This window comes from Nymphalis io, chromosome 18 (genome assembly GCF_905147045.1).
Source record: "Nymphalis io chromosome 18, ilAglIoxx1.1, whole genome shotgun sequence".
NCBI lineage: Eukaryota > Metazoa > Arthropoda > Insecta > Lepidoptera > Nymphalidae > Nymphalis > Nymphalis io.
In genome coordinates this window covers 10,750,717-11,867,531 of record NC_065905.1, presented here as the reverse complement: position 1 = coordinate 11,867,531, position 1,116,815 = coordinate 10,750,717, and the positions used below count along the sequence as shown (strand labels likewise).

Genomic DNA, 1,116,815 nt, shown 5'->3' with positions numbered 1-1,116,815 from the left:
AACCTAACCTAACCTAACCTAACCTAACCTAACCTAAACCTAACCTAACCTAACCTAACCTAACCTACCTAACTAACCTAACCTAACCTAACCTAACCTAACCTAACCTAACCTAACCTAACCTAACCTAACCTAACCTAACCTAACCTAACCTAACCTAACCTAACCTAACCTAACCTAACCTAACCTAACCTAACCTAACCTAACCTAACCTAACCTAACCTAACCTAACCTACCTAACCTACCTACCTAACCTACCTACCTACCTACCTACCTACCTACCTACCTACCTACCTACCTACCTACCTACCTACCTACCTACCTACCTACCTACCTACCTACCTACCTACCTACCTACCTACCTACCTACCTACCTACCTACCTACCTACCTACCTACCTACCTACCTACCTACCTACCTACCTACCTACCTACCTACCTACCTACCTACCTACCTACCTACCTACCTACCTACCTACCTACCTACCTACCTACCTACCTACCTACCTACCTACCTACCTACCTACCTACCTACCTACCTACCTACCTACCTACCTACCTACCTACCTACCTACCTACCTACCTACCTACCTACCTACCTACCTACCTACCTACCTACCTACCTACCTACCTACCTACCGTGGGCATTAAAACTTTACTGTCGTAAAAAAAAAAAAAAAAAATAGAGTTAAAAAAAATTGTAGCCGCTAACGATAACAAAACTATCAATAATCTGTTTAACGTAATTACATCTCTTTTAGAAAATCAATGCTACTCGTTACTTTACGGTTATTTATTACTTAAAGTAAGAATAAGTTAAATTAATACTTAATAACTTAAATTACGCTTAAGCACCTACCTTTAATAGCAACAACTACTTTCCGCCAGGGTTCGTCTCGCGTTTTTAGTTTTCCTTTGTATACATTTTCATACATTACCAACTTGTAATGGAAAGAAGCAGAGAGCGTCGTCAATACTAATATAATATTAAATGTGCCAAACTGTGCCGAGCTGAGCCAAGCTGTGACGAGCTGTGTGTGTATGTACAAAAAGTATGTAAGGCGTTGTTCTTTATGTGCAAAAAGTATAAAATGCATTATTCCTAATGTACATATATTATATAAGGCTTTATGCCTTATGTAGATTAAGTATGATCGGCTGAGCTGAGCTGAGCCGAGCTGTACAAATTGTATATAAGGCATTAAATAAGCGTAAATAAACCTTACTCACAGGTAGCCTTGTGGTGGACTGTCATTGTCTATCTTATAGTCCTCGTGAATAAGTATTGCACATCGACCTTTGAAAAGAGACAATTAGCTAATTTCGGCTTCGTAGAGCGTTATCTGTGTCGCACACTACCTATGAGACGTTTCTCAGTCATTTTTTAACTGGCGATAACCAGCAAACCTTAAAAGACCCGCCAATTCAAACACCATTTCAATCAAACATGAAATTCCAGTTGACTCGAAATTGACGAAAACCCAGATTTACGATTTTATATATTATCACTAGGAGAGGTTTAGTTGAAAATTACATTAGTATTGATGATAATTTTTATTCAAGTAAATTAGAATGTAATTTAAACAATATTGAGACATAATCTAAAGAAATAAAAAAGTGTAATAAAATAATTTAAAAAAAAAAAAATATGTCAAACAATAAGAGAAAATCCAATAACAAACAACAGTTTAAAAAAAATATATATATAAATATCAGATTAAAGTATTACTTTACATGCAAAGTACACAAAAATCTTTGATTCACTTATCAAATGGATCAAATTACCAAAGAGTCAAGTGTATTAGACTTAATTAAACCAAAACAATAAATTGTTATATCCAAACTAAAATATTATAATGTTTTAATTCATATTAGAGCAGGAACCTCAAAATTAAATCTTTAAATGTTGGTATCAAAGTTTAATCTTTGAATATAAAATAACAAAATTTACTATTTGAACGAAATTAATAATATTTTAAGCCGAGATGGCCTAGTGGTTAGAACGCGTGACTCTTAACCGATGATCTTGGGTTCAAGCCCGGGCAAGCACCACTGAGTTTTCATGTGCCTAATTTGTGATTATAATTAATCTCGTGCTTTACGGTGAAGGAAATCGTGAGGAAACCTGCACGTGTCTAATGTCACTGAAATTCAGCCACATGTGTATTCCACCAAACCGCATTGGAGTAACGTGATGGAATAAGCTCCAAACCTTCTCCTCAAAAGGGAGAGGAGGCCTTAGCCCAGCAGTGGGACATTAACAGGCTGTTACTGTAACAATATTTTAACGTGAATCGAATTACTTAAACATGACATTGAATGAGTTTTTTTTTAAATATAATATAAAGATAATAAAAGTGTAATTTAATCAGGCTCAGTTTCAACACAGCGCTGATATTAAAAAAAATGTATAAACTACATACCAAAGTCCAGTAATGTTAAACACTCTTTAAAGCGTTCAAAAATCCATGAAGACATCTTGACAATATATATATATTTTATTCTTAAGAGTAAAAGTCCAAATTAAGCCTTCAAAATATTATCTAAATAAAAAAAATTGAAACATTAAAAACAGCCATTCTAACAGCAGTTAGAATCCAATTACGTTTTTATTACTATGTTTTTTATAATTCAAAAGACTTACACAAACTATCCCAATTATTTTTCCAAAAATAACATACCACAGGGTCACAGCTTTTTTTTTTTTTTTCTTTTTTTTTTCGGTAACAACACTTGAACTATATTAAGAGTTTTAAATAAAATAGATAACATTACGAGTCATAAACCGAAAGGAAAGTGAATCCCTAGACAAATGTCAAAGATCATCTCAAAGATAGTAAATCATAATATTTTTATCAAGTCAAGAATGCATAACGCATAATTCAATCGCATAAGTCAATGTTAGCGGTATTATTTAAGTTTTTTTTTTTGATTGAAGCAAGAAATTCAAATTAGATATTCGTCGTTTTTATTTTAAACTAATGTAACTGTAACGTGAATGTAAGCCACGTTACGTTACAATTTACTGTAAGCTTCGTTGCAAATATTATTATTATTTTTATTAAAAACACTTTTTTTAATAATTTTCCAGCATATTTGTAAATACGGCACACGGTAGCGATTTGTGTGTTTGCTTTGGCTGACAATAAGTATGTAATGTGTCTATATTGATTATTATAATATAACGGATTAGAATCCCCAACCGAATCGTTAGGAACGGTGTTGTCAGCATAGCTAACCTCACCCTCCTTATGCTTAATAAAATCTGAGTTGTACTCACACAGTAAATCCACACCTTGCCTGTAACGCCGAGGCAAAAAGTAAATCCTCGAATTCCCGTTCACCACTCTAGCAACCATCGCCTGCGGCGCTCAGCGACGGCTATCCTCTCAAGATGGCCGTCACTTAGTAGTTAATACACTCACTTTTAAATAATGAATTTAAGTTAACACTTTTAACGCAACGTCATTTTAACTTATTAAATTATAATACAATTTAAAATTATTTAAACACTGCTTAGAATTTTAGAATATAAAACTAATAATAAAAACATTTTAAGACGGCAAACAAAGTTAGCACGCTGAGAGTTTCATAAACAAAAATAACCATTGTTACTTATAAATTGTAAGTTTAATTGTAGCAATTATTTTGTTAATTTAGAACGTAAAATTAATAAGCAATCTTTATAAATAACTAACGGTGTTAACGGAACTTTCCGTTTTATGATGTCTAGAATAATGCAACTTATTTACTTAAATGTAATCAAAATAACTAAACAATGATGTGTTGTTTTTTTATAAATCCAGAAAATAGTTTTACAATTAAATTTTTAATTTAAAGATTAATTTTTTAACAAATAAGGAGTAATTGTTCGTCTCTTAAAATACTACTCAACCATTACACCTTATTTTTAATATTACTTAGTCAAATCATACATTTTAATCATAACATTACTTAGTAAAATAAACTTATAAATTAATTTAGTAATATTAACATAATTTAGATTTAGGAAAGAGTTTTATAATTTTACGTCGACAAATATAACTTCAATAATACACCGGGATAACATCACTTGCGGGCTCGCAAGGCGGGGGCGGCTAGTGTAGAACATTCTTCCCGACTGTACTGGCCGTCGTCGTGTTTGGACTCTACTACCACTTACCATCAGGTGGAGTATTCATTTGCCTTCCCGACAAATATAAAAAAGTATTCCATTATTGCTATGTGCACCACTTCATTGATGACTCTCAATTCCTCTTCTTCTTTGTCCAAACCTTCTTCCCAGTTCAGCTGGGGTCGGGTCTCCTTATACGTCTGCGTCAGAGAGCTCTGTTCTGGCTTGTCGGTGTACTCAGATTCTCTTTCTGGGCCTCTTTTTGCATGTTTGACCACCAGGTTGCGGGCGGTCACCCTCTTCCCCGCGGTAAGTCCGGGATATATAAGGCTTTCTTGATGAGATGGTCATCGTCATGTCTCAGCATATGGCTGAACCAGCGCAGTCGACATTTCTTTTTCAACAATTGGTGTTACCTAGAACGATCCCCTGACATACTCATTCCTTACTTTGCCGTAATTCCTACAGATTAATTTTAGGATGTGCTCGATGAGAGGTAGTTTTCATTCCAAGAATTCCATCCATGAGAATATATCATTTGAATTTGAAAGTATATAGTTCCCTCTTAAAGTGTGCTTCCCCATGACAATCAAAAGTCCCATTGCCTGTCGTTGAACATGGCCGCCACTGATTTAAATGAGAAGTGTTATTCACATGGACAGTTTTTATGTTGCATTCTCCAGAGTGAGCTCTGCAAGTAACTAAGTAATTTTAGCCCCAAAATGAAATACCGCTAACATCGTTTTTTGATATAAATAAGATGTATATAAATTGTAATATCAGAATCGCTGACTAATATTACAATTTATATTAGTTTCGGAGTCAGAGGTCCACCACCTATGTTGCTTATGTTACCTTAGATATGGACAAATGGGCCACCTGATGTTAAATGGTCACCACTGTCCTTAGACATTGGCTATGTAAGAAATATTAATCATTCCCTACCACCGTTTACAAAGAGGTGCTTCAATTATTAATTATAAATAAAGGTTGCAGTGAGTTGAATAGTTTTGTTTGACCTGAGTTTGATAGAACAGAATAAAAAAAATATATTGGTATGCTTGATCATTTAGAATATTAACTATATCCAACAGTGTGGATAGATGTCAGGGTATTTAAGCAACATAATCATATATTATCATAGATCGGAAGATTTGTATAAAATATTGTTTTCTTCAAACCATTTAAGTCACTTTAAAATATATTAAGTGAAACTACAGGGATTTACAGTAAGTTATGATCAGTCACTGATGATTATTAAAAGAGTAATCATCAATATAAAAATAAAAAAACCCTTTACCTTAATTTTTTCTAACCAGAATGGCATTTCATGGTTCTTAATTTAAAATCACAGACTTCTTAACAATCATTATCCTTTCTTTATACTTAAGTGCGAGTGAAGCCAGGGGCTAGTACTAAATAAAATCACAGACTTTGCCAAGGCTACTCAGTTTATTATCCTATCTTTTTCAAACAAATGTAACATTTAAATAAAAAACAAATCCAAAAAAATTTGACTTACATAAAAAAATAATTATACTTATGTTTTAATGAAACCAAAAATAAGGCAATTAAAAACAAATGTGGTCCATTGAACTTGACATACATTTTAATAAGCTGCTTAAGGGCTTACACATGTAATATAGAAAAAGTATATAATTTAAAAAAGCAGTCATTTGACCATTCTAGTAGGTTTAGTGTTAATTATTATTATTAATTTTTAAGGGAAACCTACAATGTTATGACACTTATAGCATATTAATATAAAATAATACATACATCAGCCTAGTTTCCATCAATAGCAACTAAACAATTACTAAAATTAACTAAAACAAAACCTACATAAAATCACATTGCTAACACATGTAACAATAATATTAAGTGAAATCAATAAAGGTGTAGTAAGATATTTTGTGTAACCAAATAAAATTAATTATTTAAACAAAAATTTAACAAAAACAAAACAAATTAAATCACATAGCTAAACATTGTAATATTAAATAAGATAAATAAAAGTGCAGTAAATAAATAATTTATATATAAAAATTATATCTTTTTTAACCATGTATCAAAAGGCAAGTAAGAACATGACTACAATTGCAAATTTATAACAAACTAAAAGATTGCATATTAAGATGTGTTCGTACAATCATATATAAATTAATATATTATATTTTTACCTTATTTATTTTATATCAAATTACCAACAAAAGTTATAATAATACAACAACCAATACATAATTTGAGCTAAGCAAGATTAATTGCACTTTTAATTATATGTAATTACAGCATGCTTTTTATTAATTTTATATTAACTGAGTGACCAATATATTACATTAATTACATTTTATAATCATTAATAAATAACATATTATGATAACAATAAATTAAATTAGAAATTTGTTATGCTTAGTATTCATAATAATTTTAATGAAATTAGTTAAATGTTAATTTGAACAATATTGCAAAATATAATCTAGGAGAAAAAAAAAGTGTGACTGTAGTCAAGAATGTCACACATAATAGAGAAAATCCACAATAATTTAACAAAAAAACAACAATTTAAAATATATAGATAAAAAAATACAATTAATTGGAACTAACTAAATTAAATTAGAATAATGTCAAATCATATTTTATTTTAAAAAGCATTGATTTTTTCAAATATATAATATGAATATCTGAATAGAATTTATTATAATTTTCGCAGCTATGGCTATCGCAAGGATAAATAACGACCACAATATCTTTCTTGAGTGGAGTGAATCATGGTCATTATTGACAGACAGAAACAAATATCAAAAGTCGACTGGTCTTCCTTGTCATCCATAATGTTTGACAATATTTGCTTACTTTATAGTGATCATGTTAAAAACTTGGTAGTTTTTGAGATAATATTCTTAGCTGGACTCACCATATGAATGGCATCAGCAGAAAAGTGTTTGCAGCTCTGAGGTCTGCGTTGACTTCAACATTTTCTTTTAAATAATGCTCGCACAGATCTACTTCTTTCTATTCTTGATTATGCTGACACAAGCTTTGTAGCATTAACCGAAGACCAATTTAATAAAACTGAGAGACTTCAAAATACTATTATTCGATTTATATATGGATTAGGCAAATATGACCATGTTTCACAATTTCGTTCTCATCGAAATTGATTACCCATTCGACTTCACCAGAATATGTACATCCTCTCTATTCTATACTGTGTCTTGTTTCACCCTTTTACTCCTCCTTCATCACTTGATATGCATAAGAAGATGACAATGACGACGACAACTCACTTTTATTTATGTGGTCTGTGTTTTGTTGCGCGATGACCGTTGTAATAATCTTTGACGTATGTACGAGTACTCGAGCACATATTTGCTATATTTGGTCCGTGATGGACCAATGACTCTTTTAATTCAACGAAATCACATTTTAAGCTGACGATGCGATTTTCTAGATTCGTGATAGTTTTTTATATCTTCGCGTTCTTATAAAAAATGTATGTCTGTCCGTCCATAGTTGTTAAATTTATTAATGAGGTCTACTAAAGTAATTTCATTTTTTTCAATGTTGAATTAATTGAATATTTCGACACTTTTGCACCAATCGAATGTAATAAAAATTGCGACTTTTCTCTTTTCACACTCCTTATCGAAGCCAGTGGCTAATAAATAAAGTTCGAAATATAGTAGCCACTTTTTCCAAATTCAATTGTTATTTATTCGTTGTTTATAAGTAACTTCGGTAGGTAAAACGTTAAATTTTTAACCGCCATTTTAAACTTTTGACAGGAGCCACCAAACTAAATTCATTAAATACCAAGTAAATGTTAACAGCACGCACTTCTAAAACCGTGTATTATTTGTTATCAATTAATACTTCCGGTCCTGCATATACGGCTAGTTCGGGTACATCTTGATGATTATTTATAAGTATAGATTAAAACTTCTGTTTAACAATTTAATTAGTAATTTCATAATCAAATAAATAGTTGATTCATATTTGTTTATACTTGGAACATTTTATTATATATTATTCTATTTATTAATGGCGCCTTCTGCTTGTCAGCTTCCGGCGCAATTAATAAATAGTGCTTATTGTTTATTTATATTTTCTCAAATTATGTCGATTAATCAACGCTGTAATAATTTTGTTTTATTGTGTATAATGTAAGGATTAAGCTACTAGAATCTTATTTTACTGATCTGGCTAGGTTATCTGCTGCTTATAAACTTCCGGTGTAATATATTAATCTTTAATATTTAATGTTACATAACCCTGTATTATTAAATAATAGTTGTCCGTAAATAATCATTAGAATAATTAAGATAAACAATGTTTAATATTATCTTTTAAGTTTGTAAATTTAGTATTAAATTAGGTCAAGATGTTTTTGTATAAATACCGCCAGTTTAAATATATCGGGCATTGGTATTGTAACCGTTGTAACGAGCATTACAAGTGTTTTCTTATATAACGTATCGTCATTTTCGCCGCCACCATGGTAATCCACCTTCTATACTTCAGAAGTGGGATAATGTCTGGCCCATATATCGACGGACTTGGTACGAAGAAACGGAGACGCTGCGAGAACGCTGTACTCGACAGCGACGAATCATCAAGTTTTTTTTTCTTCATCCGATGACGAAGAGATCTTGGAGAAACACAGGCGATATAAGAAGCGGCGTGTCACCCAAACCGATGCGTAGGTTATTCCAACGTTCCGACCGGATGAAAAATCTAGCAACGTCAAGGGATGGTTGCATAAGATCGACCAATTGGGCGACGTGTACGGATGGGACAACAAAGATCGACAGTTCATCATGCAGATACGTCTTCGAGGGTCGGCTAGAGACTGGTATGACGATCTGGATGACTATGACCTCACATGGATGGAGTGGAAGGACGCTTTAGGGACCGCGTTCCCACGTTCTACTGACTTTGTGGATCTACTTGAATCTATGCTTGCTAGAAAGAAAACGAATACGGAAACTATGACAAAATATTTCCACGAGAAGGTTTCCTTATTAAAAAAAATGCAATATCATTGGCGAGTCTGCAATTTCGTGCATAATTCGTGGTCTACCCATGGAAATAAGAGCCAACGCGAAAGCTTTCCAATGCAGTACACCACAGCAACTATACTACGGGTATTTGTCGTCATTGGAAAACTACAGACAAATTGAAGCCAGCCATCCGCGACCGACTACCACGTGGCGAAGAGCGGACGCCATTGCTACAATTGCAAGAGGGAGTGACTTTCAACCGAAGAAATGTTACGCCTGTCGAAGAGAAGGTCATGAAGCAAAGGACTGCAAGGTGCCACGCTGCGAGGTGTTCCATCGCCCGGGTCACACGTCTGCCAGCTGCTGGCATGCGGCCAGCTCTTCACACCAAAAAGTAAGTGATGTTTTATTTACAACATACAACATATACATAGATTTGTATAAAAAGGTAGTAGCAATTAATGGTTGTAGTCTCATCGCATACATAGATACGGGCAGCAAATTAAATATTCTCACTATGGCATATGCTGATAAGCTAAAATTAAAAATTCAGCCGTCCGTTGTTACAATGAGAGGTTTTGGAGGTGCACATTCGACCTCTTTGGGAACATCCCACGTGGATGTTCACATAGACAATGTTGTTCTAAGTGGATTCGTAGAATTAACCAATTACGATATAGCTGATATAGATTTAATAATCGGACAATCAATGATAAATCAACCTAATATCAGTTTAATTATATCACAAAATTCTGTTAAATTTATTGGTAGTAGTGATACTTTTAATAGTACTCTTAGTGATATAAAACTATGTGATACACACTTTATAACAAAATTTCCAGTGTATTTGAGACACAGTTGTATAATACCACAACAAAGTGCTGCTTTGGTGCAAGTTTATCTCGATACTAATAGTAATGAAACATATCTTGTGAGTTCTGTATATGTTGAGTTAGGCTGTATGTCCTATGTAATTTTAGGGGGACTTGTAAGGTCGAAAGATAGCTTTTTAAAAATAATTAATATCGGAAACGAAGTTATTGAATGGGAACCGAATAGACTAATAGCACGCGCGGAAATTGTTACTGATAAACATGACAGTTTACAAAGTTATGAGATTTATAGAACAAAACTTGTGCAGAACAAATATTGTATTGAGAAAAATAAACTGTTATACAAAATATTTATCCATTCTTTCTATCAATTATCCGATAAAAAAAAAATCGAACTACTTTAGGATAGAGGTTGTATAAATTACATTAAATAAAAGCCGGGTGCTGTGTAATAAAAAAAAAAAGAGATATAGGATAAATTGAAGCTGTGTGATGTAGAACAAATAAAAGCTGTGTGATGTAGAACAAATAAAAGCTGTGTGATGTAGAACAAATAAAAGCTGTGTGATGTAGGACAAATAAAAGCTGTGTGATGTAGGACAAATAAAAGCTGTGTGATGTAGGACAAATAAAAGCTGTGTGATGTAGGACAAATAAAAGCTGTGTGATGTAGGACAAATAAAAGCTGTGTGATGTAGGACAAATAAAAGCTGTGTGATGTAGGACAAATAAAAGCTGTGTGATGTAGGACAAATAAAAGCTGTGTGATGTAGGATAAATTGAAGCTGTGTGATGTAGATCAAATAAAAGCTGTGTGATATAGGATAAATAAAAACTGTGTGAAGGAGGACCAATAAAAGTTGTGTTATCTAGGATAAATAAAAGTTGTATACTTAAATTAGATAATACAAGATTTAATTACGGCTTAGACATCTCAACTTCAGGTGCCGTACAGCAGCGACAAACCAGGCGCCAATAGCAGCGCTGATCGCCGTGGGACACGGCATACACAGGATGGCCGAATGTTATCAATTAATACTTCCGGTCCTGCATATACGGCTAGTTCGGGTACATCTTGATGATTATTTATAAGTATAGATTAAAACTTCTGTTTAACAATTTAATTAGTAATTTCATAATCAAATAAATAGTTGATTCATATTTGTTTATACTTGGAACATTTTATTATATATTATTCTATTTATTAATGGCGCCTTCTGCTTGTCAGCTTCCGGCGCAATTAATAAATAGTGCTTATTGTTTATTTATATTTTCTCAAATTATGTCGATTAATCAACGCTGTAATAATTTTGTTTTATTATGTATAATGTAAGGATTAAGCTACTAGAATCTTATTTTACTGATCTGGCTAGGTTATCTGCTGCTTATAAACTTCCGGTGTAATATATTAATCTTTAATATTTAATGTTACATAACCCTGTATTATTAAATAATAGTTGTCCGTAAATAATCATTAGAATAATTAAGATAAACAATGTTTAATATTATCTTTTAAGTTTGTAAATTTAGTATTAAATTAGGTCAAGATGTTTTTGTATAAATACCGCCAGTTTAAATATATCGGGCATTGGTATTGTAACCGTTGTAACGAGCATTACAAGTGTTTTCTTATATAACGTATCGTCATTTTCGCCGCCACCCTGGTAATCCACCTTCTATATATTATTATAATTGATATTTTAGGCTTTGTTACACCTTTATAATATTCACGTATTAATTGTCACTAAATTAACCGCGAGGCTGCGCGTGACCTTGTTCACATAAGTAAAGAAAGCTGGTAGAGGTTAAGATACACACAATACGTATGCAATATAAGTTTTATATAAAAACTGCACAAAAAAACACTGAAAACTCGAAATTGTTACCAAAACTTTTTGATTGTGACAACTGCATCTTCGTTGTGAAGCAAAAGTTTTAATAAATAATTAAAGAAATGTATGATGAATGTGTAGCAGTACGCATAGCAACAAGAATACACACGCCACGCATGCCTCATTATTTGACGTCATCGTTTGAAACAACGAATAGCTCTGAAAAGAGCTGTTTATTTGAAACAAGAAGTAGCATGCAATGACGTAGTATGACGTAATGTCAAGCTCTTAAAAAAGCTGTTTTTATAGTTATAATCTTCACATAATAATCTTCGCTTCAATTGGTTTCACTTCTTTAATGAAAACGACTCAACTTGCTGACTTCTTGAAACACGCCTTCACTCCACGCGCCGCTCGAACTGACTGAACGCGACGTCGCGGTAAAACGAGTATTTGTAGAATCAGCCATGCATCGATAGAGGGGAATCAAGCGCAGGAGGAAGACGCAAAACAGGTTTTTACGCGCCAATCAAAATCCCTACTTTTAATGTAGACGCGCGCATTTGTTATTATTTTTACATTTTTACAACTTATATTTTTCTTGTATTCCTATTGGTTAATGGTTAATTTTTACTCCACTTTTTGTATATATACTAGTACCGTTTTTCAATAAATCATTCCACGAATTCCACGATATTCTACTGTTCTACAAGAAGAAGTTTTATTTTACTACTACAACGTCCGCCTCCTAAAAATACTCAACACCGTTGTAATATGTATACTAATTCCTAATTCACTCTGCCAACGTGTAACTCCTCAAGTTGCAGTTATTTTTAATTCCGTTGTTAATTAATATTTCTGATTGATTAATTATCTTCTTTAATTCTTAAGTAAGAATCAGGCTCGATAATGGACCATGTACGGGAATAACTGGCTCGACGAAATAAAACAGGCGAATTTGGATAACTTAGAAATCGTGTATTAACTCGTTGCCGGTAAGAACTCTAATCACCATCAAACGGTGACGGTGAGCGGCAATTAAGCAAAATGAAGTTGACGGTATACAGGCTTACACCGTTGCTCCAAACAACAATCAGGCGCATCAACAGTTGGTGTCATCTCATTATAATTTAAATATTCCGCCAAGTGAAAGCGAAGAATCATATAACACAAAAAATCATACCGTTTCTAGCCAATTATTGCTACCATGTCAGACCATTGTTCCTTCAAATATATTGGAGCAATCTCAGTATCATGAAAATGTATTGGTTCCACCAATTGAAAGTGTAACAAGTCGGTCATTATCCCCAGGTCAGTGAGAAGATCAGAAATGAGATTATCCGGAAAAGAACCGAAGTCACCGACATAGCTTGCAAAATTAGCAGACTGAAGTGGTAGTGGGCTGGCCACGTATGTCGTAGGACCAATGGCCGTTGGAGCAGACGAGTCCTAGAGTGGAGACCGCGGATCGGCAAGCGCAACGTAGGGCGCCCTCCAGCCAGGTGGACCGATAACCTTAAGAAGGTGGCGGGCACCAACTGGATGCGAAAGGCGGAGGACAGGGAGCTTTGGCGCACCTTGGGAGAGGCCTCATGTTCAGCAGTGGACAATGATTGGCTGTTGATATGATATGATATAACTTGCGAAAAAAAGAAAACTATATCAAAAACATCACAAAATGCTGTGGACATATGAAAAAAGCAGTATTTATCCAGATATTGACTTCTTGCCATGTAAAAAATGTTTGGGTTTTCACTGGAGAAAACAACTGTGGAAACACAAAAACAGATGTCAACCATTATCTGAAACTGCGAATACTCAAGTTGAAGCTCATTAATGATTGTAAATAAGATTGACTTTGACACATTGACTTTGACAGATTGACTTCGACTGATTGACATTAACAGATTGACTTTGACACATCGACTTTGATTGTTTACATTGACAGATGACAGATTCATTTTGACACATTGACTTTGACAGATTGAGTTTGACACATTGACTTTGACATATTGGCAATTTGACATTTGAAAATTACAGATTGACTTTGACACTGACAGATTGACTTAGACATATTAACAATTTGGTTCCACCACCCTTACTTACCCCTAGTGCACAGTCATGATCATTCCGGTATACGTTATAGCATGAATCTAAGAGTTCTTCATCAAAGATATTAGGAAGTAACCAGGTTTCACTTAGACAAATTACGTCATAATTGGAATTTAACAAATTAGAATAGAACTGTAAAGTTTTTGTGCGCAATCCTCTAACATTTTTGTAATAAATATTTAAGTACATAGTTACTTGGAAATGCAACTTTTCCGAACCAATATGACATAGCAACCTCAAAGAGCATACTCATTCCTTAAAGGCCGGCAACGCACCCGCAAGATTAATCATCCATTAAATAAAATACATTGTTCGATTAAAAGCATATTACGGCAAATAAATATTAATAAGCTTAGAATAATTCACATAGATATTTTTTTATATAATAGGTGAGCGGACGAGTTTATGGGCCACCTGGTGGTAAGCGGTCACTAACGCCCATAAACATTGGAATTGTAAAAAATGTTAACCATCGCTTACATCGCCAATGGGCCACTAACCTTGAACTAAGATATTATGTCTTTTGCGCCTGTAGTTACCCTGGCTCACTCACTCTTCAAACCGAAACACTGCTAATACAAGTACTGCTGTTTTTCGGTAAAATATCTGATGAGAGGGTGGTACCTACCCAGACGAGCTTGCACAAAGCCCTACCACTAGTAAAAGAGCTGTAAATTTGCTTGATATTCTTGAGGTCTTTGGTACACTATTATAAATGAAATATCAAAAATCACCATCAATCCTAGGTCTGCTAAAAATACTAAGGAACACTTTTCAAGTTCTAATGTTGTCCCAGAGTTCGACCCATCTAAAATAAATCGGACAATAAGTAATAGGTTAACTAAGGTTAATGTGGTTATGTGCAATTTTGTATGGATGGAGTCATAGACAGATTATACATTATGCGTTACTAAAACTAAGCGGTCGCAATCTGTCTAAGTCAATGTGTCAAAGTCAATCTGGTCAAAGTCACCATTTTTTGTTTTTTTTTTTGTTACACCGCTTAGTTTTAGTAACGCATAATGTATAATCTGTCTATCACTCCATCCATACAAAATAGCACATAACCACATTAACCTTAGTTAACCTATTACTTGGAGTCGCAGACGAACCGTCGTGTGAGGTAGTTGTGTGCATTTTATTATTTAAAATAATCGTCATCGGGCCTATTGTGTATTTGTTTACTTCGTATTAGCAACGACCGCTACGGACCTTAGCACCGAACCGGTTTTGCGATAAGCGAAGTCCGTTCAACAATAATGCGATTTGTTTACATTAACTATGGACGATACTAATGAAATATTAAACAATAATGATGACTGTGACAAATTAAGTTTATCGGATAGAAGTATGAATGAAGAAAATATGGAGAATACAAATATCGCGGAACAATTACATTTATTAAAGAGACGGGAAGAATGTGAGCCAATAAGAGCGAGTAAGCGCGACAGGAAAGAGAGTAGGGATACGAAGAGGAAGGATGTGAGAGTGGGGATGAGTGGATAACAGTTAGTAAAAGAAAAGAAAAAAGTGAAGGATGAGAAGATGGAAATATATATCTCGTGTAACGATAAATTACCTAAACAATTCGAACTAGCGCGTACACTCAAAATTCTTAAAATCACAGAAATTAATAAAATAAAATACTTATCTGCATACAAGATTAAAGTAGAATGTGAAACTGAGAAATGCATGTTAAAATTAATCTACTATCAGGAACTAATAGAAAAAGGATGGAAATTCCAGAAAGTATTCGAAGTAAATTTTTCTTATGGGGTTATTAAAAATGTAGACGGTGACTTATCGGAGCAGGAGAAGCAACATTGTTTGTGCCGATCCTGCAATTTTGTCATCTGTACGTCGACTTTCACGTCTTAACGAAGATGGAAAATGGGCTTCCGAGTGAAACAGTGCGCTTGTGCTTTAAAAACTCTTATTTACCACCTTTTGTGTCAGTATATGGCTTAAGAATTAAAGTAGAACCGTTTGTATTTCCGGTTTCACAATGTTCTTAGTGCTAGAAATTTGGATATACATCAAAAAGATGTCCTACTGATAAAGTAATATGCCCTAAATGTTGTGAGAATCACGAAAATTGCACTACGAAGTGCTTTAAATATGTGAACTGTGGGGGTGATCATATGGCGTTAAGCAAAACTTGTCCTATTTTTATAAAAGAAAAAAAATCCGTCATATTATGTCTGATTTTAATGTTACCTACATAAAAGCTCGTACTATGTACGTTGCGGACGCAGTACCACAAGAAAAAATAAATGACAATCTTGATACTGATAATAATGTTTTCAATAAACCAAGTGAATTCTTTAAAAGAGATATCCTCGAAGCAGAACAACCAATGAATTTAAATTCCTGGCCTTCCTTTGAAGAATCTTCTGACGTGCCTTCTTATTCGAGCGTGTTAAAAAAAAATAAAGCAACACACCCAACAATTAGATCAGCTTCACTTAAAAACAATAAGGTTAAAATGTCGGCTAGAGAAAATAATGAAGAGTATTTGTCGGATCCGAACATTGATACTAAATCTGAGGGTGGAAAGGAGAAGAAACCTCAAAAGGCAACTAGAAAGGTTACTTTCATGGAGCTTTTAATGAGATTAAAAGAAATAATATTTTTGAATCAAAGATCTTTAAAGTCAAAGGTTCAGAATATTGTGAAATGTTGTGTTGAATGGGTGATGTTGATTTTAGTAGAAAATATTGCTGAATGGCCAGTTCTAACGACGATTTTAAAATTCTTAAATTTAAATATATATAATGAGTAAAAATACAAAAATTAATTTCATCATTGTTCAATGGAATGCACAAAGTCTCAGGCCAAAGTTGTTAACGTTCGATAATTTATTAATACAAGAGAAAGTCCACATTGCTTCTATTAGTGAAACTTGGTTAGAACCCGATAGTTATTTAAAGGTTACAGATTATACAATATTCCGTTGTGACCGTGACGATTCCTTTGGCGGAGTTGCAGTTCTAATTCATAAATCACTGGAAGGTAAAAAGATAAGGGTCGAACTCAACAATACGAAAATACAAATTTTACATATTGAAATATACAATTGCGGAGTAATAATAAATCTAATATCGGTATATTGCCCTCCGTCAGTCACTACGCGAGTTCAAGATTGGGAACAAATATTTACTTTATCTCGTAAAAAACACACTTATTGTTGGTGATTTTAACGCCCACCACACAAATTGGTCTAGGAACACTGATACAAGGGGGTCTCAACTGTTTGATGCATTAACTAATACGCAATTTGGTTAATTGTCGTCGCTCATAGGGAGGTTTTTGCCTTAGTCACCACGCTTGGCAGACGGGTTGGTGACCGCAGTGGCTGGAAATCTTTCACTAATAGCGCTGCTGCCCGCTATCAGGATTTGCATTTTCGGATTCCAGCATTTGTGTGGTTATACCGCCACGATTTCGGTCGCCAGAGCCTCGTTCGTTGATTAGCAGGATGTACCACGAGCAGGTGAGGATTTCATTGGGATGGTTGGCGTTCTATGGGGGAGGCTTTCGTCCATAGCAGTGGATGGCAAAAGGCTGAAAAAAAAATATGGTTCATTAAACGATTGTACACCGACACGTATTAAATTAGTTCAAGGCGTGGTTTACCAGTATTTTCCGGACATTGTATTTGCATCTGCGGATATTGCGCTTAAATTTGAATATAATATATCTTAAAATAGACTTTAGGAAGTGATTTAAATTGTATCATTAAATTGTCTACTTATATCGAAGCTATCCAAAGCCCCATAATGAAACGAAATTACAAGAAAGCTGACTGGGATTATTATTATTCAATGGATCAGTTGGTTGTTTAAAATCCGTTCCATCACCTTACAAAGTACCGAGGTGATAGCTATTGGCCGATAATTTGCCGGGTCAGACCGATCCCGGTAGCTGGTATCGGCAGGACGGAGTATTTGTGTCTCCGTGAGAAACAACATTGCTGGCCGTGCTGTCTCGAGATGGTGGTGGAAAGCGTTGAGGTTAGCGTGGAGTCCACGGTTGTTAGAGAACTCGACCTCAAACAGCGAGGGTATGGTGGGGGTGTGCACCGCTGTACGACCGTTATTTCTGCTTTGTTGCGCTGCCATTTGGGAAAAAAAAATGGAAAAGAGACGTGAAGCGAGCGACGTATTGCCACGATAGGGATGGGCAAAGTGTGCAGGCGTGTTTCCCTAAGTGGTTGCCAAAAGGAAAAATACACTGACCCGCCGGACGGAAGGGCCCCCGAACCCCCCCGGAAGTGGCCGCCGGGACCCCACCTTCCGGTCACCAACCGCCACGACGGTCCACCTAGAGATTATGCGTGGCCTGGTGGGGCAGCCTCGCGAGCTGGTTAGGCACGCTCGGGCCCCTGTACTATGCCACGGGCGACCAGTGGAACAGCCGTTTCTTCGGGTCTCCCTGTCCGGCAGGTCAATACAGTTTCCCCCGGCATTGGTTCAACAGCCGTCTCCACTGGACCAACACCCATCGCGGCAATACTCGCTCGGGCACTGGCTGTACGCTGGCTGACCTCAAAACGCGGCTGCGAGCCGCTTCACGAGATTTTCACCATGCGTACGGTGGTAACAAGCCAGGCGGATGTTTAACATCCTACCACCAGATGAGCAGATGGCTGCTCAGATATCCCTTAGTCGCCTCTTACGACAGCCATGGGAACGAGAGGGGCAGTGAAATGTATTCTTTCTCCGTCACTGCACGGGGCAGGTGCGGCATTTTTTGATTATCAGACAAAAAATAGCATTCAATTAAAAATTAACTGTAAGGTTATGTCTATTATGCACTTAGAACTGATAGCCATTTTGGAGTCCTTATCTTATATTAATTCTGTTAACTTAAATAATTTCGTAATTTTGTCTGATTCTAAAAGTGCCTTACAGCATTTGGCTCGATGCACCTCGACTTATCGAGGTACACCGATAGCCTTTGCTGTAATGGATTCTATCCTTAAATTGAAAAATAATGGTAAGAATATAATCTTGCAATGGATACCTGCTCATATTGGTCTACCTGGAAATGAAATTATTGACGCATTAGCCAAACAAGTAACCCTTGAAGGAATTTTAGCTGATTATAACCCTCATTTTACAGACATTCTATATGAAACTAAACTTCGATGCAAACATCTATGGAAGGAGTTTTTTGACGAGTGTTCTCTGACTAAAGGCATCTGGTATAAAACAATCCAACCAGACCCTTCAGGGTATACTTGGATCATCATCATATCAGCCGAAAGACGACCACTGCTGGACAAAGGCCTCCCCCAAGGATTTCCACGTTGGCCGATCTTGCGCTGCCCGCACCCAACGGCTTCCCGCGACTCGTTCTAAGTCGTCGGTCCACCTTGTAGGGGGCCTGCCCACGCTTTTTTTTTATATAGAATAGGAAGGTGGACGAGCATATAGGCCACCTGATGGTAAGTGGTCACCAAACGCCCTTAGACATTGGCATTGTAAGAAATGTCAACCATCGCTTATAGCCAATGCGCCACCAACCTTGAGAACTAAGATTTTATGTCCCTTGTGCCTGTAATTACACTGGCTCTCTCACCCTTCAAACCGGAACATAACAATATCAAGTATTGCTGTCTTGCGGTAGAATATCTGATGAGTGGGTGGTACCTACCCAGACGAGCTTCCTGTTCGTGGTCGCCACTCGAGAACCTTTCTGCCCCAGCGGCCGTCGGTTCTGCGAGCAATGTGTCACGCCCACTGCCACTTCAATTTAGCAATTCGTCGGGCTATGTCGGTACTTTGGTTCACCTGCGGCTTTCATCATTTCTGATTCGATCTCGCGGAGAAACTCCGAGCATAGCCCTCTCCATTGCCCTTTGAGTGACCTTGAGCCTTCTTATGAGGCCCATTGTGAACGACCACGTCTCTGATCCATAAGTTATCACTGGCAACACACACTGGTCGAAGACTTTCGACTTGAGACACTGCGGTATTTGGGATAAGAAGATATCGTGTAGCTTCCCGAACGCTGCCCAGCCGAGTTGAATTCGACGATTGATCTCTTTCTCGAAGTTGGACCTACCTAGTTTAATGGTCTGACCTAGGTAGACAAAGTTGTCTACAACTTCGAGTGCAGAATTTCCAACCTTGACTTGAGTGGGTGCAACATGGATGTTCAACATTATTTTCGTCTTGTCCATGTTCATTTTTAGACCCACTTGTTGGGAAACCCTGCTGAGGTCATCGAGCATAGTGCCGAGGTCTTTCAAGGTCTCAGCCATAATTACAATGTCATCGGCAAATCGAAGATGAGTGATGTACTCGCCGTTGATTTTGATGCCAAGTCCGTTCCAGTCCAGAAGCTTGAAAAAATCTTCCAATGCCACTGCATTTAACAAGCGGTAAACAGTTTCGGAGATATCACGTCTCCCTGTCTTACACCTCTCTGCAGTTGGATAGGTTTTGAGTTCTGATCCTGGAGTCGGATCGACATAGTGGCATTCTCGTACAAGCACTTTAACACCCTGATATACCGATAATCAATTTGACACCTTTGAAGAGAATTCAGCACGGCCCAGGTTTCGATCGAATCAAAGGCTTTCTCATAGTCCACAAACGCTAAGCAAAGTGGCTGGTTATACTCCTCAGTCTTCTGTATAACTTGCCGCAGCGTATGTATGTGGTCTATGGTGCTAAAGCCTTTCCGGAATCCGGCTTGTTTGGGTGGCTGGAAGTCGTCAAGCCTTTACTCGAGACGATTCGTTATGACTCTCGAAAACAACTTGTAAAGATGGCTCAACAGTGAGATGGGCCTGTAATTCTTCAGAAGGGTTTTATCACCCTTCTTAAAGAAAAGTACCACCACACTTCTGTGCCATGCCTTTGGCGTTTGACCTTTGGCTATGACGTAGTTAAAAAGCCTCTGAAGAGCCCTCAGGAACGGTGTACCACCCGCCTTCAGAAGCTCGGCTGTAATACCATCATCACCAGGTGCCTTGTTGTTTTTGAGTTGTTCGAGAGCCATTCTAATCTCGAAAAGACTGACGTCCTGAAAATTTTCAGTGTAGTGTTGGGTTAGTCTTGTTCTGGGATCTGCAGCATGACTCAGTAGTCATAGACAGGTGATTGAGCTGTCGCGTACAGCTGACCGTAGAACTTCTCAACCTCTTCCAACAGCTCAGATCTTGACGTGACTATTCTGCTATCCTCAGTTTTCAGCATTGTCAGTTGACTCTGCCCAACAGACAGATCTCTGGCGAACACTTTAGAGCCTTTGTTGTTGTTTAGATGGAGCCAAAATGAGCAGGTGTGATATTGTAACAGCCTTTCGACTTCGGTCGGGACACATCCCGTTAAATAAGTTTGCATATATGATGGGTAAGACCACATCACCAAATTGCGATGTATGCGGTATAGTTGAAGATGCTGTACATGTAATCAGGGCACACTCCCTTCGGAACGAAGCGGAAAGGTTAGAATTTTTGAATAAGTTTAATTTTATGTATGAAGTAGGTTTTTATAATAGTGTACTTTCCTTGGAGACGGTCTCCTTCTGCGAAAATGTCATGTCGCAGAAGGAGGCAGCGGAGCTGGAGCGTGAGGAGAGGGCCTCCGCTGACTCACTTCGCCGAAGAAGACCGGGGAGAAGGCGTCGGCGCTATGCGCATCTTCTCCTCCCGCCCTAAGTGTTGCCGGGGTTAGGGGGTCTTTGTACCCTGAGAACCCCCTAGGATTTGGAGGCCTGCAGAGGCGGGCCAACTGTCGGGGCGTCACGGTAGTATGCGCAAGCGATCCCGTGACGCCCCTCGAAAAGGCGGTGTGAGTACCGCTGGTTTTTTAGTGTGTATTTAATGTAGTGTGTAAGTCAACGCGTTCAAGAGTTATATGCATAGTAGCCATGCTCAATAGACGGTGCTCTCTTTACCGCAGGAAAAATAAAAAAAAAAATGCTTAAATATTTCTGCGCCGCATTTTTGTGATTACTATCTCGTTTGGGTATCTTTTATTGACTTGCATACAAAATTTCAAGTTTCTAAGTCAACGCGTTCAAGAGTTATATAAGCAACAAAGTACTACATTTACATTTGGAGATTTCAATGTTTGAATTTTATTGTCAAATGTCAAATCAAATCAATTGTCAATATGTCAAAGTCAATTTTTCGAAGTCAATCTGGTCAAAGTAAATTTTTCGAAGTTAATCTGTCGTAAGTCAATGTGTCAAATTCAATCTGTCAAAGCCATCTGTCAGTGTCAAAGTCAATCTGTCAGTGTCAAAGTCAATCTGTCAATGTCAAAGTGTCAAAGTCAATCTGTCAAACTCAATGTGCCAAAGTCTATACGTCAAAGTCTAACTGTTAATGGCAATCTGTCAAATTCAATCTGTCAGTGTCAAACTTAATCTGTCAAAGTCAAGCTGTCAGTGTCAAATGTCAATTTGTCAATATGTCAAAGTCAATTTTTCGATGTCAATCTGTCACTGTCACTCACCTCACTGTGTTAAGACTTTTTTCACGTAAGGAATATTGCATTATAAATTTTTAAACATAAGGCGTAATCAATTATATGTCGCATCCGGTCAATCGTACGGACACTCAATGGAACGAAAGGCGCACCAACGGTTGTGAACTTGACTCTGATGTGGTTCGGCAGAACTTCAGTGCGCATTCGACAGTGTCGTGATGATATGGCTCGGGTCCGGGCAGAACACTCTCTGCAAAGCATCGGTCGAGTGAGGTCACGGAACTGTCTTACCGTTCCATAAAGTAAAGTACTAAGTGTGTGATATTAATTGTGAAGTGTAATAAAGTGTGATTACATAATTAAGTTAAAGTTGATCATTTCACGATAACCCACTGCACGCCCACATGATGTTCGACGATAATGATCAAAGACCTGATGTCCCCTCCGACATCAGAAGTGGGATCAAATCGTGAAAATGAATCTACTCACGGTACCAACCATAATAACTCGCAATGGCGACTACTGTTTGAAATGCAGAATCAACAAATGCAGGCGTTGATTCAAACATTGAAATCTCCAAATGAGAACAAGAACGTGAGTTTGCCAAAGTTTAATCCCGTTAAACGTGATTCCGACACACGATCATTGTGCAACCGCCGTTATATGCTTAGAAGGATCTGCTACAGAAGGCAACCAGCTCATCGTAACTATATAAGCTATGTAATTTTAAGAAAGGCATGATTTACATAAATATGGTTTTGATTTGATTATTTTTATTAAAATGTAAGAAAATCAACAAGAGGGTAGTCAAATAAATTATAATTTAAAGTAGGATTAAGTGTTTTAAAAAGGGCGGCGTAAATTGATTTGCTTTCAGTTCGTTTGGTGCTTTGGTAGCAAAATCAACTAAAGTTATTGTACTGTCTTTATATTTACTGTATTAATGTATAATATTATAATGTGGTTTACAAAAATGAATATACTTAGTGACATGTATGTCTTGTTTTATTTTAAAAAAAGAATAGTAGATGCTAATAAATTCAGAATTGGGATCGCTCTTCACGCGCAAATCTGTTGCGTACCTTTTATCGTGTTGTTATGTAACAAATTATGTCCAAATATTTTTAAATATTTCAGTAAGAATAATGAACGATTCAATGAAACAAAATCGTCAGTCAAGATCTCCAGGGTTAAGCATTGCCAAAATACATCGAAGCAAGGTGGCCTGTAGCAGAACTGTTTTGCACGCCACTGCGCCGCAATCGACAAAGAAGATAACCGGGAGAAATCGAAGTTGAAGTCGCTGCCGGAGCCGGGACCGAGACCACTGTAGCGGTCAAAGAACGTGTAATGTCGGCAGGGAGTGACATCATTCACGGAGACCAGCAACATGAAATCGATCTCGAACTCGAACTCGTGGAAGGTGGATGGATTCAGCGAGTGAGTTAATTTCAAAATTTACCGATATTATTCAGAGTATAAATGGTAGTTACAGTAAGGAACACTTTTCAAGTTCTAATGCCCAGATTTCGACCCATCTAAAATAAATCTGACAATAAGTAATAGGTTTTTTTTTATTCATTTTTTAATTTTAGAGGGTTTTTTCTAACAAGAAAATGTCACCCTCATAGTTCTACACATTTTTCTTTTGCTATACAATTTAAAAAATGATTAAAATAACTATTATTATATGCCTATCTATCAGATTTTGTTATCTACATTTAATACATTTAGTACACCGAAACTGGGCGAACCCACCTCTCCTTCCTCCCTCTACTCCTCCTGTCTCCGGCAGCCCAAAAGGACCCCGGAGACCAACTCCTCCTCTCTCTCTCTCCGGCGGCCCATAAGCACCCCGGAGTCCTCCTATTTGCCACGAAGCCGCTCGCTGGTCCACTCTGCGCAACAGAGAAGTACCAGGAGCGGCCCGCGACACTTCCGCCGCGTCAGTCTCAGCCGCGATCGACAAGCATTCCGGAAAAAAACATCGGATTGCTGGTCGAGCCCGTTGCCCAGGGTGCACCACGTGGAGGTGACTGACATGCACCCCACCCCAACCTAACCTAACCTAACCTACCTACCTACCTAGAAGCATTCCTGGAGTGCTAGCGACCGGTTCTGTCAGTCTTAGAGTTAAAGTTTTTATTAAATTTTATATAATTTATCGGTTTTCGCTTAAAAACTCAGTGAACCGTTAATCTAATTGTGCCGGTTTTTACATCGATATCTCGGGGCCATTGTCCTGCGTCCAACGAGCCCTCTCTCGACCTGATCGGCTGTGCCGGTCAAAATATATCCGTGAAAAACCGAAAAAATTTGTCCTTCCTACCCGCCCAGATGGTCATTTATAGGTGAAAGGGGAAAATTTTGATCATAAATTTTTGTGATCTTAAATCGTTCCCGACATCTCCCTGATCCCAAAGGGGGCCTTGAAGGTGGACTTATCGGAGATTTCAGTTGTACTGAAAGAAAAACAAATTTAAAGAATTGTAAATTAGTTATGTTATTTTTCTGTATAAAACAGGCTCACGCCTTAGAATTTTATTTTATTATTGTCTCAAAATAGACACCGAGGTACCTAACCCGTATATAGAAATTACAGACTCTGAGGTACCTATACATACCCAGATTTTAACATATGACTAAAGTAAATGACTAAAATTTGACTAAGTATATGTCGGCGACTCGCCAAAGTTCTCCCAAGGATCCATGATGGAAATAAAAAAAAAAAAAAACAATATAAATGAACTTGATTATATTTTTGATCAATCACTCAGTACAACAATCGTCGAAAGAATGCCAGTCCAAGCCTACTTTTCAACTTACTAAATTACGACATGTTTCTTTTTATCAATAAAAATACTATATTTACTTTTTTACAAATATAATTAATATTAACGGTTTATAATTTTACAAACAATTTTAAATTATTTATAATCTTAATTAAAAGTTGAAATATATTATAATATATTTTAATTAGCTTAATTATTTATTACTAACTATAATAAAAACATGTACCGGAAATATCGACTACACAGTCGTGACAAAACAAATCATATTTACATTTCAAAATTATTAAAACAATATTAGATAAACATAAAACATATCCAAAACATCTATTAAATCTACTACAAAAATGTTAGTGACTTGCTTAATTCATTCTGCACATCAAAATTATTTTAATAAGCAAGTTGACCGCGGTATTATTTAAAATAGATTTTAAATTATGAATTATAATTTATTATTCCACATTTTATTATCTGTCTAGCAAAAGTTGTTAATAATATTTCCTGTGTTATTTTAGTTCCGAATTAGATGGCGCTTTACAGACTTTTTACTTACAATGAAAACAGAAGGCAGCACGGTCCAACGCCCTTATATATTACTCAATAATTATACAATATTTATTTTAATTGCAAAACTTATACTGAAATATATCCTCTTCAGGAATTTTTTTGGTAAAAATAATATAAAATAGAATATTATACAAAAATCACAACAAATAAATATCACTGGAAGCAAAAGAAAATTGCTTCCATACAAATACAAACCATATTACTTACAGGATAAATCGAATAACTAAATTAAATTTGGCTTTATTTTGTTTAAAAAAAAAAATATTATCTTACGATTTTATTTTATATTAATTTTATCAGTTTTATTATTAGAAACGACCTAAGGTAACCCTTATACCTTATAGTACCTTACAACTAATATAATCTAATAAGTTAAAATCATTGTAAAAATTAAATTAAAACAAATCAACAACAAAGGCCACAATTAAAAGGAATAATTGTCCTCAAACGTAATAAGAATGTCGCAAAGTGCCAAAAATGTTGCAGAAATTAAAATTGTCTCTAACACCGAAACTAAAGATGTGCAGGTCGAAAAGAAAAAGACCACCACGCAACCGCCCCTGAGGAAAATTAAAAAACCCATACTCGGAAATTTGACTAGAGATTTAATCGAGAATGAAGTCTCTAAGTTACCGGCGAGGGCAAACGAACTTTTTCAGGAGGAAAAACACAGTTAGAACAATCGGGAAATATAAAAAAAAAAAACAGATAAAGGAAACGGTAATCGCAAATTTGGGTGAAATGTACCAAATAGTTTTAAGGATCAGCGAAGTGAAAGAACTTATGCAAAAAGCGTTAGAGAGCATGGAATCTCAGGCAAAAAATGAACAGGACAGTGAAAGTAAGGCGGAATGTGTTAAAAGACAACAACACATCTTGCAGCTTATCGAGAATCAGTCAAAGATAGCTGAGGAAACAAAGAAGGAAATAAAAGAAATAAAAATGCAGGTAGATCAGATGAACATAATGGTAAAAAAAAAAAATCACGCCACGGACGCATCAAAAACCGCGACTCCACCAGTGGCGAACCGAACCCAGTCTGTCCACTCGTTAATCATCTCATCGGAGGACGTAGTCGATACGTCAGACGATGTGGTGAGAAAGCTACGAGGCGATCGAAGCAAGAACATTCGGCATCAGGGTGGACAGACTGAAGAAGGTGCGCGACCAAAAAGTGGTTCTGGGTTGCTCTGAAAAAAAGGAGCTGGATAAACTGTCGAAAATGTTGGTAGGTTCCAAGTTGAAGGTCGAAGAGTGAAGAAACAAAGATCAAACCTACTTACACATAATAGCGACGAGGATATCCTAAGCTCGATTAAAACACAAAACAGCAAAATAATACAACACATACCAGAATCAGAGTATAGGGCTATGATCAAATATAGGATGCGTGCTTGGAACCAACTCGAAAATTACGTGGTGATGCAGGTGTCAACAGCCCTTTGGAGAGCATTAATAGACGCAGGAAAACTCCATATCGACCTCCAAAGGGTACTGGTGGAAGACCGGTCACCTCTGATTCAATGCACGAAATGCCTCGAGTTCGGACACGGGCGAAAAAATTGCAAAACGGAAGTCGACCTGTGCAGTTACTGCGCAGGATCCCATCTCCGTAAAGACTGCCTGGATCGATTAGCAGGGAGCCCGCCGACCTGCATAAACTGCCACCGTGGAAATTTTAAAAATACTGTCCATGACAGCTTTAACGATGACTGCCCAGTGCGTCATAAATGGGACAGGCTGGCGAGTTCAAGCGTGGCGTACTGCTAAGGCGAGGAAGGCAGCCCAAAAAATATGCTGTTTCTGCAAACGAACCTCCAGATTAAAAGGCTGGCCCTACAGGAATTGGTCGTAGAGGCTGAAAAGAGGAAGATAGCTGTCGCTCTTCTACAAGAGCCGTATGTGGGATCAGGAGGGGAAGTAGCTCCAAGATCAGGATATAGGATCATCCAGTGCACTCAAGGTAGATCGAAACCAGTTAAGTCGGCCATTTTGATCTTCGATAATGATATTGACATAATCAGTCATCCGGGATCAACTACTGAGAATATAGCAGCCGCAGTTCTCAGTACTTAAAAATGGAGTACGAACTCTTCAGCTTTATAGTATTTTTAAAGATATGAGAGATTATGAAAGGTTGTCAAGTATAAATTTAAAAAAGCGACAACAATCATTATCAACGATTATTATCACTTTCAAACTTTTTTTAATAGGAAAAAAAGAGATAAAAACGTTTACGATGAGGTACGAATAATCTAAGTTATTCTTTAAATTCCGCGTGATATTTTTGCAAAAATCATGGTAGGTACCTTGATAGAAACTAATATTTTAAGGATACATAAATCGAGAGTGCTATAAATAATGTTTTTAACAAAAAGTGCGATAACTTAACCGTGTACCCACAAAACCCGCGTAACCGCGTACGCGCAAGAGTGTGACAAGTGACTGAAGTCTTTGTTTGCGTTTCAATCATCCGAAGTAGAGGCGGACAAATACAAATGTCCGATGCTACTGCGGCGTCTTTTAAAATTCCAATGTTGATGTATTCATTTACGTACCAGAATACAATTGTAACAGTAACAGCCTGTTAATGTCCCACTGCTGGGCTAAGGCCTCCTCTCCCTTTTGAGGAGAAGGTTTGGAGCTTATTCCACCACGCTGCTCCAATGCGGGTTGGTAGAATACACATGTGGCAGAATTTCAATGAAATTAGATACATGCAGGTTTCCTCACGATGTTTTCCTTCACCGTTAAGCACGAGATGAATTATAAACACAAATTAAGCACATGAAAATTCAGTGGTGCTTGCCCGGGTTTGAACCCACGATCATCGATTAAGATTCACGCGTTCTTACCACTAGGCCATCTCGGCTTCATTTAAATTTTAATTGTAATTACTTAGAAAAATTAAAAACTTTACTACATACTTGTAGATAAGGTAAATATAAGCTTATTTTTGTAAAAAAAGCTTACTTAATTTTATCGAAAAACAATATTAAATTCATTTTTCTTTATGTACAAAGAGCATATAAGGCATTATTCCCTATGTACAAAAATTTTATAAGTCATTATTCCTTATGTACAAAAAGTATATGAGGCATTCTTCTCTATATACAAAAAATATATGTCGCGGATTCAAACGGATTGCCATTTTAATGGTCGCCATTGTCGTTCAATATGTTGATTTTATTAAATCAGTCAGTGCGCACGTCCGGCGCTGGTGCTGTCCTGAGAGCAAGAGACCAAGGGGGTCGCTAGATAAACGATTACACCCACTACTGACAGATACACCATTAAATTTTGTACTTTCATTATTCGGCTGTACAATAAAATATACACCCAATTCAATAAAATAGGCACCCGTCTTATATTTTTACAACTTGACGCCTGACAACTGACCAGTAACCCATAAGATGTCAATCACCTTGTGTGGTGTTGCTATTCTAATAAGTGACGTCGTATACCCGCTTAAATTTATTATCTCTGACATAATTCATTGCCATCCACATTGACGGTTTGACAGATTGACATTGACACATTTACATTGACAGATTGATATTGACAGATTGTTTATGACACATTGACTTTGGCATTAACTGATTGACAGATTGACATTTTGAACATAAGAAAAAATGCATTTTATAGTTTTTGTACAAAAAAAATTTAATTTATAACATTGACAGATTTCATTGATTGTCATTGACAGTTTGACAGATTGACTTTGAAACATTGACAGTTGACATTAACAGATTGACATTGACAGATTGAATTTGACAGAATGACATTGACAGTTTGACTTTGACACATTGACATATACAAAAAGTATATAAGGCATTATTCCCTGTGTACAAAAAGTATATAAGGCATTATTCCCTATGTACAAATAGTATAATATGATAATTCTTTATAAAAAAAAATACTATATTTATTTTATTAGGAACATAATTAATATATTTTTTCAGTTGCGGTTTATAATTATAAAAACAATATAAAATTATTTTTATTCTTAATTAAATTAAAAGTCGAAATATATTTTAATTATCTTAATTACATAACTATAACAAAAAATGTACCTGAAACATCGAGTTTAAACAGTCGTATCAAAAATAAATCATATTTATATTTCAAAATTATTAAAACAATATTAGTTAATCATAAAGCATAACCAACATTTCTACTAAATCTTACATAATTTAATTCGTTATTTATTACAATGATCTGTAAGGAAATCATAGTGTTAATAAAATACCAAAGGTTCCAAAAATATTAGTGACTTTTTTTTTTTTTCGCTGGAGAAACGCGTTTACGCGTTTCCCCCACTTGAAGTGGGGGGGGGTAAGTGGGACTCGCCGGCGCCGAGTATGCGCCGGAATATCCACTAAAAAACCAGGGGTACCCACACCGCCTTTTCGAGGGGCGTCACGGGATCGCTTGCGCATACTACCGTGATGCCCCGACGGTTGGCCCACGACGGTAGACCAAGACGTCTCTTGGGCCTCCCGTGGTTGAAACTCTAGCGCGGTTGGGATATTCGATGGGCCAGCTATCGGTGTTGCCGGTGTGGCAGCTGGCTTGGATGGAGCGGACAGATGAACGCGCTTGGGTACGGCTGCAGCATTTTTCGGTGGGACCGGGCGGGTGGCCTGCGCATACGTAGGTGCAGTTTCCTGCATCGCATCCCGCCTTATGTCCGCGGCTAGCGGGGGACGGTGTATCTTCGCAGGAAGGAGGCGCTCCCCAAATTCCCGCCAACTTGGCGTTTATCATTACGCCGACTGACGAGACAATTAAGGCCCTGAATTCTTCCAAAGCCTTCAAATCTTGCAAGGGGCTAGTGCCCGACCCGTTCGCCACTGCTACCGAGGTAGTCGGTGAGGCACTAGCGTACGCATCTCGGTAAACTCGCGGCGATACGCCTTAAGCTCGGTCTTTAGGTCGTCAATTTCCTTGCGGAGGCGACCATTATCCGCACGGAGCCTGCAGGTCTCCTCCGCTTCAGTCCTTGACGCCAGAGCATCGACGATACACTGAAGCGAAGCCGCCGAATCTTTTAGCTTCTTAATTAAGCCACTCTTCAAATTGCCCGACTTTTGGGCCACCTCTAAAATGAGCGCTGCGTTGCGGCCAGCCTCCGCACGCAGCTCCTCGGCACCCAATTTTATGGGATCCTCTCTACGGACATCCGAGGAAGAGGATTCGCCAGAGTCCAGCACGACTTCGGCTGCATTTTTACGGAAAGCCAGACTTCTTAAGGAGCGCTCGAACTTAAGCCTTAAGCTCAGCTTTAGCCCGAGTTAGGACCGTTCCGCGTCCCTTCGAAGTGGGCTTCCCGCGACGTGCACTATTACACTTCGCCGTAACTCGTCCCTCTGTCTCAATATCAGAGCCAGAGTCGAAAATGCCTAAGCCCACGCGTGGGCGCTTCCGACCAGCAAAGGCATCTATAAAGACCTATACCAAACAACGAAACCAATTCTTAAACAAAACAAAAGTCCATATTCAAGCCAAAATTCAATAATATGACGCGTCAGAAACCAATAAACAAAGCCAAAGTGGGTAGTCGTGAAACATTCTGAAAGCGTAGATAAGAAGCGTATGCACACAACTTCACTCGACGACCGAATCATTACGACGTGATCATTACAACGGCCGAACCGTCAATGGCGGTGGCGCCATTGACGGTTCGGCAGTCATGATCACGGTATCCCCTACGCCTTACCTGGCGTATTGAAACCGGTTCCCCCAGAGCGAGACTTACCCATTGCACTGCGGATGGGTTGACCTCTGCGATTATCCCTAAAATATTAGTGACCTGCTTAATTCATTCTCCATACCAAAATGATTTAAATAAGATAGTTAACCTCGGTATTATGTAAAATAGATTCTAAATTATGAATTCCAATTTATTATTCTACATTTTATTTACTGTATATTATATATTTAAGTTCTGAATTAGCTGATAGATGGCGTTTTACAGATATAAAGTTTTGATTTGATTTGTTACTTACATTGAAACCAGATGGCAGCACGGTCGAGCGCCCATATACATAAGGATTAAACCCCTATTTACTATTCTACTAATAAAAATTAAATTTCTACTAATAAAATTATATTTTTATTTTTTTGGAATTATACTTTGCTATGTTTATACATACATACTGCCGTGGAGTACCGGCTTAGAATAGTACTCCCCCAATCTCATCCCGTGGGTGTCGTAAGAGGCGACTGAGGGACGGGGAAAAGGGGGGATGGGCAGCAGCGTCCCCCCTCCCATAAACATCTTACCCCTCTACTGCGCTCGCCAACACGCCTGCCCAGCGCGGCGAGTATGGGCAAACCCCTCCCTTAATGGCAGATGCGCCCAAAAAAAGGCCCCCAGTTACCGGCAAGCCCGCTAGGCACGACCAAGGTAGCGGTCGCGGTATCAGCAGGGCAGGGGGTGCTAAGAATCACCGGTTCACGGCAGGCTACCGTATAAAACGACTGCACATGGCAACGTATAATGGACGCTCGATGAGGCTGGACCATCACCTCGCCGAATGAGAAGTAGAGTTAAGTCATATAAACTGGCATATACTGGGTTTATCTGAAGTCCGAAGACAGGGGGAGGACACGATAACTCTAGAGTCCGTTAACTTACTCTACTTCCGCGAAGGTGATAACCTCTCCCAGGGTGGTGTCGGTTTTCTAGTCAAAAAGGATCTCATTAGCAGCATTGTGGAAATCAGTAGTGTGTCGAACCGGGTAGGGTACCTTGTCCTAAAACTTTCCGACAGGTACTCCCTGAAGGTCGTACAGGTATATGCACCAACTTCGACATACTCTGATGATGTGGTCGAAGCGATGTACGAGGACATCGCAAAGGCCCTCAACGACACCTCGAAGGCCCACTACAATGTTGTTATGGGAGACTTTAATGCTAAAGTGGGAGTACAAGATAGCGGTGAATCGAAAGTCGGACCTTACGGCTTGGGCTGCAGAAATCACAGGGGGCAAATGCTGGTTAACTTTCTCGAAGCGCAGGGGCTTTTTTTGATGAATTCTTTCTTTCAAAAGAAGCCTCAGAGGAGGTGGACCTGGCGAAGCCCCGATAACGTGACAAGGAACGAGATAGACTTTATCATTTCGAATAAAAGGCACATATTTAGAGATGTTTCAGTGATCAACAGGTTTAATATCGGAAGTGATCACCGCTTGGTTCGAGGCACTCTGAATATCAACTTAAAAGCCGAAAGATCGAGAATGATTAGGTCTACTCTCCGACCTACCATGCTCCAAGCTGCTCAAGGCTCCGAAAAGTTCCAAATGGAACTTCAAAATCAATTCACAGCGTTGGAAACCATAAGCAGCATTGATGAGAGAACCGACACGCTGGTCAAAATACTGCAAAACACATTCCGCAAGTGTTTTCCGACACAGAGAAGAGACAACGCACCAAAACTCTCTGCTGAGACACTCGAGCTCATGAGAAAACGACGAGAACTACCAACGTTTTTGTCAGATAAGGCCTTAAATCGAATAATAAAAACGCTGACGCGACGCGAGCTCCCGGTCGTTGACCAAGGAGAGATTAGGGCGGCTCTAGAACAGCTTAAAAACAACAAAGCTCCGGGAGATGACGGAATCACAACAGAGTTGCTTAAGGCAGGCGGGACTCCGGTCCTGAAAGAGCTAGCAAGCCTCTTTAATTCCGTCATACAACATGGCAAGACCCCGGAAACGTGGAGCGGGAGTGAGGTGGTACTGTTTTTCAAGAAAGGTGATAAAACCCTCTTGAAAAACTACAGACCAATCTCCCTCCTGAGTCACGTTTATAAGCTGTTCTCAAGAGTCGTCACGAACCGTCTCACCAGACGACTTGACGAGTTCCAGCCCCCAGAGCAAGCCGGCTTTCGATCAGGCTACAGCACCGTGGACCACATCCATACTGTTCGGCAGATTGTGCAGAAGACCGAAGAGTACAATCAGCCGCTGTGTATGGCATTTGTGGACTACGAGAAAGCCTTCGACTCTATCGAAACCTGGGCAGTGCTCGACTCATTGCAGAGATGTCATATCGATTGGAGATATATCGAGGTACTGAGATTTCTGTACAACGCCGCTACAATGACTGTCCACATCCAGGACTGTAGGCGATCCAACTGCGCAGAGGGGTGAGACAGGGGGATTTAATATCCCCGAAACTGTTCACCAACGCGTTGGAAGACGTTTTCAAAACGCTGGATTGGACTAGGTATGGAGTCAATGTAAACGGCGAGTACATCTCACACCTTCGATTTGCCGACGATATCGTCATCATAGCAGAGTCGCTGGAACAACTCACCGAAATGCTGCGTAGCCTAGGCGAGTCTTCCCGGTGTGTCGGTCTCGGTATGAACTTGGACAAGACCAAGGTCATGTTCAATAGGCATGTCGTGCCGGGACCGATATACGTCGAGGGGAAACCTCTCGAAGTTGTTAGTGAATATACCTACCTAGGACAGATAATACAAGTCGGTAGGAACAACTTCGAGAAGGAAGCCGATCGAAGAATTCGCTTGGGATGGGCAGCATTTGGCAACCTTCGTCAAGTCCTCAAGTCGTCTATACCGCAATGTTTGAAGACGAAAGTCTTCAACCAATGCGTCTTACCTGCCATGACATACGGTGCCGAAACGTGGACACTAACTGCGGGACTAGTCCACAAATTCAAAGTCGCTCAACGTGCTATGGAGCGAGCTATGCTCGGAGTATCTTTGAAGGATAAGATCAGAAATGAGATTATCCGGAAAAGAACCGGAGTCACCGACATAGCTTGCAAAATTAGCAGGCTGAAGTGGCAGTGGGCTGGTCACGTATGTCGTAGGACCGATGGCCGTTGGAGCAGACGAGTCCTAGAGTGGAGACCGCGAATCGGCAAGCGCAGCGTAGGGCGCCCTCCAGCCGGGTGGACCGACGACCTTAAGAAGGTGGCGGGCACCAACTGGATGCGGAAGGCGGAGGACAGGGAGCTTTGGCGCACCTTGGGAAAGGCCTATGTTCAGCAGTGGACAATGATTGGCTGTTGATTGATTGATTGATTGATGTTTATACATAAGAAATAAATCAAACGACAAATGTCTTTAAAAGTTACAAGTAATCAAAACAGAGTCTACTATAAATTAAATATTAATAACGTGATATATAGTAGTCTAATATTTTCAAATAAAATGTAATAATAATCAATCAAAAACACTGCATTTAGAAAATAAAATCATTTAAACGATAATTTAAAACAAATAAAAAAACAATATTTGACATTTATTGCTGATAGAATTTTTTTTTTTTTGCAAACGTGATAGAGGGCTATTTTGGTATATCATTTGTAATAATATACTGAAGAGATGATAGATATATTACCCAACTGAAGTCTTTAATGTCTATTTATGTAACAAAATACATTGCCATAATTGCTATATCAAAGCAGAAGACACTAATTTCTTAGTCTATACAAATAAATAAAATTGAAACGTATTTCTGTGATTTTAAGTTAATTTGGCTATTTGCTACTTAGCAAAACCAAAACAATATATTTTTTTATTTTTGCCCTTCTGTTATTTTTCCAGGGTAATGTTGAAAACGGATAAAAATTACTAATTCAAATAATTAAAATCTTTGTGGTCCACTGTTTTAGGTTTATTTTTTGGGACCATATACTTACAGCTACACAAATTATAGAAAAATACAAGGAATATAAGAAAACAATAAACCTTGCTTTTATTGATTATACTAAGGCCTTTGATTCGATCTTTCACACATATTTATGAAAAACCCTGGATGAACAAGAAATTCAGAAAAATTATAAATATAATAAGAAGAATATATAAAGTTATATTGCGATAAGACCAGTCTATCGATAATAATGCAAGGCTTTCACAGATACTCTTCGAATCTTCGAAATTGTATCTTTCTATCATTTAATAATATCATTTATAAATGCCGCTTTGCCGCGCCGCTGGGCAATTGTTGTAGTAATATTATGTTCTCATTTTAGTGAATGTGTTTTTTGATGAGAATAAAGTTTCTTTAACACCATAAAAATGCTTCTGGAAGGATAAAACGCAGTGTTAAACGGTGAGATCCCATGTCACCAAAATTACTTACGGCTGTATTAGGAGAAATATAAAAAAAAATTTAACTGGAAACAACAAAAACTAGGTACCGACATCAATGATGAAAGCTTTTCCCATTTAAGATTCGCAGATGATATAGTAATCATGTCTGAGACCCACGATGAAATCCAACACATGATTAGAAACAATGCCTAGAATAAGAAAGCAGACTGGTAGGTTTACATAATTATGAATACAACGAAAACAAAAATAATGACTAATGGTGAAAAATGAATAACATCAGTGCCTAGTGGACACATTGACCATGTAGATGAATATATAAATCTATATAGGCCAAACAATATCATTCAACAACGCAATAAACAAGGTATTTGACAGAAGGATTGCACTAGGATAAAAAAAAATTATGTGGCAAAAGTATTGGATGTGTAAAGAAATTTTTAAAAGTGGCATGTAATGTAACCAGGTAATGGATAGTACAATACTGCCTACAGCTATCTACGGATATCAATGTTGGCCCTTAACACAAAAGGTTTGCCCGAAAATTGAGATCATTTCACAGATCTACTGGAAGATCAATGCTAGGCCTTAAGCTTAATGACAGAATAAGAGCAAACGAAATTAGAAAAGAAACAATTAATTGACGTCGTAAAAACCGTATGCAGACTAAAGTGGAGATGGGCAGAACACATCGCTAGAATCACAGATAGACGATGGAGCGAAAGGATTCTGAACTGGTACCCTAGGAATGGAAAACAAACACGCGGACAGATAGACAGATAACACGTTGGGATGGTATACCTAAATACCCAGGGATAACATGGCAGCCCACCGAGAGCGACAGAAATGAAGGAGACCTTTGCCCAAAATTGGGCGTCCTAACTAACGTGACATATACAATTAAAAATTTTACGTATATCTTTAAAATTTTTGACATTAAATTCACTCTTGATTAATCTAATTAAAAAATAAAGGGCTAATACCTTTATTAGCCCTTTATTTTTCTATCTAGCTATCAGTATTGTATAATAATGTCCTCCAGACCGAATTCGGCCACGGCGGCCAATCTTAAGAGAGATTAGCCAACTGCGCAGGAGATATTATAGTGCACAAATGTGTGCGCAAACACAGGTGCACTCTCTCTTCCCTCACTCTCATAATCCGATGGGACGGCAATCCGATACGACCGGAAAGAGTTCAGGCTCAGGACCAACGACTCTACGTGTTTTCTGAGGCACGGGAGTGTATACACTTCCTATTTCCTGATTGCAACTTCCGGGATGCTACTGAGAATTTTCTGTCAGAAAATCCCAATATTTTTTTTATTTGCGCGACCTGGGAATTGAACTCAGGACCTCCGGGTCTGCGGCCTTACATCAAGCCACTAGACTACCGAGACGGTCAGTATTGTATAATTTGACGATGAAAGGAAAACAATATGTAAATTGTGATTGAGGGTATTTTATTTTATACATTGGTTTAGTGTTAATAATTTACTGTTAAACAGTAACAAAATTATTTTTTTTTTTTTTTATATTCGCCAGGAGGGCAAATGATCACCTGATGGTAAGTGGTAGTAGAGTCCAAACGCGACGACGGCCAGTACAGACGGGAAAAACGTTCTGCACTAGCCGCCTTCGCCTTGCCGGCCCGCAAGATGCCTCTTCACGATGCCTCGTTTGAAGGAACCCGGGTTGTAAGAGGAGGGGAACACGTGAGCTGGTAAGGAATTCCATTTTTTGGAAGTGCGACAAAGAAAGGAGTTGTCAAATTTCTTTGTTCGCGATGGAATTGATGTCACAGTTAGGCGTTGACATCGAGAACCAGCTCGCGTGGACTTAAGAAGGAAGGGGGAAGCAGGAATTAGAGAGAATAATTCCTCAGAGCACTCGCAGTGTTACAGTCGATAGAAAGCGCTCAGTGCTGCTATCTCACGACGCAATTGTAAAGGTTCAAGGGTGTTTGTGACCTTTACGTCGCCAATAATGCGTACAGCACGTCGCTGCAACCGGTCCAAGGCCTCAAGTAGGTACTTAGCGGAGCCATCCCAAAGGTGCGAGCAATATTCCACGCAAGACCGTACCTGTGTTTTGTACAGCAGTCACAGTTGTTGTGGCGTGAAAAAGCGCCGCACCTTGTTCAGAACTCCGAGTTTCCGTGAAGCTGTTTTTATAACAGCCTCGATGTAATCCCTTGGACTAAGGTCGCAGCGAACGTCAATCCCCAGCATGGCGATTTTGCTTTGCATCACCAGCGGAGTACCACAGAGGGAGGGAAGAGGGGAAAATGTTGACTTTTTCGCCGTGAGAGCGCATACCTGTGTTTTCTTGGCATTAAACTCAACAAGATTATCAGAGCCCCATTTGGCGATGAGATCTAACGTCCTATCGAGTTCAATGACAAGATTCTCCCGCCTCTCCTCAGTTTCCGCCCGCCCAGCCACTGCGCGTCCGTGGTATCCACCATGCACTGTACTATCATCTGCATAGCAATGTATGTTCCAAAGGGAGAGCATATCATTGATATGCAAAAGAAAGAGTGTGGGAGATAGCACAGATCCCTGGGGGACCCCAGCATTCACTACATAGAATTGTGAAGCGCAACCATCTACTAAAAACACGAAGGCTACGCTTGTGTAGGAAGCTGGCAATCCAGGTGCATAGCTGAGCAGGCAGACCATATGCCGGTAGCTTGGAGAGAAGACTTCTGTGCCAGACCCTGTCGAAAGCCTTGGAGATATCGAGGCTGACAGCCAACGATTCTCCATGCTTGTCGATAGCTTCACCCCAGAGGTGTGTTACGTACGCTAGAAGATCACCTGTGGACCGTTTTGGTCGAAACCCGTTCTGACGATCATTAATTAGACAGTGATCTTCTAAGTAATGGATCAGTTGGTTGTTTAAAATCCGTTCCATCACCTTACAAAGTACTGAGGTGATAGCTATTGGCCGATAATTTGCCGGGTCAGACCGATCCCCTTTTTCGGGAACCGCTTGCACATTAGCTCTTCTCCAAGCCTCCGGCACACTTCCCGAAGAGAGAGAAAGTTGGAACAGGCGCGTTAACACAGGAGACAGCTCCGCTGCGCACTTCTTCAGCACTATGGCTGGTATTCCATCGGGACCGCTAGCTTTCCGTACGTCAAGTGATTGCAGCTCCGCACGCACATCACGTTGCCTGATTTTAATGTCAGGCATCGTATGGCCACATGCAGGTATTGTAGGTGGCAGTGCACTACAATCATCGATGACGGAATTGTCGGCAAAGAGTTTAGCCAGGAGATCAGCTTGCTCTTGCGGACTGTGAGCTAGCGATCCGTCCGTATTTCTGAGCGGTGGCAGCGAAGGTTGGCAGAAATTGTTTTGCACAGACTTGGTCAGACGCCAGAAGCTACGGGAGCCCCTAGGATGCGAAACAAGGTCATGACCAATCTGTACAATGCGCTGTGCTTCCGCTCTCGTGTATGCCTTTCTACAGGACTTGGAATTTTTATTAAATGAAATGTATTAAATTCACTACCCCCAACGTGAAATTTGTAAAAACGAATGTGCTTTTAAATGGGGAAACTTTAGATGCTGTAGAAGCAACAGAATTTCACTCAGCTCTGCAGCTTTCGCGGTAAAAAATTTTTAATGTTGACTGTTGTGATACGGCTCGACCAGTGTATTTTAGTTATTTCCACAGTATAATGTTTTATGGCATTCTACTCTGTGGTAATGCAGCCGATATTAATACGATTTTTGTACTGCAGAAGAGGGCTATTCGTGCAATTTATAACCTGGGCCCAAAAGATTCACTAAGATGTAAATTTAATGAAATTAAAATAATGACTGTCGCTTCTCAATATATATTTGATAATATTATGTGTGTACGCAATAACATAAAAGATTTTTCTAGAAATTGTGGCGTACGTACTGTTAACACCAAGAACAAGTATAAAGTCTGATATGTTTATTTCCGAACCAAAAGTTAATTTCAACTTGAAAACTGACTATGACTGAGGGTGCTCTAGTGTAACCTTTTGTAAGGAAGCTGTCCTGTACAACCATTCTGTACAACCGATGAAACAACCAAGCAATAAATATTAGTGTTCATTCAGTGTGGGATAAAAATCTGCGATGGATTGTGAATTCGCATGTAAGCAGCCTCCTGGAAGAAGCTCCAAACCTTCTCCTCAAAAGGGGAAAAAGCCTTAGCCCAGTAGTGAAAAATTTATAAATTGTTACTGTTTTAAGTTTTTGTATGAAAACTTTTTTAATATTATCAGTAATACAAACTGTATTGAAAAAAATTATTCTTTAAATATATGACTAATAAAAAAATTATTTAATAATGTTTTTTTAAGAAACCCTTATTATATTATTTATTAATTTTTTTCTTTAATTTTCACCAAAAAATCGATAAATAATTTTGATGTATAAGTCCTTAGTTTAATCGTAAGGCCCGTTCCGCCCGACTGACTTCTTTAGTAAATAAGTGGCAAGTAAAATATAACTATTTTATTAAAGACATATTATGATTATCACAATAGGGATGGGCGAATCGCACGCGCTCACTGCTTGGTAGCGACTTCATGCAGTTTCTTCTGTACCTCCTCGGCTTGCTTAACAAAATCGTCGTAGGCCTGCTTGATCTGCGGTGCCAGTTTCTGGTTAGTCTGCTCCACGTTGGACGCGATTTCCTTAGCCAGCTTCTGGGACTCCTGTAAATAACAATTGCAGTATGTGAGTTAAATCCACAAATTATTATGTATTTTAAATGTACCTATACGTTGAAGCTTAATAAAATAAGTCTGTATTACTAACAAATTTAGTCATTGCTCTTAATAAAAAAAATATTATAAATTAAATTATTATAAATATTATCAAATATATATAGAACTAAAGTAAAATAAATAGTTTCATTTTTTTATAGTTCCATGAGATTGGAGGCAATCAAGTAACGACAGTCGGTGACAGTCTCCAGCGCTGCAGCAGTCTGTCTGCTCTCTCAACAGACAGACACATATTTATGTATTAAATATTCTTCGTACTGACCTCTGCGGTTTTCGTGACGGCGGCTTGTATTTTCTGTTTCAAGTCGTTGGCGTGCTGCTCCACGTCGGGGTGTGCTTTGCGCAGGTCTTCTACGGTTTTCTCCATGTTTGCTTTTGTTTGTTCCAGCGCCTCTTTAGCCTTTCCAGTGGCGTCGTTAATCTGGTTCACAACAACAATTTTTACTTTACAATACTATCACTAAAATCTAGACAATAAATGATTCCCCTAATTAGAGATTAATAGAAATATAATTGCAAACGATCTCTATTGCCTTGACAATTAGCCTTGACATTGGGGATTGCGAGCGAGCGATAACGTTTGCAACCTCTGTGCCGGAGCCGTATGATAACAGTAGTTAGGTTACGTGGAGGTTACTTACCGCGTTTTGTAAGCTGTTAGAAAACGAAGAAATTGTTTTCAACACGGAGTCCGAACCATCCTTCAGTGCCTTGTTAAGCTCCTGACTATTCTTCGAGTTAGCGAGCGCGTTGAATTGCTCGGTGAAAGTTTTCGAGAACACAACCGCGTGCTTCTCGATATCTTGGAGCGGGGAAGGGGCATCGCGGCGGACTTGTCTCGCTGATGCCTAAATAATAAAACAATGTAAGAAATATTTCAATTTTCAAGCTATTCAGAAGTAAACAAAGTATAGAGAAAAAATATCAACGATAACTTACAAATGCCAAGCAGGCGAGGAAGAGAACAACAAACTTGGCCATTTTGAAGAGGTGGTGCAGGGTGATGTTGGTGTCTGGAGAGCCGAGGACAGTATGCCAGGTCCGGGAGTAAGCACGCTATTTAAGACGCAGCGCGACGGCCGCGGGGCAAGGGGCGCAGAGGGGCGCAACTGATAGCGGGTCTCTGGGGAGAAATTTTCCTGTACACGGTAAACACGGCCCGGCTGCCCTGTGCCCTGTTTACACAGTACAAACACATTAGCAATAATTAGGTAATGTGCACTTGCTATCTAATGGCCTGTAATTTGCAGTTGATAACTACGGCCCTGACCTAACATCCTCCTACAGATGCAACAGTCGATAGATCACGTCTCACAATCAATAGGAAGACTCGAGCGATCTTATTACTCTAAGTACGTATAAGTCGAGTGTTCATTCGCAATAACTGTCCCGCGACAGAAGGAAATGTCCCGTAAGTGGTATGCCTGTATACGTTATAATTGGAATATAATATACACGAACAAGTATTTTATTGAAAATAATTTACAACAACTTTTATTATTAACTCTTTTATTAATATTCAGTACGTTTTCTTTTTTTTATTCGGTACTTATTGAAGAACTTTTGTATTATAAATAAATAATAATGTAAATAATAGAAAAAGAAAAATGTTCGAGCCAGCTGAGCGAGCACTAGTATTAATAATTACAGAACATACTAATTTTTGGTTCTGAACGAATTCCGAAAGAACCAAAATGTGTTTAGTTACAATTTATTATCGCGAATATTGAATCGTTAATTGTGAGTACAACGTTAAGTTTTGAGTTAATTTAAGTTTCGGGTGTCTGACCCGCGTGATAACTTCGGGTCAGAGAGAGCACACGACGTGAAACGAGTAGAGATACCTACAATTCTATCCCAAATCCCAAAGAGTATGTTACTTGTAGTGTGCGTCATCTTAAATAGCATCGACAACATCGTCACCGATTACAAATAAATTACATTCATGCGAGTATTTCCCACAAGATATTAATCACACGAATAATTTTAACCAAATTCCAAATGCAATCAGTGAAGTTACAATATAAAGCGACAACGAATGCAACACGAATTCACTGATCGGCTCTCGGGAGGTGGAAGTGCTCTGAACGATCAAACTATTCAACGCTTTCGTTCGGAGCATTCCTTTGTACACCAAACGTACTCCGCGAAACGAAAGGGAGTAACGGAAACTCAAAGGCTTTCATTTTTGAAACAAACAACAAAATATATTTTTGTATAGTCTATCCACATGCTTGAGGCGCCTTGTCTTGGAGGCCTCGAGGCTGACGTCCAGATCACCCCTAAATCGGCCTTGCACGACTAGCTAGCTACCTTACTACCTATTTAACAATTAAAAAAATATATTACTATTAGGTACCGGCGGTGCCTTATAAATCTTTTTTTTTAATTTATTTTTTAAATGAAATAGGAAGGTGGACGAGCGTATGGGCCACCTGATGGTAAGTGGTCACCAATGCCCATAGACATTTGCATTGTAAGAAATGTTAACCATCGCTTGCATCACCAATGCGCCACTAACCTTGGGAACTAAGATGTTATGCGTTTGTGCCAGTAATTACAATGGCTCACTCACCCTTCAAACCGGAACACAACAATACCAAGTACTGCTATTTTGCGGTAGAATATCTGATGAGTGTGTGGTACCTACCCAGGCGAGCTTGCACAAAGCTCTACCACCAGTTAAAATCATAATCATAAATCATACAAATGTTAAAACCTATGTCCAAACGGTAATATCGTATAAATTATATTATCACTAGCAGAACCCGCGGCTTCGCCCGCGTGGATTTTAGTTTGTGACGAATATACTTCCAAATCTGCCGTTTTCACGGACATGATGCCTATATTAACTATACGATCTCAAAGTAAGAAGGTATACACATTGTGTGCAATGTGTTATATCAATTGTATTGCTTCTTATAGATATATATGTTTATTATTTACGTTACGCTTAACATACATAACAATAATTAGCCAGAAAACATCGTTTTTTGAGATAATTCCAGTTTTGAAGATATTCAAAAATATTTTAGTATCACTTGAAAAACAATTGCTTAGGGCGTGCTGTACGACGTAACAGCGACGCTTAGGGCTACGGGCGGAGCCATAGCCGGGGGAGTGCTGATCGCGTTTTGATAGTAATTTCATTAATCTGAATACCTCGCCGGCTCAGCTGTGTGCTTCAGGTTACACTGTATGTGTGTTTTAGTGCAGGTCGTGCTCAGTGGTGACGGACACTTCGCACGTGTCGAAGAAGCTCCGGGACCGATAAAACTTCTAATAGCTTGTCCCAGGTGAACTTTTCACTTGTAGTTATTATAAAAGCATATGTTAATTTTCATTATACCCATAAGGTTAATTTAAAAAATGACATAAGCCGCTGCAATCAACAGTATGACCGGCACGATCGGTCAGCCGGTCAGCCGATCACGTCCGCAGGTCGAGTGGTCGCGGGTGAACGATAACAGAGCCTCCTCGCTGAACACTGAACTCTGTGCTCCAAGTGACATGCTCGTGTTAAGTGCCACTTAAACGACGAGATCGATTGTTTCTAATCCGATAAAATAGACTCCTCTTTGTTAATGGTTGGTAACCTACTTCTAAAAATCGTTTAAGTCCAAACTACTACATTAACTACTATTTAAACTGATATTTCAACTTGATTTTTTATTATTCTTAACTCAACCTTTTTGTCTATAATTACCTTTTACAAGTAGACAAACAAAATGCCCCTCTCGATATTATTTAGTATTAAATAATAGCAAAATTAGTTAATCTGCGGTATTAGCAGTATACTGCAGCGTACATATGTATGTGGGTACACGGATACACACACACTCTATTTCTATAACGATGCGAGTTAGCGACATGACGGACGATGCCGGTGCTAAATGTCACTCATTTAATTATTATTTTGCTAATCATAACATTCGTCCAGTTCAACCTCGGCCGGTCAAGGACGCGCGCTGTTGTCAGCAAATGAGATAAAGTATAAAGCAGAAATAACGCATTCAGCGTATTTTACGAGTGCTAAGCAATATTGTAATTTCTTATACTACAATATTACAGCCAATATATACATATATCTGTGCGTGTCATGTCATCACTGTGCAATAGTCATATTTATATGTTTCGATGTCCGAATGTATTTAATTAAATCATTCGATTTAACAAGTCGCTAACACATAGGATGTAGGAGCACTTATAGACACAGACATAGCTCCGCTATCCTACCCCTACCTAGCTACAGCTAGAATCACTAAAATATCGCTCTAAGACACAGATATATAATTATTACATAATATCTATGTTCAAAGTGTAATAATTTGAAATTGCTCATGCCAAAGAAATGAAATACTTAATTTAATTTACAATGAGTGGAGGGCTAGCACCTCATTATCGGTAAAATAAACACTACTATATATAATAATAAACACCATACATGCTTACTTCATTCCTAAAAATAAATATGAATTATCTAACAAAATGGGAACTGTTTTAGGTGCTCCGTCTGTTTACACGTCGGGTTAAGTATCACAATCTCATCACTATTGTTACCAGGTAATGATACCTTTTAGTTCGTATTGCTGTTCCGAAATGCTGTTCCGGAAGGATGAGCTAACCAATGTAGTAAAAGGCTCGTTGGACATTGGACACGTTTTAGCGCTTCCATCTTAAGCGCCACCTACCTTGGCGACTATTTTTAATACCTATTTTTGAGAATTACTGCAAAAAATATAATATTTAAAAACATATTTATTATTACAAAAAGTGCTGACGTGTTAGTGTAAAATTTAAATGAAATAAATCAGTATCAGTGTTGGACTTTGCCATCTCCGTGACTATTCACGATAACGTGAGTAATGTCGATTATGCTAAAGTGCTCATTAATGGCTTAATGATGGTCTTGCATCATTAAGCCATTAATGAGCACTTAGCTTTGTTTCCTGTAAATACAATAATGTCTTATTTTACAAACATTAAATGAGCGTCGACTATATATTAGGTATGTAGCGAATATCGCCCGCGGTGTGAAGAGCTGCAAAGCGGTCCCCGAGCTACGACAGGAAACGCTAAGACGAAAGCTTCTCGATTTATATCCCTTAACATGCATATGACCCAAAACAACAAACAACCGGCACCGAACACTTCACGCTATATCTAATATTGATTAGTTCGTTTTATATATATTGCAAAGTATATAAGTAGTCTGACTATATAAAAGAGATGTTTAGCACTTTTATATAAAATTATATATGCAGACATTGCGTATTCTTATTATTGCAAATATTATTGGATTACACAAAAGGTTAAGGACACGACGTAATTATTAATCATTGTCTATTACTTACTTTTATTAAGAATGACGATTGTAGATTCGACGATGTAGAACAAGTTACCGCAGTCACGACGATAGCAAGTGGTGTGGAAGAAACGAGCAGACTGCGGCTGGGCTTCGCTGCTTCCTCATCGACCACCATACTCGGTCTCCAGCCGCGCCCCGAGCGCAGGGCTGTCTCTAAATACCCATGTGTTGTTACATATCATACCAATGTTATCACTTCGCCTACATTTTTGGTAAGATATACATATAAGGTTTTGTTCGTATCCGAAGAACCTATACTGGCATAAAACTGCCTTGTGAATGATTTTGTAAGAATTAAAATAATAATTCATGTTTTGAGAACAAGCTTAAGGTTCGCAGAGTGATGTCATCCTATTTAAGGAGTTTTAATAAACTAGTATTTCTGCTGATCCGGTGTAACTCTAACATTATGTATATTATTGTTAAACTAGCTGTACCTGCGGTTTCACTTGCTGGTTCAGTTTTATTTTCGCCACACCTGGATCTAGATAGGGCAACATACAATTGGCAATGAGAAAAACCTTAAATCTATTCCGGCATACTTGAATGTCTTCCCCTGTGCTTTATTTATTGTTACTGCAAACGATACCTTCACAGGACATTGTGTCCTTTTAAAACTGAGAGGTAAATCTGTGTTAAACCGAAAACAACTCTCAACTACCTATTGAAATATGTCAAAACTATAAAAAGTACTAAAAACTGTCTATGTTCTTATCTCGATATCTTTCATAAGAATTAATGCCATGCTTATAAAAACGACTTTGCAAATAATGCATTATTTTACAAACACTAAATTTTAAGTAAAGTTTGCCACAATACATTAGTGAAAACCGCACTCAAAAAAGTTAAGCTGTTAAACTTAAGCTGTTTCTAAGATTAGCGTGCACAAAAGACACACAGACACACAGACGAACAGACAAAAATTCTAACAATCATTGTTTTGGGTTCTATTGCGTTGATGAAGACCCCTCGATAATAGTTTTACTCATATTCCTTCCATGAACATCTAGCGATACGTTAATTGTTGCAGTTTCAATTAAACGGAATCAGCTGCACACCTATCAAAATTGTCAATAAATATATCATCTATTATTTAAACAATTTATCTCAATCGTGTGTTTTCAAATTAAATTAATGAATCCGGACGCGAGAGAGGCATCGAGGGCAGCTGATATCGTTATCACGACAGCAAATACACGAACAGGATCTACCATCGTAACTACGACTTGGCCAGCCTGACTCGCATTACCGATACGTTTGCGCATGTAAGTCACATCACATGGGTCACCCACCCAGAGCGTTGGCATTTTTTCCTTACACGAACTATACCATTTACTAGCAATACACCGCATTTGACTCACTCTTCAAGCCGTACGCTCGTCAACGCCTTTTTTATAATTTAATAAGATTATTTAAGAGTAAGATACGAATTTGCCAACCCTGTGAGGACCGTTAACTATTCACGTACAAAATACTCGCCGCGCCATCATCGCCTATTGTATCGCATACCTACCTGAGCATTATTGCGATGATAATATTTCGGTTGCTATTATATTCTCCTGGTGTGTGCTTTGATATGGCTCGTTGGCGAGTATTATTGTAGGCTTCGTGACTAGAGTTAATTTAGTGCCTGATTAAACTTATTTTATTCATACGAATACAATTACTACATTTCGATGGCAGCAAAGTAGATAAGGACATCTACATATTTATTACAATAGCAATTTTTCAGGAGAGCACATTAAGTAAAAAATAGTTACCATTTTGACATTTATTTATCAATTAACTTGAAATTTTCCATGATGATTTAAAATAACATTTTTTATTTATTGTATAACGGGTTTTATCGCTATTTCGTTGTTTTTCTGAAATAATGTAGATGTATTTTTTTACTTTGTAAAAGCCTCAACGTAAAAGAAGACATCTGCCTGATATCCGCTTATTCGTTATAATAATATCAAAATAGAGCTCATTCTAATTAAAATATTTAATAAATTAAGGTAACAACCTCCAGAACTATTTTTTAAATATATTTAAAGAAATCTTAGCGACATAAAAACAGTATTTAACATTTTAGACTAAAATTTTATAGATGTCTTCATTTACTTTGCATATAACATTTCACATAGCTTCATCTACGTCAGTTAAACTTATTTAATTTCCTAAATCACACAAATGTTTTGTTTTAATAATTATGCATATGCAATAATACTGTTTTATTTATTATTTATTCATAATAATTATATATTTTTGTTTATGGACAAAAAAAAACAAAACTATTTTTAAGTAAATTATACTTTAGATTAACTATCAAAGAAAATCATTTTTTTCTTAATTAATATAAATAAAGTATAATTCTAACATACAGATAAAAAATGAATATCACTGTTTTTTAAAAGTATAATACCCCTTGAAATTTACAGAATATCAGGCTATTTTTAAACACTCGGTTAAGTGTTTTATTGGTAACGAGCTGTGCCGCGGTTCCACCCGTGTATAACTTAAAGAAATCACTAAAAGCGGGCTTATAGTATTTCAGTAATAACAACATTTTTAGTTTCATTTTTGTCGGATATTAGTATTTATTGGTTTTCGCCGCACCCAGATCTAGATATATACATAATGGCCATGAGAATGAAACGATCGCCTCCAGGTTATGTCGAATTAAAAAAGGTATATATAATTGGGCTAGTGTTGTATATGTATTGCACTTCTTGTAAAGAAATGAGATATAAAAAAAATATTGAATAAAGACTAACTTTGGAAAACTGAATTCCCTTAAATCTATTCCGACATATTTTAATGTCTGTCTCTGTGCTTTGTTTATTATGACTGCAAACGATACCTCCATAAGAAATTGGATCCTTTTAAAACTGAAACATAAATCTGTATTTAAAAAATAAGTACGAATGATTAACTAACTATTAAAAAACGAGTAATTATAAATTTAACAAAACAATTAGAAGAAAAATAATGGATTATTTTAGAACTAATTTGATCACCATAAAAAAGGTTATAGTAAGTTAAATGATACACATATGATATCGTGGATGCTTTTTTTATCATTTAAGAAAAACAATTCTGGCATACGTGATTGTTGCTTAACTTTAACCGTTTAGGCAGCGCACGCAACGGAAGCTTTCAAAAAGAATACATTTTCCTTGTTTCTGCAACATTTCTTATTGATGCTTAGGTCCTATTGGTTGTAGCATGATATTAAATATAATAATAGCCTTTGATAAAGAGGAACTAACATAGTTTTCAATTTGAACCGGTATTTTTTGAGATTAGCGCGTTCAACCAAACTCTTTTGCTTTATAATATTAGTAAAGATTAGTTACCGAGTATAAACCTTAAAACTCAACAATTATTACACTTTCAAACTATTTCTAATGGAAAAATCAAAACGTTAACGATGAGGTGCGAATAAACTAAGTTATTATTAAAATTCTCCGTCGTCAACTGCTGTTGATTCGAATACGCTACTGTGTTTGATATTTTTGTAAAAATCATGGTAGGTATCTTGGTAGAAACTAATATTTTAATTTATAATTTTAACAAAAAGTGCGATAAATTAACTTAACCGCGTATGCGCAAGAGTGTGATAAGTGACTGATGTCTTTGTTTGCGGTTCAATCATCTGTGGATACTCCGAAGTAATTCAAATGTCAGTTTCTACTGCGGCGTTTTTTAAAATTCGAGTGTAGATGTATTCATTTACGTACCAGAAAATTGTAGTTACTTAGAAAATATAAAAAACTTTAATACTGACTTGTAGATAAGGTTAATATAAGCTTATTTTCGTAAAAAAAGCATTTTCACAAAAATGCGGCCGTATGTACTGTGCTGCCATCGATTTATTATAGACAGAGTTGCACCGTCATAGTGTGGTGTCGTCACTGGTCGCCGCACACACGCTGTATGTCAATATACTGAGCTATTACTGACACGATATAAAACGCTTATCACTTTATACATATGTGATATGCCTATTTGAAGTGAGTCTACCTCTACTCGAGTCCTGGCAAGTAACCAGCGTCGGCTACTGTCCCATGAGACGCTACGCTCAGTCCGAACCTCTCCACAATCACGACACGATAAGGGATTTCATTTTTGTTTAGTATTTAAAACCTTACGCAAACTTGTTTGCTTTTGAGTAAATTTACTTTAATAATACCTTCATACTATATAAGTTACTATAATAGTTACATACTAAGAACCCTTTTATTTCGCAGGACACATTCCAGAATATAATGTATAGCCCCGAGTTCAGTTTGCACAGGATGTGTGTGCAGACAATCTCCTATACTAGTTTCAATAATTAAATATTTGGAATTTATTAAACAGCTTTATATATATACAATTACCTTATACATCACAATGTACTTTCTAAAATGCATAAATAAATTATATTTAATAAGAAAATGAAGTTTAATTTTAACGAACGCCTAACTAACTAGCTAAGTGAGCAGGTAGCAGCTGTCGAATACCTTCGAACTATCTGGCGATGAGTTTCTATCGTTGAGTAACTCCTATGGCGAATAAATATTTCTACATAGACTGGCCTTTTAATATGTATGGCGGTTATTATTTAATAAATAAAGTTTTAAATGTTAACAGGATATTATGTGATGATTGTCTAATATTTGCAGAAGATTTAAAATAAATTCATAAACCTCGGAAGTATATACGAAGACAATCAAACAATTGAAAATGATTTACATTGCTTGGGCAAGAAAATATGTTGATAATACTTCCTTGAATACATATAACAGTTCGTTGTTGCAGTATCCTGCACTGCACATTTGTGATTTGTATAATATTTATTTATTATAAAATTAAGTAGATACCATAAAATAACAAAACTATATTTCAATTCACAGAGATAGATAGCCAATAACGATGAGATAATCAGGGTAATATTACTTGTCTGAATAAAAAAAAACAAACATAATTAACAGAAAATAAATACGTTTAGACAAATAAATAATGAATTACAAATTCCTTGATGGTATATAATTGATAATGATGTCAATAATAGTCAAACAACTTGCTTTATCAATTTCTCGGGAACGGTGATTGGGGCCACTTTTTATTTTTACTGTAATGATCGCCCAGTGGTCGAAATTCGACTACAATCATTAATAATTATCGAAAATCTGACAATATATATATATGAAATGTTTTGTCTTTGCCTATTTATCTTAAGTTGATTAACTTCACATTTAACATTTTTTATAATACTTGTACCTATATACCTATTACGCAACGTATTACATACGTAATAACGTAACAATTGACTACATGATGGTCTCGTGGCTAGTTTATAAGACTCCAGATCCCGAGGTATCCAGTTTATTTATTTATTTATTTATTTATTTATTTATGGTCCACAAAACAGATTATAACTAAAGACACATTTAATATATAAGTAAACATTATAAGCAAGCTAAGTTATAACCCAACAACTATGTGAACACAGATTGTAGACGAAATATTTCACTTATAAAAATCAAATAACATCAGCACTTGAGAATACATTGTACACTTCACAAAAAACGTTTACAATAAATGAAAAGAAAAAATTATACAGAAAAATATGAACAAGTTATGACAATGAAAAATAAAATGAAATTATGAAATGTTGAAATGAGGAACTAAATAATGAATAAGAAAATAGATTTAATCACTATTATTAGTTCTTAATTGAAAATATTGAAACCAATTGTTTTCTAAATAGATTTAGGTTATTGTTGAAAATGTCAATACCATCATTCGCGTCTTTTTCGAGAAAAATTTTGTTATATGCGCGACACATACGACCGATACGATTATGATATGATATGTTGTTATTGTATGCGTCCAGGGTAAATATTCTAGGGTGTCGGTATTTAAAGTTAGTGTTTATGTTGATGGATCTTAAAAGCAAGGGTGAATCAATAACACCGTGTATTATTTTATGCAAATATACTAAGTTATTGCAGTCACGACGCATTTCTAGTGTTTGCAATTTAAAATGACTAAGCCTGTCATTGTAGCATTCGAGTTTACGTCCGTACTGATAGCGAAAACTGAGCAATCGTAAAAACCTTTTCTGTACGGCTTCTATCTTTTCACAGTGAGTGGCATAGTTAGGTGACCATATAACCGAGTTATATTCTAAAATACTGCGAACTATGGAACAGTAAAGATGTATAGTAGTTTTAGGCCTTTTAAAACTTTTAGTGAAATCCTTATCAAAAATAAAACAGTTTTTTTCTTTTTTTTTCTTTGAAGAAATTCTTAGAAGTCTTTGTAAGTCAATTTGATACATGTAGGATAATTTCACGACTTGCAAAAGTTAAAAATATGGAAAACGTAATTTTTGAATTCTTTTCGAGATTGCCTTTGTACTCCTCCCATTCACGATACGTTTTACTGTCTAATTTATGTGTAATAATATAAATTAAAAGAGTATCCCACTGATTAACAGGTTCACCTAGTGATTCTAATGCACGCAAATTTTTATTTATCTGATCTATTAAATTTTTCAATGTTACTGACGACTCCTTATGAATGACATCCATATTAAATAATGTTGATACATGATGTTGAGTTAATAAATGCTTATTATCAAATCGATCACAAAGAAGTTGCCAAGCCACAGAATAATTCGCATCAGAAAACTGAATTGAGTTAATTACCACAGCAGCAGATCCTTCTAGCGAGGATCTTAAATAATGAAATTTATTAATATCATTCATGTCATCATTTGAATGTATTAAACTCACAAAAGTGTCATGAAACTCTAGCCAGTTTGTGTAGGATCCGTTGAATTTTGGTAATTGAATCGTTGGTAACTTTACAAATTTATGATTGCTAGAAATTAATGTCGCGTCACTATTTGCTTGATCCTTTTTCTTATGATTTGCAAGTATTTCTTGAGCTCGAGATATAGACTTATAATAAAAGGATTCAAACTCGCTACGTTCTGACAATTGACTATCCATATTGTCAGTATTGCATTCTAATGACACCTGCACTTCATCGTATTGTTCATACATAGCCTCGAGTTTACTCAAACGCAACTGTAACTCACTAACCTCAGAGGTGCTCAAAGTTGAAGGATCCAATGAATTTAAATAGTTAGAAAAGAAAGTTAACCTTCCTTTGTAACTCGTACAACGTTTCCTAGTAAGCTCCTTATCCTCAGGCATTGCGTAGGCTGGTGTAACAATCTGGAATTTATACAAATCAAAGTGAGAATTTATACAAATCAACAATTTATACTAGTTACAGACTGTAATAATAAGCAATACGACAATATTTTAAAGATTTAACAGTACAACAAATAAAATTTAAATAACTACAGGTTACAAGTTAGCACGTGCTCTAAGAACTTAACAAAATTACCTTAACTTCAATATTAATAAAGCTAAATAAACTGAAATCTTAATAAATTATAACCGTAAAGTGATGTTGCAATTAATCTTTATGACCTAACAAAGCGTTTATAATGCAGTTATTTTATACTCTTTGATAACTACTCTTTGATAGATCTTTACAACATAATTAATAAAATAATTTAACTAGGCTTGATTAAGTTAAATTAACTTTATTATAATAATATTCGTAGAATTTTATTCATGTTACAGTATTAACAAAGATATACTAACCTTAAGCAAATTATTTTACGTTAAATACTACCTTAGTGTTGGGAATTAATAATCATAAAGATCTTTATGAGTTTACCACTGGGTACTCTGCTATCCTGACCACAGAATCTTCATATTATATCAGCGTCCAAGTTATCCTCTGGATGACGCAACAAAGTCATGCAGTGATTCCCAGCTGCGTATATAATATTTCTTGATGTCCAACAATTTAATAAATCCTTGATAAATTTTCTTTAATTTGAACTGGTTTTTTCACATCCAGGCTCGAAACGGACCATGTTGCGGATTTTGATAGAATTTAACGAGGAGATATTAAAAAAGGCGTAGTTTAGTTGCAATGAAAATTTTATTGTGTTACATCTTCTTATGACAGGGTAGGTAAAAAATTACAATAAACAAAGTGCCTTATATCTAAATCGTTCCGTAACGTCCATATACTAAATTGCTTCACAGTTTTAACAGGCGCTTGCGCCAACAAACATATTGATGTTTAGTCTCTTGATTTAAGTGTAATTAGTATTTTTATCACTTCTGAAGTACCTAATTGTTTAATAAAAATATATACTAATATAACTACAATGCTGAACCCAAGTTTTTGTATCAACGCCATCTAGTTTAGATTTATCGTAGTTAACACATTAGTCATAGATGGCGCTCCAAGGTGTGCACTTACGTTACAACGTTTAAAACTTATTCTTGTTCAATATATCTAGAGTGAATAACTATAATCATTATGACATTGTCATTTAGAGAGCTCATTGATTCAACGCAGCGATACTCAACCTTTTCTTTATAGGGTCCAAAAATACGTGTGACACACAAGTCATGGTGTCGCGGGCCGCAAACAAAGTATTTAGGTAATGGTTTCTTAGGTTTCGGGATTGTTAAAAATATATGAAATAACTATGAACGGATAAAAAAGTGTTAATAAAAACCTTTACTGGTGGTAGGGCTTTGTGCAAGCTCGTCTAGGTAGTTACCACCCACTCATCAGATATTCTACCGCAAAACAGAAGCACTTGGTATTGTTGTGTTCCAGTTTGAAGAGTGAGTGAGCCAGTGTAATTACAGGCACAAGAGACATAACATCTTGATTCTCAAGGTTGGTGGCGCATTGACGATGTAAGCGATGGTTAACATTTGTTATCAATTAATACTTCCGGTCCTACATATACGGCTAGTTCGGGTACATCTTGATGATTATTTATAAGTATAGATTAAAACTTCTGTTTAACAATTTAATTAGTAATTTCATAATCAAATAAATAGTTGATTCATATTTGTTTATACTTGGAACATTTTATTATATATTATTCTCTTTATTAATGGCGCCTTCTGCTTGTCAGCTTCCGGCGCAATTAATAAATAGTGCTTATTGTTTATTCATATTTTCTCAAATTATGTCGATTAATCGATAATGCTATAATAATTTTGTTTTATTATGTATAATGTAAGGATTAAGCTACTAGAATCTTATTTTACTGATCTGGCTAGGTTATCTGCTGCTTATCAACTTCCGGTGTAATATATTAATCTTTAATATTTAATGTTACATAATCCTGTATTATTAAATAATATTTGTCCGTAAATAATCATTAGAATAATTAAGATAAACAATGTTTAATATTATCTTTTAAGTTTGTAAATTTAGTATTAAATTAGGTCAAGATGTTTTTGTATAAATACCGCCAGTTTAAATATATCGGGCATTGGTATTGTAACCGTTGTAACGAGCATTACAAGTGTTTTCTTATATAACGTATCGTCATTTTCGCCGCCACCCTGGTAATCCACCTTCTATACATTTCATACAGTGCCAATGTCAATGGGCGTTGGTGACCACTTACCATCAGGTGGCCCATATGCCCGTCCATCTATCTATACTGTAAAACAAAACCTTTGAAATTTAGAAAAAGTTTAAAATAAAGTAACAACAAGTGGGTCAATAACAAAAGCCCGGCGGGCCGCTGTTTGAGTACCGCTGATTAAACGTTATAACAATCAAAAAAAATTACTTTGTATATTGTTAAGCGCCTGTACTTAAATTGTACTAAAATTGCGCTCAAGTAAAATTGTTGAATTCCAACGTACTCTTGATATATGTATATTATCATGTCTTGTCAATTACCTCCACGTATAAGCTACACGTGCTACGTACATCTAAACTCAAGATTGAATGTGTCACCAACGTTTGTCTTTTATTTGGTTTCATTTTGTAGAACTGCACAAGTGTGTTCGCAAACAACTTAGCTGGCCCAACTTGAGATTTAGAACAGGATCTCGGGATTTGCGGCCTTATATCTAGCCAACAAAACAACATTATTTTATGCATTTATTACTTTCTTTCTCTAGTTCCATTTTTGCATACTTTAATTTCGCACATATTGAATTGAATATTAAAGTGTCCCTACTTTAAACCAAGGTACCTCTCCTTACATGTACTCTGTAACCTCAACTTAAGTTTCTAAAATTAAATACCATACTTGTGATGATTGTTTGGTGGAAAATATTAACTACTTGCGGATATTTCTCGGTAGAACATACTAGAACGGAACTACATTCCGACCCAGGAGTAGCTTTACATTTAAAACAATTTAATGTCATCGAATATTGTTCACAACAATCGAACATCTGCGTATTTCATAAAATAGGAAAAAAAACTCAAGGAAACTATAAAAATACGTTTAATACTAGCATTGAATAGGTTATAAGACTAAGCGTATGAGGCGGTCACCGGTGCGGCGGCAGGAAGGCGAGCGCCGTGAGCGCGGCGTCGGCGGCCGCCACCAGCGCGCCGCGCCAGCGCCACAGCGCCGTGTCGCGCACGGGCTGCGCGCGCAGCTCCGCGCACGACTTGCTCAGCGCCGTGACGCAGTCCGCGCGGTAGTGCTGCAGCCGCGCGTGCCGCGTCTCCAGTGCGTACGACGAGCACGCCCCGCCGAGACACGCCAGCGGGAAGTGGTTGTGCAGCGCCAGCACGCGTTCCGTCTCGTGGAACGCCTTCACGTACTGGCCGGGCTTGGTGAAGTTGCGCGTTCGGTACACGTGTTGCAGCATGTGTAAATATCGCGGCACCCCCTCCTCCCAGCCGTGCTCGTGCCGCAGTGAGTCAAGATAGTAGAGGTTGGAGGCGTGGTAGGAGGAGCGCGGCGGCTTACCCGGTGCCGGCTGGGAGAGTGGAAGTACGCGCTTCATGAGCGAGCTCCAATCGGGGTCCTCCAGCGGTACGATCACTTCGTCTATGTCGAGCAGCGCCAGCCACCGATACTGATACATATGACGATATAAGCAGTCGTTGTACGGGATCAGCTCCATTTGTCGTTTGTGGGTCGTTTTCTTTTTTAGATACATATGTTGCAGGCCAGGAAGGTTCGGTTGGCCCCCGGGCAGAGTTATAGGTGTCACTTCAGTTACACCGAGTTCATTGTAATAGTTCAACACCTTCGTAATGTTCGGGTGCACCTGAAGTTCGTAAAAGAATATTTTGTCCGCACCCATAAGCCGTATTAACTCGATCCATTCCACCAGACGAACCGACAGGTCCTCGTGTAGAAAGTCTAGCCCCTTAACGCACACGGCGAATTCCTTTTGAGCGAGCGGTGGTTTGGGACGATCATAATGAACGCGCAGGTTATTCGTGGCACGATCACAAGGATCGACTACGATGGACACGGAGGCGGGCACCAGGTGGCGCACCTCGGCCGGAAGCACGCACGCCAGCAGATATGGCTGCAGCACACCGTCCCTGTAGTTGCCCCACTTGCTGTTCCACACATACTTGTACTCGAGATTACGCACAACCACGGGCGCCTCGCGTTCCTCGAACCACAGCTGGCAGTGCGTCGTCATCGTTGGCTTGATACGATCGTGCACGGCGAGCACGCGCACAGCAGGCCCGATGCGAGACGTGTTACGCGCGTCCATGTAGGCGCCGTAAAAGTGAAATACGTCGGACTTGACGCGAAGCGTTTGCCAGTATGTATTGTGGAATTCGAGGTCATATATAGAGGGGAAGGGCGCACAATCCTTCTTCTTGTAGAACTTGTTCTTGTCATTTCGATGCTTGTGCCAGTAGGCTAGCGGCAGCGAGGGCAGGCGACGCTCGGCGTCGGCACGCAGCTCGTCCTCGGTGAGCACGCGCGTGTCGGTGGCGAGTCGCGGCGCAGCCGGAGGCGTGGAGGGCACGGGCGCGGGCGTGCTGGCTGCCTCGGACTGCAGCAGCAGGCGCGCGGGGGGCGCGGGGTGCGCGCGCGGCGGCGCGGGCTGAAGCCGCGGCAAAGCCAGCGCCGCTAGCGCGCCCCAGCACACCAGCGCTGCCAGCCACCGAAGCCGCGCGCGCCCCGACCCGCTCCACCGCGCGCACCACCCCCGCATGGCCTGAAATCAATAAATATCACATTTAAAATAAGTTTCATACACTAAGCGTTAAAACAAAACCTTTAAAGAATCTATAATCGCTTTACATGATTGTAGCCGGCGGCGGCTGGCTCGCTCTCAGTGTCTACATGCGTGCAGCAAATTGTCTCGGATATCAATCATCTGTGGTCTTGGTTTGTTTATGTATCTTTCATTTATTTTACTATAATTTTAATCCAGTCACATAAAAATTTGAATTCGAGCTGAGTCATTACAGAACATTAAATCTTTGTATTTTTCAATATAAAAAAACACATATCGGGAAGTTACTGTCAACGTCGTCAGGCGATGTCAGTCGATGTGACGCGCGACTCGATGCATTAATGTCAAGTTTGTATTTGTCATCAAACAAAAACGCACTGTTGTTATCGTATCACCTAATTAAGGGTGTGTTCTTAAAAACACATTCATATATAATAAATAAATAATTATTCAAAATCAAATTTGTGTGTAGTATAATTATGTGTAATCTATTTCTATGGGAGTGAGTTAATAAGTTGACAGCGGTAAAGTCCGCGTGACTGCAGAGTACCTACTAATAACGAGTGTCAAAACATACAGTACAGTAACGAGGAACCCATTTGTTCGTAATCCTTTCATAGAAGTGTTACTTTATCATTTTTCTGAGAATATACTCGAAGGTCGTTCAATAGCAAACAACAGGTTCTGCTAATTTAGAATTTGGAGTAGTAAAAATGGCGAAAACGTTCAGTCAGACTATTTATTAAATAAACGTTGGCATTGGTCTATTGACTAACTAATAAAGGTCCCGAGTACAAATCCCAGTCGGGCAGGATTAACTAGTAGATTAAAGGTTGGCGGTAGATGCAATTCCGGGCCTCAAGTTCTGAAGCCTTGAAATATTTCCTATCCTTTAAATTCGTCGCGTCGGCTTGTTGAGAGTGAGGCGACTGATCGGGTCTTTGATAGGAATTAACGATTAAACTATCTTCATAAAGTTCTCAAAACTCTGAAGTATAACTAGAATAACATACATTACTTTAAATCGGAACTGAAATGTCAATTATAATGCACAGCGCAGACCAGCGCGTGACAAACGTCGGCCGAGCTCGTGGCATAAGGTCCGTACCGGATGTAGTTTTCGGAAGCGCGTCGTTCGAGGTCGCTCATAAAGCTCGCCGCTCGCCGTGCACACTTAATTGTATTTATTGCATAACTAAACGTAACTAATAAGTTATAAAAAGTCGCAAGTAAACGCATTATGAATTAACTTAATTACCACCCGGTTTACGTATAAACTTTACGAGGATTAATTCTTTTGGCATTCTATCTCCACTGAAGGAGGAACAGTTCGAGTTAAATAAAGACGGATACAAAGTGCATTTCGAATTTAGCTTTAAATTGACAAACATTAATTACGTAGACATGTTGTTGTATACAACTCTCAAATCGCCGCTAGGATAAATCATTTTGAGTCATTTATCCGACGGTAGGTTAAGAGCAACTCAACTGGTGTCAGCGTGTTGTGACGTCAGTAAATTATCCAAAGATATTTCGTTAATGAGGTGATAACAAGCCCTCGATTGATTTTATTATTGGCATACTAACTTCGGCCTAATAATCGGATAAAAGCAAATGTCAGAGCGTCATACACGCATCGTTACATTATATTACCGGCTCTTGTCTGGCTGGATGACACACGCGTACGTAAACTTTGACGTTTCAAGAGACTAGTGTAACTAGCTGCCGTGTGCGCTGGCGGCGCGCGGTCCGCAGCGTAACGGCCCATTGTGTTCGTCTGACGGCTACATGTACGTCGACACCTTATGGCATACACATTTCACTTTCTTATACATCTCTTAACCATATAATTAAGCGCGTATATAAATAATACGAACACTACGTTATGTGTACGATGTATATGAGTCAATATACGTATTTCCTTTTAAATATGACTGAAGGATAATTTTAATTTGATTGAAAGACGTTTCGGCGCGAGCGGCCTCATGTCGAACAGCTCGCACGGAACGGTCACGGTCGGTGACGTACACACGGCGAAATTGAATCAAGTGATTTATGACGCAAGCGATTATGTTGCGTTTTAATTAGGACACAGCGTCTATAATAGTTTGTAAATTATATAGTTAGAATTCTAAGTAGCGATATGGCCCCGGTCGCGGCGAGGACATAATACTATCATATTACGAACTTGCATTCGTGTGACATTACTGCTTACAAAGACAGCGCGTTTTATTTAGAAATGAGTTTGTAATTTGCATCGCTTTATGCGTATTCGTACCTTATGCATAAATGTTTGTTAAGAAATCATCGGTTTTGCTTAAGACAAAAAAAACACAAACAAACGTAAAGGTTTCACGCCTGGATCTTCTGTCCGGCTGCTTGTAGCTTATCGTCACGAAATCGATTGTACCCACAACAACTAGTTGATAAATGAAATATTTTATCGTAAACATTTTATTAACACCTATCTTATCACCGAAACACCAAACCGCCATTAAAACAATACATAATCTAACATTAAATCGATTGTAATCACATTCGTGTAAATAATATCGAAATACACGCATTCTACGTTATTGTGCATCCGGCATTATTACAGTATAGTATATTAATAAAATGTTATATATTTATTGAAATGTAGCTTAACATGTCGAAGTAGCCGGAGAGAAAATTGTCGGTCAAGGCGCTTCTGAAGCGAACGCTACCAAAACTTAATATCTCAGAGTAACTAGTTCTATGTTTCGTTCATATATTTATATGGGAACGAAAACTTTAATTATCACAGAGTTTTTATCTTTATCAACATAAGTAACGTATTAAAGTTTAATATAGATACATAGTTACCACAAAATATTTATTCAACTCATACGAAGATGGAAATATTTTTATTAGCACTTAAGAATATTTATTGAAATAATAATTACTTCCATAATACTCTTTACGTGCCAAGTCGATGTTCCTCGCTTTAGTAGACGTTCTGACGAGCACGTTTGGACGACTTCAACCGGAAAATTGCAAAGCGGAACATTTATTACAATATCGCAATAATACTGAGTGGATAACAACTTTACAAAAACTATATTGATGCTCATCTCCGTTGATATCGACTTATATTGTCGAACAAAAAATATAACTCTTGATGATGTCGATCAAATGTTCGAATAACATTAGCTTCTTAAATCAGACTCTGAATTAAAGATAACGAATAAAAATTCTAGAAAAACCTAATTAAGATTCAAAAATACGAAAACAGGTCCAAAGGCAATTGCATACTTTATCCGCCTCTAAGACGCGTTAAACTTTTTGTTCGGTCGTAACGTAACGACCCGGAAACCTTGAATTACCGGCAAAACGTTTATATGACCGGCAATTAGTAGACGATGATCACATGCCTCGTGATGATCGTGAGTGATCGCTAATGGCTCCGAGCAGCAGCCGACGGCTCATCGCGTCACGATCAACGTGATTCCGACACAGGTGGAGCGACTGCGGATCGTGATGCCATGATATCCTTGTAGCATCCTTCATAACAACGTCAACTCTAAGATAAAATAATCTAAGACTTTTTTTAAAAAAAAACACACTCGAACCTTCATCAAATACTTTTCACAATTGGTACAGGAATTATACCAAGCCACTTCATTAAATGGCAGATTGTGACATATATTCAAAAATAATGTCAAAATACGAGTGGACTAGTGATATGAATCGCAAGTCCGCTCTTTACTTAATTTGATGGTAAATGGGAAATGGGACTATGACGTCATTAATTAAAAAAGAGGAATAATGGTAATTCATCATTCATATGTGATTTGCTTCGCCGTTTTTATATTGATTTTAATAATTATATTTTAAACGAACTTTTAGAGTTGTCTCGCATAAATTATAAGATCTTTTATCTTCTCATATCATACGGGTTCTTCTAAACAGCGCTCACTCATTTGATCGACGCGGATAGAAGCGCGTATAAATATAAATATGATAACACTTACGAACTTTAACGAACGTTAATGTTACTGTAAGATGTATGTGAATACATCTTACAGTAACCGTACTTACATACCGAGTCACTTACACCGTCGATGGTCCGACAACTACGCAGTAGGAGTGTTATATTACTCGTGCCTGTAATCGTACTGGCTCACCCGCAGGACTATAGACTATATTATTGACTATAGTATCGACGTTCGACGGTTGAATAGCTGTCGGGGCACCGCACCTAACGAGACCGACAACCGTAAATATAAATTATGTATGAAACCATGTATTACGTAATATCGGAGCATGATGTTGTATATATTAAACCCTAATACACTAATGTTTTTTTCAGTCGTTAAACAACAAATAACCGAATTATAGCTTAGTAATGATGAAAAAGTAATTGTGGTGGTTGTATTGTACGTGTCATATATAATAATATATGCGTTATACGGTACGCGAGAGGAGGGCTCATATGGCAGCGATGGCGGGGTCGTTGTACCCGCAGGGGCTCGTTTTCATTATGCAAGTAGCATGCGCCTGCGCATTGCATATCGCAATTACGTCGAAATATTAGTCAATTTGCAGCCATTTGTAAATTTATCAGATATTATAATTACATTATATATATATATTTATATATTAATCTTAATGTATATCTATATATAGTAAGATTTATTATAATATATGCGTTACGTATACGTTATAAAACTTCAGTTTTAAAATATTTGTAACATTCTAAACAACATCAAAAGTTAGTATTCGTCGATATATTTACAGGACATATAAATATAATGAAATATAGTAGAGTACGAGTATGTTATTTCAATGGATAAAAAGAATTACATCTAAGTTTTTCGGTTCTTCTCAGTAAGACCCACGTACCAAAGCGCTGGTGACATTACATTTGATTTAATCTTCTTGCATAACGATTCAAAAGTGCTAGAGCCTATTTGAATAAAGTGTAAAGTTCGAGGTCCAACAATGAGTACCTACGAACACACGTACGACAGTAGGAGAAATTATGTTTGGTAAGTTCTCCTATCTAAAACGCGATGTCGACGTCATACTTACGTCATGACATCGATATTAATATCGTTTTCACTTTTACGCGCAAATGTTTGCATATCGTTGGTATTTGTTGACGCACAGGCGCTTTAATACTAAATATTTACAAAGTGAAACGGCTTACTATCATCTTATATAATGCAAATTATTTTTTTATAAATTAACAGTTCGTTAATGTCGCCTGCATCTGAACCGAAAATCGTGGGTTCAAACCCAAGCAGGCACCACTGAATTTTCATATACTTAATTTGTGTTTATAAACTTTCATTAAATGGGGACGAGGCCTTAACCCAGCACTGGCATATTTATAAGCTACTTATGTCCCACAGCCGGGCAAACGCCTTCTCTCCTTCACAGGCGGTGAATTATAAACTTTAATTAGGTACACAAAACCCACAGTCACCCGGTTTAATACCGGGATCTTCGAATAAGACTCACTGTTTTATCCATTCTGCCTGCAACTTATCTTGATACCTTTTTGCAATTAGGATAAACTGATCGGCTAAGTTTCATTTAACACGAACGTGATCTGTGTTAGTAGCATTTGGTTAATTTATCTTAATTTACTTACATGTACGCGACATGCAATATGTTTACTTGAACAACGCGTTTGCAACAAAGTGTCGGAGATTTCTTAATTTATTTCATGAGCATTATAAGTTAACCGGCCGACCTAAATACTTAAGACATAATAATTGACTAAAAACTGACGCCTGCGACATTGTGTTACATGTTCCGAGTCGTATTATCTACGACGGAATCTTCAATTTGGTAACACAGGTAACGATGAATTTATTGCTCGTAACTTTGTTTCATACAGATATTATATTTCAAATAGACCGACCGAAGTCCCCTCGTGATATTAAATAGCCTTAGTTTATAACGTCGGCTGCGCTGGATCGGCTCGCGTCTAACCACCTTTCCCTTCACCCTAGTCCTTTCCTAAAACAAAACACGTCTGACTGGAAATACAAGAACGCGTGTCGAGGAGACGGCGGAAAACAACTTCGTGGTTTTGTTAAGATTAGCTAGAACAGCTCGCAGCGCTCGCTCCAGGCAATATGTACGGGGGATTTTATTACTTATAACAAAACAAAATGCTCGCCTTATATTTTTAGAATATGTTAAATAAATATTTGTGCTGCAAAAGAGGGCTATTCGCGCAATTTATAATCTAGGAGCCAAAGAATCTCTAAGACAGAATTAAAAAAAATATATGTATTAAAAAAATATACTGTTGCTTCTCAATGCATATTATGTAATGTTATGTATGTACGGCCAAATATTATAAAGTAATGATTTTGTGAGAAAATGTGATACTCATAAAATTGGTTCAAGGAACAAACACAAACTAATTAAACCTGTTAATCGACTGCATAGAGTCAGTAGCTCTTTTGTGGGGTTCTAAAACAGGATCCCAGAAGGCGTTCAGAATGCCTCAGTTTCCGATTTTATTTTTTGTAAAGTAACGCTTGTGTGCTTTATGTTATTATACAGTTAATGAATTTATGGATGATAGCACACCTTGGGGATGAAACGATCGCCTCCTGGCCTTTTTTACACTGATTTTTTTAACGAAACAAGATATAAAAAAACCCGCTGAGTTCTTTTTCGAACCGGTAGTAGTTTCTAATTCGACTTTCAATAAGTAGTGAATTGTTGAATGAAGTCTTTTGAGTTTAGTCGATATATGAATGTGACTTATTTAAACATATTCAAGCGGCATCTTGAACTATTCATGAATTCAGCAAAATGAAAGTTAAAAGTGACATAATTATAAAGTATACAAATTCAAGAAATCTGCAAATAATTTAACGACTGCAAAACACCGTCCTAAAAACCTGCCAAAAGTGCGCTCGCGTTTGCATAATGATGCAACGTTACGCAAACGTGCAGGCGTCCGAACTGAAATAAAACAAACAAGCTCTCCAACCGAAATAGCATCCTCAGGTGACGCACGCTTAGGACAAAAAAAAACATCGCCTGACGCATATCCTGAGTATTAAGGATCAAATGAGCGACGAGCATCAAAGAGGCTGGCGACGGTCCAATGGAATTAAAATCGTATCTAGTGACTAGAGAGCCACCGAAGGGGAGACGGCGAGCGGATGCCGCACGCGCGTCGGTAATGACCAATTCTTCAATCACTCCCTTAGATCGTTATCGCACGTAGCGCACCGTGTCAGTGCCGTTAATGTACACACAAGGGAGTCTACTGCGCAGGCGCGGCGGCAGCGGCGCGCTACTTGACAATAGCGTGAAAATTAATCACACTCTTCCATCTATTAACTGCAACTTTAAACCGGATAAAGGTACAGAAATTAATTCAATACATTTGAGACATTTTGCTCGTATTCTATGCGTTTGCTTATCATTCATTCGATTGAGTTAAAACTCTGTACAGTTGTTGGCAGTTGTGTAATGGTCGCTGGCGCGAGAATCGTATGGGATATTTGCTAAGAAAAAAATTATGAGTCATTACAACGCAGGCAGGACAGTAGCTCTTTACTGGACAAACGAACTCTAACTCCGTGATATACTTATATTTTCAGTTTTTTTACGCTATAAGTTATAACAACTTACTTGTAAACGCAGACTTGGAGCCTAAGAGCTCGCAGACAAGCCGGCGAGAAGGCGGTAATCGGGGCCGACGCTGAGATGTAACATCGGACGTCCACTTTAAGTGGTAGTCTATTCTATGCCGAGCGATAGACAATTGAGTAGTTATTGTATGGGCGGGTAATTTTTAATCGCTTTATGCTATTTTTTTCAATCAATCGAACACTGTAACGATAATAATGATTGGAATATGAAAGTCACAATAACGTGGTGATTGAAATAATTAGAATATACATAATACGAGGATAGCTTTGACGGAAGGCGCTGTTGTGATGGTCGTTTAGCTTAGCAACGACTAAGACTAATAGTTCGCTCGCGAGCATGCCATTAGCGAGAGATTGACGATGATGACCGAGAAACGGAATTACAGGAATTCTTTAGAGAAATTCCGCGTGTCCAGTCCGATGTCCGACGGGCTCATGTTAACATCGGTAAAGAAATTAAAGATTTAATATATATGTCACGTCGTTATATATAACGCACGACTGCATCTACTGTGACATATTTTAGGGGAGAAAATATCAGACGCATCGTGATGTCACTTGAGACTACAGCGTAAACTTGGATGCGACTGTCTGTCACGTGATGTAAATGTTTACTACTACATGTAGTCGTTGCGTGGCAACATTCTATATTATATTATCTCGCTGTATGCGCCCGTGTACAGTGATGTACATTTGATATCGCTTACGTTGTAATTCAAACCAGTAAGAGGCTCGGGCAGGCGTTCAACTTGTATTAGATACCGACCCGGTTGCGATCGACCGGCCCGCGCCGGGTCGCAGTTTGAGCGACCGCGAGTAATACTTTGCAGCTGGAACTTTCTCATCGAGCCACCATTATAAAGAGATATACTTTTCATATTATTGCACCAAGTTGCCGACTCCGCAAACTCAATACATTCTTTCCGTGCACGCGATGTAATATAATTCCGCAACAATACACCTGTACATAATATAAAAACGCGAATTAAGTTATTGACATTTTCATTCGATTTCATCTTTTAATTTGAAGATTCGAGTGTTTTATTAAGAGCCAACTTAAATAAGTGTATCATAATTTTACAGCGCAGTCGTTGCGAAACCTATTTCTTCTGTAGTCTTTAACTCTGATGTAAGCACGATTACTTATCTTCTAAATCTTATAGTTTAATTGTTCAGTACTTAAGGCTTTTATACTTTTTGTACTGTATCCAAATGAATGATAAGGACTTCGTTATAAGTTATATTATTTTATTATAATCACATATCTAAACGACGTGTCTGAACTAGTAACCGGGAACAATAACTCGCGAGGAAGGGACGCTCTCGAACTATGACATTCCTTTCAAGGAGCTAATCGAGCTAGTTGGCGAGAAAAGGTCAGATGGCAACGACACGGTAGGAGCGGCCGCGAGGCGAAGGCGATGGCGATACGAATGCAACTAGAACCCGTCCTTGTCTTTGTTTAAGGTTGCATGTCAACGCCCAAACGTTTTATTTCCTGTTATTTTTTATAGGAATCGAAAGAACTATCAAAGTGAAGTATGTAGTTATGATATTTAATAATAATAATAATAATAATATCCTGGGACATTTTTCACACACGGCCATCTGATCCCAAATTAAGCTTGTACAAAGCTTGTGCTATGGAAACCAGACAACTGATATACTACATATACTACTTTTCTTTTGTAAATACATACTTATATAGATAATTACACCCAGACTCAGGACAAACAGACATGTTCATGCACACAAATGTCTGTCCTGGGTGGGAATCGAACCCACAACCTTCGGCGTGAAAGGCAAGTGTTCTACCAACCACGCCAACCGGCTCGTCATATTTGAATATAATCTTTAAGTGCGGCTTGAGCGTCACTGATGAAACGTTCTCGTTTTGTTACAGATTATAAGAATTATTATTATTATATATATATAAAGCACCGTATATATATATAAAGCAGCACCGTTGAAGTAATGAGGACTGTATTCCTCTTCACAACATCCGCGCTATTCGTCGATGCGATCGAAGTCTGGGAATCAATTCGTTACTCGTGTCATTCTCTTGCAATGTGTCCAGTTGATCGTCCTCATTCCGAACGTCCGAAGACAGTTACGTCTGTTTTTCTGCGCCCGCGCACCTCGTGTGATCAATTGTTCGGCCTCGGAACAATGTTGTCACTGAACTTGCCACCAGGCAAGTGCGACCGTTATTGTAACAATAACGTGTGCTTAATAAATATAAATATTCACCTGACAATTTATCTTTGTTTCTTAAAACAGATTTCAGTCAAAATTAAGCTTTTATTAAATTGGGTTAATTTTTTTTAGAAGTAAACATATATACCGTTTAAAGCCGAGATGGCCTAGTGGTTAGAACACGTGAATCTTAACCGATGATCGTGGGTTCAAACCCGGGCAAGCACCACTGAATTTTCATGTGTTTAATTTGTGTTTATAATTCATCTCGTGCTTGACGGTGAAGGAAAACATCGTGAGGAAACCTGCATGTGTCTAATTTCATTGAAATTATGCCACATGTGTATTCTACCAACCCGCATTGGAGCAGCGTGGTGGAATAAGCTCCAAACCTTCTCCTCAAAAGGGAGAGGAGGCCTTAGCCCAGCAGTGGGACATTAACAGGCTGTTACTATATATATACCGTTTATGAGCGTCCAAACGCGTTAAATTCGACAATCGACATTACTAAAGTTATTTATTGCGTCTGAAATGAGGTCAATCGTGGCCAAATATTGAACAAAAGAAAATGCAATGGACAAGCAGTAGCCTTTGACTCTGCGCCGCTCGAACGCCGTTGTGAAATTCGCGATATTTTGTTAAACGACTTATACCTTGCACCGCATAACGTACGAATGCATGCTCGTGTTAGATCGAGTACTGTTCGACAGAAAGTAGTGAACAAAGACACTCGACAATTGCGACATACAGAAACAAACAGACGCGGCGGATGCTCGTCTTAACTTGCAGTGATATAATGATACTAAAAATGATTTTAGGAGAACCGCGATGGCCTGCTGGCAGGAGAGTCTTAAGCAAAGCGGCCGACAGCGCAATTATGCGCTTCATTTGTGCTTATAATTCGTCTCGTACTCGCAGATGGAAAACATGTGTCGGATGATCTAACGATAATAAAACCTGCCACATATATACTTACTATCGCTAATGATAACATTTAAATTCGTTTAAAAGTTTTTTCAACGATTGCTACAATAGCAAAAAGCCTTAGAAAATACGACTAGCATACGTTTATATATATATGTGTGTGTGTTTCTTTCTTAGCGCTTATTAAATAAGCAATCTATAGTTATGTTGTGGACTAAACCGCAACAGTTTTATTAATAAAACTAGCTGTTGCCCGCGGCTTCGCTCGCGCTTAAGTATAAGGAAAGGATAAATGATTATTTGAAAGTGTGATTTTAATTATATATTTTATAGCGACTTAAATGGCTGGAAGAAAATATATTTTATACAAATGTTTCGATCTACGATACTAATGATTATGTTGCTTAAATACCGCGGCATCTATCCACGCCGTTGGATATAGTTTTTTTTTTTTTGTAACAGCCTGTGAATGTCCCACTGCTGGGCTAAAGGCCTCCTCTCCTCTTTTTAAGGAGAAGGTTTGGAGCTTATTCCACCACGCTGCTCCAATGCGGGTTGGTAGAATTACTATACTGTAAATGAGCAAGCATACCAATACTTTTTTTATTCTATCAAACTCAGGTTAAACAAAAGCATTCAACTCACTAAAAACTTTATTTATAAATAATAATAGAAGACCAATTGTAGGCATTCTGGGTAGGCACCACCCACTCACCATATATTCTACAACTATACAGCAATACTTAGTATGGTTTGAAGAATGAATAAGTGAGCCAGTATAACTACAGGCACAAAAGACATAACAGCTTCGTTCCCAAGATTGGTGGCGAATTAGCGATGTAAGGAATGGTAAATATTTCTAACATCGCCAATGTCTAAGGACGGTGGTGATCACTCAACATCAGGTGGCCCATTTACCTGTCCGGCTACCTATAACATAAAAAATAATAATACATTTTACTTACACCCAAAAACATGTACACAAATTTAGTCGGCAGTTTTATCTAAATTTTTACATAAGCAACATAGGTGTTGGACTTGTGACTCCGAAACTAATATAAATTGTAATATCATAGTCAGCGACATTACAATTTATACACATACATAATATTTACATAAAAAAACAAAGTATGCAGTGTCTCCTTTTATGCCTAAAATTACTAAGTTACTCGCAGAGCTCACTCTGGAGCAGGCAACATATAAACTGTCCATGTGATAACAGTTCTCACTAAAATCATCTACTGAGTTAGAATTGCACCCTAATAGTTATCACTAAAACATTAAAGTAAAATTTAAATTTTACTTTACTTAGTTGCATTTAGAAGTAAGTCTTTAACTGACTCTTCACAATAAAATCTGGATACCGCGGTTCAGAAGTTGACATTTTTAGCACACTGCCATCTATGGGCTATAGGACACAACATCTATACTTATACTAATATTATAAAGAGGTAAGATAATGAATAAAATAAAAAAAACTACTAAAATTATTTTTATAAGTATTTCAAGGCACCGTTTAGTTTGTATTTCATCAAAATCGGTTGAGTCTATCAATAGATATAAAAAATTAAGTTTTTGTAGTTTTAATATATGTTGTGTATTGCTATATTAAATTGCTCAGTTTTATCCTTATTTGTAGTTTATTTCGATGATCACGTACAGATCATGAGACAGCGACGCCGCGAGTGAATCGCTAGTAACCTATAAAACAAAAATATTAACTTAAGACTAATAGAAAAAAAACCGAGTTAATAATTGCAAACTAAAGCCTTAAGCCACTATGTATTTAATTTTGTAGATTGCTTAGTTTTGAATGAGAAAAACCCAAAACAATCAGATAGAACGACAACGCGCTTTTGTATTATACGCGATTTCTAATAATATGTATCTTAGGAGGTCACAATTCCGAAAAATATGGACCTCGCGATTCAGAAATTGACGTTTTGAGCAAAAAAACGTACGTTTTTATACCTTTTGATAGACTCAACCGATTTTTATAAAGTAAAGACTAAACGGAACCTCGAAATACTTCTTATAATAATTTAGTTATTTCTATTTGTAATTTTTAGCCGTTCCCGAGATTAGCGTGGAAAAACAGAGACAGAGAAAAATACAAAAAAATGATTGTTTTGGTTTTGGTGATTCGCAAATAACCAACCTACCTTTAAAAGAGGCAGTTATTTTCACAGACAGACACTTCAATTTTATTTATATGTATAGATAATATGAACAAACGGTCTTTTTATCGGTCATCGACTTTACCAAACCACACATGTCCTTTGAGGAACAATTTGCTGTATAACGCTATCTACGCAACAGTTTGCGAAATAAACGAACGTCTTCGAATGACTTACGACAAACGGCATGACAGCGCATCGCTGGTTCCGCTGCGTAGACAAAGATGACGCGGTATTGACAAATACTATGAGCTTATTGAGTATCGGCCGGCGGGTTGCACAACTTGATTGACAATTCTATTTTATTGGTGGATTTATATTTCTTTGTACATTATTTTAAACATTTCGTGCTAGTATGCGCATTATTCGGATTGAATCGCCTCGATTCAAGTTTTGTAGTTGGGAATTAGAGAATATCGGTGATAGAAGTTGCGATGCGTGTCGAACAGTATAAACTGCTGACGGAGCGGATGCTGCAATATGGAAGATCGCGCCAACTGTGTCAGTAGGATAATATGACGCGAATTATAACACGCGCCAACTCCATTGCATTTTTTAATCATTATTCATTAGTTGACAATGAAAGCGGCCATTTTTTAAATTGAATATTGTCTCTCATAGTTCTGTGTTAGTAATTAGTTTAAAGCAGTAATTGATTATTATGACGTTGAAGTGTAAATTGAGTCACTGTTGTTAGCTGGACAGTTAAATCGTTTATTATCTGGGTTACGAATAAATAAACATTAGGGGCGATGTAACTTGTAAGACAGTTATCGTTATCAGACAGTTATCGAGCTAAAATCGCGTTGTATTCGAGATAAACACAAACGTCCTAATGTGATACACAGTCCGCAGTTCGCAGTCCGCACACAGACCTAAGCCCGGAGGCTTAAGCTCACGAGATAATGGTCGGGGTCGCGGCCACGTCGGACATACGCGAAGGTGTGAGATTTTAAAAACTCTTGCCTTGCGTGTGAGATAATATCTACCTATGTGGGTGTGAGTACATGACTGCCAAGCTCTATGATAAAAAACCCGGAATGGGTATTAAATTAGGTTGAACATTTAGCCCCTAAAGCCGTAATACGTAAAGCAGAAACGGACTCTTATGATTTTATTCAGTACTGCCTCGCTCGCTGCAGCCGCTGCAAGTGATCGAGTTCTACTCAGTACTGTCGGTAAGCTCAACAAAAGCCGGACAGACCGCTCGATATAAGACCGGGCACGATGCGGTCGCGCCGGAATACAAAATTAATCAAGAGCCTTCTCTTCATGACATTTCGGTTACATTTATTTATACCTACTAACAAAACTAATGGTGTTTGTTAAATGGCGATGACGTCTATTTGAATACATCGCGTCTGTCGTGTTGAAACGTTGATCTTCGATGTCGTTTCGCTCGCCGCCATGTAGTGGTAATTTTTTGCGTATGTACTTGTCAGTTTTTTCAACGAATTTGACGCACGTACTCATTACTAACCTACTCATTTTAGAACACACGATGCAAAAATTATACAAATACTAAATATAATACTCAAACTGCGTCAATGTAGAGCGTGATAATGCTATTCGAGGTATTTTGTGTTTGTTTAACGCTCAATGTAATTCAACAACTCTCTTTATAAGTGATATAACGCTCCTAACGATGAAATAATCGAAATGCAATTGAATTCTCAACTCCCACGGCTACCGCACTCGAAAACCAGTTACATAAAACTCAAACTACACACGTTCCTGTTTCCATTTTAATCGCACTTAACAATTACATCACAGATAAAAAATATTATCAGTTGAAACATGAAAACTGCCGATAGCCGTTAGATGTTACTATTACCAATGTAATAATTACCATAGGTATATTTGTTAATCATTCTCCGTGTATCAGTCCGCGCTGTGCATTTGTGACGTACAACACGCCCCACCTTACGCACTCCATTAAAATCTCACGTCCATTTAAATCTCGTTACATGTCTAATGCTACTGCTCCGAATCACGCAGTGTGAAAGGCAATATTTGTCAACATAATACGTATATATGATTAATGTTTTTGAGGAATAAACTAAAATTTACACTAAGTTGTACATTTATATTGAAAAGAAAAGATATATATCTATGCATATAATAAAAATGTATCTGATCGCTGTCTGTTCTCGGAACGGATTTGGGTGCGGTTTTCACTAATTTGGCTAACTTAACTTAAAATTTAATGTTTGTTAATGTCAGTTAATCAAAGTTGAGTGTTACAATTCGCGAAGTAGGTTTGAACCGTCGATGTAACAAACTGCAGGAAGATAAGGTAGGCATTTAAATAGATAGTTGGCGGTGGTGTGGTGGCCGCTGTCGTCTCGTTGAGCGACATCGCGCACGCGCATTATGCATTTGTTTTTTTAAGTGGTGAATGGACTTCAACATTCTCCGTAATATGTTACCGTATTTGTTTACCTCCCCACAGGTTACACGCTACGTCGATCAACTAACTGGCCATGTTAGCCATGCTCCCCACTCCAGCGCATTGTCTTGGCCACTCGCTCGCGAGACTTATGTTTTGTCAGACGGTGAAATCATCTTTCGTCATATATATAACGTAGAGCCGTTGATCTCGTCTGAATTCCCTCCGGTCGTATCGGTTTGCCGTCACATCAGATCACGAGAGTGAGGGAGTAGAGAGTGCACTCTATGTTTGCGCACACACGTATGCACTATAATTTTCCCAGGTCAGTTTCCGTTAAGAACGGCAGCCGTGACAGAGGTCGGTCGAAAGGACATCATCATATTACGTATTTATATAACATTAATTTAATGAACTACAACTAATTACAATTAACTTTTGATTGTCAATTAATTAATTGTAACATAAGTCAAACATAAAGAGCACGTCGTGAGAAAAAAATAAACTTCCGCTTCAGTCGCGCACTCGCAGGTTACACAAGCCGACACCGCCGCGCCGCGCCGCGCAGGTCGACGCCACGGCCGCTGTAACGATATATCGTTAACACAACGTGTACTACATGCGCACGTTGTTAGTTGTCCGTTTGTACCAATTGTTAAAACAAAGGAAGCTTATTAATGATCTAGTGTTCGAGTTAAAACATAAATAATACTAAATGTTAACAATTATGTTTTCATCATTACAAACCGTTAAATACGTTTTTAATTAATGATCTTATTTGTAGCTGTTTTTAACAATATTCGAGTGGACAATTCCACTGACCGCCTAATCGGAACGTGTTCAGCTACAACAACGATTTCCTTATTATTAATTTACAATTTTTGTCACAAAAACTTGAAATTAAGTGAAATATATATTAATATTTTGCAATGTGACTTGCAGATACAAAGTTCTGTGCGAACTTTCACGAAGCTCAGTGCAGCGCATGCGCAGTGCTTACGTAACTTGAACGCTTGACGCTAAGCTCTATTGTCGAGCTCGATGATGTTTGACTCACATAACTTCCGTGTGCACTAAAGGTTATATGTATAAAATATAGAATACACATTAAACTGTGTATCGTTTGTAATCAGCTGTATAAATATAAAGACTGGACCACTGAACCGATCGTAGCAAATTTGATATACAGGTCGCCTATGGCCTACAGTTCGTGGCTAAGGGCATAGACATAAGTGACTGGATTTACGAAATACATAAGTTTGACGAAGTATCTTTACATGAGTGATATCATCTCTGTCACGTTGTGACGTAGTCGGTGCAGTTTTATCCTCTCCGAAGATGACGTCATGACGCTCACCCTTCACAGCGAAGAAATGTAATCGGTTTTCCCGATCATTATCATTTAAACCTGTTCCTTCGTTACGTTTATTACTACTTCAATTTTAAGACGACCGATCTCTATGTCCTGGGTTCAAATCATAGGTTGGGCATAATCGTTTTATATGTAAGTACTTAACGCACGTGAGTCGTGTAATGGTAGTAAGGTCGGTCGTAATTCATGACTCACAAATCGGCCTAATCGTTCTTTGGACAACTTCCTGTATTCGTATTATTTGGTTAACTCACAAACTTCTATACGTCGCAGAGCTAAACAACTGTAATATTCTATAATAAATTGTAATAACAAGTAAAGTATGTTCTTATAAATCTTATTGTGATACCTGTAGAGGCGATTATTCGTCGTCAAATATATTCGAACAGTACAGTTAGCGGCCCACATCGGCCGCCGCCGGCTACAACGGTACGAGCACGTTCTAACTCACCGAGCGCCGCGGTCAGACCAGCAATCACAACGCAATAACTAATGGCAGTATTCACTGCATTATACGAATGTTCTAAGGGTATGGGGCGATCTCAATCCTTAATAATTCCTCTTGTACCAGTATAAATATGAGTGCTGGTAAATCTGTTCGAGATCAGTAGTCTTTGATTGTGTTTAGCTGATCATCGCAGTTGACACACGTATAAATGTAATTAAAGTTTTCCACCTGTCCATCAATTTTGTTCACTAGCACTAGATGACGCTGCAACACCTCAATTGATCTCATTCATAATTGGTAAATGCGATTGCTGAGTACCAATTCGTACATTATCGGGCAAGGCAACTTCTGCCTTCATTCGCTAGTCTTATATAAAAAAAGTGTTATTGACACTTCGTATACTATCTGTTCACGCATCTTTCATACGATTGCCTTAAATGGTTTCTCTCAAAGCACATGAACGTAGATTATAATGTTTTCGCACGAGTCGTATTGATTTATTATTGAAACATATATGTAATTACATACATGACAGGACAATTGTCGTGTCAGGTAGCTAGTTGATGATAAAGTCAACTGGTTTTGTTTCAGAATGAAAAGTTAGAAGCTTTACAAATTCTATCTTCAACTGTATTTGTATTATGTAAGAGCACTTCACTAGAATACGAGCGATAACGTTCAGATCAGTTTTACTTTCTGTATCAAAATGGCACGAGCCAACTCCTTACACAACCTCACACAAATATAATGTAGGTCATTTGCAGTTAAATAAAATTGTCCTTTTACTTATTGCATAAACCTTCACGATTGCGGAGATAAACACGTCAAACTAAAGTAAATAAAACAACCGAAACGCAAACGCATGTATTAAAGAACGCAATGTCCTGTCGACGATGAGTGACTATTAACGACGAGCTTCTTCAAATTAAAATATGACTTTAGTTCGTATTGTGTGTTTGTGTATGACGTGAACTGAGAAAGTATTTGACGTTTTAAGGGAGTACTGTAACCTCCGAACCTGAACTTCATCTAATCAACCCATTCAAAGAGTCATTCTTATCAGTCCTGTGAGTGAGGATAAGTGAACATCAAATTGAGCGGAGATGTGAATATAGTCGTATTGAATTCAGTGTCATCATGTCTTGGCGTCTTGGGAGACGGTTATTGTTATCGTCACTTGAGCGATCACCGGATACAATAACTGTTACGGGTTATTTCCGCATTCTTATACTGCACTGACTGACACAAATCGGCCGAATTGAACCCGGGACCATTTTATGCTCATTACCAAGCCAAAGCCACAATTAAACAATTAATCTTATCGACTACTGAGCTGTAATGACAAAAGTGTAATAAAACATTAAAAGCTCTATATGGAGCTTATCTTGTTATCTCTTATCAGATACTTAAATAACAAACTCATAATTATATAATGTAAAAAAACGTAGTCAGTTTATTTTGGTTTTTATCTAAACATAAAATAACTCACTCTAAGCCCTTTATTATTTCGAGATTATTCTCTACGTTGTATTAATGTTCACCACATTTGTTCCACGTAAAATAGTCAATATTATCTTGATAAATCAATGACTCGAAAGATGTAACTTTTGTAACACAGTCGTTTAGTTACCGTAACTGATAGAACCGGTGTCTCCGGTGAAGAATTCCGAGAAAGAAAACGATCTTGTTACCTAGATAAGGTATCAAAGAACTGACTTTTGCCTTAATCGTGTACTACTTGCGTGCAAAGTGCTTCACATTTACGATCGGTTAAAACCGTCAATATAAAACATTTCAAACTCTGTAAACAAATTGAAAAAACACAAATAAATCAATCACATGTAAGTTTGTATCCATTGTTTTTTACGCCGTGTATGAAAAATCAAGTCGATCGGTTTTTTAATTCAGCTACAAGATTTGACCCGCAAATGAAAATTGTAAAATTAAAAGTGAAATTAAAAATTAATAAATCTTGAAAAACCTTTGAATAAAGTATCTTATGACATTTAAATAACAATAATAATATTATCAATGCGAAATAATTTGTTTGCCAAGTAAATACTCCATGATGTTAAACGCATAAGTACTTGTTTTGAGTAAACATCACAATTATGGTTACAAACAAGTTTCCAGTGCAGAGAGTAATTACACAGTCAGGGCCACGCGCGGAGACACGCGTCTGTTAATTGTGTTGTTTCGATTAACATAAAGGCAATGTTTATCGCAATATAAAAATAATTGACATTTGTTAAAACACCGGTCAAACGTGGTACGGCTTTATGCAGCCCTTCTGGGTGGGTACCATCCACACACTCGTCCGTTATACTGCCGCCAGATATCAATACTTTGTGTTCCAGGGTTCTAATTTGAAGAGCGAGTGATTTATTTTTAATTCTGGCAGATATTATTTAAGGGCGAAGACGAAGTGCACGATACTAGACTTTGATTTTCTATTTATGTCTATGTATCCATATCGCTAACTACAGAAGTTGTCAGTTTATTAAAGGCTACCTTTGACTTCTTCCGTAACTTCGTTAATCTCACAGTGTCGTGCCCGTATCTCACGCAAGTACCAGCCGCGAGATCGATAATTGTATCGCGACGTATAACAATGATGATGAGAGGTCGATCGTTGCCTCACGCTGGTCGGAGACGGGGCGACTGCGCACGCGCTTGCGACATCGACTAACTGTTACAATATTCTGATGTATCGGAGCACATGACCGGCATTGTATTCAGGTACTGTACTCAGGCTATCCTTGTATAATACAAAAGAATCATATCGTAGACTCTCAACGATTTTCAGCCAGCGCGATACAGGAAGCTGTATATTCGAAAGTGGACAATTGTACAAGAAAAATTAGTCCGGTTATAAGTAAATGATTACATGTAAGTCATTGCATTCTAATAAGTAATTGTAAACCACAATATTTGTTTAAATATTTATGAACTTATCTTCGTAAACATATCGATAGTGTTATCGTTATCTCTGAACAAATTGCCGTTTGTTTTTCGCATTAATTGCACTGAGCGAAAAATAACAATTTTTCCTAACTCGAAAGCAGGAGGTTCAAGAGCATCGCCAGTGTTACGCGTTTCCGACAGAACACACACACGCATATAAATGCAAGTGCACGCCGGTAAGCGCATTGCGCACGAGCAGTATTTTGAGCAGACATTCGCTTGACATTTTTTTCGGTACCGCAACGTACTTTTAATTTATGGCCGTTACATTCCGTCGCGACGAACAACATTAAAAAGATAATAATCGCATTATAATAAAAAGAATCAAACTTTTAATAGGGGTCACTTTATTGTTTTAAATAATATATCGCTATAAATGAACCTCATATCAAAGGTTAAGGAACGTGAAAATCCAAAGCAGTCTTGGCATAAAAGGCAAAATTTGAATTTTTGATTGACTAATAATGTAAGTAGGCAGTCAGTCGCTATAAGTCACGGGTTGACATTTAATACAAGTCATCGGTATTCAGCACATCGAGATGTTTTACAATGCGATCAAGTAGACCTACTTCCTGGTATTTTTGTTTTGTTTTTAATAACTCTGATAACATAATTAAGTTGTGATCGATGGCATTCTACGAGCTTCAAGTCGTTGGTCGTGATGAAGCCTATCACAAACTTTGTAGGATTCTGTGTCAATGATAAAACCGGAATCCATTAAATGACATTAGTGACCTAAAACTTGAAGACGTCACTAAGTTATGTTTTTGTTGAATAGATTTACCCGGAAAAGATAAATTTTATGAGAATGGAAAGTATTTGTCAAATGTGGAATAATATATTTAAAAAGTTGAACGTTTTCGTACTAACGAGGAACCCGTTCTCGTCCAGTAAGGTCAATCCGTTCAAGGTATCTTAAATATAATTCATGCAAAAGTCAGAGGAGTATGGCGAGTGTTTGGACATTCATTATAAATGTTTAAATTATTTCATTATCTTTGTGTCATTCATATCGCATTTATTGTATTTTATTATTAAATTAAAAAAGGTATATTCTTAAATTAAAATTTAAAAATACATACATTCACATATAATATGAGTGTACCAAATAATAACTACTGATTTATTTCAATATCGACCAAAATTTAAGAGTAATCGTAACGGGGTAATTAGCCTAACGGTCTCTACCCAGATGTGAGCACATCTAGGCGGAGTGGGAGAACAGCCTTTCTGTAAGAACTAACTCGAACCTCACCGCAAAACGAGATGGTGAAATGTAGGAATGCGATATTCCCTATAACATTTAAAAGCTATCATATATGTATACACGTCAAATATCGTATCACCGTTAGTCGTTTTCTGACATTCCCTAGTGAGATAGGAAGTGACGTCTTAAGGTACATCCACACTAAACGTTTCCAAGTTTTAGTGCTCAACATCCGATAGTAAAAAGTTATTTGTTGTCAATATGTTGCCGTGTTCAGTAACGTTGCCTAACTTTTGGAAACAGTCACATGTGGTAACAATCCGTTCTTTATCAGTTCTGCCATGTATTACACGCGTCATTTTTCTATAGTATAGAGTTATGTACACGTCTTTATATAGCGTGCAACTCGCTTGGTGCTGAAAGTTACTTTTTGCTATATTTTGTCTATTTATGTAATTGGTGGTTTGGTTGCGATGAGCAACGATGAGGAACATTGAGCAAACAACAAGTGGTCGCTAAAGTTAAAGAATGTCACCTAATGTTATCGTGTTGTATGTTGTTGCTTCACAGAAAGTGACTGTGGTGCGTCATGCAGAATAGCACAGTCGCTCCACATTATTGCTATCGTATCGTTGCAGTGTAATAACGAAACAAATATCAAAAATATTACGGTTATTTATAACTTAATCTGGGCCTTCGACCGCTTACAGGTAATTCCTAACAACGCAAACTAACGCCGGAGTTTGTTTGTATGAATAATATTAAACTTAGCTGAAACTTATAATAATTACTATTAACAGCGTGAAACAGTTCTCATACATTGTTCGATGTTACAGTAACAGCGAGAGTGCAGGAAGAGTATTAGCTGTTATTGTTATTTGTTACTCGAAAAGGAAATTTAACAGCAAACGCGAAATATTGAAACACCGGCAGAACTAACTTGTTATTTAAATGCTGCGATTCCGACTAAAACAAATACATGAAGTATAAACACGTAATACATTCACGCAAACGATTCAAAACTTGCGCCCCTGTCGCTACACGATATATATTTCTCATTTACATGATTAATTCCACTGCTTATTTATTGTATAATAAGTTGCCGTTTCGGAGGGAGCTTACCAGTTGAACTACCACTACCATCTTCGTGCCGTCTGGGTCGATGCGCTAACCATTTATTCTACCACCAAACAATAAAAAATACTGTATGTTTTCAGCTGGTTTTACTCAGCCGGCTTTACAAGTTGTATAACATCTTAGGCCCATTTACGGATCTGCCGAAATTAAAACATACAATAATCGGGCCCGGATTTTCCACATCAAAGGTGAACATGAAACGATAACATGTAAGTTTTATCATTTTAGAGAACTATCTTGTACGTCGGTAATTTCGCTTATATTACTTACATTATGGATGAAACGCTGTGTGCTGCGTAATTACGTACCGCCAGCAGGTGGATTTTTTGTTCGTACATAATAAGCGCGCCATCATGCAAATGCGAAATTATTTTATTTGCAGTATAATTGCGGACAGCGGGCGGGTACACGACAATTATTATATCTAATGAGCAGTGAACGACCGGATGTGACGTGTTCGTCAGACGATTGCAATTCCTTTAAGTTAGTTTCCTTTACACGTAGCGTAGAAAAAAGGATTCTAAGCGTGTGCGAAGGAATTTTGATCAGGTTTTAAACATAAAAAGTGGTTTATCGAGACCAGATTTAGTTCGTATACAATAAATACATACATATATATACATATATATATACCAAACTAATCTTAAAAGGAACGGTCGGTTTAGTACTCAGTAACTAAGGAGTTTCTTTCCGTTTGTTCTCGATAGAAACTACATTCTGACTAGTAGTGGCTTTAAATTCAACTTCGCAAATAAAGTATGCTTTGATTCTGTAGGTTTTATAGGTTTTTATTGTTTTATTTATTTAAGTTCTGCAACTGACAATTTACAGCGAAACCTTTGAAATCGGCGAAAATATACGTAGAATAATCATACGCCAAAGCATCGAAAGAAGACGGAAGACGAGATTGTGATGAACATAAAAAAAGTTAAGTCAATGCCACTTGCATGATTGCTGTTTTGTCTTAAAGAGCATCGAGTCTAAACAACAGATCGCATTGCAGCCGAGTTGCCTGCGCCTGCGCCTGCGCGCGGCAGAAACGTGAGGGAACATTTATGTAACGTTGATTTATTAATACCTTTAATTAACTATTAATATAGAATAGATGTGATATTTGGAATATAATCGCAGCAATCAATTATAATGGTATTTGTCACATGTACCGTGAATATATTCTACGTGTTATTACAATTTTTGCTAACATTGGCTTTAAAACATATTATTTGAACAAATCCGATATAAACCGCATCACCCCTAAAGTTGTCTTGTCGTGGCCGTGAAGCTGCAGCGGCCGCAAATAGACCTCCCTCTGTCCTCGCCTCTCCCCCTCGCCACGTGCGCCCCTCGCGCTTGTCGGCAAGGCGACCTCTTGCTCGAGGGCTTACCAAACCAGAGCTCAATCTTTGAAATGCACCGTTCATATTCGATTACAACCAAATATATAAAGTTCATGACCATCAACATACAGAACAACTTGACTCTGATGATAAGCCAGCAGTGTTTACAAATGAAATACGTCGTTTCAATACTGTCACTGTTGTCGTATGTTTTACACACGTGACTACTTAAAATATAACTGGTCACGTGTGCCGTGAAATTCCCGGTTGTGTTTAGTTCTCAGCCTACCTTTCATTATGTTACTTTCTGTTACAGAGGTAAAGTTTTTGCTTAATGTATTAAAGAAAGAAATATATTCTTTTTCAATTAGTATCCATTTTAAATAGCTAGATATCATATTTGCTTTAACTAGTTGATAATGAAAATGAAACTAAAAACTTCCGAATCTAATTTACAGTTAAATTTGTTAAATATTTGCTGAAATCAATGACCTTAGTTTAGGACACTCGCTAGCGACGCCACTCGCGACCGCTCCGCTCATTTATCCGTTAGGGTTGCGTCCGTCATGATCCGTCTGACAAGATTTATATTTTGTTATTTACACGTACGTGTCATGTTATTATAATTTAATGAGTGGAAAAGATCAACTCCTGACTTTCTTATTATTTCCTCTTAGTAGAATGTAAGTTGTAGTTTTACATCTCTAAAAAATATAAATATAAATCTTAAAAATATTCAATTAATTTGTGTACGATTGATTAATACGTATATTTTTTTATTATATCCAAATAGTGAGAGACTTGGTCGAGTGTAGAATTGGTGTTCGTAGTATGCAGATAAGGCACATACATGTTACCTCGTCCAACGCAGCCCTACTCTTGTCTGAGTTTACTCACAAGTGCCGGCGGCCCAGACGACGTTCTGACTCATTATAAAAAACCACCGTCCAACTTTTATCGACACATTCCTTGACGTTTGTTGCCTTAGTTATTTTTTTACGAAATTCGATAACCAACGTCTATTAGAATAGGACTTTTTCCCTTCATATTACTTTCTTTGTTTTAGTTTATTTTCTGTAAATTAGATAATTGTATACTTAATGAATATTTACCTGTTAATAAATCTCGGAACTTTTTATAACTAAACAAATAATAGTGTTTTGATTTGCAGCGACCCCCCGAGCGACGTCGCGCCCTGAGCGCAGCGCTTGTGTTACAGCGCGTTATCTCACGGCTATCCGTTCGTTGTTAACGTTTAGCTTTATAGTGATTGTTATTACATTTTGCGCATCGACTGGCTAAGCCGTAATATAGTTTATTACCGCACATACAATATTACGTAGTTAAGTACTTGTAATATAGTGAATATCGTTATAGATATACAAACGGCCTGAGTGTATCGACACTCCACTTGGAGTAAAAATTCGAGTGAATATGTGTAATTCAGGTATATATGTACTTATATTGTGTTTTTTCTTACGTCGTCGTGCACGCAGCCGTATCTTCCATCTGTCTCAACTGCGCCGAGCGCACGTCATTCAGTCGAGCGAGTCAATGTCAATTCTATGTTAATATGTAAAGTTTGTACATTACTGCTTCGTTTCTTTATATTTACAGCGGACACCAACCATACTGATTATTTATATATTAATCGTGGTGTTTTTAAAATATATTACTTTAAAAGTCGTTTAGAAAAAAATATTTTTACAGCATCGAAGTAGTCTAACTGACTCGTCCTCGTTAGTTAGATTGCAGATTAGAAGGCGAAATATTTGTACGCGACCTTTATTTAAAAAAAATCGTCAGCCGTACCTGAGCGAGTGCACAAACAGCCGACGTCACGGTCATAAGTTTTATTGTAGAACAGGAATTCGTTGCATCCTACACTTCCTACCAGTGAGGTTGTAGTTCGACTACACATTTGTTGTTTCGATTCGACTATTTAGATTTATGTACGTAAGTCGGACCGGTTGGTGATTCATCGTAATATATAAAATAACCCATGAGATACTCGACGCACTTGCAAGAACTATGGGATTGTATCTTTATACTTTTGAAGATTATATTATTTTATGTATACGAAATGTTGCAGATTATTGAAGGTATGCGGTTAACAATTTCCCTTTTTAAAACATGGCTTTTGACTTCATCGACTTGTATTAATTTATCTTAAAGTTAACATTTCTTACACTTAATCATGTCGCGTAGACATTCTTTACTAAAACTTTCAATTCGTTACTATAACATTAGACATAGTAAAAATCCTTAGGCTTATATAAAACACACAATAAGTTATAAACAACACTGAATATTTGATTTACCGTTTTGTCAGCGATTATTCGCCAACAACTTTAATGGTAAAATGATTGCTTGGACTAAACCAACCAGAAATGAATATTTCCTACTTATATTTCATCAAGAACACTCAATACTACGTTCTTTTTGTAATTGAATTTGAAATAAACATTATAATTTAGTGTAATGCTTTTTATTTTTTTATTTCCGCTATCGACAATTTTATTTTACACGATTTAACGTTTAAACTATCGATAACGACACAAATCGGCCGATAATAAGATGTAGATCTTGTAACCGATGTGCGATAGTTGGTTTTGTCGTGGCCTTCACGTCGTCGCGTCGTCGCATCGGCCAGTTTGTGCGAGCAAATAGCAATTAGGAATTTACGAGGCATTTCATTAAAACGTCATTACACAACTCAGAGTGATAGCAAACAAATATGTGCATATATTTGCGTGCAGTGAAGGTTTGATCTTAGCTTTGAATACTCAAACTGCTGCGTAGTTGAAGTAAAACGATGCGTTATAGGGGGGCCGGGGGGCAGGTGTTAGTTTGTTTCATAGTAACAGCCTGTGACTATCCCAATTCTGGGCGAAGACCTCCTCTCCTTTTTTGATGAGAAGGTTTGGAGCTTATTCCAACACGCTGTTCCAATGCGGAATGTGGAATAAACATGTGGTAGAATTTCAGTGAAATTAGACACAAACTACATGTGTTCGCGATGTTTTCCTTCACCGTCTGCTCGACGGTCGACGAGATGAATTATAAGCACAAATAAAGCACATATATACGTTCTTATCACTAGGCCCTCTCGGCTTGTTCATACCAAATTTTATTAAAATCAGTTCAGTGCAGGCAGTGAAAGCGTAAACAGATGTGCAAGTAACTCGGTCGTAAACGAGACTTGTATAATATCGGTATAGAAAATTTTCAATCAAACTTTTCGTATCGTTCCAGTTCCAACTTATAATCTATTCGTCAACAAGGTTTATTTTAATTTAGTCGTTATATTAAAAAAAAAGCAATAAGATGAAATGTAAGATGCGCGCGCGCAATAAAGACTAACTACGCTCCAGTTCCGCGGAAGTAGGCTCCGGGCTCGTTTGTAGCTGAATCCGCTTAACACGAGCGCACTAATTACCGCCTACTCTTACCAGTGAACTAGTTATGTAAATACATATATTGAGAAAAGTAGCCCTCGTTCTCAGCGACTCGCGGTTTAGGCGGGATTGCAACCAAACGAAAAGTAAGTTCTAGATAATTATCACAAGACACATACAGGCGTGTAATCAATAAATTGTAGCTGTATTTTTTGACTCAAAAATATAAAGCACTCGAATTACCCTTACAAATATTATAAATGCGAAAGTGAGTAAATTTGTTTGTTTGTTCCACGTCTTGGATAACCAACCACATATCGTGAAATTTTACATACACATTGTTAGGGGTAAAATAAAGAACACAGGATATCTAACAACTCCCCCCTGGCCCACAGGCTGGCGAAACCGCGGGCGGGAATTTATAATCTCCAGCAAGTTGCGAACTTAACTGCAAATATGAGGCCTACAGATTAATAATTTCCAAAATATGGGACTTGTGTGCCAACTCCATGAATGTTACCATTTCAGATCAAAGTCAATCGAATAAATGACGCGCGCACGAAAATAAGTTTATTTACATATATATATAAGATATATTTCTACTTTCAATATGATTTAAATTAAGTATTACATTAAAAAACAATAACTTCGGAGTGATTATCGTCAATATTAGGAACAGGTACTCGCGACGGTCGACTACACCGTGTAGTTCATTAGTCATTGTTCCACATGGGCTTACTACTAACGATAAGATTATTATCGTCTCGGGCTCAGTAATTTACAATATACTATAAATTTACAATTGAATATGCTTAACTAAATAAAACTATATGTTTAATCAGACAACACCAGCACACAGGAATGAACAAAAAGCAAACAATTTTAATTACTAAAACAACCTTCAATTTCAATCAGATAAAAGTAATAAATTGAAAAACATTAACACAAGATAAAAGAAATAAAGCGAACTAATTAAAAGAATCGCGTCGCGTCTATTTCGTGCAGAAACTGCAAAGACTATTGAAGACGTAAAGTATGTTAAAAGTTTCAACTTACGGGAACGCCTGGGTTGACAGTCTCCATCACAAACTAACACCAGAATGTAATTAACTTTTTTCCGGCGCAGTCCTCTACCGTTTGCTCAGGTAGATTTTTCTTGATAAACCACTACACGCAGAAGTTTAGACGCGGCAGATTTCTACACGTCGCTCGCTTGCTCATCAGTCTTCTGCGCATATTCAGCAGCGGACTCCGACTGAATCTAGAGCCGTCTAGAGTTGCGTTTTATCATTATCAGATGTATTATCAGCGCTTATCGTGAATATAATTTGGTTTGCTAATGAAACAAATTAGTGTGTCTAACATAAAATGTGCTCGTGAATGGCTTCATGACATTATGACTTTTTATTATTCGTCCTCGCTCGGTAATTTTATATAACATATAAAACTATTATTCAACGAAATAACACTTTATATAAATTTAGTTTATTTCGACGTCCTCCTAATCTAACCTAATACAAGGGTGTGTTCAAACACTCAGGTACCAACGACTTGACGTGCTCTACGGGATACGGGAGTGTAACATTAACCAACCTTCAACTCCGAATTGAAACTGAGAATTTCTCGACCAAAAACCGACCACAATCCGGGACCCAGACACCGCAGCTTGTGACCCGAGGTGGTGACCGGCGACGTAGTTTTACTAATATACAATTTTTAATTTTATCGACGTATACGTTGAAGTTTTTTATATAAAAATCGTAAAGCACTTTTTAAATGACTAGAACTAACATTAATTATCAAAAAATAATTTAAGATCCAGACCCAGGAGATGAGAGGAGATTTTTAAGCATTATATATTTTAAACATTATATTTTTACCTGGTGGTAGGGCCTTGTGCAGGTCCGTCTGGGAAGGCACTACCTACTCATCAGATATTCTGCCGCTTAACAGCAATACTTAGTATTTAGGTTGGATGCGCCAATGTCTATGGGCAGTGGTGCCCACTTACCATCAGGTGGCCCAGTGCTCGTCCGCCAGCTTACAATATTAAAAAAATATATACATTTACAAGATCATTTAGTGTCCAACACAAAACAATGTCTGCAACTGGAAAAAAGCCTCGAGCGACAGTCGATCTGTCCGTAATGCCGACGTATGATGTATCAATAACATTGTGTAATGCTTCTCTATCAAACATAACAATATGTTACTTTAATAAAAAATCTTGTAGCCGTTATCGGCAGACGTACGACACAATGTCAGCATGCAATCGGCACTGATGTCTCGGACTTGTGAAAATATCTGATAGTAGAAATCACTAATTTGGTTTTTTTTCCAGTGTGCGACGGTTAAAACTACGTAAGAGTAATTGCCTAAAATCCAGTGTGAGGTTATGTTCATAATGTGTGTCCTTATGAATAAGAGCTATAGTGGCTCATTAAACCTAATCGAGAAAGAGTACTGTAATCTGCTACTTTAAACTTTTCTAGAAAATCGATACATAACGCCCGTGTAACGCCCACCGCACCGTTAATCGTGATTTGTCCGGGAAGAGGCATTAGAAATGTCTTCATGTGGCTACTCCGTTTGCGAATATGCAAATGTCGTCGCTATCCCAGAGGTTGTCGTGTCAATATCGCTTGCGAGCTATAGTAATAGTAACCGAAAGGTCAAAGGTCGAGCGGGATTCAGAGAAAGCGTTAAGTAAACGGACGGAAGTTTGTTTTTGTATGTATATTCTATATGTAAGTCTACGAAACTTGTATGTGTGTCGTATGTAAACTCATAGACGTGTCGACTTATTTATTTAGTATTAATTGCTAACGATTTACCGAATGATCGCTACATTAACCTTAAAATATAAAGATATTTTGTTTGGGCGAAAATATGGTATTTGATTTTTTTGTTTCCCGGACAGAAAATTTGCGTGTTAATTTAATACTAATAAACATAACACAACAGCATTAGGCGTTAAAAATTAGAATCAACTAAGGGGGTATGGCAAAGCTATAAGCATTTGAGGAATTTTATTATTAAAGCAAACACTTTTTTTATAGAATGGAAGGCGGACGAGCACATGAGCCACCTGATGGTAAGTGGTCACCAATGCGCATAGACATTGTCATTGTAAGAAATATTAACCATCGCTTACATAACCAATGCGCCAGCAACCTTGGGAACTCAGATGTTATGTCTGTTGTGCTTGTAATTACACTGGCTCAGTCATCCATCCAACCGTAACACAACAATACCAAGTACTGCAGTTTTGCGGTAGAATATCTGATGAGAGAGTGGTAGCTACTCAGACGAGCTTGCGCAAAGCTCTAATACCAGTAAAATTTACCCAAGGAAGGATGAATTGACTTCTCGGAGACGGAGACCTGGTGTTACAAGTCCTCGTGTTCATACAATGTTTGTCACTGTTTTTATGGAAATAATCAGTATTATTATGGATATATGTAATATTGTTGTAGATATAGTGTAATGTACCGGAGGTATATGACAACTTTGTCAAAAACATCAAACAGCCCTAACAGCTTTTCTTCGATGAGTGAATATAGTTTCAATGTCTGCAGCATAACCCCGAAGTAATATACTGTAGGACACGATACATACGCATAGAAAATAATCAATATCCAACGTATACAAATGGAGCATATCAATATCAGTTAGCTCTCTAACTTACTTAACCGCATGTGTTGCCGAGCTGAGTCTACCTGCAAGGGAAACAAATGAGAACTCCACTGGAGCTTTGAATCTATAGTAATGTCTAAAAACGGTACTGTGAGATACTCTAAGATTTCTATTGTGCAACATCTACTAAAACGCCGTTTTACATTAGGTACAGTAAAAACTATACATTTCGTTTTATTCTAAAAAAACATATTTAAAAAAATATAGCTCGTGGGCGAGTGAAGTGTAACGGTTACGAGGTTTAATTAAATGACTGAAACTCGACACTGGATGTAGAGCGGCTAGCGAGCTGCGCGGGCGCAACGAGCACCGACAGCGGCACACTTACAAACACCAGGGCTGACACACTTCAGTGTACATACGATAATCAATAAATCGTTACCAAATTTGATAGTTGTGTAACATTTTATTTATAAAATAAATTTTGTGGATGTACATTTAACGAAAACTAACGCGAATAGGAAAATATACTAATTGAAGACGAGAAGTTGACATTATTATCTAGCATCACAGTTCGCTGAACATGAAATTGATTTTAAAGAAATATTAGTAACTTTAAAAAGGTAAAAATAATAATAGGTATATTAGTGTTATAATTATTATCAACGCTAATACAGAGGTCGGTCGCGGTGGTCTATCAGTGGCCGGCGTACAATCCACTACGAAGGCCTCGCTCGAGTAAGGCCACACATAACAATTCTTTTATGAACTACATTTACTTGACAAGGAACGCTCGCACAACACGTTACAAGTAACTCTCTCGTTACAGATATTCCCAAAACCACGAAAATGTTTCCACCTACTCGTATCTTGTGACATTGTCCCTTGTGTCTGTAGTTAGTCACCCGTCAAACCGGAACACAAGAATATAAAATATTGCTGTTAAGCGGTAGACTGTCTTATTTGTGGGTGGTACGCATCCAGACTGCCCTAGGTCCGACCACCAAGTATAATACAATTACTATATATATTTATTTGAGTTAACATAACCATATTGTATTGAATTTCCGAGAATAATAATATATAGCATAAGGAACTTTTTTCATAATTATTGTTTAATTTCTTTTGAATAAACACGGTTCAATCAAAGCAACAGAGCTGTGTTTGTACAATGGATGATTTTTAAAACATCTGTCGTCGCGAACACTGAACGAGTACAGTATACATATTGTAGACACGAAACATAACTTAAAAAAACAATTATGGAAGTACTGTCTGTATGTTTCACGCTTACTCCATGGAGTAGATTTAAATGATAATCTGCATCCTGACAGAGGACATAGGTATAGAATAACGAATATATATGCATCTCGCTCGGATCTGACAGATCTCTACTTCAAATACTGACAATCTGCGACGTGTTACTGCAAACAAGGTTGTGCGGCCTAGCTATTGTTGAAGCCAGACGACCAGTCTCCAGCCAAGACTTCACGCACATCGCAACAACGGCGCGCTCTCGTGAAGTCGACTATTGTCTCAACAAGCGCTGTGTTCTGCGGCTCTTACATTGTGTCGCTTCCTTTGTAATTTATTTTCAAACAGTTTCAATAATACTTATAATTCTTAGAGAAAGTGCACTTCGCAACCAAGATGCAATATGCTTTAACAGTGTTGTAAAAATTAGAATAATCCTAATTTATTTCAATCAAAATGTGTACATTATACGAGAATAAAGTGATGCACGAACTTTCGAAATTGGGCGATCGCATCAAAGTTTTGAAAGTGCTATTAAAACATTACAAATGGCGCGACTTTGTTCGCGTCATAATGTTTACGTATCGTCTATCAGCTCGCAGTCAGTATAAAACAAATGTGGAAATGCAGTAACAACTACTAACGTAATAGAGGTATCCTATTGCAGACTCAATACGGACAGACGTCGCTGCCGTGCGCGTGCAGTTTCACCCGCAGAGAAAACAAACATTTCACTGCCTGCGCTAGCGCATCTCGCAGCATAACTCGTTTTAAAATTATTTGATCATTTAAAACGAAAAACAATCTCTAACTTTCATACTCAAGGTTTGGGTTATCAGTTATCGAATCCTTCCGCCGCCGCGGTCCGTAATATCCACTATCCCGTCCTTGCCTGTTAACTTGAGTACTTAGCGAGTATGTCCGAGTACGTCTAGCATGTCCGTGACCTATAACATTAGTGCCGCCGACTCCGCTGGTACTACTTGCGTAACATAATATATCATATGACTATTAAACAAAAGTACACAATTATCAATACTCGATATTTCTTTCCCCGACATTAAACAGAAACAATAATCGCAACAAATATATTTCTGTGTTCGTGGAGACTAGAGTATAGCCGACGTAGTTTCAGCGAGGGGCCTTTAGGTGAAGAAAGCTTCTTCTTCGCAGACGTTTTGCCATTTGTTACTAATTACCAACAAGTGAAGCACGATCGCCTAGTCACCATTTTGTCGACAACTCGAACGGACGTTACCACTCGCTGCGTTGATTTTGATTCGCTGAGCGCTGACCGCTGATCGTTAATGTATCGATAATATCTACGTAATAAAACTCGCCATTTAATTAATTCTCCCCGTTTTCTAATTAGCAATCTATATTTCGAGTTTTTACATATTCACACGCGCAGATATGGAAATGCTTTATCTATTTAATGAGTTTACTGTGTCGATCGTAATTAAATTATTCACTTTATTTTATCTCTGTAATTTCTCGTAAAATATGAAAATCTAATGACAAGTGATAAATTAAGCTTCTTTGTGTCATTTATTTTGAATGCATGAAACGAAAGGCAAATAAAATCTCAGCACCACACGCTATTGTTTGGTTACTACTCGTATCGCTACGGCACGGCGCGTTAGAAGCGCCCGCGGCAATTTCATCCATGTTAATATAGTTATTGTTTCATTTGTTCTACCTTTGCGGTTTAGCTTGCTTCATTTAAATCGTAAGGTTTATTGAACGTTGATAATGTAAAAAAATATGCAATATTAAAAATGTATTTGGAGTGAATTTTAAGTTAATTAACCAGCTGCGTGGTTCGAAATAGCCGAATCAAACATACGAGTTCGTTTCTAATATAATGGATACATTGATTAAATCTAACATCGTTGAATGGTACCGTACGTACCGACAGCACAGTTTGATCGTTATTCGACACATTAGCAGGTCACGCACCGGCGCCGCGCGTTCATTACGAATATCGACATACCTCGGAAATACGCGACCAGAGCGGGCCGGCCCATATGAATGCAAACTTACAAATTTTATAGATAAACTTTTTATATTTTCTTCAAAGAATGAAATGACAAACATAAACATACAATTAAAGCACAGGCTTTAATTTATTGGCTAGTTTGCGAAGATTTTTTTATGATTATCGCTAATAGATCTCACAGCCGCTAATTAATTATTAATAATTTCACTAGAAGAGCGTTCTCGAGCTGGAGTCGGGGCAGCGCGTAATACATAATGTATTGTATGCGTGTGTGTGTGTGTGTGTGTGTGTGTGTGTGTCTGTGTGCGGCACCAACGCGGGTTACGTGGGGGAGAGATTGTTGTCAATTCATTAGCTGAGGCCGCCGTATTGTTAATAGCACGACGCAAATGTTAATTCTATCTTGATACGCGTTTCGCACAGCGCTTAATTATTTCCTAACGAATGACAACAGACGTAATCCCAACGTCAAGTCGCGGTCCAAGATATCTCCATTTATATGCGACAGCCATACGAGATGTTATCCCTTCGAAGAATAAATTTGTACACGATGAACTTGTTATAATACAATTTGCATAATGTAGTTTAATGTGAGGTTACGTTGATATTTGTTACCCTAGTGTGTTGTTCAAGAGATATTTTAACAAAAACACATTAACTCTTAAGGAAGTCGATGTTTAAACGTTATTTAAATATTTATAAGTAACTCATTCACACATTTGAAAAAAGATATTCCAATAAGTTTTATTTTACCGCACACGCAATATAGAACAGCATTAATGTGGAATTGTTTTGAAATAAATAAAATTATAAATTATAATGTTTCATGCCATCTACATCATATATGAGAAAAGATATTACTTCGTTAAATTAAGACCTTATATATTAAAAATGCAAGTAATAACGAATAATTAATCAAAATTTGGCGAAGAAAAAAGAGCATTAATTAAGACTAACGAAGTATAAAAGAGAAAATGATTCTCTTTAATACTTCGATCATATTATATGGTACGATTTATTAAGCTTATTATTTAAAATATAAACACAAAAAGCCAAAATTTGGCCAAAATTGATGTTATGTTTTGTTAGTCGAGTGCTTGTGATTGTAGTGAGACTATAAATAGTGGTGGTCGGCGGATTCATCTGCGAACGGATCTCACAATCGAGGGGCATCTCAAAGCCTTAGTCCATTGCTTTCGTTGCACGCTGTCTTACATCATAACTTACGATACTATCGTTAGCTGTCAAGTTAATTGTTGTGCGACTCCGTCCAGATGAAATACAGACGTAGGTACTCAAATATTTATAAATTCCTTTTATGCATTCTAAATTTATTAATTCAAGTTTAATTCCTTTCTGTATCAACGAGTTAATATTGAAACCAGTTTGCATTGTGTTAGTGTCAAACATAAATGTTATCTCTAATTTTCAGAATAAATTAAAATATTGTTTTGGCAATGACGTTCCATAATGTATAAGCCTTATTATGTTGAAAGTTTGTTGACTGACCTATTAATATCAATACAATACAAATTAATACAAATACCTATTAATACTTGGTTTTTATATAGCTATGATATTGAATTAGAACTTCAAGAATGTTATTAGACACTAAAAAAATAATTCCAAAATAGGATTTTATCCCGCTTTTAGTGGTTCCAGGTCTTACTTTCTTGACTAGGACAATCCATTACTGCAATCTAAACGGGCTTACTTATAAGCAAATTGCGCTTTTATGTCGATTGCTATAAGAGTCAATCTAAGGCGGGATCGTATCGACTGTCCCGTTACATATTAGGATCGCAACAGGGACTCACCTGGTGGGTTTTGGTCAAAGCTGTTTGAGGGCAGACGGCGAGCTCGCGCTCATGCTAGCGCGGTCGACGACCTGGCGGCTAACTGTTTAGCAAGCAAGGAAGCACGGCACAAACTGACACCACTAAACACGAGCGATTGATGCGAGAGTGCGGAGCGGACTAGTCGCGCCGCGCGCGCGGCCGTCGTCGTCAGCGCCGCGTGCGCCCGCGGCCTTGACCGCCCCCCGCGCCTCCTGCCCACAACCTCACCGCTCCTGCGCCTGCGGGGAGTCGGGGACCCACACAGTCGGGTCCCGGCGCGACGCATCCGCATGCGAACATCGTAGGCCCTTGGGTTCTTTCAAGTCAGGTAGCGTGTGTCGATCCCACAGTTGAATTACAATAATTCATTACCACTTATGTAAATATCAACTTGAAGTCTTGCTATCGTAAGCTTTGAATCTTCTTTAGATACAATAAGGACATTGGTACATTAAAAGAAACATACTAAGTCGGTTTATAGATCCACCACGACATCACAGGATTTACTGCAAGCCAACAGCCCAGTAATCGATTCAACGATTTTCAGAATATTTGAATCCTAATAAGTGCGAAGTATCTCTATTTTAAACATAAATATAATTATTAGTACATACATATGGAAACAGCTTAAACATAGGAAATTAAAGACATATAAAAATCCTGAATATTAAAAATGTAAAATTGAAAGATAATACTAAATGTTAACAGTTACAAAAAACATCGGGGCGGGTGAAATATATAAAGCCATAAGGAATGAGTTCAGTACATATACACGTAGAGGAAGAAGAATTCGGTATAATATTTATACCTTATTCTTATTTTGCTACTTCATTAAAATTTGAGTGTAATGCGCGAACAAAACACTTTTTATTTGATTTTTGCTTGCTGTGCAACGCTACGCTTCAAGGTCCGCTTCATGGGAAAAGTAAAAAGTTTCATGCAAATCGAGTAGGTATAAATTATCAAAATAGGTACCTAAATGATTCATCTGCACCACATACACTACAAATAATAATGGCCATTGCTCTATGAAGATTGTGGTTTAAAATTCCCATTTACGCCTAAAATATTATTTATATAAAGTTTAACAATTGTTAACATAATATAATAAAGCCACTTCGCAAATCAACCCTGGAAACACGAACAAGAAATTAGCCACGTTTTTAATTATATCCATCCAAGAATACTTTGTATTTAAAATTAATTCTATTCATTATGATTCTCATTTACGTTTTAGTTGCATTATATAAGCACATTACATTATAATATACTGATAATGAAGAACATAGAAAGGTTTATTTTCGCATAAATTATTATAAAATAAAGTTTAGTTGATACACATGTGTGACTCGCTTTAAATTTTTTTACCGTAATCAGAGTGACAGAACACAACAGAGTTTATTGGAAGTAAGTACAGTACGTAATTCTTAAATGGTATACTTATTATTCAACACTGCATAAATAAGTAAAAATATTACCTACCAGATTAATATTTCATTGAAAAATATTGTTTTATTTTTAATGTTCTGTGTCTTGTCCGCGTATGTTAAGCCAATGTGGTTTAATAATTTAAATACGTCGGAAATAATTTAATTATATTTATAATTTGGTGGTATCAGTAACGCGCTCTGCTCGTACAATCTTCTAGTGATTGACGTTTAGACAATGAAACAAAACTGCAAATAACAACTAAGAAGTATTTAAAACTAATGTATGCTTATATAGACAAGTAAAGTCGAGTTCTCATGTACTTAGTACATGAGAACTCGGCAAATCGAAGGTGTGAGATGTACTCGCCGTTTACATTGGCTCCATACCTAGTCCAATCCAGCGTTTTGAAAACGTCTTCCAACGCGTTGGTGAACAGTTTCGGGGATATCACATCCCCCTGTCTCACCCCTCTGCGCAGTTGGATCGCCTACAGTCCTGGATGTGGACAGTCATTGTAGCGGCGTTGTACAGACATCTCAGTACCTCGATATATCTCCAATCGATATGACATCTCCGCAATGAGTCGAGCACTGCCCAGGTTTCGATGGAGTCGAAGGCTTTCTCGTAGTCCACAAATGCCATACACAGCGGCTGATTGTACTCTTCGGTCTTCTGCCCAATCTGCCGAACAGTATGGATGTGGTCCACGGTGCTGTAGCCTGATCGAAAGCCGGCTTGCTCTGGGGGCTGGAACTCGTCAAGTCGTCTGGCGAGACGGTTCGTGACGACTCTTGAGAACAGCTTATACACGTGACTCAGGAGGGAGATTGGTCTGTAGTTTTTCAAGAGGGTTTTATCACCTTTCTTGAAAAACAGTACCACCTCACTCCCGCTCCACGTTTCCGGGGTCTTGCCATGTTGGATGACGGAATTAAAGAGGCTTGCTAGCTCTTTCAGGACCGGAGTCCCGCCTGCCTTAAGTAACTCTGTTGTGATTCCGTCATCTCCCGGAGCTTTGTTGTTTTTAAGCTGTTCTAGAGCCGCCCTAATCTCTCCTTGGTCAACGACCGGGAGCTCCTCGGAGTAATGGCGCATAAGAGGAGCGCGCTGGTCATCAATACTGATTCCCACGGGTTTATCCGATCTTGAAGAGAACAACTGCCCATAAAACCTCTCTACTTCTCCGACAATCTCAGGCCTAGAGGTAACGACCCCACCATTTTCAGTTTTAAGTTTTGTCAGACGCGGCCTCCCAAACTTGCGAGCGAACACTTTCGATCGATCCCCGATTTTGCTCAATCGCAGCCTTGATGGCACGGGTATTGGAGCGTCGGAGATCGCGTCGCGTCAGCGTTTTTATTATTCGATTTAAGGCCTTATCTGACAAAAACGATGGTAGTTCTCGTCATTTTCTCATGAGCTCGAGTGTCTCAGCAGAGAGTTTTGGTGCGTTGTCTCTTCTCTGTGTCGGAAAACACTTGCGGAATGTGTTTTGCAGTATTTTGACCAGCGTGTCGGTACTCTCATCAATGCTGCTTATGGTTTTCAACCCGGTGAATTGATTTTGAAGTTCCATTTGGAACTTTTCGAAGCCTTGAGCAGCTTGGAGCATGGTAGGTCGGAGAGTAGACCTCATCATTCTCGATCTTTCGGCTTTTAAGTTGATATTTAGAGTGCCTCGAACCAAGCGGTGATCACTTCCGGTATTAAACCTGTTGATCACTGAAACATCTCTAAATAAGTGCCTTTTATTCGAAATGATAAAGTCTATCTCGTTCCTTGTCATGTTATCGGGGCTTCGCCAGGTCCACCTCCTCTGAGGCTTCTTTTGAAAGAAAGAATTCATCAAAAAAAGCCCCTGCGCTTCGAGAAAGTTTACCAGAATTTGCCCCCTGTGATTTCTGCAGCCCAAACCGTAAGGTCCGACTTTCGATTCACCGCTATCTTGTACTCCCACTTAACAATTAAAGTCTCCCATAACAACATTGTAGTGGGCCTTCGAGGTGTCGTTGAGGGCTTTTGCGATGTCCTCGTACATCGCTTCGACCACACCATCAGAGTATGTCGAAGTTGGCGCATATACCTGTACGACCTTCAGGGAGTACCTGTCGGAAAGTTTTAGGACAAGGTACGCTACCCGGTTCGACACACTACTGATTTCCACAATGCTGCTAATGAGATCCTTTTTGACTAGAAAACCGACACCACCCTGGGAGAGGTTATCACCTTCGCGGAAGTAGAATAAGTTACCGGACTCTAGAGTTATCGTGTCCTCCCCCTGTCTTCGGACTTCAGATAACCCCAGTATATGCCAGTTTATATGACTTAACTCTACTTCTAATTCGGCGAGGTGATGGTCCAGCCTCATCGAGCGTGCATTATACGTTGCCATGTGCAGTCGTTTTATACGGTAGCCTGCCGTGAACCGGTGATTCTTAGCACCCCCTGCCCCGCCGATACCGCGACCGCTACCTTGGTCGGGCCTAGCGGGCTTGCCGGTAACTGGGGGCCTTTTTTTGGGCGCATCTGCCATTAAGGGAGGGGTTTGCCCATACTCGCCGCGCTGGGCAGGCGTGTAGGCGAGCGCAGTAGGGGGGTAAGATGTTTATGGGAGGGGGGACGCTGCTGCCCATCCCCCCTTTTCCCCGTCCCTCAGTCGCCTCTTACGACACCCACGGGATGAGATTGGGGGAGTACTATTCTAAGCCGGTACTCCACGGCAAAGCCGGTACTCCACGGCAATAAAAAATGTATAAATAAGAATGTAATCATAAACTCGCGCTTACGCTGTAATCATAAACAAATGCAGAAAGTAAAATATAATTACATAGCGATGTCATTAAACGCGCACATATACTTCGTAAATGAGGAAATTACTTTAATAAATATATTTGCGTCTGTTTTAGTGATGAAGAAATTATCGCGATAGTGATGACAATGTTCTTGATGGCAGTGCTTTCTATATCGACTACTCCACGGTGGACTCTACGTTTGCTCTATCGAAGGTTTTGTGTAATCGATAGTAGGAAAGGTATCATAGAAGGGACACATGCTCGTAAGTACCAACTATACAAAACAAAGTTTTTTATTGACAGCATAATCAAATACTTATGATGGTTTGACTCAATAATTGAACGTGTTCTTATTTCTACCTACAAGTTCCAACCCAAGGAATTGTTTAAGCTTGTAGCTAAAACAATTCCTTTTGTTAAATTAATTATATTTAACGTTGACCAATATTTTATGCATATTGTTATTAAATATACAAAGAAATACAATTGTCATGTGTGTTTATTAACTTCGTATTTCTGTTGGTAATACTAAGATATCTACCCGACAGAAAATATCTCTATTTTGCTAGAAAACTGTTTTATATATTTAACTCTTATATTATATGTACAAAAATGGCAAAAGAAAACACAGTGTACAAGACATACTTGAAGATGTTCTATATCGCACACTAGAGACCGAGGAGATAACAACTTTAACTGATAATAAATAAGAAGAAATCGTCACGTGTGTGACGTATTATATGACGTCACGTACGTACTGTATATTGTGTTTAGTATATATTTTTTCAGCTATTTATTGCCAAATAAAAAATAAAAATGTCGTGGTTGTATCTGTTCTCGTAATCTCATGGACATTAACGCGCTCAACCGGACTGTTTTCTATCAGCGCCAGTCATCGCTTTGTTACAATTAACTTTTTATGAAGACACGCCGCTCGGGGTTCAATTACGTTAATCGAATCAGGATTCTTCATTTTTATATCATCACAATCTATATTTTAATGTAGGCATTGTATTAAGTATTTTTTGTCTATACAATAAATATATATAAGCTAGTTATTTACCTACTACGTTGGTTAGTAACTATCTTACATATATGGTTGAATATCTTAATGTGCCTACAAATTCGTCTGTCTCCCGATTCATGTCGATCGCTCCCATCGGAATTGGAGTGTGCAGTTATAGATTCATTAGTGTTTTCACGCACACGTGTGTATAGTATAGGAGCTATTTGAGTCACTGCGTTTGGCCACCGTGGTCGACATTCGTGGTCAGCAGGACATCAAGGCCTGGCGCGTTAATTCCTTATCGGCAGTGTCGTTTAATTTATAGCAAGTTGGAGTCTATCCTACCTATGAACATAACTGTCTAGAATAAAACTGTCATTATAAATTAACTCTTACCAGGTACGAGCATCTTTAATGCCAAACTTGTTTACAGTATGGCAAGAACAGTCCTTAAATACTCCAGTGATGGGTAAAGGTCTCGTCTCCTCTTAAAGAAAGGGCTTGGAGCTTTTTCCACCAGACTGCTTCATTGGAGGTTGGAGTAGTGTGGTGAAGAAAATGGGGAAGAATATTTACCTACATTTCTACTCATACATGCACATGCAGGTTTTCTCATAATGATTTCCTTCGCCACCGTGCAGGACATAATTTATAAACAAAAACTAAGCACATGAAAAATCGTTGGTGCCATAAAGATTTACAAATTGCAATTTACTATACACTGGCTTACGCGGCTTATTAAAAAACATACAATATTATGATGCTTATCAGAGGCCAAATCTAGTTTAGTCTAAGTTTGGACGTTTCAAGAATAGTTTCCAAAATAAATTACAAACAGATATAAATATATTATATTATTACATATATTACAAATCAAAGTTTTAGTACGTTGTTATCAAAGGAACGGAGACAAGATGGCGTCATTTATAAATAGCTATACAAATAGAAAGGCATATTTGTGGACTTTGCTGTTCAATCTGCACCCACTACATTTACATAAGAATTATTTATATTGACTTCTTCAATTTGTAAATAAGCACCTATATACACATATCAAAAATTAAAATAGTTACTGACTACTGAACCAGTCATGAACTAATCAAGATCTCGGCGTCGAAATTATATTCTACCAGCTTAATATACGCTATATTATTACAGCAGATGTGTTTACAATATTTATTGTCTATTTTGTACAATACCTGATAGTGCGTGTGAGTCACAACGTTGTCGTTTGAGATCATTGAAATGCGATTCCTGAGCGTAGTTTATCATTCCGTAACTAAAGGTTTTTATTGAGCTCTACCAGCAAGAGCAGATTAAACTGGGCATTACCCGTAGTCCATACCTAATCATAGAATACACTAACTAACACGGTCTCGTGTGGAAAGTGACTTAACATAACTTTAAAACGCTCTCGAGCTAAACTTATTGCAATATCTCGTAAGTATATTTTTATTTGAACATATTTTTAGCGCCTGTACGGACGAATTGCAATGACATTGCCAATACGAAAGACAAATTAAAATAATCTTATAGTTCAGAGTGCCATTTAATGAAAATGAAAAAATAATAAGTAATTTTATGAATAGGTATGTCATAATTAGTATTATCAATTAGTATTCTCTCTTTTTTACGATTTGTAGGCAAATGGGCCACCTCGCGGTAAGTGGTCACCAGCGTCCACAGACATTGACGATCGTTATTAAGTATTCCGTATATCGCCAATGCGCCACCTACCTTAGGAACAAAGAAGTTATGTACTTATGCCTGTAATGACATAGTTTGAATGACCCTTCAAACTAAAACACAAAAATACTAAGTAGTGATGTGGTGGTTTGCACGTCCCGCAACGTCCCGCCACAATATAAGTACTGCACTATGTAAACATAATGCAGTAATGGTACACTTATTATGTAATAATGGTACATTGGTAATGAAACGATCGCCTCCAGGCCGTTTCAAATAAAAATATAATTTTGTTACATTGTTTTAAAACGTAATTGTTACAGTTTAAAAAAAAATATCGCTCTTTCTTTCGCTGATTCTTCTTAGATATTTGACACCTATATATTAAATTAAGATTTTAGACATTAAAACAATTAGAGGAACATAATTCAATGTTAGATAACACGTCCAGAAACCAGACAAGCAAGAACTAAATTAAGTTATATAAATGTGCTTATAATTCCTCTCGTATTCTGCGGCAAAATTCGAAAAAAAAATCTGCCACATGGATTCCTATGCACCAGCCCGCATTGGAGCAGCGTGGTGGAATAAGCTCTAGCAATAATAATTAAGCAAATCCATCGCGAGGCTCAAACCCGCAGTGGGATTTACTTTACTAAATTATAAAATGACGGAAGAAATATCTTCATTAATGGGCGCACTGCGCATGTGCAAGATGGCGACTAAAATAAACATAGCAGTGTCGAGTCGTGCAGAGCCGGTAACCGGTTAACTGCGGACTGTTGAACATAAAAGCTGGTTTAACGAGTCTACTTCAACGTTAACAAGAAGGGCCGCCCGGAACAACCACATCCCTGGCTTAGAATTTATTTCTGGTTAAAATTGGCTACAAAGTTATGCAAATCACAAAAAAACACAGAAATAAGCAAAAAGTATTAAAGAAAATGTTTTTTTTTTTTAAAACAGTTATTACACTGCCTAAATGTAATCATCAAGTTTAGTGGTTAAAATTATTTACAAAATGTAATGGAAGTTCTATTTAAAAACCAAAAATTAAAATCATCGTGACACGAAGAGCTCCGACGAACTAACGACGCAGTTATCCATTCAACAGCTGAAAATAAAAAAACGATGTAAATTTAAAAACAGTTTTGCTGAAATGAAAAAAAATGTATATACAAAGTTTAAATTCGTTAGGTGTAATAACCACAAAAGCTACAGCATCTGTCGAAAGTCGGACTAAAGGTACAAACAAGGGCTGATTTATAGTTAGTAATTATTATTAATATGTATTTTATGTTTATCCTATAAATAAAGTAAAAGTAAAACTATTTACAATTAAACAGTTTGTTGAAATATTATAGTTTCAATAAGAGAAACTTATTTTGATACGTATTATGTATCGACACGTGGCCGTTGCCTGTAACAGAGCGTCATTACTGACAAGGCCTTTGCATGTTATTTTATAATCTCATTTTTTGTGATCTCTTTAAACCTGTAATTGGGTGCAATAAAGCTTTTATATACATATGTCTATACTTATCTACTTTCTGAATCTTTGCAAACATTCAACTGAATGTAGTTTGGTACTGCAATTGTAACAACAAACGCATGATTCATAAAATTAAGTATTAAATCATTGTTGTTTGAATCAAAAGTATTATGTTATAAGTAATAAAACGACGTAATTTTCGGAACACCTTCAAAAGACTTGCGAATTCGTGATATTTTTGCATCTACTTTTCTACTAGCTTTATTTAATTTAGAGAAGTTTTATTTTATATATATTAGTTTTCTGAATGTTTCCAACTGTTTTTATTGATAATCTTCAAGCTCGTCAATAGCTACCAAACAAAAAAAACGATGGACCAGTACAGAAAAAAATGTACTGCGTCGTTTTTGCCTCCTATGTATATTTATATACACAGATGATTGATGGTGATGTATATGGGATTCTCAGTGGACAGCGAGGCTTACGCTTCGTGTGCCAAGAATCAGACTCGTAGGAGGTGGCGCCGACGCTCAGCGGAAGATAACAATCTGTCTTCGTTGTTATTCTCCGGCCTTGTCAGAGGCCTACACCACTACTCCTATTAATAGATGAACTTTCGTTCACAGTTGTTATTAATAAAATTCAATATATATGTATACAAGTTCGCATATTATAAGCTTTTCGAAGTAAATATTGCTTTTTGTTTCCGTAACTTCACGAACACTTATTGGTAGGGCTTCGCGCTGACTCGTCTAGGTTTGTATCAGCAACTCAACAATGATCCTTCCTCCAAACAGCAAAACTTTATGTCGTTGAGTTTTCCTGCGTTTAAATGGTTTCGGTCTATGATATGCCATCGAAACAGAGAATGATTTGAAACGAAATGCTGCTAGCATTCTTGCTACCACTGCACGCGGTTATTATTTGTACAGTAGCTGTTTTTATTTAAATAAGGCTGTAATGTAAATAAACTTTTTGATAAAAAAAAGGAAGAAAATGACGTGAGCAAAAAACGGGTCCAGCGACGGACAGTCTGACTGGTAGATAATGTTTCCTATATACATATTAAACGGAATAATGAATTTTAATAGATATCAAACCGTTCGTTCTAAAGATAAAAACTTATTTTAATCATTAGCAAATATACATAAAATCGCAATTATAAAATTACACTAACGTATTATTTACAGTTAATTGCGTCAAGACGATAACGAAATCACAGTGAGTCTGTAAAATGAGAACATTTAACATCAAGACCGTAGGAAACGTTAACCGATAGCGTTCTCTAATATTTAAACACGTCGCGTGCAAGTCTATATGCGCATGCGCAGATGTTCCGGAAGATCGCTAATCTGGTCAGTAAACATTGGAGGGAGACGTGTCCTACTTCCGCGAGCCGCACCAAGCGTCCACTACTACGAGCACATAGGAATACTCCGATTGCGAGGGCCCGGTACACGAGTGCGCGTGTAAAATGAAACTTGACCCAAATACTTTTCGAAACTATTCATATTCATATTATTTATAATATATTTGATAATTACCTTATCAAACTACAGGAATGCATTGGAACACAAACTGGCATTTACCGAGTTAACTTAAGACTAAGATATTTCTATAAGACTCTTCTCTCAAAACACTCATAAATTATGAAACAAATGTTATTTTTTACAATAATCGAAACTCTAAGCAACCGCGTCGGATGTCATCAAAACAAACAGAAGTGTACGCGTTTCATGCATAAATTGTAAACGTGTTAGTATTATATTATAGGCACTGGTTAGTTTTTATTAAAAAAAATATCCACGCACAAACACGACTGACGTGAAATGTAAAACCTTACAGAGAGATAGAAAGGCAGACTCGTAATTGTTTCTTCATTGTTTTCGCTTACCGCTGAGCACAAACACAAATGAAGCTCATTAAAACGCAGCTTGTACTCCGCGCTTAAACTCGCAATATTCAGTTGAGATTTATGTGTTCCACTCTAAACTTCTATCCGTATATAGATATGTACAAATGATAAATCATAATATAACTATTCATAGATCGCTTTGGGTTTAATTTCAGTTAATCTCAAAAGTCTTTAACACTAAAGTGGATTACAATTGACCGAAATAGCTAATATAAGGATTATCGTCTCTGAGCATGGCTTCCATCTAATCCCATTTCTATCCTCAACGCTACGCGTCTTACTCGAACCTTAACTACTAGTGAAGGTATATAATTGTATAGAAGTTGTTTTTTGGGGAGTACCTTTTATAATGTTGAAGTGCAATTGGAAATTGTTTAGCAAAACTCAAATTTTAAGAAGCTCCTCCTCTGTCCTCGACATCATCCAATCAACCCGTTTTCTTTTAAAGTCATATTCTCTTTAGCTCACCAAGTCGAAAAATAATGTCAAGTACATATGTTTTTGGGATAAAACAAAACTTGACTCGCTGAAATCTTCATAATAAACATATAATAACAATTTATTTTACAGCTGGAACTACATGTCGAGCTGAATCGCTTGCGTGGTGCTATTGTTTCAATGACAAAACATTGATCGATTTTGAAACAAAATTTGTGCACTTAATAATTTAAGTAACAAAGTTGGTTGCAAAATTATTGGGGGAACAAACACAGGCCGATAGTCAGTGGTTTGATCTATTCGTAGAAATTGACACGAGTACCGGACGAACCAGACCTATATGTATTCGAAGTTCTTACATAATGCGCTAACAACCATAAACTTATGTTCATTATATGCTGTACCAACATCTGTACTCCCTCCGAAACACAACAACTTACATACTACCAAGTGGTAGATGGAAAACTGTTCCTCAGCAGAGTCGGCGTCAGGCAGGTGACTGTATAAAACTGCTTATCCCGTGTCATGCGATGTGACTGTGTAACACACTCAGCTGACCTAAAAGGTAATTGATCAATGATGATCGTGATGAAATTTAAAAAAATGCTTATATTCCTTCTAGTAAATAAAGCAGAACAACAATCTATTGTTCATTAATTATTATATATAATCTTTTTTTTTATCAAAATCTATAAGCATTAATAAACAACAGTTTTGTGAATCGCCTAATCCCTTGTTAAATATTTGTAACAATTAAGTTAATCTCTCGGTAATCATAGAATAAACCGTAGAAGACCTAAATATTTATCTTCTTATCTGTTATTAAAATCTTCGCCGAGTTTCGGCGCGCGCGGCGCTCAGGGCTGTCGCGTTTATATTTCGAAACATTTCACAGATTAACAAGAACTTAATAAATGTTTAAAGTGTATTTTGTTTCGATTTGACTACCCATTATTCTAATGCTATGGTGTGTAGTAGGTATATCTCTAATCCAATTCCCTTAAAATTACACTCAAATTCTGTCATCAAATCGTTATTAAAACTTCCTTGTGTGGTGGTGCTGAAGGCTTAAATCTATATATATTTTACGAAAAAATTTACTTAGTACAAACACCTCAAAATCTTGGTGTGATATGAACATTCTTTTTATTTTTAGATATCAATTATAATATATATAACATCACCCACAATCACAATTTTTATGTTGAAAAAACGAACAGTAAGATGCACTCACAGCGGGCGCGAAGCGTATTACTTGACTTCATAATTTTACCATATGATTATTTTGCCTGTGTGGAGTCGGGTACGGTACGAGAACGGGTAGTCCGTACAAAATATATGTAAGAAGACGATAGGGACAGCCCTGCGAGCGCGACCAGCCCCTCGCATACACTGACCTACTAATCTATTAATATCGCCGCACCCGCCGCGAGAGTTCATTAACTGACGCTGATTTGCGTCTACGTGTTTATTTTCTGATAACATTCTCTCTTACAAGTACGAGTGTAAATTTGTCATCTCATGAGTCACTCGGCTTAGCTGAAGTTTCTGAAATACAAACCTCAAACTTCTATAACCCATTCAACCAACATTTAAACAATAAATGATACACATTTGTTACAATATATTGGAGGCAAGTATTGGTTATGAGACGCTGAAGTCAGTGGGTGGGACACGAGGTCAGCTCGGCTCGGCTGGGTCGGTTTCGGATGGTCCGCGCGTGGTCAGAGAAATGCATAAGAAAATATTATGTACATATATGATATGAGCAATATATATATGAGCAAAGCCACGACGGTCAATCTCAAGGGAGGATGTGCAACTGCGCAGGTGATATTTTCGCTCCTAGAGACTTCGAGGCAAGGGTGTGTAAGCACTAACAACTTCTATACTACGAGCCACTACTGAGCATTTTGAACAGAAAAACTTTTTAGTGGCCCGAATCATGGTGTGAACCGTTCGTGGTTCTCAACATCTCTAAGTGAGCCACTAGACATTCGGGGTCAGTTTAAGTTATCCCTACATGTTTTATTAATATGTTTTTTGTAGACAATAACTGTAAAAGTAAAGTCACAGCCTGTAAATGTCTCTAACTGCTGGGCTAAGGCTACTCTCGAATAGAGGAGAAGCTTATTGTACCACGCTGCTCCAATGCGGGTCAGTAGATATACATGCGGCAAAATTTTATCCGGCATATGTAGGTTCATGGATTTTTTACGTGTTCTAGCTAATGGATAGATTTTAGGCCGTGCCATATAAGACAATGCCTAAAAATATTTATACAAATAAATCGAATAATTAATTAAATTACATTAGTATAAAATACCTATCAATTTGCTTGAACATTATACAATTCTTTCAATTATTTTAAAGTTGACTTACAAATTTGTTAATTTTTCTAGTTACTTTGTTGTAGTTTAATATAAAGGTAAAGATAATAAGTTTGGTATCCTCACAACAAAATCACAATAACGCTAAATGAGTGTGGCGTCCTGGGCACTGGGTATGTTTACTTATATTTAAAAAACGAATAAAACATTTGATTATTATTGAAGAAATCTGCACAGTTGGCTATTATCCTTTTTGAATGAAAAAGGTCAGGACGACATCAATGCACTTCACATTAAACTTTTCAAAAGAGTAGAATTTTACGTTATGTCTAATGGATCAAACAGTTTTAGAGTCTTACAACAAATATTATGAATCCATTAACACAAAATTCGATACAATTGAGATAAAATATCAGTTATATATTTCATTGCTTTTTTGTACAAAGACAATTATGAACAGAAATAATAACAATATTTTATTTTGTTTATTTATCTGCTTTAAACGAACATCCGACAGCGGTTCTACTGTTATATATTATAGGATAACATCGTATACCCTTATATGGTCGCTCATAGTCGGTAAATGGCAGAGAGTTCGATTAAACCTGCGCCTGCGCAAGCGCCCGATGAGACAACTTGATGTAGGTAATAAAATTGAATAATAAGCGGAGGGTTTTTTATTTGTGTTTTGTAAATGTCAAGGTCGCGGTTGACGCCATTTTATTAATTAATTTCCTACATATTGAAAGTCTTTAAGATTCTGAAGTGTAAAACTAATTAGCAGCTGGCCTTCTGATGGTCAGAAAAAAGTTGGGCTTGTCATCCAGGCTTCGTATATGGAAGAAATATTACGGGAAATTTGAATAATTAGGAGATTCTAAAACAAAATGCTAAAACAAACGGCGAGTTAATGAAGAATTTCATTTAGGAAGCCGATGTACCTAATTAAATATCGCTTCTTCTTCTTCTTCAGCTTCTTTTCATACTTCAAGGGCTTTTGTTATCCTTTATTGGATAGATATGAACTGAGATATTTAAAATTTAATTAGTTATGCCATTAGTTGAATCGCAATTATGAATACATCACGCCAAACGATTGTGGACGACTGGTTATTTGGTAAAGTTCACTTAAACGATTATCCTGTTGCTATTTATACATAGTTGACGAAATATTTTGTTATACATAATAATATACACTTAATAGACATGTGTCCCTATTTCATCCAGCTACTGAAACTGGGATAGCGGTTTCAGTAGTATAAATGTATCGTATTTTTATTTCTGACTTACTGACTTTCCTGCCGGTTCTTCTCGGTAGAATCCACATTCTGAACCGGTGGGAGCGCTTACGATTCATAAGTACTTGTAAAACTCTATTTGAGTAAAAATTATTTTATTTGATAATTTACTGGTGGTAGGGCTTTGTGCAAGCTCGTCTCGTCTATTTCTTACAATGCCAATGTCTAAGGGCGTTTGGTGAAAACTTACCATCAGGTGGCCCATATGCTCGTCCGCCTTCCTATTCTATAAAAAAAATGTACATATTACTTATATAAAGAATATGTTCAGTATAACTGAATAAATACCTGTTTACTTTTAAGAGATCAAGATGTAGTGGTTTCATTACACTCCTATGTATCCATAAAAGTCCACGCTCTGGCCCTCGGTAATTTTCTTAATGCCAAAGATGACTGTTACTAGCGTGTCTGTCTATTACAGACGGGTACACGGCTCTGTATCAAAGTGAGCTGCAACAATTAGTAAACATAATCTTCAAAGTAGCACGGTGATGTTACTCTCGTGATCGTGAATCTTCCGGACCAATTAACATTCCCCTTCAAGCGCTTCGATCAAAACACTTAATTAAACATTCAAAACAGTCACGTTTGTACCAGTGTTTATATGAAGGTGAGCTGCGCTGGCCGCACTCGACGCTCCTCACGGCTCGCACCGTTTGCGTCGACTTAACATTACGTGAATATATAATTATTCTCCTTTTTATTTGGGATCGGTTGTGACAATAATACGCCCTACTATTCTTAAGACACGATAGATCGCTGTTATCGACGTGAAAGTTGCGAGTTCGATACTGATCTCTGGAACTATTCTTATCCTCTACGAACACAAGATGTAATTACGCTTATGGTTCACTTGGAGGGGAAAATGAAACAATTTATAATTCATTTTAAAAAGCACCGCCAGTATTCTTTAAATAAAACTGTTTAGTTAGTTAGCTTATAAATATTTCGTGACTAGATATCTAAGTATCAAAACTGTATAATACACACTTAATTAAATGTTTAAAAACAGCGTTAAACTGCAATTATAATTATATTGGTATATATAATTATGTATCGGAAAGAACCATTTTCCTTGACATCGTCGTCAATGTTCAGAGGTAAACAACAGGAACATTACCGTTCGCATGTATTGTTTTAATTTTGTGCTGTAGTTGTAAGTACACTATAACAGCTGACCGCTGCTGAACCACTAAGCCGTGCACCAATTTCTGTTAAAAAATAAAAAATATACAATTCTGATTTCACGAGATACTCGCATATCTCTCTTTACACTTTAAATAGAACACGTGTAATGACATTTATTAAAGATCATTCTGTAGTAAGCAACATTACATGTGTTGTTTAAATTAACTGTTGAATTTAAAATGTTGAATAAAAACCGATTTAATTTTATCATAATAATTACTGTCCTATTACTCTTATACTACCTGTATAACTTAAGAAAAAATAATTAATTTAAATATAAATATTAAATAAATAATGATTTTAAATATTAATGCAACTGATAACCGTGACCGTACCGTAACAGCCTGTGAATGTCCCACGGCTGGGCTAAAGGCCTCCTCTCCTCTTTTTGAGGAGAAGGTTTGGAGCTTATTCCACCACGCTGCTCCAATGCGGGTTGGTGGAATACACATGTAGCAGAATTTCAGTGAAATTAGACACATGCAGGTTTCCTCACGATGTTTTCCTTCACCGTAAAGCACGAGATGAATTATAATCACAAATTAAGCACATGAAAATTCAGTGGTGCTTGCCCGGGTTTGAACCCACGATCATCGGTTAAGATTCACATGTTCTTACCACTGGGCCATCTCGGCTCTGATAAGGCACACTTTAATTATATTTCCTGTGACTATCTTAATAATTGTCTCGCCAGTGCCGGCCATGCGCCGCCATGTCTATCTAAATATTGTTTTAAATATTATCTACGCACGACTCGCGCACCATCTGTTGACGTTGAGAATACTGTGCTAGCAACCTTCACGCAAGTGCCCACAACAACTATACATAGTGCCATCTCAAATAAATGAACAGTATAGTTTAAAAAACATTAATTTTCAATATATTAGAAAAAAATCAATAAGTAGTTAAACTCTCACGGAGTTATAGCAATAGTAACTCCAAATGTATAATTTTAAACAATTAATAAATATTTTTTTTTTTATGAAAAAACAATTTTCTAAATCACGCTATCGTTTGTCATTGTAGTTTTATTATATTATATTCACCATTTATTACTTATAACAACTAACAAGTGCCAAACGTAAGTGGTTTGAGGATCATGACTGATGAATGGATTTCAATAAGTTGATATTAGTAATCACACTGAAGCTATTTCGCAAGCTGCGTTCGGATCATTTATCTTAATGTTGACAAATAAATTAATAGTCGTGAACTCAATGATGGCGAAGTATTGAACACACAAGTAGACTGATTCATAGCGCAGAATTAGGTCAATCACTCGCTACACAGTAAACCCAAATTGTAAACGGCCATACTTTTAATAAAACTATACAGTCGTTTGTGTGGGTGTGTGTGTGCATGCATCTATATTTCCTAAACAGTAAATGTGAATGTTACGAGATGACAGATGTGCAAATGGGACATCTGTTGTAATGTAAATTATTAAACAACTTAAAAAAAGCGGTTCTCGATTCGTTGGTAAATATATATTTATATATTATGTGTGATAAATGACATTTTCTGGCCTGTGAACCGATTTTGATCATTTTATATTCTTTGGGTTCACAATAGGTCCGAAGTGTTGCCAAATCATTTAATTTTTATTGGGCATTGTTAAGATTCTATTTGCAATTACAATTTTATTGTTACAATTTTTTAAAGTTGGATTTTATTTTAATTATAATTTAAAATAAATATTATTCAATATAAGCAATGCCTGTTTTCAAATAATTACGTATATTCATATTTTATCTCGATACTGACGTACTCCTCTCCGTTCCAGTGTTCATGTGAAGCTCATGTTAAGAGTGAGCGCATAAAAAGTTCTTCCTTGTGAACTTCCTTGTGAAGTTCCATAAAATAGGATTATATTATACCCAACTTTTGTTTATATGGAGACAAGTTGACCGCTCACCTCGGGCGACGGCCGGCGTCGGAAGAAGACTATGCGTACGAAACGAAATTATCACAGATAATTCTTAGCATAACGTCAACCTATGTTTACGTTCCGAAATATTTACATTTCTAACGGTAGAGCCAACGAATGAAAGAGATAACCTGCGACTTTCACATCGATAGTCGGCGAGGTTGCATAATTTATTTTCCTTTTATCTTCAATTATGCTTTGGAATATTTGAATAAAAAATCGCTATATTAAACTCAAAATAGGTAAGAATTACATTTTTTACAATTTCGAACGCCCTGGTCATTTTTCGTGCCTCGATAAAGGTATTATGACTAGTCGGCCCTGGGGGTAGTCACAGCGACACTCGATTTCCATATTCCAAGAGCACGCGTTCGGTTACAATGTTCCGACGCATCGCTCAAGTGCATTCATCATGAACGATATCACAAAGTGTAACGAGGCGACAATAGCTTAACTCATAATAATATATTCTGTATCACATTGTTCGCGACAAGTATTGATAGAACAGTCTTCATTAATGCAAGGCTCACGTTAGATGAATACATGATAGTATAAAATTGATGAAAAATAATATTAAATTAAGAATAACCTCAAAGGGTAAAGCCTATTGGTTAATATATGTAGGGTTCGCCTATTTTAATTACTTTGTCTTAATTTCTTACGGTTTGTAAATGCGATATATTGAGAGATAGTCATTGTGAAGATGTGCTTTTGGTTTTCATAGAAAAATTTAAGGAACGCTTCTCGCAATCCGGCCTCATTAAGTCACGTAATTTCTAATTAGTAATTACTAAATGAGAATGCGTTATTAACTGCCATCTTTAGAAGGCACTGATATTTCTAAGTGAAATATAATATATTTCTCGGATATTGCACCAACTTTCGCCTATATAAATAACATGTTCTTCACTTGTGTGCATTTCCTGTTATTTTTTATGTCGGTTTATTTTATTCATTTTTAAAGTTTATATTTGTTAGTCCTTTAGTGAAAATAAAAAGCCAAGATGGCCTAGAGGTTAGAACGCGTGAATCTTAGCCGATGATCGTTGGTTTAAACCCGGGCAAGCACCACTGAATTTTCATGTGCTTAATTTGTGTTTATAATTCATGTCGTGCTTGACGGTGAAGGAAAACATCGTGAGGAAACGTGCATGTGTCTAATTTCATTGAAGTTCTGCCACATATGTAGAGTACACACCAACCCGTTTTGAAGCAGCGTGGTGGAATAAGCTCCAAAACCTTGTCCTCAAAAAGGGAGAGGAGACCTTAGCCCAACAGTAGGACATTAACAGGCTGTTACTGTACTGTACTGTTAGTGAAAATTAGAAGGTGTTCTTATATGAAACATTACTTGTGGTAGGGCTTTGTGCAAGCTCGTCTGGGTAGCTTATGCGGTAGATTATCAGATATTCCACCGCAAAACAGCAGTACTTTGTAATTTTGTATGTACTGATAATATTATTTATTTATAGATATATAAAATGTTTGTTATTATTTTATTCATACCACCACCTACCTATCATATCCTGTCTGTAATTACTTACACCATTGGTTGCCTGGAAGAGATCGCTATGTAGCGATAAGGTCGCCATAATTGTACATTTATTTAGGCAGTATATATGTTTTGTATTTTTCTCTTTGTGGTGTGGTGTACAATATAGTATAAAAAAGTACTTAGTATTGGTGTGTTCCGGTTGGAAGGGTGAGTGAGATAGTGCAATTACAGGCAAAAGGGACGGAACGTAATAGTTCCCAAGATTGGTGGCGCATTGGCAATGTAAGCGATGGTTTACATTTCTTACAATGCCAATGTCTATGGGCGTTCTATAAAAAAAATATATTTTAACAAAAAACCTCTAGATGGTCAATAACAATATGGTACATTTATATAACACACATTCATAGACTAAACCTTATTAAAAATGTCTAAAATATTTTAAAAGGCAGCTTGTAAATAGTAAAGAGTGTTTAAAAACAAGTCTATAATTTAATTAACTGGTACTTACCCACAATTAATGTTAACTTTTTGCAATGCAGGTTCTCGTACAAAAATGCAGAGACATGCAACAAGACGTTTTCCTTTGTTTCATCGATTACGAAAAAGCCTTTGACAGAGTACTGCATGACCGTCTAATTGCAATATTACATGATATCGGCTTAGATGACAAAGATGTACGTATTATCCAGAATCTGTATTGGAACAAGAAGGCTACTGTACGAGTTGACAATGAGGAGACTGATGAGGTAGAAATAAAGAGAGGAGTCCGACAGGGCTGTATATTATCACCCACGCTATTTAATTTGTACTCGGAACAAATAATAGCAGAAGAAATTGAAAGCCAAGAATGTGGAGTCAAAATAAATGACCGGTATATTAACAACATCAGATATGCTGACGATACAGTCCTAATAGCATCATCTTCTGAAGAGCTGCAATTAATTATGAGTCGTGTTAATGAGTACAGTGAAAACGCTGGTCTGAGGATGAACCTATCAAAAACGAAGATCATGGTGTTATCTAAACATAGCTTCGATGACATTGCTATCATTGTAGCAGGCCGAAAAATTGAGAGGGTGCGCAAGTACAAATATCTGGGGACATGGTTTAATGACACCTGGAGCTGTGAACAGGAGGTAAAGACTCGCATCGAAATAGCTCTAAGTGCCTTCTGCACGTTGAAAAAAGTACTCTGCAATCGCAGACTTAAGATCCCTGTACGCATACGACTTCTACATTGTTACATCTGGCCTATACTTCTTTACGGATGCGAGGCGTGGACAGTTAAAGAAGACCTCAAAAAACGTATAGAAGCTTTCGAGATGTGGGCTTATAGACGTATGTTGGCCATTAGTTGGACTCAAAAAGTCTCGAACGTGGAAGTTCTGCGACGCGTCAACCAAAAACGGCAACTTTTGGAGACTGTCAAGAAGAGAAAAGTTGCATATCTCGGACACGTGCTTAGGCATGAAAGATATCAACTTTTGCAACTGATTATGATGGGAAAAGTTGCCGAAAGGAGAGCTGTTGGGCGCAGAAAAAAGTCTTGGCTGTGCAACATCCGTGAATGGACGGGAATCGCGAGTGCTGCCGAACTCTTTCGCCTCGCGAAGAACAAGATGGAATATTTAAAGCTGACTGCCAACCTTCGCTAGTCGGAGTGGCACTCGAAGAAGAAGAAATGTTAACTTAATAATATTGGTTTTACTTAGACATGGCGTTTTGGCTTTTGTATATTTTGTATTGTTATACTGGTGGTAAGGTTTTATGGTAAGATCGTCTGGCCACTTACCATCAGGTGGCCCATATGCTCGACCGCCTAACTATTCTATAAAAAAGATTTATATGGACTATAGTAACATCATGCCGATTCGGTTCCGATCCAGTTACGATTCAGCTGAGCGTTTTCCATTGTGAAGAATAGTTGAAGCTGGAACTCAATCGAATCGAGAACTTTAATAAACGTTATATATTAGAGGAATTGACCTCTAGTTCTATTTAACTGATAGAAAAAATATTTTTTTCACATCTTTGGATCGAAAGACGTAGTGTCTTTCCATCCAGCTTACTAAATGAAATATTTTTTAGCGCTTACGTTGTTTAGCACAAAGATTTATCTATTTATTTAATTGCATCTAACGTAACATACGACTAAAACATGCTTTACATTTAATTAAAATTAATTATGTACAACTAATTACAGGAAAACACACCATTCCCAACCACAATTACAAAAAGAAGTAACAAATGTATGCACCGCCTACGTACGACGTACGAAGCTCTTTGAATCTACATTCATCATTCGCACTGCGAAACTGTGTAATGCTTTGCCTGAGTGTATATTCTGATAGGTACAACGTTGGTGTCTTCAAATCCAGAGTAGACAGGTTTCTTATTTACAGACGAGCCGGTTGGCGTGGTTGGTAGACACTTGCCTTTCAGGCCGAAGGTTGTGGGTTCGATTCCCACCCAGGACAGACATTTGTGTGCATGAACATGTCTGTTTGTCCTGAGTCTGGGTGTTATTATCTATATAAGTATGTATTTACAAAAGAAAAGTCGTATATGTAGTATATCAGTTGTCTGGTTTCCATAGCACAAGCTTTGTACAAGCTTAATTTGGGATCAGATGGCCGTGTGTGAAAAATGTCCCAGGATATTATTATATTATTATTATTATTCTTATAGGCAAGCGTGCTACTTCCTAGACCGTGTCTATGCTTAACATCAAGCAAGTCAACGGTCAACCGCTGGCATATTAAGAGTAAAAAATGTACAAATAAAAATAAGAAATATTTAAATAAAAAATAAAAAACAGAAACAAAAAGTTCTAACCAATTAACATTTAAAACGAATTAAATCAAAATATTTTTTTAATAGTATTCGTATATCGTTGTCAGTGTTACATAACGCTTCGACGGAGTCTAGATGGGTCGGTTTGAGTTGGTGACACGACACTTCAGTGCCAGCCGCCGTACAGATAACACGTCTAGAAACTGTCTACTACTCGTTATTATAATTGTGTTAAATGTGGTTAGTATAAATCATTTGAGTTAGTTACCCGTACCCTCATATCGCTCACTCATAATGTCTGATGGTGAGGACATTCTCACATCGACCACCTGATACGCCTATACGTCTAAACGCCTATAAGTATATGATTTTCTTATGTAGTACAAGATATTAAAATGCAGGTGATGGTCGCAGACGCATCGCAATCACTTCACTTGTTGACGACCTGCGCTGCGCCGCGCCGTCCTATAAACATGCAAAGGCAACCACTAAGGGTCAAAGACGACCGCATTTTTGTTATGCCAAAATATGTTCTATATTAAGCTACGGGCAGTTATCAAAAAGTGATAGGAGATAAATTCCTTGTCGAACAAGTTACTGTTCACCGTGTGGTACATAAGGTTGCAGCTGCAATTGCAAAATTTAAATGTCATTTCATTAAAATGCCCGATTCCCATGAACGCATAGAAGTAGCAAACGAGAGTTTTGGGAGCTATTGATTGTACACACATAAAAATCAATTCACCAGGTACGTACGTTCATTTATATTAGTAATAAAAGTAACTTAAATGGAACTCAATGATTATTTTTTAATTAAATATTAACTTGGTTGCAAGGGGAAATCAAGCTGAAAGGCTTCGGAACAGAAAAGGGTTTTTTTCATTAAATGTACAAATGGTGTGTAATGCAAAATTAATTAAAAACAATAATATTTTATCTGAATCTTAAAATTTAGCTCTGCCATCTTTATTTGTATAACAATTTAGTATTAAAATATTATTGCAACTATAATGTTCTGAGTAAACCGAACTTAAAATAAAACGATCGATTATATTTGTATGTATGTATATATATGTATATATATATATATATATACACTGGCCGCCAAAAAAATCGACCCACCCGTATTTTTTTACTTACAAAGTTGTTATCTTAACTATGCGACGACCTAGGTGGATTGTTTTACTTATGGGACATACATTTAACATTTTATTACCCACTTGATATTGATTTGGAGGAGTTGTAAGTGTTATTGAGGATATTTGGAATATTTTTAAAGTATTGATAACAAAACGTTACTTTGTGCACAAAGTGCATGGTTAGTTTATTTCCAGTTCTTAACGCGGAGTCATCTCGGTTCGATGTTTATTATTGATTAAGTGTATGAAACTTTGTTGAAACAATAATTTTAATAAGTTTAAACATAAAAAATGGATACTACTGAAGCAGAAGCTGCTCAAGTCGTAGCTCTTATTCATGAGGGGTTAAGTCACCGAAATGTGGCTAGAACACTAAAATTAAGTCGTTCAGCGGTGCGAAGAGTGTACAAACACTACTTGGAGACTGGGGAGTATCGCCGGAGACCAGGATCTGGCAGGGGGCGTGTCACGAACCCGACCGATGACCGTTTTATTGGTTTGATGTCTTTAAGAACCCGACATCTTTCGGCTGTTGACGTTCAAGGTAGACTCCGAGAAAGTCGTGGAGTGTCTGTGAGTGAAAATACTGTAAGAAGAAGACTTCGAGAGCAAAACTTAACCCCTCACAAGCCAGCAACAGGACCAAAACTCACAGCATCCCATCGACAAGCAAGACTACAATTTGCTAGGCAGCACGTCGATTGGACACTGGACCAATGGGAGACAGTATTGTTCAGTGATGAAAGCCGAATGTCTCTAGTAGGCTCTGATGGACGACGTAAAGTCATGCGAAGGCCAGGAGAACGCTACTCTCAGTGTTGCATTCGAGAAACAGTCCGATTTGTTGGAGGCTCTACAATGTTTTGGGGAGGTATTTCTTTGACGGGACGCACAGAGCTGGTTTTTTTCCGTAATCGTGCTGTTAATGCTGAAACTTACATAACGGACATTCTGGAGCCTCATGTGATGCCTTACGCTGGATATATTGGGGATAATTTCCAACTTATGCACGACAACGCACGACCTCACGTCGCTAGAATTGTTAAAGACTATCTCAGGGAAGTCGAAATTCCAGTTATGCAGTGGCCAGCCAATAGTCCGGACTTAAACCCGATAGAGCACCTCTGGGACCAGCTAAAACGTACGGTTCGAGCACGAAATCCAATTCCAGAAACCCTGAATCAACTGGAAGCTGCCCTAACTGAAGAGTGGCAACGGACCCCACAGGAAGACATTAAAAAGCTAATCAGGTCACTTAATAGGCGTATGCAGGCAGTGATTAGGTCAAGAGGAGGAAACACTCCCTATTAATGTAAGATTTAGGCACCCAAATTTAAAAACAAACGGCATAATCGTTTTGTACACAAAAAAATAAAATTGCGTAAAATTTTGTGTTTTCGTGTTTTGTCACATATTTACCTAAAAACCTATTTTTTGCGCACTATTTCTGTTTTTGTACAATCCTACAATTGCATTTTTTATTATCAATCTTAAAAATATAAATATGTGGTAGTTTAAAACCATACGATAGCTTTTTTACAAAAAATGTAGGTGGGTCGATTTTTTTGGAGGCCAGTGTATATATATATATATATATATATACATATATATATATATTTGTATGTATGTATATGTGTATGTATGTATGTATTATTATATGTGGTTAGTGGGATGTAGTTATGTGTAGTTTATTAAATATTTAGTATCACCTTTTTATATGTAAATGCACTTACCTGTTCTCTTATATAATTCTTTCACCAAAGGTTGTCTGCTAGAGATCGCTATAAGCGATAAGACCGCCTTTGCGCACCATTTTTTTATTTTCTTTTTCTTTGTTTCCTACTTCTCTCATTTTATGTATATGTTGTGCAAAAAGTGTTAAATAAATAAATAAATAAACGATCATCGAAAACAGACTGTTTTAATTTAATGTTACCATAAACACATATTTGAGGGACACTCAGCTAATCACGCCCTCAAAACGTATGAGTGACGTTTGATAATTCCATTTAAATATAGGAGCTGCTCAAAGTTAAGTAGCGCTCAACTGTTTGATTTGTTTCATTGAATTTTAGTTTCATATAATGAGAGTGAGGGAATAAAGAGTGCACATGTATTTGCGTATAAGCATGTACGATAGAATATCTCCTTTGGAGTCGGCTAGTTGATGTTGAGAATGGCCGCTGTGACCGAACTCGGTTAAGAGAATCATCTTGAAATAATTACGGCCTTAATTATACACGTTCTTTAGTGAGTTAGAATATAAATAATGCTATTTCTTCTTCTTCTTTCGAATATCAAATCAATGACGACAGGAAGAGCAAAATTAATTTTTAACTAAACAGCCGCTAAGCCGTGTTTATAAGTAAGCCAGTTTATATTTACAGAGTAAATGACCGACGTGTGTTGTGTTATTCGTAATATATTTAAAATTTTAAAAACACGCTGAAGTTTTGTTGTTATTTTATTAATAGCTCTAGTTTCTGCGACAGAAGCTAAAGCGACGTTTTATTTAAACTTCCGTGTTCTACGAGTAGGACAGCAGTAGAGGTGACGGGCAATTTGTTTACGAGTTCGAGTTGTTCTTTTCATTTTGTACGCGAGTACGAGTTTTGGTTTGTCAAGAAACAACGTCTTTTTAAAATGAAAATAATACTAAAATATAAAATAAAAACCAGTACTTCTAGAATATAATACAATTGTATACAACGTATCGATGGTTTAACATTTGATATTGCTAGAAACGAGGCTGATATTTATTTCACTATTTATTACAATGATAAACTATTTTTTGTAGTTTTAACCATCCTCTGTTATATATATACAACATTATTTTGAATATAATAGTGAAAATGTTAGAATAGGACTAGCATAGCAAAGAATATTTGAAATTGTTCAAATTCTGTTTATTCTGATAATCACAATCGTCAGCTGCGCTCTAACGATTCTTATCTTCCTTCTGTTCCTATTCATTCTTCTGGTTTTGTTTCTAATTCTTACTCCGTTCAAGCTGTCCGATTATGGAACAAAGTACCTGAACATATTAGAAAAACTACTAAATTTACTTTCAAGACTCGTCTCCGTGAGCATATTTTGCTAGAAAATTCCTAGTTCTCTTCATCTTATGACATCTATAATGCATTATTTTCATATGTTTATATATATATATATTATTCATATAAATATTATAGCTCTGTTTTTATTTTTTTGTTGTTGCTATATTTGTATGTATGTATATTTTTGATTATTAATTATCGCCCACGGATTTCTGCTTAGCTTAAAGGTTGACTGATAGTGAATGCCTTCAGGTATTAACTCCGCCTTTTATTTGTTCCTAATAAAAAAAAAAAAATAATATAAGAATAGCAAATGTTGGGAGAAAAAACCGAGTTACAGGTTGCTTCTTATCTTGAAGTATAAATATATACGTATAAATTCGTCTTACAAAATTCAAAGTATAGATGTCGGCAGCGATTAGCAATTAGCGCGACCTCAGCAGTCAGCTCCATACGCATACAGTATTCGTGTACGAGGTCCCATTGATAATGTGACATCACGAGATGTACCGCGCCTGCTGGGCACGCAACTACGAGTACGTCTAACCTTCGATTAGAAGATTCGTGTCAATTATCTCGTCTGTTACTTCGTGGATATTAAAGTTTGTTGAAGGTTGTCGATGTAGTCAATAAACACAATATTAAAATCAAGCTAATACAGCTATTACAAAAATGACTATTATGTTTTATTTTAAAGTTAATTTAATCGATTACATTGCAATTTATAAAATTCGAGTTTTTATAAAATTACCATATATGCTGACAAAGTAATTTAAAACAGCATACAAAATTACAGCTGGCTTTTTGTGTCACATACGTTTGGTTATAAGTTTATTTCAGAATATACGAAATACTGCAACTTCAGCGTCATCAATTTTTAAGTACTATATCGAATAGTGTAATAGTCGTCGAGTATTTATCTCACTCGTATATAGATACGATATATATATATATATATAATTTTTATGAATATTTTACGTAACCGGACAGTTCTGGTGTCGAGTGCGAGGCATCACGCAGAGCTAGCGGACAACTTAGGCAACACTCAATATTATAAAAAGTTAAGTCCACAGTGCTGCAAAAGGTAGGGTTCGGGTAATTTAATGTCGAGCCCGGTTGTACATATTTATATTCCGGCGTATTATATATTTATGACTCATTAATTTCGATGTTATGTACCCTCAAAACAATAGTATCGATGTGTTCAGAACTTGCGAGAAGTCACAAGTACGAGAGCGTCGTATCGTCGAGGCACGCAGTCGTCGGACAGCTCGCAGTCCGAGCTCGTGGCCGGCGGTCCGCGTCCTGAGACGTTCTCTTTATTCCGTTTTGTTTTCATGCAGTGTTTCCTCACTTTTTTATTACAGAATATTTTTATGAAGCAATAAATATCGTTAATTTCAATATTATTTTTTAATTATTTATCCGTTTATTTAAAAACAAAATATATTTCAATCAAAAATACTCATTCAGTTTGTTTATTTGTTTATTGTGCTTTCAAGCTCACCTCGTTAATATATTCGTCACTTTTTATTTATTTACTTTCGTGCATTTGCGCATGAACGTAAATTACGAAAGACACTACCGTGAGGTAATTGGGCGTGGAAACGCGAGTGTAATCTTTACCAAAAAACTTTAAGACGAAATTAGTAAATAGGTGTGAAAACAGAAGAAAGACCTCAGAATTAATAAATACGTACTCATGCATACCTAGGTAACGTACATGTACATGTTGTAGATGGACATGTTCATCAAAATCGGTCAAGTCTATAGAAATTTAGAACAACTTAATTTTCACGTACATTTAAATGTTATCTACTATTGTAGACTTATCTGCACACATAAATAAAATTAAGGTGTATATTTGTGATTTCACCAAATGGTCGTTGTTTTCTATTAATAAAAAATATTTGTTATAGTATATTTATAATTTAATTATGTATTATTGTTTACATAAAATATTAAACGTTAAAATAACAAATTTGCTGGTGGTAGGGCTTCTTGCATGCTCGTCTAGGTAGGTACCACCCATTCATCAGATATGCTACCGCGAAACAGTAGTACTTGGTATTGTTGTGTTCCGTTTTGAAGGGTGAGTGAGCCAGTGTAATTACAGGTACAAGGAACATAACGTCTCCCAAGTTTCAAGGTTAGTGGCGCATTGGCGATGTAAGCGATGGTTAACTAAATAATTAATTAAATGATGGCATTGCAAGAAATGAAATGCCCATGCGTTGATGACTACTTATCATCACTCATGGGGCTCATATGCTCGTCCACCTACCTATACTAAAAAAAAATAAAAAAAAATTGAAATATTCTCACTAACTGAATATCACGCCGCCGTAACCGCGGCGGTAGTATATTGCATTAAGGTCAAACCTTTGTGGTTTTTTCAATGTACCTACAATGCATTGGCTTATAAATTTGTATTTCAATAATTTTATTAAAATCTATATGTCGCGGATTGAAATGGATTGCCATTTTAATGACCACCATTGTCGTCCAATATGTTGATTTTATTAAATCAGTCAGTGCGTACGTCCGGCGCTGGCGCTGTCCTGAGACCAAGATATATATATATATATATATATATATATTCGACGATATTATATAAATCTTTTTAAATCTAACAATTTTTCCTTTTTTATCGTATGTGATTTTGATGTAAGTTAGAAACGATATTATAAATGCCGAGATGGTCCAGTGGTTGCCACACGTCTGTCTCTAGCTGTTAGCTACGAGCGTTATATCAACACGATCACACAGCCTAAGAATCGTAAAATAAAACATCGCGAGGAAAAGAGAAAAATATGTTTCGGATGTAACTCCGCTATAAGTTGGATACACAAACACATATTTTTTTGTACACACATACACACGTATGTAATCAACACACTGGTGCAGCGTGGTGTAATAAGCTTCAAATCATATGTAAAAAAACATAATATGTACAATAGTATAATTATTATAATTTTATCTTATAAATATAATATTTTTATTTCATAAATGTAATAAATTAACATATTAATGATGAATACTAAAATTTTATGCATTTTATAGATATTTTTATACTCTTAAATGTAGATTTAGCAATGCAAAGCTCGTTAACGTTCTTAAGACACAACTTGTATTCAAAAACTTAACGTCAATGTTGTTTGACAACATTTCGCATTGTCCGTGTCAGTAATTTGATATTAGGCAGTTTAAATAAAATAAAATATAATATATGCGTATAGTCATAGACAAATAAAAATATAATATTCCAGTGGTTTGTATATATGTATAAATAAAACTATTACACCGACGTCGCAGTGAGAACAATATCGGTTTGTGACTAGCGGGCTATTTTTGAAAGCGATCAAATTAAGAAACGTAATAAAGGAGCAGACGGTGCGGTCGAAGGAGAACGGCTGGTGCTTAAATAAGTAATAAGTTATCGAACGGGCACTTTTTAATAATGCTATAAATAGACGGCGCAATAATCCATGTTTGTTTTATTTAAAGTACGTTATAACGAGAAGTTTATTTTTTTAACAACGCATGTTTCATTATTGCACCTAAATAAACCAAAATAGCTTACAATTGAATACGATGTGATTGCGAATATGTTTAATCAGTATACAACTAAACACGTGTTTATTAATTTATTAAATAAGATGATTTCTATTTTGAATGGGTTAAGACGTGCAAGACCAGCCTAATTTCGATTCTGCATGATTTTAATTTCAAGTAAAATAAATAATGAAATGAACTGAAGTGGTTACAGAAACACGACAGTCATCTTACAGTGAAATATCGTGCAGAGAGACAACGCCACAATGAAATATTGACGAGTTACATATAATAGGAGCTTAGAATTACAGAAGTGGACGCGAATTAACAGTGTAGTGTAGTCACAACGTACAAAATGGAGATTCTGTTAAAATTTGATTCTATTAAAATTTTATCTCTTTCAATACATATCATAAACATGACAAGATACATCTATATGTAGAATAAATGTGAATCGCAACCTTGGAATATGAGAGCGGCGATTGTCAGTGCACTGTCATATCACCCCGAAGTGAACCAACTCATTCAGCATCCTTAACACGTTTCATATAAAGCTCATAATGTTGTAACCGCTGGTGGTCATTATCGCGCTTGTTAGTTGTTACACCCCATTAGTTCTAGTTACAAGCAATCCGACACGAGATACATGTGGCATTGGGCGACGTATCACATGGATCGAGTGACGGTTTATAATTAGCAACGATATTGTCGATGTTTAAATGTAAACAAAATGTTGTTTAATCATATTATTCAATATGTAGAGCCGAGGATCGAGATGGCGATACGTGTTGATCTTAATCGAAGATCGCAGATTCAAATCCGGACAAGCAACACTGAGTTTTCATGGACTTATAGTTCATCTCGTGTTCGGCGATGAAGGAAAATACCGTGAGTAATGTGCCTGAATGATCTGGTACATTTGTATCCAACATGCTTGTTGGACTATCCGTACTAAAGCAACATTTTGGAATAAATTCCATTTTCCATAACAGTGGGAAACCATTTGATCAGCAGTATGGTCTATTACTTCCTATAGAATCATCTAAATATCTCTTAATAAAAATAAACTATAATTCTTAAGTTTGAGATGAGTTATAACAATGGCCGGCATGCGTTACAATGCCTATTTGCATCAGAAAGAATTCCATACGAATACGACTCGCGTGCGAGCTTTTGTACAATAATGATACTTTACAAATGACAACAACTGTACAAAATATTTGGGTGAACGATGCGTGAATGCATTGAATACGAAGTAAATAAGATAATGAGGAGTTTTTTTTTGGCAAAAGATCTAAAGATTACATATTGAAAGTGTCACCGTTTAATTGTTGTTCCTTCCAATAATGCTTTGTGTTGTTCTGGTGCGAGCAGCAGTTAAAACACATCATAATTACGCGCAGAACTCTACAGATATATATAACTTTCCTAATAATAAACTTAAAACGTACGATTAAACTAGTAAATCGTGTCGTCCATCACCGAAGATTCCTGAAACCCAGATAAGGACTTTAACATATAACTTATAGGATTTACAGGGTAATGACGCATATGACGCGGGTGAAGTCACGAGGAACAACTTAGTTTAATACATATAATCTACTCTTGTACAATGGCGATTTAAAAGTGCTCATAAGAACCGCCTTGAATAATTGATATTTTGATTTTAATAAAATCTCTTACATATTATTGCCTACAAAATCTTATATAACATGAAAAGTGTGAACACATCCTATTTTGAGATACAACATCGCTTCGCACCCTTCCATCGCTATCAAGTGACGCTTCACATCAAACATTGCAGAATGTAAAGTCACGTTAACTAATGCTCACCGAGTGTACTGGAGCCCTGACACGTAAATCCTTATTGAGGCCACCGCTAACTGTTCACGTATTAGCAACTGTTAGGGTGACCCTTGCTGGCAATTCGCCATCGTCTCCGTCAAGTCTAACGGGAACCAAACTGAAGTTTCGCACTAACGAAACGAGTTAGTCGAGGTCGAACAACATTCCTCATTTATCATTCTCTAGCCTTAGATTAAGTCCCGTTCGAGCACGCGAAGATGTCGCTACGCAGATATTTTGATATACAGAAACATGCAACTGTTATGTGGTAGAGTTGCAAGGCTCTAACTATGATTTGTATTGTAAATAATTTTAATATACAATTTTATGTATACGCTCTAGCTAAGTTATTTAGTCGCTAGTGATTATGTGATGGTGTTTATGTATAAGCTGCTCATTTACTGTCACCTTGAGAGACTCGAAACATAATAATTAAATGTTGATGTGGAGTTACGAGAATGTTCTCATTCAAATGTTTGAACAATTATTTTTTCTACAACGATGTTCAAGGATAAAATTAACCCTGAATTCCTGGAATCAGAGGTGACGTAAGGCATGAGTAGGTACGTGGGCCGGCTTCGCGGTTAACGGAGCCTCTCGCCTCCAAAGTTTAAGGTTCTATAACAACTGGTTTTGGATACGTTAACCCCAATTTTAAGCACTTGGAAAAAGGTAATAAAATATCTTGTAAATAATGAAACAAAAATCCCTTACATATTATAATATTGTTTATACTATATTACAGTGGTTTGGAATCCAAAACATTAAAACTATAAGTATATTATTAAGTTTTTTTTCTTCATAATACTGATTGGTGGATGGTGGACTGATGGATCAAACAAATAGTTGTTGTTTAGTTTGAAATCTTAGACATTTTTTCTTTGTAAGACTAGGTAACTACCTGCGACCTCGACCGCGTATTGCTTGCAGATCATATTATTTACTTCGTAAATATTCATTCATGTTAAATAATATCGACTTTGAAATTATAATTCTAGAGATTATGTCATCTGGTCGTACTATCTTTTGAATCTTGAAATTAATTCTGTGCCCATTTATTGCTGTGCAAGGGCCAGCCTAGTTGTAAAATACGAAAATTGTCAGGTAGATTTTTCTATGTATATAAACATCCACTAGGACCTGTTATATTTTATTATTGTTTTTTTTTTATTATTTAGGAAGAAGATTATGAGAGCGAGGGAATAGAGTGCTTCCGTACTTGCGCATGCACCCGTGTAATATGTCCGACGTATTTTGCTAGTCAACGTTTTGTACGTTGACTAGTTTTGTGGCCGTCATGACCAAATTAGTCAGGAGATCGTCACCATCATAAAGCTATTCTCTTTGTGCACTGTCGAAAGAAAAGTCTGTTCTTGTCTAATATCCCTGTGACCTTTTAGAACAATAACAATAATGAAACCGCAAGCATCTGCTATTTAATATTTTATATTATTGATATCATTTTTATGATCGTGACTATCCGCTGGTCCTTCACTAAGGTCATTTATTGATACAGTGGTGAAACATAATATTAAACATTAATAAACTACGGATCATAATTGCACAAACACAAATCGGTTATTATCCAAAATCTTACAACATTATAACAACTGAATATATTTAGCAAGTTTATTTGAATACACGCTTATGCACTATTCAACCGATGCAGTTGAAGTTGCGACACAATGAGGACGTAGAATGCCAGTCGGTCGCATCCTTGGTGACATTTAGACAAATCCTAGCCGCGGCCTAACCGAACCTGTACCTGTACATTATTACCTCACGTAATAACCGGCACATGCTAATTGCATCATTTGTAAAAATTGCAATAACTTGTAATACAAGTAATTTGTTTGTGTTGTGTTGCCATTTTTCATTGGAAATCCTCGGATTTGTTTGTGCTTCGCGTTCGCGACGCAACCGTATAACAGGTTACCGTTTTTTCGTCATTATATAACCTAACTAGATATTTCAGCTGCTGAAATTGTCAAAGCTAAATTTCCAAAAACGTATATACATTTTTTCTTGTATAAATTTAATTTTGATTTAATGACGGGAAGTCGTTGTCCTGCATTAAATATATTACAAATGGCAACCCTACTATATTGCTAAATGTCAAATTGGTTAATCTATCACTATAATAAACTGTGTTTTAACGATGTGTTGAGTTCTTGTATGATCGTGTGACTAAGGACATTTCTACATTACAACATTATGGAAAAAAAATGTTGATAATAAGAAATTTATTTTAAAAGAGTCGAGAGAGGCCTAAAGTGTATGATACTTGGATGAGTTCGTTGTTTTCTACAAAAATACTTATTCATAAAGCAAAATCACTTTATGTGATTTAACTTAGCGTTTTGCTAAATTTAACAAATGTGAAAAGAGCTGGCAGACAGGGTCATGCTCGTTTTCGTTCAGATAAGATGAATTTACGCGAAATAGATGGATGCATCCGCTACATACTTCACATCTTAAATTCTATGACTGCGCATTGGCGATGTAAGGCGTTGGTGATACTAGAGCAATGCCTGCTACTTTGATACATACATTTCGAGTTAAATAGACTCAGCTAAATGATTGTTTTGGTGTTACAGTGGATACTTTGTTAAGTGTCCACCATCATCGCCTGGATCATCTTTCAATGATCCAGGCGATACTTCTTTATTTATTTAATCTAAATAATGACATTATCTCATTTAAATTATAATTCGTTTCATTTTCAAAAATAATAATTTTGAAACTTGCATGTTTTATTTTATTTTTATATGACATTAAGAAACCAGATTAAAAAAATAGCTTTTTTTCTTTAAAGCAGGAAGGTAAGCAGGCTATTGAGCCAACTGAATTGTCTTCGGTCAAGTCCGATCGTGGACATTAGCAATGTAAAACAGATAAATCATTTCACAAGCCAAGAATCTAAAATGTTACCTGAGTCTGGTGCCTGTAACTGTGCTGGCTTCGTCTCACCGATCACACTCGTCATCAACCGATAATTATGTTTAACGATAATGTAACTCTTGGGCGAATCGATATATCTAGACCATTTTTTATATTATCTGTGGCCGAAATCAATACATAATACCGAATTATCTACAATACTATATATTAATATTGTATATACAATACAATTTTACTAGGTGGTAGGAAACAAAGCAAGCCCTTCTGGGTAAGTACCCACTACATCAATATCCGTTTCGATTGAAGGATGAGTGAGCCAGCGAAACTACAGGAACAAAGGACATAACATCTTAGTTGCTAATATTGGTACCGCATTGGCGATGTTTTTTTTTTATAGTATAGGAAAGCGGACGACGAAGCATATGGGCCACCTGATAGTAAGTGGTCACCAACACCCATAGACATTGGCATTGTTAGAAACATTAACCATCGCTTACATCACCAATGCGCCACCAACCTTGGGAACTAAGATGTTATGTCCCTTTACACTGGCTCACTCACCCTTCAAACCGGAACACAACAATACCTTGGTATTGTACTTGGTACTGCTGTTTTGCGGTAGAATATCTGATGAGTGGGTGGTACCTACCCAGACGAGCTTGCACAAAGCCCTACCACCAGTGAAAGTGTAAGGAATGGTTAATATTTCTTGGATCTCCAAAGTCCATAGGCGGTGGTGTCTATTTCCCATCAGGTAGCTCATTTGTCCGTCTGTCTACCTATAACATAAACAAATACGTGTGTGTGTTATTTTTATAAGAGAAGATTACCAGGTGCCAGGTGCACAAGAATCTCCGTCGAATAAGTAATTGGCGTCTATTTACCAAAAAATGTATAAACAATTGTGTAAGGACGGGACTAGGTAAATAAAGTAGATGTTTAAAGTTTGAAGATAAATTTATTACTGCTCCTCAATACCATGTGTCAGCTGCTTATATACTACTCTACATGCCCTACCAAACAAAAAAAAATGTTGGATACATTAACATTTTTTTTAATCAAAATACAATATGAAAAAGTAAAATAAATTGAATATAATAATAATTAAACAAAATAAAACAAATATGTAAACAAAGGTATAATAATGCAGTGCTGAAATTTAATATCAAATATCATAATAGGTACAGTCATAATCACAAGTCTTAATAAACAATATGTTTAATGATCATTCAACATAAAGTCTTGTCCTATTTTTATGAACAGTTTTTTCTTTACCATTGACTAAAATTACAACATTCGGTGATAAATCTTTAACAACTGTATATGGACCTAAATATAATGGATCAAGTTTGGTAATATTTTCATTTTTAACCAATACTAAGTCTCCTTGTTTATACTCCACTGGGTTTATACTTCTATCAAATTTTATTTTTCTTAAAGTTTTACAATTTATGAGGTTTGTTTTAGCATCATTTTGTGACTTTTGTAACCGGTATTTTAGTTCTATTGCATAATCATCAAAATTGTAAATTGGATCTATTGTCGACCTAAGATTACTTGGTAAGTTACATTGTTTGCCAAACACTAATTCGTATGGAGTAAATTTTGTACTCGAGTGTACAGAAGTGTTATACGAAAAACACCAGTAAGGAATCCATGAACTCCATTCCTGACTATGACTGTTAACTTGCATTCTTAAATAAAATGTTAAATGTTTATGACTATTTTCAAGTGATCCTAAGGTCTGATGGTGGAAGGCTGTAGACTGTAATTGACTTATATTTAAAATTTTACAAACCTCTTCCATTGTAGAATTTATAAATTCAGTTCCTCTATCGGTCACGATCTGCCGAGGGATGCCATATCTAAGTATAAAATTATTTACTAGAGTTGTAGCTACTGTGCGCGCATCCTTACCTGCTATCGGATATGCCTCGACATATTTGGTGAGGTCGCATTGGAGCGTTAAAATGTAATTATAATTATTATCTCTTGTCAATGGACCTACCAAATCTAAATAAATCTTATCAAAAGCTGAATTTCCACAGTCCGTTATGGTCATAGGTTCTTTTATGGTATTTAAATATTTATAACGTTGACATTTACTACATTTTTTTACAAAAAGCTTAACATCATGCTCTAATCCTGACCAAAAATATTTTTTACGAATGTTATTTAACATACGTCTTATTCCTGCGTGTCCGCTAGTGGGCAGGATATGATAATCGTTTAATATAACTCTTTTCGTATCGTCGTCTATAATTTTTGTAACTCCTTTAATTACGCATAAACGGGGTCCGGACCACTTACGCATTTTATTAATAACCTGAGCTAGCTCTTTAATTATTTGAAAATTATTCTCATCTTTTATTACATATAACGTATTTATTTTTAAATCGATACAAAATGATTCCATTTCCCTCACAGAGACAGCTCGTGTACACTGGGATTGGGTAAACAGTTTCACAAAAATTGTACGATTTGACGACGAGTATGCATAATCACCACGCTCTAATGATACGCATTTTTTAAACTTTCTCCATTCTTCTTCATTCACAAATACCAACTCCGTGTAATACTTCGGTAGTTTTAACATCTCTACAACTCTTGGGTGATCAGTCCAATCGTCAGAAGAAATATTAGAAACCGAAGTAGAATTACAAGGTTTTTCATCAAGCTTCTTCTTTTGTGCCCTTGTAAGTACTGACAAAATATGATCATTCATCGCCTTTAATTCTTCACTACTAATTTCTATGCGTGACAATGCATCTGCAGCTACATTATCACACCCTTTCACATAAGTAACCTTAAAATCATACTCTTCAAGTATTAGCCGAAATTTTAACAATCTACTGGAAGGATCTGTCATATTGTATAAAAATATTAAGGGTCTATGATCTGTTTCTATAATGAACTTTCGTCCATAGAGATACGGTCTAAAATATTTAACAGACCAAACAATCGCTAAAAGCTCTTTCTCAATCGTTGGATACCTACGTTCAGCTTTATTTAAACTACGACTGGCGTAAGCTATTGGTCTACGATCAGCATTACATAAAATCGAACCTATTGCATACCCTGAGGCGTCTGTCTGTAGTATAAATGTGTTATTATAATCGAAAATAGGATATTGTAATATTGGAGGGCTCATTAACATTTCTTTTAAAGTACTAAATGATTTTTGACAGTTTTTATCCCAATTAAATATTACATTTTTACGACATAAATCATTTAATGGAATACAGATTTGGGCGAAATTCGGAATAAACTTTCGATAATAGTTCGCAAAGGCTACAAATCGTTTGAGCTCGTCTACGTTTTTAGGAACCGGATAATTAATTAACGCCTTAATTTTTTCTGGATCTGGTTTAATGCCGTCCGCTGATACCACGTGTCCGAGGTATAAAATTTCTTTTCGAAGAAAATCGCACTTATGAGGATTTAATTTTAAATTAACTTTTCTAAGCCTTGTTAAAATATCTAACAAATTTTTATTATGACTATCTAAATTTCTTCCGAAACAAATTAAATTATCCAAATATACAAAACATTTATCGTAATTAAGTCCCGACATTGCTACTGTCATTAAGCGTGAAAATGAACCAGGACTGGTTTTCAAACCCATAGGCATACGGGTCATTTGATACTGGCCAGACGGTGTTGTGAATGCGGTATATTTCCTACTGTCAGCATTTAGCTTCGTTTGATAGTAAGCTTGTGTTAAATCTAATTGAGAAAAATAAATAGCTCCTGAAAGTGAGTCTAATATATCACTTATATTCGGAAGGGGAAATTTGTCATGCATTATACAATCATTTAATTTCCGAAAATCTATCACTAAACGCCAGCTTTTATTATTATCTTCTGATTTTTTAGGTACTAATAGTACTGGGCTAGACCATTCGCTGTTAGCGGGTTCGATAATATCATTGGCCAACATTTTTTGAACTTGTTTTTCTATTTCATCACGTTGAGAAAACGGTAATCTATATTGTTTAGTATAGACCGGATTCGTATTAGCTTTTAGTTGTATATTTTGTTCGTAAAGATTACACGTACCTAACTTGTCTCCTGGCAAGAAAAATACGTCAGCATATTTCGCACAAATACTTTGTATACTAATGCTTTCTTCTTTGTTCAAATGATTCAATTTAATTAATGATAATAATTTCCGAACTCTTTTTCCGTCCAAATTTTCTTTGTTAAACGAACAAATATTATAATTCGATAATAAATCAATTTCAGGCCTAAAATAACTAAGATTAATTTCTGTTTCGCGAGTATTTAAAATTTGAATAAATATTTTTCCCTCTTTCGGTTGACAGATACTTCCAGCGATAAATACACCTTCACACAATTCTCTGGGAAATATAACACACGATTCATTCAAATAAGAATCAACTTGAAAAAACTTTTCACACCTCGGAGGTACCTTTATAAATGTATTTTTACCTAATTTTCCTAAACCTAAGGAGAGCGTAATTGGTTTGTCGAAGCTATTTAAAGTAAATGTATTATTTTCGTAATTTAATACACAATTATAATTAGTTAAAAATTCTTGTCCGATTAAACCATCTTGAATATAAGGCAAATTCTTTAAGACATAAAACTTATGTTTGAATTCTATTCCATATAAGGTAAACGGTATGTAAACATAGCCCTCGGTGTACGAGGTGCCACCAATACCATTTACGGCTACGCGTTTTGGATGTATTGGAATATTCCTATCTCTTATTACATCGTATTTAATCACTGACATCGAGGCGCCCGTGTCAATTAGCATTCTATATTTGGTACCTAATATTGTAAACTCTACGAAATTATTATATGTATTGCATGCTAGAATAAAGTTAGGATCGAAAAACTCTAAGTTTTGGTTATTTTCCGAAGTAGTAACCTGTATATCGTTTTGGGATTGATTCATAAGATACCCATGCTGTTTTCTTCCGTTATTATTTCTACCTCGCGATACTGCACGTTCAAAATTATGTCCGCGTCCTCGAGAATTACTTGTGGATCCTCTATTGTTTCCTCGGTGGTATAAACTAGATGTTTGATTCGGCATCGGCCTAAATGAACTATTTGGCGTGTAATGTTGGCGTGCGTTGTTTAATACTCGACCTCTACTATGCCCCCTATAAGATGGTTGGTACTTACCTCGATGTTGAGTCGTGAAAATCGTTCCAGCTGATGTAAAAGAGCCTTGACGCGACAGTTCCTCGTCTTTGGCTGCTCTTATAACATCTTTCAGCTCTGAGTAGTTGCGGGCCGCTAAAATAGTGCTTAATCGACTGTTCCTCAAACCTTCGGTGAATCGCTGTATTGCTAATTTTTCGTTTACGGGTCTCAATATTTTAAACGCGTTATCGTCACCGTTAGCTTGGGAAATAGTCAATTCAACAAATAAATCCTCAAGTTTCTTACCAAATTCCTCAATACTCTGCGAACCTTGTCTAGATTTTAACATTTCTATTTGTAGTGCCGTGGCTGACTGCTTAGTCAACAGATTATTTTTCATGTCGGCAATAAGTTCTGTGGAAGATTCATAGTTAGATAACAAACGTAATTTGGCATTTTTAGTTAAACGCGTTTTAAGGACAAAAGAAATAAGTAACTGTTCATGTTCTTTCCTAATGGTTTGGCTATAGAATTCGATACAATCTATTAATTTTTTAGTAACTTCTTCATCTCCTGTCATAATAGGTAGAAGAGAAGTAGCAGTTTTCATGTCAAAGTCAGTCATGGTGCTAAAATCTTGGTCACTAACTAAACAAGTTGTTTGAATTTTTTGATAAAACGATTCAATTCCTGCATACATGGCGACCCTGCCATTTAAGGTTCGGTTTCGGGTTCTAACGAAGTGCAGTATAACAATATAATGTCGCTCTGTGTAATATTGGACATTCGTGTATTTAATTGTTCGAACGTTAGTAGCGTCATAATACAAAATGGGCAAAGAACAAAGTAAAGAACAAATTGTGATTGCACAAAATGCCGCAGGAGGCGTGAATTCGGCCGACGTGGAACTAATACACCAAAATCAGAAAGTGACAAATATAATTTTGGGTATTTTTCTTTTACTTTTAATTTTGGGGGCAAAGTTTGCCATATATAAATTATATAATCGCTGCCACATAAACTGGATGCGTCAGGAGATGGCCAGGAGCGCTTTCAGACGTTCGAGGCGGGGACCAGAGACTGGAGAAATAAATCAGGAACGTGTCGTTTAGCCTGGAGACGCATCAATAGATGCTTATAAAAAAATAGGAGTGTAAAAGTGTGAAAAATATATAAAAGGAGAAGTGAAATAGTGTCATCAGCAAAGGTGTTATGGTATTATAGACAATAGATATATTCATATTTTATCATTATTTTTAAGTGTATATTTTTAAGCCGTTTCTTAAGATTTAAATGGATCATATATTAGATATAAAACATCAAATTGAAAATATAAAAATAAATTTAATTAAACTAAGTAAAGGGAAAAGAACTAAAAAGTTGTTAGAACAGAAATATTTAGAGGCAAAAAGTTTATATGACGAATATATAAAATATCGTGACGAGTTAAACTTTAATACATCTAAAGGGTATATAAAAAAGGAAGAGATAAATTACTTATTAGTTGCTTGCGAAGAAATTGAATCGTTTTATCAAAAAATTCAAACAACTTGTTTAGTTAGTGACCAAGATTTTAGCACCATGACTGACTTTGACATGAAAACTGCTACTTCTCTTCTACCTATTATGACAGGAGATGAAGAAGTTACTAAAAAATTAATAGATTGTATCGAATTCTATAGCCAAACCATTAGGAAAGAACATGAACAGTTACTTATTTCTTTTGTCCTTAAAACTCGTTTAACTAAAAATGCCAAATTACGTTTGTTATCTAACTATGAATCTTCCACAGAACTTATTGCCGACATGAAAAATAATCTGTTGACTAAGCAGTCAGCCACGGCACTACAAATAGAAATGTTAAAATCTAGACAAGGTTCGCAGAGTATTGAGGAATTTGGTAAGAAACTTGAGGATTTATTTGTTGAATTGACTATTTCCCAAGCTAACGGTGACGATAACGCGTTTAAAATATTGAGACCCGTAAATGAAAAATTAGCAATACAGCGATTCACCGAAGGTTTGAGGAACAGTCGATTAAGCACTATTTTAGCGGCCCGCAACTACTCAGAGCTGAAAGATGTTATAAGAGCAGCCAAAGACGAGGAACTGTCGCGTCAAGGCTCTTTTACATCAGCTGAAACGATTTTCACGACTCAACATCGAGGTAAGTACCAACCATCTTATAGGGGGCATAGTAGAGGTCGAGTATTAAACAACGCACGCCAACATTACACGCCAAATAGTTCATTTAGGCCGATGCCGAATCAAACATCTAGTTTATACCACCGAGGAAACAATAGAGGATCCACAAGTAATTCTCGAGGACGCGGACATAATTTTGAACGTGCAGTATCGCGAGGTAGAAATAATAACGGTAGAAAACAGCATGGGTATCTTATGAATCAATCCCAAAACGATATACAGGTTACTACTTCGGAAAATAACCAAAACTTAGAGTTTTTTCGACCCTAACTTTATTCTAGCATGCAATACATATAATAATTTCGTAGAGTTTACAATATTAGGTACCAAATATAGAATGCTAGTTGACACGGGCGCCTCGATGTCAGTGATTAAATACGATGTAATAAGAGATAGGAATATTCCAATACATCCAAAACGCGTAGCCGTAAATGGTATTGGTGGCACCTCGTACACCGAGGGCTATGTTTACATACCGTTTACCTTATGTGGAATAGAATTCAAACATAAGTTTTATGTCTTAAAGAATTTGCCTTGTATTCAAGATGGTTTAATCGGACAAGAATTTTTAACTAATTATAATTGTGTATTAAATTACGAAAATAATACATTTACTTTAAATAGCTTCGACAAACCAATTACGCTCTCCTTAGGTTTAGGAAAATTAGGTAAAAATACATTTATAAAGGTACCTCCGAGGTGTGAAAAGTTTTTTCAAGTTGATTCTTATTTGAATGAATCGTGTGTTATATTTCCCAGAGAATTGTGTGAAGGTGTATTTATCGCTGGAAGTATCTGTCAACCGAAAGAGGGAAAAATATTTATTCAAATTTTAAATACTCGCGAAACAGAAATTAATCTTAGTTATTTTAGGCCTGAAATTGATTTATTATCGAATTATAATATTTGTTCGTTTAACAAAGAAAATTTGGACGGAAAAAGAGTTCGGAAATTATTATCATTAATTAAATTGAATCATTTGAACAAAGAAGAAAGCATTAGTATACAAAGTATTTGTGCGAAATATGCTGACGTATTTTTCTTGCCAGGAGACAAGTTAGGTACGTGTAATATTTACGAACAAAATATACAACTAAAAGCTAATACGAATCCGGTCTATACTAAACAATATAGATTACCGTTTTCTCAACGTGATGAAATAGAAAAACAAGTTCAAAAAATGTTGGCCAATGATATTATCGAACCCGCTAACAGCGAATGGTCTAGCCCAGTACTATTAGTACCTAAAAAATCAGAAGATAATAATAAAAGCTGGCGTTTAGTGATAGATTTTCGGAAATTAAATGATTGTATAATGCATGACAAATTTCCCCTTCCGAATATAAGTGATATATTAGACTCACTTTCAGGAGCTATTTATTTTTCTCAATTAGATTTAACACAAGCTTATTATCAAACGAAGCTAAATGCTGACAGTAGGAAATATACCGCATTCACAACACCGTCTGGCCAGTATCAAATGACCCGTATGCCTATGGGTTTGAAAACCAGTCCTGGTTCATTTTCACGCTTAATGACAGTAGCAATGTCGGGACTTAATTACGATAAATGTTTTGTATATTTGGATAATTTAATTTGTTTCGGAAGAAATTTAGATAGTCATAATAAAAATTTGTTAGATATTTTAACAAGGCTTAGAAAAGTTAATTTAAAATTAAATCCTGATAAGTGCGATTTTCTTCGAAAAGAAATTTTATACCTCGGACACGTGGTATCAGCGGACGGCATTAAACCAGATCCAGAAAAAATTAAGGCGTTAATTAATTATCCGGTTCCTAAAAACGTAGACGAGCTCAAACGATTTGTAGCCTTTGCGAACTATTATCGAAAGTTTATTCCGAATTTCGCCCAAATCTGTATTCCATTAAATGATTTATGTCGTAAAAATGTAATATTTAATTGGAATAAAAACTGTCAAAAATCATTTAGTACTTTAAAAGAAATGTTAATGAGCCCTCCAATATTACAATATCCTATTTTCGATTATAATAACACATTTATACTACAGACAGACGCCTCAGGGTATGCAATAGGTGCGATTTTATGTAATGCTGATCGTAGACCAATAGCTTACGCCAGTCGTAGTTTAAATAAAGCTGAACGTAGGTATCCAACGATTGAGAAAGAGCTTTTAGCGATTGTTTGGTCTGTTAAATATTTTAGACCGTATCTCTATGGACGAAAGTTCATTATAGAAACGGATCATAGACCCTTAATATTTTTATACAATATGACAGATCCTTCCAGTAGATTGTTAAAATTTCGGCTAATACTTGAAGAGTATGATTTTAAGGTTACTTATGTGAAAGGGTGTGATAATGTAGCTGCAGATGCATTGTCACGCATAGAAATTAGTAGTGAAGAATTAAAGGCGATGAATGATCATATTTTGTCAGTACTTACAAGGGCACAAAAGAAGAAGCTTGATGAAAAACCTTGTAATTCTACTTCGGTTTCTAATATTTCTTCTGACGATTGGACTGATCACCCAAGAGTTGTAGAGATGTTAAAACTACCGAAGTATTACACGAGATTGAGCAGTAATAAATTTATCTTCAAACCTTAAACATCTACTTTATTTACCTAGTCCCGTCCTTACATGGCGACCCTGCCAGGATCCTGGCAGGATCCTGCCAGGATCCTGGCAGGATCCTGGCAGGGTCGCCATGTAAGGACGGGACTAGGTAAATAAAGTAGATGTTTAAGGTTTGAAGATAAATTTATTACTGCTCCTCAATACCATGTGTCAGCTGCTTATATACTACACTACAATTGAAAGAATATACTATATATGTTTTTTGCATAAGAATACATTACTATGCTACGAATATATATCCCTGTGTAGTGCAGACAAAGGGTCTCATTTATTTATAAATATTACCTACCTATGTATCGGTAGTGTATATAAGAAGTTAAGATATTTACCAAGGTTATACTTTTTTTTTCAAAATTGAGTATTTTAAACCAAGAAATTTAAATGTCAATTAATAAATATAATAACGTATAAATGTTATTTGTGAAACCGCAGCAGACCACTGCGATGGCAATTATAAGTAGGTACAGTTTTTGTTATTTTCGTTGCATTTTAAATTTAACTTAAAAACAGACATAAACTGCAATTGAAAGCTGAATACTGAAATGAAAATATCTAATATCTTTTCACGCTGTTTGTAAAGCGAAACTGCAAAATAGTGTAAGATACAAGATTACTTTTGTTAATCTAATCTCACTACAGTCGGAATTGTTACATTGGAAATATCACTATAAATATGATATTACTTTTATTTTGGTTTTTATTTTAAACAATTATAGCAATACTATAGTTTTCAAGAATATTCAATTTTTTACGTTTGAACGCGTTACATGTTTGGCCGAATTTATCTGCTGCCCAGGAGAGCGGCGCCCTAGACCGTCGTCTACTCTGCCTATACTATAGACCGTTCCTGACTAGTATAAAAAAGACAAGTAAAAATTGTCAGTCCGTAAATGTCATCAACGCAGGGTTCCTCACGATGTTTTCCTTCACCGTGGAGCACGAGATGAATAAACACAAAAAAAACAGTGATTATTGCTGGAGATTAGACTAGCAATCCTCGGTTAAGATTCACGTATTCTAGCCATCGCCCGTCTGTGGTGTGGCTTATGTATATTTTGCAACGCACATTCCTATTAGAAAAAAATCTTTACAGCCAACATAACACAATAAATGAAGGAGAAACGGTGTCAATTACCGACGTACGCAATTCATATAATGACATACCCGTCGAAGTTCCATCTCCACGCGCAGTGACAGTCATGTTATTGATATTAACGTCGGCGAGGCGAGGCGAGCGTCGAGCACAATGCCATTGTGGCGAGCGATCAGCCACAGCCTGTAGACGGCGTCGTCATACTGTTGTTATTATAATTTATTACATGTAAATGTAGATAAACTTTGTCGCAAACTTACCAAAAATAATGCTATTCGTCTGAACTATTTTGCAATGAGTAGGTATATTACTTAATACTTATCGAAAGTTTATGGGGTTTATTAATCATTATTAATAAGTCGATATTAAAAAACGACAATACCAAACTTTCATTACATCTTAGCACCAACACGAATAATGTGAATTGTCAGTGGAAACAAAATTATATACAAAATTTCGGTACAATCGGTTTTTGTTCAAAATTTAGTTACAATATTTGCCCCACGTGTACATACAGGTGAAGTAAAGTAAAAGCTTGTAAAACATTTTTCTCAATTTTTTAATGTATTTGCGAGCGTGTACCTCATATTCAGTTTATTTGTTTGTCTGTTAGTGAGTGTCGGTGGGCGCACCGGTGTGGGTTCCGGTCGTGACTAATGAGACAGCCGCTCTTGGCGCGAACTGTGATGCATTGCCGGCGGTTCTCACTTACCCAGTGACAGTGATAATGGGAAGTTTTTGTCCCTCAACCTTCGCTGTTCGCTTTCACGCATTGTTCGGAACTATGTCGAGAAACACTCTTCTCCGTTACGACACGTGCGATTGTGTTCATTATTGTATCAGCGGTCGCTTCTCGTCGATTGAAACTACAAATAGATTTGTGAACCAAGAGATTTATTCAAACGTTATCCTCAATAAATATGTTCAAGTACTTGTTAAAATAAAGTCTCCCCGCCGCGTCTGTCTGTCTGTCTGAATGCGATAAACTCAAAAACTACAGAACGGATTTTCATGTCTCACCAAGGGACGAAGTAATTCATGAGGAAGGCTTACGTGTAATTTTTTTTAGGGTTTTATGTAAATTGGCTGAAATATGACGACGCTTGTTCGGAGACGGAAAAATCCGACTGGGAGCTTTACTGGCGTAAACCAATAGATTTGTATATATTGCGATATACACCTTTTAATTAGACCCTTATTCTACTCATGCGAAGCCCAGACTTGTAATACATATTTCGTTAATATTATTTATCAAAACATAATAAAATAATGTTGTAACTCTACAATACGCTTCGATTTTTGCACAATTTTTAACTGTGTATACCATTATCGACCATGAGTGTTACCGAGTCAAACCAGCCCATCCATCAAGATTTAAGAATGTTATTAGCATAAAAAAAAAAAAAAAAACAAAATAGACTTTATACAAGTAGGATTTTATAAACACTTTTGTCGTCATTAAACTAATTAAAGTAAATTTGAAGCGACCGGTTCGAAATATAGTTCTTAGTTGTTACGAGAAGAACCCTCAAGTAACTCAATAGTTATTGTATTCGAACGTTATTATAGAGGAATGTTAATTACATACAATTATATTTATTTATATAAGTAGCATTTAAACGATATTTTGCCGTCCATTAAATACTTATGAAGGTTAGCATTGCTTAATATAATATATGAAGACAATAACCAAATTTTAAATATTTAATTTAAGGTGTAGGTATATTTATAGAGAAAAAAGTACAAAAAAAATACAAAAAGTGCTTTTGTTACGTAGTAGGTATGTTTAAAGTTCCCTATAAGCATTTAATAAATTATTGTCTTTAAAGCTTAATTGAATTATTTGAAGAAAACTCATGCTCTACGAGTACTACGTAAACGAGTTTGATGTTTGTTGATGTTCCAACTATTTCATTTACTATATACGTCGTTGCTATATAATAAGAACAATATATTTATTTAATTAACGATAGATTATTTATCGGTTTCCTTTAATTATATATATAATAAATCCTTTTATGAACCATAAATTTCGATGTTCCACATGTGACCGGTTTTTTAAAGCCTTATTAAATATATTTAACATTTTAAAGGCATCTACTGTCTTTCGGTACTGTCTACTTGTCAGTTGTCACATTTACTAAAACAGTCCTATAGACAATAACTGTATAATATGCTTATTAATTAATTGGGCACATCCATTTGTATAATACATTATAATAAGTTTGTATAATACATAACATATGTGTATTAAGGTCAACCGAGTTACATCAAATACACCGCTGTTATGCTCTGACCTCTCCGTATTGTTTTACGATCGGTTACGTGCGTTTAGTGCGCAGACAATATCGGTTAATAATTATATAATAATTGGAGCGACCTTAATTGTTCATTTATAACAAACGGTTATTATTATAACAACGGTTTAAGTAAAGCGAAATTGCGATGAATTTCGCTTCGCTTTATTTTGAATGTAAAGGTTACATTACATTAGAAGCATTACACTTCATCATCATCATCACCAGCCGAAAGACGTCCACTGCTGGACAAAGGCCTCCCCCAAGGATTTCCACGTTGGCCGATCTTGCGCTGCCCGCATCCAACGGCTTACATTTACTTATTGATAATCAAATTGGTAACCACCACTGGTTCGGAAAGGAAACACCAAGCCCTGAGAAGAACCGGTGTAATTCACCGTTTCAATCAATTTATTTCAATCAGCTTATATTGATATTATCGAGTGGATATATTATGTCTACGACTCAGAAGACAAGGGAATGCATTCATAATTATATTGACAAAATTTTCTAAAGCTGCCCTTAACTTCTATTAATGAAGAAATGTTCATAAACGAGACAAATTCCCGCCAATTCCAACACGTACAGATCGTATTCCATCGATTGTATTACAAATGTATTAATTACATAACTTGACGATTATTGCATTACGCTTTACGCTGCACATAGACCGGTATTATTTTCAATTGTAGTATGTAATGTTACATTTATTTATTTGAATCTCCAACATTGATACATTATCACATTCAAAACACGCTTTTCATTAACTTAAAACTAACTATGCACAACTGATGCAAAACGCCATTCCCAAACACAATTACAAAAAGAGATAACAAAATATAGAAATCAAAAGTTAAATAAAAACAGAAATAAGAAAGGTTTTCATTGAAGACACCGCAATACATTAGCTATTTTATTTTATGAGATTTAACTAACTGTAGCGAATGGGTTGTTATAGTAAGAAAAAATGATATTATATCCAATATGTTAAATCAACTGACATCGTGATTAAATAATTTAATTGCTCACGTTATTATCTTGAATTATCTAATTTTTATAAATGTAGGATGTGAAATGTATATCCACGGAATTTTGTGTTCGTGGCATTTTTAAGCCTTCTTATGGCCTCTAAATGCGACTTAAAATAGATTACTGGCATGATTTATGAGTATCCTTTTATTATTACTATAATTTGATTATATATCTATATCTGTCTGCTTAAAACCGGAATTTTTATTTAGATATTTGCGAGGCCTATTTGCCAGACCGCAATATATATTTAATGACAATTTTAAAAAACTTTCAGTCACCGAGTGTTCTCTGTTTGTGTATATTGTGATTTGTACGACAGGATAAGAAACAGCATAACCTTAATATCGTTGGATAATCATAATTTAAGGAAAAGTTGTTCAAAGTTAAAGTTTTTTCCTGAAGTAGCGACCGTCACTGTCGACCCTGAAGGAGACACTTCCTTCCTGATACTTTTACACTTTCCTCCTAGGATGATTCACTTTCATTGAAAATTTATCCAATAATTAAACTTCAATCAAATATTAGCTAACAATTTTTAATAATATTATTTATTTTTCTTACATAACGACTAAAATACTTTGTTTTCTTGAAATATGTTTATAAGTGTTTTTGAAACACTTTGAAATAGCGTATTCGAGGAGTTTCTTAATTCGGCTAAATTTGTTTCGGATATATTATTCGACAACTTCTCTTCTTTTTTTTAATGAAAGATTTACCTCAAGATTTTATACCGACTTAAAAAAGGAGGTAGTATGACGGGTATATTATTTTTTTCATTGCCCACCGTTAGTTACAAAAATTTCTTGTACTGGTTTCATTTCTCAGAATCGATTTCAATGATTTTGTTATTATTATATAAACACGTACCTATCTCTTTATCGAAAACATTTTACATTTATGTAGAAGCTAGCAGCGCGTCCCGATTTCGAATGGGCAAATAATTCATACAAAGTTACCTTTAAAATTGTAATTACTTAGCGGATACTAACGTTATAAATTAACTCAATAGTGCGTTGATAGTCAGCCAAGATAAATGATTTTATAAGAAAAGGTAATGCAGCTTGCATTACCTGACTTACTGACGTTCACCGACTTCTGGATACTTGGATTGGATATAAACTTAGGAATACGACATCCAGACCGTTTTAATTAATAAAAAATAGTTATTTTTATAATATCCATAAAGTATGTTTCCTTAAAAAAACAATCACCCTGATGAGATCGCCGCTTTTTCTCGGCTCAGAGGTTTTTCTTTGTAGGCTTGTAGTAATTTCTTCACAATTAGGTACTAAAAAAGCGAAACGTTTCTATATAGAAAAAAACATTTTGACGTTTTCTTCGCCATATATTATTGAAATGCAGTTTACGTGTCATATAATATTACATACTTACTTTACATCTTCTATCATCACTCAAAACATTAAAGTTAATAAAAATTAGCCTTTTATAACATAACAACCGAACTACTACAGCTATATTAAATCAATTTGACTGTTGTATAAGCGCCTGATGACTGATCATTGCCATCGTCATCAGTTCGGACACGCGGAGCGGAACGGCCGTGGTGAGGTCGTTCAGTAATGAAGCGAGTCATATGATTTATTAAGCCTTATTTGAAAGAATAAATAAGCCTTGTACTATTACAGATAAATACTCAGCAGAGTTTGAGTTTGACGCAGAGTAAGCAGTAATATGTTATCAGATGGATTATGATTATGCTTTTCGTTTCATCTAATGTCCAGCATATATTTTAAGCTCTGATTTTTCGTAAAAAAAAATTCATTCTTACTTGCGACTTATTTACTGTAAAGCGCTATTACGAGTATATTTATGGATGGTGCTTTGGGAGGAGGGTTCACAGGCGTGCATACAAGAACACACCGAATGTTCATCGTCATCGTATGAATGGTATCGGAACGATACACGGAACAAACTTAACTACATTGATTTTTATCTATATTATATATATTTATTGTAATAATAATATTTTATTTTTTCGAAAATAAACCCTCTGAGAAGAACCGCGAATGAATAACATGATGTACAGTACAGTACAGTACAGTAACAGCCTGTGAATGTCCCACAGCTAAGGCCTCCTCTGCCTTTTTGAGGAGAAGGTATGGAGCTAGTTTACCAATTTTTTAATTTCAGTGAAATTAGACACATGCAGTTTCCTCACGATGTTTTCCTTCACCTTATAGCAGGAAATGAATTATAATCACAAATTTAGCACATGAAAATTCAGTGGTGCCTGCCCGGTTGAACTCACGATCATCGGTTAAGATTCACGCGTTCTTACCACTGCGCCATCTCGGTTTAACATGATGTAATACGTATCTATTATCATACAGATGTACATACATATATATTCAATAAATCGAATTTTAAAAAGTAAACTAATTCCCATTTTTTTACTTTCCCATAAGTTGAAACATTTCATTGACCCTAACATTAATAACATAATAAACATTGTGTTTCATTGTTACATTCAGCGCACGCATGACGTCACGTCCGCCGGCTGCGGTCACTGCACTGAATTGCGCTATCAAACTCTTTAAATTGACATTATAATAACGTACTTTTACAATAACACTGGCTACCGGTCCCGACTTCGCACGGGTGAAATTAATTATGTTTTTTAATATTGAAATTAAACAAATGTATACTTACCTCACATTAATAATCAGACTTAAGCGGCCTTCCCGTCCGTCTGTGAAAGATCTCACGGTACGCTACGTGTTTTATTCCTGCCTTTATTCAAATAACCTGTAATGTCTCTAAGTCCGCTGGTCCAAATAGACAGCAAGTTTTTACAGAAAACGCTTAAAAAAATGATTTATACTGTGAAAAAGAAATTGGACTAAAGTTAATGTGCATATTTTACCCATTTTTTTTTGAGATTCTCGATAATTTTCCGTGCATAAACATATTATAAGCTACATGTATGTAGACATATCTTAAACAATATGAAAACTACATGTCTTATACCCGTCCGCAACGATAAAGATGAACAAACAAAACCACCTTTTTATATATTTATTATGTTATTATGATTACGATTACATATTTATTTACCGGAACTTAACATTAACACAATAATTTCATTGCCACAATCGAGTTCTTTTGTTCTTAGTCATGGGATCACATAATATGTTGCGTTCACATTTCATTTTAAATAATACCGAATGAATTACAATTGAATTTTTGTCATTTATGATCTTTACTTTAGTGTATTATTGTTACTATAACCCGTCTGGGTAGATACTACCCCCTCATCAGATATTCTACCGCTAAACAGTAATACTTAGCATTGTTACGTTCCGTTTCGTTTGAAAGATGAGTGAGCCAGTGAAACTACATGTACAAGGGACAGAAAATCTTCGTTTTCAAGGTTGGTGACGCATTAGTGATATATGGAGGAATGGTTAATATTTCTTACATCGCCAATGTGTGGGCAGTGATGACCATTTAACATCAGGTGACCCATTTTCCCGTCTGTCTACCTATAACATAAAAAAGTCTTTGTCGAACTCATGTAACCTTGTGGCGGACTGTCAACACTGTCTTCAGCCATTATGTTTTGAAAGATATTGGGAAAAAATCATAGACAATTTACTAATTCTCAAAGATTTGACATATTCCTAACACTTAGTTCAATAGATATTTATGTATATATGTATGCATGTTTATGTTTGCGCACTTGTGCATAAGTCACTGTCAATTCACTCACTCTCGTAAACCGATGAGTCTATTGGGAATGTAGATTCTACCAGGAAGAATGAGCAAAAAACTCAGTTATAGATACAAGATAGAATATCTTTTCCACCAATTTACATAGTTATGTTAATTAAATACTATTAAATTATTATGTGATTTATCTGGCAGTTAGTATTCGTATAATACTAACTCCACGATTCATCTATAAAAGATTAATTAGATTTTTTATCCTTATTAATACGTATTATTCAATGTTTTTAATCATAATATTTAAATTTATTGATAGGCCAAGGTAAAAGTATTTACTGAATGTTATTATACAAACGATTATCACGCCACAAGGAGGAATGAGACTTTTTCGTTGTATATTTCTTTATTTACAAATATAATAATATCCGTAACTTTTATGCATGAACATTTTAAAATAGTTTCTGGTATTTTCTAAATGGAATGCACTTTATTTACGAACACCTTATAAAGCTATTAATGTGGTTAATTACAAGGTATGCAGCGCTCGTTTGCTTATAAAATGCTCATCGCCGTACCCCGCATAGTACATAGGTCAACTAAATTAAAACAATATCATTTTGCATTTTTATAAATCTTATTACTGTAATTATTACGTCACAGCGGAGGAATTTTATAACGATCGAATCGTTTGTCCGCAATGCTACTCTTAATATAACTCTATTGGTTAAGACGATCTCGTCCGTGCAGGCCTACGGACCGCACACTGCTGATTTTTACATTAAACATAATGTTTTGTTTTTTTTTTTTATTTAAAGGTTTTATTTTTAAGTTTTATTATTACTCGTTCTTTTAATATTAATTTTTGTAGCTTTTTTATATATTTCTTAACTCACATTTGCACAATTTAGTCTTAGTTTAACCAGTGTTTACGTTTTTTATAGTTCCTATGTTTTATTGAGTACCACTATGTAACATTTAGTTAATAATTTTTTTAATTTCTGTTTAGTCATTATTTATGTGCTTGCTGTGGTCTCCTTTAATTGAAGGAGCATACATATTTTAAAACATTATTCCACGATGTAATGTATTCGTAAGTGTGTATCCTTTGGCGGAGATCCTTAAAAATAAATAAATAGTATTATTCATGTTACAAATAAAACAAAGACTTGCTAAATGGACGCTATGAATATAAAAGAAATATTTAAAAATAAGCGGACACTTTTTTTAAAGCTGGAAACGTGACAGAATTAAACGTACCCTATACCAACATCTTCGCAGCTGAATCAACTCTTCACCCAGTTAAATCAGATTATTTCGTTTGCTCAGCATTATTTAGTAACAAAACATACAAACACACCCACATCTCACAACTGGGCTAAGGCCTTCTCGCCTTATTTCTAAGCTTATTCCACCCCGCTGCTCGAGTGCGGGTTGGTGGACAGTACACAAGCAGCCAATTAATTTTAAGAGTCAATTCTCTTAATCTCCCAATTTCTCTTTATATATTTTTTATTTTCTCTTTATATTTTTATTTAGTACTACTTTAAATTGAAAAACTTAAACGAATTTTTAAATAGGTGCCAAAATGTCAGTAGTACGTCATATACTTTATTTAATACACACTTAGTATGTAGTGCGCATTTTAAAGTGACCTTATCAAAATGATTCCAAGCGGCAATACGCGTGCACAGATTTAATGTGTTAATGCACTGGAATCAAAGTAATCTGATTATTACAAGGTGACAGACTTTACAGACGGCTTGAATCGAAAGAAGTTATTAATTTAAAATAAAGGGCTTACGAATTATATACAATAAAATACTTAAAAGAAGCCCAAAATGTTACATATGTACCTGTTTAACGTTATTTAAGATGTTTAAAATCACTACTAGACTAAATAGATATTTTTCTAATATAATTGAAAAAATACAATCAATATATGACATTAAACATTTTTTTTATACAATAGCTAGGCGGACGAGCACATTGGCCACCTGGTAGTAAGTGTTCACCAACGTCTATGGTCTATGAGAGACATTGGCATCGAAAGAAATGTTAACCATCGCTTATATCGCCAATGCACCACCAACCTTGGGAACTAAGATGTTATGTCCCTTGTGTCTGTAATTACACTGGCTCACTCACCCTTAAAACCGGAACACAACAACACTAAGTACTGCTATTTTGCGGTAGAATATCTGATGAGTACCTACCCAGACGAGCACAAAGCCCTACCTCCAGGCAAAACCACCACATTAGGTAACTCACGATGGTCTGTCAAATAACACATTCCCAACAAACTTTCCCCTTGCATTTACACTTACGCGCCCAGTAATGCACTTAGTCTTAAAAATTGTAGTAATAAATAAGGCTGGCGCAGTAACGTGAATTTAAAGTCCTAAAGTTGAGGTCAACATCCTTGTTAGTCTTAATTTCCGTTAACATGAATTGCCTTTTAATTAAGCCCGTTTGGAATTAGTTCCCACAGCTGTACTCAATATATAATACTTTATATGGCTTCTAGCTTAACAAAAACGTCATTTTTTTCTATTAACGATATCAATAGGCGTACTGCAAGTAATATTATTGGTGAAAGTAAAAAAAAACTCAGTCGTCACCTAGTAGTTACTGAGTTTCTTACTGGTTCTCTGCAGATTCTTGATCCGAATCGGTAGATTCGAATACAACAGAGATAAATGAAAAATGTAATGGAATGCCTCCAGGAGCAAGTCTCAAAGAATATGTATAGAATAGAGCAGTCATTTAAAATTATAATGCCTGACATCTGAAATGTTACTTGTAGTTACTAGTTATTTCCCCAATTAAGCGCGTTGAAAATGTTTTCACTACGCTCCATAACGCAGGAGGTCATTTTGAAGGTCAATATTTCGATGTTTAATCATTTTATAGCTTATTTTTTCCTTATAAGTAAACTTCAATAGTGAACTATATAAAGTCAAGAATAAAACCACCGTTTTACATGATATGGATCATGGTGGTTTTATATTTAAATAATATAAGGGACTCTATTGAGAAATATTTATTTTATGCTTATAAAGGATATTGTTATTAAAAATAAAATAAATAAAATGCTTGTTTCAATGAATTACGCGGAAATAAATAAAAGCAATAAAAATACTTTTTTTGCGTGAATAAAGAAATCGAATTTAATAATGTACTCAAAATTAAAAATCATATTTTATTTATTGTTAAAGAACACTTTCTAAAGATTATTGTGGACAAAAGTCTGAACGACGAGAGAATATTTCAAATTGGTAAATAAAAACAAGTAATCAACAACGACAGTAATGTGCGATAAACCGCTGTGACCAAATTAGAATTATTGTGCAATTTTATTGCTTCGTCTGTTGTGTAGATTTACATTATTAATTATTTCGCAGAGACTATACGATATAATTAATAAGACGTAAAGAAGTCTCATATCGTGAAATAGCTACGTAAATTCAACATTTGAATTACACATGCCTCTTTTTGAAATATTAAACATCTTAAGCAATTTGAGATGTACAACAGATACGCCTAGCGCAGATTCCCACCCCTGTGCTCAATGTTTGCAGAAAAAAGTGTCATAGGTCTGTAGGGCTATTCTGTAAGAACCGGTTCGGTCGTGAAATTTCGGAAAGTGATATGCGACATTGACCATTATAATTACAACAATACGCATAAAATCAGTAAATCACCATAAGTCGGTTGCCAATATTTCAGAGGAAAGAGGTACTCCCGAGGCACGCGCATCAATTATGTAAAAATCGTTAAGAAAATAATGAAATGTTTATTACGAAAATAAGCCGAGGGTTCATTTGGTGCTCTATCATCTATATGTTGATGTCAATAGAAAATATCGTGACAAATAGCTTAGTTTTTATATATATTTTATATAGGGTGGATTAGGGTGGTAGGGAGAGCTTACTTATTTATTTCTATTGCTTTGACATGTTTTGTATGTTTTTTGAATCGAAGATTAAATGCTGTGAATGATGTAAATTAACATATATTTCATTAAATGTTTTTTCGATAACGATTACCGAGAAAAATATTTTGATGCAACTTAAATAAGGCCACTTTACGTTGTCACGGTAGCATGCGCAAGCCATCCCGTAATGCTCCTCGTAATGACGGAAAAGGTACCGCTAATTTTTAAGTGGATATTCCGATGTTCAGGGCGCACTCAGCGCCTTGGACACCGGCGAGCCCCACAAACTGTTCCCGTGGGTGAAACGCGTAATGCGTTTTTCCAACGTTAAAAAAAAGGCCACTACGTAAATCCACACCTTAAGCAGTTCAAATATTTGTGCAGTAATAGATACAACAAGAGTCAATGAAATTGTTCAACCTAACCCTTATTATATATATTATATATTATAACCTTTCTTATTGCAATCCACTAAAAATATATTATTATTGTATATTATCCAGAAATAAAAATTGATTTTATGAAAACCTTGAATTGTTCTTTTTAATAAAAAATAGAACACCAAATCATACAAATTTAAGTAAATAGCTCAATCAATTACTCTTAAAAATCCAAAAAACACATTTGAACACATTCAAGAAATCACAGGTCGCGCCAATACCTAATGAATTAATTAGTTTACTCTTCTGTCCACCAACAAGATGGCGGTTTTAAACTAGCGCGCGTCTTTTTTTTAACAACGCTCTTTTATGGATAAAGTAATCTCCTAACTGTATCAAATTGATTTTAAAAGTATTCATAGCTTTTTTGAAAATTATCTACCCGACCGTCTTCGCACCCCGGCTTCGCACGGGTAAAATAAGGGTCTATAGAATGTTTATATTAAAGAACAAACTTACAAAGGAAAATTATTGTGTTTTCAGCCGGGACCATTCTCGGGACCCAACTCGACTGTTTCATAACAATTGTCTCAATCATTTAGGAACACGTACATGACATGACATTTATACATATATATCTTTATATATAAATATGAGTATATATATATATATATATATATATATATATATATATATATATATATATATAACCAAGTATGTAAGAAATAGCTCATATAAGTGAAACTAGCTACCGATCATTATAAGGTGTCCATGACAAAATTACTTACGTTTTAAACACACGACGTAATATAAGTAAGTACGTAAATTTTGTTATTAATATCTTCGAAATACAAAAAACCAACATATTTCTTTTAAATATTTATTACAGACACTGAAACTTGAATATAACATCGAATTGTTATTTATACATTTTTTTTTTGCTAAATAACGTTGAATATAAATATATCGACACATCGAGCGACATCTATGTTACGTTGGCGCAATCAGTCCGCCCAGCTGCTGGCGGGGCCGACTGACGAGGCGAAGTATCAGTGCCCCGTCTTAGCACCGGGCTGCTCTTAACAGAAAAACCTCCAGTAACATTTTACCGGCCCGACCTAGGACCTGGGGAGCTCGGCCATTCACAAACATACATACATAAAGAGTACAATGAGTATTGACATCAATATTTGATATTCATTGCTCCAGCCTAAATCATGATTGTGATGAAAATAAAACTCTAGGCCATTTTGTTACGATAAACTCACAAATAGAAATAGTTCAGTCTCAAATTCACTGATTACATTTCTTAATGCCGTGTTTAGTTCGATAATTTAGTCTGAGTCCACAGGCGTCATGTAATCATTTTGTTCACAGGCTATGTTCTTGAAGCCCAGACAGGGAAATTCCAGCAGGAGAGTCGGAAGCGATGACTCGGACTGCTCTGGGAGGGGAGTGTCCCTCGTCCAGAAATAGAACAGCTCCGCCGAGGGACCTTCGGACGAGTTGCGGAGGAAGCTACCAGAGTACACTTGCAAGGAGGAGGTTAAGTTCAGAGTTGTTCTAACCTGGGAAGGGAAAAATATTTTATTGATTATATTATACATTCATTACACATAAAATAATAGCACACGTTTATATAAAGACGCTTCATGACCTGATCACTGGATGTTGTCATTTTATTTGTTTATATTATTTTGCACACAAACACAATTTATCGACATAACATACAGGAGGTTACAAAGTCGGCCCTATATTCAATCCAAGTTGGCCAAGTTCTTTCAGGTCTTGACTTTCAATTCATTTGTCATCTGTTAGTTTAATGCAATTCCAGTTTAGTTGAACAGCAAGTGACTTTTCGAGACAGACGTTTTTTGCAAAAATGAACGTCACCGGCAAACTGGAGTGTACTTTGATGTTTTGCTAAGCTTTAGGCAGTTCGATAATCATAAAATTAAATGTGGTTGGAATATAGTTGCCTCCCACAGGAAATTTACTTATCCTTGGTCATCACGTACCTCCGAGCCAACACAAATGTGAAAAAATCTTCAAAGGAGTACTCATCATAGTGCATCTTAAGCCGGACGATCTAAGGTCAGTAAGGTCAGTATGGGAGCAACCCGGAGAGAGATACATGTAATAGAACAGGGAGATAGCTCAGTAGGACCATCAAGTAACATATCAGCCTAGAAAACCGGGCATCGACTGGGACAATGTTACTAATAGACATGTCGGGAGAGTGTGACGTCATGATAACGCTCGGCCCGAGTACTAAGTCTCCTCGGGGTCCGTCACACACGGCAGCTTACAATTCCCTTCCAGCGGCAGCGCAGGCGAGTGAGCGCGGGGTGGCGCTCCAGCTCCTTGATCTGCGCGAGCTTGAGCTCGACGTCGGTGTCGAGGCGCGCCAGCTCGGGCAGGCGGCGCGCCAGCTTGAACAGCGCGGCGCGCTCCAGGCGGCAGCGCCACAGCTCCAGCGCGCGCAGGCGGGGCAGGCGCAGCGCCAGCGCGCCGCAGTGCGAGCCGTCGAAGTGCGAGCCGCTCAGGTTCAGGTCCAGCACGAGCGGCGGCAGGCGCTTGATGAGCTCCTGCAGGCCTCGGCTCCGGAGCTGCGGCCGAGCGTTTATGGCGTTTGTGTGACGGGAGCGATTTCGAGCTCGATGATATGACATAGAATCGGGTACAATATGATCGTTTGTTTGAGCTACGAAATATGCTTTTTATGCATTATTTCTGATATTAAGAAATGTTTTAGCTACACGAGGAAGGCAAACTGGGATAGTTTATTAAGTTCACCAAAACGGTGCCAGTGAGATGCAGCCGTTGCAGTGCTGGCAGGTTTACAATCGGCATGATACCATGCTTAGTCAGCAGTGGGCACATGTAGAGCTGCAGCGACAACAGGTTCACACAGCGTGTCAACACCCGGAACCTAAACAAACATTATTAACTAATACATTTATTGTTTTTATATGCAAACATATATTTTTAACCTTGTTTATAAAAAGAAAAACTTTGTGAATGAAAATTAAAATCTATTAAGTTGTATAAATAATACCTTGCATCTGTCATTTCTGAACATCTTAATGTAAGATCCCGCAGCTGAGCAGCATGTATGTTGAGGAAACAGTCCATTTCCCTGGGAATGAAGTGATCTGCTCTACCGTACATGTGAAATGAAGATATGTCGTTTCGTCTTAAATTTGTCAGAAAGGTACTGCTTATTGTCTCATTGATGATCAGTGAATTTATGCCTTGGTTAATGTGGGTGTCCCTGTTCAAAAATTGCTTCTTTGCGAAGACATCCAGGTGACGCAAATGTACCAACAATGAAAGGGATTTGAAACTATTTTTATCTGAAATTAAATATTACAAAATAAAACCACTCGTCAAACTATTACTTTGTCGATTTTTAAAGTACAATTTCCATAGCGTTATATATTTAAACTTTGTAATTAGGGTTAGGCATCTTCTCTTTCAATCACATACATAAGAACTAATACTTTTTCGAAATTAGAAATACCTATAACAATTGAAGGCATTTGTTAATGAAGGTGATATTTTGTTTTTTTTATATTAGCCGGGAGGGTAAGAGACTACTCCACCTGATGGTAAGTGGTAGTAGAGTCCAAACGTGATGACAGCCAGTACAGTCGGGAAGAATGTTCTGCACTAGCCGCCTTCGTCTTGTACTTGAACCCGGGTTGTAAGAGGATATATATTATATATATATATATATCACCAATTTGTAATTTTATAGAAATGAGTACCAATTTTATTTTGCAAATATTTGAATTTATGTGTAATTTTTAAATAAATATACTAAACTGTGTGTTGTATAATTTGATATTATCGGAGAAAAATTAAATAAATATTCCAAAATATTCATTTATTGCTTAATAACATAACACAATTGAAACATGGCCCCTCATTCTGTCAGCTTACATATATGAAATTAATGAAACTAATAGATTAAATAAACTCATTTCCTTGAGAAATGAGTTATAAAATGAAACCAATAAATATTTTAAAAAATGATATGTAAAATTTATTTTTCAATTTCAATTGTACTTTAATAATAAATATCCTGCTGACGGTTGGTGGCCATTCCTAAGTAGACTAGGCAGCTGCGCAAGAAATTTTATATTGAGTATACAGAAGTGCACTTGTTTGCAGGTTCTGCAGCATAACAACTAGACCTAATATACAGTTTGTAATAATTATGTCTTCACAGGTAACCACTACTAAATAAAGTAAGGCACTAAAAACGCAATGTTACGTTAAATTCTCACCAAGTGGAAAGTCACTGTTTATTGTGAGCTCGCGTAAGCGCGGCGTTAAGCGAATAGCGTAAGATATCAGTATTTCAGACTTTTGAATCGAAGATTCCGCGTCTGTAACGAGGATCACTTGTAAGCCCTTATGTAGTTTTTTATAATGCTCTGCGCGTTTGATTCTGATAATACGAGAATTAATGATACTATTCCATTTTTTGCATACTCTGGACATCACCAAGCTCAGTTCAAGGGCGCTAATATAACTAAATATCATCATGATCAATTCATCAGGAAGATTCTCCATCATTGAGGTAGTATAATTCATTTCATATCACTTTATAACGTTTATTGTAATACTGGATCTGTGTTTTCCATAAATTGACGTACATCTTAAATAACCGAGCACCTTGACACCTTTATTGATTTCAATGCGATATTGATTTTGGAAAGTGCATACAGACTGCAATCGCAATTTTATATAAATTAGGTATCTTTTATATAACAGGTTACAAGTTATTGTGTACTTCCTTCAAAAACCGGAGCTAGGAATTTAAATGTTTTTGATTTTGGCACTATACAGCTGACATTTAAAATGTTAAGTAAAACGTGTGTACATTATGGAAGACCCGTTAGAGGTATATACTTCAAAACTATAAGTTTATTTTTAGATTTCTAATCGAGCACAAAAAAATAAAAAATATATAAGAATGGGCATTTGAATAATTAATTTAATATTTGTAATAATATAAAAATTTATTTTACAAATCTAATCCTTTAATGTATTACCATATAAAAAAAGTGCACAGCTGATTGTCATTTGTAGTGACAACTTCTTTCAAAATAAATGTTTATAGGTTAATTTTACCACTTTTGCCTAATTCTAAATATATAATTTTCAAATAATAAAACTAAACGTGATCATTTTGTCACGTCCGATTTAATTTTAAACAAGTCAGAGGCTCACAAAGTGGTACACGCTATGAGGTTTCTCACTTTTAGTGTTCTTAAGAATTGCAAAATAAAGACGTCATTATTTAAAAACTTTAGTGTACAAGTTCAAGCAAATCGTGAGATTGAAAAACTATCAGGTATCGAACTAATAAAATAATCGTAGTTATTTATTAAGACATTTTATTTATTTAATCAAATAAAAGGCACAGAACATTTAAACAATTTCGTAACATTTTCGTTTTGAGAGTTGTATAATTGTCATAATGAATTAATTTAACTTGCTTTTAGCTTGTGTATTTGGACTAAAAAAGTAGCCTCTGTACCTTCAAGCTTCTAGCAGCTGTAGCTTCAAGCTTGCTTCTCACAAAATTTCATCAAAATCGCTACAGTAGTTTAGCCGTGAAAGCGTGACTGACGAGTTACGAGTTAGTATGTAACGTCAATCAATCAATTAAATCAAAGTTTAACAACCTAGTCAAGATATTGTTAACATTTATGCTTAGCTATTTTTACTTCTGCTGGTACACTAGTCCCGCGTTAATCCGAAGTCCGAACCACGATTGTCCGAACATTTGCTTAAATCGAAGACCAGACCGCAAGAAATTAAAAAAATGAGTAGTTAATTCTGTTGGCTATATACTACGATGAATATGTGCTAATATAGAAAACGTGTAAAGATGTATTTTATTTTTGTACGTATCATTCAATGCGAACGTTGCGTAAATATTGATTGACTTTGGCAAGTGACCAGAGACTCCAAGTTATGGTTCGCATTGATGCAGGCTTTCTAACTAGCTAACTCACTAAAATAGCAAATGATTTGGGAGGAAAAAAAGCGAAAAGAAATTGAAGGTGCCCAAATAGTTACTAATTGATTGGGCAACGGGGACTTGTTAACGTAACACAAACATTTGTACGTTTGTTTTTGTTAACAATATGAACATTACGATTTATTTAATAATAAATATATTTAAACGAAATTGACAAAGAGACGATTCCTGATATTTTCCGTAACAGCCTGTGAATGTCCCACTGCTGGGCTAAAGGCCTCCTCTCCTCTTTTTGAGGAGAAGGTTTGGAGCTTATTCCACCACGCTGCTCCAATGCGGGTTGGTAGAATTCACATGTGGCAGAACTTCAGTAAAATTAGACACATGCAGGTTTCCTCACGATGTTTTCCTTCACCGTAAAGCACGAGATGAATTATAATCACAAATTAAGCACATGAAAATTCAGTGGTGCTTGCCCGAGTTTGAACCCACGATCATCGGTTAAGATTCACGCGTTTTTACCACAGGGCCATCTCGGCTTTTTTTTGATATTTTCAAAAGATAAAAAATAATATTTTGTATATTCATTGAAACGAGCCCATGTAATGGTTGGACGGTATTGTTCCACTCCGATGGTACTGTACGCAACTGTTTGTTGTTTCGCCTTAAATTACAGCAACAGTAATGAATACCGTCGGTGCCGATGGGAAAGCTTTAGACTAGTTTGGAAATATTCAAAGTAACGCGCATTGGGCCCTTGCCATGTCATGCCTTTAGTCTCGTAAGACGTTTTGTTCTGCTACTCCTGTCTCCAACCGAAGGGCGAATACGTAAACAAGTTAAACATATAGTTTATTTAGTACTGAAAATAAAATTTAGCCGAAGTGACAAACAAGTTTTTTTTAAATAATATTAATGATCCATAATGCATTAGCGCACTCTATTGTATTAGTATTTGATAATTAAAATCTTAAAAAAATATAATTACTTTTGCAAAGTACTAGGCACTTGTAGTAAATACGAGGAGTATATTAAATTTAATTAATTGCCCTTTTTTTATTATATACATATATATTTTTTTATATTTAAGTCGTGACGCGAAACGCGGTTAAACTTTGCTTTACTGTATTTATATTGTGTAAATAGACCCAAATCTGGTTGAAATATTACCATCATGGAAGGAGGACGAGGAGGCAGAGTTGCGCGCTACTGTGTTGCAACATATGCGAGTGCTGCCCAATTTTGTAACTGAAGAAGAGGAAGCTGCTCTGCTTGCAGAAGTGGAACCACAGTTAAAACGCATGCGCTACGAGTTCGATCATTGGGATAATGTGAGTTCGGGATCATGATGTAGTCATGTAATACATATCTTTTCATTGCTTCTTTAAGAAGTTTTAGCTGTTAATTGTTACTATGATTTATTATAAATGGTCTAAATGAAAGGTTTATTTTTAATTTACAAGAAAATAATACAGGTATTTATATGATAAAGGTATAGTGGAAGCATCTCTAAGAACAGAGAAAGTTAGTAATGTCCAAGAGTACTCTTTATCAATACATTTTAGTGTCAAAAAAATAATAATGAACAAACTGTAGGCGATCGAAGGTTATCGTGAGACAGAGCGCAGTAAGTGGAACGCAACCAACAGCGAGGTACTGGCGCGCGTGCGCGCGGTGGCGTTCCCGCCGCACGCGGAGCTGTTGCCGCACGCGCACGTTTTGGACCTGGCGCCCGCCGGACACATCCGCCCGCACGTCGACGCGGTCAGAGTGAGTCCGATAGTTCCTTCTATGACATATTCTGTTCGACTTTTACTAAATATATATATCGTATATAGTACTCATAGTAAATCAATATAATTGAACTGTTTAAAGAGTGATTTATCGTCAATCAAAGGAATCTTATTATTATTAAAGATCATATGACAGAAATGTGAAGTTTTGCCACATATGATTATAAAATATAATTAAATACTCATACTCAGGTATACAATTATTTATTCTGTAATAACCTGTACACAAAGACACAAGTGAAAATGTTTTAAAATGTACCGCTCCCGCCTACCGATTATGTATGCAGTTCTGCGGCGACACTATTGCGGGTCTGTGCCTGCTGTCGAGCGCGGTGATGCGACTCACGCACGAGCAACGCCCGCACCTCGCGCTAGACGCGCTGCTGCAGCGGAGGTGTCTCTATGTCATGACGTTAGTGTTCATTATTAAAACATTTATCTCCCTGTTTCTGTCCACGTTGTACGCTGTGACGAACTTAAAGGTTAACGCGAGTAGATACGAGATCTAATTTCGAACTCTTAAAGAGTTCGAAATTAGATCAACTGTTCGCGCGGTGATCACCTAAAGATCGTTTACGGCAAGGTTTTACTGTTTTTTGCATCGCACCGTCTTCTCGCGAGAGGTGCTCACAATTAATTTATTTTAATGTATAAATAATAAAGAAAAATGCATATTTGGATCAAATACATCTCCTTTCGGCCATCACATTGTGTACGGATGTAATAAGAGTGTTCGCCCGCGGTCGGCGCGTGTTGCAGCGGCGTGGCGCGCTACGCGTTCAGCCACGCGGTGCTGCGGGGCGCGGCGGGCGCGGGGGGCGCGGGGGGCGAGTGGCGCGGCGCGCCCGTGCGGCGCCGGCGCCGCGTCGCCGTCATCTGTCGCGAGCGGCCGGCCGCGCCGCGCGACGGCCCGAGTAGCCTCCCGAACTGATTCTTTGCCCTTCGTTTTGTAATAATTCATTTAAAGAAATATCTTTATTACCACACCTGTATTAGGTATAACGGAATTATGTTTTCGTATCTAAACTTGCTCGGACATATTTGTATATCTTTGAAATTAGTATTATTACAATTAGTGTAAATAACTAAGTGATATATTTTTATAACCTTTTTGTATTACCTTAAAAATATATTGATGTAGTTTTTAGTAAATTAAAATAATATATGAAAAATAAACCTTGTTAATGTTGATTGAATGTTTTTTTTTACAAGTTTTTCACAAATACGAATCACCGACTTGTTGAATATGTGATAAGTATCGACTGCGATGTGCCGAATGGGTTTCTTTTTATTTTCGGTATAGATGATCTTCCTTCTTATGTTGAACGTATTTCAGTTACAGTATTCTTTTTTCACGATGTTTTCCTTCACCGCAGTAAACATAAAAATTCAGTAGTGCTAGCCCGAGTTCAAAGCTATCTCGGTCCTATATGATAAAAAATAATCCATAATAAATATTAAAAAAAATAAAATAAATAAAGCTCATAACGCAATTATGATCATTATCATCAAGTGGTATCATTACTGGTGGTAGGGCTTTGTGCAAGCTCGTCTGAGTAGGTACCATAAACTCATCAGATATTCTGCTGCTAATCAGCAATACTTAGTATTGTTGCGTTCCGGTTTGACAGGTGAGTGAGCCAGTGTAACTATGAGCGCAAGGGACTGGGACCTTAGGAACTGAGATGTTGTAATAGTTCCCTATGTTGGTGGCGCAATGGCGATACATCAGAATAGTTAGTATTTCTTACCTCGCCAACGTCTATGGGCAGTTACCATCAGGTGACCCATTTGCTCGTCCGCATAAAAAATACAATAATATACAATTTTAAAAAAGAGTGTAGTTATCGATTGTAGATTTAGATATTGTATATATATGATTAAATACTTCATTTGAGGAAAAAGTATTACTACGGTTGTTCATAGTACAACATACATACAAGTGAAACGGCTGGTAATAATAATAACAATATAAGAATAAACGAACGTATATTTTTATCTCAATAACTTTTCCTTTATCCCAACTGTTATTTTCCAGTTGCCATGGACCCACCATCACTCGTTATTCGGGTTGCCATACCTACCCTACCTACCCTTGTTTAATCTCACGGACGTGACGTTCCGAAATGAGCCGATCGGGTAAAAAGTTCTTTTGTAATTCGAATGTTACGTCAGTATTGGTCACAGTTCCGGCTTCAGTTGTCGTGGCGTGCCTTTGGCTTGGCACAAGAATATATTTATGTTTATAGAAATAATAGTCGAGTTATTAACAAAAATCGATGCATGTTTAAAGTAAAGATAAATAAGTCACGTGCTGAAATTAATAAAAAACAACAAATTTAATTATAGTAATATTTATTTCAAAATAACACAAATTCCGCTTAACTTACATTTCAATAGACTAAATAACGTGTTTGCGTTGACATTTATACACAGAAACATTATCTACTTCGAGATGCTCTCGACTTGGCAACTGTCAAATTTACTACAGACAGTAAAGGATTCAACACAACTACGCGACCGAGCCACGTATTGGGATGGAGTATTATAAGAATTATAAAGAACATCGAAACATACTTTAACTGAATGTAGACCCGAAACATATCTATGTTTAGAGTTGAAAATTGTATCAATGTAGACATTCACGGTTATCATGAAACTTCACAAATAATATTCGTACAGCACGATAATATATTAAAAAATTAGTCTTGCGTCGCGATCAGTGTGTTCTGTCCATAAATTCGCACAGTTGATGTGAGAAGCTGTGCACACACTTGTAGCGAGGTCTTGCATAATGCAACAAAATTATTTTTTAACTACAAATTACAAGCATTTTCTACTATATATGGTCTATAGGCTGGTGCACTTATTATCTATGACCTGTGGTCATAAGGTCACTTTGTCAAGTAATACGAATCATATAATATACTGTGGGGTTTATTTATGGAAGCCTGGTCTCCTGTGAGATAAAGAGGATCATTTAAAGGCATGAACTTAGTATGTAATGATAATCGCAGGGCACTATTAGTACATATTAATATGTAGTTTATTTACTCAAATTCATCAAGGGCTTCAACTTCAAGATACTCCACGTCACCTTCCAATACCTCCATCCCTTCCATGGCGTCCAAGGTTTCCAATGCCTCACCCTCTATCTGCCAATCGGATTCCTGAAAAATATGTTTATAAGGTTTGTTTTACTTAAAGCCTGCATTGAATATACAATAAATATTATTATTCTGTGGAACATCATTCAATAGTGCTATACGTTGAACGACGCATTGTTTGTTTTATAACTAATGTATACCTCACATTAGTTATAAAACAATGCCCAGGGCTGTCCCATGTCTGAATGCGAAAAAACTCAAAAACTACCAAATGGAATCACAGAGCTTGCATACAGCGATTTCAGAGATTCAGAGATTCATACAGCTCTCACCATTGGACGTAGTGATTCATGAGGAAGATTTAGGGATGTATCGAAGTCATTATGGCTTTAGGTAGATCTTTATTCTACTTGGAGGTGAGACGGGTATGTAGTTATGTATAAAAATAACCGAATGGTCATACTATTACTCATGCTACTAATATATTATAAGATGAAGCGACAAGTAACCTGTTGAATCTCCTTTCGATGCACGCGCGCATGTCTCTTCATGGCGGCCACGGAGCCGAACCTGCACATCGATAAAGCGTAGTTAGTTTTGTGTGAGGGGGACACGGCCAACTGTGAATCAATTCATTTACTACTAATCCGAGTTTTTGAAGCGTTTAATGTCGACTGTGAAGGTGAGGACGGAGGGCCTACGTACGTGCGGCCGCAGTGCGCGCACGTGGGGGGGGGCGGCGCGGGCGCGGGCGCGGGCTCGGCGCGCGCGTGGCTGCGCCGGATGTGCGCCAGCAGGTCGCCGCGGCTCGCGAAGCGCAGGATGCACGCGTCGTACCCGCACACGAAGCGCTCGGCCTGGCGGTGCGCCAGCGCGTGCGCCGCGCCCGCCGCGCGGTCGTCCAGCGTGCGGAAGCACAGCGCGCACAGCAGCGGCGGCTCGTCGCCGTGCGAGCGCCGCGCGTGCGCCGCCAGCGCCGCGCGCGACGGGCACTGCAGCGCGCACAGCGGGCACGTCGCGCAGCTCGCCTCGTGGCGCCGCATCTCCGCGCCGCTGTGGCACGTGACGTTGCAGAGCTGGCAGACGAGGCTGAGAGCGGCGGCGTGCAGCGTGGTGTGGTCGCGCAGCGCGTCGCGGCTGTTGAACTGCGCGCCGCACGTCCAGCACGAGTGGCGCGCGCCGCCCGGGTGGATGGCGATGTGTGCGCGGTACTCGCTGGCTTGCTGGAACGAACCGCTCAGAGTGTAGTAGTGATGTGTACATAGAAAGAACACTTTTTCATTTCATTTTAAAATTAGTAGACTTCAAAATAGTTAATTATTTATAATGGATTAATATCACAGGAAAATTTCATCACATTTACATATAAAAACCCTGTAACTGTAATGGTGTGTCTGTAACTATAGAGTTAAAAGATAATTAGATAGTATTTAGTGTTAACTAAATGTCGAAATGCAGTTGTACACTTTAATTTATGTTTTGACAGACTTATTTTACTGGTGGTAGGGCTTTGTGCAAGCTCGTCTGGATAGGTACCACCCACTCAACAGATATCTACCGCAAAACAGCAGTACTTGGTATAATTGTTGTGTTCCGGTTTGAAGGTTGAGTGAGCCAGTGTAATTACAGGAATAAGGGACATAACATCTTAGTTTCCAAGGTTGGTGGCACATTGGCGATGGTTAACATTTCTTATAGTACCAATGTCTATGGGCATTGGTGACCACTTACCATCAGGTGGCCTATATGCTAGTCCACCTACTTATGCAATCAAAAAAAAAATTATTTCATTATGAAATAGACAGACAGCATGTTCTGAACAAATTTTTAATAGTACTAACCTGGAATGACATAGGGCATATTGAACATTGATATACTGCCTCTCCACAAGCATTTCTTGCCTTTTCAAGATCTTCATCATCAGCTGCAGCTGCTGCTGCCAATGCATCTCGTTCCACCATTATAATATCATCCTCACTATAAGCTCCTCCCGAATTAACACCGGGACCACCTACAACTATAAATACGTCTATTTTCTGGGTAAGCTCGTGGAGTCTCCTTCGTAGAGCCCGAATTTTTTCACTTAAAGGAGGCATTGCTCGGGTACTCAATGCCGTACTAAACTCATAAGCTTCTATTGCACGACGAACGCAGCTTACACATAATTTACCTTCAGGAACTACCTACAAGCAAAGTCACCACTTAACATGCAATACAATTATTGTTATTAAGATTATACGATGTATTTAGTAACATTTAATCTTATTAAATTAGCAGTTTTTACCTTATTATTGTTTATGTGCAAGAGCATTGCCCGCAGGGGAACTTGCATCGGCGGTGCGCCCGCGTCGTGTTCTTCAGGAGTGAACAGATCACCGCCACCTCCACACACGGAACATGATTCTGTTTCATTCTCCACTTTTAATGTAATTGGTGCCATTTTTGTTAAATAAACTATATTCTCATAGTTTAGCTAATAAAAATTATTTTTATTAGCGGCAAATGGCAATAACACTACTAGATAGGTAGCTGACGCTGTGTTGCGACCGATTGACATTGACAATTGTTCCAACTTCAAGTTCAGCTTTATCAGTGACGTTGACAGTTTGCTTTTATATGAAATCAAGAAAATAATTTCCACAAAATTGTAAAAATGTTGAATATTTTGTTTTTAAAAATAAATTACGAATATCCTAAATATTTATTTTTATCTCTTGCTTTATTATTTAATAAAAGTGTAGTTTTGTAATATTCATTTTATTATTACTTTTTTTTTAGTCTGTGGTATGTCGTCCGCTAGTTCGCCGCCATAGTTTATTTGCAATTTCTATTCATCAGTGAAATAAAATTTATATCTGCTTTCATCTCAGAATTACTATATATTAAATAAGCTTGTGTGTGGTTTTGTGTTTTTAAATCTTTTAAAATGTCTATTGGTGTGCCTATTAAGGTATTACATGAGGCTGAGGGCCATATAGTGACCTGCGAAACAAACACCGGTGAAGTTTACCGCGGAAAGCTGATCGAAGCTGAAGATAACATGAATTGCCAGATGACGCAGGTGACGGTCACATATAGAGATGGCAGAGTTGCTCAGCTCGAGAATGTATACATCAGAGGATCCAAAATTCGTTTCCTAATATTACCTGATATGCTGAAGAATGCACCTATGTTTAAACGACAAGGGAATAAGCCCACGGCTGGGCGTGGGAAGAGCGCTATATTACGAGCGCAAGGTCGGTCTTAAATGATAGTTTTCATAAATAATACAAATGTTAGATATTGTGATTTGTTTGTAAACAAATCAAAAATCAATCTTTGTTATCCACTAGCTAGTTACTAACTCTGCATTTTTTCTTTATTATAATCATCAAGTACACCATTCCTTAGCTTAAAATATCAATTATAATCTTATTTAGTTCTTCAGAATTTTTTTAAATGAAAAGATGTACATTATAATACTTAAGCTTACATTTAACTCTAGGTGGTAGAGTTTAATGCTGATATTCTACCACCCACTCATCAGATATTTTATGTTCTCGCTAAACAGCAATACTTAGTATTGTTGCGTACAGGTTTGTAGGATGAGTGAGCCAGTGTAACTACAGGCACAATGGACTTAACATATTCATTCCCAAGATTGGTGGCGCATTGGCGTTGTAAGGAATCATTAATATTTTTTGTCAATGTCTATGTCTATGGGCGGGTGGTTACCACTTACCATCAGGTGGCCCATTTGCCCGTCCACCTGCCTATAACATAAAAAAAATTAAAACCTAACATTTTGTAATTGCATTATCCATTGTATTCCGGTATACAGGAAAATCTTTCTTGTTTTGTTTTGTTTGTTGGGTAGGGGAAGTAGTGTATCATAGCAGGCACAAGGGATATAATATCATGGAATCTGTGGTTGGTAACCAATTTAAAAATTAAAAATTTACATATTTTTACCATAAAACACAAAGGAACCCAACATTTATTTTAGTGTCACACTGAAAATCCGTTAAAGGAACAGCCTGTAAATGCCTCACTGCTGAATCAAAACCTATTTTCCTTTTTGACACTACTTGAATGCTGGTTGGTGGATACACATTGAAGATTTTCAGAACTAATTCTTACAATCACACTCATTGTTTACTAGAAATTGCATAATTGACCTTAAATATTTTATGTGATAGACTTTCACTCATAATAGTATAAGTACCTGTACCCATTTTCAGGTCTATGGAATGTTTTGACAGAAAAAATTTATGGTTGGATGAAAAGTTAAATAATTTTATTAAATTAATTTGATATGTTAGTAGGTAACAAAAACTTTACCAGGAACTACCCTATCTTGGCTTTAGTAAAATGTGCTTAGCTAAAATAATTACTGAATTAAAATTAAAGACAATTCAAATCTCAACTGCCTGGCACTGCAGCCCCTTTGTTTCACACAGCTTCACTCTCTCAGTGCTAAAGTTTCATTGAAAACACTGCCTACTACATTGTTTAAATATCTAGTTTGACTTTATATGCTAACTGTCTATTATCTCAATAATAATAATAATCATAAAAAAGGCTATTGTAACAATTGTGATGTATTGGGGCAAGTGGTATTATTTATGTCACTTTTGGGTTCAATTAGAATCCATAAATACAGATATAAAAAGGATGTATTTTATACATAAAATATTTATGTTTTAGCTGCTGGTCGAGGACGAGCAGGTGGTAGAGGTGGCGGCCATCGTGGAGGCTGGCAAGGTGGCTCCGGACCTTCTAGACGATAACTATAGTTTTAAGATTAATCTCATCTCCCTCCTACACTCTAAATAAATATTTGCAAACAGCAACAAACCTAGGAAATCTGATTTGGCTACTAAATTATTGATATATTTTAGTAGCAAGGATATTAAGAGGAATTGCTGAAAATTTATATTTTGTATCATACATAATCTGTTTCTTGATTCAAATGTTCAAATACTTGTTAGGATATGATAATTAAAACCAGCTCTAGAAAGCATTTGAATTTACTACAATAATTGACTCGTAGATACTTAAGATAAGAGTATAGTAATTTAATTCAACAAAATAGTAGTAAATTGCCAAAGTATTGACTCAAGAGTGAGACGGACTTGTGAGTTATATTAGCATTTTATATATATCCTGTACGTGCAGTGTGTGGAGTGGCATTATGCTACTTGTGATATAAGGTTTAATAAAAAAACTTGCTATGTATATAATTTGTTTTATTTCCTTCAATGCTCAACATTGAAATATAAATTCTTTTGATGGTGTATTTTACTTCAGAAGTAGTTTAGTGGTCGAACATTATCTGGCAAGCCATTGAGCTAAATCTAACTTGGCACAGTTACATACAGTCTAAGTATTTATTAATACAACACTCTTTATATATTAGCAAGTAATATTACTTAGCCTATTGTAGGCTAATATGTATACAATTAGTTTCACATATATTTTATTCAACAAAATTGTTTCTATTTATAGTGTTTGTTACATTTGCATTAAAGGGTCAATGTTTATGGCAACGACGACCACTTCCCATCAAGTATGTCAGCTCGGGTTCCCTGTCTTACATAATAATGGTAGAGCTACCCACAACCATATCAGTTTCCATTGAGCTTATCACAAATACCTTACATGTAACATTACTACTTTTCAGTACAAAAATAAGTTGTACATACTAATTGTCTATTTCAATACAATTTGTACAAAAAGTGAATTAATTAATAGTTATTAACAATGAATATGATCATAAAGGTTATTTTGTCCAATATGGTGACGAATATGGGATCAGGATGTTGCAATCAAGACAACAATTAAATTTCATTTTTATACGAAAATATTATTGCGAAAACTCACTGTTTGGCAGAGGCTTCCACTCTTATTAAAGTGGGAGTCAGTTATTCCACCACGCTGCTGTAATGCGGATTGGTAGATAAACATTTATAGAATGTCACCTGTTACATTTAGTTTTCCTCGTGATATTTTCCTTCACAGCTGAGCACGAGACGAATTATAAACGTGAAAACACTTGCTTGACCATATTAGTTGTAACTCACGATCTTCGGTAAAGATGGTATCTTTACTGGGATCGTTTGTATGTTTTTTAATTTTATGATTGCTGTTCATGTTTTTTAAACCGTACTTTTTATTTGTGCAAATTGCATTGAAATATACCGGTATTCATTAAACGAGACGATAAATTATCAACTATTGCATTGTTGTGTCGTACTAATGTCTGTCTTATCCAAGGACTTGTCTGTAGATTTGTTGTTCTTCGATTTTTCGTTAATCTTTTTAATTTCCTTGTGTAGTTGCTGCGCGGGCATCTCGACTAGCAAGGCGAGTGGTAGCGCCGCCGCGTACGATATGACAGCCACACCGAACCAATCCATAATCTGTAATTGGAATACAATAATTTATGATAACTTAAATGTATAAAGAGTATAGTAACAACCTATATATAGCCCATATTTAGGCAAACGACATTTTGAGGAGAAGGTTTGCATAATAGATAATTCCTCCACGGTGTGTCAGTGGGGTTTGGTTATATACACAGTCTGGTTAGACACTTATACAGCAGAAATTCATCAAGTTAAGATTCACTAGTTAGAACCACTGAGCCATTTCGCATAAAGGCATAATACACCACACGATAGTTAAACGAGTACTGAGCAGGAGTATTCTAATTCAGTTTAAATTACTCAACACAGATTATATGATGTCTTCCTGACCAATTTCGGTCACGGTGGCCAATCTCAAGAAAGATTAGCCAACTGCGCAAGATATATTATAGTGCACAAGTGCGTACGCCAACGCAGGTGCGCTCCCTATATCCTCATTCTCATAATCCGATGCGATAGCAAACCGACACGACCGGTATGAGTGCAGGCGCAGGAACAACGGCTTTACGTACCACGAGCACCAGTGTTCGCCTATATAATATATAAGTCTGTTAAATATTTAGAACCATTAAATTACATAAGTAACAAAACATACCGCGGATTGTCGGTCAAGTTGCACAGGAGCGAGACGCGTTGCGAGCAATGTCTTGTTGAAGAGCATGTGCAGCAACAGCGCACCAAACGACAGCCGCGCCAGCACCGTGGCGCCTTCGGACATCCATCGGCGCCATGGCGCTGTTTATAATATTATTAAGATTATGTTCAAATTTAATGTTTTAGCATTTATACAGTATAACTTTCATATTACGAGTAGGTGCTAACTAAACTGACACAACTTGGTATAATATCAATGTTGAAGTTATAATTGGATGTAATAATATGAGAAATATTTATTAAACAATTCTTTATATCATGCAGTTCAGTTCAATGTTGTTTGATTAAAAAATAAATAAGATTATGTCAGTACTTACAATCAATCCCATTGATAGCACCAAGAAGCGCTACAGCGACTAAAGTAATGAAGATCGGTCGTTCCAGCGCTGCCAGCACTGCAGCAGCGATGTGGTTAGGTGGCCCTGTGCCCAGGATCAGCGGTGATAGCGCTACCCAGCACATCGCTGCAGGAGCCGAATACACTGATATCCAGCGGAACATCTGACAAATTATAGAAAAATAACATAAGACAGATTAACAAACGTATCTCAACAGTCTAGTGAAGTGAAATCCATTCCTATAAGAAACGGGACCAGTGCAAAATACAAGAATGAAAAATGTTTTTATGTTCTTGTCAAGGCAAATTTTTAGAATACATTTGTGAACAGCTGATTTTAGCGTCGTGACACCATTCGTCTTTATTTTACCAAAATTGTAGCACGCTAGCCGCTCCCTACGCTCTTTTTGTTTAACTTCGGTTTTTATTGAACTTTTAGTTTTTTTTTATATTCGCCGGGAGGGCAAATGACTCTACTCCACCTGATGGTAAGTGGTAGTAGAGTCGAAACGCGACGACGGCCAGTACAGACGGGAAAAACGTTCTGTACTAGCCGCCTTCGCCTTGCCGGCCCACAAGATGCCTCTTCACGCCTCGTTTGAAGGAACCCGGGTTGTAATAGGAGGGGAACACGTGAGCTGGTAAGGAATTCAAACCTTTTCCTGTGTCAACCTTTTATTTTCTCCAATACTTTCCATCCTCGCCTGTCTTGAGCTATCCCTTTCTACGTGTAACCTGTCACTCGATTATGTCCGTTAACTAAATCTGTTTACGTCTTCATACATTATGTTTGTATTATAATTAATAATGTTCTCCAGACCGATTTCGGCCACGGCGGCCAATCTCAAGAGAGATTAGCCAACTACGCAGGAGATATTATTGTGCGCGCAAACACAGGTGCACTCTCTATTCCCTAACTCTCATAATCCGATGGGACGGCAATCCAACACGTCCGGAAAGAGTTCAGCAGGACCAACGGCTTTACGTGCTTTCCGAGGCACAGGAGTGTACACACTTCCAACTTCCAGACTCCGGGCTGATACTGAGAATTTTATGACAGAAAAACCTAATAACTTTTTATAAGCCCGACCTCGGAATTGAACCCAGGACCTCCGGGTCTGCGGCCTTACATCAAGCCACTAGACCAACGAGGCAATCAAGTCAGTATTATAATTATATTATGTATTATTTAATTTCATTTATTATTTTAATATCAATGATTTTATAACATCTGCCTTTAATTATTACACAATTACCTATTATTATTACAAAAGATAAATATATAAATTTGATTAATGACATTTTTATTTAATTTTTTAAATCAAATTTAAAAAAGTATCTCGCGATGCCCACCCGACGCGAAGCTGCCCATAACACAGGCCGCAAAAGATCATTAGCACACGTTGTAGATTACATCATCTACAAATTGATGACGTGTGAGCTTCTATCCATGGAAATGTACCATCAGGTCACAGTTCTAACGACGCCGACGATCTAAACGATTTTGGTGATAGGGAATCTTCTTGATGAGGATCTCTTTCAATTTTAATTTTAATTTATGCAATTATAATAATAATTATTTGAAAGAATAACCTATTAAATGAAGTCCCAAAGAAGAGAAGGCGTTTGTCCAGCGGCGGAGCATTTTAGTGTTTCACTGTTATTTTTACTTTTGTTTTTATTTTCTAGAAAAACCAAAGTTACTATAAACGTGAATTTAAAAGATAAAAACGTATTGTGCTTCAATTTATTATTTAAGGAATGAAGTTACCCTTTCGATCAAGCCTCGACCAAGTGACTAAACTCAATTCCCTAAACATTGCAGCGGTAACGCGGTCTCGTCGCTATAAGAATATTTACCGGTTATCTTGCTTATTTCTCAATAGCTAAACTGCAGTAATTGCACTTGCAGTGTGCCAGTCGTCCGCGTGGCGCAACTTTTCGTACTGCGAGTGAAAGTTACCTAGTTTTAGTGTCTAATCCTACACTCCTAGAACCCTTAATAGATAATAAAACAACAACAAAGATAATAAAATATGCCGACTTAAAAAAAGAGCAGAGGTTCTCAATTCGTCTGTGTAATATATACATACATGTATGTTTTTGCGTATGTTCGCGTATATTTTTATTGTTCATGATCCGATTTTGTTAAATCCTTTTACGTTGCGTTTAGCATAGTTCTGAATTGCTGTCAGGTTTTAATATAAAGCTTACGTTAAGGCAATTTGTCTAACATTTTAGTTTTCAAGAATGGTGGCGCATCGACGATATAAAGAACGGTTAATATTTCTTTCAGTGACAATGTGTATGGGTTGTGGTAACCGCTTACCATCAGGTGGCCCATTTGCTCGTTTGGCCATCATTTTATGTATATAAAAAAGTAAATAATTCAATATCACAAACTCATTAATATAAATTAAAAAAAAGGACTTGGGGTACTTTTTATTTTCAAAAATCATGGCCTAAATGTGTAGATTTTACCTCTTTGATACAGGTGTATTATTTTTTTTTAATTACTTATTCAAATATATTATGCAATCCACTAAACTAATTAATGGATTAACGGATTATGTTTCAGACTTTGGCCATCGAGTTGAGAGTGCATCATCATACTGAGTTTCTTTCAAAGTTAACGGTATATAGTAACAGAGTAACTTCATAGTCTGTAAATGCCCCATTGCTGGGCAAAAGTTCCCTTCCCTTAAGGATCAATACACCATTGGACGGCTCATGTGGCAAAATTCTACACAAGGCCGGTTTCGTCGTTATGTTTTCCTTAGCCACTGAGCAAGAGACGAATTATAAAGATAATTATAAATTTGAGCAAATCAAAATTCCGGTTTAAATCCGGAGCTTCGTATTCGACTACGTATTCTGTTCACTCGAACAGCTCGGCTCATTATTATAATTTACATAAATACATTTTCATCAAGGATGAAAATTCATTCGATAAAATGTTACAAGTGTACGTATTGCTCACAGTGAGCCATTAAACGGGACGCAGCATGTAGAAGCACCGGAGGTATGCAGGTCATCAGATATGGCTAATGTAATATCATGAAAATTATATAAACTTAAGAATAATAGTGTACTAAGAATATGTTTTAAATTTAAAGGCGTATGCGCAGTTCGTATAGACTAACAATTTTTTTTTGTCTCATATATTTTAGTCGCACATCATAATATAATATGTATATCCAAAAAAGTTGTAGGTTATATTAATTTCGTTGTTGTGTAAAAAATAACTAAGACTGGCCCTTGCGTGAATAGAGTGAGACATCTCACCTTGTTGTAGACGAGTCGGTCAGGCGTAACGTCGCGCAGAGCGTGGTGCGCGTGCGCGAGCAGTAGCCCCGCCAGCGCGCCCGCCGCATTGCTCAGCGGCGACTGGTACAGCCACGTGAACGACGCGTCGCCGCTGTACGTCAGCCGCACTGACCTGCGGGGCGAGACCATTAAAACAAATCTAACTTATAATTAAACGTTTAATTAGTTATATTAATTATTTCATTCTTGTATCATAAAAGTAACATAAACATAGAATGAGAAGAAGAAGTGTACAAAGAGTGTCTTATCTCTTCTATGAGATCTCTCTCCGGTAACAAAACATCTGTTGCAAGTAAAATCTACAGTTCTGACAAAATATTAAGTAATATTTTAAAGATTTAAATAAACTACATAAAAATTCGAAGTAATATCAAATGTGATAATATATTGTTCACTCACTCTGGTCTGTGCACGACGAACGTAGGTACAAGTTGCCATGCATACGCTAACATTAGCGGAACGATGGTCACCATCGCGAATGCCGTCCCAAGTAACGGCAGCGCGAGGCGACGGCCGCGCAGCAGCAGCGTCAACAGTAAAGCTACCGCGTATAGCTGCATATCTGCTGCTAAGTACCTGTGTTCACATTTTTAAAGGAAATACGTAAGGGAACATATATTTAGAACTCTTGTCCTAAATATATCCTTAAAATCCCTTCTCGTATCTGCTACATCCTATTTTCACCCTCAAACTATACACAACAAATTCAGTCGCTACTCATTAATACTTAGAAATATATATAGATATCATCAGTGTCAAACTAGACAATTTTAAAACTGAAATCTTTTATACTTTCTTCGAAGGAAAATAAATGCGAAGTTAGTATAGTTACTTTGTTTAAATACATTTTAGACAATTTTATCAAGGATACCACAAGTATCCTTTTTTTACATTATTTTATTTTATAATTTTGCTTACTGTTACGATCTGTTAGTGAAATTATGCGACGGGTCACATCGGATTTTGAGAGTTAGGGAATAGAGAATGCACCTGTATTCGTGCATACACTTGTGCACTACAATTATATGTCCTGCGCAGTTGGCTGATCTCTTTCATGCAGTTATTTAAATTTAAAATGCATTCAATAAAGTTTGTGCATCAATAACATCAACTATCGTCACGTGGAAAACCTTCGTTATTTGTTAGTATTCTATACAACGATTTAATTAAAGGTTCAAGGAACGTCATCGTGTAAACTTTCAACTTGAGACATATTTTTACACGATGAAAGAAAAATGTTTAGCAAATCCGTTCAATATTTCTTAGGAGAAATGACCCGAATACTCTTAATAGTAGAAGTTACATTGAGACGCTAGCTGAGATTGCATGTTTCAAAGTACTCTGCTAAGTGCTAATAGATATATTTCATAAACTGAACCGATTGAAGAGCCGAGATGGCCCAGTGGTTAGAACGCGTGAATCTTAACCGATTATCGTGGGTTCAAACCCGGGCAAGCATCACTAAATTTTCATGTGCTTAATTTGTGATTATAATTCATCTCGTGCTTTACGGTGAAGGAGAACATCGTGAGGAAACCTGCATGTGTCTAATTTCACTGAAATTCTGCCACATGTGTATTTCACCAAACCGCATTGGAGCAGCGTGGTGGAATTAGCTCCAAACTTTCTCCTCAAAAAGAGGAGGAGGCCTTTAGCCCAGTAGTGGGACATTCACAGGCTGTTAGTGGGGAAACGATTTATCGTCTTTGGAATTAAAATACTACAATTACTTACCAGGTCTGAATTAAACACTTTTCATCGGGATACAGTACGTTGTTCATGTAAAGGAGATGTGTCCACCACTTGTGGCGGCAAATAGCAGCCTCGGAGCGAACGAGAGACGACCACTGGGGACCGCTTCCCAGCCTCTCCCACCACGACGAAGCGAACCACAGAACCACGAAGTAACTCGGACTTATTCTAATTACAAAATTATCTTCTTCATTGCGATCCAATTAAACATAATAAGGTAAATGATATTCTTTACTATACACCATTTAGATACAAATTAAAATGTAAAGAGTATACTCGTAACAAGTCGATTCGGTCGCTAGGATCGATTTTCAAGACAAAGTCAGTGAAAAACTATAATGTATTCATATCGGGTACATACAGTTGCGTAATATATATTATTGTTAATTGTTATTTAGATCAGTTAGTTGCCTGTGAATTGGAAATGTATATTTGTTCTGAAATCGCTTAACAGAGGGCGATGTACCTGATGATCCTATTGAACATGGTAGTGAAGAATGTCTTGACAGCGGGATCTCGCTGACGCTCGTGTAAGAGCTTGTGCGCCAGCAGAAAACTTGCCATCAAGAAAAAAACCTGTACCATCAGAGTGCTGTTCGTCATCAGTACCACGTCCGCAGCGCGGCGAGCCTGCCGGAAATTACAGTTTATATTTTCACGATGGTCCGCCTCGTATTTGATACAAACAATCCAAGATGGTCGATTAGAAAGTACTTTAAATAGAAATGTTAGGTTAGGACAAGTTTTAACTTGTAATAATTCAATTTATAGATGTATCGTACCTTTCGTACTAATCTAAAGCTAAGAAAATGATTTGGATGCATCCACTTCGAGAGCGGACACAGGCGGGCCTTACGTCCACGTGGAATATTATTCCACATGGCCACTTACTTAACTCTTGTATATATACGAATTTATATTATACCGTCTTATTTTGTGATTACTTACACACTATTACTTTTAATAAACTTAGATCGCTTAGGGAGATGTGTTATTAAATTATTAAATTGTAAGGCATATTAAAATTTAAATAATATATGAATTAAATTTTGAACCATAATAATTAAAAAGTTGTATGTAAACCTGCTCGAAATATCTCGTATCGGCCACGTATGAGAGTGTGCCGAGCCAGCAGACGTGTTCGATGATGACGCAAAGCATACTCAACACTCGCAGGCCGTCGAAGCAGCGCAGGTCCGCCCCGCGCGCACTCGGCGCCGCCGCCGTCAGCGAACGCCACGAGCGCCGGAGTGACCAGCACAGCGCCCAGCCGTACTCTGGCCAAGCGTAAACTGATTAAATTGTGACTAGCGTCAAAGGTTTTATATTTGTTCATTTAAATTTTAATGTTATACCTTCTTATGCAATTGGCTCATAATGTCAATGGCTTCTATGTGAATTTAAGCCGGTACTCATTATTTAATTATATATTTTCTAGAATTCTATTCAATCATACTTTAGACATGACCGATTTAGATATGTTACATCCACTTATCATATATTCTACCGCCAAAGAGTAATACATCGTATTGTTGTGTTCTGATTTAAAGGGTGAGCGAGCCAGTGTTCCAGGAACAAGTGAAATATCTTAATTCCCAAGCTTGGTGGTGCATTGCCGATATAAGGTATTGTTAATATTTTTTTTTGTTCATTAGCACTATTATATTACAAACATAATGTTATAATATAACTGAGTATAATGTTCTCAACATAACTGTTGAGAAGGGGCATAAGGGGAACCGATAAGAACCTAGGCTCTCTACCGTCAACCTCACCTGCTCGTGGTACATCCTGCTAATCAACGAACGAGGCTCTGGCGACCGAAATCCTGATAGCGGGCAGCAGCGCTATTAGTGAAAGATTTCCAGCCACTGCGGTCACCAACCCGCCTGCCAAGCGTGGTGACTAAGGCAAATACCCCCCTATGAGCGACGACAAAAATTCACGGCCCCCAATTCCCGGTAATCGCACTATTCCTGGCCACGGTACCGGCCATGGTAACGGTGTGATGGGGGGTGCTAAGAATCCCCGGGCTATGGCAGGGTACCACAATTTTTGGATTTACTTTTATACGTGCATTTATATGTCAATCAATTGATCGTTTTTATTATTTTCCTTCATATCATTATGTTGAAATATATTGTTAAAATTATATACGGTAATCGTTTCTACTTATTCGTATCAGATATACAATCTTTTCTTTCGTACTATAAAATCGGCATATATAAACTTCAGTTATTGCTTCTGTATGTGTATAACATTGTTCATTGCCCAATTTTAAGTGATGTAGCCACAAACGCGTTGATGTCTTTTGGATGATCGTTTTTTTTACTAATTTTATATAAATGAGTAGCTGTCTCTATTGCCAAAATAAATGATGCGATGATATGATATAGGAACTTTAATATTAAACTTGATCCAATTTACATTAACTTTTTCAACTTAAAAAATATCCTTCATAAGCCACGGGTTGAAAAGTGTGACTAATCTATTTTACCAGAACCGCAAGGCGATTACATTATAATAATAAAAATACATATTAGCCAATACAGCTCTGCGAAAGTCACAGGCTCCTTTACCTATGACCTCTTAGGCCATTTTCTTACAACGCCACACGCCAAGGGTAGTAGATACAACTTAATGATGTCTATTTTGCTGACTACCAGAGTGAGCAAAATAATCCATACAATAGACCCGATGGAGTTTGTACTTTTCGTCTTTCTTCGATTTCTATCTATAGATCTAAGTGTGTGATTTTTACTAACATCATGTAATTCTTCGACGCTAGACAGCTTAACAGACAAAATAAATAAATTCACTTTCACAAATAATTGATTTACATTGCAAAGCAAAGCATAGATTTCCTAAACAAGAAGTCAATATTATAAAATAATTTAAGTTATGGAAAAGTGTAATGAAACAATATTACGTAAGGTCAGTTAGCCGGCCGGCGACGTGCGTCATCGAACGTAAACATTGCACCGACTAATAAGTTTATCATGCTGTTTTCAGATGCCATTCAGACTTGTATTGATTGTTTTAAGATCACAAAATCAATAGTTGGTTTGCATTATTGCAGTTGTTATTACTATGTATATATTATTATTACAGTTAGTTAATTGACAAGCAAATACGACTATGGATTATGAGGTCACTGGTTAGTTTCGAGCAAGGACGATGATGGTGCTAGACTTCTGTCCCTTGAAAATCTTGTAAAGCTGGCAGTCTTACTGCATAAAGGCGTAAAGTTGTACTACTGTTTGAAATTATACAAGTCAGATTAGTTTGGCCAAACAGTGCACCTGTTCTTGCGCAAACAAACTACCTCAATATTTCTTGGGCTAGTCTTTTAAATTTGCTGCCGTGATCGACAATCAGTTAGGAGGACAATACTAGTTGAAGTTAGAACTTAATCAGCTGGTTCAAGCTTGAGTTAAGACTAATTTTAGTTGTAAATGTTGGTAGAAAGTAGTTCACTGTTATTTTCAAATTGTGGTATTCTTTATACTTAATTAAATTACCTATTATGTGATATTCGGGCGCTCCCTGTGACTGCGCTTGTTATATTACGCAACGTTTTCAAAAAGGTAGACACAACAAACAGAGGTCGTTTCTTTCATTCGCTCTGCAACTTTTTGAAATAACTTTCTACTGCTCTGTGTTTGAAATAACCTTCTACTCCAATGTTTTAACAAAAATTTCATTGTTAATTATTGACGACCAATGTAGGACTCGTTTATTTTTATATTTATTTTAGATTTTGTTTTCAGTGTCAAAGTTGTTGGATCGTTGAATACTTACCCTTTTTGGTGTGATCAGAGAGTTTTATGTCAAGTGCTGTGCTGACGGTAGCCAGAGCTAACAGAGCGACAACCAAACCGGCGAAGGCACGTTCGCTGGTGGAAAGCGGTGGCGAGTGGTTGTCGGGGCCGCGGACGCAGTAGTCAAGGTAGTAAAGCCGTGCTGACAGATTGTAAGTTGACATGACACTCGCGTTCACACACGACGCGAACCTAGCGAGATAGTCAACGCAAGAATAAGGATACAGAAATTTTGTATATTATTTAATTTATGTTATTTGTTGTGACTGTTTGGCGTAAAGATAATTGACTTTCGCTCTGACGACTGCAGGACGCTAGCCGTTATCACAATTATTTTTACTAGTCCTCAAGTTTCAGAACTATATAAAATAGGAGTAAGGATTGCAGAGCCGCTACAATACGTGAGAAGGACAATCCATAGCGACTGCCAAAAGTGATAACTACAATACTCACCATGCGTCCAGCGCATGTGCGGAGCCGTGGCTGGGTGGTAAACAGCTGCGAGTTAAGCAGAGGCCTCGATGTAGCCGCGTGTGATTGAAATTATCCACCCAGTTCGCTGAGTAACGCTGAAACAACGATACTTGTTTTATATATTTATTAAGCTGTGCCCGTGATTTCACCCGCGTATAACTTAAAGAAATCACCGACATGTCTTTCCCTGTGCTTTATTAACCGATAATCGTGAGTTCGAACTCGGGCAAGCACCACTAAATTTTCTTGTACTCAATTTGTGATTATAATTCATCTCGTGCTTGACGGTCTAATTTCATTGAAATTATGTCACATGTGTATTCTACCAACCCGCATTGGAACAGCATGGTGGAATAAGCTCTAAGCCTTCTCCTCAAAAAGGGAGAGGAGGCTTTAGCCCAGCAGTGGGACATTAACAGGCTGTTACTGTGCTTTATTTATTTTGACTGCAAACGATACCTTCACGGGAAATTGTGTCCTTTTAAAACTACAACATAATTCTTTTTTTTTAAATAAGTACTTATTATCAACTAATGGACAAAGTATAAATTTAAAAAACTATGAAAAAATATATATACAGCAACGAAGCGAACTACATATCTGACCTATAAACTTTAACTTACAAAGTATTTACAAACTGAAAACAAATACTTATGTATGTATGAATATTTTCAAATAGCCAACTGCCTGTTTAGATATGTAAAAACTATAAAATACTAAAAACTGTCTATGGTCTTATCTCGACATCTTTCATAAGAATTATTGCTATGTTTATAAACATATCCGTAAAGCCATTTCTAAGATGCACAGACACAAATGCACAGACAGACAAAACTTCTAACCATATTTTTTTTGGGTTCTATTGCCTTGGTAAAGACCCCCGATAATAGTTTGACTCAAATATCTTCCACGTACAGACAACGATCAGTTACGTTTTTATTTTATGTATAGATGACCTGCAATATTCGAATGATCAAAATCATAAAATCAACCAGAATTATAGAGAGCTCATCATCAGAATAATAGGCCATAAAATAGTTCATCTTTGTCAAATAAATATTTTATTTAAATTATAAATTGCCAGTGTGAATCTATTTTTTTTATCTAGTGTGAATAATCAATATTATAATATACAACTTGTACAATTTACTTAAAATTAAAACTTAACGTCTATCTCGAATTGCTTCTGTGCGCTTCGACAGGACACTGCTTTTCTAGATTAAGCTTAGCGTTTATTTTCTTAAGTATTTGTTCTAACGAGCCACTCCAGTAAACTATCTCATGTACAGTTTTACATAGTATATATAGTATAGTACATACTAGACGGATGATACTACTATGACAAAGGGACAATGTATTTAGCCATTTCGAGTGGTGTTTGAGGAATTGGGTTTTAAGACTCTTTAGACGCCTATGGTAGGTGCCGAGTGTGGGGACACATGATGTTCTATGATGGGGCGGTCGAGATTGTTAACTTATTATTTTTAAGATTATGAGGTGAAATAACATCGGCAACCGTTGGAGTAGACGTGTTCAGCAGTGGAGACCACGTCTTGCATAGCATAGGACACCCTCCAGCTAGATGGAGTGACGACATATGCAAGCGGCTGGCAGCGGATGGAAATCAAGAGCTGAAGATCGAACCCAGTGGCGTGTCATTGGAGAAGCGTATGTTCAGCAGTGGACAAGAAAGAAATGATGATAACGATGATGATGAAATTACATTGTTAATACACACCCAAAAAAACTAATATGTTCAAAAAAGAGTTCAATTACATTAAGAAATGGATGCTAAAATTCCAACCGAAATAGGCTTCGATATATTGGTAATACGGTAGCGCATCTATAATACGCATTGAACGTAATATTACAATACAAACTGCCGACCTGATAGCGACCCTTCCAATCGGAGCGGAACCGGCGCTCTTCACGCGCGTCAGATGATGAAACTGTTCGTTACGATAGGGTTTTGTCTATGTATTTCCGCGCAGACAAATTCTTTTAGACTTTCTATAAAATATATTTATACATTATTTTGTGGGTCTTTAACGTCTAATTTTTGAAAAAATAATTTGACATATTCTTACGGGCAACTGATTCAATTCCATTTTCCTCATTCAATAAAGAAACATTACGCAATTATTTATTGTGAAATTAAAACCTACCACTGGTTCAGAATAGAATACCCTGACCTGAGAAGTTTCAGCAAAAGAAACTCACCGAGGCTTTTTTTTGTCAGATTTTGTAATTGTTACCAAATTTTCAATATTACAAAGAAGTTTCCAGGAGACGATTGTTTTATTGCCAGAGTGCGCTATCATCCAGGGACTATCTTGACAATTTTCGGGATCCTCACCGTGTCACCTTTTGAGGCAGTTAATGAGGTGTTTTATAAATTCCACAGTACAATAAATAGTCAATCAGATGGTAAGCCGACATGACCGGAAAGAGTTTTCCGAGGCACGAAAGTGTAAATAATTTTCAAACTCTGTTTATGAAATTTTCTTAACCGAAAACCTGTTAATGTTTTTTTGGCCCGATCTGAAACAGCAGCCTTATATAAAAGCCCTACATCTGCCTGTTTCGTTGATTTGCTATTAAATCGGATTACGAGAGTGTAAACAAACTCGGGTACATAATAATACGCCGCCCGCGCCGCGGCTAAAAACCATCAGTACCTACATTTTTGAATATTGCAAATATGAATTATATTTGTAAAATTTAGTTTTATTTATATTTTCGTTTTCGTTTCATCTATTACCTTAAGTATAGCTAAGTATAATGGGATGTAGGAATTTTAGTCTCTGTTTTTGTAAATTGTTCGCGCAATCTTCAAACTAGAACTTAGAGACACATTTTTATCGGCAGGTGAGTTGATAATGAGTCTGTACATGTACACCACCAAATATGATCATATGAAGCTCTTCCTTTAGTAAAAATGTGATTGATTCCAGATTTACATTAATATAACATGAAACCTTATATTAATTTAAATCTGGAAAAATAAGGCAAAGTAAGAAATAGCTTTACAAAATGATTACGATAAAATGTTTTATACTCTTAATTTTCTAAATTACAAGTGCTTTATATCAAAATATTATGTTCAAATATTGTCGTGTAATGTTTGTATATACAAATAAGGGTAGCAGAGTCTAAAACGCGTTACTCCGTATTTAAACCCACAATTAAATGCTATTTGTAGCAAAAACGTCTTTTTAAAACATTGTATAGTACATTATTATATACGTAACATAGTATAGTTTAAACGAATAAAGACATTGACTATGTATTTTTATTTAAGTATATATATATATTTAGATTGGAAGATAAAAATAGTGATGGTGTAATGACAGTGCGGTGTTGCGATAAAACAAAATTATTAGAAATAATATAACATCTCTAATAATTACAACAAACATTCGCGGTTTAGTGCAAATAATTAGAAGTACCAGTGCTCTTTAGCAAATACTTATTTAAATAATATCATCTTGACCATGATATTGGCTCTTCTTAAGGATTTGTCTTCACCGCTGGACAAATCACAGTACACGAGTGTATACACAAAATACACAGGTTAATTTTTATTCTATAACTATTATACTGGATGAAAAGGAAATGCGACAGGACTGCAGAGAGATCAGGACGTGAGACGTCCTTTCTGAAGCACGGGAATGTGACACTGATTATATATACTTTAGGCTGCTACTAAGAATTTTTGACAGAAAACGTAAAAACTTTCGTAGTGATTGTAACCCGTGATTTATTTATTTATTTTTAAAATCATATAATTGACCTTCAATTTTATAGATTGGCCACAAGACCAACGCAGCAGTCAACATATGTCTTTAATATATCTACAATTAACGTAAAGTTGTGAAAATATAAACGTAACATAATGAAAAAAACACATAAAAAATATATCGTACCTACATGTAATTAAATGTGTTCAAAGGTAGCTTCGCTCTGATGCGTTTTTTCGAGATAGTAACTAATTTCTGCCTTAGGCCCGTACCAATACCAAAGCAGTTTCGCAAGTTTGAGGTGCCTAGATGGTTAGAACACGTGAAACTTGACCAAATTGAAAGTCAAAATCTTTATTCAATACAGTTCTGTATTGAATAAAGAGTTTGAATAAAGAAGTCTGGAAGATGGAAGTGTGTACAATCCCGTGCCTCTGAAAGCACGTAATGCCGTTGGTCCTGCGTTTAAACTTTCCCCGGTCGTGTCGGATTTGCCGTCCAATTGAATTATAAGAGTTAGGAAATAGAGAGTGCGCTGTGTTTGCGCACACACTAGAGGACTATAATGGCCCGCGCAGTTGGCTAGTGCCTTGGCCGAAGTTACTCAGGATGACATTATTATATATCGAACGTTGGCGTTGGAATGTTAAACTGAATAATTTTGATGCTAAGTACCATTGAAGGGCGAAATATATAAAGATCAGTAAAATATTATTTACCAAAACTAATCAATTACCAAAACAGTAATTACTTTGTTTCTATTCAATAAAAAATGTAAAAATTTGAGGAAAATACAGGTTTTAAAATCTCTAGCTTAATGAAGTTAATACCTTTGAGTCAACTTGTAATATTTTATTGTTTTCGTCCATTTACCTGTCCACAACTTTACGTTTGCAGTTTTATCTCACCTGCATCATACGGAACAGAGTGCTTGGTCCAGGTGGCGAGAGCTCGAAGCTTCCTAAACAGTAGGCGCCTCCCATCGCAAGGCATCCAGCATACTCGTCCAGGTGAAAAAGAAGAGGCATTTCGTAGTATTCCTCATCTTAAACAAAATAGATATAATAAATATAATCTTAGTTGTAAATAATCGTCTGTCTGCGCTCGTTTGTGTAATTTTTAGTAGTGACCGTATTTCTTTCGTTAAGTTTTAAAAAGGTAGCGTTTTTCTGATGAAAGTCTAATTTATTTTTGTATTTTAGTCATTAAAAGATCAATAAAATATTTAAAGTAGCGTGAGTAGTAACTAATACCTTATATATCTTACAACAGCTAACAGTTGTCGTAGTCAATGTATATTGTTTTTAATTTTATGCGCTTACAGTAAGATGTGAGCGCTTGTTTCGTTATATTGTTTTAAAATTTACTATACGGATTTGTAGTCCATAGAAATATGTAGTAGTATAGTAGTCAGCAGCAGCAGTAGTATAGTAGTCGATGTCATCTCATAATATTTTTAACCAAGTTATTATTGCAAGTTACAAATCGAAGCGACGATATTATAAGTAGACATTAAATTCATTTTCTAAGACGTTTCTTACATTCTAATATAATAAGTGAAGTCTAAAGCGTCTAAAAATATTGATATCAGAAGACTGTCTACAGTAATAACCCTACGGACTACCTAATTGTATATATATATATAATTTTTATTTTATTTCAATTAGGTATGAATTGACTAAACGTCAGATTTTTTTATAGAATAGGAAGGCGGACGAGCATATGTGCCACCTGATGGTAAGTGGTCACCAAACGCCCTTAGACATTGACATAGGGGGTCCTGGTCTCCTCGGTAAGTCGTATATCTGTGTCAAAAAGTAGATACGACATGAGATGATTTCACTTTGACCAAGAGCTTGCACAAAGCTCTACCACCAGTAAATTGAGTTAATATTATTGTCGATTGCCGATTATTATTTTATTATTATATAGATTTTTCCTAGAAAATGGATTCGTTTGATTTCTATTAAATATAAACTTTAAGAGGAATAAATGTTCACTCCTAATTATGGAATATTTGTCATTTTCTAAGCGATGTCTAACTCAATTAGCTTACTTATATTTAATATGCGAACTACATCAACTACTTATATTTATATATCCGCGATAATGTATTTACTGCTACGATTAATTAAATTTGATCGCGTGCTAAAAACTCTTGCAAGATGTTATATTTTATTTTAAATAGGCAGACGAATTTACTCGTCTTCCCGAGCCTGCTAGTCACCTGTGTCCACAGGCACCGCAGGAAGTACTCCTCATCGTTTATGTGTCTCCAACCAGGGACCTTACCTCCCTTCATGCATACGTTCAAGCCAGAACACAGAAATACAAAGTATTAAGGCTTAACGGCATGTTCGAGCGGGTGGTCTAGAGCGTCAAAACCCTACAAACGAGTTAAGTGATAAGTTAGGAAATTTACGAGAAACTAATGAACTTACATCATCTCCCGTCACACACAATTGCACATTGCAATTGACGTTCACATTAAATGTAAGCATCAATTGCAATTTATTATTAGTTATTAACAATCCCCTGTAATCGTAGTTAACGTACTCGTATTAACTTAAATATCCACGATAATAATAACACTCGTAATAATTCTAATGATGAGATTTGTGTATGTGTGTCCTAACTACTGGATATTATAAATGCGAGTGTGTTTGTTTGTTTATTTATCACGCTTTCTCGTTTTACCTACTCGACTGATCGTCATGATTTTTTACAGCAATTTTGCATGGGGTTCCTACCAGTCCGTACCCCTCACGGACGGAAACTAGTATTTAATATGGAGCTCTTTCATCAACCTATATTTTACCAAAATTAAAAAAGGTAGGTATTGTTTATTTAAGCCCTATATAAACACTTTTATACGGGATCATGTTTCAGGTGTAATGAACATGTTAAGGTACCACCAGTAAATTCCACCAATAAGAACCGACACGAAACTCAGTTGTTACTATTTTCCACCAATTAGACTAGATTGTTGTATGTTAAATAAATATATTTGGTGTTAATTAAATTATAATACATTATTATTTATCGACGTATGTTATATATGTTTTAAAAGATCAAATGTAAAACATCTACGGAATTTTAATATAGAAAAAAATAAACAATAATAACAATGTCTTTAAGACCGATTTTGACCACGGCGGCCAATTTCAAGAGTGATTAGCCAACTACGCAGGAGATATTATAGTTCACAAGTGTGTGCGCAAACACAGGTGCACTCTCTATTCCCTAACTCTCATAATCCGATAGGACGGCAATCCGACACGACCGGAAAAAGTTCAGGTGCAGGACCAACGGCTTTACGTGCTTTCCAAGGCACGGGAGGGTACATACTTTCAACTTCCAGACTCCGGGCTGCTACTGAGTATTTTCTGACAGAAAAAGCCAATAACTTTTTTTATTGGCCCGACCTGGGAATTGAACCCAGGACCTCCGGGTCTGCGGCCTTACATCAAGCCACTAGACCAACGAGGCAAAAATAACACTAGGAAGGATTGACTCTGTGGATTTGGAAACTTGGTGGTAGAAATATATGTGGTTGTGCTTTGTAAAACCACTAGCCTAATGTGTACACATTATATGGAAATGAAATTTAAAAAATAATACTACTGGACAAATCATGTTTAGGTACGCAGAATAGTGTCAAGAATGGTAGCAGAATCTTCCTGTTGAATCGAATCTCCGATAATTTGGGTGAAAAAAGAAGGAGCCCTCCGGCCACCAGTGCAAGCAATATGGCGTGTTACAATGTTTAATAAATGTTTTTTCATTATTAATCAAAAGGCACAAATGTAAACTGTTTTATTATTGTAAATGTAATTAGTAATCAACAACACATAAAAATATACATACATACATACACATATACTATCTACAAAATAATGTTACGTTATATTATCGAAGTGTGTATGAATTTGAATTGCGCGTTGTGTCGGTTTATAGTAAGGGATAGACTCGTGGTTTCGCGTCACCGACATGCTGTAATGTTCATGCAATGAAATCGTTAAAAGTACAAATAATTTAAGTATTGTGGAAATTAATGAGGATAATAATGATTGAAATTTATATAAATACTAACAGTATACACAAATAATGTAAGCGTATTTTAATTATTATTTATTTAAATTAAGCTGTATTAATATTTTGAGCCGAGTTTGCGACATAATGTGTGAGATGTGAAAATTGGACAAATATATTCAACAGTTTCAAGTTTTTTACTTCTATCGGCAGTCCCTATCGCATTGATATTATTTGACAAGTCAATCAATACTGATTGTGTGGCGGGATAAATATCATATACAGGCATTGGCAGCATATATAATTATGTATCAAGTAACGTACGTGTACGTTTATATCATTTTGATTTTATAAGAGAGTGACTTGTAATATATTTTGATGGATTGTATAAGTTATTTGATTTCACTTCTGTTAATAATTGTTGGTTTCATAAATCCACAATTATTGAGAATCTGCATATATGGAGGGTTATTTGGACATATTCAAAAAGTAAATTTAAAAATTGGAACTATATTTTCGATGCGACACTATTATCGGGCCGACGTAATTATTGTCACTACAGTATGGAGATTAACTCGCAATATATGTGATTTTAATTTCGATGAATAAAATATTCATAACAGACCATTGTTAAATGTCATATCACTGGTAGAAGTTAATTTCGCAGACGGAAGCTTACCGGTTAGATGATAAATAATATCTTGCTCATCTCTTGGACTGGGATTATCAAAGGTCTGGATGTTCGTTACAACTACGTTACCAGCGTAGTCGCTGTACATCGTTCCGTTCGAGCCATTTGCACCATAGAGGTGTGCTTCTGCAGCAGCTTGGTCAAGAAGAATTCCGTTCGTCTGAGTGTCAGCGTGGGCGTCGAGAACGCATGCGCAGAGTAGCGCGATAGTAAGCACGCGCGCCGGCGTCATGGCGCTTACTGGTCTGCGCGCGCGCCGGTATGCTTGCATAACTGGCCACTTCTTGGTCTTCGGTTACATCAATTTAATATTGAAAGTAGGAATTGGAACTATGGCTTGAACCCTGAAGCTGAATATAGTGTCTGATGGAAGTTTTTTTCTATATCGTTTAAATTATTCAGCCTGCTAATTACACAGATTATATTACTTTATAGTATTACTCATTGTAATATTTTATATTTTTAAAGGTGTTTTGTAATAAGTATATATAGATACAACTAATTAACATACATTTAATACGTGTAAGTTAAATGACAAAATTTATAATTACATTGACGCGGTTATGAAAACTACATACAGTCACTTATAGTTGTTTGAGATGAACAAAACGACGAGATTTTCGCCAAAATTAGATAAAAATCATGAAAGGTCCGAAAACGCCTCAAATTATAATAAAAACCAAACATTACGTAAGCTGTGATAGAAGGGCCGGCGCATAAACCTCATTAGAACAGTTTATTTCCCTTTCTATCCGCTGTGCGGCCACGAGAACAGTGACCAGTCATGTACGACAATTATTCGAACACAAATTATTAGTAATAAATAATAATGAACGTATTTAAGGGTAGAGATGATAGCGTATAATAGTTTCTTACCATGTTAAAATAAACAAAGTTATTGTAATATTTGTGTATGTGCTCGAAGCATAATAGTTTCGTTTAATAATTAATTTCTGCCAGAAATTCTGAATTAAACTTCTGCCAGAGTGAGTTCAGTTGGTAACTCGACAGGATCAGTTGAGATTATTACTTGTATTTTTTGTCATTAACTTTTGTCGAGCTTTATTTTATTTCATATTTTTATTGGTTGCCTTTAATTATAAATTCATGACGTCCTAATTTTTTTTTGAGTTTAATTGTCTTCGTGTTGTTTCGCTCCATTAATTACGAATTTGAACTCCAATTCATTATAATTATTTAAGCGGCTTTTAATTATTATTTCCCGTTTAAAAGTAAATTATTCAATCCTAGCTATTATTTTGAACAAAGTAATATTTACCAAACATAATGTATTCATGTAATATAAATGGAATTTTAAATGGCTCTTTATCGTGTGTATGAACGAACAAAATAATCGCGCCAAAGTCCCAGCCACAGGAGGCCTAGGAGATTGTCTTGGTCCAAAGTAATTAATCGACCATGGCTAACTACCCTAGGACCTCGGAATCCACGGTTGACTTAACTCCTTTGCTCTGCAACGGGTGCTAGAGTGCTGGATCTGATCTCAACGGTGCATTCGGAATAAGCAGAAGTTTGTCGACAAGCTCCACACAGCGTTGTTTTTTTTTTATAGAATAGGAAGACGGACTATGCGCCAACAACCTTGGAAACAAAATTTTTTGTCCCTTGTGTCTGTAATTACACAGGCATACTCACCCTTCAAACCGGAACATAACAAAATCAAGTACTGCTGTTTTGCTGTAGAATATCTGATGAGTGGGTGCTACCTACCCAGACTAGCTTGCACAAAGCCCTACCACCAGTATAAAGCTCTACTACTAGTACAAAGCCCTACCACCAGTACAAAGCCTTACCACCAGCTGTCCGCCACATGAAGAGGGAGTCCACCCTAAGTGGTGATGGCTTGACGACGCTGTAATTGGAGTCAAAAACATCATCACTAAGATAACACTAACATAGTCGCTCGCAACGGGCAGTTACAACATTAAAGCGGATGCCCGGATGTTGGGGGCGCAATGGTGATGTAAAAGTGATTAATATTTCTTACGGAGCCAATGTCTATGGGCGGTGGTAAACACTTGCCGTCAGAAGGGCCATCTGCCGTCTGCCTTCCAGTATTATAAAATAATAATTTTAAATGATAATTATAGACATTGCTAGGGATCTTCAAGAAATGAACGCACGCTAGTTTTGTGGCACGAAGCATGTTACGCGGCTGTTGGGCTGGTTTGTTGTTAACGCAATCTCCGCGACGACTGCGCTTCCAACTAGACGGTCTATTTTTTATTTGTAAATGATTTCGTGTTGATTTAGTGTAGAATGAAAGTAAGATAGGTGACTTGATGAACTGATGACTAATTTACTCAGAGGACCTGAAAATATATACAAATAAATAATAATTATGACTATTACCAATTGTTAAAACGATGCATCATGACGGTGGCGAAAATGCCGAAATATTTTTTACATAATATCATTAATATTATATTATATTAGTCAAATTTATGGAAAGTATGAGTATATTAAGAAAGTCGTTTATAATTGTTCTAACATCATTGTTCAGTGCAAATATTAACTTTAGGATACGAGCTTGTAGAGATTTTATCCCGTGCATATTTTTTATTTTATCAATGAGATATAATAATTTGTCAACCGGTCTATTCCCGTACAGTGATAGTCCAGTCAATTATGTCGCGTCAGTAAAAATGGCATATAAATGCAAGCGACCCGAGAAACTTTATTTTTACGTATTGTGTAGAAGAGCTTAATCTAAAATTGCAGTTAAGATTGAAAAAGGGGGTAAATTTGGTTTTTGTGCGACAACTTGGCTTTTAGACATGATACGAAATTTACGATTATATACTTTTTTGTTGCTTTTTTACGCTCTACAATTTAGGTTATATAAATAAATCAGTAATGATAGAAGAGCAATTTAAAAAAAAATTGTATCGTAGGTTTTCGCCGTGTCCCTCAACTTTGTTTAATTAATTTTTCATGATGAATGACGTCTAGCAGAATATATTGATTTAAGTGAAAAAAGATATTTTTAAAATTATATATAAATGCTCGATTTGTTGTTACTTTACCAAATATTAATTTTACAAAGATTTTAAAATATTTAAGACCATCGAAATTACCTGTCGTGTCAGATTATCTTGATAATTGCAATAATTTCATGTATGTAAATGGTGTATGTAAATGTAAGTAAATATAAGTTGAATTCTTAAGTCTGATTTAAAAGTTATGTTCCATTTAAAATAAATCTAAAATTAAAACCGAAAATAAGCAAAAAAATGCTATTATTTGCAAAAAAAACTTCTAAATAAGGAACAATTCGACACGATATAGCAGCACATAATCTCATTCTTCATCGAGAGACGCTATTTTGCTTTAATTTTCAAATTAACTTATGGCCAGCGCGGACGCAGCGTTGAAATATTCTGAGTTTTAGTTTCGTTCCTCAGTTATGTGACCAAGTTTTACTATTATAACTGACTTTTTATATTTATGCAAAATATTTGTAATATTTGATATCAAAAAGTTAATTATCGTAAGTAGGATAGGTAATTGTTAAACAATTTAAAACTACAAGAAGGTAGCATTATGTGACCTCCGTTTTGTGACATATTCACGGTCACATTTAACGGAACAGCAGGTCACAACAGGTCGGAATGCATAAAGCTTACTTCATATTGCAACCGACTGACCAAATAAATGTATACTGTTTCAAAATGTTATCAATATAGATAATGTGTCTCAGAAAATATGATGATGAAATATATGAAACTTTTTAATTTCTTAATCATTATCATTAAAACAATGTGTTTTTTGGTGTGAAATAGTAGGTATTATTACAGTAGCACTGATGTTCCTCACTGGCCCGATGCTTTTCGAATTTATCAGGCTACAGCTACAATTCTGAAACTAAAAACACAGTCGGACAAAAACTTGCAAAAAATAAAAGTATAAAAAAATCAACTGGCATTATATGCCATAAATTTAACGTTTCGTTTCTAGGTCGAAAAGCAAAACGTATATCATAATAAAAATGTATGTCCTTCAAAATTATGAAGTTAAATAATAGAATAGAATAGCGTAGAATATGCTTTATTGTACACCAAAAGAGTTACAGAACCATTTTAAACACAAACACAAAAGAAAGAAATCTATTTTGTACAAAAGGCGGTCTTATTGCTAAAAGAGCGATCTCTTCCAGACAACCTTTGGGTAAAGGACATGAAATAAATAAATGAATAAAGCGGTAAGGAGGTGTGCTAATCATCTCAATTTTTATTTTTTAAATAAATATAAATATATATATATACAGTACTATAGCTAAATATACATACGTATAAATAAATAATATATACATAAACATACATATATAATATATAAAACAAAACATTAAAAAAAAGAATGTTATTATGATAATAATAATAATAAATAGCAATAAAGTGCGGCAGATAATAAAACAACACTCCCTGATAATTATAAAGATAAATAATATGCCTTGAGTCGGATTTTAAATGTGTTAATAGTTTGAGATTGTCTTAAGTGGAGTGGTAAAGAATTCCATAGGCGAACTGCTTGGATAGAGAAAGAATTGGTATAAAAAGAAGAAGAGTGAGAAGGAATTTTAAGAATTAGATTATCGTCGGATCGTAGAGTGCGGCCGTGCGAGTCCTTAAGGAATTCAAAACGGTGTTTAAGATAGTGCGGAGAATTTGGATGAAAAAGTATACAGTAAAGAAGAGAAAGAATATGAGTATTCCTGCGAAGACGGATTGGGAGCCACTCGAATTTTTTGCTAAATTCAGAAATGTGGTCAAATTTGCGGAGTCCGAATATAAACCGAATACAGAGATTTTGAATACGCTCGAGTTTATTTAATTGCTCCTCTCTTAGGTCAAGATAGCAGGTGTCAGCGTAATCAAAGATGGACAGGAAGATGGCTTGAGCTAACGCAATTTTGGTAGGAATAGGTAGAAAATTACGTAATCTACGAATGGACCCAATTGAGTGAAACATTTTCCTGCTCACTTCACCTATTTGTGACATCCATGAGAAATTTTGATCTATATATATTCCTAAATTTTTAACTTTGCTGCTTAATGGAATTACAGTATTGTTAAAGACAACAGGTGGCAAACAAGAATAGTCTACACGAGGTAATAATTTATAACTGTCAATTATAATAGCCTGGCTTTTAATAGGATTTACTCTGAGACCAAAAGAAAGACTCCACTTTAAAATTTTGTCTAAGTCAGAATTAATTAATTGAATAGTATGTGGTAGGTGTAGTAATTTTGGAATGGGCATAAATTTGGAGATCGTCGGCATACAGGTGGTAGGAAGAAGAGATATGTTGACTTACAGAGCTAATGAAAATTGAAAATAGAAGAGGAGATAAGACACCGCCTTGGGGAACACCGGCACTTACCGCCAACCAGTCCGAGTAAGAATCCTGGATTGGAATACGTTGACGGCGACCATTAAGATAACTATAAAACCAATTAATTACAGATGAAGATATATTAAGAGAATTTAGTATAGCCAGGAGTATGTCGAAATCTACAGTATTGAAAGCATTACTAAAATCAAGCAATGATAAAATTGTAACTTCCTGGTTATCCATAGCTAATCTGATGTCATCGGTAATCTTCACTAATGCAGTAACCGTACTATGGCCAGATCTAAAACCAGATTGAAAAGGATTTAGCAGGTTGTAGGAAGACAGGAAGAGGTTAAGTTGTTGATGTACAAGACGCTCAAGATCTTTAAAAAGAAATGGAAGGATGGAAATAGGATGGTAATCACCATAAGACGAAGGATTATTTTTTTTTAGGTAGAGGGATTATTTGAGCATCTTTCCAGGAGTCAGAAAAGGTACAGGAATTAATGGAATTATTTAATATGCATGTTATAGCCGGAGTTAAATAATCAATTATAGGCAGGATCATTTTACGGCTAATGCAATCAGAACCAACGGCATCAGAATTTATAGCTAAGATATTCTTCTTAACATCACATTCGGTAAAATCACAAAAAGTAAAGGGCAAAAAAGTCGGAGATGATGACGCAGAAAGTTGAATTAATGTATTAGATTTAGTTGTACTATTTATGGTAACTGAAGATGCAAATTGATGGTTAAGTTGGTTGAGATCCAGGGTACTAGTGGGGGTATCGATATGTGACTTGCCAACTCCAAGAGACTTGAGAAATTTCCAGACTCTGGAAGCGTTATCGTCCTCAACAACAGATTTAAAAATGTGACTTTGATGTGTATCCCTACACAGCATGTTGCAACAATTCCGATATTTTTTATAATTTAATTTGTTCTTATCAGATGGATTAGACTTATATTTCGCTTTTGCCAAATTTTTCTTATGCTGGAGTTCTTTAATTTTGGGAGTAATCCAGGGTGCTGGTAAGTGCTTTATACGTATACGCCTAATAGGAGCATGTACGTCGTACAATTGAGTCACAAGAGAGTTAAAAATATTAACCTGCTCATTAACCGTAGCACCGTACAAAGCTTCTAGCCACTTTATTTTAGCAGCATCCTCTCGCAATTGCTCCACACACATTCATCCGAAATTGCGTTGCAGGAGAATTCTAGGTTTAGCTCTAGGAGGTCTAATTTTATAAGAAAGGAAGAGGAGATCGTGGTATGAAAAAGCGAGTGCAGCATATTGCCCATGTTTTTCAATATGAGCAAGCGATGACACAAATATCAGATCAAGTAAAGAAGGAGTGGAATTTGGAAAAGAGTGAGTTGCAGAAAGTGGCAGAACATTTAAGTTAGCACCATTAATGATAGAAGATAGGCGTAATGATCGAGTATCGTTCTTGAGAAGGCAAGTATTAAAGTCACCCATCACCACGGTATGAGTGTACAAAGGAGTAAATGACTAGCAAGTTCTCAAAAGATAGAAAGTAATCAATATTCTGCGACGGACAATAGTATACACCCAGGAGTAACTTTGAGTGAGAGAGAACAACTTCTTTAAAAAGGTGCTCTGGCTCTCCAACTGTATTCGAATTAGAGGAGCTTACAATAGAAAAGGGTATATGTGGTCTCAGATAAATGGCAACCAGTTCTTGCCATACGATCATTACGGATCGAATCCAGGAAGGGAATATGCTGTCGAAGGCAAACACGGCTTAAGCCAGGATTCAGACACTAAAATTGCATGTAAATTTTTAATTTGAAAAGAGGATAACATGTCCGGATAATGTGCTGGAATACTCTGCGCATTTATATGTATAATGTTAAAATTATTTACAACGTCGGAAAATTGGGAGTCAAGGGAATCACAAAGAGAAGGAGGAATACTGTAAAAACTACATAATAATAATAATAATATCCCGGGACATTTTTCACACACGGCTATCTGATCTCAAATTAAGCTTGTACAGAGCTTGTACTATGGAAACCAGACAATTGTAAACTACATATACTACTTTTCTTTTGTAAATACATACTTATATAGATATTTACACCCAGACTTGAAACACACCCAAACATGTCTGTTTGTCCTGAACAAACAGACATGTTCATGCACACAAATGTCTGTCCTGGGTGGGAATCGAACCCACAACCTTCGCCGTGAAAGGCAAGTATCTACCAACCACGCCAACTGACTCTTTGATTTAAATCTGTGAAATCTACGAGTTTTTAAGATTTAATTCCGTGCAGCCATAATTATGTATCCAGTAAATATATTAAGTACTTTTCCAAAAAACTACTCACATCAAGTAAAATATTATATTTACGGAGTAAAATTAAAAAATATTAAAGTTAAAAGCGGCAGCGTCACAAAACTGAATAAAACACACTTATTTTCTTTGATTTATCAAGTGATAATACGGATTACTTAGTTAGTTAAATTTTAAAAAGGCTTATTAGTTTCATACTTTTCTTTAATTTTGCTTTTAAATATAGTCGCACAACAGAAACAATTACGCCACAAAGTTCGTATTGTTTCGATGTTTAAGAAAAAATACCTCGGATTCCGCGTTCCCTAATACATTATGGTAAAGTTTGTAATAAAAAACAACATTACAAATAAAATAATTTTTCACAGAAGGGTAGTTTATTTTCAAATTGCTCAGAAAGCGATAAATCAGTGTTTACCTGCTAGACAACGTTTATAAGCAAGGCCGGAAATGTTTCAATAATATTGACATAGTAAATGTGATAACGCTCCGTCATCGCCGGAGGTACAATTAACGTGAGATTTAACATTAACTGGGCGTGGGACGTACTCGGACGCTGCGTGTAACTGTTGAAGTGAGATTTGTATACTTTCAATTACTAACAAGGATTCCTATTGACATTGGCTGTGTATTTGATTACTATGATTTTATTATGAGAGGCTATGTTCTGTGAACAGTTACTCTATGTCATAACAAAGTAAATTAAACTAAATAACAAATAGAACATTACATTAAATAACATAAGATCGCTTGCTGCCAGAAAAATATCAATTTAGGTAATTGTAAGGCGCCCGACGCCCCCGAGTTAGTGATATTATGCGAGTATTAATTGTAATCTTTGCACATAATAACTAGCTGCCGGTCCGAGCCTCGTACGGCTATAACGAGGACAGTGTCACGTGCTATTTTGTTCCAAGTGCGTATATTCGTCCGCACCGTGCTATGAACATCGTATAATTCCCCTCCCGTATTTTTTCATGCGTATAATTTAATATTTCAACGTGTAAAAGGTAATGTTTATTTACTCAAAACGTTAAAAATAAAATATTGACGTTGCACTGACTCACTTTATATATTATCAAAAATACTTTTTCAATGGTTTTCAAAGGTACTTTTGAATCGCCTAGCGTTATCACCGGAACAAAATAACTAAAGAAATACTAATTTGAATACATTATATACAACTATATTCTGATAAAGATATGGTATTTAAATATATATATTAATGACATTAATTGTAGACAGGGTCGGCAGAGGGGTTTTAAATAAATAGACTAATATTTTTTAAGGCTGGTAGTCAGAGGTGTTATCTGCGGTCGAGTCTCCAGAAATACTAACAGTGTTATATAAAAATAATGTCTTCCAGGCCAATTTCGGCTACGGCGGCCAATCTCAAGAGAGATTGGCCAACTGCGCAAGACATATTATAGTGCACGTGTGTGTGTGCAAACACAGGTGCACTCTCTATTCCCTAACTCTCATAATCCGATGGTAATCCAACACGACAGGATAGAGTTCAGACACAGGACCAACGGCTTTACGTGCATGCCAAGGTAAGGGAGTGTACACACTACCTACTTCCAAACTTCGGGCTGCTACTGAGACTTTTGGCAGAAAAATCCAACAACTATTTACTTGCCCGACCTGAGATTTGAACCTCGGACCTCGGTATCTACGGCCTTATATCTAGCCACTAGACCAACGAGGCAGTCACAGTGCTTTATTTGTATGTAGACGAGGTACAAAGACTAGCATTGCACCAACATTCTCGTTATTGCTTAAAATGAAGTGTTTTCCAGAAATATATAATAACATAACGTAATTTGTATCTCGGTGGCACAAAGTGAATTAATGAAAGAAATATTGACGCGATACTTTGTCAATGTCGTGTACATATCAGATCGATATACATATCGATATACATATCAGAAGTTGATTTTTTTTCTTTGGATGTTATGTATGCCACCATTTACTATGTATATTGTTAGTGTTCCTATTAAATAAATAAATACATTAGGATCAAAAATATGTAATTAGTATAAAAATAGCTAGCAGCATAACACTACTCACACATAAATTTCTAGCTAATGCTCGGCAAGTGTTGCATTGCGTTGCGTTGGTTATCATTGTTTGTAAACAATTCGACACGGCTTGCAAGGCACATATTATACGGTAATTACGGTTATGTTACTATGCCTGAAACCTTCACATAAGTATCAACAGCAATATTTTATACGATAATAAAAAAAATATAATGATAATAGAAAATATTCTGGTGTTATTATTAGAATCTTAATTACAAAAAAAAACATGTTTTAAGCATGTTAGTTTAAGAAATTAATGGAAAAATGTATTTAAAGTTATTATTATTCAACTTAAGTTTTGAAATTTTTAATTCATTACTATTTATTTGTTTTCATTTAAATTATTTTGTTATATGTTATTAATGTGATAAATGAAATTAGTGCACTCGATAATATTTATAGCTTTATTTTCAAAGTTATTAATTATTATTATTTATTTATTTTTAAATCTTATTTTTATAAAAATGTTTAGCAATTTTTAGTATTTTAGAATTATAAAAAATATTGTTTGTTATAATCTACAAAAAAATATGTGTATTGTACCGTAAAACGCATGTTATGGCCGTCTTGAAGAGTCATCACAGTCAGTCACATTTTATGTTAAGTTTGAATGTGTTTTTATTATAACCTGTGTAAATGTTGTGACTGCCGATGGTCCTTAATAAAATAAATAAATAAATAAATACGATTTCGAAGTCTGTTTTATTGCATTGTTGACGTAGTGGCTTATATATACGGTTACATATCTTGCGGGTCCAGGTTTGAATCTAAAGTCGACACAAAAAGAATTGATCTTAATGTTATTTCGCAGTTACCGATCTCTTAAAGCAATTTTTTTTCCAGTCGTGTCGGACTTTGATGAAGAATTCAAGTGCTCAGGGCACTCATAACTTGCAATAAAATATTTATTTCGTAATTGGCTAATCTTTAAGATTAAGTCGTTACGGACGACATTTTATTAGAAGGACGTCACTGAATTTGTGTTAATTTCAATAAAATTATAGTTGTTTTAAGAGTCTAAATAAGAATACGAAAAAAAATCGTTGTGTTACTCATTCACAAACATATAATTTGAAAAAAAGTAAAGGTAACGTAAAGCCCCTGTACTAAAAAAATTACAAAAATACATACAAATGATTTTTTAAGGCTTTTTTTCAGGAACCTTTTAATGTAAGAAATAAATAATTGCATATATCTTTGTAAAGACTATAAAATTTGGATATAAAAGTGTGTTTCCTAAAAACTGACCTTTGAATATGTATAAAAGTAATTAAGAAAAAGTAGTTATTATGAGTAGGTAAATTTATAAATATTTCACCTTAACAAGTTAAGAGTTCAAAAATTAACCATATCATAGAAACTGCAAAGTTTAAATAAAAATCTTTAATATCTTTATAAAAGTCCAAACCATATAGCTACATTTATTGACACCATATTGTTCAAGTATTAAATAAGCAGATTCCGTACCACAAAGGTTTATGGTATTGTCTATAGATGTGGAGGTTGGTCCGATTAATATTTTGACACTTAGTGGCGAGAGGGAGAATATATAATGGAAAAATTATGAGCTCAAACATATAAAACTTTTGAATGATATGACATGTTACAAGATTATATTACTGTATGTAATGCTAATCAATTCGATTCGGCAAGAAAGTCAATAGTTATTTGGTTACCTCAAAGTAAATGACAAGGTCAGACGATAAAAATTATAAATACTAATTGCATGTATTTATAATCTTTATATTCTAGTAGTGTGTTATAAGCCTTAACTTTTTTTACGATTCTTAGTTACAAATATCTGCTGAAATAAAACTATAGCAATTTCATCAAGCGACCAAAAGACTGACACCATCGGTTTGGTCAAACCATGTTTCTTCGATAGACTTCGCAAAAATATTATAGACACAATCTTTTTTTTTTTTTATATATTCGCCGGGATGGCAAATGACTCTACTCCACCTGATGGTAAGTGCTAGTAGAGTCCAAACGCGACGACGGCCAGTACAGACGGGAAAAACGTTCTGTACTAGCCGCCTTCGCCTTGCCGGCCCGCAAGATGCCTCTTCACGCCTCGTTTGAAGGAACCCGGGTTGTAAGAGGAGGGGAACACGTGAGCTGGTAAGGAATTCTTTTTTTTTGGAAGTGCGACAAAGAAAGGAGTTGCCAAATTTCTTTGTTCGTGATGGAATTGATGTCACAGTTAGGCGGTGACATCGAGAACCAGCTCGCGTGGACTTAAGAAGGAAGGGAGAAGCAGGAATTAGAGAGAATAATTCCTCAGAGCATTCGCCGTGATACAGTCGATAGAAAGCGCTCAGTGCTGCTATCTCACGACGCAATTGTAAAGGTTCAAGGGTGTTTGTGACCTTCACGTCGCCAATAATGCGTACGGCACGTCGCTGCAACCGGTCCAAGGCCTCAAGTAGGTACTTAGCGGAGCCATCGCAAAGTGAGATATGTTGGGCATTAAAAAGCAGTTGTTCAGCTCCGCAAGCTCCACAGCAGACCAACAAGTTGAGCAGATACTTATTAGAAGAGAACATCTGTAAAATATATGACATAATAAAATGACAAGCAGAAAAAATATTAAAAACAATTCCTTCAATCAATTCAATATCAATTCCTTATGTCGGAATATTATCGTCTTCTTCTATAATATTATATCCCGTTCATCTTATTTCAGAAAGCCCAATAATATCGTATTTTATTTCTGAAATTTCTTTTTTTAAAATCGAATAATCTTTCATTTGATAGTAGTGATTTTGCATTGTAAGTGCATATGTAGAGGTTTTGTAGTGAAGATGAAGAGTTGTAGACATTCATTCATTCCGCCGCGGTGACAAGCCGTGTTGGGAGATGTAGAGGGGCTTTCTTTACTCGTTTTTTGGTGATGAGTATTCTCCATTCGAGCTTGACTCCGACCTTTTATTGTGTAGTGTATTGTATATGTAGGAGGTAATATAATTTGTCTTATTTTTCTTCGGTATTTGTTTGATGTTGTCTTCACTGATCACGGTGGTAGGGTTTTCAGGAGAATTTGACAGATTTCGTTTATGTTTCCTAGTGTCTACTACGTAGTGTTTATTTTTGGGTTACCCGGCAATGTATGTGCAAAGGTATAAGTGTATTTTGTCGTAGCGTAATACAACATTTTTCCCGATTTTGCGTTCTTTTTCTACTTCTTCTAGTAGTTCCTTACGCTTCAACAAAACTTGTGGTGAGAAGTCTTTTTTAATGTTAATGGGTGAGCCCTTCAGTATTCCTTTTTTTTTAATTTCAATTTTTCATCCTAGTGTTATAAATGATACTAATAAAGGTCTTGTTTTGTTTTCTTTTTTGCCAAGCCTTCTCACAAATTCTATTTCGGATTGCTCAATGGAGATTTTAATTTTATTTTTAATGCAGCGATTAATACGCTGTAATTCTTCATATCCCTGCTCGGTCTCTTCTACTCCATAGAATATTAGATTTTTCTTTCTAGCCTGTTCTTCTAAATAATCTATTGTTTTTTGTTGGTAATTTATTTTCGTTTCTAGGTTGTTCGTTCTATTTTCCATCAATCAATCAATCAACAGCCAATCGTTGTCCACTGCTGAACATAGGCCTCTCCCAAGGTGCGCCAAAGCTCCCTGTCCTCCGCCTTCCGCATCCAGTTGGTGCCCGCCACCTTCTTAAGGTCGTCGGTCCACCTGGCTGGAGGGCGCCCTACGCTGCGCTTGCCGATTCGCGGTCTCCACTCTAGGACTCGTCTGCTCCAACGGCCATCGGTCCTACGACATACGTGACCAGCCCACTGCCACTTCAGCCTGCTAATTTTGCAAGCTATGTCGGTGACTCCGGTTCTTTTCCGGATAATCTCATTTCTGATCTTATCCTTCAAAGATACTCCGAGCATAGCTCGCTCCATAGCACGCTGAGCGACTTTGAATTTGTGGACTAGTCCCGCAGTTAGTGTCCACGTTTCGGCACCGTATGTCATGGCAGGTAAGACGCATTGGTTGAAGACTTTCGTCTTCAAACATTGCGGTATAGACGACTTGAGGACTTGACGAAGGTTGCCAAATGCTGCCCATCCCAAGCGAATTCTTCGATCGGCTTCCTTCTCGAAGTTGTTCCTACCGATTTGTATAATCTGTCCTAGGTAGGTATATTCACTAACAACTTCGAGAGGTTTCCCCTCGACGTATATCGGTCCCGGCACGACATGCCTATTGAACATGACCTTGGTCTTGTCCAAGTTCATGCCGAGACCGACACACCGGGAAGACTCGCCTAGGCTACGCAGCATTTCGGTGAGTTGTTCCAGCGACTCTGCTATGATGACGATATCGTCGGCAAATCGAAGGTGTGAGATGTACTCGCCGTTTACATTGACTCCATACCTAGTCCAATCCAGCGTTTTGAAAACGTCTTCCAACGCGTTGGTGAACAGTTTCGGGGATATTACATCCCCCTGTCTTACCCCTCTGCGCAATTGGATCGCCTTCGTCTTACAGTCCTGGATGTGGACAGTCATTGTAGCGGCGTTGTACAGACATCTCAGTACCTCGATATATCTCCAATCGATATGACATCTCTGCAATGAGTCGAGCACTGCCCAGGTTTCGATGGAGTCGAAGGCTTTCTCGTAGTCCACAAATGCCATACACAGCGGCTGATTGTACTCTTCGGTCTTCTGCTCAATCTGCCGAAGAGTATGGATGTGGTCCACGGTGATGTAGCCTGATCGAAAGCCGGCTTGCTCTGGGGGCTGGAACTCGTCAAGTCGTCTGGCGAGACGGTTCGTGACGACTCTTGAGAACAGCTTATACACGTGACTCAGGAGGGAGATTGGTCTGTAGTCTTTCAAGAGGGTTTTATCACCTTTCTTGAAAAACAGTACCACCTCACTCCCGCTCCACGTTTCCGGGGTCTTGCCATGTTGGATGACGGAATTAAAGAGGCTTGCTAGCTCTTTCAGGACCGGAGTCCCGCCTGCCTTAAGCAACTCTGTTGTGATTCCGTCATCTCCCGGAGATTTGTTGTTTTTAAGCTGTTCTAGAGCCGCCCTAATCTCTCCTTGGTCAACGACCGGGAGCTCCTCGGAGTAATGGCGCATAAGAGGGGCGCGCTGGTCATCAATACTGATTCCCATGGGTTTATCCGATCTTGAAGAGAACAACTGCCCATAAAACCTCTCTACTTCTCCGATAATCTCAGGCCTAGAGGTAACGACCCCACCATTTTCAGTTTTAAGTTTTGTCAGACGCGGCCTCCCAAACTTGCGAGCGAACACTTTCGATCCCCGATTTTGCTCAATCGCAGCCTTGATGGCACGGGTATTGGAGCGTCGGAGATCGCGTCGCGTCAGCGTTTTTATTGTTCGGTTTAAGGCCTTATCTGACAAAAACGATGGTAGTTCTCGTCGTTTTCTCATGAGCTCGAGTGTCTCAGCAGAGAGTTTTGGTGCGTTGTCTCTTCTCTGTGGCGGAAAACACTTGCGGGATGTGTTTTGCAGTATTTTGACCAGCGTGTCGGTTCTCTCATCAATGCTGCTTATGGTTTCCAACGCGGTGAATTGATTTTGAAGTTCCATTTGGAACTTTTCGGAGCCTTGAGCAGCTTGGAGCATGGTAGGTCGGAGAGTAGACCTCATCATTCTCGATCTTTCGGCTTTTAAGTTGATATTTAGAGTGCCTCGAACCAAGCGGTGATCACTTCCGGTATTAAACCTGTTGATCACTGAAACATCTCTAAATATGTGCCTTTTATTCGAGATGATAAAGTCTATCTCGTTCCTTGTCACGTTATCGGGGCTTCGCCAGGTCCACCTCCTCTGAGGCTTCTTTTGAAAGAAAGAATTCATCAAAAAAAGCCCCTGCGCTTCGAGAAAGTTTACCAGCATTTGCCCCCTGTGATTTCTGCAGCCCAAGCCGTAAGGTCCGACTTTCGATTCACCGCTATCTTGTACTCCCACTTTAGCATTAAAGTCTCCCATAACAACATTGTAGTGGGCCCTCGAGGTGTCGTTGAGGGCCTTTGCGATGTCCTCGTACATCGCTTCGACCACATCATCAGAGTATGTCGAAGTTGGCGCATATACCTGTACAACCTTCAGGGAGTACCTGTCGGAAAGTTTTAGGACAAGGTACGCTACCCGGTTCGACACACTACTGATTTCCACAATGCTGCTAATGAGATCCTTTTTGACTAGAAAACCGACACCACCCTGGGAGAGGTTATCACCTTCGCGGAAGTAGAGTAAGTTACCGGACTCTAGAGTTATCGTGTCCTCCCCCTGTCTACGGACTTCAGATAACCCCAGTATATGCCAGTTTATATGACTTAACTCTACTTCTAATTCGGCGAGGTGATGGTCCAGCCTCATCGAGCGTCCATTATACGTTGCCATTTTCAGTCGTTTTATACGGTAGCCTGCCGTGAACCGGTGATTCTTAGCACCCCCTGCCCTGCCGATACCGCGACCGCTACCTTGGTCGGGCCTAGCGGGCTTGCCGGTAACTGGGGGCCTTTTTTTGGGCGCATCTGCCATTTAGGGAGGTGGTTTGCCCATACTCGCCGCGCTGGGCAGGCGTGTTGGCGAGCGCAGTAGGGGGTAAGATGTTTATGGGAGGGGGGACGCTGCTGCCCATCCCCCCTTTTCCCCGTCCCTCAGTCGCCTCTTACGACACCCACGGGATGAGATTGGGGGAGTACTATTCTAAGCCGGTACTCCACGGCGTTTCCATAATTATAAATTTTTGGTTAATATTGTCGTTTATAGCTTTGGTAATATTTTCTTGCATGTTTTTTATTTCCAGTTTTTGATTATTTAGATCGTTTAGAATCTCTTTTAGAATTTTCATAACATGTCTTGGTATTTGTGGTGTCCTCTAGCGGTGAATGTTTGTACCACAATCTACGTAATTTAAAGATGTTTCTTGGCGCTGGCGGAAAAGAAATACAGAAATAAGGAAAACAACAAAAATGATAGATGCCTTAGAATATTCTCAAAAACAAAAATGGAATTGGGCGGGTAATATTGCACACATAGACAAGGAAAAATGGACACCAAGGGTAACTACCTGGCAAGGACCAACAAATAAAAGATTAAAAGGTAGACCAAAGGAAAAATGGATTGATGAAATGAAAAGAAAAGCTGTTGAAAACTGGATCACCAAAGCAAAAGACAGACAGAGGGGTCTATAATGATTTATGATTTTAAAAATGAATTTTGATTCTTTTAATTTTGATTCTTTTTAATTTATTTATCATTTAAAATTCATATACATTTAAATTATTTATTACGATTGGAATTTAAATTTAATGATTATTAATAGTATTTTTTTTTATATAGAATAGGAAAGCGGACGAGCATATGGACCACCTGATGGTAAGTGGTCACCAACGCCCTTAGACATTGGCGTTGTAAGAAATGTCAACCATCGCTTACATATCCAATGCGCCACCAAGCTTGGGAACTAAGATTTTATGTCCCTTGTGCCTATTATTTAATTACACTGGCTCACTCACCCTTCAAACCGGAACACAACAATACCAAGTACTGCTGTTTTGCGGTAGAATATCTGATGAGTGGGTGGTACCTACCCAGACGAGCTAGCACAAAGCCCTACCACCAGTTAATGCATGCACATATTATGTAATAATGAATCATATGATATACTTGTTTAATATATTATTCATTATGGAAATAAAGAGGCTATAATAATAATGTCGGAATATATTAAAAAAAAAACCCGTCACAGAAGAGGAATATTACTTTTGGCGGGAAGTTTGATTGCTTCGAGCATACAAACGTTATTAATGGCTATTTGTCGTTTTAGTTGGTTTTTGTTAGCCTTTACACTAATTAATGGTTTTATTGTTTGTTATTTACTTATTATTAATTACAGTCATATACTTATTTCCGTATTATTTTTAAAAACGTCATATTTACTTCTGGTCTGTAAGACTGGTTTACATAAGTTGAAAGATTTTGTTGACAATTAACAGCTCAAATTAAAAAAGCTTGTTACCAAGTTATATTATAAAAGTCCAATCTATGAATTTAAGTACAAATAGACTATCGACGACTATCTAAAATGTATCTATAATGTAAAACATATATTATAAAACATTCTGTAATATTATTAATATTAAACTATTTTGTGTGATTTTTATAGTTCGTTTTACATTTTTGTATCATTTTCTGTAAAACACTGAAAGGAGGTCGAATAATAAATGTTAATTATCATTAGTTTAGTTTTCTGTCCATATTGTTATTCGTATTTTAAGCTTTTTTATGCAAAATAGACAGACTGACAAATGGGTAGGGACGGTAAGTGGTCAACACCGCCCATGGACAGTGGCGCTGCAAGAATTATTAACCATCCCAGTATTACATCTATAATGCACCACCAACCTTGAGAACTAAGATGATAAGTACCTTGTACCTGTAGCTTCATTAACTCGCTCGCGTATTGCCGCTTGGCGGTGAAATGTAGCATCAGTGGGTAGTACCTACTTAATGTTGCACAAAGCCCTACCGCCAAGTAAAGCTACTAAATATTATATTTTAAACTCTTTAAAAAATATCAGACGCAATAATACAATTGTAGGTACTTTAATATTAATTATGTACCCACAAGTACATATTACATATCTACAATAAGTCGCATACAAATTTCATACTATTTTCTTACTATTGATTAACCTTTGGTATGATACTAGCTAGCTAAATGCCGAGATGGGCGAGTGGTAAGAACGCGTGAATTTTAACCGATGATCGTGGGTTCAAACCCAGGCAAGCACCACTGAATTACCATATGCTTAATTTGTGATTACAATTCATCTCGTGCTTCATGGTGAAGGAAAATATCGTGAGGAAACCTGCATGTGCCTAATTTCAATAAAATTCTGCCACATGTGTATTCCACCAACCCGCAATTGGAGCAGCGTGGTGGAATAAGCTCCAAAACCTTCCTCCTTAAAAAGGGAGAGGAGGCCTTAGTTCAGATATTCACAGGCTGTTACTTATATTATATTATATATGATACTAGCTTGTCCTGATTTTGCACTGGTGAAATTATTCTCGTAGTTTTATTGCACTATATTTTAAATAATTCTATACAATTTTTATTATTATGTAATAAGTATCGGGATTTGATGCTTACCTTACGGCTCATTGGCCTTTTTAATCTAATAAACTTATTAAAATATAACTAAACTATTACTAATATACAGAACGCTAACTTGACACGATCGTCGATCATTTTTATTGCCAGAAAACGCTTAAAATTAATATATTATTAATGTTGTCGCGTCACATGTAATATGAATTAAAGTAACTAAAGATTTTTCTAATTTTTTTAACTTAAAATCGGTAACGTTTTTTAATATACAGGATAAAGATATTTTTATTAACATTCTTTAAAATATGCATTCAGTTTTTATGTTATTAATTAAGGATTCACTGGATAATTTCACTGAAATTCTGCCGTATATGCATTCACCAACCCGCATTATAGCAGCGTGGTGGAATAAGGTCCAAACCTTCTTCTCAATCAGAAGCCCAGCCGTGGAACATTCACAGGCTGTTACTTTTGTTTACTTTTACTTTAACTAAAAAATGTTCGTCCTAGAACTATGATCTAAAACAATACACAAGTTCAATCGGAGTTATCAATCGGATCAGCATTTTTATTAATGTATCAGAAAACAAACAAACAAAAAAATGTCACTATTTAGGATATTATTTTACCACCGACCTTGTTTTCCATCGCTTCCGTTCACATTTGTCTGTGGTCATTGAACTCCTATTTAATATTTACAATATTTAAAGGTCGGCTCAGACCTGAGTTATAAATCTGTTAACGTCTTACTTAAGTCCACACGAGCACTTTTTACTCTCTTGTAAAAAATGTATGGTTTAAAGTACTGTTTGGTGACCCTTAATGGCATGTGCAATAAAAAGAGAGGACCTGTAGTAAAAATCCTTAACTGTATAACTGTCATACTGTTAAATGTCTCCTCTGTCTTCTAAGGAGAGCGTTTGGAGGTTATTCCACCGCACTGCTCAAGTTCTCTTGGATGCACATACCACACAAGCTGGTTTTCCTTTACGAGCACGAGATCAATTATAAACACAAATAAAAGAAGTGAAAACCGATTCATCATTCCTTAATTTCAACTCGCGCTCTTTGTTTAATCAGCCTATCTGTTCTATCGACATCCGCAAAGGCATTCGCTGTCATTATAAAAACTCTTATCTACTTAATACTCATTATTCATACGTGTAATGAGTATTTGTGTCGACATTAACTAAAGTCACGCTTTAAAATAGGCTTTAAATAACAATGACCTCCAGCAACCCAACGAGACCTTTTCGTTTTGAAAATCATACTTTCAATTATTCTCGTATTTTTTATTTAACCTACTCGGTAGGACCTTTTTTATTTAATCTGTGGAAAAGAATAACTGCTGCATTATATGTTTACCAGTTTCAACATTCCGAACCAGTTGTATCTTTAAATATAATTTAATCATAATATTATAATGATTTAAAAGTTCTTGTAAGAGGTAGGTGCAGAGTTTACTTGATAATTTAAATTGTTTTAAATAAATAAGTAAATAAATCGGTAAAATTATTTATCAGCAAGTGTTTCAATTGAATGATAAAAATTGACACGTAAGAAAAGATAAAGATAACATTTAAAATAGGTAGACAGACTGGCAAATAAGCCGCGGACGATTGCGCGAGCGTACCGCAGCCTCGTCATTTGCAGAGAGAAGGAACACCGTGGTGGTTTTTTCGGTAGGAGTCCGACATAACCCTCCATCATCTCCGAGATAGAGGGTACCGATGAGGATTTACCCACGGAAAAAAGCCTGGCAAATGAGCCATTTGAGAGTCGGTTAGCGCATCCACCCATAAACATTGGCATTGTTTGTAGCAATGTTAATCATGCCTTACATGCCACTAAATCCGCCATCCGCCACTAACCTCGAGAACTAAGATATTTTGTCCCTACGTGACCAGTCAGACAGGCTCTCTTAATTTAAACAAGAACAAAACAATACAAAGTATTGCTGGGTAAAATATATGATGAGTGGCATACAGACGGTCTTGCACAAGGCCCTATGTTGTAGTTGTACGTACATTGTCTATTTCTCCTGACATTTCTAACCTTAATCTCCTTTGCCGCAACTCTGTTTTTTTTTAAACTTAACCAAGTGTAGAAACCATTTTATTATGTACTTAAGTTCTTACTAAAGCGGCAATTGCTTATTTACCGAAACATTGAAGCTGTTTTTTTAGATATATTTTAAGAAAAAGCCTACTTAATAAATTAAATTTTGATTAATTTTAATTATTTACCGGAAATCGTAAATAACTTATTACTTTATTTACTGTCACTGAGTTTTAATGAAACTATTCAGCTAGTCGCGCTGTCATCTCATATTTTCATATGTGTGTGTTGTGTGTATGTTTGTGATCTTTGAATGTATAAATTACTTTCTGTTGCGTCATCACGCGGGCTTCCTTATCGGTTTTCCGGTATTCACTTGAAACTGTTTAAGAAAAGGGCGCGCTTTTGAGAGCCTGCATTTACGTAAAATTATTAACATTTTTATATTAACAATTATTATAACAATTTTTATTTGTTGTAGAATAAAGTAGGTGGTATAGGTTTTATCACTGATTGTAGAAAGGCAGGGAAACAAATGAACATATAAGTGAATGAAGATGTTATGTCGCGTTTTTAATTCTTTTTAATTGTTACCTCAAAAAAAAATTAAGTCACTATAGACATCACGGTAGTTGTAGTATAGTATTCTTTATATCTCGTACGTGATACATGAGTTTAATTGTATATAATATATCATGTACAACTTGTATAAATGACGGATCAAAAGTGTTTGCAAGAGCAAACTTGGAGAAAGTATATTGGAGATTTAGATTTAAGATTATATATATGATTTAGATAAGAAGTATAAACCATATCCCAAATCGTCACTGCGTCAAATAAGCTGTTAAGTTAAAATGTCGAAGTAATGTGAACTATCATGGATACCTTGACTCTGAAATAAGTTTTATTTGAATACCATATTCCAATCCAGGAAAGAGTAAAGATAAACAAACCTTAGATCTACACATTCCATGCGTTTTACTAATAAGTAAGCGTTTACGTAGCTTAGCGAACTTTACATCAGTATTTACAACTATTTACATTCGTTACGTCACGAGTTTCAGCGAGTGGTAATAATGGCGAGGTTATATACAGTAAGTGCCGGCTGCGGCGACAGTTCGAGAGCGCGGCCCGCGCGGCTGAGTACGATGTGGCGAGTTATTGTGTCCTTAATGGTGGGAACCGCGGCGGCGAGGGAGTTCACTGGTACGGTAGCAAGCACGACCAACATTTAATATAACAGGGTAGTATGTTAAGTGACATTCTTAGAACTTAAAGCTATATCATGTTAAGTGATCACAGTGATTATATATTTAGTTAGACTTGATTATTGGCTTAATAATAACAATTAGTTTCTTATAGTGTTTGGAGTGACAGTCGGTCCTGAGGGTTGAGGTTTTGTACCATATTATTATTATTATTATTATATAAACATCGTGTCAAGCGTTTTCTCTGTCGTAGTCATCTGTTTTTTGTGTATTATTATTCTTTTAAAACGGCAGAACCACTTCCACCTCCGGCTCCGTTGTGTTTTACTGCGTTTTACCTTTGAATTTTATAATTATTATTTTCAATGTCGTTTATCAGTTTCTGATATACCGATCGTGTTCTGCGGTGAGTCACGAGTCCAAGCTCGTACAGAATAGTTACTGTTTCTTTGGCTTATCAGGTGAAATTTCCTTTTCAGTTTCTTATTCGTAGTTTTGATTTGACCACCAAGAGTAAACGGAATTCTTCTACTTTTGATAATCTACTTTTAATATTTTGGTTTATTTGTAAAAATTTAAAGTCATTTGTCAGTCGCCTTCAAGAAATCTTTGACACCGACTATAGTCAGGGTCGACGTTAAAAACAAATGTCAAAGCGAAACTTTCGTTAAGGAGGTACGTGATGATTATGTTTCCAACCATCGACAACAAATGACTACGAATGGATATCGTTTACGGCAAAGTTTAAGAAAAAGTAACCTCTATCACTTGCTAAGTTTACTTTAAGTGAATATACTACTGTTGGGCTAAGGCCTCCTCTGAAGCTTATTCTACCACGCTGCTCCAATGCGGGTTGGTGGAATATACATGTGGCAGAATTTCAGTGAAATTAGACACATGCAATTATAAACACAAATTAAGCACATGAAAATTTAGTGGTGCTTGCCCAGCCCACGATCATTGGTTAAGATTCACGCAAGGCCATCATGGCTTTTGTTGTATATATAATATTTCGAAATTAATTATCTTTAAAACATTTTTATTTATGACATGTCATGTCAAAAAATAGCATAAAATTATCTATTATATAAAAAACATTCAATATATTTTTAATAAAAAGCCTTGCAAGTGATCAACGTCGCCAGCAATTTTAGTTAAAAGCTTGATAATATTTATTTTCAGAAGATGACCACCACAAGCTGCCGCGACTCTACCATCTCGACAACTATGAGCGTTGTCTCTCTCAGCCGGAGGGGCTCTACTGCTTGGGCACGTTCCGCCTATCTGCTAATAAGCCTAATGCCGCTTACAATTTCCTAAAAGTAAGTATTAATTCTATAATAGTTCCCTGAACAAGTCGGAACCATCCATCTGCTATAAGGAGTACCTATATATTAAATAGTATCGTCTTAAAAGGCGTTCATCCAAAACCAAATGCTTATGTGTCGGGTCGACCTTTATTCTACAGAACGAGCAATTGGGCCACCAGATAGTAAAAGCTCACCAGTCATCACCGACTATAGACATTGTCGCCGTAAGAAATATTAACCATTCCTTATAAAAGATTACAGTTCTTTTACATAGTAAGAACCCGAACTATGTAATCTATGTAACTATAATTGTATACGTTATCGACAGGATTATTCATCCGTACCGCGACATTTTGACCGCACTCTACTACACCGCGGCTACTGCCTTAGCACGCGCTGCCCGTCCAGTGAGCGTAACGCTACGTCGCGCTTCGAGCGATGCGTGGAGCAGAACGCACTGGTGCCCGGTCTGAGCGCGGCTCTACAGAGTTATACTTGCACTACCCCAGACGACTTGCGAGTCCCACGCACCATTAACATCCCGCAACGCGCTTTCCTCGCGGTAGTTTGCGTAATACTTTTTCTAAATGCAGTTGGAACTTTGTACGATTATGCTGCTCGGGGTAAAGGCAGTAAGTTATATTTCAAATTTTGAATAAGATTGATCTTGAATTAAGAAAACTACAGTTACATTTTTTACCAGAAAACAAACTGTTACTGGCGTGGTCGGTGCGCGCAAACTGGAACCGACTCATCGCTACACACGAAAACGGCGACCCGAGACTGTCAGCCCTAGCCCCGGTGCAGGGCATCAGGTATAACAAATTTTATTTCGACACCCCAATATGTAAGGGCCTATTTATACGAAAACTGGTTTGATTACTCTGATACTGATATTTGCCATAAAGTCGTTTACTAATAGAAGTTGTACCCAGTACAATAAAATGGTTATAAATATTGATATATTTCATCTTAAGAATATTTTAAAGAAGTAGCTGTTATTATTTGTTTTGTGTTTTCTTTCTTTTAATATAATATGTCCTCATTTATTATTTCGAACTTTGTTGGTTAAGTTTCGTTAATATTTCTTACTATTATTTGATATGTATGTACATATTGTTTGCAAAACAAAATGAAAAAATAATAATAAATACTGATTGCATGGTACTACAGCGAACTATTCGATATACCTGTTAGGCTATCAGAATGGAGGGCCGCATAGGCGGGCCGTCCATAAGAGCGTCACACGTCAGGTGGCATGCGCAAGCGATGTCGTGGCGTTCCTTGTTAAGACGGATAGGGTACCGCTGGTTTTTTAGTGGGCATTCTGATGTTTGAGGCGTCTTGGACACCGGCGAGCTCCACATACTTCCCTACTGTCCCCGTGGGGAAAATGCATTTTTGTAGCGTGAAAAAAAGGATCATTATCATAATATTTTATTTTCATCAAATTAAACACAAAATGCATAAATATTTCCCTTAATATCTAGTCACTAAAAGTTTACGTGGCCTAACGTAACATTTTTGAATATTGTAGGGTGCTCTTGTTGGCGCTGGTGATGATGACACACGCTTCAGAGATACTTCATAAGGTCTACATTTACAACCCGGAGTTCTTCGAACAGGTAAGCTTAGTAAATAAATCTTGGTTATTTTAAAATGCGTTTTCACGCCTTAATGGCTTAATAAATTCTGATAAATTTTAGTATTTAGACAGCTTGAACTTGAAAACCGACACAGGATACTTATAAGAAGTTGAATCAACTTTTAAGAAAATAGGAAATAGAAAATCTGTTTTAATATTAAAACAGTTTTCATATTGGAAAATAGTATGAGATTTCTCGAGACTGTTGAGTTTGTCTTGTGATTGCCCGTCGCAACTGAAAACAGGTTAGGGGGATACTATACCCAATGAAAACTTAGTATTTTTTTTGGCTCAACCGTAACCGTATAAATTAGCCACAAGATCAATGAGACAGGTGCAGATAAAAAATGCTTAAATATATGTTAAAAGGTTTTCTTAAAGTGTGTTTACTTCTAGGTACTTCTATACCCTGCCACCATGCTGGTAAGGAACGGATCGTCTTTAGTGCAAGCGTTCTTCGTGATCTCCAACTTTCTATTCGCCTACAGTCTGTTATTATATTCCAAGCAGAGACAGCTCAATCTCTCTCAGCTTCCGTTGTGTATCATGTACAGATTAGCTAGGTGAGAACCAACGTCAATGTATAATTAATACCACTATATAATATCACGATATGAAAAGTGTATTTTTTTTCTCTTATTGATAGGACTTCGTGTAAATCCGTCTTGGTAGGTACCACTCACTCATCATATATTCTTCAATCAACCAACAATATCTTATACTTTTATGTTTCGGTTTGAAGATGAGCCAGTGGAACTGCAGGAATAAGGATAGGAATAACGTCTTAGTTGCCAACATTTTAGGTTGGTTGTGTAGCGACAAAGTAAGGGATGGTTAATATTTCTAACAGCACCATTGTCTATTAATTAACCAGCAGCCAGCTCATTTGTCAGTTTGCTTTCCTATTCCTGTCCTATTTTATTTAATTAAAGTAAAAAACAACGTATGTGTTATGTCAAAATTTCTTAGCTAGCGTTCACACAAAACGCTAAGTCACCCGCCGACTGTAAGCAGGCTCACTTTCAGCCTTAATGTGAACGTAAAGACAAACTGCTTTTTTCGAACACTCGCTTACTGTTCAATATAAAAATGGATATTAAATATCGATTAAATACCATCTCCGATCAGTCCCGGATTTTCCATATAACCACTGATTAATGAAATAACAGACTCAATAATACCGAGGGGCCCGCTGCCCGCGGCCCGAGTTGTACCCATCCAAGTCGATATTCTATCTAAGCGAGAGATGCACGCGATTATTCTTTAAGCCAGGTTGAGAATTAATCCAGCCTTGTCCGTGATGATTGATACATACATCAGTATATAATAAACTGATTAAATCTTTCAAACTGTCACACTATATGGGATACATATTTTTAACAATAAGTTGTATAATTTAAAATAAAATTTGAACGAAATGTCAGGTTAACACCAGTTCACTTGCTGGTGGTCGGGTTCGCGGCGACGTGGTGGCAGCACAGCGGCGACGGGCCGCAGTGGGCCGCCACTGTGGGCGCGGAGGCCAAAGTATGCAGCAAGAAGTTCTGGACCCACGCCCTCTATCTACATAACTTCTTCTATCCAGAAGAGCATTGCCTGTTACAGACATGGTGAGAGAATTTATTTGAAAAAGTTTTTGTTTCATTAATTCACATGCTGGTAGGGCTGTGTGCAAACCCACCTAGGTAGGATGTGTTCCGGATTAAAGGTTGAGTAAGCTAGTTTAACAGTGCACAAGAGACATAACATCTTAGTTCCCAAGACTGTGGCGCGCTGGTGGCGCATAGACGATTTATAGTTAATATTTCTTATAGCGCCAATATCTTTGGGCGGTGATGACCTTTTATTTGCCAGTTTTCCTATGCCTTATAATAAAATGAAAATAATAGTTGTTTTTGTTTATTTTTTCTGTATCCTGCTATAATTCAAGGAATATCTTAATAAATTTAACGACGTTTTTATATGTAAAAATGTTCAGTTTCTATCTTTTAATGGAGATCCTTACACATGTAAGCAGCAGCCACAATACAGAAATGTTATTTAACCGGGTCTGTCCCACGCATTTGTTTAGGTTTTTGGCTGTCGACATGCAACTGTTTATAGTGGCGTCAGTATTGATGCTATACCTGCAGCAGAAGAAGAAGAATCCAGTGCCTGTTCTGACGCTGCTCTTTTTCCTGGCCTGTTTGCTGAACGCTGCACTAGCGTACATTAACGAGTGGAAGTCGCTCTTATACATCATGGTGCCTGAGTAAGTGTGATATACTTGGCACGTACGTAGGATAGAATTTAATATAATTTGTCATAATTATATGATTACGGACCGATTCCAAAGTGATTTTTAAGAGTTCAGTCGGTAATATGAGCAATATTAATACGTTTACACCAAACTAAGACCCGTACGAACATTGTTAAAAAAATAAAATTGAATATCTCTGTTTCACATGTTACACTTAATTAATCTAAACAAACAATTATTTGACGGTTGAATTTAACTGTTGTTGTGGTCCGGGGACGTTGTTACAACGATACATAAAGAATAGCTGTAACTTATTTCTCTTCTCTTACCTCTTCATTCAAGTAATATTTTATAGCTTTACGAGAGGTCTCAGAATGTTATCGGCTGAGCACTGGTTGCATTTCCGCATCATTTTCGATTATGACCACCACTTCGGTTATTAAGTCTAATCGTGAAATGTTGCAAATATAAAATTGTAGTTAAACTAAAATTAAAATTCCACAGAACGATCAAAATGGCCTAGGGGTTAAAAAACATGATACTAAATCGAAAGTTACGGGTTAAAACTCCGAATAAACATCGCTAAATTTTCCTGTATACGTCAGATGAAAAACCTTCCACATGTACTTAACAACCCGCACTGGTGCGGCTTAGTAGAATGTGTTCTAGATCCTAGACCTAGACTCTTTTCCTTCTCCTAAAAAGGAAAGGAGGCCTTAGTCCACCAGTGGGCCGTTAAAATGGAACATTACACAGCTTTTGTAGTTTCATAAATAAAAGAAAATAATATCAATATTTACAGTAATATCCTGGGACATTTTTCACACACGGCCATCTGCTCCCAAATATACAGACAACTGATATATTACATATACTATTTTTCTTTTGTAAATGCATACTTATATAGATAATTAAAAAAATATTGAATTATTTCAGAAACGTGCGCAACACTTTCCGAGGTGTCCCGTCTTTCAATCAGTTCTACATCGCGCCGTGGGGCAGTCTGCCGGCGTGCTTCATGGGCCTGCTCACCGCGCAGATACACTTCAATATGCAGGAACAAGGTTACAAGATATCCAAACACAGGGTGAGCGCAGGCATCAATCAATTAATATATAGAGAGAGAGAGAGGCGGGAGAATCTTGTCATTGAACTCGATAGGACGTTAGAGCTCATCGCCAAATGGGGCTCTGATAATCTTGTTGAGTTTAATGTCAAGAAAACACAGGTATGCGCTCTCACGGCGAAAAAGTCAACATTTTCCCCTCTTCCCTCCCTCTGTGGTACTCCGCTGGTGATGCAAAGCAAAATCGCCATGCTGGGGATTGACGTTCGCTGCGACCTTAGTCCAAGGGATTACATTGAGGCTGTTATAAAAACAGCTTCACGGAAACTCGGAGTTCTGAACAAGGTGCGGCGCTTTTTCACGCCACAACAACTGTGCCTGCTGTACAAAGCACAGGTACGGTCTTGCGTGGAATATTGCTCGCACCTTTGGGATGGCTCCGCCAAGTACCTACTTGAGGCCTTGGACCGGTTGTAGCGACGTGCCGTACGCATTATTGGCGACGTAAAGGTCACAAACACCCTTGAACCTTTACAATTGCGTCGTGAGATAGCAGCACTGAGCGCTTTCTATCGACTGTATCACGGCGAGTGCTCTGAGGAATTATTCTCTCTAATTCCTGCTTCCCCCTTCCTTCTTAAGTCCACGCGAGCTGGTTCTCGATGTCACCGCCTAACTGTGACATCAATTCCATCGCGAACAAAGAAATTTGGCAACTCCTTTCTTTGTCGCACTTCAAAAAAATGGAATTCCTTACCAGCTCACGTGTTCCCCTCCTCTTACAACCCGGGTTCCTTCAAACGAGGCGTGAAGAGGCATCTTGCGGGCCGGCAAGGCGAAGGCGGCTAGTCATTTGCCCTCCCGGCGAATATAAAAAAAAAAAAAAAAAAAAAAAAAAAAAAATAGATAATCACTTATACTCGTCACAAGCTTACATAACACGTTACACTAGTGATGTGTCTGTGTGCTCCCTCAATTAAAGGAAACTAGATATGTATCTAGAGTAATGTGTAATGTAAGCTTGTAATATGTATTACTTGTTGAAGATCCTAATAATCGGCTTAAATGAAATAGAATTTTGTAGTTGCAGCTCTAAAGTTTATTATTAACCTCCACGAAACCCAGGCGATGCTTACCGAATTGAACTAGGGACATTGGATTAAAATTTACGTAATCTATCTCCTGCATATATCTATTACGTTAATCTAGGCCAGCAACTCACCTGCAAGCCCTCGGGTGTTGCAGGCGTTCATGGGTAGTGGCAGTCACATTCTATCAAGCAGGAGTCTCATCTAGACTCCTGCTTGTTTGCGCAAGACAATACAATGATATAGCAATAGATTATAACGTTATTACGTTTACATTCATCACTACGCTGTGTCCCGACAGTGGTTCGTGTGGCTGACGCACATGTCCGTCCCGCTGCACGTGGCGTTGATCCTGGCGGGCAACACGATGCTGCAGCACTCGTCCCGCGCCGCCGCCGCGCTCTACGTGGCCGTGGAGCGCCCCGTGTTCGCGGTACTCGGCTCCATCATGCTCCTCGGCGTCGCTAATAACGTGGATAGTGAGTGACAATCACTTTTCTACATTCAACGCGAACAATACAACAAAAGAAATAATAGTAATAAGGTGTGCGTTTACCCGTGTGCGTGAGTAACAAAAAATCATTGAGTGTCTGTCGCGGGGCTCGATAAAATTGTTATACAACGATGCGAAATTCGATAACGAAAGTTATCGATATAAAATTACGTTTCAGATAGTTTCCACCGACTGGCGGCGTGGCGCGGCTGGTCGGCGCTGGGCCGCATGTCGCTGTCGGTGCTGATGCTGCACTGGCTCATTAACATGCGGCTGGCGGGCGCGCGGCGCACGCTCTCGGAAGTCAACATATTTAGCATCGTTAGTTCATATAATGACGTTTAGAGCGTACTTGTCTGCGGCGCGATCTTATACGCTTGAAAGTAACTCGTTCTGAGCATATCTCATATAAACGTACAGAAACCAATTCCATAAATAAATTGGTATGATCTATTAATAAATTATTTTACAGCCTTTCAAAATCACTTTCAAATAATATGAAAAGGATTAAAATAAATGTTGTTGTGTCAGGGCGCGGATCTCCTGTCGACGTGGTGGTGGACGCACGTGGCGGCGCTGCCGCTGACGCTACTTGTGGAGTCGCCCGCGCAGCGCACCCTCACTGCGCTCCTTGTCTAGCGACGAGCCTGTGATATTCACCTCTGTGTTTGTTTAAAACTGAATCCCTAATTGATTCTTGGTAAATAAAATATAATAAACGCTAAGTCATATCGTGATTAAGTTAGAAGCGACTTCATATTAGTGTAAGGTGCAGTTAGTTTAACGTTATTTTGTACAAAGTAACTGTAACACTTGTCTTTCTGTATATAACATTATTTTTACCGTAAACTTTCAAAACTACTATTGGTTTATATTTTTGACCAACCAATGATTAGTGTAGACGTTATTTTTAAGTAGTTATATTATAGATATACACGACATTAATGTATAGCTAAGTTCAATTTCATGTTTATTTATATGTACAGAGTAACTGTCAACTTTTTAAACGGAAAGTAACAGATTATTTTGTATAATATTGTTATTAAATTAAAGGCAAATCTTGCAAAGAGTAATGCAGATCATGCTTGCAGACGGCACAGATTGCACACGCGGCTAGTAACCGCCCAGATTAGAAGACTTGTGCAAACGCATGACTTGCGCATACACGAGCCTTACATTTTCCGCCGTTTTGTGTTCTCATGAGACACACCGTTCATCTCGCTGAGCCCTCTCGTGGGCTCCCTCGGCTTTTTTTCTATGTCTCGATACTCGACCGCAACCGGTGACCCTGTTAAGATCAAAACGTAATACACAATTTAGAAAAATACTACTTTACAACAACTTTCTTTAGGTACTCCTGACGGCACCCCTTCGATCAAAGTTATTTATATACTTTAACTTATAGAAGAGTTATAAATATAATATTATTATTATTATTAATAATGTGTAATTATTATATAATGTCTGTAATACCTAATTTTACAAGAAGTATGTACAACAAAACATCATTTCGCGCCTTAAATAGTTTTTGGGCAATATTGTGTTCGTTTAAATTGTTATTAAAAAACATAATGCTAATAAAACAATAAAACCCTAAAATTATCTGCTTGTCTCATTTTCGTTGATTCCACATAATAAGAAGAGCAGAAAAAAAATATAATTTTACAATTTTGTCTGTGTACGGTATGATCTGCCAACACTTTTGATACTCACAAAAAATATTAGTTTTTCTGCGACTTGTAAGTCAACAGTCAAAATGTATAATTATTAATAAATTGATTACAATTTATCTTTTGTATTTTAGATTAAGATAAAGTGTTAAACTAACTACGAGTATAATTCTTAAAAGAACTTTCACGTGTCATAAATCATTATGGGTCCTTATATTTGGAGTATGTGTGTTTTAAAACTATGCAAGAATATCAGTATAATACAGTACAGTAACAGCCTGTTAATGTTCCACTGCTGGGCTGAGGCCTTCTTTCCCTTTTGAGGAAAAGGTTTGGATCTTATTCCACCACGCTGCTCTAATGCGGGTTGGTAAATTACACATGTGGCAGACTTTCATGAAATTAGACACATGAAGGTTTCCTCACGATGTTTTCCTTTACTGTCCAACACGATATGAATTATTAACACAAATTAAGCACATGAAAATTCAGTGGTGTTTGCTCGGGTTTGAATCCACGAACATCAACTAACAACTACTAGGCCAGGTGCTAGGGCTTTGTGTCAAGCTCTTCTGTGTAGATACCACTCATCAGATATTTTATCGCAAAACAACAGTACCAAGTCCAATTCAATTGTGGTCCGGTTTGAAGAGTGAGTGAGCTAGTGATTAAATTTAAGTAATTACCACCTTCACAGATTTCTGCTTAGCCAAAAGGTTGACTGGTAGAGAATGCCTTTAGATATTAAGTCCGCCTTTTATCCTACTACAAAATGTGGTGGTCAATCAAAGTTTTTAAATAAATGAATAAAATAGATACATATCTATTAAGTTGGATAGGGACCTTCACATAAACAAACAAAACTATCACTTCTTAATATAATTAATTATTGGGAAGATACACCCCAGTGTGCAATCGCCGTAGACTTGACGCAGATCGTCGGTCAAGTTTCATAGAATGACGTTGACGTAATTCCCCACCTTGCACATGGAAGTGTCCTTCAGCGGGCACGCTCACTGACATTGTCTTTACGTCGTCCTTTCAAAACATTACCCTCTCAAGTAAATAACGTCTATAATTCAGCGATTTGATAAGATCTAAAAATGTTTATTTAAAGTTTATTACACCGACATTCTTTATACGGTTTGTGAAGTTTTTGCAAATATCTTTAGCATTCATCAAATATATTATAGTAGCAGTGCTCATAATTATTTAATTCATTTTTGTTTATAATTGATTTTAGAATTATATTTGATAATGTAATGTATATTCGTAAAAAACATAATTATTGTTTTTTATCAAGTCGATATACACCATAAATAACCACAATTGTAATGCGAATGTTGTTATATACAGCGGCGTCATCCGCTTTGACGAACAAACAACTAGAATAAAATAAAATGACCTGTGACAACGACCATTGATCAGTCACCTGAGACGAGGCTGAGGAAGAAAGTGGATAGACACAGAGATATCCCGTTCAGAAATTCTTAATAATGTTTTCATTTCTTTTTTTTCTTCTATCGATAATTTTTTTGATGTTAATTTAGCGGAAGGATTTTATATATCTCGATTGTTGATTTGTGGGTAGTCGGAAATCGATAATCTTGAGCATCGAATCGGTAATGTTCATAGTTTGTCAGTAAAGTAATTTATTTATTGTGTTTTACTTACATTTTGTCTAAAAACTAGATAATTATTTAACTATATAATTGATAAGATAATTTTTGGATTTGATTTGGAAATAATTATATCTTATTCTTGTTTTTTTTTTTTGAAAATATTTTATATTTATATTATACTATTAAAAATACTATTTAAAATATTATATATTAATAAGTAATATTATATATTATACTATTTAAAATAGTTTTTACTAAGAGAGTTAACTTTATTTTAATAAAATCAACCCCGAATCGATACTGTCCCTGAGACGCACAACAAATTCAGGAATTTTAAATTTTAATTCTAAATAAAATTGAATTATGAAATCTATTATAATTTATCCGGACATAATAGTAAATTTATTTTAATTTCTTGTTTATATTAGAAATACTGATTGTGAAAGTTAAAAGTGTGATCGTTAAGGAAAATAAATAACTGAGTAATGTAATCACTGCCACTAGTTAAGGCGTTATAAATAACGTGACCTCGCCAAAATTTCAACATCGCCAAAAATTTATGTAAAATATTTTCACCTAGAACAGAGGCGCCTTATTTTGGCCCAACTACGTATTTGCATTTAAGGTTGACCATTATTTTTCCAATACAAGAGGTTGCGGAATATACAATTATTCTAAAAGGTTGATCATTTCATTTGTGAAGATTGCTTTGTGATGCTTCGAAAAAAAATGAGCCGGCGAATCAATAAGAGAAGAATAAGAGAATTGGAGAGACCTATGCCCAGCAGTGGACGAGAAAAGGATGATGATGATAAATCAATAAAGAAAGATACACCAGACGGCCATTTTATCACTAAAGATTTGTGTATTTATAAAAAAAAATATATCCAGAAAAAAGTACGCTATTCTTTTGTTCCTATATAATATACTGACGATGACATCCTGTGGACTGATTTCGGTCACAACCATTTTTAACGGAGACGAGAAACGAGACACAAAATGGAAATAGGACATGGCAGATCTCGCAAAACGGTTGCATCTACTTGCAATGACCTCGAAATATTCTTTATTAGGTATCATTCACCCAATATTGTCGTATTTGGTTTGTTACAAGGTCGCAATCCACTATGTTCTGAATCGTCTCGTTTGCAAAGTCTGACTCATTTCGTTCACCTTTTTATATTAAGCTTTTTAAAATAAACATAAATATTTTAAAAATATATGAGATGCTATTTAGACAGCATTCGGTTTTTTCCAGTGAGTACCAGTAGTACATACCACTAGCGATAATTTATGTACATTCATGCAAAATCAGATCGGGTAGACAATATCACAGACACAACGGCACTAACTATTGCTGTTTGGCGAAGGAAATGCACGTTTTCCTGCATAAACATTTTCAATGGGTTAAAAAATATTTACTTTAAAAAAAAAGTATTAATAGGCTGTTTCTACAAGCGTGGCTCTTGGTCAGTATAATCGTCTTCGAAGCGTAATTTAAAAGCATTTGAATAAAAAACGGTTCGTAAGTTTCGTGACTTAAAATTTTATCGAAACTACTTTATCAGCTCGTTATCGTAACTCAAAACGATACGTCACTAGCGAAGAATAACGATTCGTTACATATAGGAACCAGCCATAAGTCAACAACCGTCCGTCTTCTAAATCCAACTGAACGAAGTTGCAAACAAAATATAATTGATAAATGCGTAAATCTTAACCTATGATCGCGAATTTCAACACACGCACACACTAAATTGGTGGAGAGATTGTCTTTCAGCGCCCTTTGTTTCAAGCTTTCACTTCACATCAATTGCAATTGCATTCCAGTTAATGTTTGTTAATGTTTTACTGGTGGTAGGGCTTTGTGCAAGCTCGTCTGGGTAGGTACCACCCACTCATCAGATATTCTACCGCAAAACTTGATATTGTTGTGTTCCGGTTTGAAGGGTGAGTGAGCCAGTGTAATTACAGGCACAAGGGACATAAAATCTTAGTTCCCAAGGTTGGTGGCGCATTGGATATGTAAGAGATGGTTGACATTTCTTACAATGCCAATGTCTAAGGGCGTTGGTGATCACTTACCATCAGGTGGCCCATATGCTCGTCCGCCTTCCTATTCTATAAAAAAAAATGTTATATAAATAATAAATGCCACAATTTTTAAAATCAAACAGCGCTTATCCTGCGTTTACGCGTTTTATGCGGACCCCTGGCGCCTAGAGCGATCACTCCTCTCGCTCTACCCCAGCGCCGGCGCTGGAGGCTTTAGCCCAGCAGTGCGACACTCACAGACTGACTTTTCTTTTACCTTTATTACTGTCTAATAAACTCGGTAAACACAACATCTTTCCACCGAATAAACTGTGTATATTCATTATATTTTTTGACTTCTTATGTTAATTAATTATATTATTGAGGGAAGCGCAGAGGAAACTTGTACTAACATTGTTACTTTATCGCAATCGAATCGGAACGTAATCGTTCCGTTTAGTTGTTATCTTATTATCTAATTCAGTATTAGTAGATACTATTTAATTAACTTAACAGTTCCTTAATAATTAATTAAGTTGACGTTCCCGCACATATTAACATGGTTTGGTTTCTATTTCAAAATTAGTTTTTACTATTATTTATCTCGCAATACTTTAATAATGTGTGTGTATTATTTCAGCTATAGAGGTATTCGGTGCAGAACCTACATACGTAGTGTTCTTGTTGTGTCTTAGTTGATTTCACCCATTTCTATTTTATCCATGCGACCATTACCTACATTATTAACTAATTCGATATATTTGAGAGTCCATTGATAAAAAAAAACAATTTAAATATAAATTAAATAAGAGTACAACTGAAAAGCAAGTAATCGAAACGTAAAGATATAAATATTTTCTACAATATTTAGAAGTCGCTGCCAAGTGAAACATAAAAATTACTATAAAAAATCATTGTTTTTCGGCCATTATGTTATTCGCGAACAAATATAATATATAAATATATCTATATACAGACGAACCGGAAACTCCATCTTTTTTGAAGACGCTAATAACCAGATACTAAGCGGTATCCCGCTTAATCTACCGTTGATAAGTCAAGAAATAATAACTTGAGATACAGCAGCTCAGAGAACCACCATTAATTTCACCCTTTTTTATTAATTTAAGCAAAATCATAAATATGTACAAGCCCTTATATACACTAAATACACTTAAGCCCCAAACAAAGCGATACAGGAAACTATGTAAGCTAATTCGTATTAAGTATATAATGATTGAATTCGTTTAGTTTGTTTGATACGCGTACGTTGGTATATAAACAATCGTAATTCTTAGCTAGCCGTATTTTAGTTCCAGCATACAACAATTGTACAAGCATTGCATTTACGAGTACTTAGGGCGAAATTTTACAATATTAATTGAAGACAGGAGTTAACGAAGGTCATAGTGATAACGGTAGCATGCGCAAGCGACCCCGTGGCGCTCCTCGTTAAGACGGAAAGGGTACCCTTGGTTTTTTCCGACGAGTCCCACATTTACGCGTTTCCCACACGGGAACCGTTATTCCGTGGGGGAAACGCGTAATGCGTTTTTCCAGCGATAAAAAAAGTCACAGTGATAACTCACAAATTTGTAACTTCACAAAAATGAGAATCAAAGTTTCAATTCTTATTTTGCGAATATTTGAACCGATGCGTAATTTTAACAAATACTGTGTCGTGCGATAGATTCGCTAACTTAGTAAATGCGTGAATAGAAAAGGAATATAAGTAATATATAACGAGAAAGCACATTCATCATGACGTTCGCATAACAATCGTAAGACAATACGTATTAGGCACATGACAATTTCAATTATGACATAAAATTACAAATACAGAAAATGTTACATATCCCCTTCCTCACTCACGTCTTCAATTCCGCCCTAAGTATTCGCAATTGTAAAGCTTGTGTGTTGGAACTAAAACGACGTCTATCTATACTATAGTTTGTTTGTTTAAGTATTATTATTATTTTACAGGCACAAGGGACATAACATCTTAGTTCCCAAGGTTGGTGGCGCATTGGTGATGTAAGCGATGGTTAACATTTCTTACAATGCCAATGTCTAAGGGCGTTTGGTGACCACTTACCATCAGGTGGCCCATATGCTCGTCCGCCTTCCTATTCTATTCGATTATTTCAATTTCCTATAAGTACAAATGATATGGATACAGTTTTTATGACGTAATGAGTTATTTTCTTTCATATAATGTATCCCTTCTATCGGCCAGAATGTACACTGATAAATAAATGTGTAAAGGTTTCTACTTACGTCGACGTTAACAAGAATGTGACGTGGCAGTGTTCGAAGAGGCTGGCTGGCTGTAAGGTCAGGTTGAAAACATCAGCCGAAAGGAAGCTACTTGATATTTGTGGAACAACCACTCTTCGCCACAGATGTATCGAACGTCTGATGGCAACATGTTTAGGACTGATAGGATTGACATGTCCATCTTTTATCTTGCAGTATTCATTGCCAGGGGATGTCAGAAGGATTATTTAAAAATATAAATGGAAGGACCTATTGAAATTAATGACTGTTTTTATTATTCTACTTAGAAACGGGTGTATTCGCATTTCATTATAAAACAATTTTTTTATGTTATAGGCAGGCGGACGAGCAAATGGGCCACCTAACGATGAGTGGCCAATTGATGAGTGGGTGGTACTTAACCAGCATGCAAAAAGCCTTATTACCAATTATTATTAAACCTTCGAAGAATGTCAGCCGGCGACAAAATATATTAATTTAATTACTGTTGCCTTTCTTGTCTAATATTATTATTATATATTTATTATTAATAATTTAATTTTAAAGATATCACCTTGAATAAATAAAATCAACGTCTGAATATGGAGCGAGTCACGCTAAACTCGAGCGATTGATTCGAAAGACCGCGAACATCTGAGTTAATCTCAAAAACCGGTCAGGTGAGAACGACTCGCGTGGACAGAGTTCCGTGCTGGTATGTATCCCGTGGGAATTTTATAGACTGAGGATTTTTCTATATGATATTCTGTCAATTATGAATAAAACCCTGTATGCCGTGTTTTTTAAAGTATTAAATTGAGTACTTTTAGAGATAGACGAGATTGATTTTTAAATATATCCTTAAATATCTTTCCAACGTTTTAAAATTACAAAAAATATGTGAGTTGTGTTTCATAAGTGAGTGGTAGTAACGCGAGTTGGTCACCTAAACGTGTTTGAGTTTCAAACAGGCGGACACGAACGTAAGGTTCTTGAAAAGCTCCGTTTTTTCATCACATATACTGATCCCTAAAAAAGGACCGACTATATCGCGGGTTCACGCTTATAACTTGAACACATTTATGTTATCACTACTGCTTAGTAATCTGTCCGTGACGGTGGTCAGTGCCGGCGTGATGGTGGCTCGACTGTTGACTTTCTTGTGTGTGCTGGTGGCAGTCACAGGGATCACAGGTAACATTAGACAAACCTACTACCACATACCTTTAAGTTAACACAGACCTATTTATATTCGATGATTATTTTATTCATATTTGGATATATAAAAAATATTACTATAACTTATGGAATGAATTATTTAAGAAAATATCTGCACTCATTTTGAAGATTTTTCTAATAGCATTAGAAATTATATTATAATATTCAATTAAATAATAATTTTATTTAATTCGGTATTTACAAACAAATTTGAATAAAAAAAAATATTTTTTTTATCGTACTTGAAATGTGGATACAGTACAGTGAGCAAACTAAGACCATCATATTTACATTAGTTTATGCCATTAATTATATTAGAATATTTTTTATTATTATTAAATGTTCGTATTTAACTAACATTATTTATCGAGGAACACGACATGATTTGGGAACACTCGGGCTTCTATTATTATATTATTGATAAATTTTGGTGCGAACAATCCGCGACGGCTCTCGACTTAATATAATTATAACTATGAACACTTGCAGACTATTAAGATAAACAAAAACTTTATTAAATTCAATTAAAAAACAAAAAAAAATGTTTTTTATTTTAGCCCATTGGGTGTGTTATAAAATTGTATTAACTTTTATTATTTAAATAATTTTATCTTCTTTTACCTTTTACTGCACTGAATGTAACGTTTGTGTTGGTAGCATATGTACAAGGCATAGACTGAAAACCAGCCTATCTGAGACTACGACCTTTCACCAAATTATCAAATATCATATTGTTAACTCTTTTTTATGGTTTTGTACATTAATTTTGTCTTTGTTTCTTTTTGGTGAATAAAGTTATTTATTATTATTATAAGCAAATAGAAAAAAAAATTGCGCAATGCGTTATCACTGAGCGTTATCTAAATAGGCAACAGGCAGGGTGTTGAATTAGACTTCCAGCAAAGAGTAGTGCAAATGTGTAGCCAAATTATATAACTATATTGTATAATATATAAATATTCATAAATATATAGAAGACTATATAAATAACATAATATATTTACTAACACGTTAAATTTCATTTGCATCATATATCTGTATAATACTACACATTTCTGAGACGAATAATAATGTTTAGTAGTAAAATTATTCATTCGTATTATAAGTCAACGTTTAATAAAATTATTTTGATCAAGCTGTAACCATTTTAAAAGAACAAATACAATTCAAAACAGTCCATTGCCTACTTTGTTTATTTAACTCGCCATCGATAGCCTGTCTATAACTTCAGGCAACACCGCAGTACATTTTTTTGGGAAATTAAATAATTATATGATAATTATTATGGAAATAGGCAACACCATTAAATACGCGATTATTAGTATGAGTAATGAGCACAACATGCATTAAATAAAAGTAAAAAATATATATTTCAAAACAAGCTTTCATTTGTAATTATTTAAATGAGATCCACTTGATTAATTTTAACTTTTTTACATTATAAAAAATACTGTACAATGCTTAAATTTTTTTTTTATTATAAAATCATTATACAACACCAACACATTTTTTTATTTCTAATAAAGCTTCTAAGAAAAAAAAATCAGCACAAGATTAGTAGTTTTTTTATTATTATTCTATTACAAAACTTAACTGTTATTATTATTTACCTCTTATTTATGTCTGACTTTGCACTACTTAGGTGTGCTGGAAGTAATTTCTCCAAGCGATAAGCATATCTTTTATATAAAATACTGTTCTGGCATTTTTGTGTATGATAATTATATTAATGTGTAACAATCTGTTAAATAATAAATAAAAAGCTAAGGCCTAGATGAACAGTTGCGGTTCATCTATTATTGCTTAATATAATTATCATGATGATTGCTTTGTGTTTCATCATCTATGTGTATAGGAAGGGCATTCTACGTGGGAAAAAAACTACTATTGTATTTATTTGTTCTTTTAAATTAATATCAAAACAAATCAATCTTTATGAAACATAAGCTTAACTTTTTCTGATTATCAAAATACTTTTAAGGTGCTACCGTTTTGTTTCACGAACATTGTTATTTATGTTATTATCTATAGTAATGTTTTAAATGCGAAAGTAAAATTGTCTGTCCCCTAAAACGCGACCGAAAACTATTAAATATAAATTGAGAATAGTTGATACATAAAAGTAATTGTCACATATAATTACATTAATGTATGTTTGATGTTAAAGAAAAACTAGTGACTTTCTTGTCGGACCTACTCGGTAGAATCTATGTATATTCCGAACCAGTGGTAGCTTTTGTAAAATGACATTTCAAATGTGTATGTAACGCTAGTGAATAAAGTAAATGTTAAAGTAATAACGACAGGTGTTAAGGCTGCGTGGAAGATCTCCTGGGTATAACCCACTTGTTACTTATTCTACTAAACTGAGTGCAGCGTTCCGATTGTGTGAGTCATCCAGTGTATGCGTATTAAACACAAGGGGCATTAAATAAAAGTAAAAAAAATAATTAAAAAAAAAGCTTTCATTTGTTATTATTTAAGTGAGATCAACTTAAATCGTTATGACTGAATTGAAGTAAAAGTAAAGTAAGAGCCTGTTACTGTCCCACTGCTGGGCTAAGGCCTCCTCCCCTTTTGAGGAGAACGTTTGGAGCTTATTCCACCACGCTGCTCCAATGCGGGTTGGTAGAATACACATGTGGCATAATATCAATGAAATTAGACACATGCAGATTTCCTCACGATATTTGCCTTCACCGTCAAGCACGATATGAATTATAAACACAAATTAAGCACATGAAAATTCAGCGGTGCTTGCCCGGGTTTGAACCCACGATCTTCGGTTAAGATTCACGCGTTCTAACCACTAGGCCATCTCGGCTTTTTATGATTGAAGTACGATAAAATAATATAAACAAGAATTTCCTTATATTAAATTATTCTTTCCTCATATTAATTAACTTCGATATATGGAAGAGATGAAGCCGTAATCGCATTTGTGTCTTCCTCCTGCGATTATGAAGTAAACTTTTTCATACATAAATTCAGTCCCGTACTTCAACGGAGTAATAGATTTTAATGGGCAAAATGTGAAAGAGACATATTTATAGACACCGCTATTATGTATATATAAACGCAACATGTATTAATGTCTTAAAAATAATGTAGAATCATCCTCGATTTCATTTCCAGCTTAATACTTCAACAAATAAAAATATTCGCAAATCTGCAAAAAACAGAAATTAAATTATTAATTTGTCTGTTTTACTACGAATAAATAATTTTATAACATGCATATATGAATTTACTTAATAAAGTCCAGGGTGCTGGCGAGAGCTCCTTTTTTATCATTTTGCCTGTAATTATAACTGACTAACCAAAAACTCATTTAATTAATTAACATAGTCGTAGATATGTTTTACATGGTTACATTTCAATTATCCGCGCTAAGAGCGTACTATATATAATATATGAAGAAGAAGCTGACGTACATTTGAATAAAATTGGGTACGATAATCATAATCATTTATTTGCATGAAATGTAGTTTTACAAGTGATAATAATATAAATGTTCGTACACATAGCCGTCCTGATTTTGAATCATGACTTCCGGTCAAGATATTCTCAGTAACAGCAAATAGATAGGAAACTACCTGGCCAACAGGGCGTGTTACAATTCTGTGCCTCATATAGCACGTAACGTCGGTTGCCCTGAGCCTATTATCTACCTTTGTGCTGCACTACGCGCGCTGTTGACTAATCCCCTTGAGATCTGTCGCGACCGAAATCATAGAAGATATTATTTAACTGGTGGTAGGTATTTCTTTGCCATTTCAAAGTCAATGCGACTCGCGAACGATGAATTGCTCGGATCGGTGGATAATAAACATCAATTAATTATTCATATTTGTACCTTCTTTGACGCTCCTTCATAAAAACAACTTTTTTTATTACTATTAAAATATGGATGTAACAACGTTTTTTATTATTTGTAATTTGTATTTATATTTCACAAAACAATCATATAATTACAATAAACATTATAATTACAACATACAGTATATTAATTAATAGAAAAAAAATCTGCTAAATGGTGACTGATTAATATCAGAAAGAATAATTTCTAAATCAACCTTGAATTGATAGAAATAGACGTATGCGTCCTCGCAGTTTGGTGGGATATAGAAGCAGCAATTAATACATTTATTCTTCGCTACATTTTTTGTACGCAACGTCTATATATTCTTCGAGGGACAATGTATTCGATTCTATAATAAAATCCCACGGATACACTACCGAAGACTAAATTAAAAGCTTAGATAAAAAAATAAATATTAAAACATATTGTTCTATACAAGAATTAAAAGATAAATAAATAGATTAAAAGATAGATAAAGAAACGTGCAGACGACATGGAGTTTTTATGCAGTATTACTTACATAAGTTTACTTTTTTATGATTAATTTAAGTAATTTGGTTAATATTTTTTTAATAACTAGTGAGCTTAGGATAAAACATCGTAGTTCCAGAGGTTAGCGGCGTATTGACGATGTGAGGAATAGGTAATATTTCTTCAATTTTGATTTGAATTTATTCTTTACAGATGAGCAATACTACTCCATGCCAAGGCTCTTCGAGCTGGACGACTACGATGAGTGTCTGGTCTCACGAGGAGCATTCTGTCTCGGCTCCTTTCACCTCTCCTCGCAAAAGTACAGCCGTCTCCTGAACATGATACAGGTACATTAACACATAAATATGATTTTGAATTGACATATCATTGATGTAAATTACGTTATTTATGGATACCTAGAAAATGACGCTTTGAATGGGCGAAGTTGTTATAGGAACTTTGAGAATGAAATCAAAATGGATATAAGTAGTTAAGTGAAATGGCGTTTCATTACGAGTATATATAAAAATATATGAATTGAGAACTGAGATGAAGTTTGTAGTGCACAATATAGCAGATCTATTACCAAGTCACATATACGACGTAAGTTTAAGATTTTTTTATCAAAACTCCTTCTGACTTTAGAACATAGAATACATTTTTACTCAGCTGTCTTGTGATATTGTCAATGACGCTTAGAGTAGGTGTTTGTTCGTTGTTGCAACAGTCAGTGCTCGTATTCGACAAAAAGCATTAGGTTTGTTATAGATGTGCTTATAATCGATGTCGTGTTAAATGTACTGTGTATAATGGAAACTCGCTCTAATGTAAATCAATTTTTAAAAATAGAAGTCTATAAATGCCACAGAATTGACTTAAGTATATGATGTACGTGACTTGGGTGTTACGGCAGATGTAACAACCTGTGATGGTTGAACTTTATTTCACATATTGACAAAACCCTGGAACAGGCCAATAAATCTCTCGGATTTGTACTAAGGTGCTCCAAAGGAGACCTTTGACTGTACTAAATCTTTTTGACATCGATGTTGTGTAGGCTTGAATACTATTATATAATCTGGGCACCTTATTACAGATTACACGTTAATAGAATTGAGCGAGTTCAAAAGCGTTTTTTGAAGCATATGTCATATAGTTTTAAAATTAACCGAAAATCATATAGAGAGAGACTTAAAAATTTTGACAGAATAAACCTTGAATCCCGGAGGACACTTTTGTTTCTTACATTTTAATTTAATATTTTAAATAATAACAATGATAGTCATTTAAATTACCTCGTAGCAATTTCAGACGAATGGAAAAAATCACTTACACCGCGTTTATCAGATTTATACAATAGCATTTCAAAACTAGAAGCTGATGTAGATGTAATAACAGTTCTTAGTTCAAACGCAACATTTTGAATTATCTAAATAGTTGCCCTCGTTGAACTATCTCGCAAGTTATTAATCACTATTTATACAAGAATTTTGTTTTCTTTTTCTCTATAATTATATTTAGTTTTATATAATTATTATGTCGTAAATTTAAAAATAATAAAAATCTATTTCAATGTATTGTTAATAATTTAAATGATGATAATGTATTTGAATTTTTGGACTTGGAATACCTACTCTGATAATTAATTATTTAATGACTATTTCTAATGTGATGTTTTTTATGAATGATGTGTTTAGTAGAACATTTATCGAATAAATTTCAACTCTCTGTTTAATTGTCTATTGTGTAGTTGTATATATAAATTAAAATAAAAAGAGAAATAAAGTTACACTTAAGTTTAAAGAATTTTATTTCTCATAAAGAATTACAGAAATTCACTTACATGAGAAAGTTACAAACTAATATAAAAATCTAAGCGTACAGTGTTACAAAATTCATAATAAAGAAGGTAGATGCAGAAATTTTTTCTTCTCGATCGACGATCGACGAGCTTGTTAAACATATTGCCCACCGTGTCATCTCAGGAATACAAAAGTATGGATGCGGCATATTTAATGAAATCTGTTTCACAATTTTATTTTATTATTATTATTATTACTTTTAAATAAATAATAATGATAACAACCTTCTTAAACTCAATATGAGTGAGTATCAAACATTTTTTATAGGTACATTTTCGTATTAGCGGAAACGAAAAAAATGTTGACGTAAATCGAAGGTTCTCTACGTATATTTTTTTTCAATTATCTAATAGAAATAATCATTTAAGATGGCAATATAAACACGAGGTTCAATGTCGTTTTTTTAATTTAATAACCGATTAATAACATGTTTTGTTTCATCTATATCTAATTGACCACTGTTCAACGGCGCATAATTTCAATGACAGATTAAACTAATATTGAGTTTAGTAAAATTTTGAGTGTGATGAGTCGTATTAACTATTGGGGATTATGAATACCGTATATGATTCCGATTTATTCCGGATCGGTAGCTTTACGATTAATTAATCTTTCAAAAACGGCGAGTTTTTCTAGAAACCTTATATTTATTCCATGTTAATTATATCGTAATTTTTAAAAAAATATATCACTATCATAATCGTAAATAAATTATTGTCTCTCTAATATGTATATGTGATTCGTAAACTATTTAGTGAAACACAATGTATTTACGGATGATGTCAGCATCAGTTATTTATTATACCACGAATCAACAATACCTAAACAATACTCGGTGGTATTACTTTGTTCATGCCTGTAGTTACCTGTGGTACTTTACCACCCACTCATTATATATTCTACCGCCAAGCAGCTTTTAACTAGTATTGTTGTATTTCGGTTTGTAGAGTGAGTGAGAATACTTACGCCAAGCACAAGGGCATAACATCTTAGTTCCGAAAGTTGGTGGCGCATTGGCGATTTAAGGGATGTTTAATATTTCTAGAAATGCCAATGTGTATGAGCAGCGATGATCACTCACTATGTAATACAACGTCAGTCCGAAAGACCTGCTAGCAGATCTTATTGACGACGATAGTCAACCGAAGTTCAGCGAGCTATTTGGATGAAAGCACCAACGTGTCGTCCGCATACCATATGACGGAGAACGACGTGCACGAAGGTTTTGTAGGTCTCATGCAAACTTGCAAAAACTTCTCCCGGTGTCTGGGAGATATTGTGCTTATCAAAATAAAACGACCTAGATACGTTATACGATACGTTATACAATAATTTAAGTATAACGATAGTTTTCTTTAAAAAAGCTTAATCAATTATTTTACTTTATTCTCCTTTGCTGGTCAAATATAGTCATTTGCACAGATCATTCCGTATACACTATCCGACGGTTGTCGTGATGTATTCCGATAAAAAATATTATTATGTGAGAGGAAATCGTAATCAAATAAATAGTCGGCTTAGTAGTTACTGACGTATGCGTGTGTGACCCTGTAATATTAAAAAAGGATTAATTTTTCAGACCGTTTCTGAAGACAAGCATAAGTTCAACCACTCTATCATTCACCGAGGGTACTGCGTGACCTCGACGTGCGCTCACATATCTGGTGAATTCCTCCCCGAGATTTTTGAAGAATGCGTCCACAACCTCACAAAAACGAAATACAAGTTAGACGCAAAAATCCTCAACTTGGATTACTGCAAGATCAGCACCAGTCCCCATAGAGTGCCATTGGATGTATATGATCTCATATTTGCGTGTGTCGCTGGCCTAATATTAATGGCCAATGTGGTTGGGACAGCATATGAACTATTTCATAACGCGGATAATAAACGTACGTATTTCTTGATATTTTTATATTTTCAACTAAGGCCCTACTCACACAACGTTTCTAAAAACAATCACTAACAAGGATAACTAAGGTTTAAGGTTTAATACATTTATTTCCCAAAAAAAGAATAAAGTCCACTTAAACAGGAAATAACATTAAATATAAAGCACTACTGTAACTTATAAGTCTACATTTGTGTCAGTAAATAATTTTTAATCTTTTTTAATTTATTCATTGAATTTGCATTTATAAAGTCTTTTGGTAATGAATTGTAAAGCTGTGCTCGTTGAAATAATATAGTTTTTGTGCCCTACAGTTCGGAATTTGGGTAATTCGACTTTATGTCGGCTTCGAGTAAGGTGAGAATGGGTTTTAGGTTGGAATGTAATTTGTGTATGCGTGGTGTTTGCTATAGATATTTTTCGTAGGAGTGCGATAGTTCATATTATACAGGACTTTTAGTAGTTTATTTTGAGATATTTGGAGATTTTTGATGTGGATTTCAGCGGCACTATCCCAGATTTCAATAAGGTATTCTAAGATCGGTTTTACCATAGTAGAACCTATATATAGATAATAGGTCGTACTTTAGGTGGAATACAGCGCGCTGATCTCCTAAGGGCACCGGTAAGTGAAGCAATTTTTTGTTTTATTGAGTCTATATGAGGATGCCAAGTTAAGTATTTATATAAAACTAATCCTAAGTATTTTTCAGCGTCGGCTTGTTAAATCACCTCGTCATTAAGTATTAAATCGCTATAGGGTTGTATAAATTTGTTTTTCGCACAGAAAATCATGTTAGGAGTTTTTGAAACATTTATTGTCAATAATTTATATTTAAGCCATTCATTTAATATGTTTAAGTCACGTTGTGCTGCTTTTGTTAGTTTGAATGGATTTGCCAAAATAAAATAAACATGTGTCAGCAGCGTATAGTGACACTTCAGCGGATAGTGAGAGATGACTAATATCATTTTTATATATTATAAAAAGCAAAGGCCCGAGTATGGATCCTTGCGATATTCCACATGTGATTCGTGATGAACCACTTTGAAAGTTACCAATTTTTACTATTCGTTGCCGATTTTCCAGGTAGGAAGCTATTAATTCATAAGCTGGTCCGTTTATTCCATTTTTTTTTATTTTTTGCAATAATAAATTATGTCAATCTGTGTCGAATGCTTTTTTGAGATCAATAAATATACCTAATGCAAGATTTTTATCATCAATGTTCGTTTTAATTTTAGTTACCATATACATATGAAAACCATATTGTTTTTGATAAATCTCTCTCTCTTTTTCTTGCAGCATTAAAAGACAACATCAGTTCTTTATTGTGCGGATCTTCTTTTAACCTTTTCCACAAAGAATTACGTTTGCTTATGTCTTGAATTATGTATTTGTTAATCCAATCGCCTCTATGTGGGTTTTGTACTTTAAACTTGAAAATTGTATTTTGTTCGATATTATTTTTTATAAAATGTTCTAAACGATTCAGTTGACATGCAGAATTTTCAAGTCTTATTATCGAGTTATTGACAGTCTCATAGTGTCTCATAATGGATTGCTTCATATTTTATTTTTGTCTTAGGTTCACGCGCATATTTCTTTAGTTCGAAATATATTTGTTTATGGTCTGTCATTGGAGAATAAATAAATAAATAATGGCTAGATGAAATTTTTCATGTATATTAGTACATACATGATCGATGAGTGTTAAAGATGTTTGTGCTTCCCGGTACAATAAGTATTTTCAATTTTATTTAGTATATCATAGCCGGCCTGTTTTATAATGCTCATATAATTTTTCGTATTATTATGTTCTTTTAATAGATTTATGTTAAAATCACCAAAAACTATACCTCGTTTATCGTTTTCTATTTGAGATGAATATATTTCTAAAAAGTTGTTTGTGTTGGCATTCGGCGGCTTGTAGAATAATTCAATTTTAAGAACATATTTTTGTATATAGATCCACAAGTGATTCTCATCCACATATTTTTCTTCAGTTACTGTATATTGTAAATCCGTATAGTTTGTTAGCTGGCATGCGTTTGCGTCTAAATTTGATTTTATCCATGTTTCTGTTAATAAAACTAAGTGTACTGTTTGTTGAAAAGACTTTGTAATACATTTTAAATCTTCTAATCTACCCGGCGTGAGTAAGCTTCGTATATTGGCGTATAAAAACTTAAGAGACTTGGTAGTAGTGCATAGATTTTCGTAACTATGTGTTATTTCCGTAACAGCCTGTGAATGTCCCACTGCTGGGCTAAAGGCCTCCTCTCCTCTTTTTGAGGAGAAGGTTTGGAGCTTATTCCACCACGCTGCTCCAATGCGGGTTGGTGGAATACACATGTGGCAGAATTTCAGTGAAATTAGACACATGCAGGTTTCCTCACGATGTTTTCCTTCACCGTAAAGCACGAGATGAATTATAATCACAAATTTAGCACATGAAAATTCAGTGGTACTTGCCCGGGTTTGAACCCACGATCATCGGTTAAGATTCACGCGTTCTTACCACTGGGCCATCTCGGCTCACTTGTTATTTGATAAGTGTTATTTGATAAGTGTTATTTGATAAGTGTTATTTTTGCTTATGCCTGGTTGGTAATTGTGTAATTTTTTGCTGGCATGTTTATTATTTTAGGTATACCGTTGTAGCATCTTATCATTAATCTTCCCCCCTGACTTTGCCGTTCATGCAGTTCATTTTTGACATTCTTAAAATATTGATATTGAGCAGGTGTTTGATCAAAAATATACGAGTATTATTTCCTAATTCTTTACGATTTTGTAACATGTAGCGAGCAGTTTTTTATTTACAAAACACACCTGTAGGTTTCTATTTTATTTCGGGTTATATTTTCCTAATCTCAGTATCTTAATTGGCATAGGAAATTCTGGATAAATATTTTTTATGACTTTTATCACTTCTTGTTTGTCATAGTTTCGTCTTGAGTTTGTATTTTTTATCGTTTAATTCAATTATACCCTCAATTATAATGTTTTTCTGGCGATAGCACTGGTCTTTTACTTCTAAGGCAACGGTTTCACAGGAAAGCGATAGCGAATTTAGGGATGATGATTCCTTACTCTAAGTGTTTTAACACCTTTTTCTAAACTTTTAATTCTTTCTTGATATTTGTCACTTTGCTGTTTTATATCTTTTATGTCTTTATTTATGGTTTTGTGTTCCGAAATTAGATTTTCGGTAGTGGACTTTAATTCCTTTATCTCTGATTTAATTTCGGTTATTTCATTAAAGATTTTAGTGTTATTTTCATTCAAATATTTTCAAAATATTTTTGGCCTTCCTTTTCTTTCCGATTTCTTAATGTTATATTAGATATGTTATCTGAGAAATCGTCCGAAGCAATTGACAGAGATGGTATTTTAGTGTGGCTACCACTTGGCGTGCGTTAAAGGCTCAATCTTAGAATAAAGATAACACACGACGACAGTAGTGCAGGTGCGAGCGAGATCACATCAGAGGTCTATCTCTTTCGTACGGAACGCTAATGAATTACTTTGTCACCACACAAGTTTGCTGCAATTGAGTCTTTTATCCTTGCAATAAAGTATAAATTTTTTCAGCACAAAATTGTATTTTAATAAAGAAATGGTGATCCACCTGAATCACCATTTCTTTATTAAAATACAATTCACCTGAACACGACTGCTTCGAGAGCGCACTGTAGACTAATAAGTTCATTTCCCATTAATAATAATAATAATAATAATTTCCTTCGGATTGATTTCGGCAACAGCGGCCAAGCACAAGAGATATTAGCCAACTGCGCAGGATAAATAATAGTGAAAATAATAGTGAAAATTATCTATAAATCTGAAACAAAGTTTCAAGCATCTCAATATACAGAAAATATTTATTTCCATGTTTACCCTTCACACACGTACTGCACCGGTACGGTAATGTAATGTTAACTGCGACACGCGAAATTACGGAAATTCAATACAATCGTTGCATTGCAATTCGTGACTTGAATTAATTTAATGGAATTATCTTACATTTGTGATAACTATAACTGATTTTGATAATATGTAAAAAACATATAATTTTAATCAGCGGAATTCTTTTTCGTTCCTTTTACATTTGATTTTTACGATGTGTTTCATAAAGAGTTTGTAAAATAATAATTACGTTTTTTTATAAAAAATATATAACAATAAAGCAAACAATAAAATGAATGTGGCTGATGTTTAATTATTTATTTGTCGTTTCTATTTGTTACGTCCAGCTTGCAACATCTGCATAGTAATTATTATCATTACTTGTTGTTCTATTTTATAGTAAATTTATTGTTATTAATCCGAGGACACGCAACTGTAGTTGAAGATTGATCTCCGCCTTAATAATAACAATGCGATGGTTTAGCGTAACGAATCAGTATCGCAATTCGAAGTTTGATTAACAACAACTTGACCAGAAAACGAAGGCATTGTACTGTTGACACTGTTATATAATATCTATTGAAAGATACGGTCGGGACTTATTAATCAAATTATATACAAATTTCATTATTTAATATATAAGCATTACTTACTTATTCGGTTACGAAAAAAACCTGACCTGAGAACAACCGCCTAGAAAACCTCAGCTGGTATTTTTTTGTTGTCACAAATTTTCAGTATAACAAAGAAATATTCAGTAGTACTGGAGGACGCAGGAGGGTTTTAAGGTATCCTTAATAAATTAGACTAGTAATAGTGATGTACCATCAAATTTAAATTGTAATTTAGCAATATAAATTTAATTGTACATAGTTTACGATGTATTTCTCAGAATGAAATTTTTGCCGATATTGTTCAATATAGGCTAGGTTTGCATTCAATTTCTTCTTCAATTCAATCCTAAGAGCTTACTTGAATAAAGTATATATTTAATTTTTAATATACTTATAGGTACCTATTCAAAAATTAAAATCACTACAACGAATTTATTTCCTATGACGTGACGAATTGTTCGAAGACCCACTAGGCTTACAGCGAAGCAGTTACCACAGTTACTGGTGGTAGGGCTTTGTGCAAGCTCGTCTGGGTAGGTACCACCCACTCATCAGATATTCTACCGCAAAACAGCAATACTTGATATTGTTGTGTTCCGGTTTGAAGGGTGAGTGAGCCAGTGTAATTACAGGCACAAGGGACATAAAATCTTAGTTCCCAAGGTTGGTGGCGCATTGGATATGTAAGCGATGGTTGACATTTCTTACAATGCCAATGTCTAAGAGCGTTGGTGACCACTTACCATCAGGTGGCCCATATGCTCGTCCGCCTTCCTATTCTATAAAAAAAAAAAAAAACATCTTGTTGGGCCTTGGGCTTCTTAGAGTCTGTTTGTTTGCTTGGCACTTAACGGGGTTACTTTAATATTTATTAAATTTCTGCTTACTCAAAGTATTATGTAGATAATAAAAAATAAGTCGTCCCTTGAAAATAATGTTATTGTTATGATAATAAACTTGACTATAACATAATGTCGTCGAGGAAGTGAGTAAGACATACAGATTGCACTGATACCTGACTCGGATGCCGTCTGACGCACTTCGTGTCGAGTTATCATTATTGTTGTATGACTTTAATTTATTTTATACGTTTAATATATTTAATAAGACAACACAGCATATAATCAGAACCGGTGAGGTCCAAGAGTTAAGAATAAGTGTGTGTTACGGAACACAGTTCCTTCCAGTTCTTTTGGCACTGAACCAGTTCAATTCATATTCCTTTGTTCAACACGAGTTCCGGTGACACTTATATATAAGAGCAGAGAGTGAGGAATTGAACTTACAAATTAATTTATATTATATCATCAGTATATGATTTTTTTTAAATAGCAAATCGTTTCCTCGTCGCCTGGTCCCTGATAAGTAGCTGGAGGCGGCTGACAGCTTGCTATGACAAGAAGGACTCCCGGTTTGACGCCCTCATGCCAGTGCACGGAATGAGGTGAGACAATGTTATCTTGATTTTAGTCGGTAAACGGAAACATACAACAACACTTATTCGTTATAATAGCAAAAGTAAATAGTAAGCAACCTGTAAATGTCATCTGGGCAAAGGCCACTCCAGCTGACGAGGCAGTTTGCAGCTAATTTCACTAAGCTGTTCCAATGCAGGTTGTTGGGTGTACATGTAACAGTTTCATCCGACATATGCGTGCCTCACCGCCGAGAATAAGATGAATTATAAACATAAATTAAGCAGATGAAAGCTCAGTGTTGTCAGGGTTTGAACTCGCAGTCGAAAAGTTAAGAGGTTAAGAGAGAGAAGGTGGTTTTATAAAAGGGCAATCGCTCTGATAATAAATTAAAACTAACAAAGAATGTTAAAGGAAAATTATATTGAAGTGGGTAATAATTTTCCTTATATTTTAGAATAAAGAATTACTGAGAAAATAAAATGCTACCTTGTGAATGTGATCGCCTTTGGTACTTGTCCAGTTATGGCAACGTGTTTTTATAAAGAGATCTGAATGCGTTAAAGATGTAATAATGATGAACATATTTTGTTTTGTGTGTTTCAGAGCGATCACTCTAATTTTAGTGATTCTAGCGCACTCGGTTATAGCTCACCATATGACGTATATACACAACCCTCAGTTCCTGGAAAAGGTAAGACGTAATAACATCGCTTATTAGATATTCAAATACTTCACACACGTATGTATCGCCGTATTCGAGGAACAACCCAACCCGCATTGAAGCAGCATGGTGAAATAAGCTCCAAATCTTCTCCTCAAAAGGGAGAGGAGGCCTTAGCCCAGCAGTGGGACATTAACAGGCTGTTACTGTATTACTGTAGGATGTGGTTTTCAGTGATCCTTAGATCATACTGACAGGACACGTATAGAAGTCTGTCCACGCAAAAGTATGTCATGATTAATTTATTCAATCAGTCATAGAGACAATGGTTGTAGAAAATATATACTAGTTAGTTATGTAAAAGTCGCAAAAACTCTTCAGCTACCTGTGGTACTGGAGGTCGAGACGGGCTGCTATCCCGCCTGATTAAAAGGCGCGTGTGTGTTCGTACATACTCGCACACATATAAGTGAAAATTAATTAAAATGCTATATAAAAAAAAAATTGAAACCGATCTTTTTTATGTTTGATACATACTCGTATAATAAATCAAAAAGTAGTTGAAAGTATTTGAAATTCGAAACAAATATTTGAGCCGCGTGTTTGCGTTAACATTTTCCACCGAAATTCCCACTACTCCTACGTTGTCGCCATGATAGGATGGGGACAATAATTTGCGAACGCGCGGGGCGATCCACAATTGGGCCCTTGATATTCTTACCACATGTACTTGGTAGTAGGGTTTTGTGCGAGCCCTTGGAAGGTACCGCATTCTCATCAGATATGTTACCACCAATACTTAGTATTGTGTACTTATCTGGTTTGAAGGGTGAGTGAGTCAATGTAACTACAGGCATAAGGGACGTTTTAGTTCCCATGGTTAGTGGCGCATCAGCAATGTAAGGGATAGTTAATATTTCTTACAGTACCGATGTCTAAGGGCGGTGGTGACCATTTACAATTAGGTGGCCAATTTGCCTGTCCGCCTAACATTTTTTAAAAAATAAAAAAAATGATTACGTAAGTCTCAATAAGAACGCAAAAGTCGATGGTAACAACAGTCTTTTTTATTAAATCTATTTATTGTTTTATAAATAATCAAGAATGTAAATCACGCAGAGCAATGCGCATCCTCTATCAACGCTACTCAACAACGGGACCACTATCGTCCAGACCTTCATAATCCTGTCGTCTTTCTTGCTGGCTTATAATGTCATGTTCTCGCTGGATACTGATCCCAAGAAGAAACTGAACCTCCGCATGTGGTGGCAGATGATACTCCACAGGATCGTGAGGTAGGACGCATTTAGTAACATTTTTATCGAGATAAGAAACCGCAAGGAAAAATTGTCCTATAGGTAATTGAATTTTTAAAACGCGAATTATAATAATGACTTTATTTTTTCGTAGACAAGTCGAAATCTCGTTCAATGCTCGACAGTGCACTTTCTTTTTCATAATAAGCAAAGGCGTTCCTCGCGTGTCTCCAGTGTTTGCAATGACGGGCCCATTATGGCCCACGGGCAAAACGCTAGTTTCACCACTGTTTGTGTTCGACCCAATAGACGGCTTGTCCATTTGTTGGCATTTAAGATTTGGTTGTTTGACTCATATTCCTGAACTGCTAAAATATTTAAGGAAACATTATTATTCAAGACAATTTAAGTATAGATATTATCTTTTTTAGGATAATGCCATTGAACATGTTCGTCGTTGGCCTGTGTGCGACATGGTGGCGCTTCTCGAGCGACGGTCCGTTGTGGACCTCATTGATAGAGGCGGAGAGCGCACGCTGCCGGCGCAAGTGGTGGACGCATGTACTCTTCATCAACAACCTCGTCAGCCCTGACGATAGGTGCCTAGTACAGACTTGGTGAGTTACAAACACGTTTAAATATATGTATGTGTGAGTTTAAAAGTATAAATCTCTTGTACTACTGACTATTACAAAACTTTTTCAATCTAACTATATAAATAGTTGGAGATACCGTATAGGATGCACGAGGAGCCCGCAAAAAGCCTTGTCATCGACAATACAGCGTGACTCTTAATATACAGTCACTCTTTTTATACATATCTTCAATATCGGAAGCAACATTTAACAATAAAATATATGGCAACAGGATTAACCTTTTAGGACTGCTATGCTATTATGAATTCGGAAGACAGTCGTGAGGCCTATTATCCTTGTGAATTTATTTACTCGTATTTAAATTACAAAATAAAAAGTTCACACGATAATGTATTTAATCATTTATGGACCCTCTTATAAATATGTTGTTTAGCGGTGTGGTTAATTAAACAATACTGTCTTCTTCTTTCGAATGTCAAATCAATGATGACAGAAAGAGCGAAATTAGTATTTATCTAAACGGTCTCTAAGCAACGTTTATGAGTCAGGTAATTTATATTCATAAGTTTGTAGTAGTTCGGAAATTGAAGCCAAATGTTTAATTAATTAGCAATTTATATAACTTACCTATTTTTTAAATTATATACAACATATATATGCTGCCTGATTTGCAAATAATACTAATTGCAAGCTTTTTATCGTTTATATAATTTTGTATAGAGTCTTATTTGTTTCTTTGATTTACACATGTGCATTCATTTATACTACTAATATGTGAAAGTAACTTCGTCTGTCTGTCTGTTATGCTTTCACGGCTTAGCCATTGGATTTAATGATATTCGGTATAAAGCGTGTTTGAACCCCAGGATTGAACGAGTACTTTTTTATATCTAACATCTGCCCCGTTCCCACTAACACGTGGTGAAGTCGCGGACGAACACTGATAAAAAATATATCCGAGTCTCAGATATAGCTTCCAGGTTCAATACAAAAATATTGTTTATTTATTCAATGCCAATTTTCAAATTACAGCGTGACATTTAACATGACATTTAAAAGTGGAATTGTGGTTAAATCGAAAGTCGGTACCTATCATATAATATTTATGTTTTATCGTAAGTTCTTCCACAAAAATGTACATGGCTTAAACAATTTATTTATTAATAATAGAAACATCATTATAAGTATGGAATGTTAAAAAATGTACTTAGATGCAGCGCTTAAGGCGCTACATGTAAGCGGAACCCCACAGCGGCACAGCGTCCTTTCGAGGGGATCGCTTGCGCATCCTAACGTGACCACCAACATAAAACAATTATTTTATCTTTCGCTAAACTACCATGCTTGGCCGTATACTCCGAAACGAGAATTTATCTATTCACACGGACGAGACGAACTCGAATTAAAAAAAAATTGTAAGAAAAGTTAGTAAAAATCTTGCCATATATGAAATACAAATATATACATACATTTATATTACTTATAATTTCAATTTTAAATAGTTTCTTAGAAAAATAATTTAAGCGCAGGTTCCCCTTTAAATAGAATATTTTCGATTGTAATAAAACTTTACAACTGAGTCTACGCATATTTTTTTAATATAATTTTTAATAATTAATTTAATATATGTATAAAGATAATTTAATAGATAAAAATATATTTTAAATAACCTAAATAAACTAAACGAGGATGTTGCTTTTTTATTCGCCAAATATAATTAAGGCTATTATAACGTTTAATTTTTTTGTAACTTTATATTGTATATAATATATTTAATATGAAAATAAAATATTTATAATTGTGGGTTACACGTCATGATGAAACTAAAGAAAAAGTAATTAAATATTATTTTCCTCATACAATCCATTTGCCAATACTTTCACGTTTTAATTCCAAAAGTTGGTGACGCATTGGCGATGTGAGGATTGGTTAATATTTCTTACATCGCCAATGTCTACGGGCGGTGGTATTATATAACATAAAAAATATATACATTTTTTTTGCCCCATGTCCGACTTTTTACGGATCGTTAATATTAACTATTTATATTACAAAGCTAGTGACTTTGTATTTTTGAACGCACCAGGAAGTACCAGTTCATTTGGAAAAAACTATTAACGTCACGGTAGCATGGTAGTAGGTATGTATATAACTTTGCACTACAGTCAAAGTGCGAAGTTATATAATAGCTATTTTATGCTACGACGCTTCGTAATAAAGTTATGATAACATGTCGAACTTGCAAAATTTAAGTCTTTTTATGTTGAACTATTTAATGTTTATGTTTTTGTCTCATAAGAACTGATCTCTGTTTAAAATTTGTTGATATTTTGTTATGATATAGTTTCTAGCAGTTTTTTAATACTTATACCAAATTGTTACGATTACCTATAAGTATGGCAACTTTTACTTTTAGACCTTTTAATATGTTAACTTTTAATTTCTAATTATTACTGTATGTCATGTTGGTAATCCTAAATAAAGAAAATAAAAAACAAATTACCAGGATACATATACTAGGATAAGTCTTAACATATTGCATTAAATGTCTGCCACCGTGCCACCATCCGTCCTAAGTTAATGTTCCATTCAGACTTTACACAACTCAACGTGAACTTGAACGTGGACTTGTATTTATTTATGTATTTGTTTTCAGGTTCCTAGCAGCTGACATGCAGCTCTACATAGTAACCTCTCTGCTACTGATATTCCTGGCACGGAAACCGCAAATCGCGATCAAAGTTCTGACAAGTCTGTTTGGGCTTGCAATAATCGGAAATTACTTCGTAGCGTACTACTTGGATCTGAAGTCTATTCTCTTCATTGCGCACCCCGAGTTAGTCTTAAATTATTATTTGGTATTGTATAATGGACATATAAGAGTGACAATCTTCATTACATTGCTGCTATGTTATGGCATCGAATTACATACAAGTAGAAAATATAAGTAACTTCTGAGTTCTTTGCCAGTTTTTCTCGTTGGAATTCCCGTGCTTTCTTTTACCTCCGCTAAATAGTACTTCGTAAAATAGAAAAGTACTTTTTTGCATCAAGCTAAGCGTGTTTCTAGTTACGGTGTGTTATGTATAAATTATTAAATGTACGTGTGTAGATTCATCCGAGCACAATACATCGGCGTACCGTCGTTTAACTGGCAGTACGCGGCGGCGTGGGGGAGCCTGCCCGCCTCGCTTCTCGGCCTGCTACTCGCCTTCGTGCACCGCTCCCTTGCCGCGACCGGCTACCAGCTCCAACAGAACAAAGTACGTATCTTAGTGAGCTGTTTCAATAAATAATTCATTTTTTATGTTAAACACTAATTCATGAGATTTCAAAATGTTCTCGACGTACGAGAGCTACACTGTAAACTTCCTAATTTCGGGGAGTTTTTGACAATTTCTTAAAAGAAAAAGGCCAAATTATTAAAAGTACCTGATCCGTGATCAGTATCCAGGACCTAAGATTTGCTTCCTTATAAAATAAGCAACAAGAGTGAGTTATATGACGCAATATATGATGTCGACTAATATAATAATTGACGTTCTAGTATTACCGCGTGCTGTACCGCTTGTCTATACCGATTATTATTCTGTGGATAATGTGCGGATACTTCGTAAGAGACTCGTCTTCGAAGACCATAGTCGCACTCTACACAGCGATCGACCGTCCCGTCTACTCCATCGCCATGGCCACGGCTATGCTCGGATTTTTCTTAAGAGTTGATCGTGAGTAACTCCTAATAGTCGTTTTTTGATATTACGCTGAAACCTTAAACTAACCTTACCATAACACGAACGGGCTTTGTATTTGAAATTTCAAAGACGCCTTTTTGTGAGTCACTGAACAAATCAAATTTAAAAACTAAGTTTTGCCTCTGAATTGAAATGGAGGGGAGTCATTTTTAACTGAAAACACCAATCGAAGTTAGCTTTAGGGTTCTTACAGGTAAGAGCAATAATCCAAATTGAATTATTTTAATCAGATGTAAGTAGCTTTTTGTTTCCATAATTATTTCACAAACAATATGAAATTTTGTAACAATTTTTTTTTATATGCTCCGGGATGGCAAATGACTCTACTCTACCTCATGGTAAGTGGTAGTAGAGTCTAACCGCGACGACGGCCAGTACAATCGGGAAGAATGGTCTGTACTGGCCGTCCCCGCCTTGCCGGCCCGCAAGATGCCTCTTCACGCCTCGTTTGAAGGAACCCGGGTTGTAAGAGGAGGGGAACACGTGAGCTGGTAAAGAATTCCATTTTTTGGAAGTGCGACAAAGAAATGAATTGCCAAATTTCTTTGTGCGCGATGGAATTGATGTCACAGTTAGGCGGTGATATCGAGAGCTAGCACGTGTGGACATATGAAGGAAGGGGGAAGCAGGAATTAGAGAGAATAATTCCTCTGAGCACTCGCCGTGATACAGCCGATAGAAAGCGCTCAGCGCTGCTATCTCTCGACGCAATTGTAAAGGCTCGAGAGTGTTTGTGACCTTTACATCGCCAATAATGCGGACTGCACGTCGCTGCAACCGGTCCAAGGCCTTCAGTAGGTACTTAGCGGAGCCTACCCAAAGGTGCGAGCAATATTCAACGCAAGACTGTACCTGTGTTTTGTATAACAGCCACCTTGTTCAGAACTCCGAGTTTTCGTGAAGCTGTTTTTATAATAGCCTCGATGTAATCCCTTGGACTAAGGTCGCAGCGAACGTCCATCCCCAGCATGGCGATTTTGCTTTGTATCATCAGCGGTGTACCACAGAGGGAGGGATGAGGGTAAAATGGTGACTTTTTCATTGTGAGAGCGCACACCTGTGTTTTCTTGGCATTAAACTCAACAAGATTATCAGAACCCCATTTGGCGATGAGCTCTAATGTCCTATCGAGTTCAATGACAAGATTCTCCCGCCTCTCCTCAGTTTCCGCCCACCCAGCCACTGCGCGTCCGTGGTATCCACCATGCACTGTACTATCGTCTGCATAGCAATGTATGTTCCCAAGAGATAGCATATCATTGATATGCAAAAAAAAGAGTGTGGGAGATAGCACAGATCCCTGGGGAACCCCAGCATTCACTACATAAAATTGTGAAGCGCCAACGATTCTCTACGCTTGTCGATAGCTTCACTCCAGAGGTGTGTTACGTACGCTAGAAGATCACCTGTGGACCGATTTGGTCGAAACCCGTACTGACGATCATTGATTAGACAGTGATCTTCTAGGTAATGGATCAGTTGGTTGTTTAGAATCCGTTCCATCACCTTGCAAAGTACTGAGGTGATAGCTATTGGCCGATAATTTGCCGGGTCAGACCGATCCCCTTTTTTGGGAACCGCTTGCACATTAGCTCTTCTCCAAGTCTCCGGCACACAACCCGAAGAGAGAGAAAATTGGAACAGGCGCGTTAACACAGGAGACAGCTCCGCCGCGCACTTCTTCAGCACTATGGCTGGTATTCCATCGGGACCGCTAGCTTTCCGTATATCAAGTGATTGCAGCTCCGCACGCACATCATGTTGCCTTTGATGTCAGGTATCATGTGGCCACATGAAGGTAGTGTTGGTGACAGCGCACTATAATCATCGATCACGGAGTTATCGGCAAAGAGTTTAGCCAAGAGATCGGCTTTCTCTTGCGGACTGTGAGCGAGTGATGCAACCGGATTTATAAGCGGTGGCAGCGAAGGTTGGCAGAAATTGTTTTGCACAGACTTGGTCAGACGCCAGAAGCTACGTGAGCCCCTAGGATGCGAAACAAGGTCGTGACCAATCTGTACAATGCGCTGTGCATCCGCTCTCATGTATGCCTTCCTACAGGACTTGGAATTTTTATTGTAGTCTGCTTTCAGTGAGTCAATGTTAGATGCCCCGCAATATTGTGTAATAAATGGATCAGAAAATAATAATTTTACTAAGGTCAGATTCAGCTCCTCATGAGGTGATCCACAATATGTTATTTAAAATTAACGTAGGAACTCGTAAATCTGTACACGTAATCTGACAATCGGCGTAAATATGTACATATCGAACATGAGGATAAGAGGAAAATTACAAAAAATAAGGCCAGATTGATTCTCGTTTATCTCATTGTAGCCGACTTCAAAAATATTAAACTGTGATTCATTTATTAAGCCGAGATGGCCCAGTGGTTAGAACCCGGGCAAGCACCACTGTATTTTCATGTGCTTAATTTTTTTTTTTATAGAATAGGAAGGCGGACGAGCATGTGGGCCACCTGATGGTAAGTGGTCACCAAACGCCCTTAGACATTGGCATTGTAAGAAACGTTAACCATCGCTTACATCACCAATGCGCCACCAACCTTGGGAATTAAGATGTTATGTCCCTTGTGCCTGTAATTACACTGGCTCACTCACCCTTCAAACCGGAACACAACAATACCAAGTACTGCTGTTTTGCGGTTGAATATCTGATGAATGGGTGGTACCTACCCAGACGAGCTTGCACAAAGCTCTACCACCAGTTTGTGATTATAAATTATCTCGTGCTTAACGGTGAAGGAAAACATCGTGAGGAAACCTGCATGTGTCTAATTTCATTGAAATTCTGCCACATGTGTATTCTACCAACCCGCATTGGAGCAGCGTGGTGGAATAAGCTCCACAATCTTCTCCTCAAAAGGGAGAGGAGGCCTTAGCCCAGCGGTGGGACATTAACAGGCTGTTACTGTTACATTTATTAAAGTTTACATATGTACATAGTAAATAATTATGCCTATATATGCGATAAAAATAAAAAATACTTTTGTCATGTATGCTACACGTTGTCATGGCTACAGAAAATAGCATAGTACTTAACGCCTGCATGACGGAAACTAGTTATACGTATATTGTATTACTAACCTTCCATTCTGTAACTTTTGGTTTTTTATCAACTATACTTAACAAGCTATTTCGACCTACTCAGCACCCAATACATTTGACATTATACACTGAACAATTAAGCTTTTAGTATTTCTCAGAAAGAATAAATTATCTTTGAATAAAAAAATGTTGTTGTGACGTTTATAATTATAGTAATAATATAATTTCATTTTGTCATAAGAACACTTTAATATCAATACGCATAAAGCCAGCAATGTATTCAATCAATATAAAGTTTAAAATTTTCCTCTTAATAAAAGTTCCACACAAATCCAAGGATTTTACAAGAGCTCATTAATATTTTGCGGTTTGCTTGCGTGTGTCTGGTGCAAAGACGTCAGCGACATGATTCTTAACTTATTTTTAAATACTTTTACGTACAAAACATAAAAAACATAAAAAGAAATATTTCTTGATTAGTTTTAATTAAATGATTCATAATAAATAACTCGTCCCATAATATAATATAGAGTTCAAATTGTTCAATCATAACTTACAGTACATATATTTAAAGATCATTCAATATAAGTGTTAATAAATAAGGCACATTTTACTACAGTATTTTTATTATAATTATATGGACGATGAAACACCTTTGTGTAGGACCGTTGATTTTCATACGAGATTAAAGGAAAGTCTCCAATGCAGAGGCCTCCTCAACTTATGAGAATAAAGGTTGAAGAATGGTCCACCACGCTGCTCTGCTACAATTTTTGGTTGACATTCACGTGTTCTAATCACTGGGCCATTTTGACTCTAAACATTAGAACTTTATATAAAACATCATTTTTTAAGTTTACTTCATTTAGTTAGAAGAGCAAATTTAGACACCTAATTGTGAGACAACACCTTCGCTTCTAAACAATGAAATGACACTAAGCGAATAAATGACTTTCCACCATAATTGATCTGATATATTTCGGCACTTTTGCAATAACACTGGTCTAGACACCGGGTCGGTTTAAGCCGGTGCACAGCATCATACTATGCCTTTATTTTCTAGGTATTTACTGGTACGTGCTGTCTTGGCGAGTATGGCAGATCCTTAGCCGAATGTCGCTGTCCGTGCTCCTCGTGCACTGGTGCTACAACCTGACATTGCTCGCTATCAAGACTAATCTCGCTCGAGTTTCAGTGTTTGAAATTGTAAGTATCAATATTTTATGAATAAAAGTAATTGACATGAAGTAAATATTCGAAAAGTATAACTCAATCACAAATCAAATCAAAAATGACTAATAATATATAATTGGTTACATACAAAGGAATAAAACTTCCATTGATGTCGTCACAAGTCCTTGGGGGCATATTTACGAGTCCCACTTACCTAATTCGTCATAATCAGCTGAGATGTTAAGGTTATATGTGGCAAATTTAGTTAATCCGCCTTGATGCTGCCATAGTTGGACAATAGTTTATCTAAAACTTAAATATTTAAAAAAATGATAGAACTATACAATAAGATTAAGTAATCACATAAAGTTTGAAAATCGTGCCGACAGATAAAGCTAATAGGCAACATATCAATTAAAAAATAAGATGTTAACTAAAACAACGTTAAATAGAAGGTATTTCTACGAGTATATACGTATATATACGGTTGTATTTGTATTTATAAATAGTATTCTTATTCGTTTCATTAATGCTTATGTGTAGCAATTTGTAATTATTCTTATAATACGAATTATATTTTGTTTTATATGGAACTATAGTTGACACTTCGCTTATTCTACCGACGGTGATTATTCTTAAATTAAAATATTTAAACAGTACATAGACAAGAAAATATCTAATATACGTGTTAATGTCATAAAATATACCATGTAAATATTTTTAAATCACGTAGATATCAGGTACTATTGTGTTTATGCTTGCTTGATTTGTGCTTAAAATTATTCATAAGAAAGTAAGGATTGTAAGTAATAATTATATCGTGAAGAACTATACGTATCGAATGTTATTTCAAATGGATATACACCAAACCGCAGTGTAGCAGCATCGTGCATTGAGTTCCAAAGCTTCTGTTAATGTTTAAAATTATTCGTGTATTCTGTTTCAGGGCGGTCATATTTTCACTTCAATCATTATGACCTACGTCACGTCTCTGCCACTCTACCTCATGGTGGAAATACCAACTCAGAAAGTATTACAGATGCTCTATACTTCATAGCATTTGTGTGGAGTTAGAAGTAGTTATAACTCAACACACTTATGTATATAAACGTATTACATAATAATAAATAAAATATTAGGTATAATATACACACCATGAACGACGACTATAATAATATTTTAATAATAAACAATATTATGTATTGTAGGTATTAGTGGGTTTTACTATCACTCTCTAATGATTAACTGGGTGAGTGAGCCAGTCTACAGGCAGGCACAAGAGGAGATACTTAGTTACTATGGATCGCAGAGCAATGATGTTATAAGGAGTAGTTTATATTAATTTTTTATAGTAAAGGTAGGCGGACGAGCATATGTGCCACCTGATGGTTAGTGGTCACCAACGCCCACTGTAATTTGCATTATAAGAAATGTTAACCATCGCTTAAATCGCCAACGCGCCACCAACCTTGGAAATTAAGATGTTATGGCCCTTATGCCTGTAATTACACTGGCTCACTCACCCTTCAACCCGGATTACAACAATACAAAGTACTGCTGTAATGCAGTACAATATCTGATGAGTAGGTGGTACCTTCCCAGACGTGCTTGCACAAAGCCCTACCACCAGTAAACAGAGCCCTATCACCAGTAAAGTAAGTATTTCTGTTGTCAATGTATATGGGGATGGCGACCATTTACCATTAGGTGACCCAATTGCCCCTCATCCTTCCAACCATCAATTATAATCTAATCAGTTTTTTTTAAATTGATGTATATAGTTTGTTTGTATATTAATAGCTATATTTTAAAATTATTCGATTACAACATGATTTGATCTTTTCAAAAATACAGATGTTTTTAGTGATTTTGTTATTGTATAATTATATATTTCTACGTCAAACTAAGTATTTACGTACATTGCTTAAGAATAAATAAACAAATCAGTACATCGAAGCACAACAGACAGAAAAAGAGGTGAAGAGCATCTGATAAGACCATGATATACAATGCAACAGTCGACGGTACAATTTTTTGTTTTTTATGAAAACATGATAGTATTCAATATTTTTTGCTAAAAGTGTTTACGCATATTTTTTCTGTTTGTTGACTCGTTTATGTTTCAATCATGTAATTAACATAATATAATTATATCTAAAAAATAATTCGCTACCACAGAGTTCAAATTAAATATTATATACAACTATTTCTTCTGCCCAAAGATTGCGTGTAGACCGAACATATTTTTTGTTACTGTTTTTTCTTTGCATACAAAGATGTCAAAATTATAATTACAGAAATAGTTTATATTATAATTTTAAAAGAGCATTTACGAATTGGAATTGTGTGGCAATATAGACTTGCGTCATGATGTAAATAATATGTATTTGGTTTAAAAGTCTAACAAATAGTTTTTTTTTAACAATGTCTATTGTCTATTGCATAAACTTTATGGGGATTGAAAAATCTATTAATGGTGATATTATGTAGTATTGCATTTGTTCAAGACAATATTGAGTGGTTAGGTTAACGTAATAATTGATATAGTTATGTTTTTTGTATTTTTGTATGTAATTTTGAAGACAAAAATTATATTTACAGTGTGATAAAACATTTACGTGTCTAGTGAAATATGTCATCGAATATATAACAAAAACATTTTAATTTGTTTTATTTTCACTTTCTTTTTTTTTGCATATCATTATATTTAGCAAGATAATAATAGACCTACTTATAATTTAATTTATGGTTCACATAATTTAATGTTTTCCACAATAAAAATAACTATACTGACATGATATACAAGTTACCGAGAAATCCTATTGTCCTGTGGCATCAATGACATTGTACCGGCCCCGCATTTATGCCTTTCTTGTTTCCGCTCCGCCGTTCCCTTCTAGACCATGACGGCCTCACAGAAGGAGGCGACGGCCCTTTACGCCGATTCCCTGCGGAGCATCGCCGATACGATTGCTCGCAGGGAGAGGTCTTGCCCGACCCCACGGACCCGAATTTACCGACCGACCGACCTAGAGAATATAATTTTATTTGGAATGGCGGAACCTCAAATGTCAAAGTCCGGGCCTGCCCAGGGCACTATTAACCCTCTCTGAGTCCTTTTTATATTTAAATAAATAAAACCAGACAAGTTAGAATGAATTTCCCAATAATAATAACAATAAGCTCAAATGGCCTGTTTATTTATAATTTGTGTACCTTGTCGTGTTTTTTGTCTCGCCTAAAATTTACTTTTGTTTTACTTGGTAATTTATAAATGCGAAAGTAATCTCTGCCCGTCTATCCCTCTGTTTCTTACGCTTTCACAATTAAGAAACTAAACTGATTTTGATGAAATTTGGTAAATGCAAGCTTAAACCCCTTAAGTAACGAACATAGACTATTTCTACATAAAACTTCTCACCGGCGGATGGAAACTAATACAGTATAACTATTAGATCTCAACCTTTTTTTTCGTTGCGGCATACTTTTAACGATTACAAAATTTGGCGGCACACATAGAAAAATTTAATTTTAAAAATTACACTGCGTAAAATAGATTATGAACCCAATCAAATTTTATGGATTTAAATATATATTCCTGTTAAAAGGATTTTTCTTTTTAAATCATATTATTTAATATTACTATAATTATGTCTAAAATTTGGCGGCACACTTTTAGAATTTCGCGGCACACAAAAGTGGCACAGTGGTTGAGAATCACTGCATTAGATGAAAGACTGGCGATGGAAATTTCATGTCGTAAGTATTGTCGCAGGCAATTGGTAAAGGCAACTACACTGAATACACTTAACAGAATATTTTTTTCGCTTTGCTGATATTAAAATTTATTTAAAAAATATTAACATGTCTTTAAATAAATTTTTATTTATGTTACGGGTAGGCGGACAGGCAAATGAGTCTGATATTAAGTGGTCACCATCGCCCATAGACATTATTTTTGACTCACGTAACGCCATCTATTATGAATGGCAGAAGGATTTTTGATATGCACTGTACAAATGTGACTGACTTTTATTGTTTGTCATGTGATCAAGAGATGTCGTTACATGATATCGAAAATAAAATGTTACCTATTATTCTTTACATATTTCGTTCGTCACATGGGTTGTATTACATTTTTTTATCTTTACCTGCTCTTCTGGATTCGATACAATATATAAGAAAATTAATCATGGGGAAATTCATCTTGGTGAAAAATCTAGATTAGATTTTTTTATTTTTTTTTTATTTTTCTGTTTCTTATAAAGTGTTCTCTATGTTATTAATTTTTATTTTTAAATTTTAACTCAGTTAAGATATTTTGTTTTAAAGCGTACTAATTTAATTTGACGTTGTTACAAGGTAGGTAATGTAATAGATAATAGATATCAGGCAAGTGATCCAGCTGTTTAAGCTGTCACTTGATGAGACATCGATAAATTGACAGTTGACACATCAAACTTAGATCTTGAGTTGAACGTTTTATCTGTAATTCGCTTGGCGATTGCACAAAGCTGAAACTGTGTTTAATTAACATTTAAAAATATTTCATAAAAGTGTCTCGAAAGCTGTTATCTATTGTGTCAAAAGTGTTTGAGTGAATAATGGGTAATCATAATACACATGAAAAAAGTGGGTTGGAAGGTGGTAGTGGTACTAGCACCCCTAGTGGTTCTACTAGGGGAACTCGATCAGGGTCCAGTGGTGAATTGCAAGGCCAGCAGGAAAAGACTGAGAGCCAATCGACGTCTTTAGTGCCCGTGGAAAAACTCGGCAAGGTGAATACACATTCATAATTCATAAAAAAAAAAACATTGAATGGAATATTTAGTGAATTTTAGGCTGTTACGTTAGTATTGGTTTTGTTTGGCCTTGAATAGTGATTACGATTTTCGTCAGCACGAATGATAAGAAAGACAAACACGATAGAAGTTTCTAAAATTATAAATATGTATTACATTATACAAAATATATTAGTCAATATGCTTTATAAAGCGATTCGAAATATTAGAGAATATATCTAACGCCAAATCTTATTTACATGAGATTAAAAATACTTAACATTATTTTATTGATAAGAATATTTCAAAATAATGTATTGTTCCATGTGTACTAAATATTAAAAGCAAATATTACAATGACTATATATATAACTACACATCATGACAATGACAATATATTTCCAAATTTAACTATAGGAATTAAATTTGGACAAACTGGGAAATTAAGCTTTAATTTGAATATAGGAGTCAAATGAAGACCTCCTTACCACCATGGTGTCCAAACTAATGGATTAACCAACTGTGCAGGAAATATTATACTATCTCCCTCTTACTGTAATAATCTGGTGGGATGTCTCTTTATGTAATAAAATAGAATTCTTAAAATTAGTCAGCACACAAACAGAGTTCAGGAAGGAAACATATGTTATTATAATGTCATTGTTAATGGCCTTTAGCCCAGCAGTGGGACATTCACAGGCTGTTATGGTTACGGTTACGGTTAATAATATTATATATATAATGAACTCATTGAGGTTTAAAAAATATAATTCTGAAATAAGCTAATTAGAGGATACTTTAATGTATCTTATTTTTAATTGTTATTTATATTTTATTGTTGTGGAAAGAATTGAACAATTACACATAAAAAAAAATAGGAAAAATATTCTTACATAAAGTCAAATTTAATGCTGTATTCAATTTATAGTGTATAAAGACAGTCTAATGTGAACATATTCAGTTTAAACAACAATGGTTGAAATAAGATTAATCTTTCTGTGTACGGCAAAGAAGCCGGTTCAATACAAGTTTTGTTAAAAATGTTTATACATTTTGCATAAATTGAAGCAAAACTCAAGAGCAATGTGCTTCCTCGAGACAGATTCAGAAAGGTTGATTGTTCAGTCAATTAGCATATTGGAATGCACACAGCCACTGAGCTGCTAATACATTTTATTTGCATAAGCTGATTTCAATGCTGATTTGTTAACTACTTTACTTCTATTATACGTTAATAAAGTAATAATATTATTTTTTAAATAAAACACTTATACACTGCTAGGTGATTGGATTATTACAAATTACAGTTAAGTCCTTATTTCATTAAAGTCAGTTAAGTCTTGCAAATGTTTAAACAATTCAAACTGCACATACATATTTGTTTCCCGCTATATTTAGGTATTTATTACGTAGGCAATTTAGTTACTAAAATCTTTAACATAATAAGTATTCACTAAGATTTTTTATAATACCATGAGAAAATACTATAAGACAAATTTATCATGGGAAAAATGTAGTACAGCTACTTATAAATAATAATAATAGAAAGCCTTAGTTAGTAGGTTAGTAGTTAGGTTAGGTTAGTCAAAATCTATTGTACTAGAGTGTAGACCAATTATTTTGGAGTGTCTGGTAGTGATTTTTTATTATTATTTAATAAAGCGAGGCAGGCGGACAACTGAGCCGGACAGACAACTGAAGTTAAGTGGTTGTTATCGCTCATAACCATTGTCATCGTAGGAGATATAAACCATTCCTTATATAACTGCCGCCAACCCTGTGAAGTGAGACTTGTGCCTGTAATTACACTGGCTTACTCACCCTACAAAAAGGAACACAGCAATACATATAGTAATATTTGTTGGTGTTTAGAATATCTATTAATATGGTTGAGACACGTAATGTACAAGAATGATATGAAAAGCGACAAAATTAACAAAAAAAAAAACAAATATAGCTTATTATAAAAGTAATAAAACCTCCTTACATGTTAATTTATAATATTAGGATTGTGAAATGGTGGAAATGAAATTGCTTTATTATTCGTAAAGCGCTAACTTATTAACAGTCAGAACAGTCATTACAAAAAATAATGAGTGGTACCCAGGCGGGCTTGTGTGAAGCTCTAATACCAAGTAAAATGTTACAGATGTTCTACATTGTTGGCTTAATCGTGTAATAGCTCACCATAATCTTTATAGTTTAATTTATCGCGTCATTACGTCAATGCAACTACATTGCTGTACGCCACTAAATATAATATAAGGCGGAACCTTCATTGAGGTAGACCTACGTAATGTGTAATTAACACATTTACTATTTAAAATAACCGTGATAAGGACGATCAGTCTTGATCTTTTTGTTCCGTACCACCCAGCAATTGCTAAGAACTTAATTAACTATTCGTAATTCCCTAAGATGCTGTCAGGTCGAAGAGAGTCCTTTCTTTTAATTTCATCTTGGATTCTCATACGAAATCTTTTGTAATCCCGCCGAGTACCACCCAGTTTGTTGCATTAAGTGAGCAAAATTCCCAGAACCCTTTTCATATTCAGAAAGTTAATCACTGTGTATTATTGCATGTAGGTATGTGTATAATGTTGAAACAATTTAACTGCTGCATTTCTTGCCGGTTCTTTTCGTCACCTACATTCCGACCCATTTTACATTAATTACTTGTAAAATGATGATTCAAAAGTGCTTCAAATATTTTACATGAATCAAAAACTCCGACTAAAACAAAGCATTTGTGTGACCGACTGAAAATATTTTATGTGGGTATTCAGAAAACCAATCTCGAACCAAACTCAACCCTCGAGTTGGCACAATTTTCTATTTTGGCAAAAAATAACTGCTATTTGTTTATTTCTATTTAAACTGACGCTGGCGCTTTATCTTACGAGCATATACATAAGTACTTTCAAAAATCATCTCCGATAAGGTAGTGAGAGCCTTTTCCATTACCTTCGTGTATAATCTTTATATTTTATTGAAATTCGAAAGACGAATCTGATCTGATCAATATAACGAACTAGTTTAGTATTATTGACGCAAAGTTTTAGTAACATATTAGAACTTCACTTGTGGGAATCAACAGTGCAAAATATTGAGTATACAGTTTATACTTGTGTCTAGCATCTCTCGCCTGTTGGACGGTTAGCCTGCTAAAGGTACGTCGATAAATTCAACTCGCATGTCTCCGTGCACAATACCTTCAATCAAAACCACTTCAGTGCATTTCAAACCTCGACGTCACACAAAATGTTATCTACACACGTTTAGCGTCTAGTATAGTATCGCTTAGGTTTCAATCTTATCTTAAATCTGGAGTTAAGTATATTTCGATTCGTGTTCATTTGATTACTGATTATTGAACGTGTGTCGCGTGTATTTGTTGTTGTTAATTTATTGTCTTTGAAATGGATCGTTTCGTTGCTAAAGACTTGCGTTTCACGATAGTCGGTATACAAGTGAGGCGACAAAAACCTAAGAAGTCTTTGAAAATAAAAACTACTTGTGAGGTAATTTTAATATGTTTTATAAAGTTTCAATATTTCTGAGAAGCATTTAAAGTATAAGACTAGACGATTACACAAAGAGGACCATGAGGACGAACCTAATCACCAGTAATGCCTTGACTCGGTTCGGCTTTTGTTGAATTGTTATGTAGAAGTGTAGAAAACAATCTGACACAGGTCTCCTCATGTTGGTTTCCTTCACACCTGATCATGTGTAAACACAATGTAAAATTATATTATCATAATTTCTACAAATATGTCATAAATAAAAGTCAAATTATTAATATACAACCTTACTTACAAACGTTACTTAGCGGTTTTTAATTAAACACTGATTTCTCTCGTTCTGTCATTATCGATTTGACATTGGAAAGAAGAAGACAGAGCATTGTGTAACTAATCACAATCGGGTGATTAGTTACACAAGCGTAAGGCCCATAATAATCTTAATAAAAAAGATTTGATTTAGTATATGACTAAAACTATTGAAATTCTACTAATATACAAGTTTACCGAGGATGTTTGTTACCGAAACACACAAAATTGCTGGACGGATTTGGATAACATTTGAAATAGAGATAGTTCATGCCCTAACATAGGCTAATAGAACACTCGAGACGCAACGGGCGGAAGCTAGTTCAATTATAATTTCTACAAGATGCTTTGTATAATAATATTATATTATTATATACGTGAGCCGAGATGGCCTAGTGGTTAGAACGCGTGAATCTTAACCGACGATCGTGGGTTCAAAACCCGGGCAAGCACCACTGAATTATCATGTGTTTAATTTGTGATTATAATTCATCTCGTGCTTGACGGTGAAGGAAAACATCGTGAGGAAACCTGCATGTGGCATAATTTCAATGAAATTAGACATGTGTATTCCACCAACCCGCATTGGAGCAGCGTGGTGGAATAAGCTCCAAACCCTCTCCTCAAAAGGGAGAGGAGGCCTTAGCTCAGCAGTGGGACATTCACAGGCTGTTACTGTATATACGTGAGAAGTGTTCAAAAATTCAATTACAACTGTCCACTCTATACATCATAAAAGGTAAAGTTAATTATTCACACACTACATAATACTAATTATATATACGATACTTCACGAGTAGACCCAACAATATAAAATCGATAAATACTCGATACAATGTCACCGCCACACGTACTTTGTCGTATTATCCTCTACATCCAAATTTGGTCGGTAAAGGCTAAGACGGTAGAGTGACCATGTTTGATATGCGATAAAACTTGCCTAAAATTTATGACCATTCATTAATGACCAATGTAGAAATAATATGTTTTATTAAAAAACGGTATTATGTTTAATATGTAAATTTCATCTTGCAAATAAAGACTCAAAATTTTATGAAAATATATACACTTACATGCATAATAACAAAAAACTTTTCTCGCGTACAAAACAAAAGTACATTCTAGTTGAACGCAAAATATTCTGCCAATGTCACGTATAAAAGGGGTGACACAGTACAGTTTTACAGTACCAGCCTGTGAATGTCCCGCTGCTGGGCTAAGGCCTCCTCTCCTCGAAGAAAAGATATGAAGCTTATTCCATCACGCTGTTCCAATGCGGGTTAGTAGAATACACATGTGGCTGAATTTCAGTGAAATTAGACACATGCAGGTTTCCTCACGATGTATTCCTTATTCCTAGAGGTGACACAAATGAGATCATACGGATTTGGAATCGGATGAAGTGCTTAATGATGTTCAATATTTTTTTAAAAATAATAATTTTTTATAATAATAATACTGCAGTTATGAATGGGTAAATCTGTTGTTATATTACTTCAATTTATTTTCAATAGATGGCCTAGTGGTAAGAACGCGTGAATCTTAACCGATGATCGTGGGTTCAAACCCGGGCAAGCACCACTGAATTTTCATGTGCTTAATTTGTGATTATAATTCATCTCGTGCTTGACGGTGAAGGAAAACATCGTGAGGAAACCTGCATGTGTCTAATTTCACTGAAATTCTGCCACATGTGTATTCCACCAACCCGCATTGGAGCAGCGTGGTGGAATAACCTCCAAACCTTCTCCTCAAAAAGAGGTGCGGAGGCCTTTAGCCCAGCAGTGGGATATTCACAGGCTGTTACGGTTACGGTAAGAATTAAAATTGATTAGTGGACATGTGTGGCGGAAAGACGGTATAACACACATATATGTGTGTGTGTTTTTCAATTAATATAAGGTAATTTAATTATATTAATATAATATAATTAAATGGACTCAATAGTCAAAATAAACAAAACGTTAATTTATTATGTTTGTATGCTAATGTAACACTTAGTTGTATGTGTATTGTGGAGGGAATTTACTTCGGAATCTAGTCCACTCCAAAGCCCTAATTCTGAGTTTTACGACCACAATATGATAAGCTAAGTTATATAGTGTTATCACGCGGATCAAACAAATGACACATTGTTTGGAAACAGATATAATTATGTATTAAATACTTAACAATAGCTAAGTGTTCGAACCGATCTCGGTAATGGCAAAACATAAATATCCGATACGGCACAACCGCCATCTATTGTACGTTGATGGTACCGCACTACAGACTCACGCGAGTGTCAATAATAACCTATTTTCAGCTCATGTGTTAACGGTATAGAAAACGAACAAAACAAACCAATAATATTTAAGAGGCCAACCAAACAAACAAAAACAATCGATACATGAACGCATAGAATACGAACAATAATAAACATTATATTTTTTATAATACTATAATACTCGTCAGATGTTGTCCTACGTGAATACCCGCGGGCCTAGTTCTAAAGCCACATAGTGATTCTCGAATTCGTTTTGTGTAGAAATGACAAATGTATTATATTTATCACGTGATCAAGAAGGGACGTATAGTACTGAATGCTTTCGACGAAAGCAAAACTCGAAATCGGTTTGACATTTTGTCAAGTCTGTTTACCGAGTGTATCCCATGTATATGTATAAAAGTCAAAAGTGCAGTCGCGTCAACCAAGGGGATAATGTAAAAAACTTCTCGGTGGAAAAATACATAACATATATACTTGCCAACTTTCATGATAATCGGAAGTCTTGATCAGAACCACATATATCAACATCAATATTATTACGGGCAAAACATATGTATGTTTAATTTAATATAAAATTCTATATTTAAAAAAAACCACTGAGTTTACTTTGCCGGTTATATATAATAAGTAAGTAACGCTTCTATATTGAATAAAGATTTTTGACTGTGACTATAATAAACAAAGCCACTACAGTTCATCTGCTTTATTATATTGCCCAAGATAGGGAAGTTCATACTGACCGGGTAAAATGATTAGTCATGCACTTGCACTGCCCACTCGATACGGGTGTTATGTATAAGATGTTGTGCCTAACATACATATATAAGATTGTAAAATTAGTTTAACAACGCCAGGAATTATACGTCATTAATCTACGACTTACCTTCGTCTATACTCTGATGTAAGCCGTATTTAAAAGAAATGTTAGGCGTATTTATTTATTGGACGATCATTTTTTTGATGGCGATTTTTATTTTATGACAACTTGGTATTGTTTGTTGAAATTCAATTGATCAATCACCGTCGATTCTTCTCCATCCGCCGTGACCTTGGTGAAACAATCTTTGCGCTGTTGGCACCACTAAAGCCATTAAGCTAAGAATTTAATTTAATTTATTTTTATGATTTGATAAAAAGATTAAAAATGTTATGCCCGAGTATTATATCCTCGTGTTCAGGAAACGAATGGTTATCCTACATTCATCAATCAGGATTGCAGATAGTGAAATCGTTTTGTTTTTAATTATTATCGGTCAATATCGCACTTGCGATTATGTATCAAGAGATCCAAGAACATTCGCAAGTAGTATTATAGATCTAATATGAGCAGTGCAATTACAGGCAGAGACATAGCATCTTAGACGATGTAAGAGATGGTTAATATTTGTCACACGCGCGCACAAACGCACACAAGTACGCATTCAAATGAACATTTTGTCTCATAATGTTTTATATTGTTTTAATTATTAATAATATTTAAAAAGAAATGAAAATTATGTTGGTCGTATTTATTGAAATTTTGGACTGTAGTAGTTTTAAAAAAATAACGACAAAGGTATAAAAAGAATTAAAATAGGTTCTACATGTTTAAAATATGTTCAAATAAAACATTTGAATGACTCGTCAATTAGATATAAAGAATTCACACTTCGTCGAATATTCAAGGACGGGTCAATGTTACTTCAGCGATGAGAGCTATAACGGTTCGTATTTATATTAATAATGGGAAAATGTGATTATTCTTTAAGTAGAAACACTGAGGACTTCACGCAGCGTGTCGCCGGGTTTGTCGGTATAGAGGTTAGGAGCCGGGGTGACAGGTCTTTCATTCTACAACCCAGAGAACAAAGCTGGTTCTAGATAGTTCTTCTGGCGTTTATATCTAACAAATCGTTATTATACATAACTAACCGATGGCGGTTTAAGTTACGAGTAAAGTCGTTCCTATAAGTATACGTTACGAACGTTTTTTTTATAAGAACGCTTTTGAAGTCTGCAGCGTAGACAATTCTGCAATCCGTAAGCAAACGAATCGTTTCTTGAATGTATTAACCGAACATGAACGATCATTCATTACTGGTTAGTTAGGTACAATTAAGACAATTGCTTTGATCATGTGAAATCAGTAATGTTTTTGTACCATTAGTTTCTAGTGTCTTCTGAAACGTTATGAGAATTTATGGTTTATTAAACGTAATCAAAACCAAGCAGACATTGCACTGAGTCGATCAGTCGAACAACATCGAACGTAGGTAGTTCTGTGTGTGTTAATGTCCGTACGTATGTCAACACACACAACTATATAACATATCTATAGATATATGTATTACATTTTATCACAACTTGTACGAAAGGTCAACGAACTCAAAAATATAAGTCTTGTAAAGGTTAGATTATTTTACACAAGAAATGTTTAGTTGTCAATAATTTCGATGTTACTAATGCTCAATGCAGAACCCCGATGTGACGCACGTCGTAACTCGTGTCATGACTATCACTGAACTATTTTAATACATTAGTCATAATGTATCTCGATTGTTGTCCGCAGCTCCTTGCGCATCGCTCACAGAAAGAAGATGGCATCAATGGCGTCACGGAGAAATCATTTACGGTAAGTACAGAGTTTGGTGTACAAGTTTCAACTTTTTTTCTTACTTCTGCATAAGAGCCCCGCCTCATTGCGGGTCAGTATGGATGTACAAAGTTCTCGTGCTGTTTTCGTTTAACACCGACCACGAAATCAATTATAAACACAAATTAAATACGTGTTTTGGACCATCCCAGCTCCTTCACATATCGCATCAAGCAACTGATGGCTTCTGAAGATCTTCATGATCACCAAACGGATTCCAGAATCTTTCAAATTACTTTTTTATGACATTTCTATGTAAATAAACAACTCAAGAACGAGAAACCATCAATTCGACTCAGTCTCCAATTCGTGACGCCTCAACTAATTGTTTAGACGAACGCCGACAAATTACTTCGGAATCACTAACAATTATATGTTTTCTCTCGCGCCAAATTCCTCTCGCAGCCTAAATGATTTGTAAATGTTTATCTGCGCATCAAAACTAAGATATAATAAAATTTGAAGTCCTTCAGCTGGCAGAAAGTTAAATCGGTACAAATGAATGTAGGCCAATTTTTTTCTCTATATTTATCGAACCGAGTGTCGATCTGTATTGCGAATAACAGTTTCTTAATTTTATCGAACCAAAAAGACTTATAACTTCTGACATAAAAGACTACTCTGCTAAAGATTATTAGCGCTATTTTATTAATAAGGGAATTAAATCTTTGGGTAACATAATTGTTTTCATAAGAATTAATATTCAGTTGAACTTATACTTACTGTTACTTTTTTTTAACTATTTCTGCAAATATTCTAGTCTAGTCACAATATTATGCGAGGTGCAAGTCACAATGAAATACAAGGTTTAAATATAAACCTAATATCATATTGAAATCACTCACTTTGAATACAAAGTGAGTGATTTCAATTGACAATTCCAAAAGTGATTCCTTTCTTTGCAGAAATACCTATTTCCAAAGTACCCGGATCTCGCTCGCCAGTTCTACAATTACATCCACAAGAGTGGAAAATGCAAGAACAAACACATCCCACTGTCCACGTTCAGACAGCAGTGCGAGAAGATACTGGCCATGCTAGACGACAACGCTATCATCGAAACTTATGTTAGGTAAGATTAAGTTCGAGTGTGAGCCCGTTAATGTCCCACTGCTGGGCAAAGCCTCTCCTATATAGAAGAATATTTTGATCTTACCACAACGCTGCTTCCAGCTTCAGTACTGGTTGCATGTATAATCATACAGTTTTTTTTTCGTAATTTGCAGTGATATATTGAATAAAATCACATTTTTCGGTATATATAAAACAATGTAGTGTTAAAACTACGAAACAGGCATTGCTCTTACAAATAAACTATTAATTATTCTTAATCATTATTGTACTATAATATATTTTCCCGTTTTTTTTGACAAGAATGTAATGTTACCGATTGCAGAATGTTCAGTGTAGACGCGGACGAAGGGACCGTGTCGCCGGATGACCTGAGAAGTCTCCTCTACATCAGCTACAAACTCTCGATGGATCACTACCCGGAGGGGCCACAAACTTGCTTCATGGTGAGCTATCATGTATTTATATACGAGTACTAACCTTTAATATTTCAGATTGCAGCAGACATCTGCTGGTAGTCTAGTCTAGTTTTGAAATTGAAATTCCAAATTGAGTAAATAAAAATGTTATTGAAATGATCTGCAGAGATATTTACTGGTGGTAGGGCTTTGTGCAAGCTCGTCTGGGTAGGTACCACCCACTCATCAGATATTCTACCGCAAAACAGCAATACTTGATATTGTTGTGTTCCGGTTTGAAGGGTGAGTGAGCCAGTGTAATTACAGGCACAAGGGACATAAAATCTTAGTTCCCAAGGTTGGTGGCGCATTGGCTATAAGCGATGGTTGACATTTCTGACAATGCCAATGTCTAAGGGCGTTTGGTGACCACTTACCATCAGGTGGCCCATATGCTCGTCCACCTTCCTATTCTAAAAAAAATAAAATAAAATAAAAAATAAAAAGCGATCCGCAGTTAGGCAGTTATCGGTGTTGTACTTCTGTTCTTTGGAAAGCACGTTGATACATCGGTCCTGCGTCTGATCTCATCTCTGAATTATACACCTAAACCTCCTCCATGAGGCACCGTCCGTTGGTGAAAACCGTAAGATAATCCGTTCAGTAGTTTTTGAGTTTATCGCGCTCGGACAGACAGACAGATGCGGAGAGGGGACTTCGTTTTATAATACGTACTTTAGGTGTACATAGATTGCTCATATCAAATAGTTAACTTACCTTAGAATTGATTTCGATCAGGTCAACAAAACCTTGACGGCGGTGGTCATGGGCTGCTTCAACAACAAGGACTCGCACAGCGTCGGGTTCGTGGTGCGCTGGCTCGAGGAGCACTGTCACCGGCTCATATTTCCCGTTCACAGGTAAGCGTGTCGCCACACGGACCGGCCTCGTAAGCACTCGGAGCGCACTAAGCCCGCCGCGGCCGCAGGTACTGCGTGCACATGCTGGCCACGCGGCACCGCGACGTGGAGTCGCTGGCGGCGCGCGCGGACGGCGACGCGCTGGAGCTGGGCACGCCCGTGCTGGAGCGCAGCGCGTGGGGCTCGGCCGCGCTGCCCGTGTCGGCGGCGTGGCTGCTGGCCGCCACGGCGCCGCCGCTCTACAGCCGCCCGCTGCGCGCGCCGCCGCCGCCCGCCGGCTCGGCCGCCGCCTGGCTGGCGCGCCTCGTGTGCGCGCTGCCCTCGCACTGGGCGCCGCTCTACGCGTCGCGCGAGCACGGCCTGGGCGCCAACCGCTTCCTGCACCACACGCTGGCCTACCGCGGGCCCACGCTCGTCGTGCTGGAGGGCGGCGCCGGCGACGGCGCGCTCTCGCTGGTCGTGTGCGCCGCGCAGGAGTGGCGCGACACGCACCAGTACTGGGGCGGGCCCGACTGCGCGCTCGTGCAGCTGTACCCCACGTGAGTAGCGCCCGCCCCGCCGCCCCGCGCCCCCCGCCCGCCCTCACGCCGCCTGTTGCAGGTACGCGCTGGTGGAGCGGGCGCCCAAGATGCTGTACCTCAACTCGTGCATCCGCGGGTACCCGAAGGGGCTGCGCGCGGGGTCGGACCCGCGCAAGCCGCTGCTCGTCGTCAACGAGGGCTTCGACTCGTTCACGTTCAAGGGCGCGCCCTACTCGCTCGCCGCTATCGAGGTCAGTGCAGCCGCTTATGTTACGTTGACGCGCCCTCCATATCCGACTTGTTAACTTCTGCCACCGCTTCTAAATGTCACTACGACGTATCCGTATAAAATTCATCGTCCCTCATTTATTCAACTCGGTTTATTAGAATAAAATATTTTTTTTCTGTCAGGTCTGGGGCTGCGGTGAACAGTCTCTGAGAGACGCCCAAATAGAAGTTAAAAAGTGGCAAGTACGAGAGGCGGAGAGGCAGCGTCAGGTAATAGACCATCACTGAGGTATTAGAATGGCTTAGTAGTTGTTTTAGGTCAAGATCAACACGGATCGAACCAAATCAGATGGACAGCAAGCAGGCCCCGAAAACAATAAATCTTGGTAAAGTCGTATAAATCATAATAACATATTTCAATGGGAGAAAGAGTAGACAAACAAACTATAGATTTACAATTTCTTTTTTGTAAATATATACTTATATAGATAATTATACCAAGACTCAGGACAGACACAACAACATGTTCGTGCACACAAATGTCTGTCCACATAGACGTTGATATGTGAAAATAATTTTCCAGGTAAAGATATCTGCCGCGGACTGGATCGAACACCCAGACCGCTATCTATTAGAGCTAGCTGGCCGACCGCAGTACAACAACTCTGCCAGCTAGGACCTTGTACGGAGCTATGTATAGTAATAGTTAGCAAGACTTTTAATTCCCTTGGAACTTTCTATTTGATTGTAAAGATTGTCAATATAAAATTCCATGGAACCATTTGAATTTGAGTGATCTTTGGTGAAGTATTTTGGTTTTCAAGTAATTTAACGTGAACTAGATTGAGCCGAGTTAACACGGACTTAAAGATAATTATCAAATACTTAGAAAATAACTTACTTCAAACATTAAAGGCTTTTGTGAACCGCTTGGAACTATAGTATTAATTAAATAAATAATTTGAAATATTGATCTTCGAAGTATGTATAAAATATTCAACATCTATGTTTCATCATATATATGTTTTCTCTATTTAATACATACACTAAAAGATATATGTAAACATGATGGAGTTCATTTAGGACATAATTAAACTTACTTTATATATTATGTACTGACAGGTTATTGAAAAAGGCTAGCTATGATATAGCTTGGTGAATTCAATAACATATGTGAAGGATAATCCGACATCTTCCCCAAAGTATAACGAAAAGACACCAGAATTATCGCCTAGGTAAATTAAAAACATGAATAACATAATAAGCTATATCAGTTCAACTGATTTCAAGTTCAAACGCAAGGTTTGTCTCGCACATACTAACGGGTGAAGTTCAAAAAAACATTGTATTAACAATTAAATATGTTGTCTTGGTACTTAATTTGAATCGAATATTAATTATATTCGTTTATTATACAGTATTTGTTTTGCTAGCTGTACATTATCTTATAAATTAAATTCTTTTGATGTTGCAAACTATTATAATGAATATAATCACAATTTTTTTACTATTTCATTGTATAAACAGATCTGTCGGCAATGGATTTATTGACTACTCTTAAATATTTTGAGATTCAAATGTGATTTATTTATTTTACTCTAGTCCACAAAATAAGTCTTAATTCAATAAAAAATAATTACTTTGCTATGTTTGACTACTAAATGAAGTTTAAGCTCAAGTGAAGAGAACATGAACTGAGAATTATTTATAAGTTAAGTCATGTAATCAAAGACAAATATGATGGGACTGAGCCTTTGAATACATTTTATTAGAACTTGCACAAAGTTTATAAAATTATAGTGTCAAAATTTATACCTTACTTTGTAAATTAGAATTGTAATATTATTAAAATTTTAATCTGTGATTTGTAAGTCAATGGTGTTATAATATCAAAAACAGTCATCAACATCGAGAAGGTTTTCAATAGTTTACGTATGTTTAGGTTGGCTTTATTAAAAAAGTGTGTTTCGCGCCAAAAAATACTAAAGTCATTTTACTTATTGTTAATAAGAAAAAAAAAGAGTTTTGATCCAACAATGTTTTAGCCATAATAAGAAGTCATTAAAATTTAAATATTTTTATATATTATAATATTTGTAATTGATGCCTTGTATTATATTGTTAAAAGACAATTAAGATATCCAAATAAAGGAAAGCCCAACTACAGACCCAGGATATAAATACATAGTCAGTGCAAACTTTCAAAGGTGGTTCTAATTGTATTTGAGGCAAAAATATCATACAAATAAATATCACTGTGCAATAACTAACAATATCACTGTGCGACACAACATTCAGAATAGGTGATTACTAAAATTGATATTCAAATAATATAGCACATCGTAATTAAAAGAGAAATATTTATTATTATTTTTGTTGTCTTGTCATTGACAACAGCAGAATTGTAATTAGTCCTTAAATATCTGGGGAGGTCGTTGCCCTAGCCATTGTATTTTCTTTTTAAGGATATTATTTTAATGGCGAAATCCAAAAAGAATGTTTGACTGATTTATGAGTAAGGGATTTGAAAAATATTTTTTTAATTTTTATTGAATCATAACTGACTTTAAATTAATTCATACGACGTCACATGTATATTTTAAATGTAATAACGCAAACATTCACAATTTAAAATTTATTCATTTAATGTAGATATTTTTAATGATATATGTTTACGTTTGAGGACCAATTCTGTTTTGAAAACTTTATTTTTAATCTTGTTGCTTCTGCATTTTTGCTTAACAATAACTAAACTGTTGCTTTATATATACATTTGTATACGAATACTAAATAATAATTCAATTAAATATATAAACTGCACTAGTTAAATGTATAATAATGCTTAAGGGATCGCAAATTGAAAGGTTTTTCAGAGTTCGTAAGGTGTCTTGGTTAATTTAAAAAAAGAATGGTTTTGCTTACGAATAGTAAAATAGCAAGTAGAACCAAAAGGCGCGGATAGTACACTCCTATCCGTTATTAATATAGACTTAAAAATCTATGGAGATGTATAGAAGTGTAAACCTAAATAAAACAATTCAACTATCCATAAGCAAAACTGATCATTTTTGAATAATAATGTATAAACAAATAAATTAATGCTTTAATCTTTCTTTAATGATAGTATTATATTTCTCATTATCAACAGAATAGCTTTTTTATTGATTTTATTAAGATATATATATCTGCATTGTTTCATTCTTTTCACTTGCGCATTGTGGTCTATTTGCCCAAATAATAGTGATATTTTGCCTTATATATCGATATGCTATACACGTGTATGATGTAAAAATAGTTTGTTAAACATATTAAAGTATTTTAATTAAAATTGTTTCTTTTAATTACACCTTATCCATTTTGGAATGACCTTTTACACGCTTAAGTTTCTAGCATTTCATTATGATTTGCGTACAATTACAAATATAGTTTACTTATATCCTGGAAGCGGTACTCGTTTACCACTCGTTTACGCGCTACTCTTTTACTAGAACCCCTATTCATTTACCAGAAGCCTAACCTAAACTTTTACTATGTGGAGTAATCATATATAATTTATTGTTATGTCATAGGCGCTCTAGCCCACAATCATTCAGCTCGATTAATATTGCTTCTGGCTATTATTATATAGCTGTCAGATGTCAAACTTGACAAAGAGCCGATGATTTGATAAGTCTGCTGTCAAGTAAGCTGATAAGAATAATACAGGAACTTACAATGTATTAAGGAAAACTTAAATGAAAAATGAACACATGAGCAGTTAACTTATATATTTATTCACGGTTGTGTTAGAATAGCTAATATGGCTGTGTACGCGGCGCACTTAACGCGAACTTTACAAGGTAACCCTTCAGTGTTCCAAGTAGCTGCTCAGGATGCCCTCGGAGAAACAGTTAAACCAGCTTTACGGAAACTAGTGGAGGTGAATTTAGAATAATATCATTACCTAAACTATAACTTTATATTACCTTTTCTCTAATACTTTATAATATTTAATTATTATTAATGTGCTTTATTTAACTGAGAATAATAATTTAAAAAAAAAAATTGAAGGCCACTTCTAATATTTAAATACGAACTTCTTTACTTTAATATTTACTATGACAGTGTAGAATTAAATTACCCACTCTCAATGTATTTTATTAAAGGCAACTAAAAGAATATTTCTTAAGCTTATCCATCAAATATCATGTTGAGCATGTAAGTGCTTGAATTACCTGTATATCAGCAGAAAAATAAGCCATTAGCAAAAGTATCAGAGTTGGGTGGACTTGGAATGCTGTTTATTGAACTTACACATAAATATTATACATACATTTATGTAACAATTATTTTTAGTATGTGGCAGCTGTGTATCCAAATAAATGTGGGTGGTGTGAAACGTGGTATGATGAATTATTTTTATTGCTTGACTACTGCTTGCAATACCACTACCTCAAACATTATGGTAAGAAAACAATTGTAATAATTAAATATCACAAACAAATAAAGCCGACTCGTTATAAGTAGAACTTTACTTATTTACAAAGAGTTCATTAATTATTGATGCAAATTGTTAAATCTTAAATGAAACAGGATAACCTAGTATAGGCACCTAGTATACAGATTTAATCAATTTATGTTTGGCCCTTTGACAACTCAATTTCTAAGTAAGACAGATAGCTTAACCCAGGGTGACCTGTCCCACATTTTTTCCTAATCACTACAGTACAAGAATTCAATATTAACTGCTAGTGTGAGTTCTATTGCTACGTACAGAGTAGATATGTGGACAGTCTGCCTTATTGGTCTAGTGGCTATATATAAAGCCACAGATCCGGAGGTCCTGGGTTCAAATCCCAGGTCGGGCCAGTAAAAAGTTATTGGGTATTCCTGTCCAAAAATTCTCAGTATCAGCCTAGATTCAGAAAGTTGGATTTGTGTACACTCTCATGCTGTGGAAAGCATGTAAAATGCTGTATATGCAATATTTTCTGATAATATAACTGTTTTTAAATATAAATGTTTTTTCTTACAATTTAAACCTCTCAAGAGTTACTTGCATAAAATAAATTCATTTTGATGATTGCAACATTTATTAGCATGCAGTACATCCTTGAATATTAAAAATATTGTATGAAAAAAAGAAAGTGTGTGGCCTAATAAGAATCATAAAAACACGATTTGTTATAAATAACATATTTATAGAAAAAAAATATATTAATCTGAACCATGAATAACATTGATAGTAAAACTAAAATCAAAATATTTCAAATACTCTGCTTCTATAGTATTTATTCAATGAACTGTCAATGTATAGGCACAAATATCACCGCCTATTTTATAAAAAAGCTTATTTAAAATGAGAGTTGTTGAAATATAACTTTGTATAACTTTAGAGTAATTTATAAGGAAAATATTCCTTATAAATTACTCCATATATTTCAGTTTATTTCTCTAGACTAGAAAAATCAATTTAATTGCCATTAAATATTGACAACACCTTGTAGCTAAAAATAGTTATATAAAAACTCTCAAGTAAAAAGAATATACTTCTACAAAATTTTATTTATATTATCTTTCCAGCTGCATCATTCTCAGAATGCTTCTATGGTTTGGTCAGAGTGCCGATCTCCCCTAGCACAGAGTTCAGTTCAGGTACACGACTGCCGCAGAACCTCGAGCGAGGGTCACTAGCACTGCTGGTGCTGTTACCATATGTCCGGCAAAAAGTGGAGAAAATGGTGGATAAGTGGAGAGAGGATATAGAAGACGGAAGATTGGGTAAGGTGGGTTTTGTACTTAGTTTCATTCTTTTATGTTGTCTGGTAAACGCCCACTACACTACGTCGAAGTTGCCTCGAAGGCCGAGTACGCGACTGCTACACACATTTACGCGACCTCGTGGGGGTGTTCAGTGTTATTGATGGTATTAAAATAAAAGTTTTCAGTAGACATAATCTGATTAGACGGCCTCGTTCACATAATCCTCTAGTCTGCACGCGATATACTCCAAAACTACCGAACGGGTTTTCATTCGGTTTTCACTAATGGACGGAGTTATTTATAAGGAAGGTTTATGTTTTTAACGTTTCGTTTAAATTAGCTGAAATATGACCACGAATGTTGAAGATGTCGGAAAAAATTATGCCAATTCAGCTTAACGACAGATTCACTGGTTTACGCCGCGTAAACAATATATACCTACAAACCGGTAGGAGTTATATATAATATTACGATATGAACGTTTCCTTGACCCTCATTCGACCCGTGCGAATCCGGGATGGGTAGCAGTAATAGGGCATTAAATATTTTAGTTTTTATGTTCTCGCCCGTTATGTCAAACCATGGTCAACACTAACTTCAGAGCAAAACGGACCGAGCCCGTAAAGCGGCCGTCAGGCTCTGGAGCGTGGTGCACTTCTTGGGCGAGGCGGGCAGGCTGGCGCTGCTGGCGCGCTACCTGACGGGCGCGGGCCGCGCGCCGACGCCCGCGCTGCGCCTGCTCGGCCTCACGCTGCGGGACGCGCCCGCCGAGCGCCCCGACGACACCTGGGGCGACTTCGTGCGCGCCGTCGCGGCCGGCCGGCTCGGGTGAGACGCTCGCGACACGCCCGACGCGGTCCAGACCAGGAGACCGATTATATTCTCACATTCATCGTGTATAACGTTTTTACTCACCATTAAAGGACTTCAAAGTATCATCCAGACGAATCCTGCGTCGGTAAATCTAATATTGTTTCTAGATATTTATTTTATTGTAAGATAATTTACAGGTCACATTAGGAAGCTTAAACAGTTCAGGTTTCATTAGATGCCGGATATGTAATGTGCGGGCGTGCCGGCAGGAGCGCGGTGGTCACGTTCCCGATGGTGTGGCGCGCGTGCAGCGCCGTCGCGCAGCACGGGGCCTTCGCCGTGCAGCTGCTGCGCTGGTGGGACGCGCGCCGCCCGCTGGCGCTGCACCACCTGCCCGCGCCGCCGCCGCCGCAGGTACCCACTCGCGCCTCACACGTGCCGCACGCGGTCCCGCGCGCGACAGTACAGATATGTTAAGTAAGGTTGCGTGTGCAGCGCGCGGACGCGCCGACGCTCAACGTGTGCCCCGTGTGCCGCCAGCGCTGGCGCGTGCCCACCGTGCTGCCGGTCTCCGGGTGAGTACTCGTCGCTATGACATCAGAGTGTCAGCCGGGCCGGTCGATAACCCGCCTGCGCCTGTGCGCCCGCAGTTTGGTGTTCTGCTACACGTGCGCTGCGCGCGCGGTGCGGGCGGGGGGGGCGTGCCCCGTGACGCGCGCACCCGCCGCGCCCGCCACGCTGCGGCGCCTGTACCTCGACCCGTAGCCGCCGGCCGCCGCTGCGGCGCCTGTACCTCGACCCGTAGCCGCCGGCCGCCGCTGCGGCGCCTGTACCTCGACCTAAACTTACTACCCGATCGTTGTGAGAAAGTCGTCGTCCGTCGTCACAAAATCACACCGTAGACAACTACTTTTCCTATCGATTGTAGTTCCCTACAATCGATTGAGATCTGTTGCATGACTTCAACTCAAACATACAAACAAGTGAATTTAAATAAAACCTGAATTCATTTTAATTTATAGATAGAAACATTTTCAAAGCTCTAATTGCCGTACTATTGAATTTTTGAAGGCAATATTCCCAACTTTTCACTTATAAGAATTTCCATAGATTTACTTATAGACTAATGATAGGTGACAGTGTATTTTTGTAAATATTGTATAAAATTAGTCATATTTTTTTTTTTAGTTTTTTGTTATATATATATGTAAGTGTATTTGTAGAAAAGACGAACTAAAAATAAAATGTGTTCCAAGAGGGCTGTGGTCTTAATGCTTAGTGGTTTATAAATGTTGGTGTTAAATATGACGTAATGAAGCATTTTTTTATTTTAATTCAAATATTACATAACATATTACATACAAAAAGTCCTTATACACTAACTATATATATGTAAATAAATTACAACAATGTAAAAAAATGTTAAATAAAAACCTATTATTTATTATATATGTCTTATATTGTTCTTAACGTACAATCAATTGATCAATCACGAACATTCTAACTTTGCCGGTCTGAATAAGTTACTCTAACAACTCCGATTATAAAACTATTATAGTCGGAGGACAGACACGCGAATCGCGCATGTTAGACAGTAAAATCGTAATGATGACAATATTAACATGGGATAACTTCTGCATCGCTCGCTTTTTTCCCAAAAACTATCAGCGCTGCTTTAAAATATACACTTTTTTAATTTATTATGATAACGATTAGCAAAATAAAAGGTAGTAGTGCAACGGACCCGTTTGAATACCGACTCGAACAAACCAATTTATAACTGTTAACACTCAATTGTAAATAAACACATAAGCTATACTACTATTACTTAATAATTAAATACCGATTTTTCTCTTTTTGTCATCATCAATTTTACATACGAAAGAAAAGACCACTGTTTAACTAATCGTTCTCACAATATTAAATATTTCGGAAAAGCCGGATTTTGATAATTATTTTAAATAAAGTTAGTAAAATGAACTAAGTAAACTAATTGTGTTCATCAAAATCATCTTGTCGAGAATTTTAGATTTGATATCTTTTGTAAAGATTTTTTTTTTATTTATGAATCAATTCAATATTTTAAACTTATATAGTGTGGTATCATTAAGTGTCTGCATAGCGTACTTAAGGGTTTCGCGTTTTAGGTTTTAAATATAAATCATTACAAATATTCAACATCATTCGCCAAAACCCCACTCAAGTAATGATGGGACAGCTGTCTTCCGTTCTGAGCCATTAGAACTACCCTAGATATCTTGCCTCTCAGCAGAACGGGCCTCGGAGGAGAAGTCGAATTCACTTCTACGGGTGGAAGGCTTTCCACATATTGATTCAACTCTTCCCTTGTCTTAAAGCCTTTATCGCCGTAGTAGGACTTGCCCTCCTCAAGGTCGACGAACTCCCAAGACTTAGAAGTTTCAAAATAACCACCGTCGCCCTAAAATTATAAAAATAAACATTCACACACCATCATCTCCATGGTTATCTATACATATAATAAAAATGTAACTGATCGCTGTCAGTAAATGGAAGATATTTGAGTAAAACTGTTATTGGAGGTCTTTATCAACGCAACAGAACCCAAAACAATGATTGTTAGAATTTTTGTCTGTTTATCTGTGCACGCTAATCTTAGAAATGGCTTAACGGATTTGGGTGCGGTTTTCACTATTGTATCGTGGCTAACTTCACTTCAAATTTAGTGTTTGTTTCATTTCAATCGGTTCATAAATAATAAAGTTATGTCAATTTGAAGAATCACGTCGAACATTTATTCAATAAAAATAAAGATCAATAAAAATGCTATAAAATAACTGTTTAGTCGAATTGACTGAAACTTTAACTACATTTAAATGATAAATTGTAAAATGATGATGATTGAAAGTTTATAAGTACAAAACAAATTTAAAAATAGACAAACTGTCTATTTTGAAATTTGTTTAGTACATGTTCAGAGATTTCACTTCCAGAGATGACACTTCCAATGTGAGTTCAGCTCAGATCTATATATATGATCAATCATATTAAATTAATATTAAATACCCGCGCACCGCCCGCTCGTGCACAAGCTTTTTTCTGATCCTCGGTGTTTTAATTAACTAAGTTGTATAATTATGGCGAAGTTAGGAGCTGCAGATATACTAAAGATGATGCAAAGTTTGGTACTTCCTTTAGAACTTAAAATTAACTCTCTGGTGGACATGGTTCGAAGATTAGAATCAAAATTTGATTTGTTAAATGCAAACATTGAGCAAGACCAGAGTTCAACAGTGGGTAGGAAGATCGAAGATAACTATAATAATCGGACCCATCAGAAGAGCGCGAGGCCAACAACGTCATATTCACAGCAGCACCCAACTAAACAAACAAAAACGAGTGCGAAGATATTGACGCGTAAGATGAAGGAGTTGATGTCAACTAACGACGACAACCGAGCTATGACGAGAACCGGCGAGGACCGAGCAGTCACCGACGATATCAGAGTCCGGACGATCCCCGACGATGTCCGAGTTCGGACGATCACCGATCCTCCGAGCAACGATGCGCCGGCGGCGACATCGTGCGGCGATACAGTTGAAGCTATCGGCCGCCGTCGTAATAAATCGGTGCATAGACAACTAACTGATGCGGCATATTCATCGGTGCGTCCGGCACCGAATGAGTTAAGAGATGTCAACGAGACGGAGCAGTGGACAACAATGCGCCGGCGTAAAATACTTCGTCCAGTCATTCAAGGTATGGGCGAGGTTGACACACAACAGCAATAAAAAAATTGCGTACTATCCATCTGTGGTCAATTCAACATGATACTACTTCCGAAGTCGTACAGGCTTATATACAAAAGAAAAAACCTATGGAAAACACGTATATTGTGGAGAAGTTAGATTTAAAGCATAAAAGATACGCTTCATTTGTAATTACAGTACCAGAAAGTTTATTTTCGTTTTTCATGAAGGCGGAAAATTGGCCCCCAAATAAGAGATTGAACGAATGGTTTCGTAGAAGAAACACCAGTGATCTACGACAAAATTAAACATGGGTCAAATAAGTCTAGTAAAGATAGCGAGTGTTTAGTGTTATACTATCAAAACATACGTGGACTACGCACGAAGTTGCACCAACTAGCTGCCGAAATTAGTGCTTCGCAGATTGATGTATTTTTATTAACGGAGGCATGGTTAACGTCGGGCATTGAAGACGAAGAGGTTGTGCCCCAGGGGTATAGTGTTTTAAGGGCAGACCGGCCAGGTTCTAAACGTGGTGGTGGGGTTTCTATCATAGCACCTCCACGATTTCAGCTTAGACGTCTCCAGAACCTCGCGGGCCAGAACGTGCCTGAAGACTTTTTCCGTACCATCTGGTGCAGTCGCCTGCCCGGAAACATCCAGACCCTTCTCGCATCACAGCCTCATAGCTCACTGGAGACCCTTGCAGACTTGGCCGACAGAGTGCAAGATATAGCATCCCCACCGCACCACATTGCTGCGACATCTGCGCACGGACCCAGTTTACAGTCCATGGCTGGTGAGATAGCCGAATTGCGGAGAATGGTTAAGGATCTGACCCTTGAGCTTGGCAGACGACCCCGCTCGAGGACTCGACATCAGCGCCGTGACAGAAGTGGATCATCCAGACGTTCCGAGTCCAGCTATCGGAAGTATCCGATATGCTGGTATCACCAACGGCTTAGGGACGGCGCAACGAAGTGCATAAAGCCGTGTGACTTTTCGAAGGCGGGAAACTCAAAGCAGTCGGTAATGACGACTACCGATTGCTCCAACCCAACACCAGGTCGTCTATTCGTCACTGACCGCCGGACCAAGAACGAGTTCCTTATCGACACGGGCAGTGACCTGTGCGTATTTCCTCGGGCCCTACACAACCAGTGCAAGCAGACTGGCTATCAACTGTCGGCGGCTAACGGCAGTGTCATCAACACGTATGGTTTTGTTAATTTTAATTTAGATCTAGGCTTACGCAGGGATTTTCCTTGGCGCTTTATTGTTGCGGATGTAACCAAAGCTATCATAGGTGTAGACTTTCTTTGTAAATACAATTTATCTGTAGACGTAAAAAATAAGCGCCTAGTAGACAATATCACCTCACTTACTTCAATTGCTGAGCTTTACTACAATAAAGATACTTGCAATGCTCTTTCTGTAAAGGTCTTGACTGGTGAATCTCGATACCATTCTATTCTGTCGCAATACCAAAGATTAATCCGACCATCCGGTATACCTTGCACACCTAGGCATAACACCGTACACCATATACGCACCACACCTGGACCTCCCATAGCTTGCACTCCCCCAGGTTAGCTCCCGATAAGCTCACCATAGCTAAGCGCGAATTCGAGATTATGCTGAGCAACGGCACTGCACGTCCTTCAGACAGTCCATGGTCGTCGCCATTAAGTTTAGCTCCGAAGAAGGACAACGGATGGCGACCTTGCGGGGACTACCGCAAGCTCAACGCGAGGACAATTCCGGACATGTACCCCATCCGACATATCCACGATTTCGCGCATAATATATCAGGTTGTACAATTTTTTCTACAGTCGACTTGGTTAAAGCTTACAACCAAGTGCCTGTTAGTGAAGATGACATCCCAAAAACTGCCATTACAACCCCGTTTGGTTTGTTCGAGTTCCCATTCATGACCTTTGGTCTCAGAAACGCAGGCCAAACGTTTCAAAGGTTGGTTGACGAGATGACTCGCGGGTTAGATTTTGTTTACCCTTACCTGGATGACTTCCTGGTTTTCTCCAAAAGTCAGGCCGAACACGAGAAGCATCTGCATTAACTGTTCGGGAGAATGCGAGACTGGCATGCTGGTCAACTCAGCCAAGTGTGTCTTCGGTGCCGAGGAGGTAACGTTTTTAGGTTACAGAATTTCGGCAGCTGGTACCAAGCCCTTAGACTCTAAGGTAGACGCCATCAAGCAATTCCCAGTACCTAAAACCGTCCAACAGCTGAGACGTTACCTAGGTATGTTGAATTTTTACAGGCGATTTATACCTCAGGCTGCTAAAATCCAACAGCCCCTCCACGCCTTACTCACCGGTTCAGTGAAGGGCTCCCACCCAGTCCATATATCTGGCGAAGCCCTCGCAGCATTTAACCAGAGTAAGGAGAGTCTTTGTGATGCCACTTTACTTGCACACCCAGATATCCAGGCCAAACTAGCTCTCGTCACAGATGCGTCTGACCAGGCTATGGGGGCAGTCTTGCAGCAACACAAAGATGGGATTTGGCAACCGCTAGCATTTTTCTCACGGAAACTGAGTCCGGCACAGCAAAAGTATTCCCCGTATGATCGCGAGCTTCTTGCTATCTACGAGGGAATCAAACACTTTCGCCATAAGCTAGAGGCGCGACATTTCACAGTCTATACTGACCACAAGCCATTGCTTTACGCCTTCCACGAGAGGAAAAGTAGCAGCTCCCCTCGTCAGTATAGACACCTGGATTTCATAGCGCAGTTCACCACAGACATTCAGCATATATCTGGCAAAGATAATGTTGTTGCTGATGCCTTGTCCCGGGTGGACGCACTACAGAGCCCTGTCGCCATTGAAACACTCGCCAAATCCCAAATCAACGACCCTAAATTAACACTTCTACTCGGTGGTGAATCTTCACTCCGCCTCGAGAAGAAGACAATTGACGGTAGCCTAATGTCACTATACTGTGACGTAAGCACCCCTACGCCGAGACCATTCGTGACTAAATCACTTAGGCGTCAAGTCTTCGACAGTCTGCACTGCCTTAGTCACCCTGGTGCTAATGCGACTGCCAAACTTGTATCGCAGCGATACGTGTGGCCAGGTGTGCGGAAAGACTGCCGCGAATGGTCACGGAAGTGCCTGGATTGCCAACGTGCCAAGGTCACAAGACATGTGACAGCACCATTAGGCACCTTCGAATTACCACGAGCCAGGTTCACTCAAATTCACATTGACCTAGTGGGACCTCTTCCGCCATCTGAAGGTTTCAAATATTGCCTCACAGCTGTAGACCGTTTTACTAGATGGCCTGAGGCGATACCTATCGCAGACATAACAGCTGAGACGGTTGGCAAGGCACTGCTGTCGGGATGGATATCCCGTTTTGGCTGTCCGACAGACATCGTTACCGACCGCGGACGTCAGTTCGAGTCCGCTCTGTTTAACTGCCTGTCCAAGATAGCCGGGTTTCATCATCGACGAACCACCGCCTACCACCCCGCATGCAATGGTCTTATAGAGCGATTTCATCGTCAGCTGAAATCATCGATCATGTGCCATGCCGATAGCCATTGGACCGAATCGCTACTTCTGGTCCACCTTGGCATGCGCAGTTGCATCAAAGAAGATCTCAACTCTTCATCCGCGGAGCTCGTATATGGCGAACCTCTTCGCCTCCCCGGAGAATTTTTCAATTCCTGTGTAGACGGTACCACGGACCTTTCCGACTTCACCGCTCGCCTGCACAGGATAATTAATAATCTCCGACCCTCTCCAGCCTCACGTCACGTGAATAATAAAGTCTTCGTATTTAAAGACCTCGCTTCCTCCACCCACGTATTTCTCAGGGAAGACGCGGTGCGGGGATCCTTACAACCACCATACACCGGCCCTTATAAGGTTGTACAAAGTGGAGACAAAGTCTTTAGAATCCTAGTCAAGGGTAAACAGGTCTCCATCTCCATCGACCGTCTAAAACCAGCGTACATGGCCACAGAACCCGCCACAAGCATCGAAGTCCAGCACGGCAACATCAGCCAAGCTAAAGATGCTGTGTGCCCCGATGTCCGAGCAACTCGCTCGGGTCGAAAGGTCCGATTCCCGGATTTTTACCGTCCGTAGGGACGCTCTCTGGGGAAGAGTGATGTGGCGTCCACCACATGTGCATCCCACTAACATACATACTTACACACATATTATAAACATACATAAACACACATCCAAACAAACATACTACACAACACATTCCAACTCAACATAGAATATTGGATTGACGACACAACGGACGATCGAACGTACACAGTGGACAACCGCATTGCTTATCTCCGTTGTGACGTCGTCCTTTGTTCTGTGTTGAGGCCCCGACTACCGGTGCAAGCGCATTGGAACGACGGATCTTTTATATTGGCTACGAATGATCCTACCAACGTTTACGACTTACGCATTATTCATTATTCTACCACCGTCATAACCGTTACTTGCGCTTAAAAATAATTCGCTTTGTGTTTAAGTATTGTGCTCGTGTTTATGTGTACATATGTGATCTTCTATGCCTGTATAACGTTATTTCTTCTGTGTGCATATATTGTGTGTATAACGTGTATATAATATACACGTTTATGGACCATCCGCGTGAGTTTCATTTCTTATTATAATATTCTCACAGACCCTAACACACGCATCACTTACCCATAGTATCTTACATCGCTTGATAAGTGTACAGGTTGAGATCCAACTGTCTGATGGCCAGCACGGATTCAGAGTTGGTCGTTCGACTACGAGTAACTTATTATCATTTCACTCATACACTGCTATGGCTGTGGATAGAGGCTTTCAAATTGACACTGCATATTTTGATTTCCGGAAGGCGTTTGATACGGTCGATAACGATTTATTGCTCCGTAAATTTGCAGCCGCCGGATTTACTCCTGCCTTGTTACAATTTTTCTCCTGCTACCTCCGTAACCGGAGGCAGTATGTGCAGTTTAATGGACAACTCTCAGAACCGTATTTTAGGTTTTCCGGAATAAGTCAAGGTTCCAATTTAGGGCCTCTTGAGTTTCTGATTTTTATTAACGATTTGCCTGATGCTGTTAGATGATTTGAAATTATTGTTAAAAATCAAAACGCCATCGGATTGCTTGATGTTACAAAAAGACATCCAAAATGTTGAAGAATGGAGTAAGCAGAATAGGCTTATGTTTAATGATGAAAAGTGCTCTATAATATCATTCACACGCGCAAACATGTCAGTCAAGTACGACTATCGTTTAAACGACGTTGTTCTAGGGCGGCAATCTACTATCAAAGACTAAGGAGTCTTGATGAGTCATAACCGTGAGCTTTACCGACCATGTGTACAAGATACTAAAACGGCATACAAATCCCAAGTTTTGTTTTGAGGCAGTCAAAAAACCTTGAAAGTGTTGCTGCGGTCAAAATTTTGTACAACTGTTTCGTCAGAAGCACTTTAGAAAGTAACTCAGTTATTTGGAGTCCACATGAGGTAAAATACAAACTCATGGTGGAGAAACTCGGAAGCGAGCGGTGGCACTCGCCTGCGTACCTCGAAGGCGGACACGGCGTAGTGGTGTCCGAGGCGCGCGGTGAGCACGGAGGCGAGCGCGCCGGCGCGCGTGACGAGCGGCGCGCCGCCCACGTAGCGGTTGGCGGACTCGAAGCTGGGCGCAGCGCGCCACTGCGCCAGCCGCCCGTCGCTCGACACCAGCAGGATACGCTTGCTGCGGTTCAGGAACACCTGCGCGAGCAGCTACAGTGTTATTGACGCCGGCCTCCTGGGCTATGTCGCTTAATCTACTGCAAAACTAACTCGTGTGCCTGACATTACACCGACTTACCTACAATTTAAACCTAAATAAAGCGATTCGAATTTTTGCTGTTAGTGCAGAGTAAAGCTAGCCTTGGGTGAGGTACTCGTACATTAGGCGTATGTTATGTGCATGTACATAATTATATCACCTTCTCGGCGGTGTTCTCGTCGAGGCGCACGAAGGCGAGGTCCTCTAGCGGCGCGAGCAGGTCCGGTGTGAACACGTCGCAATAGTGGTGCGTGTTCCGCGACATCTGTTCTACCTGTATTCAGTTGTTGCTTATTTGCTATTACGGTAGAAAGTATAACATAAATGATCACACGCCTGTAGACGCTTATTCTCAACGAAGACTAAAGCCAACGGCACATATTAAAGCGCACAAGAGTATGCGCGAACAAAAGTTCACTTTGTATTCCTTAATTCTCTCACCGGAAAGAGTTAAGGTGTCATTGATGCCATTAGTCTTTAGTCTTTGTAACTATATCTTCTCTATCTATCTTATTGGATGAGTTCATAGACAATTTAGTACTTTTATTGTTCTGACATATTCCTAACATCGAGGAATCTAGATATGTAATTTTATTTACGAACATTTTGTTTATATTAAATGTTTACGATTATTTAAACACTACGTAACTGAAAATAATTTCCTACACCAATAACTGACCTGTTCTGGCGTGGCACAGTGAATAGGAAGTACAGAGCCGAAGCTAGCAAACTTCTTGCCGTCTCGCTCATGCAGATCAGCCGGTATGTGCATCTCCTCCACCAAACCCTTGTACAACTCATTCAGAACTGTCCTTTTCGTCATCGTATACTAAAATAGAAAAAAAAACATAAATCAATGCATAAAAATATAATTTAACGTAACATACTTATAAAACGCTATTAAAACGTATCTATATCTCATTCACTCTTCGTTTTGATAAATTACACTTAGTTTCGTATCATTATCGTTTATGTATATTAAGTACCTGCCTATATTGCGCAGTAGAAGATTTACATTACTTTAATTTAATTACACACACATACATTATTTTAATTACATTGTAAAATATATATTTTAACCATCTGTTACATCGCCAATGCGCCACCAACCTTAGGAACTAGAATGTTATGTCCCTTGTGCCTGTAGTTACACTGGATCACCCACCCTTTAAACTGGATACAAAACTATACTAAGTATTACTGTTTAGCAGTAGAATATGCGTCGTGTGGGTGGTAATACCTAGGCAGTATTGTCTCACAAAATAATTATTAATTCCATGTAGTCGGGTAATAGAGCCAAGAAATATATTTTTGTACTTTGTAATGTGTGTGTTGAATGTTCGTCATAATTTCTAGTGAAATTATTCATGTTTTAAGTTTTTATACAATTGTTGGAGAACCGTGGGCATATATTCTAAATACTTATTTAATTTGTTTATTTTTATATTATTTAACATAACCTTCATAAAACTATCGTCAAGATATGAAGATTAATAACCACTGATAAATAATAAGTAAGTAAATACATTGTGCGGTGAATAAATTGCGATAGATTGTGGTTTGAGATGTTAATGATAAAACGTAAAAGATTTTTGGTCAAACTTTGTCAATTCTATAACATACAAGTACCTACTAACGTACGTAACATTGTTTTTATGATTTACGAGTTACGACCATATGGATTTAATAAAATGCCTACTAAAAGATTACAATAGCAAAACTTTTTAGCAATTTATATTTGTGCACTATAGGTCAATATTTTTTGTCGGATTTAAAAATTTAAATTTATTATACACCTCTTGTAATTTTTATAAAATTATAAACAATAAAATAAGACAACTTAAAAAGCAAGAGAATAAGGCTTAAAATCTATTTCTATAGTTAAACAAAAAAAAAACAATTTGAATTTTAGGTTAGGTTGAATTTCGGTGCTGGCAACAGCAAAGTATAATTATTTTTTATAGACAACTAACTGTGCTTATAATTGCAATAATGAGAAAAAATAACGTTAACTTCAAGATCAATTTATTTTGTCACACGTCAAAACGTGCTGAAATTAGCTAAGTACAACTTTACTAAAGAAAGCAATGGGCGCTAAAAACTCACCCCAATTCCTTACGTCGACTCTGTTTCAGTCGTATTATATGATTTGGTGCTTTTATTGTTCTTTTCTATGATATTAATCTACGAAAATTTGAGACTAGAAACAGAGCGCGTAGCTGAAATAAGTTTTCGTATTAAAAAATTTGATTTTTTAAAACGAAAACTCCAAGTCCTGAAGGAAAGCATACACGAGAGCGGATGCACAACGCATTATACAGATTGGTCATGACCTAATTTCGTGTTTTCAACGTTTCACTTGATGAACGGAAAGCTAGCAGTCTCAATGGAATACCAGCCATAGTGCTGAAGAAGTGCGCGGCGGAGCTGTCTCTTGTGTTAACGCGCCTTTTCCAACTTTCTCTCTATTCGGGATGTGTGCTGGAGGCTTGGAGAAGAGCTAATATGCAAGCGGTTCCCAAAAAAGGGGATCGGTCTGACCCGGAAAATTATCGACCAATAGCTATCACCTCAATACTTCATAAGTTGATAGAATGGATACTAAGCAACCAACTGATCCATTACCTAGAAGACCACTGTCTAATCTAATAAATAGTCAATACGAGTTTCGACCAAAACGGTCCACAGGTGATCTTCTAGCGTACGTAACACACCTCTGGGGTGAAGCTATCGACAAGCATTAGGAATCGTTGGCTGTCAGCCTCGATATCTCCAAGGCTTTCGACAGGGTCTAGCACAGAAGTCTCCTCTCGAGCTGCCGGCATATGGTCTGCCTGCTCAGCTTTGCACCTGGATTGCCAGCTTCCTAAACAAGCGTAGCCTTTGTGTTTTAGTTGATGGTTACGCTTCACAATTCTATGTAGTGAATGCTGGGGTCCCCCAGGGATCTGTGCTATCTCCCACACTCTTTCTTTTGTATATAAATGATATGCTCTCTCTTGGGAACATACATTGCTATGCAGACGATAGTACGGTGCAAGGTGGATACCACGGCCGCGCAGTGGCTGGGCGAACGGGAATTGAGGAGAGGATCTTGTCATTGAACTCGATAGGACGTTACAACTCATCGCCAAATAGGGCTCTGGTAATCTTGTTGAGCTTAATGCCAAGAAAATACAGGTAGCGCTCTCACAGCAAAAAAGTCACCATTTTCCCTTCTTCCCTCTCTCTATGGTACTCCGCTGGTGTTACAAATCAAAATCACCATGCTGGGAATTGACGTTCGCTGCGACCTTACTCCAAGGGCTGCATCGATGCTGTTATAAAAACAGCTTCACGGAAACTCGAGTTCTGAACAAGGTGCGCCGTTTTTTCACGCCACAACAACTGTGCTTGTTATACAAAACACAGGTACGGTCTTGCATTGAATATTGCTCGCACCTTTGGGATGACTCCACTAAGTTCACCTACTGGAAACCTTGGATCGGTTGCAGCGACGTAAAGGTCACAAACACCTTGGCATCTTGAGGCATCTTGCGGGCCGGCAAGGCGGGGTCGGCTAGTGCACTTAGTGTACATTCTTCCCGAGTGTACTGGCCGTTGTTGCGTTTGGACTCTACTACTCTTACCATCAGGTCGAGTAGTCATTTGCCCTCCCGGAAATATATAAAAAAAATTAAAATCATATGATTGTTATATCAAATCATATCAGATTGTTCTTGAATGATTGTTCTTTTGAAGTATTATGTTAGTATTTACAAATTGAAAACTAATTAATTTATCTACACGAACCATATTTTATTACAGATAAAATACATTGCTATGTTACAAGAGGTTAACAATATTTTGTTATTATATATATGTATAATAATATATTAATAATATGTATTGAACTGTAAATAAGTATTTTTTTCTCTTTTGACAAATAGGGCGTCGATAATACATAAATACATTAATATACGATAAACCACATTGAAAATTTATACACTGGACAAAACGACCAAATAGAATAAATGTTTCCAATGTATTTCAGAACACATATATATATTGTGTCCTTTGCAAAAATATCTCGCATCTCGATAAAAACAAACATTACTTTTTAAATTATGATAAATACAAACAACCAAGATTGCCGGACAGTATTGGACAGTTTGGGCGTTCGAGAGTAACCTATTAGATAAATTATATACATACATGGTTTAATCTTACATACTTATAGAAATTTGTGATACGCATTGTATGGCTTCATGCATCGATTGAGTCAAAACATTGATGACTAGGTTTCTAGTCACGAGTCGTATTTGATATTTGCTTACAAAAATTGAAGAGGCTTTGCAAAGCGTGCTACGTATTAGCTAGTAGGTAATCCAAGCTAATCCACCATCGCCCATAAACACTGGAGCTATCATAAGTGCTTTTTCTTGAACCGATAATACGCCACTACGAGATCTAACATGGACATTGTACCCATCCAGACCGCTTGCAAAAAGTCCCTAACTCCCTACAAACGGTAATACATGACCAAGAATAATGCTCAAACTTTTCGAATTTAATTTTGTTTAAATTGTTTGATAATAAGATTATTTTATAGCCTTACATCAGAATCAGAGTAGGTAGATACGCTGTACAGCCAACGTAGTGACATTTTTACGATTTTTGTTCACCTTAAAGATTTACTATATTTTTGTATGATATTGTTTGATGTTCGGATATCGTGTTTCCCATTAATCTGAAGGAGGCAAAATATGTCTCCTAAAACCTTAATTAATATATATAAACCATAATAAAGCTTTATATACTATACCTTTATTGATCTTACTTGATTGTATTATCATGTTCATGTTTTACCTGTGTGTGTGTGGTTATATATATATATATATATATATATATATATATATATATATATATATATATATATATATATATGTATATGTATATCTTTGTTAAATATTAGTGGTAGTGTAATTATAAATGGAAAGTCAGCTGATCTATGTATCGTTCTATATTACTGTTATAAATGTCATTTCACTGTGTTTCCTTAAATAAATAAATTCGGTCGTACTTACAGCTACAAAAGATTTTTATGAAACGATGTTTTAACACGCAATCAAAAGCAACACTGGTGTGAATTAAATAGTTCGGTTTATTGTGCTGATAACGTCTTGCGATATCAGTAATTGACTCAAAGTCTTATTTACATCAAAATAAACGTTACAATTTTATTGTGAATTCGATCCAAACATCGACCACCTTAAAAATATCCAGCAACCATGTGACGGAGGTAATGTTAACAAAGGATCTGACGTCACATTGCGGACTAACCAATAGCATTGTATTTTGATAATTTCAATTGCGCATCTGGAGTTATCCATTTGAGATCATTTTACAAAAAAAAATCGGCGTGAAAATATATTTAGTTTTGCGTTACAGCACATCGAACTTCATAGGAAAGAATCGTTATATCTAAATGATTTATCACATGTCTAAAATTTCATTTGTCGTTCATTTTTATATATTTTATAATAGCTTTGTGCAAGCTCGTCTGGGTAGGTACCACCCACTCATCAGATATTCTACCGCAAAACAGCAGTACTTGGTATTGTTGTGTTCCGGTTTGAAGGGTGAGTGAGCCAGTGTAATTACAGGCACAAGGGACATCTTAGTTCCCAAGGTTGGTGGCGCATTAGTAATGTAAGCGATAGTTAACATTTCTTACAATGCCAATGTCTAAGGGCGTTTGGTGACCACTTACCATCAGGTGGCCCTTAGGGTCCGTTCACACAGACCGGCTCGGAGAGCATCGGCCTGCTTTTTTCTTTTCACACAGACCGGGTCGTATACGCTTGGAATTGGCCGGAGCGGAGCCGCCAACTATTTCACATCGACCGGCTGGAAGAGATCTGAAAGCGGGTGCGAGCGAGAAAGAGCACGCAAGCGGAGCCGGTCGGCTCCTTTTATTACTTCACACGAAGCGCGTTCAGGCATTTTTAATGACAAAAAAGGTGCAAATGCAAAAATAAACTTTACTACAATCACTCAAAACACTGTTTCCAACGTGATAAAAATCTGCTCTCCTCTCCGAGCCGGTCTGTGTGAACGGACCCTTATGCTCGTCCGCCTTCCTATTCTATTAAAAAAAAAGTATATACTAATATAATAATATAGTATATACATAAATACAAAATTGATTCGTACGAATTTAACAAGCAAGAGCAAATCCTACAAATATGTTTCCTGGCTCCCTAAACAAATACCATTCGTTTGCTGTGGGTCTGGGATAACTACTCAGCGTCCCTTACGTAAAAATAAAAATTATAAAAATATTTTAAAAAGAAAAAAAAAAAATTAAAATGAATAAAAATATTTACATTAGCGGTTACACTGAATTTCCATGATTATTTTACTACTAATTTTCCTTTGGGATTGATTACTCAGAGTAATTTTTTTTATTGGTTATTGTGGTAATAAAAACTATAACAAATTAGTTAGGGGACACTTACCTATTTTTTAATATCAAATTGTGAGTGAATTTAAGGACCGTCGAACAGAAACTACCTAAGTTTGAGTCGGTTTGATTCAAAATCACAACAACAACATTGGACTATATTCTATGAAATGTCGAGGTATTAGATCTGCGCACCGCGACAACGACATCTATATTTGACGTAACGGCGAGAAACTGACATATGTCTCTTTCGCACCAACGAAAAATAAGCACCGAAAGAGAAAGATAGTTAATTGAAAGGTATACCTTTAGAGACTTTTCGAAAATTTTCGTTTGATGAGATTCGATAGACGGCACATAATGTTTCAAACAGGGTTGATTCAAAAATTTGGCATTTATTTATTATTGTAAAAGAATATTTTTATTTTAATATTTACTTTAATATAGAGGTATTCTTATTATAATACATATTCTTAATAAACAAAAAACGACAAAGTATATTTTACAGAATGTTAATAAGTTTTTTTACACTTTATAGTATAAATGTCTTGAGTTAACCTGTATTACGGAAATTTTAAATCACATAAAAAATATTTAACAAATACTTATAAACGTAGGTGATAAATATAATATATATCTAAATATCATTATTCCATATCTTCAATGTTAAATTCTGGCCGTATCGTATTACCATCCCAAATATATAACAAAACTAATTATAAAGATTAAAAAGGCCTTACGTTATTTAAAAAGAAGTAAATCGTATTTATTTATGAATATTTTTATAAATCACTCACCGCATAGCTTTTAGCTTCAACACACAATACAAATAAACTTTGTAAGATCAATATTTTAATTTGTCTACACATCGTCTTGTTAAAGAATAAAATACGAAATGAGCTTCGTCTACTCGTATTATTACATTTATATTACATCATACGATGATATTCATAAATTAGGGAAATCACCAAACTTAATATTATAAGATTTTTACGAATCAAGCAAGTGTCGAGTGTGGGATAATAAAACATGTGCCTATTTAGACGTACATACACAATTTATTTTATATGCATACAGATAGATAAGTGATACATTTTGAAGTAGCAAGATATTTGAACATAAAAGTAGAACCAGGCGACATAAGTGCAGTTTTCGTTTTTCTTAATGTATACCAAACACCGTGGACATGATTATCATATATGTACATAATATTGTTTTTTATATAACATGATAACTTATATATTATATATTGCAATATATTATGTCATGGTAGTAAAAGCAGCTAGTGCATAAGGACCTAGACTCCTAGGTCCTAGGTTAACGTCGGACGGTCGGTCAGTAGCAACGTGAAATTTGAAAATTTTTATACTTTCCACAACAAGCTGAAATCTTTTTCTGGCCGTGTCGTATTACCGTCCCATCGGAGTTTGGCACCGACGTAAGGATTATCGTATCTATGCGCAGTTCGAAAGTTATTTGAAGGTAGCGCTTTGTGCAAGTCTATCTGACTACCCACCCATTCATCACTTATTCTACCGCCAAACAACAATAGTTAGTAATGTTGCGTTCTGGTTTGAAAGGTGAGTGAGAGGTACTAGATTGTTAAACTCAACGCTACAACCAACGCGTATATAATTTAGAATAACCTAATATTTATTGAAGTTAATTTGATTATAAATTTTGTTTTAATGTTATTTAACTTCGTGATATGATTTTTACAACTACCGACATTATAATGATTTAACTTTTGTATAAAAAGCGATGTATTTACAATGAACGATCATAATTATTGTTGAACTTGAGCAGGGTGGTTACTCTGCCTGTTTAAATAAATATTGTTAATGACCACCCAACACTTCTTTCGCTATCCTGGCCCACCTTCTGTTTCAAGATATAACATCTTAGTTGCCAAGATTGGTAGCGCATTGGTTATGTAAGGGATGGTTATTTAATTATTATTAATATTTCTTAGACCCTTTATTCCAGTATTCCTAACTAATTTAAATTTAAAAAAAAGTTTGGTGTAATATATAATCACATTAACATAAGAAGAGTTTACTATCTCATCATTTAACAATCAACTGTAGAGGGCGGCGCAGGCGTCAACTCGCCCAGCGTGTTTTACTCTTACTTTCAGTATAACCATATGTCTTCCTGTGGTCATTATCAGTGTAGTCTAAAATGGTTGATCTCAATTTTTTTAGTTTGTTTTTATACAGTTTATTTTAGAAATACAGCCAATCGCCACATTTGCACCATAAGAAATATGAATCCCGAACCTTAGTTATTTGAGTCACAGGCATGACGACAGTGTTTTTTTTAATATAAGCAGATTACTATAATGCAACTGAAAAATCAACATCGCATTCTAACGGTTGCCTTTCCATGCCAACAGAATTAAACAGAAATAATTTCTACCTTTGTTTCATGATATGCAATTAAACTATGATCTATAAAATTTATTAAAATAAATTAAATTGAAGTGTATGTAATATCAAAATAACTGCGATACTTATGTTAATTTGGCTTTTTGTAAGTTATTAAAACAAATACTATAATTATTTTTATATTTTTGTCTGTTTATCTTTTGTTGTTACAAATGCTTTTATTTCATCGAAATCTGTTCAGTTTATCAAAAGTTAATATTAAATATTATATAAAAGTTTACCTACATATATCTACATGTTTATCGCCATATTTAGTCATTTAAGTAGGTTTATAATCATTATTACTTTATTTGAAATTATTTTTTTTTTATATAGAATAGGAAGGTGGACGAGCATATGGGCCACCTGATGGTAAGTGGTCACCAAACGCCCTTAGACATTGGCATTGTAAGAAATGTCAACCATCGCTTATAGCCAATGCGCCACCAACCTTGGGAACTAAGATTTTATGTCCCTTGTGCCTGTAATTACACTGGCTCACTCACCCTTCAAACCGGAACACAACAATATCAAGTATTGCTGTTTTGCGGTAGAATATCTGATGAGTGGGTGGTACCTACCCAGACGAGCTTGCACAAAGCCCTACCACCAGTAAAATTCCCCTGGGATCGGATACAAACATTGTTTTGCGTCCGTTAATATTGCTAGGCTTAAGACTTTTTAAACTTCCATGTACAATACAAATATATCGCGGGTAAATCCGCAGGATACTAGTAGGTAATTATTAATTACGATTTGAAATGAAATTTTAAATATTAAAATAATTTCGTTAATCTGGCTAAAAATAATACTTTAAAACCAATGGAGAATGGAGTGCATAGAACCTTACATGAACAGGACAAGCAATAAAATCCCACTGGGTAATAGGAAAGATCACTTTTTTTGTTCTCGAATTTATCGCTTCAAAGATCTCCATTTTCATCTTAATTGTTATAGCCATTTCAAGTTTGTTACTGTTCATATATTATTATTAGGAGATTATTTATTAATAGATTATTTATATTATTTCCTCATCTCATATTAAATTGACAACCCTATTAACTCATACCATAATTACATGCAAATTTGAAAAGAATCAAAGTAAAGTATATTTTATTGCAACGTACTACAATTTAAATTACCAAATAGACATAGACTGGAACATGTTGAACGGGATTTCCCTTATTGCATCGAATAATAGTATAAAGAAAAAAAGCTAATGTTTGTTTATGGTTAAGTGGTTCACACAAAACATATTATTTAATACGTCAATGTATTTGCGATAAATTATTTAAAGATTACTAATTCATATAACGTGTAAAAATTTCTAAAATAAGTATTTCTAAATATAATAATGACCACTTACCCTATAAAATAATTGAAGCCATCTTTGTGTGAATGTTGGATTTTATTCGAAGATATTTATTTCCTAGAAATAAATTTTGTATATTTTTAAACAATAATATGTAATTATTTTTCTTTGTGGAGATAAGTGGTACAAATTATTTGTAGTGTTGGCACAGATAAATATCTCAAATAGGGGATTCTTGAACTATAGACAAGTTTTTATTTTTATAAGAATAAAATAAATATTACACGAAGGTAACGCATTGTTAAATCTGTATTCTTTTTCGTCTTGTTTTTTATGTTATAGGTAGGCGGACGAGCAAACGAGCCATTTGATGGTAAGTGGCCACCACCGCCCATAAAAATTGGCGTTGTAAGATATTTTAACCATTCCTTATGTCACCAATGCGTCACTAACCATGATAAATAAGATATTAGGTCCCTTGTGCTTGTAGTTACACTGGCTCACTCGTCCTTATAACCGGAACGCAACAGTACTAAGTATAGCTGCTTAGCATTAAAATATCTAATGAGTGGGTGGTACCTACTAAGACGGACTTGCACAAAGCTCCAGCACCTATAGACAAATAAAACACTGACATCGAATTTCATTGGTCGAGATTTTGAATAATGTATGATATTCACTATGGGTTTGCGATAAATGGCGTTTTTAATGTCCGCGATGTAATCCGACCTTTGGAAGATACATTAAAGTGGTTGTAACTAGTTAAGTGGAATAGCATTTTATAGATAAAGATAAATTAATCAAGAACTGTTTGTGTATAAACACCAGAACTATTAGCAAATCGCTTTGTAGGTCTTTGTAAATCTAAGGATTGTTTATCTTTACTCCTTCTTCGACTGGAATAGTGCGTAGAAAAAAACCTAAACATTACTTTTTAACCCTTAAAATAGGTTATCAAAATATGAGTATGTAAGCATTGTTATCACCTACTGTTATTTTGGTAAAAAAACTCACATCGTATCAAACTAACAATTGATTTCAATGACATACCATTGTTAAAAAATTTAAATTAATTATAGGATAATATTTAAAAAATGATGTGAGAATAACAACGTATACGTGTGTATTTATTTTTATAATTCATATTGTCATCTGTAATCACAGTAAATCAAAATAATATCACGATCGGTGCCTGGAGCCAGTCGCGAGTTCTGCAGTCGTGCGGGTACGGTGGCACAAAGTGGACTCGATCGTGCGGGGTCGAGGTACAGCAGCTTGCCACTTGACCATCCGACCACCACGATGTAGTGACCACGATACATTCCACCCAATATGCGTCTAAAACAATAACTAATTTTATTATACCACATTATATTTTCTACCAACACAATACCTCCTGTCTTGTCCTGTCCTCCTGAGTGTGTTAGACAATAATATGAATATTTAATATTTCAGCTATATTTTCCGTATCTGTACTGTGGTGAACGTTTATCATGAGGCTAATTTGGAAATAAATAATGTTCCCATTATTGCTGATGGTATTTTCGATTTAAAAATTATAGTAAAGCTCTCTTGAGGTTCTTCTCAGGTCAGGTCACTTCCTTTTCCGAACCGATGGTAGTTTTTACTTTCACAATCTATACTATTATATAAATAGGTACTAAATACTTTTGTCTTCTACGAGTTCTACATTTACTAGATGAATATGTAATTTGACAATTTACCTAAACTCCGAAGTAAGCTTGTTATGTTTACAAAGATCACAGGATAGCAAAGCAGCGTCCACGAGCACAATGGCCGGCCCCTTGCTGGTTACGTGATGTAATATATCTCTTGTAGAGAGAACACTGTCAACAATTTTAATACCATCAATGGACGCATTTTCAAATCTTTTACGTATTCGAAGCGCTGCCTGGAACAACCGATTCACATTAACCGTACTAACCTGTACATATACACGTACGTTTAGTTCAAATGAAACGTGAAATAAATTGATATAAAAACTAATTATACCAACCTTATTTACAGTACCACTAAAAGTTCTTAGTATTCGTTTATTAGGTAAGTGACTTGTTGTAAACATGCAATGTTTAATATTGTATCTGAAATATGCAATAGATTTAAAAACTAGCCATGTGTGAAAAATATTTGATTCATTGAGGCGATGCAACTAAGCAAACACATTAAGAAAAGTTAACTCTCCTAGCATACCTCACATAGGTCCTACAGAAAATTATTAATGATTACCGCTTCAATAAATAGCAGAGATCAATAGTACATGTGGTTTGTCCAAAACCTTCCTCTTCACATATTTTGAAAAAGTTAGTGATAAAGTCATTTCTATCACCTTCAGAGAGTACCATGAGGACGCATGTCACCCCACAATCCCACTTATATCGTTGTTGAATGTGAGGGATACTGTGTGGAATTAGTGTCAACCCTGTCAAACCATGTATTTTAATTCATTGTTCTTAAATAATATAAAGGACATAAACAAAAGAGTATCAAATAAATTGAATAACCAAAATACATCTTATAAAATAATTCGTATATCTATAATGAAATGTTTTCTACATTGCTTTATTGTCTTAATTACAACTACAAAACTGTTAGTAGCATCACAGTCATAATAAATAAAATTGGCTATCGCAAATAACTGTCATTTTACCTCTACATAATATGTGATTTCTGTTGTAACTACTAAAAAAAATGTTTATATGTAGGAACATACCTTTGTTTGTTGCGGCCATGGTGTATTTCTAACATTATTATATTATAATGTTGAACTATTTTACAAGCTAAAAACTAGAATCTTATCGTACCTGTTACCTGTTTATCAGTTTTTATCATATATTATCTATTTAAACAGAATAATATTCATTACAAAACACAAAGAAAAGTGGTATAAAATGATCCACAAAATCTGAATTATTAAAAAAATCATTAATTAAACGATATTGAACACTCTTTCAAGTACCTATAATTTGTATGGTTGTATCCCATTTCAAAATACTGGTAGCTTTTCTTTTTGAATCTTATGCAGGCGCCACATTCACGAGCACTTGTTAAATATTGTGAAGGCAACCTTGGGCGTGCTTTTTACGCCTTTTTATCATTCCGAAATGATATTAATTGTGATTGCACCTACAGCTGCATGCTAAAAAACTAAACATGCAAATTCATTTCTACCTACTCTTATATAATAATGCTGTACTTGCTTTTAAAGACGTTTTGCAAGGATTGTGCTTTTTATGTTTTGTATTTTTTTTTCTAAATTGTAAAACGTTGTTGGTTAGTCCAAATAAATCATTAAAAAAAAGTAATACGCAACTGCTGTCTATGAACGCAAGAGTCTGGAACTCACTTTACTTAATTGACATTGACAGGATGATGATAATTGACAGATTTTTGCCATTTGATTTTTTTTAATATCTTAGTTCTGTTGAACCAATTATCTCATGCACTATAAGAATTAAGAACAATCTTATTTAAGTTAAAAATATAAGAAGACAATGGCTTTACAAAGAAGACTTCTACAATTTATCAACATTACGAAACCATGTGAGAAGCTTTGTAGCATAAAAAATTATAGTGCACAAGCGGCATCGCAAAGAGATGACGGAGAGAAACGAAAAACGCATTTTGGTTTTGAAACTGTTGATGAAGATGAAAAAACTAAAAAAGGTTAGATAAACAATACATCCTTTATAAATTCACATTGGCATTATAGTCTAAGTACATCAACTACTTTTTGGCTTATGTTTTTAATGTTTTTTTTTAATAACTTCTTTTGATTTTGCATTCAGTTCATCAAGTATTTGAAACCGTAGCAGATAAATATGACACAATGAATGATTTGATGTCATTTGGAATACATCGAGTTTGGAAAGATATTTTTATGATGAGATTTGCTCCTACTCCTGGAACTAAACTTTTGGACATGGCTGGTGGAACAGGTATATTAGGGTTAAACATACCTATTCTTTTTAACTATTAAAAGTGCCTTCTTGTTTATTAAAATGAAAAATAAACTAATTAATTTGCCATTTTAAATAGTTCCATAAAATTATCTAATGTGCTTATATTCTAATTTACCAGGTGACATTACATTTAGGTATATTAATTATTTAAGAAATCGAACAAACTCTAGTACGGAGAAGCGTAGCAGTGTAACTGTTAGTGATATCAACCAGAGTATGCTAAATGTGGGGAAACTTCGTGCTGAAAAGTAACTATGCTAATAAAATAACATGTTCAATAAGGTTGTTGTTCATACTCATTCATCATTATCATCACTAAAATACAAAACTTATTTTTAAATTACTATACTACTATTATATATATATATAATATATATAGTATTTGCCAATGTTTGTTATGTTAGCTTTTTTTTTCTAGACAAGGCTATTTAAAAAATTCACCAGTGGATGTGGATTGGCTGTGTGCAGATGCAGAGCAGCTCCCCTTACCTGATGAATGTTATAATGCATACACTATTGCATTTGGCATTCGAAATTGTACCCATATTGATAAGGTGAGGGATAAAGTTTCTATCCCTAATATAAATAATGGCTATTTTGTTGCAGATTTTTTTGTTTGGAATTCAGTATACAAATTCTTTTTAATTGATTGACATAGCTGTTATTTAATTTTATATATCAAATAACTTGGGTGTATTACTGTTAATTGTCATCAGGATATAACATTGAGAATTGTATAACCAATATTTTAATAGGTATTGGAGGAGGCTTACCGTGTGCTGCAGCCTGGAGGACGCTTCATGTGCCTGGAGTTCAGTCAACTACCTAATTCTACTATGCAATGGTGTCGTATCTTGAATTGAATATAAGCACATATTAGCTTTATAGTCTTATTCATAATAAAATCCTTATCGAAGGTATAAACCTATAAAATAAAATATAATTATTCTGTTGAGGAAAGTTATAAAATAAATACAAATTCAAAAAAAAAAGAAGTGAATATTGGATAGATGAAGGTCCTTCATCTTCTTGAACCTAAAAAACATATCTTAAAACGAGTAAACAAACATTAATGATGAAAATTTTGCATAAGTTCACATACCTCACGATGTCCCCATCTTATTGCACATGTGAACATCTTATTGCGGTCAATACTTGCAACTCTGGTGAGGTACCACAACCTTAAGCATTCAGCTGCAAGTCCTCGCGGATTAAATTTATCATAAAAGTAGCCTTCCTTTTAGTAATTTGATATCAATTTTTAACACTTGATAACACTTTTCGACAATCTACTCTTAGCGAGCTTATAAACCTCCAATAACTTAATAAGACTGTTAGTATATAATTATTGTGAAATTGAAAGGAATTAAATTTAAAAATTAACTCTACGTTATTTGTCAATTGAATATTTTGTGCACATTTTTATAAACAATTATTAAATTCATTTAACATTAACTTTACATAGAAGTTCAATACTTAGTTTTTATTGCATATATTATATAATTGTGTTGACTGAAAAACAAACTTAAGTCATATATATATACTTTCAGATTATCACAGAATACGGTAATTTGTGAATCACTCATTAATTCTCAACCTTATTATATTTTCAGGGTGTATGACCAATACTCATTTCAAATGATCCCAGTGATGGGACAGTTAGTAGCTGGTCAGTGGAAGCCTTATCAGTATCTTGTTGAAAGTATTCGTCAGTTTCCAGATCAGGTTTGTTAATGTTTTAGGTACATGTAAAGATTTTGAAATGTTGCACCATTGTAGTGACCCACGTCTTGTCTTTACAGGAAAAATTTAAATCAATGATTGAAGATGCTGGCTTTAGACAAGTAACTTATGAAAATTTAACATTTGGAGTGTGTGCTATACATTCAGGATTTAAACTCTAGTTAATTAGTTGTATGTTAAGTAAAGTTTGTATCTGAAATAAAACAAATGATAATTTCCATTGAATTTATTAAAGTCCATCAAAGTCTGTCGGTCTTTGGAATGCAGATCCAGTACCTAAATTACAATTGAACATTTACACTACAATATCAAATAATCGACACAATCTGTCGCATCAAATAAAAATACAACGCGTTTAATCTAATGTTTAATTTCACGTGGATAGACACTCGGAATAACAGGAATACATCGCCACTATCCTCTCGTTCGATCGCCACACTCATCCTCGATCACTCCAGTCGGAACCACTACAACCAGTCGGGCACAGGCCGATACAAGCTCGACAAGCATGCTACGAATGACATCAACTGTTAGGTGAGACTAATGAGCAAAGCCAGAGCCCGTCGCCTCGCCGGCCTACGTCTAGATAACGCAGACATCGAGAAGCGGATAGTGTTAAGGGTATGTCAAACAAACATTAATCTTTCCGGTACGGAGCGTGCACTCGACGTAAGTTATTTGGCAAAAATTTTCAAAATCATACCCAGAGAATCCGTACGTTCCGCGATCCCGGCGTGCGGCGACCGCGGGACGATCCGATCTGATCCGTTCCGTCCCGATCCGATCCGGTCCGGTCGGGTTCCTCCGATCCAAAAGTTTAAATTGTAAAGCAAGAGAGGCAGATCCCGGACGTGCAGTCCTCAGTGAGTGCGCGCTCTAGCCCCCTACAGCCCCCTACAGAACCCTCACTGCACAGTTCCACACCTCCAGCCAAGCACATCCATCGAGTCCAATCCACAGTGGATGAAACAAAAGAAAATTCTTTAATTACAACTGATCTCAACCGTTCGATATAAATCTATACATCTACCGGGCGCGCTCCGACCCGCCGGATTCTCATAATATTATAAAAAATTTAATCGTCATGTGTGAGTAAAATAAAACAAATATATAATATGAACATTTGTGACTACTTCATTAATTATAATATATTAATCTTCGATCGCCAGTCGCCGGCGGCTCGGAGCGAACGATACGTGCCCTCGCTTAAGTCAAATATTTAAACTAACAAGTTTCGACAATATTCGGTGTATACTCTCGAAATTGATACAATTCGTCACGATTACAAAGTTAGCTATTGGATGCCAATAGTCAGCTGGTGCGCTAGTGAGGGAGCGGAGCCTCGTCCGCCGTCGCCGCAGTCGCCGCGCCCGCTGTAGAACAACACCACCTTCAGTCACCCTCCACAACACATCACTCCCCATCTACACACCTCCCGTTAGCTCAGTGTCCGCTACTGTCCGGGCGGGAGACGTTAATCGTTCCTATGATCTTATCGTTCGAGACCTCTCGACGAATTTCGATATTCCAATGACTTTTTCCTAGATGTGTCGCCGGTAGGAAACATCCGACATCAATACTTCATTTTAAAAATTAAGCTTTTAGGGTCATGATTGACAGGATCCGTGATAAAAAATATCCAATTTTTTTTTTTAGTTTTCAAAATAATTTGTACACAATCATTCAATATAAATTTGTCCATAAGCTGCGTGTTATGGTCCATATAAATTCCAAACAATATTATATAAAAATGATATCGATGATATTGTGTAATATTTTGTCCTGATCCAGTGTCAGTGTCCCTCTAATGTAAAATTGTATCCAAAAATCCAACGATAAAATATATTCCAAGTCCTTATCCATGAAAACTGTGAAAGTCTTGTAAAAATATTAGTAGTATGGGACAAAATAACGCTAAATAATTTAATTACCAAGTAATAAATAAAATTTGTCTAGTCATAAAATATTGTCAGTGTAATAACAGGATGTATGTGTGTGTATTAGTACACATGTTAGGCTAGGTCAGGTCATACCGAGCGGAGACGCCTAGTAGGCGCGGCGCGGCGCGGGCGCGGGCGACGTGGAGCGCGAGCGCGAGTAGGAGCGCCGCACGGGCGAGTACGTGGGCGAGCCGCGGCGCCGCGCGTACGACGGCGAGCGCGGCGAGCGCGGCGAGTACGAGCGCGACCTGCGCACACACCACGTGAGGGACTGCCGCCACCACCACCACACCCCTGCCGCGGACCGACTCGCCTCACCTGTCTCGGTCGCCGCCGCCGCCGCCGCCGCTGCCGTAGTCTTCTTTCACGCGAATGTACGACACCTCACCCTGTAACCGATGACATTTTAATTAAAATATTTTAGAACGAGTGGGTATACATTTTGTAACCAATGCGTATAATGCAATAAGGCTCGGTCATAAATGATTCCAAAAATATTTTTAAAATCTTAGTAATTAATTAACCCATACACATTTTTTAATTTACGTTAGGACATCATAAAGATTACTACAACTGACCTCGTGACTTCTAAAACGCGAGTCGTCTAGTTTTTTCACAGCATACTTCATGTCCTCGTGTCGCAGAAACTCGACGACACCTGTGCCGTCCTTAAACGTGTCCGCGAAGCACACGTCTCCCGCCTCACGCATGTGATCTTTAAGATCCTGGAATTCATTTTTAATACTGTTAGAATTATAGACCTATCTGTTTTTAAGGAATAGTAGTAGTTTTAATTTTAAAATTAACTTATAAAGTTAAGTTTTTAAATGTTATATTCGTTAATTGTATAATGATTTAACATGTTTCTCATTTTAGCATTTAAACAGACATATAGGATGACGTAGAGATTTAACATACTGTTACTCAAAATATATAATATCAAATTATATAATGTCACTTATCTAGTCACCTAATATTTTATGAAGTAAGTTTTCATAGAGCTCGTACAGTTCTGTTCCACAAGTGGCACTGTACCAGAGTTGGTGGTCACTCACCTGCCAGGAGCCCGAAGGCGGCAGGCCTGTGACGAGCACGCGGTACTCGGAGCGCCTGGCGGGCGGGCCTCGCGCGGCCGGCCTCGGCCCGAAGCGGTCCGGCTGTGAGCGCCCGCCGCGCGCGCCCCCGCCACCGCCGCGCGGGAACTCCACGCGAAGTCGGTAGCCGTCGTAGTCGTAGCCGTCGCGCGCTCGGACCGCGTCATCGGCGTCACTACGAGTATACATGCTGTACTATACAAGTAAAAGGAGTACTTGTAGCATAATAAGCAGTTTGAAGATATCATGTTTTTCTACATACAACTTTGAAAGATTTTATCATATACTAATTCATCATTGCATTTTTTCCCTATAATAAGTAGCTGTTGTTTCCAATATTAAGTTAAATATTTAACTTTTTTATAATATTTTATATAACATAAAACAAAATGATACAATAGATAAAAAAGTGTTACAATTGTTAACGAAAGGCTCATGTTTTAGTAAATTGATAATAATCTACTCAACAGTAAAACTTTATTCTTCAATAAAAAATAATTATTGGGAATGAGTACATATTAACACTTAGCAGTTGAAACAATAAAAATATAACAATCCATCTTACTGCCTCTACAGGTAAAAGACAACTGGTTCATTTTCAACTGATCGGAATTGTGATTCAAAGAGGAAATGCTACTAGCATTCTTGCCACCATTCCATGTTGTCATAACTTAGTTCATTTTAATTGTTAAAATATATACATATTTAATGCTTTACATTACCAATTCTTATGCAAATATTGTAATTCACATTTAGTATAATCAACTTATTTTGAAGCATTAGCATGTTACTCATTTCAAATTAGTTGTCTTGTTGGCCATTTCTTTTGAATTATAAATAAAAAATAAAAACAAAAATAGTCATCATTATAGTTTAGTTATAGTTAAATATTGTCAGTTAAATTATAATAAAATCAAATATTAATAAAGATAGATTTGCGAATGTTTAACAACAGAATACTCACACACTGACTCAATCTGATATTTTAATCCAAGATCTTAGAAATTTAATTGCAAATTCCTTTGAGTAGAAAATTTGTTTAATAATATTCTACTTAAAAATAACATCATAAAAAATAATAACAGTGCAAATATTTAGGTTTAGTACAATGTTTATTTTTTGACTATATTACTTGTTATCAATTATTAATACAATTTCAGGCTGCTTATGTCATTTTAGATGATTTATTATTTTTGTCGATCAATGTTATTGGTAAGAATAAATAATAACGACATGACTTAATTATGAACAAAAATTAGGTTTTGTGTTCGTACATTTAATTAATAGTGCATCTGTAATGTAATTACCAAGTAACATGCTCTATCATGGCGTTAAGGGCTACGTATTACCAAACACTTACCGAGGATCTTCAAATTCAACGAAAGCGAATGGTGGTCCCTTCCTGTTTTTCAAATCAACAAACGTTACTTTGCCGAATTTGTAAAAAAGATCTTGGATGTCCTTTGTCCTGATATCAGGGGGCAGATTACCAACGTAAATTCTGCATTCATTCCTGCTACCACCACTACCTCCAGACATTTTGTGATTAATTGTTAAATATAGAACTACAAAATATAAAGAATTTATTAATTTTATTGCTAAATTTCAGGTACACACTACACTAACTAACTTGCTTACGAAATAACGAATGGTCGGCGGCCTTTTTAACAAATTAAATATGGCGACCGAGATTAGAAGGTACGTACGTACACTTCGTTTTAGTTGATGAAAAGCGTTGCCAGTTCGGATACTTGCATGTTTTGTATTTTTATTGTAAGAGTCAAATAATACGTTAAATGATGAATAAATAATTCAAATTGAAAATATAGTTACTTGACTTTAATACATAAAACAAATTTGTGTTTGATTTTATTTTATTATAATTTACTATATTTTAAGCGAAATACTTCAAACACATTTTTAAATTAATTAAATAATTAATCTAACTACAATATCATTAATGCTTGTATAAAACTACCACTTAAATATTTTTTGTGGTTTTAAGCTTGTTGGCTGTAAATAATTTATGAAACAGTATAAATACAAATTTTTGATTTTCGAACGATTTTAAATTAAGAACGCCCTCTAGCGCAATACTAGGCATTCTCCACTGAAAGAAGCCTTTGAAAGAATCCTCTAGAAAGTAGGCAAGGAATCTCCGGTATCAAAATCATTTCGTGAGAATTTGTTCATATTTCGACGTAAAAGTAAGTAATAAACAAATGTGTCCTGTGTATAAGTAAATTAAGTACTTTATTTTATATTTAAATGTAATTTAACTTCATTTGATCCTTCTATTTACTTGATAATTGTGTATAAAACTCTTAGTGGTCCTATATTTCGCTAACATTTGCAAAAAAATTGTACTAAAGTACTTTTATTGATTTAATTTTTTTGTTTCTATGGTGATAACCCTCATGCTATTGGAATAAGATTATCTTTATTAATCCGCGGTACGTGAACATCTTATTTCAAGTTTAGTTTTAATATTTTGATGACGGGTATTAAAGCGACTGCTACAGTTAAAATAATTACAAAAAAACCCTTACAGGCATTAAGCGATATCAGGTATTTTTATAGGTGAAGTTGTTGATAGTTATTCTATTAGAAATCTTTAAATCGAAGATAGGGGATAGGAAATTCATAAAGGGCGCGCGGGGGATAGATTCGCGCCTGACCTTTAGAAGTTATTTATAGCGTCCGCTATTGAATATAAACAATCGATGGCGTGGTCCACGCATGTGGAAAACTAATAAAGTCAAAGGTGTCTTAGTTTTCGATAACCTTTACACTGCGCCTAGGGTTTTTATGCAAGTAATATCGTGCCTACGTACTCGACTTATTTGGCGCGCGTCAAGTGTTGGCGATGTCACAAAGACGTCCGTGGAATATGAAACGAATTGCTAAGTGTTAAAGTCGTATTTAGATTTTTTTCCGTAAGGTAGTGCCTACCCTATTTTTTAGATTTCAAAGCTTTACGTTGATTTAAGGGTGTTTTCACAGCTATACAGACAAGATGTGTGACCGCAAAGCGGTGATAAAAAATGCTGACATGAGCGAGGAGATGCAGCAGGATGCTGTGGACTGCGCGACGCAGGCACTTGAAAAATTCAACATTGAGAAGGTTTGTGTTCAATTTTTTTATTAGAGGATTGTTTGGTTCATACTAACATTTTGTTATGCATATGTGTATAATAGTCTTTGGTTGTTATTTATATAATATATGACTGGATGTATTAAATGTGTTGTCTTAAAAGACAAAAAGTAATTGGACTAAACATTCTCTTTATTGTAATTATATTCTCTATATATGTATAAATATAATTTCCACATTTTTAAATTTATATTTTATTTGTCATATACAAATAATTAACTTAATGTTGTGCTCTAGTTCATGTCTGAAATTATTTGCTTAAATTTTCCTAACAGCTATCCTTAAATAATTGTAGGATATAGCTGCTTTCATCAAGAAGGAGTTTGACAAGAAGTACAACCCAACATGGCATTGCATTGTTGGAAGGAACTTTGGCTCGTATGTGACACACGAGACTCGTCATTTCATCTACTTCTATCTGGGCCAAGTTGCGATACTCCTCTTCAAGAGCGGTTAGGCCGCCTTCCCCGTTCCGTCTAAATTTTATGTTGTTAGTGGCAGACTCGGACTGTGGCTTCGTCCTGGCCGCTCACCCGCAATGCAGGGAGTGGTCGGGAGGCCAATGTGTGTGATTGCTCATCTCTGACGCACCTCACTTGTATGTTCGTACCGTTAGCTACTCTTAAGAAGTTCACTCGGGTAACATTCACTTCTAGTGTATTTATGTATTTATATTGAGGGAAATTTTAGTTAATTACTAAACTGTACCTAGTGTAGCATAGTCATATGTTAGTACTTACCTAAATTTATTGTTTAATTTTTCTTTGTTAATACTTTCGCTGGAGATATTTTCGAAACTTTTATTATTATTAAACTTTCTTAATAAATGGTTGTTTTCATTTGTTTGATTATATAGAGCTGTATGGAAATTAGACTTAAGCTGACTATATCTAAACTGTTAATTGTCTATAATCATAAATAGCCCAATGTGATTTGGAAAAATATGTAAAAATTATACTACAACATGTGTAGTTTTGTGAATACCTTAATTATTTGCATTTATTAAAAACTATTTAGTTTTTATCGCGCTTTTATTGTCAAACGTGTCCCAAAAATTTTGGTTTTTGCTTGTTTTTATATAGAACTAAAGTTTTGAATTGCAGCACTTTTTTAATTATATACATTTAGTAATTGCATACATTTTTATTAGATCATAAACCAAAAAATAAAGACATTAAGAATTCCGACAACACGGCTCAATATTTTTTGTTGCCCTGGATATCTCTGCGGATCTCTATGTATTAAAGTCCAGTTTACGAATATATTAATGAAATGACTAAATTGAATAAATTGCCTCTGGTTTGCGTGCATTAGAATGACTACAAAATGATGTATGACAAAGTGAAATAGTATTGAATGTTGTAATATTGTGTCCATTTTGACAACAGCCATATATACATACATACACGTAATCGTGTCGGGTCGGCACGGTAGTATGCGCAAGCGATCCCGTTTCTCGGACAGACGAAATTTCGGCGCCTTTAGCGCCGACGAACTAAAATAAAGGTATACATTAAACCGCGCGCCATGGAGACGACGATTGTGACGGTTTTCGGATTTGTGAGTTGTCTCGCGCGGCAATATGTTAATGGACAACGAAAAGAACCGTCTACTAATACAATTATATGACGTTGGTCAAGATGGCCCAGTGGTTAGAAGGCGTGAATCTTAACCGATGGACGTGGGTTCAAAACCCACCTCTGAATTTTCATGTGCTTAATTTCTGTTTATAATTCATCTCGTGCTTTTCGGTGAAGGGAAACATCATGAGGAAACCTGCATGTGTCTAATTTCATCGAAATTCTGCCACATGTGTATTCCACCATTGAAGCAGCGTGGTGGAATAAGATCCAAAAAACCTTCTCAAAAAGGGAGAGGAGGCCTTAGCCCAGCAGTGGGACATTTACAGACTGTTACTGACGTTGGTCGGACTATCGGCCGTGGGCTGTTTAGCTGGATCACTTGAAGCGCGCGGCAGCCGCGGTCTATCAAATTCATATCTACATACTACATATTGGCTAGCGCGGCAAATGGACATCTAGCTCACGCCGCGCGTAATATATATCCTAACTTAATGTCAATCAGCGAGCCAAGAAAAGTATATTATTTGCCAAAGTAAGCAACGGATTTGCTGTGTTCAGGTAATTAATTAAAATTCCTGAACGATAATGCAAAATGAACTTGGAAGTTGGAGAATGTCTTGTTGCTGTCGAACATATTCGTTAAAACAAACTTCAGTTTTGCTACCAGTGATCTCTGTCGAGCCACGTTGAGAGTCGGTGGTCAATTGTATAAGCTTTTAACTAGCATATTAATTTGTAATTTCCGCTTTTTGTAAACTGCTCAAAATAGTTAAATAGTGAAGGATGAATTGTTTAGGCAGTTTAATGTAAGTAAATTTCTATGATAATATTATTACTATTTTCAGGAACTCCGACTGTCTTCTGTTGATATTATGCAATCATGCAGTTTTGTTTATTTAATAATGTTTTTAATCGCTATTCATTTAATTATATGGTAATAAAGTGGAGTCTGAGCGCTTTGGCTATCTTATAGAAATATTCTTATCAAATTATAAAAAAATATGTTTTGTCTGAAAATCAAAGGCCAAGCTCGCTTTGTATGTATTTCGGTCGACAGGTCAAGGACGCCATGGAAACTAGTTTGCAGGTAAAGTGCCACAAAGCGACGGTATAATTTAGGTATTCAATTTGATGAAATTTGCACGCGATTATGGACGTTGTACTTATATGGAGATGATAATACATTTAATGGGATAAATGCTCCTGTTTGCTGTAGGTACATACATTTCTATTTGTGCTAAAACTTGTGTGTCCCAGCCTGTCACTATAGTTGTATCAACGCCTTATCTTTTATTTTACTACAAATATGCAATACTTTCTGATTTCTACTTTATAATTACACAAAAGGGCAATAATCTTTAGGTCGTGACGTAAATAAAGTTATAGGATTCCTTTATCCAAACAAAAGCGTTTTTGATTGAACTTCCATGAAATTTTAAACTATAATTTTTGTAATGATTATTTTCAGTCTAGGTGCCACCGGAACGTGCCATATTTCATCCTCATCACGTCACACACATCCTAGGAATATTGATTAGAAAAGAATTTACCAAGTTAATACTTACTTTGACCTTATGTCATGTAAGCCCCCTTTTCTCTCTTCAATTACTAGACAGTTAAAGTAGAGTCGCCTTACCTATCTATTGTAAGAAATTCAGCAGTAAATTTTATTAAATCAATTAAGTTACATAAATTTTTAATTACAATTAAATTATTATTTATCCAGTATGAATACTAAAATCAATAAATAGTGACTAACTTCCCGCTTTTCATGATCCAGGTATATATACGAGTAGCCCTTTAATAAATACCAATGTTTTTTTAACAAAAAACGTTATAAATATCTGCAGAATTATGTTATAGAAACGAATACCATACCAAATTTATTTTTGCAAAGTCAGAACTTTGAAATTATTTTATTGTGGCGTCGTCATGATGATAATTACTAAGACAACACGTGGCTGTGAGAAAAATGGTGGGCCCGATGGAAGAAATTCTTTTAATGCCTTAATCGACAATGTACCACTATATTTACTGTCATTGTTTTTTATAAATCCGTGTACATTTTAAAATAGTTCTAACTATTCGGATTCAACTCGTATCCTTATATTGTCGAGATCCTATCCTTGTTGGAGCACTTGAATCTTAGCCGTTTGTGGGCCTAAATCCGACCAACCGCCACTGAATTTTCATATACTCAATTTGTATTTATAACTTAACTTATGCTTGGGGATGATCAAAAACATCACATGCTCATTCTTTTTTTTTTTTTTTTATATTCGCCGGGAGGGCAAATGACTCTACTCCACCTGATGGTAAGTGGTAGTAGAGTCCAAACGCGACGACGGCCAGTACAGACGGGAAAAACGTTCTGCACTAGCCGCCTTCGCCTTGCCGGCCCGCAAGATGCCTCTTCACGCCTCGTTTGAAGGAACCCGGGTTGTAAGAGGAGGGGAACACGTGAGCTGGTAAGGAATTCCATTTTTTGGAAGTGCGACAAAGAAAGGAGTTGCCAAATTTCTTTGTTCGCGATGGAATTGATGTCACAGTTAGGCGGTGACATCGAGAACCAGCTCGCGTAGAAAGTTCACCAGTTAGCAAGCCAGCATTTAAGCAGCATAGTGGAATAAGCTCCTTTTCAAACGGAAAGGTGGTTACTTTATCCAAATACTTAAACTGAAATGTTTTTTTAAGCTAGATTAGTTAGATTGAACGTGTTGCTACTTATTAATATGTTTTAATATAACGGGCGATGTTTTTAGTCATTAATTATTAAGTTTAAAATACAGACACGATCCCAAAGTATCTATATAGGTATAACTTTAAGGGAATAACATTTTCCCGCCTGATTATTACGGACACATTTAGATGTTAACCTCGATCAGTATAAACACGCATATTTAATAATAAATGGGTAACAAGTTAATGTTTGTTAGTAAATATCACTCAAATAATAATAATGTCCTCCAGACCGATTTCGGCCACGGCGGCCAATCTCAAGAGAGATTAGCTAACTGCGCAGGAGATATTATAGTGCACAAGTGTGTGCGCAAACACAGGTGCACTCGCTCTTAACTCACTTTCATAATCCGATGGGACGGCAATACGACACGACCGTAAAGAATTCAGGCGGAGGACCAACGGCTTTACGTGCTTTCCAAAGCACGGGAGTGTATACACTTCTAACTTCCAGACTTAGGGACAGACAGAAAAACCCAATAACTTTTTATTGGCCCGACCTGGGAATTGAACCAAGGACCTCCGGGTCTGCGGCCTTACATCAAGCCACTAGACCAACGAGGCAGTCGCTCAAATAATAGGTACCTATAGGTTTTGGTCTAATTACTCTCGACTTTCTGGAATGGAAGAGCCGAGATGGCCCAGTGGTAAGAACGCGTGAATCTTAACCGATGATCGTGAGTTCAAACCCGGGCAAGCACCTCTGAATTTTCATGTGTTTAATTTATGATTATTTATTTATTTATTTACAAAATATAAGTAAACATTACAGGTTTAACCTAAAGCATTTACTTATTTTATTAATAATTCCTTAGCTATTATTGTTTGTATGTATTCCGCTGCCGTTTTGCGAAATACAGCAGGTGATGAGTTAAACAATTCGAGGCTTGGATTCCAGGCCAGGACACCATTGAGCAAGTCAACGCGCGTATCAAAGGTGACTCGCTCACCAGTACCAATCGACAGCCAGGCACCGCAAATAGCTTGTGTCGACGAGCGCGAGTGTATTTGTCAGGAACATTCAATGATATTTGCTCTAACACTGAGGGATTGAAAATGGTAGGTACCCCTGAGTAACAGGAAGAAATAGCTTAGCAAAGCCATATGTCGTCGCACTTCGAGGGAATCGTATCCTGTCATTCCTTGTATAAATAAGCTAGGATAACAATAAGGATACCCTACGAAGAATCCGTATTGCTTGTGGTAAAGCCAACTCAAGAATTTCTTTTGGAGTTTCTCCACCATGAGTTTGTATTTTACCTCATGTGGACTCCAAATAACTGAGTTACTTTCTAACGTGCTTCTGACGAAACAGTTGTACAAAATTTTGACCGCAGCAAAACTTTCAAGGTATTTTGACTGCCTCAAAACAAAACCTAGGGATTTGTATGCCGTTTTTGTAATATTGTAAACATGGTCGGTAAAGCTCAGCTGATCACTCATCAAGACTCTTAAGTCTTCGATAGTAGATTGCCGCCCTAGAACAATGTCGTTTAAACGATAGTCGTATTTGACTGGCATGTTTGCGCGTGTGAATGATATTATAGAGCACTTTTCATCATTAAACTTAAGCCTATTCCGCTTACTCCATTCTTCAACATTTTGGATGCCTTTTTGTAACATCAAGCAATCCGATGGTGTTTTGATTTTTAAGAATAATTTCAAATCATCTGCAAATAACAAACAAAATTATAATTCATGTCGTGCTTGACGGTGACGGAAAACATCGTGAGGAAACCTGCATGTGTCTAATTTCACTGAAATTCTGCCACATGTGTATTCCACCAACCCGCATTGGAGTAGCGTGGTGGAATAAGCTCCAAAAACTTTCTCCTCAAAAAGAGGAGAGGAGGCCTTAGGCCTAGCCCCAGCAGTGGGACATTCACAGGCTGTTACGGTTACGGTTCTGGAATAACTTATATTATTATACGAACTTATATATAGGTACGAACATTTTTTGTATTTTTTTGTGTATAACCTTAATAACTATTATATTTTATTTATATTATAATAGTTATTAAGATAAAATACCAATAACTGTTTTGCCGTTATTATAAAATGTATAATTAATTTTTTAACGTATAAAATGTTCGCAATATATACTCAGTAGCATTACATACAATGACTTACTTATATTCAAAGGAAATATTATCACTGACCTTCCTGATTTTTTTTACTTTTGTAATTGTTTACAATTTTCAATAATAATAAAGATTTAGACTTTTTCAGGGATGTATGAAGGTGTAGCCATGGCGCGTTGCGTTAAATTATAATGCGGTTTTGATAAAACAGTGAGAAGTTTTATGTGTGTAGTGTTCAGGGGAAGGATAATTTATAAAATACGATTCTGCAATGTGTACAATGTTAAAACTGATATCATAACAGAGCCACTTAAGTATAAGTATATCTACCGAGGTATTTTAATACGATTTTTGTCGTTGATGTGCTATTGTCACAGAAGAGGTAGCCTTCTCGTCGATAGAACCCATTTTTCCGACCGCCTATTTGAATAAAAAATATTTTAATATATGATTTTTTTAGTGTATGACACACACACATCATAGATTTCATATTTACAGATAATAATTAAATACATAAATTAGATTTCAGCAACATGTTATGTTTTGTTTTTTTTTTTTTTTTAAGTTTTATTTTTATTATTATTCGTTATTTATATTTATACTTAACTCACGTTTCTAATACTTAGTCTTAGTTTAACCATTGTTTACCTTTTATCGTTCCTGTGTTTATTTATTGAGTACCACTATGTAACATTTATTTTTATATTTTTTTATTTTCTGTTTAGTCATTATTTATGTGCTTGCTTTAATTGAAGTACACATATTTTAAAACGATGTGATGTACTTGTAAGTGTGTATCCATTGTTGGAGATCCTTAATAAATATATAAATAAACATGTCATATGGAACTCGAAATAACTTAAATCGGATACTTAAAGAACACTTTTATGTAACTTTTCTTTTATGTAACTTTAATAATATTAAACTGCTATATAGGGCGCATTCCAGGGGTTAATCCAAAATGATTTATCTCCGTTCAAAGTCTCCGCTCGTTGTTAACTCAATGAACCGGATAGAAAACATAAGCGTTTATATCATTATACTAAATTAATCTGTCCCGACTTCAGACGGTTAAAATTAAAGGGCTCGCTCCATGAAATGTTTTTAAATCTTAATTAATAAATGACGCCTCATTTTGTTATAATGCCTAACTAAAAAAGTACTAAAACATAATACTATAATATGCAGTGCATTTTGGAGAAGGTTTTAGTAAAAAATATTTAAATTTAGAATTTTAGGATGGTCATGAAAATGTCTGTCAGGCGTGTACCTTGTGCGATGGACATAAGGAGCACGTAAAATCAATGGAAATGAAATTAAAATCAATGGAGCAAGGAAAATAATGATATCGATAGAGCGCCTTAGGGCAGCCTGCCTATTAACGTACTAACCCGCCTCCTACCTACAACTTCATCACAACCAGTCAGTCCGGCCTTTTTTTTTTCAACGCTGAAAAAACGCATTACGCGTTTCCCCCACGGGAACAGTTGGGGGGGTATGTGGGACTCGCCGGTGTCCAAGGCGCCGAGTGCGCCCCGAACATCGGGATACCCACTAAAAAACCAGCGGTACCCTTTCCGTCTCAACGAGGAGCGCCACGGGATCGCATTCGCATGCTACCGTGGCAGTCAGTCCGACCTGGTAGAGGTTAGAAAAACTCACTTTGGCCGTGTACTCAGCATTCCTGACTAGTATCGCCAGAAGGGATCGTCTCTGAGGGGAGTTATGTAGGATTCTTCTATTAATAATATAATATTTATAAAAATATATAGTTATGTTTTTATTACACAAAATAAATAGTTTACCTTCTTAGTTAATATTTCATTTTTATATAACAAACAAGGTTTTTTTAATAAGAAATTCCGAGTCAAACAAGTCGTGATTCGAGTGAGTGAGCCAGTGTAATTTCAAGCACGAGCAACATAACATCATCATCATTAGTTCCTAATGTTGGTGGCGCATTTGCGATGTAAGGGACGGATAATATTTCTTACAATGGCAATGTGTATGGGCGGTGGTTACCGCTTACCAACAAGTTGCCCATACGCCCGTCCGCCTACCTATTTTATATAAAAAAAAACCTTGTTATCCTCTTCATTACTGTGACTTTCTTCCTTGTTCTAATGAACTTTGTACCTATAATTTAATCATTTACAAGCTAATTAACGTCCGATATTCTACCGCCAAACAGCAATACTTAGTATTGTTGTGTTCCGTATTGAAGGGTGAGTGAGCAAGTGTAACTATATAATATCTTAGCAACTGAGGTTGGTGCCACATTGACAATAATAAAAGTCAAGTAAAAGCCTGGTAATGTCCTCTGCTAGCCTAAGGCCTCTACATCTTTTTGAGGACTTAATTTCGAGCTTAGCCCACCACGATGCTCGGTTGCGGGTTGATCTATACGCGTGGCAGATTGTCATCGAAAATATGCAGGATTCCTCACGATGAGTTCCTTCACCGCCGAGCGCGAGATGAATTATAAACACAAGTTAGGCACATGTAGTGGCGCTTGCCTGGGTTAGAACCGCAATTTTCAAAGATTCACGTGTCCTAACCACTGGACCAGCTCGGCTCGCATTTTAAAGAAATTTAATAGTATTTTTTTAATGGAAATACATATTCAACTATATACAATGAAATTTGAATGACCGGTATGGAAATCAACCCACGATTCTTATCATCCATTCTTATATTGAGTTATGTACTAATTTACATATATTTTTAAACATTACATATAATTAAATTCATTAAAAGGTAAAGTTAAAGTCTTTACAATTTGGTTTATTAACAGCTTTTTATCCAGCATATATACAATTAAATATATGTATCCAGTATGACAATCTATGTACACTTACTCTAAGGTCTTTTAACACATAATATATGCCTTATTTATTATTTTTACAACATTAACTTTAAATGAATTCGTTGCTGAATGTAAAATGATGTGCGGGATTGCATAGTAGAATCGAATTATTGTAAGTCTGCCTAGATAAGTTTGCTAAAAATTATAGATTGGAAAATAATGATTTCTACAAAACCTATTTATATTTCTGAAGTATCGTGATGGGCAGTTCTTCCTTAGAAAAGTGTGGGAGTTGCTTTTGTAATGATAATTATCAGGTATGTATTTGCCTAACTTTTGTTATCAGTAATGTAGCGGCGACCGAACATCCTCGTGATAAGCGACCACAGGTCTGTTGTTTACAGGATTGCACACGATCACAGCTGTCTCAGAGTTCCGTGTGAAACTGTCATATATAAGGCGTGAATCACTTCAACTGGTCACAGTCAGCCGTGAGTTTCACGGCTAACGGTATCCATATTGACATTGTTACACCTTAATTATTTTGCTGTCTTTTAATTTCATTGAAAAAAGGTGAGTGATCTTCAATTATATTCTATTTTTACAAGCTTTTATTTAACTTTACATTTTACAACTGTTCCGTATAATTTTAAGCCAGTTCCGCCTGACCGATAGAGCTGACATTTTCCGCATGACAATAATTTATATATAAATAGGCAAAAACAAAACACTTCCCATTTTGCCATCTGTTTAAACTTTTTTTGATTGTATTAATAAAAACATTTGAAAATATTCATATTATGCTTTCTTCAAGTTGTCAATAATGATTATGGTCGATTTTCGCATACTATATTGTGGTTTATTATTAAATTTCACAAGTTTAAATTAAATAAAAATATATAACATTTTTTATTGATATTTATATCAATTATGCATTTTCTGGAGAATATATTGCTCCTTGTAAATGCTTTTTATAGATCATTACTGTAATATAATATTTCAATTAAATAGTGGGTAGCGTATGAATATATCGTTATGTTTTCAACTTACTGTTTTTGCGGTTTTCCTGAGTCGAAGCGACAATCCACCGTGTCCGCTGTACGAGTATTGTTTTTAAAACGAAGCTCCGTAAACACTCGTAACGTTGTCAGCTTTATTATTTTTGTTTTTGTTTTGAATTAGGTTTTTAAAATTTAAAAATATGTTTTTTGTTTATCTAGAATTAATAAAAGTATACTTCATTATGTTTTAAATTAATTTTATTGTTTTTCAGTAACAAAATGTCGGACGCTAAGAAGAATCTGTTGCTGTTCTTCGACCGGCCGACGGAGCCCTGCTTCATGCAGAAGGGCGAAGAGAAGACATTCTTCCGGATGCCAAGCAATTTTTATGTACGTATAATTTGTACGAGCAAGAGTTTATAAGAACGTTTTACATAAACTTAAATTAAATTGACACCCAAATTGAAAAAAAAATATATTCTCAACTACTAGTTTATATGTTTTTTAATTTTAGGTAATAACCTCCTTATTTTAATAATGTATTTTGGTAGAATTATTTTAACATTTTTTCTAGTACGTTTGACGGTTTCGACTGTACCTACTTGCTGATTTCCATTCAAAAAGTCGTTTGAAGGTTGTCGACAAACTTTTATTTTTTTTAAACTATTTCTAGAATAATAAAAAATAAGAGTTGATTGGCAATTTAAATTGTCTGATACTTACGCGTCCAACCCACCTGTAACTAATTGTTTACCTCGTACACAGCCCGATAAGTACAAATCGGCGAGCAATGTCCTCGAGAACAGATTCAGCGACGGTGCGTCCCGCACCATCGAGGTGCGCAACATCGCGCTGCCCAATCTCTCCCTCCCCATGGAGCTGCCCTACAACGACCAGTTCTCACTGTTCGTGCCCAAGCACAGGAAGATGGCTGGGAAGCTGATCGATATTTTCATGAGTAACTATCACTATGTTGTGTCATACGAGTTACGTCCTAGTGTGGCCCTTGACATCAAAGTTACATTTTCAGTATTATTCGAGGATTTCACGTCAGAAATAATCTGGTCAACGCTTAAAATCTATACCGAAATATATATAATGAGTTCTTTTTACGATTTACATGTTTATGGTAAATGCAAACATTTCTGTAAGAACATTGCTGCTCATTATAACTCGTTATTTATGATATTATTTCTGAACTCAGTGTCCCGTTTTGCTCGACTTTCGGTTAAAGTTATTGGTATAAAAGTAGTAATTTTTTTAAGATATGCGTGACTTGGAAGACCTGCAGTCCATCTGCTCGTTCTGCCAGATGAGGATCAATCCGTACATGTTCAACTACTGTCTGTCCGTCGCTATATTGCACAGGTGAGGGCAGCGCTTTCATTTATATTCGTAAATAATAAAAGTTATAAAAATACTGAAACGTTGGTAGTAGTAACATTTTGTTATAAATTACTAATATAATAATTCCGTCCATTAATAATCAATAAATTTGCAGAGATGATACCAAAGGTCTGGACATCCCTACCTTCGCAGAAACGTTCCCCGACAAATTCATGGACCCCAAGGTGTTCAGACGCGCTCGGGAAGTGAGCACTGTTCTGAACGCTGGAGATAGGGTACGTTAATTACAAAAATAAGTTCAGTGTCTGTGGAATACTTTTAAGAGAAATAGCATTGATTACAAGTTAATTAATGTAACTTAACATTTTTGATCGTTTTTTCGATATATCTGACATATAATCCGAAATATTATTACACCGCAAGCTCCTTTATACTCGCCATTCAGCTATGTAAAGTTACATATTACGTTCTGACCGATCGCTATTCATAAATATTGCCAGCACCCTGATGCAATCATCTAAGGGTAAGCATATAAAGATAGACCATAGACACGAGATAATTGATTATAAATTAAAGGTTTCTATGTATACATTGTTTAGAGTAAAAGACAATACATTCTTTCCATATTTCCCGCGCAGCTGCCAGTCGTGATCCCGCAGAACTATACGGCGGCGGAGTCAGAGCCCGAGCAGCGCGTGGCGTACTTCCGCGAGGACATCGGCATCAACCTGCACCACTGGCACTGGCATCTCGTCTACCCCTTCGACGCGGAGAACAGAGCCGTCGTCGACAAGGACCGGCGCGGGGAGCTCTTCTACTACATGCACCAGCAGATCGTCGCCAGGTACTGCCGCCGCAGTCACACGATATTTTGCTTTTTTTATGTCTGTATTCGTCATTACTTTCGCTACTATCCATTGACTTAAAAATTAGAAGTGTCTAAGACTTTTAACATATTTCACTGTAACTTTAAGCAATCTAATTCAATTAAGCCAGTAATAGCAATCCCGTTTCATATAGCTACTGTTAAATAGCTTTAAATATAATTAAACAGATACAGCGTTGAGCGAATGTGCAACGGCTTGAACCGTCCACGTCGCTACAACGACTTCAGGCAGCCCATTGAGGAAGGGTACTTCCCCAAGCTGGACTCCCAAGTCGCCAGCAGAGCCTGGCCACCGAGGTAATGTAGCGTCATTACGTAATACGACCAGCAATGTGCTGGTACGTATTATTATTAAAAAGACCAATTATTTTGATTATATTTTTGCGTTTAAAAATCTTTTAAAATACTTCAACCTGGATATCAATCGATACTTTCCTATAACCTATAACTGAAGATTTTTGAAATACTTTTTGAGCAAAATGGTTTTAACAATAAACTGTTTCAGGTTCGCGGGATCCACCATCCGTGATTTGGACCGTCCTGTGGACCAGATCAGGAGTGACGTTTCTGAGTTGGAGACCTGGAGGGAACGCTTCGTCGAAGCCATCGAAAACATGGCTATCGTTCTGGTTAGTCTTTATTTTTAAAGTGAAATACTCCTTAAATTTAAATGAAGTCTGCCATGATACAGTTGTGTAAACAAAAATTCCAAGCCTCGTTAACTTACAAGTTTCCCTCCTGTAGCCGAACGGTCGTCAAATGCCGTTGGATGAAGAGACCGGCATCGATGTGCTCGGGAACTTGATGGAGTCGTCCATCATCAGTCGCAATCGCGGATACTACGGGGACTTCCACAACATGGGGCACGTCTTCATCTCCTACTCGCACGACCCCGACCACAGGAACTTGGTGAGTTGCCGACTGTGGACTTCTTGCTGGTTCTATCGGTAGTGTGTAGTTTCATATTACACGAGCCGATATTATTGTCGCCTAAAATGTTATTGTATGAAGTTGTAACAATTATATTTTTACTATATTAGTAGTAATAAACTGTAAAAGCTTCAATTGAATAAACAAAAAATGTAGTAATTATTTAGAAAATCGCCAAGACATGAGATACAGGAAGTGAATTGAAGAGATTAATATTTTAGGAACAATTCGGAGTGATGGGAGACTCCGCCACGGCCATGCGGGACCCGATCTTCTACCGCTGGCACGCCTACATCGACGACTTGTTCCATCTCTACAAGAGCAAGTTGCCCCCCTACCCACAGGAAAAGGTAGGATCCATCTGAAAATGATCTCCCCCTATGCACTTTAGTATTTGCGAAGCACGTCGGAGCTTTCCTTTCCTTCGTAACGTAACGTCTTAGTTAGATGCGATTATACAATAATTTCAGTCGAACCCCTACACACTAAATAGAATTAAAGACGACACATGACGCGAGTACGGTACGATAACGCGATCCCCGCAGCTCGACTTCCCCGGCATCCGCGTGTCGGGCGTCGGCGTGCAGGGCGCGGGCGCAGACAACGAGCTGCGCACGCAGTGGGAGCAGAGCACGGTGGAGCTCGGCCGCGGACTGGACTTCACGCCGCGCGGCAGCGTGCTCGCCCGCTTCACGCACCTGCAGCACGACGACTTCACCTACGTGTGAGTACCGGCGCCGGCCGCCGACCTGTGACCTACCGACACAGTTCGGGGCGGGCTGACGTCACGCGACTCGTGCTGCGCAGGATCTCGGTGAACAACACGAGCGGCTCGGGCGCCATGGGCACAGTGCGACTGTTCGCGGCGCCGGCGCTGGACGAGGCCGGCCGCGCGCTGGCCTTCCCCGAGCAGCGCCGCCTCATGATCGAGCTCGACAAGTTCACGCAGTCCAGTGAGTTCTTAATTAGATTCACTCTTTCTCTCCTCTCCTCTACTCTATTTCATCCCTGTAGGCCCCCCTATCTGAGGGACCGCTTTACTTTTCTCGGTTCAGACTCAATTCTTCAACTTAATCTTCGCTCCCAGAGTGATAACAAGGTAAATGTGCCCGTATGTCATTCCAAATTATATGCGAACTCTTTCACGGCAAAGGCAGTGAGACTGCGGAATGTACTTCCACCTGAAATCCGTCAATCCTCTTCCATTTCCATCTTCAAATTTCTTACTTAAAACTATTACCTATCTCTGTACCTACCCTACCTATTTACTTGTTTCACATTTCATTCTGTCCACTGTAGAGTTATAAATGTGACCTGTTTATGTGTATTGATATATACTGTATGGTACATAAATGTATAAATGTATGTATGTATAATACACTCGCCCGTTATGTCCTGCAAGTATCTTAATGCAGGGTTGTCTGGAAGAGATCACTACTTGAGTGATAAGACTGCCCCTTGCATGCATATATTACATTCCGCAATTATGTTTATATAGCACGACTTAAGCTATTGTTATTTATCTTTTTTTTTGTGAGTTTGCCATAAAGTTGCTTAATAATAATAATACCACCGCGTTAAATCAGCACTGCAAGGTGAGAGTTAACGTCGGTTCTTCCATTTTACAGTCCCAGCTGGCACGAGCACCATCCGCCGCCGCAGTTTGGACTCGTCGGTAACCATCCCCTACGAGAGAACCTTCCGCAATCAGAGCAACCGGCCCGGTGACCCGGGTTCCGCGCAGGCCGCAGAGTTCGACTTCTGCGGGTGCGGCTGGCCGCACCACATGCTCATACCTAAGGGCACCCCGCAGGGATACCCTATTGTGCTCTTCTGCATGATCTCCAACTGGAACGAAGATAGGGTGAGCAGATCATATTGTTTGACGAGTTACACGGGGTTCTTGTTCTTGTTCTCTTGGTATAGTACCCTAGCTAATTCTTCACCGCTAGCTATATCTTTCTATTTATTTAGTTAATCTTAGGGTCGGTGTAATAACGGGCACATAGTGGTTAGCATAATACACGTTCTAGTCGGCAGGGCATCGATTAAATAATAACTGTACTTGCGCGCAGGTGATGCAAGACCTGGTGGGCGCCTGCAACGACGCGGCGTCGTACTGCGGCATCCGCGACCGCAAGTACCCCGACCGGCGCCCCATGGGCTTCCCCTTTGACCGGCCCGCCGCTGCCGCCAGCCTGGCCGACTTCCTGACGCCCAACATGGCCGTGGCCACCTGCACCATCCGCTTCACGGACGCCACGCGCCAGCGCGCTGCGCGACGGTAAGCCGCGCCGGGAGGGGGGACGCTTGGGATCGTTTATCTGTTCACTGTGCCAATCGACACCGATCAAAATCTTACTGCAACGATCTTGAGAAAGAGAGAGCTTGAGAAAAAATGTCGACTTAAATCTTGGTGATACTGGCAACATTCTTTGCAGGCTAAAAAAGGGAAAGCTGTTGCCAGTTTTAAAAATAAGAGTAATTGTTTAGTTTTTTAAAAAGATAGTTCTACGAGCACATCCCTAGTAGTCCCCTGTATTTTTCAACAATAGTCCAGTAACGACAGTCAACAGCTGAGCTATTGAATTGTAGATCTAATGAAGTAAAGCGAGTCAAGCGATCCTGCGGGTGCTTGGACTATGGACCGGGAGACATTGATGCTCTTATTCGGAAACCATATTATTATATCAAATGCGATCACAAAAATCATATATTTTAGACCGAATGGACTATTCGAATAGTCCAGTCGTCAATATTCGACTAATAATGATGTAATATATTCTTCACGCGACATGGTCAATTATTTAACTTTTGTAAATGTTGTTACTGGAAGACTTGGCAAGGAAAATGGAATATGGATTTATTTTAGGTTTAAGTTTAGGGTCACTTGTTATAGTTCGTTATGTCTAAGCTATGTACATATGTAAATACTTTTTAATTCATAAGACTGAATAAATTAGCCTTTCACCAATTTGTTTTGTTTTATTTCTGTTTTGTTCGAAATTGTATTATACGATAATACATATTACAGAAATAAACTCATAAAGACGCTATTTAAATACAATTACTTAACACCTACTATAAAAATTTATAAGGATACAAAACTAATGAACCTAACTCAAATCTATAAATATAGCACCTGCATTCATATAAGAAAAATCCTTACAAAAGATATACACACTCAAATTACTTTCACGAAAAAAATAATATTCATAAGCGAATTATTAGAAATGCTAATAACATATATTTAGGCCCATCAAGGACAAACTACGGCAAGAAAAGTATTTTGTTTGAAGGAGCACGCACCTACAATAATTTGCCGAAGGATATAAAAGATATAAAATCGCTTCATAATTTTAAAAAATGCCTTAAAAGCCACATTTTAAAGGATTCTTTTTAAAATTCAATTTAATATTATATAAAATTAATCTGAATAAATAAAGTTGTAGCTAATATAATATAATACCTAATAACACTACACTACTCCTAACTTAAAATAACATTACTTATGGATATATCTTATGTAAAATAACTACTAAAACTACTATGTATGTATACTAAGATAATAATAATGTGTAAAACTGCCTGGCATCGAAAAGATCTGCACCCGTACGTAGTTGACGTATTTAAGACACGTACGAAACGATTTGCTTCCTCGTTTCTGATACGCACCGCCAAGGTCTGGAATACCCTCCCGACCTCCGTTTTCCCCACCTCCTACAATATGGATACCTTCAAGTCTAGAGTGAATAGGTATCTTCCTGGCAAGCGCGCTCCACCTTAGACTGTATCTCACTTTCCATCAGGTGTGATAACAGTCAAGCGCTAGCCTATACATTTAAAAAAAATGTACCAGAGAATACTGTTAATGTACACTTATTGTAATCAATTATGCATTTTAGATGAGACAATGATCATGTAATATTAAATAAGTTAATTTATATATGTATATTTATAAGCATTATCGTAAATAAATACACACATTATATATTGTGTATTGCTTGTCTATATAATGAACAATCTCACACCAAAAATTTAAAAATATAAAATTTAAAAACATCAGATGAGTCTAATCTGTCACCTCCCTTACATGTCATTGCTTTGTGTACGCACTATATTTATTTATTTTTATATTTTCTTTTTACTGGACTACCCAACTTCACGTCACAAACAACATTCACTGTTTTACTATGTACGCCTATTCAATTTAATTTTTTTTTTTCTAATTGTTCTGTAATTTTCTCTGTAATTGATTTTAATGTAAATCTTTTGAGAAAATAAATGTCTTTAACCGTATATACATCATAACTAGCCTTATATACCTACTATCGTGGTATACTAACCGCCCGTGGTTACTCGATAAAGTTCGATCCCGCATTACGAACCTGTGACTTTTCGAAGTTGTTTTGTTAGCCGTTACATAAGCCAACTAGTGACTAAGGTAAATTGTGTTGTGATATTTGTTAAAAAGCAAAATTAATGAGTGTTTAATTAATGCCTTATACTTCTTCGATCAAGGAAAGAAAATTTACATTTATTATATATATTAACTGATTGTAATTAATTTTGGTTAACCTCTCTTGAGATTGGCCGCCGTGGCCGAAATCTGTCATCACATTATCATTAGCCTCACAAATACTATTTACTTAAAGATTATTAAAGAGAAAAACGTACTTACTTTCAAAGAACTGGTATCCGGTTGGATATTGTGTTACCATACAGTTTCCAGCGGATAACAAAATAAGGCCGGATAAGGCTGGATATCGAATAGTTGCCGGATATCCGTTTCATTTCTAATTCGAATCATTTCGATTTTTGTAACTTGTTTCAATGAAAAAACAAATCCCGAACATGATAAATGTAATTATCAGCTTGCTTTATGAATACTTTAGTAATCAGCGTCGCGCCGGAAGAAAGATCTGGGTAAGTGTGGCAACGTGTACGCGGACTTTCCTCGATGTTCTTCGCGTCAACAATTAGTCTCTCAAATGATTACATTGATTTTCCGAGACATACTATTCTAGTTTTTACTAGATACTAAATAGACGAGAGGTGAGGTTATTCGTTCAACAGTTACGCGATGTCTTCGTTAATAAAAAATGTCATGGAAGACACACTTTAGTTTGCTATGGGCTATTTACGAGACTTGAACAAAGTGAAGGCAAGTCTATTTTTAACTAGCAATAGATCATACGCTCCAATAAACATCTGGCGAGGGCTTAACTCAACCCTTATAACACGTAAGTATCATAAGGCTACATAATACTGTCTATCTCGACATTAACACGGGTAAAATTTTTTTTTACATTACAAATAATAAAATATTAATATATAGGTATAATACCTATTAATACAAAACAAACATATGCTTGTTAACTCTGTTACTCGACTACACAGGGTTAGTGATTCCTTTATAAGATAATGTGTACGCTTTTACAATAGGATCACAGAAAACCTTCAAATTAGTCAATAGTAAAGATTAAGAAAGTTGTTTAAGGAACATTTGTGGGCTAAAGTTTAAAACAAAATTAACGACTTTATAGATGATCGCAGACCTTGGGAATGAAACGATCGCCTCCAGGCCGCTTCTTATAATACAAAAAAATATTGTAAACAAGAATTCTTGTTAAGAAAATAAAATAATTTCGAGAAACTCGACCGACAGTATTTTTCTTTGAATTCTGAGGTATTTGTTTCCAAATTGGTGGTAGATTTTAGATAACCAATAGGCAAGTATTAATAAGCTTCTTCTATGCTTATTATTTTAAGATTTTGTTTAGTTTTAATACCGAGAGGATCGGGATCTCCGCCCATATTAAGCCATATTCATCTCACCGTTCATCTCACACCTTTTTAATACGTTTATTCAAATGCCTCGTGATATCTTTTAAATTATTGTTAATTTAGAAAGTGTAAACAGCAATTATAATTATGAGGAAACCTCTAAAATAAAAATATTATTTATTTTGATAAGTATTGATATAGCATGATGAATAAATCTAATTTATTTCTTCTTTTATTTTACTTTATGTATTTACAAATTTAAGGCGCAAATTTTCAAAGGATGCTTGTTAACTGAGCAGGTTATATTATGTATGTATGCGCACAAGTTTCCTAGACAATAGGCTAATAAGTTAAACACTTGAAATTGTTAAACACTATTAGTTATCTGATAGATAGAAATACACAATTGATGAAATAACATATAAATAATTATGCCTATTTTATTTAAAAACAAACTAATCTAATTAAAGATGAATTCCGAGTAAAATTATACCTACACGATACACATACAAAATACATCAGCAATAAATAGCGACAGGTCGCCCACTCCTCCGAGAGTTGTCGTGTAACATTTATTTATTTGTACGAAGGAACGCTATTGTGAGCTCTAAGAAACTTTTCGGATCTTCCACGTGTATGTTGTGACCGACTTGTGGCACATAAGTGATGACGGCACGCGGGAACATCTCACGTATTCCGACCAGATCGTCGGGTCTGAAAGGAAACGTTAGGACATATCAGAATCTAAACGGGTAATACAAAATAACAAGCAGCTAACGATAAATACGACGTAAGTTGTAGGGCTGCGACCACGACATGCCAACGACAATAGTAGTTTTGTCTAAAATCATTAGTAAAATAGTGAGTTTGCCTGATGGTTCTTATCAATACTACTATAGTAGTATTATTTAAACATTATTCGTAATTGTCAATGAGAACTTCGGTTTTTATAAATGTTTATTTTTTATAGAATAATATATAATGGCATGGCAAATAGCTTTTCTAACGCAGTTGAAAAGTCTAGAAAGGTAGCCAGGCTCTTGGGGGGGGGGGGACCCAATGGGGGTAAACTATCTTATAACCTTTGTTAGATTTTTTTATTTTAATAAAAAACGAACACAACTGTAATTTCACAATCAATACAAAAAGATGTAAGATCTAATAAACATAAAACTACTTTTGATGGAATCTATCAAAAATAGTTTTGACCTTTATTTGCGGTCAAAAGTACTTTTGTCTGAGTTTCATAGTTACAAGCCATTTTGAATGGTTAAGAATTTCGATTGCTACACATATATTCAGTACTAGCTGAGCCCGCGGTTTCACCCGCGTATAACTTAAATAAATCACTAAGAGCAGTCTTATAATATTTCAGTATATACAACATTTTTAGTTTTGATTTCGTTTGTCAGAGCAACATAGTTACCCAAGTGACTCAGCTCTTTAAATGAGATTAAAAAAATATATTTTTGATATTATATTTATTGGTTTTTGCCGCATCCGGATATAGATAGGGTAACATGCAATTGGCCATGAGAAAAACATCATTCCCTTATATCTATTTCGACATACTTGAATGACTTTCCCTGTGCATTATTTATTGTGACTGCAGACGATACATTCACAGGAAATTGTGTCTTATTATCAACTAACCAACTAACTGGTTTATTTTTCGCTACGAGAATCGGAATTGCGATTCAAAGGGGAAATGCTGCTAACATTCTTGCCACCATTCCACGCGGTCACGATTTGTACAGTAACTATTTTTAATTTTTATTTGTATATATTTAAGGCACTTCACTTGTCGAATTAACCGACTAAGTATAAATATAACAAACGACTTTACAAATAATGCAGTATCTTAGAACAAATTTGATTACCATACAAAAGGATATAGTGATTCAACCTTAAAAGAGAAACATATGTCTACGAGTGGACGCGTTATCCGACGTGTGCTAGCATAAACTGAACCTTATTTCATATAGATCTGAGCTGAACTTACATTGGAAGTAACTAAATCTCTGAAACTGACCATTTTTAGCTTACTTTTGTTCCTATAGACTGGCAATCACCATCATTTTACAGACTATCATTTATAGGTAGTTAAAGTTTCAGTCAATTCAACTGAACAGTTATTTTCTAGCATTTTTATCGAATAAATGTTCGACGTGATTCTTCAAATTGACATAACTTTATATTTATAAGCCGATTGAAATAAAACAAATATTACATTTTAAGTGAAGTTAGCGACAATATATTAGTAAAAACCGCACCCAAATTCGTTGACCCGTTGCGAAGAAGACAAACAGACAAAAATTCTAACAAAATCAATGTTTTGAGTTCTATTGCGTTGATAAAGATCCCCGATAATAGTTTTACTCAAATATCTTCCACGTACAGACAGTTACAATTTTATTATGTGTAGAAGATTATAAAATTATAGGTGGAAAAGTACTAGAAACGAATAAAATTTTTGTCGGGAGCATAATTAAGCGTTGTATTGTTGGGGTCATCTACTAAAACCCATATTGTACTTTTGCGCATTGTTACGAATATTTGAATGCTCAATTAATGTGCACATGTACAACATCTAAATCAACGACTATAAATAGCTGAGGAATTTGTTTGATTCCGCTATTCTTACGATTTATATAATTTTTATTTTGTCTTTCTTTTGTACACCGACAAACGTGCTTTCCTGTGCTTACTAAAATTGGTTGGGAAAGTTTACAGCATAAAGTCCTGGGATGGGAATTTCATTTCACGGTTCATAGTGTTGTTTTTGCCATAATGGCATTACTCGACGACCAACGTGGGCGTATCGCTAACGCATTAAACGCGAACGAAACCGCGAAAAATATCTAGTTGTACAATATAAAAAAGTTTAATAATTTATTAGTAATTAATTTAAAGTATTTAACTTGGACGATGAAGTTCACGAGGTTATGGTCGATCGACTTTTTTCGTAGCTCGAAGGTTCAGTAATTGCTAGCAAATATTTCACGTATTCATTATGCTTTTTTATTAGCTGTAACGATCGGTATCGCCCACGTTGAATGTTCCTGCTCCGACCTCGTGGACTGTAGCGTAATATTAAATAGTCTCTAATTTCTATTGAATTGAACTATCAAATGCAATAATGTTTCATACCCCACTGGCAGTTCTAGAGCAAACTCTACAGTTTTATTATATTCGTATAGAGTATAGACTGTTCGGTAAACTGCAATACATAGAATTGTTGCGCACCAGTTATAAGGGTGAGTGTGTCAGGGTGACTACAGACACAAGGGACAAAAGATCTTATGTCCCAAGGTTGGTGGCGCATTGACGATATAAGGAATAATATAATTCCTTCCGCATGCCAGAATACATAAACATAAGAGAATTATATAAAGTTTCAACTTTTTACATTTTTTGTTGACACTTGGGTGAAGATATCTGTAATCATATCGTAAACGTTCATTAGGCGGCACGAGAGTGTGTCGGAGAATGATTTACCAAAAAAGCATAAGCTAGTTGTTAAATGAATTCATTTTTATTCAAAATATTTAGTGTCTCTTTTGCTTGTCGTGGTTACCTTTAAGTGTGGCAATTTTCGCCTAATATGTATACTTTTAATTTCTAATTATTACTGTGGCTAATGCTGGTAATCCTAATAGTGCTTATATAAATATAAAAGTAGGTATGTAAAATCGATGGCAGCAAAGTAGATACAGACATCTACATAATATCAATTTTTCAAAAAATAGTAACCATACTGATATTTATATACCAATTAACATGAAATTTTTCAGGATGAATTCAATTCAATTATTTATTTATTGTATAAGGGATTTTATCGCTATATATGATATCGATATGTCGTTGTTTTGCTGAAATAATGTAGACGTATTTTTTTTACTTTGTAAGAGCCTCAACGTCTTCATTTAATTTGCATATAACATTTCACACAACTTTATCTACGTCTCTCAGTTAGCGCAATTTAATTTCCTAACGACGTCTACGTTTTGTTTTAATAATAATCCATATGTAATAATACTGTTTTATTTATTATTTATTCATAACAATTATTTATTTTTAAGTAAATTATACTAGATCAACTATTAAGGAAAATCTAAATTTTGTAGTTGTTGAGTGCTATAAACTAAATAATTTTAACAAAAATTGCGATAACTTAACCGCGCACCCGCAATACCCGCTTAACTGCCTACGCTCAAGAGTGTGTCAAGTGACTGATGTCTTTGTTTGCGTTTCAATCATCTGTGGATACTCCGAAGTAAAGGCGGGCAAATTAAAATGTCCATTTCTATTGTGGCCATTTTTAAAATTCGAGTTTTCATTTACGTACCAGATTATTTTAATTATTTCGAAAAATTAAATAACTTTAAAACAGACTTGTAGATAAGGTTAATATAAGCTTATTTTTGTAAAAAATGCTTTAAATCTACTTTGCTGCAACCGAAAAATAAATTGATATGATTATTTTGTACTCGTGTCCTGATGTAATAAATTATTTCTAGTGTTATTTATACGTAACTAATATATATGTTATGATTCAATCAACTGTCAAGGTTGCGGCTGAATTATTTGTAATTAGCGTAGGTACCTATGTACATGTTGTAAGTTAATAATCACCCTATCTGGCTGATTATGAATTTATTTAATTTATTACTGGGTGATTATTAATTTATAAAATTTCTAATTATTAAAAAATATATATGAAATAATTCTTACGGCAGATATTCCGATAACTGACCACCGACAAAGAGAGTCGGGCCGTAATATTTTTTTCTCATCACACTCTCGGGAAACGTTGTGATAAACTTGAAGTGTTTGATTAATATATCCACGTTGCAAGCCCAGCCGATCGTATGGTCGGGTCTCATTTTGACGTTAGACAGCACGGCTCTCATCAAAATGTCATCCTTTATGATATTTTGTAATTGTGTTTTAGCCTTTTGTTTCGCAGTACTAATTTTTTTCTGTTTTTTAAAGTTCACTTCCCTCATCGCTTCTAGGACTCGAGGATAGTAGTCAGTTAGCTGCATTGAATTCGATATCGGGGAAATATCTACAACTAATATGCCAGCCACTGTCTCTGGCTGAAAAAAAATTAAAAATTGCCAAAAAACTAAGTGAAATTTAAAAAACAAATGGAAGCTATGAAACAAATACTGACGCTGTATTTTTTTAGCATTTAAAACATAGATACGGAACCCTGACAAAAATACACTCCTTTTTTAGACAGTAAAAAAAGTACATTTGAGAAAATAATAAAATTAGTTAGATGCTGGCACATTATAAAAATAATATTTAATTATATGGTAACGACTACATTCCTTTACATATAATTAATGTGAAGCATATATAAAACTAATTGTAGAAATATTCCAGAAGATATTACGTCACATGGCTTGCTATATCAAATGATACAAGTACGGTGTGACATACCTACCGCCATGAGCGATACAGTCATTGCGGCCCTGCCACCCATACTGTGCCCTACGAAGCTCGCTCTAGTGATGGCCAGCTTGTCCAATAATTTCAGTATATCTTCAGCGAGGTCTTCGTACTTGTGGGAGTTCGTGTGTGGACTGTCCCCGTGGTTTCTCATGTCCACAGAGACCACGGCTCTCTTTGTTACGTTCAATATTGTCTTCCCGATACTATCCCAATGTTTTTTAGAACTCAAAAGACCATGAAATAATAATATTGTCGGCTCGTCAGAATGCGACTCTCCATAAACCTTATATGATAGATTAGCAGCCGATTTAAATGAAAATCTCGCAATAGTTTTAATATTTGCTTTCCGACGGAGTTTAGTTGCGAACATTGATTCAATTTTAATAAATATTCCATTTCTGTAAAATTTATTTTTTAACATGTTTTGACATAATGAAACGTCATATTTTTTTCAAAAAAGTTGCTTATATTATTATGTCATCTGTAATTCTAAAGAAAGCAACAAATCCATTATTTAAATGATATGATAGAATGAACTGATTTCCTTAGTTGCTGTATTATATGACCAAAAATCAACTGTGAACATCGTGATAACAATAGAATAGATTTGTTAAAGTTTTTGTTAAGTTTTTCCTTAAAAGTAATAATAGAATAAACACATTTATTAAAACGGATATATCTACGAGTTATAATTAAAAAAAAAAACGATACGTATAATCTTTAGTAAAGTATTCACCTTTTTATTACTGTAAAATCTTCAATATAAGGAGTAATGGATAAATTTGTTTACAATCAAAACGGCGGTCTGCGGGTGCGGACGCAAGCAACGCGTACGCATCACGCTTCGATCATCGAACACACTGAGGCGGCCGGACGAGTGCGCTGTGTAAGGTAATTGTAAACTGTTCATTTATTATTACTTTTATAATATTTTAAATAAAAACTAATTAGAAAATCTATATAATATAAATATATTATGTGATAAAAGATTGGGGTGGTTAATTTTTCTCGTTTTAATGTTTGTATTTACGACTAAAAATATGAAGTAAATAGAAATCCGATTCGTGCTATTTGTTTAATGTAGTTCAATTTATTGAATGGGTTACTTAAAAAAACAGTTTTATCATATTTTTTTTGACTAATCTATCTATCTATTAATCAAAGTTTAATTAAAAAGTTAAATTATACTAGTACTAGTTTTTTTTTGATTTGGTGAATGAATTAATTTTCATTTAAGTAAAATTAGACAAAATTGACTATTTTATTACGATTATAATTAAATTATTGAAACTAAGCTATTCGGAAGTCCGGAAGTGGTGGAAAATCGAATTACAAAGTTCCATTATAAAAAATCCTACGTAAATACATGTTAAGTTCATATAGAGTTTGTGAAAATATTATAATAATAATATATACTTATTAAAAAGAAAAATGTTTCGTTTGAAGTGCTAATAATTTCAGAATAAAAAATGGTTGCTTTTATCCATTTCATGTAACATTGTCAGAATATGCGCTCAACTAGAGTTAACTTTATTGTTACATATATCGTCTATCTATCACTTCATCGTTTACGGCTTATTATGGTTATACTATAATTTTAAATAAGTATTTATGTATTATCATATTTACGCAATGACAAAGAATATATTGAAAATAACGAATTTATAAACGTATCGTAAGAGAATTAATAAAATATAATCTTTAATTAATTATTTCTATTTTTTAAGGTAAATACGTCAAATGTAAGTAATTAAACATGGTCGGAGAAAAACTCGAGTATAATACATAATTTTTTTTCGTTTTATTATATTTATAATTCAAATTTACGTAGAAAATAAGTAAAATATAATAAACAATATTGCACTATCTCATTTAAAGGCTCTTTGCTTGTACTTGAACAGTTGTCACCTAGGTCTAGTTACCCCCATGTTCGTTTTTTAAATATCTCTTAAATGCTTTTATGTACGTCATTATAACGCATAAATTAATTAAAAACTTATCTTAAAACAGATAAAATTTAAATTTTTAGTTTTTTTTTAATTATCACTAAAACAACGTGGGGAATTAATAATTTTTTAAAAACCAATTCTATTGTTAACTAATTATTAATAAAAAATAATAATTAAAAATACATAACGAGTTCACACGGTTTAATTTGAGTTGAAAAACAAATAAAGCTAAAAAAACTATAATAATAATAATAATTTATGTGCATAAAACATGATAGTATACATTTGAACATACGCATATATGTCAAGTCACATATAGGACATGCAAATCATATTATAGATCTTCTTATTATTATAAGCTTATATTTAATGAGAGAACACGAGTATTTGCAGACCTAAATCTATGTAACTAACACCCGTTTTTTTTTCCTGCGACTGGAACTCACTATCCTTTATAGATAGCTATTTAGATAACCTGTGTTAACGATAGCAAATTACCAGCCCCCAGGAGGAATAAAAATATACATTTTTATTAGTTTTTTTTTATTCTATAAAAAATGTATTTATATTATATTCTTTAAAATATTTTTTAATATTAGAAGTTTCAAAGAATAATAAATTTACACACACACATAATTTAATTAATTAAAATAGCCACGTATTAATCACTATGTAAGCCAATCATTTAGATTCTATGCAACATTTTTTTATTTCGATAAAAAATATATAATCATATCTAGACAAAGACAAAGGGTACAAATATAATAAAAGATCAATTAAGACGAGGCTGTATGTAGCAATACCTTTGCGTTTTACACGACGAAATAATTTAGACAAGGTCATCGTCATAAATTTTTTCATAAATGATTAATGAAACCGAAATAAATTGGGTCAATATATAGAATTACTTTTATACTAGAAAATAAATTAGTGCAAAGACGTAGAGTCTTTTGATCTCTATTTTAATCAACATCAAGGGATATACTAGCTAAGATCCCGTGGTTAGTGGCGCATTGACATTGACAGTATGAGTGTCTTAATCTTGAGGAGCGCCACTGACCGTAGGGAAAAGCGACTAGATGTGACATATCTGGTGACAATTAGTAGCCGTTGAGCCAACTGCCTTCCTAAATTAAATTAAAAAAAAAACTAACATTTAAGGTAATTCAGGATGCTTATTAACCTTTACCTTGGTATTTCCTGAACCAAAGTTACTTACCTTAATATTAACTTAATATTAAGTTAGTTGAAATTGTGCGGTATAAAAGGAACACACATATATATATATTGGTAGGTGCTAGTGGTTAATCTTGCGACAATTTCAACAATGTCATGCATTTTTTTTAATTTCTTAATTTTCATAATGAATTTAACTTGAGAAGAAGCAATGGATCATTATTATTTTGATTATGAATGTAAACTTATAGTGAAAAACAATATTTTGTGCGGACAAATAGAAAATGATAAACACTCAACGGCGATGTAAACATTAAAGTAGGTAGGTAAGCCGTCAGAAATAAACGACACCCAAGCTAAAAAGCGAATTTGTTTCAAAGCCGTATGTCACTGTATTTTTTCTAAACGGCTTTAATGAAACTTCACATGGCCAATATTCTACTACCAAATTGTCACTTTATCGTAATTGAATCGAAGTGTAATCTTTGTCATGTAACCGTTTTCCTATCGAACGATCTAGTTGCGGTTCGGTTGAAGTTCGTTCGGAATAGAATTAGGAAATTATCGTAAGCATTATACATTAGTAGAATGTCTGGGTAATAAATGTATTGAATTTAAAAAATACTGTATATTGGGAATAATAATGAATTTTAAACCAGTTCCACACAACCGATTGAGATACATTTCACAAATATAACAATATATTGGGTTTAACTGAAATTGCCTACCATATGTTATGCTTTTTTTAACTTGCGTTTTGTTTTTTACTACATAGTAATGAATAACATTTTACAGCGTCTCGAAACATATTACAATTGCCGCGAGGTCAGTGCACTCGAGCCCTTAATTAATTTTATACATAATATATTATTGTAACACGTTATAATTTGTACCATGAATAAAACATACAAAAATACACTTAGACCCTCCTCCACCTTTAGTAGTAGTACAATAAATCGTACAATTTTATAAATTGCATTATAATCCATCGAGTCACTTAGAACGCTTGCGAATGTGAATATTGGTAAATGGATTAGAACGTGTAACAATTAAACTTTTTTAATTAGTTAATATTTAGGGCTTAGGCTTCAGATATATCGTCAAAATTACAACCATATATAAGGCGTCCTCGTCTCTTGAGGAGAAAGGTTTTAGCTTATTGAATTGAATAATGGATACACGCGGCAGATTTTATCCGACTAATGCAGGCTTCCTCACGAAGTTTTACTCCATCGATCACGAGAGGAATTATAAAAACAAATATGCTCATGACAATTCAGTGGTGCTTGCCCGGGGTTACGTGTTTGAGTCACTGGATCATCTCGACTCCGGTTTGTATGTATATTCGTTAGTATATATTATATTAAACGTAATTAATTAGTATTTAATTCATAGTTTACTTACATGTACATTGTACGTATGTGTACAATAACTTAGAATTCTTAAGTACCTAATGAAGTAAAATATTAACATATATTAAGATTAAATTACAATACAAACATTTGTCTCTAACGGGCTCGGCAGATGAGAAACATCGATTATAATTGTAGGTGGTAGGACGCTGGCCGAGCCCGTCGGGATAGGCACTATCCACTGATCAGATATTCGACTGCTAAACAGTAATACTTAATATTGTTGCGTTCCGGTTTGAAGGGTGAGTGAGCCAGTATAACTATAGGCACAAGGGACATAACATCTATATAGTTTATGGGTGGTGGTAAAAATAAATCATGAATAAAACAAATTTTAAACGAACAAAGGCAATAGAGAGCCCTGGCGGAGAGCCCCCCTCCCCATGTCGGCACAAGACAGCCGTTGCGGCATACGAGTCGGTCTTACCCACCAGGCGCACCCATAGATACTTAACGTACAATTATTGAAAAATACCTTGTAAAGTTAATTTCACATTTCGCCTTCAGTGTGTTCTGTGAATCAAATTGATTTGTAACACTTCCCTTCTTCGATATCGTGTTCGCGTTACACAAGTGATTTCTGTAACGCTGTCCATGCTGCGCGTTCAGCTGGCCTATATTTGGCAATGTGAATGCTAATACATCCTCTGACTATAACATACTACGAGTATAACAATAATTTTAAGTTATTTACAAAACAAGATTTCTTTCTTTTTTATTGAATCAAACTGGACTTTTGAATCGATATTAGTTTATCGAACTTGCGTATGCAAATAAAAAAAACATAGATACCTAAAATTATAATCGGCAATCAATACGTATATTTAATTATTCTTTTACACAGCGCTGGTATGATGACATTGTTAATGTCAAATGATACCAATTTATGATCCAAGTATAATAATTACAATTCATTTTGATGATTCTATTCGTACGATAATCAAATCGAGGGTTTAATCAAATTATTGTGACATTTGCGGTAAAACAATATTTAGTATTTTCTGTGACATTTAACACAAGAAACTCATTCAAGGTTGCGTACGAGATATTATTTCGCACCCGTACCGCGATGGGACGACGTTTTAATGAAGTATAGCTATAATAGGTAATTATTAATATATAAGAGTATCAACACAATATGTTCTAATACTCTTATTTGTTGTTCAGATATTATAACGGTCAAAGGCAGATGTAGATACATATATAACGGCCTTACAGACCTCTCTTTTTGAGGAGAAGTTTTGGAGCTTATTCCACCACGCTGCTGTAATGCAGGTTTTTGGAATAAAATTTTGGGAGATTTTCAATAAAATTAAACACATGCAGGTTTCCTCACGACGTTTCCTTTCACTGTCAAGCACGAGATGAATTATAAACACAAATTAAACCCATGAAAATCCAGTAGTGCTTGCCCGGGCTTGAACCCGCAAATCATCGGTTAAAATTCAAGCGTTCTAACCATTGGGCCATCTTGGCCCGTTTTAAAATTGTTAATGTCAAATGATACCAATTTATGATCCAAGTATAGTAATTACAATTCGTTTTGATGATTCTATTCGATAATTGACTAGATCAAGAACATTGTTTTATCATCACTGAGTCGTATTGCTGTTTATCTGCTAATTCACTATATACATATTCATTGCCTCGTTGGTCTAGTGGCTAGATGTAAGGCCATAGACCTGGAGGTCCTGGGTTCAATTCCCAGGTCAGGCCAATAAAAAGTTATTGGGTTTTTCTGTCAGAAAATTCTCAGTAGCAGCTCGGAGTTTGGAAGTTGGAAGTGTGTACACTTCCGTGGCTCGGAAAGCACGTAAAGCCGTTGGTCCTACATCTGAACTCTTTCCGGTTGTGTCGGATTGCCGTCCCATCGGATTATGAGAGCTAGGGAATAGAGAGTGCACCTGTGTTTGCGCACACACTTGTGCACTATAACATGTCCTGCACAGTTGGCTAATCTCTCTTGGGATTGGCCGCCGTGGCCGAAATCGGTCTGGAGGACATTATTATTATTACATATTAATTACTATAGAGATATCCGGCATACTTCCAAAGATATTAAGATTTTCCCACGGACAATTTACTACTTTTTACTGTTTTGACATATTCCTAACAAAAAGGTTTAATTTTAAAATCTGTAGAATAATCCATTTAAACTTATTTTGATTTTCTGAAATTATTTCATTACATTTTTGTATACATTAATTACATTGTTATTTGACCGTCATGTATAATTTAATTATTTTTTGGTTAATAGCTAAGATTGTTTTTTTACAGACAAAACAAGCAACGTCCAACATGGGGACGATACTGAACAACGTAACACATTACTACCACTACATAAACGATGACCTGGCAGGTAAGAATGTGTTTTAACAAATATTGAATAACAATAGCTTGAGGTCAAAGATTACCTACTCCAGTTGTAATCTATTCAATATATTAATGAATATGCTTCGTAAAGAAAATACGGATTAGAGACAGGACTGAACTTAGAGATCCAAGGCCCCTAGGCACTTTGATATTTGAGGTCCCCCAAGTTCCGAAGAAGAATCTTCTCCTCAAAAAGGGAGAGGAGGCCCTAGCCCAGCAGTGGGACATTCACAGGCTGTTACTGTACTGTACTGTGAGTTCCGAAGCAATGAGGATAAAATTATATTATATTTTGCTGGGGCCTTCTCGGCTGGCGGGGCCGCTAGGCCGGTGCTTTATAGGCATAAATCAGAGGCTGATTAAAGAAATTTTTATAACTAATAAAGAAATTAAAAAAAAAAACAAATTTTAAAAAATAAAATAGACATTTAAAAAAAATATTACCTTTTAAAATTTAGTGTTTGAGAACTATCTCAGTGGTGCAGTAAACGGGGTTGATTATAATAATTGCTTTCTATATTTTCCCGGACAGGGTTGTTTAAGCACTTAAATATAATCCCTTAAGCTAAGTTATAATCCTAACACTAAATAAAACCACTATACTTAACAATTTAAACTAAATTAAACTATGTCAAAATTGACATTTATTGCTATATAAATTACGTGTTACTTCCACCAAAATTGGTACATGAAAAATGTCTAATGATCCCTAAGACAGTTACCCTGTATCTGCTATGGCTTATTATATTATCACATTGACACGGTTTAAATAAACTCTACTTAATAAAATTAAAACGAACGGAGAGATTAAAAGTACAAACCAACGGCTTTACGTGCCTTCAAGAGATTCTAACCCCGTCAACCCACCTGATCACAAGTTGTGTTCAATTTCACGTTTCCCGGAAATGCAACTGCAATCATGTGCACTACCTGTATCAGTTAGTAGCAGGTTAAGAGAATATCATCATTTTTCATTAGTCAATTGCAGTCCGCCATTAGTTATAGGCTAAAGGCCTCTCAAACTGCGCCAAAACTCCTGGGTCTCATAGCCATCGCAGCATTGCTATTTCATCGGTCATTGCTCTTCCTCGCTGGACGTTCCGAACGATGGTTCCGAACATTGGCTGACTATAATGACGTCGGCTGCTGACGATCGATAAAATTTAGAATAAAGTCAAATTAATGAATTCAATTTGAAGATGAAGTTGAAGTTTTTATTATGTATAAAATAATTACTTAAAAGAATATAGAAAAACGCTGAATAAAATAATATTTTTCTTAAGGATAATTGGGTCATCAGATGGTACGTTTACCATCATCACCAGATGGTACGTCACCACCGTTTATATTGAAACTATAAAAAATATAAACCGTTATTTACAACAAAAATGTTTTGATACATCCCTTGTGTCGGCAATTGCATTTCAAATAAACACATAGCAATACCAACTACTGCTGCTTGGCGGTAAACTAACACGTGAGTGAAGCGAGAGGCAATTGATCAGCCTAATCAGATTAGACGTGTGCACTATATACCATGTACAAGTCCACTTCATAGGTATTGGACATTTGAAAATTTTTCATTGTTGTTATTTGAAACGCACATTCGGACAAATATTTGAAGCAGTTTTTTATTTTTTAATGTAAAATATTCTGTTACTTTAAGTATTGCTTATTTTTTGTTCTAATTTGGTTATATTGTTCCAGATCCACGAACGAATAGTTTCTGGTTGATATCGACGCCGATACCAATATGTATAATAATGTTCCTGTACCATCGTTTCGTTCATTCCTGGGGACCGCAGTTTATGGCGAATCGGCCGGCATACAAATTGAAAAATACAATCATTATATATAACATGGTGCAGATCTTCTTATCAGGACTCATAACCTTTAAGGTTAATGCTAAAAAAGTATTTTATCTATTATGTGGGGAAGCACGGAAAAAGTATTAATAGCTCAACGGTTTACGGAAGGAAGTCCTATCTAATGTGTAGTGGGCTAATGCCGTCCCAACTTTCAATACAACCTTATGCTCACTTTATGTTAACTGAAGGGTATAGTGGTAGTAAGTCCTTTATAAAGAATGATTTAAAAAAAAGCCACATGAGAGTTCGACACGTTTAGCAAAATGACTCCAGACATCATCATATTAATATAATATGATCCGACTACTGGCAAATACCTGTTTTTTCCCTGGAAAATCGCATACTGCCTTTCCCCCGCGGGAACAGTGGGGCTCGCCGGCGTTCAAGTCGCCGAGTGCACCCCGAACATCAGAATACCTACTAAAAAACCAGCGATACCCTTTCCGTCTTGACGAGCAGCGCCACGGGATCACTAGCGCATGTTACCGTGACTATTGGCAACTACCTGCGATGCTTCACTTATCACAATTTAATGCCAAAGCAGAATTATTAATGGTTAAGTTATTAAATAATTCAGAATGTTTCCAAAGCATGATTCGTCTCGGGAAAATCTACCTTTTCTTAGTAATTTGGCCTTGAACTCAATTTAATTAACAATATGAAATTAAAAAGACGTGACAGGACTTAAATTATAACCTATATTAAATCGTATGCAATCAAGTCAAGTCAATAAGTCTGTCGATATATTTTCTTATTTTAAGGGTACTTCAGGTATTCAGTATTCAGAATACTCACCCCAACAGACTCCGGTCTTATTTATTAAAATTTTAACGTCATGTCATTTAACAACAGACCATGTTTATATTATTTGATACTAAGTACATACATTGAACATTATTTGTCAATATTCTTTACCAATAATTAAATTTTAAAACTGTACCCTGAAGTGTAACCCTTAACCCAGTAACCCAGCCTAGCAAGGTGATTAAGCTGAAATTTTGCAATTTAATGCTGATGACAAAATAATCTAGTGTTGAATTTTTTTTTAAATATATTAATTAAAATATGTTTATAATAAATTGGTATCATACTTTCGTCTACAGTGCATTAGCTGGCTGTATCTTCCAGGACACTACAATGTTTGGTGTCAGAAAATAAACTACGAAGACAACGAAATCGAGAGGCTGGTCATACATTATGTGTGGCTGTACTACGTTATCAAGATCATCGATTTACTTGATACGGTGAGAATTTTGTTTTACAACAATTGTACTTTTAATTAACAGGAAAAAACCGAGATGGCCCAGTGGTAAGAACGCGTGATTCTTAACCGATGATCGTGGATTCAAACCCGGGCAAGCACCACTGAATTTTCATGTGTTTAATTTGTGATTATAATTCATTTCGTGCTTGACGGTGAAGGAAAACATCGTGGGGAAACCTGCATGTGTCTAATTTCACTAAAATTCTGCCACATGTGTATTCCACCAACCCGCATTGGAATAGCGTGGTGGAATAAGCTCCAAAAACTTTCTCCTCAAAAAGAGGAGAGGAGGCCTTAGGCCTAGCCCCAGCAGTGGGACATTCACAGGCTGTTACGGTTACGGTTCTGGAATAACTTATATTATTATACGAACTTATATATAGGTACGAACATTTTTTGTATTTTTTTGTGTATAACCTTAATAACTATTATATTTTATTTATATTATAATAGTTATTAAGATAAAATATCAATAACTTAGCCCAGCAGTGGGATATTCACAGGCTGTTACTGGTACTGGTACTTTTAATTATTTTAATGTATAATAGAAAAGTCAACGAACTTTGGCAGTTTATTAAAACTTGATCACTATGTATTATTCATTATATACGTATTCACTATGACTGAGGTATTGGGCATAGAGTACGTTGACTTGTACGCGTAGACAGAGAAACAAATTTAAAGAAAAATAGTTTATCTTTCTACACTTGTACGTCAATCAAAGATATTAGACGAAACTACAGACGATTTACACTTTTTTACGGATTTGACTTATTCCTAACAAGCAAGTACAAATTTACAAAGGAGTTGTAATTTTTGAGAAGCATATCAGGTTTGTTTAATGGAGGCACTAATCAAGTTATTTATTAAACGACTTCTGAAAAGGATGAGGTTCTCGATTGATCTACGTAGATAATATATTTACATATATATTTTTGGTATTTATTTATGAACTGATTGTGTCAGTTTTTTATAGTTGTTATGACAGTGTTATGTATTTGTTAGAAGTTGCGAGTATCATTATTTTTCGTTCTTACAAAGACGCGTTGCGATGCGGATTCATGGTTAGGCCGCACTGCGAAATAACTTGAACTAACTTTAATCAATAGCCGCTCATAAAATGAAACTTAATTGAGACCTATTTGTACCAATGGTTATAACACGTGAATATCAAACGGAGATTATGGGTTCAATCCCTGGCAAGCGCCACTAAATATTCATGTTCTTTGCATGCATGCACCTGCATGTGTAAAATGAATTCAAAGGAGGGGAGGTGCGTGAAGGAATAAGCTCCAAACCTTCTTCTCAAAACGAGAGGAGGTCTTAGCCCAGTGGGATATTTACAGGCTTGGTGGTTTTCAAACATAAAGTGATGAGTCTCTTAATATGCATTTCATTTAAATACAATCATAAACTGAGCCGTTGAATGAGTTTTGAAATGTAAATATGAAATATTCAATACCGGACGTGGGTTCGAAGTTCATTCCATAGTTTATTATAACCAGTGTTGAGTGCATACTCAGTAATGAAATAAGCCGGTTGTTCTAAATATTTGTTTGTTTTACAATAATGTATTTATTTGTTACATTTACGAAGCATTAACATAATGAATGACCATAATTTATTGTTTAGAATTTTAATTTTAATTATACTTTAAATTAAAAAAAAAAAACATTGTCATTCTTAAGCATATATTTTACTTAAATTGTTACCGTGGTATTTTACCGTTGTATAATAAATACATAAGTATTCAAAAAGTATTAACATATTGTAATTATTTGATTTTGGTAACTTAAAAAGTGTATTTTGAACAAAAAGAGTCAGAGATTTAATGTAAATTATAAAAGGTCACTTTTTATTACTATCGTATCCAATTTGAGGCGATTAAAGAAAGGGCAATAAGTATATTTACTAGCCTTACCTAACCGACAGACGTTGAGCTGCCTATGTTAAAAAGGCGATTGTCAAGGCGTTCAGTTGAACGGCAAAGATGGTCCATTTGCACGTCCAACTCCCATTTTATTATCATTTATTATATTATAATTATTTATTTACATACGTTTCGAAACGAATTTAGATATCACTTTGTAAGAATAACAAAAAGTAACAGTATTGATGGTAGGGCTTTGTGCAAGCCTGGTTAGGTATCCCATCCCATCAGTTTTTCTACTGCTGTAATTATCTATATAAGTATGTATTTACAAAAGAAAAGTAGTAAATGTAGTATATCAGTGGTCTGGTTTTCATAGTACAAGCTCTGCTTGATCAGATGGCCGTGTGTGAATAATGTCCCCAGGATATTATTATATTATTATAATAAACTATTGTAATGATTTGTTTTGTATATTTTCAGGTATTTTTCGTGCTCCGAAAGAAGTTTAATCAAGTAACGTTTCTCCACGTGTACCACCACTTGGGCATGTGTCTGCTTGGTTTCATCGGAACGAAATTTGTGCCTGGTAAGTCTGGACAACATATACTTTTTCTAACAGAATTTTCCTATCCCCTACCTTCTTTGTTTTTATTCAAGTTGCTAGAAGTAGGTAGACTGACGAAAGCCCATAGACATTGGCTCTGTAAGAAATATTAACCAGCCATTATATCGTCAATACGGCAACAACCTTATGAACTTGTCCCTAACTACACTGGCTCGCTCAACATTTAAACCGAAACATAACAATATCTTGGTAATACCAGTAGTGGCAGAGTGAAACTCAGTCTTGAGTTCTCAATTATTTATTCGCACCGTTGTCAGCGTGACAATATATTTATGGACCATATATATACAAAACTAATTCATTTATATATTTCGGTAATTGTATGGGCTTTTTCTGGAAGCATTTTTAAGCCTTGAGGCTTGCTTCCTTAACAGGGCATTTCAGGACAGGCAGTGTCGACCATTAGGTCATTTGTTTTGCTGAAAGGTCAAAGGTTCAGTGGTGATTGCGGTCACGGGCGGTTATTGTCGGTTCACAAAACGGCGCCAGGCGTCCTTTATAAACACCGAGTAACGATAATATAAAAATTACGTTCGTTTAAAAAATATTGTTTTATCTTTTGTCCCAGATAAGAAAGGTCATAAAATAAATAAGTCATAAATAGCCGCTCTATCGAATCTGATACACTTAGTTAGCACAGTATCTCTAAATATAAGCCCTAAGGTATTGTTGAAACCATTCTTAAGATAAGCTTTACACATAACTGGAGAAGAAAATACGAACCTATGCAAGGGACACATTTTTTAGGTTTTAAGCGCAGGCAGAACAGTCGGTGCGATAATTTAAAAAAAAAATCCATGTGTTGTCACCTATTGTCCTATAGAGAAATCAGTAACGGTAAAGAGTATATATAAATAAAATAGTGAGTCAAAGTTCGTAAGCTTTTACCCGTCTTGACATTTCATAAATCAACCTTATGAGCTGTTCTTGAACTCAGGGTAAATGTAGTTGAATAATTAAATGATATATAATATTAAATACAGATAACAAATTATAATAATGCAATCAATGCCAAGCTTTCTTTCAATCTAAGGTTGTGGTTAGAAAAGCTAATGTAATTTTTTTTTAAATTAACTTTAAAATCTATTCAAATAAATTTAATCTTTTTATTTTGTAACGTATCTTTTTTATTTGGATTAATATATATATATGTTTATTTTTTAGTAAAATCTGCACTTGAAAATCGTGACTAATAGCACGTTACAGTTTTTATTTTGAGTTAAGTATTTATATATCCTTGGTTTGAAGGGTAAGTGAGCCAGTGTATTTGAAGGGACATTATCACAATATCTTAGTTCTCAAGGTTGGTTGCGCATTGTCGATTTAAGGAATGGTTAATATTTCTTACAACACCAATGTCTAGGGCCGCTGGTGACCATAGGCTTATATATTATATTTAACCTTAAATTAACATACCTCCAAAACTGTCCGTATTCCTTTTTTTACATATTTTTTTCTTAAACATAAACGTGTCAGATAAAATATTTCCCTTGAATCAGAGTTTAAAGGCCAATAAATGTGACATTTTGACCTCATCTCGCTATTTGATCGTGCCCGTGACACTTGGGTTTTATTCGATTACTTTAACAGTATATGTCAATTACCATTTTTGGTACTGCTCTTTAAATATTCTACATATATTTTTAAACGATCTTTCGACACTTGTTGATTTATTTTAATTCTCGTAAATAAAAATTATTCATTCTCGATGTGATTTAGTTCAAATCAAATCGGTACATTACTTGGTGTCTTTTCGCTATAACATCCGGGCACAGAGTATTCATTCAATAGGATGGAGACACTATGAGTTTCAATACATAAACTTATTAGTTAGTAGTAGTAGAAAGTATTAGATTAGGTTAGTTTGATAGCAATTGTAGTCAGAGAAAAACTAATCCAGAAGCGAAAATATAAGCCTAGTTTAAATATATAAGGGTGTTGACTATTGATAAACCAGAGAAAATGGATATTTTTTTCATAAATCGTGACGACAAGATTCGTGGGAAACACCTCTTTATTTTATAGCTTTACGACTTTGTACAATTTAAAGAAAAAAATTACTTTGACTTTAATTTACTTGTAGAAATGCTTACTTAGAATAGTAGGTATACGCTTAATAGTTTTTAATTTATGATGGTAATAAAAATCACATTAGTACTTAGTCCGGAGCGGATCCCTTCTCAAACCTAACCGGGTATAGTTATGTAACAAAGACAATTGTTACAAAAAAATATAGACTTCAGAAACAACATGTTAAGGCAACATTTATTTGAAATATTGCCGTCTAATAATTAAAGCAACAGACAGCAACAGAAATCAACAGACAATTGCTTGGAAAACTTGGCTCATCATCAAAATCTTGATGAAACTCTTCCTCTATCATATATTATTTGTTATCCATTAATAATTATTATTATTTACAGGTGGTCACGGTATCATGCTCGGGTTCATTAATTCGTTTGTTCACTCAGTTATGTACACCTACTATTTGATATCAATTGTCCGAAGGGAATGGGTCAGAATATGGTGGAAGAAATATATAACACAGTTGCAAATTGTAAGTTTTAGTATGCCAATATTTAATTTTATTATGTAACCAATTTCCACTGAACTCCAAGAAAATGCTTTCAGGGCAACTGACTGATGATAATGACAATGAAGTATAGTTTTAAAACGTGCTTAGGTAACACAACGCTTGATTATACAATTAACTTTGAATGTAATTAAAAATAAAAGACTTATTTTGGTGACTAAGTTAGAAAAGGTTTAATATTTCTTTATAATTTTAAATAGTTCCTAAATATTTTGTGTGACAACTGACACTTGTCTAAACAGATAATTAAAAACAAAGTGACAAATCTCTATTAACTGGATTTAATGATAAATTTAATCTGAAATCGTTGACTGCAAGTTTAAACCCTGGCAAGCACCACGGAATTTACATGTGTTTAATTTGTATTTTTAATTAATATCGTGCGCGGCGCTAAATAAAAACATCGTAAGGTAGCCTACATGTTCCTCATTTCACTGGAATTCTACCACATGTGTATCCAAATGCATTGGAGCAGAGGAAAGTCCCTTTGAGGAGTCCTCAAATGGAGTGGAGGCCTCAGCCATGCCTGAGACTTTATAAGTAATGTTTTATATTTACATTCACATATATTTTTACAGTTGCAATTTATTCTGCTGATTCTACATTTTGGCCACGTGATCTTCGAGCCCTCCTGCGCATACCCGAAATGGGTATCGTTTGTATTTCTACCGCACAATATATTTATATTGATTCTATTCACGGACTTTTATATTAAAGAGTACATTTATAAAAAGAAAAAATAAGCGTATGTATTAATTAGTAATTCTAGTTAGTTTGTAATGCAATAAAACGATTATTTATTACTATGTTTTTATTATTACATGAAATAAGTACCTAACTAATTCAACCCACACATTTAGCCCACGTGTCAAATTATAATTTGATTGCCCCAGAAATTTTAATCTCATTCCGCCCAAATAATTAAATTTATCGATGTAAGGAAGTTTTACTTCATAAATGTATTTATATCACTAAAATATAAAGAACTTGGATATAATCAAGTTGGTTGGTTCTACAAGTTTTGAATTTTCATTTAACAACAGTTTTATCAGCAGTTCATAATGTAAATATTAGCAAGAAAAACCGACAACAAGCATTTATTAATATTATATTAAATGTCAAAATAAAACTTTTCTAATTTCTAAATTAGAAAATATCCAAACTACCAATAGTTGTATTTGTCATTCTACCGAATGACGTAGTTGTTGGAAATTTCAAAGAGAAGATGGAAAGCAAACATAACGCATTAACATCTTAAGTGAATGTCTAATTATAAATATAAAATCCGTCGTCGACTTCCGGAGTAAATATTTAGTGATTGAATAGCGTGGTGCCAGTATGATTTTTATTGCAACAAAGATCTTGTGGCAATCTAAATTCCAATGACATTGACAGAGGGACGTAGTGCAATTTTCGAGCTACCAGTTAATAAAATTACCTTACTTTTAAGGAGTACATCAACGCTCATTATCGTGTTTTGTCTAAGTGATGGAAATTCAGGAATAGCGTTCATGTTTCCAAACAAACTAAATATATACATCAAAAAGACCTTATAACTTATCATCATTCTTGATATTGAATACCTTTTATTGAACCAAATATATTTAACTATTGCGGATTTTAAAAGTACATATAAAATAAAGACATTTTGTCATTAACCTCTGCTTCATTTGGAATATAGTATTTTGTTAAACATTATGTAATAATAATAATAATTTATTGTATAAAAAACATAGACACAACTTAAAGTAATTTTTATATTACTTAGTAAAAAAATAAAAAAAAAACAATTATAATATAAAACTAGGTATATGGTTTTGTGCTAGGCTAATTATAATTAATACACAAAAATATTCTATTAACTTCCAAGCTAGGCGATAATCCTGTATTACATCTTCACAATAATCTTCATCACTATGATATAAAAAGTATGTCTTTCCTTGAATTTACATTCTTCCCTGGTAAAACAATTATACTGGATGATGCTTAAGCCACCCGAAAAATACAAAGTATACCTACTGTATAAATTTTATAAAATTTAGTTCATTATTAATAATTATGGGAAGAATTTAGGATTTCCAATAATTAGATATGATATCACTATGTGTTGGAGGTTAACAAAATTTGACACTTGACAAGATGTCGACTTTAATTCCGATTTTCGGAACGCGCCAAAATATCCTTGCCATAATAATAATAAAGTAATTTTGTTTTTATTCACATAATATCATGACAAAGACACAGAATTATCATATCTATAATTTAATATTATATCTATATATGTAATTTGTTCGCATTATTGATAAGCAAGAGTCTGCTACCATGCATCCCTGCTAGCTGTAGCTTATAGTCTGTGTAAAATGACAACATTTAAACATGTCGATCGTCGTACGTCAATGTCTTTATATTTAGGTAAAATACAGTACCTACCTACAATTATTTCAAAGTTATTATTCCTAATACCTATTCCTGTTGTCATAATATTATGAGGAAGATACTCTAAATAGAAAATAATCAAAATGACACAGGAAAATCGGACACAAAGGCCGGGAGAAGCAGCCTTACAGAATATGCAATTGCTTAAGAAAGAGAGTTCCGTTTTTAAAGTTCCCAAAGTGCCCCCCAAGAAGAAAACGACAAAACAATCTAATATTTTAGATGAAGAAGTGTATGTAGAGGTAAATATAATTCAGAATATTTCATATTCAGATTTGTTATCATTAATAATATTCAAGATTTTATGTTATTTTATTATTTGTTATTGTGTAACTTTATTTTGTTTCAGGGCATAGCAAGGATAATTCAAAGAGATTTCTTTCCTGATTTAGAGAAATTAAAAGCACAGAATGATTATTTAGAGGCAACAGAGAATAAAGACTATGCAAGGCTAAGAGAAATAGCGCGAAAATACAGTGGAAATAGACCACCCACAGAACCATGTAAGCAAAAATTGAATTCATATGATATAGGTATAAAATTAGTACAATCAAATTCATTTATTTTCAAATAAATTATGAAAATAATTAGAAAAAATATCAAATATTAACTGATAACTCAGTATTCACACAATTACCAACCTAAAATAAATTGTTATAAGTGTACAACTGTGTTCTTTTTAATAATAATATGTTTAGCTATTAATATTAATTTTAATTCTAATTATAAGATTTACAAAAGTTGTCAATGTTTCTTTAAAATTGATAGCATATCTACTGGTGGTAGAGCTTTGTGCAAGCTCGTCTGGGTAGGTACCACACACTCATCAGATATTCTACCGCAAAACAGCAGTACTTGGTATTGTTGTGTTTTGGTTTGAAAGGTGAGTGAGCTAGTTTAATTACAGGCACAAGGGATATAACATCTTAGTTCCCAAGGTTGGTTGCACAATGGTGAGGTAAGCTATGGTTAACGTTTCTTACAATGTTAAGGTCTATGGGCGTTGGTGACCACTTACTATCAGGTGGCCCATATGCTCGTCCGGCTTCCTATTCTATAAAAAAAAGTAATAATCTGTATTTCAAAAAGCAATTAATTTAATTTATTGTTGAACTGATTATTTTATTGTTATGTCTTTTGGTAATTCTAATGAACAAATAAAATAATATGTAAATAAAGTAAAAATAATATTTATTTATTTGTAGATAATACACCGGCAACATTTGACACTCCAACTGTGGGCACACCCTACTCACCATCCAATGTAGAATCCCCAGCTATTTCAGCAAAGTCCACTCATGGTGATACAGAAAAACCAAAGGATATACTAGAAAAATATACATTGGGTATGTCTAAACATTATTATTTTTCATTTCATCTATTCTATGACATAAAACAAAAAGTTTTTATTTGTGCTTATTTTTCCTGCCACATTTTGTCTATTCATTTCTCAGTCTCCTCAGATTTTGTATACCAATGATTGATTATGTTAATATTAAGTAATTTGATTGGATTAAGTGGCAAAAAACGTAATGTTTCCTTTACCTAATTGATTTACAAAAAAATTAAAAAATACTCAATATACTCAATTATAAAACAATATTATGAGATCTTTGTTAAATTCATTTTATTATTTCTTCAGATTCGTTTCTTGCAATGCACACTAGTGAGGACAATGCAAGCTATGATCGTGTGATTGCACTTGAAGATAAGAAACGCTCGTCAAAATTCGCTTCCCAGATGCAGGCAGAAGTGACGTCAGCGGCTCTCGCGGACGCAGCTCTCGCCTTGCCGTCTATAGAGCAGCAAGCCGACCAGAGTGAGAGGCCGCAAGAGGTATATATTGCTATATTAATATATCAATAATAAGTAAAAATTTATTGCTACTGCCATTAGAAGGTACACGAGGTATAACACCATTCTGTGTGTGCAGCTGGACACGTGGCGGTACCGCGCCAAGAACTTCATAATGTACGTGCCGGAGGGGCGCGCGGCGGAGGGGGCGCGCGCGGCCGCGCTGCAGCACCGCAACACGCGCCTGCACCGCCTGCCCTTCGACCCCGCAAGGGACAAGGAGGCCATCAGCGCGCTGGCCAGGAACCAGGTGAGCCTGTAGGGCTTGGTAGGGCCTCTGGCAGAGCTAACGTCTGTCTGATGAGGTACTCATTTCAGATTAAATAATTTGCAAAAAATATAGACGAAACAACTTTTTTTTTAATAAACTACAAATTACTTAATAAACTTACGCTTAAAACTACTTTCTGCAAAAAATACGCCATCCACATGTTTGTTTATGTTATCAGGACGCCGCCGTGAAGGGGAAGATAGGAGTGGACGGTGTCAGCATAGTATCAGATAAGGCCACAGCCGAGTACTCGTTCGTGGCGACCCCCTCGCCCCGCCCGGGGGACGGACCCGATCGGTCCCCACTGATGACATGGGGGGAGATCGAGGGAACCCCCTTTAGACTGGACGGTGGAGATACACCTCTACCAGCGTAAGTGCGCCTAATTATTAATATTATGTCGATTTAAAGAATTTGAGTTTATAATAATAAATTCTCTGTTTAAAATGAGATAACAACTCCAATATTAAACTTAAAGAAGCTTATAGAATAATAAAAATAATAATTTACCTCCGCAGAGCTGGCGCGGGCGCTGCGTACCGCATGCTGGAGTGCGGCGCGCGCGAGCGGCTCGCCCTGCAGCTCACGGAGCGCGGCGCGCGCACCCGCCGCACGCCCACCCCGCGCGCGTCGCCGCACAGGTACGTGACCCCCCCGCCCCGCAGCTCACGGAGCGCGGCGCGCGCACCCGCCGCACGCCCACCCCGCGCGCGTCGCCGCACAGGTACGTGACCCCCCCGCCCCGCAGCTCACGGAGCGCGGCGCGCGCACCCGCCGCACGCCCACCCCGCGCGCGTCGCCGCACAGGTACGTGACCCCCCCGCCCCGCAGCTCACGGAGCGCGGCGCGCGCACCCGCCGCACGCCCACCCCGCGCGCGTCGCCGCACAGGTACGTGACCCCCCCGCCCCGCAGCTCACGGAGCGCGGCGCGCGCACCCGCCGCACGCCCACCCCGCGCGCGTCGCCGCACAGGTACGTGACCCCCCCGCCCCGCAGCTCACGGAGCGCGGCGCGCGCACCCGCCGCACGCCCACCCCGCGCGCGTCGCCGCACAGGTACGTGACCCCCCCGCCCCGCAGCTCACGGAGCGCGGCGCGCGCACCCGCCGCACGCCCACCCCGCGCGCGTCGCCGCACAGGTACGTGACCCCCCCGCCCCGCAGCTCACGGAGCGCGGCGCGCGCACCCGCCGCACGCCCACCCCGCGCGCGTCGCCGCACAGGTACGTGACCCCCCCGCCCCGCAGCTCACGGAGCGCGGCGCGCGCACCCGCCGCACGCCCACCCCGCGCGCGTCGCCGCACAGGTACGTGACCCCCCCGCCCCGCAGCTCACGGAGCGCGGCGCGCGCACCCGCCGCACGCCCACCCCGCGCGCGTCGCCGCACAGGTACGTGACCCCCCCGCCCCGCAGCTCACGGAGCGCGGCGCGCGCACCCGCCGCACGCCCACCCCGCGCGCGTCGCCGCACAGGTACGTGACCCCCCCGCCCCGCAGCTCACGGAGCGCGGCGCGCGCACCCGCCGCACGCCCACCCCGCGCGCGTCGCCGCACAGGTACGTGACCCCCCCGCCCCGCAGCTCACGGAGCGCGGCGCGCGCACCCGCCGCACGCCCACCCCGCGCGCGTCGCCGCACAGGTACGTGACCCCCCCGCCCCGCAGCTCACGGAGCGCGGCGCGCGCACCCGCCGCACGCCCACCCCGCGCGCGTCGCCGCACAGGTACGTGACCCCCCCGCCCCGCAGCTCACGGAGCGCGGCGCGCGCACCCGCCGCACGCCCACCCCGCGCGCGTCGCCGCACAGGTACGTGACCCCCCCGCCCCGCAGCTCACGGAGCGCGGCGCGCGCACCCGCCGCACGCCCACCCCGCGCGCGTCGCCGCACAGGTACGTGACCCCCCCGCCCCGCAGCTCACGGAGCGCGGTGCGCGCACCCGCCGCACGCCCACCCCGCGCGCGTCGCCGCACAGGTACGTGACCCCCCCGCCCCGCAGCTCACGGAGCGCGGCGCGCGCACCCGCCGCACGCCCACCCCGCGCGCGTCGCCGCACAGGTACGTGACCCCCCCGCCCCGCAGCTCACGGAGCGCGGCGCGCGCACCCGCCGCACGCCCACCCCGCGCGCGTCGCCGCACAGGTACGTGACCCCCCCGCCCCGCAGCTCACGGAGCGCGGTGCGCGCACCCGCCGCACGCCCACCCCGCGCGCGTCGCCGCACAGGTACGTGACCCCCCCGCCCCGCAGCTCACGGAGCGCGGCGCGCGCACCCGCCGCACGCCCACCCCGCGCGCGTCAGCTCACAGAATAATATAAATGATAATAATAATTAAAAAAGTCTATTATAATTCTTACAGTTATGAAAAACTGTTTTTTATAGTTTTAGAACGAACACTGAAAGACTAGCAAGCATGTCGCCGGCAGCCAGGAAATTAGCGGCAAAGCATTTACTCTCCCCGCGTCTGAAACTTACACCTAATGATGTGGGGATTCTCTCACACGCAACTCCCAAACGGACTCTGACACCGAGGACACCTCTCGTCACGACGCCGAGTGCAACGACTTCCTCTAAAAATGTGTCATCCACTCCATCAACGTCTGCAAGTGACAGTATCGCTGTTACGACGGATAAAAATATCACAGATAATCTATTACAAATCAACGTAGCGAAGAGGACAAGATTAAAAGCTCAGGATTTCTTTAATTAAGTGTAGCTTATAGGAAATACATTAATTATGCACTATGAGAGAGTTTCATTTTATAGAGTACACGGTACGATAAATAATATATGTATGTTATGTTGTACAATATCGTGGGGAACTTTTCACATCATCTTAATATCTATAAGATGTTTGTACATTTGTCAGAACGTCAGAAGACTACTTGTCTCTTGGTTAATGAGTAGGGTCTGTGCCGGATACAATTCCAATATAAAATAATAATAATACAGAGCAATAATACATGACCGACAGTAAGGACTTATAACAACTACACATAAAACAATTATTTCCTTCCTACTGATGTTACGTAAGGTGCTAAGAGCACTTTTTTTAAAAATAGCACCTTAATAATAATAATAATTAATCTCTTATTGCCATATTAAAACTGTGATTACAGTTTATTTATATTAGAAGATATAACAAACATTAAAGGTAAGATTATTTGTTAAAAGAAATAAATGTATCTTTTATTGTTATTATTTTAATTTTCAAAAATTATTATTTTCTTTTATACAACAATAATAATATAGGAGTAATTTCAAATTAAAACTTAATAGTTTTTTTTAAATCTTTTATTTACATATTTTTATGCATTGAAATATATATAACAATATAATAATAATATATATAATTTATAAAAAATATGTTTCAATATAATAACGTCATTGGCTCATTTTATAAAAAAAGATTTTTATTGTCGTACAATATAACTACAGTGAGAGCGTAGCGTTAGAATATGTTTGATATTTGGGATTCGTCATGATGAAAGTCTTACAACACAAACAGAATTGATATAACAAAATATAAAACAATTAATATATAAAAAAATGTAAAATAAATGTAGCCATAGTCAATACTGATAATGTTGCATTAGTTATATACCATTTGTTTATAGTTATACAATAGTGATGTGTAATGAATATAAAAATATAATATGCTACTCATATTTAGAACTAAAATTGAAATTTAAAATAATTATGGCTTCATATGAACGCTTATCTGACGAAAGGCAGACATTTGTACTACAATCTAATTAATTGACAACAATGCAAAAGTGACAATAAAAAAGCAGCGCGCAGGACGGCTGTGACGCTATTTCGCGCGCATTTTTGACAGAATTGGCGAGCACGCAGGGCATTCGCGCGCTGCGCTGACGAGGTCTCAATCTTGTAACATTACAATAATTAATTTCGCTCGGTATATTGGTACACTGTCAGTATGAAATACAATTCTCACAAAGCTAGAAGTCGATCGAACCGCGTCTCAATAGTTTTTATATAATTTGTTACCTATTGCCTATGAATTTGTTATGTGTACTAATTAAAAATATTATTACATAAAAGTAATTATCTCCAAGATAATACCTCTGTACGTTATCTCGTTCATAAATCTATGTAATTAATCCGCAAGTAATGCGTTAATCAGATTGCTTGTTATCAGAATATATTCAACATTTAAAAATACAATTAACGATGTAAAAGTATTTACAATTTAAACTTATGCTTTATATAATCCATTTTATATATTATATGAGTAGTAATTGTAGATATGGTGCCTATTTTGTTGTACCCGAATATAATATATAAAATGTAAAATAAATAGGTAACAATAAATGCATTAAATATATTTTCTAATTACATATCACCACAACAACGACAATAATTCCTTATATAGCGGTAATGGCGGCTGCTCCTTATAATATTCGGCATTAGGCTTCGGTTCCTCGTTGTCAGTCGGATCTTCGTTGAAAATCTTTATATAGGACGCAAACACGCCGAATTTAAAGAACGCCATGTATGGGAAATATTTCATTAGCAACAAGCTGAATCTGAAGTTTAAGTTAAGGAATACGCGGCCTATGTACGAACTGTAGAAGGCTGCGATGATTACGTTCACGGCCAATTTGTATCTGGCGGCCAGTGGCAACTTTTTGTACGCGGGAGTTGATTCAATATTGTTATAGTCACGGAGATAGAGTAGACGTGGTGTCCCATTTGGTAGCTCTATCAGTGGCCGCGCTGGCATGAGTGACGTTGTTTCGACGCCTGCAAGAGAAGATTTGCATGGTTATTTAACTAAAAGCGAAATAACCGTCGAAGTGGATGCTATTTTACTAATTTACTGGTGGTAGGGCTTTGTGCAAATCATCGGGGTAGGTACCACCATTTATCAGATATTCCGCAAAACAGCAGTACTTAGTATTGTTGTGTTCCAGTTTGAAGGGTGAGTGAGCCAATTACAGGCACAAGGGACGAAACATCTTGTAAATGTAAGCGATGGTTAACATTTCTTACAATGCCAATGTCTATGGACGTTGGTGACAACTTACCATCAGGTGGCCCATAGGCTCGTCCGCCTACCTATAGTATAAAAAATAGCTTAAAGTAAGGGCTTATGAAAAATGGATTTACTTGTCGATCGAAGACCCACAACAAGGGCACTTTCATTGAGAACATTGAATAATTGATATTGTATTTGAAACAATCATTCTTGTGACGAATATATTTGAGAGGCAGGCAAGTAGATAATTATTCATAGACAATATAAGTCGTTTAAATCTAAAACAGCTTGATAAGTATCGGGGCGATAACGGATTCTCTAGCTTCGAACATTATTGAATAATATAAGTATATCCGTGTTCGTTAATATTATCTAGTAAGATTAAATATTTGATAAGTAAGTCTATTATAATACAAACACTTACCTATATCATCTGATTTTCCATTCAGCTTCTCCTTTATTTTCCTTTGCAAGTCTATTCTCTCCGACTCTTTGTAAACAAACCCAGGCACATTACACAGGTACTTCGTCCAGTATATCATGGCGTCGACGTGCACGGTCGGGTTCACACACCACATGCCGTCCAGCATGGCTCGAGCCATGTGCTCGAAATATTCTGGAACGTTCTCCAAGGAAGGCGTATAGACGCGGTCCAGAAGTATTTGGCAAACTTGTCGCGTTTCCTCGACATTTTTGCGGCAAATGTTGTACCTGAGATAAATAAATTGCCAATATAATTCTTTGTTTTCTGATCAAAAAAATATCAAGTATTTTATCGTTAATTTCACGCAAAAACTACATTACTTCAAGATTCGATCTACAGAATTTCACAAAAACTATTATTTATATACATAAACTACCGTAACCGTAACAGCCTGTGAATGTCCCACTGCTGGGCTAAAGGCCGCCTCTCCTCTTTTTGAGGAGAGGGTTTGGAGCTTATTCCACCACGCTGCTCCAATGCGGGTTGGTGGAATACACATATGGCAGAATTTCGGTGAAATTAGACACATGCAGGTTTCCTCACGATGTTTTCCTTCACCGTAAAGCACGAGATGAATTATAATCGCAAATTAAGCACATGAAAATTCAGTGGTGCTTGCCCGGGTTTGAACCCACGATCATCGGTTAGGATTCCCGCGTTCTTACCACTGGGCCATCTCGGCTCGTACATAAACTAGTCTTATAAATATTTTAGTTTTGGTTTTTTGTTCTTCGTTTTACTTAGTCATCATCGTCGTCATTGACTCGATGAGATCGCGTTTATTTGGGTTGGGTAAATTGTATGAAAAAAATATGGCTACTTTACGAGCAGCCTACCTGATACCCACAATCCACCATTTCTGGGAATTGCGACGATTTGCATATCAATAGTTCTCGTATGAGAGCTACGTGTTGAGAGGATACGTCTCTATTCCTCTCTGCCGGAACCCCACGTCACATAACTGTGACTAATTTTATTTGTAATACATTGTAGTTCAATGATTGCCAATGAATGAATTTATAAATATAAACAGAGTATCACCATTAACTGTCACGCGTACCTATCTTCTATACCGATGGCGTGACCGATAACCCTCCAGAAATGATTGTAGGCTTCCCAATCATCATCCTCTATTTGTCTGATTCCAAATGCATCTGTTTTTAATAATGACAAGCCGATGAAACCAAACTGTGTGAGAGCTAAGTCGCGTTGAGAAACTATTCCTTGGCCTTTTAGCTTGGCCGCTAAGCTGGCCCTTACGTGTCGGTTGCGGACCGTTAGGAGAGATCTCCAGGAACTAGAAATAAATATAATAATAATTAATAATATATTGTATTTTTACTAATAATAATAACTCAACCTAACTGATTTTTCAGCTACGTCGGTCACATTTGAGTCAGAAATATTATAGTGGACAAACAGACTTGGTATTCGTCACAGACGAAGTCCATTGAGCCGGAAAATATGACTGGAGATAGATAAGACGCAGGCTCAACTGATTTAGACGAAAGTGTTGAAAAGTCAGTGCATGCCTCTGGGCTGCTACTGATTTCTTGACCAAAATTGTACTGAGGAAGAGGCAAGAATGTATTTAAATTGATAAATAAATAAACTCACATGCTGCCAGGTTTAAGTTCGTTCTCGAACCAAGAAACTGTATGCAGTAGCGTGGAGAGGTAGCGTTTGTATGCCGTGTAGGTTGAGTTCGATCGCCTGGAGCTGACGAGCACGCGCAATATTGAAGGTATTGCGAACACCGCGACGAGACCCAAGAGCATTGATGACGTGAATTGGAAGCAGTTGTCCCAGTAGAAGCGACGTGCTCTAAAATTTTCATACAACAAACACTTTTTACAGCTTCAGTTGTAACTAACCGTTTCACCATTACACTTTACCCTAATTCTAAGCTGAAAGCTATAAAAATTAAATTCTAATTGTCGCAGCATTCATGCTCACATCAATATGCACCGTCATAATCCTTATTCTACTTTATATACCTAATGTTGAAAAGATACTTATTGCATATTTACTTTGAGGAAAACCACAAAGGTAGAAGATGTATACAACCTCTATGGCTTTAATTGTTAATTTTAACATTAGCATTTGAGACTAATTGAAATGTAATACATTTAGGTTTATGTAGTACGTGCACGGGGCATTTGTGGTACATATAATAGTATTTAGTATATGGTTAAATTATTATAACGATTTTACAATTTTTTTCTATCTATTCGCAGACTAACATGGCGTATCTTTTCTTATTAATGGAGTAGGTATAAGCAAACCTTAGATTTACATCGATTACATAGTCAGTAACAGTTTTGTGTATATATATTCTACAACAGGATCCCAGAAAGCGATCAAAATGCCTAAATTGATAAATTTCTAAAAAAATGTAAACGAAAGTTGTTTGCAAAAGGTTTTTGAACAATTAATGTACTTCCGGATAGCACTCCTTGGGAATAAAACGGTCGGGAATAAAACGGTATATTCCATTATATTTTAGTATAGTATGCTTACATTGTGTGCACAATAAGTTATATAATATATTTTTATTTATAGAACAACTCTTATATATTTGCACACATTATTTTAACTACCAAAGTTCCGATAACAGCTTCGCCAATATTACGCTATTTTTTCGCAAATCAGATAAATATCCAAGATTGTTCTAGACCTCGTCGACCGATTATTTAATTCTTTTAAGCATAAAGTGATATCAGTCTATATTAATAAAATATCGGCTTATTAGAATGAAATATTAATTACTAATAGGTATTTTATATATATATATATACGTTTATAATATAGAAGTATTAACATATAATTACATAAATATAGGGTTAGTATTATTTTTATTTAAGTACTTTCATTTTGCACTAACTACCTAACTTGTTATTGAGGTGCGTAAAGCCCACATTGTGTACACTTTGATTTTGTTGTGCAATAAAGTATAAATAAATAAAATTATATTGCGTCATCTCCAATGTCGTTCATTTATCTTTATTCTATACACCTTTGGTTGGAATCGACATGTTAACTATACGTAATATAGATACGTCTCAGTAGGAAATGGAACTTATTTTGTTAAACAACACATTAATGTTACAATACTATTCTTATGTACAGCCAGTGAAATACCTTAGACTTGCGTGACATTCGTTTACGATATAAAATTATGATAATTATCGGGCAAACGGACAAAATTATTTATTAACAATGCAATTTCTTTGACAAATCACAAATGTCATATTGAAAAATTTCCGTTCACTCTTTGATTGTAGATGTACCGATACAAACATATACATTATATTACGTTTTACACACAGTCATATCGCACACACAGATTAATTTAATTGCAATTGTATGATATTGTGTTATATATCAGAAAAAAACAAAAAAAATTTAACTCTTTTCTTAGTAATATTCAAAATACTTTTACATTATTTTGTTAGTAAATATTTAATATTTTATGTTTTACAGACGGTTTCTTTATATATTTAAGTCGAATTCTCGAATGTAATAGTTAATGTAATAAAAAACCGATGATTTCATTCTACATAATAAAAGTACATAAGTGACATATGACATTAATAAATTACTAATAAAATAAATCAAGCTAAGGAGGTTTAATATCACTACTGTTACTGTAATATTATTACTATATATATATACCTACTCTTGCAAGATATTATATAATCGTGGCTTTATATTTAAAATACCAAGACTAATAAGTAACACTTACGTTCTTTTTTGTTTTATTTTGTTAACATGTCGTCAATGTACTCTGCATTCTTACTCCATTTTTTGTAAAAAATAAAAGATAACTTTAAGCAAGGTTAATAAAGGTTTTTTTGGTATTTTTTTATAATCTTAAAGAGTGTTCTATAATGTTGCTAAGAAATTTTATTGAAATTACTTCATAAAAAACTTGCGAAAACAAGTAACTTGTGATCAAGAAAAATCAAGAAATAACTGATATTATTATACAAATATATTTTATTTAAGGTATTTTATGTAGGTAATATATTTTAGTTAGGTAGGCAGACCTGCAAATGGACCACCCAATGTGAATAGACAACGCCAATGTGCGCCACGAACCTTTGCCAACCAACATACAAAAGAATAATTAATAAGTGTTAAAACAAAACCACTCCATAGCACCATACCACAGTAAGTAAGTACCATAGTAAGTATCGAGGTACCTAACTGTAAGCAACAGTGTTATAAATATGATATTTATGTTACTTAGTTTACAACCCATTTTTATTAGTTTATATATAACATATCAAATAGTAATGTTAACAATCGCTTTTATGACGAGTGTTGCTTATTATTGTAAAATTCGACATGATTAACAAAGTACGAGTAATACAAACTATGTACGGACCCACCGTACACCGTAGGATCATAGAATAATGTTTTAGTTTTCGTTTAAATTATTGTTTACTATTACTTTGGAAGACTTGCAGTTATCATAAAAAAATAATATCCTGAGACATTATTCACACACGGCCATCTGATCCGAAACTAAGCAGAGCTTACGATGGAAACGCAAGGCATGTATACCAACCACGCCAACGTCCCGTCAAATAAATAAATGAAACATTTAAACTGTACAAAAACCAATTAAATCTCCACATATTATTAAAAACACAAATGGAAACAGTCGTAGACTAAAATTATGCAACTAAGATTGTATGTAAATATCACTCAGCTATATAATTCAGGTATTGTTTTAAAAAACATAGACATGTTCAATGTTGGTACAGCGCACGTAACATTTTTTAAATCATCTTATATGTTAAAGTAATTTAACGTTGCACAAACCTTCAAGAAAAGAGCTTACTCATTCCTCGAAGGCCGGCAACGCACCTGCAAACCCTTTCGTGTTGCAAACGTCCATGGGCGATGGTAGGCACTTTCCGTCAGGTTAGCCTACAGTCGTTTGCAATTTTACATAAAAAAAATGGCTTGAATAATTATTATAATATAATGACACTAATTTGAAATAATTTATATGATTAATGGAGACGATTGGCTTGTCGAGTCAAGCCGAGAGAGCAATTTCTTCTTTGTAACTTTGCCGTTTCTTCAAGATCACATTATATCGAATGTTATTTTAATTTTTATTTTCGTTACTAGATGGTACTGGCTGTCTTTGGAATCGCGCTATAGTTTTTTATTTCTGTAACTTTTTTATAGAATAGGAAGGTGGACGAGCATATGGGCCACCTGATGGTAAGTGGTCACCAAACGCTCTTAGACATTGTCATTGTAAGAAATGTCAACCATCGCTTATAGCCAATGCGCCACCAACCTTGGAAACTAAGATTTTATGTCCCTTGTGCCTGTAATTACACTGGCTCACTCACCCTTCAAACCGGAACACAACAATATCAAGTATTGCTGTTTTGCGGTAGAATATCTGATGAGTGGGTGGTACCTACCCAGACGAGCTTGCACAAAGCCCTACCACCAGTAAACTAACAGTAAAGTAACTGTATAAGACTTGGCTTATTTAAAGTTCGAGAGAACAATAAAGCTATCTGACCAGCAGTAGATGTTCGGTAGTGTTATTCTAAAACTATCATATACAATTAGATAGAAATTTAATGTAATATATATGACAGCTTGTAAACTATTGTATTATTCTGTATTGTAGTTATTGTATATGTAAAATGTGTGTAAATTTTTAAGAGAACTATATGGCATACTGTATACGCATGGGCTAAATAATCCTACATTGTTGTTACTTATTTGTGCGTGCGTTATTATATTCGAGGTCGTTGTTCTTAAGTTTTTATTTATACATTTCATTCGTCTTCTTTGTTTTTCGTCTATCTCATTCTTTATCCTAACTTTCTGATGTCATGTCATCGAAAGCGAAGCAAGTACCGAGTACTAAAATCAAAAATACTTTATTCGATATCGAAGAATTACACTTACTTATTCATAGTAAAACCAGAACCTACCAACGGTTCGGTAAAAAACACCCAGCCCTGAGAAGAACCGTCGAAAGAAACACAGCGGGCTCTTTCTTGACCGCTACTGCTACCGATTCTACCAAGAATCTATTTCGTGAGTCAACATTATTATTTACGTTGTCAATGATTAGCTGCTGTAAGATCTGTTCTCCTAAGTCAATGTAGATTGCAAATGTTTCTATTGGAATCTAGATTTCAGTTTCCTGAAATTGTGTTATGAATAAAATTAATGATGTTATTTTAAATACATTTCTTCGAGATTCGATGCAAACAGTATAACTTCAAATTTTTTTTTTTTTAATAGACAAAGAGAAATAATTTTATAATTTTTTGCTTCACTTAGTGAAACAAAGGCGTAAGTACAATTAAGTGCAATTTTATGCAACAAAGTAATACTTAAGTCGGGTTATCGATTTCATTAAAAAAACATAAAAATTATGTGACGCGAAAGATTTATTTTTTATAAAAAACCTTTATTTAAAATAAAAATATAATGAAATGAATTAACCATATGAATATTACTTTCCGTTTATTCAAAACTGCGAAAAAATATTTTTTCGTATTTACGCCTCTATTAGCCTGGGTGTGCGATAAATAAATACCAATGTAATTATTAAATAACGTGCAACATAATAATAATGACTATTAGGCACCGAAATTTAATAAATAAAGGATTAAAATGTTATTAATATAAGGCCTTTTAGAACGGAGCCCTGTGATGTCGAAAGAAGCTTGTAAGTACCGTTAGCAACGCTACCGAGGTTATGGTACTGTTGATACAAAATGTGTCACCAGTCGTGTTCGAGAAATGCTTTATGTTAGCCGTTTCCACGTATAAAGTAAAGTGATTGCCTTTAGATGGTGGAATATATGTTGCATTTCCGTACTGAGTTAAGGACTCCTATTCAATTGAAGAGAACGTTCGGAGCTTACATAACATTAGGAGGACCAATGGAACGTGCGTTGATTCGAGCATGTGAAACGAAGATTGCTGGTTTAAACTTCAACACCAGACAGCCAACACTGAATTTCCAAATGCTTAATTTGTGTCGCGAAGGCAAAAGTGCCTTCGCGATGCCGCTTAAATCATCTGTCAAAGATGCAGAGGCCTATATATAATTTGTGTATAATTTTAGTGTTTTATGGTGGCGAAAATCACAGTCAAGACACCTCTGAAGGAAATCTGTCCATGAGTATCATATCAACATATTTTTAAGGACTACTTTACTAATACAAAAATAAGTAAACGTTAATATTGTTGTTTATCGCCAAAACGCAATGAGCTTACCATTATTCTAATCCATCGATAAAATCGCGTTGTACGCTGATTTTTCGTCATTTTAATCGACGATTGCTTTATATCGCGATAACAAATTGTAAACAGATAACACTTCGTATGTAAAACTAAATTATACGTACTAGTGATCGCCCAGTGGTGGAATTTCGACCAAAATTTATTTAAAATGTAGTTTCAACGTTATAAAGGTTCTATTGTCAAAGACTAAATAAAATCACAGAAACTTCGCTAAGCCTACTCTATTAATTAAGCCATATTTTCAAACAAACATTGTAACATTTAAATAATAAAATTAAGACTTACATATAAAAAAATTATATGTTTTATTGAAACAAAAAACCAGCCAATGAAAAACAAATGTTATAGTTATTAAAAGTTTTGCTTCATTACTAAAAATCAATAAATTATTATCTGTAGGAACCGCACGCGCACTGTTAGACGCAGTTGTCAAAATTAAGAAGTTTTGTCAATAATTTCGTATTTTAGGTGTGTTGATTTTGCATAAAAACTAATATTGCATACGTTATATGTGTATATAACGTTATATACGTTATATCTGTTTGTGTAAAAAACAAGAGCTTAGTGTGATTTTCGGCAAATCTTCCCAATTCCACACGAACGTGTGGAACGCAACTTTAAATGAAAATAGCTATTGTTGAAGTTTCATTTACTCAAAACATGAGAGCCTCACCAAATGAAATAGAATTCTTGGAATTCTCGAAAAAAAAATTAGTAATAAAACCCCACTATTCCTTCAGTTTAGTGAAAATATTATCGAAAACTTCAACAATTAATAGAGCAAAATAATATTATTTACAAGGCGTGATGATATCGAAATACTTCCGAGAACACTCTTAGATTATTGAACTTCGTTATTTTAGCACCTACAAATGCTGATTGCACTTTGATGAATAATGATATGTATAATAAAATTCCTGGTGGACAGGGAACATGTCATAGCTACTATGAAAGAATTTGTGATGATAACAATGCCATCAATAGTTCATTTTTTTTTTTTTTTTTTTTTATAGAATAGGAAGGCGGACGAGCATATGGGCCACCTGATGGTAAGTGGTCACCAACGCTCTTAGACATTAGCATTGTAAGAAATGTCAACCATCACTTACATATCCAATGCGCCACCAACCTTGGGAACCAAGATTTTATGTCCCTTGTGCCTGTAATTACACTGGCTCACTCACCCTTCAAACCGGAACACAACAATATCAAGTATTGCTGTTTTGCGGTAGAATATCTGATGAGTGGGTGGTACCTACCCAGACGAGCTTGCACAAAGCCCTACCACCAGTCATTAGTGGTTTACCACTACATAAGTTAATATTAAAAGTTAATTACATCATTTTGCTGATCAGAAATTTAAATACAAAGGAAGCATTAACTAATGGAACAAGAAAGAAATTTCTACAAACATACTTGCTATAGAGCTGAAATTTCTACATCATCAAGCATGAGATGAATTATAAACACAAATTAAGCACATGAAAATTCAGTGGTGCCGAGTTTGAACCCACAAATGTTGGTTAAGATTGAAGCGTTCTAACTACTGGGCCATCTCGTCTCTCAAAATACATACAAAAATTCAAATTTTTATATCTTTATAATATTAGTGTACATAGTAAGATAGTGAGATTAGTAGGATTGTAAGTTTACCACATAATTAAGAAAAAGAAAAAATAGAACTTAAAGATAAACTCCATACCTAGCTACTAAATAGTTATGTGTGTTAGTAATTTACTACCACATAAGTTAATATAAAAAAAATAATAGCATTATTTTACTGATCAGAAACTTAACTACAAAGTAAACATTACATAATGGAATAAGAAAGAAAATTCTATTAACAAAATATGTATATAAATTCATATTTGCTATAGAGTGGAAATATCTGATAGCGTTTGCCTAGAGACTAGCTTTTCTTATATAAAGTGACAATTTTATGGAATCACCTTTCCTATTGTCCAATTTAGAATTTAACGGTCAATGAATAAGCTTATGCATATTAGCCATTATTTAATGTCCTAATTTGTAAAACTAAATGCATGAGTAATATCTTATAACATAGCTGCAAAAATTATTAAATATAGTAAGTATTTACTTATTAATAAAATCTATTCAAATATTTATATTATATTTGAAAAAACTAATGCTTTTGAAAGTAAAATAAATAAGATAAAAATATAATATAGTAATTTATGTGTGGATGTACCGACCTATCTTAAAATTCAATCTTTTATTGTTATAAATTTGCAACTGTATTCGTATTCTTACTTGCTTGCCTTAATGCCAATGTAGCCTGTTTTCATTAAGTAATTAATTTTATTTGGTTAAAATAGATATTATATACATTTTCTTGACTACACCTTTATTGATCTCATTTAATGGTATAATGTTTTAGCTATGTAATTTTATGTATGTTTTGTGTTTGTTAAACTTTTGTGTTCATTAAGTTATTATTTGATATGGTTAAATAAGATATAAACAGTGTGTACAAACTACTGTCCGACTTTTGAAGTGGTTAATCGGTATCGTGTCGGCTCCGTTTATGTAATCATTTTTAAAATACGAAGTAAAAAAATTATCCTGACTAAAATTAAAATGTGATTTGATTAAATGACGAAAATTACATGGTAACACTGGCGCGAGCAACTGCGCTCGGTAGTGGGTTGCGAGGACATGAGGTCATGACTCACTTGCTTCTGTGGGTGGAACGGAGTCACGGCACACTCATATACAGGCTAGCGCCATTCCTTGACGGCCATCTAGACGGAGGTCTCTCGCTGCCGAGCGTGATAAACGCCATGATTGGTAGCGAGAGATGCTGGAAGGAAATGGTCTTTTTCTGTAAAAATGTCATATCGCAGAAGGAGGCCGCGTGAGAACAGTGCCTTAGTTGACCCGCTTCGCTGAAGAAGACTCCCGCCCTAAGTGTCGTTGGGGATAGGGGTTTCTATGACGCGCAGAGGCGGACCAACGCACGGGACATTATGTTAATATGCGCAACCGATCGCGTGACGTCCCCCCAAGAGACTGAGTGGGTATTGCGGAGTTAGTGGGTATCCTCATGCGGCGAAACGAGTGTATGCGTTTTCCAGTGACTAAAAAAAGTGTTTACCAGCAACAGCAATACAGGTCTGGCACCGTTGCACATAGTTGGCACGGATGCATTTCGGCTTCAGTTTCACAGACTGAATTCAGTAGGTATGTGAGTTTCCTTATCTACAGTCTCCTCGAGTTGTCAATTCGTGGCTCAGGCCTTAGAGTGTGAGCTGGGTGATTTGTGGCTTTTCTATTTTAGTTGGCAGACAATATGCCGCACCGGTCGACTCTGAGCTTAATGTGAACACGTCCTTATACGTGCCAGCGCTATTTCAAAGGTGCCGCCTGCCGACTCTGTTGGCACATTTCAAAAAATTTGCTTGATTTTGCGGAATTAGGGCAATAAAATGTGCATTTTAAATTACAATAACATTTTTATATTCATGAATATTTGGTTTTTATAATTTTTTTGAATGTCTGTAACATACCTATTACCTATATGCCCCTTTCGGGTCGTACAGTTTTTTGACACACTGTATGTATCTATTTTGTTTACTACACCTTTGTTGATCTCATTTAATGTTGTAATGTTTAAGCTATATGATTTTGTGTATGTGTTGTGTTTGTTAAATTTTTGTTTTCATTAAGTAATAAATTTTATTTGTTTAAAAAAAATGTTAACTTATTACGCTTTTATTGATTTCAGTTATAATATGATGTTTAACTATTTTATATAGCTGGTTGTTTAGTTATATAGCGGCCTTTTTCTACATTATATATTTTTTATGTATTATAATATATATAATGCGTCTCAAGTTCAATGGACAAATATATTTTTTTAATTGCCTGATTTTTTCTTTCAATAAAACATATAATTATTTTATATGTCAATCTTAATTTTATTATTTAAATGTTACAACATTTGTTTGAAAAAGATGGGTTAATTAAACGGAGATTTTATTTCGTCTTTGGCAATCGAACCTTTATAACGTTCAAACCTACATTTAAAAAAAAATATAGTTCAATTTCGACCACTGGGCGATCAATAGTTTTATTAATTTAACGTATTTGTAATGCATATTATGCAAAAAATGTTAGCTTTCTGCACTCCTTGCAAAATTTCATTTCGTTCCACGTAATTGTCGTAAAATGAAGTACAAAGTTTTTGCTTCACGTATTTATATTATAGATTAGACAATATTTATAGTGATCCCATGAACATCAAAAAGTTCTTAGTATAAGTAGTAGAGCCGGAATGAAACGAAAGAGGTCGTATTGCGCGCTAAAAAAGGGAAAGTTTAAAAAGTTAAAGTGAACGAATTCCGGCCACAGACTGCAACAGTTTAAATAAACTCACGTATTAAACTGATCTTCATCAAACCATTCTGGTATCCTCATTTCTAAGTCCTCTGGTTTCTTAGTGTCTGAGGGCTGTTCAAAGGCCTCCTTGGAGAACAGACCCTCTATGTATTCGTCGACTGGAAAAAAAATATAACTGTATATACATTTTATACAATATTTATCATAAAATATTCATACTAATATTATTAAGAGATTTGTTTTTTTTTTTTTTTTAATAAAATAAGATCAAGATATATGATGATATCTGATTATTTCAGCACCGATTAGTTTAGTTTATTTGTTATTTAGTATGTTAATATACATGTTTTTTTAGTTATAACTTAATATAATGATGTGGACGGAGAAAATTGTCGTTCTAAACGAACGGAACTTGAAAGGAACGCTGCCTTAACTATAAGATGTTTAAAAAAAACTTTATATGAAACATGCGAACTTTTTATGAAAAGTCAGCGCCTCTTATTATTATCTATGTTATATAGATAAAATAGGCAATTTTGTTTAAGAAAAAAAAAGGGGAAAAATATCGACCGCTGTAGTTTAATTCGACTTTTACTAATCCGTATCAAAATATGATATCCATTTTTAATATAATATGTTTTTAAATAAATATTGCCCTTTTAAATTTTGCAATTCTTTTGAATAGCGATAATATTTGAAGAATAAAATCTAACGCGCGCTACGAAAGCAAAGATGTAATCTGACGTATTCATTGAACTTTAATGTAATTTGTAGTGAATAACGATAATACATTATACATATTACCTTATACAGCCTATTCCAACAAGAGGAGTAAATATAAATAAACAACTGACATTGACGTTATATAATTGGCCGATATCTTAAACATTATCATTATGGATTCGCGAAAAAATGGCGTTTTGGCTTAGTTATTATCGGAGCTTTGGAAGTCAAATTAAAACACAAGTGGTTCAGTTAAATAATGTTGTATGGTAAATATATATAAACGCACGTTTTGTAGTGCAAAGTAGAGGTATTAGAAAATCGATTGAAATAGGCTATATATTTATATATATTACAATATTTAATAAATAATTAGTGCTATTGTTGTTGTTTTTTTTATACATAACTTTAATATATAGCGACAATATATACTAGTAACACACCCCGGATTCAAACGGGAGAACAGGGGCAACGATAGTTGTTAAGTAGCGGTATTTTTCATAAAATTTCGTCATAGTAGGAAGTCTAAAATAGAACCAATCCTTAAATCTGACGATGCTTATTCAATAAATAATTTTAGACCTATATTTATTATTTTGTTCATGTTCAGCAATTTTTCGGACCAATTTTAGGTCTAGTGGATATCCTGTAAGAATAAACTGAAACTTATCACAGAATACGATATTGAAATGTCGTAAGTGATATGCCACGTTGACGATAATAATTGTAACATTTAAACGATACACAGTTCATAATAGCGTATCACAAGATACGGAATGTGTTCTTCCCGAATATCTCCGCAACAATTTGGGTTTGCAAGTCGTTATATATTGGATGTAAATGGAATTTAGTTTGTTACATAATAAAGACAGTAACAATATAACATCGACTCCATGGTAACTTGTTAAGTATTGTTATTATTAAAGCAACAATAAATTATTTTATATATTCTCCTCTCATAAATATTTATTTACAAAAAAATAATAACTTTTAAGTTTTAACAATTGTAGAGGTAGGGAATTTTTTAAATTGATATTATGAATACATGCTACAACTGTTGAGATATTTCGCAGTAGATAAGTATAGGTTATTTATAAGATCCTGCAAGATCAAGTCAAGAAGTATTTTTAACGCTAACTTTGTATATACAGTGGTATATACAAAGTAAGCGTTAAACGTTAACCTACACAAAGTTAACCTCCCTACTCGATATATAACTATAACGTCAATTAAGCAATCGACATCCAAAAATAAGTAACTACGTTTCAAAACACAAAAATATTTAAAAATAATATTCAATTTATTTTTAAATAATATCTATTATGTATGGTTTCGTTTTATTAGTCTATCGTATTTGCATTGTGTTCTAAAAATATATCGCAACAATTCAAATTGGAGAGCTTTGTCTTATAATGTACGCGATATTTAAAACAATATTAAAAATCAACAACAAACGGTAAAAGTGTATGTACGGTGGCGGTATATATACCGCAACCGCATTTTTGAAGACTCCGTTTGAATGCGAGTAAAAAACAAATCGATACTAATAATACTCAGTTTCGAATTTTATAGTAATTTCAAATATGTATAACTTACCGCTTAAATCCATTATTAATTTGTTTTATTTACAACTGCATTGAATTTCATAATATATATTGTAAAACGTAATTGAAAATGGGACTCGGTTCCGAGTATACACGCCCGCACGCACGCCGCGTTGAGCTCACTATGCTATTGGGACAGTCCGCTACACACAGTAAATATAAGGTTGTTGCACAGATAAAAAACATCGCTTCGTTGTCAATGTTCTTTTTTATATAACAGCTGATTATTAGAATAAAGGCGTAGGTTTTTATACGAATTAGTTTTTTGTATGGTATATTATTGTTTCCACGTTATATGTAATATAAATTAAAATGAAAAGAAAATAAGTTCAATACCGTACCGTAATTGTAACAGCCTGTGAATATCCCACTGCTGGGCTAAAGGCCTCCTCTCCTCTTTTTGAGGAGAAGGTTTGGAGCTTATTCCACCACGCTGCTCCAATGCGGGTTGGTAGAATTCACATGTGGCAGAATTTCAGTGAAATTAGACACATGCAGGTTTCCTCACGATGTTTTCCTTCACCGTAAAGCACGAGATGAATTATAATCACAAATTAAGCACATGAAAATTCAGTGGTGCTTGCCCGGGTTGGAACCCACGATCATCGGTTAAGATTCACGCGTTCTTACCACAGGGCCATCTCGGCTTTTAGGAAAGTTCAATAAATGATTAAATATTATCTTAATAATTACGTTTTGAAAATCAAAAATCAATTGAGGTAACGTAATTTTTGCGATAATGTATTTTTTTATATTATATTGAAGGCAAAGGACTCTACTCTACTCTACTCCACCTCTGATGGTAAGTGAAGTGGTAGTAGAGTCCAAACGTGACGATGGCCAGTACAGTCGAAAAGAATGATCTGCACTACTGCCTTGCCGGCCTGCGAGATGCTTCTTCACGCCTCGTTTGAAGGAATTTGAGGTTATAAGAGTTTAAAATAAGTTTGCGTTCACTCACCCTTCAAATCGGAACACAACGATACGAATTATTGCTGCTTGGCTTGTCTTGGTTGTCAACTTTATTCAATATATTTATTTGCATATATTTATTTACATTACATGTTACATTAGTATGTACCTTACAATCCGCCGTTAATCGGCATCCAAATATAATAGGATTCTTAATCTACCTTTAGCTGTATATTATTATTAAAATTTATATACTTATATATAAATCAAAATAAAGTTTAAAAATGAAATATCCTACATTTCAATAACCACATAATCGATTCTAATTAAATGTCCCACTGCTGGGCTAAGGCCTCTCCTCTCCTCCAGCAGCTCGAAGTTTGGAAGTCGTGCTTAACACTCCCGCGCCTTTGAGAACATGCTAAGCCGTCGGAGCCTGCGCCTGAACTCGAATGCCATCCCATTGGATTGCGAGAAAAAGGAAGAGAATAACAGAGAGAAATAACGTCTCCCTTCGCAGCTGGTTATTCTCCGGTCAGAAATGGTCAAAGAATGTCAAAATTTCTCAATTTATATTTTTATTATTTATTAAATAAAACGTCCGAACAATCTATGAGTAAAATATATTGCTTCAATATGCATTCCTGTGCCGTACATCAATTGAACAGAAACTTTACTTGTGTGTATGTTTTTGCCGAAGTGAAAACTTTTCTGGTGGTAGAGCTTTGTGCAAGCTCGTCTGGGTAGGTACCACCCACTCATCAGATATTCTACCGCAAAACAGCAGTACTTGTTATTGTTGTGTTCCGGTTTGAAGGGTGAGTGAGCCAATGTAATTACAGGCACAAGGGACATAAAATCTTAGTTCCCAAGGTTGGTGGCGCATTGGCTATGTAAGCGATGGTTGACATTTCTTGCAATGCCAATGTCTAAGGGCGTTTGGTGACCACTTACCATCAGGTGGCCCATATGCTCGTTCGCCTTCCTATTCTATACAAAAAAAAACTATCAAAGTACAATACATGACGCGCGAGTCGAATTAACTAAATCTTTTTTTAAAATAATTAAAGCGGTACTGCCATGCATGGCAGGTTTAGTGAGTTACTTTTATTAGCTTTTTTTTTCGTAAGTAGCTTACGTCTGCGATTTCGCTGGGTGTGGGAAGCGAAGTCTTAGGTATCAGGTCCTTTTCTTTACCTCTGACAATGTGTATGCAAAGTTTCATGATTATCGATTGAGTAATTAAGAGGTGTAAACCAACAAGCACGTTCCCATTTATAAAATTAGTAAGGATGTACAGCCGATCAGCTTGAAGCAGTAGGTAAATTAACACTTTTTATATATTTTTTTATTTTTATAGGTAGTTACTTAATTATTTATATATATTTATACATTAAACGTAATTTTTAATAAATTCATTAAATAATTTCTTCAACTTCCATTTCGTAGTTATCCTTATCTTCGTTTTCATCCGATACATAATGTGTATGAATGATAATACGTTCTGATACTGTATCTAAAGCAGTAGCGTAGCTATGCGGATGCAGACCAGAGTGCAGCGTTGTATTGATTGGAACATATAGTCGTTTTCATCTGTAAGAAATATTAGATGACCTTTTTTCTCCTCGTTTTATCAAATATAACAATTAAACTTCTGTGCACCGCACCGTCTTGCCTTATGAATACTACGCCACGAATATATTTACTCGTCTCTACCCTGAAATTTATTTTCCTCTTCTATTACACATTGATAAACATTTCTCCATGCTTCTAAAGTTATGGTATCAAATTATTATTACGATATCAAATTATTATAGCGACATAGGTTTTCACTTTTTCCATATATTTTATTAGTAACTAATTAATAAGAAAATTATTATAAGCAATATGTCATGACACATTTATCACTATTATGTATATCGTATTATGTGAGATTTCCAGGCACGTGGTAGCTAAAGTAAATAGATTTATTGCGAATTAAGTCCCTGTGTGTGTGTTTTAAACTATCACCTGCCTCGGAGGTCCTGGGTTCAAATCCCAGGTCGAGTCAATAAAAGTTATTGAGTTTTTCTGTCGAAAATTCTCAATAGGAGAATCTCGGAGTCTGGAAGTTGGATGCGTGTAAACTCCCGTGCCACGGAAAGCACGTAAACCGTGCTTTGTATCGTTTTTTTATTGTTATTTTTTTTGTATTTTATTTTTCAATTACTGGTTGTTTATAGTTCTATTTTTAATAATTTTTGTCACCCTATTTACTTTTTGCTTATTATTTGTGTTATATATTAGTGGAAACTTGATTGGTTCATGTGTTATTTTATTGTTATTTATTATTTCTGTGTAAATTACGTAGGGCTGCCGTTGAGGATGCAGAATGAAACCGAACGAATTTAACTTATACGTTTATTTAAGTAATTAAATTTAACAATTAATTATTTCTAATTTCTAATACGTGACAGTCTGTTCGATATTAGAACAAAAAGTGAAGATCTGTAGTCTGAATTACATATTTATAACGAAATCGGTGAATCACTGAATGGTCCCCACGGTATGGTAATTCTTGGTAGCACTCGATGTTCGGGAGGTCTTGCGAAACAAAGCAGCGACACTGGCAACAGGTGGTAGCTTCAAGGAATGCATGGTGTGATTATTTCTCACGGTATGGTATTTCTTGGTAGCGCTCGATGTTCGGGGAGGTCTTGCGATTATTTCTTAACATGTAACTGTACTTGTTTGTTTCCGAAAAATTAAATAAATAAACACGTCGCCGAAGTTTATTTGTGTTATTAACTCGCACCTATTATTCAAACATAGTTTTTTTCCTAAGCGACAGTCTGGCTTGCACTGAAGCGCTAACTTTATAACAAGTATAATAATCTAATCAAAAATTTTATCTTTTAAAAATTGTCATTACAAAGTCATTCGTTAAATTATTTATTCAATTGTGCGATTTAAATAACAAAGTATGGAAGTATCGGGTGAGTGAAAGTTGACATTCTTTTTTCTAATATAGTTTTCGTTCAGCCCAGTGGTAATATTACTGTGATGCAGCGGTCAGGCATTCAACCATGCTAAATTGTACAGTCAACACAACACATGTGCACATATAGCTTTGTTATCCAAATAAGTACATATTTAAATAAAGTATATATACTATAATTATAAGGATTACAATATTATAAATATTATAAGCGATTATTAACCAATTAATTCGTAAACAAGCATAAACTTGTCACCTCTGTTACTCGACAGTGCACCTGATATTAAATAAAAAAAAGTTTATATTTAAATATCATATACATACATTAAAAATATTGTAATATTAACCTTTCCAGTTAATCAATTTATTAAATGGAAATATTAATTATTCCATATAATTATTTACTTATATATTTCCAATTAATAAATAATATTTTACCAAAAACTATGTAACAGGCACTCGTCCTAGCATTGTTTGAATATGCTGAAATTTGTTATCATAACTTCATTCTATCTCAGTTCCTCAATCTATCTATCTTACTCTCTAGGTTTGTTTGCGACAATAATTTAATTACTTAAGAGTTACGGCTTTATAATCGTTGCTTAGAGACTGTGTAGTTAAACACTGATTTCTCTCTTTTTGACATTATTGATTTTAAGAATAATGCGCATATCGGTAAATTTGAAGAGATAATAAGTTCTTCATCTATTTAGTATGGCGTTCAATTTTGTTTCTATGTAGTTAAGATCCATAAAAACTATTTCCAGCGGAGGAGTTCGTCGATAGACTATTAAGCGATGAAGCTTACCAGGAACCTTCAGATAGTGTCAAAGTTGACGAGGTAGAAACGCAGATGAGGTTGCCGGAATGGTTTGACGAAAAAAAGTACAACCAGTAAGTGATACAGTAATTAAAAGGCACTTTGAAAGTCCACTATACTTTCAAAGTGCCTTTTTTGAATGCGAATGAAGGTTACGAGAACCTAAATAGGATCATAGGACATAGCATAGCCCCATGACTTCATCTGAGCTACTTCATTACTAGCCGTTCTCCGCAGAAGTCGTGGATGGAGATTCGTGTCATTTTTTTAACGTAAATATCATTATTAATAAACCTAAGCCGCCTATTCAGAAACATACATAACAAAGAAACATTTTAAATTGATAACATTTTTTTTTATGAATACTTTTTTGGTTACAGAGGAAGGCGTTTCTTTTGGGATTTTTGTTTTGGATTTTCGATGGTCAGCATGTTGGGTCTCATCGGAGTGTACGCCGTCCCCACGATACTCGCCGTCCTAGTAGGCAGTCGCCGTTCCAACTCTCCGTACACGGCTTACAAACGATATTCGTCAACTTTCATGCATTTTGCGACTTGGTTAAAACATGAATTAAAACCTGGGACAGTGTAAGTAAATCTATAATTTTTTTTTTATAGAATAGGAAGGTGGACGAGCATATGGGCCACCTGATGGTAAGTGGTCACCAAAAGCCCTTAGACATTGGCATTGTAAGAAATGTCAACCATCGCTTATAGCCAATGCGCCACCAACCTTGGGAACTAAGATTTTATCTCCCTTGTGCCTGTAATTACACTAGATCACTCACCCTTCAAACCGGAACACAACAATATCAAGTATTGCTGTTTTGCGGTAGAATATCTGATGAGTGGGTGGTACCTACCCAGACGAGCTTGCACAAAGCTCTACCACCAGTAAATGTTAGTATGTTTTTTTTAATAAATAAATGTTAGTATGTTTTTTATATATGCGTCCAGAAACAAATTATCCGATTGTGATGAAACTTTGATAAGCCGTTCGGTGTACACCCGAGAAGGTTCTTGGATTAAATAAATTTAATTTTTGTTTAAGGTCCTTGTGAAATTGTGTCTGGGTATGTAGCTCCTTCTTAATTAATCTACCAGAGAACATCCATTTTAATTGCTGTCTTCTGGTTTGAAGGGTCAGTGAGATAGTGTAGTTACGCACGCATCATTAAATAATATTTAATATTCCTTTCACCAAAGTATGTTATTATTATGTACGAGTAAGAAACTCGAAACTCAACAAATAACACGGTCGTGATATGTAGAAATTGATACGCAGCATTCACTTTAATAATTATAACAAGTAAAGGGCACAATGCGGTTCTGTTCATCTATAATAAACGAAATAAACCAAAAATTTTGATTTTCTTCATTTGCAGAGCTTGGAAATCGTTATATACAGTCAGATGTCGACATGTACAAGCTGGTCGAGCGGCTAGACTCAAAGGCAAGGGCATGATTTCCCAGAGAGACATGGCTCTCACTTTATTTAGTGGTCTTGGCTTTGCTATTCTTAAACCTGACAAATTTTCCATTCACCAAATAGAAGAAGGTGATTGGGAAGCGTGCATTCACTTCTGGAGAGTCATTGGATACATGATAGGACTGCAAGATAGGTAATATTGTATATCTTGGTACTTTAAGGTGATAAATGCAGACCTGTCATGATGGTTCATGATAATCAAGTTCAAGCGTTAAAATTAAACAAACGCAGACCGAAATTGTTTTGGGACCTTGCTTTCTTTATAAAAAAGATCTTTAAGTTAGATATATACAAATACATTGAATTAATCATATAAACTATATATCAAATTATTTTTTTTAGCTCAGATAACAATACTTTACTTTTGATTTTTTTTGTAAATTGACTTATCTTTATGGAAGTGTTCTGAGACTCGGTTCTCCTCGGTTCCTTATACTTATATAAAAATGATACTTTTCTATTATTTTTATTAATACTTTCAGATACAATATTTGTCAGGAAACATACGAGGAGACGCGGCAAGTATTGCAGAGGATTGTAGATAAGGTTTTCACGCCGTGTTTAGAGAACGTTCCGGAATATTTTGAGCACATAAGTCATGTGACCGTTGATGGCTTGCAAGCCGTCAATAGTGGGTTAGAGAAAACATCCCTTCTGTATTGGATGAGGCACATAGCTGACGTGCCCGGGTACATTTACACGGAACAGGAACGTATGGCTTTACAAGATAAGTTGAGGAAGTATCTAAAGGGAAAGTCGCCTCAAACTGGTAAGACTTAAGCTCTCAGTAATATTTTAGGTGGATAAAGTACTTTATTCACTTTATCAAATCGCAATATACTTATTAGATTAATGTCGACTACATGCGCTTAACACGCTAAATACGTTATAAATTTTATGAACGTAACGCACGATAATTTTCATCATATGTCTTTTCTTTAAACAATTAAACTTAAATAGAAAAATTAATAAATATACTGCGTGAAAATCATTGAACGTATGCTCGTAGCAGATGATTCGCCATTACCTTCTTGTTTGTATGTGCGCGATTATTCTCAGATGATATTTATAGATTGTGTTATTTAAATAATACTAAATTTTATTAGCGTTGTTATGTAAAAAAGCCGAGATGGCCCAGTGGTAGGAACGAGTCAATATTAACCGATGATCGGTCGTTAAGCCCGGGCTGAATTTCATGTGCTTTGTGATTATAGTTCATCTCGTGCTTGATGGTAAAGGAAAACATCGTGAGGAAGCTTGCGTGTGTCAAATTTCACTGAAATTCTGCCACATGTGTATTCCGCCAACTCGCATTGGAGCAGCGTGGTGGAATAAGCTTCAAACCTTCTCCTCAAAAAAGGAAAGGAGGCCTTAGCCCAGCAGTGGGACATTCATAGGCTGTTACATTACTACAAAAGATCGATGTATGATATAATATATATAAAATAAGTAAAAATACGGATTGCAGAGCATATGGCGGAACAAGCTCCAAGCCCTATGCATAAAAAGAGAGGGTAGAAGGAGAAGGCTTAGCATATGAAAATTTAGCCTCAAAAAATTATTAATGGGCAGTGATATAAATATGACTGACAATACGTTTAAAGAACTTGTTCATAGAATAGAAAGTGAAAATCTTCGATAGTTTCAGCAAACAAACTGGATTTTAGTGCGCAATTAAAATTGACCTAACAGGTCAATTTTGTGATAAATCATTGTATTTTTCGATTCCAGGCGTAGAGTCAAGGGCACTAATCGAGAAGAGCGCTATAAATGGTCTGCCCGACGTACCCTCTCGAGTCTTATATGTCCACGACTACAGCTCTTTCGAAACCGCGCCTGCGTACAAAGCACTTCCCTTTATTGGAAAATATAAGCTGGCCGTTATTTACCTCACGTTTGCATTGTACTCGACATGGATAGGACGAGTGCTACTAAACCTTCAGTACAGATGGACACTATTCATCGGTACATATATTCCATACATAGCGATGTGGAGATACGGCTTTAAGAAAGCTTTCATCGATATCTTTAAAGAAAGTCCGTTTGATAACACGGCTCCCAAGCCAAATGCAGAATACTATAAGCCACAACCTCCCGAACCTTGGTACAAGTCTTACCTTGCTTTGCTCTGGTAACTACTCCTGATTACCCACAAAATTTAAAAAGTTAATGCGTTTAATTAAATATATCTGTGAATGAAAGTGATATGTAACATTTTATTTTATTTTATGCCATAATTGAAAGTGTTTTATTATGTATTTTCTTACAAACGTCATGATAAACGTGTTCATTTCAGGTTTTAGTTTCGTTTATTTTTCTATTTGTGCACGTTTTATATGAATCGAAAGACTAAAGTTTGTGGTCGTATTTGTAATATATTGTAAGCTTTATTTAATTATTCACCGATAATTCAAAATACTATAACACTTTATATCAAACAATTTTTTTTGTATTTCTATATCACATAAGTGATTATTAATCACACAGTGATTTACACTTTCAATATATTCAAATATATTGAAAGTGTAAATCACTGTGAGTGATTTATTATAAACAAGTGAGATACGAAGTGAGTTTTTCCAGAATAGCATCACTGGATACGAAATAAATAATTGTGGAACAATTAGTTTTCTTATTAAAATCCCAGAAAATATATATTTTTTATTTAATATTAGTACTGATGATCAAATGGGTAGAACACGTGAATTGTAACCACAGGTTGCGGGTATATTTGCTCTACCTGGTATGTGTCTGATGGCGTTCTATCACATATGTACCCGTCCACACACATAAGATAACTATAACGTCACAAATATATTATTAATTAGATAAATTGGAATTAGACTAATAATCGTGACTATAAAATTATATCTACTTTTATTGAATGGTGATACGCTTTTTTATGTTATGCCTAGATGCTAGATGTTAAGTGGTCACAACCGCCATAGACACCAACCTGCGCCACCAACCTTGGGAACGAAAAAGTTATATCCCTTATGGCTGAAGTTACAATGGCTTCTTACCCTTTAAACCGGAACGCAACATACTAAGTATTTCTTTGTTGCGTTAGAATATCTAAATTACATATAATATGTCCATCGGAAGCTGTACCGTAATTATTAAAACTATAAATAATCACAACTTCGTGACTAATAAACATGATATTTTCTGTTTTTAATTCATATTAATAGGATGCTAATTTCATGCTACCTATTAATAATCAAAATGGAGTTAAACGTCAGAGCAATGTTATTTAAAAAGTGTAATTGAAGTAACAAGATTTTATTTTATTTTATTAGGATCTCCAACAAGGAATACACATGACAAGCTTTATTACAATATGTGAGTAATAAATCTATGCGCTCCCTCAGTTACAGGAAACCACATCATCCATCACATACAACTAAGTAACAGCTAATATAAATAGTAGAATTAAAGTTATACAAAAAAAAAAAAAAACTAAAGATACTAAAAAAATGAATACTAAAAATATAAATAGAATGAACGTATGAACTTTATTTTAAATATTGCTTAAGATTTTTTTAAATGTACTTAGATTAATGGCAATCCAAAAAATCCAAGTTATTGCTTTTTGCGAGGACATTTGGTACTGATTCAATTAGATAGATTGCATCATAGCCTCCAATTACCCTAGATAAGCTATCGCTATATGATAGGTGATAAACAAATCTTTTTTTGGATCTTCTCCAACATCCTCACACACACACATACACACATCATAGTACGGGTTCCGCACATTGCAATTGTATTCCAGGATTGGCCGAACATGTTGTTAAAAAGTTTCATTTTTTGTAGAGCTTTTTTGAAAATCTTTAACAATTCCTTTGAACGAAACCAAGCATTTTGAAACCCTTAGATGAAATTTTCTTTATATGGTCATCAAATTTTAGCTGACGGTCCATTAAGATGCTTGAAATTAAAGATATTTTTGTTGCACACAATATGGAACTTGTTAAATATGTTTTTCTACAAACAAGTAAACCACAAGCATCAAAATCCAGTATGGAACCGACAATAAATAAAATACTTCGATTCTATCATCATCATCATCATATTCAGCCTACATTAATCCACTGCTGGACATAGGCCTCCTCACAGGCGCGCCAATTCTCCCGGTCCTGTGCTAGTCGCATCCATTGAGCACCCGCCATTTTCATCGTCTGACCATCGGGCGGGTGGTCTGCCCACTGACTTTTTTACTTCTCTGGGCAAAAATAAACCCTAAAAACCCCTCAAAATGAACAGATTCTATACAAAGAAAATTTTACGAACATACGAGTATGTGCTATAGAGCTTTGCCTTCTGCTAGCATACAACGTTTGCGTTCCCTTGTTTTGCGTAGACAAGCTAGAGACCATTATTAGGAATATAAAGTGATTATCATATTTATAGAATCACCTTTCCTATTGTCTCATTTAGCATTTCACTGTCCACGAATAAATTCTAGATATAAGCCATGATATAATGGGCCGATTTTTAAAACGAAAAACTCAAGTAATACCTATCCTCTTATACTGTAGCTGCAAAATTATAATAAAGTCAAATATTGATATTATATTTGAAAAAATATATTGTTTTAAAAATAAGATAATTGATATAAAAATATAACGTATTCATTTATGTATAAATGTAACAACCTATCTTAAAATTCATTAATCTTGCATAAATGTTTTTACTTGCTTACTTTGTATGTCAATGTTTTAATTTTCATTAAGTAATTAATAGCTGATGTATGAATTATTTATTTTAACATCCCCTCGTATAATGGAGCGCTAAATAATGTTCTAAGGGTAGTTAATTTTTATATGCCTTACTTTAAGCAATGGCTTTAGACAAAATACCTTAAAAACATACATAATTCACTAACCATTCTGTTTATCATTTATATTATCTTTTATGAGAAAATAAAAATAAGATATTCATACGTAAGACAATAAGAATAATATATAATAGAATATATATTTGTATTGTAACCTATGAGTGTCACGGATGATGTATAGTTTGAGCCTCGGGGTAATTTGAATGATCTGCTGTAGCATACTGTTTACTGGTGGTAGGGCTTTGTGCAAGCTCGTCTGGGTAGGTACCACCCACTCATCAGACATTCTACCGCAAAACAGCAATACTTGATATTGTTGTGTTCCGGTTTGAAGGGTGAGTGAGCCAGTGTAATTACAGGCACAAGGGACATAAAATCTTAGTTCCCAAGGTTGGTGGCGCATTGGCTATAAGCGATGGTTGACATTTCTTACAATGCCAATGTCTAAGGGCGTTTGGTGACCACTTACCATCAAGTGGCCCATATGCTCGTCCACCTTCCTATTCTATAAAAAAAAGCGTATTACACACCTGGTGTACTGTACACCAGGTTATTAGGAATCTAAGTCTATATTCATATTATATCGAGATTATTCGAGATTTCAATCGATATCAGATCATTTACCAACCTTCAATCGGCGTCGTAATTATGAAATGTAATACGTTTACTAGGGCCTAGGGCTAGGTATATGGCGCAGTGGTTAGAACAGGTGAGTCTTAATAAAAATATCAGCCACATTTGTGTCCACCAACCTGATTGTAGCAGCGTCGTAGAATAGGCTCCAAACCTCCTCAAAGGGAGAGGAAATCATAGCCCAGCAGTTACCAAATTTGTTTTACTTAGTTACACATTTACTTGATATCAGTCAAACCTCCTCACTCAAGCGCTCTTTTTATTTCAATTGATTTTTCTTAATCTATGTATTAATACGTGAAGAGAAAACTTTGAACCTTTTTAAGCATATTGCGCACACGGAGAGTTGTGAGGTTTAACACTTTTAAAGTTTATATTGAGAGGAAATGCAGAAAATTTATATAATATGTTTATGTTATAAATACATTCATAATTTACATTTATACTGCCACTGTCAAACACATTGGCTTTCGTTATTTGTCAAAAGTTGTTTGACATTTCATTGTCTACTTTTTTATCGCCATACCGACCAGGTTTCGCTAACTATAATTCAAAAATTTATGAAACGGTAGATATAACGGTAAGAACGGCGTAAGACCGTTAAAAGCAATAAAATAATCATTAAAGATATTCTTGTACAAAGTTATTTATTTTTAATTTTATTAGGGTAACAAACAGTCCAAGTTGAATATAAAACAATAAAATTACACATTGTTTAAATAAATGTTTTATTTATGAATATTACAAATGTATCCAATCCAAAATCGTGGAATTATGATAATTTAAATAAGGAATGAAATATATAAAACAGCGGTTTTACTAAAACCTAAATGTATTGTACTGTTGATTAGTTATACAATGCTGTGACTTTTTCATTCAAATGTCAAATCTATGATAATGAAGAGCGAAATCTGTGTTTATCTAAACAAAGCACCGTTTATTCGTAAGGCCGTAAATCGTTTACCAAAGATAATTGTAGTCAACTTACATTTTCTCAATGCGATGCAGTTTTTTTTGTAAGTGTACCTGAGTTATTATTTATTGCATGAGGTTAATTGTCGTGTTGATCTAGTAGCTTGTGGAGAGGAAAGCGACGAGTCACCTTCCGACTTATATAGTTAATGACCAATCATGGTTGTTTTGGAGAATACCCGTGTAAGTTCTGACGCAAAGGGACGCCATGACGGCCCTACCACATTGAACTACCGGTTTAGACATTTTATGTACATACCTACGTATAATATCAGGGTAATTATACATAAATATTGAAAAAATATATAATTTGTCGATACTTAAAGCAATTGCTATAGGAAAATACTATTAGACGTACATAACATGGTACAGACAATGTTACGTTGTGATTGTAAATAATTAAAATTATATTACAATCAATCGAATGGACCTTAACGACATAATTGTAATTACAAGTATGTTTTTGTAGAACGAACCATTGATGTGATTGCACATCTATCTATCCCGCTACTCCATCCGTTTATCCGCCCACATAACAGCCTCCCACAAAGACTCTTGTTTCTCGAAATCAATAAATAGTACTTATAGTCCTAATAACTAGATTATACACGTCACGACACATCTACGTCATGTATTGTATGTATGTTAATACGTACATGTTACCAGATGAAATCAAACAGCACTTTGTACCACGACTCGCGAGGTTTCGGCTTATTATACTCGGAATTTGGCTGAGGAATAGCATCGTCTACCGGGCCTTCTTTGAACATATTTATCAAAGCATTCTTAATACCGAATTTCCACATGGCGACGTACGGAAAGTATCGGCTGACAAATATAACGAACTCAAGGTAGAAGTTGAAAAAAATTCGTCCAACATATGTAGAATACAACGTGACGACGATACTGTTAAAAGCTAATATATATTTTGCTGTAAGTGGAAGGGTTTTGTAGGCCGGCGACGTCTCCACCGAGTCGTAATCATGATAATACAAGAGATTTGGTGTTCTCTTCGGCAAGCCATCAATAGTGCACGTTTCTAATAGTTCAGCCGCATCGATGCCTGCAACAATAACAATAATTTAATTATATAATTAAATTATTTGCCTAATTACATTTAGTAGTGCCAAAAATTCATAGATTGTGTAAAAAAAAAATTCAATCCTTACTAATATTATAAATGTAAAACGTTTGCTTATGAGTAATTCCTTCACGCAGCGACGGCTGCATGTTTTATAACACATAAATATAAAAAGAAATAAAATACTATATTTATATTATATAAACACATATTTTCTTAATCGTAGGTGTGTGTGAATATACAATATTTGTAACTCGTACTCCTTAACGCGTGTACTACTGCTATATAGTATGTATATATAGTATATATTTTTTTATGAATTAATATATAATGAAGTGAAATTTGACTTCCAAGAATCAGGTTATCACTTAGTTTGGAAGTCAATAGAATTATTTTTGAGTATCATCTATAATTAGCCTACCACATGTCATGTACCTAGTTTTTATATTATAATTGTGTTTTTGTTTTATAATTTTTTTTCTTTTTATTCACTTAGTTATATAAAAACTATATTTATCTGTATGGCAATGTTTTTTCTTAATAAATTAATAATAAATAATAATGTAAGAAGTCAACAGCTCTATTAGATACAGCCTAACAATGTATTATTTCGAATTGTCGTAATACTGAAACATGAAGGTTTTCCGATTTTATGGTTTACGAGCTGCCAGCATGTCATTACAGTAATAAGCAACTATTGCGTACTGAGGCACTTACTGACGGTTTTCTATTATTATTTATAAACGACGTAATTGCTACTGCAAGTTCGCAATTTATTGTCGTAATATTCAATCATATTGTAATTATCCAATATGCTTAACGTGATTGAACATGACGCACAAGTTAAGACGCTTACAGAACTTAAAGAATTTCCACGTCTCTATATTTTAGCCACACACGACTACGAGTATTATTTTATCCAACTTCAGATTGCAAGTCTTACGAATTTCTTTATGATCTGTTCCACAGTTACGACGTAAAAGCGTAACGATGACACAAACTCACTTTCATCTATATGATATTAAAAGTAAGAATTCCTAGTTACATAAATAGAAACGTACATCCTAATCGTAATGTTGACTGAATTTTGTTGACGTATATTTAAAAATATCTGTAATTTTATTATACCCGCGTTTTATGTTAATGTCAAACGTTACTCCGGCCCCTGGGGGCCGTGGTGTCATACAACATTTATTAAAAATATAGCACCTTGCCGACAGGATGGGCCGGTTCATTGTTTGCCCAGAGGATCGGTATTATAATTCAAAGTAGATATGCTCTATAATTCTTGCTCCAATTCCACGCGGTCATGATTTGAACGGTAGTTGATTTGCATTTTTATTTGTGCATGTTTTAGGCCTTAATGTAATTAATTCTTATGTATATAAAAATATCGTTTTTTATCCTATATTTATATTTTATGTTATATAAGTAACTTAGTCTTAGGAGTAAAAACCTTGCCTGACGCCTGAACATTAGTATTACGCTCCTCCTTGTTTTTGTTTATATAGAAAAGCTCTACGGATGGTAAATTTTTAAAAATGAATAAAAAAATGTACTGCTTCAATATAGAAAAGACTTCAACTGAAACTTTGTGGCTTCCTATGATTGAAGGAGCGCACAAAGTCAATTCTAATAATCAAATGAAAATATTTTTATTCAAACAGACTTTTACAAGTACTCATGAATTGTCAAGCGCTACCAATACATACCTATATCAGTTGATCTTCCTTTAAGGTGCTTTTTAATTGTTTCCTGTAGATTCATTCTGTCATCCTCGGTGTACACGTACCCTGGTACTTCCGCCATATACTTGGCAGCGTAGACCATAGACGCTGGCTCTATGGCGGATAGCGCCGTGCCAGTACCTTGCGTCATGACCTTAGCCATATGCTCGAAATATTCTGGAACATTCTCTAGGCAAGGCGTGAAGACCCGCTTTAATATCACTTTGCATATTTGTCGCGTTTCATCGAAACTTTCTCGACAGATATTGTATCTGTAATTTATTTATTAACTTATCGACTACAGAAATAAAATATGGCAATAAGGAACATCGCAGCTATATAAAGAATGTTGTTTCAGCGTATATATACATACATAGTATGTTGTTTCAGTTATTTGAATTAAGCGTTATATATATCAGAATTTTTATCAGACACAAATGCTTGTGTTGAAAGTTTTCTAGATTTCTTGTAGAAGATAGCTAGTTGTACCTGTTTCATTTGTTAAAAGTGTTTTGTTATTCGATCACGCTAATCCCAAAGAAGTTGGACAGAGCGTCTTCCGCTACAGGGGTATTCACGATGTATTCATTCACCGCTGAGCGCGAAGGGAATTAATAACAATTAATAACAGGTGCTTGTCTGAATTTGAACCCGCATTCGTCGTTTAAGGTTCGCGTGTTCTAGCCACCAGGCCATATTGGGTCACTGATTTATAATATTGTATTTTCTAACTGATAATGACCTGTCTTCCAGTCCAATCATATATCCAATGGTTCTCCACGTGAAATTATACGCCTCCCAATCGCCTTTCTGCAGCTGTGTGATAGCAAACTTCTCCGGTTTAAGAAACGAGAAACCAATGAAGCCAAATAACGTGAGCGCCATGTCACGTTGGGAAATTATCCCATTGCCCTTCAGCTTGCTGGCTCGACTAGCTTGGAGGTGCCTACTTCTTACTGTGTAAAGGGAGCGCCAGGACCTAAAATAATTAACAAAATTAAAAAAGTGTATTGAGATGCTATGTTATTAATGATAAGACATTATCACCATGGGGCCCGATTCTTTCTATTGGATCTGTTGATACAGGAGTTGCCAGGTCAGGGGACCGATATTAGCGTGAAGAGAGCGTCTCTGCCGACTTGCTACGTCAAAAAAGACAGGGCAAGAGTCGTCGGCGCTTTTTATATGGTTAATTTTTTATATGGAGATATGTTGAGGGTAGTGTGCGCACAATAATGACACGGACAATGGTGATAGTAGTGCCGATTCACCAGAGTTGAGCGCGCGCTCGCATAATTCAACTGATTGCCAAAATCATGGAACGAACGTGCGTTTCGAAACGTGAGCTACATAAAGGGAACCGAAGTCTAACAAATATTTTTTTTAAATGTAAGTAATATATTTACACATAGCAAAAACAAATTACATTGATAAAAATTAGCATTACTGTGTTGCAGTTTTTAACGCTTGTCTCTCGAACGACATTCCAAATTTAAATAAATTTAAGTTGGTATATATTTATATAAAACTAGCTACCCGTCCTGGCTTTGCACGGGTAGAAAAAGAGTTAACATAAGTAAAACGTTTATATTGGAGGTCAAATATACAATGTTGTGGTCACGATTCGTACAGTAGCCATCTTTAATTATTATTTGTATATATTAAGGTTTTAATGTATGAATAAATTGTACTTAATAAAAAAAACTACATTACTAAATATTAAAAAAAGTATTACACTTAATTATTGATTGGCAAAAAATCTACAATCGTTTCGTTGTTATGATTTATATCTATGTAGGTACTTACTCTGATCCAGGCTTAAGTTCATTTCTAAACCAAGACATTGTATGGAAGTAAGTTGATAAGTAACGCTTGTATGAGGTGTACACCGAGTTAGACCGTCGGGTTCCAATGAGAACGTTAAGGATCGACGGGACGGCCAGCACCGCGACCAGACCCAGCAGCATCGAGGCTGTGAACATGACGCTAAAGTCCAAATAGAACCGTCGACCCCTAGAACAAAAAGGCTGTTTTATAAAATTGTCATATACCATCATTTGTCTATCATTCTTATATATGATGCTATTACCGTAATTTGTCTGTTTGAGCGAATATTAAAAAGGAAAGTCCCTAACGCCATATGGGTGGTTATGACACTTATATACGGGGTGATTAACATAACTCACTTAGTGAGCTCTGAGACGTTCAAGGTTCAATGAAAGAAAATTCTAAACTACTCTGCCGGAACCATACGTCTGTAGATTTGTATTGAATTCTATGTAATTAATAGCTTGGATGACTTTTTGGGGTTGGATTTGACAATTCTATTATATATTTTAAATTACTGCCTGATGATAAGTGATCAACTTCACCCTTAAACATAGGACACCTTAAACGTAGAATAAACACCATTCGCCTTCAATACCCTGCTACTAGAGGAACGAAGATACCCTGTAACTACACTGTCTCATTGATGTTTTGTAATATATATATAAAATAATGAATGATTGGCGGAAGATTACAAGAATACTTAGAACATTGTTGTGTAACGACTTAGATTCCAAAGTGGGTGACGCCTTGGCGATGCAATCGATGTTGAATACTTCTCATAGTTCCAGTGCCTATGGGCGGTAGAGAACATTTACCACCAGGTGGCCCATTTGCCCAATAAACTATTAATATTATGAGGTATATAAAATGCATTGAAAACTCACTGTTTAAATTTCTTTTCGTCAAACCATTCCGGCAGTTTCATTTCTAGGTCTTCGACGTTGACGTCGTCTGAAGGTCGCTTATGTGCTTCATCGCTTAACAAGTCATCAACGAACTGTTCAGCTATAACAAATTAATTAATTAATTTTTAATTTAATTAGTCAGTTGTATAATAACACTTGATGATTATGATATTCTCCAGACCGGCCGGCCAGCGCTACTAGCGCTACCAGCCTCGCCGAGTTCAGTCTTTAGCGAAACTACCTCTATCTTGTAAAACCCTTCCATTCGCCGTTTTCTTTATTTATAGTTTTACACAATTATAACTCCAACGGGTATTCGCGATGTGTCATACATAAAAATAATCGGTGAGAAATATGATAAATAAACTAATTGTAATGTATTCACATTGGAAATGGTAAAGAATTACGACGAAACAAAGTAAGTAGTACAAATTAATGTTTGGTGGTAGACTAAATTGTGAAAATGGTATCGATAAATACCAGCTTGCACAGAGCCCTCTATTATTCTTTATTAATTTAGGTAATCATTTTATCAGAACTAATATAAATACTGTCATTGTTGCCTTTACACAGGAATTCCCATTTGATAAGATTAATTAATTAACATGGACACGAACTGCGGGACTAGTCCACAAATTCAAAGTCGCTCAGCGTGCTATGGAGCGAGCTATGCTCGGAGTATCTTTAAAAGATAAGATCAGAAATGAGATTATCCGGAAAAGAACCGGAGTCACCGACATAGCTTGCAAAATTAGCAGGCTGAAGTGGCAGTGGGCTGGTCACATATGTCGTAGGACCGATGGCCGTTGGAGCAGATGAGTCCTAGAGAGGAGACCGTGGATCGGCAAACGCAGCGTAGGGCGCCCTCCAGCCAGGTGGACCGATGACCTTAAGAAGGTGGCGGGCACCAACCGGATGCGGAAGGCGGCGGACAGGGAGCTTTGGCACACATTGGAAGAGGCCTATGTTCAGCAGTGGACAATGATTGGCTGATGATGATGATGAATTAATTAACATGAACAAAAAAATGAAACAAGGGCAATGTAAGGGGCTTTCCAATAGGGACTTGACAATTTTGAATTTAGTTTGTGAACGCACCTTTTCACTTAACATCGAACTGTCACTGTCAGTTTATTCAGTGGACATAACCCTTTCATCATGGTGAAGTACACGAACGAACAACATATGCAAATCTTAAAAATTTTCTACAGAAATTCGGAGTCGGTGGGCGCTACTTTAAGAGCGTTAACTCCGATTTTCGGTCGTAATTCTCGCCATAGTAGACAGGCAGTAACAAGTTTAGTGAAAAAGTTTGAGTCTACATATTCGTTGTGTGATGTTGCCGTGCCAGTGAGACTACGGGTTGGTCGAAGTGTCAAAAATATCACTGCCGTTGAAACGTCCGTAGCAAATGATCCAAATCAGTCAATTCCACGGCGTTCTCAAGAGTTGGGCATCGCCAAGACCACTTTATGGCGAATTTTGCGTAAGGATCTTACTTTACATACATACAAGATCAGGCTCACTCAAGAATTGAAGCCGATGGACCATTCGAAGCGACGTTCTCCGATTGGGCTCTGGAAAAGATGCGCCAAGATGATCAATTTCATCGCAAAATCATCTTCAGTGACGAATTGAGCCATGCAATGGGTTTGTCAATAAACAAAATATGCGGTATTGGGTGGGTGAAAACCCACATGTGCTTAATGAAAAACCACTTCATCCACAAAAGATAACTGTTTGGTGCGGTTTGCATGCCGGCGGCGTCATAGAGCCATATTTTTTCGTCGACGATAGTGGTCGCCACGTTACTGTGAATGGTAATTGTTATCGCGCGATGATTATTGATTATGGTTTCAAGTTCAAAAGGACGGCGCCACAAGCCACACAGCACACGTTACAATCGATTTATTGAAGAACAAGTTTGTTGAGCGTGTTATCTCAAGAAATGGACCAGTCGATTGGCCACCTCGTTCGTGCAATTTAACGCCTCTAGATTTTTTTCTTTGGGGCTACGTCAAGTCATTGATTTATGCTAATAAGCCGACGACGTTGGAAGAGCTCAAAGGCAAAATTGAACGCGAAATAGCAGCCGTTTCGCCCGAAATGTGTGGCCGAGTCATGGAAAATTGGGTTCAACGAATCGACCGCTGCAAACGTGCCCGCGGTGGCCATATGAGCGAAGTCGAGTTCCATTCATAAATGTTTTGAATGTACTTAAATCCGATAATAAAGAGTTTGAAATATCTTATTTTTTAGGTTTTCATTTTATTTAAAAAAAAAGTTGTCAAGTCCTTATTGGAAAACCCATTACATTAGTCGCCGATGATGTTTCGCATTTATCTTCATTTATAGTCAGACCACTGGCAAAGAAAACATCTTTATATGTAGGTAAGAAGCTGAAAAAATTGTTTGCTTTTTGGTTGAACGCTCTAATCTCTGGAACAATCAGTCGGATTTGTAAAAACCTTTATGCGTTTGATAGCCCATTTCTTGTGAAAAACACACTCATTCGGTTTACAGTGCAGACAATAGCATTAAAACTTTAAAACTGCAATTTTTCAGCAGCTAATGTTCTGCTTTGTATACTTTATGGCTTCACAATTATGTAAGAGGCATTACAAATGTATATAATTGCTCCTTAAGAAACGTTTTTATTAAAGGTCGTATGTATTAGCTGCGAGTGCAGCGAAAACTCCTTTAGTTTAATTGACTGAACAAAAACGATTTCTTTTGATCAGATCTTTATGAAACACGATCTAACAATATGATATTGATGTGCTTGTTAGCTTCATTACAGTATAATAAATTGACTACGTACGCTTCTCCCTCCTTCCTGCTACAGTGGGTTTCATTGAATATTGGTGACAATATCGTTTGTTATAGTTATCTATATGTTAATTTTGTAAATAACTATTGCCATTAATATATTTTAATAGAGATCTGTTTTAAAACACCTTTGCTTATAAACTACGAGAAGTAATAACGTCGTTGAAAAAGGAATACGGAAATACAAAGTAAATATCAACATGATTGGGGGTAGAATAAGTCACGAGAAGATGGTACCACTCATTCCCTCTTTAGTGGGACTAAATACTTACCAATTTAAACAAAAATTGACAAACGTCGAAAAGGTTTTACTCGAAAATTAAAAACATAAAACGGTTAATAAAGCCGCAGACATTTGCTAGTTTAATTATAAAAAAAGAAGTTTGCGAATTCGCGAAACAATAGTGTTCTATAACCACGTATCACAGATTTATAAACAAAGGAAGGAATACCTTCAAAATTCGCATTCATAAAATCCATTCAAGCTTGCTAAACTGTTTTGTTGATTTGTGTGAAAATGAATTCGCTTATTTTTTTATTTATATTCGAAATGGTTTACTGTGATTGGGTATGTAAACTGTTTGAAATTATTTTCATTTAAGTAATTATAATTTCATAGCGTTTTTGTGGAACACATTTTATGAGGTCACGGCTCACTTGGATGGTTAAAATTTACAATGCCAATTACTATGGGCGGTGGTACAAAAACCTGAATATTAAAATGTATATGGGATGCCTAGCAATTTCAATCAGATAGGTTATAATCGTATAAACTCCTTGCATCAGATATTCCCTTTACTGATCACTTGAAAACAATTTGTTTAATAAAGAGGTCATTGCTCTTCCTTTGTTGTCTCATGGCGCTGTTCACTTCAATATATTTTTATAATTCAGTAAATTTCAGTAAATTACAGTAAATTTCAATTATCTTAAGCATGACACATACATGACTAACTGCTCTTTAATGATAGTTAATTACAACAAGCAAAAAAGTTACTTCATTGGTAACATTTTTATAATTTATTCAGAAATCTAATATAAAATATATTCATGTATATATGTATGTATTAAAATCTATATTTATGATAAAATATAATAAATAATAATAATGTCCTCCAGACCGATTTCGGCTACGGCGGCCAATCTCAAGAGAGATTAGCCAACTACGCAGAAGATATTAAAGTGCACAAGTGTGTGCGCAAACACAGGTGCACTCTCTATTCCCTAACTCTCATAATCCGATGGGACGGCAATCCGACATGACCGGAAAGGACCCAGAGTGATAAAATATATGTTATTGTGTATACTTAGATTATACATATATGTACAAAACACCTTTGTTACATTCATATAGTTTGACGAGCCGGTTGGCGTGGTTGGTAGATGCTTGCTTTTCCCGCCGAAGGTTGTGGGTTCGATTCGCACCCAGGGCAGACATTTGTGTGCATGAACATGTCTGTTTGTCCTGAGTCTGGGTGTAATTATATATATTTATTTACAAAAGAAAAATAGTATATGTAGTATATCAGTTGTCTGGTTTTCATACCACAAGCTCTGTATAAGCTTAATTTGGGATCAGATGGCCGTGTGTGAAAAAGCTCCTAGGATATTATTATTATTATTATTATTATATTATAGTTTAGTTATATAGCGACTAATTAAACTAAGAGAATATTATTTGTAACTTATCTAGTCCCATGTTTTTCCGGAAAGGTTTTACTAGTGTGGACACTGGTATTTTTCCTTTTGTCAATACATCTCAAATGTGCAAACCCAGAATATCTTGAAAACACTTTTATAATTCCCTATCTATATTTTTACTATAAAAATATCTACCCATCCCGGCTTCGCATGGATAGAATAAGGGTCCAGCTAAAACGTTTTTATCGTAATATATATGTAATATATACATATAACTGTAATGGTTTACATGGCACTAAAGTAAACCGCCCAGTCGACATGTTTTTTCTCAACATTTTCAACATTCGAATTATACACTTAAACCTTTCTTTTGAACCATTTCGTTCATGGACGAAAACCGTATGAAAATCCGTTCAGTAGTTTTTGAGTTTATCGCGTTCATACAGACAGACAGACGCGGCGGAGGACTTTGTTTTATACATATTATGCGATTAAGAAGATGTTAACGATGAAACAAGTCATAAAAACTTAACGAAAATTCAAAGAGATCAATTGAATAAAAGAAATATCATTAATATTAATAATAATAATTTATTGTGAAAAACATAGCCTTACAAATAAAAGTACATTTTTTTTTGTATTACAAAGTAAAAAAAATAAATAAATAAAAACACAATTATAAAATGAAACTAGGTACATAGTTATGTTCTAGGCTAATTATAAATGATACACAAAAAATATTATATATATATATATAATTGAAAATTATATATATATATATATAATATATATATATATATTCAATTGATTTCCAAATTAGGCGATAAACCTGAATCTTGGAAGTAAAGTTTTAAATAACATCCACCCGTAATTTTTGAACAAAAAAATGTCTTAATGCGTTTTGAAAGAGCCGAGTTAGCCCAGTGGCTGTATGTGGCCCACAAAACCTCAACCCATGGGAGCTAGATACCTTTTTTTATATATATTAGCCGGGAGGGGCAAATGACTCTACTCCACCTGATGGTAAGTGGTAGTAAAGTCAAAACGCGACGATGGCGAGATGCCTCGTCACGCCGGAACCCGGAAAATTCTGCTATCGCATTTGAGCAGCCTTGTCGAAAAGGCTCCAAACCTTCTCCTCAATTGAAGAGCCCAATAGTGGGATATTGTTACTACTATAATTTTTTTGTTAATATTGTTATACCATTTCAATTCGTTATATTTTTGTTCAAGGTAATCTATTTTACGGACGAAATTTTATTTAAATTGGCTTATGTTTGGCTATAAGGAATAAACAGCTTTCATTGGATGTTTAGAATGTACATATTAAAAACCAAATTTTAATTCGTTTTTAGCGCACAGATTTAAAAAACGTCTCCATAGTGCTTGGTGTGATTTTTCTTATATATATATTAAGCTATTTAAAATGTAAACAGCGCTGTCTAGTGATAATAATCGGAATTCCAAACAAATCGCATTTAATGTCAACACTATCGAATAAGTAAAAAAGTTCACACTAGGCTAGATTGGGTACACTGATTAAAAAAAAAGACAACGTTTGCAGCTTGTTCTGGTAAAAATATCTGTATATTGATTGATGAATGTTTATTTACCAGGTATCTGACTGGCTGACTCCTGTTCAATATCAATAGTAAGTATTGTTTTCTTTATAAATAAATTCAAAAGTTTGTTAATGAATAAATAATAGATTTTACATTTCTTACTTGTCTAGTGGTTAGCTTTTGTAGATAATGTGGTCCTGAATTGAAATGGTCTCGACCAGTAACCTATCTATTTTATACAAAACAAATTAGCGTTTTTATAAATTATATAAAAAAGTAGGTACCTAATTCGTCAAGGTAGTATGCGCAAGCGATCCCATGGCGCTCCTCGTCAAGACGGAAAGGGTACCGCTGGTTTTTTAGTCGGTATTCCGATGTTCAGGGCGCACTCGGCGCCTTGGACACCGGCATGTCCCACAATAACTGTTCCCGTGAGGGAAATGTGTAATGCGTTTGTCTAGCAACAATTTTTTTTTTAAAAGATGTACCTAATTTTTTCACTGCTGGAAAACCATATGATCCTAATGAGTAGGCTTAGAGGTTATTGTATAACGATTTACCAGTGTAAATTGATATATATATATATACATGTGACAGAATCACCCAACACATGCTGGTTTCCTCACGATATTTCCTCTGTTAAGATTCATGTGTTGTATGTAATAAATTTCAGTAAAGAAATGACAGGACCGAATAATACGAATACAGAATTCAGATATAAGAACGAAGAAATACCCATATATTTACCACAAATATCAGAAAAATATAAAGTGTACGAACCTTCGACTAACGAAGCTAACCCCCCCGTATCGCTAAAGATAAAATTGGAAGAAATATTAAAAACGGCAACAATATTAACGAATGCTTTGAAGATGGAAATTAAAACTGTGGAAGAAAAAGAACTCGCCTTGAAGGATGCCATAGCCAACGGCAGGTACTTGCGTTACTTTGTAATACTGCTTATAATATAATGCTCGTCATGCTATCAAAGCTGAGGGTGACGCGAAGTGGGCTATAATAATAAATATGTATATGTGTATAGCAAAATAAAGCAAACAAAATAATGTTTATATGCAGTCACGGACAAATCATTCGGTGGTATATAATTTACTTGGTTGTACAGCTGTATCAAGTCCTGCTGGGTAGTACTCAACATAATACCACCAAACGGCAATGTAGTATTGTGGTGATGCGGTGAGCGAGTCAGTGTTACAAGGCACAAGGTGTCAATTTCCACTTACCATCCGGTGACTCATTTGCAAGTCTGCCTAACTATTTTAAATGAAAATAAATGTATAACCTATAAACAAATGTATGTTAAATAAATGTAAGGTTTTAGCTATGTCCTTGCTAAAATATGGCTTCAACTTCTTTTGAGGAAAACGTTTGGAGCTTCTTCCACCACGCTGCTCCAATACGGGTTGCTGAACCCACATCTGGTCGGTTTTCACTCACTCGGTTGGTCTCACTAAATTTCCTTTCACCACTCATCGAGAGTTAAATTATATAATACAAATAAAGCATATAATTGTTTGATTAAGACCCATGACTGGGTCATGTGGTCACTGTGGTTCTTCTCGTTAGAATCTATATTTCGCTTACCTTGAATCTAATTTAATATCGTTATATGTTAATACGTTTAATTAGTAGTTATAGCTACATGAATAAAGTGTATTTATTTTTTTACATAAATAATGCCGGTTCGACATTAACATTGATTTTGAGTATATTTTTCTAGATTTGGTATCACGACCGTTACCGTGACAACAATCGATAGGCCGCTGCGTACGTATTTCATTCGCAACGGTATCTGGACTCTTTGCAACGGTGTTGTCCAGTACCCGGTCATAAATCAATTCCCCAACGTTTTTACGGAACTATTTTCGATTCCAAGATGCATCGGACAGGAGGTGAGAAATATTCATGATTTTATGGTCTTTAAATTGCATTGTATATTTTTTTCTACCTGCCCGTCTAGCGACTAACTTATAAGGTTCCAGATCCCGAAGTGAAGTGTAGAGTTAGCCGAAAGTTTAAGCCATAGGTGGGGCCAGTAAAAAGTTATTGGGTTACATTAAAAATTTTCAGTTGCAGCACGGAGTCTGGAAGTTGGTAAGGTTTCTACTCACGTGGCTTCGAAATTACATACAGACTGTTGAACGAGCCACCTGATGCTAAGTGGTCACCACCGGCCATAGACATCGGCACCGTAAGAAATATTAACCATTCCTTACATCACCAATGCACCATCACCCTTGGGAACTAAGATGTTATGTCAAATACTAAAGCATTGCTGTTTAGAATATGCTGTGTCTGAATTCTTATAGTAGAATAAGTAGTGTAGAACTAAAGGGAATACAGAGCACATGAATCCGCATAACCCAGATATCTAGTTGGCTAATCTCTTGAGAAAGACCACTGTGGCTATGATCGTCAGGAGCTTAAATCATCAAGTATCAGTCAAGGAGCTGGAGTCAGTCGCGAAGTCTGATATGCAAAGAAATGTTTGCGACACACGGAGGCGAGTAAAGTTTAACGCGAATGAAGCCACGCTTAGTAGTAGTAATATTTTATAATATGAGTAATATAATATATAATTAATTATAGGTAAATCCGTATTGAGATACTTTGATTGTAAATTAAGCAACAATATAACATTCTTGATGACGGTGTGTTGGACGTTTTCTGTTTAATATACTTAATTATTATTAAATAAAATTACATTTTTATGCAATAGCTTCTATTTTAGTTAGATTGAAATTTGAAAATCATCATATTATCAGGTTGCCAGCAATATTTTATGTGATATTTGATATAATATTTATGTCTATGTATGAATCTCGTATGTGTGTATTAAATAACTTTAAATGGACTTTTGTTGCATAAGTAATGAATGTTTTTATTGGATTAGGTAATTTGATTCCCTCAATCAGCCGTAATGGACTTAGTGGTTAAAACACGTGAATGTCAACCGAAGATTGCGGGTGCAAGCCTGGACATCGATGAGTTTTCATGTGCTTTGTACTTGTATTTTTCGGTTTTAATTCATTTTGTGATCGGCGTGGGACATACTTTACTCGCTACACGAAGAGATTATTAATACGAATTGACTGCATCGTTGGTTTAAAAGCTAGAAATAAGGCCTCGGGTCCCGAGGTCCTGGATTCAAACCCCAATAATAAATTATTAGGTTTTCCGTCGAAGAATGCCAGTTGCAAACCAGAGTCTGAAAGTTGGAAGTGTGTATCTCTCGTGCTTCGATAAGCATGTAAAGGCGTTCGTCCTCCTCCTGAGATCTTTCCAGATTATAAGTAAAGGAGTAGAGAGAGCATCTATGTTTGCGGAGATATTTGTGCACTACATGTCCTGCGCAGTTGGCTAATCTTTCTTGAGATTGCTCTCTTGACTGCCATGACCGAAATCGCTTAATTATTATTATAATTATTAATACGAATATTGTCTTTAAAAACATCTAAGAAAAAGTCGTTTGACGGACAAATCCACCACGAGACTAAATATTTGTGTCCTAATTTGACAGGTGACTTCAAAACGCGACCCGTGTGTATTTAATTCAATCATTAAATACGAGACTGTCCCAGTAACGCGAAGATCCTTTTACGTAGAAGACGACTATTTATGCCTTAAAGCGACCTTCAACAGCACACTTGAAACATACATGACTGTGCCGAGACGGGTGGTCGACGAAACGTGCACGAATGGTAAGCGACAATTTATTATACAGTAACAGCCTGTTAATGTCCCACGGCTGGACTAAGGCTTCCTCTCCCTTTTGAGGTGAAGGTTTGGAGCTTATTCCGCCAAACTGCTCCAATGCGGGTTGGTAGAATTCACATATGGCAGAATTTCAATGAAATGAGACACATGCAGGTTTCCTCACGATGTTTTCCTTCACTGTCAAGCACGAGATGAAATATACACAAATTATGCACATGCAAATTCAGTGGTTAGTCAACAATTTATTATATAATCGAGATTTCAAACCGGTATTAAATTATATGTTTATGTAAATTTATCGAAAAATATTATGAAATCTAAAATATTCGTTTGAGGCCTATACCGAAATAGGTATACGTCATTATTAAATCAAGTTTGGCATGTTTTTGCTAACAGTCTGTAGTAGCGGTAGTATTTAAACAAAATATAAAAACATACGGCTTTATTTATAGCGTTGGATAGTTAAACAATGATGTGTCTTCTTCTTTTAAATGTCAAATCAATAATGAGAGAAAGAGACATCAGTGTTTGACTAAACAGCCGCTGAGCGATGTAATATATATATATATGTATGTATTATATATATATATATATATATATATATATAAGGAACATGATTTATTTCTATAAATGACTTAAAGAAATAAATCATTAATTCGACAAATTTATTTCTATAAATGACATAGAAATAAATCATTAATTCGACAAGTTCAATCTAATGCAAAAAAACTTACGAAATAGGTAGCTATAATAAATTATTGTCAGATATTAGATTATATACATGCTTAAATTAGGAACAATGCTATGACTGATGCCTAAAAAAATATGAATTATGTGGTTGGTTTTATATACCTACTTGTACATATTTCTGTACATTTTTTTGTGCAATAACTCGTCTGTATGTAAATATTTTATTGCAACGATTCGATATTAAGATAATTGAATGTTTCAAATTACATAGTCGGTTTATTACACGCTATAATTCAAATCAAACAATTCTGCGCTAAACTTTTACCCTTCAAACAACCACTGAGTCATAAAATATCATACGAGAGAAGTCACAGTTAAATTGCGATAAAATCTATTTGTTTTTGTTCGCAGTCCGCGGGCGTTCTGGTAAAAAATAGAGACATAAAAATAACTGCAGTGAGCGTATGATATTATGCAAACTATTGATAGCTTATTACTAATAATAATCATCACATAAAAGATAACGATAGAAAAATAAAATTTAATAATCGATTCAGGTGACCAAATAATAAAATATTATAGAGCGCTACTAATATTTCATATAAAACTTAAATTTAAAATAAAAAAACCCACACAAAAAAAGGTTTATTTAAAAATCTCGAGTGATTACATTAGATTAGAATTTATAGTACAAGATAATATAATTATTTAAATTAAAACTTTGTCGCTTCGGGGGACCGCTCACTACCAAATTGCATACCTACTTACACATCTTGGTACCTCGGATTACATATGTACACCTAATGCACTTAATGTTAATTTTGATAGATGGTTAGGTCCATAATAGGGTATTTATTTATTTATTTATATTTATGTACAGACATTTTTATAAAATACAAAATTAAAATAAAAAGAACAAAATACTTTACAAATTTAAAGCAAAAACACGCCGTCTACAAGATTGTCCTGTAGCATTGTACCCAAGACGCTGACACTATTGCCTTTCTGGGACTTAACAAGTCATTCGAGAAAGAATAAATCCCAGAATGGATAGCATCTTTTGAATTATGTAGAGGCGTTATGAAGTCTACAGGGAGAAAGGAAGGTTGAGAAGGTTGTTTTGCTAAAGGACGTTTATCCTGGAGGGCCTTTAGCGTCTCAAGAGTATTTGTTGCCAAAATATCATCGAAAAATAAAACATTTGAAGCGCCTCTGACATTTCCATCACTTACTTTATGCTCAATAAGCTTGATGTGATATGCAGAAGGATTTATCTTACTATAAATAAATTTAGGATTCGGTAAATTATTATGTTTTGTATTTTCTTTAATTTTTGATGTTAGAGAGATGTCCTTGTTTCGACTTTCTATATTTAGTACTCTATATAAAAACGTGAGAAATTCTTCCCACGATTGAGTTGTATTTTCCGATGAAACTTTAGACACACACTGTGTGAAACAACGAGCCACTGACGCTCGAGCTCCTCTCGGGATATGTTTTACCAACTTGACCCCGTGTTTAAGGAGTGCGAGTCGAGTCCATAATCAATTTTATTGATTGAGTATTTATTTTAAGGTAGCTTAATATGGAGCTGTCCCCCGACACACACATTTATAAGAGGAGGGATATAAGTGTATGTGTCGGGTTTTAAAAAAGTGAGAAGTTGCGAGATGTCTATCCACGATAAATAATCATTAATTTAATCAGATACCTTTATGTATTTTAATTGTTGAAAGAGTAACTACCTACCGAGTCTTATCCCGACTTTTAACGGTAGATTCTACTATCGTTAAGAGCTTATTAGGTATAACCTATTTTTATTGAATGGCATATATAATTAGGAAGGTCTTTAAATTTAAAAACCAACAACAGAAGACCGGTTTTCGGTATGGACAACCTTGAATGAAGCTGTTCCGTTCATTTTGCAAATTAAAGTACGTAGTATTATATTTTTATGTACTATTTAAGTAGTATGTATAACTTAAGAAAAAAAAATATATAATTGATCGGGCTCGCACCCGCAATCCTTATGTCAGATTGACGATTTCGTAAAACCTATTACTCTCTATTAAAATCTTTATCCTGTGGTAAAATTTTAATTCCGAAAGCGAAAAGAATTGTCGTGCGACAATTCAAAAGAATGAATAAAAATATTATGTTAAATTGATTTAAATTTGATAAACCTAAATGATGGTAGATACTTCGTACAAGCTAGCTTAATACTAATCGGTATTAAATATAACATAAAATGGTGGCTAACATTTAATAAGAATTTAATAATAATAATAATTTAATAATATTTTAAAAAGAATAACAGTAATTAAGAATTTTTCGTTGTTCCAGGTACCGTAACGAGTTTAACGAATAATATACTGAGTTGTGGACTCAGGATCTTATCAGAATACTCATATTACCCCTATAGGAATGAAGTATCATTTACATTGCCTCTAGAATATTGCACTGAAAAAGATGGCTCATGCAAGCTCCTAGTTGGATGGCACATATCTAACAAGACCATAGAGAATTTTGAATTTTTTAATAACGAACCGAACTTCAAGAAATTTTTTTTAAAAACTAAAGATTTACTTGAACCTTTTTTGTAATTTTAAATAATAATTTACTTTTTTCATTTTTTCATAAATAGTTTTAATTATTTTGTATGTCTGTGTTGGTCATTCAATTCGAATAATAAAGATATTTTAAAACAGTTTTTTGTCTTATATATTTTTAATCTCTAATCTTACTTGCGTAATTATAGAAAATTCTAGCCGGTCATATTGTGTTATATATAAGCGTACACAATTTTTACCAATTATTTGTGGTAGAAATTGGTTTTTTATTTCCTTTGATGCATTTCCTTGCTTTTTTAAAAACTTTTGGAATGATTCCGTTCGATTGTAAGATATTATAAATAAAAATATATAAAAAAGCTACCAAGTATATTATATTATTAGAAGAAATTATACATTTACCCATAATTATTTTTACTTACCCTTAAAATCCATTTTGTTTTCTTATAACTAAACTTCACTTCCTATACATATAAAACACAAACACGCGGTAATCGTTCAAACTCCACCTTTTTATATAAATATAAAAGACGACGAGACCGCGAGCACTCGACCACCGTTACGTGGTGTTTCGGTTTCGCAAAGCCAGTGTGACCAAATTAATTCAAGAATAAGGTTTCCGCATGTTAATCGCGCTTATCATTTTTGACGCAAAATGATATCCGATGTCAGACCACAAATTACGACTGATGACGATTATCACATTGCTTTCGATTCTTTTATAACTAGGACTACAAAAATATATTTTTTGTAAACCTAACGTAACATATTTTCGATTTGTCCAATTTCAGCAAAAAATTCTGGTAGCGGTTCCGATGAGCTTAGAGTTCGCATTCCGTCGGTATGTTTTCGGATTCATTCGTTTGTAAAGCTTGCCGAGTTGCACCTCCGTATTACCTAGTATATACCTAGTGGTTAACAACATTACAGGTAGCGGTCGAAGCTAGAAGATCGAATAATTGGTTTAAAGCAAAAAAAAATTGTTCCGGTCTAAATATTACTATATCGTTGATTCATTATAACATTAACCTTGGTGGCGCGTGTGATAAAACAGTACTAAGTACAGGGAAGATCGCCTACACTGATAACGATTGATTGATTCGATTAAGTAATTATATTATCATTATGTCTGATTTATCTTATCGTTTTCTTACATTTAAATATAGGAATTATCACAGCTTATGTCCGTCCTGTAAATTTATGTCGTTGGAGAAAAAATTGTCAGTACAGGCACTTACCGAACAAATATACCCGAAATGATAATGCCTTCGCGCATATAAAAATTGAGCGGTTGTTGCCTGGGCTTGAGCCCTCCATCGTCAGTTAAGATCCATAAACTCTATCGATTGGACCATCTCAGCTCACTCACAAACAATCTTTAACGTGTTAATATTACAAAGGTTTTACACGTTATTGGAGACACTGGACAGAAAACACAGCCAACTTCCAAGCTGGACTGCTATATTCACGACCAATAATTTTTAAATTACTATACCTCATTTAAATATGGTTTTTGTTTTATGTATACGTGTATAAACAAATTTTGCAATAAACTCTACTCATAGTTAATTGGACACTGAAATAAAAAAATATGTTTATTTATTAACATTTTTTTTATTGATTATAATAAGAAATTCATAGCTGTCAAAATTTTTTGTCGTATATTTCCGGTTAAAATGGCTTGAGCTAGATTTAATATAAACTTTAATAAAAACACAAGCGTTTAAAGTTTTTATACACCTTATTAAACACCCTAGTCAACATTATAAACACAATGGCTTACTGCAGACAAACGTTCTTCTTGCAGGTATTGCAGATGTCATTCGATTTTCTTTGAAGCATTAAGAGATACGTTTGATAATTTATTCTTCGTTGGACTTTGGAAAAAAATAATATTTTTAACGTGCCACAAAAAAGTTGACGTATAATTTATGAAGAAATAATAAAAAATAGCATATCTTTTATCCTGTCACAAGTTACATATTGTCAGCTTATTATGTACAATTCTTTAAGTTTAAGCCAAGTTTCCTCTTGGTTTTGTCTTTTATGTATCAAAAGTTGAACTACCACCGACGTGGGGTCTTCACAAGGTCTCATGACCTGTGAAAATTTTCATTAACGTTTTATTAACAGAAAACGCGTGTGTTTCTCTGGCGAGGAAGTTATTTGCGTTTTTAATTGTGCTAGGCCTTTCAGACCCCTGCGTCAGTTATCAAAGCTTAAAATATTTTTTAATATTTTTTAAACGTAATGGTTCAAATTTATTATTATTAATGGGTATTATTTTCAATTTTTTTAATTATATTATATTTTTATTTACAATAAAGCCTTCAATATATACGAATAAAAATGAAATACAGCTATTACACAAATTGTAATCGCGTGGAATGGTGGCAATAATGCTAGCAGCATTTTCTATATTTTTTAGCATTTACAGCATTTTATATATTATTTATTTATATATAGATATATACTGTGCGAGAAATAAATTACATCTCGTATCGTCGTTTATCTCATTTTTTAAACATAAACATGTATGTCAAGCTTTCTTTTATCTGTTATCACTGTCAGATTGAGATTTGAGTTGGGACTTGAGAGTGACAACTTTGGCGTACGTCAATAACCATGTTTTTGTATTTTTTTTGAACTAAAACAAATTTAAGATATAAGTTAAATTAAATACCAAACCTATTTTAAAAATATCTTTTCAATATTTTAAATTAATATCCATTTTAAAGCAGTTGTGCTCCAACAAGGGAACCAAAAATTAAAAAAAATAAATTTATTTACATGAAGAAATTCCACTCTTTTTTAACAAGTAATATAATATAACTAATATAACAATAATGGAGCAGCAAAATACGAGTACAAATTTCTACGAGATATGTAGATTATGCCTCGATGAGCATGGACAATGTGATATATTTGACAGAAATGAATTACAAGACAACATTTACAGATGTATCGGAGTAAAAGTATTTATTAATTACATTTTTATCACAGGCTATGCAATGCTTTGGTTTTTATAATACATTTAATATTTTTAGGTGTCATTAGCTGATAGTTTGCCACAGAAAATCTGTGTTAAGTGCTTAGAAATCATTGATAAAGCAGCTGAACTACGTATCATTGCTAAAAAGAATGATATACATTTAAAATCACTATTCTGTGGTGTTCAAAGTGAAGCTTCTAAGGTTGGTATTAACAAACTTAATTAAAATAAAACATTTAATATTTTTGGCGTGATTTAAATGTTTAACAATTTTTATTATTGTATGTTTATTGTTTCATCAAGGCTTGCTCAGAAGATTCTGCTAAAACAGTTGAAAGCAACCACATTGAAAGAGATAAAAGTCCAAGTCAGGAAAGGAACCCTGTCATTGAAAAATTTATATCAGTTCGAAAGGATTTATTTGAATCATCAGTTTCTGAGGTTTCTTACTTTACACCTGTCATGTAGATTCCTCCTGTTTTTATTTTTCTAAATAGGATAGCAATTGAGCAAATGGCCTAGATGATGGAAAGTGGTATAGCTCATAGACGGAGATATTACTCTTTCCATATACATATTTTCTTCAATAAAATTACAGTGAGAGTACAACATTCCATAAAAATTTTAGTTTGATTTTTTATTTGACATGAGAAATTTCACTGAATCATCTCTCCAAGAGATGAAGCAATAGGTCCTTTGCTCCTGTTATAACTTTTTTCTGTGGTAATGTTTGTTTTGTATCATGCTAGAAAGTATACTTTTTTTAAAATTTTATAGTGACTTGAAAGTTTAAATACAAATTGCATATTTTTAGGACTCAATAGCAAAGACTGAAATACAGACAGACAGCTCTCAGGATCAAGTAACGAAAAAAGATATTAAATGTGAAAATGGTAACAAAGAGTATAAATGTAATGTAAGTAAATGAATACAACTAGTTTATTATTATCAACCCATGGCAATCCACTGTTGAACATAGGATTCTTCCATGGCATCCCCACAGAGCTCTTTCTCTCTCCTTCTCTAATTCTGTCCGCTGTCTTACGAATATCATCTTATATGATGTTGTTATTACATTATCGTATTTTGATATACCTTAAATATATTATATTTTAAATAGTACTGTCACAGCCGAAGAACAACATCTGTATTTTATTAAATTCTTTTTAATACATAAGTAAAGATCATTTAATAACTAGTATTTGAAAATTTAACTTATTATCACCGATTGCTATATTCAATAGATGATTAGTTTTACTTGCGAATTGTCGTAATAACGTAATCAAAAAACGTATCGTATATTTCGAAGTCGTATGAACACATTCAATGTATAGATAGATATAGCTTTAACAGTCGGTTGCCTGTACTTTGAACTTGTTTAACTCGCAATCTTCTGTTAACTTTCAATTGCCATTAATCTAAGTACATATAAAAAAAATCTTAAGCAATATTTAAAATAAAGTTTGTATGTTAATTCACTCAGTCTATTTGTATTTTTAGTTTTTTTTATTGTCGTTAGTATTTTTTTCTTTGTATTACTTTTATTTTTTAGCTTTTCAAATTTTATTCCTAAATTTTAGTCATTTATAGTGTTTTAGTTCTTCAAGTCATATCACTTTAAATTTGTTAAGTTCTTAATTTTAATTTTTCTATTTATATTAGCTGTTACTTAGTTGTATGTGATGGATGCTGTGGTTTCCTGTAACTGAGTGAGCACATAGATTTATAACTCGCATATTATATTAAAGCTTGTCATGTGTAGTCCTTGTTGGAGATCTTAATAAAGTAAAAATAAAATAAAATACCCTATTTAATAAAATTAGCTTTCCAATAAAGTTAATATTTTGTGTAGGTTAACATTTAATTCAATACTGTAACACGACATTATAAATGTAATTTTATATAAAGCAAGTTTGAACCCCAATAAAGGACATAGGCTACTTTTTTGTAACTAGCACCTAACTTCTCTCCAAATACGCGGGAATAAAAAAATCATTTTTAATCTGTTGTTTCAGATATGTTCAAAAAGATTTAACAAGTGGAAAAAACTGTACTTACACAATCGCCTACATAATAAAAATTACGCATGTCCCTTGAACTTGTGTAGTAAAAAATTTGCTACAAAGGGTGACCTGGAGAAACACATCCGAACTCACACGGGAGAGAAGCCGTATGAATGTGATAAGTGTGACAAGAGTTTTGCTCAACGGGGAACGTTAAAAACTCATAAGGAAACGGTGCATAGTGAATAATCCTAATAAGGAAGTGTTGTTATCTATGTAGTTAGTTATCTATAGTGTTGTTATATACGTGGACTACATAACATACCTTTCAATGACGGGAGGAATAAATATAAACAACTTTGTGAATTAACATGACATTGGTCGCGATTATAATCTGTAGTGCTCATTAAAGATGTGATTTTTTTTATGGCGAAATTGGTGTCGGATTTTGTAAATAAATTTGAGTTGAATAGTTATGTAAAATGTTCACTGTTTGTTATGCACGATAAAGCAGAGCTAGTAGCAAATCGCATGGAATATTTAAATCTTAAGGTTTCTTTACTCCGTCTGCTATTGGAGTATAGTAAAAATTATGTCTCATTAAGTAAGTTTTGGAAACGTAACAATAAGAATCTAGCGCAAGTAACAGGATTTAAATCAGATACCTTCTCTTTCTTTTTTTTCAAATGAGTGTTTGCTCTTGGCCCAAATGGCCTCGACAGCGTTATCGGAGGAGAGGCGAATCTTAAAATACTCAGCCGGATGTTGGGAGTCCACTTAAGGGCTCAGAATATGCGCGTCTTGTTAGGACGAAAATTGGTTCAAGGTGCCGTCGGCTTCAGGAAGGCCATTGAGTGTGCAATGCGAATAAAAGCGGGACCTCGGCCCCTCCGGCGGGGTTGGTGTCGGTGTGTGTTTACTGTAACCTAACAAGTTCGCGTTGGTAAATATAATTTTATAGTCAGGGGCTGTAAGGACGTCTTTAGAACACCTAATGATCGTAATTGAAGAAATCTTTAACTGGAGAAGCGCTCAAACCATAAAAAACCCGTTATTGAATGAAGTGAACTTGTCACTATTAAATATATGAAACAAATTTAAAACATTTCTTTAACAAAACTAATACCGAATATTCGGCTGTATAGTTACGTCCTTGCTATCATAGTCGATCATCGTGAACACCGAATAAAAAATATATATCTAAAATTTTGACACGGAGAATTTGAACCGAGGATATACTGTATTTCAGGTTGCGTTTCATAAGTATTTATTTAATTATTTATAAATGTTAACATTATTTTAGTTTTAAAGTGTTATTAAAAATGGTTTTGTTCTTTTTTTTACCATTCTCATTCGTTTTATTTTGTACTTAATAACTGATTGCCTGCCTCGTTGATCTAGTGGCTTAATGTAAGGCCGCAGACCTGGAGCTCCTGGGTTTAATTCCCAGGTCGGGCCAGTAAAAAGTTATTGGGTTTTTCTGTCAGAAAATCCTCAGTAGCAGCCCGGAGTTTGGAAGTGTGTACACTCCCGTCTCTCGAAAAGCACGTAAAGCCGTTGGTGCTGCGCCTGAACTCTTTCCGGTCGTGTCGGATTGCCGTCCCATCGGATTATGAGAGTGAGGGAATAGAGAGTGCACCTGTGTTTGCGCACACACTTGTGCACTATATCTCCTGCGTAGTTGGCTAACCTCTCTTGAGATTGGCCGCCGTGGCCGAAATCGGTCTGGAGGAAATTATTACTATTTAATAAAGATTAAAATGTTTAATCATCAATTACGATTACAGATTCACTTTGATTGATTCGGAAGACGGATTACTGTTATCAAAACTTTCGTTATACTGTAATCGTATTTGATTACGCATGTAATCTTAATCGTTATTGATTAATATGATTACATTTTATCTATCTGCTAGATCTCTTAGTGCCGTTTTTTATATTTTATGTAAAATACCACTGTTATATTCGGTTACTACTAATTTAAGATACATACATGTTATATTTATCAAGCGTATTTTATCTGTGCTTGATAAATAAAAGGGAAATGCACGCGTACAGTGTATTTTTTAGTAACTAACCTAATAAAATACACGTCGAATTGAACCGTTTTTTTTTACCTTTCTCTCAGTATTTTAAGATCTTAGTACAAAGCTTCGATTGAACCAAATTGCATCTAACCACATTGTAAGCCTAAATCTTGATTGCTATTTTATGACATAATATTTGTGAATCTTGCTGTTTCTGTTTGTCTTGTCTTTGTTTATACAACAATATTTTTGTTAATTCTTGCTACAATAATTTAATTGACCCAGACCTTACTCACACGTAGCCCTGTGGTGGACTGTCAATACTATCGATGATATTTGGATCGCATTTACTGTATTAGTTAAGATAATGTATTATATATTTTACTGGTGGTAGAGCTTTGTGCAAGCTCGTCTGGGTAGGTACTAACTTATCAGATATTCTACCGCAAAACAGCAGTGCTTGGTTGGTGGCGCATTGGCGATGTAAGCGATGGTTAACATTTCTTACAATGCCTATGTTTATCGGCATTGGTGACCACTTATCATCAGGTGGCCCTTAAGCTCGCCCGTCTAGGTATTCAATAAAAAAAATCCAAACAATTTAAAGGCCGACAACGCAGCCGCAAGCCCTCTGGTGTGGCAGGTGTCGATGGGCGGCGGTAGTCACTTACCATCAGATAAGTTTCTTGCTAGTTTACGACATTCCCCCCTTTTAGTTACCCACACATCACTTTAGGTTATAAGATATGAACGAACACTCCCTGGTGTTTTCATTCAACCTGCATTCGGTTAAGGTCCAGACACAATAAAAAAAAAATACAGTAAAATAATTTATTTTTACAAGGGTAAAATAGTTTATATTTACAATATTTCTTAAAATAAGGTTTTATATCGGGATAGACTTGTTACACGTGTACAAATAACTGCTTTTTCACTCCTATACACTATAATATTTATTATAAAACATGACAATTATAATTGTTAACATACCAAGAAAAGTCATTATTTTATAAAAAAAAACCGTTGTTTTTTTATTTATACTGAAAACGAAAAACAACAAAACTCCCGAATATTATTCTATTTATTACACATTTAACTTTTATAAATATATCGTAAATATTTATATTATATAATTATTGTTAAAAGCTATTTCGGAGATATAAGACCCTAAATTTGCTTCATTAATACATATTTCTTCTGTCAATTCTAAAAATTCATAGGGAGTAGTATTTTACTTCGATTATCGTTTGATTTGATGGTCTCAGAACTAGTAACAGCTTATGTCCCACTGTTGGGCACTCTCGTCTTTCTCTCTCTTGGGTAATATCATATGCGGATGGACGCACGATTTCCGTTAAATATCCAATGTTCTAACTACCAAACATTCGATATAATTCGAATTTATTTCATAATTAGAAGACTTCAAAGATAATGGAGCTGATTCTAAAACGAACTAATTTGACACAGTTAAAAATATTACTATCCTTGTCATTGCCCTTAGGGATACCACACGTAAGAAAGTGATAACGATTTTTTCTAATTTTCTGTCAAAATCGTGTCGAGAGTCGTGCGATAAAATCGAGAATGGGACGTCTTTTACCGTTAAAAAAATAGCAGGAAACAAAGTGTCTAAGGCCGATAAATGTGAAGCTGATAGTGAAATTGTGAATAGAATTGTCCACTGTGACAGTCAAATATTAAAACGATCAATTGGAAATTGGAATCGTAAAAGTAGGTATTCATTTATAAATACATCAGGTATCGGTACCTATTTATTTTTCTCAAAGTTCTAATAGAGTTCAAATCCTAATAAAATATACAGAGTGAATATTAAACATTGCGAAAATTTAAAGAGTACAATGTGAGGATATTTTTTAAAGTTATACAAATAATATTATACAAAAAAAAAAAAAAAAAATTATTAAAGTTTGAATCGGTGAAAATATAAGTATATTACTAAATAATATATGATGAATGCAATAGATAGAACTGAGAATATCCTTTGTGTTTCTAAAACGCCGCGTTAAAAGCGTTTAGGGCGGGGGCCCTACGGATGCCGTCATGGTCACTATTTAAGTATGTATTTTGTATTGGATTCACAGGACTGTGTAAGTAAATATTATATAATAACGAAAGCAAGGTAAGCCTGCGGTATCGTGACTTTGAACCGCGGGGGTCTCTTGCTCTCAGGACAGCGCCAGCGCCGGACGTGCGCACTGACTGATTTAATAAAATCAACATATTGGACGACAATGGCTGCCATTAAAATGGCAATCAATTTGAATCCGCGACATATATATGATATCCGGTTAACACGTATACAGAAATTTATAATAGATTTGTTAACAGACAAACAATATCAGTGAAAATGTTCGTGACGTGAAAATGTTCTCGGGGTGAAATCGTTAACCGACTAAATTAGAAATAACAATCAAATTAGTTTCCGGTTGCCATAGTAACCAGTGGAGTTTGGGTCTCTGTCGTTGAAAAAAAAATATCTATCATTTTTTAGAAAAACTTAACGTCTGTAGAGATCCGCAATTATTCTCTATGAAATTTTACAACAGATAAATTATTTATTATTATGGCTATAATAAATACAATGTTGCAAGTGTGAAATAATAAAAACAAAAAAATCCCACCTCTTTTGAATAAAGAACTGTCATTGGGAGTACCTTACTATGTAGTCTATGATTCAGACCGGTCCATTGTAGTTCTGATTAGCGGGACTTGAGCATGTAAGGCTTTAAAAAGTTATACTTATATTTCCACAGAGTATGTTATATATGTACATATATTCAATGGAATGCATACAGCAGTAAGAGGAACGTGCAAATGGCGACCACGATACCGATGATGAGGGAGTCACGTCGTTTGCGAGCGTTTATTCTGTATATAAGGCTATTTAACATCGGGAACCTGGAACACACATCAACAGTATTCACTAAGGATTATTGTTATCAGTTTATGTGATTAGGTAGGCAGACTGACAATTGGGCCACCTGATGGTAAGTGGTCACCAACGCCCAGACATTGGCATTGTAAGAAATGTTAACCATCGCTTACATCACCAATGCGCCACCAACCTTGGGAACTAAGATGTTATGTCATCATGTTATGTAATTACACTGGCTCACTCACCCTTCAAACCGGTACACAACAATACCAAGTACTGCTGTTTTGCGGTAGAATATCTGATGAGTGGGTGGTACCTACCCAGACGAGCTTGCACAAAGCTCACTGCCTCACTCACTTTTCAAACCGAAACACTAACACCGTGATTTATTTATTATATATATATATTACATACCTGTTTGTGATGTCGTTAAATCTAGTCTGCATCCTCTTAAACGCCTGCCGTTGCGATGTGAGGTGCTCGCGGGCCTCCATCGCTATGTTTATTTGTTCGTCCACTAGAATATGAGAACTGAAAAAAGAAAAAAACAGTTCATACATCGAGCACGGTATTGTGTTAATGTCACTATATATCTTTTTTTTTTGAATGCCTCGTCGGTCTAGTGGCTTGATGTAAGGACATTATTATTTATTTATATATATAATATATTGTCGCAGAGTTATCTGACCTGACCTTGTGGCGATCTGTCAATACTATCTAATAAGAGAAAATAATGAGATGGAACCATAGACAATTCAAGGCTTCGTTTTTTGCTTCGAGTCCTCCAAAGCACTCGACAGCAGCTCGTACCGCTAGAGGGGCTACCTGTGCAGGTGGTTGGCCTCCTTGGAGAACTGGTCGCGGCGGCTGAGGCCGGCGGCGGGCGGCGGGCTGGCGCCGCGCAGCAGCTCCTCGCGCTCGCGCCGCGCCGACACGCGCACCGACGTCTTCTGGAACTCTTGCTGGTAATCCTGACGGTCCATTCAAAATAAAGCTGCATTACAGACGATCGAGAGAAAAGGACAACTGTCAGAGGAGATCAGGCAGGGCTGAGGACGTTTGTCAGTTTCTTGACATTTTACAATGCGGGGGGCGGTAGAGCTGATTTGTAGTAGAGTCTGCGTTCGTGGTGGATGCGGATGATTGAATCATTTTTCATCAGTTAGCATTAAAAATGGCTATAAGAAATATATTGGGCCTCAAAATGTCAAGATCAGTTTTTGCTATTGCTTTAAACTATTGTTTAGTCATAAAGGCTAAAGTCACGTTAGTAACGTGAAGTGCGATACAGAAAAAACAATTCTACGTAAAATGCCGTGTAATATTTACCATAAGAATTTCTCTGTGTCTCTTGATAGTGTGTAACGTAGCCGTCCCACTTGGAGCTAAGTCTGCCATTCTGTCGTTAATACTTGATAACTGAAATTAAAAAAATGTACAAAATGACATTCCAAAGTAGTTTTAATAGAAATTATTATTATAAGTTAAGACTATGGTTCCCCTCATCACGGACGAGTCTAAAGTTTGGACGGAAGGTTTATTTTATCTATGCGACGTTTTGTTTGTTTTGTTGTGTGTTTCGGAACGAATTTCTTTTATGCGGCTTACAGTAGAGTGAAATGGCAGAAAATGTCGCATAACGAAATAGCGTCATGCCTACCCGTCTCTTTTTTACTGTCTCTTTCTATTTTATTCGGTTGATGTGTAAGAAAAAGTGAAATTAGTTAAAAATGATAAAAGCATCTATTCAAAATTTAAAAAATAATCAAAAAAAGGGAAAAGGAAGTCATGGATAAATGTATAATGTTTCTGGTGGAAATAATGGGTACTACGTTGTAATGCCACGATCTTTCTTAATAACTATATATTGTATGTAATTGATGGCGTTCCCGTTTCATTCATGTAAAACTAGCAAAATTCGTTTATATAAAATAAATATGTAGGTGAAGTGAAACTAAACTTCCAAGAGACTAAATAAATAAACAAGATACGTAAACAGTTAGCCTCTATTTCTTATAGGTTAATATTATAATATAATATTAATGCTTTCTTAGATTAAAGCAAATATTTGCCATTAAAAACAAAACTATCTTTTTGCATTTCGATTCTCAGTGTTTCAAATGTCAAATATTGATTACTTTGTTGTAAGTTATCATTTCAATTATTGTATTTTATAAATGTCTAAAACACAAAATATATATACCAATAGTTAATGGAAAATATTAGACCATTATTTATCAAGCTTTAATTTTATTAATATTTAATTTTTAGTGGACTCCATTTTGATTGTTTAAAACTGTTAAATATATTTTTGATGTTTTATTGTTAAAATATTTTATTTATTGTGACAAGATTCAAAACAAAATCAGTTAGAATTTATATCATTATTCTGAATAAATTTAATTATTTTATGCAATAAGTAAAACTTAATTAATTTGAACTCTAGCAGCCTCCTGTGAACAGAGTTTAAATAATGTTTGCTTATAATTATTTTTATATTATGTTTCTGTTTTTTTGTAAAAAAATAAACTTAAGTAAGCTGATTTTTTTATACATAACTTATAATTCACTATTTTATATTTAAATACAAATAAATTAGAGAGATGAATTATAAATATAAGTTAGGTACATAAAAATTCAATGGTGCTTGCTGGGATTGGAACCCGCAATCATCGGTTAAGATTCATGCATTCTAACTGGACAATCTCAGCTCAAGATATACCCCTATATTCTAATATTATAATTTTTTAAATTGTTTTATAATAGGAATACCTTATTTAAAAGCTGCTGTAGTTCCATGGACATGGTGTCAAACATATCATCGCTGTTAATAAGTGGGGCCGTTTCAGAGCTGAGCCCCGACGATGTAGTGCTCATTCCAAGTTTACTAAACGCTACTAACTTAACATCTATATCATTTTCTAACAAACGAGCTTGTTTTCTCACATCTAAAACAAGATAGAAGTTATGAATAACAAATAAATTGTTAAGAATTATCAATATAGCTGAAATATATTATTGATACATTATAAAGATTTCTTATAAATTATTATTATTATACGACTTCTAGCATAATTGATAAAAAGTTAATGGGATAAGATGCAACGTCACAAATTAGGTTTACGGATCGGACTTTCTAGCCGGCGAAAAATTTAAGGATCTTAGTCACCTTCCCACGTCGAGCCTGCTATAGTAGTCATTTTTTAAAGTATACAATCAAGCAATTATTTATTGATGTGTTTCTGATTAAACCAACGAGGTATGGCACCTTGTTTACAATTAATCACAAAGAAGAAAACAGATAATAAGTATAAATGAAAGTAATAAACCCTGATTGAAAGTACTTTGACAATGTCAAAGTGACGTTATCTCATAAGATGTGACAATGACATCTCGTCAGGGCTGCCATGTCAGTCTTGTAATTAATAATATATTTTGTTATGCTGAAAAAAAAAATATATATATTGTAATAATATGTTAGAACAACAAATAGAAAAAATAGTATTACTTTGTGTTACTGTTTATGAGCGTAAATGACCCGCTGGATAGGACACGTATTTTAATCAAAGGTCGCAGCGAGGGTTTAAATCTATCGATTATAAGTTATATATGCTTATAGTTCAACTTGTTCTCTGCGGTAAAGGAAAACATCGCGAGGAAGCCGCGGACCAGGGTGGCAGAATAAGCTCCAGCTTTTTGTATTATTATTATTATTAGTCTTTGTTTATTCAACTATATACTAATTACGGACGGGCCGGTTGGCGTGGTTGGTAGATACTTGCCTTTCATACAGAAGGTTGTGGGTTCGATTGAACATGTCTGTTTGTCCTGAGTCTGGGTGTAATTATCTATATAAGTATGTATTTACAAAAGAAAAGTAGTACATGTAGTATATCAGCTGTCTGGTTTCCATAGTACAAGCTCTGCTTAGCTTGGGATCAGATAGCCGTGTGTGAATAATGTCCGAGAAAAAAAAAACGTATTAATTGCCCCTGACTTACTGACAGATTTTACTCACACGTAGTCTTGAGACGGACTACCAATACTATCAAAGATACTATCAAAGATGTTAGGATGAAATTATAGACAATTTTTGTTAATGTTTAACAGGAGCTCTTTGCCCAGCTGTGGGGCATTTAGCAGCTGTTACTTTTAGTATAATGTGCATATATTATTGCACACATGTGTTAATACAAATTACATCATAGCTTAATCGCCCGCATAATATAAGTACCTATTACGTAAGCTTGTAACATATTTGTTCATTTCATTTTGTTGTAAAGTTAAACAACATTTAAAACATTAAAGTATTTATATATAAATTAAATATATAAAAAAACAAATGTTTTCTTTAAATTGTTTCGTTTAGGGTTTTTATAGAATCAACTGTAGAGCTATTCTCACAAGATACCTTCAAAAGTCGTTTATGATTATATATAATTATTCATTATATACGAAATTGACTACAATAATTAAATCGTTAAAAGGATACACGCATCAAAATAGCGTATCACCGTTAAACAGTTACCAACATTTCGGGAGTGATATCCGGATTAAGATCTCACATCTTAACTTCTTACAGAATATCACTGCAGGATGAAATATTTGTCATAATAACTAGCGCATAAGGTAATTGGCCGCTCTTCGCGGAGCGAAAACCGTGAACCGCAAATGTAGGTACTTTGTTTGTCGGCGTTCCCCATTCGGCGTCGGTTTATAATTCTACGACGTCAGGAGTGTAGAGACCACACACGAATCGCGACTTAAGTTCACGACTGCGATTCATGGGTGAGTGTAGTGGCTTTGGCGCACTTAGCGTGACCACTTTGATTAATTACAAATACATATTAGTACATTTTTTTTATTTTGTTGAAAACAAATATCAAATATCAGATGATGAAAAATACATTTTGGATAGGATTTGCTTAAAAACAATTTTTAGTGAGTCTACGTCGCGAAAGGAGCAACTGTGCTAAATTTTCGACATATCGGAACTAGTTTGGTAGATCTTTGATTAGTCAGACAGTCAGTGTATTTCGTTTTCTTGTAAATGTGTCTATATGCTAAACATAATGACACATTAAACGCGTTGATTGGATGATATTAAGTTTGTTGTGTCTCATGTATTCAAATCTTATAGTTTAAGCTGGGCACTGATATCCTACTAATATTATTAACGTAAGAAATTGACGTTTGTTATTTTTTCACTACTACTGATCGGATTTAGATGAAATTTAGAATGGAGGTAGCTTTTGTTTTATATTTTATGATTATATACATATGATTATCACATAGGCTACGTAACCACGCGCGGGCGTTGCCGTGGAAGCTAGTAATAGCTATATACAATACGTAAAAAAGTAATAATAAGTAAACAATTCGAATATTTTATTTCAATAATTTAAAATACTATACTTAACTTGATAATTTTACACCGTTCCTAAGAAATATTTTAGATCCACTTGCTTTCATAAAGGAGTACAATTATGATCTAAACTTAATTTAAAATGTATAAAAACGTAATGTATACATTCTCCACAATTAAAAAAATCATAAGCGTGACAGGAAAGTCGCAGGTTCGATCCTGACCCTTAGGCTATCTTCGCTATTTCTAAATCAGGCTTTACGTTTAACGCATAGAAATATTAGTAATATTAAACTTGCCAAATAAATAGGCATTTATTTAGTATTTATTTTGGTGCTAGTATATTTTATGGATTACCATGATAAAGGTAGATGTTGAAATTTAGATAATAATTATGTATATATTTATTATATTAATAATAGATAAATAAAATAGGAATATTAATTCTGAATCTATTGAGCTAATATTTATTATCGAAAAGATTAGTTGTATCATGAGAATTTCAATAATTCATTTGAATAGACACGTATAAACTCTTTAGTTAGTTTGAAAAAGTTAATGATCTCTTTTTACATTTAGACTTTTTAAATTATCATATAATTGTCAAAATGATTATTTCTTGTTGTTGAACACAAGTACTTTACGATAATATAAAGCTGTGATAAAACTTTGACCGTATTAACTTTACGTAGAAGCGTTAGTAAGTTACTTTATAGTTATGAAAACGCACGCGACAACGGTGAGTTCAAAATTATTTTATTCTTACATTTCAAAATGTTTTTAAACGATTTTATAATATTAATATATAACAATACGCTTAGCGTAGATTAAATTATTTAATTTTAGATAATAAAATTAAAGTGTCAGGTGCATATCACGAACGATTTTCGTAATTTATATTAACGTAGTTTTGTCTGATATTGTGTTTGGGATTTAGTAGTCAAGGCGACAAATGGCGCCAATCGATAAGTGGAAGGTGCTAGTCCGCAAATTATAATCACCACATACACATGGCCCTGTGGTAAGAACGCGTGAATCTTAACCGACGATCGTGGGTTCAAACCCGGACAAGCACCACTGAATTTTCATGTGCTTAATTTGTGATTATAATTCATCTCGTGCTTTACGGTGAAGGAAAACATCGTGAGGAAACCTGCATGTGTCGAATTTCACTGAAATTCTGCCACATGTGTATTCCACCAACCCGCATTGGAGCAGCGTGGAGGAATAAGCTCCAAACCATCTCCTCAAAAGCCGTGGGACATTCACAGGCTGTTACGGATTACGGAAATGTTATACACCCGATTAGGGATATAGGCTGAAACTTTCATCATTGTTCTGAGTTTGTAGAGCCTTTGAGGTTAATGCATGCTACTATTTAACTAACTTAATAGCATTCGAACAATCGAAGCAATGTTTTGTATTTAAATTTTAATGTCTCGCTGCTTTGTGACACAAATTTTTGAAGAAAATACTATTCTTTGATAAATTTTACTACAATTCTTCAAGTTAATTAAATTTTTTTTTGATTTTGTTTTTTATGTATCAATTTAATTACTTAAAGAATTTTACATATTAAAGTGACAATATATTATATCATTTAACAAGATAAAAATCATTTAAAAGAACCATGGGTTCAAATTTATAATTACCCTGTGCCCGTAATTAGACTCACTGATTCTTCAAACTAGAACACAGTAATTCTCTGTTTAACAGCAGAAGATATGAGGACCTTTCGACACCTACCATCAGCTTGACTTTAATTACAGTTCACCCTCGTGGAGTCACAATGTATCAATCAGTAACGGCCCGACCGAGCACATTTACGGCCGTCGCTACACGTAGACGTTACTGAAAATCACGTTACGATACAAACGGTAAATATATTCCAGTCGGTATAAAAATATTAGCATATATTTTGAATTATTATTAAATATATAATTACTTGCATATATTTTTAGTTGAGCATATATTTATTACTTTTAGTTTTTTTAATAGTTAATTTGATTGTAATAAAAATATTTAGATGTGATTTAATACAGAAATACTTATAAACTAGTGTCACCGTGCTTTAAAAGTGAGTTCCTTTACGACGTTAAATATAAATAACCAGAAAACGACTTGCAGATTTTTAATCGCATAGTTCTTGTTACCAGCTAACGATAAAGTTTATCCGTTTTTAATATAATTAACATTTAAGCTTCCACCGATTCGGAATATAGATTCTATAGAGTTGAACCGGCAAGAAAAGAATAGTTACTTTGATCACATAAGATTAAATATATAAATCATGTATGATCAACGAAAGCTACTTAACTTCAAGCTTTTTTATAATCTCAAATAATATAATCTTGTATAGAACATTTGAATTTGTTCATTGGTAAAATATTAATTATTTTTCGTCTCTGGTTGAAAAAATAATATTATACATTACTGCGTGCTCAAGATTAAGGCGAGCATATATAATACAGATATAAGTAATATGATATTTATTGTGATTTAGGCAATATTAAGAACTTCTAAATGTTTTGTGTTATTAGTGTTGAAAGTTAATGGTGCCCAATCGCGTCCTGTTTTCTCGGGGATAATATACGATAAATAAATAAATGTGTTTGTATGTTGGTTCTCGATCCGTTCCCAAAACGTTGAACCGATTGTTTTACATAAAATCTCAGTAGTATCCGAAGTCTTGAAGTTACACGCTACCGTTATACACCATCGTGCCTCGGAAAGCACCTAAAGCTGTCGGTCCTGCGCCCGTACTCTGTCCGGTCGTGTCGAATTTGCTGCCTCACCGGAATTAGAGTGAGGATATAGAGAGTGCACCTGTGCACTACAATATAACCTGCACTATTGGCTAGTCTCCCTTGAGATAGACCTCAGTGACCGAAATCGGTCAGGAGGACATCATCAATTCATTGTTTTTTGTTTGGTTTGTCTTTCAATGAACTTTTTTGAAGAACCTTCTACACGTGGGAAGCCGGGACGGGTAGCAAGTAGTTTATAAAATGTAGTTTTGTTATTATATCTGTATGTCAGTCGATGCTAGTTACATTATCTAATCGACTTAACATCGATTACAATAACGTTGTTAATATAAGGTTGTTAAAGGGCTGGAACGATCGTGAAAGTAGGTTGAGGGCCCTAAATGTCCTACTAGTATTAAACAGACGCATAATAATTATGTGATAGTGGTATTTGGAATAACTAGTATTATTTCCCGCGTAGGTATTGTTGTGTTTTAATGAATATAGATTTAATTTTTTTTTTTTACTATTTTTTTTAAGTTTAAAAATATTGTAATGCCCTCCGTTAATATTCAAGTAACGGTTTGTTTTGCTTACGGGTAGAAGACGTTTCTTCTTGACGTATAAATTACTTTTATTGAAATACTCGTACCTGTCATTTTTCACACATTTTCCCTTATATCCGTTTTTGTAGCCTTCCGGTCGGTAAGTAGCGAGCCAATGATGAAAAAGTAACAAGCCTTTCTATGCTTACATATATGTATTATAATAAGAATTTGCTTTATTTTTATAGAAATAATAAGAAATAAATGGATGAAAGAGGCGTCCGCCGCGGCGCAGGCGCACCGTTCTATGCGCCGCCTCGACGTAAAACATCCGCAGAGATCATCAGCGAGGCTCGCGCTGCCATCAGTGCAGGTCAGTTCTAACTCTTACACAAACAATTTCACTTGGCTTTGTGCAAGCCCGTCTGGGTTAGTCAGCAATATTTAGTATTGTTGTGATCTGGTTGAAAGGGTGAGTGAGTCAGTGAAATTTCAGGCAAACTGACATTTGACATAACATCTTAGTAACCAAGATTGGTAGCGCATTAGTAATGTATGAAATGGTTAATATTTCTTACGGTGCCAATGTTTATGGGTTATGGTTACCAGTTACCATTTGCCCGTCTGCCAACCTATATAATATAAAAAACCTCTTAGCTTGCAATAGTCAATATAAATTAGCATTGCATTTGATGCTTAAACTTTTGCATCAATCAATCAATCAACAGCCAATCGTTGTCCACTGCTGAACATAGGCCTCTCCCAAGGTGCGCCAAAGCTCCCTGTCCTCCGCCTTCCGCATCCAGTTGGTGCCCGCCACCTTCTTAAGGTCGTCGGTCCACCTGGCTGGAGGGCGCCCTACGCTGCGCTTGCCGATTCGCGGTCTCCACTCTAGGACTCGTCTGCTCCAACGGCCATCGGTCCTACGACATACGTGACCAGCCCACTGCCACTTCAGCCTGCTAATTTTGCAAGCTATGTCGGTGACTCCGGTTCTTTTCCGGATAATCTCATTTCTGATCTTATCCTTCAAAGATACTCCGAGCATAGCTCGCTCCATAGCACGCTGAGCGACTTTGAATTTGTGGACTAGTCCCGCAGTTAGTGTCCACGTTTCGGCACCGTATGTCATGGCAGGTAAGACGCATTGGTTGAAGACTTTCGTCTTCAAACATTGCGGTATAGACGACTTGAGGACTTGACGAAGGTTGCCAAATGCTGCCCATCCCAAGCGAATTCTTCGATCGGCTTCCTTCTCGAAGTTGTTCCTACCGACTTGTATTATCTGTCCTAGGTAGGTATATTCACTAACAACTTCGAGAGGTTTCCCCTCGACGTATATCGGTCCCGGCACGACATGCCTATTGAACATGACCTTGGTCTTGTCCAAGTTCATACCGAGACCGACACACCGGGAAGACTCGCCTAGGCTACGCAGCATTTCGGTGAGTTGTTCCAGCGACTCTGCTATGATGACGATATCGTCGGCAAATCGAAGGTGTGAGATGTACTCGCCGTTTACATTGACTCCATACCTAGTCCAATCCAGCGTTTTGAAAACGTCTTCCAACGCGTTGGTGAACAGTTTCGGGGATATTACATCCCCCTGTCTCACCCCTCTGCGCAGTTGGATCGCCTTCGTCTTACAGTCCTGGATGTGGACAGTCATTGTAGCGGCGTTGTACAGACATCTCAGTACCTCGATATATCTCCAATCGATATGACATCTCTGCAATGAGTCGAGCACTGCCCAGGTTTCGATGGAGTCGAAGGCTTTCTCGTAGTCCACAAATGCCATACACAGCGGCTGATTGTACTCTTCGGTCTTCTGCACAATCTGCCGAACAGTATGGATGTGGTCCACGGTGCTGTAGCCTGATCGAAAGCCGGCTTGCTCTGGGGGCTGGAACTCGTCAAGTCGTCTGGCGAGACGGTTCGTGACGACTCTTGAGAACAGCTTATACACGTGACTCAGGAGGGAGATTGGTCTGTAGTTTTTCAAGAGGGTTTTATCACCTTTCTTGAAAAACAGTACCACCTCACTCCCGCTCCACGTTTCCGGGGTCTTGCCATGTTGGATGACGGAATTAAAGAGGCTTGCTAGCTCTTTCAGGACCGGAGTCCCGCCTGCCTTAAGCAACTCTGTTGTGATTCCGTCATCTCCCGGAGCTTTGTTGTTTTTAAGCTGTTCTAGAGCCGCCCTAATCTCTCCTTGGTCAACGACCGGGAGCTCCTCGGAGTAATGGCGCATAAGAGGGGCGCGCTGGTCATCAATACTGATTCCCACGGGTTTATCCGATCTTGAAGAGAACAACTGCCCATAAAACCTCTCTACTTCTCCGATAATCTCAGGCCTAGAGGTAACGACCCCACCATTTTCTGTTTTAAGTTTTGTCAGACGCGGCCTCCCAAACTTGCGAGCGAACACTTTCGATCCCCGATTTTGCTCAATCGCAGCCTTGATGGCACGGGTATTGGAGCGTCGGAGATCGCGTCGCGTCAGCGTTTTTATTGTTCGGTTTAAGGCCTTATCTGACAAAAACGATGGTAGTTCTCGTCGTTTTCTCATGAGCTCGAGTGTCTCAGCAGAGAGTTTTGGTGCGTTGTCTCTTCTCTGTGGCGGAAAACACTTGCGGGATGTGTTTTGCAGTATTTTGACCAGCGTGTCGGTTCTCTCATCAATGCTGCTTATGGTTTCCAACGCGGTGAATTGATTTTGAAGTTCCATTTGGAACTTTTCGGAGCCTTGAGCAGCTTGGAGCATGGTAGGTCGGAGAGTAGACCTCATCATTCTCGATCTTTCGGCTTTTAAGTTGATATTTAGAGTGCCTCGAACCAAGCGGTGATCACTTCCGGTATTAAACCTGTTGATCACTGAAACATCTCTAAATATGTGCCTTTTATTCGAAATGATAAAGTCTATCTCGTTTCTTGTCACGTTATCGGGGCTTCGCCAGGTCCACCTCCTCTGAGGCTTCTTTTGAAAGAAAGAATTCATCAAAAAAAGCCCCTGTGCTTCGAGAAAGTTTACCAGTATTTGCCCCCTGTGATTTCTGCAGCCCAAGCCGTAAGGTCCGACTTTCGATTCACCGCTATCTTGTACTCCCACTTTAGCATTAAAGTCTCCCATAACAACATTGTAGTGGGCCCTCGAGGTGTCGTTGAGGGCCTTTGCGATGTCCTCGTACATCGCTTCGACCACATCATCAGAGTATGTCGAAGTTGGCGCATATACCTGTACAACCTTCAGGGAGTACCTGTCGGAAAGTTTTAGGACAAGGTACGCTACCCGATTCGACACACTACTGATTTCCACAATGCTGCTAATGAGATCCTTTTTGACAAGAAAACCGACACCACCCTGGGAGAGGTTATCACCTTCGCGGAAGTAGAGTAAGTTACCGGACTCTAGAGTTATCGTGTCCTCCCCCTGTCTTCGGACTTCAGATAACCCCAGTATATGCCAGTTTATATGACTTAACTCTACTTCTAATTCGGCGAGGTGATGGTCCAGCCTCATCGAGTGTCCATTATACGTTGCCATTTTCAGTCGTTTTATACGGTAGCCTGCCGTGAACCGGTGATTCTTAGCACCCCCTGCCCTGCCGATACCGCGACCGCTACCTTGGTCGGGCCTAGCGGGCTTGCCGGTAACTGGGGGCCTTTTTTTTGGGCGCATCTGCCATTAAGGGAGGGGTTTGCCCATACTCGCCGCGCTGGGCAGGCGTGTTGGCGAGCGCAGTAGGGGGTAAGATGTTTATGGGAGGGGGGACGCTGCTGCCCATCCCCCCTTTTCCCCGTCCCTCAGTCGCCTCTTACGACACCCACGGGATGAGATTGGGGGAGTACTATTCTAAGCCGGTACTCCACGGCTAAACTTTTGCATAAACATAGTAAATAGCAATAAAAGCCGTCGGTCCTATTTCTGATGTCACTCCGGTAGTGATTCGTCACGGTCTGCAGTTCCACTGGACACACTTGTGCAAGCATACGTGTAGTATGTACATAATTACAAACTAAACTACAATCTCGAATAAGCCCTCATCTCATTTTATTTACTTGTGAACTTATGAAATTATAATCCTATAAAATCTGAAACGCTCTTAGACATTAGCATTGTAAGAAATGTCAACCATCGCTTACATATCCAATGCGCCACCAACCTTGGGAACTAAGATTTTATGTCCCTTGTGCCTGTAATTACACTGGCTCACTCACCCTTCAAACCGGAACACAACAATATCAAGTATTGCTGTTTTGCGGTAGAATATCTGATGAGTGGGTGGTACCTACCCAGACGAGCTTGCACAAAGCCCTACCACCAGTTGTAGTTGAGCATTATAAGGATTTAGTGATATTGCCATGTACCAATTTACTGGTGGTAGGGCTTTGTGCAAGCTCGTCTGGGTAGGTACCACCCACTCATCAGATATTCTACCGCAAAACAGCAATACTTGATATTGTTGTGTTCCGGTTTGAAGGGTGAGTGAGCCAGTGTAATTACAGGCACAAGGGACATAAAATCTTAGTTCCCAAGGTTGGTGGCGCATTGGATATGTAAGCGATGGTTGACATTTCTTACAATGCTAATGTCTAAGAGCGTTGGTGACCACTTACCATCAGGTGGCCCATATGCTCGTCCGCCTTCCTATACTATAAAAAAAAAAAAAAAACCAAGCAATCAAAGACACACATATACATAGCATGTTGTAAACGATGATTCGAAAAGCGACATCACAGTACTTTATGTATTCACCGCGATATATTGTGAACACTGACACGTTGCTGTCACGCGATAAGAGTATTTCTTTGTTCTTTTCACAATTGCGTCATCGTAATATAAACACGAAATACGTAATACGATTCTATATAAATTTTATATACCGTACCGTACCGTAACAGCCTGTGAATGTCCCACTGCTGGGCTAAAGGCCTCCTCTCTTTTTGAGGAGAAGGTTTAGAGCTTATTCCACCACGCTGCTCTAATGCGGGTTGGTAGAATACACATGTGACATAATTTCAATGAAATTAGACACATGCAGGTTTCCTCACGATGTTTTCCTTCAGCGTCAAGCACGAGATGAATTATAAACACAAAAACACAAATTAAGCACATAAAAATTCAGTGGTGCTTGTCCAGGTTTGAGCCTACGATTATCGGTTAAGATTCACGCATTCTAACCAGTAGGCCAACTCGGCTTTATATACGAGTATATATTGCCACTTATATTAAAGGCGCGTTTTACGCACGGTAGGCACCGCTCTTTTATATGATCTTGACACCAAACTGTACAATTTGAATTGCTGTTTTCCAATTTTAAGGGTAAGTAAACTCATTCTCAAAAATTACAACCACTATGGGTTAGACTTTCCTCATTTTCATAATCCGATTGGATGCGCAGATGTCTATACTATATATTAATATTATAAATGGAAAAGTAATTTTGCCTGTCCGCTACGCTTTCACGGCTAAACCACTGAACCGATTTTGATAAATTTTGGTATAGAGTAAGCTGAAGCCCCAAGGGTTACTTTTATCATACCTAACACCTGTCAATCATCCCCTTCCCCTTCCTATCATGCGGGCGAGAACTAGTTGTTTATGTATTATTGGACTCCAAAATAAAGTAAAAGTTATTACAGTATATTAAGGAAATTACAGATTTGTTCTATAAATAAAGAGATAACAAATATTTCTTTCGTTTATTATGAATTTTTAATTATGCGAATTAAGATTTAGAGTTTCATAAATTGTATTCACAGTTTTCTTCGCACATTTCGTCAAAGTTAAAAAATCTGCTTTATTCTAACCGTTATACTTTCTTATCTGTCTCGCAGTTTAATTGTTACAAAGTTACATGTTAAACTCTAATATATTAACTGGTCTAAACGGCTAAATACTGAAAGCTGATTGGTCACCTATTATCATAAGCTGCAGTCGACCAATGAGCATTCAGATTAATGTTAAAGTTAGTTAATTTGACTTCGATTAACATTTCAGGGTGGATGTAAGTCATTGACATGTGAACTCGGCCATTCTATAGTACGACCCCGTTCAGAAATCACATGAATATGTCTTATTCGTAGTGACATACGATCACCAAAATAGGGTTTTAGGGTTAATTGAACTTTGTGCAAAGGTTAGCTTAGTTGTTGGTTCTGTAAGCTGTTGTAGCTAAGGCGTTGTCATGGTTACTGATGTAGCTCCACATTCTAAGAATCTGCTACGACGTTGTTATGTTATATATATTTCAATAGTTATTTGAATTACATTAATGAGAATTTAAATTACGTGAGACTTTATATAAGTCTATATGTACAATATATATGTCTATAGACTTTATAAAGTAATTGCTTACGTTTGTAGTCAATATGATTGAGTTTAAGCTTCGTACATTTGTTGTCACTTAGGTGTACGCGTCTCTCATAGTACCATCGAAAAAACACAATTTCATATTCTGGGGTGTCGGGTACCCTAAAAAAGAAGATTAAACGTAGATTTTTTAAATATACTTTATATTTAAAAAAAAATAAACAAAAAATACTTTAACTGTTTATTTGAAAAGTGTTTTTTCTTTTGCGTAGAAATGAACAGTATATCGAGTGGATCAGGGCTGAGCGTTCTCCGCCCACTGCGTACGCGCCGCCCGTTCACACCGCGGGAGCCGCAACGCACACTGTTCACTGAACGCGCGCGCAAGAAGGACACCCGGCCGCCTAGCGCGTTTGAGTAACCGATTTTCTATAATACAGTAGAAAATAATTCGAAATGGTTATCAGAGTATATTATCGTCTGTTTTTATATATTCAAATATTAATAATTACATATTCGTTGCTGTAGGAATATAGGTCAAAATGACTAGTAGCCGAAGTCATTAAATATGATTTACCAATATTTACAGCCTCAAATACCTCACCCTGGATGAGAGTAACGAAGACGCGCTCATTACGTCCGCCGTACATTACGGTAGCCTTGATGAAGATGATGCAAAAGAAGATTTTTTTTCTGATAATCAACCAAGTGTTAAAAAGAAAGCAGTAAGTAACTGCAATTATTTTTTCTTTACAAAAAATAATAATTTGCCAATCGATGACAATTTTTTACCAATATTGACGGTAAACCAAGTACGTACGTCGTATAAGTAATTTATGATTAGTGTTTAAATTTAGTACATTGATGCCTTTTACTAATATTGTCAGTAATTTAAGCACTTCTGTTTATTTTATTATTGCTATCGTAATCTTATATCCAGAGAATACAAGTAGACCATTATCTATCATCAGGTACGAACACGACCAACTCAAGATCGCTCGGGTGATGGATGGAGCGGTTTCCCCAAGCTGCCTCACCTCAGCGGTAGAAGTAAGCCGCTACATCGTAGGAACACAACAGGACAATCGGGCGATGGTATTTTACTAACTTCGCCGATTTCTAGAACTATTGTTATCTTACAATATTGAATGGAAACAATACGAATTTTGCGACCCAGTTACACAACAACAATAAAATCGTGTGGTTTCCAGCAGAGTATCATAGGGCCACAACAGTTCAATTCGTACGTCATATGAGAGCCTAACTATCACAGAATGTAATCACAAGGCTTCAATCAATAGTATGATGGTGGGTATGAGGGTGGGCCATATACCAGCAGTCAGAAAAAACACTTTCAATTCAAATTGCCATCAGCCACGACGAAAACGACTGGAAAAGTTTATATAATTTCTTAGATCGCTATAAAATATGGCACCGGCCGTAATATTTAAGACAAGGGAACGATGAAACTTGTAACGTTGTCAGTAAGATGGGGTGGTATTTACTTTTTTAATTGATGATTAGGAAATTATGATCCATTTTTGTACTATTTAATCCTCTTTATTTCTTATTGTAAAAGTAATTCAAGATAATTTAGAAAATAACATATTTTCCAGCCTCTAATGCAAATTTGGATTTAGCGCAGTCAATTCATGTAACGAAGCCATTAGAATCACGTGATATATCGATCGATGAAAAATCAATCGTTCATTTGATTACGCGTAAGAAAATAATTCCATAATTGCAAATAACTAAATTGAAAGTAGATTTACTACATCTAAATGTTTTAAAAAAAAAGTTAATAAGATATTAGTGAATGTTGTATTTGAGCCGTTTAATATTTCAGCGTCCAGTCCTGATACTTCTATTAAAAGAAGTCAAATGATGTTTTCAAAATCATTTGAGTCAGAGCCCGGTCTCGGAGAGGTCACAGTTAAGCATCTCGCAGTACAATTACCAAATCCATCGAACGACGATTATGATAAGTAAGATTTGAAACAGTTTTTGTCGATATTATTCGAACATAAGATGTATTTATAATAATAATAATATCTTAGGACATTTTTACACACGGCCATCTGATCCCAAATTAAGCTTGTACAGAGCTTGTACAATGGAAACCAGAAAACTGATATACTATATATACTATTTTTCTTTTGTAAATACATACTTATATAGATAATTACATCCAGACTCAGGACAAACAGACATGTTCGTGCACACAAATATCTGTCCTGGGTGGGAATCGAACCCACAATCTTCAACGTGAAAGGCAAGCATCCACCAATCACGCCAAACGTCTCGTCAATATTTTCTATTTAGGTATGATACTTAAATAAATTTTTCAGCATGACAGTGTTGGAGTTAGCTGAAGCGCTCTCGAGTAAAAATCGGAATTCGGAGAATGTTCTAATGCTAATGCAAGCTCTTCAATGTAACATTGCAAAGCATTCTCCGGCCAATAGTCTTCGAGATCTAGTACTTCATTCGTTATATAAACATATAGAAAGCGACGACGAACGGATATTAGTGGCCATAGCCACGGCGATGCTTACGGTTAGTAATATTACCTGTTTATAATAAGTAGGCCATGGGGAAATAGGAGTCTTGATGGAGGTAGTTTCTGCCAAAAGACATTGACATTGTGAGAAGTTAAATGATTTCTAATACATAGTTAGTGTATATATAGTCTAGTACATAATCATATTATCAATAAGCCATCAACTATAGGATTTATTTTACGATTCCTGTAATAGTAGTCGGTGATATTTGTAGTTTGTACAGCAAAACATACTTTATTCGCCTGTCAAATGTGAGTTTTTTTTTGGGTCCTTCTGTATAATTATAATATATGTGAAATTATTTAAATTGTATCATATACAAAGAGATTACTCATATTTATAATGATTAATGTTGTCGTTGTTTGTTTTGGTTCCAAAATATAAAGATGCGTGTTACTGGAGCACATTTAGCGGCCGCTTGTAAGTTGGTGTTTAAAATTTCAAGGAACGACAAGAATGATCATTTCTTCAGAAACAGTGATCTTCTCGGTAAGTTTTTTTAAAATTTATTACTTTTATTATTTTCGCAATTCTTACGTAGTCGTTAAAAACTTCTTTTTTTTTTCAACAGACTTAGTAGTAGAAGGCTGCGGTCGAATAGATCCAGTTAATGAAAGCGAGTGCTGCGTGTACGCAGCGGGTGCGTTGCGTTTTTTGACTCTGGAGCCGCGACTGTGTGCGTTAGCGCATCGCGCAGGCGCGCTGCACCTAACTGCCTTACATCTTAAGATACTAAATAATGCGGTAAATCTTAAGAAGTATTACGGATACTGATGTAGTATATTTATTATTAAGTTCATTAATAGAAGTATTTTTTGTTTATGTACAGTTTCTATGTAGGTATACAAATATTTTAGTGTTTTTTTTTAAATCGTAGAAAGCGGAGAGACCGCGCCAAGTATCTGAACAGGCAACTCACGCGCTGTATCAAGTGACGGGCGCGCTGCGTAACCTGGCGGGGAGCGGGGAGGGCGCGGATAGCGGAGCGGGCGGGGAGCGGGGGGAGTGGGGGCGCGCGTTCGCCGCGTGCGGCGCGCTCAGCGAGCTGCTCGCCGCGCTCACGCTGCACACCGACAGAGACGTTCTCACCAACGTTGCGAGGTGTCTTAGGTAAGTAGCTTACGACTCCCTCGAACTACTTTGGTCGTACTTAACTTAATAACTAGTATGGAGAGGCGGTAGCTTTATGAGTATCGGGTCGCAACTGTCTGTAGTTACTAATAGGTATAGTAAAACGACTATTGTTATAAATCGTAGTCCCAAATGAACTACAATTTAAAACAAAAAAAAAAACAAAAAAATAAAAATAATAAAGATCAGTTCCGATTTCGCATAAATAATTGCCTTTTTTATTTATAACTACTGAAATTGGAATTGGTCGATTCTTCAGTTCGGTCCTCTTTAGCTTAAGAGAAAGAGAGAATTCGATTCAATTAACGTCGTATGTAAACACGTACACGCCTATGTATTATGACATACTGTAATTAATATACCAAATTTATACTATGTGCCTATTAGTATTTTAAGTAAATAAAAACAATTTTGGAGTAGTGTCCTGTCAGCTGATGAAACATGCTGCGCGTGGCTGTGCGCGTCGCCGGCGAGCGCGCGCGCGCTGCTCACGTCGCTGGCGGCGTGCGCGTCGCGGGCGCCGCTCGCCGTGCGCCTCGCCTACACGCTCGGGAACATGGCCGCCGCGGACGAACAGGCGAGGATCAATGTGAGACAATTAAATTACTCCCTTACTATGTAAATAGACTTTCGAGTTCTTCTTTGAAAGTATTAAATAACCGTAACCGTAATAGCCTGTGAATGTCCCACTGCTGGGCTAAAGGCCTCCTCTCCTCTTTTTGAGGAGAAGGTTATTCCACCACGCTGCTCCAATGCGGGTTGGTGGAATACACATGTGGCAGAATTTCAGTGAAATTAGACACATGCAGGTTTCCTCACGATGTTTTCCTTCACCGTAAAGCACGAGATGAATTATAATTATAAGTATTAAATACTACTAATTATTTCTATCAGATCTACAATGAGGTGGGTGGAGTGGACGTCCTTCTGACGATACTGGAGTCGTACGCGCAGAGAAACGAAAATGAAACGAGGGAATCGGATTCTGATCCCGATCGCCATTTAGTTGGTGAGTGATCTGATGATTCCTTCGTATGTAGTTGTACCATTCGTGTCTCGATCATACAGAGTGAAGAAAGGATTAAATAAATTTAGAAAGAAGAAAATTAATAATAAATAAATTTGTTTAAACTGAAAATACAATAATTAATTAAAATTTTTTATTGAAAATCTGCGTCAGTGGCTTGCTACAATGGCTAAACTACTCAGTATGAGTGAGGTATGTCATGTGTGACACTGATTTTATATGATACCATGTGGTTGCGATAATATTGAGAATCTAGGAAAAAATATAATATAATATATATATTATAGGTTTAGCTTTGAGCAGGTTACGTCGTTTCAGATATTACAAACATTATTAACCATTAAGCCCTCGTCCATATAAGTAGGTAGGTATATCAAAACTATTATCTTGTTTTTATTTTATTTTTATTTCAAATAGATAGACAGACTGGAAAATGGCACAATTGCTTATAGATTGATACTGTAAGAAATATTAACCATCCCTTCCATCGCCAATGCGCCATTAACCTTGGGAACTAAGATGTTAAGTCCCTTGTGCCTGTAGCTGAACTGGCTCACTCACCCTTCAAACCAGAACGCAACAATACAAAACACTGCAGTTTTGCGGTAAAATATGTGTTGTGTGTTAACTAAAAAGTTGCTTGGCAGTACTTATAAGTATCTAAGTCCTTACTTATTTATGAATAACATATTATAAGTACTTTCTAGCGATTCTTTTCTTCGTCGTCGACCAAGAGATGTATTAACACAATTTATAAAGCGCTTCTTTCGCTTAAACAACACTCGTAGGTATTTTGTAAGGTATTTTTTTTTTAAATTATGCGATTAAAAAAGAATTCTATTGTTAAGGCTCCGATCTTGGTGGATCCGACGGCTCAAATGAAGATGTTCTAATAAAAGTAAGTATACTTGTAATTCATTACATTAATATCATAAATGCAAAAGTCATTCTACCTGTTTGTTACTGAAACATTACAGAAACGATCATAATAAAATATAATATAGAGTTAGCCTAAGAAACGGGGTAGGAACATATCATGGAGTCGCAGGATAACAAAATATACAGAAAATATATAATTTAGACCTCCAAAAGAAATTTATTAAATATATAATAACCCGTGTTAGTATTTATAACATAAATTTTCGGTGAATATTCGTGTATACATTAAACTTGAATATTATTAAGTTGGTGTCGTAATAAACAATAATTTACGAAATAATAATGTATCTACTTTGTAATGTTGTTCACAGCGTTATATTTATTATTTATATGAAAATAAATAGAAATTTGTATGTTTTATACTTTTTGAACATATTTGAATTACAAATGTAATGTCATTAGTTTAATTCTGGTTTATTTGTTTGTGACATATTTAGACAGTCCGAATAATAGCGAACTTGTGTCTCGCTGAACTCGCTGGAAGAGGTTTGGCAGCCAATCATGCTGAAAGAACAGTCCGGGCTCTTCTGTCATGTCTCGACTTGGCTGAGAAACCGCCGGACAATAAGGTATTCATATTGTGTAACTGTTTTTGTTGTAACTCTTAACCGCCTCGATGGTCTATTGCAGTGATTCTCAACCACTGTGCACTTTTGTGTGCCGAGAAATTCTAAAAGTGTGCCGCCAAATTTTACACATAGTTCTGTTAATATTATTAAATAATATGATTTAAAAAGAAAAATCCTTTTAACAGGAATAGATATTTTTAAATCCATATAATTTGATTGGGTTCGTTATCTATTTTACGCAGTGTGTATAGGTAAGTAAATAATTTTCAAACTTATATTTTTTTTGTGATTTTTTGTGATTATCGAAAACGTTAAAAGTGGGCCCCAACAAAAAAAAGGGTGAGAATCACTGGTCTAGTGTCTAGCTTGTACAGCTTTAGATTGTGAAGTGGATGCGGACTCCCCAAGATCGGGATGGTTGGCGTTCTATGGCTTTCGTCCAGCAGTGGACGGCAGAAGGCTGAAAAAAAAGATCGTGAAGTACTGTTTATAGCCCGGGTCGAGTCAACAAAATGCATAGGATTTTCCTCCAAGCAATTCTTGCCGTGCAGATATGGAAAGTTTCGTTTCCGTGTTTCAGAAATCATGTATCGACGTTGGTCCTGTTGCTGGTCTATCTTCGATCTTGTTGAATTGTCGTCCTATCGAATTATGACACTGAGAAAATAGAGATTGTATCAGTTTTTGTGTATACACTGAACACTATAATATTTATAACGTTGGCTAGTCCACTGATTGGTCGCGAATTTGAATAAGTTCGTGTTTTTTTGGTTGTGAAGATTCGCTTTAAGATTGAGGTGTTTAATAGTGGGCTTAGTTGCATAGTAGAACCCGAGTTCCTTCAAACGAGGCGTGAAGAGGTATCTTGCGGGCCGGCAACGCGAAGGCGGCTAGTGCAGAACATTCTTCCCAGTGCAGACTGTACTGGCCGTCGACGCGTTTGGACTCTACTACCACTTACCATTAGGTGGAGTAGAGTCATTTGCCCTCTCGGCAAATATATATATATATATATATATATATATATATATATAAAGTAATATTAGCTTTTCTAAGACGTACTAATATTATTTTCTACAGATAATCGATTTGCCAGAAAAAGAACGAAATACTTGGTTAGAAAGACGCGAAGAACTGGCTATGGCGGTATTAGCTACGCTTAACAACATCACCTTCTATCTCGAACCTTCTGCCGGGAGCCCTCAAAATCATACTCTAGAACTTATGTGTAAAGGTGGGTAGACGGTAAAATGTCGTCGGTCTTTTGTTACTAAGTATATTAACATCCTTTTTTTAATTAACAATATAAGAATATTTCAGCAACGTGTCGTTGGATACGTGGTAGTGGAACATCAGCCTGCGAGGCGATACGCGTGCTCGGGAACCTCTCCCGCTCCGCGCACGCCGCACAGCTCATCGTGTTGGAGGGCGCTCTCACTGCTCTCCCGCCGTTCCAACAACACGGTACTGTATCTTCAACATACTTAGTTGGGAATGGTTAGGTTAGGTATGGATATGGTATAGTGTATAAACGTAAAACGAGGATCTTAACAGAAGATTGTTAGTTCAATTCCGAGTAAGCACCTTTAAGTTTTAGTGTTTAATTTTGTATTTCGTACTCGATTATATATAGTTATAGTATTTTCCTTTGTAAATATTCAATTATTTATCACGAGACAACCTGCATGTATCGGATGAAACGGGTCATGGGTCTGTGTAAACAAACTCACAGTTGAGTAACGTGATGGAGGAGGCTCTTCACTTTCTTCTTCAACGAGGAGTAGACTTTTATTTGGTGGTGATTTCTAACGACGGCGGCCCAACAGTTGTACTGTTTCGTGTAAGCACACCTAAATTGATACCATCCTCATTAGGATGAGAAGATATATGGAAGTATAAATTAACTTGACATAACAATTATAAACGAGTAATGACCTAATCTCTGGTTGCATTCTGTAGAGATATCTGGTATTTATTGCTGTATTATAATTGCAATAATACATTTTTAGATAGACTAAGAAAAATATTAAAAAGAACTACCAATTCTACATAAGCCTCCATGTATAGCGGAAATAAGTGAATGTTAGTTTGAAGCGGCAAATTTCTCTCGAAAAAATTATAATTTGATGGCGTATTATAATAAAGTGACCGAGTGTGTCACGGGCAGAGGATTCGAGCGTGCGTTGCGCGGCGGCGGGCGTGCTGGTGAACGTGTGCGGGGCGGGCGGCGCGGGCGGCGCGGGCGCGGCGGCGCGCGCGCTGTGCTCGGCGGCGCACGCGCGCGACGTGCCCGCCGCCGCGCTGCTCGCGCGCGCGCTGTGGAACGCGCACGCGCACCGCCCGCTCGAGCCGGGACACGCGCATCAGGTAGCCGCCGCTCTCGCCTTGTTTATTGGTAAGTTCCAACGAAGATTAATTTAGGTAATTAAAATATGTGTATAGGTATATGTATATATATACATAATAATCAGTTTTGTAAAATAACTAGGCTACTCCTTACACGTGTGCTTAGTTATGTATATAAAAATAAAAAAAAAATATTAAAAACACAGAATGTCTGTACATATAAACAGGCAGAAATAGAACTTAAAGCGCTTAGAAGCGCTTTATAAATTGTGTTAATATATCTGTGCCGTGGTCGACGGCGAAGAAAAGAATCGCTAGAAAGTACTTATAATATGTTATTCATAAATAAGGACTCCTTAGATACTTATAAGTACTGCCAAGCAACTTTTTAGTTAACACTGATTTCTTCCTTTCTGTCATCTTTGATTCCGATTTCAACGGAGTCCTAAGCCGAGGTCCGGCCTCACGGGAGGCACCCTTAGGACGCCCATCTCTCTTGAGCCCAGTGTGGCTCCCAACATCCGGCTGAGTTCAACTCGCCCATCCCGCCCGGTGACGCTGTAGAGGCCAGTAAGGCCAACAGTACTAGACAATCCGAAAAAAAAAACTGATTTCTTCCTTTCTGTCATCATTGATTTGACATTCAAAGGAGAAGACACAAGACTGTTTATCTAATCACCCGCTATATAACGTTTATAATATCTTAATAATTGAATTTTCATTTTCTTATTTTTATCTCACAACAACATCATACTAATTTTTTATCATCAACTTGGACTACAACATCTTACTGATTGACATTTAACGTAGGTTGGTTCGGAGATATGTACTACTCGCCTATCCCTGCGACTTCGCTGCCTTCTATTTTCCGATATAAAATGTAGCGTCTATTGAGTGATAAGTTCGCCCCAAAACTGTCCAATACAAAGGCTTAAGAGATCGCTCCACCAATCTGGACCCAAAGTATGACCCAAGAGCTGGCTTTTACCTAACTCAGGTGTAATGACGCCAACATCTGGAGTATATAGATATATAGAGTCTTTTTGTTTTATCCTTGTAAATTGTATAACTAAGTCTCTTTATATATATGTATAGTATTAAAAATATAATAATATGTTACGTGTAAGTACTCATTAATATAATTAAGTCGTTGGATAACGGACAAACCAACAACCATACCTTTGCATTTATAATATATAATGTACAAATAGTCTGTTTACGCATGAGCGACAATCAATCGATCGTCTTACTTACCCTTATAACCTAAACCTAAGCTTGTAATTGTTTTTTTTCATTCTTTATTTAATTTAGGGACATACATATTTTTGTTATCTCAATGAGAAATACGAATATTTCTTGTAATTTTCTAAGCGTCCATTCGTCTAAGAAATTCAACAGATGTTACGTCTATTTAAAAAAAAAAATCTAAACTTGCGTTTATAAGTAATTAAAATTACCTAACATTCCTGAGTATGCTGTTTGAATGTTAATAATCGTAAAATCAAATTATTTTTTATCATATGATGATAACATTTTCAGCTAATAAAAATAATAAATATATATTAACCAAATATATAGTTAAATATATTTATGACAACAATAGAATTCCAATTTGATAACAATTATGCAATTAATATGAACGATTATTTCATTGCAATCTTCACAAGACTCCGTGGCGCAACGGTAGCGCGTCTGACTCCAGATCAGAAGGTTGCGTGTTCAAATCACGTCGGGGTCAAACTTTTTTTTTTTACAAACTAAAATCTTTTTTTTCATACATAATATTATACATTAAGAATCCAATGTCTAATATTAAGAATAATGCGTAGATTCAGTTATATAAATTTCATTCATACATAATGGTTTTCTGTTCCAAATGTAGCATTTTCAGACAATGAACTTCTTTTATTATTAATATTATATATAGTAGCATAGTTATGCCAATCTTTACGTTTGCAAATAAAATGACTAATCCAGAAGTGTCTCCAATAACATTAACATGTTTCCAATAACGTTAACAATAACGTATTTATTTCAATTAGTCATTGTTAATAAAACAAAATTGTGTACAAAATAATATCTATCAACGAGGTGCCGCTTTTGACTAAAGTATTACTCATATTTTTTACGAATTTTACAGAAGATTTACCATGTTGAAGTGTTAGGTTTTGGCTACTCGCGAAACAAATTTGTTTTATTGTGTACCTATTAAAAACTTAAGCGAAATACTATTACATAAAAGAAAGCGTTTAAATTTTTGGATATTACTCTCTTGTTATAACAGATTTACATAATAATAATAATAACAACATAATATCCACATGTATTTGGTATTTCAGACGATGAATCAGTTTTCACGGCGTGCGAAGCGTCTAAACTAGGTGATAGACGTGCAAGTGATCCGCAGATTTCGAACCATCATCAGGTAGGTCAATAAACCCTCGTCCCTCTAAGATTTAACCTATAGAGCTAAAAATCCTTACCCCAACAAATTAACAGAAATTATCTTTTTTATATAGAATAGGTAGGCGGACGAGCATATGGTAAGTGTCCACCTGATGGTAAGTGGTCACCAGCACCCATAGACATTTTCACTGTAAGAAATCTAAACCATCGCTTATATCGCCAATGCGCCAACAAACATGGGAACTAAGATGTTATGTCCCTTGTGCCTGTAAATACGCTGGTTCACTCATCCTTCAAACCGGAACACAACAATACCGAGTACAGCTGTTTTGCGGTAGTATCTGATGAGTGGGTGGTACCTACCCAGACGAGCTTGCACAAAGCTCTACCACCAGTAAAAGCATGTAGCAGTCCTAGTCTGAGCTTTGTTGAATCGTAAACTTTTTATTTTACGTTTTTACACAATCTTTGTCGCTGTTTTTTAATCGACGTTATCGTGATATTTCATACACATTTCGTGTTACAGGTAAAGTTTGATTTGGATAATAATAATCATAAAGCGAACAAGCCCTTCGAGCTCGACGTGCCGAAACCCTTGACAGCTAAAGCGTACAGCGTTGAAAAAGACTTGCATTTGGATCAAGATTACGACGATGAAGGCGAAAGGTATTATTCCTTAAGCGTAAAATATATAGAGCTTTTATTTTTCAAATTCAGGTATATTCCGTATCAATTTAAAAAGTCGTTTTCTCAGTAAATGCCACCCTTATTTTTCTTCACAAAACTCCATTAAAACTTTATCAGCCATATGTATTTAGGTGATCGTTGTGTAGCGGTTTTTTAATTAAACGCTGATTTGTATCTATCTGTTACGATTAATTCTACATTAGAAAGTAGAAGACAGTGCGTTGTTTATCTGATCATCCCCTAAACAACATTTATAGGTACAACCATCACTGTACGTACATCAAAATAGGAAAATACGTGCTTTAATTTTGTATGAAATTTTTTACAATGAAAGGTGGTTTTTCCAAATAAAAAAAAAACAACTAAACTAATTAAAATTGTACGTGGAGTAGAGTAGAGTATTAGAGCTGAAATATTAAGATCGGAAATTATCCATTCGGTAGAACAAATGGATCTTAACGAAGTTGCTGGTTCTAATACGTACCAACGGTTCTCTTACTCTGCGGTGAATGGAACCATCATGATGAAACTCTCTGATAAAATTGATTAACGTGTTGGAACAAGATCTACATCTTCGTTTAACGAGGGCTGCAGGCCTTCTTCTACCAGTTTCTGATATGAGCACATTCAATCATACAAACTTTATTGTATTAATGATATCATAGATTAAGGTGTATATGTTTTGGCAGACATTCAGGAGAAGATTTAGGTTTCGAAGAAGGGGAGATAGAAGAATGTGATTGTGGCCCATGTCGCCGACTGGCCGCGTGGGAAGAGCTAGTAGGGGTCGCTATACCGCTATTGGAGAAACTACGCCCACTCAGGGCCGACGCGTCAGTCGGCACAGATTAGGACTTGTAATAAAGTTAAAATATTTGAATTGCTGTTTTATTACAATAAAGAAATATTTTCTTATTTAAAATATTAATTTATTGGAAAATATAGTTCTACATTAAAGTAGTGTATAGTATTGCTGTCCGACCGAGGGCCGACTTTTGACCGAGGGCAAACGTATAATTACTAAACTTACTCGATATTTTTTTTTGCTAATTAAACCTTTATTTTGACCTTAGTAATCTAGTAAAATGTATGTTTAGGTATTAAATGACTGTGCAAAAATTAACGCAAAAAACAAAGTTAATACCTAATTAGTTAGTACTAAATAGGTACTGAATCCTGGTAATATTTTAACTGTCATTCTGGTGCACACATTTTTTAACCTATCATCAGATCACGTTAAGTAAAATTCGCTACCGAATATTTGTACTTAGCCTTCTCAAGAACTTCTTAATTATAGCTACTTAATTAAATAATCACCTCTTCCATTGCGCTCTCGCGTAATCGTTACAGCTCGTTCAAATTCGGCACTTACTAGCAACCTTCAACTTTGGCCAAAAATTCCGCCCCATTTTGGTCGAAGCCAAAGGTTTGGCTGAAGGTGACCGACGCCGAAGCAGAAGGTTCAGTCGGACACTAGATATTATAATATGTAAACAACTAGAACATAATTATTAATTAAGGAATTCGTATAATTGAAACAAACAAAATTTAAATGTAATTTTAATAATAGACATTAAATTCAAGTTCAATGTTGTTTATTTGCGTTCTTACATCTGATTTGAATAGATACCGCTTTTCGAGCAGATTGTCAGTAGGTTGACCACTGAGACTAAATTAAGAATTAATAGTATGAGTCCGTGCACTGTCATAAAAAGTGTAAACTACCCATTAAGGGGTTTCGATAATAATAAATGCTAAGGGCTAAACTCTTTAGTATTTCGACGGAATTTTATTAATTGAATAATGAGAAAAGAGCACCACAATCTCCGGAGACGAGGTGTCAGTGAGACTGAGAAGTCACCAAGGAACAAAGACCAGGAAAAGTGAAGTCGCGTTGTTCGTTTTACGCGAATATTGCTTGAAGATGATGATTTCACTCGAATCTTCATAGGACTCCGTGGCGCAACGGTAGCGCGTCTGACTCCAGATCAGAAGGTTGCGTGTTCAAATCACGTCGGGGTCAAATTTCCTTTTATAGTTTACAGCGTTTTTTATTTCTTATATATTATTATATTGTTTTCCGCGAATCACGGGTCACGCTAATTAAATAAGTCATTATGTTTGACAGAAAACAATCTGAGGAATACAATCCAAAGGTGTCTTTTTTACAAAACAAAATGTCTTCACAAGAGTGAAGTTGCGATAGTCGCGGTAGGATAGATAATCACTCATTAATTTTTTTATTAGCCCAGGTTTACTCTTAAGGTCTTGTTGCAGTAGGAGGCAGCGGAGCCGGAGTACGAGGAGAGTGTCTCCATTGACAAGATCGGGGAGATTGAATCGACGCTATGCCAATCTTCTCTGGCAAAAAGAGCAACAAACCCCTAAAACTATTACTGATGATATAACTCCCAAGTCAATTTGATTCTTAGTTTAGGTGGTAGTCTGAAAACAAAATGGAAGTTTAATTCCCAAATCCTTCGTCAAAATATCACGTAATGAGCTATTTTAATTCATTCTACCTTCGAAATACTTATTATAATTACTTGAAATTAAAATAATAGTAACATGTTACGTAAGATAAACTTCATTTTAACTCGCTCTGGGCCTTGAGGTCTGAGTGACCGCAGCAAAGCCTCAATTACTTTCGTGTTATTCGTAAGTTAATACGGTCGTGGCTTTACATAATGTACAGGAAATTTTTTAAATAAGTAACTTGAATAAAGTTTAAACAAGGAACTGTAAGTATACATTTATTTTTTACTTTTGTTTTATTTACGTCGTCAAATGTGTGTTCTTTTTTTTTAGAAGGGATTTAAAAAAGTATTTTCCTTTGTAATTATATGTTATTATTAAAAACTGTTTATCTTTTGACCTTGTTTCAATTTTAAGTGATTTAATTCATAATAATTATGAGTTCCTATTTGTAGCTGTTTGTTAAACTAGCTGTGTACGGCCGCTTCGCTTGGTGTTAATATAAAATAGATATTATAGGGGTGATCTGCGTTTGACTTACCGTTTTCGTTACCACGACTATGCAGACCATCGCAGGAGTTATAGTCGATAAATAATCCTCCATAACCTGAAAAAGATACCCATTTTCAATATTAATATTAACTCTAGTTTATCTGTTAGATGTATCTTCGTAATAATTTGAATATATCCAAATATAGTATCTTTTGACTGTGTTTAAGTACACACACAATTACAAAATTTAGGGTTTTTTACTTTATTTATATATAACTTATTCAATATATAACATAGCATCCTCGTGACTGTTTTGGTCACGACGGCGAACCTCAATCGTAAGAGTTCGGACTCAGGACCGATGGCTTTGAATGCTTTCTGAGGTACGGAAGTGTAAACACAGCCGAACTTTGGACTCGTACAAATCATTACACGGCACAAAAACCTACAAATCATTTCACGACAAAAAAAATATTTATTCATAGGACTACAGCCTTTTAAGGTAGCCACTAGAGGACAGGTATGGCTGTGAAATGTTAGGCAATATGAAATTACCCATGATAGCGACTAAAACTTGATTAAAATAATAATTACAGCGGATAGTAAACATTGCTCAAGTTTTAAATGTACTTTATCTATAATCCAATATTATCGACTTTCAATAAAAACTTAACTGTAAAGTTTATCAAGTGCGATTGTGTAAACAATAAAAAAAACCTTTTGCATTTATAACACTGGTACGATTTAAATTACAAGGTTGACCTTGATGTTTCCTGTCATGTGTGGTTTGGATGTCTTGTTTAATATTTCTGCTTAGGTACTCGTCATAATAATTATCAGTCCAGTACTGGGCTTCTCCTATGGCACGCCAATGAGCTCGTCCAACCCCATCCCGCTGTACAATACTCGTACTATAAAATTCCATAATTATTGCAACTAAATATTATTTAACATACAAGAAGAGGTAATTCACGTCACGTCTTAATTCAATGCGAATCAAACCTCAAAGTGGATCTACATATGTATTATGTACTAACCTTTTCCGAAACGCGCTGAATCTTGGGGCATAATACCTATATGTAAAAGGGTTTTGTAGTTTTTTAAGTGAGGCGTTACAAAAGAAATGTCGCTTGATTTATTATAGATACATATATTATACGCATTTATATTGTTTTTGAAGTAAGATGAAGATGTTAAATTTATTTTAATTAGTTTAATCTGTGCTTACGATTCATCTCGTGCTTGGCAGTCGGTAGTAAACGAAAACGTCTTTAGGGAACGTTTTTTAATGTTCTACTAAATAGAAGGGTAATTTGCCCAGCAGTGGGACATGCACGTACTATTCTTTATTCATATTTAAACAATGATGTCAAATTTTCGTAATACAAACAGAGGAAACGGATGGTCAATAAATAGGGATGTCCATTGATAATTTGTATACAAGCGACAAGTGGTAGCATGGCAGGTCGTGGCGCAACACTTACCTTACGTGTGTCGATATTCCGGGGCCTTCGTACAAAGTCACGCCTATGTATATACAGGCTGTTATAAATTGTGTTATAAGTCAACGAACGAACGATCGACGGCAACTACCTTTGTTACAATCAGTACAATATTGTAATATAAAATAGTTATGAATATAGATATAACTTATTAAGATAAAGAGCGTTCTTAAATTTTGAAAAACGAGAATCCAGCTATATTTTTTATTAATTATAGAGGCGAACGGGCAAATTGGCCACCTGTTGTAAGTGAATTAAGAAGTATTAACCATTCTTTATATATTTACTTCGCTAATACCACCTGGAAAACTAAGAAGCTATGTCCCTTGTGACTGTAATTACACTGGCTCACTCACTCCTTGAACCAGAACATAGTCGTACTAAGAAATACGTACATACAATTTTTATATACAAATAATGATTAGTCTATCATGATTACAAAATTATGATAAATTTGCGAGGACTTTTAAAACATGCTGTATACGAGGCAGGAACCAAGTTTTATTATAAGAGAGTCCTTGCGATTTATATTGAAGCAATATTCGAGTAGATTGCGTTACGTTAACATATTTTATACATTTATTTATAAAAATATACGTATACTGATATAAATATAACAATAATGCCATAAAATTAGTAAACGCTTAAATTAAAAAATTGATAAATATAAATATTTTATAAACTATAGATCCATTTATATATAAGTGTTTTAAGACAAGGTAATAATATTTTTTTTTTATTTATGAGATTTGAATTTTTGTGAATTATATTATTGGTGTTACAAATATAACGTATACTCAAACGTATACTGTCGTTATCAAGCTGATGAAAAAAAAGTTAAAACAAACTGATCGCTGCCAAAACCCTAAATAGTTTAATGACGTAATACATTAATTGTTTTAATCCAAAATCTATGTTATTTACACAGTACGTTGATCGCTCGCTTCCCCTTGTCCCATTTGACATATATAAGGAGTAACAGCGTGTGTTTTTCCACTTATCTTTATCTCCAGTTATATAGTCATACCAACTCTCACACACGCGATGTAGCATCTATTTCGCTTATGTTCTTCCCTCATACGTAGCCAAGTAGTAGTTTTCTTGTGAAGGGAGATAGTCGAATGGATTCACGTAAATCCTTACCAAGGACAGCGGGTTCAGACCACTGAGTTTTCATATGCTTTGTGTAATTGATTTCTCGTTCTTCAGTGAAGTAAAACATTGCGATGAAACCTGCATGTGTCGGATGTGTATTCACCAAATCACGTTCGATCAGAGTACTCCACTAGACCCATAGAAGGCCCTTCGCGAATCGCGTGGAGATCAGAATCAGAATCGTGTCAGAGTTGATTTAAAGAAAGAAAGATAAGTCAGTGTAATTTTAGGATAATTATAACATAAATACTTTTAAATAAACATTAGTGCTGGTGATTTTTTTTAATTTTAATAACTTAAGTGTACTAGACTAACATTTGTAAAGGGAGGAGGCCGTAGGAACACCAGTAAATGTGTTCCTATTTTATTCGCGTAATTATTATTCATGTGAAAAGTAAGATATATATAAAGAAACTCAAATACCCAGCATATGTTATACCGCTAATGATTATAGAAGTTATATATCAAATGTATATAGGAATATTTTGTCTGAGTTACGTCATTATAGAGGCAGTTATTATTAGTTAATTAATAAATAAGTAATATTAACAAGTGTAATGATTTAATGATTATTAAAATAACTGGAATCATTAGAATATTAGTCGTTAATTATGTTATATATTGTATTCCATTTCGTTGATTTCAGCATTCAGTGTTTTAATAGTGTCAACCATGGGTCGCAAGCGCAGCGTGTGTGTGTTCCTGACTTTATCTCTGCTGGCTAATGCATTTTGCCTACCATCTAGTTTAATACGGTTTAAAAGGCAGTCTTCCAGTTCAGAGGTAAGTTGCTCTTTATGTAATAGTTATTTATAATATTTTTTTACTGGCTCGACCCGGTTTGAACCCACGATCTGTGGCCTTTAGGCTAGTAAGCTTAGCGTTAATAAAACAAAAGTTACCGTGAATATGTTCACAGTATAATCTGATAAGGGGCCAACACGAGCTGCTCATGACGGAATTCTTGACAATTACAAATTAAGTTCATAGTATGGTAACATAACCGAATGTAATAAATGATCATTACATACTGTATGTCAAAACACCATAGTATGAACTTCGATTTCTATGGATTCCAAAATTTAATTTATTTACATACATCGATTGCAGTATAACCTTCATTTTGGTACAAATCTTTGTTCATGCATTTTACTTTGTGAGAAGGCCTTGTTCAAGTCTGTTTGGGTGCGCAAAATTAAGGTGCGCAGAATTTTGCGCACCCAAACGGTGCGCAAAATTCTACTGGAAACTAGTTTTGTTTCGTTTTTAAGGGTGAATTACCTTAAATATTTTTAAATCGATGTAAATTACCACAATAACTTAATTTGATGATGATTAATGATTATAATACAACTAATTAAGCCGCTTTCACCCGCGTTACTGCTCCACTTCCGTGGGTCGTAGTGTGATGTTCTAGAATATTCTATAAACTTTCTCAATAAATGAGCTCATCTATCGCAAAAATAATTTCTCAAATTGTACCGTTAGACAGTAATACTACCACTACTTACATTTAAATAAACATAAATACTCTCCGACTTTATAATATTGTTAAAGTGATTTTATTTATATAATGTACATTTAGTAGTACAGTTAGTTAAGAATTATTGTCATTCAAACAAACAACAGGTACCTATATAATTCAGTAATAATTTATCTAATAATATATAACACGTCAACTCACGACAGTATTGATTTCACCATCACCATCTATCATAATTTGTGTTTATAATTCATCTCGGTGAAGGAAAACATCGTAAGGAAACCTACACGTGTCTAATTTCACCCCGCATTGAAGCAGTGTGGTGGAATAAGCTCAAAACCTTCTCCTCAAAAGGGAGAGGAGGCCTTAGCCCAGGTGCTCCTGGCTAGGAGGAGGCCTTTCGAAGTGCAACATCAACTTTATTATGAAGGTTCACTAGTTTCACTAGGTTTGGAATAATTAACTAACCAGTTTAGTGAATACCATTTCCGTAAGCAAATGTCATGAGTTATAACTAGGTATTGGCTTGTAGACCCTATCAGGTATAGTTCGATACATTAGGTTCATTTTTTATATAGAGATTAATACAACATGCGTGTCGGATTGCTATTTGCTGGCCCATCCAATTGTGACAGGAGACACACTTGTGCACTATAATATGTCCTGTGTAGTTGGATAATCTCTCTTCAGATTGGCCTTAAATGGAGACGGGACGACCCATTAGTTTATTATAAACGAAGATTGCGTGTTCAAATCCGGATAAGCATTACCGAAGTTTTATTGCTTAATTAGTGTTTACAACTCGTGTTTAAAGGTGAAGAAAACCATTGCGAGTAAATGCATGAGCCAGATGATCTACAAAAGGGGAGGAGGCCGTAGCCCAGTATTGGGATTTACAAGTGGCTACTTGCTTTATATAAACAAAAAAAACATTGTAAAATATCATTACTTGACCAAGATATAATATGAGAATATATATCAATTTATATATTCTAGTATTCATCATAATATCTGAAAACAATGCATCATATTTATTACTCATTGTTTGTAATTTTATTGTATCAAGGCGGTTCCAAGGTCGTTTTGTGGCATTTAGAGAAATGAGAGCATGAGACAACAACATATTTCTCACTCTATATGTCTCAGTCTGCTATTTTCGATACAAACATTTATCAGCTCCTGTTGTATTGTATTTAGTTTAAATAGTCTTAGTGACCTGTAATCCAGTACCTTAGTCGGCACATTGACTGCTTCGAACGTGGTTTTTATTTCTACCTGAAACCTGTAACTGTCTACCTGTGAGAGCGAATGACTTACCATCAAGATTGTTTATACGGCTGCATTCTTAAAATACATTAAAAATAATCCTTTGTGTATTTTGTAGTAATATTTATTCGATACAAATAAAATATGTAGAGTTTCAACGAGTAATCTTGTAGAGATTCATAATTCATTATTTATTAAGCGAGACCTGTACGACATTAATTTAGTAGGTTTTTTTATTATCAAAGTAAATGTAAGATCAACGAACAACACCCAGACACTCCTGTTGTTCAAAATAACAATTAATTAGATTGTTATTTATATAAATGAGAAAAATAAATGGACTCGTAAGGCTCCCCAAGACTTGAAGCCTATGACGACATCTTTTCATAAGTGTAATGAACTAATCGAAAACAACCGTCTCGACTACTTATTTTATTACATTCATTATGCTTGTTCTTTCGACTTCTCTATAGTACATTTTAATAATTATTGAATTTATATTAAAATTTTTTTTGTATCTTTTAGACTAGTTTATTGAGTAAAGTAAGGATTAAAATATATTTTTAATTTGCGGGATGCACTTAAGATTAGATATATTATAGCATTTTTCATTCCACGTTTTATTAACCTTATAAAGTTATTGTTTTTTCAGTAAACATTTAAAATATTATTGTTTATAAAATAGAGATGAAGAAATGATTTTTCGCATTTTTAATTTCAAAGTGGTTGCCTGTAAAGCAAGATTGGAGGTTGCTAATTTTTCACAACATACAAAATGGGAGAGGAGGTTTTAGCCCACCAGTGGGACATTTACAGGCCGTTACTGTAATACATTGATAAAGTAAATTTATTTTTCAGAACGAAATATCAACATCAGACAGTGAAACGAAATCACCAAACGTACCTGATTCAAGTTTGAGCACTGCTAATTTTGATTTACCGCCATCATTGCCTCATAACGATGATGACGACGATGACTTCGACACACCCACATCGTATCCTTCAGACGGCGGTGGTAGTAACATTTTTAGCTTAATAAAGTTAGCAACCACCTTCCTTTCCGGATCAAGTTCTTCGAGCGTAAGTATCAAAAAAATCCCTTAACTATAAATACATTCAACACTTTATTATATTGTCTTCATTGCACATTGAAATCGAAAACTAAAATATATGTACATAAGGATTTACAAAAGGTGCATGGAGTGCAACATTGTATATTATGTATATATGTTCACAGGTGTTGATGTGTTTTTGCATGTGTGTGTTTTCTGGTTTATGATTCTTATTAGCTTTAAATATTTAATACATTTTGGGTATTTTTGAAAACAATTCTAATGCACACGTACAGGTTTGTTTGAACAAAAATTGAATTATATTACAATATACCCGTGATATTATATTTATTATTATACACTTAAACTAATGACAAGTCTTATTGTATGCTGTTTTTATTTGCACTTTAGTAAGTAAATAATAAAAACAATTTTGTTTTCTTTATTAATATCAAATGCACGCTCGATATTCAATATATTTAAACACGGTTTTTCTCTAATTAATTTTTGAAGTGTCACTCTATCGTGTGAAACCTATCTACACATATCAGGACGTGGTCACGTTTTATTTCACTGCTTATTCGTCAAAAGGTAAGTCACTTTTCTATTTAAGATGTTTGTTTATTTGATAAGTTAAAATTAAAATAATATTGTCACTAAATCTTTCAGAATATATTGCTGAAACTTCTCAAGGAAATCGTGAAGCGTAATAAACCAACAATCATTATTCGAAGACAAGGTGAAGCAGATAATGAGATCGACATTGATTACTTAGATGACTTAAAACCCCCTACTCTCCAAAACCAGGAATATGATAACAATGATAGTAAAGATTCTAATAGTGATTCTGAAGAAAAAATTGAAACTGACGTCGATGACGTAGCCGAATTGAGTTTGGAGGATGACAGGAATAATTCAGAACAAGATTCGGACTCTAATTTAGATGAAAGCGACGATGATGACGATAATGATGACTATGACGAACCACCAGGAGGTGGGGATGGTGAGGGTGGTGGGATTTTAGGCCTACTTGCTGGACTTAGTGGAGGCGTAAGCACGAATTTATCTTTTAACTAACTAGAACGTGAGGAATTTATACTACTTTTGTGATGTTTATTTTCTACATATTTTTATATTTACAGGAGGATGGTCAGTCAGATCTAGGATCTCTTCTCGCAACAATCAGTGGAATTATAGCTAATTTAAGTGTAGGTTTTGTTAATTTAATAAATAATATTAATTTAATCTTGATTTACATGTAAATTATTAATTATATTTTATATTAAACGTTTAATTTATAGGGCGATGGTATCGACCTAAATGCTCTCATTGCATCTGGTATAGGGCTGTTCGTCGGATTATTGGTATGTGCTTGGAATATAATTTTGTTTTATTTTTCGATATAAAAGCTGTTTGTTATTTGGGCTCTATATGTATATATCTATATATTTCAGTCTGAAGGCGAGGAGAATCCAGGAGCTATAATAGCGAGTTATCTTCTTACATCACTAGATACTATCACCGGAGGCGGAGCTGTATGAATTTAGTTTTATAAAAATTAATATAAATTGAGTATAAATTTTAACTAAGTGTCTTTCCACAGAAAAATAATGGAGAATTCTTCGGAAAATTCCTATCGAAATTGGTTAAGGGTACTAGCGCTGTAAGTAGCACCAGTTTTATTTCTTAATCGTTTTCTAATTATATTACTTTAATTAGAAAGTCATTGTATATTTCGGCTTTGATAACTCGGCTAATGTCTGCTTTTCCTACTTTAATATTTTATTGAAATAATATTTAAATGTCAGCTATTGTATATAATAACAAAGTATATTACAGGCAGGAGATCCAGATGCTAGCTCCGAAGAAGAAGACAATGGAAATAAAATGATTATGGCAGACTCTGCTGGATTTTTCCTAAGCTTCATATCGTCTCTTCTAGGAGATATGTCTAAGAGTAGCTCCAGCTCCCATCCATGGAGAAGATATTTTAAAGAGACCTGATTATTGAGACTGTTTTACTTTAGCGAATAAGTTAAAATATACACATATATTTTTTTGTTTTATTTTTGCGTCTTTCAGTTTACCTCGACAGCAGTAAGAAATTAATTTCAAAATACTTTTTAATTCGATTATTGCCACTGTATCATGATTTTCGAGTTTTTTCTAACAGAATCGCCCTACCGCTATAATATTCTGTAAGAACTCACTTTATTTCTCACTCGTGAAATGTTGATAAACGACTTACGGTGACAAGCTATTTTGATGCGTGTGTACACTTTAACTTCCTTACTTACTATAAACGTTATTTAGAGGGTGACCATATCGTGTTTTCTTCTTTCGAATATCAAGCCAATAATGACAAAGAAGGAAATATCACTGTTTATCTAAACAGCTGCTCAGTTCATAAGTAAGGCCGTAAAATTTATAATTGTTGATAAAGTCCATGTCGCATATAACTTTTTGTCATTTCACGACCATGTACCGCGGTGATTTCCTAGTTTGTTAACCTAATAATTTTACCGATTCTGTCTTATTTACTAGTCACTAGTTATTTCTGCTTTAAAAAATAAAAACACAATTAAAAGAAATACACATTTACTATTTTCATTGTTTATTTTACAGAGTAGTCCAGATTCCACCGATGAACATGCCCCATCACCGTTTTGGACACTGAAGCTGACTATCGTACAAGCTCTACTACAATTTATAACATCAATACTTGGAATGGCATCATCATCAGTGTTTTCCTCTTCTTCAGGTTAAATTCATTCTTGTGCCATATAATAAAATATAATAAAATTATAATCTTCTTTCTAATATTGGCTCGATCGTCAATTCCGTTATCTATATATAAAACAGAAAATCAAAAGATTTATCGTTATATACAACATTTCACATTCCTTTATATTAATATATTATGTAATAGTATAAATTTAGAAAGTATCAGATTCGTTCGTAATCTTTTCACCAATATTCCTTTTAGTTTGGAATGCAGAACTATACATATATTGAATGCCATGATAAATAATAAAATTGATTACAAATTACAGTTATTAACTAAATACTTAATAACTAATTAATGCCGCAATAGTTTGTGGATACGCGCGGATCGTAAACAAGGAGAGCTAATTTAAATCTGTCCAAACATGAGAGTTTTCAAGTGTCAAATATTTATTTTTAAATTTATGTTTACATGACAACCCGTTATTTGCTGCATTTGCTGCGACAACAATTAAAATAATATAAACAACGGCTTAAATAGTATCAAAATTATTTTTGCTCTCACTCGGCGGTGGATGAAAACATTGTAATAAAACACGAGTTTGATAAAATTCTGGTTAACGCTTATTTACCAAGCCCTATTGCAACAGCATGGTAGAATATTGTCTAAGCTAAAAGCTAACCGATGGGCCCCACTCAGCCAAACATAATATCATTACTCAAACGGCTTCCGAATGTTGAGCCTCAGATGTCAGTGCCCAGGGGCCTGGATCACTTAGTCCGGGTAGTAACAAAAGCTATACGATACTCACATTTACATTGGGGGGTGTGGAGAGAATATAAAGTATAGCATCAGCCACTGCCTCCGGTTCTAGAATCGGCATGTCGTTTTTGAATTCGGTGACCATTTCTGTTTTCACTAGTCCAGGTGAAACACTCTGAAAAATAAAATCGTAGAATCTACATTTCGAACCGGTGGTAGCTCGAAGCTGAAAACTTGATTTGTATCTTGCAAAATGCCAGTTGGTTTTTCAGAGCCTTGGTAAATATAGTATATTTTGATTGTGAATTTGATGGAATATTTTGTATTGCATACTCAAAATCTATAGTAATATTATACGCGAGCGAAGTTGCGGGCGATTATTAGTTTATTATAAGTAACAATAACTTTATTTAGGAGGATGACAGGTAAGATTAACAAAAATTAAAAAAGGCATTAACAATGCTAAGAAAATAAAAAACAAACATCTACAAAAAAGCAACAAGAACAAAATTAAATAAAGATTATTTTCAAAAGAAATAACCATTATACATAATTTTAAAAACTAATTATTGTAATGAAAGTATATAAATCACTAAACATGGATGTGAATTCCGGCGGGAAGTGATTTCCAGTCTCCGAAGTTTATTAAAGAACCAGACAGCTGCGTGTGCGAGCAACGTGAACACTACGTGTCTTTTTAATCCTGGTGTTTCTTTATGTAATTATTTTATCGGTTTATATTCACTTGCATATACAATATTACATGTATTGACTGTATCATTGGCCTAAAAATAAAATCCAACGATATTTGAACAATTGTTTTTCAAAATGTACCGCTTACAGTTACCAAAACAACATCACTTAAAAATATCGGTAGAAGAAAAAATAAAGAATATATATATATATATATTTGTTTTTTAGATTATTTGTCACAAAATATTTATTTATTCATTTTTTATTCAGAAATATTTATTTAAAAATAACAGGAAATAGCATTAATTAATACCTCAGGATAATATTGAAATTTCCAAACTGAAAGTTAATATAAGGTATAACTATTATTAAATAACTATTATTATTAATGATTTTAGTTATTTTCACATTATCATGTCTTACGGCATTGTACTGTGGAGTTATGCTGCCGCAATCAATACGATATGTGTGCTGCAAAAGAGGGCTATTTGCGCAATCCTAGGAGCTAAAGAATCTCTAAGACAGAAAATTAAAGAAATTAAAATATTAACTGTTGCTTCTCAATACATATTATGTAATGTTATGTATTTACCGAAAAATATTAATGACTATGAGAATATGTGATACTCATAACATTGGTACAAGGATCAAACACAAATTAATTACTCCAGTTACTCGACTTGCATAGAGTCAGTAACTCTTTTGTGGGGCAATGTATACGGTTCTAGAACATGATCCCAGAAAGCGTTCAAAATGCCTCGCTTGCCAAATTTAGAAAAAATTGGAAAGGAACACTTGTGTGCTAAAGGTTATTATACAATTAATGAATTTATGGATGATAGCACCCCTTGGGAATGAGACGATCGCCGTATGGTTATTTCTCTCTCCTTTTTTGTAAAGAAAACATGACATATGTAAAAAAAACCGCTGTTTTTTTCGCCAGTTCTTCAGGGCTGGGTGTTTCTTTTCCGAACCGGAGGTAGTTTCTGATATGACCATCATTAAGCGAGTGTAATGCTTCAATATTGAATAAATCATTTTGATTTAATAATATTGAAATAGGTACATATATATATACAGTTTATCTCGATGGATATAAGATATTTCCCGATTAATCATACGTACTTAAACAAAAAAAGATTCTTCAAAATCAGTTCAGTCGTTTATGCCTGACATTTAAACAAACAAACCGACACGAAGAGTTTAATAATAGTTATGAAGCTTTACCGCCACTTTGATTTGACTGTTGAACTCAGCCAGCTCCGTATTAAGCGCTGTCGTAAAGGCGGTGACAGCGTGCTTGGTGCTCGTGTACACGTTCAAACTCGTTTGAAACGGCACGTAATGTCCTGCTATACTGAAATTAATTATAATAAAATACAGTTACATATACTATGAATACACAATTAACCGAAACCATGCTGTAAGTAAATAAGTAAATGAAAATTCGGAGTTGACAGCCCGGGTTAGAACCCGCGAACAGCGGAAGATTCACATGTTCTAACCACTGGGTTATCTCGATTCACGAATATAGAAAAATAATCCTTTAAAGCTAGGAACGGCCAGTTTGAACCCTTACCTTTAGCTTCTAAAACGATGATTTAATTCAGAATAAGTTAACTACATACTAAATAATGATTATAAAATATTTAATTCGAAACATGAGAAGTACGTATATACTGTTGCTGCATTATGTTCAGTTACATTTTTAGTTCAATAGTATAATAATATTATGTAACTTAGTCTGAGGGATTCACGCTGTCTCTTTTAAAAACAATTAATAATACTAAAATAATTTGGTATGCACAAATGATAGATACTTAAAAAAAATCTGTACCTTATCATATCTTTTATTGATAAGAAAATTTATAATAATAAATAGAACAATTTAGTATTTTAATGATAGATATTTTTTTAAAAATATTTTATACCTATCTGACTCGCTATATATATATATATATCTTGATAAGTTATAACTAAGCTGTTGTGTTACCTATTAACGTTTATAATATGTCCGTAGAAATTTCTCTTCCTCATGGAGGAAACGCCCTTCCTCGTGCACATGATCATGCCTTTAAGGTTAACATCGAGGGTGGACAAAATGGCGTCGTCGCTCAATGTTTTTTCGCCAGCATCTGCAAAAAGGCAATAATAACTCATAAAAGTAAAGTCATACAGCCCAGTGTCTCACTGCTGGACAAGGGAGGAGAGGAACTCTCATCTTAAGAGGAAGGCTTAGAGCTTATATCGATACGTGGTAGAATTTTATTACACGTACAAATTTCCTCACGGTGTTTTCATTAACCGCCGAACACAAATATACGATGTACAGTAAATTATAATCAAAAATTAAGCACATGAAAACTAAGCGGTGCTTGTCCGGGCTTGACCCCGTAAACCTCAGTTAAGATTCACATATTCTAGTCATTGAGCCGTCTAAGCCAGACTCTCTAAGTTTCCGAGTCTAAATGTAAAATATTTCAAAAACCATTAACTACGTTCAAACTAATCCCATGGACATTTATTAAAAAAAAAACAATTATAATTCAATAGAAAACGAATGTCTTCTGACTTATGTCAAATCAATAATGACAGAGTGAGATAAAGCAATTCTATTAACAAATTGTCAAATTATCTAGATAATAATTATAAAGAAGCGTGATCGTTGCCGTTTATCAGATTTCTTATTCTTTAATTTATTTGTCGACCATTGGCATAAACTCTGACAATTAAGTTTCGTTTTGAAAAAACGGTATATGTTAACATCGTAACGATCCGAATAAATATAGAATAGTCAAAGATGGATCGGAATAAAATCGGAAACGTACCGTAATCCTTATAGTTTAGTAAAATTCGGTACCAGTTTTTAATGAAACAACCGTTAATCAACGTTTATAAGTGAGACCGTTATTTTTTGTTTGTGTAATTGAGTCGGTTTTAAAGTGCCTTTTATTACGAACTCGCGATAGCTCATTATATCTCTTTATATTTTTTATGTTTCTAAGTACTTCAAATATGTATATATAAGTTATAGAGTACAGTAACAGCCTGTAAATGTCCCACTGCTGGGCTAAGGCCTCCTTTCCCTTTTTGAGGAGAAGGTTTGGAGCTTATTCCACCACGCTGCTCCAGTGCGGGTTGGTGGAATACACATGTGGCAGAATTTCGATGAAATTAGACACATGCAGGTTTCCTCACGATGTTTTCCTTCACCGAAAAGCACGAGATGAATTATAAACAGAAATTAAGCACATGTAAATTCAGAGGTGCTTGCCCGGGTTTGAACCCACGTTCATCGGTTAAGATTCACGCGTTCTTACCACTGGGCCATCTCGACTTAGATTATTTTGTAAGTAAAGATATTTGTATATATAAGTTATATTAGTTTGTATATATAAGTTATAAAGGCAATAGATTAGAATACCTGTGATACAGCCTTTTCTCAAAAAACCAGCATTGTTAACGAGTACGTGTGGCCCTCCGAACTTCTGCTCCACCCAATGAAAAGCCTCCGCGATTTCCTCAGGCTTCGAAATGTCACAACGTTTGGTAACAATGCTGCCCTTTCCCGTAACTTTTGACGCTAGTTCCTTAAAAAAAAGATATTACAGATCTGTATTTTGTCACAAAGCATACATTGCTAAGTTGATTTTTATAGTATCAGTAAAAAATAGTTGAACGTACCTAAATACTAATATTAACTCACAAATGTCAAAAACAGAAACTACATAATTTTTTTTTCTAATGACCACTACTTGTGCAAAATTTCATGATGGTCGGTTGAGTAGATAAGACCTAAAAGCGTTACAAACAATCTCACTTTCGCATTAACAATATTAGTTAGGGTAACAAAAAACCTAGGGACAATAAAATACAACACATTTGATCAAGGTAAACCTTTTTTAATATTGTAAAAGCAACAGCCTGTGTATGTATGCCTGTAAATGTCCCACAGAAATTATTACATCGACTCGTGATGGCAGAATTTCAGTGAAATAAGACACGTGCAGGTTTCCTCACGACGGTTCCCTTCACAGCCGAACACGTGATGATAAACACAAATAAAGCAAATGAAAATTCAGTGGTGCTTGCATGGGTTTGAACCCGCCTCAAAATCATCGGTATAGATTCACGTTTTCTAAGTATTGGGCCATGTCGGCTTACTTAATATTATAGAATTCAATATTTTCATAAAAAATAAAGTTCCATAAAAAATATATATTTAAAAATTCCAATGCTATGATGTGCCGATAATTAAATGGTACAGTAACAATTCACATCCTATGAAAAGTCAAGTATATAGCAAAGATTTTGTTGCTACTTATTAAGTTAGTGTTGGGAGTCACCTTATCATCGTCACACGTACGATACCTCTGTCTGTTATGCTACACACGAAGACCTGTAGTTACAAACACGCACACACACCCATATAGCTATAACACTGTTTACCAAAGAACCACATCTTTAACGTAACCGACTGGTAAGGTCACAAAGCCTATGAATACATACATCAATTAGATGAGTCCTGCGAGCCAGTCCCACAACCGTCATACCGTGGTTGGCGAGTCGTAAGCTAAGCGCCGCACCGATGCCAGAGCTGGCCCCGGTGACAATCGCTATCTTGCCTGACCAACGTTCCATATCTGTAAAATTGATTTATATAAAAAGTAACACAAATGTTTCCTGATTCGGTCTATTGGCCAGATATAAGGCCGCAGATCCCGAGCGGGTTCAATCCCCAGGTCGGGCTATTAAAAAGTGATGGGGTTTTTCTGACTGAATCTGGAAATTGGTGGTACGTCCCACACCTGAAGTCTTTTCAGTCGTATCGGATTGCTGTCTGTCAATCAAATGTGATTGGTCACATCGGATCTATTTCCTCGCTACGAGAGAGTGCACCTCTGTTTGCCCATACGCTTGTGCACAATAATCGTGCTAATCCATAAATTATTTCCCGAATTTTGATCACTTGGCGAACCACAGTATAATTATTATTATTATATAGTCATTGTCACATATCACTTTCTGTCACAATCGATCTTTTTTTGACGAGCCGGTTGGCGTGGTTGGTAGATACCTGCCTTTCACGCCGAAGATTGTGGGTTCGATTCCCGCCCAGGATAAACATTTGTGTGCATGAACATGTCTGTTTGTCCTGAGTCTGGGTGAAATTATCTATATAAGTATGCATTTACAAAATAAAAATAGTATATGTAGTATATCAGTTGTCTGGTTTCCATAGCACAAGCTCTGCTTAGTTTGGGATCAGATGGCCGTGTGTGAGTAATGTCCCAGGATATATTATTATTATTATTTTTATTTTTATCCCCGAGGTCGTTTTTACATAATATACAGTAACAGCCTGTTAATGTCCCACTGCTGGGCTAAGGCCTCCTCTCCCTTTTGAGGAGCAGGTTTGGAGCTTATTCTAACACGCTGCTCCAATGCGGGTTGGTAGAATACACATGTGACAGGATTTCAATGAAATTAGACACATGCAGGTTTCCTCACGATGTTTTCCTTCACCGTCAAGCACGAGATGAATTATAAACACAAATTAAGCACATGAAAATTCAGTGGTGCTTGCCCGGGTTTGAACCCACGATCATCGGTTAAGATTCACGCGTTCTAACCACTAGGCCATCTCGACTTTTACATAATATATCTACTGTATGTATGTATGCATTTAGTTTTAGCTAAGCATAAGAATTATAACACTTAAAAAACACTTTATTCGAATGACATCTGATAAAACACTTTTGATTTATCGTTTTACAAGTTAATTGTTTTTTAAATTATATATTTAGTTGTATATAATTAGATATTAATTTAAAGACTTCCCTTTGGTTTGTAATTGTGTAGTTATCGTTATCTGAAGTGTTTTTATAATTGAGCTGAGATGGAAATTTGTATTGTTGTGTTCCGTAGTGTTAGCAAATAACAGGTACATGGGATATAATAATTCAGTTCCTGTGTTCCACGACGCATCCATGCCCTAAAGGATGGTCAATGTTTCTGACTGTGCCAATATAGATGACACATATGATCATCCCTTGGTCTATTTGCCCTGGATTTAAATCCTTGGTTAGGCCAAAAAGTTTCTGGGTCTGTGCTAGATCTCTCTTCTGCCATATCAGTTTGGATTCGAATCTGAAACAGCACAATACCTAGCCACCTCACTATCAGAGTAAGATAATAATGAATGCACCCGTGTTGCGCATACACCAATTATTCCCCATACTACTGCCTGTGCTGATAGTCTTTTTCATTACTATGATTACATTCATTTTCTTATATAATATTTGCTGAATGATAATTTATCTGTGTACAATAAAGACATTCACAACAACATGTATAAATAGATATGAGATAAACAAAATCAAAATTCAAGACGTAACATATATGTTTTAACGAGGTGCACTTTATCTGCTCCAACGATTTAATGCCGCATTAACACATGCGGCAGCGGTTCGTCTTGACGACTTTTCACTGTGTGGACACGTCTGTTAGTCCACATATTATCGTGTATTTTGCTATAACTCGTAAGCGTGGATGACGTACCATTCTAGCATCCACTAGAAACATATTTCTTTAGGATATTAATTGATCTACAATATCGTCTTGCGTAATATTTAACTAAACATCAAAGGCATGCCGCAATATTGCATCGTTAGTTTTCTATACTACTTCACAATGTCGTTTCGCATTTTGGTCTTTGGTCTGTATAATTGCTTTAAAATGCTCTATTTTTTTAAATTTGTAGGCAAACTGGCAAGTAGCTATTTGCTAGTTTTTTACTTCCGCAATGTTTTGTATAATTAAGAGTATAAATAAAAATAAACAACTTACTATATACATAATATAAATAAAAAACCATAGTTTAAAAACTATAAGATCAAATCAAATTAAAAAAAGAATTTTGTATTCCAAAAACAATTCTAATAATAAGAATAGACCTGACACCCTAAACCTACTAAATAATAAACCAGGAGTAAGTATTATTAAAAGGGATTTATGTCGTTCTAAATATTTCTGTCAGGCAACATCGTAATGATAATAATAGGAATTGTTAATAGTCCTAATGAATTCTTAACGTGATTGTGATAATTTATACCTCAAGGTTTTGAATGAATTTAATAATAATTGCTGTGGCGCTTATCTTAACTACGCATAGGATTTACAAGAATGCTGGTTACTAATTATAGAATTATTCAAACGACCATGTGGTTTTTAATGACTGCCTCGTTGGTCTAATGGCTAGATGTAAGGCCGTAGAACCGGTGGTCCCGAGTTCAAATCCCAGTTCGGGCCAATAAAAAAGTTATTGAGTTATTGTGTCGAAAATTCACAATAGCAGCCCGAGTCTGGAAGTTGGAAGTGTGTACACTCCTGTAATTTGAAAAGCACGTAAAGCCGTTGTTCCTGCGCCTGAACTATTTCCGCTCGTGTCGGATTCATCGAATTATGAGTGTTAGGGAATAGAGAGTGCACCTGTGTTTGCGCACACATTTGTGCACGTCCTGGGCAGTTGCTTATCTCTTTTGAGATTGGCCGCCGCCGAAATCGGCCTGGAGCACTATTATTATTATTATTAATGAACTGAAAATAATAACTTGGCATTTTAGTAAATAATGTGTGGAGATGAAGTTATTTTTTATCACAAGGTAAAGGATATATATGGATAAGAACTAGGGCTCTCCAGGCTAAATGGGTTGTGCGATTGTTATCCAATAAAGCCTCTGTGATGCTCGGCTTTGGCACAGGAAGCTACGCAATCGTTACGATATGACAAAGGAATGTCTTTTAGTGCTGCGCTTGGGACTCGGACCCCTCAGGGAGATGGCAAATAATATCATAACCTAACCTGAATTACTCTCATATAATATAAACAATTGGCAGTTTTCGTATAAAGGTTTATTAATTACTAGTTTTCGCTCACGGCTTCGCCTGCGTGTCAGAGGAGCGGGAAGCAAAATTTCATTATAATCCGTTCTGTGGTTTAGTGAAAGCGTCACAGACAGACAAAATTACTTTCGAATTTATAATAATAGTATAGATTTATAAAGGATAAGAATATTTTGTTCTTTAATCCTGGTCTGCTGTGAACTAGGAAAGTAAATTATCTTCATTCATTTAACTACCGACGGTTTTCATATTACGTATGCCTGTTACACAAGTTTGTATTTATAGTAAGTTTTAATTTGTAGCGTAATCTTATAATTGATTTTAGTTTAAATTACAGCAACAGCCTGTAAATGTCCCTATGCTGGGCTAAGGCCTCCTCTCCCTTTTTGAGGAGAAGGTTTGGAGCTTATTCCACCACGCTGCTCCAATGCGGATTGGTGGAATACACATGTGCCTAATTTCGATGAAATTAGACACATGCAGGTTTCCTCACAATATTTTCCTTCACCGAAAAGTACGAGATGAATTATAAACAGAAATTAAGCACATGAAAATTCAGAGGTTCTTGCCCGGGTTTGAACCCGTGTTTATCGGTTAGGATTCACGCGTTCTTACTACTGGGCCATCTCGACTTAGTTTAAATTACGAGGACGAAATATGTTCGTAATCATTTTTTATCTTAGATATAATCTGTCAGTTTATAATCAATATATTTATTTATTAATTTAGTTTACTAACAATCACTTACGCTAGAATATAAATATAAAAACAAACTTAGTTTATTATCATGAGGAAAAGATCTGCATCTTTGATACGTAGAATCAGAGACAGTCCTAACACCATCCTAATGATTATTGCGAATGATGTGAACGGCTATATGATGAGCGGATTATCTAGAAGTCTTTGTAATACTCTGGTTTATGTGCCTCATACATAATCAATTATATCTATATATATATATTTATAGAATAGGAAGGTGGACGAGCATATGGGCCACCTGATGGTAAGTGGTCACCAAACGCCCTTAGACGTTGTCATTGTAAGAAATGTCAACCATCGCTTATAGCCAATGCGCCACCAACCAGATTTGGGAACTAAGATTTTATGTCCCTTGTGCCTGTAATTACACTGGCTCACTCACCCTTCAAACCGGAACACAACAATATCAAATATTGCTGTTTTGCGGTAGAATATCTGATGTTTGAATATCTGATATTTAATCTCATCATATATTTGTATGTCGTTAATTAGTTACTTATTAATTCTTATATATTTTAATTATTATTTTTGTGATTGTGATTCTAATTCTAATTATTAATGTATGTTATTAATGTGTGATTTGAATGTATTGAATCTGTAATCATGTACCAAAAGTATAGGCCTTGATGCCTGAAAAATAAAGATATTATTATTATTATTAAAAAAGCTAAATGTAGTGATTAATTATAAGAATATACATCATGCAATTAATGCTATCAAAACAAAACAGTTGTTAATATTAAAACAAAATAAGAATAATATTGATATATTATAAATTGCTATTTATCCTCTGACTAAAAAAGAAGATTTTTTTTGTTACATTATAAAATATTATATTAGCGTTGCACTTGAATATAAATTTTTTGAAAATCAACCGCCGGTTCGGAAAGAATTACTTGAGACCTCAGAAGAAGCGTTGAATAAAAGAGCGGGTTTTTAATCTCAATTATGACAATTATACTTAATAATAAGGCTAATTATTTTTTTATTTAAAAAAAACTCGCACAATAACAACGAAAATCTTTTAATTTTTGTATGTAAAGTCTTTGCATATTCGTTTTTTATGGTTTGCCAAGTTATTATTCATTGTCAATAGGAAGTTGAAGTTGGCAAGATGATTTAATTCCGGGAAGACTTAAGAGATCAAATTTGAGCCACGGTAGCGAATCTCAAGAACCAGTCAACTGCGCAGGAGACATTTTAAAGCACAAAGTGTGCACAGATGCATTCTCTATTTCCTTTATTATATATTCTGAATGTATGGGAAGTAAAATAGACTTTTATTTATTAACTCTTACTTTCGAAAAGCCTCGTACTCCTGAAGATTGATAATGAAAATATATTTATTTTTAATTTTGATGCTTTCATAAATTATTCAAATGAGATATTGCCTTTTATAAACTATTTTTAACATATATATACTAATATTTGGTTTCTAATAAAATAACTACTATTTCTAAGGAATTTAAAATCAATGTTAAATAACGTTAGTACGAACAAAACATTTCACTTACTTGATTTAATAATAGTTATACGACCACTATCACTGTCGGTACCAACACGCGGAAACTCCGATGCCAGCTGGTTTTAAACACCGAGTGAATTACGAAACTGCAAGTGCAGTTGGCTTATATTGCAACAAAACGTGAAGCGGAGGGATAACCATTTATTTATAACTTAGATCAGTTTAAACTTACCAAAATATTAGTCTCCATTAAGTTTCATATTAAAATATCTCTCATAATAAAATTATCTGGAAATTGTTAACTATAACCAACCCTCTCATCAAATATTCCACCGGCAAAAAACAATACTTACTTATTGAGCTCCAGTGTAATTACAGGAAGAAGATTTTGGAGTGGATTTTGGGTGCTGAGGACCGCGCACTATCTGGTGGCCCATTTGCCATTTTAAAAAAAAAAAAAAATTTTCAATCTATTTTTTTTATGACGTCAATATATTTTTAGTACATTACATGATACGAAGTAGTTAGTCATCCAGAACTTAAGCAATTAAGTTGCCAATATGATGGTTATGCCAATATGTATATTATGAGAATTTGTGGAATGGTGAGAATTAATAAACCAGCGTACGCGAGAAAGCTAACAAGTTGCAACAAAACCAACTGAGATGCTTTGGGCTGTTAGGACTAAGAAAACCACCCAATAAGTCCACCTTTCTAATGTTTTCCATTGTGCATTCCTATAACAAAATCTTATAGATATCAGGTCCCATGAATATTATTTTTAGATTTATATACATACGACTATGTATGAATATCTCCTAACAAACACTGTAATAATATAATAATACTATATGCATTTAATCTTTTTGAGTCTTGGTACTTTATACTTAAAATGTTACAAATAAGAAATAGTTATGTTTATAATCGATAATCCCTTAACCTACTGAATCGATTTTAATAATTCTTTGATCATTAGAAAGCTTGATTCAAATTTAACAGAGGCTATACTTTATTTCATTAATAAGATTTCGATCTGAAATTATCGTATTTCTGCTTTATCCGCGAGCGTGTATGATAGCATGTACCTACTCTTATAATCACATGCGGAATCCCACGTGGGCAAAAACAACACGATCACAAGTAAAGGTACTTTATTATATACTATATTGCTATTACTTAGATCAAACCGCTGATCTCGTGTATAAGATCTTTGTTTCTAATTGAAAATAACTCCGTTGCGCGCGAATTAGAAACTTTACATTTCACTGAAACAAATTGAATGATTAAAAGCGTTTGAAAGATTAAAAAATGCACGAAATTTAAAAAAGTTTATTATTTTGATATGTATCATTCATTATAATACGATTATTTGCAAATGTTCAGTGTGAGTTAGAATAAAGCAAAGTGTTGGTTAAAAAAACAGGTTTTACCTTACCAAAAAAATGTTAACGCAGCTTATATAATAATATTGTATACTTTGATTATATTATTTTATCATTCTCATAAATGAATATCTTAAGCAAAGACAATCGTTTTTATTTAAGCACAAGCGTCAATAACAATGCTTACAATATAGGATTTATTTATTTTTTGAATCGACTTGTTGCTGTCACTAATAAGTATACCTATACTAACCACTTATGTCAAATAAGCGTCACTGGGCGGGGGCGAGTCTTTAAGATACTCAGCTGGAGGTTGGGAGCCCACTTAAGGGCTCAGAATACGCGTGTTCAAAGGGCGCCTTCTATGAGACCGAACCTTGGCTTAGGACTCCGTCGACGTCAGAAAGGAAGACACTATGTGTGCAATGACCCCGTCATACTCCTAAGCGCGGACGGATTATAATAAAAGAAGGACCTCGACGGTCGACCCCCACCGTCGGGGTCGGTGTGTGTTTGCTCTGTAACCTAACGTGTTGATATTGGCCGACGTAATCTTATCATCGGGGGCAATAAGGACGTCTTTAAGACGCCTACGGATTAAAAGGAGACCTAAGGTCGAAAAGGGATTAGGTACAGTTATACATTGAAAGCTATTATGAGAAATGTTTAAAAATGTTTTAATTTTTATATATATTTTGCGCCATCTATTGGATAAGCAGGGAACTATGAAGCTGATAATAACATCAAGTATCAAAAGTAAATTCATCTATCTCAGATAGATGTCAGCTTAACGTCAAATGTGCAAATTATCTTATGAATATTGTTAAACAACCATTCTAACAATTTAACGATCCTTATTTCGTTTGAAAGGCTTTGTAATTAAAACAAAACCAAAATGGACTATCTATCTATAAGCCTACCCATCTCGGCAGTGGTTAGTGAATTTAAATCGACGATTTAATTCCCTTGGAATCCCTTGGATGGCGATAAGGCGAAAAAAAATTGTGTTTATTTATATCGTGCTGCATTAAAAGGAAAGTCGTGAGTAAACCTGCACGTCTAATTAATTCCATTGAAATTAAACCACCACCAGCTCGCATTGAAACAGCGTGGTGGAATGAGCTCCAAAGTCCAAACATCAAAGGGGAGCGGCCTTATTGTTAGCCCAGTTGTTGAACATTTACAGGCTTTTACTTTATCAATGACTAAGTAAGTTGTGTTAAGTTTAAGTACCAAGTTCCGTTATAACATTATTTAAATATCATTGGATTTTTATTTAGTGCTCGATTTAATTGTTACAGGAGAGAAATACTGTGGAGTGTGTGAACTTTGCCGATTAAGGTATCTTTGTCTAAACTTGGTACTTAAACTTAACACAACTTACTTAATCATTGATAAAGTAAAAGCCTGTAAATGTTCAACGACTGGGCTAACAATAAGGATAATATGTACATGTATTTGTATGTATACAAACATATAAGAAATCGTGAAGAAATGAACTAATTGTTTTTGTAAATGAGTTTTGTAAATAACATTATAAATGGTCGGTACAACAATTCTCAATGAATACAAAACAATAATCGCTATCCCCTTTTCCTTTTTTACAATAGCTCATTTATTCTTCCAACCGGAACACAACAATACTAAATATTGCTGTTTCGTATTCGATAACTACCCATATACGTGATTGGTAACAACCTAGACTTGCACAAAGCAACAAGTGATTGATACATCAAAATAATATCGAATTAATTCACATAATATGACGTTTTTATTCGAAAACGATAACATTTCTAAGAAATGTCTAAAATTCATAGCTTGCTGTAAAGGTAAAGCGATACTGCAAGTTCACTGGATAGAGATGTGGAACGATACACAGACGCAATTAAACTCAATGGGTTCGAAATGGATTGGATGAAAGAGATGGTAATAATCATTTCTCCCATTCCCTGGACGACATATTTAAAATTGACGTCAACTGGCCGGTCAGTTACGCTGCCGCGTAGTACGAGTGCGTTCTATAGCAGTGGCCTGAGCCGCTCCATTGCAGTGCAGTCTTACCCTTACCGTGTGAGTCATGTACTGCTGTTATCGTGTAGTGAGCGTATTCGTGTCACGTGACTCATTCCTGGTACATAACAAAAGACTTTGGGAACATCAAAACATGTTGAACGGTTCTCATAACTAGTTCTCTGATGCTAAATGTAAACAAGATAAAAATATTTACATTACATTTGTACAAAAACTTCAGAGAGTAACGGGTGGTAACGGACACAATAATTCTCTTGTATTTATTTTTTTCACCAACAATCGTTTACATCAACTAACTTATAATACAAATTCATAAACTTAATTATAGTTTAGAAAATAACAATAACTTGACTCCGAATGCATAACAATTAATGTAATAAAAAGGGTAAAAAGTTAAGTGACAACATGAACAACGAGTCCAGGAGCCGTGGACAAGTGAGGTGTATACTCGTGTGTCATTTTCAGACATGTCCTACTGCCAGTCAGTGGCCTCCGCTCATCTTATATAGAATGTTAGGAGCTTTTTATGATGATGATACTATAAAAGATGATGATGAATACACAGGTTTCCTAACGATATTCGCCTTCTGATTAGACAATGATAAATGACAATGATAAACAAAAATTAACCACATTATAACTCAATAGTGATTTCCCGGATTTGAACCCGTAATCTTAAAATATACATTTGTATATATATGTAAATATATACAACATAGATATATATTATGAGTAATCATATGAATCACGACTTAAGAAAGTGAGCACTTATCTAAAGGAAGGAAATGTCAACCGTAATCTTGCTGCATTTGAATCATCAAACAATCGTGTATAAATACATAATATAGTTTTTCCGACTATCAAAGGAGGTTCTCTATTCGTCCGTATGTTTGTATGTTTTTAGGAACTATGCACTTATGCAGCTGTTTTCAATGATTTTTACTGGGTTATCAAATAATTAAGGCCTCGTTGGCATGATGATTGGCTTCAGGATGCAGATCCCGATGTTCAATCCCCGTGTCGGATCAATAAAAACTTATCAGGTTTTTCTGTCTAGAATTTCTCAATAATATCCATGACTTAAGTTGGCATAATCATTTAAAAAAACGCTGACAGTATAATCTATAAGAGATTAAAACAGTTTTCCCCATACATTCTTAGTCAAAATCATCAAAGTCAAAATATTTTTTATTCAATTAGACTGTAACAAGTTCAGTTGAGTTGACTTAACCTTTTACGAGCAGAACCGGCAAGAAACTCAGTAGTTACTCTTTTTTTACATTAATACAAATTTGTATCAATTACATACCACTCAGTTCCTGCACGAGATCCAGCAATCATTTTAACCACGCATTTTTGTCAGGCATAGCAATAGGCTTTAATATTAAGATTATTTTTTATAACAAATTGAAGCCTGCTTTGTGGCAACTCAAGAATAGACTGCGAAATGTTATTAAAAATGCGTATACCTAGCCCTAAAAACGATTGATTAACTTTATTAAGACGGAGGCTCGGAATAATTATTTTAGTCTTATTTCTAATTTATTTCTAGTAATATATTGTCTTTTATGTTATTAAAACATTTAATTCTATTTATTTTACAAAGAAATGACAAAAGAAAACTAAGTTTAAAATGTACGCATAATGATTATTCCTAACGACGCTCAGGTAATAAAATTATTCGAGAACAAATAGAAAGTCATTATTCCCTGGAAAAAATATTCCAACACACAATAAATTATAAAGAAATTTTAAGTTTAATAATAGGTTATGTCAATTTTATTTATATAACCGTTAAACAGTAACGTTATATGATAAAATTAGCACAACGTATTAACAGGTGAGTGTAAAATGTAAGTACACTATACACTAATCAGGCTAATTGCCCATTTATATTGCTAAATTAAATAAGTAAAAAAATACATACAATTCCGACAATTGGAGAGCACAAATTTGTAAATTCTATATAAATGAATGTCACCTAAATATATATCCGCGCTTTCTTATCACTTATATATTCATGTATCATGCCTGTCTGTCGGTATACTACAAGATATATTTCGGAGTGTGCTCAGGAACTATTTAATTTGGTTCCCCCGTCACCTTATTACCACAGAACTGCGAGGCATCGAAAAGATCTGCACCCGTACGTAGTTGACGTATTTAAGATACGTATGCAACGATTTGCTTCCTCGTTTCTGATACGCACCGCCAAGGTCTGGAATACCCTCCCGACCTCCGTTTTCCCCACCACCTACAATGTGGGTACTTTCAAGTCTAGAGTGAATAGGCATCTTCTAGGCAAGCGCGCTCCATCTTAGACTGTATCTCACTTTCCATCAGGTGTGATAACAGTCAAGCGCTTGCCTATACATTAAAAAAAAATATAAATATATCATTTTTTTCTAACATAATCTTTTATTTTATTAATAAAGCATTGTTAAACAATATTGTAGACTATATTACCATTACATAGAAGTGAATCTTTCCACAGATCAAACCTACTTATATTATAAATGTGAATGTTTGTATGTTTGGATATTTGTTATAATAACATTAACGGCTGGATGAAATTCGAATAAAATTTGGCATCGAAATAGCTTCGTACATAGACTAGCTACCACAAGCCAACGAAGCCAGCGAATCATTATACCGAAGTATTTTCTGTAACATTGTATAAAAAAAAAACAAATGTCTGAATAATTATAATTACATTAAAACGACTTATTTCATTTCGAGTTTTTATCGAGGTCGTTTTCTTGTTTGGTCTTTCTAAGGAGCATTCATTATAATAATGAACAACAAAATTCTAAGAATGTTACTCATTTAAGCTTCATTTGTATTTAAACCTCACCTTCCAGTGATAATGCTTTGCGGTAAACTATTACTAGCTAACATTTCAAATGGTTTCAACATTAGAAGCATTACTATATAGAAAGAGCTTTTAGTTTCATCTTATTTAATGTAAATCGCAAATATTTTCAGAGTTTATCGTAACTTGATTTGTTTATTCTTAAACATTGAGAAGGTTGACCCACGCCCTGGCTAAAAGAGCTCTTAAACGGCTTTGTGGAAGTTCGTCTGGGTAGCATAACTCTGTATTGATGTTTTACGGTTAGTATGGTGAGCTAGTGTAATTACAGTTACAAAAAACGTAACATCTTACCTTCCAAGGTTGGTCAAAATTTCTGACAGTTTCAATATATTTAGAAAGCAATTAATTGGGAATCGAATATAACCGTGCGTTCGATTTATCTCTCATAATAAATTTAAGAAAACAAGAGTCATCCCCATCACATTAAAACGTTTATTACTCATTAAATATAATATATACGTATAATGTAAAACACGACATATTTTAAATGTCAGTCAAATTGTATCTGATATATTACTATTTTAGTACATTTATAGTTAGCAGTACTTTACCGTCATCCGTGGACTCTGATCACACGAATAAAATTGCCCTCACGCTGTCCAACGGGTCAGTCGAGTCTATTCACTCCTCGGTGTCGCGCGTATTGAATTGTTCTTAAAAAAAAGTTTATTTGGTTAATATGTTTAAAGTAACTGTTTTATTGTTACTGGCGTTAAGTGAGAATGTATTATCCCATACATATCACCTGGGAGCGTGCCCAGCAGTGGAACCAATGCCAGGATTTGACATGAACCAGGTAAACATTTGTTTGTTTTTTTTTTTGTCTGGATATCTACTGTTACTGCTATGGAGACGATGAAAATGTGTGGAGTTGTTGATTTTCTTATTTTTATTGATTTGTTTTATGATTAATATGTCATTATATTAATGGTATGAATTAATTACTATATATTATTTCCGGTTATTTTACTTTGTACTTGGAGATAAATAGTTTTAACTACCGTCGATTTATTTACTAAGTAAATAGAACGCCAATTTAAAAAAAAATACACAACCATACAGCAATACGAATATTTTCTCAATAAAATACATCCAAATCTGTTTAGGAATTTAAAACTTATGGCGGAATAAAGAATATGTATGCGACATACATACACGAACCTTGAAAACATTACATTCCATTTCCGACAATACTGTAAAAAAAATACTTCAGAAAATATTATTATGCTGTTATTATAAAATTGTATTGATAATGTAATAAAATAGTTAATGTTTTAGATCAACAATAGAAAAATATTTCTTTATATAAAGAACAAGCGATAAGCAATAGTGTTGTTAAGTATATATAACAAACTATACACTAAGGAACTTGACCCACAGTATCGTGTCATTGATAAAAACTGTTTATTCGAATATGATCTTTATTGCTATATAAGTTTGATAACAATCGTTGATATTAATAGGAACTTGGAATATATATAATGTATGTATTGTATATACATGACCAATAGTTGGAACACAAGAATCTCAACCAATGATTGCGGGTTCAAACCCAGACAGGTATCACTAAATTTTCATGCTCTTGAAGGTTATGGAAAACATCGAAGGACCAAGCCGTATCGGAGGAACGTGGACCGTGGCGGATGATAAAATAAGCTTGCTATCATCGTCAAAAAGGCTTGATCCCAGCAGTGGGATTTGTAGAATGTACTATACTTTTTAAACGGTGATATTGGAGTCTTCCTGACCAATTTCCGCCATGACAGCTGTTCATTCTAAAGGGAGAGTAGCCAACTGCGCAAGACATATTATATTTCGTGTTCAAGTGAGTTAGCAAACAAATGCACTCTCTATTCTACTACTCATGATCCGAGAGGACAGCAAATTCTTCACGACTGGAGAGAGTTCAAGTTCAACACCACCATCATACCGCCATCGTACTTTTCTAGGCATGGAATTAAAATATAGTCTACCTAGTAAGCCCTTAATCTTTTTAAAGATATATTATAATAAACAAATAACGGGCTAACTTAGTTTTATTATGATAACGAAGAAAAAACTAACGATAATTTATTCGATTTACAGATGTTGGGTTTATGGTACGTGATTCAAAAGACATCGACAGCTTCACACTGCATCACCTACAACTTCACGAAGACTGACGAACCTGGCACTTACCAACTGGAACAATTATCTCAACACTTCATTTTGGGCTTGACGCCCCTGAAACATGACTACAGGTAAATGAACTGATACGTTACATTAATTTTTAAAAGTCAATATAAAAATTTGCTTTATTAAAGCTCTCAAATGCACTTTTAAAGCGTCGTTTTACATTTTAAATTTTAAACGATTATCGGTTCTGAATTTAGACTACCGAGAAGAACTGGCAAGAAACTCAGTACTTTTAACAAAGAAAAAAAGTTAACGTAATAATCATATAAAGCCGAGTTGGCCTACTGGTTAGAAAACGTGAATCTTAACCGATGATCGTGGGTTCAAACCCGGGCAAGCACCACTGAATTTTCATGTGCTTAATTTGTGTTTATAATTCATATCGTGTTTGACGGTGAAGGAAAACATCGTAAGGAAACCTGCATGTGTCTAATTTCATTGAAATTCTGCCATATGTGTAGTCTACCAAACCGCATTGGAGCAATGTGGTGGAATAAACTCCAAACTGTCTTTTCAAAAGGGAGAGGAGGCTTTAGCCCAGCAGTGGGACATTCACAGTCTGTTACGGATTACGGATCTATACTAGAAAAACCAGTGTTATATTCCTTACAAACTATATATAAAGGAGTTAAATAGTGAGTAAATAGTGACTTAAAAATTGAGGTCTCCCTAATAATTATTGATAACACACTCCATTGCCCACCAAGACAAAATAGATACGATAAAACAATTAAAGCCTAATTATCAGTAAAGACCATTATCTTCCAAGCAATTAAATTAATTAATACATGAATATCGATAATATTCACGCGTTTTTATTTCAAAAGGAATGAGAGAGACATTCGAACATCACTGTACTAATGATTTGCATGAAAATTAGTAGAATTTCTTGCAGAAATTGGTGCGTATAATTTTGAGAATAATAATAAAAAACACGATAGTTTCTTAAGACGTTGATATTGTTATAGTCATAAATGAAATAAGCTTTTGAAGTAGGCTAGCTCTTAACTAAAGCTAGCGGCAAAATTAGTTTTCAATTTGGTACTCATTGATTATGTCCCGTGGGTTAATAATAATAGTAATATCCTGGGACATTATTCACACACGGCCATCTGATCCCAAATTAAGCAAAGCTTATGCTATGATAACCAGACAACTGATATACTACTTTTATTTTGTAAATACAAACTTATATAGATAATCACACCCAGACTCAGGACAAACAGACATGTTGATGCACACTGTCTGTCCTGGGTGGGAATCGAACTCACAACCTTCGGTATGAAAGGCAAGTATCTACCAATCACGCCAAACGAATTCTAATATTAACGCTGTCAATACAGTATAATTTAGACAAGAGAGTATTAAACATTGCTTTAGACTGTAGTAAATAACATCGCGTTTTTTTAAACAATAACATAACGCAGATTGAAAACAAGTTTTGATGACTTAAATATAAATAACGCAATTAAATAATACCGTAAAAATTTGTTTTCCTTATTGTGATTTGGCTTAAAATAAATCGTAATGTTTCCTTATGCTCAAGACGCTTCGAACCATTGTCATTTTATATAACAAAAAAAATTATATAAAAAATATGAAGTATATGATTTCATAAGAAAGTTCGTTTTAAGAAAAAATATTGCTCATCTTTAACTTACTACTTGTGGTTCTAAGATTTATATTTTATCTCTAGGTATACCGGCATTTTAACCGTCCCCGACTCAGCAGTGCCCGCACGAATGAAAGTACAATTTCCTCTAAGTAAGTATTTATTGTTTGCTTCACATTTATATTAATCGTAACTAATTAAACATGCGTAATTGTTTATCTTTATTTTATTATTACATATTTATAATACAAAGTCCTCCCCCGCGTCTGTATGTCTGAACGCGATAAAGTCCAAAACTACCGAACGAATATTCATACGGTTCCTACCAATGAAAGATTAACTCATAAGGAGGATTTAGGTGTAATTCTTTAAAGGTTTAGTGAAAATTGGATGAAATACAACGATAAATGTTGAAGATGGGAGAGATCATTGACATGAGTCACGTAAACCAATATTTATATATATTGCGATATATAAATGTTTTATGATGACCCTCGTTCTACCAGAGCGAAGCCATAACGGGTAGTTAGTCTGTAATAATTGCTTAGCACTTTGGAGAAATATGCACTATCAACCATCGAATTTTAGATCTCTCTTGTGCCTCAAGTTACACTGCAATCAAACCGAAACAGAGCATGTGATACTGAAAAACTGTATCTTAGATGGTAAAAAGGCAACGGGGGTGGTACCATTAATAAAACAGCTAATATATTTAATTTTCGTGCCAGGTGTTGCCGGTTCCGCAAGCTACACGGTCATGTCGACCGATTATACAACATACGCAGCAATATTTACCTGTCAGAAACTTGCGTTTGCTAACCGTCATTCTGCAACGATTCTCTCTAGAACAAAGGAACTGGATAAAATGTTTGTTGACAAGGTAAGCTTACATTATATTATATCAGAGGAACGTATTTGTATATAGTGCGGAGTGTGTTCTATATACATTCAGCCCGTCGCATATATAAATTTGCAAGTTTCGATTATTGTTTCTTATTACCAAAAATTGAAAGAAAGAAAAGGACGGAAATCGGTTGACAAACAGAGAAGAAAAAGATATTAAAATTTTGTCTTTTTCTATTTTACTTTTTTGTATTGATAATTTAATATTACTTATTAATAAACTAGATTTACTCGTATATAATAGGAAAGGGAGGCATCAATATTCGTTTTTTTTTTCATATAGGATACAGTAACTCTGTTCATATATTACAATAGTTTGTTTGTCCTGTTGTTAGCGATCATGTACCTTCTATGAGATTTGATCTATTAGGTCATTCACACGACGTTTATTTCAAAGACGACCGCTTTGTAAGGAGTCTGGTTTGGTTCTAGTCAAATTGATAACAGTTTCTGTATTAATGGACCAATATGATTTGTGGTTTTTTTAAATTAAAGTAGGCAGGCAAATAGGTGGTGAGTGTGAAATATTAACCATCCTATACATCTAATGGGCCATGGGAGTAACATTTTCATCACCTACCCGTGCAAAACGGGGGCGGGTAGCTAGTTAGTATATATATTGACTTATCAAGTAATATGAAAGTTCAGTGACCAAATGTTTATTTATAATTCACGATAATTTGATTTATTTAGGTGAGTCATATTGGACTTTTGACGTTGAAATCGAATGAATGTATATATATGCGTGTAATAATATATTATTTGTATATATACAAAAGAATGATTGTCTGACATATCAATGCACAGTCTAAACTACTGGAGCTAGGACAATGAAAATTTGCATACGGGTTCCTTTTTAAAAGATTTCACTGGTGGTACGGCTTTATGCAAGCTCGTCTGGGTAGGTACCACCCACTCAACAGATATTCTACCGCAAAAACTAAGGCTAAGCACTTAAGGCTTTCAATGTTTTGGGTTTTGTCTTGCATAATTGTAGGGATTTTAAAAAACCTCAGACTAAAATTACTTTATACACTACTTTAGTTGGCAGTATTTTAGAATACGGTAGCATTGTATGGAATCCTCACTATGATATTGACAGGCTTGAAAGTGTACAAAAAAGGTTCTTATGGCATTTATCTTATAGTCAAAATTGAGCTAAAAAGCTGCCAAGTTACGAAGATAGACTCTCACATTTTAAGCTTCTTTCTCTTTACGATCGTAGACGCGTCCTCGATAACATTTTCCTATATAAGTTATTAAACGGAACAACTGTAGTTATCTCCTTTCTAAATTATGATTCGTGCTCCCAAAAAGGTCACTAGACCATCTGTGTATACTCCCTTCGTTGAAAAACTTACTCACTCCCGTCAGGGGCGCTCTTATAGTTGATATTTTTAATGACAAATTGAATCAGTTTCGTAAAAAAATATCTATTTTTTTCCTCAATAATAATGTGTAATTTTTTGTTTTTAACTTCTTTTTCTTTATAAATGTACCTGTTACTTTTGTTTGCTTTTAATCATATTCAAAAAATTTAAATATTGTCTGATTTATATTTTATTTATTTTACCAATCACGATAATTTTATAATAATTTAATGGTTAATATCTTTTCTATTTGTTATAAATATTTTAATTTTTAAAATTATTATTTTTGTTAACTCGAAATTTTGATGTTTTCCTTCACCGTTAAGCAGGAGATGAATTATTTATAATTCATCTTGTGCTAACATAAACAAAAAAATATGAATAATTTGACGTTGGTTTATATAAGTTTTAGTCTCTCGCATATTTATTCTAGACTATATCCAAAATTATTATGTTTATTATAAATAGTCTAACTCATATCCATCTCGAAGTCTGCGGGTACAACTCCCACTTTTATTAGATAACTGCGAATTTCCTGCAGCGATCAGTTAAACTCTTATAACTAGCTTCGTCAGGGTTATACAGATTAAGCTTGTAATTGTTTCTTTTTCATATATAATGTTTTTTTCGTCATACTATATAAAAAAAAAATTGATTCAGAAAATGTAAAAAAATATCATTAGTAAAATTTAAAAAAGCTGTCATAGATCATTTGTGTGATAAAAGGTTATTGTCAAACTAACGATGTTTTGCCTAAATGTTCGTTGTTGTGAGTGTAAAATGAAAGAACGAGTACTCTGATATATATGAACTATGTTTAATAACAATCTAAATTAGGACTACACGTGCGTTAGTCACTATTCGGACTCATGAGCGCGTTAGCGTGCGTTATACAAACAAATCAAAAGTGCTTACGTGAAATAACAAATGAATGTATAGGTAGGCACAACTTAATAGATGATAGCACACCTTGGAACCGAAACGATCGTCTGTATTATAAATAATATATAATTATTTATTGTAAATATAAATTTTTAGTATTAAAAAAGCAAAAGAAGTGAGTTTTCTTTTAATTTCTAAGGTGTCCCACCGATTCGATTTTACGGCGTATTATACGGCCAAAAATAATGTTTTTAATATTTTATACAGACTCGTTCAAAGCTGGCATCTTTTGGCGTGGACCCGTACGACTTGTCCATCATATCACAGACGGAATGCCCGAAGCACCCGAACGGCAGTACGGAGGGAGTTAACATAAACATCGACCCGAATACGTTTTCGTCTCACAATATCGGCGAAGCAGTGAGAAAAACTGGTGGTGTTATCGGTAAATAAACATTTATTTTTTAAAATTAGACATTATTATTTACATAAGTATTATTCAACAAAGTATGATATCTCCTGCACAAATATGACTACGGGAAGTAGCAGAATCGCTGAATTTTTACCGGTTTTTCTTAACAGAATCTACCAGGAATGTATTTTATTTAAATCTGGAATACAGGTAGGAATAGGTTCTAAGGACTTAGTCTAAATACCACCACTATAAGCAAAATAAAAAAGACAAAATACTATGTTATGTGGCATTGTAATTACACTGATCGATTACCTTCAAACACAGCAATATAAATTATTACTGGTTAAAATATTTATCTGGTAATTATAATAACATAATATCCTGGGACATTTTTCACACACGGCCATCTGATCCCAAATTAAGCTTGTACAGAGCTTGTACTATGGAAACAAGACAACTGATATACTACATACACTATTTTTCTTTTGTAAATACGCACTTATATAGATAACTACACTCAGACTCAGGACAAACAGACATGTTCATGCACACAAATATCTGTCCTGGATGGGAATCGAACCCACAACCTTCGGCATGAAAGGCAAGCATCCACTAACCACGCCAACCGGCTCGTCAAAAGTATTGAATGCTTGTAATGCTAAAATGATGTATATTTTGATTTCAGCTGATGGTGTCGAGTACGTAGTAGAAGCCGGTAAAAAAGTCTATAAAAAGGTAGCGAGCAGTAAGGAGGACCTAACTGAGCCGCCTACTCAGCCCTTGCGCTCATTAGACGCAGACGCCGAGTGGCTACCCTAACGCTTCAATCATGTGAAATCGTCACTAATGTACATTTTACATGTCTGTGTGTGTTATGTACTTGTTGGTGTCTTGCATTTAAATAATACTCTCTTGTGCCAAATGAAAATAATTAAGATAATTTCAACAAACGGAGGTTACAAAAGTGTAATGTAAATAAAATATTAAAGTCATTTTAATAATTATTTGTTTTATTTATTATTTTCATTTTTTTAGAAAAATCTTTGCAGTAAGTTGATATAGTAATAAGATATATGTATATAATATGTTGACGCAATTTATTCATATACATTTTTTTTGTATTGAAGTTCTTAAAAAAGAAAACTAAATGTCTAAGTCAGATAAATTTGAGAGGAATAAATTTACTAGTATGAAATTTCATTCAGAAGCTTTCATTTATAGCATAGTTTATTAAAAACCTTTAATGCTTAGCATATTTTTTTGGTTTTAGTTGATATTTCACTTGCAGCATCGGAATAAATAAAATAATGTGATGCGTTTATTTTATTGAGATTTTCAATTCCTAGGCTGGTTTGGATGGTGTTCGGCCAGCCTGTCCATGATGGGGTGGTCTCTATTATATCGTCATTCATCTAAGCATCAGTTTACCATCAGGTATTACCACAAGGTCAAGGGTACGTCTATAGTCCATAAAGAAAGATCAGTCACTAGTTTTGCTCACTATGGTTGTAAAAAGAATCAATATCTTGATTTAATAGAAGTATTAATGTTATATAATCCAAGGAAAGTTACTTGTAGCGTGTATACTTAACTACTAATAATAAATGCTTCTTGCATATCTGGACTACGGCCAACTAGTCCAATGTCCATGGCTCACTCGGCTCACCTGCTCGCTCTAATAAACTTTAATGACGTCGTGTTTGGATCTACATTAAGGGCATATTTATTAAAGTATTTTGATCGATTTTAGTTTTGTTTTTCTTTTATCTCAACTCTATTATAATCCATTATATAATATAAATATATCATGACTGTCATGTGTGGGTGTGTGTGTGTTTAGGCTTTATATATATATAAAAATGCACATCATATTGCCATACAACAGGACCAAGACAGGACGTTTCAGTCCAACAGTGGGACACTTACTATCTGTAACTTAGGATTTCTTCGACAATGAATTAAAAATTAACTTTCCTAATATTAATTGTTGTTGTATATAAAATTTCACTGTGATGCCATGAGGAAATAAACACACGCAGATAGAAAAAAAATACACTAAAGGCAAGAGATTTATTTACTTAAAAAAAGAAATAAAGAAGTTTCTGTATTATATTACATACAATTAGCAAATATCGGCAGCTTTCCTGTTAGTGTATTTACCAATAGCAATTGTCATGGGGGATAAATTAACGGTTCGAAATTGTTGAGCTGCATCAGCTTCTCGGTGATATTAGATAAAAATCTTGGCCATTAAAAAATCCATATACATTCAAATTTTCATGATAATCGGTCAAACTGTATCAAAATATATTAATCTCAAGCAAATATACCTTGTGATATCGATTTATATGTGATAAGAACAAAATAAGGCATCTGCCTCGTTGGTTTAGTAGCCAGATATAAGAACGCAGATTCCGAGGTTCTGGGTTAAAATCCCAGGTCGGGCTAATAATAAATTTTGGGATTTTCAGTCATATGTCGAATTATGAGAGTTAGTGAATAAACTCTATTGTTTGCGCACACATTTGTGCACTATAATATGTCCTGCGCAGGTGGGTAATTTCTCTTGAGATTGGCTGCCGGGGTCGAAACGGGTTGGAGTACATTGTTATATTATAAGGACCAATTGTTTAGAATAAATGTAGACAGATTATAGACAGATATACCTGATGAAATATGAACTTGAATTTACATTAAAACGCAATGATTTCGATAATATTTTATGTTAGTGCGTTTGCAATTTAACTCAAGTTGGCCCGTTATATTAAAAACTATTACGCCTTTTATAATTTTACGACAGCTTAAAATTTGGCTAGATTAATTATAAACAAAGTGTACTTACAATTACCCAGTAACATATATAAGATATACATATATGTATATTTATTTATAGTTCAATATTAATAGGTGATAAACAGTTGGCTAAGCGATAATGTATGTGTCAAATGAACGAGACAGTTTGGCTAGGATCGCTGGCTAGGTGTCAGTTCTCTAGCCCATTCTTTGTAGCTACCAAGATCTACTCGAAAATAAGAATTACCTATGGAAAACTTTATAAGTTCAATTGTTATTATCAATTAAGTAATTCAAGTGCTTATGTGATAAAAATGGTATAGTGATAAATCTTGGACCACAATTTTTTTTGTGTTGGATTCGTTCAGGTTAAACAATGCAGGGTGAGTTAGTTTTGATTATGCTTCAACTATATCGTCTGAAAATCTACTTTTTAAATATAAGTGTCTTACTTTTTCGTTTTTATTCGAGTCTATATTTCGGTTATTCGATTATTTTAACCGAGACTATATGTTTTTTTTTTATTTCTCCTGACGTTGCGTGAATCCTGCAAACCCATTACTATGACTGTTGCAATCCTGTCAAATGTAATATATTGACAAGTCGATAACACTTTCATACGAATAAAGATAAAACCTTTTTGACATTCAAATCAACGATTACAAACGCTTTTTATTGTCTATCTAATCTGTTGTATAGAATAATATGACGTATATTAATGATAATTTTTTATAAGCTCGTTTAAACTTAAAAAATAATAAAATCACAGCAAATTAACCTTTGCTATTTGTGATATCCAATTCATGCAATATTTTAATAATATATCTTTAACTGCCGTATATTTTTGAGCACGCGAAGTCTATACTAATATTATAAATGCGAATGTACCTCAGTCTGTCTTTTATGCTTTCACGACTAAACTACTGAACCGATTTTGATGAAATTTGGTATGAAATAAGCTTGAACTACTAGGAAGCACATAAACTACATATATTTTATACTTCGCACCTGCAACCTAACGAGTATACAAAGCTGCGGGCGAAAGCTAGTTAAAAATAAATCATATTTTGAAACACAACAATCATTATCGCGATGTTGCTATAATTTGTCAACGTCGTCGAAACCAAAGTTGTCGAAATTAAAGCGGAACACTTTCGCACGGTCCGATTGTTTTAGGGTATGTTCGCAGCATTATAATATATAAAGTTAGTAAAATTGTAATGGAGATAGAAGAAAATTCGTTTAATCAACATCTGAGGCTTCCAGTCAGCACTACACCAATATTGGAACCGCTACTTCCTACTCCTGACCACGACTGTCGAAACATCAAACAATTTGAAAAAAATATAAAGTCGCGGTTATAACATTAATGTAACATATAAAATGGTTTTTTTTCTAATACTTCAAGGGTTTTGTTAAGTTTTTTGAAGGCCGCAATAGTCACTTTAAATTATTATCAACTCATAGACTTTAACATGATTTAAATGACAGTTTAATGTACATTATTGCAGGACTACATTTTTTAATCGTCTTGTCGCTCTTGGAGTTTGGGAAAATTAAATGTGCGTTTCGGAATTTCGAAACTTTAAAAACCACTATCAACATCGGTAAGAATATCAAATGACTTAATTTTATTCTATGCAATAAGGTTTTTATCAATTTCAATCAAGTTAAGCAAGCAAAAGCACTTTTGAACATTGACTTATAATAGGCTTGAACTAGTAATGGTATTACTGACATGAGGACCGGCAAAAAACTAAATATTTCTTCTCAATTTAAATAATACAGTCATATATTATATTCTAATGGTAGGAGAGGAGTAAAGATACATAAGAGACTTACTTATCACAAGTGATGTGCTATATCATCGATTAAAAACAGTGAATGATTAATATATATTTATTTTTAATACAAACAATACGAATTTATATCCCCTTTAACTTTAAGTTCCGATAAAAACTTCACCGTTATTCATAAAACATTTTTTTCGCAATTAATTATTTTAGATATCGACCTTTGAAATCATGTCATTGCTCAATTCAAGGTAAAAGTTGTTATTTATCTCCTGCCACTGGGAACGGCTTTACCACTAATGTTATATCCTTTATATATTAATAGATTGTGTATAATTCCGTAGGTGTAATATTACCACCAAATACAGTTACTGAAGTAGCCTTTGCATCAGCACTTGCCCGAGCGTCGATTGAAAGTGAACATTACAATTTCGTTATGAAAATAATATACTCTCCATTCGGCGATAGCTTTGCAGCATCGAAAGCCTGTAAGTAATAACGCTTATTATACTTTATGTTCTGAATGTGACTTTAATCTGAATAATTATTGGTCAATGATAGCAAATGACGCAATAAGCGACCAATGTGCTTTCAGTATTTAGATAAGCATTTTAGAAATTGGACTGGTCCCTGGTAATCTGTTAAATAACATTCATTTTGGCATAATTATTTTAACAGCTTGTAAGCTGCTAGCATCAGGCGTAGTTGCTATCTTCGGGCCAACTGATCCTACTTCCGCTGATGCTGTGGAAGCGCATTGTCGTGCAGCTAAAGTACCCCATATTCAAGTGAGAATAATTTATAAGTATCTCTATATATAAGTAGCTGTTCCTTTCTTGTTTCGTGTGCCAGCAAGACCTGCTGTTTTCGCACTTATCTCTTTAGTCTCTCCTCAAAAATTTATTTACTTATATAAAATATATTTAGTTTATTAAAGGTCGCTAAAAAAGTGCACTATTTGCTATAATAAAGTTTCTGCAACTGACGCAGGCTAGTGCCCATTGAGGATGGCTGTTGTGGCCAAAATCAGTCATCATCATGATTTGAAGTTTGGTATTTTTTATTTGTAACATCCTCAAAACGCTTAAATATATTCCAGGCAGTATGGCGACCGACTCCAGTAAGGGGCTTGGAGCGTCCTTCTCCTCCAGGCATTAATTTATATCCCGAAGCTGTCGCCCTGTCGAAAGCAGTCGCGCTTTTTATAAAGGATAACGATTGGAAAAGCTATACTCTACTCTACGATGATGATCAAGGTACATAATATATTTTACTTATCTGACAAATTTATTATGCACAAAAATCGAATATTATAGTATGATGAGTTATAAAAACAAGCTAAAGCAAGCAACAAGTAATTTCCAAATACTATTTTCGATTGCTGCAGAAATCTATAAAATCTTTGTTTGAAAAAATTGTTTTATCTAGTGTTTACATAGCCGAGATGATTTATTGGTTAGAAAATGTCAATCTACACCGAACCATTATGGGGAAATCTGCATATAGCAGATGCGCTCTTCTTGATTTATGGGTTAAATAAGTATTTGTTTTTAAACGACATATACATAAGAGTATATTTTATATATTTGAATAGAGATTTATTTTCAGGGCTCATGAGATTACAAGAAATTTTCAAACACGCTGAACCTGACCATAAGTGGTTGGTGCGTAGGTTAAAACCGGGCGAAGATAACCGGCAACTATTGAAGTCTTTGAAGGCAAGTGGAGCAACCAGGGTAGTCATCGACTGCCCGTCCGACAGGATCTTGGAATATTTGAGACAAGCATTCGAAGTTAAGTTCTTTGAGGATTATATGGTGAGATCATAAATTACTTTCATTTAAAAAAAATCTAGAGAAATTAAAGGATGTATAGGAATTAAGCTGTAACTTTTCCTTTATTTTTTTTTATAGAATAAGTAGGCAGCCGAGCATATGGGCCACATGATGGTAAGTCACCAACGAACATAGACATTGGTGATGTAAGAAATATTAACCATTCCTTACATAGCCAATGCGCCACCAACCTTGTGAACGAAGATGTTATGTCCCTTGTGCCTGTAATTACACTGGCTCACTCACCCTTCAAACTGGAACCCAACAACACCAAGTACTGCTGCTATGCGGTAGAAAATTTAGTTAATTTACATTTAGGCCTTAATTATTTATAAATGTAACTTAAAATTAGCTACTGTACAAGTCATACCGCGTGGAATAGTGGCAAGAGAGCTATCAGTATTTTCCGGTGAATCGCAATTCCAATCCTCTTGGTGAAATTTATTTTTTAATAATTTATTATTTTTTTCAATATTTGCTCACTCGACACAGGTAAAGATTACGGACCTTATATATAAACGTTGCGTTAGCGACAGTTCATTGAAACACTGATTTCTCTCTGTTACCATTGATTTGACATTCGAAAGAAGAAGACACCGCTGTTTAACTAATCGTTCATGAGTTATTAATAATAATGGCCTCTAGACCGATTTCGGCCACGGCCTTATATCTAGCCACTCTACCAAGGAGGAAGTGAAACTCGTTTATAAGTAAGGCCGTACGCTTTAAGCTTTACGCCGTAAGCTTTAAGTAGTAATTAAAAATGTTTGATTGTTTAAAAGTAATTATTATTATTAAAAGAAATTTAATAATCTAGAGTTACATCCTTATGTCACTGGATGCACACACGTTAGACCTGCAAGAGTTAAGACACGGACTATCAAACGTGACTTGTTTGAGGATATTTGACCATTCAGATTCGAGGACACGGTCCTATCTCGCCGATTGGAAGGCCAGGACGTCATCAGATGTGAAAATTCCAAGACAGACACATGAAATTACTGTAAGTACGAAACTTACTAACATAAACTAATGAAATATCCAAGTTAATTCCATTCTCGTATCGTAGAATAAAACATAATGATAAATAATTTACTGTTATATACAGGTTTATACCAGAACAAAGTTTATACAAGAGTAGATAGTATGTAAACAAGTGTTTTTTTTTCATTTACAAAATTGTAAGTGATTCTGAAGTTACAAACTTTTAGGTTGAAGCAGCTCTAGCTAGCGATGCAGCAAGGCTTTTAACAGACGCTATAGAAAGTGCTCCAGATGCATTCAAAATAGAAGCACAAGGAATCGAGTGCAACTCAGATGCTCAGTGGGACGTGGGAGAAGAATTTACTAACCACCTGCTAACGGTAATATAATCTAATTTTTTTCTAAATGTATAGGCTAGCGCTTGACTGTTATCACACCTGATGGAAAGTCAGATACAGTCTAAGATGGAGCGCGCTTGCCTAGTATATTATATGTAAATTTATAAAATGCTTGAGTGCCTCATTGGTCTAGTGGCTTGATGTAAGGCCGCAGACCTGGAGGTCCTGGGTTCAATTCCCGGGTCGGACCAATAAAAAGTTATTGCGTTTTTCTGTCAGAAAATTTTCAGTAGCAGACCGGAGTCTGGAAGATGGGAGTGTGTGTGTCCCGTGCCTCAGAAAGCACGTAAACCGTTGGTCCCGCGCCTAAACTCTTTGCGGTCGTATCGGATTTCCATCCCATCTGATTATGAGAGTTAGGGAATAGAGAGTGCACCTGTGTTTGCGCACACACTTGTGCACTATAATACCTCCTACGTAGTTGGCTAATCTCTCTTGACATTGGCCGCCGTGGCCGAAATCGGTCTGGAAGAGATTATTATTATAAAATGTTGACAATCGTTGGAAATGAAGTGTTGGGAATAGGTTAAAAAGTACATTGGGAAATAACGACAAAGAAAGAATTATTAATTTGATTTTTATTTAATCATTTAATTTTACATTTTGTTTAAGAATCCAATAACGGGCATCACTGGTCTTATAACAATAGACAACACGACGGGCGAAAGAACTAATTTTAATGTTGAAATAATGGAGTTATCTAACAGTGGTTTTAATAGTATTGCAAAGTGGACTGCCGAATCCGGGTTTATTCACGTCCGAACTGCGAATGAAGTCTCAGACCTTTTAGCCGAGAAATGGCAGAATAAAACATTCAAAGTTGTATCGCGTATCGGAGCTCCATATTTAGTCGAAAAAGTACCACAAGAAGGCGAAGTTTTAACTGGAAACGATCGATACGAGGGATACTCGAAAGATCTTATACACGAAATATTAAAAGAAACCCTGCATTTAAATTACGAGTTTGAAATTGTACCGGGAAACTTGTACGGCTCATATAATAAAGATACCAGAAAATGGGACGGCCTAATTGGACATCTTCTGGAAAGGGTCTGTAAATATTAATTTTAAAATAAATAACGCAATCCAATTTAATCACAAAATTACACATATAATGATTAACGTCTATTTATATTACCAACATAAATATTTACAAAAATGTATTCACCGTTTTTTTTTTTACTTATTCACTTTTCAATCCTTTCTTCCAAAAATTTCTTTTACTCTCTGCATCCAGAAAATTATCATCTCATCTAAATAATAACACTTAACTACAAAAGATACGCATAAAAAACAAATTCATAGATTATAATACTACACACATATTTTTTTTCTAGAAAGCAGATTTAGCTATATGTGACCTGACTATAACATATGAACGAAGGGCCGCAGTGGACTTTACCACGCCTTTCATGACTCTAGGCATCAGTATCTTGTATTCGAAGCCCACGCCTCCAGAACCAGAACTGTTTTCATTTCTTAAGCCGTTTTCTGTCGATGTTTGGATTTACATGGCTGCAGCGTATTTGATGGTGTCACTGCTACTCCACATATTAGCCAGGTATTTTATTTAAGCATGTATTATAGTTTAAATATTATCTTTATGGTTTAAATAATAAGCTTTCATTTTAAACAACAGGCTTGCTCCAAATGATTGGGAGAATCCTCATCCATGTGACAAATCACCCGAGGAATTGGAAAATATTTGGCATATCAAAAATTCCTGTTGGCTGACTGTTGGATCTATTATGACCCAAGGTTCCGATATTTTGCCAAAGTAAGTATAAGTATTTAATAATTTTGCCATTTATATAGTAACAGGAATGTCACGAAAGAGTAACAAAAAAAAAGTTCAATATCGTTTTTTCTTTTCAATTTGATAATTGGCTGTCGCCTTAGAGAGAGGGGATTTGACAGTCGCTCCGGGTCCCGCTTGGCACAAAGGTTGTCCATTGCCATACAGCGCGGAAATGCGGCCTGCATTATGGGCAGCTTTGCGTCGGGTGGGAATCGGGAGGGACTATTTTAAATTTGGCTAAAATAATAAAAATTAATAATGTAAATTTAATAATAATAATAAATAATAATATTGGTCATTAAAGACAATTATTACAAGCTTTTATATAAAATATATTATTGTAATAGTTATTAAGTATTGTTGACATAGATTGAAAAATTATAATAAAACGATAAAAATATTTGATAATTGCGTAAATGATTTTAGAGGTTATTCCACACGATGGGTATGCGGTATGTGGTGGTTTTTCGCTCTTATAATGTGTTCGTCTTATACGGCCAACCTTGCTGCTTTCCTGACGAATGCAGCTATGGATGATTCGATTAAGAGCGCCGAGGACTTAGCGATGCAAACTAAGATCAAGTACGGGACTTTGCAGGGCGGTTCCACTTCTTCATTTTTTAAGGTTGTTTTTTATTTTCATCTCAAGAGAATAAATGATATCAGTGACGCGGAAATATTGAAGTCAATTTATAAGATAATATACTTTTCTTTAAATATTGTAATACATAAGCGACCTCGTGACTACCTTATAAAACTATGGATTATACGGCCTGGCTCAAAAAAAATATTGGTTTTTTACTGTGTTTTAGAGTTAGAGAATAGAGGATGCATCTCTGTGTTTGCGCAAATATATACGTACACTATTTAGTCAGTCCATCTAATAACATTGGTTGGCCATTCTTAATTAGAAAAGTACTACTGTTATATTTTTAACATTTTAAGATAGTCTTGTTTTTTTTCGTTATGTATGTAGCGTTCAAATGTATCTATATACCAAAGAATGTGGGCAGCTATGGAGTCTGCGCGACCATCGGTCTTCGTTAAAAACAATGACGAAGGAGTAGAGAGGGTATTAAAAAGCAAACGATCGTATGCATACTTGATGGAGTCTACAGCCATTGAGTACCAGCTGGAAAGACATTGCGACTTGATGCAAGTCGGCGGTCTTCTTGACTCTAAAGGATACGGAATAGCCATGCCATTCTGTAAGTTACTTATAATAATATATTTAAAAATATTTAATATCGGTAGACACGGTAAGTGGTCACCACTGCCAGTAGACATTTGCATTTGGCACTGTAAGATATGTTACCCTTCTATTACATCATCAATGCGCCACCAGTCTTGACGACTAAAATGTTTTGTCCCTCGTTGAACATAACAATACGCATGCTATAGATAGAAAATGAGTAAGTGGTACCCAGAGTAATCTGGCTTGCACAAATCACTACCACCAAGGGATTTATTTTTTAATTCTAACGCACGATAATTCGTATCTTTACCATTACTATCAATATTGACGACTGATCGTTAAAATAAAAAGTTAACATCAAAAGACTTAGTACGGCCAATAAAAAATAACAAGATTTTGAATCCAATTAAAAATGTAATTAAGCTAATTGGCGTAAAAGGCGTGTATTTTCAATAATTTCTATATGACTGTTTAATTTTCATTTATATATATTTGTTTTATTATATTTCATTGCCTAAGTATTTTATGAATTTTAATATCTTATTGTAGAATAATTAAATTCCTTCCATTATATTTTAGTTGCATCATATCGGACTGCAGTCGACAATGCAGTGTTGAAATTAGCGGAGAGTGGAAAGTTAGTGGAATTAAAAAATCGTTGGTGGAAACTTACCGACGAAGAAGCTTGTGTCGTAAGTATATAACTTAACCTAATAAATATATAACAGATAAATCTAGACCATTCCTTAAAATCGACTTATAAATCCAAATTAAATCATAACTGTAAATGTAAAATAGTATATGTTTTATTTTGCACTAAAAGAATAAATATAAAAATACAATTATAAACGAAATTAAAATTATATAAGGCGGTCTTATCGCTAAAAGAATAAAGCTAATAGAAAAACGATGTCTTCCAGATAAACTTTAGGTAAAGGATGTGAGCTTAATATTGGAGGTAAATATTGCAAATTTAATTTTTATTTTTTAAGTCTGAAGAAGCCAGCGAGGAGGGAGCGAGTGCGGGCGAATTGGGAGTGGATAACGTAGGCGGAGTTTTCGTTGTCCTGGGGATAGGTTGTGGAATGGCTGCTGCAATGGGAGGTTTTGAATTCCTCTGGCATATCAGAGATGTCGCTGTGGAGCAGAAGGTTATAGCTATGTTTTACTATATTATTTAATGTTATATTATATAACAGAAAATGTTCCACTACTGGGAACCTCATGTATTATTGAACAGGATTAAATAACGCTGCTATAATCAACTGGTTTCCCACAATCAGCTTAATTTTTAACATATTTTTATGATTCTAGTAATTTCTGCTAACCTGATTCTCAATATATGTTATCACGTGTGGAATTCTTTCACAAATACAGTCTTTTATCGGCACTGTAAGTGTAAACCGTAACGCAAGTATTAACTTGGTGATAGGGCGTTGTGCAAGTCCATCTGGGCCGGTACTACCCACCAAGAGACACTTGAAAATCAGTAGTCTCTTTTTGAATTACAGATGACACCATCGGAAGCGTTTTGGGCGGAGTTAGCCTTCGCCTTAAGTTTTTGGGTAACTGAAAAGCCTGTCCAGCACTCCAGGTCGTCGTCCACTGCGTCTGGCTCGAACATCGCCTCGAGAGCGTCATCGGTACTTCGTTCAGCGGTCGACTTGTTTCATCTCGAAGTTTTTAATAAATAGGATATTCGTAAAGGTTTAAGTAAATAATTTAATATTACACGTATTATTTATTTTAAAATAATATTTTACTGGCAAAACTTTATTTCATTTTCACACAGGTAACATTTTAATTACTGGTGGTAGGGCGTTGTGCAAGCTCATCTGGGTAGGTACCACCCACTCATTAGATATTCTACCGCAAAACAGCAGTACTTGGTATTGTTGTGTTCCAGTTTTAAGGGCTAGTGAGCCAGTGTAATTACAGGCACAAGGGACATAACATCTTAGTTCCCAATGTTGATGGCATTGGCGATGTAAACTATAGTAAACATTTCTTTTACAATGCCAATGTCCATGGGCATTAGTGAACTTTTACCATCAGGTGGCCCGTCTGCCTATTTTATAAAATAAAAAAAAAACAATTGAAGGGTTGTGTGCGGACTCGTCTATTATGGTAGTTAACAATAATGATTTTACCGCCAAATATTTATATACTACATTGCTGTGTTCCGGTTTGAAGGGTGAGCGAGCCTGGCATGACGCTCTGTCATGTTACCATACCTTCGATGCCTTTCTCTACTTATTAATCGCTGTATGTGCCTGTTATGTGTGTGATACGCGTATTTATGCATCAAAACTAGATTTATTTGCTTATAGAAACTACGTTTTAATTCATTTTATAAACAAATATGGTTGTTTATTGGTTTTCCTTAAGCATATATTTTTTTTAATTTACCAATATTTTGTATAGATTAATTCATTTTGTCAATAAGGGTTTATCATTTATTTTTATGTTACTTCCCGATGTCTTCAATGCATTTGTTTTTGAATAATAATTGTATTATATTAATCTATATAAATGAATAAAATTGAAGTGTCTGTCTGTGATTTCCAAATAATTGCTTCTTTTTAAAGTTAATAGCTTTTTTTTAAAGTGTATTTTGTTCTTTTTATTTTAATTTTGTATTGTATAAAAATGTCTGTACATATAAACAGAAAAGGACTATATGTCAATAAATGACTGTTTTCAAAAAATGAAAAAAATAGCTAGATAGAAAAAATAGAAAAGTTAATAGCTATTTATATAGGTATATAGGTTAATAGCTATTAATAGGCTATTTGAGCGTTACCAAAAGTGGTCTGTTTGCTTGTCCGAAATAATCTTTAAAATTGCTAAAAATTACAAATTGAAATAACTGAATTTTTATAAGAAGTATTTCAAGGCACCGTTTAGTTTTTATTTCATCAAAATCGGTTGAGTTACAAAAATTCACGAACGTATTTAGTTTTTATAATATACTAGTGCTTGATCGAAAAATCCAGTTAAAACACACACAATCTTTCATATTATGATATATTAGCCCATAAATGTTAGTGTGCTAAATACGACAATTTCTGAATGCGGTGTCCAGATTTTCCGTAAGTAGAGTAAGAGAGTTGAGAAATTGACAATATTAAATAACGACGCTATTTGTAGCTTGTAAGTTGCAATTGTTAACTCGGTTGTAATAACGTTCTAACGGCTTTACGTGCTTACGAGGCACGGGAGTGTACACCCCCCAATATTTTTTTATTGACCCGACCTAGGATTTAAAATCCGAACCCTCCGGACTGTGGCCTTAAATCCACTAGACTAACCAAGAAAGATAATAAAATACAACAAAAACTCATTATACTTTACGCCTTGTATATATTTATTAGAAAAAGAAATTTAAAAAAAAAGGTATATTTGAATTTAGCAAGATTTTTCGCTGGACTCCAAAAAATAAACGGGATAAATATTTTAATTACAGGTAATTTTTTTAGTACGAGTTATCACTAGGCTGTTATTCATCAAGGTCAGGTCGAAGTTCTTAATTCTTGCGCAACTTGGCACTATAAACCAAAACATATTTTTATATAGGAAACATTTTATAGAATTTAATTTATACAATCTGTGTATGGAATTTCAATAGTTGTAATGGAGTCTGCATCCAAAACGACGGAGATTTCTTGCTCGCCTATTTGAATAGCGGTCGCTTTTGAAGAACCCCTGGGTAAACAAAATGCATATTAAATTAAAACTATTAAATATGTTACTTAAAAAACGAAACGGATGAAGCTTCAATAGCCTTATGATTTACAGCCCGCCTAGCGATGTAACGATCGCAGGTTGGATCCTGATTCCCTTGGGCTATAGACATACCCACTCGTAGAACAAGCTGTACGCTTAATTGGTTAAAAACGAGCATTGCTAATTTTATTAACTTTAACTTTAATTAAAAGTTAAACTGTTAAGATCCAGAATTTAACGTACACAACAAAATTAATATCCAAAATAAATTGAACTTTATCATACAGGATTGAATTGTGCAACATCTTTAGATTTGCTAGTGTGATATTTTCGAAAACACAATATTTTTGTATTGGCCCGGCTCAGGGTTAGAGCACCGGACCTCTGCATCGGCAGTCTTATAACCTAGCTACTATATTAACAAGTATAATATATGTATATAACTTACTCATTGTGTATTATAACAACAATTGTGCCCTCTGGTGTCAAGAAGGCAACGTTGTCGTAGTAACTTTGTCCCAACGCTTCGATGTCTTGGCTGTAAAAATATTATTGTCTTTATTGATAATTTTATATAATTATCTCTAGAGATATTCTGCAAGAGCTAACTCGAGGTCAATGTCGCATATTACTTTATGACATTGATATGTCAACATGCGACTTTGACCGTTATAGTTATAACATTTCATGAATAGTCGCATCAAACAATATATCACCATAAGTCGGTTGCCAACATTTCACACGGGAGTAATGAAGTGAGTTCTTATAGCACTGCAGAAAGTGATATGCAAAATTGACATAGTCAAATATATAACTCTGAAAATATTATTACCGTAACTCTGAAAGTATTATTACTGTGAACTGTGTGTACAAGGGGACTCCCCGTTTCGTGTTTTCCGAAACAGACAGTGAAATATAATTTATCTTTTATTCTTGCAAACTATTCATGTAATAATCATTTCTGTTACGCAGATGACGATTATTGGAATTCAGAACTGATTGAGCTAAAATTTGCATAACTTTTGTGCTTAATTTCAATTGTTTTAGAACATAGTATTAGTTCAGTTGTAGTTAAGTTTAAGTTAAAAGCAAGAAGAGAAAAAGTCACTTACAGTTCCAAATCCGAATCCTGTTCCGGAATTAATTTCAAGGCTCTTATTCTTCTAGAATTTCTTGGTACGAATTTGGAGAAATGACCCATCGCATAGAAGGTCGGCTGCTTAAGGAATTCTTGGTTCTGAGCGTCGACTATGATCGGGGAGTCAACGTAATTCTTTACCCACGACGGACCACCTTTCATGTCGAGACACATATTCCAATCTATCCACCCAACTAAATTATAGTTAAGGTTCTGAAAAATAATGCCGTTTTCACGGTGTTCAAAATAAACATAGACTAATTTTTTTAATTTAGTTAACAATTATTTACGATACGGCTGCGCTTCAGCGGAAAATGCGAACAATCTTTTGTTCCTTCGAGATACCAAACACATTTCTAAAACTAGTAAAACTACTAACAAGTAGTGCTGCTTAGCGGTACAAAGGATAGGTAGCATCCACTCATTACGGGCTTGCACAAAGCCTTACCGCCAAGTGAGTGAGCTTACTGCATTTATAACATCATTGTTTAACAGTTTTAAAAGAACACACGTCACGTGTCACGTGCGACATTCGTCAGACGTCTGTAAAATGAAATAATTAATGAATGCATAATTACCTCAAGTATGTCCTTGATGTATGTCTTAGCTCTCTTCCACGACCCCAAGTCTACTTTAAGCTTGTCAGTCGGCAGGTATCCTAGAAATATTAAGCATACATCTTACCATACAATAAATACATACAAAACGCGTGATCATAATCGGAATAACGAATAAAATAAATCCAATATTTAAAACCATGGTAACCTCCCTTAAGAGCTTAGAATAAGTCACTGGGGCTTCCCCATGAGGCCGGTCCTCGAGAATTGAACTATTTGAATGATATGTAAAGATAGCAGGAAATGGACGATAGAGAAAATGCCGGGACATTGTTGGTTGTAACCTACAAAAGACTACCAAGGAGATTTTGGAGTGTCTTCTGAATGACGATCCATAATAGACATAAATCGACCACGTGGTGTAGACTTTTCTTTTTATCTCGCTGGAAAAACGCATTTACTCTGCATACTTAAACAAGCCTTCAAACCAGTTGATAACATAAGCTCCACCGGTCCTATCATTTATAGACCATCGTTTACCATCCAGACTATTTTTAATTCTATATAGTTTATAATTAGGCATATGGTAAGGGTTTTTATCAAAATTTCGATTAATTAAATCGGCTTAATAATATTAAAATAATTATTTGAAATGGTGCTATAGTTTTAAGCACTTCGCTAGGTATATAATCTAGTATGACATTAATCATGATTATTATAATGTTAAATTGGTATGATTACTAATGCTGTTAAATTGAAATACGTGTAATATTAAGGTCAGGAATTAAAAAGTCAAGAATTGTAATACCTGCGCATGCTTCGGTGGATAGAATAAATTTGTCCGGATGTTTTTTACTAAGCCTTGCAAGTATAGCTGGATGTGTAGTTTCATCGTAATAAAAATGCACCGCTACCCCATCAATGTAATCCAAGACTCCATCGATTTTTGATATCTGAAAATGTGTACATCGTGTGTGTTTTAATGATTGATCGGTAGTTGGTATGGTTTTGCAACAATTCTGGGGTGGTACCACCCACTTATTGTATATAATTATGGTGTAAGGGTTGGTTTATACATCTTGCAGTGTAAATATATGGGCGAAGGTACACATGTCTGACCATCAGATGACCCATTCGCTTTCTAAAATATGACAAAATGTTATATATAAGGAGAGGAAACCTTAAAAGCATTTTGGTCGTAGAGAAATAAAGTACATATCTACATTATACTTATTCACATAAATATTATTCTAAGTTATTATATATATCTATTATTTTAAGTTATTTTCCTTTTTTTAATCTTTTTCTCACACTTTCTCACTCCACGCTAAGTTTTCATATTGTACGCTATCCCTATATCAGTATATCTCAAAATAAATGCATTCTCATCATTCTCCTCTCTCGAAGGTTGCGCACACAGCGCTGCGCAGTGTCATTGTCCTGTTTGACATTTAAAAAACTGAATGTTTTATTATTTTAACTAGCTGCGTCATTGCTCCGTCCCCGCGGAGTTTACGCCAATCGATTTTTCATATCGGCTCTATTTTCAAACATTAAATTTTATATGATAATATATATATTATATAATATTATAAATATAGATAAAGATATACTTACATCATCAAATAACGTCGGAAGTGTGAATCTTTGATCATCGGCAGCCATTATCCGAATGTCTTTCACTGAACAGTTTCTAATTGTAGGTCCTAAATTGTTCTTGAAAAATTTCGCCTGAAAAATCAACGGTTTCAACTTACTTTGTAATATTTTAATGAAATAAGTATATGAACCGAGGCGGTCCAGTAACACACGTGGCTATTAATATTATAAGCGTTGAGTTTGTAGGGATGGATAGAACTGTCACGTGAAAACTAATGAACAGAATTGGTTGACATTTTGGAATAGAGGTAACTCATATCCTCACTTAACATATAGGCTCCCTAACACTATATATATATATAGGAATAGGAATTATGTACCATTTTCTTCGTAGACCATATCTGGGCCTCTTGTTTCAGTTCGTATATAAAGGGAAGCAATGGTTCATTTGCAGCTGACAGTCCCCATATTTTAATACCTTGTTGGTTGTAAAGTTCGGCAAATCTAAAAGTAAAAAGGAAATTAAAATTTCTTTATTAAATACTAATAATTATTTCGTCTGGGTTAAACATTTGCTTTTTTACGCCAATGATTGCTTATAGGAAAAAAAATTATACCTTGGTTTACATTATTGCAATTTTCGTAAGGATCTCTATTTTTTTTGAAAATAAGATATCGCCTATGTTACTCTTCGGTAATGTAGCTTTCTATAGGTGAAAGTATTTTTAAAATCGGTTCAGTAAGTTTTAGAACAGTAGAACAAACAAACATACAAAAAATCAAATCTTTAGTATATATATATAGATAAGTATTACACTTGCGTATTGATAGTCAAACATAAAAAGGTATCACCAGCTCGGACAAGAAAACTGTTACTAAAGAACAAACGCGAAAATAACTCGGTTTTTTTATTTATTTATTTGTACTAGCCAACAGCGTCTTACAGAAAAAAAATATGAAAATAAAAAGAAATCAGTTGTCCAAAACACTTTTAAAGGCAAGCACTATATATATATATTTTTTGCGCAAACATTACTTTAATTGTTTTGTATATAGCGATAGAGGCCGATAGGACGTTATTTAGGAAAAGAGAGAGAGTCGGTAAAACTTTTTTGGGACACTAATTGTTGCTGCTAATTATGTGATACTTCCTATGTGATTTCGACGTATCGCCAGTCTGTACTTCCTTAACAATTATATTAGGTCCTTATATATGAAATTGGCGTTTTGTACGGGAGGAATATAAAGTCTTTTTTTTTTGTAAAATATATTTAATTAATCAAAGTGAAATCGTGAATCTTAACCAATCAAAGTATGCACCGTTGTTATCAATGCACTTTTGCCATCTCATAGTTCATTGATCCTTTTACTAAAAAAACCATGGGGGCGAAAATCAAGAAACTCTTTGAAGGCGGTTTGGACTGCCGCATCGGAGTTGAATTTTTTTCCTTGTAAGAAGTTGTCCAAGTTCCGAAAAAAATTGTAATCTGTTGGAGCAAGGTTCGGGGAGTACGGTGGATGTCGCAGACATTCCCATTGTAGCTCATCTAACTTAGTGGTTGTTTGTTGTGCAGTGTGTGGTCTTGCGTTTTCGTGAAGCAGCAGTGTCCTAGAGCAATTGACCAATCTCGGTTGTTTAGCAGCTAGTTCTTCCTTCATGGTTTGCAGTTGCTGACAATAGATATCTGCCGTAATCGTTTGGCCGGATTTTAGATAGCTGTAGTCAACACCGGCGCTAGTCCACCAAACACTCACAAGTAACTTTTTCTGAGTCAATTTTCGTTTGGCTGAGTCTCCAGGGTTCAGCCATTGCGATCCCTTCATTATTGTGTCGGTTGAGCAAATTAACAAAGCCGTACCACACAGAGAGTACACAGTGACGTACCCATCGTTCAAGTTTTTTTACTTTCCTGATTTGCTTCAAGTGGATTAATACAGTATTAAGTGCTTTGTGATGGATCCGCTTTCCTTAGATAGCCTTTAGTTCTTCATTTTCCACTTTGGTCTCCGGCCATCCACAGGGTTGGTTCTGAAGGTCGAAATTTCCAGAACGAAAACGTCGAAACCAAAAACGTACCGTGCTTTATTTGCGACATCAGCGCCGTACATATCATTAATCCTTCGAGCTGTTTCTGCAGCACTGGTGCCACGGTAGAACTCGTACTCCTAAATATACCGATATTTCATGTTTTCAATTGTGCGGTAATAAGCGACGCCAAAGAAAAAAATAAAAAAAAAAACAAATGAATGACTGTTTTCAAAACTCAAATGTACCAGCTAAATGAATTTATAAATTTGAATTTGGAATTCTTAACCAGAGGAGATATTTCAGATCAAAGTGGTCAGTATGACAAAACGCTAATTTCATATGTAAGGACCTAATATAATACAACAGGTTTATTCAATCAGTTGAGAAATACCTTTGTTGTTTTTTTACGTAACAACTAAGGAAGTGTTTTTTTCTTAAATAATAGCAATGACCCGTTTTCAAGGAATTATTAATATTCCTTTTGAACCCTCTAATTGAGTGCACAGCATATTTTAGTATGTACGACATTAATCCCCTTAGGCTATCTGGATCGAACATGCGACTCCTACGGGCCTAAGGGGTTACACTTACAACAGGGAGCCGTTGTCTTCAAGATATGTGTATCGAGTACGGGTATTAAACAAATATATCTAAGGCAAATAGTTTTGTAATAAACGTTGGTGGACGGTCAGACGGGGTACCTAACGGTAAGTGGTCACCACCGTCCATAGACTTCAGCGCCGTAATAAAATAATCAACCGTTCCTCACATCACCAATGCGCCACAAACTCTTGAAAAAAAGATTTACATCCTTCCAACCGGAACACAATACTTATTATTGCTGTTTGGCAGTGGAATATGTGTTGAGTAGTCCCTAACCAGACGGGCTAGCGCCACCAAAGCCCTAGCACTAAGTAAAATAAGTAATATTCTCCCATTTTTATGATTATTCTAATTATTTCTAATTTATATAAAAAAAGTTAAATAGATGCTCGATCAACATTATTACAAGACTTTCCCATAAGTACTTACTTGCACTGATAGTCAGCGTACGCCTGATGATAATCCTCATTAAGATATCTGAGCCCTGAGATTTGTTCCTTTACTAACATCCAACTAGGAGGCGCCCAGGTAGCTGTAATCACGTCCACGTCAACTTTGGCTGCTTTCATACAAGCTTGGATCATGGGGACCTTAAAGAAAAAATCCTCATCACCTTAACAATACCGAATATATCATCCAGCATATAGTATCTGCATCTATACGGATAAATTAAATTAAAGTGTCTGTCTGTGATTTGAAAATAACTGATTTTTTGTTAATATGGCTACTAGCGAGTTGCCAAAACAATCATTTTTTAATTTACACCTCTGCATTCCTAATAGTTTGAAGACATCATAAGTATAATTCAAATAGGCATTATATGCGTTAAAACAGCATATTGTGCCACAATCCACGCTGGTAAAGCCGCGGGTCATGCTATATAATAATTAATAAAAAGGCATACTATTTGATACTAGAAAGATAGAGAGATACTTTATACATAGATGATAGAAAAGAGGAAAAATAGTACTCACTAATTTTCACATTTGTAATCTATTTAATAGGGGTACATGTAATGGACGGTTTGTGAGCTATAATGGTCGTGTAATATCTGGACACCAAAATCAAAATAATCTTTAATCAAGTGGGCTGTAAGAGGCATCTTTTCACATTATGTTACTGATTAAATATTTTAATACACAACTATCACCGATTCTGAATTAAGATTCTTAGAAGAATCGACTAGAAACTCAATAGAACTACTCTTTTCCACCAATACGTACATACCTATGATAATAAAATACAACTAAGTTATATGTCCTTGCCAAAAATCAACAAATAATTTCAACTCCATGCTTTTTTATCATCTATAACAATATTGTAATTGAGTAATATGCGTTGTTTATTAATTAATTTTTTAATATAAGATTTAAAATTAATTAATGTTTTCACCTTGTATAAAATATCTTCTGGAGCTAAAGTGAAGTTCGTTAATTTTGTGTCGTTAACCGGGTATTCATTGTAAGCATACGAACGAGTAGAAAAATCCGTCGAGCTATTGGGGACGCGAATCATTGAGTATTCCAGTCCATCTTCACTGCAATACGAGCTTTGGACAAAGAAAACCTCCATTATGGCTAACACTTTAATAATTATATAAGCATTATGTTTTATAATAATAATGAATAATAATAATAATGTCCTCCAGACCGATTTCGGCCACGGCGGCCAATCTCAAGAGAGATTAGCCAACTACGCAGGAGATATTATAGTGCACAAGTGTGTGCGCAAACACAGGTGCAGAGTGCACCTGTGTAACTACCTATTCCCTAACTCTCATAATCCGATGGGACGGCAATCCGACACGACCGGAAAGAGGTCAGGCGCTAGCCACTAGGGTAACGGTTGTTCGACAAACAAAGTCATTGTTCTGTTATACTTCCTTCACAATAGTCGATTTTAATCGATCAACTGCTAGATCGAAAAGGATCTTAACCTTCTGAAAAGACTTTTAACCAAAATAGCTACAAAATGTTATTTAAAAAATGTTTAGAATATTCTATCTGTTGTTGATTAATTTAAGTTTTCATTTCTTTCTTAAATTAATGTTGTAGCAACAAATGTTGGCCAACTAAAATCCCATTTACTTGATTAAATGTTTTTGTGCCGCTGGTGATAAGCTCTTCCAATTGATTCCTGCGGAATCAGTCACCGACCCGCCGAATCCTTCAATTGTCTGATACTTTTTATCTGGGTGTATTTCCAATACCATCTCGTGGTTCTCATCTATATAATAAAGATCGCGATTATTAAAAGAAATAAGTAATAGAAATAAAATATATATAATAATTATATATACCATACTCACTCATACATGTTTTCTGTTGCATGGGTCCAAAGCTTTTACTAAATCTTTTACCCGTCTAAATAAAAAAATAAAAAACATTATTATTATAAGCTTAAAAATAAGAATTGTGTACATGCCATTATTCCAACGATTTTTGGTTTCGTTTCGCTCCGTTAATAATCTAATACATTACACTCATATAAATATTATATAGCCAATAGCCCAATGGCTTACGGATAGGGGCCCAATTCTACTAACAAATTGTCACTTTATCGCAATCTAATCGAAGCGTGATCGTTGCCGTTTCTTCTGTTTTCCTATTCTTTAATTAAATTATCGAATATTGCCATAAAAGTTTTGATTTAAGATAAGATTTTGTCATAACGGTATATGTTAACATATTATCAGTTCGGTTTCGATTCGAAAAAATACAAATGATTCAAAGTTGGATCGGAATTGAATCGTATCGTAATCCTTATAAATTAGTAGAATTCGGCCCCAGCTTAGCTGTGTAAAGCTCACAAGTTCGATCCTGAAATGTCGTCCTCCTCCTAACACAAGCTTTACGTTTAACTGGAGGGATAAATTGGAATATTAGTAATTCGATAAAAACAGACATTGTTATTGTTCTTTATATATAAACAGTGTATTATAGTTATTTTGCACTTGACGGTGAAAGAATACGTCGTGAGGAAACCTGCATGCGTTCAAATTCTGCCACATGCGTATACCACCAACCCGCATTGGAGCAGCGTGGTGGAATAAGCTCCAAATCTTCTCCTCAAAAAGGGAGAGTAGGCCTTAGCCCAGCAGTGGGACATTCATAGATTGGTACTGTTAGGGATATTTTGATGTAATAATCCTTTATCGAGTTTTTTGAAGCAGTTTCGGCCTTCTCTTTGCATCGATCGTTTTCTGTGTGCTAAATACACTTATACTTGTGACGCGATATTGCAACAACTACGTGGGATATTTTTTGTATATTATTATACCAGTGCCTTGTGATTATATAATTATATTTTCTGCTCTTGGTGAGGCCGCTAGAGTTATTTGCGATGATGAAAAATCTAATGGACTGACCCTGCTTTTGGGAACTGAGTTTGGCTTTATTGTGATGCGTAATGTTGCAAGTATGTTTATAAATAATTATCTCTATGCTCTCTGTACTTTTTTTTATAAATAATGTTTGGCTATTCCTATGATAGGAATATAAGTTTTTTTTTTATAGAATAGGAAGGCGGACGAGCATATGGGCCACCTGATGGTAAGTGGTCACCAACGCCCATAGACATTGGCATTGTAAGAAATGTTAACCATTGCTTACATCACCAATGCGCCACTAACCTTGGGAACTAAGAGGTTATGTCCCTTGCGCCTGTTATTACACTAGCTCACTCACCCTTCAAACCGGAACACAACAATACCAAGTATTGCTGTTTTGCGGTAGAATATCTGATGAGTGGGTGGTACTTAACCAGACGAACTTGAACGAAGCTCTACCACCAGTTAGATAACTATGTGCATTTTCGAATTATTAAAAACACAAATAAATAAAGAATTTTCAATACATACCTTAGACGATGTGTACATTATATAGGTGCCCCGTTCCGGAACCACTCTACTGACTGTGTCACAGTATGTTGCGTTACAAACGCATACCACTGACTCATTGTACTGTCTAGGCGCGCAAGGAAAATCTATACATATTATAATTATTATAGGTTAATTATTTTATACTATATATTCGTGTTTATAATTCATCTCGTGCTTGACGGTGAAGGAAAAAATTGTGAGGAAACCTGTATGTGTCTAAATTCACTGAAATACTGCCACATCTGTATTCCACCAAGCCGCATTGGAGCAGCGTGGTGGAATAACAGCCGGGATGGCCTCGCGCTGCCGTACGCACTAGCGAGGAGTGCGGGGAGGCGGGATTACCTTTGCCCCCTGGTTAGAGCTCCGCCGAGCCACGAGCGGAGCAAAGCACGGGAGAGGCCGCCGATGCGTTATATCAACACGATACCGCAGCCTCTCCGATCCGTGCGAAGGACGGCCATCACAGTAGTTTTAGTGGGTAAGAATCCCACATAACCCAGTTACCCCCCCCCCCCTTGGGAGCTGGGTACCTTTCTGAAGGATTCCATTGCGTGAAAAAAAAAGCGTGGTGGTATAAGCTCCATACCTTCTACTCAAAAAGGGAGAGGAAGCCCAGCAATGGGACATTGACAGACTGTTACTTACAATCTATACGTAATTTCAATTTTAAAAATCTGGCTCTATAGGATTTGTGAAAGATAGTGTTCGCGAACGCAGTCCAGTAAACCTTCGCTCATATACAATGGAAGTAAAAAATACGTATTAATGAGTAATGAGCGAGTAATTAATATATTTTTTTTATTATTTGCTGTTTTATTTTTATAAAGATCAATTCGGGGATTTTATAAAATCGAAATCTTAATAATTATGTTAAATTCAGGACATTAACAATTTAAATTCTTAAGTTAAATAAGTATTAACTTACCAGCATGTACTGTTAACACGCATAGTGCAATAAATACTTTCAATTTCCGGTAAAGTTTCATCGTGGTGAGCAATGTAGATCTTCAATTATCCACGTGTAAATGTAAGATAATTAGTAAATAGTACTCATGTTATATATATACATATATATGTAGATGAATAAGTCCGTCGTTTAAATAAATATAATCTTATATACAGGTTGTATTTTAATAATTTCGAGTAAAAACAAAAAAAAAACAGTAGAGGTCAATTCAGTATCATATTTGTTTTGAGAAAGTTTTTTTTTAATGATAAAATTAAATACCTTTGAAATTGTAGTGTAGTATTTTAATTATAACTTATAAAATAACTTCAAACTTTTTTTTTCTATCTATAGTGTCACCGGGTGCGATGGGCGAGTTAAACTCAGCCAGATGTTGGGAGCCACACGAGGGGCTCAAGAGAAACGAACGTCCTAAGAGTGCTTCCTGGTTGAAATCGGGAGGGAAACTTGAACAATTTTGTCTATAGTTACCTACTAACACCTTTTACTGTGAATGTCCCACTGCTAAGGCCTCCTCTCCCTTTTTGAGGAAAAGTTTTGGAGCTTATTACACCACGCTGCTCCAATGCGGATTGGTGAAATTAAACACATGCAGATTTCCTCACGATGTTTTCCTTCACCGTAAAGTACGAGATGAATTCTAATCACAAATTAAGCACATGAAAATTCAGTAGAACCCACGATCATCGGTTAAGATTTACGCGTTCTTAACCCAGTGTTAAAAGCCGAGATTGCCCTGTGGTAAGAACGCGTGAATCTTAACCGATGATCGTGGGTTCAAACCCGGGCAAGCACCACTGAATTTTCATGTGCTTAATTTGTGATTATAATTCATCTCGTGCTTTACGGTGAAGGAAAACATCGTGAGGAAAAACCTGCATGTGTCTAATTTCACTGAAATTGTGCCACATGTGAATTCTACCAACCCGCATTGAAGCAGCGTGGTGGAATAAGCTCCAAACCTTCTCCTCAAAAAGAGGAGAGGAGGCCTTTAGCCCAGCAGTGGGACATTCACAGGCTGTTACGGAACCCAGTGTTAATCTTATTTAACTTTTACTGGTGGTAGTATTTTGTGCAAGCTCGTTTGGGTAGGTACCACCCACTCATCAGATATTCTACCGCAAAACAGGTGTATTTGTGTACTTGTGTTGTGTTCCGGTTTGAAGGGTGAGTGAGCCAGTGTAATTACAGGCACAAGGGACATAACATCTTAGTTCCCAAGGTTGGTGGTGCATTGGTGATGTAAGCGACGGTTAACATTTCTTACAATGCCAATGTCTATGGGCGTTGGCGATCACTTACCATCAGGTGGCCCATATGCTCATTCGCCTACCTATACTATAAAAAAAATTGATCCACTTTAAATATAAAAAAAAAATTGGTTAATTTGTATGTGCTTAAATAACACCTGTATTTAGCCACGAAAACTTCAAGGCCATGTAATATGCATAATTAACATTATTAGTAATATTCAAATAATTATATAACAAAACTAGCTATCCGGCCCCGGCTTCGCTCTTTATGACGGTGATAAAATTATTTTAGATAGGATCTGCGTAAATTCCGTTAGATAGCGTCTATGTCGCGAACCTAGGTGTACTGCCTACCTATGTTAAATTTCAAGTCAATCGGACCGATAGTTTCTTAGATCTCGTGATAAGATAGGCAGTGATATTCCGCATATATATATATAAATATGTTATATAGATAAATAGTAGTAAGTTATCGATTCTGTGTATACTTTATAATAAATAAATAATAATAATTTACAATAAATTGAATTATTATGATAAAGGTTTTAAAAATGCTCTCACATACAAACAGCAGCGGGCATATACTTACAGTTATTGTGAATAAATAGACAGGTACCTATCAACTGTATTAACGAATAACATACATTGTTGAGGTAAAGATCCCATCCAGCGTTTCCAATACAAAAAAATTTATTACACAGGTGCTGTGGGAAAACAATTGGTCGATATTTTACTAAACACATAGACATTGTTTAAGCAGACGGCCATTATTCTAAGCAAACACACTTTTATTTAAGCACAAAGGCATTATTTTAAGCGCACAGACATTCTTATAGGTATATAGACATTCTTCGGAACATACCCCTTAACAAACGGACATTTCTTTTAAACACACCGACATTCTTCAAAAAATCACGATCTATTATTAAAACACACGATGGGCCGATGTTCAAAATATTTAATTTATCGAAATTAAATTATAATACGCGGTTTCACCCGCGTATTACTGGTATACCCTCACAGGAAATTGTATTCTTTTAAAACCGAAAGGTAAATCAATCAATCAATCAACAGCCAATCGTTGTCCACTGTTGAACATAGGCTTCTCCCAAGGTGCGCCAAAGCTCCCGGTCCTCCGCCTTTTGCATCCAGTCGGTACCCGCCACCTTCTTAAGGTCATGAAAGGTAAATCATCAGTGTTTTTAAAAAATTAGTAGGTACTTATTATCAACTAACCGGCTTAGTATAAATTTAACAAAAAAAAAATCCCTGTGCTCTTAATTTTATTTTTAACTGAAAGTTAAATCTGTGTATTTAAAAAATAAGTACTTATTATTAACTAAGTAACTTTAACAAAACAATAAGAACAAAAAATATATATGCGGCGCCGAAACGAAATACTTACCTTACCTATAACCTTTAACTTACAAAGTTATTTACAAACCGAAAACGAATACTGAAGTAAGAGTATTTTCCAACAACCTACTCACCTGTCTATGATCTTATCTCGATTTCTTTCATAAGAATTAATGCCATGTTCATAAATAATTAATATAATGCGTTATTTTAGAACAACTTTGATTACCATACAAAAGATTATAGTGTGTCAATCTTAAAAGATAGACATATGGTATCGCATACTTTTTTTAGAATTTTTCAAGAGGAACAATTCCGTCATACATTATAATTGTGTAACTTGGACCAATTGCGCAGCACGCGCAACGGAATCTCTCAAAAGGAATAAATTTTCCCCGTTTTTGCCACATTTTTCATTGACGCTCCGCTCCTATTGGACGTAGCGTGATGTTATATAGCCTTCCTCGATAAATGGGCTATGCAATGTTAAAATATTTTTTCAATTCGAACCAACAGTTTTTCGAACCAAACAAACTCTTCGACTTGATAATATTAGTTTAGATAAATAAAGTTTTCATTGAGTTTTACTGAATCTGAATATTTTGGAATAAAAAATATATTTGTACACTTGGTCATTTACAGTATTAACAATGACGGAGGCATCTAAGCATCGTAGATCTTAAGAATTGTATAAAATAAAGTTTGGTTCAACCCTATTATATACATATATTAAGTCAAACTACGGGCATCACTGATGAAAAAAAAAAACGCCGTAATATTATTTTCTGACCAGAATGACATGTCATGCTTCTTAAATTAAGATCATAGACTTCCATACAACCATTTATAAAGGATACATTTATATTTACGCGAGTGAAGCCGCGGGCGATAGCTAGTTAAATATACAGTAACGAAAAATAAAAGAAATGTATATTACATATATTGTTTTTTTTTATCAGTAAAATATATATATTATTTAATAAGCTACTACCCGAATCTGACAAAATATATAACAAAGGAATACAGACAGAGGTAAACCAGCACCACCGTGCGTCTCTCACATACGTGCGTTCGCTGCAAATAACTCAATGCTATAGGCAACAGCGCGACACGCGTGTCACTAACATAAGCTGAACCCTATTTAATATGATTGATCATATATATCTGACCTCAACTTACTTTGGAAGAATCTAAATCTCATAACTATCCATTTTTGAACTTCGTTTTGTTCCTATAACCTTTCAATCATTATCATTTTATAGACTATCATTTATAGATATCTAAAGTTTCAGCCAAATCAACTGAACAGTTATTTTATAACACTTTTATTGAATAAATCTTCGACGTGATTCTTTAAATTGACAAAACTTTTTTATTTATAAGCCGATTGAAATAAAACAAACACTTAAGTTTGTCGCAATACATTAGTAAAAACCGCATCCAAATCAATTAAGCTGTTTCTATGATTGGCGCACACAAACGCACAGACAAACAGATAAAAATTCTAACAATCATTGTTTTTGGTTCTATTGCGTTGATAAATGCCCACGATAAGAGTTTTACTCATATATCTTCCATCGATTAGTTACGTTCTTATTATATAAATGTATAAAAACGAAAGCTTGTTCGTGTTCGTAGTCCACGCGTTCATTTGATCGAGTTGATTTTTTTGTGTTATTGAGTCGGACAAGATTGACATGACGCCTGACGGTCTCTGGCGTAGTCCATTAGCCCGGCAAGGATATTTTGGCGCGTAGCCAGAGATCGGAATTAATTAAACTAAGAATGATATCCATATCTTGTCAAGTGTCATACTTTGATAACCGCTGCAATATATAAGTGATACCATACCAAACCTAATTTGAAATAAAAATTCTAGAACCTCATATCCTATGTATATGCTATATCCGCTATGTAGCGTTAAGGTCGCCAAAATTATGTGCTACTTTTATTTAGGCTGTATCCATGATTTGTATTTTTTTTCTCTTTGTGGTGTACAATAAAGTATAAAGTAAGTAAATTTCTGTAGTTGGTTTATTTGAGTTCTTTTGGTGTTTGCTTACGTACTTAAGAAATAGGGCTGAAGCGTCATCCAGTTAAATTGGTACACCAGGAATTAATAGGAATAAGGAAAGACAAACCTTTGTTGGAATATTTAATATTGATGATTATGGTATGTGTTCATAATTTCAATGTATAGCATAGTGATACAGGCGAAGATGGTGTGAATGAAGACTTCCCAAGCGACAATTTGGTTAAATTAGTGCAGAACATAATAATAATATCCTGGGACATTATTCACACACGGCCATCTGAACCCAAACTAAGCAGAGCTCGTACTATGAAAACCAGACAACTGATATACTACATATACTACTTTTATTTTGTAAATACATACTTATATAGATAATTACACCCAGACTCAGGACAAACAGACATGTTCATGACATCTACCAATCACGCCAACCAGCCCGTCATAGTACAATAACCTGAAATACAGTTTGTGATTTGATATCCATTCTGATCGTCTGGGTACCATCTACTATCAGACTCATCAGATATTCTAAATTCTTGTAAAACAGCAGTACTTGATATTGTTGTGTTCCGGTTGAAGGGTGAGTGAGTGTGTAATTACAGGCACAAGGGACATAACATCTCAGTTCCCAAGGTTGGTGGCGCATTGGTGATGTAAGTGATGGTTAACATTTCTTACAATGCCAATGTCTATGGGCGTTGGTGACCACTTACTATCAGGTGGCCCATATGCTCGGCCTTCCTATTCTATAAAAAAATGGTCTTATAACTTATAAGACAATATTTCTTCTTAATATGGACGCATGATTGATTTCCATGCATTAGGCAAACTCCATTATAACAATTGATGTAATCTCTAAAAGTTAGGAAATTTTATTAACTGGTAACCCTTCAGTTACCAATTCACTTCTCTGTCAATGTCATCATAGCTAGCTCGTGACAGGTAGCGGTTACTTTTTTAAATTTATTTATAAATAAAATAGAGACATTGCAGCGCGTAGCGGAAATTATTTTGTAGAAAATAAGAATAAAAACACAGTTTTTCTCAAAGCTTTATTTTCACTTATTATTAACAAAACTTGCAAAAACGAACAGACGTCCAATGATTACATTCTAATATTGATTTGCAAGCTGCTATCATTTAAAAAAAAGCCGAATGCATTTGAAATATATGTTTTTCATAATATCCTCTTATATATATATATATATATATATATATATATATATATATATATATATATATATATGTACATAGACAAACTCAAAGTAAATGCAATCGTAAGATTAAACATAAAAAAATTCAATGACGTTATTTTCTGGAATAACAAAAAATGCATTACAAATCGGTATAAAAAAAAATTAAACTTAAATTTAACTTGATAAAACATCAACTGTAAGATTCGACTCTAATTTTTAAGACAATAAGGGACCAAGTCACAACTAAATAATTTATCAACAAAGTAAATTATAACATACCAGTTGTACCCCGCGACTTTCCATGTGAAATTTAACCCATATATGAACTACCCAGGACTTTTTCTGCATTTCATTCATTTCTACAGGACCTTAAACTAAGATCTGCAATAGTAATGTAGTATTCAGTTCTGAAAGTAGTTTTTAGAAGAGGGTCAAAGTCGACCCCATGGCCATATAAGGGTTAAATTTCTCTATTATGCATACACATCCTTATTCAGGTTCAAGGCCCCTAAAGAAAATGTATTTATAATCGGTTCAATGGTTTAGTCATGATGACGTAACAAATAGAGTTGATATTAAATATTTATAAAAAAAAAATGATTATTTTAAATAAAAGAAAATTAAATAATAATTCTTCAATATGGATAACAAAATGAGGTCGTCTAAGGCGTGCATCTCTCCAAGAAGCGTGGGTAGAGGCACACCTCCCGGATGTGGTAGCGGTTGAGCAGCCAGCACAGGAAGCGCTCCAGGCCCAGCCCGTAGCCGCCGTGCGGCACGGAGCCGAACTTGCGCTGGTCCGTGTACCAGTAGTACGGCCGGGGGTCGATGCCCTCGCGCTTGTAGCCTGCCGACACACTCATGTCAGAGACTAATGACTCACAAAAATATAGCAGCTTCTATTAGTCATATTGCCATAGTTTTCATTAAATATATATATATATATATATATATATATATATATATATAATATAAAAATGCTGAGCCGAGATGGCCCAGTGGTAAGAACGCGTGAATCTTAACCGATGATTGTGGGTTCAAGCCCGGGCAAGCACCACCGAATTTTCATGTGCTTAATTTGAGATTATAATTAATTTCGTGCTATACGGTGAAGGAAAACATCGCGAGGAAACCTGCATGTGTCTAATTTCACTGAAATTCTGCCACATGTATATTCTACCAACCCGCATTGGAGCAGCGTGGTGGAATAAGCTCCAAACTTTCTCCTCAAAAAAAGGAGAGAAGGCCTTTAGCCCAGCAGAGAAGGAATGGGACATTCACAGGTGGTTACGGTATATAAAAATACCAGTTCTCTCTCGCGGCTTCACTCGCGTGCTTTGGGGGGAGGAGGGTATGTTAGGCGTGATGTAAAAAATAGTAGCCAATGTCCTTTCTTGGGATTGAAGCTTGCTTCATATTAAATTTCATCAAAATTGGTTCAGCGGTTTAGCCGTCAAATCATAACAGACAGAGTTACTTTCGCATTTATCATATTAGTATATATTATACTAACACATATTATATTATTCTATGTAACTATATATAGTTGAAAAAGGAAAATAATTTATTGAACAAATTAATTAACTCGTGTATGAATTGTTGGTGAATGTACTGGTAAATGCAACTGCTGTGCGAGCAATGTAGAATTTAATTTTGCTTATGACAAATATACCTCTAATCATAAGGGTATATATTAATAATATGTGGGTCTAGGATTTCAGGCGGTTTGTATTTTGACTCGCTGTTTGTAATAATTTGTACACAATAATATAAACATTAAAACACACCTTCCATCAATTCCTCATGGTCCCACATCCTCATCGACCCCCCTACAATTTCCCCAACACCTGGCATCAGGAGATCAACTGATTCAGTTAGACGCTTGTCATCTTCACATCGGAGCATGTAGAATGATTTAATCTCTGCAGGAAACTTGCAGAGAAGTATTGGCACCCCGATGGCATCTGTCATCTTACGTTCAGGACCTTCTGGAATGTCCTGTGAGAATAATGATTGTTAAGCTGTCTGTATGTATTGTATGTATAATTACAGTTTGTTTTTTTATGTTATAAGTAGGCGGGTAAATAGGTCATCTGATGGTAAATGGTCACCACCGCAAATAGACATTGGCGATGTAAGAGATGTTAACCATTCTTTACATCGCCAATGCGCCACCGATCTTCGAATCTAAGATGTTATGTCCCTTGTGCCTGCACTTACAATGGCTCACACACCCTTCAAACCGGAACGTAACAATACTAAATATTACTTGATGAAGTACTTACCCAGACGGCTGGCACAAGGCCCTGACAACTAGTGTAATTATATACAGCATATTTTTCCAGTATTCGTCCGTAAAGCTTATGCCAAATTAAATGAAGTGAATGATGTTGAAATATATTATTATAAATATCTGACTGGACATGTCAATTTAATATGAACATTTATGTACTTAAAAAGTCTAACTAGTTTTTGAACAATTAATTTTTTAATTATCACATAATACTTACTTCTCCAAATTCATAGAACGTTTGGTCATCCTTAGTAATGTTGTTAGCACGCAGATATTCAATGGCTTCTGCGTACGTCATACGTTTAAAAGGCTTAACGGGTTTCTGGAAATAATAAAAAAATATATTTATTTAGGGTATTAAATTGATTTAGTAAAATGGCAATGTAATATAAGAGATTTAGTTCGTGTTTCCGAGAGTTCGAGCGTCAGATGACGTCAACGTAAGATTTTGAGCGTCAGATGACGTCAGCGTCAGACATGTTATTGCAAGTGCGTTAATGTGTGCGTGAGATCGGTATACCAGCTGGACCACTTGATGGTAAATGCACTTCGGCAGCAGTGTATATGAAACACATTGGCATTAACAATCTCTTACATCGCCAATGCGCCCCAAATTGGGGAAATAAAACGTTGTGTCCCTTGAGCCTGTACTTATACTATGTAAGCAGCTAATTTCAAATATGGCACAAATATTATTACAATAAAACTACCTTAAAATTGGGGTTAAGTTCATACACCAAATGTCCCTCGGGCGACTCCAGGACCCTATCGACGACGTCGACGACGAGATCCTCGATCCTATCCAGCAACTCGTCAAAATCGATGAAGGGGCACTCCGCCTCCACGTGGCTGTACCTGTGACCAAAAGCAATCGTACAGTTAGTATTACTGGTCCCGCGCGACGGGCCGCTCGGCGCGGCGGCGGCACTCACTCGGCGAGGTGTCGGCGCGTGCGCGAGGTCTCGGCGCGGTAGGACTGCGCCACGCAGTACACGTCGCCCAGCGCCGCCAGGCACGTCTCCAGGTACAGCTGCGAGCTCTGCGTCAGGTACGCCTGCTCGCTGCGGGGCACGCCGGCTACGTTAGTATGTATACGCTTTGGACCGACATTTATTCGACAGTCAATAATTTCTATAACAAGAAATTAATTATCAGGAGCATCCCGCACTAAGAGAGTCGACGGTGTTGCGGTATCTGTCCCCGGTGGGCACTGATTTCCGTCCCATCGGACTACGGAAGTTTAAGGAAATGAAATGATTCCTATTCCTGCGCTGTTAGCTCCTGTCTTCTTTGAGTAAGTAGCCGACCAAATTGATCGGAACAACAATTAACTTCTATGATCTATGATAACAAATCAATAATGTATACAGAGTCGCTCAATTCCTCTGTCTGTATATCCGCTAACTTTTTCTAAACAACGCTACGAATTTTGAAACGGTTTCTACAAAAAGAAAGTATAAAACGTGGGAAGTTTATACATAAGTAACGTACCCGAAGTAGTCAAACTTGAAGAGCGTGGAGCCGCCCTCGCACTGCGTCTGCACGAGCGTGGGCGGCGTGACCTCGGTGTACAGGCGGCTCGCGAAGTGCTCGCGGAAGGCGCGCGTCACCTGCGCGCGCGCGCGGAGCACCTTCGTCGTGTTCTCGCCGCGCAGTATTATGTGTCTGCGGGCACACCACGCGTCACCACGCGTCACCACGCGTCACCACACGTCACCACGCGTCACCACACGTCACCACGCGTCACCGCACGTCACCGCAAGTCGTTCATCTAGCCCGGTACCAACCGGGACTTGGACTTACACTTTTATTATATTATTGAATAGAAGAAACAGTTCAATAAAAAAGTAACAATCCCTTTATTATAGAACTTTCACTTTGATAATATATACATTAAAATATTATTGCTTATATTTTTTTTCTTTATTGGCTTCCAATCCATTAGTAACTTGTTAAACATACATAATTATATTACCAGACAGACTTTAATAATTAGTAGCAATTCTGAATAATTGCCATTGAAACTTTCTCACGACTGTTTACCTGTTATCGAGCTGGACGTCGGGCAGAGCGTCTTCGTTCAATATAGCATCTGCCCCACCAGGCGGAGCCAGGCCGACTAGCTCCCAGTAATCTACTGTCAGTTCATGACCTCCCGGTGCCTTGGGAAAGAGTAACAAATACATAACTCAATGAATGAAGCTTATAACACATGAATTAGTTTTAATCATTTAATTGTTTTTGTAAAGGTCTAAAATTTTTTTTTTTACTATTAATAGGCCAGCGTTTGACCGTTGACTTGCCTGATGTTAAGCATCGACACGGTCTATAATGTAGCAAGCTTGCATATAAGAAACCCGTTTACTCTGGATTTGAAGACACCAACGTTGTACCTATTGGGAAATATGGACTCAGGCAAAGCATTCCAAAGTGTATTCTGCGCTACTTTTTTGTGAAATAAATTATATTTATTACATAATGTCTATATTGATTACTATATTCTAATGGCGGGCGGAGTAAAGATAAACAAACTTTAGAAATATTACACACAACAAACAGTTCTTGATTATATCTTTATAATACAACTCTATTCCACTTAACTGCCATTTAATACACTCAATGATTATTATTTATCTTTACTCCTCCTATAATAAAATGTACATGATATTATTTTTAAGAGTAGTTTTGACAGTAATTCCACCAGACTGCCACAATTCAGGTTGGTGGATTCTGGACAGGTTTTGTTAATGTTTTCCTGCACTGCCACGCAAATGTATAAACACAAATTCAGCACATGAAATATATACCAGTTCTGTTTTACATGAAAATATATTTCAGTACATTTAATATACAATACATAAAATTATATTTTTATAGTGTACAGTTTATATGTGTAATTAAGAAATAAACAAGTAAAAAGAAAATTAATTGCTCCTTCAATATATTCTACAAAAAAAATTATCTAGTTAGATATTCATGTTTCTTTATAATAATAAGTTAAAAACTTTCAGAAATAAATGGGAATGATGACGAACCAAGTCTTAATAATTTTATTCCAATGACTCACTGATTTGCCTTCAGGAACAACTTCTAGTTTTCCATATAAAATGACAGATGACTCAGTTGACAAAACTAAAGCATTATATGTCTGACAGAGAATGCCATGTAAGACGCATTGCATGTATCCAGTACCATCCCGCAATGTAAGAAAAGCTAATGCTTTTCCTTGACGACGTAGACGATGGACCCAACCACGCACACATATTCTCTCCCCTCGATGTTCAGCCGCTTAAAAGAAATATAATTTTTAAATTAAATGTTATTCATATCATTTATAGCCGTATATACCTCTCAATTGGGTATGCTGCTTTCTAAATTAAAACTGTTATATGATGGGTTGTGGATGCGCACAGCAGTCATTGTCAGGCAAGAAATTTAGAGGTACTTCTCCGGCAGGAAATCTTCTTTTAACTTCATTGTTTTTAGCACCATTTGTTTTAAGTATATTGTATTTTAACTATGACCTGCTTGATCTGTCTAAAGTTGATATCATATTTGTGTAGCTCATTTTTTGTTATAAAATATTTACTATTTAAAATCATATTTTAAATGTCATTAATTGTATTGTAACGATTATAGTGACTCAGTTTTAAATATTTCTTTTTTGAAATGACAATAGATGCATGATGAAAATTATTGGTAATATGAGTATTTTATTGCACAAATATATGCATGCAACATGCAGATGATGCAATACATTGAAAATATTCCTATAGGACTAAACGCAAGTTATTAAAGCTTGTGTTACTTTATGAAACAATATATTAGTTTTTTTTACGATTTAGCCATGAACCTCAATATGTCATCACCATCAAAAGATATAATATTGCAATTTAATTAGTTTGTCTCAAGATTTTTAAAGAGTATTCCAAAATTTATAAATCACAGATAATTAAAAAATATCTTACAATGAAGTATTTTCACCGTCTTGGCTTTTGGCAACGAAGGATCCTCTTTTAAAACAATTTTCTTAGCTTCGTCCAAATTTTGCTGCCTCTTCTCAACATTTTCTTCGTCCACCTTCACTTTTTCAACAGCCTTGTAACACTCCCGACTCCATATCTTGGTAATTTTTTTTAACTGCGATTTCGCAGCTACGTCGTACTGTTTGCCTTCCTCTTTGGAGTCCACGTATATAGTCGGAAACGGTTCCTTGCCAGCGTATCGCATGGCTTGTAAGATTGTTTTAAATGGTTTTTCTGCTGAGCCCTCTCCAGTACTATCACTGCCAGTCTTTTCGGAAGTATAAATTTCTCCTATAAAATATATTTTAATACAGTATGTCAATGAAATATGTTATTGTTATTAGGTTATTTGAAATAAAATTGTGTACTCACCTATCGTTAATTTTTCTATTTCAGCCATGATTTAAAACTGAAAATTACTAATTAATTGAAGCAAAAAGTAACTACTAACCACTTTGTAACAAATTTTTATAAAATGTAAAGTAGGCTAGCCATTAACCACTACGTTTTGAGTTTCGACTTTGACGTTAAACGCATTGCAGTGAAGTCGACCTGGACCTGATAATATTGTCTGTTGAAGAATAATTCGATACATCGATGTTTAGCACATTCGATGCGATGCATAAAAGTTGAAATCTAACCGATGCATCGATTCTGACGTTTAACAATTCATCTATATTTTTCATTGTATGCATTGAATCGAAGCATGCATTTCACTTTGAACTAAAATTTGTATTACTGCACTATATGAGCCACATTAATTTTCTAAATTTGAATCCTATTAGGGTTGCTTCTACAGTGACAAATTTGTTAAATTTAAATGTAACGAGATGATTTTACTTAATGATATTTTTATAGAAACTTTATTTATAGATCACAAAACATCAATGTGAAATTCATGCTATGAGAAAATTATTATTTCTCTGTTTCTATTCCAAAATGGATTTCTTACTAACAAAGACAACACTATTTTATATCAGAATGAAATACTAATTTCTACCTCGAGGATAGATAGCGAATATGACATTATCATTGGAGTTTATATATATAACATTACATAATATATTCTTGTGATCGAAACTATTCACGTCTATTTGTACTGAGTTAAACCCGCAATGGATAATGAATAAAGCGAGAGTCACTTGATTTACTATTCTCTTTATTAGAATTGAAATAATTCAGTTTAATATATACATACATAGTAGGTATTTTAATAACATAACTACTTACCGATCACCTGTCACCTGAGTATCATCTGTCGTATCGTTCCTCAACCACCCACCCGTATGGTAGAAAATCACTAGCTAAAGCATTTCCAAGGTGAATTGGTTGAGAGACAAGATGCGTGAGGTGGTCGTAAAATCTGCAGTTTTTACCGACAATGTGAAAAACCCAAATAAATGGGAAGGAAAAGAAAATTATTGATTTCGTCGATCGGACAGTGACTTTCAAAAAGTTGAAATCAATGCTTATTATAATAGTCCAGTAACTCCACGCTGTTTTACTTGCGTTAAACGTTACTGCTACGCTCCCATTGTTCGCAACCTGATGTTATATCGTCTAAAATATTTTTCAATAATGTTATCCAACGTAAAAATATTATTTTAATGATATAATCCCGAGATTAGCGAATTCAAACAAACAAACATGTGCCGTCAGCACATCGCCTTTTTAGTTGTACTCCATATGACGAAATGACGAAATCACAACAATTTATTATTAGATTATTATAATACATTAATCAATCAGTCAGTACAGGGTACTCAACCAATTGTGACGTGTCGTAAATAAATATATATTATTCCTTCGGTCTTTGAGTATTGGCTAGCCTCATACCTGGATCCGTCTCTCCATAATATACGCCTCAGTATCTCAAGATAGCCTACACGCTAAAGTGGTGACCCCGACGTGATCTGAGACCCAACGCGATCTGAGACCCGACGTGATCTGAGGCCCGACGTGATCTGAGACCCGACGTGATCTGAGACCCGACGTGATCTGAGACCCGACGTGATCTGAGACCCGACGTGATCTGAGACCCGACGTGATCTGAGGCCCGACGTGATCTGAGGCTCGACGCAAAAAAGGACAAAGTTACACTCTAGCCCTAAGGCCGACTTCATCCAGGGAACGACGTGATTTTTTTAAAGATTCCAGCTGCTTCTAAGTACTGACTCGCAAGAAAGCAACAATGAGTATCCCCGCCGCGCAGCAGAGCAGATGTGCAACTCATTCAGCATCTCAGAACGACGCTGTGGAGCTTGCTTCAGTGACAGTCTCGTCAAGGATACCGGATTTCGGGCACGATCAGCCAAGGTTGTGGTTTGTGCAGTGTGACGCGATTTTAGGACCACAAAAACTGAGTGACGAAACGAAGTTTAACCTCATCGTCAGTAAATAAAGCAAAGATGTCATTCAGCAAGTTAGTGATATCGTTTTGTGTCCACCGGAGACAAAGAAATTCGAAACTTTGAAAAACCGATTGTTGGCAGTGTATGAGGAATCGGAAACCAGCAAATTTCAAAAATTAATTAGCGGTATGGATCTAGGCGATCAAAAGCGCGTGGAAAAATACCGGACGATACGCTTCTCGTCATGTGGCAAGGTCATCTTCCTGCTTCGGTTCGAGCGGTCTTAGCTGTAAGTGAAGTTAAAGACCTAGAAAAATTAGCTGCTATGGCCGACAAAGTGATGGAAACCTCTAGACCTGCAAATATTTCCGCGATTCAAACACCTGGTTCGAGTGATAACGCATTTTTTTTAGCTGAGATCGCTAAATTAAGCCTGCGCATACGTGATATTCAGATGGTCAAGGCAGAGAAATTTATGCAATAGTATGCAAAAACGACGTCGTTCAGTCTCGCGAGAGCGTAATACAATACGCCGTACGCCCGAAAGTGCTGATTGGCTATGTTATTATCATCACCGATTTCATAGTCGCGCAAAGAAATGTATAGAGCCGTGTTCGTGGAAAAAAGACAAGAATTCGGGAAACTAGAAGTGGTGCGATCGCCGGCGGAGATATGCACCATCACTCCTTCTCACCGCCTTTGTGTTACTGATAGTAAGAGTGGACTCAGATTTTTAGTGGACACTGGTGCGAACATTTCCGTGTTACCTTATATTAAGAAACTATTTAGTGATAATAAATGTGATAATTATAAACTATATGCCGCAAACGGTAGTGAAATAAAAACGTATGATAGTAAGACACTAGATTTAGATTTTAATTTGCGAAGGCCTTACCGTTAGAATTTTGTGATGGCCGACGTAAAGCAACCGATATTAGGTGCAGATTTTTTAGGTTATCATAAGTTATTAGTGGATATTGACAAAAGGAAATTAATAGACAGAGTTACTAATTTGTGCGTGATAGCTTCAGTAACATTAAATACTCAGCAATCAGTGAGAACTATTGACTATTCTAATGAATATAGTGACTTATTAGCAGAGTTTCCTAATATAACGAAAACAATGTGTTTCAAAGAGACTCCATACCATTCCGTTGTCCATTATATTGAGACGACAGAATCACCTGTCTTTGAACATCCGCGACCTTTACCATCGGATAAATATGTCAAAGTGAAGGCCGAATTTCAGCGTATGATGGATATGGGAATTTGCAGGCCCTCTAAGAGCTGCTGGTCTAGTCCGTTGCATGTAGTTTTAAAGAAAAACGGCGAGTTACGACCCTGTGGTGACTATCGCCGTCTAAACAACATAACAAAGTCTGATAGATATCCCATACCCCGCATATAAGACTGCACTTACGTGCTAGCAGGAAAATGCGTGTTCTCCCGTCTCGACCTCCAACGAGCTTATCATAATATAGCAGTTGCAGAACAAGACATCGAGAAGACGGCCATAACGACTCCTTTTGGACTATACGAATTCACTCGAATGACGTTTGGTTTAAAAAACGCAGCGCAAACCTTTCAACGTTTTCTCAATAATGACGTATTTAGAGACATGGATTTTTTATTTTTATACATCGATGACGTCATTATTGCATCAGAGTCAACGTCATTGCATAAAGTTCATTTAAAGAAAGTTTTTGAACGACTTAATCAGTTCGGACTTACGATTAATTTGTCGAAATGCGAGTTCGGCAAAAAAGAGCTCGACTTCCTCGGATTCCACGTATCAGAAAAAGGTTTATGTCCACTTGAAGATCGAGTGAAAACCATTTCGGAGTATCCAAGGCCACATACGGTTAACGAGCTACGACGCTTCCTAGGGATGTTCAACTTTTACAGACGTCACCTCCCCAAGGCAGCAAGCATTCAGGAAAAGCTTAATGGTTTCCTGCACAACGCCAAGAAGAAAGACAAGACACCTATTCCTTGGACTGACGACTCCGTAAATGCTTTTGAACAATGTAAGGAAAGCTTAAAAAGCGCCGTTACATTGTCCTTTCCATCTCAAGACGCTCATATATCACTCATGACTGATTGTTCTGCTACTTGTGCTGGAGCCGTCTTACAACAGAAAGAAGAGAACTCATGGAAGCCACTTGCATTTTTTTTCAAGTAAGCTAAGTGAAGCGCAACAGCGATAACCTATGATAGAGAACTTTTAGCTATTTACATGGCTATAAAGCACTTCAGGTATTTAATTGAAGGTCGTCCTCTGACTATTTATACGGATCACAAACCATTGGTTTACGCCTTCAAAAAGAACGCTATCGGAAAAAACGATACACCGAGAAGGTTGAGACATTTAGATTTCATTTTACAATTTTCCACATCGATTGAACACGTCAGCGGAACTGACAACATTGTAGCCGATGCTTTATCGAGAATATCCACCATCGATACCCCATCGCCGATCGACTATGAAAAACTCGCAGAAGCTCAGGAAAAAGATAATGAATTAAAAAAGTTACTTGACTCAAAGAACTTAAAGTTTAAGAAACTTATTATGCCAAATAGCAAGATACCTATTTTCTGCGAAGTGTCTACTAATAAGGTGCGACCATATTTGCCAGTGGAGTTTCGTGTAACAGCATACAAAGCCATACATGACTCAAGTCACCCGGGAATTCGCACAACAAGAAAATTGATCCGCGATCGCTATATTTGGGCAGCGATGAATAAGGATGTTGCCTTATGGGCCAAATCATGTTTAGATTGTCAGAGATCGAAAGTGCAAAGTCATACAATATCACCTATCGGAAATTTTCCTAAGTGTCAACGCTTCGAACATTTACACGTGGATATTGTCGGACCACTAACTATTTGTAAGGGTTACCGATATATTATACCGATAGTTACCATGGTAGACCGAGCGACTGGTTGGCTAGAAGCTTACCCAATTAAAGACATTACAGCTGAAACGGTAACTAAGATTGTTTATTCAGGCTGAATAGCACGATTTGGATGTCCATTGCGTATTACGACGATCAAGGTCGTCAATTTGAATCCAACTTGTTCGCATTGTTGGCTAAGAGAATGGGCATAACTAAAATAAGAACCACGAGCTATCACCCACAGTCAAATGGTGTCGTCGAACGAACTCATCGAACATTAAAAACAGCCCTTATGTGTAGAGGCAATACGGACAATTGGGTCAACGAATTACCGTCAGTTTTATTAGGCTTAAGGGCAAGCTTACGCGATGACACTGGAATAAGTGCAGCCGAGATGGTTTACGGTGAAGTCATACGTTTACCAGGAGATTTCTTTTCGCCGACAAAGCTGGAAATCACTGAAAATGAAACGTTTTTGCAAAACTTGGGTTTTAGGATCAGGCAAATTGCATCGCTACCGAAACGAGATTTAAGACAAAACGTTATATTTGTATATCCAGAATTAAGTGAGTGTACACACGTTTTTGTCCGATGTGATAGAGTTTCGAAGCCACTTACGTCACCCTATTCTGGACCATTTAAAGTTTTAAGCAAATCAGCGAAACATTTCAAGATAGTGATTAATGGTATCAAAAAAATAATAAGCATCGATCGCCTTAAGCCAGCGTTTCTAATTACCAGCGAAGATAGCATTGATCGAATTCCAAATAAGGTAGAAGCTAATAAAAACAATAAGCCTATGACAACGAGATCTGGTCGTGTAGTTAGTCCTGTTGTGAGATTTGCATACAGATAGATTGAAATATTTAGTAATTTTTTTAAATATAATTAATAGTAATTTTATAAAAATATTTTGATGTTATACGCACATAAAAAAGGATCATATTATATACATTTTTTTTGCTTTATTATAATTTCTTTGTTTAAAGATTTTAATTGTTTTTAAGATTTTTTGAGTACCTTGGTTGCTTTTGTTATATATAAATTTTTCATGTAGGTATTGAATGTTTGTTACTGGTTTTTATTTATTTTAAGAAAATTGTTAATTTCTTTCTAAGGGGGATGCTATGTGCCGTCAGCACATCGCCTTTTTAGTTGTACTCCATATGACGAAATGACGAAATCACAACAATTTATTATTAGATTATTATAATACATTAATCAATCAGTCAGTACAGGGTACTCAACCAATTGTGACGTGTCGTAAATAAATATATATTATTCCTTCGGTCTTTGAGTATTGGCTAGCCTAATACCTGGATCCGTCTCTCCATAATATACGCCTCAGTATCTCAAGATAGCCTACACGCCAAAAACACTTCATCTTATATAATAGTACGAGTTACACTTCGCACGGACAGAATATAGGTCTAAATAAAATGCTTTAAAGATAATACCTCTATTGGTTTAAGAGGGCACGCCAGTAAAGCTCCAAGTCGGCATGATTTTTTCTAACATCTTCACTAAACATTCAATTTACACAAAAGTATAATGAATTACACACCTCAACCTTCCTCATGAATTACTACATCCATTGGTAATAACTGTATATATGTTAGGTAGTTTACAAACAGACAGACGCGGAGGGTCGGCTTTGTTTTATAATATATAGATTAAAATATAAATAGTGGGTCATTTCATAGAAGATATTGTACTTAAAAGACACTTATTTGGTAATTTATAATGTTATGTGACCGTTGTAGTCTGACATATTTACAGAAGACATCATTATAAAACATTTTAGTCAATAGGATTTTTTTCTATTTTATTGTAGACTAGTTGTTGTTGAGTATTTAAAGTAATGTAACACATTTTATGATTGAAAACGAGGTATTTTCCTTCTCAAGATATAGGTAAGTGTTGATTTTTTTTTTCATAATTCAGTAGAATATTTATTTATTATAAATAATCAATAAACTAATTAATGATATATCTTAACAGCGAGGTATCAGGATCAGGCGGAGAATCGATAGCTTTACGTCCTTTCCGGACCCGGAAGGGTAACACCCATCTCCGGATTTCTATTCCTACAAGGCACCGGCCTAGGGGCCCTGCCATCCGAAGGGCACCCAGTTAGAAATAATATAATTTGACCTACTAATAATGGGCCTACTGACTAATACTAAAATGCCTAGGGCCTGGGATCTCTAAGTTCGGTCCTGGTATCATCATCGTTAACCTATTGTTACATTTTATAAATTCCTAACTCCGAGCCGTTTCTGAGAATTCAATAATATTTATTGAACTGACTAGGTCCTTAGGTTTTAAACTAGGATCTCGATATCTGCAGCCTATATACTAGTAACAAGCCTAAAGAGACCGTTGTATTATTAGGATATTTTTTTTTTTTTTTTTTTTATATCGCCGGGAGGGCAAATGACTCTACTCCACCTGATGGTAAGTGGTAGTAGAGTCCAAACGCGACGACGGCCAGTACAGACGGGAAAAACGTTCTGCACTAGCCGCCTTCGCCTTGCCGGCCCGCAAGATGCCTCTTCACGCCTCGTTTGAAGGAACCCGGGTTGTAAGAGGAGGGGAATACGTGAGCTGGTAAGGAATTCCATTTTTTGGAAGTGCGACAAAGAAAGGAGTTGCCAAATTTCTTTGTTCGCGATGGAATTGATGTCACAGTTAGGCGGTGACATCGAGAACCAGCCCGCGTGGACTTAAGAAGGAAGGGGGAAGCAGGAATTAGAGAGAATAATTCCTCAGAGCACTCGCCGTGATACAGTCGATAGAAAGCGCTCAGTGCTGCTATCTCACGACGCAATTGTAAAGGTTCAAGGGTGTTTGTGACCTTTACGTCGCCAATAATGCGTACGGCACGTCGCTGCAACCGGTCCAAGGCCTCAAGTAGGTACTTAGCGGAGCCATCCCAAAGGTGCGAGCAATATTCCACGCAAGACCGTACCTGTGTTTTGTACAGCAGGCACAGTTGTTGTGGCGTGAAAAAGCGCCGCACCTTGTTCAGAACTCCGAGTTTCCGTGAAGCTGTTTTTATAACAGCCTCGATGTAATCCCTTGGACTAAGGTCGCAGCGAACGTCAATCCCCAGCATGGCGATTTTGCTTTGCATCACCAGCGGAGTACCACAGAGGGAGGGAAGAGGGGAAAATGTTGACTTTTTCGCCGTGAGAGCGCATACCTGTGTTTTCTTGGCATTAAACTCAACAAGATTATCAGAGCCCCATTTGGCGATGAGATCTAACGTCCTATCGAGTTCAATGACAAGATTCTCCCACCTCTCCTCAGTTTCCGCCCGCCCAGCCACTGCGCGTCCGTGGTATCCACCATGCACTGTACTATCATCTGCATAGCAATGTATGTTCCCAAGGGAGAGCATATCATTGATATGCAAAAGAAAGAGTGTGGGAGATAGCACAGATCCCTGGGGGACCCCAGCATTCACTACATAGAATTGTGAAGCGCAACCATCTACTAAAACACGAAGGCTACGCTTGTGTAGGAAGCTGGCAATCCAGGTGCATAGCTGAGCAGGCAGACCATATGCCGGTAGCTTGGAGAGAAGACTTCTGTGCCAGACCCTGTCGAAAGCCTTGGAGATATCGAGGCTGACAGCCAACGATTCTCCATGCTTGTCGATAGCTTCACCCCAGAGGTGTGTTACGTACGCTAGAAGATCACCTGTGGACCGTTTTGGTCGAAAACCGTACTGACGATCATTAATTAGACAGTGATCTTCTAGGTAATGGATCAGTTGGTTGTTTAAAATCCGTTCCATCACCTTACAAAGTACTGAGGTGATAGCTATTGGCCGATAATTTGCCGGGTCAGACCGATCCCCTTTTTTGGGAACCGCTTGCACATTAGCTCTTCTCCAAGCCTCCGGCACACTTCCCGAAGAGAGAGAAAGTTGGAACAGGCGCGTTAACACAGGAGACAGCTCCGCTGCGCACTTCTTCAGCACTATGGCTGGTATTCCATCGGGACCGCTAGCTTTCCGTACATCAAGTGATTGCAGCTCCGCACGCACATCACGTTGCCTGATTTTAATGTCAGGCATCGTATGGCCACATGCAGGTATTGTAGGTGGCAGTGCACTACAATCATCGATGACGGAATTGTCGGCAAAGAGTTTAGCCAGGAGATCAGCTTGCTCTTGCGGACTGTGAGCTAGCGATCCGTCCGGATTTCTGAGCGGTGGCAGCGAAGGTTGGCAGAAATTGTTTTGCACAGACTTGGTCAGACGCCAGAAGCTACGGGAGCCCCTAGGATGCGAAACAAGGTCATGACCAATCTGTACAATGCGCTGTGCATCCGCTCTCGTGTATGCCTTTCTACAGGACTTGGAATTTTTATTATAGTTTGCTTTCAGTGAGTCAATGTTAGATGCCCCGCTAATGCAGCCGTTGATCCACTTGCGATAAGCCGCCTGCTTAGCTGATACAGCATCGGCACATTCACGAGTGAACCAACGGTTACGCGTACTCCTACTGACGAGATCTGAGCTAGGAATGTAGTATTCCATTCCCAGCATGATCTCGCCAGCAACAGCAGCGGCACTAGCTGTCGGGTCATTCCCACTGAAGCAACGTTCCTTCCAAGGGACCGACGCATAGTAATCGCGCATACCGTCCCAATCCGCCGACTTATAGTGCCAAACGCGACGTTTGCATACCGCTAGTGGCGGCAGCTTGGCCTGTGGCACTCTGGTAGAAATAAGGCTGTGATCCGAAGAGCCAAGAGGAGCCTGAACCACAACCTGATATTCCACCGGGTGAGAAGTCAGCAGAAGGTCCAGTAGAGAAGGTGCTTGCCCATCAATGTCTGGGATCCTGGTGGGCTGATCAACCAGTTGGGTCAAGTCATGTGTGAGAGCAAATGCATGAGCAGTCCTTCCAGCATGGTCAGTTTTGAGGGATTTCAACCAGGATTCGTGGTGAGCATTAAAGTCCCCCAAAAACACCAATTCCGCGTTAGGAAATTGCTCTTGCGCAGCATCTGCCACCCGACTAAGATGGTCAAATAGTCGGCTTGTCTCCAAGTCACCATTGTGGGATCTGTAGAGGCACACGTAGACTCGGCTCTGACGAACCAGGTCCACACGTACCACCAACATGGAGAAGGAGGGGTCCTCCAAGCAGCGCAGTCGGTGACAGCAAACATCCGTCCTGACGAACAAGCATACTCCGGCTTTCGCTTTGAAGGATTCTTCAAGCGTGTAGCCGGGATAATTAAGGTAGCTGGTATCGGCAGGACGGAGTATTTGTGTCTCCGTGAGAAACAACATTGCTGGCCGTGCTGTCTCGAGATGGTGGTGGACAGCGTTGAGGTTAGTGTGGAGTCCTCGGATGTTAGAGAACTCGACCTCAAACAGCGAGGGTATGGTGGGGGTGAGCACCGCTGTACGACCGTTATTTCTTTTTTGTTGCGCCATTTGGGAGAAATTAAATGGAAAAGAGACGTGAAGCGAGCGATGTATTGCCACGATAGGGATGGGCAAAGTGTGGAGGCGTGTTTCCCCAAGTGGTTGCCAAAAGGAAAAATACACTGACCCGCCGGACGGAAGGGCCCCCGAACCCCCCCGGAAGTGGCTGCCGGGACCCCACCTACCGGTCACCAACCGGCACGACGGTCCACCCCGAGATTATGCGTGGCCTGGTGGGGCAGCCTCACGAGCTGGTTAGGCACGCTCGGGCCCCTGTACTATGCCACGGGCGGCCAGCGGAACAGCCGTTTCTTCGGGTCTCCCTGGCCGGCAGGTCAATACAGTTTCCCCCGGCATTGGTTCAACAGCCGTCTCCAACCGGACCAACACCCATCGCGGCAATACTCGCTCGGGCTCTGGCTGTACGCTGGCTGACCTCGAAACGCGGCTGCAAGCCACTTCACGAGTTTTTCACCATGCGTACGGTGGTAACAAGCCAGGCGGATGTTAGTATCCTACCACCAGGTGAGCAGATGGTCGCTCAGATATCCCTTAGTCGCCTCTTACGACACCCATGGGAAAGAGAGGGGCAGTGAAATGTATTCTTTCTCCGTCACTGCACGGATAAAATATTTGTAGATTTCATACTTATAATTTCCTGACTTACTATTAACGCATAGCTTCGTTGAAAAGAATGGGAGTCGGGAGAGAGAGAGGAGGAAATAATTTTCTATGAATGCCTTGGTTCTTAAAAGCTAGAAACATGAAACTTGAATCCATATTTTATCTGTACGAAGTCGGGACGGCCAGCTAGTGTAATGTAATGGTAGCATTGCATTAAGCTTTTAAGATCTATATATGATACGGTTTATTTAATATTAGAACCAGTAAGATAATAACGTAATGTGTACTGATTGTTTTATAAATCACCAACGACATTGCGTTATGTGAGAGAGAATAAAATTGAAATTATTAATTGTTTTACAGATATTACACAAAAATATAAATTTGAAGCGAAGAATAAAGATTTTCAGCCCACCGTTTAACTTCGTTTTTCCAACGTGAAGTTTTATCACCGGATTGAAAATATAAAGCACGGATAACAGATAACACTTAAGTATTTATATGAATACGTGGCAGTTAAAGATTACATTTTGGCAAAGACGATGAAGAAACCAAAAGAAGAATACCTCCTGGATGACGCAATGGCATTGACTCTGCGTATATCGCAGTTATATGGAATTGCGCCACTTCGGTTCAAGTCGACCGTTGACGGGACATACGTCTACGTATCACGTCCCCTTTACTACTTCAACGCTACAATAATACTAGGAATATGTCTGTTAAACTATTAACGTCCATAATTTCATGATTTTTTATCTAGTTACGCAATAATATGATTATTTTTTTCAGGCTTACACTTAATCGTATGTTCTATTCTAACATCATTTGATTTAGAGGATCTGAATAAAAAATCGAAGAGATTTACACAAATATATAACATAAGTAATGGTATACTGTGCGCATTTTCATTGGGTTTAGCGAACGTCAAAGGTCTCGTAAGAATGAAATGCTACCTGAATTGTACAATGTACATAAATAAGGTGTATTATGTGTTACTAAATACACCTTAATTTATATATTTAATATTAGAATGGAACGATTATATTGCAATTGTTTCAGATAAAAAAATATGTTTCAACAGAACATTCATCTAGACCAAAAAAAACACAGATAGCTTATACAATTGGATTGGAAATTTCAATTCTATGGATAGCGGAAGTTTTTTCTTTGTGTTTTCTTCGACGTCTTAGTGAGTATGTATATAGCTTACCGGAAGTAATCAAACGTTAAGAGGTGGATACATCGTTGACTTTCAGAAATATCCTGTGTATGGAAAGAAAAGTAGGTCACAGGTCTGTTCAGCACAACGTCTAGTCCCGCTCCTGTTTATTAGGCGACAGAGGGCACTAAATGTAAAAAAATATATATTCTGCAAAAATAAGTCGAAGGTTCCCTTAGTATTCTGTAACTTAATATTTTGAAATGAATAAAAAAAATCTAATTATAAAAAAATCAGAATGTAATTGCTTATTCATTTCTATTACTTTAAATTGTTTTTAACATTTTTGACATGAAAAGGAATTACGTTATATAATGTAAGTTACATTAACATTTATATTTTTTTAACTTTATTCCGTTAACCATTAACGAGAAAAAAAATCAATGTAATCCATTTCAGGAATATCCACTCCCCTTTGGAACTTATTTCAATGCGAAATCCAACTATATCGTATGATTATAATTTTAAAATGCTTGGACTAATTTTTTTGGCTTAATATGACACAATTATACATATGATTGAGATATTTCTGATGTTAATACGTTTAAGTGCGGCAACGCATGTCAAGTAACGATATAGAGATTTTCATGGTTTTTTTTTAACAGGATAAATATTGAGAAGTTATTTTTTTGCAGCAATGCTTTTGTCTGTTATTGGGTGCTTTGTATTCGGCGCGTTGGTTTTGATGGAGAGCCAATTTGCAGTAATGGCGCTAAATATCAATTCAGTATTCAAGGACATAAGGGAACAGCTTAAGAGGATTTTGTTTCAGCTAACTCAAGAAAGTAATTTATTTTGAATATTTTTTTAGGTTATTTGTTTTTAGTTGTGGTAAGAAATAGTTGTAACATTTACGAATTTGTGGAAAATTACTCGCATTCGTATATCACTCTTGACTGAAAAATTTGACTTACGGTTGTTATCCAATGATTCGATGAATTGAATCCAAATGATGTAACCAATATCGGACATTGCTTTTTACATTTAAGGATCGTATTCTACTATGAGCTCCATGTTTATTCTTACAGATTAGCTCTAATGAAGTCGAAAAATATTGAAGAAATATATTATTTATAATATATTACATATTTAATAGTAATATATTATAAACTAGTATAAATATATATATATATATATAAACATATTTTATTTAACTTTTAGCAAATTCTAAAGACAATTGCGTTACAATTAATAAATTAAGTTATAAGAAATCAAACAGTATTTGGATACCCATGACAGATATAAACCAGGTTATAGATATGATGGGGCATTTCAAACAATCTTTTAAAGGTAATTAAAATATAATTAAACGATCACTTCGCTCTTCGAAACGATCTTTAATTGGTGCGAGTATAATTCTATGGTTGTCTGAATGCTATTCTCTAAGAACTCACTTCATTACTCACCCGAGAAATATTGACAGCCGACTTATGATGATATACTATTTAGGTGCGTGTATTATTGAAATACTATGATTATTATGGTCAATGCCAAATATCACTTTCTGACATTTCACGACTGTTTTGTGCGTTGAGTTTCGAGTTTGTTCTTACAGAATAGAATTGATCTGTGGGCAATTGTGTCATGAACGATTGTATTAATTATTATATAGTAAGATTGTGACGGGATTTACTTTTACAAGCGGTAGGTTCTACTAAAGAATGCTATTAATCAATCAATATAGAAATACTGTTTGTTTATTGTGTTAGGATTATGTCAAAACTATAAAAAGTACTAAAAATTGTCTGTGTAAAAATCTCATCTCGATTTCTTTCATAAGATAGTATTGATGTCAGTTATCTCACAGACGATTAATTTGTTAATTGTATATACGTGTATAAACAAAGACTAAAGACTTATAATAATAATGTCCTCCAGACCGATTTCGGCCACGGCATCCAATCTCAAGAGAGATTAGCTAACTGCGCAGGAGATATTATAGTGCACTCGTTCTTCTTTCACTCTCATAATCCAATGGGACGACAATCCGACACGATCGGAAAGAGTTCAGGCGCAAGGCCAACGGCTTTACATGCTTTCCGAGGCACGGGAGTGTACACACTTCCAACTTCCAGACTCCGGGATGCTACTGAGAACTTTCTGACAGAAAAACCCAATAACTTTTTATTGGCCCGACCTGGGAATTGAACCCTGGACCTCCGGATCTGTGTTTCTCGATATTAAATCGTTCAACAATCGTTTTTTACTATGAAACAAAAAAAAGTATATATTGAAATTAATCTTATTATTACAGATAATAAAAATACGCCTCGAATAAAGCTGGCAGGCAGAATTCGTGTTCTGAACCACAGTTTTGTTTCAACTTGTGCAGTGATCCGAAAACTGAATGACGAAGAAAACATTTTGCTCTTTTTTCACCTTACTATATTCGTTATGCACTTCGCAACATCATTAATCGGTTTATATATTTTTATTCAGTCAATAGGTAAGTTACTCATGCTAGTAGCAGTATGTAAATGTCCCAGTGTTGGGTTAAGGTTACCTCATAATATTTTCCTTCAGCGCCGAGCACGAAATGAATTATAAACATAAACTAAGCACATAAAAATCGAGTTCTTGCTCGAGTTTGAACCCCCAGACTTCGGTTAAGATTTACGACTTGTATTTATAAATATATCTGTACTGGACGAGTATTTATAAACATATCACGAATAACTTAAGTAGCGACATGAGCCGATTTGGACCAGTGGTAAGAATACGTGAATCTTAACCGATGATCGTGGGTTCAAGCCCGGGCAAGCACCACTGAACTTTCATGCGCTTAATTTGTGATTATAATTCGTCTTGTCCTTTACGGTGAATGAAAATATCGTGAGGAAACCTGCATGTGTCTAATTTCACTGAAATTCTGCCACATGTGTATTCCACCAACCCGCATATATCATATTGGAGCAGCGTGGTGGAAACTCCAAACCTTCTCCTCAAAAAGAGCTATTACGGTACTGATATAATATATATTAATCATAATAATATTATAATAGATATCTTAGATCAAACATAATTATTGTTACTATAGAATATTTTAACTACGTATTATAAAAGGAAGTCCCCCACAGCGTCCATCAGTCTGTCTGTCTGAACGCGATAATTTAAAAAAACTACCGAACAGATTCTCATACGGTTTTCACTAATGGACGAATTGATTCATGACTAAGATTTATGTGTATAATTTATTTAGTTTTTGTGAATATTGGCTATAATAATACGATAAATATTAAAGATGTTGGAAAAATGAATGAATAAAAAATATTTAGATTTTGACACATTTTTTCCAGAATTTTCAAACTCGAAATTATTTATGCTCATCGTCGACCTTATATGGTTTATTTGGCACATTGTGAAACCCATGTTACTTATTGAACCTTGTCAGCAGACCCAGGATGAGGTAATACTCCATTTTATATATAATAATAATAGCCTCTATCAACTATTCAAACTGAATTTCGGCTTCAACGTTTAGGTATGTAGTTCATTTAGTTTCTTCATTCATATTTTCGTCCGAGGGGAGGGGAAACCCGACGACTAGAGAAGGGGACCTTTGGTTGTACATATACAAAATGTTAGGGTAGTAATACCCACCCAACTGTTTAACTCCATGATGCTACTGAGAATGACAGGGAAACCTCGTAACTTCTTTCTGTTCGACCCGGGATTTAATTATAATATTAATCTAGTTAATTAAGAAAATACTTAAAAGTTAAATGCATAGCTAACTAGGTCGAGTTAGCTATGCATTTAATAAAATTACGAAGAAGCGAATTATTTTTTTTCAATCTACCATTGATAGTAGATGGACTGCCTAATGGGTTACTTAATTGTAAGTGGTGACCATCGCCCATAGACATTGGCGCTGTAAGAAATACTAATCATCCATTACACTGCCAATGCGCCACCAATCTCGGGAACTAAGATGTTGTGTCCTATGTACCTGTAGTTACACTATCTCACTTACGCTTACAACTAGAAAACAGTAATACTATATTGCTGTTTGGTGGTAGACTCTGTGAGGAGTTGGTGGTACTTACACAAAGAGGGTTGGCACAATGCCCTACCACCACCAGATTTTGATTTACGATTGTGTTAAAGACTACTAATGACTTTATAAATTTTAATTAGCTCTAGCCTTGTAACATTTTGTTCGCTGTAGCCATATTATTTTTGTATTTACGATCCTGTGTATAATATTAATATGTATATTCTTTTCTCAGCTTGCAGAGATAAGACTTCTGGTAGGTCAGATAATCTGCCACGTGAACTCGGAAAGTGACCCTCTGCTCGGTGTGATGGACGCGTTCTTCCAACAAATTATTCTGAACGAAACCTCCTATACAGTCATAGGCATATGTTCCTTAACAAGACATATTATGTCGAAGGTATGTATTTAAAGATTTTTTTATAGTATAGGTAGGCGGACGAGCATATGCGCCACCTGATGGTAAGTGGTCACCAACGCCCATAGACATTGTCACTGTAAGGAATGTTAACCATCGCTTACATTGTCAATGACAACCAACCTTGGGAACTAAGATGTTATGTCCCTTGTGCCTGTAATTACACTGGCTCACTCACCCTTCAAACCGGAACAAAACAATACCAAGTACTGCTGTTTTGCGGTAGAATATCTGATGAGTGGGTGGTACCTACAGACGAAGTTGCACAAAGCCCTACCACCAGTAGATATAATAAAAATGCAGAACCATTCACCAAAAACATGTTCAATTAAAATTTATTTACTATGTAGAATCATTACACTTATTTATTATTTGTGGTACCTTTAACTTTTTTATATATTATAGGACGGATAAATGGACCACCTGATATTGAGCAGTCACCACCACCCATAGACATTAGTGCCACTCATGCACAAGAAAAAGAAAAATTGCTTTTAGTAAAGAAAGTAAATATAAAAATAAAATAACAAATTTTGTTATTATACAGAATAATTAAAACTTAATCGATTTTTTGCTAATAAAATTTTTATTTCTTTAGTAAGTGATCTAATAAAAATGTATATTAGGTGTCACATAGGGACACAGGTACTTAATGATTGTGCAAAGCCAAATGCACAATACGGAGACTAATACGAAAATCATAAACGGCCGGTCATCTTGACATCAGAATGACTGGCCATTTTTTTAAAATAAAATTTCATTGATAATATAAGTACCAAAATAAGTACCATAAGTACCAAATATTTAAACAAAAGTACTAAATAGGTATTAAATGAGGGTAGTATTTTAAAGCTGATCTGTCACTTTGTACAGACATTCTGACACACACGACATGCAAGACGCCGTTTGCAAATCCATAGTGAATATCATAGATTATTCAAGACCTCGACCAATGATATCACGTCAATTCAATGTCAAATTTGTTTATTTGTGTTTACTCCTCCTGTGATTGGAATAGGCTATTCTATCGATCAGTAAATCGAAATATTGTTTACAGATAGTGGGAGGTGCCACGACTATGTTGTTAATTTTTATGGGGACATAAATAGCATTGCGAAGTGTGTAAACCTGAGTATATATTTCGGTACCAATAGCGCAGTATGTTTTTTAATTCTCACCTGTAATGAAGATTTTAGTACCTTGGCTACCCTAGACCTAAGGAAGATTACCGTCCCCTTCTCCCTGAATCTTTTAATAAAATCGGATTTTTTATTCGCGTAAATTTTACAAGTACTACACCATTGATGATGGTGTTTGTTTGAATTCTATGTGGGATTGTATTTAAGGGATTGCTTGTTTTTTTATACTTACATCATTGTATCTATGTAATGATTCAGGTTTAAGAAAGTGTTAAATAAAGGGGCCGGTTAGCGTGGTTGGTAGAAACTTGCCTTTCACGCCGAAGGTTGTGGATTCGAATTTCCACCCTGGATAGACATTTGTGTGCATGAACATGTCTGTTTGACATGAGTCTCGGTGTAATTATCTATATACATATGTATTTATAAAAGAAAAATAGTATATGTAGTATATCAGTCGTCTGGTTTCCATAGTACAAGCTCTGCTTAGTTTGGGATCAGACGGCCGCATGTGAATAATGGATATGTCCTAGGAAATAAATAATAATAATTGAATATCCAACTAATGCGACAGTCGTGTAATGTCTATTCGATATCACGGAATTATTCCAAGTTCGTTCTTTATCGATAAGGGTAGTTTCTTCAGATATATTTATTTAGATATAAACATTAATTGATGCTTCACGTCATTAATCTTTAAAGTGGCTGAAACTTCGAAGCCCAACTACTTATATGCAAAAAATATGGACGGGGAAAGAGCAACTAGCTATATTATTCCTCGTCTTATTAATCAGTTGCCCCCCCCCCCCCCCTACGCAACGCTAACGCAAAAGTATAAAGCACGAGCTGAAAAAATATTGTCTGGCCAAGCTATGGGTATATTTATTATTGTATTTGTTGATTTGTTAATTATAATATATCATGTACATTTAATTTATTAATAGTCTGAGGTCAAGCCTTTGCGATTTTTTCAATGTATCTATAATACGTTTATAAAATTTGTATTTCAATAAACAGATTTAAATAAATATATATATATATAAATATATGTAGTAACATTATATAAAAAATCCGATATGGCCTAGTGGTTAGAATAAAGGCACGATATAGGCACGGAAATGTAAAATAAGGTAAACATTTAAAAGCTACACACATCGAAATAGTACATCACCAAAAGTCGGCTTATGAATATATTTCCCGAGTGAATTCTAAAGTAAACAAAAATGTAATATTTATAAATAAAAAATGTTACACCAATGAAAACAGTTTTATTTTTATCAAACCAACATTATCCATATATAAGATAAGAAACGAGTTGAACTCTTTTAAAAATATATATAGATTTAATAAAAAATAACTTTAGTTTGAAAATATCGACAAATGTTATGTCTATTAGCGGTGTCACTTCTGAACCATTTGGTCTACTATTGTTTATGATCCAATATTCGGTGAAAAATGACTTAATATTAACGATCTATGTTGATTTCGAGTTAAAAAAGCACATAACCTGACAGACAACGCTGATTGAGTTATAAATCAATGTTATTATTATTTTATGTTCGTGGGCGTCGTTTATTTGTTGATAATACTAAAAATCAATATTAGATCAATATCAAATTATGTCACTTTTCAAAGCGAAAGGTCATCGGGAATCTCGGTCGTCAATATCAAGTCTTCCTAAGCCACACAATACCAGAAAGTCAGCCTTCTCGTTTCGCGTGCATTTTAAAATGTATATATAATGACAGGACTGCAAATTAATCTTATTATATATACAATTTTTAATACATTTACAAAATATTATGATATATTTAAAAGCACAAATCATGCATATTACTTTACAATTACTATTACTAAACACAAAACAATTAAACGAAACTATACCAATTTAAAAATGGAATTGAGTGCAAAACAGATTTTGACAATAAAATTCTGGACTAGTTAAGTAAATTCGTTTTAATTAAATATATGTGCATATATTTAAGTAAACTAATAAATTATATTACAATTAAATTATAATATTTAATTATAATATAATATAGTATTTTATATTTACATTTGTTTATTGGTTTTGTTTTAATTAAATATTAATATTATTTTATTCATACCACCACCTACCCCATATCCTATCTGTAATTACTCACACCGTTGGTTGCCTGGAAGAGATCGCTATGTAGTGATATGGTCGTCATAATTGTACATTTATTTTGGCAGTATACATGTTGTGTATTTTTCTCTTTGTGGTGTGGTGTACAATAAAGTATAAAGTATATGTGTTTTTTTTTTAATTCCCATAATAATCTTCGTAATTTTTTTTGATTTAAACTAATTTAGATTTTGTAAATATTCATTCATTCTCTATTCAAAGTAAGAGCCATTGATTTCAATTTGGCTCGGTCAAGTTTCGATGTTGAAGTCGTCGGCATTTCCTTAAGGAAGATCACACCTCCTCTTAGTTGCTTTGAATCTGATAGCGAAGCTGGAAGTAGAATCATAATAATACTAATATTAATTATTTTTCATTTCTCTATTATAGGTAGGTCGGGCAAATAGGCCATTGGATGGTAAGTCACCAAGCAATACTCAGACTTAACACATGATACTTGTTTATAAATAAACGACTATTTATATTTAATTATTTTTAATTTATGAAGGTAGATGGAAAATTGACCGCCTATTGGAATATGGTCACCACCGCTCAGAGATATTGTCAGCCACTTTTCCACAAGTCATATGAACCCTTGAATCTACTTCAATGATTGTATATGGGATTTTGTTACAAACCTTTGACCAAATCTTTGATTTCCTGAGCTGTAACGCTATACCCTTTAAGAGGTACAACAAATGCGACGATCAGATCACCGCATTCATCATCAGGTATGCCAGTGACAGCCACGTCTAGTACACCAGGGTGCTTGATGATGACATTTTCTACTTCCACTGGGGACACCTGGAAAAAAAAACCAAAGTAAGTCTATAAATTTACATAAAATATATTTTTATCTGTCACAAGCAGGTTTCCTTGCGATGTTTTCGTTCACCACCACGAACGAGATGAATTAATAATACAAAATAAGTACATGAAAATTAATTATATATGACTATTTTATAATTTTTTTAATTTATGTGAATTATTATTGTTTTTACACAAACGATCGTCTGTTCCTAAGGTAGGCAACTTAATGGCTGTGTTAGTCTGATCGCCTAGTTGCATATATAGCGTATATAGCACATATATAGGCCGTATATACCGAGATCCTGGGTTCAAAAGTCAGGTCCACCCGAAAAAAAGTTAGTGGGTTTTTCTTTCGAAAATTCTCAGTAGCAGCTCGGAGTCTGGAAGTTGGAAGTGTGTACACTCCCGTGTCTCGGAAAGCATGTAAAGCCGTTGGTCCTACGCCTGAACTCTTTCCGGTCACCGACCCATCGGATTATCAGAATGAGAGAAAAAAGAATGCACCTACGTTTACGCACATACTTATGCACTATAATATATACTGCGCAGTTGTAATCTCTCGTTATATTTGCCACCGTGGCTGAAATCGGTCAGGAGTACATCATTATTAGAACATCATACACACTAGACCCGATAGATGGCGTTGTAACATGAATTTAATTATAAGGCGCACAAAAAGTTGGTATATTTAATTATAAATACCTGGTAACTTTTGTATTTTAATAGCAATTTCAGTCGATCAACGAAATAGTAATTGAAATATTCATCTCTGTAGAGAATGTCTCCCGTCTTCAACCATCCGTCTTCATCGAAGGCCGCAGCGGTCATCTGCGCGTCATTATAGTACTCCTGATAATTTAAAAAAATAACTCGATAAGTAGAATTCGAGTTGGATGTATAATTTTATACATGTATAACTATCGCATGCTGAAAAAAACGTTATAAAATAATTATTTTATTTATATGAAGGCGGGGTCAGAAAATTAGTAAAGTATTTTGATACTCAGTGCTCAGTGGCGCGTCATTGGAGAGACCTATGTCCAGCAGTGGACGCGAAAAGGGTGATGATGATGATGATGATGATGATTTTGATTCAGATTTATTTTATTTTTAAATGTGTGCCGATTTCTACTCACGGGCTCACTCAAGCCAGTGTAACTGCAGAAACAATGGTCGTGAACATCTTACATTAGTTTGCGGCGCATTAAGATATATAAGATAGTTAATATTTCTTACAGTGCCAATGTCTATGGGCGGCAAACAATTTGAAATAAGAAAATTACTGTATGAATTTACCTTGAAAACTGCAGGTCCTTTTAATCTTAATTCTCCGGGTTCATTTGGTTTAGTGATCTCTTCATTCGTGTTCATGTCTACCAGCTGTAACAAGATAATTCAATACGAACTTGCATTATGTTTTTTTTTATGAAACAGGTAGGCAGACGTACATATGTAATCGGTTTGAAGTCGTTACTATTATTTAATTGATACCGCTTATTATTTACTTGGATATCTATATAAGATATATACTGGTGGTAGAGCTTTGTGCAAGCCCGTCTGGGTAGGTACCATCCATATATCAGATATTCTACCGCGAAAAAGAAGTATTTGGTATTGTTGTGTTCCGGTTTGAAGGGTGAGTGAGCCAGTGTAATTACAGGCACAAGGGACATAGTTCCCAAGGTTGGTGGCGTGTTGGTATAAGTGATGGTTAAAATTTCTTACAATGCCAATTTCTATGGGCCTTGGTGACCACTTACCACCATCAGGTGGCTCATATGCTCGTCCGCCTTCCTATTTTATAAAAAAAAAGATACAAACATACATACATACATAAAAAAGGGTTATTTGAATAAAAATATAGAATCGACCTCTTTATATATATATTATATAATTAAGAGTGGCTTATCAATTTTAAATACCCACTTTGAACTGCACACTGTTTAGCGGTGCACCTATTGAACCAAAAGGTGAATACGCTGGAGTGGCCACCAAGCCTGAAGACTCTGTCAATCCGTAGCCAATTTGTAAATGACAATTTGGTATTACTTTCTGAAATCATTAAAAAAGCAAACTTTTATTAAGAAACGAAAATTTATTTTATTGTACACCACAAAGATAAAAAAAAATAACAAAACATGGATACAACTTAATTATGAGTAGCATACGACTTTGGCGATCATATCGCTACAAAACGATCTCTTGCAGGCAACCAGTAGTGTAAGGAATTACTCATAGGATATGAGGTATATGGTCTTAAAGTATTGAACTCAGTAAAAATAATTTCTTCCTCACCGCTTTATTAAAATTCAACTCTTCAAACCAAAGTTTGTCTGGAAGAGATTGCTCTCGAAGCAATACTTACTTTCGTAAAATTCATTTCAGTTTATTTTTCTGCGTAAAATCAAAGCAAAATATTTCTATTGTATTGTATGGGTATGTAATTTATATGTATATAAATATAATATCTGTATAAATATATTATAATTACAAGGTATTCAACATCTCGGATCTTGTGGTTGGAAGGCATTGATGGGTTATGAGTTGATTATACGGTGGTAGGACTGTATGCAAGCCTCTTTGGGTAAGTAATACCCATCCTCATTCATCACATATTCTACCGCCATACAGCAATACGTACAGTATTGATAGCGACACATCGACAGTGTAAGTATTTCTTAACTATAGGCAAATGTGATCACAGACCATGAGGCAAATATCCGCGTCTGCCATTTTTAAATTAGTATCCATCTGGATACCTCAAATGTCCCTCAATAATCAAAATAGCTTACCTTAACCTCTTCTAGCAGCTGTTTAGAAACAGCGCTTCCACCGACGAGTATAAACTTAAGCGAGCTAAAATCGCATTTATCTTTCTCGCATGTTTTGAATAAAGTCGTCATAAATGTTGGACTCAGTATAGTAAACTCTGGCTGTGAAAATTAAAGTTAATATAAAGTGTAAGATATTTATGATTCCCATTTAAGAGCCGAGATGGCCCATTGGTTAGAATGCATTAATTTTTAGCAAACCTTCTCCTTAAGAGGGGAAGAGCCACTCGGCAATGGAACATTGACCAGTTTTTATTTTTTATGGGAAATTTAGCGAGTGCTCAGAACAATATGTCTTAAATGTTAGGTGTCAACGGTAACTTTTAATTACAAAAAAAGTTCACACTATTTTTAGTTCAAATAAAATTTGTCTTAAAATTATCGAGAATTCGGAGATCGTCTGTGAGCGTTTAAACTGCGTTACTTTAGACGAAGATACAACTAAACTGTTATTGTTAAAAAAATGATTAAGCAATGAAACGATTGGGTTCAAAATTTATTTGAAGTAAGCTTAAGCCCCAGGCGAGGCTATAGGTTTTTTATACCGAACACTTGCACAATACGCAGGTGTAAGTAAGGTATAAAAAGCTGATTCGGTGAATCTGACCTTGTAAGTGTTTATCAGGGAGTAGACGTGGTCAGTCGTTGGCGCGGAAGATGTCTGCACTCGCGTGTATCTCATAATGGGTGACATAATAAACTGGAACGTGGCTGATACCCACTGAACCGGTGACAGGAGCATAGCTATGTCAAACGGCGATGGAAATTTTGTATTGAAAACCCTTAAAAAAAACAGTAGTTACATATTTTTGTTTCATACATTATTTGCATGAAATGTAGTTTTACAGATGTCATGACTTCTTACGCCCCCGACAGGCAAGCAAATATACTTGTAAGCAAAAACAAAAAGCATTATCTTATTTGAAGTAAGCTTAAGCCCCAGGCGAGGCTATAGGTTTTAATATACTTGTAGGCAAGCAAATATACTTGTAAGCAAAAACAAAAAGCATTATCTTTCATGCAACATTTAGTTAAACAGATATCGTGCAAAACATACACACTATATATAAATTTAAGGTAAATACGTGAAAAAATTAAGCAAATTGAATTTAGTCGGGTTGATATATCATGTTTCTTTTAATTTTCATCTTAATTTTTCTTACCATATGGTTTAGTGGTTAGAACATGTGAATTGAAACCCAAGATCGTGGATACAAAACCTTACCACTAAGTTTTCATGAGCTTATAAGTATTTATACTTAGTATTGTTGCGTTCCGGTTTGAAGGGCGAGTGAGCCAGTGTAACTACAGGCACAAGGGACATAACATCGCAGTTCCCAAGGTTGGTGACGCATTGGCTATGTAAGCGATGGTTGTTATTGCTTACAATGCCAATGTCTAAGGGCGTTGGTGACCACTTACCATCAGGTGGCCCATATGCTCGTCCACCTTCCTATTCTATAAAAAAAAGATTAATATGTAATAATAAATAGTATATTCACAATATATTAGGAAATCCATAGAAAATATTCTTATGCGTTAGTGCAGCTGTTTTTGGTATTGCCGTCGATCCACTTGTTGTCACCAACACAGCAGTCGTCAGCATTGGGTTGAAGTCAGCTGGTCTAGAATAAAAACCGACATAGTCGTATAAGTAAAGCACATAATATAAAAAAAAAAACAATATATACCATGATTAACACACGCACGCAATCACACAAGTGCACACGCAAATTCATATGCAGACGCACACATTTGTTTTATATATTTTCGATGCGATTCAACGAGAAAGCGTTGATAAGTATATAAATACTTTTTATTATATCGTTCGGTCATGATTTGTACGATTAGTCTTATTTTAATCTGTAAGTATTTAATAAGCACTTATAATTTATAGATATCATAAATAATAATAAATACATAACAAGAGCTAGTCTGTTAAGTGTTATCAATTACTATATTATTATCAATACATACTTAAACTGTTCAACTGAAGTGTCTCCAGCGTGATTGTCAAGTAATTCTGTAAAGCACAGATTATCGTCCAGTTTTTTACCAAATGTTACAATTTTAGTCGAGATGTTTAACGCTTTCAATGCTTCTTCAACAGTCGGGACATTTGAGTTTTCGCAGAATATTAATTTTGGTTTAGTACATTTCAGTGTGTCTCGAAGCTCATCTGTAATCAATAAAACGCTTTTTTAAAGTAGGTTATACTAATATATAAAAAAGGTTTTGTTGGTGAGAAGAAATTTCCAAAACCATTCCTAACGTCATCAATGCGCCACAAACATTGGGAACTAAGATTTTATGATCCTCGTGCCTGTAGTTACACTAACTCATTCACACTTCCAACAGGAACACAATAATACCAAGTATTGCTGTTTGGCGGTAGAATATATGAGATGAGTTGGTGGTATCTACCCAGACAGATTTGCACCAAGCCCTACCACCAAGTGTCCGTGCTTTTATCAAGCGAACTTTGCCAAAACTGTAATGATAATGATAATATTGTCTTGGAGGACATTGATTAGGAGACCGATTTCTAGATTTAGACCTTTAAGGCTAGCCAACTAGCACAGCACATAGTACAGCGCAGTGTGTGCTCAAACACAGATAAATATATTATAATCCGATAGAACGGTAAACCAACAACTGTATGCTATGTGCTTTTCAAGGCACAGCAGTGTAAGACTGCTTCTGAAAATTTCTTGAAAGACAAACCCAATAACTGTCTATTGTCCCTAAGAAGCCGATAGACACATGAAAACCTAGTGGATTTGTAGAACTTCAATTTCCAATATGTCTACCTGCTGAAACCACAGAACCGTTTTTAATTAAAAGTGAAGTAGGATTTCGAGATGATTTATTTTAGATAAATTATATAAACAAACATTTCTTTAACATAGTTTGTTCAAAGATAGCGCTACTGCAGAATTAATTGAATATTATACAGCAAATTAAACATTTTAACAATAAAATAAACAACAAAAAATGTTTTTAAAACAATCAATACAGAGTCTACTATAAATTAAATACTAATGGAATATATATTTCGTATTTTAGACATTTATAAAACAAAATTTGTTTGCCTTTGTCCGTTCATTGCTGGAATATGGTTCTGTAGTCTGAAATCCACAATATAAAATTTATATTAATACAATAGAAAAAATTCAACATAAATTCATTAAATATCTTAATTCTAAATGTTTCACTCTGAATCAATATCCGCCTAAAATGGTTTCTTTACTGGATCGTCGAACACTACGAGATTAAGGTTTTTATTTAAACTAATACATAACTTTAATGATAGTCCATATCTTTTAGGCAATATTTACTTCAGATGTAAAAAAGTAAGCACACGCAATAGTGCTATATTCCACTTACTCTCCACTCGAACCAATTTTGCTCAAAACGAATTTATATATCGTTCTTGTAAGAGCTATAATAGGAAGTTTAATGACATGGACATGTTTTCTTGTACGCTCAATACATTTAAAAAAAATTATTGTGCATTTGTCAATTTAGTCATTGTTTTTTTTTTTCATTTTTTTATTATATATATATTTTATTGTTGTACTGTTTGTTAGCTGTTTGAATCTTCATAATTATTATTTTAAATAATATAAAATGCCTGTAAACAAGCAATTTAGTAAAGTGCTTGTTTACAGGCATTCATGAATTAGTTTTAAGTGGAAACTTGATTGGTGTGTAAACGAGTTAATTGCTGTATAATGTAGTGCTGTGTGATGTGTAATTTTGACAATACAATGAGTTAGGTGGATAAAACTGTTTTTTAATTTTCAATATAAGGATTTACTTGTTATGTATATACATGAACAATCAGCGGAAACTTTTTTATTACTATTTAACTTAACGTTAATTAATGTTTGTAATTACATTTTTAACTGAGTAAATTTCGTAAGTGTATGCTTAAAATTAACTTAAAAATACCCACCTATTAAAATTATTAACACTTCTCATTACCTAAAACACAGTACTTAAGATGGACTGGTGGTAGAGCTTTGTTTACTGGTGGTAGAGCTTTGTGCAAGCTCGTCTGGGTAGGTACCACCCACTCATCAGATATTCTACCGCAAAACAGTATTACTTGGTAGTGTTGTGTTCCGGTTCGAAGAGTGTAAGCCTGTGTAATTACAGACACAAGGGACATAACATCTTAGTTACTAAGGTTGGTGGCGCATTGGTGATGTAAGCGATGGTTAACATTTCTTACAATGCCAATGTCTATGGGCGTTGGTGACCACTTACCATCAGGTGGCCCATATGCTCGTTCGCCTTCCTATTCTATAAAAAAAAGATGGAATGGTGAATTTAATTGTACATATTTTATAACTTCTGTTCTCAAGTAAGTGACTATAATATCTCTTATTTAGAATAAATGTCTTCAAACCTAGATGTACCGAAGAACTTGAAAGCCAGTAGATAACTCGATTACTTACTTATTCTTAAGCCCATGTCAACTCCTGCCACAGTGATGCCAAGATACAGAGCAGCATACATCGGTATAACCAAGTCAAGATGGTTTGGAGCCATGATAACTATGACGTCCTGGTATTTGAGACCCATATTCTTGAACACAGAAGCACATCTCACTGAACGCTCTAAGACCGATTTACTCGTCTCTCTCTCATCCGTGGCTCCATCTATCTGTTAGAGCGAATGATTATCATATAAAATATGTTTCAACTATTATTTTTTTATAAAATTGTTAGGCGGACCAGTAAATGGGTTACAATATGGTAAGTGGTCACCCCCACCCCCATGGGTGGGGGTGATCATACATTGGTACCGTAAGTAATATTAAAAATTCTGTATACCACGAAACTTTTGAACTAAGATATTATGTCCCTTGTGTCTGTAATTATACTGTAAGCACAGTATACACAGTTCGACGCTCGGTCAACAGTAAGTACTTAGGAGGTATTTATTTGTGCAATATTGATGATATATGATTATGAGTCGGTTGGCGTGGTTGGTAGATACTTGCCTTTCACGCCGAAGGTTGTGGGTTCGATTCCCACCCAGGACAGACATTTGTGTGCATGAACATGTCTGTTTGTCCTGAGTCTGGGTGTAATTATCTATATAAGTATGTATTTACAAAAGAGAAGTAGTATATGTAGTATATCAGTTGTCTGCTTAATTTGGGATCAGATGGCCGTGTGTGAAAAATGTCCCAGGATATTATTATTATTATTATTATTATATTTACAATAGCTACACACCTTGACCCGCATCTTGTAGATATCGTTTCATATACCGAGTCAATGCAAATTGCTTTAAGTACATATTGATTTCGCTGATAACAATTATTTACCAATCTATTTTAACATTGTATTTTTAACTGGTCACAATACATATTGTAAAGCAAGTGATCTAAAAAAGTACTTTTTAATTGGTTACGTAACCAAGTAACACAACCAGATTAGGATTATATGTTTTCGCAATTATTTTAAGCTCTTTATGTCTTTTCTTCTAACGAATGATAAAAGTGGGTGGCTTGCACTAAGGTTACTTAAGTTAATTATTAATTTAATCCTTTGCTTAATACCTGCAATACATAGTCCGGAGCGTCCTTTAAGCTGCGCAGTATAATTTTACCAACATGATATCTATCGCTTGTTATGCCAGAATCGGCGACCACTCGCGATCCTAATTCGTGGAGGTACCACCAAACCGCATCGGATGTTTGTTTATACATTGCTGTTATATATAACGAAAACTAAATTACAAACTCACGTCATTAAAATTTAGTAAATAAAAGTTAGTTAAGTAATAAATATTCTATTGCTGATCCAAATCCTCAACTGATCTTGAGGCTTGGATTTTCATTTACCACCCTGCATCAATGCGGGTTTGTGGATATGAATGTGGCAGAATTTCATTCGACACATGTAGGTTTCCTGGCGATTCACCGCCAAGCACGATATAAATTACAACCACAAATTAAGGACATGAAAATTCCGGATTGCATGAAAATTCAAGTGACTTTCCACTGAGTCATTTCGCTTCCACTTGTGAATACTTGCCTTTATTTAAAACTTTAAATGTGATATTTATCGAACACCAATATTAAGAATACGTATCAAAATATTATAGCACTATTATCATTACAACGCTTTTTAACTTTATTAAAAGAAAATATTATTTATATTTAAGACACTCAGAGAACAATAATGTGTTCAATTGAATCAATGTCGTATTAATACTGCAGTAAATTGTTGATGGATATATTTTCCGACTGCTCTTTAATTGCTATATAAGGTATCAAGTGCATTAGCACTTTTTATATTCATAATGCGTCACATTATTATGGCGGCGTTCATAAATATAAGATAATAATTTGTATTTTATTTTTTACAACATAACTATGTAGCTTAGAAAATTATCGTATTTTTTATTTATTAATAAATTGATAGGATTTTAAACATGATTTTGATGTGTATCAAAATGTTCCTGTACCATAAAAGTACATGTAAAGCAGGTCGAATTTAATCTATAAATAATCGAACCACATTTATCATTCGCACTGCAAAACTGTTGAATACTTTGCCTGAGTCTGTATTTCCTGATACATTGGTGTCTTCAAATCCAAAGTAAACAGGTTTCTTCTAGGCAAGCGTGCTACATCCTCAACCGTGTCGATGCTTAAGATCAGGAGAGACAACGATCAAACGCTGGCTTATAAATACTTCTCTTAATATTTTAAAAGTTAATTTGGTTAATATCACAAAAAAAAATGTTGACATTTATAATATGTACCTATGTAAGTATTAATATATTGATTCCTCCTTGGTCTAGTGGCTTGATGTAAGGCCTCAGACCCGGAGGTCCTGGGTTTAATTCCCAGGTCAGGTCAATTAAAAGTTATTGGGTTTTTCTGTCAGAAAATTCTTAGTAGCAGCCCGGAGTGGAAGTTAGAAGTGTCTACATTCCCGTGCCTCGAAAAGCACGTAAACACGTGGTCCTGCGCCTGAACTCTTTTCGATCGTGTTGTATTGCCATCCCATCGGATTATGAGAGTTAGGAAATAGAGAGTGCACTTTTGTTTGCGCACACACTTGTGCACAATAATATCTCCTGTGTAGTTGGCTAATTATTTATAATTATTTGACATTACTATATTGTTATTAATATTTACATAGATATATATTACAAATGTATAAATTTACGTTTACGTTAAGTATACGTTTACCCGATTAATTCTGGCCTGAACTTTAATAATGATTGATCAGATATTTTAAATAAAATTAATTGCCTCATTATATAGTCTTTATGGCTACAAAATACTAGTGTTAATATTGAAACCGATAAAAATAAAAATGCATAGAAGCTCGTCTTACATTATTTGAAAAATAAATAATATTGAAAATATCTAGTTATGGCTTTTATAGACATATCATAAATGTTAACATGAAGGCTGGCTTTAGCAGGCTAACCTGCGGGCTGACGTTATGTCCGTTACACTCGGGCATCCTGCAACAATTGCTCCTACATTACGACAAACAACGCTATTTAGCTTTTTAGCAAATTAATTAAGTCTTTTGTCTTCAGATTCAGTACACAATGTTAAGCTCAGTTGAGCTTTCCGCAAACAAGTCACTCAAGCTTTCTTAAACCTATTACACTTTTAGTTTCTTAATTATACTTTAATAATTTATTTGCTTTTTATTTAAAAAAACTGTACTTTATATGAGATGAGGTTATGTGGTGTTTGATTATTATTATTTTAAGTAGATGTTACATTTTTATTATAATATCCTGGGACATAATTCACACACGGCCACCCGATCCCAAGCTAAGCAGGGCTTGTACTATGATAGGCGCTCGAACCGTCGAACCGTTCGGACGTGTACAAGTTAAATTGTTATCAATGTTTCTTGTATGTTTTCTTTGAATACTCTCGCTTGTTTATTGGTTTTTGTTGTTGTCTGTCGTGACATATTATATTGGCTTTGTGTATGGATTTTGTTTTTCGTTATGGATTGGTTTTGTTGTTTGGTTAAAGGTCTTTCATAGACCTATTCTTGCTTGTTGTTGTCGTTGTTGTTGTTTGTCATAATTTTTTATCGTTGTTGTTGTTGTGTCGACAATGGACGTTGACACAGAATTGTCGTCCGACAATAATAATGTTAGGCGTAAACGCCCACTTGTGGGAGTCGCCCTGCTCGATTCCAGCTCCGATACGGAGACGGAAGTCAGAGCAGCGGCTAAATGTAGCAGTGCTCGTCGGGGGAAGCTTGCTTTAAGTGGACGCGGAAGCCTTGCTTAGGCTAAGGCGGAGCTTAAGGCGAAGGCTTAAGAGGCCAGGAAGAGTTCGCCTCGAACGGTCCGGGAACTGTTTCCCCACCCAGGCGAGTTTGTCCCTCCACAGATGGCCCCTCGCTCTGTGATAGAAGACCTAGTGGCTCCACCATTGATCACGGAGCGAGAAATGTAGATGGCCCTTGGCCGCTTGAGAGCTGAAAATACGGCACCGGGTCCGGACGGTGTTCCAGGGCGTGTTCTGTGCGATGCCCTGGAATACCTAGGTACAAGGCTTCGAGAGTTGTTCAACGAATGTCTGCGCAACGGGCAGTTTCCGAAGCCTTGGAAGCAAGGGAAGTTGGTGTTCTTGCCAATGGAGGTTTCAGTTCAGCAGTACTACCGGCTTGTATGCCGAAGAGGGGCTCCTCTCTGCTGCTGAACGAGACGGGCAAATTGTTTGGGAAGATTCTCGCAGCTCGTCTTCTTCAACACCTCGACGAGGCCGGTCCGGGTCTCTCGGAGGCTCAGTTCGGATTCAGGGCGGGCCGTTCAACGATCGACGCCTTGAACGCCCTGAAGACTCGGACCACGGAAGCAGTGGCCCAGGGGCAAGTGGTCCTGGCGGTGTCGTTAGACGTTCCAAACGCCTTTAACAGTCTCCGATACCAAGGCGTGCCGATCTATCTGAGGCGACTGTTGGAGGCGTACCTCCAGGACAGGGAGGTCGTATGGGCAGGAGGCGATGGGAAGTTGGTCCGGCGTCGGGTAGGCTGCGGAACGCCACAGGGGTCGGTCCTCGGCCCAATTCTGTAGAACGTCGGCTTTGATTAGCTTCTAAAGGCACCCGTCCTTCCCGGTATGGGGGTGTTGTGTTACACAGACGACACCCTCATTACCGCTACGGGGCGGGACTTTGGGTAGGCGGCCCTTTGACCGTGGACCGAATGGAAATGCTGGGCCTGAGAGTCTCCACATCGAAAACGGAGGCTCTCCTCTTCCACGGTCCACGGAGAGGCCCCCCTCGGGGGGCAAGTATCACCGTCCGTCCGGGACGGTGATCAAGGTGCAGGCCCAAACGAAGTATCTGGGCCTGATCCTGGACGGGCGATGGAGCTTCAGACAGCACTTCGTGCAACTCGGACCGAAGCTCATCAACACAGCTGCCGCCTTGGGTCGCCTCCTACCCAACGTGGGAGGACCGGGATCGCTATATCGGCGCCTCTTTGCCGGCGCAGTGAGGTCGATGGCACTGTACGGTGCCCCGATATGGGTCGATGCACTCACTGCTCACAACCGGGCCCTCCTGCGGAGGCCGCAGAGGGTCATAGCGGTAAGAGCGATAAGAGAGTATCGCACGGTATCTTGAACAGCGGCGACGCTCCTCGCGGGTGATCCGCCCTGGGAACTCCAGGCGGAGGTGCTCGCAGAGCTGTACCGCTTCCGGGCCGAAGCGAGAAACCGCGGCGACCGTCCGGGATCGGCGGATGTGGGACGGATCAGTGCTCTAGCCCAGCAAGCCCTGATAGCCCGATAAGAGGAAGATCTGGGGTCCCCCACAGCGGGCCTGGTGACAGTGGAGGTGGTAGTGGGGGTGGTACGTCCACACTTAAGTAGCTGGGTCAAAAGAAAACGAGGCACGCTCTCGTTTAGGTTGACGCTGGTACTTACCGGACACAGCTGCTTCGGTAAGTACCTGCACAAGATAGCACGGCGGGAAATGTCATCTTCCTGCGACGAGTGTGGTACGCCAATCGACACGGCGCAACACACCCTGACGGAGTGTGCCGTGGGGGATCCCCAGAAACTTTCCCTGGCGGCAGTTGTCGGCGGAGAACTCTCCCTGCCGAGCATTATCAACGCGATGCTCGGAAGCGATGATGCTGGTCGGAAATGGTCTCCTTCTGTGAAAATGTAATGTCGCAGAAGGAGGCCGCGGAGCGGAAGCGAGAAGAGGACGCCGCTGCAAACTGCTCCGCCGAAGAAGACTGGGGAGAAGAATGAGGCACTATGCGCACCTTGTCCCTCCGCCGCAATAGGCGTCGCAGGGACTAAGGGGTTCTCAGTACCCTGGTAATCTCCCTAGAGAATGGAGGCCTGCATACGCAGGCCGCCCGTCAGAGCGTCGCGGTAGCATGCGCAAGCGATCGCGTGGCGCTCCTCGTTATGACGGAAAGGGTACCGCTGCTTTTTTTAGTGGGTATTCCGTTGTTCGGAGCGCACTCAGCGCCTCGGACATCGGTGAGCCCCACATACCCCCCCCCAATGTTCCCAGCATAAAAAAGGGCTTGTACTATGACAACCAGACAACTGATATACTACATATACTACTTTTCTTTTTTAAATACACACTTGTATAGATAATTACACCGAGACTCAGAACAAACAGACATGTTCATGGACACACAACCTTCGGCGTAAAAGGCACAACCACGCCAACCGGCTCGTCAATTTTTGTTTTAGATGTTAAAACGTTTCTTACACTATTTATTTATAGTTATTAAGTAGTTTATTCAATTAATAAGTTCTCACTTTCGGATTTAATAGTTGTTTTATTTTTCTCAACAGAATTGTATTAATGTGTTTTAATTGTGCGTTATTTTCAGCAATTTGTGTTTGCTTATAAATAATTTTGCATTACTCTGTACAAGTTTTAATTTTATATAATATGTTCTTTTATTGCTTATGTAAAAATCGCTAGCAAACCAAAAATAAATTCAGATCTTCATTAATTTTTTTGTTCGTAAAACTCTTATAACCTCCTCCTTCACACTATTTTACGATCACAAATCATTCGTAGGTCAATATTAAACGTAAATAAACTCCACAAAAAAAGCAAAATATTCTTTCTCATACATTCAAACTGAAACTATTATTCGCCTCGACTCAACAAGGACTTCCGTCCGGAGACTAAAACTCCAGACATATGCCTGGTATTACCGCTATGAGTTATAAGTTCGCATTATTGTTACACCAAAGTTTATAAAAAACCCCACGCGTTGGACCTAGGGTTATTTTTAGAATAGGAAGGCGAACGAGTATATGGGCCACCTGATGGTAAGTGGTCACCAACGCCCGTAGACATTTTTAGAATAGGAAGGCGAACGAGTATATGGGCCACCTGATGGTAAGTGGTCACCAACGCCCATAGACATTGGCATTTTAAGAAATCAGGCAGGTAACCATCGATTATATCACCAATGCGCCACCAACCTTGGGAACTAAGATGTTACGTCCCTTGTGCCTGTAATTACACTGGCTCACTCACCCTTCAAACCGGAACACAACAATATCAAGTATTGCTGTTTTGCGGTAGAATATCTGATGAGTGGGTGGTACCTACCCACCCTACCCGAGCATGCACAAAGCTCTACCACAAGTAGATAAGTATTTGTTTTTGAACGTTCAATATAATCATTTCCAATTGTGTTATTTATTTTTTAAATTTCGACTCATATCGTTTTTTTTTCAAAAGAAAAGATGCTTTGACATCCATGTCTGGTATTATCTGGTCAATATCCATTAGTGATCTATACATATATGAGTGAAACATACATAACATCCCATACACGAGATCTCCTAAACTATGCGCCGGATTAAATTGAAATTTGTCACAGTTACAAGGAGTAACTGTGACAAATTTTACCCCAACGTAGAGGCTCACTAAGAACCGACTTGTTGTTCATATTTTATCGTGCGGAGCCAGGACGATAAGCTAGTATTAGATAAAAATAAAACGAAAAATCATAATTAAATAATCATTAATGAACAATTTTATTACACGACAGTCAATAAATATTCGCAATGGTGTTATCGTTTCCGCTTACAATGGAACAAATCATATTGTAACAATACACTTATATTCATATTTATAAACATTTATTTGAGATAAAAAATTATAATCATTTGTTAAGTATGTTTTGAAATAAAAACAAGTTTTATTCTCTTTCCATTGACCGAGCTAAGGCGGCCAGTTTTGGTCGATCGATTTTCGATGTTGAAGTAAGCGGCAACTCTTTCAGGAATATCACTCCTCCTCTCAGTTGCTTCGAGTCACTGAGTGAGTCTGGAATTATGAGTGAGTCTGGATTATAAAAAGATTCCATTTTATTAATGATATGCAATTATTTTGTTATTATTATTTTTTAAAGCCGAGATGGCCCAGTGGTAAGCGTGAATCTTAACCGATGATCGTGGGTTTAAATAATAAAGCTTCAATAGCGCAATGGTTTACGGGTCACCTATCGATTTGATAGTCGCAGGTTCGATCCTGACCCTGACAGTTGGCCTATTGTTGTCCCCACTTCTTATACAACCTGTACGCTTAATTTGAGGGGGTAAATAGGAATATTAGTAATTCCTTAAATATAAGTAATTAACTTAAAACGGTAAATGTATTTTTTTTATTGTTACCTCTTACTAAGTCTTTGATTTCTTGAGCAGTTATTTTGTAACCCTCATGAGGTACGATACAGGCAACTGGCAGATCTCCATCTTCTTTGTGAGGGATTCCGGTAACAGCTACTTCAAATACTCTTGGATGTTCGGCAATCACACTCTCTATTTCTAGAGGAGAAATCTGTGAAAAACAAACAAAATAATAATGAATTTAAATTATTAATTTTCAAGAACTACTGATTATGAAGATTATGTCCTTCAAATCGTTTCTACCCAAGTTAATAATAGAGATATTATAGCGCAATCGTGTATACGAAAACATACGTGCGCTCTGTGTTTCCTCACTATAATAATGGCGCGTCAATATGACTTCACCGGAAAGAGTTTAAGCGTAGCATCAATTGATAGACGGGCTTGTATAAAGGCCTATCACCGGGTAACACAACTATAATGCTTCTAAATGTCTGTCAAATTGAATCTGAAGGTTTCCACGTTAAAATACGAACTTTGCAGTTTTTCTGACATTACTCTTATTTGCGAAATGATTAAGGCTCTGTTTAAATAGCTTTATTTACAGTACTGTACGAGTTTTAGACGAAATAGTCACAGCCTGTGAATTTCCCACTGCTGGGCTAAGAAGCCTTAGCTCTTCTTTTTTGAGGAGAAGGTTTTCTTTTGTTTTTTTTCTAAGAAAAAGCCGAGATGGCCCATTAGTAAGAACGCATAAACCTTAAACGATGATCGTGGGTTCAAACCCGGGCAAGCACCACTGAATTAGACAAAATAGTTACCTGATAACTTCTATACTTCAATAAAAGTTTTATTCGCTCCACGAAGTAGAAGTTCGACATGTTGTCCTTGTACATCATGTCTCCAGTTTTCAACCAGCCACCTTTCATTACCACTTGGGATGTTACTTCTGGGTTGTTGTAGTATCCCTAGAAAATAGGTACATATACTCGTATTTTGCGACTAGATTTATATACCTGTTATTATTATATAAAAAAATTAAGTAGATTTAACGAAAAAATATAGGAAGTCAATTGTTTCATGGAAATGTAATTTTTGTACAGTAGCCACGGGTTTCGCTTGCAATCAAATAAAATGAATACTTACAAAATATACAGACAGCTAAATATGTAAATTATTTATATTACTTAATAGTATGAAAAAATTAAAGCATCACATCATGGAAACCAGGGGTGGAGAGAGACTTGTCTGAATCCTACTATATAAGATTGCTCCTCACCCAGGAGAATTAAGAACTTCGTCTCAAGGAACATCAAAGTTTTATCAAATATTACTGGAAAACTGAAAATGAAAATGAATACAAATGAAAATACCTGGAATACACCCGGTCCTCTCACCCACAGTTCTCCCGGAACATCAGGTTCCGTTATGTCTTTATGAGTTGCAGGGTTTACCAGCTGAAATAAAATGATACATGAAACTTTTGTTATTGCGTGAAGGTTTTCGACGTAGTACCATCAACCTACCTACGACCATCGGTAATAGGTGGTACGCTAGTCGTTTTTGATAGTTACCATGTTTGTGTAGCATAACAGTTAGTGTTATTAAACTGATACATGATTTTTCCAGGAATCAATACGAAGAACAAATGTAAACTTGTTTATTATTTTGCCGACTAAACAAAGTTAATATTTTATACGGTAATGTAGGAACTTTTAGAACCGAATCCCAGAAAACGTGCAAAAACTTGCTAAAATAAAGTTCAATAAAACTGTCAAAGAAAGTTTATACATATACGCTAAAGGTTATCTTATTGCAGAACTTACTACTTTGTAGATGATAGCCAGCTCGGTAATGTAACGATGGCCCCATATCGCTTAAAAAATATATATCAATATTTTTGATAAAATAAAATTCTTCTAAGTTTCTTTCGCCGGCTCTTCTCAGGTCCGAGGTGTTTCTTTTCGAATCGGTGGTAGATTTTTGACAATCAATAAGCAAGTGTAATTCTTCTATGTTGAATAAAAAATTTGACATTTGAATTTAATAAAATTTGAAAACTAGGAGACACTTACTTTGTGTTCCAAGCTCTGGATAGGCTTTCCGAGTGAGTTCGGTATGGTTGGGTCAAAATTGAACGCTATTCCTGATATTTCGCTCATGCCGTAAATCACTACCACATTTGTGTTCGGAGAAACTTTCTAAGAATTGGTGAAAAATTTTTTAATAAATATTGCGAATCTTATAGTAGTGGAAATAGAAATTTACAAAAACAAAGAAATAATAGCAACAACGACAACAAATAACGATTACAATTGGAATCAAGTTGTAAGTTTAATTAGCTTAAAACAATGTCTATTTTTTATGTTTTGTATATAATAATATCGTATTTATTATATCTAATTGATATACAATAAGCATTATGTATTTGCTTTTAATGTTTTGTTGATGTAATAGAAAGGAAGTTTATGTAATATCTTAGTATTACAAAGATTGGTCCAGTATATAGTAGTTTATGCAAATGGATTTATGATAGATCTATTTTCAATTTCATAAGTGGTCAGCAATGCCCATATACATTGTCTTTGTAAGATATATTAACTATCCCTTACATCGGCAACGTGTAAACTGAGGTGTTATGTCCCTTGTGCCTGTAGTTCCACTGGCTCACTCACACTTTAATTCGGAAGACAATATATAATACTATTAACTGAACTAGGGTATTTTGAAAGATTCCGTCACGGTAGCATGTGACAGCGATCCCGTGGCGCTCGTCGTTAAGACGTAAAGGGTACCGCTGGTTTTTTAGTGGGTATTCCGATGTTCGGGGCGCAATCGGCACCTTGGACACCGGTGAGCCCCACATACACCCGTGTGTTCACTGTTCCCGTGGGGGAAAAACGTAAAAAAAGGGTATTTTGAAAGAGAGGTGAATAGGGTTGATTAAAATAAAAGGTTCTTGGTCCTAACCTTAATATCTTCAATGAGACTAGTATGAACGGAGCTCCCACCGACTAGAATAGTTTCAAAGCACGTGAAATCGCATTTGTTACGATCGCCGATTTTCAAAAATGTCGTCAACATGTTGGGGCTCGTCATCGCAAACGTTGGCTGTAAAATGTTTTGTGTTTTACTGTTAGTAGTGTATGTGTTGATACCCTTACGAGCAACACTGATTCGTGTGTTTGTTATTCATTTCGTGCTCAGAGATGAAGGAAAATATCATGAGGAAACACGCTGTTTTGGATGAAACTTTGCCAAATGTGGTCAAACCTGAAGATTATAAGCAACGTAATGAAATAGGCTCCATACCTTCTCATCAACTATATAAATAAGAGGCCAATGCCCAGCTGTGGGATATAGTGTTTCTTAAGTTATTAATACGCTGTCCTTCATAAAGTTTACAAGATTCATACAGAACTATATTGTATGTTAACTATCATGGTGATTAGCGCAAACAGATATACCAAGATTTTTCATATATTATATCTGTTTATTTGTAATAGGTATGAAGACTGGTTGACTTATTGGTACTAGTTGGGTTACATAGATATAGGCGCTATAAGAAGTATTAACTATTGTAACAACAGCAATAGGCCACTAATATTGGAAACAACATCTTGATGACATGCTCCTTGTGCTCGACATTACTTTGTCTTACTCACCATTCGAACCGGATATATCATATAAAATAAATCAAGTTAAGATTTCTAGTAAATGAAAAATACATACTCTGAATTTATTAATGAGATAATAAGCATGCTCTTGCGTCATCGGTGCCGATGATTGTAATCTAGAATGCCTTATGATCGGCGAAAAGACGAATTGGAACAAAGCTGAATACCACTCTATTGGGGAAAACACCACAGTTAGACGAGTAGGCGTTGGGAACTTGGAATATGTTAACCTGAAAAAAATATTTCAGAAGTTGATTATTTAGGAACGATTTTTGTTAATTTTTTAATGATGTAAATTTTCCATCGGTTCGTAATAAATAACTCAGACTCATACGAAACACAGCGAGATTTTCTATTTTTTATCTCAAATTTTACAATTATGTTTTATACAATAATATTTTTATTGTTTTATTCGAAATCGAATACATTATAGTCAAGTGATGTGTTCCTGACCGGTTTCGGCCAATTGAATGAGAGATTAACTAACTGCAGACATATTATAGTGCATAAGTGTGTGCGCAAAGGCAGGTGCCCTTTCTATTCTCTCACGGTCATAATCCGATGGAACGGATCTCGAGATCCGCGGGCTTATAACTAGCCACTTGACAAACGAGGCAGTCAGCTTAAAAAGTAATTGTATGTGAGTAGTGTAAGAAAATACTATATTTACCACATATATGGGACGGAAACAGCCATGTTTTTGTGGGTAATGGCGGCTGATTTTGGTAAGCCAGTTGTTCCGCTGGTCGCTATTAACAAAGATATTGTCTTTGCTGGATCAAAATCAGCAGCCCTGTTACAACGAAGACCGGAGTTACGATAGAGCTTGCAATTGCAAATTAAAAATAAGTAATAGAATTGATTGATATTTTAAAAGCAAAACTAAAGCAAAAACTAATCTATTTTTATTATTATTAAGAAGAACAACAACACAAAAAATCTTTAGTAATTTCCTAACATGTGCCTACGACTCAAGAACCCTCCATGACTAACGACACGGAAATCTTAACCGAAGTAAGTTTACTTTCAAGTGCTCAATTTGTGTTTATAATTCATCTCGGGCTCGGCAGTGAAGGAAAATTTCGTGATGAAACCTGCATGTCTCGGATTCACATCCGTATTTCCGCAACTCACATTGGAGCAGCGTGGTGAAATAAGCTCCTCAAAAAAAATAAGAGGAGGCCGTAGCCGCTTCATATACAAAACATAATAATATAATATATATCCTGGGACATTTTTCACACACGGCCATCTGATCCCAAATTAAGCTTGTACAAAGCTTGTGCTATGGAAACCAGACAACTGATATACTACATATACTACTTTTTTTTGTAAATACATACTTATATAGATAATTACACCCAGACTCAGGACAAAAAGACATGTTCATGCACACAAATTTCTGTCCTGGGTGGGAATCGAACCAACAACCTTCGGCGTGAAAGGCAAGTGTTCTACCAACCATGCCAACCGGCTCGTCGTATAATGTCCAATAAGTCCAATAATTGTTGAACAAGGTTAAATATCACTTGGTGGTAGGGTGGTGCAAGCTCGTCTGGGTAAGTACCACCCACTCATCGGATATTCTACCGCAAAACAACAGTACTTACTATTATCGTGTTCCGGTTTTAAGGGTGAGTGAGCTAGTGTCACTACACGAGGAACAACATTTTATTTCCCACGATTGGTGGTGCATTGGTGATGTAAGGAATGGTTAATATTTCTTACACCGCGAATGTTTATAATGGGCGGTAGTGACCACTTACCAGGTGACCCAAATGCCCGTCCGCCTGCGTATACAAAAATATGTTTCATTACTTATAACTTATAACTTACTTACTTAAAATCCTTAACAGATACATCACTTCCATACTTCTCGAGAAGGTCCGAGAAGTTCATACATCGATCATTTTTATCAAAAGTGATAATTTTTGTATCGAATTTTAATTCTTCTATTACAGAGCGGATGTCATTCACTCTCTCGCTCTGACAAAATATCATCTTCGGGTTGATACATTTGAATGTTTCGCGGAGTTCATCTGAAATAAAGAAAACAGTCTGTTTATAAGGATGTCAACTAGGATTGTCAACATTTTTTTCTCATAATAAGAATATTTTTCAGAATAAGCCAAATAAAATATAGTACAATCCAAAAAAGGTTTTTTTTTTTATGAGAAAACTTAAAGAAAGACAAATATATGATAATAATAAAATTTACTGTTAAAACTATATTTTCTTGCATTTTTAAATATATATTTTTTGGCGACAATTTGATTTGAAGTTGCAACGAAATCACAAAAAATATTACTATTTTTCTGTAACCTCTTCGGAACGAAGTCAAAATGCCTAGCAGCCTTGAATACCGGGATTAATATACAGTATTAATGTCTTTGTACAAAATATTTATTTTACTTATATAATCAAATAATAATATTTTGCGTAATTAACATATATTCTTATGAACTAGTAAATATTATGATATTGCATTGTTTATCTTTCTTGTTGCTCATTTTATCTGATGCAAATAACTAACTATTTATTTTGAATTAAAGTATCGTAGAGTTGCCATCATTTACGTTTTCCCCGGATTTATTATTTATTTAGTTTGGATACGCTTGTGTCATCCGGAATCGTATTATGTACTATATTTTTAAAAATAATTACTAATTTTAACATAGTAACCCTGCGTTCGTTCAATGCTGGACATGGACCTCTCCTGGTGCTCCCCATTTATTCCTATCTCCATATTTTATTTTCTTCTATTGAAAATCTAAGCATGCTCTAGATGGAATATTAAAACCAGCAATCATTCATGCGTTTAAAACAAACGTCACTATCTATATATAGATTTATTTAAAGAAATTTTCACTTGTTGATCGTGCGAGACCGTCTGGGTATGTACCTCCTACTCATCGCATGTTTTACTGCCAAACAAAATCAAAATCATTTACTCAACATTAAAGCTTTACACTTGCTTAATGAAAGTCAAACTAGAACCAAACCAAACCAACGGAAAGACACTCAGCTGTGAGTAACTACAGGCAAATAGACATAACATCTTATTATTTTTTATAAAAAAAAAAAAATTAAACAAATGAGAATATTTGAATTCTAGTAATCCATTAGACGAATGGTTTTAATTTGACACGGCAGGTAGAAGCTACGTGGGAACGAATGTTAGACACGTATAGATGCTAATAACATAATTTAAAACGTTTTTAAATGTACACGTATGATATATATATTACCATATATAACATAGATTATCTACCATTCTATCGTTCAAAATAAATAAATACTCTAAGCGAGCGATTCTGAGCGATTATCTGTGGCCAATAGGCATGGCGTAGTATACACGTTGCTGACACGGACTGCTTTTTGTTTTTTATTATTCGTTTTAGCGCGGTCACCGTGTTTATTGGTATCTGTACTGTGAAATATATCGGTCTGATCTGTAAATAACTTGGATCGCATAATTAGCTAATTAGAATTATTCCGTTCGTGTTATGATAGAATGTACTTATATCCGTAATTCAATTAATCACTTCTATTCTTAAATTATTATATTTAAATAATTTTAATTTATATATATATTTTTTTGTTGGTATTGAGCTTAGGTTTCTTTTTTATTTACTTAACTGTATTGCATACATATTATACATGTCTATACTAATATTAAATAAAGAGAGCGAGATTTTGTGAGTTTATTAATATAACTCGAAAAGTAAAAACAGGAACTACGGCATCTATTTGAAAAAAAACACCATTTGCAAAGTAAATTATTCCAGAGCGAACGTGACCACTTACCGCCTTAAGCTAAAAGAAAAAAAAAAGTTGTTCTTAACTTTTTCTATCAATATATTCTTTTTCGATTCGATTGTCATAAATCTACAATCTACCACTAGTTCGAGTGAGAAGAAGCGGCGAATGAAACTCAGCAGGATTTTTTTATGTGTCATAATTTACAATTGCAAGTAATATACAACAATAGAATTGTATATATTTTTTTTTATTTAACCTTGTGAACGAAGATGTTATGTCCCTTGTGCCTGTAATTACACTGGCTCACTCACCCTTCAAACTGGAACCCAACAACACCAAGTACTGCTGCTATGCGGTAGAAAATTTAGTTAATTTACATTTAGGCCTTAATTATTTATAAATGTAACTTAAAATTAGCTACTGTACAAGTCATACCGCGTGGAATAGTGGCAAGAGAGCTATCAGTATTTTCCGGTGAATCGCAATTCCAATCCTCTTGGTGAAATTTATTTTTTAATAATTTATTATTTTTTTCAATATTTGCTCACTCGACACAGGTAAAGATTACGGACCTTATATATAAACGTTGCGTTAGCGACAGTTCATTGAAACACTGATTTCTCTCTGTTACCATTGATTTGACATTCGAAAGAAGAAGACACCGCTGTTTAACTAATCGTTCATGAGTTATTAATAATAATGGCCTCTAGACCGATTTCGGCCACGGCCTTATATCTAGCCACTCTACCAAGGAGGAAGTGAAACTCGTTTATAAGTAAGGCCGTACGCTTTAAGCTTTACGCCGTAAGCTTTAAGTAGTAATTAAAAATGTTTGATTGTTTAAAAGTAATTATTATTATTAAAAGAAATTTAATAATCTAGAGTTACATCCTTATGTCACTGGATGCACACACGTTAGACCTGCAAGAGTTAAGACACGGACTATCAAACGTGACTTGTTTGAGGATATTTGACCATTCAGATTCGAGGACACGGTCCTATCTCGCCGATTGGAAGGCCAGGACGTCATCAGATGTGAAAATTCCAAGACAGACACATGAAATTACTGTAAGTACGAAACTTACTAACATAAACTAATGAAATATCCAAGTTAATTCCATTCTCGTATCGTAGAATAAAACATGATGATAAATAATTTACTGTTATATACAGGTTTATACCAGAGCAAAGTTTATACAAGAGTAGATAGTATGTAAACAAGTGTTTTTTTTTTTAATTTATAAAATCGTAAGTGATTCTGAAGTTACAAACTTTTAGGTTGAAGCAGCTCTAGCGAGCGATGCAGCAAGGCTTTTAACAGACGCTATAGAAAGTGCTCCAGATGCATTCAAAATAGAAGCACAAGGAATCGAGTGCAACTCAGATGCTCAGTGGGACGTGGGAGAAGAATTTACTAACCACCTGCTAACGGTAATATAATCTAATTTTTTTTAAATGTATAGGCTAGCGCTTGACTGTTATCACACCTGATGGAAAGTTAGATACATTCTAAGATGGAGCGCGCTTGCCTAGTATATTATATGTAAATCTATAAAATGCTTGAGTGCCTCATTGCCTTACATCAAGCCACTAGACAGTGGCTTGATGTAAGGCAGCAGACCTGGAGGTCCTGGGTTCAATTCCCGGGTCGGACCAATAAAAAGTTATTGGGTTTTTCTGTCAGAAAATTTTCAGTAGCAGCCCGGAGTCTGGAAGATGGGAGTGTATGTGTCCCGTGCCTCGGAAAGCACGTAAACCGTTGGTCCCGTGCTTAAACTCTTTGCGGTCGTATCGGATTTCCATCCCATCTGATTGTGAGAGTTAGGGAATAGAGAGTGCACCTGTGTTTGCGCACACACTTGTGCACTATAATACCTCCTGCGTAGTTGGCTAATCTCTCTTGAGATTAGCCGCCGTGGCCGAAATCGGTCAGGAAGACATTATTATTATAAAATGTTGATAATCGTTGGAAATGAAGTGTTGTGAATAGGTTAAAAAGTACATTGGGAAATAACGACAAAGAAAGAATTATTAATTTGATTTTTATTTAATCATTTAATTTTACATTTTGTTTAAGAATCCAATAACGGGCATCACTGGTCTTATAACAATAGACAACACGACGGGCGAAAGAACTAATTTTAATGTTGAAATAATGGAGTTATCTAACAGTGGTTTTAATAGTATTGCAAAGTGGACTGCCGAATCCGGGTTTATTCACGTCCGAACTGCGAATGAAGTCTCAGACCTTTTAGCCGAGAAATGGCAGAATAAAACATTCAAAGTTGTATCGCGTATCGGAGCTCCATATTTAGTCGAAAAAGTACCACAAGAAGGCGAAGTTTTAACTGGAAACGATCGATACGAAGGATACTCGAAAGATCTTATACACGAAATATTAAAAGAAACCCTGCATTTAAATTACGAGTTTGAAATTGTACCGGGAAACTTGTACGGCTCATATAATAAAGATACCAGAAAATGGGACGGCCTAATTGGACATCTTCTGGAAAGGGTCTGTAAATATTAATTTTAAAATAAATAATGCAATCCAATTTAATCACAAAATTACACATATAATGATTAACGTCTATTTATATTACCAACATAAATATTTACAAAAATGTATTCACCGTTTTTTTTTTTTACTTATTCACTTTTCAATCCTTTCTTCCAAAAATTTTTTTACTCTCTGCATCCAGAAAATTATCATCTCATCTAAATAATAACACTTAATTACAAAAGATACGCATAAAAAACAAATTCATAGATTATATTACTACACACATATTTTTTTTCTAGAAAGCAGATTTAGCTATATGTGACTTGACTATAACATATGAACGAAGGGCCGCAGTGGACTTTACCACGCCTTTCATGACTCTAGGCATCAGTATCTTGTATTCGAAGCCCACGCCTCCAGAACCAGAACTGTTTTCATTTCTTAAGCCGTTTTCTGTCGATGTTTGGATTTACATGGCTGCAGCGTATTTGATGGTGTCACTGCTACTCCACATATTAGCCAGGTATTTTATTTAAGCATGTATTATAGTTTAAATATTATCTTTATGGTTTAAATAATAAGCTTTCATTTTAAACAACAGGCTTGCTCCAAATGATTGGGAGAATCCTCATCCATGTGACAAATCTCCCGAGGAATTGGAAAATATTTGGCATATCAAAAATTCCTGTTGGCTGACTGTTGGATCTATTATGACCCAAGGTTCCGATATTTTGCCAAAGTAAGTATAAGTATTTAATAATTTTGCCATTTATATTAGTAACAGGAATGTCACGAAAGAGTAACAAAAAAAAAGTTCAATATCGTTTTTTCTTTTCAATTTGATAATTGGCTGTCGCCTTAGAGAGAGGGGATTTGACAGTCGCTCCGGGTCCCGCTTGGCACAAAGGTTGTCCATTGCCATACAGCGCGGAAATGCGGCCTGCATTATGGGCAGCTTTGCGTCGGGTGGGAATCGGGAGGGACTATTTTAAATTTGGCTAAAATAATAAAAATTAATAATGTAAATTTAATAATAATAATAAATAATAATATTGGTCATTAAAGACAATTATTACAAGCTTTTATATAAAATATATTATTGTAATAGTTATTAAGTATTGTTGACATAGATTGAAAAATTATAATAAAATGATAAAAATATTTGATAATTGCGTAAATGATTTTAGAGGTTATTCCACACGATGGGTATGCGGTATGTGGTGGTTTTTCGCTCTTATAATGTGTTCGTCTTATACGGCCAACCTTGCTGCTTTCCTGACGAATGCAGCTATGGATGATTCGATTAAGAGCGCCGAGGTCTTAGCGATGCAAACTAAGATCAAGTACGGGACTTTGCAGGGCGGTTCCACTTCTTCATTTTTTAAGGTTGTTTTTTATTTTCATCTCAAGAGAATAAATGATATCAGTGACGCGGAAATATTGAAGTCAATTTATAAGATAATATACTTTTCTTTAAATATTGTAATACATAAGCGACCTCGTGACTACCTTATAAAACTGTGGATTATACGGCCTGGCTCAAAAAAAAATATTGGTTTTTTACTGTGTTTAAGAGTTAGAGAATAGAGGATGCATCTCTGTGTTTGCGCAAATATATACGTACACTATTTAGTCAGTCCATCTAATAACATTGGTTGGCCATTCTTAATTAGAAAAGTACTACTGTTATATTTTTAACATTTTAAGATAGTCTTGTTTTTTTTCGTTATGTATGTAGCGTTCAAATGTATCTATATACCAAAGAATGTGGGCAGCTATGGAGTCTGCGCGACCATCGGTCTTCGTTAAAAACAATGACGAAGGAGTAGAGAGGGTATTAAAAAGCAAACGATCGTATGCATACTTGATGGAGTCTACAGCCATTGAGTACCAGCTGGAAAGACATTGCGACTTGATGCAAGTCGGCGGTCTTCTTGACTCTAAAGGATACGGAATAGCCATGCCATTCTGTAAGTTACTTATAATAATATATTTAAAAATATTTAATATCGGTAGACACGGTAAGTGGTCACCACTGCCAGTAGACATTTGCATTTGGCACTGTAAGATATGTTACCCTTTTATTACATCATCAATGCGCCACCAGTCTTGACGACTAAAATGTTTTGTCCCTCGTTGAACATAACAATACGCATGCTATAGATAGAAAATGAGTAAGTGCTACCCAGAGTAATCTGGCTTGCACAAATCACTACCACCAAGGGATTTATTTTTTAATTCTAACGCACCATAATTCGTATCTTTACCATTACTATCAATATTGACGACTGATCGTTAAAATAAAAAGTTAACATCAAAAGACTTAGTACGGCCAATAAAAAATAACAAGATTTTGAATCCAATTAAAAATGTAATTAAGCTAATTGGCGTAAAAGGCGTGTATTTTCAATAATTTCTATATGACTGTTTAATTTTCATTTATATATATTTGTTTTATTATATTTCATTGCCTAAGTATTTTATGAATTTTAATATCTTATTGTAGAATAATTAAATTCCTTCCATTATATTTTAGTTGCATCATATCGGACTGCAGTCGACAATGCAGTGTTGAAATTAGCGGAGAGTGGAAAGTTAGTGGAATTAAATAATCGTTGGTGGAAACTTACCGACGAAGAAGCTTGTGTCGTAAGTATATAACTTAACCTAATAAATATATAACAGATAAATCTAGACCATTCCTTAAAATCGACTTATAAATCCAAATTAAATCATAACTGTAAATGTAAAATAGTATATGTTTTATTTTACACTAAAAGAATAAATATAAAAATACAATTATAAACGAAATTAAAATTATATAAGGCGGTCTTATCGCTAAAAGAATAAAGCTAATAGAAAAACGATGTCTTCCAGATAAACTTTAGGTAAAGGATGTGAGCTTAATATTGGAGGTAAATATTGCAAATTTAATTTTTATTTTTTAAGTCTGAAGAAGCCAGCGAGGAGGGAGCGAGTGCGGGCGAATTGGGAGTGGATAACGTAGGCGGAGTTTTCGTTGTCCTGGGGATAGGTTGTGGAATGGCTGCTGCAATGGGAGGTTTTGAATTCCTCTGGCATATCAGAGATGTCGCTGTGGAGCAGAAGGTTATAGCTATGTTTTACTATATTATTTAATGTTATATTATATAACAGAAAATGTTCCACTACTGGGAACCTCATGTATTATTGAACAGGATTAAATAACGCTGCTATAATCAACTGGTTTCCCACAATCAGCTTAATTTTTAACATATTTTTATGATTCTAGTAATTTCTGCTAACCTGATTCTCAATATATGTTATCACGTGTGGAATTCTTTCACAAATACAGTCTTTTATCGGCACTGTAAGTGTAAACCGTAACGCAAGTATTAACTTGGTGATAGGGCGTTGTGCAAGTCCATCTGGGCCGGTACTACCCACCAAGAGACACTTGAAAATCAGTAGTCTCTTTTTGAATTACAGATGACACCATCGGAAGCGTTTTGGGCGGAGTTAGCCTTCGCCTTAAGTTTTTGGGTAACTGAAAAGCCTGTCCAGCACTCCAGGTCGTCGTCCACTGCGTCTGGCTCGAACATCGCCTCGAGAGCGTCATCGGTACTTCGTTCAGCGGTCGACTTGTTTCATCTCGAAGTTTTTAATAAATAGGATATTCGTAAAGGTTTAAGTAAATAATTTAATATTACACGTATTATTTATTTTAAAATAATATTTTACTGGCAAAACTTTATTTCATTTTCACACAGGTAACATTTTAATTACTGGTGGTAGGGCGTTGTGCAAGCTCATCTGGATAGGTACCACCCACTCATTAGATATTCTACCGCAAAACAGCAGTACTTGGTATTGTTGTGTTCCAGTTTTAAGGGCTAGTGAGCCAGTGTAATTACAGGCACAAGGGACATAACATCTTAGTTCCCAATGTTGATGGCATTGGCGATGTAAACTATAGTAAACATTTCTTACAATGCCAATGTCCATGGGCATTAGTGACCTTTTACCATCAGGTGGCCCGTCTGCCTATTTTATAAAATAAAAAAAAAAAACAATTGAAGGGTTGTGTGCGGACTCGTCTATTATGGTAGTTAACAATAATGATTTTACCGCCAAATATTTATATACTACATTGCTGTGTTCCGGTTTGAAGGGTGAGCGAGCCTGGCATGACGCTCTGTCATGTTACCATACCTTCGATGCCGCTCTCTACTTATTACTCGCTGTATGTGCCTGTTATGTGTGTGATACGCGTATTTATGCATCAAAACTAGATTTATTTGCTTATAGAAACTACGTTTCAATTCATTTTATAAACAAATATGGTTGTTTATTGGTTTTCCTTAAGCATATATTTTTTTTAATTTACCAATATTTTGTATAGATTAATTCATTTTGTCAATAAGGGTTTATCATTTATTTTTATGTTACTTCCCGATGTCTTCAATGCATTTGTTTTTGAATAATAATTGTATTATATTAATCTATATAAATGAATAAAATTGAAGTGTCTGTCTGTGATTTCCAAATAATTGCTTCTTTTTAAAGTTAATAGCTTTTTTTTAAAGTGTATTTTGTTCTTTTTATTTTAATTTTGTATTGTATAAAAATGTCTGTACATATAAACAGAAAAGGACTATATGTCAATAAATGACTGTTTTCAAAAAATGAAAAAAATAGCTAGATAGAAAAAATAGAAAAGTTAATAGCTATTTATATAGGTATATAGGTTAATAGCTATTAATAGGCTATTTGAGCGTTACCAAAAGTGGTCTGTTTGCTTGTCCGAAATAATCTTTAAAATTGCTAAAAATTACAAATTGAAATAACTGAATTTTTATAAGAAGTATTTCAAGGCACCGTTTAGTTTTTATTTCATCAAAATCGGTTGAGTTACAAAAATTCACGAACGTATTTAGTTTTTATAATATACTAGTGCTTGATCGAAAAATCCAGTTAAAACACACACAATCTTTCATATTATGATATATTAGCCCATAAATGTTAGTGTGCTAAATACGACAATTTCTGAATGCGGTGTCCAGATTTTCCGTAAGTAGAGTAAGAGAGTTGAGAAATTGACAATATTAAATAACGACGCTATTTGTAGCTTGTAAATTGCAATTGTTAACTCGGTTGTAATAACGTTCTAACGGCTTTACGTGCTTACGAGGCACGGGAGTGTACACCCCCCAATATTTTTTTATTGACCCGACCTAGGATTTAAAATCCGAACCCTCCGGACTATGGCCTTAAATCCACTAGACTAACCAAGAAAGATAATAAAATACAACAAAAACTCATTATACTTTACGCCTTGTATATATTTATTAGAAAAAGAAATTTAAAAAAAAAGGTAAATTTGAATTTAGCAAGATTTTTCGCTGGACTCCAAAAAATGAACGGGATAAATATTTTAATTACAGGTAATTTTTTTAGTACGAGTTATCACTAGGCTGTTATTCATCAAGGTCAGGTCGAAGTTCTTAATTCTTGCGCAACTTGGCACTATAAACCAAAACATATTTTTATATAGGAAACATTTTATAGAATTTAATTTATACAATCTGTGTATGGAATTTCAATAGTTGTAATGGAGTCTGCATCCAAAACGACGGAGATTTCTTGCTCGCCTATTTGTATAGCGGTCGCTTTTGAAGAACCCCTGGGTAAACAAAATGCATATTAAATTAAAACTATTAAATATGTTACTTAAAAAACGAAACGGATGAAGCTTCAATAGCCTTATGATTTACAGCCCGCCTAGCGATGTAACGATCGCAGGTTGGATCCTGATTCCCTTGGGCTATAGACATACCCACTCGTAGAACAAGCTGTACGCTTAATTGGTTAAAAACGAGCATTGCTAATTTTATTAACTTTAATTAAAAGTTAAACTGTTAGGATCCAGAATTTAACGTACACAACATAATTAATATCCAAAATAAATTGAACTTTATCATACAGGATTGAATTGTGCAACATCTTTAGATTTGCTAGTGTGATATTTTCGAAAACACAATATTTTTGTATTGGCCCGGCTCAGGGTTAGAGCACCGGACCTCTGCATCGGCAGTCTTATAACCTAGCTACTATATTAACAAGTATAATATATGTATATAACTTACTCATTGTGTATTATAACAACAATTGTGCCCTCTGGTGTCAAGAAGGCAACGTTGTCGTAGTAACTTTGTCCCAACGCTTCGATGTCTTGGCTGTAAAAATATTATTGTTAATAATATAAATATATAAATTTATATATATAATAATATATAAATTTATTGATAATTTTATATAATTATCTCTAGAGATATTCTGCAAGAGCTAACTCGAGGTCAATGTCGCATATTACTTTATGACATTGATATGTCAACATGCGACTTTGACCGTTATAGTTATAACATTTCATGAATAGTCGCATCAAACAATATATCACCATAAGTCGGTTGCCAACATTTCACACGGGAGTAATGAAGTGAGTTCTTATAGCACTGCAGAAAGTGATATGCAAAATTGACATAGTCAAATATATAACTCTGAAAATATTATTACCGTAACTCTGAAAGTATTATTACTGTGAACTGTGTGTACAAGGGGACTCCCCGTTTCGTGTTTTCCGAAACAGACAGTGAAATGTAATTTATCTTTTATTCTTGCAAACTATTCATGTAATAATCATTTCTGTTACGCAGATGACGATTATTGGAATTCAGAACTGATTGAGCTAAAATTTGCATAACTTTTGTGCTTAATTTCAATTGTTTTAGAACATAGTATTAGTTCAGTTGTAGTTAAGTTTAAGTTAAAAGCAAGAAGAGAAAAAGTCACTTACAGTTCCAAATCCGAATCCTGTTCCGGAATTAATTTCAAGGCTCTTATTCTTCTAGAATTTCTTGGTACGAATTTGGAGAAATGACCCATCACATAGAAGGTCGGCTGCTTAAGGAATTCTTGGTTCTTAGCGTCGACTATGATCGGGGAGTCAACGTAATTCTTTACCCACGACGGACCACCTTTCATGTCGAGACACATATTCCAATCTATCCACCCAACTAAATTATAGTTAAGGTTCTGAAAAATAATGCCGTTTTCACGGTGTTCAAAATAAACATAGACTGTAATTTTTTTAATTTAGTTAACAATTATTTACGATACGGCGGCGCTGCAGCGGAAATTGCGAGTAATATATTACTCGAAGGAACAAAAGATTGTTCACCAAACACATTTCTAAAACTAGTAAAACTACTAACAAGTAGTGCTGCTTAGCGGTACAAAGGATAGGTAGCATCCACTCATTACGGGCTTGCACAAAGCCTTACCGCCAAGTGAGTGAGCTTACTGCATTTATAACCTCATTGTTTAACAGTTTTAAAAGAACACCCGTCACGTGTCACGTGCGACATTCGTCAGACGTCTGTAAAATCAAATAATTAATGAATACATAATTACCTCAAGTATGTCCTTGATGTATGTCTTGGCTCTCTTCCACGACCCCAAGTCTACTTTAAGCTTGTCAGTCGGCAGGTATCCTAGAAATATTAAATATACATCTTACCATACAATAAATACATACAAAACGCGTGATCATAATCGGAATAACGAATAAAATAAATCCAATATTTAAAACCATGGTAACCTCCCTTAAGAGCTTAGAATAAGTCACTGGGGCTTCCCCATGAGGCCGATCCTCGAGAATTGAACTATTTGAATGATATGTAAAGATAGCAGGAAATGGACGATAGAGAAAATGCCGGGACATTGTTGGTTGTAACCTACAAAAGACTACCAAGGAGATTTTGGAGTGTCTTCTGAATGACGATCCATAATAGAGATAAATCGACCACGTGGTGTAGACTTTTCTTTTTATCTCGCTGGAAAAACGCATTTACTCTGCATATTTAAACGAGCCTTCAAACCAGTTGATAACATAAGCTCCGCCGGTCCTATCATTTATAGACCATCGTATACCATCCAGACTATTTTTAATTCTATATAGTTTATAATTAGGCATATGGTAAGGGTTTTTATCAAAATTTCGATTAATTAAATCGGCTTAATAATATTAAAATAATTATTTGAAATGGTGCTATAGTTTTAAGCACTTCGCTAGGTATATAATCTAGTATGACATTAATCATGATTATTATTATGTTAAATTGGTATGATTACTAATGCTGTTAAATTGAAATACGTGTAATATTAAGGTCAGGAATTAAAAAGTCAAGAATTGTAATACCTGCGCATGCTTCGGTGGATAGAATAAATTTGTCCGGATGTTTTTTACTAAGCCTTGCAAGTATAGCTGGATGTGTAGTTTCATCGTAATAAAAATGCACCGCTACCCCATCAATGTAATCCAAGACTCCATCGATTTTTGATATCTGAAAATGTGTACATCGTGTGTGTTTTAATGATTGATCGGTAGTTGGTATGGTTTTGCAACAATTCTGGGGTGGTACCACCCACTTATTGTATATAATTATGGTGTAAGGGTTGGTTTATACATCTTGCAGTGTAAATATATGGGCGAAGGTACACATGTCTGACCATCAGATGACCCATTCGCTTTCTAAAATATGACAAAATGTTATATATAAGGAGAGGAAACCTTAAAAGCATTTTGGTCGTAGAGAAATAAAGTACATATCTACATTATACTTATTCACATAAATATTATTCTAAGTTATTATAAATATATCTATTATTTTAAGTTATTTTCCTTTTTTTAATCTTTTTCTCACACTTTCTCACTCCACGCTAAGTTTTCATATTGTACGCTATCCCTATATCATTATATCTCAAAATAAATGCATTCTCATCATTCTCCTTTCTCGAAGGTTGCGCACACAGCGCTGCGCAGTGTCATTGTCCTGTTTGACATTTAAAAAACTGAATGTTTTATTATTTTAACTAGCTGCGTCATTGCTCCGTCCTCGCGGAGTTTACGCCAATCGATTTTTCATATCGGGTCTATTTTCAAACATTAAATTTTATATGATAATATATATATATATATTATATAATATTATAAATATAGATAAAAATATACTTACATCATCAAATAACGTCGGAAGTGTGAATCTTTGGTCATCAGCAGCCATTATCCGAATGTCTTTCACTGAACAGTTTCTAATTGTAGGTCCTAAATTGTTTTTGAAAAATTTCGCCTGAAAAATCAACGGGTTCAACTTACTTTGTAATATTTTAATGAAATAAGTATATGAACCGAGGCGGTCCAGTAACACACGTGGCTATTAATATAATAAGCGTTGAGTTTGTGGGGATGGATAGAACTGTCACGTGAAAACTAATGAACAGAATTGGTTGACATTTCGGAATAGAGGTAACTCATATCTTCACTTAACATATAGGCTCCCTAACACTATATATATATATAACTAGGACATATGTACCATTTTCTTCGTAGACCATATCTGGGCCTCTTGTTTCAGTTCGTATATAAAGGGAAGCAATGGTTCATTTGCAGCTGACAGTCCCCATATTTTAATACCTTGTTGGTTGTAAAGTTCGGCAAATCTAAAAGTAAAAAGGAAATTAAAATTTCTTTATTAAATACTAATAATTATTTCGTCTGGGTTAAACATTTGTCTTTTTTACGCCAATGATTGCTTATAGGAAAAAAAATGATACCTTGGTTTACATTATTGCAATTTTCGTAAGGATCTCTATTTTTTTTGAAAATAAGATATCGCCTATGTTACTCTTCGGTAATGTAGCTTTCTATAGGTGAAAGTATTTATAAAATCGGTTCAGTAAGTTTTAGAACAGTAGAACAAACAAACATACAAAAAATCAAATCTTTAGTATATATATAGATAAGTATTACACTTGCGTATTGATAGTCAAACAAAAAAAGGTATCACCAGCTCGGACAAGAAAACTGTTACTAAAGAACAAACGCGAAAATAACTCGTTTTTTATTTATTTATTTGTACTAGCCAACAGCGTCTTACAGAAAAAAAATATGAAAATAAAAAGAAATCAGTTGTCCAAAACACTTTTAAAGGCAAGTAGAGCACTATATATATATTTTTTGCGCAAACATTACTTTAATTGTTTTGTATATAGCGATAGAGGCCGATAGGACGTTATTTAGGAAAAGAGAGAGAGAGTCGGTAAAACTTTTGTGGGGCACTAATTGTTGCTGCTAATTATGTGATACTTCCTATGTGATTTCGACGTATCGCCAGTCTGTACTTCCTTAACAATTATATTAGGTCCTTATATATGAAATTGGCGTTTTGTACGGGAGGGATATAGTCTTTTTTTTTGTAAAATATTTTTAATTAATCAAAGTATGTTGTTATCTATGCACTTTTGCTATCTCATAGGTAGTTCATTGATCCCTTTACAAAAAAAAAACCATGGCGGCGAGAATCAATAAACTCTTTGAAGGCGGTTTGGACTGCCTCATCGAAGTTGAATTTCCTTGTAAGAAGTTGTCCAAATTCCAGAAAAATGGTAATCTGTTGAAGCAAGGTCCGGGGAGTACAGTCGATGTCGCAGATATTCCAATGTAGCTTATGTAACTTAGTGGTTGTTTGTTGTGCAGTGTGTGGTCTTGCGTTGTCGTGCAGCAGCAGTGGCCTAGAGCGATTGACCAATCTCAGTTGTTAAGCAGCTAGTTCTTCCTTCATGGTTTGCAGTTGCTGACAATATCTGCCGTAATCGTTTGGCCAGATTTTAGAAAGCTGTAATGAACGATACCGGCGCTAGTCCACCAAACACTCACAAGTAACTTTTTATGAGTAAATTTTCGTTTAGGGCAGGATTTGGCTCGGTCTCCAGGGTTCAGCCATTGCGACGAGCGCTTCCGATTAGTGTACAGTATCCACTTTTCATCACAAGTAATGATTCGATTTAAAATTCTTTCATTATTGTGTCGGTTGAGCAAAGTAACACAGAGGTCGACGCGTGTTCGCAAGTTCAATTCACTCAATTCCTGAGGTACCCATCGTTCAAGTTTTTTTACTTTCCCGATTTGCTTCAAGTTGATTAATACAGTTTTATCACTTACCCCGAAGCCTGTAGCTATCTCTGAAGTACTTTGTGATGGATCCGCTTCCACAATAGCCTTTAATTCTTCATTTTCCACTTTGGTCTCCGGCCGTCCAGAGGGTTGGTTCTGAAGGTCAAAATTTCCAGAACGAAAACTTTGAAACCAAAAACGTACCGTGCTTTCTCCTCTCTCCTTCGAGCTGTTTCTGCAGCACTGGTACCACGGTAGAACTCGTACTCGTAAATATACCGATATTTCATGTTTTCCTTGTGCGGTAATAAGCGACGCCAAAAAATAAAATAATGAGGAAAAAACAAATGAATGACTGTTTTCAAAACTCAAATGTACCAACTAAATGAAATTATAAATTTGAATTTGGAATTCTTAACCAAAGAGGAGATATTTCAGATAAAAGTTTGTTGTACTGACTTTGTTGTTTTTATTATGTAACAACTAAGGAAGTGGTTTTTTTTTTCTTAAATAATAGCAATGACCCGTTTTCAAGGAATTATTAATGTTCCTTTTGAACCCTCTAATTGAGTGCACAGCATATTTTAGATGTACGACATTAATCCCCTTAGGCTATCTGGATCGAACATGCGACTCTTACGGGCCTAAGGGGTTACACTTACAACAGGGAACCGTTGTCTTCAAGATATGTGTATCGAGTACGGGTATTAAACAAATATATCTAAGGCAAAGTTTTGTAATAAACGTTGGTGGACGGTCAGACGGGGTACCTCACGGTAAGTGGTCACCACCGTCCATAGACTTCAGCGCCGTAAAAAAATAATCAACCACAAACTCTTGAAAAAAAGATTTACATCCTTCCAACCGGAACACAATACTTATTATTGCTGTTTGGCAGTGGAATATGTGTTGAGTAGTCCCTAACCAGACGCGCTAGCGCCACCAAAGCCCTACCACTAAGTAAAATAAGTAATATTCTCCCATTTTTATGATTATTCTAATTATTTCTAATTTATATAAAAAAAGTTAAATAGATGCTCGATCAACATTATTACAAGACTTTCCCATAAGTACTTACTTGCACTGATAGTCAGCGTACGCCTGATGATAATCTTCATTAAGATATCTGAGCCCTGAGATTTGTTCCTTTACTAACATCCAACTAGGAGGCGCCCAGGTAGCTGTAATCACGTCCACGTCAACTTTGGCTGCTTTCATACAAGCTTGGATCATGGGGACCTTAAAGAAAAAATCCTCATCACCTTAACAATACCGAATATATCATCCAGCATATGGTATCTGTATCTATACGGATAAATTAAATTAAAGTGTCTGTCTGTGATTTGAAAATAACTGATTTTTTGTTAATATGGCTACTAGCGAGTTGCCAAAACAATCATTTTTTAATTTACACCGCTGCATTCCTAATAGTTTGAAGACATCATAAGTATAATTCAAATAGGCATTATATGCGTTAAAACAGCATATTGTGCCACAATCCACGCTGGTGAAGCCGCGGGTCATGCTATATAATAATTAATAAAAAGGCATACTATTTGATACTAGAAAGATAGATACTTTATACATAGATGATAGAAAAGAGGAAAAATAGTACTCACTAATTTTCACATTTGTAATCTATTTAATGGTAGTACATGTAGTGGACGGTTTGTGAGCTAATGGTCGTGTAATATCTGGACACCAAAATCAAAATAATCTTTATTCAAGTGGGCTGTAAGAGGCATCTTTTCACATTATGTTACTGATTAAATATTTTAATACACAACTATCACCGATTCTGAATTAAGATTCTTAGAAGAATCGACTAGAAACTCAATAGAACTACTCTTTTCCACCAATACGTACATACCTATGATAATAAAATACAACTAAGTTATATGTCCTTGCCAAAAATCAACAAATAATTTCAACTCCATGCTTTTTTATCATCTATAACAATATTGTAATTGAGTAATATGCGTTGTTTATTAATTTATTTTTTAATATAAGATTTAAAATTAATTAATGTTTTCACCTTGTATAAAATATCTTCTGGAGCTAAAGTGAAGTTCGTTAATTTTGTGTCGTTAACCGGGTATTCATTGTAAGCATACGAACGAGTAGAAAAATCCGTCGAGCTATTGGGGACGCGAATCATTGAGTATTCCAGTCCATCTTCACTGCAATACGAGCTTTGGACAAAGAAAACCTCCATTATGGCTAACACTTTAATAATTATATAAGCATTATATATATATATAGGCCTCTGCATCTTTGACAGATGATTTAAGCGGCATCGCGAAGGCACTTGCGTTCATGACTGAAAAGACCAATGCGAGAGAGGATCCCCCGGCCGCACTTCCGACAAGTGTATGCGCCCCCAGATGGGCGGGGGTTTGAAGCCCGCTCATAACGCCTAGTGCGTTTTTCTTTTAGTAGTTTAAACCAGTCATTGTCATGCTTTGATTGACCTTCGTAAATAAGGCGTCGCCACTTGGCACGGTCCTCTGCCAGTTCCTCCCATCGATTGCTAGGGATGTTAAACGCAACCATATCACGCTTAGCGCAATCTTTGTAACGGAGCATAGGCCGCCCAACAGACCTCTTTGCATCCACAACCTCTCCCAGTAGTATTTGCCTTGGAAGACGGGTCTGCTCCATTCGATGCACATGTCCCAGCCACCGTAACCGTTTTTTTTGAGAATGGCCATGATGCTAGGCAGCTGTGCCTTGCCTAGAACAGACTCGTTTGTCACGCGATCCTGCCATGTGATGCCCAGAATGTTCCGAAGACAGCGCAAGTGAAATGTGTTTAGTCGGCGTTCTTGTTTTGCGTACGTTGTCCACGTTTCTGCTCCATACAAGAGTGTGCTTAGGACACATGATTGGTAAACAAGCATTTTCGTTTTTACCGTAAGGTGTCTGTTATCCCAAGCCCTTGAACAGAGCCTCCCGAACATAGAGGCTGCTTTGCCGATGCGGAAGTCGATCTCTGCATCAAGCGAGAGATTGCTTGACAAATGCGACCCAAGGTAGCAAAATTTGTTAACCACCTGTAAAGGTGCGCCGTTAAGCAAGATGACTGGTTGCTCTAAACATCCTTGCGCTAAAATAACGGTCTTCTTGCAGTTTATGGACATTGAGAAGAGGTCGCACGCTCTGGCAAATTTGTCCATTAGACTCTGGAGTTGAGCTTGGTCATGAGCAACGAAGGCAGCGTCGTCAGCGAAGAGGAGACTATCTACAAATAGGTCCTCCCTGTAGCGTTTGGACTTGAGCATTGAGATGTTGTACAGCCTACCATCGGTTCGCGTGTGTAAGTGGACGCCTTGCTGTTCATCTCCAAAAGCAACCTTCAGAAGCACCGAGAAGAATATTCCGAACAAGGTGGGGGCCAGTGCACAACCTTGACGAACGCCACGGCGTACGTCGAATGGCGTGGATGCGTTGCCATTGTGCAGGACGGTGACTTCCATACCTTCGTGGAACGATTGCACTATCCTTAGGAGTTTTGGGGAGCATCCAATTCTGACATGAACCGAGTACAACCCCTCTCTGCTCACGGAGTCAAAAGCCTTATTTAGGTCTACAAATGCAATGACTAGGGGGGTATGTTGCTCCCTACACTTTTCTTGTAGCTGTCTGAGTGAAAATATCATGTCGACAGTTGACCGTTGGGACCTAAAACCACATTGTGCTTCAGGGTATACGCGGTCGGCGAGCCTTTGTAGTTTGCCTAAAATGGCCCTGGCAAAGGCTTTACCGACGATGCTAAGAAGAGATATACTGCGGTAACAGTTGCAGTCGCCACGATCGCCTTTGCCTTTATAAAGAGTGACGATGTTAGCATCTCGCATATCCTGAGGGACGTAGTTTTCTTCCCAGCACTTAGCCAGGTGGTTATGAAGGATGGGCAAGAGGCACTCAAGCTTGAGGACTTCGGTGACAACATCGTCTTTTCCGGGGCTCTTTCCGCATTTGAGCTTCTTGACGGCCAGATAAAGTTCCTCTACTGTGGGTGCAACGTCTAGCTCGTGCCAAGTTGCCAGATTCGGGACAAGCTCCATTGCTTCTGGCTGAATATCCACTGGGCACGAGTAGAGCCCCTTGTAGTATTCTACCCATCTTGCCATCTGACGGGTGCTGTCTGTTATAACAGAACCGTCGGTTTCCTTGAGAGGTGCCGTCTTTTTTGGAGTAGGTCCAAGAGCTCTTTTGATGCCCGCGTACACCCCGCCAATATCCCCCGCGTTTGCGCACGCTTGGATGCTTTGGCAAAGCTCTGTCCAATACGCATTTACAAAGAAGCGCGTGCTACGCTGGAGTGAGGCTTTTGCCTTCGTGAGATCTTTACGCGTCGCATCGCAAGGGTTAAGGCGAAAATTTAAAGCGGCTTGGCGTTTCGAGTCAATCAAGGGAAGTAAGTGCTCCTCGTTTTCTTGAAACCAGTCGTAAGATTTTGCCTTTTGATAGCCAAAAATCTTGCCTGCAGTGTCAGTGAGAAAAGACTTGACTTTTTCCCATTCGACTCGCGCTGATGCCGTACTATCCCAAGTTGCAACTTCTTCGCGGACGAGTTCCCCAAATGACTCCACTACTTCCATGTCACGAGTCTTGAAAAGATTTATGTTTTTACGACCGGGTGGCTTGGAAGAATGGACTCTTCTAGGGACAAGTCGGACTTTAGTAGCAACGAGGCTGTGATCGGTGTCACAATCGGCACTGTGAAACGCCCGCGTGTGGAGCGTTTCCCGTAGATCCCTCCTTCTTGTAAGAGCAAGGTCTAATTGGTGCCAGTGTTTAGATCGAGGGTGCATCCACGAGACTTTCCGCATCATTTTGCCTTTAAAAAAGGTGTTGGTAACACACAGCTGGTGCCTTGAGCAAAACTCCAACAGTCGTTGTCCGTTGTCGTTAAGCTTCCCTATGCCGTGTGCACCGAGGCATTCAGGCCAGGCTGATGTGCCCTGACCGACGCGGGCATTAAAGTCACCCAAAATATGCAGTCTGTCAGTTGGATTTACCCTGCGCACTGTCTCATCGAGCTGGCCGTAGAATTGATCCTTGGTCTCGGGTTTTGAACTAAGCGTCGGTGCGTAAGCGGAAATTAGCGTGACAAAGCCGCTTTTTGTGTTTAGACGCAAGACCATAATTCGCTCGGAAACGCCTACAGGTGTTTCTATGGCGTTGATGAGATGTTTTCGAACCGCGAAACCTACACCATGCTCTCGTGTTTCCAAGGAACTCTTGCCCTTCCAGTAAAAAGTGTAGTTAGCTTCACGCAAAGACCCTTCGTCTTCAGTTCTGGTCTCTTGTAAGGCTACAATATCAATATTGAGCCTTGTAAACTCCACGTCGATACTGTAAGTTTTGCGCAGTTCTTGGGCGCAATCGGAGCTTCCGTAGGTGTTCGGGAAGCCTGTCCTCATCGTTCGGACATTCCATGTCGCAAAGCGCATGTAAGCAGCGTTGGTGTGGGTTTTGGGATTTATGTTCCTTTGAGCAGGTGGTTAATGTCACAGCGTCAACGTCTAGCTGTAAGGCTTGTGTTCCGTTCACCCAGGCGGAACAAGTTAACGCTGAGGCGGATCAGTACCTTATTGATCGGGGGCTGCCCGACTTAAAGCAGGCGGTAACTGATCAATGGATCTACGATGGATCCTCCTACTGTCAAGAGTGGCCCCTGGCGTCCGCACTTACGCCTATTCGTGCTGACTTATAACCGGTGACTGCCACTCTCCGTGTTGTTTTCCACCTGCAAGACAGGTGAGCGAAGTGTCCTCTCCGTGGATGCTGCTACGCCTGGGCCTGGCGACTTTATGGCAACACGGGCTTGCCCAGTACCCATGCCACCCTCTCCTCCTCCCCAGCAGGATCCGCAGGAATGACGAGTCAAAACGTGTGGTGCTGGTTTGGCCGCAGGTGACTGGCTTACGCCTAAACGGAGGCACCGCTCCGGGTTTAATATTAGTTTTCCTTCTTCTTTGGCGTGACGCTGGGATAATTTTGGGAAACAACGTATCAAGGAGAGGGGTGAGGATACTGTGATCACGGAAGATACAGGAATGTGACACTAGTAGCTAGAGCAGTCCGGGGCCGCGTACCCGTAGTGATTCCAACCAGCTATCGGACAGATAACTGGTAGATCCACCCTCTGGACAAAAATTATTATTAATAAAATTATTTATAAATATTCTAGTAAACACAGTGTGTATTCATATTATAATATATATATATATGTGTATAATTATATTTTACATACTAATTTTTAAAGCTATCACTATAGAAATTGATATGCAGCACCATCTAGCGGTGAGGTAGAACACTTTTGTGATAAATATTTAATCTGTACTTTATTAATTTCAAACAAAACCAACATGTAGATTTGTATATATAATATGAATACATGCGTATCTTTCTATATATTTCTTCTAACTTAAATGTAAGCCGGCGAAGCAGCAACAATTATAGTTATAACATTCAAGTTAATTTAACAAGCCTTATTTATAAACTTTGCATAGAGTTAATCCTAACAGTGTAACGGTTAGCGATAGGCATTCGTCCGATATATCAAAACGAATTCAAAATCCGATTTCATTTTATACAAGCATATAAGCATTAGGTTTTATAATAATAATGAATAATAATAATAATGTCCTCCAGACCGATTTCGGCCACGGCGGCCAATCTCAAGAGAGATTAGCCAACTACGCAGGAGATATTATAGCGCACAAGTGTGTGCGCAAACACAGGTGCAGAGTGCACCTGTGTAACTACCTATTCCCTAACTCTCATAATCCGATGGGACGGCAATCCGACACGACCGGAAAGAGGTCAGGCGCTAGCCACTAGGGTAACGATTGTTCGACAAACAAAGTCATTGTTCTGTTATACTTCCTTCACAATAGTCGATTTTAATCGATCAACTGCTAGATCGAAAAGGATCTTAACCTTCTGAAAAGACTTTTAACCAAAATAGCTACAAAATGTTATTTAAAAAATGTTAAGAATATTCTATTTGTTGTTGATTAATTTCAGTTTTAATTTCTTTCTTAAATTAATGTTGTAGAAACAAATGTTGGCCAACTAAAATCCCATTTACTTGATTAAATGTTGTTGTGCCGCTGGTGATAAGCTCTTCCAATTGATTCCTGCGGAATCAGTCACCGACCCGCCGAATCCTTCAATTGTCTGATACTTTTTATCTGGGTGTATTTCCAATACCATCTCGTGGTTCTCATCTATATAATAAGGATCGCGATTATTAAAAGAAATAAGTAATAGAAATACAATATATATAATAATTATATATACCATACTCACTCATACATGTTTTCTGTTGCATGGGTCCAAAGCTTTTACTAAATCTTTTACCCGTCTAAATAAAAAAATAAAAACATTATTATTATAAGCTTAAAAATAAGAATTGTGTACATGCCATTATTCCAACGATTTTTGGTTTCGTTTCGCTCCGTTAATAATCTAATACATTACACTCATATAAATATTATATAGCCAATAGCCCAATGGCTTACGGATAGGGGCCCAATTCTACTAACAAATTGTCACTTTATCGCAATCTAATCGAAGCGTGATCGTTGCCGTTTCTTCTGTTTTCCTATTCTTTAATTAAATTATCGAATATTGCCATAAAAGTTAACAATTACGTTTGATTTTGACATAACGGTATATGTTAACATATTATCAGTTCGGTTTCGATTCGAAAAAATACAAATGATTCAAAGTTGGATCGGAATTGAATCGTATCGTAATTCTTATAAATTAGTAGAATTCGGCCCCAGCTTAGCTGTGTAAAGCTCACAAGTTCGATCCTGAAATGTCGTCCTCCTCCTAACACAAGCTTTACGTTTAACTGGAGGGATAAATTGGAATATTAGTAATTCGATAAAAACAGACATTGTTATTGTTCTTTATATATAAACAGTGTATTATAGTTATTTTGCACTTGACGGTGAAAGAATACGTCGTGAGGAAACCTGCATGCGTTCAAATTCTGCCACATGCGTGGTATACGCATGTGGCAGAATTTGAACCAACCCGCATTGGAAGCAGCGTGGTGGAATAAGCTCCAAATCTTCTCCTCAAAAAGGAAGAGTAGGCCTTAGCCCAGCAGTGGGACATTCATAGACTGGTACTGTTAGGGATATTTTGATGGAATAATCCCTTATCGAGTTTTTTGAAGCAGTTTCGGCCTTCTCTTTGCATCGATCGTTTTCTGTGTGCTAAATACACTTATACTTGTGACGCGATATTGCAACAACTACGTGGGATATTTTTTGTATATTAATATACCAGTGCCTTGTGATTATATAATTATATTTTCTGCTCTTGGTGAGGCCGCTAGAGTTATTTGCGACGATGAAAAATCTAATGGACTGACCCTGCTTTTGGGAACTGAGTGTGGCTTTATTGTGATGCGTAATGTTGCAAGTATATGTTTATAAATAATTATCTCTATGCTCTCTGTACTTTTTTTTATAAATAATATTTGGCTATTCCTATGATAGGAATATAAGTTTTTTTTTATAGAATAGGAAGGCGGACGAGCATATGGGCCACCTGATGGTAAGTGGTCACCAACGCCCATAGACATTGGCATTGTAAGAAATGTTAACCATTGCTTACATCACCAATGCGCCACTAACCTTGGGAACTAAGAGGTTATGTCCCTTGCGCCTGTTATTACACTAGCTCACTCACCCTTCAAACCGGAACACAACAATACCAAGTATTGCTGTTTTGCGGTAGAATATCTGATGAGTGGGTGGTACTTAACCAGACGAACTTGAACGAAGCTCTACCACCAGTTAGATAACTATGTGCATTTTCGAATTATTAAAAACACAAATAAATAAAGAATTTTCAATACATACCTTAGACGATGTGTACATTATATAGGTGCCCCGTTCCGGAACCACTCTACTGACTGTGTCACAGTATGTTGCGTTACAAACGCATACCACTGACTCATTGTACTGTCTAGGCGCGCAAGGAAAATCTATACATATTATAATTATTATAGGTTAATTATTTTATACTATATATTCGTGTTTATAATTCATCTCGTGCTTGACGGTGAAGGAAAAAATTGTGAGGAAACCTGTATGTGTCTAAATTCACTGAAATACTGCCACATCTGTATTCCACCAAGCCGCATTGGAGCAGCGTGGTGGAATAACAGCCGGGATGGCCTCGCGCTGCCGTACGCACTAGCGAGGAGTGCGGGGAGGCGGGATTACCTTTGCCCCCTGGTTAGAGCTCCGCCGAGCCACGAGCGGAGCAAAGCACGGGAGAGATCCGTGCGGAGGACGGCCATCACAGTGGTTTTAGTGGGTAAGAATCCCACATAACCCAGTTACCCCCCCCCCCCTGGGAGCTGGGTACCTTTCTGAAGGATTCCATTGCGTGAAAAAAAAAGCGTGGTGGTATAAGCTCCATACCTTCTACTCAAAAAGGGAGAGGAAGCCCAGCAATGGGACATTGACAGGCTGTTACTTACAATCTATACGTAATTTCAATTTAAAAATCTGGCTCTATAGGATTTGTGAAAGATAGTGTTCGCGAACGCAGTCCAGTAAACCTTCGCTCATATACAATGGAAGTAAAAAATACGTATTAATGAGTAATGAGCGAGTAATTAATATATTTTTTTTATTATTTGCTGTTTTATTTTTATAAAGATCAATTCGGGGATTTTATATAATCGAAATCTTAATAATTATGTTAAATTCAGGACATTAACAATTTAAATTCTTAAGTTAAATAAGTATTAACTTACCAGCATGTACTGTTAACACGCATAGTGCAATAAATACTTTCAATTTCCGGTAAAGTTTCATCGTGGTGAGCAATGTAGATCTTCAATTATCCACGTGTAAATGTAAGATAATTAGTAAATAGTACTCATGTTATATATATACATATATATGTAGATGAATAAGTCCGTCGTTTAAATAAATATAATCTTATATACAGGTTGTATTTTAATAATTTCGAGTAAAAACAAAAAAAAAACAGTAGAGGTCAATTCAGTATCATATTTGTTTTGAGAAAGTTTTTTTTTAATGATAAAATTAAATACCTTTGAAATTGTAGTGTAGTATTTTAATTATGTACGTGTACCGAATATTGAAGGGCAATACTTTATTTTAATATAACTTCAAACTTTTTTTTTCTATCTATAGTGTCACCGGGTGCGATGGGCGAGTTAAACTCAGCCGGATGTTGGGAGCCACACGAGGGGCTCAAGAGAAACGAACGTCCTAAGGGTGCCTCCTGGTTGAAATCGGGAGGGAAACTTGAACAATTTTGTCTATAGTTACCTACTAACACCTTTTACTGTGAATGTCCCACTGCTGGGCTAAAGGCCTCCTCTCCTCTTTTTGAGGAGAAGGTTTGGAGCTTATTACACCACGCTGCTCCAGCCAGTGTAATTACAGGCACAAGGGACATAACATCTTAGTTCCCAAGGTTGGTGGTGCATTGGTGATGTAAGCGACGGTTAACATTTCTTACAATGCCAATGTCTATGGGCGTTGGCGATCACTTACCATCAGGTGGCCCATATGCTCGTCCGCCTGCCTATACTATAAAAAAAAATTGATCCACTTTAAATATAAAACAAAAATTGGTTAATTTGTATGTGCTTAAATAACACCTGTATTTAGCCACGAAAACTTCAAGGCCATGTAATATGCATAATTAACATTATTAGTAATATTCAAATAATTATATAACAAAACTAGCTATCCGGCCCTGGCTTCGCTCTTTATGACGGTGATAAAATTATTTTAGATAGGATCTGCGTAAAATCCATTAGATAGCGTCTATGCCTAACCTAGGTGTACTGCCTACCTATGTTAAATTTCAAGTCAATCGGACCGATAGTTTCTTAGATCTCGTGATAAGATAGGCAGTGATATTCCGCATATATATATATAAATATGTTATATAGATAAATAGTAGTAAGTTATCGATTCTGTGTATACTTTATAATAAATAAATAATAATAATTTACAATAAATTGAATTATTATGATAAAGGTTTTAAAAATGCTCTCACATACAAACAGCAGCGGGCATATACTTACAGTTATTGTGAATAAATAGACAGGTACCTATCAACTGTATTAACGAATAACATACATTGTTGAGGTAAAGATCCCATCCAGCGTTTCCAATACAAAAAAATTTATTACACAGGTGCTGTGGGAAAACAATTGGTCGATATTTTACTAAACACATAGACATTGTTTAAGCAGACGGCCATAATTCTAAGCAAACACACTTTTATTTAAGCACAAAGGCATTATTTTAAGCGCACAGACATTCTTACAGGTATATAGACATTCTTCGGAACATACCCCTTAACAAACGGACATTTCTTTTAAGCACACCGACATTCTTCAAAAAATCACGATCTATTATTAAAACACACGATGGGCCGATGTTCAAAATATTTAATTTATCGAAATTAAATTATAATACGCGGTTTCACCCGCGTATTACTGGTATACCCTCACAGGAAATTGTATTCTTTTAAAACCGAAAGGTAAATCAATCAATCAATCAACAGCCAATCGTTGTCCACTGTTGAACATAGGCTTCTCCCAAGGTGCGCCAAAGCTCCCGGTCCTCCGCCTTTTGCATCCAGTCGGTACCCGCCACCTTCTTAAGGTCATGAAAGGTAAATCATCAGTGTTTTTAAAAAATTAGTAGGTACTTATTATCAACTAACCGGCTTAGTATAAATTTAACAAAAAAAAAATCCCTGTGCTCTTAATTTTATTTTTAACTGAAAGTTAAATCTGTGTATTTAAAAAATAAGCACTTATTATTAACTAAGTAACTTTAACAAAACAATAAGAACAAAAAATATATATGCGGCGCCGAAACGAAATACTTACCTTACCTATAACCTTTAACTTACAAAGTTATTTACAAACCGAAAACGAATACTGAAGTAAGAGTATTTTCCAACAACCTACTCACCTGTCTATGATCTTATCTCGATTTCTTTCATAAGAATTAATGCCATGTTCATAAATAATTAATATAATGCGTTATTTTAGAACAACTTTGATTACCATACAAAAGATTATAGTGTGTCAATCTTAAAAGATAGACATATGGTATCGCATACTTTTTTTAGAATTTTTCAAGAGGAACAATTCCGTCATACATTATAATTGTGTAACTTGGACCAATTGCGCAGCACGCGCAACGGAAGCTCTCAAAAGGAATAAATTTTCCCCGTTTTTGCCACATTTTTCATTGACGCTCCGCTCCTATTGGACGTAGCGTGATGTTATATAGCCTTCCTCGATAAATGGGCTATGCAATGTTAAAATATTTTTTCAATTCGAACCAACAGTTTTTCGAACCAAACAAACTCTTCGACTTGATAATATTAGTTTAGATAAATAAAGTTTTCATTGAGTTTTACTGAATCTGAATATTTTGGAATAAAAAATATATTTGTACACTTGGTCATTTACAGTATTAACAATGACGGAGGCATCTAAGCATCGTAGATCTTAAGAATTGTATAAAATAAAGTTTGGTTCAACCCTATTATATACATATATTAAGTCAAACTACGGGCATCACTGATGAAAAAAAAAAACGCCGTAATATTATTTTCTGACCAGAATGACATGTCATGCTTCTTAAATTAAGATCATAGACTTCCATACAACCATTTATAAAGGATACATTTATATTTACGCGAGTGAAGCCGCGGGCGATAGCTAGTTAAATATACAGTAACGAAAAATAAAAGAAATGTGTATTACATATATTGTTTTTTTTTTATCAGTAAAATATATATATTATTTAATAAGCTACTACCCGAATCTGACAAAATATATAACAAAGGAATACAGACAGAGGTAAACCAGCACCACCGTGCGTCTCTCACATACGTGCGTTCGCTGCAAATAACTCAATGCTATAGGCAACAGCGCGACACGCGTGTCACTAACATAAGCTGAACCCTATTTAATATGATTGATCATATATATCTGACCTCAACTTACTTTGGAAGAATCTAAATCTCATAACTATCCATTTTTGAACTTCGTTTTGTTCCTATAACCTTTCAATCATTATCATTTTATAGACTAAACTTAAACTCAGCCGGATGTTGGGAGCCACACGAGGGGCTCAAGAGAAACGAACGTCCTAAGGGTGCCTCCTGGTTGAAATCGGGAGGGAAACTTGAACAATTTTGTCTATAGTTACCTACTAACACCTTTTACTGTGAATGTCCCACTGCTGGGGTAAAGGCCTCCTCTCCTCTTTTTGAGGAGAAGGTTTGGAGCTTATTACACCACGCTGCTCCAAAGCGGGTTGGTGAAATTAAACACATGCAGATTTCCTCACGATGTTTTCCTTCACCGTAAAGTACGAGATGAATTCTAATCACAAATTAAGCACATGAAAATTCAGTAGAACCCACGATCATCGGTTAAGATTTACGCGTTCTTAACCCAGTGTTAAAAGCCGAGATGGCCCTGTGGTAAGAACGCGTGAATCTTAACCGATGATCGTGGGTTCAAACCCGGGTAAGCACCACTGAATTTTCATGTGCTTAATTTGTGATTATAATTCATCTCGTGCTTTACGGTGAAGGAAAACATCGTGAGGAAAAACCTGCATGTGTCTAATTTCACTGAAATTGTGCCACATGTGAATTCTACCAACCCGCATTGGAGCAGCGTGGTGGAATAAGCTCCAAACCTTCTCCTCAAAAAGAGGAGAGGAGGCCTTTAGCCCAGCAGTGGGACATTCACAGGCTGTTACGGAACCCAGTGTTAATCTTATTTAACTTTTACTGGTGGTAGTATTTTGTGCAAGCTCGTTTGGGTAGGTACCACCCACTCATCAGATATTCTACCGCAAAACAGGTGTATTTGTGTACTTGTGTTGTGTTCCGGTTTGAAGGGTGAGTGAGCCAGTGTAATTACAGGCACAAGGGACATAACATCTTAGTTCCCAAGGTTGGTGGTGCATTGGTGATGTAAGCGACGGTTAACATTTCTTACAATGCCAATGTCTATGGGCGTTGGCGATCACTTACCATCAGGTGGCCCATATGCTCGTCCGCCTGCCTATACTATAAAAAAAAATTGATCCACTTTAAATATAAAACAAAAATTGGTTAATTTGTATGTGCTTAAATAACACCTGTATTTAGCCACGAAAACTTCAAGGCCATGTAATATGCATAATTAACATTATTAGTAATATTCAAATAATTATATAACAAAACTAGCTATCCGGCCCTGGCTTCGCTCTTTATGACGGTGATAAAATTATTTTAGATAGGATCTGCGTAAAATCCATTAGATAGCGTCTATGCCTAACCTAGGTGTACTGCCTACCTATGTTAAATTTCAAGTCAATCGGACCGATAGTTTCTTAGATCTCGTGATAAGATAGGCAGTGATATTCCGCATATATATATATAAATATGTTATATAGATAAATAGTAGTAAGTTATCGATTCTGTGTATACTTTATAATAAATAAATAATAATAATTTACAATAAATTGAATTATTATGATAAAGGTTTTAAAAATGCTCTCACATACAAACAGCAGCGGGCATATACTTACAGTTATTGTGAATAAATAGACAGGTACCTATCAACTGTATTAACGAATAACATACATTGTTGAGGTAAAGATCCCATCCAGCGTTTCCAATACAAAAAAATTTATTACACAGGTGCTGTGGGAAAACAATTGGTCGATATTTTACTAAACACATAGACATTGTTTAAGCAGACGGCCATAATTCTAAGCAAACACACTTTTATTTAAGCACAAAGGCATTATTTTAAGCGCACAGACATTCTTATAGGTATATAGACATTCTTCGGAACATACCCCTTAACAAACGGACATTTCTTTTAAACACACCGACATTCTTCAAAAAATCACGATCTATTATTAAAACACACGATGGGCCGATGTTCAAAATATTTAATTTATCGAAATTAAATTATAATACGCGGTTTCACCCGCGTATTACTGGTATACCCTCACAGGAAATTGTATTCTTTTAAAACCGAAAGGTAAATCAATCAATCAATCAACAGCCAATCGTTGTCCACTGTTGAACATAGGCTTCTCCCAAGGTGCGCCAAAGCTCCCGGTCCTCCGCCTTTTGCATCCAGTCGGTACCCGCCACCTTCTTAAAGTCATGAAAGGTAAATCATCAGTGTTTTTAAAAAATTAGTAGGTACTTATTATCAACTAACCGGCTTAGTATAAATTTAACAAAAAAAAATCCCTGTGCTCTTAATTTTATTTTTAACTGAAAGTTAAATCTGTGTATTTAAAAAATAAGTACTTATTATTAACTAAGTAACTTTAACAAAACAATAAGAACAAAAAATATATATGCGGCGCCGAAACGAAATACTTACCTTACCTATAACCTTTAACTTACAAAGTTATTTACAAACCGAAAACGAATACTGAAGTAAGAGTATTTTCCAACAACCTACTCACCTGTCTATGATCTTATCTCAATTTCTTTCATAAGAATTAATGCCATGTTCATAAATAATTAATATAATGCGTTATTTTAGAACAACTTTGATTACCATACAAAAGATTATAGTGTGTCAATCTTAAAAGATAGACATATGGTATCGCATACTTTTTTTAGAATTTTTCAAGAGGAACAATTCCGTCATACATTATAATTGTGTAACTTGGACCAATTGCGCAGCACGCGCAACGGAAGCTCTCAAAAGGAATAAATTTTCCCCGTTTTTGCCACATTTTTCATTGACGCTCCGCTCCTATTGGACGTAGCGTGATGTTATATAGCCTTCCTCGATAAATGGGCTATGCAATGTTAAAATATTTTTTCAATTCGAACCAACAGTTTTTCGAACCAAACAAACTCTTCGACTTGATAATATTAGTTTAGATAAATAAAGTTTTCATTGAGTTTTACTGAATCTGAATATTTTGGAATAAAAAATATATTTGTACACTTGGTCATTTACAGTATTAACAATGACGGAGGCATCTAAGCATCGTAGATCTTAAGAATTGTATAAAATAAAGTTTGGTTCAACCCTATTATATACATATATTAAGTCAAACTACGGGCATCACTGATGAAAAAAAAAAAACGCCGTAATATTATTTTCTGACCAGAATGACATGTCATGCTTCTTAAATTAAGATGTAGACTTCCATACAACCATTTATAAAGGATACATTTATATTTACGCGAGTGAAGCCGCGGGCGATAGCTAGTTAAATATACAGTAAAGAAAAATAAAAGAAATGTATATTACATATATTGTTTTTTTTTTATCAGTAAAATATATATATTATTTAATAAGCTACTACCCGAATCTGACAAAATATATAACAAAGGAATACAGACAGAGGTAAACCAGCACCACCGTGCGTCTCTCACATACGTGCGTTCGCTGCAAATAACTCAATGCTATAGGCAACAGCGCGACACGCGTGTCACTAACATAAGCTGAACCCTATTTAATATGATTGATCATATATATCTGACCTCAACTTACTTTGGAAGAATCTAAATCTCATAACTATCCATTTTTGAACTTCGTTTTGTTCCTATAACCTTTCAATCATTATCATTTTATAGACTATCATTTATAGATAGCTAAAGTTTCAGCCAAATCAACTGAACAGTTATTTTATAACACTTTTATTGAATAAATCTTCGACGTGATTCTTTAAATTGACAAAACTTTTTTATTTATAAGCCGATTGAAATAAAACAAACACTTAAGTTTGTCGCAATACATTAGTAAAAACCGCATCCAAATCAATTAAGCTGTTTCTATGATTGGCGCACACAAACGCACAGACAAACAGATAAAAATTCTAACAATCATTGTTTTTGGTTCTATTGCGTTGATAAATGCCCACGATAAGAGTTTTACTCATATATCTTCCATCGATTAGTTACGTTCTTATTATATAAATGTATAAAAACGAAAGCTTGTTCGTGTTCGTAGTCCACGCGTTCATTTGATCGAGTTGATTTTTTTGTGTTATTGAGTCGGACAAGATTGACATGACGCCTGACGGTCTCTGGCGTAGTCCATTAGCCCGGCAAGGATATTTTGGCGCGTAGCCAGAGATCGGAATTAATTAAACTAAGAATGATATCCATATCTTGTCAAGTGTCATACTTTGATAACCGCTGCAATATATAAGTGATACCATACCAAACCTAATTTGAAATAAAAATTCTATAACCTCATATCCGCTATGTAGCGTTAAGGTCGCCAAAATTATGTGCTACTTTTATTTAGGCTGTATCCATGATTTGTATTTTTTTTCTCTTTGTGGTGTACAATAAAGTATAAAGTAAGTAAATTTCTGTAGTTGGTTTATTTGAGTTCTTTTGGTGTTTGCTTACGTACTTAAGAAATATGGCTGAAGCGTCATCCAGTTAAATTGGTACACCAGGTATTAATAGGAATAAGGAAAGACAAACCTTTGTTGGAATATTTAATATTGATGATTATGGTATGTGTTCATAATTTCAATGTATAGCATAGTGATACAGGCGAAGATGGTGTGAATGAAGACTTCCCAAGCGACAATTTGGTTAAATTAGTGCAGAACATAATAATAATATCCTGGGACATTATTCACACACGGCCATCTGAACCCAAACTAAGCAGAGCTCGTACTATGAAAACCAGACAACTGATATACTACATATACTACTTTTATTTTGTAAATACATACTTATATAGATAATTACACCCAGACTCAGGACAAACAGACATGTTCATGCACACAAATGTGTCCTGAGTGCGAATCGAACCCACAACCTTCGGCGTGAAAGGCAAGTATCTACCAATCACGCCAACCAGCCCGTCATAGTACAATAACCTGAAATACAGTTTGTGATTTGATATCCATTCTGATCGTCTGGGTACCATCTACTATCAGACTCATCAGATATTCTAAATTCTTGTAAAACAGCAGTACTTGATATTGTTGTGTTCCGGTTGAAGGGTGAGTGAGTGTGTAATTACAGGCACAAGGGACATAACATCTCAGTTCCCAAGGTTGGTGGCGCATTGGTGATGTAAGTGATGGTTAACATTTCTTACAATGCCAATGTCTATGGGCGTTGGTGACCACTTACTATCAGGTGGCCCATATGCTCGGCCTTCCTATTCTATAAAAAAATGGTCTTATAACTTATAAGACAATATTTCTTCTTAATATGGACGCATGATTGATTTCCATGCATTAGGCAAACTCGTCGAGATGGCCCAGTGGTAAGAACGCGTGAATCTTAACCGATGAACGTGGGTTCAAACCCGGGCAAGCACCTCTGAATTTTCATGTGCTTAATTTCTGTTTATAATTCATCTCGTGCTTTTCGGTGAAGGAAAACATCGTGAGGAAACCTGCATGTGTCTAATTTCATCGAAATTCTGCCACATGTGTATTCCACCAACCCGCATTGGAGCAGCGTGGTGGAATAAGCTCCAAACCTTCTCCTCAAATAGGGAGAGGAGGCCTTAGCCCAGCAGTGGGACATTTACAGGCTGTTACTTTACTTTTTTTTACTTTAGGCAAACTCCATTATAACAATTGATGTAATCTCTAAAAGTTAGGAAATTTTATTAACTGGTAACCCTTCAGTTACCAATTCACTTCTCTGTCAATGTCATCATAGCTAGCTCGTGACAGGTAGCGGTTACTTTTTTTAATTTATTTATAAATAAAATAGAGACATTGCAGCGCGTAGCGGAAATTATTTTGTAGAAAATAAGAATAAAAACACAGTTTTTCTCAAAGCTTTATTTTCACTTATTATTAACAAAACTTGCAAAAACGAACAGACGTCCAATGATTACATTCTAATATTGATTTGCAAGCTGCTATCATTTAAAAAAAAGCCGAATGCATTTGAGATATATGTTTTTCATAATATCCTCTTATATATATATATATATATATATATATATGTATGTACATAGACAAACTCAAAGTAAATGCAATCGTAAGATTAAACATAAAACAATTCAATGACGTTATTTTCTGGAATAACAAAAAATGCATTACAAATCGGTATAAAAAAAATTTAAACTTAAATTTAACTTGATAAAACATCAACTGTAAGATTCGACTCTAATTTTTAAGACAGTAAGTGGGACCAAGTCCCAACTAAATAATTTATCAACGAAGTAAATTATAACATACTAGTTGTACCCCGCGACTTTCCATGTGAAATTTAACCCATATATGAACTACCCAGGACTTTTTCTGCATTTCATTCATTTCTACAGGACCTTAAACTAAGATCTGCAATAGTAATGTAGTATTCAGTTCTGAAAGTAGTTTTAAGAAGAGGGTCAAAGTCGACCCCATGGCCATATAAGGGTTAAATTTCTCTATCATGCATACACATCCTTATTCAGGTTCAAGGCCCCTAAAGAAAATGTATTTATAATCGGTTCAATGGTTTAGTCATGATGACGTAACAAATAGAGTTGATATTAAACATTTATAAAAAAAATTGATTATTTAAAATAAAAGAAAATTAAATAATAATTCTTCAATATGGATAACTAAATGAGGTCGTCTAAGGCGTGCATCTCTCCAAGAAGCGTGGGTAGAGGCACACCTCCCGGATGTGGTAGCGGTTGAGCAGCCAGCACAGGAAGCGCTCCAGGCCCAGCCCGTAGCCGCCGTGCGGCACGGAGCCGAACTTGCGCTGGTCCGTGTACCAGTAGTACGGCCGGGGGTCGATGCCCTCGCGCTTGTAGCCTGCCGACACACTCATGTCAGAGACTAATGACTCACAAAAATATAGCAGCTTCTATTAGTCATATTGCCATAGTTTTCATTAAATATATATATATATATATATATATATATATATATATATATATAATATAAAAATGCTGAGCCGAGATGGCCCAGTGGTAAGAACGCGTGAATCTTAACCGATGATTGTGGGTTCAAGCCCGGGCAAGCACCACCGAATTTTCATGTGCTTAATTTGAGATTATAATTAATTTCGTGCTATACGGTGAAGGAAAACATCGCGAGGAAACCTGCATGTGTCTAATTTCACTGAAATTCTGCCACATGTGTATTCTACCAACCCGCATTGGAGCAGCGTGGTGGAATAAGCTCCAAACTTTCTCCTCAAAAAAAGGAGAGAAGGCCTTTAGCCCAGCAGAGAAGGAATGGGACATTCACAGGTGGTTACGGTATATAAAAATACCAGTTCTCTCTCGCGGCTTCACTCGCGTGCTTTGGGGGGAGGAGGGTATGTTAGGCGTGATGTAAAAAATAGTAGCCAATGTCCTTTCTTGGGATTGAAGCTTGCTTCATATTAAATTTCATCAAAATTGGTTCAGCGGTTTAGCCGTCAAATCATAACAGACAGAGTTACTTTCGCATTTATCATATTAGTATATATTATACTAACACATATTATATTATTCTATGTAACTATATATAGTTGAAAAAGGAAAATAATTTATTGAACAAATTAATTAACTCGTGTATGAATTGTTGGTGAATGTACTGGTAAATGCAACTGCTGTGCGAGCAATGTAGAATTTAATTTTGCTTATGACAAATATACCTCTAATCATAAGGGTATATATTAATAATATGTGGGTCTAGGATTTCAGGCGGTTTGTATTTTGACTCGCTGTTTGTAATAATTTGTACACAATAATATAAACATTAAAACACACCTTCCATCAATTCCTCATGGTCCCACATCCTCATCGACCCCCCTACAATTTCCCCAACACCTGGCATCAGGAGATCAACTGATTCAGTTAGACGCTTGTCATCTTCACATCGGAGCATGTAGAATGATTTGATCTCTGCAGGAAACTTGCAGAGAAGTATTGGCACCCCGATGGCATCTGTCATCTTACGTTCAGGACCTTCTGGAATGTCCTGTGAGAATAATGATTGTTAAGCTGTCTGTATGTATTGTATGTATAATTACAGTTTGTTTTTTTATGTTATAAGTAGGCGGGTAAATAGGTCATCTGATGGTAAATGGTCACCACCGCAAATAGACATTGGCGATGTAAGAGATGTTAACCATTCTTTACATCGCCAATGCGCCACCGATCTTCGAATCTAAGATGTTATGTCCCTTGTGCCTGCACTTACAATGGCTCACTCACCCTTCAAACCGGAACGTAACAATACTAAATATTACTTGATGAAGTACTTACCCAGACGGCTGGCACAAAGCCCTGACAACTAGTGTAATTATATACAGCATATTTTTCCAGTATTCGTCCGTAAAGCTTATGCCAAATTAAATGAAGTGAATGATGTTGAAATATATTATTATAAATATCTGACTGGACATGTCAATTTAATATGAACATTTATGTACTTAAAAAGTCTAACTAGTTTTTGAACAATTAATTTTTTAATTATCACATAATACTTACTTCTCCAAATTCATAGAACGTTTGGTCATCCTTAGTAATGTTGTTAGCACGCAGATATTCAATGGCTTCTGCGTACGTCATACGTTTAAAAGGCTTAACGGGTTTCTGGAAATAATAAAAAAATATATTTATTTAGGGTATTAAATTGATTTAGTAAAATGGCAATGTAATATAAGAGATTTAGTTCGTGTTTCCGAGAGTTCGAGCGTCAGATGACGTCAACGTAAGATTTTGAGCGTCAGATGACGTCAGCGTCAGACATGTTATTGCAAGTGCGTTAATGTGTGCGTGAGATCGGTATACCAGCTGGACCACTTGATGGTAAATGCACTTCGGCAGCAGTGTATATGAAACACATTGGCATTAACAATCTCTTACATCGCCAATGCGCCCCAAATTGGGGAAATAAAACGTTGTGTCCCTTGAGCCTGTACTTATACTATGTAAGCAGCTAATTTCAAATATGGCACAAATATTATTACAATAAAACTACCTTAAAATTGGGGTTAAGTTCATACACCAAATGTCCCTCGGGCGACTCCAGGACCCTATCGACGACGTCGACGACGAGATCCTCGATCCTATCCAGCAACTCGTCAAAATCGATGAAGGGGCACTCCGCCTCCACGTGGCTGTACCTGTGACCAAAAGCAATCGTACAGTTAGTATTACTGGTCCCGCGCGACGGGCCGCTCGGCGCGGCGGCGGCACTCACTCGGCGAGGTGTCGGCGCGTGCGCGAGGTCTCGGCGCGGTAGGACTGCGCCACGCAGTACACGTCGCCCAGCGCCGCCAGGCACGTCTCCAGGTACAGCTGCGAGCTCTGCGTCAGGTACGCCTGCTCGCTGCGGGGCACGCCGGCTACGTTAGTATGTATACGCTTTGGACCGACATTTATTCGACAGTCAATAATTTCTATAACAAGAAATTAATTATCAGGAGCATCCCGCACTAAGAGAGTCGACGGTGTTGCGGTATCTGTCCCCGGTGGGCACTGATTTCCGTCCCATCGGACTACGGAAGTTTAAGGAAATGAAATGATTCCTATTCCTGCGCTGTTAGCTCCTGTCTTCTTTGAGTAAGTAGCCGACCAAATTGATCGGAACAACAATTAACTTCTATGATCTATGATAACAAATCAATAATGTATACAGAGTCGCTCAATTCCTCTGTCTGTATATCCGCTAACTTTTTCTAAACAACGCTACGAATTTTGAAACGGTTTCTACAAAAAGAAAGTATAAAACGTGGGAAGTTTATACATAAGTAACGTACCCGAAGTAGTCAAACTTGAAGAGCGTGGAGCCGCCCTCGCACTGCGTCTGCACGAGCGTGGGCGGCGTGACCTCGGTGTACAGGCGGCTCGCGAAGTGCTCGCGGAAGGCGCGCGTCACCTGCGCGCGCGCGCGGAGCACCTTCGTCGTGTTCTCGCCGCGCAGTATTATGTGTCTGCGGGCACACCACGCGTCACCACGCGTCACCACGCGTCACCACACGTCACCACGCGTCACCACACGTCACCACGCGTCACCGCACGTCACCGCAAGTCGTTCATCTAGCCCGGTACCAACCGGGACTTGGACTTACACTTTTATTATATTATTGAATAGAAGAAACAGTTCAATAAAAAAGTAACAATCCCTTTATTATAGAACTTTCACTTTGATAATATATACATTAAAATATTATTGCTTATATTTTTTTTCTTTATTGGCTTCCAATCCATTAGTAACTTGTTAAACATACATAATTATATTACCAGACAGACTTTAATAATTAGTAGCAATTCTGAATAATTGCCATTGAAACTTTCTCACGACTGTTTACCTGTTATCGAGCTGGACGTCGGGCAGAGCGTCTTCGTTCAATATAGCATCTGCCCCACCAGGCGGAGCCAGGCCGACTAGCTCCCAGTAATCTACTGTCAGTTCATGACCTCCCGGTGCCTTGAGAAAGAGTAACAAATACATAACTCAATGAATGAAGCTTATAACACATGAATTAGTTTTAATCATTTAATTGTTTTTGTAAAGGTCTAAAATTTTTTTTTTTTACTATTAATAGGCCAGCGTTTGACCGTTGACTTGCCTGATGTTAAGCATCGACACGGTCTATAATGTAGCAAGCTTGCATATAAGAAACCCGTTTACTCTGGATTTGAAGACACCAACGTTGTACCTATTGGGAAATATGGACTCAGGCAAAGCATTCCAAAGTGTATTCTGCGCTACTTTTTTGTGAAATAAATTATATTTATTACATAATGTCTATATTGATTACTATATTCTAATGGCGGGCGGAGTAAAGATAAACAAACTTTAGAAATATTACACACAACAAACAGTTCTTGATTATATCTTTATAATACAACTCTATTCCACTTAACTGCCATTTAATACACTCAATGATTATTATTTATCTTTACTCCTCCTATAATAAAATGTACATGATATTATTTTTAAGAGTAGTTTTGACAGTAATTCCACCAGACTGCTTCAATTCAGGTTGGTGGATTATGGACAGGTTTTGTTAATGTTTTCCTGCACTGCCACGCAAATGTATAAACACAAATTCAGCACATGAAATATATACCAGTTCTGTTTTACATGAAAATATTTTCAGTACATTTAATATACAATACAAAAAATTATATTTTTATAGTGTACAGTTCATATGTGTAATTAAGAAATAAACAAGTAAAAAGAAAATTAATTGCTCCTTCAATATATTCTACAAAAAAAATTATCTAGTTAGATATTCATGTTTCTTTATAATAATAAGTTAAAAACTTTCAGAAATAAATGGGAATGATGACGAACCAAGTCTTAATAATTTTATTCCAATGACTCACTGATTTGCCTTCAGGAACAACTTCTAGTTTTCCATATAAAATGACAGATGACTCAGTTGACAAAACTAAAGCATTATATGTCTGACAGAGAATGCCATGTAAGACGCATTGCATGTATCCAGTACCATCCCGCAATGTAAGAAAAGCTAATGCTTTTCCTTGACGACGTAGACGATGGACCCAACCACGCACACATATTCTCTCCCCTCGATGTTCAGCCGCTTAAAAGAAATATAATTTTTAAATTAAATGTTATTCATATCATTTATAGCCGTATATACCTCTCAATTGGGTATGCTGCTTTCTAAATTAAAACTGTTATATGATGGGTTGTGGATGCGCACAGCAGTCATTGTCAGGCAAGAAATTTAGAGGTACTTCTCCGGCAGGAAATCTTCTTTTAACTTCATTGTTTTTAGCACCATTTGTTTTAAGTATATTGTATTTTAACTATGACCTGCTTGATCTGTCTAAAGTTGATATCATATTTGTGTAGCTCATTTTTTGTTATAAAATATTTACTATTTAAAATCATATTTTAAATGTCATGAATTGTATTGTAACGATTATAGTGACTCAGTTTTAAATATTTCTTTTTTGAAATGACAATAGATGCATGATGAAAATTATTGGTAATATGAGTATTTTATTGCACAAATATATGCATGCAACATGCAGATGATGCAATACATTGAAAATATTCCTATAGGACTAAACGCAAGTTATTAAAGCTTGTGTTACTTTATGAAACAATATATTAGTTTTTTTTACGATTTAGCCATGAACCTCAATATGTCATCACCATCAAAAGATATAATATTGCAATTTAATTAGTTTGTCTCAAGATTTTTAAAGAGTATTCCAAAATTTATAAATCACAGATAATTAAAAAATATCTTACAATGAAGTATTTTCACCGTCTTGGCTTTTGGCAACGAAGGATCCTCTTTTAAAACAATTTTCTTAGCTTCGTCCAAATTTTGCTGCCTCTTCTCAACATTTTCTTCGTCCACCTTCACTTTTTCAACAGCCTTGTAACACTCCCGACTCCATATCTTGGTAATTTTTTTTAACTGCGATTTCGCAGCTACGTCGTACTGTTTGCCTTCCTCTTTGGAGTCCACGTATATAGTCGGAAACGGTTCCTTGCCAGCGTATCGCATGGCTTGTAAGATTGTTTTAAATGGTTTTTCTGCTGAGCCCTCTCCAGTACTATCACTGCCAGTCTTTTCGGAAGTATAAATTTCTCCTATAAAATATATTTTAATACAGTATGTCAATGAAATATGTTATTGTTATTAGGTTATTTGAAATAAAATTGTGTACTCACCTATCGTTAATTTTTCTATTTCAGCCATGATTGAAAACTGAAAATTACTAATTAATTGAAGCAAAAAGTAACTACTAACCACTTTGTAACAAATTTTTATAAAATGTAAAGTAGGCTAGCCATTAACCACTACGTTTTGAGTTTCGACTTTGACGTTAAACGCATTGCAGTGAAGTCGACCTGGACCTGATAATATTGTCTGTTGAAGAATAATTCGATACATCGATGTTTAGCACATTCGATGCGATGCATAAAAGTTGAAATCTAACCGATGCATCGATTCTGACGTTTAACAATTCATCTATATTTTTCATTGTATGCATTGAATCGAAGCATGCATTTCACTTTGAACTAAAATTTGTATTACTGCACTATATGAGCCACATTAATTTTCTAAATTTGAATCCTATTAGGGTTGCTTCTACAGTGACAAATTTGTTAAATTTAAATGTAACGAGATGATTTTACTTAATGATATTTTTATAGAAACTTTATTTATAGATCACAAAACATCAATGTGAAATTCATGCTATGAGAAAATTATTATTTCTCTGTTTCTATTCCAAAATGGATTTCTTACTAACAAAGACAACACTATTTTATATCAGAATGAAATACTAATTTCTACCTCGAGGATAGATAGCGAATATGACATTATCATTGGAGTTTATATATATAACATTACATAATATATTCTTGTGATCGAAACTATTCACGTCTATTTGTACTGAGTTAAACCCGCAATGGATAATGAATAAAGCGAGAGTCACTTGATTTACTATTCTCTTTATTAGAATTGAAATAATTCAGTTTAATATATACATACATAGTAGGTATTTTAATAACATAACTACTTACCGATCACCTGTCACCTGAGTATCATCTGTCGTATCGTTCCTCAACCACCCACCCGTATGGTAGAAAATCACTAGCTAAAGCATTTCCAAGGTGAATTGGTTGAGAGACAAGATGCGTGAGGTGGTCGTAAAAATCTGCAGTTTTTACCGACAATGTGAAAAACCCAAATAAATGGGAAGGAAAAGAAAATTATTGATTTCGTCGATCGGACAGTGACTTTCAAAAAGTTGAAATCAATGCTTATTATAATAGTCCAGTAACTCCACGCTGTTTTACTTGCGTTAAACGTTACTGCTACGCTCCCATTGTTCGCAACCTGATGTTATATCGTCTAAAATATTTTTCAATAACGTTATCCAACGTAAAAATATTATTTTAATGATATAATCCCGAGATTAGCGAATTCAAACAAACAAACATGTGCCGTCAGCACATCGCCTTTTTAGTTGTACTCCATATGACGAAATGACGAAATCACAACAATTTATTATTAGATTATTATAATACATTAATCAATCAGTCAGTACAGGGTACTCAACCAATTGTGACGTGTCGTAAATAAATATATATTATTCCTTCGGTCTTTGAGTATTGGCTAGCCTCATACCTGGATCCGTCTCTCCATAATATACGCCTCAGTATCTCAAGATAGCCTACACGCTAAAGTGGTGACCCCGACGTGATCTGAGACCCGACGTGATCTGAGACCCGACGTGATCTGAGGCCCGACGTGATCTGAGACCCGACGTGATCTGAGACCCGACGTGATCTGAGACCCGACGTGATCTGAGGCCCGACGTGATCTGAGGCTCGACGCAAAAAAGGACAAAGTTACACTCTAGCCCTAAGGCCGACTTCATCCAGGGAACGACGTGATTTTTTTAAAGATTCCAGCTGCTTCTAAGTACTGACTCGCAAGAAAGCAACAATGAGTATCCCCGCCGCGCAGCAGAGCAGATGTGCAACTCATTCAGCATCTCAGAACGACGCTGTGGAGCTTGCTTCAGTGACAGTCTCGTCAAGGATACCGGATTTCGGGCACGATCAGCCAAGGTTGTGGTTTGTGCAGTGTGACGCGATTTTAGGACCACAAAAACTGAGTGACGAAACGAAGTTTAACCTCATCGTCAGTAAATAAAGCAAAGATGTCATTCAGCAAGTTAGTGATATCCTTTTGTGTCTACCGGAGACAAAGAAATTCGAAACTTTGAAAAACCGATTGTTGGCAGTGTATGAGGAATCGGAGACCAGCAAATTTCAAAAATTAATTAGCGGTATGGATCTAGGCGATCAAAAGCGCGTGGAAAAATACCGGACGATACGCTTCTCGTCATGTGGCAAGATCATCTTCCTGCTTCGGTTCGAGCGGTCTTAGCTGTAAGTGAAGTTAAAGACCTCGAAAAATTAGCTGCTATGGCCGACAAAGTGATGGAAACCTCTAGACCTGCAAATATTTCCGCGATTCAAACACCTGGTTCGAGTGATAACGCATTTTTTTTAGCTGAGATCGCTAAATTAAGCCTGCGCATACGTGATATGGAGATGGTCAAGGCAGAGAAATTTAAGCAATAGTATGCAAAAACGACGTCGTTCAGTCTCGCGAGAGCGTAATACAATACGCCGTACGCCCGAAAGTGCTGATTGGCTATGTTATTATCATCACCGATTTCATAGTCGCGCAAAGAAATGTATAGAGCCGTGTTCGTGGAAAAAAGACAAGAATTCGGGAAACTAGAAGTGGTGCGATCGCCGGGGGAGATATGCACCATCACTCCTTCTCACCGCCTTTGTGTTACTGATAGTAAGAGTGGACTCAGATTTTTAGTGGACACTGGTGCGAACATTTCCGTGTTACCTTATATTAAGAAACTATTTAGTGATAATAAATGTGATAATTATAAACTATATGCCGCAAACGGTAGTGAAATAAAAACGTATGATAGTAAGACACTAGATTTAGATTTTAATTTGCGAAGGCCTTACCGTTAGACTTTTGTGATGCCCGACGTAAAGCAACCGATATTAGGTGCAGATTTTTTAGGTTATCATAAGTTATTAGTGGATATTGACAAAAGGAAATTAATAGACAGAGTTACTAATTTGTGCGTGATAGCTTCAGTAACATTAAATACTCAGCAATCAGTGAGAACTATTGACTATTCTAATGAATATAGTGACTTATTAGCAGAGTTTCCTAATATAACGAAAACAATGTGTTTCAAAGAGACTCCATACCATTCCGTTGTCCATTATATTGAGACGACAGAATCACCTGTCTTTGAACATCCGCGACCTTTACCATCGGATAAATATGTCAAAGTGAAGGCCGAATTTCAGCGTATGATGGATATGGGAATTTGCAGGCCCTCTAAGAGCTGCTGGTCTAGTCCGTTGCATGTAGTTTTAAAGAAAAACGGCGAGTTACGACCCTGTGGTGACTATCGCCGTCTAAACAACATAACAAAGTCTGATAGATATCCCATACCCCGCATATAAGACTGCACTTACGTGCTAGCAGGAAAATGCGTGTTCTCCCGTCTCGACCTCCAACGAGCTTATCATAATATAGCAGTTGCAGAACAAGACATCGAGAAGACGGCCATAACGACTCCTTTTGGACTATACGAATTCACTCGAATGACGTTTGGTTTAAAAAACGCAGCGCAAACCTTTCAACGTTTTCTCAATAATGACGTATTTAGAGACATGGATTTTTTATTTTTATACATCGATGACGTCATTATTACATCAGAGTCAACGTCATTGCATAAAGTTCATTTAAAGAAAGTTTTTGAACGACTTAATCAGTTCGGACTTACGATTAATTTGTCGAAATGCGAGTTCGGCAAAAAAGAGCTCGACTTCCTCGGATTCCACGTATCAGAAAAAGGTTTATGTCCACTTGAAGATCGAGTGAAAACCATTTCGGAGTATCCAAGGCCACATACGGTTAACGAGCTACGACGCTTCCTAGGGATGTTCAACTTTTACAGACGTCACCTCCCCAAGGCAGCAAGCATTCAGGAAAAGCTTAATGGTTTCCTGCACAACGCCAAGAAGAAAGACAAGACACCTATTCCTTGGACTGACGACTCCGTAAATGCTTTTGAACAATATAAGGAAAGCTTAAAAAGCGCCGTTACATTGTCCTTTCCATCTCAAGACGCTCATATATCACTCATGACTGATTGTTCTGCTACTTGTGCTGGAGCCGTCTTACAACAGAAAGAAGAGAACTCATGGAAGCCACTTGCATTTTTTTTCAAGTAAGCTAAGTGAAGCGCAACAGCGATAACCTATGATAGAGAACTTTTAGCTATTTACATGGTTATAAAGCACTTCAGGTATTTAATTGAAGGTCGTCCTCTGACTATTTATACGGATCACAAACCATTGGTTTACGCCTTCAAAAAGAACGCTATCGGAAAAAACGATACACCGAGAAGGTTGAGACATTTAGATTTCATTTTACAATTTTCCACATCGATTGAACACGTCAGCGGAACCGACAACATTGTAGCCGATGCTTTATCGAGAATATCCACCATCGATACCCCATCGCCGATCGACTATGAAAAACTCGCAGAAGCTCAGGAAAAAGATAATGAATTAAAAAAGTTACTTGACTCAAAGAACTTAAAGTTTAAGAAACTTATTATGCCAAATAGCAAGATACCTATTTTCTGCGAAGTGTCTACTAATAAGGTGCGACCATATTTGCCAGTGGAGTTTCGTGTAACAGCATACAAAGCCATACATGACTCAAGTCACCCGGGAATTCGCACAACAAGAAAATTGATCCGCGATCGCTATATTTGGGCAGCGATGAATAAGGATGTTGCCTTATGGGCCAAATCATGTTTAGATTGTCAGAGATCGAAAGTGCAAAGTCATACAATATCACCTATCGGAAATTTTCCTAAGTGTCAACGCTTCGAACATTTACACGTGGATATTGTCGGACCACTAACTATTTGTAAGGGTTACCGATATCTAGTTACCATGGTAGACCGAGCGACTGGTTGGCTAGAAGCTTACCCAATTAAAGACATTACAGCTGAAACGGTAACTAAGATTGTTTATTCAGGCTGAATAGCACGATTTGGATGTCCATTGCGTATTACGACGATCAAGGTCGTCAATTTGAATCCAACTTGTTCGCATTGTTGGCTAAGAGAATGGGCATAACTAAAATAAGAACCATGAGCTATCACCCACAGTCAAATGGTGTCGTCGAACGAACTCATCGAACATTAAAAACAGCCCTTATGTGTAACGAATTACCGTCAGTTTTATTAGGCTTAAGGGCAATCTTACGCGATGACACTGGAATAAGTGCAGCCGAGATGGTTTACGGTGAAGTCATACGTTTACCAGGAGATTTCTTTTCGCCGACAAAGCTGGAAATCACTGAAAATGAAACGTTTTTGCAAAAATTGGGTTTTAGGATCAGGCAAATTGCATCGCTACCGAAACGAGATTTAAGACAAAACGTTATATTTGTATATCCAGAATTAAGTGAGTGTACACACGTTTTTGTCCGATGTGATAGAGTTTCGAAGCCACTTACGTCACCCTATTCTGGACCATTTAAAGTTTTAAGCAAATCAGCGAAACATTTCAAGATAGTGATTAATGGTATCAAAAAAATAATAAGCATCGATCGCCTTAAGCCAGCGTTTCTAATTACCAGCGAAGATAGCATTGATCGAATTCCAAATAAGGTAGAAGCTAATAAAAACAATAAGCCTATGACAATGAGATCTGGTCGTGTAGTTAGTCCTGTTGTGAGATTTGCATACAGATAGATTGTAATATTTAGTATTTTTTTTAAATATAATTAATAGTAATTTTATAAAAATATTTTGATGTTATACGCACATAAAAAAGGATCATATTATATACATTTTTTTTGCTTTTTTATAATTTCTTTATTTAAAGATTTTAATTGTTTTTAAGATTTTTTGAGTACCTTGGTTGCTTTTGTTATATATAAATTTTTCATGTAGGTATTGAATGTTTGTTACTGGTTTTTATTTATTTTAAGAAAATTGTTAATTTCTTTCTAAAGGGGATGCTATGTGCCGTCAGCACATCGCCTTTTTAGTTGTACTCCATATGACGAAATGACGAAATCACAACAATTTATTATTAGATTATTATAATACATTAATCAATCAGTCAGTATAGGGTACTCAACCAATTGTGACGTGTCGTAAATAAATATATATTATTCCTTCGGTCTTTGAGTATTGGCTAGCCTAATACCTGGATCCGTCTCTCCATAATATACGCCTCAGTATCTCAAGATAGCCTACACGCCAAAAACACTTCATCTTATATAATAGTACGAGTTACACTTCGCACGGACAGAATATAGGTCTAAATAAAATGCTTTAAAGATAATACCTCTATTGGTTTAAGAGGGCACGCCAGTAAAGCTCCAAGTCGGCATGATTTTTTCTAACATCTTCACTAAACATTCAATTTACACAAAAGTATAATGAATTACACACCTCAACCTTCCTCATGAATTACTACATCCATTGGTAATAACTGTATATATGTTAGGTAGTTTACAAACAGACAGACGCGGAGGGTCGGCTTTGTTTTATAATATATAGATTAAAATATAAATAGTGGGTCATTTCATAGAAGATATTGTACTTAAAAGACACTTATTTGGTAATTTATAATGTTATGTGACCGTTGTAGTCTGACATATTTACAGAAGACATCATTATAAAACATTTTAGTCAATAGGATTTTTTTCTATTTTATTGTAGACTAGTTGTTGTTGAGTATTTAAAGTAATGTAACACATTTTATGATTGAAAACGAGGTATTTTCCTTCTCAAGATATAGGTAAGTGTTGATTTTTTTTTCATAATTCAGTAGAATATTTATTTATTATAAATAATCAATAAACTAATTAATGATATATCTTAACAGCGAGGTATCAGGATCAGGCGGAGAATCGATAGCTTTACGTCCTTTCCGGACCCGGAAGGGTAACACCCATCTCCGGATTTCTATTCCTACAAGGCACCGGCCTAGGGGCCCTGCCATCCGAAGGGCACCCAGTTAGAAATAATATAATTTGACCTACTAATAATGGGCCTACTGACTAATACTAAAATGCCTAGGGCCTGGGATCTCTAAGTTCGGTCCTGGTATCATCATCGTTAACCTATTGTTACATTTTATAAATTCCTAACTCCGAGCCGTTTCTGAGAATTCAATAATATTTATTGAACTGACTAGGTCCTTAGGTTTTAAACTAGGATCTCGATATCTGCAGCCTATATACTAGTAACAAGCCTAAAGAGACCGTTGTATTATTAGGATATAATATTTGTAGATTTCATACTTATAATTTCCTGACTTACTATTAACGCATAGCTTCGTTGAAAAGAATGGGAGTCGGGAGAGAGAGAGGAGGAAATAATTTTCTATGAATGCCTTGGTTCTTAAAAGCTAGAAACATGAAACTTGAATCCATATTTTATCTGTACGAAGTCGGGACGGCCAGCTAGTGTAATGTAATGGTAGCATTGCATTAAGCTTTTAAGATCTATATATGATACGGTTTATTTAATATTAGAACCAGTAAGATAATAACGTAATGTGTACTGATTGTTTTATAAATCACCAACGACATTGCGTTATGTGAGAGAGAATAAAATTGAAATTATTAATTTTTTTACAGATATCACACAAAAATATAAATTTGAAGCGAAGAATAAAGATTTTCAGCCCACCGTTTAACTTCGTTTTTCCAACGTGAAGTTTTATCACCGGATTGAAAATATAAAGCACGGATAACAGATAACACTTAAGTATTTATATGAATACGTGGCAGTTAAAGATTACATTTTGGCAAAGACGATGAAGAAACCAAAAGAAGAATACCTCCTGGATGACGCAATGGCATTGACTCTGCGTGTATCGCAGTTATATGGAATTGCGCCACTTCGGTTCAAGTCGACCGTTGACGGGACATACGTCTACGTATCACGTCCCCTTTACTACTTCAACGCTACAATAATACTAGGAATATGTCTGTTAAACTATTAACGTCCATAATTTCATGATTTTTTATCTAGTTACGCAATAATATGATTATTTTTTTCAGGCTTACACTTAATCGTATGTTCTATTCTAACATCATTTGATTTAGAGGATCTGAATAAAAAATCGAAGAGATTTACACAAATATATAACATAAGTAATGGTATTCTGTGCGCATTTTCATTGGGTTTAGCGAACTTCAAAGGTCTCGTAAGAATGAAATGCTACCTGAATTGTACAATGTACATAAATAAGGTGTATTATGTGTTACTAAATACACCTTAATTTATATATTTAATATTAGAATGGAACGATTATATTGCATTTGTTTCAGATAAAAAAATATGTTTCAACAGAACATTCATCTAGACCAAAAAAAACACAGATAGCTTATACAATTGGATTGGAAATTTCAATTCTATGGATAGCGGAAGTTTTTTCTTTGTGTTTTCTTCGACGTCTTAGTGAGTATGTATATAGCTTACCGGAAGTAATCAAACGTTAAGAGGTGGATACATCGTTGACTTTCAGAAATATCCTGTGTATGGAAAGAAAAGTAGGTCACAGGTCTGTTCAGCACAACGTCTAGTCCCGCTCCTGTTTATTAGGCGACAGAGGGCACTAAATGTAAAAAAATATATATTCTGCAAAAATAAGTCGAAGGTTCCCTTAGTATTCTGTAACTTAATATTTTGAAATGAATAAAAAAAATCTAATTATAAAAAAATCAGAATGTAATTGCTTATTCATTTCTATTACTTTAAATTGTTTTTAACATTTTTGACATGAAAAGGAATTACGTTATATAATGTAAGTTACATTAACATTTATATTTTTTTAACTTTATTCCGTTAACCATTAACGAGAAAAAAAATCAATGTAATCCATTTCAGGAATATCCACTCCACTTTGGAACTTATTTCAATGCGAAATCCAACTATATCGTATGATTATAATTTTAAAATGCTTGGACTAATTTTTTTTGGCTTAATATGACACAATTATACATATGATTGAGATATTTCTGATGTTAATACGTTTAAGTGCGGCAACGCATGTCAAGTAACGATATAGAGATTTTCATGGTTTTTTTTTAACAGGATAAATATTGAGAAGTTATTTTTTTGCAGCAATGCTTTTGTCTGTTATTGGGTGCTTTGTATTCGGCGCGTTGGTTTTGATGGAGAGCCAATTTGCAGTAATGGCGCTAAATATCAATTCAGTATTCAAGGACATAAGGGAACAGCTTAAGAGGATTTTGTTTCAGCTAACTCAAGAAAGTAATTTATTTTGAATATTTTTTTAGGTTATTTGTTTTTAGTTGTGGTAAGAAATAGTTGTAACATTTACGAATTTGTGGAAAATTACTCGCATTCGTATATCACTCTTGACTGAAAAATTTGACTTACGGTTGTTATCAAATGATTCGATGAATTGAATCCAAATGATATAACCAATATCGGACATTGCTTTTTACATTTAAGGATCGTATTCTACTATGAGCTCCATGTTTATTCTTACAGATTAGCTCTAATGAAGTCGAAAAATATTGAAGAAATATATTATTTATAATATATTACATATTTAATAGTAATATATTATAAACTAGTATATATATATATATATATATAATATAATAAAATATGTTTATATATATATATATATATATATATATATATATATATATATATATATATATATATATATATATATATATATATATATATAATATAAACATATTTTATTTAACTTTTAGCAAATTCTAAAGACAATTGCGTTACAATTAATAAATTAAGTTATAAGAAATCAAACAGTATTTGGATACCCATGACAGATATAAACCAGGTTATAGATATGATGGGGCATTTCAAACAATCTTTTAAAGGTAATTAAAATATAATTAAACGATCACTTCGCTCTTCGAAACAATCTTTAATTGGTGCGAGTATAATTCTATGGTTGTCTGAATGCTATTCTCTAAGAACTCACTTCATTACTCACCCGAGAAATATTGACAGCCGACTTATGATGATATACTATTTAGGTGCGTGTATTATTGAAATACTATGATTATTATGGCCAATGCCAAATATCACTTTCTGACATTTCACGACTGTTTTGTGCGTTGAGTTTCGAGTTTGTTCTTACAGAATAGAATTGATCTGTGGGCAATTGTGTCATGAACGATTGTATTAATTATTATATAGTAAGATTGTAACGGGATTTACTTTTACAAGCGGTAGGTTCTACTAAAGAATGCTATTAATCAATCAATATAGAAATACTGTTTGTTTATTGTGTTAGGATTATGTCAAAACTATAAAAAGTACTAAAAATTGTCTGTGTAAAAATCTCATCTCGATTTCTTTCATAAGATAGTATTGATGTCAGTTATCTCACAGACGATTAATTTGTTAATTGTATATACGTGTATAAACAAAGACTAAAGACTTATAATAATAATGTCCTCCAGACCGATTTCGGCCACGGCATCCAATCTCAAGAGAGATTAGCTAACTGCGCAGGAGATATTATAGTGCACTCGTTCTTCTTTCACTCTCATAATCCAATGGGACGACAATCCGACACGACCGGAAAGAGTTCAGGCGCAAGGCCAACGGCTTTACATGCTTTCCGAGGCACGGGAGTGTACACACTTCCAACTTCCAGACTCCGGGATGCTACTGAGAACTTTCTGACAGAAAAATACAGATCCGGAGGTCCAGGGTTCAATTCCCAAATTGAACCCTGGACCTCCGGATCTGTGTTTCTCGATATTAAATCGTTCAACAATCGTTTTTTACTATGAAACAAAAAAAAGTATATATTGAAATTAATCTTATTATTACAGATAATAAAAATACGCCTCGAATAAAGCTGGCAGGCAGAATTCGTGTTCTGAACCACAGTTTTGTTTCAACTTGTGCAGTGATCCGAAAACTGAATGACGAAGAAAACATTTTGCTCTTTTTTCACCTTACTATATTCGTTATGCACTTCGCAACATCATTAATCGGTTTATATATTTTTATTCAGTCAATAGGTAAGTTACTCATGCTAGTAGCAGTATGTAAATGTCCCAGTGTTGGGTTAAGGTTACCTCATAATATTTTCCTTCAGCGCCGAGCACGAAATGAATTATAAACATAAACTAAGCACATAAAAATCGAGTTCTTGCTCGAGTTTGAACCCCCAGACTTCGGTTAAGATTTACGACTTGTATTTATAAATATATCTGTACTGGACGAGTATTTATAAACATATCACGAATAACTTAAGTAGCGACATGAGCCGATTTGGACCAGTGGTAAGAATACGTGAATCTTAACCGATGATCGTGGGTTCAAGCCCGGGCAAGCACCACTGAACTTTCATGCGCTTAATTTGTGATTATAATTCGTCTTGTCCTTTACGGTGAATGAAAATATCGTGAGGAAACCTGCATGTGTCTAATTTCACTGAAATTCTGCCACATGTGTATTCCACCAACCCGCATATATCATATTGGAGCAGCGTGGTGGAAACTCCAAACCTTCTCCTCAAAAAGAGCTATTACGGTACTGATATAATATATATTAATCATAATAATATTATAATAGGTATCTTAGATCAAACATAATTATTGTTACTATAGAATATTTTAACTACGTATTATAAAAGGAAGTCCCCCACAGCGTCTATCAGTCTGTCTGTCTGAACGCGATAATTTAAAAAAACTACCGAACAGATTCTCATACGGTTTTCACTAATGGACGAATTGATTCATGACTAAGATTTATGTGTATAATTTATTTAGTTTTTGTGAATATTGGCTATAATAATACGATAAATATTAAAGATGTCGGAAAAATGAATGAATAAAAAATATTTAGATTTTGACACATTTTTTCCAGAATTTTCAAACTCGAAATTATTTATGCTCATCGTCGACCTTATATGGTTTATTTGGCATATCGTGAAACCCATGTTGCTTATTGAACCTTGTCAGCAGACACAGGATGAGGTAATACTCCATTTTTATATATAATAATAATAACCTCTATCAACTATTCAAACTGAATTTCGGCCTCAACGTTTAGGTATGTAGTTCATTTAGTTTCTTCATTCATATTTTCGTCCAAGGGGAGGAGAAACCCGACGACTGGAGAAGGGGACCTTTCGTTGTACATATACAAAATGTTAGGGTAGTAATACCCACCCAACTGTTTAACTCCATGGTGCTACTGAGAATGACAGGGAAACATCGTAACTTTTTTTGGTTCGACCCGGGATTTAATTATAATATTAATCTAGTTAATTAAAAAAATACTTAAAAGTTAAATGCATAGCTAACTAGGTCGAGTTAGCTATGCATTTAATAAAATTACGAAGAAGCGAATTATTTTTTTTCAATCTACCATTGATAGTAGATGGACTGCCTAATGGGTTACTTAATTGTAAGTGGTGACCATCGCCCATAGACATTGGCGCTGTAAGAAATACTAATCATCCATTACACTGCCAATGCGCCACCAATTTCGGGAACTAAGATGTTGTGTCCTATGTACCTGTAGTTACACTATCTCACTTACGCTTACAACTAGAAAACAGTAATACTATATTGCTGTTTGGCGGTAGACTCTGTGAGGAGTTGGTGGTATTACCCAAAGAGGGTTGGCATAAAGTCCTACCACCACCAGATTTTGATTTACGATTGTGTTAAAGACTACTAATGACTTTATAAATTTTAATTAGCTCTAGCCTTGTAACATTTTGTTCGCTGTAGCCATATTATTTTTGTATTTACGATCCTGTGTATAATATTAATATGTATATTCTTTTCTCAGCTTGCAGAGATAAGACTTCTGGTAGGTCAGATAATCTGCCACGTGAACTCGGAAAGTGACCCTCTGCTCGGTGTGATGGACGCGTTCTTCCAACAAATTATTCTGAACGAAACCTCCTATACAGTCATAGGCATATGTTCCTTAACAAGACATATTATGTCGAAGGTATGTATTTAAAGATTTTTTTATAGTATAGGTAGGCGGACGAGCATATGCGCCACTTGATGGTAAGTGGTCACCAACGCCCATAGACATTGTCACTGTAAGGAATGTTAACCATCGCTTACATTGTCAATGACAACCAACCTTGGGAACTAAGATGTTATGTCCCTTGTGCCTGTAATTACACTGGCTCACTCACCCTTCAAACCGGAACAAAACAATACCAAGTACTGCTGTTTTGCGGTAGAATATCTGATGAGTGGGTGGTACCTACAGACGAAGTTGCACAAAGCCCTACCACCAGTAGATATAATAAAAATGCAGAACCATTCACCAAAAACATGTTCAATTAAAATTTATTTACTATGTAGAATCATTACACTTATTTATTATTTGTGGTACCTTTAACTTTTTTATATATTATAGGACGGATAAATGGACCACCTGATATTGAGCAGTCACCACCACCCATAGACATTAGTGCCACTCATGCACAAGAAAAAGAAAAATTGCTTTTAGTAAAGAAAGTAAATATAAAAATAAAATAACAAATTTTGTTATTATACAGAATAATTAAAACTTAATCGATTTTTTGCTAATAAAATTTTTATTTCTTTAGTAAGTGATCTAATAAAAATGTATATTAGGTGTCACATAGGGACACAGGTACTTAATGATTGTGCAAAGCCAAATGCACAATACGGAGACTAATACGAAAATCATAAACGGCCGGTCATCTTGACATCAGAATGACTGGCCATTTTTTTTAAAATAAAATTTCATTGATAATATAAGTACCAAAATAAGTACCATAAGTACCAAATATTTAAACAAAAGTACTAAATAGGTATTAAATGAGGGTAGTATTTTAAAGCTGATCTGTCACTTTGTACAGACATTCTGACACACACGACATGCAAGACGCCGTTTGCAAATCCATAGTGAATATCATAGATTATTCAAGACCTCGACCAATGATATTACGTCAATTCAATGTCAAATTTGTTTATTTGTGTTTACTCCTCCTGTGATTGGAATAGGCTATTCTATCGATCAGTAAATCGAAATATTGTTTACAGATAGTGGGAGGTGCCACGACTATGTTGTTAATTTTTATGGGGACATAAATAGCATTGCGAAGTGTATAAACCTGAGTATATATTTCGGTACCAATAGCGCAGTATGTTTTTTAATTCTCACCTGTAATGAAGATTTTAGTACCTTGGCTACCCTAGACCTAAGGAAGATTACCGTCCCCTTCTCCCCGAATCTTTTAATAAAATCGGATTTTTTATTCGCGTAAATTTTACAAGTACTACACCATTGATGATGGTGTTTGTTTGAATTCTATGTGGGATTGTATTTAAGGGATTGCTTGTTTTTTTATACTTACATCATTGTATCTATGTAATGATTCAGGTTTAAGAAAGTGTTAAATAAAGGGGCCGGTTAGCGTGGTTGGTAGAAACTTGCCTTTCACGCCGAAGGTTGTGGATTCGAATTTCCACCCTGGATAGACATTTGTGTGCATGAACATGTCTGTTTGACATGAGTCTCGGTGTAATTATCTATATACATATGTATTTATAAAAGAAAAATAGTATATGTAGTATATCAGTCGTCTGGTTTCCATAGTACAAGCTCTGCTTAGTTTGGGATCAGACGGCCGCATGTGAATAATGGATATGTCCTAGGAAATAAATAATAATAATTGAATATCCAACTAATGCGACAGTCGTGTAATGTCTATTCGATATCACGGAATTATTCCAAGTTCGTTCTTTATCGATAAGGGTAGTTTCTTCAGATATATTTATTTAGATATAAACATTAATTGATGCTTCACGTCATTAATCTTTAAAGTGGCTGAAACTTCGAAGCCCAACTACTTATATGCAAAAAATATGGACGGGGAAAGAGTAACTAGCTATATTATTACTCGTCTTATTAATCAGTTGCTCCCCCCCCCCCCCCTACGCAACGCTAACGCAAAAGTATAAAGCAAGAGCTGAAAAAATATTGTCTGGCCAAGCTATGGGTATATTCATTATTTTATTAATATTTTCCATGTATTTCATATTTGCTTTTATTGTATTTGTTGATTTGTTAATTATAATATATCATGTACATTTAATTTATTAATAGCCTTTGTGATTTTTTCAATGTATCTATAATACGTTTATAAAATTTGTATTTCAATAAGCAGATTTAAATATATATATATATATATATATACATATATGTAGTAACATTATATAAAAAATCCGATATGGCCTAGTGGTTAGAATAAAGGCACGATATAGGCACGGAAATGTAAAATAAGGTAAACATTTAAAAGCTACACACATCGAAATAGTACATCACCAAAAGTCGGCTTATGAATATATTTCCCGAGTGAATTCTAAAGTAAACAAAAATGTAATATTTATAAATAAAAAATGTTACACCAATGAAAACAGTTTTATTTTTATCAAACCAACATTATCCATATATAAGATAAGAAACGAGTTGAACTCTTTTAAAAATATATATAGATTTAATAAAAAATAACTTTAGTTTGAAAATATCTACAAATGTTATGTCTATTAGCGGTGTCACTTCTGAACCATTTGGTCTACTATTGTTTATGATCCAATATTCGGTGAAAAATGACTTAATATTAACGATCTATGTTGATTTCGAGTTAAAAAAGCACATAACCTGACAGACAACGCTGATTGAGTTATAAATCAATGTTATTATTATTTTATGTTCGTGGGCGTCGTTTATTTGTTGATAATACTAAAAATCAATATTAGATCAATATCAAATTATGTCACTTTTCAAAGCGAAAGGTCATCGGGAATCTCGGTCGTCAATATCAAGTCTTCCTAAGCCACACAATACCAGAAAGTCAGCCTTCTCGTTTCGCGTGCATTTTAAAATGTATATATAATGACAGGACTGCAAATTAATCTTATTATATATACAATTTTTAATACATTTACAAAATATTATGATATATTTAAAAGCACAAATCATGCATATTACTTTACAATTACTATTACTAAACACAAAACAATTAAACGAAACTATACCAATTTAAAAATGGAATTGAGTGCAAAACAGATTTTGACAATAAAATTCTGGACTAGTTAAGTAAATTCGTTTTAATTAAATATATGTGTATATATTTAAGTAAACTAATAAATTATATTACAATTAAATTATAATATTTAATTATAATATATTATAGTATTTTATATTTACATTTGTTTATTGGTTTTGTTTTAATTAAATATTAATATTATTTTATTCATACCACCACCTACCCCATATCCTATCTGTAATTACTCACACCGTTGGTTGCCTGGAAGAGATCGCTATGTAGTGATATGGTCGTCATAATTGTACATTTATTTTGGCAGTATACATGTTGTGTATTTTTCTCTTTGTGGTGTGGTGTACAATAAAGTATAAAGTATATGTGTTTTTTTTTTAATTCCCATAATAATCTTCGTAATTTTTTTTGATTTAAACTAATTTAGATTTAGTAAATATTCATTCATTCTCTATTCAAAGTAAGAGCCATTGATTTCAATTTGGCTCGGTCAAGTTTCGATGTTGAAGTCGTCGGCATTTCCTTAAGGAAGATCACACCTCCTCTTAGTTGCTTTGAATCTGATAGCGAAGCTGGAAGTAGAATCATAATAATACTAATATTAATTATTTTTCATTTCTCTATTATAGGTAGGTCGGGCAAATAGGCCATTGGATGGTAAGTCACCAAGCAATACTCAGACTTAACACATGAATTATTTTATAAATAAACGACTATTTATATTTAATTATTTTTAATTTATGAAGGTAGATGGAAAATTGACCGCCTATTGGAATATGGTCACCACCGCTCAGAGATATTGTCAGCCACTTTTCCACAAGTCATATGAACCCTTGAATCTACTTCAATGATTGTATATGGGATTTTGTTACAAACCTTTGACCAAATCTTTGATTTCCTGAGCTGTAACGCTATACCCTTTAAGAGGTACAACAAATGCGACGATCAGATCACCGCATTCATCATCAGGTATGCCAGTGACAGCCACGTCTAGTACACCAGGGTGCTTGATGATGACATTTTCTACTTCCACTGGGGACACCTGGAAAAAAAAACCAAAGTAAGTCTATAAATTTACATAAAATATATTTTTATCTGTCACAAGCAGGTTTCCTTGCGATGTTTTCGTTCACCACCACGAACGAGATGAATTAATAATACAAAATAAGTACATGAAAATTAATTATATATGACTATTTTATAATTTTTTTTTTTTTATGTGAATTATTATTGTTTTTACACAAACGATCGTCTGTTCCTAAGGTAGGCAACTTAATGGCTGTGTTAGTCTGATCGCCTAGTTGCATATATAGCGTATATAGCACATATATAGGCCGTATATACCGAGATCCTGGGTTCAAAAGTCAGGTCCACCCGAAAAAAAGTTAGTGGGTTTTTCTTTCGAAAATTCTCAGTAGCAGCTCGGAGTCTGGAAGTTGGAAGTGTGTACACTCCCGTGTCTCGGAAAGCATGTAAAGCCGTTGGTCCTACGCCTGAACTCTTTCCGGTCACCGACCCATCGGATTATGAGAATGAGAGAAAAAAGAATGCACCTACGTTTACGCACATACTTGTGCACTATAATATATACTGCGCAGTTGTAATCTCTCGTTATATTTGCCACCGTGGCTGAAATCGGTCAGGAGTACATCATTATTAGAACATCATACACACTAGACCCGATAGATGGCGTTGTAACATGAATTTAATTATAAGGCGCACAAAAAGTTGGTATATTTAATTATAAATACCTGGTAACTTTTGTATTTTAATAGCAATTTCAGTCGATCAACGAAATAGTAATTGAAATATTCATCTCTGTAGAGAATGTCTCCCGTCTTCAACCATCCGTCTTCATCGAAGGCCGCAGCGGTCATCTGCGCGTCATTATAGTACTCCTGATAATTTAAAAAAATAACTCGATAAGTAGAATTCGAGTTGGATGTATAATTTTATACATATATAACTATCGCATGCTGAAAAAAACGTTATAAAATAATTATTTTATTTATATGAAGGCGGGGTCAGAAAATTAGTAAAGTATTTTGATACTCAGTGCTCAGTGGCGCGTCATTGGAGAGACCTATGTCCAGCAGTGGACGCGAAAAGGGTGATGATGATGATGATGATGATTTTGATTCAAATTTATTTTATTTTTAAATGTGTGCCGATTTCTACTCACGGGCTCACTCAAGCCAGTGTAACTGCAGAAACAATGGTCGTGAACATCTTACATTAGTTTGCGGCGCATTAAGATATATAAGATAGTTAATATTTCTTACAGTGCCAATATCTATGGGCGGCAAACAATTTGAAATAAGAAAATTACTGTATGAATTTACCTTGAAAACTGCAGGTCCTTTTAATCTTAATTCTCCGGGCTCATTTGGTTTAGTGATCTCTTCATTCGTGTTCATGTCTACCAGCTGTAACAAGATAATTCAATACGAACTTGCATTATGTTTTTTTTTTATGAAACAGGTAGGCAGACGTACATATGTAATCGGTTTGAAGTCGTTACTATTATTTAATTGATACCGCTTATTATTTACTTGGATATCTATATAAGATATATACTGGTGGTAGAGCTTTGTGCAAGCCCGTCTGGGTAGGTACCATCCATATATCAGATATTCTACCGCGAAACAGAAGTATTTGGTATTGTTGTGTTCCGGTTTGAAGGGTGAGTGAGCCAGTGTAATTACAGGCACAAGGGACATAGTTCCCAAGGTTGGTGGCGTGTTGGTATAAGTGATGGTTAAAATTTCTTACAATGCCAATTTCTATGGGCCTTGGTGACCACTTACCATCAGGTGGCCCATATGCTCGTCCGCCTTCCTATTTTATAAAAAAAAAGATACAAACATACATACATACATAAAAAAGGGTTATTTGAATAAAAATATAGAATCGACCTCTTTATATATATATTATATAATTAAGAGTGGCTTATCAATTTTAAATACCCACTTTGAACTGCACACTGTTTAGCGGTGCACCTATTGAACCGAAAGGTGAATACGCTGGAGTGGCCACCAAGCCTGAAGACTCTGTCAATCCGTAGCCAATTTGTAAATGACAATTTGGTATTACTTTCTGAAATCATTAAAAAAGGAAACTTTTATTAAGAAACGAAAATTTATTTTATTGTACACCACAAAGATAAAAAAAAATAACAAAACATGGATACAACTTAATTATGAGTAGCATACGACTTTGGCGATCATATCGCTACAAAACGATCTCTTGCAGGCAACCAGTAGTGTAAGGAATTACTCATAGGATATGAGGTATATGGTCTTAAAGTATTGAAATCAGTAAAAATAATTTCTTCCTCACCGCTTTATTAAAATTCAACTCTTCAAACCAAAGTTTGTCTGGAAGAGATTGCTCTCGAAGCAATACTTACTTTCGTAAAATTCATTTCAGTTTATTTTTCTGCGTAAAATCAAAGCAAAATATTTCTATTGTATTGTATGGGCTTCTCAACATAATTTATATGTATATAAATATAATATCTGTATAAATATATTATAATTACAAGGTATTCAACATCTCGGATCTTGTGGTTGGAAGGCATTGATGGGTTATGAGTTGATTATACGGTAGTAGGACTGTATGCAAGCCTCTTTGGGTAAGTAATACCCATCCTAATTCATCACATATTCTACCGCCATACAGCAATACGTACAGTATTGATAGCGACACATCGACAGTGTAAGTATTTCTTAACTATAGGCAAATGTGATCACAGACCATGAGGCAAATATCCGCTCTGCCATTTTTAAATTAGTATCCATCTGGATACCTCAAATGTCCCTCAATAATCAAAATAGCTTACCTTAACCTCTTCTAGCAGTTGTTTAGAAACAGCGCTTCCACCGACGAGTATAAACTTAAGCGAGCTAAAATCGCATTTATCTTTCTCGCATGTTTTGAATAAAGTCGTCATAAATGTTGGACTCAGTATAGTAAACTCTGGCTGTGAAAATTAAAGTTAATATAAAGTGTAAGATATTTATGATTCCCATTTAAGAGCCGAGATGGCCCATTGGTTAGAATACATTAATTTTTAGCAAACCTTCTCCTTAAGAGGGGAAGAGCCACTCGGCAATGGAAGATTGACCAGTTTTTATTTTTTATGGGAAATTTAGCGAGTGCTCAGAACAATATGTCTTAAATGTTAGGTGTCAACGGTAACTTTTAATTACAAAAAAAGTTCACACTATTTTTAGTTCAAATAAAATTTGTCTTAAAATTATCGAGAATTCAGAGATCGTCTGTGAGCGTTTAAACTGCGTTACTTTAGACGAAGATACAACTAAACTGTTATTGTTAAAAAAATGATTAAGCAATGAAACGATTGGGTTCAAAATTTATTTGAAGTAAGCTTAAGCCCAAGGCGAGGCTATAGGTTTTTTATACCGAACACTTGCACAATACGCAGGTGTAAGTAAGGTATAAAAAGCTGATTCGGTGAATCTGACCTTGTAAGTGTTTATCAGGGAGTAGACGTGGTCAGTCGTTGGCGCGGAAGATGTCTGCACTCGCGTGTATCTCATAATGGGTGACATAATAAACTGGAACGTGGCTGATACCCACTGAACCGGTGACAGGAGCATAGCTATGTCAAACGGCGATGGAAATTTTGTATTGAAAACCCTTAAAAAAAACAGTAGTTACATATTTTTGTTTCATACATTATTTGCATGAAATGTAGTTTTACAGATGTCATGACTTCTTACGCCCCCGACAGGCAAGCAAATATACTTGTAAGCAAAAACAAAAAGCATTATCTTTCATGCAAAATTTAGTTAAACAGATATCGTGCAAAACATACACACTATATATAAATTTAAGGTAAACACATGTGAAAAAATTAAGCAAATTGAATTTAGTCGGGTTGATATATCATGTTTCTTTTAATTTTCATCTTAATTTTTCTTACCATATGGTTTAGTGGTTAGAACACGTGAATTGAAACCCAAGATCGTGGATACAAAACCTTACCACTAAGTTTTCATGAGCTTATAAGTATTCATACTTAGTATTGTTGCGTTCCGGTTTGAAGGGCGAGTGAGCCAGTGTAACTAACAGGCACAAGGGACATAACATCTCAGTTCCCAAGGTTGGTGACGCATTGGCTATGTAAGCGATGGTTGTTATTGCTTACAATGCCAATGTCTAAGGGCGTTGGTGACCACTTACCATCAGGTGGCCCATCTGCTCGTCCACCTTCCTATTCTATAAAAAAAGATTTATATGTAATAATAAATAGTATATTCACAATATATTAGGAAATCCATAGAAAATATTCTTATGCGTTAGTGCAGCTATTTTTGGTATTGCCGTCGATCCACTTGTTGTCACCAACACAGCAGTCGTCAGCATTGGGTTGAAGTCAGCTGGTCTAGAATAAAAACCGACATAGTCGTATAAGTAAAGCACATAATATAAAAAAAAACAATATATACCATGATTAACACACGCACGCAATCACACAAGTGCACACGCAAATTCATATGCAGCATTTGTTTTATATATTTTCGATGCGATTCAACGAGAAAGCGTTGATAAGTATATAAATACTTTTTATTATATCGTTCGGTCATGATTTGTACGATTAGTCTTATTTTAATCTGTAAGTATTTAATAAGCACTTATAATTTATAGATATCATAAATAATAATAAATACATAACAAGAGCTAGTCTGTTAAGTGTTATCAATTACTATATTATTATCAATACATACTTAAACTGTTCAACTGAAGTGTCTCCAGCTTGATTGTCAAGTAATTCTGTAAAGCACAGATTATCGTCCAGTTTTTTACCAAATGTTACAATTTTAGTCGAGATGTTTAACGCTTTCAATGCTTCTTCAATAGTCGGGACATTTGAGTTTTCGCAGAATATTAATTTTGGTTTAGTACATTTCAGTGTGTCTCGAAGCTCATCTGTAATCAAGAAAACGCTTTTTTAAAGTAGGTTATACTAATATATAAAAAAGGTTTTGTTGGTGAGAAGAAATTTCCAAAACCATTCCTAACGTCATCAATGCGCCACAAATATTGGGAACTAAGATTTTATGATCCTCGTGCCAGTAGTTACACTAGCTCATTCACACTACCAACAGGAACACAATAATACCAAGTATTGCTGTTTGGCGGTAGAATATATGAGATGAGTTGGTGGTATCTACCCAGACAGATTTGCACCAAGCCCTACCACCAAGTGTCCGTGCTTTTATCAAGCGAACTTTGCCAAAACTGTAATGATAATGATAATATTGTCTTGGAGGACATTGATTAGGAGACCGATTTCTAGATTTAGACCTTTAAGGCTAGCCAACTAGCACAGCACATAGTACAGCGCAGTGTGTGCTCAAACACAGATAAATATATTATAATCCGATAGAACGGTAAACCAACAACTGTATGCTATGTGCTTTTCAAGGCACAGCAGTGTAAGACTGCTTCTGAAAATTTCTTGAAAGACAAACCCAATAACTGTCTATTGTCCCTAAGAAGCCGATAGACACATGAAAACCTAGTGGATTTGTAGAACTTCAATTTCCAATATGTCTACCTGCTGAAACCACAGAACCGTTTTTAATTAAAAGTGAAGTAGGATTTCGAGATGATTTATTTTAGATAAATTATATAAACAAACATTTCTTTAACATAGTTTGTTCAAAGATAGCGCTACTGCAGAATTAATTGAATATTATACAGCAAATTAAACATTTTAACAATAAAATAAACAACAAAAAATGTTTTTAAAACAATCAATACAGAGTCTACTATAAATTAAATACTAATGGAATATATATTTCGTATTTTAGACATTTATAAAACAAAATTTGTTTGCCTTTGTCCGTTCATTGCTGGAATATGGTTCTGTAGTCTGAAATCCACAATATAAAATTTATATTAATACAATAGAAAAAATTCAACATAAATTCATTAAATATCTTAATTCTAAATGTTTCACTCTGAATCAATATCCGCCTAAAATGGTTTCTTTACTGGATCGTCGAACACTACGAGATTAAGGTTTTTATTTAAACTAATACATAACTTTAATGATAGTCCATATCTTTTAGGCAATATTTACTTCAGATGTAAAAAAGTAAGCACACGCAATAGTGCTATATTCCACTTACTCTCCACTCGAACCAATTTTGCTCAAAACGAATTTATATATCGTTCTTGTAAGAGCTATAATAGGAAGTTTAATGACATGGACATGTTTTCTTGTACGCTCAATACATTTAAAAAAAATTATTGTGCATTTGTCAATTTAGTCATTGTTTTTTTTTTTCATTTTTTTATTATATATATATTTTATTGTTGTACTGTTTGTTAGCTGTTTGAATCTTCATAATTATTATTTTAAATAATATAAAATGCCTGTAAACAAGCAATTTAGTAAAGTGCTTGTTTACAGGCATTCATGAATTAGTTTTAAGTGGAAACTTGATTGGTGTGTAAACGAGTTAATTGCTGTATAATGTAGTGCTGTGTGATGTGTAATTTTGACAATACAATGAGTTAGGTGGATAAAACTGTTTTTTAATTTTCAATATAAGGATTTACTTGTTATGTATATACATGAACAATCAGCGGAAACTTTTTTATTACTATTTAACTTAACGTTAATTAATGTTTGTAATTACATTTTTAACTGAGTAAATTTCGTAAGTGTATGCTTAAAATTGACTTAAAAATACCCACCTATTAAAATTATTAACACTTCTCATTACCTAAAACACAGTACTTAAGATGGACTGGTGGTAGAGCTTTGTTTACTGGTGGTAGAGCTTTGTGCAAGCTCGTCTGGGTAGGTACCACCCACTCATCAGATATTCTACCGCGAAACAGTAGTACTTGGTAGTGTTGTGTTCCGGTTTAAAGAGTGTAAGCCAGTGTAATTACAGACACAAGGGACATAACATCTTAGTTCCTAAGGTTGGTGGCGCATTGGTGATGTAAGCGATGGTTAACATTTCTTACAATGCCAATGTCTATGGGCGTTGGTGACCACTTACCATCAGGTAGCCCATATGCTCGTTCGCCTTCCTATTCTATATAAAAAAAGATGGAATGGTGAATTTAATTGTACATATTTTATAACCTCTGTTCTCAAGTAAGTGACTATAATATCTGTTAAACTCAACGCTACGACTAACGCGTATATAATTTAAAATAACCTAATATTTCTACGAGTTAATTTGATTATAAATTTTGTTTTAATGTTATTTAACTTCGTGATATGATTTTTACAACTACCGACATTATAATGATTTAACTTTTGTATAAAAAGCGATGTATTTACAATGAACAATCATAATTATTGTTGAATTTGAGTTCTCTTGGTGGTTACTCTGCCTGTTTAAATAAATATTGTTTATAACCACCCAACACTTCTTTCGCTATCCTGGGCCACCTTCTGTTTCATATCTCTTATTTAGAATAAATGTCTTCAAACCTAGATGTACCGAAGAACTTGAAAGCCAGTAGATAACTCGATTACTTACTTATTTTTAAGCCCATGTCAACTCCTGCCACAGTGATGCCAAGATACAGAGCAGCATACATCGGTATAACCAAGTCAAGATGGTTTGGAGCCATGATAACTATGACTTCCTGGTATTTGAGACCCATATTCTTGAACACAGAAGCACATCTCACTGAACGCTCTAAGACCGATTTACTCGTCTCTTTCTCATCCGTGGCTCCATCTATCTGTTAGAGCGAATGATTATCATATACAAATATGTTTCAACTATTATTTTTTTATAAAATTGTTAGGCGGACCAGTAAATGGGTTACAATATGGTAAGTGGTCACCCCCACCCATACATTGGTACCGTAAGTAATATTAAAAATTCTGTATACCACGAAACTTTTGAACTAAGATATTATGTCCCTTGTGTCTGTAATTATACTGTAAGCACAGTATACACAGTTCGACGCTCGGTCAACAGTAAGTACTTAGGAGGTATTTATTTGTGCAATATTGATGATATATGATTATGAGTCGGTTGGCGTGGTTGGTAGATACTTGCCTTTCACGCCGAAGGTTGTGGGTTCGATTCCCACCCAGGACAGACATTTGTGTGCATGAACATGTCTGTTTGTCCTGAGTCTGGGTGTAATTATCTATATAAGTATGTATTTACAAAAGAGAAGTAGTATATCAGTTGTCTGCTTAATTTGGGATCAGATGGCCGTGTGTGAAAAATGTCCCAGGATATTATTATTATTATTATATTTACAATAGCTACACACCTTGACCCGCATCTTGTAGATATCGTTTCATATACCGAGTCAATGCAAATTGCTTTAAGTACATATTGTTTTCGCTGATAACAATTATTCACCAATCTATTTTAACATTGTATTTTTAACTGGTCACAATACATATTGTAAAGCAAGTGATCTAAAAAAGTACTTTTTAATTGGTTACGTAGCCAAGTAACACAACCAGATTAGGATTATATGTTTTCGCAATTATTTTAAGCTCTTTATGTCTTTTCTTCTAACGAATGATAAAAGTGGGTGGCTTGCACTAAGGTTACTTAAGTTAATTATTAATTTAATCCTTTGCTTAATACCTGCAATACATAGTCCGGAGCGTCCTTTAAGCTGCGCAGTATAATTTTACCAACATGATATCTATCGCTTGCTATGCCAGAATCGGCGACCACTCGCGATCCTAATTCGTGGAGGTACCACCAAACCGCATCGGATGTTTGTTTATACATTGCTGTTATAACGAAAACTAAATTACAAACTCACGTCATTAAAATTTTGTAAATAAAAGTTAGTTAAGTAATAAATATTCTATTGCTGATCAAAATCCTCAACTGATCTTGAGGCTTGGATTCTCATTTACCACCCTGCATCAATGCGGGTTTGTGGATATGAATGTGGCAGAATTTCATTCGACACATGTAGGTTTCCTGGCGATTCACCGCCAAGCACGATATAAATTACAACCACAAATTAAGGACATGAAAACTCCGGATTGCATGTAAATTCAAGTGACTTTCCACTGAGTCATTTCGCTTCCACTTGTGAATACTTGCCTTTATTTAAAACTTTTAATGTGATATTTATCGAACACCAATATTAAGAATACGTATCAAAATATTATAGCACTATTATCATTACAACGCTTTTTAACTTTATTAAAAGAAAATATTATTTATATTTAAGACACTCGGAGAACAATAATGTGTTCAATTGAATCAATGTCGTATTAATACTGCAGTAAATTCTTGATGAATATATTTTCCGACTGCTCTTTAATTGCTATATAAGGTATCAAGTGCATTAGCACTTTTTATATTCATAATGCGTCACATTATTATGGCGGCGTTCATAAATATAAGATAATAATTTGTATTTTATTTTTTACAACATAACTATGTAGCTTAGAAAATTATCGTATTTTTTATTTATTAATAAATTGATAGGATTTTAAACATGATTTTGATGTATATCAAAATGTTCCTGTACCATAAGAGTACATGTAAAGCAGGTCGAATTTAATCTATAAATAATCGAACCACTTTTATCATTCGCACTGCAAAACTGTTGAATACTTTGCCTGAGTCTGTATTTCCTGATACATTGGTGTCTTCAAATCCAAAGTAAACAGGTTTCTTCTAGGCAAGCGTGCTACATCCTCAACCGTGTTGATGCTTAAGATCAGGAGAGACAACGATCAAACGCTGGCTTACAAATACTTCTCTTAATATTTTAAAAGTTAATTTGGTTAATATCACAAAAAAAATGTTGACATTTATAATATATACCTATGTAAGTATTAATATATTGATTCCTCCTTGGTCTAGTGGCTTGATGTAAGGCCACAGACCCGGAGGTCCTGGGTTTAATTCCCAGGTCAGGTCAATAAAAAGTTATTGGGTTTTTCTGTCAGAAAATTCTCAGTAGCAGCCCGGAGTCTGGAAGTTAGAAATGTGTACATTCCCGTGCCTCGAAAAGCACGTAAACCCGTTGATCCTGCGCCTGAACTCTTTTCGATCGTGTTGTATTGCCATCCCATCGGATTATGAGAGTTAGGAAATAGAGAGTGCACTTTTGTTTGCGCACACACTTGTGCACAATAATATCTCCTGTGTAGTTGGCTAATCTTTCTTGAGATTGGTCGCCGTGATTGAAATCGGTCCGCAGGACATTACTATATTGTTATTAATATTTACATAGATATATATTACAAATGTATAAATTTACGTTTACGTTAAGTATACGTTTACCCGATTAATTCTGGCCTGAACTTTAATAATGATTGATCAGATATTTTAAATAAAATTAATTGCCCCATTATATAGTCTTTATGGCTACAAAATACTAGTGTTAATATTGAAACCGATAAAAATAAAAATGCATAGAAGCTCGTTTTACATTATTTGAAAAATAAATAATATTGAAAATATCTAGTTATAGCTTTTATAGACATATCATAAATGTTAACATGAAGGCTGGCTTTAGCAGGCTAACCTGCGGGCTGACGTTATGTCCGTTACACTCGGGCATCCTGGAACAATTGCTCCTACATTACGACAAACAACGCTATTTAGCTTTTTAGCAAATTAATTAAGTCTTTTGTCTTCAGATTCAGTACACAATGTTAAGCTCAGTTGAGCTTTCCGCAAACAAGTCACTCAAGCTTTCTTAAACCTAGTACACTTTTAGTTTCTTAATTATACTTTAATAATATATTTGCTTTTTATTAAAAAAAACTGTACTTTATATGAGATGAGGTTATGTGGTGTTTGATTATTATTATTTTAAGTAGATGTTACATTTTTATAATAATATCTTGGGACATAATTCACACACGGCCATCCGATCCCAAACTAAGCAGGGCTTGTACTATGATAGGCGCTCGAACCGTCGAACCGTTCGGACGTGTACAAGTTAAATTGTTATCAATGTTTCTTGTATGTTTTCTTCGAATACCCTCGCTTGTTTATTGGTTTTTGTTGTTGTCTGTCGTGACATATTATATTGGCTTTGTGTATGGATTTTGTTTTTCATTATGGATTGGTTTTGTTGTTTGGTTAAAGGTCTTTCATAAACCTATTTTTGCTTGTTGTTGTCGTTGTCTTTGTTGTTGTTTGTCATAATTTTTTATTGTTGTTGTTGTTGTGTCAACAATGGACGTTGACACAGAATTGCCGTCCGACAATAATAATGTTAGGCGTCAACGCCCACTTGTGGGAGACGCCCTGCTCGATTCCGGCTCCGATACGGAGACGGAAGTCAGAGCAGCGGCTAAATGTAGCAGTGCTCGTCGGGGGAAGCTTGCTTTAAGTGGACGCGGAAGCCTTGCTCAGGCTAAGGCGGAGCTTAAGGCGAAGACTTAAGAGGCCAGGGAAGAGGCGTTCGAGTGCTCGCTCTAGAGCCTACTCCGGAGCGAGCACTCGAACGCCTCGCCTCGAACGGTCCGGGAACTGTTTCCCCACCCAGGCGAGTTTGTCCCTCCACAGATGGCCCCTCGCTCTGTGATAGAAGACCTAGTGGCTCCACCATTGATCACGGAGCGAGAAATAGAGATGGCCCTCGGCCGCTTGAGGGCCGAAAATACGGCACCGGGTCTGGACGGTGTTCCAGGGCGTGTTCTGTGCGATGCCCTGGAATACCTAGGTACAAGGCTTCGGGAGTTGTTCAACGAATGTCTGCGCAACGGGCAGTTTCCGAAGCCTTGGAAGCAAGGGAAGTTGGTGTTCTTGCCAATGGAGGGTTCAGCAGTACTACCGGCTTGTATGCCGAAGAGGGGCTCCTCTTCGGCATACAAGCCGGTAGTACTGCTGAACGAGACGGGCAGATTGTTTGGGAAGATTCTCGCAGCTCGTCTTGTTCAACACCTCGACGAGGCCGGTCTGGGTCTCTCGGAGGCTCAGTTCGGATTCAAGGCGGGCCGATCAACGATCGACGCCTTGAACGCCCTGAAGACTCGGACCACGGAAGCAGTGGCCCAGGGGCAAGTGGTCCTGGCGGTGTCGTTAGACGTTGCAAACGCCTTTAACAGTCTCCCATTCGAGACAATCAGGGAGGCACTCCGATACCAAGGGGTGCCGATCTATCTGAGGCGACTGTTGGATGCGTACCTCCAGGACAGGGAGGTCGTATGGGCAGGAGGCGATGGGAAGTTGGTCCGGCGTCGAGTAGGCTGCGGCGTTCCACAGGGGTCGGTCCTCGGCCCAATTCTGTAGAACGTTGGCTTTGATTAGCTTCTAAAGGCACCCGTCCTTCCCGGTATGGGGGTGTTGTGTTACGCAGACGACACCCTCATTACCGCTACGGGGCGGGACTTTGGGTAGGCGGCCCTTTGACCGTGGACCGAATGGAAATGCTGGGCCTGAGGGTCTCCACATCCAAAACGGAGGCTCTCCTCTTCCACGGTCCACGGAGAGGCCCCCCTCACGGGGCGAATATCACCGTCCGTCCGGGACGGTGATCAAGGTGCAGGCCCAAATGAAGTATCTGGGCCTGATCCTGGACGGGCGATGGAGCTTCAGACAGCACTTTGTGCAACTCGGACCGAAGCTCATCAACACAGCTGCCGCCTTGGGTCGCCTCCTACCCAACGTGGGAGGACTAACTTCGCATTATTGTTACACCAAAGTTTATAAAAAACCCCACGCGTTGGACCTAGGGTTATTTTTAGAATAGGAAGGCGAACGAGTATATGGGCCACCTGATGGTAAGTGGTCACCAACGCCCGTAGACATTTTTAGAATAGGAAGGCGAACGAGTATATGGGCCACCTGATGGTAAGTGGTCACCAACGCCCATAGACATTGGCATTGTAAGAAATCAGGCAGGTAACCATCGATTATATCACCAATGCGCCACCAACCTTGGGAACTAAGTTGTTACGTCCCTTGTGCCTGTAATTACACTGGCTCACTCACCCTTCAAACCGGAACACAACTATTGTTGTGTTCCGGTTCAAATACTCTTGGATGTTTCGTCTGGGTATGAGTGGGTGGTACCTACCCAGACGAGCATGCACAAAGCTCTACCACAAGTAGATAAGTATTTGTTTTTGAACGTTCAATATAATCATTTCCAATTGTGTTTATTATTTTTGAAATTTCGACTCATATCGTTTTTTTTTCAAAAGAAAAGATGCTTTGACATCCATGTCTGGTATTATCTGGTCAATATCCATTAGTGATCTATACATATATGAACTATGCGCCGGATTAAATTGAAATTTGTCACAGTTACAAGGAGTAACTGTGACAAATTTTACCCCAACGTAGAAGCTCACTAAGAACCGACTTCTTGTTCATATTTTATCGTGCGAAGCCAGGACGATAAGCTAGTATTAGATAAAAATAAAACGAAAAAGCATAATTAAATAATCATTAATAAACAATTTTATTACACGACAGTCAATAAATATTCGCAATGGTGTTATCGTTTCCGCTTACAATGGAACAAATCATATTATAACAATACACTTATATTCATATTTATAAACATTTATTTGAGATAAAAAAATTATAATCATTTGTTAAGTATGTTTTGAAATAAAAACAAGTTTTATTCTCTTTCCATTGACCGAGCTAAGGCAGCCAGTTTTGGTCGATCGATTTTCGATGTTGAAGTAAGCGGCAACTCTTTCAGGAATATCACTCCTCCTCTCAGTTGCTTCGAGTCACTGAGTGAGTCTGGAATTATGAGTGAGTCTGGATTATAATAAGATTCCATTTTATTAATGATATGCTATTATTTTGTTATAATTATTTTTTAAAGCCGAGATGGCCCAGTGGTAAGCGTGAATCTTAACCGATGATCGTGGGCTTAAATAATAAAGCTTCAATAGCGCAATGGTTTACGGGTCACCTATCGATTTGATAGTCGCAGGTTCGATCCTGACCCTGACAGTTGGCCTATTGTTGTCCCCACTTCTTATACAACCTGTACGCTTAATTTGAGGGGGTAAATAGGAATATTAGTAATTCCTTAAATATAAGTAATTAACCTTAAACGGTTAATGTATTTTTTTTATTGTTACCTCTTACTAAGTCTTTGATTTCTTGAGCAGTTATTTTGTAACCCTCATGAGGTACGATACAGGCAACTGGCAGATCTCCATCTTCTTTGTGAGGGATTCCGGTAACAGCTACTTCAAATACTCTTGGATGTTCCGCAATCACACTCTCTATTTCTAGAGGAGAAATCTGTGAAAAACAAACAAAATAATAATGAATTTAAATTATTAATTTTCAAGAACTACTGATTATGAAGATTATGTCCTTCAAATCGTTTTTACCCAAGTTAATAATAGAGATATTATAGCGCAATCGTGTATACGAAAACATACGTGCGCTCTGTGTTTCTTCATTATAATATTGGGGCGTCAATATGACTTCACCGGAAAGAGTTTAAGCGTAGCATCAATTGATAGACGGGCTTGTATAAAGGCCTATCACCGGGTAACACAACTATAATGCTTCTAAATGTCTGTCAAATTAAATCTGAAGGTTTCCACGTTAAAATACGAACTTTGCAGTTCTTCTGACATTACTCTTATTTGCGAAATGATTAAGGCTCTGCTTAATTAGCTTTATTTACAGTACTGTACGAGTTTTAGACGAAATAGTCACAGCCTGTGAATTTCCCGCTGCTGGGCTAAGGCCTCCTCTTCTTTTTTGAGGAGAAGGTTTTCTTTTGTTTTTTTTTCTAAGAAAAAGCCGAGATGGCCCATTAGTAAGAACGCATGAACCTTAAACGATGATCGTGGGTTCAAACCCGGGCAAGCACCACTGAATTAGACAAAATAGTTACCTGATAACTTCTATACTTCAATAAAAGTTTTATTCGCTCCACGAAGTAGAAGTTCGACGCATGAACCTTAAACGATGATCGTGGGTTCAAACCCGGGCAAGCACCACTGAATTAGACAAAATAGTTACCTGATAACTTCTATACTTCAATAAAATTTTTATTCGCTCCACGAAGTAGAAGTTCGACATGTTGTCCTTGTACATCATGTCTCCAGTTTTCAACCAGCCACCTTTCATTACCACTTGGGATGTTACTTCTGGGTTGTTGTAGTATCCCTAGAAAATAGGTACATATACTCGTATTTTGCGACTAGATTTATATACCTGTTATTATTATATAAAAAAATTAAGTAGATTTAACGAAAAAATATAGGAAGTCAATTGTTTCATGGAAATGTAATTTTTGTACAGTAGCCACGGGTTTCGCTTGCAATCAAATAAAATGAATACTTACAAAATATACAGACAGCTAAATATGTAAATTGTTTATATTACTTAATAGTATGAAAAAATTAAAGCATCACATCATGGAAACCAGGGGTGGAGAGAGACTTGTCTGAATCCTACTATATAAGATTGTTCCTCACCCAGGAGAATTAAGAACTTCGTCTCAAGGAACATCAAAGTTTTATCAAATATTACTGGAAAACTGAAAATGAAAATGAATACAAATGAAAATACCTGGAATACACCCGGTCCTCTCACCCACAGTTCTCCCGGAACATCAGGTTCCGTTATGTCTTTATGAGTTGCAGGGTTTACCAGCTGAAATAAAATGATACATGAAATTTTTGTTATTGCGTGAAGGTTTTCGACGTAGTACCATCAACCTACCTACGACCATCGGTAATAGGTGGTACGCTAGTCGTTTTTGATAGTTACCATGTTTGTGTAGCATAACAGTTAGTGTTATTAAACTGATACATGATTTTTCCAGGAATCAATACGAAGAACAAATGTAAACTTGTTTATTATTTTGCCGACTAAACAAAGTTAATATTTTATACGGTAATGTAGGAACTTTTAGAACCGAATCCCAGAAAACGTGCAAAAACTTGCTAAAATAAAGTTCAATAAAACTGTCAAAGAAAGTTTATACATATACGCTAAAGGTTATCTTATTGCAGAACTTACTACTTTGTAGATGATAGCCAGCTCGGTAATGTAACGATGGCCCCATATCGCTTAAAAAATATATATCAATATTTTTGATAAAATAAAATTCTTCTAAGTTTCTTTCGCCGGCTCTTCTCAGGTCCGAGGTGTTTCTTTTCGAATCGGTGGTAGATTTTTGACAATCAATAAGCAAGTGTAATTCTTCTATGTTGAATAAAAAATTTGACATTTGAATTTAATAAAATTTGAAAACTAGGAGACACTTACTTTGTGTTCCAAGCTCTGGATAGGCTTTCCGAGTGAGTTCGGTATGGTTGGGTCAAAATTGAACGCTATTCCTGATATTTCGCTCATGCCGTAAATCACTACCACATTTGTGTTCGGAGAAACTTTCTAAGAATTGGTGAAAAAATTTTTAATAAATATTGCGAATCTTATAGTAGTGGAAATAGAAATTTACAAAAACAAAGAAATAATAGCAACAACGACAACAAATAATGATTACAATTGGAATCAAGTTGTAAGTTTAATTAGCTTAAAACAATATCTATTTTTTATGTTTTGTATATAATAATATCGTATTTATTATATCTAATTGATATACAATAAGCATTATGTATTTGCTTTTAATGTTTTGTTGATGTAATAGAAAGGAAGTTTATGTAATATCTTAGTATTACAAAGATTGGTCCAGTATATAGTAGTTTATGCAAATGGATTTATGATAGATCTATTTTCAATTTCATAAGTGGTCAGCAATGGCCATATACATTGTCTTTGTAAGATATATTAACTATCCCTTACATCGGCAACGTACCACTGTTCCCGTGGGGGAAAAACGTAAAAAAGGGTATTTTGAAAGAGAGGTGAATAGGGTTGATTAAAATAAAAGGTTCTTGGTCCTAACCTTAATATCTTCAATGAGACTAGTATGAACGGAGCTCCCACCGACTAGAATAGTTTCAAAGCACGTGAAATCGCATTTGTTACGATCGCCGATTTTCAAAAATGTCGTCAACATGTTGGGGCTCGTCATCGCAAACGTTGGCTGTAAAATGTTTTGTTTTACTGTTAGTAGTGGATGTGTTGATACCCTTACGAGCAACACTGATTCGTGTGTCTGTTATTCATTTCGTGCTCAGAGATGAAGGAAAATATCATGAGGAAACACGCTGTTTTGGATGAAACTTTGCCAAATGTGGTCAAACCTGAAGATTATAAGCAACGTAATGAAATAGGCTCCATACCTTCTCATCAACTATATAAATAAGAGGCCAATGCCCAGCTGTGGGATATAGTGTTTCTTAAGTTATTAATACGCTGTCCTTCATAAAGTTTACAAGATTCATACAGAACTATATTGTATGTTAACTATCATGGTGATTAGCGCAAACAGATATACCAAGATTTTTCATATATTATATCTGTTTATTTGTAATAGGTATGAAGACTGGTTGACTTATTGGTACTAGTTGGGTTACATAGATATAGGCGCTATAAGAAGTATTAACTATTGTAACAACAGCAATAGGCCACTAATATTGGAAACAACATCTTGATGACATGCTCCTTGTGCTCGACATTACTTTGTCTTACTCACCATTCGAACCGGATATATCATATAAAATAAATCAAGTTAAGATTTCTAGTAAATGAAAAATACATACTCTGAATTTATTAATGAGATAATAAGCATGCTCTTGCGTCATCGGTGCCGATGATTGTAATCTAGAATGCCTTATGATCGGCGAAAAGACGAATTGGAACAAAGCTGAATACCACTCTATTGGGGAAAACACCACAGTTAGACGAGTAGGCGTTGGGAACTTGGAATATGTTAACCTGAAAAAAATATTTCAGAAGTTGATTATTTAGGAACGATTTTTGTTAATTTTTTAATGATGTAAATTTTCCATCGGTTCGTAATAAATAACTCAGACTCATACGAAACACAGCGAGATTTTCTATTTTTTATCTCAAATTTTACAATTATGTTTTATACAATAATATTTTTATTGTTTTATTCGAAATCGAATACATTATAGTCAAGTGATGTGTTCCTGACCGGTTTCGGCCAATTGAATGAGAGATTAACTAACTGCAGACATATTATAGTGCATAAGTGTGTGCGCAAAGGCAGGTGCCCTTTCTATTCTCTCACGGTCATAATCCGATGGAACGGATCTCGAGATCCGCGGGCTTATAACTAGCCACTTGACAAACGAGGCAGTCAGCTTAAAAAGTAATTGTATGTGAGTAGTGTAAGAAAATACGATATTTACCACATATATGGGACGGAAACAGCCATGTTTTTGTGGGTAATGGCGGCTGATTTTGGTAAGCCAGTTGTTCCGCTGGTCGCTATTAACAAAGATATTGTCTTTGCTGGATCAAAATCAGCAGCCCTGTTACAACGAAGACCGGAGTTACGATAGAGCTTGCAATTGCAAATTAAAAATAAGTAATAGAATTGATTGATATTTTAAAAGCAAAACTAAAGCAAAAACTAATCTATTTTTATTATTATTAAGAAGAACAACAACACAAAAAATCTTTAGTAATTTCCTAACATGTGCCTACGACTCAAGAACCCTCCATGACTAACGACACGGAAATCTTAACCGAAGTAAGTTTACTTTCAAGTGCTCAATTTGTGTTTATAATTCATCTCGGGCTCGGCAGTGAAGGAAAATTTCGTGATGAAACCTGTATGTCTCGGATTCACATCCGTATTTCCGCAACTCACATTGGAGCAGCGTGGTGAAATAAGCTCCTCAAAAAAAATAAGAGGAGGCCGTAGCCGCTTCATATACAAAACATAATAATATAATATATATCCTGGGACATTTTTCACACACGGCCATCTGATCCCAAATTAAGCTTGTACAAAGCTTGTGCTATGGAAACCAGACAACTGATATACTACATATACTACTTTTTTTTGTAAATACATACTTATATAGATAATTACACCCAGACTCAGGACAAAAAGACATGTTCATGCACACAAATTTCTGTCCTGGGTGGGAATCGAACCAACAACCTTCGGCGTGAAAGGCAAGTGTTCTACCAACCATGCCAACCGGCTCGTCGTATAATGTCCAATAAGTCCAATAATTGTTGAACAAGGTTAAATATCACTTGGTGGTAGGGTGGTGCAAGCTCGTCTGGGTAAGTACCACCCACTCATCGGATATTCTACCGCAAAACAACAGTACTTACTATTATCGTGTTCCGGTTTTAAGGGTGAGTGAGCTAGTGTCACTACACGAGGAACAACATTTTATTTCCCACGATTGGTGGTGCATTGGTGATGTAAGGAATGGTTAATATTTCTTACACCGCGAATGTTTATAATGGGCGGTAGTGACCACTTACCAGGTGACCCAAATGCCCGTCCGCCTGCGTATACAAAAATATGTTTCATTACTTATAACTTATAACTTACTTACTTAAAATCCTTAACAGATACATCACTTCCATACTTCTCGAGAAGGTCCGAGAAGTTCATACATCGATCATTTTTATCAAAAGTGATAATTTTTGTATCGAATTTCAATTCTTCTATTACAGAGCGGATGTCATTCACACTCTCGCTCTGACAAAATATCATCTTCGGGTTGATACATTTGAATGTTTCGCGGAGTTCATCTGAAATAAAGAAAACAGTCTGTTTATAAGGATGTCAACTAGGATTGTCAACATTTTTTTCTCATAATAAGAATATTTTTCAGAATAAGCCAAATAAAATATAGTACAATCCAAAAAAGGGTTTTTTTTTATGAGAAAACTTAAAGAAAGACAAATATATGATAGTAATAAAATTTACTGTTAAAACTATATTTTCTTGCATTTTTAAATATATATTTTTTGGCGACAATTTGATTTGAAGTTGCAACGAAATCACAAAAAATATTACTATTTTTCTGTAACCTCTTCGGAACGAAGTCAAAATGCCTAGCAGCCTTGAATACCGGGATTAATATACAGTATTAATGTCTTTGTACAAAATATTTATGTTACTTATATAATCAAATAATAATATTTTGCGTAATTAACATATATTCTTATGAACTAGTAAATATTATGATATTGCATTGTTTATCTTTCTTGTTGCTCATTTTATCTGATGCAAATAACTAACTATTTATTTTGAATTAAAGTATCGTAGAGTTGCCATCATTTACGTTTTGCCCGGATTTATTATTTATTTAGTTTGGATACGCTTGTGTCATCCGGAATCGTATTATGTACTATATTTTTAAAAATAATTACTAATTTTAACATAGTAACCCTGCGTTCGTTCAATGCTGGACATGGACCTCTCCTGGTGCTCCCCATTTATTCCTATCTCCATATTTTATTTTCTTCTATTGAAAATCTAAGCATGCTCTAGATGGAATATTAAAACCAGCAATCATTCATGCGTTTAAAACAAACGTCACTATCTATATATAGATTTATTTAAAGAAATTTTCACTTGTTGATCGTGCGAGACCGTCTGGGTATGTACCTCCTACTCATCGCATGTTTTACTGCCAAACAAAATCAAAATCATTTACTCAACATTAAAGCTTTACACTTGCTTAATGAAAGTCAAACTAGAACCAAACCAAACCAACGGAAAGACACTCAGCTGTGAGTAACTACAGGCAAATAGACATAACATCTTATTATTTTTTATAAAAAAAAAAAAAATTAAACAAATGAGAATATTTGAATTCTAGTAATCCATTAGACGAATGGTTTTAATTTGACACGGCAGGTAGAAGCTACGTGGGAACGAATGTTAGACACGTATAGATGCTAATAACATAATTTAAAACGTTTTTAAATGTACACGTATGATATATATATTACCATATATTACATAGATTATCTACCATTCTATCGTTCAAAATAAATAAATACTCTAAGCGAGCGATTCTGAGCGATTATCTGTGGCCAATAGGCATGGCGTAGTATACACGTTGCTGACACGGACTGCTTTTTGTTTTTTATTATTCGTTTTAGCGCGGTCACCGTGTTTATTGGTATCTGTACTGTGAAATATATCGGTCTGATCTGTAAATAACTTGGATCGCATAATTAGCTAATTAGAATTATTCCGTTTGTGTTATGATAGAATGTACTTATATCCGTAATTCAATTAATCACTTCTATTCTTAAATTATTATATTTAAATAATTTTAATTTATATATATATTTTTTTGTTGGTATTGAGCTTAGGTTTCTTTTTTATTTACTTAACTGTATTGCATACATATTATACATGTCTATACTAATATTAAATAAAGAGAGCGAGATTTTGTGAGTTTATTAATATAACTCGAAAAGTAAAAACAGGAACTACGGCATCTATTTGAAAAAAAACACCATTTGCAAAGTAAATTATTCCAGAGCGAACGTGACCACTTACCGCCTTAAGCTAAAAGAAAAAAAAAAGTTGTTCTTAACTTTTTCTATCAATATATTCTTTTTCGATTCGATTGTCATAAATCTACAATCTACCACTAGTTCGAGTGAGAAGAAGCGGCGAATGAAACTCAGCAGGATTTTTTTATGTGTCATAATTTACAATTGCAAGTAATATACAACAATAGAATTGTATATATTTTTTTTTATTTAAAATAGCGTGGAGGCGATCGTTTAATTCCCAAGGTTTGCAATCATCTAAAATGTCATTGGTTGTGTATTATCTTTCAGCACACAAGGGTTCTTTAACTTAATGTTTTAAATTTCACAATTGAATATTTTTGAACGTTTTCTGGGATCCTGTTGTAAAAGCGTCGTCACATAAAATACTTACCAACTCTCGATTGATTAGTTAAGACCTGAAAGCTTAAAAAACAGACTCACTCTCGTATATATAATATAATTCAGGATCATACAAGATATATTTACTCACTATGTCTTAAGGTCATATCAATCCCAGCAACACTTATCCCGAGATAAAACGCTGCATACATAGGTACAGTAAGATGAATGTGGTTCGGCGCCATCAACACGATGACATCTCCATGCTTAAGACCTAAATTTCTGAACGCTGTGGCACATTGAACTGATCTCTTCAGGGCAGATCCAAATGTTTCTGTTTCATTTGTAGCACCATCTATCTGAAATAAGTTTTTATTATAGCACATTAATAGTCGAGATGTGATGAGTGGTAAGAACGTGTAAACCTTATCAGATGATTATGTGTTCAAGCCCAAGCAAGCATCACTAAAATTTCACGTGCATATATGTGCTTCTAATTTATTTTGTGTTCACCGCTGGAGGAAACTGCATATTTTACTGACATTCTGTCCATACATGTATCAACCCATATTAGAGCAGCATAGTGGAAAAAGCTTCAAGCCTTTTCCTCAAGTTTAGTTCTCCCGTCACCTTTTAACTACAGAACTGCGAAGCATCGTAAAGATCTGCACCCGTACGTAGTTGACGTATTTAAGAAACGTACGAAATGATTTGCTTCCTCGTTTATGATATGCACCGGGAAGGTCTGGAATACCCTCCCGACCTCCGTTTTCCCCACCTCCTACAATATGGGTACCTATGAAGGTACCCATGTTGTAGTGGTGGGGAAAACAGTAGAATAGTCATCTTCTAGGCAAGCGCGAGTCTATCTTAGACTGTATCATCACTTTCCGTCAGGTGTGATAAGCGCTTGACTGCGCTAGCTTATATATTTAAAAAAAATAGGCCTTAGTCCAGCTGTGCGACACTCACGGACTTACTTTTACTAGATTAATAGTTTAAATTAAAGCGTTTGAGACTGCGTAAATTGGATGTGTTTAAGTTGTTTTTTCCCGTTAGGCATTATCAAAAAGAAAAATGTAACTGATCACTGTCTGTACATGGAAGATATGTGAATGGAACGCAATAGAACATAAAACAATGATTGTTAGAATTTTTGTTTGTTCGTCTGTGGGGTTGTACATAATAAGCAGGAAGCTACTGTGCAGTGTGTACGCAAACTCATGTTTCATTCATTCTCTCCTCTTCACTCTCATAATCCGTTTCAAGTCCAATTGAAGTCCAAAGTGTCAATACCTGAAGAACGAAGTCTGGAGCATCTTTGAAACCCTGGAGTGTCAGTTTTCCTAGATGGTGGCGATCACTTGGTATACCACTCGCCGCCACCACACGCGAGCTCAGCTCCTGCATGTACCAGTGTACTGCGTCCGTTCTGTGTTGCCACGGCGCCATTTTACTAATATTTCTCGTCTATATCTGAAATAAGGTCATATAAGTATTAATCACCTTACGAATTAATGTTATAGTTTAATGGAAATTTACATTTTTATGGCAATAGGAGAATAAAATAGAGCATATATAAACAGTATATAAACAGTACATTTAGCATATTTAAGGTTGAAACCCTCTAGTGAGCATAATACTCTCTTGGCTCAGACCCGCTCTTCCATAACATAGTATGTTATATAAAATCAACAAAAAAAAAATGGATAATGGTATTATATATTAGTATTAATACAAATTACTCCACACTCGTATATCTTCGGTTATGAAACTTGAGTAACCTAATGTACAGAGTATCTGCCAACCTATCATAACAAAAGACGTTTTTACGCTTCGTCAGTTTTCCTTTAATTTACTAAGTTTCTAATGAGAAGGAACGCAATACTGTAAATAGGCATACAATTGGTGAACACTTTGTATACAATAATTTGTCAATTAGATAACGGTAGGATTATTATAGTAAGAACCGAGAATCTATATATAGTATCGAGCATTAGATCAGCGTTATAAACTCCAAGCAAGTGGAGAAGAGGTTCTTGTCCAGCAATAGGACATCAACATTACTTATGTATATTTATTTTATATAAGGATATAACTGTATTAAGTAAATTGTTTTGTATTATCATTACGCTAGTTCATAAGTCAGGACCATTAAGATATATGTAAAAACATATTCAATTAAGTTTTCATTATTATTATTTATAAAAAAATAACTGATATTTTATATAAAGAAACCTGTTATTAGTATTCGTTGATTTTTATATAATTATATATAAATACTAGCTAACCGTCCAGGCTTCGTACGGGTAGATAAGAAGAAAATGTAATAATGTATTTTGGATAGGATTTGCATAATATCCATTCTTAGTGAGCGTCTACGTCGGAGAAGGAGTAACTGTGACAAATGTGTGTCTTGAAGGTTCGTTAGAATCTACATTTCGACCCGGTGGTAGAAATAAAATTAATTAACCAAATAAAATGATAATTCAAGACTTGTAACAGCGTATATCAATAAAATACATTTTTAATTTTATTCATTGTACTTACTAAAATCTATATATATTTGGTTCGAAGTAAAATATTTTTTTTTCTTGCAAGACCGTATTATTAAAAATATATTCTATAATAATATTATAAATGTGAAAGACTGTATGTCTATTATGCTTTCACGACTAAGCCACTGAACCGATTTTAATTAAATTTGATGTCGAAAAATAATCAAATAGGCTCGATTGAATTGTCATTTTAAAAGATTAAATTTAAATTAACAATTGGCTTGGAGTTAAGTTTCTATAAAGAACAAGCAATCAAAAAAACTATGAGCTGATTCGTATGCCAGGGGAAGTAAGGATAGGTGAACATTTGACATTGAATTGACTTAATCGATGCTATTAATTATTATAGATTCATGCAAAAATGGCGCTTGGCCGTTGCAATCGTTGGCCAATTCATCGCCAATTCACCACCGATATTGAAAAATAAACAGTTACGTTCCCTGTGCTTGGATTTACACTTCCTAACTCATCCCCAAAAACCAGAACACGACAATATTTATTATTACTCTTTGGTGGTAGAACATTTGTTGAGTGGGTGGTACCTACCCTTGGGTTGGCTTGGCGCGAAGTAATAATATAATATATAAAAAAATATTAAATAAAAAATTAACAAAACACAACTATAAAAAAATAACTTCGTTCGAAATTATGTAAATAATATAATTCGATCGCGATCAAAACAACGTCTTATTGCAAACGCGAGACCACACTGATATAGATTAAAGGGTTAAGCAACTGTATCATATCATTTTCACTCATTACAATAACATAAAGCTGTGTATCCAGTTGATTAATTTAGCTATTTATAGCTTTACATCAGATATCTTAAAAGTGCCACAAAAATACTTGTATACTTATTCACTAATATTATAAGTTGCTTTCTTCTGCGCTGTTTAAAAGTTCATCATGATATTTCGCATACATTTCTCAGGTGTACAGTAGCTTAACATCTGACCACTCACAAAGTGTGCAAAGTCATTGACGGTCACTTGTATTTTTCATGTGATGTATATGAATTGTGGCGGAATACCCTAAAATGTTCGTTGTTTTCACGCACTTAAGATAATAGCATAATGTTACTAATACATGGGAAAAGCCGCGAGCGGAAACTATCACTTATATTTGTAAAATACATGTATAAATTTAATTATATATAGTAGACTATGTACTCGTATTTCATTTGAGAATAAGAGTAACTACTAGGTTTTTTGTCGGTTAAATAATCAACCAGAATGCTTTCACTAAATAACATGTTTCTTAACTAGATTTTATTGGAAATAAAAAAAAAACTTACGCAATGTTCCGCACCCACACCATCAAATCATATATTTGTTATATATATGATTTATATTATTTGATTTATATTATTTTTGGAACGAATTTCTTTTACGCGGCTTACAGTAGAGTGATGTGGCAGAAATTTACATAACGAAAAAGCGTTATGTTTCGTTAATTACACTGGCTCACTCACCCTTCAAACCGGAACGCAACTATATCAAGTACTGCTGTTTTGCGATAGAATATCTGATGAGTGGGTGCTACTTACCCAGACGAGCTTGCACAAAGCCCTACCACCAGTAAATATATGTATGCTCCGAACTTTTTTTGTCACCGATTTGTTATCATTTTCATATATTTAGATTATTAAAGACTTTAAACGGGGCTGTATTAGTTATTCGTAGTGTTTTTTATTTAGTGGGACAAAAACGACCCCATGAGCAAATAAGGATTTAGGGATGATAGCCGACAGCCTGCACGTGCCAATTCTATAAAAGTATCAGTCCTGTTAAAACTGGACCTGGGCAAGCTCCACTAGGTTTTTATATGCCTAATTTGTGTTTATAATAATGTTTGTGCTTCGCGGTGAAGGAAAAAATCTTAAGTAAACCCGCTAATGTCGAACAAATTCGTCGATATATATCCATCACACTCTTGGGGAATAGTAGCGGAATAAGCTAAAAGCTTTCTCCTTAAGTTCTGTCGACCGTAAGCCTTCCGCATATCCTCTTGCGGCGCATGAGCTCAGCAGAAACATCTTCCTTTCTTTTACACTCCGCTTGCGCCTTTAAGTAAGTTAATGATCCAGCCCAATTCGCAGTGTAAAGAAATTTCTAAATGTTCCAACATTTACGATATAATATTATTTTGTATCTAATTGATCTATTTTGTCGCAAAACAACACCGAAAGTGTAATATATATTCATATTTATAACATATTCACAGCCCTGTAATTTGTGTTTGTAATTAATTATCAAACAAAGATAATGAATGTTGGCGAGTACAGACTTAATTTCTACGTCATGGAATTGTCGTCAACTCTTTTATTATTTATTATCTCCTTGCGTATCTCGTTGTAGTGATTTATATCACACTAGTTACCGCCCGCGGCTCCTCACATCGCCCATGTGCTCCTATCTTGCGAATTAAGATGTTATGTTGTGCCTGTAGTTATACTTTGCTGCTGAAATATATTTCCATAAATATTAATTAAAATCCTTCATACGACGGAAATAGAAAAAAATTGCATGGGGGACTTGCGTGACCTATTTCCGTCGGCCCTAAGGAGGATGGCAGGCAGAATGAGCTCCGATGCACAGATGATGCCGTACGCACTAGCAAGAATTGTAGGGGAGTCAAGATCACTCTTAAGGAGAAGTCCATCGAACCATGAGCGGAGCACAGCGCGGAAGTTGCCACGGATAAGTACCGAGAAAAATAGGCAAGTAAATCAGTAGAACAGTTGTTTTTTTTAAATAAAATATAAATACGTATAAATTACATACAACTATTAGGACCTTGAATAAGTTCTCGCTGTTTTTTGAATAAGTAAATTCCTTATTTATAATAAAAGTTACGTATATTTATATTTATTGAAAATATTGTCCATAACTAGAGACTACTTTTTTTCATCTTTCTGGCGGTATAAGAATTCCATGTCGGATAAATACCTCTTTTGAGGCTAGCTAAAAATCGACCCTTTCCTTGGTATCTTCATAAGAATGGAAGCACTGCTTAGCCAGACCATGTGCCATCGAAGAAAATAAGTGATAGTCAGAAGAAGTTATGTCCAGTGAATACAGCGGGTGGGGCAGAACTTACATTTTAACGTTTCCATATGACAACCTGTCACTGGTCTTGCAACATGTGGTCGAGCGTTGTCATGTAACAAAATTACTTCGTCATATTTCTGCTCATATAGTGGCCGTTTTTCCTTTAATGGTCAACTCAAACGCATCAATTAAAGTCAGTAGCGATCTCCAGTGATAATATCATTCTCATTTCTCCAGTGATAATGGATAGCCGGGCCTACCTCACGATCTTTTACACTTTGGATTATCATACTGTATCCACTTTTCATCGCTAGTCACGATACAGTGCAAAAAACCTTTTGTTTTCTGCCGTTGAAGCAATACATACTTATATAGATAATTACAATTACTTAGGACAAACAGACATGTTCATGCACACAAATGTCTGTCCTGGGTGGGAATCGAACCCACAACCTTCGGCGTGAATGGCAAGTACCTGCCAACCACGCCAACTGGCCCGTCCACAAAATGATATAAGTTTTATAAATGGAACATGTTACACGTGGATTTAATTTCCTTGGGTGAGTTTTCGATAAACGGAATATTTGTTGAATTCCAATATACCTACATTTAATTTTATTTGATTCAGTCCGTAATTAAAATGTTGAAAAAAAGAAACTATTGAGTTTCTTTCCGGTTCCTCTCGTTAGAATCTACATTCCAAACTGGTGGTAGCTTTTCATTTAATTTATATAACATGGCGATTCAAAGTGCCCTCATTAGACTGTTTGAATAAAGATTGAATTAATTATTCATTAATAATAATTGCGAACTTTCAATTTAAAGTACAAGTGAATAACTAAATAGAATGTACATTCAAATCAGCTTTGCTTTTTGCAATAGTACGTAGTACACAGTCAGTCACAGTTTATTTATTTCTCAAATAAATAAACAAATACTTTTTTTATTTTTTTAAATTTTATTACTACTTCATATTTAACCATGAATTTCTAAAACTTCAGACATCTCGTAGTCGTCCTCATCCTCGCTTTCAACCGATAAATCATTTATGTTATGTTATAAATTTCAAGTCCTGTAGGAAGGCATACACGAGAGCGGATGCACAGCGCATTGTACAGATTGGTCATGACCTTATTTCGCATCCTAGGGGCTCCCGTAGCTTCTGGCATCTGACCAAGTCTGTGCAAAATAATTTCTGCCAACCTTCGCTGCCACCGCTCAGAAATCCGGACGGATCGCTAGCTCACAGTCCGCAGGAGAAAGCCGACTTCCTTGCTAAACTCTTTGCCGACAACTCTGTGATCGATGATTGTAGTGCGCAGCCACCAACAATACCTTCATGTGGCCACATGATGCCTGACATCAAAATCAGGCAACGTGATGTGCGTGCGGAGCTGCAATCACTTGATATACGGAAAGCTAGCGGTCCTGATGGAATACCAGCCATTGTGCTGAAGAAGTGCGCGGCGGAGCTGTCTCCTGTGTTAACGCGCCTGTTCCAACTTTCTCTCTCTTCGGGATGTGTGCTGGAGGCTTGGAGAAGAGCTAATGTGCAAGCGGTTCCCAAAAAAGGGGATCGGTCTGACCCGGCAAATTATCGACCAATAGCTATCACCTCAGTACTTTGTAAGGTGATGGAACGGATTCTAAACAACCAACTGATCCATTACCTAGAAGATCACTGTCTAATTAATGATCGTCAGTACGGGTTTCGACCAAAACGGTCCACAGGTGATCTTCTAGCGTACGTAACACACCTCTGGGGTGAAGCTATTGACAAGCATGGAGAATCGTTGGCTGTCAGCCTCGATATCTCCAAGGCTTTCGACAGGGTCTGGCACAGAAGTCTTCTCTCCAAGCTACCGGCATATGGTCTGCCTGCTCAGCTATGCACCTGGATTGCCAGCTTCCTACACAAGCGTAGCCTTCGTGTTTTTGTAGATGGTTGCGCTTCACAATTCTATGTAGTGAATGCTGGGGTCCCCCAGGGATCTGTGCTATCTCCCACACTCTTTCTTTTGCATATCAATGATATGCTCTCCCTTGGGAACATACATTGCTATGCAGATGATAGTACAGTGCATGGTGGATACCACGGACGCGCAGTGGCTGGGCGGGCGGAAACTGAGGAGAGGCGGGAGAATCTTGTCATTGAACTCGATAGGACGTTAGAACTCATCGCCAAATGGGGTTCTGATAATCTTGTTGAGTTTAATGCCAAGAAAACACAGGTATGCGCTCTCACAGCGAAAAAGTCACCATTTTACCCTCATCCCTCCCTCTGTGGTACACCGCTGTTGATACAAAGCTAAATCGCCATGCTGGGGATGGACGTTCGCTGCGACCTTAGTCCAAGGGATTACATCGAGGCTATTATAAAAACAGCTTCACGGAAACTCGGAATTCTGAACAAGGTGCGGCGTTTTTTCACGCCACAACAACTGTGCCTGTTATACAAGACACAGGTACGGTCTTGCGTTGAATATTGCTCGCACCTTTGGGATGGCTCCGCTAAGTACCTACTGGAGGCCTTGGACCGGTTGCAGCGATGTGCATTACGCATTATTGGCGACGTAAAGGTCACAAACACCCTTGAACCTTTACAACTGCGTCGCGAGATAGCAGCACTGAGCGCTTTCTATCGACTGTATCACGGCGAGTGCTCTGAGGAATTATTCTCTCTAATTCCTGCTTCCCCCTTCCTTCTTAAGTCCACGCGAGCTGGTTCTCGATGTCACCGCCTTACTGTGACATCAATTCCATCGCGCACAAAGAAATTTGGCAACTCCTTTCTTTGTCGCACTACCAAAAAATGGAATTCCTTACCAGCTCACGTGTTCCCCTCCTCTTACAACCCGGGTTTCTTCAAACGAGGCGTGAAGAGGCATCTTGCGGGCCGGCAAGGCGGTGACGGCTAGCACAGAACATTTATCCCGACTGTACTGGCCGTCGTCGCGTTTGGACTCTATTACTACTTACCATCATATAAAAAAAAAATGTTAATGATATCGTGTAATGTATCGTTATACTTCGTATATCTAAGACCTCGTCTCTAAAGGTCTCCAAGATGATTTATCTGCGTGCTTATCAACTATTTCCGCACAAATTCTTATCGCGAAAAAAACGTGCAAAGTACAAGGCCGTAATTACCAGTCTAAGAATTTAATTCTGTAATACGATTTTATCATATTTTATATTTTCATACGTCTTAATTACTCTAACAATTATCATTACCATACACTTTTTAAGCGGTACATAGAAATACAAAGTACGTACGTAGCTCGTACTCTCACACCTTATGGGCGAATCCACGATAACTAATACTTTTTAGGTAAGTTCGTAACAGCCTGTGAATGTCCCACTGCTGGGCTAAAGGCCTCCTCTCCCTTTTTGAGGAGAAGGTTTGGAGCTTATTCCACCACGCTGCTCCAGTGCGGGTTAGTGGAATACACATGTGGCAGAATTTCAGTGAAATTAGACACATGCAGGTTTCCTCACGATGTTTTCCTTCACCGTAAAGCACGAAATGAATTATAATCACAAATTAAGCACATGAAAATTCAGTGGTGCTTGCCCGGGCTTGAACCCACGATCATCGGTTAAGATTCACGCGTTCTTACCACTGGGCCACCTCGGCTTTTTTTTAGGTAAGTAATTGATTGCAATTTTGTTATATGTATACTGATAGAAATATTTAAAAAAATTGTCTTTTATTAAACTTCCTCGGGGCTCGGTGATCTAGTATAGTAGACAGTAGTTTATACAAATAGAAATATATAAACATCAATAATTTTTTTAGATTATAAATATTTCTTAGTTAACATTCAATTGATAACAACTAAAATTATTTTGCATGATATAATATTAGTGAGAATCAAAAAATAATTATCGGATAAAAGTAAATAGATAAAGTCAAGTCACGGCGTAAGATCAGTATTACAAATTATATAAAAAATACTATACTTTACATATTATCAGCTCCCACACAAACCGTCTTCACTTCGCGCAAATACCAATATACATATTCTACTTTCACGCGCTTCGCGATGTACGTCACCCGAGATGACAAATGGATAATATATACATACACAGATAATATATATTAATATTATAAAATACTAATTAATTTATTATTGTAGATAACGTTTGATTAAAATTTAATAATAAAAGTGATTAATAATAATAAAAAAACGTTATTATAATCTAAGCTTACAAATCGATTTACGATTTACAAATCAATCGAAATCACCACATCAAACTTTTGATATAATCATCTTTTAAAAATATCCTCTTCAAGGTTATTGAGATTGATATGCAAGATGACTAAGTAGTAAGCTATAAGCTTGAGATAAATCATTAAACACACGATTTAATCTGTTTATCGAAGAATGGTTTCCTAACTTGATTTTACTTCTGTGTATACGAAATAATGTCAACAAATCCTTCCTGGGGCAGGTTTTCATTTTTATGATAAGATTCCACAGGTGATTTTACTTTGCCTATTAAACTGCAATTAATACAGATTGCATAACAATCTAGCCAGAAGCTAGCTAGCTATCAATAGCCAAACTAATATTTGAATTGTACTATTGTAAAATTGTACTCTTACATAAAACATAAAAATATTATGTACTTATTAGCAAATTACATAACAATTAATAATATTAAGCTGCTTATATTATAACTAGCACTGCTCGCGGCTTCGTTCGCGTCATCATTCAGAATTGCTAAATAACAATTTCTTAGCTATTTCATCAACAGTGAAGAATATTAAACCAAATTTTTATATTACGATAATGTCAGTCAGTCAGTCAGATACTCTTTGTATATATAGATAAATAATATATACTAATACTTGCATAAGGTGAAGAAAGTTCGCACACGGTTCTTATTTTATATCAAAAAGACGTTCATTAATCTTGTTTTGTAATATGTGCAGAACAGAGACAGTGTTTATCAGGATTTTTCCACAGTTCGTGTTTTTATTGCATGTAGTTATTGACTGCTGATAAAACACTTATAATTTTTATTTATGGCTTTTTGACTTCAATGCTTCGTTAAAATGATTTCAGTCTGTTGTGTGTTAGATACATTTTTCAAAAATATGCTAAAATCATTTAGCAATACGTTATGCATATTTAGTAACCGCTTAGTAGGATTAGAAAGAACGCTTTGGCATCTAGTGTCTGCAGTGCATTTATATATGAAACCCTATGTTTTTCGAGATTAATTTTACAGAATAGATCTACTGATGGCTGTACCTATCTGTTTTAAATCCAGAAATTAAAGTTGCAGTGGCCGATACTGTGAGTAGGAGAGATAAGGCTAGTTATGATAAACAAAAACAAACTTCCTTTGTACTATTCACAGTTGTAAGGCAAAGTCCTCGATTTTATCGAAAGATAATAATAATAAAAATGAACCCGCACTTATAAATACAATAATGGATACAATTAAGGTATCATACACAGTATAACGATTCGATTACGAGCAGTAATTTTACTTTGACTGTACTAGAAAAAGAACAATAGATTTAATTTTAAAAAAAGTTAATCATTTTTATATTAGTGAGAAACTATCAGAAATATTAGAGGTTGCAAAAGTAATTCATAAATCAGGAGCGGAGTACAAATCGCCACCACAACCAAAAACCAAAAAGGTCCGCCGTCATTCGCCCCTACATTGATGATCAGAGAGCCTGTGCCGGTGACATCATAGCACTCGCCTTCATCTAGAGCATCTACGTAAATGCATTTAAGCAGTCCCCACTATAGCTGGTGGGCTTCACTGGTAAGCATATGATAGCATTAAACACAATCATTCTTTATGAGATTCCATTCTTCACCAAAACAAAATCATACACCATCTACCTATAAAACATACACTGATGGTGAAATTGTTTTATTCGATCAAGCTAATAGCAACTTGTCAACCATGGACTATTTCAGAATGTGATCTCTATGAACTCTACATATCCAGAAAACATTGGGCTATTACTATGAATTTTATGACAGAAATTCTAAATATTTTTTTTTACTGGCTCGACAATGAAACCCACGTTTGAACTAATAAACCTTCGAGACAGTCGAATTTTCTTATAAGTTATTAATCAGGATTATAAATTGTACGTGATATTTTATTTATAATAATAATAATAATAATATATTATAGTAATCTTTTCTATGATAAACTGATTTCATATTCTAAATTGTCGTCGATAAAAATAAACATACAATGGTTTGACAAGTTATAAAGTCACATAAATAAATAATTTAGGCCAGTTCGTGCTAGGTCACTTAATGTAGGGATCCCTTGTCAAGCTAATTATAAAAAGAAAAATGATTAATCAATTACACATTTCAAGCAATTTTATCATTGTAAACGTGAACTGATGAACTTATTTATATGTAAACATCTAATCGCTCGGTACACGGTAGGGGCGTCAGATAAGCAAGCGTAAGGTTTCGAGCGTCTAATGTCGTAGACGTAAGATTTCGAGTGTAAAAATAGTTTTCGCCCGCGGCTTCGCTCATGTGTGACGGAGAGGGGAGCTGATGTCTTTTTCTGTACCCCTGACAACATGTATACAAAATTTTATTTCGATTGATTATTAATACGTGAAAGCATAACAAGTTATTGTTAACTAGAAAATTTCTAACTAATTTATCGACAGAACCAGTTGCGGTTTGTAAAGTTTTGAACGATAAATAAATTATTAAAGTACACATTACATTTTCATAAAACACTGTTATTTCTCTGCCTTTGAAGACGTAGGTCCTTGAAGTAGGTAGTAATTTGTGTGCAGCGTATAACGGTGATTAACATTAATAATATAGTATACCATTACTCGCCATACGACATACAATCGCAATTTATGTTAAGGCGTCTATACACTATTACATTATATGAAGATATGAGAGTACGATGTATGCATCATATGAATCTCCCTTTTGACTTGAATTAAACTATCTTATTATATTAGTTTCATAACATTTAAATTAACACAAATTACAATATGTGTTCTAAAAAAGTACACTAAAAATGTCTCAAAATCCTGTTTTAGTTGTGGTGTATTTATATTAAATATTAGTTTATTTCTTTATCAAGAATTTATCAATTTAGATAAAATAGTAACACATTTCGTGCAGGAAACTTTTATAGGCACGTATAGAATAATCAATATTCGCAATAAAATAATTGTAATCAAGTATTTTATCATCATATACATATATTTTAAACTAATGACTGGAAAGATTCAATATTATCATCAAGTTTATTTCCAATGGAGCATCTTAGACACTTTTTTGGGACCAACTGCATTCCAATCCACCTTTAACTTTCTGAGGATACACGTCCAGATTTTGTACGAGTCATATTTATACAAAGTTTCTCCCCTTAAAGTTGAAATATTCAAAAATCCTAACGTAGCAAATTTCAACTTTCTACCCTCACTAGTTTTCGCTGTACGTTGACAGTCAGTCAGGACAAACGAAAATCCATATATTCCATTTCGGTTGGCGCAAACTTCCATTAATACACAAAGAATTGAACGAAGACGTCACTAAATTGTATATTGTATTTATATTATATACTTGTAATCTTAGTATGTACTGTTAATAAGAATATATTTTTTTGTTGGTATTTATTTATTAGTTTGTTTTTCAAAGGATTAGTAAGCTGAAGTAGCAGTGGGCTGGACACATATATCGCAGAACCGACGACCGTTGGAGTAGACGTGTTCTGGTGTGGAGACCACGTCTTGGCAAAGTAGGATGCTCTCCAGCTAGGTGGAGTGACGATATACGCAAGGTGGCTGGCAGCGGTTGGAGATTGAGAGCTGAAGATCGAACTCAGTGGCGTGCCATTGGAGAGACCTATGTCCAGAAGTGGACGAGTAAAGGGTGATGATGAGTTTTTTGTAGATATAAATTTATGTTATTTTATTTATTATTATAACAGCACCACCTACCTTATATCATATGAGTAATTCCTTACTGGCGTTTCTTGCCGTTGGTTGCCTGGAAGAAATCGCTATGTAGCTATAAGGTCGCTAAAGTTGTAATCTACCCATAATTAGGATATACCCATGTTTTGTTATTTTTTTAATCTTTGTGATGTACAATAAAAGTATAAATAAATAAAACCGCATGAACAACCTCTAGTGATATTATGTACTAGTAGTAGTAGTATCGTGTCGAAATAATATCATTGTTATTAGATACGATGCTAAGTGATTTGCATTTCCTATTTCAAGATATAGATAAGAATAGATAAAGCATGTGAATCGACGTCTTTATACTTCGCTGGACGGAATTATTTTTATTTTCCATTGTCACAATGGCACAGATCGTCATAATAATAACACGATCCTGAAACATATGGCAAGTCTATTAAAATCACCTTTAAATAATAGTATTTATTAACTGCAGCCTAAAAAAACATTAGACTTTATCATTTAATTTTATATTGATCATACCTTTGTACAAGACGTACGGTGGTACGGTTGAATGTATCCCGTGATTACTGTTTTTGTTTTACCCGCGTCTGATTAACTTTTGTTCGTTGTTACAGAGGATGGCAGGAAATCGAGTGAATGATGCGGTTAATTGGTTCATGGAAGAACTAACTTCACGAGTTGTTGCCGAATCTGGTATCTCGAGTGATAGGTTCCATCTTGGTAAAATTATCCTGCGTAGTCTCAAGGATTATCCTGATGCCGTGATGCAGGTCTTGTTGCACATATTCTTAAGACACTTGCAATATCTATGACACACGTCAACTAAAAAAATAACGAAAAATATTATTATTAATAATTTCTAAATAATTTTTTTGTCATAGATTGATGGAGCAACTGGAGAATCAGACACAAACGCTAATATATTAGAGGAATCGGTCAAATGCGCTGTATGTTTTCGTAATTTTGGACTTAAAACGGGAGATGTTATAGTACTAATGGCTCCGAACCACAGAAGTCTTTGTGTACCTTTTTACGCAGCTTTGTACACGGGCGTTATTGTCGCGGCCGTTGATATGACGTTAGGAGTTAGTAAGTATCTAACATTTTTTAAGCGTTAAATCGATTTTAATTGTCAGTTCTGGTTCAAAAGTTCTTGGTGGTAAGGACACAAGACACATAATATTTCAGTTCCCAAGGTTGGTCACGTTGGTAAGGAATGGTTAATATTTCTTCCATCGCCAATGTCTATGGGTGGTGGTGACCATTTACAATAATTGTGGCCCATTTGCCTTTAGGTAGACGAAAACCTATATATATACTATAAAAGTATTAAGAAATAATTTTTTTTAGAGGAACTACAAGGCACTTTCAGCGTTAATGAACCGAAAATAATATTTTGTCAAAGCGAAAAAGCTACCGATATACAAGTAGCTCTCAACGATATTGACCTAAATGCCACTATTGTCACTTTTGACAAAGGAGATTATCTTTGCAGTCTTAAAGAGTTTGTAGAGGAATATGCAGATGATACACCTATTGACGGATTTAGGTAAGTTTTAAATTATGTGAACAGATATTTGCGTACCTTTATTATATTTAAACGAACACTAGGATTAGTTATTTAGCCTTTCAAATAGTTAATATTTTAATACAAAATAAAAGAGTAACCAGGAGATGATTCAAGCGTATGTTTGATTTAGTAATAAGAATTAATTTTGATTTATTACTTATTTCTTACCGTTTTGCTATTTGTTTCAGAGCAACAGATTTCGATTCGGAAAATGCAGCTGCGTTCCTCATATCCACTAGCGGTACAACTGGCTTGCCCAAAGCTGCTGTAACTTTGCACAAAAACTTCATCATTTCCGTGTCGTCGATATGGTAATGTCAAACTATTTCTATTAATAAAATACGGTTACGGTTAAAGACATTTATTTTCTCAAAAGATTTACATTCAAATCACTTACAGAGAAAATTACAGAACAATAAGAATAAATTTTTTTTTAAATCGAATAGGCGTACACAGTAAAACAATGAATGTTACAATATCCTAATAATACCATAATAATATCGGTACAGTGCAAGCAAGTACGAGTAGTTTGTGACGTGAAGTAGGGTAGTCCAGTAAAAAGAAAATATAAAAAATAAATAAATATAGTGCGTATACAAAGCAATGACAAGTAAGGGAGGTGACAGATTAGACTCATCTGATGTTTTTAAATTTTAGATTTTTAAATTTTTGGTGTGAGATTGTTCATTATACAGGCATTAGACATAAAATGTACAGTAAATATCATATTGCTGGGCTAGAGCCACCTTTCCTTTTGGCGGCAAGCTTATTCCACCATGTTGCTTCAACGCGGGTTGGTGGATATACAGATAGCAGATTTCCATCAGACACATGCTTGTCTCTTCACGATATTTTCCTTACCACCGTTGCACGAGATGAACTATTGATACGAATCAGGCACATACAACTTAATTTTGGTTGCTTGAGTTTGAACCCACAAACATCGATTAAACACGTGTTTTACCACAGGGCTATCACGACTCTTAAGAAAATGTCTACAAAATGATAAATTATTTTGTAGACATTTTTATTTGTTTGGCAAAACATTTATCGATATGTCTTAAGTTGAAAGTTCGAGTCATTAGCCGATGAATTGTTTTTTTAATTGCGTATAAATCAAGTTTGTTTATTTATGTCCATCATAAAATAATAATCGTTATTATATGTTACGCCATAACTAAGTATTATATTTTATATTATATTATATATTAGCCCTTGGATTTTACATTGATCAGTTGTCGAAGCATAACAGGTAATTAATTTCAATTTACTCCATGGAGACAAGAAACTTTATCATCTCAGATGTATATCATCATCCTGATGATGGATCAGATGATTCTGATGGTAAGTGGTCTTCTTTATTGTTACTGACACTGTAAGAAATCTACCACCTCTTACAAAATCAATGCGACAACAACAACGAAATCTTAGATACTACACACATACTGGTTCACTTACCATTAAAGCCAGAACAGAGTATATAGAGTATTGTTGATTGTCTGTGTAATATCAAATGTGCTCATGGTATCCAACCAGATGGACCTGCAAAAAGTCCGACTGTTAGAATGAAGAACCAAAATTTGTTCGCGATATTTGGTTATATACTACTGCAACAATGTAGGCCCGTTTCCTTTAACGGGCTATTAAAGTTTTACCTACATGTCGAATACATGCAACTTCTAAACTTATGAAACCTTTTTTATTAGGACATTAAAATTCTACCATCCGTAAGTAAAATGCTTTTCATTGTTCTTTAAATATAGCAACCGGATGAAAGACTGCCTTATGTTCCAACATTTTATTAAGGTAACGCAGTTGTGCTCATTAAAAAACATAAATATATCATAAATAGAAATATTTGAAATTGTTACTACAAGTCAACAGAGGTACTTATCTGAAATGTTATAGTTTTTTTTTTAATTTTAGAATTATATATGTTTTGTTCGTTCATTAAATCTTAACTTTTTAACATCCAACTAGGTCGCGCTTCGACACATTTCCATCACCAACTACAATGGCTCTGGTCGGATCTCCTCTGCAGTGGCTAACGGCTATTATAAATTTTCTAGGATCTCCGATATTTAAATATACAAGGTTACAATCATCGATGCCGCTAACGCAAGGACACGCACACTATCTTATCAATACTTATAAGGTTGTGTAACCCTTAATCATTTTGAGATAGAATTTAAGAAATCCTTCTGATTGTATTTTGGTAATTAATAAATATCAAGGGAGAGACAATCTATCTTCGTAACATATAAATGTGTGATTAATTGTTTTTATTTATTTACATAAGAATTATGTACATGAGGTCTTATGTAAGTAAGTATACTCAAAACAAAAGTCAAAATAGCGATTGTACAAATCATGACCGTGAAAAATTGTGGCATAAATGTCTCCGTTGAATCCCAATGCTCATCATTTGTGTTTCTATACTTATTTTATATTATGTCACTAAACTTATTTCTAATCTCTCTCTTATATTTTTTTGTACAAAACTCACGAGTAAAATTTCCTCCCTTCAAAGGAGAAGGTTGAGTTTGAAGACTATTTAAAATCTTTGTGTTCTATCAACTGATCAATTTTGGCTTTTGAACAGAGATATGTGTTACGAAATTTGTTTCATAGAATATTCTTATAATTATTTACCTATGCGGGATCCATATTTAAACGTAAAAACATTTTCAGCCAACATATACCATCGTCAGTCCCACATTAATGACGACGTTAATCAAAGAAGCTGATGAAAAATGTGACATTTCCTGCTTCGAAACCATATTTTTGGGAGGCAGTGCAGTTCCTTTAGCACTCATAGATGAAATTAAGGTAGCGTTCTGATGTACACTATTACAATAAATATAATGTAATAATTTGACAAGCCGGTTGGCGTGGTTGGTCGTGGGCTCGATTCCCACCCAGGACTGACATTTGTGTTTATAAATTTGTCTGTTTGTCCTGAGTCTGGGTGTAATTATCCATATAAGTATATATTTACAAAAGAAAAGTACTGTATGTTGAATATCAGTTGTCTGCTTTCCATAGTACGAGCTCTGCATAGTTTGGGTTCAGATGGCCTTGTGTGAATAAAAAAAAATAAAGCTCGAGCATATGTAATTTTGCACATGAACATAAGGATTCTGGAAATACTAAACAGATATATTTATATTTGCTACAACTTTAAGGAGGACTTATTTGGAGTCAAGTCTATCACACTGCCTCGCTACATGTCCGTGAATATAGTATAAGTCATTTCTCACAGGTTTCCTCATGATATATCTTTAACGTTATGAAAGAATTAACATCGAGAATTCATAATCATTTTTCATTTCAACAGTTAATAAAAAAAATGGTTAAGGTTAACATTTACAAAAAAAAATATCCAAATAATAATTTGTCTTGTCATCTATTTTTATATTCGTAGAAAATTTGCCCCAACACTGAAGTATTGAACATTTTTGGTATGAGCGAAATAGCAGGCGCAGCGTTTCACGGGGATCCAGAATACCCAGCTGCTTGCGGGAAACCTATGGCGTGCTTCCAATACCGGGTAAGTTGCTAATATAATACCACAACAGTACAAGCCTGGACTGCCTCGTAGGGCTAATATGCTGCAGATCTTGGTTTAAACCCCGAGTCAGATAAAGTGGAAAAGCGCAGCCCGCGCGAGTGAGCGAGATAGATGATACACTTGCGTTGTATTTAATAACATTATATGCGAAATATTTCAAATTAACTCAAACCTATATATTTATGTTTATGAAAGTCTATATACATGTACATAGATAATATCGTACTTATATTTAAAAAAAGTGTATTTACCATTTTGTTAAAACAAAAAATAAATGTTATATTATGGCTTTTAATTACGAAAACTAAACGCAACCATTTATCTTTTAGATTATAGACATTAGTACGCAAGTGGATATCTATGAGCCCAATGTCCCAGGAGAGCTTTGGCTGAAAGGACCGAGTATTTTTAAGGTATGGAAACTTAAAGAATGCATATAATTTGAGAAATGATTATAATTTTTATTATACCACTGCTCAACATGCGGGGTTGCTACACCTGTGGCAGATTTTCATCCTTCAGCGATGCTTGCCCGGGTTTGAATCTAAAATCTTTGGTTAAGATTCATGTATTTTAGCCACTGGGCCACCTTAGCTTATGGATGTATTAATACTATGTTTTATTTTCTAGGGATATTACAAAAATATTGCAGCAACAGAAGAGGCATTCGCTGAAGATGGATGGCTTAAAACAGGCGATTTATTCTATAGAGATGAAAATTGGAACTTCTATTTCTTAGAACGTATAAAATTGCTTTTGAAATATAAGAGCTATCAGGTAATTAGGTTTAATTAACAAAAATCTATTGACAAAATTATGGATCATAGTTTCATCTCTATACAAACGGCTGGTTCTAAAAATAACCTCAGACAGACTCCGGGCTGCTACTGAGAATCTTTGACAGAAAAAAACAGTAACTTCTTATTCGTAGAGGTTTGAATCCAAGACCACGGGCTTATATCTAGCCACTAGACCAACGAGGAAGTTACTTAGCAAGAACACATATTACATAGTATTTGCCAACATCATCACCATCATTACGCTTTCATCTCAAAATAAATATAATATTAATTTATTTCATAATATTTACGCTGCAGATATCACCAGTGGAAGTTGAGAATGTAATAAGACAGCATCCAGGGGTCCTAGATGTCGCCGTGACTGGAATCCCTGACCCCGAATCAGGCGAATTACCTGTTGCTTGTATCGTTATAAGAGAAGGCTTCGACGTCACAGCAGACGACATTAAGGAATTAGTTAAAGGTATTGCTTTCTATATCATTTTTCGTCACACATAAAACACATAAAATTTAAACAAGTAATTTAATTGATTGTTGGTTTTTTTAATTGTTTCACCCAATAATAAAGAACTACAAAACATTTAAATCTATGAATAATATAATGAAAACAAGCGGGCATAAGAAGAATCCAAGAATTAAACCCGTTACATAAAAACCGAAACAAGTTTTTCCTCAGTACAGCTCATACTGATTCTTTTTCTCTATTTTCTTCTTTGAGTCATATACAGGGTTCCTTCACCGCCAACCATGAGATAAATTATAAACAAAATTTAAGTACATGAAAAATTAATAGTGCCCTCCAGATTTGAACCGATATCCTTCATTAAGATTCCTTAAGCACTTGACTATCACGGCTTTTATGCTATTTATATCGTATTAAAGATTCTTGCTTATAATTTACAGGTTCTCTCTCCGACTCTAAGCAGCTTCGAGGCGGTGTTATCTTCATGAACAGCATCCCAATGACAGCCTCAACCAAGGTCCATAGAAGAAAGTTGAAAGAATTAGTTCAAGATTTAGAAAGACAATAAGATCTAAGTTTATGTTTTATAAGTTATTAATTTCAATCTATTGTAAAAAACTTTATAATATACCTTATATTATATTGTGAATATTAATATTAATTATATTAAATATAAATAATAATATATGATTATAAACAATATATCAATTAATCATAATACAAGATTGCTTAGATGATAATAACAGTTAATTTTGATGTAAGACTATTTAAATTTAATTGTATGATTAATATATTTATAATTATATAAAAAAGAGCAACTAATACTAGATACTGGTGGTAGAGCTTTGTGCAAGCTCGTCTGGGTAGGTACCACCCACTCATCAGATATTCTACCGCAAAACAGCAATACTTGATATTGTTGTGTTCCGGTTTGAAGGCTGAGTGAGCCAGTGTAATTACAGGCACAAGGGACATAAAATCTTAGTTCCCAAGGTTGGTGGCGCATTGGCTATAAGCGATGGTTGACATTTCTTAGAATGCCAATGTCTAAGGGCGTTTGGTGACCACTTACCATCAGGTGGCCCATATGCTCGTCCACCTTCCTATTCTATAAAAAAAAAAAAAACTAATGAGTTACTATATATATAAGACTTGCAGGTTCATCTCAATAGAATCTACATTCCGAATTGGTGGTAGTTATTTACAAGTGTAAAACTACTTATATAAAGTGTACAGTGATTTCCTTATATTAAGAAAAATTCAAACGAACGTAGAACAACAGTACAATAATTCATTTATTTATTTATCAATTGCTATCTGAAGAATATCATACTAATTCAATACATATAAACTTATTGACAAACACAAAGGTTTTTTTTTAGACCAAGAACACATCACATAAGTTTCAGCACAATCGGTTGGTGAACGTACAGATGACACACATACGGGAAGGAATTCGTTTTTATTTATTAAGCTTATATACATAGAAGATAATAACAATACAAACGGTAATTTTTAAGGTTAGATTATAAGCCACAATTAATATCATCACACGGAAAATAATTAAAAACAAGTATGGTTTTACATTACACTTTGATTAATTATGCTATAAAGTAATTAAAAAAATATAAAATATTATTATAAAGTATAAATATATTTATTGCAAACATTTAATCCATTAAACTACCAATAGTGAAGTACGGTAAAACTTTATAATAAGATAACAATAAGACATAGATTACAATATTATAAATATAAATAGTATTGCTGAATGTAAATGAATGCAGGCTCGTGAAAAATAAGGTAAATTAAAAATAGTAATTACATACATACAGAAACACGTTTGTGTGAGTGGATGGATTTGATTTAAGGAAATAATGCCCGTATCGCAATATTATTTATCTAGGAATGTAGGTAGTGCAAAAGTAGTTCACTAGATAAGGGAGTTTTCACGTTGGTTCATCCATAAGCTTAATTAGAAACTGGCAGAAACTTGGTTAATAAACCTCTGAATATCATCCGTTCCAAAATATGTGAGCAACCGTGGTGGTATTTTATCTCATGTAAAATTAACTACCGGATACCGTGTCATGCGGAAACGTAACATGTCAGCATCTGAACGGAGATTCTTAGGTGGTCGCGTAGCGTTTTTTTTTTGTCACCTCTTTAATAATATCATTTGAAGTATATAAACTTGTTTATTTCCTACAAAACTTGCTATTAGTTAATCGCAATATTGAAGCGATTATATCCAATTTCATCTACATTTCATTTTGTTTTGATGGGCAGGTTGACGTAGTTGGTAGATACTTGCCCTTGACGCCGAAGGTTATGGGTTAGTTCCCACCCAGGACAGATATTTGTGTGCATGAACATGTCTATTTGTCCCGAGTCTGGGTGTAATTATCTATATAAGTATGTATTTACAAAAGAAAAGTAGTATGTATAGTATATCAGTTGTCTGGTTTCCATAGTACAAGCTCTGCTTAGTTTGGGTATTATATTGTATATACATATTTTATATATAATGTCTTGCTCAATGATACTCATAACACGACAAGGTATAAACTTCTCACTAAGATAAACGAGATAAGTTAAAAAGTGATGTAAGCCTCTGACGAGCTCCCTCGACTGTCTGTCGTTTCCTTATACCATCTGATTATTTCCAGGTCATCAGTATTTATCATCAGAATTACTAATGTGTCAAGTTTCAAGAGAATCAACTTATAGGCGAAAATATATATTTTTTCAATTTGATGATATCAGTTCTAAGGTTAGAACTTATCTAATTGAAAAAGAATCAAAAAAATTGAACTAGGCAATAAAAATTTATGCATGGTTGTCACACATAAAATATATAATCATATATACGCGTCGACTTGAGAAACTCTTTTTGTCTTCATCGGTTAAAATATCTCAAGTTGGTATGAGATTAGCTCGAACAAACAGTTATATAGTTGGAAAACTTATTTTGTGAATAATATTTCCTTATACAGCCTGTGAATGTTCCACTGCTGGGCTAAGGCCTCCTCTCCCTTTTTGAGGAGAATGTTTGGAGCTTATTCCACCATGCTGCTAAAATGCGGGTTGGTGGAATACACATGTTGCAGAATTTCAGTGAACTTCGATACATGCAGGCTTCTTCACGATGTTTTCCTTCATTGTCAAGCAAGAGATGAATTATAATAACAAGTTTAGCATATGAAAATTCAGTGGTGCTTGCCCGGGTTTGAACTCACGATCATTGGTTTAGATTCACGCGTTCTTACTAGTAGACCATCTCGGCTTTTATATTTCCTTATACCGGTATAAATATGTATCTATATAAATGACCAGCATATAACTACATCGCAATGTATTACCGCGAAAATCGATGAGTTCTCATTATGACGCACAAATTTAATGACAAATAATGCATATCATTATACATTCTTAATTGTAACAAGAACATTACATTGATTAAAAAATAATATAATTATTTTTCTCGAACAGAATGTGAAACCACAAGACACGGGCGACCTGAGGATAAATTGATACCTGTTCATGGGCGAGATGACCTAGTGGTTAGGACGCGTGAACCAATGATCGTGGGTTCAAAACCGGGCAAGCATTATTATATTATATATATTATCATGTGCTTCATTTGTGCTTATAATTCGTCTCGTGCTTGACGATGAAGGAAAACATCGTGAGGAAACCTGCATATATCTAATTTCATTGAAATTCTGCAACATGTCTATTGTACCAACCCGCATTGGAACAGCGTGGTGGTATAAGCTCTAAACCTTCTTCTCAAAAGAGAGAGGAGGCCTTAGGCCAACAGTAGGACATTAACAGGCTGTTACTGTTCATTATTTACTGAATTAACTGTTTGTAGACGAATCACTAATAGTCATATCGCGAAAAAAAGGTCAGCTGGCTTTCATAAATAGGTATCTTCTTATGGAAACTTGATGGAGACGCGCTTTATCTGGCTGCTAAGTAACGGTTGCTTTTTTTCTAGACATTTGTACAGATACAGGTATTTTGGATACATTCAGATCATTCAGATCGACCGTATGGTGGCTTATACCCAACAAGCTTCAATAAGAAAATAAATATACAAAAACCAGCTGAACTACAAATCTTTCTCGAAAACATTGCCAGCTATGTACCGTAAAGATAATGGAATAGACAATAAACAAAGTCCTCTGGGCATGTCCTATAAATAGACGTCCCACAAGGATAACATTTAGATCCTTTTCTATTTATAATATACATTAATGATATATCTTTCCATGATAACTATGTACCAAATATGGTATTTTTTGATGACGAATATATTCATTACTTTTAAAAGTTGATAGGTTGAAAACTAATTATTATATTTATACTATAAAAGATATAAAACATTATCAATACATTATATGTTTATTACTTATTATGAAAGTTGGTTTATAAAAATAAGAAAACGTTAACGGTTTAAAAACATATATATCATATGAAACAAAAACGGAACGAAAACAATTTTTAGTATTACTTATATATAAAAAAGTAAAATAAAATAATAAACATGCAATATATACAACCATGATATATCCTTATTATACAGTAGCCAGTTGCGGAGCAATTTTTTTCTTAAATTATTTTTATTTGTATGTATTATATTTACTTTTGATAGGACACAGAATATTTTTTTGTTATTTCTTTAAATTACAAAAAGAAAGCATACTGTAGAACGTAGATATACTGTAGATTTTCTTAAATCTTCAAAAGAAACATGGGTCCTGAGGAACCAAAAAAGAGAACTCTATTTATTATTTATTTATTTACCCACTTTAAATAAAAATATATTTTATTGTTTCTTTTAAATATTTTATTATTATTATTTAAATACATTTTATATATTTTTTTTCTTAATACCCATTTACTTAATACACCTTTATTCAGTTCCTATGTTTGTTTTAGACTGCCTCATTGGTCTAGTGGCTTGATATAAGGCCGCAGACCCGGAGGTCCTGGGTTCAATTCCCAGGTCGGGCCAATAAAAAGTTATTGGGTTTTTCTGTCAGAAAATTCTCAGTAGCAGCCCGGAGTGTGGAAGTTGGAAGTGTGTACACTCCCGTGCCTCGGAAAGCACGTAAAGCCGTTGGTCCTGCGCCTGAACTCTTTCCGGTCGTGTCGGATTGCCGTCCCATCGGATTATGAGAGTTAGGGAATAGAGAGTGCACCTGTGTTTGCGCACACACTTGTGCACTATAATATCTCCTGCGTAGTTGGCTAATCTCTCTTGTTATTGGCCGCCGTGGCCGAAATCGATATGGAGGACATTATTATTATTATTATTATTATTATTATGTTTGTTTTTGAGTACCACTATGTAACATTTGTTTATATACTTTTTTTATTCTGTTGTCATTATTTTATTTGGTTAATGTGGTCTTCAATAATTGAAGGAGCACACATGTTTTTAAACATTATTCCACGATATAATGTACTCGTGACTGTGTTTCCTTTGTTGGAGATCTTTAATATATATTCTAACATTTTTCTCGTTTTAACTAATTTCATGCATTAATTACCGGATATTCTACCGAATACCGAATATTCTACGTCCACTTTTCCGTATCCAGTGTAAAAATCGACTTAAATGTGAGAGTCATTTCCGGACATTTAAATAACTCTATAAAACTGTTTCGGGGTTTTACGTTGCAATATAAACTTGTATTTATCTAGACATTATACGTGTATCAGAATATATTTTTCCTTAAGGGCAAAATTTACTCGCATATTTATTACAAGTATTTATCACACACCTCGCAAACACAAGTCGACTTCTTCACAAGAAGGTGGCTCCGTTCTGTTAACGATTTTGTTATTATTTGCGAAAATTAAGCAGTGGAAAAAGGGCTGAAGATCACGAATACGTTAAAATTCAATATCAAAATGGATTCTAATTCTGATATTAGTATCGGTCAATTGTTGTTCGAGAAAATGAAGACACACGACAATGTTATATGTCAGGTATGTATAAATTATAAGTAATCAATTAGTTTAGATAAACATACAAATAATAATAATAAGTACATTAACAATAAACATCATATCCTAAAATGCCTGCGACGAAAAAATTATGAACCGTAGGGCTTAGTAGGGGTAAGACCAAACACGAATCTCACCGCAGAAAACAATCGTGAAATGTCAAAAAGTGATATGCGTCATTGATCGTAATAACTATAACATTTCAAGAATACACGCATCAAAGTAGTATATCACCATAAGTCGGCTGTCAACATTTCACGGGTAAGTAATGAAGTGAGTAGTGAGTACTGACACTGCTGATCTCGCGAACTAATATTGGTAAAAGCAGTCCAATTATTAGCAGGTATCGTGAATAAACGAACTATCCAATGTGTCAACACCGATTCCGAAATATTTGGCAAATAATAATATTGATTTAATTTATGTCCAGCTTATGTTAATATTTTTTATAAAACTTTTTTTTTCACTTTTAGTATATTTATATGGGAAGCGATGATTTCTGTAAATGTTTTGTACGACTGTAATTATTACATATATCAGATACACTCTCTTTAAACTATACATATAAATGTTTAATATATGTAAATATCTTAATAAATGAAAACATTAAAAACTACAGCTGTCTGTAGTCGAAGCCTTAAATACATATAAAACCTTTCAACAAAAAAAAAACAAACTTATATATTTTTCAATGCATTTCCTGTTATTATGGAATTCAGTTTTTTTTATCTTTCGTTTTTAGCTTAGGCACAGAAGCGAGTAATATTGTCTAATAAAATTATTTAACTGCAATATGAAAGTTCAGTATTAATAAAATTATTTAAGTTTTCTAGTTAATTTTATTCATTTTGAAACTATTAATTAATAAACGTAATCGTTATTTTTTTTTTTTATTTATGATCAAGTACATTACTTATAATTATTCATAATATACACTTTTACCGACTGTGTTTGTTCATCTGATTGACACCTGTGTTCCACGTGTTTTTCTCTTAAATGACGTTTAAAATAACTTGGTAATATTGATAAAAATTACTTTCATATACAAATGCGGTGTATAACCATAGTAGATTAATGTTTATACAAACAAACAACTTCTAGAGGCCCAGTGGCCTTGTGGTTGGTGGTGGTTAACCAATAATTGCGGGTTCAATCACCACTGATTTTTCATGTGTTTATGTTTATAATTCGATAAAGGAAAATATCTTGAGGAAATCTACATGACTGTGTCTAATTTCACTGAAATTCTGCGACATGTGTATCCACGAAACCGCATTGGAGCAGCGTCGTGGAATTAGCTCCAAACCTTCTCCTCAAAAAGGGAGAGGAGCATTAAACTAGCAGTGAACTTAAAGGCTGTTTACTTTACTAATGACAGCCAAAGAAGCGGAAGCGATCAGATCTTATTTTATACACTTTGACATTTTTTTCAATTTTTTGAAATTTTCTTAAAATTAACCAGAAAAGTACTCGTAGAAAATGTAACACTAAATATATGATGGTAGATTTATGACAATCAATAAGTAAGTGTATCGCTTCTATATTGAATTAAGACTTTTGACTTTGACTGAAGAAAACGTATAAAATAAATATGTTATTTAGTGTCATGAGTTACGAGACTTTGACAACTAAAATTATCGGAAAATATGCAAAATAGTTCAACTTTTTGAATTTTTATTTGTTTATATTTAATTCCTCAATGTAAATAATTAATACAGAAATAAATGTATTAATCAAAGTTTATACTATTATAAGCTATTGCTTGTGTAACTGAAACGTGTATTACAAATATAAGTAAAATTTATTTAAGATATGAGTACATATATAATAATAATAATAATGTCCTCCAGACCGATTTCGGCCACGGCGGCCAGTCTCAAGAGAGATTAGCCAACTGCGCAGGAGATATTATAGTGCACAAGTGCGTGCGCAAACACAGGTGCACTCTCTATTCCCTAACCCTCATAATCCGATAGGACGGCAATCCGATACGACCGAAAAGAGTTCAGGCGGAGGACCAACGGCTTTACGTGCTTTTCGAGGCACGGGAGTGTACACACTTCCAACTTCATTAGCATTATATTTAATTGAAACCTGTAAAATTCAAAAGTATCTGAAAGAATACTTGAGTAAAGGCAATTTTGTTTTGATTCTGGTTTATACCTATTATATTATAAACCTATTTGAATACTTATAATTTTATTAATATTTAATTTAAATATGGTATTTTCTTAGATTGACGCCGCAACAGGTGAAGAAGAGTCCTATGCCTCCGTTCTGTCGCGTTCGATCAGAATGGCCAGGGCTTTGAGAGCATTCGGTCTGAAGCCTGGTGACGTACTTGCTCTGGGAGGCAGGAACCATTTGAACCTCCACATACCATTTTACGCAGCACTCTTCAACGGCTTGCCAGTAGTTGGTATCGATCCGTTTTTCAAATATGGTATGTTTTTTTATTTGTTGTTCTACTCTGTACGAACAAACACGAATCTCACCGCAGAAAACCGATCGTGAAATATCTGAAAGTGTTATATCACTTTTACACATTTCACGGTCTTATTTCGCGGTCAATTTCAAGTTTGTACTAACACGTTATATTCCTAATACATTGTGATTTTATTTTTATTTTTTTATGTGCCGAGATAGTGTTCTTGCTTGGCTTTGAACACCGTATCATCGGCTAAGATTCACGCATTCTAACCACTAAGCCATCTCGGCGCAAAACGATATTAATATTGCTTTTATATTTTTATAATATATAAATAAAAATATATATTATTTTTATTTATATATTATAAAAATAAAAGCAGATGTCGGTTGCTAGAAATATATAATATTAATAAATAACATTTATTTCAGACGAAGTCCGCACACTCTTCAAGCTGACTGAACCTAAAATAGCGTTTTGTCAAGCTGAGTCTTTCAATATATATTCTGAAGTCGCTAGAGATCTAGGGTTGAGTACGAAGATCGTGTGCTTCGATGAAGGAGAACATTGCTCATTCGCTGAATTTATCGAGATATACGATACCAAGGAGCCGGAGGAAGAATTCAAGTAAGTATTTGATGACGTCCTATAGATTACTGTCAACTGCAACTGCGACATATTTAAGTGCATTAGTGTGTACGCAAATAAAGGTGCACTTTCTATTCCGTCACTATCATAATCCGACAAGATGGCAATCCGACAGGAAAGAGTTCGAACACAGGACCAACGGATTTACGTGCTCTTAGAGGCACGGGAGTGTACACATTTCCTGAGCAAGCATGTATTTACTCATTCTGTATCAAACACATTCAAGTACTAGAGCTCATTTATTCGATTAATTATTTATACTATACCATACTATAAAACTTCAGTAATAATAATATTTTTCTAAATATAAGATGTGATATTTCATCGCAGAATAGCAGATTTCGATATTGAGAAAATATACGCATTCCTTGTCAGTACGAGTGGTACCACCGGGAAGGTAAAGATTGTCGCCTTCAACCATAAGCCCTTCGTGTTAAAAATAGTATGGCTTCTGCGTCAGTACAACTACGACAAAAAGTAAGCATGATAAATTTATTATTATTAGTTAAGTCGTATTTTCTAACCAATTTTCCTTAACTAACATAATATTGTCTTGGTAAGTTACATAAGACCACATGTCCAAATCTAATCTGTTATGACACAGTGGTTAGAGCACGTGAATCTTAAGTGAAGGTAACGGGCTCAATGCCGACTATCCACCATTAAGTTTTCATGTTCATAATTTGTATTAATAATTGATTTTGTGTGACGACGGTGAAGGAAATCATTGTGAGGTAACCTGCATGTGTTAGATGAAATTCCACCACATGCGTAACCACCACCATAATATGTATTGGAGCAGCGTGGTGGAATAAGATCCAAACCTAAATCACAACAAGAAAGGAGGCCTTTACCCCAGCAATTGCACCTTTACAAGCTATTTTTTTTTAATATAATTATGTGAATAATAGCTTTCTTTGAATTTTGAAAAGTCTATTGATAGAAATTATACAGTACAGTAAGAGCTTTTTAATGCCCCACTACTGGGCTAAGGCCTCCTCACGCTGCTAAAATGCGGGTTGGTGGAATACACATGTGGCAGAATTTCAGTGAAATTAGACACTTGCAGGTTTTTTCACGATGTTTTCCTTCATAGTCAAGCACGAGATGAATTATAATTACAAATTAAGCACATGAAAATTCCGGGGTGCTTGCCCGGGCTTGACCCACGATCATCGGTTAAGATTCACGCGTTCTTACGATCGGGCCATCTCGGTTAGTTAGAAATTATATCTAATTTTCAATTCCTGTTTACGATTTTAGTCCAATCCGTATTTGAGAGAAAAACTTTAAACGAAAGAGTTCTTTCACTAATCTTATTTTTTTTTTCAACAGTCCGAATAAGATTGTTTTAAATCTATCACCCGTGAATTGGATATCAAATTATTTCATGTCTGTTGGCAACGTCATCATTGGAGATACAAAGCTGCAGACCTCAATACCTGACAGCTATGAACACGTCATTGACATAATAAATAAATACAGGGTAAGCTATATATTATAATTGATCCCCATACTATTCTTATAATATTTAAATGAGCATATCGTATAATTCGGAAACGATTTGGCTAAATTAATAAAATGTATTGTATGTATTTAAATAAGGTTTTGCTTTTTATTTATATAATAAAAGCAAATCTATTTTTTAAACTAAATAACAGAGCCGAGCGATGATCGATGACCCAGGTACTAAACATTACATGTTGTATATGAAGAAATCGATGTAAAAAAACACCAAAAGACGTAGCTGGCATAATGCTACAAGATTAAAGTCCACGTGAAATTTGTATAATCATCGATAATTCTACAATCTAGATTTTAATCCCGTTTGGAAATAAAGTGCAGACACAAAAAAAAACGTAAAATAAATCAATAGAAAATAAACACTAAAGGTACGAACGGACAACTCGTCTGCGGATATACGCTTTTTTTTTCGCTGGAAAAACGCATTTACCTGTTTCCCCTACATGAGGTGGGGGAGTATGTGAGACTCGCCGGCACTGAAGGCGCCGGAAAACCCACACACACACACAAAACCCACGGGATCGCTTGCGCATCCTACCGTGACGCACCGACGGTTGGCCCGCTCAAGCGGGCCTCCATTCCTAGGGGGTTCTCGGGGTACGGAATAACCCCGCGAATATACGCTTTGAGAAACATCTAAGCCCCCAATATAATATAATATATTATATACAGCTTGTGTAGTTACGCCTTGCTTATAAGTTAGGCCGTTTGTTTGTTTGAAAATAGTATTGTTTGTTTTTCTGCCGGACGCTGGGAATATAGTTTTTGCACACAATTGTGCACTATAATTACCTCCTTAAGTATTGTTTAGGACATAATTGATATACAAGGAAAGATATTTTATATATTAATGAAATATAAAAACTATATTTATTTACATTAGAGCCTTAAATAAATACAAATAAAAATTAAAAATAGTTACTGTATAAATCGTGACCGCGCGGAATGGTGGCAAGAATGCTAGCAGCATTTCCCCTTTGAATCGTAATTCCGATTCTCTGGGTGAAACATGAACCAGCCCTCCTGTCACCAGTAGAGGCAATAAGACGGGGTGTAATATTTTTGATGAAATAAAAGTTAATATGATTTATACGCATACCACACATTGATGAGGTAAATGAGAAATTAAAATGCTTATTTATGTAAATATATATATAATCTTTAATATGTTTACAGCCTGTCCAAGGATTATTTAGTCCACCGTTCGTGGCGTACTTAGTGAGTCAAAAAGATAAAGTCGATCTCACCTGCTTCAAAAACATTGGCATCGCTGGATCGAAGATTTATCCAGGTGTCATGGTACAGTTCAAGGTAATAGTCAAAGCTACTTTAAAATTTTTGATGCAACAAATAGAAAATAAGTAACAATCTATATGTGACGCACTGCTGAGCCACGGGTCTTTTTTGAGTTGGAGCTTTTTCCACCACGTTGCCCCGATGATGGTTAGTGGACATGCATACAGGTGATAAGGCTTTTTGTAACGTCATCTGGGTAGGTACTACCCACTCATCAGATATTCTACCGCAAAACAGCAGTACTTGGTATTGTTGTATTCTGGTTTGAAGGGTGAGTGAGCCAGAGTAATTACAGGCACAAGGAATATATCACCTTAGTTCCCGAGTTTGGTGGCACCAATGCCAATGGTAATGGTAAGCGATGATAAACATTTCTTACAATGTCAATGTCCATGGGCGTCTGTGACCACTTACCATCAGGTGACCCATATGCTCGTCTGCCTTCCTATACTATAAAAAAATGGTATATTTTCATGCAGATCTTCTTACGATATTTTCAACGGTGCTTTCCTGGGTTTGAACCTGCAATGTCACCAACTTGGCCGCCTCAGCCCACGCTATTTTTATGTACTAGCGGCGAATAAAATTGCAGTCATTATGTACAATCAGATTATATAACAAACCGTAAATCGAGGTTTATATTTACACGCTTCATATTAGCTTGTAGGTTAGTTATAGTCATTATGTAAACTATATAATATGATGATGATATTTAGATTCAAACACATCACAATTTTTTAAATTGTAATTTGTCCGCTGTATTATGACGTCAAGGCAGCAAGCCTGCTTATTCTGTAGGAACTCCTTCGTACCTCTCTCGTGAGATATATATAATATGTTGAAACTGTTTCAAAATTCTGCGGTGGATTTCAAACTTATTCTTACATAATAACCCTACAGATAATATATTTAAGTTTATCGTAAATCAGTCATAGCAAATTTACTTCTGAATTGATTTATATCAAAGTTATTTTCTAAGATGTATAAATAGAGCAAGCGTTATATGTTATTTTAGAAAATTACTATGTTAACCATCATTTTAGGAACTGCTAGCCAAGGATGCAATAGCTTTGGAGGCGTACGGACAGACGGAAATGATGGGATCTGTTTTAGCCCCTAATCCTACAGGACCAAGCGAGAGCTGTGGAAGACCTTTACCAATATACGCAATCAAGGTAATGAATTAGAACATTCCAAAGAAATTAAAAAAAAAACTGAATTCACATCGAAAGTAGTATAGTTATAATATTAAGTATTTCATTTTCATTTCATAATTAATGGATACTCAATGGCTTATAATAACATCCCACCTGTGTACGAACCGAGTTACATATAAACAAGACGAGGAAAACTTGATAATGATTCATCATAATAAAATGTGACCTGACAAAATAACGTGTCCATTGTGACTTGCACTTTCGCGTGAATGCCGTGGGCATATATTTTAGTGATTAAAACAGTTCCATCATCTTAATTAATAGGAATTATGTTAAATCATTTAGATAAAGGTTTTATTTGCTACTAACAACGTTGCCTAATTATCTTTTCCCCTAAAGCTTTAAAATAGTTATTCATATATCGAGGCGTTCGAAATAAATTAATTTTATATTATTTAAACGTTCTATTGCATTTTATTATCATATTGTAGATATTTACTGTAGTATAACATAGTTTTTACAAAAATATATAACATAGTTTAATCACAATAAACAAAACACTTCAAAATTTGACACCTCTTGATCTCATCTCTTTTTTACGTGATATTATGCGCTCAATATATATATATAGGCCATTAAGCCCCCGTTTCAAATGTCGATCGTATTGACGATAAAATCGCACGGTGTTTAGCAGTATTCGTTGATTTACGTGCTAGATAAATAATTGTATAATTGGAATCAATTATCTCAATAATTTAATTTACGGAAAGAGTTAAATGTTTTATTTAGCGTTTCTTCTCGGAACATAAACATATGTATAAGTGTCTACTTGAATAAATAGTATTTCGATTTTAAAATTCGTTTCAACGTCATACCGATTGAAATTCATTTTTTATTTTACTGAACATATTAATGTTGTGAGGACCTCACTCCTTTTGATTTGTCAATTGTTTGAAATTGAATGTAATACAAATAATAAAATTAATATTGATAGAACCCTAGTAAAATAAATATACTAATATGATAAATGCTAAAGTAACTCTGTCTATCTGACCAATCAGTAACCGTTCTATAATAAAAGGCATTATTTAACGTATAATAATTTATTGGTTTATTCTATTTTTTTCAGCTCATCGATCCTAAAACCGGCTTGGAAGTGAAAGAACCCTACATTACTGCAGAATTGTGGGCAAAAGGACCGAGATTTACGGTGAGTAACACGCACAATGCTATTGTAATAAATCTTCCTCTCCAATTTGAGAAGAAGGTTTCGAAACTCATTTCACGCTGCTCCAATGCGGTGGTTTACACATGTGACATGATTTGCATCCGTCCCATGCAGGTTTCCTCACGATGTTTTCCATCACCACCGAGCACAAGATGAACTATAAACACAAATTAGGCACTTGAAAGTACAGCGGCACTTGTCGGGATTTGAACCCGAATCTTCGGTTAAGATTCACATGTTCTCGCCACAGCGGAATACTACTACTATTGTCACTTTAAATTTAATTAAAAAAAATACTTCGTAGAAGGCACACCAGCAAATCTTGAAATTGGAATTTTAAGAAATATTATCCATAAAATAATATAACGGAGCTCTCAATGTGCCGCTAATTACGTGAACTAAGATGTCTTATGCCTTGCCAATCACCATTCGACCTGGAACGTAGCAATACAAATTATTATTATTTCCAATTTGGTAGTGGAATTATTGTTGACTCGGTGGAACTTAAGAACGAGTATAAACTAGTATAAAGACCTAATACCAATAGACATTATAAAAGAATCGTTTTATCAATTTCATTTTAACATCTCATTTGTAAATAATTCATAAAACGAATTAATTACCTTTTCTTATTTGATAGCTATTTTTAAAAATTTATAGCATTTAATTTCCAGCACAGAGCGTTTGCAAAACTAAGGCCAATTAGTTATATATATATTTATAATTATTGGTAAATATATGTATGCTTACGTAATTTATTTTAATAACATAATTTGAGTCGTTACTTTTTTAAAATATTTTATAATTGAACATGAACGTAATTTCTTTTTCCTTGTTACATTTAAATGGTCTATTATCTTTTATTATCCCATCGCTATAATGGCATAAATACATTATCCACGTTAGACAATCTTGTCGACTTACATAAGTAACGTATATATCGTATTTTCCTTTATGTTTTGTTCTTAAATGTCTTCTTGGAGTAATGACTAGCTTATGAAGCAGATTGTGAAGTCAATTCAATCACAGTGTGAATAAGACGGTAGGTTTTTCCTATAAATCAGTCCACAGTTTGGTAATTGAAAGTGTTTAAAATCCCAAGTATAAGACAGTCGTGTCATGGCTGGGCAACTGTTTTCCGTTTATCGAATTGTCTGATCTTATGGGATATCAGAGTATGTCAGTGAATAGAGAGTGCACGATAATATCTCCAGTTAGCTAGTCTCCATTGAAAATTTTCGGCGTGACCGACATCGGTTAGGTGGACAACGTCATGTTTTCCATTATCTTTCTGTATACCTATATGATAGGATAGTCTAATAATAAATAAATAGACTTGTTGGTAGGGTTTTATGTAAGGTCGTTGATATAATGGCGGTAGAATATAAGAGGTGAGTGGGTGGACTGAATTCTGCCCCCAAAAAGTAATAATTAGTATTGTGTTCCGGTTTGAAGGGCGAGGGAGACAGTGACTACAGGCACAAGGGACGTAACATCTTCATTTTAAAGGTTGCTGGCGCACAATGTCTTTAGGCGGTTCTGGTGGCCCATTTGTCAGTCTGCCTAGGCATCTGAACTAAAAAATAAATAAAAATGAATATTAAAGTTTTGTTTGTATAAAAATTAACGATGTAATTGAAATTGAAATTCAATAACAATCCAGTATTATTAAAATTGGTAAAATATTGTGATTATATATTTTTTTAGGAATATTACAACGATCCCGAGGAAACAGCAAAGGCGTTCACAGAGGATGGCTATTTCAAAACAGGCGATTTATTGTACAAAGATGAAAATGACAATTACTTTTACGTGGATCGGCTAAAAGCACTTATTAAATACAGAAACTCCCACGTAAGCACATTAAATTGCTTATATTGTACTAGTTACCCGTCAAGGCTTCGGACGGTCACATTTAAAACGTTTGTCGTAATACATATAATTCTAATGGTTTACGCGACACACGACATTTAAGCTACCAATGGGCATGACTTTTTCCGACATCTTCAACATTTATTGTCATATTTTTACCAATTTTTACAAAACGTTAATAAATAAAAGTTAACCTTCCTCATCTAAGTGAATGAAAAGAGTTTGGTATGGCAAAATTTCATGATTGTCGGTCGAGTAGTTTAGACGTGAAAGTGTAACAAACAAATAAATAAACTCACTTTCGCTTCAACAGCATTAATAAGGATAAAGTGTTGTTCAAGTCCTTACATTTAAATAACGTTATTATTTTCGTACAACTAAAGTGGCATTAGGTGTCTGCTTAAAATTTTATAAATGTAAAAATATAGTCGATCATCAGTCATCGAAATGAATGGTGTGCAAGTCTCAAGTCCCGACCCCTCGGGCTATTGCAACTCTCTTGTGGAAGGAGTAGAAGGAATTGACGCTTTAAGCAGGTTTAATCCGGTTGGCGTGGTTGATAGATACTTGCCTTTCACGCCGAAAGTTATGGGTTCGATTCCCACCTAGGACAGACATTTGTGTGCAACATGTCTGTTTGTCATGAGTCTGGGTGTTATTATCTATATAAGTATGTATTTACAAAACAATAGAAGTACATTATGTACTATATCAGTTGTCTAGTGTCCATAATACAAGCTCTGTTTAATTTGGGATTAGATTGCCGTATGTGAATAATGTTCCAGGATATTATTACAAAGGGTAAATAGGAATACTATTATAATATTTATATTTTGTCTACAGGTCATACCAATGGAACTGGAAGAACTGATAAGCACACACCCTGGTGTGAAGCATGTTTGCGTTATCGGCATTAGTGATCCTCTTGATGGCGAGAGACCAGTCGCTTGTGTGGTGAAAGAAAATGGTAACAAAGTCAGCGCTCAGGAAATTAAAGATCTTGTTGCGAGTAAGTAACATTTCTAAATTAGACTTTTATATAAAGTGATGTAGATACTTTATCAGGGTCCTATTGCCTCATTGATCTTGTAGTTAGCTCGGACGGTTGTAGATCGTGAGGTTCTGGGTCTGAATCGTGTTTGGCAATAAAAGTGATTGTTTGTGTCAAAAAAATATCAATTGCTACGAGAGCGAGGGTACGCTTAGGCAAACGTTAGCACGATAATCTTTCCTGTGCAGTTGTCTCGTGTACAGAATGGCCGCTATGGTTAACAAACTTTGAACAATTTTTTTATTATAGTAATGTATTCAATAGAAATGATAATAAGTTTTTAAATGCTTAGATATACCTCTTGCTCATTCTATTAACGTGTCACCAACGTGAACTATATTTTTCCACTCTCCCCAAACTCACTAACCACCATTTCCTGAGACTCGTCGAAGTCAGTCTATCGTCTTCGGCTGCAATCGGCCAATTAAAATTCAGATTAAAGTAAAATCATTTAATTTGACATTAAGCAACAGGCAGAAATTCCCTTCTTGTTTTAAATTAAAAAATAGCATTTAATATTAAAATACAAATAATATCTAAAGCCGAAACGACTGTAATACGATCTAAGATAATAGAACGAAATCTTAAACTTTCTAGTTACCTCAGTATAAAGTTTTCTATTACCAAAATCAAAGTTGTAATAAAATCTCATAATTCTTTTTTTTCAGGTAAGTTGTCGAAAAATAAACAATTACGAGGTGGAGTTGTTTTCCTTGATAGTTTACCGTTTACGTCATCCCAAAAAGTCGCTAGGAGCAAACTTCAAGAGATGGTTCAAAGTATGAAGCGAGAATAGATTTTAAGGCACTCGATGATAATTTTAGGAGTTTAAATATTTTGGCCGCCATCTTCATTTCGAATGTCCGTTGATATCATTTATAATTATAAGCAAATAATAAGAATTAATCGAACTTGGATTTTAGATCGAGACGGCTTGACATGAGCCTTTAACAGCCATTGGTAGTTGATATGTTTTCTGATTGTGATGATTGAGTTGTTAATTACGATTATTTTTATCTATGTCTTTATTTTTTCTTATTTAAGTTTAGATTTTATTTATTAACGATTTATATTAATTAATTTAATTTATTATAACGATAATTTAAATTTAAATTATATTATTATTATATAATTGTTTATTTTACTTGGTTCCTCGAGCATACCTCTCCCGTTAATATGATACATTGAAGCATAAATGTTGATAAATAGAAATAGTTTATTTAATTAATAAGTAAATATGTTATGAGCGGAATTTCCCCTATATAATATAAGGAAAAATTAATGCAACACTTTATCAATTTAATTAACGTTACAAATACATATTTAAAATTAGAGACCATTCATTTTAGAAAAGAAAAACTAACATTTTCAATATATATTTTTTTACAGTTTGTGTTTTCACTTGATAGGATTTTTTGTTAGGTTTACTTTTTATTTATTTATTTTTTTATATTTGCCGGGAGGGCAAATGACTACTCCACCTTATGGTAAGTGGTAGTAGAGTCCAAACGCGACGACGACCTGTACAGTCGGGAAGAATGTTCTGCACTAGCCGCCTTTGAGTTGCCGGCCCGCAAGATGCTTCTTCACGCCTCGTTCGAAGGAACCCGAGTTGTAAGAGGAGGGGAACACGTGAGCTGGTAAGGAATTCCATTTTTTGGAAGTGCGACAAAGATTGCTAAATTTCTTTGTGAGCGATGAAATTGATGTCACAGGAAGCGGTGACATCGAGAGCCAGCTCGCGTAGACTTATGAAGGAAGTAACTTATCGGTTACTCTGTATTGTTGTGTTCCGGGTTGAAGGGTGAGTGAGAGATTGTAATTACAGACACAAGTTTCGTAACTTCATATGTCCTATGCGCAAAAAACCATGCACATGTATCGCTTATGTTAATAATGTTTGACTATATTGTATCACGGTGATATACGAGCAGAAAAAGTTGTAAGGGGAGTGTAGTGTTGAGGTGAGGAGAGGAGAGGAGCGGAGGAGTTTTGACAGTTATCAAAATATAATCGAATTGTGATTTTGTGAGGTGACAGAGAAAAGAAAATGAGAGAAATAAAACTGTTATCATCAATTCATTCAAACTGTCATCATCCTAACCTTTTAATCCTTAAAGTATATTTATTTTAACAATAATAATAATACTAGAAAATAAATATCACAATGTACATTTATATATTTCTTAAAATTATTTAATATATTCCTTTATGCATGCCATATCGTATCTCTAAATACAAATAAAATATATAACAAAATTAAATAGCCCGCCTAAATGACACAACGCCATTTAGAGAAATGCGAATTCTCACGATTCCAACTACATCAAAGAAAATTCAGCCGAAATGATTATCCTCCTTTTCTAAAGTCGACTGAAAATATGGAACTGTTTTTGTTAATTTCACTTGCAGTTTTCGATAAGCTGTTTAACTTTGCCTCTGGCGATCTTCCCCGTAGACGTATAAGGTAAACTGTCTACGAACACGACTCCACCGCGTAGCTCTTTGTTCTTGGATAACTTACCTATAAAAAAATAGATTTCAATCAATCAATTGATCATTTGAAATACTTATTGACGATAAATTAAAATATGTTTACTTAAGTCGTTTCTTTACAAATGACGTTTGAGTTGAATGCTAACACCGGTTAGAAATGTAGATTCTAAAAGAACGGGCAAAAAATTCGGGTACACTCTTTTATTACTCAACCGACATGTATCTATGTATTATATATAATTAAATTTATACATCACGTATGTTTGTTAATGAATATCTACTACGTATTTTATCATTAAAGATGCTCCCCCTATTAAAGAGGGGTCATAACGTGATGTTATATACTGTCTTTAAATTCAAAGGTATTTCAAAGGTTGAGCCTGAGATAAGTGCGATGATAACAAACGATATATCTATAAAATACCATTGTAACCAGAGACACGATGGACATAACACTTAATTCCCAATGTTGGTGGCGCTTTGGTGATGTAAGGAATGGTTAAAATATCTTATGGTACCAATGACGAAAACCAATCAGGTAGCCCATTTGACACTCTGCCTACCTATTTTAAAAAAATAATAAAGACGACATATACAAGACAAGATATAACATGAATATATGTCAAGCGCAAGCTCAGGTAATGAAGGGATAGCGTACTGGCTACGAGGTCGCAAATCTCCCGCGCGGACACGGCGCTCCCGGGCGCGCGCACCACGCAGGCGGCGGGCCGCTCCCCGTCCGCCGCGTCGCGCCGCCCCGCCACGCACGCCGCCCGCACGCCCGCGTGCGAGCTTATCACTTGTTCTATCTCCGTCGGCAACACCTACAATAACCATTAAAGCAAAACTTGAACGTTTCTATATCACGTTATGTTGTAAAGCATCTGTACGAAAAGGATCCTTACTTCTATTACGAATTGCACGAGAATACTTTAAGCTCAAATTTTAAGTTTCACTTAAATTGTGTGCACAGTAGAGGCATTGATATATCTAAATTTGATATGCGAAATTGACTGTAATAATAATAACATGCAAAGGACAGTTCCCTAGGCTGGTGGCGCATTGGTGATGTAAGCGATGGTTTACATTTCTTACAATGCCAATTTCTATGAGCGTTGGTGGGCCACCACTTACCATCAGGTGGCCCATATGCTCGTCCGCCTTCCTATTCTATAAAAAAAAGATGGACGAGCAAATGACCATGTGTGGACACCGTCACCCATCGACATCGGCGCTATAAGACCTTGGGAACAAAGATTTTATATCCCTTGTGCCTGTAGACACAGGTCACTTACCCTTCAAACCGTAACACAAAAACACTAAGTATTGCTATTTACCGCTAGAATATCTGATCAGTGGGTGGTACTTACCCAGACGAGCTTGCACAGAGCTCTACCACCATATAAAACGAAACCCTTAACGTGAATTATTCTTATATATAGTAGCCGTTTTTTGTTTATTTAACTAAATATTAAATTTGCCTGGTTTAATGATATAAGACTTACATGAGAATTTCGGTATTTGATCAGCGTTTTAATACGATCGACGAAGTAATAGTTATCATTCTCATCTCGATAAAGCAAGTCGCCAGTTTTGAAATATCCGTCCTCTGAAAACACCAATGCAGTTTCCTCTGGATCATTGTAATATTCCTGAAAGGTAATTATATAAGCTGTTAACAATGAATTATCGTGAATGTGCCGATGCTGTATCATCTAAGCAGGCGGCATATCGCAAGTGGATCAACGGCTGTATTAGCGGGGCATCTAACATTGACTCACTGAAAGCAAACTATAATAAAAATTCCAAGTCCTGTAGAAAGGCATACACGAGAGCGGATGCACAGCGCATTGTACAGATTGGTCATGACCTTGTGTCGCATCCTAGGGGCTCCCATAGCTTCTGGCGTCTGACCAAGTCTGTGCAAAACAATTTCTGCCAACCTTCGCTGCCACCGCTCAGAAATCCGGACGGATCGCTAGCTCACAGTCCGCAAGAGCAAGCTAATCTCCTGGCTAAACTCTTTGCCGACAATTCCGTCATCGATGATTGTAGTGCACTGCCACCTACAATACCTGCATGTGGCCATACGATGCCCGACATCAAAATCAGGCAACGTGATGTGCGTGCGGAGCTGCAATCACTTGATGTACGGAAAGCTAGCGGTCCCGATGGAATACCAGCCATAGTGCTGAAGAAGTGCGCAGCGGAGCTGTCTCCTGTGTTAACGCGCCTGTTCCAACTTTCTCTCTCTTCGGGAAGTGTGCCGGAGGCTTGGAGAAGAGCTAATGTGCGAGCGGTTCCCAAAAAAGGGGATCGGTCTGACCCGGCAAATTATCGGCCAATAGCTATCACCTCAGTACTTTGTAAGGTGATGGAACGGATTTTAAACAACCAACTGATCCATTACCTAGAAGATCACTGTCTAATTAATGATCGTCAGTACGGGTTTCGACCAAAACGGTCCACAGGTGATCTTCTAGCGTACGTAACACACCTCTGGGGTGAAGCTATTGACAAGCATGGAGAATCGTTGGCTGTCAGCCTCGATATCTCCAAGGCTTTCGACAGGGTCTGGCACAGAAGTCTTCTCTCCAAGCTACCGGCATATGGTCTGCCTGCTCAGCTATGCACCTGGATTGCCAGCTTCCTACACAAGCGTAGCCTTCGTGTTTTAGTAGATGGTTGCGCTTCACAATTCTATGTAGTGAATGGTGGCGTCCCCCAGGGATCTGTGCTATCTCCCACACTCTTTCTTTTGCATATCAATGATGTGCTCTCCCTTGGGAACATACATTGCTATGCAGACGATAGTACAGTGCATGGTGGATACCACGGACGCGCAGTGGCTGGGCGGGCGGAAACTGAGGAGAGGCGGGAGAATCTTGTCATTGAACTCGATAGGACGTTAGAGCTCATCGCCAAATGGGGCTCTGATAATCTTGTTGAGTTTAATGCCAAATCTATTATCTATTTTATAAATCTATTTTCTTATTCATTATTTAGTTCCTCATTTCAACATTTCATAATTTCATTTTATTTTTCATTGTCATAACTTGTTCATATTTTTCTGTATATTTTTTTCTTTTCATTTATTGTAAACGTTTTTTGTAAAGTGTACAATGTAGAATACAAGTGCTGATGTTATTTGATTTTTATAAGTGAAATATTTCGTCTACAATCTGTGTTCACATAGTTGTTGGGTTATAACTTAGCTTGCTTATAATGTTTACTTATATATTAAATGTGTCTTTAGTTATAATCTGTTTTGTGGACCATAAATAAATAAATAAATAAATAAATAAAACACAGGTATGCGCTCTCACGGCGAAAAAGTCAACATTTTCCCCTCTTCCCTCCCTCTGTGGTACTCCGCTGGTGATGCAAAGCAAAATCGCCATGCTGGGGATTGACGTTCGCTGCGACCTTAGTCCAAGGGATTACATCGAGGCTGTTATAAAAACAGCTTCACGGAAACTCGGAGTTCTGAACAAGGTGCGGCGATTTTTCACGCCACAACAACTGTGCTTGCTGTACAAAACACAGGTACGGTCTTGCGTGGAATATTGCTCGCACCTTTGGGATGGCTCCGCTAAGTACCTACTTGAGGCCTTGGACCGGTTGCAGCGACGTGCCGTACGCATTATTGGCGACGTAAAGGTCACAAACACCCTTGAACCTTTACAATTGCGTCGTGAGATAGCAGCACTGAGCGCTTTCTATCGACTGTATCACGGCGAGTGCTCTGAGGAATTATTCTCTCTAATTCCCGCTTCCCCCTTCCTTCTTAAGTCCACGCGAGCTGGTTCTCGATGTCACCGCCTAACTGTGACATCAATTCCATCGCGAACAAAGAAATTTGGCAACTCCTTTCTTTGTCGCACTTCCAAAAAATGGAATTCCTTACCAGCTCACGTGTTCCCCTCCTCTTACAACCCGGGTTCCTTCAAACGAGGCGTGAAGAGGCATCTTGCGGGCCGGCAAGGCGAAGGCGGCTAGTGCAGAACGTTTTTCCCGTCTGTACTGGCCGTCGTCGCGTTTGGACTCTACTACCACTTACCATCAGGTGGAGTAGAGTCATTTGCCCTCGCGGAGAATATAAAAAAAAAAAAAATAACTCTGGTATGGCTGACCAATACAATACGACCAATACTGACGTTGTTATTCTGTAAGAACTCACTTCATTACTCAATGTTAAAATGTGTTAATATACTATTTTGATGCGAGTATTCTCGAATTATATATATTATGAAACACTCACCGTAAAGCCTAGACCTTTAGCCCACAGCTCACCCGTCACGTTCGGTTCTTTAATTTCTTTACCACTATCGACATCTACTAACTACAAAAGAAAAAAAATATATATAAAGAATATTTCATTTTACGAATTCCTAGCTAACTCTATAATATAAGTCAGTGTTCTTGAACAAAGCTTGTGCTAAGTGTGGAGACCATAATAGTCCATAAACTGACCTACACACTGGTGGTAGGGCTTTGTGCAAGCTCGTCTGGGTAGGTACCACCAACACATCAGATATTTTACCGCAAAACAGCAATACTTGATATTGTTGTGTTCCGGTTTGAAGGGTGAGTGAGCCAGTGTAATTACAGGTACAAGGGACATAAAATCTTAGTTCCCAAGGTTGGTGGCGCATTGGCTATGTAAGCGATGGTTGACATTTCTTACAATGCCAATGTCTAAGGGCGTTTGGTGACCACTTACCATCAGGTGGCCCATATGCTCGTCCGCCTTCCTATACTATAATATATATATATATATATAATATATGTATTGTATATATATGTATGTATAGCTTATTCGCGCTCCTTGTCCGATGGGACATAAATTTGACTCGACCCTAGAGACATCAGGCACACAACAAACGGCTCTACATGCCTTCCGAATAACGGAAGTAAATACTATTCATGACCGTACTTAAAACTAATTCGAAAAATCGTGATCCACCTCGGATTCGGCATCTGCAGCCTTCTTAACTAGGACTGGAATCACTTAAGAGATTCCAGCAATGAATGCAATAAAAGCTATTTATAAATTACCTTAACACAGTAGCCCAGTAGAGGTCCACTTCCACAACTGCCAATTGGTCCCTTAGCGTTCGGTGTTAGAACAGGCCCTATCATCTCTGTTTGACCATACGCCTCCATAGCAATCGCATCTTTCGATAAAAGTTCCTGAAATTATTTCCTTTCGTTAGTACGTAAATATAAATGATTATTTTGTTCAGTTTAATGGTTAATTTTTAAATGCCGAGATGGCCCAGTGGTAAGAACATGTGAATCTTAACCGATGATCGTGAGTTCAAACCCGGGCAAGCACCACTGAATTTTCATGTGCTTAATTTGTGATTATAATTCATCTCGTGCTCTACGGTGAAGGAAAACATCGTGAGGAAACCTGCATGTGTCTAATTTCACTGAAATTCTGCCACATGTGTATTCCAACCAACCCAACCAACCCGCATTGGAGCAGCGTGGTGGAATAAGCTCCAAACCCTGTTCCTCAAAAAGAGGAGAGGAGCAGCAGTGGGACATTCACAGGCTGTTACGGTAATGGTTAATTTGTTTTGCTTTTAATAAATAAAATAAAAATAATAACTTTATATGTTTTACTACTAATGCCTTGTCCAATTTCCTGCAGAATTACAAATATGATATCATTCTAATTGGGATGGTCCAATGGATAAAACGATTGATTTCAAGCTACACGTCGCGGATAGAGCGTGGCAAATAGCTCTCGTGTGCTTAACTTGTGCTTATAATTCATCTTGTGCGGTGAAGGAAGATATCGCGAATTAATCTGCATGTGTCTTAGCTCACTGCAACGTGAGGTTAGATCTAAAACCTTAAATGGCTGCTACCCATAAAGACCTACTACCATCGAATAAAACGAATCATTACCCTAAATCCTTTTAAAACATCTGGGTAGATTTTGGATCCAGTGAGACTAATGCTCCTAAAGCACGTGAGGTCCACTTCATCCTTCCGACTCAACATTAATGACATAAGGGTAGGGCTGAACAGGGCTTTTGCAGGCTGGAAATAAATAGAAGATTTTAAAAACCAATATCATTTAAAAATGGAATGCCTTTAAGAATGGATATATTAACATATGCTCGCAATTTGCTTGGCTTTAGCCATTTATTGTGTATCGTGGAATTGCAACTGCTAAATAACGTATTTTGTAGACTTCTACGGCTGGCTACATGCCTTACGCTCACTCTCCTTGAAAATGCTTTTGCTAATGGGTTATTGGGGCGTTAAGAACTAGTAATTGGAGCCGAGATGGTCCAGTGAATCTTCTTAACAGAAGATGTGAATCTTAACCGATGATTGCAAGTTCAAACCCGGGCAAGCACCATTGAATTATCAGGTTATGCATGCCTAATTTGTGTGTTTAATTAATTTCATGTCGCCGGTGGTTAAAAAACTTAGTGAGGAAACCTGCATGTTTCTAATCCACTGATATTGTACCATATGTGTACCCATCAACCCGCATTAGAGCAGCGTGATGGAATTAGCTTTAAAACCTTCTCCTCAAAGAGATATGCAGCCTTGAAAGACAGTGGGACTTTAACTGGCTCTTACTAGCACTATTGATTGTGTCTTACTTTGTATTTGTTGATAATATCAATTATATGGTCGGGATCATCCGGCGTCGACGTTTGAACCATTGTGTCGCCCACGAGAGGCGTAAACGTGGTCGAAAAAACATTCGAAATCCAATGCACGGGGGACAGGTTTAATGACCTTCCGCCTTTACTGTAAAATAAAAATTACGTGTAATTAAAAAAAACGACAACTTAATTTACAACCTTCAATTTAAGAAAATCATCGTTCGACCTCGTAATAATATGCAGTCGTTAATATTTATTTTTATACAATTCGTGACCGTAGACCAACTCATAATGACACGCAAAAGGTTTTTATTTAATTACGTTCCTTTTTTTTTTGTTTGGCGACTTCTTTATTCATTTTTACATAAGTAATTCGATCCATTATAAAAATAGTGAAAAGCGTTATAATTTTTACTCAAAAATTCCATAGTCAAGCGATTTATTTTAATTCATTTATTAAAAGTCAAAATCATCAAATAACGTTTAAAAAGTCGAGTTTTTCAAAACTTATCATTCTTCATTATTAACTTTTAGCTAGCGGCTTCGCACGAATAAAATAATTGAGTACATTATACATAGCACGTTTTATATTGCAGGACAAACATACAAGGATACAGTTTTTATTTATTAAAATTTGCAAATTGCACAAAATAACGATGACATCATTTGTCACCGCAAGCTAGAAACGCGTGGAATGAGCTCTAAACCTGCTCCTCCAAAGAGAGATGAGCCCTTAGCCCTGCAGTAGAACATTTGCATTTGCTGTAATTTTAATTTTACAATAAATGTATTAACCTTTAATTAATAGCCTTTTTTTAACGCCGTAAAAACGCGTTATGCGTTTCCCCCACGGGAACAGTGGGGGGGTATGTGGGGCTCGCCGGTGTCCTAGGCGCCGAGTGTACCCCGAACATCGGAATACCCACTAAAAAACCAGCGGTACTCTTTCTGTCTTAACGAGGAGCGCCACGGGATCGCTTGCATATGCTACCGTAACTAATAACAATAGCCTGGGTTAGGCTAGGTTGTACTTACAGCTTTTGTATATTATGCAGTTTTAAAAATCCCAACGTTTTTATCATGAATGGTTTGTGGTTGAACGCTGCTATTTTAACGCTGCCCGTTGTACCGCTTGTACTGATCAGAAATACATATATTCTGTCTATATCGAACTCCGCTACCCTGGAAACAAACAATAGATGTTTATGTATTATTATCAATATAATTTTCTTTAGTATGAGATGAGACCATAGACAATTCAATACTTTTTAATGATTTGATATATCCATAGCTTCAATTATTTATTTGTAAAGGTTAACTTGGCGTGGATAAGTGTCTTTCAGAATTTAGAAACAGTTTTCACAAAAAATAATTAATAATTAAAATAAACGTCAATAAATTACATTTTGCAATGGAAATATTTAAAAAAACTCATGATGACATTATGTTTATATTTGTAGGTTTGTTTGTTCACACCTCCCGCTTTAGATGTCCAACGGCCCGGATGATCTCAAGGAGACATTAGAGACGAAAACTCATAATTACACGAAAATAATTACATATTTTCTTTACTTGAAACATAGGTTTAAATATATTTATCCAAATAAATGGTTACAAACATTTTTGGATCGTCATTTTATACGATATATTGAGTGTTTAACTAACACCGGTTACAATATAAATTCTATCGAGAATAACCGTCAATGAACTCAGTAGGTACGTTTTTTATTAATAAATTAACCTCTATTTATCGCATACAACACATTTTTTATAACCTGGAGACCAATTCTACTTATTTGTAATGATTAAAATACGTTCCCGATTCAATTATCGATCCAATTTATACCGGACCGCAAGTGTATGACTAAGTAGGAAAACGGTTAAAATGATTTAACGATTACATTTCGATTCGATTTCGATGAAGTAATAATTTGTAAATAGAATATTGTATGGATATAAACGACAACCGTGCGTAGTTTTTTAACATCATATATCAAATAGACTGTCTCATTGCTGTAGTAGCTTGCGTACGTAGCCGGAGATCAAACCCCGGGTCCACCTCATAAACTATGTTAATATTTGACAATATAAACTGGTAGTGACCTTCGACGGTCAGTAAAAATACCTCTCTAGATATGCTAATTTATTTAATGTGGAATATTTCAAACGTGTTTAGTTCTTGCATTCTAAGGCCACTAAAATAAAAATCAACAGTATGATGTCACAATACCGACGAGTGACGCAACGAAACTTGACTTGGCGGCAGATCTCGAGGTCCTTGGTTCAAGCCCCAGGTCAGAACGTTAAAAGTTAGTTGGTTTATCTATAGTGGCACCCTCGTACCTTAGAAAGTACGTAAAACCAGAACTGTGCCTGAACTCTTTCGTCCAAATGAATAATGAGATTTAGGGAATAGTCTCTATAGTCTAGAGTCTGCGGTTGCACACACCGAAATCGGTCAGGAGGACATCGTCATATGCATCTTGCGGCATTTGCGTTGACAGTTGCGTGTGACGTCGCATAGCGTCTATACGTGTAATCTCTTAGAAGTAATCTTGCTGTATTATTCCTCTGCCGTTATTGACAATAAATTACTATGTATATTAACAGTTCTTGTGTGACGTCGCTTATAAATCCTTACTTACTAATACTATAAATAATGAATGGGTCTCTTTGTTTGTTACGCTTTCACGTTTTAACTACACAACGGGTCTTCGTGAAATTTTGAAAGCACGCTGTCAGGGTACAGAGCAGGTCATGGGGTACCTAACGCTTAGACAACCCCCCGGCACTTACATGCGAAAGTTACCAGCGGAAACTAGTTAATATATAAAGGGCTTATCTATAAGATATGAATAAATAATAGGTATGTAATTATAACAATCTAGCCTTAGTTTGTTGACACGTTTGCCAATATCATTCTCTTCCACCAATTAGCTAACTACTGAGTTTCTTCATCTTGTTAGAATCTACATTCTGAACCGGTGAGTGGTAACTTTACATTGAACATGGTTCAAAAGTGTTTTTATAGACCACAGGAATAATGAATATTTTAAAAAATCAAAAGAGCAAAGAGAAATAGCGATTGTAAATAAAAAGAAAAACTGGAAGAACGAAAGCTATGACACTTCATATGCACTGACTTCGTCACATTGAAAAAACCGAAAACAGAATTTCATATTTACGGATTTTACCAAGTACAAAATGTAATATTACATTAAATTACATAGAAACATTTGACTGTAAGGATTTAAATGGTGCCGATAAGTTTTACCGTTTGAATGGTTATAAAGTCGTTCAGCAGTTCTTATAGTGTTTCTTTTTAATTTGATTTGACAAAGCCCTTGACTTTAGTTTATTATTCTATAAGTATCAACAATTGGGTCATTGACACTGTATACATAGGAGTTCAAATTAGAATTCAAACACCTTATTTAATAAAGAATCATTACGCTTGATTGTTGATATTGTAAATGGTGTGAGATAAACCTTCAAAAAAAACTTGTATATTTATTCGAAACAATATTTTTTTTTTTTAATATTAAAACTCAATCTTTGAACGCTTCCAGGGATCCTCATGAAAAGTATATACATTCTTGATGATAGCGCTTTGTGCAAGCCCGTTGAGGTAATTACTATCCACTAATTGTATATTCTACCGCAAAACTGCAATACGTAGCATTGTTGTATTCCAATTTGAAATGTGAGAGCGCCATTATAACTACAGGCACAAGGGACATAACATCTTAGTTCCAGGGATTGGTGGCATTGACTATGTAAGATATTATTAAAATTTCTTATAATGCCAAATCTATGAGTAGTAGTGACCACTTATCATCAGATAGCCTATCGGCCAGTCTGCCTACATAATGTAAATAAAAAAAAAATATTTATACTTACTCCTTCTATTGGAATACTCTATAGATACAGATGCAGTAACTTTACTTTGTTCCCCGTTCTAATATCAGTCTTATCAATATCATTATCATTCGTACACTCGATATTGATACTGGCAGTTATCAAATAATGTTCGCTAATCATTTGCAGGTGTCAAGTGCACTTATGACACTCGTTTTTTTATTATATTTTATTTATTCGACATGATCTTCTCGAACGCGCGCTCGACGAGTTAACATCACTTTAACTGTACGCTTATTAAATTATACGCTGCGTTAATTTAATTAAAAATGAACTCAAGTAAATGTGCTGGTTGCCTCAACGTATTAAACGACGATACTTCGCTGTGTTGTACGCGTTGTAAAAATGTGTATCACGTTATTTGCACGAGGTATTCTTTATTGGAGTTCAATGAGATGAATCTTGTTGTAAAAAATCCTGGGTTTGTGACTTATGCCGCAGCAAAGAACCGAAAACAGGCAACATTTCTAATACCCCGGTACGTACAACCTCGCTTACTTCTCAACAGCAGAATTATGTGACTCAGCGCAACAAAAAAGCTTCCTGTATTTGCTTGTCGGTTGAAAGCATTCGTGAAATAATAGGGGAGGAGCTACGTCAGGTGTTGTTAAACGAATTCAATCCCAAAATCCAGGAAATACATACGGTGAAATATCTTCGCTTGAGTTAACCCTAACATCTTTTCATCAAAAATTAGACAAAGTAAAAGAACAGTTTTTCATACAGTCTTCCATAATAGAAGCAGTCCGTGCAGAAAATGAGTCGTTGCGCTCCTCTAATGAAGCTCTTGTAACGTTGAGATCCACTGTGTGCCTGAGCATAAGCAAGAAAACCTAATGAATACTGTACAACAATTGGCTAAAGTCATCAAATGCCCCGTTGACGATAAAAATATTCATTTCTGCGGTAGGGTCGCCAAGATGAGCAAAAACAGCCCACGCCCAAGATATATTCTGGTAAAGTTTAATAGCCCGCGACTGCGAGACGAATTTTTAGCGTCATGCAGTAGGTTCAACAAGACCAATGCAAAGGATAAGCTGAATTGTAGCCACACATCATCAAACCTTTAAGGATTTAAATAATATCAATTGGGATAATATTTTATGCATATGCAAGTCAGTCGACGACATGGTTGCAGTATTTTATGAACAATTACAAGTTCTAATTCGGAAACATGTACCTAAATCAAGTCATCGTAGTAATAAATATCCATTCTGGTTTAGTTACGGGCTAATTAACTGCATTAAAGAAAAATAGAAATGCAAATCAAAGTTCGTAAATACAATAATCCACGTGATATCCTAACGTTCGATTTATTAAGAAAAAGATGCAATAAATTTTTAAAAGATTCCTACTCAAAGTACTTGGAGCGTCTTGAGTTATCATTAAGGTCTAATCCTAAGCTTATCTGGTCCTATGTTAAACTGGAAAAAAATGCAATTAACACATACCCAACTAAATTAAATTGCAATTCTAATGTGGCTACCCAGGGTGAGGACATATGTAATCTCTTTGCTAAACACTTTTGCTCAGTCTTTAATCGGTCTGTATCTATTTCTACTCAGCCTAATCCTGTTAAGGCCTTAACCGTTAATAGTTGCCTTTACTTTCTATCATTCTCCTCCGGCCAAATCCTTAAAGTTTTAAAAGGTCTAGATTCTTCAAAAGGGGCTGGTTCGGATGTTATACCAGCATTATTTGTTACCAAGTGTGCTGATGAATTAGTCAAGCCTCTTACCTTAATCATCAACCGATCATTGAGTACGGGTGTCTACCCTTCAGCTTGGAAGGAAGCCTTGGTTATGCCATTGCATAAAAAAGGCGATAGGGCTTGTGTGGAAAATTATAGACCGATATCTGTGATCTCAGTGTTTGGTAAAATATTCGAACTTCTTGTGTACCCGTGTATCTTATCACAACTAAAGCAGACCATTGTACCGCAACAACACGGTTTTTTGAGGGCCTGTTCTACCACAACTACCTTTGTTTAGTTTGTTGAAGACCTTACTGAGGCGGTAGATAGTGGCAACTCCATTGATGCTATTTATACCGACTTTAGTAAGGCCTTTGATAAAGTTAATCATCATAAACTGTTGCAAAAACTTGAATCGATTGGTATAACGGGCACTCTTCTTAACTGGTATGGGCCTTATCTCCACGATCGCAAATCAACTGTGGTTATTAATGGCTACGCATCTAACCCCTTCATATCTCACTCTGTACCTCAGGGATCCCACTTGGGACCTTTACTGTTTAACATCTTTATTAATGACATTTGTTCATGTTTCAAACATACTAAATGCTATTTATTCGCTGACGATCTCAAGTTGTTTAGACCTGTATCCACTGTTTCAGAAACCATACTTCTGCAGAGAGAATTAAATAGTTTGGTCTCATGGTGTCACATAAACGATATGAGCTTAAACACTGAAAAATGTTTCGTTATACGGTTCAGTAGGAAAAAAACCACTTTCGTTAGATCGTACACCATCAACATGTGTTGCAGAGGTGGACAATGTGGGTGATTTAGGCATCACTTTAGACTCAACTGCGATTTCATCTTTATGTGGACACTATAGTAACTAGGGCTTTCAGGGTTTTGGGTTTTGTCTTGCGAAATTGTAGGGATTTTAAAAAGCCTCAGACTAAAATTACTTTATACACTGCTTTAGTTCGCAGTATTTTAGAATACGGTAGCATTGTATGGAATCCTCACTACGATATTTACAAGAATAAACTTGAAAGTGTACAAAAAAGGTTCTTATGGCATTTATCTTATAGTCAAAATTTAGCTAAAAAGCTGCCAAGTTACGAAGATAGACTCTCACATTTTAAGCTTCTTTCTCTTTACGATCGTAGACGCGTCCTCGATAACATTTTCCTATATAAGTTATTGAACGGAACTATACGACTGTAGTTACCTCCTTTCTAAAATTATGATTCGTGCTCCTAAAAAGACCACTAGACCATCTGTGTATACTCCCTTCGTTGAAAAATTTACTCACATCCGTCAGGGGCGCTACTCTCCAATTAATAGGCTAATCATTGATTATAATAATATCTACAAAAGGCTCAATAATATGATTAACAATAAAAAAGTGTCAAACGAAGCTCTTAAAATTGATATTTTTAATGACAATTTAAATCAGTTTCTTAAAAAAATATCTTTTTTTTTCCTCAATAATAATGTATAAAATATTGTATAAATTTTTGTTTTTAACATCTTTTTCTTTGTGTATTAATGTCCTCTTAATTTTGTTTGCTTTTAATCAAATAATTAATATTCAAAAAAATTAAATGTTCTCCGATATTTATATTTTACTCATTTTATACCAATCAAGTGATAATTTTATAATAATTTAATTGTTAATGTGTTTTCTATTTGTTATAAATATTTTGATTTTTAAAATTATTATTTTTTGTTAACTCGATATGTTGATATATTTTGCAACACCTATAATTTAGGAGACACTTGATTTGTATAACGTCATATTTAAAAACTCAATTGTATTTATTAGTGTACTTCTTGTTGGTGTTGATATAATAAATAAATAAATAAATTCATTTATTTATTTATTATACAACAACTTTATTGCACTCTAGTGACCTCTGTAAGGTTACAAGACAAGAAAGAAAAGTTTTTAATCTGTATGTTCAGAAAAACATTAATGACGGTGTTGATATGTATTCGAAAGTACCTAAGTATCCGTAAGTTACCTATCTTCGTTAAGAAGCACAATTGTATCTGTATTGTGTATACAGTATAGTCAGCAATATGTTTATCAAACAATTAGTGGTGTCATAGACAAAATTGAAATAAAAAAGACATGATATACATGTAAAAAATTAAATTAAATACGAAGGCATCTAGTAGAGTTATTTTGTACGAGTGAGTCTTAACTCGTGAAATATTGAAGACACACGGTAATACTCTATTTCGATAATTGTGTCCTATAAATGTTATTATAATTAAAGTTAACGTCGAGTATCTCTTTCTGACATTTCGCGATCGTGTTCCGTAGTGCGATTATGTAAGAACGCCCTTCATTACTCACTCGTGAAACTATGACAACCGACTTGGTGATATAAAATTTTGGTGCGTGTATTCTTGAAAGGTTATCATTATTACCGACTGACATTTAACGACCGTTTTTACCTTATAACATACGACGCAGACCCGAGATTTTATGAGACTTTTAGACAATTTTTAGAGCTCCAAAATGTAATTTAACTCATTATCTCTCATTCCGAGGTTGATCGTTAATTTAACTGGAGTCGAGTTTCCTGTATGTTCTTACTTAAGTGAAATCTTATCGCTTCAGAAATATTATACTGCATATTTTAGATAACATAGTAACGTTACAAAAAATTATAAAATGTTACAAATATTTTAAACATATAAACAAGACCGAAGTTCATTTTTTTATTATAATACATATTACGTGCGATAATTAATTCAAGTTATGCATATATAGAATAATTAATCAATTAATAATAATGGACTGCTTAGAGTAACGCAATGCAATACGGTTTTACAACAGGACCTCAGAAAGCTTTCAAACCGTCTTAATAGCGAAATTTAAATAAACATAAATTAATTTTGTGTGCCAAGATTAATCTACAATTAATTAGTGAATTTATAGATGATAGTACATCTTGGAAATGAAACGATCGCCTCTTGACTATTTACCTGTTGTATTGAAAATTGTATAATTTGATTAAAAAAGCCGCTAAGTTTCTTTCGGTTTTTCTCACCCGTAATTTCTTTTCTGAATCGGAAGTAGGTAAAATACTTCGACCATCTATAAGTGCGATGCTTTCACATTAGGTACCACCAACTCATCACATATTCTACCGCAAAACAGCAGTACTTGGTATTGTTGTGTTCCGGTTTGAAGGGTGTGTGAACCATTGTAATTACAGGCACAAGAGACATAACATCTTAATTCCCAAGGTTGGTGGCGCATTGGTGATGTAAGCGATGGTTAACATTTCTTACAATGCCAATATGGGCATGGTGACCACTTACCATCAGGTGGCCCATATGACGGTCCGCCTTCCTATTCTATAAAAAAAAAGAGTTTGTAGATGGATAGATAAATAAATATTGATTACACTTAATTACAAAATAAAACAATTGTTAACATTTAAATCAATAACAGCAAGCTAAGGCGGGTTTATCGCTAATAGGAAAATTTGTAATTACGTTACTTACTCAAAGTCTTGTTCAGGATGCCCGTTATCATATTTCTGTATAAATTCTCTTAGCGAATATTCCCCATCGTCGAAAGTAATCAATTTAATATCTAATCCAAGATTGGCTGCAGCTTTCGCGTAAATGTCGATGGATTCGCTCTGGCAAAACGCTATTGATGGTTTTGTCTTTTTAAACAATGTACAAATTTCATCTAAAAACAATATGCATTACAAAATTATTAAAAATCAAAAACATACAGCATAACATAATACATATACATTTAAGCCTAATCTAACCTAACAAGAACAAATAATTTAACAAATTAACTAAAGTATTAACAAGTAATTTAAAAGGCAAAAAAGAAATTATGTTGTAAATGTCTATTGGATACGTCTTAACGTCGCCAGCTCGTGTCACATTAAATCTGTTACACCTGAATCCAACAACCCGAGCAGTTCAGCGGAATAAGCTAGAAACTTATGCTTTTATTAATAGGAGGAGCAAGTCAGTCCAGCAGTAATTTACGATCAATGACATTTATTGCTCAAAAATAATAAAATTCACTTAATATGTGAAATACACAATCACTCGTAAACAAGTAAACTCATTTTATAGAATCAGAATTTGCATCTTACCGTATTTGAAAAACGGATCAACGCCCATAATTGGTAAACCATTAAAGAGAGCCGCGTAAAACGGAATGTGAATATCTAAGTGGTTTCTTCCTCCAATAGCTAAAACGTCTCCCGGTTTCAGTCCAAATGATCTAAGCGATCTCGCGAGACGGATAGATCTAGATAATACTGATGCGTATGTTTCCTCATCACCAGTTCCAGCATCTATCTGAAAAAAGAGAAATCAACGTTATAAAAAGAATATTACATTTACTGTGTTGACAGGATTTATACTTTGTACCTTTGCCATCAACATGTTTTGATAATAAAAAAAAATACTATTATTTAATGAATCCCGTCATAATATTAGATATTTTATAAGGTTTTATAGATCTTTACGGTATTTTGTGATAAAACTGAATTCTATTCAAGAGTTAATATTAAGTCCTTACATATGAAATTAGCGTTTTGTCGTACTGACCACTTTGATCTGAAATATCTCCTCTGGTTAAGAATTCCAAATTCAAATTTATTAATCCATTTAGCTGGCACATTTGAGATTTGAAAACAGACATTCATTTGTTTTTTCCTCATTATTTTTTTGTTTGGCGTCGCTTATTACCGCACAATGGAAAACATAAAATATCGGTATATTTACGAGTACGAGTTCTACCGTGGCACCAGTGCTGCAGAAACAGCTCGAAGGATTAATGATGTGTGACGGCACTGGTGTCGCAAAAGAAAGCACGGTACTTTTTCGGTTTCAACGTTTTCGTTCTGGAAATTTCGACCTTCAGAACCAACTACGTGGACGGCCGGAGACCAAAGCGGAAAATGAAGAATTAAAGGCTATTGTGGAAGCGGATCCATCACAAAGCACTTCAGAGATAGCTACAGGCTTCGGGGTAAGTAATAAAACTGTATTAATCCACTTGAAGCAAATCGGGAAAGTAAAAAAACTTGAACGATGGGTACCTCATGAATTGAGTGAATCGAACTTGATCGAAATCGCAGTCGACGCGTGTTTGCAAACACGACTGCTGTGTTACTTTGCTCAACCAACACAATAATGAAGGGATTTTAAATCGAATCATTACTTGCGATGAAAAGTGGATGCTGTACGATAATCGGAAGCTCTCGCAATGGTCGCAATGGCTGAACCCTGGAGACCCAAATTCTGCACTAAACGAAAATTTAACTTGTAAGTGTGAGAAAAAGTTACTTGTGAGTGTTTGGTGGACAAGCGCCGATGTCATTCACTACAGCTTTCTAAAATCTGGCTATACGATTACGGCAGATATCTATTGTCAGCAACTGCAAACCATGAAGGAAGAATTAGCTGCTTAACAACCGAGATTGGTCAATCGCTCTAGGCCACTGCTGCTTCACGACAACGCAAGACCACACACTGCACAACAAACAACCACTAAGTTAGATGAGCTACAATTGGAGTGTCTGCGACATCCACCGTACTCCCCGGACCTTGCCCCAACAGATTACCATTTTTTCCGGAATTTGGACAACTTCTTACAAGGAAAAAAAATCAACTCCGATGAGGCAGTCCAAACCGCCTTCAAAGAGTTTATTGATTCTCGCCCCCATGTGTTTTTTAGTAAAGGGATCAATGAACTACCTATGAGATGGCAAAAGTGCATAGATAACAACGGTGCATACTTTGATTAATTAAATATATTTTACAAAAAAAATTGACTTTATTCCTCCTGTACAAAACGCCAATTTCATATGTAAGGACATAATAATATGCAATGCATATTTCAATCTATAATTCCTTATATAAAAAGGCAGACGAAACAGTTCCATTACTTTTTCTCCTCGGTTTACTATAAAATAGATTATATTATATATTATAGATATAGACAGACGGAAATTATAAAATCAATTTTATATTGATCTACTCACAGAATATCACACAATAACAAGACATAAATAACTATTTCCCTCTAGTTATGTTTGCTTAATATTTAATTATATATACATTTCATTAAATAGCAAATAATGATTATTCATATATAATTCTATTTATATAGGGTTTTATTATTGGTTATTATGAGTACATTATAATGAATTTACGAAATATGTATATGTATGTAAAATATTTTATTTTTTAGAAGCATATTTATAATTTTCAACGTTTGTATGTATGTTAGTTTGTTAAAGTCAAATATTGCAACTCAATTTTAAAACAGTTAACTAACCAAATGAGCTAAAATTTTAGGGAAATGTTCAATTTCAATGACAATTTATGGTTAGCTAAATGACGTCATTCTAAATGCAATATAGCGGGTTCCTAAATATATCAAAGTAGTTAATATAACAAAGAGGGATTTTATTAATAATCTGACACGTCACGACGGGATAACCAAACTTAAAATAAAAATTATTACCGTTTTTTTTTAATAGACAGACGTATTGTCAAATGAGCCACTTAATGGTAAATGGTGACCACCGTCCATATCTCATCTGTCATTCACACTGGCGTTTAGTGTGAGCCAAAGTGTTTTTCTGTATAGTACTGAATACTATCAAACTTTGACATTTACAAACAGACTGTTATTAATTCCAGTTCAAATGGAGGATAAGCCTAATTACTAGTTACCCTCCTAATGGCAAAATAATGACCACCTACCTTCTCTTAAAAAAATTATATTAAGTTAACTTACAATTACATACAGCTAATTGCGTAATTTGCTAGATAACTACAAAAAACATAAGCACTCACGACTATATACATTCAGGAAACTAATTATTTAATAACATAAAAAACGGCTATGAAAAAATTAATTAATTTTTTTTAATCTGTTATTATTATTTTTCAATATATTAAATCAGTTAACTAGGTATTACAAAAATACTATATTTGTATAGGTACAAATATATTTACCTCTATTTCTCACATTAAAATTGTCGAATATAACATTCAACAGGTCTACAAATTATATAATTCCATCTACAAACTTATTATTATTTTATTGTTAAAATTACAATATTATTGTTGCATTTCAATTATATTGCGCTTTCTGAAACAGCTGCAAAACACAAATAAACACAAAACAATGAGTATTTAAACTAGTTGAGGGTAAACACTCTTTAACTTGTTCAGCTATTAACAATAATACCTACATCATTTTATACATTTTTGTTGACATTTGTAGTATTAACGATAATAAAGAAAACAATATTATTTAGACACCGTTTTAGGGAGTGCTTGTCTAAGATTAAAGATTTCTAAGAGATTCCATGGACAAATTTTTATTTAAGAATAACCATTTGTGCAGGACATATTATAGTGCATGTGTGTGCAAATACAGGTTCTCTCTCTATTCCCTCACTCTCTTAATTCAAAAAAAGGCCAAATCTGACACGACCGGAGAGAGTTCTGGCGCAGGACCAACGGCTTTACGTACTTTCCAAGACACCGGAGTAGAAACCAAACCCCAGTCATAAGCTTAACTCAACAATGTCTTTTAAGCATGTATGGCCTATGTTAGGAAACCCTGTCCTTCCATAGCAAGAAGTATATATATATTACTTCTTGCTAAATCACAAGATCACAAGATTTTGTATATATATTTTTTAATTTTGTATATATAAGATTTTGTGTATTATATATGTATAGAATTTGTATATTATTTTTTAATCTACTGAACAATTTATAATTGAATTTAATGAAATAAGCAAATCTTAATATATAACCGTAACAGCCTGTGAATGTCCCACTGCTGGGCTAAAGGCCACCTCTCCACTTTTTGAGGAGAAGGTTTGGAGCTTATTCCACCACGCTCCTCCAATGCGGGTTGGTGGAAAAATCTTAATAATTAAGATTTTAATATAAACGTATATATTAAGATTTTAAATCTTTAAACGTATATATTAGGATTTTAAATCTTAATATATACGTTCACAAAATATTCTTCATATTTTTTTTAAATTATATATAAAGTTTACAATTATTATGAATTAAGCCATCAATAATTTACATCAATAGGATTTTGAATGTAAGTCAACCTCCGATACTGACGTATCTATCCAAACCGGTTTTGCGGAAAAACCCTACTATCTTCAATTGATGACTTTTCGAAGATTTGCAAACAATTTCAACAAGGTTAGTATCGGTTACAGAGACTCACCTCAGGCTGAATCTTTATTTAGATAGATATAAATACAACTGACCTGATGAACGACGTCCGGGTAACGTTTTAAATATTCAAAAACCAAGTGACCAACGTGATAATTATTTCCTATATCCATAATAACACTTAATTATATAAATAACACAATAAAATAAAAGTCTACACGAACGATCACAAGATTTTGTTTATTTATATTATTTTATATATTATCGTGAACTTGCAAATTGTCGATGGAACGTGTAAATACTTTTCAATGCAAATAAAACTCTTGTGTGACTCGTAACTCGTCTCGAGATCAAATGACTTAAATTACCGATTACACCCGTCGTCACTACGGACAAACAAAGAGTCCAGATAAAAGATAATTTAAATATTTATTTAAGCTGTTTGTCTGTCTCGTCGATGTTACCACGTAAAATGGTGCATAATAATAAATATTTAATACATGTATTATTTATAATACAAAAAGTAATTGTATTGTTCGAATCGTAGTATATTCATAATTAAGGCTGAATATGCCTCACTGACGGGCCAAGGTCTCCTTTCTTTTTAAGCGTTTTATCATTGGGATAAATATGGAACTTTCAAATTATTCTGATATATCTGTTATTTCCAACAGAGAATAGCCAACTGCGCAGTAAATATTATTTATTTATTTATTAACAACAAAATATTATATATATGCACAAACACAAGTGCGTTCTCTATTATCTCACTCTCATAATCCGACACGACGCAGCGAGTTTCAGTGGTACCGGTTTTACGAGGCACGAGAGTGTTGACATAGGATTTAGGCATAAGCCGGAACCTAGGAAATCTGGATAAGCTCTGAACTAGCCACTAAAACAATGAGGTAGTCAATATCACAATAAGTTTAATAAGATACTTTGTGCAATCTATTCTCTAGGTCATGTTGCCAGCTAATGTTATACGACAATATTTAACTCCAGTTACAACGAACTTACATATTACTAACAAACAAAACAGGTTTGTTGAGTAAATTATAAAACTAAAAACATCAACAATGTGTCTATAAATCTGTTTCAACACCGTAAAAATAAAGTTATTAATTTTCTTATCTATTAGTGACAATGGAATATTTTCTTATAAACTGTTTCCATTATTTCATCTCCAATTGTTGCTCAGTCATTGAACAAAAGAAGCATAAGATAAGATAGCTTTATACAAGAGACAATATAGCTTTATAAAACTTATAATATAAAGTTTTATAAAGCTATATTGTATAATAACTAAATATTGTTTTTTTCTCATCATCATGTTATTTATTGTAAAGGCTGTGCTCTTAGCGATTTCTATTATTAAATCTTGACAGATTTTCATCCACCGCATGTAGGTTTACACAGTGTTTTCGTTCACCGCCAATTTATCTCGTAAATTATTATAAACACAAATGAAGCATATGAAACTTCAGTGGTGCTCGCCCTGGCTTGAGCTCGATATTACAGCTATTTGTATACATATTTGTGTAATAAATATGTATACAAATATTCTACTTACTTACTTACTATAATGTTCTCGTATTCTGCGCGTTTGTATAACAAGTTGTAAATGACCGCCGTGGCCGATATGAGTCAGGAAGACGTTTTATCAGACATCGAGCGACTGCAAGTGATAAGGAACATTACAATCGTGTATTGTGTTGGGACAGATCCTCAGTCGCACGTAATTGACCCCAAAATTATACTCTTGCTCACAACTCAAGACAAAATCTAGTAGAAAGTTGAGATAATTGTAGTAATTTAAACGATATTTTATTATTTATTATTATTATTATTTTATTTATTTTGATCGGTAGTTTTCGTGTGTAATTTTTTATGGCTGGTTAAACAAGATGTATTTCACTGTCACAATATGCCATTCTATCTATGTATACATATTTTAGTGCATAAGTGTGTGCGGAAACACAGGTGCACTCTCTACTTCCTTACTCTCATAAACCGATGGGACGGCCAATCTAACCCGACCGGAAAGAGTAAAACACACTTCCATCTTCCAGACTCCGGATTGATACTCAGATTTTTAGAAAAAAAAAACCAATATCTTTTTATCATCCGACCTGGGGGTTTAACCTAGGACCTCGGGATCTTCGGCCTTATATCTAGCCACTTGACCAACGAGGCAGTCAATATGGTCTAATAATATCACTAAAACAATTGTACAATTATAAAAATCTATAATAGTGTAGCAGCATATCACGACCAAAAATCCACACTACCAAACCAGTAACGTCTCGCGAGTTTGCCGAAACTACTGCTACCGTGAGGACCGTGTCTAATAATCCAAAAGGTCGTACCCCTGATCTGTTCCATCTGATCGTGCGTAAACTATATATTATGAACATGAACGTACTATATTATTCTGGCTACTATAGTGCTCGGCCGAAACGGCCCTGTTATATAAAAAATAATGAGTATTACAAGGGGTCTTAAAACGAATCCCTTGTAGGGGCAAATTAGAGGTATTTTATTGGAATTTTAATGGAGACGATATGTCTACTACAATCGAATTCGTTGAAAATTGACACACATTTGGTACAAATTATTAAACGTTTGACGAAGCAGAATTTTATAAATTTCATCTCCGAATTGTGATAGATTGCCAAATCATGCTTAACGCCTTTATTTAATTTATGTAATAATTTTCCAAAATAAATATAAAATGGTAACATTCGTTCGTATTTTATACATACGGGTTAGTAATTACTGAACCGATTTTGAATATTCTCCCGCTTGTAAAAAGCTAAACTATCAAGTTACTCGAACTGAAATAGCGTATAATATATTGTTATATGAGCTAGGACGAACAGTGCCATGGCTGTCACAGATACGCTAAAACTTTGTATGTCAGATTTCTAGGACTTAAAAACTTCTATAGAAAAATCCATGACATCGGATATCTATCTTGTATAGATAATGCGCCATTATGACGTATAAAATCGACATTAAACGGATACATTAAAACGATAAGAAAACAATAAGAGATTAATGAATCTTCATTTGTTTTCAGCCCTAACATTACGTATTAAAAATTATCGTGGTGATCATGTTTGTTTACCTGACATTTAAAAAAGGAACGCTACTTATTAATCTATATAAATAATAACAATAAATCGTATAAAAGTCGCTGAATTCCTTTATCTGTATGTCCGTTAACTTTTTCTAAACCACCCAACTGATTTTGATTCGGTATTAATTAATAGAAAAAGCGTTAAACCAGGAAGGTTTATATATAAAATTCGTAGTTATTTTATACAAAATATCTAAATTATGTCGGTGTTTTGATCAAAAAACTGTTTTCGTACACTTTTATGGCTTATAAGATACACTAAAACTTTGTATATGAAGTTTGTAGCTTTCCAAAAAATCAACAAAAAAGTCAGCGAAAGCATATACCTATCTTTTATACATAAAACACTGTAATTATTTTTATCGATAAGAAAAAAAAAATGTTTAGTTAGTGTAGTTTAGTTTAATTGTCACATACCCTGTGAACTTTAAATCCTTATCAAAATAAAAGGTGACGTATTCATTTTAAAATCTTCACGTTGAAAAATAATGCTAACGCGAACACTGCAATTCGAAAATTACTTTTAGAAATATTTTGAGATATTCGTGTACATAAAATAACACACAGGATGTGTCGTACTATGCTTTATGCTTGTTTATTATAATATTCATCATTGAATAAAAATGCACAGGACAAAATAAATGTAATAATATATTCACCACTGGGAATTTTCATGTGCTTCATTGGGTGTACACCTGGAAACCTGTGTCAACAAGTAGAGGAGGCATTTGCCCAACAGTGGGATATCTTTTCCTTTTTTTATTGATTATCATGTCACTATTTATGAATAGTCTGCTTAAATTATATCTGATATTCTAAATAAATAATAATATTTTAAACTAAAAAGATTTTATATTGATGTAATAATACACTTTCATATTTTATTTATTTTTAATTCAGGGAACTATAAATACAAAAAGAACATTTCAAATCCAACTTAGCACTAAAAACTTTAAAATATTATAATATTTTAATTAAAAATATGGCTTTCATACAACAGTGAACTAAAATAAATTAAAGCTCTCAAATAAAATGGTATAATGGACATTATATTATATTAAATAAAGTCGGAAATCCCTTGAATTAAAACACAAAATTTATCTTAACATACATTGACATAAGACTCCATAAACACTGTGGTCCGAATACATTCTTGAAAAAATTTAACCGATTAGCCAATCACCCAGTTATTCTCCTGCCAAAAAGAAATAATTTTATGTCCGTGTTAAAATGGTTAGTGAGCCAGGGTAAGTACTTGCACAAGAGAACAACTTTTACTCCATTAAACACAAGTCGATAATCGTTATTTAACTTGTGCCCGTACTTCGACGCACGTAACTTCAGCCCGTCAATCTTATTTTGCACGTAATGTAACATTTTAAAAACAACATAATATTAAAACTTTTTCCATTCAAATATATTGTACGCCTAGTGAAGCGAGGTTAGAACAAAACTGTTTAGTACATTAATTCTTTTGTGTGATATAACAAATAACTAAAAGAGTTTCTTTAATAACAAATTTTCTTTGCAATAATAATGAATATATCTAAACTAAGTTGACATCTTGCTGCACGACCAGAACTTCCTTCTGCAAGTTGCCTGTTCCGATTTTGCAATTTGATGTTATCTGCAGACCATCCATACTGGAAACAAAGATATATTATAAGCTATTTTACTGGTAGTAGAGCTTTGTGCAAGCTCGTCTGGGTAGGTACCACCCGCTCATTAGATATTCTACCGCAAAACAGCAGTACTTGGTATTGTTGTGTTCCGGTTTGAAGGGTGAGTGAGCCAGTGTAATTACAGGCAAAAGGGACATAACATCTTAGTTCCCAAGGTTGGTGGCGCATTGGTGATGTAAGCGATGGTTAACATTTCTTACAATGCCAATGTCTATGGGCGTTGGTGACCACTTACCATCAGGTGGCCCATATGCTCGTCCGCCTTCCTAATCTGTATAAAAAAAAATCGATTTCACTATATATTATAAAACAAAGTACATCCGTCTGTGTGTCTGTATGCGATAAACTCAAAAACTACACAATACTTGTAATAAATCATCATCACATTAGAATCTAAAACGCTTCGTACATGCCATTAACATTATTTCGTTAAGAAATAACAATACTCACTCCGTACGTTTCGAGTCCCCGTCAATGTTCAATTCACACCGTACACTCTGCTCTGAGCAGTCGGACACGATGGTTCCATCCAACTTGACATGACAACCGGAGTACATCTGAATGCCGACGCCGCATTTCCTTATCAAGCAGTTCCGGAGCTCAACCTGTTGGAAAAATTTAAACTTTTGCTACTGAAATATAATATAGGTAAGTGGACATATCACAATGAAGAGTCTATTCTTTTTCTTTATTATCTTTCTTTTATTGTTTATAATAAGTAGATCGACTGGAGTATGGGCCACCTGGTAGGTGGTAATGGTAAGTGGTCACCACCTTTTTTTTTCGAACTCTCTAGTTGCTGTTGGCCCTAATGGCCTCTACAGCGTCACCGGGCGGGTTGGGCGTGTTGAACTCAGCCGGATGTTGGGAGCCACTCAAGAGAAACGAACATCTTACGGCGGACCTCGGCTAAGGACACCGTTGAAATCGGAAGGGAAAGACGTGTGCATTTTAAACGCCGTCAAACGCCTAAGCGTCGACGAGACGTAATGACGTCGACCCCCCGGTGGGACAGGTGTGTGTTTATTCTGTAACCTAGCGTGTTACTATTGGCCCATGTAATATTGTCATCGGGGGCCATAAGGACGTCTTTAGCATGCCTACGGATCGAAAAGGGAGGTGGTCACCACAAATAACAATTGGAACTAAGACATTTTAACCAACTCTTACTCCGCCAATGTGCCACTAGCTTTTGAAACTAAGATGCTATTTCTATCCAACTAAGCACGACTATCTCCAATAGTGAAAAGTTCATAAATCCGAAATGCTACTAATCATTCTTTTACCAATATAAATACAGATATAATATATATATTGATTATTGTATAACAAACCTTAGCTCCTTTATGTACAACTATTCCAGAATAGAAATTTTCAAATGTGCAATCTTCTAAAACTATATTTGCTCCGGACATTGCAACAATTCCCTGTGCAAAATCACTCTGAAAAGATATTAAAATACTTAAAAACCTGCTATAAACGAGTCGAACACAACAGAACTTCTGTGCAGACTTTTGATACACAAAGCTTTATATGCATATTATCATAGTAGTATGTTTTAAAAAACTGTATCATGAAAATATTGTGATGTTGGATTTGGACTTTTCATTTTTATTTCTTATGATAGCAGCCACAGTTACACGTAATCTGTAGTTCATTATGTACACTATGATTTAAAAAACACAAAGAAAAATATCTGTTTTTTACATAAATATAAAACCCTAACAATATATTAACAAAACTATTGCACAAATGTTTTTAAAGAATACTATTAACATAGGATATATATCATATCCAGGCCTTATTGAGATGTAATGCATTTAATTTTTACAATTCAATTCATAATAAAAGGTGCAAGAAAACATTGCGATGAAACTTATCAAATTAAATCCACCAACACACACAGGGGTGGTGTGGTGTAATAAAGAAAACACATCTAATATGTTTAATAATACGAATATTACCAGAAATGGCTACATTTTTTTTACACTAATTGACATTTCGTTTCTAACTACCTACTACTAAGGTAATATTTTTAATTATCAAGGAGGGGATCTGAAAATATTTAAAATAATGACAAGCCTGTATATAACAACATCTTTACTGCATCATAATAAAAAACATATATCACCTGAAAACTCTTGGAGTCGTCGATTAACAAACAATTCTTGACATGCAGAGAGCCCGCTCTCATGACTATAACGGTGTTCACAAGTGCACAGTGTAATGTTAAGTCTCGTATTCTGCAATCTTCGCTCAGCATGAGTAAGCAGGAGCGCATGTCCATTGCTTTGAGTGTTGCTCCTGGAAATTATTACAGAAAACGTTAATCTAGGGCTTCCCATTTTTTTTTTTTAATCAAATAATGTATTTGAGCGTTGACTTTCCTGATGTAAAGCATCGACACAGTCTAGGATGCAGCATGCTTGCCTAAAGGAAACCTGTTTACTCTGGATTCGAAGACACCAACTCAAGCAAAGTATGCCACAGTTTTGCAGCACGAATAATAATTGTGGTTTCGAAGCATTTCGTACACAGGCGGGCAATTTCCACTCCTTTCCGTCCGATAGTAAAATTAAAAGTAAATTAAATCCCTCTCTTAATGTTAATTCTGTTACACAATTGATAAAAAAAAATAACTGCTGAGTTTTTTAATAATTATTCTCCATAAAATCTTTTTCTTCTTCTTATCTGTAGTTGCTTTAATTTTGTTTACCTCATAAACTTAAATGGCACATTTGGGTGGTGAAGGATCACACCTCACTAACAAATGACACTGAACCACTAATATTACTAATATTTCACCACATCTAACTTGTAATGAACTAAATAATTTTAGTCCGGTTTACATGAATGATTATAACATATACAATTTTCTTGCTATACACACCATTAAAACTGCAAAATGATATTTGAGACAAAGGCATTTCTGGAACTTCATATTCCTTATCGCATATTACAACTTCTTCTGGTTCCAACGACAAACCTTCCTCTGCAGATACCATTACAGTGAGATTGTGTTCATTTGTGAGTTGGGAACATAGAAATTTTGAGATGTTTTCAAAGTCTGATACATTACCGCCACGCCATAAAGCCACAACCTGCAATAAATACATAATTATTTAAATAACATCTTTTATTATTTAATAATTACTTATACTATAAAAAATAAGATGTTTTATTTTGATCATCTCAATGGTTCGTTTAAATTTCTATTAATCATAGAATAGTAAAAAATACAAAAAACTATCAACCGTATAGAAAACAATGCCTTAAATCATATCCTGGAGAAATTTCGAGATTACAATTACTTACTTATATGGCTTAAATAATGGCTTATATGGCTTAATTAATAACAAATATGTAAATGAACTTTTTATTATAACTTTAGATGACTTAGTTTGATGAAGTAATGACTAAGCAATATACAATATACATAGACTTAATCTTCATAATCATATTGAAAATTTTCCCAGACAAATACACAAAAATAACAAATAGTGGCTGTTTTAGTTTAGCCAACTTGCAAAAAGTCATTATAAAAAATTAAAAGAAAGTTAGTCACAGACACTTCAGATTTATTTATTTGTATAGATTACTATTAGACTAAGTGTAACATGCACTTACATTCTTTTTACTCTTATGTTTTTGCCATTTACTTTTTGCTTTTGCAAGATACTGTTCTCTTATTAAAGGGTTTTCATATAGAGTCCATTTAGACATAAGTCCGTCTAGTCTTGCATTCATCTCTGCACACAGAGATATGTAATTCGGTGGTAGAAGGGAATCTGAAAACATGAAATTTCCAAATGAAATCATGAATCATTGTCCACTGGAAAAACTTCTCTCCATTCAACCTTTCAACTAACATTTTGCAGTTGATTTAATGGGTTATCTACCCAAAACGCTGCAGGTCACTATGTTCTGGCTTTAAATATCGAAATTACCCAAATAAAAAATTATAGCAATTTTCTGTCTATAAGAAAGCAGTACCAGTCAAAGTTTGGATGCAGTGTTCTATCTATAATCTTGTATGATTGCCAACATATATTATTATGGTTGGAATAGAGAATGTGGAGTGCATTAAAAATGACCAAATGGGCGATATTGCTTAGTAAGATATAATGTGATAACCATATAAGCATTAAATTAGAAGTGGAATATTCTTTGATAAATAATTTCAATAAGTTATATGTGGCTAAAAAATTTTAGCTTATTTTATACTATTTTTTTTTATTTTCAAATCATGTAATTAATTGATTGATTTACCATCTTCATCAGCAATATCCCCGTCACATAATGAAGAATCAAGTTCTCTTAATTTCTCATGAGCATTGATAGCACTATTACGTAACAGCATTATAGAACGAGATATACAGTTTGGTATAGAGCCATTGTGAAGTTCCATCCAAAGGTTCATCCTGTCTTCTATTGTATTCGGAAGGAGTACTTTATCGTCCTGGTCATCCCATGGCATCCAAATGTTTTGATAAAAAAATCTGAAATAATTATATTTTAATATTTACATTTTTCATATTTTCATTACAATATTTTTACAAGCTTGTAGCAGAAGCAATAGTCTTTTCAGAACATGATGAGATGATATTCTCAAGACCTTGGGACCGTATAGGATGAGAGTTGCAATCAATAGACGCCATTGGAAACAGTTGTGAGGAGTTAAATGCCAAGAGGCATACTTAACCATAAGATATTGTATAAAGATAATGGTAATATTATAATGTTAATAAATAATGATAAAACTTTATACAGACAGTTTTAGTAAGCAAAAATTCCTAATTAAAAATGTTCATTTTACATTTTTTGTTTTTATCATCTAAAGAATTTGGTATTAATATTAAATATACCTCATCAAATCTATAAATTCAGCTGTGCTAGAAGCATTTACACATTGCTCACGCTGCTTCACCGTTGGCCAGAGTTCTATAAGTGGGACATCCATCACAGTCTCGGGTAATGACACAGCTTCATGCTGAACACTTAATACCTCCACATGAGCAGAAAGCTCCTCAAAGTCAACAGATGTGACCGTAACACATGCAATGCATGGAAATCTTACTTCTAAAAAATAAACAATACATTTTCTAAGTTGTGGATCAATTTATATAATTTATAAATAGTGTAATAAATATAAAGTATATTATTAAATAAGTTGTAGCAAGAGAAGTGTTAACTAAAAAAAATTTAAAAAAAATGGTTTCAAATAGTTTTTCATAGTTTACATGAATAAGTAGTAATATGTTTTAAATTTTATAGAGCCATTAAGAGGAAAAAAGAGCAGTTCAAGGCTATATTTAATCTTAAAATAAATATTCTTGTTTAACTTACCAAATTTTTTACAAAATTCTTTGGACAATTTCCACAATGCATCCCAGCCGACGGGCTCTACGAGAACTTCAGCTTGTAAAGTCCATTGTTCCTTTGCTGTACCCCTTCCTGAACTGAACACTCGAAGGAGTTCCTGTAGGATATCATTATCACTGCGGCTGAATGTATACACGGTCGGCATCTGAAGAAAGTAAATTACGTTTATTATTTCGTTACGAGACTAACTTTTTTGAAAGTACAACTCTGGAACAACAAATTACTTTTCGAAGCAAGATTTATAGATTATAGATATTATAGATTATAGATTTATAGATACTATTAGCGAGTTTCTGATATCATAGAACTTTAAAGTAAAGTTGTATTATTATAATGACAAATTGTTCCTCACTGATACGTAATTGAGTAATGTGCAACATAATGAAAACCGTATAGTCCGATAAATAGCTTAATAAATGCATCCTTATTACAAATTTAGGTTACAATTAGAAATGTTTTTGAAAACGGCCGGTAATAAAAATTTGAGCGTTAAGCATGAGTCATAAGCAAAGTTTAATTGTGTTTAATTGCTATTTGTAATGTCTGTATTAGTTTTATTAGGAAACTTACTTTTATAAGAATATTATTTGCGATTACTTTATACTTTTACAAAAATAAGAAAAAAATAATGATCAAGAACACATAACGCCGTTTGAATATGAAGTTTAATTTAAACTTAAATTTTTGTTGTTATGACGTCTAATTTCGGAGTTGCCAATACAATATGTTATAATTTATTTTTATGTATAATCTTTTAAAAATAATGTTTTTGTTTAGATACTTATAACATATGAATAAATGAACGATAGTGTAGTACTATTTGTTTTAGTAATTATAAAAAGGTGTTTATAATGTCATAATTGTGCACAAAAAATAAGTGCCAATGTCGACCACAGTAGGCACAATTGAATCGTTATGTTACAGTATTAAATCATATGTAAAGCTACCACCGATTCAGAATGTATATTCTACGAAGAAAAATTGATTGATTGGATTAATGTAGAAAAAAAGTTTTAAAGAAGACTTAATTCCATTAGAAATTTGTCAAGGAAACACCTTTGAAATTATGGTCAATAAAATTTAACGAAGGCATCTTTTAAAAACAATATATTTCTTTTTTAAGATAACAACGTAAAAATGTTTTTATAGTCTAGGGAGGTGGATTAAAAACAATGGGAATCACTGCTACATGGGAAATACATTGAAAGATATATATAAATCGATTTAGTACTCATAAAAAGATTAGGAGTTCCAATTAAGCATTACTAATTTGTGTTTATAATTCATATTTTGCATGCATACCCGCATGTGTCGGATAAAATTCCGCCCAATGTTTATCCACAAGCTTACATTGGAGCAGCGTGGTGGAATAAGCTCCAAATATTCTCTTCAAACTGAAAGCAGGCCTTTGCCCAGCTGTGCATCATTTACAAGCTGTCATTTTACTTACTTCACTAGTCTTTCTTTGATTCCGAATACATAAAAAACTTAACTTTTTACAATATTAACATGAAGTATAATTTCTACCAACAGTGAATTACACAAAACTAATAATAATTAAAATGTAAATATTTAATGGTCCAAGTCTTGACAATTTGAGAAAACACAATTACGTAAACATAGTATTAAAACTCAGGTGAACGCCTAGAAAATTAGCTCATGCCACGTAACTAGCCCGAGGACATCTTGTAAATAACAGTGACAATCATAATAACTATGAAATAACGTTGGGAGAATACTAAATTATATCGATGATAACCATCTTTTAAGCGGAATTTAAAAAAAGACGGTCAATTCCGTTAAATAAGTATGCTACAATGACTGTTTTGACTTACTTACTGGTAGATATTCCGCTTAAGAACAATACTTAGTATCGTTGTGTTCCGGTTTGAAGGGTGAGTGAGACACTATAACTATAAAGGCAGAAAGGACATAACATCTTAATTCACAAGGCTGGTTACACATTAGTGACGCAAGGAATGGTTAATATTTCTTGTGACCACTTACTATCAGGTAACCCATTCGCCCGTCCGCCTACCTATTATGTAACCTATTTAAATCAAATAAATTAATTATATATACTTAGGCTATTTATTTTATTTGAGAAAAAGAGTAAAATATGAGTTTTTTAGCGGTTCATTTCGTTATAATTTACATCTTAAACCGTTGTTAGCTTTACAATGAATTAAATCCAGTAACATGACGATTCAAAAAAAGCTTCTTAAAATAAAAGCTTTACTTGAATATTTTTACGTCCACACGTCCGAAATACTGACTGACTGACAGGATTATTTAATAACGTCATCTGTTAAGAAAGGATTTTAACTTTAAGGCGGAGTTTAAGCGGTACCCTCTGTTGTGGGTAAAGTATAATTCAACGTGATTGTTAGAGTATGTATTGTATAGGTGACATTGTAAATATCGTAAATATAATGACATCCTACATATTGAATTTCGGAGAGTTATTGTTAAATTTGAAGCAACTTATAAATATCGTATAACATAATACAAGATTAGTGTTTATCAGTCATAGCGCACACATACAAACACACACAGATCGTTATACAGAAGACAGAAGCAGCCCTTAAGTGCTGCGAAAATAACCTCTCTGTTTACGAGAAGTGCAGGAGCTTATTCCACCTAGCTGTGCTTGTTGTGCGGATTGGTGGTTATAGGCGAATTATTCATCACAAGCAGGTTTACGATGAATGTAAAAACATTGGTCCTTGCAAATATTTGAACCCGTAACATTCGTTTAAAATTCATATATTCTATCCACTCAACCTTCTCGGCGTACTTACGAGTATATTTACGTTGCCGCTGAAACGTAATGTCATTTGAATGGTAACTAAGCGGTTACCTCTCGTTTAATGTTTGTTTATATGTCTCATTGTAAATAAGACGCGGTGACTGACGCACAGAGTATTTTTATATTAGAGTATAAAAAAAGTGTTATTCAAGATATACGAACAAACGTTTATTAAGGAGGAAAGGTATTATATATTACACTAGCTAAGTTAAATACTTTTTAAACACGTCACTTACTAACCGCTCGTTTGTTTTTAAAGGCAGTTTAGTATATATTATTTGAAAATAAATTCGATAAACTTATATTTATTTATATTAATCATTTATTTATTTATATTACACCAATTAAACATTAATACATTTTTTTATAACATAGATGCATTGTTTATTGAGATACTTCATGCAACACAAAGGGATAAATAAATTATGATTAAATATTAACATATATTTAGCTTAAATTAAGTTAAAGTATTTATATAGTTAAAGTGTTGCTTGATATTATGTAAAAATAATTAATTATAAAGAACAAATTTAAATAAATTAATAGTTAATTATATATAAAAAGAAAATTAATATATTTAAAGAAAAAATAAATCCCCCTATAGTGTACTTGCTGCACGATACTCGCTTCACACTAAGTTATTATCATTTGTTTCAACACTTTCGATCTTTGTCATTTACACGAATTAGAAAACGGGCTTACTTTAATGATTATCTAGGTTTCATATAAAAAATGCTTCAGTTCACCGGATCTACGATATTTCCGATCTAGGGCTAGAACTTGACATTCAATAATTAAAAGTAACAATAAATATTTTTTTTTATATTTTATTATCTTTATAAATACATAAAGCTTCAGCCATTTCTTAAATCCTTAGGCCGTCACCGTGAGTGCTTTTACATCCTATGCAAAGACCATAGCAATACATTGCAAAGTACTCGGGCTATTTTACTAATTTATAATGATTAGGATACGTTCCCGATTATATTCCGGTATAACTTTGACTGAACCGAAACTATGTTGTGTTAGTACAATATGAAAACGGTTCAATGGCTTCGAATAGATTGCGATAAAGTGACACCTTGTTGGTCCCCTGATATTTGTCGGTAAAATGGATAAAATTAAGGTGAACTTCTATCTCTAAGTCTTCTTACATTTGAAATTTCAATTAAAAAAAAAGAAATCCAAATATAAATTCCAATTCGAGTGTCAAATAAATAATTAAACTAACTCCTTTTAGTGAACATGGAACTATTTGAAGAATTGAAGCTCAGCGTGACTATATCATTACCAATATTATTGTACTGGATTTACTGGAGGTGGCAACACCGTCGGATGCTAGAACTAGCGGCGCTGGTGCCTGGACCGCCAGCGTTACCTGTTTTAGGTAACGCTTTAATGTTCATGGCACATCCAGAAGGTGAGACAAAGTTCAATCACACAAAATCAATCATAAACATGATGAACCTAACTAACAAAGTTGAGTTGTACAATGATTGGAACGACATTTTCGTCACAACGTAAGTTTGGACCGTTTTGGTCACATAACGTGAAATTGGCGGGAATTTCATTTGCTTTATTTAAGGTCATAAATAAGTGTTTATGCGCAACGACTCATTTGATCTGTCTATACTATTATCTGATATATAAATAAAATATACACTAAAATATTTGACTTTATGTCAGAACACACTTGAGTAAAGGTATTAATGATATTCTTCAACAGAAAAACTAATAACTTTTTGTTGAGTCATAGCTATTAAATTATATAGCCATTTAATTATGCATATATTTTATAACACAACAGTAATTCAGTCGTTATTATATAACACGACAGTAATTTAGTCGTTATTATAAATTTTATGATGTTATATTGGGTTAGGTTATGTTGTTTTTTGTTAGGACAATCTTTATCCTCTTTATGTTGAATGACCTCAAGATTAAATAGCAAACCAACCTTTATGTAATAAAACATAGACAATTAATATCTATATATTCATAATCAACCCTTAAGAAAAAGGGCCGGTGACTGTAGACTATAAAGCAGCCCAGTAGATGTTTAGTATAAAAAGTTATATTTATTTAAAACTTCTAACATTCCGTCTTACTATCCACTGGTTGCACAAGGGCTTCTCAAATTTGCTTTCTAAATGCATATAACTAAATACCGATATAAAGTACATTTTTTATGTTAGAAGTATATTTATTTATTATATATTAACAGCCTGTAAATGTCCCACTGCTGGGCTAAGGCCTCCTCTCCTTTTTTGAGGAGAAGGTTTGGAGCTTATTCCACCACGCTGCTCCAGTGCGGGTTGGTGGAATACACATGTGGCAGAATTTCGATGAAATTAGACACATGCAGGTTTCCTCACGATGTTTTCCTTCACCGAAAAGCACGAGATGAATTATAAACAGATATTAAGCACATGTAAATGCAGAGGTGCTTGCCCGGGTTTGAACCCACGATCATTGGTTAAGATCTACTGGTGGTAGGGCTTTGTGCAAGCTCGTCTGGGTAGGTACCACCCACCATCAGATATTCTACCGCAAAACAGCAATACTTGATATTGTTGTGTTCCGGTTTGAAATGTGAGTGAGCCAGTGTAATTACAGGCACAAGGGACATAAAATCTTAGTTCCCAAGGTTGGTGGCGCATTGGCTATAAGCGATGGTTGACATTTCTTAGAATGCCAATGTCTAAGGGCGTTTGGTGACCACTTACCATCAGGTGGCCCATATGCTCGTCCACCTTCCTATTCTATAAAAAAAAAAAAAAATTCACGCGTTCTTACCATTGGGCCATCTCGACTTTTTATGTTAGAAGTATCTTTTGTAATTGCGTACCGTCCCTTAGGTTTATAGACTTACACAAAATTGTTTCAAACACACTTTTGTTTGTTTGTTATTAAAGAAATTTGGTACAAACGCTTTATTCGTTTAAATATATTCGTATGTCAAATATGATGTCAAAGTAAGCTAAAATACATTTATTTATTCCTAATTCATTTCACGTATCTAGGCTATGCAAGGACATTTGAAAGTTGAAGGTTCGTTGTTATATTCAGTGTATTTAACTACACATTTTCCGAGTAGATAAGGCATAATTTTTGCTGCCCTTAACCCTACAATTATTATCAGAGTATGAGTGCTGTGTTTATTTTTGTGATTTTGCAATTCAAGTTAAAATTGCACGAAAAGTAACTTATATAACATCTCGAATGAACAATGAAACGAAAAAAGGAAAATGACTCGTTTCTGCAAGACATCAAAAATCCGTCTTAACGACTTTTTATGTACGTGATGTCTTAGTAGCTAAAATTCTTAAAAAAAAAAATTAAATTATCTAAAAGTTTGTGCTCTAGAATTGCTACCTTTTACCATTCTGATAATATTAGGTATTTAACAATAATTACACGGTACAGATAGACGCACTTGGACTGGTGGTAGGTCTTTGTGCAAGCTCGTCTGGGTAGGTACCACCCACTCATCACATATTCTACCGCAAAACAGTAGTACTTGCTATTGCTGTGTTCCGGTTTGAAGGGTGAGTGAGCCAGTGTAATTACAGGCACAAGGTACATAACATCTTAGTTTCCAAGGTTAGTGGCGCATTGGCGATGTTAGCGATATGGGCGTAGGCATTAGATGATATGGGCGTTCGTGACCACTTACCATCAGGCTCATATGCTCGTAGCTATACCATAAAAAAAGACGTGAAACACTTTTACCTCAGAAACCAGTGAATCAATCACACTAGGTAAATTTTATATAGTAAATTAAAATATATATATATATATATATTTATTTATAATATATATATATATTTTTGTGTAAACATTTTGCAAAAACTAACGATTTCATTTATTATAACACTTTTGTAAAAATATGGGTTTCAGGTTAGGCTTTTTAAGTCTTAGATATTTCATTCCCAAACGGTGGTAGATTTTTGAAAATCAGTCATTATCAATTCAATCATGTAATAATTATATATTAAAAATAATGTATACATATTTATTCATTTATTTTTAAGCTATGTACAGTCATTTTTATAAAATATAAAATTAAATTTGAAAAAAAATACACATAACAAATTTATAGAAAAATGTTGATTTAAAAAAACATCACCCCATCCTAAGAGTGGTGACTGCTGCAAATATTCTTGCCACCGATCCGCATTTCATAATAGAGTAACTATTTTTAATTTCGTTGTTTGTATTTATTACAGTCCTCAATGTATAAACAACTCAATACGTGTATATAATGTAAATGAGTTATTTCTTTATTTTTAGAACAACTGATTAAAATAGCGGAATTATTAAACAAGTACGGGCAGTATGTAAAGTTTTGGCTGGGCTCGGATTTGAATATTTGTGTAAAAAATCCGGCTGATATTAAGGTATGTATAATTTACTAATTAACTTGGTTACTACCAAGTTCCCTTTCCCTTGCCTAAAAAACTAGTACATAAATCATAAAGGGCTTCTCCTTTTAAACAATAATACAATATGGCTGTTGTTTTTTATATCAGCAAGTTCAGTATCAAAAGAGGGAATTACGCATTTCCCCCACGGGATCAGTGGGGGGTATGTGGGGCTCGCCGGTGTCCAAGGTACCGTTTCCGTCTTAGCCAGGAGCGCCACGAGATCGCTTTCGCATGCTACCGTGACGCTCTGACGAAGTTCGATTCCCTGCTACGACGATAGAATTTTCAAAATCAAACACAACAAAATTTTAATTTTGACCAAATCAGATCCACACACACACGATGGAATATTTGCCTATTTGTGTTTTAAAATTTCATCTTTGCTTTAGTATCTACTGACAAGTAACAAAGTGAACCAGAAAGGGCCGCTTTACGAGTTTATGACGACTTTTATTGGACGTGGAATTCTGACAGGAGGTAAGGATTGTAACGTTTATGGTTTAAAAATGTGGTGATAAAAAAATGACACGCTGAGTTTGCAAGACGCTGCGTCACTGCAAAGTAGATATACGGCACAGAATTTCATTCAACACATGCACTTATCCTCACATTTACTTGCACGACCGAGCCCGAGAGTGCTTGATAGGCTCGATTTAGTACTTCGATTCGATCGATAATAATTTATATATTTATATAAAGGGTTGACGTTCGTCTAATGGCTAGATGTAAGGCCGCAGACCCGGAGGTCCTGGGTACAAATCCCAGGTCGGGCCAATAAAAAGTTATTGGATTTTTCTGTCGAAAATTCTCAATAGCAGCCCGGAGTCTGGAAGTCGGAATTGTGTACACTCCCGTGCCTCGGACGTGCACTTAAAGCCGTTGGTCCTATGCCTGAACTGGTCGTGTCGGATTGCCGTCCTATCGGATTATGTGAGTTAGGCAATAGAGAGTTCACCTGTGTTTGCGCACACACTTTACACTATTATGTCCTGCGCAATTGGCTAATCTCTCTTGAGACTAGCCGTCGTGGCCGAAATCGGTCTGAAGGACCTTATAAAGGGTTAGACAATATCAAGAACACAGCATTATTTATATATTAACATTCTAGGACCGACATGGCGCTTGTACAGAAAAATAGCGACGCCGTCGTACAACAAGAAATCAGTTAAAGTATTCGGGGATGTTTTTAATCGAGAAGCAGAATGTTTATCAAATGTTCTATGTAACAAGGACCCTGCGATTATATTTGATGTTTACTATGACGTCGTCAATTGTACCACTCAATGTATATGCCGTGAGTATAATAATATATGAGTTTTATTGTATCAGAAAATTACCTTAAATTGCATGCACTTTAATGCAATTTCAGATATTTACTTGTGAAGTAATGTATAGCTCTATAATTAAACTAGCGCTTTACCAGGCTTCGCTCGCTTTTAAATTTTAAACTACGTTTTTCTCGCTACTGTAATAAACTTATTACAGTACTAAAATTATATTATTTTATTTAATACTAAACTATGAGCTGCGTTTATAATTTAAAATAACTTATTGTAAGTAATAAATTATAATTAAAGTTATTATTTTATTTATGTTGTATTACAATAAATTAATTCATTTAATAATATTCTATTCATCAATATTTTTCATGTTGTTAAACACATGTGTTGGTTTGAATTATTTCTGCAATAATAGTCAACAATAAGAATATTATATAAAGGAAGTTATTTGTATGTTTGATAATAATCGATTACGGTCTGGTAGATAATAGATTATGAGATAAGATTGTTCTATTAGATAACCTATTTGTTTAGTTATAACATTAGACTAATTAGTACCGTTTAACACAAGCGAAACCGCGTGGACGTACTAGTAATCAATCTAAACATATAATTTTAGAATCTATTAATCTTCTACGCGCTTTCTTTATTACACGAAACATTGACAGAATACTTTGGTTTGAAATGGCGTTGATAAACGAAATTAGAAAAAAAAAAAAAATTATAACACACAAATCCGTAACAATAATACAATATCGTTACTTATGTATAAAATTATTAGATATGTATGTTTTATATATAAATAGTCAACAAGTGTGACATAAAAAAAACGTTTGTTTTCAGAAACGCTAATGGGTCTTTCTAAGGAAGAAACAGAAAACATTAAAAATCTTAATGAAGTCGTTACTAAGACGCAAAGGTAAATAAATTAATTTTCAAAATAATATTTTAAAAATCATTTAAATTCTCATTACATTTAAAATGAAACATTTAGATAGAAGCAAGATATAAAACATAGTCACCATGTTTTACTTTAATATACTGTTAATAGAAAAGTATAATATCCCCTGAGCAACTCCTTGAGTGTGCATCTGATACACAAACTTGTAGCCTATAGGCCACCAGATGCATACTCTTCAGCCCCTCTCACAATAACTTGGCACGGCAATCCTACGCGACAGGATAGAGCGCGTTTATATGATTCTTTTTATATATATTTTTGATTTCATTATTACAACTCGTCTGCTTTGTGTTGCTGTTAATTATATATTTTTTCATGGAACTTTTTCATGGAAAATGAAGAGTTTTATTATTTGCACTATAATGTATTCTATGATATTTGATTAGTCTTTTAAATCGAATCGTCAAACTGTTACTAAAGAAAAAACTATAACATCAATTTGCAGCATGTATTCGTTAATATTTTCAAAAATGACTCGATGGTGGCTACAAATACCATTCATTTACTGGGTGACGGGGAATAAGGCGACAGAAAAATACTTTTTGAAGATAGTTGATGAGATGACGTCAGATATATTACAAAAGAGACGAAACGCATTACAACGTGAGACGGAGATAGACGATACTCTGGGAGTTGTTGATAGATTTATATTAAATGGATTGCCTGATGAAGAAATAAAGCTGGAAACGTTTAGCTTATTTACAACAGTAAGTATTCGAACATTGTACAGTGACAGAAAAATCTCAATCAAATCAAACATATTTTGTTCAAGGACAAGTACATTTAAATCGACATTTTACAATAATATCTTAAATGTAAAACTCCTACCGGTTCGTGATGTAGATTCTTCCTAAAATAATCGGTAACGGACTCACTATTTTATACGTCTCCACCGATTAAAAAAACATACATATATTCAATAAATCGTAGTGTGTGAGGAGCAACTTGTTTCGTGGATTCATATGCTGTAGATATAACCGCCTCATTTATCGTAAACATAAAAATAGCACCATTACTTGCAATCATTTTCCTTAAAATTATTACCTTTAGAAATCCATAGTAATATTGAGACAGTAAATCTGTCCATATGTTATTTTATCACACCTAAACTAGCGAACTGATCGTATTGAAATTTTAAATTATAGTTATAGATGGGCATATAAATTACGGGGAATGTGGATTTTTTTTACACAAAAGGGTACATTCTATGAGGTGTTAACCTAGCTTATTATATTTCTGCTTAAAAAGTGTGTAATGAAAATAATTGTTCAAATAAATGTGATATACTTAATGAATGTTGATATACTTTTATATATATATTCGCCGGGAGGGCAAATGACTCTACTCCACCTGTTGGTAAGTGGTAGTAGAGTCCAAACGCGACGACGGCCAGTACAGACGGGAAAAACGTTCTGCACTAGCCGCCTTCGCCTTGCCGGCCCGCAAGATGCCTCTTCACGCCTCGTGTGAAGGAACCTGGGTTGTAAGAGGAGGGGAACACGTGAGCTGGTAAGGAATTCCATTTTTTGGAAGTGCGACAAAGAAAGGAGTTGCCAAATTTCTTTGTTCGCGATGGAATTGATGTCACAGTTAGTCGGTGACATCGAGAACCAGCTCGCGTGGACTTAAGGAAGGGGGAAGCAGGAATTAGAGAGAATAATTCCTCAGAGCACTCGCCGTGATACAGTCGATAGAAAGCGCTCAGTGCTGCTATCTCACCTTTACGTCGCCAATAATGCGTACGGCACGTCGCTGCAACCGGTCCAAGGCCTCCATTAGGTACTTAGCGGAGCCATCCCAAAGGTGCGAGCAATATTCCACGCAAGACCGTACCTGTGTTTTGTACAGCAGGCACAGTTGTTGTGGCGTGAAAAAGCGCCGCACCTTGTTCAGAACTCCGAGTTTCCGTGAAGCTGTTTTTATAACAGCCTCGATGTAATCCCTTGGACTAAGGTCGCAGCGAACGTCAATCCCCAGCATGGCGATTTTGCTTTGCATCACCAGCGGAGTACCACAGAGGGAGGTAAGAGGGGAAAATGTTGACTTTATCGCCGTGAGAGCGCATACCTGTGTTTTCTTGGCATTAAACTCAACAAGATTATCAGAGCCCCATTTGGCGATGAGCTCTAACGTCCTATCGAGTTCAATGACAAGATTCTTCCGCCTCTCCTCAATTTCCGCTCGCCCAGCCACTGCGCGTCCGTGGTATCCACCATGCACTGTACTATCGTCTGCATAGCAATGTATGTTCCCAAGAGAGAGCATATCATTGATATGCAAAAGAAAGAGTGTGGGAGATAGCACAGATCCCTGGGGGACCCCAGCATTCACTACATAGAATTGTGAAGCGCAACCATCAACTAAAACACGAAGGCTACGCTTGTGTAGGAAGCTGGCAATCCAGGTGCATAGCTGAGCAGGCAGACCATATACCGGCAGCTTGGAGAGAAGACTTCTGTGTCAGACCCTGTCGAAAGCCTTGGAGATATCGAGGCTGACAACCAACAATTCTCCATGCTTGTCGATAGCTTCACCCCAGAGGTGCGTTACGTACGCTAGAAGATCACCTGTGGACCGTTTTGGTCGAAACCCGTATTGACGATCATTAATTAAAGAGTGATCTTCTAGGTAATGGATCAGTTGGTTGTTTAAAATCCGTTCCATCACCTTACAAAGTACTGAGGTGATAGCTATTGGTCGATAATTTGCCAGGTCAGACCGATCCCCTTTTTTGGGAACCGCTTGCACATTAACTCTTCTCCAAGCCTCCGGCACACTTCCCGAAGAGAGAGAAAGTTGAAACAGGCGCGTTAACACAGGAGACAGCTCCGCTGCGCACTTCTTCAGCACTATGGCTGGTATTCCATCGGGACCGCTAGCTTTCCGTACATCAAGTGATTGCAGCTCCGCACGCACATCACGTTGCCTGATTTTAATGTCAGGCATCGTATGGCCACATGCAGGTATTGTAGGTGGCAGTGCACTACAATCATCGATGACGGAATTGTCGGCAAAGAGTTTAGCCAGGAGATCAGCTTGCTCTTGCGGACTGTGAGCTAGCGATCCATCCGGATTTCTGAGCGGTGGCAGCGAAGGTTGGCAGAAATTGTTTTGCACAGACTTGGTCAGACGCCAAAAGCTACGGGAGCCACTAGGATGCGAAACAAGGTCATGACCAATCTGTACAATGCGCTGTGCATCCGCTCTCGTGTATGCCTTTCTACAGGACTTGGAATTTTTATTATAGTTTGCTTTCAGTGAGTCAATGTTAGATGCCCCGCTAATGCAGCCGTTGATCCACTTGCGATACGCCGCCTGCTTAGCTGATACAGCATCGGCACATTCACGAGTGAACCAACGGTTACGCGTACTCTTACTGACGAGATCTGAGCTAGGAATGTAGTATTCCATTCCCAGCATGATCTCGCCAGCAACAGCAGCGGCACTAGCTGTCGGGTCATTCCCACTGAAGCAACGTTCCTTCCAAGGGACCGACGCATAGTAATCGCGCATACCGTCCCAATCCGCCGACTTATAGTGCCAAACGCGACGTTTGCATACCGCTAGTGGCGGCAGCTTGGCCTGTGGCACTCTGGTAGAAATAAGGCTGTGATCCGAAGAGCCAAGAGGAGCATGAACCACAACCTGATATTCCACCGGGTGAGAAGTCAGCAGAAGGTCCAGTAGAGAAGGTGCTTGCCCATCAATGTCTGGGATCCTGGTGGGCTGATCAACCAGTTGGGTCAAGTCATGTGTGAGAGCAAAAGCATGAGCAGTCTTTCCAGCATGGTCAGTTTTGAGGGATTTCAACCAGGATTCGTGGTGAGCATTAAAATCCCCCAAAAACACCAATTCCGCGTTAGGAAATTGCTCTTGCGCAGCATCTGCCACCCGACTAAGATGGTCAAATAATCGGCTTGTCTCCAAGTCACCGTTGTGGGATCTGTAGAGGCACACGTAGACTCGGCTCTGACGAACCAGGTCCACACGTACCACCAACATGGAGAAGGAGGGGTCCTCCAAGCAGCGCAGTCGGTGACAGCAAACATCCGTCCTGACGAACAAGCATACTCCGGCTTTCGCTTTGAAGGATTCTTCAAGCGTGTAGCCGGGATAATTAAGGTAGCTGGTATCGGCAGGACGGAGTATTTGTGTCTCCGTGAGAAACAACATTGCTGGCCGTGCTGTCTCGAGATGGTGGTGGACAGCGTTGAGGTTAGTGTGGAGTCCTCGGATGTTAGAGAACTCGACCTCAAACAGCGAGGGTATGGTGGGGGTGTGCACCGCTGTACGACCGTTATTTCTGTTTTGTTGCGCCATTTGGGAAAAATAGAATGGAAAAGAGACGTGAAGCGAGCGATGTATTGCCACGATAGGGATGGGCAAAGCGTGGAGGCGTGTTTCCCCAAGTGGTTGCCAAAAGGAAAAATACACTGACCCGCCGGACGGAAGGGCCCCCGAACCCCCCCGGAAGTGGCCGCCGGGACCCCACCTACCGGTCACCAACCGGCACGACGGTCCACCCCGAGATTATGCGTGGCCTGGTGGGGCAGCCTCACGAGCTGGTTAGGCACGCTCGGGCCCCTGTACTATGCCACGGGCGGCCAGCGGAACAGCCGTTTCTTCGGGTCTCCCTGTCCGGCAGGTCAATACAGTTTCCCCCGGCATTGGTTCAACAGCCGTCTCCAATTGGACCAACACCCATCGCGGCAATACTCGCTCGGGCTCTGGCTGTACGCTGGCTGACCTCGAAACGCGGCTGCAAGCCACTTCACGAGTTTTTCACCATGCGTACGGTGGTAACAAGCCAGGCGGATGTTAGCATCCTACCACCAGATGAGCAGATGGTCGCTCAGATATCCCTTAGTCGCCTCTTACGACACCCATGGGAAAGAGAGGGGCAGTGAAATGTATTCTTTCTCCGTCACTGCACGGATAAAATACTACTTATAAATTTATGACATTTTGTAAAAGAAAACTGTTATGAAAACAAGTCATTTTATTTTCCGCAAGACGAAATTTTAAGAGTGAATAATTTTTTTTTATAGTCAATAATAATATTTTTTTTCTTTTACTTTTCAGAGTCAAGAAGCGTCAGCGAAAATAGCTTCTGCTGTCCTATTGTTTTTAGCTCATTTACCAGAATGGCAGGTAAAAATATATTGTTTTATAAATTTTAAAAAGCACAAGTAACCAATTTTGTCACACTAATAAATGATCACTTTCGACTATAGTCTATTGCACTGTGATAAAACAAAACCACTTATTAAACCATTAATGCGCCAACAACCATTGAATCTAAGATATGTCCCTTGTGCCTGTAAATAAACCAGCGCACTCACCATTTCAACGGGTACACCATGCAAGGTATTGTTGTTTGATGGTAGAATAACCGGTAAGGGATTGGGTGCGGTAGTGTCCGGATAAATCTGCAAAATCATACCACTAATTATAATAATTATAATGCTTATAAGATTAATCATATAATAATTAAAAAATATATGCCTGTTGTAATGTCTTGTACAAAAACACGATGCAACATAAAATGTTATAACTAAATTGTAATGATCAGAAATACAAACTGGTACGATCAGCTGATCGCGGAAGTACTATGCAGCAGAAATATGTTCATTGTTCATGTTAGACATTTAATAGTTATAAATTTTACTGTCAAAAGAAGTCAATTGGACATGAATAGAACGTAAACTGTCATTAAATACTTATATTAATCCAACCATTGAACAATTTTATACCTTGAGTAATTCTAGCCTCATTATCCTTAAAGCATAATTTATTAGAGCTATTAAACATAAGGCGATTTCCTGGCTGTTCACTGAAATCGCTTCAGCGCTTTATCAGGTTTCATTCATCAATGAGATCTTGTAATTTCTTAAAACTCGCCAAGTTATGTTTTCGAACTCCAATTGCGTACTGAAGATGACTGAAGCTCGATGAATTACAGCGCCAGAGTAATTTTCGCTGAGCATTACATTGAAAAATTTGTAAAAGTAAATATGAAATGTTTTAAAACTGGCTTTAAGTTGTTTATGTTTTTTATAACAGTACATTATATTATAATGTTACATACATTATGAGCAAGAGATTGATGAGGTTATGATATTTGACCATGTTGCCAGATATTAATATTTTTAACGCACTTATATTTTAAAAACACAATTTTATTAATATACCTTTACTGAAAGCGAGAAGTGATTACCTAATGATCAAATCAAATTTATTTTATGCACGTACCTACTTAAACTTTAAAATAAAGCGTTTTTTTTAACGTACAACTCACACACAAAGTCCATATAAATATTTATATTATACACACACAAAAGTACACAAAATACAAGAAGAGGAACGTTATATGTAATGTATATGTATATTTGACTGCCTCGTTGGTCTTGTAGCTTGATGTAAGGCCCCAGACCGGGAGGTCCTGGGTTCAATTCCCAGGTCGGGCTAGTAAGAAGTTATTGGGTTTTTCTGTCAGAAAATTCTCAGTAGTAGCCCGGAGTCTGTAAGTTGAAAGTGTGTACACAAAGCACGTAAAGCCGTTGGTCCTGCACCGACTCTCCGGTCGTGTCGGATTGCCGATCGGATTATGGGAGTTAGGGAATAGAGAGTGCACCTGTGTTTGCGCACACACTTGTGCACTAATCTCTCTTGAGATTGGCCGGCGTGGCCAAAATCGGTCTGGAGGACATTATTATTGTATGTACATATGGTAGACGCCACAAGTTCATTAACAAATGTTGGTATTTATTTATTTATTAGTCTTATAAATGTATAATTTCTCTGTTTAATTTCGATAAACTTAAGATTGTAGACATCGTTAAGTGACTTAGTTACAACGTCGCTAAGCAGACTGATTAATTAAACACTAATTTCTCTCTTTCTCTCATTATTGATTTGACATTCGAAAGAAAAAGACACAGCATTGTTTAACTAACCACCCGCTGAACAACTATTATAAGTGAGGCCGTTAATTTTTAAGTCTGATAAAATAGATGAATGCATAACAGTATAGTAACAGCCTGTTAATATCCCACTGCTGGTCTAAGGCCTCCCCTCTCTTTTGAGGAGAAGGTTAGGAGTTTATTTCATCACGCTACTCCAATGCGGGTTGGTAGAATTCACATGAGGTAGAATTTCATTGAAATCAGACACATGCAGGTTTTCTGACGATGTTTTCCGTCACCGTCAAGCACGAGATGAATTATAAACACAAATTAAGCACATGAAAATTCAGTGCTGCTTGCCCAGCGTTGAACCCACGATCATCGGTTAAGATTCACGCGTTCTAACCACTAGGCCATCTCGGCTTGTTGATGAATAGTTGTTATTATTAAGTGAAATTGTCTCAGTCTCTCCCATTTTATAATTTCAGGAGAAAGTTCACAAAGAGGTCATAGAAGTAGTCGGTCCCCATGACGAGCACATCACAGAAGAACAGTTGAAGAAACTCACCAATTTAGACATGGTCTACAAAGAAGTGCTACGGTATATGTCCATTGGGGCCATGATACAGCGGACTGTTGAAGAGGAGATCACCATTAATGATGGTAAGCTGTTTACCACGTATGTTGATGGAAAATACATCTATACTAATAAATGAGTATACTTTTTGTTTGTAATGCGTAACTGAACACTTTCTAAATCAATATATCAATAACTTATATCAAATGATGCAGCGCCATTCGGAGAATACTTTAGTATATAATATTATTATATAAGTAGATTTATTTCGTTGTTTTGCTCGCTTTCAATTTAGACTATTGACGTGACGAGCGTGACTTCCATGTTTTGTATGTAATAAACTGTGTCATATGTCACTTGGTGGTATGACTATGCCACCCCTACCATCAGTAAAGCCCACCAAGTTTTAACCACAAACTTACTTACTTTATATTTTTTTAGGTAAAATTACTCTACCGACCGGCACCTCTCTTGTAATTCCAATCCATGAATTACACCGCGACGCTCAGTATTGGGAGGAGCCTTACAAAATCAAACCGGAAAGATTCCTGCCTGAGAACATTAAGAACCGGGACCCTAATGCCTTCATTCCTTTCAGCTTAGGACCTATGGATTGTTTAGGTTTACATTTAATATATTCAAATCCTTAACTGATATATTATGGGTAGAATTATGAAATAATTCAAAATTTAAAAAATAAAGTTTTAGATAAATTAATTTTTAATATTAGGACGCTAGATGCAATTGATATTTCATTTCAACTCACTTCATTACTCATCTGTGAAATGTTGACAATCGATTTATGATGATATACTATTATAATGCGTGTATTCTTGAAATGTTATAATTATTATGGTCAATGTCGCATATCGCTTTTTGACATTTCACGAGCGACTTCTGCAGTGAGTTTTGAGTCTGAGCTAACAAAACAGCTCTATAGATGTGTATTTAAAATTGAGTATCATTTCAAACGATATCAAAATTAATTTACAATGCCTTACAGGCATCACCGGCCCTGACCCTTGATCGGGATACAGCGAGATTGCATTTCAGCGCCTTTTGGTCGGCGCTTTTACTTCATATAAAATGCATTTCAGTTAATGTTATATAAATAATAATTATCAAATTTATAAAAAACAAACAACTAAAATTCAAGCTTATATACCATAGGAAATCGTTTTTGACATGCGCCGAGAGCGATCGCTCCTCTCGCTTTAACTAAGTAACTAAGTAAGTAAGTAACTAAGGGCCGGCGCTGCTTGCGGGTGATATATTAAAACTGTAAATAGGAAATAGTTCATTAAAAATTAGTTCCTCCTTCCTTCATCTTCCTTATTAGGTACATATTCGAGAACAGCAATATATCAACATATGTTAAATAAAATTCAGATAGCATACATTCAAAATAACAAAACTCATATTTACTTTTACGTTAACAGGGCGAATATATGCAACAACATTAATCAAAACTCTAATTGTCAAGATCGTACGGAGAGTGCAGCTAGAAGCAGACGGCCGATTAGAAGATTTAGAACTTCATATAGCTATATCTGTGAAATTTGCCGATGGGTACAACTTAAGGGCTAGAAAACGAAGAGCGAGTAACAGTTGCACATTACAACATGGATAAAAAGTTTGACATTTAAGCTTTGTTTGTATTCGAATTATTACAAGAAATATAAATTTTTTTTAAATGTTATTAACCTTTAACGGGGCGCACGAAAATAATTATATTGTTAGTAGCGCGGAGTAGCAGTTACCCCACGTTATAAGGTTATGAAATGAAAAAATATTTTACTGAATTATTACCTACTCGTATTTTAGAAAAATGTCAAATAACCCAAGAGATATATTTGTAATAATGGAAAAAAAATGTCTTAATATAATAAATATTTTAAAAAAGGCGTGTTATCAATTATCATATTTTTTTACGCGTGGTCACCATAGATTAATTTGTAGACACATTGAACAAATAGAAAAATGTAACCATATGTCATCTTTCGTCCTGCAAGGCACGATATATGGGGACCACTTTTCATTAGTGTTTTCCCCGACCTCTGGGAGTTGGTGGATGAGGTTGGATAAAACGTAACTTAGAGTTCGAATCCTGGTCTGGCTCCAACAATATGGGTGTGTCTTCTAAGCCTAATTCCTTATAATCGAATGCCTAGACCAAGGTATATTATCTTGTATATATCTATAACATAAATAATAACTACCTGTTCACACGGTTCACGGTTTAGTTAAAATATAATAAAGGCCTAAGCGATATAATAATAAATGCAAAACAAACTGAAACAACATATTAAAATTTGAAAACTAATTGTATATAGTAGTCGTAGAATAGCTCTAGTTCTCAAACTTATTAGTTTAAAGGCTCGAAGTGCTTGCGAACTCTTTGCTGTCCGTATCACACGTGATAGGTGGTTTACTGCAGGTAGGGCTTTGTGCAAGATCGTCTGGGTAAGTACGATCCATTCATCAGATATTCTAGCGTAAAACAGCAGTACTTGCTATTGTTGTGTTTTTTTGTTGTGTTTGACAAGTTTGAAGGGTGAGTGAGCCAGCGTAGTAACCGGCACAAGGGACATAACATCTTAGTTCCCAAGGTTGGTGGCGCATTGGCGACGTAAGCGATGGTTAACATTTCATACAATGCGAATGTCTATGGGCGTTGGTGACCACACCATCAGATGGCTCATTTTCTCGTCCGCCTACCTATACTATAAAAAAAACACGAAAAATCATCTTAACCATGTTTCTGAAATGAATACAAATAGTCTTCTTTTAAAGAACAGGTTGGCTTAAATAATTCTAACTACAGCAATCACCATCTACCAATTACCTAGCGACCTGCTACCCCGTGTATGTTATTAGGTCTGTCATGACATACAGTTTAATGATAGATTACCTATATTTTTACTCCTAAGATATGTACATAATTATGTACATGACGTGCCCTCAAATTATGTCTAGGTTTTACTTAACATAGCTGTATAATTTAAGTATAATTAAGATCGTCACGCGTAGATTTGGAATTAAGAAATAATTATTATATAATATCAATACGACAGGTTCCAAGTATCCTAAGTTACTCCCTTCATGAATCTTGTTCTCAAGAAGGGGGCCTTGTTGTTGTCTTCTGTGTTCTTTTCTAAAAGCCGTCAACATTCACTCTCGACAATTTCAGCTTTTTGGCTGCTGAGGCTTATAACCAGGGTTATTCTCATACTCATATTTGTTTTTTTGGTTACATAATAATTTGCGTAGTGTTTCAGTATAAATATGCTTTATAATAAATATTATAATATTCCAATTGTTTTGTGAAAATATATCTTCCTATCTCACGAACTGGTAATATTTACTCATAAGCTTGTATATATGTTTTTTTGTATCTATACTGTTGATAGTTAAGGAGCTCCTTCGTCTGGAGTCGACCCTGGGTGTCAGGTCATGCAAACCAAAAAAATCATTGTTTCCAGAACTGAACCAATATGTATCCAAATATACATTACAATTACAAAACTTTGTATTACATTGATTTCTTTTATTTCTGTTGGAAAAAACTTTAACCTAAATCTTATAAATCCTCTGCGTTTTTTTACCTGTACGTTTCGAAAAAATAAATAAAAACAATTCGAAATAATACAAATAAATATGCAAAATACGCTCTGAATTTGTTATTATTAGCTTATTTTATATACTATCGAACAGGCGCCTTGCACTGGTTCATCGTAGGGAATAGACTCGTGGCTTCGCGACACCGATATGCTAATGTTAATATACTGAAATCGTTGAAAGTACAAATAATTTAAGTATTGTGGAAATTATTGAGGATAGTAATGATTAAAATTTATGTAAATACTAACAGTATATACAAATAATATAAGTGTATATTAACTGTTAAATTAAATTAAGCTGTATTAAGTAATATTTTGTACCGAGTTTGCGACATACTGTGTATTTTGATGAATAAAAAGCTTTATAATAAAAAGGGTTAGAATTATTACTTGGAGTGAAAGTAGAATGAAATTTGGACAAATATATTATTTAACTGTTTCAAGTTTTCATTTCTATCGGCTGTCCCTATGACTGCCTGTTTTTTTTATTCTTATTTTTGCGTAATATCTTTTCTAATATTACATTATTCAACGATTTTTTTAAGTTACGCGATACGCGGTAATCTCGATGCAACCCCTCAGTCGTCTAATAAATCCGTGCGAGACGACATTTTTTTTTAAATAATACCTATTTATCGATAATATTTATACATAATAAGTTTGCGTAATTGTTCCGTTTTATTGATTATATTCCCTTTTATTTATTATTTTGTCTTGGTGGATGTAAAAGTCACGTGTTCGATTCTGGCCCCTAGGGCTATTGTCGTACCCACTTCTAACACAAGCTTTACGTTGACTTGGAGGGGTGTCTAGGAATATTAGTTATTCCTTAAAATATATATACTATTATTTTTAAAAAAAGAAGACTAGCCAATTGCGCATTATAGAATACAAGTGAGTGCACAAACACAATTGCACTTCCTGTTTTCTCAAACTCATAATCCGATGGGACGGCAGGTGCAAAACGGCTCGATGTGCTTTTCGAATCCTGAATATTGCCAAGTAGACTCCAAATTTTTTTTCGACCAATAAATTCCATATTTTTTTAATTACCCGGCATTTGAACGCAGGTCTTCGGGGTCAGCGGTCTTATACTTATAAGGCTACTAGACCAAGGCTGACGATAGTCCAGCACTATAATTATACTGTAACTTACCTATAATACAATGGTTACGACAAGTAAGTGACAAGTTGACAATGCTGCTCAACCAATGTCAATAGCAGGTAACATTACACTACAACACAGCTATTAAAACTAATCTCACGTTTTTAACCTCTCAAGGTAACGGAGTCAACAAAACTATATATAAAACTACACACTGTTGCCTTCCGTCTGCAAAATAATAGTTTAAATTAAAAAGTCTTAAGTAAATTTAGTTTTTTTTATAGAAAAAGCGGCAAAGTTGGCAGGCTCACCTGATGAAAAGTGGCATTCACCGCCCATGGAAATTTATAACAACGGAGGGATTGCCAGTGCGTATCAGCCATTTTAGGAAAGTATCTTTGGCTCTTTCTTTGGACTCTCCCAAATCATTCCGGTTTGGTAAAACCGCTGGCAATTGATTCCAGAGAAAGATTGTGCGAGGCAGAAAACCTGTTGGTGTCAAATCCAATGTAAACAGGTTTTTTCCTGGCAAGTGTGCTACATCCTAGTCCGTATCGATGCTTTACATCAGGCAATCAACGGTCATACGCTGGCCTATATGGCATTAAAAAAAACCTATTAAAAATTGCGCTCTTGTGGATTGCCAGATATCGAGTTGATATAGTGTGTAAAAACCAGCGCACAAGCTTGACCAATAAGACGGATAAATTAATCTCACCCTTCGCCGCCGAACGCTACGACGTAACGCATATATAAACATAGCTTCTATGTGTTAAAATGTTAAAGAAAATAATAATTCTTAGTTCTCTGTTAAACAAAACAAAACATTGGTAAATTTATGTATTCAGCCATCTTTTTAGCACAGATTACAATATAAATTCTTTATACATATTTTATCAAATTAATGTTCACCGTTTGGTCGATTTAGACCATAATTTGCATGTTTTGAACCATTTTTTTTACTTTTATCTGGGATTTCTTTATCGGTAGCACTAAAGCTTGTCAATAGCTATCATAAAAAAAGGGAAAATCGATTGACAAACAGACAGAAAAAAGTACTGAACTGTTTTGTTATCAATTTATATAAGCATAGATATTGAATATGATTAGGTAAAACCAGATCCAGGAAACACAAGTTTTTCACAATTACTTCGAAACCTTTTAATATTTTCGATCCTTGGCAACAGTCTGCGACGTAAATTTGGAGCTTCATTTTGATTGTCGATTCAGTAAAGTAGTAAGTTCCTCTAGAAAAAGTAATGAAAATTGTACCATCACGCTGACCCAATACGTGTTGGTGGATAAATATGGCAGAATTTCGAATGATAATAGTAATTATAAGATTACACATTATACATTTTACTCACCTTTACATTTTAGAAACTTACGGCCTTACTTTAAACGTTGTTTAGCGGGTGATTAATTAAGCATTGCCGTCTTCTTCTTTCGAATGTCAAATCAATAATGACAGAAGGAGAGAATAACGTTTTTAAAGCGTCCCTACCGTTTGTGACTGTGACGAACTTAAAATATGGGTAAACATTAAACTGATACCTTTTTTCCCAGGCTTACTGGGATACAATCTAGATTTAAAATAAAATTAAAGATAATTCGTTATCATTTATAAGGCAATAAATGACACTACTGTTCCTATATGCGACTTATTATTTACTTATTGTCTAACTCAACAATGATTTGCTAGTCGGTTTGAAATTAATTTCAAATATTATGTACAATAACTCATACTACATAAACTCTAAAAATGTATAAATAAGAATTGTATTTTTTTATTTATTACTAATAGTTAGGCGGACTGACAAATATACCACCTGATGCTAAGTGGTCAGTACCGCCAACAGTCCCTTACGTCGTCAAAACGCCACAACTTTCGTAACTAAGATCCTTTGTGCGTGTAATTGTACTGGTTCACTCACCCTTCAAACCGAAACACAACAATATTAACCATTGCTGTTTGGAGGTACAATAAATCAGAGTCCTATCACCAAGTATAAACAAATACAACAATTAAAGAAACTAGTGGCTTTCCTCGGTATACGAGTTAAGCGATTATTGCAACAATAAAAAGCCAGTTTCGTGAAATTATATAAACCTTGGCTGTTGTAATATACAGTCCACATTCCTTGTGACGCTGTAAACTTAGTAATCTGTATGTACTGTTTGTTTAACATACGAATAAAATTTAGTACGCCGTGAGAGTGACAAGTGTTTCGGTATCGTACAAACGTGTATTAAGGTAAATCATAGTGTATGCGAAAAATATATAAAGTTTTTAATGTATTTATATTTCAAGTTATTGCAAATATCACAGTTTAATAAAATCAAATTCAAAAATAGAACTTAAATATATTATAAACTGTTAATAATATTTAACCATTTTTTTAATAAAATTTAACTTTTATTTAAAATATTATACGATAATTGAAAAATATTTGATTATTATTTGTCATTTATAATTTTTTTTTAAATAACATACTAATTAAATAGAAAAGTCGAAAAAAACGGATTCTCGTGTTATATATTTACATAATATACTTTATATACATTTTTTAAACCTATGAAATAAAGCTGAAAAATGTACTTATTTTTTGTTTGAATATGCTAATCTCTGGATTTGAAAAACATTTTAATATTTGATAAGCCAAATCTTATAGAAGAAGACACGCGTAGCAGCTTTATTATTCATATAAATGAAAGCTAAACACAACTATATAATATTTATACTTTAAATATCTTACTTAACAAATTATCATCAATCCTAAAATGACTTACTCCGTTTATTCGGATGGAGTGTGTTTTATAATACTGCAAGAAAAATCAGATATATGATAATAGCGGGGTTTGTTTAATGACAATCCCTCCATGGGAATGCTTTTAACCATAACACCAGGGGTTTCCCTTCACCATAAGGCTCGTTGAGAATCTGTACACGTATTCTTGGTCGGTACGCTTAATATAAAAACACTTAATATTCAAAACAACTACGTCCTTAATTAAAAAAGTACAACACCATTTGAAAAAGTTGATTTAGATATTCGAAACATGTTTTTGAGTTCTAATACGATTTATTTAGAGCAAGAAAAAAATACATAGACGGTTTTTGTGCAAAATAATATATTAAATACTAATTATGGAAAGTTTTTAATAAAAATTAAAGAGATTTTAATTTAACCGTAACTTTACACCGATATTTCAGTTTGCTAACTTTATAACAACAGTATTACCGAAGCATATATAAAAGTAACAATCCGTAAAAGTATGTCCAAATATTGGGCAAATTTCATGGCAAAGCTTTAACATGGTTTTGAACTTATTATTAGTGACGTATCAAAATGTCGTCCGCCATTCCTCGAGCACACACGAGATGAATTTTAAACATAAATTAGGCACAAAAAACAGTGGCCGTGCCCGAGTTTAAATCTGCAACCTTATGTTAAGATCTTCGTGTAAGATAAAAAAAAACATTAATATATTTATATACTTATATACCTTGGTAATTATAGCTCCAGGAAAACGGTATATAAAGCATGAATTTTAACAAATTTCAAAAATGCACACGCTCGGCAAATAGTTTACTTTTTTAATACTGTTCGATCCTATATAATACTTCTTCGATATATATAAAATGCGTGTGCTCGGCAAGTAAAGTTTATTTTTTTTAATACTGTTCGAACCAATATACTTCTTCGTTATATATAATTCTGATTCTGAATTCCTCCTAAACACCTGGACCGATTATGATGATATTTTTGCTAGGTGGCGTTGCGATATTTTCCAAGATATTTCGTTAAAAAAAAAGCAAAATTGTTATTTTACCGAAATATGTACGAAAAGAATTGTGCGAAATGTATATGTCACTCAATTACCCGTCCACTTAAAGTCGTATCCACCTGTCCACTAATAAAGTCATTGATTTTCCCATCAACATCGTTCTGCTATCTGAACATCCCTCTCTTCAAAATCCAGTATTACCTACCTATCTTTATTGCGCAGCTATGTGACTGATAAAAACATTCTTAAATTAACTTAATCTTATAAATAATAAATAATGTGAAAATATCGTTTTCTTTTGAATATATTTACCGACACTCTAAATACAACAGTTTGCAATGTTATCCGTATATAGATAATTTTAACAGAGGCGGAAGGGAATACTGTATAATTACGTACATAGCAATATAAAACAACAATATCTAATAATACACACAACATATATTCAATACAAGACTATTAATTTCTTCCTGTTAACAGATCATTTATCTCATAGTATACCTAGGACTAATTATCTAGAAAATTAATAATTACAATTAAGTTAATACACACCCGTGAATGAAATCGTCGCATATGAAAACACTAGTTTCTTGCCATGATTTCGCATACGTGTGACTATCTATGTAATTTTTACTATTTTTTCCCGGACAATATGCTTACAAAAATTCATGATGATCGATTAAATAGTTAAGACGTCTAAAAACAATAACTTAACAAACGAACTCTCGCTTTTATAAAATTAAATTTCGAATTGAATAGATACGAGTACGTAGCTAACGTCTTTCACTCGTTATTTTTTATTATTGTGAAGTGTCATGATAGCAGCCATATTTCACATGTATTCACAGCATTCTATGGAAAGCTCAATTGATCTATGAGGTGTATCTACACAGAAGACGAAAGCTTTGTAACAGAGTTGCTTCCTTTAGGAACGCTACTACGGCTTAATATAATTCGTAGCGCGTTCATAGCCTTAAGCATTATAATTTCATTAACAACCTAACGATAACGTAACGACTCAAATTATTTAAAGTTTCGATTAATATCATACTTTTTTCCGAAGGGAACCATACATTAAAAATATACTTAATTAATATACACTTCGTTTTATTAATATAAATACAAAACTAATTAATGAACGCTTCCTTATTTATAGGGATTATTTGAAATAATTTAAAATTAAAGTCAATTAGCTACTTGATTTAGATTACTCATTTTGTGTTATAGCAGTCATTTAAATTATCATTAAAAGAGAACGCGACTAAAACACCAAAGCTATGAATATGAATTGAAGTGTCAGTCGAAAGTATGCATAAATTTTAAGCCATTTTCAGCACAGAATTATGGCTACGTTACGATATTTTCAATTATTTGAAAGATAGATTAATAAAATTGATCGATAAATTAGGTTTAATAAAATTTAAAATAATTTCATTCGAGTAGATACTTTACCTGGCTACTATTACATTATATTCTATTCTACCATGTGTCTACATTGAGTAATATATAAGTCTTATTATAATATTATCAAGTAGTTTCACTCAAACTTAACGCAAATAAAACCGTCATAAAAGCGCAGTCGTTATGATACTCAGAGATACTTTGAGTAGTAGAATCATAATATTATCTTCTTATATTATCTGTTACAGGAGAATGTGGCCAGTATTATTATTTATAAGTTCGCTCTTAGGCATCTGGTTGAGATGGAGGTACAAGAATCAGCGGCTTTTGGAGATGGCAAAGAAAATACCCGGTCCACCAACAATTCCTTTGTTCGGAAACGCTTTGAAATTTATGTGTCAGCCTGAAGGTAAATATTAAGAAATCGTAAGAATTACCAATTATATTCTTTATTTTATAAATCACATTTATTTTTTCTAAACTATTCAATTGTTAGCTATGAGAAGCCATAGAAGAAGATTTCCTCCCCATAGAATGTTTTTATTTTAGTTCCCTTTTATATGTTTTTACTATAGATCCCTTAAAAATTAAACCATAAGTATGTAATGTACAGTTGGGTTAAGGTCTCCTCTCCTCCACGGAGTGGCAGATCCTGGGGCCCCCTTGATAACCTTCGGGCTATATTATAGCTCTGTTTTTATTTTTTTGTGGTTGTTATATGTGTATATTAGTATATATCTGTTTGTATGTATATTTTTGATTATTAATTACCGCCTTCACGTATTTCTGCCTAAAGGTTGACTGGGAGAGAATGCTTCAGGCATTAAGTCCGCCTTTTGTTCTAACTACACAATGTGGTGGTCAATTTTTTTTTTAATAAATAAATATTCTTAAACGAATACTTATTATTTTAACTGTTACTGTTTGTTCGAAACAAATACATTATAAGGAATACAGAATAAATATCAAACAATCCTCAACCTCTTATAATAAAATTGACAATAAATTTAACTTTTATTAATTAAATTATAATATAAATAAATAAAAATGAATGTTTATCTATGCTTTCCTGAGCTATTCCTCCAACTGCGATAAAACCTTGGTTAGGTATTCTGGGTGTGTCAGCGAACACAATGGTAAAAAAAAATCTTCGCGTCTTTCAAAATCAACCTTATAATCCCTTAGTTATAGACCCTTATCCTATCCACAAGAAGCGGGGACGTGTAGCTACTTAATTTATGATTCTTTATTCATTCAAAACAAATAACCTTATATTATTCGAAATTGATTTTATTGCATTGTCGTAACTGTTATACAGATTGGATTATTAAATAATTAACCCTTGATAGATCATAAGCAATTATAAATAATTTGTTACTTCAACTTTTATACGTCTATAATAAAATTAAAGATAATTAAGCAAATATAAAACATAAATTATAATATAAAGTACTGTCACAAACAACTTTATGTCCCAACTAATTATTACAATAATCATAATATACTATGAATATCGGTAAAGGTAAATAATTTAAAATGAACTCTATGTGCAATGTTATTAAAACTAAATTCAATCGTTTTGGTGAATAACAGTAACAGCCTGTTAATGTCCCACTGCTGGGCTAAGGCCTCCTCCCCCTTTTTGAGGAATATGATGAGTTGATGGATGCTCTCAAGCTTCTCAAGTCTACACTTACGGCACTCGCTGGTTAAAATTTAGCCAAAATGCTGAGGAGAGCTCTAACGATCCAGCGGAGCCCGGCACGGGAGAAGAAGCGTTTTATCGAAACGTTGCCTCTTCAATCTTATGAGGACCACAACAAGGGTTCTCTTGGGTATAAATCTCACATTACCCGTTTCCGGCTACATTTCTGGAGAAGTAACATGAAAAAAGGGATGGCTTTATATATAAAAACATATAGAAGTCTAGATCTAGGAACATAAAATAAATTTTGTTTTGTTACAGAATTCATAAAAGTTGTAAAAGACCTTATGATTGAGTATGATGGCGTATTTAAATTGTGGATCGGACCGGACTTGAATATCGTTGTTAGTAATCCGGACGATATAAAGGTAGGTGTTTAACTCAGTAAAACACATATTTTTTATAGAATAGATAGGCGGACGAGCATATGGGCCACCTGATGGTAAGTGGTCACCAACGCCCATAGACATTGGCATTGTAAGAAATGTTAACCATCGCTTACATACCAGACTGTACTATTTATAAGTTTTCACTGAATTTTCAATCACCATAAAATAAGGGGAAGTTCTCAATTATTAGTATTTTTTTATGTTTGTTACTTCAGAGCTCCGTCATTTATGAACCGATATAGAAAATTATTGTGTTGTTTAGTATGATACTTTCCGTTTAGCCCGATTTAAATTTGAAAAGATATTTGAAGTCGTTTTTGTTTCTTATTATGTAACAGCACTCTTTATGAAATAATATGATTATTATGGTTATAGTATAAAATTTCAGCTGCTCCTGACGAATAACAAAACAAGCATAAAGGGGCCACAATACAAGTACATAGCAGACGTACTCGGAGGTGGAATTCTAAGTGGTTCAGGTAAGTAGATCAAAAAATAATATAAATAAATATACATGGGTCGGATGAATGAGACGGAGAGTCCAGGCGCAGTACCAACGGTTGGTCCGTTGGTCTGTGAGTGTACTCACATCCAAATTGCAGACTCCGGGCTGCTACTGAGATTTTTCGACAGAAAACCCTTTTATTTTTTTTGACGTAACCTATGGTTTAAACACAGGACCTATAAGCGATCTTATATGGAGGAAGTCAAAATAAGTAAATAAAATTCAATATAATTATGAAAATATTTCAGGATCTGTTTGGCGAAAGCATCGTAAAATCGCTACACCGAACTACGGTAAGCGAGCAATTGAAAGTTACACCGATGTGTTCAATCAAGAAGTGGACTGGTTGTTGGATAAATTTAAAAGTTCAGCCAAAGGACAAGAAATGGACATTTACAATTATATAGTTCAGTGTACCAGTTATACAGTTTGCCGTAAGTACTTTTACCGATAATTAATTAACGTAGCTACAGTTCAAAATTGAATAACTTACACACATACCTTAAACCATATTCTCATCACCCTTGAATCGGAGGGTCTGTTCAAATTAACCGTGAAAGCGTAACAGACAGACATATAAAGTTACTTTCGTACATTAGTATAAATAAGTCTTTAAAAAGTATTTTTAATTGATCTTTTTTTATTACAGGAACTCTTATGGGCCTTTCGAAAGAAGAAACTGTGGAACTTCCACATTTGCAGTACCTTATAGACATGAGTCCGAAGTAAAATGCAAAAAAAAGCAATATATTTATTAATTGATGAAGCTGTTAACATAAATGCTTTATTGTTTCAGACTTTACGACATTCTGTTCGATAGAATGACGAAATGGTACCTACAGATGGATCCAGTTTTCTGGTTAACGAAATCATACACAGCACAGAAACAATTCAAAGAGAAGCTTCGTGAACTAAGCGCCGCTATACTTAAACATCGAATTAAACTGTTGGCTAACTCAGGTGATAAATTGTATCTTATGAATTCAGAAGAAGACTCTTCAAAAAACACGCAATTAAGTGTAATAGACAGATTCATATTATCTGATGAATTCGATTCGAAGGAGCTGGTAAATGAAACATTTACAATTTTTACATCAGTAAGTTTTTTTTTTTTTTGATAAATAACCATTTGATTTAATGTTTTACGTGATCGAAATTTTTGAGGCTTTTTGATTTTACTATTACTTAATTTAATAAGGTTAACGAACAAATGAGTCTTCTTTGCCCATAGAAATTGGCATTGGCAATATAAATATTTCCTTAAGCTGTAATAGCGTCACAAAACATATTACCTACTGTATTATGACTTTATGCCTCGTAACCGTTTTTTATTTTTATATTATAGATAGATGGGCTGTCAATTGGGCCATCTAATGGTAAGTGGTCACTGCCCATTGACATTGGCAATTTAAGATAGAGAGAGATATCAACCATTTAGTACCTACGTTGTCAATATGCCATCAATCTTGAGTCTTGATCATCTCCTTATGCCCGTAGTAACACTAGCTCACTCACCCTTTAAGCTGAACACAACAATACTGAATATTGCTGTTTGGCGTAGAATATCTGACGAGTGGGTGGTACCCACCCAGACAGCTTGTACAAAGTAAATACTAATTCAAACTAGAATACCGACAGTTGATATGTTTGACGTTAGAATAATAATAATGCAACCCACCACGCTGGGTTTGCGCACAGCTCTACCATTGGTCAAAAAATATTGTATGATGGACAAGAAACATAACAAAGTAGGCAGCTCATCTGAATCCTTTCCAACTTCAATTAAAAACCTTATTATATAATAAGTTTGCCTTAATCTATTATTAAAATTTTTATCCTAAAAATAATTATTTCCTAGGCTCTTATCTTACCTAGGAGTAATATATCAAATAATCAATATTTTCAGAGTCAAGAGGCTTCAGCTAAAATTTCATCCTTTTTTCTATTGATGATGGCATTTCATCCAGTATGTCAAGTAAGTTGAATCTGCATGTAAATAGGCAAAAACCAATCAATCCATCGAATAATTCTAGTAGACACAATAGAGAACTATTGAATCGTCATTTAACAGTATTAAATTAAATGTAAAACTACCTACCCTTGGCTTGTCAACCCTTTTTAATTATTTTTTTGTTTACCAATACATTAATAGAGACTGATTGATTACAAAAATATATTATTACAGGAAAGACTTTATGCTGAAATAATTAACGTTATTGGAAAAGAGGACAAGCCAGTAACTGATGAGGATCTGAAGCATATGCCTTATCTCGAAATGATCTTTAAAGAAGTCCTCAGATTATTTCCTATAGGAGGCATGTTGCAGCGAACTATTAAGGAGGATATTTCTATCAGTAAGCTTCAATACTATAAATTTATTAATTAAAATCCCATATATACGATACAAGAATTTAGTTTTAAATAATTTTAGATAATTTAAGCAAAGCAGCTATTATTTTCAGGTTCATATACAATTCCAGCTGGATCTGCTCTAGTCGTTCCCATCTATCATATTCAACGTGATCCTAAGCTATGGAATGATCCAGAATCTTTTGACCCTGAAAGATTTACCCCTGAAAATACTAAAAAACGTCCCCGATATTGTTACATACCTTTTAGTTTGGGTGCTATGGATTGCTTAGGTAAGATTCGTGTGAAATAAGTAATAGAAATAAATACAAGAAATAGAAGTGAAGTTTCGACTAACTACAGTAGAGTCCCCCCTATCTTAACCCTTGGTAGCTGGGAGTGGAAACCAACGCATCAGAATTACAAAAGTTAGGCTGGCATTAAAACTCTATCAAATCCTTTCCATGCATTGCGTGTAGACAGCGCCCACCAAAAATAATGTTAATAAAATGTTTAAATTATAATCAATGTTTGGTTTACAGGAAGGTACTTCGGGGCAAAATTAGTAAAAACAATCGTCGTCAGAGTTTTACGAAAATTTAAATTAACTTCTTTGGATAATTTTAAAAATCTTCGAATAGTAATTGCAATATCAGCAACTTCATTAGACGGATTTCATGTCGTTTTAAATTCAAGGGATGAATGTTGATATGCATAAATGTTTATTGCAAATAATAAATGTATCTATTAAAAACAAAAACAAAAATTAAATTTATATAAAGCTGTTGAATTTAATTAGTCCTTGACACTAACAGCTGGTGAATGATTGAATATACCTATAAAACTCTTTTCGGAACTTTGGAAGTAAAATTAAAGTGAAGTTAAACAGTTATGTGGAATATTGCTATATTAATACTGGTGGTAGGGCTTTGTGCAAGCTCGTCTGGGTAGGTACCACCCACTCATCAGATATTCTACCGCAAAACAGCAATACTTGATATTGTTGTGTTCCGGTTTGAAGGGTGAGTGAGCCAGTGTAATTACAGGCACAAGGGACATAAAATCTTAGTTCCCAAGGTTGGTGGCGCATGGGATATGTAAGCGATGGTTGACATTTCTTACAATGCCAATGTCTAAGAGCGTTGGTGACCACTTACCATCAGGTGGCCCATATGCTCGTCCGCCTTCCTATTCTATAAAAAAAAAAAAAATTACAAATGAAGATATATTAATCAAGAATTGTTTGTAGTGCAACATACAGCGAAGTTAACAGCAAATCACTTGTAATATTTTAATTTACGGCTTAGACATAGTGACTCCTATTATGATTGGAATAGACTATACATGTATTGTTACTTAATCTGTACTTTGCTAAATCATTATCAGAAATAATGAAATTGTCATTCATAAAGTTTACAAAGTATATTTTATTTTTCATTAATTAGAATCGGTTTTAAGTTAGGTATTTAAGGTATTTTTAAACTTGTACTTATATTTTTTTAAATGCAATATGTAGTGTGATTTTTTTTAAAAATAAATAATAGTATCGAACCAACACCCCTCTTCCTTCAACATGTAAAAATATCCTTACTTTGTAATAAAAACAATAATATGAGAAAATAAATCAAAACTCATTTGAAATGGAAATATACCAATGCAATATAATTTTAGATTTAATTGATATTATTATAATTATTATCATTAAATATACTCATAAAATAATTATTTTTTTAGTATATTTGCACCATTGTATTTATAAATAATAGGATACGAATACTATATTAGTAATATTTAATTCCTCAATGTTAATAAATATTAAGTGCACATAAATAGTTGTTTTATTCAATTGTATCGATTTTATAACAAACTGATCACCGAGTTTATTGCCGGTTCTTGTCGGAAAAATTTACATAATGAACCGGTGATATTTAAAAATCTAATAACATGACGATTCAAAAGTGCTTGTAAAAGCCTTCTTGGATAAGGTTTTTTTACTTGATTCGCAGGGCTTTAATAAATGGCCTATCAAGCGCAATAATAATTAATTCGGAATGTAAGATCTTTATAAAAGATCTTTATTACAAAGACTGTTTTAATCGATCATTTTAAACCATTATGCTTTGAAATAACTACATCACTAATGTCTTGATTTCTACTGTCAAGTCAAAAGTGTCAAATTATTGATACAGATTACAGAAGTTGTCAGTTTGAATTATCATCATTTGTTGTATTTTTAGGTTAAACCTACTTACTTGGCCTAGTTTCAGCGTTAAAAACAATTTAAAATAAACACTCAAGCAGGACAATATCCACTTTGATGAGTTTCAAGTGAGAATTAGAGCAACAGATTTTTAAATGGCGTCGTTTTCTAGACTAAATAAAATAGCTTTGTTAGGCTTAGGCGCTGTAGGTGGTACTTTAGCTTATTATAATATTGGTAAATCTGAGAAAATATTCCATGTTCAAAATTCATGGACGACGAATTTCACGCCGAGTGTGAAATGGGAAAAAAACTGGGACCAGTAAGTTATTTTTCAAATGTCTACATACAAATTTTCATACATGAATTTCTTATTAAAATTTTCAACTACAGAAAAGTCGTCCGTTCATCGTTATTTCGCTTTTATATGTGTTTTTAATACAATTAGTGTATATAGCTAGTGTAAATTAATCAAATTATAAATTTATATATAACACATAGACATAAATATAAAAACAATATATATTATTTGCTCAATCAAAAGAACTATCTATGTAATGCAATTGATATGTTTAGTCGTGAACCCGAATCAATCGTTAAACCAGTTCGGTCAAGCAAGCCAGAAGATGAAAACAGGTACAACGAGCAGATTGAAAAAGCAAAGAGCAAAGCAGTGAGGCACTTGTTCCTTATACGTCATGGTCAGTATAACATAGAGGGAGCAACGGACAAGGAGAGAATCTTAACAGAATTGGGTAAGATTTTTTTTAAATATCAATTACGAATAATTGAAATAATGACATTACACTACTCTAAGCTAAAAAGATACTTTTGAGCTTATAGTATATTCAATCCGAATATACATTTAGTTATTGTTTTTTTTTAAATGTTACATTGTTTTAATTTACAAAATAAGTATTAATTATCTTTGACAGTTGTCAGAGATGAGAAAGGTTGATCTTATTGATTAATTAAAAACCTAAAATTATATTTAAAAAACCCAATTGTGCCATGGTACTTCACAATGAAACATTCCCTTTATAATTTTTAGGCAGACAGCAAGCAGATCTAACTGGTCAAAGGCTGGCTAATTTAGATATCAAGTGGGATCTATTGGTTCGATCAACAATGACCAGAGCTCAAGAGACAGCTTCCATCATAGCAAAACATCTACCCAAAGATATAGAGGTTAAAGACTGCCAACTGATCGAGGAAGGTGCTCCCATTCCTCCTGAACCTCCAGTAGGGCACTGGAGACCTGAGCCAAAGGTAAGCTTATGATTATGATTTTTAAGAAAAAGTTATCAGTCATTAATAATTTATATTAAATCATTAAATATATAACACAATTTAAAATATATAATTAATTATCAATCATCATCACCATCAGTTTTGAGCTTTCCATTTTTTAATTCATTTGTAATCAACCCATTAATTTGGGTTGATGCATAATGATGAAAGAGAATGGGATCTGTGCACTTTTCTGATGCCAACTGTCTTTGGAAATGCTTTTAATGGTGGGCTGGTTTCTCACAATTTTATGTTTTGTTGAGGTGTTAAGTGCTAACAATATTGATTTATGCAATTAACACAAAAATTCACCATAAGTGGCTCTTGTATGAAAAACCAAACACCTAAAATAATAATGTACAATGATAACAGTATACCATTAATCACATAAATTAATTTAGAGAAAAATTGTTGTATTTTGAATGAGACCAAAATGCATCATGCGATGATGGGACGAATGGGATGCGACTTTTTGGAACTGAGACACGTGCGTTTCATCCAATAGCGGTCGATGATTCGCTTGACGTTACTTGTACTGCAATATTTTAAAGATTTTTTGTGATTTGTGAGATTGTGTGAATTAACAATTAGAAAGGGGTAACACTCAGAAAAAACAAGCATGCGAGTTAATTCTGGCAATTAGATATACATACATACATATATGTGAATGTATATACCTACATAGACAAAATACTAAAAACATAACCCTTTATGACTCTATCAGTGTTGGGTAATTATTGTTTAAAGTTCCATCCCATTCATATCATTATTGTTGTTCCTCAATAATGATTCAAACGATTGTCGTTAAGTAGTTTAGTTTTGTTATTTAGAATTTAAACTGACCAGTTTTGCTGTTTATCATCACTAATTCTAGAATATTCACTTAAATATTGTAATATCCATGTACTGACCACATTACCATATAATTAGTTTTTAATCTCATATTACCATTAGCATGATTGAGTTGCTCCCACTAAAATATATTATTCTTGTCTCAAGAATTCTCTTAAATTACCCATTATTTGGGAAAATAATAATTAAAGTACACACTGCAGGCTGTAGCCTGTATAATGTTTTGAATGAATTAAAAAAAATTGTGCCGTAGTAATACTTTGAAGTACCTAATAGTTGTAATATAATATTTTTATAAATGGCAACCCTGGTCAGTATACTAACGCGGTACGGTGTTGGCACGTGTAGCAGTTCTTCCAGGACAGCGCGCGCATCGAGGCGGCGTTCCGGCGGTACTTCCACCGCGCGCCGCCCGAGCAGGCGCACGACTCCTACACGCTGCTCGTGTGCCACGCCAACGTCATCCGGTTCTTCGTGTGCAAGTGAGCTCGTCTTGCATCATCGCCCGCTCATCACACTCAGACTTTTTTCCTATTTCAACTAAATCGAATGAACGTATATTATGAATATTTTACATCCTGCGTGTAATTTTTTTTCTAACTAGCAACAGAGGTCAAGGAACTTCTTATAGGATCCTATTTCATGTATCGCAATTTGTTTTTTTTTTTTCTAGCAACGTATCTATATATACTACTTTTTCATAGTTCTTAAGATTCTTTTAAGAATAACCGATTAACGAGATTGATACCTTTCTATAGTAATTTCTCCAAATAAAAACATACGCATATAATTAATTACTGTACGATATTTGACAACAGTTTAGTACCGTGCGTTTTCTTAGATTTCAAAATGGCGACCAAATTCTGCCGGAACGTTAGGCGCCATTTTGAATTTAAAGAGGAACAGTTTTGCTCAATATCTCAGACATTTTGAACTTTTAAACAAAAATTTGTTGATATGGATGGATAAGGATTGTAGTTGTTTTTAACTTTAGTGATTACAATTTTTAGATTTAGTGGTATCGATATGTTTACCTTAACTATCGAATTATCTCGTTTATTATGTACATTAAGGCATAAAATGTACAAAGTCGCATACAATTACTTTTTTTTTTAATTTTGAATCGGCAATAATCAATAGGTTGAAAGACTTAACAAGAAAATCTTTCGTCAGCTCTAACGTCACCAGTTGCAGTTCATTGATCATTTTACCGTTTCTCAAAGCACACGGTAGTAAATAGCCATATATTAATTTCCAGGGCGCTCCAGTTCCCGCCGGAGGGCTGGCTCCGGATATCGCTGAACCACGGCTCGATAACGTGGCTGTCCATCTTGCCGAACGGCAACGTCGTGCTGCGCGCGCTCAGCGACACGGGACACATGGAGCCCAAGTACATTACCAGCCGGTAAATAGCAGGTGCTATCTTATATAGATATTGTATTCGTATATATGTCATGTATGACTGTTGTATGTAGTTGTAGCTCGGGTATGAAATAGCGATGTATTAATGTTGCCCGTTCGAATATATTCATGTGACAGCTAACCCTCTAAGAAACTGGGTGTACGTCAGAAAGCCCCATATCTTGGTGTGTTCTGAATTTTCGTATACAAATGTATTTCGACGCGCAGATAACGAATATGATATAGTGATATTTATTCTGTGACATTATCTCATTTACTAAAGAACTGGCTTGATTGTCAGTTTTACACTCTTCCCGTTACTGACTTCCCGAGAGTGTCGAAACGACTGACTACACGAAATGTATTGAAAAAATTGTTTCTCCAAAATCAATATTTATTACAATGAACGTGAAAAAGCGTAATTTTGTATCATCACCATGAAAATGAAATTGCAATTATTTTGTATTATCATACGTTTATCATATCGTAATATATATATGTCTATACGAAAACTCAGATCAATCGAAGCTCAGGGGTTTTTAGAGGTTTACCGGAAACGTTGTGTAGTAAGGCTGCGGTCAAACTATATGGTACCCGGAATCCATAACTGCAAATTAAGGCCGGAATTATATCTATTAGCATCGATTCGCATTTAGCTAGGTGGTTTTGGATGCACGTAGCATCAATTCATACCCGCTATAGCTTAAATGTAACGTTGGTTGCTACTTATTTATAGTAAGGCTTTTTGTGCAAGCCTGTCTGGGTATGTACCACCAAAGAACATTACTTAGTAATGTTGTGTTCAGGATTGAATTGAGCGAGTGTTGGTGACTCATTGACGATGAAGGGAATTGCTGACATTTGTTACAGCGCCAATTTCTATGGGCGATGGTGACCACTTACCATCAGGTGGTCCATTTCCGTCTGCCTACCTATTTTATATAAAAGAGTAATAATACGCAATATAAACATGCGAAAGCTGAATTCATGCCAAAAAAAACTATTGCGTACGCATTTTCATACAAAACGGCTATTTTCGGTAATAAAACGTGAATCTATGCAGATTTTGTTTATATATAGAATAGGAAGGCGGACGAGCATATGGGCCACCTGATGGTAAGTGGTCACCAACGTCCATAGACATTGGCATTATAAGAAATGTTAACCATAGCTTACATCACCAATGCGCCACCAACCTTGGGAACTAAAATCTCCCCCGGCCTCTAAAAATACACTGGCTCGCTCACCCTTCAAACCGGAACACAAAAATATCAAGTACTGCTGTTTTGCGGTAGAATATCTGATGAGTATGTGGTGGACCGACCAAATAAAAACAACTCTTGGCGGTCCTTTGCATGAATGCACCAGGCTCACCACTAACAGGGACATATGGCGAAGGCGTGAGGCGAATAACATCTGCGCCGAATAATACATAATACTTCATAGCGACCACGACCGCTCTGACAAGAGTGTCACGACGAAGAAGAAGAATGTGGTACCCAGACGAGCTTGCACAGAGCCCTACCACCAGTAAATAAATAAATATAATTCAAGCCCCAATATTAGTCAGAGTATTAAATTGCCACATATCACCTAACTATTATAATTATATAATATAAATAATAACATATAAATGAATATCCATATTAGATCTTTAGCGATAAAAACTAAGTCAATTCCTGTGCCACTAATATATTTAACGATTTCCGCGTAAACACGTGATTGAACGTCGTATTGCTATTTGGGGGATAATATTGCTATAATAATAATAATAATATCCGTGGACATTTTTCACACACGGCCATCTGATCCCAAATTAAGCTTGTACAGAGCTTGTGGTATGGAAGCCAGACAACTGATATACTACATATACTACTTTTCTTTTGTAAATACATACTTATATAGATTACACCCAGACTCAGAACAAACAGACATGTTCATGCACACAAATGTCTGTCCTGGGTGGGAATCGAACCCACGAAAAGGCAAGTATCTACCAACCACGCCAACCGGCTCGTCAAATTGCTATCATTTTATTTAATCTATATTAACGTGTACTGCTTATTCGGCATTCATTTCTGCCCCATTGGTCTTATGATAATGCTACTAATTCTGAGGTAAAAATCCGGGCTAGCTTGATTGTCAGTTTTACACTTTTGTCACATCCTGCTGTACCACCACACTACAATACTAAGGGAGGAAGTTCACACACTCATACAAACACACAGACACACACACACCTGATTGTATCTCATGTCTCGTGCGCCGATCTAGTCTTGATATATTAAAATAAGCCACCGTGTTCGAAATAAGTAAATTCGTTTTTAACACTATTGAAACATATACTAGTCTCTTTCATGCAAACCAATTTTTTATTCATTTAACATATATCCGTCTCGTTTTCACCCTACTACCCTTCATACCGCAACTTATTGAGTCTTTCCACCAATTATAATGTGGATACTGTTATTTATTATATATTATATTTATTATTATTTTTTTCTTTAATTGAAAACACGGTGAAAAAAGCCGAGATGGCCCAGTGGTTAGAACGCGTGAATCTTAACCGATGATCGTGGGTTCAAACCCGGGCAAGCACTGAATTTTCATGTGCTTAATTTGTAATTATAATTCATCTCGTGCTTGACGGTGTAGGAAAACATCGTGAGGAAACCTGCATGCGTCTAATTTCATTGAAATTATGTCACATATGTATTCTACCAACCCGCATTGGAGCAGCGTGGTGGGATAACCTCTAAACCTTCTCCCCAAAAAGGGAGAGGAGGCCTTAGCCCAGCAGTGGGACATTAACAGGCTGTTACTTGAATACACGGTGGAAACAGTGCAAGTATGAAAAACAATCTCAAAAAGGCTATAATTATTATTATAAAATTATAATATTTAACGCAATTATTTACGCACAACATCAATAATTTTGTTCATAATGAACTCTTCTGTACGTAATTTTAATAGTATCAGATGTAAATACTAAGTGAACATATCAGTTAATCTAGTGTTGTACTTCTATCGATATGTCGACAAAATAGAAATGCCATCTTTAGTATAATTACTGCACCGAATATGGAAGGCGATTATTGACCATATGTAAGCAATATAAAGTAAGTATAAATCAATAAGCATTTTTTTTTCAACAATGACATTTGTCCTGCCGATTCATCATCCGTCTAGTGGTATAATATTTAATGCTACAGTTTCTGAGGTCCTGGGTTCCAATTGCAGGTCCAATCAATCAATCAATCATCAAAAAGATCAAGTATTAAAGTTTTCTCAATAGCAACCGAAGTTAGGAAGATGTTACACTTTCGTGTATCAACGAGCAAGCAATGTTTACCCTAAGTATGATCTCCGTGTGGCATTGTCATCACAATAGATCATGAGTGAGGGAATCGAGAGTAGCTGTGTTCACTCACACTTGTGCACTATAATATTTTCTGCGTTACTTGATAAATCATAAGAAACACAGCAACACTGGATTAATGTATGTAATTAAAATTCAATTTAAAACTATAAATTATGTCAAAAACGATGTTTAACAGGAATTCAAATCGACAAAGCAATGGAAATGTCACAGAGAGCTGTCGATAAACGAAGATTTTATAAAAATTATAAACCACAGTAGAGTGATTTCGTTTGTAAGAGCAAGTGGATTGGTTTTTTTTTATTGCAAACTTTTGGGTGACGGTAAAATTAATTTGACGTAATTTAATGAAAATATATATATTTTTTTTAAATATATAATTACTATTGTTTATTTTTAACTAATATTGTCTATGATCGTTATACAGCAAACTTTTTGTCCATTTCATATGGACGAAGTAAGAAAAAAGTAAATTCTTTTCTGATTATTTAAATTAGAAAATAATATTAACAATGGACGACACGCTATAGACTTTATAAAAAATTAATGTAATTTCTTAAAACGTCATGCTTAGAGAATATATTTTAAAATACTTTTTTGAACTGATTTCCATAGAAATATATTTTGCATTATTTATTTATTACAAATTATATTTATGTTACATATTAAATTAAAAAAATATGATATCGAGCATTAGAATTTTCTCCAGTTAATAGTCATAACACAGCCGTGATGTTAAAATTTTTTAATCGCCTACATAATTAATTTCAGCATAAAATACAGGATGTATTTTGAACGATCGCTCAAATTCTCCTGCCTCCAGTTTAAATATCAACTCACAATCAAAAATACATCTCTATTTTCTTCAATGGCCTTTACTTGTGCTAGCAACACAGATTATATAGTCAAGGTCACGTGTGTGGCTGTCAAATAATCCCAATTCACCACCTGTTTGACGTTTGACAATCAACGGTACACCAGCCACGTTTCATTCCCCCCCTTCCATCCAAGTGTAATCTTGATGTTACTAAATTGTACTGTGATCGCCGACAAGTATATAAGATTTTACGGAATAATTAACTAATGACCAATATCCTATTAAACTGCCAGTATTTATCAATAATTTACATAACATAATATAGTATAGGATTTTGTTATCTGTATTTAATATAATCATCGCCTTAATTTGAAATACAAGTAATTAAAAAAAACTTTTACGTTTGGACATTTAAAAATAGAATGGGAATGAATAAGTTACAAAAAAAATGGTCAATAAATATTAAATGGTATCATTAATGTCGAGTTAGTATTTTAAGACATTATTCGTTTTGCTTGCGGATAGTAAAATTGTCTACGAGGCGTTATTCAACTATCCGTTTGCTACTGACGGGTCAAAAGGTTACCAATAAAGCATAGTAGCATAAATGCTTAGACAATTGAACTGTCCGTAAGCCAAACGGATCGTTTTTTTAAACATAGTAGGAGTTATAAGTTTCTTCGTCAAAAAAGTTAAATGAATCGTGAATTTAATCGACCACGCCCTGATGTAAAACATAAATAAGGAAATCGTTCCGTGTTGTTTATTACCAATGTATCCTCAGCTATGTATATATAATTGTAAATATTTTGATATGTTAATAAAAAAATATTTCTAATAAGTTCTTTTATTTAACTCTTTATTTATTTCTGCTTCTTTTATGTAACTTAAAAAAAGCCGAGATGGCCCATTGGTAAGAGCGCGTGATTCTTAACCGATGATCGTGGGTTCAAACCTAGGCAAGCACCACTGAATTTTCATGTGCTTAATTTGTGATTATAATTCATCTCGTGCTTGACGGTGAAGGTAAACATCGTGAGGAAACCTGCATGTGTCTAATTTCACTGAAATTCAGCCACATGTGTATTCCACCAACCCGCATTGGAGCAGCGTGGTGGAATAAGCTCCAAAACCTTCTCCTCAAAAAAAGAGAGGAGGCCTTAGCCCAGCAGTGGGACATTCACAGGCTGTTACTGGACTACTACTGGATTTAACTCATTTTTTAAATTATTTACTGAGATTTCTAGCAGCGCCCTTTTATGTTCTAAATATTATATATATTTATATGTGTGTGTGTCTTACCGCACACCCCTATTCCTTAACTGTCCTTAGATCACCTCACGTCTTCAAATTCTTCACTTTTAAATAGCTTTGTTAAAATAATACACATTTCTTCGGATATTCATAAAGCTTTGTTCTTTATTGGTCTTTTAGCTAATAGATTGAATTAGATATAATAATGTCAAAAAACTACAGACAATTTTATCGATTTTAATTGTTCGTTACAGAATTTTCATATATTATGTTATGCGTTCCAAATGCTGTCAGGTTAGAACTCATGGGATTGACCGTGTGACGTCACCCGTAAATACCATTAGCAACGCTATTGATATTATACATATTCTTTCGTATTAATTTATAGTATTTCCATTTTATATTACGACAAAAATTAGTGCTGTTAAACGCGGTGTGGTAAGCAGTCGTGCCCGGGAATTGATATTGATTTTGATGATATTGATGGTTGATAAATTATGAGAGAATATTGAAATTGAACTAGTGTACCGTTAGAATAAAATACGATATATGTATAAAATATCTTATTTTATACATATATCGTATTTTTATATTATCTGCGTTTTTTGTTTTTAATTTTGAGATAGGTATTATTTTTATTAAATATTGTTTTTAAACTATTCATAAGAAAATAATACACTGATGACTTTTTTCGATTAATGTGATTGCTTTTCTGCCGCTACTCATTATAAGCACGCTGCGTATATCAGTATAATTTGGTTCTAACAGGATTTGGAACACATAATAATTATTTATTCTAATATAAATGATTACTAAATAAATTATATTACTTTATAACTAATTATTATTATTTTTAAATTGGTGTTGTACAGACATTTCCACGTATAATAAATTTACTTGGAATTAGCGAGACCACTTTTAAAGCCCATGATATAGAAAGCGCAAAGAGGACGCAGTCCTCGTACTAACCATTAATTACCGATCACATTATATTTTTTTACAGAAACATTATTATTGTAATGAAACGTTATTATTGTAATGACACCGAACCAAATAAGAAAAAATTGCTTTCATTACGGGTAACTTGGACCAAGTTATGTGCTTGTTTCGGGCCCTTGAAATTTATTTAATTTTTTTTTTGAACCACGGGATACATCTTCTTGCAATTTCACTACATTTGTTATATTTATTGCCGTTTATAGAAGCCATAACGCTAATTGATGGCAACACTTTGATGGCCTTTTCAATTTCATTGATTATCTGTGACATTGTCTCCACTATACAAATCCACAACATACAAACAACATCGCAGACGAATGCTGACTCTCTACATGTACCTGACATATTAACTCTGGGTTCTTGCTATATCATGAACATATTCAATGAGCTTTAATTTTAAACTATAATGACAAGAAGTAATGTTGATAAATTTGATGCAAGTGTAGAGATGTTTATTAAAAGTTATTTTATGAAATAGGATTTGTTTGAGTTTATATAACATTAAATATAACTATTATTAAGTTATTGAGAATATTTAGAAAATACATGAATCTTGAGAATAGCGTAAGATTTTAAAACATATTTATATTATTACATAGCATTCATTTAAAGTGTAATTTTAAGCTAACAAGTTCATTGTATTAAAATTCCGTATGACGTTTGACAGTATAAATTAATGCATAACAGTTTTCTCGTATAAAGTTTATATAGTCTGTGATCATAGTAAGGAAACTTTTTTTTTTTTAAATAATTATTACTGACATTGACATTATTTATAGCCAATGAAATGAATATAGAATATAATTCTATATATCGCTTTTGTCTAAAACAAAAGTAGATATCGATAAACGAACAGTTCGAACTGGTTCATATTAGGCCGGCCGAAGACATTTATCGTCCTTTATACTTATTTGTAGTTTCCGATAATATTATCGTTCCGATATTTATGGCCGGACGTTTATTGGCTTATGTATTATGTATAAGGCAATACTATTCTCATTAATGGGATCTGATTAAAATATCGGCCAAGATACACGTAGCGGACGTATTGCTAGGAATTAACTGTCAGGTATACGGGTGGTAGAGCTTTGTGCAAGCTCATCTGAGTCAGCAGTACTTGGTATTGTTGTGTTCCGGTTTGAAGGGTGAATGAGCCAGTGTAATTACAGGCACAAGGGACATAACATCTTAGTTCACAAGGTTGGTGGTGCATTGGTGATGTAAGCGATGGTTAACATTTCTTACAATGCCAATGTCTATGGGCGTTGGTGACCACTTACCATCAGGTGGCCCATATGCTCATCCGCCTTCCTATTCTATATAAAAAAAGTGATGATACTTCCTGACTCACTACATTTTGAACTACAGTATAAGCAGCTATCGAACTGACTGACAGTATGAGTTAATATGAACCAGGTCGAACTTATCGACGTTTGACTTATTGACATAACTATGAGATTTTTAAATTTTTAAAACTACCTTATTCCATAGAAGACATGTTGTTTAATCACTGCATAAGGTTGTTATCACAACCATGTCACAACTAACGTTGGCATTATATTTGTGTTCATACCAACCATTTTTAATTAATCTAATCACAAAGTCAAAATAGGATATGAATTAATTAGCAGCCACTGGTCTCGTTAGGAGTAAATCAGTTCCTTCGTTAAGATCCTCATCATCTTCGTCATCACAAGCGTCTTCTGGCTCGCCGAGTGCTCTGACGAATTCTGTAATTGATGAAATTATATTAACACTAAAATCTAATATTGTATCTCTTAATATAAAACATTATTTGCTTTAATAGAAAAAAATCACAAGAGAAAAAAATAATAAATTAATAATTTTTAAAAAATATCCCTCGTACGATTTCGGACTAACTTTGGTTGGAAATAAAAATTTGAATTCAAAATAATGTCTCTATCAACACCAAATTTGAAGTCCCAGAAAGATCTATGTATCGACGTCATTGTGAACAAAAATACCAAATACTGCTCAATTGCTTTTAATATTAGACACACAAACTGATGATGATAAACTGTTCGCAACCACAAATACATTGAGACTGTAATCTATCAATGCGAAGCCAACTTTTCGCCCAAGTCATGTGCCTATGATCACACTCAAGCTCACCCTGTAAACCGTAACCTAATTCAAATTATTCATAGTCAGCGGCAGAAAAACTGATAATGATTCGGTTTAACCAGTATTGCTGAGTGGCTGTAAAGCACCAGTGTTGTGGATAGATAATTGCATTAAACCAGTGTTGCCGTATACTTATTGTTAACATACCCAAAAAATCGATGCGCCCGTCACCATCTGAATCCACTTCCTTTATCATATCTTCAACTGAAAAAGTAATTTAAGATTTAACGAATAACTGTTACCTAAATGACGGTACTTTTTAAGTTTTATTTTAAATGTTGCAAATTTTAAATAATTTTGTTGTAGATTTTTGATAAACAATAATTATTTTGAACAATAATAATAATGATCACTTATAATAATAATAATAATAATAATAATAATATCCAGGAACATTATTCAACACGGCCATCTGATCCTAAACTAAGCAGAGCTTGTACTATGAAAACCAGACACAGTTGTCTATATTTACTACTTTTCTTTTGTAAATACATACTTATATAGATAATTACACCCAGACTCAGGACAAAGACATATTCATGCACACAAATGTCTGTCCTAGGTGGGAATCAAACCCACAACCTTCGGTGTGAATAGCAAATATCTACCAACCACGTCGTTGGTATATACTTGCCTCTAAGATTAACCACTCTTTAACGCATATGCATCGCCAACCACAGGATCTTAGATGTTATAGCTCTTTTGCTTTTAATTAAATTGTCATCCTCACCATTCAAACCGAAAATCAGAAATGTTTATGATTTATAAATAATATATAGTAAGACGAAAAATTACTATATAACAATCTACCTAAAGACATTATAGGCAAGAATTCGTTTTTGGCATTTATATATAATGGATGGAACACTGATAAGGAATATATATCAATTATAATAAAAATCTAAAAGAATAGAATTTTTACTTTCTTCCTCCGAAAGATCTTCCCCAAGACACTGCAGCACGGCTCGAAGGTCGGAAGCGCAAATGTACCCTCGGTTATGTTTATCGAATACCCTGAAGGCATCTCGCAGTTCTCTCTCCTCCTGCTCAGCAGAGCTGCTACCACCACCAGCCCCAGACATGGACTTAGACAGGATATTGACGAATTCCTCGAAACTTACGTTTCCATCACCTGGTAAATAAGAAACTAATTTCAATCATTGTCTTTAAACAGCCAATGCACTTTTTCTCTAAGTAAGATTTGACAATATTTTTAGTAATAATAAATTTGAGTATACTTTATTCAAATAGGCGCTTATATATTATATGAACTAAATACTATTCAATTTATATATCACGTCGACACTTCTATAACATGTTTAATATACTTTAGTAGGTACAGAATAATATGTTTTATTTAGTCGTGATGAACATACAATGAGTAGATTAACACCAAACATTTGACTAATGAAGTTTCCAGATGATGTGTGCCTCCATTAAAACTGGCGAATAGGGCACAAATGGCGACTCCCAAGGAGAATCCATCCATAGCCTAGATTGTCGATTCATAATCCGAACAGCATCCAGACCAGTCTAGAAATCCACAATCCCACTAAGATCAATGAAAATAACTGACACAAAAAAAGATGTAGACAAAGGGTTAAAAAAAATTGCAATCCAAAGATTTTGATAGTGATGCTGCCTGGAAATAAAAATTTTATATTTTTATTACACATAAAACTACCAAACTATAAACGGATAGGAAGATACACCATATGCACGAACAACTCGTCTGTAGAGATTACGAGAAAACATAGTAATTAAAAAAAAAGTCTGCCCTTACCATCGCTGTCAACTTCTTGAAGCATATCATGTAGCTCCTCAACCCTCGCGAACTGACCGAGGCTGCGCATAACACGGCCCAGCTCTTCTTTGGTAATGGTGCCGTCACCGTCTTTATCGAAGAGGCGGAATGCTTCACGGAATTCTAGCAATTCATTACAAATACGTTAATGATTCTATATTCAAATTATAGTTAACTTTTACATAAAATAATAAACTAGCTATTTATAGCTGATAGGTTTTTCTTGGTGGTCAACGGATCAAAGTGCTCCTTTGTAAGGAGATAGTTTAATCGCATAGTGACCAGAGAAAGCCCACCAAAAGCGAAGGGACCAAAGATTAGGAGTAATGAAAGAAATTAATTATAAAAAATATATTAACGATGCGCGATATTATATATGAGCGAAAGAGATATTTTATAGTGAAATTTATAATTATGCTTAATTTAAATCAAACGCCTTTTAGAATAATTTATAACTTGGTTAATAATTATGTGATGGTTAATCTCTGTACACGCAATCTAGCTAATGGATGCCACGCTTCAGATAGGATTCATATTATTAATTCAGATTGCATTGCGGTAATTGAAGCGGTTTATGAACTAAAAAAATTATAAATCGAGATCTACTTTACCGTTAAAATTGTACAGATTATAACTAAGTCATACTTCATTTGCTTGTACTCTCCGTTATTATTTTTGACAATACAGATATGAAAATATTTGTTAATGATTACCTTTCATTTGCGTGCGTGTGATGCCGGTGTTCTCGTCCACTATGGAAGCCTTCCTGTCGAGCGCGACGTTGGCGCCCGGCTTCAGGAAGGCAACCTGTCGTTGTGTCGGGGAGATCGACCGCTCAGATAACTGGCTGAAATTTAATTTATACATCAAACAATGCCAAACCGTTGCTGAATGATTACTTAAGAAAAATATCAAACAAACGAATAATTGGCTCGTGTTATGTGTAAAATATTTTTAAAGCACAAAAAATTTATTAAGAAACAATTTTAAGTTAAAATATTGAGTTTCACTTATCAATCCGAGATGGCAGTGGTAAGAACGCGTGAATCTTAACCGAAGATCGTGGGTTCAAGACCGGGCAAGCACCACTGAATTTTCATGTGCTTAATTTGTGTTTATAATTCATCTGGTGCTTGAAATTCTGCCACATGTGTATTCCACAAACCCGCATTGGAGCAGCGTGGTGGAATAAGCTTCAAAACCTTCTCCTCAAATAGAGGAGAGAAGACAATTGCGTCGTGAGATAGCAGCACTGAGCGCTTTCTATCGACTGTATCACGGCGAGTGCTCTGAGGAATTATTCTCTCTAATTCCTGCTTCCCCCTTCCTTCTTAAGTCCACGCGAGCTGGTTCTCGATGTCACCGCCTAACTGTGACATCAATTCCATCGCGAACAAAGAAATTTGGCAACTCCTTTCTTTGTCGCACTTCCAAAAAATGGAATTCCTTACCAGCTCACGTGTTCCCCTCCTCTTACAACCCGGGTTCCTTCAAACGAGGCGTGAAGAGGCATCTTGCGGGCCGGCAAGGCGAAGGCGGCTAGTGCAGAACGTTTTTCCCGTCTGTACTGGCCGTCGTCGCGTTTGGACTCTACTACCACTTACCATCAGGTGGAGTAGAGTCATTTGCCCTCCCGGCGATATAAAAAAAAAAAAAAGAAGGCCTTAGCCCGGCAGTATTTTCTATTATATCCGCCAAGATTCAGAACGCTTTGATAAAACCTAGACAACATAATCAGCATTTTTTATTAAATTATTTTTAGAAAGCCGAAAAGCAATTCGGCTATATTATGGTAAATGGTCACTTCTATTGTATCTAGGATTGGAGCAATAAGCTCCAAACCTTCTCCCCAAAAAGGGAGAGGAGGCCCTAACTCAGCAGTGGGACATTCACAGGCTGTTACTGTTACTGTACTTATCAATATCTAAATGATAGTAATATAATTTAAGTGTAGACGTTAAAATATCTATATTTTGATAAGTATAACTTACGTTAAAACGTCGATTTAATAATAATTACACATCAAAACAAGTTACTACTAAATGTATATATTATATGAAAGAGAATTTCAATATGCAATACTTTGAACGAAAGCCAGCGAACTGTAACATTTACCCATTTCCGCGCTTGAGGGGTTCAATCAAGGAACGAGTAGGTACCGCTTAAAAGCCGGAAATAGTCTTTATTATTTCAATCTATAATAAAGATACAGCAGTGCTATTCCATAAGAACTCACTTCATTACTCACCCGTCAAATAATGTAGACAACCTGGTGATATATTATTACGATAATATCCTGGGACATTATAAACTCACGGCCATCTGATTCCAAACTAAGCAGAGCTTGTACTATGGAAACCAGACAACTGATATACTACATATACTACTTTTCTTTTGTAAATATATACTTATACAGATAATTACACCCAGACTCAGGACAAACAGACATGTTCATGCACATAAATATCTCTCCTGGGTGGGAATCGAACCCACAACCTTCTGCGTGAAAGGCAAGTATCTGCTAACCACACCAACTGGTCCGTCTGATCTGAGTCCCGATGATACGAGTATTCCTGAAATGTTATAATTTTATGGTCAACATCTCATATCACTTTCTTATATTTTACGACCGATTTCAGAGTACCACTAGTCTTATACTCTTATAACTTAACCGAAGATTGTTTATTCGATCCCGGAGAGCTACTACTGCGTTCAAAGACTACCTTATTCAACAGTAATAGTAACAGCCTGTAAATGTCCCACTGCTGGGCTAAGGCCTCCTTTACCTTTTTGAGGAGAAGGATTTTGGAACTTATTCCACCACGCTGCTCCAATGCGGGATGGTGGAATACACATGTGGCAGAATTTCAGTGAAATTAGACACATGCAGATTTCCTCACGATGTTTTCCTTCAACTTCAAGCACAAGATGACTTATAATCACAAAATCTCAAATATTCTCAAATCCGTCATATAAGTTTATGTGTCACATTTCATGGTCCTCACAGTCATAATAGTTTTCGCCCGCGCGTGAGAGTGAAGGGCAGGTGTATGTAACGCAATATCAACATGTAACAAACAAACAAATTTATCAGATTTACCCTAAAGAAGATTTAATCGCCTTCATATAAATGCCGTATAAAATATATAAATGTCTTTGACCGCCCCGTTGGCCTAGAGGCTCGATATAAGGTCAGATATCCCGATGTCCTGTTTTCAAGCCCCAGGTCGAGTCGATAAAAAGCTATTTCGATCAGTAGCCCGAAGTTGAAAGTTGTGTGTACACTCCAGTGCATCGGAAAGCATGTAATGTCGTTGGTGTACTTTTTCCGGTCGCAATAGAGAGTCCACTTGTGTTTGCGCACACACTTGTGCACTATAATATGTCCTGGGCTGTCGGCTAGTCTCCCTTGAGACTGGTCACCGTGGGCGAAATAGGTCAGGAAGACATCATCATCAAATGTAATGTCGAATCAAAGGCATGTATTGTACCTAACAATGCACTTATATCTAATTTAGAGAAAATTATTGGTATTTATAACCTACAATTTAAGTTTTTATTTATGCTGAACATTTTCATAATTACACAGCATTTACTGTTTTTTCATTTTACAAATGTTAATTCCCGAAATAGTAGATACGTTTATATTTTAAACCCCTGATTATGATGGTTATTACGCTTCTAGGAGTTAATTCGCGAAACGAAGGTACTCGAATCCTCGGGCGTATATAGGTAGGTGTATTTGATATTTAAGTCGTAACGTACGCCCAGCGAAGCGATCTATCTAGAAATCATTTTTAGAAAAAAGAAAAATAATTAATTTCCTTATTTAACGAGCGGCTTACATTTATTTTCGCTCGCAATTTTAACTTATAAAGGGCTTGCTGGAGATCAAACGGAATTGTTTATACAAATATTACCTCTTTCAATTCAACTGATTTCAATATTTATGACAGGATTAAAAGCAGCCCTTAATAGCAGTTCTCAACTTCAGGTTTGTATTTAAAATGACAAAAGTAAACCTTTTTAAATGAAGCGCACTATGACCTAAATAGTGAAGATATTCTTTGAGAAAAAATCACTAAAATCTGACCGCAAACGCGATGAAATATCAGAGCGATATGCGAAGTTGAATATATTATAATAAATACTATATCATTATTAATGCTTTTAAAAAAATAAAAAGTCAAGGTAGTGTTAGGAACATGTAAAGTTTAAAATAATTGAGGATACAAAGCCGGGTACCGCTGATTTTTCATATGTTTAATCTGTATTAATAATTAAATCATTTCATGCTCGGCAGTGAAAGTAAGAAAAAGTCGTGCGCTAACGTGCATGTGACCGAATGAAAATCTGCCTCATGTGTCAGCCACCAACCAGCATTGGAGCAGCGTGGTGGCATTATAGCCAAACCCCCTCATAGGGAGACAAATTCTTAGCCCAGTATAGGGAAATTCACTGTCTTTTATTTAGGACTTAGTACTTTTATTTAAAAAGCCGAGATGGCTTAGTGGTTAGAACGCGTGAATCTTAACCGATGATCGTGGGTTCAAACCCGGGCAAGCACCACTGAATTTTCATATGCTTAATTTGTGTTCATAATTCATCTAGTGCTTGACGATGAAGGAAAACATCGTGAGGAAACCTGCATGTGTCAAATTTCATTGAAATTCTGCCACATGTGAATTCTACCAATCCGCATTGGAGCAGCGTGGTGGAATAAGCTCCAAACCTTCTCCTCAAAAAGGGAGAGGAGGCCTTAGCCCAGCAGTTGGATATTAACAGGCTGTTACTGTACTGTATTGTACTTTTATTTAGGAAAAAATAGGCTATAGATCTTTATAATGTTGATAAAATGTAATCTGTCGTGAAATAAAAAAATGTAATACCGCAGCGACAAACAAAGGAATACTCTTGGTCTGAACTTTGTGATATTTTATACATGCGGAGTCTGTGCCATAAAAGAAATTGGATCAGGGGATAAGCATACCGCTAGCCGTACGACGACGGAATTTTAATTTGTTCAAACCTTTTACTTCGATCTAATAATCGTCAAAATGGCTCTATGTCGCAATGCCATTGTTGAGTCCGCTTTGGTAAAATGAAGAGTGTCTTAAGCAGATATGTTAGTGAATAAAATACAAGCATCCTAATCGAAGATCACAAGAGAAACTTTAAACTTCTTCAATAATTTGATTGTATTAACAATTATTTTACTGTAGAATATATGTAGTTTATATTTTATAAAATAAGAAAAAACTCAAGCCAATAAAAGCGTCACATTGCTTACATTACATATCAAACACAACGTTTCTTGGCCTCTGGCCTCGGTACCAACAACATCACAACTATTTTTTTCTTAACGAGCTTTTTTTTAATTAATATTAGTATAAATTGTATTAGGTTAACCAGCCCTTACATAGTCAATGCGCGACCAACATTGGGAACTAAGATGTCATGTCCCTTGTAGTTACAATGGCTCACTCAACCATCAACTCCACTCATCAGATATTCTACCGCAAAACAGCAATACTTGATATTGTTGTGTTCCGGTTTGAAGGGTGAGTGAGCCAGTGTAATTACAGGCACAAGGGACATAAAATCTTAGTTCCCAAGGTTGGTGGCGCATTGGCTATAAGCGATGGTTGACATTTCTTACAATGCCAATGTCTAAGGGCGTTTGGTGACCACTTACCATCAGGTGGCCCACATGCTCGTCCACCTTCCTATTCTATAAAAAAAAAAAAAAAACCGTTAAACCGGAACACAACAATGCTAAGTATTGATGCTTGACAGACTTACACAAAACTCTACCACTAAGTAAAGCTTTATAAACACAGTAACAGTAACAGTAACAGCCTGTTAATGTCCCACTGCTGGGCTAAGGCCTCCTCTCCCTTTTGAGGAGAGGGTTTGGAGCTTATAAACACACTTCAAATTAAAGTTAGTGTTCGAAAACCTACGCCATCTAACTACGTACATATTCTTACATGAAATTCTTAAAAATATACATCCATAAATGTGTATCATGTGAAATAAATCGGTATCAAGTAAAATTCAAAAACCGTACTTTTCGAGTAAGAACAATCTTTTTCAATTGGACTGAACTGGCGCTAGCGAAACGCAATTAACTTTACGTTAGATTTGACAAATGACGCTTCGACTGTCACAGGCAAAGAGTATACAATCTAAAGTACCCAAGGCTGTATCTTATCACATAGCACTTTATTTTAGTCAAAATTTATATAACGCTAAAATATATGACCTCGCTAAAGGCACATTCAGTTAAGAACACCGTAACTACACGGAAAATATTGACCAACCGACTTAAACGAGATACGAGAAATTGACTGGGTATATTATAGCATTATATTATTTTATTGAACTACACGCATTCTAAACGTCTGGACCGGTTTTAATGAAATTCTTTTTGTGTGTATTTTGTGGGTCCCAGGGTGGCCGAGATTAGACTTGGAAGGGGAAGCAGCGATCGGGTTTTAAAAAAAATGTATGTGAATTTGACGAGCTGGTTGGCGTGGTTGGTAGATACTTGCCTTTCACGCCGAAGGTTGTGGGTTCGATTCCCACCCAGGACAGACATTTGTGTGCATGAACATGTCTGTTTGTCTGAGTCTAGGTGTAATTATCTATATAAGTATGTATTCACAAAAGAAAAGTAGTATATGTAGTATATCAGTTGTCTGGTTTCCATAGTACAAGCTCTGCTTAGTTTGGGATCAGATGGCCGTATGTGAATAATGTCTAAGGATATAAAAAAATTAAATTATTATTTTACCCGTACGAAGTCGAAACAGATAGCAAGTTTTTATAAAAATACGAGAGAATACAATTTCTTAATATTACAAGAATCATATCCAATCAACTGTGTAAATATTTCTTCTTGACTTCTATATGAAACTAAGTCACGACCTAAGTCGACCTAGAATAGTTGAAAGTGTTTTATTTTCACTATATAACTTTTGTCTTGTTTATTTAACTACTCATTATTTCCGTATTCCGACATAGATTACTTACACGTAGACTTGTGTGTACTGTCAATAGTCAATTTAGTACTTTTTAATGGTTTGACATATACTCGACACAAAATGTGACTGAAAATTGCATAACGTCATCGGAAGACTAGTGTCTGAGACACAAGGTCGGCCTTGTTCAGGCCGCTTGTACCGTTTGAATAATTCTAAGTTAAGAACATTAAATATATTTTCTATTTTTATTTGTGCAATAAAGTACTTATAATATAACAATAATTCCTAACTATATATACAGAAGGCCAAATGGTTGATACCTACAGTTCCTCTAAATCTTCATCTTTATTTATATAAACCATTTTATATTTTTATTCATTTTTAACTTCGCCCGACACGCGTATTTCGTTCATGTAACACACGACTCTAAATAAATGGAATGAAGACAAGCGAATAATTACGATGATGGTTCGCATATGCCGTGATCATTCGTGATCATAAAATGGAAACTGATTATTGACATATTTTTTAAGACGAGTAAACCATATTTATCTATTAAAACCAATAAACCTCTTGTAATATAGACACACTAACAAAGCTTATAAGAAATTTACAACGTTGAAATTTTATCAAAAATTAATAATATAATTTATTCAAGTAGTCAGGTTCTAACAAGCACTTCTGAATCGGGTCATTCTATAGGATTATATAATATATTAAATGTAAAGTTGTCACCGGCTCGCAATCTAGATTCGACCGAGAATAACCGACAAGGAACTCAGTAATCAATAACTCTTCCATCTACAAAATAATATGTTACTAATATACTACTAATATACAAGAAAATGAAATTCGCACTTGTCACGTCAATATTTTAAATTTAAATCGGATGAAACTGCTAAGAGAATTTACGTATATAATAAAACTTCTCCGAAACGCACTGCATGTTCTGGTAAATATTTTATGTGAATTGATTTAGTAATTTTGTAGGTTGGAATGAGTTTCCAAAAGAAATGTCTCCTTATTTACTAGTACAGATTTATATAGCCTGATTTATGTAGCTGATTTATATAAGTACTAACTCCATGCTTTTTTATCATCTACATATGTATATAATTTGAATAACGAGTTGGAACGACAACACACTGTAACCAACAAAGCACTGTGGTTCAAATCGGACGTCACACCTGTCATGAAATTAACATCATACAATTATGTTATTATATTTTTCTTCGCCGATTCTTACATCGGTCTCGATAGAATTAATAATAAATATATTAAATAATAATATCCTAGAACATTATTCACACTGCCATCTGATCCCAAAGTAAGCAGAGCTTGTACTATGGAAACCAGACAACTGATATTCTACATATATTACTTTTCTATTGTAAATACTTAATATAGATAATTATACCAAGACTCAGAACAAATAGACATGTTCATACACGCAAATGTCTGTCCTGGGTAGGAATCGAACCCAGAACCGTCAGCGTGAAAGGAAAGTATCTACCAACCACGCCAACCCGACCGTCAATTGCATGAATGTTGCATAAAGCCATTCTTGCGAGCGATCTGTGCTTTGTTAGAACGCTTCCGTTCGCAATAGGGATACAATAATCCCCCTTGGGGATATTATTATGCGTGATCGCGATGCCAGCCGTTGTTCCGGTGGGAATCTTCATTCATTCAATCTTATATAAAATAAATCCATGGATTTATTTATTTATATAGCTTTGGGAAGTCAAAATTGTATAGTATATAAATAATTTCCATTTAAATGTGGAACAAGAGAGTGATTCCTGCAGATAAGTGCAACTAAATGATTATCATCATAATATTATAAAGATAGATAAATAAGAATAAATCATGAGTTATATTCCAATATGAGAAATCGTGGCCTTAAAGGATCAGTAGCAGGAACATGAATCGCCAAAGATTGCGGTTCCAAACCGTGGTAATCACCACTAACTTTTTATGTACACGTTAAATTTATTTAATTCAATATTAGTATTTATAAGTCATTCCCACGTGTGTCGAATGAAATTCTGACATATGTATTCGCTTAGGAGCAATGCCATGAAAACACCAAACTTTGTTCTTTGTTCAACACTTTCCAGCAGTGGGACAATTACTGGATGTAACTTTACGTTTCATTAGCATTTTAGACACCGAGTTAACTCAATATTGTATTCGTGATCGCTCGCAGTGTTTCCGTTTTTAATATTGTTCATTGAACACCGACATTAGATTTGATTATATCAATTCAATAAAGTCTAAATTCGCGTGTCTTTTTTCGAAGAAATTATAAGACTATATACATATGTAATGCAAAATAGTAACACCAATCCTGACGATCTGGCACAACCACAAAGGGTACTGTTGAAAATCTGTGTTAGGTTTTTTTATAATCAATTTGGAACCTAAACGGTAGGTAGGTAGGTATTTGGGCACACACAGCACTTGAAACACATTGCAGTTAATATAGATTTTATAATTGACCATTTATATGTTTTATGTATGTTTGAATATATAAAAAATATATACTAAAAAAAGGTAAAAACTTAGCTTAAGACGGGTTTTACGGGGACAAAGTTTTTATATATGAGGACAATAAAATAATTTCAATTACAATTATTGATGTTCAAAAACGTAATAAACAAACAAATTCACTTTCTTTCATAATATTAATACGGATTTAATTAAGATTTAAGCAATTAAAGTTGCAAATGGAATTGATGTTTTTGATCAATTTTTATATACTTTCTTATATCTGCAATGCTTCCTAAGTACTCCTGTCATTATTCTTATTATAATTTTAAAATAAGTTATTTTAGCATCAAATATGTGCGGATAAGATTAAGCTCGACGTGTGGTTTTCCACATACGACTTACCTCTCTGAAGGGCTAAGAGCGAAGTTGACAGACGGGGCCCCCCTATTGTCTGCTCGGCTTTCGTCCGGCGGACCGGGCTCCGTACTGCTCGTTTGTCGAGTCTACGCGAAAAATACAAAAAATTTGAAAAATAATTTTTGTATTCTTATAAATAAAGGCATTTTCTTTAAATTCTTTCATAATAAACTTAAGTGTTGCCATACACCTTAAAAGTTAAAAAATGTATAATTTTCATTATAGACCTTAAACTATACAGTAGTAATTTTTAGTTTTCAGTTCTGATACGTATTTATTTTTAAGTTGGGCTAAAACAATCCCATGAGCAGGATAAGGATAAGTATTGAGAAAAAATCGTGATATATTTAATTTCACTTTTCACTACAATAGCTTTTGTAATCATAGACACTTGGGACATTACAATGTTCACCTCAATGTTTGTAATGGAAAAGCCAACACTTTATTAAGATAACCGCGTTGGCATGGTTCAGAGCGGCTTGTATGAATATGTACCATCAGACATTCCACAAAAACATCAGAATTCTTGACCAAAATTATAAATTATTATGCAAATAAATATAGAAAAAAATCCTATAACTCTCACCATGATGCCCTTCAACTGATTCACCAACGGTGAATCAGCAAAGAAGTTGTTCACCGCGGAGAATATTTTTGTGTGTTTACGTGCCGTGTTGGAGCAGGCGTCTCGACGCCCGCGTGATTGATACCTGGGAACAACGGTTAAACTATTAGTGTTACCAACTAATCGTACGTAAACAAAAAAATATCTACAAATTTAAAAAAAACGACGCCATATTTAAAAAAATAAAACTAAATAACCTCAATATACCTACCATTATGCTTTTAAAAACATTGTATTTAAATATTTTACTGAGCATTTTTATTTAATATTGACTATTATTTATTTACTATTATTAATAATAAATAAAATTGAATAAATTTCGAAATATAATGAATAATTTAACGCTTAATTTGCGTAATAACACTCAGCAGCGTCTCCCACACCCATTACACTAGACTAGCAATACAGGGAGTATAGTACAATAGAATAAACGAACATTAGTATTATAATTGACGGCATAGGGGCATATTCATCAAACAAATTAGCTGAGATTTTCCGTTCCGCGATAAGTTATTTAACATCATTGAATGGTAGGAATGATGAATGAAAATGCATATGTGTAAAAGCCAAGGCCAGTGATTAGATCACTCGCATTTCGGTAGAAGATCACGGGTTCAAACTTGGGCGAATAACACTAAACTTTTAAATGCTTCTGTCCTACATTACAAAACCTTTGACGAGCCGGTTGGCGTGGTTGGTAGTTACTTGCCTTTCATGCCAAAGGTCGTGGGTTCGATTCCCACCCAGGACAGACATTTGTGTGCATGAACATGTCTGTTTGTCTGAGTCTAGGTGTAATTATCTATATAAGTATGTATTCACAAAAGAAAAGTAGTATATGTAGTATATCAGTTGTCTGGTTTCCATAACACAAGCTCTGCTTAATTTGGGATCAGATGACCGTGTGTGAATAATGTCCCAGGATATTATTATTATTATTATAAAACGACGGCGTCTAGACACTTGTCCAGCATGTAGTATTATTACCGTAGTTACAAAACAATTTAATAGTTATTATAATAGCGTCTTGTATACTTTTCTTGTATGTGTTTTCATGTCTATATTTAAAATTAGGTGTACAATAAATATTTGTAAAGTTTTACGAATAAAAATAATATTAGATGTAATTATATATCTATGTTATTATGTGGATATAATGTATTAGAATATACAATTCTACAGACTAATATAGAATTGAATTTGCAATTAACAGAGCGAAACAAACAAATAACAAAAGCTTGAAAAACGGCACATACACAAAACTGAAGTTAGTCAGTCTACAGTATCCTTGTTCAGTGTATATACATAGATATATATATATATGAAATAACCCCATTGTGAGTAAACCACCAGTATAAGGTAGACTACACAAAAATATCTTCTTCATTATAATTAAATATGTATTGTTAAATTCTTTATATCGTTAATCAATAACCTCACTATAAAGATTAAGTTAAGACTTATTTATAAATGTAAAACAATCATTGTAAAGTTATCATTTCAATTATATAATAACGTAATTTATAGTATTATATCATTATCAAAATTATCGCTGACGTCATGGAATCTATTCTAATAAATGATGAGGCATTTTTTGTAATTTCTAACAGAAAAATACTATTAAACCAATACGCATAAAACTTATATCAAAAGCAGCGCGTTTCGGAGAATTATATTTTTGTGAACGAAAAGCTAAACCGAAAAATTTAACGTATTAGCTTATCACAAGTTATTATTTATCCCTTACTTGTGTGGTGGATGCATATTTGGTGTATTGCATCTTCATTTTTAAGTTTCACACAAAGGATTAAGCTGAAATTTTGGCTGGTTCTTGTGAAAATATTATGTACTGTTTTAATATGTATTTTTTGTTATTATGACTGAAATTAAAGCTTGTGGTTTTCCCCGCGCCTCGAGGCCGACACGTATGTCGCGACGGCAAACGACAGGACACGCTCTTATGCCTTCCAGTATGTTCGTATGTTCCATATACTGTGTACTGCAAAGCTAAATAATATTATAATCTATATATTTATATGATTTACACATTATTTATTTATTGGTTTTATTTATTAATAAATTTACTAACCATATGTATCCTATGTATTGAAGCTTATAGATAAATAAAGAAATAGTATAGTCCGTTGATGATTTTTTTTACTACGACCGTTAAGAACCGAACGGTTAACGTATAATATATGGCAAACCGTGTGATAGATAGTGCATGTATAATTATTAAAAATTATAGGTAATCACTCAGTGCAAAAGACTCTAATACTGTGCATTGTCTTACATACATATCATTAATTTTACTTTAATTAGTAAATCCCTTTGTTATGTAGATTAAATGAAGTATTAATATATACGAATCATATTTAATTCTACACTCAAAAGATGGTAATAATAAAATATGGATTTTAATTTAATATCGACACAAAAACCTTTTAAGAAAAATAAATTAGATTCTTTTGAAGCGCTTCAATCTTTATCAAGTGCAATAAATTTTAATGAACAACGCTCAAGTACTTACACTGGAGGTTCCGTTTCAATGGAGATCCCTATTAAGTGGTATAAAATAAACCTTGATTAACGGAAACAATACGTCAAAAGATTAATCAACTAAGCTTACTTATTATTTACCTTATTGTTATTGTTTTAGAGCACTTTGTTGATTGACCAGTTTCGGATACAGCGCCCGCACAGGTGATGAATCGAAAGCTACAAAGGGACTGAAAGAAGCTGGGTCCAGAACACGATGTCAAAATATTCGCGCATGCGTATTGAAATGGGTGGTTTAAAGCGGTATTTCGTAGCGACGTTTTCTCTGACTTAAAACATGATGATGAAATTTTAACTTAAGGAATCGCACTTGATGTCTTGTAAGGCTTAAAACATATTTAATTAATAATAATCCATACTAATATTATAAATGCGAGTGAGTTTTAATATTTGTAATGCTAACGACTTAAGTGATCGGTTGATCGGTTGAAGATCATCATGATATTTTACATACACGTTGTCAGACGTACAGAAAAGGACATTGGGTCCCTAAAACATGCCCCCCACCTCCACATACACGGGCATAGCCGTGGATGGAAGCTACTATATAATATTACATATAAATGTATAATAATTTAAATGATTTTGTTGTCCTCATTTTTTATTACGTTAATCTATATACATATATAAGTCTGTATGTATGTGTGTACGCGCTAATTTCAAAAGTTACTTCGAGGATTTACAATGTTTGGTAACAGACCAATTCATGGGCATATTTTATGAATATATTATGTAAATATACGTATTTATTTTGTTATGACATTTATCCATTATGTCAGAAAAAAGTGTACCTCCTGAGAGCTGATATGGTGTGCTCTGCTAAATGGATTTTATATGAATAATCTAAGATTGAATTATTGATGACTAAACGAACTTACCTTAGCTGACGTTCTATCATAATTATATGAACTTGTACTGGTGGTAGGGCTTTGTGCAAGCTCGTCTGGGTAGGTACCCACTCATCAGATATTCTACCGCAAAACAGCAATACTTGATATTGTTGTGTTCCGGTTTGAAGGGTGAGTGAGCCAGTGTAATTACAGGCACAAGGGACATAAAATCTTAGTTCCCAAGGTTGGTGGCGCATTGGATATGTAAGCGATGGTTGACATTTCTTACAATGCCAATGTCTAAGAGCGTTGGTGACCACTTACCATCAGGTGGCCCATATGCTCGTCCGCCTTCCTATTCTATAAAAAAAAAAAAAAATATGAGGTTTTCATCCGAAGAGGTAAGAATCCACCCTCCCAATATGACCCATTGCTGCTAAATTAATATTATTTGAATTGATCGTAAACTACTTACCTCATCTACGATGTACATTATGGGTACTTAAGTGAATTTTTCAACTAAATGAGGTTCGAGGTCCGCAGGGTGACATTACATAATTTATTTTCATTTTAATTACTCTGAAAACATGTTTTAAACTATAGTTTAAAATTAACGAGTCGCTACGCGAAACTACAATTGTTTTTTTATCTCGAGGTTGAAGCATGGAGTACAATTCCTCTTAAACCTTTTTGATATTAAATCCGTGACACTATATATGTTTGTTTAGTATTGATGTATATTAAAATTATTCAATACAAAGACGATCAATATTGTAAGGGGGTATTTTATAATAAAACAAGATCGTGGATGTATAAAAATAAAGCCACGATTGATATAGAATGTAGATTCTAACGAGCAGAAAAATTAAATATAAGTAACATTTGGATACAAGTACATTCGAATCATAATTATACAAATATATGAAAAATTAAGTTAGCACCGACCCGTTATGTATCGGGATCATCTGCGAAGAAACTCGAAAGGCGTAATTTTAATCATAATTTTTTTAAAAAATCGCTTTAATGAAATCCAAGCTTAAAAAACTAGCTAATAGAAGGGTTATACAGTCAAGAGGCCATTTCTGTTTCGATTTATACAACTTTATTTCATTTTTTATTTACTAGAACAAAAGAGAAAACACAATTTGGAGTTCAAACAAATAAATATATTTTTTTGAATAAAATAAATATGTTATTTATTTCTGTTATTTGAACTCTTATTATAATGATTCACTTCGATACTCGGGATGGGATTTGTTTTACTTCAAACTAAATCCTTTATAATACTGTTTTCTTTTCAAACTGTATCACTGTTTTCTTATCCTTTGACAGTCTTATAGAAAATATCCCCATTTTCTTACGTGTATGTTATTTTAATAACCTCAAAATGAAAAAAATATATAACTTTTACATTAATTCAGTGACAGTCAGTCATACAAAGTCTATTTAAAACAGCAAAAATATTTTTCTCTTAATCAGCAAACAATGCAAATTTCGTTCTGAAATCGATTATATTTTAATTAAATTAGTTAGAATAACAAAATATGTAATCATTCGATATATTAATTTGAGTACATATGAGTACGTATGAGAGTTATGTATTCATTTTAATCTGTGGGTTTTGCCAAAACCGAATAAGAGCGATTTAAAGGATTTTTTGTGGGCATAACATAAAAAATGTAGGTACGTACACCAGGTGAGGTGTATGTACCTACGTCCCTATACGTATGGTGATGAAGAACCCACCCTCTAGTACACCCATTTCCAAATTGGGTTGACGTCAGGCAGGCAACCGACCATAAAGTGTACAAAATCCTTTAAATTGCAATGACATCAAAACGAACTAATGTTACGTGGGTATATATCCCTTGTGAGTTACTTTATGTATTCTGGCTAACTGACTCCCTTTAAACCGGAACACAGCAATATAAAGTACTTAGTACAGTCTGTTCCCGACACAGACATGCTTGTATCTTGATAACATGCACCCACTCAAAGCCTTCCTTAATTAATTTTAAACTTTAAATGCATTCAAATATTATATTTATAATATAAAACTATTATATAAAGTTACTATAATTTGGAGAGCATTTGAATAGTATGCAAAAAAAAAAAGAAAATGGTACCATTTATGTATTGTCTGAGATTGCTTTTTAGCAATATATATATATATATATATATATATATATATATATATATATATATATATATATATATATATATATAATATTTATTTATAAATTTTCGTAATTTAAATGGTGGTAAAAGAGTAATCACTGAGTTTCATTCCGGTTCTTATTAGAATTTACATTCCGAATCAGTGGTAGGTTTACGATTCATAGTGCTTGCAGAAGCTTATCTATATGTACAGCTCCTCAAATATTGCATATTATTTTAGCATTGTTGTTGCTTTATTTGGTGTAAATAGACTAAAGTATTTATTAATTTTTTAGTATTATACACCTGGTGGTCACCATTGCCCATTAACATCGGCATTGTAAGAAATATTAACTTTTCCTTACATCGTCAATGCGCTACCAACGTTTGGAATGTTATTATTTTTTTTTATATTTACCGGGAAGGCAAATGACTACTCCGCCTGATGGTAAGTGACGTGACGACGGCCATAAATTAAACAAAGAACAACAGTCAACAAGAACAGTCGAGAAGAATGTTCTGCACTAGCCGCCCCGCCTTGCCGGCCTGCAAGATTCACGCCTCGATTGAAGGAACCCGAGTTGTAAGAGGAGGGGAATACGTGAGTTATGTTCCTTGTACCTGCAGAAACACTGGTATCTCTTCCTTATAAAGTTAAAATGAACTCTAATTATTCAATTGTGCTAAAAAAGTGTTTTTGTTTAATTTATAAATTAAATGCTAAAGAAGTCAGTGTTATACATTAGTTTTCATAGAAACACCGCACGGAAAAATATAAATTTTATAGTAACAAGCCATAAGATGCTCAGCTGCAGCTCATATTTATACTTTATAATTCTGTAGTTGTACTTACAACCTATACCACTAACAATAATTTCAAATGACATAAGTAGCAAGTCCGACAGTGTATAGCGAACACAGAACACAGATAAAAAATTAAAAATATATAACCTTGTAATTCCGGTATAGCTATCATCAGATTGGAAGAAAAGTCCTTTTGTTTTATGCCATGTTTAACCGCTTGTAACCACGGTTATCTTAAGCCCTAATCAACGGATACCCATAATGCACTAAAGATAACGAGACGAGATGTACACTGTACCTACCAATGTGCATGACATCAGACATTTGCAGGCTGACAACAAAATATGATAATAATTAAAAAAAAAAGTTTTTTAATCTATTCTTGTTACAACTTTCGTAATTTAAAATTGTTACATTTTCGAGTAACTTTAAAAAATAAATACGAACAAAAATTAAAAGTGTAAATTGATAATGAACTTGAATAGAATCAACATCATTTTAGTCCTCTTAAATTGTACATTTCACCATCATAAGCAATAACAAATTGATTTGAACTAAAAAAAATATAATAATTACCTACTCATAGTTGTAGACGCTTATAATAAAAATAATTAAATATCTGATGTATATAAGAACTATTATTATTATTTAAGCCTAAGGTAAGTGTTATTAATATTAATGTTATATAAACCAGTTTCATTGATGTTATTTCTCGAATAATATTCAACGTGTTTCAAAAGGACTACGGCTTCTGTCATGGAGCGGACGAAGATGAAGAACATCTAATAATAAATATACAAATATAAGCTTAACTTCATTCACGAGGATTTTGGACGTATATGATAATGGCTTTATGCGCATTCCCAAAGGACACTCTTTCATTTTCTCGGATTAGAATTATTCCATAAAAAACGTTAACCAAAAATTAAATAAAACTTACTTGTAGTAAGTTTTATAATACATACATTTATTAGGTGGTAACAAAAACACAATAATAATACTTCTAATGTCTGTCCGTCAATTTTATTCGCAAGTAGTAAATTTAAAAGAATTATCGTGTTAGAATCAATAGCCGCGTAATGTTTGCAAAATGTTTATAAGTACGTATAATACTCCCATTTCTTTGTGCATTTACGATTACTATCGCACGTTGATTATTTGGTATCGAAGACAAATAAAGACAAACATGACTTTACTTTGACTTTATGATGATTAGGCATTATACCAATTTAACGAAATGAGATACGATATAGAACGAGCTCTTAGTGACAGACACAAAAAATAAAAGTAAAGGTTTGGCGAGAATACATTTTTTGTTATCCAAAAAATTTAAATAAAATAAATAATAATTTAAATTTTATTAACACATACTTAAATAATTTATTTATTAACTTTGTTACTTAAGCTTTAAAATGCTTGAAAATATTTGATTCAATCGCAAAACGAAATACTAAGGTAATATCAGGTAAGGGATCCTTTATTATATACATATGCATACCTACATAACCATTATAGCAGACGCAGTCTTTATCTCGCAGCTTTACCCTATCTTTTATTAGTTCATTCGCCTCGTCCGGTCATTCGGTCGTTCGGTCGTTCGGTCGCGTTCCATTCGTTCAATACGCATGCTCATGAAACGAATCCACCCGACCGACGCTGACGAGAGTTATCGACTTATCGCCATTCTAGTTTTAGCCGGTAAAGCGCTAACACGTTCGTTTTCACTCAACAAATAAAACTTACATTTAAAAAAAAATGGAGTTCGTTGGCAAGAAATACAAAATGGTCTCCTCGGAGAACTTCGATGAGTTCATGAAGGCTATTGGTGAGTTTTATTCTGTAAATAACTGCATATTTCAAAAATATTTCTGAGGAGAAATCGATGCCGGCCGGCTTTCGCTCGTGAGCCACACCAGTTTTTTTTTGTGGTTCCTTCGGTGTACCCACACTTGATTATTTCGTCTTAAACGTTTCAGGTAACCTTATATAATTTCTTATCAATATCCCACTATATTAAATGCGTTTTCACGCTATTATTTTAAAGAAATTTCATCTTTTTACCCAGAATTAATTATGAGTAATGGGTGTAACCGTTAATCGTATGCTTGCAGCCAATGAATATATTTTAATTAAAAAGTTAATCTAGATATTCATAAATTAAAATCATCAGTTCTGCGTGTAAATTAAAAAAAAAAAAACATTTTTATTAGGAGCAACATACTAATTACCATATTTTGCAATATGTCTTTTTTAACCAGTAAGAAGGGGGAATTGTAAAATGTATTGAATATTATTATAATATTACAAATATAATTTTTAAACATAAACTACTACTCACGAAGTGATTTACGATATAATATTTGAATTACCGTATTTTATTTTTTAGTACCAACATCGCAAGTTGTTCCGAAATATTTATGAGAATCTATCAGCAAGATGCAATACGCATTTTTCATTTGTAATTGAAATAAATTATGATTTTTTTACGATAAACGTATGTTGTATTTTTAAATTAAAAAAAAAACATGTTATATAAAACACAAAATACCTTTTACTAAAATATTCTTGTAGGAATTCCACAATTTAGGTTCTTTTCGGATAATCATGGAAGTTATTTTCTTTCAACATGATATTGCTAACGATGAAAAATGTAATGATGTTAATAAAAAATGTTAATACTATAATCTTTAAATATTAAATAAAGTATTAGTTATGTTAAGTGCTGATAGAATAAAGGGGTCGTATTTTTTGATATCTTTTAAGGTAATTTAGTATGTAGATTGTAGACACAGTATCATTTATAAATATATTTCAGTATTTTAACTTAGTGTTTGTAAGACGCGTTGTTAGTCAAATAGCTGTTCCTCTTATCATTAGCATTATGTTAGTTATCGCAAATTAGCACATGTACATATATGAAAATTTAAATTTATAATTTTATACATTTTTTTTATAAAAGTGATATTTAAATATTAATTTTGTATAATACATAAGGTCCTACAGACCGATTTCGGCCACGGCGGCGAATTTTAAGATTAGCCAACTGCGCAGGACATATTATAGTGCACAAATGTGTGCGCAAACACAGGTGCACTCTCTATTCCCTAACTCTCGTAATCCAATGGGACGGCAATCCGATACGACCGGAAAGAGTTCAGGCGCAGAACCAACGGCATTACGTGCTTTCCGAGGCACGGGATTGTACACACTTCCAACATCCAGACTCCGGGCTGCTTTTGAGAATTTTCGAAAGAAAAACCCAATAACTTCATTGGCCCTACCTGGGATTTGGACCCAGGACATCCGGGTCCGCGGCTTTACATATAGCCACTAGACCAACGCGGCATTCAAATACATATATTACAGTTAACTAAACAATAGACTAATTTATGAATGATTCAGCAGTAATTAAATTATAAATCGATCAAGAAAATCGAACAAAAACATATACTAACAATAAGTTTCTCACGAATATTTGTAACAAACAAAAAATATATATCTATAATAAAAAAGCAATTCTAGTTCGTAAATAGAATTTCAAACATGTAGTTCTGTTATAATGGTCGTTGGTAAGGTCTTTGAACTCAAAGCACCAAATTATGTAAACATGGAAATTGAAGCACCTTGACAAATGTAATATGCTTTGTGATACAAAATAAATTTGTCAAACATATTGATATGGACTGTTACCATGTATATTTTTCTCACGTATGTTTTCAATTTCATTTATATTGGCAGGGCGACATGCCAATCATTTAGTATCAACACACAGCCAAGCATGGGATCTGAGATGTTTTGTCTCGTGAACTAATTTCGGTGACACGCTCATCTTGAAAACTGGAACACGGTGGACAGTAATAAAGCAAAGTCCTACCACCAGTCGATACTCATTGTTCGTTTTTCGTTACTGTCGAAGAAATTATAGGTTATTATATTCATCTATAAATGTTAGGCTAGATACATTGTAAGATTTTGAAGGTGATTAATCGATTTATATATAACAGAGATAATAAACATAACTGAAATTCCTATTTGGCTAGCATTGGCGTCGCGTGACGCATTACGACTTCATATGAATATAATTAATAATAAGTAATCTAATAAAAATAATATTTACGTAACAAATATTGTCATAGTAATTTATATGACTTCTAAGAATTTATTCATTTAGCAAGGCAATATAGTATGTAAATCGTATCATAGTTAAAACATCACTAAACTCGTTATAAGAAGCATTACAGTTTCACGCATATCAATATGTTAGTAATAGAAAACGTAAAAGTAAAATAAAAAAAAAACACAAAATACTTAATTTAAAAAAAAAAAACCAGTCAAATTATACGTATGATATCAACAAGTTCGATAAACGACAATTTAAATGTATGTAATTTATGTGAGGAATTATAAAAAGTTATTGATACAGTACAAAGGTTACTCTGTAATGTTGCTGAATGAATCACAAATACGTATATTTATCAGTAATAGTCTTGCTTGTTCTGATCTATAGACGTCTTTGTGCTATTCCGTATGAATTATTCAATTATAATTCAACCATAACACTAAATAAAGTACAGTAACAGTAACAGCCTGTTAATGTCCCACTGCTGGGCTAAGGCCTCCTCTCCCTTTTGAGGAGAGGTTTGGAGCTTATTTCACCACACTGCTCCAATGCGTAGAATACACATGTGGCAGAATTTCAATGAAATTAGACACATGCAGGTTTCCTCACGATGTTTTCTTTCACCGTCAAGCACGAGACGAATTATAAACACAAATTAAACACATAAAAATTCAGTGGCGCTTGCCCGGGTTTGAACCCACGATCATCGGTTAAGATTCACGCGTTCTAACAACCAGGCCATCTCTGTACTAAACATATTTCGTGTTATCCAAAATTTCCTTAAATATTTTTCATAAACTCGATGAATTGTAAATCGTTGATTATAATATATATATAATTTATATCAACAATTTACTTTACAATTTACTTCCAATTTAACAATACAATAATCACATACTTCATAAGTACCTTAAAAATCTCATCATCATCCTTTTCGCGTCCACTGCTTGACATAGGTCTTTCCAATGGCACGCCACTGAGCTCGATTTTCAGCTCTTAATCTCCAACCGCTGCCAGCCACCTTGCGTGTATCGTCACTCCACCTAGCTGGAGGGCGTCCTACGCTACGTTTGCCAAAGCGTGGTATCCACTCCAGAACGCGTCTACTCCAACGCTAAGTCTTAAAAATCTACTGAATCGAATTATCGAATCGAATAATTAATAAGGTGAAACTGTGCTGTTAAGTATCAGGATTATTACTGGAGATTGTGTTCAGTCCAGTCGTATTTAGAAGAAATAAATTTACAGATATCTACACTAAGAATATACACAAACTTCTTTTGAACTTACCCTTGTTGTAAGGTGTTCGAAATTTGAAATAAAAAAGCGGTTTATATTATAAAATATGCATATATAGTATTTAATGTTTAAATTAATGTTATCCGTAAAAATTCTGAAACCTGGTCCGCGTACATAAACGCTGAATCTATAGTTTTTTCCTAACACTAATAATATAATTTTGTTAATACCGATATCGTGATTGAAGTAACAAAATATGCACAAGAAGTGTATTCACACGAGTGTGACGGAGATAAAAAAAGCTATTTCACGGAGATCGTTCGTTTCCTCTCAGACGACGCTAAAAACGTATATTTTTTGTCTACAATGATCATGACTCATATGACATTACATTACAGAGCGTTGGATGTATATATTTTTTTTAATTTAATATAGGTACTTGTCAAATAGAAATAACATTAAACATCCTACACTTTTTTTGATATATAATGATCTAAAGTTTGATAAAATTTAAAAAAAACCCTGACAATATAACTTGATATTTGCCGTGCCCGTTGTAATTTTTATATGAATGAAAATAAAATATATATTATAAAATTTTATTGAGTATCAATATTTTATAGTAAAGAACAAGGAAAGCGATAAGAAGGAAATAGGCAATCAATTTGAGACTAGTATCGATTAAAACGTAAATATATATGTATTTTTTCATTTTAATTGAAGAGTACATTGACAACAAATGTTTCATAAAATATAGAAAAAACTGTTACAATTAAAAGAAAATGGATATTCTTTTACTTTTTCACCCAGAGGCAATATGAAAAAAAATCGAACTGTCCGGATGGATACAGAATACCTGGCAACCCGGGTTACATGTAGGCGCTAAAAATGATTTGTCATCACACGATAATTTAGTTAATTACGGCTTAGAAAGCCGATGATTCTGATTTGAATAATTACGATCATGATAAATGTTTAGTTTCCGTATGGTTTTCGCTAAAGTAAAATGGACACGGCATCCGCGAGAGTAACTTACGGTTTTGTACTGTTGATGTTGCTAAGCGGGTGCGCCTAATACCACCATCACTTAGTTTTTACCCATGGTAAGCATAGGTATAACAAACGATAAAAGTGACAAAGCATGGTAGCGGGACTACTATGCCACCTGCAAAATGATTTCCAAGGAAGGCCATCAACCTGCCTTTTTCTTTGAGTGTTATAAAAAACCACACTGATACACAAGGGACATAACATCTTAGTTCCCAAGGTTGGTGGCGCATTGGTAATGTAAGCGATGGTTAACATTTCTTACAATACCAATGTCTAAGGGCGTTTGGTGACCACTTACCATCAGGTGGCCCATATGCTCGTCCGCCTTCCTATTCTATAAAAAAAAAAACGGATCCCAACAAAATGGGATAAGGGCATGTGAATGATAATAATTTAGATTTCGTAAATATTGATCCAAGTTTGTTTGTGAAATGTTAACAAATATCTGTTTCACGTTGCGGGCATCGTGCGGTGTGCAATATGATATGAGCGAATATCTCTAAACTTGATCGAGATATCAAATTCATCCCACATGCAGATTAAAGATTAAACTGCACAGCCGTAATTCAACCTTTTTTGTGCGACAAAACAATGAATCACGAGTAACTCTGGCCATTTAGTAATTTTAAGTTTAAAGTAAAACTTATTTCGGCGTTGATCAAAATATTCTGACCTAAGACAAAAAAGACACGTTTTAAGAAATTCTATTAAACTGAACGATGATATTTTAGGTTTTTTTAATTTAATGGGTTAATATATCTAAGTATTTTAACGTTTAGAAACGTATACAATAGCTAGTTACTATTTATCACTCGATTTTTATCTTGTTGACGATATTATTACCATGAATTTAACTTCATCACTTCAATAATCGCAAATTGTATATCACGATATAAGACTTGTACTCACAAAACGTGATATTTAAAATAAAATGTACGTTTTTGTACAGGACCGCTAATTTTCATTGCAAATTCAATGACTCAATAACACAATATTTATACTAGGACTATAAACTTGGTATTTTGTTTATTACGACTGCCTCGTTGGTCTAGTGGTAAGATTATAAGGCCGCAGATCCCGAGGTCCTGGGTTCAAACCCCAGGTCGGGCCAATAAAAGTTATTGGGTTTTCCGTCGAAGATTCTCAGTAGGAGCTCAGAATCTGGAAGTTGGAAATGTTTACAATCCCATTCCTCGGAGGGCACGTAAAGCCTTTAGTTTTGCGCATGAACTCTTTTCAGTCGTGTCGGATTGTCGTTCCATCGGATCACGAGAGTAAAGGAATAGAGAGTGAACTTGTGCTTGTGCACACACATTTCCACTATAAAATACTCTGCGCAGATGGCTAGTGTCTTACGAGTTGGCGCAATGGATGAAATTGGTTAGCTGGACATAATTATTACCAACGAATGCTTTAATGTTTCAATTCACAATAGTAACGTGTTATGAAATAAACTAGTGCATACGTATTTCATTTTTATAGTCTAAAGTACAACATAATAATGTTGAATGTTCCCTATGAAGGTACAAGCCAGAACCGATAAGGGTATTTTTAGATACTGATAAGATCAATTATAAAGCGGCTGATAATGAAAGCTTATGGCGTGACATACGAACCGATATAATGTACAAGTAGATATATGATATATAAATATTGGAAACTTAAAAATAATATTCATTTATTATTTATTGCCTTCTTTGGATACAAGGTACACTAAATACTAAAAAACGCATAATTACATACGATTTTATTTTGTTGTGTGGCAACATTGGAGAGTAACCATTAATTAATGTCAAGGTGCTTATAGTACTATAAATTAAAATTGCCAACCAATTTATGGCTTTTTTATCTACATTGCACAGTGGCAAAACAGAGAAAGTCATCTTTGAAGGATCTATTGTGCACAGGTATAGTTTAAAACACTGCACACTCTATATTCCACCCCCTTATGACGGTGATGGTAGTAACTGCCAAAATCTAATTTGACCACAAGAGAGATCAGGCGCAATATGCTTATGCTTTTCGGAAACAATAATTCCTCAACAAAATCCTAATCGGCCCAATCTGGGATTTGAAACTAGGATATCCTGATCTTCAGCTCCGTACTAGCTCACTAGACCAACGACGTAGTAGCTAGAATGACCTACGTAAGACGACCTTTGCTTTCAAATGCGTCAATCTTAAATTGCTCACCACTTTCAAGTGCTCACCGCCAACGAGAATATAATAAGTTAATTCGCGAATAATAGCGATTCATTAGAATAGCTTTATCGGAAGCTTTAAATAGATAACAAAACCAATAAGTCGTACGGTCCTATCAAGTAATTATGTTCGCATGAGAATATCCCGGCATACTTGTGTGATTTCCTCCTATTGGTCAACGACAATTGCCGGCAAATGGACAGCAATCAACTTCAATTCAGTCAATAAGATCCGAGACGGTCGAGATGACCCCTTGTCCGGTGTCTGACTCACTTGCATACGAAAATGTATGCGATTCTGTTAATGAATAGTATCCATTTGTGATTACCGATCAATATACTTAAAGCTTTGTGTCGGACATTTGGACAATGTACAGTACAGTACAGTAACAGCCTGATAATGTCCCACTGCTGGGCTTAGGCCTCTCCCTTTTTGAGGAGAAGGTTTGGAGCTTATTCCACTACGCTGCTCAATATCATTATGAATTTATATATGATATAATATAATAGAAAATACTTCAAAAATATTTTCTATTATAAATAAGTGAATTTCTGTAATTCTTTATGAGAAATAAATTCTTTAAACTTTTATCCGCCAAAATTCAGAACGCTTGGATAAAACCTAAACAACATAATCTGCATTTTTTCTTAAATTATTTTAATAAAGCCGAATAGCAATTCAGCTATATTATGGTAAATGGTCACTTCTATTGTACCTAGATGGGTATAAATACATGCACACTATCAAGACATAATCAAGCGTAGGATTTAAGTTGTTATAATCCTTATCGCTGCAATTATACTGGGTCACTCACCCTTCAAAACGGAGCACAGCAAAGCAAAGTATTGATGTTTAGTGAAGCGATAATAAACTGCTGGTGGCAATAAGCCCTACCCGCACTTTGTAAACCTACGCGGTAATTTCGCTACACATTTAAAAACGAGTGTAGTATTTAATGCATTTGTTATATTTAGATTGAAATTCAAGACTGTTTTAGTGGTTTACCATGTGGTTTGCTTTGGATATGATGTGACATAATGAGTGTCATATTGTTTAAACTAATATATTATACTAGCATACTAAGATAACCCAATGGGTGGAAGTCAATATGAACCGAGGATTGCGAATTAAAAATGAGCAAGCACCGCTGAATTTTCATTTAATAAATTGTATTTGTTATTTATCTCTCGTACGAAGGTAGTAATTTGTCGTAAGGATAACTGCATATTATCAAAAGAAGAGAGGCCCAGTAGTGGGACAGTTTTACATGCTGTTACTTTGATAACATTCTCGTACTTAGGCAGTACCTTCTCCTCAAAAGGGAGAGAAGGCCTTAGTCTAGCAGTGGGACATTAACAGGCTGTTACTTTACTTTACTTAGTTTGAATATAAGATTATGATACCATGCTACCAGGAAATGTATTTCAGAGTTGTCATACCCACACATATATTAAAAGTAACTAAATGCTATTTACAATAATAGCAACTATTTCCTCATATAAATTGCAATGGAAGATAATATATTACGACTCGACTTTCTAGAAAATAAACTAATAAAAATAACGATTATTTTAAACGTTTCAATAATTGTGATTTATTAGAAACATATAATAAATCGACCTTTATTATTTCTATACAAACGTTAATTATATATTATATTATACTGTTGAGTATGACTATACTAATATATGATTTGATTTTTTGTATGTTTGTTTGTAATGGATAGACTCGAAAACTACTAAACCGATTTTAATAATTCTTTCACATGCAGAGAACTTCATTAACAGCGAGTAGCATAGGCTGTATTTTAGTTTTTTTTTAATTGAAATCCTACGAAAATTGCAATAACGTAACCAAGGTTTTGATATATTGTTTACATTATTTGATACTTTTCCTATAAAATAACTACGAAGATAGATTGTTTAACCCGGACGTAGACGGCGCGGGCCGCTAGTAATAAATATAATTTTAAAAAAATGTATCAATGGTTTATATATAGACTATTATGAGGTTATTATAATAACTTAATTAACTACTATTTAAATATTACGTAGAAATGTAATGTAATGTTGTATTTATTTCGAGATTAAAGATTCTTAAATAAGATGTAGGATCAATGTCCACTGTACTTTGTCAACTGTGTCGTCGGTGGACGCGCCAACAAGTATAAATAGACTGCATAATATGATTTATTTACCTTATTATTATTATCTGTATGTTTAAAATAAACTTGTTTTTCTAATCATATATTATAGCAAATAGGTTTTAGTCTTTTGTAATTATGAGTGTTATTATTAGTGTTCAGTGAGTGATATCGAGTTTACTATTTTTTTTTTTTTATTTATGTGGGCGCGTTGAAACTTTTTGATTTATCTGTACCATATTTTTTTAAAGTAATAAGTGTCGTTATCTGACACAGCTTAAGGTAAACTCGACAGTTTAACGACTATTTTATCACTGAAAAGATAAAACACGTTTAGCACTTTGTACCTTGCACCTAACCCGTAGGTAACTTCATGCTTCCCAGTAAAACTAATATATCATTTAAAAAGGTTACAATATAAACTTAAGTTATATCGAAATAAATAGTTAAGTATTTAAAATCGTCAATAATACGTATTATTAAAAAGTAAGATTTATTAACATTGTTTTAAAATATCGTAAAATGGTCAATGATACATGAAACGCAATATAAAAACCGATATTTTAGACACTCGATTTCTGTAGACATAACTCATGAATCATTACAAAAACTTCAAAATAAATGGATTTTCAATTGAAAAATCGCTCCAATTTAAAGGTCGTCGGCCTTGACGTTGTATGGGGCCATGTAGTAACAGCCAATCAGAGAGCACCGCGCCCACAAACCGACCAATGACACATCGTATCGTATCGATTCATCTATGCGCTGTTGTGATAAGTGATTACAATAGGGCAACAATTCAGTCTAACGCTTGATGATGTTGAATTGTCACAGACCATTATGACTAAAATTTTCTGCTGTAATATTTAATGTTATGTAAATTAACTTTAACAAAGCCCTGGTTTATTTTATAACTCGTAACATTGGCTTATGAGTAATATTGAGGTTCAGCGGATGTTATTGCTCGAAATATTACCTAGCCAACGGTAGGGAGGTAAACGTTATAAAAATATATATTCACAAATATTAAACATATACACATATTTATTCAGGAAAATTTTAATCGATTTATTTATCAGTAATTAAAATATCGATTTGATTAGAATAGCTATTTTTATATAGGACAGAGTTCAGAGCAATCGACTGTTAGAAATGATTTTTTTTTAGCTTTGGTCCATTAAATTTTGAATTTATATATAAAAGCAAATGTTTGATTTGTCAAACTGTATATCGGTTGTTCACTCAATACGAACGAAACGGAACGAATGTAATGATTCTTAAAACTTAATTATTATATAAAGACGACCGTGTTCGGTGGTCGTGAGGTTTTATTTTTTAATTTTATATATAGATATAAAAATCAATGAATTTTTAATCGTAGTTGAAGAAGGCCATTAGTCAAGATAACATTTAAAATTACGCTTAAAATATGAATGAGAATATCTGGGTAGTTTTATTTATGTAGCGTCTATCATATTTTCACACATTTAGTTTTCCTAGTACAGAACGATGTTTTGAGCGTATTTATTTAATAAAAATTATATTTTCCAGAACCCCAAGTCTCTAGCTTGCAATCACGGCAATACGATTAAATTTTAAATATCAATGTAATTTAAGACCATGCATCTATTATTATGCAGGTAGGTCAGGTTTATGTGTACGAATGTGTGAAATACTATTGTTATGGTTCGACGAAAACTATAATATTATCCTTAACATTCTTTGTGATATCACTTACCTAATTATAAGTTATAATGCTGTACTTGCGTCGCAAAGTCATCGCTGTAAACATAATAATACGGGTGCAGAACACGCTAAAAACTACATTTTAATACGAACTTTACATTACAAAATTCAGTCTCTAATCTAGTAGCTTAAGCTGTGGGGTGTTAATTCTGACTGATTATCATCTTCTCACGAGGCTAAGCTAGTCAGGATAATAATCAGGTAGGCAGCCTTTTATACTCATGTGTATAGATAATAATGATATAGAATAATTTTATTGGTCTACATAATATACTTGACATAATGCTATGTGTCGTTACGACATAACTTATTTTTTACGCGTTTTACGTTTCAAAATTTTGTATTATCTATGTCGCACATAAATGGAAAAAAATAGTAATTGAATAATCGGCTACAATAAAACCTTTTTTGCGTGTAAATTTTCATATTCCCGATGTAATCCAACGCATAGCAAAAGAATGCGGCAGTGCGGATAAGCCACTTGGGACTCGTTAGTGGTTATTTACTTCTAAGAAATATCAATGATGGATGGATACATTATTTCATTGAGATGCACTTTGTGGGCAGTTATATTGCATTGCAACGTACTAAGAATATTATTAAGGTTACACTTTATCTAGGTTTTAAGAAATATTAACTTTAAAAATAAATGCTACTATTAACAGCTTATAAGTGTCCTACTACTGGACTCCACATGTCCACCCATGTGACATAAATTCATCCGACACAGTACGTAGGTTTCCTCTCTGGGCCAATGCTGTTCTATCTTTAGCTATTTTGTAGTATCGGATTTTTTAAAAAAAATATAGAAGAAAGTCACTGAAACGCAATCGTTATTTAAAAGAAGAATTAAATTAATTTAGATCCAAAAAAGATAATGTAAGATTGTGTTGGCATAATTTTTTATTTAATTATAATATTGTTTTAAAGTATATACATTACATTTACAGTTGATAAACAATAAATAGTTACTGCAGTAAAATTTTATGAAACCGTCTTGTAGAAACCTCTTTGGTGCGAACTCTCATTAAACTTTTTCTAGTTTCTTATTTATAATTTATAATCTGTGGTTACGAATAGCACCGTGTTACATTTTTTTAAATGTCTCAGAAGTAATGATCCGTCAATGAAACCTGTAAATGTAAACAGGATAGTTTCGCATTAGTGAATAAAATGTTTCAATATAACGGGAAAAAATACAAACTTGTATCTTCTAAGAATTTTGATGAATTTATGAAACAAATTGGTACATATTATATCAATAATTACTGAAAAATTATATAAGAATGACAATAAGTATATTATTGAATATTTATGTCTAGATCCAGGTTTTAACCCAGATTTTTTCATGTTGCACCTGCCGTGATTCGAACTGAGTCACGTCAACATCGCGGACTTTTAAACCTTTCCGAGCAAACTACTAGATTATTTTTTCGATTTTATTTGTAAATATTTGTTTTAAATATTATTTTTTTTGCAACTAAAACTTGATCGAAATAATTATATTTATTTTCAGGCGTTGGCCTCATCACCCGTAAGGCCGCGAACGCTGTGACACCGACAGTGGAGCTCCGTCAAGATGGCGACTCCTTTGTACTTGTCACGTCGTCCACCTTCAAGACCACGGAGATGAAGTTCAAGCCCGGCGAAGAGTTCGATGAGGAGCGTGCTGATGGCGCTAAGGTATACTTTTCCCCTATTTATTATACACACTTTTAATTATTATTTTTATTTGACCAAAGTTAATAGTTAGGTAATGTACTTATTGCTATATCTAAACATATCTGACTAAGCCGGTTTGAGTTTGTGTTGGACAGTGCATTCATCTATTGTCTCTTATATTTACACTGTTACAAGGAGCTCTGAGTATTCACATTATATTTTTGAGTATATATAAGTTTCTAATCCGAGTCTACCTTCAGATTTTCAGTACCTGATTAAAAAGTAAGAATGCATATTAAAATACATCGAATACATCGTTTGTCGTTAAAGCAGCTTATATATTATTTCTTAAATCGATATTCTTAAATCGACATAACCAGTCTAAGTAAATAATTAATAGTATAAAAAAGTAACAGGCCTAAAAGTCACACACGCCTCTTAAGTCATAGGTTTGGGCTATTGTTTGGGCCAGCGTTTGACCGTTGACTTGCCTGATGTTAAGCATCGACACGGTCTAAGATTTTTTTTTTTTATAGAATAGGAAGGTGGACGAGCATATGGGCCACCTGATGGTAAGTGGTCACCAAACGCCCTTAGACATTGGCATTGTAAGAAATGTCAACCATCGCTTATAGCTAATGCGCCACCAACCTTGGGAACTAAGATTTTATGTCCCTTGTGCCTGTAATTACACTGGCTCACTCACCCTTCAAACCGGAACAACAATATCAAGTATTGCTGTTTTGCGGTAGAATATCTGATGAGTGGGTGGTACCTACCCAGACGAGCTTGCACAAAGCCCTACCACCAGTAAAAAAAAAGCCACCAGTAAAAAAGATGTAGCACGCTTACCCATAAGAAACCTGTTTACTCTGCATTTGAAGACACCAACATTGTACCTATTAGGGTTATCTTGGCTCAGTCCAACTTCAACTGGCAGCGCTTTGGTAATGCGGGTTATTCTTAATATCTTAAACGATCCCAGTTAGATCATAGATCAATTTATCTTTCAGATAAACAGTACTTATACGGCTGCAGAAACAGCCGAGTCATTTACTTAATATGATTAACATAAGATGTTATTTATTTACTTTAATAGCCTATATTTTGGCCCGCGGTTTCACTGCTGCATTAAAATCAGATTATACATAACATCACCTGCTTACCTTAATCTTTCTCGGAATGGCATCATGCTATTGTTTACCTTATAATCTTATTTATAAGAGTCATTTAAACCATTTTTTTTTCAAATCCAAAGGAATACGCTCATCTCTCCAGCTTTATTATATCAACTAGCTGTCCTACACGGTTTTACCTGCGTTCAACGTCTCTAATCCGCCCCACGGGTCGTAGTTTGATGATATGATGTTTATAACTTTTCTCAATAAATGAGCTTCTAAAAAACCAAATATTTATTTATATAATAATTTGTAGTAGTGTGTCCTATGATGATTAAACAGACAAACAAACGCTTCAGGTTTATATGAGTGCGGTAAAATAAATATATATATTAAGGAACCAGTCGGTTACCAATTTCAAAATAAGGCTTAGGAACAAAAAATCAAGACTGTATTCTTAAAATTTCGTTTGTAAACCGGTAGAATCTTCGTGGAATGTTTGTACCTGAGCGAAGTATTAAGACAAATAAAAATAAAAGCTTTGAACTTCCAAAGCTTAATTTGATTTAGGATGCTCTAATGTTTTAAATGTATAAACATCAGTAGGTACTTGAAATATTTTTTTCTTTATATTGACGTATATATATTTATTATATTTTTGTAAACATATAATCTAATGAACTAGATGTTTCCATTCCGTAATAATTAGAGTAATTCGTTATTAGGGAAATACAACATTATTATTCATCTGTTGCCCGTATTAGATCATTCGATATTTGGCGATTTCATAGCCATTGTCAAAAACAGACGAAGCGCGTTGTATCTTTAGACATGTATGTAGTAAGTAACAGCCTGTTAATGTCCCACTGCTGGGCTAAGGCCTCCTCTCCCTTTTGAGGAGAAGGTTTGGAGCTTATTCCACCACGCTGCTCCAATGCAGGTTGGTAGAATACACATGTGGCAGAATTTCAATGAAATTAGACACATGCAGGTTTCCTCACGATGTTTTCCTTCACCGTTAAGCACGAGATGAATTTTAAACACAAATAGAGAAATAAAAAAAATAAAGACATGTATAATTATATATATTATACTATAGCTTGCCATACTGGTAAAATGCCAGAATATGATAAGGGTACTTGGGCTCCGATTACGACCGCCTTATCTATACAGGGGACACTATATTGAAGTTTCTGTGTCAGGAATTTGCACGCACTAATACCAGGAATTATTGATAAGATTTGAAAAAATAACAACGTTATTTTGACCATGATTAAGAAAAGTTATACACGAGCCATAAACTTCCATAAAAATATCCTAAGGAACTTTAACTATAAAAATCAAGCAAAGCGGACAAAATTATGTAAATAGGCGAAGCGCGAGCAATGAAAAATTTGTGTTCGTAAAGTATAAACATTACTCCATTCCTTTATTTTTTAGTATATAGTTTAGCTTTTAGTGACTTGTCCTCTCGTTTTTTTTTATAACTCGCCAACTATATTTTATCTTATATAATTAGGATGTTTAATAGAAATTTAAAGGAATTTTTATTACGATGTCGTTAAATATGTTTCGATTTACGAAAATGTTATACGTTATCACAAATATAAAAAACGAAGACGATAATCAATCAAAAAATATCCGCATTCTAACTATCTAAGAATAGTGTTGTACAACTTGTCATAGAAGTAGCTAGAAGAGCTAGCAGCAGTAGCAGTAGGGTCCTTCCAGGGTAGGGTTGGTCACAATACTTCCCATTTGGTCTTAAGAGTGAAGAAGTAGAGGATGGTATTTATTATGCGCTTGAATTTTATTGAAGGCGGTTTTGTTTTTTAAGCAGATAAAATTATTTGTTTTATTTATTATTTCCATTCAAATCACACTTTTATGATAATCATTACACATTGTAGGAACTGCCCCTCTAGTGTAATATGATCAGTCTCGTCTAAAACAATATTAATTATATAATTGCAGGTGAAGTCGGTGTGCACTTTCGAAGGCTCCAACTTGAAGCATGTGCAAACAGGAAGCGATGGTATCATAGTCACCTTAATCAGGGAGTTCGGCCCTGAAGAAATGAAGGCCGTAAGTATATTTGCATATACTAAATAAAAGAACAAAGCGACAAAGTTGACGAATTTGAGATAAAAAACAAGTACCTTAATTTGTAATAGGACTTTGTGCAATTCCAATATCTACCCACTATCGATATCTGTTCTATACCACTGCCTGGTCTGCTGTCAAGCAACAATAGTTTCGGGATTAACAATTAGTTCGCCAGTGGGCACTTAGTACAAAGATTAATTAATATTTCTTGTAGTGCTCACGTCTATGGGCGAATCTGACGAGGTAGCATAACGTAGCGTCAGGTAGCCCATTACCTAAACTGCATTACTTTACTTCCAATGTCTGAAACGCTGATCAAAACTCAGTTTAACTAATCTGACTAAATACTTGTCACTCATTGGCTGCCTTTTGTGTCATCGTCAGTCGTCGGCCAATCACATTTCAGATTAAAATGTGTAATATTGTACATATTTAAGTATTGAAGGATAACATTAGTTTTTACGAATTATAAGATTAAGATAGTGGAAATAAACTTTTTTTCTATCGATTTCCACAGACAACCAGTTACAACAGGCATTATATCAAATAGTATTTTATTTTTAATATAAATTGGCAATATGTGTTCAGAAATTAATTGAATTAAATTGTTTTCAGACGATGACCGCTAAGGACGTCACCTGCACCAGAGTGTACAAAGTACAATAAAAAAATCTTCAAAAGACTGCGGGGCAGCGCCCTCTAGCTATTTCCTATATTATTTTATATATACCCATTAGCACAACTATTTTCATATTATAATTTAGGTTTATTAAAACGCTTGTGGACTGTAAGCTAACAACATGAGGATTGTTCTACGAGTTGCTCGTATATTGCCAAAGTTAAGATAGAAGAATGTTGAATGTCTAAAGATACAGCTGTTGTATAAGTTTTTCAGTGCATGTTTAAATAAAGTTTTTTTTAATATTATAAATAATTGTTTCATTTATCCACTTGTCCACTCTAAGCTATAAAACGCTAAATCATTATTAGGATACGTAAATTTAATTTGTATATTTAAGTACGCGGTTTACAAGCAATTCTGAATTGTTTTTTAACATGTTTTTTAAATGTACCGCCGCTTCGGAATGCAGACTATCGAGAAGAATCGGCAAGAGACTCAGCTTATTACTAAGAGCTGAACATGACCTAGGGGGCTAGATAAATTGTAGGAGCTATTTCATACTTCGCTTTCGGGGAAAGACAATGATAAAGTGTCGCTTAAAAATCACTTTCCAACTGTTAGTTGTTGATCACGTCATTCTAGGTCCGTTCAGCTCTTGTCATAGCTTGTCGTTCCGACACCAAGCGGTACATTTACGCTTAATTGGAGGGGTAACTTGTAATCGGTCCGACCAGGGGGCTTGAATCTCTCAGACTCGGACTTGGGATCTGTGGCCTTACATCTAGCCACTGGACCAACGAGACAGTCACTATAATATTTTTGATCATATCATAGATCCAGGGTTTAAAAATGGGTGGTGATTACTAATGGTGCTTACACTTTTATTATACTTATAATATTTTATGGTTATAGGTTATGGTTTAAAAAAAACGATGGTTTGTTTATTTAGAAGCTAAAGTCTGTGATAAATAAATATTTAATTAAATAACAACTCCATATGTTTTCGAAGACCGTTTCGTTTCTAGATATTTTCAAAAATTAATTAATTCTTAAGACTGCTCTAAAAAATCTGGATTGAAACTCTCTTCTATTTTTATATAAGAAACAGGCTCAGTTTTCGCTGTATCTTGATTTTCTACCGAATTCGATGATTGGTCACATATTGGAGAGTTGCAGTTGTTTGAAGACGATGGTGATCCTGTATTAGGTATTATTGACAATCTAGCTGCAGATAAAGTATTCTGTATGTTTCTTTGTATTTCTATTGCAATGGATAAGGGTAGATTTCGTAATTGTGCTGCAACGCTTAGAGCAAAAAAATAAAATTCGTCTTGCGTTTGCGATGTTAATAGTTGTGTTGTATTTAATTCATTAGATATTCTTTCTAAGCGCTGTAAAGTTTTTGAAAGGGTATCGTCCTCGTGTGGTTTTTTTTTACGAACACTTCCCTTTGTACATAGATTATCATGTTTTAAACTTTTATGAGTTAAAGGTGAATGGGATAACTTCCGTTGTGGTGTTTCTCCACTTGTGCTTCGTGTGCTGTAGTCGTTACGTGTTGATGATGAACTATTCAGTGTTGAATGAGGGACCAACAGCTTTTGTTGTATTGTTTTTCTATTCGTTTCTTTCGTTGCAAGATCGGATTGATGTCCTGATGATACTTGTGGTACCTGTAAAATAATTGTTTTAAATAATAAAACGCCTTTTTTGAGATTCCTTTAGGAAGCGAGGAGATTTAAATTAAATTTAATTAATGGATTGACAGATGACTAGAAACCAATAGAAATATGTGTCAATGGCTATATTTCGTTAGCGTCTATAGATACTATACTACATCTTACTGAAAAAAAATATTGAAAACATAATTCAATAAAGTAAGAAATAAATGATAAAAATTTCAATAGAATAAAAAGTCAGAATCAAGTCCTTAATAACAAAAACGTCAAGTCAAGACAATCAACAATTCTGGAGCAACGCTATTGAAATTCTTAAAACTTTGATAACTTATCCGTACAAAACAGACTATTACCACCAACTTTTGTCCTGCCTCACCCTTCGTGCCTCTGAAATTCGTCCCGCTGTTTTATTAAAAACATTACTTTTTTATTTAAAAAATAAAAATATCTTTTACGAGTTGTCGTCAAAATGGTTGTTAAGGTTAACATCAGCGCAAAATAATACTAATCTAACCCGTACAATATTATAAGATTTAAAAAAATATATGTTTGAATGGTTAAATACAAAAAGATATAGAGATGGAACTAATCGAATACTATTATTCATAAAAGGTAAACAATATTTTGTATGTATAATACATAGATATATACAAACGCACACAGATGCACTTCATCTTTAATTTCAATCATGTTATCTACAATTATATTAATTTGTAATTTTATTTTGTATGTCAGTTGATTTTATATAACATACTATGTTATGGAAGAGCAAGTCCCTCTGATATCTGATATATACGAGTATAGTATTTGCTCACTAGAGGCTCCCAATCTTTAATATACTACGAGTACTTTGGAAAATAATAAATCTATTATTATATTTTAAAGTAGAGTAATAGTAAATCGGATAAAATAAACTTGTTTTTTTATGATAAAATTTGTAAATAATTTTAGTATAAAATATTTATCTGATACGAGAAAAATTGTAAAAATAACTTGTTCGTGATGAGGAGTTAATAAATCGCACTGCGCAACGAGACGTCGTGCTGAACGGACGTGTGACACTTTTCCCTGCAAACATAGGGGGTGTGAAGTTTCCGCGTGGCATATTTATCGGTATCGCCGTAGCGACGTATGCATCTCTTTCTTCTCGTTGTATTTTTGCATAAATATCTTATATTTTCAAATAACTACACGGAAATAAGTAAAGTTTTTATGAGAGTCAAATGCCCTTTAAGAAACAAAAACACGTTAGCAAACGTGTTGTAAAACGGCTAACCTGACAAAGGCACTCTTAAAGGTATCTAATACAACCTGTACCTGCGGTTTCACCCGCGTATAACTTAAATAAATCATTAAGAACAGCCTTATAGTAATTCAGTATATATACAACATTATTAGTTCTATTTTCGTAGGGTATGTATATATGAATTGGTTATTGCAGCACCCAAATATATAACAGGGCAAAACACATTTGGCCATGAGAAAAACAGCATTCCCTGAAATCTATTCCGACATACTGCCTATCTAATTGTCTGTCCCCGTGCTTTATTTAATGTGATTGCAAACGATACCTTTACAGGCAATTGTATCCTTTTAAAACCAAAGGGTTATTCTGAATTTAATTTTTATTGACTAACCATTAAAATACCGACTTACAATATGTATAAATTTAACAAAACAATGACAAAAAATCTATACGGCGACGAAACGAAATATATACCTAACCTATAAACTTTTAACTTACAAAGTTATTTACAAACTGAAAACAAATACTTAAGTATTCAAACAACCTACTCAACTACCTATTATAAATATGTCTCGATATCTTTTATAAGAATTAATGCCACGTTTATATAAAAGACTTCGCAAATAATGCATTATTTTAGAACAAATTTGATTACCATACAAAAGATTATAGTGAGTCAACCTTAAAAGATAGATATATGCTATCCCGGACTTTTCTTAGAACTTTTTAAGAGGAAAAATTCCGTCATACATGTTTGTTGCGTAACTTTATCGCAGCGCACGCAACGGAAGCTCTCAAAAGGAATTTTCCTTGTTTTTATAACATTTTTCATTGATGCTCCGCTCCTGTTAGTCGAAGCGTGATGTTATATAGCCTATAGCCTTCCTCGATAAAAGGGCTATCCAACACTAAAAGAATTTTTCAATTCGAACCAGTAGTTCCTGAGATTAACGCGTTCAACCAAACAAATTCTCAGCTTTATATTTTATTTTAATAATATCTGTAATATAATAAAATTTTAATTCAATAAATATTCACCAGATAATTTTGTGACAGTCACAGTAAATTTTAAAGCAGCAATGTAAATAACATGGCACAAGTCGCTCGCGCCATTGACACAAAACTTACGTCTCAAACTGAACACTGAGCAGGCCCGGTCTCTACTGACCGCAGACCTGACATGACTCGGTGGCCACGTCAATAATATGTTACGCCACACCGCCTCAGACAATGACAGTGTGCCATTCAATCGTGAAGCTAAGCCGAAAAGCATTCCGAAAGACTCCGGTAGAGGGTTTAAGCATAGCCCTGTGAGCTCATTTGGAGTCAGTCATCACTCCACAGTAATTTAGTACTACCCACATCGTAAACCGAATCTCTGTCCGGTTGTGTACAAAGTGTTATATCTAGTAAGGAATAAATATTGATAATAAAGAATAAGTGAAAGAAGTGTTATTTATAATAAATAATATAATCAAACACTATACCGTCGTGCCTTTTCATTTATACCCGCTGCTTCAAATGCTTGTACTGACTATAATACATATTGCTTTTTATTTAGTAAATTAAGATCAAATCTTTGTAAACAGTAAGTACATATAAACAGCTCCTGTAAAAGATATTTTGATAATATTCCCTAATAGTATTGTATGCGCGCAACTCAAACGAGGCAAACCATACTTAGAGAGAAGTGAAAGAACAGAATCCGATGAATTCACACGGCACACCGACCGCAAGCGACTTTACAGACACAAGAGTGCATGGCTATTCCTGCGAATCTTTATGCAAATACATTGTGAAGGTTTTTCGAGTGTTAGAATAATAAAAAAGACAATATTTGATTTCAAATTTGTATATTTTAAATACAATTTGAGATGAATTCGTTCCCAAGCTCATACTCTATCAAAGGAATCTACTACATCAATAATAGTGGCAACACAAAAATGTTTAATAATATTATATATTATTAATGCCTCGTTGGTCTAGTGGCTTGATATAAGGCCGCAGACCCGGAGGTCCTGGGTTCAATTCCCAGGTCGGGCCAATAAAAAGTTATTGGGTTTTTCTGTCAGAAAATTCTCAGTAGCAGCCCGGAGTGTGGAAGTTGGAAGTGTGTACAGTCCCATGCCTCGGAAAGCACGTAAAGCCGTTGGTCCTGCGCCTGAACTTTTTCCGGTCGTGTCGGATTGCCGTCCCATCGGATTATGAGAGTTAGGGAATAGAGAGTGCACCTGTGTTTGCGCACACACTTGTGCACTATAATATCTCCTGCGTAGTTGGCTAATCTCTCTTGAGATTGGCCGCCGTGGCCGAAATCGGTCTGGAGGACATTATTATTATTATTATTATATTATTAATAGTTATAATATTGATACAATGAAATCATAACGAATATGTTCTAGAAAAACAATAAATAAACAATATTTGCTTTTTGTAAAGCGATTTGGTAATTTTATCACAAAATTATAATCAATCATAAATATAAGGATAATACTGTTCGGATTGATACAGTAGTAAGTCGATAAAAAATACCTAATAGATGTCTTATTTGATACTTACTATTTCATTGCTTATAGTCTCGCGATATTCCGCGGAGTCTCTAAGAAAGGAATGTATTTCGTCGAACCACGACAAACTCGGCTTATAAACTAAACCAGAACGTTCAAAATATTTCACTTTTTTTAGTTCGGTATGATAAATTGATCTTAAGTTTTTAATTTTTGTTTTAACACTTTTCAAGTTCAAATTATTGTCATGCAACGATTCCAATAAACTTTGGTATGCGTTTTCCCTTAAGATTTTATTTTTATAAAATGGCGACCGTACATTCCATAAGCACTCCTGGTTGCGATATTGAAATATAAAATTTAAAGTTTTTTCATCGCCCCATCGAGCCATCGTTGTGTCAAACCCACGTTAAATAAGCATGCTCGCAAATAAAATAACTCGCTCAGACTAATTTGACTTGCTTCATGCTTGCTTTTGAGGCTTGAGCAATCCCTTCCCCTCCACCCGCGCCTCATGCCGTGTGCTAGCCGCTAGGTAGCACACAGTGTAGCCAAATATCGAATTTTCCCCTGAATTAGCGGTACTAAAATAATTACGAGATTATTATAGGGACAAAAATGGTAATTATTTTTGAAGGTTTTACTGCACTGCATAATTTTTTAAAGGACATATTTAAAATATTATACTATAATTTTAAAATATTTAACTATAGGACTTTTGGTGATTTCGCTTATAACAAAACATTTATAAAAACTATTAGAAATCGTCCAACTACTTCACTATAAGTATAAATAAGTTCAAATGTTTACAAATTATTCGAGTTAACAATAAATTTGTTAAATCTTGCATCGTAATATTCTAAGATCCGAAATAGAGTTTATCTTCATCCATTTGCTTACCGGATAAAAATATTTTTTTCTTAAATTTTACAATTAAATAAACATGTCACAATTAGGTTGCCTAATAAAACATGCTCATGACTATCTTCAAATAAGTATTCTTTTCTTATTTATTTTTTTAATTCTTCATCCACGTACTTACCACACGAGTCTTACATCAATCGAAAATATAACATATAAGGAATATGCTACACTTAGGTTGCCTACCTTTTTGAAAATTGAAAAACTTTTGTAAATATGATAAATTTAAATATATATTATACACTTACATTTTCATTAGCTACGAAATTATTAAAATCGTCATTATAAATTTTCTTCAAGATGGTCACCTTTTGTAACACGGTGAATGATAACCCACAACATTACGCGCGATTGTTAATGTCATGTCATTATATTTAAAATTTCTTCCTTTACGAAAGGCTAATTTTAACAAACAATTCTTAAAAGTATTCTCGTTAAAATCGATGACTCCATCACTTGAATCGCACAAAAAACACCGTTTAGCCATTTTTGGTATAAATTCATAATCGAGTAAATGTCACAACGCAGACCACGTGCATCGAAAAATTAAACAAGATGCTGTACCTCACGCGCAGCTAGTAGTTACGCTTGTCGCATGATGCCCAGCTGCTGTGTTGCATTCTCGTCTATCGCATTGAAAAGAACTGTCTCTGTCACACATTAGTACTTAGTCTAATTTATAATTTCAAACCGTGGCAACTGTTGTTCATGATCACTTTTTCTGAAGCAACCTTACACTATTATATTCGTGTATAATTTATCTTTATTTTGATATAAAAATCAATCGGTAAACAGATGGGTACAAATTGCGTATAGCAACTCACCTGTTTATACGTGGTAACTTGGTAGGAGGGAACGGAAAAAGGTAGGCAACCTAAGTGTAGCATATACCTTATATTTTATATTTCCGATTGGTGTAAGACTCGTGTAGTAAGCACGTAAATGAATTTTAAAAAAATAAGAAAAGAACAAATTTATTAATTGAATATAGTAATAAGCATATTTAATTAGGCAACCTAATCATTATCTGTTTATTTAATTGTAAATTAAGGAAAAAAAAATTTTTATCCGTTAAGCAGATGGGTGAAGGTCAACTCTTGTTCAGTTCTTGTACTATAAGAATACCATTGGCGTTGTTAAGGCAACCTAATCATTATCTGTTTATTTAATTGTAAATTAAGGAAAAAAAAAATTTTATCCGTTAAGCAGATGGGTGAAGGTCAACTCTTGTTCAGTTCTTGTACTATAAGAATACCATTGGCGTTGTTAACAATACAATTTACTTTTTATACTATCAGTAGAACTAACTCATATAGTACTATGTATAAGCCTGTTATTTTCAATTGAAAATTAAAACGGCATTAATGTTTTGACAACATAAAAAAATCAAGTATGGCATAGGCAACACTGAAGACAAATAATAATATAAAATAATAGACCACCTGCGTCATGGACATGTAATGTCCATGACGCAGGATTATTATAGTAGCGTGCTTCCTTTTTACAAGCATACTCTTTTTTTGCGAATTCTCTTTTCTTCATCATCTAAGTACTGTCTGACATAAATTAGCGTACCTTAGTACGTGTAATCTAAAATATCAATTTATTACACGAAACGTGAAAACAATAAACAAATATAATATCGACACCTATTTACAATCAATTGAACTACTTCGGCAATTTATCATGTATGAAAACAACGTTTCACAATTAACTTTAGTTTTTTCTACTCTCCACTAGATGGCAATGCACTGAATAATTTGTTAAATATATTTATTTTTATATACAATATTATATACATTAAATATATTTTCCAATTTAGGTATTATTTTTGTTATGAACGAATTGTCTTAACAAAAATAATTCAGGATTTTAGATTTCATAAAAATTATTCTGAACGCAGCAAGTCAAATTTATAGCTATGGTACAAAAAAGAAAATACTTCCTACTACTGAAACTTGGTCAACGATGCCTACCTTTTACATTATGTTGGGTTAAAGAGCTGCTTTACTTTACGTTCGCGGCGGTCTATCGCGTCGTTGAGCTTAGTTTATTCGATGCGTGTCAATACCGAGAACGTTTTGACTACGCCTTCGGAACGCGATTTACGACATCTGTCAAAGTAAACTAGTGATCTTAATAGTTGAATTTCCAGATTTTAGTGTAAACTTCTGTAGTGCGGTTTGTGACGAATGATTTAATTTATGATGCTAGTGGGTACTTCTATTTAGTTTTTCATGTGATGTTTAACGAACATTGTGTATAATGACAGGAATTTGTAGTGTTATTATGTTTTGTGAATAAGTGGCTGCTGTGCCTGGTATTCGACTGGGTACATTCGTTTGTGGATTAAAAATAAGTACAAGTAAGTAAATATTTACATTAGTCTTTAGTCGTGTTAAAAATGATTATAGTTTTCATTTTGTTTACTACTTCTCTAGTCATCTTATCAGCATTTATAGCGATGTTTCTAATGTATATTTTTCGTAGGGACCGTGCTCGATGTTGACATAAAATTCTTAAGTAATTAGTACAAATAACACGTTACATTTATTTTTTTGTAATTGTGGTTAGTTTATTTATTTAGTTAATCTGTTAATACAGTTAAATGTAATTAAGTCTAAAATGAGTTATTTTTTTTATATATATATTTGTATTTTAAATATTTATATTTTTTAAATAGATGTGTATGTCAAATTCAACTTTTAATATATATATTTTTTCAAAATACAATACAACATTAAGTATAACATTTTTAAGTTTTTCTATTGATTTGTATTAAATAATTTCTAATTCTAATTTGACTATATATAATATTAAGAAATCTATTTCACATACCAATACCAATAAATACTGTCAAGTACATTCTTACTTTTTTATATGTAGGTATTGAAATATTTTTTTCCCCTCAAGGGTTGATGAGGCCTGTATAATTAAACATAAAACATAGATTTAAAATTTTAATAATTGTTGTTAAGTTATCAAGGTCTAAAATCAAAATCAAATCAAAAATTTATTGTTGCTTCTAGACTATTTACCTCTTTATGTACTTTATTATACAAATGTAGTTTATAACCAGTTGATAGGAATGTACTTTATAGATATAATTTGTTTTTGTTTGTATGTGTTTCATTATTTTACTATCATACAAGGTGAATGTTTGCTTTTGTGCTGATTGAATATTTTTTAAACTCATATGGTATTTTTTTCCAATTTAATTTATTTATTTTATAACATTTATTCCTAACATCAGAATACAAATCAACTGACATTTATAAAGTATATATTTAAATTTGGATTGCAATAACTTAGGATACAATAATAAAAAAACATACATTATATTCTTGTTTATATATTTTTAAACTGTTCATTGTATTGAAACTTACATTTGTTGTTGACTCTTGCATAAAGGTTTGTGGCAATAATGTACATGATTATAAATAAGTCTTAATACATAATTATTTATAAGAAATGATAAACCCCTTGCAACACATGCCAGGCATTAGATATTAATATGTAAAAATATTATTTTTCGACAGTGGCTTCGAAATAGGGTCAGTGTGAAGTACCATATGTTCTTTTCTGTACCTCTGCCAATGTGTATGTTAAATTTCATAATGATCGATTGAATAGTTTTTCGATTGAAGTGTTACAAACAAACTTACTTTCTCATGTATATATTACTAGCGTTTTGCTCATGGTTTTCAATATGGGGACAAAATAGTAGCCTATATTACTCGCTGATAACGTAACTTTCCATTGGTGAAAGAATTTTTAAAATTGGTTTACTGGTTTAGCCGTGAAAGTGTAACAAGCAAACAAACTCACATTCACGTTTATAATATTAGTTAGGATAAATCAGTATACATTAGTGCTAGTGATACCAAATGTATCTCAATATAATATCTTCTTAAACATTGTATAATAATAACAATATTTTCCATTGGTAATTTTTTCCTATGATTTTGATTTTATTTTTCTGCGATAAAAATTAACACTTAACAGTAAGTCAGTCATGTAAACATAACATTCATTAAAGTGTTTACAAAAGTGATTGTCTTTATTATGAAGCTTATCCCTTCATACCATATTTTCTTTAGATAAACCAATAAGTACACTTGATAACATCCTTTTGGCTTGTAGTGTTTATTGTTACTTTATGTATTTAGATAGTACTACTGCTTAGATTCGTAATATACCTACGTCTTAAGAAGCCGAGATGGCCTAGTGGTAAGAACGCGTGAATCTTAACCGATGATCGTGGGTTCAAACCCGGGCAAGCACCACTGAATTTTCATGTGCTTAATTTGTGTTTATAATTCATCTCGTGCTTAACGGTGAAGGAAAACATCGTGAGGAGACCTGCATGTGTCTAATTTCATTGAAATTCTGCCACATGTGTATTCTACCAACCCGCATTGGAGCAGCGTGGTGGAATAAGCTCCAAACCTTCTCCTCAAAAGGGAGAGGAGGCCTTAGCCCAGCAGTGGGACATTAACAGGCTGTTACTGTACTGTACTATGTCTTACATAAAACAAATTGTACCATATATTCAAATATGTAATAAAAAAGGCAAATGTAAAATTTGCTAAATAGTTTAAAAATTTCTGTCACGAAATTTGAAAAATGTGTATTATAACATATTAAAAAAACATGTTGATTTCAAAAAAACATTTCGGTTCTGTTCTTATAATGGAGCCTTGTATTTATCAAAGTCACAAGTTAATTCGATTTAGAGTATAAAACTGTTGAAGTAATCAATTATAAATTAAAGTTCGATTATTCAAATCATATTGGAAATAAAAATGATTGGATAATAATATTATTAATAATAATGATTCAGTGACGCCTAATCTCGTTATGGTAACTTTTTTTTTCTGGCGTGTATCTATGCTATTGGTAAATTATAGAATGTTACAACCATGACCACTTAATTAGAATGCCTTAATCCTTTTAATATATTAATTTGGCGTCTACTTTACGACTTTCGGTTTTCTATAGTCTGTACGTAGTCTCGCGGGTTGAGGCGCGCGGCGTCCGAATCGATATTACGTTCGGGCCTCGGGCCTCGGGCGGGCTCCGTCAGCTGTGATCCTCTTACTACGTTAAGTTATAAGTAAACTAAGAATTACCCAATTTACTCATAAGCTTAAAATATAATTAGCATAAAATCGCTTCTAAACATTTAGGAATTGCTTAATATGTCGGTTTTGTTGTAAAAGTATTTTTTTTTTTCTTCGACGCACCATGTTTCTGCAATAATTAGGTGTAGAACATTCAGCCAATTACAGGAAGAGCGAAGAGTAATTACTAAATTATTAAATAATCAAAGTTTAAGTTTTGTTGCAGCTAGCTATATAACGCAAGTTTTTTACTTTCTGATACGTAATATATAAACTGTTTATTTCATTCCATCATCCCCAACATATATAAATATATTATATATACACATTATTGTAAATAAATACTACACGTTACAAGTCATCATACTTAACCATAGCACGATACAAATCGTACATCATCTGTTGACAAGAAGTAATAAAATTATGGTGTACGATAACTATCGTAAGATTCCTTATTTCTTAAAATTATGAGGATCATGAACAATAAATTGATTAAGTAACTTTTTATATACAGGTAAACGATTTGCTTCCGCGTTTCTAATACGCACTGCTAAGGTCTAGAATACCCTCCCGACCTCCGTTTTCAACACCACCTACAATATGGCTACCTTCAAATCAAAAGTTAACAGGCACCTTCTTGGCAAGCGCTCTCCACCTTAGACTGTATCAACACTTTTATATTTAAGAAAATAAAAACGTAATTACTTTTTTTGATTAAGTAACATCATATTACTTGTACTACTTTATAGGTAAGAGGAAGACAGATAAATAAATAGAACCGAATAGACTGTGAGTATTGAGTGAAACATTTGCGAGGAAATATTTCACTAACTGGAAGTAACTGTAACTGAGGATATGATTAGTAAAAGAGGGATGAATAGAAAAAAAAACTGCGTCGACCCCAAACAAATGGAGTAAGGGGAAGGCGAATCAATCATGATTCACTCTTATTCATCTGATGATGATTTATAGACAATAGGAGTTAATCTCACAATATTTTCGACATCATATTACGAAACCGTCTGCTTGAACGCGAAATACAATATGTAAAGGGTTTAGGAATAAACATTATTGAAAATCTGTATGAAAAAAGTATTATTTTTTGATGGTATGTATTACTTTTGGCAGAAACAGTATTTTTTTTAATTGGGTATAAGTCGAATACTGTCGATACTTGAAAAATTATATATATATATAATTTTACGAAACGAAATTATCTATTTTAACGAAAAAACGTAAATTATCTATTTTATTTACTTTGTATATATAAAATTATTTGTTTTTAATATATTTCTTGTACCGATAAAAATGTTAATGTTAATTAAAACTTGCACGTACGATATCGTGTCATGTTATTTAAAATAATATTATTCTTAAAATATAAAATGTTTTATAACGCCGGAGACAAAATGTGGGTGTGGTAGTTTAATTAGAGCCAGCATAGAATATTTTATAAACAACCCTTATCTAGATATATGAAGAATTCCCCAAGAAATAGTCAAACAAAAAGTCTAAAGGTTTTTTTTTTAATTTCATCAGTTGAAAATGACTCATCACTCTTTTGCGTATATTTTTTATCTATATCTGTCCACAATAAATTTTAATGATATATAAATTTTTAACGGCTGATTATGTCACGGTCTTTGTGCACTTTCTAACAATGTTCTTGAGATTGGTATGAAATATTAACGTGCAATGCATTCATTCCGACCCCTTTTGCCTAAGGCTGTATAAATTTCCGCTCCTACATGTTTCTATTAGGAGATTGCAATTTGGGACGCCATCTTAACATGTGACTTGAATTTAAAGATATTGAGTTATTATAAACCTGATTTTAGCTTATTATTATTTTGTACAATTAATTATTTATTTTTAATCCCTCGACTTGTTAATTTTCGATTACACCTCACTTTTTAAAAAGTTAATTTTTATTTGACGTAGATTCATTATATTTATTTATTATCTATGGCTTTAGTTTAACATAATAACGAAGAATATAACAAAATTTAAAGTAACACTAAATTAATGCATATAAAATAATATTACTTATCTAAAATGTTTTTTTTTTTAAATAAATTTTCTTCCTTTATTCTTCATTCTTAGTTCAAATTTATGTGCAGCGTTTGTGTGCGAAGTTTCTGACAACTGAAAACGGTTGATATTATTATTATTTCGCCTGATAATAAAAATTTAACTGCGGCCTTAATTTATATAACAAACGGTTTTAACCCTTTCATTACTAACTAAAGTCTAAAGCTACAACACGTGCCCCGCACTTGCACACCAAATTGACGTCATACATGCGCAATGCAGCATTTCGTTCAATGTGGACACATCTTTATAAATCCTTTATTTGTAAAACGTTTCCGGTTTTGTTTAGCGGGTGATTAGTTAAATAATGATTTATCTCTTTCTGTCGTCATTGATTGGACATTCGAAAGAAGAAGACGCATTGTTTAACTTACCATCACGCAAAATTGCTAATAATTTATATGATTTTTTACAAGTAAATCCAGTTCAAAGTTATAAATAAAATATTGCATGTATTATATATTTTTAATAGTGTTTTGTTTGATCAAAAACGTAAGTCTTTATTTTTTTATTTATACGCGTAAATGATTATCGAGTCAATAGGGTTACCCATTAAACCGTCAGTGGTAAACCCTTCCAATTGAATCATTCGAATAGTTATTCTGTAATATAAAATGAGGCTTTTGTTTTAGAGTGTCAAAATAATGAATAAATATTTTTGTAAAAGCGTATCTTCAATGAGAAACGGGCGAAGTCGCGACACGTAGTGCTTTTAATCCATAGACTTACTTTTACAGCTTTCTAGCTGTAATATAATATTATATAGGTATAATACGTCTGGAAGTAAATACACAATCAAACTAGAGCACTGCAGATAGATGTACAGGAAATCAGATAGTGTTTTCGTGTACTAGCGATAGAACCGGGCTCCGCTTGAGTGTTTTATAATGTTTAGTTCGTGTTATGTTATTAGAAAATTAATCTAAATCTTTAATTAATACCTTTTATTATACATTTTTATTATTTCCGTTGTGAACGATATCTTAAATATGTGGACGAAGTAAAAAATATTGTTATCCCCTTTTTTTGTCTGAATATCTAAAGGATGTTGATTTTTTTAGTACATTCTAATGTGCTTAGAAATTCTTATAACATAATCAGTATTATCATGATTACATAACATGGTATCCAACTCCTCAAAGTCAATATCCTTCATTGGGCAAAGTATTCGTTTCCATAATATGCCTATCAATAACTTTAAATTTCAAATTAATAAAAACATTGAAAAATAATACGACTTGATAATATACTATTTAACAAAACCCGCTAAACGTAACGTAAAAGCCTACTTTAATAATGATTTTTTGGTACTGCCAGTTTAATTACTTCATTAATTTTATTAAATTGTTCTCAAACAGTTGTTTTATATATAATTGTCACGATAAACGAGGTCGAAACGTAAGGAAAAATAAAATTAGTTACGATCTTGGTTATAACCCATTTTTATATTTACGTAGCGTTAGTTTAAAGTGTACTGAATAAATGTTTTATTTGAAACACACTCGCGCTCCACCGATTGTACGTTGATGGTACTACGCCAGAAACCTTTACGTAAGTGTCAACATCAACTGTCCGAAGTTTGAATCCAATCAGATGAGTAATGAGTGGTCGCTTTGAATACAAACGAGCCTGAGCACATAAAAAAATGCACTACCCTTAGGCGTGGTGATTCTATTCTTTTTCTATATTCTTTAAATTTTAATGGAATCAAAAGGGAAGTATAGCCTCCGACACAAAAAAAAATTACAAATTCGGTTCAAAATGACGGGAGTTCGATCAAAAAAAAATACAACCGAACTGAGGACCTCCTGCTTAATTTGAAGTCGGTTAACAAACTAGAAATATCACTCAGGTGTATTAACTATAAAAAAAATAATAACATGCGACCGGTTTCAACATTTTTCTTGCTGGAGCAGAAAAGTTATCTAACGATTATATTCACATAGATAGTTCACATTGTCTTGTGATATAATACTATTGAAAGCAAACGTTGTTTGATGTAACTTTCAATCTGATTATCGTCTCTCGATTCGTTTTTATTTACAACTTTTGACTTCGGCCGCGTCTTTAAATGGGTTTTTAATTTTAATAAAAATTATTCAGAGCAAAATTAGTAAGAATCTTTTAGTAGATATATGTACATATGTAGAATAAAGCAGTAGATATTATATAAATATATATTTGTGTTTTTGAAACATGAAAATAAAAAGCTCGCCAAACCTAGCAGATGAGGGGAAATTGTTCTAATTAGTAACAACTACGATACTTTCCCGATTCAATTCCATTTCAACTTTCACTATTCTATATGTATTCGGATCGGGACCAAACCGATATGATGTTACCATATACCGTCAAATTAAATTTAATTAATAACGTTTATGTCAATAGTAAATAATAAAATATAATAATGAGAAAACGCATAAACAGAGACTACGTTCCGATTCGATTGCGATTAAGTGATAATTTTTTAGTAGAATTGAAGTATGAAGATATTGTAACTTGATTCTACTAGAAGGATCTCTCTACAATATTAATATCTTGGATACATGATGATATATGGATATAGTATATAAAACCATCTTCAATGAAATAAATTTTGAAGCCTTTTTTTGTCTCCCGTGTCTTTACGCTTCAAGACCTTTTTTTCTCATAATGTGATTTACATTTACGACTGTCGTTAATTGGACGGACATGCAACGGAAGTCCGTTCGGGGAAAACAAACTATAGACGCCTGAAACGATCATAACTTACATTTTGTAGATCTGCCTGATTATTTGAAAAAAATATTCACAAAACTCATGTACATACTGATAAGCACCGACACAGACGAATTTGTAGTAGTACCTTACCTTAGGTACCTACAATCTACATATAGAATTTTTTTTCATAAAAACAGTTCGTTACTTTTCACTTTATAAAGCATTGTCTACAGTGCTAATATGTAAGAACTCACTTCATTACTCACCCGTGAAATGTTGACAACTGACTTATGGTGATATACTATTTTAATGCGTGTATTCTTGAAGTGTTATAATTATTACGGTCAATGTCGCACTTCACTTTCTGACATTTCACGACCGTTTTCTGCGATGACTTTCGAGTTTTTTCTTACAGAACAGAATAATATTTTTGTTTTTTTTTTTTTTTTTTATATAACAATCGAATTACTAATGTTTCACTGATATTTTTAAAAGTCGCGTTTGTTCGAATACAACTTTTAACGATTTGTTTTATACTTGATTGATATTTACTTCAGTGACATTCAATTGTTAGCACTTAGCTGGATGACATTAGGATCATTTTGGGTTAAATATATACACTATTTACTTTACTTCTGAAAACACATTCGTAGCTAGAATAATAATGTAATACGAACTTTTTTGGAAAAAATTCATCGTTCTGTCGATTTTCATTTTGTGCTGATATATAAATCTATCTTCTGAAGTGCTAATCAATGTCAGATTTACTAAACCGATTTAATACCGAACGCTCACTGGTCGCCCATTGTGATATCGGCTTCCATCGACCAATGACTAAATAACTAGTTTCAAGTCCTCGAATTAGTTAATTTTACTTTGATCACCGTTCAGAAACTGAAGGTTTGTGTTTTAGAAATTCTATTCACATAAGGAAATAATTATAAGTGTGTAATTGCCTTGCTACGTAACTATACAGTGCGTAGTACATAAGAAGGATTGTAATAACCGTGAGAGTATGATAACATATTATTACGTATCTAATCTACTTGTCTCACAGTATTATTAGAACAAAAATATTATAATCTATACGATATAGTATTTATTTATACTTTTCCAAGATTAGCATTGTTATTATAATGGATGTGTGATTCAGGAGAGCTAGTTTTTGAACGCGGCCGTCATGTTTACGATCACAATTAAATCGAGCATGTGTGGCCGTCAACCGCAGACATTGACCTTCTAGACTTTAAATAGAATCGCCAACTTTCGCATTGCGTTACCGTCGTTTGTTTATGGAATCCGGTCGCCTATTGTAAGTGACAGATATTCTCACAAGTGATAAGAATTAGGATTATTTACTCGGTACCGTAATTGTATGGTTTTAAATACAATTTCACTTTTAAAATTAATGACTTCCACGATGTAGTCGAGAGCTATGTAGCCTTAATAATACTGTGAAATGGGTCACCGATTCTGATTTCCCTCGTGTGACGCGCAATGAGAAAGGATTTATAGTCTTCATACAGTATTTGAATTAAATTATTTCTGCTTATGAATGTTCATAAATTATTATTAAGATATTCACTTCTGATAATTTACATCTTATATTAATTTGTCTCATAATATTAAAAATATTTCTTTTCAATTGATTGCTGTGGTTGTGCTAATTTTATATATGTTTTCATCGTTATTATAGAATAAAACGTCATTATATTCAAACCTTTATTGTTCTACTGAACAGTAACACACCAATTTCCTTTCTTCCGCAACGCACAGTACATTGACCCGTACTCCGGATGCGCAGATATCTAACGGGGCTGGTCTGACGGCCAGCGTGTACGGAGCATCCTCAACAAATTTAGTCGTCGTTTCAAACAAGGAATATAAACGCTATTCTTACTGGTAAAATATTTTATGCAAAACGTGCATCTTGAATAGCTTCGTAGGTAACAGGATGCTTTAAGTCATAAAGCTTACAATAAGTCAGTGATAGGAATCATATTGACGCTACGATGTATCAAGCTAATCATGTCGAAATAGTTATTATATTTTTTTTAATAATATTTTTGTACCCCTATGTGGCCAGGAAATGTTAAAGACTAATGTACAGACTTTTTGGGAATGATAATTCATTTGCTACCATATTTGACACCTAATTATTTTAGATTTTTTTTTTAATTTATTTATTAAATGTGTTTCATAGCCAATGACAACCTCGACTATGAGACGATGAGGCATATTTTTTAAAATATGATAATTAGCTTAAGAGCCTTAGGACTGATTAGCATACATAGACTGCTAAAATCATAAACCTCTTATCTTTGCCGTTGTCAGATAAAAAAGTGCATCGTACTAAAGAAAATATTATACGTCTTATATTAAAATCATCAAAAGTCGCTATTCGATGAGCTGAGCCCTCGAGAGAAGAGCCACTTGATTCAAACTAAGTGATATTGTTAGACCATTCAATGATCGAGTTGAGCGATTTGTTTTTCATATTTATTTTTATGAGCACTTTTTGTTTGTGATTTTTGCCACTCTAAAATTCGTTAAATTTGTTGCTAATTTTTCTTACAAATAAATAATTTGTTTTATAAATTTCTTTATCTGCTTCGACAGACGTCTGCTTTAACAAACACACACACACACACTCATAAACTGTTCTGATTATAATGACACAATAATTTGTGTCATTATAATCTATCATTATTGCAGACTCATATTAATATATCCATATATTTATGTTATGTTAGATGAATTTGATCAATTATGTAATAAAAAAAAATGTAGTTTTAGTTTCTGTATCATTAAGAACTACAATATTGGTCACCTAACTGGCGTAATATAAAAAAAAAAATATGTTTTCATCGCGCAGTTCTTTTATAATATGTGAATTAAAAAATTCCCTTTTTATTTCCCGTAGTAATAAATAAATGTTGTATATATAATGTAAATTAATATGAAAAATGTACTAGTTTCGTTTTTGGTCGGAATTAGGAGATTCCTTAGTCGAACCTCAACCTTTTTGTCACATCTATGGCATAGTACGTTCTTAATAGTATGTTAGTCTACTCCTTTAATAATAATTTAATAAGCATATAGTTTTCTTTTTTCACGTTTATATATTATTACTATTACTACAAGCTTTTATTTAACTTGTAATGTTTGTTGGTTTGTTAAGTTTAATCTTGCAAATTGATTTCGAACCACTTCCTCTATCCTACAAAGTTAAATTTTTATATGTTGGTTTAGTTCCGATGATAATCCATTTTCATGATAAGCATGATCCGATTCTACAAACAGGATCGGCTCCAGACGAAGGAACTCCAAAGCCAACAGCAAAGACACGATATTTTGTACAGATATAAAGCTTGTTTTTGTAAGGTTGTTTTTTACTATGAATTTATATTATATTTATTAAACGACAGGTAGCGAATGTGACGCGGAATAGAATTCTAAGATAATGTTAGGTATACTTCCTGCTTAGTACGCCGTCATAGAATTATTGATAAAGTGATCTCGCTTTGATATTTCATACTAAATGTTTTTATCATTAACTATAACAGCATTAAGGTCAATAGAAGGTAATATGGCACCACAGATTTGCTCTCGACAAACACTTATAACTTACGATCTACGTAATTATCTTAATTAGAAGCGACTAGCGAATCCAATCAGCAACCATGCAGTATGCATAAAACAATAATACTAATATATTTAATGTTCATAAAGTGTGAAATGTAAAGCAGTGTACTGTTATTAGCAACGAATACTTCAAACAGCGGTAAAGTTAATTTATTCCATGTTTAATTATCTCAAGAAAAATCTGACTCATTGATATTTAAATTTAGAATTTGCGTGAAAGAAAAAAAAAGCTATCATCTTAAACAAACGCTAAACTTGCGCCTAAATTCAAGAAGAATTGTTAATTGTGTTGTTGAATAAATTGACCCAGAAAAAAAAGCACATCGAGCGATATAAATGAACAATGACGAAAACGTGTGCGATACAGACAATAAAAAAAATCAATGAAGTGTTTGAATGCTTCGATGTGATACTTTCAGACTTTACATTAAGTAATTTGCGTGTGTTAACAACCAATTACGGTGCTCTCATTATTCTGCAGTAGGCCAATAGTGGATGAAAGCTCGGTTCTGTGGTATTGCGTAATCAGGTGACTGAACTCGGCACGTTGCGTATTCATAGTACAGTTTGCGTGCGAATCGAATTGTTGTTGCTTATAGTTAACGCTCCCGACTGTTTTATCGTGGGGCAGCAGTATTGCCTATTTACGAGTAGAGTACAATGTTTGGGTATATGTAAGTAGGATCCCGCTTCCGTCTATTATTTCATAATCAAAATATTCTTTACTCAAGTTGACTCTTGTAACTTTTGAATTGTCGCGTTACAGTGTTCAATTTAATGTAAAGATACCATCGGTTCAGAATGTATGTTATTTTAATATTTTTTTAGCAATAAAGATTTCTCAGAATCTCAATTAAAAATACCTACGTTATACGTCCTTGCTTTCGATTCTATGTTTTTTTCAGGACCTCGCGCGATGAAATACTAATCGAAAATTTTAGTTCGCTTGCTATTTTATTCTTAAATCATTTTTAAATGGTTTAAAATGAATGATTAACTAAAAATATTGAACTGATATAAATTATATTATTTATAACAATAAATGATAAAGTTTACATATCAAGAAATTAAGAGGATTATAAAAAGGTAAAACACAAACTTTGAAGAATTGAAATGTGAGCACGCGCCGTCGTAGGCAACAATAGCTTGGAATGCGGAGCGACGACATGAGCTGTCTTAATTACTGTGCTTGATGCGTGCTGTGAGTAATGTAACGAGCAGCTTCGGTTATGACGATAACAGCCTCAATAAGGGCAATAACATACAAAGCGTCGTCTATCATAAACCGGTTGTGATCAGCGGCTTCGTGTACATCAATCATAATTATAATAATTCTTTATTTTTCATTGAGTTGTCTTCCGCTAATAGTGATTCGTTTTTTTTTTTAATAAAATGCTTACTGTTAACCTACACTATATGCCGACGATACAACGAATGAACGAACATATTGCAGATTTCTTATATAACATATTAAGAAAAATAAAATTAAGTAATTGAATTATACTTAACAAATATATTTTTTTATATAAAATAGGAGGACGGACGACGATGGGCCACCTGATGGTAAGTGGTCACCAACGCCCATATACATTGGCATTGTAAGAAATGTTAACCATCGCTTACATCACCAATGCGCCACCAACTATGGGAACTAAGGTGTTATGTCCCTTGTGCCTGTAATTACACTGGCTCACTCACCCTTCAAACCGCAACACGACAATACTAAGTACTGCCGTTTTGCGGTAGAATATCTGATGAGTGGGTGGTACCTGCCCAGACGAGCTTGCACAAAGCTCTACCTCCAGTAAATAATTTTAATATGAAAAAATATAATGCTAGATTTATTAAAGCCCTAAACTAGGCCTGTAACATTCATTTGTAATTTTTGGCGTAATAGAGGTCGATGATCGGGCGAAAACGACCCCATGAACAGATATGGGTAAACCGTTAAAGGTCGAGGTTAAGTTCTTATTATAAGTTAAATATCTGATAATGTTAAAATATAGATATTATAGTCAATTGGTATGGAACATTAAATAACATTAATAAATAATTAACGATATCTCAATTGCAGAATAACACATTGTAAATAAGGAAATTACGTTTTCTATATAAAACAATAAATGATCAATCGTAATTATATAAACAAGTAACGTGAATACATATAATAATACATGGTATAATTGTAAATGTTATAATTGTATTATATATGAATTTCTTTGGTGGTTCGGTTCGGTAATTCGTTTCACTGAGGCCCTGTCAGGGTGAACAAAGCTAAATTTCATTTGAGGGTCATTCAAATCACGCTTTTTCCATGGACTGCGGTTCAGCAACTCTATTACAGTATTACTACGTGAAATGTCATTATTGTTCTAAAATTAAATTATACACTGGCCTCCAAAAAAATCGACCCACCTACATTTTTTGTAAAAAAGCTATCGTATGGTTTTAAACTACCACATATTTATATTTTTAAGATTGATAATGAAAAAATGCAATTGTAGGATTGTACAAAAACAGAAATAGTGCGCAAAAAATAGGTTTTTAGGTAAATATGTGACAAAACACGAAAACACAAAATTTTACGCAATTTTATTTTTTTGTGTACAAAACGATTATGCCGTTTGTTTTTAAATTTGAGTGCCTAAATCTTACTTTAATAGGGAGTGTTTCCTCCTCTTGACCTAATCACTGCCTGCATACGCCTATTAAGTGACCTGATTAGCTTTTTAATGTCTTCCTGTGGGGTCCGTTGCCATTCTTCAGTTAGGGCAGCTTCCAGTTGATTCAGGGTTTCTGTAATTGGATTTCGTGCTCGAACCATACGTTTTAGCTGGTCCCAGAGGTGCTCTATCGGGTTTAAGTCCGGACTATTGGCTGGCCACTGCATAACTGGAATTTCGACTTCCCTGAGATAGTCTTTAACAATTCTAGCGACGTGAGGTCGTGCGTTGTCGTGCATAAGTTGGAAATTATCCCCAATATATCCAGCGTAAGGCATCACATGAGGCTCCAGAATGTCCGTTATGTAAGTTTCAGCATTAACAGCACGATTACGGAAAAAACCAGCTCTGTGCGTCCCGTCAAAGAAATACCTCCCCAAAACATTGTAGAGCCTCCACCAAATCGGACTGTTTCTCGAATGCAACACTGAGAGTAGCGTTCTCCTGGCCTTCGCATGACGTTACGTCGTCCATCAGAGCCTACTAGAGACATTCGGCTTTCATCACTGAACAATACTGTCTCCCATTGGTCCAGTGTCCAATCGACGTGCTGCCTAGCAAATTGTAGTCTTGCTTGTCGATGGGATGCTGTGAGTTTTGGTCCTGTTGCTGGCTTGTGAGGGGTTAAGTTTTGCTCTCGAAGTCTTCTTCTTACAGTATTTTCACTCACAGATACTCCACGACTTTCTCGGAGTCTACCTTGAACGTCAACAGCCAAAAGATGTCGGTTTCTTAAAGACGTCAAACCAATAAAACGGTCATCGGTCGGGTTCGTGACACGCCCCCTGCCAGATCCTGGTCTCCGGCGATACTCCCCAGTCTCCAAGTAGCGTTTGTACACTCTTCGCACCGCTGAACGACTTAATTTTAGTGTTCTAGCCACATTTCGCTAACTTAACCCCTCATGAATAAGAGCTAAGACTTGAGCAGCTTCTGCTTCAGTAGTATCCATTTTTTATGTTTAAACTTATTAAAATTATTGTTTCAACAAAGTTTCATACACTTAATCAATAATAAACATCGAACCGAGATGACTCCGCGTTAAGAACTGGAAATAAACTAACCATGCACTTCGTGCACAAAGTAACGTTTTCTTATCAATACTTTAAAAATATTCCAAATATCCTCAATAACACTTACAACTCCTAAAATCAATATCAAGTGGGTAATAAAATGTTAAATGTATGTCCCATAAGTAAAACAATCCACCTAGGTCGTCGCATAGTTAAGATAACAACTTTGTAAGTAAAAAAATACGGGTGGGTCGATTTTTTTGGCGGCCAGTGTATATCTTATTTAATATGTTTTTATAAATAAGCAGAACAAACAGATTAATGGAGCGATTAAATTAATAAGCGGCGACTCAAGATTTGTTATCTTTTTCTTGACCTATTTTACCATTTTTCTGCCAGTTGCGTCTAATTCTTAAATCACTCACATTTTATCCTGTCATATTCATTGTTAATCTTCATTTCAAAGTGAGACTTGATGACGCAACTGACGAAGAAACTCAGGACAGTGACCTAAGTTACGATGATATTAACAGTATTAATGTAATTTGAAAACTGGAACAGGCAAATATACGTGACGATGTTAAGTAGTTTTTACGAATTACAATCAGTAGTAATTCGTACGAACGCGTGAATCTTAACCGATGATCGTGGGTTCAAACCCGGGCAAGCACCACTGAATTTTCATGTGTTTAATTTGTCTTATAATTCATCTCGTGCTTGACGGTGAAAGAAAACATCGTGAGGAAACCTGCATGTGTCAAAATACACTGAAATTCTGCCACGTGTATTCCACCAACCCGCATTGAAGCAGCGTGGTGGAATAAGCTCCAAACCTTCTCCTCAAAAAAGGAGAGGAGGCCTTAGTCCAGCGGTGGGACATTCACAGGCTGTAGCAGTCTCAGTGATAGTAATTCGTAAAAATTACATAATATCGACCTACATAAAAACAATTTTACAACACAAAACTTCTTACTTTATTGGGTTCACCTGGGACGGTGAACTAGCTCTTTATAAACACGATGATAGTTTAAGCTATCGAAATTTTATTCCCTTCGATCTCACAAATATCTGTATGTCGCAAATCGCAAAAGCCGGGATCAAAATTTTGCTGCATTCTCTTTACATATTGCGTCGTTTTTCGGTAAAAATATTTGTATTATTTGTTTTGTATTGTAATTATTACAAGCGGCTATTTATTTTATTTATAACACAAGTAGTCTAATGTTTTTTAAATATGAAAGCAGATGTGTAATTAAAAACTTTTTTTACACGTGTAACAGCGTCTTATTTTTATCGACGCAGCTATTAGTTACGTTTGTAACATAAACATTTTTTTAAACCGTTACTTGTTCTATTTTTAAATAATTCTCGTTGAAGTCTTATTGTATACAGTTTGTGAATAATTTATGTGTTCACAGATTGTTTACCATTTATGAAAATTTGTTAAATAAAAACTATAATACCACTGACTATGCGTTCTTGAAAGTATTTTTTTTGTTTATATCTATTTAAAAATGGTAACATAATGTATTTAATTGCCTATTTAGACGCTGCACCCACGAACAGTAATTCTGTTCAAATTCGCTTATTGGCTTAAGTGTTTTGTGATTACAAGAATTAATGTCCTCCAGAACGATTTCGGCCACGGCGACCAATCTTAAGAGAGATTAGCCAACTACGCAGAAGATATTATAGTGCACAAGTGTGTGCGCAAACACAGGTGCACTCTCTATTCCCTAACTCTCATAATCGGATGGGATCAATCTGACACGACCGGAAAGAGTTCAGGCGCAGGACCAACGGTTTTACGTGCTTTCCGAGGCACGGGAGTGTACGCACTTCCAACTTCCAGACTCCGGGCTGCGATTTTTTGTAAGAGAAAAACCCAATAAATTTTTATTGGCCCGACCTGGGAATTGAACACAGGAGCTCCGGGTCTGCGACCTTACGTCAAGCCACTAGACCAACGACGTAGTTGATTATAAGAATTAAGACGATGTGTTCATAGTAGTTTCGTTAGACGGTGATCTTTGAGGGTTTGTTAGTGTGTAAGTAGGTGCGTGTATATGTGTGTTGTAATGATCGTAAATTTTATCTTTAGAATTTGATTTTCGATATAAAAAGCAACCGCGTCGAAAGCATTGCTATCAAGGTCGTTCACTTAATCGTTTAATTTGAACAGTTGGAAGGTTTGACCTTCAATATTCCGATCAGTGTTGCTATCGCTGTAGCCATTACCAACTTTTAATTCGGACAGAAATAATAAAAATCAACGGCCTGAATACAGAACTAGTAAATTCAACAGTCAGTTTCATATTCTGTTGTAATTTACAAAGCGTATATACACTATTATTGTTAAAATAAAAAAAAAAGATAGTTTTTTGGTAAGGTATATATTATTATTAAAGAAAATTGGAATTTCTTGTAACTAGGACAATAGTCAATACTGTCTTTACTAGATAGAAAAGGTTTTTTTATATGAAATAAAATTAATTATTACATAATCATGCAATTGATATTGAAATAATAAAGTTCAATTTAGAATGTTTTTAAAATTTTTTCTTTAGTAAGAAAGCAGACTGTAAACTCCATGATCATAAGCGGTTATCATCTCTTCTCACATACATTGGTACAGACTGCGCCGATCGGCGGTCAGAGTAGTAGTAGTAGAGTCACGGTAGCATGCGCAAGAGATCCCGTGACGCTCCTCGTTAAGACGTAAAGGGTACCACAGGGTTTTTAGTGGGTTTTCCGATGTTCGGGGCGCATTCGGCTCCCATTGTTCCCGTGTCGGAAAGGCTAATGCTTTTTCCCAGCGTTAAAAAAAAGACTGCACCGCGACTTTCTGTAATTCACGATCGTGGTCTGTGGAGAGTCTCGCGTTTTTTCTAACACAATAGTTAGAATAGTTCTACAGGATATTATTATTATTATTATTTTGTTGATTGTTTGAATAACTCGTCAACGTCTGCTTCGTTTGTGTAAATACATCGCTGAATGACTTTGTCACGAAAGTGTCAAATAGCTATATGAAAGGCTTCGCGATATCAATTAATAATTACGACTAATTAGTAGGTAATGTACAAGAATATAATGAACTGAGTAATTAAGAGTATTATTAGTATTTTCCTTGTTTGTTTTGTTATGTAAAATATAAGCCTTTGGTTTTATGAATTTAAATTCATAAAGCATTTCCTTTGCACGGATGAATTGTTGCACTGTGCGAGACTATAACTGCCTCGTTGGCTTATATTTACATAAGGCCGCAGATCCCGAGGTCCTGGTTTCAAACCCTAGGTCGGGCCCATAAAAAAGTTATTGGCGTCTGTCGAAAATAAGCAGTAGCAGCCAGGAGACTGGAACTTAGAAGTTTGTGGACTCCCGTGGTCCTGAGCTTGAACTCTTTGCGGTCGTGTCGGATTGCCGTCCCATCGCACGCACACTTGTAGACTATAATATGTCCTGTAGTTGACTAATCTCTGTTAAAATGTATTATTGAGATCTGAAAAATATGACGCATGGTTTAATTACGTGCAGTATAAATCGTTATCGGCCCTTAATATCGAAATTCAACGTGTCTTAAATCGATGCCGAGTATTATTAAGCAAATCAAAATAAACTTTTTCAAAAGATTCAAAAGTGTTTTTAAGAGCAAGCTCGTCATGCTTACGCTAAAGCTTAATGAAAGTTTAAATCAACGGTTCGCAAATCGCAATGTAAATGATACCGAGATGAATCTGTAACAAACTCAATTTACTGTTACTTAGATTATACTAGTTTAGTATATTAATAATAAGTATCTGTGTGACTTGAGATTATTATATTTACTGGTGGTTGAGCTTTGTGCAAGCTCGTCTGGGTAGGTACCACCCACTCATCAGATATTCTACCGCAAAACAGCAGTACTTGGTATTGTTGGGTTGAAGGGTGAGTGAGCTAGTGTAATTACAGACACAAGGGATCTTAGTGCCCAAGGTTGGTGGCGCATTGGTGATGTAAGCGATGGTAAACATTTCTTACAATGCCAATGTCTAAGGGCGTTGGTGACCACTTACCATCAGGTGGCCCATATGCTCGTTCGCCTTTCTATTCTATAATAAAAAAGAATATGTCAGTAATAGCATTTGCATTGGGGATTGTTGTCAGGTAAACAGACAGCGCATTTCAACCTCAGCCCTGTCCAGATTAACGTGATAAGGACAAAAATTATAACTATCTTATATCCTTGTCGCTGTTACAAATTATTTAATATATAAGTGCCCTTATGACTTCTCATACGAGTTATTATTCTCATCGAGTCATTAGAAGCAAGGTCCTCGTGTACCGCGGCTCATCAAATGCGCTCGGCGTCGTTGAGTCTGGAACGTGAGCTATCCAGGTCGATGCCCAGTGACCGTAATATGCCCCACGATTATCATACAAGACACGTACGTTTATGAAAGTATTAACCGCATCCTTTTAAAGGCATTTCGAAGATGTATTACGTCCTTTAAACGGTATACATAGAGAACGTTAGCCTTATTTGTTGCAGGAAAGTATTTACGTCGTTTTAAAATTGACTTAATTGTTATGTTGATTATAGAAGTATATATGTATTATATTCGTCGTAGCCGAGATGGACTCGCGCTGCCGTACGCACTAGCGAGAAGTGAGGGGGGGCGGGATTACCTTTGCCCCCTGAGGAGAGCTCCGCCGAGCCACGAGCGGAGCAAAGCACGGGAGAGGCCGCGGATGCGTTATATCAACACGATCCCGCAGCCTCGCCGATCCGTGCCGAGGATGGCCATCGCAGTGGTTTTAGTGGGTAACAATCCCACAAAAACCCAATTCTCCCCCCCCCTCCCTTGGAGCTGGGTACCTTTCTAAAGGTTTCCACTGCGTAAAAAAAAGTGGTTACAATTACGGTTTCAAATGCAGGGACGATTAAATTTTTATGTGGAAAACATCGTTAGACGAGCCGGTTGGCGTGGTTGGTAGATAGCTGCCTTTCACGCCGAAGGTTGTGGCTTCGATTCCCACCCAGGATAGACATTTGTGTGCATGAACATGTCTGTTTGTCCTGAGTCTGTGTGTAATTATCTATATAAGTATGCATTTACAAAAAAAAATAGTATATGTAGTATATCAGTTGTCTGGTTTCGATAGAACAAGCTCTGCTTAGTTTGGAATCAGATGGCCGTGTGTGAATAATGTCCCAAGATATGTCCCAAGAAGATATCGTGGAACGTACATGTGTTGGATAAAAAATTGCGATATATATATTTCCACCAATCCGCATTGTAGCGTAGTGGTATTGGTATAAGCTCCGAACCTTCTCAACAAAAAGAAAAGGAGCCCAGCAGTGGGATATTTACTTTATATATTCATCATTTCAAACATATACAAGCGTATATAGGTACACATTTCAAACTACAGAATAAAAAAGACAATACACTTGAAAGCCTGCCAATACCAGAAACCTATAGTTCGTCAAGCCATTCATCTACGGAAAATGTGCACTTGCGTCACAAGAAAGGTGTACAAAAAAAAAGGAACTCCCAACATAGGGACTATTAAACATTCTTTTGTCCGCAATAATATATTTTAATTACAAGTGATACATGTTATATTTGCTTGCATGAATTTAGTGGATGATGTCAAAGCTTACGTGGACGTACATATGATTGTAATACAATGTGGTCATCGTTTGTATTCGCGTTTGTATTCGTTAAATTCTAAGCACATTGCGTTGTAGAATGTGAAGACAGTTATTTAAGTTTGGATTGAATATCGCTTCCAAGTAATAACGGTTCATCTATTGTGATAGATTTTGAACGCGAACTATTTAAACGATTACTTTTTACTAGCTGTGTTGACAGTTGTTTTGTTTAATGATAAATATGATAGATTTTAAGCTGTAAGTTTTAATAGACTTAATATGTTTTGATTAAATAAAGACTACACGGTATCTTCAATCTTCAATCAAAAAGAAACCAAATTCTAAATAGTAACATAAATAAATATGATTTTAGTTGCAAAGGGCAATAATTACTTGCAAAACAGTAGTAATTTGAAATCAGATCCATAAAATTGCAAGTGACACCTAAAAATAAAATGTGAATTTGTTGAGAATGAAATATCTCGAAAATTTAGTCGTTATTGAGCAATTTCAAAATAAACTGTACCCTTCTGTAAAAAAATATTTTATTTGTAATGTTGTTTTTAATAAAAAAATTACCATAATGTATTACGGAATATAGTTTATTATAGAGAAAAATAAGAAGGAACGCGGAATCCGAGGTATTTTCTCTAAAATATCGAAACAAAACGAACTTTGTGGCGTAATTGTTTCCGTTGTGCGACTATATTTAAAAGCAAAATTAAAGTTTAAAAAAAGAAAAGTTTGAAACTAATAAGCCTGTTTTAAATTTAACTAAACTAGTAATCCGTATTATCACTAGATAAATCAAAGAAAATAGCCGTAGTTTCAAGGATTTACACAAAATAATTGTGTTTTATTCAGTTCTGTGACTCTGTCGCTTTTAAATTTGTTATTTTTCCTCCGTAAATATAATATTTTTCTTGATATGAATACTTTTTTCGAAAAGTAAATATTTACTGGATACATAACCATGCCTGATCCTTGTTTGAGCAATATATCGGTAACAGATAATTAAATACACTAGAGTATATACCTTTGTAATTCTTAAGTTATATAAAAAATAACAATTGTAAAATGAAAGGCAACTTCATTAGTTTAACAGACCAATAAATTGAAAACAAAGTTTATACGTTTTAGCGTATGTTATCTTTGATCTGTTCTTATGTAGTTTTGTTGTTCAATGATGCTTAGATGCTTTCATCGCTTCACAATACAACGAAAACGAATCTACTACACATTTGCATCGAAGTTTATCAGTAATGTTTTGTAATAGCTGGTCACCTTGAACTTTTTGATACAGGTTTGAAGCAATTGCCTTCGAAATTCGTGTTCCGTTTTATAGCACATCTAAGATTTAGAATGTGACTCATAGTGATTTCTAGTAATCATTAATAATTGAATATTTTAAATCTTAACGTATTTAAATCCGAAGACAATCGATCTAACTTTTATTTTAAACAATGTTTTTGTTTCAGTTCAAAACCGCAATGTTTAACTTCATGAAAAAATCTACCGTCTTGACTGGCGATTCTGGCGGTTACGAAGAAAGAGACGGTGATAAGGAGAGGAGAAAAAAGGAGAAGAAGGAGAGGAAAGAGAGAGAGAAACGGGAACGCATAGCAGCTGGTCTCGAGGAACCTCTGAGACTTGAGGAGGTAAATGCTAATATTTTAAACATACCATCAATTGTAATGAAGGGTTAATGTTTTGAATAAACAATATTTGTTTCTTCCACTCTAATGTAATGGCGAATCTTTATTATGACTAAAATATTAACAATTGTAACAAGAGCCTTATGATACTCTTTTACTGTGTGTTCCTATAATATAAAATAGTAACATTATCTTCGTCTCATTTTAAAATAAGTATACTTATTTATTCATGTAAGTTGAAGTTGTAATTTGCCATTGACTTTGTTGATGAAGCCCTTTCTTACTACACACAGTCTTTATTGCTTTGGGTTTAATAACACCGAAACCTTATAAGATACTTTCTTTCATTAGAGCGGTCGAAAGTGTTCGCATAAATCTATTTCGTTTTAAAATTTTGTAGCCAAATGGTATTAAAATGTATGTTTTGTATCGATACGTAAATTTAAATCATTTATATATAATAGAACGCTTAGATTCAATAACTGGAATTTAAGATACTTTGCAATTTTACAGTTACCAGTGGTTATGGACAAACCAGTTTTCTAATTATTTTCCAAGGTGTTCCACGCCGATTTTTTTTTTGCGGTTACACGATAACTGTATTTTATAAAAATTCACAACAGTCACAGCAAGATCGTTTCAAGGTTTTTCGGAAAAAATAATAATTGCAATATGAGTACTAAGTGATACAACGTTTTGTGTTTATAATAAGATAACTTTGTAGGGTTATGATAAAAGCGGTAGGTAGTCCCTATTTACGTTCTGCAGAATATAAGGATGACAAGTTAAACAGTCATACATCAGTTGAAATGCAGGAATAGGATGGACACTTTTATCTTTGCTCGTCAAACATGTAGACGAGTATAATCTTCCTTATCTTCATAACTCTTTGCCACTTTGACTTAAGATAGTACTAAGTCTATTACCTTCGGCTAAAAATGATTGGTATTCTCGATATCCATTTTTTTTTTGTATTTAGTTGTTAGGAAACATTTCCAGCTGATTAACTAGATATATATGTATCATTACTTAAATAGATTGAATTAAACGTAACTAAAGTAAGATTAATGCACGTAAAATGCGCGTAGTATGAAGAAATATTTTCAGTCTGAATGATCTAACCTAACCCAAAACTCTCTCCTTTACATAGTTCTCATTTACCTTTTTTTATATTCTTTAAAAATTACTTATACGCAAAACTATCATTCAAAATTTTCGTCCGTCGAGTACTACTCCCATCGAATGTACCCAAAACGAAAGGAGTTTCAAAATATAACTTTAAACTGTGTATGTCCTATTCAAAATAGATCGTTTTGAGCTGAGCAAGTTGAGCTTTTCTTTTCAATTGTTTTAGTTAGTTAGTTTAGCGATTAACGCATAAAATACGCGACAAACGTATTTTTATTAATCTGTTAATTTTCTTTATGCGGTTTTGTATTAATTGGTTAATTATCTTAAGTTTATTTTATGCGAACTAGAAGGGCCGGTTGGCGTGGTTGGTAAATACTTGCTTTTCACGCCGAGTGTTATCGGTTCGATTCCCGCCCAGGACAGACATTTGTGTGCATGAACATGTCTGTTTGTCCTGAGTCTTGGTGTAATTATCTATATAAGTATGTATTTACAAAAAAAAAGTAGTATGTATAGTATATCAGTTGTCTGTTTTCCATAGTACAAGCTCTGCTTAGTTTGGGATCAGATGGCCGTGTATTAATAATGTCCCAGGATATATTTCTTTGTGTTATTTTAATGTTGGTCTTGTTACAAATGTTTTATAATCATCGGTACACAATATCCGTTATTTTTGACGCCATATTGATGTAAACAAAACAATGAATGCAGATAATGTCGAACTTACAATTGTAGCGTTGCAACACGCATAGGTCATTTCATAACGTTGCAAAATACCATCTAGTGGCATTCAAATGTTTGTTTAAGTATGTTGATTCAAGAAACGTATTGTTCTTGTAAAGCCATTATCCTTTTTAGGATGTGACCAATAGCGTTTTAAACTTACTTATAATTATATATATATATTTCTTATAACAATTAACGCAAATCGATTGTTGCTTTCTTATTAGTGAAGTGTTTCGTGTTTAATTAAACTGCAAATTTAGTAAATTTAATATTAAAATTATGCGATGCATATTATGCTCTGAATTTTCATGTGCTTAATTTGTGATTATAATTCATCTCGTGCTTTACGGTGAAGGAAAACATCGTGAGGAAACCTGCATGTGTCTAATTTCACTGAAGTTCTGCCACATGTGAATTCTACCAACCCGCATTCGAGCAGCGTGGTGGAATAAGCTCCAAACCTTCTCCTCAAAAAGAGGAGAGGAGGCCTTTAGCCCAGCAGTGGGACATTCACAGGCTGTTACGGATGCATATTATATACGTAAGAATTTTCTTATGTAATAAATTCTATCAATAACATATTATGTATAATTCTTTCGCATTGTTTGACTCGAATTGCGGATTTGTTTATATATTTTATGAATAGAAGTCAAAGTTAGATTTGTTTGTTTTTTATCTATTGATTTGTTTTAATATAGAGAATATCACAACCATTTCTTTTCATTCGTTATCTTTATTGTCAATCGATTTATAATCGAGCGATAAATTTAATTGGTCGTTAATGCAAGGCCAACAGATTAATTTTAAGATAAGCTTGCAAATACAATCGTTGTCAAATTGAAAGCTTTGAATTTGATAAAATAATTCCACAAATGCTTGTGCATTTATTTTATTGAGAAAGCGACTATCGGTTTTTACTTTTAGATATAATACCTTTTTTTTTGTTTTCGCTGGAAAAATGTATTTACGCGTTTCCCCCACATGAAGTGTGGGTATGTGGGGCTGGCCGACGCTGAAGACGCCGGAATACCCTCTAAAAAACCAGCGGTACCCACACCGTCTTTACGGGGCACGCCACGGGATCGCTTGCGCATACTACCGTGACGTCCCGACGGTAGGTCCGCCTCTGCAGGCCTCCAAATTGTAAAGGGTGCAGAGTCCCCCAAGCCCCGGCGTCACTTACGGCGGGAGGAGAATTCTTTGACCTGACCAACCCTGAGACGGTTTGTCAGAACTTGCTAGATAGGAGATTTTGAAGAAGCTATGTTCTAACATCTTCACGTCCTCTTTTGAGTATATGGTTAAAAATAAATGTCAGTTTATTTTTAAATTTTCTTTATTTGGACTCAATGGGCATCATTGTCCACGTATTTATATGTACAATCGATAAATAATCGATTGTACATATTTAAAATTATTTATCGGCATCGCCCGCGTGAGAGGGGATGGGGTTATTAGCTATCATATGTTCATGTTCCTGACTACGTGTATGTAATATTCCAAGATAATCGGTGAGTAGTTAGGGAGTCAAAGCATAACAAACAAACTCACTTTCGCATTTATAATGTTAGTTAGGATGTTTGTGTGAAATGATTCGTATTTAAAAACTCACTCGTACAGATCGGATGCGTTTTATATTTTGTATTTGTGTCGATTGGACTGCAACGTGCGAAAGCATGTTTATTTTTGATGCAATACCGTCACTTCCTGCCTTTTAATTATTCTAGCTCATTGATACAGTGTACGGTTTCACCGGATATGTTGTGAACTCGTCAACATTTGGGTCGGCTATGACCTAGGTGAAACTTTTAAGTACAAAGGACAGAATTGACAAAGCGACGCGTATTTGTAATAATATCTAGATCATTTCCACCCTGTCTACTAATCTTGTTTGTATTGTTAGGGGATTTTATTTATTTGATTAAGATAGTTGAGACCTGTTTTAGTTGACCGGACGAAATTTATAACGTATTGTACTTGTAAAACTTTATTGTTTTTAGTGCTCACTGTAAGCGATTATTGTTGTTTCTTTTTTCTAGTCTCTTTGTCTCCTATTATTCTGAGTATTTAAAGACAAATTTTAAATCCTCTGTGACAAACTCAATTTATAATAATAATTTATTTGAACACACAAACATAAAACATAAGTTGACATATGGACTACAAACTGTTAAGCTTATGTACTAAGGCATAACATAAAAATTTTGGTTTTGCTTTAATTTATTCGGTGACTGGAACTCGCTATCCTTCATGGGCTATTTGGATAACCTGTGTTAAGGATAGTCAACATGTCTGGACGTTGCGCTTTGCGATTCTCTCTTAACCTCGTTTCCTGTTCATAGCTCTGGATTTCTTTCTAATTCTTTCACTGTTCTTGCTGTTCACTTCAATAATTTGGTCGATAGAGTTTTTTAAATAAATAAAAATAAATACACCAGATTACGGAAAAGTTAATTCAAAATGTTCATATATGTTATTATACGTTTGGTCGCTCATTGGAAAGAGTTAATTATCATTAATTATTATTGGTAATTAACACGTGTTATGTCGTATTGTCCAATACACGTATACTTGATAAGTATGTTTAAATAATTCATACGTATGTACACATCGATATATAATTTGAAATTTTATGAAAGTTTATTTTTTTATTTTTTTACAATTAATAGGCCAGCGTTTGACCGTTGACTTGCCTGATGTTAAGCATCGAAAGTGAGTGAAAGTGATTGTATTTAAGATCTCTCTTAAAATACATACAACAGACCATCAACAAGGCGATCCTATAGGATAGAGGTTCAGCTTTTAACGAAAGAGGTATGGAACTCCTTAAAATTGAAGTTAAATAATAGTTGTATCGTTTGAGAGAAACGAAAATCGTTTATCTATTTCGTTGTTTGTTCTTTTTGTATATATGCATTTGGTCATATTTAAGTCTTGCAATAACTTTCTACCTCATCACGGTATACTGTTGAAAGCTATGAAACAACGACATGAACCGGAATCAGCTCAAATCAAATAATTCTTTGCTCTTTATTTTTAGGCTTATAGAGGCCCTATAGAATCGTCATATTACAGTATTGAATTGAATGTAAAGCTACCACCGGTTCGAATTGTAGATCCTCCCGAGGAGAACCGGCAAGAAACTCGATTACTTGTTTTCAACTTTTTAATTATAGAGTCAATCAATAAAATTAAATTTATGCATATCCTGCATACTATTATAGCTCTACGATACCTTGGATATTAACAAATTACAATAGTTTTTTAATGGATTTTAAGTTCTGGCCCCATATTTTAACGAATCAATTTATTGTTTGGTATAAATAATCAATTTCAAAGCTTTATTTTATTAATTTATTATTTTATTTTACTAAATGGAAAACCAACGTTATATATTCAGAAAAACATTTGTTTCATAATATATTTGTATAAAAATATTGTAACAAAATGTACATCAATTATAGGCTAACTAACATTCAAAAAGTAAAAATAAAATCTAATTGACGAAAAACAAAACAAAAAAGAAACTAAAACGTCTTTAACTTAAATAACCATATTTTGATATAAATATAAACTAGTTTATATTATAATGCATAATGTAAATTTGAATCTATACATTAAAAAATGAGAAAAAGATAATTATTCTGTAAATATAAACAAAAATAACATTGAATTACATTAAATTAAAATGAGTTTTCAATTTTTTAAATTTATTCACTAAAAAATAATTTGTATATGTAAGATGTATTTTTTTAATCATAAAATTTCATAAAAGTTTAAAGTACTTCAACGATTTATAAAATATATAAAAACCAACTTTTTTTGGTAAACTATTAAGCATTTTATAGCTCTGTTCAGTAGGGCATTTAAACCTAAATTCGTATTTGAAAACTTTGAGAAATAAAATAAATAATAATAATTTAAAGATATTGTGATGTGCAATGAAATTTAATAAAGATGATTGTTGATGACACGATGTCTTTAATTTTTTATTACACATGTAAAAGATATCCAACAGTTAATCACAATGTTTTAATCTGATCGGAGAAACCGGTTCGAAATTGTTTTATAGCTACACTTTCATTACCAATGAATTTGCTGTTAGTTTGCTCATCTTTTGGAATGTGGCTTTTTGCAACGACAACCGGACGAGTTTCATCACCGTTCCTTATAATGTTTTCTGCCTCGACGGAATATCTGAAATCAAGACTATAAAATACCTAAAATGTATTTGAAAGAGTCCAAGTTATATATTTACGTTTAAAACTAAACTATATCTTAGAAACAGTAACAGCCTGTTTATGTCCCACTGCTGATCTAAGGCCTCTTCTCCCTTTTGAGGAGAAGGTTTGGAGCTTATTCCACCACGCTGCTCCAATGCGGGTTGGTAGAATACACATGTGGCATAATTTCAATGAAATTAGATACATGCAGGTTTCCTCACGATGTTTTCTTTCACCGTCAAGCACGAGAATAATTATAAACACAAATTAAGCACATGAAAATTCAGTGATGCTTGCCCGGGTTTGAACCTACGATCATCGGTTAAGATTTACGCGTCCTGACCACTAGGCCATCTCGGCTCCATAAACTATATCTTGAATCTTGATAACGCCGTTGGACCACCTAACTTTTAATGTTACAGATCTCGAATCACTGGGCTTAAACATGTATGCAATAATTAGTAATTGGGTTTTTGTCGAAAAATTATCAATAGCAGCCCGAAGGTTGTGTGTATACTATAGTGCCTGAAAGCATATATAGCCGCTCTTGTCGGATTATGATAGTGAGTTAACAGAGAGTGCATCTGTATTTGCTCACAAATTTGAACATTATATAACTATTGCGTGTCTGAATATTCTCTGTTGAGAATGGCCGCCGTGTCCTCGATCGGTCAGGAGGACGTCATCATGTAATACATGCGGTATAATGCAGCCATGTATTGAATGTGTTATATGACTATCTAATTCGAGTTTTTATTCCACAGGTTCGAAGATCTCTAAAACTGCGAGGGAGACGCAAAGAAAAAGAAAAGTTGCCCTCTGGTATCACAGCAGACTATACCGCCTCACTTTTTGCTCATCTTGAACAGGATTCTAATTATTCTAACTATCCACTTATTTCTACCTCGGGATCTAATTCAAATCTTAGCGATGAAAATAACCACTTATCGCCAGGATATCCGTCTCACGGTTGGACTAAGAAAGAGGGTGTGTTACAATCTGATAGCTCTGAGACATCTCTCAACTCGTTAAATAATCCGAACAATATAAACAGTAGTCCTCGTCAAGCACCAAATCTACCTCCTATACCACCGCGTCCACCAAAACGCGGAATCCTTAAAGGTACTCGTTTAAGTAATACTAGTTCTAATTCCCAAGAAAGCAATGTCCAAAGTTCTGATACTGTCGATTTTGTCAATGGTCAAGACCCAAACTTACTTGCTCGTAATACTCAGCAAAATGAAGTCATCTCATATGGGATCCCACCTTCAAAGAGTACTTCATCGAGTGATGATATGCAGCACGTGCAAAACTTTACCAAAAAAGTCATTCATAGCCCCGTGGAAAATCAGTATAAAAATTATAAAAATAACACAAATTCTTCGATTAAAACACAAGATATAGATGAGACACCAAAGACGAATGGCAATAGTTATTTGGGCGTCACCTCGACGTCGCCTAGCGCTGATTCTTTAACAGACACTACAACTAATTCTTCATTTGCCACGCCTCCATTTTCCACGTCTCCTGTCGGTGAGTCTCAAGGATTCCATAGGTGGTCCAGGACTAGTACTTTTGATGATGTATACTTACCATTACCTTCTTTAAAACCTCTTCATCTGCCTAAGCCCAGAGTGTTAACTATTCAGCGTCAAAAAGCTCCTAGAAATGACTTCGGATTCAGTCTTCGCAGAGCGATGATACAAGAAAGAGTATTCATTGGTGATATGAAAGAATTGACTGGATATGAAGAAAATGGAATTACCAATGGTGATAACAAGTATGTTGGTAACAATGTTATTATTAGTAAATTAACTCACAAAGCCGTGATACTAGCCGAGCCAGGCTCGTACCCTGGTGCTAGCGAGACTGGTCTGTTACCAGGAGATAGACTTATTGAAGTCAATGGAGTTAATGTAGAAGGGAAGAGCAGAGAAGAAGTTATAGATCTCATCAAGAGTAGCCAGGACTATGTTACTGTTAAGGTTAGTATTGTTATATTGTTAATATTATTAAATGATTTTTGAAATTTACTGGTGATATGGTTTTGTGCAAGCTCGTCTGGGTAGATACCACTATCAGATATTCTACTTGGTATTGTTTTGTTCTGGTTTGAATCGTGAATTAGCCAGTGTAATTACAGGCACAAGGGACATAACATCTAATTTCCCAAGGTTGGTGGCGCTTTGGCAATGTAAGCCATGATTAACATTTCTTACAATACCAATGTCTATGGGCGTTGGTGACCACATACCATCAGGTGGCCTACTTGCTCGTCAGCCTACCTGTACTATAAAAAAAATGATTATATCAAACAAGAATACGTTGAAATCACATTAAATATATGTAACAACAATTGTTTCTATTTACCACTGCATATATAAACACACATTTATTATATTTTAAAAACTTGTATGATCTATGTATACAAAATATTGGGATGAGTGAATATCGAGTGTTTAATTTAAAGTATGTTTTTTAACATATATTTAATTAATCAGGTGCAACCAATAGCTGAGCTGAGCGAATTGTCACGTCGTCGTGCCGCGGATGGAGGAGTCGAAGTGGAACTGTCGGACAGCAACGTGAGAGGGGGGACGCTGAGCCGGTCGGGCAGCAGACGGTTTACTAATACCCAGGTATGTAACTAGGACTAAGTTCGTCTGCCGTTAAGGTTTAAAAGCGGCGACTGTATTATTGATCCTCTAAGGAATATGAAATATGTTTTCATATATCGATATAAAAGTCTGTAATTAATTATATAAATATGTTTTCATATAACGATATAAAAGTCTGTAATTAATTATATATTTCATTGGAAACCAAGTAACTACTCAGTTTCTTACACAATTTCCGAATCGGTCGTTGCATTCTATTGAATCCTTTAAAACGGCGAATCAACTTCTTATATCACTTAAATAATAAGAGTTTTATTTTTTGTATATTTCTAACATTGTGTGGAAGTAGTATGGCTTTAATGTAGTAAATTTTGAATTGATTGCATGTAGGTTGAACAGTCCACATATCACTGATGCGACCATGATAAACCAACTTATAAGTTGTTACTGGTGATAGGGCTTTGTGCAAGCTCGTCTGGGTAGGTACCACCCACTCATCAGATATTCTACCGCAAAACAGCAATACTTGATATTGTTGTGTTCCGGTTTGAAGGGTGAGTGAGCCAGTGTAATTACAGGCACAAGGGACATAAAATCTTAGTTCCCAAGGTTGGTGGCGCATTGGCTATAAGCGATGGTTGAAATTTCTTACAATGCCAATGTCTAAGGGCGTTTGGTGACCACTTACCATCAGGTGGCCCATATGCTCGTCCACCTTCCTATTCTATAAAAAAAAAAAAGTAGCTTCCGCCTGCCGGTTTGTTCGTCTTGGGGCAATCGTGTGGTAAACTAAGTGTTAAGTCAGAGGATATGATCTATTCAAAATTGTATCAAAATCCGTGCAGCCGTTTTTGCGTGATTAGGTAACAAACATCTAAACATACATTTATAATATTAGTACGATTATAGCCTATTAAAATTATTGTAATTATTTTTTAGTTTTTGTTATTTAATAAATTAATACGTAATTTAATTATTAATTGTTACGATTTAATTTGTGATGACCTGAATGACTTATGAAATAAATAAACAAAATGCAAATGAATCATAATGCCACAATGCAAACATTTGTTTGTAATTCGGTTATTTGGCAAGGTGCTCGAAATTGCCAAACCAGTTCGAAAAGGCTTTCTCTTTTATTTATATAAAATATAATCAATTTATTTTTGTACGTATAAGTCAACGATCTATGATCACATGAATCAGTGATAAATTGTTATAAAATTCGCCCACATATCGGATTGCATCGTTATACCTACCATATGTATATTTTGTTTGTATTGACATTATTTGTTATGTTTTCGCATATTGTACAGTTGTATGATTTAAAATTATTTGTAGTATGTCTTCATTAAGCCCAGATGACCCAGTGGTAAGAATGCGTGAATCTTAACCGATGATCGTGCGTTCAAACCCGGGCAAGCACCACTTAATTTTCATGTGCTTAATTTGTGTTTATAATTCATGTCGTGCTTTACGGTGAAGGAAAACATCGTGATGAAACCTGTGTCTAATTTCAATGAAATTCTACCACATGTGTATTATGTACATATGTACTAACCCGCACTGGAGCAGCGTGGTAGAATAAGCTCCCAAACCTTCTCCTCGAAAACGGGAGAGGATGCCTTTAGCCCAGCAGTGCGACATTCACAGGCTGTTACGGATACGGTACGGATGACCTCATTTCATTTGTCTTGTATTTTTTACAAGACAATGAATATGTATTATATTTTAGTTCAATAATTTAAAATAAGACGCGTTATTTTCTGTGAAGAATTTATAGCGCACTAGTTTTCGCCCGCGGCTTCACCTGCGTTTTGTTAAGTATAAAAAAGTAACCTATGTTCTTCCTTGGGGGTCAGGTTTACTTCATACCGAATTTCATCAAAATCGGCTTAGTGATTTAGCAGCGTAACAGAGTTACTTTCGCATTTATAATATTAGTATGTATACGCTAACGGCCTTACTTATAAACATTACTTAGCGGGTGATTATAAACAATGCTGTGTCTTCTTCTTTCGAATGTCAAATCAATAATGGCAGAAAGAGATAAATCAATGTTTAACTACACAGCTGTTTTTAAATAAGTCCCTAAGTTATTACATATGTTTGTAAGTGTACTGAGAGTTATCGTGATCTTCTTTCTTCTTCGTAATTCTTAATCGAAAAATCCGGTCATCTTTTTCATGTGCTTAATTTGTGTTCCTTAATTAGCTTGAGATTAGTGGTACAGCAAGCCGTCGTGACGAAGTGTATAGGTGCTTATTAGAATTCTGCTACATACATATACATTTATGTATCTAACCATCAATGGAGCATAACCTCTACAAAATACTCATTAATAGGAGTCACAATTTTTTGTTTATGTTTCTTAGTTGTTTGTTTATTAAAAACTTCAGCGACTTTGTAACTGACCAGTATCGGTTATCGCATTGCATCAATTACGTCAAAACAATTGCGGATAGCGTCGCTTGACGTCTACCGCAAGAACACGGCTGACCGGTATAATGCGAATGGCAGAACTATCCGAGTTTCCGTTCGATAATGTTCGTAACAGCGGTGCACCGCATACCGTTGCATTACGAGCACTATGTTTTTTTTTGGGTCGAGTAACTGGCCGGACTGCATATTATCAGTTGTAAAAATGTTTAATAAAAAGTCGACAACTTAATCCTTATAAGCATATCGAGATATATGACCGTCTTATGAATTTATCGGTTATTATGATTGTTATGTGTTTCTGATTGATTTCGGGTATGGTGGCCATTCTCAGTACATTGGCCAACTCAGCGAAACATTATAGTGCCTAAATGTGTACGCAAACATAGATGCACTCGCATAATTCGATGGGACTGAAAATACTACATGGTCAAAAGAGGTCAGATGCAGGACTAACAGCTTTACGTGCTTTTTGAGGGTTGGGAACTTTCGAGGGTTCCAAACTCAATAACTTTATTGGCCCAATCCGACGGTTGAATCCAGAAACTTGGAGTTTTTGGCCTTATAATTTAGCCACACGAACGAGGCAGCTATCCATATCTCTTATATAATGTAATTATTGAAAGTAAATAAAATAAAAATATAAAAGTGATCGAAGAAGCAAGTATCAGCTATTATTTGTCCCATATAACTGGAAATGTAACCGCACGCCCTGTAAGTTAATCTATTCTCAGGCCGTCGTGTGTGACGATATGATTAAATATCAGATTCTTGTTTACCTTTTGTCATATTGATTACAAGCACTGGTTATTTTCTAAATTAACATGTGACTAGCCGAAAATAATCGAACGTCCTCTTGGACATTTTTTTATTAGAAGAAATTAAGTTGGTTGAGCGTGAATTAGAAACAAGTTGATTGTCTTTGTAAGTAAGGTCTTGTCTTTGTAATTCTTGTTAATTTATCACTGATTAAAGTATGATGTATCGTAACAGTCTGTGAATGTCCCACTGCTGGGCTAAGGCCTCCTCTCCCTTTTTTAGGAGAAGGTTTGGAGCTTATTCCACCACGCTGCTCCAGTGCGGGTTGGTGGGGCAGAATTTCAGAATTTCAGTATGAAGTATGTAAATAAATTTTTGAAAAATCGGTCTTTTCTTGATATTAATTTACAAAATTTTGCCTAATCAAATTAATTAACTATTTCAATATATTTGGTATCAAAGATTTGTATTATTTTGCCTTTAGTGAATATAAATGACGCAGATTTAAACAAAATGTCGAGTGATGTTTCAAGTGCTGAGTTTATGTTAAATTCATCTCGTTCTCGATGGTGAAGGACATCATCGTGAGAAAATTTGCATTCGTCGTTGAATTCAGTCAAATGTATATTATATATACCAATCCGGACATTACAGTGCAGTGTAGTGTGCTGGAATAAATGCCAAACTTTCTCCTTAATGGACGACGTAATCTTCGCCCGGGGGATATTTACGGACTATTAACGGCGAGACTTTTACGGGCTTTTACAGGTACAGAAAACCAATCGAAGATACAGTTGAACCATAGTCATAACGAGAACGTGAGGTTCACGCTTTTTACATATTTTAGTTCGTATATAATGAATATGATACACTAAAATCTCCGAAACACGCTGCTGTCTATAAAATTTTTTTTGCATATTGACTTACCTTTTTTTAGTTAGGCATTACAAAAAAGTCTCCTCATTTGTAAGTATAGATATTTTCCCACTGCGCTACCGGTGTTTGTGGATAGAAATAAGCTTTCAATATCCAAATTAAAATTAGTTTCTCTTAAATCTTTATAAATAATATAATTATATGTGAAATGAAAATATTACTCAGTTTTATTATTAGATATTATTTAATGTCTTGTGTAAGGATATAATATTTGCTTTATGATGAAGCAATGCGAAGCGTTAATCTTAGATAACATTGTGAAACTTTATTTCTAGGGTATCATAGTAGTATGTCATTATATGTACATATCTTTTGTTTTGTTGAAAGCAATAATTTATTTTAATAGTTAGTTATTTACGCAAATATTATATTGTGCGTGATTAAGACATGTGTCCTTCATTTCTAATACCCGAGTGCTTATTGAGTGGATGAAATATTTAATGACATTCAGATGTATGATGGATTGTGATGATGACCTTCTAATCGACTTGGTCAACAATGGCATATAGTAGTTCACAAGTATTTGCGACATCGATAGTTTAGGCATAGGATTCAGAACACTGTTAACTTAGAAAAGTCCAATAGCTGGTTATCAGCGTAGGGCTTAAACTCAGGACCACAGGGATTAGTAAGCTAGTTACGAGACAGATAAACGTTTGGCATATTTCATATATAAATATGCCTAAATAAAGTTACCGCAATATATTTGTATTCTTTACACGTATCCCGACACAATTCTCTATTTCAAAACGGAGTGCCTTGTTAACTACGACACTAGAAATTCTGCACGCGTAAGGTTCTATTCAATCCCGCTGTTCGGTAGGGTTGGAACACTTAATACCCTCGTGTATTGTGAATCTTAAGCCTTACACACAACCTGCGATACAACCGAGTCGAGTTCAGGCTATTTTAAACCAATGCACTCATTCATTAAAGTCGCTAATTGATTGTTCAGTCCGGACATTAAAGGAAAGTCGGTTTCAAGGCGCTATTCTTCAGGGTTTCTTTTGAAGCAATTCTTAGTTTATATGGGGGTATATGGCGTAGTGAAATATCATAAATAAATAATTTTAAAACTTATGTTAAAATTGTTTCAATAATAATCGTGTACAAGATTATATACGAAGACGATTAAAGTGCTTGGTGATCGTTGAATTTTTATACAGATTAAGTAAATTTAGTTGTGTATGATTATTTCATGTAATTTTTTATTTCATGAAAAAGAGTAACTAGATTCTACATTCCGGATTGGTGGTTTGTGGAAGCTTTACATTTTTTATCTTATAAAATTTCATTTCATCAATCAAATTATAAAGGTTCAAACGTGCTTTATTAATTTTTTTTTTATATTTTCTATATACTTAGTGAAAGCAAAAAACTAGCTTTTTGAAATAATGTTAGTTTGACGAATTCAGTATTTCTTTTTAATATTTAGTCGTAACTATGACGGAGCAACTTCTAAAATAGTTGAGTACAGTTTTGCGATGTCTGAAAAAAAAACTTCATTTAAATTAAACCGGTTAATTTGCCAAAGCAATGCGGCCGAGCCGTTAGATTCTTCTTATTTTTTACTTTGAAATGGCTAATATTATTTATTGTATTTACTCGGATGAACAATATTTATTTAGGTATATGAATATTCTAACTAAGATAAATGCGAAAGTGAGTAGCTAATTTGCTTATTTGTCACGCTTTCACGTCGGAAATACTCAACCGATTGTCATGAAACTTTGCATACGCAATGTGCGGTTTTCGCAATTTTCAGCGATGCGGAAAAGGACCTGTACCGATGGTACAGGGTACCTAATATGAGTAGTGTACCTAACGCTATTAATGTTCTGCTATAGTCGCTCAGCGTGCTATGGAGCGAGCTATGCTCGGATTATCTTTGAACAGAACCGGAGTCACCGACATAGCTTGCAAAATTAGCAGGCTGAAGTGGCAGTGGGCTGGTCACGTATGTCGTAGGACCGATGGCCGTTGGAGCAGACGAGTCCTAGAGTGGAGACCGCGAATCGGCAAGCGCAGCGTAGGGCGCCCTCCAGCCAGGTGGACCGACGACCTTAAGAAGGTGGCGGGCACCAACTGGATGCGGAAGGCGGAGGACAGGGAGCTTTGGCGCACCTTGGGAGCGGCCTATGTTCAGCAGTGGACAACGATTGGCTGTTGATTGATTGATTGATTGATAATTATTAACTTCATATATATAGTGAAATAACCGACTAGTAGAATTTCGGATGGCAGTGCTACTCTTTAAAAATTCATTATGTACCTAACTGGTGATAATGTTGGTAACCGGACTTACGGTGATACGCTATTAATGTGGTCCGTGTTTTCTTCAAATGTAGAATTAAAGTAAATGTCGTATATTTTACTGGTGGTAGGGCTTTGTGCAAGCTCGTCTGGGTAGCATCGGATATTCTACCGCAAAACAGCAGTACTTGGTATTGTTGTGTTCCGGTTTGAAGGGTGAGTAAGCCAGTGTATTTACTGGCACAAGGGATATAACATCATAGTTCCCAAGGTTGGTGGCGCTTTGGTGATGTAAGCGATAGTTAACATATCTTAACAATGCCAATGTCTATGGGCGTTGGTGACCACTTACCATCAGGTGGCCCATATGCTCGTCCGCCTTCCTATTCTATAAAAAAAAAACACTTTATGACATTTCACGATTATGTTCTGCGTTGAGTTTTTAGTAAATTCTTACTGCATAACTCAACGGGTTATTATTATTATGCTACTGATTGTTTGAATAACTCGTCAACGTCTGCTTCGTTTGTGTAAATACATCGCCGAATGACTTTGTCACGAAAGTGTCATATAGCTATATGAAATACTTAAATTATTATCCATTTTTGATTACGAGTAATTACTGCGTAGTGCTTAGAAGTAAGAAACAATCGTTATATGTATCTTAGTAATATCTTAGTAAAAGAATAGCGCAGAGCGAACACAATTTTTTTTCTCTCAAAATCTTAATAAGAGTAAAATCAAACTACACAAATATATTCGAATAGAAATAACGAAAACAGTTTCAAATTAAAGATCCGAAGGTCGTCCAATGCCTTGCCAAGGTAAATTGCAGGCAATCGGGCATCGAAGCATACGTGGTAGCTGATAGGCTGTCTAGACGCCACGCCTCCATTTTGAACATCCCTATTCTATTTCGGTGTATGTATTTACGTCAGGAAGGTAATTTTTCGCCAAATACGCCATCTTGTTTGTAACATTTCAAATTTCATACATTTTTATATCCATTACGTTGCTTGACCATATGATTAAGTGGACGCCATTACAGAATATTTTCTTTTTTTTTTTTAAATAGAATCACTATACAAGCAGCGATTTATACTTTTAAATACTTGATTTTTAAGATTAAAGTCAAAATTAAGATTCTATCGTAAAGAATTGGCAAGTAAATCAGATTTAAGTTAAATTGCCCTGTTTGTTACAATTGGTTTAATATAATTCGTGATTTCTATCGAATCGTTTAAATATTAAGTGTTCTTATAGAATTGCTTTAAAAAAACAATGGCCGATGCTCGACCACATACAATTTTATATAAAAGAAAACACAAAGATTCATAAATTTTGTTTAATAATAGTTCTAGTTTCATTGTAATTCGAAATTAAGATGTATCGTCCCCATGAAGTCGGGTCACATACAATGTGCCCTGTAATATAGCAAGTTCATTCCTGAGGGGTGACCAACGGAATCTTAATTAGTATTGACGTTTGCTCCCCCAAGGCCACGATAAATTTTTATTTTCTATACAAGTTCTTTACTTTAGTCTTTGGACTATACTTTAGTTAATTTTTTATCTGTATTGACTTTGTATATAAAGCCTATTGAATTGACGCGATATCATTGGTCGACATCTTAAATTATCTATGTTCATTTTGAATTGTAAAAATTGACGTTTTGAATGTTAGCGAAGTTGTTACCGCAAGTTAAATTATAATAAATATATGTATTCGAGTGGAATAGTGTTGTATTATAAATAAATATATATTAAACGAGATTTTTTTGTAGTGTATAATATTGCAAATTGCACAGAATATGCAAAGCTAAGGTCCGATTATATCTGCTCCTTCGATTGGAATAGGCTATAGACCACCGGCCGGTTCATACACACATTTCAAATTTTTTATAATATGCGTTAGTTTACTCATAAAAATATTCTATTATTATTGCAATTGGAATCGGACTTTTAAACGACATCTAATACTGTTACAAAAACATCTATTTTCTGACCAGCCTTATGATATAATATATTAAATACATTTCATCTTCCTTCCTTGTTTTATGAATCATGGCTTTAACATTTACAGTAAATGCTACATTGTGGTTATAAAACAACTAAATCGTCAAAACTGATTTTAAGAGTACAAAAATGTTTTCAGTTTGACTGTTTTTTTTTTTTAAGAAAAACTTTTTTATTACAATCTCCTTTCGTATTTCATAACATTTAAGTATGCTAGTAACAACTGTAATAAATAGCAATTTGATTTAAAATAATATTAGGTACAATTTTATTGTAAACTTTCTTTTTTAATTTAACTTTTAAACTTAGAAAATTTGATTTAATTTAAATAAAAAAAAAATATTATGATACACATTTTTCAGTAATCTATTTATTTATCAACAGTTTAAGGCTGAATAATATTTATGTTCTAATTATTTAGAATGAGTAATTAAAAACAATTTGGTTGCACCAATATTAAAAAAAAAAAAAACAAAAGTCAACAATGGTTATATTGTATGTAATTTTTATCATTAAATTTAAAATAGCAATATTAGTATTTGTAATTTGTTATAAAACAATATTAGGCAGAGAAACATTTGAAAATGTATAATATTCTTGTTATATGGTAAATAATTCATTTAGCTTTTAAGATGGCAGTGTGTAATATTTTCTTTTATCTTTGGTTGATATTTTAATCGATAAAGAATATTAATTATAATTAGAGATATAATCGATAATCTATTATATTTACATACTTTGTATGATAAACATATCACATAATAACTAAATGACAAAATTTTATTATTTAAAATAATGTATCGATATAAGAATTCAAAGATTTTGAATGTTCTTATCAAAGCTTTGCATTTCGTATTTAGCAATTACATTGCATACTTCCATCTTTACTTTAGGAATTAAATTAGGTTGTAATTTCTTAACGCTAGCGGCCATACTCCGGAAGAATACATCAATCTCATTAGTGTTTTCTTTTAATACTTTTTCGATTAACTTGTCTATGACTTGTGATCTCTGCTCTGAAGTTTTTGTATCGTCTATGCATTTTATAATTCTAGGCTCGTTCATTACAATAGGTTTAGGTAATATCTTTATAGGAGGTATATTTCTTGGCAGTGGAACAGATTTTTTTCTCCCCGCATTCTTTCTGCCAACTTTTTTAGGCGGAGCCTCTTCTAATTGACTGCTTTCGAGTTTAATTTTCTTTGGCACAATTTTTATTATTTGTGGTTTCAAATCAGTCTCTTGGTGCGGTCCATCAACGAGAGTAATCTGCAATTTTAACATTTCACTTTTAGATAAGAATTTTTTACTGCAATAAATGGCTTACAATATTTATATCCAACATAAAAAATTAATAGAAAATTATTGTTTATTCTATAAAATAATTCTATAGAATTGAAACATGTGTTTACATACTTCATAGTACTCCTGGTTATCAGTTATAACATTATTCTGTTCGGTGATAACCTGTTCTTCATGTATTTGATCATCCGCCTCCAGTATGTCATTTTTGTCCTGTTCAGTACAATCCACCTCTAGTGGTATAGCGTCCAAAGGCATGCTGTCCAGAAATTGCAGTTTTTCAAATATCGGCACCTTGGATTTATGTATGGCACCCATCCTTTTGTTTCTTGTGTACCCATCTCGAAGACCTCGCCATCTTTTCCTACATTCTTCAACTGGAATTGAGAATAGAAGTGACTTTTATTTTTCTTTTTAAAACATTGTGTAACAATTAAATGCACTGAAAAAATCCTAGTTCGCAGTAATTTTGTCACAAAACATATCAGCTGATTTCTAAATTTTATTAGAAATTATGTTATGTACATATTTCATGATTTGACAGGTGTTTTATTTTAATATCTATAAACGCACAGTTTTTATTTACAGAATAATAATCTATTTTTAAGATTCACATCAATATAATCATACTGTCACACGTAGGGCCATTTCCTGTTTTGTGTCTGATTCTAAATGTCTGCAGTAGCGTTGTGCAGCACAATGTTAACCAATACACAAGCTCGATCCTTACCTGGTTTAAATAATTCTTTCGCTATTTCTTGCCAGGTTCTTTCTCGTATTAAGATATTCTTCCTTGATGGATCTAGCCAACAATACAAATGTCCATGTGGTTGCACTAATTCGATAAGTTTTTCGTCCTCTTCGGTTGTCCACCCTGCAGCGTTTAGTGGCATTTTCAATAGTTTCAATTATAGCTTGCGTCACAAAATCAAAACAAAATGTCGACTGCCTATCACGAACGAAAATAGTCGCGCTGCGCAGCACGACGTCATAAAATACGCCAGGTTATTGCTATGGTTTCTTACGTTTTAGAGTTTGATCTTCTGATTGGTTGATAGTCATATTGACGCAATAAATGCTTGCGATACTAAGGCCATCTACAATATCAGTAACCTTACGGTAATACTGCCATCTAGCAATTAACGGGAGTAACAATTTACTCGCATGTCTGTCTTTTCTCAATGTAGTAACACTACTAGACGCCAGATGTCGCTACATCCGATTTTTAAATTAAGATCTTTTTTAACGGTCGCAGAAATAACATAAGTATTATCATTTAACTAGAATTACTTTATAATAACTTATAATTTAAACATTATTTTATAGAACAAAAAGTAAGATGTATTTTGAACTAACGAAAAGATCAGAATCTCTTTGAAGATCAAAGGCAGTTTTTACAGATGAAATAAACTTTTAAACCTTAATGATTATTATTCCTTGTTTGGCTGCATGCTGTATTTATCTTTGACTATAGAGTTTAAGATTTATAAGAACAATCAGCTTTAAACTGTACTTCTTGCTTATGTATAGTTTTTTCAATATTGCTTATAGATTTCAGATAGTCTTATTTAAATGAAATGACATTATTTGTATCTATTTAAAAATACAATATAATCATTTTATATACAATCTGTTGGATTACCGAATAATATATATATGTTATTCCAATGTCGTCTTTAAGTTTACGCAGCATTCAATTTAAAGTGGTAGTAGATGTGTAGTTTCCGTGGTAACCCCCCCATAATTATCTTTAATATTTATATTAGGCAGAACTGACTCGAGACTGTTGTTGTCGCATTTTGGGTTTAAGAAGTGTTTTGATATTCGCAAATAGGCCATTGTTTGTCTGCCTTTTTAAATTATAGAATAGGAATGCGGACGAGTTTATGGACCACCTGATGGTAAGTGGTCACCAACGCCCATATACATTGGCATTGTAAGAAATGTTAACCGTCGCTTACAACACCAATGCGCCGCCAACCTTGGAAACTAATATGTTATGTCCCTTGTGCCTGTAATTACACTGGCTCACTCACCCTTCAAACCGGAACACAACAATACCAAGTACTGCTATTTTGCGGTAGCATATCTGATGAGTGGGTGGTACCTACCCAGGCGAGCTTGCACAAAGCTCTACTACCAGTGAAAATTAAAAATATAATTATACAATCAATTCAAGTATTATCTTTATAAAATGTTGATAAGTTTTGTTAAATTATTTTCTAATTATGAAATATATAGATCGATTTCCTTTTTTAAAATTATTTTTTATTATAATTACTTATATGTAATAAAAAAATATAGCATAATATCAGTGCTCAATCAGAAACAAAGCTACTGGTGCTTATAAAGGATATTAGTTTTTGTAGTAATGTTGAAACATTCCTCGGATTTTCAGTTGTTGCCGGATACGGGTCTCGGGTTACATTTTTAATACTTCGAGTAGTTTAGATGACAATCTTATTTTAAACAAAACCTCTTTTGTCACGATGAGAGTTTACATTTATGTAGTTTGAATAGGTGTTAGGAATAAAAAGTAGTCCATATCCTTCCTTGGGGTTCAAGCATGATTCATACAAAATTTCATGAAAATCGGTTCAGCTTAGCCGTGAAAGCGTAACATACATAAAGTATTACTTTGGTATTTGTAATATTAGTATATATGCAATACATATTTAGTATTATACTAAATATATATTGTCACAATTAATTCTGTAAATTATAAATGTTATTCAAATAATCACAGATTAAAATTAATTTTATACATATATAAGCATTTATATGTTTATAAACCGGCAATAGAAATATTTGCTTAGAATTAACAGTATTCTCAAGCGCAAATTCTAAATCGACAAAGCAATTTATATCGGCTGTACAGACATGAGAGCTGACAGATTAATCGGCGTTACCGTCGCTACTACAATTGTTTCAAATTGACCACCATTATTTTACAAGCAGTTTGACTTCTTGATATATTTATGTATTTGCAAAGCAACTATAAAGTGAATGCCGGCCGTTTAACTAACTGTATTCTGTAATCAAATATTATACTTACATAGATTATGTTATTAAAAAAAATTACGTTAAAATATTGCTTAGCTGAAATCTTTGTGCAATTTTAGTTTTTTAATAGGTTTTTTTTTTGTATTCTCGTATTATTTATAGGATTTTTCAAATAACGAATCAATCGATTGATTTATTTTATTATTGTAAATAGATTTGTATTTAATAAATACATAAGGATGTACAGTTGTATAGTTCTGGATACTTAATAAATCTTAGATCAAACGAAAACAGAATAAAATATCAGACGTAGTTAACACAAAACTGTGCAGTTCAAAGTCGTACCGCGTTCTATGCGCACGCGCACGCGTACGTCTATATCGTTCCCGCGCTACAACGAATTAAGAATATCAACTTCTTCGAATCGAAATTCGAACAAAGTGCTCGTGAAGTGTTTTAAAAGTTTTGTGTATATTATTTGGAATTTTGGTGCAAATCGACGTGAAAACAATTTTCACATTCATATGTTAGTTAATGGGTTTTAATTTATAAGGGCTTAAAATAGCGATATTTAGACATTGGTTATATTATTTATTTAGGCCATTTAAACAAATGGAACAATGATATTGATTTCGTTTCACAGAATCTTTCAAGCTATTTGAAAGGACTAAAGGATTTATTATCCCTATCAAACCTATACACGTAAAAGAGATAGCATTATATTTATTAGCGTCAATTTAGTCGAGAGATCGTGTAAAATAGATTTTGCACTATTATATATATTATTTTATTCCCTTTGTATTAATATGGTAAGGTAATTTGATAAAGTTAATGTTATAATATTTATCTATTTAATTTATATAAATATAGACTATATTTATATAAAGAATTATATTTTTTAAGTCATAGCTTTTTTTTTAAATATACCGAAATTATGACTTTAAATTAATGAGCATTGAAATATTACGTAAATCAAACATGATAAGTTATCGGTCTATGTAAATGTCAAGAAGTTTCGGGCGCGGTATTTTCACGTAACAAACAAACAAAAGCCAATTAATCCATTCGAACATTCAATGTTAGAATGTTCAGGACGTAACTTTGTTTCTATATAAGGCACTGAATTTATCCGCCGCGACTTGTGACTATTTTAGTATCGCTTGTGGGGTAGAGATGGGACGCCTCGTGTTCCGGTGCAAGTCGATTTGCGGATTGATCGATTTACGATTTTAAAATTCGAACAGAGTTCGAGTGTCGAATTTCATTCGAATTTTAAAATTTCTAGTAACGATCGAAAATTGTCAACTTTTTTATAATGAGAAAATGCGATATAAGAATAAGTGCAAAGATCTTAATGTATTCAGTACGTTTATATATTTTAACTTCAGCAGTCTCTTAGTCACTTGATCGAAATTTATAATCGTGGTTACAACGTTAATAAAATATATGCAATTAGTTATAATTCGCCCGCGTCTTTTCTCGCGTTTTGGTGTTAGATTTAAATAAGTAGCCTATGTTCTTCCTTAGGGTTCAGGCATTCGTTCCAAATTTTATATATATACATAGTAACTTCGGCATTTATAATATTATCGTTAGTATACATTGATATAAGTATATCGGGAACGTTCAACATAAAGATATACTTATATTATACTTCTACTGCATATATTCGATCAAGTATAATAATGGTATAATTAAAATTGATTACATGTCAAGTGATTTATTTTACAATATATATATAACTAATATTATAAGTTATTTTATACTTTCATAAATATGCTATAACTATGTACATAAATGAAGATTAAAGCGTATGTCATTGAAAGGTTCCTGCAATCGCGCCCAAAGATATTATATAAAGTTATACGTCATTAAATGTGGTTTGACTTCATACGACTTCTTATCGATTTTTTCCTCGACAGTCAAACTTGCCCATCTCTAATGAACGGTAGGCAAATGTGACGTGTCTGGATGAACGCGCTGCATTAATGATGGAATTATCGAGTGTCCTGCATTCCGTTTTTAATTTTGTCTGCTTCGTGTTCAATATTTAAATTTGTATGTTTTTAGTAAGGAACAAAGATTAATCAGATATTGAAAAATTAAATCAGATATTCAAAAAATTCTATTTCAAAGTTCTCGTAAAAGATTTTTTTGACTAAATGTATGTTTCGATTACCTAGTCTATGGTATGTTAACGATTAATTTTGGGGTTTACAGAGTTGATGTGACAGTCATGAAATACATAGATGTATGTGTGTTGTTGTGTTCGTATGTATAGTGTATAGAGAAAGCATGGAGATTATTCCATCGCGCTGTTACAATGGGGGGGTGGTGGATACAAGTTTCCTTATAATGAATTATAAATATAAATTAAGTACATTATGATAACTAGTGGTGCTTTTCTAGATTGGAATTCGTAATCGAAGTGTTGTGTAAAATTCATTTTTTATTAAAGCCGTTATAAGTTACAATATTACACAGCCAAAAAAACCACATATGTATTTATGTATATAAAAGTTCAGTCGGTAAATATTGTCAAAGGTCAGAGGTAGCTGAATGTTTTATATTAGAGATACGATGTCGATTTGTTGTTTATTTAAAATTTCACCGCACTCGAGCGCCGCCCACGCCTCCGCGGACTTGTATTGCGTGCGTAACTTATTTTAACTGAGCTGACTCCGCTATTGATTTGTTGTCGATTACAATGTACTGTTAAAAGTAACTACTTTCTATAATTAATATTTAAATGTTACGCGTTCGGTTTGATTTAACGATTGTTCTCTATTTAAGTGACCGATCTTTGTTTTAATATTGGTTACGTTTCATTTTTAATTTTTATTTAAATTATTATTAAAAATAACGCATATTGAAGTTTGTATTAAGTAAAAGGCTTTTAATGTCTCACTGCTAGATAAAGGTCTCTTGGTAAATAGAAGTTTTAGGGAATACCCTTGACTACGATGTAATGTTTTTTGTGTCTGTCATTCCACTGACTCACTTACTTTTCAAACCGAAAGCCCGAACTTCGAGTTGGAAGCCCGACATTCGAGAGTAACTTGCCAATAAATGTCCCACTGCTGGGTAAACGAATGGCACTTAGGGACGTCACGGTAGCACGCGAAAGCGATCCCGTGGCGCTCCACATTAAGGGTCCGTTCACACAGACCGGCTCGGAGAGGAGAGCAGATTTTTATCACGTTGGAAACAGTGTTTTGAGTGATTGTAGTAAAGTTTATTTTTGCATTTGCACCTTTTTTGTCATTAAAAATGCCTGAACGCGCTTCGTGTGAAGTAATAAAAGGAGCCGACCGGCTCCGCTTGCGTGCTCTTTCTCGCTTGCGCAGCCTGTCGAATGGTCGATGTGAAATAGTTGGCGGCTCCGCTCCGGCCAATTCCAAGCGTATACGACCCGGTCTGTGTGAAAAGAAAAAAGCAGGCCGATGCTCTCCGAGCCGGTCTGTGTGAACGGACCCTTAGACGGAAAGGGTACCGCTGGTTTTTTAGTGGGTATTCCGATGTTCGGGGCGCACTCGGCGCCTTGGAAACTCGGCTCACCGGGAGCCTCACATACCCCCCACTGTTCCGTGGAGGAAACGCGTAATACGTTTTTCCAGTGTTAAAAAAAATGGGCAATTTAGGGAACTTAACTTTTTTTATAAAATTGTTTGGTTGGTGGCACTTAGACATTGGTGATGTAATAAATATTAACCAATCCTTACATCGTCAATGTGCCACCAACCTTGGGAACTAAGGTGTTATCTCCCTTGCGCCTGTGGTTACACTGGTTCACTCACCCTTCAAACCGAAACACAACAGCATTAAGTATTGCTCTTCAGCTGTAGAATAACTGATGAATGACTTATTATCATCGTGCTACTTGTCAATCATCAATGAAAAAAACAATTAATCCACAAGTGGGTCATTCATAGGCTGTTACTGTACAGATAAAAAAAAAACTTACGTGAGATGTATTATTAAATGAAAAGTTTGCAAATAGCTTGTCTAATTCGTAAATACATATATATAAGTGAAGTCGTGTCCGGCGACAGTGGAGTGTAACATCGCGTTGCATTAATGAAATAACCGTGAATCGAGTAATTTAGGTACCGTCAACGTGAGTGGGAGATGAGATCGTTTGTTTTCACTTTCTATCACTCTATGTGTTAATTTGATTGATAAAAAATGTATATTCGAGACACACGTACTTCCGGCTATTAACTGAATTACCTTGATATTGGTTTGGTTTATATCGTGTTATCTTTAAGTGCCTTTATTTAAACTTGATAATTTAAAATAATCAATTTAATTAGAAACGTAATTTCAACTAACCATCCTCGTGGATTAACTTCTAAACCTTCCTTAAAAAGGAGGACGTATTGGTCCAGCAATGAGATTTTTAAAGATATATCTTATATTTCAAGTTTATAACAAATTATTACATAGAATTAGCGGCAGTAACGATGTTTTAACATGAATATCGAAATAGATAATTATTTTTAAAGTTTCTTATGTAATTGTGGATAAAAGAGCTAATTTCGCGTTATCTTAAAACATTAAAACGTTTTAATAAGCAATTAAGTGATCGTAAAATTTCAAACGAAAATAATTAAAAAAAAATTAGACAAGTGTTTATGAGTTGGTATTTTACGCCTAATTTGTTAATCATATTGACATTAATATAAAATATATTTTAGTGTTGATGAACATTACATTGATATTACAAAAAGAAGAATAATTAGAAGAAAGAAGTTTAGTTTATAAATAAAACCAACACAGGACAGACAAAAACTTGTGTGGTCGTATAAATAGTTACGTATTTGATATGTGTACATAAGGTATTAATGATTTAAAAATTCTAAACTCTCGACGAACTTAGATCGATCAACGATTATATTTATATACATATTATGCTGTTCAGAAATCATTTTAAGGAATAAAATATGCATTAAGAGGTATATATGCTGAGTTCCCCTTTGACTTATGAATAATTGAATTGAAAAACACTTGGATCTAAACCAGGCTCGGGCTTAAAAATCCAAGACCCCTAGGCACTTTGACTTTTAAGGCCACCCATTCCGAAGCGATTAAAGTAAAATATTATTTTATGCTGGGTGAGGTCCCTAGGCTGGTGCCTCGTAGGCCTAGGCATAAATCGGGGGGCTGATCTAAACCTAATATTGTGTAAACCCGGGCAGTATCACTGAGTTGTCATTTGTGTTAATTTGTGTTTATAATTAATTTTGTGTTTCGCGGTGAAGGAAAATATTGTAAGGAATCCTGCATGTGTATTTTGTCAAATGTGTCTTCACAAACCGGCATTGAAGCAGCGTGGCGGTGTAAACTCCAAACCGTCTCGAAATAAAATGTGCGATCATCGAAACTTGCTTAGCTAATTTCATCTTGTAACATAATCTATTTTCTCGGTATTGTTTTATTATAATGTACAGTGTAGTTGAGCACGAAGTGGATCGGTTATGATGTAAATCGCTCGTATCACCGTGAACTATTATCCGCGTCTCGTGGAGGTGTTTGCATATTGTGCGTTGCATCACGAACCCGTGACTAGTTGGAATACTAATTGTCCCCATTTATATGTCGCGCTTAACCTGCGACTATTGTTTCTGAGAAATGTACATATTGATTGTACAATGTACGTATGATTTTGTTATCCTTTCTAAAATATTATATTTATTATCATATTTTATCATTCTAGAATATATCTCTTGTGTTTTCATTATTTTAAACTTAAAACGATAATGATGAACATCTCCTGATAATTTTTTAGGGAGACAAGCCAACTATTTGAGTATTGTAAAAAGAATGTGTGCAGGCTCGTCTGGGTGGATACCACCCACATTTCAATCAGTCTTCCGCCAAATATCAATACTTTGTATTGCTTTGTTTTAGTTTGAGTGAGTCAGTCAGTGAGTCAGATGCACTGAGGATATTCATCATAGATCCTATGGTAGGAAGCGCATTGACACCATAATGATTGGTTTATACTTCTTCGAGAACCGTATCCAAGGGCGAGGGTGATAACGTAAGTTGTCACCATATATAACCTTATGGTGACATGAATAAAATAAAGTTGGCACTTTTGCTCGTCTGCCTTAAAATTCTAACTAATATTATAAATGCGAAAGTGAGTTTGTTTGGTACGCTTTCACGACTTAATATACATTAATATACATTTATACTTAACACCTCACACCACACACTCGGGTGAAGTCACGGGCGGAGACTAGTTAATAATGAAAGAAAAGAGAATAGGCTTTCCAACATACAAAGTTTTATAATTGTACAGCACGATGCATTCGACACATATAGCTAATGAAACATTCAATACATATGTAGGTGCACCGAATATATCTGAAAACATATTGTATGCGAACTTGAACAGCTGTCACATATATTAGCATGTATTGAATACAAAATGAGCGATTTAAATTCTAAGTGTCATTTTGACGATTGTTATTATAGTTAATTGGTCTTCGAGTTATATATTATTAAATATCACATTATATATTTAATTTATGTAAATATATACCATCGTTATAGATTTGATTTAAATATTTGTTTTTTTAAACGAATTAAAAATCATTACCATTCATTCATTCAGTTTGAGAAACACGGATATTATTGTGTTTCAATTTAAATGATTTTGATAGAACGGCAACAAGAAAATTATCTATGATTTATAAAAACAAAAGTGAGCTCAGTCAGTCTGTAAGTGTATCACTGCTGTGCTGGGACATCTCCATTTAAAGATAAGCTCTTGGTTTTTACACCAAGGGTATTGCAATACTTGTTGGTACGTAGTGACAGTACTTGTGGCGCTTGTACTTGTTTCATCCGATACATGCTCTTTACGACGTTTTCATTCGTCAATTTATTTATTTTCTTGTTTTTTTTTTTAATTTTACATCGGTCTTAACTGTCAGATTGAATATCGTGTGCAAAAATAAACATGCATATCAGGGTGTGTCTAAATCTAGTTAGAGAAGCTTTGTACGAATCCTTCTTAATAGGTAATATCAACTATTTTTTTTTTTTTTTTATAGAATAGGAAGGTGGACGAGCATATGGGCCACCTGATGGTAAGTGGTCACCAAACGCCCTTAGACATTGGCATTGTAAGAAATGTCAACCATCGCTTATAGCCAATGCGCCACCAACCTTGGGAATTAAGATTTTATGTCCCTTGTGCCTGTAATTACACTGGCTCACTCACCCTTCAAACCGGAACACAACAATATCAAGTATTGCTGTTTTGCGGTAGAATATAGGTCTGATGAGTGGGTGGTACCTACCCAGACGAGCTTGCACAAAGCCCTACCACCAGTTACTTATTCCACCAGAGATTATATATTAAAATAAATTAATATACAGCTTCTGTTAAAACATAATTAAGTATTTGTTGATTTCGATTTAAGATATATACATTACATTGCATATGATTCTTTCTGAGTTTATACTGATCACCTAAATAGAAAACTGGTGCTTTCAATTTGATTTATTAATATATATTAATTTTATAATAATAAAGGATATTTTTGATATTGTGTTGCTAGCACATTTGCCCATCTGTAAATGTTTATACGAAACGTGATTACAGATATTACCCTTTTTATCCATTAACTTTAAATCTATCTAGCTATCAGCAACATCCATTTCATTCGGTATTAAAACACTTCGATGCTCGTTATACGTTGAGTGCATGCAAGTTGATATTGTATTGACTGCATTTCTTTCGTAGTTCAGTTTTATGACAGTGTTAGTAAGTAGATGTTATTGGTTTATGTTATATACAGATGGTGACGGTTTGGAGCATATTCCACCAGGCTCCAATGCGGGTTGGTGGAATACACGTGGCAGAATTTCAGTGAAATTGGACACATGTAGGTTTCCTCACGATGTTTTCCTTGAGCGTTAAGCACTAGATGAATTAAAACCTTCAAACCTTCTCTTCAAAAAGGGAGAGGAGGCCTTAGCCCAGCAGTGGGACATTCACAGGCTGTTACTGTTATATACAATTATATTTTATGTTTAGAAACGTGCGATTCAATTGTTTTTTTAGTGGCTATTATGTGTGAGATCGTTTCGCGAATGTTTTTCGCGAATGTTCCGTGTGAGAACTGAGATTGGTGAATATGCGAAGGTGATTGTTGTTTAAATTAGGTCACAGGCCTTAGGTCTGTTTAGGTACCACTCGCTCAACATAAATTCTACCGATAAACAGCAATACTAAGAAGTATTATAGTGTTCTGGTTCGAAGGTTGATTGAGCTTATGCTACTGACAGGCACTAGGGATATAACTTCTTACATCAAGGGACATCATTTCTATGAACGGGTGTGGCCACTACCCAGATGTACCTAAGCAGAATGGCAATGGGTAGGAAAGTTGAAATAAAAAAATGTATCTTAAAATAATGTAAGTATTGAATGTAACATGGCGAATATAAATTTGCTGTGTAAATATCTTGGCGCTCGATACAGGGGCTAACTAAGATTTCGAGCGTCAGACGAGTAAGCGTAAGATTCCGGGCGTAAGATGACCTAAGCGTAAGATTTCGAGCGTCAGCGCCTTGGCACTCACACCATTTTTTTTAACTATAGTTCAAAATTCTTGTTCGTGTCACGGTATGATTAATAAACGGTCGTTTTTATTGTATAATAAGAACAAATACGAGCTATAAACATACATTTAAATAAAAAAATCGATTTTATCAAACGTTTGGACAATTTCATAACAAACGTCCGCCCTAGAGGAAGAATCTAATAAGAATGATTTACAACATACGGACACTCGTTTCCGAGTATCCTACAAAGTGATATCGTGCCGTATAAATCGCGTCGACAAGTTATTTATTATGACTCCCTGCTTGACTCGTTAATTGAGTCGCGTTTGTTTGTTTTTAAAGATATTTATATCGTGACGTGACGACTACGATACGACACGACGTGATTTGTTTGGTCGTTTCGTGAATTAATCCGTGTTACTTACGTGACGAGTGAACAAAGCGAAATAATAGCACTTCTAAGAATTTACATTGTTTTTAAAATCGCACCGTTTTTTTTTTGTTTTTAAGAAATTCTTTCACGCACTCTTTGTGCGGGCACAATAAAGGGAACCCAAAATGTAAATGGTTACCTTCAAACCACCATCAAAGTTTAACGTTGTAATAAAAAAAATCGTCGAAGTAGATTCGAAATCGGCGAAGAAATCATACGATGAGTTAAAAAACGAACAAGCCTTTTGATTTGATAGGCTCCTCCTCTTTGGTGTCGGTTAAAAAAAGGCATGAGTACCGAGAATTACATCGATTAAGGAAATCGTTTTGCGTTTTGGGTTTTACGCCAAGTATAAGACTAACAATGAAACAGTTTACCTACGATCTTTGTGAATAATTTAGTTCCTTATTTTATACTAGCTGTTCCTCGCGGCTACCCCGTCCCATCGTAATGGACTATCTAACGCGAAAATGTTTTGTTCTTTGTTTATGGCCTCGTAGATTCGTTAGTATGGATCCATTACACATATGGTATAGAACCCACTTGAGATGGTATCGTAGTGTAATGAATACTATATATTTAATTTTTTACCTAAATAACAAAAAACGAATCACTTATTTATTTTACCATTTACATTACCTTAGTAGATACATAATAATTATACTAGCTTCTGCGTCAGCAGTGTTTACGTGGAAGATTCACAAAGATCCATGTACACATCCTTACAAACATTCGCGTTTGTAATATTAGTAAGATTAAAAATTTACAATAAATATTTTTTTGATTACCGTAATAGCCTGTGAATGTCCCACTGCTGGGCTAAAAGCCTCCTCTCCTCTCTTTTTGAGGAGAAGGTTTGGAGCTTATTCCACCACGCTGCTCCAGTGCGGGTTGGTAGAATACACATGTAGCAGAATTTCCATGTATAAAACACGAGTAGCGCCGCGGACGTGCATAACAGGAGGGTTTGTCAAATATTTTTCCTATTAAATCAGTTCTAAAGAACTCGTATCGTGTGACACCGGATACACGTTTAACATCATCATTTGAAGTTTCATTGTAAATAATAAACAAAACGACCGAAAGATCAAAGTTATCGTATAAAATACGAAGATATAATCGTTAACACTTAATTTAATATTCCCCTGGTCTCCCATATCTGAAGAAGTATCTATCACGAAGACGCCATTGTGAATTTAACTAATTATAAATGCTTTATTATATTTAAATGAACTTTTCTTTTATTCATTAGTAAATTCTAAACTATCTGGATGGTTTCATTACCTACTCGGATATCCTAATTTATATATATAAGCGAAATACCACTTACTGACTCATTTCGAGATCTCCAAACTATATTTCCGATTAAGTTGAAAATTAACACACTGAGAAATTATTTTTAGAAATTTCAACTTTAAATGGTATATGTAATTTTGTATATATATATATATACAAAATTACATATACCATTTAAATTTGAAATTATATTTCAACTATAATATATTATATAATTTCTCAGTGTGTTAATTCTCATATATATATATGAAAATATTGATCAAACTGTCGGCTTATTGGACAAGTCATTAATCAAAGTCATTACAAAATGACTATAAGAGAAGGTCACCTTGTTCTTATGTACTTAGTAAATGAGATAACTTCAAAAGTAACAGAAAACAAAAAATACCATGTTTTTAAATTGATTTCATCTCAAATAGGATTTCATATCTGATATATGAACCGAACCTTTTATATCTATATTTCAGACATAAAACCACAGTTATTGAAATTAATAATAAATTTTAAAATATAATGCAAGTTTTGGGAATAAAGTTATTACAATTAGTTTATTATCATAGAGCGATCTTAATAAACCTATACAATTTATACTGGTGGTAGAGCTTTGAAGGGTGAGTAAGCCAGTGTAATTACAGGCACAAGGGACATAACATCTTAGTTCCCAAGGTTGGTGGCGCATTGGTGATGTAAGAGATGGTTTTGGACATTTCCTACAATGTCTGTGGGCATTGGTGACCACTTACCGTCCGTCTTCCTAATCTATAAAAAAAATGTTGAAAATATCAAAAGACAGAAACATACAGTTTTAGTTAAAAAATAAAAAACAATATTAATAAAAAAAATTAACACTATCAACTTCGTATTCGACGTAGGTAAATTGAATTGATTAAAAAATAAATAAAAACAATAATTTCGGTCAAATCTAATCAATTAAGTGCCTATGAATTAGTTCGGATACATACGCACGCGCACGCCCACGTGTACGCACTCCCACGCACACGGACACAAAGATTCATCTAAATAATTAAAACATCTGGAAAACTAATTGGACTTTCAATATTTTTAATGGAAATTTTAAAATATTATACAAACATCGACCTGTTACAATTCAATCAATTATGTATATAAATTCGTAGGTAATGAAGCGTTTACAAAATTTTAAACCCGTTCCGTTTACCCACAATCCGAGGCAAAGTAAACAGGTTGAAATATTGGTAAGCATTTGTATACTAATGTGAAAATTAACAAAGTTTCATAATACAAACAGACGTTTTTTTTTCAAATGTATACTAACATTATAAATACGATAGTAACTTTGTATGTTACGGTTTTAAGGCTAAACCACTTAACTGTTTTTGATAAAATTTCGTATGAAGCAAGCTTGAACCTAAGGACGCACCGCACATAGGTTACTTTTTTCTTAAGGATGTGAAAGGGTTCCCTCCAGCAGGTGGGGGAAGTCGCGGGCTAATAATAATAATACTAGTAACTTATAGATGAAATTGAGACCTAAAATATGTAACCACAAGTCAATTGCCTATTAATGAATTATATAATCTGCGGTCTAAAATAAACAATATTAAAGTTATATTCTTATTATACAACTTATTTCAATTGGTTAGTGAATCACTGTGCGTACGTGTAAAAGCCTACCAATTTAAATATAACGGCTAATAAATGCTAATTACTTGTACAGTGTCTAAAAACAATAGTGAAAGAGTTGAAGATAGGAAATACAGTTGATGATGAGCTGTAATAATTATGATGTTTTGCATACCAGGTGGTCTTTTCAGCAGCACCAAAAATGTGTCCAGAATTTGAGTAATGACCACATTTCTGACACCTATTATTAGGTTTAGGTTTAAATATATTTAATCTCAAATAAAAATCGTTATACCCACGAGATATTATAATGTACAAGTGCATAACGAACAATTCAATGCAACGGTAGTCCGACGCGAGGAGTCAGTTAAGGCGTCAGGACCACTTTCTCGTGCTTTCCGAGCCAACAGAATGTAAACACTGTGAATTCCGAGCTGCTACAGAGAATTTGATAACGGATAAATCCTTACTATTATATATATTATATATAGATAAATAACTACTATTTGCCCGATTCGGTGTTTAAACTCACAACCTTGGTATCGACATACTGTTAATTTAGTCGATAGACCAAAGCAGTTCAGGTATTACATACAAACACAAAATGCATCTTCTTAGACGTGTAATTTAGCAAAGTTCCATCAAGAAATATTTTTTATTCGTTTAGAAACCATTGTTTTTTTCATAGTCATAATTCTACTACCGGTTCGGAAATGGCAAAACCCGGACCTGAATGTATGAAACGCGTTATCAAGTTCTTTGTTATTTCGAAACAGTGGACAGGATAATATCGGAAGATTAGTGCACGTCAAAATCGAGTCACGAATGATTAGTACCAACTGTAGATAGACTGGTGGCGGTGGGACCGTCGCTTGCAAAACACTTAAATATCATTGTAAATCGGTCTAACTTTAGCTTAGTCGAAACAATCACGAGGTTGGAATTGTCGATATTTTCATCAGGACATTATTAAGACCAGTGTCAAATAAACGTTGTATATGAATGTTTTGATTTTTATTTTGGTATTAATTGCTCTCAAGTTTTTCAATTCCCAAAAAATCTAAAATCGATTGACGATAGAGCTGAATATAGTACTGAATCTTTTTGTCTATTTACATATAAATATTTTAGTCAATATTTCTTCATGTTAATTTTTCAGTAATTTTCTAAGTTTAAATTTTTTTTTTGTTATTCGCTTAGTTAAGAAAAAAAAATTACATCGATGATGATGATGGTATAGAACTTAAAATTTAAATAAATAACAGCTGAACAAATTTATATATAATATATGATTTTAAGTAATTATCAAAACACTAATTATAAAAATGCTTGAAAATTGTTTTGTATTGGCTCCAATTTTGTTTAATTTTTTGTTAGCGAGTTTTTTTTTTACTTATATATATAGTATGACTAACTACGATTTGTATGGGACTGATTATTGTCACCGACAATACAGTAATATATCTTAACTGAATTCACAGTCAAGTGAAAACACATACAAGATACTGTTCGATATTTGTAAAAGACATTCAATAGTAAATTTTGTTCACACATCTGAAGAAATGTCAATTGCAACCTACCAAGATCTGTGAATTATAAATCCAGTCACAATTTCTTATGAAAACGAAAGGTGCGCGCACATTGTAGATGGATTACGCAACGACAATTTCAATATTATCGAATAGGTGGGATCTGTGTCGCTAGACCAATTTGCATGCGATGTTGACCAACGTTCGTGTATTTAGGCTATATTTACACATACGTACTATACCTTCAATACCCGACGAGCCTGATCAATTGTATTTGAACCGTATCACGCGACAATAAAGTACATTATCAATTGACTATACAAAAGGCGGTTAAGCAGCTTACGATGATTATTTTCTAATGCTTTTCTTTTACTAAAAGTGTTTAGTTGTAGTGTCCGAAATATTTGCGGTCGATATAAACGATTTTTGGTTATTGACTTTTGCGTATATTTAAATATTAGACTTTTTATCTATTTCTATATTAAGTTACACTTCAAGTTTAATGTTCTCTTTACTAATTTCTATTTTTATTTGTAGAAACTTATATTATGTATGTATGTGTAGGTCAAAGCTTGCATCTGAAGTTGAAAAACTGATTGCGGTTGACTGATTGATTTGTGGAAAAAATTTTTGTACACACTTTTAGTGTTACTGATAGAATAACCAAGTGTATTACAATTAAAATCATTTTAATATATGGAATAGTTTTTTTTTTTCTAAAAAGTTGATTTCATTTTCTTATCACGCCACTTAAAAGATGATAATTTGAGATGTTTTTGTTAAATCTGAACCACAAAACATCGATGAGATAGTGAAGCCTCATTCCCACGATCAGGTGTGAGTAAGTGCTGATAACGATAGTCTAAATATTTATACAGTGATAACTGAGTTAACAGAGACTTGGCCACGTAGGCGTGTACATTTAGAAAGTACATAACTAGCTATATATTTAAATGTTATGTGTTTTTTTTTTTTTTTTTATAGAAAAGGAAGGCGGACGAGCATATGGGCCACCTGATGGTAAGTGGTCACCAACGCTCTTAGACATTGGCATTGTAAGAAATGTCAACCATCGCTTACATATCCAATGCGCCACCAACCTTGGGAACTAAGATTTTATGTCCCTTGTGCCTGTAATTACACTGGCTCACTCACCCTTCAAACCGGAACACAACAATATCAAGTATTGCTGTTTTGCGGTAGAATATCTGATGAGTGGGTGGTACCTACCCAGACGAGCTTGCACAAAGCCCTACCACCAGTAATGTGTATGTATATGTGTATATTTCTTCATCATAATAATACTTATGACAATATTTGAACAAATGATGACAAATAAATAATAGTTAATGCTCATTATAACCGAATTTGATTGTAGAATTTGATCTTATGCAATGTCCTACGGTACATCACGATACAAAAGTAAACGCAGGACGGTCTGACTGCGGAGGTATACGCTTTGTCACTGTAATCCGACGTTGACACAATTTCTAACATGAATATTTAATTTCGATTCGATATCAGCGGACTTGGACGGAGTCATAGCGATTGTCGATTTCGTTTATATAAAATGCCAAAATGTACGGAAATGAAATATGTATTCGATTTATCACGTGACCAACAATTAACGTATTGAACTGAATAATTATAAAATATTTATTCTAATAATTTTCTTATATAAATGAAAATACTTGTAAAAGACCCTCGAGATTATTAACAACATAACTACAAAATACTGAACGTTAAATATAACAATAGGTAATTTAATTTAATACATGTAATTATTCTTTATAAATTAACAGCAATTTGTGTATTTTTTCAATGGACAATTAAATGTTAACTAATACGTTATTCTACTGAAAAAGTTTAATTTGAAGTGTGATAGATGTAACAATCTTTTCAACAACGATTGTATCTTAATTTTTGTTGAAGACATAGTGTTATTGTTATGAGAGCTTAAATGTCAGTAATTATATTTTATTCTTTCATTTTACATACAATAAATGTATTTATAATAGGTATATATATGTAAATGCACCAAGTGCCCTACGAATTAGTTGTGGATTTTTAGGATATCATTGACTATAACATAATTATTATTTTGTCGATTTGTACCTATTCTTTTTTCTCTTAAGTTTCAGTGAATACACAAAAGTGACCATGTGAGTGCTTGTGATTTGTTTAATAATATGACATATTAGTGTTAAAGTGGATGAAAGAAAAATGTTTCACATCCAAGGTCCGTTCGAGCAGTCTCTCAGATGTGGGGACGATTTGTCACCAAGTGGTACAAAAACTCTAGCGTCTCTCGCTAAGATACACAAACATTGTACGGGTAAAGCGCACGCACATGGCTGTGTTGACTCCAAACATAATCCCTTAGATAAATCGGACTCCAACACGAGCTTGCAATCGAAAAAGTACTTTAGAAGCGATTGTTTTATAGAAATAAAGGAAGACGTTAAAAATGACGGTCAGTTTACAAAAAATAACGGATCTCTCGCAAAGAGCTTCAGTAACAGCACAAGCTCGTATGAAGGACACAGTGACACGGATTCCGAAACATTTAAATGCCGAACAGACCCTAAGTTGACAGATCCTTGTGAAAGATTGTTCTCCCAGAATACTAAAGCTTCGCTAATGAAAACAGCACGCATGCGATACGCTGACGAAAGCATTCTTTCCAATCAAGATGAAGTAGACGGTGACCGGTTTAAGAATACATTTTCGAGGACATCTTCAAGAGGGAGTTTTAGAGATAGGAAGTCAAGTGTTGTGACGATTGAAGAAGTAAAATCCGAAAGTATTAAGAATACTGCAGACTTGAGTAACTCTGATCTGATAGACGAAAAGAAAAAGTCATCACAAAATAAAAATACAATTTTGCGCAAGGGTCCAGCGGGAAACGTCAATGGGAAAAATGGTACTAACGGTACGAAGCCCCCTTGGCGTGGTGCAAGTAAAAACGGACTATTAAATGAGCCGTTCGTTCGTTCGCCATCGCTGCGAGGGAGTATTAGGAAAAAGAAGAATGATGGCGTACCGTGGCGAAGATTGTATGAACTTTCACTTTGGAGAAAATGTGGAGTTAATTTCGCCTCAAATGGTGCGGATTCGGAACGTGCCCTCTTAAGGCCCTGGAGCGAGCTGTCTTCTCGAACGCTGCCACCGTACGAGGTAAGTCTGTCATCGATTAGGCGAACCCGCGAGCTGCGTTCGCGGTTCGATATTATAGTGTACATATTTGGTAACATTTGATTAGTCTCCTTATCGACACGGGGCGCACGATTTTGAATATCATTGCGGGGAGAGGCAGTCACGCTGTCGATACAAACTTTATAAAGTTAATTGTATTTTATTGTTACTTTGTACAGACATTAGGAGATAAAAGCTCTTGATTACGTTCAAAGAGGCAGTTTTGAAATAGTTCTTCTAATCTTATCTCACCACCCATAGCGATAACACACCTCTATTTGCTTCGGCTATCTGTTGATAATCAGAAGTAACCTTTACTATAATTTGTCCTAGCTAACAGAACACTTTAATGTTAAACATAGGAAGTAATAACTATTGGTTATAAACTATAAATATAGGCTATAGGGAATAGGCTTGTAATGCGATATTTTATTCACCAATTTTATGACTTTAAAACTAATAGGAATTTAATGAAATTCATAATTATATTCTTTAGTTTACACAACAGTATCTATCCTATGTTTAAAGGCATTATGTGGCACGTTTAAGGCTTTTAACCTGACTGGTGGTACTGGATTGCAATTATCACAGATGTAAATTATACACATTTATTTTACGGGTACTTCAAAGACATCGTCTCCAGGAATTCGAGTTGGCGCCATATACTCGGTGTGTAGGATTAATGTTTTGATTTGTAAATCCAATATAATTAATAAATTTAATTAAATGAAGTAAAATAAGGGGTTTTATATTTGATTATCTCGTGTTCTCAGTATATATAATATTCATACATTGAAATAAGTATTTTTTTAATGTATATTGGTTTTGGAAAAAAATTGTAATATTTTGAAATTAAAGTGACAAATTCATAAAAAAATGTACATGAATAGTTTTCTTGACTCTTATTTCTATAATAAAACATTGTTTTTATACAATAAATTCATTCACCGTTTAAATAACCTATAGAAAATCTTTAGTTTAGTACAAATTACCGTAGCCTTTTTTTACTAGGGGCTCGCCTCCTGCTGGGTTAATCTTGCTAATCACCGAATCATTTTACCACATTTTTTTTATACTTTATTAAACAACTGTACATAAATATTATAAAATTCTGATTACAATTAGGGACAAAGGTCTTATTACAGATAAGATTTCAGTTTTTTTAAACAAAGAAGATGTAGAAGATAAGTTTAAATGCTAAGTTATTAAATTAACACAAGTTACAACATGAAGGCAGCTAGAACCATAACAATATTAAAATTGTAAATGTTTTTGAACAATCGCCAACATATTACACGAGCACACTCAAACTAGAAGAACATGTACGAAATAAAAACAATTCAATATTAAAGAATAACACTTACCTATTTAATACAAGACTTTGCCCATTTAAATTGTACAATAAAAAACCTTTTTTTTTTTTTTCAAAAAAATATTATTTAATACGTGTAGTGAGTAAGGCATAATAAGCCGAGATGGCCCAGTGGTTAGAACGCGTGAATCTTATCCGATGATCGTGGGTTCAAAACCGGGCAAGCACCACTGTATTTTCATGTGCTTAATTTGTGATTATAATTCATCTCGTGCTTAACGGTGAAGGAAAACATCGTGAGGAAACCCGCATGTGTCTAATTTCATTGAAATTCTGCCACATGTGTATTCTACCAACCCGCATTGGAGCAGCGTGGTGGAATAAGCTCCACAACCTTCACCTCAAAAGGGAGAGGAGGCCTTAGCCCAGCAGTGGGACATTAACAGGCTGTTACTGTTACTGTAGTGAGTAATAAATAGTTTTAATTTAATTATATTTTTAACACGAGTATTGTGCAATATTATTTTTTAAATTATTTATTTCGAACAGTTAAACGTATCACAAACAATATATATTCACAAACAAAATATAAATTCCATATCGATCTCATTAGCTTCGAATCTATGTACGAATCCGGAACAAACTTACATCTGTTAGTATTATTATTTGTATGATAAAGGATTTAAAACTAAAGCGATTACGTCTACCGTCTATCGTGCAAATGTATTAGAATCGTATACATTAGTAAATCGCGCCAATGTCACAGCTCTGTAACAAGGCGTTCTTACATAACCGGTGTTGGAGACACGAATACAAATGAACTGCAGATGAAGCATGCTCCTGGCGATGAGAAAACTATGCGTGGGCGACTTGATTGTCTGCTTGACTCATACAGGGAATTTGTGCCTGTTAGCCATTTGGCGATTCTAAATTACCGTATACGGACTTGAAATGTTTTTTGAGTTTGACTTCTTAGAATTTTTCTGTTTAATGAATTTTATCGCCTATTAATATATATACCTATTATGTTATATCAGAATTCCATATGTGACTTTGAATATAATAATGATTTATAACATTTGAAGGATACACGTAACAAAATATAACAGTTTTTAATATTAAATGAATCAGATACGAAGAAATCTTACAGAATAGCATTGTTGTACTGATATCTTCTATTTGTATATAATATTTAAATATAAACTCCATAATTAAAGGACTTATATTTATATAAACAATATATCCAGTTACAGCAATATTTTGGTTTCGTCAATTAAGCTTAGCTTAAAGGTTATTCAATGTAATCCTCAAAACGATCTCAAATAGCATGTCCTTGTGACCTTCTTGAATTGTTTCATCAAAAATTGAAAGAGATAAATATTTATAATAATTTAATCAATTTGAATCAATTACGATCTTGTTAATAGAATATGCATTATGATCAATCACAAGCTTAACATAAGATAAAGGTTTGCGCAGTGGCACTGACTTGTAATTGAATTGCTTAGCGACATCAGCAAACAATGCTATGTCGTAACGTCACCACTATGCTAATCTTGCGTATAATATGTCTCCTACACCGAATACTATTGCGAAATTTAAGATATTTACATTTGTAGTCGGAGTGTTCGTGAGCATACCTCTATAATAATTTTCGTTAGTTTTGGTGCTAATTATGTTCTCCTCATTTTGATGACATTTTCAATGGAAAGTTTTAAAAACTCCTGCCCTATATCAATATCCATTATTAACACTTTTATATTATTCATTTCATTGATGGATTGGGGAAATAACGATATCTGTGGCGCCACAATTTGTACCTTGAATTACGGAATGTGGTCGAAAAAAATATGAAAACCAAGAATAGCTTTACAGTTTGCGTGTGCTTTGCTATGAACGGCAAAGGACCAGAGAGAATTGCGGTTTCAAAAATTACTTATGTAGAAGTTAGAATTACAAGATGTTCAATATCTCAGGAATGAGGCAATGTCTAGTACCGGGAGTTGTAAGGGGATAGTATATCCAAAACTAAGACTCTCAACGATAAAATTTATTTATTATTCTTGATTTTCGTGTTCTTTTCGGCAATTATCCGTAATCCAGTGGTCAAGTTGAGGCGCCAGAGATATCGTAATCGTACTATGGCCTGTATTGTCGTGTAGTTTATTCAACGGGTCATTCGTTCTGTAATTACATTTTGATGGTAATAATACCCTTCTGACCGATTTCAGACACCATTGTCAAAGGGCATTAACATCTGCACAGGAGATATAAAGCTCAAGTGTCTGCGTACAGGTGCACTCTCTTACCTCACTCTCATAATCTCATGGTATTTATAAATCTAAAATGAGAAAGAGGATGGCGTGATTTCCGAGGCAAAGAAATGATAAACCAGAACGTCGAGATCTGCAACCTTGCGAGCCACTAGACCGATGAGACAGTCAAAGTCGTTTTGATAACGAACTATGCTAATATTACGTCGTGTGTGATAATTCACATTGACATAGTTAACATACTATGACATAGTACCTGGGCGACATATCTTCGCTCGGCTCCAGTAATAATTAGTGGTAATAATTTATTTTTGTAAAAAAAATTAAACAAGGCGGTACAGCCGTTTCCAAGATACACAATATATGTATACAAGAGATGCTCATTTAAAATTATAATTATTGTTAAACTAAGAAAGCTGTTTATAGTTGATATTTATTTAATCATTACATACATCTAGATTTTATTAATATAATTCGTATTTAGAAATACTATGAAATAATATATTAGACACATAAGTCGAGTCTGAGTCGAGATTCAGTCGTTGATGGTCGACTGGGTTTTTAATAATGATCGAATGGAATTGGAATGGTTTTGACAGAAAGAGCAAATTCAATGTTTAACTAAAACTAACTAACCGTTAAGCAAAATTTATAAGTAAGGCCGTCGGTTTTTCTAAGATTCTGTAAGTTCAACAGATGTCGACAATAATTAGAAGGGCGTCATTTACTCTATTCTAAGGTCAGAATTAATGTCATGAATAATTTATCTCCTACATGCGAGACATATTTGTTGTTGTTAAACAAAATATTATATTGTAGTTAAACTGACAACATTGTATATTTTTTTGTTCGTCAATCATTCGTGATATTATAAATACCAATCTTATATGTATATGGTTTTTGTTACAGGTAATCTTCTAATATTTATTTGGGGTTGAAGCCTCATCATCATCATTGACGTCGGTAAGTAAGCACGTAGTGGATCGGCGGGGGTGATGATTAATAGGCTTCGGCATTGTTTGAACGTGAAAGTTGCAACTTATAAGTCTTTTTTCATGGAGGTTTTTAAACTTTGTTTTGTTAAGTCGCCGCTAGATGGCGTTGCAGCACAACTTCAAATCTTACAAGCGATCGCCCTAGCTATTGGTATAAATATCACTAGTTTTTGCCCGCACGTTCTTGGGGTAGTTACTTTACTTTTGTATATGATACCTAACAGCTCCCCCACCCTTAAAAGCGGGCGAAGCCGCAAGATAAAACTAGTTTCATGTAATTTTGTAAAATGACAAGAAACACTACTTGTAATAAAAAACCAAGAGCCTACTCGAATAAAGTTTAGTTTAGTTTTGATAAGTCAATCGTGAATTACACAAAAAATATTCGTATATTATTATAAGGTTCCGTATGATTCCGTATGAAGCTGATAAATGATGCGAGGTGTGAACTGGTTTAGCTCCAGCTATGATTACATCACGTGACGATAAATATGCCACAAGTGCAGCGCATCTCGGACACTATCTAATCTGTTGAACATCATCTGAAACTAACGTCTAATTAAAATCAATGGATTCGTATTCATTCCGCCGTACAATTAGAGCTGAACTCGCATCCGTACGATCCCGTTGGATGCCTGTCGAGGTGTTTATAACTGGTTGTAATGATAGGGATCAGTTGGAGTCATTGAGCAACGTTAAGTACCGCTTGACGTACAAGAAGAAAAACTAAGCAGATATCCCGCATAAATTGAATGTTCGCTAGTAGATGGATAGCCACTGGGGCTGGTACATATGTATCTTAACTGAAGATTGTAGGTGGATCAGATTCGGGCAGTACCGTTGTTTATACTACCTCGCATTCCATTTCAATAAGGTTTTAGTAAAAGAGATTTATTTTCTAAATAATTATTTTATCTAATAGCATTGTAAGTCGTATCTACGACTACTATATTCCATAAATATCATATCACATTCACCTTAATTTTACTTTCAAAGTTCCGATAACATCTGATGCTAAAAACGATTTGATCTCGATCAATGATGTTACGTAATTTCAAGGTCGAAGTTGTTTATCTATCTGTAACCCTCCCGCCGTTGCAATCGACTGTACATAAAATTAAAATACTTCTTTTATGCGTATTTATAACATATGTTACCTTATAAGGCAATCTTCCAATGTAATACTTTTAGGAAGCTCAGCTGTAACCCCTTTTTTTACGCTGGAAAAACGCGTTACGCGGTTCCCCCACGGGAACAGTGGGGGGTTATGTGGGGCTCGCCGGTGTCCAAGGCTTCGAGTGCGCCCCGAACATCGGAATACCCACTAAAAACCAGCGGTACCCTTTCCGTCTTAACGAGGAGCGCCACGGGATCGCATGCTACCGTGACGCTCTGACGGCCTCAGCTGTAACCCCTGCGAGACTTTAATATACTCTGAAACATAAAGGATACGACACAATTGACAATTATTGTGAAAATTTGGGTGTGGATACGAACTTAACAAATTGATATTTTATGTTTATGATACTGATCGAGTTAAAACTTTGTACAATGCTATCAATATATAAAATATATGCAAGTTTTACCGATAAACATTTAATAAATAAATTTAAGGAAGTCTTACAACGCATGCTATTTATAATTTATATTATATATATAATTTATATTATATGGCCTTACTTATAAACGTTGCTTAGCGGTTGATTAGTTAAATAATGCAGTCTTCTTCTTTTAAAAGGCAAATTAATAATGACAGAAAGAGAGAAATCAGTGTTTAACTAAACAGCCTCCAAGCAACGTTTATATATAATACCGTTATGTATTAAACATTCAGTAGCAAGTAATCCCTCGACACGCCCACACGATGGCTTTTGATATTGCAACTCGCTTCTAATGTAGCAATCAAATAGTATCTGTTACTCGTACATCTATTGTTGTTATACATATGTTGGTAATTTTAAAGATGTATTTATGTTACATTCTAACTAAGAACTAGTTTTGACTAGTAAATACGCCATTGAAAATACTTTTAGAGATATATCAAGGGCCAAGGCTCTCTTTCTTTTTTGAGGAGAAGGTATGGAGTTTATTCCACCACGCTGCTCCAATGCGGTTTGGTGGAATAAACGTTTGGCAGAATTTCAGTGAAATTAGACACATGCAGATTTCCTCCCAATGTTTTCCTTCACCGTAAAGCACGAAATGAATTATAATCAAAAATGAAGCACAAACTCGGTGGTGCTTGCCCGCGTTTGAACCCACGATCATCGGTTAAAATTCACGTTTTCTTACCGCTGGGCCATCTCGGCTGTATACTATTTTGCCATGTTATGGAGTCTATTGTCCATTAATGTCACAATTCGCTACGCCGTTCTTCGTGGAAATATCATCCATTGTTGACGTGTTTTGTTTTCAATATAACGCTTGATTTTGAATCCTTGAACGTTAACACAAGCTATAGGTACGTGGACGATTTAATATGTTGCTGACGTAAGTACAGGTAAATCTAACATGTTGTTAAGGATCAAATTTGAATAACACGTCTATTAGATATCGATCTATCGATATTACTATAAACATGTAATGCAATCGTAAATGGTATTAACACGGATTATCTTCTTGTAGGACTTTGTGTCCTCTGGATCTATAGTAACGGATCATCAATAATTCTACCTATTCTAAATTTAAAAAAAAAACTTACATTAGAATAAAATCCTTCAAATTATGTCTATATACATGGCTTATTGTTCAAGGTGAGCGTTGATGGATCAGTCATGACAATATAATATATTTATATATATATAAATAACTGTTTTAAGCTTTTATTGTATATTATATTCCGACGGAAGGAGAATATAAGAAAGTAATAATCAAGATAAACAGATCTCAGCTATACATATTCCATGCGATTTGCTAATCGCTTCACTATATTATGATCATAAATTCGGTTATATTATTTTATCACGAATCCATAATGAATGCCATAGATTAGTTTAAATCACGACCACGATGTCATTTCAATTCACGTTCAAAAGTTGGTTTGTCTAAGTATTCACTCTGCCTGACACGTATTTCAATAAAAATGCATTTTTAGAGGCAGTTTGACTACACGTGTTATTTTATGAATATATACTGTTAGTTATGGCTGAAAATTTGTGTTTATAATTCATCTCGTGTTTGACGGTGAAAGAAAACATCATGAAGAAATTCTGACACATGCCTATTCTCTCATTCCTCTATCTACCACATGTATGCAGACGATTTTCAGATTTACACCCAGTCGACTTTGGAGAATATTCCGTCAGCTATGCAAGGATTAATAACGACCTCAATACCATTCTTGAGTGGAGTAAATCTTTTGGTTTTAATGTTAACCCTAGCAAATCTCAAGCCATAATAATTGGCAGCCGGAAACAATTATCAAAAGTTGAATGGTCTTCCTTGCAATCAATAATGTTTGACAATATTGTCATCCCTTATTGCGATTGTGTTAAAAACTTGGGAGTTTTCCATGATAATACTCTTAGCTGGACTCGCCATGTAAATGAGATCAGCAGGAAGGTGTTTGTTGCGCTGAGGTCTTTGCGTCGTTTTCGACATTTTGTTCCAATTCCTACTAAAACTATGCTCGCACAGACTCTACTCCTTCCTATCCTTGATTATGCTGACGCAAGCTTTGTTGACTTAACCGAAGACCAATTAACTAAGCTTGAGAGACTTCAAAATACATTTATTCGGTTTACATTTGAATAACGCAAATTTGACCACATTTCACAATTTTTTTCTCGTCTTAATTGGTTACCCATTCGACTTCGCCGGAATATGCACATCCTGTCTATTATGTACTGCGTGTTGTCTCACCCTTATACTTTCCCTTACTTGAAGGAGAAATTTTTATTTTTAGGACATCCTGGAGAAGTAGTTCGTTCTGTGAAGAGATGGATTTTAAAGATGCCCGAACATAAATAATCATTTTATAATAATTCTTTTACAATTCAGGCTATTAAACTCTGGAACGATCTTCCTATAAATATTCGGGAGGCCAAATATATAAATATTTTTAAAAAACTTGTGAAAGATCACTTTTAGTCTCAAATGCCTTATCACCAATAATTACTTTTATTTCAGTATTTCTTGTATTATTCATTTGCTTTTCTTTTTTTTGTTATATTTGAGGACTTCTTTCGGATATTCGTTGTTGCCGTATATAGTATGTATTTATATCATATACCTATAATTTTGTATGTACTGATAATATAATTTATTTATGGATATATGTACAGTATGTGTATTTTATATTATATATATAAATTGTTTTATATTATATATGTATGTATAATATGTGTATTTTATATTTACATTTAATAATTGGTTTTGTTTTAATTAAATATTAATATTATTTTATTCATACCACCACCTACCCCATATCCTATCTGTAATAACTTACACTCGGTTACCTGGAAGAGATCGCTGTGTAGCGATAAGGTCGCCATAATTGCACATTTATTTAGGCAATATACATGTTTCGTATTTTTCCCTTTGTGGTGTGATGTACAATAAAGTATTAAAGTAAAGTAAAGTAAAGTAAACTATTCTATCAACCCGAATTGGAGCAGCGTGGTGGAACAAGCTTCAAAACCTTCTCTTCAATAAGGAGATGAGGCCTTAGCCTCGAGCCTTAAGCTACGAATTAAGCTCTTTCATGTCGATCTCATGTAGCTTAATTTAAAAACCTACATTAAAAAATTATTGCGTGGTTTTTTATTGGAATGCGATGTAAACTTGTAACGATAGCATTTTTTTGTGTTATATAGAGGCGTATCTGCAAATGGGCCATCTGTTATGTTAAGCGGTCACTACCGCTCATAGACATTGGAGATGTAAGAAATATTAACCAATCCTTACATCGCCAATGCGCCACCAACCTTGGAACGATGATGTTATGCCCCTTGAGCATGTAGTATATTATATGTAAAATCTTGAATTGGTATTTTTAAAAATAGAACATCAAATCATATTGATGTAAATAACTCACTAAATTATTACCATCATCACTCACTCTTAAAAATCCAAATAATACAATTGAATACATTAAACAAATCACAAGTCGCGTCAATAATTAATTAATTAATTAACCTTTTTGTCCAATTACAAAATGGCGATTTATAAATTAGCGCGTTTCTTTTTTTTAATGACGCTGTTATATGGATCAAGTAATCTCCCTAACTATATTATTATAGCATAAGTTCGTTAATTTGCTTAAAGTTAGTTCTGGTTTAAATTATTTCCTAGACATTATAATAACACCTTATTTATAGAATGTGTTATCTAAAATCCAAGCTCATTATATAAATGATTGAAACGTATTAAACATTCAATCTGCGAGATCAATCGATCGCAATGAATGGGATTGATATTGCGAGATGAGTGGCTGAGATGTGAGTGAGTCAGTCTATTAGCTTCAGTGTATTTTGAGTGCTCGCGTTGCATTATGTAAACGCTTCCTTAGAATGCAATACTGATGGGCTTCTGTTTATTTTGAATTGGAGTGGATGTTGTTATATCTTAGACATTTATTGAAATTAAACATTGACTTAATATTGTTTTGTTTTAAGTTATATGAAAAAATTTAATGTGCATTTTTCTTTTTCAATCTAGTTTTGATGACTTATAATAATGTTATTCTGAGTGAATAAACAACATTACTACACTATAGTATACTCTTAATATACTAATGTTTTTGTAAACACTGAACGCTTTTATCCCTAGTAAAAGGAGGTCAGCCTAAGGACCTACAGTTTAAAACGCTGTCTAAAGCTTACTTCCTAACTTCTGGTTTTCTTCTGAGAGTGTACAATCTACATATATAAAATCAATGTGTTTTATTGTCCCAGGACTTTGTGATTCGACTCGATGGCTAAACAAATATTGTGATATTTGTATCGTATTGAAAGTGACAGTCAGTAAATGTCTAATTGTTGACTAAGGTTACTATTGAAAAGAAGTTTTAAAGCTTACTTTTCCACACTGCTTAATGGGTTTTATGAAACACATTTGGCAGAATTCCATCCCATATCTTTTTTTTGCGATGTTTTTGTCCACTGTTACATGACGGACTAAAACCCGCTCCATTTAGTGAATATTCCTTAGGAGCATGTGTCCATTAAGGAATCGCGGCTCTCAATATTATCATTCTGTTTTATTAATACTCAAAGTAAGGGTTTGTTTATTTTAACAAAGGGTAAGAGAAGGTAAATGGTGAGAATAATAACATTATTTGAAACGATATTATGATTACATGACAATGTATTACAAGATATCCTATTTAGTAATTTCCATGTCGTAACTATTGAGAGTTCAAATTAAGTCATAAAATCACTAACGCCAAAAACCAGTTGGACTAGCTCGTGAGTGAGGTATCGAATAATAAGGTATTGTCAACATGTCCACAGTTCGACGCAAATACACGCATAACTTTATAGAGCTGATTTTGGTAGATAACTTGGGCGACGAGTGTATTAATATTTATTAAACCTATCCTTGTCAGGTCAAGCAGTTTTTACTTCTGACAATAGACACGACTGCAAGATGTCCAACCGACTCTTGACACTGTCAATGTGCTCCTCACAGGATCACGTACCCTTTCAACCGAAACACGTCAATATTTTAATTAAACTTGTCGATGGACAGCAGATGATTCAGTACTTTAAACGTAATTGTATACATTACGTCAGTCCAATGCTTCTCCCAAAAGTTGAGCCCAAATAAGTTTCGTTCTGAAAACATATATTCATGAATGAAAATCGTCACGGATCCCCATGAATATATAAATATATTTTTTGTCGATCTGTGTATCACTGCGGTCCACCATCACATGTACGGAAGATGCATGGAACGGATAGAGGAAATGATGGTTGCATACTGCGATGCAGAATACAAATGCATGCGTTATAATATACGATCAAACGCACTGTGGGCACGTAGCGGATCATTTCCTATTATATAAAAAAAAGTAAATTAATAATTCACCGCACACGTTAGATCCCAACTCTATTAAGGATTAGTATATTTTTTATTCATTCGCTTTATGTTTTTTTTATCTTAAAATCTTTACGAGTTTGAAATCTATTTTTAGATTTTTCATAAGGCATTGTAACGGTAACTACAATGGTGGATAGGAGATGGAAGTCCTTAGTAGGTAACAATCGTATTTTGTGGCTTGAACGTACTACATAATAAAAGCTTTGACACTGAAAGTTACAATATATTGCGGAATAAAATATAAAAGTAGTATGTCTTCAATTTGGAAAATGTAAAATATTATCGTAAGACCATACAGGTTCAATGGAGCCTGGTGGTAGGGCTTTGTGCAGGCCCGTCTGCGTGGGTATCACCCACTCATTCGATAATCTGCCGCTAGTATTGTTACTGCTAGTATTATTGTTGCGTTCCTGTTTGAAGGGTGAGTGAGCCAGTGTAGCTACAACCACAAGGGACATAACATCTCAGTTCCCAAGGTTGGTGGCGCATTGGCGTTGTAAGGAATGGTTATTATTTCTTACATCACCAATGTCTATGGGCGGTGGTGACCACTTAACATTAGATGCTCATTACTCTTCGGCCTGTCTATAATATAAAAATAATAATAAAAGAAATGAAATAATGCCGATTTCTATGATGTTAGTCATAGTTTTTTTTTCCAACTAGGTATATAATATTAGATACCGCTCTCGGCACCGGCTGCGTGTGATGGGAGGGATTGTTAAGTACCCTATGTACTCCTGATATTGTGTATGCAACATTTCATAATGATCAGTTTAGTAGTTAAAACGTGAAAGCGTAACAAACAAACAAACTCACTTTCGCATTATAACATTAGTAAAGAAGTAAAGTGAGACAATAAGTACATGAAGTATGTATAGTTAACCATAAGTGAACAGTTGCAATAAAATTATTTATACATTATGTGTATTAAGGACTTAAAGTAATCCTTTACATTTAAAAACACCAGACAAAAATAAATGTTCTTTTGAAATGTATGTGATTCTAAAAATGGCCGCGCTATAGTTTATGGCGTTGGAATGCTCACACGTCCACGCTTCCTGCCTTAACCTAATAAGTATTCTATAGGCGATAACTCCGTGTCGGGATTAGCTATGCACTAATAATAATAAACACTTTATATGCTCCGTGTATGAAACAAGCTGTAGGTGTCAAAGTTATATGATTGTGATTACATTTGGATATTCAATTAGCTTTGAAATCAAGTGCTACTCAGTATTAGCATAAACGCGGCAGAATATATACACGCGTTGATGCGCACACAAACGTATTTTTTATCGCGTCAGAATCGTTTCACTCGTTTGATTCAATACAAGATTATATATATTATAAAAAGTATTTTTATCCATACTAATATTATTAATGCGAAAGTTACTCTGTTTGTCTGTTACGCCTTTACGGCTATACGACTAAATTCATTTTGAGGAGTTTTGATATGAAGCAAGCCTGAAACCTAAGAAGGACATGGGCTACTGTTTTTACCTATTACCTGACTCCCTTACCCTTACCTTACCTTAATCTATAGAAGCATATTAATTTAGTGAAAAATCTACCATCAAAGATCTATTATACATTTTTTTTATCAAGTATCAAGTCGTGACGGTTTAGTGTTTTCAATTTTCTGGAAAAAAAAAATATTTTTAATTTAATTTGGTTAAATCATAAACATGATTAATTTAGTTGATGAGTTATTTAAAACGTAAATTGTAACATAAATAAAATTATAAAACTAACGCAGATTATGTTATGTATTCCACGCCTTTCTCAAAAGAAACTTTATCGTTTTTACTTTGATATGATCTACCGAAAACCGCTACATAAACAGCTTAAGTTATAACTATTGCCTTTTTTATGAATTCAAGAAACCGCCTAAACGTAAATATCATTTGCATAAGAGTTAACTTTAAACAAACAAGAGTTCCGAATGATTATATGACCGAATGTTTTTCAACATCTTTATTTGAAATATTTTCTTTAACTATCATATTAATTAGGGCAAGCTTGCTCTACACAAAGCTCTACTGGTGGTAGAGCTTGGTGCAAGCTCATCTGGGTAGGTACCACCCACTCACCAGATATTCTACCGCAAAACAGCAGTACTTGGTATTGTTGTATTCCGGTTTGAAAGGTGAGTGAGCCAGTGTAATTACAGGCACAAGGGACATAACATCGTAGTCATCAAGGTCGGTGGCGCATTGGTGATGTAAGCGGTGGTTAACATTTCTTACAATGCCAATGTCTATGGGCATTGGTGACCAATTACCATCCGGTGGCTCATATGCTCGTCCGCCTTCCTATTCTAAATAAAAAAAAACAATTCTGTTATTAAAAGTTTAAAAAACTAATGTATCAGACAAGTGGAGTAAATATTAAGTACTAATTTCCCTACAAGTGCTAGCCGCTATGTTGTTTCCTTTCTGTTCTCTCCTTTCGTATCGCACTGCCGTCCCATCGGGATGAGAGTAAGGCAATAAGAAGTGGATCTGTGATTGCGCATAAAATAACTCCTGCGCAGGTGGTTAGTCTGTGAGATATGCCTGCACTAGGCAAGCGCTTTCCACCATAGAATGCGATCAGTACACACCATCGAGCATGATTTGTGGTGGTGTATAAGTAAGTGTAGCCGAGATGGCCTAGTGGTTAGAACCCGTGAATCTTAACCGACGATCGTGGGTTCAAACCCGGGCAAGCACCACTGAATTTTCATGTGCTTAATTTGTGATTATATATCATCTCGTGCTTGACGGTGAAGGAAAACATCGCGAGGAAACCTGCACCTACCTGTATATTCTACGAACCCGCATTGGAGCAGCGTGGTGGAATAAGCTCCAAACCTTCTCAAAAGGGAGAGGAGGCCTTAGCCTAGCAGTGGGATATTAACAGGCTGTTACTAGATAAGTAAGTGTCAGTAAATAAAAAATGTCCCCACAAATGGCTCGTATCGTTCAATGTCAAGATATGTCTAGGTGGGTCTATCACGCCTTTCATCTGGATAACAATTAAGTCATAATTGAATACCAGTTGACTTAATGATTGCCATATCGAGTAACAGGTTTCCATATTTATATGGTCACCATGCGACGGATTTCTAATGTCTTAACGACCTTGCCGCGAGTAGAGAAATTAAATGTTCCCTTTATGTATATTATACAAAAGAAATATGCAACAGTATTTAATAATAATATATTTATATAATAAATATTTTTATAGAATTATCTTATTATCAAAAAAATATATAAAATTAATTGATTTTATTAATAGCAACAAGCGTCTTGAGGATAAGGTTTGGAGTTTATTCCACCATGCTGCTTCATTGTGAATTGGTGGATACTCGAAAAATAAATATCTTATTAATAAACTGCACAGCCTATGTGTTCTTTCTGAAATTAAAATATATCATAATGTTTAGTTTAATATCGAGTAGATTAGAAGAGTTTTTACGTTAATCTGGAACAAATAAAACTTTAATTTTTCATATTAGTATTATGATTAGGTCAGTCACTGTCAATACATCCAATGATGCAACATGAGGTTGCACCGATCGTCGCATTGGGAGTTGGCACCTTTCTCTTAATAATACATCTCGTAAAAAATATCAATAACGTCAAATTGCAGACACTCCGTTTACGACCATTGTCAAAGTGAAATAAAAAAAAAAAAGTTAATAATATTTTCACATTTCAGTGCTAATTCGTTTAATTTTTCTCTACGTATAGAATAAGTTTTGAAACTTCTATGGCTCAGTGAATGTATACGAAGTGATTATTTTGATATGATTTCGGTAGGAGCAGCTGTTATGTGATTAGCGTACTGATATTAAATGTATATGATGGTATCGTTTCGTTTCGATACTTCTGACAGTTACACGCCGGTCAGAGGTCACTCGTTCTATTTTTGAAATTGCGTTTGAACTATATAATGTTTTAAAACCTGTCTTCCACGTCGTTAATTTTTTTACAACATTGATTTTGTGATATAGATAATTTATTTTTTGTCATAATTACGGCATTGTGTATGCATATGTTTATTGTTGTTATCTTTATTTGATTTATTGTTTGTGTCTGTTTACTTGAAAATAAAGACATTTGGCAGTACGTCTTTCTATCTTTGCATAATTTTTTTTTCAGTATCATTAATTTTTATTAATTACAATATTAATGAATATATATATTCTTGATGAAATATATGTGTACAAATTTGATGTTCATGTTACATGCGTAACAAGATTAATCGTTTGTTACCTTATTTATAAAGATTTGAGATTGCGTCATATGTAGGAATACATATATATGGACGAATGAACCCACTCGCTCGCGTATCGATTAAAGATATTGACCTTTCTATTCGGTTTTCTGCAGTTATGTAAAACGGTCAATAAATCGATGTTTGGTAATAGTATCATGTTTATTTTTTTTTAGAATTATTTTTTATAAACCGAGATGTTGAAGTGTTAGGTAATGAAGTTATTTTATTTTTATTATTCATGTCGTGCTGTACTGTACTAATAATAATATCCTGGGACATTTTTCACACACGGCCATCTGATCCCAAATTAAGCTTGTACAGAGCTTGTACTATGGAAACCTAGATAACTGATATACTACATACACTATTTTTCTTTTGTAAATACATACTTATATAGATAACCTACTTGTCAAAAGGGAAATCCTTTACTCAACATTAGGGCATTAACGATCTTTTACACGTAACAATTGTAAATAAATCAAACGATTTTCTATTTACATTATTGAAAGCGTTGATAGTGTTGCGATAGTGTTGAACGTGCTTAAATATTCACCTAACCTAAATAAATAAGGTCCGTTTCGGTGTCCAGATTCCTGATAGGTGCAAGAACAGAAATCCGGTTGTTATTTAGTGCTTGTGTCAACGTTGTTGACTGTCAGCGTTTTGTATCTATTGTTGAAATGCTAAAGTGGGCCACAACTTGACGGCGCTGTTATAAATGTACCATTCGATAAATGCTGAAACACCAGCCTTGAATTGTCTTGTCTTGTCCTACGGCGATATCTTATTTAGTTCCTGTTAAATTTATATTTATTTACAGTTTGTTAGGATTTGAACAAAGTGATTTTTGTAGATTTTTTGATGGATTTCGAGAATTTTTCAACACACAAACCAAGTAACTCAGTATGAACTTATAAGCGAACTACAGAAACGAGGCATTCAGTATTATATTTGTATTTTTTTACGTTAAATATTTGTGGTCCGCGCAGTGTCTTGTGACATTGAAGGAATTTCTCTGCACGGACCAAGCGTTTTAGTTCAATGTTTCTTATACGTACTGCTAGAGTGTGGAACAATTTTCCAGCTTCTGTGTTTCCTGAGTACCTTCCAAATAAGAGTGAATAGGCATCATTTAAGCAAACGCGTTCTAACTTAGAGCTCACCATTATCTTTTATACATGATTTTCGTCTTGCGCAAGCCTATAGTTTGATCGAATTAAAATACGCTCTCCGTCGGATTTTTTGACGTCAACTCTTTTTGAGGAAGCTAATGCTGCGTAGGGTCAATCCACTGTACGAATAACCACAGCGATAGGGGTAAATATAGTTAGGTGATCTTACCACGATAAAATTCCTGAGTCAACTCTTACGACACTACAGGTCGAAATGGGGTGGTTCTATTGTGCCGGAAACCACTCAATGTTATTGTTTGTGTGTATTCATATTTGAAATTTATGAGTTTATTATGTAAATTTTGATTGAAAGTGACATCTTGGGCATTCTAGAGGTCGGGGTTATACAAGAACCGTTGCATTTGACACAGTTCGTTTGATATTAAATTTTTCGTTGTAATGCCGACATGGCCTGTCTTAGTTTGGTCATAGCCCTTGAACTTTGTTCGAACAATAACGAAGTTAACTTAATAACTAATAACATTAAACCGTGATGGTTCTGTGGATAATATAACTGAATTTTTAGGTCCTTTATTCGTATTTATAATTCATTTTTTTATATTATAGAGAAGTAATACATAACATATATTTGTGTCATATTTTAATTATGTCGCGAAGCTACTCGTCCTAGCAATAAGTTAAAAACCATTTCAGTTAAAGGATTAAATATGACTATGTTTTTTTTATTGAAATTAATTAATTTACGTTTATTTCTTTTCGAAATTACATGATATAATTTTATCAAAAAAAAAAAAAAATCTGTATAGTATTTACGGTATATGTTATGAATGACTAATATCATCATATAAGCAGTATCTTTTGTTTAAACTATTTGAGTACCAGCTCTATTTTTACGGTTTCTTTTGCGATTCAAGATACTTATTGTTTTATAAAGAATGCTAACTTGAATCTAACTTAAAGGTTCTTACACAGTATCTACAAAGTAAAGAAGGTTTTTATGTGTAGCTCTAAAAACAATGTGTAATAATATAAATCCTTATGTGGGCAGTCTTATATCATAGTATCATCTTTTATAACAAAATAATCCCAAACGCGACGTATGGATTCACGGATTTCTTACGGAAAATCCGTTTTTGATGAGCGTCTACGTCGCGAAAGTACTAACTATGCTGAATTTGAAGTCAATTCTTCTATTTTATAATGGCGTATATTACTACTCGGTAGCGATAGATGCCTTTGCATTTGTCATATTCCTAAATCGTGCTGTCTAGGTTCGCCAATGAATGTGTATTGTAAAAGTGTTTAACCTAAAGTGTTCAAATAAATTACAGTTTTATGAACAGAAGAAAGCTATTCCTTAATGTAATTTACCGTTTGATCCCCCGATATTACATCGGCTGCCTCGTTGGTCTAGTGGCTTGATATAAGGCCGCAGACCCAGAAGTCCTGGGTTCAATTCACAGGTCTGGCCAATAAAAAGTTATTGGGTTTTTCTATCAGAAAATTCTCAGTAGCAACCCGGAATCTGGAAGTTGGAAGTGTGTACACTCCCGTACCTCGGAAAGCAAGTAAAGCCGTTGATCCTGCGCCTGAACTCTTTCCGGTCGTGTCGGATTGCCGTCCCATCGGATTATGAGAGTTGGGGAATAGAGAGTGCACCTGTGTTTGCGCACACACTTGTGCCCTATAATATCTCCTACGCAGTTGGCTAATCTCTCTTGAGATTGGCCGCCGTGACCGAAATCGGTCTGGAGGATATTATTACATCGGCGTAAACATTTATTCAATGTTATATCTATTGTTATAACAGAAAATAAGATAATGAACGTATCGTATTGCATAACAGTTGTTTTATTATCTTTTAAATGTTGTTAATTAATAGAGTAGTAAACTATTTTGTTTTCTTTAAATTTTAAATGTTTAAAAATGATTTTTGTGTTAAACTTGATCGTTGTTCTATTTCAATATATGAAACGAACGTTGTCCGTTTGCGATAAAACTTAACAAGTGTATTTAGTAGGTCGAATATTCACAGCCGTTGGTCTAAAACACCTGCTAAGTGTAGTTAAACGGAGTCGTTTATCTTCTCGCCCTAAAATGTGTTCTCTTTAAATAGTTAACATTGTTATAAGAACGCTTTTTAATGAACACTGTTTATTGGCTATACATATATTAATATTATTGTTTCAAATAATAGTGCCTATAATATAATTTATGTTATGTTTTTAAGCAGATAAACTGTATGTTATTAAATCTGTGTAGGGTTACAGAAATAAAAAAGATAAATTTTGTTTGGGGCATATTCGTTGAATGCTTATATATTCGAAGTCGAAATGGCCCAGTGGTTACAATTGCTTTTTTTTACCGAAGACTGTGGGCTCAAACACAGAACAGTTTGTGTTTATAATTCATATCGTGTTCGGCGATAAAGGAAAACATCGTAAGGAAACATACATGTGTTGGATGATATCTGTTACATGTATATCCGCATTGGAGCTTCATGGTGGAATAACCTAACCGTAACAGCCTGTGAATGTCCCACTGCTGGGCTAAAGGCCTCCTCTCCTCTTTTTGAGGAGAAGGTTTGGAGCTTATTCCACCACGCTGCTCCAATGCGGGTTGGTAGAATTCACATGTGGCAGAATTTCAGTGAAATTAGACACATGCAGGTTTCCTCACGATGTTTTCCTTCACCGTAAAGCACGAGATGAATTATAATCACAAATTAAGCACATGAAAATTCAGTGGTGCTTGCCCGGGTTTGAACCCACGATCATCGGTTAAGATTCACGCGTTCTTACCACTGGGCCATCTCGGCTTTCTCGGAATAACCTGCTAACCTTTTACTCAAAAGAACGTGTTTCAGCTATTTTATATTTTATCCCTGTGCAGTGTAAAGTCGTAGATTATGATGATTAACACCATCAGCTATTGTACCACCAAAAAAGTACATATTGTAGTATAGTATTGTATGATACTGAATACATAAGAATGTCTGGAAAACATTTCGAACATGTAAAATTTTTTCAATAGTAAGGCCTTGTGCAAGTAAGTTATATATATATATATATATATATATATATATATATATATATATATATATATATGTATATTATATATATGTATGTATAAATATATGTATGTATAAATATATGTATGTATATATATATATATATATATGTATGTATAAATAATTACGTAAAAAATCGGAATTGCTAAATACCAATTTCCATAACTCTTTCTTTAAAAATAATGCATTTCGTAGCGTTTAATTTATCGTCTTTAGTGCTAACTTAATGTGTTAAAGGAACCCGTATGAAAATTTTCATAGTTCTAACTAGCATATGTTATTCAGTCAGCCAGTGATTCTTTTATATATAAATATAGATGTAGATTAAATTGAATAAAAAATCTATGTGTATCAACGTGTAAAAACTCAAAAAAAATCATCAATCGTCTGACCTAAGATTGTCTGGAAGAGATCGCTGTTTTGTCGACAACGCCGCCTGTTATGCCTCACGATACCTTTGAGGATTTAACTCATGTTTATAATGTTTATAAATTATAATATTCTTTAAAAAATTAAACATTTAAAATACATGCAGGGATTATAAAAAAATATATACTTTTAACAAAAGTAGTACAAACGAGTAACAAGTAAACGTAACGTGTTCATCAGTAGTAAATAGTATTATATTGTGAACGTATAATTCAGTTTAATGAGATTTACTCAACGTAGGTACGCGTAGGTTTTCAATAGGCGATATGTTAAAAACGTTTCCTGGTGCGCATGCGCGGCCCGTGTGGGTGAAACCTATACACCATTTACAAGTACCGCGCAACAAACACATAAGTAATATTAAATTTTATTTGAATAAATAATGTCAATTATCGCAATATTAAAGGGAATATTAGATTGGCTGAAGATGTTGTATGATGTTGTGAGATTAATATGGATATTGGTCTTTGATGGAGGGCAAATTGAACCACAGATACAAGAAGAATCAATGGACGGAAACGATTCGCGCCAAAACGAATTGTTCTCTGTTAGAAAGAATGTTAACGGAAAATCCTTGGTGAAAAAGGCAGGTATGCTTTAGGATTTCATTGATTTTTATGTCTGTATGATGGAAGTTGAGACATGTATGGATAGAATACATTGTTCGATGTTTGAATATTTGATTTCCGAACGTGTATAAGTAGATTAAGCTAAATCTCCTAAAGTATAAATCTCCTGTAGTATAAGCTATGTATAATGCAATGGGACAAGGGTTTTACAAAGAGGTTATTATAGACTAGCAATTCTTAAAGCGGGTTTCGAGAGTCATGGAAAAGTAGGTTTTTTCATTATTTTCGGCTTTGCCTGCGTGTAGGTGAGGGGCTTTGTAGGTGTTAGTTAGGAAGTTTTTTGTTAGTATGATGCCTTGTAGTATCCACAGATGTGTTGTCCGTGGCTTTGTTTTATCTTTCTATTTTGATGTGTTTATAGTGATATGTGCCTATTTTCATTTCCAGACACAATCAAAATTGGACTGAATTTTTTTTTATTTTGACTTTATCTTTGTGTCAGAAAGAAATTGTATTTATGATTATATACTTTATTGTTCCATGCAAATGAATTTTATCCGAGTTTTTCATGGCTTAAACAGCTGCTATAGACGACAGTGGATTGCTTGATTAAAAAAAAATCACCAATCAAATGTATATTGATTTTTAAACAGCTTACATTCCTCTGTTAAGCAGTGTGCTTCCGGCATGTTAGAATAGAGCCGCCGCATTTCAACCTGTGACCCGTGGGTGTTATAAGAGCCGACTTTGAATTTTTTTGTTAAGCGCATCCATCAATCGGGCGCGTTCATCTTATGCAGTTTACGCGGCTTATTTGTGGTTGGCGCCAAATAAATGGACATGGGCAAGCGAACAGTGACACGTTTGGGTTAAGTGTATTCTTCTAGCTTTAATTAATGATAATCTATTAATATCTATAATTATAAATCGCACAGGAACATCATAGTAATTATCAAAGATTTGTTTCCTTTAAAGATCATTGTCACGCTGCCCTACCTAGCTCGGCTATAATACGTATTCAATGAAATATGTTGCTCATTTTATTTATAAAAAAACAGTAAACAGGTATATAATATTAAATTTATTTTGAGAGGGGGGAATGTATACCAATATGAGCGATGTTCGCACTAGTACTATTAATATTTACCATTATTTATGGCAAACGTATTAATGTTATGTAATCGCCGATTTAGCATTTAAGCAACGACTTTTTCAAATGTACTCGAACAAGATGTTTTGTGTTGATAATAAGTGGACTGATAAACAGGCCACCTAATGGCAAGTTATCGACGCCAATGACATTAGCGCTGTGAGAAATATTAAACATTGTTTCATTTGCTAATGCGCCTCCAACATTGGGAGCTAAGCTGATATATCCCTTGTGCCTGTAATTACACTGTCTTATTTACTGTACAATACTGAGTAATGTTTAGACTAAATGATGAGTACCCAAAGCCCCACCAAGTGAATATACATACATCGGCCTGCATTATTTACAATTAAATAAGTATGTTTCCTCATTACTCATTTAAATATCCTGGTTTTCTCGCTATGGTATAATTTATATGATATTAAATGTCACCATTAATGGCTTTGTCGTTTCGCTACATGTATTGCCTTCCATTTTTTTTAATTTATGGCGAAATTATATTTGTAATGCTACAAATATAATTATTATTGTATCTTATATGGAAAAACTTTTGAATGTCTACAATGATTACCATCGAAATGAAATATTACAGTTTATAAAATTATTTTTAGTTTTTATTTTGTATACTAGTTGCTCCGCGTGGTTTGATTTGCGTCAAACTCCTTCACCCCGGGGGGCGTAGTTCAAGCCTGTAAACCTTACTCAAGAATTGGCCTATCAAACGCAAGAAGTTTTTTCGAATTTGACTGATAGTTCCTTAGATAAGCGCAATCAACCAAAGAATAAAACAATATTTTCATCTTAATTATATAATACTAGTTTTGATTATCCCTAGGGATAATGTTATATACCTCACGGTCGGTAAACACGAGATGAATTATAAAGACAAATTAAGGTAACGACAACGGTACTTTTCTGGATTTGAACTTGCAATCTTCGGTAAAGATTCACTTGTTCTAATCACTGGGCCATTTCGGCTACCACCACTGTGATAAGTAGACACCACTATGGACAGTGGCCTCAAATTATCTTAGACAACTTGTCACTGTATCATGATATGCATATTTAAATGTAATTGACCTAATAACCATTAGCCAATCAAATATTGAGGACATGATCTAAAATTTCTTTGCAAAATTTAAAATTTATAATTTTTCAGAAACAAATTGTTTCGGTTTTATTTCGCTTTTTCTTTCTTCAAAATTAATTCTTTTTATAGTTGTGTTCTGGTCGGGAGAGTATACTAGTATTATCTTAGATCCCGTTGTTGGCGGCAAAATGACTGCTTTGAGATCGATATATACTTCTTACAGTACCAAAGTCCATTGGCGAAGGTCCAGGATAGGATTACCAGGACAATACCTTCATAAATAGATCGTTCGTCTGTCCCAATTTTTTTTTGTGCTAAAAATCCAATTAATTCTTTGACCGTTGTGAGCTTAAGTTAGATTACATAATATATTGTTAATTTTTATTTAATAGTTCACGTTAAAATTTTTGGCATACCTCCATAAAATATACATAAATTCGCGCATATTGAACAAGGTCAACGAAACCTGTACGTCGCGCGCAGACGCATAATACCATTGCTGTCTCGTCTACACTAATGTTAATAAACGTTAAATCAAGAAATTGCTTATTTTTGTATACAAACGAAGTTTAGAGAAATTTCTCAGTAATGTTTGTTAATGATCTGGTGTTTCTTTATTTATGGATTTGTTTACGTTCAAGTTTTTGTTGCGAGGATACTTAATTGAAGATGAATGTGTAAAAAGCATGCCTCGGGATTTATTTATATTAACTGTCCATTTTTTTACTGGATTCCATATCTGTCGACAGTCTTGAATGAGAAAAAGTGTATTTAAATTATTTATTGATCAACTTATTCAAATACAGTTAAAAACTTAAACCTGTCCCTATTTTTTAACGTTCAAATATTTTTACTCATATAAATAAATATAGAGAAACGTATACTTATTTTATTTATTTATATTTAATTTTATCTTAAACATTCCTTACAACGTCAATGACCAGACGTAAACCACCAGACTTCGGAACTAAGATGTTCCGTTCCTTGTGGCTGTAGTTACACTGACTCAGTCACCCTTCAAACCGAAACACAGCAATACTAAACTTTGTTATTTGGCGTTAGAACATATGATAAGTGGGCGGTACCCAGTGGGGCTTGCGCAAAGCCTTACCTCCAAGTCATGATTATTAACTTGCAATGTTTTGCTTTTCAGGCAAAATCTCCAAGTCATGATTATTAACTTGCAATGTTTTGCTTTTCAGGCAAAATCGGAGGAGCAATTAGAATGCGAAAAGGAATGGCTTCAAGCTGGTCACATGTGGCTGGCTCATCGTGGTGGTTTTACAGCGGTGGTGAGAGAAGGCGACGCGGACGCGGGCAGGGCGAAGGTCCGCGTTCTGCAGACTGGGGAAGTGATCACCGTTGATGAAGACGATCTGGAAAAGGTAATTCGTCTGTTTACATCGCACATAGTATAAGAATGTTATAAATAGTATAAGAATGTCAGAGCCAGGAAAGCTCAATATGTAATACATAAATTAAACTAAAAAGCGCGGAACGCAAGTCTGTGAAAAAATAAATCAAAATATTCAGAAAAACATACACCGAAAGATTATATGTAGCTTATTATATATCAGACATTTTTATTCAAACTCTAAATCATATCGCAGAATTATTTTTTATATAAGATGTACATCATTGTAAACAATTAATTTATTACACGACTAGCCTTTGGGTTTCTTGACGGCTCTTCTCGTTAAATCTACTTAACATTATATTAATATTGTCAAATGCCGATTCAAAAGTGCTCGTAAAAACCCATGTGAATCAAGTTTATATTTATTTAAATATTATTATGAACTTAATATGGACAAGTTTTAATTTTGTTGTCAAATTATTAAATTATAAATGATTTAAAATATATATTTATATTGTCCTTCGAAATCGTAATAGCCTGTGAATGTCCCACTGCTGAGCTAAGGCCTCCTCTCACTTTTTTTTTGAGGAGAAGGTTTGGAACTCATTCTACTACGCTGCTCCAGTGCGGGTTGGTGGAATACACATGTGCCAGAATTTCAGTATTATTCGACACATGCAGGTTTTCTCACGATGTTTTCCTTCACCGTCAAGCACGAGATGAATTATAATCACAATTAAGCATATTAAAATTCAGTGGTGCTTGCCCAAATTTGAACCCACGATCATCGGTTAAGATTCACGCGTTCTTACATTGGGCCATCTCGGCTTAAACCTTCGAAATCACATAAAACTAATATATACATAATATACTTCTAACCAATAAATATATTTAATTGTATAATACGACCCTACTACATTATATATGATAATATTGCATATAATGTAGTGCACGAATTGATGTGTTTTTTGTTTTATGTTTAAGGATGTATTTGGTATACAGGTTGAATCTGAATCTACACGAAAAATTAAATAAAAACGAAAACGAAATATACGATGTAGTTTTGGGACTTCATTAAGCCTTAAGGCTCCTTTGAGCATTTTTGTCTATTTTTGGCTGTGTCAGATTTGAAACTCCCCGCATATTTCAAAAGTTAATTCCCTATGGTAGATAATATTTAAATATCTAAGTAAAATGAATTGGCATTATAATAAAGTCATTTACTTCTCTTTTCAATCGATGTTTTTCATTTATATATATTTTTTTTTTTTTTTTATATCGCCGGGAGGGCAAATGACTCTACTCCACCTGATGGTAAGTGGTAGTAGAGTCCAAACGCGACGACGGCCAGTACAGACGGGAAAAACTTTCTGCACTAGCCGCCTTCGCCTTGCCGGCCCGCAAGATGCCTCTTCACGCCTCGTTTGAAGGAACCCGGGTTGTAAGAGGAGGGGAATACGTGAGCTGGTAAGGAATTCCATTTTTTGGAAGTGCGACAAAGAAAGGAGTTGCCAAATTTCTTTGTTCGCGATGGAATTGATGTCACAGTTAGGCGGTGACATCGAGAACCAGCCCGCGTGGACTTAAGAAGGAAGGGGGAAGCAGGAATTAGAGAGAATAATTCCTCAGAGCACTCGCCGTGATACAGTCGATAGAAAGCGCTCAGTGCTGCTATCTCACGACGCAATTGTAAAGGTTCAAGGGTGTTTGTGACCTTTACGTCGCCAATAATGCGTACGGCACGTCACTGCAACCGGTCCAAGGCCTCAAGTAGGTACTTAGCGGAGCCATCCCAAAGGTGCGAGCAATATTCCACGCAAGACCGTACCTGTGTTTTGTACAGCAGGCACAGTTGTTGTGGCGTGAAAAAGCGCCGCACCTTGTTCAGAACTCCGAGTTTCCGTGAAGCTGTTTTTATAACAGCCTCGATGTAATCCCTTGGACTAAGGTCGCAGCGAACGTCAATCCCCAGCATGGCGATTTTGCTTTGCATCACCAGCGGAGTACCACAGAGGGAGGGAAGAGGGGAAAATGTTGACTTTTTCGCCGTGAGAGCGCATACCTGTGTTTTCTTGGCATTAAACTCAACAAGATTATCAGAGCCCCATTTGGCGATGAGATCTAACGTCCTATCGAGTTCAATGACAAGATTCTCCCGCCTCTCCTCAGTTTCCGCCCGCCCAGCCACTGCGCGTCCGTGGTATCCACCATGCACTGTACTATCATCTGCATAGCAATGTATGTTCCCAAGGGAGAGCATATCATTGATATGCAAAAGAAAGAGTGTGGGAGATAGCACAGATCCCTGGGGGACCCCAGCATTCACTACATAGAATTGTGAAGCGCAACCATCTACTAAAACACGAAGGCTACGCTTGTGTAGGAAGCTGGCAATCCAGGTGCATAGCTGAGCAGGCAGACCATATGCCGGTAGCTTGGAGAGAAGACTTCTGTGCCAGACCCTGTCGAAAGCCTTGGAGATATCGAGGCTGACAGCCAACGATTCTCCATGCTTGTCGATAGCTTCACCCCAGAGGTGTGTTACGTACGCTAGAAGATCACCTGTGGACCGTTTTGGTCGAAAACCGTACTGACGATCATTAATTAGACAGTGATCTTCTAGGTAATGGATCAGTTGGTTGTTTAAAATCCGTTCCATCACCTTACAAAGTACTGAGGTGATAGCTATTGGCCGATAATTTGCCGGGTCAGACCGATCCCCTTTTTTGGGAACCGCTTGCACATTAGCTCTTCTCCAAGCCTCCGGCACACTTCCCGAAGAGAGAGAAAGTTGGAACAGGCGCGTTAACACAGGAGACAGCTCCGCTGCGCACTTCTTCAGCACTATGGCTGGTATTCCATCGGGACCGCTAGCTTTCCGTACATCAAGTGATTGCAGCTCCGCACGCACATCACGTTGCCTGATTTTAATGTCAGGCATCGTATGGCCACATGCAGGTATTGTAGGTGGCAGTGCACTACAATCATCGATGACGGAATTGTCGGCAAAGAGTTTAGCCAGGAGATCAGCTTGCTCTTGCGGACTGTGAGCTAGCGATCCGTCCGGATTTCTGAGCGGTGGCAGCGAAGGTTGGCAGAAATTGTTTTGCACAGACTTGGTCAGACGCCAGAAGCTACGGGAGCCCCTAGGATGCGAAACAAGGTCATGACCAATCTGTACAATGCGCTGTGCATCCGCTCTCGTGTATGCCTTTCTACAGGACTTGGAATTTTTATTATAGTTTGCTTTCAGTGAGTCAATGTTAGATGCCCCGCTAATGCAGCCGTTGATCCACTTGCGATATGCCGCCTGCTTAGCTGATACAGCATCGGCACATTCACGAGTGAACCAACGGTTACGCGTACTCCTACTGACGAGATCTGAGCTAGGAATGTAGTATTCCATTCCCAGCATGATCTCGCCAGCAACAGCAGCGGCACTAGCTGTCGGGTCATTCCCACTGAAGCAACGTTCCTTCCAAGGGACCGACGCATAGTAATCGCGCATACCGTCCCAATCCGCCGACTTATAGTGCCAAACGCGACGTTTGCATACCGCTAGTGGCGGCAGCTTGGCCTGTGGCACTCTGGTAGAAATAAGGCTGTGATCCGAAGAGCCAAGAGGAGCCTGAACCACAACCTGATATTCCACCGGGTGAGAAGTCAGCAGAAGGTCCAGTAGAGAAGGTGCTTGCCCATCAATGTCTGGGATCCTGGTGGGCTGATCAACCAGTTGGGTCAAGTCATGTGTGAGAGCAAAAGCATGAGCAGTCCTTCCAGCATGGTCAGTTTTGAGGGATTTCAACCAGGATTCGTGGTGAGCATTAAAGTCCCCCAAAAACACCAATTCCGCGTTAGGAAATTGCTCTTGCGCAGCATCTGCCACCCGACTAAGATGGTCAAATAGTCGGCTTGTCTCCAAGTCACCATTGTGGGATCTGTAGAGGCACACGTAGACTCGGCTCTGACGAACCAGGTCCACACGTACCACCAACTTGGAGAAGGAGGGGTCCTCCAAGCAGCGCAGTCGGTGACAGCAAACATCCGTCCTGACGAACAAGCATACTCCGGCTTTCGCTTTGAAGGATTCTTCAAGCGTGTAGCCGGGATAATTAAGGTAGCTGGTATCGGCAGGACGGAGTATTTGTGTCTCCGTGAGAAACAACATTGCTGGCCGTGCTGTCTCGAGATGGTGGTGGACAGCGTTGAGGTTAGTGTGGAGTCCTCGGATGTTAGAGAACTCGACCTCAAACAGCGAGGGTATGGTGGGGGTGAGCACCGCTGTACGACCGTTATTTCTTTTTTGTTGCGCCATTTGGGAGAAATTAAATGGAAAAGAGACGTGAAGCGAGCGATGTATTGCCACGATAGGGATGGGCAAAGTGTGGAGGCGTGTTTCCCCAAGTGGTTGCCAAAAGGAAAAATACACTGACCCGCCGGACGGAAGGGCCCCCGAACCCCCCCGGAAGTGGCCGCCGGGACCCCACCTACCGGTCACCAACCGGCACGACGGTCCACCCCGAGATTATGCGTGGCCTGGTGGGGCAGCCTCACGAGCTGGTTAGGCACGCTCGGGCCCCTGTACTATGCCACGGGCGGCCAGCGGAACAGCCGTTTCTTCGGGTCTCCCTGACCGGCAGGTCAATACAGTTTCCCCCGGCATTGGTTCAACAGCCGTCTCCAACCGGACCAACACCCATCGCGGCAATACTCGCTCGGGCTCTGGCTGTACGCTGGCTGACCTCGAAACGCGGCTGCAAGCCACTTCACGAGTTTTTCACCATGCGTACGGTGGTAACAAGCCAGGCGGATGTTAGCATCCTACCACCAGGTGAGCAGATGGTCGCTCAGATATCCCTTAGTCGCCTCTTACGACACCCATGGGAAAGAGAGGGGCAGTGAAATGTATTCTTTCTCCGTCACTGCACGGATATTATATATATATATTATATATTTGGAAGGTGATTTTTTGCGGGTAAAAATTAATCAATCAAAACTTTTTTTGTTCAAACTCTTTCAGAATATTATAATATGTAATTAAGACACAACATCGCTTATCTGGTCCGTGCGATTTTGAACCTTTTCATCCTTATATAAAGTTTAATATTGTTTAGTGATTTTGATATATCAATTTAAAGTAAAATGAATTCTTAACAATCAGTAATTTTTCTAAAGGCTAACCCGCCTCAAATGGAACGCTGTGAGGACATCGCTTCGTTACGCTGCTTAAACGAGTGCGGCGCTCTACACGTACTGAGATCGCGCTATGCAGCCGCCTTACCTCACGTCCGCGCTGGCCATGCTCTCCTGGTACTCGGACCGCCGAAACGCACCACACCAGTCTATACGGAGAAGGTAAAGATTTAATTATGATAATGAGCTTTTCACTTCTATTGTATTAGATCGTTTCCCACGCTGTGGGTCGCATGCCGCAAATGGATCACGAACATTTTCGAAAATCAGTACGCATTGTCTTGTTGTTCGTTTAATTATATTCGTAAATGATCCAGTTTTACAAAGATGCCTTATGTTTTTAATTATTCTATTATTATTGGTAAAATTAACGTTTCAGTAATATTATGAACATCTACACGTGGAAGAGATAATAAGTAATCAAACGTGATTTGTCGTTAATTAATTAATTTATTTATTTGTATCTCCAACAGTTGTTCATAACATTCAAAATACGCTTTACATTAACTTAAAACTAACTATGCAAGAGGATACACAATTCCCAAATGCAAAATATACAAATAAAAAGAAATATTTAAATAAAAAACAAAAACAGAAACAAAAGGTAGTAATTAATTAAATTTTAAAACAAATTAATCTCTTTTTTTATCATTTAAATTGTTATATCCTGAGATTGGCGCATTCAAACAAATTATTTGCCTATTAGACAAATAATTTGTTTGAATGCGCCAACTTCAAGGCAACTTAAGTTGCCTTGAAGTTTCACCCTCGTTAAACTTTTACAGCATTTCATGTGAATCTCAATGACAATGTACTTATCGTGAAATTTGCGAGATTGGTTGACGTTTATGATTGTTGATTGCTCCTAAGTGTAGTAGTGTGAAGGTCTATAGAACCTTCTTTAATAAACGTCCTATCAAACGCATAAATAATTCTATAAATCGAAATTTTTGTTCCTGAGATATACTTGCTCAGACATAGTGGTGGGTACTAGGAATATTTCTTATATTATTAGTTTGATTTATTAAATAGATGTCCAAAATGTATCGCTTTTTATGATCAGATACATTTTTTTTAAATATTTCAGGTGGCGGCCATGTTCCGAGGTTGTCGCATGGACGATATGCCGCCCCACGTGTTCGCCGCGGCTCAATCAGCTCACCGATGCATGCTGGCCTCAAGACGTGATCGTGCTATTGTGTTTCTAGGAAGGTGAGTGAGGTTTTTTTCTCACACGATTTAAGTGATTGAACTTCCTGGCTATGGACTTAATCCCTATCATAGGGTCCTCGAAGAAGATGCTCAGTTTTTCGGTGACAGTTCTCATGTTTAACGAGCCGAGTAAGCTTAGAGTTGGTTGGATTACATTAAGGGTACCCTCGCGGTCGAGTAACGTGTCTAGGTGGTAGTCACTTTTCATCAGGTGAGCCTCTTGCTCGTTTGCCTCACTTAAATAAAAAAAAAACATAAAAAGCAAAGAAACAATATTCTAATAAAAAAAAAAAAAACAAATTAAATCATATGTAATTGCTATGCTAAGACAATTAGTAGAGTGCTCAATAATCTTAAAATGTAAATAGTCATGCTGCCTATTACAGACAACGCGTCTGGTACAATGATATATTAAAAAAATATTACAGTACATAAGATATATAAATACATGTATGTATACTCACATTCTTTAGCATAATCAAGGAGAATAAGGAATTGATTAATTATAAATAGATTAAGACGTGATCCATACAAGATAACTCGTTATGATCTATAAATAACTACCAACCTTTCGAATCAATTGTAGAACGAACAAAACGTTTTTTTTAATTTGAATAGAATTATATCAGTGTTGTTGCAACAATCATATTGTTATTATAAATAAATAAATAAATATGTATATATGTATATATATATATATATATATTTATTGTTATTTATAATTGTGCTATTATTTATTATGCTCCTGTCCAAAGCAACATATATAACCAATCAGTTTTCGTCCGCGTGACGATCATGTATTGGGGTGGACCGGTATAAGGTGAAAAGGTAGCCTGTGTCCTTTCTTGGGGTTCGAGTTTGCGTCATAAGAAATTTCATCAGAATCGGCTTAGTGGCTTAGAAATGAAAGCGTGACAGGCAGACATATACACCGAGTGCGTTACTTTCGCGTTTATAATATAAGTAAAAATGAGTATAGATTTCCAAACAAGCATCGAATCTACGATCGTTAATTACGTCAGTTTTTTTTTTGTTAAGACTTCTATTATATGTATTTTGTCGAAACAATCACACGTTAATGTATTCTAATGTCATGAAAATAAGTATTTTTTTTTTGTTCCAATTAAAAAAAAAAAGTTGTAGTTAAAAGTTATAATATATATTTTTAATATTTTAACACATGTAATAATGTCGATACACATTTTAGTTATTTAGAATTGTATATAATTAAGATTATGAAGACGATAATAAATATATTTTATAAATGAAGTCGAGCTATAATATATATATATATATATAATGCCTTTATATGTGTTATTGTGTAAATGCGCCAGAATACTGTAATTAATTTAAACGATTTCGAACGTTTAATATAGAAATAAAAACCAGTGTATATATTTTATATATAAAGGAATAACTGACTGACTTACATATAAATAGCACAGTCTTAACTAACCAACTAACGGGGTTAGCAGGTTGTTCCTTAACACAAAAGTTAGCTCTAAAGAAGGGTTTTTGAAAATGTAACCCCTAAGGTGACAAAGGGGATGAAATTATGTATGGAAATTCATTCATTCCTTTATTTTTGAAGAAAGAGTTATTTAGCATTTTAGAAATTTGACGCGAGCAAAGTCGCGGATAGGGTAGCTTAAATATATTTCGACAAAATAAACTGCTTTTCTTAAAATATATTCAAACTATCCTTTTGTTGTTCGCCGTGTGGTGACGGCGACGAATATCACCACCCCATCTCATCCCGTGGGGGGCGTAGAAGTCGACCCGAGGGAATATACACCAGAGAACGGGCAGCAGCGTCTCTCTGAGTACTATGACTAACTTACTGCGATCGCCAAGCGTGGCGATTATGGCATATCCCCTCATGATTCGCGCAACTAAACCACGGCCCCTAGTCCCCGGCAGCCCTGCTATTCCTAGCCTTGGTAACAGCTGTGGTAACGGCGGGGCAGGGGGTGCTAAGAATCCCCGGCAGATTTCGTGTTACCAACACCGACGACCTCTGGCCCTGGCAACATATAACACGCGTACACTGCGGACCGACGAGAAGATCATCGAACTGGAGGAAGAATTGAGCAGGTTACACTGGGATATCGTCGGATTATCCGAAGTCCGAAGACAGGGGGAGGATACGATGATCCTGAAATCCGGTAACCTTCTCTATTTCCGAGAGGGCGATCAACTGTCTCAAGGTGGTGTCGGGTTCATAGTCCACAAGTACCTCGTTAACATCGTTGTGAAAATCGAGAGCGTGTCGGCTAGGGTGGCGTACCTTATACTCAGAATCATCAAGCGGTATTCTTTGAAGGTCATACAGGTATACGCGCCGACTTCGACACACTCCGACGATGAGGTTGAGGTCATGTATGAGGATTTATCTAAAGCCATACATACCAACAAGACTCATTTCACTGTTGTAATGGGGGACTTTAACGCGAAGCTGGGCAAACGATTCGGTGATGAGTTAAAGGTGGGACCTCATGGAATTGGAGACCGCAACCCTCGGGGCCAGATGTTGGCCGACTTTATGGGACTCTTTATGATGAACTCCTTTTCCTTTAGGTGAGCCCTGATGGGAAAACCAAGAAAGAGATAGACTTCATCTTGTCGACAAGAAGACAAATATTTAATGACGTCTCCGTGATCAATGCATTCAAAACTGGGAGCGATCACAGACTCGTAAGAGGCTCGTTAAATATCAATGTTAAACTCCAGAGGTCCCGACTGATGAAGTCTACGCTCCGACCATCACCTCTTTAAATCCGAAATCCCGAAGTCTTTCAGCTCGAACTCCAAAACCGATTCGATTGCCTAGCAGACTGCGAGGAAGTGGACACATACAACGACAGGCTTGTGGAAACTGTCCGTACGGTTGGATCTAAGACCTTCAAGACCAGCCGTACAAAAGGAACCAAAAAGATCTCTGCCTCTACCCTACGGCTTATGGAGGAAAGACGGAAAATGATTCTGACGTCCCCAGCTGATGCTGCCGGCTATCGGCTGATCAACAGACAGATTTCAAAGTCTCTAACTCGCGACACTCGCCAATTTAATACAATGCGCATTAAAGAGGCCATCGAGCGGAACAAAGGCTCTAAAGTGTTCGCCAGAGATCTGTCTGTTGGTCAGAGTCAACTGACAAGGCTGAAAACTGAGGATGGCAGAATAGTCACGTCAAGATCTGAGCTGTTGGAAGAGGTTGAGAAGTTCTACGGTCAGCTGTACACGACAGCTCAATCACCTGTCAGGTATTCATGCTGCAGATCCCAGAGCAATTCTGCGCAACAAATCAGGACTTATTATAGAGCACAAGTGTGTGCGCAAACACAGGTGCAATTTCTTTTCCGTAGCTTTCGCTATCGTGTTTCCGGGCTACTATTGAGAACCTTCGACAGAAAAACCGAACAAGGTCTCATCAGCCCAACGTAGGATCTGAACCCAAGGCCTCGGGATCTGCGGCAACAACCGCAACGAGGCAGTCAATCAACACGTGACTAATTATAGTTGGTTAAGATTGGACCAACTTAAACAGACCGTTTTAGAAAATTTATTTTCGATTCTCAATTGTCAAAAGTGTAATTATTTTAGGTGAATCGAATGGTAAATCACCCACCCACTCATCAGATATTCTACCGCAAAACAGCATTACTTGGTATTGTTGTGTTCCGGTTTGAAGGGTTAGTGTGATGTAATTACAGGCACAAGGGACATAACATCTTAGTTACCAAGGTTGGTTTCGCATTGGTGATGTAAGCGATGGTTAATATTTCTTACAATGCCCATGTCTATGGGCGTTGGTGATCACTTACCATCAGGTGGCCCATATGCTCTTCCGCCTTCCTATTCTATAAAAATTGTAATCATCATCATAATTATTTTGTCAATTATACACTAATCGTAACTGTCATCGTAGGTCTGGCTCCGGTAAAACCTCAGCTATGAGACACTGCGTGTGGTACTTGGCGAGTGCGTATCCAGCTCAAGGCTCCAAGTTGACCCCTGAACGCTTAGAAGCGGCATTTGACGTCTTGCACGCATTCGGATCAAGTCGGTGAGTATTTGCTGGATACTTGTAGGTATTTTACTACATATACCTGCAATTTACTACTACTGCCTTAATGTTTTGTTTATTTCTAATTATGTTATATGATATATACATATTATATGTGTAAATTGATTAAATATTTAATATCCGCAATAATTCCCTCAATAATATCAACAAGAATATAATTAGAAATAAATTACAGCATATGTTTATTTGTGAAAATAACCAGGACAAGTTCGAACCCGCACGCGTCTCGGTTCGTGTCGCTGACGTCGCTGGACTTCGACGGCGGCGGAGCGCTGGTGTCGGCGTCAGTGCAGGTGCTGCTGCCCGACCTCAAGCCCGACCAGGCCGCGCTAAGGGCGCTAAACATGTAAGCAGGCACACGACACTCGTACTATGGCTATATAAACTTTTGTTGACTCATTAAGTCATAGTTCTTAATCAGTTTTAGTAGGAATAAGGAGTTTTGTTATTATGTGTTTCTTATTCATTGAATATAACAATATAATTTCTATTAAACATAGTCATTCGTTTCAAATAAATTAACTAAGTAATTTATATATTCGTGTAGTCTTTTCCACGGCTGCGATGGTCGGCTACGTCGAGAACTGCTTTTGGATCAAGCCCCGGTGAACGCGCCCAATCCATACCTCAGTTCCACTGAAAAGGCGGACGCGCCGGCCGAGTTCTCGGCTCTGAAGGAAGCCATGCAATTATTAGGTTTCACCGAGCAGGAACAGATGGCTATATGGAAGATTCTAGCGGCTATTTGTCATTTGGGATGGGCTGGTGTTGTACGAGGTAGGTAATCAGCTATTTTTCAATTATATAGTTATTATCTTCAAATCCAGAGTAAACAGGTTTCTTATAAGCAAGCGTGCTACATCCTAGACCGTGTCGATGCTTAACATCAGGCAAGTCAACGGTCAAATGCTGGCCTATTAATTGTAAATTTTTTTTGTATATTTCATGATTTCATAAAATATATATTTAAACATGATATGGTTGATCTAGGACAATATAAGGTTCACTGTACAATAACATACTCAATAAAGATCAGTACGGCTATCGTAGCTAGGACTATTCGATACCCGGTGTTAAGGATAATCAGTCCTCCCTCTAGTAGAAACAATTCTATAGAAAGTATATGTATATATATATATATATATATATATATATATATATATATATATATATATATATATATTGAAACATCCCCTATTTAAATTACAAATATTATAAATAACATTCACACAATTAATATAATAATGCAGCTCATATTTATCTCACTATTTAAAATTAGCTTTAGAAATTGCACGTTCGTTTCCCAGCCGCCGCTAAGCTCACAGCAATCGCTCCAGCTGTCGATCGTCGAGTTTGCGTGCTCGGTATTCGTCTCCGATTTCAAAATAGAACAACAAAGAATTCAAAATATTCGTGTAAATAATGTATTCGTGCCGGGCGTTGAACGAATCGATGTCTCTACAAAACAATGGTCGCAGCGGGCCCGCGCTGGCAGTGGGCGAGCGCGGGCGCGGGCGGGCGCGCGGCGCGCGTGCTGGGCGCGGGCGCCGACGAGCTGGCGCGCGCCGCGCTCGCCGCGCCCGACGCGCCCGACGCGCCCGGCGCGCCCGACGCGCCGCCCGCCGACGCGCTCGACGCCTTCGTCGCCGGCCTCTACGGCGAGGCCTTCGCCATCGTCGGCGGCCTCGTCGACAGGTACGTCGCCCGCGCGCCCGCCGCGCCCCCGCGCGCCCCGCCCCCGCCCCGCTGACCGCTGTGCCCGCAGGTCGCTGGCGACGAGCGCGCGCGTGTCGGCGTCGCTGCTGCTGCTCGACTCGCCGGGCGCCGACAACCCGATGTGCGCCGGCCAGCAGAGCGGCGCCCCGCTGTCGAAGCTGCTGTCCAACTATCTGCAGGCGAGTCGATGCCCCCCCTGTGCCCATTGATATTGTTAATGTGAATCTCTATTACATTTTTTTACTAAGAGGTATTGCAGTCGTAATTTCGTTAATAATAAAAATGTAACAGATCCATTAAATATCTATATACGAGGTAAACGCAAAAAATAATTTTATAATATTAAATTTGAAGCAAAATTATGTATATTAAGAAACCAAATAAGTATAACCCAAGGACAAATAACCAAATACAACACACGTTTGTCTAGAATTTGTAATAAAAAATTGCAATAGCCTTAATAATACGTATAAAAACATGACTTTAATTACCCATTCATAGATATATAACATCCATGTTATCTAAATAAGATTTATTTTTTCTCTAAAGGAGCGTCTCCAAGCCGTGTTTCACGAGGCCATGCTGGTGGCTCCCCGGGAGCGATACGCCCAGGAGGGTATCACGCTCGACGATGGTTCTGAAGAAGGTAACAATGAACTATTAAATCAATTTGCTTTAAATCCAATGACACTCATATGTGCATTAAACCATTACACCATAAATCTAAAGCTAATGTCCCATGATTTTTATAATAAGTGAACCAAAACCATGGTTCATTAAATCAAGAGAATATACTTGTATAGAGCATGTTATAACCTCTTCACAGACTGGTTATCTGAGACAGTTAATCCGGGACCAATGGTAGACTTACTGGACAAGTCGCCGCAGAATACGATCGTGCGCAGTTCCCAAGCCGACCTACGTGATTGCGATCGTCGAGGTCTCCTATGGTAGTATACTCAGTATTACTATGGAATATTCAATTGTTACACAATGTATAACAAATTATTTTTATTATATTATTTTATTGCATTTTTTTGCAAACTGTACAGACCGGTAAAAGTGCATTTTAACAGAGAAATGTTCACGAAGTGTCACATAATATAAAGATAAACACGCAATGCCCGAAGGCTCCTGGACGAGGAGGCCATGTACCCCGGCTCGTCGGACGACACGTTCCTGGAGCGCGTGCTGGCGCACTACGGCGCGCCGCACCACACGCACTACCTCATCAAGAAGGCTCCGCACAACCGGCAGTTCATACTGCAACATTTACAGGTAGCCGGCGATTACAGTTTGTCTAATTTCAAATGTATTTATTTACTCCCCCTCCCCCCCCCTCAAATAGATTAAAAATAAAAGTACATGTTCCACTGCCGGACAAGGGATTCTGGGACTGAGACAGTACTACAGATTAGTGGATGTACATGTTATATGCTGTTTCTAATATAATTTTTAAGCGATAAGCACAAAAATAATTATAAAATAATAAGAAACACATTGCCGTGGAGTACCGGCTTAGAATAGTACTCCACCAATCTCATCCCGTGGGTGTCGTAAGAGGCGACTGAGGGACGGGGAAAAGGGGTGATGGGCAGCAGCGTCCCCCCCTCATAAACATCTTACCCCCCCTACTGCGCTCGCCAACATCCCTGCCCAGCGCGGCGCGTGTGGGCAAACTCTCTTTAATGGCAGATGCGCCCAAAAAAAGGCCGCCAGTTACCGGCAAGCCTGCTAGGCCCGACCAAGGTAGTGGTCGCGGTATCGGCAGGGCAGGGGGTGCTAAGAATCACCGGTTTACGGCAGGCTACCGTATAAAACGACTGCACATGGCAACGTACAATGGATGCTCGATGAGGCTGGACCATCACCTCGCCGAATTAGAAGTAGAGTTAAGTCATATAAACTGGCATATACTGGGGTTATCTGAAGTCCGAAGACAGGGGGAAGACACGATAACTCTAGAGTCCGGTAACTTACTCTACTTTCGCGAAGGTGATAACCTCTCCCAGGGTGGTGTCGGTTTTCCAGTCAAAAAGGATCTCATTAGCAGCAATGTGGAAATCAGTAGTGTGTCGAACCGGGTAGCGTACCTTGTCTTAAAACTTTCCGACAGGTACTCCCTGAAGGTCGTACAGGTATATGCGCCAACTTCGACATACTCTGATGATGAGGTCGAAGCGATATATGAGGACATCGCAAAGGCCCTCAACGACACTTCGAAGGCCCACTACAATGTTGTTATGGAAGACTTTAATGCTAAAGTGGGAGTACAAGAGGTCGAAGCGATATATGAGGACATCGCAAAGGCCCTCAACGACACTTCGAAGGCCCACTACAATGTTGTTATGGAAGACTTTAATGCTAAAGTGGGAGTACAAGAGGTCGAAGCGATATATGAGGACATCGCAAAGGCCCTCAACGACACTTCGAAGGCCCACTACAATGTTGTTATGGAAGACTTTAATGCTAAAGTGGGAGTACAAGAGGTCGAAGCGATATATGAGGACATCGCAAAGGCCCTCAACGACACTTCGAAGGCCCACTACAATGTTGTTATGGAAGACTTTAATGCTAAAGTGGGAGTACAAGATGGTGGTGAATCGAAAGTCGGACCTTACGGCTTGGGCTGCAGAAATCACAGGGGGCAAATGCTGGTAAACTTTCTCGAAGCGCAGGGGCTCTTTTTGATGAATTCTTTCTTTCAAAAGAAGCCTCAGAGGAGGTGGACCTGGCGAAGCCCCGATAACGTGACAAGGAACGAGATAGACTTTATCATTTCGAATAAAAGGCACATATTTAGAGATGTTACAGTGATCAACAGGTTTAATACCAGAAGTGATCACCGCTTGGTTCGAGGCACTCTAAATATCGACTTCAAAGCCGATCGAGAATGATGAGGTCTACTCTCCGACCTACCATACTCCAAGCTGCTCAAGGCTCCGAAAAGTTCCAAATGGAACTTCAAAATCAATTCACTGCGTTGGAAACCGTAAGCAGCATTGATGAGAAAACCGACACGCTGGTCAAAATACTGCAAAACACATCCCGCAAGTATTTTCCGCCACAGAGAAGAGACGCACCAAAACTCTCTGCTGAGACACTCGAGCTCATGAGAAAACGACGAGAACTACCATTGTTTTTGTCAGATAAGGCCTTAAATCGAACAATAAAAACGCTGACGCGACGCGATCTCCGACGCTCCAATACCCGTGCCATCAAGGCTACGATTGAGGAAAATCGGGGATCGAAAGTGTTCGCTCGCAAGCTTGGGAGGCCGCGCCTGACAAAACTTAAAACTGAAAATGGTGGGGTCGTTACCTCTAGGCCTGAGATTGTCGGAGAAGTAGAGAGGTTTTATGGGCAGTTGTTCTCTTCAAGATCGGATAAACCCTTGGGAATCAGTATTGATGACCAGCGCGCCCCTCTTATGCGCCATTTCTCCGAGGAGCTCCCGGTCGTTGACCAAGGCGAGATTAGGGCGGCTCTAGAACAGCTTAAAAACAACAAAGCCCCGGGAGATGACGGAATCACAACAGAGTTGCTTAAGGCAGGCGGGACTCCGGTCCTGAAAGAGCTAGCAAGCCTCTTTAATTCCGTCATCCAACATGGCAAGACCCCGGAAACGTGGAGCGGGAGTGAGGTGGTACTGTTTTTCAAGAAAGGTGATAAAACTACAGACCAATCTCCCTCCTGAGTCACCTGTTCTCAAGAGTCGTCACGAACCGTCTCGCCAGACGACTTGACGAGTTCCAGCCCCCAGAGCAAGCCGGCTTTCGATCAGGCTACCAGCACCGTGGACCACATCCATACTGTTCGGCAGATTGTACAGAAGACAGAAGAGTACAATCAGCCGCTGTGTATGGTATGGACTACGAGAAAGCCTTCGACTCCATCGAAACCTGGGCAGTGCTCGACTCATTGCAGAGATGTCATATCGACTGGAGATATATCGAGGTACTGAGATGTCTGTACAACGCCGCTACAATGACTGTTCACATCCAGGACTGTAAGACGAAGGCGATCCAACTGCGCAGAGGGGTGAGACAGGGGGATGTAATATCCCCAAAACTACCAACCAACGCGTTGGAAGACGTTTTCAAGACGCTGGATTGGACTGAGTATGGAGTCAATGTAAACGGCGAGTACATCTCACACCTTCGATTTGCCGACGATATCGTCATCATAGCAGAGTCGCTGGAACAACTCACCGAAATGCTGCGTAGCCTAGGCGAGTCTTCCCGGTGTGTTGGTCTCGGTATAAACTTGGACAAGACCAAGGTCATGTTCAATAGGCATGTCGTGCCGCGACCAATATACGTCGAGGGGAAACCTCTCGAAGTTGTTAGTGAATATACCTACCTAGGACAGATAATACAAGTCGGTAGGAACAACTTCGAGAAGGAAGCCGATCGAAGAATTCGCTTGGGATGGGCAGCATTTGGCAACCTTCGTCAAGTCCTCAAGTCGTCTATACCGCAATGTTTGAAGACGAAAGTCTTCAACCAATGCGTCTTACCTGCCATGACATACGGTGCCGAAACGTGGACACTAACTGCGGGACTAGTCCACAAATTCAAAGTCGCTCAGCGTGCTATGGAGCGAGCTATGCTCGGAGTATCTTTGAAGGATAAGATCAGAAATGAGATTATCCGGAAAAGAACCGGGGTCACCGACATAGCTTGCAAAATTAGCAGGCTGAAGTGGCAGTGGGCTGGTCACGTATGTCGTAGGACCGAGGGCCGTTGGAGCAGACGAGTCCTAGAGTGGAGACCGCGAATCGGCAAGCGCAGCCAGCGGCTACGGCGCCCTCCAGCCAGGTGGACCGACGACCTTAAGAAGGTGGCGGGCACCAACTGGATGCGGAAGGCGGAGGACAGGGAGCTTTGGCGCACCTTGGGAGAGGCCTATGTTCAGCAGTGGACAACGATTGGCTGTTCATTGAAGAAACACAAACTAAGCAAGGAACTGTGTAATTTGTCAGTTATTTCATGTTTTGGTACTGTCTGTATTTTGAGCATCATTTTTGACTAGTGCTGAGTATGGGCGTCCTGGTTTTACTTATCATCAGGTTGTTCATTTGGGGTCCAACTTCCTAATGTAAGTTAACAGAGATTTAGACGTACACGTTTACAAGCCCGTTCTCTTGCAGGGGACGAATCCTGTACTATATGATGTCACCGGGTGGGTGAAGGCGAGTCGGGAAAATCCCGCTACAAAGAAAGCTCAGACGCTCCTGCAGGAAAGTCAAAAGTATGTATTTTTTTATGTGTGCAAATCTTAGCCCTCGGTAAACGGTACCCTACCGAGTACCGAGCGCTAAGTGAGACTTCGAGCGTAACATTTCGAGCGACGGATGACGTCAGCGTAAAATTTGTTACTCATACATCAATTCTCGTGTTAAAACTGCTTTTTTAAAAATAATATATAAAAAAATACACGTCCACATATATATAAAACTAGGATAATTGCTTAAATGATGATCGATTCGTACTCACACCGGCCTGTCCGCCCGCAGCGAGCAGCTGTGGCGCGCGGCGGCGGCGCGCGGGGCGGGCGCGGGCGCGGGGGACGCCACGCTGCGCCGCGCCGCGTCCGTGCGCCGCCCGCTCGCCGCGGGTACGTACGCGCCGCCGGACACTCCGGCTCCTCTGCTGGACCCCTCACCTGTATACAGACATGACGATCGGTCGATCGGAAATAAACTGATTTAATTTCGCTCGCCGTAACTTGTATTCGTAAGGATTGTAGCGCCGTAATTCCTCGAATGACAACCTTCTCGATTTGTGTACCGCACGGAGCGTGAGCGTCAACGTCATATTAACGTAAAAAAATTAAAGCGACGTCCTCATTTAACACTCGGTAAGAAATATTAGAGGAGTTTATGTAATTTTCAATTATACGCGAGATTTGCCGGCATTTTGCCGGCAATCGATTATCCGGCGGTCCCTCGGCTCCGGTGGGAGGAATCTGACCCGCTAGAGGTTTATATGTATAGCGCACAGGCAACTGATGCTAGTTTAAATTCTGTAGTATTGTGTTGTAATTCGGAAAAATTATGTGTTTAACTTACATTTCTGGTGTAACTAATCGAGTAGAGTTGTAATCTTGTAATATTTGCTGTTGGATATTGCAAGGAATTTTTAGTTTTACTCATCATCATCGTTTGGCAAATTTGGGGTGATTTTATATAGTGTTTAATTAAATCTTACTGGTATAGCGCTGGGCACTTTCTACGGTTGCAGTATCTGATGTTTTTGTTTAGTATCTTGAGGCTAACGAATAAAAAGTACAAGGATTTCCACCAAGAAATTTTCGGTAGTAGATCGAAGAATTTTACATTTATCATGCAAACCAGGCACGGCGGGTATGAAGCGGCGCTCGACGGCGTTGCAGGCCAAGTTCGTGTCGGACGGGCTCGTGGACACGCTGCGGCGCTGCGGCGCGGGCGGCGTGAGCTTCGTGTGCTGCGTGCTGGCCGGCGCGCCCGACGCCGACGACGTCAACGTGCCGCTGCTGCGCTCGCAGGTACGTACTGGCGCCGCGCGGGCCGCCTGTGCGTCGTCAACTACTGGCCGCTGCTAGATTGGCCGATATTTGTAAACATTAAAAGATTTATATAATGCGTAACAATTTGTCTCATATTATATTTTATTTTCAGTTCCGTGGATTCCAGTTGCTCGACTCGGCGAGATTGTATAAACAAGGATTCCCTGAACATATGCCGCTTTCGGAATTCGCTAGAAGGTAACATTTAAATTACTCCTTACGTTTCTCTTACTAATGATAAAATCTATAAAAAAAATCTTAGAAATAAAGTATACTAGGCATGCCTTTTAAGTTCTATCGTTTCTATATTTCCCGGCAATTTTGAATTTGGAACTGTTCTATATTCGAATGTGTTTAAATTTTGAATCTCAAAACAGTTAAAAGTATTAGGATTAATGATATTGTTTAGTCACAGCGTCGATTGGAATCTGTCAGGTTACGTACGAAAATGAATCTTTCTAAGGAAAATGTTCGTGCAATAATTTTTTACAACTTTAGAAGAGGCTTGACACGGCTTCAGTGTTTTGAAGAGCTAATATCTGTGTTCAGTAATGAAGCCCAGTGATGTCTGTGGACTGTCGAACGCTGGTATTTAGAATTCTAGCGTGGACATACTAGTGTTAGTGACAAATCTCGCGAAGGACGCCCAAAATCCGCCTTGACTAAAGATAACATCATTGCTGTGAGACAACTAATTCTCGAAGATTGTCATGTGACGTATCGAGAGATAGAGGTTCTATTAGGCATCTCAGGGACAACCATTCAGAAGATCTTGCATGAAGCGCTTGGTGTGAAAAAGCTAGTTTGCCGTTGGATACCGCATCTGCTTTCCGACGATCACAAGGTGGCCCGCGTCAGATGGTGTAAGAAAACTCTGCAAAGGTTTAACCGAGGAGAGTCAAATCAAGTCTACGACATAATCAATGGTGACGAATCTTGGATCTAAGCCTACGATCCTGATTCCAAACAACAATCTACAATCTGGACCTTTCAAGACGAGCCAAAGCCGACTAAAGTTGTGCGTTCTCGAAGCACTTCATAAAAGATGGTGGCCACGTTCGTTGGAAAAACCGGCCATATTGCGACTATTGCGCTTGAAGATCGTAGAACGATTAACGAAGAGTGGTATACCACAGTTTGTTTACCACAAGTCATCGCCAAACTTCAAAAATCTAACTCAAAGCGACGCATCATCCTGCACCACGAAAACGCAAGCTCACACAGCGCTCGTCAAATGATTGAGTATTTGAAGCAGGAAAAAGTAGAAATTCTTGACCATCCTCCGAGCAGTCCTCACCTAAGCCCTAACGATTTCTTTACATTTCCTAAAATTAAGAAAAGTCCTCGTGGTCAAAGGTTCTAGTCCGGTGAAGATGCAGTCGACGCTTTCAAGTCAGCCATTTTGAACACCCCCACTTTAGAGTGGAATATATGTTATAATAACTGGTTTGAGCGAATGGAAAAGTGTATTAAGCTACGTGGTGAATACTTTGAAAAACAATAAAAAGTGCTATAAGGTTCTAGTTGTGTTTTTTTCGTCAAACTACAAAACTTAAAAGGCATGCCTCGTATCACAATATTAGTAATGCATTTTTCACTATTATTATTGTTATTATTATATAATAAGAAAAACTACCTGTACCGATAGAATGTTTTCTCTCAACTGAGTGCTAAGTTTATGCTTTATTATTAGAAGTTCAAGAAGTCAGGATCATAGCTGCGACTTTCACATTGCTAGCCTTTAGTTTGTACGACACGCCATTTAGCAATTCCGCAGATATGTTTAACCTAGTCAATTAATGAATTTAAATCTTATGTTCGAATATCATAATACAAGAATATATAAATGATTAAACTAACGTTTAGTATTTGTTGATTTTCCGGCAAAATAAATTCATTACGGTTACGTTATTTAATTGTTAGAAAAAAGTAACTACCGAGTTTCTTGTCGGTTCTTCTCAGTAGAATCTACATTTCTATTCATATTGTAAAATAACGAACCAAAAGAGCCTACTTGTATAAATCATATGTTGTTTTGACTAATGTCGACGATTGACGCTGTGGATAATTAATGAATGTTCCTGAAATTGGTCCTTCGAGCCTGATCGAATATGATTTGTACATTCAAACAGATATCGCCTGTTGGCGACATCGGAAAGTGAAAATGCGGAAACGCAACAAACAGCCGCGCTGTCGGACCGGCAGGTCGTCGACGACATGCTCCTCGCGCTGGACCTGGACGTCACGAGCTACCGGCTCGGCCTCACTCAAGTAAGTGCAACTTTTCAGGGTACGCGTGCAGCCGCTGGTTGAAGGGACAATTTTGTTTTAAATTATTTTTCCATTTGGATTATAGGATTTATGAAATCAAAAATATTATCCAGGTACATATATTTTAATTATGTTCTTCTTCTTCATTTATGAAGGAGCCTAAAATTAAAAGATTTTTTAATCACAAGTTCCTACACATAACGTGTATGGCTGCTGTTTAATGAGACAAGTTTTATTGTGTCGTTAAATGTGTAAATGTAAACATATTATATTGTGTCTTAAAATAGATAAATAAATAAACATAAAAGGCCGAAATTTACTATAAAAACGATAAATTTATAGATAAACAAAATCCAGTTAGTGTTGTTGAGATGTTCTATCTCAACACTCTGCTGTCAATCATAATCATTAAATATATATTTAACATTATATACATTGAAATCTGATTTTTAAACTAATTGCGGTTTATAATTCTTCACTAATTATATAAAAGAAGAGCAAGATAATAGAGAATATGGATAGTGCGTGTGAGTTTAAAATGATCGCCTTAACCGAAATAAGTCTGTTGTTCAATGGGATTATTATATTAATTAACGCTTCTTGTAAACATTTATTAATATGCATTAAAGTTCCCTCATACGGCCTACTTACATTAATCAGCTTAAATACTTGTCATTATTATTTCTGAGATAAACGAATGAAATTACACAAAAGATTTATGACGCCATTAAGCTTGGGATAATAAAACGCACCGTTAAAATTATTGCGAACTGCCGAACGAAGGAATTATTCATAATAAGTTTATCAAAGTATATTCATACAAATAAGATATATAATTGGTTGGTAAAGTTAACTGTTTCATAAATAATATTATAACAATAAATATTTTTTTAATTAGCGAAATTATTTGATTAATCGTAATTACATAGTAAATAATTACAGGCACAAAGGACATAACATCTTAGTTTCCAAGGTTGGTGGCGCATTGCCGATGTAAGCGAGAGTTAACATTTCTTACAATGCCAATGTATATGGGCGTACCTATTTTATATAAAAACAAATCCTATATCATCAAATCAGTACCGTGTTTTGGATTGTATATCTGCTAGAATTAGGGATAAATTTCTGAAAACTATATTTCAACGCACTGATTTACAATGTCAAATATAGAAAAAAAATATATATGTTTTTGTTTTCGTGAATATTTAATATCTTTGAAAAAAATGTTTCCTACAAGAGTTGTAGACTGCGGCCTCAGCCGCTCCAGCTCACGCTGGTGCCTGTGATCTCCGTCGAAATACATATCTATACGAAAATTCCAGAGGGATTTTCGAATGTACAGCCAAAAATTTTAGTGTTGCAATCTATTGTATGTGTGTTGGAATCTATTCAAGTTGAACGGTTTTTTCCTTGACGTATGACAGGCTCGTGGAAAAGTTCGTATGTTATACTTATATCTGAAATTACTCTCATTATATTGTTACGGCTCTTTAATGAAAATTGTAGTTTAATTTTGGATAACTTTCACAACTCATAAACAATGATAGCTTACGATTAGTTTTGATTATATGAATTATTATTGTTGCTTTTACTTGGCTACACACGTGCGTTCGTGCGTGCGTGTTCGCGTTTTTGCGTCAATTATTCTAACAAAGTGTCAAAACGTGTTTCCACTTGTAGAGTTTTTAGTTCAGTATACATACGTCGTTTTGATGTTAATCGGTATTCTTACTCGATCGTCAATCGCAATTCTATCCTTCATTCCATTTTATTTGTTTAATCGGTTTTACGTATTTAGTTACGTAATTAATTATTTTGAATAACCTTTACTGTCGCAGTTAGCGTCAACGCTATCGAATAAGTAAAAAAAAACTCGCACTAGCGACACTGGTTCTGTCTGTCTTCGTCACTTCCACACAAACATAGATTGTTTTTGTATTTCAGCTAACATTTAACAAGATATTTGTAATGGGAAATATTACATTAAATAGTATTTAAAAAATGGCACTGAGACAAGCGTGTCTTATCCAAAAGATCTCGAAGGTTTCCTACAACACTTCAAGCCCTGCTCGGTTCCCTCGATGCTTGCTTTATTATGGAGTTTTCCTGTGATGATGTTTTATTTATAATTCATCTCAAACGGAATAATCATCTTTTAAAAATCGAAACCGACTTGAAATAATATTCGAGTTAAATTACCAAACTCTAAACTGATACAAATATACACCAAAGGCACGGAAAACACGTCTGTGGAGATTACAAAATAACATAAAGAAAGAGTTACCCCTTCGGAACATATTGTAGCCTAGGTGTAAGTTAGGGAAATATACAATTTTTATTTTTTTCATTATTTTCTTGATAAGTAAACTTACCCGTCGAATATAGAACCTTTTTTTAAAGACTTTTACAATTGACAATGTAACTAATAATATCAGTGGTAATTGTCTGCCTCGTTGGTCTAGTGGCTCGATATGAGGCCGCAGATCCGGAGGTCCTGGGTTCAATTCCCAGGTCGGGCCAATTTTCTGTCAGATTTCTGTCAGAAAATTCTCAGTAGCAGCCCGGAGTCTGTAAGTTAGAAGTGTGTACACTCCCGTGCCTCGGAAAGTTGGTCCTGCGCCTGAACTCTTTCCGGTCGTGTCGAATTGCCGTCCCATCGGATTATGAGAGTTAGGAAATAAAGAGTGCACCTGTGTTTGCGCACACACTTGTGCACTATAATATCTATGCGTAGGTGGCTAATCTCTTTTGAGATTGGCCGCCGTGGCCGAAATCGGTCTGGAAGACATTATTATTATTATTATTATTAATTGTTTTAAGCATGTATATAAATTTATAATAACGTATAAGTAAGCAGCGAATGTATTTGTTATGTAACAGTATAGTTCGCATAAGAGTAAATAAAATTATATCTATATACTTGAAAATGGTTTACAGAGACGTGATAAAAAATGATCTCGTTACAAATTGGTAAATAGAAAATAATATTATATATATATTGAGTTTCGAGTTACAAAATCCTTTCTAATATTATTAATTATCTATATAGGTATGTATTTACAAAAGAAAAATAGTATATGTTGTATATCAGTTGTCTGGTTTCCATAGTACAAGCTCTGTACAAGCTTAATTTGTGATCAGATGGCCGTGTGTGAAAAAATGTTCCAGAATATTATTATTAATGTGAAAGTGAGTTTCTTTGTTACGTTTCCATGTAGATTTAAACGATCATCATGTAATTTTGCATACACGTTTTCTGGGCTACAGAAAAAGACGTATGGTCCGGTACACCTTCCTTAAAAGCCGGTGACGCACCTACAAGACCTCGGGTGTTGCAGATGTGCATGGGCGGTGCTTCAAGCTCGCTTCATATTAAATTTTATCAAAATCGGTCAGTGGCTTAGCCTTGAAGCGTTAAGATACACAGAGTTACTTTCACATTTATAATATTGGCGTAGATTGCAAGAGATTACTCTCATGCATTTTTCCTAATATAGATTACGTAAAAACTACATTTAATGTACTTCTAATATCTAGTCATAACAGTGCGGCTAACCGATACATAACAGCGGACTCACGCAGCAACGGATACAGCTTACGTAACTGTTCTTAATGTTATTACGTCACTATAGAATTTTACCTCCGATCACGATGCCTTTTTTGTCTCTTATTCTCTTATATTTAAACTAGATGTTCTAAAATTAATTTTAAAATCGAAATAAACTTAAAAATGCTCTTATTAACACTTTCCAAGTTACCATTATAATTTTTTTTGTGCTCAATGAAGTCATAATGAATCTTTCAGAATTGCACTTCTGATCACATAGATAATATGTTTGTCTCTTAAACAGTTAATTACACTTTTCAAGCAGTTATTTGTAATTTTAATGTGCGTGTGAGAGTAGTAAAAAAATATATTTGTTGACTCGATAATTTATAAAGATAACGAAATTACAAATTGCTTCCGACAATGGAACTAAAAGAACGAACGTAAATGATTTTTTTCTAATGTGCAAATAATATATGTATGAAATGAATGTATTTTTTTACAGTTAGATGTCATGTGTGGAATGTGAACAATCTCACTTTCGCGTTTATAATATTAGTAAGGATTTGTTGATTAAAAAATACATTATATTCAATATAATTTTAAACGTGAATAACGCAATGGTTTATTTCAAAAGTTGCAGGTCTGATCCACGCTTTATCAAAATGACAAGCTTGACGCTTTATTAAAGGGAGAAAATAGGTATATTAGTAATTCCTTAAAAATGCGTGCAAACTTTGTATGAATTCAACACGTAAACAGCCAGGACGGGAAGCTGGTTACTAATAACATTATATATATGTATATATATTTTTCGTCATTAAATATGACTTTGTAGGACAAAGGTAAACGATTTGTAGGTCATCATTGTTTTTAATACCTCTCGTCTCAATTCGGTACGCGTTGACGTAACGCATTATGTCATCGCGTCATTTCCGAACCTGCTTTCACGTTCACAACAAAGTGAAGTTATCGAATCGTGACCTCTTTTTTTAATGAAATATTACATATTCTTTTAAGAGTTTCTGAAGGTTTACTTATCTAAGAAGATATATATATATATATATATGTATGTATATATTTAAGGTTAAAGTGGTGTTGTCACATTTATGACGTCACAGCGTCATATCCGTTTCTACTTTTACACATAATTTGAATTATATAAATGTAAATATATTTGAATATTATGATATTTCGTTGCTATTGCAAGCACAAATTCAAAATGTACACTATTCAAGCACGCTCTTACCAGCAACTTTGTATTGTCATTATACAAGTGAGAAGTGATTCGTGATTAATTCGAATATATCAGTAAATTATAGGGTATATATGTCTCTAGGAGTAACAAAACGTTAAGGAAAATATTTATATTTATATAAGCGAGTAATAAGGACTTCTTGACCGAATTTCGGCCTCGTCGGACAATCTCAACTATACTAGCCATTTGAGCAGGAAATATTATAGTGCACAAGTATTTAAGCGATAATAAATGAGTGGCAACGGCAGTCCGACGTGATGAACCGACAGATTTAAGTGGTTTCTGAAGTGTAACACTACCGAATGGGTAGTTACGAGCTGCTATGAAATTTATTTTCGGGGTTTGAACTCAATAGTCCAGCTCCTACATTCATATAGGAAGCCTACAAGGCAATTGTCTTTAGTAAGTTTAAGCGTAGTACCTATTATTCAGCGTCAAGTTAATATTCTTTAATCTAATATATGTTAAAATATAGATTTTTAAATTCATCGTACATAATTATAAATGTAATGCGAAAATTTGTATGTTTAGATGTCCGTTGTTTCATTTATTTGTTGAAAGGTGTAGGTGATTTATTTACAACTTTCGTTGTTCACAAATTTAAAATAAAGCGTTAGTTTTTGATCTTTTGTTCGATTGTGAAGAGAGTGTAGTTATAATTATAGAGAAATAGAGCTTTTGTTATGTTATATTTATTCTAAGTTAATATTAATGTATATATATATATATATATATATATATATATATATATATATATATATATATATATATATATATATATATACTCTCTCTCTCATCTCTGGACCGCTATAAATAAACTTCTCAGCGATTTGAAGTATTCTTATTTTTATACTTTTTTAATCGACCCCCCCCCCCTCCTCCAAATCATAAGAGTAAATAGAGTTCAAGTTATTTTTGTTATAATACAGATACATATAATTCGTTACAGTTAAGCGGAGTATCTGACTATGTGAAAGTCGCAGGTTCGATTCTTACCACTTGTTATATGGGCTGTTGTTATTTCCTCCTAACACAAGCTGTACGCTTAACTGGAGGAGAAAATAATGGAATTAGTAATTTTTTGAAAGCAAGAACTACGAGTAGCTTTAAAAATGAATTAGGTCGACTTGTATATTTGTCGTATATATATATATATATATATATATATTATTTGAGCAGCATTAAGCTAAGTAACATATCTCCATTTATAAAACGGCACAATATCACTTAACTACATAAATTCGCTTTAACTAACTTAATTTAACTTCCTAACTTTGATAAATTATACGGCGCTATTTAAGACTTCTTTCGATAGTTCGCGCGATAAAAAGTAATGCGTATTATGTAACACATGTTATTATGTGTTATGTGATCAAAAATAAACGTAAATCATATTTAATAATCTTGTTGTCTCGAAGTTTTAATTATAAATATTAGGTTAAATTCAACATTAAAATACGTAATCGTGCTAACAATGTGTACCTACTTACATTGAATAAAGAGAAAATCAAAGAGACATCCGCGAAAGGTAAGGAAATGTTAAGAAAAACCGACGACTACTACTCACAAGGACTGGATTAACTGGCAGAGATTAGAAATTTAATGAAGACCGTGAAAACTTGATACCAACGTGTTATAGAGCGAATTAGAGGACATTATAGCAAAGCATCTACGGACCAATTTACACTTTCTGAATATCTTTAATATATAATTCAAAGTTATGTATAGTTAAGAAAAACAATAGTTGTCTAATGATAGACATGTCAGAAAATCCTTTATATTTATATTAGCAAATGTATTGAAATTTTTATGGTAATGCATTTATAAAAGATTATGAAATATTTAATATTTGCAATATTCATGTGAGGGTTTTTATGAGTGCGTGGAAAAGCTCTAAACCTTGTGCTTAACAGGAATGGAAGAATCTGCTCAACAAAAATAAACACTGAAAAAAAATTGACTCATGCAGGTTTTCTCACGGGTAACTTTTTTTTAACTACTGTCCGACTTGAGATTATTGCTGGTTGTTCTCGGAATCTATATTCCGAAGCGATAGTAGATTCACATTTAATTTAGTCCTGTAAAATAACAAACAAGAAGTTATTAAAGTATATTTTGATTTGATTTCAACCTCACTAGCTTGAACGGGTTGGTTAAACCAGCAATCGTTTAACATTCACGTGTTCTAAACCCTGGGCTGTATCTGCTCCTTGTTAATCGGGTTTCATGTGTCTATATCTATCAATCAAAAATGTATTTCATTGGCCCATACAAAATATATTACATTCATTTAAATTAACTAATAAACCGACATTCACTCATTGATGACGCGCATGTTTTGATTACACTTTGATTAGCCCATACTCATTGTAGATACATAATATTTTTTTGTATCAACTTTGTTATACCGTTCAATATAATGTCGTTCTTTGAATGATTTCGTTCAGCGAAAGCGATTAAGTTACGTTTCGACTGTTGTTTACATTTAATTAAAAAACGTTTTCGTTCGAATGTAATTTCTTTCGATTTATTCGGTTAATGTTTTTCTAATATATGTTACGGTTTTTTTTTTTAATTTTTATATAAAAGATTTCTTTTTTACGTCGTTTTATCTGTTATATGTTATTGTTCGATTTGTTTATTTTTTACTTTCTAACGCATTTATCTTTTAACATTTTAGATATGAAAATTTAGATTTTACTATATGCAGGCTCGTATAGCTTTGTGCAAACCTATCTGATAAAGTACCACCCACTCTTCAAATATTGTACGCTAAACAGCAATACGTAATGTTGTTGGAATACAAGAGCAAGGGACATTACATTTTAGTTCCCAATGTTAAAGTTATAAGGAATGTTTAATTTTTCTCACATAGCCAATGTCTAAGTGTGATGGTGACCACTTACCATCAGGTGGCCCATTTTCCCGTCCGCCTATCTAAAATATAAAAAAGGAAGTTTCTGAATTGTATTATTGTCGAATTAATTAATTATCCATATTAATACGGTTTCATATAGTCGAACGCGGGAATCTTAGGATATATATTAACAACAATCAACTTAGGATATATACTATCGGACAAGTATCCGTGATCCGTAACAGCCTGTGAATATCCCACTGCTGGGCTAAAGGCCTCCTCTCCCTTTTTGAGGAGAAGGGTTGGAGCTTATTCCACCATGCTGCTCCAATGCGGTTTGGTGGAATACACATGTATGATATTAATAATTATTTTTGTGCTAGATAGTCAGTTAATTGAGAAAAGCTAGAAGCTGCGACCCATGGGGCTAGAGTGCAGAAACCGGTTCTTATAATAATCACAAATTAACGCGTTTTAAACTAGAACTGTAGCTCCTCGCTTGTAATTAAATTTAACAGTCAAATAAATATTATTTTGATTACAAGAATGATATCATGCATTTACCTTTTTCTGCAAAAATAAAGTATATGACCATTAATTAACGGCTTTTTTTTTAATAATTATGACACACTTAGGTAATAAATTAACTTTTACGGTGACACCGAATATAAATGTTATGTATAAAATCTGACCATAAAAATACTTATACGATATTAATGGGAAAACGAATGTAAGTTTTCTATTGAATTATGTTAAAGAGTTGTTTAATTTTATCATTCCGTCAGCTGATGTGTTCGTGATTTGTTTTTAATAAGATACCGACAGAAAGGACTAGCAAAATGATTAATTAAAGCTAGTTAGCGATATATATAGCGAGCAAGTATAATAGTTAGAACTGGCACTAGAACGACCCGTCGAAAAACCCCGTTGAAAAGCTTAGGTCTGACGTCACAGGCGTGTATAAATGACCCTTCAATGTGCCCCGGACTGCCCCGCCCGGTGAAGTCCAAATAAAAGAAGAGCATATACAGCATACTAAAAAAAAATATATTATTTCAGTGTAGTGGATAAAATTGTTATTTCTTTCATAATTTGTATCCGCAATTACCTGCTCGGACTCACTCATCAACCGTCAAATAATACGAAGTATCTTAAGGTTCAATAACTGATACAAGTGTGCCAGCCCCAGTGGACTCGCTCAAAGTCTTATCACATATAATACGAATCCAGACTCTGGACTGCTGCTGAGAATATTCGACAGAAAAACCCAATAACTGTTTAATTGGTCCGAACTGGAATTTGATCCCAGGACCGGCCGGTTCTGCGGCCTTACATCTAGCCACTAGACCAACGAGGCAGTCAAATTTTATTATTATAGTAAAAGGTCGATGGTAATGATATCAGAGTAGCGATCTCTGATTGAGTTCTACTTTTATTTTTTTGTTTTAAATTACTTGTCATATGATGCCTAAATTACAATATAATGTTTGACGTGTGTAAATCATTTGTATATTTTATATATCAGTACAGTACAGTAACAGTCTGTGAATGTCCCACTACTGGGCTCTCCTTATTTGAGGAGAAGGTTAGGACCTTATTCCACCACGCTGCTCCAATGCGGTTTGGTGGAATACACATGTGTCAGAATTTCACTGAAACTAATTTCACTGTCTAAACACATGCAGGTTTCTTCACGATGTTTTCCTTCACCGTCAAGCACGAGATGAATTATTATCACAAATTAAGCACATAAAAATTCACTGGTTTGAACCCACGATCATCGATTAAGGTTCAGGCGCTCTTACCACTGGGCCATCTCGGCGTATATATGTTTATAATAATTCAGTATGTTTCGTAATAGCGTCACTATAGTCCGGTTTTCAGTACTATGATGACTATATTTGCATTTGTATATCTAATACGGTATGATTTTTTATCGGTAAAAATGCATGTGAATGGCAGTTTTTAATTTACCTAAGCTTACAAAATAAATATAAAAAAAAAAAACAAATAATTAATAAAACGTAAATTTTAATATACTTTTTATCTAAACGATAGTATATATACATTTTAAAATTATTTTATTCAATTACGCTTAAGTACAAGTGTGTTGTCGGCGCGATCTAGACAAAAGTAAAGTTTCGTTTCAAGTTAAATTCACGAAAAGAGAATAAAAAACGTTATTTAATTATCTTTCGAGATACGATTTAATTTTTTACAAGAAAAAAAAAGAGCGTAGATTTCCAAGGAGGAGGAGAATGTGAATAAATATTTTTAAAATGAAAGTTTAGTATTCATGGATACAGTTACCGGCACGTTTAGGAGTTTTTACTTTAATATGATTACGCTGAGCGACCGCTGAAATCGTGTTAATTAGCTCAAGTATCATTCTTTAACGATGGATTGTAAAGTTTTATGTCTCATCTTTATATTTTTAAATGTACTTGTTGCATATTGCAGTTACAATTTCGGAAGTTTAATTCTATTTTTCATTTAGAATATTTTTTTATATATTTATGAATAATAATCATCAATATAATGTATAATATATAAATAGATGTTATTAATTGCTAATATCTGTTTTAACTGCCTCGTCGGTTTAGTGACTTATTATAAGACTGCATCTCATCTGATCTCATAGTCTTTTTCTTCTTCATGGGCTAAATCCCGAGCTAATAATTTTTCCGTCGTGTCGGATCGTCGCATTGTACTTTGGGGATCATTTATTATTCATATTTCTTACTTTGCCGGTTTCTATGAACAGTAGTAAACACTTACCATCAGGTGGTATATATTCCAGGCTATCTTTTATTTAATAAAATAGATGGACGCACAACTGGCCCACCTGATGGTAAGTGGTCACCACCGCCCTTAGACATTGGCGCTGTTAGAAATATTAATCGTTCCTTATTTTGCTGTCATGTGTAAATGCGCCTTGGGAACTATGATGTTATGTCCCTTGTGCTCCACTGGCTTACTCACTCAAATCGTAACACAACAGGACTAAGTATTGCTGTTTGGCGGTATAATATCTGTCGACTGGGTTGTACCTTGTACCCAGACGGTCTTGCACAAAATTCTACTAACAAGTCCTGTCTAACTGCTACAGTTAGAAAATAAATTAAAATTATGTTTTTGTATGATATGTGTTTTTGTTTACCGTAAGGATGTTGTGATCTCTAAAGCCAATCTGAGGAAACAAACTCCAACTACATTGCTTCATACGATCGTGAATTGTGATATTATGCGTCATTGGCCATGATATATATGATATCCATATTTATAACACGCATGTCAAAAGCTACTTTGCTCGTATCGCCGCAAGTCGAATTTCAACATTTCTCGAGTGAGATAAAATCGATTTGGTCGCGCTTGTGAGTGATCTAATTGGCATCCTTGAATGTTTAATCTTCATTCCTACGTATTGAGGTTCAAGAAGATCGATTCTTGGTTATTTTAAAACGATGTCTGAACGAAATGTTAGTGTTTACGTGTTTATGTTTTTTTCACTTTGTCTGTCTACGAATAACAATGATGTCGACTCCAAATCAACGGCATCCGTCACGTTGTAATATAATAAATGGTAGATTACGTTGGCAAATAAATTTGATTCAACAAAACCCGATTGCGAACAAAACTGAAAGCGTCAAAACATAATACAAACTTTTGATTCTTGATTGAGAAGTGTTAGATGAAGTCGGATACAACTTCTGCTTCGACGACCGTAACGGTTAGAACCAGGAAAGTTACACATGTTAACGATAGAAATCATGATATTAAAAAAAAATTGTTAAATTTAAAATATTTTAAATAAAGTGAAATTTTAAGTGAATAAAGTAGTTTTTAACAGTTTGGGTCAAAAATACCTTAAATTTATAAAGCGTTCACTTTAAAATCTACTTTCATTTCATTTGATTGTAAAGCTCGTCTCTACAATAAAAAAGTAACTTTTCTCTCGCTAATAGACTCATTATAAGAATATAAACCTCTCCCTGCGGTCAATGCTCTGCCAGCTATGAAATCTAAAATGTAATATTCCTCATGTCTGTAATTGACTAAATCGTTGAAGATATACGATATATTAATGTTATTGTTAGAATAGCAAACAATTCCTAACAAGTAATTTTACACTGTCAGTGTAAACCATATGAAAAAGTATTGCTTATAGTTCATATTTAAATAAAAATTGATTCACATCTAGCTAAATATAAAACACACACAGCCTGTTAATGTCCCACTGCTGGGCTAAGGCCTCCTCTCCCTTTTGAGGAGAGGTTTTGGAGGTTATTCCACCACGCTGCTCCAATGCGGGTTGGTAGAATATACATGTGGCAGAATATCAATGAAATGAGACACATGCAGTTTTCCTTCACCGTCAAGCACGAGATGAATTCTAAACACAAATTAAGCACATGAAAATTCAGTGGTGCTTGCCCGGGTTTGAACCCACGATAATCAGTTAAGATTTACTCGTTCTAACCACTAGGCCATCTCGGCAATATAAAAAAGAGAGTTAAAAACGAATACATACCAAAGCTTGGGTAATTTGAAGTCGTGAATAAAAGCTAATCCAATCTAATGTATTATTAATTGTATAAGAACATCGAAAATTGTCATACTTTTTTTATTATAATGATAAGGCTCTTAACCGAATGTGCCGAGGTCAAATCCGGATCAGCTTTATTATGTTTTCACGTACATTCAAATTGTGATTAAACCTAATTTGTCAGATGAAGAACTTACCATCACTTACTTTATTTGAAACCAATTAATAACAAAAGCAATTGTTTCTTTATACATATATTACAATTCGATTATTTCCAAAGAAAAAAATTCCACGAATAAATTATCGTGACAAAATCGTAAAGGTCGAAGTTCGGCGGGATTTTCCGAGAAGATGTATCAAAGTCCAAATGTCGAATTAAATATCCGAGAGCGTGTTTCGGCTGTTCTCATCCCGCATAACTTTGTAATTAAATATTAACGATTAAACCATATAAGATATTAAGTAGAAATTTTAACGATATATTGGAGTCATTTATGTGCAGAAACGAATATCAGCTGATGCCTTAATATTTAATGAAGTTTTCTTAGAACACTTTATAAATTTTTATTGTTTTAATAAAAGGTATGGTAAGGGTTGAATGTTATGCTACTAAATAAAAGAGACGAGCTCGCTCTGGTTTATGCCTATTTTTTTTTGCAATTTAGCTTTTGGGATATCTTTGTACAATTATTTTTTAAAGATGTTACCGTAGCGTTATGCATGACTCAGCTCTGCCATCGATTTTGCTATAATTTTTTTTTGTCATTTTTGTATTATAAAGCAGTAAATGCCGCCCTTATAATGCTAACATTTCACCCTTAGAACGACATTTACATACAAAAATTTTCTAAAGCTAGTTTTAATAAAATAATACTTTTTACAAGTATGTATTAGAACCGATCAGCGAGGGCGCTGCTGCACACCCCGACACCTACCTTTATTTAATCATTTATATATTAAAACCTTATTGTCTACAAACTCAATACAATGTTAGCTATTATCCAGCTGGATAAGAGTGAACAAATTCAATACTATTTTTAGTGTTAAAGGAAATAGTATCATAACATAGAATGTTAGTCAAATAATCACACAATATAATAATTGTGGTTGGTAGATACTTGTCTTTCACGCCGAAGGTTGTCGGTGCGATTCCCACCCAGGACAAACATTTGTGTGCATGAACATGTCTGTTTGTCCTGAGTCTGGGTGTAATTATCTATATAAGTATGTATTTACAAAAGAAAAGTAGTATATGTAATCGGAACTAGAATTAAGTAGTATTATAAACAGATATATTAGTCAAGAACCATTTGTAGTGCATAATATAGCAGAGCTATTAGAAAATACTATGGAATATGTAGATCAAAGGTTTTTACCCTTTCGATTGGAAGGTCATATAGTCAGTATTGACTTACTACGCTCATGAGTATTTGTATGCTTCGATATATTTTTAAAGATGTTTGTAATTTGTCTTTCAAACAAACCGTCCTAATAAAATGTTATATTTTGTTTCGAGAACTAAATATAAAAATTAAAATTAAACGCAGAAAACATTGGTGCTATTGAAGTCTAATGCTTATCATGGGTCATATAATATAACACATGAAAAAAGCTATTTATATTTAAATAATACATTATTACAGATAGTTGTCTATAATAATTTATAGAGCATTATGTGTTTTTTATTTGGAGGTCAGCGTGATTTATCCATATGTTAATTGAATAATTTAGTTACGTGATCGAGTTGCCTGCGCCTGCGCCGACCAAACGCCAGTCTCCGACCGTATCGCGACTCGCGCGCACTTTCGCTATCAAACACCGCGCACTTCCGCTTACCCTTTGTAGCGATCTTTCTTACGTGAACAACCAAAATTATTGTAATATTAATTATAAAAAAATATTCAAATAGTAAGGCAATTAGCAAAATAATAGTATATTATTAGTGCTATTTTAATTATTTTGATGAAATAAAAGGCAAACTATATTATTTTTAATATCTAAAGGATTTTATAATAGTATTTTTTACAATAAGAATACCTTCTTTAATAATTAACATTTCGTTTCAATTAAACTTTCATTACTTATTGAATATAAATTTCGAAATTCAAAAGCTTATTAAAAAGAAATTTTGGTACAATCGTAAACTCGAGTGATTTTTTTATTTTAATTAAACGATATTTTGAACGTGTTGTTAAATATATTTAAAGATTTCAACATCGAACAATAAAAACAAGCGTATAACGTGTAATTATATATTGTAGTGAATAGTGACAAAAAGGATTATGTTGGTGATCCTTGCGTTCATCGGCGTACGTTTTGCCCTCCATGTGTCAAGGCAGAGCGGCCGCGCACTCGCCGATGAGTGCTACACGCGGAAGTAAATATAACTATATATTATATGTTAACTTGCATTGAATTAGATATAATAGTTGATTACATTTATAATGGACAGAAGAAATGATCTCAATAGATTTCGAACTTAATGTAATAGAATTAAAGTTTTATTTTCTGATTACGATATTGATTTATATGACGTTTTTGTGATAGTTGTTTATTTTAAATATAAATATTTACAAATTTTTTTTATTGTTGCAATCGGTTGTGTCATTTCTTCTCTCGAAGTTCTTTTACGAGTGTTACAAATCAATGTATTATTTACTTCTTGTATTTTGTAGAGTTACATGTGGTTGATACATAATACTACGTTACGTAACGTTTTTTTTTTTTAAGAATGTTGAAATGAAAGGATTTACTTTTATATGGAAGCACTTGAGACAAAGTGAACGGTAAGGATAGGATATCATACGACCATAATCTCTATGTATAAAAAAATATTTTAAAGATTCGTATTGGATCAGTTTTATTGAAATAAAAATCATTTACATATCATACATACAATAAATATACAACCTTAAATGACAAAGATAATTGTAATATTATTCACTTTATATATTTGCACTTATTTTGCAAATGTAAATTAACATACCTAATATCTAAAACGTAAATCTAAATTGTATGGAATAATAATGCAAGTAATACAAATAAAAAAAAAAAAAACATACACGAGATAAACTTAAAATATACATAATTACGACAAAAGCGAACACACATTTGTTACAACAAGAATTAAAAAGAAAAAAAACTACAAATGAAACAAATGAACTCGATTCGAAACATTTACTAAATGAGGGAAAAAATTGTGTACACAAGGGTTATGTATGTACATTGCAGCGTGAGAAAAAAATATTCAAAACTTGTATGTAAATTGTTTTTTAAAAATAGCTTTCCTCGTGTCAAGATAAAAGTAATATATTTTGACTATAAACTCTAATATAAATATATATCATAAATATCTGCTAAGTATAGGTTGACTAGCCGTAAATGCCTAGATGGCGTTAAGTCCGTCTTATAGCAATTGCTTTCTTTGTCAATAAAGTTTAAATTCATAAATGAAATAGTAATGCATAATCAGAATGATTCAGTTAATAATGAGAATAAAAACTTTTGTGCTGCGTGCGCTGTCGGCCTTCACCCTTCAGGTAATGCCAGGTTCGTGATAACACTCACAGTCAAAATCATGGCACAAATCGTAGTTTAATAGTTTTATTGTTCTTCAGTTATTTAATTACGCCAATTCAAATCAAAATTATGTTCAATGTGCTTTGTTTTAATCTATCTACAGCTACGACTGCTGTATTTTAAAGTCTATTATAAAATGTTGCATTTGCTACAAGAAAATAATGAATGATTCATATTTTGTACCGCTAAACAGCAATACTTAGTATTTTTTTTTTTTTTTTTATAGAATAGGAAGGCGGACGAGCATATGGGCCACCTGATGGTAAGTGGTCACCAACGCTCTTAGACATTAGCATTGTAAGAAATGTCAACCATCGCTTACATATCCAATGCGCCACCAACCTTGGGAACTAAGATTTTATGTCCCTTGTGCCTGTAATTACACTGGCTCACTCACCCTTCAAACCGGAACACAACAATATCAAGTATTGCTGTTTTGCGGTAGAATATCTGATGAGTGGGTGGTACCTACCCAGACGAGCTTGCACAAAGCCCTACCACCAGTAGAATTATATAAGTATTGTTGCATTCCGGTTTTAAGGGTGAGTGTGCCAATGTAACTACAGGCATACCGTCTCTACAAGGACCATAACTAGTCTTAGTTCCCAAGGCTGGTGGCATTGGCGATGGAAGGGATGGTTAATATTTCTTACATCGCCAATGTCTAAAGGCGTTGGTGAATACTTACCAACAGGTGATCCATTTTGCCAGTCCGCCTACCCATAATATTTAAAAAATAAATGCAAAATGAACTGAGCAAAATCCAATTAAGTCAATTTTCTCAAACATACAAATAAAACAGAAACGTAAGAAATTAATACAACTTAACTGTAACTTATTTTTAACATTAATTAATCAGTTTTTCAGACTAGATCTTTAATGATATCACGTATTTATTAAGTATAAATTAAAATATCATACCATTTTAACGTTTATTATATAAATGTAGTTTATTTAACATTTTATCATTTACTCTGTACGCCTTGTTGTAATTATTGCAACCAATGAAACGCGCTTATTCAAAGATGTTTATGGGTTTAAAATTTCCATTCAAAAACACTTCACCCTACTAATCGACTTTAAGGATAAGATTGGCAGTCATGACCGAAATTGGTCCGGAGGACATTATTATTACAAATGCAAAAATGAGCTTATTTTTTTATTTATTTGTTACGTTTTAACGTCTTGACTTGTATTCAATCGATCATCATGAAATTTGGCAAACACGCTATCAGGGTTACAGAAATAGAATGTAAATGAATTGAATTTATTTAACTTAAGATTACATTCGTCGGCACAAGGCAACGTGCATGGAGTTATCCATGGCGATACGATTTATATTGAAGAATTTAAATCTAGCCTAGATTTAGACCTTAAATAAATTTTGATATGTATTCGATTCGTGAAATCGTTAACGATTTTAATATGGATATTTAAAAAAATAACCAAACCCACAGACAATGTAATTTTAATTAGACCTACATTATTCGGATCAGGTCCAATCAAATTGATACAGATACTTACTTGCAGTAAAAGTAAACGGTTTTATGTAAACCTGAATTGTATATAAATAATTTTAAGCAGAGTGAAAGTGATAACAATGTTGGATATTCAATCGCATTGGGTCGAGATGAACCAGTAGATAGGACACGTGGATATTCACCGAAGAATGCCAATTCATAACCAGGCATACCTGAGGTTTTATATTCTTAATGTATACTAATATTATAAATGCGAAAGTAACTTTGTCTGTCTGTCTGCCTTTCGCGTCTAATTCTGATTCGATTTTAAAATGTGGTATTAAGCAAGCTTGAACCCCGAGGAAGGCATAACATGCGGCCGAAACCGTGGGCCAAAAGAAGTTTGTTTATAATTCACGTTATGCTCTGCATTGAAGGAAAACATGAAATGATTAAGTTACAATATTAAATTAAATATCTTAAAAAGATGTGCATGTTTCGAAATCCTGTGTCATGTGCTTGATGGTCCGCCATGCGTAGTTCCTCCAAGTAGCGTAGTTCAATAGGATCCAAACCTTTGCTGAATTTTCATGTGCCTTATTTATATTATAATTCATTTCGTACTCAGCACTGAAGGAAAACATCGTGAGGAAACCTGCATTTGTCTAATTTCACTGAAATTTGCCACATTCTACCAACCCGCATTGGAGCGACGTCAAAGAAAAAGGTCCAAACCTTCAAACATGGAGAGAGGACCTAAGCTCAGCAGTGGGATATACACTCGGTGTTACTTTTGTTTAAAGGGATAGTCAATTCATTCGATCTACGTATTCAACGTCTATGGTATTCGGTTATGTATTTTATTCATAAGATTTACCGATGTTTCGTAACATTTCATCTGAATAAATGTTTACTTAACGAGGAGTATATTTTACGATATTGGTAAAATATACAAATTTTCATTTAATATATAATGACAGGGCGATTGGCGTGGTTGATAGATACTTGCCTTTCACGCTGAAGGTTGTGGGCTTGATTCCCACCCAGGACAGACATTTGTGTGCATGTACATGTCTGTTTGTCCAGAGTCTGGGTTTAATTATCTTTATAAGTATGTATTTACAACTTGGGAGAGGCCTATGTTCAGCAGCGGACAATGATTGGCTGTTGATTTGATTGATTTGATTTACAACCGAAAAGTAATATATCTAGTAGATGAGTTGTCTGGTTTCCATAGTACAATCCCTGCTTAGTTTGGGTTCAGATGGCCGTGTGTGAATAATATCCCAGAATATTATAATATTATTATTATTATAATACTCTAATACAAACTTCGGTTGTTTATTTTATATTTAAAACTCTTAATCGAAATGGTTATTAATTTATTTAATGAGTTGTGCTTTATTTGTACAATAAATTCACAACCCTATTACAGATAATAAATACATGCTGAATATTTTGCTGTGTGTGAACACATCACTTAAATGTGTGTGTGTACAACACATAATATTTTAATGAATATTTCAATAACGAAAGCCAATATTAAAAAAAAAATATAAATTACAAAGTAATCAAAATTACAAATTATAAAAATGATTATATAGTAAAACTACGAAGCAATATGTATTGCAATTATTATATCATTACAAATTAAGCATGTTCTTTGTTCTTATACCGCAGATCTACTAAATAATTTGTTTCGTTGTTGTAATTTACGAATCGTTAAATGCGATCTGTACGGTTAAATACTTGTTTATCTCGTTCTTATAATTTACCAAAAACGCCATGAAGTGAACGTTGAAGCTTAGCAATCTGTTACTAGTAGGTCAAGGTAAGTACATATGTGTAAATATAGTTGTATATATAGGCGTATAATTACTAGTTCTTAATTATTTAGATATGTTTCATATTACACCGGACTGGTACTTATGTCGCTGTTCCAATGTCGTCTCTCGCTGCCCACGCATATGTATGTTTATCGATAACGCAATACGATATTGTATTTCAATAATATGCGACAGATAAATCGTGTAATCACGTCGAAGTCCTCTTTTTTTCGACATAATATTCCTAATGCGCCACCAAACATGGGAACTAAAATGTTATGTCCTGTCAACCTGTGGTTGTGTAGCTGTGTATGTGTGATGAAGTGGCCTTACCACCAAAATCTTTTTTTTAATATAGAAGCGTTACAGTTGCGTTTTAATTGTCAACTAACTACAACCGGCTTGGGAAGTTGGACCTGAAAAGAATCGGCGATAATCTTTAGTTTCTAATTTGATAATCAATTAGTAAGTGTAATGTTTCTATGTTGAATAAATTATTTTTAATTCGATTTTGATTTGATTACTATCGCTTTATGGTTTTACTAGTTTTGCATATAATATTATTAAATGTCGATACCGTCATTTGTGTCTGTGTGTCTTTACCAGTTCTACCAAAAAAGATTTACGGCTAATAATCAATACGGGTTCAGAACTAGCAGATCCACGGAAGATGCCGTTATAAGCATGACACGGTTAACGACCAACCTTGGGAACTAAGATGTAATGTCCCTAGTGCTGATAGTTACAGACCGGAACAGATCAATACTAAGAATTGCTGCTTGGCAGTAGAATATATGGCTCGTATAAATCCCGATCAAGCACATCGTTTATCCCATGATATAATTATAAATACCCAATACCTTAAATTTACGTATGCGAAGTCGGAGTGGATATTAAGTTGCTTAATAACCTAATCTATATCAGAATCGAAATAATCGTACGCGTTAAATGGAAATAATGTGAAAATGATTCCACGCATGACAGGAAGTAAGAAATGCTTCGCAGTTCTCGCGTCGACGTCAAGCAATGTTCTTAAACGTAAGTATTTTTAATTGCACGGATGTACGATCGATCGTGCGCGTGATCTCGGTCTTAAGTTATATATAGTAGAGATTTATATAAGTTTCGAATATACTTCTTTTAAACTACTTTAAAGTATACTATATGCTATCGTTAGTTTATACACCTGATATATATCCTAGTGCCGGCTCTATTTCCGGTTATTGCTATGAGGGTAATTGGTTTTATCAAGAACTTCCGGAAAACGTGTATTTTTTTTGGTCCTAGTCTTAATATTCGTATCGGGTTCACATTGGGCTGTTCAGAATGCAAATTGTGCATACTTGCTTACTATATTTATTTTATTTATTTTATTGACACTTTATTGCACCCAAACTTAAAACTAAAAATTACAATTTTTAAACAAAAAAGTTGCATGAGGTGCAACAGGCGGCCTTATCGCTAAGCATATATACATATTGATTAGTTATTTTTTTAATGGTTAATTTATAAAAATCGATCGTATATTATATTTTTGGTATTTTATTTTGTAGAGATTTTTTAAGGTATCAAATAAGTAATATGAATTGAGCCACCGGTTTAAACTTAATATCAGTATGCTCTATTGGACTTGGAATTTCAAAGTGTTGCCTAATTTTAGAATAGGCTCAAATCTCTCGTGGTTTTTATTTCATGAACTCAAGTTGTTTTCCGTCTCCTGGACATACATCTTAACAAACAATTGTTTAGTAAGCGATAACGAACGCTCAGAAAGTTATGTATGTAAGTAAATAATCAACTATTTAAACTTCGCTATGATACACAGATAACATATGATAATTATAATAAGATTGATAAATAATAAACATGATACAGTTGGAACAGTACCACGAGTGAATATTTTAGACGACTTGTATTTTATTAAATGAGTGTATAATATATACTACTGTTTTTATTTTTATTTTTTGGTTATAAACTTTAACTGTAAAACTGTAATATATATAGTTTTTAAACAACGAAGTAAACGCCAGTACAGTACGAAATAACAGAAAGTATAGTTAGTAACATTTCTTAGAATTCTCGGACAGTATCGTCCGTACTGTAGTGGAACCGGACGTTTTTTTCTCATTGAATACTTTTCACGTCGTCAGAATTTTGACCGAACAAACGACGCGCTCCGAGCATTTTTGTTTCATAAGCATTGATTTCATTTTTTGCTATTGGCTCTATGTACTACGAATTCACTCTGCGACTTGCGTTTTCACTGTTTAATTCACAAATTATTTTATAGCGCACCGTTCGAATTGCAAGTGTATGACACATTATATTACTGGTCGATCCCTGTGTTTCCATACGCATTAAACGTTACTGCATCGCACCCGTGGGGTCGTGATTTTATACGTGACGTCATGTCTATAATAATGTCCTCCAGACCGATTCCGGCCACGGCGGCCAATCTCAAGAGAGATTAGCCAACTACGCAGAAGATATTATAGTGCGCAAACACAGGTACACTCTCATAATCCGGAAAGAGTTCAGGCGCAGGACCAACGGCTTTACGTTAAATTATCTTATATATACATACATTATAATCTAGCTTATGATAAAACTGCTAATCACAAACGAGTGAAACAGAATGTTAGAAAAAGTTCGGCCCAGCGGTGGGATATTTACGGTTCACTTTTAAATACGAGTAATTCAAATAATATTTTAAGTTTACATAGATCTTGAAGTAACACAAGTTCACTCGTTTTTTCAAAGATTTATTTGTCAACTCATTAAAACTTTCAGCTTCAATGATTACATTATTTTGTTGATAAAAGTCTTCGAACCGTATCGTAGTTTACCGTAACGAAATTACGCCAATTTGTATTGTTAGCGCCATGCCTGCTTCTTAAGGTTAATCCGCGTATAACAAATAGCGGTTTGTTTTCGCAACTCTGTAGAACTTGCAATCTGTACTTTATTATATAAATCTATAGTTTGTTTGCTTAAACGCGTTAGTCTTAGGATATTATAGTCCGATTTGAAAATCCCTTTTTGCTCTATATAGACGATTATAGACATGACTGCCTCGTTGCTCTGGTGACTTGATGTAGTCTACAGACCCGAAAGTACTGGGTTCAATACCCAAGTCGGGCCATAAAAATTTATTGAGTTTTTCTGTCAAAATATTCTCAGTAGCAGCCGAGGTCTGGAAGTTGGAAGTATATACACTCCCGTGCCTCGGAAAGCACGTAAAGCCCTTGGTCCTGCGCCTGAACCTTTTCCGGTCGTTTCGGATTGCTGTCTCATCGGATTATGAGTGAGGGAATAGAGATTGCACCTGTGTTTCCGCATACACTTGTGCGCTATAATAACTCCTGCGCCGTTGGCTAATCTCTCTTGAAATTGGCCGCCATGGCCGAAATCTGTCTGGAGGATATTATTATTATATTCAGGTACTAATTGGACTACGGAGTTACAATAACTGTTCGATAGAATATTGAATTAGAAACGTGGCGGCATTCCCCAAATCTCGGTGCGTATGTCAATGTCGTTGCGTTTGATCTCGCTTCTGTCATTTTTTATTGCCATCAAATCTTGAGAACTAGGAAATAGAAATACATCTGTTTGTACTCACGTGAGCAATGTGATGTTCATTTTTACTCCTGTGGCTGAAAACCGATCAGAACAGAAATATTAAAGATAATAACGCAATAACTTTAAGTTCATTAAGTATTTATTTGTTTAGTATCGACTTTCACATCGTTAGCAATTTTCAATCATAATCAAACTCGGTGATAGCTTTTATGGACATTTAATATTTCTTATCTTACTTATTAATTAGCAAACAAACATGTTAGAGCTCCAAATATTCAAATTTAATCGGCCTCACCGGATGTATATATTGACGCTATTTTTTTTAAATAGCTGTAAATGAAAGGAGCCCCTACGGTCACATGTGTCTTGGTTAGGACGAATTAACAATTGCTTATCATTTAAATAATACACTGACTAACAACCTTTCGTGTAACTACGGGTTAAGGTTTGCTGGTAGAGAATGTCGTTAGGGATTTTCTTGTTAAGCCTTACTTTGATTTTTTTTGCGCCATGATCTCTCAATCAATCAATCAACAGCCAATCGTTGTCCACTGCTGAACATAGGCCTCTCCCAAGGTGCGCCAAAGCTCCCTGTCCTCCGCCTTCCGCATCCAGTTGGTGCCCGCCACCTTGTTAAGGTCGTCGGTCAACCTGGCTGGAGGGCGCCCTATGCTGCGCTTGCCGATTCGCGGTCTACACTCTAGGACTCGTCTGCTCCAACGGCCATTGGTCCTACGACATACGTGACCAGCCCATTGCCACTTCAGCCTGCTAATTTTGCAAGCTATGTCGGTGACTCCGGTTCTTTTCCGGATAATCTCATTTCTGATCTTATCCTTCAAAGATACTCCGAGCATAGCTCGCTCCATAGCACGCTGAGCGACTTTGAATTTGTGGACTAGTCCCGCAGTTAGTGTCCACGTTTCGGCACCGTATGTCATAGCAGGTAAGACGCATTAGTTGAAGACTTTCGTCTTCAAACATGTATCCATGATCTCTATTTTAAATTAATTCTAACCTTAAAAACGTGGAGCGTAACTCGCCATACTTCACCATTATACATGAAGATTCCAATTTGCACGATATTTTTTATTTGATATTTCGCCTTTCGCTTTAAGAAGCACTTTTTCTATCGACAACACTTACATGTTTATGTAGATTATGACTTAACATTCTCGCGGAAACGCGTGAAAACAGAATTTACATTTTAAAAAAATATTTATTTATTAATTAAGATGTTATCTCATAAACGGATATTACATAAATACATGGACGCTGCGTTGTTCGAGGAACTGGCTAGACCGAGTGTTGCAACTTTTAATACTACCTTCCTTAACGCAATCATCCTTGGTGCGGAAGGAACCTGTGTCTGTACCACAAAAACGAAAACCCGTAGTGCTGAATATACTAATTAATAAGTATTAAATATTTTTGTATAAATGAGTCTGTAGTTAGTATTCATATAAATAAACTAGCTGTTGCCCGCGGCTTCGCTCACGCTTAAATGTAAGGAAAGGATAAATGATAGTTTGGAAGTCTGTGATTTTAAAGTAAGAAGCATAAAATGTAATTCTGGTTAGAAAGAAGTAAGGTTAAGGGGTGTTTTTAATTTTTAGATTGATGTTTTTTCTCTTAATAATCATCAGTGAACTTACTGTGAATCCCTGTAGTTTCACTTAATACATTTTATAGTGACTTAAATGGCTTGAAGGAACAAATATTTTATACATATAAATATAATATAAATCTTCCGATCTACGATTCTGTTGCTTAAATACCCCGGCATCCACGACGTTGGATATAGTTAATACTGTAAATGAACAAGCGTACCAATATATTTTTTTTATTCTATCAAACTGAGGTAAAACGAAATTATTCAACTCACTGAAAAAAATATTTATAATTAATAATCGAAGCACCTCTTTGTAAACGGTGGTAGGTACCACCACACCACCATCAGATATTCTACCACAAAACAGCAACACAACAGAAACGAATATAAATTGTATGTACATACATATTATTTACATAAAAAACGACGTTTGCGGTACTTAGTTTTGGGGCTACAATTACTAAGATACTCGCAGAGCTCACTAAAATCAGTGCCGGCATGTTCAACAACAGGCAATTCCTATTGCCTCTTGATTGTCATGGGGAAGCACACTTTAAGAAGGAACTATATACTATATATAAGGAACTATATATATATTTCAAATTCGAATGATATATTCTCATGGATGGTATTCTTGGAATGAAAATAACTATCCTCGAGCACATCCTAAAATAATTCTGTAGAAATTGAGGGTCATGTTGCGGTAAATCTTCGAGACTATCAATTAAGTGGTGCACATGGATGGACAATACAATGGACAATAGTGGAATACGTTTTCTTTATACAAACTTCACTGACATAGTGATGTTCGTTTAAAAAAAAAGTATTAATTGCACCTCCCTAGGAGATATTGATATTAAGACATTGTGTATTTTGTATTTCGTAATTTGCATCCAGAAGTATGTGAATTAAGTTTTATAGCGAATATGTACGTACATACGACCGTTCTAACACTTCAAAATTAAATTAAAAAATCATTACAAAATTTCACCCGTTTGGGTGGAATTTCTGAAAACTTTGAAATACATGTATATTAATTCAAAAATGATTGTTTTTTGTCGCTATATTGCAAACAGCCATATTAACTTTAAAAGAGGCAGTTATTTTGAAATCACAGACATACACATTAATTTTATTTATATGTTTATAGATAGATAATTGAGCCATGTGAAATCAACTGACCTGACAGTCGCAGGAGATTAATATAAGATATACTTTACTTAAGTACAAGTATGAAAGACATTTTGAAGTTTGGATCTTGATAAATGAACCACTTTAAAATTCTTACGCGTCGGTTGATCACGTCTAAGTAACGATGTTTATCGTTGAAGAGAAACTGTTCGTATCAAGCGCGTGTCCAAATACTTAAAAAGAAAATTTCACTTGTCATGTAGCATATATGATATATATTACAAGGTCAGATAAAAAACAGGAATCTTGAACGGGGATGCCTTCTATCTCGGGCAATTACCACTGAGCCTTACTGTGGTTTGAGTTTTTAAATTCATCTTAATTTTGCCGTTCCGTTGGTTTATGAGTGTGAGTGAATACAGTGCACTTGTGTAAACAATGCGCAGTTGGCTGGTCTCCCTCGACGATGACCTAAATCTTTCATGAGAACGTATATAACCTTTAAAGTGGAATTATAATACAACGAATTCTAAAATAACAGCAATACAGGTCATATTGATGTTCTGCCAACTTGTAGGGGGTAGAGAAAAGGACATAGGGTTTCTATAACTCAGCTCCGTCTCACATTTAGTTATTAATCTTCTATGGAAGTGGAACCAGGGCAGCGCCGGCCCTGGGTAGAGCGAGAAGAGCGAGAAGAGCGATAGCTCTAGACACCAGGTAGAAAGGGACGCGAAAATGTCCAGGTGACAATTTCCAGGGATACATAAGCGTAGCTCGATTTTTTTTAAGGTAATTATTGTTTGTATAACATTAACTGAAATGCAATTTATGTGAAGTGAAAGCGTGGACCAAAGAGTGCTGAAAGACAATCTCGCTGTACCTTGACCAAGGGCCAGCGCCGGCCCTGGGCGGAGACATCTATAGAAAATAAATAAAAACTAACCATGTGTTGTTATGATAAAAGGAAAGTGTGTGAAAATATATGTAAACGTTGAAATGTTTTATTAATGAGTAAATAGACATATAATAATCAATAATAATGTGTCTTAAGAAATTTAAATTATGCTTCAAAACATAAGATACTCAAAGATTCTTTGAGTTACTCAATAAAGCTCTGTTCGCAATAATACTCCCATAAAATAAAGGTCTATGGTTCAAGTGTAATTACTAAGGCTTAATATGTCGTTTCATTGTTGACGAACAGAAATACAAACGAAAAACTCATATGTTATTTCTATGACGACAATTGTTGAGTTATGACGGTTGCCATGTTTATTATATACTAAATAATGGCATTTCGTACGATGGCCGTGAATTGCTCGAAACAAGAGAGGAATAAAACATTATAACACGCAGGGTACATATAATATAAACGAACATATTGTAAAAGCAAATATTTTGACGAATATAAAACTTAATACAGTTATAAACGTGAAAGCTTGTATGTGCCTCGGCACTGTCATATCCATTACCCGAAGAGGAAGAAGAGAAACCAATCAAAGAAGGTCACAAATTGTACCTGCTATCTACTTTTCATATTAACCTGTCAAGAGTTGTAATATATATGTCGGAGTGTTAAGCTACTCAGATAACGAATATTTTTTGAATTTCGAACGAAATTTCGAACGAGTTTGTTGATTATTTTTAATGTATATGGAGACGAACGGGCAAAAGGGCCACCTAATGTTAAGCGGCCACCAACGCCCATTTTTTTTTTAAATTAATATGCCAGCGTTTCACCGTTGACTTGCCTGATGTTAAGCATCGACATGGTCTAAGATGTTGCACGCTTGCCTATAAGAAACCTGTTTACTCTGGATTTGAAGACACCAACATTGTACCTATCAGGAAATACGGACTCAGGCAAAGCATTCCATAGTTTCGCAGTGCGAATGATGAATGTAGATTCAAAGCGCCCATAGACATTGGCGATGTAAGAACTATTGACCATTCCTTACATTGCTAATGCGCCACCAACCTTGGGAACGAAGATGGTATGTCAGTTTTGTCTGTCTGTTTGGCGGTAGAATACCTGATGAGTGGGTGGTACCTACCCAGTCGGGCTTGCACAAAGCCCTACCACGAAGTAACACCTAGTGATACACCTAATGATACATATATTAATAACATTTACTGTATTAATTCTAATTAAAAATATATAAACGACGTTACAACAAATGAACTAATTAAAAGATATGAACTGTTAATGATCGGACAACTTTGACGCGTACAATTAGCCTGCATCTGTTGATAGTCTGATTGTATACACATTAATTGTAATCGTATACTATTGGACTTATTGTTATGGAATGATATTTTAAAATTAAAAAAACTGAATGAAAGAAACAGATTAAACGTTCGTAGTGTGTTTAGGAGTTTGAAATTAAGATAAAAAGAACGATACATAACATTCATTTTTAGTTGTTAATTCGAATCTGATACAATAGCAGATAATGATCTAATTATTACCCTACTTAATGCATTATTTGAGATATGGCTCAGTTAAAATACGAATTTTATATAGAGGTTTCGAGTTCAAAGCTAGGAAAGTACAATTGCTAAACTAGCATTTGTCGAATGAAAATCTGCTTCAGATGTATCCGCTAACCGCGGCATGTGGGAATAATCTTCAAACTTTCTTCTTAAGGTGATGTGACATTTACCCAGCTGTGGGACATTGGACAGACTGTAACTATACTGGTTTTGCATAATCTAAAAACTATAATCCTTTTCCATAAACTCTTCAATGAAGGCTTTAAGGTTATATAACTTAACGCTACGAACCTTACGAGTGGAACAATGAATATATACGTCAACCAATAGGGCGTTTATTTATGTAACGTGGGGCGTGTGTTGCCTGTATGCCTTAAAGTTATTTTATTCTTAAAACTAGTAATGTTATATGGATTTAAAATTGTATTCCTTTAGTTGTATTATTATACTAGCTGCTTTCCGTGGTTACACCCTCGTTGCTGTCTCGCCGTTTTGAATCGTGTGATGTTATATTTTACTAATATTCTAAATACGAAAGTTTGTAATGATGACCAGATCTTTGTTACTTTCACGCACAAACTACTGAATGGTTTGAGATGTTTATAATAGAAATAGCTTATACTCTATTATTGTTATAAATACAAATATTTGACACATTAGCTACCTAACACTTGCTCTCCCCAATCTCACGTGTGGGTGGAAACGAGGGACTATTTAACGCTAAAAAATATGTTTTCAGAACTGACGTAAAAACTTGACATTAGCTCGTTCAAACAAAAGAACTCATATTTATTAGTATAATAATAACATAAACATTTCACGAATAAAACATTCGTACGTTTGCAGATACAAACGACTCCAATAGTAAATCATAGTAAATAAATGACAATTGACAGCGCAACGAGAGATATAGATTGTTAAAAAGAAATAACTACTCGATGGTCATTATATATTAACAATCTTCGCTAGTGGCTGTGTATGTATTTTCATTGTTATTTCTCGTCTGCCTCTGGTCACAGTTGTCAGACAAAATTAAAAACATAATAAGCGGGGTATAATTTGGTTCCCGGCAATCAACTCTTTATTTGATACTCTTTATGGGTCTCCACTGCTGTTCAATTCAATTGTCAATATTAATATGATTGAAGGTTTCAAATGAAAGACGATTGAAGCTCACATTGAAAATGTATTCGCGCAAATATCCATTGCTAACTAGACCTTATTTGTGTTGGTTTTTTTATTGAAAAGGAAAGCTGAATCGTATATATAAATAAAAATTGTAATCAGGTGCTCATTGCAGTATTATTACGCGTGCTATGAAATTGGTTTTGAGCTAATGTAATTATTATCATGAATAAAACATACATAGATCGATTCAAAGAGCCGTGACGGCCCAGTGGTTAGAAGACGTGAATCTTAACCGATAATTCGAAGTTCAAACCCGGGCACAATATTTTATGGGTTTAATTTGTGTTTATAATTCATCATCATCAATCACTGTATCCATGTATTGAAGCAGGAGAAGGTTTGAAGCAGTGAAGAGTAAGCTTCAAGCCTTCTACTTAAAAATAAGAGGAGACCTTAAACTAGCTGTGGGTTAATTGAGCTTTTTAACTTTTTTTTTATACATATCGATGACTTTTTTTTACGCATTACGCGTTTCCCTCACGGGAACAGTGGGGGTATGTGGGGCTCGCCGGAGCCCCACATACCCCCACTGTGCCCACTCGGGGCGCACTCAGTGCCCTCCAAGGCATTGAGTGCGCCCCGAACATCGAAATACCCTCAACAGTACCTTTTCCGTCTTAACGAGGAGCGCCACGGGATCGCTTGAAATATTGATGGCGTGGACTGACAGGTGATTGACAAATAAAACATCACGTTCACTTATACAGTCTTAAGTGACTTTTGTATGGAGGAATAAAAAAAAACTATTATTAATATTCACCAATCAAATTCATACGAGTATCAATAACCATGTTAGATTGTAGGTCATCTGCCAATCGTCGTATTAGACTAGCAAACCTTACCAGTGAAACGTGTCGTCTGTCCGACGCCTAAGTTTCTGCTAATTTTACATTATAATTGTAAAGATTATTGCTTTCTAGATTTTAATTTATGAGTTATAAATTTCCTCTCTCGATGTTTTGCAAAGTCCTTTTAATGAAGCATCGCATTAATTATAATAATTACACAACAGCAAGAATAATTACAGATTGGCCGTGTGATATTTATTTTATTACGATGATTTTAAATATTAAAATAAATGATAAATTAAATAGTAAAATAAATGTTAGAGTTTTCTTTGCGTTTTAAATTGAAAGGCATTATTTATTGAGCGTTTTTGTTTAAGTGCTTGCAATGTCTCAACTTGATAGAAAATTTCGTTCCATAATATCCACTTAGCGTCTCGATAAACCGCACGCTAAGCAAAGCAACTCATCAACAAAAGCATTCCCAAAGATTTCCTTCAGACTGACCATATATACGTGTATATACGTGTATATGTATGTTTTCCTCGATAAATCGTTTTGAAGTTTTTTTTTTTAAATTCGTAAATCGACAGGTCTTTTGTATTTGACATTCGCCGAATATAATTGTAATTACAGCATCGCTTTCGCTGTATCAACCTCAGCGGTCCCCGCGAAGCTGTAGCGAATCCATTCAATTAGCCGATTATTATCGATTAAATTTTATTGTTAGAAAATTGATATATTCGCCTACAGTTATCGGTTGCGGAAAATATATTTTTATTAAGTTTTGAAATTGATTCGTGTTTTGATTTCCATTTTAAATGATTTACTGATACGGTTTGGTCTCGTGCGGGTGCTTCTGTTTAGGAATTAATCATTAAACGTTTCTTGTATCGTCAAACGATAGAAGCTTGCATTGATTATACTAGTGGTCATCTGTTTTAATATGAGTTAATTTAAAATTATACTTTATTCAAATGCGCTCAAATAAAAACTTTTGTTTAATTTTACAAGACAAAATTAATTGAGATCTATAACTGTTCCAGAATAAAGATTATCACGCTACTATTGTAGTAGTCGTTTTTTGAAAATAAATCTAAAGAATACAAATGTCATTTCTATGAATATAAGTTTTTTCTGCAAATTAAATCGTCAATCGCTATGGCATTTTGTATAGGCCCGTTGTTTTCCAAAACGAACACGCAACGCGCGCGTCGTCTTCTCACCTGAATTGTGATCATTGTAAATATATAAGAACAAGAAATGTAAGAACGCGTGAATCTTAACCGATGATCGTGGGTTCAAACCCGGGCAAGCACCACTGAATTTTCATGTGCTTAATTTGTGTTTATAATTCATCTCGTGTTTGACGATGAAGGAAGGAATAGATCGTGAGGAAACCTGCATGTGTCTAATTTCACAGAAATTCTGCCACGTGTGTATTCCACCAACCGGCATTGGAGCAGCGTGGTGGAGTAAGCTCCAAACTTTCTCCTCGAAAAGGGAGAGGAGGCCTTAGCCCAACATTCACAAGCTGTTACTGTGAAAAAACATAGCCTTACAAATTAAAATTTTATATTACTAAGTAAAAAAAAATCATAATTATAATATAAAACTAGGTAGCTTTGTACTTAGCTAATTATTTATAAATATATAAACAAAAATCAGGCCATTATTTACTTGAATTGTAATTTAATTAATTTGTTATTCCCACAATATCTTTGTTATACATAAATAGAATGGAAACGATTCATTGTTCTAATGTATATAGGCCACAGAGAGTATTATGGAAAGGCCGCAGGGGAGTGGGTCGAATAAATTTTAACCAAATGATGCAGATGCAGATTTAATAAGATGTGTGGAAATTGTATAAAATATGCAACGGCCTAAATAGAGAAAAATAATTATTATGAAAAAATGCTAAAACGCTCGACCTTCGGTTAAAAATTAAAATCCAAGTATACTTTCCACTCTCGGAGACTTTCAAGGCTCTCATATTTTATTTTATTACTTACAATTATATTATATACAAATAGTAAAAAATAATATTAAATATGAATATATCACAAATACCAATTAGCTTCCATAGCTTTCTTGCACATTAATTTTAAACATTCACCAAAATTACTAAAACTAAATGAATAGCCTATAATATTTGACGAGCCGGTTGGCGTGGTTGGTAGATACTTGCCTTTCATGCCGAAGGTTGTGGGTTCGATTCCCACCCAGGACAAACATTTGTGTGCATGAACATGTCTGTTTATCCTGAGTCTGGGTGTAATTATCTACATAAGTATGTATTTACAAAAGAAAAGTAGTATATGTAGTATATCAGTTGTCTGGTTTCCATAGCACAAGCTTTGTACAAGCTTAATTTGGGATCAGATGGCCGTGTGTGAAAAATGTCCCAGGATATTATTATTATTATTATTAATAACGAACAAATTACACACTTCAAACTTCCGTGATGCTTATTATTCATTTTATTGATTCCATATGTATAGGTTGATGAGATTACTTAAAAACGTAAAAAAAAACGTAACAGCCTGTTAATGTCCCACTGCTGGGCTAAGGCCTCCTCTCCCTTTTGAGGAGAAGGTTGTAGAGCTTATTCCACCACGCTGCTCCAATGCGGGTTGGTAGAATACACATGTGGCAGAATTTCAATGAAATTAGACACATGCAGGTTTCCTCACGATGTTTTCCTTCACCGTTAAGCACGAGATGAATTATAATCACAAATTAAGCACATGAAAATACAGTGGTGCTTGCCCGGGTTTGAACCCACGATCATCGGATAAGATTCACGCGTTCTAACCACTGGGCCATCTCGGCTTCCTCGATTACTTAAAGACATTAATGAATTTTTTCTTTCATTTACTTAAACAAAATAAAAGTAGTTGTTTGTAATTGAAAACATGATATCTAAATACAGATACTATAAAAACATCATACGATTATGTCACGTCATCGTAATGAAATCAAATATATACTAATATTATAAATACGAAAGTAACTCTGTCTGCTTGTTACGCTTTCACGGCGAAACCGTCGAAAAGATTTTGTTGAAATTTGGTATGAAGCTTGAACCCCACGAAGGGCATTGGCTTTTTATACGTAACACCTACCTTCTCCGCGGGTGAAAACTATTTTTTATTAAAAGTAAAACGATGAAAGGCTGTTAATGTAAAATGTAAAAAAACTCACGAATAATAATGAGTGTTGATCCACGCTCGGGCAGTACAGAAGGTAATTGAATCATAAAATATAATTGACGGAGCACCTTGACTAGTATCGCAGTCTAGCTATATCGAAATAAATGATGCCAATTGTAATTAAATTACTTACTTGCTTAAAAATAAACACTATAGACGCGTTGCGGAAACTGGTGAAGAGCGCACAAATGGACAACGGTTTAGCTAATTTATAAACATCTATGTAAAAAAAAAATTAATTCATCTTTGAATTGAAAAATCTCAATTCACCGTTTTATATCAGTCCAGTCCGGAGCGTTAATAGATCGATTAAATTGTTAAATTTTTAGTACTTTACTGAAAGTACGTAATAAAAACATCCGAATAGAATACTTGAAAACAAGGTTGTGATTATGACATTGACTTCATTTGTAATAATTTTAGATTTTTTATCTGTCTGACGATGAGTAGGTCATTTGGCTGTTGCTGGATTTAATCTTGCTCCACGTAAACCTCGACGGCTCGGGATCCGCTAGGTAAATTATAATAAAAATATTTAATTCAATTATGAATTAATAGATCTAGATTTCTGAATATATATATATAATGTATTAGAATTTAAATTCTCAATTAACGGTGCGGAACAACAAAAAAACAGCATTAAAAAATGCCACGGACGCGCAAGTCAGTGAATATACAATTATTATTAATTAAAAAAGTGTTTCATATTTACGTCGGTTGTGTGTTGCTTTATTGTTTGCTTACTCTCTAGCTCTGGCTAACTCTTTGGATGAACTCATACAAACATTAAACTATTTACAACTAGTTTTCGCCCGCGGCTACGCCTGCTTCCGGCAGGTGTTTGGTATATAAAGTACACAATGGGGTTGGTCTTCCTTGGGTTCAAGATCGCTTGATACCAAATTTCATTAACATCATTTCCGTTGATTAGCCGTGAAAGTGTAACAAATAGACACATTGGAATGTTTGTTTGTCTCGAGATAAACGAACATTCGTTTCAATACACGTACTATGTAGTACGCTAAAGCTATGTAACTAAAAAAAATGTGTACAATGTATGCTAACAAAAAATAGTAACTATCAATAAAATACGGACCGCGTACTTGCTCTTACAAGATTTTTCGCTTAATAAGTAGCTTAGATAACAGAATATGACGACAAATAATTATTATTAATATTGAATATAAGATGAAAAATTATTATTTAAAACAAGTAAAGCGTATATTGCATGTAAATAGACGGAGAAGCGCTCAAGAAAAACTTTCGTTTTTGTCATACCATAATTTAATTGTTATTTGTTTGTTTATATTGTTAAATAAATAACTTTAAGAATAAAAAGCATACTTAACCTCAAGGTCCTCGAGCCGTAGGTCAGAGTGTAGCAAGAGCGGCCTTCCTTCTTAAGTATTTTTATTGATTGCTTAATAGACATATGAACATGACACATCATTTATAATTTAATATCGTAAAACATTTTATAAATCATAATTCAACTGCGATGAACACGAAGAGAATAACATTTATATATTTTTTTTATGTATTCGTATGTTCGTAAGCACAGTAAAGATGTAATTTTTGAATTAATGTCTTCTCTTTTTTAGAAGATTTAAAGATAATTCCACTAAACTAATCCGATATACATTAAATATATAAACGCTACGGGGCGCAATTTCACGCATATATATATATTTCAGCCACATTTATAAACTCTCCGGCTATACAGTATATATAAGCGATGATAAAATATGCTACGTATAAACAGGTGATTCGTCATGACTGCTCAATTTGTATCGGTCAGACAATTTATGCGTATAATATGATTGATATGAAACATAAGTCATGTATAGTTAGTCATAAGTCACTAAAACAAAACCTTAACTATTTTCTAATAAAGTGTATGTCTGTTTGACAGATTTTATCTTAATAATTCAAAATCCTTAGGACGATTTTTATTGCTTTAAATAAAGTGCTTAACTGATGGATTATAATGAAAAATAAAATCGTTTCCGTGGTAAGTGTGGTGGTGGTAAGGTTAAAAAAGAACATAAATATTTCTCTTTACAGAGGTTGCCTGGAAGAGATCACTGTAAGTGATAAGGCCGCCTTTGCATGTTTATGTTTGTAAATCTTGTGCAATAAAGAATAAATAAATAAGTGGTTCCCACCAGCGAGAACTATGTCCCCGTGTGGATCCGTCTGAAATTCCCGCGCCAGAAATACTTGCATTGCTGTGTTATTGGGGAGTAAGTGTAATTACAGGGTCATAACACCATAGTTAGCAGGACTTTTACCGTGCAAATGTGTATTGGTGACAGTGACCGTTTACCATCTGTTAGTGCTTTCGCTCGCTTACCTATAAAAACGTACTGTTAATTGACCTATTTCAATTATAGACTATTTTTTTTGTCTTTATCAAACTATTTTTTCATATTAACAATGTAATTGGGTCGGATCATTCACCTCTATACATATAAATATTCCACACGTTTTTATATCAGTCAACTGGACCGGATCGATTTGGATTTTTTTTGTGTGTTTAAGCCAGGGTAGCTAGTTAAAGCTGCGATCCGGAAGTAAATAAAATTCACATTTCATCCGTACGATGTCGCGTCGGGCAGCTAGTATTGAATAAAAACTTTTTTACAATATTAATCATTAATTTTATTTTATTAATGTGTTTAAGTCAAACTACTAAATATTCGTATTCGTCAATTGTAAACCATCAATTAAATACTTTAAACAGACGTTACCATTAAAAAAAACAGTGATAAATTAATCTTATTCAAAAGCACATTATGAGCTAAACTCATGCATCATTAATATTTGTACGCGTTCATGAAACAAAACGGTTTAGGAGACAACTTTCGCCTTTTTTCACCGAAATGGGGCTTTCACGTCATTTCCTTTTTTTCTATTAGGAACAAGTAACTAGAATTAAAAAAAATGCCCATCAAAACAGTTGTACTCGGTTTTTTTAAAACCTCAAATATCAAATCTTATTTAAACTTTGTTAGTGCAATTTTTCGCATTCGTACTAAATATTACTGAAGCGATTAATATATAACTTTGACATTATAATATTAGACTGTTGTTGAATATATAGTGTGTATAAATACATATATATAGTGTACAGTCGCTGTTTAATCGAATTGCTCGATATATATTATAATGTTTGCTTATATATCACCATACATTTTAATTATCCTAGGACTTTATTATTCACACACGGCCATCTGATCCCAAAATCAGATCTTGTACTATGGAAACCAGACAACTGATATACTACATATACTACTTTTCATTTGTAAATACATACTTATATAGGTAATTACACCCAGACTCAGGACCCACAACCTTCGGCGTGACGGCCAACCGGCCCGTCATACCATGACAACCGGCCCGTCTATGTTTTTTTAATTATGTATATTAAATTTTTTTATATCCAAGCTCGGACCTTCGCGTCCAAGGTCCTGAGGCGCTTTTACATTTGAGGTCATTCCAAAGCGATTAGAGTAATATAATATTATTTTCGGCGTAGCGGGGCCCCTAGGCCGAAATCTTGTAGTCACGGGCTTTTCTATCGTGGAAAAGCTCATGACAATAGATTCCTACGAACGTTCGAACGCGGAAACTTCGGCTGAGATTTATCCGTTACGAACACTGCGTTACTATTAATAATAAAGTGTAAACTTATATATTTTGTAAAGGAATTCAAATTAACGTTTCTGCAAAATACGCCATTAATAATTCATATCTAATTTATTTTAGTTTTGAAATTTAATATGTAAATTAGATTTTTTTAAGGAGTATAGTTACGCCTACGTCGCTTATCTCGTGGCGGACAATATATGTATACTTGTCGTGTATTTTTCTCGTTGGTCTAGTGGCTTGTTGTAAGGACTGCAGACGCGGAGGACCTGGGTTCAATTCCCAGGTCGGGCCAATGAAAAGTTATGGGGTTTTTCTGTCAGAAAATTCTCAGTAACAGCCCGGAGTCTGGAAGTTAAAAGTATGTTCAATCCCCTGCCTCGGACGTGCACGTAAAGCCGTTGGTCCTGCGCCTGAACTCTTTCGTCGTGTCGGATTGTCGTTCCAACGGATTATGTGTGTTAGGGAATAGACAGTGCACCTGTGTTTGCGCACATACTTGTGCACTATATTATCTATGCGTAGTTGGCTAATCACTTTTGAGATTGGCTGCCGTGGTCGAAATCGGTCTGGAGGACATTATTTTTCACTATCAACATTTCACAGATTAATAATTATGGAGATGGTCACGACACAGTTTCCATTACAAAATATCAAATCAAAATCAAAAAAATCGTTAAATCCACCAATTCAACCGTAGCATGCACTGAAATTATATTAATTATTATTAAATACAAATCAGAGTAAACAAGCTCAGTGGTACTTGAACGGGTTCGAACCCGATATCTTCGGTTCAGATGCCCGCATTCTAACCACTGGACCATTTCGACTTTTATGTATAACATAACAATTTAACTGACAAAAAGTATATACGAAATAAGTAGGTCTCGTCCCACCATACTTAGTTTTTATTAACTCAATAAAGCAACTTTCTACACGTTAGGCGTCTCTCAACGATGTGAACTTGGTTTTTTTTTCCATTTTCATCATTTTATCGTTGTAAATATCCGACAATGTCTAGTGTATATACTATGTTGTAATTTAAAGGCAGAGTGTTTTTTTTTTAATTTATTTATGTGATAGGTGATGGACGGGCAAACGGGCCATCATGGTAAGTGGCCATCACTGCTAATAGACGTTGGCGATGTAAGAAATAACATCATATTTAAATTAATTACCATTAATTAACTATAATTACGAGGTAAATTATGTTGAATAATTAGTTTTGAAATAGATGAAAACGGGTGTAAATTACCAAGAATTTTCATGTACACAGTGAAATAAAGGAGCGGTTCCCATAACTTTTCGTATGTATATCTTCATGTTACCATATAAGGTACCGCTATATGTTTATATATGTATATTTGGAAGTTAATGAACTTTCAAATTTTCCTAAGACACTTACGGTCTTACTTATAAACGTTAGCCGCTGTTTTGTTAAACACTGATTTTTCTCTTTCTGTCATCATTGATTTGACATTAGAAAGAAGAAGACACAAAATTGTTTAACTAATCCCGCTGAACTAAGCCAAGTTTTAAAAACAGCGTACTGTAACAGCCTGTTAATGTCCCACTGCTAGCCTAAGGCCTCCTCTCCCTTTTGAGAAGAAAGTTTGAGCTTATTATTCCACGAATTTCAATGAAATCAGGCACATGCAGGTTTTCCTTCACTGTCAAGCACGAGACAACACAACAACACAAATTAAGCACATGAACATTCAGTGGTGCTTGCCTGGGTTTGACAAACAGCGTGCAAGCGTTGAAAAAAGGCGTGCATTTGCAAAATTATAAAACTATTGTAAAATTATATAACTAGCTACCTGTTCAGGTATAATAAGGGTCTAAATACAACGTTCATATCGTTAATACATATGTATTGGTGTAGGTGGTGCCTGCCAGTAAAACTCCCAGTCGACATCTTTTTTTCGACAACTTTAATTAATTAGACAATTTACAACCATAATTACAAACAAAATACACCTAAACTTTGCTCATGAATCACTCGCCCCATTTGTAAAAACCGTGTGAAAATTCTTTCGGTCGTTTTTGAGTATATCACGAAAGTCTGAACTTTGCCTTATAAAATTTACAGTAAAACAGTACAGTAACAGCCTGTTAATGTCCCACTGTTAGGCTAAGGCCTCTCCTTTTTGAGGAGAAGGTTTAGAGCTTATTCCACCACGCTGCTCCAATGCGGGTTGGTAGAATACACATGTGGCAGAATTTCAATGAAATTAGACACATGCAGGTTTCCTCACGATGTTTTCCTTCACCGTCAAGCACGAGATGAATTATAATTACAAATTATAATATGTACCTGGTGATTAATACTGTATTAGTTTGTAGGTAGGTAGGTACAAAAACAATTATAACATGTACCGATATAAAAGTGGAGAACGAATGTGGATATATGCCTGAACAACACATCGGGTTGTCTAGCGATATTACTATGCAGAGATACAGTATGTTTATTAGAAATTCCACGAAAATAGTCCAATGAACGTTTTACTTAAAAAGCAGTCATAAAATAAATTATACATTACAATATTATTTAACATATTTTTATGGTTCAAAATTATATTCTTAATTAATTCAAAAAAAAAAAACAAATAAAACGTACTGTCTCGGTTTTAACTGCATACATTTTCTCTGAAAACGTTATCTAAACACGTCGTATGTAAATTCAAATTCATTGTTGACTTGATTTCAAGTTGGATAACACTCGAAATAACCATATTTACTTGAAAAATAGAATTCACTTATACATACGAACACTTTATTTGAACGTCTAAGTACCTAGTTCTACACCTGACCTTGATAAGTGACTAAAAATATTTTCAATTTATAAAATTCGAACCTTAAGTCCATTATAATAGATATGTTTATTGAAATGACGTAATATCTATGAACGAATATTAAGTTCGTCTGTCTTATATCTTTGTGTGTTCGAATAGTAAAATTCATTTCCATATAAACACAAAAATATAATTACGTTTTACCCGCGGTTTCCCCGGCGTGTAAAATGTTACTCGCTGATAATGTAGCATTCCATTGGTGAAAGAATTTTTTAAAATCGGTTTAGTGGCTTAGGCGTCAAAGCGTAAGAAACAAACAAACATTCGCATTTATAATATTAGTTATATATATATATATATATATATATATATATATATATATATATATATATATATACACGATCATCTGTAAGTTGAAGTGTGAGTTAGGCAACTTAACGCCTGTGTTATTGGTAACAAACGATTGTTTTACTTATATTGTATACTAGCTGACCCGTGCCCACTTCGTTGGGCGGTAAACATTTTTACTACATTTTTACTTTCGATGAAATTATGAGTTGTTCGGTTAGTACTGAGTGCTATGATTTATTTCTTGACTGCCAAAAGTCGCGTTGGCCGAACATTAAAAAAAAATTGTTTCGCGTATTTGACATTTTTAAATTATCTCTTAAACTATGCAACCAAAAAACATACTGTAAAAAATTATTATATCTAAATAAAATTTTCTTGGTGATAAAGCAATTTATTTCTAAATACAAATTTACTTTACTAAATTCAAGACACGGTCGCGGTTCCATACCTATATCGTATAATCTCTTTAACCATTATATGCAGTAAAACGGCTTCTTATAAACGGTCTTTTATTTTAAGCACTTGACAATAAGTGTACTTATTTTGATAATAATTCATAATTTTTAATAAATAAACATGACCTAACGATTCAAATTATTTTTTTAACATAAAAAACTACTTTTTGTTTCTTAAATATAAAAGTTAGACATATGCTGTCGCTGACTTTTTTTGTAGGCATTATCAAGTTCTACAACTTTTCTCTAAAACCCAATCATATATCTTTAAGGCAGCGTTCGTAAGAAACGTTTTCGTTCGACCGTTTTTTCTCCGACTTACATTGCAAATCCGACTACCACCAAAAAGTCTTTTCATTTTTCGGGTTAATATATAGCCTACGACACTCACAAATAGTGTGAATTTCTTTTGTTAAAATAATTTTCAAAATCGGTTCAATAAATCCAGAGATTACCCCCTACAACCTCACAAACTTTACCTCTTTATAATATTAATATAGATACATAGTATAAATTTTAAATAAATGAATACATACTCTTATACATAATTTACGTTGCGAAAGGCCGGGTCATCATTAATCATATTTACTCATTTGGGCTTAGAATACATTTTTTTGTTGAACTGAAATGATAAATGTTCTTAATTATTTTTTTTATAAACAAGAGAAAGTAGCTATTATTTTAAGTAAAATTTATGTATGTATTTAACTGTTTTTTACATGGAATATAACAGTCCCGTTAATGCTCGGCAAAGGCCTAGTCTCCTATGAATTAGAATGCGTAAAGCTTATTTCAACCACGCTACTCCAGAGTCCAGTGCCAGCCGGTGGATAAACATACATTACAGAAGAATTTATTTCGATGTTTTTCTCACAATGATTTCCTTAAACACAAAAATGGATTTGAACAGAAGTTTCAAATCATATATTGGAATTAAATTAATTTGTACAAGCCAAATTGTAATATTTAAACACTATGTTCAATCTCTATTATGACTAAAGGTGTATTATTATATTATTATTAAATATATAATTCATCTCGTGCTCGGCGGTGAAGGAATGATCGCCTGCATTAAATGTCATGTAAAATTCTGCTTATCAGCGTTGTGGAATGAACTTCAAACCCTCTCCTCAATAGGAGACGTGTTTGCCAAGCTGTGGAACATCTATGGGTAGCTTTTCACTTTACTGTTACTTCTACATTACGATTTTCCTTGCGACCCACGTCGATTACAGAACTGGTTCTATATTAATTAATTATCTAACACACAAACGCAAACTTATGTTTTTGGTTCGACAAATATTTGAACGTGATCGACTGTAGTCGTTCGTAGGCTCGTTGACCTTATTTCGATTTTCTTTCTAAAGTGCAAAATAAATACAGTCCGTAAAATAAGAAATCGATTTTTGAATAATTAATATAGTGCTGGTTTTTGTGCTTCTTCTATGCGTTCAAGCATTTTTCATACGATTGAGTTGAAACATTGTGCAGTCGGTTTTAAAGTCGCGTGAAGATTTCCGGGGTAATACTAATGTTTTTTTTTCGTTTTTATTAATAGGTAGGCAGATTGACAAATGGGCCGCCTGATGGCAACTGCTCATCACAGCGTATAGAATTTGGTACCTTGAAATATATCAACTGTCATGTCGTAATGATGATAATAAATTATTTTAGGTAACTTAATTAACGATCATAACAATTTTCATAGAAAATATTGAAATTAAGAACCTTCTCTATTGAAGTTATCAAGAATTGGACGAGTTTCAAAACTTTATACTTCAACTCGCTTGCCACTGTCCTATGTATTTGAGGCCAACCTTCCTTGGTAGCTACTGTTATTGTTGTTGTAGATTTCACACGAACGAATATTCAAGATATAATCTTAAATTGTAATAAATCTAGTGTAGTAGCCTGCTGGAGGTTAGCTATTCGCCATAATTATAATGTGGTTGAGGTTCTTACGTGTTCGTTTCATTGATAGTTACCAAAATATTTATGTGATTGTTACAGTACGCATGCATTGAGATATGACCCTATTCTTTTCAATCAAAACAGATAAGGCTACAAAACTAAAAGACAACAAAATGAAGTTAAAATTTCAGGATAAGAGTTCCTACATATAACAAGGTTTACAAATATACGGAATCTGATCACAATTACTCGTTTTTTTTTTTATCTCCGCTTCATTCGCTGCAACGTTGGACACAATGATAGTTTAAAATCATGACTTTCGTCATTCCACAAATGATATAATATTAGGTTACGTTGCCTATTATGTACTCATGATTATATGCTAAATGATCACAGAGATTGCCGTCGTGAAATGACAATCGTGAGAGATTCATTTGTTAACGCAGAAAAACGAATCCACAAATGGTACGGTACTTTTGAAGTTGTTACTTAAACACAAAAAAAAATCAATAGCACAGTAATATAAGAAACGGATGTGAAAGTCTGAAAATAAACTTGCACGTCTGAAGCCTTATGAAGATCTACGATGAAAAAAATGTCGTTAAAAATTCTTATTTTTTCCCCTTAGATGATAAAAAATCCAATAAATTTAACTTAAATTATGTCTCGATAAACAAATAAAACCTCTACATATATACAACGTATTTTATATTAGATACATTTTGTATCGCTTAATAATATTGTTATCACAATTGGTTACTTTAAGTCTAGTATTTACGGTTTCCGAAACGACGATTTCAAAGTACTTGCAACTTACATTGAATATATAATATTTTAATTTTATACCTAAGTAGGTATGTTATGAACTTCTAACCGTAATAGTCGAAGTAAAAGTTATTAACACAGCGGTGCTACTTATGATATTCTAGCTACAACTATGAAGGCGAAGTTTACATTCATTTATTGAAAGGGTCCCTTTAAACTCACCTTATTTATTTGGATCTCCAACAGTTGTACATAACACATTTAAATCACTTTCTACATTAACTTAAAACTAAATATGCATAACCGATTACAGGAGACACACCATTCACAAACACAATTACAAAATATACAAATAGATTTATTTGTAATTATTGTATTGCCTTAATCAGATTTCACTTATAAAATAGGTATCCCAATATGGTGATAATAAAATCTTTATGTTATTTCAGTAAAGTCATGTAATTTCTTGACCAAATTTCCGCCTCAATCTCAAAGACCAGTATTATAAAAAAGTCTTAAATATTATATCAATTTCAAGTTATTGAGATAAAATCTCTAAAGGGCCGAGTTTTTTATTAGAGTTAACAACCAGTTAACTTTTATCATAATAATTAGTTAATTAAGTAATTCGTCTTACAAGTTAGCGGTTTTATTCTTCTGATAAAAGTTAAAAGGCATTTATAAAACCGGTTCTAAACTAATTCGAAGAGTGATGTAGCAAAAGGTTAGCAAGTATTCTAGCACTGTCAGACTGTAATTATGCACGACTACAAATTAACATTATTAATTAATTTAAATAGAATATTTAAAATAAGAATGCATAAATAAAGCAATATGTAAATTTAATTGTTTTAATTTAGGTGGTTATGTAATCTTTGAGAAAGAGATTTTTATGCTTTATGCAAGTTCTCCGTTAAGATTATTAATTATTAAGATTTTTTTTTTGTTTTGTCTTAAGGCATTACAAGTATATACAAAAGAATTGACATCAAACATTACGCTCTTGAGCTTCTATATAAATAATCGTTACAAATATCTTTACTTACAAAATAATCCAAGTCGAAATGGCCCAGTGGTAACAACGCGTAAATCTTTACCAATGAACGTCGTTTCAAACCAGTGCAAGCACCTCTGAATTTTCATGTGCTAAATTTCTGTTTATAATTCGTCTCGTGCTTTTCGGTGAAGGAAAACATCGTGAGGAAACCTGAATGTGTCTAATTTCATCGAAATTCTGCCACAAATATATTCCACCAACCCGCATTGGAGCAGCGTGGTTGAATAAGCTCCAAACCTTCTCCTCAAAAAGGGAGAGGAGGCCTTAGCCCAGCAGTGGGATATTTACAGGCTGTTACTTACTAGTATACAAAATAAACTATACATTTCTGTATGCAAATTGAAGAAATGAACAAAGCACACAACACCATTGTCTCTGATAGTATCGAGTCGAACCCAAACCGATTCACTTCGCTCCTTTATAATTGTGGTATCATTCAAATAGTTCTCATTCAATCGGTCGAATGTTTTCTAGAATGAGAAAAATAATAATAGATTTTGTTATCGTCGCTGTAACGACTGCTTGCGTAACAATTACGGTCGGTGAAAGTCAACATTCTATTTTCAATTTTTGGATTAGTTATGAAATCGTGAAACGTCAGTGAAATTTCCACTTTTAAGTGGTCTTTTTTCATGCACAGGTCCCAATTGATAGAGCCTTATAATAAGTTTTTAAGACGTCGCGTTCGTAACATCGCCTGCGAGTATGACATTCCTGGGTATTATTAGCCCGTTCATATCGTGTCAAACGGTCAAAGTGAAGTCATTTTAGACTTTACCATTGTAAGGAAATTAAATATTCCTCACAACGTTTTCGATTATTGGATCGTTTTTTTTTAAATTAATAATATACTTTTTGGGAATTATGTAATTTTTTTTTAAACGTAAAAATGTTTCCGTTGACTAGTGGACATCAAAATAAAAAAATAAAAATCTGCTACATTTTTTGTTAATCAATTGGTTAGATAAGCGATAGTGTTTATTTTTTAAATATTTTTTAACACTATCACTTGAGTTACCACCGCCATCGTCATTATTCATTTGTCATTATTCCTCATATTTGGGATCATTCTGTCCTTACATATCATGAAAGAAAGGATTTGGCAAACTCACAGCCAAAACCTGGCCAACACTTGGGTATGATTTTGCGAAAAGTTGGTTCCCAATAAACCATACTTTTGGTTGAAGTTCTTGCCTCACCTTTAATATACTCAAATTGAACCACATGACTGCACTTAGTTACCAGCAATCGGTTAAAATAAACACGACTTTAAAAATTTCAAATTAAACAAACGCCTAAAGAAAACTTACTAATCATCGTAAAATTGATTCATTGGACTCTCCAACGATCATTACGGAAATATTGATTTTTGGCAGCAAATAAAAAATATATGATTTTCGTAAAACATCGCTTGTATCGTACGTGCTGATGAACGCTCTTAATGGTCTTGTTATAGAGTATATATTCCAATGCCATTTCGGACTGGTACTTTAATTAAACAAAAATATTAGTAAGAAAGCGTCGTATTTCGATGTTTGGAGAGAACATTGAATATCAAGGTGTTTAATTATAAATCGAGTACAAAATATTTCACGTGCAAACACGCAAAGCACGTGTATACGTGTATTATTAGAATAATGATTTATTACTTATATTAGTATGTTATAGCCGCTTCTACACGATATTATTTCCATGCTAGATAAACAAATTACCATGGGCCGTGATGGCCGTGGATAGATGAAAGTGGTTGAAGATGTGAATCTGAACCGATAGTTCAGAGTTCAAACCCGGGCAAGCACCACTGAACCCTCATGTGCTCAATTTGTGTTTAAAATTGACCTGATGCTCCGCGGTGAAGGAAAACATCGCGAGGAAACCTGCATGTGGCCTTCTCAACCTTCTCCTTAAAAAGTGGACGAGGCATTAACCCAACAATGGAATATTTACAGGCTTTTACTTTACTTTAGATACTTTTTAATTTATATACTTATCGTAAGACTAACTGCTGAGTTTCTTGCTAGTCCTTCTCGGTGGAATCAACATTTCAAACCGACCGACCGACCGAAACAGCCTGTGAATGTCCCACTGCTGGGCTAAAGGCCTCCTATCCTCATTTTGAGGAGAAGGTTTGGAGCTTATTCCACCACGCTGCTCCAATGCGGGTTGGTGGAATACACATGTGGCAGAATTTCAGTGAAATTTGACACATGCAGGTTTCCTCACGATGTTTTCCTTCACCGTCAGGCACGAGATGAATTATAAACACAAATTAAGCACAAGAAAATTCAGTGGTGCTTGCCCGGGTTTGAACCCACGATCATCGGTTAAGATTCACGCGTTCTAACCACTGGGCCATCTCGGCTTTTATATTACCGGCAGACAAGATAAGACCGGCAGCAATATAATTCCTGCAAAATGATAATTTAAAAGTATATTTTGATTTCGATCATGTAATTAATTGTTAGTATTTCTCACAGTGCCACTGTATATACATACTCTTTCGTTTGGCTGTATGTTTAAATTTAAAAAAAAAAACAAACCACTTTCATTGTTTGTTGTTTTCATTGTCAAAATGAATATGAAACACGACGAAACTATATTGTATAATAAATATTAACTATTTATCACATTCGCGGTTTATTGGTGAAAGGAGACAATGTCATAAAATTACATGCTTGCATAGAATCTTGTCTAGCTCATAGGTCATATAACCGGCTACTTTGTATAACATATGCACTGTCTTGTTATAGTAGCTAGTCTATATGTCGAACCGTTATTCCGGGTTCGACTCCAATCAGGCCAATAAAAATATTATTAATATTTTTTTTTTCCTGTGCTTTCGGCTAGTCTTTGTGTTCTGCCGATTTTAAAATACCGAAAGTTGATATGCGATATTGACGGTAATAATTGTGACATTTAAAGTATACACGCATCAAAATAGCGTAGCAGCGTGTCGGTTTTTTTTACTATTTCACGATTTAAATACGAAGTGAGTTCTTACAGAGTAGTACAGGTGGACAGAGAATTAAAATTTTATTTATATTTAGATTATAATCCTTTCGAAACTGTCTTCAATTATTGTGAGTTGCTAAATATGGCCCTTATATAGTAGGGCTATTCTGTGAGAACAAACTCGGAACACACCGTTTGAAACGATTTTGAAATGTCAGAAAGTAATATGCAAGATAGACAATAATAAGTATAACATTTCAAGAATACACGCATCAAAATAGTATATCACCATAAGCATAATATTTGACGAGCCGGTTGGCGTGGTTGGTAGAACACTTGACTTTCACGCCGAAGGTTGTGGGTTCGATTCCCACCCAGGACAGACATTTGTGTGCATGAACATGTCTGTTTGTCCTTAGTCTGGAAAAAGAAAAGTAGTATATGTAGTATATCAGTTGTCTGGTTTCCATACCACAAGCTTTGTACAAGCTTAATTTGGGATCAGATGGCCGTGTGTGAAAAATGTCCTAGGATATTATTATTATTAATTGAGTTGTGAACATTTCGCGGTTGAGTAATGAAGTGAATTCTTATAGAATAGCACTATTGGTTCCGCTTAAGCCACATATAAGTACAGTACGCAGCCCACGGGATGCGTGTATGCGGGACCTTCCTTCAAAGTTGCCATTTTACATTGTATTTTTTTTTTTATAAATATTTTTAAAATATAAAACTCTAAACGTTATATCCTATAGTGGCTTTGAAACATATTCTAAGTTTCTTTCACTCGCATAACATTATTCGAGTATAATGTAATATTTAAAATTAAATAAAACTGTTGTAGTACAAGAAAGATGGGAAGTTTATGGGCAGGAAAAATACAGAGAATATATTTTATCTCAAAACAATACTGCAGCAGGGTTTCATTAGCCGTTTCAGAGCGTCACGGTAGCGCGCAAGCGATTCCGAAGCGCTCCTCGTTAAGACGGAAAGGGTACCGCTGGTTATTTAGTGGGTATTCCGATGTATGGTATTCGGACACCCCACATACACCCCCCCCCCCGCACTGTTCCAGCTTAAAAAAAAGGGTTTCATTAGCCGCGAATAAATTCAGGTAATATGTACGAATAAATATACTCGAATTTCTTATTGTTAGTAACAACGTTTTGAAGTTAAACGCGGGTTAAATTTCGCGGTCGAATTTACATACAACGTTTCATATTTATATGTTTGAGATGCAAAATGAACGACGCCTTAAAGATATATTTTAATTTTAGATGTCACCTTTATTTGTGACGAATGAATGAAATTAAATTACTGGTGGTAGAGCTTTGTGTGACCACTTACCATCAGGTGGCCCATATGCTCGTCCGCCTTCCTATTCTATAAAAAGAAAGAATGCAGCAGATATTATATAAAAAAAAAACTAGAAAAATGACGATACAGATAACGTGAATAGGAAATTGTAAACATGACCGTCTTTGCATCTTTACCGGAAGGAGTTATGTAACAGTAGCAACCATTGCACCGGAGAATGTCTCTCCCCACTTCTAGCGCTATACAGGCTGATGTTCTTAGAACAGCGTTCGGTATTACGCGACAAAGTTTAAAAGATAATTCACTTTTAAAATGTATTAATAAATTTGAAAAAGAAGCCGAGATGGCCTAGAGGTTAGAACGCGTGAATCTTAACCGATGATCGTGAGTTCAAACCCGGGCAAGCACCTCTGAATTTTCATGTGCTTAATTTGTGTTTATAATTCATCTCGTTCTTTACGGTGAAGGAGAACATCGTGAGGAAACCTGCATTTATCTAATTTTCACTAAAATTCTGCCATTGTGTATTCTACCAACCCACATTGGAGCAGCGTGGTAAGCGTAGCGTTGGTAAGCTCCAAACCTTCTCCTCAAAAGGGAAAGGAGGCCTTAGCCTAGCAGTGGGATATTAACAGGTTGTTACTGTAATAAAATTGACACGTAAATTTTGACTAAAAGTCTATCTACATCGCGTCCTTTCTTCGATCTTACTTTATTTTATAACTGAATGTAGAGATGGCCTCGTGACGTGGATCAGTTAAAAATACTAATATTTATTAAGAAACTGCTCTTTTTTTCTTACCAGTTCACTTAATTTCCCCTACCGGAAGTTTATAAAAAAATATACAAAGTGTAACACTAATATCGTATTTAAATTGACTTTAATTTTGATATAAAATATGTAAATGTGTCGTAACGAATGCGTCAACCACATGTAAAGCAAAATAGTAGCACTCGTCGAAGAACACGCCGCCAATGAACACAATTGCACAGATGCACTACTGCGGCCGTGGAGCTCGCGGTACCGGAGTGGATGCACTACCTCGCCGCCGTACTGTTCCTGCTTTGGATCGTACTCGGTCGCCGACGAAGCCACGTCGACACTTCCCTATCGACATGATTATGTATGTAGTTAAGGCACTTTAATTATGATCGCTTTTTATTTTTAAATCTAAAATGCCAAATAATCCGAACAAAATTGTTTAATAATCTATTTATTATAGCTTTTCTCGATACAATTTTACCAGTAATGTTATATGTCGTTAAACAGTCAAGCGAAAGTCTTAAGATCAATTTCATGTATTATCAAAAAATGAATCACACGGTCGTTATTTGAAGAAAAGTCGTGAGGGACATCTGCATAAAAATCAATCATCAAAAATATAAATAAGTGTTCTTCGAGTGCCACTACAACTAGCGAAGGTTGGCAGCAGCTTTGATTACCCCTTCTTGTTCTTCTTTGTTAATCCGATGTTACTAACGTATTAGCTACTTACTATAGCAAAGATTGAATATTAAATGTAATGTAAATGTAATTTAAAATGGACGTTTTGAATAAAGAGGTTGAACTAAAAATTTTACCCACAATTTTAAATTTAAATTAAATATCTCTTTACCGGTATGCTAATATTACCTAATATTACCAACCAAGCCGTTTGGCGTGGTTGGTAAATACTTGCCTTTCACGCCGAAGGTTATGGGTTCAATTCCCACCCAGGACAGACATTTGTGTGCATGAACATGTCTGTTTATCCTGAGTCTGGGTGTAATTATCTTTATATGAATTTACAAAAGACAAATAGTATATGTAGTATATCAGTTGTCTGGTTTCCATAGCACAAGCTTTGTACAAGCTTAATTTGGGATCAGATGACCGTGTTAAAATGTCCCAGGATAAAAAAAAATATGTAAAGATAATGTTAAAAGCTATGAACTTAAGTATAATTTAAGATTTAAAAAAAAACTTACATCACTTACGACTCAATGAATGAATTATTTTACAAAAATATGTTCCTAAAAAAAACATAAATTAACAACGACAGTATTACAGTATTATATAACCTCCTTAACGTAGTCGGATTACACTAACTTGTTAAGCTTTTCTTACGTGCTGTATAAACGTTGATTGACAAGCCGACAACTGCGGCTGTCTGTAACTGTATACAGGTTTATTTAAATTTCAACTCAGTCACATCACGACCGCCTGCGCGGCATGACATATTATGATCCTGAAAATTAATATTTCAGCCTCGATTTTTCTTATTATTAGTCTATATCATTATTGTTTATTAATGAATAATTTACTTTTTTTTTAATTTAATGTGGAATTAGATTAAATATACACAAATGAGAAATTTTAAAAGTAATACTGTTTTTTAAGAATTAAAAAAAAAATCGTTTAATTTTTGTTTTAAAAGTCAAAAATAGTATTTTACTGTTACTGCGCATATTTTAATGAATTACATATTAACTGTATTAGTTAAAAAAAGTATTGTGACAGAGATTCTAAATTATATAAGAAGTTTATAGATACTTACAAATTATAATTATTTAGCGGTGAAAGAAAATATCGCGAGGAAATATTTAAGTGTCGAATGAAAATTTGTCACATGTATTCTCCGTTCCGATTTGGAGCAGCATGGTGGAATACGCTCCTATCCCTTTTCTCAAAAAGAAAGGTGACCTTAGCCCTGCAGCGGGACTCACAGACTGGCACTTTTTATTTTTATAAATTACCAAATTAGTAACTTATATTAAAAACCTCAGGCTCCAACAAAGGGCAAACCTGCACCTGGTTATAAGATTGTTAATAAGATATATAGTGCAATGATAGAAACCCTATAGGTATGTTCGTTTTTGCAAATATTTTGTTCTAAATATAAAATAAAGTTTTTCCCCGACTTGGAAAATTTAAAGCTCGTGGCTAATACAATCTTCTAAAATGTTTTTATTTCAAACAAATTTACATTTAATGAAATTTATTGAGATAAGTAATAGAATATATGTATATCTCAAACATAAACTAAGATAAAGCAAACGAAAACATGTACCTTACGGCTTATAGCAGGCAAATAAACATAACAGTACATTGCTTATCGGATATACCTTATAAGTAATGTTATGCACGAGCCGATACAAATTTATTAATGCCTAACAGGTATTCTAATAGGAACTCCTACAATTTATTACCTTACACTGAATTCGATTATACATGTAAACTTTTTTAACTTCGTATTTTTTGTTTAAACGTGGAGTAGCGCCATCTAGTTTTTTGTAACAAAATTAAACTGTTTAGTGTGTTGTGATATTCATAGATGGCGCTAGTAGTAGGAGTTTAAGTAGGTTTATTTGTTTATTTTTATTTGATGTTGTTATTTTCTTTATTTGATCCTCTTTATGATTTACATCAATAGCAAGACAATGTTTCTTTGTTGCAATTCAGTACTATATAAATCATAAAGCATGGTGTATTTATTCCTGTATTCATAATTAATATGTTATATTAGATGTTTAAGTACTAGACCTAAATTATATTCGAAGTAATACAATATATTCATATCTAATTTCTCGTATTGTAATCGATCACAAACAAATATTTACCTTTAAGGTTTCTTTTAATATATCTTATGTTCTCACTACTACTACCCCCCTGATGGGGGAACATCCCTAAGTGATGGGGACATTATTACTAAATAATATTTTTTTCTTTATAATATAGACAGGCGGACGGGCAGCTGGGCCACCTGATGGTCAGTGGTCCCCCTCTCCCATAGACATTGGTGCCGTAAGAAATATTAATCATTCCTTACATCACAAATGCGCCACCAATATTGTGATCTAAGATATTATGTCCCATGGGCCTGTAGTGACGTTGGCTCAGTTTTACTGTTTGGCGGTTGAATATTAGATGAGTGGGTGGTACCTACTCATACAACACATACAACTACCACCAAATAAATAATAATAATAATAAATACGCCATTATTAATATCGTAATATATAAAGTTTAATTTTGATAAATAAATAATTCATTAATGTATATTCGTCACCGCATTTATAATTTTCTTAAAACACATTTTTATGATAATATCATGTCAACACGCGCTTGTAATATTTGTTTTACATACGTCGGCTATTGTCGTGCATTGTCGAAGTAACTTCACGTTTCCCGTACCGCATTCCCATTTCACGTAGAAAGATAATCACCGAAGCGTCATCCGTTATTTATAAATTACGATCAGCACAGCTCCTTCTATCAAACCGTCTCCAGAGCGTCAACATTTGAAATCTGCCGTGAAAGGCTATGAATAATCGGGATGGCATTTCCTTTCTGTGTACTCAAGTTAAAGCATATACACCAGTGTAAGTCTTATGTGTTATGAAATAAAGCACGTTTTTGTTTATATAACTCATCTCTTGTCACAGGGAGCGGCCCTCCTATCTTGTACATCTATTTACAAGCTCTTAGAAAGTTTCGTTATGGAAATTTTGTGTTTGAGATGTTGCCAGGTGTTTGCATTTGCAAAATTTATGGAAATATTTCAATTAATCTCAACTTAATTCTTAATTATTGACGTTAACTTAATTATGAAGTTGATGATTGAGAAGGTGAAAATGACAATATCATTTTGGTTTTTAGAAATCGAAGCGAATTCTATTTTTTTTTTGTATATCTTTTGAATTTTTAACTGTCATTTAAATTAAATAATTACTAATGTAAAATCTTATGGTAACAATCGTTATAAATAAACAAACAACCTCAAGAATATTACCGTAATAATCACACGGGAAAAGCGAGACGCCGTTACGGTGAAAACGAGTGTGCAATTCCGCTCGATTCACGAATGCTCTCACCGGGAATCGAATCCCGCATAAATCATACCGCCTGTCAACTAACGCGCTTACAAATTGGCCTCGCACTCCCAAGAGGTGAGCACATTAAAATGAAATACGTAGCTAGAAACTGTCGGTGTTCTGTCTTTGTGTTTCAATAAATATCTAATAGAAAACCCAGGCGCACAGAGACAGCACGTTTCTGTAAATATTCAGCTTAACCTCAACCAAGATTAATACAATTTATTACATATATAAAGTGTATTAAAAGCAGAGTGTTTTATTTTAGTCCCGAATAGAACTTTACACGAGTTTGGGCAATAATATTTAAAATTTGAAAAGTTTGTTCAGAGTATTTATAACATTTTTTGAGATTTCTACAATCGGACCTACGCTAGAGATTTGGTTTTCCAGAGATTTCGTTATGCTTCATAAGAACATTTTAAGTATATTCATTACATTATTGTATATTGCTTATATTTAAACCTATACTAATATAGTTTCTTTCTAATTTTTATATAATTATGGAATTTGCAGAAAATAAAGCGCGGATAGTGTCGACTGGAACGGCTATTGAAATATATTATCTTACGGAGTCTCTAACGAAAATATATCATACATTTAAAAGTAACAGCCTCTAAATGTCCCACTGCTGGGCTAAGAGCTCCTCTCCCTTTTGAGGAGAAGGTTATTGGAACTTATTCCACCACGCTGTTCCAATGCGGGTTGGTAGAATACACATGTGGCAGAATTTTAGTGAAAATTAGATAAATGCAGGTTTCCTCACGATGTTCTCCTTCACCGTCAAGCACGGGATGAACGACATTTAAAAACCATATAGTAATCGTCAATATAAATAATTCAACACGAACAAATTTCAATAAAACAATAATAAGCTAAACATGTGATGTTTACGAATTAAAGTTTTAGCATAGCGAAGCGTGTAACAGCCGGGACCGTATGAGCTAAGGCGATTGTGACAGATGACAGCTTCAACTCTGAATGTTAATAACTTGGTCGGGGTCGTTGAACTGTCCGCTTCGTGCATGATTATTCATGAACTGATCCAAGATGATACTTGTTAACGCCAGTCATTAATGTTATTACGTGTACGATTTCTTTCTTATTAATAAATGCTGGTTTTTTGTTTTTTTTTTTTATTATGGAAAGCTTATATATTTTTTGGTGGTGAAGGCTTGAAGACTTTAAGCGACTTCAAAATAAGGGAAAAGTTATGTTTTATTAGATTTTTTATTTGAATGTTTATGTCGAAATCGTCTAGACCGCGGCGTTCCCTTAAAATTTTTATAGATTTCGCTTTATTGATAACGACTTGAGATAGCTTTATAGAATTATATAAAAGATTTTAAATAAATAAAAAAAACCCTTTGTTGCTTTTTAGTATATTTTATATTATTTCTGAAGTCATTTTAATTTTTTGTTATTTGTCATACCCAATTATATAAATTATATCGCACTCATATATTAAGAAGTACGTTAACAGCGAAAATATTATACATTAATTATAAAAGAAAGAAGTTGTATAATCTCAGTACGATCACAACTTTAGCTCTTGCAACAATTATAGGCAATGAATAGAATACGTCCGCATGTAAATGTTACTTAAAATACCTGTTCGAGTATTCAAAATATGCGCATGTGTCGCGTATTATTGTATTTTGTTACTGTTTCGTGTCATTTTGTTCATAAACTATCTACTCAAACTAATAAGTCACGTTTAAATACATAACGGCGGTTTAAATACGTAATGAATTATGAAACTTTTGACTTTTATTCAGTAAAGTACTTCTGTTTCGAATTTAGATTATAATGAAAAGAAACTACATGAAGCCCAATAATTACTCTGTTTCATTAAAGTAAAGTAATAGCCTGTAATTGTTTCACTACTGGGCTAATGCCTCATCTCTCTCTAAGAAGGATTGGAGCTTATTCCACCACGCTGCCCCTTGTTGATGTTTTCCTTTACCGGTGAAGAGATTTTAATAAAATTTAACTTTAACCACAAACGATAATAGAGGCTACTTTTTATAACTTCTAACTGCCACAAAACGCGGGCGAAGCCGCGGGCGAAAATTAGTATTTTATAAAATAATATACTTCCTTAATTTATATATATTTTTAATTAGCTTTATATTAAAGTGTCTGTAGGATTTTATTATAGAAGCGAGTACCTCTATCCTATCATTATATGTACTTCTATTCAAAGCAACTCAAGTCAGCGGTGACACGCGTGCGTCGCATAAATCTTCGTCGGACGTAACACTCTTCCTGTTTCATTTCAAAATTAGTGGACGTTTTGAAATGCAAACTTTCGAATCTATTATAGACGACGGTTAGTTATTTTTGAATGTAAAAGCTGCCCGTCCCGACGACTTCAGCTAAAATTCATACAAATTTAACCCTCGTATGTTTTCCCTTGAAAAGTAAATATTTTCAAAAATTCTTTCTATTGGCAATGTGCAATACATTTCGCATCAGTCGCATTAACCGCGTTACTGCTCTGCTATCTAAAATGCAAGCTGATACACAAAAGGTTTTCAAAAGCGAACTGGTTGAACTCGAGATTAGCGCATACAAACAAACCGACTCTCAATCGTCGTTAAACAATTTATTGTACAATCAATAAACTTAACTATACAATAATCTTTTAGTGTATAATTATACTAAGAGGATAAGGGATCTCTGTATGATATCCTTTGCGAGAGGAGATTTATTAATCAAAAAGGCGGTTTTTATGAAGAAACTAATACACCAAAGATATAGTGTAATATGATGTGTGATAAAATATATTTTTGTTTACATATTATTATAAAATAGATAGATAGAAAACTATGGCAAATGTGAACATTTGGAAGTGGTGGTGAACACCTGATTGGAAGTGGTCACCACCGCCCATAGACTGGCGCTGTATGAAATATTAACCAGATCGACAAAAAAAAAAAACATGACATAGAACCATTTAAATAGGTATGACATACTTACGAATTAAGATTGTGACAGAAACTGCTCCTTAATTTTCTTCTCGAAAATGATAATGCGAATATTGCGTGTCACTGAGTCATATTTATTTAAATAAGTCTCAAAAAGGATAAAAGAAATCAATGAATTATTTTTATTAATATTCAATCTTTAATCAGATACGCGTTCAGGCTTCGCACGGCTAGAATAAGGGTACATGTTAAAAGGTTTATATCACAATATTGTTCATAGGGTTACCTTTACAAAACTTATCGTCATTGAATTATACCCTTAACCTTTCTTATGGATCAGTCCGTCCATTGGTGAAAACCATATAAAAATCCATACAGTAGTTATGGAGTTTATCGCGTTCAGACAGACACACGCGACAGGACGACTTGGTTTTATTACAGTGATTAATATTGTATCAGTTTATAGGTAGGAGTTTTGAAAGAAACGCTTTCGCTTGTGAATCTTGGATCTACAGATTGCCGATGTAGAGCAATCTGGAGCGGCCCTAATTGGGAAGTACATGACTATTAGACGCCCACGAGCGCATTCAATACGATATTACAATAAATAATATGAGGCCGTTCTTCTACAGTTTCTTATAATTTCAAAAAAGTACTAATATTTTATTATGATTTATAGCATACATACAATTCACTACCTTAACAGCCTGTGAATGTCCCACTGCTGGGCTAAAGGTCTCCTGTCCTCTTTTTGAGGAGAAGGATTTGGAGCTTATTCTACCACGCTGCTCCAATGCGGGTTGGTAGAATACACATGCGGCAGAATTTCAGTGAAATTAGACACATGCAGGTTTCCTCACGATGTTTTCCTTCACCGTAAAGCACGAGATGAATTAAAATCACAAATTAAGCACATGAATATTCAGTGGAGCTTGCCCGGGTTTGAACCCACGATCATCGGTTAAGATTCACGCGTTCTCACCACTGAGCCATCTCGGCTTTTTCAGGCTTCTCGGCAAATCACTATATGATAACATTATATGTGAAAACCTATTTCGAAAGGCGGTGCCATCTTCTGATTAAGAGTTTTATTTATATTATTATCTTATTATTTTTATTACTGTTATATTATTTATGGATGTGCGTTTTGTATTCATACGTTATCTGTTTTTGTTTTGTTATTTTTTTTCTAACATGTACATTGATTACGTAGTTAATATTTTATTTCCGGAAAATCAGCTTCGTCCCGAGTGCAATTTTTCTCTAATTTTTATCCTGTTATCATGTATAAATAATAACAATAAATAAATAAATAAAATATCATGATAAATATATTTTTTTTTCAATAATAATATCATTGTATACATAACACAATTGATTGAATCAGCTGAAATGGCGAAGGTGAGTTGATACGAATTGTGTTCTAACAGAATGCTACGTGTGGGTCGTAAAGCGAAATGTCTTTATATGCACTAACGTGAAATCGTTTATGTCAGAAGACATAATTTAATCTATAAAGATGTTTGTTTAAGCTCTGGGAGCGGCATTGTTAACATTAGACGTGATAATAATAAATACATATTCAACTAGTTCTGATTGTTATGTTTCTTGTTAAAAGGATTTATATTATATACTGGTAGACAGATATATTAAAAAAAACTGCCTCGTTGGTCTAGTAGCTACGTATAAGGCCGTAGAACCTGAGGTCCTTGGTTTAAATCCTAGGTCGGACTAATAAAAATTATTGAGTTTTTCTGTCAAAAATTCTCAGTAGCAGCCCGGAGTCTGGAAGTTGGAATCGTGTACACTCCCGTACCTCGCAAAGCACGAAAAGTCGTTGGTCCTGCGTTTGATCTCTTTCTGGTCGTGTCGGATTACTTTCCCATTGGATTATGATTAAGGAACAGATAATACACCTGTGCTTGCGCACACTCTTGTGCACTATAATATCTTTTGCGCAGTTGGCTAATCTCTCTTGAGATTGGTCGCCGTGGCCGAAATCGGTCCGGAGGACATTATTATTATTATTAATTTAAACATTGGTACGGTTTGTATATAAAGAGTAAGTAGCTCTATTACTTAGATGCTTAAATCTCAAATAGGGGAAGGAATTCTATTCAAGTATAGGATGGTCATGGAATTCGTATTTATAATAATTGTTTAAATTAAAGAGACCGGATCGCCAAAAATGTGTATAGTTAATTTATATTCAAAATGTCATCATCGTCCATAAATGCAACGTGCGCCGACTTATAAACGAAACTTTCTGTGACAGTCATATTTGTTGAATTCATTTTACGCATAATAGTAATCATTCGCTTACCCTCACATGTACCATATAGTTAAAGACATTTAAATGTTTATACCTTTTAATTGAACTAAGAACAGCTTTGGCAATCTTTTGCGACTGATTCTATCAGTATGACACCTATGTATATACATTCGTCTGTCTAAAGATTACCTTTCCTAGGAAGGCTTACGCTGATGGTTTCAATCATGAAGGGTGATTAAATCGCTTATGTGATCGGTTGAGCTTTCCTCTTTTTACCTAATTGTTCTTCAATTGGTAGTAAGTATGTCAGTGTAACCAAACGATCGTTTCTCCAATTTAATAATGATCAGATCAGACCAAATATCAAGACAAACTACCAATCACAATTGCACAATTTGAAAATCATATTGACTATTGTTATTAAATATTTTTAAAAAGTAGAAAATATTTTACAAAAACAGTCGCGTCATCTACAAGAGAGAAAGTTATGAAACTTATCCGAAAAAGACAAATTTAGTTTTGACATTAGTAATCTTCGAAATAATGTACTCTTTAGGATTCTTGAAAAATCTCGAACGTTCTCGAAGGTTCTAGAAGTAACATGTTAATTGGTTGGCAACGATTGAAAAGGTTTTCCATGTAATATAAACGCGTGATCACTTTCGTTGAGAGAAATGCGTGAGAACTCTTTGTTCGTACTAATAAAAAGCCTCGCGATCGTACCTCACATCAACCTAACAGTAATTGTTACTTGATAACTACGACAAATTACTAACTAAGTTATAAAGTATATAACTGAACGCCTGTCATTTCCTACGTAATAAGTGGATACCATCCAAAAATTTAAAAGGCGTTTGATTAGGAATATATTGTTCGAAATATTATATTTGATATTTTTATATACTTACACGATTATTTTAAATGTAATAAAAATATTGTTATTTTTTTTTAAATATAACTGTATAGATATCTCATTTTTTATACAAAATATACAATTATAACTTGAGATGTAAAATTCTTGATTATTCAATTTAAAACATACAAATCAAACAGTAAAATAAAATTTATAAAACATTGATATATATGTACATAAAGTACAAATACCCATCGCCCAATAGACTTTTCTGTGGCACTGTACCCAAGAATAGTTTTTCGTATTTGCACCATTTTTTATGAACCGCCAATCAAGATTAAAATATTATGTCCATTGTGCTCATTGATCCCAGCGGCGTGTCATAAAAGAGGTCCAAGTCCAGCAGTGGTCTGAAACGGGCTAAAAACGGGCTAATAATAAAAAATGGTGATAAAGAGTACATGGTGCCTGTACTAAAGTAACAGCCTGTGCATGTCCCACTGCTGGGCTAAGGCCTCCTCTTCCTTCTTGAGGAGAAGGTCAGGAGCTTATTCCACCACGCTGCTCCAATGCGGGTTGGTGGAATACACGTGTGGCAGAATTTCAGTGAAATTAGACACATGCAGGTTTCCTCACGATGTTTTCCTTCACCGTCAAACACGAGACGAATTAAAATGACAAATTAAGCACATGAAAATTCAGTAGTGTTTGCCCGGGTTTGAACCCACAAGTGCCTGTACAAGGATTCAATATTTTTTCTAGAACGTAGAATAACTAGCGAGTATCGTACCCATCAACTGCAACCATTGATTTTTTAATTTATAATTTCAAAATGAAACAAATTAATACAAAATATATTTTAAACGTTTTTTGCAAAACAGTGTGCGAACGACGTGCCTTTTGCAAGTTTTGTTTTCGATTAATCGAAGCTATCGAAACATTGTTTATACCATTTTAGCCTTTATTGTAAAGTAATAAAGGTCTCTCGTCCATTGCTTACTGTCTTACGCCTATTTTCCTGATTACGCAGTTGTTCAATTTGTTGAAACGAATTCGCCACGCGCGAGTTTGATTCGAATTTATCCAATTAAGTCATCAGACGAGCAATTTATGTTGTTACTGCAAAGGTCATTGGACAGTGGTTTGTTTTCAATCTTTTTCTCAGATACAATGATAATTCAAATAATAATAATTTTTTATAAAAATTGTAGGCAAATGGGCCACCACCACCACCACCACCACCCATAGATATTGGCGCTGGATAAAATATTACTTAACACTGACATTGCCGATACGCCATTAACCTTCGGAATTCATATGTTTTATCCATTCAAACCTGAACTCAACAGCACTAAGTACAGTGTTACCTACCCAGACGGGCTTGCACTAAGCCCTAACTAACGAAGCTACCTGAATTTGAAAGACACTGAGTGTCATAACATCTTCGTTCCCAAGGTTGGCGGCGAATTGGCTAATGGCTAATACACTTAATTTCAGGTGGCCCATTTATCTGTCTATACTACTAGCGATTGTAGAAAATACGCCGTGTGTATGTAAATATAATGTTGTATTATTTATTTACAAATACAATTTTCTCGCGTAGGTTATCGACTTATATATTTTTTTTTGTCTATATGATATATTATCGACTAATTCGTGTTTATTGGTATTTTTTAAAAGATTTAAGGATTTCATGGCATATGTAAGAAAATCTTACAAAAGTTTAATCATGACTCTAATACTCTATAGCATTTCAAAATAAAATGACTCAAGGAGTTTGTATAAAAGGATAACTAACTGACTTACAGACATATCCACGCACAGCCCAAACTATTGCGGTAAAAACTACTGGCGGTCTTCTAGAGTAAAAGAAACTCCCTTTCAAAATATTATAATATTATCATTTTAGTCGCCGTATAATTATCAATATAATATGTTTAATTATCTTTGTATCAGTGAAAAATTATAAATCAAATAAACGCCCCTCAATTAACTGCAGCTGCTAATGATTCAATTGACACGATTTCACGCCTAATTTAGTTGAAATGCTCAGACGGACTTGACGTAATTAGTTGACACGAAAGATCCCACAATTGGCGGTCTGCGGACTATTATTTTTTCGAACGTTTAGATAAAGTTTAGTGAGTTTTATATAAACGGATTATATATATTTTTGTGTTGACTACATTATATTTGAAGTGACAAATTTATAGTACTTTTTATATGACATTATCATTTTCTCTAAATGGATTTCTCCAGAGGACGCGTTTGAATCTCTTATCGGGTTTAATTTTAGTTGATCATCATTTGTTAATTAAAAAAAAATAGTTTTAAACGATCTAGTTGATGGTTCAATTAAAATTGATTCAATTCTAGTGACCGAGATGGTGGAAAGTGGAGAATTCATAATGGCCTCAGACCACTTTCTTTTTTTTTTCGCTCACATATAATACACACAATAACACATCAATCAAACACGTGTTCGGTAGCAGACGCAGGCGATAAATAATTAAATTCGATTCTACGAAAGTTGAACTATGTCGTGCTTTTATTGAATCGAGCTTCGCCGCCATTTTATTGAAAATCGATTCGATCTAAATTTAAATCGATTTAGCAGTTGATCGACTAAAATCGAATCGTAAACGCACTATCTCATTGATAGAATTCAAAATTTATTAAAAAAAAAAAGATAGTTATAATATTTAAAACAGTTGTTTTAACGCATACTCTTGTTATTATACGTTGACATAGAAAATCATCGGAGCATATTGAATATTATTCAAAGTGAGTTTTGAAAATTTCTCAATACTTACTTTAGTCGGAGCAGTAAGTGTTTAATCTTTAGTGTAACCACGTCGGGCTTTATGAATAACTAGATTTAGCTACATAGATATGTTTTGGTTTTATTACAAGTTTTGTTCTGAAGAAATCAGTGTATAAATAGTTCTAATTGATAATAACCAGCTTAATAAAGGTACAGTTTTCTTTTATTTTTAATTGTTATAAAAATACACTATAATAATGATCAAAAGTAATCGAAGTTTTTCTTATAATATCTATTACGTACTTGAATCGCTTATAAAAGTTTATTTAAGCTTATATAAGTATACAATAAAGTATATAATATTGTTGACAATGTTTCTATAGCAACCTTTTTTTTAATAAAGTAAGTTACATGGAGTTGATTTATAAATATAAATAACTGAAAATACATATTTATTTTTATATATAAACATACAGTTTTATCTTATATGTCGTTAAATAATAATAAATTATTATATTTGATGAGCCGATTGGCGTGGTTGGTAGATACTTGCCTTTCACGCTGAAGGTTGTGGGTTCGATTACCACCCAGGACAGACATTTGTGTGCTTGAATATGTCTGTTTGTCCTGAGTCTGGGTGTAATTATCAATATAAGTATGTATTTACAAAAGAAAAGTAGTATATGTAGAATATCAGTTATCTGGTTTCCATAGCACAAGCTCTGCTTAATTTGGGATCAGATGGCTGTGTGTGAATAATGTCCCAGAATATTATTATTATTAATATCGAGGTGTTCTGACTTCTGAAGTGGTAAAATTAAAACGCTTATTATTTTTTTAAGTATGAGACAAACTAATATTATAAACATAATCATAATCGATTCAGGCAAACTATCAATTCGTGTTCAACTTGTACGGCTTGTTTAAAAATTATACACATTATCATTTTGATAATAATAAAAGTATGTAAAAATGAAACCAATCTAAATTTACCATTAATTTTATCTCGACTTGTTTGCCGTTGATTTCTATCGAAGATATTTTCGTCAACCTCCAGTGGTACAGCCTCTGAAGCCTTTCACATAGAGGAGAAAAGACTTTTATCTCCTATTAAAGAGGCTTGGAATAAATTCCGTGACGATTTTGAATATCGATTGATAAGTACTCTAGTGGCAGAACTTCATTCAAAACATGGAGGTTTCTTAATTTATGTTTTTATTCACCGGTGAGCATGAGATGATTTATAAACTCAAGTTGAGTAAATTTAACGTTTTGCTTGCACGAATATGAAATTGTGATATTCGTTTAAAATCCTCACTCTCTCCGCCGGGCCATCTGTAAATATAAACTCATATTCATGCACGGGGCATATGTTTAGTATATTAACTACAAATATCATATTACAAATGTCCTAAACCGACGACCGCCGCGTCCATCGCAGCCACGTTACCCGTCAATCGTTAACAGGATAACCGGGATTTTAAAACGATTTAAAAATTAGGTTGCACTGCCATTTAAATTCTCGGTAACGTTCCGAATGTTTATTTAACCCTATTCCTACTTTATGATACGACTGACACAGATCGGTTACGACGATTTAATTCGATCGACTTTATTTCGATTCGTTAATAGATTGTACGAGCGACGGGTTCTTGAACAACTTTATTACATCACATAAAAAAATAAACCGCAACTTTCCACCATGATGTCGTTTTGACAGCGATTATGTCAGAAACGTACACCGCAGGTGAACCTGCCGCCTTTACAGGTTACAGATTGCTCGTCGCGTATAGTTAACCGCCTAAGGTGACATTGACTTTCTTATTGACGCGGGGCTGATAGCGCAGCGGCGGACGGTTGCGCCCGCGCACATGCACGCCGTACGCCGTCACGCGCGCGCGCATCCGAGCTCCGCGATCGCGACCGCCCGCGCGTCGGGCCCGCGACATGCCCGCAGTGAAAGTATTCAATATATTCGGTGGGCAGAAGCCGACCGAGAAGCAACCGACGCCGCCCCCCGCTCATGGGGCTATTCAAAAGTTCTACAGGACTTTTTCAGTCGCTCCCGAAAACTCAACGGAGCTCAAAGGTGGCAAAGTGACTGCGATCGCTGCTTGTCTCGAAAAAAGGATCAGTGAACCCGCGAAACTCAGTGATAACGTGCAAAAGTTTTGTAATAAAGTAAACAATATCGAGACTGTAAATATTACACCGGATAACTTGAACGGACAAAATCACGTTTATGAAAACGTTAAAGTTGTGTGCGGTGACAGATCACTTAAAACTAATTTATTAGAAGAGACTAAAGGATATTCGTCTATTTACGAAAACGTTTCTATCGCAGGTAGATTGAATAGTAGTGACAAAACGATAGACCACGCAAATTCTGAATCGAAATTAAACAAGGCATTAGAATCATTTGACAAAATTTTAACTGAATTTTCTATGAACGTATCGCTAAATCCTAATATAAACGCAAGTAAAAATAATTTTATTATTCCCAAATTGCAAAAATCCAAAACTTGCAGCATAATAGAGTCACGTTGCATATTAAAAAAGACTATTTCGGACCCAGAGACTGATCGAAGATCGCGTAACAAAGTTGTACGCAACAATTCGATTGATAAAACTACGAGTTTATGGAATCTAGACGATATGAAAGGAAAGGAATTAACTAGCCCTCTCAAACCACTGGCCCCTATACCTAACGACAAGATGAATCCAGATAAATATGCTACGTATAAAATATCTTCAAAGAATTCATCACGCACACCTTGTATTAAAACGGACGAATTAAAAAAATTAGACGTCAAAACACGAATATTAAAAAAGACATTGTCAAACCCTCCGTCAACACCAGTCCCGGTCGTGTCCAAGACAAAACCTTTGGCTAAAAAGTTTGAAAAAAAAGTCACAGATATTAAAAAAACCAAACCGAGACTAAATTCCGATTCAAGGAGTGGAATTGATAATGTCCCTAAGTCACAAATGCAAAAAGCAAAAAGCGTTTGGGAAATCGGCAACGAAGCTATAATAACACCCAGCTTAGAGAGAACTAAATCGAGTACTTCTATCGCGGGCTCTCCTAGCAAGATCCCGGTGATCAGGAGTCAAATGTCACAGAATAAGTTTAGCAGTACACGAGCACTTTTTTCTCCCACTCCGGTTGATCTAAATAATATAGACCAGGCCAGAGAGTGTGCTCAGAAAAAGAAGCCCACTGCGTCACGAAAAACTGGAGAGAAATCGGATCAAACGAAACAAATAAAACAAAAATCTCAACTTAATTTAAAGTCCGATTCGAAGCGACAATTTGACAAAACCAAGAAAGACGGTATTGATAAAAAGCCATTGTCATCCTCTAAGACGACGTCGAGAGACTATTCCGATGAAATAAACGCAGTACGCGCTAAGCTCCAACAGAGGAAAACCACTAATAAAAAAGAAGTTTGTGTGGCATCGCCGCAGCATCCACAAAATGAGAAAGATCCGGAAGCAATCGATTCCATGCTATCGCCCGTCAAGTACATCGTAAAAAAGTTGGAATTTAAAACTGCCATGGAATCGAACACGGAGCCCGCTCAATTCGTTAATTGTAAAGTAATACCACCTGTCTTCAAAGAGCTATGCGTGGCGAGCACCACCTACCACAATCACTTGAGCACACTCGTAGGCCGCCAAATAAAATACACGGAGCCGAGAGACGACATCAAAACATGTTCTCAAGCAAAGAAGCTCGATTTACACAAACATACCGAGGAGAAGATATCGGATGCACACTCGGACTGCAGCGACGACTCGGGTCACGTGTCGAACGACGCGGCGATCGAAAACGATGTCGCATTCGACAACGTGCACGATCGCAGCTCGCCAAACGGCAGCGTGGACGAGATTGATTGTAAAATGTTCAATGGACCGAAACAGTTTAGGATGGACTTGCCCGGGAATGCGAAAAGCGTATGTCCAGTGCGGCCGGCCCGCCGCGGCGAGCGCGCCAACGAGGTCACTAGCGGTACCCGCGCCACCGGCAACGATGCTCCGAAAGTGGACGGGCAGGTACGACACTTAACATATTGATAACAACAAATTACAGGTGCCATTAACTTGCAGTGGCCTAAGTGCTCGCGATTATGATTACAAACATTTAGATCCTGGTATAAGTCCAATCAAGGGATAGCGAATGATTAAGTGGACATGACGTTCAGTTATCTAATCGATTTATAAAATCGATACTTGATTTGTGAACAACTCGTGCTTGTTTACTCGTCCACTCTCTTATAAATCTAAACCGTCCTTTATATTATTATGACAGTCTTTTGATTTCAGTTGAGATGTATTGATTCTCCTGGTCTTTATTACATCCAACTGTCTAATTACACTAGAAATATAGATATGCAAATTATGAGTTATATGAACCAATCGCGTGCTTCCATACCATTCTTCGTAACGTAATGATGCAATTTGCATAATTTAAATTTCGAATATCTTTTTGTTGATAATTTATCAAATTTTCTTTATAATAGAAATTCCAATATCGTTATATAATTTCCTATCGACATTCTTGTATCTTAATTGTTTGATTTGTAAGAAAGTCTTAATTACGTAATGTTTATAAAGAATGCGTTTGTATTTATCTCAAGCTCGAACGTAATACTTGCACAATACATGAGATCTACTTGCCCAAAAAACACTTTGCGTTTAGTAAATTATCCCAACGTAAATTGAAAAAAAGAAAGAATCATTTGTTTCGGGTAACAAACAATAAAAGATTAAAGGAAGTTAAAGCACAGATAAACGGCTATTTGAGATTAGTTCCCCAAAATGGTGTTTACTTACTCAACGTAGTCGTATCTTTTAGAACGCAGCGCTGGTCTTCCGTGTCGCTAATAAGCGTACGCATAGACGACGCACAATATTATAAAAATAAGAAAAATAAATGATTGACAATTGTAATACGCAATAATACCCATATATAATACTTCTATTGTAATAATTTCAACATTTTTACATTATAATTAAAACTGCTATCAATTATTATTGCACTAAACTGTTAACTCATATCACTGTAAAAACGGCAAAGAATGCTAAACAAAGCGTTTAAGACCTACTAATACAACAATAAGACCGAAAACATTTTTTTTAATTTTGTTAAAGATTGTTAATGAACTGACTAAATATTTTCAATCGTAAATACAACCACACTTTATTACTACTACACTTTAAGTGGTTACTAAACATAATCTATAAACATTTCCGAACGAAAATATCAATGTTCTTTTTTTTGGAACTTTAACGTTTTTTTTTCTATCAAAAATATCAACGTAAACGTCACATTGACAGTCGAAAGTGTCAATTAATTGTTTTTGTAGTTTTTAATTAAAGTCAAAATGACATTAGTAATGTAACAGTATTAAAAAAAAACTGAAGTAAACAGCTATCGTTCAGTATTATTGTTTGTCTCAGTAAAAGTGCGATTTCATGAGCCTTTACGCTTCGGAAATCGATAAAGCCTCGTGCATAATGCTTTTCAGCGTAATAATAATTCACGACAAGTGCACGGCAGGGGTCAGGAATGGAAACTGATTTATATACGCTTTTACTTTCACTGAGCCGCGAGACGCCGAATAATTGTTCTGCGTCTTCTTACGTAGTGCGACGTAAGTCTTTACCATAACGAGTGTTATATTTGCCATAGAAATTTTCACAAATCACTTACATATTAGTCACGCGTAAAAGAAATTCTTATTGCGAAATGTATTCGCGTTTAAAATGCAGATCAACCCTCCGAATGCGTTTTCGCAAGCGCTTGTCGCTTTCTTCGATTGCTTTCTTTAATATTACGTGCTCCAAATAAATATAACTCCACAACTTTTTTTTTATCGTTCTTATGGTAACCTTTGCGCAAAGGTTTAGCATTTAAAAAAATATAAACCTCTTACAATTATTTCACTATCAACTCGAAGTCACGGGATCTAAAATCTCCCTTGCGTAATAACACAGCAATTGTAGTAGTTGTGAAGAGTAGATCAGTACTACCCCTACCGCAGGAAAAATAATTCTATTTACGTCATTATAATTGTTATATACTGTTAACGTGTAAATGTTTCACTGTTGGGCTAAAGCGCCACCCCTTCTTGTCGAGGAGGAAGTTGGGGGCTTATTCTACCCCGCTCCTCCAGTACGGATTACTGGATACACATGTGACTTATGCGAGTTTCCTCTCGATATTTTCCTGCATCGAGCACGAGATAAACTGTAACACACAAACTGAGCACATGATAATTCAGTGGTGTTTGTTCGGATTTGAACTCGCAATCTTTGCTTGAGATTCGTGTGTGCCAACCGCAGGACCATATCGGTTCTCGATTGTTATATCACGATGAAAACTGTACCCGGTCATAAAGTAACACGAAAGTTAATCATTTTTATTAAAAATGTTAATACGACTTTCTACTCGAAGCCATTATACTCGCCAGTAATATATGTATATGTAATCTTTAATACATCGCTCTTAAACCATTAACATTCAATTAATCATAAATTGTAATACAAAAACACGAACCGATTTTTTTTTTCATACATCTTACGTTATTTGAATAATAATATAGCGCTTATATAATATGTATGCAAGAGATGGCTCAGTGGATAGAATACGTTGCTATCTAACTATCGCGGGTTGAAATCCGTGTAAGCGTCTGATCTTTGTGTTTTTATTGTCATTGTTCGATGAATTTCTGGCACTTAGATACATATTCTAACAACCGGCAATAGAGCTCGGTGGAATAGCTTCGAAATATCTTTAAAATGAGAGGAAACCTTTTTTTTATAGAACAGGTAGGTGGACGAGCATATGGGCCACCTGATGGTAAGTAGTCACCAACGCCCATAGACATTGGCATTGTAAGAAATGTTAACCATCACTTACATGTTATGTCCCTTGTGCCTGTAATTACCTTTGACAAGTCTCTCACGGTTAAGCTATAATACGGTTTGTTAATATAATAATAGTTTTGCGAATCTATTAAAATTTAATATTACGATAACAGTTTCACAGATAAATAATTGGAATTCCTAATTGTACGAATAATTACAATCAATTTGCTCAGTCACGTATACTGTTTCGTATTGAATTGCTTTAGTACATTGTAATCCGCTCTCCGCGTCTAGCACATGCTCATCACGTCCAGCTTTCCCCGCGCACGCGCAGAAAGCAATGTCCTTTCTTTTGCCAACGTAACGTTACTATAAATTCTTCATCGTTCATTCATGACATTCCATTCGATTATCACGTCTTAACAAAAACATCGCCGAATTGTCGATAGAAAGATGAAAGTGTTATGTTTTCATAGATCAAAAATATTAACATATTGCCAAATCGTAACTAATATTATATATGTGAAAGTAAGTTTACTTGTTTGTTTATTACGATTTCTCGTCTCACCAACTAAAATCTGCACCAAAACGCGAACGAAGCTGCGGATGGTAACTAGCAATTATGTAATACTAGCTTTAAATTGTTTGTAAACAATGACGACTCGACCATCTATTGTTGATGGTACCGTACCAGAGCCTGTATCAACCACTATAAAGTTTCAACTCGATCTGATGGATGGTGCGAGAACTCATGGAATACGATGAAAAAACGACGTCTATTTTTTGTATTATAATTGTACGCGTCCGCCTTATTAACCAATGACTAGAAGTGGGTCAATATTTTTATTGATATTTGCATATTACTGTATTTTTAAATAAATTATATGATATCGAAAATAATTTAATTATATCTCGATATTAGAGTAGGTCAGTAGTATAGATGTAAGTTATAGTTTAAGCGGCGACCGCATAAAAGGGTGTTCATAAAATATTAGTACAAAAATACACTCGATTACCTTTTGAAACCATTGGTCCGGCGGACTATTAAATATAAGTTGTGACTTTTCGAGGGGAAACATTAAATAATGTTTGATTTGAAAAAAGAATAAAGATTGTAATTTGACTTTAGTACTGTTTTTTTTTCTAAATCGGAATCGCGATCAATACAACAACACGGAATGCCTTTTATCGTTTATTTCTTTTCACTCTATCAACGTGTACCTATTAATAATGCCGAATGAAATAAAAAGAAAAACATTCTCTGATTTATACGGGCATTTGTAATCTATATCGTTTCACTTTTCCGTACCAAGTAATGATTAAAATTTAAAAAAAAAAAACGTAAAAAATGCCAATCCATATTCGGTGTACGGTTTTTTTTTTAATCCGTAATAGTGCGAAGGAATTTATGCGTAGCGTCTTTAGCATAGAGGTTATATTGGATTTTTATCTATCATTCGTGTCCGCTACAATACAGGTAATTAATCGGATATAATAACAAGGTGTATATTGTCGTATTGTCTGTCCGTCGGTAGAGCGAAAGTCATGAATAATGTACCATGATTCATGACTTTATATATTACATGACTATATTATTGCCTTGGTAATAAAGATTGACTTGTTTAATCTATTATTTGTATAGACCACTAAATTACTAAAATAACACTTGAGTTCACACTATAATATTTTTGTGTAAAGATGCGTGTGTGTACGAATGTGTGCGTTAAAAACATGTATCGTCGTTATGTTTTATTGGATTTATGTTTAACTTTCTTTAACTTTGTAAATAAAAAAAAACGTTGCTAGTACTTTGTACGTGCCTACTATTTCTGTTTGGTTGATACCCGACTCATTCCGAAAGCAATACTCTACTGCTGTGTTCTGATTCAAATGGTGAGTGAACCATTGTACCAACAGGCACGAGGTATGGGAGGGAGCATATGTTAATGCTTGGAAATTCATTGTAAAGTAAACAGTAGCTAAGTTGCTCGTTTGCAATCCTAAAAAAAATGCATAAAATTATAGAATTTGATTGAGTTAAAATTTGTTATACTTGTAGTAGAATAATGTAATTTAATTTAGGTTTTTTTTAATTTATTTTATAATACACATAACAAACCTATTAATAATAAAATATTTCGTCGATTACACTAACAAACTAACAAAAAAAAAAAAAATTATTAAGATCGCTCTGAAAATAAATGACTCGGATAATTTGCGACTGGGCGCGAATGTCGGCGTAAATAACACGAAAAGGGTTGGCTCTTCACTTTTTTCTTCGTTTATTTTTATGTAATAAATTTTAAAATGTTCAGAAAATATAATGTTGCTACACTTAATCGTTTGTTGTATAATATATCCTTATATATAATACAACAAACTTATCTTATCTTATATCTTCTTCATCAGCCTCTTCATACCGTATTCTTGAAAATAATGTTTCCATTGTAGGCATCTGAATTATATGAATAGGCGAGTTTTTTTTGTCTTTAGCTTCTTTGCAATCAACAGAATATTCATATGTGTTTTACTAATATTTTTAGGAATGATTATGGACGTTCGCACTAATGGGCGAACATTACTCAACAGAATGTTATCAATACCCATTAATAAAATTAAAACAGAAAATGTATTATTTCTGACATTTTTTTCTCACAAATGATGTGTTCAAGTGTGACAAATATTTGCCTCTTAAAAAAACTGCTACAAAATATTGTAATAAGGAGAATCTCACATGAGCGTGATGGAGCGTCATCCACCATACTACTTCTGTGGTAGTAAATAAATATAATTTTGAAGTATCTCATAACGATAATGACAACCATAATATTGCCTTCTATCGGCGAGGCGCAGGTGTGTAACGACTGACCTACAATCTCGCACCGCAATAACCGATAGATAATGAACTATCATGATACCTGATGAAAGCTTTCCCTACTTATGAGGCGAATTCTTGTTGCCGTTTTAAATTCTGCGAGAGAACTGACCGTTTCTTGTAGATTTTTCCATAGTCGATTTATTAATAGCGTTATATATGTCACGATTGTAAACTGATACGTCGTGTCCAGGTTAAGAACACTACGGAGCGTAATTCACCACGCTACTCTACTACGGAGTGGCGTTTATATGTATAAACTCAAAATTGCATAAAACTATAATATAAGTTTATTTATATATCTATTAAAATGTGTATCATATGGAGGACAGAAATACAAATATATTATAAACGTGAATATACTTCAAATTCAAACCGTCTCACCAAAAGGGGAAGAGGCATAAGCTCAATTATTGGGACATTTAAAGGCTGCTAATACTATATACTTAGGTATACTGGTGGTAGGGCTTTGTGCAAGCTCGTCTGGGTAGGTACCACCCACTCATCAGATATTCTACCGCAAAACAGCAATACTTGATATTGTTGTGTTCCGGTTTGAAGGGTGAGTGAGCCAGTGTAATTACAGGCACAAGGGACATAAAATCTTAGTTCCCAAGGTTGGTGGCGCATTGGATATGTAAGCGATGGTTGTCATTTCTTACAATGCCAATGTCTAAGAGCGTTGGTGACCACTTACCATCAGGTGGCCCATATGCTCGTCCGCCTTCCTATTCTATAAAAAAAAAAATTCAGTACATATATAATTACATCACTCTATATACTAAGTACAAGACATTATACATATTGTTATAATAAAAGTTGACCGTAATTCAAGTTGAAGGTTTTATTTAAATAAAATTTAAAGCTATGTAGTTAATTTTTATATAAAACAAAGAATATTTTCAAAGATAATTCCTACATCAGGTTCTTCGTATCCTCGGTAACAAAGTAAAGGAAACGTGTTTCGGTAAAAACGTATTATTTCCCTCGAAAATACAATGAAAATTAACATATTTAGAGTCCGCGGTAAACGCTCGATGGCGTTGACCGTGAATGTATGTCTGCGTGTGAATTTGTGACATCGTATCGTACAGGATCAGTAAGATATCCAACCGGTGTTCATATGAATGCATAATAGCCGTCCCTAGTCGAGTGTACACGGGAATGATAAATATGTCTGTGTAATGTTTCGGTGAATAAACGGGAGTTGAGGCTTGTGGAAAATAATAACAGATGTACTGTGTTTTTTTGAGCCGGTTGGCGTGGCTGGTAGATTGCCTGTCACGCCGAAGGTTGTGGGTTCGATTCCCACTCAGAACAGACATTTGTGTGCATAAACATGTCTGTTTGTCCTGAGTATGGGTGTAATTATCTATATAATTATGTATTTACATAATAAAAGTAAAGTTGTCTGGTTTCCATTGTACAAGCTCTGCTTAATTTGGGATCAGATCGCCATGTGTGAATAATGTCCCAGAATATTATTATTATTATTTTTCTACCGCTAAATGGCAATACTTTGTATCGCTGTACAACAATAAAATATAATATTAAAGCACATTGTCGCTGGAAGGGTTAAAATTTCTTGCAATGTCTTTGTCTTCAGTGGTGACCACTTACCATCAGGTGGCTCATTTGATCGTATGAGTTCCTAAATCAAAATAAAAACTTAACAATGCTTTGTCTTTTTTATGATTACTATTTGAAATTATTTATCCAACTTCGTACGAAATATAAGTAACAAAAACATATAATAATATATAATGAGGTATTTTTCGCAGAAACTGTTCAGTCGAGCTATTCTGTTAGAACAAAACGCAGAACTCGCTCGTGACATGTGAGAAAATGATATACGATATTGACTGTAATAATTATAACATTTAAAGCATACAAGTATCAAAATAGCGTGTCACAGTAAATCAGATTTTACGAGTGAAATACGAAGTAAGTTCTTACAGAATATAACTTCGGTTTATAATAAACTCAAAGCATTAAAGTTGTTTTTATAACAACTACTTAAGTACATGGATATCTCAAATATCAGAAAATTGCTTTGGATCGTGTCATGTGTTTTTTGTCGGCTATCAAATGAACGGACACCATTGTTTCAGCAACGAGAGATGTTGACACGACGATACGTTTGCAAAGCGGATGTTCCGACTTGTATTCATAATGGACTCACTTCATATTACTTTTAAACTCAAACCGATATTCCTTTATTCAATAAATATTAATAATATATTACTTATTTACTGATATTTAAATTAGTAACCATCAGAGACGATCCGGTTAAAGAAGCTCAATATGATATAGGTTATATACACAGGATTTAATTTAGGTCCTTCTCTTTCGAATGCCATATACTGGTGGTAGGGCTTTGTGCAAGCTCGTCTGGGTAGGTACCACCCACTCATCAGATATTCTACCGCAAAACAGCAATACTTGATATTGTTGTGTTCCGGGTTGAAGGTTGCACTCAACCTTGTAATTGTGCTAGTGTAATTACAGGCACAAGGGACATAACATCTTAGTTCCCAAGGTTGGTGGCGCATTGGCGATGTAAGCGATGGTTACATTTCATTTCTTACAGTGCCAATATGTATGGGCGTTATTGACCGCTTACCATCAGGTGGCCCATATGCTCGTCCGCCTTCCTATTCTATAAAAAAAAAAACAATGATAACAGAGAGGAATCACAGCCTTACGTATAAACGTAGCTTAGTGACTTTTTATTTAAACACTAATTTCTCCCTTTTTGTCAAGACAAAGCATTGTTCAAGTTAAACCCGTTTATAAGTAAGGTTCAGTTCATGTTCAAATGAAATATTTTGTGGTTTGGTTTCGGTTATTTGATAAATGAAATGATAATAAATAATTTAAGACTTAATACTGCTTGGATTTCTAATAGTGAAAAAAATCAGTTAAATAGAACCTTCGCATGGATTGTCTACGGTGGGCGAAGAACTATTTTCTTAAGTTTGACTTAATTAACTGTAACAGTTATAAGATCTCACTCGTGAGATACAAAGTAAGTTCATACAGAAATAAATGATGATATAAAAAAGGAAAATGTGCATTTCTAAAATAAACATTATAAGTATGGAGACCGCTACCCGCAGTGCGGTCGGATGGTAATATTTACAGCAACTGGAGCGCGCTGCAACGCTGTTTTGTGCTAGATTATATCTATACCGGAGCTAAGCGAAGTTCACATTAGCGAAATGCAACAATAAATGTATGCAATTCAAACATTCATCTATACTTATTCAATATTTATAATGTTATATATGCGAAATTCATTATGTCTGACTGTTGATTTATCACGACTAGAAACGTTTAAACACCGTATCGTACAAACGAGTGAAGTGCTCGTCACGAAATTTTATAAGATAAGAATGTAAGACATATAAATTAATGGTTTACGGGGAAGGAGGCGCGGGGAATATTTTGTATTGATATAATTCTTAATAATTTCTATCATGTTTATATATATATTTTTTTAATTTAATTAAAAAGGACAAATAAGCAAAAGGCCACGTGATAATAATTGGTCAGCTTCACCTTGGCACTTGACAAACCCCTTCTTATACCTTCACAGCACCGCCAACTATTGATTTGTAGATGAACTACAAGCCTGCAATTTCATTGCCTTACCCACCGGCCTTACTTGGCGGTAGAATTATATCAGACTGTACAGAGCCTTATACTACCGGTAGTATTATTAACTGCGTACTTTATACCGTATTGGTATCCTTTACTTCACTCAGTCGAAAATCGAAAGCTATTCTGTAAGAAAACACTTTATAATACACCTGTGAAATGTTGACAACCGACTTATTATGATATACTATTGTGATGCGTGTATTCTTAAAATATGTCGTATATTACTTTCTGACATACTACCGTTTTCTGCGGTGAGTTTCGAGTTTGGTCTTACAGTATAGCCCTACTGAACTGAATAACCAGATAGTTGCTGAACAGTCTTCTGACAGAGCAATCGATATCCTGTGACATTAATTACTCACACACGGCCATCTGATCCCAAATTAAGCAGAGCTTGTACTATGGAAACCAGACAACTGATATACTACATATACTACTTTTCCTTCGTAAATACATACTTACTTATATAGATAATTACACCCAGACTCAGGACAAACAGACGTGTTCATGTACATGTCCTGGGTAGCAATCGAACCCACAACCTTCGGCGTGTAAAGCAAGTATCTACCAACCACGCCGACCGGCTCGTCAAATAGTAATCAAAATTTAATTTTTTCATTAATGTGCAATTTATCCAATCTCACTCACAAAAAATTCGATTCGATGCTCTAGTTTCCGTTTTATTGCGAGAGTGCAGATGCAAATGTCACGTAGAAGTTGATGAAAACACTCGAGATCTATAGTAATATTGTAAATTTGAAAGTAACTCCGTTTGTCTGTTACGCTTACACGGCCAAACCACTAAACCGATTTTGATGAAATTTGGTATGAAGCAAGCGTGAACTTTTACTAGCCTTTACACGCGGTCGACGCCGCGGGCGAAACATCGTTACATAGTTATGTGTATAGATTTTTAATAACAGAAATGAAAGAATTTAGCTATTATATTCATTACACTGTATCCTAACTTATTTTTAATAATCGTATTGTACTTTGGCTCGAAGCAATCTCTTATTGATATAAGATTTCTTTTGTAAAATATTTTTTTGTTTATGTTAAATATTTCTTTAAACGTGACTGATTCAAGAATAATAAAATAAATAGTTTGAGTTACTTGAAACACTTCTGAATCTTTATTTTTCGAGATTAATTTAACGTAAAGCTGCCGGTTCCAGTACCGGCTCGGATTTAAATTCTACTGTGAAGAAATAAGAAACTGAGAGAAGGAAGTATTTTACAAGTATTATCATAATAGGTGCATTAAGTATTTATATACTACATATTCAAAATTCAAAGCCGAAATGGCCCAGTGGTTAGAACGCGTGAATCTTAACCGATGATCGTGGGTTCAAACCCGGGCAAACACCACTGAATTTTCTTGTGCTTAATTTGTGTTTATAATTCATCTCGTGCCTGACGGTGAAGGAAAACATCGTGAGGAAACCTGCATGTGTCAAATTTCACTGAAATTCTGCCACATCTGTATTCCACAACCCGCATTCGAGCAGCGTGGTTGAATAAGATCCAAACCTTCTCCTCAATTAAGACGAGGAGGCCTTAGCCCAGCAGTGGGACATTCACAGGTTACTGTATATCAAAATTAATTAATTTTGTCGAGTATTTAGACAACTAACTGTTGAAGAATATATATACTAATGTTATCATAATATAAATGACGAAAACTTCGTGAACGACGTCGTATTTAAAAAAAATTGTTGGTTTCAAAATGGTTTCAGTATCGCAATAATATAACGAAATACACAAACTGACTTTCAGCCCTAATTTCACCATTTTTATTGAACGCTGTAGTATTTTTTTTAATTTTCTAATAAGAGTATTAAGTAATAATAAATACATTGTATTCATATGGAGAGGCTTTTGTCTCGTGTTATATTACCGGCCGTTATTTACGTTTGTTTAATTTTAAATATTAATATTTTTTGCATTCTATGTCAGGCAAAGTTAAAACGAAAAACGTTCAGGTTATTTTGAGGTTAAATAATAATAATAATTTCCTTCAGACCGATTTCGGCCACTGCGGACAATCTCAAGAGATATTAGCCAACTACGCAAGACATATTATAGTGCAGAAGTGTGTGCGTAAACGCAGGTGCACTCTCTATTATCTAACTCTCATAACCCGATGGGGCGGCAATCCGACACGACCGGAAAGAGTTCAGGCGCATGACCATCGGTTTTACGCCCTTTCCGAGGCACGGGATTGTACACACTTCCAACTTCCAGACTCCGGGCTGCTACTGAGAATTTTCTGATTGAAAAACTTATAACTTTTTTTTGGCCCGACCTGGGAATTGAATCCAGGATCTCCGGGTCTGCGGCTTTAAATCAAGCCACTAGACCAACGAGGCAGTTTAAGGTTAAAATATAATATACTAATAAAATCTGTTACATATAATGAAAGCCACGAGTATCATATATTGTATATGTTTTTTACTCAGGTCTTAAGACAATTATATATTTATATTAAGGCTAAATAGCACAACGAATAGCACACGTCGATTTTAACAGAATATCGCTGGTTCAAATCGTGCTTGAGCTGTGTTTTTAATTAACATGTTTCCGCACGCAGGATTCTCTCGTGTGTGAGAAGATGGAGCATAGTGTTATATACCCTACGTCGTATTCTGTACCCCTGACAATGTGTATGCAAAATTTTAGAACTTAAAACATAAAAGCGTGACAAACTTCACATTTATAATATTAGTAAGGATACCACTAAAACATACATGTGTAGAATGCAGTCCTGCCATCGTTTATTACACGGAAGACCCCACACTGGTGTAGTTTCATGAAATAATTCCCTAACAGGAGACCAGACCGTTTCGAAGATTTTTTTGTTCGTGTTTTAATGTTCGTGTCTTGTTTATTTTTGTTTGACATTTCGTCGATGATGCATCCACCGTCTCACCGTGTGATTTGCCGTGTAATGGAACGAATATTTATAAACGCAACGAGAGAATTGTTATTATTAATCTAGAGTCTTTCAAAACAACTAAACGACAAGGTATACTTAACTCATACCCCTCTCCACACACGCGGGCGAGGCTGCGGGTGGAAACTATTGATTAATATAAATTTATGTTTCTGTGTTTATTTAGTATGTGTTTCTTAATCTCTAAAAACTTTGTACAAATGTCATTGGTTCTTATAAACCATCAAACAACATAGTTGCATGTGATGAAATTCTTTCGCCGGTTCTTCTCTAGTCTCGCTGTTTCTTTTCCAACCGGTAGTAGTTTCTAGTTTGACTATCAAAAGGCAAGCGTTGTGCTTCAATTTTAAATAAAATATTTTAATTTTGATAAGTGGCGAGTGAGTCGTAACAGATAATACATCCAATACGTATTTCATTTAATTCGATTAATAATATTAATCGTTCAATTAATTCATGAATATTCTTGTTTTAACATAACACCCGTTTAATATTATATTTTTTGTTTTTCGTGTCGTGATTATGCAATTAAAAATGATGCGTGTTCGATATATCGTTATGTAATGTAATTACATTATTTGTAATTAAACTATCACTTCGCAATACGCTTCTAGACGTTTACTTATCGAGTGTCTTTTTTTCATTTATTTTGATCTAGGTAATATCAAATGCGATATATATATATATATACTTAATACTATAAATTCAAAAGTAACTCGTGTCTGTCTGTTACGCTTTCACGACTAAACAACTGAACTTAATTTGATGAAATTTGGTATGAAGTAAACTCGAACCCCAAGGAAGGTAAGAGGGAGAAGGGAGAGGGGCTCCCCCTAACACGGTGGCGGAGCATCGGGTTAAAACTAGTCGATTATAATAGATGTGCTTATCAAAGATTTAAAGATCTCAATTAGTTTTTAAACTTTATAATCATCATAATATGATAATTATATGTTCCGATCAAAAATATTTTTTTATATTATAATTAAAAAAGTTTAAAAAGCTGATATAGCTCTTACCAACGCCCTTAGACATTGGCATTGTAAGAAATGTCAACCATCGCTTATATAGCCAATGCGCCACCAACCTTGGGAACTAAGATTTTATGTCCCTTGTGCCTGTAATTACACAGGCTCACTCTCCCTTCAAACCGGAATACAACAATACCAAGTACTGTTGTTTTGCGGTAGAATATCTTACGAGTGGGTGGTACCTACCCAGACGGGCTTGCACAAAGCCCTACCACCAGTAAATCTGATATTTCAAATTAAAAATACGACCTCATTCAACAAGGCATACTATATGTTATCATTCTATAAATTCATGTCGTTGTAAATTAATTAAGAACAGTAACGAATGCTTATCAAAATTGCCAACGTATTGTAAATTGTAAAGGCGTCGCGCTGTCATGTCCTATTAGAGACGCAATAAAGCCGGTCTAATGGCAACAATAAACAATCATCTAGGTATGTATCTGCTTGACAGTCAGGTATCATTATTTTCCTAACGCTAAGTAGACGAACTAGGTCAGTTGGTGACTGTAAGTCGGTTTATATTGGCGTGAAACCACTTGTATTAAATGAAATCGTGATTTTTTTTTTATTTGTTTTTAATTCGTTCTCCTATGCTTCACGAAGTTTCGTCGGAAAATCCCCTCGCTTAGGTAATCTCGCCTTGTAGACGTCAATTTGCATTAATATTTTATAGTAATACTGTATTTTATCTGTTTAAAAAATACCATTATCAAAAAATCAGTTAGTGAGTTCTCATGAAGTAGAATACAAATTATATAATATAAATAATAAAAATAAATGGAAGAATACAAATTAATATTATTGGGTTATAAAATTTTTGGAAACACAAATCTGTACCGTTTGTATGGGCTGCGTCCGAACCGACACCCGAAATGAAAACTAATATAGCAATGCATATTTTATATAGAAATATAATTGCAGTTATTCATTTACTCAGCTGTGACGTAAAAAATGATACCGTATCTTCGATGATGCCTCGCTTGGACACGTTCGTGACGTCGATTCTTAAAGGCAATCTAACATAATTACGTATAATACATTTACCACGTTAATTATAAACGGTGTATAGTGGTTTTGTATTTATGCTTTGTCTCTTTCTTTTAAATATTAAATTACTAATGACAGAAAGGGATAAATCGATATTTAACTATTCACCCGCATATCAGTTAAGCGAGCTACTGGTGGTAGGGCTTTGTGCAAGCTCGTCTGGGTAGGTAGGATGGTTAACATTTCTTACAATGCCAATGTCTAGGAGCGTTAGTGGCCACTCAACATCAGGTGGCCCATATGCTCGTCCGCCTACTTATATTATAAATAAAAAAAAAAACGATATCGTTATTTATTTAAATTAATTGTTTGAAAAGCAAAGGAGTAAGTACAGATTAATATAATTATGAGGGTAAGATATCATTTGGATCTCATTTTAATCACCACGTTGAAATGTAAACGATATCTCGCAACAACAATACAGTTGTCGGTTGTTGTGGAAATAGAGTGGGTCACTGTCGTTAATGTTTACACTGCGCGTGACAACAGTTAAACTTAAAAGTAACGAGTTTCCTTCAAACAAACTACGTTTTTCTATTAGGCCGTGTACGTTAATTCTTGGCATTATTATTTCTAACTTTCATATTCTCCATGTTTACTTTTCATTTTATTATAGTATTTATAAATAGTCTAGGTGGAAACGTTCACACAAAATGTTTTACTTATATCGTTATTTTTGAATTAGTTATTAAACCGTAGGAGTTAGTTATTAAACCTTATAATTAATGAGAAAAATTATCGCCTTTATTCGCCATTAAATATATTTTTGTTTCAATTATTGACATGCCTTAAGATATTGAAAATGTTTTTAGAAACTTATTCCACCACGCCCTCCCACAATAGGTTGGTATATAATAAAGGTAATAGGTTGACAGATTTACATTCGGTACATGCATGTTTCAACAAAAAAACTCCGCACCATATAAACCCATGAACATCATATAAACATATAAACACTGTTTGCCCGAATGTGAATCTACTACCTGACCGAAAATTCACGTACTCAATCTACTTTGCTATCTCGGCACGTTTAAAATATTTAAAAAAAAAAAAATTATATTCAAATTGAAGATCACAAGACTTATGTCAAAGTTTCGATTGCATTATATCATAATGTATGTAGTGGGTAGGTACCACCCACTCATCAGATATTCTACCGCAAAACAGCAATACTTGATATTGTTGTGTTCCGGTTTGAAGGGTGAGTGAGCCAGTGTAATTACAGGCACAAGGGACATAAAATCTTAGTTCCCAAGGTTGGTGGCACATTGGCTATAAGCGATGGTTGACATTTCTTACAATGCCAATGTCTAAGGGCGTTTGGTGACCACTTACCATCAGGTGGCCCATATGCTCGTCCACCTTCCTATTCTATAAAAAAAAAAATATATATTTCTAACCATTTGTGAAATTGTGAGTAATAATTTCTTTTAATCATCTTTAAAATATTTAAGACGAAATCAAACCGAATAGCGATCTACCTCTCTCGTCGTTAAAAGAAAATTATTGATATTCAATTTACGTAATCGAAAATTATGATAAAGTAATTTTAAATCGAGATTAATTTCAACGAAATGAAAGTCAATGACCGAATCAGACCGGAGCAGACGAAACGAAGAATCGTTAATATATTCATATACGGCAATTATATGTTACAAAATAAATACATAAGTTGTAATCGCGTTTCGTTATATAAGTGATTATTTTAAGGTTGTGCGTGTTTGAGAAGAAATTATAAAAAAATGTTACGTTCGCTATGGCTACGTTTATTAGGTAATATGATCGTGCGTTTCGATTGAGTCATTTTGATGATAACCGACATTACTAATGCTGAGTAAATATGTACACAATAATTATTTAGTACATAGCAAAATTGTCTCTTATGTTTACGTGGTTTTCTTCTGTAATTCTGAAATGTAATATTATATATACTTTTGCATTGATAACTACTAGTATGTAAGATGTTTTCCCTCGTTACATAACTTATTCTGTAATGGAGAACCGCTCTCCAGGACTAGCTAACTCCACAGGGGATATTATAAATTAACACCTATGTTTGCAAACACAGGTGTCTGGTGGGTTTCTCTTTCCTCCCTCCCATTATCCGATGGTTTGGTAATTTGACACGAGATCAGACACAGGACTTTATGCTTCCTAATACATGGGCGTCTATTACGACTTCCTAATTCCCGCTGCTGCTGAAAATTTCTTTGATTTAAATCGATTCGATTTTAATCTTCAGCGTTATAAGCTAACTACTAAACCGACGGTGCGATTCGCTATTCATTCGCTACTTAATAATAATTTCATAAATCGAAATATATAAGAACATGTATTTATAGTTTATCTATTGTTTTAGATCATGTTTCGAGGCGGAGTGGTGGGCGAGCTGGACGCGCGTCGGGACGCCGCGCTTGCTCGCGTGCTCGTGCGTCTCCAAGCAAGGGCGCGTGGTCTCCTCGCCCGTCGACGCGCGCAGAGATTGCGCACACAACATACAGCTGCCAGGTATGTGGACACGAACGCTCAACTAACAATTATACTTACCTATAACGTTCCTTATATGTTATTGTTTTAAAATTACATCTTTTATTAAATACATATTTTTTCCTATTCAATTTAGTAAGTTTTAATATGGGGACGTCGTTAGTCTAAGGCAGCTGTACTCAAACTGCGGCCCGCCGAGCTTTTGTGGTTGGCCCACCTAATGTTATTTTATTTTCAACTATTTTAAATTTTAAAGGTTTTGGATTGACACCTAAATAATTTGAATTAAACAACTGCTTGTGACATACGGATACTGCAAAGTGTTTATGTACGCGATAAATCCGTTCATAGTTACTTAACAGGTGTTTGTGGCCCCTATAAAGAAAAGTTTGAGTATGGCTGGTATAAGGGTTCAGGATCGAACCTGCAAGCTATACATCTCTAGACGACTCGCGTGTACCGCTTAGCTATTGTGGTTTAAAATTAATATAGAGATAGACATTATAAACAATGATAACTATATATTGGATAGAAATAAAAAGACCCTAAGGGTAAAATGCAGCAACTCAACGTGCGATTAGAAGGTTCGGACCTCCAATGTTTATCTATAATAGTTATCATCCATTGGGTAACACACTATCAGTCTATATCTAGAGTGTGTAACGCAGATGCGTGCAACGCAACGTGCGTGCGTTCCTCGCGGTGCGTGATTGGCCGTGGTGGCGTCTGCTCGTACGCGTCACGCCGCTCCTTGCCGTGCATCGCACTGAGCACCGTCTAAAGCAAGCACAGGTAAGATATTCAAATTAATACTAATTCTAGTTATTTTGGATGGAATTGAATGAGGTCACCCCATCATGTGATACTATTTATTATGTTGGGAAACCGAAATCAAACCAACAAAAGCATTCCCAAACTCGGCGCTAAATGCTTGACCGTAAAAGTCTGATTTTGCAGTGTAATACATACACTCAACGCTCTCCAAATAAGTGGGATATTGGCAAGCTAATTATAATGATGACGATGGCTTATTTGAACCTTTACTTTTTCATCCTGAATGGATGAATACAACATGACTTGTACTTGAAATTGGGCAATTTCAAAGACTGGTAGCGACCATATCTGACGGCACGTTTGCTGCAATTTGTCTAATAAAAATATAATTAAGTAACAATTTGAAATAAATACATAGCTTCATTTACAAAAATGTTTGTATAGTAAAAATAATTAAAAATTTATAAACGTAATATTATGTAACTAAAAGCCAGCACGTGAAACAATGGCTCACTTAGTTTTGAAATTTAGTGGTCGCACTAGTTTGGTATATTATATATACTATATACATATGTGATATATAAACGACACAAACCTACTTACATCACTCACTGCTCATGTTGCTGGAAGAAATTAATAAAATCATTATTTAATATTATATATAAAATGTGAAAGTGAGTTTGTTTATTTGTTATGCTTTCACGTCTTAACTACACAACTGATCATCAAGAAATTTTGCATACACTTCATCAGGGGTGCGAAAAAAGACATACCGTACTTAACACCCCCCCCCCCCCTTCCTTTCTGGCCTGCGAAGCCGCAAGCGGAAACTACATAGTAAGATATAATCTTGATTATCGTGAGACTCACGAAATCATTGACACTGTATAAAAACTCTGACTCGAGACCATCTATACACCGTTTAATCTACCACAGACAGACAATTATATTATTGTCTGTACTTCCGGTAGCCTGTTTGATTTATTCCACGATCAGTACCCCAACTTCATTGTAAATTCGAAATAAGAATTAAAAGTGACATTTAGGAGAAATACAACTTTGTTCATTCAGAAAAGTTACGTATTCGAACTCAAATTCGACCTTAACATTTTACCCTTATCGCTCCCAAACAAGTTTTGCTTCAAAAGTAATAATTTTGATAAATTTTATTTTACTTTAAATAGCACTTAAATATATGTGGGTTATCGCCACTAAAAGAAAAATGTCGTATGTTAAATTTTAGTAAGTACTAAAAATACAAATGTGTTTAGTTATGAAATTATTACTGTAAAACTTTTTTTTATATAATAATTTATCGTGGACAGCGAATAAGAATATTTTTCTATTTTATAAAAAAATATTAACAGTAGTAATTATTACTACAATTGAAATTGGAGCGGTGTGACGTAATAAACTCACAAACCTTATCACGTGGAGGCATTTGGAACCATTTAGAAGTTTACAGACCGCTTTATTTTTGTTAGGTTTACATACGACCCCTTGCTGCAATAGCATTCCCGTTGCAACCTCGTCTTAATGATTTTTCAATGTAGACACGGTAAACGAAATGTTTCTCAGAATTATGATTTTTTAATGTCAATTCGGTTCTTGTTTCGCATCATTGGTTTCAATGTAAATGCTCCCCGTCGTGACGTGTCGCTGCAACGGTCGCGCACCTAGCGATGTCTCCTTAAATTAAATCGAATCGAAATATATCTGCTAACTAAATCTTTGAATTTGTTTGTAAGCTAACCGACTTACGCTTAAAATATTCTCCTTGCTAAAATTGTTTACCAATTATATGTAGGTATAGAAGTGGATACTGCAACCGACCCCCGATTTATGCCTAGGCTCGGTCTAAGGATCCGGCACTTAGGACCATGCAAAAATATTATAATTTTATTTTTCAAATCTCTTCGTAATGGGAAAGTCAAATGTCAGATTGCCTAAGAGATTTATTTTCTAAGTCCGGAAACCGGAAAGAACAAACAAATGAAACTTATCTCTTTTATCTAGGTAGACTCTTACAAGCACTTTTGTATCGTCGTTTTCAAAGATTACATTAAATTTAAAGTTATCGCTCATTCGAAATGTACTTTGTATCGAGAAGAACCGGCAAGAACTGAGTAAAAACTCTTTTCCGAAAATTAATTAGATAGGTATTTAAATCAAGTGATTATTTATCCTGTCCAAATGTCCGACTTGTTACATAATTATGGTTATAATTATGATACTATTAAATTGCTGCTGTATGCCTATTACGAAAATCGCACGTGCATAATAAACTAATAAAGCCCCTATAAACGTATCTGTAATGAGTACATGTCCGATAGTCGCTATTACGTGATTAGGTGAAATAATTAAAACACCGTTTCATAAACTATTACTGGCGACCCCCTAACTATTATTTTAATTATTTTTTATTACCGTAACTTGAAACGGGAAGTAATCATTATTGGTCTATTAAATTTAAATAATTTCATCAAATTTACGCCTCTCGTGACGTAGACGTTCAATCTGCGTGAACATCGTATGTAAAAATATTTTATTTATAAGATAATTAACTACCCGCCCCGGCTTTGACTGTAAAAAAAAAAACTACCGTCGACGGGAAATAAATACCTCAGATCTAAAAAGAACCAGCGAACGAAGCTCATCGGGACTCGCGCAACAATTGTTGCTTACTGCGTACAGTTATATTTATATTTTAAACAGTGTAAAGACGATCGTTTCATTCCCATATAGATTGCATACATTATAACACTCCGCACGCTTCGCCTTAGTCGGGTAATAAATATTTACAATACTAGCTACAACGAAAATTCCTTGTATAGAGGGATATTATTCAATGCGTTCACGCATCGTTCTTCGGATTGATTTAAAGCTTTGTATTATAGTAGTGTTACTGGTGATTGAAGATTACTGTCAAAGACATACAGTATATGGCGCGGTGTCGTATTGAATTACGGATTATATATTTTATAGGATAAAAAAATAATGTCGCTCTCAAAACTTTTACTACTCTTTTTCAGAAGTGAAGTTTTTAAAAAGAATCAAATACATTACATATAAAAATTAAATACGCGTCGAACTGTCGTATATAATCTTTTATATTTAAGTACTTACTTTATACTTTATTGTACACCACAAATATTAAAAATTAAAAAAAAATACGTAATAAATAATTCGGCTAAAAACGGAAAAAAAATTAAGCTAGATTTCTCTATTTAAAAATAAAAAGTAATTGTATCCGTGTGCCTATCAATCATTTAATCAAATTATAAAAAAAAAAATCAATGAAACATCGTCACCTTACCATATTACCATATAATATCAGGCTAAGATTAAATTAGAAATGTTAATCGCGCCGTAGAGTCAGCAAAAAAATAAAAATTACTTTTTTGCTGATTAAAATATAAATATTTAGATTAAATAGCTTAGTACGTATTTATAACTGCATTTATATCAGGACCATTTTTTTCATTACACAAAATCCTATATATACAATCATGGTATCTATTTAGGAAGTTTTATATTAAAAGCGAAAGTTGATCATGTTAAAAATTGACAAAAAATGTGTTTCGCGGAACGAATTCGAAAAAAAAACGAAATACTTACATACATTTTGTAACATACATATTTCGTTACATAACTGGCTGGCAAAACTCTCTTATGTTTGAGGAGGTGTAACCTAATTCAACAACTGATCTACCGCCAATTGCGTTATAATATGTATTCCACGTATATAATTATGTGTTATAAAAATACAAATGCATATTCATTAATGAAATTTAAAATAGCGAAGTAAATATTTTTATTTTATTTATAACATAAATCTTGTATACGCGTAATTTAAACGTTTAATAAAAAAAACTAGAAAAACATGTCGATCTACATTGACTATGTAAGCGATGAATGCTACATATATATGTAGCATTCATCGCTTACATAGCCAATGCGCCACCAACCTTGGAACCTAAGATGTTATGTCCCTTGTGCTTGTAATTACACTGGCTCACTCACCCTTCAAACCGGAACACAACAAGACTAAGTACTGCTGTTTTGCGGTAAAATATCTGATGAGTGGGTGGTACCTACCCAGACGAGCTTGCACAAAGCCCTACCACCAGTTCAATATAATGAAAAAACATATTGTAAAATTTAAAACTTTGTGTACAATAAATAATATTACTATTATCAAATCAATCATGTAAATTCTACAGAGACAATAATATAATCGTTTTACGAGTATACTCGTATATATGTGTGTTACACACACATACGTGTGCATGTATCCCGTTTCCATACAAAGTAAGCAAAAGTAATTACTCCGAATGTAATTGTAAACGAAATCGCCCGTACGCAACAAAACTTGAGTTACAACATGCAACTATAGTTTATAAACGATTACGTACAAAATGCATACACGTGAGTTCAAATCTGTGCAGCTCACGGTACCAATATCCAATAATAATTACGCTAATACTTTCTCCGTGAGTTTTTTTCGCATTGCAAGAAAACCAGTCGGCGCGAGTGGAATGTTACTCGTTATGCGGACGTAGTCTCGAATCAACGTTAAATTACGTAATGTTCTCTACCGCGATGGATAGACGAGTAGACTATCTACGGGTACGGGTAGACCATCTGCGGTATTTGTCGCCGTTTCATGCCCGGAAAGCTAAATAACATATTAGCGCGTTTCTAGCGCGACACCGTTTGTCCTATCTGATAAACTTATATAAAGATTTGGTGTGCTTAAAATATTTTAACCGTAACCGTAACAGCCTGTGAATGTCCCACTGCTGGGCTAAAGGCCTCCTCTCCTCTTTTTGAGGAGAAGGTTTGGAGCTTATTCCACCAAGCTGCTCCAAATGCGGGTTGGTAGAATTCACATGTGGCAGAATTTCAGTGAAATAAGACACATGCAGGTTTCCTCACGATGTTTTCCTTCACCGTAAAGCACGAGATGAATTATAATCACAAATAAAGCACACGAAAATTCAGTGGTGCTTGCCCGGGTTTGAACCCACGATCATCGGTTAAGATTCACGCGTTCTTACCACCGGGCCATCTCGGCTTAAAATATTTTATAAAAAAAAAATATTTTAATATAAAAAAAAAACAAATATGTATGTTTAAAATTGTATTGGTTTTAAAAATAAGCACAATTAGTATATCGTCTTTATTTTTTTTAGAGTTCATGATTGAAATATATTCCAATTTATAAACTTTATTGTTCCCAATATATATATTTATTTATTTGGGAAACATACAGCATAATATAATCCATAAACATTTGGTAACAAAATTTAATAAAATTTAGTCTCACATAAGTCAACAAAGCTTCCACTTTTACATTCAAACATGGAGTGAACCTAACAATAACAAGTTATTTAACAATTAATTAAAATATATAGTCAAGTATTTAAAATGTAATTTAAAACGCAGAACAAATATAATCAAAAACAATTCGTTAAAAGCGTTCAAAAGCCGATTACAGCGATCTTTTCCAGCTTATATCTGTAGAAACATAACTATAACAAATAGCAAAGTGCAGACGGCAGAAAACACTACAAACAAAACAAAACAACAAAATAAATCCTAAATCTATTAATGTTTTTCTATTTACTATAAACGTAACACGCCCTTATTAAGAGAGTACGTTACAACTACGCATCGATATGTCGAAATAAATGCGCTCAAAAGTTCCATACTTATCCGGAGGTTATCTCGTGACCGAGTTTCATTCATACAACATGAACACTTCCTGCTTCTAGAAAATATTTCAACAAGAGGTCGCTGACCCTTGATCAAAGCGTAATCAACGCGATCAAGTCTGTGATAGAGGGAGAGACGATTCGAATGCAGCCTCCGTAATGACTCATTGTCTTCAAATACTAAGAACTGACTTTTAATAAAAACTTACAAAATGATTAACGTCATCCTAAGTTAATAATGAGTGATGATAAATATTACAATTATAATCCGTGGGAACGCTTTAAATGGCGAAGATTTAATTTAGATTCTTAATTGAATTTAAAATTCTATTGAATACTAGCAGTTCGCGCCGGATTAATTATATGTTTTTATATTATATATGTCTATTTAATATAATCTTAGTGAAGACTAAGTACCCTCTTCCTCATACTATATACATATACCCATGTGTATGGCGTGTATATCACGACATACACACACATACACGTGGTAAGTTTTCTTCTATAAACAATTTCTCGTTGCAATTAAATTTTGATTTTCCTTTTTTTCTATAGTTTGTTTGTTTCTATTACTTGTTCGAAACAACTCGGGCACTTTTCCTGTCTGTCTAGTTTTATGATTTCTTAAACATTTCGATTTTATCGATAATATTAAAAAACCTTCAGGTTCTGGACGACCGAACTTTAAACTTTACCTTTTAGTAAAGAATCTTACAGTTCACTTATAAAATGAGCAATACATTTTAAATAATATACATAGTTACAATGGTAAAATCTGTGGCAGTCCAAGTACATACTTCTTATTTTATAATCAAAAAACGATTACATTTGATAAATTTACTAGAATTATTATAAAACAATATCCTCACTAATATTATAAATGCGTTTACTTGTTACGCTTTTACGTCTGAACTACTGAACTGATCATTATGAAATTTTAAACACATAAACTACCTAATACGCCCTTATTCGCGGGCGAGGTCTCGGGCGGAAACTAGTGTTCATATAATAATGAAATGTAATCAATATTGACTTGACACTCGCTACAAAGTAAGCACTTAGGTCTAGCCGCAAGTAACAAACGGGTAGGCATTAGCGGTGTAAGTTAACATCGGCTCACAGCTCATTTCCTGCTTAACGAGCTTATGAGAACAAATTGATCTTGTGAATTGATTACAGAATCCATTATTTACGTTGATGTTACTTTTTATATAAAGCTATGGCCTTACTTATAAACTTTGTTTAGCAGGTGATTAGTTCGTGTGTCTTCTAGCAAATAATAATAATATAATAATATCCTGGGACATTATTCACATACGGCCATCTGATCCCAAACTAAGCAGAGCTTGTACTATGGAAATCAGACACTGATATACTACGTATACTTCTTTTCTTTTGTAAATAAATACTTATATAGATAATTACATCCAGACTCACGACAACAATCGAATCTACAACCTTCGGCGTGAAAGGCAGCCAACTACAACTACCCACCACGCCAACCGGCCTGTCAAATTTTCTTTCATTATTGACTTGACATTTGATCTGTGTTTAACTAAAGAGTCGCCAAGTAACGTTTATAAATAAGGTCCATAGTGTTTACTTTAATCGCTGTTCAAAATAATATCTCGATCTAGCGAATTAAATTTCAAGAAAGTATTTAACTTACTTAAAAGCCTGTCTGTCTGTATTATAACAAATGAAAACAGTCTTCTTTTATAGAATAGGAAGGCGGACGAGCATATGGGCCACATGATGGTAAGTGGTCACCAACGTCCTTAGACATTAGCATTGTAAGAAATGTCAACCATCGCTTACATAGCCAATGCGCCACCAACCTTGGGAACTAAGATTTTATGTCCCTTGTGCCTGTTATCACATTGGCTCACTCACCCTTCAAACCGGAATACAACAATATCAAGCACTGCTGTTTTGCGGTAGAATATCTGACCAGTGGGTGGTACCTACCCAGACGAGCTTGCACAAAGCCCTACTACCAGTGCACAAAGCCCTACCACCAGTAGAAATAAAATTTAATATAGTTAAAAACAGTTAGACAGTATAAAAACTTAAAACATGCAGTATTTATATTTAAAAAGTAAGAAATAAATATTGTAACAACTAATAGAAAAGCAGTTGCAACTTGATAATGCTGAGAGGGCCCTGTGATTAGAACACGTAATTCTTAATCGACGATCGTGGGTTTATACCCAGGCAAGCACCACCACAAAATTTGCCATGTGTGTATCCACGAACTAGCTTTGAAGCAGCGTGGTGGAAAAAGCTTCAAATGTTCATCTCAAATTCACAGGCTATTACGTCACGTTCTTCAAGTACATAATGACTCGATATTTAGGACTTGTTCTGGCTCATCTGAGCGAATATCTCTCACTCATGCTGATGCAGTGGAATTACAGGCATCATAGATAGAACATCTCAGGCCTCATGTTTGACGTCGAATTGATAGTTCTAAAGAGTTTTCGCTCAACAAGTAACGTTCGTAACTTGTTACAAATAAATAATTATGTACTAGTAGGGAATAACCACTTTTTATCTCAATAGAACAAGTGGATTGGACGCCATACGAGCGTAATTATTTCATTGATTTATGTATTTATAATTACATCTAGCGAAGTCCCGGACTCCTGAGCTAGTTCGAAACCTGAAACCCGTTTATTTATTAAAACAGGCTCACCAACTAGGTAACTAAATTATACTCAATTCTTTGATTTCTTATTATTAGTTTACTGAATCTAAAATGTTGAAATTAGTTACAATTTTAAATTTGCACTATGACAATCTAAAATTTCTGCTTCATTTTATCATTATCATCTATACAATCAATGCTTTGTGCAAGCTCGTCTGAACAGCAGTACAAGTATTGCTTTGTTTCAGTTTGAAGGGTGAGTGAGTCAGTATAACTACAGGTGCACGGTACATAACACCTTAGCACCCAAGTTTGGTGGCGCATTGGTAATGTAAGAAAAGGTTATATTTCCTAAGGCGCCAATTTCTATGGGCAATGGTGACCACTTTCCATCAGGTGTCCCATTTGCACGTTCGAATAACTACTTCATAAAAAAAAATTACTATTCTCTTAAGCTGAAGAGCCGAGTTTGTTTTTTCGAACACGCTAATGTTTTTTATATCTGTTTTTATGTTTAATTATTATCACCCACGCGGTTGAAACCGTGCGAGGTGCCTTGTCTCTACACATATCATAAATGCGAAAGTAACTCCGTCTGTTTGTTACGTTTTCGGCTAAACCATCAAACCGATTTTGATGAAATTCAGTTTGAAGCATGCTTGAAACCAAAGCAAGGACATAGGCTACTTTGTATATCTACACCAGCTCCTGCCCATAACACGCGGGCGAAGCCGCGGTCAAACACTAGTATATTACTTAAGTATGAAGTAAAAGATAATACAGATCTATGTCACCAACTATTACAAATAGTAAATAAACGATAATGCATTAACATATTAATACGACATGACTATTTATGCTTCATTTAAGCCGACAAGTAAAACGTACACATGTTTATGCGATAACCGTAATAAGTACTTACATAATATATTTCTGTTATGGCACATAACGTTTTATGTGAATATTATTCTATGTGTGCTAAGCTTGATTTGTACGTTTAAAATAAAGTACAGTAACAACCTGTAAATGTCCCACTGCTGGGCTAAGGCTTCCTCTCCGTTTTTGACGAGAAGGTTTGGAGCTTATTCTACCACGCTGCTCCAATGCGGGTTGGTGGAATACACATGTGGCAGAATTTCGGTGAAAATAGACACAAGCAAGGTTTCCTCACGATGTTTTTCTTTATCAAAAAGCACGAGATGAATTATAAACAAAAAATAAGCACATGAAAATTCAGAGGTGCTTGCCCGGGTTTGAACCCACGTTCATCGGTTAAGATATCTCGATATCTCGGCTTTTTACTTTTAAAATACCAATGTATATTAATTACGAAATCTTAGTGTTCGTATCAATCAGTTCCCGAAGTACTGTAGGGCTATTCTGTAAGAACAAACTCGAAACACACCGCAGAAAGCGATCGTGAAATGTCAGAAAGTGACATGCAACATTGACCGTTATAATTATAACATTTTCAGAATACAAGGATCAAAATAGTATGTCACCGTAAGTCGGTTGTCAACATTTCAGTTGAATGAGTTCTTACACGCACTGCTAAGTGCAAATCAAAGTTGGATTTATACTATTATTTTTTTTTTTTTTTTTTTTATATCGCCGGGAGGGCAAATGACTCTACTCCACCTGATGGTAAGTGGTAGTAGAGTCCAAACGCGACGACGGCCAGTACAGACGGGAAAAACGTTCTGCACTAGCCGCCTTCGCCTTGCCAGCCCGCAAGATGCCTCTTCACGCCTCGTTTGAAGGAACCCGGGTTGTAAGAGGAGGGGAATACGTGAGCTGGTAAGGAATTCCATTTTTTGGAAGTGCGACAAAGAAAGGAGTTGCCAAATTTCTTTGTTCGCGATGGAATTGATGTCACAGTTAGGCGGTGACATCGAGAACCAGCTCGCGTGGACTTAAGAAGGAAGGGGGAAGCAGGAATTAGAGAGAATAATTCCTCAGAGCACTCGCCGTGATACAGTCGATAGAAAGCGCTCAGTGCTGCTATCTCACGACGCAATTGTAAAGGTTCAAGGGTGTTTGTGACCTTTACGTCGCCAATAATGCGTACGGCACGTCGCTGCAACCGGTCCAAGGCCTCAAGTAGGTACTTAGCGGAGCCATCCCAAAGGTGCGAGCAATATTCCACGCAAGACCGTACCTGTGTTTTGTACAGCAGGCACAGTTGTTGTGGCGTGAAAAAGCGCCGCACCTTGTTCAGAACTCCGAGTTTCCGTGAAGCTGTTTTTATAACAGCCTCGATGTAATCCCTTGGACTAAGGTCGCAGCGAACGTCAATCCCCAGCATGGCGATTTTGCTTTGCATCACCAGCGGAGTACCACAGAGGGAGGGAAGAGGGGAAAATGTTGACTTTTTCGCCGTGAGAGCGCATACCTGTGTTTTCTTGGCATTAAACTCAACAAGATTATCAGAGCCCCATTTGGCGATGAGATCTAACGTCCTATCGAGTTCAATGACAAGATTCTCCCGCCTCTCCTCAGTTTCCGCCCGCCCAGCCACTGCGCGTCCGTGGTATCCACCATGCACTGTACTATCATCTGCATAGCAATGTATGTTCCCAAGGGAGAGCATATCATTGATATGCAAAAGAAAGAGTGTGGGAGATAGCACAGATCCCTGGGGGACCCCAGCATTCACTACATAGAATTGTGAAGCGCAACCATCTACTAAAACACGAAGGCTACGCTTGTGTAGGAAGCTGGCAATCCAGGTGCATAGCTGAGCAGGCAGACCATATGCCGGTAGCTTGGAGAGAAGACTTCTGTGCCAGACCCTGTCGAAAGCCTTGGAGATATCGAGGCTGACAGCCAACGATTCTCCATGCTTGTCGATAGCTTCACCCCAGAGGTGTGTTACGTACGCTAGAAGATCACCTGTGGACCGTTTTGGTCGAAACCCGTACTGACGATCATTAATTAGACAGTGATCTTCTAGGTAATGGATCAGTTGGTTGTTTAAAATCCGTTCCATCACCTTACAAAGTACTGAGGTGATAGCTATTGGCCGATAATTTGCCGGGTCAGACCGATCCCCTTTTTTGGGAACCGCTTGCACATTAGCTCTTCTCCAAGCCTCCGGCACACTTCCCGAAGAGAGAGAAAGTTGGAACAGGCGCGTTAACACAGGAGACAGCTCCGCTGCGCACTTCTTCAGCACTATGGCTGGTATTCCATCGGGACCGCTAGCTTTCCGTACATCAAGTGATTGCAGCTCCGCACGCACATCACGTTGCCTGATTTTAATGTCAGGCATCGTATGGCCACATGCAGGTATTGTAGGTGGCAGTGCACTACAATCATCGATGACGGAATTGTCGGCAAAGAGTTTAGCCAGGAGATCAGCTTGCTCTTGCGGACTGTGAGCTAGCGATCCGTCCGGATTTCTGAGCGGTGGCAGCGAAGGTTGGCAGAAATTGTTTTGCACAGACTTGGTCAGACGCCAGAAGCTACGGGAGCCCCTAGGATGCGAAACAAGGTCATGACCAATCTGTACAATGCGCTGTGCATCCGCTCTCGTGTATGCCTTTCTACAGGACTTGGAATTTTTATTATAGTTTGCTTTCAGTGAGTCAATGTTAGATGCCCCGCTAATGCAGCCGTTGATCCACTTGCGATATGCCGCCTGCTTAGCTGATACAGCATCGGCACATTCACGAGTGAACCAACGGTTACGCGTACTCCTACTGACGAGATCTGAGCTAGGAATGTAGTATTCCATTCCCAGCATGATCTCGCCAGCAACAGCAGCGGCACTAGCTGTCGGGTCATTCCCACTGAAGCAACGTTCCTTCCAAGGGACCGACGCATAGTAATCGCGCATACCGTCCCAATCCGCCGACTTATAGTGCCAAACGCGACGTTTGCATACCGCTAGTGGCGGCAGCTTGGCCTGTGGCACTCTGGTAGAAATAAGGCTGTGATCCGAAGAGCCAAGAGGAGCCTGAACCACAACCTGATATTCCACCGGGTGAGAAGTCAGCAGAAGGTCCAGTAGAGAAGGTGCTTGCCCATCAATGTCTGGGATCCTGGTGGGCTGATCAACCAGTTGGGTCAAGTCATGTGTGAGAGCAAAAGCATGAGCAGTCCTTCCAGCATGGTCAGTTTGAGGGATTTCAACCAGGATTCGTGGTGAGCATTAAAGTCCCCCAAAAACACCAATTCCGCGTTAGGAAATTGCTCTTGCGCAGCATCTGCCACCCGACTAAGATGGTCAAATAGTCGGCTTGTCTCCAAGTCACCATTGTGGGATCTGTAGAGGCACACGTAGACTCGGCTCTGACGAACCAGGTCCACACGTACCACCAACATGGAGAAGGAGGGGTCCTCCAAGCAGCGCAGTCGGTGACAGCAAACATCCGTCCTGACGAACAAGCATACTCCGGCTTTCGCTTTGAAGGATTCTTCAAGCGTGTAGCCGGGATAATTAAGGTAGCTGGTATCGGCAGGACGGAGTATTTGTGTCTCCGTGAGAAACAACATTGCTGGCCGTGCTGTCTCGAGATGGTGGTGGACAGCGTTGAGGTTAGTGTGGAGTCCTCGGATGTTAGAGAACTCGACCTCAAACAGCGAGGGTATGGTGGGGGTGAGCACCGCTGTACGACCGTTATTTCTTTTTTGTTGCGCCATTTGGGAGAAATTAAATGGAAAAGAGACGTGAAGCGAGCGATGTATTGCCACGATAGGGATGGGCAAAGTGTGGAGGCGTGTTTCCCCAAGTGGTTGCCAAAAGGAAAAATACACTGACCCGCCGGACGGAAGGGCCCCCGAACCCCCCCGGAAGTGGCCGCCGGGACCCCACCTACCGGTCACCAACCGGCACGACGGTCCACCCCGAGATTATGCGTGGCCTGGTGGGGCAGCCTCACGAGCTGGTTAGGCACGCTCGGGCCCCTGTACTATGCCACGGGCGGCCAGCGGAACAGCCGTTTCTTCGGGTCTCCCTGACCGGCAGGTCAATACAGTTTCCCCCGGCATTGGTTCAACAGCCGTCTCCAACCGGACCAACACCCATCGCGGCAATACTCGCTCGGGCTCTGGCTGTACGCTGGCTGACCTCGAAACGCGGCTGCAAGCCACTTCACGAGTTTTTCACCATGCGTACGGTGGTAACAAGCCAGGCGGATGTTAGCATCCTACCACCAGATGAGCAGATGGTCGCTCAGATACCCCTTAGTCGCCTCTTACGACACCCATGGGAAAGAGAGGGGCAGTGAAATGTATTCTTTCTCCGTCACTGCACGGATAAAATTATACTACTAATAGGCTTCTATGTAAATAGCTTATGTTCAGTGGTGGAATAAGTGACGCGTGGATGATACCACTCCAGAAAACACTTCCAAAATAAGGTGACTTCAACAAATAATTGATATGCTTGCCCAATAGAGCTTGGCGAAAATCATCGAATCCGATATACTAACGAAATCAAAATTTCTATTTGATATTTGCTCAATCTATATTTTGTTTTATTACAAATGTATTAATAATAAATATAGTAAAATAGATGAAGCAGAAATCATTTAAGTAATATTATATCCAATGTTTTTGAATAATATCAGACTTTGAACCCCGGTGCTTTGATTGAGCGCCACTTATTAAAATCAATCAAAATATGTATACCTTATTCGAGTAGGTCATACGTACACGATTAGTAACCACCATATCGGAATGTAGATTCTACCTACAAGAATCGATAAGAAAATCAATAGATACTATTTTTCACCAATTAAATTATAATGTTCATAAAATTCTGCATGAATATTAAGTAATACCAACCAACTTCAATCTCTTTATAAACTATTCTGTTCCGTTATAACATTTAAAATAATTGTTAACTGCCTCGTTGGTCTGGTGGCTTGATGCAAGGCCGCAGACCCGGAGGTCCTGGATTCAATTCCCAGGTCGGTCCCATAAAAAGTTTTTGGGTTTTTCCGTCAAAAAATTCGCAGTAGCAGCCCGGAGTCTGGAAGTTGGAAGTGTGTACATTCCCGTGCCTCGGAAAGCACGTAAAGCCGTTGGTCCTGCGCCTGAAATCTTCCCGGTCGTGTCGGATTGCCGTCCCATCGGATTATGAGAGTGAGGGAATAGAGAGTGCACCTGTGTTTGCGCACACACTTGTGCACTATAATACCTCCTACGTAGTTGGCTAATCTCCCTTGAGATTGGCCGCCGTGGCCGAAATCGGTCTAGAGGACATTATTATTATTTTTAAACTAATTGTTAATACTTTTCTCAATTATAAATCGTCGAAGAACTAGGAATAGATCGTTATATCACGCTCCATACACTCTCGATCAGATAATTGTTTGATGATTTCATATCGTCACAATGGATGCGGCGTCACATACAATTACGGTGAAATCAGTTGCCATAGTTTATAGTAACATTACATGAACTTATTATAAAGAACCGAGATGGCCCAGTGGTTAAAACAAGTGAATCTTTACCGTAGATTGCGAACTCAAACCCGGGAAAGTACCAATGAGTTTCATATACTTAATTTGTTTTTACGAAATTTAAATAATTATCATTGTGAATTTCTGCTAAATCTGTATTCACCAACCCGCATAAGAGCAGCGTAGTGAAATAAGATTCAAACATTCCTTTGTGTTTGTATGTGAATATCGAGAATACGAAATACACATATAACAATTGACTAACTCTTTGGCCTGTCAATACACTTTGAATTAATTCACAATTGAATCTTTGAAGGCAATGAATACTCTAAGGATCCAATATAATAATGGATTCAGGATGCTGTTGGGCTTGCCGCGGTTTTGTGACGTCGGCCATATTTATTCAAGAGCACACGGATGAATCCTGGCAACTGGCAAGGCTGCGTTCGAACTGCAACCGTATCCTAAATATCTTAGCGGAAAAATTAAATTCGCATTATATTAATTTATATATTTTTTTATTTATATAAATAAAAATAAAACGTACTTACATAGTTTATAAATCACTGTATACTAACCAAATGGGCCTTTTCGTTGCCTCAATTAAGAAATTATTTAAATTGAGTTAGTAACAAATAATACGGTATGTAAATGGATGTCTTTTATTAAATTTGAGCTGGTTGGCGTGGTTGGTGGTGGCGTGTGCTTTTAACGCCGAAGGTTGTGGGTTCGATTCCCACCCAGGACAGATATTTGTGTGCGTGAACATGCCTGTTTGTCCTAAGTCTGGGTGTAATTATCTATATAAGTATGTATTTACAAAAGAAAAATAGTATATGTAGTTTATCAGTTGTCTGGTTTCCATAGTACAAGCTCTGTACAAGCTTAATTTTGGATCAGGATATTATTATTATTTTATTATATTAACAAATTTGTAGAAGAAATTGATAATCTTGGCCCACAGTTTCACTTTTATATTAATGATTTATTCGTCTTCTCCCGCAAATTAGCAAAAAGTTTATCTCATGAAATTTTATCGTCTAATTAACGGGAGCTCGTCAAACGTCATTAACGATTGTCACGCGTCACACTAACGATGACAAAAAAAAAACGCTTGACGTTTTTTTTAACTTTATATTATAAATCAACTGGATTCATATGTACTTGTAAAAGTCTATTTGTATTTTGATTTTATTTGTTTCCCATTGGCTTTTGCTCAACTGTGAGATATATACCTACTTTTATAAATACATTTTTATATTTTAATTTAATTATTAATAATAATATTTATAAATGTGAAAATAACTCTTACTATTGAACTGATTTTAAAGAAATTTGGTATGAAGCATGCTTGAATCCTAAGGAAGGGCATATACTTCTTAAATCTAACCCCCCCCCCCCCCCCCGAACGCGAACGAAGTCGCGGTCTGAAACTAGTCTGTTAAATAAATGATAATCTAATGATTTTTTTCTTGTTTGTCCGATATTCCCTTATTCAACCCGTGCGAAACCGGGCCGTGTAGCTAATGTGAAATAAACATATTTTATAGAGATTCTTGTATTCGATGTTCTGGCGATTTTATCACTTTTCAATTATTGTTTTTTCGCGATTTAAATAACTTTTGACTTGTGTATGATAAATTGTCTTCGTCTCTGTCGTCGGCGGTACTTTGTGTACTTATATTATATGTCATGTACTCAGTGGTGTATATCCCTAGCTTCGCGGAACTCATGTGCTCCTGTAATTTTTTTTTTCTTATTCATAACGTCGAAGCTTACAAAAGTGATTAACGGTAAAATTGTTTAATAAAACCGTTACGTAAAGCAGTCACTACTTACAGAGTATCCTGTGTCCGTTATAGGATGTGAATGAAGGGTTTCTTAAACTTTTTGAATAGAAGCATCTCAGGCTCCAAGGCTGGTGGCGATTCGACGATGTTATGATGGTTAATATTTCTTATAGTGCTATGGGCGGTGGGGACTTATCATAAGGTGGCCTATTTGCCAGTCTGCCTACATATTATAAAAAATAACAATTTTTCTTGTATAATTACGCCACTTTAAAACTTACGATATATCATGAATGTTCATAGTAAAAATATCTACATAAGTAAAATGTAAATATCCATAAGATTATTATTTAACCATATTACTTTTTTGTTTTTTTAAAAATTCGAATGTTCTGTATTCCATTTTTGATAAGAAAACCCACAATGATTTTTTATTCATACAATGTTTTCTAAATTCATTAATTTATCTGTTTTAAATAATTTCTAAACATTAATTCATTTGTAGAATATAATTTAAATAATAATTTGTAGAAAAAAACCGTCTATAAAAAGATGATGTGCAAATTATTTTCCGTTGAGACCATCGAAGCACAGATTAAATTATATTTATTATTTAAATATCAAATAGAGATGCAGATAATAAAATTTATTTATTGGTACTAAAACCTCAGCTAGAGTTTCGCTTTTGTGAAAATATCTAGACATTTTTGAATAATTAAGGATCATTTTTGTTAATTCAATTTCACATTTGAAATGTTTTTTTTCTTAATTACTAATAAGTAATATATTAATTATTAAGCTTATTTATGCAATAAAAGGACACCAGAATAGAACATTGGATTTTTACATTATTATACGGCCCGTATATAACTTAGTTGTGATTATAATTCATCTCGTGCTTTACGGTGAAGGAAAACATCGTGAGGAAACCTGCATGTGTCTAATTTCACTGAAATTCTGCCACATGTGAATTCTACCAACCCGCATTGGAGCAGCGTGGTGGAATAAGCTCCAAACCTTCTCCTCAAAAAAGAGGAGAGGAGGCCTTTAGCCCAGCAGTGCGACATTCACAGGCTGTTACGGGTTACGGACGGATATAACTTAGTTGCTGATGCATACACATACGGTGTACTTGGAAATGTGACGTTATTATTATTTCATTCGGTTTTAATCGCGGCTTCGCACCGTATAATATTCGGTATAAAAACCGATTCAGTCTAAAGCCAATAAACTATCTATATACAAAAACTCGCATCGATCTATTGCAGCATAAAATAACAGATAATAAAAAAAAATTAAACCATTTAAATTTAATGAGTAATAACGGCTTTTGTAAAAAGTATTTATATATATTCAAACAACGCTAAACCACTAACCTACCCACGCTCCGACTACATCGCCATAGTTAGAAATAGTCGAGTCCTTATAAATGTAAGACAATCTATTATTATAACAATTAACATTGTGACCAGTCTACTGTAAACATCGTAAGAAACATACCGTTCGCGTACTCCGTAATGAGCGAGAATCGAATCAGACAATTAGATCAGGGTTGAAAATAACTGTTTATGGTATGTAAAAACCAAGATACATTAATGCAATCGATAATATAACGTATGTAACGGACGTGTTCCCACGTTAAAGAGCTTCGCGGAATAAGGACGCATCGCAAAAAAGCTATTGTATTACAAATATGGATTTACACAAAGCGTATAGTATTGTCGTTTATACTTTTCTTTGATTATTTTTTTTTAAATGATGCTAACGTTATGACTATGACTCGACTTAATTCAACGGGCCTAGCAAAGTAGAACTAAACTAATGTAGTAACTAAACTCGAAACCCGGGCCCGACAAGTTACACTCATTCACTGGGTAGTCTAACAAATCACAAATGGTTTAAATTAATAATAATAATAATGTCATATCAACAACTGGAGTCGTACCTAAAAGCCTACAACGTAGCCTTGATATGTGAAACAGAAGGTGGGCCAGGATAGCGAAAGAAGTGTTGGGTGGTTATAAACAATATTTATTTAAACAGGCAGAGTAACCACCCTGCTTAAGTTCAACAATAAAAATAATCGTTCATTGAAATACATCGCTATTTATACCAAAGTCTAATCATTTTTAATGTTGGTAGTTGTAAAAAAAATAATATCACGAAATTAAATAACATTGAAACAAAATTTATAATCAACTTAAATAAATATTAGGTTATTCTAAATTATATACGCGTTGGTTCTAGCGTTGAGTTTAACATAAGTTACAGGTTCCTAAACACACTCATAATTTACTCCAAAAGGCAATCGTCCTGAAAACATGCCGCCTCACTCGCAAGTTCCTTACGACTGCATCTATCTCATCTTCCTATACAATCACCTAGACCCTACTCGCGCTTGGCTACGGCCCGTGTGTTTAGGTTTTTGTTACCTCGTACGAGAGGAAATGTAAAAGAAAAATATAATTATAATCTTTATTCACATAAAAAGTAACAAATTATAATGAAGTCCCTGATTTCTGAGCTGGGCTCAAAGACCTGTATTACAGAAATCAGTGTCCTCTCTCATATTTAGTGACATATCGTATATAAATAAAAAATAAATGATAAATGAATATTTCTTACTGTATACTAGAAGGGAGCGTCAGAAGAAGAATTGAGCCGGTGTGATTAGACGCACTCTCTATGAGGTAGACCTGCTCGTCTATTATCCTCAAATAAATTAAGAAAAAAATACAGATTCAGACAAAATTTATAAGTAAAATACTTAAAACTTTACAAAATTATAAATAAAATTAAGTTTATTATACACGTGTTCATAAATGACATAACTTGTTCTTCGTCACAGTGGGGGGTTCGTCACAGTGTCATAAGATTAGGCGGAATTATAAACGTGTTTAGACAAGATTGCTATAGAAAATATTAGCTTGTAACTAAACACATATATGCAGTAGAGTCTCAGATAAATCCGAACAAAATAGTGATAGTTAGAATTTTGTAAACTTTTCGAACAGTTTTGTTTTGTAAACTCTGAGTTCGTATTTCGCGAACTAAGATTAACATTCTATTATATTAAAACGAAAAAATAAAAGGAAAAAGTTTATTAAATAATAAAACGTAAATAATGCTTTTCAAGAAAACGATGTTTTAAAAGAAACATACTATCATTATTTTACAGCAAATCCTGATTAATCCGGTTTATGACATCCGGCCGCAACAAGTCTAGATTAACGGAACTATACTTTATTATAGTTTTATCATATCGTGAAAGCTTTTTTTATATCAATGACATGACATGTAGGCGGGCAAATGGGTCATTTGTTGGTAAGTTCCACCACAGTCTATAGACATTGGCCTTTATAACTAAAATGCTATCTTGTGCCTGTATTTACAGTGGCTCGCTCACCCTTCAAACCGGAACGTAATAATACTGAGTATTGCTGTTTAGCGGTAGGCTTGCACACAGCCCTACCACCTACTTAATGGTAGGTAACGATTAACTGTTACGAAAATAATAACAAAACAGTTTACACATGACTGAATCTATTGGGACTTATATACATTTTTCTGCATTGTTTGTTAAGCATTCGATTTTGTTATCTATTTCGTTTGTAATAAAGACTATTTTAAAGTATAGAGATGATATAGGAAGGTGCGTAATAACTGCCTTGTTGTGGGCAGGTAACCGCAATACCATCGCTTATATAACGCCGCATACGATGGCGGTGTCATGTTACTAAGTGAGTATCGAAAAGGAAATAGTTCTTGTTCAAGTTTTCTCTTTAATGGCTACTATTAAGTTTAGAATTTAAACGCGCTTTCCACTAGATTTTCTCTTCCCGGAAAAGCGTTAATACAATGTCTAGACCATATTTTACAAGCGTTTCTTGTCACGACTATCATCTTTTGACGTTATATGATTGTAAACTTCTATATAAATATATTATACCTTTTAATATATATATCAAAATATGTATATAAAAATAAATATTTTTCTTGTTCGAACTTTATATACAATCATATTATTCTTTTTTTTATAAATATTTTAAAAACAAGTTTTTATTTAAATGCTCTGAGTAAGAGAAAATAAATGTCGAATTAAATCAAACCCATTACAAAATTTTATAAAATTTCTTGTTGTTGTCGCTTGTCACGAGTATAAATATATCTCAAATCAAGTTATTCGCGGTAGAAATTTATTAATTTTCTATAAAAATTAAAATAGACAGGACAATCTTGGTTAAGCCGGGACGGGTAGCCATAATGATTGATGTTAGAATGCAGGTATTCGTATTTTTTAATAATAAGAGACTTCGAATCGGTTTTACCGATTAATTAGGTTTTGCTACTTTTATATATCTCGATAAAATACATTGATATATATATATATATATATATATCAATGTATTATATATATATAATGTTACATTATGTATATGTCATTGATATATATTTACCATAAAAGTTAGTATCAATTATTGTCTATAAATAATTGTAGGTCAATGGAAACCAACTCCTAATCGGATAGAGTTTTTTCATTTCTAAATATTGAACTATACGGAGCCGTATACCGTTACATTTTTATTATTAATGAAATTATTTATATATTTTTATAAATATAGGTTGTCATACTATTTAATATTTATCATCCTCAATCGTGAAGCGCGACTTGTAATACAGCCGTGATTTCTACCAACGATTCTAACACCTAAGGAAGATGCATTACAGTTTCAACCGTATATTTGGTAATCTATTATATTATAAATGCGAAAGTAACTCAGTCTATCTGTTACGCTGTCATGACTGAAACACTAAACGAATTTTAATGAAACCGTATATAACTCTGTACAAGTAATGTAACACTTTATAATATTAAAAAAAGTATTTCTATTTTAATTTTTTTATAAACTATCAATGTTTTTAAGTGTTCTTGTTCACAAGACTGCTTATATTTTTTATTGCCGTCATGTTTGTAGTTGGCCTTATGTTGTTGAATGTTATTGTCAACATATAGAGACGAGCACGATCGCTGTGTTCAGCCGCGTCGCGGTCTATTTCACTGGAGTTTCACTAATTTGCATTAAAAAACCGATTCACCAAGATGCGTGATGTCGAGATCATTATTCGATACATCGATCGTACCTACTAGTTTACCAGCTAACTGTTCTAGACTAATTATACTGAGACGGTTTATTTTAATGTTATTATTATTTTTAAAGTTTAAGTCCGTGCCTTTTTGAGTCGTTCCTATACGTTACATTACATACATACATAGATGTGTCTTCAAATTTTACGAGACGTTTATTATAGGGACGCTTTCGAGTTACGCCTCGTATGCATTATTTATAATTTATTATTTTTTGTTCATCATCAGAACATAAAACAATACGTTAATTACTTAATATATTTAACACTTATGTGGATACCATTTGCTGCCATGTACTTGCTAATTATTCGTTGTGTGAATACGACAATATCTCAAGTTGTCAGGATCGGACCGTTGAGCTATTAATACATTATTGTAAATATTTTTAATATTATTATTAGTTATTCTTTTGGATTCCGTTCGCTTCGTGATGGAGGTAAGTGTAGCCTTCCCGAAACGTGTCGATAAATCCTTGATAAATAACACAAGTGTACTTAAAAACATTATTTTAACAAGCAGGCAGATTAGCAAATATGCCTGATGGTGTAGTACTGCAAGAAATTTTAACCATCCTTTGCGTCGTCAATGCGCCTACCTCCCTTCAAACCGGAACACGATAATATAGAGAACTGCTGTTCGTCGGTAGACTATGTAATGAGTGAGTGGTATCCACACAGACGGGCTTGCCCAAAGCCCTACCACTAGTAACAATAGGTTCCCGTACTCAGAACATTGAGTCAAACAATATTATGGATTGTATAAAAAGTAAATAATTTTATAGATAAATATATAATGATAAATCGAGAAACCTTTCTAAACGTGAATATATCATGACATTATAAACAAACATTTTCCATTAATCTCGAGACTTAGAGATAAATTCAAATGTACATAAGACGATATCGAGCTCACGTAACTACACTGACTGGCAACCGACATTAATTAAGGGCTCTTATAAATTTTACAACCCGATAAACAATTAATATTTACTAACGTAATAATTGAATTGCCTTCTCACAACATGTTTACGGGTTTTTACTGTACTTTCCTTTATGTTTTATTTAAAACAGTAAGTCACCAACGCCAATATATTTTGTCACTGTAAGAAATATTAATCATCCCTTATATCGACGATGTCACGCAACCATGGGAACTAAGACGTTATATCCCTTGTTCCTGTAGTTACACTGGCTCACTCACCCTTCAGACTGGAACAACAATGTTAAGTATCTGTTTGTTCAACGTTAGTTGCTATTTGGCGGTAGCATCTGTAATGAGTGTGTGGTAACAATAAGACTTGCGCAAGGACACACCCGCTTGCACGAAGCTCTGCCACCCGTGTGATCAGAAATTCTCGATTTAGTTTGTTGTAATAGCACTTTATTCACATTATAATTATTTACAATGATGATTTAAATAAATATATACAAAAAAATTAAATATACCTACTGTACTAATATGAAAACCGCGTGGATCGTTGAATTTCTAGAAGCTTTTCTAAATATCGCAATTTAATAAATAGCAATTCCGATCCTATGGTCGATTAACGAACCAGCCCTCTACCACCACCAGTGGGGGTCACTAAGGCGATGAGTTATAAGTAAATAAATATTATTTTACTTAAACGCGAATACATTATGTCTTCGACACAATGTAATTGTGAAAATGGTTGTATATATATTTGATATTATATACATATTTAATGAACAATGGACTTATTAACCAGACAATTTATCTTAGTTTTTTATTAAAATTTTATGTTATGTATACTAAGCTTTTAATTAATTATATATCATGTGTATAAGATATAATTATTGTCTACAATAAATTTGTATGCGATTATTTTTGCTCATCATCAGAAATAAAATGCTATTCGAATTTTTATTTGAATTTTAATATCATATGTGTCCTTTATATTTAATGTAACATGTTCAATGAACTTGTGATCAGGTTGATGAGCTTGTTTGAATATCCGGAAATGCAAATGACTGTGCTGTAATATGTAGACGTTAAGTGATGTATAAGTTCGGCTTCACAAAATCGTCGTCAGGATTGTGTTCGAAATTTAAATTTCTTTTTTTTTTTGTAACAAGATAAATGTAATTATCAGAATGATGTTGAACAAAAAGGATTCAGTTCAAAGAAATAACATTAATAAAAAGCTTGAATGTCCAGTAATAATGATTGTTACCGCAGCGGTTTAGAATACAAAATTTGAAATTTACATAAACTAAACTAAAATAAATATATTATTTACATAATAATGTTTTTAATTTTACTCTATGAATCAATAACGTTATATTCGATCTAATATTGATAATAGATTCTAGAAATGAAATTGAGACTAAAAAAACGCCTTATCAACCAACGCGTTACGTCACATATGTCAGCGAATATATCGTTTATAAAGCGTTTTTTGTTATACCAATATAGTGGTGATAATAATATTCTATGTCTTGAACTCAAACTAAAGTTTCCGCGGTCATAGTAAGGTCGGGTGTGAGCTCACGTATTATTTAGTTTTAAGTTAATTATTTGTACGATTATATATTAGATCGCCGAGTGGTTTAATGTAGGGAATATTAACGAAATAATATTGCGTGTTGAAATCCGCGCAGCACCGCTGAGTTCAAGATCAAATCAAAATCAACATATAAGCATTACACTTTCATTGTCAGACCTGCGAACAACCGATGAAAAAAAAACTGAGCGGAAGTACTATTTTACAATAATAAATTATTCGGAAAGAATAAAATTTGAACACACAAACTGTCTTCTTAAACCTTACTATTGAAATTTTTTAAGCTTTTCTGGGATCTCGTTTAACGTGATCCAAAATTTGTTTTTTAAACGCAAGGGGAGCAAGTAAAAGTTAATGAACTAGTATATAATATTATTTATACTCAATCGTCTCCAATACCAATGATCTCCAAATGATCTTACATAGCATTACTGATGCGAAGAACACGCGATTGGTTTCATCGACCGCCGTCATACGAGGAATTACTCGCATTACGAGCCAGCTATTGTCACAACAAGTAACTTTTATTTGTACAAAAGGTCTAAAGCAAAATGTTCGAGTAAGCGCTTTCAAGCACTATATATATATTTTTTTTTAGTTAATCATCGTCACTATTCGCAATCTCTTATCCCACTTATTTGGTCTCGGTTGTAACACTGTTACAATAATTTCACTGGTGGTAGAGCTTTGTGCAAGCTCGTCTGGGTAGGTACCACCCACTCATCAGATATTCTATCGCAAAACAGTAGTACTTTGTATTGTTGTGTTCCTGTTTGAAGGGTGGGTGGCCAGTGTAATTACAGGCACAAGGGACATAACATTTTAGTTTCCAAGGTTGGTGGCGCATCGGTGATGTAAGCGATGGTTAACATTTCTTACAATGCCAATGTCTATGGGCGTTGGTGACCACTTACCATCAGATGGCCCATATGCTCGTCCGCCTTCCTTTTCTATAAAAAAAAACAGCAAGAAAACTTTTATGTCTGGCCCCGTGCCCGACTAGTCACGGGAATGCTAAGCTGGTGAATAATTCTACTGTTATAAGGATTATTGAAGCGATTTAACGCATTTAAGTAAATTTATTAAGATTAAAAACTCGTTTACCTTTTGTATTGTATATATTGAAACAAAATATTTATATCGTGATGTTTATATTCTTTACAGGAGGAGTTGGAGACACTACGGGCTAAACTAGATAAAGTTGAAAGCGAACGAACGCATTACAAGAACGAGACGGAAAAATTCGAAAATAAGGTAAGATTATAATATATATATACCTATTGACATTGTTGAGTAGTTTTAATATAAGTACAATACGCTAGTCCGAACTAGCTGAGACTAGATCACCTTGTTCACCAAAAAATTTTATATGTATTAAGTAACAGCCAGCAAATATTCCACTGCTGGGAAAGGGCCTCTATCCTCTAAAGAAAATAATTTTTAAGTTATTACACCACGCTTTGCCAAAGCGGGTGACTAAATCACACATATGACAGAATCACATTCAAACGCAGGAATTCACGCGTTTTAACCACAAAACCATCTCGGTTATTTACTTTCATTCGACTAGACTTACGCGGGTGATCAACGAGGGACAGATAACTGATAAGGCCTGCAAGATATGCGCTTCATACAATTACCGGTTAAACAGAATCTAGGAAATTAATTAATATTTACCGTTCATGACAGCTATTACTTAGACTTATCTTATTTCGCATTTCAATAATTAGATATTTCTGTATTTGCAAGTGATTGCAATTAAAATGTCACCGACAATTACGTAAGCATTGTGTTCATTTTTGATAGTTTACAATATAAGTATATATATAAGTCGTTTACAGAAACTTTTGTGATCAACGCATGTTGACAACCGATGTTGTTAATTTCCTTTTTGTCAAGCAGCTGTGTGTGTGTGTGTTAATTTCATAATATTAGTAACTGTATGTGTTTCAAGACAAATATTTAATGTAGGTATTGACGACAACTATTTTTTTAACATATCGTAATATATTTCTATATTAATTATTCAACTTGGTGTACAAAATTGAAGTTGTTAAGGAAAATATAACAGTATAGCCTGTTAATGTCCCACTGCTGGGCTAAGGCCTCCTCTCCCTTTGAGGAGAAGGTTTGGAGCTTATTCCAGCACGCTGCTCCAATGCGGGTTGGTAGAATACACATGTGACCGAATTTTAATGAAATTGGACACATGCAGGTTTTTTCACGATGTTTTCCTTCACCGTCAAGGTGAATTATAAACATAAATTAAGCACATGTAAATTCAGTCGTGTTTGCCCGGGTTTGAACCCACGATCATTGGTTAAGATTCACGCGTTCGAACCACTAGGCTATCTCGGTTCGGAAACTATAAAGACATCAGTTATACAAAAAAAACAGCATTAGTTGTCGGTTCTGCCCGGGATGTAAACCTATAATGGCGTGATCTACTGCTTATAAGCTAAACAAAACTAATTGACCTGGTACCATTAAAAAATTAATTAACAATAGGAATAGTTGCTGCTTTTATTTATTTAGGTTTTAAATTTAAAAAGTTCACAAGACGTTTGATTCCGTGACTCATATCTAAAACAAAGTTATATTCGTAATTAAATACCTTCTTGAATATTTACAACAGAACCGGTAAACCTTGACTCAGGTCAATAGCTTCGCTATCGAAAACATTATGTGTATTCCTTAAAAACATAAATACGACCAAAATGATTATTTGCAAAACAGTCAATATTTGATAAAATGTGACAGACACGCGAGTATTCGACGCCCAGTTCGTGTGCAACGTCGAAAGTAATGATTATCGAAAGATTTTAGAATTAAAGATAAAATAAGTAATAGAAGTATAGGATTAACCTGGCAGAGCTACAAACGTTTACAAACGGGTAGGCTCCGATCATCCTACAACAGCGTCATGTCAAAGTATTATTAGTTAATACTTGCAATGATAGTTACTAAGTAATAATTGATAATCATGTCCTCCAGACCGATTTCGACCTCGGCGGCCAATCTCATGGAGATAAGCCAACTGCGCGGGGCATATTATAGTGCACAAGTGTGTACGAAAACACAGGTGACACGCCCGGAAAGAGTTTTAGCGCTGGACCAACCGCTTTACTTGCTTTTCGAAGCATTTATACACTTCCTACTTATATAAATTTTTATCGGCCCGGCCTAAAATCTTTCTTATATCTTGTATTGGCTAGATATAAGACAGACCCCCAGGTCGGTCCATAATCTTATGTTCTGTCAAATATTCTAACAAATTATAATGTTCTAAAATATTTATTTTTACAATATATTTGATAAGGAATCAGAACCAGAAAATCCAGCAATTACAAACAAAGCGTGTTCATATTTATATTTCTATAACTTGTTCAAGACAAGCTGCTCGTACTGTTTGTCAATGACGAGTCCTCATTACAGTAATGAACTTAGCAGAGCGCACCGCGCGGTTTGATCTTGGTAATACTTGTTTTTTGGTTAGTTAAGTTATTACTAGTTATTGCAACTTACTTTTATTTTTATTTTATCACTCAACGTGTTTAATAGAAACTTATATATTCTATGTATTTGCTTAGAATTAATGTAAGGTTTTGTTGTGAAACTGTGCGTATAAGACCGGCCCGTATGACGGGACGGCAAACGGTATGACGCTCCTTATGACGTCATCACACTCCGCCGCCGCTCTTACTTCCTTATGTGTGCGTGTCATATATAATATTATAATAACAAGAAAATATATAACATTAACAAAACTATGTTTTTATTTATTTTTTCGAATAATAATAACTTTGAATTTATTATACTTTGATAAATAACATTAATTATGTTAAATATGACGATAATATTTTATTTATTGAGTATATTTATTTTAATTTTATTATTGATTCAAAAATAAGTCGTGTTCTTATTTAATATGAAAAAATGGTGTTACAAATAAAAGCTTATATGTATAAGTGATCCGTCCATTCACCCTAGAGCCCAGTGTGTATAATATGAGTTTGTAATTATAAAAATATAATTGCAGTCATTATAATGAATTGTTTTTATACACATTAGCTATAACTTAGTTTGGTTTATAATAATTTTGGTGCCCGACGCTAAAGGATAACGCGTCAGGCAACCTGCATTTGTCGAATGAAAATCTTTCACATGTGTATCCTTCAGTATAAAGTACTTTTTACTAGCTCGAGTATATTACTAAGGTCAATTGAAAATTATGATCGTTTCTTACTCCTACCGCCATCTATCGGATAGATCCCGTACTATCTTAAAAGCTATGCCCACAACGTATTTACTGAAATAACCGCAAACGACTTCAAGTGGTTACTCGCACCTTTTCTTCTATCTCAAATCCCTTATTAACTCGAGATTATTTTGTTACGTCGTAATTGTACTGTTTAATATGTTATTTGAAATATGACGGATTTTGATCCTTATTATATATACAAATTAATTTTTGAGTATTTTTTTTAACATTACGTAATTAAAAATTTACTTATAAATAAAAATGTTTACAGAATTTATTAATTAAATATATAAACTTCGCTTTTAAAATTAAATAAAATATTTAAAAATAAGCCTCAAGAAATATATTGTAGTTAATGTTCCTCTTACTGGTGGTAGGGCTTTGTGCAAGCTCGTCTGGGTAGGCACCACCCACTTATCAGATATTCTACCGCAAAACAGCAATACTTGATATTGTTGTGTTCCGGTTTGAAGGGTGAGTGAGCCAGTGTAATTACAGGCACAAGGGACGTAAAATCTTAGTTCCCGAGGTTGGTGGCGTTTTGGCTATAAGCGATGGTTGACATTTCTTACAATGCCAATGTCTAAGGGCGTTTGGTGACCACTTACCATCAGGTGGCCCATATGCTCGTCCACCTTCCTATTCTATAAAAAAAAAAAAAACCCGTAAAGAATAAAAGTAACAACTTATAAATTTCCCACTGCTGAGTTAAGGCATCCTTTCCTTTAGAAGGTTTGGATCTTATTCCTCCACGCCGCTCCAATGACACACCCGACACGTGCAGGTTTCATCAAAATGTCTTCCTTCAATACTGAACGCGAATGGAACTTGCTAACCATCGGTTAAGATCTCTTCCCCGCTGCACTATCTCGCCTCTCGTATAAAATATCAGATTCAATTGAATATAAATATAGAATTGTACAGTTAGCGACTGTCGCAATTGAAAACAATAGGATTTAATTATTAACCTTCGTTCGGTGATGCGAAACGTACTAACAAGTACAGTCGGATACAAAATTATTGATTATATATGAATATAATATATGATTATGATAAGGCATATCTTTCTATTACTATTAAAAAAAGCCGAGATGGCCCAGTGGTAAGAACGCGTGAATCTTAGCCGATAATCGTGGGTTCAAACCCGGGCAAGCACCACTGAATTTTCATGTGCTTAATTTGTGTTTACAATTCATCTCGTGCCGTCTTCACCGTCAAGGTGAAGTAAACCTAAAGTTTACACGATTCACGAGATGAATTGTAAACACAAATTAAGCACATGAAAATTCAGTGGTGCTGGCCCGGATTTGAACCCACGATCATCGTATTAAGTTCTTAATGATACCCCATACATCCAAATCTGTTCAGTCATTTAAAAGTTACGGTGAAATAAAAAAACTCGCATACATACATAAACCCTACTTTATATCACAGACAAATAGGCCACCTGATGGTAAGTTGTCACAACCACCGTAAACATATACTATTTATACTTTATATCTCCAATGCGCCACCAACCTTGGGAACTAAGATGTCATGTCCCTTGTGCCTGTAGTTACACTGAATCGTTCGTCCTTCCTACCGGAACACAATTAAACAATACAATGACAGTAAGACCTTGAAAACTTCCTTTTTGGGGCAGTCGTGTAAAAGTAATGATTACTGAGCTTCTTACCTATATATATTTAGTATATATATATACATACATATATGTATATATATATATATATATATATATATATATATATATATATATATATATATATATATATATATACTATATAGCCTATTCAAACCACAAGAATAGTAAAGACAATTAAAAAATCTTTCATATTGAATTGACGCGATGTCATTGGTCGAGTTCTAGAATAATCTATCATCACTATGGATTCGAGAAAAAATGGCGTCTTCAATGTCCGCGAAGTTGTAATCGGAACTTTGGACGTTAAATTAAAATGGTTACAACTATTCAAATTGAATATTCAAGTTGAATGTTTTATTATAAACAAAGGTAAATTAATCAAGAACCGTTTGTAGTGCATAATGCAGCAGCAACATTAGCAAATCGTATGGAATACGTAAATCTTACGGTTGCTTATCTCTACTCCTTCTTCGATTGAAATAGATTAGTAAGGTTATTTAATCCTGTAAAATTACGATTCGACAGTACTTTTGCCCGCTTGAATAATTAAGTTTCTCATTTTTATTATCATAACTTATAATCAAAATCGATATTTTGATTAATACAAAATATATAATTACACATGACAAGAGTATTAACAAATACCGTAGCTCTATCACACGCCATAGTGAAACTTGTCAAACAATACCGTCTAGTTTGTTTTTTTTTTTTATAATTTATATTATTTCAATTGCCTCCATATGGAATCTTCATTTACGGGTTTCGCAGGTGACTGTACGAAGTCGCTCTCCTTGGTGGAATTAAGTCTCATGTCAACATCTTACTTACATTATATTTTGTGTTCGTGTTTTCAAAGCGAACGCTAAATCAACTGTCGTTTCGAACGCGATAAGAGTCGTTAAAATATTTTCTATTTAATATCTGTGAATATTTAATTAAAATAATATTATTTTAATAAGACAATTGGGTCGTAATCATAAACTAATCATTATTCTTAAATTAAAATCGCATTAAATAAGTAATCGTTTTAAAATTACATCGTTCAGTTATACTTAGTTGAACTATAGTGTTGATTCGAGTCAGTTGTTCATTAATTCATTATTACTTCATGGATCAACATCACAAATGCATGTAAGTTTGCTCTGTAATATACTTATTTATAAATTATATTCGCAAGCTATTTTAAAGTGTCGTTTTATATCGTTCATATTTGTATTATATGTTTTGAGTTCGATTTTGTGATCGTTAAAATTTTACTTGGATTTATAAATTATATTCGAAGGTTATTTTAAAGAGTCCTATTATGTGGTCCATATTTTGATCCTTGATCGTAAATGGTCATTTTAAATTCAAAGTAATATAATTTGCACGACGATTCAAAAGTACTTAAAAGTAAGGTAAAAAAGGTAAATATCCCACTGTTGGCCTAACGTCTCCTCTCAATTTTTGAAGAGAAGGTTTAGAGCTCATTCGACCACGCTACTCTAGTGTAGGTTGATGGATACGCAGGTGGCCTGATGTCAGTGAAATTTAACACATGACTTCATCACGATGTTTTCCTTCACCACCGAGCACGAAATTAATTTTGAACCTGCAGTCTCCCCGTAGCCTTCTAACTACTGAACTATCTCGGCTCAAATGTATTTGTAAAAGCCAAATTAAATAAATAATATTATGTATATATAAACAAATTTAATACATAACCGTATAAACAACCATTTAATTCAATATATAGGTTTTCTTCATAATTCAGATTTATCTGCAGTTTAAAAAACCATAGTAATATAAACTCGCTGACACTTTCAATTTGCACTCTGCCGTGGTGAAGATTACTAATAAAAAAAAACTCCAACTCTACCTTGACTCACGAATTCTTGTGGAAAAATTATAGAATATTTTTATTACGCCGACGTTTTTAATTTTCTAATTATATTTATATACTCTCGGTCAAGGAAACATACAATCGCCATGATTGTTTATTTGTGTATTTTTATTTCGAGAATAATTATTGTATTATAGTGTGGGTGTCGTCTCGTTGGCATGCCATTTAAAATTATATATAACTAATGACATTTTTGAGTTTATTTAAATTTAGTTATGAGTTATGTTAATCGAAACAGTGAATAGAGGACGTAGATGGTAACCGTTGAGGAGTGTAGGTTCAAATCCGGGACTGTTTTTATGCCCTAATTTGATTGAAAGTTGCATGTCTCGGATGTACTTCTCTGACATGTAAAGGGCAAATAATATATGTATATAAAATTATTGACTGCTTTAAAAGTTTTTATTTATGTATATATGTGCGATTATATACAGAATATATTTTGTTATATTAATATTGAATGTTTTACGTAGTTATGCCTCCTGCTCTTTGTTTGCTTATTGGTTTCTATCTTTACGTTACAGTAACAGTAACAGCCTGTTATTGTCCCACTGCTGGGCTAAGGCCTCTGTCCCTTTTGAGGAGAAGGTTATTGGAACTTATTCCACCACGCTTCTCCAATGCGAGTTGTTAGAATACACAAGTGGCAGAATTTTAGTGAAAATTAGACACATGCAGGTTTCCTCGTGATGTCTTCCTTCACCGTCAAGTACGAGATGAATTATAAACAGAAATTAAGCACATGAATATTCAGTGGTGCTTGTCCAGGTTTGAACCCACGACCATCGGTTAAGATTCACGCGTTCTAACCACTAGGCCATCTCGGCTCTGCCTATACGTTAGTAAGTACACTAGTACACTATACGGTGTTTGTTCATTCCGTTCTAAGCAAAACGACGCGAAATTAATTCGTATATATACGGATATATAATATTATTAGCAAGTCGACGAACTCTTAGAACTATAACATAATTAGAATATTCCAATATTCCAGACTGAAATAAAAATGTTTCAAATTCAGGTCACACGAGTCATGCATAAAATTACTTCGTAAAAACAATTTATAAGAACGAGCCGAGCAACCGCTTACGAGCTACGGGCGTCTGTCAAAATTTACTGTGAACAGAAACTGCAGTGCTATTCTGTAAGAACATACTTCATACACCTGTGAAATATTAACAACCGATTTATGATATACTATTATGATGCCGTTATATATGAAATCTTATAATTATTATGGCCAATGTCGCATATCACTTTCTGATATTTCACGAACGACTTCTGAAATGACTTTCGAGTTTGCTCTTAAAGAATAGCCCTAGATGTGTAAGTCACTTAATATAATACCTACTTGCAGTATGATGTACGTCGATCTCGACGGATTACCTTAAAGTAATATTTCCGTGCCGAGCAATTAATACGTTAGGATGAACAACGTAACGCACACGTAATGCCGCGACTACGAAATATTAGTTTTGTTTTGGTCCCGGGTTCAAACTCTGGGTCGGTCCAATAAAAAAGTTATTTGGTTTTTCTATCGCGAAATTCTTCTGCAGTCCGAAATTGGCAGAGTTTGACCTCTCCTGCCTCGTAATCTTGTGAGGTCCTCTAGAAAGATTTCAGCCACGGCGGCCATTTTCAGGGAAGAATAGCCATCTGCGCGAGACATAATATAATAGTGAACAAATATGCCCAAACACCCTGACTCTAGTCTTCATTCGAAGGCAATAACGAAGTAATGCGCCGCTAATGTAATGCATGCTGACAATCGATCTCCTATTAGCTACATTACAAGCCCTCTGTGACGTTTATATGACCATTATATGAGCATTACGTTGAGCCTTGTCTGCACTGCGTCCAATTAAAGATGATTTATTTCACTTAAAATAATAATCTTTAGGGAAAGTTGTGCACTTAATCTTCTTTACTTTGTTAATCATTAACAAGAAATGGAAAATCGAAAATTCTTTTTGGAAATAATTATGTTACTTTAAAACGTTTTTATATATTTCTATTAAAAAATAAATAAGAATATAAACATATACTTGTATGATATGAGATCAACAGAAAATATGCATTCGTCGGTTTCGAAGATCTTGTTAACATAACTCAAGGATTTATTTAAACAAAAAAAAAAATTAAATCCTACCTTGTGACTTTCTAACAACTTGATTATTTCCGAACGTTTTTTTTTTATACCGTAAATTGTTATATAATTTAATGTATATATAATTAATTGTTATATAATTAGCGCTATCTTCGTACAGTATACACGTATGGTGGTCCCATGATAATAGTTCATCGTGATTGCTATCATAGTAACACCGTGTAGGTGCAGTGCTATTCTGCACTATTAGGCCTCCTTCTCCATTTTGTAATAGTTTAGAGTGCGTTCCACCAAGCTGCTCCGATACCAGTTAGTGGATTATAAATTGCCTAGCAGATAACAAATTGTCAAATTTCAAATACTTTATTAGAAAATAATTACGTAATTTGTTTGTGACTGGTTTACAAACTTTGATTAATTACTTTTAATATACATATATTGAAATAGTATTTTATACTTATGTAATTTTCTTAGTAAAATATTAATCATACCGAAATGTTTTATTGAACTTAATTTTATCAATTTGATTACGATTAGTGATAGTAATGTGTTATATAAAACAAAAATAATTATATATTATATAAGATTTGTTCATTAAACGGCTATGAAACCATATTATATAATTGTCACATACACTGGCTCACTCACTCACCATCCAACTGGAACACAACAACACTAACTATTGCTGTTGTGTGGTAGAATATCTGATTAATGGGTGGTATCAAGACAGAAGAACAAAGACCTTACGACAAGTAAACATCAATCAACCTCAAGGTCTTATTAATCTGATTGAATGAAAATGAATGAAAATTGCATCAGAAGAGACCGCTTATTTTTAAAGTTTATATCATTTTGACTATCTCGTTGGTCTAGTGGCTGGATATAAGACCGGATGCTGAGGTCCTTGGTTGTAGCCCCGTATCTTGTCAATAAAAATTTATTGACTTTTTCTGTCGAATACTCTCAGTACCAGCTTGGTATTTTGAAAATGCATATAAAGCCGTTGGTCCTGCGCGATGAAAGTGACGGAATAGACAAAAGTATGTCCAGCGCTGTTTAAGATTGACCGCCGTGACCGAAATTATTCAGAAGCCCATCATTATGTACCTACACAATATTCCTCACATCCAGTAAGATATAAAAATGTAAAAGCGATCGCATTTTTGTACTTCTTTCTTATATTAGTAGAAGTGTATCAGTACAATGTATCTCAACAAATATTTTTCCGACTAATTAGCGTTCGAGAACTCGAAGACTTCGTTACATGCGTAGGATTGCGTAATTATTTCAAATATATGACGGATGTTAAACCATTGGCGTGCATCGGGTTTTGGCGAGCGTTGTTATTTATTTATCATTGAACCCGCCGGCGAACGAGCTCTACAGATCTATATAGACACGCTAATATCAAAGTTTAACTCTTATCCAACTATACAAACCGTTTTTTAACCTTTTTTAAAGATAAATCATTTATAATGAAACAAGGACAATACTAATAGACAATTAGTAATTAGTTAATACGCTGAACCGTTTAAATATAATATTAAAGGAAATTTTATAGGAAATATTATCACTCATAACAAACATTCAACTCAACGCCAATAATTTATTGAATTATCTAATTATTTATAGTGATGTGGAAGTAAGATATTTTGAGATTCGTCCAAATATATCGAATTTACGTAATAATGACAGAAATAAGTCCAATACGAACGGATCTCTTCGCGGTGGTAATTTCGCGAAATTATTTATGTGTAAAATATCTGCATTATACTAAATTAGCATTCTAACGAAACTATAAAAGAGTCGTTATGTCAAATATAATAGATATTTGACATTCGGTGAATCGTATGTATCGTTAATACGGATTCTTGGCAAAACTCATATTGTTATTTGCCAAACATAGAATGTTTTTATTTTTATTAAACCTTATTGGCATAAAAAATATAATATATTGTTATTACGCATTTTTATTTTGCCAAGAGATTATCGAGATTTAAAAAGCGAGCGAAAATATTTCGTAAACAAACTTTCGTCATCGTGTCCTTAAAGGACATACAAACTTTGATCCTATAATTATGCTACATATTTATTATATTTTTAAAATAGTTATTAATATTATATTATCGATATATATAAAAGAGATATTTAAACATGAAATGCTTTTTATATTTTCGTATCAGTAAAGGCATGCAGTCATGTTCAAATTCTATTCCGTTTAGTGTATGGTGTTTGTGTTACAACGCTGCATGATGTGGATTGGTATACTCATGGCTGGCTGTTGACACCCTCCCTGGGAGTGCTTTTGCTGATGGGTCATTCCTCGTCGTAAAAGAGGAGAATGTAATCCGACTAGACATTTATTTATAATTAAATACTCTTAATTTGTTATTCAGGAAGAGCGAGACCCTCTGACACCGGCTTTTTTAATACTTAATAGAATATCTGATGATGTATAAATTAAAAATTAAATCAGATATGTTGAAAAAAAATTAAAATCGAATTTTATTCATGTACTTTTTAAAATAAGCTGTGTTTAGACTTTCTTCTAAAATTATACTCTAATATCGGATATTTGTTCAGTTAATGCGCTTGCGCAGTCGAAACGCAAGGTCGGAGTCGTGCGTAAGTAAACACATCTCTGAAGGACTAGTGTATTTTGAAGGTTTAACGGGCGTCATTCGGGATTGCACTTCGACATCTACATAAACTAAAATAGTCGAGCGGCCACGACTGCCCGGCGACCGAGTTAGCCGGCGCAGTGCGTTCGCGAAGCGCTCCCACAACGGTTCTATTTCCACCCGATGTCCCGACGCACATCGCGCCGCTCGCGACACTAATACTGCACGCGACTGTGAAATGGCACTGGACTTTCACCACGGGAAACACTTCCGCTTATGTAGGAAACGAAAATAATATACACGCGTGAACCAAGATGCCGTATGTAAGCACAGAGATTAAACCTGCGAAAGGAACGAATACCAAAGAGCTCAGCATTCAGATACCGGAAACAAAGATAAATGGAACATCAGCTTCAACCAATGGAGTACTGTCGCCGAATTCCGAGGGGTTGCTATCGCCTCCAATATTGGATGCGACTCCTAAGAAGCCACCTAAGGCGCCGTTGGGACGAGCCATTCTGCCAGTAAAGAAATCTAAAACACTGCCCATACAATTTGAAGAAAAAGTTCCATCTAAATTTTGTACCGGTCTCCTCAATGGTAAAAATTTATTTGTCACTAAACCTTTAAAAGAGGTCCGTACGATCCCTCAATCTACAAATGAAAATGGAAGTTATTTAACAACTCGCTCGCCTAGTCCATCATACAAAAGGACTATGTCGCTTTCGGTGGAAACAGGTTCCATAGCGGAACTGGCTAAGCGACACGGTTCAAACAGCAACCTACTCATCTCACGGTCACCAAGTCCTTTGTCATATAGCAGCGTGAAAAGTTCTGCTAGCCAATACTCAACGTGCAGTAGCAACGGCACATATGTACCGTTATCTCGTTCCTCCAGCATGAATTCGACGCTTTACAACAGAAGTCCAACACCTCGTCGAATGTTCCCACAGACCTGCGATCGTTCCGAAGCAGTTGACCTAAAGGAATTGAAATCCAAGGAACAGGCTCCCGTCGTTTTCGACGCTAATCTATCGTTTGTACTTGGTTGTAAAAAACAGCCTGTCAGACAGAGGTTCAAACCAATCGCGGCACATTTAGAAGAAGGGACATCATCAAACTATTTAAGTTCAAAGATCGACAACTTTTTGAAGAGAACCGACCACGTTATGGATGAATGGAAAAGATTAGGTCACAAGGGTGAACCAGATCTGGACGTTTATTACGATGGCAAACGAAGAAAAATTGGGAGATCTAAATCAGCCACAAATATTATGATTAAAGGTTTTACATTATTCAGCCGCAGTGGAAGCAGAGCTAGTAGTGTCTGTCGATCTTCCAGAGGAATCTCTGAAGATAGGACAACCGTTTCTGAAATGGACGAGGTCAGTAAATAGCGATGTTGACATTATTAATGCTATTAATATATATATATATATATATATAATAGGTAGGTGCATTAATAAATAATCTTTGGCTATCAGACAGTTTAGGCGCGCTAGTGATGGCGCTTGAGAATCGGCCGCTATTACCGCACGGACGCGACGCTTGCCAAAACCTTTATTTTTTCATTGTTGACTTCTTACGCTAGCTTTTACAAATGCGTAAGATTTCTGGCTGCCAATCATCTTAAGTGTTCGTTGTAAGTTATACAGACAGGAAGTATCTATTTTCTCTTTAATGTTTTAAAATTCAATAATAATAATTTGATGGGTGTACGGATTTAAACCGATGGGAAATTCCGAATGCGCTTGGCAAGCGACGATGCGTTGTGGCAAATGCAGATCCATCAAATAGTTGTTACAGTTAGACCTCCCACTCTCTGCTAACGTGTTCCAATTTTAAACTGTTCTTTGAATTATCACCAAGTCGTTAGCGTCCATTCATCATTATAATATTTGTAATCATTTTGTTGTATAAACAATCAAAATTAATTCATATATTCATAATTATCTTTGATAGTAACATAATAAACCGAATTACATATGAAATAATTATTTATTGACGTATTGCATTGTGCATTAAATAAGACAAAACGAATTCGATAATTTTCCTACTAATTTCAGGTACTTTACATACTCGATAGCGTTGACGATTACTGCGATTTGTATGTAAATCTGTAAGTCTATTCTGTGAGAACAAACTCGAGACTTAACTTTGAATTCGGTCGTGAAATATCAGAGAGTGATATGCGACATTGGTCATAATAATTATAATATTACGCATTAAAATTGTATATCACGATAAGTCGGTAGTCAACATTTCACGGGTGAGTAATGAAGTAAGTTCTTACACAATAGCACTGCTGATTATTGTCAGCAGGCGGCGCTAGTTTCATTCTATACAAATTGCAGTTAACTTTAACGCTATCGAAAAAATAAATAAACTCACACTAGACACTCTGAATTTGTTTTCTATATCTGTGTAGAATTGACAGTACACTTAATGAAGTGTTACATCAATGTAATCATCTATTTAGTACTTTATTTGTATACCTAACTTTAAAAACCGGATTTATCGCTTCAATTATTATATTTAGTTGTTATATCTACAAACGATTTCGTCTTTCGGTTGTTTGAGATTATTGACCACAACTGTTTTTTCGCTGCCCCTTTATCATTGACAATATTAAAAATTAATTAAAATTACTTATAACAATCAAAATACCTTACCATTAAGCGGTAGCGAAGAAAAACATCAACACGCATTGAATGAGCGTTATGGAATTTATTTATTTATTTATTAACACCAACAAGATATACATTAACAAAAGCGAGTAAAACATAATTAAACAACTAATATTAAAATCTAAATGTTATCTTAATTATAGGTGTTACACACATTTCAAAGCAAAATAGACACAACATGCAGGTAAAATTACAAATTAAAAGAAACAAAATGTGGAAAGAAAATCATCAACATAAATATTAAAATAATAAATAATAACATATCGTAACAAATTAGATAAAATTGAGCATATTTATAAATTTGTACTTTAATATCATTAATAAATATTAAAATAAAGAATTACAATGTCCAATTAAATAAAATATAAAACAAATCAAATTTTTAATTGAGTAACAAGGTTTTCCGAATTTTTTGGAATAAGCTGCCAACACTCTACTTAAGAAGAAAGTAAGTTTTTGCCCAGGAGTCGAATATTAAAAGGCTGCTCTTTTTTTCTAAAACATTATATTTTTTCTCGTTTTAATTTAATTTGTAACATCGAATGTTGCAATAATTACATAGCGTATAGAACCCTGAATCAAAATTATTGACAGTTTACCTCGCTCTAGATTATATATGCGTTGTTTAATGTCTTCGCTACGCTACAAGATATAATAAACGACTGTTACTTGTAATAGCTCAAACACAATTTGTGTAAAATGATCAAAAGCTTCATAATATACTCAAATCATATATTTATTTTCTATAAAGTAAACTTGTAAGTAATTGTTAAATTCAATTTTGTAGTGTTTCTTTATAATAATAATTAATTAAAATAAAATTTTAATAAAAAAATATAATGCAACTACAAATAATGTCATAAAAATATGATTAATTAAAAATTATATATGTTATTGTAGATCGATATTAAAGCTTAGAACAAGCGAGGAATCCACTTGCTTTCGACCTATATTGCACGTTTAGAGGTTATTTTTTTTTTATTAAATTATATTGAGACCACTCGTAATTGAAATAATCGGAAAAAGTAATCAAAAATACTAAGACCGAATTGATAATCCCCTTCTTTGGACTGAGAAAAATAACCTAAACACATCGAAACTTTTGGAAAATGTTCAGAAGTGTCTTTTTTTTCATGCAGTGAAAACTTTCAGGAAGGTACCTAGCTCCCATGGGGGGGGAAACTGGGTTATGTGGGATTCTTACCCACTAAAACCACTGCGATGGCCGTCCTCGACACGGATCGGAGAGGCTGCGGGATCGTGTTGATATAACGCATCCGCGGCCTCTCCCGTGCTTTGCTTCGCTCGTGGCTCGGCGGAGCTCTCCTCAGGAGGGTTCAGAAGTGTCCTAAATTAACTAAGTCCTTATCGAATGATAGCGATCATAGTAGCTGCTTATTATAAAAGTTTAGAAGACGTTGTTTTTCAATAATATACCAACTGAGTCAGATTTCTCATTTCCAAAAGACCTTTTTTTATTTTTATTTAAAAAATAATTTCGTGTAAATCGATGCAGAATGTAGATATAGCAGATATATTTGTTTTCGAAGTTTAATATAGTAACGATTTAAACGAATACTGTTCAAAGCCAAAACCTTTCATATTAGAAATTTAATTCGAGTGTGGTGAAAAATGATATGAAACAGGGATGAGCGGTTCAAATCCAACATCACGAACTCGACGGTGAATGAATACGTCATAAAGGACCTTGCATGTGTCGGATGAAGTTCTGTCCCATTAGTTGCCACTAAGGCACACCATATTCATCCCCTTAGGGAACAGATCTTTGCCCAGTGGTGGGACACTTGGCTGTAACTATTTACTAATTTATAAGTTTGAAAGCATTTTTGATTAATTATAACAGATGTATTCACGGATTCACAAGACAGAAACAACGAAAAGACATCGCCGTCGTATTGAATAAATAATTTGTATACATTCTTAGCTAAGTACCAAAGCTGCGCCAAAATATTTCATCGCTAATGATTAATTTAGTATCGAACTGAAAGACCGTTGTAATAATATTTATCTAAATTTTTGTAAATACGCCAAAAAATAATAATGAAGCGATACTTTTTTAAATGCTTACGTCAAAATTATGTGTTTAGCTATTTGTGAAAGTTACCTAGTTATATATAGTTATTATTATATAATATCAGTCAGTAAATTTGCTTTTGAGTGTTTTTTGTAATACACATAGCTTACGATGTTTTAAATGAAATGAAATCGTAAAACAATCTACGTTCGTTAGAAAACGTTCTCGTCACGTCAAAGTCATGCTGTTCACTTTTCTGATTTGTTTAAATTTAAATTGCAAAAAATTACGAAGGCCATTGTTGACGCATCTCTAAAATGTAAACATATTTTCTTATTGTTTCCAGCTATCAGAAGTCGGCGGAGAACTAGGGGAAGAGAGGGCGGCGGCGGCCTTGGCTACGGAGAGGGCGGATGCTGAAGCAGCAGAGCGACTAAGAGTCGAGAGGGACAATAGAGAACTGCTGGTCAATAATCAGAGACTGCAACAGGTTTGTGCAATTATATAGATTAAAGAAGTTTTTTTTTTTTAAGATAACCCCGCGCTTATGTTATATTAGTTTCCCCTATATAACATAAGTATGATAATGTATAAAAATATTTTAACTTTGTCTCAAACACTTAACCTAGAATCCCGTTGCGTCAGCGCATATATCTGATCGTCATGTCATTATAGATCATAAAAAGAGAAATACTAATATGTCTTGATTTGGAATTAACGCCATGGTTGATGATTTTGATGGCTTCCAGGCATCAGAACGCTTAGAGCTAGAGCTCTTACACTGGCGTTCCGCAGAGAACGGTGGTGCAGAACATTCAGACTCCGAGGGATCAGAAGCCGAAGTGGGGGGCAATAGCGACAAGTACAAGAGGCGGTTTGAACGGGCGCACCGCGAACTGCAACTGTTGCGCGCGCAGCTGCGCCGACAACACGAGGACGACCTTGAACAGCTGGTCACCGTCAAGAAGCAGCTTGAGAAAAAGGTAAGAGAAATATGCTGATTACAGAAACAGTTTAAAGATATTCTATATATTATCCTTTCATTAAGTGTTCTACAGTCTAGCTAGTCTGATAGCAAATAATTTGACATGGCTTTATGTAAATATCGAGCCCAATATAATGAACACGTGGGTTATAACCACGCAAACACCATTGACTCTATATGAAGCAGCGGTGAATGAAAATATCGTGAGGAAACCTGCATGTTACTCTGAAATTCTGCCAGTTGCATTTACCAACTCGAACTGAAATAAGCCGCCAAGCCTTCCCTTGAAGACGAGGGGATACCTTTACTCAGCAGGGTATTAAAGGACTGTCATTTCATATTTCTTGTATTTATATAAAAATATTACTTTTTTTCTCCTGATATAAAATATAAGAAAATCTTGTAAAGTTCTTTTAGTGTAATAGCTATGTACACTAGAATGAGCACCAATAATGGGAGTAGCTAATCTAAAACTAAGATCGCTATAACAAAAATACAATGTCGATACTGACGCACGTTGGATATTTGTAATTGTAGATTTAACCTAACTCCGAAAACTGAGAACTAGATTCAAATTGAAATGATGTCAGCTTCCGTGCAATTAATAAAATTAGGACGTACAAATTGAAAACGTTAGTTTTTTACAGAAAATATATATTGAATAATTATATTTAATTAACTTTCGAGTCAAATGTAGGCGGAATTGTATCTTAAATTTGGGCCGCGATACGATTTGTTATTTTATCTCGATCCGGCGCCCCAGTTATCTCCGATCATCCTTGATGGCGCACTGATGCTGATAATGGTATAAACACCGATAGTACAATGTATTTAGACAGTCGCTGTTCCGTGCGAGAATCGAATGTTATTAAAAATAGTGTAAATGTACGCATAATGGAAGACGAAAACGATGAGGTCAGTGCCCTTAAGAAAGGACAATTCTTTGATATTTTTTTTTATATAAATTGTGCAACGCATCAATAAAACAATTTGGCGATGTTCCAATACAAATGGCTCGACCGATGACGAGCCGGATTACTTTTTATACAAGTACTAATCCACGCGGTTTCGTAATCATAAATATAATTGCTATTGTGTAACGTGAATTTATCTTTATAATGATAATAACTTGTGTTTATGGTTTGCTATAGATGCATATATTATTGTGAAAAAGTATGATTAGGTACACTTAATTAGACTAGGTGGTGATTAATTGGTGGAAGAAACTTCTGTCCCAGTTTCTTCAGGTCAGATATTATTCATTTGGTGGGTAGGTTAGATTAAAAGGGGGTTATATCTTGCGTCAATTGTTGACGGAGTATCCTGACGATGATACGACATCTCGATCTATCTTTGTCTATATGCAAGGCTTTGTAGAGGAATGTGTCTTTAAGTGTATCTAATGGGTCCATCCCAATAACCTATAAGATATTTGCTGTCAAATAATTCAACCAGATCAGTTGCAACCAAAGAGCGTGGCATAGGTTAAAAATTCAATAGTATTTATAAAGAAATATATCAATGCCCAAGTCAGTGGTACTGACCACTATTTATCTTCACCTCGTTCGAATCGGCTATTAGTCCACATAACCCACAACTATGGATATGAAATATATATATTGTTTGAGATTAATAGATATCAACACCACTTGTCGGATCATAATGAAATTTGGCACAAATGTAATTCTTCTTAGACTGTATTATATAGAAATTTTGAAAGATGACATCATCATCTAATTGATCGGAGCACAATAATCTCATTAATTTAAATATTGTTTTTATTGAAATAATTTGCGCTTAATGTTTTTGTCTTCTTTATCAATAATCAATAATAAAAAAAAAACTAATCGAGAAATAAATGTGATACTCTCAAACAACATCTCCCACTGTCCTTAATTAAACTTGTAACTCGTATTTTCTCGTATACTCGTATCTAACAGAATCCGAACTTTCGGAATCCGCCCTGTGTCCTGGCCCTCGATCAGAGTTGAGCAAGACAAAAGACAATTTCGTCTTTCTGCATTCGAGTTAATATTGTAAATATAATGATTACCCCATTAAAAAAACAAACAACGCTTATGTTCGACATGTTCGCGCCCGTGCGGCGCCGACGGCGACCGCTCTCGCCTGCCGGCGCTGGCACTCGTTTGTTTACGATAAGCGAAATTTTGGCGCTGTTTACTATTATCATTTAAACATAATAAACTCTGCCGCTCAGAGTTGATCAAACGATGGCAGCTATCAGACCATAGAATTGTGCTTGAAAATGAAGAATTCGTCTAGTCACCGATTATCGGATTCATTGGCGAAATTTGACTGTGAAGTTTTATTTAACAATAATTTAAACGTCAAATGTACATTATCTAGCTTCTAGATTTGTTTAGATTATAGTTAATTATAAAATATATCAATAACATTTGTAATATATTCATGTTTTATCCTTGACAGGTTCAAGATGCGTACGAGGAAGTGGAGGAACAGCGTGCAGTTGCTGCGCAGTGGAAGCGGAAACTGCAGAAGCTCACAAACGACATGGCAGACCTGCGCTCGCTCCTCGATGAACAAGTCAGTATTAAACTAACTTATGGGCACTTAAAAGCCCTAGAATTCTATATATTATATATTATTTCAAAGTTATAATTTTATTGAACATTTAACGATTGATATCGTCATGTGATCTAGTGAGTATTCATACTGAACCCTGTCCCGCAGACTTGCCGTAACAACCTGTTGGAAAAACGGCAACGTAAGTTCGATGCGGAGCTGCACAGTGCGCAAGAAGAGCTGAAGAGGGAACGGACAGCCAAGGACAGGCTCTCGCGCGAGCGGGACCAGGCGCACGCAGAGAAATATGCGCTGGAGCAGAGCCTCTCTGTGAGTCACTTTTTGACGAGCCGGTTGGCGTGGTTGGTTAATACTTGCCTTTTCACGCCGAAGGTTGTGGGTTCGATTCCCACCCAGGACAGACATTTGTGTGCATGAATATGTCTGTTTGTCCTGAGTCTGGGTGTAATTTTCTATATAAGTATGTATTTAGAAAGGAAAAGTAGTATATGTAGTATATCAGTTGTCTGGTTTCCATACCACAAGCTCTGTACAAGCTTAATTTGGGATCAGATGGCCGTGTGTGAAAAATGTCCACGGATATTATTATTATTATTTCAATGATAAATGCAAATCAAATACACGGGTTTACTTCGAAAACGCCTTTACGTGGGCCAAGCGTTCGGCCTCGAACAAACGTACAAACTATGCAATTATATTAGTTAAATTAGTATGTACGCAAGCGGGCCTACCAAACATCTCAAAAAAACTTCTCTGTATCGAAAACACATAATCTCTATTAATAAATCGGACGAGTACCGCCACCCGACGCGCGCAGTGCCCGAGGCCACACTCAAATGCAGGAGTATCTCTCAGGAAGCTCGGATGGAGCTCGAGCTGAAGGAGGAGCGGCTGTCGGCGGCGGCGCGCGAGCTGGAGGAGCGCGGCGGCGGCGGCGACGAGCTGGCCGCGCTGCGCCGCGCGCGCGCCGAGCTCGAGCGCCGCCTGCGCGACCAGGACGAGGAGCTGGACGAGCTGGCCGGCCAGACACAGGTAGCGCCGCGCCGCCGCGCCGGGCCCGGGAGCGCTGCTGGGACGTAGTAACGCGTGTTCTCCGACAGCTGCTCGAGAGTTCGAAGCTGCGGCTCGAGATGCTGCTGGAGCAGCAGCGGAAGGAGGCGCGGCTGGAGGCGGCTGCCCGCGACGACGAGATGGAGGAAACGCGCGCCAACGCCTCCAAGAAACTCAAAAGTGAGTACTATTTTGTACCTGCTTAGCTGCCAAAGCCAGACCGACGGGTCTGGGAGCTAGTTGAGTTGTGGGGGTTTTCTGTCAGGTATCCTCAGTAGAAGTCTACGCTTGGGAAGTTATCAATTTTCGTGCATACCGAGATACGAGTATATAATAGTCCGTCACACGCACCCTTTGTGATGGTAATAACGATGGTACACTATACTGCGATGTTGGTGAAACAGAAATATTTAATAATTATCATGTTATTGTCTGGCCCTTAGTGTTAGAGAGTCAGCTGGAAAGCGAACACGCAGAGCGCAGTCTGCTACTGCGCGAGAGACACGAGCTGGAGCGACGACTCGCCTCGCTAGAGGAGACCGCGCGAGCAGAGAACATGGAGCAGGCGCAGCTCGTGCAGCGGCTTAAGAGGTGAGCCGTTACACGCAATTGGAGCTGCTAGGATTTACTTATTGATTTGTGAAACTGTACCCTCGGTTCGGACAAAGATACGTCAGACTTATAGTAAACTCCTATTTTAAATAAAATTGTATATAGAAAAGGTCAAAAAATATGTGTGGCAATTCGTTAAAACTAATATATTTTTAGGTACTACTCATAGTAAAGATCGGAGCAGCGGCACTAAAATGACTACTAACTAACCGGTTTGTCCCGACAGAGATCTCAAGAGATACCGCGCCCTGCTGCGCGACGCGCAGACGATGCTCGAGCAGAAGGAAAAGGAGGGCGGCGGCAAAGCGCAGATCCGCCAACTCAAGAACCAGGTGGAAGACCTCGAGCTGGCCCTGCGCGCCGCCAACAAGGCGCGCACCGCGGCCGAGGCCGAGGCCGCCGAGGCGGCGGCGGCGCTGGACGAGGCGTCGCGCGCCAAGGCCGAGGCCGCCGAGCGCGCGCACGGCGCCGCGCGGGACGCCGCCGCCGCGCGCGCCGCGCTCGACGACGCCGAGGAGGAGGCCGCCGAGGTCAGCCCCTCCACTGCCTCCGGCCGGCTCTGTGCGACATGACAGAGCCTGTCGTTTCAATAATATTAGTACAAGCGGAAGGCGAAGCAAAGATATAATGAGGAAGCTGAGACTTCGGATTAGTGATGTGTTACGACGTGAGCTTAATAGAAACGTATGACTATTTCAGTTACTAAAGAAGTACCGCGCGAGCACTAGTTCGCTGTGCGCGGCGCAGGCGGAGGCGCGCGAGGCCGACAGTCGCGCAGAGGCCGCGGCGGAGGAGGCCCGCCAGGCTCGCGAGCGCCTCGCCGAGATCAGCGCCCGCCTCGCGCACGCAGAGGCCGGACACTCGCACGAGCACCACGAGGCCGAGCGCCGTCTCGAGCTGCGCAACAAGGTGACGAACATATACCGTGACCGATTACTACAAACAAAAATAATTTGTCACACTGACTTGTAAGATGTGACGACGTGAAGTCTATCGGCCTAAAATAACTATATATATTAAAGTTGAAATATTAGAATCGATCTCGTAAAAATTGCTCAATAAGACTTGCACATTCGAATGCAGGAGTTGGAGTCCAGCCTGGAGCTGGAAGCGACCTCCCGCGCCAGACTGGAGGGCCAGCTGGCGCGCCTGCGGGACGCGCACGAGCAGCTCGCCGGCGAGCTCGCCACCGCCCGCGCCAAGGAGCACCACGCCGCCGAGGAGACGCGCAAGCTCACCAGGCAACTCAGGTACCGCGCCGGACCGACGGCTCCTCGGTCACCGGAATACTAATCTTAGCGACCGGCGCGCACCTCGGGCCTCCCGATCGGGGGCGCGACTGTCGCACTAAAGAGTCCCGTCGATCCGCCAGGGAGCTGAAGGAGGAGAACTCGTCGCTGAACGCGAAGCTGGGCGAGGCGAGCCGCGCGCGCTGCGCGGCCGAGGCGAGCGCGGCGGCCGCCGTGGCCGACCTGGCCGCCGCGCGGGACGACGCGCGCCTGGCCGCGCGCCGCGCCGCCGCGCTGCAGGAGGCGCTCGCCGGCGACCTGGCCAGCCCCGCCGACGAGCGCGACTCCGACAGGTGCGCGGACTCCCTCGCCGCCCCCGCTCTCGCTCGAGCGCCTCGCATTAATCGCGGTCCTTCCTTGCAGCGACAACGACAGCTACAGCTCGGACGAGTCGATCGGGACGTTCCTGGCGAATCACAAGCTGAGTCCGTCGGTGCCGTCGCGCGGCAGCCTGCAGCTGGACTCCCAGAAGTGAGAATTTCGTCTCCCGAGGTGATCCTCCGCTTCGATCGGGACGTCGACGTTAAACTCGTACCTTCTGCGATCAGATCTCAGAGTCCCGAGGGTCGGCAGAGTCGCACCAGCGCCGGCTCCGACTCCAAGCCGCTGACCCCGACCAAGGAGTCGTTCGCATAACGGCCGGCCACGGCGGGCGGGCTGCTCGCTAGTGCTCTGCCGCTGCTCTGCACGGCGCTCTGCTCTCGACCGCGCACGCACTCCACGCATCTCGTCATCGAGTGAACGAGTGGCGCGTGTGACGTCACTGCGGAGTACCGAGTGTCGTGCTACGTTGACTAATCATGTGTATAGTGTATGTTGTGACTGACTAATTTTAGAATGATGTTCGAGAATGTTAGTTCTGTATTTAATCACCATTTTTACAGTCGATCGATGTTAACGACCACTGTTGACTAACTAATCTGGAAGAGAACCGACGTCCCGTATTGAAACCAAAAGATACTAAATTCACTGAAGTGCCAACCCTCGATTGATACCATTCATAGTTCATATTGTAACGATGATCAATAAAATGCGACGAATCACCAGAACTATAAATGTATTCGCCTCACTATATTAAATTATACATATATGAAATATTAGAAAAAGCACTTTTATACACTTTTTAACCAATATAAACATACTTAATGAACTAAATAATTTTTGTCACAATCCTCAAATATTAACCGACGATAATATTCTGCTCAATATTCATGTTTACGAGGCTATATACTACATTGAATACCATTAAGGTGACTCGGGCTTATAATATTTCGATTAAAGTTTTTACATTTTTGCTAAATAATTACAATTTGTTACTTCGCGACGGCTTATAATGAGCTAATTTAGTGTGAAAAATAATATATGCATTCCAGAATTTAATTTCTCATTTGATACATACGATAAAGATCGTTTTTATACAACATATATGCATATTTAATACATGGCTTGACCTAATTTATTTATATTAGATTTTCATAGGTAATAAAAATCAATTTTTTAGGAATAATTGCACTGTGGTTTCTAACCAGCCAGTCAGTATTTAGATTATATAGATGGAACAGTTTAATGTTAAGTTGATTGTTATTTAGTTAATTAATAATTGTAAATAACTAGATTGCAAATACATTTTTTATTATTTAATTTGTAATATTCGTGTGATCAGACTGTTATTATATGATTTATTTGTTACAAATGATTTGTTGTTTTATAGTAGATGAACAAACATATCTGTTAAATAATAGAATTTTATGACTTTCACATTGACTGGTTTGTTCAGTGTTCTTAATATCATAACGAATTAGCGTTCATAGACAATTTTCACTTTTTTATTAACATTGACAATGATATAATCTACAATGCCCGGGAAATGAGATACAATAATTAATTTAATAGCATTAATTTATTAACAAAAAAAAAATTTTTTTTTATTAGTAATTGTTAGTAAAAAAGTGATCTTGTATAAGTCTGCTTGTAGTGTACCATTGTATTAACATTGTATTTACTTATATTACTTCTAAATCATTATACCATTTAGATATGTGTCTGTAACCGCAAGTTTATTATCTATAATGTATGAGTAATGTATGATAATATGTGATGAAATGTTACTGCGTTCATATTGGTTGTAAATTGAAATATTTAATAAAGTAACTTACAATCTTTTTTGGAGCTTTTTTTTTTTAAATCATTACCTTATATTATCTGTCAATATTTATATATAGAATTTCTGTGTGCATATTTCAAATAATAATTACATTAAAATACTAGAATTATCATTTAATAGAAATAAAAATATTGTTTTTGTACAAATTAATTAAGCATAAATATAAGCGTACCTCTAATATGAATAACTTGCCTACTGTACTTTACTAGGTAACTGAATTTGAATGAATTTTGCTTAGTGCCAACAAGCAACTAAAATAAATATCAAATAATATCAAAAATATAGCCATTATTTAAGTCAAGGTCTTATTTCTGCCAGAACTGACATAAACTTATCGTGTATTCGAGTGATTTCAATTCTATCATGTGATTTTATTAATGCCTCAAAATTATTGCTCTTATTTAGAATTTAAGAAATGAATAACCCTATATATATAATCAGCATTCAGAAGTGAAACTGATTTTACAAAAACCTCAAAATGGTCTTTTTTAAAATAGAACACAAAATTTTACAAATTTATGTAAATAACACAAAAATAGGACACCAAATCATTGAAATTTATGTGAATAACTCACTCAATTACTTTTAAAAATCCAAATAACACATTTAACAAATCACAAGTCGCGCCAATAGGTAATTAATTAATTTATTTACGGTTTACCTTTCTGCCCACCGACAAAATGGCGGTTTTTAAATTAGCGCGCGTCTTTTTTGTTTTTTTTTACCACGCTGTTATATAGATCAAGGTATCTCCCAACTGTAGCCAACCACAAGAGGAATAAACTTAAATAAACAACTTTGACACCGATATAATTGGTCCTTGAATAATGTATTATATTCACTATGGATTCGCGAAAAAATGGCGTTTTCAATGTCCGCTAAGTTGTTATCGGAACTTCGAAAGTTAAATTAATGTGGTTCTAACTTGTTAAGTGGAATAGTGTTGTATTATAAATGAAGGTAAATTAATCAAGAACTGCTTATAATGCGTAATACAGCAGAATAATTAGAAAATCGCATGCAAGTTGTAAATCTACGGCTTGTTTACCTTTACTCTTACTCCGATTAAATAGGGTTAAATATATAATATATTATATTGTTTGTTAATTAAGGATTACTACTTAACTACTTGAAATTAAAAAAAAATATTCATATAAAAAATAAATAAATATACTATATATTATAGCTGTGACTATGAATCGTTTATCGTAATCGTGTAGGTGCTTAAAGTATTCACTAACAAATTTAAAACATTATATATTTTTTATTTTTTACATAAATGGAGTAGATTTTTTAAAAGAAGTTTGATTACTCAGAATGTGTACATTCTCCACGTCAACCACATCTTTATTTTATCTGTTAATTCCAACTGCACTTGCACAGATTAAAAAGTATAGTATACAATAATACGATTACGCCCCTTCAAGACTCAAGTCTGTCAAAAATTACTTGTAAAGCATATTAATTTTACCAATCGATGGGTTAAAACTAACTGCATTTTTAGAGAATATTCCAACGTTAAGTTAATCGTTTGTGTTAGTTATTTAATTTGTTATAATTGTATATAATATTTATACATAAATAGGTATAGTATTGATTTTTCTTAGGTCACGGTAAATATCAGACAGAATTTAAAAAATAAGTTTTATAGGTATATTGTTCGTAATAAAACTACAAAATGACCGATTCAAAGTATTTTACAACTACAAAAAAGGGTGAAATATTTGAGCTTAAATCAGAGCTAAATAGTGATAAAAAAGAAAAGAAGAAGGAGGCGGTCAAAAAGGTAACTTAATTTTCGTATCCTTCCGTCTCTTCTCGATTATCATATTAAAGATTTGGAAACAATTGAACACATTATAATATTTTTAGGTGATAGCTTCTATGACTGTAGGCAAAGATGTGTCGGCTCTATTCCCAGATGTTGTCAACTGTATGCAAACCGACAATTTAGAACTCAAGAAATTAGTTTACTTGTACCTCATGAACTACGCCAAGTCTCAGCCGGATATGGCCATCATGGCTGTCAATACATTTGTCAAGGTATGTACTACTTTTATATATAATTAAAAAATAATTGAATAAGTCTAATTCTATGTAAGGGTTTGGTTTTTTGCTTTTTTATTAGCAGTATGCATGCTGTGAAAGTTGATAGAATAAAATACAGCATCTTATGATTTATGGAAATTATGTTAATAAATTTAAAGGTAAAGTAAATAGAAGCAAACACTGTTGTATAACTCTTCTTAATATATTGCAATGATAAAATCTACAAGGTTTATTATAGGATTTATAGGAACCGAAAGATTGCACATCTGTATCATTGCCTACTTATCCATAAAAAAAAACAAAATAGCTAAACATGTAAAATGCTTCTTTATGACTTAATTCCTTATTTTGCAAAACTATTGGATATAATGTTTTAGTTACATTTATATAATTGATGAATAATATATATATTTTTTACTGAATACTGGTGTTCAAAAATATTACAAACTGACTGTATTTTAAATGAAACAAATAATCCTAAGTATACTCAGTTAATAGAAACTTAAGTTATCAGAAATAATTAATAAAGAAGTAGTTTAGCTATCTGTGTGTGTGACGTGTCTTTTTTATCGTTTTAATGTCTACTGTACCATATTATGATGGGTGGAAGGATCTACCAACATACCAGCTTGTTAAGGTAAACATATGATCCAAAGAAATCAACTCATCTTTCTGTAGATTTACACATTGAAATTCAATTTTCATTAGATATTAATTACACTTTGAATGTTATTTCCTTTAGCTTAAGTTATTTTTGTCCGCATGAAATTAAACCCGTTTGCATGTCGTATCATGATTTCATATTGAGCACAGATGTGTAAATCTACATATAATAATAGATAATGATATTGGAACAGAAAGATATAATAAAAATTATCCATGCCTCATCAATAGAAGCACATTGGCCGTTGTTCGTATCATATATTTTGTATTGTAGAACCTTGCTAATCTATTATGCAGTTTTAAGCACAGATCATTGTTGTTTCAAGCTTTTGTAATATGATTGCTCAACGTGACAATAGCTGTATGTAACTTTTATGTTATTTTGCTTAGTAATAGTATCATAGTATATAGTTTAACGGTTTTATATGTAGCCATTTTGAGGAAAAAATATTGATTTAAGTGTTCATGGCAATACGGCAACAATTCATTTATACTTATATAAGTAAATAATTAAGCACCATGCCAAGCCTTGAACATAGTTGCTCTGAAGATTTTAATCACAATATTACATAATCCATGGTAAAATTAATAGCTTGAATCATTCATAGTAATGTTAAAAACGTAGATATTTGATCTAGATAATTCCATCGATGCTGCAAAATGAATAGCAAGTTTCTACAGTTTTCGCTTATAGTCAAATTGCTTCTGTAACATTGATGTTGCTTCTGTGTCTTCTATGTTGTACTGTTCAATAGTCAACATGTATTTCTACAGGATTGTGAAGATTCCAACCCCTTGATTCGGGCGCTGGCTGTACGGACGATGGGATGCATCCGAGTTGACAAAATAACGGAGTATTTATGTGAGCCCCTGCGCAAGTGCCTCAAGGATGAGGATCCCTACGTTCGCAAGACGGCAGCTGTGTGTGTCGCTAAGCTGTATGATATATCACCCAGTATGGTCGAGGATCAGGTAATTTCATATATTTCAAACATTGAAATTGTCTGATTAGCCATAAGAATACCCCTTGTACTACACATTAATTACATTTTCTATATTATTTTTTAGAATAACATACAAATAAATTAAATTGTAAATGAGCTTTTTAATTTAAAATTTTGTAATAATCCTACAGGGTTTTCTGGACCAGCTGAAAGATTTATTAAGTGATTCCAACCCAATGGTAGTCGCGAATGCTGTAGCAGCTCTCTCGGAGATCAACGAAGCGAGTGTATCTGGACATCCACTAGTTGGTGAGAATTGAAAATTGAAGAAACAAAATTTATCTATGCAATAATAATATCCTGAGACATTATCACACACTGCCATCTGATGCCAAATTAAGCAGAGCTTGTACTATGGAAACCAGACAACTAATATACTACATATACTACTTTTCTTTTGTAAATACATACTTATATAGATAATTACACCCAGTTTTGCAGGACAAACGTATATGTTCATGCACACAAATGTCTGTCCTGGGTGGAAACGAACCCACAACCTTCGGCGTGAAAGGCAAGTATTTAACAACCACGCCAATCGGCCCGTCTCCGGCAACTGAAGTAATGAATTTTATTTATAATATATAATTGGTTTCAATATACATTGAAATCAATTGTATATTATAAATATAATTCTAAGCAAGTAACTTTGTAATATTTGAATCTTTAGAATTACTCTTTATATATCCAGAGACTGAACGCCTATTATCACATTTGCGTTAATAGGAGAAATGAAACTTAATTTGTGATTTATATTATTCCCCAAATCATTGAAAGCATTTTCAAAATATTTTATTTGTTAGTAATTTCAAATTTAAAAGGATGTTTTTTTTTTCTGTAAGTAACAATATTATTTAATACTATTGTACTAGCGTCAAACTATTTAAGTAATCTACATCAGATTGAGTCATTAGGAGTGGAGATAACTCGGCTGCTAAGCTTTCAACTCATCTACAAAAAGATATATATATAAGAATTAATAAAACAGTAGTACCGGTCCGAGGATGGGATCCTCGGAGCACTCCAGAATAAGCTGAATTAGTTTCAACAATAACATTTAGTGCGTATCCCAGCCAACGATTTCGCCTCCGCCCTGTCGTACGACTCTGTACGACTTCACGTACAAATGTCGTCGCTAATAAGTTCGTCACCCGTGGCCAGAGATGAACGCGCCCACCATCAACAAGCTGCTGACGGCGCTCAACGAGTGCACGGAGTGGGGGCAGGTGTTCATCCTGGACGCGCTGTCCAACTACTCCCCGCGCGACTCCCGCGAGGCGCACTCCGTCTGCGAGCGCATCACGCCGCGCCTCGCGCACGCCAACGCCGCCGTCGTGCTGTCCGCCGTCAAGGTACCCCCCCCCCCCCCCTCGCTAGTGACGCGCGGTAATAGCAGATAATAACAATGAATAAAAAACACCGCGACCGACGATAGAAACTTTAGAGATTTTTTCTAATAACCCTTGAGTAATTAAATAATGAAGTAATACAGTCAAAATTAAATGTTATTAATATTTGAAATAATATATGAGATGCACTCTCTTTCGATAGTGACGGTATTTCTGTTTCACATCAGGTGCTCATGAAGCTGATGGAGATGCTCTCCGACGAGACGGAGCTGGTGGGAACTCTGTCCCGGAAGTTGGCGCCGCCGCTGGTCACGTTGCTGAGTGCGGAGCCTGAAGTGCAGTATGTGGCTCTCCGAAACATCAACCTGGTGGTGCAAAAGCGGCCGGATATTTTGAAACATGAGATGAAGGTGACCTGCCCTTGTAATTTTTTAACTACCATAAAATATAAACGCATTACTTAAAATTTTATATGCAATATAAATTTTGATCACAAGGGCTTTTGATAAACAAAATTGTCTTAAAACAATTTCCTTATAACTATAAAAATAAAAGAAAGGATTTCTGAAGATTCATCCTCTTTGAGGTTCGTAAATGAAAGCTTACAAGAAAGTTCGTAATTTTTAGACTAAATTTATGGAATATAATTTATTGGATTTTGTTCATAAATAAATTTCATTATAAGTATTTTTACGAAATTTAATCCTTAACCCCTTAAGGGATAAATTTCCTAAAAATACTTATAATAGGGATAGGGGATAAAATTTTGTATGAATTTCGTTATTTTTTTAGTTAGAAAAGTGGATGCTCTGTTGTATGTTATGTTAATATTTATTTTGAATATATTTGTTTTGTTTCCAGGTATTCTTTGTGAAGTACAACGATCCAATTTACGTGAAGCTTGAGAAGTTGGACATCATGATTAGGTTGGCATCGCAAGCGAACATCGCGCAAGTTCTGGGCGAGCTGAAGGAGTACGCGACTGAGGTCGACGTGGACTTCGTCAGGAAGGCGGTCCGGGCTATTGGAAGGTGCGCTATCAAGGTATGTGATTATTACATTAGTATTTTTTTATCTTGTATTCTTGTTAGTGTAGAAAAGACGTCTTCAATCCATTTCAATTTCAATGTTGGTGTCTTCAAATCCAGAGTAAACAGGTTTCTTATAGGCAAGCGTGCTACATCTTAGACCGTGTCGATGCTTAACATCAGGTAAGTCAACGGTCAAACACTGGCCTAATAATTGTAAAAAAAAAAATCGCCCCCTTTGGGGTAAAGGGGGTGTCGTAAGGTCCTATTTAGAGAATTTTTGTTAACTGCTTCGTCTGATAGGTGGCCGACCGTGGTATTTGCTTAAATCGTTGAGTCAGTCATTCATCAGCCATTGCATTACCTATAAAACACATATGTGTTTTTTATAAAGCTTTTAAACACTTTGCAATGTAAACATTACATTTTATTATGTATATGATTCAGTAGTATAGTGTAATAAAAAAAAAAATTTTTAGTGTAAAAAAGTATTATATGCTAGTTATTTATTATCAGGTGGAGCCGTCGGCGGAGCGCTGCGTGTCAACACTGCTGGAGCTCATACAAACGAAAGTGAACTACGTCGTTCAGGAAGCGATTGTTGTCATCAAAGATATCTTCCGTAAATATCCCAACAAGTATGAGAGCATCATCAGTACACTGTGTGAGAACTTGGACACGCTGGACGAACCTGAAGCCAGGGCTTCTATGGTCAGTATAAACATATTGTGTTATGACTCATTATTGACTCTTTGGTCTGTTAACTAGTTCATACGGCTACAGAATTTTTCGAATTCGTAATGGACTCGCTACTCCAGTACAGTTTGATAGATAGGCACACGTCATAGATTATTTCTTTGAATTAGTCATAGAATTAATTTCCTTATATAGATTAATTTTAAATGTAATTTTTCAACAGGTATGGATTGTCGGCGAATACGCAGAACGTATAGACAATGCGGACGAACTGCTAGACTCGTTCTTAGAAGGATTCCACGACGAGAACGCACAGGTACTATTGACTTTAGTTTAAATAATTAAGTAAATATTTGTAACGTTTCTTGCTTTTCAGAAAAAAGTTTTCTTCTTTAAATTATCTTTAATGTAAAAATATTTATATTATTAGTGGGAACTGGATAAGTTAGTAAATTATATTAAAGTTATTTCAGTATTGAGACTAATGTTATTGTCACTGTTTTCAGGTGCAGCTGCAGCTGCTGACGGCGGTTGTGAAGCTGTTCCTAAAACGGCCAGCTGACACGCAGGAGCTGGTACAACACGTACTCAGTCTAGCCACTCAGGACTCGGATAATCCAGATTTGCGGTAACAATACCACTCTATATCGTAGTAAATTCTAAAATATATTGTGATGATATACTGACAGATTAGGAGATATTATAGTGCTGGTGTGTTTGTGCCATCAAAGACACTATTCCCCCAATCTCCGATGAGAAAGCAATCCGACACTACCGATTACTGCGATCCGATATATTTTTTACCCGAGATCTGGATCACCTCGGAGATTTGACCAGGACTTGACCAACGAAATAAAATTAGAATAATGTACTATGTATTATAATAACATTATCAGTGACCGAGGCTTCATCTACTGGCGGCTACTGTCGACGGACCCAGCCGCGGCCAAGGAGGTTGTGCTGGCCGACAAGCCGCTCATCAGCGAGGAGACGGACCTGCTGGAGCCAACGCTGCTGGACGAGCTCATCTGCCACATCAGCTCGCTCGCCTCCGTCTACCACAAGCCGCCTACCGCCTTCGTCGAAGGTATGCATATCATATGTCTTAAGTTCCGGTAGCGTTTATACTATCTTTACTTGCACGAATGAAGTCTAGAGTGTAAACGAATCTAGTAATTCCGAATATTTATCATAACTTTGTTTTTATTTAATAAGGTTGTTGCTAAATAAATAATAATACCTAATACTAATTTAAGAATATTCTAACTAGGCAAAATATGCGCGTTTTTATTCTATTAAAATAGAAATTATAACTACATTTTTTACTTAATATATAATACTTTTTTTCTTTATTTCAATATATAATAATAATTTCTAGGTCGCGGTGCCGGAGTGCGTAAGTCCCTCCCCGCACGCGGTACTGTGTCCGAAGACTCGCAGCCTCAATTACAAACAGTCATACCCAATCAGGTTGTTAATAGATGTTTCATATTAATATTTGATTACTATCTTTTAATAATGTTTTTTTTTGTTTAAAAACATAATAATTTTTGTATGTTTTTACAATTAATCATATTATACAGTAGCTTTTGTAAAAAAAGCTGACTGTTTTTTAATTAAAATAAGTATATAAAATTTTATAATTGTAGTATATTTCCAAAGGCAAGAGGAGCAAAGATAAACAAACCATAGATTTACATATTCCATCCGAAATTAGTTTAATTATACGAATCCATTATAAATACCACAGATAATTTAGAATTGACAATTTAAGGTCAAAAAGGTAACAAAATATTTATTTATGTTTACAAATCATGTAATTGTAATTGGCTTTAACCAAAGCAACTCTTTTTCCCTATCTATTATTATACTAACGCTTTCTATTATATGATTGGTTGATGGATTGTTCAGGGCCGTCACTTGAAGTTATAAAACTTGAATATTTCGAAGAGAAAATGAAGCCATCTAACTTTCTAATACAAGTATGGATGTGAAATTTAATGAATGATGAATGTTCCTCAGGAGTCGCTGATCGGCGACTTGTTGTCGATGGACATCGGCGGCCCCCCCGCGCCCGCCGCCCCCGCCGCGCCCGCCTCCAACCTGGACTTGCTCGCGGGAGGACTCGACGTTCTCGTATGTAGCTATATATTAATAATTTAGTATTAGTATAAGTAATTTCGCCATTAAATATTTAAAAAAAAATGCATAGCATGTGTATCGCTTTTTTGTTAAAAATAATTTGTCTCTTTCTGATAACAGTAATTTGAAATTCTAAAGACGAATGTTATTTGATATACTCTTAGGAATATTATTAGTAATGTGATTTGAATATTTTATCGTTTGTTACTTAGTAACTTCAAAATGATTGTACATTTTGTGTACAGTACGTATTTGATTTAATAAATAAGTATTGAAATGTCATTGAATTATTTAAACGCGAATTTTATTTTTATTTCACCATATAATTATAAAATATGTATTTCAGCTGGGAGGACCTGAGCCTACAGCGACCGCGGCCTCGGTTACCGGCAGCGCGACCGGACTACTCGGAGACATCTTCGGTGCAGTTCCACCGGCCTCCTACGTACCGCCCAAACAGTGCTGGCTTCCGGCAGACAAGGGAAAAGGTATAGAACTAACGTATTTGTCGTGTGATTAGTTCGAGAATAAACTCTTAAGGATTTAGTCGGAAGTCAGTACGAATAATTTTAATGCTATATCTATCATCTACTAAGGTTTGGAGATATGGGGAACGTTCACCCGACAAAACGGCCAGATGCGGATGGAGATGACATTCACCAACAAAGCCATGCAGGCCATGAGCGGGTTCGCCATACAGCTCAACAAGAACAGGTGAGAGGAGTCTCGGTGTTGTAGCGCGCGTGCGTGGGGACCGTGTTAACCGTACGTGTACGTATATCTGCACCCGTACGTAGTTGACGTATTTAAGACGTACGAAACGATTTGCTTCCTCGTTTCTGATACGCACCGCTAAGATCTGGAATACCCTCCCGACCTCCGTTTCCCCACCACCTACAATATGGGAACCTTCAAGTCTAGAGTGAATAGGCATCTTCTAGGCAATCGCGCTCGATCTTAGACTACCATCACTTTCCATCAGGTGTGATAATAGTCGAGAGCTAGCTTATATATAAAAAAAAAAGTGTGCGGTGACGGTGCGCGTGTCCGCAGCTTCGGCGTGTTCCCGGGCGGCGCGCTGGCGGTGGGCGCGCTGGCGCCGGGCGCGGCCGCCGACGCGCCGCTGGCGCTCGCCGCCGCCGGGCCCGTGCAGCGCATGGACCCGCTCAACAACCTGCAGGTGACCACCGCCCCCACCACCCCTCCTCTCGGGAGACACACTCCCGCTAGGCCGTTGTCGTTTGTTAAAATAGAAATTCTATTTGAATTGCTATAACTTACTACTATTTTACAGTACCTGTTTCGGAAAATAAAATATATACTCATTTAACGATAAACTGTTAACTTTGCAGTTCTATTTTATAAAATGTTTTCTATGTTGTAGGTTGCAGTGAAAAATAATATCGACGTATTCTATTTCGCCTGCCTCATTCCGGCTCACATTCTTTTCACCGAGGACGGTCAGCTCGATAAGCGCGTCTTCCTCACCACGTGGAAAGAAATCCCGGCGGCTAATGAAGTGCAACACACGATTTCCAACGTACTGGGCACCGCGGACTCCATCGCCCAGAAAATGACACTCAACAACATCTTCACTATCGCAAAGAGGAACGTCGAAGGACAGGACATGTTGTATCAGTCGCTTAAACTCACCAACAACATATGGGTTCTCCTAGAGTTGAAATTGCAACCCGGCAACCCTGAAGCTACCCTAAGCCTCAAGTCCCGCACGGTAGAAGTCGCCACGTGCATATTCCAAGCGTACGAAGCAATCATTAAGTCGTAATCTCACTGTCTAGTGCTGCTTTTATGTATATATGTTGGTCGAAGATCATGTTACTGTTGAGTATGATGTTACGAAGTATTCCTTTGTAAGTTATTATGAAAGACTTTATATAACTGTAAATTCCGCTAGTTGTATAAACGTTTATTTAAAACTTAGGTATGTATCGTATATCCTTGGGGTTTTATTTGATATCTCCGGAATTAAAACACTATTATTAAGAATTAAAATATTTTAAATAAATTTATGTTAATATCTTATTCGGTTTTCATTATTTTAATCCTTTAAAATTTGTAGAATCGTTACTCACCTCGGGTGTCCAAGTATTATTAAATAAAATTTAATGAGTTTTGATATTGTAGTAATATTTTGTTTCATATAAAAGCGCTGGTTGGTAATGATTTTGTTATGCTAGTCGACCTAGACATGGCGTGGGTGTGAGCGGAAACGCGAGCAAGTAGTGTCGCTATTATATTATATCTGACAAAATTACGAACTAATATTATTATTATACAAATCAAACGATAACATATTTTGTCATAAGAAATTTAATCATTAATGGCTAGTTACGGTACTGTTACGGCAAGTACCTATATATAGATTTAGCATCAAATGAAACTAAGACGAAAACCTCGAATTGGTCTTTTTAAAAATAGAACACCCAACCATACAAATCGATGTAAATTACACTTAAAATCCCAATAACACAATTGAACACATTTAACAAATCACAAGTCGCGCCAATAACGAATTATTCACTTTACCTTTCTGTCCAAAACAAAATGGCGGCTTTGAATTAGTGCGCGTCTTTTCTTTTTTTTTTCAACGCTCTTGTAGGTATCAAAAAGTCTAACTATGGTATATAATATTTATTTCATCTCGGAATTAATTCCTTACATAGTATTATTATACATTCCTTATATACCTTTGAACCAACCACCAACCTTTCCATCAACCCACAATGGAGCAGCGTGGTGGAATAAGATCCTAAACCTTCTCAAAAAGGGAGAGCAGGCCTTAGCCCAGCAGTGTGACATTTACAGGCTGTTACTGTTATATTCCTTTGAAAAATTACGATGCTACGATGGAGTTACATTTTATAAAATTTTATATTAACTAATGTAGAAAAATAAGAATTTATCATAAAAATAACAATGTTTAATATAAATTAATTTATTACTTTATACAATTTGTTAAAACCAGTCTTAGGTTTTATTTCATTTTGTCTATAGTATAATATAAAAATTCCAATTTTTTATACATAAAAATATATATCTTTGCCTTAACCTACACAATCATTATACTTAAAAATCATACAAGGATATCATAAATATTTATTTATAAAGAAAGAAATCTAGAGATTCCAAATAAAAGAAACAAATGTAAGGCACAATAAATTCCTACAATACTTTAGAAATGCATCAAATATTTATATTAATTATATACTAGCACATCTATTGCCACATATACTGTCGAAATATATTACACAACATTCAATCTAAAGATCAAAGACTGCTTTGTATATCATATTATAATCAATTTCATATTTACTTTGTTTTATGTTTGACACCTAAGTATGAATACATACAATGAATGTTACAAATAATCATTCAGTCAATTTTGACGAGAAACTGTTCTATTTCTAACTTCTGCCGCATGATCGCGGTCAAAACGACCTCAGTACTGCACACCACATTCAGCGTCTTTTCAGATTGCAGTAGATAGTAAACTAGATGCAAGTCATTGGGCACTGTCAGCACTAAGTAACTGTACGGCTTCGTATTGTGCATCTCCTGAATTGACACATACGATCTACGGTTCTTTTCGACTTTTCCGCCACAGAGTTCGATCATTTCGGTTAGTCCCGCTTTGGAAGGTTTAACACAGGGCGTTAAGAAGAACGTCATACCCTCGAATAACTTTCTCCTCTGTTCACCGCATAGTAGTACTTCGTCGATGTCACATTTGAACGCTTTGTTAAATACCTCGTCTCGCAGGCCATGCTTGGCCTCGTCCGCGAACTTGTTTTGTCTCTGGCTCTCCAACACCCACTCAGGGGTGAGCAAATGTTTGACGGTGATGAGACAGCTCACCAGTTTGCACGTCCGAACGAGCTTTTCCATTACAAGATGAGTCGCCTCCGATGCCGAAGTTACTACTAGGCCGCCAAGTTGACTGCAAGAAATGAAAAGCATTATAATTATATATATTAAAAGTTTACCGGGTTACGCTTAAAAAAAGGAATTATAATCGGCTAACGACGTACGTACTTACGTACGTACGCGACGTACAACGACGGAGCAAGTAGATGAGAGTACCAGATGCAGCGGCGGCGGCGCGTGCGCGGGGAGCGGGGCGGGGCGTGCGGGGCACACTCACCGGACGACGGCGGCGAGGCGCGTGTGGTCGGCAGGCAGCAGCGCGGAGAACAGCACGCGCGGCGCGAGGTGCAGCGGCGGCGGCGCGTGCGCGGGGAGCGGGGCGGGGCGTGCGGGGCACACTCACCGGACGACGGCGGCGAGGCGCGTGTGGTCGGCAGGCAGCAGCGCGGAGAACAGCACGCGCGGCGCGAGGTGCAGCGGCGGCGGCGCGAGCGCGGGGAGCGGGGCGGGGCGTGCGGGGCACACTCACCGGACGACGGCGGCGAGGCGCGTGTGGTCGGCAGGCAGCAGCGCGGAGAACAGCACGCGCGGCGCGAGGTGCAGCGGCGGCGGCGCGTGCGCGGGGAGCGGGGCGGGGCGTGCGGGGCACACTCACCGGACGACGGCGGCGAGGCGCGTGTGGTCGGCAGGCAGCAGCGCGGAGAACAGCACGCGCGGCGCGAGGTGCAGCGGCGGCGGCGCGAGCGCGGGGAGCGGGGCGGGGCGTGCGGGGCACACTCACCGGACGACGGCGGCGAGGCGCGTGTGGTCGGCAGGCAGCAGCGCGGAGAACAGCACGCGCGGCGCGAGGTGCAGCGGCGGCGGCGCGAGCGCGGGGAGCGGGGCGGGGCGTGCGGGGCACACTCACCGGACGACGGCGGCGAGGCGCGTGTGGTCGGCAGGCAGCAGCGCGGAGAACAGCACGCGCGGCGCGAGGTGCAGCGGCGGCGGCGCGAGCGCGGGGAGCGGGGCGGGGCGTGCGGGGCACACTCACCGGACGACGGCGGCGAGGCGCGTGTGGTCGGCAGGCAGCAGCGCGGAGAACAGCACGCGCGGCGCGAGGTGCAGCGGCGGCGGCGCGTGCGCGGGCAGCGCGGGCGGCGGGGGCGGCGCGGGCTCGAGGCGCGGCCGCTTGGCGCGCCGCCCGCTGGCCGCCGCCGCGCTGCGCTTGGCACGCTCGTGCGACTCCTGCGTTATGTTGATCGGCATCTTCCATGCGTCTGCGAGTTGACGTAGAACATTATTTAGTTGTGTTGAAAAGTTTGATGAAAGCCTTCGACACTTTTATTTATCTATGTGAGTTTAGTCAGGGAGCAACGTGAAAAATGCGACAAGTTAATATTAAAGTCACACCCGAGAGGGTTTCGATTAAACTTACTCATCAGATGTGAAACTAGGCTGTAGTCCATGCGGAAGGGACTAGCCAGGTTAAATTGCTGATATTTGGCATTTTCAATCTGAAATTAACAATAAATAAATTAAATACACTTGATAGGAAATTTTTCATCAATGCTTGACCTTTTGGTAGTTGGGAGCGTGTAATGTTTTTTTTATATAATTCAGCGAGCAACATTTCGTCAACTTCTCCGTCAACCCACCTTGCCCAAAGATAACTCTCCTTGAGAATGTTGCGCTGGTGGGTAGCTTTTCTACTACTATACGGATATTAAAGGTACTCATAAATACTCGATGATATTGATAGATGCCCCCAAAAAAAGCTTCCACTAGTTGGCTCCTACGACACTCCTGGGTCGCGATCGGGTGGTATTTAGACTTTTTTTTTTTTTTTTTTATAGAATAGGAAGGCGGACGAGCATATGGGCCACCTGATGGTAAGTTGTCACCAACGCTCTTAGACATTGGCATTGTAAGAAATGTCAACCATCGCTTACATATCCAATGCGCCACCAACCTTGGGAACTAAGATTTTATGTCCCTTGTGCCTGTAATTACACTGGCTCACTCACCCTTCAAACCGGAACACAACAATATCAAGTATTGCTGTTTTGCGGTAGAATATCTGATGAGTGGGTGGTACCTACCCAGACGAGCTTGCACAAAGCTCTACCACCAGTAGCCAGCATTAAACGTGACGATACCGCAACAGGCGGGGAGCGGTACCTGCGCGAGCGCCGTCATGTTCCCGAGCAGCAGGTCGGTGAGCCAGGCGGCGCTGACGACGGGGATGCCCCAGTCGCGCGCGCGGCGGTACTTGTTTCCGTCGGCGCGCTTGCAGACGAGCACGGTGTTGTCGCGGCTCATGTAGGGCGTGAGGCGCGCGCCCAGCTGGCGCAGGCAGCAGGCCAGGCGGCGGCGCTCGTCGCGGCGCCAGCCCGCCAGCGCGGCGCGGTGGTGCGCGGCCGGCCGCTCGGCGCGCGCGTGCAGCGCCGGCAGGTGCAGCGCGTGCCACGGCGGCGCCACGCAGCGCCGCTCCAGCGTGTCCGACACCCAGTACGCCGTCACGCAGCGCTTGGCGTCCCGCAGCGCCTGCGTCGTCGATGTATATTTCGCGGTCATTAACCGACACTTTGTTTATTATTTTTGTCAGACCGACACGCATGTGTTCGATCTTAGAAAAATAATTAAATTCAATAAATCGATCATCGCCTTCTGTACCTGCATGACGACGCCGTGTCTCTGCGTTTCGCACAGCACGTGCGTGACGCGTGCGCAGTACCCCACCTCCACCTCACCCCCCCGCCGCGCCAGCGCCTCCGTCCACCGCGCCACGCGCTCCGCGCCCGCAGACTGCTGGTACTCCACCTGGCGGGCAACTATATATTACATGATGAACTTCGACTCACAAAATAACTTAATTATCGAACACGATAGAGCATGAAATAGCTGCTACATTTTGTCCATAGTCTCTGTGCCAATAGCTATATAAGATGTTAATTTCCTTGTGCAGACTTACTCAAAAATTAATGTTAGATAGCGGTAAAACAGCGATAAAAGTACTGCCCATTTCTCAGGCAGGCAAGTCTACAATAGGCACCGATAAAATCTGGTAAAGAAATTGAATTTCTATATGTAACAGTAGAAGTGATGGTAAGTAGTCTCACGATATGGAAGACGCATCCCAGCAGGAAGAGGTCCGGCGGCAGCTTGAGGTTGGGGTTGTGTCCGTAGAACTGCGCGCGGGGGGGCGCGGCGCGCACGGCACCCGCGTACACCTTACTGCCGCCCCCGCCAGCCGCCGCGCTCTGCGGGAGAGACGGTTTGTTTATACGGACAGCTAGTGTCTCCCGGCTGAGCGAGGACCTGCTCTTCTATAAAGGAAACACTTGCAGCGACATTAGGGATTGTACATGTGGCAATAATTTATTCGAGATATAAAAATATTGTTCATGCATACATAAAAAGTATACATAAAAACTATGCTGCCATCGGTTAGGATGTAATAAATCAAGGAATCTATTTTGCAACAGACATTCCTGGACTGTAAGGAAGTCCTTATTTTGGCATGATACGAAAAAATACTTTATAAATTATTATGAAATGCTGAAGTTGGGACATGAATTGTTCGTCTTAATTATGTATATATCTTGTGTATGTGTTTTTCAAGGGCGATGTGCATCGTCCTCGCGAGGGTCGCATCCGACCAAACGTGCCAGTCGTACCGGCGCAGGCCCCTGGTGCGGGTGGTGCGCGGGGCCCAGCAGCAGGCGCGCGGGGGCCCGCACCGCGCCGCCCGCCGCGTGCGCCGCCGTCATCAGTCTGCGGGAGAAACATTTGATCTCAAGTGTCTAGCAGCCAACTATGGTAAACAATTCGTATAGTGGCGGGGATCCAATTTACCACCAAAACTTTTCCCAAGGGGTGTTGGCGTCCAAATTGATGTGTTTTTACTGAATTTAAATTACATATTAAACCTGGGAGCAATCATAAATGAGCCGTGTCGTTTTAGAAGAAACATTTGTAATCTCATTTTCTTAATAAAGTAGTTTTATAAGAAGCCGCGAGTCAGTCATACGTCACACACGAGATAACCCTGGTACGCACCGCAGCGTGCCGGCGGCGGAGGGCTCGTGCTCCGGGGGGGGCGCGGCCCCCTGCAGGCGGATGGACAGCATGTTGGCGAGCGCCGTCTTCGTCTTGGGGTTGACGAGCAGCGCACCCGCTCCTAGCGACATATAAGTGTATAGTTATCACAACACAGAAAGGGTTATTTAGTTAAACAATTCCGTGTCTTCTTTTGGCACAGTGACGTAACAGCCTGTGAATGTCCCACTGCTGGGTTACGGCTCCTCTCTCTTTGAGAAGAAGGTTTTGGATTTATTCCACCATGCTACTCCAATGCGTTTTGGTGGCTATACATATGCAGAATTTCATTTAAAATTTGACACATCCAGGTATCCTCATATTTTCCTTCACCGCCGAGCACGAGATGCATTATAAACATAAATTAAGCACATGAAAATTCGGTGGTGCTTGCCCGGGTTTGAACCCACGATCATTGGTTAAGATGCACGCGTTCTAACCACTAGGCCAACTCGGCTTTTTTTATTTATAGCCTTCTTGCGTACTGTCAAGTATTACAGATAGTTACAGATTATTAGACTAATCAACGATATTAAGATTATTTCCAGACAATTATTACTTTCGATTGTTGTTCTAAATCATCCTAATCGTGTGTGTGTGTGTGTTACCTTGCTGTTCAGGCGTGGTCGGTGTCAGCAGGGCGTCCACTTGTTGTTCTTGCAAGGGAGCCACGACATGTTGCGTTACGGGAGCGACCTTTATGAAACAAAAGAGCCAAAATATTGCCCATATTAACGTGACCTTGTATGACTGAGGACCAGCTCCCCCCCCTAAGTCAGACATGAAGTCATTCGTCGTGCTTAATTGTTACTACGTTTACACCAATATGAATTTTGATAGAACATTTTAAAATTTAAATTCGATATCCGCCTTTTCGATTACTTGACTTTAAAAGTTAAATTCGACATGTTTCGCAGCATGTCGCAAAGTTATGCTGTGCCATAACTATATTAGATATTTAAAAATCGAATTAAAATATTTTTTTAATAATTAAAAAAAAGATTTTTTAATTTTGTTTTTTTTCGGGATATTTTGTGCTACTAGTAAATAACAGCTTAGTAATGAATAGAGAGTAGCTCGCGTCACCTGCTTGGCGGCGGCGTGGTGGTGCGCGGCGTGGTCCCGCTGCGCCTGCAGCTGCTGCAAGCGCTGGTACTGCTGCTGGCGCTGCAGCTGCTGCAGGGACGACTCCACCGTCCCCGCTCCCGCGCTGCCCGCTGCACACACGGTTACTTCGTACACTCCACATTCATATATCAACATTCAAAAGTGTAAGGATCGCCGAGAAATGTTAATGTATAACTTCTGGTTGGACGTTGGCGCATCTTTGACAAATAAAACTTTAAAAACCATTTTTCGAAAATATTAGAAAATCAATACGTTCGAAATTCAAATATTTTCCGCTAGAATTAATCTTTAAATTTAGTGGAATTATTAGATATATACTTGATTATAATATGAATTCTGACAGACTGAATTCTATAGCGTATCATTTACTTCTTTATCGTTATCTATGCTAATATTATAGATAGATAGATAGATTTGTTTGTTTGTAATCGATAAACTCTGTAACTACTGAACCGATTTTAATAATTCTTTCATCATTGCATAGCCACCTTATCCAGGAGGCTATATTATTTCAATAATAATAAGTTTCTTATAATCAAAAACTGAATTCCACACTCGCGACGCTGAGCACAGTTAGTTAATAAAATTATTAATTTCAAAAGTAGTTACTTACATTCTGATTCGGGTGAATCCATAAGAATTCAAACTTTGATTTCAATATATAATACGAAATACCAATTATTATAAGAAACGCACTTTTAACAATTAAAAAGTTTTTATTGATAAATATTTTAAAAAACCGTATGTTACACAAAATGACTTCAAAGCTTCGCTTATTAAAAATAGCTTATTTTATAAAACGATTGAATTATCTTTATTAAACAATGAATGTTATTTAACAACGTTCCTCGATAAACTAGCATATATTCATCTATGGATTAGAACATGAGGTAGGTATCATTGTTATTAGAATTTCTGATCGGCAGTCGGGCATCACTATGTATGAACCATAATCTGAATACCAAAACTTCTAACCCGACGCATTCTTCCACACTTTTGCTTGAATGTTCTTTCATATACCTAAAAATATATCTATGAATAAGCTTGAGCGAGACAACACAATCGACATGCTTTTATGTCGCTCTCGTTTCATTTTCTATCACACTTTTTAAACATGGAACAGTACGTTATTCACAAACTTTTTTGGCATTTTTTTTAAATATTTCACCTTTGACAAAGAGTTGAAAATTACTTCAGTAGTACTAGTTTACACAATTTTATTCTTATTAAATGACCCAGCTTCACTTATATTACTTATCGAGTAATGCTAATGTGTTTTGGGGAATAAAACATCACGTCACCCATTTCTCCCATGACGGCCACTATCTACCCACAATATATATTTGATGTATGTATATTCGTAAGAATATAAAAGTTGTTTTTTTTAGAAATTGTTACGGATATACTATTTGCACAAGGAACGTACATAAGCTAGTTGCGAACGTATTTGAAACAGGATCCCAGAAAACATACAAAAATATTCAGCGTATCAATTAATAAGAATAAAAAAAAAGTATTTGCCTAGTATGTTTTTTATCTGTGACAATGCCATCTGTGACGACGTCATCCATACCTGTGACCGTCATTCATACTAGCGTCAAAATAAATACTATTAAATATCATTAGGAGATAGTGTGATAGTTACTTATACTAACGTGTATCGACTGTCAAAGTTACCGTCTTTGAAAAAAATTATACGTCCGTCTCGTTTACACATATAGGGTATTGAATAAGTGAGAAAGAGATCTAGTTATTTTTTTTACAGGGTAGTATCATAGTATACTTCAATTTTGTACACAAAATAATGATTACGTTAATAATAAATATAGGCGTGTGTATAATGGCATGTGTTACCACTCGGTAGCGATAGATGGCGTTAATAAAATCTGTCAGTTTCCTGAATCGCGCTGTCTAGATTCGCTACTGAATATATATAATGTAAAGGTGATTTTATTAAAATTATCAAATAAAATAAATTATAGTGTGAACAGGGGAAAGCTCTTCCTTAGTTTCATATACCGTTTGATCCCCCGATATTAGTTCGGCGTAATCAGCGTGTGTGATTTAAATATTATTTTGGTGTTCAGACATTATATACGGCTTCAATACCAATTATAATAATTTGGTCAATTTATACTAATATTATAAATGCGAAAATAACTCTGTGATTTGTTTGTCTTTTACGCTTACACGGCTAAGCCATTGATCCGAATTTGATAAATTTGGTATGAAATGTAGATGGCTACTTTTAATAATAATAATATATTTATTCCTCAGGCAACAAGGCCCATACTTATTGGTACATGCTAATTAAACAACATTACATAATATACATTAATAATTAGAAACTTTAAAACTTTGTAATGGCCTGAACACGCGTTCTTTGCGGTTTTATAATACCGCAGAACTAATAAAGCACTCAAGAAGCAAATTGATAAATATGAAACGAGATCATTTAATAATTACTTTTACTTGTCAAATTCAGATAACTTTAGTAAATTGATTATTTAGTAAATAAAGCAGTTTTTAAAAGAAAAAAAAGTGTGAAAGAAGTGTTTAAATCAAAGAATGAATTGATTATTAGTTGCATATTATTAAATTAATTAAAGCATGAGAAATAAAATGAATGTTAAAAATAAATATTATAAATATAGCGGGTGAGAAGCAAATGATCAAACAATAATAATTGAATGATGACTTACCAGGCGACGGTGGCGGCTGAGCTGGTTGCGCTGCCGGTATGGTGGCCGTCCTAGCGCCTTGCTGCTGCAGCCATTGCACCTGATCAATTATGTACACATAACATATTTACATATGTATTAACTATACATAGATTTTATTCGATTATAAGGTATGCATGTATTGTACAATATTACAAGCCCTTATATAACTTGTGTGTATGAATATTTTTATTTTATTTTGGACAACCACCAGATACATTAGATAGACAGTTAAATAGGGGTTGAAAAGGTTTTTTGATAAATGTTCTACTAATTATATGTTATTACATCATTCGTAAAAGCATCACATTATACATTGTCATTGAATAAAGTTAATAGTTAACAATTACAAGTCCATAAAAATACAAATACATTAACATCGTTAAAATTATTAAAAATATTTTGAAATTATTATTAAATTTACGATTGAATATTTATATAAACTTATATATGAATTTAGAGTACAAAATAAAAACAATTTCAAAGAACAAAAAAAAATTCATAATTCTATACAAGTTAGTGAATAATAAGTCAAGTTGGGTCGATTGCAAGACAGTTCAACGAGGGCAAATGTTTAGGCAACATATCTTGCCAACTGCCTCACACACGTTGGAGATCATTATGATATGACCCTTGCAGACCAACTACACTGGGTCACTTATTGACCTACTAATAAGTTACTGAAGCTAAATTGTATAAATAATTAAAATATACTATACAACAAATTAAATTGGTCATTTACAAATTACCAATGCCAAAAATAATATATTTAGATTTTTGTGTGTAGGGTTAACCATCAACATAGGCCAAATTACAAATGTTAACAATCAGATTATTATAGGAATACCATTAAGTCTTTATTAAGTTTTTGCACATATGTACTCAACATATAATATAAATATATAGCGAGTAAAACCACAGGCTTCTGGTTTTATAATTATTATTGTACCTGCTGCTGCTGAGATAGTCCTGGTGGTAATTGACTTCTTATGAATGTAACACTCTGTGGTGCGGGCGAGGGTGCTCCAGGTGAACCAGTCACTACTCCAGTTTGCTATAATATAAATTACATAGTTACTTACTTATCTAAATATTATATGTATTTGAATGGCATTAAATACTGTTAGTTTTCAGTTTAAATTGATATGTTTAAAAGAAAATTTAGTAATATATAGTGCTTACCTGCTGCTGAGCCAAGGCCGCCGTCCTCTGAATGTGCAGCTGGCGGCGCTTCTGCAGCTGCGCGACGAACATAGCGCGCTGCTGCGGGTCCATCTGCTGCAGCTGCGCGTGCGTCTGCGCGTCCAGGTGGATGAGTTGCCGGCCACCGCCGCCCGCTGTCCACGACACCTGTAAAACCTTGACATTGAGGAAGAGTAAAGATATAGAATGAGTTTGGTTAGGAGTCAGTCTTATATAAGTATTAGATATATATTATATTAGGCATATTTAATTAAAATATTTCACGAGTATATAAATTTTCTTACCCGTGGTCCGACGGCTCCGGGTTGACCAATTTGTTGTCTTTGTTGCAAATACTGCTGTTGTTGCCAGGAAACGTTCTGTCCGCCTTGTACTATTTGTTGGCCGCCTGGTGATACAATCTGTTGATTGCCACTGTGAGTGATTATCTGCTGTATGCCACCGCCGGGCTGAGGAGATTGAGGCACTTGTGTTAGCACTTGCTGAGCCTGGCCTACGGTCTGACCGATTATCTGTTGACCAGTCTGTGTCACTATCTGCTGGGACGACTGCGCTATAACCACTTGGTGCTGCTGACCTTGCTGGGTAATTACATGCTGACCACCTTGTGATAAGACTTGTTGCCCACCCTGGGTGATTATTTGTTGGCCGCCTTGATTCACTATCTGGCCTCCTTGATGGACAATTTGACTTTGAGAGACTAATTGTTGCCCACCTTGTAAAGTTACTTGTTGATTTCCATGGACCAATATCTGTTGTTGTCCTGTATGCTGATTTATTAAGACCTGCTGTGGGCCTTGGACTATCTGTTGCTGGCCCGATCCATTAAGTAATTGTTGCTTTTGTACCAAAATCTGATGATGAGTCTGGCTCATAGCCTGCCCTTGATTACCGATTGACTGTTGAAGAATTTGTTGAGGAGATTGTTGTATTGTATGCTGAGGGCTGAGTTGAGACTGTTGATTGTTTATTAATGCTTGTTGTTGTGTTTGCATAATTTGTTGTTGCAATATAACTTGATTTTGTGGGTTACGAGATTGAACTAAAGGACTTCGGATTATTTGGTGCTGTCCTTGGATCATCTGAATATTTTGTTGCCTCCAAGGTCCTTGAACTGTGTTCCCTTGTTGGTTTTGTATATTTTGCTGGACCGTTTGAATCTGTTGGGTTGTATTACTGACAAGCTGATTTAGTTGACCACCCTGTCCAGTTTGTGCTTGTGATGAAGTGACCATTCCCTGTTGATTGACAACACCCATATTCATATTTTGTTGTTGATTCGTTAGTGACTGGACAGTTTGTTGCTGAATTATACCCTGATTCTGTGCAGACATTTGCTGGCCAGAGTTTATGAGTTGCTGTTGATTTATCACTTGTCCTTGACCTAAATTTTGGTTGAGTTTTGCATTTTGCAGACTCTGTTGAAGATTTTGTGTAGACTGAGCTAGCTGCTGAGCAATATTTTGCACAGCACTCTGTTGGCTTAATGTTAAACCTGGTTTCATGACCATATTCTGTTGATTCAGTTGGGCTTGCTGTAAATTATTAGCGCTTTGGCTTAACATTTGGCTTATATTTTCAATTTGTTGCTGTGCCGAGCTCATCGAAGTATTAGAGCCTTGATTTATATTCTGAGATTGTTGTATATGATGTTGATTATTCTGAATATGTTGTTGTAACTGATTAGATATGTTTTGAGTTATTTGAGATTGCGAAACATTGGATTGAGTGAATCCTTGTTGGTTTTGTTGATTACCAATTTTATGTTGCAACATTTGCATCCTTAATTGGTGTTGTTGCAATAACTTTTGTTGTTGTATCTGTATCGCTGAAAGTCCATGTGGCTGTTGTGAAGGCTGTTGGCCTTGATTATAGCTCTGTTGCTGTAAATTGACCTGTTGACTTTGAACATTCATCCCGGGCTGGGACACTACAGAGTTTTGTGCCATTTTTTGAATGAACTGAGTATTCGCTTGACTTCCTTGTATTTGTACATTTTGTGTGACAATTCCTTGTGGTATAGATTTGTTAATAATGTTCGATGTGGACATGGCAGTGGTGTAGCCCATTGAGTTTACATTTGATGTAATAGCTGCAGATGAGTTTGCAGTAGATGGTGGGTGATTCCAAGGCATTCTTTGCTTTAGTTTATCTAGTAAGGCTTGAGTACTTTCATCTTTATTCTCTGTCATGTTTTGAGTTGGTACCTCATTCTTTGCAATACCTTCTTCAAAATCGAATCCTGTAATGGCACTGATTCGATCCATTGGCTTTGATGGTGGTTGTGGTACTACGAGTAGTTTAGGATGAAACACCTCTGTCACTGCTTGTATCCTTGCCCGTACACTTTCTAATACCCAATCAGGAGTTACAATCTTTATTTTAGACGAAAGTGTAAGTGCAGCACTATACTTCTTGCCCAAGGCAAAACCACAAATTAAGTGAGTGCACTGAGAATCTAGATTCAATTTCACTTTTCCACCATGATATGTGATAATAGCGAATAACAATTTCGCGTCAGCGGGAGTCACTTTAGAAACACATGCCGTGACATTTGTGAATATCTTGTTCTTGCTAGGAAAGTAAGGCTTCGGATTGGCAAGTTTCTTCAATCGTGCACACGCAAGAACCCAATTCTCAGTCACTGCAGGTATCTGATATATGTCCTGGGCGTCATCGAGGTCCGTATCAGCGGCATTGTTACCACAAATTAGATGAGTGACATAATCAGAAAAATATTTAGTGCTTTCCGCTCCTCCTGACTGAAGCAACTGCATAATCTGCAATTACAATAAAACAAGGGACCAGTTATACTACAATTCGAAGCGTAAATAAAAATAAAAACAAGTATACATGTCAAAAACAAACCCTTTCCGAGACATCGCCAGAGAGGTAGTACTTGACATCCTTGAAAACTGGCTCTTGCAAAGTTAATGAATCTAAATCGTCAACAATCGTTACCATTTTCTATTTCAGCAAAATAATAAAAACTTTATTTTAAACAAACATTGTAATTAAACTTTTGTTCGAGCGCCGAAAACTAAAAACTCAAGCAAGAACGTCCATCATGAAAAAATGTTACCATGAGAGAAAAAACATTCTATAAGAAATACAGCGAAACCTAATCGATAATTTTGTAATGTTATTTTCATAGAATTGGGATATAAAAAGGAACAAATTATAGTTTTATATACATATAAAAAAACGTTTATCATTAATATGCTCTAATATAAAAAATAGTCTATTGAGTTATTTTGTGATACTATATTACGTCGTTAAATTTTTTGTCTGGTGTTTCATAATCTAAAGTGCTATTTTTACTTTATTATTATGGTACAAGTTGTCTTTTTATATTTCTATATAATAATAATGGAATAATATTAAATAAGATCCAGGTTATTATTATTATTATGACTTGTTTCTGCCTTTAAAACTTAACTTACAAGCCAAGGATATCTGGTTTATTGCGCTTAAACTGCACTGCACTGCACTTCACTGGTGGTAGGGCTTTGTGCAAGCTCGTCTGGGTAGGTACCACCCACTCATCAGATATTCTACCGCAAAACAGCAATACTTGATATTGTTGTGTTCCGGTTTGAAGGGTGAGTGAGCCAGTGTAATTACAGGCACAAGGGACATAAAATCTTAGTTCCCAAGGTTGGTGGCGCATTGGATATGTAAGCGATGGTTGACATTTCTTACAATGCCAATGTCTAAGAGCGTTGGTGACCACTTACCATCAGGTGGCCCATATGCTCGTCCGCCTTCCTTTTCTATATAAAAAAAAAAAAAAAAACTATATAATATTTTACTTTGTGTTACTTAAAATAATATTCGTCATTGGTTCATTTAAATTCAATTTTATGTATTAAAATAATTTTTACTCCAATTCATAAATATTCAGTACTTGAAAAGAATCCCCGTACGTTTTTACATTCCCTTTTAAGATTTTTTTTTCTAAGACTAACATTATAAATGTCAATCGAAATAAAGCTTAGATTAAGTGAGCGTGAATTTTTCTACTTTCACCTCTGTAGACTACACCTATTGTTGTGTGTGTTTATGATTTTATCTAAACACGCATGCCAAATTTCTTAATATATAATGTATGTTAATAAAAAACAGGATTATTTATATTCTAACGCTCTTATTCAGATTATTTATTAGTTTATTTAATTATAAGCTTAGAACGGGCAGATAAATACACTTTAAAAAAAATTACAGCCAGAAAGTACCTACCGCCGGGGTCTTGGGCTTAAATCCCGATCAGGCCTATAAAAACTTTTGAGGCTTTTCGTAACAAAATCCTAGCAGAAACCGGCCACGGCAAGCACGTAAAGCCCTTAGTCATGCAGCTAAACTCTATGTGGTCTTTTCAGACTACCGTCCCACGGAATTATGAGAGTGAGGGAATAGATAGTGCACCTGTGTTAGCCCACACACTTGTGCAGTAGTATATAATGTACTACGTAGTTAGCGAATGGCCGCCGTTATCGAAATCGGTCGGGAGGATTATTATTTTCCATCACAGTGTGAGTCACATATATTTTTAAGACATTTCCTTAATACATTAATTTATTTATTTATAAACTAATTATTAATATTATAAGTAAAAGAAAAATATGTAATTGTATATATTCGTGTGTGTGTTAAACGCACATAATAACTCCACGCAGAGCTTTTAAAATATATTATAGGTTCAGTCATTAATAAAATGTATATTTCGATAGAGTAGATACTTATATTTTTCTTTAGGCTCTGTCAATTTTATCTTTTGTTTTTAGATATTTTTGAAGGTTATGTCTGTGGTCATTGAGTCATTGGCTATCAAAATTATAATAAAATACCTTTCTACAAAGCTGGTCCACACTTGTGGTGACTCAAGAGCTGGTTCTTCTTTAACTCAATGACTAAGACTAGCGGTTCAAAGCGAAATCAGTGCTCGTGTACAACGCCACAAGAAAATATTTTGGACGGCGGTTTTTTTATCTTTATTTTATTTTTTGTTTTATCGTATTCCATTGAATAATTATAGTTTGTTTGTATCTTTTCCTTATTTCTAACCGATTGTATCTTTTTCAAAATTTAAAAAAAAACCATATTTTTTGCTGTCGATATTAGTTTTGTATCTTTTTTTAATCTTCCTTCAGCTTTATACTTACTTCACTTATTTTGAAACTCTTTTATATATAAGGTTTTTAGTTAACTGTGTATCTATCCCATTTTTATTTCTCTAAATAATAATGGGATGTCTATGAATGTCTAATGTTATGCAAAAATATAGGTAAAGTTTTGCTTATTTCGGCGAAGACCTTCTATTATGTGACAAAAGGCTTTAGGTGCTAATTCCACCAAGCTCTGGTAGCTGGTTAGTTCATACACATATGGCAAAATTTCATCCGATCACATTTTTGTTCTTCAGCACTAAGACGGACAGACGGACTGGACGGACGAGATGAACTTTAAGCACACATTCACACATGACCTCAGTATTGCCCGGGCTTGAACCCACGTTTTTCTGTTAAGTCTCGCGTTCTAGTCACTGCTCCATTCGGATGGAACCACAGATGATCTTTTATTATTTAAAACAATATTATGAAACAAAAATTGAAAAATTCTAAATTGAAATAAATAAATAAAACTAAATTAATGTATATAAAAATATATGTAAAAAATATTTTGATTAATGAGAAACAAACATCAAATCTTAACAAAAAACGTACTAGGTACATAAGATTTATTACGCTCACGCGAATGAATGTATTTGAAAAAAACTGGTATGTCGAAACATGTTTAATTTTCCTGTTATTTATATATTTAATAAAACGATGTCGTGGCTGTTTAAGACGTAGCAAATGTATGTTACAATAGTATAAAAAAAATAATAATATTCGTATGATTGAGTTTTTTGTCAAGATAATCTGAAATGCGTTTCTACGGAAGAATACCTACCATCATTTTATGATTGATTGACTACTATGATTTGTTAATGCCTTTTTTATATTTTGTGTGCCTTATACATATTTTAGGTACTTTTAATAAATAATTGTTATTTAAATAAATTTTGTCAAACAAATAGTTTTGAATCTTAATTCTACAAGATTATTATTGTGTTATAATGGACTGGCTGGGAATGTGAATTCTATCGAGAAGGCTTATTTAGCTGCTAACCGCTAAAGTATGCATGAATAATAACTGTATCTTAATAAGCCACATCACCGAGGTGTGGTATTAAAAAAAACACAGACGTTTCGTTTTCGAGATTTAAATATATTCATATAATAGAGTTACAATAATTTTGCAATCCTGAATTATGGAATTTTCCTTTCAAATGATGAACGTCATAGTCGAGAAAATTAACTCCCATTAAGCCAAAGTATCTCACGCCCACACACACTGCACAAAATTTTTATGAATTTAAATGGAATGTCATAAAATAATTTTCTGAACTAAATCGAGAAAACTCGGCGCCAGGCAAATGACAAATTTGGCATTCCTTGGGAAAACAACAAAATAAAACACAAATATAAATATGTTTTTAAATAATTTATTTAAATAGATAATTCATTTATTTAATTGTCAACACCAACAAATAGTATAACAAATATACACAATAAACTAAAAATCAACATAATTATTTATCTAATTGGCTACTTTTTTACAGATGTTCTAAAATATATAATGTACTTGAAATATAAGTCAACATTGTAAAAAAAAACTAATAATAATAAAATAGTGACATTATAAAATTCTGTGGACTACGAGAAAGCCTTCGACTCCATCAAAACCTGGGCAGTGCTCGACTCATTGCAGAGATAAAAAAAAAAAAAAAGATGTCATATCGACTGGAGATATATCGAGGTACTGAGATGTCTGTACAACGCCGCTACAATGACTGTCCACATCCAGGACTGTAAGACGAAGGCGATCCAACTGCACAAAGGGGTGAGACAGGGGTATGTAATATCCCCGAAACTGTTCACCAACGCGTTGGAAGACGTTTTCAAGACGCTGGATTGGACTGAGTATGGAGTCAATGTAAACGGCGAGTACATCTCACACCTTCGATTTGCCGACGATATCGTCATCATAGTCGCTGGAACAACTCACCGAAATGCTGCGTAGCCTAGGCGAGTCTTCCCGGTGTGTCGGTCTCGGTATAAACTTGGACAAGACCAAGGTCACGTTCAATAGGCATGTCGTGCCGGGACCGATATACGTCGAGGGGAAACCTCTCGAAGTCGTTAGTGAATATACCTACCTAGGACAGATAATACAAGTCGGTAGGAACAACTTCGAGAAGGAAGCCGATCGAAGAATTCGCTTGGGATGGGAAGAATTCATTTGGCAACCTTCGTCAAGTCCTCCAGTCGTCTATACCGCAATGTTTGAAGACAAAGGTCTTCAACCAATGCGTCTTGCCTGCCATGATATATGGTGCCGAAACGTGGACACTAACTGCGGGACTAGTCCACAAATTCAAAGTCGCTCATCGTGCTATGGACCGAGCTATGCTCGGAGTATCTTTGAAGGATAAGATCAGAAATGAGATTATCCGGAAAAGAACCGGAGTCACCGACATAGCTTGCAAAATTAGCAGGCTGAAGTGGCAGTGGGCTGGTCACGTATGTCGTAGGACCGATGGCCGTTGGAGCATACGAGTCCTAGAGTGGAGACCGCGAATCGGCAAGCGCAGCGTAGGGCGCCCTCCAGCTAGGTGGACCGACGACCTTAAGAAGGTGGCGGGCATCAACTGGAGGCGGAGGACAGGGAGCTTTGGCGCACCTTGGGAGAGGCCTATGTTCAGCAGTGGACAACGATTGGCTGTTGATTGATTGATTGATTGATTATAAAATATAAAAAAATGAGATAATAGGATAAAAGTTTTAAATACATTTTAAAAATTAAATGTATGAATCAACATTGTAAACATATGGATAGGTGTTGATTTTTTTGGCGTAAAAGTATTCCTTTTTTTTAAAGCTGGAAAAACGCATTACGCATTTTCCCCACAGGAAAAGTGCTTTGAAAAGTACCTTGGACACCGACGAGCCCCACATACTGGGGGTATGTGGGGCTCGTCGGTGTCCAAGGCGTCGATTGCGCCCCGAACATCGGAATACCTACTAAAAAACCAGCGGTACCCTTTCCGTCTTAACGAGGAGCGCCACGGGATCGCTTGCGTATGCTACCGTGACGGCTTTAAAGTGTACCTATTCTAGGTTATATTCATACATTTTTCTTCAATCTTTGTTAAGTCTTCACAGTATAAAAAAAACTAAGAAACTAAACGCCAATTAATAAATATAAATGTTTTATAATTGATATACAATTAAAAACAGGATATTTCTCAATGATAGAATCGTGTATCTAGAGTTCGTCGATTTTCATGTCAGATAAAAATAAATTTAATTTTATATAATGAAAGACGTACATTGTCATTTTATAGATGAAGAGAGGCTATCTCAATTTATCGCCAGATCTTCGGCTGTTGAGTCTATGTTCAGAACTAGTGGTAACTTAAATTAGTCATTTAAAATAAGATTAATTAAATCATAAAGAACCAAGTAAATTAAAGAATATTATGTAATTTGAGTTTAACCTGTGCAGTATTTACATAAATTAATATAAAAATAAAATCGTCTTAATGCTTGTTAACTGTCGATTCAGATAAATTAACATTACTTTTCTATCAACATGTAAGATCTGTCTTTTTATTTGACATTTAATGAGTTTCATATAAATGCTATCCGCGCACTTCACTATGCGTAAATTATAATATTTTTTTAAGAATATAATTTCACGGAATAATTGTTTGCAATTCAAGTTATCCGTTAGAATCCGTTATCCGTCCAGTTCCTCACAGCGGTTGAAATACAAAAGATTAGTGAGATAAAACTATCAAGACAGCATTAAAAAAAAACAATATTTTATAAAACGAACAGAATGTTTCCTTACTTTGTATTATGAAAAGATGATGATGAATTAAAACATGAATAATATATAATAAAATATTTTGATTATCTACATGAGAATACAAACTATACAGAAAATATATATATTTTTTATGTTATAGGTACTAAGCGGACGAACAAATGGGTCACATATTAAGTGGTTACCACCGCCCATTGACATTGACGATGTAAGAAGAATTAACCATTTCTTAAATCGCCAATGCTCCACTAACCTTGGCCATGAAGATGTTATGTCCCTTATGCCCGTAGTTACACTGGTTCACTCAAATCGGAACGCAACAATACAAGTCTTGTTTTTGGCGCTAGAATATCTGATGAGTGAGTAATACCTACCGAGACGGGCTTGCACAAGGCCCTACCACCTGGGAAACCAATTCGCAACACTAGGTATTAATCAGTTCCTCGAACAGTACTAATAGTATTATTATAAATATAAAGGTATATATAGTTTTCCTTCAAACGAGGCGTGAAGAGGAATCTTGCTGGCAAAGTGGGGGCGGCTAGTGCAGAACATACTTCCCGACTGTACTGATCGTCGTCGCGTTTGGACTGCACTACCACTTACCACCAGGTGGAGTCGAGTTATTTGCTAACCCGGTTTATATAAAAAAAGTTTAATGCCTAGTAAGATCCGTCGACGTTATTACAAAACACTTCTACGTATATATAATAACTCTTTAAAATTTTGTTAGTTCGGACTGAGATTTACTAAAATTATAAGGATTAAGGTACATTTGCTTATGAAAAATATATTAATAAGATGACTAGAAAAAAAAAAATCTGAGCTGAAATTAATGGAATAAGGAAAAGCGAATGATAATGATGATAACCTATTAATAATCACGATCACTTAATATTCATGGTTTATCATCAAGCCAAGGTATGCTTAAGAGTGCTTAGAACTTTATTATTTTTTATTCATAACGTTTACTTAATCATTTAATAATTTACAAAATATTTTGTTAGACATATCGTTTCCGTGATGTTTACGGTCTATCAAGATGTTCTGGCAGTAAACGATTATGGTACCGGTTTTTAATTAACGTAATTAATTTTGATTAGCAAATCATCGCTATCGATTTAATCTAATAGCCATATTTTTTGTATTCGTTTAAATGTTTTGTTTGTTTATTACTATCAACCGGATTAGGGTTTATACGGGGAAATTTAGGCTTGTGTCAATCCACGGTAGCATAAGCATGCGTTTCCGTTTCATCCACAATGACGAAAAGAGTATCCTTAGTTTTTTAGTGGCTTTTCTTCCTTATAGCCAGGTGCTATGTTTAGTAATCTGAGTTACAAGTATAGTTTTTGATGGATATATCGCTTGATGGTTCTGTAGTTACGACTAACTTATTGAACTAAATTATAAGTTTTTATAAAGGAAAATAGTTGTTTTAGTAATACCGGTTCGCACAGTTGGAACGAAAAATCATATTCCAGCGAAATAATTCACATCCCTATCGCCGAAGCAAATCGATGACGACATTACTACGAGACACTAAAGTAGCGACAAGATTAAGATACGTAGCACCGCAAATTCGAATCATTCATAGTTTTCCTGAGCGTCGTCAATACAATGTTTATATATTCGCAGTTAAGTTTAGTTTACCTTCACGATTTCACTATTAAATACTAAAAATATAAATATATGTCGCAGAAATAATTATATGACAGTTGCATTGTCACTCGGGGTTATGTGAATCGTATCGTAGGTTATACTTCATACATAGATACTCCACATCCTTTTTCCGAAGTTTTTTAACGATTGTTTAAACGAATTTACATCCGTCATAATTCTTTCACATCAAGTACTTGTCACTGATAAGTTCGACAGGTCTTCATAGACGGTTTAAATAATTTGGTGTACGACTTTGGGTAATGTAATTGATCACTCTAGATGTTTCTATGTATTTGATAATCTTGTCCGTTACATTATATATTGAGTACACAAGAAGGAAGTAGCTGAGAATATGACCTCAAATAAACTTGTAATATCGATTCAGGTTTAATAACAGCTTCGCAACGATATTTGGCATCGTTTTTATGATTGATGAATACTTGCATGACCTAAAATTTAACTTAATTTTTAAATATTTACCATCCCATTTCGTAACGGCGATTAAAAGATAAATTGTTGCTTTTATTTATTAACGGGCACCGTTACCATGTTCTAGTTAGTTATCTGTATTTAATAAAACTAACGGGATTGTAATCGTTAAAAGGAATATTATATATTTTCGCACCAAAGCCCCAAAACGGACGGGGTCTGAACGATTAAAAAATATATATTTCACCATATATTAAACTAGGTTATATTTCCTCCCGAGCTATACTATTACTTGTGGTAGGGCTTTGTGCAAGTTCGTCTGGGTAGGTACCAGCCATCAGATATACTACCGTTAAACAGCAGTACTTGTTATTGTTGTGTTTCGGTTTGAAGGGTGAGTTAGCCAGTGAATTACAGGCACAAGGGACATAACATCTTAGTTCCCAAGGTTGGTGGCGCATTGACGATGTAAGGGATGGTTAACATTTCTTACAATGCCAATGTCTATGGGCGTTGGTGAACACTTATAATCAGGTGGCACATATGCTCGTCCGCCTACCTATTCTATATAAAAAAACTATATCTATAATGATTTAATTTTTTTTTCCCATCATAAAGAAAAAAGTCAAAACTGTAAGCTATTCGTTATTTGTTTTGAGTAATTTACGCATAAAAAGTCATATATGTATATAGCATTTTTATTGCATACTTTTTGTGCAAATAAAATCCATTCTTACCTCTCAGACAATAAGATTTTTTCAGAGGTATTTTTTGCTATGTGGAAATGAAACGTATTTCTTGTCTCTAGTTTTCTCTCGCGTGTGACGGAGCGGAGGTATTAGATATCCTGTATACTTTTCTGTGCCCCTAACAACGTGTATGTGAAATTTCATTATAATTGATTGAGTAATTAAGACGTGAAAACGTAACGTTAACAATTATAAAAGGCCTGGTCCATCTTAACCGACCGACCGAAAGTGGTCAGGTCAATTCATCGATCTTTTAATGAAGTTATAACAAACATATTGAGGGTGAAGCCGCGGATTAACATTAGTACATAATGTTTTTATCAGTATCTGCAATATTGCTTATTCATTTCTAATTTCTTTTGCTAAAAACTTGATCGCTTTTGAAATACACTGTATTCTTATTGTAACCCTATCTTCCATCGGTTAAAAGGCTGATAATTATATTATGTTTAAACTAAGTACATTTTTTTTTCTATAAGCACCACCTTGTCGGAACTCTTATATCTACGCCACTGCAATAACGGCTTATTTTAAAATATATTTTTTAAATAAATTCGTAATAAAATTGAAGTACTAACTACATATATATATATTTTTAATTTTAATTTTATATATTATAAAAATTACTGTACATAGGTACTAACACAATAATTATCAATTGTGATCAGATATAATTACTTTGTCAATCAACTTTAAATGTAATGACACAAAGACCAGATTGACCCTCTTTCAGAGCATGACATCGTGGGTCTATTTGTTTTGATGTGCCAGAAACTGAAGAGTCTAAGGATACACAAAAGAATCTTTGCAATGCGTATATAATTTGATATGTTATTTCCGTGCTGCTTCTGAAAATTTCTTGGCAGAAAACACAATAACTTTTATTGAACCGGAATACGAACTCGTAACAGTTGGTCAATCGATAGAATGTGCAGCAATATTACCTAGCTTCTATTTTTTTTTCTCAGGGTAATCTTCGAAAAATACCCAGATCCTAAGAGGTGGAGGTTTACTAGGTTATTTGGGATTCTTACTCAGTAAAACCTCTGCAATGGGTTATCGACGGGTCTGAGAGGCTACGGGTTCGATTTGACTTCCGCATCCGCTGTCCGCTTTGTTTTTGCGGCTCGCTCCTCATTAGTGATCTCGCCCGCACTCCTTGCTTGGTTGCCTCCTCCTCATTACCTAGCTTCGTAAGACTAACAATACATACAGTGCATAACTGTTGTAGATGTCATTTCTCACACAAACATAAAACAGTTCGCTTCCGCACTCTCTATTAACATACTTTAATCAATTCTTGAAGACAACGTTCTAATAAAAAAGCTCTACGTAGACAGTAAATTATATATTCTCGCATAATAATAATAACACAAGCATATAATAAAATATTTATAAAATAAAAACCCAAACTGGTTCCTTTTGATATTTTACAAAGGTCGTATTTAAGTTGGTTACGGTTGGATCGGTGTCCAATAGTGTTACATACAAGTCTAAAGGATACGAGGTCGGACAAAGACTCTTAGTGTATCTTGTACTCTTGACTTGTGAACACGTTTTTGTTCTGTATTAAGATGCGCCGTATTTACTTAGTCGGCGATATATAATAAAAGAACTATGTATCGTGTCTCCTTTAGTTTTGTGTTTATGGGATTTTTGTGTGTGTGTGGCCAGAATGTAAAGTCACCCTGTCCACAATATTTTGACTATAAAAGTGATAACACAGGATTGCATGGGTTCATTAATTTGCAACCGTTCGGTTTTGTGCCCTCGTTGCTGGTCAGAGCTAATTTCACAATAGCCGCGAGATTGCCGTCAGTAAGTATTATTATATCAGATTTTTTTAAGTGGTTTATGTCAACGCTAATTATGTGTAAATTATACTGCTAAAAATAAATTTCGGTTTTATTTGTTTTTTAAAGGAAAAATAAAAATAATGGCCAATCTCAAGAGAGATTAGCCAACTGCGTAGGACATATTATAGTACACAAGTGTGTGCGCAAAAACAGGTGTACTCTCTAACTCTCATAATCCGATTGGACAGCAATCCGACTCGACCAGACAAGAGTTCAGGTACAGAACCAACGGCTTTACGTGCTTTCCGAGGTACGGGAGTGTACACATTTCCAACTTCCTGACTCGGGGCTACTATTGAGAATTTTCGACAGAAAAACCCAATAACTTTTTATTAACCCGAACTGGGATTTCAACCCAGGACCTTCGGGTCTGCGATCTTACATCTAGCCGCTAGACCAACGAGGCAGTCAAGAATAAAAATAAATAGAAGAATATAAATACTCATTATATTATATATACATAGCATTATCACTTAAGTCGATAAACACATAAATGTTAATACACACTTATAAAGCGCGTGTATTGTTGTTACTTTAAATATATTCAAATATATATATAATATATGTGAATAGATCTACAATGTTATTAAGTTAGTTGATTGTTACTGTAATATGAAGCCATATTTACAAATATTCACTAAATCTACTTTTTTACAACCGTGTATCTAATTTCACTCGTTAAAATGTATGGATTCAATCTTGAAATTAAATTTCAAAACTGTTCAATTGTAACTGTAAATGAAATCTTGACATTTGGTGCTGATGATAAAACAAACTACCAACCCGCATTGGAGCAGCGTGGTGGAATAAGCTCCAAACCTTCTCCTCAAAAAGAGGAGAGGAGGCCTTTAGCCCAGCAGTGGGACATTCACAGGCTGTTACGGATTACGGATTACGGATAAAACAAACTAAGGTTTTTTTTATTATTTATTACTTGCACGAATAACACGATTCCTATTTATCCCTCCAAATAAACCTAAAGATTGTGTTAGAATCGAATTTGCGACTTTTTACATTGCTAGTTAAATCATATTGCGCAATTGACATTTGATATCATTTAAGCATTATGAAATATATTTGTTTTAAGCTGGGTGATTTTATTCCGGGTTTCTCCACACGTCGGGATGAGCACATGTCTCGAGTACTCGACATATATTTATGTATAAATTAATTAACTATAATGATTTAAATAAACAATAATAGAATACGTTCGCAAACAACTTAAATATTACTTACTTTACTTTACTTAAACATTGAAATTTAACGTAATCATGGTTATACTGGTCCACACTTCTGGCGACCCAAGAGCTGGCGCTTATTTAGCCCAAAGGCTGATTCTAGCGGTGCAGAGAGGCAATAGTGCCAGTGTCTTGGGTACAATGCCAAGGACATCTTTTAGGCCGCGAGTTTTTGCTATAAATTTGTAATATGTATTTTGTTTTTTTTTATATTTTAATTTTGTATCTTATAAAATTGTCCATACAAAGTTTACCAATAAAGAATTAACACATAAAAAAAGAACTTGATCATTAAGATACATGAAATACGTAATTATACTTTACTTGATGGCAGAGCTTTGTAAAAGCCCCTCTGGTACCAGCCGCTCATGACGAGGTGCATTGGCGATGTTAGAAACGGTTAATATTTTTTAAAGCGCAAATAGCTACGGGCGATGGTAACCATTTACCAGGTGGCCCGTTTACTGGTCCGCCTACCTATTTTAATAAAAAAATACAATTTACTAAACACACATGATAAACAAATTGTAAAAAACATCGATTAATAATTAATTATGTGTCCCATGACCTGATGTTTCAAAACACAAAACTGCAAACATATACTCGTTAAAAAAAATGTTATGAGTCCCAAGGTCCTGACGAAAAGAAAAGAATGAATAATCTTACACTGACGTCACCTGACGCTCGAAATCTTACGCTGACGTCATCTGACGTTCGAAGTCAAAGCATCTACCGTGTACCGAGGGCTAAAATGTGTACACATCAAAAAGTTAAGTTAAGTGATGCGCTTAAGTACCTACTTGAGCAGTTTCAGCGACTGCACCGACTTTGTTTGTGAGTTACTGTATATAACTGTGCCGTTATGTACGCCTCAGTATCAAAAGATAGCCTACATGCCAAATAACGATATAAGATATTATATAATATAGCTATACTATTAAACAGGAGTGGATTTCCCAAGAGGCCGAATGGGCCCGCCCTAGGGCGCTTCAAAAAGTTGAAGCCCTTATTACAATTGTTATTATTTATATTCCACTAGTTTGCTACTTGTTAACTATGAGATATTAAGAACTGCAGATTCTAGCACAAGGCACAAAGGACAATGTCACAAAACGGTGAAAGAATGATTTATAATTTGGTAGATAAATTAATAGATAAATGTCCTCCAGACCGATTTCGGCCACGGCGGAGAGAGATCTCAAGAGAGATTAGCCAACTACGCAGGAGATATTATAGTGCACAAGTGTGTGCGCAAACACAGGTGCACTATCTAACTCTCATAATCCGATGGAACGGCAATCCGACACGACCGGAAAGAGTTCAGGCGCAGGACCAACTAGCTAATATATACATAATAATGTTTTATTAATTCCCTACATTATACATAAATGAATCGTGTTAGAATTCTTGAATCGCTTTAAATAACCAACTGTACGTTACAGACTTTTAATTTGCTATTATTAAGGTTTTAGAAAAACTTGTATTGCGTGTCAAAATACAATTTGAGTGGTGTATTAAATAAAAAAACCGTGTAAATTACAGATAATCGTAAAGTTTTTCATTTTCGTCCTTCCTTGAAAACAATATTGAAACAAAAAAGCTAATAATTCAAACGATGCCAAATATTTATATTATGTCACTTTTTTGTAACGGAATATAAAAATTGATTTTGACATTTCCCTTATTTATGCTAACACGCGAAATATCTGGTACCTAATCATTGAGTTTTTTCTGTTTTCTTTGCGATAAACGCTTACAAAATTAAAAAATTAAATTTTATTAAAAATACTTGATTAATCTGTGCTAATATTTAAAATGCGAGAGTATTCTTATGATATTTGATTTGATTTGAGAGCTAGTAGTAGTAGTATAATAAGACAAAAAATTAGTGAATTTACATAGTAAAAATTACACGTGGATGGAGTCGCGAGAAGCTGCAGGCTAATATTAAATAAGTACGTAATTTTCTTTTGTAATTGAATTTGAATGAAAAATAAAAATAAAACTGCACAGCTAAAGAAATATGAACTAATTTAAAAAAGGACAAGAATGCTTTATTATACAATGCTATACACACATACACATATACAATGTATTAAATATTTACGTTACACAAAGAGACTGGAATGCGAAAGAACGAGACGCTAGTAGTTTGTCGACTCCTGTTTTTTTAATTCCAGTTTTAACGCAAGTATTGTTTGCTATAAAAACCTTTATACTTATATAAAGGTGGTAGGGCCTTGTGCAAGCTCGTCTGGGTAGGTACCACCCACTCATCAGATATTCTACCGCAAAACAGCAATACTTGATATTGTTGTGTTCCGGTTTGAAGGGTGAGTGAGCCAGTGTAATTACAGGCACAAGGGACATAAAATCTTAGTTCCCAAGGTTGGTGGCGCATTGGATATGTAAGCGATGGTTGACATTTCTTACAATGCCAATGTCTAAGAGCGTTGGTGACCACTTACCATCAGGTGGCCCATATGCTCGTCCGCCTTCCTATTCTATAAAAAAAAAAAAAAAACACTTTTGAATCGTCATGTACGAACACTACCCAATAAAAGGTAAAGCGGTGGTACCGTTTCGGAATGTAGATTCTACCGCGAAGAACAGGCAAGAAAGTCAGTAGTAGTTTTCTTTTCTACCAATTTAAATATATGTGTTAATTAAATGAGATCAAATTTATTATTTGTCATGTCTGAATATTAACGAATGGACACTAACTGCAGGCTTTTTTATCATATCTGACAGAAGGGTTAGCGTGGTTGTTAGATACTTGAATTCACGCCGAAGGTTGTAGGTTCGATTCCCACCTAGGACAGACATTCGTGTGTATGAACATGTCTGTTTGTCCTGAGTCTGGGTGTAATTACCTATATAAGTATGTATTTACAAAAGAAAAGTAGTATATGTAGTATATCAGTTGTCTGGTTTCCATAGTACGAGCTCAGCTTAGTTTGGGATCAGATTTTTTTTTTTTATAGAATAGGAAGGTGGACGAGCATATGGGCCACCTGATGGTAAGTGGTCACCAAACGCTCTTAGACATTGGCATTGTAAGAAATGTCAACCATCGCTTGTAGCCAATGCGCCACCAACCTTGGGAACTAAGATTTTATGTCCCTTGTGCCTGTAATTACACTGGCTCACTCACCCTTCAAACTGGAACACAACAATATCAAGTATTGCTGTTTTGCGGTAGAATATCTGATGAGTGGGTGGTACCTACCCAGACGAGCTTGCACAAAGCCCTACCACCAGATGTAACAGGATGAATAATGTACCAGGATATTATTATCATATATCATAATTTTTCGATGTTTTTTTGACATGAGAATTGAATTGATTGGACAAGTTAAGAATATCCACGGAATCTTATTGTAGAAATGATTGATGATTACCTTTATCTTTAAAGGAAATAACAATAAACAAAATACTCGATACTAATTATAATTAATATGTTCCAGTATAACCAATTAATTACATTTTAATAACGCTATGAACGCTGCAACGCACCTGATTGAAGTTCAATTATATACTTCTGAGGAAAGAGTGATAAATAAACAAGTTAATAATATATCTAAATATATATAATATTATATTTACATTTGTTTATTGGTTTTGTTTTAATTAAATATTAATATTATTTTATTCATACCCCCACCTACCTCATATCCTATCTGTAATTACTTACACCGTTGGTTGCCTGGAAGAGATCGCTATGTATGGTACATTTATTTAGGCAGTATACATGTTTTGTATTTTTCTCTTTGTGCTGTGGTGTACAATAAAGTATAAAGTAAAGTAAAGTATAATAGTGACGTAGGTCTAAGTAGACAAACATTGTGTCACGGAGTTTTCTTTGCATTTGTTAAAGAGCAGAGACACGTAGGTATTCATTTCATATAACTCAATCGATTTACACCTATACATATTCATATAATTTAATAATATTTTATCCAAAATATTCTTAAATTATATGAAGTTTAAGGTACATCAATCTGCCTGATGTTGAAAATAATTTGAAAAGCCTACGTTAGATGCCTAAACCTACGTCCTAAGATTAGCGCGTACATTTAATTACATAACATAGAAAGATGCGGCGTGGAATTTCCATTCATAATAAAATAATTTTATGATTACGAAGAAATACGGACATTATACGAGTAGAATTAACGCTATTTTTTATACATTTTTAACACTTTATAAGTTACTTATTAGAAACGTGCTTATATATGGTCCTACTTAAATACAAAATATTTTGATTTTGTTGTAAATTAAGTATGACGGAATAACAAAAAAGGCATAAAATATCAACTTAGATTTATGTATTCATTATATTCACGACCCACCAACAAAATAGATTTATAGTATTAATTAATTTCAATATTTAAATAACAATAATTCTACTAATATTAAAAGTGCCAAAGTAACTCTGTATGTTATGCTTTCCTGGCTAAAAACAACTGAACCGATTTTGATAAAATTTGATATGAACCAAGCTCGAACCCCAAGAACCTTTGGGTCTATTTTTACATTATACCTCTCTCCGTCTAGCAGGCGGGGAAAGCCGCTGGCGAATACTAGTAATTCTATATATTGAGTATATTATATTCTTACACAAAAATTATTACAAAAACTCCTCTCAGAAATTTATTTCGGAAATATGTATTAGACCATATTTCCTGTTGACAATGATAACATTGGTGATTTCACTTTGTGTGTGTACATAGCTACTCTGGTCGTAGCAATAGAACTCACACTCTAGCAACTTACATTGCACACTTGCACTGTAGCGTTTGGGAAGAAGAGTGGGGCGCGTCATCGTGTTGAGTTATCTATACATATACACGATGATTGCAATAAGAAGGCTTAAAAACGTTATAAGTATATATGTCTGCCTTGTTATTTTATATATACGACCGGAATGTTGAATATTTGACGCAAAAACTGAATATTTAAATCAGGTTGTAAACTTGGAAACCAATTTAGTATTTCTGTATAAATTAGATCGTGGCCGGTATTTAAATAAGGTAACTCATCTTCTATTATTATTAGTCGCAAGTTTTAATGACTGTTAGATGTAAAGTAGCTAAATTCTCGTATATATCCTCTTCTGTGATATTTTACAAATTACTACTAAAAATCTAACATATCCAAAATGGTTTGCTAAATTTAATAAATACTTATGTTCGCTTAGTGGTTAAAACTATGGACTAAACTTATGGATTTGTATGTTTCTATCAAGTTTTTGGAGAAAAGTGTTTTAACAGCTTCTATATCCATTTTTTTTGTTGATAACACCATTTAGAGCTAATCCATAGCTTCTAAACAAAAAAAAAACAATATCGGTTGTCAACCATAGTAAAAGGTACGGCTAGTGAACTGTTATGTCTTTGCCTATTAAGTAATGATACTCACCCGGAATTTTTGTCTTCTTCCCTTAGTCTTATCAACCAATTATAGTGGATAAGAGTAGCTATCTATCGAGTTTCTTGTCGATTCTTCATGGTAAAAACTACAATCCGAAGCGTTAGTTAAGGTATTGCTTTAAATAATATTTGGAAACATTTTATTTAACTCCAAACGCTTAAAATATTGCAACTGAAACAGAATTCCAGATGTATTTCAATGTAATTTTTCATCTCAATCATACATAACTTTGATCTAGAAATATTCTATAATAACTAAACATCAAAACCGACTTGTTTTTCGTTGTATTGTGTTCAATTTACGGCAGTTTATATTGTGACATGCCCTTACCTTTAGGAAGTATTTAGAAGTGTGTTCTTTGTCAGATAACTCGGTGACAATTAAGACGTAAGTAGTATACGATTGAATAAACAAGATAAAAGTTATATAGCAACATAGTATTATTTTTCTTACGTTTCGAGGTCCGTTATTATTGTTTTTGGGAAAATAACAAAAAAATAACCAAGAATAAATACTTCATTAATAAATATAAATGCCATTACATAGTTGAAATACAAAATGTTTTTAAGATAGTGTGGAATGATAAATTTTCACCCAATTTTAACGTTTTTTAATACACAAAATTTATCGGTAATTGGCAATAGTGTTCTACCGCCACCACTACCGCTCGTAGACATCGCCGATGCACCACAAATCTTGGGAGTAGGACGATATTATATCCCTTGTGCCTCAAGTTACACTGGCTCACTCACCCTTCAAAACGGAACACAACGATACTAAGTATTGCTGTTCGTTGGTAGAATACGTGATAGAATATGTGCAAGCCTTTCAGAGTAGGTACAAACCAGTGGGTTGTACCTTGCACATAGCCCTACCTCCAAGTAAACGTTCGCTTTTTTCTATACCCTGATAATAATTTTCGGTCACTGAACTTATTTTTAAAATAAATAAATATGTTTATATATATATATATATATATATGTGATATAGTAATATATATATATATATATATATATATATATATATATATATTACTATATCACAGTCGGTATTCGTTAACGGGTATTTTCAACTTTCTACTTTGGACGTAGAGAAATCGGGTAAAACCCCACTACAGTGGAAGTAATACGTCAGAAAGTAGGTAGATTAGTGGGTTTATAGGCTCTGTTCAGTTCATAAAAAACTAAACTCTAAACGAAATTAGCGACGATAAATCTTTATATATCAATTCCAAGATGGCGACGTCGATATAATATACGAAGATCGCATGACTAAAAGAAGCGGGAAAGCATTAAGTTGTAAATGTTTAAATGGCATTTATAATTCGTCCCGCGCTATGAGGAAAATGTAGTGACTAGCATTGCGGTCGGTCGGTGTATAAAAATCGAAGTTGGTATTAAATTAGGCCGGACAGACAAATCGTTTGTAAAACTAGACATAAGAATAACGATGTACGAAAATGGACATAAATTTTATATTTTTAGGTACACGATGTAGACTCCAAGAAAAGTCACACATATCCGTCACCCGGCAGCCCCAGAGCTATCAGGAAACTAGTATAGCTTCAATATATAGCTGGTACACATATAAGTGACGAAGCTCGGATAAAACTTTACCCACACCTTGCAAAAAATAGTGGGGCGCAACTTCATCTTCGTGCTGTAAACCTTATCTTTAACAGGATCTTATCAAAGATACTATAATAATCCCATAGACAATCGCTAAGCTTATTAAATAATTGGGAATTAACAGTACGTAAATAAGGCCGCATCTACACAAAAAATATTAAAAATTATATATTATATTAATACAAGTAAAATAGGAATTGTTCTTTAATTATATTACTGGAGGCTTAATATTTTTTTACATTTTATTTCAATATAATAAGAAATAAATAAAAAGATATAATTCAATACAAATTTTCAATTTTGTTCTTAGTTTATACCAGGAAAAGTTTTTAAACGTTTCCGAAATGAATAAATATTGATTGAAATTCAAACCTCTGCGGAGTGAATAAGCAATTTAAAATAAACTGTTCATTATATATAGTTCGTATAATATATTTTCCTCAATCGATATATAATAGGTGTATGTACAATGTTGCAAATATGCAACGAATAAAAAAAATATTGCATTTGTCTTGGTTGGAGTGGTGTTTTATGCAACAATATCAACATATCGTATAATTTAGTCTTTATATCGTAATGTATCAAACGCTAACATACCTAATTAATATTTTTAATTCGAAATAAATGACAGCTTTCATCCCGTTTGTTTCTGACAGGCGAATTGACAATATTTCTAATCGAGTTATTAAGATCATGCTTACATTAAAGGCATAATAAAACAATTGCCAAGTAATAATACAAGTATTTTCCTCATTATATTAATCACCCGATGATTAATTTACTATTAAACTTCTTGTTAATGTAAAAAGAAATTAATAGGCGAATTAGTTAGACTGGGTAATTTTGCAGTGATAGCTAGCTACAAAATACGGAGGAACAGAAACGGAAATACCTTCGAATGCTTTAATTACAGCTCTAAAATAGTATAAATGTCCTTAAACAATAATATCATATTAAAATATCCATTTTTATTCATATCGTATAATAAAAATATAAAAACAATAAAAAAATAACTGATACTTCACTATTATTTACAATTTTATTATACAAAAAATTTAATGAATTGCTATTTGATTTATTTGAGCTAGTAGTCAATCAATCAATCAACAGCCAATCGTAGTCCACTGCTGAACATAGGCCTCTCCCAAGGTACGCCAAAGGTCCGGAGTTAGGTAATGATTTTGTTAAATTCAGTCGTGACAGTCCAATAGATAAAATAACGGAGATTGCGGGTTCAATCATTAACTGTTGATAATATACCTCATACTAAGCCATAGGAAACCTGCATATGTTATAATATGAAAGTCTTTTACACGTGTACCAACCCACATTGAAGAAGCGTGGAATAAGTAATGAAATAACTAAAATAAGTTTTAAACCCTAATGAGGAGATAAAGAGAATATAAGGCCAAATGCCGCCTACATGTTTACATTTTATGTATTGAAAAAAATCAAGTAGGTAATAAAAGCCTGTGATTTGTTACGAATGAGGAAAAAGCTTTAAAGGTCTTGCATATTATATTCTTAAATATCATTTAAAATATATGTTCTCTTAATCATACAACCACCTGGAAGGACGTCCATGCGATGGACTGAAAAATAGAAACAACTGTTGGCGGTCCTTTGCATGAATGTACCATGCTCACCACTAATAGGGACATATGGCGAAGGCTCGTGAGGCGAATAACATCTGCGCCGAATAATAAATAATACTTCATGGCGACCAGGACCGCTCTGACAAGAATGTCACGACGAAGAAGAAGAATCATATAACAAAAAAGGCTCTTACCACCATTGACGGTCCTGCTCTTATTGGAATTAGTCGTCATAATGGCAAGGGACTGATGGATATGAACGCTACCAGCGTTGATATACTGGCTCCATCTCATATCAGGGAAACAATGTTAAAGGCCGGAGACACCGCGGAAAAAGCTGACATATTTACAAAACACATACACGCAAATCTGGCTTATTGAGAAATTTTACTTGAGTTTATCATGCCATATTTAATGTCCATTATTGATAAACTTTGGTATATAGATGACTGTACTTGCAGCTTATCATCTATATCTAGACTTGACATATTTACACTAAATCCTGGCGACTCCAATATGAACACGTTTGCAAAGAAAGTAAAAGGCTTCGGCCGCGTTTATTCCGGTGTGAACTATTAAGTGTAACGTTGGGCTCAAATCTACTATGGACTATCTACTAACGTAGTCCCAAAAACCTAAAGTTTTAATTAATACCTATAAAACAGTTTGCAAATTTCGAATAAGTTCAAATTAAAAAGCAAAATAAAACAAAAATATTTAAGATCATAAAGATCATAAAGAATCTCTACAAAAATACGGAAGGACAAAGTTGCGCTTGCGAAAAATCATTTCATTACATGCGACGGTGATGTTAGTTGACTTAAATAAACCACATTATAATTAGCTTAGTATTTATACTTTTTTTAAATACTTAATGATGCAAGCCACGCCACGCCATAGACATAATCACAGAGAAAGAGAGATAGCGCTCTTTTTTTTACAATGCCCCAAATTTATTAAAAACAATTGCAAAAAATAAAAAGGTGGCAAATTTGGAACCCGCACCGGGTGCTAATGACCCATGCTACGCCACTGCATTGATGCTTATGAAAGACATACTTGTTGATGCCTTAGTTGAAAAAAATGATTACAAATGTATTACGTATTAAAATATATATCACCTAAAAACGGGTTTCAGTATACATTTATTTATTTCTTTATGGATATAAGAAACATCATTTGCATATTTACGAAATAAAGCAAAAAATTACGACAATCGTAGTAACATTATAGTTGATAACACTACACTTACAAAATAAATAATTAGTTCGTAAGGTATAGTTAAAAAGTCGATTTAAAAACTACTTAAAAGCTTGCACTTAGTACCTTAACTAGCTTATGTTCAATTAAATTTTTGTTGTAACATAACGATCCAAAAGTGCTTAAATAAGAAAACTACTTGAATAACTTATATATAATATATTGATTTTACTAAACATAAAAAAATAAGAAAGTAGAATATTGTGCTCACACAGCTGTACCCAGAAAGTTGCTGGAGCTGTGAACCATACGATGTAATGTGTGATGTGACGTAAAAGTTCCACATAAATAAACCAAAAGCTGAAACAAAATAAACTCAAAATCAAAGAATTTTTTAAAGTTTCAAATCGTGGAGAGGTCCTTTTATATGGTATAAAATTTGTTTATCTTACACCCAAAACTGCCGATATCAGCGTATAACCGGTCCGAGGCTTTTACCAGGGTAGAGCCGGAATATACTTTGGCTAGTGGTATTATTAGGGCCTTGACCTCTTCAAATATGCATGCTTAAGATATGTCTTTATCCTCTTATGTATAAATAAACACGTTCAAACACGCAACCAAATTTTCATAATATGCCAACAACTTTTATTATTCGATTAAAATTATTGACTTATAGTCAATAATTACAGTAACAGCCTGTGAATGTCCCACTGCTGGGCTAAGGCCTCCTCACCCTTTTTGAGGAGAAGGTTTTTGGAGCTTATTCCACCGCGCTGCTCCAATGCGGGCAATAATTAACAGGCTATTCTGTAAGAACAAACTGGAGACTCACCGCAGTAGTCGGCAGTGAAAAGTCAAAAAGTGATATGCAATATCGATCATAATAATTATAACGGGTTTCTTATAGGCAAGCGTGCTGCATCCTAGACCGTGTCGATGCTTAACATCAGGCAAGTCAACGGTCAAACGCTGGCCTATTAATTATAAAAAAAAATAAAAAAAAAAAAACAAAAAATTCTAGAATACACACATCGAAATTACCATGAGTCGGGTGTCAATTTTTCACGGGTGAGTAATGAAGTGAGTTCTTACAGAATCACACTACTGGCGTCTAGAATGATAGCTTCTTCAATCTACCAACTTTGGACAAAGGACAATCTGGGCTAGGCTGGGCTGGGCTAGTCATTTGATTTTATCAAAAGCTCAACGTAAATACCTATTTAAGTCATATTTGTACCGGTTATATTCTTGTGTTTTTCTAATTATTTATTAGTGTGTGACACATTCGACGTGTCGATTATGAAGTCGTATATCATTTCACAATTTAAATTTTTGTTTTTTGCTAATCTTATACCTCTTCTCTTGGGTTGAGTAACTTGTAAAAACAATGGCTCAGCAAGATGGCGTAGATATTCGAAACTACTGAGGAGGACGGCAGCTGGGATTGTCTCGCGCTGCCGTACGCACTAGCGAGGAGTGCGGGGGGCAAGATTACCTTCGCCCCCTGAGGAGAGGTCCGCTGAGCCACGAGCGGAGCACAGCATGGAAGAGGCCGCGGATGCGCATATCAATACGATCCCGCAGCCTCTCCGATCCATGCTGAGGACGGCCATCGCAGTAGTTTTAGTAAGAATCCCACATAACCCGGTCCTCCCCCCCATGGGATCCGGGTACCTTTCTAAAGGTTTCCACTGCGAGAAAAAAAATAAAAATTGTAAACTAAAAATAATGTAGATAAATATTGGATGTATGAGATATTAAAAGGAAAAATAATATTTTATAAATTAAGTTTTGGTTCTAGTTTTACAAATCCGCATTCTGAAGTTTTAGTGTATCAATTTGCGATTCAGTCCAACCTTATATCATGTTTCTTGACGACATTATGTGTATAAAATATGAATTAACAAATGTTCGTCACGAAACAGGCAAAGCCACAAACTATGTTAATTTATTTTAAGTTATGTTTTTTCTAGTGTTATCCTCAAAAATACCCGGACCTGTGCTATAAATATAATAAACGAATAATTAAAAAACAGTGTTGACTATGGTCATTTATATTTGTTTTTTCTTAATTTTCGGTATAGTATAATTATAATTATCTTTTTTACCAATACATACATGAATAAAAAAAAACTAAATAGGGATTATTTTTCGCGTAGCTTAACTGTTTATGCCGTTTAAATGTTTGCATCAGTATGCAAAACATATAATAAGAGAATAATGATTACGGCAAACCTAGTATTTTCCTCGACGGGGCGGTCCCGCTGTAAACCCGATAGATAACGTTAGACTCGCAAACGTGACGTATCAGATAAATTATTGCTTACTTATATTGATTTACTTTATGGGATGTTGCAAAATAGGAACTAAGTTTGCTTATATTATACCTATTTAATAAAAGAGTTCAATCAATTTATTTGATCGAGGGTTTTTTAAAATATGTATATAGTATGGAAGACGATTACGGCCAGATGCCAGCCTGACATCAACCCTCCATGGAATTGCTTTTATTGGTGGAGTGGTTCCTTACTACCGTACTGTTTGTTGTTAGGTATATGTTAAATCGTTAAAAAGTAATAAATTGTCTATGGTTTCATCTTAATAGCATTGGTTAGCTAGTATTGACGGTTCGCCAGAAGGCTACGTGTGAATATTTATGCCAGATACCTCTGTCAGAATTAATATGTAAATAGTTAATTAATATTTGAATAAGACTAAAGACTTGTAGTGATAATAATTTGTTAAGGCTGTTACGTGGGCGATTAATATAATACGTAACAACGGCTCATTATAAAAAATACAATTAGTTTAGCTTAAAGATGGTATATTGTACAATATAATTGACACAATTGTGATTCTGTATTTATTATCTGTAAAATATGTGTAATGTTTTTAATTTACAGTAAAGCAAACAATTGGACAAACAACCGATTGTATCTAAATTTATTTATTTATTTTAATATTTTATTTTGGACAACCACCAGTAGATACATTAGATAGACAGTTAAATAGGGGTTGAAAAGGTTTTTTGATAAATGTCCTACTAATTATAGGTTATCACATCATTCGTAAAAGCATCACATTATAAATAGTCATTAATTATTATATATCTTCTTTACTACAATAATACAATTCACATAAAAATTGCCACATTTTTTCTATTTTACATACACAATGCGCCGCTAATCATAAAAAAAGCAATTACAATTACTCATTTAACAGCTCATGTCTAAGGTCTCCGTCCTCCTTTTGGGAACGTTTTGAGGTTTCAACGCGGATTGGTGGCAGACTAAATTATGAGTGGATGAGATCTAACCAGATGAGCTCGCGTGCACAATAAACGCTACTCATTATATGAGTAATAGAAAAACTGCGAAGTCTCAGAGACTAAGCAAACAATAAAGGATTAGTAATAACGTCCATTAAATATATGGTATTAGAAAACATAATTGTTAATACAATTGACACAATGTTTTATTCTTTTTTTATGCCAGAGCTATTTTATTCTTGTTTACTATGTCTTTAAGGAATTTTATTTTTTGAGGAATAATGTCTAGCAGTTCATCCATGGCAACTTACCGTTTCACTCAACATCCGAGTCAAGGCGTATTATTTAACTTTATGAATACCTTTAGTGTATGTTTTTTTTATTGGTATCTTTTTTTTTTAACTTGTTTATTATTATTTATAATAACTAGTTTTATTAATATAAGTTTTACATAATGTATGTGTATATATATAATATGTATGTTGTTATCTATTGCATGAATATGATGAAATACTTAAACGGCTTTTGCGGCAACCACGAGGTGAGATGAGAGGCTCTAAACACCTTTTCCAGAATATAATCAAGCATTTTTTTCCGGAATGTTAGAGGCAGTAGGGGGTACCCTTGGCAGATGTTAGGTATGATAAAAGTAGCCTACGTTCTTCCTTGGGCTTTAAACATACTCTATACCAAAATTTATCAAAAGCGGTTCAGTGGTTTACCCGTGAAAATGTAAAAGACAGACGAGTTAGTTTTACATTTATAATATTAGTATACAAATTTCTTGCGTTTTACAGACATACGCGGGTAATTTACATCCGATAGGCTCCGAGCTCTACCTACTTCAAGAATTTAATCGAGGGGTGCCCTTGCAGTACAGAGTTAATTTCCCCGTCATTTCTCCCGTGCCAAAGCTGACAGCACTCACAGTAAATGACAATGTATTATGTTACGGAACTGGAGGTAAGACAACCATAACAAAATATTATGCTAACATTAAATCTCTATGGTAAATATTCTCCCAAAGCTCAACCACAGTTCCACTATTGTTGTTGGATACATGTGGCAAAATTTCATTCAACACGTGCAGATTTCCTCGCGATCTTTCACCACTGAGGACAAGACACATTATAAATTCAATCTTAGAACGATGATTAAAATGCAGTTATATAGGCTTGAACTCGAACCCATCGCATAGATGTAGTACCATATTTCTATCCGTAAGCAAAACGAATCGTTTTTTAAATAATATGATGTAAATCTATCTATCTGAGGTCAAATATTTGTATTATTTTAGTATCGATAATCACGTGTAACCTTAACACATTGTTATTTGTGTATGATTGGTTTAACAAGCCTATATTTTATTAGTTTTTTTTTTTTTCAAAAAATAATCGGTTACAATTATCCTGACATCATTTGTTGCTTTATGTAATGATTACCGGACAGAGGTCAGGCACAGGACCAACGACTTTACGTGGTTACCGAGGAACGGGACTATAACCAGTGCTAACTTCAAGCTCCGGGCAGCTCCCAATAACATTTATTTCCAGATCAACAATATTTTTTTATTATCTGTACCTGGTATTTGATACAAGGTCCGCAGAATTTGTAGCCTTTTAAGCATTATAAGTCAACTTGAGTCATTAAAAAATAGTTAATTATAGGTTTTTTCAACAGATGTTCCAGGAGAAGCAGCTTACGTCACAACGATAAGTCTCCAGCACATGTTGTTCTTTAAATCGGGAACGGATGGACTGTACGCTGTGATTAATACTCCTAGTCAAGCCCCATCTTATGAAATAGAGCCTGAGCAACAGACACCACCACAGACAATTAATAATAGACCACAAACAAATTTTAATATCAACAATAATCAAGTCGAAGGGCAACGAGGGGATGAGGGTGAGTTTTTAAAATGTTATATATTAAAATTTAAATAAATCTTGGCCAGTTGCTTGCTTTCATCTAATTTATTTGGGAACTGCATGTATTTGAAAGAATAGTTATAAAAATATTAACCTTCTTTTGGACCGTGAATCGGTCTCGTATCGACCTCGATCTCGACCGTTAACTCGATAATTAAGCACCACAAGCACTCCTAAAAAACGTGTGATAGTAACGTGCTTGATCAATGGATGAACTTAATAAAAAATCCTTAGTATACTATATACTAATACCCGTTTACAGATGATAAAAAAATTTAATTCGTAATACATTTGTAATCAGGTTTTCATATAAGACATTAGCAAGTATGTTTCTCATAAGCGTTAACGGTCTTTGTATTTATTATTAAGTAAATAAATATGGTTAAGTATCGTATCTATATCTATCGACTACATATTTTAGCAGCTCCAAAGAGACCCGGGGAAAGACCTGGTGCGACGACAACGCAAAGACCAATAAGACCGACCACTAGAAAAACCTGGCCAGTAAAACCATCTGGGTAAGAATATTACATAATTTACAAGCATACAGGGTTATTATTAAATGTATAGCCAAAGTCGCAGAAAAGTGCATGCACGATAACAATAAGATTATTACATTATAGTTCCTGTATATTATTGTTACTATTGGGTTATAAAAGTAGAATTAAGTATGAAGCAATGGTATACATGATAACTGTATCATTTTAAGCGGTATTCAAAAATTTTTAAACGAGTATGCATCTGTACTAATCAAAGATATTAAGATGAGACCATAGACAATTTACTACTTTTTAATCATTTGCCATATTACTAACAAAATCTTGAATTTTTGTGATATAAGCGGTGCGACATATAATGTAATGAGGACTACTTGTGAGCAGCCTAATAAACAAGCCAACAATAATTGAATTGAACGCAGATAATCAATGTAGTCGGAATAAGAAGTTGTAATTGTACTCATTCAAAAGATTTTTGATAAAATAACATTGCAATTAAAATCATCACCATCAGATGTGGCTAAATTATAAAAGGATAACGTTTTCATATGTACTTTTTAAAACCGGAAACAAAAGCGGTCCAAGTAATTATAAGCCCGTTTCGATACTTCCGTCCTTGAGAAAAATATTTGTAAAAATATTTTGAATTAACGTAATCTGAACTGTGAACAATATGGTTTCACAAAAGATCAATACCCATCAACGTGGGAACAGCGCTGTTTAGGCATTTATATGATGTAAGACATCGCAGAATGCTTTTTGGATATTCAGCGATTACAAAATCAAAATATGTTTTACTCAAATAGACTTTAACAAGTACTTATGAATCGTCAGTGCCTGATCACCGGGTCGGAATGTGGATTTACCTAAAGCATTCGATTGTGTGGCACACGAAACGCTTTTACATAAATTTAAACATTACAGCATTAAAAAAATGCTTGATGATTATCTTATTGTTTCACACTTGAGTCAAAGAACTCAACAAGATTTCTTAAATAATTATTCAATTGTGCTTAATTACCTATGTAACCTGATTGTCGAAAAAAAGTAATTATTGAGTTTCTTGCCGGTTCTTATCGATAGGACATTCTCAAGCAATAATAATTTTACTCGCAATAGCCTAATTGAATAAAGTATATTTTGATTTAATCCTTCAACAAAATGCAGATTTTTTTTTTTTTTTATAGAATAGGAAGGCGGACGAGCATATGGGCCACCTGATGGTAAGTGGTCACCAACGCTCTTAGACATTGGCATTGTAAGAAATGTCAACCATCGCTTACATATCCAATGCGCCACCAACCTTGGGAACTAAGATTTTATGTCCCTTGTGCCTGTAATTACACTGGCTCACTCACCCTTCAAACCGGAACACAACAATATTAAGTACTGCTGTTTTGCGGTAGAATATCTGATGAGTGGGTGGTACCTACCCAGACGAGCTTGCACAAAGCCCTACCACCAGTAAAATATAATAAATGTGCGGTTAATAACAAAAACGTAAAACGGTTCATTAAATTCGCCCTTACGTGACATCCTACTTCCTGTGAAGCTAGAATAGCTTGAACAAATTCAAAACTCACCGCAAACAACTGTCGTGAAATGTCAGAAAGTGAAATGCGACATTGACCATAATAATTATAATATTAATACAATACACGCATCAAAATAGTATACCAAAATAGGAAGGATGATATAAATATAGTTAATTCAAAGCAAAGACAATTTTAAAACAATACAAAACCGGTATCATAACTTTGTATACCCATATAAAATGTACAGATTTAAAGAAATCATTTAAAAACAGCTCAGTAAAGTAATTAACGAAGGTTGCCAAGCGAAGCTATGCACCGACAATAAACAGACACAATTGCGCATAATGTTTGCGTTGAATTTATAATTTAATTGTAAAAAGTAGTCATTCTACTGCCAAATATCAATACGAGGTATATAATGTGTTCCGGTTTCGAGATTGAATGAGCTAGCGTAATTACCGGCAGAAAGACGACTCATTGACTACTTGAGGAAGGCCAACATAAAAAAAAGATATTAATTATATATATTTTTCTTACAGAGCAGGACAAAACTCTCAACAACCTGGTGGAACATTAAATGCTTTAGAATGCGGAATTAACGGAGGAGCTCACGATCATATACCATTAGTTTATAATGGATTCAGCTATGATAGAGGGGAATGGCCTTGGCTGGTTGCGCTTTATAAACGAAAATTTAGCAGTTTAAGTTATATCTGCGCAGGGACATTAGTATCTGAAAAACACGTGGTCTCAGGTCAGTGAAACCGATAATTACATCATATATTTATTTTTATTTTTACTATGAAGTGAAAGTTAAGTGACTGAGTTTATACCCACAATCTTTGATTAAGCCTTGACTCTTTAAACCTGGCCATTTGGGCTCCCTGACTAGAGTGACGATGTGGTTCATATATTTTTAGTGTAATTAAATATATATTTCTTCAACAGCGGCTCACTGCATGCAGCGGAAGAGCTCTTACACTTCCATAAAGAACATAGTCGTGAAAGCAGGTGTTTATAATTTAGAGGACTGGAGCGATGACATTACCGTCACAAGGACTCTGACTGCTGCTGCGATACATGACGCGTATAATGCGTCCTCTCTTGCAAGTAAGGTGACTTACATATCATGCTACTACTGCAATTTGCTCGTAGTAAAAGCCTGTAAAATCTCGCGCTGTGCAAATGCTTACGTTCCTATTGAGGATAAAGCTTGGAATTATTCAACCAATATTCTCCAATGCCGGTTGGTGAATGTGGCAGATTTTCATCCGACACAGACAAGTTTACTTACAATGTTTGATTTCATGGTCATGAGCCCGAAATGTTTATAATGCAAATGAAGCATCTGGACCGACATTTTTATCTTTGACAATTTAACAGTCTCATATTTAACATCCTCGTACTATATAGCGTGTGTCCGTCCTTGACTGCCTCGTTGGTCTAGTGGCTTGATGCAAGGCCGCAGACCTGGAGGTCCTGGGTTCAATTCCCAGGTCGGGCCAGTAAAAAGTTATTGAGTTTTTCTGTCAGAAAATTTTCAGTAGCAGCCTGGAGTTTGGAAGTTGGAAGTGTATACACTCCTGTGCCTCTGAAAGCACGTAAAACCGTCGGTCCTGCGCTTGAACTCTTTCCAGTCGTGTCGGATCGCCGTCCCATCGGATTATGAGAGTTAGGGAATTGAGAGTGCATCTATGTTTGCTACACACTTGTGCGCTATAATATCTCCTGTGCAGTTAGCTAATCTCTCTTGAGATTGGCCGCCGTGGCCGAAATCGGTCTGGAGGACATTATGTCCGTCCTGGAATATTTCTATATGTGATAACTTTATTAGTCCAATTTTTATATTATTAACAAGCGATGTAGTTTATTTTTGTTTTAATGGTGCTTTTGCTAATTTTTTTTTTGGTAGTACTGTTTTTATTTACTTAATGGATAATCCCATCGTTTCCAGATGATATCCTGGTGATGACGCTTGATAAGAATATTCCCCTGAGTAATTTCATTAAGCCAGCTTGTCTTTGGAGCGGCAGCACAGATCTCAATCGAATTGTCGGACAATCGGGTGTTGTAAGTAACTTGCATTATTATTTCTTCAATTATTCATTCATCATTACGAGTACATAATTAACAAGAGTAACAGATTGTGTGGATTCATAAGCAGGTGCACTAAAAGTTTTAAAAGGCCTAAAACTACTATACATCTTTACTGTTCCATAGTTCGCAGTATTTTAGAATATAACTCGGTTATATGGTCACCTAACTATGCCACTCACTGTGAAAAGATAGAAGCCGTACAGAAAAGGTTTTTACGATTGCTCAGTTTTCGCTATCAGTACGGACGTAAACTCGAATGCTACAATGACAGGCTTAGTCATTTTAAATTGCAAACACTAGAAATGCGTCGTGACTGCAATAACTTAGTATATTTGCATAAAATAATACACGGTGTTATTGATTCACCCTTGCTTTTAAGATCCATCAACATAAACACTAACTTTAAATACCGACACCCTAGAATATTTACCCTGGACGCATACAATAACAACATATCATATCATAATCCTATCGGTCGTATGTGTCGCGCATATAACAAAATTTTTCTCGAAAAAGACACGAATGATGGTATTGACATTTTCAACAATAACCTAAATCTATTTAGAAAACAATTGGTTTCAATATTTTCAATTAACAACTAATAATAGTGATTAAATCTATTTTCTTATTCATTATTTAGTTCCTCATTTCAACATTTCATAATTTCGTTTTATTTTTCATTGTCATAACTTGTTCATATTTTTCTGTATAATTTTTTCTTTTCATTTATTGTAAACGTTTTTTGTAAAGTGTACAATGTATTCTCAAGTGCTGATGTTATTCGATTTTTATAAGTGAAATATTTCGTCTACAATCTGTGTTCACATAGTTGTTGGGTTATAACTTAGCTTGCTTATAATGTTTACTTATATATTAAATGTGTCTTTAGTTATAATCTGTTTTGTGGACCATAAATAAATAAATAAATAAATAAATAAATGAACGCTTACTCTATCTAATAGAGCAGCGCCGGCTCTGAGGCAGGAGAGAGGAGCGATCGCTCTAGGCGCCAAGTAGCATGGCAAGAAAATATCAGAAGCAATTTTCATAGAGTTCATAAGCGTTGTTTGTTGTTTTTCATTAACGTGATTATTTTTATTAAAAAGACATTAAATGAAATGCAATTTATGTGAAGTGCTTTTACATGGCAACCATTGGGCTGTAAGACAATCTCGCTCTACCCTGATCAAAGGCAAAAGCTGGCGCTGAATAAGAGTAATTTCTTGTTCTAATACGAACAACAAGAACAGTAAAACAATATGTATATCGTAATAATAAAATTATGACCTAGCTTAATTTTTTTAGTGCTATGCTTTTTAGATGTGATTTGATAGTATGTGTATCAATATTTTAGAATTAATTGAAATGAAAAAAGTCAACACTTTTTTAAGTATATAACAGCTTAAGACAAAAAAATAGACTTAGTTATATATATCTGTCTAATTGTCTGTGTATATTTATTTAATAAAAAAGTGAAGTGAATACAACATTCTAATACCATTTTTTTTAGGTAGCAGGATGGGGTGCGAACGAGATGGGCCCGGGAGGCAAAGGCGAGCCGCGCATGGTGCGGATGCCTATAGTCAGCACCGCTACGTGTAGAGCGAGCAAGCCCGAGTTCCACAAACTAACGTCGTCTAAGACCCTATGCGCGGGTGTGTAATATCATCAACATATTAATAAAAATATGTGACAGCATTTATCTAGAATAACTTAATTTTTCCATTAAGAAAACCTAAAGCATTTCTTTTAAAGAAACATCATCAAGTTTTAAAGCTTTTGACTTACTTTTTCTCATGTACTATGAGGCCGCTAGGCGACGCAGAGTAGTCAAGTGAAGTAGTTTTGTTTGAAAAAAGATATATTAATCAAGAACGGTTAATAGTGCATAATATAGAACAGTCTCCTACTTTGTCTTCGATTGGAATAGGCTATATAGGTTTCGACCATGTGGAGACAGACTATATTTTTAATATAGTATTTTTTTTTGTTATAAACAGCAATTATGGCTAATGTAATATTTTTATATGCCTTAAATCTATTGTTTTAATTACAGGAGATCACAGTGGCTCCGGTCCGTGTTTAGGTGACTCTGGAGGTGGTCTCTACATCCTAGACAATGGCCGATGGAGACTTCGGGGCGTAGTTTCCCTGTCGCTGTGGACAGAAAACGGTGAAAGCACCTGTAATCTCGAAGATTACGTCGTATTCACAGACACCGCACAATATTTACCATGGATTACTGATGTTATGACTAATACCATCAATTAATTATAGAAAAATAGATTTAATAAAATTTCAAATACTATTTATGTAACTGTATTGTTTATTTACCTTACCAATATACGCCGCTTATTCGCCTATTCATTATACAATATTCAAAGTGATCAACTGATAAGTTTCCAAAACGGATGTAACATTTAAATACATTTTACGGATTTTTAAAATGATCATATAGCAGCAAAAATTTTATTTGAACTGATATCATTCAATACTTACCTTTTACTTTATGAAATATACTTATATACTTTAAAATTTCTTTTAACAAATAAATTTAAAAAAACATTAGTTTTTAATTTGTTCAATGTAATAATTTGGAATAAAGCGTATAAATACAAAATTGTAATACATATTATTCCTTTGAAATATTCATATTTTCTTCATTTAGGAACTAATACAATCCAGATTAAATTATTTTGTGTAATACCTATAACTGAATTTAAATTACTTTCTATCCTTAACCAAGAGTTGTAAATTAGATCCAAAGAACTATGGATGATGGCGATATTCCTTGAAGTTTTAGTCGCTATTAGCTCATAGGTGGATTAAAAAATCAGTACCAGTACAATATGATAAGCTACTTTTCAATCATACTTTTAAAACAACCTTAACTACCTACATAGATTAGCATTTTAAAAAATACATAATAACCATTAATGAAAAATTTACCTTAGATGTATATTCAACATTTTATCGAGCCGCTAATTATATTTTCAACTATATATTTACCCTCGTTTATACCATAAACTGATCCATCCATTCATGACCCCAAAAATTAATAAAGCCTTAAAATGTCACTAATTTATATTTCTATTTAACTTGTTCTCATTCTGTATTTGCAATTATGATTTAAAGCATTTTATAGAGGTTTTGTCTTATTACAAAACGAAAATAAAGCTTTCAAAGTCAGTATGACATTTGCAGTTCGATGTATTATTTTGCATTAGTTATTAAACTCAAATTCAAATGTCTGTTGAATTCAATTCGATGTCAACGTAAAAAGTAGCTATAAACAGTTTTCCGCTACATCATAAATACGGTACTAAAGATACACAACAGTTTCAACATAGTTGTATGAAAGTGTTATGAATTGAAAAAATTGGTAAAATGACTTGGAATAAAATAAAATGCAATCGAAGGGAACTTCAATTGGTGGGCACATTAAACGGAGGCCAAAGTTTTAGGTAAAGTACAAATTTGTATGTATTTATCAGCCAAAGCCTCATTAATTTTAGGAAATTTTTAATAAATGTATTGAACTAGCAGCAGCATTGGAGTTTATTTGCAACTTTATTAATTTAAGTTGTATGTAATGTTAGCATTTTAATTGTATTGTTTATTTTTTAAGTGTAATGTCATTAATTGGTTAATTTTATAAATATGCTAATAGTGTTTCTGACATCAATAAACAAATAACTGAATTAAATCCATAATTTTAGGTGGGAATATAATAAAGAAATAGATGAATGGACAGGGGTGTTTTCCAAAACAGTTTGGAAATTACGTCAAGATGATGAAAATTTACAGTATAAAGTAATTGGAACATTACATGAAACATCCAAACACAGTTGTGATAGTAAAATTTTTAAGAATTTACTTGAAAAATATTTCCGACTGAATTTTAAATTGAGTGATTATTATAAGGAGTGGTCTGAAAAAGATAATTTGTTTCAATTGGCTTGTAAACAATTTTATGGTATTCGAATGCTTTATCAAGAGCCTGTGGAGAATCTTTTTTCTTTTATTTGCAGTCAGAATAATCACATCTCTAGGTAAGAACTTTGCATAATATTTTTTTTTACTTGTTATATTTATTTATATATGTTTTAGGAAACAAACAGTAAAATAGTGCAATAAATTAAATGAGTACAGCAAATATATTAACCAAAAAAGTTTCCATTAATAAAAAATGAATTAAAAAATGTTTAAGAATTTATTAGTGTTTTATTTTAATTTTATACCCATCTCCAGGATATCTACTATGGTTGAAAAATTATGTAAGCATTATGGAGACAAGATATGTGAACATGAGGGTACAGCATATTATGCTTTCCCAGATGTTGAGAAATTATCAAGCCCACAGGTAAATTTTAAGTGCTTCAATAATCTGTATATAAAACTGAAAATAAGTTTATTTTGTCCTAAAAACTTTGACTGTCTAAATTAACTTAAAATCATAATATTACAAAGAATTTCTAATAAACTTTTAAACTGCCAAGTTAAGTAGTAATGTAATTATTTAGATTATTGTGCACAAACACATGGTCGAATTCATAATCACCCAATCCATACAGATTTCCTTACAATGTTTTCACGACTGTCATCAAATTTGGACAAATACAATCTTCCACTAAAATCTGTTAGTTCTATTATGAACATTCTACTGAGCACTTTTTCATGCCCAAAAATAATTGTTGTGAAATTTAACAACTGTTTTAAAAAATTACTATAGTATATAAGAACTTCTAGACCCTTATTACACCTTTAATTATTATTAATTGACATTTTAGATTGAATCAGAATTAAGAGATTTAGGTTTCGGTTATAGAGCAAAGTTCATTCAAAAGTCAGCATCGCAGATAGTGGAGTGGGGAGGTGAACAGTGGTTTAATAGCTTACAAGAAATGAAGTATAAGGATGCTCGGCTGGAGCTGATGAAACTCTGTGGGATTGGACCAAAGGTAAATAACAAAAAATAATATTTTTTTTTAATATATATAATATAAGCTAACACTTGACTGTTATCACACCTGATGGAAAGTGATGATACAGTCTAAGGTGGAGCATGCTTGCCTTGAAAACACAAGAACGTGAAAAATAAGGTAAATAACTAACACTCACTTGATCTTTATTAAGATCTGGGGCCATATCCAGACAAACATTTAAATTGTTAAAAACTAATTATGGATCAATTACTGCTTACTATAAGTTCAGTAAGCCGAGATGGCCCAGTGGTTAGAACGCGTGCATCTTAACCAATGATCGTGGGTTCAAACCCGGGCAAGCACCACTGAATTATCATGTGCTTAATTTATGTTTATAATTCATCTCGTGCTTGACGGTGAAGGAAAACATCGTGAGGAAACCTGCATGTGTCTAATTTCATTGAAATTATGCCACATGTGTATTCTACCAACCCGCATTGGAGCAGCGTGGTAGAATAAGCTCCAAACCTTCTCCTCAAAAGGGAGAGGAGGCCTTAGCCCAGCAGTGGGACATTAACGGGCTGTTACTACTACTGCTATAAGTTCAGTGCAAAAATTAATTTATGTATTTTAAACAAATTATACTTTCATTATAAATATTCATTTACTTATATTAAATATGTAAATACATAGTATTAATAACATATTACTTGTAGGTGTCTGATTGCATCTGTCTGATGTCCTTAAACCATCTGGAAGCACTGCCCGTTGACACACATGTGTACCAGATAGCGGCACAGAACTACCTGCCACACTTGAAGGGAAGGAAGAGTGTCACCGAGAAGATGTACTCGGAGATAGGAGATCATTTCAGAATGTTGTATGGGGACATGGCGGGGTGGGCCCACACTGTAAGTTACATAATTAAATAGATCAATATGCGTTAGGTTCTTAGACTTCAAATGGGTTCCTCATTTAACAGGATTATAATGAATGTAAAGCTAAAGATTCTACCAAGATGTAATGGCAAAAAATTTTAGTATTCTATATCAGACTATCTTATATAGACGAGCCGGTTGGCGTGGTTGGTAGAACACTTGCCTTTCACGCCGAAGGTTGTGGGTTCGATTCCCACCCAGGACAGACATTTGTGTGCATGAACATGTCTGTTTGTTCTGAGTCTGGGTGTAATTATCTATATAAGTATGTATTTACAAAAAGAAAAGTAGTATATGTAGTATATCAGTTGTCTGGTTTCCATAGCACAAGCTTAATTTGGGATCAGATGGCCGTGTGTGAAAAATGTCCCAGGATATTATTATATATCATACATTTTTATCTGGTCACATTATATATGGTCTAAAATTTAATAGCCTGAAACCTCGGTCAAGTTGTAAATAGTATGAATTTGTTTAAAACCTGAGTAACATAATACTTATAATGAAATAAATATTGTTGCATGACAATAAATCCGAGACGGCCCAGTGGTAAGAACGCGTGAATCTTAACCGACGATCGTGGGTTCAAGCCCGGGCAAACACCATTGAATTTTCATGTGCTCAATTTGTGATTATAATTCAACTCGTGCTTTACGGTGAAGGAAAACATTGTGAGGAAACCTGCATGTGTCTAATTTCACTGAAATTCTGCGACATGTGTATTCCACCAACCGGCATTGGAGCAGCGTGGTGGAATAAGCTGCAAACCTTCTCCTCAAAATGAGGAGAGGAGGCTTTTAGCCCAGCAGTGGGCTAGACATTCACAGGCTGTTACGGTACGGTATGGTAATAAATCTAAATTTCAATTTTATAATTCTTAATTTCTTCTTAGTTTAAAAAGTTAGAAGGTTAAAAATTTATACACTAATACAGAGGTAATTTATTTTTTGTTTATATGTAGCGAATAAACTCTATAAGTAATACTCAAATTCCATTTTTTTTTACTGGTAGAGATCTATGTTATTCCTGTTTGAGCGCTATAAACTGTAAATTATATTTATACCATGCATATTAACTGAGTTATAAAAATTTTTGTGTAGCCGGGAAGGAATACCTCTCATAATTTTTTACATGCACTGCTTATAAAGTGATAGTTAAAAATAATGTAAGACAACGGTCCACTTTAAATAATACAACAAAAAAGTCCACGACACATATAAAAGCTATGCTCGCATTGTATATAATATAACGACATTAATTAGTCTAAAAAGTGGAAGTGTCTCTTGAGCAGTGGCGTAGCTATCGTAGGGCCAGGTGGTGCAGTGTACCAGGGCCCCGGAGCTCAGGGGGAGCCCTCTAACCTCAGCTTTGAAAAGATTGGAGCATATTATGTTAATGTTATGTTTTTAAATGAACATCAACAATTATAGAACTCCTGATTTACGATTTTTAGCACGTTCGCCAAGAGTCCTCGATAAGCATGTGTGGTTTTTTATCGTTATTTCAGTTATTTGGTAGTTCGAATGAGTCCTGAGTTCAAATCCCAGGTCGGGCCAATAAAAAGTTGTTGGGTTTTTCTGTCAGAAAATTCTCAGTAGCAGCCCGGAGTCTGGAAGTTGGAAGTGTGTACACTCCCGTGCCTCGGAAAGCACGTAAAGCCGTTGGTCCTGCGCCTGAACTCTTTCCGGTCGTGTCGGATTGCTGTCCCATCGGATTATGAGAGTTAGGGAATAGAGAGTGCACCCGTGTTTGCGCACACACTTGTGCACTATAATTTGTCCTGCGCAGTTTGCTAATCTCCCTTGAGATTGGCCGCCGTGACCGAAATCGGTTTGGAGGACATTATCTTATTATGAATTAATATTGATTTTATAACAGTTAATCCAAACCTTCTCCTCAAAAAGAGGAGAGGAGGCCTTTAGCCCAGCAGTGGGACATTCACAGGCTGTTACGGTTACGGTACGGTACGGTTATAACAGTATTTTTTTTTTTTTTTTTTTTTTTTTTTTTTTTTTTTGGTCCACAAAACAGATTATAACCCAACAACTATGTGAACACAGATTGTAGACGAAATATTTCACTTATAAAAATCAAATAACATCAGCACTTGAGAATACATTGTACACTTTACAAAAAACGTTTACAATAAATGAAAAGAAAAAATTATACAGAAAAATATGAACAAGTTATGACAATGAAAAATAAAATGAAATTATGAAATGTTGAAATGAGGAACTAAATAATGAATAAGAAAATAGATTTAATCACTATTATTAGTTGTTAATTGAAAATATTGAAACCAATTGTTTTCTAAATAGATTTAGGTTATTGTTGAAAATGTCAATACCATCATTCGCGTCTTTTTCGAGAAAAATTTTGTTATATGCGCGACACATACGACCGATAGGATTATGATATGATATGTTGTTATTGTATGCGTCCAGGGTAAATATTCTAGGGTGTCGGTATTTAAAGTTAGTGTTTATGTTGATGGATCTTAAAAGCAAGGGTGAATCAATAACACCGTGTATTATTTTATGCAAATATACTAAGTTATTGCAGTCACGACGCATTTCTAGTGTTTGCAATTTAAAATGACTAAGCCTGTCATTGTAGCATTCGAGTTTACGTCCGTACTGATAGCGAAAACTGAGCAATCGTAAAAACCTTTTCTGTACGGCTTCTATCTTTTCACAGTGAGTGGCATAGTTAGGTGACCATATAACCGAGTTATATTCTAAAATACTGCGAACTATGGAACAGTAAAGATGTATAGTAGTTTTAGGCCTTTTAAAACTTTTAGTGCACCTGCTTATGAATCCACACAATCTGTTACTCTTGTTAATTATGTACTCGTTATGATCCCTAAAAGAGAGTTTTTCGTCAAATATTACTCCCAGGTCTTTTGCGGTGGATTTGCGTGAAAGTATGTTTTCGTTTATAGTGTAATCAAAAAGTACTTTTTTCGATCTTTTCAGTGTAAAACTTATTACAAAGCACTTTTCTATATTTAGCGTCATATGATTATTAGTGCACCATCTGGAAAGAGTATCTAAGTCCTTTTGAAGAGATATAGCATCATTGACGTTATTAATCGAAGAATACATTTTAAGATCATCGGCGTATAGTAAAAATTGACACGACAACTCTTTAGCTAGGTCATTAATAAATATTATGAAAAATAAAGGTCCAAGGTTCGACCCCTGTGGTACCCCAGATGTAATTGTTGCGGGGGAGGAAGTGTACCCTTTGATTGCAACTAATTGTGTTCTCCTGTCTAGGTATGATTCTACCCATCTTAATAAGGAGCCATGGATTCCGTATGCTTTTAGTTTGCGACAGAGCAAAATGTGGTTTACCTTGTCAAACGCTTTTGAGAAGTCAGTATATATCGAGTCCGTTTGTCCACATTTCGCAAAAGTGTTGCAAATATAGTTCTTATATTCTACCAAATTTGATGTAGTGGAACGATTTTTTACAAAGCCATGCTGTTTGTTACACAGTGCCGGATATACGTGATGATAAATTTTATCGTATACGATAGATTCTAAGATTTTGGAGAAACATGACAAAATACTGATAGGACGGTAATTTTCGCAATGTGAACGGTCTCCAGATTTATAAATTGGTATAATATAGGCAGTTTTCCAGTATTTAGGGAAGATGCCATTGTTCAGGGACATGTTGAACAGAATAGACAGTGGAGTGCTAAGTTCTTGAGCACATAATTTTATGAAAGAAGGTGGAATCCCGTCAGGGCCTGCACCCTTATTTTGATCTAGATTCCTAATTTTTTTGTATATTTCATTTTTAGAGATAGTAAAGTTACTTAGTGTATTATTATTGTAATCGACCGCATGAAAATTATGTGAGCCTTTTAGATTGGAGGAACTAAATACTGAACTAAAATAATTTGAAAATAATTCGCAAGCGTCCTGGGCGTTTTTAGAAGTTTTATTCGCATATTTAACAACTTCCGGTATTGAGTTAATTTTAGAGCCTTTTTTATCATTTATGAATCGGTAAAAAATTTTTGAATTACTGTGTATTGAGTCTTCCACCGAACACACGAAATCGTTATAGCATTTGTCTATAAGGTTCTTACTCCTTTTACGCAGCAAAGAAAAAGTGTCATAGTCTCGCGGATTATTAAATTTTTTAAACTTTTTATGATATTTATGCTTTTCAGTGAGACAACGCTTAAGTCCATGGCTGAACCAAACTGGGTAACGAAACGATTCGTCTCGTACCAGAGGTGTGTTTTCCTTGATTACTTTGTTTAAGATCTTGTAGAATTCTTGTACATTGGTGTCCATATCTTCAAATGACAGAGTTTTAGTCCAATTAATGGTTTCCAATACCGATCGAACATTTTGGTAATTACATTTAAAGTAATTAAGTTTCATGCGCTTATTTTGTTTAATTGTACCCTGTGATTTAAGATTAAAACTAATGGTAATAGGTGGATGATGTTTATCAATACGACTTAAAGTTGAGTCTACCGCGCTGTTAACTTTGATTATCGACAGATTCGATAAGACGAGATCTAAAAGTCTATCATTATGATTTCGAATACAATTAAATTGACTGAGATTGCAAAAGTTCATCATATCTAGTAATAAACGTGACTTGTGATCTTGACAAGAGCTAGGTATAAGATCATTAGATGTGGGCGTATTGTGCCATGTTAAGTTCGGTGTATTAAAATCTCCAATAATTAAGAAATTGTTTGTCTCATTTTTGTTTGTGACAATTTTTATGCAAGAAGCATAGAAAGATTCGATGCTGTCGACAGCAAGATCAGGAGGCAGATAGCAAAGACAGAGATGAAGAGTATAGACATTATCATGAGTAGATATACTCAACCATAAATCTTCGAGATCACTGTCCCAGGAAGTTTGTCTTAAGACATTAAAGCTTTTCTTAACCGCCATAACTACCCCACCGCCATCTTTTTTGTTAATACTTGTAGTATAGCGGTCTCTACGAAAAACATTGTAGCGTGAGTCAAAGACTTCATGGTCGAATATTTCATCATTGAAATTGGTTTCAGTTAAGCAAATTACGTCATAATTGCTATTTAAAATGTTAAGGGACACATCAACAGTTTTTGATCTAATTCTATTAACATTCTGGTAATATATTAACATAATAATAAACAATTTTAGTTTTAACATGTAAAATTTAGAATAGAGCGAAAGATAATACTATAAATTAGTTATTTTAAGTTTTTTAAGCATTCTTCGTTTTTGATAAGGATGGCAGACGACGATTCATTTTTGCGCATATAGACGTTTCTATACTTGACCCAGACATATCTATATTGTTTCTCTTTAGAGACTTTCCGTGCGGAGGCGTAAATCATTTTACATTCTGGGGATAGGTGTTCCGTTACATAGATTTTTCTTGACTCGCCAGTAACTCCTATAAGGCTCGAGTTTAATGTTTCTTTTGGATGGCTTTTATTGTATCTGTGTACAGCTGATAGAATGGTGTCTCTTATGTAAGGAGAGCTTAAGGTAACCAGAATATTACGCGGTCGAGCTGAGGATGGATTTAATTTGGCGACACGGCGGCATGCGTGAATTTGTATGGGATCGAGGGGTACATTAATGATTTCACATAATCTTTTAAACAGATCCATGACGTTTTCGTTACGCGACTCCGGCACGGCTTGTATCTCGATGTTATGGTTACGGGAACTTTTTTCAAGCATACATATACGATTGTTGATCTTATGCACGTCGTTACGTAACCGTGAGTTCTCAGTCTCCAAACTAGAAATAAGTTTTGTTTTAATGTCAACTTCTTTTTTTAAATTTTCTTGTTCAGCGCAGATGAAATCAGTAGTTGAAGAGAATTCGTCTTTTAAATTTTGTATTGCTGCATCCATTTCGGCACGCACTAGAGTTTTTATATCTTCTCGTAGTGTCAAACGAAGATTGTTCATATGTGCTTGTAGTGTGGTGTTCAATTTTTGATCAAGCAACTCACTTATTTTGTCCATAGTGATTACGTTATTGTTGTTTAAGTGTGTTGTTTGACTTTCGCTCGGTATGACGTTGCCAACTTCGGTATAATCACACGACATATCAAGTGAATCTTCAACCGTAGGAATTTGACTGTATCGAACGGGAGTATTCATATTTCCTCTGTTTCTGCGTGTTATGTTTGTACACGCTGGACAGATCCATGAAGCTCGAAATTCTGCAGTGAGGCGTTTGAATTGCTCATCAGATATGTTCAGGCACTTGTAATGATATTTATCTTGACACAATTTACAAATGAGAAATTTATTTCGTTCTAAATGCATTTGTTTACATCCTTTGCATTCCATGCTTTAAATTATAACTTAATTTTGTGCAGAATAAAACAATTTTCTCAAGAGTTGGCTTGGGATTGAACCCTAGTCTATTGGTGTTCAACTCTGTAGTTTGCAGACTGCGCCACCGTTGTAGTTAGTAATCGTTGTGAAAATATGGTCTCATATGTAGAAGTTAACAATTAATATGTAGACCCGGTGATTTTATTTATTTTCTACCCGTTCACTATAATTATAAAATTGACTCACTGTGTTTATCCTTTTATTTTCTTGTGTTTGATATCTGTATATGTACCAGTGATTCTTCTTGGTTGAATTTGGTGAATTCCTTAAGCACAAAATACGAATGTAGCACTAGCACAGTAAAGTTGATGATTTTTATTACGAAAAATAGACGGCTTGTTTTGTTTATTTGTTCCTCACTCCACTGATTATTATTATATTGATATGCTGGTGTGGGAGTTGTTCAAAGTTCAGTTGTTCAACTGAACATTCTATTGTTTTATTTATTTAGTAATATAAAAATTATCACCATTGAATTTGAAATAATTAATTTTAAATCGCCGCCTGATGGTAAGCGGTTACCATCGCCCACTGGGGCACGAAAAAGAAAATCCTTTATAATCACTATCACCCACACACACAAAAAAAACACAAGGTAATCTTTATATTTCAATGCTTTATCTTAATCGATTTTTAAATAAATCGTAAATACAAAAATGATTGCAAAACACGTGCGTCGCATTCGACGGTCAATCATCTACTCAATATAAATAAATATATCATATAATATAAATAACTGTGACTTTAATAAATAATAATAAATAATTCCAATGCAAATCAAATATTTACAACGTAACTTATTAATTTTAGGCTGTGTTTACGTAAACGCAGATTAATCTCTCTTTTATTACTATATGATTACCGACGAACTTTAACATCTACCGCATTATTACCAAACAAACTGTTTTGTGGTGTTTTTATTGAGCTTCCTGTAATCTTTACTAAACATTGACAAGGAATGCAGGAAAATCTCAGTAAGTACTCCGAATTTCCGAAATCGTTTTTTTCTCTTTATTGATTTCATCTGTATAATAAATATTCTGTATTGTCCTGTGCGTCGTCGTTTACAATTAATAGCGTTTGACCGTTGACTTGCCTGATGTTAAGCATCAATACGGTCACGGAAATGTAGCACGCTTGCTTATAAGAAACCTGTTTACTCTGGATTTGAAGACACCAACATTGTACCTATCAGGAAATACGGACTCTGGCCAAGCATTCCATAGTTTCGCAGTGCGAATGATGAATGTAGATTCAAAGCGCTTTGTAGGTGAACTCACTGTTTCCTATTGTTGTTCCTTTCTATAATTTCGAAGGCCAATCTAAGTTCAAGCTACGCGGAAAGAGAGGATGAGGGCCCGATTCTTTCCTTATGCACCGGGGCCTTGTCCATGTAGCTACGCCACTACTCTTGACCCATATGCCACGGTGGTCATTCTCAGCGGCGACTAGCCAATTGCATAAGATATATTTTAATGCTGTATGTGCTTATGTGCGCAAACACAGGAACATCCTCTGTCACTGTCATAGTTCGATGAGACGGCATCCGAAGAAACCAGAAAGAGTTTGGCCGCATGACTAATGGTTTTATGTGCTTTCGACACCGGGAGTGTCAAAACTCCAACTTCTAAATTTTGGGATGCTTTAGATATTTTTAAAAGAAAACCTAACTAGTCTTTTTATAGGCCCGACCGGGGATCGTACCCAAGACCTAGAGATATGCAGCCTTGTAAGCTTGCCTCTAGACACAAGACCAACGAGCCTTTGAAATTGTGTTTATCTTTAATATTTTATTTATATAAAGTAAAAGGAAACATTCTACTCAAAATAAAAGGACGTATTTTTTTGCTGTTTCAGCTTCTAATTCAATAAACAAATAAATATTCTGAATAATAATAAATATACTTCAGACGTAGACCATGGGAGTGTCTTCAATCGGGCTGCTACTAAGAATTTCTTGACATCGCGATGACCTCGCGAATGCAGCCTCATGATCTTGTATCTGTCACCTTTAGATCGGTAATGCCTGGCAGCTTGATCGCTTTGTCTCATACTTCTTGCCCGTATAAAGATGACTTTGAAATAATTTAAACATATTTATAGGCTAATACAATTAATAAATTTACATTATTAATTTTTATTATTTTAGTCAAATTTAAAATAGTCCCTCCCGATTCCCACCCGAAGCAAAGCTGCCCATAATGCAGGCCGCATTTCCGCGCTGTATGGCAATGGACAACCTTTGTGCCAAGAGGGACCCGGAGCGACTGTCAAATCCCCTCCCTAAGGCGACAGACAATTTCCCTTATTAAAGTAAGGGCATCCGACCCCCAACATCCCGACGTCTCGAACGCTAGTGGCACATTTTGAAATAATTGGCAACGTTTTATAGCAAATAATCTCCTCCCCGCACACCAATTAGGTGCATTATGATTAGAGGAATGTAAATTTGATGCTATAATTTTGCATGCAAAGAATTTAGAAAAATCCATTATTAGTTGTTTTGCTTTTTAATTATTTATATATAATACTGACTGCCTCGTTGCTCCAGTGGCTAGATATGAAGCCCTAGATCCTGGTCCAATAAAAAGTTAAAGTTTTTCTATTAATAACTCTCAGTAGCAACCCGGAATTTGGAATTTGAAAATGTGTGCACCGTACCTCGGAAAGCACGTGAAACCGTGCTACAGCTGAAATATTACCGTTTTCGATAACAGTAACAGCCCGTGAATGTCCCACTGCTGAGCTAAGTCCTCTTCTCCCTTTTTGAGGAGAAGAAGCAATCCGTTTTCGATAGATGGTGCTTATTAACTAAAGCTTTGACTATTATTTGTATTTAATATTTATTTATAGGTATTATTTTGTGCCGATTTAAAGAAATTCCAGCAAAATGAGGATTCGGAACCTACAGAAGAAAAGCCTAAGAAAAGAAAGAAAAAATGTTAAACTTGTGAATAAAATTTTTTAAAAAATTTAAATATTTTATTTCAAATAACTTTACATGATATGAAAGTACAAAAAAAAAATTCAATATAAAAATTGGGACACAAAACACAACCTGGAATGGTTTATACAAATATCTTTAACAAAGATTATACTTAAACAATCCAATATCACATTACATAATAATAATTTACTATAAATATTGCACTATTTTATTATATACGATTATAATTATATATTAGTATGATAACATATACATCTACAAAGTTATTTAAGTTACCTATTAGATACTACCGCTCGTGTGAGAGGGGGGGGGGGACACGTAGACCCCTATGTGTTGTCAGAGTGTAAATTATCTCTATTCCAAATTTCACCCAAATCCGTTCTTACATATGTCTGACGTGTGTCATTCTGTCGTCCGTGCGCGAAAATCGCGGCGATTTTAGTTCATTATTGCTTTAGCCGTGGGCAATTTTGCGTTATTACTCGAAAATTAATATTTTATATACTTAGCTCTACAAAAACTTCGTAAACAAAAAGAGTCAATAAATATCATTTATGAGCGACAAAAAATTGGAGTCTCATCATTTATGTGTCGCGTGATAAACAAGTCCGTACTTCGTTGCATCTCGTCGCAGACTAACTACGTAATCCACAAATACCCACAAGGACTCGATATTATCGCCTCGCGTCGCATTATCTCGTTTGTCGTTCACATAGGACAGCGAGTTAGTTACTTGAATTAAATAAAAACTTGCTTTTAAAACGATTTTTTATAATAATTATACTTTAATCAGTACATTATGGTTAACATTTTTTTAGAGATTCTTTAAAAAATTACAATTTTAATCAATAACTCGAATTATATATACATATTGACATATGGTAACACAAACAGATGAGAACTTACGACCATTGGTGTTGCTAGTTGTCACTGTGATGACAAAATAAAAGCAATAAAATAATTTATTTCGAATAGAAAAATAAAATATTTAATAAATTATTTGATTGTCAAGGTTATTGAATGTTTTGCATTTACGAATTAACTTTATAAATACAATCATAATATTAATTAATGTATAAATATAATTAAATGTTCAATAAATAATGTCCGCTAAGCTTTTTCGATCGTTTATATAAATACTTAATTTACGAAAAAGTTATCCATAGTCATCTGTTTTTATGTTCAATACACGAAACATATTTTCTTAAAACAGTAATTAATTAGAATTTGATTATTTTCACTATCCTATTCTCTTCAACTCATCATCGTCACATGACAGCCGCCATTTTAGAGCGAATTTAAAACGGAATACAAACTTATGTATTTATTCATTTTTACGTAAGTTTAAAATAAATAATAAACGAGTTAAATCAATTAAATCATTTGTGTCCGTAGTATATTTGTGGGCAGTAGTCGATCAGCGCTTGTAACGCCCGTATCTCGAAGGCGAGGTCCGTGATGGCGGGGGGCGTGGCCACGAGTGTTGGCGCGAAAACTGTGCTAAGGTTATGTGCCGACATTTTGTTAACATCCGCGTGTTGTGCGATTCTGAAAGAAATATATAATTTATTTGTTTAATAAATATAACATGTGTCCTTTATTTATCGTTGTTGTCGTTATTTGATTCTTTTTTGCAAATAATTTTGCGTCGTATTTTATCTGTTCCACTTATCGTTAATAAGCATTTTGTCATCTGTGTATAATTTGTACAAATAAAACTAAATACAACAAAAATAAATTGTACATAAGGCTTTTATGTGTGTTTTTATACAATTCTTTTATATGTATTACTATATATACTTTAGTCATTCTTTTATATAAAACCAACACCTCTACGTTTGACATTTTTGTTTTTGACGTTGACAGAAGTTGACACCTTATACTGTGAATACGCAGCCAGCCAAGGGATAAGACGTTGTCCCGTGTGCGTGTACACTGACTTACTCACACTGTATAATGGAACACGACAATATACTATAAGTATATGTAGCTGTTTGGCGGTAGAATATGTTATGTGGGTGGTACCTGCCACGGCTTTAAAAAAATGCTGCAAGTTTTGTCAACAAATAGTATTTCTGCGATCCAGTGAGCCAGTGCAACTGCAGGCACAAGGGAGGAGTGGGAGGGGGCATTGGTCATGTAGGATGGGCTATCCACAGACTGCCTGCCTATTTTAAATGTTAAAGGATTTTCAAGTATATATACAAACCTGTGTAAATGCTGCACCATATACTGCAAGCAGTTGAAGTGAGCCGGCGGGAGAGTGTCGAGCGCCTCCCGCAACATCGTCACTTGAAGAGCTGCTGTTTTCGTTTCTTGAAACAAACAATGTTTACATTAGACCGAACAAGCAATTCGAAAAATAAATACAAATAAAGCATTTTATATTCCACGTTACAAACATTTTTTTATATATATTTTTAAATAGCTAACTAGCTAATTTGATTTTGTACCAGTTAGTTTTTCAGTTTTTTCAAAACCCTTGGTTTAGTAAAGCGAATATCGGATGGACGAATTAGTCAGACTATAGAGTACTTTTTTTTTTTTATATTCGCCGGGAGGGCAAATGACTCTACTCCACCTGATGGTAAGTGGTAGTAGAGTCCAAACGCGACGACGGCCAGTACAGACGGGAAAAACGTTCTGCACTAGCCGCCTTCGCCTTGCCGGCCCGCAAGATGCCTCTTCACGCCTCGTTTGAAGGAACCCGGGTTGTAAGAGGAGGGGAACACGTGAGCTGGTAAGGAATTCCATTTTTTGGAAGTGCGACAAAGAAAGGAGTTGCCAAATTTCTTTGTTCGCGATGGAATTGATGTCACAGTTAGGCGGTGACATCGAGAACCAGCTCGCGTGGACTTAAGAAGGAAGGGGGAAGCAGGGATTAGAGAGAATAATTCCTCAGAGCACTCGCCGTGATACAGTCGATAGAAAGCGCTCAGTGCTGCTATCTCACGACGCAATTGTAAAGGTTCAAGGGTGTTTGTGACCTTTACGTCGCCAATAATGCGTACGGCACGTCGCTGCAACCGGTCCAAGGCTTCAAGTAGGTACTTAGCGGAGCCATCCCAAAGGTGCGAGCAATATTCCACGCAAGACCGTATCTGTGTTTTGTACAGCAGGCACAGTTGTTGTGGCGTGAAAAAGCGCCGCACCTTGTTCAGAACTCCGAGTTTCCGTGAAGCTGTTTTTATAACAGCCTCGATGTAATCCCTTGGACTAAGGTCGCAGCGAACGTCAATCCCCAGCATGGCGATTTTGCTTTGCATCACCAGCGGAGTACCACAGAGGGAGGGAAGAGGGGAAAATGTTGACTTTTTCGCCGTGAGAGCGCATACCTGTGTTTTCTTGGCATTAAACTCAACAAGATTATCAGAGCCCCATTTGGCGATGAGCTCTAACGTCCTATCGAGTTCAATGACAAGATTCTCCCGCCTCTCCTCAGTTTCCGCCCGCCCAGCCACTGCGCGTCCGTGGTATCCACCATGCACTGTACTATCGTCTGCATAGCAATGTATGTTCCCAAGGGAGAGCATATCATTGATATGCAAAAGAAAGAGTGTGGGAGATAGCACACAGATCCCTGGGGGACCCCAGCATTCACTACATAGAATTGTGAAGCGCAACCATCTACTAAAACACAGCCGTACTCGGCTCTCTACTAACTACTCGGCTAGTTGGAGTCAGGAAAGTTTATGAGAAGTATCTTGTAAGTAATCTGACAAGTTACATAATTATATAAGTATGCCGCAAACAAGTCGCAAGAGAGGCTTTGGCTATTTGTTGATAGTTCGGACTACTGCTGGTCAACTGCACACTATAGAAACTTGTCATTTAATCAATAGTTCAATTTGAATTTAAATATAAATGTGTTCAAGTACTTACGAATAGCGTTCACTAGCTTAGGATGTACCTCGTAAGTTATCAGAGGTACCGGCAGGAGTCTCAGGTAAAGCTTGAGTGTACCGGCTATTACATTAATATTGCTATATACACTTAGATCTGTGGCTTCACCGTCTACACAAAATAAACAAAGTTTATATAAATTCATATGTATATAGTATATTTTTTTTAATTTTGCAAGTCACGTCTTAGTATGGTACCAAAACAAATATCCTCTTTTAATATCTAATATAATGTTTATTTTAATCCCAATCATTTTGAAAAAAAAAAAGATTTTTTATCAGCGGTATCGATTCCCGGTTATGTATATTCATAAAAAATCAGATGATGATCAGATGCAATTTTAGTATTTATTATATTTCGCTATTCTTCAAAGCATTCCGGGTATGGCCAACCACGCCCACTTGAAAAATTTAAAATCTAACAGAGAGATCTTGGTAATAAAACTTACCTTTATCGAAAGCCATTTTCAAAGCCTCAATTTCATCAGCAAAACCTGACACCCTATATATACCCTCCGAATCAAGTCCTCTGGTTTCTATTTCATTGACACACTTCCTCACCACGAAGGGTAAGGTACTGGAGTGGGCGTTGAGCAGAGTAGTCAGGTCGATGCCAAAAACGCCTCTCAGTTTCTTCAGATCCGGCACACAGTGGTTTGGTACGCGTTCCGAACATTTCGAATGAGCAATGAAACCACAATCTGAAAAATGTTTAAAGAAAAAAATATTTATAAAAAAAAAACTTTTTATAGGAATATTAACACATTTATTATTATTATTATTTATTTATTTATAGACGAGCAGCTGATAAGCTGATATGTCTATGTAAATTGTGTTGAAAAATCATTTTTGCAGAAGTGACAGCTTCTGCGACTTTAACCAGGTATCAAGTCGGTTTAATATATATTTTTGTGGTTGCCATGAGTCAAGTAAGACTCGGCCGATGATTGTGGATTCATGTGCTTAATTTGTGTGATTATTTTATTGCATGCCCAGTGGTGATGGAAAATATAGTGATAAAACATGCATGAGTCGGTAAATCTGCCACATGTATTGTGTATACACCAAGCTGTATTGAAGCAGTATGGTGGAATAAGCTCTAAAGTGTTTCCTCAGAAAGGACCGACCTTAGCCTAGCAGTGAAACAGGCTTCGTTAGATAGCCTTTTTTTTGAGCAAGGCACATACATATATAAGCTATTTAATTTCATTACAACTCTAAAAGTTATATTTATTACTAGTTTCCACCCGCAGTTTTGCCCTCATGATTATATATGTAGTATACCTTATGTACCCCTAACAATGCGTATGCAAAATTTCATGATGAGGTTGAGGAATTTAGATGTGAAAGCCAGTTAGGATACAATGTTAAAGCGAATGAGCTAGTAAATATAAATCATTGATACCGAGTCACAAGTCTGTTGAAAAAGTAATGTATTTTAAAAAAGTATAAAATATAAATTTTACCTTCACATTTAACACCTTGAGCGGTGAAACCCCATAAGAAGTTAGCGCACAATTCACACCAGTTTAAACCCTTAAATGTATGAACCTTGAATGAATGATATTTTGTATATTTATACAAAAGAGGGCTATCTTCAATAGTGGGAGTAATATCAAAATTTATCTTTTGTATATCTGATTCAATTTCTAATATTTTACCCTCTTTTTTGTTAGTTATCGGACTTGATCTGTTCGAAGCCCTAAAGAATGGAATGAATAGTTAGTCAAAGAAATGATATATTAATTTTAAAGTATGATATTCATATTAACAAAATGTATGAACCAGGAATATAAAGATATTTAATTAACTATCAGCTTTACTTATAATGTTATTTAAGGGTGAATAGTTAAACAAAGACACACACAAAATTACATACATGCACACAGACGTCATTTTATTGCTAAATCTCTAAATTTGTATTAATGTTGAATTCCAAAATTGGATTGTTTATTTATTTAAATTTAATTATATTTTGTACAGTGGATTAAAAAAAATATTACATATGGCTTGTCATTGATGAACAGGGTCTCCTAACACAGGCCATACTTACTTAAAAGGAGACATAAACCCATGTGTTTTTAAGCTGTCTCCTTTTTATAAATTGTAAATCAATGATGACAGAAAGAGAGAAATCAATGTTCCACTAAACACCCTGAACAATGTTTATAATTAACACATGAACAAGAAATAATTAGTAACGAGTGGTCATACTTACTGATGAATTTTGGTAAGTGTGTTTATCTTCCTTCTATTAATTGTAACATATGGGCTGTCCATATAGTTTGCTCGTGAATTAATCATTTCCATTATGTGGTGGGCCTTGAGCTCCATGTGGCATGTTATTAGACCATCTGCTACTAGGTCATATATACTATCATATCTTTTGTCTTTAATGTAATGAGTGCCATCATAATATAATTTATAGTGATGTACTTTATCATTAAATCTGAATAAAAGTATTTTAATCATTAACTATTTTATTTTATTTTAAAGAAAAAATTACAGCCTGCAAATGTCCCACTCCTGGGCTGACTTCATTCTGTCATGCTGCTACAACATGGGTTGGTGGATACACATGTGACATAATTTCAGTAAAATTTGACACATGCAGGTTTCCTGATAATGTTTTCCTTCAATGCCGAGCACAGAATGTATTATAAACACAAATTATGCACATGAAAGTTCATGTCTGGTACATACCGGGCTTTGTACACGCAATCATAGGTTAAGATTCATGCATTCTGACCACTGGGCCATTTTGGCTCTTCATTAATTGGTTTTAAATTATTTAAATAATCAATTGACAATAAAAATATCTTTGTGACCAAATTTCGACCATAACTGCTTATCTAACTAACCCAATGGCTTAACATGCTCTATGAGGCTCCGCTTTATAACACTTATAAACTCTTAACAATGGTCTGCTACTTAAAATTTATTGATATAAGGTGTAGTAACTTTTTAGTGGCCCAACTCAAAATTTTAGTCCAAGACCTTGGCATATGCAACTTGACCATTGAAAATGGAAAAAATGTACAACCGGAATATTAGAAAAACCAAATATCAATTATCAACTAATGATTTACTTAATCGTTAGCATAATTCCCCAATTTGAGTCACATTATATTATTCGAGTTAAGGTCATATTCAATTACGATAAACCGTAAATTAAAAAGAAGGGCAATACCTCCAAGTTAATGTGTAGAAATCATTATACTCATTTCCTTTCCTTATCAGAAACGCACCATTGGGTTCGTCCTCTAGCAACAAAGTAGCTTCCTTGTGGCCCATGATTCCATGGTATTCCTTTCCATAGAACAGAGGCCTGTCTTGGCAGTCCTCGCATGTTATACGCTTTGGTACTGGAGCCTCCAATTGAATGCGATAAACTAAAAAGATTTTAAGTTACTCAAGACAGGATATAAAACGAAATTGCTAAATATATTTCATTAACTAACGTTCTGGTTTCCAAATATTTTTAACATTATCCATTTTATTATAAATAATTATTTTATTTTTAATAATCTATTTAAGCAATGTATTCTTGTAAAATACGGAAACGAATAACTACACTATTAGCCTATTAGAAAATAAATAATGAAATCGAAACGTAAACAAAACAATGTCAAGATGAGCGTAAAGATACAGATAAAATGCCTATATTCCTTTTCTTTAGTTACATAGATAATAAATCATTGAATAATTAATTATGTGGGTAATTTTAATTTACATTGATTTTTTTCTAGTAGAATACAGATACATCAGCTTAGAGACGTTTTTGCATTTGTTGTAATAATACACACAGAGATTAAATTCGGAATAAAACAGTTTACGCTAGATACCACGTGCCTCGAAATCTCGTGTAAGTAGCGTTAGAAGTGTCATGCTATTTTATTTATTATTATTTATCTACTAATGAGTTCGTCATAAAACATATAGGAATAATAATAATTTACTTCACAAAAAATGTCAAAATGAATGTAAATGTTATATTGCCATTATATGAGAAAACATTCAATGCTGTATGATGTAGAGGAATAGACAAATGTTTTATCTTCATGCTATTGAAGAGAAAAATAAATTACAGTGTAAAGACGAGGCTTTAGATACAATATGAGAACGAAATGTCATTATCATAAATGATCTATCGTTTGCATAGCAAGCACGGATGAGGGCGACTACAACATTTTTTTTGGTAAATCTGTAGTTTTATAGATTCGTATTAAAATTTGGCTAGAAATTTTTGATATTTTTAAATAAGTTCTGCGTTTCTATTTTTTCAATATTTTTCTGTGATATCAAAACCGCAATATAAACCATGTAGGTATACTAAATTATCAAAATCTATGGTAATATACGGTATTTTTAAAGTTTTGTCACTGTTTTTTTTTTTTTTTTTAAATAAAAAGATAATTATTTCTATCTTAGATTAATATTTAATCACATTTTATTGTGATGATGATCATGATCAGTTATCAATAGTATGACAAATTATTTCAATGTCGCCTCACTTAATAAAGTCATTGAGGAGCAAGGTTTATACTGGTACGCGCACGCGAGAAATAATAAGCGAGAATATTCAGACAAGGCGAATAGATACAAACACGAATGGGTGTATATGCTTTTAATAATCGGGTTTTGCCAATGTTAAGATTTATTCGTTCGCTAGTCATCACTTATCGGTTTTTAAAAGCAAATTATTTCGAATTAGTTTGACTAAACATGAGTCACACTTTCCAACAAGGAATAATGAATAATATGCAATAGTAAAATCAATTCTAAATACATTAATTAATTAATGATGGGAGAACAGTCAAACCTTTGCCAGCCGTATATGAGACAGATATTACAATTGTTCTATATTGAAATATTTCTATTAATATTAAGAAATTGTTTTTCAAATTGTATTTGATTGGTGCAAAATAAAGACAATGAATAATATAATTTACAATATTTTCCCATGAAGTCAAACAGCTGTTTCGGTCACAAATAATGTTATAATGTGTATATAATTTGTCAGTAAGCAAGTACTACCGCACATGGATTTGTTTTTTCCATAAAAAATAAGGCAATTGAATGAGTAAGCCAGCGGGATATTTAAGATACGCTTTCTTTCCTTAATGACATACTTGTAACAATTGATAAAAAAACAATGTACCTTTTTGGAATACATGTAGCTTCAAAATGAGGCTTGCATCCTGTGTTTGCCTATCAGAGAACCCCCTCTGGGTAGGTGTTATCTACACACTTATCTACATATACTTGCTAGAAATTTATAATATTGTATACTATTTATGAATAATCGCATCTTAGATTACACTAGTTTGTGGTGTTAGGATAATGTCGGTGCGTTTTGTCAAAAAATACCTATGGTTGGTATTAATCACATCTGTGGGAGCGGATTAAAAACTATCGACTGTGAAGTTCGCTGCCCCTCTATCGGGTTATCTGACCCTAATAAAAAATAATAATGCAATTTTAATGTATATTGACTATTCCTGCACTTTTTTATAATATATTTAATGAACTTAATATTAACATATCTCTAATAAATATCAATAAAAATTAAAAATAGTTACTGTACAAATCGTGACCGCGTGGAAGGATGGCAAGAATGCTAGCAACATTTCCCCTTTGAATCGCAATTCCGATTATCTAGGCGAAAAATGAACCAGCACTCTTGTCACCAGTAGAGGCAATAAAATGGGGTGTAATATTCCTGCACCTTCTCATCTACAATTGAATTTCATTTTTCAAAGAAAGGAAGCTTTGACCCAGTGGGTCATTTGCAGGCTATTCATTTTCCTCCTGTACTGCGCTGCGCGCTAATTTCATTTGATGTATAACTCATTCAACTTGTGCATAATATCAAGTGTCTTTCAGAGGTCAGTAGCAGTAGTAAATATTGCTTAGAAAAAGCTAAATATACTTAATGTTAAATAAAAAAAATATTGTACTCATATACCTTATAAGCTGGCATATACTAATACTGTCGTCCGCCTTCCTATTCTATATATAAAAAAAAAATTACTGGTGTTAGTTTTGTGCATGCTCGTCTGGGTAGGTACCACCCACTCATCAGATATTCTACCTCAAAACAGCAGTACTTGGCATTGTTGTGTTCCGATTCGAAGGGTGAGTGTGCCAGTGTAATTACAGGCACAAGGGACATAACATCTTAGTTCCCAAGGTTGGTGGCGCATTGGCGATCTAAGCGATGTGTAATATTTCTTACAATGCCAATGTCTATGGGCGTTGGTGACGACTTACCATCAGGTGGCCCGGTTTGCTCATCCGCGTACCTATACTATAAAAAAAGCTAAAATTACACACAATACAACACCTATTTGTATTCAAATAAACCAATATTAAAAAAAAATATATATATATATATATATATATATATATATATATATATATATATTAAAACAAGCATGTTTTTAAACTTTTATGTTTATACTGTTGAGGAGTTGCTTCGTCTGGAGTCAATCCTGTGCGTAATGCTTACCATAAAATGCAATGTGCAACTGAACCGAGATGTTAAATTTCAACTCCGAGGATAAGAGGAACTGCCTCTAAGTCAGCTTGCAAGATTTGCTCTGAACAAACTAAACAAACATCCCAAGTTAAATAAAGGCTTGAAAAAAAATTGCAATTCAATTGTTTAACTCGATACTTTAAATTATTTTCATTAAATACTAATGATATTTAGCTTTCTTAATTTGAATGTTTTACAAATTAGTGGTAAGTAAGTATTCGTTATTTTTCTATTTAGTTTTTAAGGTTTAATGTAATGTGAAAAGAAAAACACATGATTAGGACATCTTTTCAAAAATATAATTACAGTTCTTTTCTTATTAGTAGTTAGACATTTATTATATATGTATA

General features: G+C 35.4%; 55 protein-coding genes and 2 non-coding genes across 103 annotated transcripts; 32 read left to right on the top strand and 25 right to left on the bottom strand.

The window, feature by feature from the left end:
• Nucleotides 1-40,268: 40,268 nt before the first annotated feature.
• Nucleotides 40,269-41,694, bottom strand: LOC126775377 (apolipophorin-3-like). Its single transcript, XM_050497256.1, has 4 exons — nucleotides 41,498-41,694; nucleotides 41,200-41,406; nucleotides 40,821-40,979; nucleotides 40,269-40,486 (listed from the first exon to the last, which is right to left on the bottom strand). Exons 1-4 carry the CDS (start codon nucleotides 41,537-41,539, stop codon nucleotides 40,337-40,339), a joined length of 558 nt encoding a protein of 185 aa, XP_050353213.1. The 5' UTR covers nucleotides 41,540-41,694; the 3' UTR covers nucleotides 40,269-40,336.
• A 14,555-nt stretch (nucleotides 41,695-56,249) lies between these two features.
• Nucleotides 56,250-94,063, bottom strand: LOC126775373 (uncharacterized). Of its 2 annotated transcripts, none has more exons than XM_050497251.1 (2): nucleotides 93,884-94,063; nucleotides 56,250-57,958 (listed from the first exon to the last, which is right to left on the bottom strand). In XM_050497251.1, the coding sequence occupies exon 2, from the start codon at nucleotides 57,953-57,955 to the stop codon at nucleotides 56,312-56,314; it is 1,644 nt and encodes a 547-aa protein (XP_050353208.1). In that variant the 5' UTR covers nucleotides 57,956-57,958; nucleotides 93,884-94,063; the 3' UTR covers nucleotides 56,250-56,311. The 2 variants fall into 2 exon arrangements, with proteins under 2 accessions (XP_050353208.1, XP_050353207.1); XM_050497250.1 differs by lacking the exon at nucleotides 93,884-94,063 and adding an exon at nucleotides 86,234-86,398.
• A 57,358-nt stretch (nucleotides 94,064-151,421) lies between these two features.
• On the bottom strand, nucleotides 151,422-155,456 carry LOC126775374 (uncharacterized). Its single transcript, XM_050497252.1, has 5 exons — nucleotides 154,850-155,456; nucleotides 153,616-153,913; nucleotides 153,354-153,489; nucleotides 152,867-153,166; nucleotides 151,422-152,125 (listed from the first exon to the last, which is right to left on the bottom strand). Exons 1-5 carry the CDS (start codon nucleotides 155,157-155,159, stop codon nucleotides 151,892-151,894), a joined length of 1,278 nt encoding a protein of 425 aa, XP_050353209.1. The 5' UTR covers nucleotides 155,160-155,456; the 3' UTR covers nucleotides 151,422-151,891.
• Nucleotides 155,457-155,669: 213 nt separating this feature from the next.
• Nucleotides 155,670-159,539, top strand: LOC126775376 (alpha-ketoglutarate-dependent dioxygenase alkB homolog 7, mitochondrial). The gene is made up of 5 exons (XM_050497254.1): nucleotides 155,670-155,922; nucleotides 157,702-157,886; nucleotides 158,152-158,325; nucleotides 158,636-158,760; nucleotides 159,108-159,539. The coding sequence occupies exons 1-5, from the start codon at nucleotides 155,814-155,816 to the stop codon at nucleotides 159,277-159,279; spliced, it is 765 nt and encodes a 254-aa protein (XP_050353211.1). The 5' UTR covers nucleotides 155,670-155,813; the 3' UTR covers nucleotides 159,280-159,539.
• A 1,153-nt stretch (nucleotides 159,540-160,692) lies between these two features.
• LOC126775375 (zinc finger protein 697-like) lies at nucleotides 160,693-163,996 on the bottom strand. Its single transcript, XM_050497253.1, has 5 exons — nucleotides 163,740-163,996; nucleotides 163,297-163,638; nucleotides 162,161-162,678; nucleotides 161,965-162,025; nucleotides 160,693-161,518 (listed from the first exon to the last, which is right to left on the bottom strand). Exons 1-5 carry the CDS (start codon nucleotides 163,893-163,895, stop codon nucleotides 161,399-161,401), a joined length of 1,197 nt encoding a protein of 398 aa, XP_050353210.1. The 5' UTR covers nucleotides 163,896-163,996; the 3' UTR covers nucleotides 160,693-161,398.
• A 249-nt stretch (nucleotides 163,997-164,245) lies between these two features.
• LOC126775378 (small nuclear ribonucleoprotein Sm D3) lies at nucleotides 164,246-166,638 on the top strand. Its single transcript, XM_050497257.1, has 2 exons — nucleotides 164,246-164,691; nucleotides 166,142-166,638. The coding sequence occupies exons 1-2, from the start codon at nucleotides 164,382-164,384 to the stop codon at nucleotides 166,222-166,224; spliced, it is 393 nt and encodes a 130-aa protein (XP_050353214.1). The 5' UTR covers nucleotides 164,246-164,381; the 3' UTR covers nucleotides 166,225-166,638.
• Nucleotides 166,639-166,718: 80 nt separating this feature from the next.
• Nucleotides 166,719-186,915, bottom strand: LOC126775371 (O-acyltransferase like protein-like). The gene is made up of 12 exons (XM_050497248.1): nucleotides 186,679-186,915; nucleotides 182,876-183,012; nucleotides 178,207-178,322; nucleotides 177,734-177,945; nucleotides 175,016-175,209; nucleotides 174,399-174,562; nucleotides 173,915-174,100; nucleotides 172,580-172,756; nucleotides 172,139-172,292; nucleotides 168,834-169,017; nucleotides 168,458-168,597; nucleotides 166,719-167,856 (listed from the first exon to the last, which is right to left on the bottom strand). The coding sequence occupies exons 1-12, from the start codon at nucleotides 186,776-186,778 to the stop codon at nucleotides 167,665-167,667; spliced, it is 1,956 nt and encodes a 651-aa protein (XP_050353205.1). The 5' UTR covers nucleotides 186,779-186,915; the 3' UTR covers nucleotides 166,719-167,664.
• Nucleotides 186,916-208,701: 21,786 nt separating this feature from the next.
• On the top strand, nucleotides 208,702-217,357 carry LOC126775699 (nose resistant to fluoxetine protein 6-like). The gene is made up of 13 exons (XM_050497763.1): nucleotides 208,702-208,831; nucleotides 209,426-209,508; nucleotides 210,009-210,155; nucleotides 210,472-210,775; nucleotides 210,847-210,958; nucleotides 211,681-211,768; nucleotides 212,185-212,351; nucleotides 213,213-213,398; nucleotides 213,860-214,039; nucleotides 214,964-215,114; nucleotides 216,483-216,660; nucleotides 216,853-216,995; nucleotides 217,206-217,357. The coding sequence occupies exons 1-13, from the start codon at nucleotides 208,702-208,704 to the stop codon at nucleotides 217,311-217,313; spliced, it is 1,977 nt and encodes a 658-aa protein (XP_050353720.1). The 3' UTR covers nucleotides 217,314-217,357.
• An 8,008-nt stretch (nucleotides 217,358-225,365) lies between these two features.
• Nucleotides 225,366-252,646, top strand: LOC126775372 (O-acyltransferase like protein-like). The gene is made up of 12 exons (XM_050497249.1): nucleotides 225,366-225,450; nucleotides 230,021-230,157; nucleotides 233,252-233,564; nucleotides 239,423-239,534; nucleotides 240,112-240,199; nucleotides 241,289-241,464; nucleotides 241,857-242,042; nucleotides 244,678-244,857; nucleotides 245,134-245,284; nucleotides 245,569-245,746; nucleotides 249,905-250,047; nucleotides 250,961-252,646. Exons 1-12 carry the CDS (start codon nucleotides 225,393-225,395, stop codon nucleotides 251,069-251,071), a joined length of 1,833 nt encoding a protein of 610 aa, XP_050353206.1. The 5' UTR covers nucleotides 225,366-225,392; the 3' UTR covers nucleotides 251,072-252,646.
• A 1,834-nt stretch (nucleotides 252,647-254,480) lies between these two features.
• Nucleotides 254,481-269,995, top strand: LOC126775636 (uncharacterized). Of its 2 annotated transcripts, none has more exons than XM_050497697.1 (9): nucleotides 254,481-254,792; nucleotides 263,446-263,508; nucleotides 264,435-264,601; nucleotides 264,926-265,046; nucleotides 265,797-265,918; nucleotides 265,987-266,457; nucleotides 266,519-266,690; nucleotides 266,851-266,937; nucleotides 267,251-269,995. In XM_050497697.1, exons 1-9 carry the CDS (start codon nucleotides 254,619-254,621, stop codon nucleotides 267,341-267,343), a joined length of 1,470 nt encoding a protein of 489 aa, XP_050353654.1. In that variant the 5' UTR covers nucleotides 254,481-254,618; the 3' UTR covers nucleotides 267,344-269,995. The 2 variants fall into 2 exon arrangements, with proteins under 2 accessions (XP_050353654.1, XP_050353655.1); XM_050497698.1 differs by lacking the exon at nucleotides 254,481-254,792 and adding an exon at nucleotides 258,170-258,316.
• Nucleotides 269,996-270,334: 339 nt separating this feature from the next.
• Nucleotides 270,335-274,669, top strand: LOC126775619 (peroxisome assembly protein 12). 5 transcript variants are annotated; one of them, XM_050497667.1, is made up of 7 exons: nucleotides 270,335-270,586; nucleotides 271,003-271,111; nucleotides 272,230-272,432; nucleotides 273,011-273,237; nucleotides 273,458-273,636; nucleotides 273,718-273,797; nucleotides 273,873-274,669. In XM_050497667.1, the coding sequence occupies exons 1-7, from the start codon at nucleotides 270,467-270,469 to the stop codon at nucleotides 274,122-274,124; spliced, it is 1,170 nt and encodes a 389-aa protein (XP_050353624.1). In that variant the 5' UTR covers nucleotides 270,335-270,466; the 3' UTR covers nucleotides 274,125-274,669. The 5 variants fall into 5 exon arrangements, with proteins under 5 accessions (XP_050353624.1, XP_050353625.1, XP_050353623.1 ...); XM_050497668.1 differs by having other exon boundaries at nucleotides 273,492-273,636; nucleotides 273,873-274,133; XM_050497666.1 differs by having other exon boundaries at nucleotides 273,718-274,669.
• Nucleotides 274,670-275,230: 561 nt separating this feature from the next.
• On the bottom strand, nucleotides 275,231-293,205 carry LOC126775620 (poxin-like). 4 transcript variants are annotated; one of them, XM_050497671.1, is made up of 5 exons: nucleotides 293,007-293,205; nucleotides 283,449-283,598; nucleotides 282,930-283,043; nucleotides 282,517-282,708; nucleotides 275,231-275,662 (listed from the first exon to the last, which is right to left on the bottom strand). In XM_050497671.1, the coding sequence occupies exons 2-5, from the start codon at nucleotides 283,590-283,592 to the stop codon at nucleotides 275,387-275,389; spliced, it is 726 nt and encodes a 241-aa protein (XP_050353628.1). In that variant the 5' UTR covers nucleotides 283,593-283,598; nucleotides 293,007-293,205; the 3' UTR covers nucleotides 275,231-275,386. The 4 variants fall into 4 exon arrangements, with proteins under 4 accessions (XP_050353628.1, XP_050353627.1, XP_050353626.1 ...); XM_050497670.1 differs by lacking the exon at nucleotides 293,007-293,205 and adding an exon at nucleotides 289,270-289,351; XM_050497669.1 differs by lacking the exon at nucleotides 293,007-293,205 and adding an exon at nucleotides 287,836-287,982.
• An 847-nt stretch (nucleotides 293,206-294,052) lies between these two features.
• LOC126775622 (protein GUCD1) lies at nucleotides 294,053-295,897 on the bottom strand. 2 transcript variants are annotated; one of them, XM_050497673.1, is made up of 5 exons: nucleotides 295,775-295,897; nucleotides 295,200-295,392; nucleotides 294,970-295,054; nucleotides 294,677-294,864; nucleotides 294,053-294,290 (listed from the first exon to the last, which is right to left on the bottom strand). In XM_050497673.1, the coding sequence occupies exons 1-5, from the start codon at nucleotides 295,800-295,802 to the stop codon at nucleotides 294,101-294,103; spliced, it is 684 nt and encodes a 227-aa protein (XP_050353630.1). In that variant the 5' UTR covers nucleotides 295,803-295,897; the 3' UTR covers nucleotides 294,053-294,100. The 2 variants fall into 2 exon arrangements, with proteins under 2 accessions (XP_050353630.1, XP_050353631.1); XM_050497674.1 differs by having other exon boundaries at nucleotides 295,684-295,825.
• Nucleotides 295,898-296,353: 456 nt separating this feature from the next.
• On the top strand, nucleotides 296,354-299,363 carry LOC126775505 (2-methoxy-6-polyprenyl-1,4-benzoquinol methylase, mitochondrial). The gene is made up of 7 exons (XM_050497488.1): nucleotides 296,354-296,636; nucleotides 296,759-296,908; nucleotides 297,051-297,180; nucleotides 297,351-297,486; nucleotides 297,688-297,776; nucleotides 298,546-298,657; nucleotides 298,735-299,363. The coding sequence occupies exons 1-7, from the start codon at nucleotides 296,465-296,467 to the stop codon at nucleotides 298,834-298,836; spliced, it is 891 nt and encodes a 296-aa protein (XP_050353445.1). The 5' UTR covers nucleotides 296,354-296,464; the 3' UTR covers nucleotides 298,837-299,363.
• On the bottom strand, nucleotides 298,887-303,498 carry LOC126775506 (serine/arginine-rich splicing factor 1B). 2 transcript variants are annotated; one of them, XR_007669885.1, is made up of 7 exons: nucleotides 303,070-303,420; nucleotides 301,671-301,884; nucleotides 301,194-301,340; nucleotides 300,934-301,004; nucleotides 300,709-300,863; nucleotides 299,379-300,048; nucleotides 298,887-298,951 (listed from the first exon to the last, which is right to left on the bottom strand). XR_007669885.1 is itself a non-coding variant. In XM_050497489.1 (7 exons), the coding sequence occupies exons 2-6, from the start codon at nucleotides 303,246-303,248 to the stop codon at nucleotides 300,722-300,724; spliced, it is 753 nt and encodes a 250-aa protein (XP_050353446.1). In that variant the 5' UTR covers nucleotides 303,249-303,274; nucleotides 303,348-303,498; the 3' UTR covers nucleotides 298,887-300,048; nucleotides 300,709-300,721. The 2 variants fall into 2 exon arrangements, 1 of the variants encoding a protein (XP_050353446.1); XM_050497489.1 differs by having other exon boundaries at nucleotides 298,887-300,048; nucleotides 303,070-303,274; nucleotides 303,348-303,498.
• A 227-nt stretch (nucleotides 303,499-303,725) lies between these two features.
• LOC126775637 (dynein light chain 2, cytoplasmic) lies at nucleotides 303,726-305,884 on the top strand. 3 transcript variants are annotated; one of them, XM_050497699.1, is made up of 3 exons: nucleotides 303,726-303,916; nucleotides 304,713-304,833; nucleotides 305,159-305,884. In XM_050497699.1, the coding sequence occupies exons 2-3, from the start codon at nucleotides 304,726-304,728 to the stop codon at nucleotides 305,318-305,320; spliced, it is 270 nt and encodes an 89-aa protein (XP_050353656.1). In that variant the 5' UTR covers nucleotides 303,726-303,916; nucleotides 304,713-304,725; the 3' UTR covers nucleotides 305,321-305,884. The 3 variants fall into 3 exon arrangements, with proteins under 3 accessions (XP_050353656.1, XP_050353659.1, XP_050353657.1); XM_050497702.1 differs by lacking the exon at nucleotides 303,726-303,916 and adding an exon at nucleotides 304,399-304,645; XM_050497700.1 differs by lacking the exon at nucleotides 303,726-303,916 and adding an exon at nucleotides 304,492-304,650.
• Nucleotides 305,885-314,544: 8,660 nt separating this feature from the next.
• Nucleotides 314,545-321,210, top strand: LOC126775507 (phenoloxidase subunit 1). The gene is made up of 14 exons (XM_050497490.1): nucleotides 314,545-314,645; nucleotides 315,346-315,463; nucleotides 315,839-316,031; nucleotides 316,339-316,441; nucleotides 316,575-316,695; nucleotides 317,059-317,264; nucleotides 317,475-317,603; nucleotides 317,812-317,935; nucleotides 318,051-318,215; nucleotides 318,458-318,586; nucleotides 318,782-318,960; nucleotides 319,044-319,189; nucleotides 319,865-320,100; nucleotides 320,312-321,210. The coding sequence occupies exons 2-14, from the start codon at nucleotides 315,353-315,355 to the stop codon at nucleotides 320,522-320,524; spliced, it is 2,055 nt and encodes a 684-aa protein (XP_050353447.1). The 5' UTR covers nucleotides 314,545-314,645; nucleotides 315,346-315,352; the 3' UTR covers nucleotides 320,525-321,210.
• A 9,066-nt stretch (nucleotides 321,211-330,276) lies between these two features.
• LOC126775384 (elongation of very long chain fatty acids protein AAEL008004-like) lies at nucleotides 330,277-345,422 on the top strand. Its single transcript, XM_050497266.1, has 7 exons — nucleotides 330,277-330,377; nucleotides 336,301-336,382; nucleotides 338,104-338,294; nucleotides 339,368-339,508; nucleotides 341,882-341,987; nucleotides 344,450-344,583; nucleotides 345,198-345,422. The coding sequence occupies exons 2-7, from the start codon at nucleotides 336,322-336,324 to the stop codon at nucleotides 345,360-345,362; spliced, it is 798 nt and encodes a 265-aa protein (XP_050353223.1). The 5' UTR covers nucleotides 330,277-330,377; nucleotides 336,301-336,321; the 3' UTR covers nucleotides 345,363-345,422.
• A 1,594-nt stretch (nucleotides 345,423-347,016) lies between these two features.
• Nucleotides 347,017-351,918, top strand: LOC126775379 (splicing factor ESS-2 homolog). The gene is made up of 8 exons (XM_050497258.1): nucleotides 347,017-347,297; nucleotides 347,405-347,558; nucleotides 348,261-348,401; nucleotides 348,698-348,891; nucleotides 348,989-349,159; nucleotides 349,359-349,552; nucleotides 349,699-349,821; nucleotides 351,556-351,918. The coding sequence occupies exons 1-8, from the start codon at nucleotides 347,139-347,141 to the stop codon at nucleotides 351,881-351,883; spliced, it is 1,464 nt and encodes a 487-aa protein (XP_050353215.1). The 5' UTR covers nucleotides 347,017-347,138; the 3' UTR covers nucleotides 351,884-351,918.
• A 610-nt stretch (nucleotides 351,919-352,528) lies between these two features.
• On the bottom strand, nucleotides 352,529-368,770 carry LOC126775380 (uncharacterized). Of its 3 annotated transcripts, none has more exons than XM_050497260.1 (6): nucleotides 365,077-365,541; nucleotides 364,655-364,782; nucleotides 356,277-356,483; nucleotides 355,720-355,956; nucleotides 354,600-354,886; nucleotides 352,529-353,940 (listed from the first exon to the last, which is right to left on the bottom strand). In XM_050497260.1, the coding sequence occupies exons 3-6, from the start codon at nucleotides 356,435-356,437 to the stop codon at nucleotides 353,537-353,539; spliced, it is 1,089 nt and encodes a 362-aa protein (XP_050353217.1). In that variant the 5' UTR covers nucleotides 356,438-356,483; nucleotides 364,655-364,782; nucleotides 365,077-365,541; the 3' UTR covers nucleotides 352,529-353,536. The 3 variants fall into 3 exon arrangements, with proteins under 3 accessions (XP_050353217.1, XP_050353218.1, XP_050353216.1); XM_050497259.1 differs by lacking the exons at nucleotides 364,655-364,782; nucleotides 365,077-365,541 and adding exons at nucleotides 366,358-366,478; nucleotides 368,640-368,770 and having other exon boundaries at nucleotides 352,531-353,940; XM_050497261.1 differs by lacking the exons at nucleotides 364,655-364,782; nucleotides 365,077-365,541 and adding an exon at nucleotides 357,801-358,000.
• A 713-nt stretch (nucleotides 368,771-369,483) lies between these two features.
• On the top strand, nucleotides 369,484-376,979 carry LOC126775698 (uncharacterized). Its single transcript, XM_050497762.1, has 7 exons — nucleotides 369,484-369,555; nucleotides 373,154-373,211; nucleotides 373,304-373,430; nucleotides 373,737-373,943; nucleotides 374,741-374,977; nucleotides 375,327-375,613; nucleotides 376,576-376,979. Exons 1-7 carry the CDS (start codon nucleotides 369,484-369,486, stop codon nucleotides 376,977-376,979), a joined length of 1,392 nt encoding a protein of 463 aa, XP_050353719.1.
• A 4,155-nt stretch (nucleotides 376,980-381,134) lies between these two features.
• On the bottom strand, nucleotides 381,135-400,403 carry LOC126775381 (uncharacterized). Its single transcript, XM_050497262.1, has 6 exons — nucleotides 400,282-400,403; nucleotides 386,812-386,932; nucleotides 385,904-386,110; nucleotides 384,840-385,076; nucleotides 384,083-384,369; nucleotides 381,135-382,352 (listed from the first exon to the last, which is right to left on the bottom strand). The coding sequence occupies exons 1-6, from the start codon at nucleotides 400,292-400,294 to the stop codon at nucleotides 381,949-381,951; spliced, it is 1,269 nt and encodes a 422-aa protein (XP_050353219.1). The 5' UTR covers nucleotides 400,295-400,403; the 3' UTR covers nucleotides 381,135-381,948.
• Nucleotides 390,125-399,985, top strand: LOC126775382 (uncharacterized). Its single transcript, XM_050497264.1, has 6 exons — nucleotides 390,125-390,229; nucleotides 392,919-392,953; nucleotides 393,538-393,798; nucleotides 394,603-394,774; nucleotides 396,403-396,583; nucleotides 399,633-399,985. Exons 1-6 carry the CDS (start codon nucleotides 390,179-390,181, stop codon nucleotides 399,890-399,892), a joined length of 960 nt encoding a protein of 319 aa, XP_050353221.1. The 5' UTR covers nucleotides 390,125-390,178; the 3' UTR covers nucleotides 399,893-399,985.
• Nucleotides 400,404-402,484: 2,081 nt separating the features above from the next.
• LOC126775385 (zinc finger protein 271-like) lies at nucleotides 402,485-406,949 on the top strand. 3 transcript variants are annotated; one of them, XM_050497268.1, is made up of 5 exons: nucleotides 402,489-402,820; nucleotides 402,907-403,053; nucleotides 403,155-403,292; nucleotides 403,666-403,767; nucleotides 404,867-406,949. In XM_050497268.1, exons 1-5 carry the CDS (start codon nucleotides 402,761-402,763, stop codon nucleotides 405,101-405,103), a joined length of 684 nt encoding a protein of 227 aa, XP_050353225.1. In that variant the 5' UTR covers nucleotides 402,489-402,760; the 3' UTR covers nucleotides 405,104-406,949. The 3 variants fall into 3 exon arrangements, with proteins under 3 accessions (XP_050353226.1, XP_050353225.1, XP_050353224.1); XM_050497267.1 differs by having other exon boundaries at nucleotides 402,490-402,834; XM_050497269.1 differs by lacking the exon at nucleotides 403,155-403,292 and having other exon boundaries at nucleotides 402,485-402,834.
• A 792-nt stretch (nucleotides 406,950-407,741) lies between these two features.
• Nucleotides 407,742-413,102, bottom strand: LOC126775388 (Golgi SNAP receptor complex member 1). Its single transcript, XM_050497271.1, has 6 exons — nucleotides 412,947-413,102; nucleotides 412,550-412,725; nucleotides 411,107-411,196; nucleotides 410,603-410,748; nucleotides 410,192-410,308; nucleotides 407,742-409,800 (listed from the first exon to the last, which is right to left on the bottom strand). The coding sequence occupies exons 1-6, from the start codon at nucleotides 412,975-412,977 to the stop codon at nucleotides 409,680-409,682; spliced, it is 681 nt and encodes a 226-aa protein (XP_050353228.1). The 5' UTR covers nucleotides 412,978-413,102; the 3' UTR covers nucleotides 407,742-409,679.
• Nucleotides 413,103-418,698: 5,596 nt separating this feature from the next.
• LOC126775697 (armadillo repeat-containing protein 2) lies at nucleotides 418,699-437,293 on the top strand. Its single transcript, XM_050497761.1, has 20 exons — nucleotides 418,699-418,807; nucleotides 425,020-425,164; nucleotides 425,337-425,472; nucleotides 425,719-425,842; nucleotides 426,364-426,468; nucleotides 426,594-426,732; nucleotides 427,096-427,303; nucleotides 427,695-427,797; nucleotides 427,880-428,052; nucleotides 428,186-428,418; nucleotides 428,860-429,028; nucleotides 429,334-429,448; nucleotides 430,315-430,364; nucleotides 430,843-430,974; nucleotides 432,055-432,208; nucleotides 432,295-432,438; nucleotides 433,142-433,369; nucleotides 435,660-435,745; nucleotides 436,253-436,392; nucleotides 437,103-437,293. The coding sequence occupies exons 1-20, from the start codon at nucleotides 418,699-418,701 to the stop codon at nucleotides 437,263-437,265; spliced, it is 2,856 nt and encodes a 951-aa protein (XP_050353718.1). The 3' UTR covers nucleotides 437,266-437,293.
• On the top strand, nucleotides 434,987-435,058 carry Trnaw-cca (transfer RNA tryptophan (anticodon CCA)). The gene has a single exon. It is a non-coding gene; the product is annotated as a tRNA-Trp (tRNA).
• A 1,071-nt stretch (nucleotides 437,294-438,364) lies between the features above and the next one.
• Trnaw-cca (transfer RNA tryptophan (anticodon CCA)) lies at nucleotides 438,365-438,436 on the top strand. The gene has a single exon. It is a non-coding gene; the product is annotated as a tRNA-Trp (tRNA).
• Nucleotides 438,437-446,208: 7,772 nt separating this feature from the next.
• LOC126775696 (uncharacterized) lies at nucleotides 446,209-448,087 on the top strand. Its single transcript, XM_050497760.1, has 7 exons — nucleotides 446,209-446,223; nucleotides 446,508-446,888; nucleotides 446,984-447,046; nucleotides 447,140-447,202; nucleotides 447,293-447,373; nucleotides 447,442-447,501; nucleotides 447,678-448,087. The coding sequence occupies exons 1-7, from the start codon at nucleotides 446,209-446,211 to the stop codon at nucleotides 447,840-447,842; spliced, it is 828 nt and encodes a 275-aa protein (XP_050353717.1). The 3' UTR covers nucleotides 447,843-448,087.
• On the bottom strand, nucleotides 447,821-460,293 carry LOC126775386 (farnesol dehydrogenase-like). 2 transcript variants are annotated; one of them, XR_007669873.1, is made up of 7 exons: nucleotides 454,528-454,691; nucleotides 453,443-453,608; nucleotides 452,012-452,153; nucleotides 451,246-451,375; nucleotides 449,375-449,500; nucleotides 448,441-448,685; nucleotides 447,821-447,838 (listed from the first exon to the last, which is right to left on the bottom strand). XR_007669873.1 is itself a non-coding variant. In XM_050497270.1 (7 exons), the coding sequence occupies exons 2-7, from the start codon at nucleotides 454,657-454,659 to the stop codon at nucleotides 448,641-448,643; spliced, it is 741 nt and encodes a 246-aa protein (XP_050353227.1). In that variant the 5' UTR covers nucleotides 454,660-454,661; nucleotides 460,197-460,293; the 3' UTR covers nucleotides 448,424-448,640. The 2 variants fall into 2 exon arrangements, 1 of the variants encoding a protein (XP_050353227.1); XM_050497270.1 differs by lacking the exon at nucleotides 447,821-447,838 and adding an exon at nucleotides 460,197-460,293 and having other exon boundaries at nucleotides 448,424-448,685; nucleotides 454,528-454,661.
• A 6,741-nt stretch (nucleotides 460,294-467,034) lies between these two features.
• LOC126775383 (apolipoprotein D-like) lies at nucleotides 467,035-474,793 on the top strand. The gene is made up of 6 exons (XM_050497265.1): nucleotides 467,035-467,231; nucleotides 468,521-468,675; nucleotides 470,307-470,374; nucleotides 470,951-471,102; nucleotides 473,645-473,822; nucleotides 474,478-474,793. The coding sequence occupies exons 1-6, from the start codon at nucleotides 467,115-467,117 to the stop codon at nucleotides 474,609-474,611; spliced, it is 804 nt and encodes a 267-aa protein (XP_050353222.1). The 5' UTR covers nucleotides 467,035-467,114; the 3' UTR covers nucleotides 474,612-474,793.
• A 1,960-nt stretch (nucleotides 474,794-476,753) lies between these two features.
• On the top strand, nucleotides 476,754-579,017 carry LOC126775335 (glutamate receptor ionotropic, kainate 2-like). 5 transcript variants are annotated; one of them, XM_050497187.1, is made up of 17 exons: nucleotides 476,754-476,968; nucleotides 478,097-478,192; nucleotides 478,723-478,866; nucleotides 479,057-479,166; nucleotides 479,478-479,634; nucleotides 479,987-480,195; nucleotides 481,031-481,216; nucleotides 481,425-481,577; nucleotides 482,208-482,645; nucleotides 482,933-483,156; nucleotides 483,235-483,372; nucleotides 483,820-484,018; nucleotides 484,370-484,601; nucleotides 485,168-485,280; nucleotides 485,581-485,739; nucleotides 486,100-486,295; nucleotides 578,900-579,017. In XM_050497187.1, exons 1-16 carry the CDS (start codon nucleotides 476,962-476,964, stop codon nucleotides 486,280-486,282), a joined length of 2,748 nt encoding a protein of 915 aa, XP_050353144.1. In that variant the 5' UTR covers nucleotides 476,754-476,961; the 3' UTR covers nucleotides 486,283-486,295; nucleotides 578,900-579,017. The 5 variants fall into 5 exon arrangements, with proteins under 5 accessions (XP_050353144.1, XP_050353145.1, XP_050353142.1 ...); XM_050497188.1 differs by lacking the exon at nucleotides 578,900-579,017 and adding an exon at nucleotides 499,424-499,483; XM_050497185.1 differs by lacking the exon at nucleotides 578,900-579,017 and adding an exon at nucleotides 486,381-487,078.
• On the bottom strand, nucleotides 489,423-499,109 carry LOC126775694 (putative glucosylceramidase 3). The gene is made up of 11 exons (XM_050497756.1): nucleotides 499,049-499,109; nucleotides 498,100-498,224; nucleotides 496,549-496,603; nucleotides 496,328-496,466; nucleotides 495,633-495,789; nucleotides 494,670-494,830; nucleotides 491,989-492,112; nucleotides 491,627-491,740; nucleotides 490,818-490,962; nucleotides 490,031-490,110; nucleotides 489,423-489,665 (listed from the first exon to the last, which is right to left on the bottom strand). Exons 1-11 carry the CDS (start codon nucleotides 499,107-499,109, stop codon nucleotides 489,423-489,425), a joined length of 1,404 nt encoding a protein of 467 aa, XP_050353713.1.
• On the bottom strand, nucleotides 504,996-594,526 carry LOC126775338 (asparagine--tRNA ligase, cytoplasmic-like). Of its 2 annotated transcripts, XM_050497193.1 has the most exons (11): nucleotides 594,450-594,526; nucleotides 511,621-511,694; nucleotides 511,192-511,539; nucleotides 510,291-510,511; nucleotides 509,267-509,385; nucleotides 508,715-508,888; nucleotides 508,156-508,284; nucleotides 507,934-508,078; nucleotides 507,441-507,545; nucleotides 506,718-506,928; nucleotides 504,996-505,777 (listed from the first exon to the last, which is right to left on the bottom strand). In XM_050497193.1, exons 2-11 carry the CDS (start codon nucleotides 511,646-511,648, stop codon nucleotides 505,593-505,595), a joined length of 1,665 nt encoding a protein of 554 aa, XP_050353150.1. In that variant the 5' UTR covers nucleotides 511,649-511,694; nucleotides 594,450-594,526; the 3' UTR covers nucleotides 504,996-505,592. The 2 variants fall into 2 exon arrangements, with proteins under 2 accessions (XP_050353150.1, XP_050353147.1); XM_050497190.1 differs by lacking the exon at nucleotides 594,450-594,526 and having other exon boundaries at nucleotides 511,621-511,782.
• Nucleotides 523,541-608,513, top strand: LOC126775354 (uncharacterized). Of its 3 annotated transcripts, XM_050497226.1 has the most exons (8): nucleotides 523,541-523,549; nucleotides 523,629-523,758; nucleotides 524,493-524,573; nucleotides 524,950-525,078; nucleotides 605,148-605,339; nucleotides 606,190-606,299; nucleotides 607,123-607,287; nucleotides 608,364-608,513. In XM_050497226.1, the coding sequence occupies exons 3-8, from the start codon at nucleotides 524,495-524,497 to the stop codon at nucleotides 608,409-608,411; spliced, it is 723 nt and encodes a 240-aa protein (XP_050353183.1). In that variant the 5' UTR covers nucleotides 523,541-523,549; nucleotides 523,629-523,758; nucleotides 524,493-524,494; the 3' UTR covers nucleotides 608,412-608,513. The 3 variants fall into 3 exon arrangements, with proteins under 3 accessions (XP_050353183.1, XP_050353181.1, XP_050353182.1); XM_050497224.1 differs by lacking the exons at nucleotides 523,541-523,549; nucleotides 523,629-523,758; nucleotides 524,493-524,573; nucleotides 524,950-525,078 and adding exons at nucleotides 602,635-602,760; nucleotides 603,427-603,576; nucleotides 604,053-604,181; XM_050497225.1 differs by lacking the exons at nucleotides 523,541-523,549; nucleotides 523,629-523,758; nucleotides 524,493-524,573; nucleotides 524,950-525,078 and adding exons at nucleotides 602,692-602,760; nucleotides 603,496-603,576; nucleotides 604,053-604,181.
• On the bottom strand, nucleotides 530,593-541,376 carry LOC126775343 (luciferin 4-monooxygenase-like). Its single transcript, XM_050497209.1, has 12 exons — nucleotides 541,180-541,376; nucleotides 540,702-540,853; nucleotides 539,590-539,797; nucleotides 537,104-537,305; nucleotides 536,629-536,751; nucleotides 535,734-535,908; nucleotides 535,088-535,228; nucleotides 534,222-534,347; nucleotides 533,592-533,675; nucleotides 532,998-533,144; nucleotides 532,124-532,289; nucleotides 530,593-531,818 (listed from the first exon to the last, which is right to left on the bottom strand). The coding sequence occupies exons 2-12, from the start codon at nucleotides 540,849-540,851 to the stop codon at nucleotides 531,691-531,693; spliced, it is 1,650 nt and encodes a 549-aa protein (XP_050353166.1). The 5' UTR covers nucleotides 540,852-540,853; nucleotides 541,180-541,376; the 3' UTR covers nucleotides 530,593-531,690.
• Nucleotides 547,139-636,367, bottom strand: LOC126775340 (luciferin 4-monooxygenase-like). Of its 10 annotated transcripts, none has more exons than XM_050497204.1 (12): nucleotides 636,195-636,367; nucleotides 634,387-634,566; nucleotides 633,242-633,449; nucleotides 630,786-630,984; nucleotides 629,616-629,738; nucleotides 629,001-629,175; nucleotides 628,241-628,381; nucleotides 627,601-627,726; nucleotides 626,899-626,982; nucleotides 626,347-626,493; nucleotides 625,446-625,611; nucleotides 547,139-547,460 (listed from the first exon to the last, which is right to left on the bottom strand). In XM_050497204.1, the coding sequence occupies exons 2-12, from the start codon at nucleotides 634,540-634,542 to the stop codon at nucleotides 547,333-547,335; spliced, it is 1,653 nt and encodes a 550-aa protein (XP_050353161.1). In that variant the 5' UTR covers nucleotides 634,543-634,566; nucleotides 636,195-636,367; the 3' UTR covers nucleotides 547,139-547,332. The 10 variants fall into 10 exon arrangements, with proteins under 10 accessions (XP_050353161.1, XP_050353160.1, XP_050353156.1 ...); XM_050497203.1 differs by lacking the exon at nucleotides 625,446-625,611 and adding an exon at nucleotides 547,808-547,973; XM_050497199.1 differs by lacking the exons at nucleotides 625,446-625,611; nucleotides 626,347-626,493 and adding exons at nucleotides 547,808-547,973; nucleotides 548,584-548,730.
• Nucleotides 555,513-562,118, top strand: LOC126775337 (glutamate receptor ionotropic, kainate 2-like). The gene is made up of 12 exons (XM_050497189.1): nucleotides 555,513-555,976; nucleotides 556,084-556,269; nucleotides 556,480-556,632; nucleotides 557,279-557,716; nucleotides 558,004-558,227; nucleotides 558,306-558,443; nucleotides 558,892-559,090; nucleotides 559,443-559,674; nucleotides 560,241-560,353; nucleotides 560,654-560,812; nucleotides 561,173-561,368; nucleotides 561,454-562,118. Exons 2-11 carry the CDS (start codon nucleotides 556,096-556,098, stop codon nucleotides 561,353-561,355), a joined length of 2,013 nt encoding a protein of 670 aa, XP_050353146.1. The 5' UTR covers nucleotides 555,513-555,976; nucleotides 556,084-556,095; the 3' UTR covers nucleotides 561,356-561,368; nucleotides 561,454-562,118.
• On the bottom strand, nucleotides 588,287-594,498 carry LOC126775339 (asparagine--tRNA ligase, cytoplasmic-like). Its single transcript, XM_050497194.1, has 10 exons — nucleotides 594,368-594,498; nucleotides 593,939-594,286; nucleotides 593,038-593,258; nucleotides 592,014-592,132; nucleotides 591,462-591,635; nucleotides 590,903-591,031; nucleotides 590,681-590,825; nucleotides 590,188-590,292; nucleotides 589,465-589,675; nucleotides 588,287-588,520 (listed from the first exon to the last, which is right to left on the bottom strand). The coding sequence occupies exons 1-10, from the start codon at nucleotides 594,393-594,395 to the stop codon at nucleotides 588,336-588,338; spliced, it is 1,665 nt and encodes a 554-aa protein (XP_050353151.1). The 5' UTR covers nucleotides 594,396-594,498; the 3' UTR covers nucleotides 588,287-588,335.
• On the bottom strand, nucleotides 609,731-620,687 carry LOC126775344 (luciferin 4-monooxygenase-like). Of its 2 annotated transcripts, XM_050497210.1 has the most exons (12): nucleotides 620,476-620,687; nucleotides 620,002-620,153; nucleotides 618,922-619,129; nucleotides 616,138-616,339; nucleotides 615,672-615,794; nucleotides 614,872-615,046; nucleotides 614,226-614,366; nucleotides 613,355-613,480; nucleotides 612,727-612,810; nucleotides 612,136-612,282; nucleotides 611,261-611,426; nucleotides 609,731-610,956 (listed from the first exon to the last, which is right to left on the bottom strand). In XM_050497210.1, exons 2-12 carry the CDS (start codon nucleotides 620,149-620,151, stop codon nucleotides 610,829-610,831), a joined length of 1,650 nt encoding a protein of 549 aa, XP_050353167.1. In that variant the 5' UTR covers nucleotides 620,152-620,153; nucleotides 620,476-620,687; the 3' UTR covers nucleotides 609,731-610,828. The 2 variants fall into 2 exon arrangements, with proteins under 2 accessions (XP_050353167.1, XP_050353168.1); XM_050497211.1 differs by lacking the exon at nucleotides 613,355-613,480.
• A 10,095-nt stretch (nucleotides 636,368-646,462) lies between the features above and the next one.
• Nucleotides 646,463-654,240, top strand: LOC126775342 (luciferin 4-monooxygenase-like). 3 transcript variants are annotated; one of them, XM_050497207.1, is made up of 12 exons: nucleotides 646,463-646,599; nucleotides 647,270-647,425; nucleotides 647,537-647,744; nucleotides 648,006-648,204; nucleotides 648,414-648,536; nucleotides 650,206-650,380; nucleotides 650,917-651,054; nucleotides 651,650-651,775; nucleotides 652,126-652,209; nucleotides 652,427-652,573; nucleotides 652,894-653,059; nucleotides 653,500-654,240. In XM_050497207.1, the coding sequence occupies exons 2-12, from the start codon at nucleotides 647,273-647,275 to the stop codon at nucleotides 653,625-653,627; spliced, it is 1,647 nt and encodes a 548-aa protein (XP_050353164.1). In that variant the 5' UTR covers nucleotides 646,463-646,599; nucleotides 647,270-647,272; the 3' UTR covers nucleotides 653,628-654,240. The 3 variants fall into 3 exon arrangements, with proteins under 3 accessions (XP_050353164.1, XP_050353162.1, XP_050353165.1); XM_050497205.1 differs by lacking the exon at nucleotides 646,463-646,599 and adding an exon at nucleotides 646,975-647,079; XM_050497208.1 differs by lacking the exon at nucleotides 646,463-646,599 and adding an exon at nucleotides 647,064-647,083.
• A 4,622-nt stretch (nucleotides 654,241-658,862) lies between these two features.
• Nucleotides 658,863-671,335, top strand: LOC126775345 (luciferin 4-monooxygenase-like). The gene is made up of 11 exons (XM_050497212.1): nucleotides 658,863-659,062; nucleotides 661,316-661,523; nucleotides 661,940-662,135; nucleotides 662,487-662,633; nucleotides 663,492-663,642; nucleotides 664,857-664,991; nucleotides 666,020-666,151; nucleotides 667,263-667,343; nucleotides 669,069-669,215; nucleotides 670,077-670,242; nucleotides 670,953-671,335. Exons 1-11 carry the CDS (start codon nucleotides 658,985-658,987, stop codon nucleotides 671,078-671,080), a joined length of 1,569 nt encoding a protein of 522 aa, XP_050353169.1. The 5' UTR covers nucleotides 658,863-658,984; the 3' UTR covers nucleotides 671,081-671,335.
• A 1,012-nt stretch (nucleotides 671,336-672,347) lies between these two features.
• LOC126775346 (luciferin 4-monooxygenase-like) lies at nucleotides 672,348-693,582 on the bottom strand. Of its 2 annotated transcripts, XM_050497214.1 has the most exons (12): nucleotides 693,336-693,582; nucleotides 692,047-692,191; nucleotides 689,166-689,373; nucleotides 688,549-688,741; nucleotides 680,451-680,597; nucleotides 679,410-679,560; nucleotides 678,700-678,834; nucleotides 677,839-677,973; nucleotides 677,042-677,122; nucleotides 674,286-674,432; nucleotides 673,439-673,604; nucleotides 672,348-672,808 (listed from the first exon to the last, which is right to left on the bottom strand). In XM_050497214.1, exons 3-12 carry the CDS (start codon nucleotides 689,191-689,193, stop codon nucleotides 672,687-672,689), a joined length of 1,305 nt encoding a protein of 434 aa, XP_050353171.1. In that variant the 5' UTR covers nucleotides 689,194-689,373; nucleotides 692,047-692,191; nucleotides 693,336-693,582; the 3' UTR covers nucleotides 672,348-672,686. The 2 variants fall into 2 exon arrangements, with proteins under 2 accessions (XP_050353171.1, XP_050353170.1); XM_050497213.1 differs by lacking the exon at nucleotides 692,047-692,191.
• A 3,721-nt stretch (nucleotides 693,583-697,303) lies between these two features.
• Nucleotides 697,304-704,121, bottom strand: LOC126775348 (protein nessun dorma). The gene is made up of 10 exons (XM_050497215.1): nucleotides 704,017-704,121; nucleotides 703,411-703,591; nucleotides 702,930-703,143; nucleotides 702,334-702,563; nucleotides 701,692-701,852; nucleotides 700,955-701,165; nucleotides 700,196-700,368; nucleotides 699,399-699,506; nucleotides 698,515-698,669; nucleotides 697,304-698,025 (listed from the first exon to the last, which is right to left on the bottom strand). The coding sequence occupies exons 2-10, from the start codon at nucleotides 703,589-703,591 to the stop codon at nucleotides 697,929-697,931; spliced, it is 1,530 nt and encodes a 509-aa protein (XP_050353172.1). The 5' UTR covers nucleotides 704,017-704,121; the 3' UTR covers nucleotides 697,304-697,928.
• A 2,185-nt stretch (nucleotides 704,122-706,306) lies between these two features.
• On the top strand, nucleotides 706,307-722,262 carry LOC126775349 (cytochrome P450 4C1-like). Its single transcript, XM_050497216.1, has 11 exons — nucleotides 706,307-706,439; nucleotides 707,496-707,675; nucleotides 710,549-710,655; nucleotides 711,072-711,159; nucleotides 711,791-711,976; nucleotides 712,806-712,881; nucleotides 713,369-713,630; nucleotides 718,006-718,074; nucleotides 720,317-720,491; nucleotides 720,847-721,026; nucleotides 721,845-722,262. Exons 2-11 carry the CDS (start codon nucleotides 707,501-707,503, stop codon nucleotides 722,033-722,035), a joined length of 1,509 nt encoding a protein of 502 aa, XP_050353173.1. The 5' UTR covers nucleotides 706,307-706,439; nucleotides 707,496-707,500; the 3' UTR covers nucleotides 722,036-722,262.
• Nucleotides 722,263-727,281: 5,019 nt separating this feature from the next.
• LOC126775350 (cytochrome P450 4C1-like) lies at nucleotides 727,282-736,912 on the top strand. The gene is made up of 11 exons (XM_050497217.1): nucleotides 727,282-727,384; nucleotides 730,569-730,729; nucleotides 732,287-732,393; nucleotides 732,803-732,893; nucleotides 733,168-733,353; nucleotides 733,569-733,644; nucleotides 733,716-734,016; nucleotides 734,826-734,894; nucleotides 735,105-735,273; nucleotides 735,382-735,561; nucleotides 735,811-736,912. The coding sequence occupies exons 2-11, from the start codon at nucleotides 730,573-730,575 to the stop codon at nucleotides 735,975-735,977; spliced, it is 1,503 nt and encodes a 500-aa protein (XP_050353174.1). The 5' UTR covers nucleotides 727,282-727,384; nucleotides 730,569-730,572; the 3' UTR covers nucleotides 735,978-736,912.
• A 560-nt stretch (nucleotides 736,913-737,472) lies between these two features.
• On the top strand, nucleotides 737,473-806,322 carry LOC126775352 (serine/threonine-protein phosphatase Pgam5, mitochondrial). Of its 4 annotated transcripts, none has more exons than XR_007669872.1 (6): nucleotides 737,473-737,790; nucleotides 738,045-738,223; nucleotides 738,520-738,737; nucleotides 739,959-740,092; nucleotides 740,869-743,828; nucleotides 806,305-806,322. XR_007669872.1 is itself a non-coding variant. In XM_050497221.1 (6 exons), exons 1-6 carry the CDS (start codon nucleotides 737,624-737,626, stop codon nucleotides 744,615-744,617), a joined length of 891 nt encoding a protein of 296 aa, XP_050353178.1. In that variant the 5' UTR covers nucleotides 737,473-737,623; the 3' UTR covers nucleotides 744,618-746,018. The 4 variants fall into 4 exon arrangements, 3 of the variants coding, with proteins under 3 accessions (XP_050353178.1, XP_050353177.1, XP_050353179.1); XM_050497221.1 differs by lacking the exon at nucleotides 806,305-806,322 and adding an exon at nucleotides 744,569-746,018 and having other exon boundaries at nucleotides 739,962-740,092; nucleotides 740,869-741,015; XM_050497220.1 differs by lacking the exon at nucleotides 806,305-806,322 and adding an exon at nucleotides 744,569-746,018 and having other exon boundaries at nucleotides 740,869-741,015.
• On the bottom strand, nucleotides 748,318-765,799 carry LOC126775693 (uncharacterized). The gene is made up of 9 exons (XM_050497755.1): nucleotides 765,795-765,799; nucleotides 764,571-764,669; nucleotides 761,892-762,015; nucleotides 761,291-761,391; nucleotides 752,123-752,256; nucleotides 751,389-751,532; nucleotides 750,528-750,737; nucleotides 749,753-749,809; nucleotides 748,318-749,190 (listed from the first exon to the last, which is right to left on the bottom strand). The coding sequence occupies exons 1-9, from the start codon at nucleotides 765,797-765,799 to the stop codon at nucleotides 749,081-749,083; spliced, it is 984 nt and encodes a 327-aa protein (XP_050353712.1). The 3' UTR covers nucleotides 748,318-749,080.
• On the top strand, nucleotides 769,862-786,600 carry LOC126775356 (sodium/calcium exchanger regulatory protein 1-like). Its single transcript, XM_050497227.1, has 4 exons — nucleotides 769,862-770,105; nucleotides 782,297-782,463; nucleotides 785,535-785,645; nucleotides 786,282-786,600. The coding sequence occupies exons 1-4, from the start codon at nucleotides 770,036-770,038 to the stop codon at nucleotides 786,330-786,332; spliced, it is 399 nt and encodes a 132-aa protein (XP_050353184.1). The 5' UTR covers nucleotides 769,862-770,035; the 3' UTR covers nucleotides 786,333-786,600.
• LOC126775351 (uncharacterized) lies at nucleotides 787,320-792,128 on the bottom strand. The gene is made up of 2 exons (XM_050497219.1): nucleotides 791,773-792,128; nucleotides 787,320-787,961 (listed from the first exon to the last, which is right to left on the bottom strand). Exons 1-2 carry the CDS (start codon nucleotides 792,109-792,111, stop codon nucleotides 787,338-787,340), a joined length of 963 nt encoding a protein of 320 aa, XP_050353176.1. The 5' UTR covers nucleotides 792,112-792,128; the 3' UTR covers nucleotides 787,320-787,337.
• On the top strand, nucleotides 794,683-1,034,826 carry LOC126775334 (unconventional myosin-XVIIIa). 2 transcript variants are annotated; one of them, XM_050497182.1, is made up of 36 exons: nucleotides 794,683-795,006; nucleotides 817,053-817,232; nucleotides 824,074-825,294; nucleotides 825,811-825,948; nucleotides 879,803-879,985; nucleotides 885,133-885,312; nucleotides 886,238-886,362; nucleotides 890,291-890,428; nucleotides 890,652-890,795; nucleotides 890,997-891,226; nucleotides 891,928-892,144; nucleotides 892,215-892,344; nucleotides 892,715-892,811; nucleotides 892,992-893,115; nucleotides 893,296-893,443; nucleotides 897,318-897,418; nucleotides 897,684-897,784; nucleotides 898,524-898,693; nucleotides 898,827-898,912; nucleotides 900,847-900,985; nucleotides 983,796-983,944; nucleotides 984,592-984,715; nucleotides 1,010,093-1,010,182; nucleotides 1,026,510-1,026,653; nucleotides 1,026,913-1,027,146; nucleotides 1,029,597-1,029,713; nucleotides 1,029,861-1,030,022; nucleotides 1,030,569-1,030,745; nucleotides 1,030,814-1,030,943; nucleotides 1,031,207-1,031,354; nucleotides 1,031,602-1,031,905; nucleotides 1,032,075-1,032,284; nucleotides 1,032,459-1,032,625; nucleotides 1,032,748-1,032,957; nucleotides 1,033,028-1,033,135; nucleotides 1,033,213-1,034,826. In XM_050497182.1, exons 2-36 carry the CDS (start codon nucleotides 817,065-817,067, stop codon nucleotides 1,033,298-1,033,300), a joined length of 6,402 nt encoding a protein of 2,133 aa, XP_050353139.1. In that variant the 5' UTR covers nucleotides 794,683-795,006; nucleotides 817,053-817,064; the 3' UTR covers nucleotides 1,033,301-1,034,826. The 2 variants fall into 2 exon arrangements, with proteins under 2 accessions (XP_050353139.1, XP_050353140.1); XM_050497183.1 differs by lacking the exons at nucleotides 794,683-795,006; nucleotides 817,053-817,232; nucleotides 824,074-825,294; nucleotides 825,811-825,948 and adding exons at nucleotides 838,985-839,160; nucleotides 854,213-855,254.
• LOC126775353 (uncharacterized) lies at nucleotides 834,874-836,628 on the bottom strand. Its single transcript, XM_050497223.1, has 3 exons — nucleotides 836,362-836,628; nucleotides 835,746-836,008; nucleotides 834,874-835,598 (listed from the first exon to the last, which is right to left on the bottom strand). Exons 1-3 carry the CDS (start codon nucleotides 836,522-836,524, stop codon nucleotides 835,143-835,145), a joined length of 882 nt encoding a protein of 293 aa, XP_050353180.1. The 5' UTR covers nucleotides 836,525-836,628; the 3' UTR covers nucleotides 834,874-835,142.
• A 1,404-nt stretch (nucleotides 1,034,827-1,036,230) lies between the features above and the next one.
• Nucleotides 1,036,231-1,045,802, top strand: LOC126775627 (AP-1 complex subunit beta-1). 3 transcript variants are annotated; one of them, XM_050497682.1, is made up of 19 exons: nucleotides 1,036,231-1,036,413; nucleotides 1,036,480-1,036,614; nucleotides 1,036,701-1,036,871; nucleotides 1,037,488-1,037,514; nucleotides 1,038,315-1,038,512; nucleotides 1,038,676-1,038,793; nucleotides 1,039,706-1,039,896; nucleotides 1,040,121-1,040,303; nucleotides 1,040,755-1,040,937; nucleotides 1,041,438-1,041,632; nucleotides 1,041,841-1,041,933; nucleotides 1,042,124-1,042,245; nucleotides 1,042,514-1,042,704; nucleotides 1,042,996-1,043,087; nucleotides 1,043,640-1,043,753; nucleotides 1,044,106-1,044,247; nucleotides 1,044,356-1,044,473; nucleotides 1,044,813-1,044,939; nucleotides 1,045,144-1,045,802. In XM_050497682.1, exons 2-19 carry the CDS (start codon nucleotides 1,036,507-1,036,509, stop codon nucleotides 1,045,543-1,045,545), a joined length of 2,775 nt encoding a protein of 924 aa, XP_050353639.1. In that variant the 5' UTR covers nucleotides 1,036,231-1,036,413; nucleotides 1,036,480-1,036,506; the 3' UTR covers nucleotides 1,045,546-1,045,802. The 3 variants fall into 3 exon arrangements, with proteins under 3 accessions (XP_050353639.1, XP_050353640.1, XP_050353638.1); XM_050497681.1 differs by having other exon boundaries at nucleotides 1,036,235-1,036,363; nucleotides 1,036,436-1,036,614; XM_050497683.1 differs by lacking the exon at nucleotides 1,037,488-1,037,514 and having other exon boundaries at nucleotides 1,036,233-1,036,614.
• Nucleotides 1,045,803-1,046,213: 411 nt separating this feature from the next.
• Nucleotides 1,046,214-1,059,846, bottom strand: LOC126775625 (PAX-interacting protein 1-like). 2 transcript variants are annotated; one of them, XM_050497678.1, is made up of 15 exons: nucleotides 1,059,644-1,059,846; nucleotides 1,057,060-1,059,555; nucleotides 1,056,755-1,056,931; nucleotides 1,056,522-1,056,626; nucleotides 1,055,555-1,055,633; nucleotides 1,052,811-1,052,941; nucleotides 1,052,333-1,052,420; nucleotides 1,051,686-1,051,806; nucleotides 1,051,304-1,051,400; nucleotides 1,050,746-1,050,886; nucleotides 1,050,300-1,050,446; nucleotides 1,049,805-1,050,170; nucleotides 1,049,062-1,049,140; nucleotides 1,048,678-1,048,903; nucleotides 1,046,214-1,047,717 (listed from the first exon to the last, which is right to left on the bottom strand). In XM_050497678.1, exons 1-15 carry the CDS (start codon nucleotides 1,059,737-1,059,739, stop codon nucleotides 1,047,153-1,047,155), a joined length of 4,914 nt encoding a protein of 1,637 aa, XP_050353635.1. In that variant the 5' UTR covers nucleotides 1,059,740-1,059,846; the 3' UTR covers nucleotides 1,046,214-1,047,152. The 2 variants fall into 2 exon arrangements, with proteins under 2 accessions (XP_050353635.1, XP_050353636.1); XM_050497679.1 differs by having other exon boundaries at nucleotides 1,056,755-1,056,922.
• Nucleotides 1,059,847-1,070,044: 10,198 nt separating this feature from the next.
• LOC126775438 (serine protease gd-like) lies at nucleotides 1,070,045-1,093,139 on the top strand. 2 transcript variants are annotated; one of them, XM_050497392.1, is made up of 9 exons: nucleotides 1,070,045-1,070,367; nucleotides 1,085,568-1,085,733; nucleotides 1,086,451-1,086,675; nucleotides 1,087,123-1,087,216; nucleotides 1,089,270-1,089,484; nucleotides 1,089,679-1,089,840; nucleotides 1,090,685-1,090,800; nucleotides 1,092,338-1,092,482; nucleotides 1,092,884-1,093,139. In XM_050497392.1, the coding sequence occupies exons 1-9, from the start codon at nucleotides 1,070,167-1,070,169 to the stop codon at nucleotides 1,093,096-1,093,098; spliced, it is 1,539 nt and encodes a 512-aa protein (XP_050353349.1). In that variant the 5' UTR covers nucleotides 1,070,045-1,070,166; the 3' UTR covers nucleotides 1,093,099-1,093,139. The 2 variants fall into 2 exon arrangements, with proteins under 2 accessions (XP_050353349.1, XP_050353348.1); XM_050497391.1 differs by having other exon boundaries at nucleotides 1,087,120-1,087,216.
• A 904-nt stretch (nucleotides 1,093,140-1,094,043) lies between these two features.
• On the top strand, nucleotides 1,094,044-1,106,027 carry LOC126775461 (N-glycosylase/DNA lyase). The gene is made up of 6 exons (XM_050497430.1): nucleotides 1,094,044-1,094,291; nucleotides 1,094,547-1,094,879; nucleotides 1,095,079-1,095,190; nucleotides 1,095,618-1,095,788; nucleotides 1,096,469-1,096,663; nucleotides 1,105,929-1,106,027. The coding sequence occupies exons 1-6, from the start codon at nucleotides 1,094,215-1,094,217 to the stop codon at nucleotides 1,106,019-1,106,021; spliced, it is 981 nt and encodes a 326-aa protein (XP_050353387.1). The 5' UTR covers nucleotides 1,094,044-1,094,214; the 3' UTR covers nucleotides 1,106,022-1,106,027.
• A 96-nt stretch (nucleotides 1,106,028-1,106,123) lies between these two features.
• On the bottom strand, nucleotides 1,106,124-1,113,548 carry LOC126775447 (beta-chimaerin). Its single transcript, XM_050497403.1, has 8 exons — nucleotides 1,113,386-1,113,548; nucleotides 1,113,115-1,113,316; nucleotides 1,112,143-1,112,373; nucleotides 1,111,391-1,111,626; nucleotides 1,110,374-1,110,625; nucleotides 1,109,905-1,110,036; nucleotides 1,108,232-1,108,337; nucleotides 1,106,124-1,107,570 (listed from the first exon to the last, which is right to left on the bottom strand). The coding sequence occupies exons 1-8, from the start codon at nucleotides 1,113,417-1,113,419 to the stop codon at nucleotides 1,107,402-1,107,404; spliced, it is 1,362 nt and encodes a 453-aa protein (XP_050353360.1). The 5' UTR covers nucleotides 1,113,420-1,113,548; the 3' UTR covers nucleotides 1,106,124-1,107,401.
• Between the last annotated feature and the right edge of the window lie 3,267 nt (nucleotides 1,113,549-1,116,815).

Coding starts and splice junctions, on each gene's coding strand:
- LOC126775696 (XM_050497760.1), top strand. Junction 446,889..446,983: donor TTGCTGGACTTAGTGGAGGC/GTAAGCACGAAT, acceptor TATTTACAGGAG/GATGGTCAGTCAGATCTAGG. Junction 447,502..447,677: donor TGGTTAAGGGTACTAGCGCT/GTAAGTAGCACC, acceptor AGTATATTACAG/GCAGGAGATCCAGATGCTAG.
- LOC126775339 (XM_050497194.1), bottom strand. CDS start 594,395: ATGGCTGAAATAGAAAAATTAACGATAG. Junction 590,293..590,680: donor AACTTAACCCCAATTTTAAG/GTAGTTTTATTG, acceptor TATTATTTCCAG/AAACCCGTTAAGCCTTTTAA. Junction 588,521..589,464: donor CCATGAGGAATTGATGGAAG/GTGTGTTTTAAT, acceptor GTGTGTCGGCAG/GCTACAAGCGCGAGGGCATC.
- LOC126775384 (XM_050497266.1), top strand. CDS start 336,322: ATGGGGACGATACTGAACAACGTAACACATTACTACCACTACATAAAC. Junction 336,383..338,103: donor CATAAACGATGACCTGGCAG/GTAAGAATGTGT, acceptor ATATTGTTCCAG/ATCCACGAACGAATAGTTTC. Junction 341,988..344,449: donor CGGAACGAAATTTGTGCCTG/GTAAGTCTGGAC, acceptor TATTATTTACAG/GTGGTCACGGTATCATGCTC.
- LOC126775505 (XM_050497488.1), top strand. CDS start 296,465: ATGGCTTTACAAAGAAGACTTCTACAATTTATCAACATTACGAAACCA. Junction 296,909..297,050: donor GGACATGGCTGGTGGAACAG/GTATATTAGGGT, acceptor CTAATTTACCAG/GTGACATTACATTTAGGTAT. Junction 298,658..298,734: donor TTCGTCAGTTTCCAGATCAG/GTTTGTTAATGT, acceptor TTGTCTTTACAG/GAAAAATTTAAATCAATGAT.
- LOC126775338 (XM_050497193.1), bottom strand. CDS start 511,648: ATGGCTGAAATAGAAAAATTAACGATAG. Junction 510,512..511,191: donor GACGGTGAAAATACTTCATT/GTAAGATATTTT, acceptor ATTTCTTTTAAG/CGGCTGAACATCGAGGGGAG. Junction 508,285..508,714: donor TTCAAGTTTGACTACTTCGG/GTACGTTACTTA, acceptor CGTGCCCCGCAG/CGAGCAGGCGTACCTGACGC.
- LOC126775636 (XM_050497697.1), top strand. CDS start 254,619: ATGGGTAATCATAATACACATGAAAAAAGTGGGTTGGAAGGTGGTAGT. Junction 254,793..263,445: donor CCGTGGAAAAACTCGGCAAG/GTGAATACACAT, acceptor TGTTGTCCGCAG/CTCCTTGCGCATCGCTCACA. Junction 266,691..266,850: donor ACTCGCTCGCCGCTATCGAG/GTCAGTGCAGCC, acceptor TTTTTCTGTCAG/GTCTGGGGCTGCGGTGAACA.
- LOC126775334 (XM_050497182.1), top strand. CDS start 817,065: ATGTTTAACTTCATGAAAAAATCTACCGTCTTGACTGGCGATTCTGGC. Junction 892,812..892,991: donor CGACGATGGTTCTGAAGAAG/GTAACAATGAAC, acceptor ACCTCTTCACAG/ACTGGTTATCTGAGACAGTT. Junction 1,031,355..1,031,601: donor CTCGTGCAGCGGCTTAAGAG/GTGAGCCGTTAC, acceptor TTGTCCCGACAG/AGATCTCAAGAGATACCGCG.
- LOC126775342 (XM_050497205.1), top strand. Junction 650,381..650,916: donor ATCTTATCAATACTTATAAG/GTTGTGTAACCC, acceptor AAACATTTTCAG/CCAACATATACCATCGTCAG. Junction 652,210..652,426: donor AAGGACCGAGTATTTTTAAG/GTATGGAAACTT, acceptor TTTATTTTCTAG/GGATATTACAAAAATATTGC.
- LOC126775627 (XM_050497682.1), top strand. CDS start 1,036,507: ATGACCGATTCAAAGTATTTTACAACTACAAAAAAGGGTGAAATATTT. Junction 1,040,938..1,041,437: donor TTGGAAGGTGCGCTATCAAG/GTATGTGATTAT, acceptor ATTTATTATCAG/GTGGAGCCGTCGGCGGAGCG. Junction 1,044,474..1,044,812: donor ATACAGCTCAACAAGAACAG/GTGAGAGGAGTC, acceptor GCGTGTCCGCAG/CTTCGGCGTGTTCCCGGGCG.
- LOC126775699 (XM_050497763.1), top strand. CDS start 208,702: ATGGCGAGGTTATATACAGTAAGTGCCGGCTGCGGCGACAGTTCGAGA. Junction 211,769..212,184: donor ACCCGGAGTTCTTCGAACAG/GTAAGCTTAGTA, acceptor GTTTACTTCTAG/GTACTTCTATACCCTGCCAC. Junction 213,399..213,859: donor CATTGCCTGTTACAGACATG/GTGAGAGAATTT, acceptor GCATTTGTTTAG/GTTTTTGGCTGTCGACATGC.
- LOC126775374 (XM_050497252.1), bottom strand. CDS start 155,159: ATGAATTATACTACCTCAATGATGGAGAATCTTCCTGATGAATTGATC. Junction 153,914..154,849: donor AAACAGTGACTTTCCACTTG/GTGAGAATTTAA, acceptor ATTTAATTTCAG/ATAAAAATAGTTTCAAATCC. Junction 152,126..152,866: donor GCTGCCGCTGGAAGGGAATT/GTAAGCTGCCGT, acceptor TTCCCTTCCCAG/GTTAGAACAACTCTGAACTT.
- LOC126775447 (XM_050497403.1), bottom strand. CDS start 1,113,419: ATGGATAATGTTAAAAATATTTGGAAACCAGAAC. Junction 1,110,626..1,111,390: donor TCAAGGTGTTAAATGTGAAG/GTAAAATTTATA, acceptor AACATTTTTCAG/ATTGTGGTTTCATTGCTCAT. Junction 1,107,571..1,108,231: donor ATGGTGCAGCATTTACACAG/GTTTGTATATAT, acceptor TATTTCTTTCAG/AATCGCACAACACGCGGATG.
- LOC126775344 (XM_050497210.1), bottom strand. CDS start 620,151: ATGTATAAACAAACATCCGATGCGGTTTGGTGGTACCTCCACGAATTA. Junction 616,340..618,921: donor TGACATGGGCTTAAAAATAA/GTAAGTAATCGA, acceptor TCTTGATTACAG/ATGAGCTTCGAGACACACTG. Junction 615,047..615,671: donor TATGGATTTCCTAATATATT/GTGAATATACTA, acceptor GTTTTTTTTAAG/GGTTTTCAATACAAAATTTC.
- LOC126775698 (XM_050497762.1), top strand. CDS start 369,484: ATGGCCAGTACAGTCGAAAAGAATGATCTGCACTACTGCCTTGCCGGC. Junction 373,212..373,303: donor TAAGAATAATGCGCATATCG/GTAAATTTGAAG, acceptor AACTATTTCCAG/CGGAGGAGTTCGTCGATAGA. Junction 373,431..373,736: donor GACGAAAAAAAGTACAACCA/GTAAGTGATACA, acceptor TTTTGGTTACAG/AGGAAGGCGTTTCTTTTGGG.
- LOC126775697 (XM_050497761.1), top strand. CDS start 418,699: ATGGATGAAAGAGGCGTCCGCCGCGGCGCAGGCGCACCGTTCTATGCG. Junction 430,365..430,842: donor ATGAAGATGTTCTAATAAAA/GTAAGTATACTT, acceptor TGACATATTTAG/ACAGTCCGAATAATAGCGAA. Junction 432,439..433,141: donor CCCGCCGTTCCAACAACACG/GTACTGTATCTT, acceptor TGTCACGGGCAG/AGGATTCGAGCGTGCGTTGC.
- LOC126775351 (XM_050497219.1), bottom strand. CDS start 792,111: ATGGCTCGATGGGGCGATGAAAAAACTTTAAATTTTATATTTCAATAT. Junction 787,962..791,772: donor AGACTATAAGCAATGAAATA/GTAAGTATCAAA, acceptor ATTATTTTACAG/GTACCACAAGTATCATCAGG.
- LOC126775373 (XM_050497250.1), bottom strand. CDS start 86,260: ATGGAGACTGTCAACCCAGGCGTTCCC. Junction 57,959..86,233: donor CTGTCAACCCAGGCGTTCCC/GTAAGTTGAAAC, acceptor TATTGATTTCAG/GCCATGCGGGGGTGGTGCGC.
- LOC126775461 (XM_050497430.1), top strand. CDS start 1,094,215: ATGACTTGGAATAAAATAAAATGCAATCGAAGGGAACTTCAATTGGTG. Junction 1,094,880..1,095,078: donor CAGAATAATCACATCTCTAG/GTAAGAACTTTG, acceptor ACCCATCTCCAG/GATATCTACTATGGTTGAAA. Junction 1,095,191..1,095,617: donor AGAAATTATCAAGCCCACAG/GTAAATTTTAAG, acceptor TTGACATTTTAG/ATTGAATCAGAATTAAGAGA.
- LOC126775345 (XM_050497212.1), top strand. CDS start 658,985: ATGGATTCTAATTCTGATATTAGTATCGGTCAATTGTTGTTCGAGAAA. Junction 663,643..664,856: donor ACATAATAAATAAATACAGG/GTAAGCTATATA, acceptor ATATGTTTACAG/CCTGTCCAAGGATTATTTAG. Junction 664,992..666,019: donor GTGTCATGGTACAGTTCAAG/GTAATAGTCAAA, acceptor CCATCATTTTAG/GAACTGCTAGCCAAGGATGC.
- LOC126775388 (XM_050497271.1), bottom strand. CDS start 412,977: ATGACTACTATAGCAGGCTCGACGTGGGAAG. Junction 410,749..411,106: donor GACACAGAGAAATTCTTATG/GTAAATATTACA, acceptor ATGGACCGTCAG/GATTACCAGCAAGAGTTCCA. Junction 410,309..410,602: donor GAGGCCAACCACCTGCACAG/GTAGCCCCTCTA, acceptor TTCTTTTTTCAG/TTCTCATATTCTAGTGGACG.
- LOC126775350 (XM_050497217.1), top strand. CDS start 730,573: ATGTGGCCAGTATTATTATTTATAAGTTCGCTCTTAGGCATCTGGTTG. Junction 732,394..732,802: donor GTAATCCGGACGATATAAAG/GTAGGTGTTTAA, acceptor ATAAAATTTCAG/CTGCTCCTGACGAATAACAA. Junction 733,354..733,568: donor TACCAGTTATACAGTTTGCC/GTAAGTACTTTT, acceptor TTTTTATTACAG/GAACTCTTATGGGCCTTTCG.
- LOC126775372 (XM_050497249.1), top strand. CDS start 225,393: ATGGTGGCTCGACTGTTGACTTTCTTGTGTGTGCTGGTGGCAGTCACA. Junction 244,858..245,133: donor CTCTTCATTGCGCACCCCGA/GTTAGTCTTAAA, acceptor GTACGTGTGTAG/ATTCATCCGAGCACAATACA. Junction 245,747..249,904: donor ATTTTTCTTAAGAGTTGATC/GTGAGTAACTCC, acceptor TTTATTTTCTAG/GTATTTACTGGTACGTGCTG.
- LOC126775349 (XM_050497216.1), top strand. CDS start 707,501: ATGGAACTATTTGAAGAATTGAAGCTCAGCGTGACTATATCATTACCA. Junction 712,882..713,368: donor GTCGTTACTAAGACGCAAAG/GTAAATAAATTA, acceptor ATCAATTTGCAG/CATGTATTCGTTAATATTTT. Junction 720,492..720,846: donor GGAGATCACCATTAATGATG/GTAAGCTGTTTA, acceptor ATATTTTTTTAG/GTAAAATTACTCTACCGACC.
- LOC126775381 (XM_050497262.1), bottom strand. Junction 386,111..386,811: donor GACGAAAAGAAATTTAAACA/GTGAGTTTTCAA, acceptor TTTTTGTTCTAG/GGGTCGACGGTTCTATTTGG. Junction 385,077..385,903: donor GAACTTAAGCCTGGATCAGA/GTAAGTACCTAC, acceptor TAATTATTTTAG/GTCCTGGCGCTCCCTTTACA.
- LOC126775620 (XM_050497671.1), bottom strand. CDS start 283,592: ATGACGAAAAGGACAGTTCTGAATGAGTTGTACAAGGGTTTGGTGGAG. Junction 283,044..283,448: donor ACTGTGCCACGCCAGAACAG/GTCAGTTATTGG, acceptor AACTGAATACAG/GTAGAACAGATGTCGCGGAA. Junction 275,663..282,516: donor ACGCCGTGTCCGCCTTCGAG/GTACGCAGGCGA, acceptor TTATAATTTTAG/GGCGACGGTGGTTATTTTGA.
- LOC126775383 (XM_050497265.1), top strand. CDS start 467,115: ATGTTTAAAGTAACTGTTTTATTGTTACTGGCGTTAAGTGAGAATGTA. Junction 468,676..470,306: donor CCCCTGAAACATGACTACAG/GTAAATGAACTG, acceptor TTTTATCTCTAG/GTATACCGGCATTTTAACCG. Junction 471,103..473,644: donor ATAAAATGTTTGTTGACAAG/GTAAGCTTACAT, acceptor TATTTTATACAG/ACTCGTTCAAAGCTGGCATC.
- LOC126775622 (XM_050497673.1), bottom strand. CDS start 295,802: ATGATAAAAACTGATAAACAGGTAACAG. Junction 295,055..295,199: donor CTCTGCTATTTATTGAAGCG/GTAATCATTAAT, acceptor TGCATATTTCAG/ATACAATATTAAACATTGCA. Junction 294,291..294,676: donor AAGCTTACTTCGGAGTTTAG/GTAAATTGTCAA, acceptor TTATTGTTTTAG/ACGCATATTGGGTGGAATGT.
- LOC126775694 (XM_050497756.1), bottom strand. CDS start 499,109: ATGAAACTTTACCGGAAATTGAAAGTATTTATTGCACTATGCGTGTTA. Junction 494,831..495,632: donor CAGAAGATATTTTATACAAG/GTGAAAACATTA, acceptor TTTTTCTTTAAG/GTCCCCATGATCCAAGCTTG. Junction 490,963..491,626: donor TTCCGACGTTATTTGATGAT/GTAAGTATATCT, acceptor ACACATTTTCAG/ATATCAAAAATCGATGGAGT.
- LOC126775438 (XM_050497391.1), top strand. CDS start 1,070,167: ATGTATCGTGTCTCCTTTAGTTTTGTGTTTATGGGATTTTTGTGTGTG. Junction 1,085,734..1,086,450: donor ATTATGTTACGGAACTGGAG/GTAAGACAACCA, acceptor TTTTTTCAACAG/ATGTTCCAGGAGAAGCAGCT. Junction 1,086,676..1,087,119: donor AGGGCAACGAGGGGATGAGG/GTGAGTTTTTAA, acceptor TACATATTTTAG/CAGCTCCAAAGAGACCCGGG.
- LOC126775619 (XM_050497664.1), top strand. CDS start 270,467: ATGGCTGTGTACGCGGCGCACTTAACGCGAACTTTACAAGGTAACCCT. Junction 271,112..272,229: donor CCACTACCTCAAACATTATG/GTAAGAAAACAA, acceptor TTATCTTTCCAG/CTGCATCATTCTCAGAATGC. Junction 272,433..273,010: donor AAGACGGAAGATTGGGTAAG/GTGGGTTTTGTA, acceptor CACTAACTTCAG/AGCAAAACGGACCGAGCCCG.
- LOC126775385 (XM_050497267.1), top strand. CDS start 402,706: ATGGAGCAGCAAAATACGAGTACAAATTTCTACGAGATATGTAGATTA. Junction 402,835..402,906: donor ACAGATGTATCGGAGTAAAA/GTATTTATTAAT, acceptor TAATATTTTTAG/GTGTCATTAGCTGATAGTTT. Junction 403,054..403,154: donor TTCAAAGTGAAGCTTCTAAG/GTTGGTATTAAC, acceptor TGTTTCATCAAG/GCTTGCTCAGAAGATTCTGC.
- LOC126775340 (XM_050497204.1), bottom strand. CDS start 634,542: ATGGCGCCGTGGCAACACAGAACGGACGCAGTACACTGGTACATGCAG. Junction 633,450..634,386: donor CTCCAGACTTCGTTCTTCAG/GTATTGACACTT, acceptor AACTTATTTCAG/ATAGATGGTGCTACAAATGA. Junction 630,985..633,241: donor TGATATGACCTTAAGACATA/GTGAGTAAATAT, acceptor TCTTTATTTCAG/ATGAACTCCGCGAAACATTC.
- LOC126775379 (XM_050497258.1), top strand. CDS start 347,139: ATGACACAGGAAAATCGGACACAAAGGCCGGGAGAAGCAGCCTTACAG. Junction 348,892..348,988: donor AGAGTGAGAGGCCGCAAGAG/GTATATATTGCT, acceptor CTGTGTGTGCAG/CTGGACACGTGGCGGTACCG. Junction 349,822..351,555: donor CCGCGCGCGTCGCCGCACAG/GTACGTGACCCC, acceptor TGTTTTTTATAG/TTTTAGAACGAACACTGAAA.
- LOC126775376 (XM_050497254.1), top strand. CDS start 155,814: ATGAGGTTTCTCACTTTTAGTGTTCTTAAGAATTGCAAAATAAAGACG. Junction 157,887..158,151: donor AGTTCGATCATTGGGATAAT/GTGAGTTCGGGA, acceptor AACAAACTGTAG/GCGATCGAAGGTTATCGTGA. Junction 158,326..158,635: donor CGCACGTCGACGCGGTCAGA/GTGAGTCCGATA, acceptor TTATGTATGCAG/TTCTGCGGCGACACTATTGC.
- LOC126775377 (XM_050497256.1), bottom strand. CDS start 41,539: ATGGCCAAGTTTGTTGTTCTCTTCCTCGCCTGCTTGGCATTT. Junction 41,407..41,497: donor TCCTCGCCTGCTTGGCATTT/GTAAGTTATCGT, acceptor TTTATTATTTAG/GCATCAGCGAGACAAGTCCG. Junction 40,487..40,820: donor CCGTCACGAAAACCGCAGAG/GTCAGTACGAAG, acceptor TGTTATTTACAG/GAGTCCCAGAAGCTGGCTAA.
- LOC126775348 (XM_050497215.1), bottom strand. CDS start 703,591: ATGCCGACCGTGTATACATTCAGCCGCAGTGATAATGATATCCTACAG. Junction 701,166..701,691: donor AACATAAGAGTAAAAAGAAT/GTAAGTGCATGT, acceptor TATTTATTGCAG/GTTGTGGCTTTATGGCGTGG. Junction 700,369..700,954: donor ATCATTTTGCAGTTTTAATG/GTGTGTATAGCA, acceptor AATAATTTCCAG/GAGCAACACTCAAAGCAATG.
- LOC126775386 (XM_050497270.1), bottom strand. CDS start 454,659: ATGGAACGTTGGTCAGGCAAGATAGCGATTGTCACCGGGGCCAGCTCT. Junction 453,609..454,527: donor GCAGGACTCATCTAATTGAT/GTATGTATTCAT, acceptor CTTTTTTTTAAG/GAACTAGCGTCAAAAGTTAC. Junction 451,376..452,011: donor CATATTATAAACGTTAATAG/GTAACACAACAG, acceptor AATTAATTTCAG/TATAGCAGGACATTACGTGC.
- LOC126775335 (XM_050497187.1), top strand. Junction 480,196..481,030: donor AGTTCTTTGAGGATTATATG/GTGAGATCATAA, acceptor TTAATAATCTAG/AGTTACATCCTTATGTCACT. Junction 484,602..485,167: donor CGGAATAGCCATGCCATTCT/GTAAGTTACTTA, acceptor ATTATATTTTAG/TTGCATCATATCGGACTGCA.
- LOC126775352 (XM_050497220.1), top strand. CDS start 737,624: ATGGCGTCGTTTTCTAGACTAAATAAAATAGCTTTGTTAGGCTTAGGC. Junction 737,791..738,044: donor TGGGAAAAAAACTGGGACCA/GTAAGTTATTTT, acceptor TGATATGTTTAG/TCGTGAACCCGAATCAATCG. Junction 738,224..738,519: donor GAGAATCTTAACAGAATTGG/GTAAGATTTTTT, acceptor TATAATTTTTAG/GCAGACAGCAAGCAGATCTA.
- LOC126775506 (XM_050497489.1), bottom strand. CDS start 303,248: ATGTCTGGAGGTAGTGGTGGTAGCAGGAATGAATGCAGAATTTACGTT. Junction 301,341..301,670: donor CGCCTTCGGGCTCCTGGCAG/GTGAGTGACCAC, acceptor AATGAATTCCAG/GATCTTAAAGATCACATGCG. Junction 300,864..300,933: donor GGCGGCGGCGACCGAGACAG/GTGAGGCGAGTC, acceptor GTGTGTGCGCAG/GTCGCGCTCGTACTCGCCGC.
- LOC126775382 (XM_050497264.1), top strand. CDS start 390,179: ATGAATTCGCTTATTTTTTTATTTATATTCGAAATGGTTTACTGTGAT. Junction 392,954..393,537: donor ACTCCTGTTCAATATCAATA/GTAAGTATTGTT, acceptor AATAAATTTCAG/TAAAGAAATGACAGGACCGA. Junction 393,799..394,602: donor GATGCCATAGCCAACGGCAG/GTACTTGCGTTA, acceptor ATATTTTTCTAG/ATTTGGTATCACGACCGTTA.
- LOC126775693 (XM_050497755.1), bottom strand. Junction 762,016..764,570: donor TCTAAAACAATAACAATAAG/GTAAATAATAAG, acceptor CGTTGTTCCCAG/GTATCAATCACGCGGGCGTC. Junction 749,810..750,527: donor AGATCTTTCGGAGGAAGAAA/GTAAAAATTCTA, acceptor TTACTTTTTCAG/TTGAAGATATGATAAAGGAA.
- LOC126775637 (XM_050497699.1), top strand. CDS start 304,726: ATGTGTGACCGCAAAGCGGTGATAAAAAATGCTGACATGAGCGAGGAG. Junction 304,834..305,158: donor AAAAATTCAACATTGAGAAG/GTTTGTGTTCAA, acceptor AAATAATTGTAG/GATATAGCTGCTTTCATCAA.
- LOC126775507 (XM_050497490.1), top strand. CDS start 315,353: ATGTCGGACGCTAAGAAGAATCTGTTGCTGTTCTTCGACCGGCCGACG. Junction 317,604..317,811: donor AGCAGAGCCTGGCCACCGAG/GTAATGTAGCGT, acceptor AAACTGTTTCAG/GTTCGCGGGATCCACCATCC. Junction 317,936..318,050: donor AAAACATGGCTATCGTTCTG/GTTAGTCTTTAT, acceptor TCCCTCCTGTAG/CCGAACGGTCGTCAAATGCC.
- LOC126775343 (XM_050497209.1), bottom strand. CDS start 540,851: ATGTATAAACAAACATCCGATGCGGTTTGGTGGTACCTCCACGAATTA. Junction 537,306..539,589: donor TGACATGGGCTTAAGAATAA/GTAAGTAATCGA, acceptor TATTGATTACAG/ATGAGCTTCGAGACACACTG. Junction 536,752..537,103: donor ACTTCAGTTGAACAGTTTAA/GTATGTATTGAT, acceptor TTTTTATTCTAG/ACCAGCTGACTTCAACCCAA.
- LOC126775354 (XM_050497224.1), top strand. CDS start 603,429: ATGCTTTTGTCTGTTATTGGGTGCTTTGTATTCGGCGCGTTGGTTTTG. Junction 605,340..606,189: donor TATTTTTATTCAGTCAATAG/GTAAGTTACTCA, acceptor CATTTTTTCCAG/AATTTTCAAACTCGAAATTA. Junction 606,300..607,122: donor GTCAGCAGACACAGGATGAG/GTAATACTCCAT, acceptor TTCTTTTCTCAG/CTTGCAGAGATAAGACTTCT.
- LOC126775380 (XM_050497259.1), bottom strand. Junction 354,887..355,719: donor GCCATCGGTATAGAAGATAG/GTACGCGTGACA, acceptor TATTTATCTCAG/GTACAACATTTGCCGCAAAA. Junction 353,941..354,599: donor TGGAAAATCAGATGATATAG/GTAAGTGTTTGT, acceptor CTTCTCTTGCAG/GCGTCGAAACAACGTCACTC.
- LOC126775337 (XM_050497189.1), top strand. CDS start 556,096: ATGTCACTGGATGCACACACGTTAGACCTGCAAGAGTTAAGACACGGA. Junction 556,633..557,278: donor TTACTAACCACCTGCTAACG/GTAATATAATCT, acceptor ATTTTGTTTAAG/AATCCAATAACGGGCATCAC. Junction 558,228..558,305: donor CTACTCCACATATTAGCCAG/GTATTTTATTTA, acceptor TTTAAACAACAG/GCTTGCTCCAAATGATTGGG.
- LOC126775346 (XM_050497213.1), bottom strand. CDS start 693,413: ATGGATATAGGAAATAATTATCACGTTGGTCACTTGGTTTTTGAATAT. Junction 679,561..680,450: donor CTGCATAATATACAAAAGCT/GTAAGTACAACC, acceptor TTTATTTTACAG/TAAAGGCGGAAGGTCATTAA. Junction 672,809..673,438: donor GATTTGCGACCTCGTAGCCA/GTACGCTATCCC, acceptor ATTTTTTTATAG/GTAAGTTATCCAAGAACAAA.
- LOC126775356 (XM_050497227.1), top strand. CDS start 770,036: ATGGAGTTCGTTGGCAAGAAATACAAAATGGTCTCCTCGGAGAACTTC. Junction 770,106..782,296: donor TGAGTTCATGAAGGCTATTG/GTGAGTTTTATT, acceptor ATTTATTTTCAG/GCGTTGGCCTCATCACCCGT. Junction 785,646..786,281: donor GCCCTGAAGAAATGAAGGCC/GTAAGTATATTT, acceptor AATTGTTTTCAG/ACGATGACCGCTAAGGACGT.
- LOC126775353 (XM_050497223.1), bottom strand. CDS start 836,524: ATGCCACTAAACGCTGCAGGGTGGACAACCGAAGAGGACGAAAAACTT. Junction 836,009..836,361: donor GAAAGAATTATTTAAACCAG/GTAAGGATCGAG, acceptor TCTCAATTCCAG/TTGAAGAATGTAGGAAAAGA. Junction 835,599..835,745: donor ATAACCAGGAGTACTATGAA/GTATGTAAACAC, acceptor TTAAAATTGCAG/ATTACTCTCGTTGATGGACC.
- LOC126775375 (XM_050497253.1), bottom strand. CDS start 163,895: ATGGCACCAATTACATTAAAAGTGGAGAATGAAACAGAATCATGTTCC. Junction 162,026..162,160: donor TGCGCGCACTGCGGCCGCAC/GTACGTAGGCCC, acceptor ATCGATGTGCAG/GTTCGGCTCCGTGGCCGCCA. Junction 161,519..161,964: donor ATCGAAAGGAGATTCAACAG/GTTACTTGTCGC, acceptor CATATTTTTCAG/GAATCCGATTGGCAGATAGA.
- LOC126775371 (XM_050497248.1), bottom strand. CDS start 186,778: ATGTACAGCGACTACGCTGGTAACGTAGTTGTAACGAACATCCAGACC. Junction 183,013..186,678: donor TATTATTTATCATCTAACCG/GTAAGCTTCCGT, acceptor ATTTTGTTTAAG/ATGAGGAATACTACGAAATG. Junction 168,598..168,833: donor TGCTATCAATGGGATTGATT/GTAAGTACTGAC, acceptor TATTATAAACAG/CGCCATGGCGCCGATGGATG.
- LOC126775625 (XM_050497678.1), bottom strand. CDS start 1,059,739: ATGGTAACGATTGTTGACGATTTAGATTCATTAACTTTGCAAGAGCCA. Junction 1,052,421..1,052,810: donor ACCACGCCGCCGCCAAGCAG/GTGACGCGAGCT, acceptor TGTTTCATAAAG/GTCGCTCCCGTAACGCAACA. Junction 1,050,447..1,050,745: donor TGGGATGCGTCTTCCATATC/GTGAGACTACTT, acceptor GTTGCCCGCCAG/GTGGAGTACCAGCAGTCTGC.
- LOC126775378 (XM_050497257.1), top strand. CDS start 164,382: ATGTCTATTGGTGTGCCTATTAAGGTATTACATGAGGCTGAGGGCCAT. Junction 164,692..166,141: donor CGCTATATTACGAGCGCAAG/GTCGGTCTTAAA, acceptor TTTATGTTTTAG/CTGCTGGTCGAGGACGAGCA.